This window comes from Pezoporus occidentalis, unplaced genomic scaffold (genome assembly GCF_034315485.1).
Source record: "Pezoporus occidentalis ecotype Australia unplaced genomic scaffold, CSIRO_AGI_Poc_V1 ctg8, whole genome shotgun sequence".
NCBI lineage: Eukaryota > Metazoa > Chordata > Aves > Psittaciformes > Psittacidae > Pezoporus > Pezoporus occidentalis.
Genome location: NW_026916158.1, coordinates 9,466,571 through 10,430,901, shown reverse-complemented (window position 1 = coordinate 10,430,901; position 964,331 = coordinate 9,466,571). Strand labels below are relative to the sequence as shown.

General features: G+C 39.1%; 7 protein-coding genes and 5 long non-coding RNA genes across 27 annotated transcripts; 4 read left to right on the top strand and 8 right to left on the bottom strand.

The window, feature by feature from the left end:
* Positions 1-24,744: 24,744 nt before the first annotated feature.
* NLGN1 (neuroligin 1) lies at positions 24,745-504,741 on the bottom strand. Of its 9 annotated transcripts, none has more exons than XM_062603181.1 (8): positions 504,695-504,741; positions 360,379-361,184; positions 359,875-359,934; positions 250,595-250,654; positions 241,384-241,536; positions 34,753-34,965; positions 29,385-30,174; positions 24,745-28,406 (listed from the first exon to the last, which is right to left on the bottom strand). In XM_062603181.1, exons 2-8 carry the CDS (start codon positions 360,869-360,871, stop codon positions 27,584-27,586), a joined length of 2,592 nt encoding a protein of 863 aa, XP_062459165.1. In that variant the 5' UTR covers positions 360,872-361,184; positions 504,695-504,741; the 3' UTR covers positions 24,745-27,583. The 9 variants fall into 9 exon arrangements, with proteins under 9 accessions (XP_062459165.1, XP_062459164.1, XP_062459166.1 ...); XM_062603180.1 differs by lacking the exon at positions 504,695-504,741 and adding an exon at positions 450,718-451,083; XM_062603182.1 differs by lacking the exon at positions 504,695-504,741 and adding an exon at positions 372,507-373,095 and having other exon boundaries at positions 34,780-34,965.
* A 10,540-nt stretch (positions 504,742-515,281) lies between these two features.
* Positions 515,282-614,138, top strand: SPATA16 (spermatogenesis associated 16). Of its 3 annotated transcripts, none has more exons than XM_062603033.1 (11): positions 515,282-515,402; positions 532,292-532,928; positions 549,181-549,326; positions 561,134-561,223; positions 572,932-573,016; positions 585,877-586,024; positions 589,264-589,410; positions 589,635-589,747; positions 596,730-596,894; positions 601,214-601,294; positions 613,809-614,138. In XM_062603033.1, exons 2-11 carry the CDS (start codon positions 532,356-532,358, stop codon positions 613,998-614,000), a joined length of 1,740 nt encoding a protein of 579 aa, XP_062459017.1. In that variant the 5' UTR covers positions 515,282-515,402; positions 532,292-532,355; the 3' UTR covers positions 614,001-614,138. The 3 variants fall into 3 exon arrangements, with proteins under 3 accessions (XP_062459017.1, XP_062459021.1, XP_062459020.1); XM_062603037.1 differs by having other exon boundaries at positions 601,214-601,387; positions 613,809-613,946; XM_062603036.1 differs by lacking the exon at positions 601,214-601,294.
* LOC134155864 (uncharacterized) lies at positions 516,614-518,349 on the bottom strand. The gene is made up of 2 exons (XR_009961751.1): positions 517,983-518,349; positions 516,614-516,935 (listed from the first exon to the last, which is right to left on the bottom strand). It is a non-coding gene; the product is annotated as an uncharacterized LOC134155864 (long non-coding RNA).
* A 10,880-nt stretch (positions 614,139-625,018) lies between the features above and the next one.
* Positions 625,019-656,879, bottom strand: ECT2 (epithelial cell transforming 2). 4 transcript variants are annotated; one of them, XM_062602900.1, is made up of 25 exons: positions 656,770-656,876; positions 653,740-653,897; positions 652,441-652,520; positions 652,239-652,331; positions 651,113-651,295; positions 650,372-650,461; positions 649,242-649,349; positions 648,020-648,093; positions 647,733-647,863; positions 646,597-646,712; positions 646,342-646,404; positions 645,768-645,990; positions 644,052-644,188; positions 643,440-643,559; positions 641,391-641,459; positions 640,321-640,431; positions 639,203-639,299; positions 638,391-638,472; positions 637,367-637,445; positions 637,058-637,177; positions 634,953-635,091; positions 632,999-633,153; positions 630,841-630,948; positions 629,548-629,694; positions 625,019-626,274 (listed from the first exon to the last, which is right to left on the bottom strand). In XM_062602900.1, exons 2-25 carry the CDS (start codon positions 653,867-653,869, stop codon positions 626,185-626,187), a joined length of 2,745 nt encoding a protein of 914 aa, XP_062458884.1. In that variant the 5' UTR covers positions 653,870-653,897; positions 656,770-656,876; the 3' UTR covers positions 625,019-626,184. The 4 variants fall into 4 exon arrangements, with proteins under 4 accessions (XP_062458884.1, XP_062458885.1, XP_062458882.1 ...); XM_062602898.1 differs by lacking the exon at positions 625,019-626,274 and adding an exon at positions 626,582-627,910 and having other exon boundaries at positions 656,770-656,879; XM_062602901.1 differs by lacking the exon at positions 652,239-652,331.
* A 5,333-nt stretch (positions 656,880-662,212) lies between these two features.
* On the top strand, positions 662,213-679,874 carry NCEH1 (neutral cholesterol ester hydrolase 1). 2 transcript variants are annotated; one of them, XM_062603189.1, is made up of 5 exons: positions 662,213-662,563; positions 671,984-672,212; positions 674,279-674,348; positions 676,775-676,946; positions 678,322-679,874. In XM_062603189.1, exons 1-5 carry the CDS (start codon positions 662,426-662,428, stop codon positions 678,937-678,939), a joined length of 1,227 nt encoding a protein of 408 aa, XP_062459173.1. In that variant the 5' UTR covers positions 662,213-662,425; the 3' UTR covers positions 678,940-679,874. The 2 variants fall into 2 exon arrangements, with proteins under 2 accessions (XP_062459173.1, XP_062459174.1); XM_062603190.1 differs by lacking the exon at positions 671,984-672,212 and having other exon boundaries at positions 662,428-662,563.
* Positions 663,301-671,774, bottom strand: LOC134155723 (uncharacterized). Its single transcript, XR_009961698.1, has 3 exons — positions 669,624-671,774; positions 667,884-668,052; positions 663,301-667,783 (listed from the first exon to the last, which is right to left on the bottom strand). It is a non-coding gene; the product is annotated as an uncharacterized LOC134155723 (long non-coding RNA).
* A 3,473-nt stretch (positions 679,875-683,347) lies between the features above and the next one.
* Positions 683,348-697,045, bottom strand: LOC134155724 (uncharacterized). Its single transcript, XR_009961699.1, has 7 exons — positions 696,747-697,045; positions 696,452-696,578; positions 693,925-694,037; positions 693,601-693,715; positions 691,110-691,265; positions 685,892-685,974; positions 683,348-683,481 (listed from the first exon to the last, which is right to left on the bottom strand). It is a non-coding gene; the product is annotated as an uncharacterized LOC134155724 (long non-coding RNA).
* Positions 697,046-697,150: 105 nt separating this feature from the next.
* LOC134155842 (uncharacterized) lies at positions 697,151-714,039 on the bottom strand. The gene is made up of 3 exons (XR_009961743.1): positions 713,964-714,039; positions 704,232-704,398; positions 697,151-697,324 (listed from the first exon to the last, which is right to left on the bottom strand). It is a non-coding gene; the product is annotated as an uncharacterized LOC134155842 (long non-coding RNA).
* Positions 710,045-720,439, top strand: TNFSF10 (TNF superfamily member 10). Of its 2 annotated transcripts, none has more exons than XM_062603450.1 (5): positions 710,045-710,278; positions 714,026-714,178; positions 715,672-715,714; positions 716,365-716,481; positions 717,196-720,439. In XM_062603450.1, exons 1-5 carry the CDS (start codon positions 710,153-710,155, stop codon positions 717,639-717,641), a joined length of 885 nt encoding a protein of 294 aa, XP_062459434.1. In that variant the 5' UTR covers positions 710,045-710,152; the 3' UTR covers positions 717,642-720,439. The 2 variants fall into 2 exon arrangements, with proteins under 2 accessions (XP_062459434.1, XP_062459433.1); XM_062603449.1 differs by having other exon boundaries at positions 717,193-720,439.
* Positions 720,440-726,752: 6,313 nt separating this feature from the next.
* Positions 726,753-733,009, top strand: GHSR (growth hormone secretagogue receptor). The gene is made up of 2 exons (XM_062603099.1): positions 726,753-727,765; positions 730,733-733,009. Exons 1-2 carry the CDS (start codon positions 727,012-727,014, stop codon positions 731,035-731,037), a joined length of 1,059 nt encoding a protein of 352 aa, XP_062459083.1. The 5' UTR covers positions 726,753-727,011; the 3' UTR covers positions 731,038-733,009.
* A 10,169-nt stretch (positions 733,010-743,178) lies between these two features.
* On the bottom strand, positions 743,179-955,639 carry FNDC3B (fibronectin type III domain containing 3B). Its single transcript, XM_062602994.1, has 26 exons — positions 955,384-955,639; positions 914,148-914,286; positions 905,639-905,714; positions 852,400-852,476; positions 843,868-844,111; positions 841,183-841,473; positions 820,791-820,849; positions 814,299-814,456; positions 812,007-812,066; positions 809,089-809,227; positions 808,706-808,759; positions 800,771-800,895; positions 797,625-797,799; positions 796,946-797,032; positions 793,847-793,985; positions 793,224-793,295; positions 792,643-792,761; positions 791,690-791,795; positions 789,563-789,735; positions 785,359-785,472; positions 783,048-783,197; positions 779,976-780,256; positions 774,025-774,237; positions 758,338-758,504; positions 754,233-754,360; positions 743,179-746,701 (listed from the first exon to the last, which is right to left on the bottom strand). Exons 2-26 carry the CDS (start codon positions 914,256-914,258, stop codon positions 746,390-746,392), a joined length of 3,630 nt encoding a protein of 1,209 aa, XP_062458978.1. The 5' UTR covers positions 914,259-914,286; positions 955,384-955,639; the 3' UTR covers positions 743,179-746,389.
* Positions 955,640-955,857: 218 nt separating this feature from the next.
* Positions 955,858-963,137, bottom strand: LOC134155713 (uncharacterized). The gene is made up of 3 exons (XR_009961692.1): positions 962,378-963,137; positions 960,974-961,126; positions 955,858-956,041 (listed from the first exon to the last, which is right to left on the bottom strand). It is a non-coding gene; the product is annotated as an uncharacterized LOC134155713 (long non-coding RNA).
* Positions 963,138-964,331: the final 1,194 nt, after the last annotated feature.

Below are 964,331 nucleotides of genomic sequence, written 5' to 3'. Positions count from 1 at the left end.
AAACTGAAAGAGAGATTTAGATTAGATGTTAGGAAAAAGTTCTTTACTAGAAGGCTGGGGAGACACTGGCACAGGTTGCCCAGAGAAGTTGTGGCTGCCCCATCCCTGCCAGTGTTCAAGGCCAGGTTGGATGGAGCTTTGAGCAACCTGGTCTAATGGAAGGTATCCTTGCCTGCGGCAGCAGGGTTGGAACTGTAGAGTCTTTAACGTCCTTTCCAACCCAAACCACCCTATGATTCCATGATCTTCACTAGAACGTCAAGAGAAAAAAAAAAAAATCCCCAAGACTTCCGGGGTATAATTTGTTTTACCTGCTACTATGCCCACATACATTAAAATAAGTTTATAGAGGTGCACCAGCTTTTGACAGAAAATACATCAGCTTATGATCCAAAGGTGCTGTCTGCCTGCCTTAGCTGCTCATAGCTTTATCCAATCAGGTTTTGAAAAAATCACCACAGATGGAGACTACATGACCTCTCTGGCCAAAATCAGCTTGACTAGCCTAATGATAAGAAAGTTTTCCCCTTAAATCTAACCTAAATCTCTGTAATTCCAGTTTTCATCCATTACCTTTCAGCTTCCTGCCATGAACTGCTGTAAAGAGCCTGTCCCTCTCTTCTTGGTAACCTCCTCAATGGCAAAGGAAGGCCACTGGCAGGTGCCCCATAGAGTCATGTGTATCACAGTTTTGCTCAATGCAGTGTACCATGGGACCTATGGTTTATGTTATAAGATGCAGCTCTATATATTCAAATTATGATTTCCAAGGGAAACTTCAGCAGCTTTATCTAGAAACCAAATAGCAACAAAATGGGAAGAAAAAAGAGAACAAAACAAGTTAACACACACCCTACTTTCCCAAAAGTATTTTGGGGGTAAAGGGGGGATAAGCAGGGGAGAGGACAGACAACGGGGAACAAATGAGTAGTTCAGTGTTAGAACTAGAACACCCACCTCCTGGTTATCCCAGAATCTCAACCATAAGACTGCTCTATAGGAACAGCCACATTCACAAATAGAACAGTAAATCTCTAGTAGCATTTATCCAAATATGGAAAAGGCATATTCCCCACAAAAGTTTAGCAACAAAAACAGAGGTCTGATTTAGTAAATCCAGTTTGCCTTACTTGTTATTTAGCAAACACCTTCTACTAAAATCTTACAGTTTGTTGACAGCAATCTGAAATGTGTTAAAGTAGGATACACATACAGAATGTCTTATTTACTAAAGCAGAATTATTTTTGGAAAAGCTGAATGTAGAACAAGCTACATCTTGCTCTAATTTCCAGCTGAGCATCCTGTTTACATGCTGATGTCCGTGTTTACTTTTTTGGTTACAGGAAGCAGTGCTGAAAGACTTGAAATAATTTTGCCTCATGCTGCCTATCAAGATATTCCACTCCCATATGAAACAATGGCTTGGGGTCAAGTTAACTCATGCAGAGAAATGCAAGAAAGCAGAGCTGTTTCACTGCTTGAAGACAATGCCTTTTTAACAGCTTTGCTACAAGGATTTTCTTTGCCAGGATTCTTTGCCCAATCTGTCTCTCTGACATACGTACATCTTCCTTCTGGCACTTTTGCTCAGAATACCATTCAAATAATTTTTCCTTACATCCAAACCTTATTCTTTCTCTGCACACACACACTCCCCTCTCCCTTACAAGGCAAGGTATTAACATTTTCACAAGATTTGGCCTCTATCTTCAAAGTACAGTCTTATCACATCTATCTCAGCTCTGGAGCTGTACACAGCAGCAGTTTCTACATTATATTCTTGTGGGGAGAGGGGTATTATTATTAAATTTATATCTTGAAACATGGAATGGCTGGCCTTACAGAGGGTTAAGCCAGGACAGCTTTCTATATGAATCTCTGTGCAAGTGCCAGCTGGATTTTGCAACCTAGTGCTCAGCATAGCACAATGGAACAAGAAAGCTGTTAGTATTCTTAGAGTGCTCTGAAGAGGAACAGGAAAAGGCAAGAAAATAATCTTACTCTGTACCAGAAAAAAAGTGCTGGAAAGTCAAAAAGGAGAATTCAGGCTCCATCCTCCCCACAACACACAATCAACATCATTCACAGTCACTCTCATGCATCACGGTGACACTAAAGGTAATAAGCTGTATGTGAAAGAAAGGAAATACTGAAGAGGTGTTGTTGCAGCACATCTCCCTTTCCTCTTGCTCTCCATGCTTTCCAAAACTGCACATTACTTCCAGGATACTGAAAATACTGCTTGCTGAAGTTCTGCCCAGGAGGGGACCAACATGCACCCATTCCTGACTCTTGGCATATATCTATTAATGATTTACAGCAATACACTCATTCAAATAATTCCAGCTGACTTAGTCTCCCAATTTTTAATTTAATGGCTGATTTACCCTACCTTCAAATCACTGCTAAGGAGCATGAAGCAGTCCTAACCACGGACAGAGCCCTAAAGTACAAGCAACGCTGGAGGGATACAGAAGCAATTGATGACTCCTTAGTGCTTTAAACAGGTTGTGCACAATGCTCAGGGCCTCTGGGGTGGTCCTGTGTACACAGACAAGTTAATTCAGACACAGCCTATTTTTATTAATTTTCTATCGAAAGCAATGAAAATTGGAAGAGGCCCAGAACAAAAAAAGAACAACAACAAAAAAAAGAAACCAAACCACAAACAAAAAACCCAAAACCAAACAGCAAAACAAACAAAATAACCCAACAAAAAAACAATACAAACAGCACAAAACCCCAAACAATAAACCCCCCATTCTCCCATTGTGAAAAGCAGCTACATGGGGGAAGCAGGAGGATATCAGTCCTGTCCCTTTCTTACTACTCTTACCTGCATAGGTCTGCAAATAGGCACATATTTGCCCCCATTATTCTTAGCATATCACACGCTATTTCCAAGTGGCACAGTAATGCAGACAAGGAAAATCTGAATTCCAAGGTTATATATCGAAGGGGGAAAAAAATACCAGTTTCTTCACCTCAGGGGCAAAATTGGACTTCATATGTGTGATGGACTGAATAATGCTTCATCACAAGAGCCAATTTTCTTCCAACTCCCCTGCAGCTCTTAAAACACAGATATTAGGCTTGTACCTGATTTGCTGAATGGCTTTCCTCTGTATTATGCCTTTAAAAAAAAAAAAGAGCAATGATAGATATATAGTTTTATGATTTACAGTGCTCACCAGAAGGTAGGTATTTTAGGAAGGAGGACTGTTCTCACTTAAGAAATAATACTGATATAAAAATAAAATAAAACCACCCAAACACTCCCCCTCTTCCACAAGGAGAGCAAAGGTATTATTTCCTCAGGGAAAACAAAAGCCAGAAGTTAAAGGTAAGTAGTTATTAATATGGAAATAATCTAAAAAAATCCCTGTGACATATAACAAACAATACCCCCTTGGACAGTTCCATCTCACATAGTTTAAATTTTAGTGCTAACTGTAGTAAAAACACAAGAAGTGGAAAAAAGAGAACAAAAATACCCCAACCAACCAATCATACAGTGCAAGCTTTGAGTCAATAAAGAAATTAAGCTCATAAGTATCCTAAGGAAGTCAACACTTACACATTTTCCTGCCGTGTAGGACTTGAGGAGAAAGACATATGGATTTTTCTTTTTTAAACAGACCCTTCTCTTTAATACTGAATTCCTTCATTGGACTCATTACATTGCTTTGCTGCATGAAAAGCAAGGCGAGTGATTACAGCTTCTTCACTGCTCTTCTATTAACTCCCCTGGTTTACCCCCACCTCAAGAAACATTCCTTCAGGAGTATCTGTAAAATAACTATATGAATACTTCACACCTTTCCCCCCTAAGACAGTCAAACACCCAACTCTGCTTTGGGGCAAAATCTTGTTGCCTGGTTAAAGACATTCTGGGCATCTCCCTCCTTTAAGACTTTCCTCCAAAGCTGCTTTGCAGCTATAAGAGATCATGGCCCCAGAGCAGCAGCCCCTCCTCTACCATCCACCCAATCCTTCCCTTCTCACCCCACATCTTTGGTTTTGCTCTCAGTTCTAAAAAGTTTTTTCCAGCAGAGATTCCCAAGGGGCTGGCATGTCAGGGAACGAGGGAGATAGGTCTAGCTGTCAGGCTACAACCATTGACGCTCATGGGCCTAAATCAACCATTCCACCTTTGGCACATATATGTGATTCATGACACTCGAACTGATTCCCCAGTGCAAAACAGCTGGCTGCAATTATCTGAGAGTGGCCTCCATCACCTGAGTTCAACCTGGTTTTAGACTCCCAAATGGAAAACATTTGGCTACAAGGGCAGGGGAGGAATCTCATTGCCAGGACTGACCTGAGGCTTGAGTGCAGCTGAAGCATCAATCAGGTGCCATGCTCCTTGGTATCTTGCTGGGCCCCTTAAATCCTCACAGCCTTAAGCCTGAAGAAATAACCCATGGAACTCTAGCAGAAATCCCAGCAGAAGCACATCAAGGCTGGACCAGGGCTGTCATTTAGACAGCTCTTTATTAATTCTTGTCACCACTGATACATCCTGCTGACCTTCATGAAACATGTCAGATAGCCTCTTTTGCAGGCCCTGCATTCGATGGTACGATAGCAGCTATGCAATTACCACTGCTAACATCCACTCCTCTCTGAAGCCACGTCCAAAGTTCCTGATGCCAGTTTCTCATTGGCTGTGAAACACTGGTTAGAGTTTACGTTAGGAAATCTGAGAAGTTTAGGTTCATTTGGACAAGGCAGTGGAGAAATGAAATTGCCTGGAGTTAAAGCTGTGGACCTGGAAGTTAAAAATCAGCCATGAGGTTTTAATTTCTTAGATATGAATATCATCAGAAAAAAATTATTCATGGAATCCAGTGCCATGGAATTGAAGTTGGTTTTAAAAATGCTTGATAGCTACTGCAAAACTGGCCATTTGCAGGGTAGATTATGGACTAATTTACCTAAAAGTACTTGATTTATTTACTTTTGCTCTGTTTTTGTTTAATAGTGTGGAAACTTGAAAATACCCAATTAGAAAAATGAAGTTGAGGCAAAGGTATAAGGTGGGCCAAGTAAAGGTCCCCAACTGCTTTCAGCATGTTACAAAATATGATACGCTTTACAATAATGAAGAAAAAATCAGTCTTTCACAACTGAGAGGAGATGGTATTACTTGTTCTGGTGCTTTCTGCTGTTTAGAGACAAGTGTGCTCCAAAACATTGTCACTTTTGTTGTTTCTAATATGTCAGCTTGGAAAGAAGACCACAGAAGTGAGATCAGGCCAAGACAAACATTTCACTGCCATGTTTTCTCCCATATTACAATTGCTTTCAGGTGGCTATCAGTGTAAGTTTTACTATCTCATACCAGCCAGATGAAGTTTTTTACTAGGCTCAGTGTCCTTACGAGGTTCAGACTTTGACAACATTGCATTTTGTTTCTAGCTACTGCCCAACTGAACTGTCTTTTAATTGAAAAATAGTCATTATTTAAATAGATCTTCAGACACACTCTGTGGTTCATACTCTGGAAGAAGCCTTCAGGAAATCACTACATCCCAAGCCTCCTTCGTAGGCCCAAATCATAAGGTTTTATTGACTCCTATGCTCAGTGTGGTAGAAAGCAAGACCTAAACCAGGTATGGCTGTGCAGAGCCATAATGTAGCACCAGGGCTGATAGCCCACTGGGACCAGCCCTGTTTTCCTGACTCCAAGCACCAGCGAGACAACCCTGGGTGTACCTGGTGCTCTTGCCTTGTCCAGCTTCTTTTTAAGTGAATCTTGCCCAAAACCAAATAGTGATTTTCTTTTTTCTTAATTCTGCTTACAAAGAGCTTCTCAGTGTTTAGTCCATTAACAAATCATTCTTGGGATCTATTAACATGTCGGTATGGAATACCTTTTTCTTCAAAGTTTAATATGCCTTAACTCTGTTTTAATCATATTGCACTACTACACTTCATAGCCTTCAGCTTTAGTGAACCTTTGCCTTTTATTAATACCCATATACAATCATGATGTCATTCCAAAAATTCAGTGCTGCTTTGGGTTTCATAAATTCTTACCCCTTTGATTTACTTGGTGTATCTACAGCAATCCAAAAAGGAAGATGTGCAGGCAGAGTAAAGAATGAAATGTTACAGTATCAAGTTGTGCCAGCACATAGCTTTGCAAGGAGGTGCTGTACCTGACCGGAGATACATTTGCTTCTTCCCTGCAATGATGCTTGTCAAAGTTAACAGTAATACTGGCTCAGTCAAATTCTCGGTACAATCAAGGTGAGTCCTGTTCTGACAGCCTATGAGAGATGACAGACTTACATGCTTCCAGCTTTGCTCTGGGTGACTGTTTGAGCTTGGTAGTGCCCATAAGGAAGATCTCTTATGCCACAGTCTTGTTAGAATTGCAGTCTTTCTGGTCTGAGCCATCTAGAATCTATACTGACTGCATTGTGGGGAAGGACAGGAGTACCTCTCTGTCACCCATTCGCTGGGTCATTCGTACCTCCAGGTGTGGAGAAAGAAGTCAGGGACTGAAAATCCTTCTTAGAAGTGCAGATTCAGGTACATATTTTGTCTGGTTTTGGGGGTTGATATTTTGTTCTTTATAGTGACATTTGTGAGTGATGTAAGAAAGTTTCAGTGTACTAAATCTATAGTTTCCATCTGATAAATCTCTTTTATCACTGACTTCTTTACTGGAGATGACAAAACTAAGATTATATGTATAAAAGTAGCCGCTGACAATTTTGTTGTCTTTTCCAATCCCGTTTCTACACAGAAGCATATTTTAACACCATTTAAGGTGCTATAGTCCTAGGAGCATGAACAAGATGGATTCACTAATTAAATGAAACAAGATCCAGCCTGCTATCTCTAAAATACAAGAGATCCCATCCTAACCACATGCTTGTCTTTCTGCTGTTAAAGAGATTTATCATTTGGAGGTGTTTGGGGTCTGTCTTCGCATGTTCTGTCAAAAAATCAGAAAAATATCTCACCTGTCTTCTAGTAAGACGCACTGTCTGGGTCTGCTTAGACATTTGTTGCTTTTTTCCAGTTTCTTTACATGAGTTTTTTTATTTTCTTTTCCAGGTCAGAGGTACTGCAATGTGCTCTTCTATGTGATGCAAGTGTTCAAAAGCATTAAGAATGTGCAGCTTGTGCAGAATGCAGCTGCCTGCCTGTGAAATGGTATTAGAAACAGAGAATACAGTATATTGATCCTTTGGCATCTATATCAGCTTCCTCTTCGTTTCTGAGTATAATTTAAGTCCTAGTTTTTTACCTGGTTGGATCCTGAAATGTTACTGCTTTTGTCTATATGAATTGCCATAGCAACTGTGGTGCTGGAGCAAAGAGTCATGAGCTTTAACAGCCTGGGGGGCAGCAGAAGAACACTCTTAATTTAGAGACCTTCATCTCTAAAATCTAGGTTGTTTTACCAGCTTGATTGGGCTATATTTTCTGTACTTCAGCATGACTCACTTTGTAACCTGTGGGCTACAGAATTCCAATTTCTGTGTGTCAAGGAGGAAAGTGATATGAGTTTATGCTTGTTTGTTTAGGAAACATTATTTTCTTTCTCCTTTGAATAAACACTATTTAAAAAGTCTAGAAGGAAACCGCAAATATATATTGGCTCACATGTATATCTCAATGTAAAGGCTGTATTCTTATACTTTACTGCGAGACTATGGCGAAGATGGGACATTGAGCACTATGGCACAGCATTTGTTTATGCTAAAACTGAATTTGGCCTGTTGCACTGTGCCTTAGGTGTTCTCGTGCCTCAGCCACAGCAGTGCTAAGGGGCTGCTCTTTGCAGTTCTGTAATCTTTCACATCAGCTCTGGAGGCAGGGTTTTCTGGTTGTTCTCACATCTTTGTTTATTGTTCCCATGGCCTTGCATCTATAACCCCAATAACGTTATATGGCAGGTTTTCATTGGAAGCCATTACCACTGATGTGAAAATCAGCGCTTTCCATCAACCTTTTCATACCTCTTTTGTAGATGTTAGTTTATATTAGAGACAACTAAAATTAGCCCACAACAAAGCAGTATTTACTTAAAGCAGTATTTGTATACTAAATGCTATTAGTATTTTAAATACTAAAATATTATCCAATAATATATGTGCACAGAGGTTAATGACCAATGTGCAACACTTTATCCAATTACTATACTCAGCTATAATCATACCACAAAGAGGAACATCCAAGAGGGAGTTTGAGTTGATCCCATTGAAAAAAGTGCATAGTAAATAGTGGGAAACATGCCAAAACCCATAATAATCTTTCTCTTTATCCTCATCATTGCTGCACAGGAGAGAGCCCCCACTTATCTGGGCATCCCACCACTGCTATTCCTAGCTATTCACAGAGTAGTTTTTTTCTTTTCCTTCTCAGTGGTAGACCCTGCTGATAACACTCTGTGTGTAGGAGCCTTTCCCAACATCCTGTGTGCAACAGCCTCAACTGTGTGAATCTATGAATTATGTGCTTGAAACTAGGAAGGTAGGAAAAGCCACAAATGGCAGTATAGCAGGTAAACCACATGTCATTTTGCTGTTTGTCAGCAGGTCAGACTCGCCCTTCAACTTGTAGAGCAGAAATCAGTGGTGACTCATATTTGATGCCACAAATACCTGGCCTTAAGTAACACACAATTTAAATATAGACAATGGCGGATATGGAGTTGGTCATTTGACCAGTGCTTGCATATATCTACCAGCCAGGACAGTTTTACCTGCCATACTGCATATATTTTTGTCAAAATTGGTGCAGCTGGGAATCTTCTTAATGGGAAAATCTGAGTGTCAGAGCCCTTGTTCTCGTTAGAAAAAAAGGCATCCAAGACTGGTGCCTTTAAACACTCAAAGATGTTTATGGTCACACCTTATGTTGTTCTGTAACACTCTTAACATGATTGTTCAGTGATACTGTTGACATAGCTAATGAAATCATGGAAAGCATCAAAGTGTATTCTACAGTTTGCAGGGGGCTTGTGGGATTTTTTTTTTTTGTCTTCTGTATAAAGCTTTTCCAATCTGATTGCTCCATGACTGTATTCCATGTGTTTTATCGGGACTTTGGGATTTATCCCAGACTGACTACACACCTGACAAACAGCTGCATCCATCCCCAGAAGTTTGAAGCCAAGCTTCCCAAATAGTCTGAATATCAAAACCAGGCTTTTGTCCACTCACCTGACAGGTATGGCTTTAGGTTACAATTTCTCTAAAACATATTATTGAAAATACTGTTTTTCCTGATTCCTTTTTACCAGTGAAACAATTTTAAACAGGGAAGGACATTCCTATGTTCTTCGAATGAATGAGGACTACCTACCTTCTTCCTAGAACAGAAAACATTAAAAAGTTACAAAGGGCACTGAAATGACCCACCCCCAAAAACAAACTTATGTGAATCTGGAATATCCAGAGATGGCACTGAGCTCTTCACTCACATGTCCTTGACTATCTGCCTGTAGAGGGATGAGTTAAGCCCCAGAAGTCACTCAGCTCTAGCCTTTAGCAATCTCCCATTCATGTCTCCTTATTTAGAAACCCTTTAAGGGTTTTTTTCACAATCCAAATGTTAAAAGAATAGGATGCTGTGATAAAGCGAGCAGGGTTATGGCTCCTGTCAGAAAGAGACCTTGGTTTCCTGTGCAAAAAGCATGGAATGGGGAAGAAAAGTAAGTGCACTGGATTTTGCTGGAGTAAAATTAGTTTTCTGCAAACAAGCTAGTATGGGGCCACGTTTTGGATTTGTGCTGGAAACTGTGCTGGTAAGTCAGCGATGTTTTAATTACTGCTGAGCAATGCTTTTGCAGAGTCAAGCCCTTTTCAGCTCCTCATACCACACCATCAGTGAGCAGAATGAGGGTGCACAAGGAGTTGGGAGAGGGCACAGCCAAGACAGCTGACCCCAAATGACCCAATGGATATTCCATATCATATGGCGTCATGCTCAGCATGTAAAGCTGGGGAAGAAGGAGGATGGGAGGGAGGTTTGGAGTGATCATAGAATGGGTCATAAAGGACCTCAAGATCACCTAGCTCCAGCCCCCCTGCCATGGGCAGGGATGCCTCACACTAGACCATGCTGCCCAAGGCTCTGTCCAGCCTGGCCTTGAACACTGCCAGGGATGGAGCATTTACCACTTCTTTGGGCAACCCATTCCAGTGCCTCACCACCCTCACAGTAAAGAACTTCTTCCTTATATCTAACCAGAACTTCCCCTATTTAAGTTTAATCCCATTACCCCTTGTCCTATCACTACAGTCCCTGATGTAGAGTCCCTCTCTGGTGTCCCTGTAGGCTGCCTTCAGATACTATGAGGTCTCCACGCAGCCTTCTCTTCTCCAGGCTGAACAGCCCCAACTTTCTCAGCCTGTCTTCATACAGGAGGTGCTCCAGCCCCTTTACTGTCATAGTGGCTCTCCTCTGGACTTTCTCCAACAGTTCCATGTCCTTCTTATGTTGAGGACACAAGAACTGCACACAATACTCCAGGTGGGTTCTCACGAGAGCAGAATAGAGGGGCAGGATCACTTCCTTTGACCTGCTGGTCACGCTCCTTTTGATGCAGCCCAGGATGCAGCTGGCTTTCTGGGCTGCAAGTGCACACCGAAGCCTGCTAATGTTCATTTTCTCATTGACCCCAAGTCCTTCTCCGCAGGGCTGCTCTGAATCTCTTCTCTTCCCAACCCGTAGCTGTGCCTGGGACTGCTCCGACCCAGGTGTAGGACCTTGCACTTGGCATGGTTAAACTTCATGAGGTTGGCATCAGCCCACCTCACAAGCGTGTCGAGGTCCCTCTGGATGGTATTCCTTCCCTCCAGCGTATCAGAGTAGAGGGGCAGGATCACCTCCTTCGACCTGCTGGTCACACTGAGTGATGGTGTTTGTCTTCCCAGGTAACCATTAAGCATGATGGATCCCCTGCTTTCCCAGATACAGCTGAACACCTGCCTGACCATGGGAAGTGGTGAATTAATTCTTTGTCTTGCTTTTCTTGTGATCAGCTTTTGCTTTACCTGTTAAACTGTCTTTATCTCAACCCATGAGTTTTACTTATTTTTTTTAAACCAGCTGTGTCCCCCATCCCACTGGGTAGGCAGAGTGAACAAGCAGCTGTATGGTGCTTAGTTGCCAGGTGGTGTTAAACCATGATACAGAAAAAGTCCAAGACAATTGTAGTTTTACAGTCTCCTTTTTCAGCTTGCAAACTGGAGATAAGAGCAGACAGACTTTATGATGGTGTAGAGAAATCAATACATTTTTATTGATTCTTGTAGCTGCAGAACTCTCACCCAGCACAAGTACAGGGGTCAGAGTATGAGAACATGACTGTCCTGCTACACTACAAGTGTGGTCCTCAAAAATTGTGCTATTTGATTCACCAAGGATGAAGTCTGCACTATTATATGACTTCAACAACAGCAGCTGACCCAGGATCCCCTCACAGCAGGGGAAGATAGGTGCTGCAAATTAGCCACTGCACAGGTCAGAAACTACAAAAAAGGCTAGTGGCAGCTGCAGCTGAAGGCACAACTTCACATAAGGAAAATTCTTTTAAGAAGGCTATTTTCAAACATTTGCACAGACCCTATTTGAAACAATGCATATTATTCCAAAAGAAAGAGGTCCACAATGTTGCATTTAAAGAATGACACAGAAGTAGAAATCATCAAAACAGCTTGGAAAACTAGCTCAGGAATGGATTGGTCAAGAAAGAATGAAATAAAGAACCTGGAATAAGCATCTAATTTTGAAACAAAAGGAGCTGGGAAAAAAAAAACGGTCAAAATAAAATTAAAATTAAATTAATATCTTGAGTATAAAAAATAATTGAAGCAGAATTGTAAGGTTTGTGTTTAGTTTACATTTTTATAAATCCTCTAAAAAGATCAGTGAGAGTTTTTTGAAGTTGTTTTGATTTTGCTGAAACATTAATTTCTAAAATTGGCGTTTTCATCTTCTGGTGGGAAATTTCTGACCTGCTAGAGCCTAACAAGAAACTGTTAGTGAAGTGTGAGCTTCTGTCACCATTTTCAGTGGCTACAAAGCTGTCAAAATAGTGTAAAACTTACTGGAAAGTCATTTTAATATTATGGCCCACCTTTGCAGGTGACATTTTATAGTAGATTTGATTGTGCAGCATGGACCTGAACTTTGTGTCATGTCTTTCATTCCCTGTTTCTTCAGCAGAGTCCATTATCACTTGTTTCAAATTCCTTCAACTCTTCTCTTTGACTTTGTGCTACTTTCCACTTCATTCCCAGACTGGACCACCTAACACCGTACACCTGCTTTTGATGTCACCAAATAGGGACAATAACTATAAAGTCATTTTCCTTTACAAGTCAAACCTGGAAGGTCTCTCTTTATTCATTCTATTTCCATCGCCAGTGTAAGTGTCCTTGTTTTTCCCACTAGTGAAGAAAGGGCAAATGTCATTTTCACTGAAGCAAACACTTTGCTTTGAAGCAGTATTGATTTTTCCTTTCCCCTTCTGAAGCTTTGCCAGGCTCCATAAAAGCATGTCTCTTGTTCAGAAACCTCTTTGGGTTGAGAGACAACAGGGGCAGCAGAACCAGCAGGGTGCAGTGGGAAGTTAGGGCATCTGCTGGAGAATGACAATTACGACAGCAGATAGAAAGAGGTCACTTTATTTTTACCTGTACTGTGAGAACAATTGTGGATCAGAACAAAGCCAAATGGGAAACACAGCTTTAATGCCAACTTATGATTGCTCTTTGTCTAAACCTGAATATGAACATTTTTCTAGGGTTCAGGTGTTAGCAGTAGGACACTAAGACCACCAGAAACAACAGCTTGGTTAGAAGCTTAACAACAAAGATGACAACATCATGACTTTCTGGCACAATGCTATAAATATATGAGACTTACACTACACTGTACTGGAGCATCATCATCATATGGACCTGCAGAGAACTTTTTCTGAATGCAGGTCCAGTGCTACAAAATAACTCATGTTTAAGAGAGCTGAATGAACTTGTTTAGAACCAGCTTACGCAATGCAGCAGTAGCCGACCATGTTTATTAAGTTCAAGCATATTGCAAAAGAAGTGTCTTGTTTTCACAAAAATGTCTCTTGTTTTGCATAGATTTCTTGAAATCTATGACCATGTGTACATATTTAGCATCCCTGCACTGGGGAGTCTCTTATTTTTAATGTGAAGATGGGTGCTGGCTTTATGTCTTACTTAAAGGTGGTGTCTCCCACTGCCTCCAACGCTCCTCCATGGCATTTTGTTCATGCTGATTCAGAGGACTGTCGCATCACTTATTGAAACATCAATGTCACTTTTTGCCATGCTTTTGTATTTCTCAGAGCTGTCAATCTGGGAGACCTGGTCTTCCAAAGCTCATTAGCTAAACAGCTGCTGCTGATACTGCATGTAAAAGTACTTTTTGCAGAACAAGCCAAATAATAATCGCAGTAGATTTTCCTACAGTTCTCTTTTTTTTTTTTTTCCTGGTAAATTAGTATCTACTACCAGGAATTAAGTAACAACAATAAGAACTATTCCTAATGCTAGTGAGTGTGGTCTCATACTCTAAAGAAATAAATTAACCTAGTGCCCCCTTCTTATTACCTTTTTCTATTCAATTCCATCTCACAGTCAGAAAGTTCTTTAAAACCTAAAAATCCATAAAATGGCTTCCAAATTCTCCGCTATTTTGAGAACTATGAATATGTGACAGCTGGAAATGAGACTTTTTGAGCACCTGTGAGAAAACCTGTTACCAACAGCAATGAGAGGGTTCTGTTGATTAAAGGATGTTTTCTGCTATTCATTTATAAGGGAAGTGATTCATTAAGTGTGGTCTGAAAACCTTCTTCGTACTGAATAAAAGGAAAATGTTTTGTGGTCATTGGGGCTTACAGGAATAGCTTGAACACGCCACCCCCACCCGCCTTTGATGCTGACCTGCGTTTTGTACATTAGCAACTGCTCCAGCTGGCAATGACATTTGTCAATGGACTTCAGCCTCCCACACACAGCCATCACTAGCTGCTGCTTTTTCTTCCCCCTACAACTAGCTATATCCACCAGTACAATTTTGCACTCTTTCTGCATGGATAGGAAGTTTCTTAAAACTGCGACACCCTGCATAGGGGTAGAAAAGCATAACTGATACCGTTTGTCCCATCAGGACCCAAGCACAGCAAATAATAAATACATGAAAGCTATTTCGGTACCTTGGGTCGGCTTTGACTTTGCAGTTTCCTGCAATACATTTCAGGGCACATCACATTGTTGACTTCTGTACCAGTGTTACCTGTTCAGTGTACATTTGTTTTCATTATTTGTGCCCCCTCCTGCTGTTTTTTCTGACAAGCCTGGGATCTGCAAACTGCTTTCCCAGACCTTTAAGTAACAACCCATCATCAGCTGTACTGTGTATGGAAAGCTGCAGCTTGAATTTGTTTTCACAAAAGGCACATCACAAGACCTGCCTAATCAGCAGTTACCTAGTTTGCTCACACTAGACAGAGTCAATTTACAGACCATGCCTGCTGTTGACCCTGCTGTCTGCTCTGGATTATTCCAGTCTGCCTCTACTTTCTAAAATTAAATGTTAGCATTTTTAATTGCTGGGTTTAACCCTTGCCTAATTGGGCACAAGCTCATGCTGTTACAGATCTGTTCAAGGCAAGCAAGAGAGAGTGCATGTGAAGAAGCTGGAGTAGGGCTGCTGGTAGTAACAAAATGGGTTTGTGCCATTCTGGTTCTGTCCATCTTCCATAGGTGATTGCATGGTGGTGAAAAAGATCAGGTACTGATGTCTTCTCTCTTCCTCTGCCCAGTTCACACACTCCATCGTGTTGCAGAGACTCCAGCTCTTGGAACATGATGCTTCATAGGACTGCCAGTTTAATTCAAAGCAACTCCAAGGTTGCTACTTGTTCATGTTGCAGCTGACTGAGATTGTAAATGTTGGAGGATATATCTTGTGGGTAGGCATCTCAGGTTTACATGTGGTAAGTGCTCAGTGCTGGTATTACAGAACATGATGTTTTATTGCTGTTCTTTCTTTTTGTTGTTGAAGACATATGCAACAAAACCGGTTCATTCAGAATAATAGCTGCAGTGTAATTTTGGAATAATTTTGAAAAATATAGGCTATCTTTCTATATATTACTTAAAGGTATCACTAAATTTGACTAGAGTAAATCAAAATTTTTTTTAATCAAAAACCAAAAGACTGTTGAAATTATTATAGCATTTCTTTGACTTTTAATGAGACCATTTTTGTATGAAACTATCTCTAGTTGATCCAATCTTAAAAAAAATTTCCCACTGTCATGGTTTAAACCCAGCCAGTAACTACATACCACACAGCCGCTCACTCACCCCGCAGGTGGGATGGGGAGGAGAATAAAAAGAATGCAAAACTTGTGGGTTAAGAACAGTTTAATAATTGAAATTAAGTAAAATATAATGATAAAAGAAATAATACCAACAATAACAATATTGATAAAAATAATAGGGGATGATAAAAAAAGGTAAATGAAAAACACAGAACACAAAAGTGATGCACAGTACAATTGCTCACCACTCACTGACTAATACCCAGCCTGATCCAAGCAGTGATCAGCCCCTTCTGGGTAACTTCCTCCTGTTTAGATGCTGAGCAGTCCTTGATCAGTTTAAGCACTACTTTGCAACAACTGAAACATCGGTATGTTATCATTATTCACAGACTAAAGCCAAAACACAGCACTGTGCCATCTACTAGGAAGAAAAATAACTATCTGAGTTGAAACCAGGACACACACAATAGAAGTACAGCCTATCCCACATAGTTTGCTATATAGTCTGCCAAAGATTTGCAGTCTTAAAATTCCAAGTTCAGCTCCTTGTACTATGATCAGATTTTTCTATCCATAACCAAGCTCTGACCACAGCAACACAGAGCCAGGAAGAACATTCAAGAAATAAACTCAGCACCTATCTGTGTGGTTATGGATGGATCACCAACCACAGAAATGATGAAGCTGAAGAAGTAGCTACAGATGTGCTTTAGTTTGGAAACAAGCACCTGAATACTCCAGCCACTGTCATCTACTGTGGGTCTGCTGTAACACCCATGAGTTACAGTCAACAGCAAGCCGACAGTTTGGATTAAAATTTTAAGCTCAGAAAATGTTTGCTTGTTTTTCCTTAAGATTTTACCAAGATTCAATTTGCTGCTTCTATTTCTTTATCACACCAGACCGCATGCCAAGGTCTATTACCGTCATGACAGTGATAAAAACCTGAAATGAACTCTTTGGTTGTTCCCTGCTGCTGCATTTCAGTCTGATGCCTGCAAATGCCATGTGGAAGTGTCCCCAATGGACTCAGCTGTGCTATGACCACTTACCCTTATTAGCCTGCAGCAAGAGTTGCTTCCCAGTGCCAGTGTTGCCTTTCCATAATTGTTCTTGACATTTCAGTGAGACTTTGGCACTGCCAAGACAGCTGATGGAGCTATGGAGGCCACAATATACCATAATCATTATACAGTCCTATTGTACTCCAGCGTGACTTGCAATGATCAAGTAAAAGCATGTATGTGTTAACAGCCTCAGAACATCCTAGGGTTGTATGTGACTAACATCAATGAGGCAAAGACATTTTTAAACTCAGAAGTTGAACAAGAACATTCAAGATTTCTTGTTTCATTAGCATATACCTGTAAGAGTGAAGAGAGAGAGTAGATAATAATGCAAATTAAGTACAGAGACTGTCCGAATGCCAGGAGGGAAATTCCTGTTGTCAGTGATGAAAAACAAGCTGTTTCCTAGAAGTGCTCTTTATTAACTTTGTGAAACCTAATACATAGCCAGGTTATGCAGGTAAGCTTATGCAGGTAAGCATGCTGCACAAACTCCTTAACCCTCCTCCTCAGAAAATGCCATCTATGATGCAAGACTGAAGCTAGTGACACATAGGTAAACAGTCACAGTATCAAAAAAGCTTAATTTTTGCTGATCAGATGTGAACCATATGTAATCATAACAACCCTTAATCCAAAAAAATTCTAATATAAACCAAAGTCTCCTATGTCTGGTATCTAGGTTAACTAGATGACAACTTCTTGTCAAATTATTCAAATAAATCAAAAAGTTCCTGGAAGATATTACAGTCAATGAGTCTCATGAATGCTCATGGCTGTTCTCTGAAATTCAGAGTTTTCTGTCTTTGACCTCTTATCCAAGAAACCAGCTTTACAGAAGCCTTATACATCAACTGGATAGACATGCAGTTGATGGTGATTGCACCACAAGTAGTCCCCGTTAGCTGGTACTTTTCATATTGACCTCTCCTCTAAATGGATAATGTTTAGTAGTTTCAAAGGCAATGAAGCCATCAATCTCTCTGTTTTTACACTTCCTTGACCTCAGCATGTGGCAAATACTGCTATGAGTTTTATCTTTTTTGTTCTGTTTTTAGTTTTTCAGTTAATCTGATGGCAACACATAGCATGAGGTTCAGAGATTTGAAGAAACGCAGCCGAGGCATTCATATAACAGCTTGCTAAGAGACAAGCAATCACATTTTGCATAGTTGTCTTAATACTACTGATGATTTACAGGACAGCAATTGGTTGTCTCTCCAGGAAAGCATGTTTAAAATTATTTAAATTAAATGTTGCACTAAAGCATGTTTCTAGAAATACTGTGGTCTTAAAAGCTTGTCAAGTAGATGCCAGAGACCACACAGAAATCTAAAAATACTAATTAAGCCCTTCAAATGCTTGACATTGATATGTCTATTGTACATCTTCAAGCACCACACGGGTTAAAATAGTGCAGTTCACTGTGATACTGTAACTAGAGGCTGCTAACCGACCAAAATAATTTCTTATGCTTCTTACAACTAACTACCTTTTTGCTTTTGGGCAGTTTTTGAAAAATACAATTCTCATCCTTTAAACATGTGAACTCTTGCTGTTCCTACAGTCTCTTATAGTCCTTAGACAAAGGTTTGAAGCCTACAAACACACCCAAAACCCAAGGATTGTAGTCTGACTACATAAAAAAAATTACTCCACCGCACCAGAATAGGCAGCTAGTCTTTTTTTTTTGTTAAATACAGCTACTGTGTGTTAAATGTATCTAAACCCATGCTAACTTGAGAAGAATCAGCTTACTTGATCAAAGAAGCTCAAACTGGCAAAAGACAGCAGCAGCCTTGCCAAGTGCTACAAAAAGCCTCTGTTTCCACTTGTGAGCCAGACTGCTTAGTAGTGGTTTAATCCCCAGATTTCACTCTTCTGGGCTGATCTTTTTCCTTCAGCAATTCTTCCCTGCTTTGTCTCCCCTACAGAATTTCTCTATTCTGCATTTCCACTTTGCCAACTCACTACTAACAAAGCTTATCCCACACAAAGTAATATCGCATGGAATAAAATAATGTTGTGGAACTAGCAATTATTGTAAACCATATAGCTGTGCCTTATCTATAAAGAACCGTGGAGCTATTTAGAGAGATGGGCGAAATAAGAAGAAAACCTTCAGCCCATATAGCCATCCCAAAGCAGAATCCATTGTGAAATGCATTCTGTACTACGGAAAATATATGGAACCTACTCCAGCTTTATCTATGCTTACCACTGCAAAGTTGCTACAGTATGAAGTTTTTAAAGTGAGGATTTTTTATTACTTCATACTACCTCAGAGTATTTGCTATTTAATTCTTATCACTGCTGGTCTTATTCCCTTAGCCAAAGGCACTATGGTAATAAAATAAACAATAGGTGTGAAAAGCAATCATTCTGCTCTGTGCAACTAAAAAAAATTAATTATCAATAGTATACACATATAAAAATAAATGCTTTACCTCATAAAAACGTTTCAGGCTTTCAAAGTTAGTTAAGTTTGTCTGAAGGACAGAAAGGACAACATTTTTTTGTCACCTACTTCCGATACCCTCTCAGTCAGTGGGGAAAACCATATACTGGGAAACTGTGATTTATCCAGTACTAAGATTCCCCTTCTTACTAACTTCAGAGGAGATGTAATCAGCTTCCTTATGCTAGGCAACTAATATTGGTAGCTAAATTTAGAGAGGAAAAATTTCACCCTGATAAACTTCTACATCCAGCCAGAGATCTACAGCAAAACCACCTCCCACAGTCACATCCAAACTGTCAAGCTCTCTTTTTGCTCTTTAAGAAGGGAGGCAAATGACTGTTTCAAGTAGAAGATTCTAGTACTGTTTCAACGGTAGAAGATTGGGTTTGATGCTTCACATCTGTAATTTGTTCCCTTCTGCTTTGGAAGGCATTCATCCTTCTCAGGTGCTGTTTACTGCAGTAGGATCAGCAGGAGCTCAGGTCTGTGGAACAGCTGTAACATAGATGAAGGCACCATGACAAAGCCTACTTCAGAACAAAAGCCTTAGTGTCTGTACAGCCAGGAGAAATATGTCAACCCTTACCTGAAGTGTGGCCATCAACTAGAAATTATTCATAGCCTTTTGAAGCTTTTTAATCTAGCAAGAAGCAGAGTTTAGAAGTCACTGCTTATTTCTGGAGGCACATGCTTGCTTTACCTCAAGGCCAGCTTTTGTCTGGTTTGTATCTCCAGGGAAAAATTACAGTCTAGCATGTGTGCAAGGATAATTCAGTGATGGCTGTGAACTTCCTGTTACATGCCTGTCATTATTGACTGAGCAGGTTTTTGTACCTGTCTACAAGAAACTGGGCTTGGCCATGCTAGATGCTAGAGATACTAGAGTAGATGAATTTCCATTCTTCTGTGGCTGGGAGTTCGTAAGTTAATAGAAGAGTTCTGTCTTCAGAGCTCTTCTGAACCCAAACACTACTTTCTGATAAAAGATTGATAAAAGTAAGTGAGGAAAACAGAGATTTAAATTATTTCAAATATTTGCATTTGTGTGAGACGGGAGTAATGATGTGAGAGGGCATGAAGAAGAATAAAACTGTGCTTATCACAAAAAGCATTAAAAAAAAATTAAAAGGGAGTAAGAAAAAAAAATCATAAATCATAAGTGAAAGGATTGGGATAATATACTTTTGGAGTAAATGATGAATGATTTATAACAAATTGCACCTAACAGTAGCCCATAATGAAGAAATTCAATAAAAGCAGTTTCTAGTTTTAAAATAAAAACCCTGAATTGAATTGTAGAATGAAATCAGGAGAAGCATGGGACAAAGAGGAACTCACATGCAGTATCACAACACAGTCCAAATTCTAGCTACCAAGTAACCCTCTTTGAAGGTAAACTGTATTGTTGAAAAAGGATTATATGGGGTTTTTTTTAGACAAAGTTAATAGAATCTGAAATATACAAACATTGGCAATATGTTATTAAATTTAACAATATATATTCCTTCTTCTGTCAAACATAGAAGAATTTGCAAGTGTTTTCACACTTCCTTGACATGTATCAGAGCTACAGTTAGGCATGTTTTTCTGGAGAAGTCTCCTTTCGTTAACTTAACCCTGCCCTTTCCTTTTGCATAAGGAAAAAGGAAAACTCCAAACACAGCTCCTGGCTGCAGCAATCAAGGTTGTATCCTTTCCTGGGTTCTGGTTAGCCTTCAGAGAATCAAGATACCCAAATATATCTACAGAAAAAAAAAAAGAAAAAACAAAAAAAAAAGAAAAAACAAAACCCAAACCAACCAACCAAAAACCCCCAACAAACCAACTCCCCCAGCCCAGCTTTCTATTTTAATTCTATTACATTTTCTGATCGTGGACACCAAATTCCTAAGAAGGAATCAATGGTTCTTGTTTTCATCTTCTGTAAAGATTGTAGTACGCTTACTGCAGTTACTGACTGGTGAGAGAAAAACATATTTATGGCATATTGATGAATGCTAAAGAAAAAAAATCATATAGATTAACCTGGGAATTTCTGCTAGCTGGCCAATAGTAATTGAGTTTGGGTGTTACTTACCTTTTTTAGTGAAGATCCATGTTTGCATTTCATGAAGTTGTTCTAGACTTACCTGTGTGCAAATGAGAGCAAAATTTACTCATCTGTGTATACAGATTTCACATAGGAGTAACCTTGTGAGAAGCAGAGAAATAACACTGTACAATCATGTCTTTATAATCAATCAGTAAAACATTTCATGACTTATTCTGAAAATGTATGTCGTGACAAATGAACAATATATTATTTTTAGATCCTTTCATATAGACTTCGTTGCTTCAAATTGCTGCCAAAGTTGTTTCTACAAGTGGATAGATTAAATTGGTACATTGTACATCTCACTCCCCCAAACTGCCTCTTGCCAGAAGGTTCTATGTCCCCTTTTCTTCCCCCCCCTGTTTTATGTTGTACTGGGTGTGGCCCATGACTGCTTTGCAAACACAAGTTTTCTTTTTCTGTTCTTCAAACCCATCCATGAGGTACAATCACACTCCAGCCCAGAGCCACGTGGCCACGCTGATCCAGTGCTGAGCCCAAGCTCACAAGACCTGCTGAAAAATAAGGTATATTAGTTGATTTTTCCAGTTATCACGGTGATGTGTCTTTTTGGGAAGGACCTGTCTATATTCAGCCACCAAGCGTGAATACCTTAACATGCTCCTCTTTGCAGAAGTACAGATGGATAAACAACTCAAGAAAGTCTGGAAATATTCGAAGGCTCTTTGAAGCCATGGTCATAGCTATTCAGCTTTTATATGAACCTCACAAGAGTTCATACAGATATCTGAACTGATGAACTGATCCTTTTTTCAGTAAAGTCAACAGCAAAATTCTCATTAACTTCCACAGCAACTGAATAAAATCACTAGATGCAAAACTTATTTATTTTAAATTATGCAGCTAAAGTGACAACTTCTATTTGAAAAAAGTTACTGGCTCTTACAGCTGTAAAGCAGAACGGTAACACTAATGGCCCAACTCTATAGGCTTAAAAACTCCTCATTAACTTATTTAAATGGCATCATTCTAAAGCTGAGCTCATAAACACCGAGTGCTTGGCACTTCTGAGACTAAAAAGGGAAAATTCATATGACAGGAGAAATCCAGCTATTTCTGTCCTGAACTTACGGCAAACTTGTGTCTCAGTTGTACGTCTCCCCTTCCAGAGTGGAGCATAGCAGAGCAGGCTTACCACTGCTGTACAGCATGATTGTGCCTTTGATGTATTGGTCAACATACATGATTTGAGAATCAGGCAGAACTGAATGTTCCTTGTTGGAAAGATTTTAGCATAAAATTTAGCTTTATGTTAAAGCTGCAAACTGTGGTACAAACTTTTTCTTTGCATCAGTGTAATTTCCAGGGATTTTTTGTTGTTGTTATTGATTTTTTCTTTTTTTTTTTTTTAATATGTAGAAGGCACTTTCCTTCTGAATTTTGGACTTACGTACAAATAACACTATATTTTAAAGCATATTTTTGTGCCTGATAGTGCTCATAAATCAGGTAGTTGTAATAATTTCTGTGAGGGGGTGTTCATGTGTGTGAGAAGATAGGCAAAATTGGACAGTGAGATGAGGCATGATGAACATTAAAGGTCTGTAAGCTGATCGATAGCTGGTGTAAATTGTAAGGGCTTCATTGATTTCAATGGTCCTACGATACTAATTCAGCTGGTGTTAAAAAAAATGTCATGAGCTCAGCATCTGATCAGTAACAGTGGAGAATGCAGAATGAGGTACAGGTGTTACCTCCACACTGAGTACTTGCATTTACCATTGAATTGACTGTGCATGGTGCAGAAAGGTTTATTGGTGCTTTTTGAAATCTCTGCTTGCTGGAGCAGTGCATGTGAGTACACATGTGGAGAGAAAAATGCATATATATATATAAGAAGGCAGTTTCTGTGAGAAATAAATACTTAACATGGCTTTTACTGTTGTGATAGTAATTTTATCTTAAAAAAAAACAACCCCCGACATTTTGAGGTACTCTATGAAAATTACATGCCCAGATTTGTTGCATTTATATGAGGTTTTTCATTTGCCCCAGTAGCAAGGGAAACTGAACTCAGAACAGGCTTTAACCCACAGCTTAACATACAACACTTAAATTCCTCTTAGAAACTGAAGCTTATTACAGAAATGATAGTTTCTCATGTATAGAAATTACTGAGAACTGTAATATCAACAAACAGCAATGAAGCCAGGTTGCACATAAAAATCTGCACATCCTTGGTGATTCTCAATTTTTTTTTTAAACATTTTCCACCAGATAAATTTCATTACCTTGTTCTAACCATTTCCCATTTCACGAAGTTTTCACTGAATCTGTAAATAAAAAATTAATTATATAATAGCATTAACAGAACCTAATAGAAAAGGGACTTTGCAAATGGCCAGTGATTAACTGCTGCACAGTTCTCTTGAATGTCTTATGAAATGCCACTAATTTCTAGTCTGCCTACAAACGTATTGATGTGCCAGAAACAAGACAAATTAGAAAGTTCGGAGTAAAAGCCAGTTTGCTGTTTTCAAATTGTTCATATTTAGTTGGAGACCTCAGAAGGGCATCTAAATCTTATTGTATTATTATTTCAAATAGAAAAAGAGATTTTAATGATATTTGAAAAATTCCCTTAGCTTACAGACTGAAAATAATGCAGAACTGTTCCAACAGATATTTTGACAAGAGCTCTGAATGAAAAATAACAAAACCTCTGCAGGGAGTTTCTCATTAACCTAATTTATTTGGGAGCACATTTTCTCAATAATAATTAAATTATCTAATGTTTGCTTACATTAAAAAGTGATCATCTGTAACAGTTCATTACTAGAAAAAGGGGGGAAAAAGGCCAATATTTTAAACTAACATCACAGGAAAAGAAAAAAAAAACAACAACTTACAAACATCAAAGGAATTCCATGATGTTTGTCAGCTTTCTATAAAGTCAACTGTTTCATCTCTAACGAAGTTGGCAACAGAAATTCCAGCATTTTCTGTGCAGTGGTGTCTTTAAAGCTGTAATATTCATTTGTTAGATCTTTATTCATCTGTTTTTCAGGGTGCTTCAATAACCAAAATATCCAATTATTAAAGTCTTGTGACACAGGAATCCATGTTTAATACAGACAAGGAAAAATATAACTCAATTTTCTTATGGACCACTGTATTCCGGTAGTTCATGCACGCCTTTCAAGTCTTTGGTGGATGGAGAATACCAGCTATAGCCAACTGAAATACCATTGAGCAAAATGTGGTTTTATCTGCTTTATTTCTCCTAGAAATGTCAGCACAGCACATTATATTGCCTGTAATTTTAATAGCTAAATGAGACAATGATTCCATTGTTATTTTTTTTCTCAAAATGGTAGAATACATTTTCTTAAAAAGGTCCGCAAACATATTTACAAAAGTGTGAAAGCAATAAATGCAGGCTTTTTATATTTTTACTGAACTTACAAAGACTGACTGGTTTCCTAATTTTATTGGAAATCTGGTCCAAGGATGATACAAGAAATTAAATATCACACCCAGTTTTGCTTTCCTATAGGCTACTGTGGAAAATAAATCAAACAGTAAGTATTTTTAAAAGAACAAACTGATATTCAATGAAGCATAATGAAGATATTCCAAACCCACTTCCTATATTTTAATTTTGTTTCAGCTTTAAAACACCTCTTGCTCTTTCTTAATGCTATAGTAAAATGGGGGACACCATCTTACTTTTGGAAAGCCAGCTGCTGTAATGTTATTATAAAGTAGCCACTAAAATATCATTCACAGTACCTGTATCACAGGAATGGCCTTTTTTTTTTTTCCCCCCCAAACAGGCATGATTAAATTTGCATTACTGCCTCCATCTTTCACATATTAAATACTGCTGGCTGACAGAAATAAAGTGTAGTGTCATGCTTGGTTTACCTAAATCATTTATTTTGTAACTAATAAAAGTAAACAATTACCAGATACTGTATATAGAGAGATATATAGGTATATGGCCACAATAAACTATAGTAAAGAGTTATTTTGGTTTTGATAAAGTTAAGAAAAGCACATAAAATCATATTTCATGAATATCATGTTTTATGGCCATCAGTATTTTTGTGTGTTTTTTTGTTTTGTTTCATCAACATAGCAAAATACAATCTTCCTATTAAACAATAATTATCAGATGGCAGACAATTTTTTTTATTGGTTTACATTGGCAGGTCACAGTCTAAAAGCACAACCACATCAGGCAGAAATTGCACATAGACCATCCTGGATTTTGAAGACTACTTTTTATGCTTCTACCAAAAGACCTTAATTTAAAACTGGGGACTGTAATAAGCACTAATGAAATACATTGATTCTTTGTTTGTTTTGGTCTTTTTTTAATAGCTAAATAAAATGACTGAAATTGTAGTACTTTATTTTGCTTTCAGCTTCAATTTTAACATCTGTGCTTGGAGTTAGCAAACATGCTTTGAACCTCCTAGCAATTGTTTATGAAGTTTCAGTCAACCAAATAAAACCCAGGTGATTTTTTTGTCCATCATGGAATACTGCAGATTTATTTCAATTAGGCCTGTTCCTTGGATTATTTTTGGTGTTGGTATTTGTGTTTTTAACTTATTCCTGAGGACTACGGGAGACGTGTGTAATACTATTACATCATACAGTCACAATGTCAGTACTTTTGTAAGAAATGATCATAGCTGGGACTGGCCCATAAATATGCAGTTGTATTAGTTGTAGAAAGCATGTTTATGTCTTCAAAAACCAGACTGGTCTTAAGATATTACTCTTTATTTGAGACAGTTACCATTACTTCATTAAAAAATGACAAAACAGCAATAAACATTTTAGCTCTTTAATGAGCAAAGATCAGGTCTCTTAGCATTGGAATAATATTCGTTATCCAGATTATCTTTATTTCACTCAGTGACCAGTAATATGGCCAAGAAGTACAAAGTAATTTTCCATCAAGTAGTATACAATTTTCGTGTGTAATAAGCTTTCATTCTTGAAAAAGAGTAACTGAAAAGAAATGTTTCTGTTACTGCAGTTAGTTTGTCAGAGAAAGTTCTTCGCATTATCTTACAAACTATCAAAATTGCTAGTAATTTGAAAAAATGTAAAAAAAAATCACATAACTTTAGTCTAATAGAAATATAGTACAGATAAGAGAGAAAGTATTTATCAGGGATGTGCTCTTAAGTCCATCTCAATTATTTCTTTTATATAAATGTACATCTGATTACATATACAAACATTTTGAAAGGACCATGATATATAATAACTGGAAAGCAACAGGGGAATGAAAAATTTCTTGTTATTTTAGAACATTCATTTCAAATCACACAAACATATGTAGTATTCAGATTTTAAAATTTCAAGTTGTTGGCTCTCTCCCCATTCTTACATATACTCTTTTTCTACACTGTTGCCATCTGGTCTAGAGAATTCATTTGAATGGCAAAGCTAATGTATAGCAATTAACGTATTGCAAGTAAACTTTTTAACATGCAACATGAGTTTAAACAATAAGCTGAAAGGTGTAATCAAAGTGGTAACACTGGGGCATTTCTGTATTGCAAAATATCATTGCAATTAAATTTTTGGACACACTTCAACAATTTGAACTAAATATATTGTAATTAAATCATAGCAAATCATAAATCCCGCATCAAAAGATATTCCATGAAAATTATAGTTAAGTTAAAGTTAGGAATTATTTAGATGGAAAGGAAAAAGAACATAAATAACAGAGACTTTTTTTGTCTGGGATTCCTATCAGTGAGGGTTCACCACTGTATATCTAAAATGCTATATATACCTTGAAGAACTGTTGCAATTCCTTCTATTTCTGAAGCCATCATGAAATATTTTACTGTAATTACTTTTGCCCCTTTAAAAAACTTCTTTACGTTATTCCAATTGATGAAGAAAGCTTCTATTAAAAACTCCAAATGGGATGAGAAGAATTTTAATTACGGTTTAATCAGCAGCACAGCCACCAAGCATATAAATTATCATGCACATCGTGCTAAAAATATCCAGTTTCCTTTATTCCCACAACTTTTATACTGACAGCACTTATGTGATAATGTTGTACCTGCCAGGCTGTAAAACTTCTTAGACTGGCAGATTTCAGCATGAGCCCCTTTCTAAGGCCTTAACAGCATTGGTGCTTTGTGTACTTATTCAAATATGTAAATATGGTCTACACAAGAAAACACATCCAAATAAAAATTGGTGAAAATTATCTGACATTCCATTAGTGTGTCCCTTGTGCATATTTATAGATTTTTAAAATTTTCAGTCATATTTCTTTCCTGTTTGTGTTGCACATGCCTAATTCCATTATGTAACTTAAATCTTCAAAAAATTAATACTTGAATGTGAATGAAAATATCATTCAGGACAACTGCTTCAAGCAATTGCAAACAGTTGTTTGGTTTGGTTTTTTTTTGTTATTTTGTTTTCTTTCTTTCTTAAGTTCATTTGTTATATGTACAATTCACTTTTGCAAAACCCCAAAAGTTCTTGATATGTATATTCACATATTATTCCTCCATATTTAAATAGTAAGAGTCTTGTAGGTTGAAAGCCAAGTAATCTTCAGTTATATCACCTACTGTAATCCATCAAAAAATAAAGTTTGTTTCGTCTTGTCTGGCTATACCCTGGTTGTTGAGTGTGAATGGGGATGGGGATGAGGATGGGGCAGAGTATTGTTCTGTCCTCCAGTAAATGTATTGAATGTGTGTAGGGGTTGAATCCCTGGTATAGTGTTGGGGATCATTGTGATGGTGTTAGGTGTCATTAGGGGAATATCATCAGGAGACCTTCTCATAGCTAGCGTGTAGTCTGGGGGACAGGCGGTCCTAAGAACCACCTCATGTGGATGGATGGACTCACATTCATGATCCAAGTCAGTGTGCTTCATTTGGAGGGACATTATCTCCTCTTCTTGTGCATGGGTAAGATCATTGGTAGTAGAACGTTGTGGGCTACATCGCCTATGAACATCATGTCTCCGCTTGTCTTTTTTGTAGTACAATGCTGCAAAGGCCAAAATGTTCAGGAACAGCAAAGATGCACCAACTGCAATAGTAACACTCAATTCTGTTGAATAGTCCCTTTGATCCACTGAAAATGGGCTTGGTTGTTGTTTGGGATCATCTTGTTTGGCTGTAGGAAAGGCTGAAGTAACAGAAACAGAATTTTTCCTTGTTGGTCTGAACGTATTATCAGTTGATGGCACTTTAGTTGTGGTAGAGGTATACTGTGAAATGTCATTAAGATTGTGCAGATGAGGTACCAGTTCCAACCAAAGGTTCACTTTGTTGGCCCTATAATGTTCTTTAACTCTTGGCTTTAATCCAATGTGAAGATACAGTTGGTCTTTCTGAGAATATCTGGTCCATGCTACTTCTTCAAAACGATTTGGTTTTGTATGGATGAATTTTGTATCCTGTGGTACTGGTTGATTTGGGTCACTAAAAAAAAAAAAAAAATCTCCAATGTCACAAAATATTTCAAAAGGAATTATAAAATTAACATAATTAAGATTTCATACTTAATATTTAAGTCTGCCTTTGGACAGAGCAGAATGCGATTTCCTAAATTAGAGGCCTTAATAATCTTGATTAGAAACACATTATGCAAATGAACCCTTCTTTTATATAGCCTTCAGAGACTTCCCTAGTTCTCCAAAAGGCTGGTATCTCTTACCCTGAATGTTTCTTGCTGCTGAGGATAGATTGCCAGTAATGTGGTAATGGGGACAAATGTCTGAGAGACCAGCATGCGAGTACATTAAGCTTTGCTTTCCTATTTTAGCAACACGAAGCTCAGCATTTCAGTTCATACGAGGTATCTGTGGCCGTGAGGTGAAAGACCATGGCAGGGCATAGCTCAGCATAATACAAAGTGACTTAGAAGTCCAACAGTTGAAGGTAGGAAAGTGTTTTGAAATACCAGTGAAAGAAGAATTAATGAAAATGACAAAACTTTGCAATTCTAAAGTCACATATTTTATGGTCAGAATTGTCAATTTAAACCACAAAACAATATTAAAATAAGCTGTAATATATTTGATGCTATATTTATGTAATTTTCTGTCTCATGGAATGAAAATATTATCAGTGCAGGGGTAAAAGTTACTAATGTAACCATTTTTAATTATACACATTAAATGCTTAGTTTTGGACTGTTCTGGGGGTACCTTAACTATTTTTTGTGTTCAAAGTATTTTTTTTTTAACACAGAGAATGTTCTCAAAGTTATTTTTCCCTCATTTTGCTAGAATGTGTAAGTGAGCTGAGTGACATTACAATAAACATAATTATCCCACCCAATTCTTAGTCTCTTATTCATTCTGCAAGTACAGAGGCATTCCCAAGGGAGGTAACCAAGTGAAAGCACTGCATCTTTACATCCTGAGTATACAAGACTATTCGTTATTTGGTACTCACCCAGTTTTTGCAAAGTTTGTCCAATATGTCATCACCACTGCACTTAGCATGACATCATTTTTGGAGAAATTACAAGGAAATAATTCAGTAGGACCAATCATGGGGATTCCTAGTACGTAAGGAACCTCATCTCCATGGGCTGCATCTGCCCATGCAGGTACCTGATCTGTCTGGCAATGATGGTAGAAGGCATAGAAATACGTAGGCGATCCAAAATTTGAGTGAAGATCTGCTGTAGCCACTGCTGGTGCAACCCACTGGTGATCAGTAAACAAAGCCAGCAGCGTTTTCCTTCTGGTCTCTGGATTGTGTCGATCTGCCCAGTCTGTGTACATAAATTTAATAGTTTCCCTCAATATATCTTTGCCTTCAGGGTATCCATATAAGTTATCGACAAAATTAGAAACAGCAAAGTCAAAATCACTAGCCGATATGCCATCTTCACTATCCACAATATTTTCAACAAATTTTAACCCTTCTCCTTGGTTAACTCCCAACATGATGTCATAATTGAGGAACTCTCCTTGTTCCATCAATATCTGAGGATCATCTGGTATCACATCGCCATCAATTACTGGTCCAAAGGCTATATGGTATCTTGCTGGTTGAATGTCCTGGTCGACAAGTTCTCTGTAAGGCTTCTTCTGTAGACATTCTACCAATTCTACAGTGTCTGACATGTTGCAACCAACTTTTGTAGCCAACATCCTGGCATATTTTGCAGGCTGAAAACTAACTGCCCAGCTGGAGAGAGCTGTTCCACTTTGAGCTATTGCTCTCTGAAAGAGACCTGTGGGGAGAAATATTTGAAAACTACTGAAGTGACCTTGAAACAGCTACATACTTGAAAGATTCAAAGGAGTTCTTTGAAACAATAGAGAACTTTACCAGAAGATATAGTTAATAGACCTTAAATACACAAGATGGTGAGATCTGACTGTCATTGTACCTACAGGTAATATATACAAAATAAATGCAGTATGTGTAGAAATTGAAGCAAATTATTCTACCTCAATGTAGTCCAGCTGAGGAACAGATATTCAAAAGAAACTCAAGAAGAAAAAGAAGTGGCATTACCTTACGCAGGATAACACTATTAGCTTGAAAGAAATTGCAAAAGTTAAAGCAATTTATAGGTTGGAGGAAAAGCCAACATGTTTCTGAAATGGACTGAATTTCTGGGTATTGTCCAACCAGCAGCAATATGTGTGCATACAACTGGGTGCCAAATAAAGCCAATTACTGTTTGTTTTTTTTATGATTTGGTTGGGATTAAACTTGGTTTGAGAGGTACAGTGCTTTTGAATTGTATATCATAGCAAAAGTTTATATTCTGGAGTAACAGATAAGAAGGTACTAGGCAGCTATTAAATTTATAAGCGTCTAAGTCAAGATGCTTTCTCATAAAGTTTTTTTTCGTAAAGGTTTACAGTCATCACACTTACATAAAAAGGGATATTATATATTTTATGCTACTTAGCCTTGTAATTCAGAGATTTAAACATATGTTCAGATATTCATTTAGGGGAGAGAGAGAAAGATCTGGCACTGCCTATAAACTTGCAGCAAATCCCAGACTTCAGTGCAATTAATTTGAATTTATGCTGATTTAACTAGCACTCTGGACCAAGAATTCTACTCACAGAAATAACAAAATATGTTTAAATTGACATTTCCCTCTCCCTGCTGTAAGCATTTTTGAGCATATCATGGATGAAGGCCTCACTCCCTTTAGTCAGTGAATCAATCTGAGTTTTTTGCTTTAAACATTAATGCAATCAAAACTCCACCCTTGTCCTGGCACTTCTTATGCTCCCTTTGTGTTGGGGCTTTGCCTTTTCCTGCTCCCTTTGGGGAGAGTAATTCCAGTTCTTAAAGAGATATTTAATCTGAACCTTGCACAAAAGAATGCTCTCTAATGTCAGAAAATCAGACCATATTCAGGTAATTGTCATCTTTCTCATTTTTTTTTTGCTTTTGTATAGAACCGCATGCAGTTCATTTCAGTAGCACATCTTTTGCACTAATTACTGTAAAATATTTTATACTGAACCTTATCTCCTGTATCTCACTGTGGGTAATACAAAATGGTCTATCGCATAGGTAAGTTATGCTGATTTAAGATACACGGGTCAAAATTTGGTTTTACTTATGCTGATAGGCACCTGGAGTAATTCCACTGACTTTGGTGTAGTTGCTTAGGGACTGGAAATGACATCTGGCCTCACTAAATCTTGCTAAGAATGTATCTTCAGTCCAATGCTTAATGAATAAATAGCTGGATGCTCTCACTAAAGGAACTGGCATTAAGGCGCTCACCTTACCTCAGACTTTTATTCCAGTAATGCAAAAGATGATAGCATTTACTTTGATACGTAACTTATTAGTATTGATAAAAAACTTCCGTAGCCTCTAAATGAAGTCAGAGACATGCCTTTGCAGCACCACACCTCAGAAGTTAGTTAGAATCAGTTGCTGGCAAAAAACATTGTACAAGCTTCTGAGGATTTTTAAAATCATTATAGACTGTATTAGGTCCAAATCCAAAAGTCTTAAAATCAGATAGGTGTACTGAAATATATTGAAATATGTAATCCCAAGCCTCTCCTTAAATTTATGAGAAGTCATATCCAAGATATTATTTCCTTGCAAGCTATGGGTAAAAAAAAATAAGAAAGAACTTGAGCTATAAAGCAGGTAAAAATATATTTGCATGTTTATAAGGTCAGATACTGAGCTAGTATAAATCAGCTCAAAGTCAGTGGAATTATGCAGAGGATCCAGGCTTTGTAATAAACGTAACTAAATGACAAAACCAAATTTTCACAAAGATGTATTTCACGATACTTCATAAGTTTCTTTTTTGCATATTGTGTAAATCTATTTTTATTGCTTTATTAAATATCTCTGAACAAGGACGGAAAGTGTAAGCTACATATTAAGAAAATGCTGATATAAACACTATGACTTACAAAGTGCTACATAAACGTTAAACGCTGGAATAAGTAAAAATGGTCAAGTCCTCTGGCCCTAAAGTTATCATAGGAAATGAAACTCAACATCCCTCCATCTGCTTAAGACTTCTTATGGAAATATTCCTCCTCTCAAACCATTTGGTGAAAAATGAGCAATAGTATGAAAAATTATTTTATTTCTGTCACATAATTCTTGGCAGAAATTGGTGCCACACAGGATGGAGAACTACATTTTTATCTGAAAATGTGTATGATTATTATAGCTTATGGGCTTCAGACTGACGGGAAGATTTAAATGTTCAATGGCCCATATTGCTTTTGACTTCTATTCAAAGCCTCACCAAAGTAAGTAATAATAATTTGCATATATTCATCCACATTTTCAGAGCACTTTCTGAAGATGGGTGCTTTTCTGCCCACTTGCAGATGGGCACTATGAACAGCACTATCTTGAAATAGGCTGAATGCTTCCTCTCAACTACCAAGAGATTCTTTCAAAAGGAAGTAAGGAAGCAAAGAGAGCATCTGAATTTACAGCTTATAAAGAAATTGGTTAAAACATGAAACAAAAGTTTTTTTTTTTTAAATGCTAAGATATTTGAAAAGGTTTGAAAACTTGAAATAACATTTCTTTTTTGAAGTTGACCAATTTTGATTTCAGTATCTTTTTTTCAATGGCAGGTCTAACCATCCCGAAATGCAACATAACATACATGGGGTGTGGCACATTGTTCTGTTTAATACAAATTTCAGTAAAGCATGGTTTTGCTTTCTTATAGAAGAAAACCTCAGAACTTTACTTTCACAATTGGATTTTAAGTATACATTCTTAAGTCCTCTCCAGTCTTCTCCTGAATCTTTTGATCTGCTATGTTGAAAGATCACTGCATTTTCCCAAACCAATTCTGCTCCTGGCAGAATTTGGCCATGTGTTAGAACATGACAGGGGAAAATTTGCTGATAAGAGGCAACATAAGACTATCCAGATATTGTAAATTCACATTAATGTCCTGTTACATCAAGAAGATCGAGATTAAGATCAAGTGAGAATCAGGGGAGAATAAATCAGGCCTCCTCACTCAACCTTAAGCTAAATACTCTATGACAAAAGTTATTTTTGTGAGTTCTGATGAAAAAAGATGGTGCAGTGTGACCCTCAGATTACAGTATAATCAGGTAACGCTTACATCTTGTTCTTACAGGCCAGTTTATAAATATGTCCTATTTAAGGGCAGGTAGTTATGGGAAACAGATTACATTAAAAATCAAATTGTGGAAATAGTCTAAAATTTAAACCAGAATCTATTTTCCACTAGATTTTTCTTGTAAAAGCTGTATTTTTCTATAATTTAAGATAGTATAAAGGCCTGATCTAAAGAGTCTATCACTTCTATTGACCGCAGTGGGGTCTGCATCATGACTTTGGGTAAATGAAGCTCTTTTAACGTCAGTAGAATTATTTTTTTACAACTGATCAATTAGTCCCCCATGGAGATACAGAAATATCAATTAGTGGAGGATTGCATGCACAGGGCACAGTGTGATGTCCTGGTAAAACTAAACAATACAGATAAAAATGTATGAAAACATTGAGACAATTGTAATATGATCAATAAGCAATAGCCATGCAAATGAGAGAAACTCTGTGGAACTGTGGTGCAAAAATCATAGGGAAAAAATTGGATGCCTCAAACAGCATGTTTTTAATTCCCTGCTGTCTGCCTCAACTAGAGAGAAAAGCTGTTAGTTATGGAATAGGGAAAAAAACATATAGAAAAAAATCCATTTGCAACTTGGATGCTTTGACAATTTTGGATCATGCATGCAAAACATTCAACCATTCTTTTATTAGATGACAGCAAGTGAAGTTCATGCAGTTTCAGACAAAAGATTTCCGAACTAGGTATTTGTTTCCTTCACACAAAATAATAGTTTTAAGCATTTTAGCTGTTAGCCTGAGAAAAGAAGCTGTGTCATTTTAATTTTCTTTAAATTCTGCTCCTCATGACAAACTAAACATGCCTTTCATGACTGTCAGAATATAGATTACCTCATCTACAGTGATAATGACTGACTGCTTTTCCTAAAAGGACACCCTTACATAGGAAAGAAACGAGACCAAAATGATGCACCAAGAAAATGCTGTTCAGGAGTCCGCTATAAAAGAGTTTCCACAAAGCTCCATAGGAAAAAGAAGAATGTGACCCAAAATTTAAACATGCATAGAAGAGCTGAGGGAGAAGACAGTTTGTACAGCCTTTAAAAAGTTTGCTTAATATTGAGCTGAACTCAGTAGTTCATAGGAACATAGAGAATATACAGAACATCACATAATACTAATGGTGATGGCATGCAGACACCAAAATTGTCAAAATTTGCAACCTGCATAATACCTTTGGTTGAATTGCTCCAACGGTTACCTTCAGAATAATGGGATAATGTCAACAGATTGACGCATGAACCGCCTGCACCAGATCCAAAAACAGTTATTCTTAATGGGTCACCACCAAAGAACCCAATATTTTCACTAGTCCATCTCAAAGCTTGTATTAGATCAAGGAGGCCATAATTTCCTTTTGCTGCTTGGTCCCCAGTGCTCAAAAATCCTGTGAACATAAATGAAAAAGGAAAAGGTTAGCAAGTGCACTTCTGAGTAATCCTGTTGCAATCTTCTAAGTAAGATTTCAAATACATATGCCATTAAATATGTATTTTCCATATAATTTCCATATAATATATCATTTTCCACATTCATTGGACAATAATTTGCAATTTTTCACTCTTCCTGAAACAAATTATTTGGTATTCACACTTCTGGCCATCACATATATATGAATGTAAGAAAGATGAAGATACACCCCAGGCAAAATACTCCTCTAAGTCTTAACAGGTCACAATGTATTACTCCCAAAGAATTCATTCTGATTGTACCAAGTTTAAGAGTAAAGGTTTAGCAAATAGATATGGTGCGTCATTTTGCAAGTGATTTGGTCAACTCTGTATTGCACTTTCATACTTAGAAGCAGCCATGAGCTTTGTGCTTGCCTGAGAGGGAAAGCTTCTCTGTAAACTGTGTTAGGGTATGTCCCAGCAACACACTCTTTTCCTTTTTTCTTCCCCCAAAATGCAGCTTATGTCACCAGATAAGCTGGGTTGAATGTGAGCAGCTCTCACCTCCCTGAGCTCTGTCTCATAGTCATTAACCTGAGTTAATTGAATCTACATTAAATGGATAAAGACAATTTAAGCTGTTTATATGACTCTCAACTTCAAAAGATAAGAGCTCAGGGGTAATCCAGAGAGTGGAAGAATCAGTCTGTTTTATTCATATTGAAAAAAAAAAACGGCGGAACTTGTCATGCGCGGGAACGACTATTTTATACTTCCAGCAGTACCCTTGTAGTATTGCTGTTACTTTTGTCATTAGAGCCTACTGACTCTAAAAGGTGGACAATAAAACCTTTGAAGAAAATCTCTGTTGATAAAAGACATTGCTTTGCTTTCTTGCTTTTGGATCGCACTTGTTGACATTTCCAATTTTCTCAGCTTAATAAACAAATGTTTAAACGACACCAGCATTATGAAATAGCCCAGCACCTCCATACGTGTATCAAAACGATTTAATGCTCACTAAATCGACAGTGCAACTGTTTTTCAGAACATTCTTTGTAGAGAAATGCAACCATTACAATAATTATTTCCACATTAATTAGATACTAGTGGGTCTTCTAGTCTCATCAAAGTTCTACTGATTTAACTCTCTTGAGTGCAGCCAGCCTCCTCAAAAGAAGTTTACAGTAGTTTTTCAGACAAATGGCTCTCAGAGGAGTCCTACTGTTTTGTTATGATAATAAAAGCAGCTTCTGAGACATTTCTAAAGACAGACACGTGCATATTCATATATAAAGTGAGGATTTAACAAGAATACAGATTTGGTGCATCTGTGTGCCTATATTCATGCATATAATGAACATGTAATTTGCTATTTTATTAATATGTTGATTTGACTTCTAATGGCAAGCTTACATTTGGTATTCTGTTGTATGTATAGACATTTACACTAGCAGACCTTCACTGTAAACTGCAGTGAAAGCTAACTGGCCTTGCTGCCTTCATAGTTGAGCTGTGCTCTGTTTAGGGCAAGCAGCTTTGTTTGTGTAGGTCAATCCTGAGTTTTGTTACCATGGAGAGGGAACAGAAAAGTGGCATAAGGTGCCAGGCCAGCAATTCTCCCACTTCCAGACCTAATGGATCAAGTCTAATGGGCATAGTTCATTCACTGTAGCCATAAAAAATGTTAGTCTGATACCGGACTTTAAAATAACTGCTATTCTACAACTAAAACAAGCCACATTTACTACTTAACTGCATAAAAAAAGCAAAGTAGCATCACTACCACAGAAGAAAATACCACTTTTATATTCATGGAAAACCCAGAAAGGAAATAAAAAATATAATTAATTGAGTCTCATTTTATTATTAGAGCTCATCACTGAATTGGGCTTAATATAATGTTATTTTACTCTGCTTCACTCTACTTCATTTTCTTCTGTGTAGCCAGTGACTGGTGTGCATGCCTGTGTGAAAGGATGGTCCCAGTTTAATTCTTCCCACACAGAAGCATTGGTTTCTGTGTTCACACTCCAGCAAAATGCTGTTTCCCATAAATAGTTTTAAGGACACAGAGAGATACGTCTTTTAATCACAAATTAATGAAAGATTCCTAACCATTCTCACTGTCTTCATCAGTCTGCTTGAAGTTAAGGTATGGTACCAGTGACTGTAACAAAATTAAAGTGTAGGAATTTATATGAAATACGTAGGAATATGTATGAAATATGTAGGAATTTATATGATCCTGTGGCTGCCCATGCTGGGAAAGTCTTTCCCTTTGTTTGCGTAAGTATATGACTGTGAAAAATCAGTGACAAATCAGTTCATCGTAATAAGCACATAAGTGACTGCACTTATTTAAGGGATTAGAAGAATGATTGACACTGGTGGTCCTGGAAACACAGGCAGAAATGAGATGAAAGCAGTACAGCAGTTACCAAAACTTTGCCCTAGACTTGCTTTGTTTTTTCCCCTTTCCCTGGCTTGCAGACTCCTTGAGCTTGTGCAGGATCTGCTCTCTGCAGAGCTACAGTGTTGGTTCAGAAAGATCCTGTAGGTTTCTCAAAGTGACTCTAAGGGGTTTATTAGGAAAAGAGATGTTAGGGTATAGTTGAGACATAGTGATCGCTATTGGGAGAACTGGCTACCCTGGATTTGGAGAAGGCTGAGGTTCTGAATGACTTCTTTGCCTTGGTCCTCACAGGCAAAGGCTCTGAACGCACCACCCAAGACTTGGAAGGCAGATGCAGGGACTGTGAGAATGAAGACCTTTGGCCCACTGTAGGACAGGATCTGGTCTGAGACCATCTTAAAAACCTGAACGTACACAAGTCCATGGGACCTGATGAAATCCATCTCTGGGTCCTGAAAGAGCCGGCGAATGAAGTTGCTGAGCCACTGTCCATCGTATTTGAGAAATCATGGCAGTCAGGTGAAGTTTTCCCACTACTGGAGAAAGGGAAATATAACCTCCATTTTCAAGAAGGAGAAAATGGATGACCCAGGGAACTACAGACCAGTCAGTCTCACCTCGGTGCCTGCCAAAATCTTGGAGCAGATTCTCCTGGAAGGCATGAGAAGGCACATGAAAAACAACAAGGTGCTTGGTGACAGCCAGCATGGCTTCACTAAGGGGAAATCCTGCCTGACCAATTTGGTCACTTTCTGTGATGGGGCTACAGAACTGATGGACAGGGGTAGAGCAGTTGATGTCATCTACCTGGACTTGTGCAAAGCATTTGACACTGTCCCACATGACATCCTTGTCTCTAAATTGGAGAGACATCAATTTGATGGATGGACCACTCAGTGGATAAAGAACTGGCTGGATGGCTGCACACAGAGAGTTGTGGTCAATGTCTGGCTGGAGACCAGTAATGAGTGGTGTCCCTCAGGGATCGGTGTTGGGGCCGGTGTTGGGACTGGTCTTGTTCAACATCTTTGTCACTGACATGGACAGTGGGATTGAGTGCGCCCTCAGCAAGTTTGCCGATGACACCAAGCTGTGTGGTTCGGTTGATATGCTGGAGGGAAGGAATGCCATCCAGAGGGACCTTGACACTCTTGTGAGGTGGGCTGATGCCAACCTCATGAGGTTTAACCATGCCAAGTGCAAGGTCCTACACCTGGGTCAGAGCAATCCCAGGCACAGCTACAGGTTGGGCAGAGAAGAGATTCAGAGCAGCCCTGTGGAGAAGGACTTGGGGGTGTTGGTCAATGAGAAAATGAACATGAGCCAGCTTCAGTGTGCGCTTGCAGCCCAGAAAGCCAACCGTATCCTGGGCTGCATCAAAAGGAGTGTGACCAGCAGGTCAAAGGAGGTGATCCTGCCCCTCTACTCTGCTCTTGTGAGACCTCACCTGGAGTATTGTGTGCAGTTCTGGTGTCCTCAACATAAAAAGGACATGGAACTGTTGGAACAAGTCCAGAGAAGGGCCACAAGGATGATCAGGGGACTGGAGCACCTCCCGTATGAAGACAGGCTGAGGAAGTTGGAGCTGCTCAGCCTGGAGAAGAGAAGGCTGCGTGGAGACCTCATCGCAGCCTTCCAGTATCTGAAGTGGGCCTATAGGGATGCTGGGGAGGGACTCTTCATTAGGGACTGTAGTGACAGGACAAGGGGTAATGGGTTAAAACTTAAACAGAGGAAGTTTAGATTGGATTTAAGGAAGAAATTCTTTCCTGTTAGGGTGGTGAGGCACTGGACTGGGTTTGCCCATGGAAGTTGTGAATGCTCCATCCCTGGTGGTGTTCAAGGCCAGCTTGGATGAAGCCTTGGGTGACATGGTTTAGTATGAAGTGTCCCTGCCCATGGCAGGGGTGTTGGAACTAGATGATCTTAAGGTCCTTCCCAGCCCTAACTATTCTATGATACTATGATTCTATGAAGGAAAAAAAAATGCTAACACAAACTTTCTGAGAAATTTGTTTTCCTTACTCTGTATAATACAGAGCTAAGTGGGAAGCAAGTAAGCCTTTGCCTGGAAAATTAACATTAGAATTACAGGTAAAGCCTTAGGACAAACCCCTTCTGAGGAATGAGCTCACATCAAGCCCCAGCACTTGACGGGGAAATCTGAAATCCTTGGTAAACTATAAATATATTCCTACAAGAATCTTAAAGAATCGTTGTGAAAAGGATCTTAAAAACAGAGCAAAAGAGGAAATGTCTCCTGTTGCTAAAAGCAGACATCAGGAACCTTGTATTCAATTCAGGGAATGTGCCAGAAGGGGGAGCTTTCAGTTTATTAAAAAAAAAAAAAAAAAAAAAAAAAAAGGATGTATTAGGAATATTCTTCTCATTCATCTATATTAGACAAATTATGACTTGTGTCCAGAGCAACAGCTCTGATGCTAAAGAAATATCTCACGCCTCCTCAGCAAGAACCACATTGGCTGACTTCCATATCTACACAAGATAGATGATGATTGATGTTGACTTTCATGACATGAAACATTTCTATCTCATTTTTCAGAACCATAAGAAGCCTGTTAATATCACCACCTGTTCATGCCTTTTTTCTTCCATGCAGTAATATCAGCATGGCTTAGTAGCACTCATAATGTCATGAAATCAGAGACAGGACTGATAAAATAGGTGAGGTTTTTCTTTTCAGTTTGTGGGTTTGTTGTTTTGGTTTTTTTTTTGAGGAGTGCCTCAATACAGATAAACTCATCTAACCAAACACCTGCAGAGAAATACTTTAACACACAGCAGCATACCTCTCTGTAGGTCTGTGGGTACAAGTACTTATTCCTATTTATCACTTGGTTAAAAGAGAGATTGCAACAATATGTTTTGTCTTTATCACAAGAGGAGTTTTCAGTATGTAATTAATATAGATTCCATACACTACTGTGCATTTCTGTCACTCTATCTAGATATTAAGCTAGCAATTTTGAGCCACAGAGGGGAACCTGCTGTTGCTGAAAAGGGCCAGTGCGTCTGAAAGCCTGTCTGTTTTTAAACTGTATCAGGCAGTTTATTAAAATAAATTATCGTTTTCTGCAGTTGCTGTCTTCTTATTATCCTTGGATTGCCATCTGACCAAGAACGCTGCTGTCATATGTCACCACCTTTTCCTCAGGAGAAAAAGTGAAGCAAATTATTTATTTTAGGTATTCCAAAAAAAATTTTGAAAAAAAAAGGCTTATTTTTGCATTATTCTCAGAATAGGTAAGATTGAGTTAATTTTGTTCCATAATTAAGTCCTTCTACTGTAAATATTCCAATCACCAGCTGAATAATTGCTATTTTATAATTCTGAATGGAGAGGTTATCTCTTACTTTTATCTCCTCCAAAGGAGCAGACTCTAATAGAATTATGGAAGTGAGGATGTGGTCTTTTGTGAGTTTAAGAAAGAGATTTATTAAGCTCATTTGGACCATTTCTCTGTTACATGTCTGTTAGTAAAATAGGCAGCGTTTGCCACAACCAAGCCCTCTATTTTGAGTTAAGGTAAATTTTAATGCTTTATAGGTTTATCTGCCTGAGTAATGATTTCTGCTTGCCATTCAGACAAATATTTTTTTTCTACTACGATTCCAGCATTTTGAAAGAGTAAATAAAAGATAGCGAGTTGTGAAACTTTAAATCTTTTAAAAAAACCCCCACCTTCATAGATTGAATTATTTTAAGCTCTGGCCTAATTTGAGCATTCAAATTCATGCAGAGGGGAAGGCCAAGACAGAACTTTTCCTAACATAATGGACTGGTACAACTTGGTGAGGCAGTAAAAGACCAGGTGCAGGCTAGTGGGTATGAAAGTGCCATTTCACATCACAGAGAACCAAACCTTCCTTCTGATGAGTTCTGTCCATGTAAGTGTTTCATAACGCGGCAGCCATTGTGGCTGGATGAAAGTAAGGGGCAGAATGTCTTGTTCAAAAAAATAAAAATATCTGCCTGCGAGAAAATACAAAGCAACAAATGCTACTCTAAAAATAAACCACAAGAACTGATAAAAACTGGTCTGATGTGCCTAAAAGGTTTTTTTCAAAGAGCTGTGCTACTGAAAGAGTAACACTTCAGGCTTTAATACTACCCACCTGTTCAGGCATGTGTTATAATAATTTAGCTGTTTCCAGTTACAATTCCGTATGTAGTCAAATGTGATTTTTTATTTTGTTAAAGGCAAATGTTAAACTGTACAAGTATAAATGCATCAATGCATAGTGAAAGAATGCAAGACATGTTTTGAGGGAAGAATTTATATTCCTTCTGGATTGCTAGTTCCTTGGTTAGGACTTTAGTTTGACATCCTTCATTAATACTGAATGGTAATTGCCACATACAGAAAATTTCAGTTGCCCTTTAAACTATACCTACTCAGTTAGAAATGTGAGCAAGATAAGCAAATTTTAAGCAATATGGTTAAAATTAAAGAGCACATTTATTTTCATCTCAGACATTTCTCTTGAATTTGCATTGGCTAATAATCTGAATGAATTATGTGGTCAACAGTGCTGTGAACATTAATGTATATGTGATATTCATGAAGCAGAGGATAGTGCTCCTCACTTTGCTGACCAGCACATCCTAATATTAATAGCATATTTTAGTAACGGATAAGGGGTAAGGTGACTAAAAGGACTAGGAACTCCCATAAGGAAGATACAGGAGAATATAAACTATTCAGGGCAAGAAAAGTATTCCTTTCTAGACATCTGTAATATATCTCTGCTCAAGAATCAGACAAATCAAGTCTTCTGAAAGAGCTGCTCAATAAGGATTTTTGTACCAAACTCATTTGATATACAAAAAGAGTAACTGCAACATTAGCAAAGTATTCATCTGCTCCTGTAGCTTTCTGCCACACACATATTAATGATTTCAGAAGCGCAAAATTTTAGCATAGGTCCATGAGATTTGAAAAGTATCATGTTACATAATTATGCACTCTTTCCTGTCTGTTTAAGATTACAAATCCATAGAATCATAGAATTGTTTAGGTTGGAAAATATCCGTAAGATCATAGAGTCCAACCATTAACACAGTACTGCCAAGTCCAGCACTAAACCCTGTTCCTAAGTGCCATATCTGTGTGTCTTTTAAATGCCTCTAGGGATGGTGACTCCACCACCTCCCTGGGCAGCCTGGTCCAATGTTTGGTAACCCTTTCAGGAAAGGAATTTTTCCTAATATTCAATCTAAACCTCCCCTGGCACAACTTGAGGCCATTTCCTCTTGTCTTATTGCTTGTTACCAATCAAACCAACACCCACCTCTCTCAATCCTCCCTTCAGGTAGCTGTAAAGAGTGATAAGGTCTCCCCTAAGCCTCCTTTTCTCCAGCCTAAACAACCGTGGTTCCCTCAGCTGCTCCTCATAAGACTTGTGCTCCATACCCTTCACCAGCTTCGTTGCCCTTCTTTGGACACACTCCAGCACCTCAATTTCTTTCTTGTAGTGACCAAAACTGACCACAGTATTCTATGTACAGCCCCATCAGTGCTGAGTACAGGGGGATGATTATAGATGATCATGTATAGAAGGCAAATTAATGTGTCAGAATCTTTGCAGGTGTACTTTTAAACAATTAGAAAACAAATGTTCTGTTGCAAAATATTTGTTAACAGATGTACATTGTCAGGTTGGACAGTGCTCTGAGCAACCTGATCTAGTTGAACATGCCCCTGCTCTCTGCAGGTAGTTTGGACTAGCTAACCTTTAAATGTTCTTTCCAACTCAAACCATTCTACAAGTCTGTGATTCTGTATGTTATACGAACATATTTGCAAACAATTCAGTTTTCACGTCATAAAGTTAAGTGACTGGTCACATTAATTGTTCAAAAATGTATACTTTCTGATGCTGTTCCATAAACTTTATAAAATAAAATTCTAAAATAAGGACAAGTATCTTCCATGCAGATAGCCTAAACTGAATTTTTCAGCTCACAGCTCTGTCTTGGGATGTGTTAGGCTTGTGTTTCTGCAGTGATCAAGTTGTGACTATCAAAAGACCTGAATGTGACACGTAACAGTGCCCTGGTGAGTGCCAGAAAGAGTTCTGATATAAGGCCAGTTTAATTGCAAATGTTCTCTAGAGCTGTGGTTTGGTTTTTTTTCTAAGACCCTTATAGAATGAAAATCCATCCATTCAGTATAGCTAGACTATATGGCTCACTTAATAAGAACACCTCAGAAACAGAAAAGTTTCTTGTGCATAGTTGTTCCCACTATTCACATAACCTCAGTCACTTGGAAAAACTTAGGAAACAGCTCAACTACTTAACTGTCTTAATTAGGCTGTGTTACTGTAAGAATAGTACCTCAAGGTTAAGTGTATGAACAACAAATCGTGCTGCAAGTAATGCGAAACAGCTACAGTAATTCATTAACTGATAAAACTCTAAAGTGGTGCATCTGTGAAGTAGAATTGCTTAAAAATACCAACAGTACCAACTCTACTGACCAATGCTATTGCCCTAGAAGTTACCTTTGGAGATTCCCATCCATTTAACCAAAGTAAACAATTTACAGAATTGAACCAGTAAATATAAGAACTTGTAACTATATCCTTTGGAATTCTAAAAGTATATATGGAAAAAAGCTCTGATGTGCTTCTTCAGCATTGCTATTTGACTGTTGGAATTTTTAACATTCCTCCCAGAATACCAAATCCCTCTAATTAACATTATTGAAATTGCTGGAACCTACAAAAAGGCTGGTCTTTCTTTGTGGCTGAAACAATGGGAGTTTTCACTTCTTTGCATTTTCTTGGTTTCTTCTCCTGTGAGAGGACAAACTGACACTGCAAGTTACAGAAGTCCCTTGCAGCTGTTTCAGTCTGGCATCTGTCACTTGAGAGTGCTGATGAGTTACAGAAAACTTACACAGGAGGACTGCAAACAAATGTAGTGTCTCACACTAGAGCACTTAATTCCATTGTCAAAGATGTACTAGTACAACTTCACTGGGTGCAATGCAGCCCAGAGCAAGCTAACCCTCAGTCTTTTTCCAAAACACAGTTTCTCTTTCACAGGCTATATCAAAGTTCTTTAAATGACCAAAAAAAAAAAAAAAAGTGCAGATGAAGCCAGTTTTTTTCCTATCCTGGAAAGACTACCCTCAACCATTACAGAAGGAAGATGCTTAGATTTGCTATGACATTCTCGGCAAGTATCCCATAGGCTGAAACAGGCTGAGATTATAATTTCTAGCATTTTCTGAGTCTGCGAGAAGAGGATGACTGACTCTGCCTTTAAAGTTTCAGTAAAGAAATGATAAAAGTTTGAGTGTGTTTTCAAAATCTTTAGCTGCCTGTCCTTTACATGGCTAATGGCTATCTTCCATTCTGCCTTGTCTGTTATCTCAGGAAAGTTATGAGAAGTATCTAAAATTCTGGGTATTTTCTATATGTGAGACACTGAATCACTCCCCATGACTACCCCATGCTTGCACAAGGGGTCAGGGTTTGGGGCAGACCCACACAATGAAGCAAGTCAATGTTTGTAAAGCACCTTGCTGGCCATTTTCTTTGCCTGCAGCACAGCACGGCACGGGGTTGTTTCTCTCCAGCTCTCCTGACCCATATGTTAAGTGTGACTGGTTAGTGGGTCACAGCTCCTGCAGTGTGTGGCAGGTTGTCAGACGTGGGACAATGACAAGAATACAAAAAGTCAGCTGTTTGTTACAGTACTGTCAGCTGCAGAGACAAGATTCACAGAAGCAATTCTCTAAACTCAGGCAGCAGAATTGGTATCAAGGTGGGAAGCGTAAACCGATCCTTTGCCCTGCAGGCAGTTATTGCAGCCAATGTTTTGGCTTCAATACCAGAAAAAAGGGGCTTTAGCTCCCTTCTGCTTGTCAGACCCCTACTCAAAGTACAACACAGCCAGTCCCAAATGTTTACTCTCTACTAGCCCAGGTTGCTCAAAGCTCCATCCAACCTGGCCTTGAACACTTCGAGGGGTGAGGCAGCCACAACTTCTCTGGCCAACCTGTTCTCATCATTCTCACAGTGCCTCATCATTCTCACAGTAAAGAATCTTTTCCTTATATCTAATCTAAACCTATCCTCTTTCAGCATAAAGCCATTCTCCCTTGTCTTATTTCCACACATCCTTATAAAAAGTTTCTCTCCAGATTTCTTGTAGGCCCTTTAGATGCCAGAAGGCTGCTATAAGGTCTCCCCAGACATACTTTGAAAGAATTGCATAAGGAATAAGGCTACTTCACTAGCAGTGACCTTTAATACTGATTTCTGGATATGCTGCAAAAGGAGGAGGCTAGTCTAGTCTCAGAAATACAGCTGCAGAAACTAATTGTACAGGATTTTATGTAATATGTGCTGACACATATCAGAAAGTAGAAGTATGCCTTAAGAATTCATGAATGACATTTGGCACAGGTGGACACAAAAGACAGCTGGAGTATGTTTGATTTGATTGTCTCTTTTCCTTCTTTAAAAACACAGGGAAAAAAAAAAAGAAAAGATGGAGTTTGCTACAGAAAAGAGCAGGTACCTTTGATTATTTTAGTTTTTGAAAAAATCAGCAATTCTGCCATCAACTGAGCATATGTGCCTTCCACAAGGTAAAAACCACAGTTACCAGTACACTGCTCAGTCATGTTCTAGGGCAATAGAACTTCCAGTTTGAAGTATTTTTAATTTGCATACAAACTTTCCACAGGAAATTAACAAGGCTCTATTACTAACACAGTAACAATGCTTTTATGAACCACCATCTCTGAGTAACAAAAAATATAAATAAAATCAATAGTCCCTAAAAGACAGCATAGGTAAAATCAAATCTTATTATAAAACGCAGAATAATAAAAATCAAACCCACACTGATCCTTCCAAATATACTCAGCCAAAACCCAAATGATATGGACTACATGAAAGAACAGAGAAGTCCATAACCAAAGCCATAACTTGACTTTCCTACTTGGCAGAAGAAAGTGATGCCCTGAGGGAGAGATTCTTGTCTTCACCAGGACTGAGTGCACAGCTGTTTCAGAACGACATACTTCAAGTAGTGCAATATGCAAAAATTAAGCAGCCCATAGCGCATTGTGTCAAGTATCTGTCCTTCACTGTGGTCTTTCAGCATCCTCATTTTCAGTAGGAAGATCAGAAACAAAGCATCAAGATACACTAGTGTTTTATGTGATAAGCCATAATTTTTAACTTGGATGATACAATTAAAGACAGCAGCTACAAACCTGGAAAAAATTATAGTGGAGAGTTAACAAATATCAACGTTTTTAATGTGCAAGACTTTAAAAGTCAAAATTGACCCATTAAAAAAGTCTGCTTTCCATTTTCTTTCAAGATTTGGGTAAAATGAGCTCATTATCTCAAGACAGCCCAGAAAATCTCTCTACCCAATATATTTGAGAAATTTTTGCTATATTATGAGCAGTGTAATAATGCAGCTACTTAGAACTACATACAGTCCAGATTCAGCTTTCAAAAGCCTCTTTTAGGTAATACATTTCAATTGATTGTTATGTGTCAGAGAACACTTTTTCTAACTTAGACCTGGAAATCATCTTTGCTGCATAATGGTTGTATGTTAGTATGTATTTTCAGTAATACCATTCAGTTTTTCAGAATTTTGAATATGTACGTGGATGAGGATGGGTTTAGTTTCACTAGAAGGGAAAATATGCATTGGAAAATACACACACCCCCATCCCCCCCCCCCCCGATTATGAGTTCCATTGACAGGGCAGAACCCTAATTTTTGATACTTCTTCACAGTGTTAAGATTTCCAATGAGGGTCCAATCAATGTTAATATATATTCTATGAGCTGATGAAAGGAATGTCTGAAATCTTTATGTAAAACTATATATGCAAATAACTAGTTAGAAGCCTATCAGCTATTTGAAAGTGCAATCTTTCAATCAGAACACAGAAATTATGGTGCTAATTTACTGTGAACTCAAATATTCTTATTTGAAAATAAAAAGAAAAGATTAACCATTGGACCAATTTACCAAGAACAGTATTCAGTATGTCATCACTTGCATTTTTAAATCAGAACTGGATACTTTCTAAAAATATGTCACTGTTAGGATAAAATTTATTTCAGGAAAGTTTTATGAACAGTATAATACACGTAGAGGTGATACCAGATAATCACAAAAATGCGTCTTTGCTTTTGAATGTGTGAGTTAAACAACATACGAGACTTCAATGATCAAGATTCGACTTCTGTAGCCTGATCAGTGCAGAGAGACCCTTTAAACGTACTTGAAATTTAAATAAACTTTGAGAAAGCCTGAGAAATAAAACTTTTCTATCCTGCTCCTTTCTCTTTTCCTCTGCCTTTCCTTGTCCCTTCCCTTATCTAAAACCTTAAATCTTATTTAATCGGTATCAACATTACTCTTTGAGTTCTGTTATTCATGTGAATTTATATATGTTCACTATGCTCTTTGAAATATACCTGGGGGAACACAATCAATTTATTGTTTGACAAGTTCTCCTGAGTACTTGGTAATATTTTTACCCCTGTGATAACAATCTGCCATGCTCTCTACAGACGCTACGTGGTTGACCAGCTCCTTGATCTATCTGTGATATCACATCCCCATCTGTTTTCTTGCTGCGATAAAATATGCAATGGTAGCAAAGAAATCAGAAAGATGACATTCTGCTCTGTCTCTTTAAAAAACTAGAGGCATATTTGTCTTACTGAAGACACTTTATTTGTGGCTATCTTAGCCTACATGGAAAAATGACTTCTGGTAGGTCAAAGTAAGTAGAAAAAACAGCAACACAGTTTCAGTTTGAATTGTAAAGTGAGGCATGTTGGAGGACACCATAACACCACCACAACTGTAGCACATCAGGTTTTATATACATATATATATATATATATATATATCAGCTTGAAATTGCAGCTGCCGTTTTGTGTTTATGAAGACAGAAATGCTGATTCTATTCTTACTCAGAAAAAAGGACTTGTCCAACAGCAAGAAAGCTAAGAAATATAGCAGGTTTTCAACTTATACTTGTGGATCTCTAAAACTCTGTGGATTACTTCTCAGGGGCCAAAGATCACTAAGAAAAGCAAACCAATTAACAGCACACACAAACATACTTTATGACCATCTGAGCCACTAAGGAAAACTCGGAGAGGTCTGTAACAAAAATATGCTGCAAACAACTATCTTCATATATAGGCTTGTGCTAGCAAGATTCTTATACTGTTTTTAATGCTATTAACTGAACGCCAGAAACATTTGTAAGAGCATATATGCCAGACAGAGACATTAAATCTGAGTTCCTGGTAAATATCTAAGAGTTCTGGTAAAATGTGAACTAAGAATTAAACTGCATCACCATATGCCTCTTACTTTCATACATGGCATCCTGCCTCTCCTAGCACAATTCTTGCTTTCTGCTGTATCTGAAATTTCCTGTTCCATAGGAGGAGATGCTTTATCTCTTCACAATGATTTTACTGCATTGCAACACATATTTTTTTTCTCTTAAATGCAGAGAGCTGAAGAAAAGTCACAAACAGGATGAGGGTTGCTGTTACAAAGATGGCAACTGCCATTTACAAAAAAAAAAAAAGATGGCTATTAAACTATTCCTCCCCAGCACAGTCCTGAGGGATTTGGCCACTGCTGACTGTACAGCTGTTAAACAAAACAGTAGGACATAAAAGATACGTATTAGTATCTAGATCACACACACAACTCCTGTGTATTTCTTCAGGGCAGTCTTAAAAAACACCTGGTCATATGCATATCCCCTATCTTTTCTAGCAACAATTTAAATAAATACAAGATGTCAAAGAAATGTCCTTAGTCCAAGGAAAAGGGAGGGAAAAAAGCCTCAAATCCACCCTAACTTCAGGCTAGAATCGCTGTAGCTCCATCTATTGCAGTTTCACATTGGTGCACTTCAATTAAGGCATAATAAGAGTGCAAAGCAATTTGTTTTTATAGATTAGATGTCATCTGTAAAAAATTGCCAATTAACTCAAAGTAGGCTTTTGGACTACCAGAAGAACAAACCTAGTACTCTTGAGTTTCACTTTTCAGTTAGCACCTTGATACCACATAAGCAAAGCTGAAATATCTTTATTAAAAGGTATTAGTAAGAAATAGTTTATACATGTGAGCACATGCAGACACATGCTATCAGCTTCACTAAATGAAGTGAATTAAGTCCCAACACAAAAATGCTTGGACTGTTTCCAGTAATGATCTCAAAAGTTTATTCAGTTGCTGAAAGACAACTTTTTAACTTTATTTTGTTGCAATTAAAAAAAATCTTTCAAGGATTGACTGATGCAGTCTCAACTAAATGCAGAGCTCTAGTTTTCTTTAAGATGTTGGATCCTTTCACTCCACTCTGTAATATCAAATACATTAACACTACACCATATCCATCTATGGATGGACCATGCTCATTGCTCTTCTAAAGCTAACTAATTCTAGTGAAGTCAAGAAAACTTACCAGTTCGAACCAATCAAGGGTGTGATTCCAGGCCCTTAATCTTTTGAGATATATGAAAGCATGACATTCGTCAGTGCACTCATAGACACTGCATCAAATACATGGCATTAACAAAGTGGCTAAACTAAGTGATAGTTAATGGGTAGCAGAAAATAATTAATTATGTGAGATGACTGGAAGATGAAATAAGATTCTGGAAATCTTTGAGAGAAAAATGTGTCTACATATGCCACCCAGCTTCCAATAATTGATACTGCTCTAATTTAAAAATTCCTGCAACAGATACAGTGAAAGAAAACCAGAGTCCAGCTGAGGTAAATATACTGTTAAAGATGCTAACTTTGCATTGACTGTCCCTATATTCAGTCCACAGCAGGAAGCCAGGTATTCGACATTTCCTAGCTGGGCAGTATCACGTAACAGCCTCATCTAGCATGGCTAGTTTCACCTTTTTGCCATAAGAATACAGAAACCTGGGAAGTAGCAAAGTGAGGAGAATAAAACCAACAAAACCTACATTATTTCATGTTTCTGTCCAGTAATTTAAAATCTAACACTTTTTCTGAAAGCTACTTTAAAATTATAAAGTAACACTTTGATACAATACAAGTACACGGTCTTGAGTGTGAGGATTCTTTTACGGGGAGGATAATCTTCAGTTACTCACATTTGGATGAAATTAGGTGTCTTGAAACTTACAAAACCCACTTATAGCGAAACTGAGAGAAGGAACGCGAGTCAGAGGTCACAGGGAACAAATTCTCAGCCCTGAGCAAGGATTGAATTTATACAAAATGGTCACATCTAACAAAACAGTGCTCAGAAGAGGACAGGAATGTCAAGCACTTCTATAAGGCAGCTAAGAAACATTATGAGAGAGAAGCTTGCTCAGAGGCATCAGTTCTCTATTTTGGCTGTTACAATTCTTATAGCTTACTACAAAGTGAACTAATATGCACAGTATTCACACAGTAAGTAAAATGCTCTAATTTGTTTTTAACACTTAACCAAATAGTACAGGTTTTAAAGGCACTTAGCCTCAGATGAGTTGGAAAATCTAATCTGTGCTAATTTTCCCCAAAACAGATGGTGCATGAATTAAACTGTGTAGACCCTTTTAAGCTTCCATTTTCACTAGATCCCTTTTGGGATAACTAATGTTCACTTCTAAGAGCTCTATTCTCCTGCACTTATTCTCTTAAATAACTGAAAACGGCCTCCTTAATTGTATACGAAGATACACTCAATGGAAGGTATATCTCCTTCAAGAGATTATGCTACATATGCAAAGCTTGTCACTTAAACCTAGTATTTTTTGCACGGCCAGTAGAATGGTATCTGTGTTATTTACAAAGGGGAAATGTTTAATCCAGTCCAGGGAATATCATTACCTATGAGAAACAAATAAAGCCAGGACTATGCCACTAAACTTCTTTCATGTACTTCACTTGAAGGCAGGAGATATCAACTCACAGGACTAAAGACCAACTTATCTGAAAATGAAGATCACAGACAGTAGGCATTAACAGGTGATTATTGCTGTTGTTTAGTATTGTATAATGAAGATTTTTTTCAAGCACATGCTTGCCTTTAAAATACCAGTGTGGATACTCTTTTAACATACTGTATAATGTAAGCTGGGTGCTAACTGATTACAAAGATTAAGTTTTAATAGATTTTGCTCAACAGACCCCAAATCTCAAGCAACACAGAATCAGAATAGTTAGGGTTGGAGAGGACCTTAAGATCATCTAGTTCCAACCTCCATGCCATGGGCAGGGGCACCTCACCCTAGACCATGTGTCTCAAGGCCTTGTCCAACCTGGCCTTGCATACTGCCAGGGATGGAGAGTCACCACTTCTTTGGGCAACCCATTCCAGTGCCTCACCACCCTCACAGTAAAGAACAACTTCTTATATCTAACCTGAACTTCCCCTGTTTAAGTTTAAACCCATTACATCTTGTCCTATCACTACAGTCCCTGATGAAGAGTCCCTCTCCAGTATCTGGTAACATCCTGACAAAGTTATTGAATGCAAAGCACATCCGCTGATTGCAGCAGATTGTATGCTTGAGATTTGTAAGAAAATGTATTTATACTGAACATTAAGTCTGCTGACTCAGAGGATTGTTTCAGTTAACAAAGCATCTCTGATACTGCAACACAGAATCACATCCCATTTTGGGCAATGTACTTCTAGCAAAATACCAACTGTTTTCAGCAGAGGATCAGTGTGATGCAATGAGTTGATGTGCTGGCTTGATTAATCTTTATATGATTTCTCAGCTTCTAATGTAACATGCATAACTTTATATCTGTAGTTGATGGTGTAGAACATCACTTGACAGTTAAAGTACTTGTGTTTTTGTTCTTTACTCATGAGACAGTTACTGAAGAAAGTTCATCTCGTTTGTTAACTTTTGAAAACGTATATATATGGCTTACATTGTTTCCCTGTGTTGCTATGGTGTCTGATTCATTCTAAATCATTTTTAAATACTGCTGTGCACTGCCCCAAGTACTGTTTCACTCCATGTATACATCATAGTCAACAACGTGCTGAATCTCACACTAAAAGTAGCTGAACAAAAATAATGCTGTGCAAGGTTTGAAAAATAGTTACTTAATACAGTAAATCACTTCCTGATAGCTGTTGGGAACCAGCCATGGAGGACAGTATAGGTTGGGAAACGACCTGTTAGAGAGCAGTGTAGGGGAGAGGGACCTGGGGGTCCTAGTGGACGACAGGATGACCATGAGCCAACACTGTGCCCTTGTGGCTAAGAAGGCCAATGGCATCCTGGGGTGTATTAGAAGGGGGGTGGTTAGTAGGTCGAGAGAGGTCCTCCTTCCCCTCTACTCTGCCCTGGTGAGACCCCATCTGGAATATTGTGTCCAGTTCTGGGCCCCTCAGTTCAAGAAGGACAGGGAGCTGCTGGAGAGAGTCCAGCGCAGGGCAATGAAGATGATTAAGGGAGTGGAGCATCTCCCTTATGAGGAAAGACTGAGGGAGCTGGGTCTCTATGGTTTAGAGAAGAGGAGACTGAGAGGTGACCTTATTAGTGTCTATAAATATATAAAGGGGGAGTGTCACGAGGATGGAGCCAGGCTCTACTCAGTAGCAAACAATGACAGGACAAGGGGTAATGGGTACAAACTGGAACACAAGAGGTTCCACTTCAACTTGAGAAGAAACTTCTTCTCAGTCAGGGTGACGGAACACTGGAACAGGCTGCCCAGGGAGGTTGTGGAGGTTGTGTCCGCCTGGACACATTCCTGTGTAACCTTATCTAGGTGTTCCTGCTCCGGCAGGGGGATTGGACTAGATGATGTTTTGAGGTCCCTTCCAATCTCTAGCATACTGTGATACTGTGACAGTTCATGCTTCTTTGTAGCTTTGTCCTTCTTCCCACATCTATGTCAAAATACATATAAAGCATGGAGAAAAGGTGCTATGTACTAAAATAACGTTGAATAAAAGGATGTTATAGCTGGACAGTCAAAAATATAGAAAAAAAGGAAAGCAACCTTGCTTGGACTGTTGTGCAGTACCACACTATTTCTAACTATATGGCCATTATTTTCATTGGCACTTTGCATTCACGAGGTGACTAGGCGCATACTCTAGGTGACTTAAAAGCTATTTCTGATAAGCTCACAGGTATTGTTGATTGGACCTCACTTCACAGGGTAAAGTCCATAAAGATCATAGTACTTAATGCCGCCTTTGGCTTGCTATTGCTTGGGGGTTTCAGGCTTCTTACACTTTAAATATGTATAATTTTAATCCCTTACCTTGTTCCAGGCATAGGAGGAGTTGTGGAACTAGCAAGCTGTTCTCTGCTTTCAAAATATGGTGGTGAATTTAATTATTTTTTTTTTAAATATACATATATATCGATCTCAGAATCAATGAATTTCATTGTTGACAAATACAGATTGGACAGCTTTCTGCATATCACAGTATCCACACCAAGACCTGTTTCCCGCATAGATAGATCAACTACAGGCCACTGTATGAAACAGTGAATAAGGAAGCACAGCTGTTATCAAATATATGGTAAGAGATCAGATAATAAAGTAACTGAGTAGGAATGTAATAACTAACTCACCCAAGACCTGTACGGAAAAGCCATCCAAAACTGAAACCTTTATCCATCACTTTCTATGAATCTGCTTATGGGGATTTTGCAATACTTTCAAGAACAGATGCTTATTTTCTGAGGCAGTGAAGCCAGTGAACTTAATGAAGATATTTCTATTAATGTCATAGACTCTGCATTCCTCATTTAAAACAGGAATTGAACATTGGTACATTTCCTGCTGTTTATTGCTGTTGCAGCAAAATCTTGCATATATGTTTTAAAATCAACCCCCTGAAGCAACTCCAAAGTGATTAATTGATTGGAGAAGCTGCTTGTCATAAAATAATGAAAGCATCACAGCTCACCTATTACATCTATTTATTATTTCCAATAATACAAAGGCCAGAAATGCAAGTAGCAGTTATTTCATCACTATATTGGTTTCTTTCTTCTCTTTTCAAATTAGTAATCAGATTACCTTTTGCCTACACTCTCACTATGGAGGGGCAAACAGAATTAACTTTTCACCCTTAGCATCTTTTATATTCAAAGCATTTGGTTTCCCACAAGATAAAAGAAAATAAAAAAAAAAAATCAATCTTTGTTCCCACTGCAGGTACCTAGGAGGTTTTAAATATAATAAATGCATTCTGGCTAAGTTAATGTGCCATAAAATCAAGCAGACTGTATCACTCTGTGATACATATACCTGGTAAGCCATCACTAAAAATAAGAGTAATTTATGCTAATGGGTTATTCATCCATAGCAGATCCACCCTTTCTGTCAGAAAATGTATTTTAAGATACAAAAATCTTAACATAATTTCCTCCTCCTACATGTTTTCTCTGACTCTATTATTTACCCAGGATGCAGTGTCTGCTTTAAGTCCTGCTTTTAGTCAATTTTATAGCACAACTGAAACACTGGAAGTCAAGTGACTCAATGCGAGGTCACACAATGAATCTGTACCTCTTGCAAACCAGAGCTCAAATGCAGTCAACACCTGCTCCTTTGCCCTAGATCATCCTGCCTCCTCTTTTAAAAGCATTAGCCTCAGAAAGAAGTTGGTCCTGCAGATTCTGTTTACAGACATTAAGGGTGGGTGAAGCATTGCTCAGGCAGATCAGCTAGTTCTTGTGTTTGGGATGCAGGGAAAGCTGCACTTGTAAAACCATCTTAAAGGGTTGCCAGCTTCCTCTTTGCTGTCACAATTGTACTTATCTTTCATGTGACAAAACAGTCCAGATGCCAAGGTCATAAAAAGTTTTATATGGTTCTGCCTGCCGTCTCTTCAAGGTGGGTTGGCAAGGCGAAGGGCTACAGACAGAAAAATGGGGTAATAAAGTTTAAGTACTGGGCAATAATACCCATCTGCAGTGCTGCAATGCTGATTAAGAAACTGAAAAAACTGCCTGTGGCTCTAATTGGATTATCTTGTATTGTGTACAGCCCTTGGGGGCCCTACACTGATAAAGCCTGCTTGTGCTGCCTTTTTATCCTGCATGCATGACTCCATATAATGGACTTTGTTGTAAAACACACAAATTCTTATGGTGCTGTGGAATTGTTGCAAACCCCTTTAGAAACCACTGTATATTACTTAGAAAACCACAATCTAATCAATTAGTATGATACAGTATCACACTAATGGCCATCTAAAAATCTCTTATTTACACTATAATAACAACAAAAGAATCAGAATGCAGATGTCTACTTGTGGTTACTTAATGTCTAAAATCCTCTTAGACCTTACACACTGCTAACCATAAATGTAAATAAATTTGAGGGAAAAATATAAAACTCATGCAAAAAAAGAATTTTGAAAAATAACATTTGGGAAAACAAAAAGCTATAGCATTAGGATAACACTTCTGCTGAACTGAATCTAATTTACTAAGCCATGTACTCTAAATAAAATTAGAAAAGCAAAAATGAAGACCCTTCCTGAGCCTGCAGAAAGCCTTCACAAGTGTTTCCTTCTCACAGATTTCATAAACTACAGACCAAAGCAATGGACTATTCCTGTTCACTGCTAGCTTCCAACTCACTAAGCTGGAAGGAAAGCTGAAACCATTTCATTAAATGGAAAGAATACTGCAACTATTTAGTTGGAAGAAAACCTCCAAACAAATGAAATACTAGAGGACTGGGAATGTATTTATACTTTTGTTAGAAACAGAAGGAAGCTGGAAGGATGAAGTAACAAACCTCTCACTATCCCTATAATTAGAATGTTGAGAGTCAGGAAGGGGAAATCAAGAAGCTGGGAATAGGGAGGTACATCTGTGATTCATCCACATAGAGCTGACAGTTGCATTTATTTGAGATTATTGAAAGCTGTTTATCAAATTCTGTTCCTTGCTTATGATTGTCTGCTTCTCTCATTCAGACACTTCCTACATGACCTGAAGGTTTCATGAGTTCATGTGGACTGAGCACTTGATTTTGGAAAGAATGTTGGTGTTACAGGGCATTGAAAAGAGCATCACAAAAAAAAAAAAAACAAACTAAAACCAAACAAACAAAAAAAACCCCTTAACATCTCATTTAAAACCCTGAAAAATAACAGGGAAGAAGGAAGCACATCAGTTAAATTAACCAATGACACTAAAAAGGAAAGTGGCTTGTGAATACAGCAGCAACAAATAGAGGCAGAGAGTGAAGACAGTGAAGAAAGTGAAGAAAGATTAGCTTCAGAAGAAATGCAGACTGCTAGACCCAGGGAGAAATGGGAGAAGATATAACAATGTTAGTGATTTCTCCACTTCTACCCCAGTTAAGTCCATCATAGGTTTGCATTGCCGTAGTACAGCCAAAAGTGATGTGTCTGCAAATGCAGCTCAGCACTTGTTTAGCAGTTGAAAGGTACTAAACAACCTGGGTGTCACAATGTGTCTTCCTTATCTGGAATACAAATGAAAAACAAATGGGAGTAAGCTCCTGAAAGAGAAACAAAAACAATAAGGTGCTGAAGGAAAGTTTGGAAAAGATTAAAAGTGGGTAAACAACACAAGGTAAAAAGGTTTAGTTAAAAAATACCCTAAGGATGACAGATAAATTACAATATGAATTATTCAGGTTAGCACAGAAGGTCATCACTAGACATTACAGCATCAAAATAAGAAAAAGAAACAAATATCTTTCAACCCTAACTATCCCATGATTCTATGATTCATGGTTATGGCAACTGCTAAAAAATGAGAGAAATGGTGGCATACCTCTTTGATCTGAGTTTTTAAAACTAAACAATATAAAGCACCAGAAAGTTTTGCATTGGTGGAAATGGGGAGATGAAGATGAAAAAATAGAGCTTTCCCTGTCCAGTTTCTCCAGTTCTGTGTTTCTGCAGCTTTGCTGATAGCGTGATTGATAAATGATTCTTACAGTATTTTACCATCACTGTGCTCCTGCTTTCCAGTAATGAGAAGACTTTCCTTAAAAGGGAAAGCATATGGGAGGCTTTCTCTGCTTTATAAATTTATCCTTGAAGCAGGCTTGCTGCCAATTATTGCAGAAGGCTAGAGAACCTGGAATGTAAGTGCACAATATGTTTTGGATCCTTTGCACAGCTCCCTAGAAAAAGGCGTTTTTTACAAAAATGTGTTGATGTGTTTTCAATAATGCCTTAAGAAGTAGGGGTCAGGCTTTTCTGAAGAATTTTGCCTTTTCTGTCATGATCTGCCATCTAGGAAGCCTCCGCTTCATGCCTCCCTGAAAATCCAGAGACAACAAAATTAACCCAATCCATCACATAACTGGGCCATGTTACCAGATTTTACTCTGATCAGTAGCTCTTGTCAATTCCTACTGACATTTCTATATCTGATTTTCTTCATTCACTGAAAGTAAAATAACAGAGATCTTGGGCTCTCCAGGGGTCACATAACCATTAGAGAAGGGCTTAATCATCCAAGTTTTTCCAAAACAGGAGAGCTTCCTGGCTCCCAACATTATCAGAAAGCAAGCAAACATCCAAGCACAACAACAAGCTTCAGGCTGAAACAGTATCTGAACTGATTGATTTTTCTCTTTCCAATACAAACTTTGATGAATTATGTACCTTGGCAGTGTCTTTTCAAAGTGGCTACAGAAGCATATGAAGCATTCATGCTGTTTACCAGTTAGAAACTGGCAAGTAACTCCTGTTTCCAGGCATTTAGGATTAGAAGTACATTATCTGAAAATGCCTCTAATAAAACTTTTCTTTTTTTTTTTTTTGTTGGATGGTGAGATCAAATCTATGACAGATTAAAACTGCAATCATGATAGTTATGCTTATAATGCTATGGAAAATAGCTTCATTTGTAATAAAATTGAATAGTTCTGCAGTCAAAGCGCTCTAGAAAACCAAAAACCAAAAAAAAAAGGGTAGTTTTTTCAGCACCTGCCATTCAACCCCCACTTGCCATGTTCATCAATCCTGTGCAGCCATGAATGCCTGCAAGCATACTTCACACACACATCAGCAATGCTATTAGAGCCTGAAAAGAGCATTTATGAAAGCTCAAGGGGATAAACTGTAAAACCCACATGCACTTTACTATTGTGGCTGTTAACCTGCAAAAACATCTGTTCGCATGAGTGGAGGAGCACATTTTAGAAGGAAATATGGTTGAAAATTTTGTTTCCAGCACACAGTGACTGAATACAAAACTGCTGAAGCAGGTGTGAGGGTCAGCATTAGCCACAGGAACAAACTGCCATTATTCTTTAATGCACTAAGTTTTCATCACTGAAGACCAGGTTTCAATATTTGAAATGTATCTGCCAGACTATAGCCAAATCGTAGCCAACTTAGTTTACAGGCCAAAGGGGTGAACACTCCTCAGTGCTTGGCAGTTTTTCTGGCAAGTGCTTGGAACAGGTGTACACTGAAAGTGATTTCAGTACCCACCAAAGTCAAACTAAATTGGATCAGGGTCCTATGAAGAGCATTTGGACTGTAAGCTTTGACACTGTCTAAATACTCTGAAGTTTCTCATTCGCAATAATGAATAAGGCATTTAGAGATCTGAAGTGGAAAGCATTTTCAAACAACTTTGGAGGCTAAATAACCTGTGTAAATGCAGAATAAAATCTAGAGGCAAGAGCATGCCATTTAGGTGGTACGCAGGCAGGGAGATAGCTGAGCTCAAGACAGACCCTGGCTTCCTCTGCTCAAATGGCACCACTCGCCCTGTCAAGGGCTCCAATTTACTGCGTTATCTGCTAAACAGCTTCAAGATGATGCTGGTTCACAGGGCTGCAATTCTACTTTGTTTAAAAACCTAGGCAACCAACAATTCAGCATTAAGTCCTCAGACCTGATTCAGCGAGGAGTTTGAGCACCCAAGTACTTAGATATAAGTGCTCTGCCCAATCAGGGGCGAAATGTTGAAAGTGATTAAAAACCCCTTGTAGTCTGAAGAAGTCATTACAGTGTTCTTGCATAAATTTAGATTAAATACATCTCCAGAAAAACTGAAGAGCGTTGATGCCAATTTCTAAAGAAACGAATGGCAGTCAGTTAGTGAATAATGTAAGTCTAAACACTGGTTGTTTTTTTTTTTTGCCTTTTTTTTTTTTTTCTAAAAGCATAATGAAATAAACCTCAGATCTAACCCCAGGCTAATTGTATTTCAAAATGAGTTAGGTGGCAGAAGCAAAGCAAAATGCTTCATGGCTATGTTTTGAATCTCAAGCCTCTCCTCAGAGGAAAATAGAGTTGCTGCAGCTGATAACTAAGAGGGTCATGCACTGTGGCTATTGTTTCCTTCTCATTGCATTCTCAGCACAGGCTACTTTCTTTGCCACAAATAACTCAAAGGTTATGAAATGCACTCTTAAACAAGGCCATGATACAAGAAGCATGTTTGCATGTCTTATTTGTCATTGCAAATGAGAATCTTAAAAGTTCCTAAGAGGCAAGTCTGTATCACTAGATCAAGCATATTAATATGAATAATTTTCAACATGCTCTTCCTGCTGGCCTTTTCCCAGATAACACATTCAAATCTGTCCTTAATGAACCCCTATACACTAGGAAATGATATCCTATGGCAGGTAATCCAAAAGGATTTTGCAGAAGCCATTTGCAATAAATCTGTTTGAAGTTCAGTTAATCTGCATTTTAATAGTTCACTGGCCAGGAAATTCAAGATTTGGAAAGTTGGAGGTTGGTAAAACCCTAAACTCTATCAGATTAAAGTCTGTAAAACATGAAGAGCACAAAACTCTTACTTACTATAAATAAGCTTTCTATGGACTTCAGCTGAGGAGATGTTGAAGAACTTGAAGAGCTGTGCATCCACAAAGCTTCATTAGGGTGACATTATTCCCATGCTAGAAATATAGTTCACCATTTTGGACCTCTTGCCTTCATCTGCATGACTGTCAGTTCCCATTTACAAGCCCTCTGTATTAACGTATAGCAGCAATTAGTTGAACTTTGCTGGCTTTAGAAGAGAATCATTTGTCCTTCAAAGGTGGAGAGGCCCTTTCTGTGTCTGCCTGGCAGCAAGTCAACCTGACTGCTCCTGTTTGGACTTGTCCTAGGTGAACATGGGCCCTGTTTTGCAACAGACACAAAAACATGGGCCATATTACTGTGCTGACCAAATTCAATCTTTGTGTGATTAAGCAATAATCCCTTGGGTTAAAAGCAGCTACAGCTTTAACAGCAACTCTGAACTGGTCATGTAACCCACCACAACTTCAACAACATAATGCAAAAAAAAACCCCAAACCATCTGGCATATATACTAATCCCCTTACTGGGATGCCAGAAAAAGCACCCCAAAGAGGAGGCCAATACGTATTTCTCAGTTCGAGTCATGTTTTTATGAATAGTTAAACTAGGGTTAAATTCCTACCTAGTGTAACAAGTGCAAGCTATCTGCCTATCTATACACAGACGGAATCTGGACTTTCCTCCTGTATATTGTTTCAGCCATTATATGACTGAGAAATGGGTAGCTGTTCAATAACACTGCTTGAACCTATTAGGATACGAAGCATATCTCCAGCAACGGGTGGCAAGCCTCTCTTGATTTGTCAGCTGCATCCTTTCCTCTTAGCTTGAGACAGATCACAGCTCCAAGTTTCATTTTTCACACATAAAAGATGAAGATTACAATTCTCACTTCTAAGAATTATTTTGATGTCTACTAGTATAAAATGATATACGTATAATTTATTAGTAACATGTGTTTGTAAGAACCTTTGAGATTGTTATAAGACACTGAGGTCCTCTGAAAGGAAAAAAGACAAAATAACAAACCTTAAAACCCCACAGGTTCTAAAATGTCAGTAACAAGGAATAATATAGACATTGCCTTGAAGAGCCATTTCAGGTGATATTAAATAAAACCCCTTGTTATTAGCATAGGTGTCCTAGGGCCTTCCGTAAATCCACACCTGACAGTCAGTCATTAGCAGGCTGCCATTGACTCACTACCTTTGAAACAGTTCTTTATGAGGCTAGATTTTAATTTTTCAGTATTGTATTAAACCAAAGATAAATACTGCTTCAGTCTCATCAATGCATGATCTCTGCCTGCTCATCAGCTACACTTGTAACATTTCTTGTTTGCTCACCAAAGCAGCACAGCAAGCATGACAGCAGACAGATGACATTTTGAAAAAGACTATCACTCTATAGCATCTGTTCTGAACTGTTTTTTAAACTACCTTGTAAATGGCAGGTTATTTTTCACATATCAAATATTTTCATGTCAAATTTTCACAATATCAGAAACCTCCTACTACATCAACTGCTGCATAATTAAAACAATGGGCTAAATCACACTAATTTTTTTCCTGGCTTTAGAGATTGCCAAGGCAGGTCTTTTTCATTATGAGAGTAGAGGCTGAAAAACTGAGCTTAAAGTTGGAACTGTAGGATTCCTTTTCTTCAAGCACAGACAGTAATATTCACTTGTAATGAAAAAGAATGACAGCTCCATTTAAATTCATTCTGTTGGTGTTCCACATAGGAAATGAAGTTACCATTGTTAAAGACAAAATCAAAGGCTACCATCGAAATTTTTTTTAACATCCAAAATTTTGGCTGCCATCTACCAGCCAGTGGAATAGGCTTGATTCAGATTTGGGGTCCACTTCCACAGCTGTGAAAATTTAAATAAATAAATAAATAAATAAAAAATCCCGTCTGACGTTGCACTGTGAAAATATAATAAAGAGATCTGATACAACCTAAATGGATAGCTCCATCACCAGGCACTTCCCAAAATGCAAACCACCCAATGCCCTCCTGTCCTGACAACTTGAGATGTGCAAGTGGCAGAGATGGCATCACTCCATGGGTCCTGCTATGCCAGTGGTCCGTGGAAAGGGGCTGGTTTGTACCACAGCTTCCTTATGGGAACAAACGTTGGATATCAGATTCCAGATGCACATGTATTTGTTACTTTTTAAAACAAGCCCAGTGTTTATAAATGTTTATCACAGCTCCAGTTTGAATTGGTGAACGTAATTTGCAGTGGTCAGAAAAAGTATTTCCAATACCATTATGGAAGTTTTATCTTTTGAGTCTTATATAAAGTAACCACTGTGACATGTCATTCAATTAACTGTCACCTACATTATGCTCTGAAAGAATAATAATTTTTTTCAGGTTTTTGTTTTGTTCTTAAAAAAATATTCTTAATACAAAGCCAATGTAGTGTTCCATTAAAGAAATGTAAATAGGATCTGTAGATAATTTTTTTCATCTGAGTTGGTTCAGACCTTGCTGCAATCTAAATAGCCAGATTTAGCTTTGAAAGATGGAAATGAGGGTCCTGAATATAAAAGAGAAAGCATTGTAAGAAGGTTTTATTCTAATTCTGATTCAACAGCAACTGTGCAGCTCTTGGTACTTTTGGAAAAGCCATAAATGGCTAATCTTAGAGTTGACGAATGGAGGTTACAATGCTTTTAGGAGGAAAATAACAAGAGAACAGAGTATTGAATCAAATGAACAGGCACATCCTCATGAATAAGCCTGACAAGAGAGACATCTGGATCAAGCATATAGGAAAACTTCTCAGTATGTAGGTACCTACCTATCCAGTTCATTTATTTTCATGTCCAAAACCCAATTAAAAGTAAATTGTGCACAAATTGCATGTCAGAAACAATGGATTCTTTTAGACTATAACCACTTTTTTTTCAATACACAATGATGGCAGCCAGAACAATCAAAGCAAGAGAACTCCACCAGTGCTGTTCTCTCACCTGAGATGAACACTATGTAGAAATACATGCATATTTACAAAATCTGCTGGTGACATTTTCTGTGAGTCAGAGAAAAAAAAGTGTCTTTGCCTAGGAAGGTATTTAAAGGCCATACACAATGTCCTTCAAACTCTACACATAAAAGAGATTCAAATTCAAGCAACCCTTAGAGCAGTGATGAGAGACAAGGTACTTTCAGGTATTTTGTATTTTCAAATCTCCATTGTAAGCAACCCTTTTAAGTAAGTTGGTAAAAATTTGATAACTCTACAATTCATTTTATGCATACCAGCGGAAGATGTACCCACGCATGTGGGAAGAAGCTGCTAGTTTGAGAAACAGCAAAACAACATGCAAGAAACTGAAAATTACACATGTCTAATACTGTGCAGAATGGCTAATATGAAATTTTGAAGCTGGTACATTATCAAAATTAAATGGAATGCAAGAAGTATCATACTTTAAGTCATATACACATGCGCCTACTTCTTTTCTTGTCCTAAAAGGTAAGAGTAAATTTCATAGTATTTAAACATGTTAAAAGTTAAGGTTTATGTCATTCAGTAATTTAATTGCAAAACTGAGTTATGATACCACAGTTGGTGGTGTTACACCTTTTCACCCTGAGTCTGTCCCAAGTGTTGTTATGTTCCCATTTATTGAACCCCCTGGATATTGATGTCATGGTTGCAAATTGGCTTCCATCCCAACCTAATAACTTGGAGACTCTCTCTAAAACAAATGTAATATTAAAATTCAGACAAGTGACCTAAAAATGGCCCTTGAGGGCAGGCCTGCAATTTCCTGAATCACACTCTCCTTATTCCCTCATTTGTTAAGTTTTGCAACATCAATTTTTATACTGTTGCTGTTTTATTCTGTCCAAATGATTGCTGAATACTAATGAACTGTATCTCTTTGACAAATGAGTTATTGTTTGATATATTACATTAGGGACCTAGAGACTAAACTACTTACAAATACTAGACATTTAGAAAATACATTTACATAACAGTATACTATTAGTGTAATGAGGTCCCATATCTGGAAATAAATAGGGGTTTCAATAAACACAAATTTTGTCAGTTTTCCTGTAGTAATATTTTGTAAAATAAATGTAGGGAAACCACAGAAAATTACTTTCTTTCCAAATAGTTTTTCATTTTGATGTTTTATCCTACTAGTCAGCCATGCAAATGCAGTGGACGCTACAAGTACTGCAGTATCAGTATGGTTTATCATAATTAACCACTTCAGTTATCACACATCTTTGCTTTGTAATGTAAAGATATACTTTTAGGGCCTGAGATGCAGTGTATTCAAATTATTCACTAGTGGCATATTTCATTTGTACACTTTTAACCACCTTCCATATGAGAACAGAAGGAACACATGCAAAAAATCTTGAGTTGGAACTCCTGGAATATTTAACATTCACACCGATTAAAGAATTGTAACTGCAAAGCATTTTTTTAAATAAGAGTCTTTTTCCTACAGTTTATTCTGACCATATGTATAAAACCCCAGTACTGTAAAATAATGCAGTCCATACTGGCTTCACCACTTCATAGCAGCATTTTCCAGTTCTAGTTGCTGTGCAAGAGCAAACAGATCTGATCTATCAGAAGCCTTTGTTTCAGAGCTTTCTCTTCAATCTTGAGTAGAAGACTGAGATCCTAAAAATGCACTAGGCTGTCTTTTCTTTGATTTTTAGGGCTTTTTGCACCTACATTAAGGCATCAATATTTTCCTTTCGTTAAGCATTTCTTGCTGTAGGTAGTTTGGTTTTCCTTTCAAAAGCTACTTCTGAGCAATATCTATCTTTGTTTATATTTACTTTACTAATACTGGCTGGCATTTCTATTTGACCCTCTCAGCTAAATAAATTTATTTCTATTTTGTGGTCTATGGAGAACAGCACACCTCCTGAAAGCATGAAGGGAGATGTCTATGTGCAGCAGTACGTGCTTTTCCCTAGTTTGATCATAGAGTATAAAGCAACAAAGGGGAAGGTTCTTTGATTTTTTAAATCTTTCAGGTCAGAAGGAGGGGGAAGGAGATGGATGGCATACTGCCCTGTTCAACTCGTGTATTTGTAGTTATCAGGATTTGTTTTCATAATTTTTTCAGAATTTGTTTGTACTCAGTGGCTAGCCATACAATGTGAAAAATTGCTTCTCTAGAAATTAATATCTACATTTTATTACATCTCCTCTTAGTTCTTTTTGTATGTCACATATAGTCATTAAGCTGGGTGAACACTTCAATAATGTAAATATTTTTCTTCTTTTGACACTTAGCTCTAATAAAATGCTGAAGTTGAGGGGGTATTTTATTTTATTTTATTTTATTTTTTTTTATTTTATTGTGGTTTCCAAACTATTCAGTCAAGCGATACTACAGATATTGAATTAACCAATTAGCAGGGTTACAGTGCTCACTGTAAATATTTGGTCTACAAATTTTCTAAAGAAGTAAAGATCAGGATGGCTTCTGAAATACACTAAATATTAGCACAGTCAGCAATGCTTCTAAAAACATTATATTGCTGTCCTTCAAGTTCTGGAAGTGAATGCATGTATTTAAATAGGAATAAATTTATAAAGAAAACTCCCAAAGAACAAACTGAAACCAACATCTAGTAGAGATGATCCTTCACTTAAAAGCAGAACTTGCTTTGGATAATGTATTTACTTTGAAGTGACTGCTGTCTTTTATGTCAGTTTTATTTAATTTGTTAGAATTAAGTACTATTCTTCCCCTCCTCTGACTTCACTAATATCAATTTGCATACAGATTATCTACCATTTATTATATGCAAGAAGATTGATCTGATTGAATAGGCAAATCCACAGATGCTGAAATAAAGAGGGAAAAAAATGCATCCGTAAATATACATTCAAAATACTTCACTTTAGCTAAACAAGAACTCTGTAAAACTATATTTTGATTCCTTCCCAATTCTCTTGTCAAATATTGTGCTCTAATTTATCAAGGCCTTCACTGATCAGCATTTCTTTTCCTTTTGCTAAAGGAAATACTAAATACTGTTCTCCTTATTCAATGTTTTCATTAAAACTCATTAAGAAACACTAACATAGAAAACCCATTTGTGACAGTAATATGTACTTTATGCCCAAACCAGTATGAAACATTAATGTTACCTGGCAAATAAACTATGCTTCTGCACCAGCTTCTCAAAGAAAGAAATCCACAGATTGTGATCTCTCTACAGAAGTTTCCTGTTCATGCAGAATGGCCAAAATATTGGGAAAGCAATTTATGGCTCACAGTTCCATCATAGACTCCACTAGTGAATACAGTACTAACAATAAGACACTATGCATTGTATTTTCAACACAGTCACAATATCAATTTGTACGATATACTTTATATTGATACTTAAGGCAAAGTGCAAACATTGCTACCAAGCATGCAGTATGTCTGGGTAGTTTATAACAAGAGTTATTACAATTACTGTTTCAGTAATTGTAATTCAGCATTCAATACTACCAGCAAGGAAACATTATCTGTCTCATTTGTTTTTATTCTATTCTTATTTTGATCTCACAATATTTCTAATTAAGTGTCCTGCAACAACTGTATTTCATGAACAACTTTTAATAAAGACATTGATGCTTTCTCATTTCTTCTGTAAAGGTTATTATGTTAATGCAACTGTCACTTTTAAATTGTGAGTAAATAAGACCAGGAATATTACAACTAAAATCAAACAGAAATTAGAGGTTGATATACTATATATGAATTAAGGCTGGATGAATAAGTCATTTATTGAGTTCAATTAAGAGGCTTGTGGATTGTTGTTTTTTTGTTTGGTTTTTCTTTCAGTTCCTTCTAAAGCCTTAACTAGAATAAACTACTAAAACTCAAATTCCTTTTTAAGAGCAGAGCACATCATGAAGCCAACACACATAATTCTGGACTTGCAGAGACAATGTAATTTACTGCTGCTCCCCAAACAATATTGAATACAAACAAAAACTTGCTGCATCCCACAGAAACTGGACCACTCAGGTCATTGCATGCCCAGTATAGAGAAGATACCTTCATTTCCATCTGTCTTTAAATCTAAAACATTTTCTTCCGTTTATCTCCACTTTTAATACAGAACAACCATTAAAAAAATTAAGCAGGGAGAAAAATGCATATCTATCCCTTGCTTCAGCTTCTATTTTAGAAGTGTTTGAAAATAATTTTTCCATATTTCTCAGGCAAAATATGTTAAAGATAACAGGATAATAATAGTAATTATGAAAGCCTCCTAGGATTATAAGAGTTGGAAAGCCAAATCCAAATGAAATCTATGTCCATATTTATTGCCAGAAAAGAAAAATACCATTCCACTGGAAGGATCAAAGCCACCCAAACTGATGTTGTACATGACAAAAACCGTTATCTTTAAACTGCTGATCTTCGTCAAAATATTGAAAGGAACCAGCATGTTAAGTGATGGCAACTACATGTGAACTTCTTCATTAAATGCATTTTCAAAGAGTCACTTAGCAATTTATTGTAGTAGTTTAAAAAGAATATTCCATGAACTCAATGTATTAGTGTTTTGGTAATCAATAATGGAATTAGGTTTCAAAGCAAGTGCTTTGAATGAACATTTAGCAGGAAGCTAGAAGTTATAAAATTAATAGCTGGGGACAGTTCACTGAGGAAATGCCAAATGAGGAATTCTTATGCTTATATTTCAAAAGTATTTCCACAAGTTACAGTAATTATGAAACATGCTCTCCTACAGCTTTTACACACGAGTAATAGGGTTAAATTCACATGTTGGTTTTCACTTCAGTGAGGGCATTAAGCCATATCTTCCTTTTCTATCTGGCTTCTTACTTTCATGATGCATGTAGGTGCCTAACACATTTTTATACCTTGTCTTCAGTCATATTTGCTTGAAAGTAGCCAAGAGATTAACAAACACGGGAAACTAGACAGGAGACAGTACAGTAAAACCAGCAGACAACAGAATCACAGCTTGTTTCTTTACCAATCCAAACTAAAAGTTTCCTTTGATAAAATTTTCAACACAAGCTTGAAAAGAAAAACAATACTGCAGTCATAAATATAAATTTTTTTCTATGCTGCTTGTAAGACTTAGCTGAAGAAAAAATACAAAAGTAGCTCTAAATAAATAATAACCAACAAAATTATGTGAGCTAAATAGTCTATCCTTCAACAAATTGGGCTGGAACCTGAATTATTGTTTCTTAGATTACAAGAAATGCCATCACCATCAGCATTAATAATGATTTCAATGATATACAGAGAACTCATCATGAATATTTCCATCATATCACTACCATCTCAAAAATCTCATTTTAATAAAATGTATGATAGAAGGCTGCTTAAAGTACATTGTTTCTTGTCTGATGCTGTTATGATGATGTATTACATCAACTAAGCAATGAGGCTGCAGTGATATATTCTTACAGTATGTTGTAAGAGTGTCCCTTTACAATAGATGATTATTTGATACATCACAAGAGCTCATAGTCTGGGACACAAATCTCTTTCATAAATTTTTAACTTTGTGAAAGTATGCATTTTGCTAAGAAATAATTTGAAGTCTGGAAAACGGGCTACTGTAAGTCAACATTTCATGTTACTGGGGTTCAGTGAGTGCACGAGAAAGCTCTCCATTCAAAAAGATATCCCATTTAAAATAGCCTGTATTTCAGAAAAGCAGACCAGAGAATCATTATGGTATGCGTTTGAGCCCAAATGTCTTTGAATAGTGGAAAGGAAAATGTTTAAGAAGCAGCTACCATGAGGGACTTGAAAATAAAACGAGACAGTGCAAACAGGGAACTGACATTGTGACAGGTGGATTAATGGCAACGAGACATAACAGGGAGACAGAGGAGGATAATATCAAGATCTTTCTGTAGTCTTCATTACTTTGATTACTGAATAATACACCTAGAAATAATATAAACAGGAGCAATCATTCCAAAGGGCAAACAAATGAAGTAACACAAATTCTGTAGAGATATTAAAAACATGGACAAGCATTTACGTATTCAGGAAGACATGAGAAAAATATGGGGGATGGATTCCATGCAATGGGAAAGCAGCACAAGCAGATGAACTCTTAAAAAAGTGAAAGATCCCATCCTTGCACAAAATGTTGTCTGTAATTAGGCACAAGGCACTGATATGGCACAAAACACAATGTGCATGGAGTATTTTCTAACTCATTTTTCCTAAATGTGAAGAAAGCTCACATTTGAGTCTAAACAAGCAAATTCCAGGTTTCCAAAAGTCTGCTATTAGAGCCCCAGTATTCTACCTGAAACAAATGGGAGCACAAAAGTTCAGTAGGGAAACATCAAATACAATTCAAGGCTTACTGAGAAGTTCTGATTTCAGTTTTATCAACAAATCTGGGGGAAGAGACATACAGCCACTTTTTTTTCCTTATAAACATACTGAAAGGATCTCAAAGAGCCTTCACTGTTTCTCACTTCTGCACCATAAGCAGACTGTCGGGCTCATTTTAAAATTCTACATCTGCATTTACAAATGATGCGGGTCTTTATAAACACTGCCCCTCATTTTACATGGATTAATAGGTTGTCTCCTTCTGGTGTCTTTTTTTATTAAAAACAAACACATATACACAGAGCTTTCATATGGTTTGATAGCCTTCAACTTGCCTTCTTTGTTTAGTTACTTGGCTTCTGTCATGAAGCTGAGTTTCATACTGAGGCACAAATCCACTGCCCTCCCATAGTGCTGCTTGGCAGTAGGCAGAGTGAAGCTGAAGCTCTGATTTCATGTTAGTGCTGGCTCTGGCTCAGCATCCCAACAAGCTTCCCAGGGGCTGGTACTGTGGGGAATTCCTGCTGAGGATTCAATTAGTGCTACGCAAAAGTAGACCAGTGCCAGGTGGCAACATGGGCACACAGGCAGGTCTAGACCTTTAATTTGTGACTACTGCTCACCATTCCCATTTTAAAGGGCAAGTGCTCAGGGGAATGCTCAGCTAGAAGCAGGGTTCATGGTAGTATGGTCAGCAGCATACCTGGGAAATTTTTAGGAATTCAGCAACAAAATAATAACAGAAAGCTGAAAACTTATTTCAAAACGATACTGGACAATCTATTTCATTTACTTTTATAAGCTTATTTTTTCGAAAGATGTACTTGCCTTAAATCTGTTGATTTCTCTTTGTCCATCATTGAAATAGTTCTGTTAGATTTTTGAAATTAATGACCATTTAATTAGTAACTTTGAGGGGAGACTGCTAAACACATCTGGAAAACCAGGTTCCTCAAGCTGAGTATTCAAAAACTGAAACATAATGAACGTTTCTGAAATGTCTGGCTGTCTACTTTCGCAACATGCTTCATTCTCGGTCTTGAAATATAAAAATGACATTTCTAAGTGGAAACCAAGATGAGTTAGTATTTCCCACACTTTTCATTAAGAACTTATTCCTAACTAGATGTTGCTTATGCATCTTCTATGTGGAGCCCACAGGCATCGTAAAGAATCAAAACAGTCATTTAAAGGATGCATCCGACAGACTGTTCCTACATGTATCATATGGGGCATGTGGAAATAATATTCTTGGTGGGTTGACCCTGGCTGGACGCCAGGTGCCCACCAAAGCCACTCTGTCATTCTCCCTCCTCAACTGGACAGTGAAGAGAAAATACAATGAAAGGCTCATAGGTCAAGATAAGGACACAGAGAGACCACTCACCAGTTACCATTACAGGCAAAATGGATTTGACTTGGGAAAATTAATTTAATTTATTACCAATCAAATCAGAGTAGGATAATGAGAAATAAAAAACTAAACCTTACAACACCTTCAACTCTCCCCTCCCTTCTTCCTGGGCTTAACTTTACTCCTGAATTCTCTACCTGCTCCCTGCCAGTGGCTCAAGGGGACAGGGAGTGGGTTTGTGGACAGTTCATCACATATTGTCTCTGTCCTTCCTTCCTCCTCACGGAGAAGACTGCCCACACTCTTCCCCTGCTCCAGAGTGGGTCTCTTCCATGGGGTGCAGTCCCTCAGGAAGTCTACTCCAGCATGGGTCCCCCACAGGGTTATAACTCCTGCAGCAAACCTGCTCCAGTGTGGGCTCCTCTCTCCATGGGGCCACAGCTCCTGCCAGAAGCCTGCTGCAGTGCGAGCTTACCACAGGGTCACAGCCTCCTTTGGGAATCCCTCTGCTCCAGCATGGGCATGTGGATATCTGCTCCACCATGGACCTTCATGGGTAGCAGGGGACAGCCTGCCTCACCAGGGTCTGCACCATGGGCTGCAAGGGAATCTCTATTCCAGTGCCTGGAGCACCTTCTCCTCTCCTTCACTGACCTAGGGGTCTGCAGAGCTGTTTCTCTCACACATTTTCACTCCTCTCTATGGCTGCAACTGCTCCTTCTTAAATAAGTTATTCCATAGGTGCTACCACCGTTGCTGATGGGCTCGGACTTGGCCAGCATCAAGTCCATCTCAGAGCTGGCTGTCATTCACTCTATCAGACATGGGGGAAGCTTCTAGCAGCTTCTCACAGAAGCCACCCCTGTAAGCCCCCTGCTATAAAAGCCTTGCCACACAAATCCAATACAATAATGAACATGTTCACTGCAACTGGTATAATTAAGAAAACATTGGAAAATAAACTGCAGTAGAAAATGAGGTTGCAAGAGGATGTATGTGTATTTTTAACATTTAAGGGAACTGAAAATATAGTGGAATTAAAATACCTCAAGACAGTCTAATCTCTGCCAGTGATGTATGTACAGCACTTACAGCACAATATTCTGACACACAGGAAAATAAGTGGGCTTTCTGGACAACTTTAAGATGTAAAGACATGCCCGTGCATTTCCTCCACTTTCAATGTAAGCTGGAGCAATCCTACCACCTGTCTCACAATAGCTTAGTTCTTAAATACTTATCTGTAAGAAAAATAAATTTACTCTACTTCTACAATAATTTCTGTTTTCAGAACTTCACTTCAGCCTTAACAAGAAATTGTTTAGTCTATATCTTTAAACTGAGTACCTAGTAATGAGAGAGTGTACTGGTGAAGGAGCTAGGGCAGATGGATGCTGAAAATTTCACTCCCTAGCACCAGGCGCTGTCATTATGTCATTTGGGTCTGCTCAAAGGCAGAAAGTAGGTAAAGATGTTGTGGATCCTTGTATCTGAAATTTCCCTACTGCTATGACACCAAGGCGGGGAACATTTGGCTTACTGCAGTGATGAATGAGAAAGTCATTATTATGAGATACATTATGTTTTTTCCCCTATTGGCACTATAAGAGAAAACCACTGTTGCTAACTTAATTTTCCACGAGTTTATCTGCATTTTACACTGATACTGCACTGTACCACAGTATAGAATCATAGAATAGCTAGGGTTGAAAAGCATCTTAAGATCATCAAGTTCCAACCCCCCTGACATGGGCAGGGACACCTCACACTAAACCATCTCACCCAAGGCTCTCTCCAACCTGGGATTGAACACCAACAGGGATGGAGCATTCACAGCTTTCCTGGGCAACCCATTCTAGTGCCTCACCACCCTTACAGTAAAGAACTTCTTCCTTATATCCAATCTAAACTTCCTCTGTTTAAATTTTAACCCATTACCCCTTCTCCTATCACTACAGTCCCTAATGAAGTGTCCATCCCCAGCAACCCTATAGGCCCCCTTCAGACACTGGAAGGCTGCTATGAGGTCTCCACGCAGCCTTCTCTTCTCCAGGCTGAACAGCTCCAACTTCCTCAGCCTGTCTTCATACGGGAGGGGCTCCAGTCCCCTGATCATCCTCGTGGCCCTCCTCTGGACTTGTTCCAACAGTTCCATGCCCTTTTTATGTTGAGGACACCAAAACTGCACACAAAACTCCAGGTGAGGTCTCACAAGACCAGAGTAGAGGTGCAAGATCACCTCCTTCGACCTGCTGGTCACGCTCCTTTTGATGCAGCCCAGGATACGGTTGGCTTTCTGGGCTGCAAGCACACACTGAAGCCGGCCCATGTTCATTTTCTCATCGACCAACACCCCCAAGTCCTTCTCCACAGGGCTGCTCTGAATCTCTTCTCTGCCCCACCTGTAGCTGTGCCTGGGATTGCTCCGACCCAGGTGTAGGACCTTGCACTTAGCATGGTTAAACTTCATAAGGCTGGCATCAGCCCACCTCACAAGCATGTCAAGGTCCCTCTGGATGGCATTCCTTCCCTCCAGCATATCAACCAAACCACACAGTTTGGTGTCATCAACAAACTTGCTGGGGGCGCACTCAATCCCACTTGTCCATGTCAGTGACAAAGATGTTGAACAAGACCGGTCCCAACACCGATCCCTGAGGAACACCACTCGTTACTGGTCTCCAGCTGGACATTGAGCTATTGACCACAACTCTCTACGTGCGGCCATCCAGCCAGCTCTTTATCCACCGAGTGGTCCATCCATCAAATTGATGTCTCTCCTATTTAGAGACAAGGATGTCATGCAGGACAGTGTCAAATGCTTTGCACAAGTCCAGGTAGATGTCATCAACTGCTCTACCCCAGTCCATCAGTTCTGTAGCCCCATCATAGAAGGCCACCAAATTGGTCAGGCAGGATTTCCCCTTAGTGAAGCCATGCTGGCTGTCACCAAGCACCTTGTTGATTTTCATGTGCCTTAGCATGCCTTCCAGGAGAATGTGCTCCAAGATTTTGGCAGGCACAGAGGTGAGACTGACTGGTCTGTAATTCCCCGGGTCATCCATTTTCCCCTTCTTGAAAATGGGGGTTATATTTCCCTTTTTCCAGTTGTTGGGAACTTCACCTGACTGCCATGATTTTTCAAATATGATGGACAGTGGCTTAGCAACTTGATTCACCAGCTCCTTCAGGACCTGCAGATGGATTTCATCAGGTCCCATGGAATTCTGCATGTTCAAGTTCTTAAGATGGTCCCACACCAGATCCTCTCCTACAGTGGGCCCAAGGTCTTCATTCTCACAGTCCCTGCATCTGCCTTCCATGACTTGGGTGGTGTGGTCAGAGCCTTTGCCAGTGAAGACTGAGGCAAAGAAGTCATTAAGAACCTCAGCCTTCTCCAAATCCAGGGTAGCCAGTTCTCCTGATAGCTTCCAGAGAGGGCCCACATTGTCCCTAATCTGTCTTTTATTCTCAGTGTACCTATAGACAAATGGTAATGGGTTAAAATTTAAACAGAGGAAGTTTAGATTGGATATAAGGAAGAAGTTCTTTACTGTAAGGGTGGTGAGGCACTAGAATGTCCTGCTCATATAATGTCCTGGGTTCAGCAGTAGCAGTCATTTTTCCCCTTCTTGGTAGCTGGTGCAGTGCAGTGTTTTGACTTTCAGCTCGGGAACAGAGCTGATAACAATGATGTTTTGGTTTGGCCAAGGACTTTGTGAGCCTCATGCTCTGCCAGGGAGGAGGGGAAGCCAGGAGGAAGCAGAGATAGGACACCTGACCCAAACTGACCCAAGAGGTATTTCATACCACAGCATGTCATGACCAGGATGTAACTGGGAGTTAGCCGGAAGGGCTGGGAGACTGCAGGGTTGGAGGAGGTATCGGTTGGAGCTTGGTCGGGCTTGGGGGGGCGAGTTATCGGTCAGCTGGTGCTGAGGTGTTGTATTCTCTTCCCTTGTTATTTCCTTTATCATTGTTATTATTGGTGGTAGCAGCAGTGATTTGTGTTATACCTTAGCTACTAAACTGTTCTTATCTCAACCCATGGGAGTTGCATTCTTTTCGATTCTCCTCTCCGTCCCTCTGGGAGGAGGGGGAGGGAAAGAAAGGGGGGAGTGAGTGAACGAGTTACCTGACTGGGTTTAAGCCACAACATCTATAAATCTCCATTTAGAAAAATATTTTGGTCAGTCCCACAGTGGAAAAATTCAGGCAGGTTTCACAGTAGTGCAGATGGTTTACAGTAACTTCAGCTTCGATTCTTTCTTCCCTTCTGTTCTGCTTGTTCATGTTTATATATACTTTACAAGGAAAATTTACTGAAAAAGTCCTCTTAATCTTAGCAACAGCAACAGAATGTGACCTTATGCAAAACTCTGAAAAGACACTAAATGCCAACATTCATATACCAGGTGGGGTAGAATGAATTCCTCTAGGCAGCCCAAATCTGAGCCTAGCTTTCACCTACACTTACAAGCTTACAAATTCAGATAAAAAAATGGTGAGTAGTTTTCCTGAATTGCTTTGTTTTCTTTGTCCAGCCTGACCCAAAATTGAGATTTATATTTTAAAAATTGTCTTTATACTCCCTTGGAGGCCACCTGAGCTATTTTAAGTACCATGTAAACTACTCAGACATAACAGTGCTTCTTCCAACGTTGCCATATGAAAAAAATTGAAGCTTATTCCCCCCATATATTGCTCACAAATGCCTCATTGTCCCTTTGACAAATGGTCTGTGGCAAATTGCTGAAATCATCTCTTGCAGCACTGCATCTTAAAAGATTCATGCCATTGAATACTCTCCCTCAAAGGCTAAAGTCTAGCCTCAAAATTCCAAATATTGCAGCTTAATAAAATTTTAAAGACTGAGAGACCCTCTCTAGGGATCAGCTGTCAAACATCTATTGAAAAGAAGAGACATAAACAGCCTCCACCCCAGAGTCTGAATGTCTTAGTCTTTGGCAAAAGAAAAAAAAAAAAGAACAAAAAAAGAAGACACAGCAAGGGGTGCTTTTCACTGAAAAAAACCCACCAGAATATGCTTTTTGATGTTAAAATACTAGGGTTTTGATCTTCTGTTGAAGACTATGACAGAGATACTTATTTTAAATGTTAGGATCCTTCTTGTAACAAAAAAGAACAACTACAGTTATTTTTTGTCTGGCATTTTTAAATATCCACTGCTTTTGTAGAACTTCCTTGGGAATTGCATATATGCTTCTACCGCACACAGAGCCTTCCCCTGGTATCTACTCTCAGCCTCATCAGCCCAGCTTCATCTGGGGCTTTCCTCCCTGCCCTTAAGAAGGAGCAAATTTCACTGTAGTTCATGATACTTCTCATTTTGTTTATTTCCTCCTAATCAAGCCCTTTCACAGATACTTTAAGAAATTCCAGTGACACTCTTCATTATTGTATGCTTGGAAAGCTACTCCCCCTGTATCTCTTCTAGGAGGGAAAACCAACTCACGTTTGATGATGAGAGGAAAGTCAATACAAGGCAGTGTGCATGGACTACAGCTGGGTGAGTTTACCATCCAGAATCTCTGCACAAACACGTTGCACTGGTGGTTTAAAATCACATGCGAGGTTGGGAACTGAAGCAACACATGGGGACACACGTCTTATTCCACCATGTCAACGGAGGATAGGAGCGGTGGACTTGCCTTTCAGGAGCAATGTCAATAATTGTCACCGTTAGAGCTCATCAGTCAGAGTGCAAATAGGCATCAATTAGTCCTAAACAATAAATGGCATTCCTCTCCAGCCCCCAAACCCACATCTTTAATTATGGATGACTTTTATACTCACATCTAACATATGCTAAATAAAGGTATCACTTTTATTGTGCCTGTCAAAGTTATTTTTGAATGTGAAACCCATGAAATCTACTGCAACCACTTTAGATCCTGGAAGAGAAGAATGGGAGCTATTTAATAAGAATTAATGGGAGATGTACTGAAACCTGGGCTCTGAGCATTCCCCATGCTCTCAGACATGCATTATGTGGGCATTGAGTGAGAGTTGTAAAACTTTCAAATTCCAACCTATTAATCAATGCTATAACACTTAGTGGTAAAACTCCCAAGTAATTAATGCTTAGCTGATGTTATAAAATGATGGGTTGTTTATGCTGTTTCAAGCATACCAGCAAGTCTCTATGTTCCCAGCTACAAAGTGGTGCTTAGGGAATAATCAATCATTTCTACCAAGTTAGCAAAGATTATTTATTTTGAGTACTAACTGCAGAATACAGTTCAAACTACTTCAATTTCAGGCACTTTTTCTATGCAATACAAGACAAACAGAATACTTCTACGCACACCATCCTAAGATTAGAAGACTCAAAAAACTCTACTGACACACCTATGGTCCTATGTATTTTGTTCCTTTGTACATGTTCCTTGTGGCACTTTTGCAATACATTGCATTCCAGCCTTATGGTTCAGTGCCCACAGAAATTACGGCAAATACTCTTAGAGCTTCCAGAATTGAAGGGGTCAGAATCTCGTTCTTGCCCTTCATTTCACAAAACTGCAAATGTGTAACCTATAGAAAATTTAAGTGCAAACTGAGAAGCCTCCTCTATCTGAACAAAATTAAGCCTGCAGAATTAAATGAACTGTTAACCTCACAATATTTGCACTGCACTTGTAATTTGGGCTTTGAATAATGCCATTGCTCAGTGACATTTCAGTTGCACTGGCAGAAGGAAAAATTCTTTTATTTTTATTTTTAGCATAAGTCTTTAAGTTCAGCATGCTCAAATAAAGTAATCGAGCGATGGTAAAAACAAAGGCACAAAGAAGTGGGGCTTCATGTTCATCAGTAATTCTCTTTAGTTGAAGCAAAAGTGTGCTACAGGACTCTCAGAATAAAAAACTGAGCTAGATATAGTACTGCTATTGATCAGTAAGACAGAAGGGCAACTAATATATGCTAAGTCTAAATCTGATCTCTATTGCCTCTCCAAGAAAGGAATTTCTATTGTATCAGCTGGTGTATGCATATTTTACGCATGGAGAGTTTTAATGTTCCCACAGCATTTCAGATGCTGCCAGTGTTCTTGCCATCTTCTTCAAATCTGCTTTCTTCCCTGTATTTGAAATCCCCAAGTTTAAATAACCTGATTTGACCATATCTGATTTCACTGAGTTTACTCAGGGCTAAAGCAGGTATTTTTTCCTTGGCACAATTATACTAATATTATGTAAATAATATATATATAAAAAAATATACTCTCAAATATACTCTCTATATATTCTCTCTCTGTATACACAGACATTTATACACATAGATATGAAAGACAGCTAAGAGGAACAGCCAATATACAATTCCCACTCTAACAGCACACGAAATTCTGAAGTTAGGCTGGACTACTGTCCAAAGTGGTCCGTGCATGCAAGTAGTTTCTACTTATGGTGTCCTAATGAACAAAAGACAATGGAAGTAAAATCATCAGAAAATCAAATAATATATAAAATGATTTTTTTAATGTAAAATTATGGTATGTGTTTATATTACTGGAGATTATGTAATAATTCAATGCATGTATAAGCAATGAAGAAAAATTATAAATCTGTAAGTTTTAACCATTAAAACTGCTTTCTACACTACAAACTATTTTCCATAATTAGCATACCTGCCTCTTACATGCTTCCAAAAAATAGAACCAAGAAAGAAGAAATGGCCTCTCACTATTCCTGTCTGAGACCATCAGAATAAATAAATTCCCAAATCTGTGATTGCAGCTGGAATGTGGTTTTTAAGAAGTTCATAGCTACGTTATATTAGGCCAATCACCATATATGAGATTATTTTTGAAGAGAGGTCTCTGAAACAGAGAACTTCAGCAATGCTACTACTTGAAATATAACTTCAGATACAGCTAAAACTGTAACTGGAAAACTCAGCCATGTGTTCAAGATGTATGGGAATAACTGAACAATCAGGAAAACTCCTGTGGTAACTTCCAGTGAAACCTGCAATGCAGCTATACCACAGGGATGTAGAGCATACACAGCTGTTATGCAACACCTGCCTGGAGGTGGGCATGCCTGCCTGACCCCAAGAACGAACCTGTGTGGGCAGCGGCTTCCATCCCACATACCCACAGTACGAAAACATCATAGCAAGATGCTGGTGAGGGGCTGCTGGGAAAGCAGTGAAATGCTCTCTTCTCCCATTCATTGCACTGAGGAGTCTGACCTAAGCATGTCACAATGATATCATGACTATGTTAGAGCACTGCAGCAGTTTAGTGTTTCTTCAACTCTTGCCTGAATTACAGGTAACACAAACTTTTCTTGTTTTAAATTATAGTACTCAAAGCAATCTTCAAGTTCTCATACTCTAGCACATACAAAGAACTCCACAATAATGGTTTAAATGTGAAGCACACTGAGAGACAGAGGTAAATAGAGATGAATTTAAAAGACGGAGTAATTTTCTAATAAATTGGTTGAAGAGTTTAGGGGACAGTTGTTAAAGTTCTGAAACTGGCAGGTCTATGAATGGTATTAGCTTTTAAAAGAGCATTTAAAGCCTAAATGATCACTGTCAAAATACTCTCCATAAGTAATGGAGAAATGCCTACCACTTACGGATAATTACTCATTTCCACCCATTTCTAAAAGCAGTGGCAGGAGGTGAGACATGAATTGTGCAGCATTTCATTACATAAGGACACACTGAGTCTTTTTTTGGAATGTAACCTGCCAAAATCTAAAAAATATATCTTATTAATAAATCATGTTTCTCAAAGGCACTTTGCATTTCATAGAATACAAGACAACAGCTAGAAAGGGTAAGAAGACTTTTAAAGCCAGAATGATGAATATGATGATTTCCTTCCTGCCAGATCTGCATTACACTGCAGCCCCATGTGCAGAGACTTGAACTTTAGAGCTGCATACTATGTAATCTAAAACATGAAAGGGATAGAGATGGCACTGCTGACACCTGCTGATGACCAAGGAGAGGCTCCTATTTCCTGGAGTGTCCAGAAACTTGCTGAATCATAGACTCATGTCGCAAACGAACACTACCATTCCTTAGTTGGTAATAATGGCTAGACAGAAGAGAAGGGGAAAACGCTTACTCTCTTACAATTTTTTTCTTTTTTTTGTTAGACTGCCTTCATGCTTTGAAGTTATGGGTGAATAGAACATTATTCTTCATGCTTCATAATGAATGGACAAGATAATTGTGGCTACTGGGACTTGTGACAGCTTATCTTGTTCTCACACTCACTGTAAGCCATATGTAAACCTTTCTAGTTTGTGTAAAACTAGAATTCCAGAGGTGGAGCTCTGCCCTTCCAGACTACCAGACCAAAGCTCCAGAGGAGAAACCTCTACACTTTGCCATGTGGCCATAATAAGCTGGAGGGACCAAGAATCTGAGCAGAAGTATGATCTAATCATTGCAGCAAGAATACAACAAAGCAGGATGCTTATGATATCGTTACTGTGCTGCTGAAAGTTCCAGGGATAAACAGGAGCTCTAAGCAGTATCCTAAGGACTCAAAACAATACAAATCAATTAATTAATAATTGAAGCAACCACCAGGAAAACTGCCTGTTGCTTGAACAGCTAAATGTGCAACAAGCTTTATGGGGTGGACACAAATGTAGAAGTCTGGAAAACAGAAAAGCCATGGATGTGACCACACTGACACAACCTATACTCAGCATGTCCAGGGGACAGGCAATTCCCAGAGTACCAGAGCCAGTGATGTCTGACAGACTGAGTAACAGTGCTCCGGGAAAAGGGAGAGGAAGGAAAAAAGCTCCAGATCACCTTGGTGGGTAAGGTCTAAGCTGGAATATTGACTGCTGTTTCCTCTGTCCTCAGAGCTGAGCATCTATCACGAGCAAGTTGAAGCCATGGAAGCAGCTGTGATGAGAGACCTGGTGACATGGGACTTGTCATGAGACACAGAGCCTGACAGTGCAGGCATCATGGAAAACAGATCTGATAGGACACTCTGATGAGGGTCTGCTTACGTAATGCCAGAATGACTGCATCTCTCTTAAATAAAAATCTATCCTGTTAACCCTGGACTCCCTGGTTGCCAGCAGGCATCCCCTGAGCCCAGCCAGGGGTCAGGGAATGCCAATGGGGGGGCTTGAGCCAGAATTATTTGGAGGTTGTTTATTTAAGAGGGAAGCTTTAGGAACTGAGCCTGGTCCTTTTCAGTTGAAGGATTATTAATTTGAAGGATTATGATTTCTGAAGTACCCCATGGCAGCTGTTGTCTGAATTCTTAAAGAGTCCACTGTGAATCATGAGTCAGCTGGATATTTCAGTTAATTCTGCAGCTCTGATAGGGAGGGAAAGGAAGGATTGGGGATAATTCCAGTAATATAATGTCTACCACTATGGAAAGTGTACAGGACAACACATCTCTTGGTATTGGACTCCTGATAAATAAAATGAGGGTGGTTATTTTTAATTTAGTATTGCAGAATGTAGGTCACAGGCAACACAGAGCCTTTGATGCCTAGAGAATATTCACAATGCAATTTACCTTTAAGTTTTATTTGTGTACTGCAAGGCCCTCTTTTAGAAAACTGCACAAAAATAATCCTTAATTTTAACCCTATATTAAAGTAGAACACTAGTCTAGGCCACAAATACTTAAGGATATTAACTAATTAGTGTTGTAACTGTTTTTGGAAAAGGAATGCTGCAATTTAAAATGGCAACAAAACAGGAATGTTATTTTTATCTGTGAAACCTCTCAACACCAGCTGCCTCAAAGGGACACTACCATGAAAATATGCGTATCAGTCTCCTATCTTCTTGATATTTTATGCCCCTACTCATCTTCATATCATATGTTGCTGCAAGCCAGTCCTGCCTATTCTGAATTGAACTGCCATGTCTTTCCCGGTCAAAGAGCAAAGCTGCTAGCTATGGATTTCATTTAATTAGTGCCCTCCTTTTAATATACATATATTTTAGTGTTTTTATTTTCTTAGGTCTTTGCACTTTATTTTATTTTTTTTTTCTCCCTCACCACCCCAGTAAACTCCATGTAGTCAAGGAGACCAGACACAAATCAGTTCTCAGGATCAACAAATTCTAACTCATCATTCTGGAGGCTTGATGAAAACATTGTTTTCTTCTGTCCTGTATAACTGGTTAGGAATACAACCCTACCTTCACTTGTGAATTTCATGGAGAAAGAAAATAGTAATAGCACTCCCTATTAACTTCCTGTAAAATAATTTCATGTCAAGGGATTTTTTACACTTGCTTTTTTCCTTTCTTATTGCAGGATATTACTGGATCACTACATCGACAGGGAAGAAAACCAAACCAATTCACTCAAACCCTGAAGTATTTTTAAGAGATCTGGAAAAAAATGTCACACACAAAAAAACAATCTTGCAGTAATATTTAATTGCCCACATTCTGTCTTTCTGCTGTCATTAGTTGGGTAGTACCAGCATAATTCAGAGTAGAATTTGGCCCATTATATTTAACTCATCTACACTTTTGTTGCAAAATTCTCACATGTCCTTGCTAATTAATCCTCAGATCTAAACACTGGATAACAGCACATTTCAGAAATTAGGAGGAGAAAAAGAATTAGTTGTCAACATCATATGAGTAATTCAATAGTACTGGAATATCCCGAGGGTGGGTATGAATAAACAATTCATGAAGAGCTGGTAAATTACATTTCAGCTTCTGTTTATTGCAAAACTAGATACTAGTCAAATACTTAGCTCTATCAAATAAAGATAGTCCATTGGGCTTAGAATAAAGAGCATTTCTTCAGAGTTTTTCTCCTATATTTATTTTGTGCAGGATAGGTTTAGGTTTTTAAGTAGTCCTGAACAGAAACAGATGAGATTATATCAGGCAAGGTCAAAGAGGAAATCTGCTGATCTGCAGCAAACTGTGCTAGCCCTTAATTCTTTCATAGTGTACGCAAAAAAATAATGAACTAAAACCCATATCTTTCAGGTTTTAAACCAATTTTTAAGATAACATGAAAAATAAATACAATTTATATCTTCAGTGTACATTGAGGAGCATTTGTAACTCATGGTTACTGAGCCAAGGACAGCAACACTAGCTATCTAATGGATGAACCAGTAGCAGGTGATTGTTTTAAGACCACAGTTTATGTTCGTCCTATAGCCCTAAAAAAAAAAAATAAATTAATTTAACCCTTTGAAGTCAATATTTATAGAAAATCAATGCAGAAGAGATTACTGAATACTATTCAGTGTGAAATTGCTGGCAAATAATCAGAGAATAACTGTGTGTGAAAGGGACTTCTACAGGCCACCTGGGAACTTTTCAAAACAGAACCAACTTTGAAGTGGTATCTAACTCTTAAGTTGGATCAGATTGCTCAGGGGTTTATCTGGCCACGTTTTTCATACCTCTAAGGATGGAGATTATGAAACATCTCTGGGTAACTTGTTCCAATGTCTGACCATCCTCTTTATGAATACTTTTCCTGAGAGCTATTCAGAATTTTCCTCGTTGCAGCTTAAGCCCTATTTTTTTGTGTTGCTTGCCAACATAAAAGCCTCTACCACTCTGTTTCAGGTCACATTGTGGATTTACATAATGCTAGGACAGCACCACTTAGAAAACCTAGAGCTGTGGGAATATTCTCTATCTGTATAGTGGCTGTGAAAATCCCTTAAATCGGAAAAAATACCAGTTCTCCTGCTAGTGTGTTAGACTGCAAGATTCACCTATTTGTTGTTGGGGAATACTCTCCAGTGAAATCATCCTCCTTTCAGTGGGGAGTAGAGAACATTATTAGGGGACAGAAAGTGCAGCAGGAAGGTCACGTGAAAAATAAATCCCCGATAGAATGCAGCCTTTACCAGCGTAAACAGAAGAATTATTTTTATTATTATAGTGCTTATTCGCATACATTAAAAGCAGTGTGATCAAGACCTACTTGCTACTTAACATATGCCAAAGAAGCTCATTGTAAACCTAGGATTTTCATTTATAGCATCATAGACTCATAGGATAGTTTGGGTTGGAATGGACCTTCAAAGTCCATCTAGTCCACCCTCCCTGCAATGAGTAGGGATATCCTCAACTAGATCAGGTTGCTTAGAACCACATCCAGCCTGGCCTTGAATGTCTCCAGAGACAGCGCATCTGCCACCTCTCTGGGCAACATGTTCCAGTATCTTACCACTCTCATTGTAAAATATTTCTTCCTCGTGTCCAGCCTGAATCTCCCCTCTCTTAGTTTACACACATGTATTTATAAGCCTCATTTGTTCTGTAAAATTGCAGTTTGGTAAAGTCATCAGGACAAGCCTGAAATCCATTGTTAATTGTCTTAAACATTATTTATGTTCAAAAGTACCAGATCCAATGAATCTGCTACTGTATTCCTCAGCAGTAATGCTGGTGAATCAGTCTCTATACTCTTAAGTTGGTTGGCCAGTTAATTCCACAGTGTCTAATAAAATTAATGAGTTTTTTACAACTTAGGCTTTTGGATACATTTTGGCACTGAGCGTGAGATTTGTTTGTGGAAGAGGCCCTAGGCCTAATGAAATGTCAGGACCATAAAAGATGCTGTTAGTCTTTAGGGAAGTATTATAAAGGAAAGCTAGCAAACACCTCACTAGCCCTCTCATGCCAGCAGAAATCTGCTTTGGAGCAGTTTAGGAGAAGAAAAGTTTGAAAGTAAATGGGACAAAAAAACTGCCCAGTAAAATGACGAATAAGCTTCTGGGATGCTTAATCTAACCACTGCAGTATTCACTCTTTTAGACCTGGGGAGAAAGGTGAGGTGGGCCTGTGGGACTGTTTGTCAAGAAAATTATCAAGACAAAACTCATATTAACTGTCTCAATATACTCTATGAGGTACCAATAAATAGCACTGAAGTGACAATCTCTGTAATGAGATTCACAATCATTCTCATCACAAAACCACACGATTTATGAGTGTGAATTGATACTCCAGCCAGAAATGTCCTGATAGTCAGATATTAACTGAAGGCTGCAGGTTATTTTAACAATATTTTCCTGTTCAGATGTTACATTTGATTTGTTTCTACCTGCTACTGTAGTTTATACTGACAGCATTAAAAATGGGTTACTGCACTGTGGCATTTTACAAAGGTTCACGTCACCTCTTGTTACTTCATTTCATGTTGCAACATGACAGAGCACAGTCTGATACAATGTAGTGTGGCCTCCTATATTAGAAAGGGTCAAACATTTTCTCAGAAGTAATATTTACATTGCAATTGATATTAACACAGCAGTATTAAATGTTATATCAAACTGTGGCAGCACATTATTTTCTGTTTCTGTTAATTTACGTGGCTCATACACACTAGGTTACATCAGTCAAAACTGTGCATCAGAAAACTATTTCTCTAGTACAGGGCAGGACTAAGAAGAAAACATGGATAAAGGCCAAAATAAAATAAAAAAAGTTTTTCCTCCCAAAATATATTAAAAAAAGTTACATTGTAAATTCCTAAGCTTGTAGAAGTGTTCGCCATTTTATGGTCTTAATAAAGCACTCAGATGAGACTATACTGCATAGTCAAGTCAAAACTCTTGCCTATTTGTGTATAGAGTAAGAATGCATGGTCCACTAGACTCTGCAGCTATTTGTACACCTCATTTTAGCTCTACTCATCACCTTAGGTTATAAGCAGAGGGAAAGGTCAGCTTTTTCTCTTATGGCAACAAACTCATCACAGGTGCAACCTGTATCTTGGAAAAAACCCAAGTTGTTCTTTTCATTTTATTTCCTGTAGCTCATGATGTGAATATAGAATTAGCTCAAATATTTACCTGTAGACTCTAAACTTAAGATCAAATTACCAAAACACTCCTAGTTCCAGAGTTTTACTTGTTTTTCTCCTAAATAATATTTTTAAAGGGCTACAAGGGGAAGGTTCAAATGAAATTGACAGTTTTAACTTGTGTTTGAGAGCTCTGGAATTACAATGAAAATTTTAGCATATGGGTCTTGCCTGTACTGCTGGCCTCTTCTCACCACAGAGAATCCTATTGTTACTCCTTCTTTGAGTTCAGCCTATTTTGCAAGAATCTGGTGTTTCCCATTAAAGCCATAGAAAGAAAGGAAAGCACTTCAGAATACTAAAGGAGAAGAGTGTAAGTTCTAGTAAGAGTCATAATCAAGGTTGGTGTTTAAAAAAACCTGAGAATATACAAAATCACATTTATTTGATTGAATAATATACACTGGGAAATCAAGACTGAAGGGATGGGAGATCAAATACCTGGTATTGATAAATTTCTCAGAAGTGTATCCTAACTAAATGGAACATTACTCTACAAATAATACTATTGAGAGCTTAGTACACATAAGTAATCATTGACTATTTCTCTACTCAGTACTGTGTAACAGCCTAGAAATGTGATCTTTCCGTGTACTGACTACCACTGACAGTTGGCAAAAGTCTAACTGTTGGTACAAAATTTAAATGAATGTAACTTAAAACAGGTGCAAAAGACTGCTATTTGGGCTTAAGCCAAACTCATTTAAGGTAATTTCAATCAATATGAATTGACTTGTGTTAAATTTAATTAAACCAGTCCTAAAAAAAAAACAACAAAACAACTGAAAGTGCCTTGATGAGAAGTTGTACAGAATTAACTTAAATTAGGTTTAAAAATTGCATATGGCAAAATTACCTTGTGCAACCGTCTTTCCTGGATGAGTGTCAGAAGCTAGAGAGGTAAGTCAATGTGACAGAGTTTGTGTTCCCAAATGCTGCCTAAATCAGAATGACAGAGTTTGAGCTATGCCTCTTGCTGCAGACCAGGATGGGAACCTTGAGCCACTCTGGCCAGTCTCTTCTTCCAGGATTAGTCTCATTACAGAGCACAGTAAACAGTGGCAAGAACTTTTTTTGAAGTTACCTATAATTTTTTCTTTTCAATGAAAAATTGTAATTTCTCAAAATCTCGGTATTTTCAACTATATCTTTAAAAAATATTCCATGTATAAACATGGTTTGACAAAACAATGCTTTCTGGAAAACTTCAGAATTTTTTTTTGAAATCTGTATTTGGAAATTGCTTTTTGTTTTCTTTGTATTATTTCTCTATATTCCAGCAGTTGTGCACTATGTTTGTGCACAATTAATGATAGTAATATATAGCATAAGAGTTGAAATATGTTGCTTTTAAATCATCAAAGGCACATCTGCCACCCAGCATCAATTAAAACATGTCATTTGTTTATGGACTGAAATATATCCTGTTTAGTTTACGATGGAACATTCTGATGCTTTGACAATCAATAATAAATAACAGGTGCCCTTAAAATGACTTTAAAAGTAAATCCAAGTATTTCAATTATACTGTTTGATACCAGTTAAAACTTTAACAGGGGAAGTTTAGATTGAATATAAGGAGGAAATTCTTTTCTGTTAGGGTGGTGAGGCACTGGAATAGGTTGCGAGGTTGTGAATGCTCCGTCCCTGGCAGTGTTCAAGACCAGGTTGGACGAGGCCTTGGGTGATACGGTTTAGTGTGAGGTGTCCCTGCCCATGGCAGGGGGGTTGGAACTTGATGATCTTAAGGTCCTTTCCAACCCTAACTATTCTACGATTCTATGATTCTATGTCAAATCAAGAGCAGCATGGCAGACCGCCTTCTTTAACAGCACAGCATGTCTTTTTGTATAAGTTCATAACAAAAGCCCAAAGAATTTCCATGAAACATCTGAGTTTCCTTGAAACACCATTTTCCAGGAAATAGCATTCTCCTGGAAAATTCTGACCAGCTCTTCTCTCTCATTTCTTTCCATTATATGTACTTAACAACTCTAAGTGTCCTTACAACTTGCAAGTGCACTATAAACCAGATATCTGACTTGGTCTCTATCACATCTGTATCTTCCATTAAAATACATGGAAGAAAAAAATAATAATAAAAAAAATCTAATTTTGCCCTCAGGAAATAGATGCAATTTCTTTATTATGTGATACATTACACTTCTGATTACTTACCATACCCTCAGAATACCCAGCATAGCACAAATGTTAATGTGCTGTTATGTAGAAGACTGTTAAAGGTGGAAGGTGTTCAGCGTTTTTGCAATTACTGATTTCAGAGTCCCCTTGGGCTCGCTGTTGGGACCATCCAACTGCATGGCACCCACCTGCGGGAATGTGCATCCCAGCTCCAAAGAGCCAAGGAGGCCACAGAGGGATCCGCCTTGCTATTCTACTGACTTTGAAAACTGCCTTTGAGAGTTAAAATTATAAACAGAAGGAATTTAAGAATATCCTGTGGCAGAGAAAGGTTCAAGTGAGAACCTAGGGAGCTAAAATCACGCATAGAGATGCCCACAGCGAGACACCAGAGAAGTGCAGAGGCAGAGGCACAGGCATGCAGTCAAATGACATTGGGCAGGAAAAACTGATCTCCGCCTTCATTAGAAGAAGAGGTGATAGGGAAAGGTGGGAGAAAAAGGCAGCAGATGGGAGAAGGCGTGGAAGAGCAGAAATACAATTAACAGTTTTCCAAGTGGTTTAAAGGATTGTGAATTAAGAACTGCTAAAATTCACAGATAACAACAAATGAGCATTTTCCACCTGTAGTTGGCAAGTGCTGGAAGAGGAACCATGCGGCATTAACTCCATCTGCAGATAACAAAACTGAGACACACAATGGGAAAATAAAAAGGCGTCCTGCAGGCCAGCTTCAGAGACAGCAACAGTGTCTGAAGGGCAGCTACAGCTTCATCCCAAGCCCAGCTACAGGCCTTGTGTATATTTTTTCTATGCTGGTAACTGCTTCTATAATTAGAAAAATACACTGTGAACAGAAATACAAGCATGGCAGAGAATCAGCCTATATGAGAAGGGAGTCTATGAAGCAGTGTGCATCAGAGGTGTGCAAAGCTAGAGAATGCCATTTTAAGAAACTGTATTTTCAGAAATGGTTATACTTAATTTCTCTTCTAGACAAACTCGGTGACCTTATCCATTTAGATTAGCTGAAATTTATGAACATGAAGGGGGAAGATATTTTCCAAAGATCCCAAACTCACATTTTGCACCATTTACAGAGAACAGAAAGTTGTCAAACCTTGAAGATGGCTGTTAGCATTTCACAATATTTTAGCATTTAGCAAGTAGTCAGGTCATTTTTAATTACCAAAAGAACCAGCCTTCAGACATGTTTCCTAAAAATGTGTTCTAGAAACACTACGGAACCTTGTCATTATAGGTGGTAAAAATGGTAGCTGATGTAATGACATTTAGGAATAAAATGTGGACAATGCTCAAATTCCAGCAGAAAAGTAGACTGACCTTTCCTAATGAAAACGACTAACCACATATAAAAAAAGAAGAGAGATCAGACACATTAAAGGGTGTAAAAGGGAGGAAAGGGGCAGCGCCATGTCCAGCACTCCTCTAACAGTGAGTCAAAGGACTGTTGTGGATTGCAGCTCTCTCCCTTTATTCCTACTTTCCTCAGTTACTCATTTTCTTGCTCTATTAAAGAAGCCTATTGGCAAAAGCTTTAAGGTCAGACCTTGATGTGCAGTAGAGTCAGTGTTCTACTCTGTGTGGAAGAAAAATTCTTTCATTTTCAGTTTTTATTTCTAGTTTTAATTTGACTTGATAGCTTATTGCACTTTGACTTGCAGCGAGTATTTCCTATGTGAAGAAGTCGCATCCAAAAGTTAAAAGAATGTAAAAATCAAAGTTTCTATATACTGAACTTCAGAGCCTGCCTGATCATGCAGGGACCATCTTGCCCTGGATATAAAGAACAGATGCCTACAGAAAATCCTCTCTGGAAGGCCCTGTTCTAGGAATGCTTTCTTCTAAAATTAATCAGCCAAAGGCATCAGTGACTACAGAGGGAAGAAAGAAAGAGGTATGGACTGAACTATCAAACCTGTTGTGTGGAATGGCTAAAGGAAAGAATTTGTATGTTCCACTAAAACCAGAATGCTGCAAAGGTATGACGAAAGGATTTTTCTAAGTACTTCATAGTTTCACACTATTGCTCAAAAAGAACTGTGGTAGATGGTTTCTAAATCCCACAATGAAAATATTCCCTTCTTCCTAGTATGACCTACTCCACACAGACTAATTTTAGCAAAAAAGTAAAAATGTCATTACTCTGTGCCGCAATCTCTAAAATAATGACATCTCAAGAGTAACATGCTGCAACTTAGTGCTTTATATAGCACAATGAAGGCCAAGAATTTACAGGCAACACCGATGCCTGTAAAAGTTATTAAGTATAATAAGCTCTCTTTCATCTCTTCACAGGTTGAAGGTAATACTTAAACTATACAAATTCAATTTTTTAAAACCCATGTCAAATACTACAATGTATAGTGGTGGCATCTTTTACCTCCTGTGTATGTGCAGCATTTTATTTCTGAGGGCTTTTCATAAAACATAAGTAATGTTGGCACTTTCCTGAAGAAGACTTTCAATCTTTTATTCTCTGTTGGGCCAGGCATCTCTGCTTGCATTTACACTGAAAACAAAGGTCTTGCAACTACAGAAGTTTTGAAAAATTACTCGGGAGAGGAATCAGTGACATTTTCAGGAAAGAATACTTTATTATTCTTTGCAACTAGAGAAATTTCCAAATGCAAGTACTGTTTCATTTAATCGCATAGTATCATGAAACAACAGAGTTATTACCACATATGCCCCAATGCATTTAGATTCCTTTTTATGCAAAAATTCTGCAGGTCATTTCTGTTTGAATGGCCAGTTCTTCATGTGGAAAGAAAGCTCAGACAATGTCTTATTGAATAAAACAGGCTTGTTTCATGATTCATTACGCTTCTTTTAGTCCTTATGTGTAAGCCAGCTCCTCTCAGTTCAATACCAAGGCTGCATGCACAATGGAGGGTGTGCAGAGCCAAAAAAATAATGCTGCAAATTCTTTTGCATACAGTAAAATGCTCAATAAAAATAAGAATATTTTGCAAAAGGTACTAATAGTCTCCATTTTAGAACTGATTTTATAATTCTGCATAAGCTTATCTTTCTTTGTACTTAAACAAAATGACAGATGTTCATAAAACTGATATTAAGGATTCTTTCCTGCCCTTCTGTTCAGTGCTATCATTTATTACTCTTCTGGTAATAGAGTATACAATGTTATTATTATGAAACCAGGATCATCAAAATTGCTATGTGTCTGATGTGTGATCATTCCCTCTATACGCAAAGTGAAGTGTTTCCAAATGTGTTAGTCTAGTGAATTCTATGCTTACAGCTCAGTTCTTCAGAGCATTGTGTACTTTGATTACACACACCTTAACTCTATGAGTTTAATGTCAATAACATTCAGCCTCCTGTAAGACTGAGCCCTTGAAGAAATTCTAATTGTGATTCTTATAGTGAGCAGGTGAGTGTTCTTAAGCAAATCTACACTCTCAGGTTCTAAACTATAAAATCCATTCAGACTTTTAAGGTCTAAGAAACAGTCTTTTTTAATAGAAATGCTGGGCTGCTGCTGAAGTTTGCAGTAAAGTCAATGGGAATAATAGCTGTCTAAATATAAAGCTAGGCACTTAAATTAAGATGCCTGGAACTGGTGTTGCTTGTGAAATCTTTTGCCTATGAATGATTTACACCATTTCTCTTCCCCCTACATCTACCCCTCCTCCTTCCAAAAATAACAAAGTGAGGGGGTGGGGGGAGAAAAAAAAATATGCTCAGAACAATTCATTTTACAAAGTGGGCCTCTATATGGATAGATCAGGTTATCGTGTGAAAGCAGCAAGCAGGATAGAAACGTTCAGACATGTGGTAAAGAAGGCTGTTGACAGCTAAAACCCGCTATATATACACACTGCATATGCACTGTCCGTATCCATGTAACACCTCCTTTATGAAACTAGCAAGGAAATTTTCATGGTTGGTAAAAGAATAAGATAATCTGACATGAGCTTTACAGACGTTCAGTGATAGCAAAAGAAAAAGGACTGTCAGGGGACTCCTTCCAGCCTCCAAAACACCATTTGCTCTGCTAGGAAAACTCTTTCTGCTTCCATTCATTTTCTGCCTTCTGTTGCATTCAATCTAGCTAGTGCCTTTCCTGTTTCCCTCCTTGTCACAGGAAGACTATGCCTATATAGCCCACCTTCTTAATTCCCTTCCCAAGTATCCTCATTTTGGTCACACTGCACAAGCAAACCCAATGCTTCAGCACACATAGCCCCTGACCTCCAGTGTCTTGCCACCACTATTTCAATTCCCCTTCTCATTGTAACCTCAGAGCATCTCTGCTCCCAACTCTCTGTCCTCCAGATATTTCATATTCCCCATTTCTACTGGCTCAAACTCAATCAGTAGTAATAAAATACTATGTAAGCTAATGCATGATAATCCTTTAACTGTTTATGTGCAAAAGAGAATGCTATTTTAGTCCAAGTTCTTATCTTTCTATATATTTCAAGTTCTATTGCATATTTACAGTATTTTTAGCTCAGCTACATCCTCCTTTCTTATAGAAGAAAATGCTTCAGTGTCACTATGAGGATCACATTTATTGGCATATTTCTGGTTTTGGAAAAACTGTAATTTCATTGCCTTAGCCACAGGGCAGTTAAATGATAATGGATTTACCAATTACTACTACAAGAGAGATAAATCTGTTTACCTCCCAAATAAGAGAGAGATCCTGCCTCTAGATAGTTCTGCTTCTTGGCTGAAAGATTTTACCCCTTCACTAAAAACTAAAAGAGAATTTGTTGAAACAAAGGAGTCTGGGATATGTATCAGCAATGAGGAGTAGTGAGAAGGCTGGGGGTGGAGAGGAAAACGTCCTAAGGAGGGTCAGAGAGAAACTCCATCAATGGCAAAAGTTGTTAGAAAATTCTAACCTTCCAAAATTTGTTCCTGCCATCTCCATGACAGTTTTAATCCCTTCATTTATGCCACTTTAGAAATCAACTAATTACACAACCACAGCCTAAGTGAGAAAGCATTAAATGAAGTAGATGATAGAAAAAAGCAGTATAATAAAAAAATTACACTGAATTTTTAGAAGATTACTATTGTAATATGAGTCAAAATTAACAAAATTACTTAGGAATAGCATGGCTTCTCACTGCATTCTCCCCAGTGCAACATAATACAAAACTAGAACAAAATGGAAAAAAATTACAAAACTAGATTTCTAAGTATCTACTGGACTTGTATGAAAGGCAAAATAAGGGGACTCGTGCAAGGATTATGAAAGAGACATTGTTAACGAAAAGCTACCTCCCCATAGAGCAGCATTTAAAATCCATGTGCCAAAAAATGTGGGTGATACTGTTTTTTTCAGCTTTTCTTTCTAGATTCATATTTTGGTAAAAATCCCTTCAATTTTCCATTTAATTCAGCCTGAGACCAAGATCTGCTCTGGGTTTCATCACAAATACAGCACAAATACAACACAATAAAGCAACAAATACTGTTGCTTATAAAAGCAACACCAAAAAGCATTCTACCATAACTGGTACCAGAAAATCCGATTTTAGCTACTAAACAAATAAACAAAAAATCATCTAGACAAATGCCGCAAATCTTGAAACTGCAGTTGCTTAAGAAAAGAAATTAAATACCATCACTAGACTACTTTTAAAACCTCAGGTGAAAAGAAAGCAGAAGTAGAAATATTGTTCTGTATCAGGATGCCCTGTATTAATTGTAAAAAATTTACTTGGGAATTACATGAATAAGATTCTGCAATTATCCTCTAACACATTCAAGGTTATGGTTGGACATGCTCTGTATTATTTTTTCAATTCAAAACTTGCCAAGTCAGAGTCCCTGTAAATGAGCAGAACACTGTTACAGAAGACATGAGCAGCATGTGCAAAGAGGTGCACAACTCATCTTTGCACTGATCAAAAAACCTCTTGACACCTACAGACAGGAAATATTTTTTCTTCTGTTGCTATTATTGTTATATCTCAGCTTCAAAATGGAGATCCTAATTTGCTTATAGCTAAGTAAACAATTTAAACTCAGGCAAAATCTCTGTTTTAGACCTAATTTACCTTTTGCCACCGCTGAAGTCATGGAAGAGATGGTTCTTCATTCAAAAGGGATAAAATTAAGCAATTAAAAATGACTCCAACATTTCTTGCACTTTAACTTTCACATCATCCACCACCTGTCTTGTTCCTTTAATGACAAAGTACGTTCTTCCTTCATTGTTTATACATACTCTTGTTACTGCATTTAATGTAGCAAATACAGCTTTTGTTTCATTCCATGTCAGAAAACACTGCGTAATCAAAACCCTATTATGGCAAGAAATTAGAGTTTTCTTATAAGGTTGTAAGCTTATAAAGGGTACCTGTTGCAGTGGTGCTCTTACCTCTGTTTTATGAGCATTAATTATCACTGGTATGAGGGAAGAGAAGTACAGCAGAGTTCCCTTGCTTTGTGAGGTCTATCTCCTTATGACTTAAAAAAAGTCACTTCAAGCCTGAAGGGCAAATTTAGTACATAACAGTCATGAGGAAATATTACAAATTGTCCCCCAATTCACAGCATGTCTCCCTGATGAGGTTACTACAGTGTAAAATTGAAAAAGTAGAAGTTAAAATAAAAACCTTCCCCTCTGGGACAAAAATCAGTTTAAGACCAAAATAACCTATTTGATTTTTGTCATTCCATATGGAAGAGCTTCCTTTCTTTCCACAATTTTATACTCGTCTAGTTCTTTTACTAGTCACAAGGTAGATTTCAGTGTCAATACACGTTTTACAAGCTGACTGATGTCAAAAACTGTGCCAACTGTTACCCAAGGAGTTACAGTTTACTCCTTAGTAGTGAAGTGTGAATTTAAGGGCTGTGGTACTGTGTCAGCAGTGGTGCAGAAGTCTTCCAAGCTTTGCAAAGCACACACAGTAGGAAGAATACAAGGTAACATCCAGGAAAAAGATATTCTTGAGGAACAAGAAAATATGTGGAAATCTCTCAGGTATACCCTGTATAGGATAGAGGTTAGGCTGAAGGGCTCTAAATGTTTTTGTGACTAGATTCATACCTCTCCACATCAAACCTGATTATTTTGCGATACATTTAGGATATGGTCATCTTGCTGCATTTTGATGATTTCTTAGACTTCCATTTCTACATTTTATTTCAATACACAAGCTTCACCTCCCTGCAAGTATCAATCTCCACACGCTTTTGGGAATGGTTTGGCTCTTCCTGTTTCTGAGGGAGGAAGAAGGAGGTAGCAATTAATTTACCTTGCAAACACACAATTGTCTCTGGTCATCTATCATCCCTGTAAATATCTTTACTGTATTATGGTCAATGTAAGTCAGCATACACATGGGTCTGTCAGCCATCCATCTCTGTAACACATCTCTATAGCAAGATGCCTGTGGGTAGAGATGTACGTAAAGTGGACTTTTTGTCTGAGGGCATTCAAATCAGTCATAAAGTCTAGCTTTGCACCCATGAGATATGGCTGATTCCTATGCATTATGCCCTCCCCCCCCCCCGGAGAGTGAGAGCAGAATTCAGCAGTGGTTACACTCCACAGAAAGTTCATAGCCCACAGCATCTGCACATAAATAACAGGCCATCATGGTTGAAGGCAAACTGTGTCCATTTGGGAATTTGAGAGTAAATTGCATCCTGGGACAGGGCTCTGACAAGCACTTGTTGCACTTAGGACTTGAGGACAAAATCTCAGGACCTTGGGCACAAGAGAAGGTCACTTAGCCTGCAGCTTGAACTCTGAATCATCTTCATTCTCCACATTATGAACAGCTCTTGCTATACCAGGGCTACATGCTGGTATGTTGACCTTCATTCTTTTATTTCCCAAGCTATGTAGCACATTAGTAGAGGAAAGCTAATGCAATTGGCATCAAAGAACTTACATGCCATCTGATGGGCTGGCGAGCTGCCAAGCCTCTAATCCACCATGTGACTGGCAGCACTTCAGTCCCCAGGAGAAAGTGATTTTTAGCACAGTTTTCTATTTCTCTGAAGTTATCAGCAGTTTCATTCAGATCATACAGATCAAATGCCTTCAAGGTAAGTGATTATTTAAGGAATTCTTTTCAATGACAGCCTTTGGTCCTAGCGTTAGTTCTGATATTAGTTGGAAGGAAAAATATACACTAAAGTTCTGATGTTGAACTTCTTTTGTACTAACTAGTGCCAGATGAGGCTTATGCTACACACAGGGAGGAAGGAAAAAAAACAAAACATCCCAAGTTTACAGCTAAATGTGGTACTCATGCGAGGGGTCAGCCAAGCAGATGGGCCAAATCAGTATTAAAAATAATCTTACATTTTTACATTGCAGTTTAATACACATTGCAGTGTGTATTACAGCTGCATCCATGATGTTTGCTTACCAGGTGCTCAGATGGGAATGAAAGAGAAAGATGCCCAGATTCAGGAAAGCATTGCAGCATGTACTAACTTTCCTCATAAAAAGCCCATGAAGTAATAAAATTAAATCACCTCAATGGCTTGTAATAGAACTATAACTTGGCTAAAGCTCTGAGGTAAATCTGCCTAGATCTTGTCCTTACAGTGAGTTCAAAGAAAAAACAGGCAGTCTCTTAAAATTAAAAAGGAAAAAAAATAATTAGAATAAGAACCAGAATAAGTAACTCTTTAGGATAAAGAAAATTTGAAGGGATTAGATGAGACAAAAAAATATATGAAAAGTGGGTTTAGGAAAGTATTCCCCCTTCCTCTCTGCCCTTCCAAACTGTTCATCTCCCCCAAGATTGGTGCAGCTTTCTGGATTGTGGCAAGCACTGCTTGGCCCTGAGCTCCTGACAAAATTTTCTTTCTGTTGTTCAGAGGCCTCAGGGGGTGGTGGTGTGTGGGGGGTGTTTCTACCCAGTCCTGCTTAGTATCTCTGTGGCTTTCCTGTGCTGCAGGCTCTCTCCTTGTTTACAGCCTTCACCCACTGTCCTCCTAGGCACCATCTGATGTCCCCTGCCTTCCCCATGCCTCACCCTGTCTGTAGAGGAGCATATTGCACAAACTGAACACATAACCTAGACAAGCTGCCATGAGACTAGATCCAGGAATCCTCATGCGCTTTGGTGGCCAAAATTGCTCAGTGAAGTGCACACAGTGCATCCATAAATCTCAATCCCGTACCTGTAAGAAGCAATGCTCTTGTTTAAATCTATGCCCCTCAGAAGTCTCATTAATTTCAAGAGGATGATTTAGGCACGTGAAGTAAAGCACATGCATTTTGTGGGCTGTAGGTTTAGCTTTCATAGGAAGTGATAAAAGAGATTTACAGCATTGCTTTTTTCACCTGGGTTTTTACCCCATTTGTCCAGCTGGGTAGAAAAATTACCAAAGCTAGTCACCTTACTATGGTGAGTGTTTAAACAGGCTTTCACTGCACAGGAGTGTGAACAAGAAAAACCTATCTGAAATTCTCATATTTACAGAGAGTTTATGCTCCTTTCCTCTCTTTTTAATGCCCAACTTAGGGGTTTGGTTTCCCAACCAAGACAAGGATCCTCTTAGACCAAGCACTGAAGAAATGCCTAATGAATAACAAACCCTGCCAAAGTACCTTGCAACTTAAATATGAGATGCAAATAAATGCAGATATGCACACTTTGCTTCCTGTTACACAAAAACAATCTTGAAAATCCTGGAGTTGGTTTTGCTCAGTTTTAGTAGAGAATAAAAAATTAGTCAAGAATCTGGTTAAAATTCTTTAAGTAATGTTCATTTATCTACACTGCAGTTATCTCATCTTCTAATTTACTAGTTAAGCTCCTCAATATAAACTTTATAAAGTCTGAAATCCAGTGCAAGAGAACCAATTCTAGTGTGAGAGATTCATCCAACACATTTGTTTAGTGTTGGGGTTTTTTTTTGAGTGATTAAATACTTAGTGTAATGTTCCATCAAATTATTTTTAGAGTTTAACACAATTTTTAATTCTGGTCTGCACTTTGAAGCATACAAAAGATGTTATACAAATCAATATATGATCATACTGATTTTAATCATGCTTTAAATATTAGGGGTAAAGGGGGAAAGAGAAAAAAGGTGGATGCTAGCTACTTTTTCATTCCAGAAAATAGCATGGCTTCAAAAATTGATTGGAGATAAATAAAAGCTAGCCTCAGGCGCACATTTTATATTCCCAGAGATGGTTTTGAAACATAATAAATTATTGGAAACAGAGGCTTCGCATCCAGCAAATTAAGTCAAAAAGCCCTCCAAGGCCAATACCACTTATGCTCTGCACATTACTGCCAAAAATAAAGCATTCATTAAGGATACATACTAAAGATAAGACAAGCGAGTGCAATATCAAAAGAAGCCAGGTCTTTGGGAAAGAAGTGAAATGATCTATTGCCATTTCTCTATCATACATGGTAAACTGCTTTTAGAGATTGTTTTCACAACCTATACAAGTCAATATTCTCCATTTAAAATGTATAGACTGCATAAGTACACTCAAAAGACGGGAGAATGTGCTACCTGAGCTCAAATCCAAGGTCAGTTAATCTCAACTGAATGCAGCTGGGAAAAATTCCAGTCCCTATGAATGAAATGCTACTAGATTGCATTGCAGAATGTAAAGAGAATGTTAAATTCTTTCTTCCTGAAACACAAATTGGATTCATTTTACACAAATATATTCTCTGAAGATTCAGCTCCATTACGCTGCATCACGTCTAATATTCCATAAAGTATATTCTGAAAAGAACAATTTGTTATCTAATATGCTTAATGGAATGTGATTTATGGTCCTAAACACAAATTGGTCAACATGCACAAGATGACTCTCTGCAAACAGTGAAAACATGTTTTAAAAAGATTTTTTGTTTTAACTGAAGCAAGAATTAGCTGAGTAAGCCCTCCTTGAGAAGTGCATAAAAATCAGATGTATCCAGATGGCAGTGAACTTGATATTAAATGAATTTAAAATTTAATGGGAAAATAACACTTTTTATATGTCTAATAATTTATAAAGAAAAGGACACGGGTTTAAATTTTCCTTTTTGTGATGAACTGTAATTGTTCCTTTGACACAGTCTAGTTTAAATTTATAGTTGCAATGAATGTATCATCAGAAAAATAGGCCTGAAGAGCTCAGTTAAGTATTTATAGAGCTACTAGAATTATCTATATGCTGCTTTAAAATTTTGGAGTATATACACATTAAATTGCAATTTTATAATATCTCCAGCCTAGCGAGTAAGGTTTTACATTGTCACTCATAGCCTGACCTTTTTTATTTATTACTTCAATTATTTCAAATACTGGAAATGGAAATGTTTGGCATTATTTACAAGCAAAACTGACTTGCACCCACTGTCAGTTCTGGGACCTAAGTCTAAACCCAGGACTTTTAAAATGTGAATTGAACTTAATGAGCAAGGACTGGGGGCAAAACCAACCAACCAACCAACCAAACAAAACAAAACAAAAAACAACAAAAAACCCCAAGCACAAAAAGAAACACATTCCTGGGTATTAGGAAGAACAGATAGGAAAATTTATAACTATGGACATTGTCTGACATGAAGCAAGTGGAAAGAGTTTTGCCTGCTTAAATAGCTTTTAGTTCAGACTGGATCATATTTGCAATTAGTGCTAGCTATCCTTAGTAATGGCTTATGTAGGACTTAAGGGAGATTCACTATAAAGTCTAAAGTAAAAAACAATTCCAAAGTGACTAGTACATGACATGAAAAACCTTTTCTTTCATATCTGTTCTGATTTTTAAAATTACAGAATGATTGCTTACAGCTGCATTGTATTTACACCACAATTTAAAAATTTAACAGAATTTAAACCCCATGTGCTTTCCTTTTAAAATTTGTTCACATTTATCACTGCTGGAATATTAGATTGTGAAATCGTTTTCTAAGAAGTTAGTTCCAAATGAAAACACAATCAAATGTATATTACTGAAGACTGTCAAAGGAATTCTGGTTGATAAAACCCCAAAATATTTTAAAACTATTTTAAAAGCAAAAGTTAGAAGTTCTGCAATATTATCTTAATTCTTCTTATATTGAATGTGTAACTTAAACAAAATCTGAGTATGAGCTACTTTCAGTTACCAGTGCAACGAAGTCTGCTTTCCTGCATTCCTGTTAAGCACTAGTACAGTTACTCTGCCACAGTAGTACTGAATTCTGAACAGCATACATTGAAAACTAGAATGTTAAGAAATATCACTGAAACACCAGTATGCCAAAAGAGTGATTTGTAAAGCCACATTTGTACTAGCCTACAATGATGTATGGATTTCAGTGGGTCAGATTTCAGCCAGATTGTGAAAAATTATTATTCCATTTGAAATAGATGTATTTTGCCAACATCAACAACATCTCAGGGAGTCTTCTTTCCCATCTGAAGTTCTTAAGTGCCAAACTAAGAAAAGCAAAGAAACCAAAGCTGCAGTCAGTCCTCTTTCTAGAAATAAGAGGTAGCTGCTGCCGGGCTATCAGTGCTGCTGCCACTGAGGGTCTTGGGTTTCTGTACTAACTCTCCATTATTTTGAAAAATGTCCTGAGACTTGCTACCTCTAGGGCAAGTTAATCTGTTCAGTCCTTAGAATGTGTGTTCATTTATATCACACAAATACATTGTAATAATTTCAGTATAAAAATTTCAGGGAACGACTGTACTTGGGTAGGGCCATTTATCTCTTTTGTATTCCAGTACATTTAGACTGAATACAGAATTGTGTGTTGTATGTTATCTATGGGGATTCATTATTGTTATTGTACTGCTGAATATTTTTATTAAAAGTTGTTAAGTTCTTTGCACCTCTAGAGACCATAGGCTCCCTCAAGAAGCTGAGTTGATGCTACTATATGCATTTCTTTAGAGAAGGCATCACTCAGACCTATAATGAGCCTTGATTTTGTAACAAAAAAATCTAAACCTTTAATATGCCAAATTCTAATTTTATGATTCAAATGACATGGGAACAATGCATTGACCAGTTCCTGTCAAGAAAGAACATGTGAATATAGATTCCAGACTATATTAGAAACCTCTGCCGGAAGACCTGAACTTTAAATCTGTGCTACTATAGGACCTGACTTCATGAAATGCTGACCACTGCCAACAAGAGTCTTAGAGCATTTGACTCCCAAGGGGTCCAGCCTCCTAAGCAAGACATTTATGACACACCAGAAAATGTCAAACACACTGAGACACTTGCTCTGCATCCTCCTACAAACCTATTAGTTCATCACCGTGACAACTTGCGAACTTCTAAGGCTCTACAAACATTCCCAAATATTAAATCAAGGTCATTGTACTCCTATCTGGTTTACTGTAAACCACAGCAGAACCCAGGACAGCTGTACAAGGCCCTCATTTTAAACCACTCGGTCACTTGTCATTTATTTAATTCACTAACCAAAACAAACCAATGCAATACATTGCAAGTACAAGAAACATCCTCAATATATATTTGAAATACTAGATAGCTTTCTTTATATATGATATGCACCTATGAAATAAATTTTAAAGCATAATCACCACAATCTGTAATAAAATCGTTATAACAAGGAAAGAGATCAAACTACAAGGTATTTTCTTGTGAAGGAAAGGTAAAGGTCTTTCAAGGATACCATACCCCATCTTTGAACCTATATTGAGTCCAGACTGAAGGGAGTTATGGTCTTAAAGTTAGTATTTTTGTTTTAAGCCTGATATAGCCACTGCAGTAATGGAAGTAAATGAAAAAAAAAGTGATCAACACAAAAGAGATTTTGAGATGAAAGGAAGACCAACCAGTGGATTTTTAAGTGGAGGTGAAGTCAAATAAGATATAGCAAACAGCAGAAATTAATTTAATAACTTATGATGAAGCTGAAACCATAATGAAGGGAAGCCAATATTTTTTATATTCAGCTATAAAAAATACATACATACATGTGAAAGAAACATGTCAAAGAAACATACATGTGAAAGAAACATGGCTCATGCATAGCTCTACCACAAGACAACTCCTACACCTCTTGAGATACACAAAATTATGTAAATTTATATTCTAATATATATGGTACTACAGAAATAATAGCAGAAACATAGAATAAGGTAGAATAAATTGCTTTTCATTTTAACAGAGTAACAAATATAATAGCCAAAACAGAGGCACCAGTGACATTATATGTAGAAAGTTTCCCGTGTTCTACACATGCAATAGAAAATTCTACTCAGAAATGCAACAAAGTGCAATAAATAGTGTAGACTTGCCTTTGAGTTTACTTAGGAATTTAGCGTAGATTATCACCTAGAGGAGCCCTGACAAAGCAATCACTCAATATAAACCCACTCTCCTTGATTGAAGTAGCTTTGCAAATTCTCTCATGTGTTACTGCAAAAATCTAAAGCAAATTCATGGTCCTAGATAGGTGTATGTAGAACCTTTCCTTAATTTGTCATTTGGAGCACTCAGCAACTAATAATACAAATGGCAGGCCAAAAGTATTAAGAACCGAAATTATGTATTTTAAATTTCAAATTGCAATTAACTGAATATAATACCTACTGACTTCTGCCTATAAGAAAGAGAGCATGCGATAGATAGGTTTCAATTTCCTACAATGAATAGCAGGTATGGAGCAAAGGCGAGCTGCAGAGAAAAGAAATTTATTCCCCCCCTAAACATGCCTGATGAAAAATGATGCAAAGCAATGCACAGCAGTCTCACTGTGAACACTCGCAGGATCATCCCGTAGAGGTCGGTTTAAATGCTGGGAGAAGAATGGCACAGCTTTGCTGCCACTGCTTATTGCACAAGTAAAATGTTTTCCCAGAAGAAATCTTCAGCCAGAACTCTTCACTTCCTCAACCTTACTGTTTAGGAAAGAGAAATAATAATATACATTTGTACGTGTGTGAGCCATCTGAAGACCTGGAGAATTTCAGGTTTAATCCAAATCAGCAATTTGTGCAGCACTGACCTCCGATGCATGTGGGCTCATCCTTAACATTTCCGATGTCAGAAGCATTACATTTACTGTCAGGTTTGGATGAGATATGTGCATGCTGATTGAATTAGACAGATTAGTTACCTCCTGATGCCAATAAGGAGAGGAGAAGAATGAGAGCTACCTTGTGCCAGCCACTGAACTGGCTGGCATGTATCCAGATACGCTGTGCTATCAGCCCCGCTGTCTGTGTCACAGGGGACATCAGTAGTTAATAGTCAAAGAGCACAGGTCTGATGCAGAGTAATTCTATGCAAGAAATACTCATAGGAGCAGAAACTTTCATTTAGAAAGCTCAGTATGGGCCAATACATCTACAATTTTTGTGAAAACTGCAAAACAACTTGAACAATAATGTGCACAACCACAAGATGCAGTAAGATTTATGATCATACTAGCCTCAGCCTTATTTTATAGCTGCCATATGAGATTTTATTTCTGGAAAGAAGCAGCATTGATAAAGAGGTTTAATTGTCTGTCAGCATGCCTTATGCTACAGTTACTTCATTTACTTTAAGCCCAAATATCATTACTACTTCAGTTCTCTAGGTTCCCCTCCATCTTGAGGTGGGTGCTTAATTAGAGCAACCCTGGTAATGCAAGCAAATACAGCAGACTCACTTTTTTCTCCTCCTGTCATCCTGACAAATCTAATAGACTATTGATTTTTCATCCTCAAAGAGATCAGACTCCACTTTTACCATTCAATCATGGTATTAGCTGTCCATTAACTCCAATTCCCTGGCCTGACAGGTCGTGGACACCTCCAATGCTGTTCAATCAGCCAGTCAACACCCAGACAACAACGCAATTACAAACCTCTTCTAGACCATAGCTCAAGTTTTAACCTCCTGCTTTCTCTTACTTTCTGAGAAGTTTCACTTCCTTTTTTTAATTATTTTTCTTCTTATTTCTCATTTATCTGCTTAATGATACTATTGCTTACTTAATTATTTTGCTTGAGAGGAAATACATTTCTGATTGACAGGATGATTGTGTTATTCCCTGGCAAAATCATCACTTTTAAGTGAAGTTATTCCTCCTTGTATGCAGCACCTGTAATGGCTTAAAACTAAAGCAAGCACTATAAACATTTGGTATTTGTCAGAGGAAATAAATTTGTCAAATCCCAGAGTTCATTAATTTCAGATGTGCAATTTATCCTGCCATTTCAAAAATCACAGGAAGGAATAACTGCTCCACTAAAGAGATCACTCAGTTTTTGGTGATAAGTAAGGAAAGGTGATCATTTTATGGTTTCCACTTGCTTATTAGCCAATCCATTTTATGAAACTACAAAGAATGGTCAAATATTTCTCTCCAATATTCTGGCTTTAAAATGTACATTTAGCTAAATTATCTACATTATTGACATACCTGTTCTTTACATATAAAGCCTTGAGCTTTTCTTTTTTTCTTTTTTCTTTTTTTTTTCCCCTGCTGAAATATCACCAGTGCTTATTAGACCACTGTATTTCTGCAATTGCAAAATGAGCACTCTAAGTATTTCACTCTGAGTTTTAACAGGTTTTAACAACTGTGGCATGAATGACCTCAGTTTAAGTGCAGCCCTGCAATTTGGCAAAAGAAAGAAAACACTTGTAGCTTGTGGGAATATCCTTCTATAGATAAAGTGTATATGGAAAACCAACTGCTCATGATACTCTGATCTATGGGAATACAGTTTAAATGCTGGTGTTTTGTTTTGTTTTTTTTTTCTGTTTTGTTTTTTTTTTTTTGACCAATAGATTGACAAAAAATAATCAGCTTTGCTTGGTTTTATCTCTAATGACACTGGAAGACTCACATGATATTCCTGAAAGCTTTTTGTTTCTGAGATTTTACAAGAAATTGGGAATTTTGGTGTTACCTTAAGTTCTGTCTGCCACACTACATTTGACTCAAATATTTTCCAGCTGAAATTCTAACAGGTACCTAATTCTGTATAACTCCACCTGCATAATGCTATCTTTAATAACCTGATGATTTCATTGCATGGCATTCTCACTGCATGTACTAGAGGACGCAGTTAAACAACAGTGATCACTTAGGATAATTTCTATAATATCTGTGGAAAGGTTCTGGTTCTTTAGTGAGGGGATGCACAGGTGTTGCAATGTGATTTATCATTTAGCTTTAATGAACATATGACTGGTTTTGATTCCGGATACAGATTTCTTTTAAATGAATGTTCAGTTTTAAACAAGAGAGATACTTCCATTTATTGCTGGTAGTATCATTAATGAGAAATCTGAAGTTTTTACAGTGCATATTCAATCAGCTAGTTCTGTAAACAGATTTTCTGTTCCATCACAGAGATCAGGGATGTTAAAGTAGACTGAATTTAAGACACACCTCATACAGTTGGCAAAATTCAAAGACTATATGCAAAATAATGGTAATTAAACCCATTTATTCTCAAATTTTGACATATATTTCACACCTCACAGCTAAGCTGATGGTAAACTGAGGCTATTTAATTTTTACATCTTCCTCTACTCACATTCCCACAGATCTCAAAGGATCAGTTTTAAGTAGGTCTGCAGGAAACATAAACTCAAAACCAGTGTTTGCAAATATTGATCATTTGATGCCCAATCCAGCACTCTATACTCATTCATGGACATTACTGAAGGGCAGAACTTATGTTAAATAAGATTTCCTTCTCCATAATGCAACCCGATAGGAAATGCACGCAATGGTGTCACTTTTGATGACACTGTGCCTCTTTGCTCCTGAGGAGAGCTTAGCCTCTAAAATACTTCTATAATGTTCTTGGTGAATTATACCTAGTTTGACTGCATAATATATTGAAAATATAAAATATACACTAGGTTAATCTCTCCAGAATACTAACCGGACAAGGTTCATATTTTATTATTTCCTATATAGATTCTTCTTCATTCAAGAGACAGTTACAATTTAAGAGGACTTAAACTTCCTAGGGAGTAAGTGATGTTAAGCATTTTTTCACTAAGCTATCTCTAACCTCCTTCCACGGATGTAGGCTCAGCTTCTGACCTGAATGTCTCATTTAATTTTTGGGGTGCATTCTGCAGAGTTCTAATGTTAGCCAACCCAGCAGGCTCCACGATGGCTGATTAATCCTTTTAGAGCAGAAAATTTGCCCAATTCACTGATTTTGACTCTTTGTTGCATGAAGGACATAATCTGTCTGTTTAGAAGCCTCGAAGAAGTGACACCCCGATTCTGGTGAAGAGTTGCAGAATTATGGTTAACAAAGGGGTCACAGAAACAAATTAAAATATTATTCATCAGACACAGAAGAAGGACAGAAGAAATTTTGCATGCAGAAATTAACTTCAAACAGAAAGCAAACCGAAGATTAATCTGTTTGGTCTGTTGTACCATTCCAAAGCAAGCTTTCATTTTAGCAGCCAATAGGCTCTCTGCCAGCACCCAACCCTCTCACAAGCATGTGATAATCTTCCTTGTCCCTCTCTCTCGTCTTCAGCATTTTCCTACCTACTGATTTCCATTTTGATCTTTAGATACTTCTTACCATTCCTTCTTTGGCATCATCTGAATCATTCTTGCAGGACTAACCAGGGAACCTGGAGTGGTTGCTGCAGCTTCATACAATCAAAGTAATCATCGCTGTTTGTTAAACGCTGTGGGGGTCGATTGTAGTTCAGGCACTTCTAATTGAATGCCTCAAACAGGAACCAATTTAGGACTTTAAATTCTCCCTGTTGGCAATGGTGCATCAGTTCAAAGTTTAAAGCAAGAAAGTCCAAGGACTGCATAGCAGCAAAGGAGCTTTGAGCAAGGTGGGGAAAGCCTTGGCTTGCTTTCTGACTGAAGACTAAGATATTTAAATATATAAACAGAAAACAAAGGAAAAGATTACATTAGTTCTGGTATAATTAATGCCCTTTCATTCTCATTAACTTCTGACTGGATCACTGAATATAAAGAGCCTAGAGATTTAAATCTTTTCCCTAGGAGGACCTATATCAGGACCAGAGAAAGGCTGTGTTGGCCAACCAAAGAAAAATCAGCTTATCAGATCTTTGACTAATCTTTCTTAATAACTTTGCAACCTTTAGATCCACTAACACTACCTTTGCTCTGTCTTCAATCAGGACAGAGGATGGAACCACCCCACGCTGTTTTAGCTGAGCCAAATTAAACAGGACTATACGACTATACTATATTAGGACTGGAAAAAAAGTATACTATAAAAATAAATAAATATATACTATAAAATACATATGATATATACTATATTACAACTGGAAAAGGGGTAATAAAACCCCCATTTTCAAGAAGGGGAAAAAGGATGACCCAGGGAACTAGAGACCAGAAGAGGGCCACAAGAATGATCAGGGGACTGGAGCACCTCCTGTATGAAGATAGGCTGAGAAAGTTGGGGCTGTTCAGCCTGAAGAAGAGAAGGCTGCGTGGAGACCTCATAGCAGCCTTCCAGTATCTGAAGGGGGCCTATAGGGTTGCTGGGGATGGACTCTTCATTAGGGACTGTAGTGACAGGACAAGGGGTAACGAGATCAAACAGGAAGTTTAGGTTGGATATAAGGAGGAAGTAACATGGTTTAGTGGTGTCCCTGCCCTAGGCAGTGGGTTGGAACTTGATGATCTTAAGGTCCTTTCCAACACTAACTATTCTGTGATTCTATATAAACACAATTTAATTGAAACTGCTATGACAACCTACATGTATGGGATTAGATTTTGTAACAGAGATGTAATTTCAAGCAGCAATGATATTAGCTTGCAAACAAATCTACTCAATAGGCAACTCATTAAATAATTTTAAAAGTCACTGTTCTTCGATTTATGTAAAAATAGTCTTTATGTCCAATTATACAGGTTTTAATAGACATTTATGATCAGCCTTCAGCCTCATTCAATAACCTTCATGCAGATTCAGTAGGGCTTATTTAAGTAGGCACAAAGTCAACAGGAGTGCAGAGGTGCTTAAAGACTAACAAACTAAACTAAGGTTTAAAAAATAAAATAAAATCAAAACTGAGCCCAGAGGGGTCTTCACTGAAAGAAGCAAATGTGTAATTAAAGTTACATTCTCATTCACAGACTGAAAAAATTGAAAGGAGGGACTGCTCTAAATAATACATTCTATTTCTAAATACTTTGCACATAGTGTTTTTTAATCGTCTGACCTTACCACAGGGAAAATTGCTGTATCTCTTTTAATAAAAGTTACATATCTCATTTGTAGCTTCCCAATCTGTTTAATCTGAAAGCTTTTTCATCTATTCCCTGTGGGTGGAACTCCTTCTTTAGACCTTTAATTAGGTGGTGTTGCCTTGACCACTGTAGCTTAGATTTAGTTAAGTATTCTAACTCTAAAACGGCCACTTGTGTATTTGCACTTCAATATTGACCCCACAAGTTTGTCTCAGAATTTGCTACAGTGTTTAAAGCATTGAGGATTTTTTCCCAACTTGCTTCAGTTCTCTGTTGTTTTTTTTTTATTCCTGAGAAGGCCAGTATCATTCTTTGATGATCCTTAATTTTACTGTCTCAAAATTCACCACTGCCTCTTCTGAATGACACTGACTAATCGGTTAATAGAAAGTACAGGGAGTTCACTTCCATCTTCTGCAAAGGGCTTTTCCACAGATCTCAGTACACATTTCCAAATTAGCATTACTACAGATTACAAACAGAACTTGTTGATGTGATTTTTCTACTGAATATTTCATGTTCTTTTTTAAACTATCAATGATAAGAATTTAATGAATTGCTTACAGGCATTATCTCAAAGACCAGTGAATATCATTCTTCTCTGAATGTGCTTGAGTTAAAATAACAAATATATACAAGATATCTCCCAACCAAAGATATCTAATTTACTTCAGCATGGAAACTTGAGGTCATATTTTCATGTTGATCCCTAACTTAGGGCACTGTCACGTCTTTGTGCACTTCGGTTTGAATTTTCATTTCTATGTAAATAAGTCTCTGATTTATGGCACTATTAAAGATATTACTCAATGACTCCTATTTTTCAAAATTGCTTTCACAGCATGTAAAATTTGGTAAGCAACAAAGCCTGATCCTGCATGCTGGCAAAGTCCAGTAGAGTATTAAGAAATCAACCAGATTTTGGCTAAAAGGAAATATATATACATATATATATATATAAAATATAAAAAAATAATTCAAATCACAAAGAAATAGATCTATACATTTAAATGCTCATTATCTTTGACTAGCTGGTTCTCTCATATAATAGAAGCGGCCCAGGCTTGTCACTCACATTTTTTTCCAGGGGACTAAGGGATTTGTAGTAATAGTTGAAGCTGACATCTAAGTTTCACTGAAGTTCAGACATTGGTAACAAAGCTACACGTACAAAAGAAAGGAATTAAATGAAAAAAAAAGGAATAATGGTGTATCATTCTTCAACAAAAATAAAATTTAAATTTATTTTTCAACATAACCTAAAGTTGGTTTTATAGAGTTTTCTTTAGTTAAAACAACCACGACATGACCTAATAGTGGAGTGCCTCAAGGGTCAGTACTGGGACCAGTATTATTTAATATATTCATCAACGATTTAGATGAGGGAATTGAGTGTACTATCAGCAAGTTTGCTGATGACACTAAGCTGGGAGGAGTGGCTGACACGCCAGAAGGCTGTGCTGCCATCCAGCGAGACCTGGACAGGCTGGAGAGTTGGGCAGGGAATAACTGGATGAAATATAACAAGGGAAAGTGTAGAGTCCTGCATCTGGGCAGGAACAACCCCAGGTTCCAGTATAGGTTGGGGAACGACCTGTTAGAGAGCAGTGTAGGGGAGAGGGACCTGGGGGTCCTAGTGGATGACAGGATGACCATGAGCCAACACTGTGCCCTTGTGGCTAAGAAGGCCAATGGCATCCTGGGGTGTATTAGAAGGGGGCTGGTTAGTAGATTGAGAGAGGTCCTCCTTCCCCTCTACTCTGCCCTGAGGAGACCGCATCTGGAATATTGTGTCCAGTTCTGGGCCCCTCAGTTCAAGAAGGACAGGGAGCTGCTGGAGAGAGTCCAGCGCAGGGCAATGAAGATGATTAAGGGAGTGGAGCATCTCCCTTATGAGGAAAGACTGAGGGAGCTGGGTCTCTATAGTTTAGAGAAGAGGAGACTGAGAGGTGACCTTATTGGTGTCTATAAATATATAAAGGGGGAGTGTCACGAGGATGGAGCCAGGCTCTACTCAGTGGCAAACAATGACAGGACAAGGGGTAATGGGTACAAACTGGAACACAAGAGGTTCCACTTCAACTTGAGAAGAAACTTCTTCTCAGTGAGGGTGACGGAACACTGGAACAGGCTGCCCAGGGAGGTTGTGGAGTCTCCTTCCCTGGAGACATTCAAAACCCGCCTGGACACATTCCTGTGTAACATTATCTAGGTGTTCCTGCTCCGGCAGGGGGATTGGACTAGATGATCTTTCGAGGTCCCTTCCAATCTCTAGCATACTGTGATACTGTGATATGTGTACTGAAGAAATTACAGTTAATTTTTATCCATGTAAATCACCATTTTGCTTAACACCTTCTGTACATTTATAAATTACTTGAATAACATGCTAACAATCAATGTCTCAATGTTCTTTTACAATATTTAAGACTTTATGGCACCCATTAGCTATCCACTGAAATTAAGCTTCTGGCTGCTAATTCATTAAATCTAAAGGAAAGGGAAAGGAGTACGGAACAGTAGGGAGGGCAGCACAAGAGCATTTGCTAAGGAATTTTCTTATATTGTCCTTCCATACTGGGAGGGATCCCAGGTCTCCTGGTCTGACATACTCAATTATAAATTAAAAGAATCTTTCATGCACATACATGGTGAGATTCACAAGACCCCTTTTTATCTGTCACATTATCTCTAAATGAAGAAATGTTGTAATTAGTTAGATGACTGCGCTTCAGATGAAATGAGCGAGCAACCACTAATTGCAGCTCAAGGCTGAATTTTCTCACTGCCACCCTGCCATATGAGAGGCGAAAGATGGAAACTATGTCACCATCAAAAATGTCACCACTGCTTCAGCTCTGGTGATTTCTATGACCATGGAAAAGCCACAGAGTGGAGAGGTGTAAAACAGCATCAGGAAAACAGCATCTCTGTCCAGCAGAAAATGGGAAATGCAGGAGTGAGAAAGTCTGTCAATCAGAAGCTCTGTAGGTGGGCATTGGTTTCTTTCATTGTTCCTACTACCCATAGCTTTTACAACATCACTTAACAGACTGATTCACAGCCCAGATACTGAAACTGTGTGATCTAATTATGCTTAGGGTTATGGTTTGAAATGAGCAATTTATATTAGAAATTGCAGGCTGAAAATACTTTGATTTCAGAATTCTTCTAAATACAAGCCTGTCAATTATTGCGTATATAGTGTTTCTTTTTATGAAAAAGCAATTTTTGTACTTAATTTTTGTTGTTGTTTATATTTCTCCAGGGCAACAACCAATTTAGTATGTTCCTCATGGGAAAATGCATGTTGGAAATAACACTGTAGACAAACTAGGTAGATAAGCTGGAATCACAGTCAAAAGTAACCAGATCAGTGCTGAATTCTAGGACAGAAAATAGTAAGTTTTGCCTTCTGTAATAGTTCTAAATTATGTTTCCCTCTATGACCTAAAGAAAGTATTGGAGATAACTTTATATAGTGCACTCCTACTAGTGAAAAGATATTTTCTTTGCTGAATAGAGAAAGAATAAACTTTCAGTTTTTACATAAAAATCTGCCATTTGAAGTGGGAGGTCTCAGGAGGGCAAGATTTTTTTCCAAACCGGATCTAGCACTAGGATAGAATTAGGTATGCATAAATGGTGTATCTTCACCTCCATGTGTTTTTCTTTAAACTATAGTCAGAAACTTGTCTATCTATTAAATAATGAAGCTTTCACCTTGAGCCACAGATAGCTAATCTACAGAAGAGTAAACCATGCTGTTTCCAGTCAGCCTAAATTTCCTGTGCTAGCCTATTATGCTAGCTACAACCCCGGAGCCACTCCAAATAAATCTTCTTCTATTTTGTACTTAGAGTCTCCAGACATCTAAGACAGTTATGCTTTCCCTCCCTTATATATTTACAGCCTGATTCCTCTTTCTTTACCACAGTATAAATCAAGGGTCACTCCAATGAAATCAGCACATTTTTGCTGATGCAAAAGAGGCATTAGAGATATATATCCGTCCCATTGTTCTGATTATGTTAAAAGAAAAATCTGTTACAGCCAGACATCAGATGAGTATAAAACATCTCCTCTGGTATTAGATATTGACAGAAGTTCATTCAAAGTTTGCTGATTTTCTCTCATTTTTATGTTCTTATAAGCTACCTATATGATATATACCTCCTTCCCTATCCTTCTGAATGGACTGAAATGGGTTTGCTCACATAAATGTATTTGCCAAGACAGATACAGAGCAACCACACAAAGCCTGAATTAGCTCAATGTCTTATTTTATAATGAAGTGCCATTTAACATGATCCATTTACACAGAGATCATTTTGCAGTAGGAGGGGGTGCTCCTACTATATATATATCTACAAATACTATGAAGATGTGAATATGTATATTTATACAGGTAAGAGAATTTCTTCCATTCTTTCAAGTCCAGAAAAATATGATGGGAAAAAAAAGATAAGTCTCAAATTGAAAAAGGGGCAACTGCCAGACATGATGGAAAACTTTCTGGCCTCTACTGGCAGGTCTTCATGGACACCAAGAACACCTGAGAAACAGGGAGGCCTTAAGCTGCATCTTACAACTAAGACTGCTATTACACTATTTCTAAAGCAGAAGAAAAAATACCCCACAAACAATTATATTATGCATAAAGTTAAAAACCTGCGTTTTATAAAACACTTATAACAGGGATGTCTTTGTATATGACACCTCCCGGAGCACACCTCTAAATAAGCATTTGGGAAAAGCAATCTGAGTAAATGGTTTTAAAGACAGGTCATTTATTTATTACACAAGACAACTTCTCACATTATTGCCTCAAGTAAAATGAATGCTGATAATGCTCCTGTCTCTGAAACTGAACACATTTATATTAAAAATGTAGAAAGTACAGTATACACTGAGGTGCAATCTATTGACTATGTCAGTAATAGCAGCTTTTTCATTTTTCCCCTTGTAATAGAAGTCATTGCTTGCATTCAGAATGCATTGTCAAGCTTTATTAATCTCAGCACAGAGGCCATCCTGGGCCTTGAAAGCTATTGCTTTTTTTAAAGAGATGGTATTCTTTTTCTATGGCCTACTCAAGATCTATTTCAGATCTGTCATAAAACCCTCAAATTACAGGACAACTTAAACAATGCTTAGCGATCAGTGATATGTTTAAAGTCTCTTCTCTGAAAAGCTTGAGAATGAGTTATAATATATTGAATGTTAAAAAAGAGTTTCTTTGCAGGTTGGCAATCACATTGTAAGATGCTTTTTTGTCTCATTTTTCTCAGATGAAAACTGATTATTATAAACTGAAGGTGATATTCTGAGCAGAGCTGAATGCATGATCTAGAGAAAGGGTTGAGAAACATCCCTCATTTTGATGTCTTAATACCAGAGCTGAAACTTTGACCCTACTGAGGTCATCGGACTTTTTTATTATCTACAGCATTGCTTAATTAAGTTTTTTTTAACCTGTGACTGTCCACAAAAGGTGTTTATGCTAATAATATGATTTGGACTGCTCCATTCTAAACCGAAATGCTAGATAAGCCTATATGTATTGAACAAGGGGGGATCTGCTATAAAGTATATCTGTATAGTATTTGCACTTGCTTTTTCTCTAAAGGGGCAGAGAATGCAGTGGCATAAGGTATAATCAGTACCTTCTCAACAGTCATTATTTAGATTCAGACTTGTTATAAACATAAACCCTCTCCCTATTAACACTGTAATATTATTAAAGTGAATGTCTGTATTACTCTCCTGTTAACTGCTGAGGGACTGGAGTTTACTAACATACAGCATGTGATGCTTGAATTCAAAACTATTAATAGAAACACAGAGTAGTAAAGATACTGCGGTATGAAAACACCTATTTAATTGTTTTTGTGGCAAATGTTGATATTCTGAATTACTTCTCTTTGGCATGACTATATGCTTCTACTTCATGCAGTATTTAGAGTATTTTGTACCCTTTAGTAAGACAGCAAAAAAAAAAAAATATAGAGCCTTGCAGTTTTGTGGCTTTACATTCAGTTGGCATAGACAGGGTTATCAACTTTTTCTTACTACTTGATGTAAAATAAAATCACTCCACAGAACTAGGTACTTGCTGCTGAAACTGAGTTCCTGTAAAAGTTTAATAGTTTGTATGTAGCAAGTTAATAGTACCTCTGAACAAGATTTCACTTGGCATCCTTCAGTTATTAAGTCATGTTGGGAAAAGAAAAAAGCAACTCCAATAGCAAAATACTGAGACTTAAATCTTGCAAGTGATGTCCACAAAATGAAATATAAACCAGATAGAACTAATGAAATAAAAGCCAGCTCCAATTCTGTGATTTACTTTTGAAATTTGATAAGCCAACAAGTGCTTACACAGTAACTTTAGTGATTTTTTTTTTAGGCTTGATATTAAACTTTTCTTTGAAAAAGATAAGGTAGTTTCAAAAGTTTAATTGAAGAAAACTCATTCAAAGCAATATAATGAAAAGCTACTATTATGTCTAGTGTAAAACTGACTAACTGGAAGAACTGTATGTAGGTAAAATAAAATCAAGTCATTATACTAAACAATGATAACTTCCTACTAAATTGGCATATAATAAATTTATTTGCAATTACTTGAGGGTTAATATTGCTGACAATCAACAGACTTTCAGGGAACGAGCTTTAACTTTCTCGCATCATTGCTTGCATATAGGTGGCACTAAAGGTATGTAATGAGTTATTATAACCTACTTATATTTCAGTTTTTAACCATTTTTATGGGATGCAGTATACATAGCTCAAATACTGCCATAGTTTACTAAATTTCTTAATTTTTGCACATTCTGCAAACACAAGAGATTATCATCCATGATTCAAATTCCAGAAAGAAATTCTCCTTTAAATTGGAATTCCCAAGGAGTACATAGGAGTTTGGTGTTCTTTTTCCCTGAAAATAAAAGGTATCCTTTACTAAACACCTTTGTCCTATGAAAATTCAAGTGGATTTCTTTTAGATGAATTGCAAAATCATACCTCAAACATATGTGTTGAGTATCCTTTGTTTTTTTTCAAAATGGGCACACAGAAAAAGAAACCATCTTGCAGTTACAAAGTATACTTTGTCTGTTTAATAATACAGGGATATACTGATTAAGTCAGAGAGAACTTTTTATGCCAAGGATCTGTAGAATTTGATAAATTCTGGATAATTTTACAATTTAAGTAGTCAAGACACTCTACCATATACCGAGTTCCTTCTGGTCTTAAGCACATGATGACAATATCCAGTTTTACTGCATTACAAAAGTTGCAAAATATTAAGTTTATGAGAAAAACTTATAGCATTTAATGCCATCAACAGCCTTTAACACTCTACACTGATGGGATGACATTGGTATTTGAATTTTGGCCACAATTTTTTTTTTAATTTAAAATTTCTCTTTATGATTTCTTTTACTTTTTAATTTTCAGACATAGCATTAGTAAATATGGCACATATTGATTAAATCTACTTTGAAAGTATCAAAATATGTCTTTTATTGAAACAATAAACTCATTCGCAAATGAAATACAGAAAGTTAAATCTAGGAGAACTGATTTTTGTTAATCTGTAAAGTCAGTCCCTAAAAAATCAGATCCTGAAGCAAAATATCATAGTTGCTCTGTCTATGGATAATATAGTCATGCTTTGCACCACAAAAAATAAGCCTGAAATCTCCAAAGTTATATAGCATAATTAAGTTCTTCCTGTAATAAAGCCATCTTTTCTATGGCTTATTTTATTCTGCAGGGCAGATTTCAGACTAGTAGTTGTGTCTTTTCCTTGAGGTTTTACAGCTCTGCTAACTTCAATCTTAACATGCCTCTCTGAGATTGGTCCATTATCAAGTGCTGTGTAATAGCTAGAATACACATATATACACACATGTACGCAAGCATTTATCTATACATTTACATGTATCCTTCATTTTATTTTGCCAGACAAACTAACAGTTTAGTGAACACCATAATTTTAATGACAGCAATAGAATTAAGGAAAAATAAGAATATTGTAATCCTCACATATTCCCATTTAAAAGAATTCATGTGATACCAGAGTTTAATTATAAATGCTGTCCTTCCCCCCCCCCCCCCCAGTCAGTTAACAGTTAAACAATCTTCCATTGAGCAACTGCATACAGTAATCAAGGCAGACTTACACATGAGATACCTGATGGAAATTTGTTATGAAAAAGTTGTGGACGTCCCATCCCTTGCAGTGTTCAAGACCACGCAGGATGGGAATTTGAGCAAGCTGGTCTAGTGGAAGCTGTCCCTGCCCATGACAGGGGTTGGAACTAGATGGTTTCTAAGGTCCCTTCCAACACAAACCATTCTATTATTGTATGATTAGGGTTGGCAAAAGGGCATAGACCTAGCCATGAACATGAAGGAGGGGTAAAAGATTATACATGTCTTCAAGAGTTAATGAAGGAAAAGGGAAGACAGTTTATCCTTTAGTAAATTCAGAAGAATTTGGATTTTACTATTAATCATGTCAAGACAGTCTAGTGCTGCTTTGTGCAGATACACTATTGTTTTGCCATTAAAGGCATGCAGACAAGCTGCAGACTCCCAGATTTTATATGCCCATACTAAATATCATTGAATGCCACTTAATGAGTACACTATGGAGATTCTGGGTTAAAAAATATTGAAGTTTTTGCGATAGAAACCAGAGATGAAACTGAGAAAACAACCTTCTCTAGGAATAGGTAGATAAGGCAATTGAACAGATAAGAAGTGAACATAATTTGCTACTTGAGCTTTGCACAGGTATAATCAGTTCAAACAGGACTCTTCAAAAGCACTGAACACTAAATGTCTATGTTATTTCATGGGATAAAGGTAGCGCCAATGATAAAATCACTGCCTTCTACTGGATGCTGTACAGCTGAAATTGTACCTATTCGCCAGTAAAAGTAGTAAACCTAGAACCCTCTTTGAACCTTGCTGAGAATAAAAACAATGCAAAGAGAATGGGATGATGTTTCTAGGAGAAACTACCAGCATGAAGTGCTGTGGAGGAAAAGTGTGCTACAAAAAAACTAAAGAAGCTACAAAAAAACTACACATAAGTGTGCTACAAAAAACTACAAAAAGCAAAAGAGAAGGGAACCTTCAACTCCAGTTCACTCTCCAAATTACTGATAAAAACTGTGGGGAGTGGAGGGTGGGCAAAGATGACTACCTGATATCAGGTCTTAACTGATGGATAAGGACATAGAAAAGAGTATCTTCAGTTTATCACAGGGACATCCTTACAAACACGCACACAAATTACTTGATCCAAAAGGAACAAAGCAAGGACTAATGATGTAGTTAGCCAAAATTTTAAAATGTTTTTCTATAGTTTGAGAAGCAAACTAGTCCACTGTGTTTGTCATACAATCAGGTATTCTGATCATAACTGCTTTCCTCCTTAGGTAGAACAACTGCTATAAAAGAAGTTTCTGACAGTCAAGAAGTAGTCCCTGCCAAGGGTTGAGCATCTTGTGTCTTGAGCCCTGTTAATGTGAGATACTGTGTATTTTAGCTTTGGTGGAAGCTGCCTGGTACCTAGCAGCTCTCAAAACCCAGTCTTTTGCTGGCAACATCTGTCACAGCGTTGCACTGCAGTGGTCATGGGATAGTGGGACAAATAAAAGGAAAATAAGAAAGAAGAAATAGTTGCTTTACTACTTGATACTTCTGGGATTTAAACTCCAGCCTTTAAAACTTGTTAAATGCCCTTGCAAACTGCATCTTCTTGCTATATAGCTGGTTTTGGTAAGAGCAATGAGTTTAATATTTGGGGTTTTGTTAAAAACAGGACTTTGGGATTACAGTTCTTCATCCTTTTCTTCCAACAAGGTAGACTACGCTAATGTAAAAAAAGCACAACAAATGAGCTCTTTATTTTTGCAGGACAAAGAGCATTTGAACTCTCTCAGTGACTCTTTGACTGCCTTCAAAGCTTGTCTCTGACTAAATTTAAATTAAAGCATCTGCTAGCTTGATTCATACTACACTGTAGGCTTTCCATTGCACTAGCAGCTAAATGCATTTAACAGATTAATTGCTGCCTTACAATAATACAGCTAAAGAAAAAAAAAATCAGAATTAAGATTTACAAATGGCTAAGTAAGGGCTCACTGCACCATCCTCTAAGACCAATTTTTATTGTGCCACTTTACGATCTCAGAAATCTGCCCCCTAATTCAGAGAGCTAGTTCTGAAAGAAAAGTCTTAACCTAATCCTGTGTAACCAGGGTAGAACATTCTGAGGTCACTGATAACATGGAATAGCTTAAGTGGAATTAAAGTGATTTTGTGAAGTTCAAAAAGCACAACTCAGCAGATGAACCAGCAAAACTGGCCCCAAAGAAGGAGACCACTGATACTGATCTCAATTTAAGAGGCGCTCCTGTGAAATCTCTCATTATTTGGGTAAAAAAAAAAAAAAAAAAAAAAAAAAGGGCAAAACCCAAACAATCACAACGATAAAGATGAGAGTAGAAAAGGGCACAGAATTTACATGGCTATACTTCTGATGTATTGGTATTTTTAACACCTAAGCATTTACATATGGGGCACTGAGGGGTTAACATGCGCCATTAAAAGAAAAATGTATGCTTATTTCCCCTTCTCCACTGCTATGACTGCAAGGCAGCCTCTGCACTCCTTCTGTGTGAGGAAGAATAATAATAGCTGTTGGAAGATATTGCTGCATGAACAGAAAGAAGTGGCCTTTTAGGAAACCTCTGTTAGATTTGAGAAGGGGGTAAACAGAGCTGGTTTTCTCCATATTCTTCCTCCACATGAGCATAAGGTGACAGTGAATAGATTGGCATTGATGAACAAAAGTGAATGAATTTGCATTTTGGTCCTTTACACCTGAATTCCACTTGGTCTAGTTATACTGACATCAACCTAGTTTTCACTGAGGTTGTACTGCAGCTAATAAGACTGGAAAATGCTTTAAAGTCTCTCATTGACTTTCATTAAAGAAATCCAAATATGAAATCACAGGAAGCTACCTGATGACAAATTAAACAATAAGCTTGAAATGCTATAGTGTTTTCTTTCAAGGCAGAGCAGTTTACCTTGTATCCAGTATTTCAAAAATGAGAAAATATTTCAAGGAGATGAGCCTCACTGGAGATAATATTTCCACAGCAAGACCAAGTGCCAATAGTGATGAGAATATCCATGAAAGAATTCACCCCCAAATGCAAGGCTGCTCTCAACAATTTGAACTTTCAAGAGGGTGAAGACAGAAAGCAGAGATTAAAAGTTCTTCTAGTCTCACTGGAAATAAAGCTATATTTCTAGAATTTGAAAAATAAAAATCACAAAAGCTTTAATTCATATAGTAGTCATGCACAAGGTTATTCACCATAGGCACTTGCTAAAATCATAAACACAGGATCAGAGTAGCAAAGATTCACTAGACGGTGGAATCAGGAATGGAAAACCTCTACATACACCTCATATAGAGAAAGTACAGTATGTGGTCAGACCCAGTTAAAGCTATATTTTATAATCTTATTTATTTACTATTTTTATCACCTAAATTATGAGTTTTAAAGTAATTGACTATTTCATTCCTATAATTTAGAACTGTGCAGTTTGAAAGAGACATTAGGCCAGTAGTAAGCTAGGAGACAGAAAAAGTGTATCACTCATAAATACAAGAAAAAAACATACATGCAGAGTGTATGTAAGAAGCCTGAAATAAGTTTGCTTTGGTGCAGCTATAGACAAATTATTCCTGGAGCTAACAGAAGGGATTAGTAATTATGTCAAAATATTAATGTCCCAGTTGACTTCTTCATTCTCCAGAAGGCAGACCTGCTTTTCCAAAACAGTTCTGAGAATTCATGTGCTACCATATAAAATATATGAACTGAAAAATAAGTGGTAGAACAAAATGGCTTGCTACTTCTCTCCTCTTCCTACTGTATTGTATTGCATAGAGTGGAGTAGCTGGATAGACTGCATAGCTCAATCAGTGCATGTTTACATTAGCAGAAAACCTTCAGGGCAAGATCCTTCTACATTGACCATAAAAATGGGTATTGGGCTAGTTATTTAGTAATAAAATAGATACCTTCAGCTGCCGAAATCCATGGTTTGGGTAGCAAATAAGGTTTATTATTTATTTATAATTTTCTTTCATAAATTAGGACATTTATTTATTAAGGCATAAATCATAACTTCTTAAATAGAAATCCTACTAATTCTATGGGACTGGGATTTCATCTGAAGGGCAAGATTTGGATATTTAGCCTTTTTTCAGTCTCTATAATTTACCCTGCCCCACCTCCAACTACTGATCAAAAAAAGCTGGGAGTCTCCCCTAACTCCTGCATTGTATTTGTTTCTCCAAGTGTACAGTGTCTTGGGTACCTGAGGGTATCTTGAACAGTGACAGGCACCCGTGTTTCTGCAACCAGAACTGGGTCTACACATTAGGGTCTGGACACACTGTAGAGAAGGTACAAACTGGATAATGATCTACGGTTGCTGACCACATGTATAATCTTAAGACTTTCTTCTGCCTACTACTTCTGCTTGGTTTAAGTAGTTTTCCTTTGCCTCTGCTGTGTTGGACTAAGAGGAAGCATTTCTACAGGTTGTCTGCCAATAGAGCTTGATAAATCAGGGACAAGTTACTACACTGCTTTTAACCACGTATCCCTACAGCAGACCAAACGAATTCTCCCAAACCCCTCTGCCCTGTTCCGCCATCTGCCTCATTTGCTAATAGTACTTTAAAAATGCCACAAATTTCATGTCTTACTGCTCATAAAGCACAATAAAAGAAATAGGCTCTATCACCCAACAATCACAGCTGAATCCTGTTTATCCCTGCAAACTATGTTTTAATTTGCTTTTTAAAGTGAATGTTGTGCTCCTAATGATGCCAGCCCAATAATTCTGAAGGTTTATTTTTCAGGTAAAGCACTAGAAGTCTAATAAAAATGTCTTTATTAAGGCCTTTGTTTTGTGATCTGGAAAAAAAAGAAAAAAGAAAAAAGTGAGTGCTTCTGTTAGGAAAAGAGCAATACGCTCACAGCCTTCAGCAGTCTGCAGTCCTCTGAACTACTAATAAGAAAATAAATAGGTGTGATTTTTTCCCCAGTTACCTCAATATATGTAAATCCATGAAGAACCATCAAATAGAGATTTCTTTGGTTTCTACAAACTCTGCACTCAAAACATTTCAAATTAGAAGGCTCTATCTCAGCTCAAATCAGCCCACATCACCTATCAAAATGTGTGTTTTGATCAAAACACCAGTATTTGCTCTGATTGGTTATATCTCCTGCTGTCTAAATTGATTAATGGTCTATTTTCTGGGTAATTTACTGCTTCAAAGTTGCAACTAACAGTTTAGGGTTTTCTGAAGGCTGATTTGTGCAAGCCCTAGAAGGACTTCTAACTGTTAGAGGTCATTTCACCAGCATGTTTGTACATTTCTCATGATACTTTGTCACATAGAACTGAATAACCAGCTGTATGTATGTGAATGTGTGTATAATTTGTTTGTAACTTTTCAAAAAAAAGTCTTATCTTCTTGAGCAATGTCAGTCACAGAAGAAGAGACTGCAATTTATATCTGAGTGCCTTAAGCACTGCAAATTACTTTCTCCTTCCCTCTCCTTTTCTAAGCAGATTCTGTGATGTATTGAAGCCTGGCCATAAACATGACTCCTTTGTGTGATTACTGCAGGCTTCAGAGTGCTGTGTATTAAGGGGTGCACCTGAACAATACAAATTCACTTAACAATGCATCATATGTGAGGATGGAAACTTATCCCTGTAGACTGCCTGTTTCCCTTGAAAATCCCACAAGCAATCGGGTGAAATATTTTCTCTGAAGCCGAGGCCACAATTGCTGAGGAGTTTTAGTGAGAATTAGAAAAGAATGTCCTAAATACAAACTCTTCAAGGATGCAATCCCTTTTAGTTCAAGTTCAGCCCATACTGAAGAGCTTTACTAGGTTTGGGAGCAAGGTTCACACCAGCCTACAGAATTCAGCTGAAGGTTTTTCATGCAATGAGGAGGAATATGCGGCGCCTCTTTGTCTTACAGAGCATACACAGATAAGACACCTTTTACAAATTAATGGAACACATTTCACTTGACTTTCAGCTTCAGCTTGTCACTGAAATCCTATGATATATGACTTTCATTTCAATAATTCTCCAAAGACTAATCATTTCCTATAGTTCCATGCAGCCTGTTATGCAGTCATATTCTGACTGACTTTGACTACAACATTATTTAGAAGTCTCAGTTAGATCAGATTAACAGGAGGTGCTGTGCAGCCACATTTTCCACAAAGAAACTGAAATCTTGGTTAAAATCAGGACAAAAAGGGAATAAACCAAAGGAGAACCAAGCAAGACAAACTAAAAAATATTCTAGAAAACTTTCCATATAACTTAGTGCTGCTCTCCCATTGTAGGGTTATTATCTTCAAGTCTTGTAAGTAATTTTAAATAAGCTTTTAGAGGCAGAATATAGTGCTACTCATCTTCACTACATAAAAGAGCAGCAACCAGCGAAGAAAAGAAATGGGCAGGGAAAAGGAGGAAACACTCTCTTTTAGTTATGATGAATTTATCTTAAAACTTGTCATGGTTTAAAACCAGCCAGTAACTAAATACCACACAACTGCTCATTCACACTGTGGCTGGGATGGGAAGAATAATTGAAAGAATGTAAAACCTATAGGTTGAGATAAGAACAGTTTAATACATGAAATTAACTGAAACATAATGATAATAGAAATAATACCAACAATAACAATACTAACAATAATAATAAGGAACAACAAAAAAAGGTAAATGAAAAATCAGAAAACACAAGTGATGCACAATACAACTGTTCACCACCTGTTGACCGATACCCAGGCTGACCTGACCGGTGCTCCATCCCTTCTGAGTAACTCCTCCCAGTTTATATACTGGTCATGATGTGCTGTGCTATGGAATACCCGTTTGGTTAGTTTGGGTCAGGTCTCCTGTCTCTTTTTCCCTCCTAGCTTCTTGTGCCCCTCCTCACTAGCAGATCATAAGAGACTGAAAAGTCCTTGACCAGGGTAAGCACTATGCAGCAACAACTTACGCATCAGTGTGTTATCTGCATTATTCTCAAACTAAAGTCAAAACAGCACTGTGCCAGCTAGGAAGAAAAAAATAATTCTGTCCCAGCTGAAACCAGGACAAAACTAAACAGTCCTATAGGATGTCTGGAGTTGCTGGGGTGTCAGTTTGGACACATGACAGGATGATAAATAGGGTTTTGATTCAGCATCATAAAATTGGTTATTTAAGTCAGTTGTAAATGTAACCAATCAAAAGTGAGGCACAGTGGGAAAAGAAAAGGCAATCAGGACCTAGCTGTAAGGACCCCCAAGAGAAAGCAGGATGGCATTTAAGAAAGACTTCCTGAAAAGCAGTCAAAATGAACAAGAGGATTAAAGAAAGAAGAAAGAGTCAGCTGTTTTGACAACTGTCAACAGGTCCAGGGTAAGAACCAAGAACTAATCCTAAGGTTTGCCTAGGAAATTATCAAAATGCTTTCATTAACATACAGGAAAATACAGAACTGGCATTTAGTCCAGAAGAGAAGTCCTAGATAACATTTGGAAACACACTGTCATGAGCTGAAGATGAAAAGGTGAAGAAGGTTGGGAAGTTGCCAGAAGTAACATAGCACACATCCATACATGCTTGGAGTCCTACCAATTCCACTTGGTCTCTCTCTTTGCTTGGCCTTCACATACCTTCTTTAATCAGCAAGATTGTCAGAAGAAAGTACACAGCTCTGAGAAAAGCGATCTCTTACTTAATTGTCTTTGTTGTAAATTCAGCAAGAAAATAAGTATAAAATGATTCCCCATAATAGCTTTTTAAGAAAAGCTTGCAATTTCTCAGATATTAATGTGGGGTTTTGCAAATATTGCTGTTTACAGCCTTGATGCACTTGAAACTATGTGACAAATCACAGTTTGAGTCTAGGATCCTTGAAATGATATTTAAAAACCTTCCCCCAACTTTCATAATGCTGTTCTTAGAGAGAGCGTCAGCAGTACACATAAGGTGGTATGCAACTACCTGGTCTGTCAGCAACAAAGTAAGCATGTGTATAATATTCCAGCCTGATTTGATAAATTAGAAAACAAAGTAAACTAGACAGGTAATTAAAAGTAATAAACCAGTTTTAATTGGTTAAGCAACCATGTAGAAATTCAGTGCCAGCAGCAAAGGTATAAAATACAGCAACTGGGGGTTTTGGTGTCATAAGTATCTCTGACGCTGTTGAGCCATAGTAATTTCAGATACCACAGGGAAGCTAGTACTTCATTACTACCAAAGTAGAAGTCATTATCACTCCTCATTCTATACACTTAAATAAAATATGTAACATAGATAACTGACACACTGAACACAGCAGGAAGGTGATTAAATAGCAGGTACTCAAGAAATATTGCCAATGGGGCCCAAAAAAGCATTTTTATTTTTCTTCTGGCCAAGTTAATAAGTGGCCTGACTACCCCATCTCACAGCAATACATCATTAAATTTCAACAGGAACGATGACAAGCCTTCATAAATAAAAACATCCATTTGCAATACCTTCCCACAACCAAGTGCTATGTAAGGCACTTTGGTAGCATATTTGCAGCTAAGGGCCTTTTCCTTCCACATCATGACAAAGCTCCAACGGAGTTGCATGGGGAAAGACAGTCAGCACTGTCCAGAAGTAGATGTTCTCAAACCTCACTCATCTCCCAAGGTTCATCACAAGAAATAGTAAAGTTAGAACTGTCAAATTAAATTAAATGTAACACCATTCCTTTCTGAATCTCTCAGCAACAATACAGTAGGAACAGCAGTATGGGCTGGGCATGGAAGGCGGGTATCCTGAGGCATGAGTGTGATGGGAAATACAATGAGTAACTTCAAAAGTTATTGGCTCATTAACAATGCCCTACAGGAAAGAATTTTCTGTCTAATAATAGAAGTAGCACAAGCACAGATTCTTAATATGATCTGAAGCCTGTTTAATTCAACTGCTTTGGGAGTAAGGCTCTTGATTTCTCCCTTTCTCTGTCACTTACATAATTTGGGCACTGAAGTGCTAACTCAATTATATGGTTCAACATGAAAATGGAGACTTTTTTCAAGCTTCATTAACATACTGTTGCAAAAATTGGCCTCAACAGAAGCTCAGACATTTTCCAGGACTCACAATCTCCAGCACAGTTTACTGCTGAAAATAATAAGGTGCATTTCTGACAAGCAAAAACAGAATTACAAAATATTATGTATGATTCAAAATGGAGAGCTTGGCATACATCACAATTCTACAATGTTTGTCAGAACAGTATTCCATTTGGATCACTATGTTACATTTAACACTAGCCATAGCCCTGCAAGTTCATTGCCATCAGCTCTTTGCAAAACATGGGTTGAGAAAACATATTTTATCTAGTCAGGTCAGCAACAGCTCCTAGACTTAAACTAGTATAACAGTGCGTAGCTGCTTCTTTGTTTCTGAATGTCATCTTCATAGGTTTCTTCCAATCCATCCTAAACAGCGTCTATATAGGATATAGTCACATACAAAAATATTTCTTTGCAACGGTGAGATGATTCTACACTAAATATATACCAATAGTATAATAAATTCTTCATGTTTTCTTTCCTGAAGTAACCAATAAATCTATATGACCTAAATTAGAATCTATGACTGCACCAAAAAGATAACCATTATAGTACTAGATCATATTTGATCATGTAGCCTACCCAAATTTGCCTATCCCAAATATTGAACCAAATTTAAAAGTAATGATTACTGTGAGACCAATGTTTCTGCATCCTACAAAATTCCGATGGCATCTGCTTTCATGGTAAACAAAGGGTGCATTAATAAACTATATTTTCTAAACCAAGGTTATTGCAAATCTCAGTCCAATACAAAAAACAGGAAAATAAATGAGCTGCAATTTGATGCCCAGAATCTTCTGATTACTGAACTTCAGCAAATTTTTCTGCTTACAAACAAGCATTTATGCTTCAGGTTTGATGGAGCCCTAATATGCTTGAGTTCAAGTCACACTTTTAATAAGAGAAGTAAGAGGAATCAAAAAGCAGTTCTTATTTTCAGTGACTGTGGTTCATTGTGAGAAACCAATTGAAAAAGATTGTATGTACTCTAAGCAACTCAAGGCACAGGTATTTATTATTTGTTGTTGTTCTGAAGATGCTATTTTTGGCAACGTATCTTATTTTCCATGGGTGTTTGCATTCTCCAGCAGTAAAACAATTGCACTGTCAACACTAGAGATAACTCGGTGAAAGAATGATGCTGTAACAGGAATCATGAAATAAAATCTTATGTATCTTAATAAATGACAATTATCAAAACATAACATACTAGGAAAAAGAGAATCGATAAATATAAGTGAAAGTCTTGTCACCTGATGCAATGTACAGCTTGAGAAGTGAATATGAATAGCAAATATTATAATCACTGTGTGATTTCAACACAAGTAAGTTTTCTAGGTACAACGTAACAACAGACAATTACAATTGTGATTTAACCAATTACAATTCTGATTTAGAAATAATTAGGGCAGAGGGTATTACTTACTCAACAGAATTTTGCCTTATGTGAATGAAGAAATCAACAACTTATTAATAACTCCATTTTTACTTCTCTACAGCTTTCTACTCCTTTCATCCTTATGTATCCTAAACAGCAAAGTCAAAGCAGACAGGGTAAATATAACAGAGGCTGTACCTGAATATACTGGTTATACTGGCATAGTCCACACTTAACCCCTGGAAATCCAGCTGGGAGGTAAAATGCAGTATTAGAGGAGTTTCAGAAAAAGCATTTGTAGCTAATTAAGATTGTTATTACCTCATTTGGATTAAGTAAAGGTAAATAAATGAATACATTTTAGATCTGAGATGGTGAGTTTAAGACTCAGACTTAGCTTTTGAACCAAATGATTTGCTATGGCAATGACAGGGAAACAAAAAACTTGAAGTTATACAATGGCATCAGTACCCTTACTGCCCAGAATGGATCTGCATTTTGGTCTTTATCCAAAATTCACATGTTAAGCAGAAGCCTTTTTAGAAAACAAGATGTACAAACAGACATATCACATTTGGGACAAGTGGAATGATCCCTTCTGCTCTAATAAGGATCATAAAGATTTCATCCAGAGAACTGCCTTCTGCTTTTGGACAACACCTTCCAAGCAAGAATAAATAGGAGAGAGGATTATTCAGGGTACAGAATTGATGACAAAAACCAATAAAAAACAAAATATTTAAGATGAGGAAGAGGATATAAAAGAGACTTGACAACAGTCTGACAGTATGTAAATGACTCCCAGTTAATCCCTCCTTCATGGAAGGCATTATCAGGGACAAGAGTGAAGAAAGGGAGATTCTGGCTAATGATTAGGAGAAAATACCTAATGATAAGGTTAGTTAAATACAGTCATCTCTCTGGAAGTTTTCAAAGATGGATGATAATAATTGTCAGGAATGACAGACGTATGGTTGATCCTGTTTTGGGCAGAGGAATGAATTAGACAACCCCCGGAAGCCAACCGCACTTGAAATACCTACAAACTGGGTCTCTTTGAATTAGCATCCAAAAGGATTTATGTCTCAAAAGCACTGCAACAGACCTCAGGCAGTTGATTCCCTAATGTACTTAAGGAAGAGGGTCCATACTGGGATATAAGATCAATCATTTTTTGAGACAAATACTATGTAAATCTGGGGGTCGACATTTTCAATTGTAGAGATATAAATGAATGATGGAGCTTGGGACCAACTGAAAAAAAAACCCTCCAAAATGAATAGGTTTGGATTAGCAGGATTCTTTCAAGTTCATAGCATTTGTGTGGGTGTGTGTGTGTGTTTAAGAGAAATCTTCAAGTTGGTGTTAAGAAGTTTCTGTAATTTCCACTGTAATTTCTTCAGCAATATTTTGTCTATTAAAATACTGTCTGCTGATTAAACACCTTATCATATCAATGCACAAAATAATATGCCTCTAATATTTGATTAAAACTTTCTTTGAAAACCTCCCTGAGCACTTTTATCAGTCTGTAAAAGGATGGTATTTTCTAGAACAAAACAGTAAGTGTGAAAGCATGACAGAATAAAGGTACAAATTATGTAACTGTTTAGCTGAGGATGTTGAAACAAAGCATGTTCAGAAACAGAATAATGTGACAGGTAATTTACAGTGATCTGATGGAAGCTGACTGGATGCCAAATAATCTATTGTAGTTACAGTATTTTTTTTCTTCCTCCAGATTCTTTGAGTATTTTTCAAGGCTGGCTGTAATTCACACTTTACATTTAGTTACAAGATCAGTTGCCAGGAATGAAAAAAGATGATTACTGACATTTGGGGTTTTAGGACCATTTAGGAGTAATGATCTTGATCCTTCCTATACCACTGAAGGATAGAAAATGTTGAGCTTCCATGTGGATAACAGTGAAGTTGGTAACAGCTTTTACATTTTTCCTGGTATTTCCCAAATAATACAAATTAATTAATAATATAGGGATGAAATGCAAAGACCTTGGAAGACTATCTGGAATACAGCAGGCTTTGATCACTGAATACAATGGAAACAATTTTGCTAACATCTATACACTTTAGACCAGAATTAGAGATATTTGGGTTTTTTAGTTCCTGTATTTTTCCACATATTTAAGTAATTAACAAAAAATGTCTTAAATGAGTCATGCCAGGTTGGTACCTCTTCCAATTAATTCACATTCTAGGAAATCAAGTTGCTAACATGAAGAACAATTTCTGTTTTTTCCATATGTATCAAAAAAGCAATAATTTTGCACAGCAACCAAGGAAAGTCCTGTATGCAAGACTATAAAAGTATTACAAATGCACAGACTTTTATCTAACTTCTTGTCTAAATGCAGACTGTGACAGATTATGCCAGAAGATAATTTAGCTTATCTAGAGAACTGGAAAGTAAAATTGTTCTATATATGTAGTTCTGATTTTTGTAAGGGCATGGCAGTTGGAGTTTAGATTTATTCTTCCATTTTATTTTATAATGCCCAGCAGCTTAAAATTCATTTCAGGTCAATTCTAACACAAGGAAATTATGTGTTCTGTTAATTGTGGCTCTATCATAAACACCTGTACTTCTGCAGTTACAGGGGCTTTTTTTTTTTCCAAAGTAGAGGGAAATGAGGAAGCCTATGGGACTGAAGGATACCTTCCCATGGAGATATGGTAGCAGCAAGCCATTACCACTTCCCATGCAATGAGCCATAAAGGGAGCCCTGATAGCTATTATCCTAGTATTCTCCATATATACAACATAACCTGCCAACCAAAACCTGCAGACCTACAATTATGTGGTGTAGCAACTCCAATTATTTACATAAACATTTTCATTTGGTACAATTGCTCAGTTTCTGTCACCAATGCCCTGCTTTTACAGATGAGCCACATACAGTTCTGTTTTTCTTCTGTCTCTCTGCCTACAATGCATAACTAGTTCCAGTGTTTTTTTTGAAAGTATAATGACTTTCCTGTACTCTAGTAAAAATATAACCCCACAAATCAAGAGGAAGCAAGCTCAGACTAAGTGGCTGAGAAGATTTACATTCTATTGCTAACTCAGTTATTACTCTGTTGAAAACCCCATAGCATCAATATAATGAATCCCTCAACCTCTGCTGCTAGCACAATTTTTCTTCCCAACCTCATTGGCTCCCAACTTTCTGCTTGACCTTTTACAATCTGTGTGTGGCAGAGCTTCATTACAACCTTTTAATGATGCACAAATGACACACAACACCAAGGTCACAGCACATCCCCAGTGAGAACAACTCCAACACCTCCGGAACAGACAGCAAGTTTACATTTAAAGAGACAGACAGTCCAGCTGGGAAACAATACCTTAGGTTTTTAGTACAGGTCTCGACAAATATTAACACACAAAAAAGTAGTCTTGTTCTAAAATGAGTGTCTGCTCCTAAAATATGTTTTGAGAAACAAGCTGATGCCTCAAGCTGTCAATGACCAAATAAATAAAATGGCTCTTTTAGAAACTTTAAAAAATGACAGTACTTTTCTGTATACAATGATTACTGAAATCTTAACATATATAAGTATACATAAAATAAGGGGTTAGCAAGATTCATTTATCTAGCACATTGGAAATCTTTCTACTGTCACAGCAGTCAAATGAATATCAGATAATATATTCTACTCCAAATAATCAATTTTTTGTTAAAAAAGTTCAATCTCTGATCTTAATTTTCCAGCTGGAACATGGAGATACCAATTTTTAAGCCTATTTTAAAAGCTTTTCAGTTTTTTTGCATTGAGTGCTATGTAAACACAAAGCATCTCGCTATCCAAGCATGTGACGGCAGAGCACATTATTCAGTATTGGTTAATACTAAGTCACTGTTTATACTGCACCTCCATTATTGGTGATGCAGAGTATAATGTTCCAAATGATTATTTAGTATTATTGTATATACTTTTTGTATTTGAAGTAATTAAAACTCAAACCCCATAGAATCACACCTAAAGTTACCTACTAGGCAATGGTGTTCTCTAATTTTCAAATTTTGATCTTCAGTTTATAATACCCAGAGTGTTTCCATTCACTGTGTACATGGATACAAAGGTATACTAAACACACTTTATACATTCAATTCTTTTCTCTCTTACAACAGGGAAATTAGGAATGACAAACTGAAGTCAGTGCAGACATACAACTGTGCAGCTAATCTGTGAGGAGGATTAGGACCCAAACTAACCCGTATGTCATGATATGCTATTACAGATACAGTGATCATAGAATCATAGGACATTTCCAATAATGGGGATCCACAGCTTCTCTGGACAAGCTGTTAAAGTGACTCATCACTCTCATCGTAAAAAAAAATATTCCAAATGTCCAAAATTATGGTTCCTCTTTCAGTTTAAAGACATTTCACCTTGTCCTGTGTCGTGGGTTCAGCAGTAGCAGTTATGTTTCTCCTTTGTGGTAGCTGGTGCAGTGCTGTGTTTTGACTTCCAGCCTGGGAACAGTGCTGGTGATACCGATGTTTTTGGTTGCTGTTAAGTGATGTTTACCCTGACCAAGGACTTTGTGAGGCGGGGAAGCCGTGAGGAAGCAGAGACGGGGCGCCTGACCCAGGCTAGCCAAGGAGGTATTCCATACCACAGCACGTCATGCCCGGAGTGGGGGGTAACTGGGAGTTACCCGGAAGGACACGGGCTTCCGGGTGGGACTCGTTTCTTGGCTGGTGGTATCGTATTCTCTTCCCTTGTTATTTTCTCTTATCATTGTTGTAGTTGGTAGTAGCGGTGGTGATTTGTGTTGTACATTGGTTGCTGGACTGTTCTTGTCTCAACCCGTGGGAGTTGCACCCTGTCGATCCTCCTCTCCATTCCTTCAGAAGCGGGGAAGGGGAGAGCCCCGGTGGGGGGGGGGGGGGGGTGGGCTCGATTGTTGTCAGCCTGGCACCACTCACTGGGAGTGAGTGAACAAGTTGCCTGACTGGGTTTAAACCACGACATCCTGTCACTACATGCCTTAGTAAAAAGTTTCTCTCAATTTTCAAATGGCCTTTCAATATGTAACGGGAGCAATAAGCCTGAAGCCTTCTCTTCTCCAGGCTGAGCAAAGCCAGCTTTCTCAATCTTTCCTCATAAGGAGAGGTGCTCCAGCACTCCAGCCATTTTCACAGCTCCTCCTCTGGCTCCATGCTAACAAGCCCACATCTGTCTTCCATTGGGTACCCCAAAGCTGGATGCAGTATTACAGATAGTATCTCACATGAGCGAAGTACTGGGGCAAAATCCCCTCCTCAAACTGCTGATTAATTACTTGGATGAAATACCTCACATTCTACTCCCCGAACTGTCACTGAAATTGTCACTCTTGGCCAAATTGTTTAATCTCATTTTACTTCATTTACCCATTTGTAAAAGTTGCATAAAAATTATTTCTCATACATGGAAGAGTATAGGGATTACTGTAGTCTTAAAGATCTCTGAAATCTTTGGACACATAGCAATCTAAAATGCAATACCATGCATATGATTTTAGGTACTTTGTTATTATTAAAAGTAGGTATCAAGAGTCTAACACAATCCCTGATAGCAGTGAAGTTTTTGTACTACTATATTGCCCTCAATCTTAGACACGTTTGGAAAACAAAACCAAACCAACAAAAACCACTCATCATGGATGCTTGAATCCTGCTTCCTATAAACAAACATTACTAGGGTCAAACTCTGCTTTCATGATTTTCAGAGAAGTAACTAAGAAATTGTTCCGTATTTACAGCATCACAAAGAAAAGCAGATGTTGGCTATGTTCCTTAAAACATGTACAAATTCAGAGATCAGGTGCAAGTTTTATTACCCACATAACACTCTTGTAAAACCACATACCTTAAATGCTTCCTCTCATGCATTTAAGAAATTCCCACAGTGGTTCAAACCAATACTCTGGTCTCCAAGTCAAGTCAGGGACAAAACCTCAAAGCAGTTTTGTCATACTGCCCCAAAATACTCTCCCAGCCTCTAGGAACTTGTAGCTCTCAAACATCTTAATCTAGACTGGTGCGTAAAAGTCATTAATAGATTATTCTTCCTGAATTTGTCTCCTCTCTCTTTTTTCTCTCTTTGGTCCTATATTCAGGAGACTTGGTTCATTTGGTACTTACACTGCGGAATTAATTTGAAGTACAAGGACTGAAATATGGATGTGACAGAGATTTTTAAAAAAGAAGTAAATCTCAATATAACGCCTGACGTAGCTCCTAATAAAATTTCAAGTTCAAGGCTTGATTTTGATCTTGTAGTTCTATAGATCAGATACAACATCACTGTAGTCACTGGAGTTATATCAGCACAATATAGTAAATGACACAGAGACAGCAAGACAGAACCAGTGAAGGACATAATTCCTTCCACAACAGGAAGAAACTCCAACCAACAACAAAAAGAAAACCCAACAAACCCCAACAACAACAAAACCCCAAAAACCTAAACCAAAACAACAAACCAGAAGAAAACCAACAGATTAAGAAAGTTCTCTGTTAATTACCACTCTTTTGCAAAATGTCCTTTAAGTTTGTTGCTAGAATGACTACTATAAGCTGGAGCTTCTAAAGAAAGGAATCTAGGATTTTATTTTAGGGACTACAGCTAGACTTTCCATATGCCACTGAGACAGTAGGAGGTTTATAAGCACTGTATAAAGTAGTCATAGTCAGATGCCTCTATCCATTTTTTAAAACTTTTTCATCTTTTTTTCCATACTTAGAAAAACACATTTATCCTTCCATACTTTTAAAATATATACTTAGTACCCCCCTAGCTGTGCATCCCTATCCAACAAGACTATTAGACACATGTTTTATAGAATACTACCTAGTCTGCATCTGCAGGACTCTAAAACATTAAGTAAGAAATCAAAGCACTCAAAACTTCTGAATTTTGTTCTAATGGGAGTACCAGGACTTACTTATTTTTTAATCAATTAGATTTAAATTGGCCTTAAATTGTAAATTCTTGGAGGTTTTGTTTTCATTATTAACAGGCCCTAAATTACAAAAAGATAAGACTCCACGGAAATCAAACCTCAGTCCCAATACTTTCATTAGCATCATCATGAAATTAGAGAAGAATAACAAAATGACTGTATGTAATTAAGCAGGAGGAGAATAGGAACAACTTGAACTGTCAATCAACAAATAATGAAGCTTAATGTATGAAAACAGAAAACAAAGTGTGATTTAATGCAGTTTTTATATACAAAAATAAAACGAATGCCATCAAAACATTCCCTAAAGGACCTGACATTTCTGAAATATATTGGAAGCTCATTTCTTATTAATTTGATCACATATAACAAGACAAATAAGATTCTTATTTCACTAAAGCTGAGATTTCAGTATGTATAAAGCATACTGCTATTCACAGTGGTAAGATTCTAATGAATTAACTTACTGAGAGAGGCTTGATAGAAAAAATTTATCTGTAAGTGATACATATGAATGCATACACCCACAGAGAACAGAACACTAAATTGTGTTTGTAGCTTGATTACCAAAAAATCAACTGCAAATATTTTTATTTATTTTTTAAGAGTGGAGGAGGAAGATGTGTAGTAGCTCTGAGGGAATAGAGCAATTCGAGGACAGGGTTCTGGGCAGCCTGGAGAATGGAGATTTATGTACGCATGTAGACAAGTAAGGCCCAAACCTTCATAGAAAAGAAAGCTGCAGTTCAATCTATGAAGTATATGAACAAATTGGAAATCTGAATCTGCTGCATATGATACCAAGCAGTAAGATATATTTTATCTTTTCTTCTTTTGCATTAATTAGCAATGAAAATTGTTAACATTAAAACCTGTATAAAATTACATTATGAAAAATTCAGTTAATTGGCCTTCTGGTTCAGTTGTTGACAACATTGCATGCATCATGTAGCATAACTTCTCTAAACCTTTGTGCTATTAAAGGCTCCCCGAGGGATCCTGTAAAAACACAATTCTTGGACATTTTCACAATCATCCAGACAAGAGCCTGAGTACACCCAAACTTTGATGGTAGCAATATTTTTCAGCATAACACTGGAAAAGAGACCTGCAAAGCTACCTTCTGACCTAAATTATTCTATGATTCTGAGACTGGTGGCTTACTCCTATCAATTAATTTACACCAAAGGAGTAAAAATATTTTATAATTTGTTAAACTGAGCCTGACTTAATTACTGTTAAGCTATTTTTAAATTTTAAGGTTTTGGGGTTTGGTTTAGGGTTTTCTTGGGGGGAGAGGGGAATTTGTGGCTTTTGGAGCCATGTCTTTTGGAGAAGTGAAAAATAACATGTTTAGCTTTTGGAAATACATGGTTGGTACTGAATACCAGTTAACACGAAGAAAGAGCCTTTTCTGCAATACTCCTTCTTGCAGATTCACTATAAAATCTCACAGTAGTAAACCTTAACAAAAAAATTACTTCAGAAGATCTTGTATAAGCAACAACTGTTTAATGGAACAGCCGTGTTCTCAAACTCAATGATATTCTGCTTCTTTACTTTCGTCTAGACAGAGTAACTCCATTACCAGGAAGCATCCCTATTTCCATACCTTCTGCACTAAAATTATTATTCACTTGCGCATGTAGCTACTACTAGATTAAAATATTTTGAAAATGTATAACTAATACGCACACAGATGAAGCCAAAGCAACTTACTGAGTTAGGAACCTCTTTAATCTGAATTTCACTATTAGTATATATAGCAATTGGGGGAAAAAAAATAAAAACAAACACACAAAACAATTAGTACATCGATTTTTACATTACCTTAATTGCCAGGATTTGCTAACTGCTTTTCGAATACAGAAATAAGAAGCTCTTTTCTAACTAAAAGACAAAGATTTTTCCAGAGCAGGGAGTCACCCGCATGCAGGAAAATGCACAGTCAGTGGAAGAGAGTTTTGTAACATGTATACATATGCGCTTCACGTATTTGTTGCAACAGTCAATATAAGGTCATCCCGACTATGTATATGTATACATGCATATATATATATATATATATATACACACATAATTGGTATGATTTATATCCATATCTATAACATCCTAATAAATCAGCAGAGACTTTTTAATTAGTACAGAGACTATTGTAAGCACTCGACTGTATCTTGCACCATGTTGAAATGCTATGTTGTCACATGGCCCTTCAATTTTGTTATTCAAACTTGCCCCTTGCTTTTTCATATTAAAAACTCGTTAATGAGGTTCCCTTCTTGCTGAAGACCTGTCAGAAAGAATGCTGTTACTCTCCTAATGAAGTCCACAGACAGAACCAACAATTTTCTAAAAATAAAACAAAAACAACACACCCCCCCAGAAAAAAGAAAAAAAACATGAAACAAAAAATGACAACTCCCCCCCCCCCAAAAAAGGAAAAAAAAAAACCACCACAAAAACCCAAAATGAAAATGTTTCTTTAAGCTTCAGAACTCACCCTATTGACTGAAAGATGTGTCTTTGCTGCAAATTAATGCTCTGGGCAAATTACCCCATGCTAAAAAGTCGAAAGAAAAGGCTTAAACGGCATTCGTAACTCCATGTTACTCAGCTGGTATTGTCAGCAGTTGTTCTGTGGCAAAACCAGTAACATCTTAATAACAGTATACAGCTGGCAGTAGGAGAAGAAATTGCCATCTTATGGCAGATCTGCTTGAGATCACTTAAAACAAAACAAAAAACTACCTAGCACAGGTACTGCTCTCCAAAAATTGAAAGAAACCATTTTGTAAAGGTGGTGGGAAATGAAAACTGTAAATCTGGGCTTCCTTAAAATGTCTGCTACTTTCACATTGTCCCTGTTCCAGCCCCACATGCACAGGGTTAAATTTTCTTAACAACCTTAAAAAACTTGTCAAGAACAGAAAATCCTCTCATCAGTTAATTTTCAGGAGTTATGTAGATACTGTAAGTGACAAGCTCTTCTGTTTTCATATTTTATTCTTCTAATTTAGATTATGTTTTTACTTTTCCTTTCCTTAGCATCAGTAATAGTAGTGCTATTTCAGCTACCTTGTCTACCTACAGTCTCACCTCCCAGTTTTCAAATCTCAAGTCTCCTACTCCATTTAATACTTTTATTTTTGTTAGTTGTTGCTACTCTACCTCTTAAGCCATGTTCTGTTTCCACCCCTTCCTTCTCACTTGAATAACCTGCAAAAAAAAACCTCTCAATGTTATGTTCATCTATATTTACATCATAATTGTTTCAAACTTTTAACATGTAACTTTTAACTTGAACAACAAAAGCACAGAAAAAATGAGTTTGTTAGCCAAAAAGAGCTCTTTAATTAAACTGGTTGGCATGCATTAAACAAAAATGGTCTTGATTACAGAAGACATTCAAGTTAAACTTGACTAGTTGCTTCACTTTCTTGAGTTAAATTTGTTTAACTGTAATTCTCAGCTTTACCTTTTAACCATCCTCTGTGTCATAGTTACTTGGGTGTCTTTTTTCACACACAGACATTGTGCAAGCAGGATCACATACAATTTAGGACCAAAAAATAATTTTGGTTAATAGCTACATAAGCAGCTTGGGTTTACATGCTACAAGGCTAAGCACCAGCACGATAACCTCACCCAGTGCTGGAACCCACCGAGTTCCTGTTGGCCAGACAGTCATCAGTCAAGGGTGGCTGTCTCAGCTACTGCAGATTTTAGAGTAGGCTAACCCTCCGTCTTGCAGAGTTGCAATCTTCTGACCCTGCTTTTTCTGGAGTTTTGTATTATTACATGCCAGTACTTTTCCTTCTCTATAGTCATCTCAAGAGTTCACTTTTCCATATTTATTGTCTTATATTGCAAAGCTTTTGCTTGTAGACAACCTCACAGCTCAACAACACTGTGGGTTGTTTTTTTCAGTAAAACTAAGCCAGTCACACAGCTGTGCTTCACAAACTTGGCTTTGAGTGAGACAGTCAAACACCCGGAACATGCACCACAATCTGAGCTCAGCATTACTTAGAATTACAGCCTACTTGTGCCATAAAAACTACTCAACATTTTTCTTGTATTTATTATCAGAAAGCTAGACAGTTTATATTTTCTTGAAGTATTGAATTCCTATTTTCAAGAGTCCACTCCAAATAGGCTTTCTCCTCATTTCATTTGTTTTGTTAAAATCAATTTGAAATTAGGATTTCATATTGCAAGACCAAGCCAATCTCATAATATTGCCACTATATAACAAAGTGTTGAAAGTTTCTATTGCAATTCCTTCCTTGTAGTAATTAGTTACTAGTGTTTTGCATTATAGCATTATTTAAATTCAATTGGTTGACAGACTTGCTGCATTATTAAAACTTTTGCTCTTGGGGCCTTTATTTCCATTTCTGGTTGTGCTGGTAGAATGTCAAGTGGCAATTTTCTGAAGTTCATTCTTTCTGGTAAGGACCAGTACATGCTCATTGATAGTAAATGCATTTGGTTCCAGAAAAGAAGAAAATGATTAGGGTTAAATTCCCTCTGGTCTTCATTACAGGAACAGATAGGAGGTTTCAAGGTGGTAACTTTCACTATTTAAACATATTTAACTTTAGCAACAGAAGGCAAACAGCTTGAAAAGCATGATGATTATTTGTGTCCCTGTTGATACATTGTCTAGAATCAGGCTTTCAAAGGGGACTGGAAGAGTACTTTAGAGAACTGCTTTTATTCATCTCTAGTGAAGCAGTTGAAAATAAAAGACTGAGTCAATTGGTGGTAAGTTCCCCAGTGCAATGTTATTAGAGGACTTCCAGGCCCACTCCAAGCAACAGGAGGCAAATCCTGCCTTTGTACAAAGTAAAAACACTGTCTACTTAACATAGCAAGATCATAAGGCTTCTGCTAAGCAAAAGAACATCTTATGTGCTGGTTTTTATAATGTGTAATATATTACTTATTTACACATCCATTATACTAATTTTATACAAAGCACATATGCATGCTTGTACCAACCCACATTTAAAAGAAATGCTAATGATACGTAGGGTCTAGTCACAGAAATTGCACGGGCCAACATGTGTCAGAGCTCATGTGGTGGTTTGGAATGACAGCGAGACCTCTGTTGTGATAATGAGACATCTTATTATTTCAGGGATAGAAGGGACAAAGAAAACATGCACTTTACAGTAAATCATTTAAAGATTGTTTCTTCTAGAGTAGTTTCCTTTAAAATATCTGTATGGCTGTGAATCAAACTACAAATCCTATCTCATTTTATAAGATGGTAGACAGCAAGATTGAAGACTGATTTTCAGAAGAAATTTATCATGCAAAGATTCATTATTCTCTACTCCTTTCATTAGGGAAAAAAAAAAAAAAAGGCTCAAATTGTACTTAATCCTCGTATCTTTGTCAGTTACTGCAGTAATCCAGGTACAAGAAGAGTACTGGCTCCAACACAGAACTAGAGACAAATTCCTAAAAAAATATGTATTTTAAGTGTCTCTGGAGTTGACTGTATGTGGATAGGTAAACAGACAAACAAACCATGAGATATTATTGATAGAATAAAAACAGAGATTGCTTTGATCCTTCAATCACAAGCTTCTAAGATGAAGATTTTCATTAAAATGAACAGGTAATTTTCAGCTTTTATGGTAAAAATCTAAGATCACCTTTGAGGTATCTCTAGGTATTGTCACGCAACACCCCCAGCTACATGGTGCTGCAGAAGATAAGATGGTCATGCAGCTTCCTCCAGTTCAGTTCTGCCTGCTACTATTTCTAGATATTTCTGCTCTTCAAAAATTTGTCTGCATGCTTTTCAAACTGTGAAATCTGCTTGCAGATTTTTTCCAAAGTTCATATATCACAGCATATTTTCATAATGTCAAATCTTCCTTTTACTTATCCCTGACTACTCATGCTACTCTCTTCTCTCCCCCAGGTATCCACCTGGATATTTGAACCTTTACTACGTCAGCAGACAAGGAACACTGAAAAACAGGAGATTCTGTAGAGATAATGTGTAGCCCAGTCTCTTCAGAGGCTCTACAGAAAATAAGCATAAGCTCCAAAATGAAGATCTATATTGTTAGGCTATTAGAGGAGAAAAACACATTTGAATATGCAGCATAGAACATCACTGGATTTTACATTCAACAAAGAGTAATTTAGACAATTACTGGTAGCACAAGATCTGTTCCCCATTCAGGTGTAGCAGACATTGCCAAACTGCATTACCAACCATCTTAAGCAGGCCAATAAGATGAAACCAATAGATGCAGGCCAACAAAATGAAACTAATACAGATACAGGGACCACTCACCATCAGGGGGGTGATGCTTCTTGCAGCACCTGTCCAGACAGTGAGAATAGCACTGCTGTCTATTTTGTCCATCTTTTATAGACAGAGAAACAATTCCAGTTTCCAAATCTGCCAATGTAACATTTTTCCTAGGCAGTAAACCAATTTTAAAAAGATAGAAATAGTCATAATATATGAAGAACCACCAATAAATGTGATGGATTCAAACACGAACATAAGACAAAATGCAGAATACACTTATTGAAATTCTAGTTTCAGAAAATATGCTTTTTCTTGAATATGGGGGTGACCAGATCTGAAATTCTAGGGTTTTGCTAGCATCTAATCTGTTTCTTACCATGTGCATTTTACACTGAAAGAAACCCATGATGGTATTTCCTATCACTCTCTTGCTCTCAAACTAATCATGTCCTCCTACATGCCACTTTCAGGGGCATCATTTTGAATTACGTTGAATAGACATAGGCAAGACGAGAAAATACAGAAAGGTAGATCAAGCAATTTTAATGACTAACAAAAATAAACAAGAAAGTACATTTGGAGGTTTGCAACTTGTGAACTTACCATTACTATGGTTTGTACATTGCTGTTACAACAAGAAGAATAATCAAAGGACTTACCTACCCCTAGGGAAAGTAATAACTTAAATGATGTGTAGGCATTTAAAAAAAATGCTACAATGTGACACAATTGCGAATTAAGCTATAGCAATGATAAAGTTACTAGCTATGTCTCTCAAGTTTAGAAGCTCCAAGAGTCTCCTTAGTCTGGGAAAAGGCATAACTTTTATGCAGCACAGGAAGACAAAAGTTTGGGAGGGGGGGAACACAGCAAGTACCTAGAGAACTTCAGAGTTCGCGGACACAAGACTGCTCTCTCTGTAGGAGTTCTCTGCTCTAAAGGCAACATCTAATTCAAGTCATAAAAGAAAACATTTCCTTATCTGAAACCTTCTATAGAATTTAAAAGAGAACTGGTTTTCTTAAACAAATCAAAGAAAACAGAACAAAACAAAAGAGACGCAGGAAGCATTTCTGCAAGAAAACCAAACAAAACAACAAAAAAACCTTCAGCATTGACACTGTTCCCTATCAAGCTATAGATCTGAAGTAGAAGGGTTCTTGCTGGGATATGTGACACAGAGGAATTAGAGCATATCTAGACTTCGCCTGCACAGTGTCATGGTAAAGTTAAAAGAGTTAGAAGCTATGATTTTATAATATTAATTGAGTAAAATAACCAAATTTTCAGTTGCTGAAAATGAGGATCTCTGTTTGAAGATCCTGGGCTGCTATTGTAATTTGCAGTTTATCTATCTGCTCTATAATACATACAAGACATTTTCTTAAATATTGCCAGTGACCTATTTTTTAAATAAAACACACTGTGGGTGGAAAGACAGGAAGAAAGGAATAAATACTAACGGGGGAAAATGAAAAACTAAAGCACAAGAATAAACAGTCATTAATAAACACCAGCTGGCAGTGAAAAGCAGGCATCTGAATGAAGCTCTAACATGGCTTTTCTGTAAGTGATGGAGGCAAGAAACTTAACTAGTTTCAAAACAGCTTGACACCTATATTAACGGTGTTGTGTGATTTGCTTGGCTGCACCACTGCAGACCAAACTTCATAACTTAGGGACTCACTTTCAATTCTATGATGAGGTATTTATCCTAAATCAAGTACTTCACAAGAAAATTAACCTTTCCATTTCATGTAAGCTTAGGCATGTTGGCATGTTTCTTCTTTCTTCTTGGTTTGAGCATTGTTAGAAATTTATACACACGCTGTTACTCTCTGAAAAAGAGGATAATTTGTCCTAGGCTTCAGTTCTGGGGAAAAAAAGAAAAAGAAACTCAACAAAACCTCCTCTACTCTTGCAGTGTTATCTTGCTGAAACCTTGCTGCAGAATTTAAAAGCATAGCAGCTGTCATTTACCAGATTCTCCAGTACTTTTCTAAAGCCACATAAGATGAATACAGAAATCTCAAAGGACAGTATATAAACGGCAGCATAAATAAGAAAATGTGAAACAGAATTCATTAAAATACATCAGTAGCTCTATTACTGGCTTAGAATGGATTGATTCAGGAGAAAATCCTGTGCAGAACTCACAGAACTGATGCTGGCAGGCAGCAAAGGCTCAACATGTGCAAAAATGATAACTGGTGAGACTGCAGAAGGCCTCGGCAATTTAAATGCATAGGCTGCAGACAACAGAGATCAGTTCTCCACAATGATTTTTAGTGTTTCATTACTTAAAAAGAAAAAAAAAAAAGCTATCTGTACCCTTGCTGCCTGTCCCAAAAGTTGAGTGAACCAACTTATCATGTCAGTTGTGTCCTTGCGAGAAAGGAAAAAAAAAACCAACATTCCTGTGATTGTGACATGGTCTGCCAAAGTTGCTGGCAGCAAAAGAGACCCTCAGGTCAGGAATGCATAAAAAGAAATGCTGAAGATCTATTTAGCTTTGCATACAATGAAAATTCCAAGTTTCACATTCTCAGGGACACTGAAGCAAAAATAAATTATGAGTTATTCAACCAAAAATTATTCAGTGAACCAATAACAAAATCAGGTTTAATACCCTGAAACCTCCCATCCCATCCCTTTGCCTGCACTTCAATAATGAACTCTGGTATTTTTCCCTGACAGGTTAATACCAGCAAGAGTGCGAAATTAGATAACAGAGGTTCTTTCAAAAGACTTTTGAAAGTCTGTTTTATCCTAGACATCTAAACATGTTATGATACCATAGAAAAATTACTTGGGCGAGGGAGGGCCAGTTCTGGGTTGTGTAAATTTTATCCCACCTATACAGATTTGCTGATTTTAAAGGCTTGCCAATAAGCAAACAGATAAATCATATCCCACAGCTGATCCAAAAGGCCACATGATCAAAAGTCCTTGGGGAAGAGCAAAAGAACAAGAGATGTTTTACAAATAAAACTATATTAGTGTAGAAGTATCAACAGAATTTTCAGATGAAGATGCAGCTTAAATTATACACCATCCTACAAAAGATGCTTTTTGAATAAAGCAAAAATTGATTCAAATATCATCCAAACTTATCTAAGGTAGTTTATCCAGGTATCCACCGATCAAGCCCAAACACCACTACCAAAAACAGAGTTGCAAAGACAGACATACTGCCATAGCCAGTTCAACACAATGCGCAATAGGAAATCCTAAAGACTCTGCTAAGATAAATTCCTATAATCCTCAAATAGAGTTGGCAAACTTATTGTTTTCTTGCTACAAGGTTTCTTTTAGCACTAGCAATGCAACTGAGCTACCTCCAACAGTTTTTCATTTGGCATGGCACTTCTCAGTGTTTGTGCGCTTCCTTGCATACAGCTAATTCCTCACCAGACAAGAACAAACGCTTCACAATTTGCCACTGGCAGCAATGTTCCTGAAACTTTTTAACTGAAGAACATTAAAGTGTTCTGACAAAATCCAGACCATCTTCTGGATTTCTGTTTCCAACAAACTAAGAATCAATCTATATTTTGAATGATAATTCATTACTGTTGCTTTCCTTAGTAATGCTTGTTTCACTTGCCTGATTCTTTGCTTTTTATTCTTTATATTTTTTGCTCAGATTCTTCCACTAATTATCTTAAAATATTTCACCCACCATGGACTCATTTAGAGATGTGTCACAAGATCAGTTCTCCCATGTAAGAGTAGGTATTACTGTACATTAGACACACAAATGTACATGGTCTACTGAATAGTTTCAAATCCTGCATACACAAAAAGTAATAACCAGCTGCAGCCATTAGTACTGCTTGGATTTTTGGTATATTTTTTCTGTAAAACATGCACAGAATATGATACAGGGATGAAATAAAGGGAACAGAGCTATGATTCAGCTAATTACAGTTAGAAAAAAATACAAATTCATAACTGCAGTTTTTCACATCCTTAACTTTGAATTATGGGAGAGGTAGTAAAACACCAGCATGACTTCGGCATATACCAGCACACCATGTTGTCAGTCCCTTCTCGGAAATTCTTCTGGAGATAATACTTCTGGGAATGACACTAATTAGTCACCAATCAACATTACCAGCTCTGTAACACTGTTCCCAGAAAAAGCATCTTTCTGTAGTCATATTTCCAGGAACAATACATGGTATGTTTAGAGAGGCAGGCAAAAAAGGTAATATTAAATATACATGAGGCCAAAGAAATCCTCTTAAAAGGCAGAGACTTTCATGAGGCCTGTTCTTCCAAAAGAACATTGAGAGTATTTTTCATCCAGACAAAACATTATTATTGATTAAACTGATACAACTTCTATTGAACTGGCTCCTTTTCAGCATGAAGTGCATATGTTTTTTTGTGCTGTGTAGCATACAAAAACCAAAAAACCCTGTGACTGATCTGGCTGCTTTGGCATAATAGAACCTTTTGCAGCTGATCTGAAAAATACAATCTGTGTTGCATCCTTTACTAACATGAACAGACACTTTTCTTGGATTTGTTAACTGCATTACAGGATTTGGACCCAAACAGCACAGTTTCAAAGGTAAACAGGAAAGAAACGGGTATTTAAAGGGCAGCTAAACAGGTTACAGACTTTGATTTTATAGGGACTTTGGTCCATAACTTTGTTAGACTCATTTAGGGATGAGTCACAAGACCAGTTCCCCCGTGTAAGAGTAGATATTATTGTAATTTTGCGTTAGCTTTTCAATAATAAAGCTATTGTATACATTCTCAGTCATTTTATCATTTCCACAGAACTCAAAATCCCTGCACAAATTTAGGTATTACTTCCAAGTCACCACATGTAAATGCATTTTCTTAACTAGACTTCTGCAGCTGGTTTTATTCTGCCTTATGTACTCCGGAGTGATCTGATAGGAGAACACTGTTTAAATAGCAATTAATTTAAATTTGACCACTAAAGATTAAAGCGAAAATCACTGTATTGTGGCACATTCATGGTCACTTAAAATCATGCCAAGCCTTCAAATTAGAACTTACATTGGAATATAGCACAGATGCCAATATAAAATTAATCTTTATAGAGATTTCCTCACACAGGTACTGTAATAAATATCTTTTTTAAAACAGATATAATTGCAACTTTGTGAAGAATCATAATCCATGAAATAGATACCTATATTGAAACAATTAATCAAAACTGCAGTATTAACTACTTAATCAGACAGACTGGGTGGGGGGGAAAGGCATTATTTTACAGGCAGTTTGTAAAGGTAAAAACAAATTCATACAATTGTACAATTTGTCATTTTTTAGAAGATAAAAGTTTGCTCTACTTTTTTTTCAGCAGGTACTGGAAGTACTTTCAACAAAGTTGAACTAAATTTTATTGTAATCTTGCAACTAAAAAAAAAAATTATTATAAATATACATGAATTTTGCTTCAACCAGGATTTGTTACAGAGGGAATCAATAATAAAGGCAATTGTTAACTATAAAATTACTAACTGACTCAAATTATGCACTCTGGCTTTGTGATTTGGTGAAATGCTTCTGTCTTGTTTTTAGATTAAAGAATTGAAACTGTTTCACCCACCCAGCACGTGCCAGAAAATATAAGATGAAGTGCTAGTTTCATTTCACTTGGAAATCTTTTACAATGAGGGTGGTGAGGAACTGGCATAAGTTGCCCAAAGAAGCTGTGGCTGCCCCATCCCTGGCAGTATTCAAGGCCAGGTTGGATGGGGCTTTGAGAAGCCTGGTCTAGTGGAAGGGGTCCCTGCTCATGGCAGGGAGGGTGGAACTAGATGAGCTTTAAGGTCCCTTCCAACAAAAAAAAACATTCTGTGATCCTGTGAAAAAGCGTACCTGTACTTGTGTAAAGGTTTTTAAGGGAACCTACAAGCGCAGGTTGTACCAAGGATAACTTAAGTAACTCTGTGACAGAAGAGTAATGAAGCAATCACTTCGAAGGAAAGCTGCAGAATGGATGTGCTTATTTTCATGAAGGCAGTAAGAATTTACTCACTTGAATCACGGCTTTAGTTTAAGGCTTATTGGAAGGCAAAAACATATTGGGCTATCATAGAATCACAGAATATTTAGGGTTGGAAAGGACCTTTAGATCATGAAGTTCCAACCCCCTGCCATGGGCAGGGACACCTCACACTAAACCATGTCACCCAAGGCTTTGTCCAACCTGGCCTTGAAGACTGCCTTTGAAGGCCCCCTTGAGATACTGGAAGGCTGCTATGAGGTCTCCAAGCAGCCTTCTCTTCTGCAGGCTGAACAGCCCCAACCTTCTCAGCCTGTCTTCATACAGGAGGTGCTCCAGTCTCCTGATCATCCTCGCGGCCCTTCTCTGGACTTCTTCCAACGGTTCCATGTCTTTTTTATGTTGAGGACACCAGAACTGTACACAATACTCCAGGTGAGGTCTCACGAGAGCAGAGTAGAGGGGCAGGGTCACCTCCTTCGACCTGCTGGTCACGCTCCTTTTGAGGCAGCCCAGGATATGGTTGGCTTTCTGGGCTGCGAGCGCACACTCCCTGCTCATTTAAGTTTCTCATTGACCAGCACCCCCAAGTCCTTCTTCGCAGGGCTGCTCTGAATCTCTTCTCTGCACAACCTGTAGCTGTGCCTGGGACTGCTCTGACCCAGGTGTAGAACCCTGCACTTGTCATCGGTAAACTCCATAAGGCTGCCATCAGCCCACCTCGCAAGACTGTCAAGGTCCTCTGGATGGCATTCCTTCCCTCCAGCATATCAACTGAACCACACAGTTTGGTGTCACCAGCAAACTTGCTGAGGGCACACTCAATCCCACTGTCCATGTCAGCGATGAAGATGTTGAACAAGACCGGTGCCAACACCGATCCCTGAGGGACACCACTCGTTACTGGTCTCCAGCTGGACACTGAGTCGTTGACCACAAATTTTGGGTGCAGCCATCCAGCCAGCTCTTTATCCACTGAGTGGTCCATCCATCAAATTGATGTCTCTCCAATTTAGAGACAAGGATGTCGTGTGGGACAGTGTTGAATGCTTTGCGAAGTCCTGGTTGATGTCATCAACTGCTCTACCTCTGTCCATCAGTTCCATAGCCCCATCATAGAAGGCTATCAATGTCTCCAGCTCATGTTCACAAGGTATCCTTTCCCCATCAGCACTTTTCTTACTGACCGCAGTCCAAGAAAAATAACAGCAACAAAAAGAAACTGGAAGTAATCAAAGCTATCAGGATTTTATTCCTCAGCCCAATAAAAGAATGGGAAATATTATTAGACTGAATTTCTGTTGGCTTTATTAGCAGTGACTATGAAGATGACAAAATATTTTGGCATTACTTAGACAGTAAAATATTGCAAAAAAATATTTTATTTAGAAGACCTATCAAATGTTCAAGTTAACAGAATACATGCTCAATGACCCCTCCCCCCCGCCCCTGCCACATTTGGAATTTTTGCTGTCTTTTCTCATTGTGCTTGTTTAAGAGAAAGGGGGCACCAACATGGTTTAAAGATAACTGGCTTTACAGACTTTAAAAAGTAGGTTTCTTTCTTTGATACCAACTGACAAATAGCAATGATAGCTCACGTTCCAAAATATCCTTCCTGCCTCTTCATGGGGACCTTTATAGAGGAACATATACCTATGCAATCTCCCTTTGCTCATTTGCTGAGGGTAAACTTTGACAACACTTAGCAAAAAAGACTCCACAAGCAAACACTGCCCCCCAGACAATAAACCTTGTCAAAGACATCACGGCACTGGCAGAGCAAGAAGCTTCATAATATTTTTACCTTCACAAATGTTCTCAAGTGACTACCAATTAAATTAGCATAAACACTGTTTTAAGTCAAACTGTTAGGTATTTTGCAATAGAGGATGTGAAATACTGCAAATGATGAACAGATTGAAGATAGCGAGTCTCTGTTCTTCAGGTTATTTTATTTTCCTATTTAAGGATGATCTTTCTGTTTTCCTGGTTTTGTTCTTTCCATGCTCTGCAAGGAAATATAAAGTGAGGAAAAACATGTATGCCATTTTTCTGATCCTTTAAAAGGGCTTTTTTATTGAAATTATCCTTTAAAATGTAATATATGTATAAAGCATTATTAGAATTTCCTAATAGTACTGATATGTAAAAGGAAATCTATTCATATCAAATTCTATTATCTATGTAAGATGGCTCAAGAACATATATATTCAGATGTGGTATAAACAGCATTTGAAAGTAGTAAAATACCAGATAAATACGGAGAAACAGGCTGCAGATCTGGTTATAGATATGAAGCCTCTCTCAAGATTTTTAAACTTATTTTAAGCAATGTTAGATTATGTGTCTGCATTCCTATTTCCAGAGCTGAAAGAGAATGATCACAGTATTTTCTTCAGTCCTGCTCTCTAGGAGAATGCTATTTCACATTTACAGCTTGAGTTCCACTAAAATGTTAATGACAAACTGTTATTAGATGACAGATGTATCCCCCTACTTGACAAGTGGAAGGATGATAAACTTAAGGACTGTTAGATCTGGATCTGCATAAGAATCTGGTGTAAAGCAAGGAACAGCAATTCAGGAAAAGCCCAGGAGAGGTTTTTGCCTCGAATGTCCCAGTATGCAATCAGCAAAATCAGAACAGGTAGTACATGCAGTAATTGGATGATCCTACCCACCATTTGAGCAAAGCTATACAGCATTCACCTGTACTTGTTTTTTGTGTTTCTGCTGGTTAATGAAAATTCTTAGGTACAGTACAATTGCAATCTCCAGAACATAGCATTGCCTCCATAACTTATAACTAAGATTTTGCTTGATTTCTACTAGAAATTTGAGCATATTTTTATGTTAGCAAGACCATTTCAAAAATTGCATTTCTTCCAATATACTTCCATGTTTTTGTTCAAGGGAATTATAATACAGTAATTCATGTTAGGATTCTCAAATGACAATGACAACAAAGTAAGATTAATAACTGCTGTAAATAACTTGCCAAAGAAAGTAATTCAGCTAATGTTACAGAGAATACTTCTGCCAACCCACTGAAGAAAGAAGCACAGTTCAGAGATTGTGTCATTTTACTCTGTGTAAATATATTTAGCAAATATCCTGGGCCAGATACAGAGATGACAAATGGAGATGTAACTTATAGACTAGTAAATGGGAGAAAGGCAGAGTAAACTGGCATAAGTTGAAAAAAATTTAGAACCTTAGTTTCTGAAAATGGCTGTGACATGAATTTAAGACCAGCAATGACCCTCTGACATGGTGTAGAGAAAATTTTAAACTGGTACTAGAACTCTTATTTGTGTATCTCTCTAGTTGGAAAATGACATATTTCCATGATTTCTGCATCAATGTTTATAGATTCATGAAAGTATTTACCAAATACTTGCATGCCTCAACAACCACACGATATACAAGATCAAAATATAAGCATGCAAACTAGTCAGCAGAATACAAACATAAAGGGTATGTGCAAAGGAGGGAACTAAATGGCTAAAATTCAACTAATAGCATTATAAACTTTACACAATTTTTCCACTATAGTCTCAGCTTTTAAGGAAACAGGAATGTCACTTTGACAATATAACTATGCACATTTAAACCAAAATTTAGTAATAAAAAATTAAAAATCTATTCAGTGAATAATAATGGGAAAATACTACATTTATTTAATGCCTCACACAATGAAGCCAATTGGGCTATTCACAAATAAACTGTACTTAACAGCTTCCTGTTAATATGTTCTAGTTACATAATGAAAACCCAGCAATCTGAAAGCTCAAGTATCCTTATTCTTCTACTGCTATCAAACTGTGCAGTAATTGAATCTCCCAGGAAAGTACATTTGACCCTGAAGCTTTAAATTTTGATTTTCCCACCAGATCATAAAAATAGATGCAAAGTTCTCTGTAATTCTCTTTTTTCTTAAAACATGGAATGCTGTAGTATTTTTGCATTTTAATAGTTTAGCACCAATATAATTTTCAAGAGAATCAAATAGAAAACTGGTTCATTTCAAAAAAAAACTGGATCTGGTGATTTTGGCACAAACAGAATTTTCTGAAAACAAGAGACAGTAAATTCATAGATTTTCATTCAGAAAACTAGGAAACTCGATGCAGCAAAGCTCACACAGGTTCTTTTTTCTGTCTGTTTCACCAATCATAACCCACTTAACTAATAGGTGTTTCAGAAATCTGCCAGAGTAGAATTTATAATTATATTGTATTACTGTTAAAATACCAGTTAAGAAGAACATATAGGTGGGTTTACTGATACCCACCTACAGTATTTCAGGAAATGGCAAGCCAAAGAAACAACGATACTTCTGACAATTGTCAAAGCTTTCTTCTTTATATTGACCATAGTAGAATATGCACCATGTTGCACAATAAACTCTGGGTTTGACGGTATTAACTGGTATTTTAGATGCTACACAGAAACAATTAATTTTGTTGTCCAAAAGACTGTCATGCAAACCTAACAAAAAAAGCGTCCTCTAAGCCACAATGATTAGAAAAAAGAAAGCCCCCTGCCAACTCCTGTTCCATCTCCTGTCTCCGTCCTTGCAGAAAGAAAACAAATGCTCCCATGTCCTACAGCCAAAAGCTGCCTAATGTCACACCTCAGCCTGTGATAGCTCAAATGAAGAAAACTCCAACTCCACTGAACACATCACGCATCTTATAATTAGTATTGCTCTCCTTCTACTCAAGGAGAAAAGAAAGCTAGCTCAATATAGATGTGGCTGACTGCGAGGAAAGCATTAATTATCAAGGCAGAGACACTGAACTTCAGTAGATCCTAAATGATGTGTTTGATTCTTAAGTACCAAACTGACTTTCTAGTTCTTGAGTTCATGCTTGAGTATATCATAATTACATTTTCATACAATGTAAGATTCAATCAAGCAACAGCCTCTTACTACAGTGTTCTTCAACAGATTAGCTAATTTCCTTCATTTCAAAGCCATACTAGTATATGTGGCTAACAATGATATGCACACAAAAAAGAAATGAATTTATTTTGGTATAACTCCATGCAGAATTTGATACAATTGTCAGTAGCAATGGTTTCTAATCTGAATTTCTGTTAGAAGAATGACTCTCCATAAATCTCAATAAATCCCTTGGGTTTATTTCAGTAAAGTTATATTTATCTACTTAAATACATGAAACATTCACATTCACTCTAAGTTTGCTTATGATGCTGTCTACATACTAACTTATGTCAAACGCCACTATTATGCATTATATATGAAATATAAGAATAACTAATCATACTTAGAACCCAATAGATTTGAGCTGGATTTACTAATATAAATGAAACATGCTTGAACTAGATTTTTACATTATTGATTCAAGTAATGGTCAAAACTATGTCACATGGCAAAACCAACAAGTTTGTAACTTTCTGCACTACTTACTGACCCAAAGATACACAGATCTCAGAAAAATACTACAGAAGTCAAAGAAAATATTTAAAAGCAAAATAAGTATATACATGATGGGCTGGTTTCTCTAAGCCATAGTGCTGACAACCCCAGTATTTTGGACTTCATTCCAGTGATCTTATAAACAGTACATGTATGTAAAGGCATATATGGCAACTGCATCTTCAAGGTATAGCTGTCACACAACTCAAGTTTTCCAGCAGAAATAAATTAAATGTCACCCTTCCACTGTACACAGGTCATACATTCTAACAATGCTGAGATTTTCCTGGTGACACCAAAAGCTACCAAAAATGGCTGCAGGATGTCACCTAATTATTTACATATTTTAACAAGAGCCAAGGAAATAAGAAAAGGACTATTTATCCATTGGGTCTGGCAATCCTCTTGTTCTATTAAAATTTATAATTATTCATTATAATTGCCTTAATTTTTTTTTTTTTTTTTTGAACAGATGTGTAAAAAGAAGACATCTCTCACTGGGAACGAAGATAAATACTTCAAGCCCAAGCTGCCTATAACAATATGCTGTAACTACATATGAATATTTTCTCTTTCCAAATGATTGCTGTAAAGATACAGTAGCACAGGACAAATTAGAAAGGTATTATTTCCTATTTATAGAACACCAGCATAATGACTATACTAAGAATGCATTTATTTCCATCTATGTGTATACGAGGAAGAGACTAGCAACTTGTAAGGCAAAATAAAATAAAATCATACTAACAAAAAAAGAGAGCAAGAACAGCAAAGGCAGAAGTTATGAAGATGGAGAGTATGAAGAGGACTTATGAAGAGGAAAAATATCAGAAATAACATACATAGCTTGGCTAATTAATTGCTAACTAGACTCATTTTTACCTCATACAAGTATTTCAAGGATGTAAACATGAGTGAATTGCAAGAGGACTTTACTAACATTAATGGGTTGAAGTAAAGCAAAAAAAAAAGTTTAACACCTTATATGTTTCATTTGTATGCAACCTCAGAACCTTTAAATTCTATATATCTTGCTGGTGACTTTCCATAAAGAATATCAAATACCCTAATTAAGCATGCTTTGTTTTCTTTCAAAACACTATCTTACAGTACTACAAGCAGAATGTTAAGATCTAGGTTTGTTATGTATTTTAATTAAAAAGTTTGAAAGTTAGGGTGGGAATTAACAATTTAATGTTTTCAATAGGAAAATGAAGATAGAAGAGGAGACAGTATAAATTATTGGGAGAAAAAAAAGAAAAAGTAGCATGAAGGATCTAGACTTTTAGCTTTCTGATCTAGTCTTAAATTCATAACATCCTTCAGTAAAATGAAACGGAAAAGCTTTTTAAGCAACTGACAGCCTTTCTAGAAATTACTGAAAATCTTGTCTATATGGCTACACGCAGCCATATACAAAATATATGTATATATATATATATATATATGCAGAAATGGTTAACCTAGCAAATAAAAACAAATAATGTATCAACAAAATCATAAGCTAATGCTTAAATAGTTTGGTTAACAGTTAAATGAGTACAGTTCATTAATTTTACAACACACTACTAAGAACTGAACAGACGTCAGTCACCAAGCATTTTTCCTCTAAGAATGGTATGGCTAAAATCCTGTTCTTTAAGTTGGAACAAATGATAACAGACCAACACTTAAGTCATACAACACAAACAAACTGGGGATCTTACAGGTAGGCTGCTCTGCATAGCAAAACTATTACATTATAAAAGTAACTGAAAAAATTCACAAAAGTGCCATCAGGAGCTGTTAAGCGTAAACTCAATAATAATAGAACTTTCTGGTTCAGATACAAATTTGTATCAGCTTGTAAAACTTAATCAATAAGCATAGGGAGTTAGGTAAGGATTTGCCTTTTGTTATTCACAAATATAGAAAAACCAATCCAACCTAACTTGAGAGCTCACAGTGCCCAAAGACTTCTGAAAAAGCGTAAATGATACTCCAAGTTATACATTATTACTTTTTCCCTTAACTCCCCCTCTTTTAGAGGCTCTCATGTAGCATAACTGTACTAGCTAAAGTTTTTTCTTCCGAGTCCATTGAAAAGCTTTATAGGATTTCTTAAATGTCAGTGAAGCCTAGCCTATATCCTCAGCATGAAAAGTGGAACTGTTCTACCAAATTATTGTGATAAAACCAAACAAAAACATAAAAAAAATTCCCCCCCCACCCAACAGATCTGATTTCTTTCAGGACAGAGTTCATAGTTTTGCCAGTTAAGTGAGCATTAAACAGAAAAAGCTTAAGGAACAGCTTTCTTCCTTTTAAAAGTTAATTAGAGTAGCACTAAATATAATTAGTACTAAGACAGAGAAGCCCTCACTGATCTGAGTAACTGCTTCTGTTTATTGACCACCCCACAAAATCTAGTTATATCTAAATTAAATGCATTAGTATAATGGTCCTGTTCCCCCTCAAGGGTGATACAGGACTGAAGAAATCTTAAAGGTGCTGGTGATCATGTCTAGCTTGCTTGGGAAATTCAAATGCATTCTCTCAGCTGTACAGTTTTACGCAAGAACAACAATTCATTTATGGCAAAGGCTGTAAACATTTTTCGGTTGCTATTTGAAAGAAAAGGTAATGTCTAGCAGGTCACTGGATTCACATCCTCTGGGAACTTACAAAAAGACAGATAAAAGTTTCTAAACACTAAGTATTCAGTAAGCCTAATCTTTGCTCTTAAGACAGAGGAGAACAGAAGAATCACTGAACTCTAGACTGCTTTACTTTACATATTTTCAAGTAATCAGGATTAGAAAACTACATATAAGCACTTGAAAGATGTTACAGATGAAGGTTATTTCAAATCATAAGTCAATCGTATCTTGTAGGTGAGAAGTAGTAATTGCATATTTTGACTTCAGAAATGCTTTTCACACAAACTTTACATTTTCATAATTGAGACAAAGAAATACAGTATAAGTATCATAGAAGGAAGCCACAGAACATAAATCTACAATATGTCATACATTTTTACACTTTCAGCAAGAACAAGCACCTCCACAAATGCAAGGTACTGAACAACTGGTTGTGCACCCATTCTGTCAAAGAAGCAAAATCTCAGAATTACGATGGATTAAAACCTGACCATCTCTCAACTGTACCAGTTAAGACAGATATCATAATGGGTTATATAAATAATACTTTGTATGGAAAACAACATAAGTTTTCCATTCTATTAATTAGTTGTAAGGCCTACACATCCCAACTTTGAGTATGCCATAAAAGGTGCAAAATCGTTAAGGCACAAGTCCAGAAAGCACCATCTAAACCAATAAATTCCAGGAAGTTATTTATAATCATAATGGTATCAGACCAAGAGAATCCAGAACAGCAACATTTCAATATTTAAAAGGTGGATAAAAAGATGAAGGAAATAAAATATTCCCCGTACCTCACACACATAATGTATATAAAAGTGGGCTTAAACTGCAGAGGTAGAAATTTTGGTATGCAAAATTGTGGAATCATAGAATCATTTAGATTTGTGTGCTCTAGTGGAAATCATCTGGTTCAACTTCCTCAGAACAGGGCTGAGTTATACCTGTAAAGTTACACATTAAGAAAGAAAATCTGTTTCATGGTACAGCTGTAAGAACAGACTGCTTCCAACTATTGGTATCTCTGCTGTTTGAAACCAAAAACAGATCGCATGGGAAGAATCTAAGAATTTTTGATCTGTTTCAGAAAAGGAACAAACCCCTTGAGGTCCTATTGTACAGTTTGTGATGTTTGTTCCTTAGCCCCTCGTGTCCAGCACACACATGAAAAAACTTCTGCCTTGATATTTAGATTCTGCAATGTAGCTTTTTGCAACATTTAGTGAGAATGTAGGGAGATTCATACATCACTGACACCAGCCATGAAAACCAAACTGTATTATTTATCAAACATCAATTTATAAAATATCATTTAGTTGTTTCTCTGCAAAACCCAAACTAATAAGTGTTACTGTATGAAATGTATGTATTGCATTCCTGGTTTAAATCATAATGACATTATTTAGAGAAGGTGACTATTGCTGCAACTATGATTACAAGTGAGGATTAATCAAGTAGCCAGTGGAGTAAACAACTGCATTATCACTACTGTTATCACAGGATATTGAAGCCATAAAAAAAAAAAAAAAAAAAATTAAATTTCTATGGAAGCAGAACTTTTCTTTATGTTTTCTGGGAAAGTAGAATGAGTGAAAACTAAAAAATGTCAAACACCTCAAGGAATATGTTTTCCAGATACATTTCAATGCAAGCTCTGAGAACATAAGAATGAAATTTAAAACAGGAAAATAAGGTGAAAGCATGAAAACTGAAGGACTTGAGTTTTGAAAAGTAAAGAAACTATATGCTTTGTGCAAGGCAATGCCCAGCTCTAGAGTGCATAAGTGTCAAGTAAGATCTATTATTACTTTAATTTTGCCAATCCCATACTAGACTCCCATACTGAAGGTAAGGTTAGGATAACATGCATCTTCTTCTGAAAGATTCAGGAGTACAGATCCAGTCCCAGCTGCATTACAGTAATGGCACTAAAGCCTTTATTATTCACTTCAGTAACAGTAAGAGATCACTTCACACAGGGTAGAGCTACAGTACCTTCCTCAACATTCAAGACTATATAGGTGTGCAAATTATTGCTAAACATAAACAAGACCTCAATTCTACAACTTCTTATGGTGATGCTTGCAAAACCACAGAATATTATGTATTGGCACAAGGACGCATGAAACAAGTCTTTCAATTTTGCTTTACAATCACAGGACCTTCAAAAGAAAACAAAAAAAAAAACAGTTTTTCTAAATAAATTTGGAGAATAACAGAAATTTTTCTGCTATTAAAATGGCAGCCATGTAGTCATCTTTATTTCCTCTTTTCTTCCTAGTTTTTCTCTAACACCAGTCAATAAGAAAGGTGGCTGATATACTCCTGTGCATTTTCCACTATACTTGTGAATGGGTTTTGGACCTCTGCTCTATGCTGGAGGAATTGGAATATTGGAGAGAAAAAGATAAACAGTTCCCAAAACATTAAATCTTCAGAACTACCTGTGCAAGACTTAATTCTTAAAATTTATATGGTAGGTATTTCCTGCTTCTATTTTGCCCCACATATTTTTTTTTCCTGCTCTTGCAAAATGCAGAGGTTTTTACAGCCATAAGGTTAATTTTTACTTCCATTATTAATACACCAGTAGTTTGACAGTCATTGTAGGAATATTCATTAATACCACATATATTAGAGAAACAGATTAATATAATGCAATAAAGGGCATGAAATTAATCTTTCATAGAATATAAATGAAAAGCATACACAAACTTTGATCTTCTGCCATGAAGCATTCTGCAGAAATTGATTTGATTTCATTTGTTATCATAAACCATGTGTTTACATGTCACGCTTATTTCAGACAGGAAACTTCCAATAAATCATTTAAAACATATCTGTAACTATTCATGGTAATCCTATAGATACAAGATTACTTTTATCAACTCTAATTGTTCATTGATAACACATCTGATTCATTTGCCCCAAGGCAACATTACAAATTCTAAGTTGGTTTTTGTTTTTTTTTTTTTTCAGTTGTAATTACCATATGTTTTCATTAATCTGATTCTGTTAGCTCAATCTTTGCTTAGTGATCTTAGTGTCAATCAATTATTCTTCCAGCTCATGCATCAAACCAATTAGAATAGATTTGGGAAACTAGAAATGTAAATTTTTAGTTATGAGGAATTGTTCCAGCAATCTGAGTCACAAAGGCTGCTTTTTAGAAATAAGTGACAACACAATACCTGTGTTCTCAAGGGACTTTAATATATTAATCTATACAAGACCCAGTATTTCTCTGTCCATTGTCTAAAAAAAAACCCCACCCTGTAAGTGCATAATTGACTGTTAAAAATATTGGTAAAAAATAGTATTTTCTTTTACATTTTGAACATGTCCAAAACGGTAAAGGAGAAGCTGCTCTAGAGGAGCAACACACTTGATGGTGTTTCTTAGCAACAACTTTTGGGGAGAAGTTTGTAAGGAACTGCAAATAGGATTCAGGCAGTTCTTTGTAGTTCAGTAATTCAGTTCCTTGCCCCTGATTAAAATGACCCTGAAACCCTTGTTCATGCATAGCATATTTAATCCAAAGAGTCTATGCACCAAAGATAAATTTATAGTTAATAAACACATACTAAATTACTACTGTAATTTCAGTTGTGTGAAACAATCTCAGCAAAAATATGAACAAGTTTTGCACTCTGTATTTGAAGCAATTTTCAACATGGACTGTCATAAAAAAAAAAGGCGGGGGGGAGTAAGCCTGTAATGGACACAAGAGTGGAAACTAATTGTAGTTGTCATAGGATAGTAAACGGACCATTTATTTTTAACTTCATACCTATACAAAATTTTTCTCAAAATATGTTCTAGCAGCGTTATAAAAAAAAAAAAGATTATTAATCTCAATGCTGACAACATGAAGCCATAAGTTTTTACATGACCTTTGCTTACACTATTTAGAGAAAAAATAAAGCAATTTTAGTTATTGGCTTTTATTACAATAAATCACCTTCTGCGCCAACAGTATACAAAACACGAAGTACACCATCCAGCGATAAAGTAGATCATCTATGTTACCAACTTAACCAATTTTATTACAGTTAACCTACATCATGAGCATGGCTGTAATCAAAGCAGGTCCATTAAAAAAAAAACAACCCAAACAAACACTCTGCTGAGTGTATCTATTATAACTGCACAGATGACAAACTCACAGTACTTCCAAAGCACTGTTGATATAAAGCAGAATAATATGGACCACAAAAAAGGTTGGAAGGGACCTTAGAGATCATCTAGTTCCAACCCCTCTATCATAGGCAGGGACACCTTCTACTAGACCAGGCTTCTCAAAGCTCCATCTAGCCTGGCCTTGAACACTTCCAGGAATGGCATATCCATAGCTTCTTGGGGCAATCTGTTCCAGTATATTACCACTCGAGCAATACTAATGAATACTAAAAATAAAAATGAATATTCAAATACCTTCACTATTTTGTTCATTTCACTAAATTTAACTCAAGAAATATATACATTAATTGAAATTCCTCATCTTGATAGTATTAATTAGAAATTATATGGCATGATCTCTTTGTTCTTCAGTGGAAGGATATTAATGAGGTGTTTAAGGGAAGACATATGACTTGGATTGCAAACATTCCTAGGAAATAATCTTAGTTCATAGTATCTTTCTGGATGATGACCCAAGCCATTAGGCACTCCTACTTCTCCAGTAACTGAGAAAGATGCACTTCTCAAATCTATACGGCCTCAGGGTATTTCAGAAGCCTCTGGGCTAGCTAAAGGGCTTCTCTAGTCTAGTAAATCCCTTGAATAACATCAGCAAAACAAGTGACTGATCTAATATACCTCCAAATCTTGTTTGGGAGAGGCTTGTGTTACAGCTGTTCATTTGGTCAGGTTGCAAATAAACCTCAGAGCATCTCACCATGTCCTACAGTCATCCAACTGTCTATGTATTTTGGTGGCTGCTAAAGATTTAACTATTTCCTATCCAAGTGAATATAAACAGAATGGAAATTGAGTTCCTTCTCACCAACTTAAGATACTGCTTGTTGCTTTTATTAATGCACATTAGTATACTTTCATACTTGGATCATCTCTAAGTGGAACATACCATAATTTACTTGAAAGCACACAAGTTCCATTTCCAAAGGCCAAGTATTCAGTGGGTTACAAGTCTCCAAACACATCAGAAACAGCTTTCCATTTGTGTGACAGGGTGAGAGCCTTCCACCTGGCTCCTCATCCCTGTCAGGACTTCTGCCTTAGCCATGGCTTTCACTTTGTCCAGTCCCATAGGTAGGGGAACCAAATGCTAAGAAGATCATAAAGCAATGGTCGCTGGCCTTTTATAATCAATTTAATTTCAAAAATCATAGCATCATAGAATTCTTAGGGTTGGAAAGGACCTTAAAATCATCTAGCTCTAAGCCTCGTGCCATGGGCAGAGACACCTCACCATAGATAATGTCAGTCAAGGCCCTGTCCAATGTGGCCTTGAACACTGCCAGGGATGGAACGCTCACCACTTCTTTGGGCAACCTGTCCAGTGCCTCACCACCCTCACAGTAAAGAACTTCTTCCTTATTTCTAACTTGAACTTCCCCCGTATAAGTTTGAATCTGTTATCCCTTGTCCCGTCGCTACAGTCCCTAATGAAGAGTCCCTCTCCAGCATCCTTGTAGGCCCCCTTCAAATACTGGAAGGCTGCTATGGGGCCTCCACGCAGCCTTCTCTTCTCCAGGCTGAACAGTCCCAACTTTCTCAGCCTGTATTCGTATAGGAGTTGCTCCAGCCCCCTTATCCTCATGGCCCTCCTCTGGACTTGGTCCCGTGGCTCCATGTCCTTCTTATGTTGAGGACACCAGAACTGCATTATCTAAATTATCTAAATTGGGTGGGTAAAATTTAGAAAATTTCATTTCACAATGAAATGTGGAAATTTTTGAGTTTTTCTAATTTTCTGTGGAAAGCAAACTGCAACTTTTGATTAGGTCATAAGTTACTTCATGTTTTGGGGAAAACAGCATCTTTCCTAAGCTGTATGAGTTTATCCAAATATAATACTGAAAAAAGTGATTGATGATGCAGCCCTAAGGGGATTCAGGCTCCTCTCCAATGTTGCTGGTCTTCATTATTCTTTAATAATCTTGAATTTGCCAAGTCAATTCTCACACTTGTTTCTCATGTTTGATACAGGGATACACCACTCTCGCCAAACTTATTTATATGATCAAGAATTAAATTGCAACATAGTAAATATTAAAAATTCAGCCTTTTAATACTATTATTTAAAAATCAAAATGCATCTCAAATGGTCTGAAATATAATTTCCATGCTAAAGAGTGAGCATTTATTACTTATTTATATTTCTACATTAGCAAACATCCTTCTCTACATTTCTGACTTCAACAGACGCCGTAAGTACATTTATAATTACAGCTTCCATTCAAGCAAATGACAGTTATGCCTCAGTATTTATCAATGGAAATGCTAGAGAATTCTAAGTGGAGCATGACATGTTCAAGATCATTGAAAAACCTCTCTATCAACAGATGACATACAGTAATGCATTGAACAGAGTTAAATCTTTGTCTTTGGAGATTTTGTGCATTAGCTTAAAAAGTTATCGATAATGCCAGAATTAGCGATGGATTTGTCTGTGGTTTGCTGTTGCCTGTTTATCTGAGATGTATTACTGGAAATAATCTCCATGTGAGATAGACATCCCAATACAGAAACAAGCTTAATTGGAAACTCAAGCAAGCAAGTCATTTACCAAATCAAAGAGGATCATACTTATCTTTTTTTCTGAGGAAAAAAAAAAACAAACAAAAAAGAAAAAGAAAAAAAAACCCAATCCCACCAAGTTGCCTTTTCCAGAGATATAAATGTTTCTGTGTCAGACTACACAGGTTATGTCTGTTAACCTAACAGGCATTCATCCTCAAACATTAGCACAGAAAAGACATATATTGACAGTCACCACCCTAAAATCATTGGTTTAAGACAGGGTGAAGCATGTAAAAACTCTGAAATAAAAAAAAAACAAAAAACATCACATAGGGCTGTTGCATAGGTTTAGATAGCTTAAGCCTTCTTGCATTTGGCTGCTTCTGAAAGGAGCAATCCAATAAATTCTTTAAACTATACCTATAAAAAAATTCATACCAAGTGTTCAAGTTTAAAGCTAGAGTACAACCCTTGGTGGGACAGCTCGCCAAATGCTGAAATTCTATTTAAGTGTCCTCTCTGAACTCACCAGTTCTTACGTAACTTTATCTACAAAACATGGATGAAAGTGTAAATGGCTCAGCAAGCAGCAACATACTACCAAAGTCCTCAGAGATTTACTTGCTAAACCCCCAGTGAGTAGTCTTATGGCTTACATATGTTTTTTTACAATAGCTGTGCTACAGTTACTAAACAACAATGAACTTTTAAAATATAACAGTGACTTCATAAAGTCCTTAGCTTTTAATCTCTTCTGCCATAGTTCTCCTGACAGCCTGATTGCTCCTTCAGTCACCCTTTGGAGGTTTCTCTGTGCACCTCCTCAGGGTTGTAGCTCCAATGCTTGCATGTTTACCTTTGGATAATCTTATGCACAAACAAAATTTTGTTTGAACAAGATTTCAAATACCACCTGAAAGCTCTTCTTCCGGTAAATTTACAAGAGTGTGTGGGTTAAGGCTAACATAACTGTACCAACTTTAGAAGAACTCTTTCAAGTAGCAATTCAGTGATGATGATGTAGCAGAAGTTGGCGAAATATTTAATCTTAAATTTTAAAGTGTTTCATAATTTTGCATGAAACTTTAGTTGTTCCATCATTACTGCCATCATGAATAATTCAGAGGTACATCTAAATATGCTACAGTCACATCTACAAAGATATCATAGAATCATAGAATAGTTAGGGTTGGGAAGGACCTTTAGATCACCTAGTTCCAACCCCCCTGACATGGGCAGGGACACCTCACACTAAACCATCTCACCCAAGGCTCTGTCCAACCTGGCCTTGAACACCGCCAGGAATGGAGCATTCACAATGCACATGGGCAACTAATTCCAGTGCCTCACCACCCTGACAGGAAATAACTTCTTCCTTATATCCAATCTAAACTCTCCCTGTTTAAGTTTTAACCCATTACCCCTTGTCCTATCACTACAGTTCCTAATGAAGAGTCCCTCTCCAGCATCTTTGTAGGCCCCCTTAGGATACTGGAAGGCTGCTATGAGGTCTCCATGCAGCCTTCTCTTCTCCAGCCCGAACAGACCCAACTTTCTCAGCCTGTCTTCATACAGGAGGTGCTCCAGCCCCTTTACTGTCCTAATGGCTCTCCTCTGGACTCCAACAGCTCCACGTCCTTCTTATGTTGAGGACACCAGAACTGCACACAATACTCCAAGTGGGTTCTCACAAGAGCAGAGTAAAGGGGCAGGATCACCTCCTTCGACCTGCTGGTCACGCTCCTTTTGATGCAGCCCAGGATACGGTTGGCTTTCTGGGCTGTGAGCACACACTGAAGCCGGCTCATGTTCATTTTCTCACCGACCAACACCCCCAAGTCCTTCTCCTCAGGGCTGCTCTGAATCTCTTCTCTGCCCAACCTGTAGCTGTGCCTGGGATTGCTCTGACCCAGGTGTAGGACCTTGCACTTGGCATGGTTAAACTTCATGAGGTTGGCATCAGCCCACCTCACAAGTGCGTCCAGGTCCCTCTGGATGGCATTCCTTCCCTCCAGCATATCAACCGAACCGCACAGCTTGGTGTCATCGACAAACTTGCTGAGGGCACACTCAATCCCACTGTCCATGTCAATGACAAAGATGTTGACCAAGACCAGCCCCAACACCGATCTCTGAGGGACACCACTCGTTACTGGTCTCCAGCTGGACATTGAGCTATTGACCACAACTCTTTGCGTGCAGCCATCCAGCCAGTTCTTTATCCACCGAGTGGTCCATCCATCAAATTGATGTCTCTCCAATTTAGAGACAAGGATGTCGTGTGGGACAGTGTCAAACACTTTGCACAAGTCCAGGTAGATGACATCAACTGCTCTACCCCTGTGCCTCAGTTCTGTAGCCCCATCATAGAAGGCCACCAAATTGGTCAGGCAGGATTTCCCCTTAGTGAAGCCATGCTGGCTGTCACCAAGCACCTTGTTGTTTTCCATGTGCCTTAGCATGCCTTCCAGGAGAATCTGCTCTAAGATTTTGCCAGGCACAGAGGTGAGACTGACTGGTCTGTAATTCCCTGGGTCATCTGTTTTCCCCTTCTTGAAAATGGGGGTTAATATGATGGACAAATATGATATTCAAGTATGTCATGGCACAGTTGCTGTCTTAAGACCTTTTGCTCTTTATAATAGTGGATTCTTGATACATGTTTAGGTCTCCTGGTGTTATGCATAGCGAAAACTTTGAGCATAAACCAAAATAACTAGAATCAGTTCTGTATTTGTCCCATTTCTACATTGAAATTATTTTTGAGCATCATAACTCATTACTGTAATTTCATAGTTTATAAATGCTGCACACTGTCACAGTGTGGCTCCAAAATTTTAAGATATACATAGAATGATAAATATTTCCCTTTCTTTAACAACAGTCTCAGCCATTTCAGTGATTATATGGTTTCCTAGGTGGGGTGGAAGAGAAAGCTTCTGTGGTTTTGTTGTTCCATCCCCCCCCCCCCGATACTGTATAAGAGATGGCTGGGAAATGAAAAAAAATAAAAAAATCCTTTAACAAACATACACACACATAGCATTAAATGAAGGAAGAACAGCTTCTCTGTGGAGAAAACAAAGCTAACCTGGGGCTTTCACATGATACTGGGGAAAAAGCAGAATATATCAGTATCTCAAAACCAAAGATATGCATGGTATTTTTAATCATACAGAGAATAGCTCAACTGAGCAGATCACCTGTGATGAAACAGCAAAAAAACACCAACACTTTAAATAATTGGTTTGGCATCTCTTATTCTGAAAGCCCCAATTTCAAAGTTAAAAAAGATTTATAAAAATTCTATGTTCAGAACTGTGAAATTCTTGTACTATATGAATTACTATCTTTTACTTGTAAAGTAGTACAGCAAATATGTATGATAAACTAAGCCTTGAAAGTTATATAGTAGACTTACTCTGCGTATCTTTCAATAAAGAGATATTTAGAATAACATGTCATTCAATGTTTATCATCATTATATAAAACCACATTCACAGGCTAGCAATAGCTTTTTTATGATGCTCTGCTTTTAGAGTTGTTTTCAATTGTTCCTCCCATTAAAATTTGAGTTAAAAATACTAATTTACGCAATCTGAGCCATGGAATGACTTCAGCTAAACTAATTTGCATAACTTCCTCAGATGTCACCCATATTAATTTTGCAGATAGTGGCAGTGCTTAATGGCAGAACTAGAACTGATGAAGCCCTAAGCTGTTTCAGAGCTACACTTCATAAACCTGTGAATTCAGCAAATCTTGCCATTGCCACCTACAGCAAGCTCTGTGTATAATGTTAAGTAACTGCTGTAGAATTCATTAAAGCCATCAAGGGATTTGTGCACTCAGTCACAGGAAGGATTAGAAATAACATAACTGATGTCCCGGCAGCACCCTTCCTCAGCTGCAGGCTTCTACAGGTTGGCAGAAGTAGAGGGGTTATCTCCTTGAGGTGGTGATGTACACAGGTTGAGAACATGCATGGCAGCATGCCCAGCCAGTGCGACTGTCCAGAGAACACAGCTTTGTGTCATTGGTCACAGCACATACCATGGAAATCCCCAAGTATAGGCACAGTCAAAGGTCCAGAGCCCCATGACCCATGGAAAATCTTGTGTAACATCAACTGAAAATGCTGCCTAGGTTTACACTCCTTATGACATGACTTGGTCATACCCAGCCAACACAGGATATGGGGAGGTAGGCTGTCAAAACATCAGTGGTTCCTTTCAGAAAATTAGTTACTACCAATCCCATCCAGTCTTGGCACCAGCAAATACAGGGCCGTTCAGGCCTACTACAGACAAGTGGGTTTGCGTAAAAACTAGTCATGAAGAACTGTTACATTTCTGTTTTTAAGATAGAGACATCTTCCTCAGTGGTGCTAGAAAACAATTTGAGTTGCCATATGAAGAGTTGTATGCCCATGAAATATAAAATATGAGTTAAAAATTTAATACCCCTTATTAATATAAATATTCTGATGTAAATCCTAAAAGACTGCTATCATATTGCTAATCCATGTGGCTTTGAGGACACTAGATTAGAAACAAATGCCTGATACTACTTCTTAAGACCAGAATTCTTCCTCTGACAAGCCGCTCATATACTTATTTTCAGCTGTCCACGGACACATATTTATTAATGGGATCTACTGGCTACAAACCTTATGCAATATTTACACCTCTTAAAAATTAGAGTCACATAGCTTCTCTGTCACGACACTTCACATGCAACTTCTTCAAATATTAACTTTGTAATGCTACCAAGAAAATACAGCCTGGCTTCTTTAATGTTCATAAGGTCATTCAAAGTGAGAATATCCTTTACAAGCAAGTCAAATACACATAAGCGATCACCGAGAAACATGGTGTATTGTTATTTCAATCCTTCCACATATGAAAGGACACAAATTCCTGCTAAATACATTAACCCGCTCTTGTATATACACAGTCCAAAAAGCATTACAGAAATCAACAATTTATCCAGGAGCCCCCAAGCCCTAATCCTGCTTCTATACCTCTCTAGACATTAGTGCTGCAAAGCATGAATATAATTAACATGCAAAAAATCCCCTTTCCAATGGATGCAGGTGCCTGTGGCTTTCAGGACAAGCAGCATAAACAGCAGCCTTCCTCTTAATGATTTTTAGTTGCAAGTTTAATAAAGATTGCAACACACTGGAGCAAACTGCTGTTAGCAGAGCTATGATTCTTTTAATCAAATTCCTTGTTGATAGTTTTGGGAATTGATTGGGATACACGAAGTTATTTTAACAACATTTATATTTTTAATTATAAAAGTTTTACTCAAGTAAAAAAAAATTGTAACATCCTTGCATTACGTTGGGTGGCTCCAGCTATGGTACGAGATCAGGTTTTTGTAATATTTCCATTCCAGCAGCAGCCAGAAACACTAATAACTGGATTTCCAAGACGATACGTGTTAAACAGGCTTACCATTGATCTATTCATCAACACATATTTTGCTCTTAACATGGAGCTGCAAAGCCCTACAGAATTTCAGGGCATTAAAACATATTAAAAAAAAAGTAAAAAATTTATCCCTTATTTCACAAGCTATTTTTCATAACAATAGATTACAATAAGTTTAAATAACTAAACTTTACTCTTTTTTCAAAGCCGCCTCATCTGTTTACAAAATTCAGTTAATTTCTAAAAGGACATGTAGCAGCCACTACATCAATGTTTTAAAGTGCACACTTTGCATTTCCTGTCTCAACCCAAGTCCAAGAGGCACAAAGAAAAAAGAAAAACTTTACTGGTCTGTAAATTTTAGAATATGTGTGTAGATTTCTAGCATCATGGAAATCAAACTTTAGACATGAAATTATTTCACTGAAGTTAACTTTTTTCTGTCATGATTCTTAAAAATTGCAGCTAGTTATAAATGTGTATTTGTCACTGGTTTGCATTCAAAACATGAGTATTCAAACATGTCTCAGTATCATCATTTAGATGTTATTGCAGAAAGGAAGGTTAAAAATAGTGCACAGTAAACTAAATTAAGCACAGGAAGACTTGATTTATAAAATCTGTGTTCAGATGTGATGAGAAAGAACTTCAGGACATTGTGACTTGGATGCTTACTTGAACTGTGTCAAACTAAAGAATAGTAAGTTCTCTAAAACTGTCTTCAGTTCGCCTCTATTTAATTTGTGCAAGACAAATGGCCATCTAAACCAGCATCTCTGGAAGGTTGTGTTGGGATCTCAGTATTACACTTCCAAGATATAGCCAGTTCAGGCTCGATAATTTGAGCATCTGTTGGTCCTACTCTTTTATCTGATTTCCAGTCACCTCTCAGAAGTCAACCTCTATCCTCTGTATGAAGTGGAAATATTACAAATAAGATGACAGTGAGTGACTTGTTCAGCATTTCTTTTGTAGATTCTGAAACACAAATGATTCAGTTCTTCACTACTACTCTGACAATAAATAAGCTTACCCAAGAACTAACTGGCATATTGAGAACAATATAAGAATGAGGACTAGAAACAAAATTTCCCCAAACCAACTCGTGATTAATTGCTTCTATTGCTGTTAATTGCCCACTTTGTTTGCAGGTTTGGTTTTTCTTTTTAAGCTGTATCTGCAGTCCTATACATGAAAATCCTCTAAGTGCAAATGTGCTCAAAATGGGGAACAAAGAAATGAAACAGTTTTCATGACCATTAAAGATGCACACATTAATATGGGAAACATTTCCGTTAAATGCTGCTAAATAACTGCATTTTTTTCCTTAGTTTTCTACAATGTATCACATCTTTCATATCTTATTTAACTGGCCCTCATAGACAGGGCTTTCTATTGACTTGTCTTCTAATGTGGTTGCTGTGACATGAACTCTGACACTACCATTCTCAGCATCATCACTACAACCTTTCATGCTTTCCACCATATCCCTGCCTTTCACTTAACCAGCCTTGGTGGCAAAAGGTAACCATGATCGCAAATTTCAGAGAGGCTACAAGCTAAACCGTGAGAATGTTTAGAGTCTTTATGGCCTTTTCCAGTTTTCAGTTATGTAAGCAGAAGAGATCTCCTGCAGCCAGAAGCAGATCCTGCAGTACTTGCACCAACATCACACTTAACCTTGGGCTGTGCATTTAAATGTCCTTCCAGTTCAGCTGCATAACTACTATTAGAAAATAACAGTGAGAAACAGCTAGTTACATAGAGAGCCCACTTAACCTAAGGGACAGAAGGTAAAACATTCAAGTATGTTCAAAATACTCCATTGTAAATAACTAGAAAAGAACATTTACTTTCATATCTTTAATTACATTAAAAAATAAAATAAAGATACCTGCTATGTGCAACAAGAAAGTCCAAAATTAATGCTGTGGGACTAATGCCTCTAATCAACTCTCTGAACTAACAATCAAGGCACATTTCTAATCACTGGCAACAATGGACCAATAGACTTAAAGATGCATTAACACAAATCATTAATGCCTCTGTTACACAGATGACTCACATCTTCAACACACTATCAAGCATAGTTTCAAATGGAACCACAATTCCCACTGCATTGGAACTCTAAGTGGTGATGGGAAAACAAAATAAAGTAAGCCCCAAGCTATTGTACCCCATTCTGTTTAAGCTGTATCTATAAAGCTGTAACAAAACATTTGGACAGTGTTCAGTATGATCTGGAATGAAATGAAGCTGTGCTTTTTGTTAAAGTCAGTATAGTCCATTATTTTCCACAGGTCAGCACATTCAACACTCTGGAAAAAGCTTGAGCAGAATATAATTTCTTTCCAGGTTTTTTGGACAAAATTGATAAGTATCCATCTCACAATACTCCCACCTCCATTTACTTTCCCACGCAGGATTCTGGATCAGCCTTTGAAGTCAGAAAGGGAGAAAATGCTTTTTGTGGAGAAAAGAACAGAAGGCAGGCAGGATGGAGATTGCAGAGCAAGTTCCTCTGCTGGCAAAAATGCTCTTTCTTCCATATGGGGAGAGAAGGGAGATGATTACATTCCTGTGGGAAGAACTACATAGCCAAATATTTGCCAGGTGCTTCAAGTCTCCGGCTCTGTGCAATTGTCCTGCCCTCTTCTACTCCCTGTTGTTTAGTACAGAAGATCCATTTTCAAGACAAATTGACTATTTAGCGATTGGAAGAAAATGTTCCCACTCTGGCCAATACTGGCAGACATTTCTATGAGTGCAACTTAAGAACACTTAGGTTAGCAGATGTAAGACTCAGAAATCAAAGTAAATAATCTGAGGGAAACTAATTTATCACATCTTCTGGTTAACGTTCAGGAGTTCTAAAAGGCATAAAGGGAACTCAAAGCAGCACTGGAGATCATGGTTTTCATAACTGGTTATTAATCTTGTATCAAGTTCTCTACTTTCCCTTGAAAGGCTGAACTGCATATAGCACTAGGCCAAAGAAAAAGATACTCATTAAAGGTTTACTGTATTAGGAGTATAAAGAATCGCTCCATGACTCCTACACTAGCATCACTTGAAAATCACCAAGTACATTAACAAAGCTGCAGTGTGAAACTTCAAAATCATCCCTGCGATCACATGCCACTCAAGATCATACAAAATCATAATAAACATCAGATTGACCATTTCAGAGTGCCCATCACTATTCTGAAGCATGTCCTTTATGGCAGAGACACAGCAAAAACAAACCATTTTCACCAGAGCATTTCTAGACACTCAAGGAAACCTGCAAACATAATCAAATCCAATCTTTTCCTGCCAAAAAAAGAAACCTTCCCCACTGAGTTCAGATGAGTGAGCTTGTGTAACGAGGTATAAAGCTTCCATACTGCCCTTGAGAATGCAACAAATGTTTCATAATGGTATGTGTGAAAACTTCAACCTCTTTATTCTGTATGCCTGAGAGAAATAAAATGTTTGTACTATCATATCATCCTAGCAGTTTTTAAACATATAAAGGCAAATAAAACCCCTAAAAATGCAGGGTAGCACAGTTTCAAAGTACAAGAACAAATGCAGAACCCATTCCTACACCGACACTGGAAATCAAAGGCCTGAGATGAGGAAGGAGTGACTCGGCTTTCAACACTGAGCACATGGACTCAACTTGCACTTCCTACCAATTTGCCTAGTTTCACCTTATTAGCTGTATTTCTTGTAATTTAATTAAAAAAAAATTAAAAAGCAGTATGGTTATTACCAATGGAACATATTTGAAAGACTACATAATGAGTAAATACTTTTAGCAGCTATAAAATTTGAAATATAAGGTAAGTAAAAATACTTTAGCCCTGACACTAACATGTTTCTTAGACTTACCAAAGGTCTCTCAGCTATAGAATACAAAAAGTTTTGTATTGGTCTGCAATATTTCAGAAATTCTTTTTACAGCACAGAAATTCTTGAAATAGAGAAATGAAAACTAGCAGTGAAAACTGAGTTTGTAGTTAAGCTGAGGTTCTGGGGAGAACACAGCTACCAGCATAAGAAAATACTCTTCTGTTGCAGAACTGGTTGTGCTCCAGTTTACAACATTACACAGTATGCTAGAGATTGGAAGGGACCTCAAAAGATCATCTAGTCCAATCCCCCTGCCAGAGCAGGAACACCTAGATAAGGTTACACAGGAATGTGTCCAGGTGGGTTTTGAATGTCTCCAGGGAAGGAGACTCCACAACCTCCCTGGGCAGCCTGTTCCAGTGTTCCGTCACCCTCACTGAGAAGAAGTTTCTTCTCAAGTTTAAGTGGAACCTCTTGTGTTCCAGTTTGTACCCATTACTCCTTGTCCTATCATTGTTTGCCACTGAGTAGAGCCTGGCTCCATCCTCGTGACACTCCCCCTTTATATATTTATAGACACTAATAAGGTCACCCCTCAGTCTCCTCCTCTCTAAACTATAGAGACCCAGCTCCCTCAGTCTTCCTCATAAGGGAGATGCTCCACTCCCTTAATCATCTTCGTTGCCCTGCGCTGGACTCTCTCCAGCAGCTCCCTGTCCTTCTTGAACTGAGGGGCCCAGAACTGGACACAATATTCCAGATGGGGTCTCACCAGGGAGGGTAGAGGGGAAGGAGGACCTCTCTCGACCTACTAACCACCCCCTTCTAATACACCCCAGGATGCCATTGGCCTTCTTAGACACAAGGGCACAGTGTTGGCTCATGGTCATCCTGTCGTCCACTAGGACCCCCAGGTCCCTCTCCCCTACACTGCTCTCTAACAGGTCGTTTCCCAACCTATACTGGAACCTGGGGTTGTTCCTGCCCAGATGCAGGACTCTACACTTTCCCTTGTTATATTTCATCAAGTTATTCCCTGCCCAACTCTCCAGCCTGTCCAGGTCTCGCTGGATGGCAGCACAGCCTTCTGGCGTGTCAGCCACTCCTCCAAGCTTACGGTCATCAGCAAACTTGCTGATAGTACACTCAATTCCCTCATCTAAATTGTTGATGAATATATTAAATAATACTGGTCCCAGTACTGACCCTTGAGGCACTCCACTGGTTACAGGCCTCCAACTAGACTCCACCCCATAGACTACAACTCTCTGGCTTCTCTCCTTCAGCCAGTTCTCAGTCCACCTCACTACCTGATCATCCAGACCACACTTCCTCAATTTAGCTGTGAGGATGCTGTGGGAGACTGTGTCAAATGCTTTGCTGAAGTCAAGGTAGACCACATCCCCCGCTCTGCCATCATCCATCCACCGTGTTATTTCCTCATAAAAGGCTAAGAGATTGGTCAAGCACGATTTCCCCTTGGTGAAGCCATGCTGACTGCCCCTCATAACCCTCTTATCCTTGATATGCTTTAAGATGGCACCAAGGATAAGGTGTTCCATCACTTTCCCAGGGATGGAGGTGAGGCTGACCGGTCTATAGTTACCCGGGTCCTCCTTCTTGCCCTTTTTGAAGACTGGAGTGACATTCGCCTTCCTCCAGTCCTCAGGCACCTCTCCCGTTTCCCAAGACTTGGTAAAGATGATGGAGAGTGATCTAGCAATGACTTCTGCCAGTTCCCTCAGCACCCGCGGGTGCATCCCATCTGGACCCATGGATTTATGGATGTCCAGATTACTCAACTGGTCTCTAACCCATTCCTCATCGACTAAGGCAAACCGCTCTGTTGACCTGACTTCATCTGAGGTCTCAGGGGTACAGGGCTCTTCAGGACTGCCTGCAGCAGAGTAGACAGAGACAAAGAAGGCATTCAGTAACTCTGCCATCTCTGTATCTTCTGTCACCAGGGCACCCATCCCGTTCATCAGTGGGCCTACATTACCTCTGGTGTTAGTTTTATCTGCCACGTATTTGAAAAAGCTCTTTTTGCTGTCCTTGACCCTTCTCGCCAGGTTTAATTCTAAGGACAGAAAGAAACCTAGAATGGACAAAATCCTAGAATCCTGGAATGGACAAATCAGATAAAAAATGCCTACAAGGAAGATAAAAGATCAAACCTCAAATGCAGAGAAGTTGCTTACCTGAGGCAGTTATTACCACAGCAAGAAGGTAAAGACCTGGAATAACCAAAGTCCACACAGTAGCTGAGTACAGTATTAAAGTCACAGAACTGTTTAGAAAAAGCTCAGGACTATAGAGCAACTTATGAGATATATCCTCAACGTAATCATCAGCATGAAAAAGTTACCTATTTCTCCTTTCAAGTACTTGAGGGGAATTTTGTTCTTTCTCCCTCTCCTTGTGCATAAAAAAAAAAAAAAAAAAAAAAAGGCCTAAACTTGTTCTCCTTCCTTGGCAAATTATCCCAGTAACTCTGGTGGGAAACCTGCCAGCCGGATAAACAATATGAGGCATAGATGACTCCTACTAAAATCCTGAAAATATTGAAAAAGAATTGAACTGTCTTTATTGAAATATTCATAACGTATCAAAGACCAGAAGTTCAGTATCATTGTGATCATCTCAGCAATACCAGGCAAGAATCTCTATACTCATATGTAGTGTGACTGCCATATGGTTGGATTTGAACTAGACTTAGATCTACTAAAGATTTTACAGGTTTTGATTTCTTGTACCAGATGGGTTAATTTTTCAAGTGCTAAAGAATATATATTACTTTCACATTCAAATCAGATGTATATTCCCAGACCAGACCACTGCAATATCATATCAGTAGAGGCTCCACTCAGCAGCAAACCTTTGATTTCATAGGTTGTGCCAGTCTTTACTTCATCTGCAATAGTAATCCCATTTTCATGTGTTTAATTTGTTGTAAAGGTGTGAAATTTATGTCAGTTATCTTCCCTAACTAGAACTGTTAGATTTCAAACCGCAATTTATGGGGAGGCTGGGGGAGGACACCCAATGATCTAACCTGTAAGTCACAGACATTTTGAGATGCTTGATACTAATTAAACGTATCAGCTCCAATACCAGACTTCTGTAAGACAAAGGGCTCCATCAAGTTGATAAGACTTTGCTAAGCAGGGTTTAAAATTAATTCATAATTTCTTTTATGTTTGTCATGTTTTGTGAAAATGAACTGCCATTCAATTTTTCATAAGCTCTGCACAAGCAGAAGAGGCTTAATTTCATGCAGCATGCTGACAGGCCTGGGTAGTTTTATGAACAAATTACGATTACACAGACTGATCAAGCTTCAGATAATTGAAGCAGCACACCAAACTATCCAGCATGCAAATATTAATGAATGGCTCCAAAGACTCTTTGAATCTGCATAATCTAAGTAGTTTTACCTTCTTCCTGCATTTGGAATATTTTCAGCATAAATAATTAAAAGGAATTATCTAAAGGATCTTCCAATGAAGATCATTCTGTCCTAGATTTCCTACTGTTTGGAGATGAAACAGAGTGCGCCTGCAAGTGTAGTGTGACATTCAGAGCACATGCCTGGGAAAGGCTATTTCTGCATCCCATTTCTGACTGCAAAAAATGAACATGAACAGGAGTCAAAACTTTACTCATCTATTTTTAAGAGTGCTGAAGTCACTGTTCTCTAATAAATCAACAGAGCTTTGAGAACACAGCATCGCTGAAAATACCAGAGCCAGTGTATCAGAAGCTTTAATGTCAGAAACAGCATGATAAGCTAGAAAAAATGTAGGCCAATGGCATTAACTCTGCCTAAACACCTAACATCTTACATATGTTTATTTTAAGGTATCCTGGAGTTCTAGAGTTAACAGGTATGTGTCAGTGCACAATATTAGTATTATTAAGAATAATCCAAAAGCTAATCTGAAGATTCACTTAACTTTTGGGCTTAGTCACTGGTGAATATCAAGCCTGTGAATTAGCTAATCACAATGAAGACCAGTTAAAAAACATGTCTTTACTATTAAACGTCTAAAGCCACAATTTGTTTCAAGCTGGCAAAGAAAATGGTGAGGCTCAATGCTTTAGGCTTTGGGTGGAGAGGAAAAAAAACTAAATAAAAAAGGCATTAATATTGTCAAGGCAACAATAGATGTATTATACTATTATTAGGTGGAAAATTGAAGGTGCAGAAATCCTTCACTTGCTTTGTAATAGCTTGTTTAATAAAGGGGGACCAGAATAATCGTTTTTCAACTTTAATATTGTTATAGAGAAAGAGAAAAATGGTGTCTGTGATCTAATGCTGAAAACCATTTTCCTGTTGGCTGTGAACAGCCATGTCTATTTTGACAAATCTGTTGCTGCAGTAAACAAAAGAAAAATCTTTCACTATCATCTCATTAAGAGAGTCATGAATGGTTTTCATTGATTAGCTCCTATTGCAGCATTAATTCTCAATATGCTGCATGCTACTTGTGGACACTGTTGTGTGCAAACAGCTACCAGTGATTAGTGATCAATGAATAATTTCAGTCAGAGATATAAATGTAATTGGAAGAGACATATTAGGGCTACTTTATTCATTCTCCTGATCCTCAAGAGAAGAAGTGTAGAGAGTTATCCCACCTTGCTAATTAGTATTTTCTTATGAACATAAACATTACATTTGAATTAGGTTTTACACCCAAGATGTATCCCCTCAAATAAAATTCTGTATCATCAAAACTAAGTCCTGCAATGCTGGGGTTTTGGTTTGGTTTTTTGTTGTTTTTTTTTTGTTTTTTTTTTCCCAGACTTTCAAAATATCTCTAGCTATTAGCGTTATTTTCCTACCCTACAGATGCTCAGAGATATTTTACAGAGAATGGCTGTAAGAAGTACACATTTAATAGCTGCAATAGCTACAGGTTTTCACACTGATGAACTGCAACACCAGAAATGAAAGGGAGCTGCAAATGAAGGCTATTCTGCTCAAGTTATTTCTTCAGAGCACTGGAGCCCTCCAACATGACAGCAGCAGACTACTAGTCCTGGGTATGAACTGACTTCAGGGAAACCTCATTTTTGATTCAGGGTTTGATAGCTTTAGCAGGTGCTTTGCAGAAGACTGACATGAAGTATCCTTTCTAAAATTAGTGGGATGTGGCATGTAGCTTTGCCCCTCCTCCCCTGCAATTCCTGTTTCCAAACAGAAGTGCAGCAATATTAAGGAAAACAAAATGTTCTGCACTTTTTTTTGAGAAGCCACAGAGCTCTAAGTTCAGCCTTCTTTAGGAAAAGGAGTGTCCAGCCCCTTGTAATGGCTATCCCAATTTCAGAATTCTGTCCTTATTCTCTCATAGAGATAAAAGCATATTACTGTCAATAGGATATCACTCTCTAACTTATGTCTATTATTGCTGATATTTATCTAATTCTTTCTGTCATTCTCTCCTGGTTTTAAGGTGACTCACTCTTTCTTTGTCCAATTTTTCTTTCACTTGATTGCAAATTGCAATGCTATTGATGCCTACACAGCCACACATAAAACGTTCTCAAACTAAGTAACATTTACATTCCGTGTTGGTAAACATACCCATAATGTCACTGGCAGTCTAACTGCCCTTAAATTAGCTGTAGCTGTAAATAAGTCTGTCCTTTGATATTTCTGACTGCTTTTGACTGCTCAGTCTGTGTGATGAATCCATAGGTGTACTGTATTCTTAGTCCTCCTACTTCAGGCTCAAAGATGACATAAATCATTGGAAAAAAACCTCTCTGTGAGGTGAAAGACCTGACAAGTATTCTTTTAGAAAATCAGGTCCTCAAATTGTGTGACATACAGCTCTTGGGCTATGAAAGTTGATGTAAACTCACTAAAGCCTTTCACAAGTTCCAATTTAAATCAATTTAGACTCCAACAAGTTTGGAATGTGGATTTAATAGATGTGACTAGTCCAACACGGATCTCTAAGAGGCAGTGGGTGAGGTTCAAAAACCTACTTAGCTAGAGGTATAACACCTCCTACAGCACACAGGAGAGTGCAGAAGCAGTGAGGGGGCACTGCTATTGCAAAGAAAATAATTGTACGCAACAATTCTGATAAACAGGGCTGTACAAGTGATGCAGGAAAACAAGAAGAGGCTAAGGGAATGGTTAGCCTATCCACACGTGGCTTTCAACTTGAAGATTAGGAGATGGGCACCCTGCAAGCACGGGGAGAGTAACTCTCCTTATTTTATGCGTTACAGAAGACATTTTTACCACACCTCTTCACACAGACCAGCAAGAGTCTGCGTCTTCAAAAGTGTTATCCCGTCCTTTTGCGATGTCCTTAACACACAGAGGATGGGCTCTTATTACCTAAACCAATTGCCAGAATAGTCTAGAATAGCACATTTAAATTTGTTTCAGCTGGTCATTTATGAAGAACACTAATGCAATTTTTCTAGTATGTGTTCCAATCAGTCAAAGCCTGTAGTATTCTGGTACTTCCTTCCACCATTTTTACTGGGGAATTACTCCCAGTTTTAACAGTGCTTTTCCAGGTGAGGAAAGTAAAAACTTTTGGTAACATTCATTTCAGTATTTCTTGCCAACATCACACCTCTATTAAGGAACAACCTTCATTAACTTAAAAGATCAGTCTACACAAACTTTTTCATTTGTGAATGCTAAACCCCCTCACCTTGAAAAGAGAAGCCTAATCCAGACACTTTGAAGTTATCATTGTGAATCATTATTTTCTATTAATGTATACTGCAGGTAAAAGTCATCTCTTTCACTTAAAACTGCTTACAGAAGTAAATTTTTATTAACTACAGCATGTGAAGTCTTACAAGTTCGTTATTAAAAGCACCTAATTGTCATTTGAACTAGTAAGTACATATTTCTCTTTCCAACTAGGAGTCAATTTTTTAGAGTACTGAAATGTCCTATGTACAGCAGTTCTGTATAATGTTTTAAATATTTATGCAAAGCCCCAGACTAAGTTCTCAAGCACTCAACTTCCTTGCCTGATCCAAACCAAAGATTATTTACCCTAATTATTACCTTGTGAACAAGAACTTCAGTTAAAGAAAAAAAAATTAAAGTAAAAATGAGTTCAATAAAAGTTTAGCTGGTTCAAATACACATTTCATTATTGTATCACCTACGGAACACGACGGTAATAACAATGCTGAAACAAGAGTACCAATTTGAGTGATAGCTGCACTGAAGAGAGGTGTCCTTCTCAAAGCTGTAACTTTATTACAGGAATGGCACTACAGGACTCGGCACATACCTTAAGGCCTGCAGGAATAATAAATGCAACACACTAATTCCTGATGGCTAAAGGATGTTATTACACTTTTAAAGGTCATTTGATCGACCTTGTGATACCTCTTCAGCTGAGAGTGGCAATTTAGAAACTTCAGCTAGAATGTAACGAACAGCTAGTAAGCTACAGTGACAGCTCTGCAGGTGAACAAATCAGTGATCAAAAGTGAGCTTCAACAATCAGTAATGCTCGTTTAGAGAGACAGGAATGATATGATGCATGCTACCGCTAATTACTATATTCTAATAATTTCAATACCTGTAATTCTAGGTCTTTCTCAGTACATGTATTCTCATGTGTCTCTCCTTCCCCCCCCCCTTTTTTTTTTGTTTTGGTGGTTTTGTTCTTCGAGGGAGTCATATACAGATACAGATTTTGGCATATCATGCATAACATTTAAAGGTACAAGAGCTTGTTTTGCAAAGGTCTGCAGGGTGCATATTTCTCAATGTTAGTTTTTACAGAATACCAAGAGATTGAAACAGAAGAATAAAGTTGGTGAAAGTTTACAGAAATTAATTTCTAATACGTAGATACTGTTCTGGAAGTGGAACTCATCAACACATAAAGTGGCTGCACAAGAGTTCAGAGCCAGCTGCCATCAGATCAAGAAAGCTATTCTGATAATCCCTACCAAGAGCTATTCCTTCACTACCTTGTGTCTTCCTCCTATTCCTTCCACGCTTTTTGTGAGAGCTACTATAAACATGAGGCCTCTGTCAGGGCAGCGGCAACAACAAAAATAGGAGAAGCTGCCATCAGGGATTTGTTGTCTCTGTCCCCAGTTTGCAGACTTCACACTATCCCCTTGCTAAGGCTCAGGCAGCAAAACTGAACTTGATTCATTTCTGTGTGTCTTTTGAGTTCGTCGGAGACACTCCCCCAAATTACATGGCATTTGAAAGAAGACTCACCCCCCATAATAGGAACTTCGTGATTGCACTTTCATTACCAATACCATGGTATTATTACCTGATATTGCCAAAATCAAGTTGGTAGGCTTTGGATTGTTTTTTGGTTGTTTTTATTTTTTTTTTGTGGTTTTTTTTTTGTTTTTGTTACCTCCCTTTTTAAAAAGCAAACAAACAAAAAAAACCCCTTTTGTATTCACAGAGTAAATTCAGTTAAAGATCTTTTACTGAAATATTGTCCACAATGAAACCTTTCTAAAAAGCCTTTATTTTAAATAAAAAATAAAATCACTTTGCCTTACAGCCTTTATTTAGCTGTACTTAGAGTTTTTACCCAAGCCAGCTTCTTAAATAATTTAGGAGCTACATCATATGCAAATATGTATTATTTACTTATGGTTTGTGTCAAAAAAAAGGCAGCAACAGTTTAATATATACTAAATCCTGCATGCTATTAATTTAACTATATGGAAGACAAGTATTCTCTTTACTATTTCCAGATATAGCTTGATCCAACATACACATTGTTTAGTCTGTGTTCAGATAAACAAGCCATGAGGGCATCAGAAAGGATTTAATGCAACACACTACAGCCATTCTAACTCTCAGGATGTTAAGGTAAACATTGATTCCACCTCTTCTTTCAACAGCCAGCTTGTCATTTCAGTCAAACAGGGTCAAATTACTCAGTTTAACCAAAGAGACACCACACATTTTTCAAAAAATACTTTTATCGATATTCAGCTCCCTCATGCTATCCTTTCACAAGTGGGGTAAGAACATCCATAAGGTTGATTTGGCAGCAGAAGACCATCTCTATTCAAACTTAAGCGGGCTTTTCCAACCCTCCATGCCTTGGTTTACTTGAGGAGCTGCTCTGACACCTATTCTGACTGCTTCTCAAGAAAAATTGGCTCCAATTTAGGAGAGGCAGCTGTGGAAAAGTTTATTGTCATAGTCTTTAAATGCTGGCCTTTTCATCTTTCTTTCAGGTTACTGCACTCACAGTGGAAGAGAGGATTTCTCAGCTTGGAGGCCTTCTGGAGTTCAAAATGCAGCAGGAAAAGCACAAGAGGCACCAACAGCCCAAGGCACTGTGATTCCCAAGATAAGCAGGAAGCAGAACTGCTCTGTCAGCTGACAGAGAGTATGTTCACCTGGAAATAGGTTCTCCAATCCATTGGAGCCACTGAAAACTGCTGGATTTGGGAAAGCAAAAAGGGAAGGAAATATCTCCTTCAAATAAAAGATTAATAAAGCAAACTTCTTTCCTGTGCCCTATGCCCTTGAATGACCTGTCTCATCCTGCAGATCAGTGTTCTTTCTATTTCAAAAGCTACAATGTTCTAATAAAACTAAGCTCTAGAGATTAGAAGCCCAGTAGTATCTGCCAGCATTATGTTACGGAAACAGCATTGGCAGTTACCTTTCAAAAGGTATGGCTAACTCAAGATCCTGACAAAACTGTCAGAAATGCCATCTGGTTAAATATACGGCATACCCCAAGATAAATTTTGGCCACCAAGTTCCTAATCTGGATACCTCAGTAAAGAGCCTCAAACTAGGTGGGATGACCACAGACTGTCACTGACTTTGAGGGAACCATGCAGGAGAAATTCAACTTATATGAGCATTTCACTCCCTGACTGGTCAGTCACAGGATTACTCATGGAATGAAGCATCCTCAGTATGCACCACCCTTGTGCTGGAAAGCAATGATGTGAAGAGACCCAATTACTGTCATATAAAGAAAAGAGTCATAATCACTTCCATCTGCAGTGAAGCCTATTCTGAACTGCTTTTTCTGGGGGCTTTAACAAAAACCAAAAAAGTAAAAGTAATAGCAACTTTGCTATTTTCTGAAGTTTCTGAATGATCAGCTGGACAATACTCAACATATTTTTCTTGACGCAAAAATCCTGATATAATAATGCCATGGAAGGATGTAACTGAACATGTGTCCAGGGAGGCAGAAATTCTGTTGGTTTTCCTCATCAAAAGCTAATTCAGCTTCCCTAGCTGTGAGACAAGGCATTTCAGTGCCATTAACCTTACAGTGCTTTTATTCTACCTTTTAAGATCAAAAAGCAAGTCAAAAACTTTATCTTACTTACTGTACCTTTTTCCTACCCCGTTTTTGAACATGTCTGAAAGAGCTTCTCAACTACTTTTATTCCATTACCTTAAGTACTTACATTTCATTTTCAGTAATGCACTGTTTAATGAATATTTATGAGTAGATCCTGCAGTGTTCATTGAAACTGCAGACTTCCCTTCACAGCAGGCTACAGATTTACATTTTGTTTTTTAGTCATAAAATGTTAGCCACACAAATTGATGTCACTTGGAAAATAAGATGGCAGTTCTGCCTGCAACTCTTAGCACCTTAATCTAAGTAACTTTATGTATCATATTATTCCTTGGCTCTGGAGAAATAATTTATATTTTTCATATGTAGTATTTAATTAAAAAATACATAATTATAAAACTTCCAGCAGCCACAATTTACACATGGCAGCCTCAAGTCGGCAAACCACTGTGAGTAGTCTCCCTGAAGTCACAGGGATCACTGGCATGAATAAAATTACTCACTTGCATAAGTGATCACAAGATCTTCATACACAACCTCACAAACAACAGCGTTAACTATGCAGTTTCTCCTTCTGTAGGCACTGATTAGAGGCTGTTGATCCCAACAACAGTTACGCAGAGGAGCGGCACTTCAAGGCTGTCTTGTCAATTTTTTGACAGGTCCAGAAATGTCAAACCTTTCTCCCACGTGGCAATGACCACTTAAAGAAGCTACTCCATTTCAACAAACACCGAAAACTAAAAACATTTGCATTCCCCTCTACTAACTTCAACTTGGTACCTGTAAAAGCAGGGATAAGCAGATCTAGTTTTATTTAGAAGTATACACATAACTGCCCATGCTTACAGAATATAGAGTTCATTTACTCTAAAATACATAAGTGATCCAAACACTTCACACAAAGCTCTGTAACTAACCAGTGAGTAAGTAACAAGCTCTTTTCTTTGACTAAGAATGTCCAAGATGAACTTAAACAAGATCAATCCATGTAAAGCAGCTGAGGAAATGGGTGCTTTTAAAAAAAAAAAAAAAAACAAAACACAGACTTCATTGTATTCCCCAATGTCGTGGTTTAAACCCAGTCAGGTAATTCGTTCGCTCACTTCCCCCCCTTTTCTTGCCCTCCCCCTGCTCTCGGAGGGACGGAGAGGAGAATCGAAAAGAATGCAACTCCCACGGGTTGAGATAAGAACAGTTTAGTAACTAAGGTATAACACAAATCACTACTGCTACCACCAATGATAATAATGATACAAGAAATAACAAGGGAAGAGAATACATCATCTCACCACCAGCCGACCGATAACTCGCCCCCCAGGCCCAACCCAGCTCCGACCGATACCTCCTCCAACCCTGCAGACTCCCAGCCCTTCCGGCTTACTCCCAGTTACATCCTGGGCATGACGTGCTGTGGTATGGAATACCTCTTTGGTCCGTTTGGGTCAGGTGTCCTGTCTCTACTTCCTCCTGGCTTCCCCTCCTCCCTGGCAGAGCATGAGGCTCACAAAGTCCTTGGCCAAACCTAAACATCACTATCAGCTCTGTTCCCAAGCTGAAAGTCAAAACACTGCACTGCACCAGCTACCAAGAAGGGGGAAAAAATGACTGCTACTGCTGAACCCAGGACATTATCCACCCCTTATTCCATACCATTCACGTCATGCTCAGATCCCACATTTTCAATACACCCATCACTCCACTCTTATCTAAGTGCATGGACTATAAAGCTATATCCCTATAAAGCTGCTGAGTCCATCTGGTCCATGATGTCAGGCTCCATCTCTTGTAACAGTCTTCCAGAGCAGGAGAGACAGTGTGCAGTGTTCACACTCGTGAATAACCTGGGCAATAGTGTCCATTGCTAAATCCACCCCTCGATCATGAGTCCATCTCTATGTGGCATCTCTGCTCTGATGGCCTGAAGTGCCATGGGCCCACCAGGCTCAAAATAATTCACTGTCCCCTTAAGCAGTTTGTGCAGCTTGTTGCTGGGGACTCCATACAGCTGCCTTCCATCTCCAATGCTTCCAAAGCACTGGAGGGGCCCAGTGGACTAGATACTTGCCCATACTGTCCCACACACCCTGCCACTCATGACTGTCCAGCCTTGGGGAAAATCTCTTGGTCCCCCTGCATCGTCGTCTAATCCCAGACAAGACCCAAACCTGACTCTGCTTAACTTTTGAGATCAGACAGAATGGTGGTGGGTAGAACACAGCCTGTGTGTGTGCCAACATGCTGATCCCCATCACAATCAGCAGGCAGGTCCCAAGGATACCCAAAGGCCATTCAAAACCTTCAGAACTCTCAAACGATGCTGCTGTACTTGTCACTGGGGCTGGTGTAGCTGCTGTACTTGTCACTGGGGCTGGTGCAGCTGCTGTGCTTGCCGGCTCTCCCACCGCCAGCTTCTCTTTTCCTGAGTCCAGCTCTTCCTCCTCTGCCTTGCTGGGAAATGCTGCGTGGTCTCCTGCATCCTCCTGGGGTTCGGCGGGCGGCTTCCGGGAAATGCCATCGGCCGTCGCGGGGCTGGGCTCGGCCGCAAGCCTCGGCTCCGCCGCGGGGCTCGGCTCTTCCGCGGGGCTCGGCTCCTCCGCCGCCTTTTCCCGCTGCTCGGCAGCCGCCTCCTTCTGCTCCTCGACCGCCCCGACCTCCTCCACCGGCAGCCGTCCCCTCGCGGCCTCCGGCCCCGCTCCCGCCGCCGCTTGGTCCCCGGGGCCGCTCTCCCGGGCCGGTTCGGCTGCCGCCGGCTCCCGGGGCCGCTCCCCCTCGGCTCCCCGCAGCCTCACGAAGATGGAGAGTAGGGTGAGGGCCAGGACGGTGAAGAGCAGCCGGACGGCCACGTACAAGTCCACGGCCACGTCCGTCCCGCCCTGCTGCTGGAGCCCGCCCGTATTACAAGCCATTGCCATAAAGCACAGTGAGACAAGAACCTTAGCCCAGGCCCCATACTTGATAAACACTATCACAGCAAATACCGGCTCTACGTAAGTTAAAACATTCTGAAGCTGTGAGATCAAGCGAAACAACTCTGAGAGCCAATAAATCAGCATTGTGACGAGTGACTATTAATCCAGTCAAATCTGTCGTTATCTCAACCCTTCGTGCCCCACGTTGGGCGCCAAAAAGAACTGTCGTGGTTTAAACCCAGTCAGGTAATTCGTTCGCTCACTTCCCCCCCTTTCTTGCCCTCCCCCTGCTCCCGGAGGGACGGAGAGGAGAATCGAAAAGAATGCAACTCCCACGGGTTGAGATAAGAACAGTTTAGTAACTAAGGTATAACACAAATCACTACTGCTACCACCAATGATAATAATGATACAAGAAATAACAAGGGAAGAGAATACATCATCTCACCACCAGCCGACCGATAACTCGCCCCCCAGGCCCAACCCAGCTCCGACCGATACCTCCTCCAACCCTGCAGACTCCCAGCCCTTCCGGCTTACTCCCAGTTACATCCTGGGCATGACGTGCTGTGGTATGGAATACCTCTTTGGTCCGTTTGGGTCAGGTGTCCTGTCTCTACTTCCTCCTGGCTTCCCCTCCTCCCTGGCAGAGCATGAGGCTCACAAAGTCCTTGGCCAAACCTAAACATCACTATCAGCTCTGTTCCCAAGCTGAAAGTCAAAACACTGCACTGCACCAGCTACCAAGAAGGGGGAAAAAATGACTGCTACTGCTGAACCCAGGACACCCAATTTCCTTAATTTTACTGTTAAACTGAGTTTACTGGTCTTTGCAGTAGTGAGAGATATGAACACCAAAGAAAAACTTCTATGGTGCCAAACAGAACTTCAGGCATACATACCCTAGTCTTAGGAATGTTTGCTTCCTCTGAGCAAAATCATTCCTATAGACTATGAACAGGTTGCAGCTACCTGCAATAAAGGATTTTTAGAGAAGATGCTAAAAACATGCTTTTACTTATTTATTTAAACAAGCTTAGCCATCTCAAGCCATATATACATAACAACTTTTCTGAAAAGTGAGACACACTCTTGGGATTTCAGTATGAAGAAGCAGCACTTCCATTGTACAACCTGCTGAGCAGAAAGTTCACAGAAACGAGTAAAGAAATTTTGCATGGGTTAAAAAGCAACTGGGTATTATAATTAGTCAGTTCTAGAAATATTTCTAATGCAAATGACACAATATAATCTGACTTTCAAATGGCAATCAACATTCAATTTGCAAGCTTACAATTCAGAATAGCTTAACTCTTGCTACTTCAGTATTTTCTTTCACATGGGAAGGCTTTTTATTTGCTTAAAGCTAAGATGAAAGATAAATCTGTTATTCAAGTTCATCAATTGGAGCCTGCAGATCACATCATTCACCTGTGTATTAGAATAGGGCTTCACAATACCTGTGCACCATAGTTATTTATGGGAGAATTATACATTTTAAGACTGTAATTGTACAGTTAAATGTACAATTTAATTACCTCAACCATTCTTGAAATTTCTATCAAGATGTATTCTTTCTTCCCAATGCAAGATTCATTTTGTACATACACGAGCCCTGCTTTGTCCCTTCCATGATGACTTAAACACCAGACTCTGAGAGAAGCTAGTTGCAGCATGCCGCTTGAGCTAGTGAGTAATTGGCTGTTTGCCTATTCTTAGCATATAGCTAAATCCAAACTAAAACAAACATGCAAGAGAATCAGTAGATGAAAGTCAAGAGCTATCAAAGCACTACCCAATATGTGACCTCTGATAAGCTCAACACTTCAGCAATGGACAAAGGAATTGCAGGTCAGTGACATGGCTAAAACTAGGACTGCATCTTGACATTAAGCTCTACATTAAAAAAAAATAACAAAAAACCAAACCAAACCAAACAAGAATCCCAAACCAAAACAAAGAAAAAAAAACAAAACAAACCCCCCACCCACCGTATTGTTCCTTAACTCATCGTTATGGCTTCATGCCTGAACAAATACTGGTTTTGCATTACAAGTAATTTCCTGTTATTGGATTACCTCTCATGAAATTAGGTCTTGGTACTGTGAACAAATTGCAATACCAATGCCCTTACTATATATCACTATACCCGTAAAGCCAAGTGTTGGTACTTAAAGTTTGAGCTCTCCAAGATACATTCTAGTTTCCAACTTACCAAGGCTGGATTTTCTTCAGAATAAAACATGTTTTCTGTAGATAAAAATAATAGCTAGGCAGCTAATGTCCCTTCCTCACATATGCTCTGATTTATAAAGGTGCTACGAGACATCTAGCTCCTGAACTCAAAGGTACTTCTTTAATACTTAAAATCAGGTACAGGTATAGTATCTTACTGATCAAGACTACACGACGCTGCAGAAAGAATAAGAATGTAAAATTACTTACAGGCATAACTGTAAGTATCCAGGTATAACTGAATCTTATGACAGACTTCCTCTATATAATCAGAAAAATGGAAATAGTAAAAGTGTCGATCAAAACACACCAGAGGTTTACATCAATATACAATTTTACAGCATTGATCTTCTGCCATCAACAGATGGAGAGATTAAAATGGATTTGTTACACCTCAGGTTTGAAAGAAGCACAGTATGAGATACTAAAGGATTTTCCGGGGAACAATGTAACAAAAGAGTCTCAATGGGAATTCTGCAGATAAACACACAGGGAAAAACTGAACATAAAGCATGGTACATGTACTGTTTATCCTTGTTGAAATTCAAACTGCCTACATAGAACAAACCCAGATTTTCAAACAAAATCAACCTCACCTGGAGATACACAGCTGTCATCCACACTTGCATTTTAACAGCCTGCCTGGGAGAGCCTGGCAAAACACTTGAACAATTACTACATTCACATTACAGTTTGTCCTTCTGCCAAATTTGCACTTTTTTTATGAGCCTTCTGCAAGAATAACTGATTTCTTGCCAAAGTGCTGACTTCCATTCAAAAGTTCATGAAAATCAGGCACCCTAACTGAGATTAAAAGCTCTCAAAAACCTAGGGAATTTATTTGCCTCAGATAAGAGCAAACAGTACAATCCTGAGATTATCACTCTATCTCACTAATAAAACTTCAGTGGAACCTCAGTTTCTTTGCATAATATTAGAATGAGATAGAAAGTCAATGAAAAAGACATCCAGCAATAACTTTTATATATACTGCATAAAAACAGTATTTTGCTTGATATGAAGTTTCACTTAAATCCATCTTTACAAATGTCTGTTTTGAGGTAACAGAAATATAAACCAGAACTGCCTACAGAGCACAACAGCCTGGAAATGACCATGCTGTTGTACTTCCTAAGAAGCTTAAAGCTCCAGGTGAATTGCTCCAGGTTACCTTTTATGTATCCTTCTCTTAGAAAAGTCAATATAACTTTTAGTGGGTTTTGTATATTCCATATAGAGAAGCAAAAACAGGGTGTATGAAAGAGTGTGATCATACAGAACTGTCCTACAACACAAACCAAAGTTCAGGTCAGGGACTTGGATGAGAGCAAACAGGATTTTGCTCTAATCCAAACATGCAGCTGTTGATTGCTATTGTAACTGGTAAATACAAGGGTTTTACATAGTACTATAGGTACTATTTAAAAATAGTACATGTTCAAAATCATGATAGATATATGTAAATAGGTACATGTCAAAATCATGATAGACTGGGAACATAATTTTCAAATGGCAATATATCTTTGTTTGCCAGGAATAACAATTACCTTTTTTAACTCTCTTGCAGATCAGTGATGTAAGGACCAGGTTTAGCCTCCTTATTCACATTCGGCTATGTGTTAACTCAAAGCAACCCCCATGGCAGTAAACAGATGCAAGTAATAAGGGTATCAGAATCCATCTGACCAAGATAAATTCAAGTTATTATGTTGGTTAACAGGATTGTTTTAGTCCTATAAATAAATAACTCCCCAAAACATGAAGAAAAAAAAGCAGTCAAAGATAACAATGGCATTCTTCTTCCTTAATCAGGACCACTTTAACATGTTAAAAATAACCACAGACAGGACAAAAAGGGGAAAAGCCGATTTTAAGCACTTAATGTCAGCCAGCCTGTATTAAGCATCTTGTTGCAATAATTTAAAAAAAGATAATAATTTTTTGGAGCAGCACTCTCTAGACATTTGATTTTATGGATTACAGTACTAAGTCCTGTTACTAAAGAGCTATCTTCCAGCTTGCTAGTTTCCCCTCACACTACAAATGTGCAATGTGTATTGCATAGAGGTGTATCTCCTCTTGTGACAACTCCCCATGAAATATCTTGAAGTCTTCTTGTGCATTTCACTGTACCTTTTACACCAAAACATGCCCAAAAAGCTTGAATACAGCTCTAACAACTCTGTTGGGGTTGCTGGTTCCTTGTTAAAACTGGAACAGAATCATGTTTCTCCCTCAGGCACTGCCTTAAAAAACTTCAGGCCATACGTTCTTGAATTATTTATCAGAAGTTACTATGCAAACAAGAATTAAATAATTCTCTTTGAGCTGCTTGTGGTAAGCACAGCAGCTAGAGGCATATTGCCTCCGTGATAGCTACATTTTATCCAGCCTTCTTGGCAAACAAATTGCATTTTACTAAGAGATGCAAGACCTGATTTTCCTCTTTACTCACACTGGTGTAAATGAGAGAAACCTCCACAGAATTTGATGGAATTACATCAGCATGATACTGGGTAAGTGAATCAAGGCCACAGTTTGTTTCCAAATGTGTTTGATTATCGAGTATTGGACAAAAATAGTACAGGCTTACACTTTATTCTGCCCTTTTGCTCAATTCATACAGCCTTCCTTTAAAAATTAGCTAAACTGTTAATGAATAAACAAGTAGTACAGAATAATTTCAACTTTTAAAAAACAGTGTTATCAACCATATGCAGTAGATTAAGTTTTCAGTATTTTCCAAAATAGGCATCACTTTCTAAATACATTTTTAAAAAAATTAATTATAATCCATATGTACTTCAGCAACTGCTGCTTCTGTATGATCTCAGTTCAAGGAAGTTACCAGCCCACTCAAAATGTGGATTTGCACAGACGCACAGCAAACATAATTTAAAAAGAACAAAAATTATGAGCTCTATCTGAGCGTTATGTGGCAGAAAATATCTGGACAAAGAGATAAAACAACTATTGCTGCTGTTTAGGACACATACTACTTTATTTTTGCTATTTTTTTTCTACATGCAAGCTAAAGATTATGTTAAATGCCCATTCCCTTTAGTAAATTCCAAAAGGGGAAAGACTGCTTTGTTCATTTGTCAAAATTAATTTATTTACACATGCACACAAGTATACACAAACGTGCACAAAAAGTTTCCAGTTTCTTAGCACAGCAAGGCAAAAATTTTATCTGCTATTATTAAAAGGAAAGAATACTGAAAAAATAACCACATATTTCCACGAAAAAGTTATGTGCCCACACCACTAGTCACTGCAGGCTGTACCTTTCTAAATATTTAGGCAGATTGCATTGCCCAATACACAACATACTTTGATTTGGAATCAGATCCAAGACAGACTTTGCTGAACTTTTATCACAGAACACAAGAAACTAGACAAGAAAAAACACTGACTACTTTACTCTGGAGGCAGTTAAACCAGTTCTTCTGTGCAACACTGTTCAATCTCAACAACTAAGCCACAAGACCGAGTAATTGTTGCCAGTTTCAAACCACAATGACAACAGTAAACTCAGACTGAAACTCAGTCTGGTCTTTCCCAGGTAAAGACCTTAAGTATTAAACCAGGTTCCCCCTCCTTACCTTCTGCTGGACTCACACAAAATATTTCCTATCTGTGCACAGCCCTTAAGCCTCTCACATGCCAGTCACAATAGGTCAGAAGAATGAGCTATGTTAGGTAGCAACTGAGAGACGAGAACAAGCAGGGGTACATTCAGAAACATATATGGCATAGCCCCCAAATCAAAACCCTCAAACTGTGGAGACTGATAAAACATAATTCTGAACCTCCAAGGCACCCTCTCTGGCCACCGATAGCCCCTTAAAAGACACTTCTCAACAGATCTACTTTCAGGTGTTGCACAGGTGGAGTCCTCCTGGCAGTTCTGAATCAAGCAGCTGTGTCTCCAAGGCAATTGGAAGTTCAGACTCACCTTGGCTTAAGATATTTCAGTGGCTAATTCTGTAACTCTCTCCTTGGTGAATATAGCCCCAAGCAAATGCAGTGACTGATAGCTAAACTAATGGAACTTCTTAATTAATGTCAATGGGTACAGAATGAAGTCCTTAAAGAATTTCATTAAAATTGAGGGGTTTGGTGCAATATAAAGATGAATAATATGCTTTGTGCATTAATGCAGAATTACAAAGAAACCCAAAACAGTAACTCCAACATGATTTGGAAGTATTACAAAACCCCAGAGTGGAAACAATGAAAAACCATAAACACTTTTCACTGCATCTTAGTTTATATATATGAAGAAAAATAATTTCTTAAAAAAAAAAAAAGAGAAAAGAATGATTTTAGGCCTACAGGGTTTCACCTCTTGGGTAGAAACAGAGGAGAAATAGTCAAAGGCGTTTTATGGTTCAGACAAAAAAAAAAAAAGCTGCATGCTGATTTGGGTTTAATGTCTGTCGATAGTAGCAAAGCAAATTGAATTCAGCCAAGACACAAACCAGAGCACACGAACAGCTGCACTGCCAGGTATAAGATGTGCCACCACCGCTTGCATCTCCAGCTGCTGAACTTGTTTGTGGATGCCTGCCTACCCTGCTGCCTCTGCTTTCTGCTGGAACTTAAAAAGAAACATTACAGCAACACTTCTTTTTGATTTTGTCCTTGAAAATTAATACTCTTTGAGAGACTGGTCTGGTCTTGCCAGATATTAAGCGCTCTCTTTTTCTGTGCAATAAGTGCCTCTCAGAACCAAGACAGGAATCAAAATAAATCACAAAATCGGATGCTATTCAAGTAGATCATTTTCTTTTCCCATATTTAAGTTGTTGACAGACAGATGCAAAAGCCTGTGTCTCCTCACACCTCATTAATTTTTATATTTGGCAGTTTAAATTTAAAAAGTCCCCAGAAGATTAACACTGTTGTTACACTTCCTGACTTTGAAAGGAAGAGAAGTGCCGTGTGTTTGGGAGTTTTTCAGTCCTGTGTGATAATGATTTTAAAAAAAAAAAAAAAAAAAAAGGTGTGGTGTAAGAACTAAATATTTACAGTTTGTGGCTCTGATCAGTGTAGCTGACACACTCACTTGCCAAGGCGAGGAACACATGACAGCAGCATGAATGAATAAAAGATCTGGAGACAGAAGAAGAACTGATTCCAAGCCAGAGAAGCCTTTCCTGGGTTTTACTGCCTCCCACAATCTGTTGTTCCTTAGTACTGGGGGAAATAAATGCTTACAGCTGTGCAATTAAGGGTGGCCAAAGCATTACGAGGGCTCTTTTCCACGTACACAGGTGTTTGTGTGGTCTGAGGTGATGCAAGCCCTTGTTAAGGGGACACACTGCAGGGGAGGTTAATGGGGATTTGGTTAGGTCTAGTCACTTCTATGTTGGCTGATAATTGAGATAGACTGCTAGATTTAAAGCTAGGTGGAGGGTAGGAAAGAGTACTGGCAGCTGTAATGGCCCAAATAATTAGTCCTTGTAGACTAATACCTTTCATGCCATGTTAAGATAACATTCATAAGTCACAGAATTTGCTCTTAATTTGGTTTTCTGTTGCTGTGAGTGAAGCCTTTTTAATTTTCCTTTGTATCTGAAGCTTTTTTTAGGTAAATAACTGCATTAATGTGGAGATGGCATAAAATAACCTTGCTATTGCAGTTGCAAGCTTTCTAAAAGGCTATCGTTTCCAGTATAAAAGAAATTAACCCAATTATTCCACTCATATTGTTAATTGAATGGTACCTAATACTCATTTTATCTGATCCTGCAGTGCACCAAGCGATTTATACACCCACTAACTTGTTAGACCTTTGGAGCATTCCGTATAGTCTACGTTTAAGACCTGAAGTGCATCTGGGAATTGTGCACCTCCTTTCATGGAGGCAGCGATAAAATTTGTCACACCAGCTATCCTCTTGCAGGCACACAATTCTCTGATAAAAACCAAGTTCTTCTTATCGGCTAAGTTATGCAAACTCCGAGGAAGATAGAAGGTTCTCTAAACCCACTGGTTTAATCCTCTCTAAAGTATATGATTTATCACTTCTACGTCCAAATCCAGCATACACTGGTGGGAGCAATTTGCAAAGACAGGGAAGCTTCCCTATGCATGCCTTGCCCCTTACATAGAAACAGTTACGTGGTCAGTCAGACTGGTGAGCTGAAGGCACGCAAATGCAGTAAGCAAAACAATTCTATGTTGACTGAAAAGAATTGTATTTTTCCCTCATGTGGAGTTAAACTTACCACTACTGCTGTTGCATCTGGGAGCAAACACATTCTTTCTTCACACCAGACCATTTTAAAAAGATATCTTAATTAATACTTATGAGATTTGTTTAGGAATCCTAAGGCTTATAGTATTTCCTCATGTGAGTCTCAGCCCCTTTTAGGAAGTACACATTTTAGACAAAAATTGTCATATCAGGTGACCTGTACACCGCTAAGATTCTTAGTACCTACCATGAGATAGCAAAGAGGAAATTCTAAAAGTTAGAATTTAAATAGCTACACAGCTTTTAGGACACATATTCCAAATATCTACTGTGGTTATCACAAATAGAAAAGGTACAGGTTGTTGTTTTTTTTTTTAAAGTAGACTTGAAACTGTAAGTGATTCCACATTTTGTTCAATACGCAGTATATGGTAACCAGAATTAAAAACTGCTGGTTTACATGAGTCTACAGGGACTCATGACTTCTGTAGTCAGCCCATGTTTCTGTTATAAAACCTTACAAAATACTCAGGTCTGGATGGTGTTTGATGTTGTTGAATAATTCTACCTTTATTCAACCCTTGTCTTTAAAATTGCATTTACATAAAATCCACGTTCACTTTTCCATGAATTGGTTGCAACACTGTTTTAATACAAATCAAATTATTTGCCAGAACAGTTGTATTCACATTCTTTAGAAAACTTCCACAGATGTTAAAGAAGTTGTTTGAGTCCTGGTTCCTCAAGATTTAGGAAAGCATATGACTGCATCTGATTTGAGCCACCCTGTTAATGACCTTTTCATATCAGCTTTCCACTCCATCCCAGCTGATCTCAGTCTCTCTTTCCTGTCCCTGCAAAATCATCTCTCCTTGAAATCTCCCCTTTCCATCCTGTTTACCATTCCTCATTTATCTTCTCTCTTGGTAGCAAAAATTTTTAAAGTATCAAACCCCATCAGTTTGATTGGAACAAACATGATATTAAATATTTTTCATCTTTCATGTTTCTTCTTCAGACAAAACAGCCTTTTTGACAAGACACTGCTTAGTACTGTGTCCATACAACAGAGGCCCCATAAGCTAATAAGCATACAAAGTCTTTATAGCAATTAATGTTTTTAATGAAGATTTTTCTAAGGTGATGTCACTTTTAATAACCTGAAGTAATCACAACTTTATGATAAAGTTGTCCAATACCACCTGGTTTTAATTTAATGGACTGCCTAGCACATAACTTTGCAGAAAAGTAAACCCAAAATATTATCCATGCTATATATTGGCCATGCATGCACTTGAAAAGACAGCACTGATGAACATTTCAAATGAAATTTAGTGGACAGGAGTTACTCATCTCTGAGCAAGTGTCATAAAATATGTCTTAGCTAATATGAGTGAAGCAGGCTAGTCAGAGGAAGAAAAGAGAAAGCTCAGACTAAAAAACATTGCTGGAATCTTGAGCATACTGGACACTGCTGTCCATTGTTATGTACATACACTGTGGGGACAAGAAATGTGCATCCTACTAAGCTATTGAATGGGTATCCATAGAGGAAACATCTGTGGGAGATACAACTATACATTACTTGTAAGTTGTATAGAAGCTGAAAGCTGGTATTCTGGCTGAGCTGCACCTCTCAATACTGACTTAATGTTTTCAGAAGTGACCTAGCCTTTCAGAGCAGATGCAGAACATCTTCTTGGCTGCGAAGGCCAGCGACACAACTCAGAGCTTCTGCAGACAACAGATATAAAAAAACATTTGGAATCCTGGAGAGAAAGACTTTTTTTTTTTCACACCAATTACTTTTTGTGCTAGAACTCAGTTGCTTTCAACTCCATTCAGTGGATTATGCTGTTTAACTTCATATAATTGACAAACTGTCCTATAAATCTTTTAGCCAACATCTTAGTGCTTCATAGTCATCAATCTCACCCTCCTCGGATGTGCCTATTCCACAAATGCAAGCCAGTACAGTACAACTTCTTTGAAGCACCTCTACCAGATGTCATGCTGATCTCTACATAAATTGGTAGCTTCCTATCAAGGATGAAAACTGAGTAACAAAACAATGTGCAGCCCTGGAAAAATCTTCTTTGCTTGTGCCAAATAAGGGTTGAGATGAACAGGACAAAGATTTTTGTGGGGCTGCAGGCATCCCTTTGCAAAAGCAGCTCCCCTTGGACTCCCCACAGCAGCAAGCTCACTTCCCAAGCACTCCCCACACAGAACAAAGAAGACAATGGTAATGTGAGACTTCTCACCTTCAGACAGGCAAAAATAATTCTACTTCTCTGCTGAAACGGTGAGTTAATTCACCGAGATTACAGCTCGACTAATACTCTGCTTTACAGCAAGCATATAAACCCCTTAGCTCACATTTGTGTGCAACGGGATATTCCAAGGAGACTACAGTTATGGACTACTACGGACATATAATGGCATTATTGAGAATTATGCAACCAGTTCTCAAAGATTACTGGCTCTTTGAGCAATCTATTTAGTGAGAATAGGACCCCACACCTTCCTCTATGTGACAGATTCTAGCCCTTGGCACCCTGGTAATGGAGATGGATATGCAAATCCACTAGTAGTTCTTATACTGCAACTGCCTTGAGGCTCTCAAGCTTCCAATTCATATACTTGGGATAAGAGCTCTTGATGAAAACATAGCATGTAGCTGGCTGAAACGTGAGGGATCACTCTATTTCAGAGGACTGTGCAGTCCTTTGTAATTTACATCAGCTTCAGACATTGTACCACAGAACTTTTATGATCTGATTGCCTGGAATGACTCAATCCAATACATGCAAGAATGACACACCACTCTGCTTATATTGATTACAAGTTTGAGTGGTGTGTGCATCACAAAACAAATCTATTACCACACTTGTAGAATGAAATCCCTGAAGCTTACATAGATCAGTAAACACAACTTCCCTGCCATAAAATATTTACTGCATATCCTGCCTTTTCCTTCCATACTAGTGCTGAGATATACCTTTTACATTTACTAGTGTATTACAGTGTGATAACCGTTTACTCTATTAAGCAATGTCTGATTCCTTTCCTAAGCAAAGTAAACATAAATCAGGTAAACACCAGTGAGAGCAATGGAGATATATGGAGTAAAATCCTCAAGGCAACAGAGGAATATTTCTAGATAGCCTAAAGATATGCAAGTAGAAAACAAGTGCTAAAGTTAAAAACTTACTGTAAAAACCAATTTTCTAATTGACAGCTAGCATGATTGTCCCAGAAAAAGTCTGTCTATATGTTATTTTGCTTCCCTCATTTTTTCTTACTCCAAAGTCAGTGCAAGAGTTTCATATCTATACGCTGCCATTGCAAACTGATACAGGTGTCAGATAGCTGTGGTGTCCAGTCACCCCTTTTCCAGGATGCAGGATGCTCTTTGATCTAACACTGCAACTTGATTCTATGACGAACTATACAGAATACATTTCTTTCCAATGTCCTCATAACTATAGTTTGTATACATACATTTTTAAACATTTAGCTTTGACCTGTGGTGCTTCACTGGAAGCATATGCAGATTATATTAACAATTTTCAAAGGGATGTTACAGTGCTTTGTTAATATTGAATTCAGTGATGTCTTTAGTTCTTTAGATGAACTGTGGCGAAAAAAAGTGGTGTTCTACCATGTCACCAGCATTTGAGCTACTGAAATGAGTGTTATACTGTGAAAATAAAAATGCTGTCCCACACCAAGATGTTCTTTCAGTACCACCATGCCATTAGCATAAATTTATTTCTGCCTTTCCTATTTGTGTTGCTGGTTTGCCCTGGAACTCCTCGTCTCTCTCTAATGAAGGAAGTAGCTAACAAATCTCTCCCCAGATTGCCTACTGAAGTAGAAATGTATGTCATCGCATATATTATACTACATATACTGAGCAGGAGGTCAGAGGGTGAAAAATGGCTTCTGAGACAGACTGAGACATCTTGCCATATTGCACTCAGCCACAGATCTCTTTGCTGATGTACTAGCCTGTAAATTATCCACTCTTATGATTGCCATGTTTTCTATCTCTCCAGTACCACCCATTAGCAAGCCACTATTTTATAGAGATCTTCAATGCTTTTCCTTGATCTATTGTTGCTATGCATCTGTTATTCAGCTGCACAAAGTAATTAAGGGACTCTCTCATGGAAAGAAGAGCAGAGCTATCTCTTAGGAATGTGTGTGTGCATATTAAAAATCACTGCCTAAAAGTACTTTAGTAAAAAAAAGTTATTCCTGCTACCACATTATGTCAATTCTGCAGTTAATTGTAAACACAGATTGTAAGAGGGGGACTACTGTGCGCAGTAGATTTCTCTATGTAGAAGAATAAGTGGGCCTTATTAGTTTTGACGATATAGCAAGAATTTTAATTTCACTATAAAATTGTGCTTGATTTGTCAAAAAGAGGTTTTACTTTCACGGCTTGTTTGGCACTGCCCTGTGCCATGCAATAAACCCCACTATATCTGAAAAGCTCTGTGATGCAGTCCAGGGCGATGAGGTATAAATAAAAATAGTAACTGTTTGTTTGTTTCAAGTATGATTTTTAAAAAAAAAATAAGGCATGGCTATTAGATATATTTGCTCACAACCAGTGCTGGTGCATGCATGCGTTATGTTGTTTGTGCATATGGTGTGTGTGCAACTCCATGGGGCCTCTCTGTAGAGTCTCTCCAATTACTAAAATCATCATCTATAAACTAACAATTCTCCAATTTAATTATCTATAATAAAGTAACTATACTACTGGTTACCTTTTTCTACACTCCTGCTTTGCTTTACAATTCTTAAAAGATTCTCTGAAGCACAGACATGCTTCTGCAAAGTTGTTATAAAACAAGCCAAATTTGCTGCTTTCATTGTGGCACTTAATTGGGATGTTGGATGTCAGGACCCATTAGAGCTCTTCTGCTGGCGCACTTGGTGATGCCATGTTATGCTATATGGAAGACTTGCGTTTGGAAGCAATTTTGGGGATGTTTGATCTTTGTGCCAGTGAAAGCTGAAATAGAAATAAAGGCAAGTCCCAGCTCTAGGGACTTGAAAGCACAGGCTGAATTACTCGTCCATGTCCCCTAGTGGCTGACAATATGCATGCTTTCTGTATCAGAAAGTAAGAGAAAACTGGAGAAGCTTGCAGAAGTTAGTTTAGATTTAAACGTAACACTTTCTAATGGCACAATGCAAGAACAAATGCAAAACTACAATGGAAGTAGTTTTACAATTGCTATAGATATTATGAGGATGTTAAAAAGAAAAAATACATATGATTTATGTCTTTTTTATCATTAATGCTACTAAAAATATTCAGTATACTCTTATAAACAAGTAACATAACCCTTCTTGTTGTCTGAAAAGGGTTTTAAACTTATGGGGTTTTGCAACTGGAAAATCGCAATACTTTTTACCACTAATTAAAATGAATTCTGTTTCCAGACAACATATTGGGGTATAAGGATCATGACTGGAAGCTCATTCTATCTTTCAAGTTAAGTTTCATTAATTGGAAAGTATTAGGGTATTCATAACTTATGTTGTTATTTTAATTTCCCATAGAAAGCATCTTCAGTTTTTCCCCAAGTTGCTTCTTAATTAATGAACTGCTTCAAAAATAAACTAGTTTTGTTAGGTGTAATAGTCTGAACATCAGTATTGGGTTATGTCTGCCTCCCTAAGAATAATATCTGTAGTCTGGATTGCACTTTTACTACACCTCTTTGATAAATCCCTCCATCTCTGTTTCTGGTTCCAGCAACAGATTTTTACACCTGAAGCTACATTAGATTCATAAAGCATTATTGTGACCTTCTAGTTGATAGATTTCAGGCAAGAGCTTGCTAGGACTCAAGGCAGACCATGTAGTAATAATTTTACCTTCAACCTGTTGCAGTATTTGTTAATCCCCTTCTGCAGTGAGCAACAACAGTTACTGGTATGTTGACTTTTTTTTTTTCTCTTTCTGCATGAAGGCTTACCAATTTTAAAAGTGATAGGTATTAAAACAGTGAACAGTAAGACAGCTTTTGATATATCTGGCATGTAACGAGGTGCAGAACCTTATTGCAAAATACACTTTCATATCAGTAAGGAGGCCAGGGGCTCATGAAACATTCATTTGGGGCTGCAGTAAAGGGCTCTACTATATTGAACCTACACAGAAAGTTGTTTTCAAAATTGAAACCAGCTCTGATTTTTGCAGACTATTCATATTTCTGTAAAACAGCTAGAAACAGCACCTAGGGCAAACACTAACTCTGTTCAAGGAAAATCTTTGAGATTCATCTCTGGTAAAAGCAATTCAAACTATATCCATAGTGTCACAAGTGTGTAGATTAGTAGGCACACAGTAAGAATGTATAGCAGAACAGGTATGCAGGAACAACAATGTTGAGGCTTTTTAGGCATCCCAGCAAAGCATAAAGCCAGGCTGGAACTGAAACTTCAGTGCTGGGAAGATCATTGTGTTTACAATATAGAAACATAGAATGGTTGGGCTGGAGGGACCTTAAGGATCATTGAGTTTCAACCCCCCCTGCCCCAGCCATGGACACCTTCCACTAGACCAGGTTACTCCAAGCCCTGCCCAACCTGGCCTTGAACACTCCCAGGGAAGGGGCAGCCACAGCTCCTCTGAGCAACCTGTGCCAGTGCCTCACAACCCTCATGATGAAGAACGTCTTCCTATTATCTAATCTAAATCTATCCCTTTTCAGTTTAAAGCTACATGAGTAATTCATCTAGATATATAAAATAATATACGTGTAATATATATATATATGAGTAATTCATAGCATGAACCATTTAAGGTGACATATTACAAGGTGCATAGTTTGCAGTGGAGAATGTCCCTATATTTTTTTTCTCCTCCACCTTTTTAATTATGCTATTTTTTTGAATGCTAAAATCAAACAGTTCCGATTGATGTTATTTTTAATTGGCAATTATGTAAACCACCCCATAGGAAACAGGCAACACCACTTTAGAGTCTCTCAAACTTCTCAGATGCAGCATCAATGCACACATCATCAAAGGTCCATCAGGAAACAACAGTAGAAACCGATGTTGTGGGAGGTATTAAAAAACATAAAAACCTGAAAAACTAAAGGATGGCTCAAGGCTTTAGCCCCGAGCACCAGTAAATGAATGGAAAACAAAATAACATTTATTCTGCAAGGAAGGTACCTTGGCTGGGGGCATCTTGGATAAACTAAAGAGAAGGCTTTCCTCTCTAGGCTCCACTACATGAAGCTAAAATACAGTGCAGCAAGCAGAAAAGGCAGTCTTCTTAATCAAAGGAATTTGTTTATTTATTTAATGGACAATCTTTTGAAGTAATTAAGGGCTTCTGCAGTTGTCAAGTTGAACGGTACATCCTAGAATTTTTCTGATGACATTAGCTCCTTCAGTCAGGGGAAAAAGAAAGTGTATTTGTGCAAATTAACTGTCAGCTTCCTAGGTGAATCACTGGAGGGGGAGCAGGGGAAACAACTCTGTCTTCTTTTCTGGGACAGCCATTAAGTAAGCTGCTGCCATTTCTTTTAATAGTTTTGCCCTCTGAATCTTGTATTTGTAGCCAAGAGCTCAAAAAGCAAAGTACATGGGGAGAGAGAATGGAGGAAAAAAAAAAAGAAAAACAGAGTTTACTAAAATAGTGGGAAGAAAGAATGAAAGAAGTAAAAGAGGAAAAGGGAAATAAAGAAATAAAGACCATGCTTCACAAAGTTATCATTCATCACTTTCGTCTAACACTCTCAAACTATTATCTTGTGTATTCATTATTAGATCTCCACGCCTGCAGAATTGTTTCAGTATAATTTTTCAGCATAATTTTCAAAGTTACAAAAGTGCTGCTTAAGTTGGTGGAAACAAAAGCAGAGAAGTTTTCCATAGTTTGTGAAAGCTTGGTAATAGCATGCTGTATGGTATTTGGCTGTTAGAAGACTTGTTTTCCTGGTATCCTCTCTATTGTAACACCCCCCCTCCCAAACTAAGAAACCCACACCATAACAACAATAACAACAAAAAAAACCCAAACAAATAAACACACACACAGACACAAAACCAACCAACCAACCAACCAAAACCCAAACAGAAAAGCCCCACAAACCCCTAAAAAACATCAAACCCACAAGCTCTGGCATTGCAGGAAGAAGAGTGGCAGGACTGCAGCTCATACACATGCTGCCACTGTCATCTGCTCCAATTAAACCAATATCAGTTATTTTAGTTAATTTGTTCTTAAAGGCCCTCCAAACTGAATTATGTTAAAGAAAATGAGTTTACTCTGATGCTCTCCACGTCAAATCAGAAGTTTTCTAAAAGCATACTAAGTTATTAAGAATTTGGAATATTCAGCTTTCCATAGCGAACATCCTACTTAATTAAGCAATCAAGAAAAATAAATCCCTTTGCTTATGAGGGCTTCAGAAAGCAAAATTTTAAAGCATCTGATTTTCAGCTCTTGAAACATTAAACATGCATATGCAGAGAACCAACACTACTCCTTGCCATGATCATATACCTGCACTTGGGATTTGAACGGAAGTTATAATAAGAACCATGTCGCCCTTGAAATGAACACTTTTGTTCATTGGAAAATCTCTAACATTGAGGGTAAACCACATGGGCTTCAATGCTTTCCCAAATACACAAAAAAAAAGGATTGTACAGGAGGCAATAAAGAAAAAAAAATAAGAAACAACTTGAACAGCTCTCAACCATACATTATCTAGATCTATGTAGATATCTGTGCCCTACAGCTGCATGAGTGTTTTTTTCTGGAATATGGAAGAGAAAATAGACCACGTAAAAATAAAAGCCAACATTCTGCTCCAAGATATATGCATAAAACTATCAAAAAAATTTAACAAACTGCAAATGAGCAAAAGTGAAAGTATACTTAAAAGCACAGGATAAAGATATGTGCTTTTTGGATTTAAAAAAATGAAGTCAGGCTCCTATTCATATATTTCTGGGTTAAGAAAAATGTAGATTAGAAGTCTCTAAAAGCCTGTCATTGCATTATACTTACCTTCACACATATACATACATAATAATAGGGATCAGCTAAAAGTAGAGCCATTGGGTCTGGGTTCACCACTTTGCATTTTATTCTCTACAGTGCTATCTGGATGTTTTACTGGGAAAAAACAAGCGGCTTCATCTGTGAATGGGTCACTGACCTTAGAATTAAAAGACTTATCAGGGCATGTTTGCATGACAAAATACAGCACTACACAGAAACATACTACTGCTAAATGTGACATTTTCAAAATGGAAAAGGATTTAACTAAATTAGCACAGTTCTCTGATCAGCCTCCTATGCCCTGCTGTTCAGTAAAGCTACTTAACCCAGAGAGAGCTGTACTAACAGAGATATACTTGTCCTGGTTTCTGCGCTAGCCCAGCATGACTCTTTACTGAATTTAACTCAAAGGGAATTTACATGATGCACTCCAAAAAGGACCCTTAAATCTCCCAACACCTCCTAATTTCAACTTAAGTAAGACGCTTTCTAGTGAAAGTAAAAAAAAAAAAAAAAAAACCACAAAAAAAACCACAAAGAAACAAACTACCCCCCCCCCCCCCAAAAAAAAATCAAACAAACATAACCAAGAACAAAGAACCAGGAAAGTAAATGTATTTTACTTATTACTATGAGTTCTGAGAAAGACCTGGGTCCAATAAAACTTTTATGTCCTTACCACGGAAGAGGTGGAAATATGTAGAACACAGCACATCCTAAAAACATCTGGACTCCCAGACAGCAGTGACACAGTGACCTGCAAGGATGGGTACCCAGTGGAAAGCTAATGGACTCACTAGAAACTTCTCTTAAAAAAAAAAAAAAATCCAAGAGGGAAAGGAAAATTAATTTAAGCCTAAGTGAGACGTTGATGACAAAATATACTTAGGACACTAAAAACATGGAAAGAAGTCATCCCTGACAGGTGCCTGAGAAACACAGACGCACCATTAGGATCGCTTGTTTATGAACACAAATAGAACCTGGCTGATACCACTGAAACATAGTTAGAAGAATATCATTGGAAAAGTAATGTTAAAATACCTGTTTAGAGAGGACGGAGGGGCAATGGGGAGGGATAGTATTCTATGTCAAGTAATTCTGTAAGTATAAAACTAACAAAGCCTGGTCTCTTAGTGGTCTTCCTCTTGCAAATGATTGATGTCATCTAAGACAACATCAGCTTTAGCTGAAACTTTTTCACACCTCACCATTTATAAAAGCCTTCCCATGAGGATTCTTTGTCATCTAATAAAGCTTTCCCATAGACTAGGCACTCCTAGCCTCATGTTTCTACCTCGGAAGCTGTTTTTCTAGCTAATATGATCCCAAATTATAGAAAATCAATTGTGTTTGAGACTGCAACTTATATGACAAATCTATTTGGAAGGAGTCCAGACATTCAGAAGCCCACATAACACTGTGTGATCATGTCGTCTTTCTCCATGGGAGAGTTGTTCTATTTGAGAAATGGACCCTAAATGGGGGAAGCAAATGATCTGGGATGCTCATGGATCTTCTGTAGTTGAACAGAAGATGAGGTCCCTGTTGACATCTGATAAGCAGCATCAAAAACCCCAGGGAACATGACGAAGGAATACATCTACATCTAACTGTGATATGTATAGAAGCAATCTTATAATCATGGGAGATTTAAATCTGAGAGGCCAAATTCTGAAAATGACCCACTACTGGAAACACAATGCAATTTAGGAAATTATAGGAGAAGGTCTTCTATCTCAAAAATACTTATTAGGCTGTCGTTGAATGTTACTGTTCTGAGAAAATCACATCTGATAAAAAAGGTTACCACCTTCTGCCTTCATCTCTTTCTCAACCTGAGGTACATTCAGACATTTGTAAAACAGATTACTGCTCCTGAGTTAGGGCAAGTCCTCTGTTCCTGTGACTTAGACACCTGAACTGGGTATGTGAAACAATCTAGGTTGCAAACAGAGGGGAAAAATTAAAAAAAAATTAAGCCAGATCATTTTCACAGATGCCTAGAACTATGGTCTTCAAAAATAAGAAAGCAAAAGAATTCATGGTAACTTCACTGCCAGTAAATATAACCTAATAAACTTTTTTATAAGCGAACAAAATTCAGAGTTTATTCTGGTTTTCAGTTTTAGTTTGGTTTGGTTTGTTTTTTTTCTTTAAATAGCTAATTCCATAAAGATGAAAATAATTATGAACCAAATCACTTGTGTAAAAGAGCTAAGCAGGGGAAAAAAAATTAAAATTGAGAATAGCTTAGTAGATGCTCAATGTAAATGGGAAATCATGAATTATAATTGGGAACTGCTTAAAAGCATTTTCCTAGATGCTCAAAACCAGAAACCAATAATGGCAAAATACAACTCTCTACAAACAGACAACAAAGCAAAACAACATGTTTCAAAGCAAACCTGAATGCAGCTATTTAGGCAATGCAAAAAAATATTATTACAGCAAATAAGGGGGGAAAAGGATAAATAGTAATAAATATAAACCTATAGGTAGGGTCTCAAGGAACGAGCAATAGGAACCAAGTAATATTAAATCAAGGGCTTACAGATTTGATTAGGATGGCAGAAAATTTGGAGTAAGAGATGAAAGGAATCCTAAAATTGGTGTAAAGATTTAGAACAGTTACCATAATAATGATGAAAATGCAGAATACCCCAGCGATTATTTGTTTCTGAATTCTGAACCAACTAGGCATTGCCATATAGTGGTATGATATAAAAAACCCTTTCTAGCATAAACTAGTAGAAAGTTAGTTGGACAGCTTTCATGCAGGAGGTCTAAAACCATTTCCCAAAAACCTAACTAGGCCATGTATGTTAAATATATTATCAAAATATCAAATCCAAAAACTATTTTGGATACTGAGGAGATGCAAGACAACTAATAAAAAGATGAAATTGTGTTAATGCTAATTTAGAAAGGGCAAGAAAATTACTTTAATTTCTCTTGACAACTTTTAGACAAATCGGGCTTGGTTTCTAAAGTACTTACATATTATACAGATAGAATATCACATGAGATTTTTATTAATGAAGTGGAATGATTCAAAACACAGCCTTAAATACATTAATTTAGTTGCAAGCTGGTTGCCTTCTCAAAACTGTAATTAGAAAGGGAACCATCAAGCATTATTAACACTCGAATTGCGCTCCATTATGAAAAGCCATTGACATCAGGTATAAAGACTCTGACATGCCAATAGCCAGGTTGAGCACCTAGTACTGCTGTGACAGCACCATTTGCATACAGTCCTTATTCATGAAGTGGAAGGTCTTAAAAACCCAGTCAGACCTTCAGGTTCGCTTTGTTTTTCTATGCAAGCTATAACATGCTGACAGAAGAGTAGATTATTTTTATGAAACCACTATGTACTTTATTAGCAGTTTGAAAAGCTCTTTGTTATATTTCAATTTAATCAAGAAAGTACAAAAAAATCTCTGTGAAAAAGAAGGGTGAACTGCAACCAGATACCAGAGTTTGCTTTAATGGTATGCTGTATAGTACCATAATGTAATAAGGGCTACAAAGGAAGCCCATGTGTCATAAAACAGTTCCACTGACTTGGGCAGAGTATTACAGCTGCTGATTTTTCTATTTTTGCCATGCTTAGACTGTTATATTGGGGGGGGGGGGGGGGGGGGGAATGATTAAAAGAGTAAGCAGCTTGAAGGTCTTTGTTTGCTAAAATGTAACAAACGTTTCAGTAAAAGACCAAAGTCCCTGTGGCAAGCTGCAGGGCTTTCGGGGGGACAAGGGCATGTTTTGGTACATGCTCTGCAGCCACAACAGCTCACCCCAAGCATTTGGGAGTGCTGCACTGAGGGCCATTGCTGCCAGGCCTCAGGAAATTTAAAGGCTCTAAACACATTTTAGAGAAGGGCAAAACCAGGATATAATATTCTTTCTGTCTTTAGGAACAGAACTGAGCTGGAATAAAAAAGGAAGCTCTCAGAGCAACACTCCTGACTTACGCTGTAACATGATGTAAAGATAAATAGTGGTGGCTCCTCCCAAAAGAAGGGCGCTTAATTTAATGAGAACAGAACTAGGAATGGTCCGCAGATATTTTATTTTCTTTTTTTTAGGTTCAATCATATTGCCAAATCATCCATACTGACAACTGCCTTACTTTTAAACTGGCATCCAGAACTATCTTTAGAAAAAAAATAAGAGGTTAGAACTTCTAAAAAGTTTCAAAACTCTGGCTTTAGAAGGCCATCATAGAAGAAAATTTTTGTGACAAGAGCAATTTACATTAAACAGAAATGGACCATACTGCTCCAGTCTTCCATACTTATCCTGTGGCCTCAGACAGTCTCTGTGAACCTATGGGTATGCAGACCGCAGAAGTGAACCTGCTTTGCAAAACATGAATGTCTCAGATATGAGAACCAGGGATTTGAAAATTGTGATACTGTTACCCTTTCAAGTGTTGCTAGATGTTGTCCACTAAATATTCCAGGCTGCAAACTGAGAGAAATAATCAAAAACAAACATTCAATTAATCTGGATATGATATTACTCTAAATTAAATTCATTTACTACAAGTTATCTAATTGTTTCTAGGTGGGAACTTCGGGAAGGAACCTGTTCTTATTCAACAGAAAAAGCACATAAAGCATTTGAGGCTATATTCTCAATTTGCTCCTGGAATCCATTACTGCAAGACACTGCTTTGACGGGGAAGATACTAATTGACACTAAGAGGCACAAATTTGCGTATAAACACTGGAAGTTTCAAGTAGTGATTTACAGAGTTTCATAAAAATAAAAACCATCACAAGTTAAAGGGATAACAGCGATGGGAAACATTACTGTGGGGATCTGCTACAGATCGCCTGATCGAGAGGAATCTGCGGGTGAAGCACTCGACAGAGAGATAGGAACAGCCTCACGCTCACAGGCCCTTGTTCTCATGGGTGACTTCAACCACCCTGACATCTGTTGGAAGGACGGTACAGCCCAGCACAAGCAATCCAGGAGGTTCCTCTATTGTGTGGAAGACAACTTCCTTCTGCAAGTGATAGAGGAGCCGACAAAGAGAGGTGCCATGCTTGACCTTGTGCTCACCAACAGGGAAGGGTTCGCTGGAAATGTGATGTTCCAGGGCAGCCTTGGATGCAGCAATCATGAGATGGTTGAATTCGAGATCCTCAGGAGAGTGAGAAGAGCGTGCAGCAAGCTCACTGCCCTGGACTTCAAAAGAGCAGACTTTGGCCTCTTCAGGAACCTGCTTAGTAAGGTTCCATGGGATATAGCCCTAGAGGGCAGGGGGGCCCAAGACTGTTGGTTGATATTCAAGAATCACCTACTACAAGCTCAGGAGTGTTGCATCACAACTAGAAGGAAGTGCAGCAGGAGGGCCAGGAGACCTCCTTGGATGGATAAGGAGCTGCTGAGCAAAATTCAGATGAAAAAAGAGGCTTATAAAAGGTGGAAGCAAGGACAGGCAGCCTGGGAAGAGTACAGCGATGTTGTCCAGGAAGCTAGGGACCAGGTTAGGAAAGCTAAGGCCCAGTTAGAATTAAACTTGGCTAGGGATGTTAAGGATAACAGGAAGGCATTCTCTAGGTACACTGAGAATAAAAGATAGACTAGGGACAATGTGGGCCCTCTCCAGAAGTTATCAGGAGAACTGGCTACACAGGATTTGGAGAAGGCTGAGGTTCTGAATGACTTCTTTGCCTCGGTCTTCAATGGCAAAGGCTCTGACCACACCACCCAAGTCTTGGAAGGCAGACACAGGGACTGTGAGAATGAAGATCTTGGGCCCACTGTAGGAGAGGATCAGGTTCGAGACCACCTTAAGAACCTGAATGTACACAAGTCCATGGAACCTGATGAGATCCATCTGCGGGTCCTGAAGGAGCTGGTGAATGAAGTTGCTGAGCCACTGTCCATCATATTTGAGAAATCATGGCAGTCAGGTGAAGTTCCCAACAACTGGAAAAAGGGAAATATAACCCCCATTTTCAAGAAGGGAAAAATGGGTGACCCGGGGAATTACAGACCAGTCAGTCTCCCCTCTGTGCCTGGTAAAATCTTGGAGCAGATTATCCTGGAAGGCATGCTAAGGCACATGAAAAACAACAAGGTGCTTGGTGACAGCCAGCATGGCTTCACTAAGGGGAAATCCTGCCTGACCAGTTTGGTGGCCTTCTATGATAGGGCTACAGAACTGATGGACAGGGGTAGAGCAGTTGATGTCATCTACCTGGACTTGTGTAAAGCGTTCAACACTGTCCTACACGACGTCCTTGTCTCTAAATTGGAGAGACATCAATTTGATGGATGGACCACTCGGTGGATAAAGAACTGGCTGGATGGCCACAATAAAGAGTTGTTGTCAATGATCAATGTCCGGCTGAGACCAGTAACGAGTGGTGTTCCTCGGAGATCGGTGTTGGGACAAATCCTGTTCAACATCTTTGTCGGTGACATGGACAGTGGGATTGAGTGCACCCTCAGCAAGTTTGCCGATGACACCAAGCTGTGTGGTTTGGTTGATACGCTGGAGGGAAGGAATGCCATCCAGAGGGACCTTGACATGCTTGTGAGGTGGGCTGATGCCAACCTCATGAAGTTTAACCACGCCAAGTGCAAGGTCCTACACCTGGGTCAGAGCAATCCCAGACACAGCTACAGGTTGGGCAGAGAAGAGATTCAGAGCAGCCCTGAGGAGAAGGACTTGGGGGTGCTGGTTGATGAGAAGATGAACATGAGCCGGCTTCAGTGTGTGCTCACAGCCCAGAAAGCCAACCGTATCCTGGGCTGCATCAAAAGGAGCGTGACCAGCAGGTCGAAGGAGGTGATCTTGCACTTCTGCTCTGCTCTCGTGAGAACCGACCTGGAGCGCTGTGTGCAGTTCTGGTATCCTCAACATAAAAAGGACATGGAGCTGATGGAACAAGTTCAGAGAAGGGCCACGAGGATGATCAGGGGACTGGAGCACCTCCTGTATGAAGATAGGCTGAGGAAGTTGGGGCTGTTCAGCCTGGAGAAGAGAAGGCTGCGTGGAGACCTCATAGCAGCCTTCCAGTATCCGAAGGGGGCCTACAAGGGTGCTGGGGATGGACCCTTCATTAGGGACTGCAGTGACAGGACAAGGGATAACAGGTTAAAATTTAAGCAGGGGAAGTTTAGACTGGATATAAGGAAGACATTCTTTCCTGTTAGGGTGGTAAGGCACTGGAATGGGCTGGCCAGGAAAGCTGTGAATGCTCCATCCCTGGTGGTGTTCAAGGCCAGGTTGGACCAAGCCTTGGGTGACACAATTTAGTGTGAGGTGTCCCTGCCCATGTCAGGGGGGTTGGAACTACATGATCTTAAGGTCCTTTCCAACCCTAACTATTCTATGGTTCTATGATTCCGTGATTCTATGAAAAGAGATTATAAAACTTAATTTAAAAGCTTAATCTGGACCTCTGTCTATTAAGTGACCCCAAGGAGAGTGGGCCTTCCACTGTAAATAAATTTGGGATTTACACAGTGTTAATAACAGGAGTAAGATAGTGTTAGGATACTGGCAAAGTGAGACAAATCTCCTTGTTTGAGTAAGGTGAGCAAACTGGACATTATCCTTGTCCAGTGCTGCAAGATATGGGTAATTCATTAATTTAGTAAAAAGGTTAACTATTTAAAGAAAATAGCACATATCCAAGCAAAGGGGGTACAAACCTATCAGTAAATATTAGAACAATAAATTACCTAATAAAAGATCTTTATAAAGAAGAACAAATCCCACTATTCATTTCTTTATTTACTCCTTTTGGCTCTTCTTTCACAAATCTTTGTTTATACTTTTAAAGACATACTTATAGAGATAAGATAATGAATGGAAGAAATAATTAATTTGAAATAGAACTTTATGTTGGGAATATTAATAGAAAGAAATAATAGCATAGAAGGTTAAAAAACTGAAAATTAAAAGCAAAAATACTAAGCACAAATTCTCAATCTTAATTAAAATGCATATATTAGTTCAGAAAAACATGAAAAATCCCTCTGTTTTATTAAAAAATAAATCTGATAAAAAATGTGAAGTATGATTTTTTATTGTGATGTATCATTAGAGAAGATGGAGACAATTATGTAGGACAGAATGGAGCAGTGACATTTGTAAAAAGATAGCATTTGTTATTTCAAATAGATGCATGATCCACAGTTGTATTTGGGGGACCCAACAGGTTCCTAGTGATTTTTAACTTTGAAATGGATGGTGCCAAAAACACTAACAAGAATAAACATCTACAGTTCAAGTCTCATCAATGTAGAGCCTTTCTCTAGTGAATGTTCTTTACCCTGACAATGTCAGCTTGCTTAAATCACATCCCACCCCACCTGTGCCCTATGTTCAAACCTTGCTAGAGCAATCAGTGGTTTGATGCAGAAACAAAGTTGAATATTCCCTCGTACACAGTGACAACACCAAGCAGAAAAGGGGGAGTAAAATAATTAAAACATTAACTAGATTGAAAATTAAATGGCATGGATCATTAGGTAGCTCTTCATTGGCTTATTGACTGTTGATAGGTTACTCCAGTTATTTGCTGTTTCTATTGCAGTAACATTAAGGGCCTCGTTGTGTTAGGTACTGCTTTTAATGACTACATCTAAAAGGACAACAAATGGGAAGTGACAGAGTCATGAAGAGGTTAATGCAGTTCACCAAGGTTACAAGACAAGATAATAGGAGGGATGAAAAAAAAATAAAACATGTAAAGACTACAAACCATACCTCTTATCCTTTTATCATACTTGAAGTAACCCCTTGGTTTAAATAAAGTAGCTGCACAAGAAACCAGAGGTAGCAGTCTTAATACCATGCGCCTCAAAGCACCTGATGACTTTCTGGTGCTAGTGGAAAGATAAGCCTGTTGAAAGACTGCAGATCTAGCACAGAGGTCACGAGATGCAAATTTGATTGCATCCTCTGCCAAATTTTTGTGTAACCAGGGATAAGCTCCGAAAACTTTTATAGACATGGCAGACTGTCCTTCCTCTCAGGGTGTTATGATGATACTTGTTATTGTGACAGCAATAAGGCCCATGAAAGTTATTTAGACCCAAAGTGCTCTTTGATTCTGAGAATGTTCTATGTAAAAGCAGACATCAATTGCAGTGGACTAAAATTCAGAATTTAAACTGTCTTCCCCATTTTGGATTTTTTAGTTTCTTCTGTCTTAAATCCTAACTGTAGTAAGAGCTGATTTCTGACAGTGATTTGGTTACAATGGTTACATGCCTTCATAAGGCTAGCACAATTAAGTTAGACAAAATTCTGAAAATGTAATGCTACTTATCAAAATGAGGCTTGGGTATGTTTACACATGCTCAGCACGTTTTCTTAGATGAGGCCAATACATCAGTCTACATCCACATCTTCTTATTATTTCCCCTTGCCTATTAATGAGTCTAGTTGCTCTAGATTTTGACAAGGTATGTTGCTATTAAAAAAAGTAACTTTTATGGTAAGCTTCATCAGGTGCATCAATATGTGGCATTAAATGATATCTAGTTGAAATTCATCATTTTGTGCATTAAAAGCTGAAAAGCCTGTTGTTAAAAATATATAATGTGAAAAAATGAGATCAGAGCACACATCAAATCATGTCTTTCTTTACATCCCCTTATTCTGCAATATGCCCATAATTACTAGAGACAAATTCTCTGAGACAGCAGATGTAGCCATAGGGAAAAGGGTGGGTTTTTTTGTTTTGCAGAGGAGAGCTTTTGTATTTCCATACTTCCCACTTTCAGAATGATTTTTCTGAGCTGCATAATGTTGAATTAGGTATTATTTTACCAAACTATTTACCATTTCCAGGACTTTGTGTCTAAAGAATAGGCAAATATTTAATATTAAAAAAAAAACCTTCCTGAGATGCTACTTTTACTAGCTGGTGCTCAAAGATGGTTCATCTAAAAGCAGAGGCAAATCAGGCCAGAGAAGGAGAATTTAAGAAAATGACTGCCCTTTTGAATAGGAAAACATTTTCGTTTGCTTTCCATGACCTTTAAGGATAACTCAACTCACAGTTTCACATCATAAAAAATAGTATCTGGGCAGCATTGTTTTCTGCACTGAAGCACGAGATGACATTCCTTCAAAGGATTTTCACTTCTCTAATTTATTGTTTTCACTACAGCACGTCCCCTGGAGACTACGTAAGCTAGAGTCCAAGTCAAACATAAAGAGAGAATCTTCCTTCTTTTCCATTTATTTTCTAAATGCTTTCTTTTTGAGGAAATGGAATATTTCTTTCTGTAACTTAAAGCATCTTCTAAACTGCTGAAAGTAAGACACACGTGGGCATATATCATTTTAAAGCTCGTGATAGTCATCTGAAGTAATCTGAGGAAAAGCTGACCATTCATCTTGCGAGAGGGAGTGGTTTATAGTAAAACACTGTGATGAAATGAGTTTTGTTTACCTCCCAATGGGCATCTGCTCTTCCAGCAGGTACAGATAAGGCGTTTTGCCTTTGTACCATGTTATGTATGTAAGCAGAAGATGCTGCGTTTTTTTTCATATAAACCACTTACCTACTGCTTTTACTGCTGCATTTCAAGTGCTTCTTAGAAACCACATAGCTGTTTCTCAGTTTTGTGTTTTAGCCAGGACAACTATGGTTTTAATTTTAACTTATCTTTTTAGGTCAGCAAAGTTACCAGCCTACAGAATCCATGGGCTACTCATGTTGTTTAGATCAGCAAAGTTATCAGCCAGCAGAATCCATGTGCTACTCATGTTGTTAATGCCCTCTAGGTTTTTCTGTATATTTGAGGATACTTCGCTCAGTCCTTGTCTGCGTGCTGCACTGGGCTTTCTATTTCCTTAAGTATGTTCTAATACATGCCTCAGAAAACAAAAATAGAGAAAGTAAGACGGAACCAATGTATTGCACTAAAGGAATATTCACTGAACAGAAGAGTATGGTTACCTTATACATTCAAGATTTATGATTCACTAGTACAACAGGACAAAGTTAACTGTGGCAACAAGAGTAACTTTTTGCATAACAGCACTTCCTACTTGTGCTGGCTTCAGCTGAAATTACGGCAAGGCAACATCTCCAAGAATCTCCCCTTCTTTTTTTCAAGTTGATATACTCTTGTGTAATGTGAACATCATAAACTTTGGTACTGCCAGAATCATTTCCTGAAGCTTAGAAGAAACAAGCTGCCCTGTATTTCCCTGTAGTATTATTCTATTCTTATCTATTCCTATGATATATACCTATCATGATAGCAGATACGGAGAGTCAAAACAGTTACAGAGTCCATTTTGTAACTGCTGCAAAATGCAATGAGACTTGAAAAAAGTATTGCTCTAAGAACAACGTTAAATAAAGAGCAAAATCCTGGGATGTTAAATGCTTAGGTTTTGGGTATTTTATTCATGTTACAATTTGGGTAACAATATTTTATGATAATAAGGGATTACCCTTAAGGAAAGAAATTTGTCATCCATTATGTAAATAGATTAAAGACAATGGAAGATCACATTCTAATTTACAAAGTGACAGTAAATGATAATCTGCTAAGCAAGTTACCAATATGTACAACTACTAGCTGTCACAGCAATGAACTGAAACAAATTTAGTAACCAATGTCTGTGTCTCATTTCCACAACTGAGAGACAAAAGTGATTTTTTTTCCAGCCAGATTCACAGCTAAAAGCAGGGGTATACTGGAATTCTTGACCAACACTTAAAAATTGAATTTGGCAGTCTATCTACCTTCTAACAGAACAAAAATCAAGATTACCTTCATCTTATGTTCTCATTTCTTTTGTTTCCAGTAAGATATATATCAGTAATTTAGTATAAACATAGTAGTGTTGAAGTTGATACTAGTTATTATGATACTTACGGTCCATCATTTTCTCCATCTGTTCTTCCTTTTGGCTCTGGTCCATCAGAGCTGCTGTTTTACTCAGGCTGAGAGATACAGTATCAACAGAAAATGGCAGCGCTAAGGTGATTGTTTTAGAACACCAAAACTGCCCCACTTATGTTGGTTTCAACACATAAAAATTCCAGAGGAAAAAAGCCCCACAGCTGACAACAGCAACAAAGAAAATTGGGATGGGGCAAGGCTTCCATAGTTCCCTGTCAACACCAGGTGCAGGGCCTCATGGGAAAGAATAGAGAAGAATTTGAAACATTTTTTGGCTAGACAATTTAGTGCATTAAAATAGTAGAAAAATAAAAATAAAAATAAAAATAAAAAATCAAGTAAAACTCCTCTAACCCAGACACAGCAGCCAACTGGCTCTACAGTACTGCTCCTTTTATTTCCAAATTCAAATCCATTGCACAGCTAGTCACTGTGTTTGTGCTAGCATCTTCTAATGTTTGATATGTAGAGTACCTTATTACTAAATGTAACTAACTGGGGATTTATTTTGATATCATGCACTTCTTTGGGTAATGTATTACCGACAGGTCTCCAGTGTGGAGAGAGCATGTGGAATTTACAGGAATAACTTGATTAAAATAAAATCTGCAGTAAACTTTGGCTTGTAGAAAGCACAGAAAAAAGTTCAAAGGACACTGAGGAAACTTTTTTTCTCTAGAAATCAAGTTTTAAAGCCAATAAAGTATTCATGCAATATTTGTACCTTCCTAGCTGCAAACTTTCTTAATTTAATTGTGGAGTATTGCTGTTAATAGTAATATGAATAAAATCTGCCAAACCTCTTCATTATCCCTGTCCAGTTTCTGACTAGGTATATGAATGCATAATCCACTGTCTGTGATACTCACCTAGTTGTGTAAACTTCTTTGCTATTTCATATTGCCTAAGTGTCCATACTGCAAATACACCATCACAACCAGAACTGATTTGGGTTTTGATGTTCTGTCACCTTAATTACATTTTACCTTTAAAAACAAAATTAGTTTGCTTCCCTCTGAGAGGATGCTTTAGGGAAGCTTTTACTGTGATTTCTTGATCAGTCTTGACCAGTCTTTCAATAAAAAGCCATTCTTCAGACTTAGTAACTCAAGACCTTTCATAAGCAGTGGATTTAAATCCACAAAGAGTGAAGTTAACATACTCTAACAATTAATATCTCCTACAGAGCATGCTTACCTGTTTGAGAGCACTAGCCAAAGTTTTGTCAGAGGGCTTTTCTTAATCTTACCTAAACTATTTATAAAATACTGTTAGAGTAGGAATACACCAAGGGGGGGGGGGGGGGGGCGGGGCAGAATTTTCTTCAGAGTTATTGTTCTAGTGAAACAGCCAGCAGTACGTGAATGACCTATCCCAGACAATTTATTCCATATGCTGAAAAAGAGTCCATATAAAAATTAATTTGGGCTCACTACTTAAAGGTTTAAAATTGACATTCAAAACTAAATGAAAACCAATAATGTGTTGGTTGAGGATTACCAAAGGACTCAGGAAGGAAGATGCCTTTGGAAATTAAAGTTGTGTGTTTGCAGTAGGTTAACCCGTGATAAAAATCATGGTCTAATTAAATAAACAGCAAGAATGGAAAAATAAAAGTAGAATACACTGAATACCTGTCTAAATGGCAATATTTGAACAAAACAAATCAAATCTCTTTATGACAGCACCTCAGTTTTTGTAACAACTGTAATAGTTAAATCCAAAGTTATTGCTATTTGGTGTAATAGAGATCCAAGAGAAGAAATAAATCTTTTGTGACTATTCAGATTTGTAGATATATTTGGAAAAAAGAAATTGCAGTATGTGCTGCTTTATACATCTTTCAGATACAAAGGTAAAAACTGTTTTGTTTTGTTTAAATTAAAAGAAAAATGGTGTATACTTTTCCAATTCAGCTGACAACATAAATTTTAAAATACTATTAATAATTATTAATACCTTTGGGATTTTTGAGTGAATGATTATTCACTTACCGGATATAGCTCTCTGAAGATCTCAAAATACTTTATAAATATTAATGAATGATGACAGCTTTATAAGGAATATAGTAAGTAGCAATTTTCTGTTCTACAGAAGAAACAACTATGTCACAATCTTTTTTAAACAAGAAATGGAGAGGAAATGAAAAGAAACCAACCCTGATTCCCTTCTCCTGCATTACAGAAATTCTTCTTGCTTTCATGTTTGATATTAAGTAGTGCATTGCCTCCATACTGAGCAGCTTGTACTTCTATCATTCTTAGAAATCATTCTGAGGGAAGTTAAGAAAAGAACTTCAGATAAATACCAAAATGTTTTAACATGAAATACTGTATCTTGTGTAGAAGAACACTGCATTCAAGACTTTTCATTGGAGATGATGTTTTATTACCTTTGGTGGTCATTACTTCAATAATGAGAAGATGGTATAAAATGGAAGATGGCCTTGGCTACTCATAGGATCATTAAACTTCAATACATTCCTGTAATACATATTTTTATATTAAAGGCATAGAACATAATGAAATTACATTGTTTACAACTCACCTTCACACAAATATATACTTAATCTTTAATGCGTTCAAAAAAGCTAGTTACCTCACATTCTTTAAGAGTGCAAACCAGGTATTTTCAATAAAATATGTGCAGAAATGCTACTATACAATATTCGGAGAAATGGCAACTCATTAGTAAATGCAAATCTCAACACACCAGGAAAATTCCTTTCCTAATTGCTGATGACAAACCATGATTGTCTTGAGAAACTGGGGTTTTATTTTAGAAGTTTGGGAGGGAGTAGCACTAATTTATAGGGGGAAAAGAGGCATGCATTATGTTAATATGCATTAAGGAAGTGAATCATACATTTCCAATTTTTAGCACAATTTCTGTGATCTATTCTATCTGCACATATGAAAGTATGGAAGTCCATTTTTCCTTTAGACCTTTCATATTACACATAATAATATACAGAATTCTACATTTCATGTAAAATTTGAGACACTAAGTAAAACTTTGATCAGAAAAAGGATAAAGAGCTGTGCAACATCCTGAAAAAGCGCAGTCTGCAATAAGAAAATTTTTCTATTTCCTTCAGGTAAAACAGAGATATATCTTTCAAAATAATGAAAATTGGAAGTGGGAGCATGTATCAGGAGACAGGGATGAATGTACAATCAGATGGTCTTACAGGTCAAGAGAGTGAGGCATATATGATCAGCTCATAAAGCTTTACAGGTCTGTATACGACAGATCTGAATTTGTCAGAGGAAAAAGGGGAGATAAAGTATAAGTAGTTGGGGTATGAAGGATTTGTACCAGCTTACTTTTGGTAGAGCAAAGTTCCAAGTTAGGTGGTTGCAAATACTTATACTCACTTTTTCAAGGCCAGAAGGGACTATTAAAATAAGTGCCTCTTCCTCTTGGAATACTGCAAACCCGAAAATTAAACACAGCTATAATGATTTTTTTTTAATTATTTTTTTTTTAATGTAAGAAACAACAATGGACTAAAGCAATAAATTTCCACTTAATTGCAACAGAAAGTAGGACTCCCATTTGTTCATTCAATACCTATCTATGGATTGCCTAGTCTCCATAGGCAAGAACACTCTGACTAAAAGCCAGAAGAATACCATGAAGAACCAGACTAGGAAGCTACAATAAGTGGAATTAGCTGGAACACCTAATGCACTGCTCTGATTTTTTTAGGTCTTTGGTAGATACCTATATAATACAAACCTGCAAAAAGCAGGCTGTAAAGGAGTTGTAATGAGAGGGTTGCCATGCTTCCTAAGCAACTGGCCTGGGGACTACAGGAGCGTGGAGATGTCCAAGGACAGTGCTGAGATGGTGCTGCAGGGAAGCACTGGACAGAGGGGCAGGCTGGCTTGGTCTCAGCCACACTGCCTCTGGGCAGTAGACTCTGAAATAAACCATCCAGACAACTGCATCAAGATTTCATCTAAGAAAAATGAACTTTCTCACTCAGAAAGCAAGTCTGTGAGTAAACTAAAATGCACATAATGTGGCTACTTCCATGTGAAATTGGAGATACACTTCTTAACCATTTAGATTCATGCAAAGGCTACTGGAATACAACAGGTTTCCCAAATACAACACTCTTTGTAGCTCAGCATTTTTCTTGAAGAAAGACTGCACTGTAGGAAAGAGGAACCCTTGTCTCATCAAACTTGTGATTCAAGGAGATTCCCATCTTTTTGAACTCTCAGTAATGCCAAGACATCCAAGCTCTGCCCTCATATAAGCTGTGAGACTTCTTCAGGTGACTCTGGTGACCAGCATTCCCAATACTACTATCATACAACTGGGCAGATGCCATTGCCAGAAAACTTTATTCTTCTCAGCTCAGTCATCAGTGGGAGGTAACTTACTGTCATGCACAATTACATTTCAGCGGTAATAACACTTCAGTCAAAGATTCGCTGTTGGAGCCCCTTAACAATATACTTCAAGAGAGAGGGTAAGCAGCAAGGACAGAGTCAAAAACTGAAAAAGAAAGCTGGAGTCTGACTAGGGCATGTGCAGACTTCGTATTCCCAAAGGCGATCAGTTAGCAGTACACTGGCAAATTGCCCAAAGTGTTATAAATGACATACAAGAGGAAATATATTCCTAGTTTTTTTCCTAATTACAGTTAAGGACCCACATTAAAATTCTCTGAAACAAATCACTAAAAACTAGTATCAAAAAGGAACAAATGAAGAAGGAAAGTGAAAAAAAAAAAAGGAAAACAAAGTACATTAGCAATTTTCCCTGAAGGAAAACAAACAAAAATAACAGCCAAAATCCAAAAACAAAGATCAAGAGGAAAAAATAGCCATTCAGCGTATTCTGTGCCATTGTGAAAGCAAGAAAGTAATTTTTTCAAGCATTTTTATGAGTCAGAAGAAAAGTTATCCCTTTCCTGCATAGATGAGCACTGTTATGGGCCACAAGAAAAGCCAGAAGCAAAACTGACACAAAACCCAAACCAATGCTGCTTCCCTCCAAATCTTCCCAGTGTCTACAACTTGCAAGCACAAATTATGGGTTTTGCCTCACAGCAGTGTCAGCATAAAACTGGTTGTGTAAAACCTGTCTTTAATGGAATTCCTAATTTATTTTTTTTTGCCTCAAAAGGGAAATGATCATGATAGTAATAGAAGAGAGAGACAAAAAAGTATCTGCAGAAGTTGTTAGGACCAAGGATAATGCATCAATATGATCTTTCCAGCTGGTGTACAGTCCCTATGTACCCAATACCAAGACAGACCTATGTAATAATTACAGAAATGGCCAAATGTGTTCCACCTTTGCTTTCATAAAAATCAGCTGCACAGATCTATTTTTAAGTCTTCACTCATCCTTGTTTGCATTTGATATATCACCTGGACCACAGAGCATTCTTCTTTGCATCTGACTTCAGTCAGGATTTAATTCTGTATTTTCATTTTTCTTTCTTTAACCCCTCCCCCCCCCCAAAAAAAAACACAAAAAAAAAACCAAACACAAACCTCAAACAAGCAAAAAAACAAAAAGACACCCCCCCAAAAAAAAAAAAAACAACACCAAAACAACACAAACCAAACAAAAAAAAAAAACAAAACAAAACAAAAACAACACACACACACAACTAAATTTTGTCCAGAACTGGAAGTTTTACATTGAGGTAAGCCAGTAGCACCAGTAGAAAGCATTTTATAGCTGATACAGCAAGATTCTTTCGCAGTTGCCCATAGGCCCTTTGCTCATAGAATCATGAACGTTTTGAGCTGGAAAACACCTTAAAGATCATTTAGTTTGAAGCCCCCTACTGCTGGCAGGGATGTCTCACACTAGACCAGGTTGCTCAAAGCCCCATCCAGCCTGGTGTCATTAGATGCAGTATCACTAGGACACTTTTATGGGACATTCTAGCAATAACTGGAAGGCTGGTTTCCTTCTCAAGCTCCTAGGGTAAAGAGCCAGACCTGATGTTGCAAAATGGGAAAGTACCAGAAAATTAGCTGCCTAAACTAAAATCCCAGAGTAAGTGTTTAACCCATAAGATAGTACATAAAGACAAAAGCTGGAAAGAAAATTGTTAAGTATTTGAACTTTATTTAACTTGGATTCTCACAAGTTCACTAACTCTGGTGGCTCCTTCCCATAAAATATATCTACAGTATTCCATTTCCTTTCTCCTGGTCCCTTTGGTAACTTTAATAGTTCTCATTAGCAGTTGCCCTTGAGTTATCCAGATTTCCTGGTTCATACATTTTAAAGACAGAAGGAATCACTATGAGCATGTAGACATACTCCGAGTAAGGATACTCTTTATGAGCAAAGAAAACTCTCTATGTTAATCTCTGCAGAGACTAATGATTTGTATTTACAAGACTTACATGTGATTCAACAACAACGGTTAAAAAGCGTAAAACTTTACCTCACATTTCAGATTGATATATTCTAATTTTGACTTACAGGTGAAGAGAAGTCTGAGCTGGGTATAACTAACTTATCAGTTCCAGGCAAAAATCCAAGTATTCAGATTGTTGGGAGTTTTTTTCTATTTACACTTGGTCGTTGGCAATGATACATAAATACCTGGTATTTCTGAGACTCTGGTCACTACCTACTGTAGGACAGATTTTATTTGCTCAAGTTTATTTTCTGTATGTTTCGAGTAATCATTTATAAGCACAAAGTAAAACTTTATTTCCTGTATTAATCCACCTCATCCATTTTTACTAATAGCTTAAGACCTTTTCCACTTTTATGCATTCCTACTCCACATACATTTCTGAAATAGGACACTATTAAAAGAAATCCTATCTTGGTCAGAATTGATACTCTATGAAAAACTGTTCTAAAGCAGATGGTTATTTGTGAAGTGAGGAAGAAAAATAGGGAGGAAAAAAAACCAACATAGATGTCATACCAAACATTTGGATCCTCTAATTATAGATTATTTCACTTCAAGTACCATACTTATATTATGGATGGACATTTAATTCTTTAAAAAATCGTAAGTTTAAACATTAAATACAATTTTAAAAGGCATCCCTCTCTGTCTGAAAAACTTAAAATATTTTTCTTAAAGGTTCCCCATTTCCTGAAAATTACATTTTATCTTGTCATAGGCTGAGAGATTTGCAAAAACAGCATGTGAGATTTCTGAACTAATAGAGCATTGATCAGCCTGTCACATGGCAATTTAGTGCCAGTGTTTCCAGGTGTGTTTTCAGATGGTTAGATCATTAGGTGGGATTGCCATCTTTGCTTCTCATTGACCCAGGGATAAACATTTGGGAAGTCCATTTTCTTCTATCTCACCTGGGAAAGAACTGTCATATATATTTTATGAGGAAATTGTGAAAATTAAATGTGTTTCATTAAGTGATGTGATACCTCGAGTATATGTCAAGTGTTGCTGCGTAACAACTGTAGCATCTATATGTGCTTGAATATGAGCAAACGTAATACATAAACACATCTACGCAAGTAGACACATCTCTTCTGCACTCAGCGCAGCTCAGTCTCACTGTCTTTCTTACAAGACTTCCTGTCACTTATCTAATTAAGGATAATAACAATGCATATACAGTGATTATAGAAAGTAATTCTTAGTATCTAGAGGTTTCTAATATCTTCTTTTACATGCCATCTAAGCAAAAAAAAAAAGTTATTAAATCAGTCACAATTTTTTCCATTACAGAAACAGTACAGAAACAATACAATAGTATTCCTTGAAAGAGTCCACCTACATAGGTTTAATGGAAGATATTTGCCAAAATCAGTGCAGCATGTTGCTATGCACTGCATATTTAGTTGAACACTGCTATTTAGAAGACTGTGACATTTGGGCTCACTTTTCTTGATGATTAGTAAAGCAACGTAAAGCAACATTTTAATTTTTTTTTCTATTCCCTTACATTTTCCTTGTCTGCTGTTGATACCTTTAAACACTCAGGCCCTGATGTGGCAAACATATCCACATGAATGCAATTAACTGAGGTGGAACAAACTGGACCACTTACTGAGAAAAATACTAATTTACTCAAATACTTGATGAATACTTCAGCTGTTGGATTGAGCTAAAGAAAACTGCATCAATTTTAGGCAACAGCACTACTTCAGTAATATCTTCAGTGCCCAAAATCTGCTTGAGGATAGGCTTAATGACATATCTCATTTTTATCTACAGTTTTGCTGAGTCTGTTTATCATAGCATTGAAACACAGGCATTGCATTTTAGTTTCACAGTCTCATACATAAAGGAAATTACACAGCAGATCGGTTTGTAAACCAATACAAGCAATTGCGTTTTTCTCTTCAGAAGCCATGGCTTTCATTATTTTCCTACATGACCTGAGAGAAAGCACAGCTTCTCTGAAAATACTAAAAAATCCTAACTATACTTTTATAAAATAATTGCCTTAGACAGTGGCATACGGGATAGATATGGATTAATTTCAAACTCTGCTGCAAGACTGGTGGAATTAAAATACTTCAGTAGGAAGAAGACTGATAATGAGTAAGTCAGAAACCAATGCAAGGAGTAAAACAAAAGGAAAGATGAGAATAGAATGGATCAAAATACAGCTGAATTTTTATACAGGTGTAAAAGATGATTTTATAAGAAAATTGTATTATTATTACTATTTTTGCATAGAGTATCATTCACTACCAGGAGAAATATGATATCTGTAACAGTTTAATTTCCGAGATAAAGCTAGGTCTTTTTTTGTGATGCACCAGCAAGATCAAGGCAAAAAAAAAAAAAAAAAAAAAAACATTACAAGAAGTCAGAATATCCCCAAAGGCCTGAAATACAAGAATCACAAGCTTAACAAACTTTTGTGTAAGATGAATTGAGTAAGTTAATTTGGGACATCTGTAACTGCAAACATTTTATATGGGAATGGCATGCAGCCAGTCTGTATGCAGTTACTCCCAAGATCTGCTTGTGCTGCAGACATAGGGTAAACCAGTAATGTATTAGGTCACATTCTACCTTAAATACCCCAAATGTTCTCATAAAATTCCATTCCATCTCCATCAGAAGCCAAATCAGTGTGCTGCCCTTTGGCCAGGGATGGATTTCTATTGTGGTTTTGCCCTTACAAAAACAACTTGCCCTTCAGGTTTGACTGGAAACTTAAATACCTGTTTTCTCTCAAAACACTCTGAGAAATCTCACTTTATAATGAGCGTAATGTCAAAAATTGTCATTTGCAAGTTGGCTGCTTCTATAAAAGACTTTTTGGAACAAGCAGTGGTTGCACTACAGTTCAGTAGTTCACTGCTATCTACAGTAGCACTTTGTGGCTCCGCTTTGAGGAGGCTGGAGTCCCATAGGGAAAGATTCTTCTTTCCAGTATATTTGACATGCTCAGCTGATAGTGCTCATTATGGTCACTATGAGTTATTACTGTTCATGACACTGTTAGGCAGATGACACCTAGATTTACTGAACTAATGGTGATGGGGTGGAAGAACCTTTCTTTTTAGATACATGAATGATCAAAAAGAACTAAAAATCTTTGAGATAAGAGGAAGAAAAAGAGGTATTAAAAGAAACACACTTTCAAATTCAGAACAGTGATATCAAATGCTGTATGTCATTCAGCATTATGTGTACATTCACTCTGTTACATTCATCTTCCTGTTTTTATTTCTCTAAGTTCTAGAAACAACAATGAATCAAAGCCAATTAGAAGACTAATTCCAATATTACTGTTCAGTTTTCTTGGTGCCATCCCTCATGCAATGGCACATTTCACTTTACTGACTTACTTTACTGATACAAATTCAGACAGCCTTAGGCATTACAAATTAATTATTCTCTAAACCAAAAATAGAAATATTGACATAGGCAATTTCTGAAAATGATATAAAGAGCTATAAAGCAACAGAACTGACTGGAAAATCTAGTCAATTACTTACTTGCTTTTTCTGTTACTTGTTAACATACGTCATACACAAATTTAGTCTGAAAACATTTACCAGAAAGAAGCAGAAAACAGTGCTCGTCCCATAAAAATTTACAAAGTGGTCAACAGGTTGAATTGGTCAAATAACAGTTATCAGCAGTCATTTTTCTCAATTATCATTATGTACTTTTTAAAGACTTAGATGAGTTAGAGGGAGGGAATTTACACAATTAGCTATGATATTTTATTTAGTTTCACTGAAAATCAAGCTTTATTTCACTTGAAACTGATTTTTTTATTTTTATGTAAAGAGCAAGAAAGAGCAAGCGATTAAACATAACTTCTTGAAAAATAAGTGGATTATAAAGCCAAATTTTCACTTTTTCTTCCATTCTTACTCTAAATGTAAGGATACAGCACACTCTGACTTTCAGATCTACACAAGCCCTTTATTAACTTCCCTGTGTGTCACACAATTCAACACAGTGCTCAAGCTCCTCGACAAGAAAGCCTAGAATAGTCTCTGAGGGTTGGTTGTACTGCAACAGCTTTAAGTATCATACGCTCACTGGTGTAAAGTGCCTAGTATTAGCTGGTGGATCAAGGGAAAGGAAGTGCCATTTCTACCTGATATTCAGTGTAGAACAAGAAAGAAGCAAGTAATAATCTTTTCCCTCACGGTTTCCATTCAGCTATTTACAGGCAGGCAGCGAGGCCAATGTTCACTGGCTGAGAAACAAAACAAATGCGATCAAGATGTAAGTGTGTCATACTAAATCGCCTGTTGCATCCCAGAAACCAAATATTTGGACGGTATAGCTATAGTATTGCAAGTCGCAGAGTCTTAATCCCTATCTCACTGTAATGAATCAAAGAGAAAGTTATTAATTAATCAGGCAAGTATAATTAAAAAATTGATAAATAATGCAGCATTTATGTAATCTAGGGTAGTTTTAACAATCTGGCTACTTCCAGTAGTGTCTGTTTTGCTAAAGTTTTTATTTTTCCAGATAAAACAAGGCAAAATGGCATATCACAACACTGATACAAAATGCCAGCTCAAACTTATGAAGTATTTTCCTGCTTGCCAAATTTTCAGTGGTGGCAATCTCTGAAGAAAAAAAAAAAAAAGTGGAATAAATATGCATATCCTTCAACCTCTAACAGATTGAAACGGAGGTTTTTTTCAGTAACAACAGCTTGTATCAACTTTAGGTTAGTATCTTCATGACAGGAGCCATGTAACAAATAAATATAAATAAATATACATTCTGACTTAATTTCCTAATTACTGTTGAAGGAATACTCTAAACAGCTTTTTGTTACTCACTGAGAATTGTCAGATGGCTAATCCTGCACCAGTAAATATAATCTAGTGCTTTTCTTATGATTAAGAATTATACTGCCAGATGTCATGAATGCAGTGGACAATTACATCACATTCTAAATATGGGGCTTGATCCAATACAATTAAAATTAATGAGGTTTTTATTGTCTGCAATTTGTTAGAACCAAGGTCATAATTAAAAGAGATGGTCACACTTCTAAAAGCCATGTACGCATTTGTGATATATCTTATACTATGTGATAATCTTGCAACTATCTTGTACATAAAAACATCAGCATGGCTACGGGTTTAACTGGAAAAATAAAATGTTTTCAATAATCACTTTCTGTTTCTTTAAAACCAAATCATTTTTTACTATTGTGATCCAGTAAAATACTACAAAGATTTTATTAAGATAATCAAGAACAGGAAATTAGTTTTCCAATAAATGTCTTTAGAACTAATAATATTTATTTTTCAATTGATATGTAAAAAAAAGTATGTCACGTGGAAAACACACTTTTTCTGTACTGAGATTTAAAGGGGCAAAATATGTATTTTTTCACTTTCTAGAAAAGCAAGCTTTTACTATTTTCTTTACTTTATTCTCCAAGACTCAGACATTATGAATATCTATTATATGTTGATTTTATACACATAAGCAGTCTAACTGCTATCAGTAGAACTACTTAGATTTATAGTTAATTAGGAATAACAGAAATAACAAGTGGTTATAAAATCACAAAAACTATTTTAGCAACAAAGACCAGGATTACCAAAAGAAAGGAAATATGAAACTCATGTTTTTTGAAAGGGTCTAGATTTTCTACTGTAGTCTTCCTGTTTACTATACTTTTTAGATGGTCTTCCTGCTATCTCAAACTCTCTTCTTACTTCAGACTGCTGTGAAAACAATGGTACTGTCACTAACATTGCTTTGGAGTTGTACCACTGTAAATGAGAGAAATATTGGCATAAAGAAATCTTTAAGAGCTTTTACTTGGGTGTTCTTAGAGAATGATGTCGACATTACCCACATCATCTGGAATGTGATGATGCATTGTACCTTGAAGAGCGTTGGACAAGTGTTGTCCTCAGCAAGGAGCAACGTGCAAATGGCACAGCATCAGATCTTACAGCACACTAACCTAATTGTGTTTGGAAGTACAAGTGAAACTAAGAAACTTAAACAGAAGTAGACATATTTTCAAAGGGATGAATGAATAGGAGAAAATGGAAATTATAATGCAGGAGAACAGTGGGGTAAAGCAGGAAATGTAATTTTCTCTACCTGAATTTAAAGCAGCATTGAATTTTTTGAAGTTATCACCTAACCTACAACTTCATTCATGGTTTTAAGTAATTTCATATTTTATTAATATGCTCAAGATCATCAACATTTTTCAGTGTTTGACATAAATCTGTTTCTATAGTACTGCGCTTTTATGATCGTAGTACTTTAAAGAAAATATTTCAGAAACACGTTTCTGAATTGCTTTAAATTACATTAATTGCTAGAACACCTACATTGTTCCTTCCCATCCTTTGCTGTGCCACAAGAATGTTTGCTAAACATGTGGCAAAAAATACAGAATTCTGAATTCTATATGGTGGTGAACAACTGATTGTCCTGCTGAGCGTTAGTGGTGACCCAGCTAGAGCTGTTCTATAGTATGAAGATCAAAGTGCAGCTTACCCATCAAAATCACATTCCAGCCTTTGTTTATTACTCTCTTAACCTTGCTTGTGTGCTTTACACAGCACTGAAAAATAAAAATATACAAAAATGTTTGAAAAGCCCTGTTTTGGTGAGGGATCTTTAGTTCTTGATTTATCGTAGTATTAACAAGTTCTTTGCTTTTCTTGAAATTCTTCCATCATTAAAACTACTATGGTATTCCTTTCGAAAAATGAGTGAATTAATACAGAAAATAAATATTCTGCTTTCAGAAAACAAAGTAATTTGTTTGATTCACCTTCTAGATACTAATGTTAAAGAGTTGGTATTAATAAAAACACTTGACAAAATAATGAGGTTTATCACTAACATTGTTTTCTCTTTTTCATATTCTTTAAAACTAACATTGTTTTAGAAGGATTTTTTTTTTAGGGAAATGCAGCAAATACATCAGATATATATAAACACTCTCAAGGGAAAACAAAATCATTTCTCAGTTGTATTCTTATGGTGAAGCCCCCAACAATTTCTTTAAAGCAGTCTTCTAGATTCTGCAAGTTGTTAAGCACAGGACATTTAACCTGCTTTTTGCAATTGCTTCATTGCAAAACATTCAACTACATGCATTTACTGAGAAGCTGATTTTAAAAGTACCTTTAATCTGCTTTATACATATCAATTGCAGGAAGTTATGAGTTGTAATTGGCAATTACTTTTTTTTTTCTTTTTGCTGCTTTTAGTGTATGATCAGCTTCCAAAAAGTAAAATTTTAGAATTTCACTAATGTATCCTAAGTGATGCGTTCACCCATGGCATAGGCAGTTTATAGTTAAGAAACTGGTCTTTATCAACGTGATTTTTCAGTATGACTCAAGAGATGTGAAAAAAACGTGATCAGCAATTGCCAAATTGTGTGGAAAAGGAACGGTGAGATGAGTGAAAGCACAGAGGAAACATCCTGACATGATGAATACAAAGGAAAAAAAATGGATGCCATATAGGTCAGTGGTTGGTAGGCTGAACCTAAATAATTGGCATCAAACTAAAACAAGCAAGTATTTCATGGGTATAGGAACAGCTTACACTAGATCCCTTTCTAAGAAGAAAACCAGGCAAAGAAGGGAGAGGAAAAAGTAGTCTTCCATTCCATTGTAACTTGCAGGCAGCCCTTCAGGACTTCAAAATTAGGAGCTACTTTCCAACTGAAAAAGCTGTAACATAAGACTTCATTTGGTCTAGCCTGTGACCATGTGATTCTTCACCCACCAATATTTAACTTCTGTGTAATGCTGTAAGTGCAGGTTTTATTAAAGAGCTTGAAAGCCCTAGCTTGAATGTGAAAAAGGTTCTGCATCTCTGCTTTGGATGTAAGCCACTGAAAAATTTTCAGGAGAGAGATCATTATCTCTCACTGCTAGACTGTCAAAGCAGAGCTAGTTAACTCCATTGGGATGGGAGCATAAGTAATCCTTTCCGTGCCTGTGAGCCACAGTCTGAAACCTTAGCAAGTGAGAGCAGATGATAAATCTACTCATCAAAAAAGGCTGGTAGTGTGGATATTGCTTTGCAGGAAAAAATATTTTTTGCCTAAGACAACTATAACGGGCTAATTAATTTTCATTAGAGTCCAGTCTATGCAGAAACAAAATTTACAGTGATAATCAGAAGTTAAAAGATCAGGTAGACAATTCATCTGTCCCCTCATATTAGTTGGCATTCCACTGCTATGCCTTAAGATCATACAATCATAGCCTTGAGGTAGCAGGAACCTATCAAGATTGTTTAGTCTATCACCTCCCCTGCACACACTAGGGTCTACTAGAGTGGGTTATTCAGGACCATGTCCAGGTGGGGTTTGAAGATCTCCATGCATTGGAGACTCCTCAACCACTCTGGGCAACCCGTTTCTGTGCCTGACCACCCTCAGAGTAAACAAGGATTTTTGTCACTGGAATTTCCTGTATAATTGGTGCCCATTGACACTTGTCCTTTTGCCAAATACCGTGGTTGTGGTTTAACCCCAGTTGGTAACTAAGTACCACACAGACCCTCACTCACCCTCCCCCACACTTCCTTTCTCTCCAGGCGGGACAGGGGGGAGAATCTAAAGATTGTAAACCCCACAGGTTGAGATAAGAACAGTTTAATAACTAAAATCAAGTACAATATACTACTACTAATAATAATAATAAGGAAAATAACAAAGGGAGAGATAAAAAATCAAGAGGGGAACAGAAAAAAAAAAAACAAACACAAGTGATGCACAACACAATTGCTCACCACTCGCTGACTGATAGAGAGCTTGACCTGAGCAGCGACTTGCCCTTCCAGATAACTCCCCCTTGTTTATACATCGAGCATGATGTGCTGTGGTATGAAATATCCCTTTGGCTACTTTGGGTGAGGTGTCTTGTCTCTGTTCCCTCCCTGCTTTTGTGCCCCACCTCACTGGCAGAGCATGGGAGACTGGAAAGTTCTTGATGAGGGTAAGTGCTACTGAGCAACAACTAAAACAACATTACTGTGTTGAAGTGTTGTGAGCAAATCATATAAAAGCAGAAAAAGATTCATATACTACTAGTGCAATATTGAAAATGTGTCTGGAGTCATTCTGGAACACTGTGAAGACTTCAACAGTGGTAAACCAGAAACACGCTTACACAAATGAGAATAACAGATTAAAACAGATGCATAGACCCAGGGTTTTCTGATGTCCTAGGCAGTAGAAAGAGAATCTCCACCTCTTTCAGGGGCACTGCACCAAGTGGTTCTTCTACAGATGCGTAATGTTGTCATTGCTAATTCTTTGGTAAAAACACATATTCCCTATTTGTTTGGCCCTAGTAAAAATAGATAAAAATAAAGTTCTAGCAAGGCTGATTATTCCCAACGACAGCTGTGTGCAATGGTTTTGCAAGAGGGACTTCTTCTATGGTAGCCTGAACTGGAAGTGGTTACAAGAGAGTGCTGTCCTTAAGATTATCCAGACTGTTTCTGACCCTCCACTGCATCTTCAATACACTATAGCCAAGCCATGCTAGTTTTTCATATTTCATATGTTTTAAAAACAAAAGGTTAAAACAGAATATTTATTTTTCAAAATAAGCAGTTCAAATACGCATACTAAATATACTGCTGTTTGTAAACTTGTTTGCATGCAGTACTTTCAAAAGGAACTTACAAAGTAAAACATCTGCTGCCATGAATGAATTTGAACTAGAGATCAAAACACTACCTGTGAAATATTTATAAAAAGAAAAAAGCAAAAACCTGTATAGAAATTCCAAAGGATGAAAAATAACATTATGCTTATGGAGGAAAAAGAAAAGGCAATGTATGCCTCATTTTAAAGATATTTAAGAATGCAACCTTAAATTTCAAATTGTGATCATCACTTCCATAATGGTTAGCTTAGAGACAAATGTGAGGATGGAATTCAGGCACTACCACAGGTGTTTAAATTTGTGGTTCTTGGAAAATGTGGGTAGTATCTTGTTATATATCGGTAACATTTTTAAAGCACATCTTCAGCTGGAGGGAGTCCACATTAGATAAAATCTAACTTAGCAAGGTAGATGCCAAGTGAATTCTTTTCTATTAGAAGAAACATATAGGAAAGATGTGAGTACATTTCCATTTTAAGTCACCTTTTTGATGTACATTCAAGAACTTAAACAAAAGTGAAGCAATGTGTGTCCAAACTATTAATTACAGCAGCAGAAGAAACTCGACAATGAAATGGTTTGTAAGCTCTGAACACTCAGGATGTGCAAGCCCATGAAATGTTAAAAGAGAAAAATTCAAATTATCAGAAAGAAATGGTGAAAATAAAGTTAATACACCTTTTATCGCGAACATTTCCCTTTCAGTCCACCATAAATTAGCCTTCCTAGTTAATGACTATATAAAAGCAAAAGGAAAATATTTAGATAATTTTTGTCAAGAGCCATGTAATAATAAAGCAAGTAATTATAATAGCATTAGGATGCTCAGGAGTGTATTTTATAGGGTCATTAATATGGTTCATGGGTAGCGGAAAGCACATGGCCTTTGGCCTCATGCCTCACAGCACACATGGGGCATGCATTAATGGCTCTGTAAAGCACACCATATTGTGTCTCACTGCTTTAATAAAGCCTTACAGATGAAATGCTAAGCCATTTTCAGTTGAGCTAGAGTATTTAGCTGAAGTTGAAAGGAAAATTCCAGTCATAGAAACAAATAATGTAATGTGTAATAAAGTATACTGATAATTAGAGATGAAAGCAAACTTTTTTTAAAAAGAAATTAATTTACCTGTATGTTTTCTGTTGAAATCAGTGAGATGATACAAATAAGTGGTTACCAAATTCATGTGATATTAGAACCTCAGTAAAGAAAATGTTAGGGATATGTTTACCTTTTCTTTTTTTTATATTATTTGGAACTATATGGCACTATGCTTTTTCTCTCTTTGTATTTTTTTACTTCTAGACTGAATGCTTAATTCTCAATTAATAAAAGAGAAAGCGAAGAATTTTTTCAGCATACCTATGGCAATGTAAGATACCTTAACTGAAATCCAGGTGGAAAGTGTTGAGAAGATGAACGAATTATAATAAATGTGAGAGAATTCATAAAATCAAACATTCAAGAGCTGGCAGAAAAATGGAGCAAAAATTTTTTTATTGCTGGGATTCTTAAATGTTTAGTGATTCTCCCAGAGAAAGACTGCTCACCTCTGTTTGATTCTACTTCATTAAAATCTTGATACAGAGAGTGAAAAATTGCTGCAGAACAATGAAAAACCCCAGTAAGATTTTTTTCTAGTTTGCTTCTTATTTTGAGCAACAATAGTGCTTACAACATATACAACACAAGAAATACTCAAACTACTTCTGCAAATACATTGGTACCTATTATTTACATTTGTTTTAAGGCAATTTTTATACTTTGCTTAAGTGATGTTAGCCAATATACATACTTTTGTCTGGCCTTTCACAGGCCTTCATTTAGCATTTTGTCAAGTAATAATAAATTCAAATTCAGTGTTCGCCAAATTAATATTTATTTAATGGTACATCAAGGGATGTAAGAAATCAGTGTATCAATGTAGCCTTCTATATATATTCTCTTCTATATATATATTCTCTTCTATATATATTCTCTTCTATATATATATTCTCTTCTATATATATTCTATATATATTCTCCATTAGAAAATAAAGCAAATTTTCTGTATTTTACTGTACTATTTTATATGTTGGCTAAGGCAGGAATTTACACATGGATCACATATTCAATAGAAGAAAAAAAATTTAGGACCCTCTTTTGCCAGTACTGCAAGTCTCCTAGATCTATTGTTCACATTACTCTTTTGAACTATTAAAATTCCTGTTACAACCCTAAAATACAGATCTTGTTCAACTGATTCAAAAATATCTTGAGGTATTATATCAAAGTATCAGAACAGTATTTGATCTAGTACCTATATATGTAAACTTATTTGCACATGAAAAAAAAAACAAACCATAAAATGAGCAATTTTATGCATTGGAAATGTGTGAAAAATGAGAGCAACATTTGCAATGGAAATCCCTGACAAGTTATCTATTTTTTTGAAAACCCCACAGCATAGAGAATTTAAGCTTGAGAAAACTTGGGGCTATTTTCATATATGTAATTAAATGCAGTGCATTGGGAATCCAGATGTATGTTAGCTACTTGTCCAGCTACTTGTACCAGAAGTATCAAAAGAATCTTGATTTGCCTTTTTTTCTAGGCATGAACCACAGCAGCTAACTCTGGAGGGAAGGGTACCTGGCCCACCAAAACTGCACACAGATCTAACCTATATGCTGAGCTGTAGTATGTTTCTTAGTGTCTTCCTGCCTTGCTTGAAAATCAGAATATTGGAAACTCAGAAGATTATTTCAGCATTGGAAAGCTCTGCAGGGAGATATAGATTGCATAAAAATCCTCATCTCTTGGCTTGTAGTTAGACAGATCCTTTCCTGGAAGTCTGGCATTCTGGCAAAGGCAGAGCAGCCTAAATTCTGTTTGCTTCTAAGTATAAAGCTGAATTTGGCTTTTCTGACAAGTCATCCACCACAAGACAACCAAAGCCTTAGGACAATGCATAATGTATAACACAGGCTATTTTGTATACCTGAAACATTTCTAACAATATGGATTACAGATTTTACACAGGGATCAGTGAAGGTGTAAAAGTAATTTGGTCAGATGTTACTTAAAGGAATGCAAAGTTAGCTACATCTAGCTAGATCGTAAAAATTACAAATAATTTAGGATAATAGAGCCAAAGACTCTGACAGTTTTTCCTGAGGCAGCAAGATGTCTGTATTTTGTCTTCAATGAGCACCTTCTCTCCTGTTTTTGCAAGTATTATCAAATTGAAGCTTATTCCGCTCTCAAAGACACATCCGCTATTTGGAAAAAATGGAATAATTTTATTGTATGATAAAATATTGATCAAGGGAGTTTATCTTAACAAAAAGTAATTTCTCTTGACAGAAATGACACAAACTGCTCTTATGGCAAAATAAATAGTTTTGAAGTTTCTTATTTGTTATTTTTCTGTTTGCCAAAAAAGAAATGACAAACATCAGAATAAACCTGTTATTTAAAATGTACCTGTACCAAGACAGAAACCTATTCAATGGCAAACAAAATGATGTTTTGTGCCCTAAAAAACAAGAGAAGCGGGTGTGTATCCACCTATTCAAGCAGGTGTATAATGTCAATTTGCTGTGCAAGAAAAAGCACAAACAGAAAATAAATGGTTCATTTTAAAATGCTCTATATATTCAGGGTTCCCATTTCATAAAGATCTTGCCTGCTGTGCACTGCAGTTGACCCTTTAAACATATCTAGTCAATAACCTATTGTTTACTGCAAGTCCATTTTGTCATTTTGATGGTACAGATTCAAGTGTGGCAATCTTCCTTTCTCTGCTTCACTGCATACATGACTGCCTTTGGCTGGTACTAGCTCACAAAAACCCCACTAAAATGTCATTAATTACAGCAGGTTTGAGATCTGAATGCTAATTCTATTAATGGAGCTTTGAAATTAGGACACTGTAAATCTAGATGATCTGTGCTTAGGCATCCTGCACATTGGGCTGACCTGTGGTTACCTACTATATTAAATAAGAATTGTTGAATACATTTTTGGAATTCTAAGTATGTGTAAATCAGACCTTGTGAAGTATACCACCAGAGGGAATAGATAACCACAGCATGCTTTCTGTCTTAACTTCTATTTATCTATCATCAAATTCATTTGGAGTGCTTCATTGCAAGAAACTGATGACCAAGGCTATGGTAGGATCAGACAAGACCTTCCAGACACTTTCTCTACTATGTAATCTCAAATTGATAAAATTTCATTTATAATCAGTTTTATATTCAATATATGTGAGACTTGTTATGAAGATGCTGAGGGTCCCTAAAAGTATTTATGAATTAATAATCTCTAGAAGTTCTTCCAATTCAAAAAACTTCAATGAATGATTTTTGACTTCGCATTTTGATGTTCTTTGCTATTAATTTCCCATCCTTAGTTTCAATGTAATGTGCTTTTACTTAGGGAATAATATATAATCTTCTGTTCATCTATCATTTTTACTCACATGCATTAAGTAATTAAGAAAAGCTCATCAGAGACCCTTTGGTGGTACAGCAAAGCTGGAATAAAATGCCATCTCCTGACCGTACCTTTAAGATTTCATAAAAAGATAATGAATGTGCTTGTCACTGGCGCTAATGATCAAATATTTTCCTAATTTTACTGGACATTAAATTCTGAACTATGAAAGAAAACGCCACAGTCTAAGCAATGTAGGAAAAAGAATCTTGCTACATTTTTCACCTCCTTCAATACCTAACTTAAACCTTCTTGTTCCAGTATTACTTTTACTGAGTAGTCACTATGCCATGAGTGGGTGATGATTACTTTTACTCAAGTGAAGAGGTGTATTTTCAGCAGGAAATATAAAGTTGCAGAATAGGAACATGACGGGTTATATATGCAAAAATACCTAAGTGACACAAGTCTCCAATTCACCACAATATCTTTATGAAATGGACTAAAAGTTTTTTTTCAATCTGAAGTGAAGAAATTTTTGAAAGAGCTATGTCTAAATTTTATATATGATTTTGAAACATATCTGAAAGATATCCTCTGTTTAATATTTTCAGTAGTATTACCGTGATGTCAAAATAAAAAGACAAGCAAGGCAGAAAATAAAAAATATTAAAAAAAAAACCAAAACCAAAAACCACCAAACCAACAAAACAAACAACACACACATAAAGCCAACAACAAAAATAAAACCCAGAATAAAACACCCCAAACTGTGTAATGGGAACAACACAATGTAAATAATTACCAAAATAAGGGTTGATCAGTTTAACAAATTAGATTAACACTGAAAAAAACCCAGACCTAATTTGAAAGCCCTGAAAAAAGCAAACCAAAAACAAAAACAAAAATAAAACAACAAAGGTATGCTCTTTTATTAAGAAAATATCAAAACAATACCTTCTAGTCAATCACAATGGAATTAGACTCCTAAAATAGGCAAGTACTTATAAATTCTTCTGAATTAGTTTTCATTCTAATATATTCTCATCTCTGTGTTCAATCCTGCAAATAGTCAACTAGATAACTTTCCATTCCACAAAACAGTTAACTAGGCTACAGTCTGGAATTACTACAGTAAAAGGAATAAGCCCACATGCATAAATTCACTCATAAAGAAAAGTTGTGCATTACTTTTTGCTTGCTGGGAATGTGCAATGTCTTCTTCAGAGAAAGATGGTCAATGGCAGAAATGCTGGGTTTAGCACAGATTACCCAGCACATACTGCAGGGCTGTACCCTTATATTCCATGTACCTCTTTAGCCAATAAGATATTGCTGGTTAGCACGTGTCTGCAGTGAAGCAGCACGTATGTTCAAACCTAATGTATTTTCCTAACAGATTCTGGCACACTGCAACAAAACATGTTAAGGCATAGTAAAATTAACCCCGCATCCCTGAGCCTCAGTTCTGGGCAGTGAGAGCCACAGAGGGAGCCTCGAGCCCTCGCCAGGCCTTGCTCAGGAGCTGCAGCTCCGCTGAGGGGAGCAGGGACTCACAGGGGCGGTGCCAGGAGGGACGGCCCCGCCCTGAGCCGGTAAAGCCCGACCCAGGGAGCGGGGAATAGGGTGGGCAAACAGGGTGTGGTATCTCAGGCAGGGCGTGGCATGTAATAGAGGAGCCGACCAGGAGAGGTGCCATGCTTGACCTCGTGCTCACCAGCAGGGAAGGGCTCGTTGGAAATGTGATGCTCCAGGGCAGCCTTGGGCGAATTTGAGATCCTCAGGAGAGTGAGAAGAGCGTGCAGCAAGCTCACTGCCCTGGACTTCAAGAGAGCAGACTTTGGCCCCTTCAGGAACCTGCTTAGTAAGGTTCCATGGGATATAGCCCTAGAGGGCAGGGGGGCCCAAGACTGTTGGTTGATATTCAAGGATCATCTACTGCAGTAGTGCAGCAGGAGGGCCAGGAGACCTCCTTGGATGGATAAGGAGCTGCTGAGCAAAATTCAGATGAAAAAAGAGGCTTATAAAAGGTGGAAGCAAGGACAGGCAGCCTGGGAAGAGTACAGGGATGTTGTCCAGGAAGCTAGGGACCAGGTTAGGAAAGCTAAGGCCCAGTTAGAATTAAACTTGGCTAGGGGTATTAAGGATAACAGGAAGGGATTCTATAGGTACACTGAGAATAAAAGACAGACTAGGGACAATGTGGGCCCTCTCCATAAGCTATCAGGAGAACTGGCTGCCCTGGATTTAGAGATGGCTGAGGTTCTGAATGACTTTTTTGCCTCAGTCTTCACTGGCAAAGGCTCTGACCAAACCACCCAGGTCTTGGAAGGCAGATGCAGGGACTGTGAGAATGAAGATCTTGGGCCCACTGTAGGAGAGGATCAGGTTCGAGACCACCTTAAGAACCTGAATGTACACAAGTCCATGGGACCTGATGAAATCCATCTGCAGGTCCTGAAGGAGCTGGTGAATGAAGTTGCGAAACCGCTGGCCATCATATTTGAGAAATCATGGCAGTCAGGTGAAGTTCCCAATGACTGGAAAAAGGGAAATATAACCCCCATTTTCAAGAAGGGGAAAATGGATGACCCGGGGAATTACAGACCAGTCAGTCTCACCTCTGTGCCTGCCAAAATCTTGGAGCAGATTCTCCTGGAAGTCATGCTAAGGCACATGAAAATCAACAAGGTGCTTGGTGACAGCCAGCATGGCTTCACTAAGGGGAAATCCTGCCTGACCAATTTGGTGACCTTCTGTGATGGGGCTACAGAACTGACGGACAGGAGCAGAGCAGTTGATGTCATCTACCTAGACTTGTGTAAAGCGTTTGACACTGTCCCACATGACATCCTTGTCTCTAAATAGGAGAGACATCAATTTGATAGGTAGACCACTTGGTGGATAAAGAACTGGCTGGATGGGTGCACGCAAAGAGTTGTTGTCAATAGCTCAACGTCCGGCTGGAGACCAGTAATGAGTGGTGTTCCTCAGGGATCAGTGTTGGGACCAATCCTGTTCAACATCTTTGTTGGTGACATAGACAGTGGGATTGAGTGTGCCCTCAGCAAGTTTGCCGATGACACCAAGCTGTGTGGTTCGGTTGATATGCTGGAGGGAAGGAATGCCATCCAGAGGGACCTCAGTATGCTTGAGAGGTGGGCTGATGCCAAGTGCAAGGTCCTTCACCTGGGTTGGAGTAATCCCAGGCACAGCTACAGGTTGGGCAGAGAAGAGATTCAGAGCAGCCCTGTCGAAAAGGACCTGGGGGTGTTGGTTGATGAGAAAATGAACATAAGCCGGCTTCAGTGTGCACTCGCAGCCCAGAAAGCCAATCGTATCCTGGGCTGCATCAAAAGGAGCGTGAGCAGCAGGTGAAAGGAGGTGATCCTGCCCCTCTGCTCTGCTCTTGTGAGACTTCACCTGGAGTACTGTGTGCAGTTCTTGTCCCTCAACATAAAAAGGACATGAAGCTGACGGAGGAAGTCCAGAGAAGGGCCACGAGGATGATCAGGGGACTGGAGCACCTCCTGTATGAAGACAGGCTGAGGAAGTTGGGGCTGTTCAGCCTGGAGAAGAGAAGGCTGTGTGGAGACCTCATAGCAGCCTTCCAGTATCTGAAGGTGGCCAAGGATGAGAAGAGGGACTCTTCACTAGGGACTGTAGTGATAGGACAAATGGTAATGGATAAAACTTAAACAGAGAAAGTTTAGATTGGATATAAGGAAGAAATTCTTTAAGTGTGGAGGCACTGGATGCGTTGCCCAGGGAAGTTGTGAATGTTCCATCCCTGGTGGTGTTCAAGGCCAGGTTGGATGGAGTCTTAGGTGACATGGTTTAGCATGCAGTGGGAGGGGGTGGGTGGTGGGTGTTGGAGCTAGATGATCTTCAGGTCTTTTCCAACCCTAAGAATTCTGTGATTTTTGTTGTGTTTTGTTTCCTTTCGCTATTTTGAGTTCAGACAATTTGCTGCAGTGACTTTACTTCAAGCATTAAAATTACAAACTGGCAAAAAATCAGGGTGGCAGAATACCTGTGCAGATGTTTTCTACTCAGTAATTCCTGTCAATATCCTCCAACTAAAGGGTGACAATATAAATAAAAGACTAAATGACAGCAATGGTTCCCATACCCTCCTCAAAAAGGAAAGTGCATATATTTAAAGAAAGCATAACCAAGACAATCTCACTTCTGGGTTTGCTTCTATTTTGGCATAAATTACGGTTTTACAATTACAGAATGTCTGCCTTCCCAATGCAGACATTATTCAGAATGTTAAATGGAAAATCCAAAATAGACATAATTTTTCCTTTTTTCTTTATAACTTCGTTTTAACCCAGACACTTGGAATGACAATTTACTGTTTCTGTAGGAAAAAAAAAAAAAAAAAAAAAAAAGAGAAATGTAAAGGAGTGCTTCATATAGAGATTCCTATGAATCATTCTTCCATCCCCCTGTTCAGTTTGCGAGCTGCATTAAAAATGTTTCTTTCAGTTCTATTAAAGTCCTGTGGTTAAATGATAATCAAGAGGAAGAAGTATAAATTTATAAAATGAAGAAATGGGTAGCCAGTTAGTATAAACCAGCTCTCTCCTTTCTCGCCACTCCTGAGTGCTGACCCAAAGCATTCTCCTTTTCTAAATAAACCTTTCATATGAGAGAACACAGAAAACAGTACTGACAGTATTAAATCTATCATTATCTTTTCTGGATGTTAAATAGACTCCTTTTATAATCCTTTAACATTTCTTGTATGAAATAAAAAGCTCCTGCTTTTTACCAGATGGATATATGTTAAAAAAAATCTGAAGTCTGAAATCACTTGAGTTCAAAATCTAAACTTGTCTTCATATCTGTCCTTTCCTAAAAACAAGCCATAAAAGTGTATTTGCACTTACTCCTATGCAGTTCTTCAAGGGTATTAGTTTACTTGCATAATATTCCTCACCAGATGAGATTGCTTGCATAAGACTTGCATTTAAAAGGAATATAAATAAGATATACAGTCTGTTTCCAGTGGCTTCTCATTCAGTAGTCCCCAATTTTCAAGGGCAAACAGTTCTCTCTTCCATCTATCTATATGTAAGAAAAGTTTCTAACATATTTTCATTATCAGACTTTTTCCAAAGACGGAATTGGGCCATGGGTCTAACTGGGTTTTTGTTTGTTTTTTGAACACGCTTGCTTGTATTTCTTTAATTTTTGTCATTGTTTTGTCTTTTCCAAAGGGATTTCACTTTTAAGTGACGTCCACGATTTTATTTTGAAGCAAATCTTGCAACTCTGTAAAATGCAGATCCTTGAGCAGGATCTGCCTGTAAGACACAGGATGTTTCAACTCAGAATAAACAAAAAATAATCTGAATTGCACCAAAAGCTGTCTACTGTGGACTTAATAGTACTGTAACGAATCTAGTATCACAGCATATCCTCCCTTTCCATCCCTAGTGGTCTGGAAGAAAATGCTGCTCTAAACATTCATTTGGCTGGCTTCCTTCTTAAGAAACGTCACAGTGCAAATCTTGGTGAAACAACAGCAGAACACGTAGGACTCACAGAGATCATCTTTGTTAAGATGTATATCCACAAAGACTGGTACAAGACTGGTACAAGAAACTCAGATCAATAAAGGTCATATGAAAGTGAGAAGATAGATCTTATTTGCTCCCTGTGTCTTCTCATGTGAAAAGAAATCCCTGTATTCTCCCTGTAGAGCCAGGCATTTTAGATAGCAGTTAAGTGAGATCTAGATCTGTTCCACAGGCAATGGACAGTGAAGCTTGAACCTCTCACCTTATGGGATATGATCAGATAAGGGAAGCTGAGAATTTGTCAACTATGTATTTGTAAACCATACCTTATTTCATGTGATTGCAAAGGACAACATTCTGCTGTACAATAACAAACGAGTTTCAGAATAGCAAAAGTTGGTGTCTACTCTGATTATGCAAAAGTTCTACTCTGAGACCATGAAACAAAGAAAGGCAGAAAAAATGAAAACTATGCAGTGAATGCTCCATCCCTGGTGGTGTTCAAGGCCAGGTTGGATGGAGTCTTGTGTGACATGGTTTAGTGTGAGGTGTCCCTGCCCATGGCAGGGGGGTTGGAACTAGATGATCTTAAGGTCCTTTCCAACCCTAACTATTCTGTGATTCAATGATTCTGTGATTACTAGTGTGTTTCTGTGCTACCTATTCCGCACATCATTTCTTATTTAATACATGGCAGATAAGCATTGTACCAGATATAAAATACATAAACAACTTCTACATATAGTTAACAGGTGCAGTTATTTTACTAAGAAAACCCTGCAAGCCTGCTACGGGGTTATTTTAGTTAGCTTGAAAGTAATTTCAAGTATTCATACCAATCACTGAATTCTACAATGAATTTTAGAGGTTTTACTGTAATAGGTCTCACTTGAAAGAAAATTATCTCTCTGCCTCTTGAGGCTCTGTAAAGTCCACAGAGTCCAAAGAACCACAAAAACACAAACACAAATGAAATCCTCCTAATCTCAGTAAGATGTTAGCAGTAGGTTGTCTCAAGAACCAGTACTAAATTACAAGTGCAAAAGCCATTATCATCAACAAAGGTGAATTATTTTTCATCTTTCAAGCAACTAGCCCTTTCAAACACTGAAAATACAAATGATTTAGGAATGAGAATAAATAATTTACAAAAATAAACAGTGCTTTCAGATAACAGATACTTTATTACTGGATGGAATACCCTACTGGCATATAATAGAGACAAATGTTTGAAATATCAGACATGAGAGCACAGTGTAAAACTAAAATGTTGATTAGAGGCACAGATTACAGATTATTAACTGCTGTAATAATACGTGCCTAGGACTTGAAGTCACTATACAAATTGGAACAGAGGAGGAGAGAGAAACACATACAAAATATCAGAATTTCCTTGCTTAAGGTAGTACATCACAGATGAAACCTCCAACTTGATACGAAGGAGATAAATCCAGCAAGAAACAGTTATGATGTGTCTGGAAATGATTCAGTCCCTTGTAAAACACAAGCACAGCAGATTAAGTTTCAAAATCTAAAATAAAAATCCACTTCCTTCCCCCCAAACTAAAGTGCATTCAGTCAAATTTTTAACAAAAATCTAGCAGTTGGAAGAATATTACTCAGATAAGCAAACCAGAACTGATGATTTGGCAATTGTGCTAACTGAATTCAAACCACAAAGGAACAGAACAATGATGAAAAAAATTGATCACATGAAAGAAAACTAGAGTAAACAAGAGCAGCAGACACATCTAATGCCTATGAATAGAAAACAAAGTTAACTGGTCTTCAGAACCATCGCTGCTGTGAATAACACCTGGCCTATCACACCACTTCAGAAGTTACAGGGAATACCCCTATACCGATGTAAATTTTCTGAAGTTACTCTACTGACCTCCATAATTTTCCAAAATTGAACTCCTGCTTTCAGAAGTCTTGCAACATTTCAAGAATATACAGAAGAAACAACAATCGTATTGTCTCAAGAGCTGGTGAACATGTAACACAAACGTGACTCCATTGAACAAACAGCAAAATATAAATTTTTGCTAATACAAGCTACAAGAGGGATACCACACAAGTTTACCAAGAGCATAAGCATGCCCTATTCACTGTATTTGAAACAACCAAAAATAACTCTATTCGCTCCCTAATTTGGCCTAGAAAAGAAATACTGGAGGTATTTGAATTATACTCAAAACACTTTTCAAAAACACAATGAAGCACCAACAAAATAGGTGCAAAGTACACCTCTTATTAAATAATTTATTAAGACCCTTAGCTTTTCAAAATATGAAAAAATCATGGTAATCAAAACTTCCAACAGAAAACAATTTTATCTATCACTTTACATTTCTTAGAAAAACAACCTCAATTACCTGTCTACAAAAACAAACAAACAAACAAACAAACAAAAACAACCCAAAGAACCCCACCAGGGTTTTACAGGAAAAAAAAAAACCCAGGGAACTCTTCTGTCTGAACAGCTCAGCCATGGGAACATCTGTTTCATTCCCTTAAAAGCATGTCAGCGGATTCTTCCAGATGATACTTGCAGTGTCTTCATATCATCCCCAGAACACAAGCCTTTTGTTTTACAAAGAATTTTTTTTTTAATACATTCTCACATATAACATGAATCAGACAGCAGGGATTAATTGAAAGCTGAAAGTTTCTTACCAAGTACCCCAAGGCGATAGTTGACTGTGATGACTATCACATTCCCATAACTTGCTAGAACACTGCCATCATATAAGTTTCCAGTGCCTTCCATGTAGGACCCTCCATGAATATACACCATCACAGGCTTAGGTCCCCCACTGTCCCGAATGTCTGGAAAAAATATTAGGACACATTTTATCTCAGGAAAGTACTAAAGAAGATACATGCAATATTTAAATTTTTTAGTGAGGTTATTTTTCTTGAAGTGTTTCTCAAGCAACATCTTTTACATAAGGAAATGGGCAGGTGGGCGTGTTTGGTTTTTTTTTGTGGCTTGCTTGTAACTGAAGTTCATATTTTTAAAACACTTGTTGGCCTCAGAAAAGCAGAAAGGAATTGAAAATGGTAATGTTTTCTCATACGCAATAGGACTGTGGTCTGATTCTGTTCCTGCTGAATTTGACGTAAAACATCTACTAACATTAGTGTGTGCTCATTTAGTCAAAGTCTTAACACTTCTGAAAGCTTAGTCCATCTTTCTGTTTACTTAGCTAAAGGCAATTCACCATATTAAGGTAAACAATATTTCTGCTCATAACATTCTTCCAGTATAGAAGCAATCAAGTAATTCATAAAAGCGCTGTATAAACAGCTGTCTTTTGATAGATGTGAAGTCTAAGTTCTCAAAAGGTACCTGGAAGCTGTTTAATATTAGATCTCAAATGGATATTATTTTTAACCTGGGTAGCCTGAAGTTTATAGGGTGCGTTGGTCCTTCTTATTTTACTAAATTGTGGAAAGGACTGCATATTTGGAAAAATAGCTGCCTACATTCAAACAAATTGCAAAGTTCTCAAAAGTGGCTCTGAATAGAGGTAACAATTTTAAATCTCAGAAGCTCTGCCATTCTCTTAGACAAAATTAGATATTGACATACTGGTTTGAGTTTATTTTTAATTAGGACATTGACTTGGATATCCCGTCTCCCACATAGTTCTATTTGCAAATTGATGCATCTACTCAGAAAAATATGTGGAATACCTGAACACCTCTGCTCCTTGTGAGGAAACCTGTTTTTAAGTACCAATTCAAAGCAACAGTTAGTGGTGGGATAATATATATATTTTTTAAAGATTTTTTTTAAAGTCTTTTAAAGAAAGTCTTTTAAAGAAATCAGCTAAGGTGTAAATTTAAACTTTTACATCTGGATTAAATTGTATTTTGATCTCATGTACAGATGTCTGAGTCTTTGCCACTGGCCAAGTCATAATATTCCTTAATAGTCCCTAAAAATCAAGAAAGACAATAACAAGAGAGCATATGAAAACTTCCCAATGAGGAAATGTACAAGAATATTCTGATTTCAAAATGTTTTTTTGTCATTATAACAGTATTCAAGTGACTTCCCTGACTACTCACTTCACCACCTGAAGAAACCTCAGGTGTACTGTTTACTCCTTTGATTTTGAGGAATCTTAGTTAAGAAGCTTTCAAGTAAGCTCTCTCTGAAGTAGTCTGAATTATTTCTGAAGCACTGTAAAGACTGGTAGGTGAGGAGAGTTGCATGAAAAACCCTGCTTTTTTAATTTGCTGAAAAAGATCAGTACAGATGTGTCTGTTTATAGAAAGCCAGTTGTTATTGTTAAATGCAACAATGTAACATATGGTTATGTTATATAACATATAACACATATATGTTATATATACTACGTTATATTCTTGATTTTAATTTGAAGAAATGCCAGAACAGTCAAGATTAGAAATTGGATCTTCCATACTGGAAGTACTAGAACAATCATTTATTCAAGACCAGAAGGACAATGAAAGCTTGTGCATGAAATTGCTTGTATTGCTTTCCTCACTCAAGCATATAGTAAGGGCTTTCCAACATGCAATTTTCAGAGTGTAAAGCTATGGAGATAATTTACCTTCACTGTACACAGAACAGAATTATGAGCTCCTGAGGTTTAAAATCTACACCAAGGAAGAAGTCTTTTCAAATTCGTATACTGTTTTCAGTACACGGTTTGTTCATAGTCTATGATGCTCTTTTTTTTGGATACAAACATGGATGCGATAATAAATTATTAATCTGAAATCACTGTGTGACTGTTCCCAGCAGAAATTGTACACAGTTAATTGTATGCTTGGTGGTAGCACAGGGGGAGACTGTCTCAGAATTCCTCTTTAATTAAAATTACATAGAATTACAGAGCACCAACTGCGAACAGTAATGAAACATTGGTAGTACTGGCCTGTTTCTCTGGAAAATAATATTGGAATATTTAGAAAAGAATGGGCATCCTTCCTCTGAGAAAGGAAGCACATATTCATGAGTGAGACCTATGGCATCATTCTCTGAGTAAATTCTGTCTGTATTATTGTTTTGGTATTTCCTACTACTAATATTCTTGTACAGGGTGCAGAAAGATAAGACTGATTTTCATCTCTGCCTATGTGCCACATCAGAGATCATTGCTGCAACCTATAGCTAGGAATATTTGAAAGGTGTGAACATTTAGCTGGGAGAAAACTGCTTAACTGCAGATGTAGTTAACTAGTGGATATTATTAAACAATAAGATCAAAGGAAGAAAGAAAAAAAAATCAGACCACAATCAAGAATTTATTTCTACCTGAGAGTAAATGTTCTCCCATCAAAACTATCATCCTTTAAAATGGAGAAAGTATTAAGATAGTATTCTTGGAGAATATTAGGAGGAAAAATTTTGTGAGGAGAAATTCTGTATTTGTACAAAAGTGCAAGAAAGATGCACTTTTCAAAAGTGTTTATTGGAGTTAAGTGTCCAACTCATCAAAGAAAATAATTGAGTTTTGGGACTTGGATACTTTTCAAATGCTGACTGTAAATGATTTGATACATCTTTCTTTTTTTTTTTTCCCTGCAGGCTGGTATGAGTCCTTTGCATGCATGTGCTGGAATGGTCTCAGTAAACTGTAGCTACACATTCTCGTGCAGATTAATAGTTATTCCTGGATGCAGATTAATAGTTACTTGTGGAAGTAGTTCATTCTGAACCTGAAGAATTGAGGTGCAAATGTGGTATTTCTGCCAATGTAGATTTATATACTGATTTTAGTTGTGTACTGTACTTTTTGTTGGATTTTATGAAGTGTTGCTTTAATTAAAAAGCAAATATTTTCAAAGACACATGCAGTAATAGTCCTGTTCAAAATCCTTCTCAAATACAACTCTTCTGTTTTCATTCACACACAACATCGGTTATGAGTGCTGTGATTTGTTCAGTTTTAAATTGTTAGCTTATAAAACATCTAAACAGGTCTTACTGTATAGCACAGAATGGTCTTGTTTATGACATGTACACGAACTTTCTCATTACAGTTTCAATCCTCTCCTCTGTTCTGCACCTTTCTAATGTTTGTTGCATCTACTTTTTATGTCTAGCTTTAATTATGTTACAGGCAATTTAGGAATAGGGCTGTCTTATTCTGTGTTTGTAACATCACACAACAGGGAACTGGGTCTGACTGTGAATACCAGTCACAATTATCATCAATAACAAAACATAATTACAGCTTCAGTCATTTGAAGTTGATGTGAATTGGTCACATGACCTAGCAAGTATAATTTGCAGGGAACAACCAAAACAGGAAAGGAAGAAAGCCTACCTGGAAACAACTAGTTAGTTAAGCACCTGGAAACAACTACTTAGTTAAGCACCTGTGTCACAAGCATCGTTTTGCTAATTGTTATAAAGAATCATAACACCTTGACATAGCGCATTAAGTAAACCTTGGGGTTTGAATATGAAACAGCACAAGAACGTGGAAAACTTTTAGACTGGTTAATGTAAAACCTATGTACTCGTTATGCAGAATATGGCTATGTGTGTAGCTTTTCCATAAGCTTGTGTCCTAAAATATTTAAGTACACCATGGTACCAATCAGTGCAACTCTTAATGATTTAAAAGCCTTTTAACAGTATTTGACCTTTCAGGTCAAATCTGTCAGATGCCTCATAGACACCCTGCTATTTTAATAAGCTAGTGCACCTAACAGTGCTAATATGCAGACATCCATTAATGCCATGTTTTTAACATGTGATATAAAACTAAATGTCCTGACACTATTAAAGTAACTATTGAACTTCTGATAGGAGTGTCAGCAAGGTTCTAGACACATTTAATTTTAAAATATAGTCTGCAGCCACCTCATTTCAGAAAACAGAATTATCTCGCTTGATTTTGTATCTGTCAAACCAATGGATCATTTTGTGCATTCTCAAACACTTAACTATCTCTACCTAAAAAAATTATTTGGGATCCTGATGGAGGACGCTATGAATGTATATTATAACATTAAAAAAGGCCTATGCTTTTACAGAAAAGAATCTGGATCATACTCTCATTAGAGTAGGACCTCAAAAGCCAGGTAGGTGTCATTTTAAATTATTAAAGATGATGGCTAGAAATGCAAAAGCTGACAGACTTTTCACTGTACAAGCAATGCTTGGCAGTGCTAAGATGTAATGGAGCCCCAAAGCAGTGCTTAAATTAAAGGTCTTTCAGAATTTTTATTATGCACATTTCCAAGTATTAATAACATCACCACAAAAACTCAACATAATCTGACCTGAGGTTCTCAGTGTAAAGTGAAAATATAATTAGCAAAATTTAATATTCAAGTTACATTGGAATCTGTGTTTGGGAGTTGGCATCACAGAACTAAGATGAATGGGTGACAGAAATCACATATATGTCTATGTGTATCAGTCAGCAAGTTCACCTAAAGTGGTAAGATCTGTGGTATTCCAGCCTGGCTGGAACTCATTAAAGGCTGTAATTAAGGCTCGAGCATGTGGTTGCTTTGTGAAGTAGACAAATGTGTTCTGCTGTTTACTGATCTCTCAAGTCCGAAAACGAACTAATGCCAGACGCAGATTTTTTTTTTTCTCTCTTTCCTTAATACCATGACAGTTGAAAGCAGACGAAATGCCAAACTTAGCAACCTAGTCTGTTTTAATACTAATGGAGCAATAGGGGTTTTTGGAGAAAATCCTCAATTCTGAAATGTGCTCTTTTGCGCCAATGATGCTACAGTCTATTAAGCATAAGAAGGGATTTGCAGATGCATTCTGCATCATTAGCAATTTAAAATTTGAGTGGATTTTTGTTTGTTTTGATTTAAAACATGCTCTAGACCAAAACCTTCCTTCCATCAAAGTCCAATAGCCCATACAAGACAGAGCATCAGACTAAATGATTAGAATCATCACAGTTACAGCCTGTGAACAAACAGCAACATCTGTTCCTAATCCGTCTCCTTTTTCACAGAGATTGGAATGGGGAAGGAAAGGGTAGAAACATTTAGCAATTACAGTATAGACCCCACTTCTGAGGCATGTATTCTCAGTTCCCTGCTTTACTATGGACACAGTGTCTGCATTCCTCAAACTCAGCATCTGTATTCCTCATTTCTAAAAATTGAATACAGCATTCCTCTATCGCAGACAGATACTGTGAAACTGAATACATTAAAAACAGAGATGCCTAAAGAACATTTGGGACTAAATAAGGATTTAATATTGACAGATTTATGTGCTAGGTAAGTTCTATATGACAGAAGGGTGGCTGAGAAGAATTCATCTGTGAGCAATCCTTCACAATATTTCATACATCACTAACTACCTAGAAGTCCAGTTCTGATCCCTGAGAACACAGGCTGATTAATGATTTCTGTTGCTGTATTTTAAGTCACACTAAGTACTTTAGCATATGGGAACTAAGAGTGCGTAAAGAGTCACTGTTTTTTTGTGTTTGTTTTTTTTTTTTTGCTATAATTTGCTATAGCAAATTAAATCAAATTAAATTATTACCTTACAAAAATTAAGACTGAGATATTAGGATTAAAATAGTCTACTTTTTTAAACTAAGCCTTGTTTCTAGACTGGGGAAGGTATCGTTTATTTAACTGCTCAGCAACTTAAAGTTAAAACTTGCATCTACACTACATACTGCTTACCTGCGTATCAGCAAATAGGCATATCCAGCACTGTTATGAAGAGGGAAAGCCCCAGTGCTCACTGGTTGCAGATGCTTTTGGTACTCTTTTTTTTTGTGCTTGCTTAATATTTAGTTCTATACTTATTGAAAAACAGGTAAGCAATTTCAAGTGTAGATGTGAAAGGGTTAAATTGAAATCAGCATTCATCTAGACTGGGGGAAAATACATTTATATAATTTCTGATTTATCACAAATTTCCCACTCACAAAATTTTAAAACACCTTCATTTTTTAAGCAGCAAATTTGCAGATCATTAGCTGGTAATGTGCACCACTGCCTTTGGGTCTTTTGAAAACAAAAATGAAAAATGATCTAATTAAGCCTGGTCTACTGGTTGCAGTACATACCAGAGATCCAAGTTTGATTACTGATACCAGTGCTTGTGCTGGCAAGGTTTGGACTACAATAGTGTGGTAGTGACATGTAGCAGCAGATGGGAGTAGGATTATTGAATGCTGTTTTAAAATTAAATCTTCTCATCAAACTCTGATGTTTGAGTGATGCAATACAGAATACTTTCCAGACATTTGATCCAAGAAGCTGGTATTAAAGATCTTTCTTTAGGAAAGGTACAATACAAGAAATGGACATGGGAGCTTCAAATTTCTTAATACATAGAACGTCCTGAGCATTTTAAGAATCAATGGACACTGTTTATGTAGCATGGATTCTATGGTTGTCTGACAGATTTGTTTTTCACCGTGTATCACCCAGTCTCCCTAATATTCCAACTTTATAATTCATTCGGTTTGGCATTTGTGTTGTTTTTTTTTTGTCCCAGTTATTCATTTGTAGATTTTTACATTGAATAAACACTACCATAGTGCAAAATGTATTTGAAGGATTTGATTGACATTTTAGCATAAATCTAGACAGCTAAGATGGCTTTTTGCTTTGCCTTTCTCTTTCCTGCTACTTATACCCAACTCCATGACTTAAATTTGTGAACTCTTCAGTTCTGCATATGCAACAAGTGCTAGAGCTTCAATGCAGAATAGCAGGTTCACAAAATGGAGGTCACCTCATACTGCTCCTCCACCGAGGGACAGAGAAATGCAGGGCCTCAGTTGTTTTTCTACCAACCGAGCAGACATCCTAGCAGCATTCAGTGTCTACTGATCATAAAAATTTAAATTTGCCCCACCTCTCTATGACTCTCAAAGTGATAGAAGTCTAATAATTACTGCCTGCATTCTTCTGCTGGCATGGAAAGAACAAACCTGTCACTTGTATTCCAGAGAAAATTAATCCCAGTACTATCAATTACAGAGATTTATTAGTGTTGTAAATGTTTCTTCCCCTCTAGTTTGACTGCTGTGCTCTTAGAGCTCTTTCTCTCTCTCCAACTGTCAATGTGGGAGACAGGTTTTCCCTGACATGGACACTTGTTCTCCAAAGACTGAGATCCCTACTCTCATCTGATTCTACTTACTAAACTGATTGCTGATAGCAAGCACTCACTGCTGAATTTTAGCAAAATTAGTAGTCTCTCTCAAGTGAGGGTCTAAACAGAGGACTCAACAAATATAAAGCCATTAGCATCTGTCTTGGCAATTATACAGCAGTTTAGAAGAGCCATTAAGGTCCACTGGATGAATAACCCAGGTTTCAAATGGTTTCTTAAAACATATTGTTAAAACAAGGCAGAGTAACTTCCCCAGTGCCTAATTCACTGTCACAAGTCTTGGAGAATATGCAAGAATGTTCCTTGCAATATTTTGCCTTGAACTAATGTATATCTAGTTCCTTCATATATTCTAATATTTGTATATTCTAATTCCTTTATTGCTATTGTTATTTTCCCTTCAGTGTCTGTCCTATTAAACTGTCTTTATCTCAACTCGAGTTTCACTTCCCCTCTGCCCCTGCCCAATTCTCTCCCCATCTCACTGGGAGTGGGGAGAAATAGTGAGCAAGGGGCTCTGTGATGTTTAGCTTCCTGTTGAGTTAAACCACAACACATGAGAGCTTTCAAAGGAGATTTTCAGTCTCTGTTCAGTTATTGGGTAAGAAGTTAAATGCTCATATTTGCCTTCCTTCATCTTTTGTGATAAGATTGCATGTTTCTGTTTGAGTAAAACATTTAATGTTCTGTGATGAAAAATTTCTGAATTGAAAGCCTTGTAGTACAAGTTAGGCTTAATCTTAATATCTGGCAAAAAAAAAACAAACAAACCAGATATTAACAGAGAACCAACCAACAACTCTACCAGTCTCATATGAGAATTTGTTTTACTTGTTGACCATAAAATATACAAAGTGTGTGTTTAAGATTCAGAACTTTGAAGCACATCTACATGAAGGGATGATACTGCTCAGAAGAAAGAGCCTCTTGTTACCATCTTCATAGCCCTGAAAAAATATCAAATCTGCATAAATTATTTGATTAATAGACATAATTCATAACCGGAATAATATGCTTGACATTTCAAACTTCCAATTTTACTTGTTTTCTAAGGGTCAGCACAAGCAGACAGGCATCTTTATACGCTTGTAAAAACAGAAGGCATCAAATTCCTTTAGATGACCTTCAGTTTAGCTCTGCTGAATTTTCTGGCACTGCACAGAACCTCATCAATTGCAAATATTGTCTGCCATTCTAGGGCTACTGCTCTTTTACAGGGAGGTGGGGTAATTTTGCATTTGTTTGTTCATGGCAATGTAAGTGAAAAGGTTTTGTATTTGGGGAAATTCAGTTGCTTAAGAGACACTTTCTAAGAATTTTCTGTATTTTCCTTTAATAAACACAACATTTTCTATGTTTATCAAACTCATGTCAGTGAAAAAAGAAACATCTTCGTACTTGGTGAAATACATAGGGTTAGAAAACATGCAAAAAGGTGTACAGAGAAACTTTAAAAGAGTGTTAGTTTAAATACTATGGACAAAATTCAGTCAAAAGGTGGGATGCAACATATTAAGAGTCCATTTCAAGAAAACAAAAAAACCTCCTCTTTAAATATTGTTACTGTTTTGTATCAAAATGTAGAACTTAACAACATTCTTTCTTTAAAAAATAAAAAATATATATATGTATAACAACAAGCAAGAAGACAAAACACATCAAAAATGGGAATAAAAAAAAAAAACTCTTCAAAAGAAGACAAGAAGTCAAAAAAAGAGGGGAGAAAAAAGATTTTCAGGGATCCTTGTCATGCAAATCATTTTGGCGGCAAAAAAATACCTTCATCTTCAGCACCGTCATTATCACCTAAATCATCTGTCTGTTTCTTTGTAAGGGGACCTAGGATTGAGAACGGAGAAAATGGAGGAAAAAAGACAATTCAAGAATATACAAGACTGAGGAAAAAAACAGTGAATATTAAATTCCCATGGATGTTTCAAGAAAAACATTTGCAGGGATGGAAATATTAGTTTCCAACAACCAAATTTTCATTATGTTTTTCAAACATTACAGCAAAACCTTCCCTAGGGGGTATGGCTATTAGAAACATCTAGCACAAGAACCAAAGAGTGCCCAGTGCTTTATTGTTTTTAAATGAAGAATCAAAGCTTGTTTACTAAAAGCATACCCACCATAAACTATATTTATCCACTTAATTTAATTGTTTTTTGTTCTTGTTATTAGGAATAGTGGAGACAAGAACTGCCAAATTACCTCTTGCGTTTGATGCAATAAGGTGGCTAATAAATGTCTTCACAGTTGGTTAAAACAGTATTTTCTGTGAAATGCTAATTCACATTTGTAAGTTGAACCATTTAAGCTTATAATTTACAAAGATAAGCAGGGTTTATCTTTTTTTTTGTTTGTTTTTTCCACACTCATTTAATTCTCTTTTAAATAGAATTTTAGATTCCCTTGTAACCTTTGACTACCTGCTGAGATATTTGTAAAAAATATGAAAATCCATAGGTGAAGTAGAAACAAGAATGAAATCCTAGACCAATTGAAGACCATGATTTTTGCCATCGATTTCAATAGGGCCAGGTTTAATGCACAGTATACAAAAGTTGCATTGAATATAGAACTGAAGTTTTAGCTTGGGCAAAATACATAATATCATAATTCTTTATTTCCATAAATGGATGCCAAGACAGAAGTCTTTCATGCCCAGCACCTGAATTATTAGCAAGTGGTAACGGATTCATCATATATTTCCAATGGGAAAAATACCCATTCCTTTCCTGAGTAATAAAAAAATACACCAGAAGGAAAGTCAAAGGCCATTCTAAAGATATTTCCATGTCATATATTTTACACACTTATGCACAAACAAAAGACAACTGGAACTCAGCATTATCTTTTTTTTTTTTTTTTCCCAGAGCTTTCTCATTTACATGACATTCTGTAATTTGCATGCAAAAAAGCAATCAGTGCGAACACAGGACTAAGTAACAAAAAAAAGAAAAAGCCGGCCAAGTACAGAGTAGAAAACAAGAACTTTCTCATGCATAAAACATCAATAGACAAAAACAACAACAAAAGAGAGATGGACAGTATGTGTCGATATTTGCAATAGATATAGGCAAGAGACATGCATTAACTCTAAGCACCATGGACTATTAAAACATTTGTATTTCAAAAGCTCTCTAGCTCCGTTATTTTACAGGGTATTAGTCATTCAGCACTAAACATGTCACATAGGAAAATACCATGTATTTAAATGATATGTCTAATAAAAAAATAAATTCATAAAATGGTTGTACCAGGTGCATGGATTTGAGAAACAGAAACAACCCATGAAGTACCATGAGATTTTAACTGTTAAAGTAGGAACTGGGCCATATTATTGAAAACCAAAGCTGAATACCTCAGGTACTGCATCAGCCAGGAGTACGGTTCTAAACTCACTCTAAATACAGAGCACTAGCATTATACATCATAAATTAAACACGAGCATTTGTATAGTCACATCTGTAACAATCACTCTGTTTAGTACAGAGCCTTGATGATACAATAGCTTTTCCTAATACAAGCCCTGAATATAATCTTTACAATATATGGTATCTAAGTAACTTGACCCTATCCAAATGCACACATTTGAATGTCTTGCTGCCCATCATTCTCATTCCACAGCAACTTTACTTCTAAAAGAATAAAACTAGAAAAATAATGGGTGTATGCAAAGCATAACAACAATTTCATAGTATTTTTTTCTGCACAGTAAACAGGAAGAATGAACTTAAGAATTTTAAAAGCTTTGCACTTAATAATGGGGAGCCAAACCCAACCAAAGATATGTACACATTTTTAATGTCATCTTTTTATTTTTTAAGTTTTTAAAAGTTACCAGAAAGGAACAATGTAGCATCTGGAAAGGCAAGCAGCACACATTTCTCCAAATAACTTGCACAGAGGGGCGATTTCTTTTCTGGATGAAACCAAGACAATGAATGTTACATCTTTTTAATAGCTGGCCTTCATCAGGTATTTTGTGTAGATCATGGTTCCAGATCTCAACAGCACTTACATAGTGCATCAAACATCTCAGTACAAATGACTGATACCATACCACCTCTGATGTTACAATATGGTGAAGTATACCTGAAGCTAGCTATTAAAACCAACCTGGGTAATTTAATTAATTTTAAAAAATTAAAATAAAAAAATGTATTTACGCAATTAGGACTTTCTTTGAAAACCATAAAATAAAAAAACAAAAAATCAGACCATATTCCTTACAGAATCATAGAATTATTTAGGTTGGAAAAGACCTTTAAGTTCATCACGTCCAAACATTCACTTAGCACTGCCAAGCCCACCACTAAACCACGTCCCTAAGTGCCACATCTACAGGTCTTTTAAACTGCTCCAGGGATGGTGACTCAACCACATTCCCAGGCGGCCTGTTCTAATGCTTCACAATTCCTTTTGCAAAGAGGTTGACCTATTTTTAAACTGTCACAGACTAAAAATATGCTTTCCAACACAGCCATATATCTGTATTCACAATTGAGGGGCTCTGCTTGCCACATCCCCTAAGCAGGGGAACTCATCCCTGGTGGAGACATGACAGACCCCATCATGCAATACTAACATTCTGTTAAGAAAGAGATAAGACAAGATTTCTGCCACAGGTTTGCTCCACTCTGCAAACACATCTCAACAACAGCTAGCTTAGGGAAACATAGACCAAAATGCTTCAGATTTTCTGCTTTCTGGAGTTACAATGCTATCTGAAGTCTAGAAATGAAAGCAGAGTTTGGTCTTCATGCACCAGGCAAAAAACTACTTACCTGTTATCTGTACTTCACCTACACATACAGGGATGCTGTAGAATTTGTATTCGTAAATTGCTCTGCAATCTTCGAGAGAAACATCAGCTCAAGACACATTGTGCACACAGCTGTCTAAAGTGGCATAAAGCAAGATCAAGTGAATCACAGAATAATAGAATACCAGGTTGGAAGGGACCTCAAGGATGATCTGGTCCAACCTTTCTACACAAAGCATGACCTAGACTAGATGTCCCACCACCCTATCCATTCAAATCTTAAGAGGCGTCCAGTGTTGGAATAATCTGCCTAGGGAGGTGGTGGATTCCCTAATGGCTGATTGTTCTCATTGTGAAAAATTTTCATTTTGTTTCCAGTTGTAATCTCCCCAAGAGAAGCAAAGTGGTTTTAAATCCTAAATCTTCAAAGGGGAAGCAGAGCTCTGAGCTTGACTGTTCACGTTCTGTGTTGCCTGTGTTACATATATGGCTTCTGAAGAAAATTTTAAATCATGAAAGTAGTATTAAAAGCAGCTTTGGCTTAAGAATTCCACCTATTTCAGCAGTAATTCTCATTCTAAAAATCAGTAAGAAATGGCTTTTGCTTCTGATTCTCTAGGTAACAGCATCACTATGTCTGTATGATCATGAAGACTGACATCTTGATTCCTTACACAGGAAGACATTACTATCAGGTTAACAAAATCAAATCTTCTAGAAAGAGCCTACAAAATATAACAGCAATAGCCTTTTAAAGTAAAAATTAATCAGGACTGAAATCATAGAATCATAGACTATTTTAGGTTGGAAAAGACCTTTAAGATCATTGAGTCCAACCATTAACCCAGCATTGCCAAGTCCACCACTAAACCATGTTCCCAAGTGCCACACACAATCGTAGCATCATAGAATGATAGAATAGGTTGGGTTGGAAGGGACTGTAAAGCTGGTCCTGGACTCAGTTTCCTCTTCAGAAAATACAAATCACAGGTCAGTTCCAGCAGCAGCCTTCTTTCCATGATCTCCTCTCACTGGGTTTAGGTATCTAGACAGTGACCATTTCTGATACGGCAGGACAAACTTTCCCAAGAAGCTGCAAAGTTCAGCAGGGAAGAGGCTCTGGGTTTCTGAGGCCTTAAAGACCACTTGTCCCACTTCCTTCTCTTCCACACAGCTTTTACAAACCAGCATCTTCCAAGCTCCCAGATGTACATCCTATCTTGGCATTATCCAAAACACAACACGACAGTGTCTGGAGCTGTTCCAAGGAAAAGCCTTTGTCATGAAACATCCTGCCCTCATCATCAATCTGCTTGGGTGCCACTAAGTCAGGGATTGTTGAGTTCATGTCCCTGAAGAGTCTGTAAGCAGCCACAGCACCAACAGGGAAGATGAGTTAGTGAACTGCAGCAGGATGCTCTGCCTGGGGTGGAAGCATTCCTGAAGACCACAGACATTATCCCTGCAAAGGCAGTGAAGGAGAATCCTAGCAGCTGCTTGCAGTGCACTGGCTGGAGTGATGCACACACAAGAATGCAATTGCCAAAGCCACAGCACAGTTATACTTTAAGTGTTGTGGGCTGGTTTATTTAAAGTTTCCTGGGGTAAAAGCAAAAGCAGCACTGCTCCATCACCCCACCTCCTGTGTGACAAAGAGCACAAGAAGCAGCTGTGACCTCTCCTCCCCTCCCCTCCCCTCGTAGCCTGCAGTCATGCTGCTGTATTCCAGACACTTTGCTCCAGGAAGAAAGCACTTCTGATACAAGATAACCAGAAACCTCTTCTCTGGAGTCAGACTCAATACATGCAACATCTATTGAGTCAGTCCTGAGCAGCCAGAAGCACAAGGCTTCTAGAGCTCCTGAAAGTTGAGAGTCAACTACAGTCTCGCAGCAATCAGTTTAAACTGTCCCAAGTGACATTGCCATCAGACTCTTACCTGAACCGGTGCCTCAGTCTACAGGGAGAGAGATGGAAGTCCTTTCCACCTCTCTTCACTATAGGAAACAATACAGTGGCTGATTCCCCCTGAACTGACACACTATCTTCATCTCGAAATCTTGTTCCACACACTTTCAGATGCACTTCTGTGACTCTCCAGACATGCAGCACTGCCAAGGACATACTGCCAACAGCCTGATGGCACAGCCTGGCCCTTGTGCAAGCTGCATTCTGCCTGCAAGGTCAGCTGCTCGAACTAATGCTGCAGCATCAGCTGTGACCATTGTAGCTTCTGTCAGCACTCACAGACAAGGTGCAATGCTTGGTGTTTACTGCCCAGGTGCTAGTCAGGTCTGAGAAGTCTGGAAATAAATTGTTTAGTAGGTATATAATTTTCAGCTATTTTTGCAGGTTTGAATTAATATTCTAGAGAAACTTTACGATTTTGTAAATTAAATGTATCTCTCAACTAGATTTATTTCTTTATCCCTGACTCCTATGATTCCTTATGGTTCTTCCATCATTTTAACATTCTTTGCAGGTAACTAATTTTAAAAATACTGATACTAAGACATGCTGGACTACGAGCCAATGAAACAAAAAAGTGTATACTTTTCACAGAATGTTTATTGCCAGAAGTCTTTTGTCCACAATTACTTTTTACTGTTGTTCTACTGCAGCTTGTGAAGGCCCACTTATTCCTCTTCTTTGAGCATTTCACTTACCAAAATAGGCATCCATCACAAAAAGACTATTCTACTATGTTTAAGACATAAACCTTATTTTGCTGGCCTAATTTTTCACTAAAATTTATACAATAAATACTAAATATCAACAAAGTAATCAGGTACCATAAATAATGGAGAGAAAAGAGCATACTACAGACTCTAAAATGCTGATGCAAATATCATTTACTTACCAGAAGCTTTCTAAGGTTTAGTCTCATTTAACCTCATGTTGCTGCATGCCCATAACTCTCATTAATGTTAATGGGAAAGTAGACCCCTAAGTCAGTTTAAAAAGGGGAAGAAGTGATTACTGCATTTTATGTTTCCTAAAGGCAACAAATACTCTTGCTACCAAAGCTAACTGAACACTATGTGCAGGAGGAACTCTTAATAAACTCTCTACTCCTTTAATTTAGAAACAGTTCTTACATTATTTAAAGTATTATTCAAATATTTATTCTATTTGTGTTGCAATCAGTGCTAAGGACATAACATGATGCATTTTAAAATCTTGCTATTTGACTACTATGTGCTTGTAGATGGCTTTCCTTTGCTCAAAATAAGAGAAATACATCCTGTCCAGCTAGCTAGAAAGTAATTATGCACTCAAATAATTAAATCCAGTCATATTAATTCTGGTTTTTATCATTCCCTTTGATGAAAGACTAAGGTACTTTAGCTTCCAAATACATTAAAGCTGATTATAAAATCTCCCTTTATGGTCTCGGTTCAGCAGAAATTATCTGTGGCCTTTTGGACCACATGCATGTGGGAGGCAAGGAATCTGTGGATGTCATTAGCTTTTTGGCCTGGGAAAGCTATTAATCATAAAAAATAGAAAAAAGGCATGCTGCAAGTTGACACCATTTTGCAAAACAACAGCACAAATCCTCTAAACTTAATAAATCTGTGCTCATGTATACAGCTATTGTTCAGGCCAAAATGTTCTCCTTCAGTAATGAGAAAAAAGGGAAAGAAAAAAAAGCACCTTTTATATCAGGTTAAGTAGACTCCATGTATATAGCAATTTAGAAATCACCATAGTAATAAGCATTATTTTACTTAAGATGTCTGTTCAATAAAAAAAAGAGAGAGATGAGATTAAGGCCAACAGCTGAAATAACACAGACCTTGGAAAAATTCACTAATGATCTGCAACACCATAGAATCTGGTAGTGCAAATATCAAATACAATTATATGTTCATCTTTAAACTTCAGTAAGTGCCCCTGTCCACCCTTTTCTGTTTCTTCTTTTTAGGCTTGCTTTTTTAATTGAGCAGGGAAGGTCTGTGAAGTGAAATCACCTCACTTTTTTTGACCCTACCCTCACATCCAAATATAAAATAACCAACCCTCTGTTATTCCAACTATCACTTTTATGCAACAGACTAACTAAAAAAATCTGTGCTGAATTACAGTCTAGCAGATGTTAGCTGAAGCACAAGAACATGTTATAACTATCTCCTGCTTATAATTTAAAATAATGAGTTATAAGTAACAACCTTCAGACCTCAATATTTTCAGTGAAGAAAATAAAAAATCAAATTCTTGTATGTTGAAATTAAAACATTGATATTTTTTCTTACAAATGTAATGAAAAATTAGAAAGATACAGCATAATAGTATTCTGACGAATAATTTTCTAAAAACCACCTTATTTCATTGGAAAATTAGACAGTTCTCAGCAAAAATAAAAGAATTAAAATTATTTACAGAAAAGAGGTTTGGATGGTACAAATAGCAGCTGGGTCTTAAGAATCAACTAACTGAAAAAATATCTATTATAATACTTCGTTGTAACAGGAAAAAATTTACTTTTTATTTTCCGTTATTATCATCTTGCTTTCATGCTTTCACCACAATCTCACTCCTTTCCTTGTTATTTCTCCCCCTTATATTCCTTTTCCTTCCATGTTGTACTTATTTGTAGTATTAGTACTTACCATCAGGGCAGAGCCCTGGTAGACTTTGCCTTTCAATGATAACATTTGCACTTGTGTTTTAACAACAAATGATGGCACAAACCTCAGTTGTTTCACATCTTACTACCTGATTTGTGATGACAATCAAGTACTGTAATTAGAGCTGCCAGTAACACAAATCTGCATCAGCAACTGAATGACTGGTGCAAATTGAACCCATAAAAGGGTTGCCAACCTTCTTTGAAAATTTACATGTACAAATGCTTTGTCACTAAAGAAGCTATTCTGACACTTCAAGACTAACTCCTGCTGTGTCTTTTATAACAGTGTATTGCTAAAGTGACACACAGAAAGAATGTCTTATCCCAAACCTTTTTATTCACAGAATTAATCACACTGGCTGGATCTTGATTTCCCTTATATCTGAAGGAATTTCATTACTGAACATTAGATTCGTGTGAATTTAAATGAGATGAGAATCTAGGAATGCAGATAATTTCACTCCTCTGCTTCACATTTTAGGTGAAGCCTGAAATTCTATGTATTCTCAGAGGTGAAAGCACTTTAGGTTCACATGTCCTCTAGACAGCATCCCAACTGAAGCTTCATTTCAGCCTCTCTTTAAATCCCTCTCTGTTTGAAACAGATCACTCTATATACCCAACTCCTGCTTTTGGTTATGCGATATGCCTGTCAGCCCTGGTGATACATACAGCATGCACACCTCATCCTTCTGGATGTCTGCCAGCACTGGCACCCTGACAATGGCCTGCCAGACAGAATTTTGGATGGGTAAAGCTCTGCTCCACTCAACCCCTGCACACTAGTGCGCACAGTAGTACTGCTCAGGAGAATGAGATTTCCCAGGGCAGGTTCAAAGACACCACTGGTACTTCGTTTTTTTCCTAACTTTCCATAAAATACACAGCTAATATCCTAGGTGAGCTGCCTGCTAATCCTTATATAGGGTTACAAATGAAACATGAGTTATGTTTGGAGTATGCTTACTCCAAGGAGAAAGCAATTCAGTAGAAGAACCAACAACCTAACATTGTAGCTTTTGAACCACCCTGACTCCTATTCTAGCCAATGGGGAAAAAAAAGAAATACATTGGAGAGGGGAGAAAAAAGTGAAAGTAATTATTTTTTTTTCCTTCCAGTGAAACTAAGGGAAAGCACAGACACTTATGTTAAAGCAGTGGCTAAGCCACCCACTGGAAATATACATGAGGAAAAGGATGCTTCATATGGACCAGGGCTCTGCTGGCCACAGTTGATACAGCAGAAAAAAACTCATGCATTCAACCAGAACACTACAGTTGGAGAAAAAAGCTCCAGGAGTGAGGGATAGGCAGGTAACAGACATGAAAAACAAAATTCAAAAGCTGTTATACCACCATCATAAACATTTACCACTCCAGTGCCACCTCACTTGCTTATATCACAAGTTCACACAGCTTTTAAAATTTTACTTGCATTTATAATTCATGCTGGTTTAGATACTCATATTCCAAGGTGACAAACTCCTGTAATGAACTGAATGCAATATTACACAGTTGTGCCTCAACCTGAGCTTCAAGATCACGAATCAGCTCTCCCTCTGTACAGGTAATGACTACAGTCCAGATTCTAATGAAGACTTATGCCCATGCTTAACTTTAAGCCCCTGAGTAAGTTCTCTTAAGTCAACAGGCTAAATCTCCTTGTAATGTAAAGATCCAAATAATACATAGATCTACTAACATTAACAGAACTGCTCCTATTTGCATATGGGCCAGGAGGTCAACTCAGGAGTAAAAGTTAAGCAGGAACAAGACTCCCAAATATCTAACTTTACGCAGATATTCTCTGGATAAATCTAATTAAAAAAAAAAAAAAAAAAACAAAACCTTTTGAACATACTGCCAAAGCTTTGCTTTTTAGTCTTTGTGCATTCAAATAAAATCCTGCATTTATTTTCTACAGCTGTCATAAACTGCTTCCTAATTTTAAGGAATATTGGAATTAATTTTAGACTGTGAGCTTAAAAAAAGTTGTATTTAGCTTATTCAATAGAACTGAAGACTCACAATTTTAAGATCCAGATTTTCAGTTCCAAAAAGTTTACAGTTGCCATTAATGTATCAACATTAGTCTTTCCCTTTCTTTTAAAGATCTCTACAGCATTGCTCTAATAACAGTGCAAGTTAAATACAGGAAGTGCATCCTTCATATAACAGACACAGCTAAGAAAACCACCATTGATTTAGGTAAAACTGATAATGTTGTTCTTTTTGCTGCCTTTGTGGCTTGTTTTTTTGGTCTTATTTTGTTTCACACAGCTAGGGTGGGTCATCGACAGCAATAAGATACGTTACCAGAAAGCACTCTCTGCTACTTCTTGACTTAAATACCAAAATATGATTAAAAAACATACTAAGAAAAGCCACAAGAAAACAAACAGACAAACCCAAACCCAAACATCTTATTTTACTTACTTAAGTATTCCGTTCTGTTCTCAGCCCAAAACAACTGGAAAAACAACCTTTGTAATCTTGCTACCAAGTATCCCTCTCTGGAAAGAAACTGTCCCAGAACAGCAGTCTCAGCAGGTGAAAGAGCTTTGAGATTCTTGCACAAGTAATTACTTTTACTAGGGACAAACACTGTCAATCTGCCTTCAGCTGGAAAAGCCTTCTCCCCAGCTGATTCCATTAACTGCAGGGGCTGGTGTTACAGCAGCTATATAGTTGTGTTTATGGCACAGCTGAGCATAGAGTCCAGCTCTCTTGAGACCCAGTTTCATAGCCTAAATAGCAGAGCAAAATGGTCTTCATGTAACCATGTAATTGAACATTGCAGAGAAAATCAAGTTAATTGTGCATAATATTTTCATACAGAGTTCGGAATGAAGTAAGTTCTCCCACCCCTCTCACCAATGTACTTCACGTCATCCTGCTAAGCCACGTACTTTGAGCTCTGTATAATTCACTGTACTGCTACAACCTGTGTAATATTTTACCATCTAGAAATCCACAACCTTGCATACCATAGAGATCATAAATAATGTGCAAGTCTAATTTTCGCAATTTTCTGAATGAGCTACTATCAGTAAAACTGATGTCTCCAGCTACTTCACAGAGCTAAATTTCTTTACAAAAGCGATCAAGGGAAAGGGAATGTTTTGTTTTCTACAGCTGACTGCAATCCAACCTTCTCCTCACACTCAGTGGACAGAGGGCAGGGAGTCTATAGGAAAAGCACCTCGTTGATCCACTATTCAATTCCCTGAAATTAACTCCAAATCCCTGCATTTCTTGCCATGTTTTCAGTAGCGCAAAGAAAATCTGATGCTATAGTGAGCAACCAAGCTAGACATCATCCATGCTGAGTCACTCTCAGCAGGCTAAATTAGACAGAACTGCACACTCTATCATTGATTGTATAGGCTTCTCTTCAGCACTGGCCAGAATTTCCCAGTCATCTGATGCTGGTACCTAAAGTCACAGAGTTTTCTTGTTCTTGCTATCATACACGTTTGTCCCTAGTGACCTCACATGCAGAGATAGTACTGATATTTTACATCTGTATGCATGTACAGATATATTTAAATGTTTTAAAACGCTTGCACAACAAAGTTTCTTCTTGAAAAATAAAGGTGGACAATTTTCTTTTATTTATATATAGCTATATAAATATATGTGTACACACATATACAGACAGGTTCTCCTATATGCTTTTTTAACACAAAGAGGTATCTCCCACAGATTTGAAGCTCCAAGCATTACTGAACTATAAATAGAAATACATCAAAAAATAATACCAATACCAATAGCTTGGTGTTCAGAACTAGTCTTTCCATTAACTTGGATCTTAGAAAGAATAAAGATAGTTCAAGTCAAATGTTTCTCAGCTATTCAAAGCTTTCAAAGCATCCTTAAAGACCATTTAATTGGGACCTGGGTCACCAGCTTTAAGAAACATAATGATATCTGCTGTCATTACCACACCCTTTGGCAGACTCAAAGTGCATATCTCTGACAAACAGTGATGGGAGAACTGAGGGGGCAGCATTTATATAGAAGGCTGTCAGAAAAAAGTGCCTGGCCTCACTTATTTGCTGGTATTTACATACTGTATTTTTAGAAAAGCATAATTTTAGGCAGGAAAACTCAAAACATCTCAACAGTCACAAAGCAAGAACGACACTGCCAGCACTTGAAGATTAGTGGGATCAAATACTCGTCATAGAAAAAATCATTTTCATTTTGACATGTTTTCAATATTAGCGTGGTACTTGTTTTGAAACTACAGTTGACTTGCTCTGCAAGTTATAATAAGGATCCCAAATGGATAGCTAAAATCCTTATACTGAATGGAGCATGAAAGTAAATCAGCACATCACTTCTAATCTAGCAGAATTTACAGACAGGCAGTACTACTTGGGACTACATATTTATACAGCTAGTGTTGACTCCCAAATGGACAGAAGGCTCAAAACCCTTCTAGTAGAAACTTTACCTTCATGCTCACTATTAAATAATTGAATACCTTAACACAGGAGCTAGTGAACAGGAAATGATCATCAAAATAAAATAGATTTACAGAATGTCAAGTCTAGGACTACAATATATTATTTACAAAAAGCATAGCAAATTTAAGAGCAAAATGTCAGAGTAGCCCTTGATTCCATTTTCACAACAGCCATTTAGGTGAGAGTTGACAGGTTTGGGACAATATGGCATTTCTAATTCTTTACCTGCTGACAATAACACCGTTTTCTGAAGGAAAGCAACAAAATGCACAGAAGATAAAGGCATAATGTTTCTTAGCACTGCACAGAAGGTATTCTATTTATTTTCCTTCTCAAAAATCTCCTTGCTTAGGATCACAGTTTGGGCACAGTTACCAGGGGTTTTATACTGAGCTATGTTTCTCTTTTTTAAAGCTTCTCCTAGTGGGGTAAAAGGTACTTTATTTTCCCTAACAAATATAGAGAATTTACATAAACAGTATAAACTGTTAAATTATAATGATGGTCTAGGTTTCATGCACAGATCCCTTTAGATAAGAAAATCAGTAGCCAAATTAAATATGGCATTTTGCAACAACCACACAAACACACATTTATTTATAATTTAACTATTTGGTGATAATTATTATGGTTTAAGATTAGTCCCTGATATGACTAGAATATCTTCTGTTTAGAAAGTAAACCAATTGATGTGGAATTTTTATGAGAATATCTGAGCAAATAGTCCTTATGACCCTTACCTAAGTTAATCAAATTTAGTGAAAAAAATATCCCAGCAACCCAAGATCCATCCTGCTGAGCAGAATGAGTGCCTACAGCAAGTATGGCAAACTACTGGCACCAGAACAATATTTTAGACTATCAAACTACCAAACAAACTGGGGAAAGTGAAAGGTATTCCTGTAACAGACAGCTAAAAGCATGTTCCTATGGGGCAGCAAAGATTATTTTTGCTTTTGGACCCAACAGTAAAGATAATCTCAGTTCTTGTTTTCACTTCAGCATTTGTAATGAGTAGGTTCCATAATAAGAAGCAAAATTTTAAATTTATAATTTTCCTTTAAGATTTTAGTTTGTCAGCATTAAAGATTCAATAAAATTATGGTAGTGTTAGATTTATTCCATCTCTTCAGCAACAGGATTATTAACTAAACTGTAAATGCAGGGTATTTAATGTAGACAAGTAGGAACAATCCAATTAACTTCAATAGACCAAAAACGTTTAACTCGTGCCTTCAGATATATATATGCTAAGCATATATTAACTTTGTGATCTAGATGTCAGAGAATGTTTTGGAAATGCATTTGGGCATACATGATTTCTACATTCTTTGTTAATGTGAGAGTTAAAAATAATTCTCTTCATCCTGGAATTTTCTATGTACAATTTGGGTATAACTGATGGAGAAAGATGAGATGCAGACATAAGTTTAAAAGCCAAAGAAAACAAGCCTATTAATAATAGCAGCTCCCCCAGATAAACAAACTATGTTTACTTTTCTTGGTGAAATCTGGTTTCCTGGACATCATACTGATCAGGATCAAAAATCAATGATATTCAGCCAGTTGTTTTATCTTAGAAGTTTTTGATACAGTAGTTCTATTCTGTTATCTCTGTAGAGCAATTTTATACTTTTTAAAGAAATTATTATAGACATAATCAGAGTTCTATATAGACAAAAGACAAATTAACTGCTTAATTTAACAGAAGAAACTTAGTATTTTATTTTGTCAAAACCTTAAAAAGCAGAGGTGATTCATGTAGAAACAACTTTGCAGTTACTATCATTTGTAAATTTAAACTATTTTTACATAAGGTTATGATTCACTGTGTGTTTGGACAAGGCTCCGTATGTTTACAGGCTGAGGTAGGCTGTGTCCACAGTTTTGGAACTGCTCTCATAGAAGTTACAGGACCCTTTCTTGGCCATTTTCCTTCCCACAAGCATAACCACTGATTTCACCTCAACCCATTACATGTCATTAGTACAGGAATAACTTCTGAGTTTTGCAGATTTACAACCAGCTGTGCATGTTAGCAGACTGTAGCTGCTTCCCAGTAACAGCTGTATGATTGACATCAATGCCAATCACACCTGAGCTGGCTTTCCTCTAGCCTAACATACACAGAAGTTTAAGTTTCAGCAATGGTTGTAATTCTGTTGAAGAGCTGGGACTAACACTGTAATAAGTAATTTACTTACAACTTACTTGTAACTTACTAAGAGCCTAACCTGTTGCAATTAAATTTATCATTCTTTGCAGCATCAGTATATCCTTTGCTTTTTTTAAGGCGATGTTTTCTGAACCCATGTCTTTCACCAGTACCACTGATGAACAAAGTAATTTATGCTATAGTGTGAGTAAATCAGAAAGAGCTGGAATTTCATTAGTGATTTCAGTTCTACAGCAGGATAGACAAATTCCAGGGAAAGAGGAATAACTTTAGGAGTTAAAAGCTTTGAACTATAAAGACTAAATGTAGTTTTAAGCTAGGTGCCTAAATAAGCAAGGACCATGTTGGTAATGGACTTTTTAATCAACAAAGACCATGAAGATTAGACAGCCCATGTTGGAACTTGATGATCTTAAGGTCCTTTCCAACCCTAACAATGATTCTATGATCATATCCTAATGTAGACCCCTACACCTCTAGGCACCATGAACACTGATGCACTCCTACACCATCTCTCCTCAAATTAAAATGGGTCTTCAGATGGCTGGCTAATACAGATGGATACAGGGTGACTCCTGGACAATGGTGTCCAAATCTGGAGCTGAATACCATGCCCAGTTTCCAGAAATTAGAATCAGACAGACATAGTTGTTAAGGATTACAGATCTCTCACATGGAAGATTTTTTTATTTCATTTCTTGACACAATCAGTTTTATAGTTTCATAAAACTTGTCAGTTTGTTGTTAATTTTTGTGTGGAGTTAATTTCATGCAGATAGGAAGAAATGAATTTATAAACTCTTATTAAACTGAACATACCATGTAACATTACACCTATATAATAGTCTGAACATCTATTGTCTTGAACAATTAGTGCACATCATTGAAAGCACAGATGGATGATTCAAATAAGTATGTGTCATATGCAAAATTCACTGAACCTTTAAAGTCTTCCAAATAGTTGCATCTGTCGTATCAATTATGTCAAAGGATAAACTGCAGAGCCTATTTTGGGTTTCAAGCTTGAATTAAAGGCCCCCAAGATGCTCTCCTCCCATCATCCTTCAGAGCAAAAATTACATTACTTGGACCTTGTGGTGGTGCACGACTGCCCCCTTTCCCCTCACCCCCATTTCCTGGACCCTTCTGCTTCCCCAAGAATTCCTGTTAGGCCTCAGCCTTTGCACAGATGGAAGGAGTTGGAGGGTTGTGCATTCGTGGACCATACCATTAACTCTAATTGCCTAACAAAGGCAGGGAAGGGCATACATTATCAGGAAGGCTGGATATTCTCTGATCATATCAGGAGTTCTTTTGAGATGACAAATCATTCCCTGACACTCTGAAACAACAGAACTGAGGCCAGGATGAAATTTCACCACTGACCGAAGCCAATCATTTTACCACCTTATACACAGTGATCCCAAGATGGAGTCTCTTTGAGGTCTTCCGGATGCAGTGGACTGCGATCCAGTTATCTCCCTTCGGTTTCTATACACATTATTTCACTTCAATTCTGTAGAAATCTCTTTAACCCAAGACTGAGTAAATCATTGCTAATTCTGACAAAATCTCTTTTTGTATATAATAGAGTGGACATTGCCATCAAATTCTGTTGAATCACACATTTTGTGCATTTCTATTAAAATTACTTTTGTTAATATCTCTGACAATGATTCCTTTAGTGACCCATACCTCTTTTTTGCGACAGACCTATGAAGGGAGAAGAAAATATTTAGAAACCTGTACTATTTCGGTAGCAAGAGGTTCTATTTACATTCATCTTGTCAGAATGACTTGCTCAGCCAAAAACAACCTGTAATTTTATACCTACCTGTTAAAATTTCACACTTGAAAAATGTTCCAATCTCCTTTTGGTAAAAATTTGCCCCCACGCTTCATTTTAACTTTGAATTTTAATTTTCTTAAAAAGAAAATTATATATTTAATGGACCACAGCTGTCTGGAAAGTACATATTTGATAGGCAGATGGAACTAATTTAGAAAATTAGTATGATTTACTTGATGAGTCACAATGAATGTCTGTAAATACATATACAAATTCTGTACCAGAGACTAGTCTTGCAAGCTATATTACATAGAACTCACACTTAAACATGTTAACATCTCCCCTGAAGAAGAATGGAGGCCAAAGCTAACAGCTCCCATCTTCCTTAACTGCTTTCATGCCTTTGGTTGAAGTCCAGAAATAAGATACTCTCAAAGAGCGCACATATTGGATGCAACAATATTTTTGGATCAGAGACATTCCATGGTATGACAACTGACAGCCCTTGCTGTAGATGAATTAGCAGTTCCATTAAAGCCAGGCACCTAGGCACTGGCCTGGCTATGAACGATGGGAATGGTTCTGGCATCCTGCAGCATACTCCTGGCTGCTCTCTCTCCTTCAGGCCCTATAAACATGCATTTGCTTGGTTATGTGTCAGGAGAAAACATGGATATTGAGTACTGGGGAGGAGGCACGGTGGGCAGAATAAGCACAAACAAATTGCATGGACATGACTGTATCCAGGCCTTAGTGAACATTGCAGATTACTTAAGTCAGTACTTGGTAGGACATTCCTGACTTTATGTTGAAGAAAATTGTATGGCACATTTCTGGCAGTATCAAGAACTTTTGAATTTCCTAGATTTCAGCCTGAGGAAGGAAAAGAAGGGCATTTTAAACCAAGTCATCCTCCACCTAACAAAGATTCCTGAGTAATTACTGCAGTGCATTGCCAGAAACATACTCCAAACTCAAATCTGCAAACATATCCACTGATAACATTAATTTAAGATAATCAGGTGAACTAATTTGGTGACTAATAGTGAATAGCAAAAAGAAATCAAGATTGTAATCAGAGTAAATCTCAGCTCTTAGTAATACATTAGGCAGAACACTGAACACTAAGCCATAATGATCATCTGCTTGCTTCCAATTTCCTAATAGAAAATACTGGTGTTGAAAATTAAGAGAAAATACATTTATTACCATCATAAACCAACATGCTGTTTTAAATATGTTTGGGGTTTTTTTAATAAATAAAAACTTTTCAAAACAGTACAAGTCAAGCTCAAAGAAGGCATTTCTTTGAGCATTTTCTCATAGAAAATAAGCTAATGAAATTAAAATCACCTCACATACCTAAGGATGGGTACATGTTGTTTGTATGCAAAATCAAGGCTACAGTAATAATGGGGCAAAACATTTAAAATTTAAGCATTCAAACAACTTTAAATACATATGTAACTCCTCTGAGTGCCTTTGGATTCATCCTACTTATATGAATAGGATTTTCAGAATACATTTCAGAGAATAAATTCAGAGACATCTCAAAACATACTTTAGAAAGAGGATATAAGAGAAAAGAGTTCTTCTTTACACAGTTGACAGCTGACTGTTTTCAATTATTTCAACAATGATGGTACTTTTCAATTAGGTTAATAATTACTATACATTGTGGTGCTTAAAGCTCTGGGTAGAACAGTTGGTTTTGTTTGTTTTTTTGGGGTGAGTTTTTTTGCTTTTCTGTTGTTGTTGTTGTTTTCTTTGGACCGGGGTTGCTTGTGTAGTTTTTAGAGTTGTAAAACTGTACCTTAACTGTGCTTTTTTTTTTTTCTTTAACATTTTGCAGGACCAGGGATTAAGTAACTGGATAGCAGAAGAATGCAAAGCAACCATACAAAAAAAAACAAACCAGCTAATTTAGCTTTAGGACATATTAATAAATTTAGATTAATATTTCAAATTTTATAAAATCATTTCTCCTTCCTTCTTTCAGTGGTATGATAGTAGAATAAGCTCTTTCAGTATGTAAACTCATGTGAATAATATTACCATATTTAACACATTAAAAATTTCTACACCCACTAATACTTAAATTAGTCAAAGGTTAATTATCATCTGTGAAAGGGAAACTGAAGTTACTTCAGCAACATTCGAAACCTGTTCTCTTTTAAAAGAAGAAGTATTAACATGACTATTAGAAATGTGCAGCAGATTAATTTCTTACTTGATAGTAATGACTGACATAGTTAAGAAGAATTGTGTATTTTTTGGCTAGTGTTCAATCTGAGATGGCTAATTGTTGTATTAAACCCCCTACATTATAACACAGTAGCTACATTATAGGGAAGGGTTTATTTACAACTCTAAATACATTTTAGCAAACCGTGACTCCCTGATTATGTGAAATGCCCCCAAATTAATATAAACACCTATTTTCTAAAAGTAAAAAGCCAGAAAGCCAGGACAAGGCCCATATTAAAAAAACAAGTTACAGTTATGCCCTACTTTACAAGCCTAGGTGAAATTCATGTGGTTTGCAAGCCGTTGGTAGCCTTTTCTAAAAGAATGAATTTCTGTTTTGCTGTGTTTTCCTATCCAATCTTAGGTCAACATTTTGCTATTAAAAGTAAGTAGTTCACACAGTACTCAGATGTCTGAGATCTTTATAGAGATATCGCAAGCACATGCACATATATAAAAACATTTTTCAGAAACAGTTGCAGCATTTTATTTTGGGGGGAGTTAAAGGACATGATCAACTTTCAGTGTAGCTTTCCCTTGGTTTTGGAGGATGAAAGGGACTAATGGAGGGTCACAAGAGGAGGATGGAATCAAAAATGGAAATAAAAGGAGAGTACTATTGAATGTGGCTTATCTTTTCCATAGACAGTGATTAGAGGTGTCTGTAAGAGAAAAAAAGGATTGAATAATTCTTGCTGCATATTTCCAAGAGTTTTCCATCATAAGGATGAGTACAGTCAAAATGGGATTTTTTTATTCTCTTTGTTAATATTAACACTAAGGCTGTCATGTCCTTTATACAGAATTTGATTTAGTATAAAACTCTTAGCTCCTTTAGGTCACGAGTTACTGGAGTGGCTAGGTAAGACTCTACGTGTTCCTTGTTTTATCAGAAGACCTGGAATAAAGCCGAGAAATATATTCCATACAATTATATGATGGGGTTTTTTTGACAGAATATATGTTAAAAAGAAGATTGCCAGTACTCCTTGAGATTTCTGCACTGACACACTGAACTGGATTTACAATAATACAAACTATTATAGACAAAGCTATGGCAACTGCTTATCAGGTACTTAGCATAGTGGCATAGTTTAACACCCAGCAACAAAGCCCCATGCAGCCACGCACTCCTCCCAGAATCAGAAGTGTAAAAGTGAGAAAACTTGTGGGTTGAGAGAAAGACAGTTTAATAGGTACAGCAAAAGCTGCACACAAGCAAAGCAAATCAAGGAATTCCTTCACGGTCAGGCAGGTGTTCAGAGAGTCCCAGGAAAGCAGGGCTCCATCACACCTAATGGTTACTTGGGAAGACAAACACCATCACTCCAAATCTCACCCCCTTTCTCCACCTTTTCCAGCTTTATGTCCTGCGGATGACACCATACGGTACGGAATATCCCTTGGGTCAGTTGGGGTCAGATGTCCCAGCTGTGTCCCCTCCCAAATCTTTGTGTACCCCCAGCCTGCTTGCTGGTAAGGGGGTGTGAGGAGCAGGAAAGACTTTGACTCTGTGTAAGCACTGCTCAGGAGTAATTAAAATATCCCCGAATAATCAACCCTGTTTCCAGCACAAATCCAAAACATAGCCACATGCTTCTACTGTGAAGAAAATTAACTCTACCACAGCCAAAATCCAGTACATATAGCAAAACAATTCATCATCAAGAATATGCTGCTGCATTATCATTTTCTAAAATGTCATGAGGATGAGCAACATAGCCATGAGTGTAGAATTAACTTTGGAATCTTTTCTATTATTTAAAAATAAGTATGATTCATGGTCCTATGGACATCATTCGCATAAAATGTCCTACTGGACTAGAAAACCTCCCACAGCTAGTACAGAACTTTGTACAAATAAGTGCAGTGGGTGATAGACTTCTGTTCTGCCGCACAGGCAAAAGAAAACTCCACATTTGCAAGGGCATAACCCATTACTCCATGAATATTTGTTAAGACTTCCTAAACATACTGCACATGGTATTGAAATAAACAAGATTTTTAAAAAGCCTATATTTAATTCCATTTATAATATAAAGCCTTTTCCTAAAAATATTAAGCTATGCATTTTGTGAATAGTTCTAAATTTTGAAATATATATACAGTGAAAATCACGCTGTAACTGGTCTCTTGTCATTAAGCCTATACATCATGTCAAAGGTGAAGAAAAAAAAATTCTATATACATTTCAAAAAATAGTATACTATCACATTTTCTAAAAGGGCAGGAAATGTAACCTTACCTGTCAGGCCTCTGGGCCTGCTAAGCCTATCATGAAACAGTACTGTGCGTAATGTGTACATTTCTGACTAACAGAATATAGGAAGCACAGAAGAGTCAAAATACACAACAGATGGCAACTGAAATGAGTCAGGTTCTGTGAATGTAAGACACACATCTATGCTAAAATTAATTTCTAGAGTTCAGAAAACAGGAAACTAAGGTATGTAACAGAAACAAGAAAATAAAAAGATATGAACTGTTTGAGATTAAACCTAATATACAGGCATCATGTGATATTAGTGGAAAAATGGGAGGACCTACTGCAGAAGCAATATACCTAAGGATTGAACATAGGCTTAACTTAAGGTGACTTAAGCACAATTCTTCCCCAGCACGGTCAGAAACAGAAGATTTACAGCTTTTAAAGGCTGAGCAGAGGGAAAATAAAGGTTCAACTACTTTGTAAATTACACTTTAATTGCAATTTACAGGGTTACCTAGACTCAGGGTCTTCTGAGACAGAACCAACTGGACAAATTTTCAGATGCACAGTAGGGATCTAAGCATCACTCTATTTCCACTGCCTTTTTACCATCACTTCTTTCTGCCTTCAACATTCCCCACATTTATTACTGTTCTTACAGCACTTCTGTGTATCTGAGTACTTGCTACAAATGAATGGATTTATGATCACAACTCACCTATTAAGTACAAATGTTTTTGTATTTCCATTTGGGAGAATGGAAAACAGGTAACTGATGAAATGGCTTGCTTCAGGTCACATAAGTCTGGTAGAAGTGGTTAAAAAACTTCTCATATCATTGCACATTCCTTTTCACCAAGTCTGTATACACTTCGAGCACTGAAAAGCGAGATGCATTTTATCCACCATTTGTGTGTTTGCCAAAACCAAAACCCTTTATGAAGCTTAACAGTATGCTGTTTCTAAACAACTTTGCAAGAAAGTGGGGATATGCTAGTCATTAGTGATGAGTTTCTAATAGTTTCGGTTTTGGGAGAAGTGTTCGACACCCTTTTCTCTACCTTACTGTATCAGTATTTTAAGGCAACTATTACACACTGTATATTTTTCTTATTCCTGTTTCTGCTAAGCCTTTGACTAAGGAACAGAATTAATTTTTTTTTCTTCAGTCATTTACACTGAGATTTGACATTTTCTGCCTTTTTGGGATCTGTTTGGTTTTGTTTTGTTGTTGGTTGTTTTTTTTTTGGTGACCCTGGGAAGAGTAGAATCATAGAATAGTTAAAGTTGGAAAGGACCTTAAGATCATCAAGTTCCAACCCCCCTGCCATGTGCAGGGACACCTCACACTAAACCATCTCACCCAAGGCTTCATCCAACTTGGCCTTGAACGAGCTGCCAGGGATGGAGCATTCACAACCTCCCTGGGCAACCCATTCCAGTGCCTCACCACCCTAACAGGAAAGAATTTCCTCCTTATATCCAATCTAAACTTCCCCTGTTTAAGTTTTAACCCGTTACCCCTCGTCCTACCACTACAGTCCTTAATGAAGAGTCCCTCCCCAGCATCCCTATAGGCCCCCTAATAGCTTCATGAGTAGCTTCATGATTAACAAAGGAATACAAGTCAGACTTCAGCAAGTTTTCTTATGAGGTTTTTACGACACCTCATAATTTAACCTATTATACAAATTCACAAAGCAAAATTAAGTTTTTTACATGCACTGGAGGTGGACACGCCTTACCTTTTTTTCTGCTGTTAATTGCTTTCTTAACCTCTGTGGATTCATTTCTATGATTCTTTTTATGATAGTGGAAATACTGAAAAGACTGTTTCTTTTTTTACTTCCCAAATTACCTTAAAACATTAAGGTAAACATCCAAATCCTACTTATACTGCTTCACCTCCCTTCAAAGTTCATAATAATACTTCCCTACTTGATTTTAGTCACAACTAGTCAGCTGAGAGTAATCTCATTCTGTATGAATAAAATCAGTTATTGCACAATATGCCACAGACAACATCTGTTGCTGTACATTGGGCAAGCATCAGAGCTGTACCATCAACATCACTGTTCAGCCCTGTGCTATAGGCTTAAAACGGGTGTAACAAGCGCACAGCCAATGCTGACTTATGCACAAGAATAAATTTATTGTGGTTTTTGTTCTATTTTACTTTTGTCCCTTATATATTTAACTGTGTCTATCTGGACTTTGGTAAGGCCTTTGTCATGGTCTCCCACAACATCCTTCTCTCTAAATTGAAGAGACAGGAGTTTGTTGAGTGGGTTATTCAGTGGATGAAGAATTAGCTGGGTGGTCACATCCAGAGGGAAGTGGTCAATAGCTCAACGTTCAGATGGAGACCAGCATCAAGAGGTATCCCTCAGGGACTCATATAGGGACCAGTACAATTTAGCAATTTCATCAGTGACACAGACAGTGGGGTCAAGTGCATGCTCAGAAAGTTTGAAGATGACACCAAGCTGAGTGGTGTGGTTACACACTGGAAGAAAGGGATGCCATTCAGAGGGACCTTGATGGGCTTGAGAGGTGGGCCTGTATGAACCTCATGAAGTTCAACAAGGCCAAGTGCATGCTCCTGCACAGGATCAAAGAAACCTCTGGAATTAACTGGGGAACAAAGGGATTGAGAGTAGTCCTGCTGAAAAGGGATTGGAAGTACTGGTGGATGAACAGCTTGACACAAGCCAGCAATGTATGTTCACAGCCCAGAAAGCCAACTGTATCCTGGGCCACACAAAAAGCAGCATCGCCAGCAGGTTGAGGGAGAGAGGTTGCTCAGCTTGGAGAAGAGGGTTCTGGGGAGACCTTATAACAGCCTTCCAGTACCTAAAGGGGCCTTATAAGAAAGATGGGAATAGACATTTTAGCTCGGCCTGTAGCAATAGGACAAGGAGTAATGGTTTTAAACTAAAAGAGAGTAGAGTAAGACTAGATAGAGGGAAGACATTTTTTACAATGAGTGTGATGAGACACTAGAAGAGGCTGTCCAAAGAGGTGGCAGATGGCTCATCTGTGTAAACATTTAAGGTCAAGTTGGAGGGGCGCTCAAAGCAACCTGGTCTAGTGGAAAGTGTCCTTGCCAATGGTAGAGGGTCTGGAAGTAGATGATTTTTAAAGGTCTATTCCAACTTCTATGATTCTATGACATAGTACAGCAATACGCTGCACAGAACTGCAGACTCTCTGGCTGAATGTCTTTGTCATCTGATGTGCCTTCTGCTGTAGACAATGTCATGCATGTGTGTTAGTCTTGTACATGTGGTCTCACAGGTCATTTCTAACTTTCATTTTGAGGAGCCTGTGGAGGACCTGTTCTGCTAAAAATCATAATTTAATCTTAACGTATCAGCTATACTGACAACAATTAAACTCTGTAGAAAGCAGAACCAGCTGAGCAAAGCTTGGCGTGTACCTGTATCTAGATACGCACACGGTGCATTCGACACTGTACAGGAAACACTTCCCTCCCTTTCAGGCTTGCCCTTAGTCTCCCACACTTTGGTCCTGACTTGCTTTCTTTTGGTAAGGCCTGAAATAAGAGAGCTTTTATTTTTCTCCTGCTATCTGACTGAAGTGTTTTACAAGGCTTGCTGAGAAAAAAGTAATGTTTTTGAGTCCCTACATGCCACCACGGGCAGAGGGAGGAAGGCAGGGAGAGGGGAGCAAAATTAATGCATTCCCTTTATTTCCCATACCCTGCAAAGGCAAGGGAAGCCAAGCCCTTATTACACAGTCTTACCATAAGCCCAGGTACTCATTGCAAATACTGCAGCTGACTGCCTGCTAAGGGTTAAAACCCATTTGAAATGTGCAGAAATGTCTTCTTCAAGATCCTGTTATGCAAATCACTTTGCACTCTTCCTACTCCTCCTTCTTCCTTCTCTTTGAACTTTAATATTTAAAAATTTCTGCTGGTGTCTTTAAAAACATCTTACAATACTTTTAATGCTCCAAGTGACCCCCCCCCCAAAAAAAAAAAAAGGATTATCTTCTTTCCAGGTTACCTGCAGCTGTCTACCCCACCCTTCCATTGTGGTTCTCCTTGCATATTTATCTCAGTATTGCTCTAACTCCTGCTGTCAGAACGCTCTTCTATTTGTGGTCAATTACATTTTAATTTTATGCCAACAGTGTGTTCTTTTACCTTTATTTTGAGGTCTTTGTACCACACTAATCGAAATCTTACCAAATTTAGATTCTGGTTCTATATTTTGTTGTTTCCTATCCTCCTGTCCCCTTTGGGAAACCTCTGAGGCTAACCTTTGTGTGCTACTCCATCTTTTGAAGTCCCATCCAAAACAGCATTACTATTTCAAGACAAACAGCTACTATTTCAAGAATATATGTGAGAATTTTTTGCACTGTTCCCTGAAAGGGTAAGTACAGACAGATAAGAAAAGGAATCAAGATATTGGGAATTAAATGCAGGTCTTTATCATTGCAGTTCAGATCACTTTATCTTCACAACTGATGATTAACTTCCAATTCATCATTACAGTTGGTAAATCATCTTCAAACAAAAGATCTCTGTGGGAAACCCAATGTTCTATGGTCTTTTTATTTTTTTTCTCTAATCTTATCCTTTAAGTTAATTTTTTAAGTTCTTTCCAAGGTTTTCAGAAAATTACATCTACGCCTTTCATATTTTGACTGATTTTATGTATTATTGGAAAGCATAAATATTTTAAGGAATAAATGTTTACTCTTTGAACTCCATCAAATTTGCTCTTTTTCCTGTAACTCCTGGTGATTTCACTGCATATTTAGAATGTATTTTTATATCTTTGTCAGAAAGGGAATGCTGAAGCCTTCATAGAATCCAAAATGTTAATGGGTTACTAATACTGGTCACCTAATAAAGAAAATAGTGTAACTGTCCCCTCATTTGTTCCACTTTAAGTCAATTGAGTTTGTGAGTAAATTCCAATGAAGCTATTTATAAACCAGTAAAAAACAAATCTGGCTCTATACTTCTCCAACCCATCATGATTAAGAGATTTTTCTTCACTGCTGCATTAAAGGAGGATCTTGCCTGGATGTTCTCTGTAACCAATTTCCCACCCACATAGCAAAACTCATAACTGGGGCATGGGGTAAAACTACACCATTCCTGTTGATCCTTTGACGTAGAGTCTAACACTACAGTGCTGTTTACTGTAAAATAGTAATCCACATGCTTTGCACCAAGTCATGGTAAACCTTTCAGGTTAAAAATAATCCTCTCACAGCTATTCAACATTTCTCCATGGCCCCCAAAAGACAAATTCTCCTGTGCTTCTGATAAAGAGTAGACCACCTCAGCTTAGTGGGTTACTGAGATTGTAACATCTGACATCCTAGGAACTCACATAAAGGCCAATCACCAAAACTTCTTGTTCAGAAGACTCTTCTTACAAGGTAGACCAGAATTACATGGAAAACAAATGCTTGCAATTTTTTTGCTGTAACAGTTTCTAAATACCAGCTGGCTTGCTAGATTAGAGACACAATAAGCTTCCTTTTCAATCACTAAACCGTTAGTATTAGCAATTTGATGCCATACGACACTTTGCAACTGCAAAAGAGATTTCCAAAGCAGATATTTGAGAATGCAAGAGAATCAATGCAAATTCATACAGTGAAAAAGTACCTATTCCATAAACTGGCTGTCCAGAATGGAAATATTTTTATTTGTAATTATGGTGGTTAGAGATTCATCTGCATAACACAAATTTTACTAGAGAAGTTTGGTTTCTTGCTAGTATTAAATTTTTATTCAATTGGTTCTTTTTTCCCTGAACCTTACCATGAATTCTTTATCATGTGTTGTTTATAAAATATTCAAGAAATATACAGCTTTAGCTGCAAAGACATATTTCCCTCTATCATACTTTATTAACATAAAGACCAGAACCACTGAGTATGAACCTCACAATAAATTAACCACAATTAACAGAGTGGGTTGGGTGTGTAATCTAAAATAACAGTTAACAAAAAGCTCTAATAGCACCAAAAAAATAAAATGAGATGATGAGAAGCATAGACCTAACAGTTTACATAGCAAAATACTTCTACACCCTAGGGCTCCCTAAGGCAACATGCACCCACCAACCAAAGCCCAAGGTAAGTTTCATTACAAAATTATTATCTTTGCATATTTGTATTGTATATTTGCAATTAAATATACAAAGGGTGTGCCTGGTGCTCAGCTAAAAAAAAAACCAACAAAACAAAAAACAACAACAACAACAACAACAACAACAAAAAAAAAAAAACAAAAGAAAAAACACAAACAAAACACAAACAAAAATACCCAAACCAGTGGTAGCTTGATGTCTGTGAACACTTGATATGTGAATGAAAAATTTAAATTAAATCAATTAAAAATACAGCTATTTAACTCCTTAGTCATATCAACACCTACAATGTGCCATCCCTTTTTCTTTTTCTACACCAGTTCTCTATAGAATATTCAGTCAAACCGAAGGCCTTGCTGTTACACTTCAAAACCCTCTAAGGAATTGATTTTAAATACTTGTGGGAGCTCCACTCTTCACAACATTAACATCCCAAGAGAACCATGTTCCCCAGAAACTTTGAAGATCTCATCCTCAAAGATGACACTTAGGATTACAGGAGACAGGACTATTTCCACAGAGGACTTCATCTTGGGTTCACAACAGAGGAGTTTACAGTGATCATAAATATAATATTGTTATATTGACTATAACAAGGTAAAATTCACTTCTGTAGTTTAGTATTCTTAATAGTGGAAGAGAAAAAGTAAAGATAAAAAAGGGACAATATTAGAAGAAAGGGAGCACAGAGGAATGAAATTAAAAAGCTATATAATCCCAAATATTATGTAGAATGTAAAACAGATCAGCATTGCATATTATGTTATTTCTTGGAAAACACAGTTTTGGCAGTGAAGACACATGAAAAGATAGACAGAATCAGACTGAAAAACGTGGTTTTATGAGTGTGATTTATGCCTGTGTCAAACAGAAATATTTAAACCTGACAGGAAAACACTTGCTGACTTTTATTAACACAATCTGAGAAAGGCGCATCCCATTTACACTATATGGGTCACAGTTTGGCCCATATTTTTCCTTTGGTACTTGGACTAGAAAGGATCTAAAAAGTGCTTGTCAGCTTAAAGGTTTCTTTCTTTACAAATTAGATGGCCACACAAGCAAAGGATTATCAAGTGGTGATATAACGCACACAAAAAATACACAATGTGAGGGGTTTGAAATAAACCCATGAAACCAGGCCAGAGTTAAGCCTATCAGTCTATCTTTACCTTATCTCCCTGTGTCTGGCTATTGCAGTAATCTTGTACAAAATCATTCAAGGATATTTTGTCCCATGTGTGCTGTAACACTGACCTCAAGAAGGCATAGTGCTGGATTTATACATAAACGAGAGCTTTAGTTTCCATTTTTATTGATTTTTATGGACTTAAGTTAAAACCATTTAGTTATTTGAAGGCTTCTTTCTTCTTAATGTTATTTATTTAAATATGTCTCAAGGATATAGCCTTCTACATGCTGCAGGAACATGGATCATTGACATGCAATATTACAATAATTGGTAGTATCGATTCTTGTTGCTTGTTATAATGATAATGTGCGCTAACACTATTACAATGGATGTAACAGCAAAAAGGGACAAGTATTCCCCTCCTCGCTGAAACAGTAGTCAACTTCAGAATTTTATTCAAAGTGACAAAGACCTTTCTTGTGAGCCTTATATTCATAGAATCACAGAATCATAGAATGGTTAGGGTTGGAAACAACTAGTGCCAACCCCCATGCCACAGACAGGGATGTTTCACACTAGACCAGGTTGCCCAAGGCTCTGTCCAACCTAGCCTTGAACACTGCCAGGGATAGAGCAGTCACAACTTCTTGGGGCAACCCATTCCACTGCCTCACCACCCTCACAGTAAAGAACTGCTTCATATCTAACCTGAACATCCCAGTTTAATTTAAACCCATTACCTCTTGTCCTATCGCTACAGTCCCTGATGAAAAGTCCCTCTCTGGTGTCCTTGTAGGCCCCCTTCAGATATCAGAATGCTGCTGAGGTCTCCATGCAACCTTCTTTTATCCAGGCTGAACAGCCCCAACTTTCTCAGCCTATCTTCATACAGGAAGTGCTCTGAGCCCCTTGACCATCCTTGCAGCCCTCCTCTGGACTTCCTCCAACAGCTCCATGTCCTTCTTATGTTGAGGACACCAGAACTGCACACAATACTCCAAATGGGGTCTCACGAGAGCAGAGTAGAGGGGCAGGATCACCTCCTTGGTCCTGCTGGTCATGCTCCTTTTGATGCAGCCCAGGATGCGGTTGGCTTTCTGGGCTGTGAGCACACACTGAAGCCGGCTCATGCTCATTTTCCCATCGACCAACACCCCCAAGTCCTTTTCCTCAGGGCTGCTCTGAATTTTTTCTCTGCCCAACCTGTAGCTGTGTCTTGGATTGCACCGACCCACATGTAGGGTTAGGGTTAGGCTTGGTTGCATTCAGCTTGGTTGAACTTCATAAGGTTGGCATTGGCCCACCTCTCAAGCATGTCAAGGTCCCTCTGGATGGCATCCCTTCCATCCAGCGTATCAAGCAAACCACACACCTTGGTGTCATCATCAAACTTGCTGAGGGCGCACTCAATCCCACTGCCCATGTCACCGACAAAGATGTTGAACAAGACCAGTTCCGACACCGACCCCTGAGGGACACCACTCGTTACACCACTCCATCTTCAGTTGGGCATTGAGCCATTGACGACAACTCTGAATGCAGCCATCCAGCAAATTCTTTATCCACTGGGTGGTCCATCCATCAAATCATTCATATGAGTAGCACTACTAAAACCCACAAGAGGAGCAGACACATGAGTGAGCTATTTAGACGACTGCAACCATGACTGTTTACAGTAAGTCAAAAACTATCTTCACTCTTTTACATTTAACACAAAAAGATACTGATCCATGATAATTCGTTTTTCAAAGCCTTGCTCCCTATTTCAAATTAGGACACACCAAGGCTTCTACCCAAAAGAAGTTGTCTATTTTGTCCTGGAGTGTTTGCAAAACCACACAAAAATGTGCTCACGGTAAACCTGCAAAGTCTAGTATTCCATGCACTAGAACTGTAATGAACAATTCCATGGTTATATCATTTTCGGAACATGTCTATCCCAAAAGCAGGTGGAAACTTGACAAAGCTATTTACCTTCTTCCACTTCCTCCCTACAGTACCACTGCCATTCTGCAAGTTAGATTCACCAGAGTACGCCAAAAGCTTTATAGCATTTCCATCAGCCTTGTTCCGTTGGATCCACAATATTACATGACATGACCACAGCTGTGTAGTACCTCTCCTTGGCAAAATACCCACCAGGATATTTTACACCCTTGACCATAAGTACAGCCTGGATAATGGTACCTGATGGTACAAGCTCCTTTACTCTGAACAGGCAAAATGATAAATCACATCAATCATCCTTTTATTCATATAGGATAAATATATACATGCTTATTACTGCTCCTGCTTACTATCCTATGCTATTTCTATAAACCCATGTGGAAATTAATATCATGAACATACTCAGATTAGTTTTAGCTGTCTTAATTGTAAGAAAAATGAGCCAAACTTGTTCAAAAGTAGTAAGTGTACATCCAGGCCTGTGTCATACGTACATGCACAAGATACTTTTCCATTATGTCTGTGAATCTGCATGACAGCTACTTGTTTTACTTTCATCACCTGACTGACAGAACACCTGACCTGAGGCTGTGCCTCAACCAAAGTTTTCAGTGACATGTATGATGTGGTCCTGCCAGAAATTAATCTCTTCCTGTAAAATTATCAGGTAATATGATCATGACATACCATCTGGATTCACCAGGCTATTTTGTCTTTTTTAAGAGGTATTCATTTAACTTCTGAAAGGTCAGATTTGAACCATCTGTGATTTAAACTGGCTGGGGTATTTGTGATGCAGGTAAAACTTCAGCTCAGACAGTTCAGTAGACTGAAGACCTGAAGATAATTAGGAAAGAAAATAATTGGAACCACACTGAAATACCTGACATTGATTTATTTGGTTCTGTATAATGATAATAAATTTTGAGCTAATTTACCATTATTTTATATTAAAATATTATGATTTTTTTTCCAGCTTTACCCTCCAGCTTTGATCAAGGAACATTAATTTCACATTATATTTGGCTGCACTTTGGAACTTTTTTCCTCTGGACTATTCAATGCAGCATTAGAAACACAGCAGAGATGAGCCAGGATCCAGAAACTGTTGCAATATGGTTAGTCACTATTACCAAGGTCCATGTGAGCCCTGAAACCATAACTGATGTCTACATATGAAAGAAAATATTTGGAATTTCAACAGTATTTCAGATACCTATTGGTATTTCGGATACTCACCTTAACCAAACAGTGTTATCACTCTACTGATCAGATATTAGAAAGGTAAGGTTTACAGATAGATAATATCTTTCAGTAGGCCTGGTAAACTAATTAGAAAAAGAAGGTTGGTGCTAAATATATATATATATATATAAAGGTAGAATTGATTAATATCACTGAATTAAACCAGAAAGTTCTTTCCAACTTCAACTTACATGGAGTTAGCTGTTACTTTACCCTGAGGAAAGGACATGTGCATAAAATTGTATCTTCTTCTCACTACATTAGCAAAGGGAAAAAATCATGGACTAGCACTGCCAAAGTAACCTGATATTTTAGTAACTATATATCACTTCATGAGCTTACAAGGAAAAGAAGGAAGAAGTAAAGAAATAAAGTAAAAAGCTAAAACTAGAAGCTTTCATTTCCTCAAATATTCTACCAGTCATCAGTTTCTTTTTTTTTTACTTAAGACTGTAACAGAAGTTACAGTAAATTGACAGCAGTCACAAATCCTAAATACAGAGTCAAGCTTTGAGAAGCTATGCAGTAAATGAGCCCTCATTTCATTTTACCACATCACTAAGACTTCTCAATGGCCTTTTCTCTGCATATATTATATGCTCTCTGCTTCTTTTCTTTTTCTTAAATACGGCTATACTGTCACTGCCATAGGAAAAACAAACCTTGAAAGCTATTTATTAACTGCAAAGAGCAAAAAGCTGATTCCACATAATAAGGTTATAATTGTAATAATTGAATACTAGTGAAACAATTGCCTTATATCTTATGTTTGTGCTGAAAAGAGTTCAATGAACTAAAGTGCTGTATATACTTAATCTAAAACCATTCAAAAATAATCAGCAAGTGAACTTATGCTTCCAGTATTTTCCATAGAAATCTAATCCCGATGGCAAATGAACTGCATATAAAGTTGCACTTGAATCTAAGGCAAAGTGTACCCCTCACCATTTGAATTAATGCGAGAACAAAACATGAATGTGGTTTTGACCATAAATGTCTCATGTCATAACAAAACTATATGGTCTGTTCCTGCTTTTAATTCTTTAGTTTTTTTTCCCCACCAGAGAATGCCAGAAGCAGCTAGACCAAATTGCCTTGATTTTCCATAAACATATACACAATACAGGATACACATTACGAAAGGCAGTTACTATTTTAGGAAGTAATCCTATATTCTCTAGCCAAATTCTGAGTAGCATCTTACATGCTGTGATTAATAATAATTATTATGGCTTTTGCACTGTCAATACGAAGTTTATCCACATTCTTATTAACTGTCCTAACAGTGCCCTAGGCTCACTTTTAAAAACCAAAGCAGCATGAAAGCACATTGGATTTAGCTATTTATCTCTACTTAAATTTACTCTATACAAACGTTTGTTTGAAAAACTGGCATAGAATACAGTGACTTGAGGGTGTTTGCTTCCCCTTTACAGACACTACAAATGTCTTTTTTCCTCAAAAGGTCAAATTTTCAGTAGTTAGAATTGGTGAAAACAAGTGTTTTTCAAACCATTATTTGAAAAACCCTTCCACCAATGCATATCTGTGCATGCACAACAAGGCTGTGGTGTAATTGTAATTTTGTACTCAAAACCACAATATATAACAATTACAAAATACATAGAAATAGGGTGTTCTGCTGTTACCTATGCTTTCATACATGTCAGTCCAATAGATCAGTCTAAAATATTCTTTTTGCATATACTTCATGCATTTGTATTATGCATGAAGTATATTTGCATTTTACTTCAGTAATACTAATCTAGCTCCCTGAACTCCAACCAGCATTCACATCTTCCACTGCACAGCAGCAGGAGTCCACAACTAGATTTTACTGCTAAGGTAGAAAATTAAATGGCAATTGTGTCTTAATAATTTAATGTGTCATTTACAAATGCTATAAGATGTCCTCAATGAAAAGTCCTTGTGTTACTTAAGAGTACCTCTGCCCTGTACAGCCTGCAAAGCAAAATTAAAGTATCTGACTAAATATATTAATAGTACATTTCATTTTTGAAAGCAGTGAAAATCATCTCAGACTAATAGGGAAACTTACAAATGACCTAAACATTGTAAGATTCACAAACCCCTACTCAAAGTGTACAAGAGCCCTGAAACATTATGTTTCCATATACAGATGGGAGATCAAAAGTATGCATTAAAAACAAAGTAAACATCCCCTCTAAAGCAAAGCATATACTGCATAACCAAATTCTGCTTTTTCAGATGAGAAATGGGGAATACTAGCCAGATGTGACAGACATCATTCATATTGCTAAATGCTCTTTAAGAAGGAAATACTTCTAGGAAGAGGATGGTAAAGGAATCATAGAATAGGTAGGGTTGGAAAGGATCTTAAGATCATCTAGTTCCAACCCCCCTGACATGGGCAGGGACGTTTCACACTAGACCATGTTGCCCAAGGCTCTGTCCAACCTGGCCTTGAACAATGCCAGGGATGGAGCATTCGCAACTTCTTTGGATAACCTGTTTTAGTGCCTCACACCCTCACAGTATAGATATTCTTCCTTACATCTAAGCTGAACTTCCCCTGTTTTAGTTTAAACCCATTAAACTCTTGTCCTATCACTACAGTCCCTGATGAAGAGTCCTTCTCCAGCATCCTTATACAACAGTGCATAAAATATGGGTTTTCAGTTAAGTGTTAGCAGATAAAAGTGAGAAGTGATAGAAAAGGTATACCCTTTTTAACCATTATCATTACTGAGGCTACAACAAAGCTTCAGATCGGTCAAGCCCAGCAACCTCAGAGAGCATCTGAATTGCACAGCAGTATCATGCCAAGTCTTCCAAACAGCCTGAATCACCACAGAGGCTAAGGGACTTTTTAAACATATAGTTAGGTATTGAACAGACACAACTCAGTTAAGGTTGATGAGTCCTCCAGATTACAACAAACAGCAAGAGGGAACAAACTCATCCATTACACAGTGGTGAGGAGCTGACAGTTGGGGAGTTCATTAAACTGATGAATAAAGCTGTGACATCTTCCCAACCATTCCATGAATTCTAACCTGTTGGTGGTTTCACAATCAGACAAAAAAAAGCAAGATTCAAAATTGAGCTTTCACTACCTGGTGTTAGCTCACTCAATTACTTAAGCAATACAGTATGTCCAATCTAAATTAACAAACAGAATTATCTCCAAATACTGTTTTCTCGGATGCCACATATGCACAACTGCAAACTAACACTCTACAATCATCTTGTTGCAAGCTTATTTTAATGAGCTCTTCAGTCCATCAAGCAACTAGATGTAAAAAAGAAGTAGAAAAGCCTCTGAAATATCTGGTAAATATTTAAACATGCTTAACTTTCTCTAGAGCAAGTATAGCGTAATTAACCCTGACAGTTCTGGAAAGCACAGCATTAGAAAAATTTCTTCACCACAAGTGTCAAGCACTGGAACAGGCTGCCCAGGGCAGTGGTAGAGTCACCATCCCTGAAGGTATTTAAAAGACACGTAGATGTGGTGCTTAGGGATGTGGTTTAGTGGTGAACTTGGCAGTGCTAACAGTTGGACTTAATGATCTTAAAAATCTCTTCCAACCTAAACTATGATTCTATGATTCCCATACCCACAAGTGTTCTATTTTCCTCTAAAAAAAAAGACCATAAGACTTAGCCTTATTTTGTTGCAAAAGTATCATTTACAAAGGCTTCTAATAATATTAGTTCTACAAATAACTTGTCTCATCCTAATAAACTATCCAAAACTAGTGCAAGGGGAAGAAAGATTTCCAAAAATCAGAAGAGGCGGTTGTTACTAATGTGAGGCTCTATGTCAAGCAAAACAGACTAGTGAAGGTTCTTAGAAAATCTAAAATTTACATTGGGTAACTTTTATTAGATATTAACTTCACAGTAACAAACACCTTCTATCCACATATATCTAATCTTAGAGTTGTGCATAATATATAGGAGAACATGTTAATATCACCATCCTGAACATACAATGACTTGTCCCTGTGCCCTGAATACTCCTACCTTTCCCAATAACTCCAAACACTTGGCCTGGCAAAAGACTTCCTTTATTCCAGTACCAGTTCCAACAGTAACTCTTGTATCAGTAGGGTGCTGATGGAAAGGCACTTTGTAGGGAGCTTTAGCCACAGCCAAGGTGGAGGCAAGGGAAACACAGTAGTTTTACAGAGCCTTTGAGCTGGAACAAGTCATCTAGAGAAACTGTTTTTTTTTCAGTGAGGACAAGAAACTCAAAGCAACCTCTTGGCACATCCCAAGAGATGACTACCAAAAACTAGAATGGCATTCATACATCTTACAAAGGGATGGCATCACCCATCTTCATTGCCATTTTGCAACAAGTTTTTGAGCAAGTAGGGTGTTCTGCAGTTGACTACAACTTAAAGCTTAGTGTGATATAGTGGTGTTGATTTCAACATGCCTTAGTAAGTAAAACTGTTGGGGTGAATGTTTATTCTGTGAGAAAGCAGTAGTAGAGGCAATTTTTCCCAAAAGTTCAGTGCTCACAAGAAGTACCATTGAAGCTACAGAAAAAAAAGAAAACCTAAGTCTGTGAGATGCTAGAAAGGAGATAGTAAAAGCTCTTAAAAAGGGAGAGGTACTTGGATATGTGCCAGTAACCTCCCCTTTTTGAAAAATATCTGCAATTTAGAATCTTGCGATCCCAACGACTAGTTCTCTCAAAAAACAAAACAAAAATAAATCTGAGCTGGACATAAAATCAGAACTGGGAAATACACTTTTATAGTGTTTGTGTGTATGTGTACATATATATAAAATTATATATATTTATTTATTAAAAAAAAAAAAAGGAAAACATGAACAAGTGTAAGGGAAAACTCCACAACTGTTTCCTTACACTGGAACTCTGGCTCACAGTTGTTAGCTAGGTTTTCTACATTACAGTATGCAATAATCGAAGGTCATGAGTGTATATCCCCCATTGCTTTTAGTTCACAGCTAAACCAAAATGAAGGTAGGTGATGAACACTTCTTGATTGTTTCTGTCAATCATTTTTCCAACTGAAATGAGAAAAACTACACAGGGTTAACTGAGAAAGCAGAGCTGGAGCTCCTTTGACATAAATGGGAATTGAACTCATGAGACTTTGCTGCTAAGAAAGGTTTGGAACATATTTTCATCTTTCTCAGGATTTTTTAAAATTCTCTAGGCATCTTGCAAAGCCCACATTTATTCACTGGCATTTAGGGAGTGGACCAAATCCATTGAAGTCAATAGGAGTCTTTTCATTGACTTCAGGGACCTTTAGATCAGTTTTTTAGAAAGACTGACAGAACAGAGTTGGAAGGAAAACCTGATAAAGCTTCCCAATTTGGTCCAGACTACGGCCATTGCATTTTTACTCATTAAAGGATCTGTAACACAGACCTTTTCTTCAGCCGTATGTGAATAAAAACAACATTGACAGACTTCTTTTACTGTAGTAGACGTTATGAGCACTAGATAGTGACCTGAGGAAATAAACCATATTAATTTCAGACAATTCGTGGAAGAAGGGAAACATGACCCCACATACATTTTTTCCTGTTGTTGAACATACATTCATTAGTTATTGAAGAAAGTGAAAGAATATAGTGAAATGTTAAATATATGTATTTTTAACTGAAGTTCACATATAAAAAACTATCCCAAATTTAATATTATAATGACTAATTTAAGTGTGACAGCATGACAAAATAATATGGTTTAAATGAAAAGGTTTTAAATGAGAAAAATTAAAACATTTATCTTCAACTGCTACACAAGAGATTTTCTATTCTGTTCATTCAACCTATTCTTGTTAGCTGATATGGTTTAAATATTAATATCAACATAAAACATAAATGAGAAAAATAAGTTTTGGACCCCCAAAAGCAATTGTCCACATTCTAGTAGAAAAATGGAGCTTATTATTCACTTTTGAAAGCTGCACATAAGATAAACACAAAATACACAAAGAACAAAATTATTAAATTTAGCCTCACCAATTATCATTGGTCACTGGCTGTATCAAGGATACAATTAGGTTTACAGCTCTGGAACCAGTCCTTCACTGTGTCTGTGCACAGCTTCATGACAAGGCCAAGTGTGAAGTTTGGTAAGGACTTCTCTAATTCTAGCCTAAGTATTTTAACATGTGTCTCAGCCTGAATATCTTTCTCGCATTTTAAGGAAATTTTCGAAGCTAGATATTCTATATCAAAGAGCATTTATCCTACACATGGGTCTTATTACACATTTATTACACATTTTAAAGTAAACTCCAAGTCTCAGGCCATTCAGCTGGTCTCAGCAGCAGAAGCTGAAAAACTGAAGCTACACAGGAAAAGCAGCTATTTACTTTCCCCTAAATCAGAAGCTGTTCAGAGCCTACTGTAGTGGTTTTTGGTTTTAAATTTTTGGAAACTACCCTGTCCTGGCACAGAAATGGGCGATCCTGTAATTTTACAGACTTTTTCAATGCCTATCTTCTTAGAACCTCCAGCCATTGGTTACAGACTCACATGTTAACTATATATTGACATCTTTAAGGACTAAAACATATGGCCATTCAGCGACTGCCATTAAACCAGTCACAAGTAACTTCAGTGATACAAAGCCTCCACACAGGCTAAGAGAGAGAACATCCCCTTGAACCAGAAAAGATGACTAGAGAATTCATCAACTTTTAGAAAGGCACATTAACTCTTAAAAGACTATTATAAGCAAATGACATTAAAAGCTTTGCCAATAGCATGTGGCTTTATGTTGGACTCTTGAGAGATTCTATACAGACCACTTCCTAATTCCTCTTCAATTTTTATTTTCAAGTTACTTTTTAAAAATTAAATTCCTTTTAATGTGTTACAGACTTCCTTTGCTATTGCCCTTATCTTCATACCATCTCCTCAGTACTTTTCTGCCTCCTCTCATACTTTCTAGTCCCACTCCATTTTTCCTTTCACATAATGTTTTACTGCTTTACCCTTGCATTGCTTTCAGTTCCTTTCCTATGTGCCTTTCCATGTACTTCCTCCTTTAGCTCCTTTCTTTTCTCCTTTAGTCTTCCCATTTTCCAGAATAATTAATTCGCTCTACCCTTTTCCCCCAGTCAATTTATTTGATGTGTTTTAAGGTATGCAGCAGTGTGCTCTTGGGTGACAGAGTACTACAATGTAAAAGTAAAAAACAAACTCCAAATTGTGTCAACAAGGATTGCTATTACTAGGCTGATCAAGTCTGACTCCAGACTTGTTCGGATTATCTGAAGGTTTTGTCATGTTCTTTGCTTTTGTTTTTACTTTTTGTTTGTTTTGGTTTTTTGTTTGGTTTTCTGGTTTTGTTTTTGCTTTTGCCTATAGTAGACACACATGTGGTTTAGCAGCCACTGCTTTTGTTCAAGTGTAGCCTGAAATAAAAGAGATATCCCCCAAAGTCTCCTATATCACATAATTTTCCGCATACTTTACCTAGAACCTGTGAACCTAAAATCCAAATCAGTCTCACTCTGAATTGCACAAAGCTCTTCCCAGCTCCTCAAAGATCAAGCAGGTCTGTAATTTGTCTTATTTTGCCCCACACATCCATTAGGTGTTTCAGAGACAACTACTTTATTTTGCAGTCTCAAAGGGCTTCTGTACTGCAGAACAGAACACCTCCTCATGGCAAACCTCTTTTTGCAGTTTTCAAAGTCTGCAATATTAGAATGGGATAAACCAAGTGATTCTCAGCAACGATGCTGAAAGATTTTTAACACCTTAGGTCTTGAGGAGTACCAGGAAATAGATTTCTAAACATTAGAAATCCAAACTAATTAAAAAAACAATCATCATTGAGATTGTTGGACACAAAGCATTACAGTGACATTTAACAATGCGACAGTGAGTAAGTAGTTGCAAAATTCTAGGGTTGTGCACATATTTTAACAGTGGTAAGCAGTTGCTTCAGTGACCTATAAAAATCCTTTCTTAGTTCTTTTTGTGCAAAGCATTTTCATTTATATTTTTACAGCTCTGCCCACTCCCCAGCCTGACATTTAATTATGAATTCTCAAGAAACCTTCTACGTAAAAAGTTCCTTTTGTACAAGAGCCTTGACAATAGGACAGAAGGTCCCCATGATTTTGCCTGTCTTTTAGCAAATCATGAGCTCATATAAGCAAACCTCATTATCTGTCAGCATAAACTGCTCTATTACATTGCTACTGCCAAAAACCCTGCTGCGCAGGCAGCACACAGGCATTTCAAGCTTACCGGCAGTGTATCATTGAGTCCACCTGAATAGACTACTTCTGTATCTTTGGAATCCTAGAAAGCAACTTTGCTACTGATGTTCCTGTTTGTAGATATTTTAAAATCTTAAAAATGAGATAGACAAAGATTACTAAGAGTCTCTAATTGTGCCAATCTCATATATACATATATATGACCGTCATTTATAAAAGTAATAGCACATTAATGAAGGGAAATAACGGTTGAAAAATTAACTCTTGCAATTGTAAAATTCGTATTTTTCTTCAATAGCAATATTCATGATCCAGAAACTTTATGAAAATACAGGCATCTGCCAAGAAAAAGCTCACAGTTATTTGAAAGATTCTGCTCATTAAATGATCTTAGCATTCTCGTTGTTGTTTCGTTTTTGGGATATTTGCTGTTTTCTTGGATATTCTGTCTTCTCTGCAAAGCCAGAGACTGCTGCACAACAAGTTAAATGAAAGAATTTCAGAATCCTAACTAGCTGTCAACTTTAGTATATCTTGCACATAGATTGTTTTGTTTATAACCACCTGTGTATATACATGGAATTTGGAAGACTGGTGGCTTCCTTATGGAAATTCTGCTATACACAAATTACAAAAAGCATATGGAAATAGTGTAGCAAATTAAATGCAGATTACTTTAAAAATTATCAATAAAGCAGGTTGTGGCACTTCAGTTTCATGTGCTCAAATTTTACTGAGCACTCCAATTTACGTGTTGTCATCATTAGAGTTAATATTTACATGCTCCAATCACACTAAACTAGCAGGTCCTTAATTTCAGTGATTTTTCAGCAGTTGCTCTAATTTCTGCCTCTTGACTTGTAGCTGGCAGTTGTTTTCCTTTTGCTACTGAGATACCACACCCAGCTGGGTAGGTATACCTACACTTCTTCCATATCAGTGATACATAGTAAATGTTCTTACTTGCATTAACTTGTTCAGTTTTACTGAGAGAAGATAAAAGAAGTTAGTAATATGAGCAAGCATCAGTAGCAACACTACGCAGCCCAAGATGTGCAAGTGAAAGCAATACATGAAGTGGATGTTTCATAAAAAATGAGACTGATTAGTATCTATTGAGATTGCTATCATATAAGATAGATGACACGATGTTACCCATCTCTAGATATTAAATGCATATCTATTTACTGCTATTTGTGCCTCGTCTATGCTAAACCCTCCAGCTATTGAAAACAGCATACTTTTATCTGAGCAACATCCTAGATGATAGCAGTAGTAATAGCATTAATATCTTATATGCATTCCTATACACAGCTCTCATCTAAAAGTAGCACACTTTACCCTCGTTAAAACAGCTTGTTGCATTCCATTTCTGTGACTGGGCTCACAAGGTCAGACCCTTGCACACACTGCAAACTCCCATCAGAAATGCTCAGTGTTAAAAAGCTCTTGACACACTTCATGTTAGGCAGCACATTCCAAAAGCAGTAAGAACTGATGGTGATTACAACAAATTTTATAAGATAGTAAAATAGACAACAGAAAATGTAAAGACAGCAATATATGGGGCAGATGAGAGTGCAAGGCTCTCATTCTGCCACCACATCCATAAGGCAATTGATCTCCAAGACAGAAACTCTAGTGTCACCCAACTTGTCTCAGAATTCTGTTGACAGCCAGTCCACGAACAAAAGCTTTGGTGCCTGCTTTAGGACAAATCCACCCAGTCATTTTCCCAGCACAGGAGCTGTGCCTTTTGACAGGCAACGCTGAAGCGGGAACAGAGAAACCTGAACATAAGCACAGTCGTGCGATACCAACTTGTGACTATTGGGGACCATCACCACAACCTATGATTGAAAGGTCCTGGATAATTTTCTAAGAGAAGAGACTTTCTTCAAAGCCTCACGTACCAGCTCAGTTCTGCCTCTACAGCCAGCCTGCACCAGAACTTGAATAACCCTACTGCCATCGTCTGCAGAGATTGCGAGACAGGATCTGTTTTTACATAAGCAAGTAAGCATGATACCCTTCAGAGCCAGTTTTTTGACTTACTAAACAATACATTTGAGAACAGCCTGAGAATACTATTATCGGGAGCTCTCTTTCCTCTCATTCACAGAAGTAGCATCATCCCCTTTTAAATGGAAAATAATAATTATTTCCATGTCTTTATTAAACAGCTAAATCCAACACTTGTGGCACTTCAGAGACAAGTTGACAAAGGCTGACCAAGTGCAACAGATTTTGACACAACAGTATTTTCCATTACTGTGAAATGGCACTACAGGCACCATACATTATTCTGGCTGACCCCCAGCACAGCAAAGATGGTGATCCCCCACCACTGCGTGCTGCAAGGGCAGAAACAGAAATCATTTCCAGCATAGCAGTCAAACAGTGACAAGGAACTTATACACAGCAAAGATCCCAATAGGTGGAAGATGAGGGAAAGAGAAGGTCAAACACAGGCAAGGGCCTGTTGGGAGCTCAGCACATTCCTGTAGCCATAATGCTCAGGTAAACCATTTCCTTCCAAGGGCTCCCAGGCGTACAGGTAGTTTGACTTTTACCTAAAGTAATAAGGTTTTAACATTCAGCATTCAAAAAGTTTTACCACTGCTAGTGGTGAAAATGTTCTTTCCTGTCACCAAACAGATTGCAGTTTAGCAACTGAAGGGAAAACACATTTGTTTGAACAGTTAATTCGTTCTCCTGTGGGCTGGAAGCCATCTCGTAAGTAGCTCTTCGTTCTGGAAACAAAACCACCACCAGCAGCAGCAGAGGGTGTGGGAGGGGGGAGAGCACCTACAGGATCGCCTGATCCTGGAACAATATTAACTGGGATACTTTGCTACTGCATGCTAACACTTCAGTAAAATAATGCTGACATCTCTCCATTATTAATAATCCCCCAAAATAAGTTCTCAGATGTTATCCCAGAGTTCACAGATATGCTGAAGATGACACAGACCAATGCACCAGCACGATCCACCTAACTTGAAGCAGTCATTTCCCATTTCCATATTACATGAGGCCAGAAATCAAACAAGCCTCCTTTTCACACTCAGCTCAGACTACAGTTGGGCACAACTATGACTGGGACACCTGGGGTAGGACTCGCAGCAGGGCATAAAGCAGCACAGGCTTTATTATGTTGGTTTTTGTTTTTTTGTTTTTTTTTTTTTTTTACAGGTGCCTCTTCTCATTATTCTGTTAAATTTTTCCACCTATAAATCTGTATTAAAACCCCACTCTGCAGCACCTAGGTGCAGCCGCCAAGTACAAGTGCCAGCAGTGCCTGCGGCTGACAGGGCCGGCGTCGCCCTGGCAACCGAGCAGGCCTCGCAGCATCACCGCCTTCGCCCCGGACTTGAGGAGGGGAGCGGTGAGGCTCCGCGCCGGGCCGGCCCCCCGACAACCGGCTTCTCTTTCCAGAGGTTTGTAACATGGCTAGAAAAATTCGTCCCTGGCAAAAGCAAGGCGCAGAAGGGTCAGGCTCTGTGGATTTCTCCCTCCCTTGCCGTTGTTTACAAGCCAGGATTAAAATAAAACTTCTTGCTAAGGAATGTGAAAAACTGAGCATAAATTGGCTCACCGTGAAAATTATTAAGCCATGAAAACTTAAATTTGGCAAACTGCTAATTTGCACTATTTAACTGCTTTTTATAATCCAAGTAGCAGTGTAAATAAGATAGATAATAAAATCTGATGAGAGATTAATGTCTGACTGAAGCAGTAATTCCTTTTCAAAGAAATATAATCAACAGATTTATGATGCAGAGTGGAGGAGCTATCACAATTTAATGGATAATGGAGTACAGGCCAAATCCTGCTCCCAGTTTTACTAAACACATTCTAGTTCTAGATACAGAGTAGAAGTTTTGAATAGTTTTAGTGCATTCATTTTTTCTGGTAGTATTTCTTGCCTGTGGAAAAGGTATGCAAAGCTATGTGGTTACTAAAACACTTCACTGAAAGATCAAGAAAAATCAAGAACATAAATTTAAGTAGGAAAAAACTGAAAGAAATATTTGCATCACTTCACAGTAGTCATCCATAAAGCAGTGAAAAATTGCTGTGGTAAAGAGAAGCAGGAGCACTTCAATGAGGAGAGGGGATGGAGACACCTGAGCCTCAGAGGCAGCCCACATACACCACAGGCAAAGCACAGCCACCATTTCAGGGCCCACTGAGGGAAAAGGGCTCCAGCCTCCCCAGGTCACAGTGCAGCACCAGGACTACCTGTGAGGAGTCAGTTCAGGTTCAGGGAAATTTTACATCACCTTAGAGTAACTGGAAATCTTTAATCTGCATACAATCCACCTCCCAGCAGGAGGACATGTAATCCCCCAGATCACTGACAAGATGTACAAATTGGGAGAGTATTAGTACTTACAGAAAATGCAAGGCCATTGAGAGGTTAAATGAGGAACTGATAATCAAAAGCAGAACTCATACTGTGGGTGTCACTGTGCAATGAAACAAATTATCAAGGGATGTGAAAAACAAAGTGATCAGTTGTCTTTAGACTAATGCCAGAAGTCCACACAAAAATAAGATAAATATTTAAAAGCTTCCATTTGAGGAGAAATTAGACAAAAATCAGAATTATCAAATGTGGTGGGAGGATTCATGACTGGAGTGTTTGAAGCCTCCAAATACATCCAGTCAGGAAGAACAGCACGCCTTGCTAGGGCTGAGGAGACAAAGTGTTACTGCTTCCAATTATTCACACATCAGACATCCAGACCCTGGAATGGATTAAAGTCCTATCTGACAGCAGTAATCATTAGCATTTATTACAGTGTACCATATTACATCAAAGAGCAAGATTTAACATGTATGACAGAGAGAAGAAAAATGCATTATCCAACATGACATCAATCTGGAGGACATATGCTAGTTATGCTGCCATTACTAAAGTATTTCTAAAGAAGGTGTAAATGATCACAGCCTGGTTACACTGAGTGTGTACAGACACAGCTCATGCCCAACAAGACACATCCATAAATGCAAATGATAAGAGGACTTGTTAATTGTGCCAGAAAAAAAAAAAACAAAACCCACACAACCCCCCCAGTAAACTGTAATTCCATTATTACAAAAGACTGTTTTACTTAAAAAGTCATTCTAAAAGGAAAAGTGAAAGTTGCACTACAAAAAGTCCACCTCCAGAAGTATTTAACAAGTTTTATTCCTACATTAATTAAAGAAAACCAGTCATCTACTAATGGAGGATTTTAAAAATGAGCAAAACCTTTCAATGCATTTTTCTACAGGAATTAGCTGATATCTAGTACATCTTGTAGATGCAAGAAATAAATTTCTGGAATTTCTACTGTAGAAATTTTAGAACACTATTAAAAGACACTCTTTGGGTAAAAATTGTGAAGTGCAAATCCAATGAATTCTGTGCCTGCAACTCATTAGTATGATATTGATGCTAAGCAAAACAGCAAGCAGCTGCCAAGTGAGCAAAGAAATAAGGAACTGGAAGAAAAAAAAAATCTTGTCATTCACCTTGGTTTTATAAAGATGTTTTTAAGCCTTCTCTAAAAAAATTTGCCATCAGCTTTAGTTGACAAAAAATTCTCTCTGCGAGACATTTAACTTTGAGGCACAAAATGTTCTAATAAAAAAAATAGCACTACATAGAAGTGGCACATTTAAATGTCCTAAATGCGCACATTACTATGCTAGGCTGACAACTCTTAAAGTTATTGTTAGATATTCATTGCTCACTAGAGGTACTGCTACTAGGGGTCTTTGAACATCTGTTCTTGGCCCTATGCAATCTCATAGTACTTCTACCAGTAATTTAGGAAAAGCATATGGTCATATAGCTTAATATACAACGTTTTGCAGAGTTGTGAATACAAAAAGCCTTTACACAGGGGAATCCTGATTGGAGTCTTCTATGCTGGAAAGCTCTGAAAAGGCCATATAAAGGGGTAATCAACTCAACATTTTCTGTGAAAGCCAACATAGATCCTGGTTCCATAAACAAATACCAAGAAGGCACAGTTAAAAGGTATGTTTGTATGAAATTGTAATGACTATATTCCTCAAGTAGTCTCCAGTTCTTGAATAGGTCCTTAAAAAGAGTTTTTTAAAAATATGGAGAGGGCTCAAAAAAAAAAAAAAAAATTGACTATATAATGCCCATATTCTGGTTAGGTTCTTTCCCCTTCTCCAAATGAAAAAGTTCTTTCTAGAAACTCCCAAATTGTCTTTTCCAAAGGAAAAAAAAAAAATTCTTAACTCTGAGACAATTCTAAAGAGCAAATATTTTGCCTTTGAAATACACCTCATTGCACCAGATGGTGTGTATATATATATATTCTTAAATGTTCCTGTGGATGAATACTCCCACATATTCCTTACAATAGCACCTTCATCACTGTTCAAATCATCCAGACGTACTCAAAGGCACACAATTGCAAACTTAGTCATGCAAAAGAGTAGCAAAGTGGAGTAATCAGGAACAAAGCATGCAATTCAACTGGGTAAAACTCTTGTGCTTAACATCCCTAGTAGCACAGGTACTATTTAGTAATTTTACTAAGACCTAGCAACCATACAAAAATCTATCTTACCAAATATACATCTGTTCAGTATCTCTGTCAGCAACATGGACAGTGGGATTGAGTGCACCCTCAGCAAGTTTGCTGATGACACTAAGCTGTCTGGTGCGGTCCTCACACTGGAGGAGAAGAATGCCATCCAGAAGGACCTGGACAGGCTTGAGAGGTGGGTCACTGCAAACCTCGTGAAGTTCAACAAGGCCAAGTGCAGGGACCTGAACCAGGGTCAGGGCAATCCCAAGTACAAAATACAGGGAGCAGCCCTGAGGAGAGTGACTTGAGGGTGTTGATGAGAAGCTCAACATGAGCCAACTGTAGCCTGGGCTGCAACACCAGCAGCATTATCAGCAGGTCAATGGAGGGGATTCTCCCCCTCTAATCTGCTGTCACGAGACCCCACCTGCAGTAGTGCATTCAGCTCTGGGGCTCAAACACAAACATGTGGAACTGTTGGTGTGAGTCCGGAGGAGGGCCACAGAGACACTCAAAGGGCTGGAGCACCTCTCCTATGAAGACGGGCTGAATGAGTAGGGTTTGTTCAGCCTGGTGAAGAGAAGGCTCCTGACAGATCTTACAGTCTGCTTCCATTGCCTAAAGGAAGCCTACAAGAAACCTGGGGAGGGACTTTCCACATGGGCATGTAATGACAGGACAAGGGGGAATGACTTGAAGCTGAAAGAGGGGATATTTAGATTCGATTAGGAATAAATTCTTCACTGTGAGGGTGGTGAGGCACTAGAACAGGTTGCCCAGGGAAGCTGTGGCTGCCTCATCCCTGGCATTGTTCACGGCTAGGTTGGTCGGGGCTTTGAGCAACCTGATTTAGTGGAAGGTGGCCTTGCCTGTGGCAGGGGGTTGGAACTATATGATCTTTAAGGTCTCTTCTAACCCAAACCATTCTATGATTCAATGAAATATAGGGAAGTTTTAAAGTTGTACATACTTATCCAACAGACTGGAAAGACTCCTAGCTACTTCATGCTTTATTAATAAGTTCAATGCACCAATTTTCTTAAGGAAAGCTCTGGGCCACCCACAGCTTCACTGTCACATCTCTACTGTAGATTGTGCTTCAGTTACCACTTGTGCAGGTGTAATACTGATGGCCTTACTGTATGGTTTTCAACACAATAGAAGAATAAGCCTTATGGTCAGATTTTCAGCTGATGTTAATGAAGCTCTATTATTCTGCATAGAACTATACTGATTTCTCAGCAGAAAAATTTTGACCCATCTCCTCCACTCAGCAACGATGCCAAGTTTACTCTTTTTCTTCTAGTCTGTCTCTACGTCGTCCCCTGAAGTTTCTGCAATAGAATGTTTTGCTGGTATGGTAAATCCTCCATCGTATCAACCCTACTTGATTTTTTTTCTTACCCATTTGTAAGCCTTAGTGTAAAAGCTATCTTAGAATGAACATGTCTTTGCTGTAAATTATGCTTAAAAATTAAAACTAAACCTCAGACAGCAACTCCACAGAGACCTAAAATACTGACCTGAACTACAGTCAATACTACCTTCTTTCATAATTAGCCATGTTCTCAGCACAAAGGAATCATTCAATTGCACACAAAGGTGTTGTCACATCATACCTGACGAACTTTGCAGTACGAATACAGAAGAAATTTCTTCTAGGCCTAAAATGCCAGACTGCTACTCCTTAGTGATACAATTCAGGCCGCACAGGAACTAGCCAAACAGGTTCACTGCTCTCAGTACCGATGACCGGTGCTTTACTATTTAAGCAGATTATTCATCTCACAGCATAATACCTCCAAGACACTGCCTCTTAAATGCAGATAAATGCATCAAATCCACACAGAGAACCGAGTGTATGAGCTCTAGCACACAGAACTCTCTACAATTCTGATACATCCACTAGAATTGGATAAAAAATGACAATAAAGGAGAAAAAGTCCAATATTTTTTGTTCCTCAAATACTCTGTTGCAATGGTAGAGAAAAAAGTCAGGTAGCTGGTTATAGCTTTTCAGATTATCAGGAAGAATTTTCTGCTGCCTGGAGTACTGCCATGAGATTAATTTAGTAGGAATCAGCTGAAAAATAGTAATTAACAAGAGAAACTGTCGTATTTAAATTTTTACCAGACATACCTTATTTCTATAAATTCATTGCTACAAACATATACTAAATAATAAAGGACCATCATCAGGAAAAAAAAAAGTCATGACTATGCATTTTCCTTTTCAGTAACTTCTCAAAGATCCAGATACAATCTCTACTTTCATCTCTTCTTGTCTAGTTTCTGCTGCAACAGTAATGCTTTTTCAAAACTCTCAAGGTTTTTTACTTAACTAGGAAAGGATGTAGAAAAGCACTGCATCACAGAATGCAAAACAACAAAAAGAGCATTAAATTTGTTATTCCTTTAAGAAGGCTGCTGAGTAATAATGCTGGTTAAATTATGCAAGGAACACTATTCTCCCACAGACACACATTTAATATCTGCTAAGATTTGGTGTATTACATACTCATAAGGAAAATGTGAACATTCTTTTATAAGATTTCTTTGTAAAAATGCTCCTGGAGATAGTAACAGTTCCATAGAGAAGAATTTAGTGGCAGATAATTTTTTCATATCTATAGATAGCATCAGTATTAAAATGGAAATCAAGTACATAAAAACAAACAAAAAAAACACCAAAACAAACAAACAAAAACAAAAACAAAACCAAACAAAAACACCAAAAAAAAACCACCAAAAAAAAAACCAGTGACTTGGAATGTTGTCGTGGTTTAAACCCAGTCAGGTAATTCGTTCGCTCACTTCCCCCCCTTTCTTGCCCTCCCCCTGCTCCCGGAGGGACGGAGAGGAGAATCAAAAAGAATGCAACTCCCACGGGTTGAGATAAGAACAGTTTAGTAACTAAGGTATAACACAGATCACTACTGCTACCACCAATGATAATAATGATAAAGGAAATAACAAGGGAAGAGAATACATCATCTCACCACCAGCCGACCCATAACTCACCCCCCCAGCCCGACCAAGCACTGACCGATACCTCCTCCAACCCCGCAGTCTCCCAGCCCCTCTGGCTAACTCCCAGTTACATCCTGGGCATGACGTGCTGTGGTATGGAATACCTCTTTGGATAGCTTGGGTCAGGTGTCCTGTCTCTGCTTCCTCCTGGCTTCCCCTCCTCCCTGGCAGAGCATGAGGCTCACAAAGTCCTTGGCCAAACCAAAACATCCTTGTTATCAGCTCTGTTCCTGAGCTGAAAGTCAAAACACTGCACTACACCAGCTACCAAGGAGGAGAAAAATGACTGCTACTGCTGAACCCAGGACAAATGTATAGTTCCTTTTAAAGTCCAAACTCCCAGCCTAAAAGGAGTAGTCCTGCCTTGTGCAGCACTTTTCAGACAAGGTGCTGCCTGCCTTCATTCTGCACCAAAGCAATTTTTTGCTTTTTCATCCATGACACTTCTACCATGATGCAAAGCATTTTTGCTGAAGCCTTTCATATAGAATCATAGAATAGTTAGGGCTGGAAAGGACCTCAAGATCATCTAGTTCCAACCCCCCTGACATGGGCAGGGACACCTCACACTAAACCATCTCACCCAAGGCTTCGTCCAACCTGGCTCTGAACACCACCAGGGATGGAGCATTCACAACTTCCTTGGGCAACCTATTCCAGTGCCTCACCACCATTAAAGAATTTCTTCCTTATATCCAGTCTAAACTTGCCCTGTTTAAATTTGAACTCATTACCCCTTGTCCTATCACTACAGCCGCTAATGAAGAGTCCATCCCCAGCAACCCTATAGCCCCCCTTCAGGTACTGGAAGGCTGCTATGAGGTCTCCACAAAGCCTTCTCTTCTCCAGGCTGAACAGCCCCAACTTTCTCAGCCTGTCTTCATACAGGAGGTGCTCCAGTCCCCTGATCATCCTCATGGCCCTCCTCTGGAGTTGTCCCAACAGTTCCATGTCCTTTTTATGTTGAGGACACCAGAACTGCACACAAAACTCCAGGTGAGGTCTCACAAGAGCAGACTAGAGGTGCAGGATCACCTCCTTCGACCTGCTGGTCACGCTCTTTTTGATGCAGCCCAGGATACAGTTGGCTTTCTGCGCTGTGAGCACACACTGAAGCCGGCTCATGCTCATTTTCCCATCGACCAACACCCCCAAGTCCTTCTCCTCAGGGCTGCTCTGAATCTCTTCTCTGCCCAACCTGTAGCTGTGCCTGGGATTGCCCCAACCCATGTGTTGGACCCTGCACTCAGCTTGGTTGAACTTCATAAGGCTGGCATTGGCCCACCACTCAAGCATGTCAAGGTCCCTCTCGATGGCATCCCTTCCATCCAGCATATCAAGCAAACCACACAGCTTGGTGTCATCGGCAAACTTGCTGAGGGCGCACTCAATCCCACTGTCCCTGTCACCGACAAAGATGTTGAACAAGACCGGTCCCAACACCGACCCCTGAGGGACACCACTCATTACTGGTCTCCAGCTGGACATTGAGCCATTGACCACAACTCTTTGCATGCAGCCATCCAGCCAGTTCTTTATCCACCAAGTGGTCCACCTATCAAATTGATGTCTCTCCAATTTAGAGACAAGGATGTCGTGTGGGACAGTGTCAAATGCTTTGCACAAGTCCAGGTAGATGACATCAACTGCTCAAGCCCAGTCCATCAGTTCTGTAGCCCCATCATAGAGGGCCACCAAATTGGTCAGGCAGGATTTCCCCTTAGTGAAGCCATGCTGGCTGTCACCAAGCACCTTGTTGATTTCCATGTGCCTTAGCATGCCTTCCAGGAGAATCTGCTCCAAGATTTTGCCAGGCACAGAGGTGAGACTGACTGCTCTGTAATCCCCTGGGTCACCCATTTTCCCCTTCTTGAAAATGGGGGTTATATTTCCCTTTTTCCAGTCATTGGGAACTTCACCTGACTGCCATGATTTTTCAAATATGATGGACAGTGGCTTAGCAACTTCATTCGCCGGCTCCTTCAGTACCCATAGATGGATTTCATCAGGTCCCATGGACTTGTGCACATTCAAGTTCTTAAGATGGTCTCGAACCTGATCCTCTCCTACAGTGGGCGCCAGGTCTTCATTCTCACAGTCCCTGTGTCTGCCTTCCAAGACTTGGGTGGTTTGGTCAGAGCCTTTGCCAGTGAAGACCGAGGCAAAGAAGTCATTCAGAACCTCAGCCTTCTCCAAATCCGTGGTAACCAGTTCTCCTGATAGCTTCCAGAGAGGGCCCACATTGTCCCTAGTCTATCTTTTATTCTCAATGTAACTACAGAATCCCTTCCTGTTATCTTTATAATTTTATATATAATATTATATATTATATATAATTTTATATATATGTCCTGGGTTCAGCAGTAGCAGTAATTTTTTCCCCTTCTTGGTAGCTGGTGCAGTGCAGTGTTTTGACTTTCAGCTCGGGAACAGAGCTGATAACAAGCGATGTTTTGGTTTGGCCAAGGACTTTGTGAGCCTCATGCTCTGCCAGGGAGGAGGGGAAGCCGGGAGGAAGCAGAGACAGGACACCTGACCCAAACTGACCAAAGAGGTATTCCATACCACAGCACGTCATGCCCAGGATGTAACTGAGAGGTAGCCGGAAGGGCTGGGGGACTGCAGGGTTGGAGGAGGTATCGGTCGGAGCTTGGTTGGGCCTGGGGGGGGCGAGTTATCGGTTGGCTGGTGGTGAGATGATGTATTCTCTTCCCTTGTTATTTCCTTTATCATTATTATCATTGGTGGTAGCAGTAGTGATTTGTGTTATACCTTAGTTACTAAACTGTTCTTATCTCAACCTGTGGGAGTTGCATTCTTTTCGATTCTCCTCTCCATCCCTCTGAGAGCAGGGGGAGGGCAAGAAAGGGGGGAAAGTGAGCGAACGAATTACCTGACCGGGTTTAAACCACGACAATATATTAGATAGATGTTCAGTGCACAGCACTCTCTTCCCATCCAAACAGAAATGCTGAGCTATGGCAGCTTGAAGCAGAATTTCTATTTAGTTGTTTATTTTTCCTCAGTGACAGAATGTATTTTGGTTTGGAGTGTCGTCTTCTGTCTCCCCAAGATGTGCAACACATACATCTTGCATCTTAATAGAAGAATATTCACTGAACAGTCTAAAGAACAAAGCTGTGTAAATGTGAACTAAAAGACTGCGAAGCTTTACTGATGGTCCAGATAAGTATCTTTTCTCTGCATGTGAGTTGAGGCCTTTTTGCCTCTTCAAAGGACCCCACACAAACTTTACCAATATTTCATAGAGACCCAAGTGACTTTTAATGATACTTAGTTTGGATACTCTCATCAGTCTTAAGAGACAGAATTCTTAAATACTCTACCCATTCCCAGAGGCATACAATGTAAAACAGTGTATTGGTCAATGAAAACTCTGATCTTAGAAAATTTAATGGCAAGATAAAAACAAGCCATGGGTATTCTGCTATGAACGGCAACACAGAACAGGAAAGCTTACACAGCTTTTGGAGAAGAAGAGCACAGTAAAATTAAAGAAGAAGAAAGAGGAAGCGAGGGTTTCTAGAGACCATGCTGGGGTTGAATCACACCGATAATTTATTTGAAAAGAATGGGGTGGGAAGGGGAACAGCAAAGGAAATCACAGAAAAAAAATGCAGAAAAAAATGGCAAACTTCCACTGACTTTAATAGGCGACCATTCAACCCAAGCAAGCTGAACAAACCCTTTAGACTGAATTTACATCCCTGCTGGAGCAGTTACTCAAAAAAAAAAACCCCAAAAAAACCAAAAGAATAAAAAATAAATAATAATAAAAAATACACTTTTCATGAGAAGAAAACTCAATTTTGCTCCTATTTATTAAACACTAACAACATGATTTACAACACACTTGAATAAATAATAACAGCTAGAAAACCACACAGAGCAGGACTAAGTTAATCACTATTAGTAGTAAATACTGAGAAAAATATTAAGTATAACACTATTAGTAGAGTAGGGCTGATGCAAACAGAAAATATAGCAAGCTGTGAAGTGTTAGTTGGGTAATACTGATGCAAGTAAAGACACCGTACAAATTGAAAAGATGGGCAAGGAGAATTACTTTGTAAGAAAAGATGCTAGCACACAGAAATGAGTATCTGATACAGTATTCCTTGAAATCAGTAGATGTTTTCAGCATGGTATGAATCCAGAACTAGATAGTAAGAGCAGCAATGAATAAAAAAAAAAAAAAGCGATATTAATAGAAGAATCTGTTTTCATTTCACAAGTAATTGTTCCTTATTGAAACAAAAATATTCACTACTAAATGCTAAAAATTAAATCACCATGTATGACAGGGTTTCATTATCCTGAAATTATGCTCACACATGTGCACATTAAAAATGGAAGTTGTACGTAGAAAGAATCGGAAAAGGGTTAGGACAAGACTATTTTGATTGCATTTTAACATAAAATATTAAAGGGCTTGAAAAATTCCTTTCATATAAAATAGTTAGCCCTTTTGCTTTCTTTCCAATATCTCAGAATGAGGAAGGCACACATCTGATACAGGTAGAAAATATGTTGTTGCATTTAAAAGAAAGTAAAACATTCACCCAATTCTAATTAGCCCAATTATTTCTGTAAAAAATCTGGCTCATCCATGTGTGCAATGAGGGTTTTATATTAATGTACATCTGTCAAATAGTACAAGTCTAAACTGTGGAATATATCTGCATTTTTTTTAGGACTGCTGTAAAAAGAAAATAAAAAGGGAATTACTGAGGCATTCAAACATTGTGCATCGTGCTTTGTAATGTAATCTGTTTTTTCTTAACACCTACACAGCTTATGTTCCTAGCTAGTACAGTTTAAAGAATAAATATGAACCCAGGATATCAACTTCCAAAGAAATACTTGGAAGAAGCTATTAGCAGATTTGGATTTTGCTATTTCAGAACATGATAGTCAAGCTCTAGTTTTTACTTTTTGAGATACTTAAACCAGCTGAAAGACTTTTGTTGCTGTTTCTACAGTTCATATCTAAATGTCCAATACAGCTACTGTACCTGCAGACTTTCATAAAGGAGTCAAGAGCTATTAAAACATCCAGAATAGACGACATTTTGTTCTGGAAACAAAAATGCCTGTTGCACTGACTATATCCATGATAATCCTAAAAATATGCAAACCAAAAAGAATCAGAGAGAGTGGTGGCATGCAAGCTGATGAACCTTTATATTCCAGGGAACTGGCATGTGGGAACGTGCTTAATTTGGAAAGAACAGCAAGCTTTTCAAACCATTTTGTGTTTCACTGTCTTAAAACTGCACACAAAACATTTCTGAGATGCAAAGGGAGATCATGGTCAGCAAAGCAACAAAATCACATCTGTGATTTCACATTCTCAAATGGAACAACATAGATGAGGACGTGCAGCATGACTAATTCATTGCCTCAGTATCACCCACAAGAAACATGAAGCAATAATTTGAATGCTGTTGAACAGAACTTAACCTTGGGGAACTACATATCAGGGGAAGAATGGGCTGGGAGTGGAAGGAGAGAGGGGGGAGGGAAAGGGAAAAGGGGAAAGAAAGAAGGGGGAAAGGGGGAACAAATAGCCAGGTGGTGAACTTCAGTCAAGAATTTCCTGAATAAGGAGAGTATTGTCTGCTTTGCCATTCTGAGAGAACTGGAAGGCTGAGTTCCTGAATTCAATTCTCACAACTTTAGGCTCTCATATAAGTGGGATGCATTTCTCCCAAGTAAGTGGAGTGTAGTGAGTATTTATGGTCCTCTTCATTTAACTTTGGTTTGCAACAACTCTGAGCAGTATGCTTATGAATTAAGCACCAGTCTTTCCCCAAATGGGAAAAGTGAATTTTAAATGAACTGACTTATTAGAGATAGTTTATGCAGACAAGTCACACATTCAGATAATAGCACTGCCAGAAAAAGAATTTTATGGGTCTTCTGGGATGTGGGTAGTAGGGATGAGTTTGTAGAGGAACAGCAGCTGACTAAAACTGAACCCAAGGGGGACAGACACCATCCTGACTAGTGAAACACTAGCCTTCAGTCATCATTACTTTCAGTTCCAATACAATATGGACCTGAAAGACAAGTCAATTTATTCTGCATTTCCAAGTGCTCCAGTATTCCTCCCTGATGCTCAGTTAGGCACAGTTTCTGAGTTTACAGGAACATTTTCTACTATCTTCCACTGAGGACAGTTCTCCTCATTCTGAAGGGCAGCAACTTGCTCATAGCTAGGTGTGCTTTTGTCACCTTCCAATTGTTTAACAGCACAGAGTATCTAAATCATCACTGGGAAGTCTGAGACCAAGAAGTCCATTCCAGAATATACCTACCTGTATAGGGGACAGACTTTCTCAAGGCTGACATGAACATTCACATTACCTGAGCAATACTTCATATCTCACTACAGGATTGATTCTGACATTCCTCTGACTGTACATTCAAAAACTCACACAAACCATACCAAAAGAAAAAAAAAGTAACAATGAAATTATCTTAATACTTTAAAATCTCACCAAGTTTCTCTACAAAGAGAATCATGCCTCACGCAAGCTGGTCACACTCCTTTTCAGGAAAACACTTAAACTGTGTAGTGAGGAAGACAGTATACAAGTGCCCAAAATGAAGAGTATGGAATTGAGTAATACAATCTTCAACACCGCTGGTTATCTCGTCTAGATCACATTATGTCTGCTAACATTGCAGAGTTTATGATCTTTGTAAAAGAATATTCCTAATAATTACATAGAAAATACCTGTTTTAAAAGGGGCTATATGTTTTCATATGGAACCACTGCATTACCTACATATCAATATTTAAATAAATAAATAAAACACAAGGAAAAAAGGATTTTACTAAAAAAAAAACCTGTACAATTTTCACTTGCACATTTAGAAAATTATTGTTTCCTTTTGGAAAGAATCAAAGAGAAGGAAGTCTGATCTGTGCAATAAATCTTGTTTCCTATCTTCTGCTATTTTATAGTAGATGCTATTCCTTTAAACTGTTTGCACCTTGCAGGCAATCCAAGGCTAATAAAACTGCTTTTATGCAACATGTCCAGTCTTTGTCTAATCAATTAAAAAAGTATTCTTTCTGCAAGCTCTCTCTCAATTCTTCAGTAAATACAAGTTATATACATTTTTTAGAATCATAATAGTGCTTTGACTGTAGGAAGATTTTTTATCTAAATTGAAATCAAGGAATAAAGTGTAATAGAGATGGACAAAGACACTGCAAGCTCTAAAATCATGCTCAAGAAATATTTATGTAAAAAGTACTTGAATAAAGAGTCCTCTTGATCAATATAAATATCTACCAACATATTACAGCTAAGATGTGCATTTGACTAAAGCTATGTTTTAGAATATATAAACTATTAGCAGCTGTGTTATTGGATTGGCTTGTAAGGCTAGAGTGTTAAATTGTTAAAGTTTGCAGCTTTTCTTTTCTGGGGCTGTCCTATAGGTGAAGAAGGTGTTCAGGAAGAAAACCAACAACAAAGCAACCAACTCTACACCAATAGCACAAGGTTATTCAGAGAAAGAACATGACTACCAGGTAGAATCAGACTATATGCCCAAGAAAGCAAAAACAAACAAGCAACATTTAATTACTCTTAAAATTTGTACATCAAAACCAGAGCTGTATGCTGGGGACCTTGTCATGTCTGTGGCAGCACACAGAGCTTAAAGTACACTGTTGTAGTTAAACACTTTTATCTCTTCCTCACTGTATGATGCTTCTCAGTAACTCCAGTTCAGTGCATTTCACACACTGCAGAAGAAAGGAATGGAGGAGAAAAGATACATCACACAAAAGAAAAGTCAGATGGCAGCTGTGCCAACTTAGGGCAAGAAAAGAAAGTGATACAAAAATTTGAAGCAGGGAAATTCACGGATAAAGAAGAAATGGGGAGAGTAAAAGTAGAATATGAACTAAATACAAAGAAGCAATGGAGAGAATAAATCCATCTCTGTGGATAGGTGCAAGAAATGAAGAAGAATTTTTGAACAGAAGCAAAAGGTGGAAAATAGACAAAGAGCAGCTATAGGAATAAAGGAGCAGGCAGGACTGGGTAGGAGCAACAACTGAAATACAGGGGGATTTTGCAACCTTTCTTTGATACCAGTTCATGAGCGTGCAAAGCAGGAAATGATGAAACAAAACACTTCTCACACATCTACATTTCTCTAGACCAGTGCTGCTTCCCTTGTATAGGCCAGTGCAAAAAGACAGCTTTTCTAGCATTGGAAAGCTATCTCAGGGAACTACAACTGGCCTTCCACTGCTGAAGGACAACATCATTCAGAGAGGACAACCACTCACAGCAGAGATCTAACTAGTTGCTCCAAACTTGCTGCTATTTGCCTTTTCTAACATAGGACAGAGGTGACGAATCTTCTATGCCTGCTATCTCACTGCTCAGGTGTCATTCTGGACCCTGTATACTACCTACTGCTGGCTCACAAGTTTGTTCTCCTCAACTGATTGCATTCCCCAGTAGGACTACTTCACACAAGTGATAATCCTGTTTCTTGCAAAGACTGTATATTTTGTCTGCGAGATTATTCATTTCTTATCAGTTCCATGTAGAGAGCACTTTTATCAGTCACCTTGCACTGGGATAAAAAATATCATCTTGGCAGCTGAGCTAGTGAAAGAGTTAGAAGCACCACCTTAAAGGGTCAGCTTACTCTGAAGTTTCATCAGCTACCACAAATTATATAGACCCAGCTAACTAATTCTGCAAGCTTGTGGCTCCATAAACACATAAAGCAAAAGAGACAATTCCTTTGAAAAGGAAAGCAGGAAAGAAAATATTAGTGAATATAAAATTGTGCACCTCAGTCCTGGAAAAAGACTTTTATTAATTTTTTTATTGCTAGTGATACTTTTCACTGTTCTAGAAACTTTTTATAGGTCCATATAAGGATATAAGTAACACTTCAGAGTAAATTACACCAAGTTCAGCTAGTCAATGAAAGTACTTGGTAGCTTTGGCATCACAAAATAAAACTACATTGCTTAAGTATACTTTTGCTAGGGTAGGTTTTGTTTAATCTACAGTCCACAATAATGCAGTGAAGGGATGAGACTCATCAGAAGTAATTTAATAAGAAGTAAATTGTAATGTTACCCAGTGGAAAAAAATAAAATACAAGAAAGAAATTCAGGCTTTGCAATTGAAGCTGCAGTTCCATTGATTAACATCTGCTAAAATAAACCGCTGGACTGTAGACTTCCTCATTTATTGTCTTCCCCGTGTTTTGGTTGCTAGGATATCCTTCTAAAGATATGTGGCAATTACTCATCTGAGAGTTGCAGGCAGGCAAAAGACAGAACAAGCAAAAAATCTTAATTAAAAATGATGATTAACAACCCAGAATGAATTATTTTTGTGCCTTTACTGAAAAGCTCTCAGAAAACCTTTGTAACCATTGACAGCAAAAGTATTATTCTGCCCCATTACCATAACAATTTCCCTGTCCCCTGATTAGACAAGGATGAGTATTTTCAGCAGATACAGTGTCTGGGAAGGCTTACAGGAACAGAGATGGAGTCACATTTTGCACAGATGGGCTCAGAAGCAATGAAAAGCTCAGGGCTGTTATTTTAGAGTACTACAGCACAGGCATCCCTATAAATTTATGAAAACGTGTATGAATTCCCCTTTCTGCTCTCCATTCAGTGCCATCCCTACTGTCACTAAACATTACTCCAGCTACCTCTGAGCAGTACTCATTGAACTACCAACACAAGCACCAACCTGCCCAGAAGAAGCGTTCTCTCATCCAGCCGGCAACCAGGCTACAAACAGAAGCTTGCAACAGACAGACAAACCAGCCCCCCTAATGCAAATCCACCTGTTTGTCCAATAACCCCTGGTCAGCTACACTTGCATCAACAGGCATCAGCTGGGCAAAACAGCTGTCAGCTGAGGGCACAGGCTGAAGATTATGATGCTCAGGTGGAAGTCAGGACCATTTAGGTTCTAGGAAGTTTATTCCTAGTGATGACAGGACAGGACAGGATAGGATAGAACAGCTTCAAATTCCTTGTCAGCTTTGCAGTGTGTTTAGGTGGGAAAAAAAGTAATTTTTACTTGTGAACAGAGCACTGGAAATCACTGAAAAATGAAACCTTACAGAGCTATTACTTCAACACCACTTTTCCAATCGAACACTTTTTACACTACAGCCAGTGAGTGACTTTAGAGAGAGCCTTAAGTAACCGAGGAAGCTTCCCACCCATATGCAACATGTTCTCCCAAACATGAGATGGCTTTCTTAAACAATCTTCTAAAATACCCTTACAAGTATTTGTGTCCTTGGGTTCAAAGGAAGTTCTATAGTCTCCTGTGAGCCATATTGACATTAAAAATTTTGCTGTGTTCAGCCATCTGAATATTCCAGGAGATTTTTATCCTATTACTTCAGGGAAAATTGCCCATGAAAGCTCATTATTTAACACTATAAATTATCAAACAATATTTCCCTTACATTTTAACAGTTTGCATTTAGCTGTTGTGATGGAAAAGCCACCAGACTGCTGTGGAAACAATCCTTATCTGAAAGAGTTATCAACATCATTTTGGAAATTAAAAACTCTAAAATACAGATGCTGAGTCACAGCACAGATGCCCCGAGGTTTTCAGTTAGCAGCTGTAACATTTGGAGAAGAGCAATGCCTTCACTACCCAAAACCATGCAACATCAGCCATTTGCTGGGTTCTCTTTTCCTGTATCTGAACAAAAAAGTGTTTTCACGAACGCAGTTGAAAATGACTTTTATTCGACCGCAAGCCATATCAATGTACTCACCAAACAAACACTATAACTTTTCAGACATGAGATCTAGACATACAGAAACACCTGCATTTCCATTCAGCCACTGAACATATATATATGTATGTGCATGTATATGCACACATGTGCATATGTGCTTGCACACCAAGGTGCCACAAGAAGTGAAAAAGGCTCACTGTTCTCTTCCACAGGATGCAATATTATTGCTTTGGTTGAGAGTATCTGAGAATAGAAGTGAGGTAAGGTCTGCAAGGATATTTTTATTAAAACAGGTAATGTGGTTGTGAGAAAAAAAAATGAGACATATATAAGCTTCTCTTTACTTCTGGAATAGGAGCAGTAACCTTCAAGCAAACATGATTAAGACAAATTGTTCACATTCAACCATGTTGTTTAAAGAATTCAGAAAAAGACATGTTCAGTATTCACAGAAAGGACTAAAACAAAATGATCAGGAATTTATTCCAGCAGGACAGGGGGAAGAGGCAGGAAATCGTTGTCTCTGGAATACAAGGCATTAATGGAAATCGAAATTATAATGTGCAATAAAACCACTGTTGAGTCCCTGGTTCTAGTGTCCGATAGATGTGAATTATTCTCCTAACGTAGTCTCTTGAAGGTATTTTGTAGACCTTCCCTAAGGAATTGTAAGAGGCTGGAAATGGAGTCTCTCTCTGTGTTTGGAAAAATATGATTTTCATATTTTTTCACCAATTGTCTGTGTTTTCATTTTAATGTGCAGGGACTCTTCTCACCCACAGTTTCCCTGAGGACATTTGGTGCACTGGATGAAATATGTTGCAGTCTGAAATAGAGAGAGAAGCTATGAATTTTGATAGTTGTGTTGTGAGAACTATTTCTTACAGTCCTGGTGGAAATGCAATTGCAAATTTTACGCTTGTTACTCTGTACAAGCTGGCTTCTCTTGGTCCTCTGCAAATTCGCTTGTAACAATGAGTGTAGCAAGCCTGTAATGCATTTGAAAGCTAAGAAGAGAAATTCTGGGAAAATATCATTCCAGGTATGGTGCTTCTTGCATAGACTGTCCTGTAAGAGTTTTCTTGGGTAAATATCCTTTTTGTCATGAAGCTGAGAACATGAATTTCGTCACACTAAATGTGGCAGAGTCTGGCAGCAAGGCTACATAACAATGCACCTACATTCTCAAAACAGCACCCACCCCAACCACAGTCAGAGGCTATGTTTTTGGTTCAATAGTACATTGTAATTTTCTCCCCACCTACTCCATGTTAATTTTTCCACAGGAAACTTGTATTTTGAATCACATTTTTTGATGTCCTGATCACTTTTAGTCCCTCCTGTGAATACTGACCATCTGTTTTCCTGAATTCTCTAAATGTGAGTCAATAACCTGTGGGACCCTTGAGAAGACCAAATACATTAATCTACGGACTTTTTGTAACTATTCGAACTGCAACATTTCCATGTTCGCAGAGTCATAGGTGGTTAATTTGGGACCCTTGATAACTGAAGATTCACATGAAAATAATCCAAAATAGCACTGACTGCTGGATTCTTGGTGCGTTCAGACAGATCTTAACCACAGTAATGATACTTTTCAAACCAAGACCTCAGTCCTACTGTCATCCATAGGTCACATGGATGTCAATATTTATGCATCGAACAACTCTGTGTGAGACTTCAAAAGAGAGTATGATGCACATCTCGGCAGGATTAGCCTCCCCTTTACAGAGAACAATGAATTTGAGTGATTTCAACACAAAGGATGGAGACAGACAGTGGCAGAAAATATTGTCCACCATCACCCCCATCGATAGAGGAAGCAGGAGGAAAGGAAGCTCAAAGGCCTGTAGGGACTTCAAAGACTCATACAGGAAGCTTCTTCACTGTGAATTATTTCATAGGCAGGAGAAGGGCTTGAATAAACACAAGACTTGAACTTCTACTGAAAACTTAAACAAGCAATTTATGCGTTATTGAGTGTAGCTTGGGAATAGCAACGAAAAAGTAACTTAAAGGCACATTTAACCACAATATTCTTGTTCAGTCTATAAACCCCTTTTTAGAGTGAAATAAAAAAAAACATACCAATTTACAAGACTGAAATTTGAATTTACTTTTGAACATGGTGATGATAGTGGAAATTTCACCACTGATTTTAATGGAGCTGGCTTTCCATACTGTTCATTACAAAAAAAAAGACCCAACCCTACTTTATTCAGTGTTACACTGATGTGAGAAATGATGTAAGAAAACAGTGACACTGAATAACAGTGAAATGATATATATTGCTTCAGTTATATCTACACATTATAATGTGTTTTATAACAATTTGTTAGTGCAGCATCTGTTACAAATTTACAAAAACAATTTGAATATGCTTTTCAATGAGCTAAACAACCGAGCTCTACCTATTAATCATGGAATATATATCAATGAATAATTTATAAATGGTACCTTTATTCAAAGTGCTGCCAGTTAACTGAACAGTCACTGTATTCATAATTGTATCAGTCACCTCTAAACTTTCAAGCTTTATCAAGATTTTAAATACTGAGGCAGGGAAATTGAATGAAAAGTAAGTTTTTAGCATAACAGCTTCACACTGACTTTCATATTCTCTGGCATCACTGACAGTTTCCTCAGAAGAAGCAATTCTGAACCCTTTAATGTAAAAAATACATATATTTCCATTTCACACCCAACAGCTTTTTAGAGTCAATCATAACGGCATACTGTAAATGCGGTAAAATAAAAATAGGGATTGTGCACCTCTACAAAAGAAGTGAGGCTAACTTAATAATTCTGTTCCAAATAAAAGACTGTATCTTGTAGTTTTGTATTTCTACAGATAATTTTTTTCTGCAACACAAGTAGAAAGCTGTACTTTTTTTCCAGGGCCATGCCCCCTCCTACTCTTCTGACTGCATAACAAACAGGCACTCTTCTGTCTTCCATTCCCACTCACCACAGTGAGATGTTTACTTCAAAACCAGTGTAGATACATTTGTACAGAAAGTAAAAAATCCAGAAAACCTCTTTTGTACTTTTATTTCAATTACAAAGGTGAATAATTGCAATCAGCCACATTAATTCAAGACTAAAACTGCAACTGTAAATCACAAAGGGTCACATTTAATGGTGACATAAACAGAAGTCAAAATTATCTGCATCCATTTTTAATGTAAATTGGTGCTATTTCCATGTCCAGAAAGAAGGAAGAACAGTAGCAAACAAAAAAAGGCAATCAACTGTGTGGCCTTAAAGGTTTATGTCAGCTTCCTTTCCCTTACACAGAAAAGCCCTCTGGCCTCTCAGCATGGAAACTGAGCTACCACTGACTTCTGGATGTGTAAGATGCAACAGTGATATTTACCTAATTGCAAAACATGCTTGATAGTGCATCAGTAAATTTTGAAAAGATTGGACTATAACAAGGTGTTATTCACGCAGTCCTTGAATTTAGCCCTCAATATTTTAATTTTTTTTATTGGCAACATCAGTTTGGCAACATTGCAAATTTAATATTTATCATCCAAATTTCATAACCAGTTAATTTCACTTAATGTGGAACTCCTGTTTCTACAAAATATTCACCAAACGTGCAGTTCAGTAACATTAACTTTGAAAGTGTTACAATTTCTTCAGCTTCTTCGGCTTACATTAATGGACCGTCATACATTTTTACTCCTGTACAATATGCAAGGTTATAATTTTGTGTAGACATGAAGCCATGATGTATATGTTTATTTGTGAGTATGTGTTTAGGAATACACACACAACTAAAAATACATATTCATATCCAAAATAAAAAGAAACATTTATATCATGCACAAACTTGGTGAACATCAGTGGTTTGGCCTGGGATAAGGGGAATGCAATTCTATCATGTATTATTGTTCCCACAGTACGGAACACTTGTTTTGAGAGACAAACAAAAAGAGACAAAACCAAAAGTACCCAAAGCAACAACAAATTCTTGAGAATGTGAAGAGAGCCAAAACAGAAGATGCATCTACTTCATCTAGTAATACTGCAATAAAACATTTTAAAAAAAAGACATACATGAAAAAATCAACAAACATGTAGATTGGTAATTGAAAATCTCTGTAGTTACCCTAGTTACCAAGGGATTCTCCATCTATTTGTACTCAAAGACAGAATCACAGAATTGTAAGGGTTGTAAGGGACTTCTGAAGATCATCGACACCAAACCTCCTGCCAAGGCATGGCCACTTACAGTAGGTTACATGGGAACACGTCTAGGCAGGTTTAGAATGTCTACAGAGAGGGAGACACCAAACCCCTCTGGGCAGCCTGTTCCACACGCTCTGCCACATAAAAAAGTTCTTCTTCATATTGACTTGAAACTTCTTGTGTTTTAGTTTATAGCCATTGCTCCTCGTCCTGTCACTGGGCACCACTGGCACCCACCTCTGAGATATTTATATTCATTAGTGAAATCCCCTCTCTAAACTCAGCAATCTCTCCTCATAAGAGAGATGCTCCAGACCCCTGATCATTCTTATGGCCCTCTGCTGGACCCCCTCTAGTAGTTCCTCCTCTTTCTTGTACTGAGGAGCCCAGAACTGGACATTTCTTTGGAAAACAAGGCAAAATTGTAAAAAACTATTAGGAACCACTTTAAGATAATATTTTTAAGTATGTGATAAAAGGAGCATCTCTAATTTTATGTCCTATAATCTTATAACAACACCCCAACTTCTTCAGTTAAATTCCCTGTAGTGCCTACAAACCACAGTAGTAGCATTTTCATGGAGATTTTAACTGCATGTGTAGCATACATGACATACAACAATTTTAAGTAGCTGTTGGGGTTTTGTCTAAAAAAGAATGATAACTTATAGGTAAGCTTACCACTGAATGCTCCCACCAGTGGAGCACACTACTGTATTATAGGGGATATGCTCTTTGTTGACTAAAAATCCTTTCCCAATGGCTGCTTTGTAACTTGGGATTTTAAATTAATTTCAATAATTTTCAATATAGACACAGTCAGTGGAGGAAACCATCTGAGAAAATGTTTTTAAAATCTTTCTTCTGATTCATTTGTACTTTAAATAGCTTAAATTAACAGATGCTGGGACTCTAAGCATTTTTCCCTTAGATCTTTAGTCATGCAACAGAGGCAAGCCAAATAAGTGAACTAAACTGAACTGCTACCAAACTAAAGTTAGTAACAGGCCGGAGGCTAAAATCATGTCTACTGTCCCTATCAGCACACATCTGACGTATGTGCTAAACTGATGGCATATCAAAACAAAAAAAATCACATTTTCATTCTTAAAATCCATTTACCAAACAAACTAGGTATTCAGTTCACATTAGTAAAATCCTTACTAGCAGCAGTAAGGCTACATGTAGTTCACACAGAAGACAGTAGGAGATCTTGATGGAGATACCCTCAGGCAATAGGCTGAGCTTCCAGGGTTGATGCAGGATGCAATGGGTAGATAATAGCGCTATTTTAAAGAAAGACCTGATGCATACCAGCAGAAGATACAATAAAAAATACCCTTGGTGGGAGGAATCTGTAAAGACACAAACAGCAATGGAAATTCAAGATATCTTTGTAATTTTTTTTTTCATTTCTAAAGGGTCTGAGTACATTACCAAAGGCTTAAGTACCTGCTACACTTCTAATATGACTAAACTGCTAATATCACCAGCACAATCCTTTTTGCAGGTACCCTGCTTCTTATGCTGTCTATTCCTCTCTTCATTTTAATTCCTCTTTTTCTCCCTATCTTGTCCATTCAGCTCTATCACACAGAGAGCAACAATATGGAAAGCTGTAAGTCACTCCCATCAATTTCTGTCCTCTCAATCTATTTGTATTACTTTGGACATCTTTACTACCTCAAACTGCAGAAGTGGATAAAATTAATAAAAAGTAGGGAATTGACAAAAAAGATGAATACTGTGCCCCCCCCCCCCCTTTTTTTTATTTATGAAAATACTTCAGTAACTATTTTCACTGGGATACATAAAAAGTGCCTCTTTGCAATTTCCAGTCACTGAAGGCTTAGGACAGTGTGATCCAGATGATGCTTAATATGATGCTGAGTAAAACAAAAACAAAACACCCCCCCAAAAAAAAAAAACAAAACAACACAACAAACAAACAAACAAAAAAAAACAAAAAAAAAAACAGAAACCCAAATAAACAAAAAAACAAGCAAACAACCAAAATGTGCAGAGAAAAAAAAAAAGAAAAAAAAAAGCCATTTCTAGTTCTGACAGGTGGCACATTTTTTTCCCATTCTAGGGTTATTTTTTCTAAGAAATACACAGGTTTTATTTGATTTTATTTAAAGGCGAAAAAAAGTAAATTAGCTTTTGCTTTTGTGATTGATGTATTTTGTACAGCTTCCCAGACCTCTCCTGGGCTGTTTCTTTGCTCTTAGTTAGTAAGGACAATGACATCCTGAAGTTATCATTTCTCATTCATTTCACTGAATGTCATTCTTAGGTATAAGGGAAATTAAGTGATTAAACAGGAAGACAGTACTGAGCTGTCACTGGAAAATTAATAGTTTCAAATTAACTTCAGACAAAGGATGCATATAATCTAAATTATATTGATGAAAACAAGCAGTTTCTCCATAATAAATATGTAAATCAGGCCATTGATCTATCAGTTATTATTACAGTCTAATGTCTCAGAAAAACTTGCCGTGATTCCAAGCAACACCCATGCAATGATGAATACATATGGCATGAGATCAAGATGGTAATGCATAACTGAGTACTTAGAATGCTTAAAAAAAAAACCCTTTTTATCAGGTAATTTTTAATATAAACAGCTTCTAAATGCCGGAGCTTTATCTGTCACTGTTAATTAAACCTGTACTTTGTCAACATACAATAATCCATTTATTATAGTAAAAGCCACTACATTTCAAACCACTCACAAATTGCAAACCATAATTCTTAGGATTATTTTATTTACAAGTGCAGGCAGCAAAGCCACCTTAAAATTCAACAATGGTGAGATAATTTTGGAGTGTAACCGTAGCTCTATCTCACAGTCCACTGGCTTTAGTATTGGCAGCAGACAAGCTGTAATTTTTCATTTCCTAATTAGATTTAGCCATTAATTTAACTGTTCTATCATATTGGTGGGATAAAGCAAACCTATCTGCTTGGTCCTTTTTTTTTCCTTCATTGTTTTTACTAAATACTGTATGATAAATGCAATAAATGAGAGAAAAAAACCGTGAGGATCTGAATATAGAAAAAGACCTAGGCACTTCCATGCTGGTCATGTAACTACTTAACTTTTAAGCACATAACAACCTCCAAACTGCAACCCATGGTGTTTTAAAGAGCTATTTTCTGGTAGCACATGTGGGGAAATTAGGCGTTCTGGTATGGTTTCACAATACCTAGCACTCAAATAGCTAATGGGGAATGCTGAAGCAGTGAGTGCCATAAATCCCACTTCCTTGTAAGGCTCAGGTGCCTTGCTCTGGGCTGCCAGCATCACAGGAATTCAGGGTAACAGCATCCTCTGTGATTTTGGGAGCCAGCAGATGGGCTCTGGGCACCAAGCTGAAACCATGCAAGAAGTTGATACTCCATGCTGTCTGTACTCCTGTGTTAGTTGCTGCCATTCACAAAGCAAAGCCCCATTGTTGGGCTGGGTGAACGTTTGAAGATGAGTTCAGTAATAAGTCAAACAGGTAAGTTTTAAACACCTTTGATGCTGGTTTGATGCAGCTAATGTGGCTGATTCTGCAAGTAAGAGTGTCTGTTGTGGAGACAGTAATCACTTAGAAGGAAAAGGTAACAACACAAAAAGGCAGCATAGTGGTTACCTCTTAAATTGCTACAGCCAGTCCCAAAATAATCCTCTATTACTGCATTTATGCACCTAGACCATTCTTTTTCAAAAAGTGAGGGTCATTTCTATTAAAAAAAAAGCATAATGGAAAGAAGCAATACAAGTCCTTTTCTTTCATACACTATTGAGAAAAAGAGGTAAATGTTCCACATCATTCTCAGCATTAAAGGGTTCAAACTACAATCATTTACCCATTCTGTAACGCTCTGACCACCTGCTCTCAGCCAGAAGCACTCTCTACACTCCACAACTACGTGGAAAACATCTCTATGTTAAAATTAACTGGAGCCAAAGATATGCAGAATAATCTGTAATCTGGGGGTTAAAGCACCTATTTAGAGCAAGCTAGAAAGAGGCGGTTGCTTGCTGATCCCTCTTCTGGGGACTGCTTGTAATTTTTACAGGGAGGATTCTGCCCAATGGCAGTTTAAACCATACTTGGATTAATAACTGGGCTGAGAGTTCTGCTGACCCAGGCTACTGCCTCAGTGACTGAACTACAGATATACTGTGTCTGTTCAGTCCAGGAAGCAGGAGGGTTTTTTTGCAGAATGACACAGATCGACCTAGAATAGACAACGCCCTCCATGCTGAATACCTAGGGCATTTTCCTAAGGAAAATGAAAGGTAGGAATTTCATCTCTCTAAGGCCACAAAGAGCCAAGAGTTTCAGTCTTGCAAGCCTGGATGAATGCTCTATCTACTGAAATACTGTACAAATTTCAGAAGTCCTGATTCCCCAGTTACTTTCTGTGCACGTATCACATCAACCATGCTCTACCTGAATAGGACTGCTAAGGAGATGTAGACAAAACATCACCTTTCTTGAGGATTCCAAAAGGCCTTGGGTTGGAGATGAATCTGTGTTATGGAGAAAGCAGGACTTCAGGAACATAGGGAAACACTGGAAAAATAAATATGAATCTGTGCTGGGCAAGGGATTTTAAAGACCATTCCTATGCAGCTGAAGTCCTGCATTTCACAGTCTCCACTTCAGATTATTGAACCCAGTATTTTTTAACAAACAGCTCTAGCTGTGATGTTTTAATATTCCCCATCTTTACAGGAAAGCGGTAACAATTAAAGTCTTTGTAAATAGATGTCAATATCTGAGTTACAGTGCAGTCATTAAAACATGGAGAACTTTTCCTCAAGTCTAGCGACTGAACAACCCCTTTTGGAGCTGTTTCTTAAATAATTCCCACAGCTATTTGTAGCATTCATTAGGATGAAAATAAATCTAAATTAAAATTTACCCAAGAATTGGTATGCAGATTTTTGGGTCTATGACAGGACCTACTAATACTGGGCCACCAAGTAAAAATTTTTTATGAATTTGCCATGGTAGAAGAAAGAAAGAAAATACTAAGTATTTTCCCATGGTTTTTAGAACTATCCTAACAAGAGGGCACTGAGAGGGGAGGGTGTGCACACCTGTGGCACTAATAGAAACCCTTGGAAATGCACAGGGAACATGTTTGGAAACATAAAATGCATACCTGAACAAAAGATACATAATCTTGCATCCTGTACAGAGAAATGCATCTCACCGTGACTTCTTGGTCATATAGTTATTTTTTCCTACTGCGCATACAGGACAAGAATCTCATTCTAAAATCATTCTGAAGCTCTAAGAAACAGGTTTGTCAAATGTCCCTTACAGAGTCCCTTGGTTGCATATAGAACCACAGTTTATATTAATTCTGAGATTTTCTAAACTGAAAAACGCGAGAGGGGTTTGGTTTGTCCACAGATGTCATCACAGAGTGAATGACCCTTGCTGCAGATAAGCAGTTCTTTCTTCTATGTGAGCAAGTGCCAGAAGGCTAATTAATCCTTAAGCATAACCATAACTCAACCAAAAAAACCAAGGTCAAACACTGAGCGTGTAAATCACTGGAAATCATATATGATTATGTAGTACACTGTCATTGCCTTGAGGCTTTACATTTTCTGATTGCAAAAGCACAGGTGAGGTGTCCTACAAATCATTAAATCATGTGCCAACAGAATAAGTTATATTATTAAATCTGCATATTGCAAACCCAAATGTTTTCAGTTTGTCAATTATAGACATTTTTCCATCAAAAGTTGGAGCTATTACATCTACTATTGTCACAAGAATGGAAAAAAGAATATAAAGGAAAAGGGAGGAAATATAACAATACATTGTTAATACTTTTTTAAAATGAAACATCATCACTACCACTAACTGCTCTCTGAATCTGAATTCGTAAAACTGTAAGATTATCAACAAGACTTGATACAGGTAGAACAATAAAACCTAATTATTTCTCACAAAGCCGGCCATTCAATTTAAAATAGAGGAAAGCTAAGAGCTATAAAGCCTATGCCATTAACAATTAGTCTTCTGCACACATGATTAGGCTTACAGAGATATAGAAGCCTCTGAATTTAATGAGGAATACTGTATTTCTGGCTGGGCTTAATATTCTCTACTAATTATGTTGAAAGGCCTTGTGGTACTTAAAGTATTTAGATTACAAAATATGACACTGCCTCCATAGATTCAATATTAGCACTTCCCATTTAATATCAGGTGCTAAACTACACTGTGAATAAATACTGGCATTTAGAGTTATTACTTTTGTTTAATTTTTTAAAAAAGTAATTCTGGAGAGCTTGAGGACAGTATTTTATGAGCTGTTTGCTATTTAGAAACCTTTAAATATGAGCTGTATATATCCACTATCCTGAATTAAACTTCAGCAGAACAAGTCACCAAACTCAGGGCAAGAGAACAAGTAGGATTACTCTTGGTATACAAGAAGATCAGAAAACAGGAAAAAAAAAAAATCTTTTAGAAAATTACATTCTAATGGCAACAAAAATGTTAAATAGTGCCTTTATACAGAGTACTTGAAACTGGCCACAGAAAAGTTATTTACTGAACCTGCTATGAATACGTATCTTCTGTTCTACCATTTTTCTTCCATTTAGTCTTTGAAAGTCATGCAACACAAGTCCTTTCTCTTAAAACAAAACAAAAAACCCTCCATAACTGAATTACTAAGCTAATGAGAACTACAGGAGAGGAAAAAGCTTAGTCTGTGAAAAAAAAGGTATTTTTAATATCTAATTTACAACAATGAAAATGCTTAAGGCATGTGCACTGTGCCTGAAGGGTTTTCAATAAAATCAGTCATATATATTCTACAGTTTATTATGCAGTTGCTAATACAGATTTGTTTCCTGGCATAAAAATTATAACCCTATAGAGTGTTCTGTGTCTGGTATTTCAAGTCTCTTGAGAAGTGTGCTAACACCTACTTAGAACAATGATGCTTGATGTATGCATATACTACACACACACATATACACCGATGTCTACATAGCCCCATAAACTCTGTCTTTCCTGTTAAAGCTGTTCAGAAATCTGTCATTTGTGGATGGCTGGATCTGGTTTCTAATTTGCAAAAGCCGATAATTTTGCTCACAACTAACAGATCGTTTCACAGAATGTCGCGTGGGAGAGAAAACATGCACAGCACTGTTAAAATGGCACATACAGGGGCAGAATTATTTTTACCAACTTCACAAAATTTGATGCTCTCCAACTGCAAGTAAAACCAGAAACATGATCAATTTAATCAAAATGAATCACTGTGTTTTGGGAATATATGCTTCTCTGTACTCCCCATACAAAATTGTTGTAGAGACAAAGAAACAGATTTTGCTAATTCCAATTAGAAAAAAACAAAGAAACTTCAATGACTAGATAAATTACAGTGGCTCCTTGATATCGCACATTAAGATTCAAAGTTAGCCATGTGTGAACAATGAATTTGATTGACCCATCAGTGATAGTACAACCCAAGTATAAAAAGCTGTGCTGCTCCATGAAGCATCTGGTACTGACCACAACAAGAGATGGTAGGTTCTCTTCTATGGGTCTTTTGGGCCCACTCCTGAAGCACCATGGATGCATCCATGGATGCATCACTGAAAATCTGTCTATAAATATAATTGGAATTAATACTTGGAATTAGGTACTACCAGCATAATGTGCATATGCTGATATGCCCAATATGCATAAACAATAGTATCTCTGTATTTTCCGAGAACATCATCTATTCAGCTGCTTTGGAGCTCATTCAAGGTTGCAATCTACTTTTTATTTCCACTGAGACAAGTACTGAAGTTTGTACTTTTTCCCAGAAATGCAATTAAAACCTAAATATTACTGCAGCATATTCAGCCAATAGAGTATTTCAGTCTGTAGGTTTTACTGAATTTCAAATGACAGGAACACAGTGAGTAGTACTGTAACCTATATCAAAGAACTGAATTAGTAGGCAATAGGAGGTAGCCTGAACTGATGCAGACAGAGCCTCAAAAACAGGACTCTTGTCACCAAACTCAACAGTGCAGCAAGACTGGCAGGTCAAATGCTGGTGCAAACCCAGGATTACTAGGGACAATTTCCCGCCAATACACTCAAGAACAATAACAATATTCCAATCTGACTTTTAAGGAAGGACTTCTACAACCTTGCTGATTTCCATCAATGCAAGGCAGAAATCTCCGATATATTAATTAAACTCGAGTTTTTAATGACTAAACTAGATCTGCTGTTGCCTAAATGCTTTACTGCAATTTTCTTCTGAACAGGTGTCAGCATAAAGCTCAAATGACATTCTCTGGGCATTACTTCAAACATTTATATTATGATAGGGATTAATTTCAGCATACTATGGATCAAAATGCATCAAATAAAGTGTAAAATAGCTTCATCCCCTGCTTTTCACTGCCTTTCCCAATAGTATTGATCTATTGATAGTAGGTGTAAGTTTGCCTGGCTTAAGAAAAACGGCAATACTTCCATGTCTGTCATCCAAACGGTATCAGGGAAAACACACTCTTCACAGAAATGCCCTCTTCTGATGCAGAACCCTTTGACTTGCAGACCTTAGTGCAGACTGCTGCCAGACTGCCATATTATCTGCTCTATGTTTTCTTAAATATTTACATGACGAGACAGACAAACAGATCCTAATTCTGATGATATGAATCATTATTCTTTGCCAGCAGCACATCTACTCAGCTCACATTCTTAAAGGCACATTAAACAAAATTTATGCTTTGTTACTGTACAGGCAAATGGCAATCCTAGTTTATTGGCAATAATTCACTACCTTCGTCTACTTACAATCAGAAGTACCTCACAAAAGAACCCAGCATACAATGATTTAAAATTGGCAGAAGTAAAAGAAGAATCAAGTAAAAAATTTTTATTGTTGAAGTTGGAGGACACGAATGACAAATAATCCTCAATTCATTTCCTAGATTTCTTCCCCTTTCCTGTTGGTGTATTTAAATACTTTCCCATAGCAACTGTGTCTTTCGTTGTTCCTTTTATTATACAAGAAATTCTTTATCACTATATAAAGTAAAATTAGCTTTAACAAAATTTTTCCATTGATCATCTAGCATGCATTTGGGAATTTGGTTTGCAACACAAGCATGTGATTGCTTGATTAGAACTGTGAATTAAAACCCGGGCACATATATCACCCATTTCTATTCTGTGTAAACATTATCCAGTAAAACACAAACTGAAAATATGAATACATACATTTTCCAAGATGAGTCAAAATCATAATGAGTCATTATCAGCTACAAGAAACTCACTGACTCAGCTCACTCACATACACCCTTCAGAGCACGGAACCTGAAGGGAGACAGCCCCAGAAAACTCATGATCGCTGATTTACACCAAGTGCATCAAAACACTTTAAATAAAATCAATCAGAAAATGTCTTTACTCTCAACCTTCTCAGCACCTTCCAAAGCTTCTGTTGTCCAAATTGTTTTCAGTCAGTTCAGCACATCTCTAGTGTATAATTTGTTTTATTCAGTGGAATTTCCTGTCATGTCTTGTCACATCAGTCCTAGAATGGCTCACTGCCTTTAAGAGATACAGAACAGTCTATAGTAAGGGGAAAATGTCAAAGAACACCACAGTCACAGCTCACCCAATGTGAAAGAAAGCATTTGTATGGAAAAGCTACCTCTGAACTCCACAAAAATGCAAACGTCAAGAGATGGAGAAATTAGTGTTTACCTAGATGAAAAATGAAATGTACAGCAAGAGTTCTTTACATCAAAATAGAAAGCAAAAGGCATTTATGCATATCTCATTTGGGAGAAATGGAGAAATGTGCAGTGTAATTTCTCAGACTCATATTTAATGCAGGTATCATGCAGAGATTTTATTTTGCTTTTGGCTCACTGTGAGCGCAAAAGGTAAATTCCTAGTCAATTTGCACTACTGTCATCTGCATTCCACCCTAACCTGCTTCTTCTGGGGTATCGTACATTTCAAGCTTATACCACGTTCAATTTGTTGAACAATTTAACAACCAACTAGTGAAATATTTTCTATTTCCTCAAAAATTATACAATCATTTTCCAGAAGAGAAAAAAAATCAGTCCTCAGTCTGCAACAGCAACACAGCCTAATAACTTGAGTTTATCTAGGTTAGAAACAGCAGCTTTATACCACAGGATTGATTGGGTGAAGGTCTGTGGACAGAAAATCAAATTGGATTATGATGTTTCCTTCTGATCTTTTACAGTACGAATCTGTGATTCAGTCCTCAGCTTTGGTTCACACACAATGTTCAGCTGAAAACCATTTCTATTTTTATTATCTCTGCTGGTCTATGTCTTCCCTTCTTGTTGGCAAAGCTCCTTTAGCAGCACTGTAATTTCACCAAGGAAATATGAAGCAGTTTTTCAGAAGTTACCTTAGTACTGAAGAAATACCTGTGAAGAGCCTATAAAATGCTTCTAATTCATGCTCAGTTCAGTAAGACAGCATTAAGTCTGTAATTTAGTGATACAAAATCTGATTAAATGTATGACTTCAGACACAGGCAGCTAGTTTCTGATAAACCTTACAATAAACTTTAGCTATTATTTAGGGGTCAGAAAAAAAGCATTAGCCCTATGGTACTCTGCATTCACACAGCATGGTGGAAGAGGATACAATACAGAAAAAGAAATAAAATTACAAGCCTGGGAGTTCACACAGCAGCTAGACAGGGAGAAATCAAACATACAGATAAAGGACGAGTGGGCACAGTCTGCATGTGTGCTCTGCAGGGTCCCCCTCCACTCTGGGAAGACCTGGGTGCAATCATACACAAAGAAAGTAGAAGTAAGTTTCCAGCAACCCAGGTGAGGCTAAGGTCAAGAGAACGAATAAAGTAGTGAATAAAGAGGAGTTTATGTCACTGTGAGAGCCATTAAGCGTGTAGAAGAAGAAAGTGAGGCACAGTCAGAGGCCAGAGAGGTTGTAAAGCAAAAAACAGATGTGATCTGGCAAGTCTAACTGCAGAAAAGAAGCGAGAGATTTGAGCACAATCCGTGACTGAAAACTGTGTGATAAACACTCTAGAAAGTGCTGACCTCAGTGGTACGTCAGATTCTTCCATTAGCTGAAATACAGCACTGGCATTAAAGAAGTCCCAATTTTCCCAATTAGAAGTCCAAGGCTGTAAAAATTGCTTGCTAAGAAAATGTAGGGAAATTTCATGGTAAAGGATAACAAGTTCAGTCTCATAAAATCTTAAGAGTTATTTTTGAAAGCATTCACAAATATTCTGCCAAACCAGAAGACACAACACCCTGGGATGCTCATGCAGGATTCAGTTTCAAAACAGTCATGCAGCTGGGTTAGGTTTTTTCAGGATCTATCTTACAAGGCATCAGTTAACCTCCTGTGGGCATACACATTGCCGAATGAAACATACACTATATCACTCACAACATGACAAGATCATTTGGCACTTTTCATAAGAGATCAAGAGGACGGAAAAATACACAACAAAATAAAGCTCCCTGCCTCCACTCCAGGCATCTGAACACGGCTGTTCTTGGACACTGTCCCAAAGAAGGGCATATGCCAAGGGAGCTCGGAGCTCTGTGAGTGAGATACAGCATGGCAGACTTATCCCAGATTTACATTTTTTTAATTCCTGCTCTAAAGAAAGGTCATGTAGAAATCCCACTGGGCGCCATAAGAAGTGAGGGAGCGGGACAGAAGTCAGCACCTGTTCGCATTAAAGAACAGGAGTATTTTCTTGGTGGCATCCCCAAGTTAAAACACATCTAGCCAGAGGTTGCTTTTGAACTCAGACAGCAGCACAGACAAGTGCAAGCTTCCCCTGCTGGGACAGCTTGTTCATTCCATTTTGCTAGGATAATTAGTTATCGACTACTCTAATTGTAAAAAAAAAAAAATCATATTCTCAGTTTCATTTTCATAACGTGTCAGTAACGCATGCCTGTCAGGTTCACTAGACCTGGAAATATGCTATGCTTACACATTAGAAAATACTGAGTGTGTCAACACAGTTTACCAATTTAGCCATTTCTGTCCTCTGTATCTCTACAGAGGTCTTTTAGCTGCCTGCTCTAATTAGTAACTGTCAAGTGTGTCTCATTTTGTCTATATCTAGTGTCACATTCACAGCAACTTATTTTAACTGATTTTCAAACAAAAAGATTACCAGAGATCCCACACATTGTCTTTTATTGTGTGCATACCGTAAGCTACCGAACTACCCTGCTCAAATAGAAAGATGACCCTTCAGACGCTCTAATAATGCTGGCTGGCACGCTTGTTAAACCTGCTGCTACTGAACTGCGTGATATACTAGTCAAGTGGCAACAAAATTTTATATGAGACATGAATTCTTCATCGTTATGTATCATTTTATAGATTCTTCACATTTCATCCAAAACTTACCTTCAGAAAATTAAAAAAAAAAAAAAATCTTTCTATACAATAGTGGAGTGTTCAACCTAGTGATAAAAGGCTTTCTTGGTAACACTGTTTATATATTGCTTTATTATTCATTTTTTCATAGGTACCTTATTAAAATTGGAAAACAGGCAAAAAGACTATAAAGCTTTGTAACGATAGCATCTCATTTTTCTGTGCTTATTTCTTTAAAACACTGAAATGATTAGAGAATACTGTCTGTCAAAACTGACTACAAGAAGTCATTTTTATATTTAAAATTTCACTTCCTCTCTTTACGTGAGGAATGGAATGCTCAAAATATTTAGTGCAAAATAAGATGACCTATCATTCAGTGTTACGACTTTCTGTGATCTACTCTTCATTGCACATCATATGACAGGACAGCTTCAGGAAATTGCATTAAGAAATGAAGAATTGCAATATAATACAGGTGTCTGAAGAGTATGTTCCTTACACATAGGTCTTTAAAGTCTAGCATCTACAGAGAACTAATGGTCTGTGAGTACATTAGTGCCATGAGCATCTTTCACATCATGTTACCCCAGGGACACCTTAGACCTACTAACTTCAGCACATGAAAGATGTATTATATGTGTTCTGACCACTGACTGTCAGGTTTATACCTGTCAAAACTGCGTTAGACACCAAGAAATTACAGACAGTGTTTTGATCCCGATGATGCTCATGCAGAAATTTCCTTTACTTAATTTTCTTGTCTTTGAAAAACATGACTCATGCCAAGAGCATCCACTGCCATCACTGTGAGAAGGAAAAGTACTTTTTGTCTTTTATACATTACTGATTATTCAATACTTTTTTCTGAATTGGGATAAAAACACGTTGCTATCAGTGTATTGACTACCACATATGAAGCACTTTATCACTTTTTTTTTTTGTGGACTGTGCTCTATTTTCCAATGTGTAGTAGCTGGTGAAGAATTACTGAGATTTTCCATTAAATTTTCTGGTAAAAATAATTTCATAGTACATATATTGTATCTTCTGCTTCAGAACTATCCACTTCTCAGCTAGTGGGAAAGTAAATGGCAATGCATGACTGGGAGAACAAAATAAGAGGCTATGAGGAGTGAAGAAAGGGAGAGAAAGGAAACAGCACATTGTCAGCAGAGGAAGCATAATGTCAGGTTTCATTTATTTGGAGCAAGCAACAGGAAGCAATGCACATGCATGCAGTGAAAAAGTTAAACACATTTAAATGTAATTTTATGAGGTCGAGTACTAAACTGCGGCTTGAAGTGTTCTGTAATGAAATGTATGCCTTTTATCTTCTTTGCATCATGTTGAGAAAAGGCAAAAAACAAACAAACCAAAGCCCCATCTACAGCTATACGAATATTATAAAATGTCTTAGAGAGACAGCAGCTGTAAGCACAGCACATGCAACCTGCCTGAGAAACCTGGGCTTGAAAGTAACCCCAGGTTTCAGTCTCACCCTTCATGTCACAAGCAGGAGGATCACAGCGGTGATGCTCCAGCTGGTGGGTGATGGCAGATGCTGTGTGGCACATCGCTTACACGCAGCCCTTTGGGAATGAGCACTGAGACCTTGGTGCTCAGCCTTACTCTCCATCTCTGCAGTACAGTGACAGTTTATGAGGAGTGATGGAGGTGAGACTCAAGAGAGAAAAAAAACAGCCACTTACAACATAAAAAGAAGAAGGATGTGATTTCTGAAAGGAACAGGGAAAGCAAAATGGAAAAATCTCTGACTTGAAGTAATTGAAAATCCCTCCTTTTTTAGGGTCAGGTGGAATAAGCTTAAACCATACCTGAAAATCCCCTTGCAGAAATGCACCTGCTTCTTCTGGGTAAAGTAAACAAAAGAGTGTTGCCTGATAAAAATATCTGGTTTCTGCTTTGGGTTACCAGAGCTTTAGGTTTATTGAATAAGTTCATACAGAAATACTGCTACCTTGATGTGTCCCAGCTTACCACTGATATTCAGGGACTGTATCTTGGGATTATTTTTTCACTCTAGCTGCCAGTAAAGTCATTAACTACCAACAATTTCATCTGCAGACGTGCATAAATGTAGAGCACATACCAATGAAAACAGGACAGAAGAGACCTTCTGCTTATTTCACAAGCCATCAGAAACTCCCAGGTTTAGTAAACAGAATGAATTTGTGAACTCAGATCCGAAATCTATAGCTTGCTTTCTATCTCAAAAGAAATTTTTCTGATTATGAAACCACACAGCCTGCTATACATATTGGTAAGAAACTGAGACTCAAATGTTCTTGACAATGGTACCAAGCACTGAAGTTCATTACTGGTTTTAGGAAATCACTTGTTTAGTAGGAGAATTGTGGAAAGGTAAGTAAGTGTCAATTAATATTCATCAAGACATCAATCTTCTTCCATTTCTCTTTATAAAGCTGGAACACCAACCACAAAGTCTGTATGTTACCTTGCCAAAAGCAAAAAAACCTTCTCTTTTCTTCTATTTCCCAGCATATAAAATGCTACTCACTATACAAGACACTTTCTCTGAACTCTGTCATCTTTAAAAATGAAAAATTCGTATGACTTTGTAAAACTTTATCTGGTTATAGCTAGGTTCATATTGTTTATCAGATTTGGTAGGAAAAAATACAACCCTAACTAAAATAATGGAGCCAACATAACAATTATGTTTAGACAAAATGCCTAAATGTTTCCTGAATGGAGCATTACAGTCTTGTTTTTCAATAGTTATGGATAATTGTCCTGGGTTCAGCAGTAGCAGTCATTTTTCTCCGTCTCAGTAGCTGGTGCAGTGCTGTGGTTTTGACTTCCAGCCTGGGAACAGTGCTGGTGATGCCAATGTTTTCGGTTGTTGCTAAGTGATGTTTACCCTGACCAGGGACTTTGTGAGTCTCATGCTCTGCCAGGGAGGAGGGGAAGCCGGGAGGAAGCAGAGACAGGACACCTGACCCAAACTGACCAAAGAGGTATTCCATACCACAGCATGTCACGCCCAGTATATAAACTGGGAGCAGTTACCTCGAAGGGCTAGATCACTGCCAGGGTCGGGCTGGGTATCGGTGAGTGGTTGTGTTCTCTTCCCTTGTTATTTCTCTTATCATTATTATCAGTGGTGGTAGCAGTAGTGGTTTGTGTTATACCTTAGTTGCTGGACTGCTCTTATCTCAACCTGTGGGAGTTAACATTCTTTCGATTCTCCTCCCCATCCCTCCAGGAGAAGGGGGAGGAAGGGGGTCGGGGGAGTGAGCGAGCAGCTGCGTGGTTCTGGGTTGCAGGCTGGGCTTAAACCACAACAGTAATTTTGTATCTGTGATGTGTTTAACAAATACCATCCCTCAAATGTCCCAGGGCAGAAGGTTGTCCAAGTGAATATCAAAGCAAATTCACGTAAGACTTGCTTAATTTTACCAAAATAAGCAGAATTAACCTGGCACAGTGGAGAACATATGCTTAAACTCAAATAATTTCAGGCTTCAGCTACTGGAACTACAACTTGCAGCCTTTTATGAAAAGGGAATAAGAAAAACAAAACAATAAAAAAACATAGGTGAGTTTTCTTCTTTGCCTGCTTTTAGACTCTTTCAGCTATTATGACCACTCTCACTAAGTAGTTTAAAAGCACTGGCTGTGGAACTAAAATAATTCTGCAGCTTTGCTTACCTAGTATTCTCTTAGACAGCATTAAGCAGAGGCAGTCAAAATCTTCACCAAGAAACTTGCTGTGAAAAAAAATTTCCCTTATTTTTTTGAGAGCCTCATCCAAAGGTGAAGAAAAGGAAAGCAGGTGAGAATGAAAGTGGTAAGTTAAGGTTCCCTTATTCCAGCCATGCTTCCCTACCAATGCCATTGGGTGCAATGGTCCCAGATACTATTATGAGAGAGTACAGGAGCTACAACAGGAATATAAGAAAAAGGAACTGTACCTAAGAGCAAGGAACAGCTAACCAATCAATTTCTCCACCTCACAGCTCCACACTCTGCTAAGATCATGTGCTTTTGGGATGCCACTTCAGCTATTACAGAGCCACTGAATTAAAAAAAAAATGAAAGAAAGGAACAGGCGCCGATCTTCCTTCTTTTCTGTGAGGAAACATAACACAGCAGAGTCTCATATTAAATCCTTTATCTTCATGCTAAGGTCTTCTGACATTTTAAATATCAGCCATAATTATTAACATCTCTCCTTAAAGCCAGAAGCTACAATCCGCCAGTCTGCCACACATAGTGACACCTTTAAACACTCACACACTTCAGCAGTTACTAATTTTCCAATCCAGTACCTGGATATGACATTTTGACAAGTTTGCAAAGGATTTGCTAAACTACTTATTACTTCAATGTATAAAAAGTGTGCTTTTACGTAATACCTTTCAAAAATAACTTCTGAATATATTTATATGTGATTTTCTGAAGTAGCTTTCCCATTGCTCTGCTTTCATGTGCCAAAAGAGCCAAATGGTACTTGCAGCATTTAGGCACCTTAGAACATCTAATGACTTCAGCATTATTTTGAGTAAAAGTAAACTATTTTCTATCCAAGTTCTATTAAGCAATACAGTCATTAGGCAAATGGGTGGACCAAGAATGACATCAGCACTGATTTAAAGTAGATACCACTGGAGCTGTCCAGTGCTTTGTGCAAAACAGAAATATGTCCTGAAGCTCCTCTGTATTTGATAGATGTCTCTATCACAAACACCATCATAAAAAAAAAAAAAAAAGCAATGCTGTGGGTGTTTTAATAAAGAGGTAAAGACATGATAATGGAAAAAATCCTTGGAGGTAAATACAGTCAGGGACAGGGTGAGGAAGCTGCTCCTAGGTTTTTATGTGCAGGTTTATAGGGAAAGCAAGAAGCTTAGTCCAATACTATTGGCAACAACTAAATTAGGTATAGAAAACAGATTCTAATCTGATTAACTCAGAGCTCATACAAAATGGCTACATTATTCTTTCTCCCTGAAATTCTCCTAGGTCAAGTGATAGTTTTCCCATTATCAGAATAACAATAGGTTATTCTATGGATCTGATACATTCCTCTGGAAAATCCAAGAAGGTTTTTAGCATCATGAAGGTGACCTGGGTCATGTGTTAGCTCTGGTACAAACTACAGGCTGATTTAATAAGACAACAATAAAAACTAGAATCACTCACAGTGGGGTAGCATTCAGCATGTATGGTTAGCTAAAATATTGGCAGTATAATTATTATGCCACTCTAGGATAGACTCAACACGGCACAAACACCACATTTCCCCAGCAGATTTTACCAAGTATTTGAACTTCCAAAGAGCTGAGAGAGAGATTAAAAAGGTCTTCTAAAAGTCATAAAGTGGATCAAAATCACTGGGAAATGGGAATGGTAGATTTAAGCTCAACTCTTAAGGCAGCTGACTATCCTGATTTGAACCACAGGTCTAGCCTGCATGTATTAGTGTTCGCCTGGCAAAAAAATACAGTGTTCCACAGGCAAAATGTTGTCTCAGATTCATTCAAAGGCATTTTAAATCACTCCAAAGTGATCCCAGAAGAATTCAGCCCTAGGAAGGAAGCACCATTCTAGTCCAGCTCCATGTGGCTCTCCCATTCACCTAGGAGTCACAGGTTATGTTTTTTGGAATACAACAGTACTACTCATAAACTGCCAGGAATCAAAGATGACACATATTACAAGCTTTCTTCCCTGGAATAGGAAAAACAACCCCCACACGATGGACTTTATAGTATGGAGGTCTTGGAAAACTGGTTGTATTGAATTGATGCTGATCACATTTTTACCTGATTCCTGGCCTTCTGCTCTGAACATTATGAAAAGATGTTGATTCATATGTACCAGTATATGATTTTTATATATTATCTATTATCAGTGATGTCTTTTGAATTATAGATATTTTTAATTTGAGAAATGGATGAAGCTGGAGCGTGGGGGGAGAAGCTTGGAGCCAGGTCCCATCTTCTGTCAACACTCGGAATACGTGCAAGAACAAGATCTCAACTGGCACTGGATGTTTTATTGTGGGTTTGTTTTCTTCTCAAATGTATACCAAAACACATTCAGCTATTGCAACTAATCTGAAAAAAAATAATTCAGGATCCTAAATGAATGTAACAGTTTATTCCCCTCTCCTCCTGTCTATCAAATAGAAGAGTTGTTATGCCAGTAAAATATACCAATATGTTAAATTACATAAATATGATAATCATAGAATCATACAATAGTTAGGGTTGGAAAGGACCTTAAGATCATCTAGTTCCAACCCTCCTACCATGGGCAGGGACACCTCACACTAAACTATGTCACCCAAGGCTCTGTCCAACCTGGCCTTGAACATTGCCAGGGATGGAGCATTCACAGCTTCCTTGGGTAACCCATTCCAGTGCCTCACCACCCTAACATAAAGAATTTCTTCCTTATATCCAATCTAAGTTTGAACTGTTTAAGTTTGAACCCATTATCCCTTGTCCTGTCACTACAGCCCCAATGAAGAGTTTGTCCCCAGCCCCCCTATAGCCTATATAACCCTTGTAGGCCCCCTTCAGATACTGGAAGGCTGCTATGAGGTCTCCACGCAGCCTTCTCTTCTCCAGGCTGAACAGACCCAACTTCCTCAGCCTGTCTTCATACGGGAGGTGCTCCAGTCCCCTGTTCATCCTCATGGCCCTCCTCTGGACTTGTTCCAACAGTTCCATGTCCTTTTTATGTTGAGGACACCAGAACTGCACACAATACTCCAGGTGAGGTCTCACAAGAGCAGAGTAGAGGAGCAGGATCACCTCCTTCGACCTGCTGGTCAAGCTGTTTTTGATGCAGCCCAGGATACAGCTGGCTTTCTGGGCTGCAAGTGCACATTGCCAGCTCATGTTCATCTTCTCATCAACCAACACCCCCAAGTCCTTCTCCACAGGACTTGGACTATATAATCATGATATAAAGAGCAAGACATACAAAAATTGCATTATGTTGTGTAAATAATGCATTCACAAATTATACAGTAACAATTCTGGTCTATAGTTCACTTTTTACAGGGGCTTTTAATTAATAATCAAAAATTTTTGAACATCACATTTTTAAACCTGCATTTTTCCTTTTTAGAGTTTAGCTTGTTTCAATACACAGCAGAGGGATGGCAGGCTTAGCCCATAAGGCAACTATAAAGCAGCTACACAATCAAGAGGGAAATGTATTAAATCTTGAAAATACAAAAACATCATTATAGAATTATTTTTATTGCATAACTGATCTATTAATCACATCCCCACAGCTGGACAGGATATTCAAAGTAGACAGAGACAATCCAAGTATCACTGAAGTGTCCCATTCCAATCCTGACGCAAGTTGTTTTCAAAAGAAATAATCTGTGTAGTGCCAAGGAAATTACTGGGTCTGTGCTCACACTTTCACCATGTATCTTGGCATTTTTAATAGAAGTTTATCGATTGTTGAACAGCCATAAGACCCGACATGTACAGGATTTTTATAATACTGAGTACAATTATTTTTAAAAGTATCCAAGAGTCTTCCAGAAGACTTCAAGGATTGCAAGAAACAAATAAAACAGAGATATTTTGGGTCTAAATGAGCTCACGATAGCAAGCAGTGGAGGTTGCTGCTTTACTCGTTCTAAACCAGCTGCAACACCCTTTTTTCACTGGAGGCTGACTACATCACTCCCAGCAGTGCTCCAGGGTGCCATCTGGTGTTTTGTTTTTACACTGCAAGTCTTGTTAGGGGAATATTCTCTCCAGATACATTTTATCATCGTATTTCGTTGTATTCGGCTAAATGAGGGGCGAGGGGGGAAGTCAGAATAACAGTTGTAAACTGTTGCTTTAGTCTAGACAAAATGAAACCTGGAGTCTTTCCAATACCGATTCTTGGACATTGCAAATACATGTAACACTACATGCAGTACCTTCTGTAATATATATACATACATATAAAGAAATACAGATGACCTTATTTATTTGGGGACAGGTTTTAACTCTGTCCTACCTGAATCTTTTTAAACATAACTTCATAAAACAAATAAAGAGTCTTATATCCTTAAATGTAATACCAGTCTGCAACATTCTCCTGCTATCCTTCAAAGAAGGCTTTTGTTGTGTCTTTTGTTCATTTAAGGCTTTGCTGTCTAGCGTGAAAACTAAGCTACACATAGGGTTTGGCAGGCATATTATAATGCTCCAGCGCCCAGACAGAAGAACAAAAGTGATTTCCCTTTCCCCCATATAAATAGATAAATGCTCCTCTATTTCTGTACTTTCCTTTAAAAGTGAAATTATTCTAAAAATAAAGGTCAGATGTGTTAGGTAGAATTACATTTAGACAGACAGCTTTAGGCCTGATAACCCTGTTTCCTTTTACACTCAAGTCAATGGGAATTTTGCACATTTAAAGAAGACAAAATTGGGCCTTTTATTGTGGCTGTACTGTGAACTTCTTTCTCACCCTGCTGAATAAGTTACTCAATGGAATCGTTCCATTGACTGTAATGAAGCTATTCCCATAGAGGGCTGGTGCCATACAGAGTCAACCTGAAATGTCTCTGAAGGATCCTGATTGCCGCACAGGAGGGGACTGAGATACGAAGAAAAATTTCTCCCCTTTTCATACTACTTTTCGCGATGTCACTGCTTTGAGGGCAGAATGAATGAAAGGTTCAGTGCTGAGCCCCACAGCTCAAGAAACACAGGGATCCTGCAACAGATCAGCTGCCAACACAGGAATACTTCGCACCTTGTTACACACTGCAGAATATCCACGGCATTTGCAGAGATTGGCCGAGGACACCAGACCTCAGGGAGGTCTCTGTCCCTCTGGAAAGCAGCTTGGGGCAGGCAGAACAGCCCAAATCTCCAGGATGTGACAGCAGGCATCTCAAGCGTCATTCTGTTTCCCTCAGCAACACTCATGCAGTTTTTACCTGGCAATAGGCCATTACATGGACAAGGATTTACACGCTAGAGTAACATATAACCGTTTGTGTATACGTGTACATTTTTCTCAGCTACTAGCATCTTGAACTTTTTTTCATTTGTGAATGCATATGTGATTTATCACAGTCTGGCCGCAGGATCACGGGAAATTTGTATCTTAAGTAAAAGGGGGGAAAAAAGAAATTACACTGTTCTGTGACAGATGATAACGAAAGCATGGACAGGGAAATGATTGCTGGGTACACTATGTTTAAAACCCAAGGGCAGAAAGAAAGTGCAAGACCTCGCTCAGCTACTGACATACACAATTATTTCTAATTATCAGAAACTGCTCACATGTGATTAGCACAGACCTAACAAATGATCATATGCTTATACCATTAATTTTGTTTTTTTCTCCCAAAGTCTCTGCATAGGAATTATATATTCACATTGCTTTACAGGTAAATATTTCTTCATGAAAAAAGCTGTGGACTGTGAATCACTAGGACATAGTCTCTCTTAAGAGAAATTAATTAAAATGAAAGGGAAGTTTAATAATGTATATTATCAATACTGAGAAACTGATTATCCGTAAAATAAAGCAAGCAATGCAGCAATGGACGTGTTACATTAAACTTTCTTTCCAAATCTAGCTGGAATATGGTCTTACCTATGACTGTACCTTACCTTTGAAACACATGAAATTTTCAAGGGAAAAAAATGTATGAAAATTGAAGGCAAGTATAACTCATAAATAATATATTCCCATTGCACCAGTGCGTAAGAGTGACTGTTGCTGCTCACAGACCATTCCTAGAGCTTATAGAGGGCAATGTAAAATACATCCCACATGACTGATCACGGGAGTAGCAAAAGCAGGGATAATAGCTAAATTACAGTATTTCACCACACTAAGTCACTCACAGCAACAGCACTTAGAATTCTTCCATATTGTAAGCCAAATGAGATTATATGTAGGTCCATACCATCCCAAAGTCCCACTTATATACCTAAATACTCACAGAGTCCCCTCTGTAGCAGAAGCTGAGCATGCAAGGAAAAGTCCATTTCATCAAGTATGTTACAATAGTTCCTGGCTGGGGAAAGACAAATCTCCCATTTCCTGGTATTCCTTTGGTTTCTTTTTCCAAGTTTCTGAATTAAATACTCCCCTCTCTCATGAAGTTTGTGCAATCTATCCAAATAATAACCACGCTGTTTCCAGAGTACATCCTACTAGGTCAGGTCCCAACATAATCTCTAACACTCCAGTAGTTCCATTTGCAGAGCTTTTGGGGTTTAAATGCAATGCTACTCCTGCAGAGAGTTACTCCAACTATTTCCTACAGCGCAGGAACTGTAAGGTCATGAAGCAACTGAGCCTACCCTTGTTTCATAAGCAGCTTCCTTCAACAGCTGTAATATCTGGGACGAGTGTTCAGAGAGTGTCGTTTGGCCTCACTGAGTGATTCATTGTATACTGGAAAACTGCTCTGCATTCTTCTGGATGCCTTTGCCGCGTAAACAGGACAAAGCTCTATTTAGCTGGAAGCCCAGTATAGTGGCTCATTATTCACCTGCCATGGCAGTCTCAATATTGTGAGGGCTTCTAGACAATGCTTAAAATATCTACCCACATTTTATAGGAACACCCTCCATTTTCTGCCTTTGTATCCCCAAGGAAAAGATGCTATGTAGGGATAGAGTGTAGGGAAATGGGAGTCCATTTTTTTTTTTTTTTTTTTATAATGAAAGAAAAATAAATTGCCATAGGCTCTATGAACTGCCATTGGAAGATTTTGCTGCTTGATTTGGGGATAAATAAGTTTTAAATGTCATGCCGAAGTAAACATACTCACTCCAAAAGTGCTGCATTTAACAGCTGGGTTTTTCCTAAAGTATATTTTTTTTTCTCAGAGCAGTAATAATTCAATAAAACTAAGGGGTGGCTTTAACCCTTTTCCTCTCAAATATGTGTCCTGTAATACACTCCTGCACAAGGATATCCTCAGTGCTCTTGTGAAGGCTTTTAGCGGAGAAAGATTTCTACCTCAGCAGGGGAGTAAACAGTATCAGCAAGCTCTATAGCAATACCCTAAATGGCACCTGCATTTAATTTCTACGTAGTCCTTACAGCACTTTTTGTCTTTGTTTTGGTTGCCACCTCCTCTTTCGTCAAACTCATCACTGTTGCACTTACAGAAGGCACATATTACACTGTAGCATATATTCTAGTTACATTCACGTACTGCATCTCTGCGTTGGAAAAATCATAAAAAGGTATTTGGGAAACAAATGCTTCAAAGAAACACGCCGCATCCCTGCGGAGATTGCCACCTACTTCCTATTAAGCCAAAGCATGCCATATGTTTTAAGGGCTTTTAACCTCCTTTCTCTCTTGTATAGTTCTGTACTTGAGATCGCACTGCTGGTTCTGCTTCTGTAGGATGTGTGTTTTGCTGGGGGGAAGGGAAGAAAGGGAGTGAGAGGAGGAAGGGATGGAGCTTTTACAGCCAAAGGAGGATGCTTGTCTAACTATTGAGCAACTGTTTCTTCAGCCAATGTGAGGAAGAAGTATTCACCACAATAAATCTCCCCACACAAGGACCCAGGCAGTCACACTGAGAAGGTATCCTACCTATAATAGAGGGGTTCAGAGACTCAAGAAAATGTAATAATCCATTTAGAAATCCACTGGGGGATCCCCTTCTGTGTCATCCCAAAATGGTGGATGAAACCCAAGGGCGATCATGGGTCCAGGAAAAGTGCTGGGTATACCCTTGCAGTAACACACTAATACTCTCACGTATTTGTAAATCACAAATCTCACTGTACATCATGTCATTCTTTAAGCCTTCTGAAGGCAAAGCTGCATGAAAATTTCAGCTAATATAAGCTTCCTATGATATTATTATTTCTATAATTATTTAAAAAAAAAGCAGCTTTTTATAATTCTAAGATTTGAAATTGCTCAGAATGCCTTGAAAAGGTAAAGCAAAACATTTGAGGAAAAGGAGGCAAATTAATGTAGCTGAGGTATTTTTTTCTGTAATCTCAAATAGGAGGCAAGGTGAGGACAGCAAGTAATTTCCAACTTTCTATTCTTATAATAGAGGAAAAAAATCAATTTTTCACTGTTTCTTGCTTTAACTAATAAGAACAGGTACATAACTCTTTTGTCATCCTGACTTAATATCACAATAAAACCCCACAATCATTAAAACAATACATGTATTATATTATTTGGCTTGGTTCACACAAACACCAATATATGCATTAGCTCTGATGCTAATGAGAACTTGCACTGCTGTCCTGTCTGATGCTTTAAAGCTTTAAACGAGACTAACGCTTGTGAAAGATTAAGTAGGTAATACTTATTATTGACTTTCTTAATCTAATGTTAATATAATCTACCTACCTCTCCTCCAGTACACCACCCCAACATTTAAGTGAACACACAGTACAATTCAGGCAACAATTAACATATGAAAACAACACATTTCATTTTGAAAGAAAAAGAATTTTATCTTTGGATCATACATGATGCAAATAAGTGTACTTAAAAAGTGATTTTTCAGCTGTGAGAAACATGATGGAATCCTACAGAATATTACTATAGAAATCTACATAATTTAATAGTTCACTGTCACTTTAAAGGCTTCTTAAAAAAATCCTTCTGCCTCCACTGCAGCAGGTATCTTTTCTGTGCTAATCACATAAACTCTCAAGCAAATCCTTTGATTTTAAAAAGATGAAGGTTTCACCCTTTTTTTTGACGTAGTTTACAGGAGTTTTTCTGAAAGCCACCATAAAGAGACATTTTCTCATTTCCGTATGAACACGCATTTTCCTGTTCTTTCTCAGACACGTGTCCTGCTAGATTCTCCATGTGGTTATCAGATTTATAGAACCTATGAGGACTCTCTGTCTGTTAATCTCAAGAAACTGTATTGAAAGAACATTAAGATTGCCAAGTCAAAGCATGGGAGGTTAGGAAATACCAGAATTAAGTTAAACTAATCTAATTTGGCTTCTTATGCAAATGCTTTATGAAACAGCCTACAGTTTTATAATTACATGCTAACATCTACCCCATGCCAGCTTTGGAGCAAGGGGCAACACAGGTCCTCCACCAAACAGCTGCAAGAACTTCCTTCACAAGACAAAACAGTGCAATTCTACTTTCTCTGGGAAAACAGCTATGAGGTCTTCACTGAGCTTTTCCAACAAAATTCAGCCTGAAGCTGACACCAGCAGAGACTATTTTAATTGCTCAAGCTTAAATTAAGAAAAACTACAAAAAAAGCAAGCAAATGGGTTATGCAACTCTATCTGTAGGAATGCGTAGCATCAGTACCTGTAATAAATCTGGGGAGAAGCTGTATGCCATGAGAGGAAGGCAAACAGAAGCCACGGACACTATAGTGTACAAACTGGTATGCATGGTCCGGCCAGAGCAGGACAGGATTTTAGGGAATCTGCCCCCAGTTAAAACTACTTCACAAAGTACCCTAGGATTAAAAGTGTTGCTTTTTAAAGAAAACTAAACCAACCAACCAACCAGACCAGCTCCACAGTGTCAGCACAGTACGCTCATGGCTGTTGTGTATCATGAATTATTACATTTTTGGGTGAAGTGTGAATATTTATGGCTGTTGTTCAAAGAAGGATGCTGACTTCCGCTCTAGTCTTTAACTTTACATTACAATTTGCTGCTTCCCACACTTCAGCTTCTGTCAGATTTTCCACTTAAATGTCAACTTTGGTTGTTTTTTTTCCCAGTGTTTCTGCCATAATAGTCATTGGGATTTATGACTGAAATCTTCATTCTAAGAAGAAATATGAAGAGGTAGAGTCAGTTTAAAGATTACCTGCACAAGGGAAGAAAAGAAACAAATAGGTATGCCCTTTTCTTCCCCCTGCTATACATGAAAAAAAGTTTGCTTTGGTTTTTGATTCAGTTTCAAAATACACAAGCTCCTGTTGTTGTTTTTCACATTAGAAATGTGAGACAGGAAAAGCCTAGAGCAGCCAGGAAAATGAGAAATTTTATCAACTCAGAGGCAGACAAAGAGTTGAATTTAACTTCTGAAAGAGAGAATACTATGAACAAAAAATACTTTAAACAACTGAAGTCCTATTCTCTTAAAGATAGGACCCCAACATAGATAACAGAGGTATTTTTTTCCTGACCCCCAAAAAGACCCTTAAAAGCTCTGGCATTAACTAAATCAAATACTCCCCTCTGCTCAAGATAAGCAAAAATAAATTTAAGAAGATTAAATTTCCAACCCTTCCAATGGTTTTTACACACATAAAGAAAATCATTATCAATTTTTTCACTTTTCTTCAAATTGTACGTATAATTACTTTTTAATATCTGTATTAGGCACTGCAGCCAACATACCTCAAATTACCATAATAAAAACAGTAAGAGACACATGCATACTAACATACACACCTAAATAAATCAATACAGAATGCATCTGTGTTGATACACAAGACCTGCTTGCCCCATCAGTGGTAAAACACCACTACAGCTGGTGGGGAAATTCTGCCTTCTCCTTCCATGCAATTGCTACGCAGCAGCGGGTGTTTTTTGCTTTCCCTGAAAAATTCAGTGTACCATAAACTGTGGTCCAGAGCAGTACAGAATAAGGACAAGAAGCCTGATACAACATGGCAGAAGCACTCCTGAAGGCTGAACTGTAATCCTCGGTGTTGCACTGCTATGAAATTTTTATAGTAATACAAGATTAAATACGGTTTATCTCTATTTTTTGCAAGAACTTTGCACATCTTTAGTCCTAAAACTATCCATGATGTGTAAAGCAGCAATGACTTCTCAAATCTAATTAGTATGTTTTTCTGACTTTTCTACTTTACGGATTTCTGTCAGTATGAGGAAGGAAAATGAAGAAATTGATTCGCTTTGATTTCAGTTGGGTCCAAGTTAATTTTTGTCTCAGACAGCCCTGTGTTATTGCATGACAGAGTATCTGAGACACAGAAATCTAAAGAACTGCAGTTTAATAAATATTAATATCATTAAAAATCCATAAAATACACTCTTGCTTTTATTTTTATATCGCTTTGATCTACAAACCCTAAAAAATCATCTTAATTTTATCTAGCAATGATTCTTTAATAAGCAGCATGTATTTGCAGTATCACCATTTTAGCAGTGATCTCAGCTACTACAAGAGTAACTCCCAATCCCAAAGTAATCAATAGGTTACTACATGTCTGTCTTATAATTATTAATCTGAATACCATTTTGTTAAAAATGTACAACACACTTTCTTACTGCTTTTTAAATAAAACAGGAGAGAAAATCTACATCTGCCTCCTGAAACTGTTGGGTACCAGAGTTTTTAGCTGCTATGCTTCACTTGGAGCAGAATTTTAAAACTATAGGCACCACCATATGCCCAAAGACACAGATATAACCAAGAACGTAGAGTCATATCAGCCATATGTTCAATGTAAAAATTGCAAGTTATTTTAATTGTGGAAACCAAGAAAACTTACTCCCAAAGCTGAAAATGCCTGAAAAGTATTCTTTTATTTACCTTTTTTTTTGGTTTTGCGTTTGTGTTTGGGGTTTTTTAAGAAAATGAGTTTTTTAATCAGTAAGTGTGAGCATTATTTTCCTAATCACAAGAAAGGAGGGCAAAATCGCATCAGAATCTGGATTACATCAGACTGGCAGCAAGATAAGGTCAATTAGGAATCAGATTTTTGCTAATTCAGGTCTCTGTTTTATTACTGTGAGGAATCACTCTGATTCACTAAAGAGAGCAAAACAATAAAGCAGTTCAACCCTGCCTACCCCAGGCCATAAAATTAATATGGATATTGAAAAGCCAGGCTCATAGAAACACTGGCATTAATGCAGTTGTCACTGTATTACATACAATCTAAACCTCCTTTAAAAAATTTCTGGGCCATTAAGATAACAGAGATCTTAAAATAAGGGCAATAATTTTGTCGCATCTGCTGGTGGAACAGATGACACAGTGACTCCAAGAAAGACATAAAAGTCATTTTAATTATCTCTTCTTTGAAGGAGTCATTGGCTCAAGCCAGACAGCGTGGATCCAAATCTGAAGTTTTGCAAAGCTCAAGGTGAACCCCAGATGTGTTGTTAAGTCCCTGTCTACTTACATAAAGTCAGCTATCAGGGACATCAGCTCTTTCTACAAAACCACTAAGCACTTAACATCTGCTTGAACAGTCAGCATCTTGGGCGTGCTGCTGGATCTGTGAAGTCTCACCCTGAAAGCAGCTAACAAATCATAACTGCTTGTTCTGTGGAACAGCATTTCATCGGCACCAGGTGCAAACTCAGATCAAAAGGAGGTGTGGGTAGTGTTCACAGTTAGCAAAACACTGCATTTTTCCCACTCTTCCGAACTGAAATCATGATAGGTTCAATACAGTTTGTTCTGTGGCTTCAGTGTGTATAATGCTACAATTCAAACATGAATCTATTTCATACAATTGTTTCCTAATTTTTTCAGCACTGCATGAATGCCTTTCTAAATACATGCAAATATAAAGCTGTCCAGGTGACACACTAAAAATACAATCAAAGCTGCTGCTTTCATAAAAGCAATTACCAATCAGTCATGTTGCAATAGATGACAGCCTCAAGAGGCCTGCTGCACAGGCAGGGAAGTAACTGCAACTTACATTCCAGTCAAATATTCCGTTCTTTAATGCTATTTTGTTATAACAGGCAAGTACAAGGTTGCTGAGTATGTATTAATTTCTCTGTATAGCTTTTGGCTGATCTTTTTGTCCGCAGGTTTAAATGCATATACTCCATGACTGCACCTTAGAACACTCCCTCTTAAAGTTAGTGAAAAGAAAGTTACAGTAAATAAGCAAATAAATGCAACTGACAGTAAAGGCAGCCAACAGCAATGTCTTGTTAGCTCAGGATGAAAGTACATGACCATATCAATATTTGTCTTGCTCAGAATTCATAGTGACTACAATGATGGCTACTGATGCCCCAAAGGGGCCTGCAAGAAATGTGGAGGGGAACTTTTTAGAAGAACATGTAGGGACAGTACAATGGGGAACGGCTTTAAAGTGAAAGAGGGAAGATTTAGATTAGATATAAGAAGTTCTTTGCTGTGAGTGTAGTGAGGCACTGGCACAGGTTGCCCAGAGAAGCTGTGGCTGCCCCATCCCTGGCAGTTCAAAGCCAGATTGGATGGGGCTTTGAGCAACCTGATCTAGTGGAAGGTGTCCCTGCCCATAGCAGGGTCATTGGAACTAGATGAGCTTTAAGGTTGTTTCCAACCCAAACCATTCTATGATTCATTCTATGATTCTATAATACCACACAGTGTGTCATACCACAACAAAGTCGCTGGCAAATAAGGTCAGCACCTGTGGATTTCTGTAATGAAGTCTAGTCTATTCATTTCTGGTCATCATGTGTTGTTTAGATACACTTTTATTCTTTGTGCTCATCCTTTCATGCATCTGAAAATAAAATCATATTATGAAAAAAAAGGAGAAAATTGTCATAATTCTACACAAGGATAGGGACTGAGTTCCAAACACAGCCTCAGTGGGCATCTAATGCAGCACTTTGATGTCACACTGCTGCCTCTGGAAGGGACAGAAAGACAGCAGATACTCCCACTGGCCCAAAGAAAGCCCTGTGCTAGGGGCTGAATGTGTCATTAATTCTTCTGACAGGGCCACTTCCCATAGTTTCATATGACTTTTGGAAACAATCACTAACTGGCTCACACATGAACTAGCCATGGTGGAGAGACAGGCCTGCTCAATCTTCCACCTGAAACATGCGCTTGCCTCTGCCACCCATTGAGTTAAATGATTATATTCAGGAGCTGAAAGAGCACCACTAAGATGCCGAGTAGTAAACACACAAATCAGGTCAATCCTTTTGCTTTCCTTGTAATCCCTCTGCGTTATTTGTTACTGGCTTTTATTGCTGCCTCTTTCTCCTCTTTGAGCACTCTGTGCATGCATCCAAACATTCCTGCTCCCCTTCTCCTTCATACCATGTATTACGGCAATCCTTTCTTATCAAAACTCCTGTATTCTGCACTACTTTACTACATCCACTGGCTTTATATCTTCACCTCTGTTGCCTTTTCTTCACTGTAAATTCTCTAGAGCAGGGAACTTGTTTTCTCCAAGTTTGTACTAAAGCCTGTAAATTTATAGCACTCTAGGAATGTTTGATAACAGCATGTAAATAATTAATAAAAGCTGCAGCAACCTTTTCTTTTTCCCTATTTGGAGGCTGTAAGGCAGCAAGACCAGTGGGAGACAGAAAATATTTCATGGGCTAAGATAAAATGTGATTCTCACCCCTATGGGGGGTAACTGACTGACAAACACTTGCACTTAGGAAAGATCAGGACTAAGTTGTGCAGGAATTAAAGACAAGAAGCATTGCTTCAGCTATATGAACCATAAAAGCAGCCCAGAAGCATCATAAACAGCCTGGGCCAAAAAAATAAATATACAATAAAAAGAATTGGATGTTTTAATTTCAGCTCCACAATGATATACAGTCTCTTCACCCACTCTTGTGTGTGACTTTGCAGAAGTCCTCTCTTTTGTCCTAGTTGCTCCATCTTCAATGGAAAGCAAATAATTAAAGCATATAGTGGCAAACGGATAGCTCATGATCCTGCAGCCTTAAAGAGGCAGCAAATGTTTCTAAAATGAAATAAAAATAAAAAAAGAAGGGGGAGGTAGAAACATGAAATAAAGACAAATCAGACACAATAAGACTATGAGAGCAGGAAACAAAAAAGGTACAGAAAATGGTAAAAGAGATTTTTTTATTGTAGGAGAGGCTGTGATACAAGATCTATCAAGACAGCAAGAATGGAGAAAAAAGGAACAAAGAAAGGGAAAAGATACTTATGCGTATCAGGCACAATTTTCAAAATCTACCAAACATTCAAATCCCCTCTATCTGCCTCCAACCTTATGTCTGTTCATGTTGTAGAGATGGAAATTCATGCCTGGTCTTGTAAAACTTGATTTGAATTTTATGATTGACTTTTATGTGGCTACCAATTTACCCACTGAGTGCAAATGGTTACAGGTGCTTTCCATTGGAGCACAACTGAAAGGACTTTATGGATTTTTCTGCAAAATAATCAATACTGTAATCCTGACGCTTATGTCAGTTTTGACACTAAATTTCCTAGTTTATGAAGGCAATCAAGTACTTTGGCACCAAAGAATAGTAACTGCACGCAAAGAAATTTGAACCTGAAAAGTGCAGGGACAAAACCAGAAGCCACTATGTCTAGCACTGAATGCTTAATCAGGCGAAACATCATAAAAACACAGCAAAAAAAGGGGAGTAAATTACTTGATTTTAGTGCAGTCAAGTCTTCAAAATTAGTTCTCTTTTAGAACAGAGACATAATGACTAGCTTTTGAATAGATATTGGCACAGCAGGGCACACAAAAGCCCTGATTAGCTACTGTATGATGGAATATTCCGTTAATATTTGTTCTATTTTGGTGTTGATTTTTTGACCTTTCCTCTTTGACTTTAATTGGTCAAAATCCAAACTTTTCTGTGTTAAATACCAGATAACTCTTTCTAAATTACCAGAATGCCAGGTCACATGCTGCAATAAAGATAGGGGGAAAGGCACTTGGCAGTTTTTTCTGTCACTTTTTCAAACTCAGCTACTTTTGAAATAGTAAGCAATATTCATAACAGTTGCAGCACCACCTGCGATGCCAACAGTTCTCAAACTAGTTTTAGGGAAAGAAAAAAAAAAACCAAACCAAACAGGAACTATGTTATGTCAAGCCTGATCCAGATGTCCTGCACTTTCACTGAAAAAAAGAGCAGGTATACTACAACTGCAAAACTTCTATGTCAGTATTCTGTAAGAAAAGAATGTGATACAGTCTTGCTCTAGATTTTAATATTTGGCAGAACCTGCAGAAGCTTCTTTGTTAACTCCTAAGCTGGTGATAACCTGGTGATTTTTTCACCTCTTTGCATTTACAATCAATGTGGGAAAATACTTCACAGCCTTTCAGAGCTCTAGCTGCTGTTGGAATACTGTATAAGAGCCATCTCACTGACTGATTTACGTCCACAACTCCTCTTCCAAGAGCTTCCTCCCCAAATTACACATGCTAATGATTTTCTATGCAAAATTTAACAACCTAATAGGCTGAACAAGTCAAATGAAAATACACTAATTGTTGCCTTTGACGTATGCTATTCTGCCAATTCTCTCATGAAAAGAGTATATTAGCATTAGCTGGAGTACTTACGAATACATATAGATAAAGGAAGAAAAGCCCATAGACTGATAGATATATATGTTGAGAAAACAACACTGCAGGCTGTAGAAAACACAGCTTCAAGAATTAGGATTTACACAAATGGCTATTATACACCGGAAACCCATTTACACCAGAGCCCCGAAAACTACCACGGAATAAATCAAAAACCTTTATCTGAATTACCTAGTGTTGGTTCATAACACTGGGTTTATGCGGCAAAAGCAGTCAAAATAAGATTCAACAGTCAAAATAATAAATACAGAATGAGGTTAAGAGAGATAATAAAAGGCTGGAAAGAGAGCAGAAGGCTTCCTGCCCAACCCCAGAGATCTGAGATGAGCTCCCCCGAGAAAAAGCCAAATTGCTTTCTGAAGTAAGATTTCCACATGTATGTATTTTCTCACCTAGAGCAGAAGCAATAATGTGGTTTAGCCTATGACCAGCATCACAGAGAGCACTTTACAGCAGAAATTGGTTTATTCTGTTCTCCAGCCCAGTTCTGAGCATGAGGCTTGGTGGCACGGCAGTCTTAACACATGTAAATGAAACAGAGGCAAACAAACAATAACGAAGTAAAATATTTTCTAAAGAAATACAGTGACACAAGATTACTTCCTATTGCTTTGTCTTTAAGAGTTTGCTTATAATGATTTGATAATCTAACCTAATTGATCTCCCCAAGTACTTCTATGGCTCTAATCAGTGTAGTATCTGATTAGTGGAACAGATCCATACTTTATCTCCAGATTTAATAACTAAATCTATACTTGAAATAGAGTCACACAAGTTCACCAGAGGCAGAGGGCCAGATGCTGCTTAGCCAGGGGAGGAGGGAGAGAATGGAAAAAGGCCACAGAGGTCCAGAATGACTAGAAAGACAGAGTTGGCTTTGTGTCAAATCATCCCTCTGCAACCAAGCTACGTTTAGACAGAACCAAAGGGTAACAGAAGTAAAGCAGAAATGTGACATAACTAATGGGGGCAGAACCAAAAATGAGCTACTCTCCATGGCCTGCTCTCCTTCAAACTGTCTTCTTCACAAGCATAAAGTAAATGTAATTATTATCGTTTTTTTGTTCGCTTCCAGACTAACACTTCATCAGCCTGAAAATTATGACATTTCCTGCATATGTTTCAATGGCTTCTTAACCTTTCTAGTTCCTGAGCGCTGGTACAATGTCATGCTGCACTTAAGAGATTTCAGCAGTGAAGCGGTTAACACAAAATCGCTAATATAACAACAGCATTCATGGAGCCAGATAATCACTCACACAGAACTTCAATCCAAAGTCACTTAAAGATCAAAAGAAACCACTCTATTTCTTTAAGGAAGTGACAGCATTTAGAATAACATTCATAATTCAAACAACAGGCAAAAATCTGATTTACTGCTGAATATATCCATTTTTAATGGAGCAGCATTAAGGGCTAGATGTTGCTCTGCCTTAGCTCAAAACTATTTTGTGGCATGTCCTCTAACACACGCTCAGGTGCTGGACAGAGAGGGGTAAGAGCCAGACCACTTGCACAATGCAAATATCAAGCATGGAAGGGATACAGAGCAATTCTTGTAATTTGTTTCTTCCTCTCATTTGACTGCGGCTTCCTTGTTGCACTGATACTCAGCCAAACTAGCTTGCAGTTTGAGTTATGTTGAAACTCTGGGCAGAAAAACAGCAACTGATATATATTAGCAAACTCTAGAGAGAAAAACAGTTTCTGCCACTAAGAACTGCAGTGTGGAACTGTGAACTGCCTTCTTCTTGGTCTTACTTTGTCTAAAGGGAAATAGCCCTTTAATCCTACTTCTGTGCTTGGTTTGCACACAGCCTGGCAGTCTACACCTGCTTCAACGTGTGTGTCAGGAGCCTTCTTTGCTGTCAAATCCCCTTCCTTGCTTCTTTCCGCTCATCTTCTGTCTCCCAGTTCACCTCTGCAAGCAAATGTCCCTCTCGTGCCTAACTGCATTCCAGCAGCCATCTTTCAAAGATGTCAAGAAAAGAAAGAAAATCAGCCTGTCAAAAACACATGACTGTTTCACAGTTCAAGGGGCAATGGTCTCTGTCACATGTGAATGACAGAATATAATGCATACAGAAGGGGAAATGAGGGATTTCTGCTAACAGGCCCAGATTCAGGATTGTGAGGATTTTTACTTGTGACCTCCTCAGCAGTCACCCTTGTCTCTATAACTCCAGCACCCATCCCATGATCTGGTATCATAATGTGCTTTTGGCCAGGTAATACCTCCAATACTTGAACGGCAACACTGCAAGAATCGCCAGTTAATCAAGGGTTTCATTGCACTTTAAAGAAAAGATAATTGATGCATCTTTTGTTTCTTTCTTTAGGTGAGACTTCATTTAGGGAGACTTCATATAAAAGAAACTGCAGGTGCTTCAGCACTTAAGTACAGCAATTACTTTTTGTTTCAAAAGTTATTGTTTCCAGCAAAAGTAATCCATTTATCATTAACAAACAGCTCAGTGACTGAAAAGTGTAGGAAAAAAACCTTACTTCCCTTTGATGTTCCACATAGCACAGCTGTTAATTGATTCCTATGGAGACCTACTTCATCTGAGCTTAGCATTAAAGAGAAACAGGGAACAGACTAAGATTTTGAAATCTGGGTTTACAACCTGATGATTTCTTGTGAAATTTTCCAAAAAAATCCTGCCTCTATGGCAGATATATAGCGCAATATTTCATGGATCCAAAGTGCTATATATATAGATCATGGGACACTGTCATTAACAAAAGCAGTCTTGGAGTAAGCAGATCTGAAAAATCTGCCCTTTGGCTCACGAGTGGCTTAGAGCTGGCCTTCAGCAGCTAAATTCAGACATTAAAAAAAGTACAAATTCCTTCTGTCACTTTAAAATAAATATGAAAACATCTGAATCAATATCAATTTTGCAATCAAGTAAGATAAATTGTAATTGCTTTCCTTTGACCCTTCAATCTGTTTAGGACTGTATAAATATACACCTATACACAGATAAACACGTTTCACATTCCCTTACCCCCAGGTCCACCTTGTTAAAACTATTGCTTTGGGAATGAGGATTCTCAGAGACCATAAACTCTCACTGGTTCAGCTAGATCCAGCTGGTGAATGGTATGTTCTGTTTGCTGTTCACAATGTTAATATTACTATATTAAAGACTGAAAAGCAGAGTAGGGTTGGCAGACATGAAAAAACTCCCTGCCAGGGCACTGGAAGGAAGCTTGACAACAACGGTGGTGCTCAGCTTCTCGTTAAAGTGCAGCAAGTCCTTAGAAAAGCACCATAACCACATGACAAAATCGGTTCTTGTGTTGCCTACCTCAGCAAAGAACCTAGACACAAGATGGTACAAACAGGGAGCTCCTCTCCAGGCCACAGATGGATGGTCTTTCTTCAGCTTGCGGCATGGTAAGACATTACTGCTACCTCCAGGATCTCCTGCCTCTTGAAGCTTTGTATATATTCTTTTGTGGGACATTAAAATTCTGCATTAGAGTAGACCCTGCAAACCTTTCTTAATCACACTTGAGCAAAAATGAGCTGACATGTATTAAGTGAATTGAAAAGGTTTGCCAACCTGCCTGAATGCATCTGAAGTAACTGGGAAAAATGTGCATGAGTCATTCCCCTAACAAAATTGTGAGCAAAGACTGGAGGAGGAGCCCCAGCTGGCAGGTGGGAGGTAAGCAGCCGGGTGCAAGAGAGATGGGAGGCCCCTCCAGTTGGTTTGCAGATAGCTCCAGTCTGCCCAGAGCCGCAGCCCGACAGCCGGTTGCCATCTTTAGAAGCAAGACCGAAGTGGATGCCATGGTAAAGGTGGCTGCATAGTTGCCAGTCATGCCATAGCTGCGCTGTTATGCACCCTTCACTTAAGAACACACTACATGAAATGTAAAAGAACAGACTGATAAAATAAACCTAAAAATTATATATGCCTTACTGCCCCTTTCAATGACTTTTAAAATTAATTGAAGGAAGAGAGATCATCTGTATATTGCAGAAGGCTGACACTAAAGACAAAAAGAAATCTGTGATCCCGAGGTTTTGGTAGATTCTGTCATATGCTACTCCTGCTCATCACTCCCCACCCACCTGGAAGGAGAGAAAGGGAGACACTCCATAGGGCTCCTCTGTATCCCCACATCCTGTGCTTGGAGCATCACATGCATCTGTGCTCCAAGAGGAATTTTTCTCTTTCCCCAACACCTGGAGCTGCATGACTTGGACATTCATATATATAAGCAGATCATCAAAACTCAGCATGTAATGAAAACCTCCCTGTATTTAGTGGAGCCTTTTCATCAGCTTGAACCAACTGTTGGGTAGGTTTTTCCCTGTGTATAGAAGAAGGAGGCCTAAGTACACTCTGCACTTGCACATAGAGTCTATTTGCTCTGGGCTGAGTCTTCTTGAAAGCTTCAGCAAGCTGTGCAATCTTCTTCGTACACAATGCACCTTTCCATTAAAAATCTGCAGACAGTTTTTAGACGTAAGAATATAGAGAACTGAAAATAAAGACAGAAAGGCAAGAGAGGCAAATCCTTTCCCAAGAGCTATGTGAAGTCTTTTCTCAAAATAACTTTGGAGGGGTTTTACTGCCAGTTTATAATGTGGATGAATCACTTCTGATATTTCTGATAAAACAATATTCAAAACTTCAAAATCACTTCCAATTCATTTATGCCACCATTTAATTACGGCTTCTGCAACATGTTACAAGGACGTCATTATCCCCTATAATTGCATAATAATTACAATTTTTAATGAAATAATTGCAAGTACACTAGATGTGTAGATGTAATTATGGTAATTACATAAATACCTGATTTTCAGCTAATAATTAAAGAAGGCCTTTACAAAACCAGTAAATTTAACAAATGGAAGCTTTCCAGAAACAAATACAAATAATAAATTGTTGTCTCCTATAGTTTTCGCCTTACGACATTATATCTCCCTATATATACTATGCGATATTCCACACATTATAATATTTATAAAATGTGGATTAAAAATATATTTAAATAAATATTAAATCATACCAAAACACCTCCATACTTCACGTCTACAGGGCCTGATCCAAAAACACCAACACTAATTGTAGTTCAAACCTAATAATCCTGCAGTAGCTCAGCAACTCATAAGACACTGAACTGTAGATTACCACTGAGTGAAGAAAGATGTGAACAAGTTCCCACAACACATACAAACTGTACTCTGAGTCCTTTTCAACAAAAGGGACAGATCTTGGACTACCATAAAATGTGTCTTTTTGGTCTACCGGCTATACTTCTGCTAACACGAAGACCTCACAGAAGATTTATTCTCCCTCTGGCTCCCTTCGTGGACAACCATTTACAAAGCAATGATATTTCAGAGCTTTATCAGCTGAAGAACCAGAAATTACTCAGCCAGGTGATTTTCCTGCTCTTCAAACACATTCTTAAGACTAAAATTATTATGTGTTTACTGTACTATTAGTATGAACAGTAAAGGCAAAAGCCACCCTCAATAAAAAGCACACAGAAAACTCTGCCGGTGCAGGTTCTGATTGCTGCTGTGATAGCATAAAGGGATATTAAAAGAATTCCCACAGCAGAGGAATTAGCAATGTGATTTACTGTTGCTGCTGAAATACTTCAAAACACTTTTGCAAAACTCTGGAAGGGAAAATCAGCTGCAGCACCTGCACTAAGCCACTTCCACATCTTACAACTTCTGGACTCACAACAGCCCTGATGTGGTTCTGATTCTGGCCAGAGACCACTCTGGTCCCAGCAATGTTTTAGAATTTAGGTGCAAACATGGCTTAAGGTCAGCTTTGTCCCATTTCCCTTAGCTTTGTATTGCTCAGTACTGCTTCTTTTTAGGATAAATCTTCATTATCACAAGTATGAGAAAGTAAAATACTAGATATTAATATTAAACCAGAAGGAAATGGTTTGATATCCCAAAAACAAATCTCATTTATGTTAAGCTCATTAAAGCAATTGGTTTCTGAATGCAGAGTATAATTAATACTACTACACAAATCAAAGTAGAGGAGACATGTAAATTTGACAACATAAAGGAAATAATAATGAAGAGAACTAAAGAATTATAAGTGAAAAGAATCTGAAAAAAAGAAACCAAAATTATACTGGAGCAATACTGAAGTTATAAGGAGATTACCAGCATTATACTTGCGATGATCCTTAAGAACGGTTTGACATATGTAAGCATCATGGTGCAAGCTTAAAAATTATTTAAAGAATACTAAAAATATTTGTATCCCTGCGTACTATAAGGAAACAAAGAAATTAAAAGCATGAACACAGAGAAGAGCAAATGAATAATATTACAATACAGGGGAAAAATGACAAAAAAAGCAAGAAGGAAAGAATAGTTACCCAAAAGTAATATCAGTTGCTCAAGTGTTCCTCCTGAAAATGCACAACTATATTATGTAGCTATTTTTAAAAATATTTGTCCATGATGACTTTAATGATAAATTAGAGACTATCAGATTGAAAAGACCATCTCACTGTTGTTTACAGAATACAACTGGTCCAACCTGAGAAAGACCAGGGGAAGAATCACAAACCAGTTTTATCTGACTTACTATTATCAGGGTAACAGTACTATTTTACAGCCTGCATGTGGGAGGATGTAGAAAATGAAAAGCAAGCAGTAAAATAACGGACAAGGAACGGAATTAGATCAGAATTTAAGACCCGTCAGAGCTATAAGCACTGTCAAGGTATATAAGCAAAGCAATGACAGCACAAAGACTGTGTGGTCAGCAAGAGCCCACAGCCCAACCAACCAGACATTTACAGAGGACTTTGACCAGTGTTGATGGCATTTAAGATGACTGGAGTCTTAAAATGCAGTCTGCAAAGTCTTCTATTGTCAAACATTGCTTCACCCAGAAAGAGGACTGTAGAAAGTGCATCAGTGTTTAAGCATTTTATTTCAAATATGACATAAACCTACTGCACATCTTTGAAAAAAGCTGCTAACTGACACTAACAGCTTTAGATTGTGAAAGGATGAAAAGGGCTGTACAAGACAATGTTTGCTTCATTATCTTCTTCCATGTATTACTAGCATAATAGGAAATGCTGCAGTGGTACCTAAGGAATGAAAAACAGGAATACAGTGCTTCAAAAAGGAACAGAAAAATAGAACAATCCTGGTCTCTCAGTGCATAGCACTGGAGTTCAGTGCTATGACCACACGACATCCTTGCCTGTAAATTGGAGAGACATCAATTTGATGGATGGACCACTCGGTGGATAAAGAACTGGCTGGATGGCCGCACACAAAGAGTTGTGGTCAACGGCTCAATGTCGAGCTGGAGACCAGTAACGAGTGGTGTCCCTCAGGAATCAGTGTTGGGACCAGTATTGTTCAACATCTTTGTCGCTGACATGGACAGTGGGATTGAGTGCACCCTCAGCAAGTTTGCCGATGACACCAAACTGTGTGGTTCGGTTGATACGCTGGAGGGAAGGAATGCCATCCAGAGGGACCTTGACATGCTTGTGAGGTGGGCTGACGCCCGTACCCTGGGCTGCATCAAAAGGAGCGTGACCAGCAGGTCGAAGGAGGTGATCCTGCCCCTTTACTCTGCTCTCGTGAGACCTCACTTGGGGTATTGTGTGCAGTTCTGGTGTCCTCAACATAAAAAGGACATGAACTGTTGGAACAAGTCCAGAGAAGGGCCACGAGGATGATCAGGGGACTGGAGCACCTCCTGTATGAAGATAGGCTGAGGAAGTTGGGGCTGTTCAGCCTGGAAAAGAGAAGGCTGCGTGGAGACCTCATAGCAGCCTTGCAGTATCTGAAGGGGGCCTATAGGGATGCTGGGGAGGGACTCCTCATTAGGGACTGCAGTGACAGGACAAGGGGTAATGGGTTAAAACTTAAACAGGGGAAGTTTAGATTGGATATAAGGAGGAAATTCTTTCCTGTTAGGGTGGTGAGGCACTGGAATGGGTTGCCCAGGGAGGTTGTGAATGCTCCATCCCTGGCAGTGTTCAAGAGCAGGTTGGACGAGGCCTTGGATGATATGGTTTAGTGTGAGGTGTCCCTGCCCATAGCAGCGGGGTTGGAACTAGATGATCTTAAGGGCCTTTCCAACCCTAACGATTCTATGATTCTACGATTCTATGATTTGTTCCTGCTGATACTTATGGGATGAATTTTGACCTCACAAGACCAGGACAAGTATGAGGGCTCTTCAGCCAGGAGCCAGCACGGGTGAATGGAGACAAAATTTCTAAACATGCGCAGCCAACCGCTGATGCAAATATCCTACAGAAAAATAATTCATTATGAATTTTTCAGAGTGGCCTATTGAAGATACACACCCTATGTAATGGCAGATATACACCAAAATATGCACTAAGGTAACTCTTTGGGCTTTTACACTCACTCTGAAGTCACCATGAGCCCTGGTAAATGCTCCATAAGTGCACATTCTTAACCTACTGGCAATGCAATGGATTTTGACATAGCTCACTCTATGGTGATGGAGGCTCACACCTTCGATTTCATACTTTTCATTTATATGGCCACAGGGAAAGAATATTTCAATCATTTTTTACAATATAATATCTAGAAGTCAATTACTTCAATATAATTTTCTACATTACATAGAGAAAAAAGAATCTAATAATCAAATGATATATTTTGCCAGTGGAAATACATATTTTAACAGGTCTCAGCTTGTCCTTTTCTGGTTGATTTCAGAGCTGAAACAGGTAATACAGAAAGAAGTTCATTTCATGAAGTCCATAGGAACTGCTCATGTTGCATTAATTCCTCTTTTCCAAAACCTGGTAAGCGAACGGTCCAGGGAAAGTTAAATGAAGTACTGGAACAAACACCCAACAGAAACACAGGGTAACAGTCTAAATTTCTGCTTAGATTTGTAAAAAATATTTCATATTGCTGAGCTTAAAAGCCTTAAAGTTATCAGTGCCATTTACAAATCACAATTGATGTAACATATTTTCTATTGAAAACAATGAATGATCAAAGCAGGGTAAGATTACAGCGCTGCGATTTGTGTTTCACTTCCAAGAATGTATATGTATGCATGTGTATATGTTCCTATGTGTTCACAGTAACCACAGCCCTAAGCCAGAAAGTACGGTGTTGGGAGCTTTGCTTTGAAAATCAAGTAGCCTATTAGGGGGCATAAATATTAATAGAGCTGTCTAATCCTACATTCTCAGATGAGGTACTTCAGATCATGATTCTTTGCATTTAAAATTTATTCACTGCACCGACCAGAATAGGAAACAGAATCCACATGTGAAGAAGTCACTGATACTGGGAAGTCGCTTAGCCACTGTTAATTCCTAAACGTAAAAGTAAGGATTAAGTCATTTCTTTCTTTATTCTACTTCCAATTCTCCTACAAAAGTATCAAATATTGTATATGCCTAGTTCCATGACACTGAGTATGTATCATATTCTCTACAAAAGCTGCACCTCCATGTTTTCACATTCAGGTATCTTCAGCCAATATGAAGGCTTTAGTACAAGTTCATGAGAAAGAGCATACTGTCATCCCAAGTGCAGAACACACAATACCTGGGGTTTCTTTAAGTGGTCATATTAGTAATCATTTTCAAATTATCTTTATATAGGCATCATTAAAGTAAGAAATTCATGCTGCAAACTACTGCAATGCAAATAAATTAATATATAGTATTAAGAAAGCACAGGCATGCAGCTAGAGCAAGACATACAGTCCTCCTAAGAGGTAAGTTACCCTATCATTCTGGACCACCAGTAAAATATTTTTGCTTTGACTATAAAGTAAAAGGGAGTTCTGAAATACCAAACAGAGTGCAAAACTATTTAAGTATGCCCCAGAAATGATGCAAAAGTTTGACAGGAAATAACACATAATCAACAATGTAACGAGTATCAAACAGTAAAATGGTGTTTTCTGCAATATCACCTAGGTTCTATTAAAATTTAGACTTATGGGTTCTAACTTCTAAAAAAGCAACACAAAATTAATTAGGTGTCTTTGCACAGATTTTCTAAAATCAGCCCTAGCAAATACAGAGGTTTCTGCTTATATACGTATCCATAATGGAATTAGTAACATCTGACCTTGACGTACCTGAAGCAAGACATGAGAACAGATGATCTTTATCAGTAAATTGAAGTATACTGAAATACAGACACATGTATTTATCAAAAAGCATACTGTATTGTCACATTCCTTTCGACCTTGCTCCAGCTGGTCCTTTTGTAGTCTCTGCAGTGTGCATATCCAAATCCTACCAACAGGTGGTAATGGCTATAATGCTCACTACAATCTCTAGTATAACTCATGGATAGAATTCTTTTCATTTCTGCATCTATCTGTCATCATCAGAATACTCCATTCTTCAAAATTTTTACTCTTCTCATGTCCCTCAGCTGACAACTAAGTACAGATACTGATTTATTTATCTAATCCCATTTCTTTCATGCAATGAGAAAGAATCAAACAATATATAAAATAGCACACAGTTGTTGGTTCAATCACTTTGAACTTACATATCTTTGATTAATTAAAAAGATGGTGTAAAGGTCTGCCTCTTATTTTCATATTTTCTCTTTCCAGTAATTTTTATCCCTAAATGCAATGAAATGACCGTAACCTAAAAATCCCACGAGAGAAAACAATATTGGGCCTTCCTTGTTTTTCACACAAACTCAATGCTATTTCTAAGCTGCTGCTGCTAAGATGCTTTGATGCTATTGCAACCTTGTTCTACAACATGATTCCTTTTACTACAGGGCATGGGGGAAATCCAAGCCAAGGCTAATCTTAGGTTATAAACAGGTGAGTAGAGCGTGAGTTACTTGGAGAACAGAGATTATTACAACTATGCCAACTGCCCAGGCTGAAGGTATTCACGAGTTCTCTGCACATGTCAGCAGGGAAAGGTGGGGTTTTTATTGTGCTGTGTGTGCAGTGAATTTAACTGGAAAGGTACCTACTGAATTTCAAATACTCTCTTGATTCTCCTTCAGGCTCACAGGACAATAAACACAACTTCCTCATTTCCTGGGCTCTCCCTCCCTTTATTTTTGCTGGTTTTCCGAATTTGTTTTTTCAATATTCTCTCCTAGTAAAAGATGTTTTCTTAGGACAGTGATGGAGATCTGCATCTTTATTTATGACTTTGTGAATCAGTGTCTGGGTGATAGGAAGTGAAAGTTGCTCAGCTAATTACACACGCCTGATGAACTGCATAATAACTGCTGCAGCACTGCACATTAATTGAATGCACATAAATGACAGCAGTTATTCTAACTTGAATGATGTGTGAAGAAGTGACGTTGCTCACAGTACCCGGATTATCTTTGTTTCCAATTTTGGGAATCCAGCAGAAACAACTGTATTTTTTACAGCACAGAACAAAACTTCCCTAATAGAAAACAGTAAAAGTCACCTCAAAGCCCAGCACTTTAAAAACAAATCGTCTTAAGTCACTGAAAGTGGATTTATACATCTAAAAAAGTATACACTGAGCAACTACAATTGACAATAATTAACAGCTAGCTGCAATTACCAGTCAGTAAGAGATGTAAGAGCAAAAACGTTGGAAAATAAGGCCACCTTCATTTAGAAGACAAGATACTGCCTTAAAAAACTAACACAGAGTTTCCAGAGTAGAACTGGGCCTAACTCTAAAGAATTCCCTGCTATGACACTTTGCTAAAATGTATCTGTTCTGGAATAACAGGGACATATAGCTACTGGTAGAGAAAATACGTATTACAGCTAATAGGCAACCATGTATGTCCACACTACGCTTTGTTTACCCTCAGAAGTATTCTAGATTCAAATGTAGGCCAGCTATTAAATAACACGTTATTTTAAAAAATAATAAAAAGAAATAATCTGCTATAGAACAAACACGTAATATGGTACAAAATCAGTGCTTTAAACTAGTATCAAGTGCCTATTTTAAATCAGTACCAAAATATACTTTCGATATTGTGTCTCAACTGCTTCGGGAATTTGCAAATCTTCACAGAGAATCTGCAAATTCTCCCATGCTACCTAACACAAAAAGGGTAGAAGCCAAGTTTCAAAGCTTCCAAAAGCAGCCTCTTTTCCAAAGTGCCATTTCACAATATTTTAATATTTCCCTACACCCCTATTAAGAGATTTTCGGCTTTACAAAGAGAGTGGTAATCACTTAATGAAGAAAATCAACGCTCACTTTCAGAAACATGTAAATGAAAAAAAAAAATAGTATTTCACATCTACATTTCAGGAAAGTTAACAATGTTCCAAGAAAAAATGGTGTATCATGGAGTAAGTCGATGCAGACTTTCAGTTCTGCTTTGCTATAATATATCACAGCCACCGTGCTATACCACTGGAATATACCGCTGTGAAGCCATGCCAGCAACTTCAATGGCAATAGTATTAGGCCCCAGTCATTACGAGCTACTTCCTATGCACGCATATACGACATACTGTATTTATGTATGAGTGACAAACACTCCTCTAAACCATGAGGCCAAGACAGAGAAGCTGCCAATAAGGTCAGCACGAGATAGTGAGAGAGATGATCAGGTGCAACTGAGTTCAGGCTTTACGAATGTTATCTTCTCATCTGCTTTACATGGTCCTCTCCTTAAATACCTTTCTGGCTTCATTAGGACAAGATAGTCCCTAACAGTTCACTTCACAGCATAAGCAAATCAGCCTCTTTAGCTGTATTATTCATTCTTCCTTTGCAAGGTCTTGATCTTTCCCCCATATTTTTTGTGTTCACTTTATACATACCTCCTTTTCTACAAATTTTCTTGCCGGGTTTTCTGGCACATTCCTTGGATATTCTTTTGACTGAAAAATGAATAGAAGACTAGAAAATAACATGGAGCTCCATCACAGACAGTAGGAGCATGCAACACCACTATCTAACTTAAATATGACCTGTTTTATTAGGTGCGGAAGACTCTCAACTGGTTGTGCCTGCACATGCAATGGATAAGATGTTGATGCATCTTCCCAGAAGTCAGTGGGTGGCAATGAGAATTAGGCATCAACTTTGACCTAAAAATACACGTGCTGTGGGAGAAAAACAATGAGTGTAGACAGAAAGAAAACCAAAACCAAACCAAAAACCAGGGACAGATACACACACAGAAAAGCAACATGCATACATGTAATATGCTGGCATGCAAACAAAGAAAGCCATGCATGCTACTAGTACACATGAATTAATATTGTTAGAACGTAGAACAGGAAAATAAAAAGATCTCCCTGTTTCGCCTGCTGTTAACTCACCATCCTCGGTTGGGACATAGATATTTAAATAGAGGCAGTCTTCATTCTGATCTTGTACATAGGTGGAAACTACATCCAAATTATTAGTAAACCACACGGGAAGCATGACTTCAGGCAACCTGCCTTCTATAATGTTCTGGGGGCACACTGGAGCATACTGAGTGGTATTTCTGATATTTGCCCAGGGAGACGGAGGCTCAGGAGGTTGAAAGCGGCGCTCCCCTGTTGGAGGGGCAGCATACGGAACCCCAAGAAACTGAATAACTGGCCCCAAAATTTCATTATTAAGTTCCTTCTTAATCCCTCTTATCTTGCCAAAGTTGGTGGTCACCACTGGGTTGGTATCATCCAATTTTTGGGAAGACACAGCTGCAGTGTGAAGCAAAAATCCAAGTATACAAGAAGCAAAAGTGGCATTCAATCCCATGTGTAACAGGCGGACTATCATTGCTCTCCATACACAGTTCAGCCACATGGATCTTGGAAAGGCCATGGTCCCTCATTAGTTGTGTAACTACAGTGAAGCAATTTGATTTGTATCCACTGGTGTAAAAACAGGGCAACCGAAGGAAACAGATCAAGTTTCCTAAATAGGAGCCTGTCAGAAAAATCTCAAAAGGCTTTTCATGCAGTAAGTATCTTCCATTGATTTCACACTTACTGAAGCTGCATCTTCACTCAGCACTATTTATCAGACTACATCCTATTGACAATTCTGTTTTCCATAGCAGCGATATGAAGAAAGCAGCCATTTACTGCAGAATCCCCTCTTATAAATCAAATCCAGTTAGCCGCAGGTCTATATCCTGGAGAAAATGAAAATAAATCATTAGTATGAGAGAGCTAATATGAGCAGTGATAACTAGATGCTTCACAAGTTATTTACATACATTACATACATTAATAGTTGCTAGAGTCATGTAAGTAAAATCGCAGTAGTTTATGAGTCCATGAAATGGCGGGTGAAACACTCACTACTGGTTTATCTATAATGTCACTTGTTGAATTTATAGAGATTTTTCAGAAGAAACAGAACTCACAGAAAATACATTTTTAAAATTCACCTTTTTAAAAATTAAGTAATTTGCTCCCAGGCTACATTACATAAGTGTTTATGTTAATGTTTTATTTAACTTAATCAGTTCAGAATCAATTTTCACCTTGTTTGCACAAGTTGATTTTCAAAATGAAAGTAATTATTTTTTAAATCAGAAGATAATGAAATTAAGTTAGACAGGCATATTAAAGACTCAAATGCATTTTATTTCATTAAAAGCAGATTATAATACATATAAACTTTTTGTTGTTCATTTTAAAATACAACTTCTTATTAAAACATTGAGGCAACTGGAATATATTTGTATGGATAACACTAATTACTGTGCTTTTTCATGATAACCTGAATTACCATACTTTATATGGTTTTCTAATTTCACAAGTTTCTGATAGCTGATGAAAAACACCTACAAGAGTGAAATGTTCACATTAACGAAGGACCAAAATCTGCTACCACTAAAGGGAAGGGCAAACTCTGCATTTGCACATAACTGGACCTCAGTGGTCTTTTTTCAAAACTGATTTGGAAAAGGATATAACAGACAGTTTAGGGGTGGAGCTGAACATCAGAACATCAGAATTTTTTCTTCAGACCAATCCTGCATTCCTTATAAACTACTGACTTAAGTGAAAAATGAAAACGCATGATGAATGCACCAAATCCCTACCATTCTCAATTTATAACAGAAACAATAAACGCTCCCACAGGACAGGCGAAATCTTATCTTTCATACGCTCGCATGCTGACTGAACAATATCCTAGAAAAACAATCAGTTAGGATCACAGACTGCATAATCTCAAATTCCAGATCTTATTTTCAACTACTTCAGCTCAGAGGTCGTCACACAAAGATGTGTTCCAGCACTTCTGAAAATTGCTCAGGGCGTATCGTTATAACTTCCATATTCATGTTAAACACATTTCCACCACGACTTACAATATACACAACATACCAGTGTAATCTTACACTCCCTATTAAGCAGTGTGTAATGCACAAGAAATGCGTTTTGCTTTGTATAGGAAACATTCTAAACCACTGACTTTTGAAACAGCATTGGCAGCTTTAATGAGGATTGTTTTTTTATCATGTCTATACACACTGTAGAGAGAATTCAAAAGAACGGCTTGTGTAATAGTCAGACTACCCTGCAGTTTGGGTTATTAAAAAGGAGATTGTAAAAGCTATATAGGACAGCAGGAGATTTGGTTCATGTCTAGTGTTCCTTTAGCTCTGAACAATCTATCTCAGGAGGCAATAAGGAGATAGATGAAGCTTTTCTATAATTTTCTCTTTCCCTTTCTTTCTCTACTAATTCTAACAACTTCACTGTGAAACTGCATTAACAAACAGACTTGTATCCTCTATTCTCCAGTTTCAAATTTCCAGTGTTTGCTGGAAACACACCAATTTAGCTGCAGAAAATAATTCCCCAGACTTGATGTACATGTTAGCCTTCAGTTTAATAAACTTACACAGAATGGCATGAAGACAGTTGCCTCTTGGAAGACTGCTGCTTTGTCGCATTTCAAATTTTGAAGGTAGCTGGATATTACTTGAGAAATACATAGGCAAGTGCCAGAATAGAAAGCAGCAAGTATGACTTTGCTCTTCTGGGTTGATGTACAGTAGGTTATGGAAAGATGGAAGCTTTTTACCTAGTGGCATTCAAAAACCTCCACAGATTTAAACCTTTTCCACTAGGTCTTCAAATCCTAGCTTTTTGGTTTTTTCCAGTCTCAAGTGGAAAAATGTAATCTCTCTTCTTTCTCAAATTTAAACTTGTAAATAGCAGGAACTTAACCTCAGTAACCCTCCAGCTAATTTACATGGTCTACGGAGGCCTGAGGACAAACCAAATTCAACATAGCTGTGCCAAACAGCACCCTTCATTTCAAGCTGATGAGTTAGATCAACATGGAAAATTACCAAATTGCTACTAATAAGTCATTTAGCACTTTCACTCTAAGAGTCTAAGACCTGTTTTCAGATCTAGGACAACTTTTTTATACACTTGATACCTAAATGGCAAATTCAACGGAAACCCTAGGCCTGGGCTATAGTTTTAAGCTTGTCCGTCAGCTGTTTTGCCATTGCAGCTGAACAGTTCTGCTGTGACCTAAAGTTCTGGTTTGCCTCCCATAAACGAGGTTTTACTGTAAGACAGAGACAGGAGCCTAAAAAGGTAAGAATATAATGCAATACTGTGTTTGGCTATTTTTGATTAACTATTGGGTAGTAGGTGGTGTCAGTGAACAAACTTATAAGCTATACAGGGCAGTAAATTCAAAAGCACTTGAAGAACTGGAATCAACAGATTTGCACTGTATTTGTAACTTAAATTTGGGATTTTTTTTTTTGCTTTCCTTCACAAGCCTTTCTTTCTAAATGGCTAAGTAACTGTTTATTTTTGAGACTGAGAGGTCAAACATTCAAGCCTGTCACCGGCTGCCCTGAAGCTACAACATTAAAAACATAAATTCACAGAAAGAAAGAGGCTGAGATTACTCAAATCTTTTAAGACTTTTATACCAAAATTTTCTTTCGAGCATTAGATGGAAAGCCAAGAAGGAAATGAGCCTGGGGGGATGTCTTAATTGTTGAGGGTCAATGTCGGACAAAATTTTTTTAGTCCTCCACCAAGTTATCTACATAGGACTATCCCTTGGTATCTGGACTTGACTGAACAGGAATCAGTAGAAAGAGAAGTAATAAATGAGAACAGGAATGATGAGGGAGATGAGCAGCAGAATAAGGAGTACTGACAATCAATTTGGGGTAAGCTTCTTGTGGATCTCAGGAGGAGGAGAAAAATCTTCAGATTTTACTGTCGTCTAGATGTGAAGATCACAACTGGTCCCTGTGCTAACACAAATGAATTCTAGTGTAAAAAGTATTTGATAAAGTCTTTCATGGTCATTGGAACAGTCTACACAATATAAAGGGTTTTTTTTCTATCATCTATTATTTTATTGTCTTCCTTTCTGAATTTAAATTACTTTATAGCTCAGATTTTGAAATACTTCAGAGAGGCATTTAGTATGCTGAGGAGCAAGCAATCCAAGGTAAATTCAGTGTATCTTTGCATTTCCAATGACACAGGGTATCCCACAACAGTCTACATCTGCTGCAAACTGCAACAGCTAAACTTCTCTTTGTTACTCATGCAAAGAGCATCAAATTTTAAGGGATGGCTTGAACTGCACCACCTGTCAATAGTTCCAATGGACTAATAAAAACCTTTGGTGGCACCCACGGCTTACAGCCATATGCCAGCTTCAGCACATGTAAAGGCATTCTTATGGTATCTCCATACCACCGGCTGTTTTCTTTTTAGCTGAAGATGTACCCAGTAATTTGATATTCATGCTTAAAAATTCCTTTCCACCTCAGTTTTGCTAGTAAATCCCAATTGCACAAATATTCATAGAAAGCAACTGTAAGAGTTTTGAACTGCACACAATGCTGCTTCATTTCAAAACACAAATGCTATTTGCAGAACCAATGACATTTGCACCCATTTTTACTTACAACAGTCTCTACTTAGAACTAAGAGCCCAAAGTTGTTTCATGTCTCTGAAGAGAAATCCATGTTCTGAAATATGCTACAATGACAAACAGGAATGTGGCCAGTGGAATAGAAGCCATTAAAGGAAAGACTCTGACCCAGGGTGAACACTACATTGGTGTGACACACCAATTGTAGACATGGTCAGATAAATCCTTCAGATGCATCACAGAATTTCCCATCTCTTCATTCACATTTCAAGTTAGCATTCCCAAGTTAGCAAAAGGAAGCATTGTGTCAAACACAGCATATTTTTTCCCTATGTAGTAGTAAAGACTTTTAAAGAGTATTTCCATAAATACTTGGTGAAGGGAAGGGATTTACATGTACTTAGTTAAAAAAAAAATTAACTACATACATTAAAAAAATAACAGGTGTATGAAATTATAATAGAGGAGGCTGCAGTCCTGAATACATACACCTAAGAAGGGTATGGTTCTGTGGGGGTTTGGCTAGCTCCTACATGCCAGCATCTCCTCCTGAAAGCAACTCCAAGTCTGGAAGCTCCAGAAAGCAGCCTGAAAACAAATTAAACCCTACTGAGATGCACAACGTTTGCTGAGATCGCCAGCAAAGGTGTGAATATGCCATTATTCTGGTGGGTCACAATCCCACCCCACACTGGTGTAAGATTACAAGTGTTATGCTACACAGGGCTGCACATAACCCAGTGGATAAGGATTTCCAGGTGCTACAAAACGTGTAGATGAATCACTCTGAGATCAGAGAGACTGATTCCTCAGTACCATTCTTTCACCTCTATTGAATACGATGTTTTGTACATAAAACCTTACAACCAAATTAGTAAAAATATTTACTACAGTATTCAACACAGTGTAGCACGCATTAGTGAAAAGCTGAATTAAACTAAGTAGATGTTGTAAGACTCATTTAAAATGTCATGTATTTTTCAGCTTCACTATATTTTTGTTCTTCCCCATTAGTGGAAATATTCACTAATGCTAACTTATTATTAATTAGTATTTTCATAATCAAAAGATCCTTTAAATAATTTCTGCAACTTAGTCTGTCAAAATAGGAAGACTTCTGATCATAATTTTCTATTATTTTTAAATAGACAAACCTATGAGAAAAGGGTCACTTAAGTTTTATTATCTTCCATTTACTCACATCAATAAATCATTTTCTTAAAATAATCCTATTTCTTAGCTGAAGTAATTGTTTATATTACCAGAAGTTGGCTGCAATTTTTTAATGTGGACTACAGCTTTCTGACATTTTGCACAGTAAGTAGGTAACGAAATGGTGATTTTACCCATAACAGAAAGAATGGGTAACTCTGTCGCTTATGTGTAAAGTTTTAGACAGCTAAGTAATACAGATTTAAATTAAAAATGACAGATGCACTGGCTTGGAATATAATGGGCACTGAAGTGAACCTTTATTCCTTTTAGCAGCTTACAGTTAACTCTTAAACGGACCGCGCATTATACTCACTTTTGAGTCCTCCTAACTATACAGCTAAATGATCAAATGGCTATTCTGTTGATGGCAGTAGTGTGCTTGAGGACATGAAGATTTTTTGACCTACTATAGAAATTCAACTGAACTCACGCTAATCAGAAGTCATACCAGATAAAAAATATCCCAGATGTTTCTCATCTGAGATCTTCAGTATAGAAATCTGTATGTTGTATATCATAAGGCCAAGTGGATTTAACTTGCTTTGATTAACACTTTGTAAACCATGCTTCTCATCTGATCACTCTAAAAGAGTGTACTAGAACCTACCCTAGAGGCCCCTAAAACTAAGTGTTTTTTTATTGTGTCTACAGAATTAGTAATAAAGTTTATTACCTGATATGTTTGTGGCTGACCCTTGGTTCACCGGGGTTAAGCACATGAGAAAAGTAAACTGGATTTTGTTTGCTACCTTTAATACAATTATAATATCAACAATAATACTATCTGTAGTGCTAGTCCATCACCTAAGGCAAGCTTTCATATCAGATTCATAAGAAAGATACCACTTTTCTATTTTCCTATTTTTGAGGCATTTAAGATAAAAAAATTGGAAGATTAAAAAAGCTATAAAAACAGTTATTACAATTCCTTGAGAGAGAACTCTGAAAGCGAAATGTTTGAAGGAACTCAGATTTGTCTATGCATCATTTTTCTATCTGCATACCATAGAATAACAGTTCCAAATAATACAAAATCCTTGTTGTAGAGTTAGATCAATAACTAGCTCTTCAATAAGATGAATTAAAAAAACAAACAAAACAAAACAATCCACTCAACAAACTTCCTTGTGGCACAAAAAAGAGCAAATGCTTTACCTGAACAGATTCTGGTCAAAATTCCAGGCTAATTGAGATCAAATTCCAACGCATCATAAAATCCACAGAGGTATAAATATAATCCATCAATCACAAACCCAAATCTCTTAACTCAGCTTCAGAAGTGCTCTTCAGTAGTGTTCCCATGCTTTCCGGAATTGTAGAGTGCACACTACATTTCAAGCACAGTATTGGCATTATAGGAATCTATCAACTTGAGAGTCCCCCTTCCTGTGATGTAGTATTCTGTGTATCTGTGACTTTACTTGCATTTGTTCCAAAATGAATTTCATGCTTAACTTGTTTTTCTTAATTAAACTTCCTTTAGCAGTTTCCAATATGTGCATTATTAAAAGTCATTAGTCCCATTCATGCCTGCCTGTCATTTTTGGCTTCATATTCATGCATCAAAAAGCTCTGTTGCTTTATATAAGAAGCAAATTAAATAATAAATATGAGAACTTGAACATTTTATGAGTGTCAGTATGAGAAAGTGGCTGCAAGGTCCATAAGGTTTCACACAGAAAAAAAGCATTACAGCTAAAGCTAACATGCTGACACATCTCTGATCTATAAAGTCTGCAGTAATGGTAGCAGTAAAGTGTTTTGCCATAGACGCGGAATTTTTCTCTCACATGAAACAGAAATAGGATATAGCACAGACTATATTTACTGTTGTGAAAAAAAAATTCAAATAAAATTTCCCTAAACTTTAGAATATAACACCATTAAATGTCTACAAAGATTTACTCTTTCCATCCGACTTCATGCGTAGCTCCTGTTATTCAGCTCCTTGTCCTGTTTTCATTTTCTATCACTATCTGTGAGTAAGACACTCATTTAAGCTACAGCAACTGGTCTCAGATCTCCCTGTGGTCATGTCCTGGTCATGCTGACCATGCCTCCAGTGAGAGAAATGTGTCCTAACCAGCAGCAGGGCTCCCATTTCGACTATTTCAGGGCACAAGCCTCCACAGAAATAAGACATCTTTGTGAAACCAGCTGAAGAAACAAAAGCTCCATCCCACAATGCCTATATTACACAGGCTTAAAGATGTCAAAATATTCAGTATCTCTATGTAGTAAGGTTTCTCCTAAATAATCTGTCATTTTCTCCTCATGAGTATTTCTAACTCTATGTGTCTACATAACACTTTACGGCTTTCAAGTACTTTTTTTGGAAACTGGGGGATGGGGTTTGGAAGGCAGAAGTTGAAGAATAATTTTAAGTTCAGGCATTGAACTTAAAAGCTTCAGACAAGATAGAATTAAATAAAAACAAAAAGTACAACATAAATGTATTCCCTTCATTAAATTCCCACAAACAGTTCAACGAGTGGACTAATAGCATCTCTATGCAGGATTTGATTGAGGAGATTCAGAAAACGTATTTTTTAAATTGCCATTTAAGTTCTCTGCTTGGTTAAAGGAATACAAGTCACTTGAAACACAATATTTGTAAAGCACCCTTGATCAATTTTATGATTTTACAGCCACATTGCTAATTTCCAAGCACTACATTCCCCCTTAATATGGCACAAAAGACCTAGCCAAGCATCACTGGAAAGTAACAGACTACCCAAAGGCGGCTCTACAACTGATTATGCAGAAAATATGAGAACAGAAAAATTCAGCAAATGGGGAAAAGAGAACTCCAATTGCTTTTCTTTTAATGGCCTCATCTTTTATTTGCCCACAGCAGTGGAAAAATCATTTTACCCTGACGTATGCAGCCCAGACCTTTACATGGCTTGATTACCACCATAAGGGTATCTACAGTAGACACCGTGGCACATTGATTCAGGCAGATGGTGGCCCTTTACACCACCTTTTTAGTGAAAAGTGGCATGGTAGAGTGGGTGCACAGAAAAACTTGAACATAGTACTAAGTATCCAACTAGTCACTTTTTATCCCTGGATAATACACAGAACATCATTAATGAGCAATTAAGAGTTATGAAAACAAAGTCTGCTGGAAAACATGTAGGGTCTTCAGAGGCAGATGGAAACGTGAAGCTGAGTCCCCAGGAAGTCAACATGATTTCCCCTTGTAATTGTGATCATTCAGTAGTCATTCGGGGGAACGTAATGTCATCATTTATCATTAAAACTACAGCAAGTGCTTTCAACATGTGATACATGATGAAGTTTCCTATCAGCTTCTTTTCTTTTTTTTTTTTTTTTTGTATCCTCTAAGTTCCTCCCTCCCTCCTACACAAACTCTTCTGCAACGCCCAGGTAGCAGGCAGGCATCCCCTTCTGAATACACACATTCCCTCATAATGCAGAGCTCAGAAGCAGGGCTACAGTAATGGAAACATGCTTTTTATAACAGCTTTTATTCATTGGTCAGGATCTATTTTTTTATCATTAGTTGTTACACTTAACCATACACAGATATCTGGGACTAATCAGAAATAATTATATTGTTTACTGGATCAGACTGACTACTGCCCATCCTTTATTAAAAGAAACCCACAAGGGTTTCTACTGATTCTCTGGCAAAATGTTGCCTTTTCATTACTTGCTTTCAAAGAATGTCTCTTTTTTTTTGCCCTTCTTTTTCACTATTTAATTTTTAACTAGTTTCTTTTTCATGTGATTAAAAAAACATAATAAATATGACATCAAACAAATAATTCAAAGCTAGCCAAGGATCTGTAATACAGCTTCACATCTCTATTAGAAAGGAATGTATATTTGCTTTTAATAAAGAAAGGCAAGCCAATCCATTATGAACTGAGACCCTATTTAAGCCTCTGCTTTCTTCTTTTTTCCCCAGACACCATTTGAACAATTAGAGTGGTTTATGCTTCTGTGTATGCCAGTGGATATTAAATATGCAAACTGATAAAAAAATAAAACTACCACCATTACCATGTTCATAGCCTCCATTCACTTGCAAATCAATTTATCTGCCTACAGCTCTGTCCCAGTCTTTAAATAACCCTCCGAAGCAGACTGCTCCACCTCCAGCCAAATAATGCAGAGCAAACCCACTTTGTTAAGTATCAACAGCTATGGTGTTATCTTCTTACCCTGCCACAGAAAAGGGGTAAAATAACCAAAGTGGTATCAGGACGACAGCTCTTCTCCTTGCTTCTACAACTTACTGCTTTAAGCAGCCTGAACACTCTCTGATGGCTTTCATTAATCACAAAACAGAGGTGTGCAGCCAAATCCTGCTTCCCAGCACACTTAGTATGATTATCCTCAGCCTCATTTTTCTTCCTGTGGTCTGCATATGATTCACATGAAATATACAGAATAAACAGGGTCTCTTAATATGTATATAAGGACCCCCTAACCATTCACTGCAAAACTGCCTTTGGAACATTGCTGCAGTCTGTAGCTTTAGTCAAAGAAAACCAGTGTCATCTATCAAAAGTAACTAAAAAGCACTCGTCTTTATCCCTGCATCCTGCACCAGAAATAAAATGGGAGGAAAAGAGAAAAAGAAAGAAGATATAAAAACCTGCCCAACCAGTATTTCCAAACATGGCTACTTAGCTTTTGGCTCTGAATCTGCAAATCTAATTTCAAAGATGCGAAAGTGGGCTGCGTGTTACAGCTGTTGAGCTCGCACAAGTCTCAGTGCAGTCAATGGGAATCAGTATCTTTGAAAATCAGGGCGCTGAATAATGGGCTTTATTTTTAAATGTCCATTTGTATCATGCATGGGTCTTTCACTTGTCAGGTGCCTGTAATAAACTATATGCGATTTCGTAAGTACCCCTTGCTTCAATTAAGCCAGCCCAGTAAAAAAAGCAGGAAAAAAGGTCCCAGAGCACAGTGTTGCTCTTTCACCAGTAACAGTAGTCTGTCAATGCATTAAAAATGCTGTTACTGTAAAAACCAAGCAACCTGAAAAAACAACCTGGGTCTTAAGGGAGCACGAGGAAGTTATTTTAAGCATCGTCACAAAAACATGGTTTCAGATACAAATTATCTCTGTGAATTTATCAGCATGGTCTGGTCCCACTAAGGCTCCTAATAAATGCAAATACTGCCACAGTGGATGGCAGTACCAGAGAAATTATTTCCTAAACAATTTCTTACACTTATGCTGGGAAAAAAAAAAAAAAAAAAAAAAATCTACTTCATTTCAAATTCACAGAACATCCAAACATGCTAAAAACATTCACTCTGATATTTATAGCCTCTATGGGATATATTGCAATTTTATACTAGTGGATTTTTAATACCATAGTTGTTAGAGCTAAAACAAACTGGCCTTCCAGAAATCAAAACCAGTGTCAAACTAAAATGATGTTCCTTTAAAAAGGTCAGCAAATTTACAGAAGAAAACAGCTCGTCCAGATTGTGTCACCTACAGCAGCCAAAACACACCACTTTAATCAAGCTCTGTTTTGTTTTATTTAAACAATTATTTTAATGTAATTGCTCGGAAACCATATGCATCCTTAAAATGATTCGAGATTATATCCTTTCTCCTGATTCCAAGGTAACTTTCTGGCTTTAATTATAAGCCAATTAATATTAAGTAATTTGGCTGATTAATTTTAATTAAACCTGTTGAAAATTGATTTTCCTTCAGCGAGTAGAGCTGAGGCTCTAGTGCGATCGTCAGGAAGAGGAACGGGGAAAGGAAGGAAGCGGGGGGGGGAGGGAGAAAGCCCGGTAGTTAGCACCCAGGGAGAACATCTCTGGAGAAAAAACATATATTAATAAATAAATCGATCCCCGTCAGGCCCGGCAGCCGGGGAGGGGACCGGCGCTGCGCGGGGGCTCGGCAGCGGGACCCGGGCCGAGGCGACGCTTCCCGGGGCGGGGGGAGGGCCGCAGGAAAAGTTCGCTCTCTCGGGCGGCGGCGGGGGCAGGAGCTGGCGGGCGGGCCGCGCCTGCGGCAGGTGCGGGCTGGGCCGGTGCGGGCGGGGAGCGGGGTGCGGGGGGGTGCGTGTGTAAATCTCCCTGCAAACACCCCCCCGCCCCGCCGCGGCTCCTGCCTCCGCACAGCTCCCCCGGGGCACCGCTCGCCACCGCAGCCCTGCACCCCAGCCCCGCTGCAGCAGCTAAATGCCATCTCCCTGCACACGCACACACGGCTCGTAAACCGACAAAGCCCCCGGCTCGGCCCCGCAGCCGCCCTGCCTGGAGCCGGGGGTGCCGAGCCTGGCGCAGCCGCCCCTCCAGCCCAGCCCGACCCGGGCTCGCCCCTCAAGCCGAGAGCATCAAAGTATTTACCAGTTCGCGGCCGCTTTTCTGCAGTCGCAGCTGAAACTGTAATTCAGTGGATTCGCCTCCTCCGGCTCTCGCCCAGCTGCTGTGGGCTGGAGGTTTCTCAATCGTGCCTCGGACACTTCCGAATTATATCGATTTTTAGGTAATTTTCTCCCCTTTCCTCGGATCGGGGCGAGGGGAGGGGTGGGCTGGAAATCCCCATCCGGAATTCAGCCTTATCCGTGCCGAGCCACCTCCATTTAAATCCGACCATCAGGCAAGCAATAGAAATGATCAAACGCTACTTCTCTCCGTCTGCAAGCAGATAATCCCACTAATCCAATAGATCTCCCCCGAGCCAAAATTGCCCTCCAGACGAGTCCCTTTCGCTTGATGTCCGGCGGGTGATCGCAACGGTGCCCCGAGGGGTGCGTGTGTGTATGTACGGAGGGTGTGTGTGTGTGTGTGCGTGCGTGTCTGTGTTAATCTTTTTTGGCTCCTGGATGCGCGGCTCGCTAAAACCGCCGAGAACCCTGCTTTTCCCCCTATTACACGTTTCCACTCCAAATTGCTGCTGGATGAAAAATGGTACAAAGATACCCCCAGCGGCGGCGCGGCGAATGGCGCGGGTAGCCCCGACCCCTCTCCGCACCGCCCCAGCCCCTCTCGCGGCCCCGCTCCGCACCGCCTCGGCGCTGCTCTCAGCCCCGCTCTCGAACCGCACTGCCCCTACCTCCGGGAGACCCTCGTGGAGCCATACACGGAGGCGCCACGGCAGGAAAGCGGGGTGCCTCTCCTGTGGCTACATGCAGCCGCATGAAGCACATGCACCCTTGTGTAGATAGGAGGGGATAAAGTGGTGTCAGCGTGGGATAAAAACCGCTGTGTACACCTGCGTGCGTGCAGGCTGTTGCTTCTTGCTAAATTATACCTGTGTGCAAGACTCAGATATTTCTCATGGGTATAATTCTGCAGTAAACCATGATCTTACTTACTTGGACCATCACTATCTGCACGTAAGATCTGTGCACATAAGATCTGACTTTTTTTCCCTGGCTGTTTCTTGAAATCTTTTAATTATTTTTCATTGCCTATTGTCTTTTGAGAAAAAAAAAAAATAAAAAAAAAATATTCTCTCATCCAGGCCTTCATGCTTTCTAGGGTCACAGTGGTGAATTAAAGGTGGCAACTCAGGGTATGTGGGGAGGAAGGAAGGCCAGATCAGAAGGGAAAGAAAAATAGTCCAAAATCTGAAAAGTCTGTTCATTTTTTAAACAGCCACAAACAGACACTGAAAGATTATAAGCATCCCGAGTTAAGCCTCTTGTAGAGAGCTCATTAACATCTCCTGTTACTTTAGAGAGACTTCCCTTCACATTGTGTTAAAAAAAAATCTGTATTTTGTTGCATTAGCATCCAATATTTTAAAATACTGACACTAATCAAGCAGAGCACACCCACTCATGTCTCCAAGCATACAGCCCCAGGCAAGGTCTGAAGGTGCTCAATAATTTGATAAGCTTTTACACCCCTCACCTGAGAGCACATCCCAGTGGAGCCAAGGCCAGCCCCAGCCTTGCTGTGCTATTTCTGTCTCTACATCCCACTGAGGATCTATATCTAAATGTCCATGGCAGGAATGACAGGACACAGTAGCAGTTTATCCTGTGACATTTCTGTGTACTGGAATAATTGCGTCCTGTGCACATTTTTCATTTGGTAAGTATCAATAATTATTGTAGTCCATGATAAATTTCCAAAGGCCAGCATCCTTCAGTACTCTGAAATTTAACTCTTTCACTATCGCTGAAAGCATGTGGTTCTCAGATGTGGGAGGAAAAGGCAGAACATACTCTTTGCTGACAGAGTAATCCTATGCATGTTGTTATATTACTCTCAAGGGAACACTATGGGGGGGAAAAAAGGTTTCAAAACTAGAAAAAAAAATGTGCATATCAATATCAATCACTTGCCACCAGTCACAGATCAACCAACAGCCTAAAAACTATCACCAAAGAGGGCAATACCAGGTGAGCTATTCCACCATTCTTTATCCACATAAAACCTTGGAGTAATTTTATCTCTGGGTTGTTTTCTCACTGAAAAGAAAGAAATACTGGTGACATAAAATAACTGCACCCTTACTGTCACTTGATGACACATTGGAATCAAGTTGTGGAAAGTTTTCTTCTCACTCCAAGAAGGAATTCCTCAAGCCATTAGGTGAACACCTCATGTATCATTTAAGCATATAATTCCCTACTGATTATGTGAAAAAATCTACCCATTTATCTCTTTACCATATTGGGGGGGGAGGGGGGGGGGAGGGGAGCTGAAGCTGATAATTTCCACCCAATTTGCTACAATCTCACCTTTGGCCATGAAGCTTCCACCCGCTTCTAACCCATCTTCGGTTGTCTAGAAATGGCACATAGTTGTTTGAGCACGTTGTTTTGCTTTAAACCCCTCTTACAGCAGTGATATGTGGTAACAGGTCATACCTAGCATCACACTTGCTGTGGCCTGCCCCCAGTGTTGGGGTCCCTTTCCAGAACTTCCCCACTATCTTTCATTCTACTCCCCACCTCGATGCTTCCACATTTCTCCTTACTTCTTCCTTCCAGGGACCTTGGTAGCACAATAGCTCTCCTCTTATCTAAAATATTGATGGGGAAAGAAGAGTCCTGGCTTTTGGGGAGAAACAAGATTTGTCTTCAGCCCTGAAAGTTGTGGAGGTCTAGAAAGTGATATAGGTTTTTGGGAGAACAAAGTACAAGACTAGTCTCTCTATACTGGGAAGTGATGGTAATAGCTGTGCCTGAACAATAAATTTGATAATAACACCACCTAAGGCCTTATACTACTGTATTACTAGTGTAGTTTCTAATGATGATTCAGTCTACATCAAGTATGTCCCTGCTTTAAAGACTTAAGTGGCCTATACACACATTTATGTATACGTACATATACGTATAAAGAGTGTTTGGACTCATTTGAAAGAAGGGGAGAAAAGCTCATTGTTGATTAGAACTTTGCTAAATATGTTTTAATATGCTGCATGTCAAGAAATTACACCTTTATTAAAATCTAAGGAATGCAAAACTGCGTTAAAGGATGGCATTAGTTAATATTTCATTCAGCTGAGTCTTGACAGGGATATGTTATCTGTGTTTATTAAAATAATGGACAGAAATAGAAATTTCCATATACTGTAAATCCACAGAAATCTCAAAAGTCCAGCATTCTGCAACATTCTAAAATTTATCTCCACTCCATTTTCTCCGTTTTAAGAACATGAAGCCCTTCAGACAACCCTCACCTAAGCACCTGACTTCTTTAAAGAGCAAAACATACAATCAAATGCTAAAAGAAAGCTACCAACTAGCAATCAAGCTAAAACACCTATCTGACGTATCTAAAGTATGCGCCTGAAACATTAACAGTAAGAAAGCTTTTTCACGTGACACAGGATTCATGAGTTATTGAAAGATATAACTTAGGATAGCAATATGTTTTACTTTCAAGTATAGATTTTATCAGACTGTAGTTCTCAAGAAAAAACATTAACCTTTCTAATAGGTAGAAAAGGTGGAATTGTTTACACATCTAAGATTCTAAATATCCATTAATTTGTTGTCTCAAGATAGCTCATTAAATTGCTTCTAGCAAGTAACTTCATTAAATATTTTCTTTGATTTCATGAAACTTATTTAAGATTACTCACCTCTGTCCATTTATATTCTTTAGATTGCCCCGACTGCCAAAGCTTTAATGAAATTATAACACCTGTCTGTAAGCTGCTTTAGTTAGCTGTAACTGCTGAGTTATTGCCATTCATTTGGTTTAACCTTGCCAAGAAGAGAGTCCCTTAAAGAGGCCATCCCTCTTCACAGCGTAGCCATTAAAGCTCTACACAAAGACACAGGGGCCTTACAGTTCCTCAGTCACCTAAAACACCCATCGTTACTTGCTTATCACTTTCTTTCTTCAGTATTGTTCTTTTATAGCAACACAACCGCATTTTGAAAAAATACGACACTTTGCTTGTATGGCAAAGAACTCACCCAGGAATGGTCAGACTTTCCTATATCAAGAGTCAAGAAAATCAGATGCACATAGTCTAAAGGTTCCATCTTTAACTGTACTCTCATCCACAGAAGTCCTCAAGCCTTTATCCACACCCCATGTGTCCCTACTGCCACCTCCTCTACGACGCCTGGCATCAGGGGACAGGACCAGTCCTTTTCTTCCTCCTGGCCTGTGATGAGAATCATACCTTTTGTCATATGCTAGGATTTGTATTCTGACATCATACAGGTTGTCCCTCAGTGACACTCACTTTTTATCATTAGCACATTGTACTGGAATATTTAATTGGGTATGTTGCATCTCTGCACTGTAGATTTATTTTGCATTTTCATTTAATTAACAGCCATGACCAATGGTCTGATAGATGGCAAATCATTCTGTGAAGTGGAATCCTACTGGATTAAAAGCTCTGCTGGAAGGTTTCAAACACCCATTCAACCCAAACTTCTCAAAGGTGTTTTCTTTGAAGTACTGTGTTTCCAAAACACAGCACTCAAGGAAATGGGAAGAAGCAGCAAACAGGATCCAAGGATCACTCAAAACCTGATCCTACAGATTAGCCCCTCTTTAAATGTTGCCCCATGTTTGCTACATGCTCAAGTATGCACAGTCTGCCCGTGGTCACTGTGAGATTCAGAATTGCAGGTTCTTTTGGGTGCTGTTAAAGAATTGATACTGATAAAGCCATTGCTAGTGTTCTTACTGGAATTTAATCAGTAGATTATAACTAATTACAACACTGAGCTTGCCAGTGAACTCTGAATTAATAATAATTTAATTAATAATAATAATAAAATCAATTTTTTTTATGTGGCTGTGAATACTTTTAGGTCAGAAAAGTTTTATAGCTTTGTTTGTTCCCAAAATTTCAGTTGTTCTTTGAAGTTACAGTCTAACAGTACCTTGGTTTGCAGTGACTAAATACAGGAAAGTATGGGGCTAGACTTTTATTTATTTATTCTAATTATGAAAAGCGTTTCTGCAAAGAGTTTGCTGTTTACATTATGTGAAAACCAGTCTATTTCAAGGGGTTTTAATTAAATTAGTTTAAACCTATAGTTGAAAGAGTACATACTGTATGTTGCTTCTGACTCACTAAATTTTAAACCACGCTGGAACATTCCCTGTGGAAGCTGGTGCTCTAGAGTAGTTTTACATGCAGTTTACATTCTTTTAGACCAAGTAAACAAATGACAGAGAGCTATGGGCCAACTTTATCTCTGATATAATAAAATGGAAGTTAGAGGAACCTCATTTGAGAATTTTGTTTCCTAATACCTACCTTCATCAGAAAAAATAACATGTAGCCTGGATTATTAGCATTTGCAAATAAAAACAGTAAATTGTTTTCCACATGCATTTACTGAGGAATGTCTTTACTTTTTCACCAGTCAGTTTTCATAAGCAAGGAAAGTTTCAACTCCTGTGAATTAGGACTTGCTGAAACCTTGACACTCTTTCAATGCCGATAAAGTGGTTTAGATACTTATTTTAATCAGTCAGTAATAAGATGATTGTGAAATCCATCATGATTTTACTACCAGCTCCTCTTGGCCTTTGTTTGCCTCCAGTTACAACTGCACTGATAACTTGATGACCAATATAATTAGCCTGGCTGTTGTTATGGCCACTTTCCAAAAGAGCCAAAGATGTTGCTTAAAATGTCTTTCCAGGTGCACCAAATAACATGATCTGTAAATTAAAACTCATACAGTCCCATTTAATTCCTGGCAATGGAAAACACTCTTAAAAAGCAGTAGATCACTTTCCAACCTGGATTTTGTGAGCTGCGTTTGGAAGAGGTGTAGCCTTGGTTTTGGGTACTGAGCTGGGAGTCCAGGGCATATCCTGTTCTGGCTTTGCCAGTGACTGCATGGCATACTATTTTATCCTTCCTGGTTTTAACTCTATCTAATCCATTTTTATTTTTCTATCACAAGGCTAGAGACCATCTTCCCATAAAAAGGAGAAGGATGAGGAAGGAGGTTAGGGATTCCCAAGCAGGGGAAGAGAGGAAAGTCAAGAGGCAGTGCTGGATCAGCCAGCAGAGCCGGGCTTTGCAGAGCAGCCAGCTCTGGCACTGCCCAGGCGCTGCCTTCTCTGCCAGCCCCAGCTGTTTGGCACCAGCAGGCACAGTTGTTTGCAGGTGCAGCTATGGGGCATTGATAAACCTCTGAAAGAGGAGAGAGTCGTGTAGGACAAACTGCTTCTGTAGAGGAGTCAATACAATGTGTTTATGAAATTCTGCTATAATAAGCATTAGAAAATAATGAACCAACAGAAAAACACTTTATAAAAGAAATGACCCTGTATTCTGCAGGCGTAAATCAGCCTAACAGTGATGGGAAATCTAGGAGATAGTATCAATATAAAAATACCATTATACAAACAGTAATATATTTGCCTGCTTATCTTAGTAGGGTTTAAAGCTTGTGATGTCTGCTAATCTGATTCACTGCACAATGACAAATGACACAGAACTGACATGTACAGGCAAGAACATACAGGCAAAGCAGAGAGTACAGAAATGGCCAAGAATTTCCAAAGCACAAGACATGTAAAGAGGTCCTAAACTGAGGGAACCTGAGGCAACTGCAGGGGGAGGAGGGAGGAGGGACATTAATCCTTTCAAAAATACAGTAACTTTTAAAAAGTAAACTGAAAGCAGATCAAACCACTTGTGATTTCTGAAAATCTCACCATAGCATAACTAAGCCATTATTTATAGCCCATTAACATTAGTCCTGTAAACTGTTATTATTCTAGTCATTTAATAGCAGAGTAGCAACAGCTAAATTTTTCATTCTCCCTGTGCAATGGGTGCATGTTAGATCACGTGCCTTTGTGTCTCTGTTTGCACATAGACACATGATAGTACAAGACCTGAAGTAGCTAGCTGTCAAGTCCCACTGGAAAAGTGGAGACACAAACAGCACCTCTCTTTTATGCAAAATATTTGCTGATATCTCTGTTTGCTATGATAGGAAAAATACAACATAAGAAAGCCTTAGCTGACACCCTTGTAGGCAGACAGGGGAGAAAAAGAACAAAAATGAAAGTTAATTTCTTTCTGGCAATAAACTGCAGCATTCTCAAAGCACATTATTTAATTGATGTCGTAACCCAGGAGAATATATTATCCTCTATATACTATGGTCATGTTACAGAACACACTCTACATGGACTTTGAAATCTCAGTTGCTCTTTATACAAGATCTGCTAGAACCATCTGAAAGCTAAATCTATACAAATACTTTGTAATACCTATCTGGGGCTAAACTGAATCCCGCACCCAGAAAGACATGACCATGAATTTTAATTTTCACATTTCTAGAAGGTCTTGGTTGCAGAATACTATTTTTTTCCACACGTGGCATTTGCAGAACTTAATGAACAATCTCTCTAGCATTCAGAATAAGCACAATGAAGCTTAATCTCTTTCTGTGTGGCAAACTTTTTCATTCCCTTGCCATAGAAAGAGAGCACAGTGGTTCTCAACAAATCATTTCTGTAGCAAGAGGAAAGAATTCATTGTTTTCTATTTCTCAGACCTTTCACTTTCTTTCATATTCCAGACAAATAGGACACCCAAATTTCCTATTACTTTTAATAATGATGCTATAAAATGTTTGCTGGCAAATATTATTATTCGAGACTGAGAATATTATTCTTATAGCTGAGAAAAAAATCAAACCCATTTGTGGTCTGTCCGTCAGCCAGTAGAGGGTGCAGCCAGTGTGGCTGCATTTTCCACACGCCTGAGCTGCCAACCGCTGCTTCTCTCGCCTCTTTCCAGGATGGGCAAATATAATAAGGCATCTAATATGATGTTATGAGTGCAGTTCAATACTAAACTGTACTAATTGCATGGCATCTGTTTTTCTCTGCTTCTCATTTTATTTATTTACAACTGATTTCAGTGTTTTTAGTGATGCAGGGCTTGTGTTGCACACATGCAATTCAGACTGCAAGAAAAGCTTGCAAGCTCACGTATCTTATCATTGCAAACGTAACAGACATGTCTGTAACAGTTTTTCATAATCACTGTGTTTAAAAAGGTACATTTCCTAGGAAAAGCTTATTTCTATTATATTTTCAGGCCTTTATTCAGGCTTCAGTCAAACAAACTTCCACTGAAATAAACCGCAAATATTACCCTAATGCTGGAAATATTGGCTTTTCAAGATGATGTAAATTAGAGAGGAGCTAAGAGGCATTTGCTTGCAAAGGGGATGTTGCAGTGGCCCCGTTATATTATCACAATGTGGTATTTGCCTTCTTCCACAACCACCTGTGGGTTAAACAGTCCTGGGTGATGGGCACTGCTGCTGAGCAGTCAGTTCTACAGCACTTAACAGCCTTTTGTTTTGTAAATATTTTGCAGTGAGGCTGGCACAGATGTGAAAAAGGCTATATCCGTAGAAGCATATAAATACATCTGCTACTGTCCAACATTTCACATCTGTAATTCTACTTGCAGCACCTGGTCTATGCAACTGCCCTGGGGTCTCTCAAGGCCAAAAGGAAACACTGGGCTATAGATGGGATTTAGGCTCTGTGAACCTAAGCCCAGTGTTTCTATAAACCTAAGACTCTGTTAGACTGAGTTCAGCACTTACAGAATAAATGAAAGCACAAAGTTGTGCTTGACAACCCTGAATTGTAGGTGTAAGCAATTATCAAATAATAAGCACAATGTAATAATTACAAGATACACAGCATGAATGGTTTTGTGATGGGTGCAAATGAACATGTTTACATAAGATGGAGCTAAAATTTGAATCTAAAATGAAGGATATACTTTTCTTTTTGAGGAAGTATTTATTGCTCTAAAGATCAAAATAATAGTGCTTGTCTCATCAGCACATGCTAAATAAATGACAACCTCTTTCAGCATTATCTTTGGTTTGGTTGTAGGTTTTGAAGACCAGACAAGGTAAAGCACCCAGCATTAGCAAACCTATCTGACAAGATGACATCTCAGAGTGGCTTGGTAAAATATGATGGTAAATCTTACAGGTCGATAATCTGCCTAGTATGAGTAAAATCAGTGTAGCCCATTCCTTTCCTACAGAGCTATCCGCAGTGGAAACAACTAGCAACAACTCAAATGAAATGTCTCAAATCTCACTACAGTCCCTGCAGCCACCTAGTTCATCAAAGTATGAAACAAGCTGAGGAGAGCTCATGTTCAATGATGCTCTGAGGGAAAATGACTGGCTGGCATCAGCAATGGAAGTAGGATGTGCCTGACTGATGATATAGGATTAGTTTTTGAAAATAGTGGGTAAATTGTATAATTTGAACCAATCATGGAATATAACGTGCAACACAACATTCTTCTACCCTGCAGTCACCCTTCTGGGAAATCTGGAGTGTTGGTGAGTACATTTATCAAGAAAATAATGACCCCAAACAGACTCCTTGAAGCCTAAGGTGTTTTTTTAATAAGAGGACTCTAGGGAACTAATTAGGAGGAAATAGCTCCTCAATGTCCTGAATGAACTCCCACTGAGAAAATAAACAATTTAATGACTCATGCAACTACAGACATCCAAAGATAGTCATTTTTATGACATGAGTTTTTGCAAATATGGAACATTGAAAGGCATGAAGAGGCAACATTTGATAACAAAAAAAAAAAAAGAACTTTCAATTCAATTGCAGTTTCAGGGATCCACACTTGTGATTGATTATTCCATTTTTTATCTTTGAATTAGAAAAACTGATTAAGATATACCAGTTTACAGTACTGTATAGTATTCAAAAGTAAGGTAAAAAAGATGAGGTTACTGTCTACCTATTTTTACAGCCTTTAACCAATTTCCTTGATATGTTATGTTTCATTCATTCTTTGGATAACAGGAGGTACAGTAGTTTTGGGTGTGGACGTTTGCTGGCTTTAAGACAACCAATGGCCAAGAACCAGCTTTGAAAACACTCCGTTTTGCAAATGTTGAATCTTTTGGAGCTTTTCCATAGAACTGAAGGCCAAATATTTTGATCAACAAAGGAATAAAGTCCTGACAACAGAAGAGACAGAGCAAGTATTCAAAAGGTACAGACACTCAGGAATAACAGAGTATCAGAGGGAGGTATGACAAGTAAGGGCAGCATGTTAGTATTTAGACTATTGACAGAAATGCCCTGTCAGTGAGATATGTGGAATTATCCTAAGGGAAGTAACTAAAGGTTTTTGCTGACAACCACCACTTTTCAATATTTCAAGTTGGCAGCTCTGTATCTATACCAGACATTCTTATCAGCCCTTTTATGATAAACACAAGAAAAAAAGTATATAATCAATAGCAATTATAGATCTATATGAAATAGCTCTGTGATGTGAGAAGCTGAAATGCTTGATCAGGATGGAAGAAGTGTGCAGGATTCAACCCCCCTAGAAACATCCTGATTATGTATTTATGACTCATCCTAAGGCCTTATATGAACAGCTCAGAAACACCCTGAATTATTTGGAACCAGCTTTAAGAAAGTACTGTTGAAGAAAACTTAGCTACTGTGGCAGGATACAAAGCTAAATCACTTATTGATTTCAGTGTTGAATATCTACAGTTAGAGTCCTATTTTATTAGGATTCTGATGATATTTCTTATGGCCCACGGAGAGGGGAAAAAAAGTTCTGAGATAGTAATAAAGATGGAACATGGTGGTGCCATATTAAGGAATATGTACACTAACTCATGTACATTATACTTTCTTAATGGTTCAGTTCCTTCATGCTTGTAACATGCTCTCTTTGAAAAGGCTAGCCAAGACAAATTGTCTTCCAAGTAAAAAAGCCAATTCCTTAACATAATTTGATAATTAGCATATCCTAGAGAAATATATTAAATTCCAGCTGCTCAATTCCTCTCCATTCCATCCACATAGTCTTCTTTTTTTTCAACTGCTGATGTCCCAACACATTCTCTTTATGTCTAAACTAGTTAGTCTGCCAGAAGTTGTAGGCAGGACCTATTCTATACTTCACATTTTACACTTTCTGTAGCTTGTAAAGGAAGCATCCAAAGAGTTTCATGCTGGACATCTCTATCCTTGACACTTTATCAATTGCTCTCCTCACTTTTATATAACTATGATTAAAATGTGACATGAACATCATCTTCATGGAATCTTCTCAGAGCCCCTACACAGTTAAGACTCACAATTTAAAGTCCATATTCCTACTTCTGCATCTGGTACTTCATGCCTTTATTTTGAAAAACTCTGTGTAACTCAAATGCACACAAATATGGATTTGCTCATTAGCAATGCTCCTTCTGTAACTACTGTTAGAGCACCTTAGGGAATGAAATACTAAATTCTAAGCATTTGGGAGGGACACATTCTTAGTTGTGTTGTCTGAATTTGAAAACAGTCAGTTGATACATGGTGGCCAACCCGTTAAATAAATACTGTAAATGCAAGAATGGTGGGATGGCTCCTATGACTGGAGTGTTGGAATGGAAGGTTACAGGCTTTTTAGAAAAGACAGGCCCGGCAGGCGGTGAGGGGGAGTTGCGCTTTATGTTAGGGATGGGCTGGAGAGTATGGAACTCTGTCTGGGGACAGGTGAGCTGTCAACAGAGAGTTTGTGGGTCAGGGTTAAAGGGAATATAGCTATGGGAGACATTACTGTGGGGATCTGTTACAGACCGCCTGATCAAGGAGAACCTGTGGATGAAGCACCCTACAGAGAGATAGGAAAAGCCTCACGCTCGCAGGCCCTTGTTCTCATGGGTGACTTCAACCACACTGACATCTGTTGGAACGACGGTATGGCCCCGCACGAGCAATCCAGGAGGTTCCTCGATAGTGTGGAAGACAACTTCCTTCTGCAAGTGATAGAGGAGCCGACAAGGAGAGGTGCCATGCTTGACCTTGTGCTCACCAACAGGGAAGGGCTCCTTGGAAATGTGATGCTCCAGGGCAGCCTTGGATGCAGCGATCACGAGATGGTCGAACTTGAGATCCTCAGGAGAGTGAGCACGCTCACTGCCCTGGACTTCAAAAGAGCAGACTTTGGCTTCTTCAGGAACCTGCTTAGTAAGATTCCATGGGATATAGCCCTAGAGGGCAGGGGGGCCCAAGACTGTTGGTTGATATTCAAGGATCACTTGCTCCAAGCTCAGGAGTGCTGCATCCCAACTAGAAGGAAGTGCAGCAGGAGGGCCAGGAGACCTCCTTGGATGGATAAGGAGCCCCTGAGGAAAATTCAATTGAAAAAAGAGGCTTATAATAAGTGGAAGCAAGGACAGGCAGCCTGGGAAGAGTACAGGGATGTTGTCTGGAAAGCTAGGGACCAGGTTAGGAAAGCTAAGGCCCAGTTAGAATTAAACTTGGCTAGGGGTATTAAGGATAACAGGAAGGGATTCTACAAGTACGTAGCAAATAAAAAACAGACTAGGGAGAACATAGGCCCCCTCAGGAAGCTCTCGGGAGAACTGGCTACACAGGATTTGGAGAAGGCTGAGGTTCTGAATGACTTCTTTGCCTCGGTCTTCAGTGGCAGAGGCTCTGATCGCACCACCTAAGTCTTGGAAGGCAGATGCAGGGACTGTGAGAATGAAGACCTTGTGCCCACTGTAGGAGAGGATCAGGTTCGAGACCATCTTAAGAACTTGAATGTGCACAAGTCCATGGGCCCTGATGAAATCCATCTGCGGGTCCTGAAGGAGCTGGTGAATGAAGTTGCGAAACCGCTGGCCATCATATTTGAAAAATCATGGCAGTCAGGTGAAGTTCCCAACAACTGGAAAAAGGGAAATATAACCCCCATTTTCAAGAAGGGGAAAATGGATGACCCAGGGAATTACAGACCAGTCAGTCTCACCTCTGTGCCTGGCAAAATCTTGGAGCACATTCTCCTGGAAGGCATGCTAAGGCACATGAAAATCAACAAGGTGCTTGGTGACAGCCAGCATGGCTTCACCAAGGGGAAATCCTGCCTGACCAGTTTGGTGGCCTTCTATGATGGGGCTACAGAACTGATGGACTGGGGTAGAGCAGTTGATGTCATCTACCTGGACTTGTATAAAGCGTTCAACACTGTCCCACACAACATCCTTGTCTCTAAATTGGAGAGACATCAATTTGATGGATGGACCACTCTGTGGATAAAGAACTGGCTGGATGGCCGCACACAAAGAGTTGTGGTCAATGGCTCAGTGTCTGGCTGGAGACCAGTAACGAGTGGTGTCCCTCAGGGATCGGTGTTGGGACTGGTCTTGTTTAACATCTTTGTCAGTGACATGGACAGTGGGATTGAGTGCATCCTCAGCAAGTTTGCCGATGACACCAAGCTGTGTGGTTCGGTTGATACGCTGGAGGGAAGGAATGCCATCCAGAGGGACCCTGACATGCTTGTGAGGTGGGCTGATGCCAACCTCATGAAGTTTAACCATGCCAAGTGCTAGGTCATACGCCTGCGTCGGAGCAATCCCAGGCACAGCTACAGGTTGGGCAGAGAAGAGATTCAGAGCAGCCCTGCGGAGAAGGACTTGGGGGTGTTGATTGATGAGAAAATGAGCATGAGCCAGCTTCAGTGTGCGCTCACAGCCCAGAAAGCCAACCATATCCTGGGCTGCATTAAAAGGAGCATGACCAGCAGGTTGAAGGAGGTGACCCTGCCCCTTTATTCTGCCGTCGTGAGACCTCACCTGGAGTATTGTGTGCAGTTCTGGTGTCCTCAACATAAAAAGGACATGGAACTGTTGGAACAAGTCCAGAGAAGGGCCACGAGAATGATCGGGGACTGGAGCACCTCCTGTATGAAGATAGGCTGAGAAAGTTGGGGCTGTTCAGCCTGGAGAAGAGAAGGCTGGTCTTGAACACTGCCAGGGATGGAGCATTCACAACCTCCCTGGGCAACCCATCCAGTGCCTCACCACCCTAACAGGAAAGAATTTCCCCCTTATATCCAATCTAAACTTCCCCTGTTTAAGTTTTAACCCATTACCCCTTGTCCTGTCACTACAGTCCCTAATGAAGAGTCCCTCCCCAGCATCCCTATAGGCCCCCTTCAGATACTGGAAGGCTGCTATGAGGTCTCCACGCAGCCTTCTCTTCTCCAGGCTCAACAGCCCCAACTTTCTCAGCCTATCTTCATACAGGAGGTGCTCCAGTCCCCTGATCATCCTCATGGCCCTTCTCTGGACTTGTTCCAACAGTTCCATGTGCTTTTTATGTTGAGGACACCAGAACTGCACACAATACTCCAGGTGAGGTTTGAAAAAATATAAAATCTGTAAGACTTTAATGCATTAAAGGAACAAACTTACTAAGTGGAACACTGGACACAGAAAATGAGCAAAAATCTTATACATATATTCTAGGTTATATTTCCTGCCTTAACAGATGATGTCATGATTTGGAGAGGATTTTATCTGGTAGAGGTCTGCACAAGTTATTGCTGCAGTTAAACTAACTTGGGCACAGTGTTCAGCGTACAATGCCTTGGTAGGTTAAGATAGTGATGTGAAATGGGGAAAACAATGCTAACATTATTTGTCTCCATATCCTGTGTGTTTGTAGTGTCTAAAAAATTGTGGGTGAAAACTGAGTAGAGATTTACAAAATGTTGTTCATCACATCAATGCTGGCATAAGTTGTCTCTGATTTATAAAAGAAACTTGCTAGAAAGACTATTTAGAGAGCTCATTCTGACTAGATATCATCCAAAAGAAGATTAATATGTTATAAGGTTTAGATCATTGTATGTTGGTGAAACGTGATTGCATACAACTTTCAATTTCATCCCCCTTTTTGGGCAGTTCTCAGAAAATGGCATCTAAAATAGCCATCATTTATCTTTGATTTAAGCACAATTTGATGCTTACTTGATATACATGCACAATAATTCAAGGCAGCACAAAATGCGCATCTGACAGGTTTCCAAAAGACACCAGTGCATATTAATATATTTGCATTTACAGGCATAAATTCACGCCTGTCTCTTGTGTTAGATTACTTGAAAAAGTTTTTGCAATAATATCTTCTATAAAGAGTATTCATTTATTCAGTATTTTGGTTACATATTCTTCATGTGTTATTTCCTGCAATGCTTTTGGATCATGTTATTTGGAGATTCTGTTACTATTTACCCATACAACACCACTGCTACTTGAAATACCAAGAAAATTGTGATTTGCAGCGGTTTTGCACAGAACAGATTGTAATAATTAAAACAGTCTGCAGAAACTCTCTATAAAATATGACTGACATAATTATGCGCTAGAGAGCAATGGTTAAATAATAATATACTTACATAATGTCATTATTATATTGATTTATACAGATGTGATATTACCCAGACTATAAGTGAAAGAAAAAAAATGACAGCTGTTAATAAGAGGAAAACCTAGTTATATAACTTATGCAATTAAGAAAAAAAATTAAACCAATGTTAAACGACATGTATACATTATTCTCAGTCTCACATGTGTTTTGAAACATCCCCAAAGCAAGCATTTTTAAAATAAAAGAGCAAAAGACTTCCTACATAGAACCTCTTGCTTATTCACAGCAGGTTTGATTTGACTTGGCCAGAAAGAAAGACTTCTCTAAACAAAGCCTTCTGAATACAACATCTTTTCCCCCAAACCCACCAGCTCATTATTAGTTCTTTAGGAAATTGTGGACCATTAGCAGTGAGTGAATTTACTGAAGTTACTGATTCAAATTTACCAGCCTACACTGGAAATTTTTGAGGCCACATAGCTTAAGCAGCTGCAAAACAGGCAGCAACACACTCCTATGCTATTAGTTGTTATACACAGACACTATATTTGTAATAAAATCCTTTAGGGCATAAACCCCACATGAAAATCAGCTTAAAGATATTCTGACCAATCATTACTGTAATCAACATGTTTCTCAAACTGTTTTTTGACTTAAAGAAAACTGAGACCAGAGGACAGCTGAAGGCTTATTGCTCCTGCTGAAAGAAACACATCTACTGAGACAAGCTCAGCATTTGTGTGTAAATATATATATATGCATTGATTCATAAGCCATACTTCTCTCTCTCAACTCTGTAGGGATAGAATAGCTAGACATATGCCCTAATGTCTTTACTGATTCCTTAACCTATCTACAACACAGCTCTTTAAAGATGATACTTTGCTGAAAAGGACAGAAAGCAAAAATATTAACAGAGCTATAATGGAAGATATAAATCCTTACCCTCATTCAGATTTAATATTTGATTGCTCTAATGATATGATTGTTCAAGGCACGCAAAATGGGATGAAGACAGAGGGAGGTAAACTCAGAGGAAGAACTTAAAGTAGGTTTTTTTCTGCATTCCTTATTTTGTGGAAAATGTAAATAATTTAGAACTTGTGTACCAAATTTGCACCTCATTTCCTACTATATGTTATTATGTGGACAAGATACAGTTTTATACACTCTATAAATTTCTTAAATAGACTAAATCCCTCAGATTATGCAACATACCAAAAATAAGACACAAGCTTCATCTGATTTCATAAAAGCCTGTGGCCTTAAAATAGTAAAATCTAATACAGGTTGAAACAGGCAGATGAAGTGAAAACTATCGGCTAAATAATGTGTTCAAATGTACCAAAAGCAGCAAGGCATTTACAATCTTTGGACACTATATGTTAATACATAGGTATTTGGGATATCCAAAATTTGAACTAATATGGTAGCCCACCATAAAACAGACAAATCCAAGTCAGTGAGAAGGACAATGCATGCCTGCCAGAATGATGCTAGGACTGATCTAACTGCTAAAACACAGAATGAATCAAGAAGGGGAAAACTTATGATGTGAACAGGAAGACAAATGCAAAATGATTATTATACCTTGTGACAGGAATCAGACAAATACTGCGAAGTACCTGAATTTCATACCAACTTCAGAAGCTGAGCTTAGTTACCCTTTGTGCCTTTGTGTAATATTTGCAAGGATTGAGGTCACATGCATTTGCCAAGTGAAGATTCTCCACTGAGTGCAACAAGTGTGTTGGTTGGGCAAAGTCCACCTGTCCCTGACAGACTAGGAAGTCAAATCAAGGTAAAATAAATGTCCCCTTTCTTGTACTCCTAAGTCCACCTAAGAAAGCAGCATGGATGATGATAGAGCCATGAAATGGCACATAAATGCTTCCACTCAGCATCCACAGGACTTTATTTTAGTAGTTAAACAAGTGCGAAAACCGACTTATACTTTCCTTTGAAAGCTGTGATGTGCCATTGACAGCTGAGATGATCTACAGGAGCCATCAGAAACTTCAGGCTGTGCTGCTCAATGGTTCATTTTTGTTCAAGAAAACAAAGTAAAATGGGTCGCACATTAGGCAATCCTGCTGTCTTAAATCATGAAATAACTGTGTTGAAATTCATCAGGACCTTGTCTTGTGCTTCTCTAAATATCTCAGAACTATTCTTCTAAAATATACCAAAACAAAACAATATATGTTCCAAATTAAAAAGTGCCCAATATCAGTAACAACCTTTCCTTTCCACTAACAGCCAAAACATTACCACTCCCAGTCTGATAATGTCTGCAAATTAAAACATCCAGCAACACTTAAGGACTGTATATCAAGCGGAAACTTGACAGGGATTCCCATCAAGTCCTCTTAGCTGGGTAAAGAGAAGGCCTTCAAAAGAAATTTGATTGGTGATGTATTTCTCAGGTCGAGAGGGGCTTCATAGTGTGCCCTAAAGTATTACTTCAGTACATCATTTATATGCTTCTCCTGTAGCATCAGTCATCACTAATAGCCTAAGACCTTTCCCATCTTTCACACAGCATTCATCAGAACTGGCTCCTCTCAAAATTTTTGTTCATTTTTGACCAAGGTACCAATTGCCATCTAAATTCATTATCATCAAAATATGACAGCTATTGAGCTGGCTGTTGAAAAGCAAGATTAGATTTCTGAAAGCAGAATTCTGTTCCTCAACTTCAGTTTCAGTGGGGAGCTGTGCAGAGGTTCCCATCTGCTCAGTGTGTGTTTCTGCTGTAGCAAGCAGCTGCTCTGAAACTCTAACAGTATAAATGACATGCAGCAACCTTTCCCTTCCAATCCATGATACAAGAAACCTTCTTTTTAATGCACTCCACATGCAAACCCATAATTGCTTTACTCAAGAGAAGTATACATGACTGCACTGCTAGTAACAGAGGTCTTTTCAGGAGAAGGAGAGGGGCTTACATAGGTCTCCGCTTCTTCCTTCCAGAGCATGGAGACCAGCAGAGTATGCCTTTCCAGGAGTGCTTTTGGACCTTCCATGGAATGTCTCCCTAAAAGTTGCCACAATAAATTCCTTTCCACCTCTTTTAAACCTTTGCCTTGCATAGACTACAGTTTTATCACAGAAAGTCTGAAAGGAGAACTTCCACAGTTCTCACTTCAGTATTGCTGATACTTCCCAAAGGAGGACATAGCTATTCTTCAGCAGTAGTAGCCAAGCAAAATGTACTTTGTATTGCCAGTATCTGTCCTATGCTTTAATCCAAAGAGTAATGCCACTATTCTGGTATAATTGACATAATACAGAATAGCTGGTTGTTATAAATCACAATGTCCTAATGAAGGATAAAAAGAAAAGGAACATTTACGTCGCACACATAATTCACAGCACATTTATATCGGCATTTTTCAAGATCTGAAAAGGTATATGGAGGGTGGGAAAGAAGAAGTGAAATAAAGAACTGTGTGACTTACTCACAGGACGTCTGTTCTGAGTGCAGACAAATTTCTGAAAACTTTTTAAAGGTCATAGTTACTCTACACTGAAAACTTCAGGCTTTTTCCCTCTTCCTTGCTGATCTTAATGTGTCCTTCTCCTTTGTGATTTCATGTCATGTGTAAGCTAGTTGCTAACTTTCTTAAGCTTATTACTATTCAAGAATTCTGTATACTTACGATGCAATATATTATTGTAGTAATTAATAATTGTTTAGTTCAATTGTTTTCAATTGCTGGGACTGCTGACATTAAATATGCTGCAGAATATAGCAGAATAATAATACTAATAATAGAAATAATAACAAGAGATGTAACTGTCCATGCAGTTCAAAGAAACTGCGTCTATTTTAGGAGAACTTGCTGGGGTTTAGAAAGATTTAATCAGTGTGATAGGAAACCTCCTACCAGCATGTGAACTTTGATGTCTGAAGAACTTTATTTCCGTGTAATTGTTTTATTTCATTTCCCCTGGGCCATTTTTAAGGCTTTTTTTGTCACTAGTCTTCCAGATCAAATTCAATAGTTGAGATCCTTCTATGAAACACCTGAAAGGTCATTTAACTCATCAATTTCACCATGATTTTTCTAGAAGTCCCATGGAAGGGAGACAGGTAACTGACAATCTGGGTGTGAGCATTAAATAATGTAGAAAAATAAGTACACTGTGTTTCCCAGAAAAGGAACAGTATCGCTGAGCCCTTGCAACACATAATGCTTCTCCAAAATTTGCACCATGCTGTCTCTTATTTGAAAGGAAATTTAGCAGCAAGCATGGTGACCTAGCTATTAAGCCAGCCATGGCAGTCTCAGAGAGGTTTCCACTTCTCTAGGAAAGGTGATAGACACATGCCCACAAACTCTTACATGCAATGAATCTAGCTGCTTGGCGTTGGAACTATATGATCTTTAAAGTCCCTTCCAGCCCAAACCATTCTATGATTCTATGCTTTCAAAAGATAAGGAACCTCCACTCCATATTAGTAATGACCACTACAGAAAAATGTCATACAGCAGCTAATGCTCTTTCCTAGGCTTCAAACATTTTTGGGTTGGTCTTTTTTTGTCTGCCAGGATAACGAAATTGCTCATATTTACTGCTGGTGAGAGATGAGCAGGTTAATGACAAGACTGTAAATAAAACTCCACTTAAAGTCAGAGGACCCGTAACAGCAAGTATTGGTATCTTCTGAATACCTAAATGAGTCTGCCAAAACAGTTACGTATGTAGCAAGAGCTGAAAGTAAATCCAAGTCTATGGGCCTAAAGAGTAAGGGTAATTACTATTTTATCTCCATTTAAGTGATACATGAGGACAGAAGGAACGCCACTGTGTTCCTAGCTGCACAAACAGATATTTAACAGTGGTAGCATTTTATGCAAACTACCTATTAAGCTACTAAGAAAGTGCCAAAAAATGTAGCAAAGTAATTAAATAACGGACAAGGCCTGAATTTTATTATAAGCTTTCCAAACCACAAAACCAATGCCAGAAGATAGAATAAATCCAATATAGTTTGAAATTCTTTGGCACTGTGGGTTCTTCAAGTCCTGTACTGTGATTTAGTCTTTATTACTCATCCACAAAACATCTAGCAATTTTTATTAGAAGTCCCATCCACTACAGTATTAAACTTAAATTCAATATACACTGCAAGGTCGTGATCCCACTGGTGATGAAAATCTGCGTCTGGTACAGCTTGCTTCATTCAAGGCTTAGATCTTTTGACCTACTAAAAAAATGAGATTCACAAAAGGCACACTCGAATGTCAGAAAGAACATACTTGGCATCAGAGTGGAAAGCTTACCTAGTATCTCCAAAAAGTTTAATTGCATGCCAGATTCTATTTATGAAGCCCTTCTGATGTTACCATTCTGGAAGAAAACCCCTCTGGTTATCAGATGTCAAAGTTGAAATTAGCCCTTCAGACCAAATAATCACAACAAATAAATATTTAAGCCAAGCTGTATGTGCATTATACCTGCCGCTGGCTACAGGAAGTCTCTGATCTTTGGAATCATTTCAATTTTATTCAGTATTTGTTAAGTTAAGTTGTACCTTAGACTTTGCACTGGCAAATGTAATAACTTGAATAATGCTATTTTGCAAAAGGTAAATAGCACATTCTGGGATGAATATAAACTAAGAATGAGGTCAGAGTGACACAGCCCAACATGTGACATTACTAAATTATAGAGAACCTTATACTCTTAATACTTGGAAACAGTTAGTTACTTACATTGAAAAAAACACATGATTCTTTAAACATTTCCTCATCTTTATCTTTATTATAGATGTGTTTTGCTTCATTATTTTGTTTCCTCCCATCTTATTATTTTCCTTTTTAGCATCTGAAATTGGGTGATTGCTTCATCTTAGAAGCAGTTTGATTCTTTAAATTGTTTACATTTTAATTCTGGAGCAAGCAGCTAGGATTTGTCAAACAAACAATGTAAGTCATGTATTCTTGATGTATTAGGTTAATTGATACTAATTGTACCACTCCTATTATCTCACCAGTCTGGTCTCTTGCCATATATTGTCCAGATAAGGACTTCTGTGAGGTAAAAAATGTAGACCAGTTACATCACCTATCGGAAGGTAGGAAATTGCACAAAAACTGTCCAGTTATTGCCTAGCAACAGCATAGTGTTGCTTTAGTATTCTGATTTGCCAAGGCAGTTCGTTCTTATAGAATCATAGAATTGTTTAGGTTGGAAAAGACCCTTAATATCAAGTCCAGCCAATCACCTAGCACTGCCAAGTTCAGCACTAAACCATGTCCCTAAGTGTCACATTTACATGTCCTTCCATTGCCTCCAGGGATGGTGATTCCACCACTTCCCTGGGCAGCCTGGTCCAATGCTTGACCACCCCTTTGGGGAAGAAATTTTTCCTAATATTCAATCTAAACCTCCCTTGGTGCAACTTGAAGCCATTTCCTCTTGTCCTATTGCTTGATACCTGGGAGAAGAGCCCAACCCCCACCTTTCTACAGCCCCACTTCAGGTAGTTATAGGCAGGGATAAGGTCTCCCCTGAGCCTTCTTTTTGCTAGGCTAAACAACCCCAGTTCCCTCAGCTGCTCCTACTAAGACTTGTGCTCCGGACCCTTAACCAGCTTTGTTGCCCTTCTCTGAACACACTCCAGCACTATAATGTCTTGTTTGCAGTGAGGTGCCCATAACTGAACATGGTATTCGAGGTGCACCCTCACCATTGCCAAGTACAGGGGGACAATCACTTCCCTGGTCCTGCAGGCATAATTCTGATACAAGCCAAAAGTCTGCACGATACAATGCCATTGGCCATGCTGGCTCATGTTCAGCTGTCAGTTGACTAAGACCCCCAGGTCCTTTTCCACCAGGCAGCGTTCCAGCCAATCGTGGGGAAGCAGGGGGATGAAGATTCTCCTTAGCCCTCTTTCTGTTGCTAACTTAGATAGTTAGTTAGAAACATTTTTTATTCTCTTTTATGGCAATAGCCAGATTTTGTTCTAGTTTGGTTTTGGCTCTTCTAATTTTCTCCCTGCCTAGCCACGCAACATCCTTGTTGTCCTCCTGAGTTGCCTGCGCCTTCTTTCAAAGGTCATGAATTCATTCTTAACTGAGTTCCAGCCAAAGTTCTGTTCATCCAGGCCAGTCTTCTTCCCCGCAGGCTCGTCTTTCAGCACACAGGGATGGCCTGCTTTAAGTTTTCCTTATTGAAGAATGCCCAGCTCTCCTGGACTTCTTTGCCCTTCAGGACTACCTGCCAAGGGACTGTCAACCAGGCTCCTGAACAAACTCCTGAAAGTCTGCCCTCCAGAAGTCCAAGGTAGCAGTTCTGCTGACACCCCTCCTTACTTCTCCAGGAATTGAAAACTGTAATTTTGTGATTGCTGTGCCCAAGACCGTCTCTAGCCATCACATTAGCTACAAGTCCTTCCCTGTTCACAAAAAAAAAGGTCCAGTGGGGTGCCTTACCTAGTTGGCTCACTCACTACTTGTGTCAGGAAGTTATCTTCCTCACAGTCTAAGAGCCTGGTAGGCTATTTGTTCTCTGTTGTACTGACATTTGGTAAGTTGAAGTGCCCCACGAGAACAAAAACTAGCAATTGTGACACTTCTCCCAGCTGCTTTTAGAATTTTTTATCTGGCTCTTCATCCTGCTTGGGTGATTTGTAACAGACTCCCACTATGGTATCTCTCTCACTGGCCTTCCCCTGATTTCTACCCATAAATACCGAACCCTATCACCATCATTAAGCTCCAGACAATCAAAACACTCCCTAACATACAGAGCTACACCACCATTTCTCCTTCCTTGTGTATCCCTTCTGAAGAGTTTACAGCCATCTATTTCAGCACTCCAGCATATTCCTGTGATGGCAACTATATCACAGATTCCTGCTGCAAAATGGTTTCCAGCTCCTTCTGTTTGTTGCCCACCATGCTCGGAGCCAGGTATTCATCTGTTGGCTTTTTCTGTGTCTCCTCTCATCATTTCCTGCAACTGGAAGGATAGAGAACCCTACTTGTACTCCTGATCCCACAAACAGTCAATTAGCCAAGAAGATGAAGGAAATGCAATGTACTCTGGATTCCCTACAGCCAGAACAGAAATCCTGAAGGTCACCTCTATTTGTCTATCTGGCTGGATTCTTGCTGAACTTAGGATGGAATGCATGAGGATAAATAATACAAATTCTCTAAGATACTTGTTTTCATTTCCTGTCTGATCAGGAGGATGACTTTTTTACCTTTTTACTCCCAGAACTCTCCCAGTGGAGGTATTGGAGTGGGCTAATAAAAGGGTGACCCTTCCTCCTATAATCTTCAAAACTCATGAGTTAGAAGTCAGTTTTACCTTCATGTTTTAGTGACTTCTTTACTGATTTTCCCCTCCTCAGTATGAAGAATTACTTTCAAGTCAGTCTCCTGTAGCAAAGTACATGCTTATGAATGGTTATTAAGAAAAAGGGTACCTAATCTGGTCCAATGAACTAATCTAAAATAGACAAAATAGACAAAAACAGAATGAGGCTTTGAGCAAGAACACTGAGATTTGTAAACCACACTGGGAATGTAAGGACACTCCATAGCAAAAACACAGCCACCATCAGTTATGTTGCTCTCACTGTCAAAATGATAGTACAGGCCATTCTAGAAACTAAAATAAGGAGTGCATAATAAAGGGTAGAAGACACATTTTATAAATGGAGACTAAAGAAAAGCATTTTCAAACACTTAGGGACTATATGTGACACTCCCATTGTTAGGGATGGGAGCTGAGCCAAAACGGTTATACTCAAAGGGAAGAGACAGTTTGGAACTGTTAAATGGAAATATTTTGTACCAAACGTGTAATTAAATTGTGGAACACTCTTTCATTGTAAAATACAGAGTCTAATAGCTTAGGAGGATGTAAAAAATACCTAGATACTGTAGACATAGGGACACACACAATGTATCATACCCAATTACTCTAAAATAGTGTATTAGTTCATGTTGGTAGCACAGAAAAATACGTCTTCCTATTCCATATATGGTGTTATCACCACTGGTGTATATATTAAAATCGCTACCTAGAAGTACATGTCCAAAACTGGCAAACTAAAAAAGAAATTACGAGAAAGACCGTTTTTTAACACTTCAAGGAATGGCGTAATACTGATCTTGATATGCAAAACTGCGCCTTATGTTCCCTTTCAAATGATGTGCTTTCCAAAGACAGACAAGGACACTGAGTACAGCACATAGCGAGTTAATTCACTGTTCATTGACGGAACCTTTGATCTACTGAAGGTAAAGTGATTAAATCATTGGCTACCTAAGCCATTAATGAGCAAATGGCATAAAGCTGAGATGGTATAACAGGAAGGAGCAGGCAGACAGGTGATGAGTACTGAATATCCTTTGTAGTCCAAAGAAATAGGTGAGTGGTATATAAATAAAAATCCTGGGTTCAGCAGTAGCAGTCATGTTTCTCCTTCTTGGTAGCTGGTGCAGTGCAGTGTTTTGACTTTCAGCTCGGGAACAGAGCTGATAACAAGCGATGTTTTGGTTTGGCCAAGGACTTTGTGAGCCTCATGCTCTGCCAGGGAGGAGGGGAAGCCAGGAGGAAGCAGAGACAGGACACCTGACCCAAACTGACCAAAGAGGTATTTCATACCACAGCACGTCATGCCCAGGATGTAACTGGGAGTTACCCAGAAGGGCTGGGAGACTGCGGGGTTGGAGGATGTATCAGTCAGAGCTTGGTCAGGCTGGGGGGGTGAGTTATGGGTTGGCTGGTGGTGAGGTGTTGTATTCTCTTCCCTTGTTATTTCCTTTATCATTATTATTATTGGTGGTAGCAGTAGTGATTTGTGTTATACCTTAGTTACTAAACTGTTCTTATCTCAACCCGTGGGAGTTGCATTCTTTTTGACTCTCCTTTCCGTCCCTCCGGGAGCAGGGGAAGGGCAAGAAGTGGGGGGAAGTGAGTGAACGAATTGCCTGACTGGGTTTAAACCACGACAGCAGGCAATAACTTACAATAATTATTTGGCAGCACAGAATGTTTTGAATAGAGCAGAAAAATCCAAAGTACAGGAAGACAGGAAAGTTTAATTCTCAATTTCTCTTTAAAGAAAGAACACAAAGCTTGCCCTTCTCTCATATCAACAGTAGCATAGTGACACCTCATTATTTTGAAGTAGCTACTACAAACAGCTCTACCAAACAATGAGCAACTGAAGTACCTGCTTCCCCTTTTGCTTTTGCCTCTGCAAAAAACTTCAAGCTTAGTATATTTTCCTTAGCGTTATCCTTTCTTTTGCTTTGTCTTATACCAAACCACTTGTTTTCATGGGTAAACCCCCACAAAATAACATATCTGAAGAAAGCAACTGAATTAGCAAATATCAGACTGCAGTAACTTTCACTAAGAAAAACAATAGGTCTTTCTCAAGCATTAGAGCTCTTAACATTCCTCTGAAAAGACATCAAAGTTGTTAATTTAATGGTAACTTCAAATTCTGAGAGGTCTTGTTTTCACATGTTCATTATATTTCACAAAGTCGGTAAAAATGAATCTTTCTTGGATTCAGCACATGACATTTTACAAGAGTAAACAATAAAATTACAGTAATCTTTTAAGAAATTTCAGGTGCACATCACTGAACACATCAAGTGACATGTCTTGAAAGTGCAGCAGACCATAAAAAAACCCTGATCATTGGTGACGTCAGCATTAATTTTGTATTTCTCTCTGGAAGGTAAAATAGTGGCTGTAAAAACTTCATTAAGATCTTCCAGAATCTCAACAGCAAAAAAGGAGATTTGAAATATGTGAAAGAAATTCCAGTGGTGTCAGAGTCGTGCCTTTTACTTCCTAAAATTTATTTTAAATTAGCTACTCTACAACTAAAGTTGGTCGAATTCTGAGAGTTAGGAGGAAATTCACCACCATTTCATATGTTTTTCAGTCAATATCTATGGCAAAGCATTACTAAATGAGGATAGGGCTGCTTTCACATAAGATTGAGAAATATTCACACTCACTTTGCACTAACAACTTACATTAGATGGAAAATGGTGTCTAATCAGATCCCAATATCTGCATGAGAATTGTCCTACTATGAGTGAATTCTGATTTCAATAAAAAATAAATCCACTTACTGTTACACCATGCTTTTTATTTATAGTTACCAGGATTTAAAATCATTCAGTATTGCTTTAGGTGACTATCGCAACTTCAGCTGTAGTTTGTGTGCAACAAATATTATTTCATGATTTAAGACAGCAGGAGAGCCTAATTGTGCAAACCACTTTATTTTGTTTTCTTGAATAAAAATGAACTGTTGAGAAGAGATAGTGTTTTCTTAAAGGCACTTGTGAATTTAGAAAGCAAAACATGTATGCATACCAAATATTCATTAGACTATGTTAAGAAAAAAAGTGTAAAAAAAAATGGACTTTACAAACAGCAGATTTTGCAGAAGCGAGTTTAAGAAAAATGATGTAAATTAAATAGAGTCCAGAAAATCAAGTGTAGTAAAGGAAAGATATTACTAGCTATGCTTGTTCCAATAAAACATCTACAGGATGTGTCACAAATGAGAAGAGGAGCGGGTGTGCAGAAGCAAAGGAAAAGGAAAATAGTATCAAGAATAAAATGACATCATTAAAAGGTAGAAAGAATCTAGAATACAGGAGGATTATGTAAATTATAACAAGAGCCTCAGGCAATCAAAAATACTTGAGAAAGCCAAATTGAAAAATGAGCATCAAATAGTGCAAAGCATCTCAACTAATACCAAAAGATATTTTAAGCATAATTATACACCAAGCAACTGACAGGAGAAAAAGGTGATGGAGTGTAAAGGAACAGGAAGGCTATACAGCAATTATTCCTGTACCTATCTTTGAAACTGAAGAGGGCAGACATTTGCCTAAGACTAACACACAGAATTGACGGTGAGGAATTAAAAGAAAAGGTGATAATACCCAAACTGTCAATTAACTGGATTGTTGTTCTTAAACCGGTAAGAGACCAGAGCCGAACAATGCTCATCTAAAAGTACTACACGAAGTAAGCATGGAAATTGAAGAAAGTGTAATGAAAATTTATATTTAGTACCATTATTTCAAGAGACTGGCATGGGGCCAAGCAGACACACAGCAAGAAATTACCAGTCAGTTCATTTCCCATTAGTTGTCGAGCAAGTCTTAGACAACCATTAAAAGGATCACACTGGGGCTGGGGAGGAGGGGAACATGAAAATTCAGAGCATAATCAAGGACAGCTAATATTGTTTCAGGTCATGCCTCAGTAACTCAGATTTCATTGAGCCTATTACTGACTAGCCTGGCAAAGGGGTGCAGTAAATGTCAAAGATGTTAGTTATTTAGATTGTCAGAAAACATTTGACAAAGCTCCACATATAGGAGGAACTTATCAGTGTTATAAACTAACAGACAATAAGCTCTAATGCATCAGCAAATTCTAAAATTTGGTTATTAAACATGCAGTGCCACTACAGAGTTCACGGTGTTACAAACCAACATAACAGCAGGCAAAGAAAAATCAACACTAGACCAGGAGCATCTAAAAGAAAGGTTACAGATCAGATATGCTTCACAAGGGTGAAGAGCTCTTCTGCCAAGTTACTCTCCAGGGCAATTTAGATACAGGGTAATTAGAGCTGCATCATATTGACAAGTGGATCCAATTAGTTACAACCAGGATGCAGTGGTGAGAAAAGGACACTGGGGATAACAGTGGCCCTGGAGGGATGGACTTCAGGTTGAATTTTCCACTGTTTCTGCATTACCAGCAGGAACCCAGACCTGTCTTTCTTGCTGGATGGAGACTCATCCAGAGACCCTTCCAACACTAACATGCTCCCACCTGGTGGGAAGGTGTGGGCAGGTGCCCTTCTTGACAGTGGGATAACAGGTTTTGTCTTTTCTGCAGGGCAAATCACACTTAGACTGTACTAAATAAGGACTGTTTGCGCCTTTGTGCACTGCTAAAACCTGTTGACTACCTATCCTTTTATGCTGTATTGTTGCAGTAATCCAAGAAAAGGACCTCATCCAGTTATCAAGCAGAAAACCAATTTTCCTCTTCACAAAAGGCTTTTATGCATGACTATCTGCATGATCACAATGATTAAGTATATTTAAAACCCTTTCTTGAGGAGGACTCCAAGGTGCCTTGTGCGGAAGCTGCTCCTGGGGCTGTGTGCAGAGAAAAGCAAGCTGTGGTAGCCTTTTAGCTGTGCCCTTGCTTGTCTTATCAGAGGCAGTTTAAAAGGCAGCATGTTTTATTCCTTATTCCCACACACAGTCTCTATGGATGCAAGTGTGAAGTTGTAGGGTGAGGGACCACAAGTGCCAGTGCATGAGTCACACTGCTATGCAGAAAGGGATGTCAATAGAACTTGGGGGGGGGGGGGGGGAGGAAGGGGGAAGAGAGAGGAAAAGGGGGAAAGAAGGGGGAAAAATGTCACGTACTCCCTCCCTGCACCCTCTGCCACCTTCACACAGTGAGCAGCAGGCTGGTGCTCGACAGGCCTCTTGGCACTCTTGTCCTCCTTGCCCTCTAGCTCAAATGCTGTACAATGTGATTGTTCAGCCAAGCTGCCAGACATTTTACAGGGAGCCTGTGTAGCATTATGGGGAGAAGAGGGAGGGAGATGTACTGTGTATGAGCCAGCTGGTGAGAAAAGGAAGAGGGGAAGGAGGGAAACATACTGTGTTGGAGACAGCTGGGAAAGCCCGTGCCTTTGGAGAATGGGGATCAAAGAAGATGGGCACTAAGGAAGGGAACTGGCAAAGAGAACTCCCTCCAGAAAAGGCAGAGAATGGGCGAAAGGAGAAGAGCCTTCAACATCTATACATCTGCTTAAAACTATGAATCTGCTTAAAATGTGTGTTGGATCCATAATTAACACTACAGGAGTTGCAGCATTCCTTCCACTTCGTGCAGGAAGGTGAGAGTATTTCAGGTAATCATTCAGTCTGTGGTCTCCTCCACTCAGCAATTTCTGATGCTCATCTTGGGCAAGTACTCTACTGCTGAGTAAAATGGTATAGGGCTTTCCTGTTGTCGTGGTTTAAGTCCCGTCAGTAACTCAGTCAGCCATGCAGCTCGCTCTCTTACTCCCGCCCACCCCCTTTCTCCCCCTGTTCCGGGAGGGATGGGGAGGAGAATCGAAAGAATTTAACTCCCATGGGTTGAGATAAGAACAGTCCAGTAACTAAGGTATAACACAAACCACTACTGCTACCACCAATAACAATAATGGTAAGGGAAATAACAAGGGAAGAGAATACAACCGCTCACCACCCGCAGACCGATAGCCAGCACAACTCGAGCAGTGATCTAGCCCTTCTGGGTAACTGCCCCCAGTTCTACATCCTGGGCATGATGTGCTGTGGTATGGAATACCTCTTTGGTCAGAGTAAACATGACTTAGCAACAACTAAAAACATCACTGTTATCAGCACTGTTCCCAGGCCAAAAGTCAAAACCACAGCACTGCACCAGCTACTAAGAAGGAGAAAAATGACTGCTACTGCTGAACCCAGGACACATGTGTACAGATTACAACTGGTATATAGGAGTTATATTTCTATATACATGTTGATGTTTCCTGTATGTGCTCCTGCTTATGGATGTCACTAGATGTGACCGCCTATCTGGTGGTCACTGGTCCACTGACACTGGAATACTGGAAAAATTACTTTGCTTAGGACAGAATTAAAGACTAAGGACAGCTATCACTGAGACAGTCTCTAGGATTGTTGTATTTTTATTAAGAAACTGTCTCTGTGGGAAGAATTGCAAAATATAAACCAAAGTATCAAAGAACAACAACTTAAATTTGAAGGAAGCTTCAAATACTTTCCTCTTGATAAAGCTGGGAAGAAAGTAGACACGACAGTGTTTAATGAAACTAGGATGGTCAGATCTTTTGTTAGGCTTAGTATATGTAATTCCATTGTTTTCTACCAAGTAAAGCAGTTTACAGAAGCCAAGTCCCTTGCTTCATATCTTTAAGGTGTAATCCGATTTGATGAAAGGTTTTCCTAGACTCAACTCCTACAAAACAGTGATATGCAATGAATCAGGCCTGCATTCTGTGTTAAGGTCTTCTGATTCTTAATTATTATTTTGTTTTTCCTAAAAGGGCAAGTGAATAACTTGAAACCTATGACAGGTTTGTTGCAGAAAGAAATGGCAGTATTTGCATCATAAAACTTTTTTTTTTCCCTTTGCAATCTGATAAAGTATTGTAGAAGAGTATTTAAGTAATTTCTTTAGCTGAATTAAACGGAAAGAGTATGTTGGTTTATACATGGGCAGATTTTTTCCTCTTCATTTTATTTAGAACAAAACCAAGTGAAAAAGAGAATTAATAAAACAGTGCTAACCCCCTCCCACAACACTTTAAAAACTTCAAGATTTGCTTTTCCAAGATGTACTCTTTTATAACCAAAGTGCTGTGTAATGGATTGCAGTAATAAAATTATTTCACTGGAATGATCTGGTTTACATAAGGATTCTTAAGCTTTTCTTTGCCTTTTCAAAGAATATATGAAAGCAAATTAGGAATTAGCTGCTAGGTTTATAGAAGTTGAGTGTGTTAAGAAAAATGCAGATGTGTAATCCTGCAAATGTATGATAATTCAACATAAATAATTCCTGAATTAATTAAATGATTTACAGGTTTGTGTTATCTTCTTTCTGCTGGCTTTTCTTTTTGAAAGCATGACAGAATGATCATCCTACATATATCTGGCACATGTAGCTATATGGATGGTTATAGTGCACACATAGGCAAATTTTCAAACATTTTGGACCTTCTCAAGTTCCAAGATCCAACACATTTTTTCTTATATAACCCTCACAGCTCTGTAGTCTGGCCACCATCCTTATATCCAAGTGTTGGATAAATCTGAAAAATCTATTAATTTGCACAGGTCTTAAATTGGCATGAGATATCTTAAGAAATGAGGGGCATGTCTCTTCTCACTTCGAGCAGAATGTATGGATTCTGAAGGATGGATTCTGAAGGACTGTTAGTCCCTGCCAAATTGTGTGTGTGTCAGAGGGGAAGGCAGGAGAGAAGATGGATATTTTTAAATGTTCATAAGATCTGGATGTATTCTTTGACTGTAGAACAAAAGCAGTGCCTCATTCAGCAAGATGACAAAAGGTTATTTGGCACCTGGCATAAAATACACTTCTTGCAAGAACCTGGCATGAAAACCAAAGTGATAATGAGTAAGATGCCAACTTCTATGCAATAAAATCAGTGATGGTGAATGTTTAACTATTATAAACAGAATTCTAAACCTTCTAAGAACATTACTCCGCTTCTGTGAACACCCAAAAATTAGGCAAACCTAAACTGAGAGCTTTTCCGATATTAAGAAAACAAACAAACTTAATGTCTCAAGATCTCTACCATTACCAGTAATGTCGTAGGACTTCAAGTAAACTGTAGGAAACATACTGCTACTTGTTAATGAATCACATGGGATAAAATTACATCAGTCCAGTTAATGGATCCTGTTCTTTGCCAAATCTATGGCTTTAAATTTAATTATAGTTGAGCTTCATCAATCATACAGAAAAAGAATATGGTGACGAAGACTTGAACTCCAAGCTCAGCCCTTAATCAACAGGCATTTTCCTCATACTCCCCTAATACACTTGCCTATAGAAACCGTTTGGTAGAGAAAAGAGAACTGTGGTCCTTGAAGCTTTATGATTAATAGCTGCGTTAGTATAATTCAGTTCTTGCCCTATGAGAGCTCCCATCCACAAATGCAGATATAAACCACAATGTTTAGGCTCAGATCCAAGAGTTCTCTGATTTTACAATTGCTTTATTCTATTGCTGCTAAACCATGTCTCCTTGGGACAGTCACTTTTGCTTATGTTTCCCCTATCCACAGAAGTGACTAGTATGGTTCTGCATCTTTCATGGGACTGCAATAACTAACCTTTAGAACATGTTTGGCAGATTAAGGACTCCTGAGATGAATAAGAAAAGTTCCATTCCCATCAGCAGTCTGGATTAGCACTTCATAAAAAATATCTCATAATTGTGAAACATTCTTATTTCTATGTAAAATTCACTGGGAGCAATACTGTTTTTTCCCCTACCCTCTCCCTTTATGTAACCTGCATTGCAGGAAAGGAAATGCATTTCATAAAGTTTAATATTAGCTGATTGTTATAACCTAAATAGACAAAATACAACCCAGCAGTTTATCAAGTCTAGTATCATACCATGGGGAGGAGAGGTTATCCTTCGATGAAGACTGACTCTTTCCTAGAATCTCACCTCTGACTCAGCAGTTGTCCTAACAGCCATGGCCCTCAAACCTTTCTGAGCAGGCAAATACCCAAGATGGAAAATGCTCATGGTGCAACCCTGTGCCCTCCTCCCCATTCAGCGCCCACGGAGGTTCCTTTTGGCGATTCTATCATCAAATGCATACAAAGGAGAGAAACAATATGCAATAAATATATATGTATCCAAAGAAATCTACAGAGTGCCTACATGCAGGTAAACCAGGACCACAATCCAGCTAAATACTCAGCTAGCATTTCTACTGACCACAAGTACTTGCTCAAGTAATTATGGGATTCACTGCAGGGATACCCCAATATGCAGCCACTTTCAGTAAAATGTTTATCTTCTAAGCAGTAGGTCTTTTGATATTACTCCACTTCTTGTGTGAAATTATAAACATATTATCTTGATGTTTCATAATTACATGCTAAACTGAGAAGTGTCCACTTCTCTGCACTTAAACAGTTGGGAAAAAAATTAGTGAGAAGAGTGTTTTTATTTTCAGAAGATATTTGGATTAAACCAGAATAGAACAACATAAAAAATTTGCTTTTTCATAAAGGCAACTGAGATCATTATGCATTTCAGAAAAACCTGTCATCAACAGAGAGCTAAAAAAGTTTAAACAAGCAGCACCTGTGGTTGTCACTTCTGTAAAACTTCATACCAAGGCAACTGTATTGTACCTACAACACTAATTAGTACCTAACATGAATACCATGAATTCAAAACTACTAATTAATCCTATTTCTCTTGAAAAATAAGGGATATTATTTACTTTACAGTAAGAGAAACTAAGATTTAAAAGCTGTGCCAAGACTGTCTTAGACAGATCTAAGAAGGTTAAAGCAGTCTATTCTCAAACCATCTCTTCTAATACCCAACCTGCTAGAAAATGGATGACCATGGATTGGCTGTCTCCAAATGCCATACTGGCCTAGACAACAAGAGATCAACATTGTTCATATGGTCTTTGCTACCTGAGCCCATCTTGCAGGAATATTACCAAAATCTCTATCCATTCCATCTGCCAAATCAAAGGGTTTGACCAGAGCCCAATCCTCAGTGTGTTCTTGTGTCCAACCAATCTGACCAAAGGGCAAAACTTGGGAAGAGTACAGGCATATCCAGGGATAAATTACCAGGTACCCAAAATCACAGGCTAAAAAATCCCAAGGATCACAGTTAGAAACAAGACTGGTAGAACCCAGTGTGACCACAGTGCATAATACTGTGCTTAATGCAACAGTGATGATGCTTAGTAAGCAAGGGTTGACCCAACCCCAGATGATAACTTTCTTTTATGCAGCCTTATTATGTTTAGAGGAGAGACAGCACACTGAAATTTATTCATAAAAATATTGTTTTAGTCACTAACTCATGACTGTCTCTGGAATACCGATACATTGAAGAGAGGGGTAAGAAAACCAATGAGCATAATGTAAGCTCCAGAAGATCAAAAGAAACCAAGAGTGCAATTAATTTCATCCATTTTTAGAAGTAATTGTCTTTGCACCTGATCCAAAATTTAATGAGCATTACTTCTCTAGCATGTAAAAAAGGCTTTGTTCTTTTGACTTAATTGATTTGTAAACGCAGTAGGAGAAGTGTATCTGAAGTTCAGTAACCTTGATAGTTGAAAGAAATGGAGCATTCAATGGGTGTAATACACAAGACTACTGCAAACCCTGAAATGTAGCTATAAAATCCATTTCCTGTTCAACGAAACTCATATGCTGTACATGTGGTCGGCAATTTCAGTCATGTTTATTATATAATCAAACTTTTTTTATAATTATTATTTAAAATCTTTTTTCTTGTGGTACAGCTCTTCATTCTCCAGGACTTGATATCTAGAGGTTTCCAGTGACAGAAAAACAATGAGGATTGAATAGCTGGCAAAAAAATTTCCACAGAAAGGGAGATTAGCATTGTTTGGATGACAGAAAACCAAGACTAAGCAGAATTTTATATATTGCATCACAGAAGACTAGTCTGAATGTTGTCAAAGGATTATGGGTTCAATGTATCAGAAACATGGATCCAAGGCATTAAAGAAAGGAAAGGCTGTGGCTGCTGTCTCAGATGAAGAGGAAAATTATTGTCAGTTAATATCTTAAACCTGGAAGAAGCCAGCTTTACATTTCATTTTTGCCCCTTAAGGAAAGATTTAGCTCGGTATTGTTCAGTATGTAAATTCTAGTTACAGTCTAATGAGATTTCTATAAAATATCCTATTAACACTAAAGTCTCTGTTCTAAGATTGTGCTTACATATGTTGCTTATCTTTTTCTCATCAGGGCTCTTTTATGCTCCTGGATGAGTTTCTCAGCTGGAGCGTTGTAAAATACACAAATTATGGGATTGCTTACCTGTACTTTTAGGCGATTAATTCACACTTTCTACCACCACCCACCTAGACTCTGAAGCCATCTGAGAACACCTTAGTAAGCCAATGCACAAATCCACTTAAGATAAATCAGTGACCCACATATAAAATGCATACATGGTATCGTGTATAATATTGGTATAAATATCACCTCCTTGCCTCTCCACTAAATTCTGCAACATCAAAGCCAGCTGATCTCTCGGAACAGTTTACAGGGAGGCCAGGGAATAGTATAACTATCTCATCTCTGCAGAGGTTTCAGCCAGGAAAGGTGGTATGATATAAGAATTCAAAATAAGCCTCATGTCCCTGGAGAGAAGTTGGAATTACAACATGCAATGCTTCATTACCATGTGTATCACTATAATAAGAAGGTAGTTATATTACTGAACTTGTATTATATAGAATTATATATGCATTGTGTAGATATGGTTTTAGGGCTACTGCATGTGAATTGGAAGATTGGAGTGGATTCATGCAGAGTTTAGGTATGTATTTTCTTTTCCAATTCACTTTTACCAGTCTTTGTACCTTAAACAGAAGTAAAAAATTAATTTTGAATCATGGCTACTTAATTTAGACTGCGAGCATTTCTGGTTTTTAAATTATCACATTTAAATTGTTATGTGATAGCATGATTAGCAATGGTAAAATATAATGGTAAAATATAAATGTCTGATAACCTATTAAAATCCTTTAAATGTTCATTAAAAAATATACTGAACCAATAGTGCCTCACAAATCTTAATGATCTGAATATCTTCTCATTTGGATTAATTCCTTGAATGTTGCAAAAATGGCTATGAGCTGAAAAGCCAGCAGGTTTCCTCTTTCAGTCTATGACAAGAAACTAGTAGGAAAAATATGTGATCTATTAATTCAAAAATGTGGAAGAAATGGATCCAGAATATCAAGTAGTTAGGTGGAGCTCCCGCTGTATTTGTTACATGTTCAGCCTTTATGGAATTCAATTCCTACTGATTTACTCTAATTCAGCTCTTCTGACAACTGCACTATAAATGCATGTCCATTTTTAAATAACAAAATATCTTGGAAAGTCTGTCAAATGATGACAAAAAACCCTAATACTATCAAATTTAATCAAAATTGCATTTTCCAAAGTAATAGTTTTGTCATCCAAAACAAATTTTGAAAAAACTTTTTTTTTTTTTTTCTATATTTAATATATCTCAGCACTCTTAGGATAATTTTATGCAAGTAATTCAAAGTATATTTTGTACTCTATCATCAAGACTGAATTTTTATTAACACCTGGCATGCCAGAATTGAAGAAATTAATCTACTGAATTAAGATACATCATTTAGTATTTTAAGCACCTTAAAATTAATGTAAATTGTGTTGACTGTAAAAAATAATACTTTGAGTAATTGTATGCTATGTTACATACAGATAAGTATGAATATATGTGTTCCTGCTTAAGCAAAACTAAATTCCATACTTAATAAATGGTATGGCTTTTCAAAATAACTCTTTTTGTTGTTGTTTTAATTAAAGGCATATTTCTTTAAGAAAATAAATTAATATTACAACTAATATACTGATTTTTTTTTTCCCTATTATTTTCAACTGAAACCCAGGGTCTTAAATCACTTCTGTTTAAATAGGTCTTTTCAATTTGTCAACCACTGGAAAACTTACCTATAGTTTCATCATTTGGATATTGCAGAGACCATAATTTTTTGTCAGGAAGGTAAATCCGAGAACTTTCAATAGGGCCTTTTTGAGAAAATGGGTATTTGGAATATGATTAAAGTACATAAAATACTGAACAACCCTGCCATTTTCATGAGATGTACTTCTTGCTCCCAAAAGAGGTGTTCCTGGCATTTTCCAAGTTGTGTGACCTGTGTCAAAATGACAGTTCATTACAGAATTCACAGTGTAGGTGTGGCGTGAGATTTCATTTTGCTGCTCCTAAATAGTGATGTCCTTTGGATTTCTCTTCTTCCTGTGACACTGGCCAAACAGACTCCTCTGATATCAGTCTCTTCCAAAATAGAAACAGCAAAACAAATCTGTTGAGGAAGCTGATGCCAAAAGCCGTTGTCTGCTTGTAGCCCTGGCTAAGGCTGGGTGTGAAGCCACCCTGTGTCATAAATCAGTTCACAATTTGGCTATATTTAGGGGAATGATCGTACAAGGCCTGGTACAAGCCAACATCAGCTGCACACTTATACTTGGAAGGGGAAAAAACATCTCTAAAACCAAGCCTGAAATTATTTTATCTGTGCATCTGTAATCTCATTTTATGACCAATGCATTTAATAAACAGATTTTTATTCAGTCCTCTTCATTCATCAGAGAAGAACTGAATATCGGTACGTTAGTTTGGCGTGTATACCTCCTGGCTGGTTAAAGAAAAACATTTCTGGCATTCTAGCCTGAAACCCAGAGCATTTTTACTACTCTGCAGATGTTCTGGACATATAATTATGGGGCTAAGAAAAAAAAAAAAAGAAAATTAGTACATTTCCCACATGAAGGTGGCCCTTAGTTTCTCTAAAACAGTATGGGAGACAAACTGGCAAGAACTGGGTAGAAGCTAGAGAAAAAAATCATGGTTCTAGAACACAACACTTTTGCAAAGTGCTTAGTACTCATTTGCACTAAAAGCAAAGTAAATTAATACATTTTCTATACATTTTCTAGATGCAATAAATATATTCATTTTCTAGTTAGGTTTCATTTTTTGGTGGAGTTCTGTGCCTCACTTTTACTGTGCTCTATGTGGTCAAAATAGATTAAAAATTGCTGCCTTCTGTATTTTAAAGATCTAAGAAAACTGTATATATATATATAAAAATCCATCTAATAGTGAAGTCTAATAGGCTGTAAAATAATCTTCCAAGGAAATGGCAGACTTAAAATTAAACAGGAGAAAGCATAAGTAGCATAAAACAGAGGGATGGTACTGAAAGAGATATACAAGATAAATTACATCATCTTTTTTATCTCTATATTCTAGTGAAATATCAATGAGAATATAAAATTCAGTAATTCTGCACACAAATGTCATGTCATATGCAAGATAATGCTTTGATCCTGTTACGCCTAAAATTTAATTGCAGCTTTTCATAAAAATTCAGGGAGGGAGAGCCCTCAGTATACATACAGATTAGATCCAGTCTTCACTCAAACAAAGCTGCAAATAAATAGGCCACTTGGGTCTCAGCCATATTAAAACATAAGCATGTTTTCACTTGGAAACTCCAAAGAGTAATTCTGTGGTTTTAAATGCAAAAAAAAGATGTTCCTGGTTACCACTATGAAGAAATAAAATAAAAAATTAAATTAATACTTGGGGAACAGTAGGTTTTATTTCAGTTTCTCTGTAAGGCAATTTTCAGTTCATACATATCGAATTAATATGCTCCATTTCCAGTATGTGGATATGTTGTTCTAGTGTAGTTGAAATTTTCTTCCAGTTGTACTTTCACTAAAGAAAATAAAGGTCCAGGACATAGGGGGGCATACTGTCACCAATAAAAATGGACATCATTTCATTAACATCATTGCAGTAATAACCGAATACAGAAGCTGAGCATAAGCCCCATAAACTCACATTAAAAACTCAGCAGAAAGAAAAGGAATAGTCACCACATTTGGATGTGTTATCTACTTTAATGCATTACCTATTTCAGCTCAGGTACTGTCTGCTACTGAGTTTGCAGTGTTTCTGGTATGAAGAAACTCAGCTGATTTGTAAGCACTACTGTAACAAACCCAAGATTTACAACAAGAGTAGCTGGTTTTGCTTTTTAATGCTTGTAATTATGATTTTCTTTCAGTGGAGAGAAATTAGCAGGATGCTACACAGCATCAGCATAAGGCTGGGTACTCACTCATAGATAATCTATGTACATCTCAGGGCCACAGCAGTGTTGTTTAAGCATCCTTAGTTCAGAAATTTAAATATATTCTGTGAAATCTGCTTATTTGGGAATGCCAGGAAGACAGAAGAATGTAAGGAAGACACTTTTCAAGTGTCTCAAGTAAGGCAACTTAAGTTTTCCATTTTTTGTGACATGCATGGTTCACTAACATAACAAATGCTAAGGCACCATACAGGGCATATCTGGCCTTACAAGTAATAAAAAAATAGGTAGGTTGCATATCAACTTTCTATACAGTGGCCTCTTTCAGTTTTGCTATTGCTTTGTGCTCTTCTGAGACTAATCCATCTACCTTTTTGGCAAGTTGTGTCAATCTTTAAATGGCTTTCTTTACTTTTCCACACCCACAGTCCCCATCTACAATAAATGAGAAATTTTCCCAGAGGTACATCAAACTCTAGCGATATAAAGGCTCACAGTATAATGGTATAATTATGTGAATAGCAAATCTGACTTTCACCATCTCTTTCTTATTACCTTCCTATAAACAGGCAGCAGATTTATGCCACAGAATAAACAACACAGTTTTCAGAAGATTAAAAATAACTTTAGTTAACATTTAATAATATTTTGGTATAAAACTAGCCTAATAAAAGCTTACTCTGAAAAATGTATCATGCAAGCATTTCTATGGGATGTATTTTTTTTAAGTAGAGAAAATACCAATCTCCTTTCTTTCAGATGATAACAGAAGATAACAGTGGAAGTGGAATCATAGAATCATTTAGGTTGGAAAAGACCTTCAAGATCATCGAGTCCAACTACAAACCTAATGCTGCCAAGTCCACCACTAAACCATGTGCCTAAAATGAACATTTCAGTATTCAGCTCTTATCTGCAAAAGGAATTTCAATTAAAACAAACAATATTTTTGAATTACATCAGATGGTCATCTAAGCAATTCCATAAAAAGGCTACTGGCCAAAATCTACATATAGTTGATTATTTCAGCCAGGAAACAGAGTCTGTCAGAAATCTCATGGCAGAGTCATTCAGATATTTCAAGAAGAATGCAACAGGTAATAAAATTATCTATTGGACATTTTAAGGCCATTTATCTACCTTAAATATTATAGAAATAGCTCTCTGAAGGACCAATGGCATTATAAAAATCATGTAAAATCAGCTAAAATGTGATAAATTTACAAATTCATAAATCACAAGTTAATACAGCTACCTATTCAAATAAGACATGTACAGCTAAGGCCATTTCTTAACAACTGTCTACAACTTCTGTTTAAAGAGAGAAACCAAGACCTGTTGATGCTCCTTTCTGGAAGGGAACAACAATCTGAAATTCAATTTAAAACTCAACTGAGAACAGACCTGCAATGCGTATGTTCCAATGCATGCAAGTTCAATGACTAGTTTCAAGCTTCACTTCAGTTTCTATTTACAGCACAGAAAACCTGGAATAATCTGCAGGCGTAGCAGGTAACTGTTAGGAGCCCATCAGCAGGATTGAGTCCTGTTTTAAAATAAATTAAAAGCTGCTTCTTTAAAGTTGAATGCCACAAAATGTTATTTTCATGGTATGCATAAGCATCAGATTGTTCCAATTAAACTTGTAAAAAAAAAAAGAAAATAAAAAGCTGTTTAAAAATTGTTTCAGGTATTCTAGCTATTATTCATGAAAATTCAGTGCTTCCCAGTGCTGTGGCTTATCAAGTATAAACCAGGATCCTACATTTTAAATGAAATGATGTGTAAAACTTGCTATCTATGTGAACATGAGATATTAAACAATTTCAGAGAAGAATGTGTGAATCAATTAGATTCAGCAAAATAGGTTCTCAGTATCTGAATATTGCAGATACACTGAGACAACGTGTCAGAGAACAGTGCTGACTCGAACATTTTTCTAAACAAAGCACTCAACATACACCAACCCTGCTATAAGATACACAATTTCATTTATACCTAAATGCCACAAACCCAAAATATTTAAATTAATTAGCTATGTTGCTTACAAACATATCATTTAAGAAAAAAATATTTATTCCAAGCCCATATCTTTGTAAATAAGTTTAAGATAAAACTGTGCTCTCATACATGCTCCCAAAGGAAAGCTTGGCTATCATAAATTATTATATTGTTATAAAGGTCTCAAATAAAACCAAATTATAGTATCTCATGCTGCTCATCCTTTGGCTTCTATCCCAGTACAGGGTCATGGTTCTGTACTGAAAACACAGTGGGATAATAAAACTGCCTGGAGATAGTAAAACGCTTATTGTACAGCAACTATGTATGACTTCTCCCTAAAAAAAAAAAATAAGAAAAAATATCTCTTGAACTTACTGATGGAAGATTTGAGGGATTACATCCTCATCCACAGTGAATATCAGAAAGCTATGGTATTACCACAGTTCGTACTAAGCCAGAATTACAAAACTGTTCTGCTTCTTGTGGGGAAAGCGCATCACAGTCACGTCATGGCTGTGCATGAGTAAGTCATATATATTTGTTCAGATGAAAGAAGATTTTAACTAATGGTTTTAAATGAGTATATAGAATCATAGAATAGTTAGGGTTGGAATGGATCTTAAGATCATCTAGTTCCAACCCCCCTGCCATGGACAGGGACACCTCACACTAAACCATCTTACCCAAGGCTTTGTCCAGCCTGGCTTTGAACACTGCCAGGGATGGAGCATTCACAGCTTCCCTGAGCAACTCATTCCAGTGCCTCACCACCCTTACAGTAAAGAACTACTTCCTTATATCCAATCTAAACTTCCCCCGTTTAAGTTTTAACCTGTTACCCCTTGTCCTATCACTATAGTCCCTAATGAATATATGATGGAGGTACAGAAGTATTGGGAGTTTCTCACAGGTGTTTATATTTTCTAGACTCTTTTAATACTCCTCACAGTACTGGAACACTACATCTAGGAGATGAAAAATATTCAAATACAGAATATGAACATTGTACTGTAGTACTGCTGATAAAGCAGTATTAAGAATTGTTAAAACTTGCTAAAGAAGTATTGCAATTTGTTAAAACTTGACTTATTCCACCATACCATCAAAAAAAAAATATGGGCCAAAAATCACACTCTACAAGAAGCATGTCTATTGCCTTTGCTCTGCTGGCTACAGATGGTGAAGAGCTGTAAACATGGAGAAACAACCTCCTGCTGCCAGAATACTGTATCACTCTTCCTGTGGCTTTCAAGGCTACTAGACCACTAATATTGAGATGGTACTTGATGGAAACACCTGCTGACATGGCTTGGCCATTACCTCAGAGGTTTGAGGATTCAGTGTGAGATAACGATATAGGCATGGCTCTCAAAGAGAAGCAAGGGGCTACTCTGTACTCCATAATTAGGGCAGCCAGCCTAGTGCGTGCTGCTTGTTTTCCCCAGTTTGAGGGTATTATGTTTTCCCAAATGAGCTCCATGCTCTACTGAGCACTTGTAAATGAAGGAGATATATACATGTATTATCTGTGTTGACACAAATCTGTTATGAATGAGCATAAGGTACATTCACTCATAACCTGTTTATGGTGTTAGAGAAGAGAAAAAGTATAGAAGCAACAACCTACCCTTCCTCAGGGAAATCTCCTAGACAATAAACTGACTACTAATACTTTTTTTAATTTGGTGGGGGGCTGTGAGCAGATATGTAACCTTAAGTCTTGCTTGTGTTAAAGTTTCACTGACGTGGTAATAGCATTATATTGGTAAGAACAATAAAATGTTCAAAATGCAATTAACTAAAGAGCATGTTAGTACCATGATGCTAGACACAGATACAAAGCCAGCCTTCCTGAGATTTTGATTTCACGGTCACAGGTTGCTACAGCTCATTCACCTGATTTTCTTCTATCTGCCCTTGAGCTACCTGACATTTGGCTGGGTGCCCCTGTCAGTGAATCAGCTCAGGGTCCCAACACAAAGTCAGGGATTGCTCCAGTCAGGGGTAGCTCCCGAATGTCCTAAGAATGAAACTCATGCTTCTTCTCAGACCATCCACACCACTTTCACCATGTCAGTATTGGCTAGTTAAATAGAAACTCTTTAGATCCAGGACACCCAATCCTGCCAGTAGGCAGAGACTGTACCAGAAGAGGTAAACAGCACTAACAAGGAGAGGAGGAAAAAAAAGAGGAACAGAAACAAAGCTTGCACAGGTTCTGAACAAAGGAGGGAAGATCTCCCCCTCCTTTAGCAAGGGAAAGAAGGCTGCGCTCCCTCACACACTCCCTTTAACTAAACCATGAAGCATGCTTATTATATTAAGCACATACTCTCAAAATTAATCAGCTGTATGCACAAGTCACCCTATTGCCATTGACACCCATCAGTCTGGGACACTGGCCTTAGATTTGATTTGGAAAAAGTTATAGGGGAGGGAAAGGTTTAAAATCCTTTGAATTGATGTAATCTGCAAGATGAATTTTCAAATAGTATATATCAATACTGCTTTCACACGGAGGAAGGGTTTTCTGTGTAAAAAGAACTTGCTTCATATGGCATTTTAGGGGTTGTTATCTTCTGACATTCAACATTTGATTCTTAATGGCAGCTGTAATAATCAAACAAAACTGACAGTTCAAGTAACTTGTCCAAATAATATCAGAGCAGCCCCTCTGCTTTCTATATTCATAAGAGGAACTCTGCTGGAGGCAGTCATTTGTCATGATGGAAAGAATTAACTGTGACCCTTTAACATTTCATCATTGAAATTATCGGGAAAAATAACAGCTTATCTGATGATCCTGAATGCTACAGTTCCAAACTCAAGAAAAATGGTAGTCCTTGTGACTGGAAAAAAATGTTCCCAAGCCCTGAAGGGATTTAGTAAGTGTTAGTGGATATGATGATAGCGGGTTAGAAAGACAACTCAAAGCAGTAGAAGAGGAAAGCCTGGATTTCAGCAACTCACCAAAAATCAGAATAAGCACCTCATGACCTCACTATAGCCATTTCACAGGAGTCGGAAAAATCTTTCTGTCATAATACATATGATATTTTGCAGTAAAAATAGAATCTCTTAAGGCTTCAAAGCACTTCAAAATCCTCAATTAAGGCTCAAGAAAAATGCTGGAATGATGAGAAGAAATTAAAAAAAGTAAAAATTAACTGTCTTTTGCTACCGAAGAACCACAGATGAGAAAATGGATATGCAAGCATGGAAAAGTCAGGAACAATGGGAACAAACATAGAAGCAAACCAGATTTCTGCATTACTATAAACCAAGTGGAAAAATGTCATGACAAATTTGAACAAGGCCACCACTGTATGTTGGTAGGAATCCCCAGATAGCATGGCCATGTGTTTGGTAGTGACTTAAAAGAAGAAAATGCTAGGTAATGCTATTACCATTTCTTTGGGTTATTTCACATAAATATTGACTTGTCTCATTTTGTTTGTAATGTAGAAAAAAAAAGGAGAATGAATGACCTTAACTTGTCAGAGACCCAGATGTCATGTTGCTAAAATGTAATAATTTAATGGTAACCCAGGAAAGTTTTTTTTTTTAATTAAATTATAAGCATTTTCTTATAGTACTTTTTAAACAGCTGTTTAAAAAAATGCAGGAAAAAATAGAGTCAGTAATAAAATATAAACTGAAGAATGAAAAAGAAATTCATTATTTACTCATTTCTGTTACACATTCCCTGTTTGTCTCTAGAAGTGTTGCTTCTGTGGCCAGTCTCCTTAATGTAAGCGCCAATATTTTATCCTACATATAAGTAATGAATTATAATCATGGCTATATGACTGCAAAGACATCATAGGATTTTCTATGTTGGAAAAAGAGATGTATTTTTTTCATTTATTAGCAGTTTTTATGTGAATGAGGGGAAAAAATAGGAGTGAACAACTGTTATCTTGTTAAGCTTGGCACATGAAAAAGGACAAAAGTTTGTCTTCTATAAAATGTAAGATCATAAGTTACTACAACTGAGAACTAGCATACAATTTTGCTTAGTTATTCACTTAAATTGTCAGGTCAATTCCAGCACCATTGTAATAAGGAACAGACAAAAAAAATAATATGCTAAAACATTAAACCATTTTTAACTGATGCTCAGAGGTAACAAATGGAAGTGAGCTGTTGATTTTTTATCTGAAGAGAATTCTTCACTGGCTGATCTTTCTGATTAAGTCCTTTAGGCAAGAAATAGCTTCTTTTATAATGTGACATCCAGAAGACCATCCTTCACCCATAGAATAATAATCACAATTTAACATTTCTTTAGTAACCTTTCTTACAATAGGAATATAAAGAAAATAATTAATATCAATAGAAAGCATTCCACCAAAGAACCTAAATAAATAGCTATCATAAGTCATCAATTTTTTTGCATATGTAGAATACCTTAGAAAGCTGTGAAAATTATCTCATGATCTGGTAATAAAGAGACTGTGCAATTAAATTGCTGCCATTATACCTTCAGTGAAAATTCATACATTGTCTTGGAATAAAGGAAAAACGTTTTTCTTAGCAACCTGATGAACTTTGGCTAACACACCAATGGAGGTTACTCTCTTCTTTCTCTGAAACAGCTTACAGGGCTTGAAATTTCTCCTTGTCTCCTGCCAGAAACATACAGTATACTTAGAAATGATTAATGTTTCAGCAGCATGCTGAAATCCTAATCAAGACTTTTAGCCCCACAGCACTGGACTTCTACAGATGGGGGATATATCACAGGAGCTGAGGGAGCAGCCATTTGGGGCTGACAAACCAGATTTGCAGGAACAAGTACTGCTAGTTTGCTGGGCAGGTCTTTATAATTTTTTTCCTTATATCACACTAGGTAAGTGACAAAGAACCTACCAGAGAACATATGTTCTCTTTTCAATGACAGACAAAAGAGACAGATTGAGGAGAACTGGCAAGGAATGAGGAAAAAAAAAATGAGTTGCATACTTCAGTTTACTGGTGGCAAATTTTCCAGCTGAAACGCAATTGAGCACTCTATGGTCATATGCCCGAACTCCCATGCATGTCTCCCTAATTTTTTTTACATACTCAGCCATGTAAAATTGTTCAGTTTTATAGTCTTCTAAGTAGGTTAAGTGTAAATCATAGAACGACTATTTCTATAAATGCTAATCTTCCTTTATTTGTCAAGTTCAAGACAGTATAGACCTATAGATTGTTTACATTCATTTTTTCAAAAGCTGTTTTAAGCAGTTAACCTAGTGTCATGCTTACACCTAGCTACAATTATGAATTTGATCACATTTAGGTGATCTTTAATATTGTAAAATTCATACTGGCACTGTAAGCATAGACAAGTCACTGTGTAGCTGCAAGTGCTTTATGCTTTATTAGCCACATTTATCTTACTGAAATTCTGCACTGTTGACCAATAGGTTACACAGCTCCATCTGGCATGGATGTGCCACTCAAGCTACCTGGGTCCTACTCATTAGTGTATTGTGCACCATTTACAACTTTGCACACATAAAAAGTCCAGGGCCCACCCCAAGGGTCTACATGCTCCAGCTTTACAACACCCAACAGGCTTTTGGCTTTGCATGGCAAAAACTAACTCACTTTTTAACTGGAGGGCAGGTAAGCCAAGTAAGAAGGGAAGTTTCCACTTAAAAATGTGGCAGCAACTAATTTCAAAAGACAAAAATAAAGCTTATTAAAAGCAAATTTCATTCAGCTAAACTCAACCATGCTTCTGGCACACCTACTTGCCAGGAAAGTAAAGACTCTAATAACAAGATATCCAAACATTTGGCATATTATATTCAGTGACACAGTATTCCCTATATTTACTGAGTCAACATGTGCTCCTTTCTCTTTTAAGTCCACAGATGACAAGACACACAGCCTGCTGGACCTTGATATTCCTGTTAATTTTGTGCTAAAAACATACATTCAAAAGCCAAACTTTTTAAGGTTTCTGATTTTCAGTGCATTTCCCGTTAATTATCTTTATTTTTTTGCATTTCAGTTAGTATCATCTGTATACCTTTTTAAAAGTTTAGGATGAGTATCAATTCCCATTAAACCTCCAAACTGATAATTTTGACTAGAATCTGGTATCGTAGGCTAACAGCTGCCTTCATTTACAGCCAAAAAAAGTCTATCCACTTGAACTGCTCTGAAAAGTTGAATAGGATTGCAGAGATAAAAAGAATAATAATTTGATTCTCTTTTGGGAAATGATTTTTCATGCTTCCTGTTATTCAATGTCCCATTAGATGAAGCCCTGAAGTGGAGTACCCAGTACAATTGGGGCCTGTGTTTACAAAGAGTTGCTGTTTGCTTTTTCTGTGGTAAAGATAGAAAAATCCAGGAAAGGCAGGGTTGTCTTTGTGGGGTTTTCTACTTTAATAATACAATTACATACCTGACAGGCTTTCTTTATCTCTCCCTAACTCCACCCTCTCCTCCCCACCAAAAAGCCCCAAAACAAAGTAGCAGAGATACAGGAGCGAATAATTTTTTTCCTAGAACTAATCAGCAGTAACACAACTGCCTGGACAAGGTCTGCATAGGTGAAGAATAAGGATAACCTTTTTATAAATACTACAATATGTTAAACTCCTTTTATCTTCACTGCTTCACATCTCCTCAGTAATGCCAAAGTCCAGGGGACTAGTATATGTCACCCTGCGTCAAACCACAGATACTTACAGAACTTTATTAATCAATGTGCGAGGAATCTTTGAACAATGACAGGATCAGGATCACAGTAAAAGTTCTCACTAAATCAGTAAGCACTTCTAGTAAGTAACAACTCATCAATACCTGAGAACACATATAGCCACTGCCACTGCAGAATGCATCCTGGCCAAATGCAAGACCATCATCATCACCCTTAAAGCTTCATTTGCATGTATATATACACAACAGCCTTAAATGCAAAGTAAGGAAGAGACTTACTTATGATATCAAAGAGTGAGCTGACATGTCTTTTCAGCTTTGAAACACTCAAAAAGTTATTAGGGATAGTCAGTGTGGTGTGCATCACATCACGAAGGGGTTCAGTGGTGGCTACATTGGTGTTAAGGTATGAGAATCACACACAAATTACAAAATAATGTTGTCTTAGGTACTTCAGGATGAATTAGTTGCAGTACCTTCATTTGACCTGTTTTGCAAATTATTTTCAGCCTCAAAGGCCTCAAATCCCTTTGGCCTTGCATTGTCCATACTTCTTCCCCATGAGGTAACCAAAGACTTGTAAGATTTGAGGGCTAAAATAAGCAATACCAAGACTGAGAGCAGTAATATATCCTAGTGAGAGTGACACATCTCTCTTCAAGGAATTGTGGAACAAATAACAAAGTGATTGTGAAAACCAAAATGCTACAGACATTCATTTCTGACAGCAAAAGACCAGAAATTCTTACTCTTCTGAGAAGCTACTACCTAGAGTGCGTTGACCTCATCATTCCCAACAGTGGCATGATGCAAATCTCCCAATAGATTTGCCGCACACCCTCCCAAATTTCTAGGTATAGTTCCCTGAAGAGTACTGTTCTGTGACTGCAAGATTATATTTCTTCAGTTTAAATTTATGCTGTATGGTCTTACTTTCATAGTGCTATACTGCATAACTTATGAGTTGCAGATTTGGGTAAGATGGGAATTTATTTAAGAGAAAGGAAATTGCATGAGAATATCAGCTGATATATAACTTGGTTTTAGTCATTGTGTGAAGATTAAGTGTGTGTATCTGCGTGTGTGCTTCCTATAAAAATGTTTTCAAGGTTTTGTATACCATAATTTTCATGCTATGAGCACTAATTATCTTTTAATATGGAAAACTGGAATGATTAATTTAGTTTAATACATTGCAAGGGACCTTGTTTTTGCAAGACAGCTTGCTTTCTGTTTATTCTCATCTAGATATTTAATGAAGTGACTGCCATATCACACAAGTAGATGGGTTGAATGAATCAAACAACATTTTGGCTAATGAGAAGAATTTACAGAAAACTTATCTAAAAGGTTAGAATTTTTTAAACAAACAGGGCTATAACAGCAAGAATTTACAAAGGTCTCTATTCCTCAGAAAGTCAGAAATCCTTATGAAATTGTAATGATCAAAAGTGTCACACAAAGAACTCTCAGTAATTATCAAAAACCTCAATATTGCCTGTAAGCTGTTACACTGTAAAGCATAAAACCTGCATCTTTTTATTTTCTCACTTTTCCAAACACATACAACTAAAGAAAGACTGGCACTGCTGCCAGATTTTTTAAAACAGTGCACTGAAATGATTCACATGAAAGAGGGTGAGCTTTTTCAATTTGCCAATTTGGAGTATTTAAATTTTTTTTTTGTCTCATTTCAGCCTCAGTGTGTTGATCAACTGAGTTCCCGTAAAGACATTACCTGTATTATGTAAATGTCAGTGTTTTGTCCCAGTGTCCTTCACAAGAGTGGTGACAGCTCAAGTGCTTACGTATGGGCTCTGGTCACTGGGAGCCACAGACTCACCTGCCTAGCTGGGACCTTTGCAGGATGCAAGAGAAAACTTGCTGTTGAACTAAAACCTGCTATGTTCCTAGCTAAGCAAACAAACAAATCTGTGAACATCAGAAATTCTCTGAGTTTTGTTGTTAGATTTTCTGAGCATCAGAAAGAAGGAAGGAAGCCCTTCTGAACCAAGGGAACACAGTAATACCTCTATACTCCAAGGCTAACTGGAAACCAGTTTTAACTGATTCAGGCTTTTGCCAAGAATGAAAAAAACTTAATCATACAGCTCAGTAATACTCAAAACTCAATGAATTATCTCAGGTTAAATAAAAAAAAAAAAACAAAAAAAAACCCCAAAAAACAAGAACAACAAAACAAAACAAACAAACAAAAAAAAAGAAATAAAAAAACCCAAACATTTTTAAAAGATTCCCTGGCAAAAGTCTGATGCCTGGGCACAGAAAGAGAAGGACTGATCCCATAGCATGCTCTCTCCAACCTGAAATCTGGCATGTGCTGTCCCCCTTGCTTCTCCTCCAAGAAGTGCTGTGATCCCCAGTCCCATTGGGAAGGCAGCAGTTTCCATATGCTTACCAGAGCAAAGCTGGTGGCTGCTCCAGCTGCTCTATGAGTTTTCAGTGTTTCAGTGTTTCTCAAAAATTCTTCCAGAATTCCAATTGCAAACAAGGTAGAATGTGTGCTGATGGGATTTTCAATGGCCATCATGCCTATATCAGCAAGAAACCCTTTTAACCTTCTCAGGTCACAAGCTGATACATACAATCTCTATGAGGCTAATCAGCAAGTGGGAAGCAGAAAAAGAACTGAGAAAGACATTTTCTCACTTTCCTCTTTTAAGTAGGAACACTTCCATGCACCTATAACTTCCAACAGAAGCAACATTACAACATTAAAAATAACTAGCTGATTAATGATACCAGAAGTACAATCAACTCGACACAACTCTGTACATTAGGTAAGCACACACCATAAACAGTAACAGACTAGAAAAACCAGACGAGTGGAAGTGATTGCCTGTAATTGTAGGTTGACACCAAAATTACTGGCTTCAAGACTGGATTTTGTGATAATGTAAATCACTCCCTGTTATTCTTTTCTTAGCAGCTTGTCTTATGAGCTGCCTGAAAGAAGATCACTAGATTCCTCTGTAAAGAAAACGGAAGTAAATTCAAAGTATTTCCTAGTTCCATTAATATTTCTGTTGTAATTGTTAATGAGGTTCAGGGTTTGACACTTGGTTTTCAACATCCCTTTTACAATTTCAGCTCTTAATACAAATTATAGACTCATAGAATCATTTAGGTTGGAAAAGACCAGTGAGATCATCACGTCCACAATTAATGCAGTACTGCCAAGTCCACCACTAAACCATGTCACTAAGAGTCACATCTACATGTCTTTTACGTCATGGTGATTCAACTACTTCCCTGGGCAGCTTGGTCCAATGCCTGACAACCCTTTTGGTGAAGAATTTCTTCCTACTGGCCTAATGTCCAATGTAAATGGTGCAACCTGGGACCACTTCTTCTTGTCCTATCACTTTTTATTTGGAGAAGAGAATGACATCCACCTCGCTACAACCTCCTGTCAGGTAGCTGTAGAGAGTGATAATATTTTCCCTGAGCTTCCTTTTTTCCAGCCACTCCTTATAGGACTTGTTCTCTAGATCCTTCACCACTTCACTGGCCTTCTTTGGACACTTAGTGTATCTCCATGGTAGCTGCAGACATTCACTGTCAATAAAGGCATGCTCTGGTCACCTTTCCAGTGGTCTCCACTGATTACTAGCTTTATTATTGCTCCTTCATTGCAGGACAAATATTTATTAAAATCTCTGTGGTTACAGTTACCTGCTGCAGTTATGTATTATGACTAAGGATTTGGTGTAATTGCAAGGTGCTTTTTTTGTTTTCCAGCTTTCACGACAAGCAGCAGAACGGTATATGCTTTGGAAACAAGACGTAAAACTGCCTCAGAGCCACTTCTATCAAGGGAGTCCCTCATAACCAACTAAAAACCAAATCACATGCTTGTGATTAGAAAGCCACCTCTCTAAGATCTGTCTCTCCTATGAAATGCAAAGAGAGAGGGAAGAAAAGACAGCAGAGATACAAGCACAAAGACTGGTTTTACATTTGCATTTTGGCTGAGAGCAGCAGAGCAATTTTGAAGCAAATTGATCTTCCTCACTTACTGCAGGCTGGTATGGTTCACATAGCTTGATTTGGTGAGAGTGAATTCGGCTCTGTGCAGAGGAAACAAAACCATTTGCTCTTCTGCAGGTGCAGAGTAAGTGCTCTCCACCCCTAATGAGTGCTTGGCCATTTAGACAGCCTCTAACAACATGCCTGGTGAAGATGTTTGGCCTAGGGCACCAAACTGAATATTTTAAACAGAATTATATCATATTCAGCATAAGAAAAAGCAAAATCATTCCCAAGATGGACAATTCATATGCATGGTTCAGTATTGCTGGCAATCTGTACAACTTGGGTCCTATGGACCAAAAAATGTATTTGTTACTGCTCTCCAGTAATTAGTTACAACACACCGCAACACAATTGAGTGCCAGAATACAGCATCTTTGCAATGGAGGGTACTGCAGAGGCAAAGAGCCTTTGGAGATAGCCCAAAATAGTAATTACTTAATACCCAATTGATCAGAACATGAATGAAATAAACAGCGTGGTTTCTGGCAGCATGATAGGCATTATGAAAAGCACCTTAGTTATTAAACAATCAAGTAATACTTATCTAAGGAGCTCACAGCACCAGATAAGAGACTGAATAAATAAACAGGAAAAGACATGGGATACAGGCAAAAGCTATTATCTTGTCAGATCTCTGTGAGATTTTTCTGGAGATAAGTTAGAAAATCCTCTGTATTACCCTGTCGAAAGAGTAAATACTGTGGCTCTACACTGTGCTACTTGACACCGCACATCAGAAAACAAAATGTCAGGAAATGCACATATGAAAGTTGTTCTAATCATAAATCAGATAAAACCCCAACACAGCAATATAATACTGTGGTTTAAAAATATAAAATATAACTTGATTAAAGGCCTCCTTATTTATGAAGCTTAGATTAAAATTTGCACTTAAATATCTTATTATCAGGGAAAATTTGGGACAGAATTAAAAACATTCAGCTGAGACTCAAGATCTTTTACTGTGGCTAATAAGATTTCTACTTGATTTTTATTCTTAGGAGACAATATTCATAAGTAACTGCATCTGTGCTTCAATCAAGTCGAGGTAACCCGATGAAAAGTTGAGGCCGTAAAAAAACATTTGACCAAATCTATCTGGTCAAAGTTGTTACATAGGTTTGATCTTGAGAAAGGCTAAGCACCTCATAAAAAGCTGATATCCCCACCCAGCTTCCGTATATACAAACCAACAACAAAAAACAGTTTTGGAGATCTCTACACTACTGCACTAATTCATGATACTTTAAGAAAGGAAATACTACTGCCATGTAAACTTGCACATGTCTTCACATGCTGTGGTTGCAGATGCATCTTACTCTGATGCACTGAGGTCCCGAGTGGTTGTAAGACTGGATAACACCCATGTATTTAACCATGTATGGGCATGTTGAAGTCCTAAAGAGAGTGCTAGGGTAAAAACTCTCATTATATGCATGGAAGTGGTCACAGATACCCTTCAGAGCAGAGAACAGAAGAAAATCTCCTATTTGCCAAAAAAGGTTTTCTGTAGCTACAGTATTTGCAGCAAACTGTCCCAGAGTAGCACCATTATTACCTCTGGTATTGGGGCACAAGCATAGAAGCTAACAAAAAGACATTAATATGAAATCCCATCAAAAAAGCAGGTAGGACAAAGCACAATAAATAGAAAAAGGATAAGTCATTAAAAAAAAAAAAGGATAAGTCATTAAAAAAAGGCTAGAAACCTTTCCTTTCCATCTTCTCTGAGGAAAAAAATACGAAGAAATACCAAAATATGACAACGTTGATTTAACTCCAACAGACTAGCTTAAGAGTTAAGCAGCATTAAAATTAAAAATATAATGTTATTATGGTAAATTAGGAGACTGTGGCCCTTTAAAATAGATGCAGAGAAAATACATCTGACATCAATATCATAGAATTATGTATCAAAGATATGTTTAATAGCAAAAGCACAAAAATGCTCTAAAGAAGCTAGGTCATGTAGAGCTGTAACCTAACATGGAAACCAAAAGGGACTGTCATAATACCACTTGCTTTTGTCATCTTTCCAACTGATTATTTTCACACCTCTCTGTCCCAAATACTCATCATGTTCACTTTGCCTTATACTGTTCTTTGTCTGATATATACCATCTGAATGATTCAAGCATCAACCAACCTAAAAAACACATTTGCAATTTCAGCATAATTCAACACATGCCAAACTGCAATCAATCACTTCTTCAGATCTTCATGATTCTTAAAAATCATGTATATAAGTTTATATATTCACACGGTGTTTTACCAATATGGAATAATATAACCTGCTGTCATGAAATGCCTAAATGCAAAAGCAGACAAGAACCAAGATGAGAGAAAACCCAGAATGACAGTTGGAACATGCTGAATGAGGAGTGATTGCTGGCACGTTCAACTAAGAAGAAAAGATTTCTGGCATTACTACATTTTGAGAAAAAAACATGCGAATAGTAAGAGAGAGAACACAGACCTATATATAATAAGCAGAGTACAGTAATGATAAAAGTCATGCATATTTGAACTAGAGAAAAAATAATAGTAAGGTGAGATACCTGGAAAAATAACAGTAAGGTGAGATACCTGGAAAGTTCTGCTCCACAGGGATGGAGCCTGGGGTTAGCTTCAGTTTTCATTTGAGCAATAAAACATACATTTGAAAACCATTTCTTATCAGTGAGTAGGGTAGGGCAGCAGGAAAACACCGAGTATAGCTGACACAGTTGAACTGTAAATATGGAGCTAGTGCAGACTGAATCCAAGTTTAAGCTGAAGATGGAGGAGCTACTATTTCAGTCAGAATTTCATCTTCATATTGAATTCAAATGAAACTTCCATTTTAAACTTAACTGAAGCTGCCACAGAATTTCCCATCTGCCTCACAGATAGGCTACAGACTCTAGGAGGCTCGCTATGTCAATTTAGAAAGTTTGCTGTGAAAGGCACAGCTTTTTTTTCTAGAACAGAAGGTAACTGGTAGACAAGAGAGAGTAAAAATCATTTGAGATTCTACAAGTACATCAGCTGGGACCTTGAGTGATAGTGTTTCATGGGGTTGAGTAGGACAAACTTCCATAACAGTGCTTTGGACAAGCTAGAAGGAGGGAATACACATGGCAGAGGGACACAAAGGAAAAATTACAGTGAACAAGCTAACACATAACCAGCGTAGTCAGAAGGGCCTGTGGTGAATTTATTTTCAAATAAATTTTCAAATTTATTTTCTCCTGGCAGATATTTAAATGCATAGCCCCTGTAAAATACATTCTGAATTATTAATATCAGATTGAAGAATGAAAACATTCAGAATATTATATTCAATGTGTTTCCTATCCATTTTACACTAATGGCACAATTGATATAAGTCAATATGAAAATCAATGCTGAATATTTGGCACAGTACAGCGGTACATGGCAGAATCCACTGAGAGCTATTGCATTCAAAAAATTAAGAACCTGCAAGGAAATAAACACAAATTATATTTAAGTAAATTACAGAAAGGTTTACAATTTCGATAATGAAAAATGGTGCCATCTGTTAAAAATAAAGCAGCCCTTAACAGAACAGGAAATTGCTTTAAAGTTAAACATTATCAGTGGCGAAAACTGTAAATGCACATTTTCAATCCTGTAGTAATTTTCTAGGGTCCTCAGAAAAGTTCCACATCCTTAAAACACGTTATCAGCTTTGAGTTCTTTGAACAACCAGGAAAAAAAGAGGTGTAAGCATGGGAAGAGAAAAGAAATGTGTCATGAAAAAGATATCCACAGTTATAGACAGGAAAGTTTCTCTCATCTCCGTTAGTACCCCAGCACCATTTGTAGGTAAGAGAAGGCTAGAAAGGAACTTGTTACAGAAGCATTAATGTCTTCATTGTGCTGAGCTGGTCTACCCCTTGCCCAAAGAGCATCTGTTTTATAGATGAACAAAGAGGACTTCAAGGACAAGGACCAAAAGAAATTTGTGTTAAAATGCAATTATATGGTGAAAAATGAGTCTATAAGTGGTGTCAGTGAGTTCAATGTTCATTGTGATGAGTGACTTCTGATGAGATTTACTTGACTTACAAGGTTTTCTCATTTCTACCACTAAAATTCTGCCTGAGATCTGAACATCAATTTGAGCTGTTTATGGTCCATGCATCATCATCTATAATAAAAAGTCTACATTTGGGACTTAATTAATACAGCCAGGTCAGAAATCAGCTCATTCCTTCTCAACGATGTGTTGGCTCTGCAATGCTAACTAGTGTAAAGAGTAGCACAAACTTATTTTTCTGCAGGAGTCAGCAGAAAGACTCAAAATACACCGGGATAGATCTACTGTCAATTCTTGCAGTCACTTTTCTGACCACATAGTTTTTTAAAACAACAAGTATTTTTTCCACTTGCCACCCCATTTACAGTCCTTAATCAAGGTAAGCTATGACAAGAGAAAGCACTTGAGCTCTATGGAAAATTATTTATAGTTACATTGCATTTTGCAGTATCCTGCTTTTTCTAAGGCTTGTTAGTCTGGATGTGCAAGTAATTCTTGTAAGTAAAGGTTGATTTCATTTTTCACATTCATAAGTTGATCTCTTCCATTTTGCTTACACAATAATGTACACATTATTCAAATACCTATATGCTGCAGAGAGACAGTGATTAAACTTTTCTCTCTTGCTTACTTGATCCTTTCCTTTCTGCCAGCCGTTTGATACTGGGCAGAAATACTTAGTGAAGGCCTTTCTGACTTCTATAGGTAGACTGCTGATTAAAGGATGAACTAGACATATATTACATATAGAACTTCCAAGTTCAATCTGGGCTTATGGATAATAACAGCACTTTGTTCTCACTGCTACTGGAAGAGAGTGATACAGGCAGAACTACCTCATGCCAAATTGCCGCAGACTGACATTCTTAATTTTCAGAGGTAGGAAAACTGCCACCTCATTAAGAAGAACACTGTGTTATTAGTTTATTGGCATGGTACCAGCACTGGAAAATGCAGCATGCGTGTCCTTGTAACTAAAGGCAAGAACCTGGAGAAACTTATAGAAAATTATTTCTTTGGACAGGAAGTGGAGAGCAGTCGCTTTAGAGACCTGAAACAACAGCTAACAGTAAAGTACTTTCTACTTGTGAATATATCTTCCCATTCCATAACATCATTCTAATCGATGCATTTTCATGCAGTTCAGTTATTTTAAAGACTCGTGAATTTAAGACAACTGACATTCTAGCATTGAAAACTTCACAGTCCAACAAAGGAGAGATGGTATCACAAGAAGGTCAAAGTGCACCCCTATAATAATGCAGATTCTTTCCCAAATTCCCCACCTTCTACATTCTAGCGACACATGGGAATTAGATCAATAAAAAGAAAAAGCAGCTTTCATTCTGAGAACGGTCTTTCTGAAAATCAGCATTTCCAGCATTTCAATACTTATTTGCCACAGCAGGGAACTAATCCTTTAAAAAAACCAACCCAATCAGCCACTGAACTGAAAGAATAATGACTTCTTTGAAGCTTTCTTTCACTGCACTGGGAAAGTTCAGATGCTCTTGCTGTGACAGTTCAGATGTCCCAACCTGCACTAATTACAAGACAAGTCCTTCCCATTCATTTTCATTGTTAATTGCAAGAATCCTAGGAAGGTAGGTTCATAATGAGCCACTGTTGATTTTTGTACAGGTATTAGTCTCTAGCCAAGACCTAATTCTTCATCTGAAAACTTTGTTTTCAGGCTTCTGAAAATGCTCTTTCATTCCTAACATGCTTTAATTGACATGTAAACTATCATACATCTTGTTTTTCTTTCACATGAAAGATTACTTGCAAATGGAATTAATCTAAAATGAATGGCTATGCTCCATCATTGTATACTCCCCTTTGCAGAAAAAAACAACTAATCTAAGAGATGCATTGTTTCTGTTGGGATTTACAGCCTTGCATTGTCTAATTATTCATGATGCGTTATCCATCATACTGCAAACTTCTTCACAGGACTAGCAAAAACAATGTGTTCCAGTTAAGGAAAACTGTTAAAGCAGAGCTATCAAAAGCATATGCCACCTGCAGTCCTTTATTAATTTGAGGCAATTTCACCTGCTGGTTTCATTTTTTTTTTTTTTTTTTTTTTTAAGAGCAGTGGAAATTCTCAAAATCAGTGGGGTGAACTGGTGAATTAAGTGTTGAATTTATCTTCATAGTAACAAATTATTTTAATATTTTTCAGTTTGAAAAATCCTGATCTGTCTAATTGGTCATTAACAGTTATAACAGTTACAGAACTACACTGTCAATCAATAAAAAGTATTAACTAAATATTTTAAATTGAGCATAAATAGATTCAGAAATAGCAGCTGGGATTACATGGATCAAAACACTGCTTCCTGATTATAAAACACTTTATCTCTAAGTCACAGATTAAATACAGAAAAGGTGAATAATGAATGATAGTGTTACCATTTATAACTGCTTAGGGATGTGGGGAAATGAACTTGCTTAAGTCTGACCTTTTTCCGCTTTAGTGATATCTGTGTTTCAACCGCAGCTTATAAATGGATGGCTTCTTTGTTTGCAGTCATGATGTTTTTGAAATAATTGTTTGCTGGTGAACTGATATTAAATACCACTGTCTCTCTCAATTATAAAGAACAATGGGATGAAATCTGTCTGGTATCTGCCCCTGAGACGTAATCCTTGCAATGCCTTCTAGCACTAGTGCAAATAATTTTAAAAAATTGTGTTGTAAAATATAAATTTTAAAACTTAATGAAAATAAAAATTACAAAATTATTTAACACCTATTTGGGGTTACAGCTGTCCGTAATGGTTTGCAATCCAGATTAAAAGTTCTTCCCTGGCAACTGGAGAAGTAAACAGGAGAGGACTCTGTTGCCCAGTATGTAGTTAGCTGCTGCAGGCCAGCCCAGCCAGCCTTCAGCTCCTGCTTCAGAGGTGGACTATTATCACAGCAACTAGCACTACAAGAATGTCTCTGACATTCTGGGCACCTCAAATGGTCCTGGACATCACTGTGTGAGTAACTGGATCACCTCCTTGTCATTCACTTTTCTGTTTCTGCTCTTGCCATTGTTTTTCTACAACCTGCTAATGACTTGATGACTAACAGAACCAGTTTTCTTGTGGGTTTTCAGGTCTTGGATGGAAAAATATTATAATCAGAAAGCTCCTATAGTACAAAAGCTTCCAGTGAGAGAATACAACAGATTTATTAACCTTGATCTGCCTTCCTGTGGTGGACATATGCAGTAGGTCTCCAACAAACGCTATATCAGATGCACTATACCACAGCTGTTTTTATTGGGTGGATAGTAAAGAGAAATACTTCAATGCCCTAAGATACACATGGTGCCTGTACCACCAGCCCTTGTTTTAAATTTTCCACCAAGTCCCACCTGAAATTTTAAGCACTTCTACCACCCACACTCGGAGGTATAAACTCTGTAACCATGCATGGAGGTTTACTGAGCCAAGCACACAGGATGGTGGTTTTTTGTTTTGGTAATTTACATCCCTATTCAATGCTACTGACAAGGCAGAGTAGAAAGTGATGACAGCAGCACCAACAGCAGGTCCTTCAGCAATTTCCGTGTTAGAAAAAGAACCTTCTACAGCCATTTTCTTAATTTTCCTGTCTATTCTAGAGGTTGTGATGCACCAACATATTTCTATACCTGTTGCAACAGTATGAGAACACACAAAAAGAATCAAAAAGAGCAGAAAATCACTTCAACTTTCCTTTAATCTGTTAGCTAAAATCTGTCATCTTCTGCCCAAGGTACTGTCATTCATACAGAATATGCTGTGCTAAAGCTTCAATCATACCATCCATATATGAGGAGCCTGGAAGTAGCCATAATGAAACCCATGTCAGATAGTCTCAGCTCACTCTAGATTCCAGCATCTTGACATCTTCAAACACAACGGACAGCTCTTTATTGCAGTTTTGGAAGTGTGTCCATGTTTCAGGCTGAACCCAATTCATGTCTCAGTATCTGTGGTGATTTATTTTCCTCTCTAGCATTTACAAAATATATGTGAATACAGCCCACTGTGCAGTTTATTTGCCATTTCAGGGAGTTCTGAGACAGTCCATTGAAATTCTTTAGAGCTTGCCTCACTTGCTTGGCATCCTAAGCATAAAGGAAGAGACACTATCAATAATCTACTGCACAAAAGCTGGCTACAAATATCTTCTTCACTATAGATTAAAATCATATCTCTGTAGTAACAAATTCCATATCTGTACAGATTACTAGCACAAATTTATCAGTCTAGAAAAGTCACTTTGAAGCAGACGAACAGTTTGTGGGTCAACTACATTCATGGGTCTACCAGCCAATTATGAGTATGGCTGGTATGGCTGGTAGAATTATTCCAAAAAGGTGAGCGAGCTTCACATGATGGGAGAGATAGATTTGTGTATTTTGCTCTTTAGAAGACAGTTTCTTGGGCCGAACAACACTGTGAATGGCTGTTACCACTTACTCTAGGATTAAAAACCCCAATGTAAACAGCATTCAAGTTAATGGACTGTTTTGGGAAGTGTGGTACACCAAATAAACTTTTTACATGTTTGTTTCATTCAGGAATGTGAAGATAGGTAGAGGCCTAATTCCCTTCAGAAATCCACAAAGAATGTATGTAGCGTGTGTATGTATGTGGGATGTGAAGCTTTTATACTTATGTATCACCATTTTTATTCCAATTTCTAGTTGGTTTGGTGGTTGTTTTATTTTTAATTAAATATTGTTACACATAAGTGCCTAACCAGATTCTATCTAGTTCCTCTAATAAAGCCAGTCACAAATAATGAAGGAGCTGTATATTTCTGTCCTTAAAGTGTAAAATATTTCAGTGCATCAAAATAAATGTAAGGTCAAATAAAAGGAGTACATTAAAACTCACTGCAGAGCCCAGCTACTACTAAAATTTTCCAACTGTAATCTAAGGCTTTGATTCTGCATACATGCATACATTCAACTTTGAGCCAGGAGTGAGATTTCTTGTAAAAATTAAATTATACAAGCGCACTCAGAGAATCAGATTCACGTGCACACTGTTTACTCAAAAAATAAAAGAGCCAGAAAAATGCGCAAGACCCAAGAGAAACGAAGAACAGATTCCTCCTGGAAGAACTACTGCAGCTACTTACATCAGATTCAGATTGGCTTTAGCTGTTAAACATCTAGACCCTTACATACCACATATCTAACCTGCACCACAACTTGACTAGTTATGTATTAAAAGCTTTGTGCTTCTATTGAATCACGTGCCTATGCTGAAGCAGTCCCTAAATATTTATAAGTAATGAATCCTACAGACATTAGAAATAGCCTCTTACAAACCTAAAAGGAGCCTTCCATAAAATAGTAAAAACCTTTGTTTACTGAAAATACAAGGATTGAGGATACTTGGTGGCTTGCAGAATCACGCCCTATTGCAATTTCATTTGAAGACTTGCCACTTTTCATAACTGACAAAAAGAGCTTTATTCCATATTTGATCAATAGAAGATTTTTAATAAATGTTTCAGAGACTTAAATTATTAGTAATATGGACATAGAAATCTTACAGAAATCATTATCTCCTTGGAAGCACCCTAAAAAAAAAAAAAAAATCAAGGAGGAAAGAATATTTATGTTCTATCTAGCAGATTTCAGTCTTGCATACTTTATGGAGGAGCGCTGTGTTAATGCAAGGCTTTCCTGCAAAAGTTAACACATTAAATGTGTTTTTTTCCAGACTTCACTATTCTAAAAAGGCAAAGTCTGGACCAAAGCTGACTTGCATTGAACTGAGTGTGGATTGAGGAGTTAATGCCATATTTAATGCATCCCTGTAGGTAGATATGTTTTTTGGGACACTAGATATTATCCTCTCTGGCATCAGAGAGTCGTTGGTCTCACTCCCTGCATCTTGGTTTCCATACCTGAGAAAGGTGATTGTAAGAATATCTGTACTCTGCTGTAGAGTACTTTCAGATTTTAAAGGTGAAAGGTAGATATTAACGTGAGCTTCAATCCTCACATCATGAGATTAAAGATACACAATCATGTCTGATGGTCTGAAAACTACCAGTGTATTGCTAAAATAAGTATGGCAGCTGAGTGTTGCTTTTACTTTTATTTGTACAGTGAAGTCAATAAAGCTACATAGATAGAGAATATAGTAGGGTTTGGATTCAAAATTTACAAGGGTGTGGGTTTTGTTGGTTTGTTCTTTTCCTTAAAAGCAGTTCTAGTGGAAACAAACAAAACTAAGAAAAATTACAAATTGTTTCCCTCATCATGGAAGTATCATATATAGATTTCTCTTTTTATACTCTGGAGATTTCTACAGCTGCATGAACTATGAAAACACTATATCCAAGGTACCAAAATACAGGCAAGTGCACCATAATTTCTACCACCCAATCAAAGCAAATTTAACCTTGGAGGAAATAAAAAATAAAATCAGCAGATCAGCAATCTCAATTTATTCACCTTTCGATCACAATAAATACTTAATTCTTTGATTTCTCCAAAGTATACAAAAAATGCCTCTATTATCTATGGTTTAGCCTGTCAAAACCAGCTTGGCAAACCATCAGGAGCTGGAACCTCAGTGTTATTTCATTCTGTCACTGACTGTGGCAGAATCCCTAGGCAGTTTTGTTGGGTTTATTTCATGTATACAATATACAACAGTATCTCTAAGGCAACAGAGAGCTCCTGAGCAGAGACCAAAAGGCTTTCAGGCAAAACATTCTGAAAACAGCCAGCTCAAGAAAACACTTTATTCTGAGGTTTATTGGAAAGAAACTACCATTTCAACCATTAACTGCTGTAGACTCAAGGAGAAGGAGAGTTTTGTAATTTACACTCTACTTTTAAAGTATTTGACTTCTGAAAAGGTACATAATGAATTCAGTTCAACACAAGACAGGATCCTGGGCACAACTATTTAGGGGTGACCAGTGGGAATCGTAAGTGTTTATCACTTCCACACATTTCTTTTGTGACTGCTGCACCTCAAGAGGGTAAAAATCAAGACCCAGTTTTGAAACTAAAGGCCCTATTGAAATGATCGGTTGAATAAAGACCAAGTTTGGATAAGAACCAGTGCAAGCATGCTTACAGATAAACACATTCCCTTGCTGGGTCAGTTTCCCTTTCAAGAGTTGTTTATATGTGATCTATTAACAACTTCTCATATTGAAATGCTGAGCAAAATCTTGCCTGTGCAGCTGGGTCTGGCTCTGCAAGGCTGATATTTTTTTTCAGCCTTGTATATTCTCTATAATCCCACAGACCAATGATTTGCTACTACATTGATGGGCCATCGAATTGTAAAATCTTAATTAAGGACTGACAACTTTGAAAACACTAAATTCCTTTTAAAGAGAAACATATAAATTGTGAGGAAATGAAAAACCTGTTTCTAGATCAAAATATTAAACCTAAAAATGTCTTATTAATAGCCATAGTAAACTGTGCCAGTGTACTTTGAAGTGGAAATTCAGAGAATTTTATGAAATTCTGCAAATCTTGAGTTACACTTGGAATTCATTTCCACTAGGTTATCAGAACTGAGCAGCTACTCCATGAACAGTAATAGGTATAGATAAAGAAAAGCAATAAAATGATTACCACTGTGTGGAAATTATGAAAATGTTTTATTAAAAGTATTCATCTGGGAAAAAAAACCCTGCTGCATATGTTTCAGCAGTGCTATAGGTTTGCACGCAAGCCTGCATGTGAGAACTTCACAGAGATAATGAACTTGCTTGTGTTTTTGTTGTTCTTTTCTTCAGAGCATTTCCTTTCTTATTCCTGCGTGAGCCAACATCTTGGCTTGTACACAAAAAGGAAAAAAAAAAAAAAAGAAAACACCCCCCACCTCCCTGAGTGTGGCACAAATTCAACAGAAGATTTAACAATATTCCTGTGCTTGCTTGAGCTCAAACCACCAGCCAGTGACATGTATAGCTTTACTGCAGGTTGAGCTGAGCTGAGCTGAGGCACTAAGGAAGTTCCAGATTTACCATTAGCCCGGGCCCCTACACCCTTGCAAGAATAGCTGAAAATACCAACTCAATATTGTATGTGTCTGATGCCCAGCCTAAAAGATTCTTCTGTAAATGAACATCCATAGAGGTGGGGAGAAATCTCATGACCTTATGCTGCTAAGGTGAGCGCTAATATGTTGACTGACATTTTATGATACAGGGCTGCATCCACCACGCCAAGGCTTTCAAAGAAGATACCTTGCATCAGGCTCTCAGAAGGCAAACAACTTGTATCACTTGTAGCCTCTCTCCTGATCTCTAGGGTACACAATAGCAACACATCAAATTTTAGTCACCCTTAATCCCGAAAACCAGGCAAAAACTACACCCCCTTCAGTTGAAATTCATTTGCATTAGAAAAAAACAAGCATAGTGCTCATAAGAAATTCTTTGAAGAGAAAATCCAGCTACAGTGAAGTACTGGTAGCAGCTACGGTTGCCACCTATCAAACTGTTAAAGCATAAAGCAACCCAATACAACTTTGTCATCTAATGTACCGGTGGAGCTGAAGGGCAAACTGCCTTCCAGGAACATAATGCTGGGTCTGGAAAGAAACTGTAATTTAATAGCAAAACCCAAATAGAGTTCAACAGAAATTACTCCAAAATCAATGGAATTGAATCTTAACCAGTTTGGGTTTTTTTCAAGCATCCTACAGAACTCTGGTTAGGATATCTCACTGCCTGTTATTTTATATTTGGTTTTGCTGAATGGTATGGGACTCTTCTTACTCTTTTCTTTAACAAGACGCTACTCTTGAAATGGTCTTTATTCACTAGAGTACACAAGGCTGCACACATGGCCAACTTCCACTGAGGTGACTGGAAGAAGAAAAAGTTCATGCTTCCCTAATCCATACTCATATGCCGGAATCCACGACAAACTGGGCCTAAGAAAACTAAACTGTGCCTAAGAAAACTAAACACATTCGCTAAAATGAGCAGAGGTCCAATTACAGAATTACTCCTTTTGAGCAGGTGGTTTCTGGTGAATCCATTGCCAGAAACAGGCTCCATATCGGGTAAATCCAACTTCTACAGGCAAGGAGTTAATCAAGCTATTATAACTTATTACTTGTCTAATTTGGGGCCTGCAAAGCATTGTGAACATTTCCTAGTTATTTATAAGTAACACATCAATTATCTATTTCCAGATACCAGGACAGATAGATAAATTGATTATTTTGTAATTTAACATGTGAATTAATGTGTCTGCATCTGTGTGTGCGCACAGTATTCAGCAATTTATCACAAAGTCTGTTTCTTACATCATTTGGCATCCTTTTCACTTCTGAAAAACTGGAAAAAAGGGCAAGAAATCCTTAAACACATGTGTAGTCCACCACATAAAATCCAGTAAATCATATTAACAGCTTTAAATCAGAAATCCCAAAATAAGATCCTGACACGAATTTTCAGTGGCCCTACTTACACATCATTGTATGGACAAAAGAGCTGTCAATAGGGATCAGGAAACTCTGGCCTTTTTAAATGCTTTCACTGAGGGTGGCTAAGACTCAAAGTTTCAGAGAAAGTGAACCTCCTTTCCCAGTATAATGCACCAAACCAATTATGCCAAACCCAGCAGGTGATTAGCTTATGCCCTGAAGCATGAGATTTGATTATTCTTATCTTGGTTTGCATACTGGAGCTACAAATATTATTAAAAGCCATAAAATCATCCAGCCTTAAGAAAAGAAAAAAAAAAATCAAGCCTGAATGTTTGATTTGATGACCTCTGTATGTGGCAAATTCCAGAATGTTTCTTTTGTTTAATCTGAACACTTTAGCTATCACCTGTTCATATTCATTCATATCACAGGATGTGATTACAAAGCCTAACCATTTTGTGCGCTCTCTGTCCTGTCAACAGTATGTGTGAACTTCATGACTGTATTGTTGGTAAGAAGGTTCAGTAGAGATAGAGATGAATAACTGCGCATGTAATTTTCCTTTAGATCTTTTCAAAGGAAAGCAATGAAAATGTTTCTTCCCAGAAACACTACAAACAGGAATGGAGAATATTTCATTAGTAGGTCATTATTTAACAGGGAGCATAACATTGCCAGAGCTACTGAAAAGTGATGCAAACCCCACTGACATCAATGGGAAATTTTCCACGGATTTCTATAGACTTTGGGGTAAGCTTCAGTCATGCTAAATCTGCCTAGTTTTGGTTGTAGCTCTAAAGAAGGATTCCCAGTCCTGTTTAAATTAGGGTGAACTGCCAAGGAGCAAATCATAACCTTTTTAGAGATTTTCCCCCAGACAACCCACAAACCACACTTTGTCACCGTGTAGGGTATTTCCACCAATACGTATCAATTTACAATTACACAGACTGGATTTCAAGTACTATTCTGCTGCCCAGTTATCCACCTTGATTTTTAAATAATCCTCCGGGTTTTAATATATTACGCTGCACAAAGAAGTTAGTGCAGACACATTTTGTCTTAGTAATAAATTATTTCCTTCAAGATGCAAACAACAGCTACTGTTTTCTGAACGCTTGGCTGAGAGAAGGTTATTGGATAAATAGCCTCACTTAGAAAACATATTTGCAAAAGCCTTTGAGAAAGTGCAATGTATATGACAGTTTGAAATGGTGCTTTAAGAACACTGTACTTAACCTGACACAAAACTGAAGACTTTCTATAGGAGCTTCCAATCCAGATGTCCTTCAGGCAACCAACTAAATCATCATGTTTTTATTTGCATTTGAGTCTTTGAGGCAAAAAGAAAGTAAAAACTGAATCAAAATCAATCACATTAGAAACACACTAAGGAGTGTCTCTCAACTGTTTCAGGTTGTTTGGTCCACTTCTGACAACCTTTTAGGATCAAAACAGAGCAAAGTGAACAAATATGTTTGAAAGACCTAATGGCAAAATCTGCAGTTTTCAAGTTATGATTCACTTTTTTTTTTTTTTAATAGACTGTCAAAGACTACACCTTTATTTTGTTTCAAAGTGGGAAAAGTTTAGATCTTGAGATTTGACAAAAGACTGAAAAGATAATGAAAGCTGCAGTCACACCATTACTGATTTTAAGGCCACTACATTACGTAGGAGCAAGGAAAGTTGCGCTGACACGCAAAACCAGTATTCTAGGAGATCTCGGAAAGAAAGGAAAGCTGGGTGATTTAACCAGTGCCTAAGTTCAATTTGTTTCTCTAGCCAAGTTGTTCTATGTGCATTCACTTAAGGACTTCATTACTTGTGTTCAAGATTTAGATGCCACTGAGACCCAAATACATTTATTCACCTGCATTCCCTGACCCTCTACTAGAATGTTTCAGCCTGGAAGTACAGAGAGATATCTGGCACTGAGCTGGAGCATTGCAGGGTAAAACCATTATACCACCCTATTCCTGATTCGCAAATCAAGCTAACTGAATTATCAGTTACACATATTTGCAAACCATTTGACAAGGGAGAAATTTCAGGATCTAATAAAGGGAAAATACATTATTGAAAAAACTTTTGCTGTCTATCTTCTGAAAGAAGAAACTAACTTAGTTTGCCATTTAAATCTAGTAGCATAACATGTAAAATCCTGAAACACAGAATAATTCTGTTAGTAGATTTAGTCCAAATGTGAAACTGGGAGGCTTGTCCATTCAGTCAGGTCCTAGAAGCAAATAAGAGAGATCAGAAAAGCTGAGTTTATCAAAGAAAAGAAAGCCAGACCACTGAGTACTGAAATTTCTCAGCTGCTCCACTTGCAACAAAGTCTCAGATAAACTCAGTTTCTAATTTTGACTCTGAAGTAACTAATAGCCTATGTATACGTTTGTGTGCGCTCATATATACATTCTAGAAATGTGTGTATTCATTTGTATGCATACACATACTCTCCACATACACCTCAGTGGGTAGGTACCTGTGTAGGAAATCTCTTAAGCAGACAGATCGAGTACAGTTAGATTGCTACAGCATAACAACTTTGAAGATCCACATGAATTGATTTCAGTACTATTATACTGCCTTATCTGCAAATCCCCTGTCAAAGGCATTGATCTGGGTGTGTGCTCACACACATGTGCATGTCTGCCTGTAAATAAGTTAATTTTATTACAGTGGTAGTAGAACACAAATTTAGTTTTAAAAGTACTACTTTAGTGTACAGAGATCACTTTTTATGATGGTAAGGCTAAGAGAAGAGAGAATATCGTATGAACAAGTTGTTAGACTAGGACTTCTGAGGCTCAGGTTCAATTCCTCACTCTGCCAGACGCTAATTCTGTGACCCTGGACAACTTGCAGAAGCAGTTAAGCAAACGCATAAGTCATCTTTTGTTCGAAGGGTAATATTTTCTTTCTCTCCTCTTTTGTCTGTATGCACATAGATACCAAATGTGTTAACACCAGTCCCTGGAAGGTGGTTTGGGGGTGGAGGTGGTTGTTGCTCTTCGGATTTTTTACAACGCGTACGTACAGCATCCTGCACAGCTCAGCCATGATTTTACTTTGAAACTGTGAACTTCACTGGCATGCAAATACTTAAATAATTATACTTTACATATGAAGTCCAGAAATGCTGCACTGCACATATTTTACTTTTCAGTAATCTAAAAGAATACACATCAATTCTACATATACATCAATACGAGATCACTAAGAGAAAAAAGAAAAGCGGGGGGGAGGCAAGTAGTAATTGAGGAAAGGAATAATTATGATTAGTCTTATCTGTATTCCTACCAAGTATCACAGTACCAACTAAAAATACAAATGTAAGGGTCCAATATGTAAATAGAAAATGTATTTGCATCATTATAGAAATAGAGGATCCAAAGTTACAGTTGTAATTGAAGATGATATTTTATTCTTATAATGCCTTCTTTTTAAGCTGCAAAATATTTTAATGACATCAGTCTAGAAAAACAGCTAGATCAGAATTTGAATGTGATCATAAGAGTCACAGAATCACAGAATAGTCTGGGTTGGAGGAGACTTTTAAAGGTCATCTGGTTCAGCCCCCCCCCCCCCCCGCAATAAGAAGGAACATCTTCAACTAGATGAGGTTTTTCAGAGCCCTGTCCAATTTGACCTTGAACATTTCCAGGTTGGAAAGATGCCCAGATAGATGGGGCATCTACCACCTCTCTAGGCAACCCGTGCCAGTGTTTCCCCACTTCTATTGTAAAAAAATTCTTCCTTCTAGTATAAACCTACCCTCTTCTAATATAAAATCATTACCCCTTGTCCCATTGAAACAGCCCTACTAAAAAGTCTGACCCCATCTTTCTTGTAACTCCCCCTAAAGTACCGAAAGGCCCCTAGATGGTCTCCCCAGAGCCTTCTCTTCACCAGTTAAAAATAACCTTTTAGAATTTTATTTAGCAGGTCAACTTTTCAGCCAGATCATTTACCCAATTCACTAGATTCACTACAGAAAAACGTTAGATTTGACCACCAGATCAACACAACAAATATAGCTTCAACTTTCAAATATTATTTTTCATGCATGGACAGAGTTCGACAGGTTGCCATATTTTTATTTCTGCCACTTTGGTCCCCTTTTGCTGGCTCTCTCCTTCAGCCTTCAAGCTGTTACACGGCCAAGCGGCTCCCTCTGGTGCTGACACCAGTGAGACTCTCCAGGTTTTACAGATCTTGCTCTGTATTTTAGTTTAGGACCCAATTGTGGAAATTCAGGATTATGCGAGACTGGGTTTAGTAGTCTGTAAAATAATTTCTTTTCATACCTATGATTTAGTTAAGCAGTTAAATTGTCTGAAGAGGCAGCTCTGAAAGCACCACACTACTCAATATGGTATCATCACATGGTATCTTATTTACAGATAACCAAAGGTAAGAGGATTTTTTTGCTTGTATTTACACATTCCCCACTGCTTCAATTAAGAATAGGCTTGCGTTTCTGAAATATCAAATATTTTCTGAATTAAAGTGGAATTGCAAAACGGCAGTTGAAGTGTATTATCAGCCAAATGTCAGGTAGAATGTGCTTCACTAACACCAAGCACAACTTTTGGGGAAAGATTCTGAATCTTAGTGTTTACATATTTTTTAGTTCTACTACAGTTTTCACTCCTTGTTTTCTGTCACCAAACCACTGTAGTACCATAATTACTATTTCCCTGAATTTCTGACAGGTTACTCAACTCCATATAAAATACAGAGAAGAGGTGCAACAGTTGGCATGACATACGTTTTCATCACAGTTCTATGGAGTTAAAGGTGTGTCACAATTTTCGTTACAGTTCCCCAATTATTCAAACCTATTTTTTAAATGTGCAAAAATGTTGCATGTAAATTTGTACCTAGGGAGTTGTAATTCTCAGACAAATATGTTTATATGCAAGGAGAAAATGGAATTTTGAATACTTGGTTAAAAAGTATTAGAAATCAAAACTGTACTCTAACTTCTCATTACAAAACTGATTTCTTTCACAAATGCCACCTGAGTTTATAATAAGCATTCCACTTTTTTTTAAGAAACAATTATTTTATGAATGGCCAGCTCCATATACATAGTGATGCATTGTTATTTTGGAAGAAACATACTTGAAAAGAATTTAATGCTGCCGTTTCACAAAAGCAGAACAGCATCCATCAGGGTCCAAAAAGAGTTCCCTGTCTCATACTCTCATCGTTTTCAAAAGCCGTTACAAAGAGAAGGCTCAAAAGAACAAGATCATTCATTATACTGCTGGTCTCCAAACCAAGAATGGATGGCAGATGAAGAAAGACCTATGGCTCCCCCATTAATAGGAGGTTTAATATTTTCTTGCTTCATCTGCCAGAGCCTTTATGTAATTCTCATAACTTTTGAACTATGCAGTGTTATACATAATGATCTGAAGAGGCAGCACTGTATTTTTTCCAACTTCAGTGAGCTTTCCAAGCATTCATTAATCCTCACAGCATCTCAGGGTAGTAGTTCAAATTATGGATGGGAAAACAAAATAGATTGAGTACCAGAATATATTTTAATCTAAGTGCCAAGCAAAGGCATAAGACTGAAAGTGCCCCGAGTGTTTTTTTCCCACGGACATACGGCAGCTCAGACCTTAGATATGGGTGTGCTGGAAAAATCTAGCACAGCATAACTGCTGCCTTGCGGGCCCAGTAGCTGGGTGAGGAGTGAATATGGGAAAAGCAAAGGGAAAACTATCACATTGGTTCTCCTCTCTCTTAGTACCCTTGTCAATGGCAATGAGACACTACACACTTCTTGTGAAGTGAGGGTGGGGAGAACGTAAGGGCAGGGAAAGGGAGAGGGAGAAAAAAAAGTGTTACTCATTATGACAACGGGGACCAGAATGAAGGCAAGGCAAAATGATGCTAAACAGTCAGAAAGGAAAACTGTGGCACCCTTTTAAGGTCTTCTCCATCATTAAAATTTCAAATGCTACAAGATTTATGTTTAGGTAGTGATCTTGCTCCTCATTACTCCAGCAAACTCACTGAAACACAGAAAGTTCAGAGTCAACTTTGACCTGAGCAACAACCTGCAAAAGTATCAGAGATGAAATAGTACAAATGGTAGATGTGAATAAAGAGCAATGCAATTACTGTGTTTTGCATTTTCTAAAACTCTGTTCTTAGGTGTTACTTGCAGAAAATATTCCAAAACAACAGAACATTTCTTCTTTAATGGCAACTTAAAGTAATGTTTGCAGTTCAATTTTGTTCAGCCTTTGCTTAGACCTTCCCTTGCGAAATGGCATATGTCTCTACATAGACTAAAACATGGCAAACACAGGCTAAAAGTCAATCTACATTTTATATTTGGGTTTATTTAAAATAAGCAAATTAAATAGCAGAGAAAACGTAGTGCTAACTATTCACCTTTCATTAACTCATTAAAGGCATGAAAGTTGACTAAGTCACTGTCCAATTAAAATAAATGCTATTTCTTCATATTCACTAACCGCATATACATTTTTGTACATACTAATTCCAGTAACGTTGCTTCAATCTCTATGTATTTACACTGAAGTTTGAATCAGACCACAGATAACCATTTCATGTATTTGCACCATCATATAGCATAGCACGTGTGTATATATCAATATATGCGTGCACATTTTTTAACTGAGTCTACCAAAGACAAGAAAAATTCTCAAATGGATTGATAATCTTCCTTTCAAAAGCACCTCCAAATGCTTATTTCACTGAGCACACTGAATTTGTCTGACCATTCTACTTTCACACTGTATTTCAGTTCTTCCATGATTTACAGTACTTTCATATGTTGTGAACACACAAACTCAGTGCAACTGTGGTAAATCATGAGATAAGAACTCAAAGCAGAGTGAAGGTTAAATTCCTTGGAATATTTATTTGTACAGTGTCTTGCAGAAGCAGGTGATAATTTTGGCTGAACTTTCTGGTTGCCTGAAGAATACAAACAATAATGAGTAAAATCTAAGCACTCAGCTCATATATCATTTAGTCACATCTAATTTTCATTTTAATGCAATATAAATTGATACTTGGCTATGTCTTTCAGTAAAACTTCATCTGATTTTAATTTTAACTGTCCAACAAATATGCTTAATCTGAGCCAGTCTCCAGTTTTTCTGAGTTTAGGAGTTGGGGGGGGGGGTGGTGGTAATAAGGTCAAATATACCTAAGCTGGAGATGACACTGTTGAAAATAACAGACAAGCCAATTCTGAGTAATTGTTGAACAAAGGAAAAGGCAGGAGTCAAAAATAAATACCCGTAAGTATATTCCTACTTCCTTAAAATGAACATTCACCATATTGAGTGTTGGCACATAACAATATAAACATTAAAAACCCTTCTATTTCAAATTTCTATTTCAAAAGTCAGTCACCACATCTCCTCACCGCCACCCCCCATGCTATTTTTTGGCAACTGGGATAGAAAGTCCCATCCGCTTCAGAGGAACAATACACCCTCCCCCTCTTCCTTCCTCTGAATAATAAAGTTCCCCTCAATAGGAAATGGATCAAATCCTAAATAAATAAATAAGAGCATCTGGTATTTATTTATTCCAGTCCTTGGAAATTTTATGCTAATTGCAGTTCTCTTACTAAGGCTCTGGAAAACATCTTATAGTTGGGTTTACATTATTTTACTGAAATGCACAAAACAAAATGCTTTCCTTTTCCTGTGTTTCTTCTGTCTATATAGTACAGGAAGTTAGTCCTCTCAGTATATGAAGTTAGCAAGCTGATTAGCAATATAGCTGATCAAGTCTTTCTACTTTCTTCTTGTGTAATATAAAGTCACACTAGAAGTCCTGTGTACTCAGCTTTCCAACAATAATAAAGACAACTAAAAAGTAAAATCACAGTTTTCCACTGCTTTAGCCATGTTGGAAACTAATGTAACTCCACGGAGCTGGACAAATTCAAGTGAACTTTGGACTGCATTTTCACAGTGGCATTTCAGGATTGAACATGGCTACTTGTGTTTGCAACACAGCTTTACAGATAATGAAGCATTTATTACGCTCAAATAGTAGCAATTTTTCATCACTAAATTCAATATATCATTTTTTGATACATTATCTTTCTAGATTCTTTCTTCCTAATTTTGGGCCCCTCATCTTTTCCATGCTCTTGTTCCTACTGTGCGGGTGGCTTGTCCAGCCTGTCCCTCCACAGGCAAAATTATATAAAAACCTCCCTCAAAACACAGTCCCTCTCCTGAATCACAGTGCTTTTTTTCAATGCTGGGAAATGGTGGGTTTTGTTCCAAAGTATTCACGTTGATAAAACTACTACAAAATTTCATTTTAGAAATATACCTTGAGGTAGATGCGTACTTGAAGAAAACAGCACACAATTCAGACACATGTCCTTGAAAGTTGCAGAAATCAACCTAACATCTGGTATCACAACAATATGATCATTTCCATAACTAGAACTGGTCTCTTGTGAAACCTTAATCCTATTTATGACAAAACCATAATCTTAACCATTTGGATACACAGCAGATTTCTGGCAACTACTCCTCTCCGCTGCATGGACCTCCACAGACAAACATTCAGACCTAAAGCTTGGACCACCAACACGTGGAAACCAAGGAGAAATCTCTCTAGCTATCAGAAGTAGTAAGCTCTTACCCTGTGCACTGAACAGCTGCAAAATGAGACATCTATCTAGTTTATCAACTCGTCACATGAGAAAATACATGACCTATACAAGAGTGCAGTTTTAGTCTGGTCTTCTAAAGCAGCAAGACCTACATAACCATGCTTTGTGTGCACTTCTACCAGTTTTTTAATCGGTTGGTGATTTCAGTCCAAACTGTCTGAGAAACATGCAAATTTGCTGAAAGTGACAAAACAGGTATGAGGAACTCTGCAAGACCCTGATTACATCTCTCAACCTCTCAACAGAGAAAAAAAAAAAAAAAGAAGAAAAAAGAAGAAAAATTCAATACATCACTGGACATGAGAAAGATGAACAGCAACAGCTCCTCTCATCAGTGTTTCAGTTGGAGAACAGTTTCACTCTATAAGACAAATCTTTGGGAAAGCAGCTTTCATTAGTTCTGGCATTTCTAAACAAATATGAATACCAATCTATATGGTCACAACTTCAGCGTACTTTCCTGAGCTCAGTCCTCTGACTGTAATGACACTGCAAGAGTGTAAAATAACAATTTCCCCACATATTGCTCTTTGGTGCTCTGAACCTCCTGCTCTTGCAGATGGAGGCATCCATCACAGCATGGATCTCATGGTGTCCTGGTTTTAGCTGTGATAAAGTTCATTTTCTTCCTAGTAGCACGTGCAGTGGTATGTTTTGGCTGTAGTCTGAGAACAATGCTGGTAACACACTGATGTTTTAGCTGTTGCTAAGTTGCACGTACCTTCACATCAAGAACTTTCCTGTCTCTCATGCTCTGCCAGCAAGGAGAGGCACAAGAAGCCAGGAGGGAGCAGAGACAGGACATGTGACCCAAACTAATCAAAGGGGTATTCCATACCACAGCATGTCACACACAGTATATAAACTGGAGGGAGTTACCTGGAAGGGCAGATTGCTGCTCAGGTTGGGCTGGGTATTGGTCGGTGGGTGGTGAGTAATTGTACAATACAATTGCATCACTTGGTTGCTTTTTTATTTATCTTGTATTTTATTTCTCTCTCTCCTTTTCATTACAATTATTATCACTATAATATTATTATATTTTACTTTATTTCAATTATTAACCTGTTCTTATGTGGCTTATCTCAACCCACAACTCTGGGTTTTTTTATTTTTTCTGATTCTCCTCACCATCCACTGGGGCTGGGGAAGCAAGCGGCTGCACGGCACTTGATTGCCAGCTGGAGTTAAACCACAACACACAGCAGGATACCAGACCTGAAGGGGCCTCACAGTGAGCAAGTGCCCAAGAGTGTACGGCTGCTTCATGTGGTGGAGGAACTCATCACTCCCAGAATCTTCCAAACCAGTAAATGTGCAATACATTTGACATCCTGTATCATTTATGAAACTTGTATGAACTGCTGTCAAAAACAGGTAAAAGATTGTTATCCACACTTCTGTTTCTTCCAGTTAGGCTTATTTCTGCCAGGTATCAAACATTTTGGTTTTTTAAGTATTCACTTTTCTTCCTCAGAAACATTTGCAACTCTTGCAGAAGTTTTGTACCCATCTAGTGGCTACAGCCTGGAACTGAGCATCAAAAGCCACTGGTCTGCTATTGACACTTGCTGCTGAATCGCTGAACAAACTGAGATTACTCACCTGTTTCAAGTACTTTTCCCATCAGTAAAAGTTACGATATTGATAGCTGCCCACTACTGAAAAGCAATGTGAGAGTTCAAGTTGGAATGGGATCAAACAGTAATATAGACTCTCACCCTGTGCATTAAAATCTAAGTCTTATAATACTGCTTATCGTTTGGGGAAAAAAAAAAAAAAAGAAAGAAAAGAAACCACAAAAATTTAACAAGATTAATTTAACAAGTAATTTAACAAGAACTAAATAGTAAACGTATTGTACCTCTACCAGAAATTAGGGTTGGAGATTTAATTTGCCACACACCTTTGATCAGCAATATTTTCTATCCAGGCACGAATCACTATGTTGACCCATGAATTCAAGCATTTGCTTGCAACTCACTGCTGGTTAACGAATTATCATTACTAAAGCATACAGAGGCAACCATCTTCAAATAGGAAAATAAACAAATAAACAAACAGAGGATTTACTCAAGCTATGACCCGTCAGTTCAAGAACTAGATTATGCTCAAATGCACACACAATATAAAAGATAATGAATAGTAAAAAGGGACTTAAACAACCCTTCTAGTGAGTCCCCAAGAAGTATTCTGAAAGTTCTTGATGTTCAGAGGAAAGACATGATAAAAGCTCAAACCCAAGTCTGACTTCATTGAGTAACTGTTCTTTAGCCACAAAGGAATGACAGTGGCTGTACTGATGGCACAACAGGAAACATTCTTTGACCCTTTCCAGTTTACAGAGATAAACAGTGAACTTTCTAACACTGACAAATTAACTTTAAAAACTAATACTGGCATCAAAGTTACCATCTAAATTGTCTGACTGCAGTGTAAAAACTCTAAATGAAAACATCTTTATATATTAATTCATGAGATCTATGGAAATTTTTGCTTGAATAAGGACAGTAGGATTGAAATCAACATCTCTGAGTTGAGTTCAACAAACTCTATTCAGCAGGACTCAAAGAATGCACTAAAATCTACATGCATTTTATGAAATCACTTCTTAGATTTGGGTTCTATTAACCTTACTCAAATGCCTACTCAGCAGCCATGAGGAGTTCAATCTTACCAGATTTCTCATGTAGGCATTTAAAAAAAAAATATGGTAACTATTTTTGAAGGACTCAGCTTATCTATATAATGGTATTATGTTCAGCAACTATTGGCCCAACCGACAGTATGGTGAACTAAACCTGCAGCTGGTTAATGATTTTGCACAGTTAATGATTTACCGGCAGCATTAAATGGAGCTCCAGCTGAACATATAGTGAGCTACACAGATGATACACAAACATACAGGTGTTTTACATCACCAGTTGCAGATCATGCTTAAGACTGTCAAGGGAAGCAGAAAGAGAACTCAAGGAAATGTAAGCCCTGTCGCTTAACCATTCTCCTAAAACAGTCAAACTTGATTCCTTTCCTCACAGCATGTTTCCCTCCATAAGAACAGCATTATTCTATTCCAGCCTTTTCAGTACATCCTGGCTGTAAATAATGGATCAAAAAATACCTTCATGAATACAAAAGAAGGTGGAAATAAAGCAACAGAGAAGGATAACGTGAAAGAGAAGCTTTTCTCTCAGCACTGCAGGAACACTTCTATATTCTGCTGAAGGACTGAGCTCCCCAGCTCCTGCTTATTTTTAAAAGGATTTAAAAAGCTAATGATAGAATCATCTCGATTACAACACACACCCCCCCAAAAAAAAAAACAAAAACAAAAACCAAAACAACCAAAAAAACAACCAACCAACTAAAAAAGCCAAAGCATCAGAAGGCCTAAGTGATGATTACCTCCCGCTTTCAACCCAAGTCACCAGAGTAGCCCATTTCATGAGTTTTTACTCTTTTCAGCACCGGGGGATGTGCCACCACACCAAACAGGTACGTTCACATGCTATGCTCACTCTCTGCTCACTCTCACTTCACAATCACCTGATCCACTCCTGTATTTCAAGAGAACAGCGGTTCTCTACAGCTAAGGCACACCATAGGAGTTCAGTAAACATGGGACCTATATCAAGAAAGCCACTTTTTAGTAATGGTACCTTTATTACCACCACTGTGCAATTAATTATCGGGACGAGGAGATATGCAGCAAAAGACTAAAAATCGCTTTTACTGGAACAGAATTAATTTATATGATTTATGGAGTTCTTCACTGTTAGCGTCACAAGAGCTTTTTCAAAACAAGAGAAATCATTAAATCCCATAAAACATGGACTTTCACACAGCTGGTAATTGATATCCTCACTTCTGTCATTTATATCCTGAAATGGAGCTGATAAAACAAAAAATTAGGAAAGCAGCAGAACGGAGGTGGGGGGGGTAGGTGTGTGGGGGGTGTAAGATGGGGAAAGGAGGGGAAGAAGGGAAGGGGAAGGATTAATTTGCTTTTAGAAAGAGAACCTGATTGTTACCCCACCCCCAACCAATGCTCTGTTTTCCACTGGGGGAATTTTAAATACTTCTCCTTCCTTTTTTCAAAGCAAATAATAATTTTGAAAAGCTTCTGTATTGCAGTTTCAGGGGCTTTTCAGGAATCCTGCTGGGTGGAGCAAGGAGTGCAAGATAAGAAATAATTTTGAACACAGGACTGGTATTTTTTAACAGTTACCAAATAACAGCCAAAACATGTGCACAGCAAAGAAACTCCCAAATACAGAGCAGCAGGGAGAAGGAATGTGTGTTTTAGTGATGAAAAGCAAGGAGGTGTATTAGAAAAGGCATAGAAGGATGGGAGAACTGCACAGAAAATGCAAATAAATCAGCCCAGATTCTATGGGAAAAAAAAAAAGAGAGAAGCTGCTGATAACCCTGAGCAAATACCTCTTGCCTCAAAGATGGAAATAGCTCCCTTACCTTATTACTAATCCTTGCTTGCACCTGCTCTGCAATCATAAATACTTCGAGGTGCTTAATATGAAGCTAAATTGATGGCTGAATTTAAGAATTTCTTCATATACCTCCTTTAGAGATTCAAAAAGAGATTTTTAGGATCGTCCTCCTCAGTATCCATTAGCTTCCCAAAGAATTCCAATTTTCTTGGAGAAAAAAAGAAAAAAAAAAGGAGCCAAACCAAAAAAAAACCCAGTATGTCTATGTATAAACGGGCGCTGCAATAGATCCAAAAAACAGGGAGGAGCGCGAGAATCTGAGAGGTGTCACTACAAACTTGGCAAGCGAAACGTATCCTCAGCAGGAAGGAGAGAGAAGGGGGAGGAGAGAAAGGGAGAAAAAAGAGAGGGGGAAAAAAAAAAAAAAAGCAAAGCTACAAGATAGAGAATTCCCAGGGAGATTTGGCGGGGGGCGGGGGGGAACCGAAGGAGAGCGCAGAGGAAAGACGTACGAGCAACGCACAAACGGGGTGGCGGGATCTCTGCCAGGCAGCCACCGCCGGCCGGCAGACCGACCGCACAGCCGGTACCTGGGCGCGCGCACACACACAGAGCCGGTGCCGCGCACCCCCGCGCTCTCGGCCGTGCCCGCGGGGATCCCCGGCGCGGATGGCTGCGAGGATGCGGGAGTGCCCGTGCCCGTGCCCGCCCGCACGTCAGAGGTGACGCTCAGCCGAGCCGCGGGCGCTGGAGCCGCCGCAACCGCAGCCCGCTGCCCAGGAAAGTTTCCCTAGCCTTCCCCCAGGCGCTGAGGTTTGGGGTCCCTCCTTCCCCTAACCCCAACCCCAGGTCGAATCTGGATGAGGTTCAACTCCACTCTGCGGGTAGGCTCTCTGCGTCCCCTGTCTCCCTCCCATGCCCAAGGCAGCCCAGCCAAAAGCAGGCTGGGTGAGGAGAGGGCGAGAAGCAGCTCTCCCAGTGAGTGAAGGGGCAGAGAAAGGCCATGGCTACAAACACACTCCCCCGACACCTTCTCCCAGTGGGGCTGGTGGCCCCAGCTCACCCAGACCCCCTCACGCCACCCACAGCACATCAGGTCAGGGAATGGGTCGCAAGTGCAGGCCTCACTTTTCACTTCCACTCTCTCTTCCCCTCCCCAGTCTGGTACATGTTTCATCTGAGGCTTGCAAAGACCTTTAATTATTCCATTAATGTACACCCATAAATCTTCCAGAGCAGCATTTCATTAGGCAAACATCAATATGTAGTACACAGAGATGTAAACAGAGGCACCGAGGGGTATTTGGATAGAAAATTATACACTGAAGCTATTGCAAAAACTAAAACAGAGTTGTTGAGTCTTGTTTTCCAGGGCTTTTCTAGGGAATTATCCTTTTTTATTATTATTATTTTAAAAAATAAAATAAAAAAGGCCATGTCAGTAGATTACCAATGTAACCAAGCTTTAGTAACCAGTTGCAAACCCCAGTTAACAGCACTATAAGAAGTTTCTCCTGTGAGCTCTTACCAGCTTTCAGTTGGACTAATGAGGAAAATCAAAAAGGTCAGAAGCATCTGAACTACTAATGTTTCATAGTCATACCATTTACATGTTTAAACAAAAATCAGATTTTTTAACTCCTAGACAAATTTGGAATCATAAAATGGCACTCTGGGTGGAAGAGACAAAATACGGGTCCATCCAACTAGGGCAGAAAAAGACCAAGAAAAACAGACTTCCTGGCTTACACTTGGGTGATGATACGTGTACTGTACAGGCAGCAGGATTTATAACTTGCTAGATCTGTCATAAGGTGCTTGGAAGAGGCAATCAAGGATGCTCAAGCAGATGGATGAGGAAGAACTTCAAAGGGAAGTATGAGATTCAAAGCAGGTCTTAAACATGGGTAGAGAGAAGTCAGAATCAAGGAGAAGAGGAGACAAAGGGTGCAGTGAGGTCTTCCAAGACAAAGTAGAAGGGTGAGAACAGAGAGATTAGGCATAAAATCTTTAGGGCTCCCTCAGTTGGAAAATATGTCCTTGTGAAGGACTATTTTACATGCTATTTTCCAGTGAGGAAACAAAAATCACATCCCAGCAACTGGGTATCTTCCAGTTGAATTTTGAGGACTGAAGGTGAAGAAACTCTTTTAACATCTTTTCCTCTTCCAAAAGAATAATAAATAAATAAATGATTAAATAAATAAATAAAAGGCAGGGATTAGTTAATGGCTGAGCCCAGGAAAGATTCCTCATGAGTCTTCTATCAGACAGACTGGTTTACAGTACAAGCAAAATACCACTCCTGAGAAACTGGTACAAGTGGAAGAACAGTTTTACTCTTTGATGGCAGTGTTGGATGCAGAGCAATCTGGAAATCCTGTAGAGATTCCAAAGACTGCACCTGTCTGTGAAACATGATGCATTTTTAAAGTCAAGTCAGTGTGACTAACAGGGTTCCATCCCAGAACACTTCTCCCAAAGCTGAGATTTGCACAAAAATATTTGATTTGTTTCTATTTTCAAATCAACCAAAACCTTGATTTATCCTCTGGAGCAACGTATGTGACTTTGGAATATGCAATCTCATCTTTAGTAACTGTTCCAATAGCTACAAAAGCAAGGGCAGATGCTCCCGTCTGCTATGTGGCACTGGGTGGAGCAGAACAAGCCAGTGCCCCAAAAGTGGGCTGGCAGATTCTATGTCTCTACAACACCTAGTAGTGTCCCTAGGGAAGGCAGCCCCCTCCACACATACGCAACTTGCATGATGGTGTACCAAACTAGCACATGTGCACACTTACTTAGACATCACTCAGTTCAAGCAATGGGCATCTTGAGGCGAGAGAACCTATGGAGAGAAAGGACAGAGCTGGGAAGCAGCTGTTCTATACAGCATGGTGCCTTCTGCAGTATGTGATTTTCAGCTGGAAATCTGTACAATTGTTTCTGCTTAGGAAAATGGGAGATCAGCCCTTCACTTTCAGTCCCACTGGAGACACCACTACTGGCAGCAAGAGAGGTTCTGTGCTAGAGCAGGCACGAAGGGAATAGGAAGATGAATGCAGGGGAGAGCTCTGCGTGTCTGGAAGGTAAGTCACGTACATTTTTTAAGTGATCATTAATTTGGTACTCCCATCCCAAGAAGCAGATTTAACCTTCTAGCCAGTAAGTTACCTGCATAATCCTCACCACTGCAGCATCTGAATACCATAAGAGCTTTAAACTGGGTATCCAGATGATCAAGTTCACAAAGCCTAGGTGTAAGGCTGATGGCTTCAGGCTCACTCAGGTTTTCCTGTGTGTGGAAACTTGAATGTAACAGGGTTGCACATATCAGTTCAGAATGAAGGTGATTTGTCAGGATTAGCCTCAGGGGTATTTCTAATACCTTCCCTTTACTTGTGGTGATTAAACAGGATTGAAGATATCTTCCGATCCCTTCGAACTCCTACATCATTTCCTGGGGATTTATATAGAAAGGAAAATGCTGTAAGGCAGCTAGTAGCTAATACATCTCACAAGGACAACATAAAGTCACTTTATTAATACAAGTTTAGCCTTCCCCATCTTGTAATTGTAGCTGTGTTGCCGTGTGGGTCTTGCCACATTAACACTCAACCAGAACCACCCCACTGAAATTTATGGAGAATAATGGAAACTAATTCTATGGTTTACTGTCCAAAAGTCAAGGGAGAAGACTTCCACACTTAATGTAATCATCTCTGCTTCAGTGAGACAGAGGAAATGAAGGTGCCCTAAACATGACAAACAGAAAATGATATGTACAAAAATAGAGGAAGGAGCTGCATAATAAAGCTGTCTTTTATAACTGTCCAAGGGAGACTGAAAAGGCTGAAAATGAATTGCAGCAAGGATGACTTTGAAGAGAAATTTTCAACTTGCTTAGCTCCCAAATTCACACCCTCATGCACAATTTTCAGACAAAAAGCAAAAGGATGCCCAGGTGTTCTGAGACAGATGACAAGACCTTTATACTTTTCCTTTGGGGTTTGTTATGCATTCACTCTATGATTGTAGCTTAAAGTTTCATAACTGGAGGAGTTACATTAATAAAATAAATATAATTATACATATGAAATATCAGTGATATTTCATTGGCAAATATATAAAAGGGAGTACCACTTTAGACCTCAAACTTTATAAAAATGGCTTGATTTTCAAAGGTGCTGGGCAGCTGAAGATTTCCTGAAATGGAAAGTGAGGGACATCTTGTCTCTAAAACAGTGCCCAATAGTTTCTTGAAGTGCTTACACCTAACCTTCAATTTCCATTTTCCCTTTCTTTCTTTTGACTATAAACATTTATTTCATCTACTTTGAACAATCTATGCTAATCTCTAAGAGAAATCTTGTAATGATTCTGTTAGAAGAAGGTCTGGTTTCAGAGATAGTCTGTGTTTTTTATATTGAATAGAATCAAAGATCAGTCTGGAGTAATAGAATGGTTGAAATATTAAGGTGTTAAAATTTCAAGAAAAATTATATGCTACTAGTGAGGAAAATTAAAAAGCTTATTTTAATTATTTTAATCCATTCTGAGATTATTTTTAATGTCAAAGCAGATTTTATCAAGACTTAAATGAACATCTTGAGTAAGCTTACGGGGAACCTCAGGTAGTCAGTGAACATTGTTATAAAGATGCTCTACAAATATAATGGAATACATAGGACACACTATGAGCAGATATTCCTGCATTTAGTGGTTACTGTTTTAACAATGTGGGAATATTTTGTTCTTTCTTTAGGTGTGAAGGGGCCCTTACTGAATACTAGGAAAATAAATGAAGGCATTAAAATAAAGAAAACACAAGTGTTCTATCGCTACAATCCTGGGGCACCCTGAGGTGATTTGTCTTTTTCACCTTACTTCAGTGCAGCTGCCCTTATTTCCATGTTAGCACTAAGATTCAAAGATGATACATTCACATATATGTGTCTCCCCTTTAGACTAGTGCAACCTATATTAAACAACAATGTCCTTAGGCAACGTGTGTCACAAAATTAAATTTCTTTATAAAATAGTAGACACAGTTAGGAAAAACAACAACAAACAAACAAAGTCTTCTCGGGAGCCTGATTTGTTTCTTACATAATCAGAAATCACAAATTTCAGGTATTGAAAATTGGTATCCAGAAACAAACCTCTAAGATTAGTATATTGCCAGCAATGCAAATAGACACTTCATGGGATTTTGAAAAAATTCTAGCTTTGACCCAGTTTCCATCACAATCACAGCCAGCACCTCTTATACTAGACACAGCTTTATAAGTAGTCGCAGACAGCACTAATCATCTTTAATCAAAACATCAGAATAAGACCCCAGATTTTTTAGTATTATATTTTAAGATGTTTAGATTTAGTGATATGGTTGAATAGATTCTCAGCACATAGATCTCTACGAGCACTGCTTGACCCCATGAGTTTTCAAGCATCATGGAATGTGATCCTGCAAGGTGTTGGTGATTTACCCATCTAGTTCTCACAAGGGACCTGGTTTGTTAATAAACAAACTTAAAACTCAAATCAAAGCCAGATTTGATCTCACACAAAATAAATCTTCTTTTGCATCCTGTTTTGAAATCACATATCTTAAAACTAAAGCCAGTAGCTAAACTTTTTTCCCTTCTTCACTAATGATTAACAAGTTGAGCTGCTCATCAGTGAGTATCACATGGAATAAAGATGTTCCAAAACTATACGAGAGCTCAAGGATAAAAGACTTTGTCTCCTGTCTGAATTTCTTGTCACACAGCCAAACTATATCTAGCATTAAATACATACTTAAATCATGCAGCTGTAAGTCTCAATCAATGTTACTATCACCCAATATGAGTTTGACGTGACTTCCAGGTGGGTAGTGCAAGGACTCTAAGTTACATCTATCCCTAATACTTGAAATATCTTAATACTCTCCTGAAATAAAGCAGTACTATTACTTAAAGTCTCTAAAAATCCAGTTGCCATCATAAGGGAGGAAGGCACAGTAATTATGCAATCACTTTTAAAGACCATCACTTTTAAAGACCACCACTGTTAAAGGCGTAGGTATTGCACATCTAGTACTCAAAGACAAGGCATGAAATAGCTACCCAGGTTTAAAATATTAGCTACATTCTTTAGCCTTTTCCCACTTTCTCAGAAAACTCTCAGAAAACTTCTTTGTCAGAAGTTTTATTTCTATATCTGTAACTTCTAGGTCTATTGGATGTAAAGCAAGTTGTGATTATCCTTACAGTGTATCTGACATTGCTATTAATGCTTTAAACTCACTACCAGCAAATTTTTGCAATTTCATCTTTTTAGCAGAACATATAAAATCCTTGAAAATTCCACATATTGATCTCCAAACACACGTGTGGTGATTACTTAACCAAAAGGATGTTTTTTCAGTTCCTCTACAAGTTGGCTCAGTAACAGTACAATATTAATAATGCTTCAGCTTATACTTTTTCAACCTGTTCTCCATCTCTCCCATCTGTTGATAGACTAAAATTGTGTTTACGGAATCACTCATTTTCTAACCCTTTTTCTTTTTTAATTCATCCAAGACAAGTCATAGCCTTTTTTTTTTTCATAAAGAGACTACAAAACCCCAAAACTAGAGGCTCAGCTTGGTTTTCAGAGGTGCTGATGTAACTGTGAAGTAGCTCCATTGTTTTGAAAAGTGTTATTTTGGTTTGGTTTTGTAAAAAATGAGAATTTTATTCTCATTACTATTCCAATTTAATAAATGCCTTTAGTTCAGTTCACTCTCTCACCAAACTACAATTTGAGGCAACCCTACAGTCTGTTACAGCATTAGTAGGTAAGCGTACATAAAAACCCTGCAATATTCGATGGGGAAAACACAGTCAATAGTGATCTGCATTGGATGCTCAAATGGGAGAGCAAGAAAGAAATAATTATGGTGCTGCATCTTGTGACTATTTCTGGATAACCTACCAGCTTCAGTGCCGTATCACCTTCCCATCTGCCAAGACTGCAAGGCCCCAGACTCATGGCTGTTTACAGAAGTCACTGTAGGAGTGCTATTTTACACATCAATTTCTTTGTGCAGTCAGAAATGGGGAACTGTAGAAGCTCGTCCTGCTCAAAACCCTGAATTCTCTCTCCAAATGCTGCATGAAGCAGGTGGGAGATCGGCATAAAGAAATTAAGTCTTCACAAACAGCTCTCAGAGCTGTAACTTAAGCCACTGTTTTCACTGCCATTCAATAGACTTGACAGAGTAAATACTAGTTGAAAAATTGTTCAAAGATCTCAAGATTTGGCCCCAGATCAATGTGTATATAAATGAGTTCATTTACAACTATGTTTTTATGCCAGATTTAATGTCAACACCCTAACGGTGCGTTGGATTTCATTTATAGGATTTATTAATTTTTATATAATGAACAATTTCACAAGGCAATTTAGATTATTACAACTGTGAAATGTTTGCAGTGAGGACCAGATCTTGCCAGCCTCACTTGCCTGTAGTGCCACTTATATCTAAAGTAATTGAAAACAATTGTACATTAGCAGAGCCAAAACAAGCTTGAAAACACTTAGCCTACATGAGAAAAGGAAGCATAAAAGATACTTCAGTCAACTCTGAGCCTCATGTTGTCTCCATATAGATAGGTAGAACTGAATTGACTGGAGTAGACTGACTTACAGAGAGAAGCGTGGCATGCTGACGTGAAGACTGCACCTTTGCATAAGAATTGCCAATGTGTCGTTTTGGCTACAGCAGATTGTCCCTTTAACAAACCCCATAATGAGGTCAAAGCTAAATATCCTAAAATCTCACCTTGTCACTTCAACAAATTTGAAAATTAAAGCCAGGAAACATTTTCATTATGTATGAGAGTGAACCAGAGAGTGGATTATTTAGCTAAAAGATTATCAGCTGAGTAATATGTCTTTTTATATTTTTGGTGGTAGAATGTTGCTTTCTCCTTCTGATTTTGGGATCATACTACAAAGGTTCCCATTTATAATTAATGACATTGTTTAGATATTTTGTGCTTAGGGGGCTAGAACGTTCCCAGCACCAGTGCCCCAAAACAATTACCAGCATCATGTTCGGTTTACTTGCAACTCCCCTTCACCCACCAATAATTATGTTTCTTTTGTGTGTTTCAGAAAACAGAGATTGTTTACCATAAAATGTGATACAAAAGGAATAGCAAAGCATTTTATAAGGGGAGGGGAGGGGGGAGGATAAGAAAGCATGCTGCAATTGTGAACAGAAGCTTAAACAAGAATGGGGAAGACTTGTGCTTTCAGCCAGGGGAAGCTTCATTACAAATGAAGTTTTGTTTCCTTTGCTTGCTGCAGCACAATGACAGCTTTGACAGACATATGGGTTGTTTAGAATCATAAGGCTTTTTAGTTTAAAGTGATTCACGAATATATCTAGCTGCAATATATGACGTAGGCATTTTTTATTTATCTGTATTCTGCTAAATGTAGTTTGTAATTGGAATACCTTTCAGTCCACACATAGGAAAATCTGTTTGGGTCTACTTCTGCATTGCTGAGCTGTACATGCGGCAGGTCCTACTAAGGCCATACATTTTATACTGCACATTACCATGTCTTTCAACACCAGCTGTATTATTGTCATTTATTTCTGTGGGAACTGTAAGATACTTGAGGCTGTCCTGTCTCTGAACAAACAACAGCCACAAGGTCTTTATGTCATTTAAACACTCTTCCAAAAAGAAAGAATAAATAAGGTCATGCCAAGCTGTTCATTTTCAGGTTTTGTGTCTTACTGCAAGTGTTCCAGTCTCAGGTCTGTTATAGTGCTGCAAGGTTTTGCTTGAAAATGTCATACTCTGTCATCATGGGCCGGGTGCTCAATGTAGCTGTTACCCATGTTACATCTTTTGGTTTAAAAACGTGTTGGTTTGGATGTTTGGATTTTTTTAATGTCAGAACTGTACACTTTGAGACAGATCCTGATTCCAGACTAAAGCAATTTGCTTGAGTGGAATTCTACTAGATGATACCAGCATGGCTGACATTAGACTGTGGCTGATTATGGGATCTACAAACCAAATGGTGCACTTTCTGGCTCATTAGGCGCTGCCAGTAAAGATGTTGCAGAATGCAGAAACAGTCACATGTTGCACATAAGAGATGGGAAAATACTAGATATGTAAATCACTAAGTACCATTAGCTAAACCAGAATAGAACTTGTGTTTTCTTTGCCCAAGCCTTACTGGTTCTAGGATATGAAAGGCACACAAAAATGAAGCATTCCTCAAACCCAACCAAACATCCAGAGAAAAACTCCAGGAAGACAGGAGGCTGTATTTTCCACAGGCTTGGTCACTGTTTCCTTCTATTCTGAGATGCATAATCTAACAGACTAAGCATAAAGCGTTTCCTTCAGTGTTGACGGACAGTACTGCCCCATCTTATGTCCATCCTCCATATCTACTTCCTATCATCTACTCTGTAACTGCACCCTTGAAGCTACCATGTGTTTACAGCTGTAATGACACTTGCTACAGTAGCAGACCATCCTAATTAATGATTCCTTACTACTATGTTGAGTGGAAAGTCTTGTAAGATATCCTGGCACTGCTAACATCTTCCCCATTAATAGCTTTGATTTAGGAGTCCCTATGCGTCATTTAAACAGTGAGTCAGAAGTTTATTCTCAAGCTACTGTGGTGTTTCAGGTATTTTGCTGTTCCCTGGAAAAAACCTTTGAGTGCTGGTGTTACCTCATATAGGGCGAAGCTGCCTTATGTGGACCTCTGCATCAAAGGCTTGATTATCAGTGAATTAACATTACCTTTGGAAGGTGGCTGGGGGCGGGTGGAGAGGAGAGGGGCTGGGGAAGGTATGAAAGGCTCATCTATAAGAACAGTGGACCCAGTAGAGACAGGAGAGATTAAAAAGGAATTGTGAGAATGAAACAAAAGTTACATTTTCTGACTTTTCTTTGAAAATTTAAAAATAATCTTCTGCATGAACAAGAGTCTCCTGGGTACCAGCTTCAGAAGTAACTTAAAGAAAATTCTCATGTCATTTGTGGTTGATGTAATGTAAGTCCTTTTTTTACAGTATTTCAGTGAGATTCAGGATAGAAAACTGGACTCCCACTCACAGGCAGACTTCTTTTTTTATCACTTTGCACACTTGTCAAAGAATATGTCTTTCCCTTTTAGAATAATGAGAGCCTATCCACAGGATTTCTGAGAGCACAGCCTCTGTTTCTCCATTCGTGAAACAAGGGCAGTGTTTCAAAAGACTTATTAATAAGTAGTTATAAACACTAAGTTTAAATAAACATATGAAAATCCTGAATATTAATAAGAATTATGTGAGGTCAACACCTCACTAGTTGTTTTCCTAGCATATTTTTTTCCCATTACTGAAATTATGTAGGTTGGCCTTGTAATTCTGGGTTTGTAATTAAGCCTGTATTTAAAGGCAGAAGACCAGATGATCTTGACAATCCTCTGCAGTGCCTCTGAAATAATTTGCTGCCAGGACTGGGCTGCAGAATTTTGGTTTTCATTTTGTTTTTAAACAATTTACAATAAAATACCTGATGAGTACTTTTGCCAGGGCATGGTGCACATTTTTCTTCACATCTCTCAGTCTTAAGAAACTTGTATATGCATCTGAGCTTTGATAACTAACTGAGAAAGATAGCCTGCTGTTCTTAGCCAAAAATTGCAGAATGTCAGAAATGGAACAGGAAGATCATGTGGCTGCTTCTGTCACTCCCAACAAAATCTTTAACATTTTGTTTTAGTTAATGGCTTCACTTTTCATAAGATGATTCAAACCCCTATAGGGGACCTACATTAGGCTGCTGACATTTTTCTGCTAGTATAATTATTATGTCCTTCCACAGTCTGCTTTTCATCTGTGCAGAATTTCTCTCCACACAGAAGAGTTTATTTAAAGGCCTCAAGGTGGAAAACTAGAAAAGTCAGAATGGTTCTTCAGCATAAGGTAAGGTGGAGGGCAACTTATTTGGTATAACTATGCATGGGCTGGGATGCCTGGCAGCTGATGGCATCAAATAGCAGATGGACACAATGAAATGGAGAAGAAAGAAAAAACTGAAAAAAAAACACTAAAAAAGATATATTGGGGGTGAGGTAAGAGGCAGGTTTGCCTTTCCTCTACATTCAATCAGGCAAAATATGACACAGGTTTCAGCCATTTAAACCAAAACACAAATGTGGGTATTTGTAACACAGTATGTACTGCAGTATATACCTCTGTATCACTCCAATAATCTCAAAATTGTAACAGTTTGATTTGATTTGATTACTCCATGTGAAAGCCTACCCTACTGCTTTGTATTCAAAATAAATAAGTTTTGGTTTGGGTTTTTTTTTTAAAGAAAGAAACAGATCTCAGTGGGGATGACTGCTAAATGCTTAGAGGTTAAGCTTCAGGGTTTTTAAGGACAATCATATCTAGACTCAAATGCACTTTTAAGCCAAGATTAAAGCTAGTCCCTTGAACATGTGTCTTTTTGTTGCTAAGCAGGTGCAGATCTGAAATCAGAATAGAGCACCTGGGATATAAAGAAAGTAAATCCACCTCCTCAGATTTAAAGACAATATTGCCTTGGTAACAGGTAACAAATGTGAAGTACATGGTTAATTAAGGCTTCCAGTTATAACAGCAACAAAACAGAAATGAAAATGAGAAGCACTGTAGCAAAATATAGACAAGACTTCAATATTCAGGTAGCTTAAAACAGATCAGTATACACCTTTAAACAACTGAGAAGACAGCTGTAGGTCAGATGGAAACAATGAACAGAAGTCTGGAAAACTTAGTGGACTGGAGTGCGCTCAGCTGGGTGAGAAAGGGTTCAGAGAGCTCATGCCCTGTCACTGATGAGTGTGAGGAAGAGTAGTGGGATGAGAAGATGAAGTTACCTGAAACTGTTTTGAAGAAAGAATGTAAATCACATCCACATCTTTTAAACTGTTCATCTGCTGTCATTATGTAGAAGGGTTATACAAAGTTGAAGCAGACACAGATACCAGTGCTGTCCACATTACATTTATTCTTCCTCCCCAAGAGACTTTCCTCTTGGGAAAAAGTAGAAGACGTGAGCACAAGGCTAAGCGTTATGGTGGAGCTGGAAGAACTGAAGCAGGGTCGCTTTAGTACAGTAAGCGACCACTTTGACAGCAAGAAATGGAATATGAAAACAAACACAAAAGTAATAGTAGATGAAATGGACCCAGTTTACATAATGGAGCATACAACTCACTAAAATTAAATGTGAAGAAGAGGCCACTGAGTTTTTCCATATATGTTGGAATCTTCTGAACAAACTTGCAATAAGGGACTCTGAAAATCTAAAAGTATATATATAAAAAAAAAGGGGGGGGGGGGAATCTCTCTCCTGGTCACATTGCTTGGATATTAGAATCCCATCATAGTCATAGCAGATATTTCTAACTCACAATTACCTTAATTAACAAATAAGTAACTGATTAAATGGGAAGCTTTGAAATAGAAAATATGAAAATATTTCCTTTTACGATACACAATGTCTATCCCAAACTATAAGATATGGATTGATTTTTTTTATTACAGAAGCATCAAACTCTATTTATGACATAATTTTCAACAAATATGAATGCATTACTGTGCTAACACTGGGCATGTGTACCAAACCACTCAAATGTCTGTTTGTGTAGCAGGAAGCTAAATCTCATGCCACAACAGTGCCAGCTGACAGACTTACACCAGTATTGACAAGCCAAAGAAAATTATGCGCTTCCATTCTGTGTTTAGGCAAGTTTGCATTCAGATATTGCACTGACACTTGTGAACAATGCCATTTAATTCTAGACTTAAAGGATTTTCATCTGTGTAAAGGGTATAGAGCATGAGCAGCAGCACAGTCACTTTACATATACCCAAAATTAAGTGTTTTGAACTAGTCTGAGGAAAAACAAGTAAAAAAAGTCAAAGCAGAGAATGCTCACAGCATCTGAAGTCAGGCTGCTTCTGTGCTAGAATACTGAATTAGGTGCCTAAATTCTTGCAGATTTTGACTCTGTGTTTTTGTTACTCTCTGAAAGGGAAGATAATAAGTACTTGCCAGATTCATAGAAATCTAAAGAGGATGGATTAGTTTTCGCAAAGGTCTCAGCACTCAGTAGTAGGCATTACTCATAATTCTGGGGCTAAGCTAAATTTGACCCAGTAACCTACAGTTGAAAGACAGGATCAATCTATCTAGTTACAGATCTTTTAAGACAGCCAACTGGTTTTGAATGTTTTCAGAGTCACAGTGATAAAATATCAGCCACATTCTCTTACTCTGAACTATTCATATAACTCTACAGCAGAGCTTTTCAGTAGATACGGAAATCTAGTTATTGATCACTTGTAATGCTTAACTCAATTCTGAGGGGAAATGGCCTACATTTCACGGATACATTTCATTAAAAAACTGTTTATTCATTTTGTATTTTGTAAATGCTTTAGCAAAGAGATATCAATGGAAGCTCTCAGGGTAGTACAATGAATTGGAAGTTGTTACCAATCTCCAACAAAATGTGAGTAAAATGACATTAGTACAGTATGTTTTCCTAATTTAACTGATAGAATCATGGAAAAATTGGGAAAGAATGAACCCAGAAAGGTTATCATGTACATCTCCTTGTCTTAAGGAAGGCTCAAAACCAGTTATTTTGCATCTGGCAGACGTTTGCCTAACTCAATCCTTAAAGATCTCTAATGACCCTTTATAGCCACCTAGGAAAAAGTCTATTCCAATGATGCTTTGTCTGCATCATAAGGAATTTTGCAGCATTTTTGTTTTGGTTTTTTTAATGTCTAGTCTCAATCTTTTTTGTTACAGTTTATGCTCATTGCAATCTGTCCTACCACCTGGAATACAGAAAATAGTTTACACCCTTCCTTTCCTACAAGATCCTCAAAGTTTTCAGAAACAATGTATTCCCCCCATCAGCTTTCCTTTCCTCCATCCTCTAAACTACTTTTGGCTTGTGCCATTCGGTTGTATCTTGTTCATGAGGCTCTGATCATTCCTACTGCTGGTCTGCATCTTGCTTTAAGTGCAATGCCCAAAACTGAACAGCACAAGTTACTTGTATTTGTAAGAGATAACTGTAAGCTGTGCATGTCAAAGCCTTGACTTCTCTGCTTCTTTTGTGCAACTGTGTGATCTTGGTCACTCACTGGTTGGCTTTTAACCCAATATAACTCCTACCTCTGTCTTTGAAGACAAATTGTCCCCCATTTTGAAGTAAACATTTGATAACAACTCAGAATGCATTACTACGACTTGTCTTATACTCCAGCAGCCACAGCTCCAGCATTTGCCTACCCAGCTTGTGAGAATGCCATGAAAACAGGCTGGCCTCCACAAAGCTCTGACAGTATCTGACACCTGCAGCTTCTTGCCTGTCCACAAAACATGCTGCTCTATTGTAAAAGGAAATTAGACTCATTCAGTGTGATGTGTGCTTAGTAACCCCACACTAATAGGTTTTTCTTTCCTTGCTATGTTCCAGTTGCTTATGAGTATTTTATTTTTCCTTTTTTTTTTTGAGCTGCATAATTTTTGAAGACACTCTTTTTGGTTTTTTCATCTGTTTTCTGGTGCTTCATCCACCTTGTGCTAGCTTGCTGGACCTGAGGACTAACAGCTCAAACAGCACCATAGACCATTTGTTTGCTGTCCTTGGTCAAAATTCAGCAGCCCTACCTGATCCAGAAGGTTCTAATCTCTATTAAATTCTTTCTGCCTTTTTCCAGTCTTCCTTTTCCAGAGATTGCATCTGCCAAAAGGAGTTCACAACGTAATGCTCTTTACCCCCTCTCCCTGACCTTCCTCAGCATGATTTATCCCTTTTCTAACAATATTCCAGCATATCCCATCAAGGCTCTATAACAGGAAGTCAAGATCTTGGTAAGTATTAAAAATTCTGCAGATAGATCTTGTGCAGGCAGCTAAATCAGATATTCAGGCACTAACACAGGACTTGCTAGATGAGACATGGAATGGAAAGGGAGAAGCTGAGAAGAAAGGTTTGGAAATTGTGGAGTTTTTACTAAACACTGTGAAAAGGAAATTAACATCTCCTGCATGTAGAATATTGGAATGACACAAGCAGTGTTTCATAGCATAGGCCAGAGAAAGATTATCAAATATATGCTTGGACAGTGTTTGTTGTACAGTATGCCTAGAAAGGTGTGCAGGGCCCTGTGGCCATGTGCCAGCATAGAAATGCATCTTTAGCTAGAGGCAAAAGAAAACCTGCATGAAGTTACGTATACAACTGGGAACCACAGAGCTAGAACCTTAGCGGATGCATTTTGACATCAGTTATGCCATACAAACAGTTACTCAAACTTCTGCTTTTGCTTCAGTTTTCTGGGTGTTGCCCTCTTTCAAACTTGTGTACTGAAGAATTACGAAATAATTTATGATGAATCACTTTCTATTTAATAGTTCCAGTGCAGCAAGTTTGTTAATGATTAGTAAATTTGCTTTAAAGTTCTAGCCCACATCCACAAAAGCAACAATAACTATTTTATATATACATATATTTTTATAAGCTTAGCTAGAGGCCAATAATGAATTAGGGCTCTGACCTGTGCTTCACAGATGCACACAGGATTAAGGTCCTTTTTCACCCCCACGGCTTCTACGTTTTATAGCTTTTCCTCTTTTAACAACATAGCTGTGAAGTGCCTTGGGACTCTGTAGAAAAACACCATCAACATTCATGATATTAAAAGCATTATAGGTTACTGTAAAATTTATTTATGCTGCTATTATTTCTCTTTAAAAGTTTCATGTTTTCTCTCTTTAAAAGAATCATGTTTCCAGGTTCAGAGTGGCTGGGACGTCAAAGGTAACAAGTTGTGATAATCAAACAGAAGGCTGTGGCAGCCATGGCTGAGGATGCCAACCTCATCTTCTTTTTCCCTTTTTCTTCTTTCTCCCAAGAGAATAGCAAGTGGCAGCCCCCTCTCCATTGGAAAGAGGTGCCCATGGATCTGTGCAGGGACATGTTATCTTTGTCCCTTGTGTAAGCTGTATTGCAAAATATTACAGCACAAAGTCATGTAACAATCTACTACCATGCACATGCTCTGGTTTTACTGCAATTGGGCTTCTACAAAACTCAAGGAATTTTATGCTGAATATATTACTGTCATCAAGACAGTTTATAAGGAAAAAGGATCCCCCTTCACAAGAGTCACCAGCACAATAGGAACCAGTGTTAGCTTCACCAACAAATGACTGCACAGGAGATACAAAAATCTATGCTTTTTTGTTTGGCTTTACAGAGAAGGAAATCTAGACTCTATGACTGAATATGGATGGTCTCACAGCAGCTGTAAGGAAGGAAGTTTTTGTGAAGAAAATAAGCTTACAAGATTGGGGGTCATTTCTAAACAAGTGTGTAAGGAGGTGAACTGCCTACCAGTTCATAATACACTAGGACATGCATATCAAAGAGGAAATTAATTCCATAAATACATTTTAAAGTCACTAGATCTGAACACTTAATTTACTTGTATGCTCAGCCACAATTTATTTATAATCTTTATAAGGCCTTGGGAAAAGCAGGTCAACATAAATTATTCTTCAATCTATAGCCACTTCAAAAAGTAGACAAATGTATTCTTAGCTTTACATTGTTTTTACATTACTTACCTCAGCAATCTGATGGCCATGTATTTGTGGGCTACCAAGTGTTTTTCTGAATTTTTTTGTTTTTAAGGAGAAACAAGAATTCACAGGAACATGACAGAGAAAAGTTTCTAATTGAAGTACAAGCAGGGAGGGGATAGCGCTGTTAAAGTCAGCTTCAACTTGTTTCATATCTGGAATCAAAGAAATAAAAAAATAGCCTACAGTCCATAGTTGTTTCTGTTACGTTAGAAAAGCTGTATTTTTCCATTTGGAAAGGTAATTGTTGATACGGTTGTTTGCAAGACAAAGTCTGTTCTCTGTCAAAAGACCCAGTGTTCCTTCCACTGAAGTCAATGGCAAAACTGAAAAAAGCTGTTATTGTATCTATACAGTCTCTTTATCGACAGGACCAGAGATGAAAGAAACAGGAAAGAAACGCCTTCTTTCCAGTATTTGGAACGTCAATATAAAATACTAATCTTTATTCAATCGTTTTCAGTTGCTGAATTTCTAAGTTTCAGTCTTTATTCTCTATGTGAAATAATCTCACCTTAAAACCTGCATCAGCAACAACCTCTAATAAGACACTACTCCACAGTGGTTTTGTTCCAGAAGGAAAGCATACATTACAAAGACTCATCATTAACTGAATTGTATGCATTGTGTTCCGTAATCTGAGCATGCAACTATTTTTACATCTTTCAAAGCAAAGAAGAGAGCTGAAACCATGTTAGAAAGGCTGTTTTCACTCTGCTGAATTGCAGCAACATGTTTTCCTGGCCAGCAGAAGGGAAGGGAGCTAACGTCTTTTGGGGGACACCAGAGGAGCACATGGAATTACCTCTGTACTGATCCACCCTTGGTCTTTCTTTGTTTTGACAGTTTGCCTGCCTTTTTAATAATCTGCAATTGGAGAGAAAGGTCTACAAATTGCTAAGTCCTACATACATTTCTCTGCAGCATATTCAGTTTATAGCTGTGCAAGAAGTTTCATATGCCAAAAATCTCACATAATGTTTTCAAATATTTCATTTAGGCTAATAGAAGTGTTTAGTTTTTCCTACACACCTTGCCTGGAAAGAAATCTTGAAAGATGAGAGTCAGACCTTTGACTTGACAGAGTCCTTCGGAAGACAATTTATATTCAGGGAGTTCATTCATATTTAATAATATCATTCCAATGTTAATATAAAAGCAGAACAGGATTCCCCCGTTTCTTTTAAGTTTGATCACGTATCTCATTTTCAGGGGACAGGAGTTTGTACAGAAATTCAGAATCTCCTTTCACTGACATGTTCTGTGAAGAAATCATTCCCGGAGTTCATTCCACAAACCCCTTAAATCCAGGATCTTTCACAAACTAAGAAAGATGTTTCTTTGTATACAAAGGAATTGCTAATCCTAAAAGAAGGAAGATACAGTCTGGATGGTTGTCCTGAAATCATAAGTTATATTTCAGTGCCTTCACATGAAAATTCCAGGTATCTCTCCAAGCATTAGTCTTCTTGTAGGCATTCAGACTAGAAAGTCCCACTGAAACAAAACTTCTTTCACCTCCTGTTCTTGCATGCAAAAAGTTCAATATATGAAAAGGAGCACTGTGAGCTTCTCACAAAGGCATCAACAATGAGGAAAAAATATAGTTCTGAAGCAGGAATACCATCTCCATAGCCACTGCAATGTGCAGTAGGATTATAATATTTATAACCAATTCCTATTTCTCAGTTTTTTCCTCCCTGCTGTCATATTTTCAGTCTGCTTTGAGAACACATGTTCCTTACTGGCCAGACTTTTTAACAAGAAGGAAGATGGCAGAGAAAAGCAGTACTACTTAAATCATGGGAAGCTGCAGAAAAGGAAGTTACACAGAATCCTCCCTCAGCTAGTGGAGAAGACATGTTCCTTCTACTGAAAAAATTACTTCACAAAATTCATGATATCTAGTACATGGGACATTAATCTAAAAAGTAAAAAAGTCTCTTTTTACCTGAACAAGCATCTGTAGCTCTGCAAATATTTTTGAGTTACAACATGCCCACTAATTCTTCACTGCATGACTTCTGGTCATCTTTGGTTCCATCTTTCCTGCTGGTCCATTCATAGCAAGAGTGAATGCCTCCATGCCAAAGCATGAGATTTTTCACTTTTCACCTTCTGGGGAGCCTTTCATGAGGATTCTTCAGAGTAATAGAATCCATTTTCAGAACAGATTTTTAACAACCTTTAGATCCTTTTTGGTGCTTGATCTTATCTGCAATCATAACCAAAATGCTCCACCATCAATTACAAACCAAACAATTCAGTAAGAAATTAAACTCCCTTTACTGTTAACTAATTACTGCAATATAAATACTGTCCTTTCAGCATGCTAGAGACAGAATATAAGTACAGAACATGCCATAAAGATAAATCACACAGCTGAATCGGTAACTTAGGTAAAAATACAGAGGGCATTAGCGTTCAGTTGGTAAACTCCCTGGAATGAATTTTTAAGGTGTTTAAGCTTATGACATCAAAGGCAAACTATCACAACTGCAAGTAAAGTAAATAGTGGAAACTGACAAAGCTTGTCGACAATTCATATTAATTCTAGATGTTACAAAACCAGATCCATTATGGAATCTCAGAGAACAAACAGATATAGATGTCTGAAAGAAGAATCTTTCAGACATAGCAGATGCCTAAACTGACAGGCCATTGTGTAAAAATACAGAGCAAGAAGTCTGATACATATTGCATACAGAAATCCATTACAGTTGCATATATATTTCAGTGACAGACAAAATGAATGGAGAAAAGCACAAACCTACAAATCATGTCAAGTATTACTGAATTAGTCTAAGAATTCAAATGGAAAAAAATAAGTAAAAAAAGGAAGCCTCTTGTTTTGTCCACTCACTCTCACCACAGCCCATAAGGGACAACAAAAAGATCAACAGATATCTCCATTTTTATTCTAGACTTTAATGCACCAGGTACTACTGATTTTTCTCAACAAATTAAAGACACAGATTTATACACCCTGTGTCCCTACTGGTCAAATATGAACCTTTTTCCTTCATCATACATCTACTCGTATGAACCCTTTCTGTCCAAACTCAAGACAAAAGATAAATTAAAAGGGATCACCTGTCTGGTCTTTGGAATTAATAAAAAAAAGCCAACCAACCAAAAAAACCACAAAAACAACACAAAAACATCCAAATAAAATTAATTACTTTTTTTTTTATTTTTCTTTTTAGAAAGAAACCCAACCCAAAAACAACCAACCAACCAACCAAAAACCCCACACAAAATGTCTGGTCCTGGATGTTTTTTCAGGGAAAGTTTTTGCTGTTTTCAGTGTGACATGTGGCTTTTCTGCAGGTGCGTGTATCACTAGGCTGCAGCAGCTTGATCTCTTTATGGCTTGGTTGCAACTCTATGTTCCAGTCTTGACAAGCGAGGACTGCCTATTTTGCCAGCAGGAACAGTCCCAAGAAATACAATAGAATTCCAATCCCAAGAAACATTGCTCTTCACAGGCACACTTTTCCCTTCACTTTTGACTTCTGTGGTTGGGAACAGTAATATGCTGCCTTGTATTAGAAGAATTAATTTCCTACTTGGCACAGAATCAGGTTTTCTGTCCAAAAGGAGTGGAGACAGCGCTAAGATTCCTCTCATGCCCTTAACTGAGAGTATAGCCAGCAGCTTATCTTGCTTTCTTACTTTGTGTCTGGACCTAAGAAAGTCAAAGGGAGTAAAAACACAAGTTCAAAGGAACCTGCAAGGGCATTTATTGTTATTTTCAAGTTGTCTCTATTGCAATCAAGGCCTCGAAAGAAGAAGAAGGGAAAGGCAGAAATGAAATCTAGTACCAGCCCATTTGCAGGATACACTGTTATCAGGATACCTGTTCTACAGATGTGCTCAAACAGAAAGGAAGGGAAAAAAAAGCAACACACAATTTAAAAATCTGTGCCTTTGGACTTTTTGAGCAGAGCTCCTAATGCTTAAAATTAATCCTACATACATTAATAACAAGTGAGAATCATGACTCAGTGTCCATTCCTTGTCTCAGAAATCATGGACAAATCCACATAGCCTAAATTTCAGCTATGTCTCTACCTTTACTGTGACCCATTTACTGGGTTCCCACAACAGCATACAGCTAGATGACAGTAAATACTAAACTAAGCATCCAAAATGTAATTAGATTTAAAAAAAGTTTCTGCTGAAGTTGGGAACATCACCTGAATCTCCAGTCTTATGTTTCTGAACTGTATTTCAGTTTCACTTCACAGCCTGCCTGAGTCATACCGAATGCAGAATTTCTTCAAATGTAGACTAAGGCTACATCTAAGTTGCTGTGCAGAAGTCTGACTCAATGTGATTTAACCTAAAAATGTTACTGGTTAGTGGTTCAGTAAGCAGTAAGACCAAAAAGAGTCTCCCCCAAATCTCATCTGTTGGCACAATAACAACCTACACTTCTACCACACATCAAGCAACATCACACCACAGCCCCTCCTTCACAAACTCCATGAGGGGCTTTTCCCCCTCACTAGCTCAAAAACAGTCACCCACAGGCGATTGGATTTGTCATATCTACATTTCCAAGCCTTGCCTGGTGACGACTTCTACACTGTTACTGCTAGAAAGATACCACAAGAGTCTGAGCTACTCAGCAGTCTCCCTGATGGACCTTACAGTGAGTATTCTGCATTTTGTATGTACAACTTTACTAAAAGAGGGAGAGATTAAAAGAACTCCAAACATCCTCTTCTCCCCTCCATGCCATTTTCTCATCATAGCACCAATGCTGTTTTCCTCTACAGGATTTAGGGAATTCACTCAAGTGATGCTTCCTGGTTTCAGATGGGATACAGTTAATTTTCTTCCTAGTAGCTGGCACAGTGCTGCATTTTGGCTTTAGTCTGTGAATAACCTTGATAACACATCAGTGTTTTAGTTGTTGGTAAGTAGCAGGACTTTTTGCTCTCTAATGCTCTGCCAGTGAGGAGGTGCACAAGAGGCCAGAAGGAAGCAGAGATAGGACACCTTACCCAAACTAGCCACAAGGGTATCCCATACCACAGTACAGCATGCCCAGTATATGCACGGGGGGGAGTTACCCAGAAGGGCAGACCACTGCTTGGGTTGGGCTGGGGATAGGCTGACAGGTAGTGAGCAATTGTATTGTGCATCATTTGGGTTTATTGGTTTTTTGTCTTTCCCCTTTTTCTTTTATATTCTCTCCCCTTGATTTTTTCCTCATCGTTGTTATTATTACTAGTAGTAGTATTACATTGTACTTTAGTTATTAAACTGTTCTTATCTCAACAGTTTTTCAAAACTCCTCCCCATCCTGACTGGGGAGGGGTGAGGGAAGGGTGAGTAAGCAGCTGCGTGGTACTGAGTTACTGGCTCGGTTTAAGCCAGTTTGATCCTCCATTCAAATGGTTATCAATTGGCCATTATTTACCAACAACAAATGTAAGTAAATCAGTAGCACTACTAAACCAAAACAAAACTTAGACCATAGTGGCTAGGTTCTTTTATCAATTAGGAATTAAAGCTTTTAAAGACTTGTTCACGTGAAATTCACACAGACGTTTTTCTTGTGATGCGTGCTGCTACAGTAAGGATTTTCTACAAAAAGGACATTTACTGGATGTTCAGAAAAGGGTAGTTGGGCTTAAAGTTCCCACTGCAGCACAGGTCAAGCATCAGAATAAAACAATTTGTCTTGTGCTCTGAGTCATATAGTCTTGATCAAATAAAGACAATTCCATTAATATTTCTTGTGACAAAACTTTGAGATATTTGGTGATTTAATATAGTGGTGAGAGCAAGAAATTATAAAGTCACCCTAATGTACTTCATCCTTGCTCAAATCCTTCTTCCTCCTAACTTTTTTGCTTTCTACAGTACAATTCCACTGATAGTGTTCCTGTTTATCTCTGTGTGTACATATTTTTAGAGGCATACAGGGGAAAAAAGATGAGATGCTGTGCTTGTAAGAGACAAGGCTCTGATTTCAGGCTTGCTTTCAATCTTAACAAAGGTTTGGCCTCACTATATGTGTTTTAACCAGAGAACTGTATCCTCCTATTAACATGCACAACAGCTTTTAATTAACACATAATGGCCAATATAGTTCCCAGTTACAAGACTGCTTAGTATTATGTTGCATACGTGACAGTTCATTGCTAATGCAACCCATCTGGCTTCTGGAAAGCAATTGTGACTGAAAATAATTGTCTACTACTTTTATTTGGACTGTTTTCAAATGAGTTTTTGTATGAAAGGATGGCCAGTCATGTCAAAAGTGACTTTGACAGGGCAATAAATACTGCACCTATAAAACAGACTTTGATCCAGGAGCAGAAAAAATGTCTCCAACAATTTCTTAGTGCAGTGACAGTGAAATAATGAGAATGAAATCCAGACTGAGTCTCATTCAGTATGTTGTTTAACTCCAAGTACTTAAACAGTTGCTTGTGAACCAATTTATTTGTTATCTGCTATGGACAGAGTGAGAAACAGCAAGATAGGTCTCTAAATAATAAGCTGAGTCGGCTTGCTTTCTCTCTTTCTCATATAGCAGGATAACATTTGTTTTTTACTACTCTGATGGAAAAGTTCCAAGGCACAGTGATAAATTGAGAATATAGGTGATAGGGCCTTGGTATTACATGAGCAGCCAGTTTAAAATTTTTTTGGAGATACACCAGCAACACATCCCATCAGAACCTGCTGCTGCCATTTCTACATTTGCATAAGCCAGGCTGTCTCACAAACTGCTGCTCCTGTTCCTACATCTTTCCCAAGCCAAACTCTGTCAATCTGTTGCAGTTTTGAAGGCCAAACCTCTTCAATCTGTTGGTGCTGTTTCCAAGTGTGGCTCCAGCAGTTGCCCAAGCCAAGCTCTGGAGCAGTCTTTTGCTGTTTATTCTTAGCTTGCTCAGCTCTAATCCTGGCTAGCTTTAGGCAACTCTCAGGAACCCTAAATTATGAGCCTACTCACCATAGAGCCCTCCCTGTTCAAGAAGGAAGAAAAAGCCAACCCTAAAAGTTTGCTTAAATCCTAGGCAAGCTGAATCAGTGAGGTACCTAAAGGAGATGGCATGAATCTGATCCTAAGCCCTCCATCAGACTCCATGGCAATTGCCTCTTTTCTGTTGAATCACATAATCCAAATGGAGATACAATTCTAATATGAAGCATTTATGCAAATAATGCTTGAACAATATCTTCACTTTTAGTATGAAGATAGGCTGAGAAAGTTGGGGCTGTTCAGCCTGGAGAAGAGAAGGCTGCGTGGAGACCTCATAGCAGCCTTCCAGTATCTGAAGGGGGCCTATAGGGATGCTGGAGAGGGACTCTTCATTAGGGACTGTAGTGATAGGACAAGGGGTAATGGGTTAAAACTTAAACAGGGGAAGTTTAGATTGCATATAAGGAGGACATTCTTTCCTGTTAGGGTGGTGAGGCACTGGAACAGGCTGCCCAGGGAGGTTGTGAGTGCTCCATCCCTGGCAGTGTTCAAGACCAGGCTGGATGAAGCCTTGAGTGATATGGTTTAGTGCGAGGTGTCCCTGCCCATGGCAAGGGGGTTGAAACTTGATGATCTTAAGGTCCTTTCCAACCCTAACGATTCTATAATTCTATGATTATTGCTTAATATTTCATTTGTGTCTCTACTCTGGTAGGATGAGAGCTCTGTGGCCCAGTGTGCCATGCAATCCCTACCACATCATAAGGGGCAAGTCACACCCCTAATGCTTTTCACAGTCACATCTATCCCCTAGCAAGGCTTTTGTAATCTTCATTAAGCTCATCCATTGGTTCTTATTAGCCTTTAGAGAAACAGCAAGCAAAGACAGTGCCTAAAGGAAGACCTCCAGCAGCCCTTTTTTCTTCATAGACAAGAGAGACATGAGAGAAAGAAGAAATGCATATTGTACCTGAGCTGGCATGATTTTGCAGTGACTACAGTGTTTCCCTTGCCACTTCTAAATTTAAATTCCTGCTGGCTTAGTGCCCCTGGCAACAACTCTAGCTGCCTTGAACTACAACAGGTGAAGACCTTCTCTACAGTAAGTTTATGTCTTGTTAATATAAGCCATACTAGAAAGAGGCAGGCAATGTCCCTCAGCCAGGATTATCTTTTACAATTCCAAAAGTGTCAGACAAACAAACAGCAGTGATTAAACTGACTGCACCTGCCCACTTCTGCTGTACCTCCTCATCTCCAAGAGACAGGCACACAGGTCAGCCATGCAGCCAGAGAGCTACAACCTCCAAAGATAAAGACATTTTCCCCAGTATCTTTACTTGCTGGATTCTGTGTATAAAATCATTTTATTCTCTATCTTGATAAGCACATGTCACACTCAAAGAAAGAGTTATAGCAGGTCATATATGTCCCCCACCAGCGTGTTCCCATTTCTGTCTGCATATGCTTGACAAGTGTGTTTATTATAGCTTCCTGCTTCTTACCCTCAGAGATATGCTTTAGTGTTGCTGTTTATTTCACAAGGCTACACAATCAATGTAAACACTTTGAAACTTATAATTAAAAAGGAATATGATCTGTTGAAATATTGGCTACACAGCTTGAAAGTAATACAAGTAAATTGGCTATAGAATCAAACTACAAATACTCCGTTTGAAGTACAGTTGAGGTTAACAGCAGGTATAGCTTTAATGGAGGGTCACTCTGTGCTTGTCTTGAAGTATGTCCCTTATTGCCAAGCTCTGTTTCAAGTGTCAAAAAGATATGTAGAAAGTTGGCAAAGAAAGTTCTGGGCCTTTGACTAATTTTTTTTTTTATTTATTTTTCTCTTTTCCCCCCCCTCCTAAAAAAAAGCAGTGCAGCATTATAAATACTGATACAGATGTGAGAAAACAATAGCTTTTTCTTGTTATAAGTGTTTACATATTTTTGTGATCAAACCACCAGACCTAGCATTTTTGATCTTCACAAAGCTTTAGAAACAATACTCAGTAATGATCAATCATTATTGTACAACCCATGAATAATAAAAATAGCAAAGAGCTTTTACTTTGCTTTCATGGGTTGTTTTTTTTCCTAAAAAGTTGTTCTTTGCAATGTTGTGATCATCTAGCAGGCTGTAGTAATTGCCTGGTACTGTATCTTTATCTGTCTCACGACCAAGATACATTTGGGAACCAAGTGTGCAATTTTTTGCTTATAAATTTGTCATCTATTGAGAAATATGACTAGAAATCTGTTTCCCTTACTCTGGTTTATTCTGTTGTAGCTGTTTTCAAGGTGCAGACCTAAGTCTTAAAACAATAAATAACTATATAAACACAAAAACTTTCTACTGGAATAAAAGGCTTCCCTGATTCTTCAGATTCCCATCCACTGTTCAAATAATATATTGCATTTTCTGTATGAAGAAGTATATCCTGACACAATATTTAATAAATATTCATTTTACTCAGGTTCATGGAGAACATGTTTAATTCCCTGAAGACTGAGTACGCTGTGTAAGAGAGAAACCAGAGCTCATCCTAAGGCATAAAGCATATTAACCTGTACTCACATTCTAAAGTTACCACTCAGAAAAGCAGAAATACTCCTGAAGACTGGGAAGTACTTTGATGCAAATGCAAAATACATACATAAAAACGTAGTGCTTGTATAACTGCAAATTAATTTATGTTGAAAGGATCACAATGCTAAATACCTTTATTGGAGACAAATGATGTTTCTTCTATTCTCTGAGGGTGTTTTATACATCTCTTGTCAAGTTGTTGCTGAGATACCATGTTATCCAAGTGCTTATATTGCGATTTATAAAAGAAAAGAAAGAATTCTGCATGTATTATCATTGATTGTCTACCCACTCCTTTGCTACTTGTACCTGTTGTTTACAGCAGTGTTCCAGCACATACAGGTATGGAAGGCTGCTGAATTTCAGTGGCTGTATTTACCCTTAGAGTTCATAACTCAAATAACAAATGCTTAATTTAATGCTGCATAAGGGATGAGTACATGCAGTTTTACTTATTCAAATAGTGGGGTTTTTAGAAGAAAATCCCAAGTGACACCCATGCAAAAATCTTGAAACACTTGGAAAGTAATACTACAGCAATAGAATAGGGCCCACCCAGCCTCATTAAAGGAAAACCTTTTGACCAAAAAATGTTCCACAAGACAACAGCAGTGAAGTTATAAGCTGCTGTCAGCTGAGATACCAAAATCAGAAACTTGAAGAAAACAATCAAAAAACAACAACAAAACAGCAAAACTTCCCAAGCCCCTCGCTTTTTTTCTTTTTAAATCCACACCAGCATCACAGCTAGAAAATTCCCCTGAAAGCAACCAAATATGATACATTTTTAGTCAATCTCAGAAGCTGCAGTTACAACACTTTGATATGCTAGACAGGAAGTTTTCTGTATTTAGCATATAGACCTGTGTCTACTATATTTCCTTCCAATTGCATAGTAAAGTAGGTGAAATTTAACTTACATACAAAATGAACATTCGATGTGTCTACAAAAGAGGACAAAGACATTTCTTCACAAGTATCAACAATATATTAGCACACAATCAGTGGCTAAAACTAAACAGCAAGGCAGTTCATTTTTTCAAATCAAAGGAGACAGGTGCTACACCTAGCTATAGCAAAAGCTGGAATAAAATCAAATAACTCTGGAAAAATGATTTACCTGTGTATCTCAGAACTGCTTCTACCTCAAGGCTAATATAACAGCATTTCTGAACTTCAAACATACTCTTCAATCATAAATACAGATCATTAACACCAAATAATGAATGCCATTATATTAATGTAATATATATATTATATATATATTATATATAATTATATATAATGTAATATCAGATGTATAAATTACTTCCTCAGTGAAAATTACTTATTCATATCATCAGAAGAGACTGCAAAGTGTATCAGGATGCTGACAATTTTATTTTTTTTAATTAAGTGACCATCCCAATATCAAGATATTATTTTCTCAGTTCCAGAACTCCAGAAATACCTCCAAGCATCAGAGGAACCATTCCTCCTTGCTGCAGTCTGCCATTGAGTGGGTGGCAACTTCTACACAGACAGGGAAGGGAGGGATCCTGAACAGCATTATATGTCTTTGGGAAGGCAGAAGCCCATGCTACAGATGTCAGAAAGAAGAATTTTGCTTTCTAATTTATTAGTTTGTCATGGTTTACACCAATCGTCAACTAAATACCACACAGCCACCCGCTTACTCCCCCCAAGTTGAGGTAGAGGAGAGAATCAGAAGTCTAAAAGTGAGAAAACCTGTGAGCTTAGACAAAGACAATTTAATAGGTAAAGCAAAAGCCACATACAAGCAAAGCAAACCAAGGAATTCATTCACCACTTGCCATGGGCAGGCAGGTGTTCAGCCATCCCCAGGAAAGCAGGGCTCCATCACATGTAGCAGTTACTTAGGAAGATAAATGCCACCACTACAAGCATCCCTCTGCTTCCTCTTTCGAAGCTTTACATGCTGAGCATGACACCATATGATATGGAATATCCCTGGAGTCAGCTGTCCCAGCTGTGTCCCCTCCCAACTCCTTGTGCACCCCCAGCCTGCTCACTGGTGGTGAGAGGAGCAGCAAATACCTTGACTTTATGTAAGCAATGCTCAGCAGTATCTAAAACATTCCTGATTTATCAGCACTGCTTCCAGCACGTATTGCAAATATATCCCCATACCAACTACTATATGAAGAAAACTTACTCTACTCCAGCCAAACTCAGCACAATTGGTCATATAAGCCAAATATATAAGGACAAACCCTACTGTTCAAACACTTTATGAAGACTGTATCATATTGTCCTCTAGAAAAGGATAACAGCATCCCAGTATAATACTTGGAAATAGCATTGTTAACTAATTCAAAGTTCCTCCCTCCCTCACACATACAAATCAGAAAAAATACCTTCAAAAATAAATGGCAGTAAAAGTACCTGAAGAATATAATCTGCTATTAATAAGTGCCCTAGGCAGTCTGGAACAACAAGAGCTGAACTGCTGAGTAACCATAATCAATAATACATCAGCAAAGATGTGGCTGATCTTTAAAATCCATAATGCTTGTTTGAATGGGGTTCTGGGGTCATGAAAAGCAACATGACCCAAATTGTATTTACTTCTTTATGCAGTAATCTAAAGATAACTTCAAATATTTGCTGACTTCCTTTCTATAATTTTTGGCCATTAAACGGAACATTATAAAAATCAAGTGAGATAATTGTATTCATTGTTGCTATTATATGCACATTAGATTCTTACAGCTCTTTGTAGGTTTTCCTCACCTTTTACCACCAGAGAATCATGCAGTAGTTTGGGTTAGAAGTGACCTCTAAAGCTCATCTAGTCCAACCCCTCTGCAATGAGCATCTGCATCTTCAACTAAATCCGACTGCTCAGAGTCACATTCAACCTGATCTTGAATCTTTCCAGGGACAGGGCATCCACCATATCTCTGGGCAGTCTTTTCCAGTGTTTCACCACCCTCACTGTAAAAAATTTCTCTTCCTTTTATCTAGTCTGAATCTTCCCTCTTTTAGTTTAAAACCATTATGTCTTGCCCTATTGCTACAAGGCCTGCTGAAAAGCCTGGCCCCATCTTTCTTACAAGGCCCTTTTCAGTGCAGGAAGGCTGCTAAAAGGTCTCCCCAGAACCTTCCCTTCTCTAGACTGAACTGCCTCAACTCTCTCAGTCTTTCTTCATAAGAGAAGTACTCCAGCCCTCTGATAATTTTTGTGGCCTTACTTGGGACCTGTTCCAACAGGTCCATGTCTCTCCTGTGCTGATGACTCTAGAGTTGGACACGGTTGGTCTCACCAGAGTAGAGGGGGAGAAATGCCTCCCTCAACCTGCTGGTCACACTCCTTTTGATGCAGCCCAGGATACAGTTGGCTTTCTGGACTGCAAGTGCACATTGCTGGCTCATGTCCAGCTTTTCATCCGCCAGTACTCCGAAGTCCTTTTTGGCAGGGCTGCTCTCAATCCCTTCATCCCCCAGCCTGCACTGATACCAGGGGTTGCCCTGACCAAGGTGCAGGACCTTGCACTTTGCCTTGTTGAACCTTATGAGGTTCACATCTCAAGCTTGTCTGGATAACTCTGGGTGGCATCCTGTTCCTCAGGCATGACAACCACATTACTCAGTTTGGTGTCATCTGCAAACTTGCTGAGTGAGCACTCAATCAAGCTGTGTCTCTGATTAAGATATTAAACAGTACTGGTCACAGTATGGACTCCCGAGGGACACCTCTTGTCACTGATCTCCATCCAGAAATCAAGCTGTTCACCACTACCCTCTTGATACAACCATACAGCCAATTCCTCATCTACTGAGCAGTCCGTCCGTCAAGTCCCTGTATCTTCAATTTAGAGAGAAGTATTTTGGGGTGGGGACCATGTCAAAAGCCTTACTGAAGTCTAGATAAATGACATCTGTAGCTCTTCCCCTGCCCCTTGATGTAGTCACTCCATCACAGAAGGCTACTAGGTTGATCAGGCAAGACTGCCCCTGGTGAAGCCATCCTGGCTGTCTGAAATCATACTCCCTGTCCTCCACCTTCCCTAGAAGATATGCTGAGAATATATCCATCAAAAATAGTTCAGTTTTGCTGAAACTTCTAGGCAACATAAAATGACATAGCTTGAATGTTCACAAAGTCACATCACTAAAATAAGGCATGTCATACTAGTCTAAAGGCCTAGTAGCAGCTATTGCTCATCCTCTTGCTCTAGGGGTATTGCAGTGTAGTCCTTCAAAGAGACAGAAAAGTCCATAAGCCTAAAATGACTATGTCTAAATAAAAGAGGAGTTCTGACAGCGTTAAACTCCTGTTAATACACCTGTAAGTCAATCGTCTCTCAAATTCCAAGTATTCTCTGCTATCATTCACTTCCACAGGAGGCATTAGGATTTAGTAGAATCCAGCTCATAGTTCTAACAGCAAGTGGCATATCAAGAGAATATTATAGTCCATCACTGGGATTTTCAAATGCTGAGCATTTTTTTATGTAGCACCCCAGGTGTTTGCTGCTTAAAACATACTCTGCATGAGCACCTGCAGATGGCATGTCAACAGGGAGCCATCTAGGTTAGAATGCACTAGCATTCACTTTGGGAGCCCCGCTGGGACCCTAAATAAAACAACCCTCCCCCCTACCCAAACAACAACAAAAATGCACACACAACCCCCTCCTCCCCCCCAACAAACACAACAACAGGATATAAATATATAAATAAAGTTAAAAAACATGTTGAATTAGCTAGTATGAAATCTTCTCATGTCCAGCAAATACAGGACCTGGTCCTGTAGTCCTTATTCAAGTAAATTGCCCCAATAAAAATAAACAAGGCAGGCAATTCAAGCAGACTACTACAAAGGTAGCATTCTCCATGCGTAACTCAACCATGAATAACTCAGTATAAATTAAGCTCAAGTAAGACCATTACTAACTATTTTCATACATAGTAGATTGATTTTCTTTCCCTATGAAAGGAGACTCTGGTTGCAGTGCTTCTAAAATGAAGACACAGCACACATTGATTTGATTGAAGCATGCTGCAGATGATATACCTACGTTTTGCCTCATACCACACGGGAGGGTGAGGAGCAGAATCTTCCCCATTGGAATTTTACACAGTTATGTACTGCATACCAAAAATCAGTTAAACGTGACAGAACTAAAAAGGAACATAAGAAACAAGGAAAAGTTATACAGGTATTTCCTGGTCCTGTAAGCTAATTGCAACATTTAGAGGCTCTAACTTCAGACAGGGGTTGTTCAGACTACAGACAACACTAGTATGACCAAAAGTATCAAATAGTCAATAACTGCAATTCATATGCAGGCTGCATAGGCAGGAGGCACATTATGAATAAATGGCACATATATTGAGACCTATATGTGAGCAGAACACCAATTATGTTTGACAGACATACGTAAAGCACTGCCTACAGAAAGGCTTATATTCAGAGATTTATAAGAACAAATACAGAACTACAGTGTATAGATTATGTTGTCTTTCTGAGATAAAGAAATGCAACTACATTATGGAGAAGGAAAGCTGGTTTTTGTCAGCTGTAGACAAGACTCTATATAACTTCAAAGTAAGCATCAATGGTAGATTTTGATTCTCATTTGTCACTTAAAAACACTTAGAGAGAAAAGCAGCTTAAACAATATGGAAGATTAAAATAAATTAGTTGTTAATTTTCCATACCTTAACATAGTCATTTAATAGCATGAAAACATCTCAAATCTAAAACTATTACACTCTACTGTGACACTCTAGACAGTAAAAGCTATTCTACCCACTGCCATCATCACTTAACTTAATAACAATCTAAAATTAAGATAAATTGACTCTCTAAATACTTGAAAAAGATTATTAGAATGAACCATGATGGAAGAAACCAATTGCTTAAAAACTGTTTTTAAATAATTTGCATTATTACTGTTCACTTTCAAGAATTACATTATGAAAGACAATCCAGATATTTCCATCATAAAGTAATTGTTTATATCTGCAGCTGTCCCATAATCACATATTCCTTTTTTAAAAAAAAAAAGTATTGCTTGCCAATGCTTATAAAAATTGGAACTGTTCTTGCATGTTAAAATGCAAAGCATTTAAAAAGCAGATAGAGATAAACATGATATAATTTGTCAACGAATAGCAATTGTATATTAAATTTACTCTAACCATTAGCCTGTTCTTTTATATAAGGTGTAGTCCCAGTGGTGTTTTTGTTGTTGTCGCTTTTGTTGGTCCAATATATTACCTAGTATTTCCTGTTAAAGTCAAGCAATTCTTTTTAAAAAATTAGAAACAGTGTCTACCACAGAGAATCACTAGTTTATGAGAACTGCTTTGCCTAGTCTCAACACTGTAATTGGAATATACACTAAAAAAAAACAGCCTTAGCTTATGTTTACATGTAAAACCTTGTTGCATGGTAAGTAAATGAAAAGTCTTTTCAGACAGAGGCTATTTGACTCTCTGTGGGCAACCCATAATACAGAGATTAGAAGCAAAATTTAGCACTTGCATGCTAAGTTTTACTGATTGTCCTGGGTTCAGCAGCAGCAGCCATTTTTCTCCTTAGTAGCTGGTGCAGTGCTGTGGTTTTGACTTTCAGCCTGGGAACAGCGCTGATAACACTGATGTTTTTTGTTGCTGCTCAGTAATGTTAACTCTGACCAAGGACTTTCTGAGTCTCATGCTCTGCCAGGGGTGAGGGGAAGCCAGGAAGAAGCAGAGACAGGACACCTGACCCAAACTAGCCAAAGAGGTATTCCATACCACAGCACGTCATGCCCAGTATATAAACTGGGGACAGTTACCCAGAAGGGCTAGATCACTGCTCAGTTGGGCTGGGTATCGGTCAGCGGGTGGTGAGTGGTTGTATTCTCTTCCCTTGTTATTTCCCTTATCATTATTATTGGTGGTAGCAGTAGTGATTTGTGTTATACCTTAGTTACTGGACTGTTCTTATCTCAACCCCTGGGAGTTACATTCTTTCAATTCTCCTCCTCATCCCTCCGGGAGCTGGGGAAGGAAGAACAGGGGGAGTGAGCAAGTGGCTGCGTGGTTCTGAGTTACTGGCTGGGCTTAAACCATAACACCGATACTGAGCAAAGAATTAAAGTGTTTTGAAATAGGAGTCTCCTCTGAAGAAGGACTGTAGAAATACAGATGTTGAAAACTGTGTTCATTGCCACTTTATATAGTGATTACATCAGACATGCAGTATACCATTTACAGCATGGTTCTTTGGGTGCCAACCCTGCAAATGACTTCTAGTTTGCCCTGATTGTGCATCGTTACACGTTTTCAGAAGTTTTAACCTCTTCCTTATGCATCTGCAGCACCAAGAGTTTCAAAAACAGAGTTATTCCTCAGTTAGGCCACAACCAGAAAGGCATAAAAACACCAGAGTCCTCCAGTCTACTGAGACGCACAAAGTTAAGATTTACGAATACGTACAGTACTGAGCTGAAGCCCAAGACAAAAACAGGGGAAAACCCCCATAATTTTTCATGGCTGCCTTGAAGTGGTTTTTGAGAGGAAAAATTGTACTGCCTCAGCAGCTTGTTTCTTATTTTGCTAACGCTATTGAAAACCCAAGTTTGCCAAGCTAGGAAAAATCACGTTTGACTCAGTCCTAGCAACAAATAGCAAACAGAAGTAAAGGAACAAGCTGAAAGATTTCTATAAGCTTCAATAGACTTCAGATAACAAATTTGCTTTGCTTTTTTAATTAAACTTAGTAATGATAGCCCTCCTTCATTGAGCAAACTCCTGGAGTGTAGATATGACCTACAGAGTAATCACTGGAATGCTGTTATTTAATGATCTGAGATTCCGTTGTTCAGTTAAAAAAGTGGACCATCTACCTTCATGCACATTCAGAAATTCAACATATTTTTGCTGCATATGATTTGAGCTAAATATGCATAAGAATATTTCAGTCAACTTTGCCAGTTCAAATTCTTTGAACCGATTAATAGTTCTAAAGGTAAAAGAACAGGCAGCATGCCATTTCTTAATCTCCTTTTCCTATCCTTCCTCCTATTTCCTTATGGAAAAAAAAGAAGTGGTAAATCCCAGCCCAGAAGAACAAATTTTAACATCTCTTTATATACTTTACACATTGTTGCCAGTTTATTTTGGTTTTGTTTTTTCAAATGAATCATAGAATCATAGAATAGTTAGGGTTGGAAAGGATCTTGAGATCATCAAGTTTCAACCCCCCTGCCATGGGCAGGGACACCACACACTAAACTATGTCACCCAAGACTCCATCCAGCCTAGCCTTGAACACCGCCGGGGATGGCACATTCACAGCTTCCTTGGGCAACCCATTCCAGTGCCTCACCAGCCTCACAGTAAAGAACTTCTTCCTTATATCTAACCCTAAACTTCCCCTGTTTAAGTTTGAACCTGTTATCCCTTGTCCTATTGCTGCAGTCCCTAACAAAGAGTCTATCTCCAGCATCCTTGTAGGCCTCCTTCAGGTACTGGAAGGCTGCTACGAATGAATTAAAATATATTTACTACAAAGCACTAGGAAATATACATTTCATTTTTATTATATTACAGAAATAACCATTATGGTGTGAAATAGACATAAATTAGAAAGTACATACTGAGCAACACATGCTACCTAATAAAAGTCAGTCAGTACTTGTCCTCCATTCGGCTGCTGAAACAGCAAATGTTCTGTCCTGTCTGTACTCTGGGCAAGAATCTTACAGAAAAAGAACTCCTTAACAAAACTAAATATTATGATTTCACTTACTTGATGTGAATTTAATAGACATATTTATATGTTAATTCAGTGACAATTTTTCTATGTTAAATTTCTATACACTTACTCTAATATTTCTCTATTTCTGTATAAACCATTTTTAACAACAAATTATAGATCAGAATTTTGTATTTCTAATTTAGCTGTTTGCTCAAGGCGCCATTTACTCCATTTTCAACAGTGTAATTCATGAATGTATACAAGGACGAGAAAATCAGCATTAAAATCCTCAATCTAGTAGAAAGTGAATTTGGTAATTAAAACCAAAGAAAAACGTATTTGATTTGGGCAATACCGTCTTCATAGTCATTGGCTGAATACATCGATTTATGTCCACAGCAGCCCTGTCAGTTTAAAAGCATGTCTATCTCAGTAGTGTGAACCAGGGAGGCTGAGACAAGGTAATAGTTCTCTGCCTCTCTGTTGCTGTAAGGGGAAGGTTTTGTTCCCCACCTTCCTTCTAGACTCACTCTGCTCAGCCCAGACCTTGACCAGCACTGGCTGTGACATCACATCATCTTCTTGATTCCATTCAGAAGCCCAGCACAAAATTAACCATCTTTCTGTAAGTTGGGGTAGTTTTTTGTTTGGTTGGTTGGTTGGGTTTTGGGTTTTTTTTCTTGGCTTAGTAAGTTGAACTGACTCAAGGATAGGTAAAGATAAAAGCTACAGCTGACACCAGCTGTGCAGATAAGCCCAGAGAGCAAGAGGAGAGGAATGAAGATGAAGGAGAAAATGGAATATTCCTTTTAGCTGCAATAAGATCGGCTTGAGCTCATGAAACAACTTTGAAATGTCACTGGTGGAAAACCAAGATAACATTAAGAAAAATTCCAGCTGAAACAGACTAAAAGCCAATGTCAAACACTGTGAGCTTGGAGAAACAGTCCTCTCTGTGATCTTTTGAGGGCAAGAAGTGCTTCAGCTAGCACTAAGAGAAAAGGCAACTGTATTTACCTACAGTAAGAGGTATAGGCAGCCACTGAGCAAAGATGTGAGCTGTGTTGTTTACTGCAAATAAATGGATATAGAGATGGCAGTAGCTACAGACAAGTGACATATTTAGGATGGGCAGGAGGATTTTGAAGTATCATTTTGAATTTTGAAACTGCATCCAATTGCATATCACACTCATGATTAGGTTTTCTGAGGTTGGGTTTTGTTTTTTATTTTAAACCTTAGATACATTTTCAAGTTTGTAAAACAATAATGTGAACAAATATTTTCATAATGCATACTATCTTTTGCTTTGAAAGCAGGCTACAGATGATGATGAAAAGCACTAAGACACTTTTTTGATAGGGTGTGTCAACAAAATAGGTATTTGTGAGCAACAGGAAGGCTTCTAAATGATGAATACAAGCGCATTTGCAAATCCTTCTGAGAAGGACCAGTGTAAAGAAACATCTTAAATTTTATTTTGCCTTTAATTTAGTAGTTCAAATCCAACTTAAGCTGATAGTAGAGGCAAATAACTACTACTATCTGCTGGCTCCTGAGCAGCCTATGCAAAATGAACTGCTAGTTTTAGACCTGTTTATATTAGATAAATTCTCACTTTGTAAAACTCACCTCTCTAACCAAACAGCTTTATCAGCAACCTGTGTCCTCAGCATACAGAAACAGAGACATACAAAAACTTATTACTCATAAATTAGCTAGTTCTTTCCTGTCAGTGCAGGAACGGGGTTGCTGCTGATGAACTGTATTGCATTATGCCTAACCTATTCCTGAAGTACTCATGTTTTGTCTAGGGGCTTCTACACAGCAAGGAACAGTCTTTTCCAGTATTTCCCAGGTGGCCCAGATCTAAGTGTAGTAGAGGATTTCACAATTAGTCTATAATCTCATGAGATGCAGCCTAAATTTCTCTTCTTCTTAACTCAATCACATTTTTTTAACTTAAACTCTCTACATAATTCTTGCCTTTTCCATTATCTGAATTACAGTAAAGTTTGTAATGCCTTCTCCTCCCCCTGTACATCATAAAACAAAATGTTTCAGGTTTCCAGGTTTTTTGTTTGTGTGGTTTTTGCTGGTTTTGGTTTGTTGGGGTTTTGGTTTCGGTTTTTTTTTTTTGTTGTTTTCTCTTTTGTTTTGGTTTATTTTTTTGTTGGTTTTGTGTTGTTGGTTGCCCGGGGGGGGGGGGGGGGGGGGGGGGGGGGGGGGTTGCAGGGTAGGGGTGATGATTTTCTCATCCCAACTTCACATCTCACTGGTAGCTTTGAGATTCATTTCCTATTTATATTTCTTATCTCCCAGACTCCACCAGATCACATGACAGACTGACTCTCGAGGTGGATGCTGGGGTACAGACTCCCTCTAGGAGCCATAATCCCCACTGCAGGACTGCAGTATGGCTTTCACTAAGGGATACCAGACATGAAGCCCAGAACTGAGGCAAGCTGCAATGCTTGCGGAGTGTGCCACTATGAGAGACATTGGTGCAACACCAGAAGGAAGAGAGGAAAGAAACAAATTTTTCATTACTACAACCACAAAGTTAGACAAGTCCACTGGGTTTTCCCAGCTTAAGATAAAAGCTAGGTCCCTGGCACAGCTTCCTGTTCCCTCTTTTTCCTAAAATACTGCTTCATTAATAACTCTGGTTTAAATTGCTGAATCTGCTGTATGAATAGACCTGTGCTTTCCACCACATGAACCATGCTCAAGCACTAGAGCATGAAGAGGTTGCCTTGAAGCCTCCAAAACCATTTCAGGCACCTTACCCATTCTTCTCTCTCAGGCACTCCACAAAAATTATCTCTGACCCTGATCTTAAAGATAATCTGCAAAGGTTTTGCTGAAAATTAAAAGCTTGTTTGAGGTCCCTTAGGAAGATTAAAGTACACAGCTTCTATAAATGGAATTACTGCAGTATTAAAATAAGATGTGAGGGACAGACCGCCAATTACTTTACACCTTCCCCTGGGACACAAAGCTGTGGAAAAAGCAAGAGGCAACTCAGAGAGCCCTCAGCTGCCTTCATCTTAGGGGCAGCCAGGAACCTGCTCAGTCTCCACATGATGACCCCATGCCGGGGATACTGGCTAAAACCCTGTCGATGGGGATCAAAGGGGAGTCATTCCCATCCTGCCTGTCATGGCCCTACAAAGCCCAGCATGGACTGCAGGCCCTGGCAACATCCCTCCCTTCTTTCCACACCTTCCTGCTTTCCTGTTTCGGAGGCTGGGAGTCAAGTCAGCACCTAGCCACTGCATCAGAGCCATGCAGGCATGAAGGAGTCTTGGTAGGACAGGCCTTCAGCTTTCCCCAACAGACAGTTCTCATGGGCAGGAGGTGCCTCTAAAATACCCTATACCTAATTCACCCCGTCCAGAGATCCCTATAAATATTTCCTGAAGACCTGAATTTTCCCTACTTGCCTTGAAGAGACATTGGAACACAGTCAGATCCCATCCTACCTACATCTGGAGTCTCTTCCTCATTTTCCTCAGTTTTGGTTCTTTTTCCTCCCCTTTTCACTTTTTAAATTCAACCTGACTCAACAATTTACAACATTCTTCACTGCTCTGCACCTTGTGGAGCCCCATCTGTGTGTGCAAAATGCTTCCAAATCCAAATGTTAGTGCTCTGTATTGCAATTTAACTGCTGGAGTTTTGAGGGTTTATGGTTTGGGGAAAGGAAAACTATCTCTGTCTCCCACAGAGGGGAAAACAAACCTGTTCTTTCCGTTTAGGCTTCTTAAGTATGGGATTTGATGGAAGGAAAAAACAGTTATAAAAGGGTAATATATATATATATATAGTATAGTGGTAAAGGAATGGAGAAACACTGCTGGAAAAGAAGGAATTACAACAGCAACATAAGTCCAGCTGTTCAGTTCCCTTGCTGTGTTAATGGCAGTGAAAAAGAACAATTCAGACCCTATCTTCTGCATGTCTTGCAAAAAATGGGAATCCAGCAACCCTGTTACCACAGGCTGCCACGGCTGCGCATTTCAGCATCTGTGATACATGCCCTGTGCCATTTATCCAGTGCTTGAGCCCAAGTGCCTCATAGGTTATCTATCATGGGCCATTCACTGATGTGGCACCAGCATGAAATCTGCTTTATAGTGTCTGCAAATGCGAAGTCAGCTGTAACATGACTGTAGCAGTCACCTTGTAGCACCAGGTTTTCCTTTTTTTATTTTTTTCTCCAGCTGTGAAGCAGCTCTAATTGAAAATGAGTTAAGTTCCCTTTGAATTTAAGAGAACACACATGTTTTAAGTAGGGGCCAAAAAGTTGGGAGAGGAATGTAGAAAATTTAAGCAAACATCATTTAGAAATGCTGATGTGGGCTTGAAGCTGACTGCAGTTTTGCTCGGCAGAAATTACAACAGCCTTAGTCTAAAGCTGTCCTTCAACTACCAGCACCATTAAAGGAGCAACCCAAGCAAGCCCCAGTCACCATCTCCTGCAGCCACTCTTCCTAGTGGTGCTGCTGCAAGAAGTGAGCAATCACTCCCTCAGGCACAGAGGCTCATGTCTAAGGAAATGTCTCAAAGTGCTGCACACCCCATCAGCACAGCCTGAAGCAGTACCTGCATGCGGCAGAAACCATTTTACTCTGGATAAGATATTGGAGAAGGAAATTAAGGGAGACAGTTAAACTGTCAACTTGAGGTTTGAAGGGGGGGGGGGGTGTGTGTCTACTTTGGAATGAAAATCTGACTAGAGTTGCACAGTCAGCTGTTGACTTTTCTTTCAACATTTCCCTACAAACTGTGGAAGGGGGGCAGACACCAGCTTCAGCAATTCATGCTTGATCTAGTTATGGGAACTGTGTGTGTGCTTGTCATTATGAATATTTTCCTTGAGTCAGAAGAAGATGGGTAAATCCAAGAATTGCAGAGAATGAAGGAAAATGGATTTACAGGGCAAGCTGTAATTGTTGTGCTACAGAAATTAAAGGGGTTTATGCTACTGTTTCGTTACAAATCTAAAGGTTCTTTTCTTAAGGCCAGTGGAGACTTTCAAATTGAACTCTACCTGAACTACAGTAATTGTTTGTATGATGGTTAAAATGATGCAATGTAGCATATTCTGAAATGTGCATGTAATTTATATTAACTGTACAGCATACTAACCTTTTAGAGCCTGCAGTGAGGCTGTAGCTCTGTGGCAATACATCATATAGTGAGGCAAGAGAAACAAGTTCAGGGTTAGCCTATCAGTGACTTGAGCTTTCCAGCACATGTGGGTACCAATAAAGACAACAAATTTCCTTGGTCCTCACTGATAAGCTGCAAGATCTGTCACTACTCATGATACTTGAGTGAGTCATTTCAGCAGAAGGCTCTGACAAGAGCCCTTTGGTCCATTTTCACAGATATAATTAGTCATATCTAACTGAATGTTGGGGTTTAAACCCTAGCCAGACAGCTTGCTCACTCACTCCCAGTGAGTGGTGCTGGGCTGAGAGCAACCGAGCCCTCCCCCCCGGGGCTCTCCCCTTCCCCGCTGCCGTGAGGGATGGGGAGGAGGACCGAACTAGTGCAGCTCCCACAGGTTGAGACAAGAACAGTCCAGCAACCAATGTACAACACAAATCACCACCGCTACCACCAACGACAACAATGATAAGAGAAAATAACAAGGGAAGAGAATACAATACCACTTGCCAAGAAACGAGTCCCACCCAGAAGCCCATGCCCTTCCGGGTAACTCCCAGTTACATCCTGGGCATGACATGCTGTGGTATGGAATACCTCTTTGGATAGCTTGGGTCAGGTGTCCTGTCTCTGCTTCCTCCTGGCTTCCCCTCCTCCCTGGCAGAGCATGAGGCTCACAAAGTCCTTGGTCAGGGTAAAAATCACTTGGCAACAACCGAAAACATCGGTCTCACCAGCACTGTTCCCAGGCTGGAAGTCAAAACACAGCACTGCACCAGCTACCACGAAGGAGAAAAATGACTGCTACTGCTGAACCCAGGACGCTGAATAAAAATGAAAATAATTGACAAAATGGGTTTCTCAGAACTCATTTCAAAAACCACTAGGGCTCTTATTGTATAAGCAGGCTCCATTGAAGTCAATAATTTCACTAACTTACATAAGCTGACAACTGCCCATTGAATTTAATGGGAAATTATAACCTTTCTATAGATTTTCTCTACTGCCCATAATTACAGTTCTCACATTCTACAGGATGATTCAATGATCAACCTTCTGCTTCAGACCTTTTCTTATGAAGGGTTTCAGCCCACCATTTTGGAAAGTAAGTAAATGAGAGAGATTCAGATCAGCTTTTAGACTAAGTACAACCCAAAACTTACTACTTATTGCTATATAATGTCCAAAACATTACATTCGCAGAAAAAATTTCTTGCACTTAATACGTGAGCAAACACGGACTCCAGAAGAATGGCACTGGCCATCAGGGAGATCCGACTGGGTGCAGGAGCCTCCTTGTGCAGCTCAAATAGCCACAATCTACAGTTCAATCTACATTATTTTTCAAAACCAGCCAAATTTGCACTTTAAAAATTACAAATTTGTATTTAAAAGTTAAGAAAAAACTATATCAGAAATCTTTTACAGATTTCCAAACACATTCAGAGGTCAAAAAAAGCTTGGAGTTTTATTGAGAGTATAGTTTCAACTGGGGCCGAATATACAGGAAAAGTAATTTCTTCATAGATGGGGAAAAATAAATTTTAGAACAGAACCTTAGATTATATCAGTCAAATTACACTGATCTACTGATCAAAGATAAGACTTTATTAACTTGAGACAAAATAGCGGAATTCATTTTTAAAAGATACTGCAAAACCTATGCAGAGAGCAGCCCCTCCAGCTCTGTGAGAAGTAAAAGCTGTCTCTTCCAGGGTAGTTGCAGAGCCATTCGTCATTAATTTAGAAAACACTTCTCAAGCTACTGGGATATGCTTTGCAAAGAACTTTAGTGTCTTTAGAACACTCTTAAAGACATTAACCTCTATATTTGATGTTACAGTGCTCCATAGGTAAGCCTGGGGCAGAAGCACCTCATTCCATGGTGCGCATCCCCAAGGTGCTGTGACAAAAATGATCACCCCAAGACAGCAGTAGTGTTCAGACATCTTCCCTTTGTGTTACACTCTCATAGCACCAGCAATATTAATCCACCTTTCCTTCAAGTAAAGCAGGATCCTACTTTTTGAAGTAGTTAGGCATGTATTAAAACAACAAACAAACAAGCAAAAAAGCCACACACACACACACACAAAAAGACCAACCCACAAAACAAAACAACGTTAAGAGTACATATAACAAAAAATAAACAAACCCTTCAGCAAGCTAAGGATGAGTGTGTAGGCAGATCGAGATCAATGGTAAAACCCAGGGTACTGAAGTAGTAATTAAAAATAAACAAACAGGAGATAGAAATAGAATTTAGACAAAATATTTTCTCAAAGTTTATACAGTAGACAAGCACCCTATCAAAAACAGCAGGAGAAGAAATTTCTTTCTATTTCAAGTAAAATGAGATTCATTCCCTGTAAAAGGCAAGATGCAAACTCCAATTAAGCCAATTATCAAAGGCAGACTAAATTCCAATTTTTGAGGTTTGTAAATACTTCTGAATATTGGAATTCAGAATTCAGAAACAGCCTGGTATTACCCCTGCACATACACCAGTTACATCCTCCTCTGTCACCTAAAAGACCAGGAAGAGTATGACGCTAAATACTTTATTCTAGCTCATGTACCTTAGCTATTTAACACAAAATCAAAATGTAAGTTCAAGTGCCTTCTACCTAAATGACAGGCCCTTGAAAATGAGAGAGTATATTAGAGCACATCATTAAAAAAGCACAAATAAGCTGTAAATTTTGCTTTAATTCTCTCTTTTTCTGTACTTTGAGGAGCACAATGATCATGCACTCCCCAGGAGTAACTTGTACTTGTTACCCCTCTTTTACATGTGACTTCAACTTTTTTGTAACTACCCTTTATGTACTGGAACACGGTGATGAGGTCTCTCCAGAGCCACCTTTTCTCTAGGCTGAACACACACAGTTGCAGGGAGGGACAGATAAATTCAGCATCTTTGGTAACACTATTAGGTTATTTTGCTCTATCTACATTAATACTCATATCGTTCCAGCTAAGCTATAGCTATTACTGTTCCATATCTTAAGGGGGTTCCTTGGGAAATATTCCTGTTAAACAGCTGTGTTAAAGTACTGCATCCCAGCCAGTTTAGATGCACCATAAGTCAATTTTACATACAGATAGAACTTTTTCTTTCTGGACGCTCTTTAAGTTTTATATAAAATCCACCACAGATCTGAGGTGGAGTGTGAACAGCAGCAGAGGGCTATGGGCCACAAAAGGAAAAGACATTTAGGGCAGCAATAGCAGAGCCAACTGTAATTCACAATTGAGCACCTTAATAGCCAGAGTTTTCATGTTCTGGTCTGAAAAATCTGTTCAATATACACAGCTTCTCTTCAATAAGATCAGGGCTCTGAAATAAGCCAAACCTACCTACTGCTTAGCTGGCACTGAATTTGCTAAAGTATTATTCAGACACATACCTACTAACAATCTTGAAAAGCGCAAGCCTTACTGAGGTCAATAAGAATAGGGATATTCGACAGAATATAGGGAGTTTTTTCATTCACTCAGTCTTGTCTGTATCAATGACAGAAAGAGCTCTTGGGCACTGCTTTAACAATAAAATTTGTGTGTGGTTTTTCATTATTATCACTAATATCCTCCAATTCCTCTAAAATCATTTTGACCAAAAATAGAGTGGTGATTGTAAAATGTGGGCAATGAGAAATGTTTTATCCTAAATATGAAAACGTACCAGTGATAAAGCACAAATTGTTTCAGAATTGATGGAGGGCAGCTTTGAGTAAGTATTGTTGAAAAGCCCAGTCACCCATGTTGCAGAGAGCCAGCTGGCAAGCTCAAGGGGTGATGGCTCTCAGGAGGGTTTAGTGCTCTGCTCCAGCTTACAACTGTCCTGTCAGCAGTGAAGCTCTCTTGGATTTTATCTATGGCCTGGGACCACAAGGTGTCCTGGGTTCAGCAATAGCAGTCATTTTTTCTCCTTGGTAGCTAGTGCAGTGCTGTGTTTTTGACTTTTGGCCTGGGAACAGCGCTGATAACACTGATGGCTTTAGTTACTGCTCAAATGTTTTAGTCTAGCCAAGGACTTTGTGAGCCTCATGCTCTGCCAGGGAGGAGGGGAAGCCGAGAGGAAGCAGAGACAGGACACCTGACCCAAACTAGCCAAAGAGGTATTCCATACCACAGCACGTCATGCCCAGGATGAAACAGGGAGTTACCTGGAAGGGCACTCTCTCCTTGGTCAGGCTCGTTTCAGCGGGTGGTATCGTATTCTCTTCCCTTGTTATTTCCCTTACCATTATTATCATTGGTGGTAGCAGCAGTGATTTGTGTTATACCTTAGTTACTGGACTACTCTTAGCCCATGGGAGTTACATTCTTTCGATTCTCCTCCCCATCCCTCGAGGAGCAGGGGCAGGGAAGGGAAGAAGATGTGGGGAGTGGGAGAGCGACTGCCTGATTTACGGCTGAGCTTAAACCACGATAAAAGGCCAGATTCCAAGGAGAGCCAAAAGGCTGCTTAGAGAAGTTAGAAGTGTTCAAGTCAGCAGGAATTGATTTAATTTAGCTCATTTTTAATCGTCAGGGACTACCTGACACTACATTCCCAGCCTCTAATGAGTGGGTTTTGGGAATTTAGAGAAGAATGGCCATATCCCAGAGGAAGGGCATGCAGTTACTGAAACAGTTCACAGTTAGAGGCTAGACTTGTGAGACTGAATGTACTTTTTTTAAACAGGCACCATGTTTCAGCTGTTGCAGTTCTGTGGTAGTTTGTTTTTGTTTTGTTTTGTTTTTGAAGTGTTAGTAAAGAATAATTATGTTACTAACAATCTGGAATAATGGAATTACCCAAGCATGTGCTGGAACGTGAAACAAAAGTACAAGTAATCTCAGGCTCCAAAAGTTAAACTAATCCATGGAAGCACGAGAAACTAATGCTGGTTACGTGACAGCTTACTACAGGACTGTTGCGTCTCCTTACTGTGTATATTGTCTTCTTCAAGAACCAAGACAGTAAGTCTGATCGGATATAGCCGTTTAAGTGTCCTGTCAATGATAATAGTCCACAAAAATAGTCTAGCAATACAGTAAGTTATAGGTCAATTCACTTGAACAAATGAATTGAGTTTTCACTAGTCTGAGGAGAGCCAAAACCTCAAATCTGTGAGTTGGTGGGATACATTGGCATTTCTTATGCAATTTTGTCATTTTGCTGTTGGGAATTTTAGTTCTTGAGAAGATTCAAATGAAGTATAAAAAAAAAAAATACTGCACCAGTCCACATTGTGCAACTGCTAGTGTCAGATACCTTGCCTGAACTAACATCCTCTGGCCCGAAAGCACCACTTTAAATCTCAGCGTAGTATTTTCTGTCGTCTTCATAACACACTTGTATCCTTGTCAAAGTATGTAGCTATGTATGAACTTGGCAACATAAAAAATTGGAGTAACATAGGCCTATATTAAATTATGCATAATACAAGAGCAAGTGGCAGATGGCATTGTAGAGTATGCTGAGATAGTGGTATTTATACAATAAGCATTAAAATAAATGTGTCTAGATGAACGAGGTTATTTGCAGGTATGACGCACCTAATGCTGAAATAAATGTTTATTTTCGGGTTGTATGCATCATGCACAGGTTATTTTAGACACTGTATCTGTCAGATTGTAAGATTGATGTGACGCAGAAATGCAGACACTAGTAAAGGGAGCTCACAGTAGCATGTAGAGGAGAGATGAGTATTAAGGAGACAAAGGCTTCATAAAACAACAGCATGGAACAAAAAAAAACCCTATCTTGACATCAGGGAAAAGAGGAGGGACAAAGGGAGGTGGCAAAATGCTTGAAAAATGAAATCAGGAGATTAAGAGACATGTCTTCGGGGAAAAAAAAGAATGCAAGAAATAAAAACAGCTGCTATAGAACATGACAAACTCCTGGGAGAGGGAAAAATCCTATGACTTATGTTTCTCTCCAGCCCTTCACTCTACTCTCTTAGTAATGTACATGACAAAGGAAAATGGCAAGACCTGAACATGGAAAATACCGTAGCAAATCAGACCAGTGTCCAGCTTCTCCAGCACTCTACAAGTCCTCCCTATTTGGACTTGCACTAATATCTTGCTATTGAAGTGAGCAGTTGAGGTGCAGGTCCCTTCCACTGCCTGAATAAAAATGATGCGTAACAACCAGTGCAAATAGGGTATAACATTGCCTTAAACTACCTTGTCAACAGGTTTTTGACCTTAAGTATTGTTGCCCTAAATAGATACTTGTGTCCCTCTGGTTATAAAAGAGGGTAAAGATGCACTCACAAAAACCTCCCACATTTTTGTGACAAGCAGCCGAGCTGTAGGAGGAGACAGGTCACATTACATTCTGTAGGGTTTTACTTGGAAGAAATTAGAATAATCACATGGGAATAAAAGGAAGCATTTGAGAAGGGCTGCTGGTTTGGAAAACTTGCTGGGCATAACAGTGAGACTTGGATCATAAAGAATATTAATGATGGAGGAAGAACACAAATACCACAGCTTCTGAATGGAAAGGCAAAGTCCCTCTCTGCAGACACACTAACAACCCTGCATGTTTTAACTGTTGTCCAGCCTTTCTCACTTAGTGATAATGCCGCTGCTTAATTTATCAGGCATGTAGCGCAGACCTTTCAGGTAAAGAGGTGAAATGTCTATGACAAATTAAGGATTTTTGTTTTCTTTTAAACACATCAGAAATAAAATGAAGTCTCAGTCCACTGGTGCTTTTAGAAGCTCCTCAAATAGTCTATTCCAATTCCACAGCAATTCTATAAAACAAAATGAATAGCACAAATCCAGCAAATATATCTCCTGCCAAGATGAGCTCTCCTGTTTTAAAATCTTTTATAGCATCTAATGTATTTATTTGCATCAAGAGGGCATTATGCCAGTTAACATCTGTGTTCTCTAGAGTTGGTAGTTCTGCCTCCCATAACTAGTCATCAATTCTGCATGAAAATACACAACTGTCTTTCCACTATAGATTCTATGTGCTGCTTAATTTCGTCATGCACATTTAGAAAAATGTTTACTGAAATACTTCTCTATAAAAATACATAGAAAGGAAAGGGAGATTTAAATGTCTTTGGATGCCCTGCCCCTACCTCGGGTTGTCATTTATAGACCTTTGGATTCATGTCAGACATTCCATTATAAGAAAAACTAAAGACAAAATCTTCTGCTAATATAAATTGACATAGCTTCTTTGAAACACAGAGAATATTTCCCAGATGTCTATCAGCTAAAGATTTAGTCCTGAAAACCTGAGGCAGTTCACAGAATGCAAATGAAGGATACATATATCTAATGTGGATTAAATTACCTCAAATAACAATAAAATCAAAGCAGGTGTATCCTCCTCAAAAACAGGTATAACAAATTTTATAAGTAGTACATAATTTTCCCAAGATAAAGTAACTTGAAAATCTAGATGCCAGAATTGTAAACACATTTAACCTCTCTTCAAATTTAGGTGCCTGAATACCTGTCAGTATTTAGCATTAAACGGCCAGGAAAGAAGCCCATTATTTCCATATGAGAAATTATAAACGAGAATCAAAGTCATAAGAGACAAAGAGAGGAGTTGAGATTTGGGGCAAGGTCACAAGCAACTTCATGGATCAAAGGCAAAAAATGTGCCAAGCAAAATTATGTAATTCATTACGATGTAATGAAAGAGCCAGTTTTGTTTCCAGCATCATCAAAAACTTTTCTTCCTCCGCTGAGACTCCTGCCAGCCTGACCAACCCCAGAAAGTAATCGCACAGCACTGCTAATTGACAGCATCCTCAAAGTCTGCAAGCTAAAACTCTACCTAAAGCACCTAAATCTCTAACTCTCAGCCCTAATATTTAGTTATTGCAATGACTGACTTGTCAATGTCTATGTCCGCTGGACCTGTTTTTATGAGAAGAGCTTGCACTTCTAACTATACCTTCTATGAAGAATTACATTGTAATTAGAAGTCTACACAAAAACTCTATTTGCATGTAAGCAGCCATTAAATTGAACCTGCTAGCATGGTCTGATGATTAACCTTCTAGTTATTGAGCTAACCATTGCCTAAATGTGAGGTAATTCATAATGGCCACTTACAAAAAATTTGTTGAGTATTAGCAGAAGGATGACTGACCACTTTTTACCACTGCATTCAGCATTTGCAGGGTACATTTTATTATCTGAATTTTTCCCCAAGACCCTTTATGACTTGCATGATTGGGATCTATGCCTTGGTTTCTGCATAGCTTCAATTGTACAAGAAAAAATAATATAACAATTCAGCAATGAGAACAAGGAATTTCAGTAGAAGTGCCATGTGCTCTGAATATCCACAGGAGAAGAAACACCTTTGATGAGGTCAAGAACATGCCCAGCTTTTCATCAAGAAAACACATAATGTTTTTTACTTTCTTGGGAGGTTTGTGAGCCAAATTATAGTTTCTATAGCATTGTCAAACACAGTACTCAGGTTTCCAGTTTATTAGTTAGAGGAAGTCATTCTATTTATTTGTTGTGGTTACTGGTTCTTCTTTTTTCCTTCAGATTTCTCTTTGGCTCAGTGTTTTCACTTGAAATTGCTCATATTTTGGACAAGAAAACAGATTTATTTTCTATGATATGCTTTCAATCAGTGATATCGGAGAACAAGTAGAAGAATGTGATATAGGTTTCAGGTTACATGCAGCAGCCAATATTCTAGGATTAATGTCTCAATTAAATGGAAGTATAACTTCAATATTCTTTTCAAAAATGTGTATCAAATCACACTGTCTTTCTCCTTTCTGGCAAATGTTTTAGTTATTTTACAGACCAGTGAAGTTCTGAGAGTCAGGTTGTTTTCTGTCTCAATCACAACAGAGTAGACTTAATTTTCAAGCTTGTATACATACAGTTTTCTTGCAGGAAGATTTATAGCAGTCCAACTTCAGTCAATACCTTAAAGAAACAACAGAGCTTTCAAACTGGCTATGACTGTAAACTACTCTTTACTTCACTGTTCAGATTATTAACTCAATTCATTCTTTTGTCTTGAAATCACCACCTTATAGACAGTCTTTATAGATAGTTCTATAGAGGGCTAAAGGGGAACCGTTCAGCCAATGCACCTTTTGCCTTCCCAGTCTCAATATAAATACTGAAAAATGTTTCAATTTAGTCTCATATATTTAAAACAGGAAAACAGCTGCGCTCTTACACAAAATGGTTATTGTTGATTTTTTGGGGGTTTCTCACTGTATAACCCAAGAATCAAAAGCTAATGAGCTAACCCCAAGTAACGAGAAATCCTTGGGGGGGTGTTGGTTCCTCACTCTTTCTAAACACTCAACTATGGCATTCAGAGACTTCTACATTTAAAAAAAAAAAAAAAGTATTCCATATTCTGTCTTGATTTTAAGATATTCTCCCACACACCTGAGTCATGGTCAAGCTGTTTAGCCTAAATATAGTGTGATTAATATAAGTAGCAAGTTAAATTGTTCTTCTCAACCAGGATATTTTAACTCCATCTATATGTTTTCCAGTTACCCGAAGACCTGAACGTAAAGAGAAGTGGACTAGTGAGAACCATTGGAATAGTTTGGCAAGGACTGATGCCGAACTTATAACAGACTTACTTCTTCATAATGCAGACAGCAAGAACAGGCACTGCCATCCGCCCTAGAACTGGAATTCAAAGCCCCTCAATACATTTGATGTTCCTTCTCAGAACTTTAAATTCTCCAGGTTGCCCCTAAACACAAAATAACACAAATCTTCTATTGTTCATTTTATAGTTAAATATTTCAGCATTGTAGCTTGTTGTTTGAATAGTAATTAAGTGTTTCTTATCTGCTTTTGAGTGCTACTTTTCTTATTCAAACACTTCTTGTTATTGAGCATATTGAGGTACATTCCTGGCTTCCACACTACAAACAATTAATTTGGCAGATGCTGCACCTGTCACTGTTTTGTGTGTCTCCATAAAAGAACAGAAAATTGCATTGGTGCAAATGTCTCTGTTGATCTGCTTCTATCATCAGTGCCTTCTTTACAGTTTATGCTGGCATCCATCAATTTTCACTGCATTCACACCAGATGATATAGAAACACCATGCATTCTAAACTCTGGCCACAGTCTCAGTGACAAACTTAACCATTTGTTTCTCAAGCTTCACACTCCAACATCTGGAAAAAATAGTAACAACAACAAAATTCTTGAGCTATATTATTCTGTTAGAAAACCAAGTTAAGTTTTTTGTACATCTGTGTACATAACGATCATATATTCAACCAAAAGGAACACAGGGTGATAGAGGTTCTTGTACTTTAGTGGGAAGGTCATTAGACAGGCAGCAAGGGGCTAAGAGAGTTATCCAAAGCAGAGATATTGAAAGATGCTCATGCCATAATCAGTTGTTTCATAAAAAAGATCAGACCATGAACAGCAGCAGCACCAGCCTAGCTGCACTTAGCTGTTGTTTGGTTTTTTTTTGTCCCAGAGAAGACACTTGATATCAAGTTTAATCATCCAATACTGTCAAACCCCAGATTCCTTATAAAAGGTCCTCTCACTGAAGGCATAGGGAAACTATTATTTTTTTTTAATGTAAGACTTCGTACTTCACATTTCAAGGGCTTTTTGCTTTTCATTCTTTTTCATACCTTTGGTATAAGCTAAAAATATTTTTAATAGTGATTGCCATGGCAATAAGTAAGCTAAACTCTCGGTGTTTGAAGTTCCAACTAATGCTTGACAGTTCAATGTTGTAATTGACTCAATTTATATCAAGTTTAACACAACAATTTCCACACAACACTTCGGTTCTTTATGGCTCCACACAGGGCAGCACAGGGGAAATTTGGATCCAGCTAGGAGAGGAGCAAGGACACTTGAAGTCCAAGTAATTTCTTGAAAGCAACAGTGCTGTGGGAACACACCCATAATAGATCCTGCTTTCAGCTAGGGGACTGAGGAGTGGGCACGGAAGGGTAGCTCTGAATTCCTTCCATAGGCACCTCTACCCAGTGTTCCTGCTTTGCCTTTTTCTTAAGCATAAAGCCTGTTTCACCAGCACTTTTGCAGAGGCAATAAATCCAGTCCTAAATAAAGAGACACGTGACCTTGGAAATAAACTTGAACGTACTGAAAGTGCCTCAATGCCTTTGGTGAGATATCAAGAAAATGAATTTCCATTGATATCATAAGAAAATGGTTACTGATAAGACATTAGGGGCAATTTTATCTACTTTGTTTTAGTAAAGAAATACAGTATTTCTATTCAAGTCACTCTGAAATTTGGTATCTGTTTGATTACAGGGGACATAAAAGGTGGGTGATCAGAAAACTTGCAGTGGTTGTTCCTGTTTGACTTGCAATATAAAGGGCAAGGAGCCTGATTTTAGAGACCCTAAAATATAAGAAGGGCTCAAAATCCAATCTAGAGCTTTTGTTTATTTTGGTTTTGTTTGCTTCAATAAATATATATTTTATCTTCTCTGCAGGGCACAAGTTTATCTTCCAAACAATGTCCATTTTGAAAATATACTCATCAGCATTGCAGTATAATTTTTTTTGAGATGTACTGGATTTCTGACTCCTATGGAGTAGGAGTAATGGGATAATATAAAGATTACAGCTTAAAGCATAAATACAGCAGAGTGTATTTGCCCTTGCATTTTGTAACAGACAAGGCTTTGGTATAAAGCCACACTATTAGAAAAATGCATAGCCTTACTCAAATCTGTAAGAAAAAAATCATATCATGCAGGTGCATATTCATGAGGCACACCAGGTGCAGGTAAATATGCTTGATTCTGAAACTGCACATAGCTAGTCACCTGTAATTTATATATTCTCACCAACTTGTATTTTTGCATCTCTATTTAACTTTCCTCAAATCAAAAGCCTAGCTCATCAAACTGCACATTACCACTAGGAACCATTACCACAGCTTGACCCTTCATCAAGTTATCAATATTCATCCTAGCACTCTGCTCCAGAATCCACAATTAAATTATTGCTTTAATTGTCTGCTGTCACTAACAGATAGGGAAGTGCATGTGCCTAGTCCACAGCAGCAACTAAAGGTACTTCCTTAGTGCACAATTACAGTACAGACTGAAATGTTCTTTCTTTAGGCATAAGAAACAGTCATAAGTCACTGCTTCAACGCAGCCATATCCAAATGATGGGGTTTGGAGTTTTCCTTTTTCCAAGTTGTGATTCACACTCATACCTGCCACTGGCCTAATTTTAAAGTTATGGTGCTTTCTGCTTTCCAATCCATATCAATATTCTGAGACTGCTGATACACACAGTAAGTATTTCCCTGAAAGTGGAGGGAGCTTTCAAAGTAGTTGTCCATGTTTTGAGTGTCTGGGAATCCTTTTTATATTTTGATGAGCATCCATGAAGGAGGAAAGGAATTGGCAACGACACACTGGAATTATGTTGGAAGGCCAAATTCTCCAAGTTTCCTAGTAAATAATGCTATTGTTTTACCCAGGCTAAGCCTCATTCTCCACTACACGTAGAACAAGAACAACCCAAAATAATGGGGAGCAGTGGCACACACCTGCACGCAGGTAACGTGACAGTGCCTCCAACAGCACAATATTCCTTTTATACTGTTTTGATTGTTTCATACTATATCAGAGAATTAAACTGTGCTGAAGTGGCTTATAGTTCTAGCTAAGTTAAGAACTGACATTTTAATGGCACATTTGAGGAATTTATATAGACAAGTCATATGACCCTGACGTGATAGCTTAAATGTAGTCCTGAGTAATTCAGCCCAGACCCCAAGGGTTCAGGCAGAATCATAACTCTCTTTAGTCTTTTGAGCCATTAAAATTCAGCTAGACTGTGAAGTTGACAGCTGTTTACTGTAAGGTTACCTCCTGCCTGCCAAATAATAGGGCTGCAATTGGCATCCTTCCACCCTCTTAGTTGAGAAAAGACTGTTATAGCCAGAAAAGAACTAAAACCTTTCCTCAAGCTGGAAAGGTGTGTATCTTTAAATAGGCTTAAGACTGAACTGGCCCATTACCTTACTTTGGTTATTTTCAAGGTAAACGTTACCACAACCTTTGAGTGGAATATAAGTGCCAAACTAGAATTCAGCCTAGTAATACTAGAAGATCCACAAGAAGATTAAGAGTAATAGCACACATACTTCCAAAGCCTCCGAGCTCCCATTTTTCTCAGGATGCCCACGTTGCTGTGGGAAGAAAACTAGGCTTCCTGCCTTGATCCCTTAGCTAATAAATGAAAAGAAATACGTTTCCTTTGTCACATGGAAAAAAGCCATATTTTTTTATGACCAGCCGCCAAGAAGATGCATATTAATGACGGAAAAAGAAAAAAAGTCATGTCACAAAAGGGGGCAGAAATGTCAGCAATATCCTCTTATTGGAGGCCAAAGCCCTTTGTCTCATAATTTTGTACTTCTGTGTTTTACTGTTCCTAAGCCCACTCTCAAGCCTGTTGAAAACATCCTGCATTACACCAGGATTAGCTAAAAATAGGGTAGGGGATACAATTACTCCTCTTCCTTTTTAGCTTCCTAAGTCTCCTGTGTGCTCTTTCTGCAAGTCCATAAGTTTTCGCTCCCTGCCACAAAGCTTGTGAATCTCATCAAAGAGGGCAAACCCTCCTCATTTTCCCTCATAGTCAGAAACACACACTCAAAGGTACAATTTTGAACCACTCAGAACACATGCATACAACTGAAATGTTTCATTTTTAAGCCACTCCATCTCTAGATTACATGAAAGGGTCTAGTCTTATGACTGCTTCTTCTTTGCATATTTTAAAACAAAATAAAGAGCTAATTCTTCACTTCTCTCAAAAACAGAGTAGGTACCTACCTGCAACAGCAGAGCTGATCAAGAAGCACTGCCATTCAACCAGTCCAACTGCCTCAGGTGCCCAATCTTGAGAAAAGGTAAAGGCTTCCCACACCTCAACTTTTAACAGTTTCTGTTAATTAGCTCTAAATAGCTTCTCACGCACCTGGCTTTCCTAGGTCTTAGGCTCTGTGTTAGAGACCCCAAGTCCCAAACTCAGTGTGGGAGTTGGCTGTAGTGAGCAGCAACTGCTCTGTGGGTGTTTCAGGAACTGACTGGGAGGCAGCAGAATGCTTACTGCTACTTGTAGTTTTGAAGTCATTTGATACTTCTGAAAATCTTATTTAAGAGCTCTGAATAACACGAAATGTCAGAAAAAAATGGAACGCAATTAAGATGCTTCTTGTGAACAACAAAAAAAAAGCCCTTTCCTGAGTGGGTCATTAGGAAAGTGTTTCCACCTTACAGTGAGCTGCAGAGCAGATATCTGTACAGTCAAGTCATGGACTTGACCATGTGCCATGCCCAGGCCTAGTGCCAGGGCTAGTGCAGCTCTAACATTGAAGGCTCCAGAGAAGACTGCTCAGGACAGCAGCCCCATGTGCTGCATGCTATTGCATCCCTCTCTATATTACTCAGTGAATTTTGATAGTCTGGGCTGGTACTCCCATTCTCTTCAGCATCCATCAACAGTCAGCTGTTGTGTTCTCAATAAAAGCAATCCACACCATTCATAGACATTAGGATCAGCTGTAACTCCCATTTATTTTACTTGCCTTGCTCATTCATTATTATTTAGCTTGCCTTCCCTTGGCTTTTGTGTTGTTAGTTCCTCTGTTTTCCATGACTAAGATGGATGTTGAATTCTTTGCAAATGGGACTGTTCAACAGATGGCTGTTCAGTTCATGCTCCATTGGATTGATTGTTTGGTCTTTTTATAATTAGATTTTTCTGGTGCTTTGTATTATTTTAATGAATCCTTATTAATGGATGGGGCTAAACAAATAAGCTTTCCTCAAGTGTAACAACATTAAACAGTTAAGAGCATGCCATCTTTACATAACAGTAGCTAAAACCATTTTGGCCTGAAAAACATCTTCACACTCTCCTTGTGCAAGTGCAGGAAACTGTTTTGGATGCCATTATTTTTAAACACTTAATTAATTTTCTTCAAGCCAAGACTATTTTCTTCCTCTAATGAGAATTATAAAACCTGTCAGGTCTGAGTCTTCTATTTTTAGTCATTTTTTGGAATTATGCAAGTCCAGAATTTAAAATAGAACATATGGAGGCTCCTCAACACAGTTCAAAAATGGCAAAACTAATTCCATAGAAAGATTTCTCAGAAAAAGCTGACTTGGAAGCCAAGTGGATCATGGAAAATTTTAGCAAAAAGTGTATTTTGAGAAAGTATGAGTTGCTTAAAATACTGTGCTGCATCTTAAACTGAACTTTAGCATTTGCTATCAGGAATGCTGTAATAACATTATAATTATCTATAATATCAGAAATTTTCTGTTCATCCTACTTAAAGGTAATACACTGTGAGTCACTAAAAATTATGAAACTGAATTGCCATTTCAATTTCAGGATATCATTACCTCAACTTGCACGACCCAGATATACCTAGCTAGGAAGCGATTTTCAATACATATATGTATTTATATATGTGTATATATTGACATAGACCTTAAGAAAAACAGGCTCAACGAAATTTAACATCTCCTATCTTTTGGATAGTATGTTACTGGACACTGAGACAAAGTTACTCTGTGCTGCTTCTCTTCCCATCTGTGATTTCTGTGATTCTTGGCAGTTTTTCCAACTGACAACTCCGCGGTGAAGGTCTGGATCCAGCGATCTGAGTGGGTGATATCTATCAATCTTGTGCCACACATATGCAACATTGCTAGGCAACAGGTAGCAGCATGACACCCACATTCTGTAATTTCCTTTTGGTGACTGAGACTTTTACTATATTAATTATACTGAACTTTATTCCATGTATTTCAGGCATTAACTTCTATGGAAAATATTTTTAAAAACTCTTTGAGCTAAGATTACTTTCTGTTGCATATTAAATGAACAGATATTGGCAACTGATAAAATCATCATTCTAACAATTGCCACATATGAATGGTGCACAAAGCCTTCTAAAATTGCAGATAAGTGGGATATCAGATTATTTTGTGTTGAAGATAACTATGCTACAAGGAAAAATTTTTGCAAGGACTTCAAAACATAAAAGACATAAAAATGTAAAGTGAGGAGATAACTAGGTAGGAAGTTCCTTTTTTCTCTGCTTGCTTTCTCTACTTTTTTTTTTTTTCTGGTTTCTCTTTTTCAGTGGTTAGGATGCTACAGAGGGACTAAGTTACAGATTTACTTTCATGTCCCATCACAGACTTTTTGTGTGACCACAGGCAGATGAGCTATGTCACACTACAGAGAAAGCACAAGTGAGCTGTACTCACTTTACTTCTCTTGAATTAGCCTAGCTTAAGAAAAATAGCCAGCCCTTCAGCATTATTACACCCTTGCAGGTAATGTATTTTTCTATGGATCTGGGATTTCTCAAAGATGTGTTCCATAGTTATTTAAGCTGCAATAAACTGGGTCATTCTACACATTTAATTTTGAAATAATTTTCTGTCCTTTCTGAATACACAAAGGAAATCCCTGAAATGTACTCAAATGGAGCTAGTCTATTTGTTGTAAAGTGCTTGTGTTAGCCGCTTATGAGTAATAATAAGTTCAGCTTTAGTTCACACCCTCTGAGAAACCAGCCAAATCAAATTAACAGCAGCATACTCATATTCAAAATTTTTCTAGCAGTGAGAACATTATTCAGGGCAGCCCTTGAATCACAACCCGAACTCTCTTTGCAGCAAGACAAGGCTCTTTGAAGGTATCTTAAAATTATTACAAGTGATCAAGAGCAATCAAATTACCATTACTTGCAGAATTACCACTGGTTCCCATGTCTTAGCTAAACATGAGTAATTCAGTATGCCAGCATCACTTATGAGAACTTGGACATAGCTCTAATCAGATTGGGCTTTGGGTTCTCACCTGTATCACTTTATCTCCCACAGTGTCTGTGAGCTGCTCGTAACCTGTGTGCAGGTACATAGTTGCTTGATACATGCAAATGCCATATCAAGGCTGATAGCTCCCTAACTAACAACTTAATTTTTGCAATTTTAAGATGACTGGAAAGAAGGAAAAACTCCAAATCTTTATGTAATTTGTGGTCAATGAGACAAGTACACGTATATGCTGTATTTATAAGGCAGCTATTGTTACAAATGAAATTTCTTATAAATGTGCCCATGGGATACTTGGGATACTGAGTCTCAGCATCAGTACATTGTACAGGCATGCTGCTCATGCCTGTACAATACATAGTATGTCTATCTGAGAGATATTTGCTCTGTTACTTACCAAGTTTTATGTTCAGGTTATATCTATGACTGCAATATACATTCTGTAGAGAAATTTTTAACTGTATACAAAGGGAATGACTTCAAGAATTTGAAATGCATGAAGAATTTTTCTCCTGCATCCATTCCTTCCTGACATTGGCTCAACACTGCAAAGGGAAGTAAAATCCAAACCTGAACAGTAGACCTAAGCAAGCTAGGAAAACTGCTGTACTTAGCTGTGAGATACCAGGAAGAAAACAAGAGAACAGTTCCTTCAGAAGACATTTTTCCTGTGCATTTAGACTTAAAAATCAGTGTTGGGATAGTACCAGATGGGTAGCTTTGTCTGAATACTGTAAGTTCTGCTGGATGACGGATGGGATCCAGAAGGAAAGTCCGAGTGGGCACACTGTCTACTAGCTCAGAGCAGCAGGTTAGGAAATAGTCTGTATCTCCTTTGCTAGACAGCATCCTGGATGAAGTGTTATGTGAGGTACCTGTTAAATGTCCAGCTGTGATTAATGAGGTTGGAGAACAAGCTCTTCAGTTACCAAACCCACCTTTTAAATGCTGAGTCCCACTGGCTTAGGGGAAAAAATGCAGGCTGACAAACACACATAAAAATCTGCATAGGTTTTTAATTAGGTTGTTCCCTGTTGCTGCTCATTTTTGTGCCAGACACAAGCCCAGTAAGAGCAGAAAATCCCACCATGCTTGTAAATACTCACTGGTAGTCAAATAGGAGCATGACTTTGAGAATCAGAATTTATCACTGAAAAATACTGTTGTTTAATCAACAAAATAGTTTCAGTTTCCCTGTTAGTATTTGGATTTTTGTAATTTCCGCTAAGAATTTAGCAGGCAACATCAAAAGCCTTAGCTTGGGGAATTCATAAGCAGGATATGTTTAATACAATTTCAGATGTATTTGTAGAAGATGCCAAACTTGCTGTAGGAGCTGATAATTTAATTACATTCTTGTTTATGTGATTCATATACCTAATATTCTGAGTACTCTATTAAAAAATAAATACAACTTAATTTTTCATAGGGCATTGCTTTGTTTTGCTATACAAATAAACAGTTGATTACATGGAAGGCACGGCTTTGATTTGCTGTAAAAATTAGGATATCATTGTACTGTGAAATAGCTCTCAAATACAGGTACAGAAAACAGGCTGCATATGCATAAATGCATAAAATCCCCAGGGAAAAATTAACACCATATTTGGGAATTTTATGTTGAATATCACAAATCATATCAAGTCTTGAATACCAGTAGCTTAAATAAAAAAATATTCTCATAAACTATTTATCATACACATTTCTTAAAATGTTAGCGTTCATTTTTGCACCAGATTTAATGCAACTGCCATGAGACTGTTAGGCAAAGTCTCTCTCATATCTCTACACTATATACTGTGATCAACAAAAGTGCTGGTTTTATCATTTTCATAGACAAAATGCAGCTGTAGTTCTGAGGTAGTCAATGAAATTACACCAGTATAAGCAAGAGAATCAGACCCACAATTATTAAGTGCGCCTGATTCTCTTGCTCATATTTTATCATAATATACCACTTTATTTTTCTGCAAAAATACAAATATTTCTTTATAGGTTCAGGAGACGCTTAATACATATCTGCATGTATCTGATACACAGTGAAAACCAGTTTTATCCTGGACTGACTGCATAATTTAAAATGTATATGCCCTGGGTATCTCTAGAATATAATGTAAAACAAGTTTGCTGTATTTGTGGATAACGTGAAGGTCAAAAGGATTTTTATAGACTTTTTTCCTTATTTAAACAGTGTTTCAGTGATCAAATTCTGACAATTGTTAAAACCCTGTATCTACTTGCAACTAAGCAAAATTCTTACAATTTACAATAAATACAGTGGTGGAGCATCATAAACCTGGGTATATAGAAATTTAAGACTTGGGGATCTAAGAAAAAAGAAATCTCTGGCAGAGACAATATTTGTAGATTTTCTATACAAAGCCAAGACCAATCTCCTTTCAGTAGCCTTTGGAAAGCACAAAGAATGCTATGTGTGCCACTCGTTGCAAACAGGTAGTAATACTTTTTTATAGTCTTTTAGAACCTATTCCATTCAAACTGGTGCCTCTGCAGAACCCCAGCTGCTATTTTTTGTGCCAGGGAAGAAAGTGAAGTGCAGCAGGTAAGCTGTAAAACCACACACATAGTGAATCAATTCTACACTGACTTGTGCCGTGGAGTGCTGGGAGGAAACCGTCATGGGGAGGCCTAAGCTGAGTTCCAACCACTATGGAATAACTTCACTGTGTTGTAAACCTGCTATGCACAAAAAAAGCAGAGAGGCCAGACATATGTCCCAGATGGACCCATGTCATGGAATTCCTCCTTTGCAAAGTGCCCATTGATGCTGCAGCTGGAATCTGCCCAACTCAGGATGTTTTCATGCTTTAGAAGAAGTGGATGCAAGGGTACAGTTGCAGAAAAAAGGAGCACTATGATGAAGCTGTCCCTTATTGTCCATGAGGCCCTATCAACTAAAAATATTTCTTCCAGCAAATGTCAGAATTTTTTATTTTATTAAAAATTTCAAATGGATTTAGTATGTTTCTATGAATGATTGCTCTTTGTTTTCAATTTTCAGATAATCTGAAAGCTATATGTTTATAAAATTTAAAATACCAAAAGTATTTTGGCACTCAGAGAACTTCAGCATCTAAAGCAGCTTGGCTTTTGTTTGCTCTGAATATTTTCCCATCCTTTACTCCTTATCAGAGTTGACAGGCAACGCTACCAGGATGCAGGGGTGACATCTGGCTTATGCACAGGGCAGCTGACAATAAAAAAGGCAATATAGCAATATATTTGGCATATGTGGATTTTTCCCAGTGCTGTATGGTTGGTTCAGCTTTACAGAATGATGATTTTGTATTTACTTTCAAAAAGCTAGAATTATCTCAAAGTTATTTAGCCATTAAATTTCCTCAGTACATATATGCATACACAGATAATGTAACTAGGAGACAATGAAAAGAATAGCACAGCTTGATTTCTTATTTCATTTGTTGCATTGTTTCAAGTTCTCTTCTTGGAGGAAGATGTGTGTCTAATAGTTTCAGTTGGAATATACACAGTTAATGATGTACATTGCTAATGTACAAAACAGATTTCCTATTACAAGGAGTCTTAGACAATAAACATATAATGAATCTGCAAGTAATTTCTCACTGAAAGCTAACAGTTCCAAAGTCCTTGACCTAAGTGTGGGATTACTTTCGTAGAGATGGCCAAAGAATATGAATTGAAAAATGAGAAAATGGCTATATCAGTATGAACAGAAAACTATTCAGACTCATGAAGGCAGTCTACAGTAAAATCAGCCACGGTTATCACCAGATGTTTCTTGTCCCACTTGCCACCACTTGATTGAATTGTAATTAATTCAGCTGAAAAGCCTCTGTGAGAACTGTGTTTTCAGCACAATATCAAGCTTGGTTTCAAATACCAGAAATCATTTCTGATTTCTTAAAACATCCCAGACAAATGTGAAGCTCTGCAGTTAAAGCCAGAAAGTACTTCTAGAAATTGCACTTAAAGAGCATTAAAGGAATATTTTCAAAGTAGTTATCATTAAAGCTAGAGCTCTGGGGTTCAGAAACTTATGCATGTATAGCATGAAGTCTTAGTGCCTTATTCAGTAAATTATTTGCCCCAGACCATACTGCAACTTCAGAGGTACAACAGAAATTTTAACTTGGGCTTCTGCAGCAAACCATAGTAGTATTTATCCAGTTAGCCATACATAACATGAATAAACAAAAATATCAATATTTCCCAAGGTATTTTATAGCTCACCCTCCATTTTTTTTTATGGCATATCAGGCCAAAGACCTACTATATTCTTGTTGTGAAGAAAGATGCTTCTAATTATTTAAAGTCTGAAGTCTATTTAAAAATTAATCTCATTAAAGTTAGATATTCGCAGGTAAGAAGTTAAATCATAAATAAAACTGAACATATTTTATCTTAATATACCACTTTATTTATCTGAAATATTTGCAGAAAGAACATGTTGAAATGCACTTCTGAACTACTCTGAACCTGATTCTTTACAACACAAGACAAAATGAAATACGTTAAATATTATGTTTCTGGTCTTCAGAGGCATTGACCAGCAAAGCCTATATTTAACTTCAGGTAGAATTGTGTTCAGCATGTCTGAAAATTTCCCCAAAATTAAAGATAAGTGCTTTTATGTGGGTAACATCAGTTTAAGTACCAGCCACAAATTATATAGTGATAGTTCTTCCCACTGGAAAATCATCTTTTGAATTGTTTTAAAACAAAAGCACAGACCAATGTCAGCCCTCTTACAAGCTGCATAGTAATGTGAGGAGGGGAAGAAAAGATTTATTTGGAATCTTCTAATTGACCTCAGTGGAATTGGGCCTCGACCCATTAAAACATTAATGAAAAGCAGTTATGGAGCATGAATAGTACTCAACCTAAAACATTAATGTCTAGGTAATATTAAAAGTAATTTGTTTAAAATTTGCGGGGGGGGGGGGGGGGGGGGGGGCAGGACCCGGGGGACATTAAAAAAAAAATTCCTTCAACTTCTGGTTAGTAATTTTTATCATTATATTTTAAACAGTTACAGAGACAGAAGTTCTTGTTTTTCCCCTTGCTTCTCCTACCCCAGCACTGGCTCGAGAGTTAGTAGTACTCCTCATTTTCATCTCAGTCCTGCATTATCCTGATTTTTAGACTAATGTGCCAACATATCACAGCTTCATCCTTTCTCAGGACTGGTGTAGGCAGTAACAGGTATTAAAACAAATAAGCCTCCAAAATTAATGTGTTTTGCAAGGAGTAAGCATAAGGGTATCCAAAGCCAGAGGGTATGTTCACAACAAGGGGATTCAATTCCAGCATGTCACAAAATATTCTCCATTACCACAGCATGGCAGAAACCTTTTCTTAATGCTATGACAGATGTTTTAAACACACCATTTACTCAGAGTTATTGGATATGGGAACATACAAATCTACCAATAATGCAAGAGCCTATGTTTTATGAAGGGCATAGCTACCAGAGAGGCAACTGCTTCCCCAAGGATTTAGCAGTGGCTTTCCAGATAGCTTCTAGTGCAAACAAAAGCTGCCATTACTGTATGATCTCTAGCTTACAAGTACCTGCATGGAAATCCTCTAGCAAAAGTTAACCCAGTTATCAATAGGAAATTGCAAGTTATAAATTAAAAGCAAACAAACAGATTGGTAGGAAACATTTGTGACCCCCCCTGTGCAGTACATTTTCTCTAGTTTTCCAAGCACTGACTTCTCCTGTGGTCCTTTACCATTTATTTCCAGAATCTCTCAAAATGAACAATAGCCATATGCATATTTACCTTTGAACACATGAATGTTGCATTGCATCTCTTCAAAGGTGGAAGGGCCACGTAGTCATCCTAGAACTGTGAGAGACATACTTTCAATAAATGATGTAGCAGCCCAGCTTTTGACCAGAAAAAATGTGGAAAAGTATGTGATGCTAATGTGCATTTTCTCTGCTGCTCTCAGAGGCACATAGCAGAAGTGTGAGTCACAAGACCCTTGACAGCTCCTCTCCAAAGGCTGCCCATGCTGGAAGTCAATGTCTTGCCATTTGTCCCAGCTACACCCCAAAGCCCTCCCCTGCCTGCCTTTGACTACCTGCAATTTTTCATGAAAGCATTTAAAACAAGCCATTTTGGAGACAAAAAGTAAAGCATTTTGGTTTGAGAACTTTGTTTCAATGTCTCATGAAAGGTGTGGTCTCAACATCTCTTGCACTTGTATTTAATTTGCACACCCTCCTTGGGCTGCGTCTTATGGAGACCATGTCAGCCTGTTTCTCAGACTAGTCAAATTTTAATCAAACACAACTACTTTCTTTCCTTGCTTATTTTCCGGAAAAAGAAAACAAAAAATGCTGGGATCTCTATTTTTAGGGAAGAAACAAAATCTCTCTTTTTCAAGTAGTCCTACTTAATTTTTTTAAGGTCTCTTCCTAGTAAGGAATCTTTGATGTAGTCAGCAAGATGATTCTTCTGCCTGGAAGACCAACTGATATATAGTCAAACAGAGAGCAGAGAAAAAAACCCACTCTTGTATGTCACTGGACTCTTAATTTATTTTATTAGCCTTAAAGACTAAAACTCTCTGCACAGTAGAAATTTCAAAAGATCTAAAAATTCTATATTTTCTCCTGATGTGACTTTTCTAAACCTGAAGTTTTACTTCTCCTGAATATTTTTAACCACCACAAACTTTTTTAGGCTTTTTCTTACATTTACCCTTTGTCAAGGAAGGAAGAAAGAAGCAAACCTGTGAATCAGATCCCATATGCATAATCACACAACTATACGAACTAATCGCATCCATAAAAAGCATTCAGTTCAAACATTGCTGTATAGGGAATTCTTAGCCCTAAAAATTATGTTGTCTGGACTGGCAACTTTGAACACATCTTATAAGCAATCCATCTGCTCTAGTATTTATTTTTTTTTTTTTAACTTAAATCAGGGGCATGAGCAACCTGACAGCATCTCCAATAAGCCTGCTGATTACTTCACTTTTTGTAATTCTCACCTCTCTTTTTGTCTCACACTTCTGTTATACTAAAATGCACATTGTTAAAATACTTTAAAAAATTGATCAGAACTTGATTGCCAGCTAGGAAATTTGGAGTAGTAATCTCAACAAAATTTATAATGAACTTCAAATTTGTTACTCCATACAGAGACGTCATGCATCAAAAATTACGCAAGTTGGGTGGGACAGACCTGCCACTTAAACGAGTCCTAGGAAGATTCATTTATAGCACAGATTTGACAGCTTTTTTTTAGACACCAAGTCATGGCCTAGCCAAGCCGTGGCTCACCATGTGGGTGGAGAGGTGGTGGCAGGCAGTGTGGTGGCTGGGGATGAGGAGTGATGAGCATGTGGAGATGCTGGGGACATGGGGTACACCGGCCTACATCCCTGGCACTCCCCCTGTAGCAGGGGACACTAGGTGGTGGGGACACAGAGATGCTGGGGACGTTGGGTTGTAAGTATGTAGGAAAAACCAGGAGCACGGAGGAACACGGGCTGGGGAAGACACAGGGATGCCAGGGACAGCAGGCAGTTAGGACATGGGGAAGGGCGGGGCACCAGCTGGTGGGGTCTCCAAGGACACCTGGAATGTTGTCTTTTGAACATTCTGCTTGGCAGCTACGGAGGGTGAGAGGCAAGGGAGAGAGCTGGAGAGAGCTGGCTGGTGAGAAAGCTGCCTGTTTCTATGCCATGCACAGAGGGGATCTAGGTGGGACCTGGGTTATCACATACGGAATGCTTCCCTTTGAGGAGTAACAGGATATTAATAGTTTGCTTTTCCTGAGCTGGCTGCAACTTTAGTACTCACAGTGGGGACAGTCCTGAGAGGGAAAGGAGGACTCCTGTCCCTCACAGAGGAAATCCACCTCTAAATCTCCTCCTCCATTCATGTTTAAGGGAGTGGGGACTAACAAGGGGTCAGCGTTTCATTTTCTTCACCTCACTCAAATTTAAAGTCTTGGCACTCTTCGGAGACTGCAATGCATTTCTTCCAGTCATCTCTGGTCTCACCTACCCCAAATCCCTTCTTTCATTTTACCACCTAGTAGCAGCCTTTATTTCTTGGCCACCTCCACTTGGGGATCTCGTCTGTCTATATGGATTTTTTTAAGCACTTGTCTCAACTGCTCTCCTGTCTCTCTCTATCCAGAGGTTTTTTCCTCTCCCATTAGAAAATTAAGTTAAAAAGAAAAAATAATAATCTTGAAGATTTAGGTGGAGAAAGGTCTTCCCCTTTTTTATTTCAGTTTTGTTTCCATTTTGCATCTTCCTTCCTTCTTATTTCATTCTGACTACAGCATTTGGTTTTCTGAGGGAAAAGACTTAATTATTGTTTATCTAGCTCTCCCTGGATCCTATCTCCAAATTACTGCATCATCAACAACCCACTGAATAGACACTAGGAAAATTCACATGAGGGAGAGACACTGTGAATGCTCTCTCTGCAGGGAATGCTTCGATCAGAGCTTGTATGCTGTTAGAAAACAGCCTAGCCTAGGTCCAGGTAACTTGGTTTCATTAGTTCTACTCATCATCCAACTACTTGTTTTACATTCGTATTATTTTTCTGTATTTCTCTATTTCCTCCTCAGATCTTCAATGCTTCTCCCTAATACTGAATCCCTAACCATTTCCATTTTATTTCTCTCCCCCATTTTGTTGCTTTAGCCTTGCTGCACTTTTCCCCACAATTCCACACATCCAGCAGGCCAGGAAGTGCGGATGGGAGGCAATGGTTCATTTGTCTGGTTTCATCTCAACTGCATAAATGAAGTACAGAAATTTAGATGCCATATCTAAGTGGCACCTGGGGAGGCAAATGTGTAGAGGAAATAATAAGCTACTGAAGAGGTGAAAAAAACAAACAAAATATCCTGGCCTGAAAGTAAGTTTATTCATTTCTCTGCAAAACAACTATTATTTGCAATATGACACATCTGTTCTGAGATTTTGTATCTTAGTTACTTGATTAATTGTGCAGATTTTGCTTTGTGCTCCTTATTCACTTGTTTCCCAACGGTCATGGGATTCTTTAGCACTCACTGCCTAAGAGAATAGCTTGACACTGAAATGGGACTGTTTTCTGTGAGTCCAATCATTTTCTACTCTACTTCAAAGTGCTTGTTAAACCCTTGTGGTATTTCAAATTGTGATCATAACTCCAGCGCACCTTTTTCCACCAGCTCTGTCCTGTGGCCTGCAATTAGAAGGTTTTTGTCTGAGTTAGAAGCAGCAAAGGCTTCATATTTAACTGCATTTTTCAAATTCATTTGCAGAATTTCTTTAGAAAGTAAGGTTAACAAGTTGCTCTGATGTGTGCTCAGCAATTTAGTCTCTTGACACATTAATAAGGACCTTCCTTAAAACCCTTTTCTAAACCTATTTTAGAACTTTTTTTTCTTTTATCACATACATAAGTGGAGCTCAGGTCCTGATGAGCATAAATATACCTCCTTCAGTGGTACAGGATGGGAATAAGCCTCTGCTTACATTCAATCATCTGAGATGCAAGTGATAGAAGAGTTGCGGGGATATAGATTTCCTTTATGGTATTATATACAAGTAAGACACCTTTGAGCAGGTTCAGTTTCTTGTTTCCAAAACACGGGGCTGAAGGTATTCACAAGAAGGTGAGGAAGAGCTGAGCTGGAATTACTAAGCTGAGGCATGTTGTAAAGCATTTAGGACTGACTGCATCAGGGACAGCCATGCAAAACCTTTGGGTGCTTGTACTCACATGCTCCAACAAGCTCAAGAGCCTTGACTGAGCCAGTGTTTCACTTCCCAAGTACATCCCCAATAGGGGTGTTCTTCAAGCACTCCCTAGGCAACTACAGTTGTGCTGAGCTGGCTCAGTGCCATTTTGTAATGGGACTTAGGAAAGGCAACTGCAGGAACCCTGAAAGAGAGAAGCTAATCTGCCATGGGTTACCTGTATGTCCCTGGGATCCACTTCTCTGTGCCTCATTCCCATACCCCAATTTTGCCACAAAGGATACGTCTTTAAAAATGTATTTTACAATGAATACGTAGAAGTACAATAGAATCCTGATCTCAGATGGCACCATTTAATTTTATTATAATAATAGTAATAAATGTACTAAGCACAAACAATGTGCTCAATGCAGAAATAGATTTAATATACTGAACTGGATTTTGAAATTGGTTATCCATGAATGGACATCCATTCTTGTTCAGATCAGAAGAGACATCTCAGATGGTACTTTGGAAGATGATAGAATACCTGTCATCCTCATAGCAGGATAAAATAGAGAAGGAACATTAGATTTCCACTCCAAGCCTGTGAAAAGAATTTTTTTTTCTGATACTTGGATGTTATTTCATTATATTTCCTTTTCTTCATTTAATTTAATATTATGTTCCAATATATTTATCCAAATGCATCTGTTTTATACTTAGGGAAATACAATCTGAAAAGAGAATATAACTTTTTCCAGTAAAGTTAAAAGAATGGAAGACAACTAATTTTAACATATTGCCACTTAATGCCATCTTGTTTGCTGATAAAATACATGGTAAAGTGTTTTCAGTAATCACTTCTTGAAACAAAACAGAGCTTTTCTAGCTAATGAATAGAGATACATTTATTTATTTATAGGACATTCATCATTCTAATTCCTTTGTGTTTCACAGATATTAGTAAGTTGATCCGTGTGGTACTCAAAAGAAGCAAAGTCTTATAGCTCCATGAGGCACAGACATCTCATGATCTACCCACACTTACAGAAAGGTGCATGTAAAGTATAATTAGAATGAAAAAAAAGCACCAAAAACTTGCTCTTATTACAACCAGTAACCGAACTTTACTAATAAAAAACTCCCTCTGTCATTCAGTCTTGCTAACTTTAAACAATAAACATCCTCAGGCAGGCAACCAGGAGCACTTGATAAAAATGGGGGGTGAAGGGAAAAGGGTTTGGGTTTTCTTGGTTGTTATTTTTACAAATACATTCTTTGACTTCTTTCCTTTTATTTCCTGAGCCTTTACATGATACATGAGTTATTTTTCCAAGCCTTTTCCTGCAGCCATGAAGGCTAGAGAAATTATTTTAAAATAACATTGAAATTGTCATCTAATTGCATACCTTCTAGAAGCTGAGTTGTCAGCAGCCTGCTAAATAAGATGAGGTCTGTTGTATTTCAGGGTGGCCATACTGTCATAGAATCAGTAAATGAAGTATTTCAATAGGTACGTTCCCTTTGCGGTGCCTGCTCCTTAAAAGGTCATTAACTGTATCTGTGAAAATTGGTGGCAGTGCCAGGACATCCATAACTAAACTTGCAAAACTATTTAGGAAATATGGATTAAATATTGTGCTAATAGTATTCAAATATGACCACTGACAAACTTTAATCTCCAGACACATGTAAAAGTGAGACCTTTGAAGTGTTTTGCGTACATTTATCTTTGCTCTAGCAAATTCATTTGAGGTTTTACCAACTGATTGAAATGGTAAGTAAGGCCAACAATGAGCAAACTCCATGTATTGTTGCTGTTTTGAAAGCAAAATCAATGTAAAATGTTTTGCTGCAGTACATATTTCTTCATTATAAATATAAACCCTAGCTCTGCAACTGCTTGTTTGCATGTCTAATGTTATGCGACTCAGTAAGACTACTCACTCCTATAAAATTAAGATGCTGCATGTGTGCGTTTGCAGGACTGTGACCGTGAGGAGCACTTGCTCAATGTAATAACTACCAGTTGAAAAACAAAATAAAAATCAACTCTAATTGTGCCCATTTAAATTCAAACATTGAAAAATAGTTTAAATATGGTATTTCAGGATGGAAATCTTATAAAAAGTCTGAAGATTTTAGGATTCTGTTAGCTCTTTAGACCCTCTGTAACGAGGCTATTACATAGCATTGTTCAGATTGATGCTGAGATAATGCAGCTGCAAGAGCAGCTGCAGCAAGAATTTACAGAAGCCAGGATCCAAATCAGAACCTGCTCAAAGTCACTGCCTTTAGCTTTCTATTGCCAGGATATTTCCCCCGCTTATTTCTTAGCTTAATTCCAACATCATCTGTAATGGTGCCTTGCTGGGAATAAGTGAGGGTTAAAGCTTTAATGGCTTCACTTAGCCCCACAAATGAAAAATTTGGAATTTACTGCCTTCTACAAACCAGAAACACACTGACAGAAGCAAATGCTGGTTTTTCATAATGAAGAGTGCAAAGTTAGTTGACATCAAGACAGTAACAGTCAAGAAGAAAAATAGCATCAAAAAGGAGGAAAAGTACTTCACAGTCAGGTATACAGTGTGTGAGGGTATCTTCATGCTTCTGGTCCTTAAAAGACATTTTTGCTCCTCAGCAGGAGCTGATGAACCTGTGGGCTGCCTCCCCAACACATTTGCCTGTCATGTGGCTTGCAGGCAGGTTTGGAGGAAGGTTCAAGTCCAGCACCCAGCCTTATGCTTTCTTTTTCATGACATGCAGGGGGTAACAGCAATTAATTGCAGCAGCAGAGTGCTGGGCCACGGGTAAACCCAGATTTTGGTAGTCCCAAAGGCATTACAATCCTCACCCCATTTCCTAACCCTAAAATTTGGTGATGGTAACTGACACCTTGGTTCTTGTTGGTTCTTTCACGGACAGGATGATATTAGGTAAAAACGATTTTAAATAATTTTGAAAGAAAGCTTTACATAACTTAAAGCCAACATTAATAAGTCTCATCACTCAGTCTTTCATAACCATCGCATAAAACCTTCAGAATAATAGTTCACAGGGAGATTTACAATAACAGATTATACATAGAAACAAACATCATAATTCACCTCTCAAATCTGAATGTACAATAGCCTGTTAATTCAATGGATTCAGTTACTGGCCAAAAGTGACCTGTACTCAGGACAAAAAAGCAATTGTAAACCTCTGCTCCTCTTTAAATTTAAATTTCAGAGCTAGAAGAACACCTTGGATGATCTCTACTAATGGCAAAGTTCATAACATGATGTTTGCATCCCACATGTAGCCATACCAAATACTTTGTGTTCCTAACGGCAAAATCAACTGGATGAAAAGAACTGATACAGTTTTCTTTCAACTCACTTAATGTGTTCAGTCTCCTAACTGCAAGTTGATATTCAGGTTGCAATATCTTGCATCTATTGGAGTTTTGCAGAATTTTATAGGAAGGACATAAAATAAAACATTAGAGTAATATAACTTAAAGGTTACACAAGCATGGGCTACAGAATCAGCAACAGCTCTAGTCCCATTGCAGTTTATAGGAAATAAAGGCAAGAACCAACCACACATTTAGTAAAATGACCATAACAATGTTAGAATCAACTGCTGGATCAGACTTTTTTGTTGGTTTTCCAGTCACTCACAACTGCCACTGGATTTCCCTTGGCTATCCATGATCTTACAGAGTTGTGTTGTTGCATAGAACCATGTCAAAGACCATGTTCCCTCACGCATCCTGAATAGGAAATTCGTACCTACAGAATTTATGCCATGTACCTTTCTATTCATCAAGGGAAGGAAGGAAAATTTCCTTGCTGTTCTTGTGGCACTTCAAGGTTAAAATCCATAGCAACAAAATAATGCATCAAAGGTAATAAACATTCACAGAGGTTAAAACAATTGTGTAAAGGGCAAATTCTTCACTGGAAAATTAAGACACCCAAACTAAAAGAAGAAATTAAAACCAGAAACCATACTGAAAAACTAAAAGCTGTCAAGGTAAAAGAACTGCCTTGAATGTTAATCTGAGATATTTCAGCCAGGTCTTTTTCACAACCTTTTCTTTCCTGCTGACTTTATGTTACAGCTCTATTGCCTGTACAAAGTTGCTGAATTGAAGCTCTGCCTGTCTGCAGCTCTCATCTGTGCATGCTTCAGCTCTCAGTTGTTAGTGAATTCACTTCAGCTGCCACTTTTAAACGATAGCATGTCAAATTACAAAGCAATTAGGGTAAAATGCATAGCTGTAATACACAGGTTTAAAAAAATCCAGAAACCCTACCTCTAAATTTTCTAGGTTTGTAACGATGACTTTGGAAATAATTAAATATCTATTAATTAATATAGTTCCCAAATTACTGACATGTGCTTAATATGGTGTTGTTTTTTTAACTTTCCATCTTTCTCTTTTTCCTGCCTCTCAGGCTTTTTTTGCCAAGGAATATTTAAAGTTTATTATTCCACACTGTAAGGAACGGAAGAAGCATAACTTGAGTATTTGCTAAAGCTGCTACTGAAATAGAACATAGATAGATAAGCTACCCACATGCTTTATTGTGTATTCTGACCCTGAATTTTTGCTCTTTATGTCTAGCATTACTAAGGAAAAACTGTATCTAACATGAAATCCCTTGGAGGTATTCATTAATATAAGGCAACTGTAGTGATTGTATGAAGGAGTCTAGAGGATGGCTCAATGATAGCTGCCGCCATTGTGCTCTGAATCAGGAGCCAAAGAGGGGCGGATGCACACCTATGCGTAACTCATTTAATATCTCTGCTTAACATCTCTGCATCCCAGTGGGACTCATAATATTTAATTACATATCTAATGGGAAATTCATCCTCACCCTGCGAGTTATTGTGCTTCCTCAATTTCTCTTGCATTGTAGAAGCACAGCACTTCGCAGGACTGGTCCTGCCATGAAAATTAATTAGTTTATGCCTGAACAGGGCTTTCAACACACAGATCATTCTGTATGACAAAGTAGTACTAGATAACTAAGTTATTCAATTGAATTATGGAGCCATAAGAAAATTATTGTCTCTTATTTTCAGTCAAGCAGACTCCAAGCCAGATTAGGCCCTGAGGATGATGCTTTGGCTATTTCAACAGGTTTTATTGCCACCAGAAAAGTTTCACCTTCTTCTTGCTCCTACAGTTTTCACTGCTGTATACATAATCCACTCAATAAAGCCAGTTCTTGCCTTCATTGAACAGTAATTGTTAAGATAGCTTATTGAAGGTAAATAGTGAGCCTTGCTGGTTTGGAAACAAACTTCTCCACCTTGTTTGGTTTGGGTTTGTTGTTTTTTTTTATAAACATTCTTTTTAACCATCACTCACTGCAGGGATACCTGAATTTAGAAACAGCTCTGCAAGTCAGAGAAAATTAAGCACCAGTAGTTCTGCATTTCTTTTCATAGCATCAGAAAAATCTCAGGTTATGATTTCATATGCATGAATGCTTCAGTGCCCTACCACCAGTTATCAGACTCTTTATTAGCCTGCATAACCCAAGCAGAATAATTTCAATATTGTCTTTAAGAGTCACTTGGACAGGAGCTTCAAGACAAATTGTATTGCACGAGTCATAGAAATTCAATAGCTAACTTGGCAAAAGAGAGCTTAGTTTTGTTTGATGAGGTATAGAGGTATATTTTTTGCATGGTCTTCCTTGCAAAGATGAATTTCTGATCACAGTAACCCATTTGTAGTCAAAAGGGTCATCAGCTTCCATCTTTCCAGACTATTATCATTCTAGACAATATATTTGGGACAGATCAGTGTTAATCTATACCAGTGAAAGACCTGGACTAGGTCTTCAAGATTTCTCATTTCTCATTTAGGCTGTGGTCTCCATGGTCCCCTGCTGCAAGAGCTTCTTTATTACCAGAAGAGTGGGAAGGACTTGTCAGCACCCGTTATCTGCTCCCTTGTTCCCTCACACTGCATTGTACTCTATTGCTTGTACACTTTTTCTTCCATTTATTGCTCTTACATTGGAAATCAGATACAACAGTCATAAAGAACAACAGCACCAAAGAAATAAAAGCCACAACAATAAAAGATGAGAAAAAGAAATTCCAGTTAATGACATTTACCTGGGGCAATTCTCCCTACAGAGAAGTGGAGCAATATGGAAGGAAATTCAAAAGGAAGACAGCCCTCAGTCCACTAAAATTAACTTTGCATCTTGATATGATGGCCTTTTAAATAATGTTCAAAGTTTCTCAGAGCCTACTTGCTGACTTCCTTTTCTTCTTCCCTGCATTCTCATGCCTTCCTTTTCTCCCTATTGCTCCTTTTGGTTGACTTTGATTTTGGGGAGGGTTTTTTTGTTATTACTAGAGCAAGAATTAGGCACACAAAGAAAGATATTAGATTTTTTACTAAGCGTTCAGTAAAATTAATGACTTACGAAGCTCTAGCACTGATTTTCCAAGTTTCTGTAGCTCCCAGCTTCATTCTACTTACATCGTCTAACCAAAAGGAAGGATTGCTACCAAAGATGCCTTTGATCAAGTGGGGTGGTCCTGGTTAGGAGCTTGGATATCACAACCAACTTTTTACCATATGAAACATCTTACAAGAGGTAGCAGTGGAGTCTTGCATTTGGTGAACAGAAATACAAACAGCTAAAATGGTAGTTCTAATCTAACACCTATCTTTTCAATTCACATGAGTTAATGAGCAGAACTGAGGGGACTCTAAGAGGATGCTGATCCTGGGGTGGTGACCAGCAATTAGGGTTGGGTTCAATCATGGTAATCTGCTTGTCTGGTATAGCTAGAGCAAGAAAAGGATCTGTGTCCTCAGCCACATCTCTGTCACAATGTGTTTGACCTAAGTGCCCTGCAAGGTGTCAGGGACCTTCTTTACTCTGGATCTGGCAGCTGATATGTTTTGTGTACTGAACAATTGGTAATGGAAGTCATTACAGGTTTGCTAACATTCCCTTTAGGTTTGGGCTTTCCTAGGGCCTGGTCCCATAGGAACATGGTTATTTTGTGAAGTAAAAGAGAGCTTTCTCTGTACCATGAGCTTTCACTGAATTCCTGCCTTATACTGGAGGCAGGGCTGCCCAGAGCAGTTCGGAGATTCAGACCTCTTCATAGTATGTTGGCAGATCTAATCAAGCCCACAGCAGAGTCTGCAAAAAAACCTCCAAAACCAAAACTTGCCCCTCTGCGCTTGTTCTTTACAAGTACTCAGGTCTCACCATTTCAAAGCAATCTTTTCAGAAAATCGATAGTTCTTCATCTCCTTCAGAACGAGAGCAAGTAGGACACTTGGACGTTTGCTTTGTAATCTCTTCAAAAATTGCCTTCTTGTCTTCCCAACAGAATTAGGAAATATTGCAGTACTAAAAAAAAAAAAAAAAACCTCAAGATTTTTCAGCACAAAGTCTCAGTTGTAGTACCAATCTTTGCATTCCTTTTCATTTAGGGATTACCCTAAGCTTACTGGTCTGTTTATACCTTAGGCACACACATACATCCTTGTTCCTCACACAGACAAATTATTTGTTCTCACAAGCCCACGTTTCAGGAGCCTGCTGTAGAAACCTTTATCATTTTAAAATTTCCGTTTTCTCTCCCTCTTTCCTCTCAGTGGCCCTTTAGCTAGGAAAATGAACCACTCTGCTCCCGGAGTGCTGAGCTGCCGAATCCAATCGAGGAAGGCTGGCCAGGCTTCACATCCCTGTCAGACACAGCATTGACCTTTTTTTTCCTAATTGACAATGCGGGGCTTTGTGCTAATAGGATGACATCATTAAGCAGAGCTGAAATGCTTTCCCTGCTGTCTCTTTTGTCTCTCAGTATTTTTCTCCCACACTTAGAGGAAGTATTTGACTAGGAGGGAGTGTAAGGAAGACAGTTACACAGTGCCTAAAAAGCAGCAAGAAAACATCCTCAATTTCTCTTCATTTTTCCTTAGTCACACTTGTTTCCAACCACATATCCTGAGCCTTCACTGTGTACTGAATCTTCCTTTTTCTTCTTCCAGGTTGTTATCACTGATGCTGCTTTTCTGTATTTTACGTTGCCTCACTGTCCTGAGATACGCTGCTGGGGATAGTCTAGTTTCTTCTTGACTTTGAATTATAATTGTAGTTGTTAGTCTAATGTCCTTTTATTTTAATCTTATTCCTCTCATTTTAATAAAACAACTTGTTAAAAAGATCCTTGTGCATCTCTACAGCAATAAATGGTTAATTGAGATGCCTAATTTTGTGTTAAAATGTTGGCAATTAACTTTCGTTGTGATATTAAAATATTTAAGGTTTTAAAATAAAACATGGAGGGGAATAATACATGTAGGAAGTACATATGGAAGGGAAGAAGCCCCAGTGAAATGGAAAATATTAAGAGCTTTGTCTCAGCTGTCTTGTGAAATTGGCTCACCTATTTCAGTGAGTACTATAACCTCTTAAGGATGCTGCCTTAAAGCTTTAAAAAAATTGCCTTAATGCTCCTTAAGCATGCAGCCTTGGCCAAGCCAACAAAGCAAATGGAGACGTGATGGGCTTTCCCTGGAGAAGATAGAAAAAGCAGGAGCTTCCCAGTTCTGCCTATCCTCCTTTTCCCCTCTCCCACGGCTGACATATGGCATACATTTCCAGCCTGCTTCAGTGCCTAATGAAATGGAGTAACTCAGATCCCAGGTACTTCTGTGAATCTGTTTACCCTAGCTGTTTCAGCCTGTACAGTAATGCAACAGCAGCTAAGGAGAGTAAGAGGCTGCTTCTCCCAGCTGATCAATAAAGCACTCAGGCTAGCTCCACAGGACCATGGGTGCCTATAGCCTTACTTCAAGAAACGCAAGCAGGAATGATAAGATAGACAAAACATAGAGTGAAGAAGGGAAAAGGTTCAAGTGGGAGAAGAAGCAGATCCCATTACTATTCAACACATTCACAGTTGGCAGGAATAGGGATTTATCTATTTTTCTTTTTGCCCAATCAACGCACAGCTGTGTCATAGAAGACTCCTGGATTCCTGGACTCATGACAGGGAACTTCATGTTATTCTTTAATATGACACCTTTTCTTTCTGCATTTAAGTACTGTTCAAGAAGGCAATAACCACCATGTTATTAACATACCTTGTGAAGATTTTCTTGATTATTTTAACTGTATTTCCTAATCTTTTTTTTTTTTTTGCATGTTATCCCTAGAGACATGTTAAGCATTTTTAAACAGGATCTGTTTCTGTCATATTTACCTTCAACTTTAGTTAAATTCCATAAGCTATTGTGAATAATAGAAGGAATTGTAGTTGTGCTACTTTGAATAACAGTAAGCTTAAGCTTACTGTCTTTGCATCAGTGCCTCGTGAACTAGCCATCTTATAGCTGTGAACAGTAATTATTGATACAGTTTAATATTTCTCTTATGCCTATAGCCTAACGAGATTAGTGCTAAGCAAGTTTCAGCTTCAAAGAACAATTAGGAAATTAGGATAGCATACTTAAATCCCTGCAAACTATTATTAAAAAAAAAAAGCCAGACCATCACACCATTCACCTTGCCAAATTTCAGCTCAGAGCCCAATTTTTTTTTTTTATTTTTTTTTTTATGAACAGGTTAAATACAGTGAGTGAAAACAGTGTTTAGAGCGGAAATGCTGACAAAAACTTTACTGCAGCCATATGAACAATGCAGCTGTAATAATAGAAAGTATGCCCTTACCACAGCAAGAAAAACGTAAGGAGTTCTGAATTTGCACTGAATGAGCCATTACTTACGTCTATCACAAAGAAATAGCGGTGCTGAAAGAAAAAAAAGGATACATTAAGGGTCATTCCCCCTCCTCTACCCAAAAGAAAACTAAAACTAAAAAGATCAGATGTGACTCAGGCTTTCAAACAATAAAAATAGCAAGATAAAAGAACTAGGTTGCTTCATTGCCTAAAGAAATGGTTAGAATCTTAAAAAGTCTGAAACCTGATTGTGAGAGATTCACTTTATGGGCTGCTAAGAAGGTTCTGACCTTCATCATCAATAGATTGTCTGAGCCTTTGTGGTATTCAGCAGTAAAGGAAGTGCTTAAAAAGTCATCCCTCTGAAAGATGGACTGGAAAAATCTCCAGTTCAGATCTCAGCCTGGCTGTTGTCACTGCACATGCTCATTCAGAAAGTCTGCCTGTAAATCTAATACAGATAAATCTTGCTTCATTTCTAAGTGATAAAACCAGAGCATCCTCACCTTAGAGATGGATCAGGATCTCTAGAATTCAATATAGGTGAAATCATTATAGAGGAGGGCAGCTAATGACCTATCTGTTTTGAGGCTCTGGATGTGCTTTGTGTAGTACTATATTTCTCTGTCTGTACTAGAGGACATTGAAGGAGTGGGATAACACTTTTACAAGTACCAGTGATATAATTTTCTTACATTCACTCTATGGTTTTGGATGCAGTTTTTCCTCTTCCAACATTTGCACTGAAATGAACTGTAGCAGATGACTGCCCTGTGATTTCAAATGGCCTTCTGGGACAGGAGAACTGTTACAGATTAAAAAGTTCAGTTCCTACAACTTTCTGGAAAAGTCTCATCGCTGTCTAAGTAGTACACCAACACAGCAGTTGTCAGGATATGGATCTTCTAGCAGGGTGAATTAGCCACAGTGGTGTATCAGGCTAATACAATGACATAGCTGCTGGTACACAAATGAGCTCACTGAAAGACAAATGGGGTATCTTTGCACAAAATGCATCTGTGTTGCAGATACAGTCATACCCTAGCTGAAAAATGTTGTGATGTTATCCTCTAGAAACCATACAAGCATTGAACATTCACAGCAGAGAGCATAAAATACAGATGGACCACTAATGACAGCAGATGAGGTACAGCCAGACTATCCTGAATGAGGCAGCTTGTACCTTATCCTGCAAAGGAAGCAAAAACAAAACAAAACAGTGACAAGAGAAATCTCTGCCAGTTCTAGTCAGGGTTGAGAGGAAGAGAATTACTGCTGTCTCCAGATCTGATGTCTAATGTCTTGAGTTTTAGCAAGGAATTTATGCAGTGTGTTCAATGTCAGAGCACAAGTCCACTTGGACTGCTGTCAAATGGTCCACGTAAGGAACCTGCTTCAGAGTAAGAAACATAATCATTGAGTCTTCTTTCTGCTTCCTAGCTGCTGTACCATTCCCCTGGACCTCCAAACCATGCAAGGGTATGACCCCACAGGCCAACACTGCGGAATCCCTCGTTGAAATTGTATCTTCCTCCATAGTCTTGCCACAAAAGGCGACTGTGACCCTCAAACAGCAGCTTGTGCTGTTTACCAAAAGATTTTACTGAAACTGGGAAACAGAACTCGTTCTGAAGCACAGTCTTATGGAATTCATGACCCAAAGAGCTAGTAACAACATTATAATGGTCCAGTTTCAAGGCAGCTTAATCCCCTCAGAGAACTACTAGAATTTCATCTCTCCTGTCTCTACACTTCAGTGCTGAATGTAGCTCAGTGGTTCTGCCTTGGTATATGTAGATTTAGGAAGATAGCACTGAAGTCTTAAGTGTTTTGAAAGGTTTTACTTCACAACCATAAGGGCAAAAGCTTTTTTGGTTAAAATCAAAGTTTAAATTCTGAAATAAAAAGGGCTCATCAAAGAATTGGCAAAGAATATAAGAACTAGGTGCCAGATGAAATCCCTGTGTGATTTATCAGCAGGTTCTTCTCTAATCTGGTGTAAGATAATACGAGTAGGTGTTGAAAGCAGAATAAAACTAGATACAGAACAAAAAGCATAAGTAACAGGGTTCATAAGACTATGCACATAAGGAAATTTACATTATGCAGTAGGCAGGTTGCTCTCCCCAAGGTTTACTGAGATATATTGGGAAATAATAGACAAACCCAGATTTTAAAAGATAAATTATCTTATGTTTCTTTTGCATCTATTTTTATTCTCTATGTGAAGAGATGTGGTTTCCTTACCAACAGACCAAACAAAATACTTATCTGTAGTAGCTGGTAGTGCCATGGACAGACATCTCTTAGCAAAAATTAACCCTCAAATATACACAAAGCTGAACTTGCTTAGAACTGATCAGGAAGATCATTCCTGAGAGCTCACAAATTTAGAGTAGTTTAGTTAGTTACTGTAGCACTAAATTGTCTCATCTATATTCCTCTGCATAGTGATTCATTAGAAGCACTTTACAGTAAATGCTTCCAAAATAAAAACCAGACATTTTAACCAAAGTCTCAGGAAAATACTTAACTGACAAAGATAATGATTTTCTAAAAGCTTTTCCCTGGAAGTGTGGTGGTTTTTTTTATTGAGGCAGTGATTAAAGTGAGCCTGCCTGAGTTATAATGTGCTTCCATTGCACAACCCAGAGTCATGTTAATCAGCCTGAATACCTAAAAATACAGTAGAAGCCGTAAAAATCCACTTAATACAGCAAAGTTCATTTCAGGTGCTGGTCCACCAGAGAAATGTCCATATGTGATAAAAAATTACTGGTCGTATTTCACAGTTTGTGCTCTGCTTTTTTTTTATTCCATGGCAAATTATTTTTAGATTCTTAAGACAGTCTCGTGGCAAAAAGTTTGGTCCATTTCCCAATTTCCCATTTATGCTGGTATCAACCCCGCTTCAGATAGAGGACTTTGACTTTGTTAGCTTTCTGGTGAGGAGAAGACAGCCAATTGTATTTCGGGCTGCATTCAAAGAAGCGTGACCAGCAGGAAGAGGGAGGTGATTCTGCCCCTTTGCTCTGCTCTGGAGAAACTCCACCTGGAGTACTGTGTCCAGCTTTGGAGTCCTCAGTACAGGAAAGATATGGACCTGTTGGAGACGGTCCAAAGGAGGGCCACAAAAATGATCAGAGGGATGGATCATCTCTTCTAGGACAAAAAGCTGAGAGAGTTGGGGTTTGAGGTTGTTCAGCCTGGAACAGAGAAGATTCCGGGGAGACCTTATTGCAACCCGTCAGTTCTTAAAAGGGGCCTTATGAGAAAGATGGGGAGATACTTTTTAACAGGATCTGTTGCAAAAGGACAAGGTTTTAAACTAAAAGATGGAAGACTCTGACTGGATGTGAGGAAGAAAATTTTTACAGTAATGGTGGTAAAATATTGGCACAGGTTGCCCAGAGAAGTGATGGATGCACCATCCCTGGAGATATTTCAAGGCCAGGCTGGTTGTGGTTCTGGGCAACCTGATCTAGTTGAAGATGTCCCTGCTCATTGCAGGGGGGGGTGGACTAGATGACCTTTGAAGGCTCCTTCCAATCCAACTGTTCCATGATTCTAATTCTGCTTGAGGGCTCCTTAGTACTATACAGCTGCTTAGAGGAAAATTCCTATAAACTTGTATATGACGTAGATACTTAAATCTCATTTTCTAAAGTTCTATAGGACCTTCACTGAATGGGCCACCCAAAAGGCTGTGAAAGTCCTGTGTTCTCCCTCCAGAACATGGTATAGCCATACACTGCAGGGCCACACGGAGGTCCATAACAGGTCCCAGTTATGTTGGCATGACATGGCACTAAGATCATCAGGCTCATCCCCTCAGCTGGGGCTGGGGCTGGCTGGAGTATCTGCTCTGCTGCACAGTGAAGATAAATCATAATTTCCTAAATTACCTATTGCCAAAGCTAGCACTGAAAAACACAGCTTCCAATCTTTAGGCTGTGCTATGGTTTGTTTTAAAAGGGATTGAATGTCTTACAAACAGGTAAAATTGCTGCCAGATGCAAGTACATTAGCTTTTTCCAGCTGCTTTACTGCTGCCATTCAAAATAATCTGCTATAAATATGATTCCTTTGAGCTCTATCCTGACAAGCGCGGGCACTATCTGGGGGAAGAGCCAGTGGTTTTCTATCTCCACTGAACTCAGTAGGAGTTGTGATTTCTCAGCGCATTGCTGAAAAAGTCTGCTGAAATTACCTTAAATGACACAATTATCCCCTCACCTCTTGCTCATTCTCTTGCAGTCATGGAAGGAGGAATGTTTCTCCACAGGCAGCTGTGCTGCAGTAAAGTTTTCAGCCTGGAGGTGGTGAACAAATGTCAGAATCAACAAGTTCCTTCCTTCTGGGCTGGTGACAGTCCTGGCTGCAATCTGGTTTAGCCGGGGAAGAGGTGCGAAACATGGCAGAGATCTGAAACCCTATTTATGAGTTTACAATGCCAATTAAGTCACCTTACCTATTGTATAGGAACTAGTGTTGAGAATAGGCTTATGAACTTGATTCTGCACCTTATTTGACAAGTTTGAAACCATTACTGGCTCCCTAAACTGAGAATTAGGGTGTTAAATCTTAGGGGAGGGATGCTTTTTAGCAGCAACACTTCAGGGTCCCTTGTAAACAGTGCAATAAGAAATGGCTTTGAAAGCCAAATCCAGATCTGAATTTGGCTCAAATACAGCTGGGACCCCACTTGGAGCTCATGTCCCTCTGGAATATATTCACTCTACCTGATTTTTTTAGTATCCTTCTCTGACCTCAGTAACTGTGCTTACCAGCTCTCAAAGATCAGAACACAGTGATTTTTTTGCACTGTGTAACAACATACAAATCAATCAGTCACAGGGTTTTGGTTGTTTTTCTTTTGCTTAAAAGCCAGGTTTTCCCTTCTTGTTGCAGATATAAAACTGGAACACTGACGTTATTTTGCAGTTTAAGGGGCTTAAACTTTTACACAGGAAAGAGAAAGTAATTACAGCTCGTCTAATATTTTATGTACTAACTGTTGAAGAGTTTCCTTCTTTCATAATAGTGCCCACAATAGTGGAGAAGGCATTAGCATTTTTGGCTTTGGAACATTTGAGTATTCTTAACTTTTCTACATTTTCTCCTAGGACTCTTTCTTTGCTCAAGTTATGGCATCATAAAGCAGCATTGACTTCCAAAAAAATTTTAAGCATGAATGGCAAGAATGAAACCTCTCAGCAGACGCATAGTAGTAAGCAGTTAAATGTAGCAGCAAACAAATTGAATGATATTCCAGCAGCACTACAAGAGGACAAAAATCATCTTGGAGGTGCAGCAGCAGAAAATATAATGGAGAGAATAAAAATGGCAGAAAGAAAGAATAAAAACCAGAACAATGATGTAGAGAGAGCAAGCCATAAACAGAAATCAGAAAATAATGAAAAACTGGCTGTGCAAACAGAAGAAACAATGTTAGAGACTGGGAATCCATTAATGTTAACAGCTCTGTCTCATATTCCTCTGAAAAGCCTAAGTGACATAGAAACGAAGCTGGTCTACGTTGATGAGGATAACATTTTCCTTGAGTTTGATGAGCCTATGGTGTTTAGCAGCAGACAATCAGGGTATCATGATTCTGCACAAGCACATGCTCTGAACCCACCTGACAGCAGCACTTCGCCCCACATCAACAAAGAGCTTCAGATGACCCTCCTGGAAGCCAGCACTTGCTACAAACAGAAGAACTATGCAGCAGCAGTGGAGCAGTTATCAACAGCAATGGAGGTATGGGTTAAAGAAGTATGATCACCATAGCGAAATAAATGAAAGGCTGTCATTGTACTAACTTGGTATAATAATATCAAAGCGAACAAGGAGTACAAACCTGGGATGGACACAGTTTAATAAAACCCTGAGATGCAATTTCGCATGAAATCTGAAAATTGAAAGATAAAAATAAATCACAGAGGGAGGGTGGCACAGACCGAACCAAAAAATCTTAGCTGATCTTGTATTTTTCTCTAAGTCTTCAACAGTATTTATGTATGGAGGAAATTTAAGTCCCACAGAGTGTGGTGGGTCAGAAGGGGAATCTCTTTCTTATCCCAGCTCTGTCAGAGACAAATGATACCTTGATAATCAGGGGAGTCCCCACTCTATCCCAGCTGTCTATGCGCTACTGGGTTAAGCATTTAAACATGCATTCTGATTCCCTTTCTTCTCTAAAGCCAGAAGATGGCCACTGGATCTGTGTGGAAATCCATTTTTTTCCACATGAAAAAGAACAAGCCCAGTACTGAGCAACCTCCTCCAGACACAAATGGCTTTCTCTTCAGCAGATCTGAGTCCAAAACCTGGGAGTTTTGTGAAAAGAAAGTCTTCTTGCCTGCCTGAGATATTAAAGAAATGATATGACCTTGACTATGGTCTTTGAAACTAATCTAAGATTTTAATGACTTTCTGCCTTCAAGTGCTCAAGCTTGAGCTGTCTTAAACACATCTGTTCTTCAATAAGCAGCTATTTTTATGTTTGCAAAAGCTGAGCCCTTTCCAGTTTCAGGGTGAGCCCCCAAAAGGAGGTATCTAAAAGCCTTTGACATTTTTTAAAATCTTAGCCAGCCTTGAGTTTTATCAGTATAATATGAAAGGAAAAGAATAGAAGAGGGAGTACCTAACACTCTGACAAGGTTGAAATTAATTTCATGGGGGGAGGGAAGAGAAAGGAGGTGTAGGAAACACCAGCAGGTGGTCACAGTTACATCCACCAGCCTCTTGTTTCCTGGAAGCCAAAGCTAGCAGCATTTACAGTAAAACTGATTGTTCAAAGTTGTATCATTATTCCCAGATTTCTCGAGTGCTGCTAATCTCAGTTAATTATATTGGAAATCCCTTGTATTATGACCATGTAATTCATGATTTGCCAGTAGAAGTCATGGTTCATAATAATCACATAATGGGCAAGGACTTAGACGTAATCAGATTTTAGTTACCCTGTCATGTTTCCGTAATGCTTTTGTAAAACCGACATAATCACAAAACACCAGTTATTTAAACATTTTTTATCAGATTGATGTACAGTATTTTCTCTTTTTTAAACAATGTAAGATAACAAAAATTGGATTACAATTGCTGGGAACAGACTATGATAAACTGTTTGCTTGTGTGCAGAATGAAATTTAATAATGGCTTCAGCATCTCAATTTTTAGTAATGTTAAACATGTTCAATAGTAGCACTCTGCAGCCAAAGGCTGCTTTCAAAGAGGAAGCATTACAGCATTTTGAAAACCTTATCTCCAAGAGCATAGCTGTCCTATAAACCTTGAAAAATACCCTATACCCTCACAATTAACCCAGATGTTAACATTTACTGTGCAGATGAGGGCTTTACTTTTTCTATGATATGTGATGCAAAAAAAACTACTCTTAGTAGCTCTAAGAATTTTAAAGGTCAGTGTCTGCTTCTCAAAATAAAGAGAGGCACTTTCTACTTTACAGGAATATGGTTGGTGATTAGAATAGAGGACTTGCAAGTTAGACTCTCTGATCTCTAATGCTTTATCTCCACTCTGACCCCAATCACTTCAGCTGTACACTTGACATCCTGAGAAAGGGTCCAACTACACTTGTTTCAGCACTGTACTGCCAAACTTAATTCAAAAGCATTTATGAAACATTAGTTTGCAGTTGAAAAACACATACCCTATTCGTACTTTTTTTTTTTCTACAATACCAAAGGCATTTTATTTTAAAAAAATAATTATTACAGAAGTGAGTGAGCAAGCAGAATTAGTAATGCTATCCTTTTTAGGCTTCCCCTTCCCCCCCTTTCAGAAATGAGCTGTGATGGTGACAAAAGCACTTATCAACTGACAGCAAAGGGGTACCTGCTGCCTCCTAAAAGGAAATGGAAAAGCTAGCTAATAGACATCCTGGTGAAAGATTAAGTAGAGGTTAAAAAATTCCTTCCTGGGATTGTAGACAGAGTGATTGGGAAATCACAGAACTGTAGGGCTGGAACTTCTCAGCAGCCTCTTAAACCGGCTCTTCTCAGAAGTAAAAACCAGAATATTCCTGAAAGACACATCTGTGTTTTTCACAAAAGTGTCTTTCACAGACAGACTTCTCATCTATATCAGCAAGCTGATAAGAAGTTTTTCCATGTCTTCCATGCTGCAAAACAGCTCATAATGGTTTTTGTATCCTTATTTGACATGAAGAGCAATTAACCAACCTATTCTCTTTGTACTTGCAACCTCTTGCCATATCTCTTTTTCAGTCTTCTCTAAATTAAGTAAATTTAATCCTTTTAGTATTTCCTCCCAGGTCATGCATTCTGAACTTCAGTTTGCTGGGGGGGGGTTTATTGCTTTTTGTTGCAACGTCTCCAATTTGCCTACTTATTTGGATTTCTGTGCACAGATTGGAGATGGTGCAGAGAAACCCAGCAAACTTAAGTTGCCGAGACTGGAACTGTAGTGGATTTGCCCATTGTTTTTTTGAGAAATAAACAAAAATTCCTCTCCATTTCACACGAGTGAAGGGATGTGTGATACGATGCAATAAGCTCAAAGGTCAAAGCCACGGCTTCTGTTTACAAAAATTTACTGACTTTTTCAGATTTAAGGAAATTAAGGCTTTAGCCTGACATTGCAACATTTTGAGTAAGAGATCTTGATACAGAAAAGCAAGTGCACAGCATTAAATTTGAATAATACCACAAAAGCTAGTGCTGCCTTACATACTGCAGACATCATACATTTGGCTCTTCTTTAAGCCAAAATTTCTTCTCTAGATCCATCTATATATTTATGTTGCATTATAATTTTTATATCATGTCATTTTCAGATATGCAAATAACAGGCAGTTCTGAAAGTCTAGCACTGAAATTACTGGATTTAAAATTATTAATCAGAACGGAAAATTGAAACGCTTGTTTGATTTAGAGACTTTTATATGTTGGACAGCATGCTGCTGATTACCACAGACATCAGGAAGGCAATATTATCAGGAGAACTGGTGGCTTCTCACTATTTCTGCACTATTTAGTTACCATTAAATTAATCAGGAGGGACTTAGCATTAGTCAACTGCATTATAGTTGGCCTGGGAGAGTTAAAAATAACGCTCCCTTGGAGAACTCTTACCATTAGAGCATAAGAATTAAGTACTTTTTGTTGCTAGTGAGGAAAATAGCTGTGGAAATTGGGGCAATAGTCTTTGCTTTTCTACTTCCTAGCTCAAAAATACAGTACGTTATATATACTACATTGAGAAACACTAAATTTCCCTAGATTTTCGGCATCCATCTGTTGGAGCATAGGGGAATAGGACTTGAACATCTGGAGTGGGATATGAAGGGTATGAGAAATCACTCTTTAGCTTAAACCCTCAGTGGAAACCATATACATGTATCTATAAAATCTCTAGCCAATTATTAACAGCTTAGCTACAAAATAACATTAAACCTTTATGAGGATTGAAAGATCTTGTCTCAAACTAATCTCCTAATATCAGAGAACGTAAAAGACCTCAGAAACACCAGCCTGATTAAAACCTGCACAAATTTAAATTTCAGACCCTATTGTTCTGAAAATAATCCTCCCCTGTGATTAAAGAATAAATGAGAAGAGTTCATGACTGCAGCGCACAGAAAGAAGCCCACAGTATCCTGGCACACAGCTTTTGGTGTAGAATATCTGAGACACGAAATGAATCCCACAAGCAAGGTGAAGGCCTCAAACAGCATGTGATTAATTTACAGGAGTGCTGTTGTAATGCCTTCCATAAGCTGGAATACCTGCATTTTCCACAGATGGCTATTATGGGCACCATTCCTCTGGCAGGGAGATTAGTGGCATTTTTTTATCGCACACCTTGATTGTTTAGATTAACCTTTCCTGTGAAACAATGCCTTCCATGCAAAATTATCTGCAAAAAGCAAATATTTTGAAAGCGGCTGTGGCACTTGTGCCTTTTGGACTTAATTACATACCAGTATGGAGCTAGGCAGCATGGTTCAACCAAGCCTTCCATCAGTTTCATCATGCGAGAAGCAAAAACTGAGTATTTCCTAGATAAATACCTGTGTGAAAAGAAGTACATCTTAAGCAGTGTATCCACTGGCAAAGCACATGAGAAAAGCACAAGTGGCTTTCTTTAATTCATTGCTGCAAGGGCATTCCTGGGAGCACTGTAGGATTAAGGTCTTTGGATGTGCTCCCTGTTGTGATCATTGGATCAGAGCTACTTGCAGAAAGACTAGGGCGCAGCCACATTTCTGCCCACCCTTCCTCCTCCAACATTGCCTCTTTTTGCAGATGGGACTTGAGGTCCAAGAAGCTAGCAATGTATAACAATGTGTAACACCTTACTTCATGGAACATGGAATTCCTGATCATCTGGAATGAACAGGGCATATGAGGGGACTTACTGGAGTTTTCCCTAACCCCTCTCATCAACAGCTGTGCAAGAATTAGATACAACACAAAGGAAGTCCTGAAGGGAAAGCCTCATGTGAAAGGCTAAATATTTATTTTAGCAACTTTCTGGAGCTAAAAGTCAGGCTCAGATTATCTACCCTTACTATCAGCACAGATCCTCTAGAAACTTCTTGGGAGTACACTAGATCTTGGGCAGAGAACAACAGAGATGACAATCACTATTTCCCTAAAGCCTGAATACAAGATACTTAATTTACTCTCTAGAAATATTCTTTTAACATCTAATCATAGAATCATAGAATGGTTAGGGTTGGAAAGGACCTTAAGATCATCTAGTTCCAACCCCCCTGCCATGGGCAGGGACAGCTCACACTAAAGCATATCACCCAAGGCCTTGTCCAACCTGGCCTTGTACACTGCCAGGGATGGAGCATTCACAACCTCCCTGGGCAACCTATTCCAGTGCCTCACCACCCTAACAGGAAAGAATTTGCTCCTTATATCCAAACTAACCTTCCCCTCTTTAAGTTTGAACCCGTTACCCCTTGTCCTATCACTACAGTCTCTAATGAAGAGTCCCTCTCCAGCATCCCTATAGGCCCCCTTCAGATACTGGAAGGCTGCTATGAGATCTCCACACAGCCTTCTCTTCTCCAGGCTGAACAGCCCCAACACTCTCGGCTTGTCTTCATATGCAAGGTGCTCCAGTCCCCTGATCATCCTTGTGGCCCTCCTCTGGACTTGTTCCAACAGTTCCATGTCCTTTTTATGTTGAGAACACCAGAACTGCACACAATACTCCAGGTGAGGTCTCACGAGAGCAGAGTAGAAGGGCAGGATCACCTCCTTCGACCTGCTGGTCACGCTCCTTTTGATGCAGCCCAGGACACGGTTGGCTTTCTGGGCTGTGAGCACACACTGAAGCCGGCCCATGTTCATTTTCTCATCAACCAACACCCCCAAGTCCTTCTCCGCAGGGCTGCTCTGAATCTCTTCTCTGCCCAACCTGTAGCTCTGCCTGGGATTGCTCCGTCCCAGGTGTAGGACCTTGCACTTGGCATGGTTAAACTTCATGAGGTTGGCAGCAGCCCACCTCACAAGTGTGGCAAGGTCCCTCTGGATGGCATTCCTTCCCTCCAGCATATCAACCGAACCACACAGCTTGGTGTCATTGGCAAACTTGCTGAGGGCGCACTCAACCCCTGAGGGACACTGAGCCATTGACCACAACTCTTTGCGTGCAGCCATCCAGCCAGTTCTTTATCCACCGAGTGGTCCATCCATCAAATTGATGTCACTCCAATTTAGAGACAAGGATGTCGTGTGGGACAGTTTTGAACGCTTTACACAAGTCCAGGTAGATGACATCAACTGCTCTACCCCTGTCCATCAGTTCTGTAGCCCCATCATAGAAGGCCACCAAATTGGTCAGGCAGGATTTCCCCTTAGTGAAGCCATGCTGGCTGTCACCGAGCACCTTGTTGATTTCCATGTGCCTTAGCATGCCTTCCAGGAGAATCTGCTCCAAGATTTTGCCAGGCACAGAGGTGAGACTGACTGGTCTGTAATTCCCTGGGTCATCCATTTTCCCCTTCTTGAACATGGGGGTTATATTTCCCTTTTTCCAGTCATCGGGAACTTCACCTAACTGCCATGATTTTTCAAATATGATGGCCAGCGGTTTCACAACTTCATTCGCCAGCTCCTTCAGGACCCACAGATGGATCTCATCAGGACCCATGGACTTGTGCACATTCAGATTTTTAAGATGATCTCGAACCTGATCCTCTCCTACAGTGGGCGCAAGGTCTTCATTCTCACAGTCCCTGTGTCTGCCTTCCAAGACTTGGGTGGTTTGGTCAGAGCCTTTGCCAGTGAAGACCGAGGCAAAGAAGTCATTCAGAACCTCAGCCTTCTCCAAATCCTGTGTAGCCAGTTCTCCTGAGAGCTTCCAGAGGGGGCCTACGTTCTCCCTAGCCAAGTTTAATTCTAACTGGGCCTTAGCTTTCCTAAGCTGGTCCCTAGCTTCCTGGACAACATCCCTGTACTCTTCCCAGGCTGCCTGTCCTTGCTTCCACTTATTATAAGCATCTTTTTTCCTTTGAATTTTCCTCAGGAGTTCCTTATCCATCCAAGGAGGTCTCCTGGCCCTCCTGCTGCACTTCCTTCTGGTTGGGATGCAACACTCCTAAGCTTGTAGCAGGTGATCCTTGAATATTGACCAAGGGTCTTGGGCCCCCCTGCCCTCTAGGGCTGTATCCCATGGAACCTTCCTAAGCAGGTTCCTGAAGAGGCCAAAGTCTGCTGTTTTGAAGTCCAGGGCAGTGAGCATGCGGCACGCTCTTCTCACTCTCATGAGGATCTGAAATTTTACCATCTCTTGATCGCTGCACCCAAGGCTGCCCTGGAGCATCACATTTCCAAGGAGCCCTTCCCTGTTGGTGAGCATAAGGTCAAGCATGGCACCTCTCCTTGTCGGTTATTACTTATACTGTCTATGGAGGGCTTCATCCGCAGGTTCTCCTTGATCAGGCGGTCTGTAACAGATAATAACAATAACAAATAACAAAGTAGTTTCTGAAATATGCATTTAACTTTCTTAAAAAAAAAAAGTCAGTTTTTTCTCTCCCTATAATCCCATTACTAAATTTTTAGGCTGCAAAGCCACGAAACTGACTTACACACACACTACCGATTTTCTTTTATGGCTGCAGAAGATTTTAGACCAGGAAGGTGAAGCTTATACAGATGGCTCCAATCTGGCTAGTGGAATAGAGTAGGAATCTGTTATGATGATCCATTTGGACATGCTCCCATTTTTTGATCACTGAATTTGAATTTATTCATCTTCTAGACATATCCAGCATGCCTATCACCGTTAAATAAAGCTGAGGAACCGCACAGCTATTTCTCCATAAGGATTCTTGCCCCCTCTCTTCTTGCCTGATCACCTGTTACATACTGGCCTATAAAGTACTTTTTTCCCTAAGGAATACTATATGTTGACCATAAAGCAATATCTTACTCATATGCATGTGCAAGAGCAAAATTCCTATTCCAGAAAAGACAGGCCATATTTTCCGATCATTCTGGTGCCAAAGCAGATCAGTCAATTTCTAATTAGCTCTAATTAGCTTCCTCGCATGTTATAAAATTATTTACCTGGAGGTGACAGCTGCTCAAAAGCACCAAATATTTTCTCCATACTTTGCCAGTGTTAAGCAGTATATTTGATTAAAAATAATCATCCACTCCTTCTCACTTACAATCAAAGGCCTCATTGTAATATATAGTCTGTATGTGTTTAGGTCAGTCACTGAGAAATGGAGACAAGGTCCACGTAGTAGATTCCTCAGCATAACACCGGAAAGAAAAAAGGAGTAAAAAAAAATTAATAAATTAATTTTAAAAAAAAAAGAAAAAAGAAAAAAAGACTTGGGACAGCCCCGAGGGAGGCAGTAGCCCACCCTGAAAGACACAGGCTCAGATTTCTACTCAAGAGTTAACATCAGGGCTCTGGGCATGTCACTGCCAGCTGGATCCATAAGGGGCTTCTCTGAAAGCTGAGCAGCTAAAATCATTTAGGTGCTTAAACCCTATAGCTCCCCCCCATGTATTGCAGGCATCGTGGCACCCAATGGCAGATAAACACAAAGGCGCCGTGCTACCTCACCTATCTGCCTTAGAGCCTGCCTCAAAATGGAGTTTCTGTTATGCTCAAGGGCCCTAAGAAATTGGAAACATTTATCCTCCCAGCTGCCACCTGCTCCTGGAGGGAAGTGCAAGACCAGAGAAGGAAGAGCAATTCATGTTTAATTTGTGGCTCCGGGTGCTCCCTGGCTAGAGCAAACACAGCACAAGAATGCAATGGACAATCGGCTTAATTTAGAGTAAGAAAATTAAGCAAGCTCGGAGAAGGTTCAATTACCAAAAGCAGCTAATTCAGGAAAGCAGCAGTCATAAAAGGTGTCCTGTTAAAGTATTTTCTTGCTGAAATGTCTTTAAATCATACCACTGCATACCTACAGAGACTCTGCATAAAGACACTGGCTGAAGTGGGCACCGAACTGGAAAGTGTTCATGGGCTGATTTGAGAGTAACTTTATCCATGAGGACAGTTTAGAGAAAGTGTGTTATTAAAGTACTTTATTTCCATTTAGAGATTCACACAGGCATACACAGACAGTAGGTGGTGACAGCTGCTACCAGAACCATTTGTTATCTTACTCCTGTTCAGCTTTTGACAGTGTAAAATGAATATAAATGCTGAAAAGCTTTAACAGAGGTGAACCAAACAATAAAAAGTAAGCGGGAATGAATTCTGGTTAGGCTGCTTTAGGGAAGAAGCTTTATTTCTGTTTATTCCTGCAGCATGAATATGTGCTGTGTTTCTAACACTGACAATACTGTTGAGAGAATTCTTGTTGGATTTTACCAAATCCAGACCATCCCGAGGTGGGAGAAAGGGGAGAGCTGGCCTTGCAGCTAGCTTTAATGACATATCCAGAAACGGCATGAAAATAAGTCTTCAGCATATTATTGCTTTTCCCTAATAATCCTGTCCATCAAAATGGAGTGAACCTTTCACATAGTCTGCCTTAATAAAAGAGCTGGTGAAATATCTCTGTGTTTGGCCTTAGCAGGAGCAAATCTCTTGGCATCAAGGGGATTAAATTAGTTGGCCTGAAATTATATTGATTTTCCAAGCAATCATGACAGCTCTCAAAATCTTGCTACAATATAGTCACATCACACCAGCTGACAGTCGCCTCCAAAAAAACATCCATTTTGGCCAGCTCCTTCTGTGAGCACTATCAACACTGGTGCTCCTGCTTCAAAGTTGAACAGGCATTTTGAACTGTAACCCTCTCAAGAGGAGGTACCGGTATCAGTTTTGACTTCTGATTGTTTGGTTTTCACAGAATCATAGAATGGTTAGGGCTGCAAAGGACCTTAAGATCATCTAGTTCCAACGCCCCTGCCACAGGCAGGGACTCCTTACCCTACACCATGTCACCCAAGGCTCTGTTTAACCTGTCCTTGAACACTGCCAGGGATGGAGCATTTACCACTTCTTTGGCCAACCTCTTTCAGTGCCTCACCACCCTCCAGTAAAGAACTTCTTTATATCTAGCCTGAACTTCCCCTGTTTAAGTTTAAATCCATTATCCCTTGACCTATCAACAAGAGGAATAGCTCACATGGAGTATTTACTCCATCCTCAGTTGGTTTGATCTTGGATGAACTCACAGGGAAGGAATGCCAAATTTCATATTACAAATGCAATCCATAAAAGAGATTTCAGTATGTTGTACAAAAAAATACAAAGTTCCTCAGAAACTAATGTATATTGATGCCATGATATATGTTTCATTTTAGCACTTTGGGGTTGTTTTTTTGGATGGGTTGGGGGGGGGGTGGTGATGGATTTTTTTGGTTGGTTGGGATGTTTTTGCTTCTGTGACTACTTCTTTCACCCCAGCAGTACTGATAATGGAAAAACTCGATAAAATTAGGATTGATCATAAGAGGGACAGACTTATAGTGCATCACACAGATTAAGCTGAAGTCAAATGGATGACATTTTCCTAAAACCTTTGCTCCTGATGTAATACTTCTGAAGCAAATTATTTACAATATGAGACAGACCCCTAAGTTTGCACTGAGGGGAGATAAAGCCTTTAATCTGAAGTTGCGCCAATAAACAGAAACGATTTAGGTTTAGGAATACTGCAGGGAACATCGTTAGCTTCTGTGGGAGGGAAAGATTCACATCAAGATTATTTTTATAAAGCAGCATTCACCTAGCAATGAGCACAAACTAAAATGCTATATCCTTCAAATTTGCTGGGCACTCAAAAAATCTCATTTTTGCAGAGAGTTCTTGTTTACAAAAAGGGCCAAAACAGTGACAGATGTACAAAACATGTCAGCCTTTGAGGAACATAAAATTTAGGTTTGAATTTCTCTAACATTCTGCCCCACCTGGTAAACAAATCCCTTCCACATACGTCTGGTTCCTGCTAAAAGGCTGTTTGCAGCCAAAGAAGGAATTTAAGTATAGGCATAGACAGAACTTAAGACAAACCCAATGAAAATGTCAGGAGAGCAGGATCAATTCCACCCCACCAGATGCCAGTTCATCTGAGAAAATCACCCCTCACCAGATCCATACTTTTCTAGTGAACTGGTTTTCTCAACAGAAACAGGGAACATTTCTTATAATGCAGGACAACTTAGGTATATTTGGCTTTCAGCCAGTATTGAGCAACTAGCAATGTGCCCAAGATAGCAAATGTGTCCTGCATACACATTATTACAGCATCCAGTGCTAACTCTGTACAGAGTAGCTAATACGCCAAAAACACCATACGTACATATTATTTGAATTACTCATTTGCAGAACACATTGTAGGAAGCCTTGTGAATTTAGTTATTCTCACCTGACATCTGCATTCATATTTAGCAGTGAATTATGTATTTTCAATGTGTTTTCTTGCAAGTTATTTACACAAACCTCATTAACAATAAAGACAGGGGGTTTATATACAATTCCTGCTCTGCTGACTGAAATTGCATACCAAGATGTCAGTATGACTTTGAATAGAGCTGGAAAGTTACGCTGCATGAAACCATGTCATTGAGGGAAAATCCTCTCTTTCTCCCCCATACTTTTTGTCTCTCCACTGAGACAAAACTGCCATTAACTGTTTCTTTGTTATCCTGGTTTCCTGCAGTATTTTTGCTAGTGCCTAATAGTTGTAAAGCCTGTATTACAGTATAATATATAAAAAGCAGTTTGTTTTCAGCACTGGGTGACGCCTGCTACCAGGTTTTGAAAATTATTTTCAGAAGTAGCCTTCCTTAGCAGACATTTTCTGGGATGCAGTTAGTGTTCAACTTGCCAGGTGCCTGATGTGCAATGCAGTAACATTACCAGGCTGATTACTTGGATGGATCTGAAGTGAAGGCATCTGGTTAGGACTGTTGGCCAGTCAGAAGAAAAGGCACTAATTAAATACTTTTTGCCTTTTCAGGTTTGTCTCTCTGATTAGCCACTCTAAAAATCACTGCAGGGAAAACCACCGTTATCTTTAAAAGAGAAGCATGATTAAACATTCCTCTGCTAACAAAGAAAAAAATAGAAAAAAGGCAACGTAATCAACTCAGCAAGGCTAGCAGGTTATTGCTGTATTCAAAGTAACTCAGCCCTTTCGTCTGACAGAGGAAAGCATGAGTGATCTCACGGAATTTGCCAATGAATCCTAGTGCCACACACTATTTGACCAAATGTACATGTTTTCCTAAGCTAAATTGGTCTTAAAATATGTATCTATAACTACACAAATGGGTGGACATCTATTGGGCATCTTTAAAGCAAACTGTATTCCTGAATTTAGCATACACCAAACCTGTAACAGTGATCAGTAAACTGTTACCATTGCCAGTCTCTTACAACTGAACCTTTCACCTGGTTTTCAGAGAAAAGTGCCAAGGTACAGATCACCAGAGCTCTAATATTATTCTTCTAAATTACACACATGCTAACTAGAAAGCTACCTTAATCATCAACATTTCCACTGGTCTTTTACCAAAGCCATGGTTGGTCTTCTGGGGGATCTTTTTCTCTCTTCCTTATTAGCTAATGCCTGGGAGGTCTTTGCTCATAAAATTTCATTGCTTGCTACTGCCAAAATTAAAGCCTTAATACCAGAAAAAAATCTATGCTAAGTTCACAGTATCACAGACTCATTCTGTGACCTTTGATAAAGTACTTTGTCACAAGCATTTATATGACTGTAGTTTCAGCAATATTTATAGGGTCCTATACACTGCAAGAGAAGCTTCCTTCATCAGTGAAAATACAACATAGTGTCAGTTCACCCCTAATACAAAAATTGCCCATGACGCTTTCATTCCTTACATTTTGTTTATATACTTGATAACTCTTTGAATGGGATAACTCAGTAGTCTTCTAAAGGAGGCATGTTCACAAAACCTGCTCGATAGCCTCCAGTTGTAACAAGGGCCTCTATGAAAATATAAATATCCTTTGGCAGGATTTTTAAAATTAAATGTTATTTCTGGAAAAATATTTGTATCTACTGGCAGGGGCACTCTCAGGTAAACTAAGTCTAAAAGTAAAATATACTGTTACACGTGCTAGCAATGGTAAAAATCATAAACTGGCACATTACAAGTTTTCAACCCCAGATTGGCTGTAAAGCTTCAGGTGTTTAAATGATTTGCTTCAAATTTAAAGCCTCTCTAACCTTTAAGATATTGGCTAGATTTCTGCAGACCAAAAGCTCACTGAAGTTTTAGGCAGGATGTACCCTAAATTTCCCAGTTTGGAATTAAAATACAATTCTCACATAGCTCTGGGGAAAAAAAAAGTAAAATAAAATAACCAAATACCCTCAACAGTACAAAAAGCAACTGCCTCTTCAATCCAACATCTATATTTGAATGTCCTTGTGACAAGACCATAAGGTATTCAGAGTGAGAGGGAGCTGCTTTTACTTAAAGCATTCCAAAAACACCACAGCCCTTTTGATCTTCAAAGTTGGTGTTATTGGACTGCAGACTGCAGCAAGATAAATAAAACTCAGTTGTGCTAGGTGAAACATGAAAAATGCAAACAAATCTCCTCCCTGCTCATTATGTCTATGCATGGCACAGCCTTTCTTCTTCCCTTGCTCTCAGTTCAGCTGGGTTTTCTAGTTACAACAATCTGCAGGTACAGAGGCTCCTTCGGATCCCTAGGAAATTTTCCTCTTCCCCTTTGAAACTCAGATGTGAGTCTTTCTACAACTCTTCTTCACATTCCCCCCCCCAGCTGAAAATCTCTGCCCACTGTCTCCTTCCTGCCTAACTCCTCCCCTGGGAGTTTCCCCTAATCAGCTTTCTCAGGTGCTTTCTGGGACTGTCTTTGCCTCACACCCCCAGAAATGCTCACTCGGACTTCATATTCAGTGCCACACAGGCCAACACAAGGAAGTGGTCCTTCTCCTACTGCATAGCCAAATCATTTTATCAGAAAGGCCAGCAAAATACAATAAAGGGTGATAAACCATACACAAAACATATCTCCTACATCAGAACTTGGAAAACAATGATGCACTTTTCAAGCAGTGCTAAGATCATTCACCTGATTAAAACCTTTTCTACTTTATAAAAATTTAATAGGAGTGCAGTTATTTAGGCTTAGACACAAAAATTAAGTTGCATATAACTAATATGGAAAAGTCTCTCAAATGCACTGACCCACTGCAGAAACGCTACATAAAAATTAGGAGAGTTTGGGACACAAAAAGCATATAACTTAGATATAGGATGTCCCAAATGCAAGCACATCCCTTTAAAAATATTACTCTGATTTTGCAAGATTAAAGATTGAGTTATTATTAATTTCTTTGAGCTCTTACTCTGAGATGCCTTAGAGGAGACCTTACAGAACCCAATCTTCACCATATTTAAATATTTTTTCTGAATCCTTACCTGTTCAGGTATGGTTTACAGAGACTCATGTCTTGGTTTTTGTCAAAGATAACCGAGGGGTCACACAGGTCTAAACATAACTCTTCATATCAGCAGTAAGACTCAAGGAAACTCTGAATTGCAGCAGTTTATACTGAAGGGAGTCCTAAATGATTTTTTCTTCTCACAATCATTCAAGAACCTGGAAGTCCAGGGAGTAACCCGATATCTCTTATTCCCATAAATTTAATAGAGGTCACAGCATGGCCAATTCAGCTGAAAAGTGTTATTACAGAAAAATCTGATGATACTTTTATGTTCACTGATGTGAACATAATTCTCTGGGTCTTTTAGGTACATATAGCATGTCTTATCCATAGAGACACTTCAGCAGATATATACGGTACCATGAGCAAAGTTGTAAGTGATGAATTTGCTGATTTATAACTTCTACTGATAACAAGATGATAGAAAATCTTAAATGTTTGGGCGTTATTATATACACTGTGTAACTTTGCTCTGTGGAGAAGGGATGTGAAAGAAAATAAGTATTTATCACACCTGAACTAGGGGGATGCTTCCTCAAACCACCTTTGTTGCCTCTTAAGAACTGAGCTGATCTCCAACCAGTACACAAAAATCTTAAAGACAGGGATAGCTTTGTAGATGCTAAGTGTGGATGAGGGTCTATAATCCTTGCCATTAAGAATCATAAGCAGGAAGAAAGACACATACATAGGAGAGCTTTTTTTCTGGACAGATTTAATCTTCTAAAGGGATCTCAAACTGCTGAGTTGATATTGCACCTCCTACAGATCAACCACTGGATTTTAACTTTGTAGGCACAAGAAACTAATTACTATAACTAAACTCATTAGTGATGTGGAGCTGGCAAAACTGGGCTTAAGCAAGAGTCCCTTGGTTATACTCCATTTAAAGCAGAGACTACATTCATCCACATCAGGCTGCAGCTGTATATCTGTGCCATAAGCACCCACAACACTGCTCGCAGTGTGATTCAATATTTTAAGCACACAGCCTAGATAAGTATTAATTTGTTAATCTTCATAACAGATCTACTTTTAAAGCTGACTCGCAGTGAAGTCACTTAGATGAAATCATTGCACACTACATAATCCTGTTAAGAATGTTTATCCAAGCAAGGGACATACAATTGCGTTTTCATTAGTAGCACTATATGGTTATTCTACTTAAAGACAAGGATCTTACACCTCATCTATTTGCTTACAGTTGACTTTTCTTAAGAGCTAAAAGCTAATTTTTACTACTCTTGGGCATTACAAAATCAGGTAGATTAATAAAACAAAGATTTGAGGACTGAAGGTTGTCCTACCCAGTGCTGCAGCTCTGCCAGCACTGAGGACTCTCCAAAACTTTTAAGGAATTGTGCATTATCTAATTCTAAAGATGTGCATTCTTAAATCAAACATTGTTTACTGAGAAAGTCACTGGCTGTGATGAACAGCAGGCAATTTATCTATCAGGGAAAGATATTTTTTTAAGAGAAAATATGATGCTTCTCTCTGCTAAATTCTATATGGATCAAGATGATTGGAAAGATGGTCGATCTCATCCTTTTAACTTGCTATAGTAGTCTTCTGGAAGGACAAGTCCTCCCATGAAATGAGGGCAGGATTTCTGGTTTCCTTGCCTTGTATCACACTCTGCTTTCCTACCCATGGGACAAAGGCAGCAGAGCCTAAGGCAGAGTTCATCACTGGCTTACTGAAGTAAGTAAATAGCTGTCTGAGCCTCCTCCTTCAACCTCCTTCTGAAGACAGCCATGGATTTTGGTATCCTGAGGTTGAGCCTCTAATTTTTTAGATGGGGCTACATACAGCTTCTTTCCTAACAGTGCTTTTTAGGTTTTAGTTTATTTTCTACTGTCTTGACTATCCCTTCCAGGAATATGACACTGCATTTTATATTATATTCACTTGTATTTGTACTGGTTTTTATAGTGCTAACTTCGGTTGAAGTCAGGGTATATTTTACTTGGAATTCCATCTACTCAATTTATCAGTTACAAAAAGCATTTCTACCTAACAAAAGGTACATTATAACATTAGTAAATAATGTTTTTGTTTCTTGTACAGCTTTTCAGTAAAGGTGCTGCTATAGAGAATCCCTATGAGTTACCTACAGAAGATCTTTCCAGTATTGCCAGTTTTATTGAGACAAAGTTTGTAATCTGCTACCTAAAACTGAGGAAGCCTGATGAAGCTCTCAATCATTCACACAGGTAAAAATAAATATTGATTAGATACACTGCTAAGACAGAAATAAAAAATGAAAGACCATGAATTAAACCTGTGCAGGAAGAAACAGTCTAATAATGAGAAAAGAGGAAACAATAAAACACAAGTTACACGTGACACTGATACTTAGTGTAGACTAACACAACATCTGGGACATTAAGACACAATAGCCCTGTATACATTTAACTGCTTTGATAATGCATAAGGTAAGGTTTTGCAAATAAGTCATACAGTTCAGGGCACCCTTAAGGCTGAAGCTAGGCAAATATAAACATTCTTAGCCTTATATGACAGTAATGATATTATGAGCTCTTGATCTGCCTAACCAGATTAGGTCAGGGATAGCTTCAAATTATTTTCATTACGTAATTTCTCATGGGCTCACTGGTGATCCACATGACCAGCACCACCAGCAATACATAAAGAAGCCAGAAAAAAACTCATACATGGTGGACATGAAATTCCCATTAGATTCAGATGAGTTTGGATTTTGCTGTGCTTGTGCTACCCTTAATTAGCATTCAGGCATAAGGATAGTTTCTGTTAAGCACATGCATGTCCTGCCAGCAACACTTCATTACTGAGGTCTCTGTTCTTTTTTTTTTTCTTTCCCTTGGATGATGAGATGTATTAAGATGGATACTGCAATTAGTGCAGTGAGGGTTTTTTCCATACAATCATTCCAAATGAATGTAACTACAAGAGAGTCATTACAACAAAAGAGAAGGCACATGCTTATGCCTGATGCACAGAAGACAGTGGTGAAGCATGTGTTGGTATAGAAATGCAATGCTACCACGGCAGCAGTTTCATTTAGCTACATGCTAAAGTCATGGATTCTCAGACCTAATGACAAGGTCTTCATCTCCCACCTGCACTGATCCCCACCCTTTTCCCCACAATTTTTTGTCTGTAAAGCTATACCTACCGGGAGCTTATACACACTGGGGGCATTCATCCTTCAGACTACTTCCAAGTACCTTTCTGGGTTGATAGCTTGAATGCCCAGGAGTGGTTAGAGAACATTAGGTGTGCTCCCAGGGCACACATTTAGCAGGGACTCCTTGCAGGTGGAGTATTCTGGTAGATTAATCAAAGCATAGGAAGCAGGGAAGACGAAGACAGATTCCTGCCCATGGTAGGGGGGTTGGAACTAGATGATCTTAACATCCTTTCCAACCCAAACCATTCTATGATTTCTGTTACAAAAAAAAAAAACCACAAACCAACCAAAAAAAAAAAACCCACCACAAAAATCCATAAAATGCACTCCTCACACAAACTAAAAATCAAACACATTTTTTCATGGTTTCTCAAAGACCATATTAGAAAAGAAAAAAAATGTATGTATAAATTTGACTGGACTCCCAGCTTCTAGCAAAATCACTCTCTTATTCCAACTGGGATTAACAAGAACACTAAAATAAGGAAACATTTGGACATATAACTGGAACAGGAAATACTTTACTTCCTTTAAATTATATTGGTTTCAAAATAGTAAAATGTATTGACCCTGGTGCTACAGAAACTAAAGCCTATTCAGACATGCCTTGGTTTCAATTTCTAAAACAGAAATCCACAACCTACAAAGAACATATATGCAGTCAGACTGAGATCACTAGAAAACTGAAAAGGGGAAAATTCTTCACTTTTTCTTATCTGCAATTATAATTACTTGTTCTTAACTCTCTTAACATAACACAAAGAAAAGTGGCAATCAGTTATGCCCATTTTTAATATAATTCATTTAATAACTTCCAGAAAGGGAATAAACCTGCAGACCATGGTTGTCACACTGAAAAATGCAGCAACTTGTACAACAGTATGTCAGTTAAAAAAAAAAAAACATTCTGAGACACAATTAACAGAAAGACAAAACTTCAAATACAATCAATCGCTATATTTTTCAAAAAGATCATATAAATTACTGTATGCTTGCCTACTAAAAATAGCTTACTGCTATCAGTTAACTGCTGTATATAGAATTTTTATTCCTATTGAGTTTTTATGTCATCACCACATTGTAGTGGCTTGTTGGTAATCCTTTGGCATTAATCATGAATCCAAATTAAAATATTCATTTCTGCATTTATTTGCATTTACTGAAATATTCTTTCTTTAATTTAATGTAAATTTCACAGCTCATGCATTCATATCTGAATCCTTATTAGCCAAAAATCAGCTTTAATATTCTCACACAGAGTTGTATCAAATATATAGAATGGGTTTTGCTAGGAAGAAATCTTATAAAATATCACAACTAGAGGAATAGAAACAAATTCCAGCAACTTTGTTTTAAAGCATTCAAGAACAGGCATTTACAGGAGAATAGCTTTCCCATTCTTAAGAAATGAAAGGGAGTAGAATTTATATCATCGGCCTTAGATCCTGTATAAGAAGCCAAGTCTTCCTGAAAAGTGGGAATTGTATTCTCTGGTTTCTCAATATCAAAATTTAAGGCTGTCTTTAGCATCACTGGCACAACTGAGGACCCTGGCTGGGTTCTGATCATTTGTCAGGCTGATAACAAAAGATTTTACCCTTTGCAATCAAACACCCTCATCCATCACAGCTTTGAACAAACCATGGATTGACCTCACCAGGCAACATCTGCAGTAACCTACTTGACCACCAATTTTCATCGTGAGATAGCCATCAAAATAATTCCTAACTTGCAGTCTGAGGCTATAAAATGAATCACACAATATTTACATGCCCTGTGGTCCTTTTGGCCCAGGCATTATGGCATAACATGGTTTAATGATCTTAATAACCCCATATGGCTTGCTGAGAAATTAGATTTTCCCTTTGGTTACAGAAGGTAATTCTCAATTATAGCAGATGGCAAAACAGTGAAGGTCCAAGAAGTCAAGAACTAAATAAGAAACCTCAGATTAGTACTTAGGCCTTACACTGCTCAGCTTCATAATATCAGTGGTTGAATTTCTGCCCCAAATGAAAACAGTCACAAAGCAGAGCATGGCATTTCAGCAGAGCAGTCTCCCAGTTATGTCCGTTCTTCAGAGGGCCAGGCCCAAAAGAGAAATCCATAAAGCTGCAGTCACATGTGAAAAACAACCCATGGAGTATCACGTACACAGTTCAGCAACAGTTAGGATTCAATTTTGTTTGAAAATGGAGAGAGTTATGCTGAACTCTAGGACAACTGAAGATGGACAATCCTTCAAAACATGATATACATTACTTCCTTGATGAGACTGTATATCTTCTTACAGTTTCATTGTTTATTTTCCTTTTTTCCTCCAAGCAAGCTGAAACAAATGATAGAATAGAATCATAGAATAGTTAGGGCTGGAAAGGACCTTTAGATCATCTAGTTCCAAACCCCCTGCCATGGGCAGGGACAACACACACTAAACCATGCCACCCAAGACTCCATCCAACCTGGCCTTGAACACCACCAGGGATGGAGCATTCACAACTTCCATGGGCAACCTATTCCAGTGCCTCACCACCCTTACAGGAAAGAATTTCCTCCTTATATCCAATCTAAACTTCCCTTTTTTAAGTTTTAACCTGTTTCCCCTTGCCCTATCACTACAGTCCCTATCAAAGAGTCCCTCCCCAGCATCCTCATAGGCCCCTTCAGACACTGGAAGGCTGCTATGAGGTCTCCACACAGCCTTCTCTTCTCCAGGCTGAACAGCTCCAACTTCCTCAGCCTGTCTTCATACGGGAGGTGCTCCAGTCCCCTGATCATCCTCATGGCCCTTCTCTGGACTTGTTCCAACAGTTCCATGTCCTTTTTATGTTGAGGACACCAGAACTGCACACAATACTCCAGGTGAGGTCTCACGAGAGCAGAGTAGAGGGGCAGGATCACCTCCTTCGACCTGCTGGTCACGCTCCTTTTGATGCGGCCCAGGATACGGTTGGCTTTCTGGGCTGTGAGCACACACCGAAGCCGGCTCATGTTCATTTTCTCATCAACCAGCACCCCCAAGTCCTTCTCCACAGGGCTGCTCTGAATCTCTTCTCTGCCCAACCTGTAGCTGTGCCTGGGATTGCTCCGACCCAGGTGTAGGACCTTGCACTTGGCATGGTTAAACTTCATGAGGTTGGCATCGGCCCACCTCACAAGCATGTCAAGGTCCCTCTGGATGGCATTCCTTCCCTCCAGCATATCGACCGAACCACACAGCTTGGTGTCATCGGCAAATTTGCTGAGGGCGCACTCAATCCCACTGTCCATGTCAGCAACAAAGATGTTGAACAAGACCGGTCCCAGCACCGATCCCTGAGGGACACCACTCGTTACTGGTCTCCAACTGGACATTGAAGCATTGACCACAACTCTTTGTTGTGGCCATCCAGCCAGTTCTTTACCCACCAAGTGGTCCACCTATCAAATTGATGTCTCTCCAATTTAGAGAAAAGGATGTCATGAGAGACAGTGTCAAACACTTTAATCTGCATTAATACCATATGTATTTAAAGGAAGGCTATAAAGAAATCAGAGACCCTTCTTTTTACAAGGAATCACAAGGAAAAGACAGGGGTAATGGGTATAAGTTACTACTGGGGATATTCCATTTGGACACAAGAGAAAAATTTTCATCAGGAGAATAATCAGTCATTGGAATAATTTCCCCAGGGAAGTGGTGGATTCCCCAGTGGTGGACACTTTTAAGATTCAGCTGGACAGGGAGCTGGGACATCTTATCCAAACCATGCTTTTGCCAAGATAGTTTGGACCAGATGATCCTTAAGGTCCCTTCCAAGATGGCATTCTACAATTCCCCAACTGCTATGGTGCTCATGGCACATACTATTTCAAGAATGACAGACACAGCTTGATCTAGTTGCCTAAACAGACTGCTGTTCACAGAGATCCTGTGCATGGATCAAGCACTAATAAATGGGGAAGAAGTTAATGTCACCTACCCAGCTGCAAGTGGCAATAAGCATTTTGTTTAATTCATGCTTACTTTGGATTACTCCCTGCCCAGCTGTAGAATGGCTGCTGGTGCATAGGGCTCCTCTAGAAATTGTCTACTCGTCAGGGAAATAAGGCTGTCCACTGTAAGTGAAAAGTCATACCTCTTCCCAATGGGATCGCCATCGTACCATAGGAAACCCACATCTGTTGATGGGAACTGCCATCTGGAAGGATGCTTGCAACTTGCCTCCTCCCAGAGCACCCCTGGGCTTGACTCCTTGCCCTCCCTTCCCCAACATGGAGGCTGTGGATGCAAGAGCTGGAAGGCAGAAGATGAATCAGACATTGTGGCATGTTTCTTTAACATTATCTCTAAGTAATGCCTGAAAAATATGTTCATGATAATGAGGAATACTGTACAGAGCTATTCAAAATCTTTTGCAGGTTAGAAAAGATTTTCCTGTGTCCTTGCAGACTCTGCTTTGCAGCACAACTTGCTGCCAATACTCTCCCTCCCTCCCAGAAAGGCAATGTATAGAGAATGTAATAAATCTGTAAAGCTTTTTCTGCTATGCCTTTTTATGTGCTCAGTGGAAGGCAAGGCTCTCTAATGCCTCTTGCACAATTCACAGGGAGACACATGAAGTAGAAAATAGCACCTATGTTAAGTAGTACACGATTGCTTTAGTGATGACTTAATAGAGGGAATCTCTTCTGGAGGCACAGTGAAGGGGAAAAAAAAAAAAAAAAAAATCTAAAAACAGCTGAAGCCTCACAGATTTATTCCTAAATCCTTTGCATTTTTCCCTGTGACTTTTCAAACACTTGAAAGGTTTAAAAAAATTATTAATGATCAAGCTTTATGCAATATCAGTAGGAAGAAAGGCATCTCAAAACTTGGTCAGTGTATTATAGATAGGATAAATCAGTATTCTTTCATCCAGATACATTCAGAATTTTCAGAATAAAAATTCAATATTCAGCTAGTTCTTCATTCCCTAGCTTCCTTATTTTGCACCTTTAAAGTAGGACTATACTAAAATAAGTTGAAGAATAGAATTCTAGTGAAATATTAAATAATCAAAAATAAATAATGCAATGATGCTATGATACAGTGCAGTCAGTGGGCATTAAAATTGAGATAGAATAAAAGGGCAGCTCAAGAGCAGCATAGACTTTTAGGTAGCAGTAGAAAAAGGTGAAGCATAATGGCTGATGCTGCTAATCTGTGGGAAGTCTATAGTGTAATGTATACTTTGCTCTAAACTACTCTCATAATGTCTTACCTTTTCAGAAAAATGAAGAAAGAGAAGAATTAGCAGCACCTAATTACTTCAGCAATTTTGTTAAGCATATTGCAATATACATAATAGATGAGATATTATTAATACAAACCTATTCCACTGAGATGCTCTTAGTAATATAAACCAGAAGTACTCTTAAAAAAATAATTCCTTCACATGCAGCATTTCAAATATTTCTCTGTACTTCACCTTTATTACTTTTTAAATGAGAAACATTTTCTCTGAATTCCAATTCTCAACTCTGAATCACACATTATTTCCAGGTTGGTATACCAGCAACATAGTTCCTATTTTATGGGCTGAGACTTCCTCCACTGAGATCAAAGGTTATATTCCCCTTGACTTTAATGATGCTATATTGCAAAAACATTTATCTACACAATGTATGGTGGGATCCTATTACGGAAAGGTGTATTTGGTGGGGGTAAAGGGGAGTAGGGGAAGAAAAGCTCTGGAAGAAGCAGTCTGGCAACACTTTATCAGAATCAGATGGAATCACTTTATGGAATCAGATGGTTTGGTGGCAAAGACAGTGCTACTTGTACAGCTGGAAAGTGAGCTGGCAGTGCACTGTGTACACAAGATGGGAAATGCAGAGTATCTCCATTTGTATTAAGATGTTTTGGGAGCTTGAGACAAGATCTTTCTAAATATCTTTTTTTCTGGATTGAAGAGCATTCTCCTTTTTACCACCTTCACAGCTGAGGAATCGAGACCTGTATAGCACATTTATCTTATGCTTGCAATTCAAAGCAAATTGCTGCTGCAAACCTTTTAGTATGACAGTTATATTTCACTTCACTGACAGAGAAAAGGCGTTGTGTGAAACCTTTTTTGGGAGCCCACACTTCCTCCCATCTTGTCTGTTTAGATACGAAAACTTCATGAGATGGTTTCTTCAGTGCACTAAAGGTCCTTGCCCACAGATGCTGTAACTGCATTTTACTTCTAATTAGCTGTACAAAAAAATTGAACTGCACACAGACAAGTCAGGTGTCCTTCAGCATAAAGGGATTTGGACAGGTTCCTTGATCCACTTAAGTTCAGTAGAAGCTTTTATGCCTCTGTTCGCAGCTGATGTCTTTGTTCGCAGTGATAACAACATTAGAAGGGATTCCTAATGATTTATGAGGTTACCAAAGAGACCCATTACAAAGTCTGCCAGATTTGCCTTTATGGGTGCTCTTATAGCTACATCTACATGGCCTCTTTGTCTTCCAGCTTTTTCCTGTATAGCGCAGATGTTATCTAGTTTTCTGTGTCACTTCTTTAAAGTGACATAAAAAGGCCTTCAAGTGCAGGGCAGGGTGCGGACCATTGCAGCTAGGCATTTAGTGGCAACAGAAACTCCCCATGGACTCATGTGTCTGAACCTGCACAGCCACCAAGAAACCAAAGCCTAGCTCAGGAGAAAGGCCCTACCTCCCTCACATGTCCTTTCAGGTGGCTCTCCTCACCACAGACATCCTCCTTCTGCCTTTGTTAATGCCCATTAGCACTGAAACCACCACACTCTCATCCTCTGGAACAAAGTGCTTCAGCATGCCTGCTTTCACAAGCCTACTAAATATTTCCACCCGCTTGTTGCGACAGGGAGGATTTTTACCTCTTCAGGATGTCAGCCTTGGTAAACTCTCACATAGAGCATAGAAGCCCGTAAGCTTTTGTGTATCCAAGACACATCCCTCTTAGTTCCCTGTAACAGCACTAGGAGGATAAGTGGTTTGGAATAGAAAGTCGGCTACAAGCAAACATTCCACTGTTAAGTGCTCAAATAAAACTTAAATGAAATCGTAACATAGCTGCACATACAAACTGAAGGAAAATATGATAAGATTGCTTCCTGGCTACCATAGGGTTTAGAGATTTGACTGCCTCTACTAGGGCTGAACTCTTAAACCAGCCCTTGGGATCACAGAACAGAGTATGGCAGACTCAAACAGATGTAAGACTAGAACTACATTGCAGATATTAAGCTCCCTGCCATATAGATGAAACAAGAAAAAAGTTGAGGTTCAATGTAATTGCACAGGATTCATCAGGTTCATCTGAGAGTATACCGGGGCTGGATCATCAACTGTACTAATCAACAGTATTCACTGAAGATAAAAACTCTTGTGTTGGTCTACACCAACTGAATATGTGGCTCTGCTGAATACTAGTTGACATTACTTGTACTGATATTGTATTTAATGTTGCGGTGAAGAACACCTCAGCAACTGCATCTGTACTCAGTAACAGTGACAGATGGATGTGCCAGCCCTTTAGCCCATTCTAGCTTTATGTCTCTCTGCAGAGGCACATATTGCTTTAGCACTGAATTTTTACTTCTGATAGACCTCCCAATTCCTAATAGTAAATTACAATTGACTATTAAAATGCTTCTGTAAAGATCACACTGTGTCACAGAAAAGCTTGGAAAACACAGAAAAAGAAGAAGCTTCTGCTACTCTACTCAAATAACTGCATGCACTCCTAACAAACAAACAATCTTTTACTCACAGTACTAGCAAGAAAAATGAGTTTATCCGCTTTAGAGGTGAAGAGTATTTTTTTTACACTTGTTTCATCTACAGAATCACCTCATTGACTTTTTCTTGGCCTATAAAGCCCAAACAAGAACTATGTGGTGGATAGTAGCAGAGGCACTTTCTCATGTCAGTCAGAGTTAAATCCCTGTTGCATTTAGGAAGGAATTTGATACAGGATGCGCACCTTAGACAAGAAGCAAAGTGATTCTTGCCACACCTCTTTTCTTAACACCAGGCAGCAAGACTGAAAGAAAAACTTGGAAAGAAAACCACAAACTAACGCAGGCACCTTTGATTCGCATACTCCAATTGTGAGAGAGTTGATGACTTCTTCCCCCTCCTCACAGTTTGAAAAAAAAAAAAAAGATAATAGGACAAACACTGTATTATTTTTAAGAGAAGATGTCAAGATGAAAAAATGAAAATGTCAAAAGAGGCTGATATACAGCATTACTTAAGGACTGTTTTGTTGAGAAAAACTGACCAAATGATTTACGAAAGGCTTTTAACAGGGCAGTCTTCGGATTACAGCAAAGATGAAAAATAAATGAAAATCTATTTCAAGTTTACTTTAGTCTAGTCATTTGACAGATGAGGTCAAAACCTGGCAAGAACACAAGTTTTAATCCTCAGATGTAGTGACTTTATTTGCAGTTTTGCAGATTAGAAGTTTTCTCTGGGCAAAATAAGAATTACTCAGTTTCAGACATTTCCTGTTGAAACTTCTTCTACCTGAAGCTCCAATGGCAGCACATGAGTAAAAAGACCAAAGGACCAGTGTTTCTGCTGATGGCACAAATTGCTGCACACACAGATTGTCCTGACTGTACTGCAGCTGGTGTGTCCACCACCTTCTTCCCTTCCTAATTCTTCTGTCAAGCCTCCCTCTTGAAACACATCCCTCCTAATTAATTACAGGATAAACCAGCCTAGTATCAAGACTGCTCATGGCTGGAGGTGGATCTTGGAGCACGGACTTGTTCTCACTATGCACAGCCTGGCACATTTCTGCCTCGCCAGATGGGCCCCCCATCTGCTCCAATTTGAAGGAGAACTTCCTGGAATTAGAGTTTTCCTCTTAACCTTTGTTTGTACAATTCCTTTCCTTCCTATTCTCATTCAGGATTGTGGGGTTGTTTTTTATTTGCCTTTTCACCAAAATTACCTGAAACACGGATTCAGGTTTAAAAGCCAAAGGGATAGCTTTGCACAGTTCTAGTGCACACTTGGCATTGAATTAGAACAGCTCATCATAAAGGCTAGTAAACTGCAGCTGCATCAGTATAGCAAAGGTTTGGGTAGAGTAGTAATACAGCAGCAATTATTTCCAGCGTATAGGCTACAGACAGCCTAGCAACATCAAACCAGACTGCCAGAAGTCAAAGCTAGGGTTTTGATATTTGCTCAAGCTATTAAGGCATGCTACAATACTTTTCAGTATAGAGTTTATAGACCAAGAGAAGCAGTTGAACTTCTTGAGACTAGTAAAAAAAAAAAAAACAAAAAAAAACCTCAAGATGGAAAACAGAGAGCCAGTATCTAATCCTATGAAAATCTGCCACAGTTCTATATTTGTTATAAGCGTATCACAGCACATCCTGCTCAAAGACTTACAGAAAATGTGTTGCTAACTACCAGAGAATTATTGATTTTTTTATTATTTTTTTTCTTTCATAGTGCTATTGCTTGGCTGTGGTAGAGCAGATAACTTGGGGAGCAGGGGGAAGGAAAAAAATCAATATTACTATTATCAGCTGTTGACTACAGTTTACAGCAACCATAATCTCATAAAATAGCTTGCAGAAGCAGTAGTTGTCATTCATGGATATTACCGTTTTGGTCAAATCATTAAATGCTGATAGTATTTGACGTTTTGATGACTTTGCTTTGGTTAAATTAAGTTCTGGTGACCATCAGTACTGTCTAAACTTCAGACATGAACCATGTTCAGCATGCCATGTTTGCAGTTGGCATTATCTTTTCATTATTGCTAAGAATGATTCGTTCCTCTCATTAGAAAACCTGATTTTTAACATCTCATGCTGTTTCATACACTGTATTTTAGTTCAGTATTTAGATGCGCCCTCAGTCACTAAGGTCTGCACTCCTTCCAGTAATGTCTTAAATTACATGATATTCATTTGTCACTGTTTTTTTAATCCCACACCTTCTTCCCAGAGAGGTAGTTCCTGCAGGGTAAAGCTTTCTGTCAATACAGTTTTCTGAGCATTTGTTCAAGTGTTGGACTGTGAAAGCACAGTTCTGAGTTCTACATTTTCTACATGCATGCAACAATAAATATTAAGTTTGGCATCCTACAACACACTGTATGCACCTTTTCTGCAAGCACCAGGAGAAGTGCTGACCAGAGAAGCCAGTCACTCTTTGGTTCCACTCAGAAGTGGAACTAACTAGATGTAGAAACTGTCTCTCTTGCCCTCCCCCTGCTCACATCAGAAGTCTACCCTGCCTGCCAATCTAACTGCTTAGCTTATGCTATTTTTAGCCTTCTTCTTCTTTCTGATATTGACTTAAAGCCTGTAATTTGTTACACTTGGAATTGCATCTGTTAAAGGTAAATGTCTAAGAAACATGCCAAGGTCCACCAACATAGAACCTACCACTTGTACAGAAAGTATTTCACAAGTCTCCCAAGTTAACATTAAAACACATGCTACATACAGTTTTTCCAGGTAGATAATCAGACAACTGCGATTGTGGAGCTAGGAGTTAACATGAAGTTGTACTGTAGCATTTTTGCTCATGCTTCCTACAAGCTAAAGGCAATACAGAATATTACCACAGTAACTTTTTTGCTAGAACAATACACAAAACCCCAATGAAACTGCATTTATGATACAACCTCAATAAAAATTTTAATAATGTTGTTCATATATCACAGCTGTCAAGGGAAAGAGAGAGTTCATACTACATTTGAGACATACAGTGTTGACCCGTATAGAGTGTGCACAGTATGATTCTTACAGTTTGATTATCAGTAGCTTTTAATGGTTTACAGAATAGAAATCTAAACTTGCCTCTCTCATCTTTTGAAGGAGCATTATTTTGAACCCATCTTATTTCCGGAATCACCTGCGCCAAGCTGCTGTGTTTAGGTGCTTAGAGAGATACTCTGAAGCTGCAAGGTAATCCACTGCTTGTGTATTTCTAGTGGTTTATCTACATCTCTTTCATTCCAGCTCTCAGTAGTAAGGATACCACCTTATATCCAGGCTTTTTCAAAGTCAGTAGGAGCTTTGCGCTGGCTTTGTGTATATGATCTCACTTGCAACAGAGCTCCAATCTTCCCAGTTGGCATAGCATGAATAATCCCAATTTTGTCCCTAGTTGCTGTTAGGTTAATGCATGCAAGAGCATTTACTCCTCCTCAGGCACAGGGGTGAACCCTGATCAGGTCCCTGGGCTGCCGTGGGGCAAAAGTTACATGCACAAAAGCATATTCTCCTTCCTGGTTTCCCCATAACCCTGGGCTGAACCTCAGGTGGGCTCCGAGTGGATGGGGGTGGGTAGAGAATCAAGATCTCCGGGTACACTGTGGTATGCTGCAAAATTTAGCCTGCACGCAGCTGATGAGATTGCTGGTGTGAACGGGAGCTGCTGGCAGGAGGAAAGCCTACGAGAGGAAGCTCTGCTTGTATGTTTCCATTAATGCTGCCAAAACCAGAAAGTTTCAACATGCAGCAGAAGTTTTTAACCATTTAACATATTTAAATGAAAGAAATACATGAGGAAATGCAATGGTGGCTTGGTATGTATCACCATTACTAGTACCATTAGACACTTACAGAGGACTGCTAAGCTAAAGACCTCAAGGTACATCACAAAATATTTCACAAATCATTAGCTAACTAATGGCAGAACAGGGAGTGCAAATAGGGAAGCTACTGAAAGGGTCACTCTGCTTATCATTTAAGATGGATGCTAGTGATATTGCTCTGAAGCTATTAAAATAGCAGAAAACTAGTTTGTACAGGGAGTGGAAGATGACTTTATCCAAGCAGATATGCAGAGTTACAGAGAGAATTTGGGAAGATGAACTATTTTCTCTGCTGGACTTCAGCCAAAAGCTCTGGGACAAACACTTTATTTCTGCAGGACTCCCTAGCTTTCACAGGTCAGGATAGGGAGAAGAAATCTATTCCCAAAGGCAAAGAAACAGTTTTTCCAGATTTCCTTAAAAATACAATTTCAGACAAACCTGGAATATTTCAGTTGTCTGTAAACCCACCTTTGGGTTTGGTTGGGTTTTTTTTGAGGAGGAGAGGAGGAGGGAGGTGGGGTAGGGTTGGGTTATATCTCACTGATAACAGTCACTTATTCCCAAATCTTGTTAGAGCATTGGTTCAAAGAGAAATTGTCACCTTCTGAATCATCAACAGCTGGGGTCCACTGATCAGCCACACATTTTAGAGCTATGCTAGAAGAGCATAGTTGCTTTGTGATGGGGAGAGAATTCTGTCTAGGACACTTTTAAACCCAAAAGTTCACTGGAGCCCAACAGGCTCAATACAAGCCAATTGTTTCGGGTGCTGCAGGGGAAAGAGGACTTTCCTCTGAAAGACAGGTTGAAGATTTTTAGAACAACAATCATAAAAGTTAAACAATACCCTCTCAGACACTGATCTTTCCTAAGCAGCAACGCATATAGAGGCCCATATTTGAGATGACAGTATGAGCTAAGAAGGTTTTCATAAATAAGATTTAAAAACAAACAAACAAACCATAACAAAACACATACAAAAAACACCCCACAGGAAAACCAAAATTGTGGTTAGTGTTACCGCAGATAAGGAATCAGTAAGTTTACTACATCAGCAGGCACAGGGGAACCCTGTCAGCCTGTTTTTCCCCCCCACACTGAGTATCTTTCAGGGGGCTAGATTTATAAATGAGATTACATATTTTGTAAAGGAGAGGAACACTCTGACAGACTGAATCCAGAGTGATTCCAAAAGCAGTGACTATAGCAGTATTCAGAGTTTAGCCTAGTTTAACATAGTGTTATAGCAACTGTGCAGAGCTGCTTCTGCAGATTGTGTTAAACTAAGCTTAGCACTACTTCCACCATCACCGTGGAGTTGCTGGTCTTAGCTGAACCTCACTAATGGTGCAGAATGTACTCCAGTCATTACAGAAAGACCATGGCACAGACATTCAGTTGCAGTTTCTGGAAAGACAAACTTGGGTTTTGTTAGCATAAGCCATCATTTATTTCTGCTTGCCTTTTCCATGAGAAAAAGGTCACTCTATTCCTTTTTCTGCTTTTACGTATCCCTTGCCTTCCCACCCCTTGCGATTTTTATGTTATCGCCTAGTCCATTAAATACACCTAGAACACCGTACAAGTGAACATGAGTGGCTGGTTTTGAACAGTTCTGCTTGGCACAAGCAGCATGGATAACCACATTTAATTCAGCCTACCTATCACCCCAGAGATTCTGTCTCTGAGGACATGCCAGACTGAATTCTTTGGTTCAGAGAAAGTAGTAGGTTAGAGTGGGGTCAACTGTAATTTAAACATCTCTCTATTTCCTCTATGTGTAATTTTCACTAGTACAGCAGGAGAATAAGCACATGAAGCAGCCTAAATGCAAGGACATCTGAATTAATGCGAGGAGTCCAATATGCCCATATCAGCATCACTTCTGAATTTTGTCAGCTGCAATAGCAATTCCTGTGGGCTAACACTGTGATAGGATGCCACCATGTAAAGTGCAGCCTAAGCCCATTTGGCATTGTAAAGCAATCCTAGAAACACCAACGTGGGGTCATAGAATCTGCAAATTATGAATTCTGAAGTGCTGCAAACACTTTCGCCAAGATGTCAGCTAGTAAATATATTTCTCTATAGGTATCTCTGATAGAGGACTGTTCTTGACAAACACTCTAAAGATTTAAACATCATATGGGAGAAAGCCTATTTCAGTGGAAAGATCATCTTGGCCCTTGAAGAAGTGACCATAAATGCATTATACATAAATTTCATCTAGAAGTTACTGGGAAGTCTTAGCCATTAGAAGGTATTTAGGTTTAGGATCAGCATCCAATAGCAGCTACTAGAGGTACCCTGCCAAAGGACACATGGTCACAGCTGATCAAAAGATCACCAATAACCAGAATGGAAAGTCAGGGGCTCGCTTCTGTCCCTAAACTAAGAAAATGCTCTTGGAGGAGGCCAAGGAGAACTCAACTTTCCTGGCAACATACCCAACTCAAATTATTCTGTGATTCTATGACTTCTACCTTAGGGAAGGATGAGATAAATGACAAGACAAAGGACATGTATGTGCAAGGGTATGTATAAGTCACAGAAGAACCTCAGAGGTCCATGCTGCCTCTAAAGACAGAGCAGACAAACTACCATCCTTTGCTTTCAAGAACAAGAGTGCTAGAAAGGGAACATGCACCCAAGGGTGTGCCTCAAAGCTCCTGAAGGAAGAGTTATGAGAGCCTACCAAGCCCACGGGCTGTGACCCCACAGCTGCACCCACAGGAGAAGGTCTAACCAAATGAGCAATAAGGCATGAAAGCAATTTCTCTTTTTTACTCAAATAGCGCAGGCTATTGCTGACACTGAGTAGCCTTGAATCAGTAGTAAGGTGAAAATTCTTAACTTACACAAAAATATTGCCACCTATTTGCTTTGAAACTGGAGTTTTAAGTACAGAAGAGATTTTGTCTCTTTTTCTCATTAAGCTGTATAGCTCTCATCTTCTGCTAATCAAAATCCTGTGCTGATTTAACAGTGTCACTGTGTTCTGCGAAAAGCTTAAGATAGCTCTTTTATCACCAGCTAGAACACTAGTGACTTGAAATTAGTTGTATACATGTAAGGGAAAACAGACTGTCTGTCCCTCTGCCAGAACAAACAACTCATATTCATCTGACTGCATAGAGTAGGGGTAAGCAAGCATTAAGGAGGAAGACGTTTGAGGATCTTAATAGCTGGGGTACAGCTGACTCAGCTTTTTGACATTCATATTAAACAGACATAAAATAATCTAGATAAATCCATCATCTGAAAAGCAAACTAGGTCTGCAAGTAGTGAACCTCAGCCCCCTGTAAAAGTTCAGGTGCGTGTCCCTTTCTGGTCTGACTTGAAAACACAGTGTGCGAAAGCTAGGTGAATAATTTGGGTTAGTTTGTAAATCCGGGTTTGTTTTACAAATCACAGAGTTGCACTAAGGAAAGCTGTAGTAATAATTGGGGTTGGGGACACACTGCTGAGTGCCTCTAAACCAGGGCAACCTGCCTTTGTATCCAGCCTGGGTTTCCTCTTGGAAAAACAGATGAAGGTTTATATTGTTTCTCCATCCTAATGGTTTCAGTTTTCCTAAACTGGAAGGGAAGAAAACTAAAAACCAAAAAAACACCAAAACAAACAAACAAACAAACAAAAAAAAACACATCAAAACCACAACACACACACACCAAAAAAAAAAAAAATACTCTTAGAAAAGGAGTGGGAAACCTGCTGTCATGGCAACGGACCACCCCACCCCCCGTCAGCACCGGGCTTCCCTCCGGAGCCCCGCGGCTCCCCAAAACGTAGAGAGCTCTCCCGGCCAGGGAGGCGCATTTGTGCACCCTTATTTCGGGGGCTGTCCGGGGGTCAGAGCCGCGGGACTGCCTTAGGCTGGGAGCTGCGAAGAAGAGACCAGTGACGCCCAGCCCCGGAGCCAGCCCTGCGCGGCACCTCCGCCGCCCCACGCCTGACCACCCCAGGGCTGCTTCGCGGTCAGGCGGCTCCGGCGGGCAGCGGGGCGCCCCCTGCCAGGAAGCGCGTGGCACGGGCAGCACGCGCTGCCCAGGGCCGGGAAGAAAACGGGATCCGGGAGATTTTGCTGTTTTTGTGATCTCCAGACTCCCCAGAGCAACCCTGCGGAAGCAGCGCTGCATAAACTGCATCTAGGAAAGGAGCTTCGACAAGTGCTGGGATCAAAGCCCAAAGGAAAGTCCACACAGCCTATTACTTAATTTGATGCCACCATACGATGTTAGACTGTGTCTACTGGCTGTTATTTCTGGGCCACACATGTTATTCTTTACCATTTGAGATTGTCCACATGTCAAACAACAGCTGGCTCCAATAGGGGCAGATCAGAGGCAGCTTTCAACACTCACATTCTCCGCGTCTGGCAGAAGAAAATCTAACCACTGACAGTACAAGACACGCCCCTAACCCAGGGAGCATAAAACACAAACACCAGCGAACAGGCCAAGCACCAAGGGAGAATTCAGAACAAGCACACACCATGGATTTCTGGAAGTTTCCTGGCATCTCTGCCACAAGCGGTTCCAGCTATCCTATCCTGTCTCCAAATGGCTCAGCCATGAGGCTATCGCAGGCAGTGGGGCCTCCCATACCTCCTGGGATTTGTAGAGCATATCCATTTTGACTAGTGTTTATTTCATACCAGCTCACAGCCCAAGATTTTGCTAGGCAAGCAAGCAACCTGTTTTCTTGAGCATGTCTTGTCATTTTAAAAGGTTTGTCATTTCCCTGTGCATCACTCAGCTCAGGTTTGTAAAGCAATTTCCATGACCTTATGTGGCAGTTGCCGTTAAATGAGAAATGCTTGTTATCACTGCATAGCAATCTCAGTACAATGCAGAAAGTTGTTACCTGCATGCAACCATGGCACAGATAATAAATGTAATAAATGTATTCTAAGTACAGGTGCCATTTTCTTTGCAGGAAACTTACTTCTCCTTTCTCGCAATAGGCTAATGACCCAGAAACTTGAGCAAAGACAGTAGACATACCCCATCACCAATCCGGAAGGGCTAGGCAGGACAGAAGAGCGTCTTCTCAGTGCACTTAAGGTTCACTTGTGAAATGCATAAAGGAAATTTTTAGCCAGTCCACTGCAAGAATTAGCAACATCAAGGTGTTATGCAGAGATAACATGACTGTTTGCCCCATTTGGGGGCTAGTCTACATATAACTAAATCCTGATGTTAGTAATTTCATTTTTGCTTAATATTCTGGAGTTGTGTTCATCTCTCATCATCTAATGGTTTCCAAGTGTCTCCATAACATCAAAGTAATTTGTTTACATTTACTTAAGCTATATAGATATGTTTAAAAATTAACTACTATTATTTTGTTCACAAATAGGATAATTGCATTAAAATTATTACCTCCTACTTATTCCAGTTACAAACATCACTTCCTTTTATAATCTCAGGAGAAAATAAGAAAGGTCATGCAGAATAGAGCAGTAGCTTATTTTGTATCTTGCTTTTTAGTCTCAGTATTATTGTATTGGAGAGCTTAAGTACCCAGGTATCTACATCTGAGCTGATCTAAATAGGAATATAATAGGAAAAGTTCCTTTTAAACTGGGAAAAAAGAAAAAAAAAAAAATATATATATATATATACACACTTACCCTTTCCAAGCAGTAGGTCTGCACAGAACTAACACCACACAGCAGCTGCCAAGGCCTCCTTTTAGTACCATGTACTGAGGATCCAGGTGAGATCACTTGAAGTAGGGAGCAACAGCTGCCAAGGCCTCCTATTAGTATCATGTACTGAGGATCCAGGTGAGATCACTTGAAGTAGGGAGCAAAGGTGATTTTCTGCTACTTGTCAGGCTATAATGTGCCTAGACTGTGATTATTCCTAAGGCTCTGCAATCTGCAGAGAAATCTTCCTCTCCCCTGCAGGGCTTCCTTCCTTTCTTTCTCTGTAGCTCAAGGGGAGCAGTCAAGGCTTAAGGAGCTGACCTTGAGTCTTGCCCTCATATATTTCCCAGTATTTACAGTGATAAATGAACGCACAAGTACGTAGCAACCGTACTAATTTCTTGTCCTCTTCGGAAATCTAACACTTTGGTGTATTCCAGAAAACTCTCCATATTTCTTATACCTGTACCATCCATTTTCTTGTCATGCATTTGTGTGGCTGCTGCAAGGCATTTTGCTGTACACTGGTTGTTAGTGTCAGCAGCTGTCATGCAGCAAAAGCTACCTTTGACTCTTCTATTACAAGTTCTATAACATGTCTGGAGATGGGCCTAGGGAGACAGTTTAGGATCTGTGATATGCTCTTGGCTTGCACATATAGAAATATATCTTATTATTCTACACCACCAAGTGGCCAGATTGAGCAGATATTGCAAAACACTGCTTAACCCAAGTGGGTCAGGATATGTCATGGAAGTTCATACTGACCTGAACTAGCAACTAGGAAATAAAAACATTTGAATGTAAAGCTTCATGTTTTGAAAGAAGGAAGTGTCACATTTTCTGCCACATCCCATAAGGTGTTCCTGAAGGTGCATTGTCAGAACTACTTCAGTTCCCATATCAGAGAGAGCTCCTTGGTGGGCTGCACACCTGAAACTCAGGCATGTTTTAAGTATTTCAAATTAGTGAGTCAAAACTGGTGTATGGTTTTGTAAATATGAAGCAAATATTTCTGAATATCAATGAAGTGATTGTGTCAGAAGTTGGACGGGGCTTTGAGCAGACTGGTCTGGTGGAGTGTGTCCCTGCCTATGGCGGGGGGCTGGAACTAGATGATCTTTGGGGTCCCTTCCAATCCAAACCATTCTGGGATTCCTTTGTTATGTTCTTTGTGCTCAGGAGGGTTCAAAGTTGGACCCTTATGTAGTCACTCCAGGGGTACAAATCAGAGCGAGGTCTGTTGCTGGCCAACATTAGTTGTCCAAAACCTCAGCATGACATAACAGCTGAACTAAACTGATAACATTACATATCTACATATTGCATTTAATATAGTTTTGAAATTGTAACGGGAGGGAGTGGTCCCTCATTCTGTTTCTGGCAATAGTAGTCAATGTATCAGGAAATTCCTTCTTTCAAGGACTTCTGCTTTCTGCTTTTCAGAAAGCCCTGTTTGGGAGGGGAATTAATCCTATCCATCCCTACTGTACTCACCATATAACTTCTTTTTATCTATGGAGTTCCAGTGAACAATGAAGCAACTCAGATTCATTCTCAAGATATATATTATCTCCTTAAACCTTTAATAAAAATGCAGTTCTACAGTATGTTCTAGAGTTTTGTATGCTTCATTCCACCTATAATTTTACATTTAAAATTGATGATAATTCAACACTGGGTGCCTAGTTTAGTCGTTACAGATTCCCCTGATGATCTGTATTTAATATTTTATCAGTCTGCAGACTGGACCAATGTTTTCAATGTGCAAGTAGAAAACAAGGTTACAGCTGGTTCTGTAGCTAATTTTCAAACTTTTTTAAAAATAGACGCAGCATGTATTTACTATATGCAAAAGTGTAAGTAATATTAGGCTAATGCAAGCGAGATAAATGTATACAAACAAACAGAAATGGCAAGAGTAATCTGAATTGTGGAGTTACCTGTAAAAGTGACTATTATTTCAGCTAAACTCTTTACCTCTTCCCCAGGCAATTCCATCAGATATAAGAAGAGAAGCTTCAGAGTCAGGCAGTTTGAACTCCATCCCTCTTTTTTTTTTTCTATTTTTGTCTCAGTTTAGGGAAAGCAAATTTCTCTCTTCTTCATTAGCACACTGCAGGAAATGGAAGCATTGCATTGTACAGTGTACAAAATTATCACAAATGGGTCTATTTTTAAATAAAGAAGGGCCCTCCAAATAAAGAAGAAAACCTCCAGATAGCCGTATCATTGAAGGAAGGTTGGACAGCTTTGCTGAAATGCTGTTACACACGAAGCCATCAAAAAAGAAATAAAACCAGTATGGCATCTTGAGATATGTGCATGCAATAGGCTTTCACTCTGATAAAAGAGGGAGAAAAAGATGCTAATGATCTGGGTCACTAGCTCTGGATCTTAAATAATAATTTCATAAATAGTATTTCGTTAAATAATATATTGCAGAAGTCTCATTTTAGAGTGTCCCACTGGCTTACCATTTGCTTACTGAATGTCTTTGTTACCTGAATTTCTAAGGGCCACATGGATAAATACTCACCTGGAGTTAGAAACACAACTAAGTTATATAGACCTTCATGTATTTCAGTATTTAACCTACCTAAATATCTCAGTCAGTTTTTTGGCTTCAAGGTGCCTAAATATTTTTCAGTGCCCAGCCCTGTAACCATATTCAGACAGCATAATTTCACCTGTGTCCCTGTGTCTGGAAATTCATAGTTCCCTACTGCATGTGTCACTTTGGTTCTGTGAATTGAGCTTCGGAGGCCTTTGAGGAACACTTTCTGACTTGGGCACATTTGGGGTTGGACACAGGTCATGCACATAGAGCCTTAATACTTGTGCTTCTTTTGAAAGTGGAATTTTTTAATTGTAAACCCTGAGGTCACAGTAGCAAGTGTGCTCCCTGATGGCCAAGGAACTGAGAAGCAAAACTGGGATGGAGGCATGTGAAAGGCTCAGAGGGGTTTTATGTCTGTGCCTTGCCATTCCTGATGTAGTGCATGGCAATATAAAAGAAAATGAGTAGGGATAAAAGCAGACATTGAAAAACTAAACTCAAATGCTGGAAATATAAGTGTGCTTCTGATTATTTAAATAAGAACAAATTAAGGAGGAAGAATAAAGAGGAAAGACATTTCTCTGGAGTGCAGAAATGCCTGGAGATGTCTGCCACAACCAGAGTGACATTATGCTAAGCATGCTGCAAAGAATTAGCAAAAGGTTGTGCCAGGAGGACTCGCACACCAAATAAGTAAATCAGTCAAATATGGTCATCCGGATTTTACAGCAGATGCAGAGAAACAGAGAAAGATGAAGAAACTTGTCTGAGAAATTATTCCAGATTTTTCCAGGGCTCTGCACGTATCTCCTCCTTTGAAAACAGTGCCACACTGGGACAAAAGTCTTGGCTACCATGAAGGAGCAGGAGGTCACAAACTGGATGTCCTGTTGTGCTGCCAGTGGGATGCATTCTCACGTCACCAGTCTGCAGCCCAGCAGTAGGGATGTAAAAACACAGTGCAGGTGTCTCTGTATCAACTGATTGCATTCGACCCATGGCAGTGCTCCACAGCAGCAGGCAGAGACAGGGAGAAGCTAAGGTTAAGGATTTGCCCGTTTTAATCTTTGAAATGACAGCAGTTGAGGCACGATATATCTATAGGGTCCCAAATTGTAAATGACCACTTGCAAATGTGCTTTGACTCCAAGACAGACAAGGTTTTAGTGCTTAAGAATTGCTCTAAATTTAGACTGAAAGTTCCTTCTTTCTGACGAGGTGGCTGCAGGAGGCCACCACTGCTCAGGTACACCATTACAAGTAGCTGTGCCATTTCCATGGTAGCTGGAAGCTTTGTAGACCACCTCTGGTAGACCAAAGTTACACAATAACATGACAGAGTCATTCAAAGTCTTCCCTCAATTCTGTGCTGCACAGTTATTTCCCTTTTCCACCTCAGAATATAGTGAAGGTCTTCCCTCAAAACTATCCCAGGTCAAGCAGGCAAAGCTGGATGCTTTGCTCACCTTCCCTGCTTCATCCACAGGATCCATATGTCGTACCTGGGATTAAACACTGACACCAGTTGGAGTCAGTGAGAGTTTTGCCAATGAATTTCAAGGCAATGAAGATTTCATCCTTTGTTCATCCTGTGCCGGCTGTGCTCATGATGTTCAATTAGAAACCACTCTTTGTTCTAGTGCAGTCAAGAGGATTTTTGCCAATGATTTAAACGAGCATTGGGTAAAGATTATGGATAAATCCAGTCCTTATGCAGAAATCCATGGATCCTACTGAAATGCTTTTCTCCTAGTGAAATTAATGGGAGCTGCATGGGAACATGACGGGAAGATTTAATTCCTGTTTGTAACAATATGTTACCCCCTGATACTGGCCTTGCTTTGAAATGTTTATTGTTAAATCCGTGTATTTTTGGTTATGTCTCATTAAGAACGTAATACAGCCTTGGAAAATACGTTCTGAAAGGGTACAACAACAGGATTGGGATTACTGTTTGTGAGAGACTTTTAACTAGGGGAAAATTTCAAATTCAATTTATGGTAATGTCAAAGTACAATTAATATATAGGCAATGATAAGGGGAACATGCAGAAGTACACATTGCTAGCACTACATCAACAAATAAACTTTTGGTGCTAGTAATTAGGTACAGAAGATTATTATATGTTTAATTGACTAAGTGACAATTTGGAATTACATCTAGTCACATTTAATTGGATTTGGAATCTCTAGAGGACAGGAAACGAAGAGCAATGTGGAGAGGCAGCCATAAAAGAAAACTGATTTTCTAAAGTCTGTTAAGACTCTACATTAATATCCATTGCACAGTAGTATTTTAATATCCCTCAGTCTAAAAAGAGCAATGTAATGATTGTCACTGACAGTGGGAGTACTAAAGCATACTCCATTAGGTAGCAAGACGGCTGATTACTTTTAATTTGTTTTGTTGGGATTTTTTTTAAATATAGTTTAATCAAAGTTGAACTATGAGTTAGCCATAGACAAGTAATAAGCTCAAATGGCCAAGCCACAGGGTGTTATACATGTTGATGATGTCCTAGAAGAAATGTACTTGCACATAACATACATCCTCCACAAATACTATAAAGAAAAAAAAAAACAGACTAGAATATTGTATAGCAGTCATTAAATATTTGCTCAGAGTAAAATATGGAAAAGCTATTAAAAGAAAATGTAGGGATGTTTGCTTGCAGATAGTTTAGCTAGTTGAAAAATGTTTACTAATGCTTATCTTACTGAAGTTGCACAAAGACTGAAAGTTATGTATAATCTTTTGATACAAACCTTGTGTTACACTCTTTAAGAATTACCTCCTTTAAATATTGCTGTATACATCCTTCCTTCCCTGTACACTCATTTATTCTCCTTTTGTCATCAGGAGCGCCATGATCGCTGACTATATATACTGGCTGACAGGAGGCACTGAGCAGCATATAAGCAAGCTCATCAAACTGTATTGGCAGGTAAAAACTGATAGCCCAATGAGGAAGGAGGTGCCTATCTTACTATTAAGACCAAAATGAAGGATTACTGCTTAAAAGACTGCCGACAAAGGTAGCTCCTGGCCATATCAATCAACAGGACACTATATAGTACTACAGTATTTATAATGAAGTAGATCTTCTTGGACTAATTTTAAGGGCAAAATTCAAGGTTGTTAACCCTTGGCTCATACTTCAATTTTATGGACTGCTATAAAATTTAATTCTGGATACTGTATAGATCCCTAAGCTATTTTTTGTGAAGTCTTCCTACCATAGTGACACTTTTCTTTTGCAATTTGCATGATACTAATCTTCTGACACCTTTCCAAACTCTTCAACTGGAAGGGGAGTTAAAAATGACTTTAACAAATGGTCTCAGAGAAACCTAAAGTGCTCTGTGAAGGATGGTTAGGTAAGACCCCAGTCCACAAAAATTACTTACGTGGGGAGTAGACTATTGACTTCAATGAAATTTGTCTCTGGAGCTATTTGAGATGGCTGTTCAGCCCCATCAGCACAAATTTAAGTTTAAGGGTACTCCCTTCTGCACTGAGGAGAGCTCTCCTACAAACCTGGAGGTTAATGGATGCTAGATCCTTTGCTGGGAGACACTTATTGCTGCAAGAACTTACCACTGCCACTGGTGCTCCAGCCTTCACCCCCCTAATTTCGGTGTGAACAAGGTGCATTTCAGAGGGAGAGCAGTGTTTGAGCTCCAAGTGGTGGAAATCCCTTCTGTCTCCAAGAGTGGACCTTGCCCTCAGGTCCTTCTTGTCCATACAAGGGATTTAATGATACTAGGAACAATATATGTCCCTAGTGATAAAATTTCAGTCTGATTCTGATCCCATTTGTGGGTTTATTCTGTGAGAGCATCTGTGACATCTGTACTTTATGTGAAGTGGTGCAAAATATGTCTGACATGAGCCAGGGTAATAAAGATCAGAATCTGGTATTTTATCTTCACTTCCACAGTAAATTCTTCCTTTATAAAACTATTCTTAGTTGCATTCTTATTGGTGAAATTGAATAAATCTCAGTTCTGGGAGCCTGCTGAATTTCAGTACTGCTGTGAGTGCAAAGTGCATCTCATTCAGAGAATTACCCACTGGGCTACTGTTTGCAGTGCCTGTGAACTTTCTTATTTGCTTTCCAGCAGAGAATTTCTTCTGTACAGAACAGTTTGATTTTTTTTTCCCACTGGGTCAGACTCATTTAAAATCTTGAGTTCACAAATAAGTTTCATGAAGGGGTCATTTCTTCAAATGGAATGTCTTTTTTTTTCTCTTAACACTCATATCCATTGACTTCCCTTCTTGATGTCATGGACATGAAGCTTCAAAGAATAAACCTTTAAAGGAGGAGCTGTCATAGCTGTCCTCTCCTCCAGGGGTTCAGACTCTTCTGCTAGGTAACAGGGCCCACAAAGTGGCATGAAGGACAAGATTTATCACAGTGTCTCCCCATAGAGTCTAAACCAGAAGCTGTGGCTGGGCTGAGATGGGAACAAACCAGAACTGAAGTGGAGCTACTGAATTGCATCCAGCCATTCCTATCATATTCCTAGATAGCAAGGGCCAAAGGATTTTGGCAGTGGTACAACTCTGGTTCATCTCTGCTCCACTCCATAGTACCTAGAGGCTCCACCATGCTGTTTGTGCCCCATTCCCTCTCCTTCTCTGCCTTTCTCCTGAACCTAAGTTGCTGTCATCTTTCTCTGCAGAAGCTTTGAAATGTCAGCAGAGATCTAACCATTTCTTTGATCCCCCTCCGTGCTTGATTTTCACTGGGAGACTGAGATTGCTCTGCAATTTTGTGCCTTTTGTGCGTATGCCTTAGCGTGGGCTCAACTAAGGAGTCAGCGGTATCTATATGCTGACACACACGCAGTGGAGGCAGCTGGGTGCCCAGTACCGCTCCCACTCAAGTTAATAGCTAGCACTTAAGAAATGCTGCATGAAGATATATCCCCAGCACCAGTAGCAACTTTTTCTTTCCCAAGCTGATGAGTTCTGTGCACTCAACATCAGGGGTGACTTCAATGTCATTAGAGCACACAGCAACAATTATGCAGGATGGTGTAGCATGTGACACTGCACTGGGACTTTCCACCACAGAGAGACCAAGCAGAAGTAACATAATCTTTTTTATAAATATTCTCTCTATTTCATGGTGTAAAGCTGAAAATAGCTTGTCACAACTATACATGCTCATGTGCCTTTGTAACCAAAGCAACAGCTATTGATGCACGCTTTTCTTGCTAACTACTCCTCTGCCCCAGAGCTCGCTAGTATTGGCTCACAACCATGAGCAAAATTTTCTGAGGAAGAAGGGACTAGACAGTGAACAGGATGGTTTCTTTTTTACTTTTCTGAAAAATGATTTTTAGATTAGATATGTCACTTTTTGCTTTGATCAATGGGTCATGTATATAATCTTCTGGTGTGTCATTGACTACTTTTGTTTCTTCTTTTCATGATTCTTTTAACTTCTGGAAAAGGCTTTTCCTCCTCACAGCCTGCCTTCTACTTTTTTCATGGCTTCAAAACATTGTAAGACCACTCGAATCCTGCAGCTGACATCTTTACTGCAAAAAAATCAGGCCTTTAATTCACATCTGCAAAGCTCCTTATTATTTATCCTACTTCTAAATCACTGCTTTTTCTCTCCTGATCTGTTCCTCATGCTCAGAGCCATCTTTATCTTGTATCTCCTTTGGTTTTCCTCTCCTGATTTTAGTTTGATACTTCCTTTTGAACTTCTTCTATCCTTGACATCTACTGCTAGAAGTCCTCTTTCTTCACAGTTCTTTATAAAACATCCTTCCGTTGCTCTCCTACTCATTATTAACTTTTGCATATTTCTTCTTCAGCAGCAGTAATCTGTTCCATGTAACTGTATACCTCCTCTCATGCAAACTGAAAGGTTCGGACTGCCAGATTTTTAAGGCCAGATGGACTCATATTGATGAATTAATTACCTGACTTCCTGCATGAAAACACCACAAAATTGCACCCTTACCTTCCTACATTGTTGCCAAAAGAAGAAAGCAGAGTCTGGTTTTGAGAAAGTTACCTAATCTCCATTTAAACAGTTTAATAATGGACTATTTAACATAGCCCATCTCATAAACGGTTTGTTTCATTATTGTCCTCTGTTTCTTTCTCAGTTTACAAACCGGGATCTTACACGTCCAGTCCAAACTTCCAACAATTTATATTAAGCATTCTTGTCTGAAAGCTTAAAGAACCTTTAGTACTTGTAATCTTCTCCCTGTACATGCACCTATGGATCATGATCAAGGCAACTTTAAATATTCTTTTTGATTAGCTTTTTGATTAGCTTTCTTTGATTATCCCCTTTAAAGTAAATCATCTATTTCTGGATCTTCTGTACAGTGATCTGTAATATCTAATGCCCTGCTTTGGTTTTGAATATTAATACCCACCTTCCATTCCAGTCTGAGATAAAGGTATAATACTGATGAGAAGTGAAAAAGTAATTTGCATTGGATAATATTATTCTGTAAGTTGGGCCTTTTTTTCTGTTTAAATATTTTATTCCATGGATTGAAAATATACATTCTAAGTTAATATATGATCAAATGTATGGGCTTTTTTTTTCAAATCCACTAGAGAATATGGTCTGGATGATGTGTGTATTGGCTGTTAGGTTAAAAATTGGTGATTTAAATAGAATTCATCACAATAAATAATAATGTGAAAGTTATTAAATGTATTATGGTTGATACCTTCAAAGCAGTAGCAGCAAGACAAAGTTTAAACTTACTTACTTTTTACAGTAGTGAAGTCAAGTCCCTAGCATTTATTGTCAGCAATGTAATTTCTTGGTTGGTAATATTAAAGCAAACAATAGGCTTGAGATATTTCATCCCATAGAAAAAGTCCTTCTCCGAACTGTACAGTTTTACTGACACTTTTGTAAGCCCTCTTTCTTTTAGCCATTATTTCCAATGGCTAAAAACTGTAATATAAGCTGAATGGTTTATTCCATGAGTAAAAATACATCACAGAGATACCACAATATCAAAAATTACCAATGTTCTCAAACTTGAACTTTGCAAAAATCTGGAAAGTCACAGCTTGACTTCACCAGTATCTGGCACTAACATCTTAGTGCAAAGTGCCTTTATTATCGAATTTATAAACATCTTAGACTTAACTCACTACTACAGATTTAATTGCTCTTATTATTCGATTGTTAAAACCATGTGGCCTATTTTATATTAAAGGTTCAGCTCTAGCATCTGCTATACACTTCCAACCAAAGTCAATCCCATGTAGCCTAACTCTTCTACTAAGTGCCATTGCACCAGCAATGCACACTTAGTGCAGAAACTAACAGAACCCCAGGTAGGCATTTCAAAGCTTGTAGGTTCATATCTGTAGGCTTCCATAACCACCTGTACTAAAAGACTTAGTTCCATAATGTAGCCAATGTGTATTTGCTACAGCTCAAATGGAGACCTTTTAGCTTTAGTTCCTGTTCAACCCCACCATTTTGGCCAAGGTTGCAGCCATCACAGAGCTGCTCCTTGCACATAGAAAATACTGGCTCTGTGACTGCTGCACATGGAGCTCACAAACTTTTGTGTTTGAGAACATTTCTGTCAGCTAAACTCAGTGTCACAGAGAAAGCTTCCAGCAACACATGCATTGGCTGACATGAAGGTTTGGGTATTCAGACATTTGTTTTGCTGTCTTGATGCTGTTGTGAACATCAGGTGCTTCCATTTCAAAAATCTTTGCTGCTGCAAGCACAGAGAAATACACACATCACACAATAAACCAAATGATAAGCCAACCCTGCAAGGTGACTGAACACCTACAGTGCAGCAATGAATGCTGTCAGCTCCTTTAGAACTCAGCTTTATCTCACACCTTGTGGAGTGACAAGCCAAATCAAGAAACTTAAAAGGAAAAAGCTATTGGTAGCCAAAACCTCCTCTGCAGTCTCAGCAGGTGACAAGACCTGTCAGCAGTCCTGCGTGCTCACACTTGACCCGTGTCCTGCTACAGAGCGTGAGGTTTCCAAGCTGGCAACAGCAGGGATGTTTTGAGATCCTCCTAAGGGAATGACTGATAGGAGCTGACAGGCAGCCTCTCTGGGCAGCCTGGGCATCATAGCACTGAGAAAATATATTTCTCATTAATTCTCAGGGCTATTTTAGCAGATCTTGCTGTGCCACACTTCACTGCAGAAAAGTCCCTTCTTTAATTAAATCTGGGGGAAATCCCATTGAGGTCAATGACTCTTGTGTATACAGGCAGAAGTGTCTAATACCTGTAAGCCTATATTATCTCAGAGGTCTGGGGAGCTTGTTGCTGCTTTAAGAATTAATTTTGAATTTTCTTATGTGAGAAAAAGAGGTGACATTTCTCTTACCTCTCTCCATAAAAAAACAATAGGTATCCTCCCTCTTCTGTATCTATGGCCATTTTGAAGGACAACACTTGCCTTGAAACACTAAGCTTTACATTTTCTGGTGGAAAATTGGGATATAATGATTTTCCTCATCCTGCTCATTAGAATTATAAAAAAGAAATGTTATTTTGGCCCATACGATCAGTGTTCTTAAGACATTGCATTGGTATCCAGATGATCTCAGTGCAGCTTCTGACCAGTTCATGGTTTTCCTATGTTCTCAGTGCATCATGGGTGAAGCAACTTGCTAAGATTAAAATTATTAACACTTTTTCAGGGCAGAATGGGCCTCTTCCTACATATGCCATTTCAGGGATTCAGACCATTCTGGCTTCAGAATATACTATTTTTAAGACATAGCACTCGGCTGCAAAAAATCAGCTTCATTCTGTTCTCAAATAAAAAATATGGAGTAATTGAAAAGGCAAATAAAATAACATAACAGAGAGTTTCTATCATGTTGATACTGATTTGGGAGCTTTTTATTGCTGTTGTTATTGCTTATATTTCCATTCCAAAAACAATTCCACATGTACAAAAGCAAGGAATTTAACATTTTTCTTGTATTCTTTCTTCTTTAATAATATCTACCTCTACATATTTTCTACCTACTTCTGTTTTTCTGGTACTACATCATACATGGTAGAATAACCGTTGCTTGAATCATACTTATATTTACATGGTAAGAAAAATTATTAGTTTAAATGTCACAAGTATTAAAACAGCTGGGTTAATTGTCTCTAATTGCCTCTAATTGCAGGAAAGAGGGATTTAATACTAGCCGAATGTAATAGGCAACACATACCTTACTGTAGTTGGTAGCTGTTGAAATCCCACTATGAAACCCTATTAGGGTTTTAACTGTTAACAGAGGGCCATAAATGATGTCTCAAAGATGCTCAACAGGAACAACCTGGCCAGCAAAGCTCCAGATCATTTAAAAAACCCACAGGGTAGCTCAAAAGTAATGTACATATATCACAAGTAGAATTTTCAATTCATTCTGGCTTTTGCTGGGTTGCAAAGCAGGGCTTTAAGATTTACAAAAGCCTGAGAAATCAGTGCAGAAAACCAACCATTTTGTGCTGTTCTGAGGCCTTATTGTTCCTTCAAGTTTTAAAGGTCCTTAAGAAGTTACACATTTATTATCCTCTTCCATTTTTGTATACTATCTCTTTTCTCTGGGGGGATGAAGCTACAGGCAGAAGTTTGTGTTCTCAGGATCATTGCTGGTTATGTGGCTTTCCATCTGCACATCTGCTCTTGAAGAACTGAAAAGGACATCACACAAAAATAGATAAAGCCACTTTTCAGAAACAACACTAGATACAGTCAATTTGTCTTCTACTAAATTAGCAGCTATTCAGCCACATAAAGTAGCATGCTCTTGCAATGACTTGGGCATGATTTTTCACTGCCCCTTTGAACAGTGCTGTCCACTTTACAGACTAACCCCATCAGTCACCATCTCTGGCTGTCTGATTCATCTTTTCACATTTAAGTCAAGTTTCCAAAATATGTTGAGCTCAGTTCTAGGAAGGAATGACATCTCCTTCAGTTACTTTCTGCATTTTAGTTGCCTTTTCTATTTTTTTGTTTTTTTCCTTTTTTTTCTCTTTTGGGGCTAAAAGCCCTGAAACCCCCTACAACAAGTATCCCACCTTTCTGCCAGGGGTATTTCATTGCCAGGCTCAATCAGTCCCTCTTAAGCACTTGCCTGCATCAACGGATGCAGCATCCAGCTGTTGTCCAGTGGGTTCCAACTACATTCACATAAAGCACTCAAGCGATGTTCAACCTTTAGCTCTGCCTGTCTAAGTTAGGATGTCCCTCTGAGCCCAGGTTACCAAAGCTATTCAGTTTATAAACCCCTTTCACACAAGAAAAAAAACCCTGCCATTTACACTATGAACCACTGCTGACATAGTGGGAGCCATGTGGAGCTGGCACAACACCTACTGAGGATTTGTGATGGCAAAAGGCTTCTCCTAGCACTGGAAGGTCACTCCTGCTGCTCAGAGCAGTCCAGTAAATTTTGTTTTGGGATTAGGGCATTTCTCACCACAAAACCTCTCTTAAGAGAGGGGTAATATTAACAAAACTGGTTAAAAGCCATGGTTTTTGCCAATAGCTTCACTTAGAGGATAATTAGCCTGTTCACAGGTCCAGTTCTTTGATCATAGAAACATAGAACAGTTTTGAGGTTCCAAATTGGTGCCCCATTCCCTCCAAGCCCCGCTCAACCTGGCCTTGAACACTGGCATAGACAGGACAGCCACAGCTTCTCTGTGCAAACTGTGCCAGTGCCTCACCAGTTTCACAGTAAAGAATTTCTTCCTGATATCTAACCTAAATCTACTCTCTTCCAGTTTAAACCTATCGCCTCTTGTTCTATCACTACTTGCTCTTATAAAAAGTCCCTATCACATTGCCCCATTGCAGATTTATGCCTGCCCTCTGTCTTGAAGCTAGAGCTCCTGCCTGGGATGGCAGCAAACTGTAATCTGAGTAGTAACAGGGACTCACCTTGCCAATGCTCTGGATCACCTTTGCAATGTAAATATAGCCTCTGTTTCATTGGTCTCAGAGTTGCTCCTCCGTAGCAAAGAAACACTGAAATCTTTCACATTTACCCCTGCGCTGAGATGAAAGGGTAATATTTTCAGTTTGCAGCAAGTGATGCAAGAGTTGAGGACTCTCATGGCATTCTCCATGCACATGAGTTTGTGAGACTAGGGCTTGTGGGTAGAGAGCTTCCCTGAACTAGAATTGCGTTTCCACATTTGTGCTCAGTCCCTGCTTTCCCACCAGCCAGCATTACAGACAGGGAGTTTCAGAAGCAGCCTCCAGCTTTTTCCACACTGTGTATTTTGGCAGGTTTCTCTAATGAATAGCAATCTCTTTGGAAAGTTGTAAAGAATGGATTTCTTTTCTCCCAAAACATAAAGAGATTCTTAATAGGGTATCAGACAGGTCTTGAAGCCTAAGGTAACCCATTTGCAATACTTCTGCCTTTCAGAAGTCAGCAGAATGCACAGATCTATCACTGTGGTGCTCTGAAAATCCGATTTCAAAATACACTGCATACAAAATAACTCACAGAGACTTAAATAAGTTAATAACTTAAGAACCTAAATAAGCTGGTATTTGATGTGACCTACATTAATGGGGAGGCATTACATGGCAGATAAGCAGGAAGTTCTCATCTATTGTATAATACATTATTTATTCATACCACAAACATACTGAGCAAAAGATATGCTCTCGCATTCTGCCTACTTATTTTTCCTCCAGAAAAAAAAAAAAATAATAATAAAAATGATGTAAGAAGATCACGCTGGTGAGAAGATATTCGTATCGCAACAGAAACAGACTTAGTGGCAGAGCTGCCAGATACTTCTTTATAGTTGGAAAAGATATAGAGAAAAGCACATAGGCTGCACCACTGTGCACCCACAATTCTAGCTACCAGCCTAAGAGTGGAAGCCATTCATAGAAGAGGCTAATGGCTTTACCCTGACTCATATCATTGCATTAATAAAAATCATCTGTAAAAGCATCAATTCCTGCTGTACTGTAAATGAGACAGTGGCTGAGTGTGCACTGCAGCTGCAAGATAAGGCACTAGAAAGACATCTAAATTTTTGGCTAATTCTAGATGTCAAGAAAATTGGATTTTCCAAATTAAACCTTTCTGTAATTAAAAAGGACTAAGGGTAAGGACTGTAGCAGGGAAAGCTACTGTCACTGTTATGAAGAATTTTTTGCTACAGTGCCATATTTCTTCTATGTCTTCTCTAAGCCTGCAAAATGGCAAGAGCTTCATAAAAATATTGAAGTAGTTATATCATTTGCCATCAGAAGTTCACATGGGAAAACTTTGTTTCTTGTGCATCTACCTATTCATTTTATGAGCTCTTAACAGGATTTTAGTGGGTGGTGAAGGGACAGTATAAGGTTGTTCAGGCTAAAGTTTGTGTTTTATTAAAAGGTCTGTGAAATGTAACATTACTACATATGATAGAATGTAAGGATATTGCAGGGGCAAGGTGCTCAGAAGTGTATGTGTTGTTGGGTCAAATATATGTTTAAACACTTGATCAAAACAAATTTTTTGTTTAAGAATGTCTTTTGGCTTTTTAATTGTCATGATAGCAATGTACATCCCTCAAACCTTGTGAATGCTTGTGTTTCATGTGGGAATTAGTTGGTATTTTAATAAAAGTGCTGACAACATAAATACTCCTTGAGATACTTTGTCTCCAGATGGTTTCTCTGAAGACTTTCTCTGATACCCCACACTTCCAAAACAGGGATATAAACCTCCTGACATAGCAAAGTATGAGTCAGTCCCATAACTACAAAAAGAAATCTTCCTTTTCATCAGATTACAGCTTCTTCTTGGGCTACTTTTACATCTTTGCTGGAGCAATAGATTTTGTCCACTGCTAAGATAAACCACCAAATTCAGTATGAACTCATGTCAGTCATAACCCTTACATTACTGTACATTGCTAGAGGACCTCTTTCTTATAGTTAAAGGTCATCTCATGGATTTCAGTTTTTCTAACTCTCCTGGAATTGAAGGCTGGAATGTAGCATCATGTGATGAGATGAGTTAACATTGCAGAGCTCACTTGCAGGATATGACAAAAAACTATCATCTTTCTTTATCACCTTTATCAGTTTAGCAGCTACCCCCATACTCATGAAACAGCCTGATGCTTCTTCCACTCCAAGGCCAGAACAGCAGCATCCTCCCTGGTGCATCTGGGAGGATGCTGCAGAAAGGACCCTTCAAATGAAAATAAACCAAAGCATGTGCAAATGGGGAATTAAAAAAAACCCACGTTTGTCCTGTCCTCTCTGCAGAAACTCTCTTGAAAGTCTGTGAGAGCCCTTGCAATCCTCTCGACACTGTGACTATATCCTGATGCATGGTGTACAGCATGACAGATGATATTCTGTAGGTATTCCTGTTTCCTGGACACTTTGCCAGATATCCATCCACACATATGAACTTCAGTGCATAAAGGCTTAAGCAGAAAAATCCTTAGGGATTTCATCGTATAAAGTTTTCTCCTCCAAAGTTTTTATGGGCTTAAGTTTTATATCCTGAAAGACTTTACCCCGTAAAAATCCAAGAGGATAATAAAACAAATAGCGTCTATGTCCAGGGTCAGTAGCTTGGGGAAAAAAAATGCTCTTGGGTAATAATAATACCTTCAGTAGCAGTATTGACCAGAAACTACAGATCTATTCTTTTCCCCGTTGGCTGACATTTTACCGTTATTGCCCTCTGCTGTGCAGAACAGCCATGGGTACATGGCAATGCAGAGATATTATAGCCATGACTTTGAACTGTTCTTGGGGATGATAAAGCCAAAAGAGAACTTTTCAGGCAGAATATAGAGCTTGTCTGGTCCAGATTAGGAAATGGCTGCCAATCTATAGAAAATAAGCAGAATGCCCAATATCTCACACAGAATAAAGCTGACCTAATTCTGTGCCTATATTTACATATGAAATTCGGTAAAACTTGAACAAGTAGGCCTCTCTTTTTTTAAAAAATGTACCTTGGAAAGCTAGATTGGTACTACTGCTTTGCTACTGATCCTCTAAGGGCCCTGGATGACAAGATACTTAAAGTCCATAGAAATACAAAATCCTAAAACCACTTTCCTATAAATCAGTGCAGACTAGTAAGTATTCCCGCTGGGAGGAATGGGCACAGGATCCATTCATGGACCTCCAAGCTCTTGGCAGGAGGACACACTTGCTATTTTCTGGTCTGATATCTCCAGATCTGTGGCATTAACCGTGGATAACACGGCTGTGCCCATAGGAAATTGCAACTCCTTCTCACTGGGAGGGAAAGCTATTACTGCCCCAGGTGGCCATGATACTTTTGCACACATCTGAAGCTTTTTAATGTTCTAGGGCTATACGCGAGCCACTCCAGACTGCTTGCATTCCAGTAAATGCAGGAGAATGGGCTGACTAAATACTGTAATCTAAAAATATAAACAAATCCCCAGTGACACCCTTGATATCCAGGTAGAGTATTCAGTGTAAGACAGAGTACTCCAGACGCATGTATGACAGCTTATCCCAATATCTGCTTAAAACAATTCTATAGAATTTCTACATATCACATACAAATAAACAGAATGGAAATATCATATGGCTGTATTAGAGGACCTGTTGTCTGAAGCTATTAAAGAGAGGACACAGGTATTTAACTAACTGGCACTCTCTGCCTTCCATTCTGGGTTGGTGGGAACAGTCATCAGCTAAACATATGACTCACGGAGGCACACTGTTTCTTAAATATTTTTATAAGGTGGAGGATAGACTGGAGAATAAAAGGGAGGACTTGTCAATAAAATACCAAACTAGTCCCATAATGATACCTTCAGTGTATAAAGTGATCTTGGAGATTCATACATCCTGTTAAAAAAAATGTATCTTTTACTCTCTTACTTCTCTGACCATGTCTATTAACTTCGTTAGTATTGTCACTATTAACCATGTTTATCCTATCGCTGAGACACCTTAATGAAGCCTTGCAGTTCTCCCAGTTTCCAGAAAGGACTGCCCATGTCAAGGAGACAAAATCTTTTTTAGCAGCAGATGCACCTGAAGCAGCACTGAATGTGGTCTTAGCCAAACCCAACCCAGGAGAAGCTGCAGTTCAATCTCCCTTACGCTGATCAATAAGAATACTGAGCAAGACTGTTTCCAGGCTGGTAGCTGCTGGCAGTTCCAGCACCAGTTCATTGGAGTCCACTAAGTGTGAAATCCACTAAGGGTGAAATCCACCTCTGCATGAGACCAGCACAATGCATCATCTGAGTCATTTTTAAGGGATGACAAGGTTCATAAGCTTCATGTTGCCCTCTGCACAGAAGTGAATTTTACTCAATGCAAATGGTGTTTAAACGCAATATTTTAAGACTAATATTCCGTATAGGCGGAGTGTCGAATTCATGCCAACCCAAGGGGTAATATGAATGCTTAGTATTGTTTAACCAACTCCCAAGGACTGAATAAAACCCTCAGATGAAAGATGTGACCTTCAGAGGGCATGGAATCACTTTTTCTTTTCCTCTAAAAGATAATTTATCTAATACTTTTCTCTTCATTGAAGACATAGACTTGCTGCACTGAAAACTGTTTATAAATGTTCTTTCTCCATTAAATGGATTTTCTGAGTATAGATAGACAAGTGTTTTCTGGAACTAATTTAAATTCTCATCTAATTAATATTCAAGACCAAAATGTGTTATCTTTGCATGACTGTGCAATTATTAAAGGGAAAATATAATCTCTGAAAGTTTTTCTAACTAGCCATGAACAGACATGTAATATATTTTTTTTTCTGCCTGTTTTAGGCTATGATTGAAGAAGCCATCACTAGAGAAGCATCTTTTTCAGTTATGTACACACCACTTGGGACAGAAATCAAGGCTGATGAACGAAACGAGTTAAAGACCAGGTTTGCTAAAAAGCACCCTGATTATGTGGAGCACATATATACAGGTAACAGCAGATTTCACATGTCCTTAAGCTCTGTATACTGTTGCTTGAGTGGCTGACTTACTTAAAAAGATTTTGAGAGAGTCTGGAGATTGAGCTCCAGACATTTCTACACTTCGAGGCAGGGGGGAGATGGGGAGGGGAGGGAGAGGGGAAATAAATATCTAAAATTTGCTTTATGACTGCACATGATTTAGGTAATCAAATGAGTACTTAGGCCAAGTACAGGCTTTACACTGCAAATCCCATAAAGATGATTTTTATCCATGAAGCCCCATGTTTGAATTGTTGAATTTCATTATTGTAACTAATATTTTGTTCAAACGTAGATTTGCAGTGCATTGCAGTGACAGTGAGACCCAAGCTCATTCTCATCTCTGTGGGTTTCCATCTCTCACCAATGGTTGTCCCTGCAGCAAGGGCTTCACTTTCCAAAAGTATCCTCCCTGTAAGCACTAATAGACTGACTGACACTTTTAAGAGCATCTCAGCTGTAGGAATGGGAATAGATAGCCAGGTTTCCTTTAGCCTGTTGAAGACAAGTGGAATCAGAGTGAACAAGGCCTTTGCAGAGCCCTTTGTCATCTCCTGGCAGAGTGAACTCAAATAGCATCTCCTGGAGTAAACAGATGCTTAAATTCTGGTGACCACAGCCTTATTTCAGGAGGAACAGGCATGACATTTTGGCAAAAGAGAGGCAGGGGGATAAAAGGCATTTCTTACTACCATTAATGTGGTGACTTGGAGGATAGATGACCCTGATAATGTTTGACCTTGAGTTTGATTTAGAAACATAAAGGGAAAAGTAAATGTCTCAGGTGAAATTCTGGGAATCCTCTATCTTCGTCACACAAACTGAATGTGTAGCTCACCTCTAACTGCCACTTCCAGCAGGGTCACCCAAAGGGCTGAGGTGCTGCCTGCTCCCTGCAAGAGTTAGACCCAGGTCAGACAGCTTCATCCTTGCAGCACTGCTGAGCCCCAGCACTCAGCAGATAAATAAGGCTTCCAAAAGGACACACATTGCATCTTTGGGGAGGAAAAGAAAACCTATTTGTAAAACATAAATAGGAATTAGGAAACCAAATGTTTACCACGAAACTCTGCAAATATTGAACACAAGTAAACTCATTCATTTTTGTTTTGCTTTAAGGAAACCAATGTAAAGCTAGATTGTGTCTTGCAAGCTGCAAACCACCCATGCACTGGATTTCTGGCAGTAGCTTTGGGGTTGTTCAAAGGGGGAAAATGAGGACTTACCTATCATGGTGGTTGTAGAATCCCTGTCTACTGTTTACTTTCTAATATGATTTTGTGGAGAATTTCCTGGGACAAAAGTATTGGCATTAAAAAGAGCATAAAATAAAACTACCTGAACCTGATTTTAAAAAAGATAAATTCGTATTTCACATAACCCCCTCAATTTACTTGAGCATACTCAAGTAAAGAGTGAGACTTCCAAGAGCACATGAGCAGAAAAGGTGTGCAAGTGCTGCGCTGAAACTCAGTTTGTGTTCATAAATCATTGAATGACTCTAAAAGTGTCATCAGCCATTTTCTCACTCCTCCCAGTAAGGAAAAGGAAGAAGTTAAAAAAAGGGGGAAAGTGTAAAAGATCTCAGTCCTATAGTACTTTATAATTATAACATACAGTCAATTATAAAATAGATTGAATAGAGCCAGATCTGCCTTCAAATACGTTTGTTTACAAAAATCTATCTGTTAAAAGAATTGCTTCAATTCTATGTAAGTTTCTCTGACTGCAGGTTCTGAAGTTTCTAGGAGTTAAGTGGGATAGAATGCCAAGAAAAAACAATATGGGTATCAGGGTTTTGAAAGTGCAGTGGTGTGAGATGTCTCACACAGACGGGACCTCTCCCAAACTCCCTCCTTTCTGTCCCATAAACACAGCAGACACAGCTGCTTTTCTGAGATGATGCTGAGACAACCCACAACAATGTTAGGTGAGGTCCACCAAAGCAGAAGGGTTACTCAACTTGTCTATTCAGATCTGACCTAAAATCACACTGCCCACCAAAAACAAACATCACAAAGCAACAAGTTTAGCTCATTGTCGGTGTGGTACCACTGAGCATTCAACCTGCAGGTCTGTATCTCAAAAAGCTGAAATTAGAAATATGAGCTAAACCCCATTTTAACAGTGGGTGTGAAATACCAGACTTCTCACAAACATGTTATTTTAAATAACCTTCCTATTCTGTAACAATTATCTGTCCAATTTTAGTCCAAGTTCTGCTAGAGTGTAAGGACTGAATTGATTTCAAAGTTTTCCATATTGCCAAGGAAAAGGAGCAGACACACATTTAAATCCAAGTATACAATGCAGTTTGTTGCAAAATTGAGAATCCATTAAAAGCAGAATATGCTGCAAGGGAAATAGCAGGTCCACTCACTTTGATTTATATAGGGGTAAGTTCAGAGAGCTCTGAGTGGGGCTCTCCATTTGTCACTCTGACCACGCAGCCTGGCATCTTAAAAGCAGAGCTCACTGAAAACAGAGCACTGCTTTGTGAAAAGTGACACTGACATTCAATCTAGGTTTATTTTTTGCAGGGCAAGAGGGGGGAGGAAAGGACTGGTCTGGTTCCCTAAGCAGAGGTGGTTTAAACAATTGGTCTGAGCATCTGTCCTTGTTGAGGTCAGGGCATATACACTCAGCTAATACACAGGCGGTTTGGCAGCAGCAGTCACAAACTCTGGACAAGCCACAGCACATGCTGTTACATTCCAGCTGGGTGGATCAGAAAGGACATGCAGGAAGCCTGGGATTACAGTGGTGGTGACGGTTAAAGCACAAATCTGTAGGAAATAAAACCTCAAAAATTTAGGGAATAACAAAACAGCTTCTTTGTGGTAAAAAGATCACTATGTTATGTTACTGAAGCGGTGAGTTATTAATGCTTTGGATTATCAGCATTGAAAAATACATAAATTTAAAAGACAAGTTTTATCTTATGCATCAGCAAAATTTAAGCTGTTGATGCAAAAGTTTGCAAAATCTGGAATTTCAAAACCCAGTTATAGCTGGATGGGCTAGCTTAGTCACCTTTGTTATGGTGTTATAGCAAGCTTTTGGGACTACATTTCACTCTTTCTTAGACGTCCTTTCTTTTCCGGGGGGGGGGGGGGGGGGGGGGGGAATGAAAAAGAAAAAAAAAGTGACTTCTGTTACAACTGAAAAGAAATGTGGCTGTGGAAATTATTTTCATTTCCTATTCCAGATCCGCATGGACTTCACATCTTGCCACAGACATCTGAGTGGTTGTCTGAGCCTCCCCAGAAGTACTCGCTGACTCTGGGTTTCAGAAACAAACATATTGGAAAAATCTTGGAAAGGTGGTCAAACAAAAAACTGCCAATCTTTTCAGGTGCGCCAACCTGCTCAATAGCTGGAAAAGCTCGGGGGAGACCTTGCTAAATGAGGGAGGGTGGGGGTTTCTCAGAACCCATTTCTCTGTGCTGGCAGCCCCAACTTTCCAAATATCTCTCACCATACTCCTCTCTCTTCCTTCAGTTTCCTCATCTTCCTGCTAGATCCTCTGTGGAAAATGTATATAGGTAAACACAGTGGTTTTGTGATTTCATTTCCTAGACCGGAAAGCACCTTTCTGTCCTCTCACCGAAGAAGAAACAAAAAGATACTGGGATTACACTGGGGAAAAGATCATGCCAGTAATAGATTTTATAAGAAGCACCAAATTAACTGTGAGTATAAAATTCCCAGAAGCTTGTGCATGTGTAAATGATGTGTGCTTTTTGGTGGATAATTCATTCTGCACATACTCCTCCTGTGTCCAGAAATGCTCAGTGAATTGCATTAGGAACAGAGTTCAAATGAGGTTTAGATACTTCTAAAAAGTACCCCTAATTTTTTGACAATGTACCCAGTTTATTTAAAATCACTTTGCATGCAATTTTCTCAAATCTTTATGGCCTATTATATTATATCCCTACTTCACATAACCACCAAAACAACTGCTATATTTAATACCTGTAGTTTACTATACATATCACCAGGATCTCCATCAAGAGTTAATAATTGCACTTGAAACATTTCTAGTGCTTTAGATCCTGATCCCTATGTAGTGAAGTATGTGAAATAACCTTCAAATCTGCTACAACCATACTGAAGGTATATTAGTTAATTCTACTCCATACTTTCTGCAATAATGTACACAGCTTTTTAGCACCATGGCTTTTGATTAGCACAAAAGGTCAAAAATCAAATTTGCATGTAGACTAGACTGTTTTAATGCAATACTTAAATTATTCTCCTGAAAATAAGTGGAAAAAGCCTCTCCTCCCCAGACTGTAAATGCTAATGTTAACGCTTCTTCCCTAGCAATAACAGTTTTTTAGTTTTCTGTATGTTGAAGGGATCAGAGCCATTTCCTTGTATGGGGTGTCTTAGCAAATCACAGGATTTATATTCTTAGGTTTTGATACCAGATAGTAGGTTGACAAAAACTGCTACTTAGCAACCCCTAGCAAGGAGGAAGCATTAGCTACGTATTTGGGGAAGCTATATCTCCTTTACTTTTGGAGAGCAGCTGCTGAAACAGCAGTAAGTGCTTGAACTTACATGGTTAGTGGGAGGTAAAGGTGCTTAGTGCTTCGCCAAAATGGGCGCTCATAAAGCATCTGTATCAGTGTGAGGCAGGTGAAGGAGGCTGAGGTCAGACACCCCTGAGGGAACACAGAACTACTTCTTTGCAGTTCTTTCCTGAAGCCATGTGCTATTGGCTTCAGATGACCAAAAGCCCAAGTTATTAATGTGCAGGCTAATAGAAATGGCATCTTATGAAAAGTGAAATACCCATCACTGCTGAGTGCATTGCACTTTAAATGTTTCAGAAGCTTGAAGTATAAACAGACAGCGGGTGGGTATTGGATACAGAATAAACCCCTGACCTTTCTGAAAGCCCCAGTAAAATTCCAATTAATATATATATATATATATATATACACAGTGCTCTCTTCGGGTATAACATAGAGCTTTCAGAGGTGAGATTCCTCTATTGCAGTTAATCAGTCTTTAAAGAGCATCAGGAGATTAAAAAAAAAAAAACTTGAAATCTCACAGTCTTTGGATTCCCCATAACAACCCTGATCTATAAATGAATTTGGAGGAACTGGACCACATGGTACAAGCAGAGATACATGGTATCTGGTATGCAGGGTGTAGGGAAAAGGAACTCATCATGTAAGAGATGAGAGTAGAGTGGTATATTAAGATTGCTCAAGACAGTCTCCACTAGCTGTATGAATTTACACTGCTCCTACACAGTAATACTTTCTACCAGGTCTAGACCTCACCTCATGCATTTAAATAGTCTTGCTGAAACAAAAGAAAGCTCCCAGAGCCATTGAAGTCAGCAGCAAAGATGCCTTTTTTTCAAGGAGGTCAGTACAACATTCCTGTGTTTCAGGCCAGGTCTATCCCAGTGCCACCTCCAGCAGCAGCAAGAATGTGATAACAGGTCTGAACCTCCATCCTAGAGATTTATAACTAGCACCCAAGGGGTCAGTGTGGGAGCTTTAATGGAGAGGAGGAAAGACACAAGATAGAAGAAATTATCGCTGAGTTAGAACAAACAGCTGCCAATTCCACATCCATTATCAGCGGAAACATATTCACTTTCCCTTCAGTTTTCATAGTGTTGAATGATCCAGGCAAGACAGAACCTCTGACCCAAAGAGCAAATGACAAAGCTAATTATGCCTGATAATAGAGATAGGCGTGGAGCCAGGACTGCTCTGCTGCTGGTGATTAAAATCTCTTTATAGGCCTGACAGAAATTTGGCTACTTTTGCTTCTTGAAAGTATTCCAACACTTTCTTCAAGCTAGAAATATGATTCCATCTTATTTCCTGTACAGACAAACTAAATTAAAAACTTCTGAAAAAAAAAACCTTCAGATACAGACTCCAGCTTTACAACTTACTTTAAGTAGATAAAAGAATATATTTGTTTTTTAATAGAAAAAGCATTCCTTTCTCCCCTCTTCCTCATTTGTGGATGCAAACATACAATCCGAATACTTGTCCTTATCAGATTTCTTTTTGATGAAAACATCTCAGTGCTAAAGCAGAGCTTATTAAACCATGGCAACACTTAATATAAGTCAATTCTGCCACCTCAGTTTTGCAGCTACGCAACCTAGAGTTAATTATATGATTTATACACACACCACTGTTTGTAAGATATGAAGTTAAAGGTTAAAAAAACAGGACATTTTCTGCTGGCCCCTCTTTTTCATAAAGAACAGCCAGTCCCGTTTAAATCAAGGGGACATTTATATATTGTAAAGCAGGAGCATTTGAGAGTGAATATCACAGTCTGGTCCCCTTGCAGCATCATCTGCTGCAGCTGAGGAACTGCCATAAACCTCGTCTATACAAAAATATGTACCATGACACAAAGGTTATTTTATTTGCCTTAAATATATGTGTGTGTGTATATATATATATATATATATATATATATATTAGTCAGAACTTCAGCTACTCATATTCCTTTCAAGATTACTAGCACTGACAAGAGGTTATTCTATCCAGTGATTTCACTGGGGTAATTTCTGCTGCTTTATACACACCAAGTTTGCCTTTCTCTTGGTGCAGTCCCATGCCAATGGCACATGATGCTATTTAACAGGAGAAACAATGGCCAGAGGGGCTCATATTATAAAGGTGAACAAAACCTACTGTATGATTCCCAGCATGATGCATTCATTTACAGATCTTACTGTTTTGATGTCTATTTTTTAAGTAGAGGGAAAGTGTTTGCTACATACAGATTTTAGCATACACGTTTTCTGGAGGATACCAAAGGCATTAAAGAAATATTATGATGGATTTTTTCTGCTTGTTACTGCAATACACCACAGAGCTGCTTGCAAGGCATAACTTTATTCAGATTTTGAGCTGCAAAATACTAGTAAAGACTCTACAATAGAAAAGAACTACTGGGGGCTTCTGCAAAATGATGCTCTTAAAGCTGATAGTAATATGTATTGGATGTGACAGACCCTGCTTTAAATCCAGGCTGACCAGTCACTTGCTTTTCTTTTTCCTTAGCACTCAGGCAAGTAAACTTTATTTATAAATAGAAGTGGCATAAAGGATGAATCCTTTCTTGAGTATACAGAAAAGCAAAAAGTGGGGATATCATCCCAAAATTCTCAATACATAAAAGGACACGATTCACTCTTCTCACATGTCCTCCAGCTCCTTTTTGCAATGAAAGCCTGCCCTAGTTATTCCTGGGTATTTAACAACAGCAGGTAAGCTCCATGCAGAACAGGCCAATCTGCTTTTTTTCAGTGCCTTTTCATCCCAAGGTCAGAGGAATGAAGATGTCACAGGGCTGATCTTTGGGTATGAGGACCTTATTTCTGTCCTAGAAGGAAGGTCTTCAAAGACACCCCTGGAGATAAACACCTTTTCATTTTCCCCCTTTTTTTTTTTTAAATCTAAAGGGAATTTGTTCAGCAAAAAGTCTGCTGGGAAAAACTCTCTTGAGAAGACCCCCACCTCAGCCAAGACCACCCATTATGAATAAAGTCATCAAGAGAAAATCCATCAATTACTCATTTTTACTTTCTTCTTTAAATTCTCCTTGGAATATCAGACAATAAGGGTGAGACCCATCCAGAAAGCAACAGCAGTAATATGCTACTGCATTTCTAGCCAGTATGCAATTGTGACTCCATGAACTGCATTTGTTGGTTCCTATGCTACCTGATTCCCCAAATGTGCATTTCTTCTCTTTGTTAAAGGAGCCAACTCTTTTCCACTGGAGTCTCCATTTAGGTTTGGTCTTTACTTAACCTTCACTGTGCCTACCTGAGCTGTTTTCATCTTCATCTAATTGCTTGACCACTTTACTGTGTTTGTTACTACAGCTTAGTAGCCCCTTGAATTCTGCTATAGCTCATTTAATTCTCATCATGTGGTTCAACGTCCCGTGGAATTTTTTCTCTTGCCAGCAGCAGTTATTTACTTTCTCCCTCTGCATTTTTCACTGCCACTGAAACATCATCTCTGACAATGTTCAACCTCCTCTAATCCCTTAAAAAACACCCGCTGTTGGCTACTTACTTATTTTCAACCTGCTATAAACTTCCACAGAGTGCATGTTGGCAAAGATGCCAAATTTGTTTCCCATATCTACATGGGATGCTCTCATATTTCTTCTGGAGAGTCGAGCAAAGAAAAAAATGTTTCATTTTACCTTTCCTTTCTTAATCGTTGAAGAAGCCCCCAACAGACACAGCGTGATGAGAGAGGATTTTTACCTGCTTTCTTAGCTGATGACTCAATATACTCATTTCTTAGTGCTTGCACAAAAACCTTTTGGGTGGATTTCAAGAATAGCAGGGAAAAACCTTTTGCTGCATCTAAAATGTGAGATTATTTCACTTATATAAGAGCTCTCTTTCTCTCTCATTAACTGCTTGCTTCTCTTTATTTTTGTGCACAAAGCTCTACCTGGGGACACAGCTATCTGGCTCTCAAACACCAGTGATCAGGTGGAGATGGGGTTCTATTTTGTTCCTTGCTTTAGTGCCATGCAAACTAGACTGTGTCAGGCTTAACAATTTCACATATCAGAGATCACAGGAATTTTCTTTTCTTGCTGATGTCTACTACTAATACTAGGTCAGGGCTTCAGAAAAGGGGTTTTCAAGTGATAAAAATAGTTTGTAAGAAGATTGTCCTGGTCTCCTTTCTTAGAGGTAGGTTAACAGAAGTTCATGAGAGGGTAGGTCTGGAAGGGCTCTCTGGCTCCTCAAGTCGAATCATGCTATTACACATTGCTGTGTTACCTAATATTCTATTCTTAAATTGAATAAAATCCATCTTAGAACTGGTTAGGCTTTCTGACTTTTCTGCTCTTGGTGAAACACACTGCAGAGCTTCAACCTGAAATATAAGAAGCTTAATTGCCATCACAGTCTTATTGGTACCTATTTATACACAATGGTCCTTCTGTTATCATTGTCTTTTATCTCTCCTTCCCTTTTCAGTTGTTTTCTCTCTTTGGAATTTAGCCCTGAATTATGTTTATTGAGAAGAATAATAAGCTCTTGGCATTTTCATTAATAGACTAATCAAACCACACTTCTCTCAAATGAGGTATCTCCTACTGTACTGGCTTCTCTGCTCCATGATGCTTGGGTTTAAATTAACCTCTCCAAGCACAGCTGACTGGAGCTATCTACAATACTCCAGAGAACTGCTGACCAGAATTCCTTTTCCCTATGCAGTGCCCAGTTCTCTCCTTCAGCTAATGGAAATACCAGCTCATTGGCTCAGCGCTTTCTTTTTCAGTTACTTTCATATCTGGACCTCCCAGATTATAGCTGCATTCCTGCCAGTGGTCACCAGTGCATGGTCTTATATTTCATACTATTTTGCAATTATATTAGATATTATATTAAAAGGGGTAAAATTAACTATACCAGGACTAGTTTTCTAGAATGAAAAAAAAAAAACTAAGCTTTTTTGTTTCCATTATTATTCTTATAATTATTATTCTTGTAAGTTTTATAGAAAGCAAGAGCAGCATTCTTATTAAATTCTTACACTTGATACAAGAACTATGTTGATGATCATTTTGATAACACTTGATGCTTGCCCGCACAAATTCTTGCAAAAGATAAAGATCAAAACAAATAATGAAGATTCTTTGCCAAGAAATGTTAATTTTAAAAACAGAACACCATTTCTTGAAAAATAAATGCCATTCAAGACTTTCCTTTCGCCCCATTCAATATACAATTGGACCTAGAACCACCTACCTGGAAGCATTATGTAAATGGCAGCATCAGTATGCTACCATATGTAACTGTCAGAACAAAGTTCTGCTAAAAATACTGGAAGTGGCTTTGAAAATGGATGCCAATTCTTGGAATTTCAGGCACCTAAACACATTTAAAACCCTGATTAGATGAATGGAAATTTCACTCTGAAGGGCTGAGCATTCAGATATACAATGGCTACATCTCATCGTGAATCTAGGCCAAATTGCTTTTGAAAATCTCGGTAGGGTGCTTATTTGCATTTTTGGCAACAGAATACTTTCAAAGATATGGTGGTAAGGCTGCCATCCATCAGACACTTCAGCAGGTGCTGAGATTTTACACAAGCACTTGACTGAGTTTCTGTATTCACATGTTTAAAATTTGCAGTGTGCTTAGCTGCCTGGAGGATCAGAGACCATCTCTGCAGGTTTTAGTCCCTCAGGGTTATATATTTGAAAACTATGGATCTGCCTAGTCTGCAAACAAGCCATAAGCTGACACACTGCACTGTTTCCTCAACCTCTTCACTGAAACTTTAAAAGCAATCCATAAACGTCAGGTAATACTTAACAGAGGGGATTATGGAAAAGCCATTTCCAAATGAGAAAATTGCATTCAGGTTTGTTATCTGCTGCCTCCCCTTCACATATATTACAACATATTTATTTTTCTAGTACTACTAGACAGATTATGGCAAGGAAGTCTTCCCCCCCCCCCCAAGATTGACAGCAGCACTATCTTAAAGGTGGTGGATGCCATATTGCTTATAGTATTACCGGCACAAATACATATGATGATAAGCCTCAAGGCATAAGACTCAAAGGATGAGTGTGTTTTTCTGTGACTCTCGGCTAACCTACTTGCTTTTGCTGAGAAAACAGGACAATCGCTGCGCATGTTCATGTGGGATAGAGAGGTTGCATTACGCCAGCATCCTCGGCCGTTTGCAGAGAGTTGAGGAACAGTCCCAAGTGATCAATCAAGCAATGGCTGAGCTAGCGACTCTTCCCTACCTACAAGACACCAGTGAGAAAGATGTCAGAATGGTAAGTATTTATTTCTAATACTTGTTTTGGCCTTTAGAGGCAGGAAGCCAGGGAGGAAAGGGCTGGGGCAGAGCACTGCAGTGCAGTTTGCTCTGGAAATCATTTTTTGAATGTGTGGACCTGAAGTAGTTTTAAAATCCTACCGCAGTGCCTTGTCAGAGGAGGTGCTTATCACCTGCAAGGATGACTTTTATAGAACCAACATGACTCATCTGTAGGCATATTTTTAAAACCTCTTCTTTTCCCCCAAACCTCCCCAGATCAGTCTGGGAAAATGATTGCAATTATTCAGATCGTGCTACTTTAAAACACATAACATCAGAAGCCACCTGCAGCAAAACAGGCCCAACCTAGCTAAAGCTGAGGAGAGGAGGGAAAGGAGAAAAAATTTTCTTTCCTGGCTCCATCTATGACTTGCTGCCTGTCTCTGAATAAACCTGTCTACCTGCTATGCTTTTGTTTTCCCTTTGCAAAATGAGGGAAGTGATGCTAGTGGGGCTGTTGCAAGGCTAGAGTCATTAATAGCTTGATAGTATATGAATAAGCTGCAGTCAGAAAGTACTGTATGATTGCTCTTCCACAAGGCTCTCAGGTTTTCTGATGGAGGAAGGAGGGAGGGAGGGAGCTCACATACATGGAATTTTAAGAATTCCATTCTAGAAAAGAAATAAAGTCCCTCCAGAGTCCCTGTATTTAAATGCCGTCCAATTTTGATGATCCAGCTTCAGTTCACTAAAACCTGTTGGTTTTCCCAAAGCCAGTCCCTTGACATTTGTTTGCAGTCCTGCAAAGCTCATAAGCTCTGTAGAATTAAAGCTTCAGAAGAGCTTGCTTTAGGGAAGAGGAGCAGCGGCCTGCAACTGCAGGAGGTGGTTGCCAGACTTTGAAGTCTGGGTTTGAGATAAGGGGAAACGACATTGCAGAGAAACTGTGCTATTAAAAGACATTCGCCTTTTGATGCAAGTTTCCTACTATTAAACTTCAGCAGGCCCACATTTCAAGGCTGACTAAAGGGTCTTGAGTTATTGGTACATATTTCAGTGATAGTTTTTTTCTTCAGGGTACAATATTTTTAGTACATCACACATAAAGTACAGGCTATTACGCTTTTGCCTGTATCTTGTCATGTAGTAATCATAGGTCTGACCTCCCTGGAAAGTTTTTTGAGGGAGGCTCCAGAACACCCACAACATAGGTCCTCAGTCTCTTAGAGTTGGGTTGGGCAGAACAAGGGTCTGAGCTGGGGCATTTAAGTGGCAGCTTGTAAATCTTTCAACTAAACACACATGATTTGTTGACTAAGCCCAAGGTAAAAATGATTTTTAGAAGAGCAAAGGCAGAAAACCTGCACCAGTTACTCTGTTCAGAGCATTAAAATGTATTAATTCAGCATTTGTTTCTTTGTCTTGTCATCCTGCTGGAAAAATGTATCTTTAGTCTGCGTTGCAAATGGAGTCTCAGATGCTTTGTAGCTAGGATATTGCGGTATACTTCAGGCACCACAGTGTTAAGGCACAACACTGCAAGCAAGAACTTGCAGAGTGACTTCACCAGGGAGTGATTAATGGGCTTTGCCTTTCCTGGTGACATTAGCGTGCATGGCACAAGCTCCTCTTATGCTAGTAAGGATCATTTGCCTACCACATCACAACTGCGCCAAGCACAGAGCATTAATGCCCATCTCTGGGATCTAGTGATTGGGTTGCCTTCTAGTGATCATGACTTGCTCAGTCTGCCTGTCATTCTCCACATTTCAGTGGGGTCCAGGCAGGGGGCACTGGGCTATACTGGTATGACTCAGCAGCTTCCAATGAATGCTGCAGAGGCAGTCCCTCCATGTCCCTAGGCTTCTGCCTCTCCAGCAACATTTCTAAGACATCTGAATTTCTTCATGGAGAAAACTGAGCTGGCCAAATTCTAATCTCCTCTACTAATAAAAATTTAAAGTAATTCCTCCATGGTCCTTCTGACTTTACAGTGGTAAAACGGAGATAAGACTTTATGACCAAGCAAGGCAGTTAAATCATGAGTTAGAAAATGCTAAAGATGCCAAGTGTTTACTATCACATACAGTATAAGTTGTATAAAGTTTAAAACACACTGAATTTATAATAGTGCAATTTTCACTGAAACAGCAAGGATCCCAAAAGCATTTCAGGTATAAACTCTTCTGTGTAAATGTCTTCTGGTAACCAAATAAATAGAGTCCTAATCTATGGCACAGAGAACCTCAACTGAGGCCTTTTTAGATCAGTATTTATTCATAGACCCTGGAAAAATAAAGATTTCAGTTCAGTTGAACAGTTAAATATAAGTGGGGAAAAACTTTGGAGAACATCTTTCCAAGGTTGTGATTTCAATGTCACCATATTTGTACATCATAACTCAAGATGAAAGCTTGTAAAAAAAATCATAAATCTATTTCAATATAAAATCAAATGAGGATATTTTAAATGCAGCATTCTTCCTTTGAGAAGATTTAAGAAAAAAAGAGCAGCTCTGGGAGAACTGCTTTGGTTGGCGAACTGCCTGCTCTGGTAGCATTTTGTCTGCCAGTAGGGCAGGGGAGAAATTTTGGATGATAAAAATTAAAACCAGAGTACACACTGGGCACTTTTCACTGTCATGTATTGATATCAGCAAAACTTTAACTGGAAAAGTTTCTTGTTTTAAATTCTTGCCCAAAGCAGTGAAATCTCCAGCCTGGTTCAGCTTGGCCCCTTAGGGGTGACAGACCACTGTCCTGGTCCCTGTCTCAGTGGGTGCTGTTCCACTATTTTTTCAGAGAGAACCACTCTAAGAAAAGCAATGGAGAAATCCTCCCCTTTCCCACCCAGTTCCTCCTCTGCCTGGTTTGATGCAGGATCTGTGCTTTGCCCATTCTGCCCTTAATACCCTTAATCTCTGGACTGTGTCTATTCTGGATTCATAGAAGATTATCTGTCATAAGAGTATTGTTATGGAAAATTTCTGACAGGTTCTTGACTCTTTTCACTTAAAGTCAGGGGCAGAAATTTGTGGGTTTTTTTTTTTTTGCATGAATACTGATGCATGACTTACTTAAAAAAATAAAAGCTTCCATCAAAAGCTGGGATCAATAAGATGCAACTTGGCGGCTGCACAAGCACAGAGCAAGCAGGCTGGAAGCAACCATAGTATGTCTATTTAGAGATTCAAAAGAAGATTCCTGCACCCTTTACCCAGTGTTGGGGCACAGACAAAGAATTTTAACTTCAAAAACCTGAGTATGAAGGGAAACTTGAGGAAATACACATCTGCTCCTTGAATCTCAAGGCAGCATTTTTATACCTTGTGATGAGCCTAAGCTCTGATGTTTTAAGTTTCATGACCTTATTTATGTCAGATCGCTGCCCGCCTAGGTACAGAAAGAAGAGACAATACCTCTATGAATGTGTACAATCATACTTGGCCAATTACTTGTAACGTGTAACAATTTGGGAAGAGGCACTGAAAAATTATTGTCTGGATTCACTTTAACCAGCTAAACATTTCGGAATAGACCTAATAGAGCACAGCAATATCACAGGTATTGGGTCCGCCCGCTGTCTCTCTCTGTTCCTGAATTAAGAGCAGTTGAAACATTCCCAAGTGTTTGGGAAAGATGCAGGGTGAGGCAATGCTGTGACTAACCTGGAAAGGTACTGTGGGAGCACTACAGCTAACCTGAATTTTAGCCTTCCCTCCAACAGTAAGGACTGATTAGCAAGTATTTTCCTACAACTTCTTTTTATAGTTTACGCTAGAAATTGTCAGCCTTGTTTTTATGCTCTGTTATGCTGAATGATGGGAAGAAGGGAAGGTTTGCCAAAGAAAAAGGATAGTAAAAGCATGGAAAATGAGCTAGATACTTCCAGCTACAGTAAAAGCATCTCAGCTTTAGTGTTGTCCTCTTGTGAGGTTTTACATGCTGCTTTAAATTATGATACATTAGCCTTGGGAGAAAATACTAAAAAGCATTCATGTACAACAAAGAATATCCCAGGCAGCTAAAGAATGAAATATGGAGCCTTTATTCTCTACAACCCAATTCCTTTACCGAGTATAAACATTTACTACATTAAAACGTATAGGCTTAAATACAAATTTTCCAGAGGATTTTTTTTGCCATTGTTAAGTATTTTATATCCACAATAATACAGTGTAATGGCTGAAGCAAAGATGAGGTGCTCGTTGTGTGAAAGATGAGTAATAAAATCATCAGCATACAAATGATTTTTTAATTAGGTTTTAATCTGTGTATTTAGAGAAGTTATTTCTGTGTGAATTCCACACTGATAATTTTTATCTTGGTGCCACAGCTGCGGTTGCTAATGGCAGATGCCATGGACACCCTTGAAGGAAGAAGGAGTAAAAAACGTGTGTGGAATAAAATTCAAAAGGTAAAACCCTGCAGCAAAGGACAAGAGAATATATTGTTCCCTGGGGAGTAAATGTCCACCTGAGTCGTATCTGTTCAAAAGGTAGAAAAGAAAGTAGGTGCCATTTGAAACGTGGCTGTATGCTTTGAACTCTGTCAGTGTTTAGGCTTTAGCCCCTACAGTTGAACTTTGTTCATGTTAATAGTCTCATGTGGCTATCTAATGGAGGAAAAACAAAAGAAAGAAAAAGAAAACAAACCTTGAATAGCTTATTTCTGGCTGATAATTATATTTTCATCTTTGTCATATGAGGTACTGTGCTAAGTGGGGTGGGAAGTTGTTATGGAACAAAATTCAGCCCAACAAAATAGGTCCATTAGTGGAGCTCAAATGAGGCTTTGGTGATGTGAGACGTAAAAGACATGTAAATACCTTTCTGGAGTCTCTGCACAGCAACCAGTCAATTTAATTCTTAAAGGATTTGTGAAATGCAGGGAGTCTTGTGTTGGTTCTCTGTGCAGACGAATCTGACAGAACGTAATGACTAATAGGTCAGGCTGGGAGGTAATAGGAGTATCTTATGTTTTTACAAAGTCTTTCGAACCAGAGCAAATCACAGCTCTGGGCATTCAGCAGTCAGCCTCTTCTGGGGAAAAGGAAAGCAATTCATCACCAGGAAGGTAAAGTGTTACTAATGATTCAAAGCAGTGGTCTTACCCCATGTCTTATGGCTCCATCAGTTCCTAGACAGATGCACGCTTGCTCTGGGCTGTGGCTGCAGCAGGAGGCTGGAGAAGAGAGGGTTTGAATTTCGGCACTGGCAGAACATGAAATTGTCCTTCTTTGGGATTTAGGGTTTACAAACAGATCTCAGGGAAGATGCTGAAAACCAAACCCTGGCTGCACTGGGTCAGCATAAATAGGATAAGCAAATAAGACAGAGGCGGTGTAAAGAAATCACTGGAGTGAAGGGTCAACGTATTTTCAGAATTCATGTTTCCAAGTGATTTGAATTAAAATTTCTGAAGTCATCTTCTCTGAAAGAAAGTCTGAGTAGGTGTATTGCTTCAGTTAACTGTCAGATCAGTGGCTGTTAATAAAGTTTTCCAAGTACAGAATGTTTTCAGAAAGTAAGCAAAACCCAAATGCCAAAAATTATAGACAGACTGGGTTTCATCTCTTTCAAGCACTCATGAGGCAAAACAAAGGATAAATATTCATACTGCTTTTACATTGTGCCAGGATAGTCTCCAGATCTCTCACACCTGCCTACAGATCATATGAGAATCTTTTGCAACACAAACACTACGTATAAGATGAATTATTTATATTCAATTACACACATATTTCCTGCCATATATAACTAATACTGATAAGTAGATGAATATATTATCTATTTGTAAATATATCAATGATATATTTACAAATAGACTATTCCCTGTACTTCTCTAGTGCTTATTCTTTGCATTTTCAGACAATAGACTTAAATACCAAAGACAGTTTTCCAAAGTTTTTCCAAAAGTCAGGATTTTAATCCACAGTTAGGTGCTTGAATGACCAGCCCGATTTTCACTGCTCTGAACCACCACCACTCAGAGGCTGTTGAGAAGAGGTTGTGGCTGAAAGTTAGACCAAGTCCACAGATGACTAAATAGTTATTAAAGGCTCATCAAAAGTTTGTCAGCGGTACCAAAATTATTCCCACAAATTACAAGAGACAGTGGCTAGTATTTCATTGTAAATTCGTTAAGGCAAAGTATTTTCTTTCACTGTATTCTGATTGCAGAATCCTACAAAGAACCTGCACACAGACCTAGTTACAATGTAGTTATTTGTATTTTTGGTATTGAATTAATTTACATATATTTGAAAGCAAAAGAGAACATTAAGGAGTTTATACAATCAGCTATAAATGCAAAACTCAGGAAAGCTGACAGTGACATTACCACCAGTGAAGTTTGACTTTTGCAACAGAAACAGCTGTTGCACCTAACGAAAGCACTCAAAATTTTTCTCTAATGCAGCAGAATTATAGCCGTGCCTATTTTCCAAATGGTTAAAGGGTCTGTCAGAATTGCCATTACAAACCACAGTTTTCAGAGTTTTATATTCTACAGTCAGCCATAAAAAGATCATTCAGGCTGAAATTTGACATAGGAGGTGCAAAGCCTGACACCCAAACACTTTTCCTTTTGTCATTATTGCTTATCAAATTAGCTTGAAATTAATCTGGGCAATTTTGGATTTGTAGGACTGACAAAGTAGTAATATATGCATAGCTACAAGTGTTTTGGGTGCTGCGCTGCTCATCCAAGTCACTGACAAATTTACGTTTTTAAGCAAACTAATTTATCAGATGGGCTAATTTATTTTTGGAAGCTTTAAGTACAAAGAAATTTAAAATGACCTTGTAATTAGCTGGAGAAAAGAGAATATTGCTGCAAGGAAGATGCCTTTCTTGGTATTACCAGGTCACAGCCTCTCCAACCACAGGGAGAGCTGACCCAGGAGAGCTTGGATTACCTTGAGAGATTAACATCTTCCTGCGGATGATTTACCCATGTAGCCTAAAGAATACATTAGAGGCAGAAAAAAAAAAAAAAATTGGGTCAGTTTCCCAAAATCCCTATTATCCAGAATTTTACTAACACTTTTCCTTACAGTCCCCTGGATAAAGTGTGAGATATGTATTAGCAGTTTGGGGAGGCAAGTCTAAGACCTCTGAAGTAGTTAATGGAGGGACTAAGTCCCAGCCTACTTCAGGAACATGGGCAGTCCTAAAAAACTTTTACCACCCTCCTGCTTTTTATACTTGTCAGAAATTCCCAAACTGAACTTGCTGGTGGCCAGACTCCTGGACTTAGAGAGGATTCAAGGCAACATACTAAGGCTTAAGAATTTTTTTTCAGTTGCTGCCTCTGTCCAAATTGTGTTATAAATTGAGTCACAAAGGCCCTTAAATATCACACCGTCAGCATTAGATGAGAATGGACTTTTCTGAAGCCACCCTTATGAATGGGTAGCCCACTTAAAGCAGTTAATGGGAAATGTTATGGGAAAGAGCACCAAACCCTAAAGAGGCTTAAGTCTTCATCAGTGAACAGAGGTAGAAATATACTTTCGGTTACTAGATTTTGAAGTGCAAATTCTCTTATTAATTCAAATTACATTTGAGTTTATTTTTTTAACAAGACTGACTTAGCTCAATGGTTTAAGCAATGATCTCTGATTCACAAGCCTCAGCAGCAATGAACAAGAAACTTCCAAGAGACATGGAAGGGAACTAATCTGATTATTCTGCTCTGTCCCTCAAAATCCACTGCAGCCACTGGGTCTTAAGCAGATGGGGACACTAGCAGAATAGCCAGGTTATTGGCTAGCTTCTTTGCTGACATCTGATATGAAGATGGATGCTGGGACCAGTGGTAAAGCTTGGCCCTGAGTAACTCAAGGAACCAGGTCTCTGCATGGCCATTACAGAACTTTATAGCAGCTACAGACAGGCAGAGGAGTTTAGAGTATCTCAGATACATAAAAAGTCAGGAAGGCTGCCGCTTTCCTCTGTAAGGCCTTTGCTTCTCTGCAGACTTGTAAAAGTAAAAATAAAGAAATAAAAAGAGATTACTTTCCTGTCTCGTAAGTTCATTAATAAAGCCTCACAAAATTATAACAGTGAGCAGAATTACATTAAATAAATAGATACTTTAGACACTATCAACCAGCACTTTTGACATCCAAAGAGAAGAGAGCCATGTAAGTGCAAGTGCCAGTATGACTCTACTTCCCTTATGAAGATAATAAAGTAGTTCTACTATTTTTCTCCATTTAGCCCCTAGGCTTTCATAGCAGTTTCACAGGATCCTCTTAACATCATTTCAAGAGCCAAAGGAGAGACAGGAGATGGCAAATAAACACTTTCCTACATTTCCACATGTGAGACACTTCATAAAACCTTCACATCTGACTTTACCTCAAAGGCATCACATACTTTGCAATTTAGATAAGTTATTATGCCCATCATTTGCTGAGCTTGGTGGAATGCCTGTTTCATAAATCTGAAAGCAGAGCAAACATGGATGAGTGAATAAAAGAACAGATGTAACTTACATAAGGATAAGTATATAACAAAAGCTGCACTAATATATATGAATATGAAATTAAGTAAAATTAGCTTAACATTATATAATCTTTTAGCCAGGCATATGGATTTTCAGCAGTTGACCTCTGCTTACTACATCTCTGCTTCCTGCAACAGCAGAGGAACACTCTCTGATGAACTGTGTTCTTCCACTGACATTACCTCTTAATTGAAAATCAAGCCATGGAAAAGAGCCATAGACTTGCTAGGTTTTCGGTCAGCTGGAGGAGCAAGGAGAGAGATTCATAGTATGTTGATGGGAAGTGGACATGTTGCTGAGTAGTATTGTGCTGGCTGCTAGGATAGTTATTTGATGTATATGACTTTGTAACATCTTGTAAAGTCATCCAAGTCCATGCCACAGCCATGGGGAACTGCGCTTGTGCTCAGAGCATGCGGGCTTCAAAAGGTGTGTTTTGGTGCACTGTTTTGATTCAAACTTGGCTATTCCTGAATTAATAGAAGGAAACTGGTTCCTGTTTGTTGTCTTTTGGGAGCTGGGATGCAGCTGGGTGTTTCGTGAATGGATAGACCTATTGTGAAAAGGGGAAGCAAAGGATAGGAAAGGATAGGAAAAGCACAGTTCTGGAACAAGAGTGGAAGTTTAATGCGTAATGTCTAATGTTCAATGAAGTCATAAATGAGAAAACACAAAAGGAAAATAATGTTATTGGCATTGGTTCAGGTAGACTGAGTGAAGGAAAATAAAAACAGAGGAAGCAGGTAGAAATGCAAACATTTTTGTTAAAGTTTACCAAAGATCGGCTTCATGCTAAGATAAGAGAACACTTATTAAGACATTCTGGAAAGGGTGAATCAACTTTGAATCAGCAGCAGCCTGGAGAGGGACAAGAATTTTCTGTGGCAGACTTTTCTGACCTGGCACTGAATAAAGTTTTCAGACCTGGCAGAGGAAGTTAGGAGAGTGAGCAGGAAATGAGATCTGCCCCGTTGAACCTGAGGGAATTCAGAACAAATGTAGGCAACCAAAGCATCACATTAATAAATTCAGGCCCACTGTAAGGATGAGAAAACCATAATGGCATTCACAGAGAGTGACAACAATGGGATTTCAGCAGTTATCTAAACACCTGTGCCTAGTATAAATTACCACCCTTGTGAATCTCCAGTTCTTTGTCTTGCATGCAAGAGAAGAAAAGATGTCCCAGCAAGATGCCTACATGGCCCTCAGCTACACTGGAAGAAGCAATTGCATCCTGCCTATTTCCCGCCCTCCAGACAGCAGTATCCTATATGAAGCTGAGCTATTTAGTGACTGCACACTAACCAGCTATACCTCCTGATCATCACTAGACCAGTATTGCAATATAAAAACAGGGGCTGTGACTGTAAAAAAAAAGAGAGAGCTTTTAGGCATACAAGGTTTTATTCAAGTCTGAAGCAGATGTGGAACATTTCAAGTTTGTTGTTCTGCACCAGAAGTTTCTGTACATAAAAGCGTGGGGTTTTTTTCCAGCTAAATCAAGTGGTCTGGTAGCAGGTACCATCTATACCCGTAACGCTGAGGCCATCACAGCTACAACAAAACACTGCTAATGCTATTGGGAAGGAGTGTTTTGTGATGAGAAAGTCTGTTCCACCAAGCTATAGGGTGTGATAAATCACTGGAATAATTTTAAATAGCAGCAAATCCAGCAACGGAGCAGTAAATGTCCTAAACAATGGAATAATGTAGCTGGTTGTAGCTTCCTGGGAGTTAAATCACAGTCAATTCTGGGCATTAACAATCCCCACGTAAGGATTTAGATAAACATTTCCCCAGCTGTTGCTAATCATGCTGTCAGTTATAAACGAGCAGTCTGCTTACCTGCTGCCCTCTACCAGAGAAGGTCTCCAGCCCTATAAACACTTGCTACCAGATATTGTTACTGTGATAAAAAATAGCATGAGTCAACGAGACTGCTCATAGTAAAATAAACACTGTGCTGGACAGTGATTTCAGGAGAACTTACAAAGTACAAAGGGACCATCTGAGCTGTAAGGCAGTTATACATGTATTCCATTATCAGCATCAATATTATTTTTATTTAGTTCCTCATCGACAACAGTCTTTCCTCCATCTGCTTTTACCATTGGAGCTTTGCTAGTGTGCTAAGGACATACTGGCAAACGCTGGTTTTCAGAGTTTGACTCCTTCCTTTACAATGGAAATATGCAACCGAGCAGGTTGTCAGACTTCCTCCTTTAAAGAAAGGCAGTTCATACAAACGAGGCATGTGAAAATGCAGAAATGGAGCACGGGTGGTACCATATTTATCTCTGGCATTAACATCTGAAGCTGTGAACATTTCTAGAAGCAGGTCCAAGGCAGGACTTGCACAGTCAGTGGGTTACATTGCCAACCAAATGCAGGGAAGCACCTTTGGCCTGCCTGTGCAGTTCAGATCATGCGCTACTGTGCAAAACCACTTCCTTCTGAAAGCAATCATAGTAGCTCAAATGCCCTTTGCTTAACACAGGAACAATAAAATCATTACTTTTACCCAGATACTGAGGAACCTTTGTTCTAACTGACTTTAATGGAAAGTACAGATTGGGATTTAATTTTTGTTAAAATATCAGTCGCTTTTCTTAAGCTTTTCCTCAATGCTCTGTACAGCCATCTCTACTTACTCGTAGACCCTTCAAGTACTGTTCCTTTGGTTATATTCATTCCAAAGAGTGCTTTAGCAAGTAGCTCTGAGAGACAAAGCAAAATGCTGAGAGGTACTTGATGTTTAAAGGCAGCTCATTTGCCTTCTATTTCTAATATCTCCCAAGTAATAAAAATAGATTCTGTATGCCAGAAGATCCTTTTTGCCATTACATGTTATTTATAGCTCCCGCATATGTTTCCAAAAGCACCTGTTTCTTATCTGAGAGTGACTCCCTTGATTTGTATTGGGATTTAGGAAGTTCAGATGTTTAGGCATTATAGGGAATGCATCCATGCGAGACATACTTTTAACGATTTTACAGTTTCCAGAGTCTGCTTGCTGCTTATCCATCTGATTTTTTTTCTAAACAAAATTATTTTCCTACAGGAGTTTGTCACTGTGGGAACCTGGATCTTTTTCATTTCATTCTAAACTCTTCAACACATACTATAACTGATATTTTGCATTTGTATTCAAATTTATGCCAATCCTTTAAAAGATGTGTGTGCTTTCAAAATAGCTTGTGGTGAGAATAGCTCCCCCATTTTTGGATAAGCTTCCTTTGGACAGTCAGTAAGCCATCAAACATCGACATCTGTTCCTTGGAACAGCCCCCTTGCAGCAAAGGTTGACAAGTTTCATGACATCTGTGGCCCATCAGGACTTGGACAAAACCACACTGAATGATGGATAGTATTGCAGTGTTCCCTCTTCATAGCTGGTGCACATCGCATAATTAGGAGCAATATGTAGGATGTCTTATCCGGATGAGTACATAGGAAGGGAAAAGAATATACTTGCATTGTAGTATATCAGGGCAAAACAAGATGCATGCAGGCAAGTTCAGAAGCAACTGACATTGCATTACCAGAAATGCAGTAAGTTTTTCAGAAAAGGAGATATGAACTTGCCATAAAACCCTGCTTTGAAGAGGAGTTTGGTCTAGATGACCTCCAGCAGTCCCTATGCTGAAATCTTCCAATGATTGTAATTCAGCTGCAGCAGCAAGTGCTGCTTACGTATCCCCCCACACCGTGAGTGAATCAATCTGGATGGCATCCAGAGAGCAGGGCTGAATGCTCACAGCAGCGAGTCTCTCCCCTTTATCCATCACTGGACAACATGTACAAAAGGTCAGGATTAGAAATATTTTTATATGTGCCAAACAAAGACTGTATTGTTCCTTATCTTTGCATGGATCTACATAATGTCATTTATCAAAAACTCCTGTAGGTCCAAATCTAATCCTAAACCAAAGGGAAATTTTATATTGCCTCACCCAATTAGACCCACTGCAATTCATCCCTCCAGCTAATCCTGTTGCATTGCCTGTTACCCAAGGAGCTTTGTGTTTTTATTGCAGACATAAACTGCATTAGATAAGTATACCAAAACCGTAAGTATTTACACATTCTGCCCAACCTTCGAGAATGATGTAAAACCATTTCAATTAAGAACAAGCTGATAACCTCAGTATTCGCATGGACCACAGATCATTTTCTTCTCCCAGCATACTCAGAACTGGAATTCAGAACAGACTGATTGACTTATAGTCCATCCAGGTACTTCTGATTATGCTTTTCACGTTCTCATTTTGTGTCAGAATAAAAATGCCTTGATGTGTGGCACTGAGGAAAGGCAGACACCTCACTCATTTATCTGATTTTCTGTGGGAGCAGAAGAACAGGAATACTTTCGAGACATGGCCTGTTGGTGCTGCAGGTCTGTGCTGGGGTTTCAGCAGCATGTGATGTCAAGGCAGCAGCTTCTTGGTTCAAGGGTCTCACAGAGGTTTTGTCCTTCCCAATTATCCGTCTGACTTTAAAAACAGTGTCATTTCCTTCAGGTGGGCCAAACAAGTTTGCTTTTCTTGTCTTGTTTCTCATTTTCATTTAGCCACCAGTCTAGAGATGTCTTGATCCTAACTTAATTCCCCTTAAGCATCGGGCATGCAGACCCAGCATTAGCCCATTGCTTTATTCCCCAGGTACTTTCATGGACTCGTGGGTATAAAACTGAAGGTGGACTATTGAAAGGCCAACGCTATATATTTGTACTCTTGCAGAAGTCCAGTTGTTTTCTTGGTGTTAATTCCCTTGCTTCATGTTCTGGCCCTTCCCAGATGCAAGAATTTGAAGCACAAAGGAGAATATAGGAGCAATGTAAAATAAAAGCAGTATTGACATAAAGAGCACAAAATAAACTCTGCGTAGTATCTGGTTCATTTTCTAATTTCTGCCCCCAAAGCCTTACACTCCTCTGCTTAGCTTGATCCCAAAACACCTATAGGTACCATACAGATGTGCTGTGGACTAAGCATGTAATTTGCTTTAACAACATCTTTTTTTCTATTTATTCCCATTTGATCTTAATTCTGTTCATTCCCTTTTTTGCTTGCTCCCTCCACCTGATTACAAGGGCCTAAAGACTAAAGACAGAGGGAAAAATCCAGTGAAAGAAATAAGATCAGGTGCTGCCTGACTTAGGCCAGTGCTGTAGGTATTGATACAAAGTAGAAATGGTGCCCCTGCACTGCTGGGGGTAACTGGGAAGGGGCTGAGAGGATAAATACATCTTGAAAGTAAGATGTCATAGCAATGGAGGATTAAAAAAAGGTTGAAGCCAAATTTGTCTTTGTGAGCTCTCAGGTCACCAAACGCTTGAGAAAAAGACCATAAAGACACTGTATAGCAGGTTAGATGGGAGAAATGTGGTTTCATGTGTTCAGGAGAGTATTCAAGGCTTCAAGAACGTCAAGCAGCAAGTTCAGCTATTGACAGCTGAGCACAGCCCCTGCAGATGTGATGCGATGCTTCTGACCAGCTCCCAGGCACTGATTGTGGCACACATAGACATCATGTGAATCAGGGAATTAGAGGTGGGAAAGCATCATCCAAGTAGAAATAGAGCAAAGGACTCATCCAACACTGCTGATCCCTGTGAGGGTTGGGATCAGACCCAAAATGAGCCTCGTGTGAATCACTGGCAACACTAGTAGTGAATCCTCTGCCATGAACCCAGTCCTGCAGAGCTCTTAGCTTGGGCTTTAGTGCTGCTTTAGTGTATCAGCTAGCCACAGGGCTCAGCTATGTAACCCTGGGATTTGGTCTCAGCATGAGTCTGTAGCCATCAGTCTATTGCTTTGCTTGGGAGTAAGTCACAGGTCTTTTACAAAATCCAATTTCTTACGACAGCTGTTGCTGTAACACTAATCAAGTTTGGGCTGGCTACAAACTATGCCCTTCCACCTACTCCCATCCACATGGATTCTTATTTAAACAGTTATTGGATTAAAAAAAAAAAAAAAGAACAAAAAGAAAAGCTATTGATTTAAAAAATTTGCATTTCCCAGTGAAAGCCCTGAAGGTGGCTCACCACAGTCAGACAGCAGAAGAGCAGGCAGAGGGAGGTTTTAAATTAAGGCAAAAAAGCAGAACGTAATGCTTCCAATTTACTTTCTTAAAATGAAATGCGCAAGCTAGAAAGCCACGAATTAGCACTACTGAACACTGCAGCCATCAAAAGAGATTTTTAAACCACTCCCCTCCCTTCCTTTATCTTGTCAAGAGACTGTATTTTCATTGTGTTTGTATGGTAATTTAAATCATGCTAGGGCTCAGAGCATACAGTGTAATTGTAAGTCGGCAAGGGTTTGAATGCCATCACTGCAGTGAAAATAACATCATCAACTCATCAGCTGTGTCAGTAACATTGCAATTATGTAAGCAACTATTATTTCCACCCCTGATATGCTATATTAGAATGTATTTGGGGGGCTGGAGCTGACAGGTATTCTGTAAATATGAAAAGCACACAACAGCAGCAGAGCCATGATTCAAGATAGGAACATCATTCCACCAGGGCTTTCTAGTGGCATCACCAGCAGTACAGGCACCACTGGATGGTCCTAAAGGATCTGCTGTTAAACTTGTAGCTTTTCTGGTGTCCCCTTTGCCCTTACACCACACCCTATCCATCACCCAGGACCCATTTCCTTTCCTCTTACCACCTTTTGTTCTCACCCAAACTCAAGCATTAGCCCCAAAATAGAAAAGATTACTTTAAACTGCAGAAGAAATTTACATAGACATTTTTATTTGGTCCGTTGCAGAACAGTCTTGTGGATTTGGTGGCTGTGTTAAATATGTCTAAGCCCCTGGACTGTAGCTTGTCACTAAGTGATTAGTCTTTCTTCCTGCAACTTCCCGTGTGCTTTTGGCCAGATCAATGATTTCCTAAGCTTTGATTTCAGCTTCTTAAAAATGAGGCTAGCATAATGATGCCTTTCTCTAATCCTCTGCATGTTTATATGGTGAGCACACCACAGCGGAGCCAGCCCATGAGGCTGTCTTCAGAGAGCCCCAACCTCTCCGTGCTCCTGTTGCAATGGATCTCTTGGCAACAGAAGAGTAAAAGCCCACGCATAAGTGCCTGTCAAGGTTCATTAGCACAGTAGAAAACCCTTTTACATGGCATCATGCACTGTGCTACGCAAAGGTGATCTGCTTAAAACATCACCCCTGCAAGCTTCATGGGGGAGGAGGAGGCAGAGCTCCTGTCCCAAACATGTTCCTTGTTCTCTCGGCACCCCAGGGAGGCAGATGTAATTGTCCTTAAGCTTTTCTGCCTGCCTCATTTTCTCTCCCTCACACACACACAACCCTCACCAACCCAAACCATGGCCGGAGTGCATGGCATGGCTTCAGGTTCAGGGCTGAGGAGCACTTCAATAACAGATCAGTATATGAATAAGTACAATAGGAAGCCACACTTGGGCTAATTCTCAGTTTGGTGTTGTGCCTAAAGAAGCAATGCTCCACTGAATGCGTGTCAGGTTATGGAGTCAAACTTTTTTTTTTTTTTTAAGATTTTAGTTTAAAATGCAATTGGAAGATTGATTCTTTAGATCTTCACATTAAAAAAGGCTTAGGTATTGAGTATAACTCAGTGTGAATAGATATGATGCTCGTCTTCACCTTACAGAAATACCGCCTATCGTAAAAGCTGACAAAGGTTATGAATAAAGGTAAGATATAGCGGGGGAGATAGCCATAAAATTGCAAATGCCTGGTATTTACAGAATACCTGTACACAGTACTATTAATCTATAGTTTTGGTTGTTTTGAAATCATCTCTGCAAGGAAGATGTGTCTATCTGAATGTAGTCCTTATTAGAATAATTGCATTCTTATTTGGGGAGCACACTGAGGTCATCTATTCTTTTACTGTATTCTCTAGTGTACTATATTCATGGGAAAACATATTTATTCAGAACTTCATTTTGATATAATAGAAAAATAGTTCTTGCCACAGCAATGTGGAATACTCATTTTTCTCCATGTGTTGATTTTGGCATATAAATGCCAGAAGCCTCTGTTCTCTTTCCTTATCAAGAAAAACTTGCCTGAGATTAATTTCCTCATCATCCTTTCCTTTTAAAGTGACTGTTTTTCAATGCCATTTAAAAACAGAGTTGTGATAAATTCCTGTTTTCAATGTGCACATTTCAATGAAAGAGTCTATTCCACAGCAGTAAAGGAATTGAATCCAAATAGAAAGGGACTAAAAAAATGCATTATGAAATCAGGTGCTGTTACTCCAGCCAATTCTATGAGAGGTGCCTTCATGTATTTTTCTTTCTAATGACAATTAGTTTTGAAATAAACCAGTTAGAAAAGCTTTTAAAAATTTTATAGAGGGGAAAGGACATGCTTTTGACACCACTTCTTTATAATTTCAGATTGGACTAATTGAAGACTACTTATATCAAGCAGAAGACAATTACTTAGAGAACAAAAGTCGGAGAATAGCTAAGATGGAAGAAATGAAGAGAACCCAAAGTACACAGCAACATTATAGGAACTACAGAACCATCCCTTACAAGCCCAAAAGTCATGGCCACACAGCAAACAAGAATATTACCTGTAAATAACTGACAGATGGGTCAGCAAAAGCCACCTTTCCAATTAATGAGTCTTCCCCTGACTATGGAGTGTCTTCAGCAAAATACCCCTGGACTTCATTAGTCTTTACTGGTAGGAATAAATCTCTCTGAAAGGCTTGTTTTAAATTGTCTTGTTTATTTAAATGGCAACACCCCACAAAGAAGTGGCCTGTATTGTATTTTCTGTTCTAAGAATATTCTGCATCCAAACTCCGTAAGTTGCTGCTGCCCAAGCAGCACTGAAAAACCAGGGTTCCCCCATCCTCAGCTAAGAAGATTCAGCCCCACACTGCCTTCTTCCCAGGTTAATGCTTTACACCGATACAGTACTATCTATAGGTGAAAAGCGGCATTCTGCACCTTTCAGCTGTGGCAACTGCAAGGGGAAGAAACACAACACTGAAAAGAGAAAGGAAAAAGAAACGGGGCCGAGCTGTTGTGCCATGGTTAAGAACGTGAAGTCCTCTCTCATCTGAGCCCTTATGATGATTTTTTATCCCCTGCATTAGATGGTAATTGGTTGTTTGTTTTTTTTTTAAAAAAAAACACCAAAACACTCCAGGGAAGAGAAGAACCGCACCTCCCTCCTTCAGGGCAAATCTCTTGCTTAAGGATCAGCCACACGTCTTGCACTCCCACAGCAGCAGTCTGTAGTATAGGCACATCTTACATCACTTTGGTCTTCAAGGGATGACAGGATCCCAAATCCCCTGAGACCTGTCATCAGTGAGCAAAGCAACACACCTGCTTTTCAACAGAGATCACCTTATCAGATGATGTTTGACAGGCATCCCAGCTGATGTGTGCAGCCTCTTCTAAGACTGGCATTTCCTTTATGTTCACTCTGTTTACTTTGTAAGTAAAGAACCTCATTCTATAAAACCAGTATTCAGTTCATTTTCCTCATTCAGGGTGATTTTAAAAACAAAAAGATTGAAAGAAAGGGAAAATCCAGCCCCCAGCCCTAAGATTTAATTAAAAATCCAGGACCTCAAAGGTATTTAGCACTCAATTCCCGCTACTTATTTATTGCAGATAGGAGTCTAAATCCTACAGATTTTTAGCTGCTCAAGACCATCCTTCCTAGGCTCTCATAAAAGATTTCTGAAAAGCTAAGAAAGAACTGGTAAAAGCTTTGATGGTTCTTTGTTCATTGTTAACAGAGTAAGCATGAAGAAATCTTTTTGAGAGAATCTGAGCCAGCCTGAGCTCCTTAAACATGTGGGACAGGAAAACAAAGAATTATTGCCCTTTAGAGATGGAATTATTTTGCTAGGGAGTTGGTTTTGTCAGATGAAGTTTTATGACATGTAGTGGCAATCATCCATCTTCGATGAGCAGACACACACTAAATCAGAAAGACTGCTCTCCATGGATCATCAAGTCACAGTTAACACACAGCTTGGTAAATCATGAAGGTCTTAACTAAATGCTCTTAATATGATGCAAGCTGGCTTACAATTCTGCAATATTTAATGCAAAATCAGGTATTTTTACCTAGAATGATGAAAAATAATAAAATGCAGTGAAAACAGGTGATATTGAGGAACAAAAAAGCAACATTGCCAGTGAAAAACTGTTGTCTGTGCAACAAGTTGAGCTAAGCACACCAAGAAAGATGTACCAGTCTCATCGTGGAGTTTTCAAGAAACCCTGATCCAAGACAAGATGTGACATTTCACTTTTCAGTTTTCAAGTAGGGCAGAAAACCTGTCTTATGATGTAGATCAGTGAGAGAGAGAGAGGCCATAGCCCATATCAATCTGTAAGGTGTCAGAAACATCTAGGACAACACTTTGCTACAGTGCCCTTTTACCTCCAGAAAGCCACAGCCTAAAGTAGTTGTAAGGAGATGAATTCAGCTATGAAACAACACAAAACAAACATTCAAGGAGCCTCTGTCACAGAGAAGGTTATTGCTGTTTTCCAGAAATACCCATCTGTGATGCATAGGGCCAGGTCCAAACCTACACAGTATTTTATTCATGACTCTCTGAGAGTCAACATTACTCTGCTCAAGGCCAGATTGGACAGGCCCTTGAGCAACCTAGTCTAGCTGAGAGGGTCCCTGCTCATGGCAGGGGGATTGGAACTAGATGCCCTTTAAGGTCCTCTCCAACCCAGGCCATTGCGTGATTCTATGAATATACTACATTTTGGCTGCACAGTGGTGAAGAAGGGCAGGGTGAATTTCTGATGCTTGCTGCATACAGTATAGATCCTAAAGCATGAGATTCACTAGGATTACCTACAAAACTAAAATACATAATAATAATTAACTTGCCTTTTGAAGATATGGCAGACTGCATTACAATGATTCTATGGCCTCTCAGCTGGCGATTTCTATAGCAGGATGACATATAACACTGCTCCTCTCATTCAGGAAATACTATTACAAGTTGGATTTCATTCTTCATCCCCTTTTTTTATTAAGAGCACATGAAAAACAGTCTGGCCCATGGTTGTTGTGGCTCTTTTGCTCCTGTACACAAGGACACATGAGACCACTTCCCAAGAGTTCCACTTTCAGGTCACTTCTCTTTCAAAGACTTGTTTCCAAATGAATGACAGGGGGTTGTTTCCCTCCATCTCAGATTTTTTTTTGTCACAAAAATGATTTATCTGTTGACAGCTAGGTTCACTGGCCCCAGGCAACTGATGCCAGTTGAAACCACTCAATGAAAAGCACAGAACACTATGGCAATTTCAAGAAAGGTGGGTGGGGGAAAAGAAGAATACTGCCTTGTAATTCTTCTGCTTGCTGCTGCAATTCTTGATTCCTTGTAAATGCCAGAATTTCCGTACTAAGTCCTGGAAGGGACAATGAGCACACAAAGAGTCAGCTCCTTCAGGTGTTAGGTGTATGTTTGCTGTTGAATTACAACACTAATTACAACTCAGAAAAGGTAGACCAGAGAGCGGCTGGTCTTAAAAAACATTTTTCACTTTCACTATTTGTGAAGTCTCTCCTGTCAAAGGCACATGGTAAAAACACCTGACAAATTCAGTGATGAAGAATGGTTCCACAGCTAAAGTATCAATTAAATTAAACACATCACCAGAGGAAGATGATGAGATACACTTGTGACATCCAGTGGTAAGGATTAAATCAGTAGCCTGCTGTTGCTAATCTCATTCTGTACTCAATGAGAGGGACCGTACTCAGAAAGTAATTGGGAGCACCTGAGTCATGGTCCTACCTCTGCAAGTATCTCTGTCTACCTCTGTTTCACACCAAAGGTGAAGGAGAAAAGAACAGTTACATCAAGTTTTCCTTCAAATTTGACTATACAGATTGCAAACTCCTGAGAACAAGGACTGTCTTACAGTCCATTCCAGATGCCTTCTTAGGAATTAGCATATTAATACTTCTTAAGAAAACACCATTTAAAAAGGAGTCTCATATTAAGAAATCTATAAACTAATCATGAGCTTATTAACACAGAAGACATATGTGGGATATTAGGCACCACAGTATTCCCAAAATGAAGTCCATGGCTAAAATTAGAATAATCTATATACGTGTACACTGCATTCTGCTTCCAACCCAGCTGAGAAGTCTTACAAATGTAAGCTATTGCTTATTCAGTGGCTAGATGTGGTCACAAATCTTTAATCTCAAAAACCAGAACAACAGCAAGTGCCAGTTTTACATTTTTCCATTTGAACCACAATCATTTTCACAAGAGCCAATTTCACATTGGGCTCTTTCTTGTAATTCATCACAAGAAGGCATGAGATCTAAGACACCTTAGCAAGGCATATCTATGAATAATACAGTGCATTACTTCAAGCTTTTCAGTTTGCTTTGTAGTGTGATTGGCCAACCATTCCTGTCTTCTGTTGACCACCCCGTTAACCTGGAGGAGAAGGTGGGATGGACAGACAATTAGTCAGAAGCATACTAAAAAGGTTAACACTGGAAGGCACAGCCCTGGCTTTCTTGAGCTTTGATGTATAATAAGATTCTGCAATCTCTTTCTTCTTTCAAATTATGCAGGGAATAAAAAATAAATCGCACAAAATGAACTTTGTTTTCATTTCAGATTATAATCATGTCATTCCTATCAGATGTCACACTTGAATGATTTTAGTTTATGCATAAATAAACTGAGAAGAATGTTTATTTTTACCCCTCTCAATATGGAGAATATTGAGTTGGAGTGGTGAACTTTTCCTTTGAAGCTGGTCATTCGTGAGTAAAGGAAGATGGGTGAAAGTGGAGGCAAAAAAGCTCCATACGGCAGTCACCTTTAAAAAGGTCACACTTGCTACACTAACTACATGAGCTGAGTCATTCCAGACATTTCCTAGTCAGAGAGAGGAAATGGGGGAAGTTTTCATCCTGTGGGCTGTCAGCTGCAGAAAGCTTTATCTCCATATCCACCAAGAATACCAGGGCAAGAAGCTCTCACATGTCTCAGGCACACACAGAAAATGAGGCACGGTAGGTTTTGGTGGAGGTTCAGAAGTGCCTCTATGTTTCCAGACATCTTCATAAAATATTCTAGATTTCTTTTTTGAAAGATGACACTGTCATGAATGACGCAAAGTTATATTGGCAATTACCAGAAAATGTTTCCTGAAGCCTTGTAGTTAAAAGACCCAACTTCCTTTGCTTGTAAAGATTTTCTAAACATTATTCTGGTGTTTCAGTTACAATGACATGGGATAGGGCTTTTTTTTTAGATGTGCCATATCCTTGTCTTTGTACGAATGTGTTTCTCTGAGTTGCTATTAATAGCAATGATATTGAATACTTCAGATGGAAGAAGTGGGGGAAAAAAGAAAGGGAACTTTCTGCTACCCATTAGAACACCAAATTTTACATTTATTACAAGTATTGACCCCAGTAATGCAGAATCTTTCTTATTATATCACAGTAATAATATAATCTCTATTTTGCTTAAGGTGATATTCAGACAGGAAGAATTACTAACAAAGAAAAGATAAAGCTTTAAATTATAAAAATGACTTCATGGTTTCTCTCTGTAATACATTTTAAGTCCAGAAGGGACCATTAAGATCACCTGTATGCCAAGGATTTTTACCCTGTGCTTTTTGATATATGGGATCCCAAGTAACACACCATTTCTTTTGACCCTTGCTCTTGAGCATTATCTCTGATGGATTTTTACAAACTATGCATTTGAAATATTCACACGCTTAGAGGCATGCTCACAAATTGAAATTGGTTAGAAAAGCATAATTTCAGAGGAGCAGTCAAACTTTTTAGCGCAAAAGTTTTGCTGTGGCTTTGTAACAATTTCAGTGAAATCAGCATGAAGAAAAGTTAATCAGGCTGCAATATCTTTTAATGTTGATTTAAAAAATCTGTAGCAATTTTCATGATCTCTTATTCTTGATTTAAAGTTTGGAATTGAACTGAATGTTTCTGAGCATTTAGTGACCAAAGTTATAGCAGTTACACCATTTACCAGCTGTCCATAACTCTAACCCATTAATGTCCCATTAAGCACTAGACGGACACCATCATCATCATGAGAACTCCAGCCCCAACAGCTTGTTTCTATGGATCACTATCACAAATTAAAATATATAATGAATTAGAAGAGCAGTATTCCTGTCAAGAACCAGATTAAATTCTGGGTATGTTGAATAGAAGAGGCAAATGAAGCGAAAGAAAAAGACAGACAATCCATTCCTGCTTCTGTTCTATTGTCTAGGTGACCTAGGGAGTGCCTATGGCACAGAATGAATTGTCCCCTCCAGAGATAAAGGACTAAACATCTTTTTGTTCTTTGCGTTCACTGAGTGAGGGCTGAGGCAATCTGTAAGAGAATGAGAGTGCCAGGAAACATGCAGAGTTCTGCTGCTGTTGTGGTTTAACCCCAGCTGGCAACTAAGCCCTCCACAGCTGCTCACTCGCTTCTCCCCGGTGGGATAAGGGGTAGAATCAGAGTGGGTGAGAAAACTTGTGAGCTGAGGTAAAGACAGTTTAATAGGTAAAGAAAAAGCCACGCACAAGCAAAGCAAACCAAGGAATTCATTCATCATTTCCCATGGGCAGGCAGGCGTTCAGTCATTCCCAGGAAAGCAGGGCTCCATCACACCTAATGGTTACTTTGGAAGACAACATCACTCCAAACATCCCCATCGCCGCCTTCCTCCTTCTTCCCCAGCTTTACATGCTGAGCATGACATCATATGGTATGGAATATACCTTGGGTCAGTTGTCCCAGCTGTGTCCCCTCCCAGATCCTTGTGCACCCCCAGCCTGCTCTTTGGTAAGGGGGTGTGAGGAGCAGAAAAGACCTTGACTGTGTAAGCACCGCTCAGCAGTAATTAAAACATCCCTGAATAATCAGCACTGCTTCAGCACAAGTCCAAAGCATTGTTACCAGGTACCAGAAAACTAACCAGCACAGCTGCCTTGAATAGTTTCTCCCCAATTCCTCCCTTATAAGCAACACAGCAGTAACTTTATTTTTTAAATGTATTTATCCACTGCTGTTGGTAAACGTGCCCTGAGAATTTTTGTTTTCCAGAGGGATGAGACCATCAGCTGTTACATATCGACAAACAAGCAGTGAGAAAGCTTTTTTTTGTGTGTGTAAGATATGGAGCGTCACTCCTTGTGGAGGTAAAAGCTGGAGGTGCATAAAACCAGATTTGCCATTTAATTAGTAATCAGCAATGACCTGTCAGTCAGAGTTACTGTAAGTCATGAAATGTTAAGTCAAAGCAAAAATGGCAAGTAATTAGACTGTATCCATTAGAGCTTCACTAGCACTCACTCATACATATAGGGTTTCAATCTTAGGAAGAAATGGAAGTGTGAAACTCCTTATTATATTCAGCTTTTTAATTAGCATCAGTGCTGATTTGTCAGCCATACCAACCCTAATGCACAAGCCATTAAAACACAGGAAAAAAAAGTACGTTTTCAAAATAGTTTATGCTTAGTTTTACATTCCCTCTAGGCCAAAACATTGGAGAAAATACTGAAATACCATCTTTGCCATCACAGGGCAGCAGAAAGCATGTAGAGGCTTACAATCCAACAAAGCCAAAGAATTACTGTCTGGCTAAAGACTGAAGTTGAGTTTGTGAGAGAGAGATAGTGTCTCCACACTACCTAACAAATAAATATTACCATTTTAATTGTATATGAAACAAAATCTCTAAGAGCATAGGTAAGACAATTTATATCCCAGTCAATCCCATTTTAGAGAATCCATTGATAAATTGACAGCATTCCTACCAGACTGCTGAATGAAGGAGGTGGTTGAACAGAAGTGCAAAAAGCCATCCTTTACTTGATCTTCCCAGATACCTGAGCTAGTGAAGCAGAATGCAGAATGCAGCCTGCTTCTGGTCTTCAGTAGGTGCAAGATCCCCTCCAGATAGGAGGAACTCTGCAGTACTCCCGGTAAACTGAATAGCAAAGCTGGGCTTTCCAGCCTTAGGCCAATGGCCACACCTTTCTTCCTCAGTCCTCAAAGACACTGACATGCTAGAGGTAGAGGGGAAACAAGGACTACAGATGTTCTCTTTTTACCCATATTAATATAAATATCAGAACTTTGATTGCTTAATTTCACCAGTAACCAACACCAGGCTTCACTATGCGAAGTAAAAAAATCACTCATCTCTTTGTAAGTACTTTTTTTTTCACTATTTCATACATATATATTTATAGATATAACAGCTTACTTCAACAGTTAGGGGGTAGGTCCCACTGTAGCCAGGCTCTATACTTACAGTGCCAGTACATGGATCAGCTGATAAAGGCACCAAAACAGCTTAAACTAATTACAATTTGCAGGTAGAGTGGCAATTGCACTTCTAACTGCCTAAATTAGGCATACAAATGCATGGTTGCATTTGTTAGAGGCTGACAGAATACTTTGTGCCAGCTGAAAATTCAGCCCTGAATAATGGTAATGTTCTTATCTAAAAATGACTTTTGTTTGCCTAACATCTGACAGTGTAACATCTATCTCACTACATGTTTAATTAGTTTGTTTTCGTTGTGTTCTCCCTTCTATTTTAGCTTTCATTACTGACGGGAGAGAGCAGGTTTCTGGCTCTGCACTTAAAACTGGTCCCAAGGCAAAGAACATGGCACCAATTCACCCTTGCAATGTCAGCTGTATAGAGCACTAAGCCAACATTCTAAGCTCCCTACAGCTTTTGTGTTTTTAAAGTACCTTCTAGCTAGCCCCTGTTTTGTCTCTGATGGCTGGCTTTCAGATGTTGTAAACATCCATCTCACTGTGGAGTTTTCAGTTCCTATTTTTGAAACAGCAACTATTTTTTCTGCAAAATACAGGTCAAGCCATCCTGTTGAATCTACAACAGATTCACAGTCAGGTGCTCTCCAGCAGCTATAATCTCTCCACCTTTTCTTTTCAAACAAAAACTTTTAAAAGGTTAATCATTTTAGACCATAAATGCTCTAATAGCTTGCTGTGACTGTGTGTTTATGAATTCTAGGTGTAGGTTTGTGAATGGCAGCACCGCTCAAGCCCAGACTGAGCTACGTAAGGAAGTTCACATGATTCAGATATCAACAAAAGAAGAGTTCAGCTCCAACCTGTGTTTCAGACTTCCTACGGTCTCTTGGCCAGCTGCAGGCTTCTTTAACATCTCAGTGGGGATTCTTCCATTATTTTTAAGCAAGCAAGCAAACCATTCCTTCCTCATGTATCAGCCTGCCTCAGCACAAGCTTCAGTCTACGTATCCCCTGCAAACTACCATCCAATAGCTATACAAGCTCCTTACACACTTTAGAGTATAAACTTCTGAGCACTATTACATATTTCAACTAATAAAAAAAGATAGGTTGGTACCACAATACATAATTTTCTCCAAATGTTGAAGGGCGTATTTAAACTACATCACAATGCACTTACAACACTAATTCCTACTCAGGAATTTTCTTCTTGGAGCATTACTACCTAGAACCACAAGATACATATGGCTAACAAGAGAAGCAGGCAAGCACACTGCTAGAAAACTGCATTCTCCTTGAAAGTATGGATCAGAACAGTGAGACATCCCCACCTAACACCCATCTAAAGGAAGACCCTTCCCTGTTTTTTAACTTTTAGAAGCACCAGTTTAAGACAATGGTTAAGAGTAAGGATTCTTGTGGCAAAGAACCTAAGCTCATTGAGCTATATGATTTTGTACAGCCTACAAGAAGGTTGTCTTTTAAACAATGATTTTTTTTCGACCTGCTCTTTGGAGAGTTCCAGTATTTCTGAATGAAAACAACCCTTTTGTATGCCAAACGTGTGCTGGCTCACTCTTCAGCACAGCGTTAAGCGAATGAGATCTAAGTTAGAAAGAAGAAAAGTACCTTTTACCCCAAAGTTTGTTCCTTAAATCGTTGCAGGATCATAGAATGGTTTGGGTTGAAAGGGACCTTAAAACTCATCTAGTTTCAGCCCATGGAACAGGGACACCTTTCCACTAGACCAGGTTGCTCAAACCCCCATCAAACCTGGCCTTCCAGGAATGGGGCAGCCACAGCTTCTCTGGGCAACCTGCTCAGCCTCATGACCCTCACAGTGAAGAACTTCCTTACATCTTATTATCTCCCCTCTTTCAGTTTAAAGACGTTCCTCCTTGTACTATCACCACATGCCCTTGTAAAAAGCACCTCTCCAGCTTTCTTACAGGCCTCTTTAGGTGCTGGAAGGCTGTTTTAAGGTCTCCCTAGAGTATTCTCCTCTCCAGGCTGAACAAGGCCAGCTTTCTCAGCCTGTCGCCATAGGCTTGTAACACTGTCATGCAAGACACTGCCTTATTGAATGGGTGAGATGATTCCTAGTATTTTCTGCAGTATCCAAAAGACTTGTTACTAGCTTTAGTTAATTAAATTAAGAACTGCCATTAAGTTATCAAATCAGCACATCAGTGTAACTACTACCTATTAGCTTGTTATTTTTAACCCCAAATCTGTTTTCCCTTCTATCTCACCAAAAAAAAAAAAAAAGCAGTCAATATCTACAAAGCAGTAAAGGGCTTTGGTACAATCTAACAACACACAGTGCTGGTGCATCAACTCTCCAGTTTGGGAGAGAGCGTACCTTCAGTGAGCTGCTGCTACAGAACATTGCCTTAGAGCATCATCAAAGAGCAGTAAAGAAAGTAACGACCATTTTCCATTTTACATCATCTCATTTGATTACACGAGGATGGAGCTGCTACTTTTCTCTTAGTCCTAGGATAAGATTTTTTTTAAACTGTGCACTTTTTAATAAAAATAGGGGCCTGATGGTGAAACTTAACATCACAAGTTAAGATAATAATGCACGCAGAATGCAGGAGACTTAAGTCACACTGGAGGCAGACAGTCTTCCCTTCTTTTCCTTCAAGTGTTATCAAGACTGAGCAGAATGAGTTCCTCCATTAGAAAGTTACATGCACCAAACGACAAGCAGTAGGATGCAGCCCTCTGAGCAATCATTTTCTGTTCATTTAGCAAAGCTGCGCAGCACTGGTAATGCCAAGACTAGGCAATACAGTAAGCAGAAGTTCAACTGGTTTTGAGTGCAGGTAAACTGTGTAGAAGCTAAATACAAATAATTTGGAAATCCAAGAAAAGACTGATATTATTATAAGTTTCTACGGAGGTTATCAGGTTGGAGATGCCCATCCAAAAAATAATCATGAGAACCCCAAAAGTTGTTGATTTTTTTTAGCAGTATTTATTGAATAGTTTATTTCCTATAGCCACTTTATTGTGTGTCAGTGTGTACTTAGGTCAGATGTTTCTTTTGAATACGTAAGAGCACAAAAGCCCCCTGGATATAGCTATCCAGGGGAAGATGGGAAAATAGTGAATATATTAAAAAGAAAAAAAAAAAGTTTGATTCTGGCAGATTCAGGCTTACCACGTTGCATACTTCATTCATAATAGTTACATAGATAATCAGAGTACGTTTGTAGGCTGGAGCCCAACACAACTCTTTATGTAAAAAGACAAAGTAGACTCTCATAAAAGCCTCGTTTAGCAAAGCCATAAGCAGTATTATTTTAAACAGTTTATTTACATTGCTTGAATTGGCAAAAAGAGATATAAAAATCAGTTTAGTCTGACACACCCATAAGCATCACTAGTTACATACAGACATAAGACAAGACACAGGTGGTAAAAAAGGAACCATAAGCTGAGAATTCCTAATACAGAGTGACAGTTAAACAATTAAGGAAATGCAGAAATATACATATTTAGATAGTTCCTGAGACAGCATTGCACCATACTAAGTGTTCAGAGATGGAAGAAGTGAACATGTAGTTTTGAAGGAAGACACAAATACATGAGAAAGCCACATAAAAAGCCTTGGAGAACTATGCCCAACATTTGACACACCAAAATAAGGCCCTCAGGTTATGATGTCGCACCACTATTCTCATGCATTAAATAATGATTTCTTGATCAAGTATGTGGAAGATAGAGGATCTGGGGGGTTTAACAGCCCTACTAGAAGGGAGTAAAATTATTTTCCTCAGATTTCCACTCCAAGGAAATTCAGAAGAATTCAACTGATAATTTTTGGTGGTGGAAGCTAGGTCACAGCCTTTAAACTTACTGTTCAAATAAATGCATGTACATACCAGTGTGTTACAGTGAGACTGCAGAAGACCGCAAACACAGGAACTCAATTCTATTTCTTTACAAACAACTTCCATTATAAAATATCTGGAACAAGCAGCTGTACAACAGGTTAACTGTCATACTTGAAAGGTCAGGTACTTCATAATGCACCTCCATTTAAGAAAGTAACAATTCAAACATTAAGAGTGCTCTGCCAACTCTGACAAAGTTAGAAAAGCATAAAAGCCATTCAAACTAGCCATGAGTTATCTGAACATCATCTTCATTTCAAAATCTGAAAAATTAGTTTATTGACTAGAGAGGACAATTTCCATAGAAGAAAATGCTTCCATTACGTTTGCGAGAAAATTTCTGTAAGGGAATACTGTGTCTTAAATGAAGACCAAGTTACTTATTCCACTGATTAGCTGATCTGCTTCAATACAACTAAAAAGCCCTTGTGATTAGTGTTATCTAACATTTTTCTAATCATTGCTAAGTGCTAATGACTAAGGTACCATTAATGTCAGTAACAGGTCATTTGAACAGCCAAGCTGCGAGTCAGTCACTACAATACAGCACTGTATTAGAAAACTGCTTCATATCAAGTGGGTTGTTGATCGACTTAATGTATGGCTCCTTTTTTCAAAGATCGAGGGAAGACTGACCAAAGAAGGAGAAGGAATACCCTGTTGGGAAAAAAAAATAAATAGTTATTTGATCATTTATTAACCAGTATCAACAGTGCAGTAGTCATTTCTCTGATACATAGTATAAGGAATGTAACAGTGCAGAAGATAGTTAAGATTGGCAGCTTTTGAAATGAATGATTCAGCATTTCTAGATTTCAAACAGAGAAGTTAAACAGCACCACATGAGTAGAATAATTTTTTTTTTTTTTTTTTCAAATTGCAGAGGAAAGCTTTTTTTCTTGTTACCGGCCTTGAGAGATTCAGAAAGCAAAAACATGCTTTTGAGGGACCTTGCATCATGCTTTTTGCAATGGTAATCTCCTCCCAAATTGAACACAAGAGATATGATAAGAATCTCTTAGAGAAGTGGAGCTCTCTTCAGATCCTATAACTTTCTGTATTCTTCCCAGTTTTGAGCCCCAGATTAGATGCTGGATAGATGCCTTCTTGGCTACAGAAGGCAATAGGAATCACAACGATTTGTGAAAGCTTGCTTTAGCTGCACCTGGATGGGCAAAAACCTTACTTTTCTGATGCTAGAAGCAAAGGCTACTTCTCGGACTTAAAATTACAGTGAAACCAACACATTAATGCGCAGCAATAAAAGTCAACCTCTTTGGATCAGCTGAGACTTTAAATTCTTTTTACATTAGACCTCAAGATTCTTTCGCAAGTAGTCTTCTGTTGCTCATCAGGCAGAGACAGCCAAGCTCTTCAGCATATAAACAGGTCATGGTAGTTTGACAGCTTGGTGCACCTGCATGCTTTAAGAATCTATTAAACAGGGATATTTCGATCAGGTAAGGATATACCACTTGTGCCTGTTTACAGCACACCTATTCACAGTCACAGGCAATATTTGAAAATTAAACCCTAAACTCCCCTTTATATAGCAGCTCTTACTAGACTCTGATGTATTTTATGCAAGATATTCTATTTACAGATAGGTGGGAAAAAAAGCCCTTAAAACCATAGGTAAAACCAGCTGCTTGAGACTTTCCTGAAACTAAGTTATGAAAGTCCTCAGAACTCTGGCCAGTGGGCTACGCTGCCACTTGGATAACTGAACTGAAACACTAAGTAATTCAGTTGTATAAAAATAAAAAAACAATGCTGAAAAATTAAAAGGATTTGTGAAAGAATTAACTTTGTACCCAGAAACAGAACTAGACCACACATGAGTGTTGACTCTAAGTCCATGCACTAGAAAAGTCAAACAAAAACCCAGCACCATTTACTTTGTGGATTCTAGGGTTTAACCGTGTTGTACCGTGCTGTCTTAGTTTAGAGGAACCAAGATTTTTTGCTCACTTCATGCAAGATGGACATTGTCAGGATCTGATGTACAGAATTTTTCAGCACCACACTGGTTATCATCTCCAGCATCACAAGTGGTAGTAATAATAACAGGGATAGGACATAATCTGTCCAAGACATGACCACTTAAGCTTTCCAAGTTGGAAGAGGTTTTTTCTTCTACAGCATTTGAAAGATGAATATTTGGAGAGCCAGGACACAGCACAGGTCGAGGCCTGGAATTTTGAGAGCTCCATTCAACAGAACTGGAGCGATGAACATTAACAGCACTTTTGACAGATCCATTTAGGCTGCACGTGGAAGTTGAACAACCCATCTACAATTAGGAAGGGGTTCAAGAGTTAGTCCAAACAAGAAAAAACTCCAAGCTTCTAAGCTTCATCAATAATTTTACTCTACAGTTTTTCTACACCAGAAAATCCCCACATAAGCACAGGCCAGGATTTTATTTAAATAAACCACTGTCTGAATTACAGCTTTGACTCAGGTTTCCAAACTTTAGCAGCTAGAACCCAAACATCCCTTTTCTTCATAACCTTACAATTCAACCAAAAAGGCTTAATGCAAGTTTCAGTGGTGTGTGAGACTAGTAAAAAAAAATAAAAAAAAAAAAGATTTCAAAAGTATGCACAAAAAAAAACCCAAACCACACACAACATCACACACAGCATACAATCTGCTGCCAAGCTGCATCTTACTACCTCAGAGGTCCAAGAACTCTGGGAAAAATTTGAAATGGGAAAAAAGTTTTTATTACTCTAAATTCCTATTGCTTTGCTGACAAAAGTATTTTTGTAAGAGACAGACACACACACAGAGAGGGATGCATGACTTGTATTTTCATGAGAAGTAAGATACAGTGCTATATCAAAATGAAGACAGAATATTAGAATTTGAAAGCAGTTTTTGGAGCAATCCTAACTGAAGCAAGAAACTCTTTACCGAGAACTGGGTTATAGCCACACTGGTAGATTCTTCTTTTTTTTTTTTATTTGCTCTAAAGCAAAGGAGTCCACTGTGATTACATCCTCCCTCATTATTTCATATTTTCTCATGCCTATCTCATGTGGGAGAGCAGGGCAATATCTTTCTGTCATACAATTTAATGGCTACTCAGACATACTGAATTATCTCTATATTAAGGTACTGACATATCAGGCAGTTAGTAGTAAGATGCACAGGAGATCCTCTTGGTGGCCTTCTTTCCTACAAACCGCAGACTTTAAAGCAGATGTTTACTCAGCATACAGACCTACTCAAACACTACAATAAAAGCAAAGATAATGAAAAATTTCCTCCAAATCTAGTCTGCTTTACTACACTGTACTAAGAAATTGAGTCTGACTTATTGTAGAAGAAACCTGCAATAGGTAGCCAGCACAGCAGAAGAGCTGCAGTATGTAGAACAAAAGATTATTTTAGCAAGTTTTCTTAAATGTGTCTAAGGAGATAATTCACTTGCCTTTCTAAAAACTCTCAGGCTGCAGCATCTGTATTTCTCTACACTTCCTTCCCTGTTTGTTTCACAGGATGCCTATCATCTCACTACTTTGATTGATACTTTCACTGTACTATTCAGGAGTGTACACCACATTTCGCACATATTGTCCAAAAACTAAAAGCACGAACCAACGTAAGTGTGTAAGAAGTTTCTCACTCAGAAGAGGATACATATCTCTGGCAAAAGAAGCCAGTTTGATTTTATTTTCCAAACTTCATTGTACAAAGTGACTCTCAGTTTCTAGTACATACAGCAGATTTTTCTGCATTTTCAGACAGTAAATTTTCTCATTAAGCAACTCCCTCAGAAAATAACATGTCTATGAATACAGTTAAAAACGAAATTTTCCACTGTGGATCTTGAAATTGTTAAATTAAGATCAGCACCAGGCATTAAAATAACCGTGATCTTTAAAAAGCTACTTATTTGGTCTGCACAGCCAAATCACTTACCGCTAGTGACGATGTACTAGTCAGTCGGCTGCCTATATAACTCTCATTAGCTGAACTAGGACTTCTTCCTTCTGTTGCACTATGTGACATTAAAGCCCTTTGAAGAGCTCTCTTTGGTGTTTTTGAGAAAGAAAATGCTCTTGTAACCTGAGGAGTTTGACAAGCAGTTATACACTGACAGAAATCAAGTTGCAATAACTACTACAATATAGGCTACTGTTCAAATTCTGAACATCTGTAGGACATGTGTCAAATGTTAATACAACCATATCAAAACCAGCTAAACACACACACACACCCCCCCCCCCCATAGGGTGATCTGACTTTTAAGGCTCCCTATCACCACTGCTCTTCTCACTGTCCATATATGAAGACAACATGGGGTGGGGGAGAGGGATGCAGAGGGCAGAGATCCAGGAAGAAGTCAAAATAAGGTCCAGCCAACTATACTTCCCCACATTCCCTGGGTTCTGCAAAGTCAGCCCCCCCTCTTTAACGCTGCTCTCAATTTAGTCTTCAGCAGCTTCCATGCTACAGCAGCCTCTACAGCTTTCTCTAAGAAACAGTCTCATCAGCTTGAACATACTAAGCCTGCTCCAAGGCTGCTGAGAACAGGAAATATATTCCTCCTTGCTGCACCCCTTCTCACATGCCAGACTTCAGCAGACTCAAACCCAGTGTGCAGATAACATGACAAAGCAGACCAGCAGCCTTCTTCCTGAATACCAGCCAGACCCTCTTAGAGGAATAGGGCACAGTTCCTCAGTGCATTAGTTGAGAGCAGCTAAGCCATACCCAAAGATAAAGTGTACACTGGCAGACAGCAGTGTTCAGCACTTAACTTGATTGCTGTTTCAGAGTCTATTTTATTACCAGGACAGACACACACTACACCCATCCTACTTTTGGAGGTTCTTGAATTTAGATAATTTCATGCAGCTTTAAAACTCCATCCAATACACTAAAAACAGTTACAGATGAGAGTTGGGGCATTTTTTGTAATATAGTTAAAAGTTTATATAGTCAAAAATATTAAACAAAGTTCCATAACACACTCAAAAATGACTACATAATACTTATAACACTTAAGACCATATACAAAACTACTCAGTCAAAACCTCAAACACTTCCCACCTTCTTTCTTTAAGGAGCTTACACTTAAGAGCTTTAGTTCAGATTAAGTTTTTCTTGTCACTACTGTGAGTACTACAAAACACCTGAAACAGGAATAGTAGCACAATTCCCTGACTAAAATGGGTTTTACTGTAAAGCACTATCTTTGTAGTATCTTACCTTTTTTGAGGTTTTCTTTATCGCCCTGGATGCTCTGCTTAACGTACTGTCCATATCCTTAGTATTTACTTCAACTGAGTCAGGATCAACAGTATAAATAAGATTTTCCTATAGACAAAAATAGTCTTAAGTAATGGCCAAATACCAGCACTTGTAAAAATATCATTCTCTAGTTCATTAGATCACATTTAGATGTTTTAATCTCACCTCACATCTAGAGGTTTTAATTACCATACTTAACTCCTAACATACAGCTAAGCAGTTATTTACTTTTATGCCATTTAATTAGATTAACTGCTGGTGCAATCAGTTTAAGAAACCACTTCATCAGTAGTTTTACGTTTGGTTTGTTTGATTCAGTTTCAAGTTAAGGGTTGACCAAAGTAAAGGCACTAGTTCTGAAGTATACCTAGGAAGTTTCATGGGATACGTATCTCTGTTTCACTAACACATTTAGCAGTCTTCTAAAGTTAAATCTTGATAGACTTCATGTTTGACAGCTAGAGGTAAGTCTTTCAGCTCAAGCTCAAGAGACATTTCAGAATAGCCACAAGGTCTGTTTGTTTCCTCCCGCCCCACCCCACCCCCCATTCTTAAAGTCTAGCATGTGCAAAGCAATCTTTGGATAATTACTTATAAAACTAGGGGGGGAGGAAGGAGCATATGGGGTGCGGGTTTTGTTGTTGTTTTGGGCTTTTAGTTTGAGAAAAAAAACATAGTTTATACCTAAAACCCCCAAAGTTTGGGGGAAGAAAGAAAAAAAAAAGCCCACAAACAAAATCTGAAGGACCCAGAGAGCAAACTGTACGGATATTCCCAGCGTCCAACAAAGGGTAGTTAAAGCCTTTACTGCCACCATGTGGCAAAGTCAACTGTATCTCATTCTCACATGACTAGTTCTTGAAAACCAAGGAAAAGGGGAAGATTGCTGAAATTGAAGCTCAATCTGACGTTTAAATCAGAAGAAAAAAGTATTACATAGTTGGTACAAAGTAGTAATTACAGAAATTATAACTAATGGGTTTCAGCATAGTAGGTTACAATCTGTCAGCATACAATCTGTCTGAATGTCCTGGGACAAGGGGGCATGATAAATTTATTACACAAAGATTGAATTTCTATTAAAAAAACACAACATTTTTCCATCTTTTTGTGTTATACATAACACAAGAGACTGAAGATAGGCAACAGACAGATTGAAGAAAATTAACATTTCTGAATCAGTACCTTTCCTGCTGAGCACCTAAAAAGGAAAAGCACAAAGCCAAGTTTCTCATGAGTAAGTCCAGACTCAATCTTAAAGATATTTTCCAACCTAAATGACTCTACGATTCTATGACAAACCAAGCAACATAAAACTAAGACGCTATTCTGATTACTTAACTACCCCTTCCAAAACATGCATGTCTTTAAAAATCAGACATCCAAATATTGCACAGTAAGAGCAAAATGCAGAACATAAAATATGCCTAGCTCAAACCCAAATTGTTTCAGCTATAAGTACTCTGCACATATTTTCAGCCAATTTAGATGACTGATATGGATACACTCACACAATTTAAACATTAGCTGCCATCTATTGCCATAACTGGAGAGGAGCTACTCTTCAAATTAGTTTTCCAGCTGTGGAAAGCCCACACTCTGAACTAAAAATGTGAGGCCAGTGCCTTTTTATTTCATTGTTTTATTTATTTTCTTGTTTTAAGGTGGCAGGCTTCTGTCTACAGGAGGAAGATGCTTCATATCTCTCACATTATGGTGTTCAGGAAGATAAGCTATAGAACGAAGAATTGAACCTAACACAGTTAAAGCAAAACGTATAGAATCATAATGCTGGGACCACAGACTGAAACATAGCTGTGAAACAAGTGAGCTGAAGACAATTCTGTTTAGATATACAGTGCAGAATTTATTTATAACTAATTTGTGATGGTGGAAGGGCATGATTCTTGATTTACGTAATTAGCTTCTGTAAAAGCTAACTTCCAGGCATTTTTTTTTTCTACCTTTTAACCACTCCCTTGCAGGCATGCTAGCACAAATGTTTTCTGCTCTATTTCACCTCAAGAATGTCCACTATTAAGAAGTTCCTTTGCTTCATGCGCTTCAAGCCAGAGAGAAACGTTTCCAATCAGCAACATGGTTCCGGAGTACTTACTGCATCTGCTTTACAAATAGTATTAGCCACATGCCGACACAACATCTTCAACCAATCTTCTTTAGGAGGTTCTTCAGTCGTCATTTGGAAACTAAGTAGCTTGTTGTTGAGTTCTGTTGGTGGCCGCACAACTAAGGCAAAAGCTTTATGGCAATCTACCGTTTATAAGAAAGGAGAGGCAAGGAATTAGGACAAAGAATAATCATTTTTTCTTATAATTTGGGGGGGCAGAGAGACAGAGGACAAAAGGGGATGACCTTCAGAAGAGCTAAGTCTCCATCTACCAGAAGCTAGAGTTAGGTAAAATAGGATTTGGTGCAAGGATTTTGTCTTTATTTACATGATAGCTGTTTTATCACTTGCCAGAGTTCTGTATGCACCCTCCATCAAGAGGCTGCAATCAGCCATTTATGCAACAGTTGTTTATTTACCAAATAATCTGTATACTACAGTCTGCAGACTATCTTTACTGTATATAGCAATAAATATCAATTTCATTAACTAATGAAATGTTGGCCAGATAATTTCTTTATGAGCAGAGATCAAAGAAAAGAACAAGTTACCCTGGTTTGTAAAGCAGGAAAAGCAACAAAGACATTAGTACTATACATGACACATTTAAATAGTCAAGTTACAATGGTTTTACTGTTTAAACTTGACAAAGATTGCTCACTTAGTAGCAGAAAAATAATCTACTGCTGAAACCAGGATTTACTCCTTTACAGCAGACACAGCTGAAGCACACTAAGTACAGTTGAGAGAGAAAGGAAAAACAACCCACTGCCAATTCAGAAAAGCAGCACTGGACAAACAATCCCATAAGAGTGCATGTAAGAGAGTAGCTGACCTCTCCCAAGATGTGCATGCCAATATCCCCACAGATATGAAATGGTATGCTTACAAATGGCTCCCATCACCCAAGTCCCAAAGTAAACTTAAGTGTTGCACAGTAAGCTAAAGAGAATTCTTAAAAGAGAAACCCTAACATACCTTTGAAAACATGCAGGCATTCAACACGTTTACTACCTATACTCTGCTATTTCTATTTTTTATTGGGTTTCCATGTTCAGGTGCTTCAGAGAACATAAAGCAGAACAAGTATGACTTGCATACCACCACCTACAGTGAAATATCAAATCTATGTTTTTTAGCATATAGATTTAGGAACTCATCTGACCAGACTTCAAGTCACTATCATGGCTAGAACAGTGTAACAGTATGTGTTCTGCTGATGTAGCAATGCATTACTTCAGCGAAACTTCTACAATCTCACTATGTCAAAGCAGCCAGAGAAATTAAGTCATCTAAACCTTTAAGTTGCTAAGCACAGCTCCTCCCGATTATCATTATCAACACAGTTAAATGAAGATTTAGTTTCACAGCAATAGCATTTGTCTCTGGTCAGTCTAATGCTCTGGACTGAAGTTTGGGGGTAGTTTTTTTTGTTTTGTAAATCAGGGCTGTCAAGTGTACTCCTCTAATTCTCACTGTCATTTGCTAATTCTCAATGCCATTTAGTAGTTCAGCCAAATTCAGCATCCTGCAGTGATTCTTGAAAAGGGAAAATGTGTCAATGCAAGGAATTGTCAAGCTTCCACAGTGCTTTAAGGAGAAGCTTGTACTAGAATCACATACCTAACATACCGTACAACATTGTTTCATACAATGAGAACAAACAGCCATTGAATAACCTCCCTATAGATGTGGTGGGTTCCCCAACTTTGGATACTTTTAAAAATAGAGCTGGACAGAGAGCTGGGCTATGTTATTATCTAGACTGTGCTTTTGCCAAGACAGGTTGGACCAGATGATCCTCAAGACCCTTTCCAACCTGATACTCTGAGATTATATGAAATATACCTTAGGATTCTATTCCATGACAGCCCAACCTTCATCCTTTATACTCTGAACAACAGTTTTCATTAGTTATCACAGCACTTCAAAACATACTGACCTTCTGTCTCCCTGATGTCTAGGACTTTCTTGATCTGGGAGAGAGGCATGAGAACAACATGCTTGAGAGATGCAGGAGGCCTTGTGTGGCCATGGGGACTCTTGAAAGCACCAATAACTTTATGCCGTTTCCTTGCAATCTGTGGTTAAATAGAAGACAAAAAGGTAAAAGAGGGTTTATTGCCATTGATTTGTCTTTCCTATTCTTTCACCTTCTAGTATACAGCAAGGCACAGAAAGCCTTGCTACAGAGAACACTCTATGGAGTATTTTACCCTATTTACCACATAAATCTTTAGGGAACTTGTTTATTTCACTGTTCACTGTCTACAGTTGAAGTGGCCCAGCAATATTTGTTAGTTGGTATCAATACACTCACCTCAAACTTTTTTAGGTTTTTTTCTTTTGAAGAAAAGCATCAAAAGGGGAAGTAATTTTTCACTACAGACTTCAATTCTACCCTGCATAACAAGCAAGGGCCCTTTGAAGCCTACCACAAGGTCATCTAAAGGCTTCATATCCTAGAAGTATCACTTGCTGTTGCTTGTGCATGCAGTCATCAAGTGGATCTTCCAGTGGACATTAGTCAGTCAGTTTTTACTTCACATTAACACATACATATCTTGTATGTGAGTCGAAGAGAAACTTAAAATGAGCAGGCAGTGTGTGCTCACAGCCCAGAAAGCCAACCCTATCCTGGGCTGCATCAAAAGAAGCGTGACCAGCAGGTCGAAGGAGGGGATCCTGCCCCTCTACTCTGCTCTCATGAGACCTCACTTGGAGTATTGCGTGCAGTTCTGGTGTCCTCAACATAAAAAGGACATGGAACTGTTGGAAAAGAAGGGCCACAAGGATAATCAGGGGACTGGAGCATCTCCCATATGAAGACAGGCTGAGAAAGTTGGGGCTGTTCAGCCTGGAGAAGAGAAGACTGCGTGGAGACCTCATAGCAGCCTTCCAGTATCTGAAGGGGGCCTATAAGGATGCTAGGGAGTGACTCTTCCCTAGGGACTGTAGTGACAGGACAAGGGGTAACGTGTTAAAACTTAATCAGGGAAGTTTAGATTGGATATAAGGAAGAAGTTCTTTACTGTGAAGGTGGTGAGGCACTGGAATGGGTTGCCCAGCGAAGTCGTGAACGCTCCATCCCTGGCAGTGTTCAAAGCCAGGTTGGACAGAGCCTTGTGTGACATGGTTTAGTGTGAGGTGTCCCTGCCCATGGCAGGGGGATTGGAACTAGATGATCTTGAGGTCCTTCCCAACCCTAACTATTCTATGATTCTATGTCCTTTTAAGTAAGCAATCTACAGTTGCTTGTATCTTGTACAAGAGACAAGTCAAAAAGTTTTATTGAAAGTGTTTTCATTTTCCTCTTTCCAAGAAGCGATGAAGCTGAGTCAACCTGACTCCCAGAAAGAGCCCATCACTAGTCACAACAACAGGCTTTTGTTTTTAAGTGCTGCTTAAGACAGCACTAATTTTGGATTATTATAGAGTTAGTCTTGTATGAAGACAGTGTTTTTACTGCTGTAGACAGTAACAAGTACTACCATAAAGTATCTTTTACAACCTCTGCTTCTCCACAGAGGTCTCCAAAACCTCTGTTAGATTACTTTTCCCTTCTAGTTCTTGCTAATGTACTTTTTGTCTGAGGCATTTAATATGTGATTATTCTTTTTTTTGGTAGTCTAAGCACAGACAGATCTGCCCCACAGTCCTAATGTCTACTTACATTAAATATGACTAAATCTTAAAAGGACAAACATCCTGCTGAGCCAAGGTCTCCAGCACTTTTTCATCCACTGGTACTAATCAAAGTGCTATTCAAATAAACATTTATTTCTTACCATACTAAGCTTCTTTTAAATTTTTTGATCTGGCTGCAAGACATAAAGGTTACATTAACACCTCCAAAACATCCAGAAGTGACTAGCTACTTGTGTTGGCTTATGCAATAACTAATGGAAAGGCAACATCAGCGTCTGCTGAACTATCAGCTTTCCACGACTTAGACTTCTGTTCCCCAGGTTTTAAATTTTGTTTACATTCATATGTAGTGTCAAGCCTTTCACAAAATTCAGTTCATCAGATATACAGTCATCTTACCTCTAGGCAATCATTAAATAGAAAGAGTGTGACCTGTTCTCCCCTGTCACAGAGGTCATCACCAAGTGCTACAGTTTCCAAACGCTGAACTAAGCTTCGGTGAGAGGACAAGAGATTTGCCTAAGTGATAGAAGCAAAAAGCTCATTAAGCATTTAGTTCAAGAGCTGGATTACTGCTTGCTTACAACTTAACACTGGAAATCTATTTAAACCAGCACCAGTGCATTTTAAACTCACATACTTTTGTAAAGGGAGCAAGCCAGTGCACAGTCATTTTAGAGGTCTAGCAGCTTCAGAGAAATTACTTACTGGACATCCATCAACTTCATAGACAACATCAAAGAACTGCCTCTGTGCCTCTGTTTTTCTTTTGTCTTCATTAATATGTCTGAGGAAAGCATATCATATTTAACTTCAGTATCAGGCAACAGCAAACGAATGCACTGTATTCAAAACATTCAAAAATAATGAAGCTAAACATTCAGAGCTCTAGTTTACACAGCAGAACCAGAAAACATAAAAAAAAACAACCACTCTTGCTCACTGACGTATTCAAATACCATATGCTAAGCACATAGGAAACTTCAGACCTAGAATATTCTTGTTATGTTATCACTAGTTGACACACCATAAAGTTAATGCAGAATTCCCTTCCCTGCCCATAAGATTTTGGACTAGAGACCGACCCACTGCAGTTCTCTCTAGCCTGCATTTTAACCCTCCAAGTCAGGGCTGCAGCTCACAAAGAAGCAGATGCAAGAATAATTATAATTTAAAAGTAAGTGTTGTTAAAAATTGAACAAACATTTACCCAACTAATGCAGGCAGTCTCCATGCTGGAGACATACACTATACTTCAAAAGAATTGAGATTTACAGTCTGAACAACTTCAGATTTAAGCTAATTAATTCATGGCATGGTGCCATGAATAGCTAATAACAAGACCGGAGGAGAAACTAATCTTCCACCAATAGCATGTCCTTTCAGTAGATGTAGGCATAGAAGTAAGATTTAAAGACAAAACATGTCTTTTCTGGGGGGAATAGACAGAAATAAGAGCTGGAACAAAACAGAGAACTTGGGAGGTTCAGCTTCATGCTGAGGCATGGCGTCAGCAGAAGTTCAGGTAGAAGTGCTGGGTTACAATGCCACAGAGCTCTACCACAGAATGCCAGAGCAACAACAGCAGCCAAAGGGAGACTAAAGTACATGTACAACTATGTATATTTACACAGAGACTAAAGTTATGGCAACAACACACTAAGAGCAATTTAGAAGGAACAGAGAGATCTAGATGTATAACAGTATGTTTCACAGAATGAACATCACTTACGTCATCACTTCCTTTAATGATTCAATAGCTCTCTCTAGAGTTATTTTATCTGGGTTGTCTTCTGCTGTATGCTTCTTAATATCTATAATTAAGAAAAAATAAATTAAAACAAAAAATCCAAACAAAAAAACACCAAAAAAAACACCACAAACAAAAAAAAAACCACAACCATATATCCTTGAGTCCAAATAACCTTGATTAAGTGAGGAGGTAGACTGAACAGCAACTGTCCATGCCTCTCGGGGGGGGGGGGGGGGGGGGGAGGAGAACAACACACAGCAGAAAACCCACACAAAACACCTACAACACAAAACCAAACCTTGAGCTATTCAAAAATCAACAAGACTATGTGCTATTTTTGTTGAACTGCAGAGACAAGCACAGAAGTCTTTTTCTAACTGAAGCAAAGGGTGTTGGTGCAGGTTTTATTATTTTTATTAATGTACTCATTATTACAGCAAACAGGTTATACCAGGTGGAACACATGAAGCTGTAAACCTTGTCAATATGAATTGCTTTCTAGTTTATGCAAGCTGCATTTGAATCTCGATTACATTTGTATTTGAAGAGACAAAACTGTTGTCAGAGCAAACTTTTCGTCTACCTGTATCCTGCAAACAAATATATGAACAAGTGAAATTTAGCCAAAAGTATGCTTTCTTCAGTAATTGGTCTCATTAAGCGTGATTAACTCAAGAAAAGCAGTTACCAATTATGACCAAAAGCTGACATTACCTTAGTTTTAACACTTTCACAGACAAACTAATAATAAAAGAAAAAAAGAAAAAAAAGGAAAAAAATCACTAAATTACCATTTAGCAGTAGAGCAACACTAGGCAGCCTTTGAACAGGACGTATAAGGAGTTCAGCTAGACTTTGACGGCCACATTCAGGTTTAGCTTGATTTATCTGGGGGAAAGAGGAGAAAGGTAATAATTTTTTTATTTTTTTTTTTACACATACACACAGAATCCCAAACTAGGAGAAAAATTGTCTTCCTTGAAACTAGCATTGCAGTAAAAGTTCAAGAATCACTTACCATAAATACTCGGTCATTAATATATTGGATTTAAAAAAAAGAAAAATACATATTCAAATCTGCACAGTATTTAACGTATTATTTATGCTCTCAATGTCTAGTTTTACATCATCTATATTATCAACCCCCAAAGTCTTTGTTGCTGATGCTAACGTGGCGTGGGATGGGGGATGGCCTGTTCTCTTATTCATCCCCCATCTTCTAGATATCAATACTTGGATATAATTGATGGTACCTCAGAAAACAGAAGCTCAACTCTTCCAAATCTAACTCAACAATAATTTCTCCACTATTAAGAGAGAGACTTGTTGGATACAGAGGAGTAACTAAAGCGACGCTGCTCTATTAATCAACTATAGACCTTTATCTGAAAAGCTCAAGAGTCTTAAGACTTATCTTCAAATAACTTTCTTTGAATATTCCCATTAGATCTCCAATGTTACATTCCTATTCACTAGTCACGGGAAGTTGAGAGATTCTACCTCCCTGGAACTTCACAGCTGCAAAAAGCTAGTTAAAAACTATTTCAGAAATACAAGTCTTTTAAACACAGAGAGGGGGACCAATAAAAAGCAGCAACTCTAGTTATCTTCACAGAAAAGACATATTTGTGAGAAAGTAAGCAGAACGCACTTTTTCCTGCGACAAGTGCACATAACTAACCTACTTTGAACGCTGTATACCAGAGGAAGAACTCAGACCTCTTAAGAAAAGTCTTACAAGAAGCTTGAGGGATGAAACTTCAATCCCTCCCTATTTCTGTCTCACCAAGAGATGTTCTCATTTCTCAAGACTTCCAAAATTCTATGTTTTTCCACCTACTGCATTAACTAGTTTACTTGGTAAGGGTGTCCATGTTCTACACAAAGACTTATTTTCACAGGCACTTACCTTTAGGAAGGCATGAAACCTTGGCTTCTGTTTTTCACATCTAGTAATAGTCTCCTTACTCATTTCGAAGAAATTCACAAATGGAGGGTATGTTTTCAACAAGTCTTTTGACTGAAAGAAACAACTGTTACAGCTCTGCTTTACATATTACATAGCATTATACACATGTTCATATGCCCCGAGAGCTGTACAAAGCTGCTCAAAGGTACATTTCAATAAAGATAGTGTTGTTAATCTATACGTGTTCACAGAACAAGTCAAGGCAGTTTTGCATGCCGGATGCTCAAGATTCAATGCTGCTGATTAAATGTAGACAGCTTTCAGAAACATTAATTACACGTGACAAGCTTAGAAGATGCTGAGCAGCTCAAGTGTAAGGCAGATTCTCACCTGGCAAGATGCTTTCAGTAAGAACTCTGAAAATTTCAGACAAATATTCTATCCAGTTACTGCAATCGCATTTAAAAGGCACTAAACCACCAGAAGCAATACCTTAGACTGAAAACTTTGGAATGCCAGACACTACTTGCCTCAAAATGGACCAGGTCAGCAAAAGCACAATACCTAGCAGATCACTTACATTAAAATGCATTACAGTCCCAGATCTAGCTTTCCTTTTCTGCACATTCCGTACTTGGGAAAACAAGGAGTCCTTATATATTTCAAGTCTTGAAAGAACAACACAAGAAGTTTCCATGGAAAGTTACTTCCCTAGTTATTTACTATTGATCAGAGGCAGCAGACAGTTAAGGCTACAGGAAGAGCACCTTTTAACGTCCGAGTAAAAGCGCATCCATAGTGTTGCAAATTACAGTTCTCAAACCAGATCTATTTGGAGTTTTACCCCCTCATACAAGTGGACAGACTTTTAAACTTGACACAGATTACCTATACAGAGTACCTCATCAACTGAAAAGTCTAAACAGAAAATACAATGATTCAAATTAGTGTTCTTTCTCACTCAGTAGTGCTTTGCTTTTATCTGCCAACTCCTATAAATGGATTGTTTGTAAGACAAGATAACAGCTCATAATAGCACCAATGCATAAACAAAAGAAACTGAAACTTACATATTTAAGAACGATATCTCCAATACTTTTGCTTTCAGTCCAATTCATCATAAGATCTTCCAGGTCTTCCTAGAATACATGCAGGGATAGGGGGGAGAAAATAAAATGAGAATGAACTGCATAAAGCTATAAAGATGGGTTCAGTGTTCTGCCAAACATATATAATTAGCTGTGTGTTTCCATGCTGACAAAACAGGCAATCCTAAAAGCTGTACAGTTTCAAATTAAGCCCCTACAGTCTACTGAGAGCTGAAAACAAGAGACCTCTGGTTTATTAAATATGTAGTTTTGAATCAATGCAAGCAGAACTTAGCCATGCTTAGCACTAGACAACTCTGCAACAAGAGGACACTACTTTGTCCAACACACTACAAAACATATCCCACAGGATGATTTAAAAAAAAAAGAAAAAATACACAGAAGACTGTTGAACCAATTCTAATTAAGAGTGCACAACTAATACAGGACTCCTCTTAAGTCCATAAAATAGGATTGAAATAGAACTAGCATAGATTTCCCTCACTTGCTGCACCAGGGCGTCAAGGAAAGCAAGACCAAGCTGTTAAGCCTATATCAGCTTAACAAGGATCAAGCTTATTCACTGTCAGCTAGTAACAGGGACAGAAGGGCACACCTGAAGGTTCAGGTTTCACCATGAGTGAAAAGGTTTCACCATTAATATTTGTTGCTGCCACTTCTCATATTTTATTACACCAAAGATGAAGGGAAACATAACCCAAATACTATTTAAGCAACTTTGTCTACACTGCATGCTGCAGGTGAATCCTAGACACATGGACACGCGTACTCTCTACTTTCATCTCAATAGGCACATATCAATACCTATCATGATTAGGCCACATCCCAACAGTTGGGGAAAAAAAAAAAAACAAGGAAAAAAAAAAGAAGAAAAAAAAAAACCAAGGAAAAAAAAACAAGGAAAAAAAAGAAGAAAAAAAAGGCAAAAAACCCACACACCCACCCAACCCCCCCCCAAAATATATATATATATATTATATTATATATATATATATATATATATATATATAACTTTTTATATATATAAAAAACCCTCACTCAGTTACAACCAGTCTGCAAGTCCCTCTATTTTAAAAGCCTACAGTGAAATGCAGACCAGAAAAGACATTTGCCATTATTTAAAGGAAATATTACAGCTTCATATTTGAGGAAGACTTGAATCACAGTCTATTGTGAGATCCAGAGATGGCTTCACAGCGCACTTGCAGTCCAGATTGAAATACAAAATAAAGACAGACTCAAGGAAACAATCTCACAGGAAATTCTAATCAGCTCTTATCAGTCCTTAGTACCAGCCTAGCTGCTTCAAAATTTGAATTGTGAGCCAGTTTCATGAACTGGTAGTTTCTGATAATTGGTTCAAATCCATTTAAGGAAGGATTATTTTTTCTTCCTGAATGATAGTAGTCTCCTTATATGAAGATGTCTAAAGCCCAGGAAAATGCTGATTTTCATTTTGTTGGTTTTTGTGGGGTTTGGTTTTGTTTTGTTTGGTTTTGGTTTTATTTGTGGAGTTTTGTAGTTTGGTTTGGGTTTGTTGTTTGTTTTTTTTTTTTGGGGGGGGGGGGGGTGTAGGGGGTTGTGATTCGCTCATTTTAGTTCCATGATTTTAGCTTTCCTTCCAAGAGTTCTTGCTTACTGCTTTAATAGAAACATGTATGTTATAAGTACTTCTGAGGTAGTAACATCTGATGCCACTGCCCCCTTTTGACTGGTTCTGTATCAGTTACAGAAAACCTCCTACAGGAAGAGGTACTAAAACAGAAAAGGAGAAGACAACTCATGAACAGCAGTATTAGTTACATGCACAATACTCAGACTTCAGATATTTATATGTAAGTGTTATAACTTAAAGTGTACTTTGGATTTGCACCTAATTCCACAGGTTGAACAATAGGTAACAGCACGAGGATGAATCTACACCTATCCTGCCGATACAACTTGAAGCATGCAGAAAAGGTTCAAGGTCTGTATCAGTGCTTCCCCTGCAAGGGAGAAGTTGGAGCTTGCCTTGATTTTAGTATGCACATCAAGAATATCTGGAATGCTGCCAAATATGGTCTTAATCTCTTCCTGTGCAAGGATTGGTCCCCCAAGTTGTCCTTCCTTTTCCAACGGAACTTGAAACAACTGTTGGATTAGACAAAAAAAGTTAATGCCCTCCTAACCACCACACATTGTATTAGACATAGTTATGAAAGCAATAGTGTTTCCCCTCGAGATTATACTTTCCTGCAGTCATAGTCTTGAGATACTCCCATTTAGCAAAAGCAACTTATGGCGGAATTATGCCATCTCTATATTCACCATTATCTTAAAAATCCGAGTGATGGAGATCCTATTTTCCTGAAGTTTGGAATTTCCATACAAACTGCAATCCATTGCTTAGAAACTGTATTTTTCAACCTTTATTATTAATAGATAGTAAACATTTTCTTATGTCAGTAAATTACTTAAGATTGTAATCAATTTATTTAAAAGTAAAATTACACTGTTATCTTGTTTAAAACCTTTGATATAACCAAGCCCTCAAAAGCCTGAAGATCACAGGTTGAAAATAATCATTAAAGCAAACACTAAGTGCCCACAATTGAGCAGTAATTGCTTTAAAAATCAGCTTACCTGAATGATTGTTGTTAGAATATCAACATAGTTACTTTCTGTCTGATACAATTCCTTTGCAACCTGCCATCTTGCAGACTGTTTTAGTGCAAGAGGAGTTGCATTTTTGGAAGGCCTTGCAGAAGATTTTGGTGTTTCTGATGAAGAGATTTGCAAAAGAAAGAAAGAGAGCTTATTATTAATAGAGTCCATAAGGAAAAACTCACCCTTCAAAGATGGTGGGCTGGAGGGGGGAGGGCAGAAATAATAATTTTTAAGAAAGTTGTTTGTTTTCTGGTTGATTTTATTTTTTTAAAAAAGGGATATTCTGTAGGTTATTCTATAATTACCAGAGCTCTTTCTGAAAAAAACTGCTTGCTTTATTAAAGCTTTATTATAGAACAGTAACATTATTCGTCAAAATTAATCTGAAACTAGTAAGCCATTTATGGGCAGGTCAATGATTTAACCCTATTATGTTTAATAGGAAGTGAGGATTAAGTGCTGAATATTATTTATACATATGCTATGTACAAAAGTATTTTTCTACTTTCACTTTCCCATCAAAATGATTACCTTTCAGCTGCCTAGCATACCTGCATTAAGTATGTAGCTCAAAGCCAGTTATTAAAATCAGTCTTTGCATGAAATACATACACTTCATCTCATGGGGAAGAGAGACACAAGAAAGTAATTTTTCTTCAGGCTACAGCCAAGATGGAACTGGAACAGTCCATTAATTTTAAATACTTGCTCATGTATCGGCCCTTAGGAAGCCTGTACTCACTTGTTTTGATGTCAAAGTTCATTACTGCCACAGTTACTATGAAACAAGTATCTTACCTGTAATTTTCGAAACAGCACATTTTCCTGAAACTGTCTGCTGATGTTGGCTTATAAGAAAATTCCACACAAAGGGTTACAAAGGCACTAGCATGAGCTAAGAAAGCTGGTCTTTGAGAGTAAGCTGATCTTTCCAATTCCTTCTAAATTATCACTTACAGATTGTGCCTCACTGAAGTTTCTTATTTGACTTGCATACATGAGCCTTTTTAAAGCAGTAGTGACTCCAGATACCTCCTCTATATGATGGAACTGGAGACTATTTTTTTCTTTTTTTTTTTTAAAGTTCAGATATTAGCTTTTGACTTCTCCAAAATTTTGCACTTTCTCTCTTCCACAAGAGCTAGATGTGCAGAGATATTAAAAGATCTTTGACAGTTATCTCAAAAACAGTTGGTGATTTAAATTCTTCAGAAGACATGACAGTTTTCTGGCACAGAGTGTTACCTCAACAGAATGTTTTAAAGACCTATGATTTGGCTTTGCAGCTCTTTTCCCTTTAAATCCTTTAGCAAAGAATCCTTGCCCTCCTTTCTCCAAGTATCCCAACTAAAGAGGTTTTTAGATGATTTACTCTTTAACTACATCACTTATTTGCTGCAGACTTTCAGGAGAGTATTTGAAGCATCGGGGAGTAACACTGTACTTCACACTTATCAGTTCCATATCTTTTCCTTGTTTTCCTTCAGATATGAATATGCTGTGATGACAAGAGGCAGCCTGGCCTCCGTCTGAACTCCTCACTCCAATTCTGCTTTTGACATGCTTCAAAAAGGCAAAAGCCTGGGATTACTTTGCAAATCTGTAGCAAAATCTGTAAAAGTTCCCTAACACTTGTATGCAGAGAGCTCTTAAACATTGCAAGTGTGTCTGAATGAAAGGTTTTATCTCTACCTCCACCAGTAGTGCTCGACTCTGGAGTGTTAGAAATATCCAGCAAGGACCCAATCGAAAGTGAATGTTCAGCTGACGGGCGTTTCCGAGGAGGGAATGGCGACACATCTGTTTCTCTGGTCAGCTGTGCAAGAGTCTCTTTCAAACGGCGCCTTTTGCGATTGCTGTTTGGAGTATTCAGAGAAAGTAGTGACACAGACTTCTTGAGACCAGGACTCTCTGACTGTAGTAAAAGAAAGTTTAGTGTTTTCACTCACTGTATCCAGCTCAGTTCAGTACAAAAGTAAGTGAATTGTAGAGATCAGCACATAACACAACTATTCTTAGGGAAGCCAAAGGAAAACAAGTGAAGCTATTTTCCTGCTTCCCAAAGGTTGAACTTGCTTTTAGTCAAACAAAATACTAACATGGTTGTCAGTTAAAAATAAATAAATAAATAAATAAAATCCAAATTAGTGTTCTATACATAAAATTCAGAATGGATTCTCTGGTACTTAAATACTGCTTTGAAACATTGTGTATGGCAGTTTTACCACCAGATACACGCTGCACGTTACAGGAGAGTGCAACATACCTTTTCAAATAAATACATGGACTCTCCAGCTCTGGCATCCATTTGAATGCTTCCCCAGAACCACTAAAGGGAAAAAAAAAAAAAAAAAAGACAAAAACACAAACACATTAAGAACACACTGCAGCACTTCACCCAAAGTACCTAGTAAGGCAGAGTTTGCATACTAAATACACTATTTTCTAGAATAAGCACGTTTGCATCTCACACATGGAGTACCATACAGCAATATTCTTTCAAGAATTTGCCAGTACTAACCTCTTGCTTTACAACATAAAGGTTTTTTAAAGGTTCAAATGGAAGATCTTTTACTGTACTTTCTTCAACCACTAAGTGCGTACACCTTTCATCACCAACTGGTAAATAGTGTCCTCCTAGATAAAAAAGGCAAGTTAGCAAGACCAAATATTATTACTGTTAGAAATTATAGATCACTTGATAGTTCTGTGGCACCTGTCATTAACAAGAGAAGAATCAAAAAGAGATGAACTCTTCAGTAACCTGACCAGTTTTGGGGCTTACGTAACATCCCAGCTAGTACCAGCAGTGGGCAGCTTTTAGGAAATAAAATATAATTCATGGTAGTAAAGTACACATTGAAAAGTCAGAGTTCACGGCATTCAGGAAGCATTTAAATCTGTCTGGCAACAAATGCAATATTATTCTGGAAAGCTTTTCTTGTTTCTTGGAAGAGCAAGCCAGGAACACTCACCCTAGAGACATTCACAAGCTAGGACCTGTGCATGCCACAATCTCGTGAGGGAAGAGAATTAAAAAAACAAAAAAAAAAAAAAAAGAAGGAAAAGAAGGCAAGCCCAGACAACTTTTATCTACTTCAAGCCTGTGAGGAAGCCTTGCTGTTACAAGCTTGCTCCATTCCCATGTCTATAGTGCTGTCACATGTAACTTAAAATTATCTCCAGACTTGTATTGCTAATTTGCTACATCATTACTGCCAATGCGATTATTAATATTGTAACACACTACTGGAAATTGGAACACTTCCAATCAAGTGTTCTGACAGTGATGATTCATATCAAAGTTGTAAACATTGTAGATGCTTTCTGTGAATTATGCAAACATGCATAACCACAAAACTGGTTACAAAAATTGCCGCAGAACATACATACTATGTAGCAAGTTTTCCAGTATATCTTCAAGCATCCTATAATTACTTCTTTTTCAATTGTATAGTTTCAATCTGCCTACGAAGTCTGAAATCTTCAACAGCTACCAGAACTTATTCATATACCAACATCTAAAAATCAATTTACAGCTCTTCACGTTCAAGAGACTTCATTAAAATATTCACAGTCTAGTATTTCAACTTCAGTGAAGTATTTATCAGCTATAAACCCCAATCTTTCCACAGGGCAATTTTCATAAACAATAACCTTGCATTTCTGTCATTTCTTCCATGTTAGCTTTCTCATCATCAGAGAATCCAAGGAAACTTAACATGCAATCCTGGAAGGGAGGAACCTTGAACTGATTTCTAAAGTCATCATCAGCTGCACAGAAATCACTGAAAGGAGAAAAAAATAAGTTAATAATAAAAAAATTAAAAAAACACACACAAAAAGGTCACTAAATCAGTGCTACGTCACTACTTAAACAAAAGCTCACCACACCAAAGGTGAGCAGGATGCAAGGTTAAGGCTGAAGGCAAATAAACACATACATTTCATTCCTTCTCTCCCACGCCTTATAAATCCACTCTGCCTTCACAATAGGAGTGCCAAGACTCACAGCAATCTACAAAACAGGAGAAGCACAAGTTGTATCAAGGGTTTCCATTTAAGTCTTTCCCATGCCAAGAAAAATTCATAACCTTGCTTTCATCTTAAGACAGATACTGCAAAAAGTGAAAATATTCCTTCAAGAATCATGTCCAACTAACTCCCAAGAGTTAGAATGTATTAATTCTTCAGTGACTAGGAAATCAGATCAATAATTATTTTGACACTTACTCCAAAGTGCACCATTGTTAGTCTCTCGTCCTTTACCACTGACAAAATCACAAAGGAAAACCTCTGCTCCAGTGGAAAATCGGATCTTTTTTCTGCTTTTGATATTTTGAATCAAGACACACATCCCAGTCTCCTTTTACCAAAGAGAAGGCAACTATTCCAAAAGGAACTTCCATGACTGTTTGAGAAAGATAGTAAAATTTCCCTACCTTTTCCCTTTGAGTTGATAGAAGTGTTTGAACAGAGTTAGAAAGTAGGTCTTCCAATTGGAAGACTAGAAAGACTAGGAAAAAAGCAACAGCCTGCTAATAATTCAAACAAGGGAGAGTCAAGGGACACAGGCATTGCTATATCGTATTCCACAGTACAAAAACCTACACATTTGTATATACTTGTCAACTGGACATACATGTTCTGAAGTATTCCCTTTTTTTTTTGACAACACCAAAACTCACATGCATTTATACATAAAGGAAGATTTGAACACTTACACATAAGAAGTAACAAATAATGTTTAAACAAGATGCAGAGAAATTCGGTACTAAGTTTTTTGCAAGTTACCTTAACCTTTATTGTTTGGGCAGTCAAAAAAAGCAAGTATATTGATAAAAAAACTTGTTCATTGATGAGCAAGTATTTGTCAATCTTTTCGGTACTGATAACATCAGTACTTAAGTACTTAAGCATTTTGGTTATTTACTATACTTGCATATTTCAAAATCTTAGCATTGGCAGGTTTTATTATTATTATTCTCCAACAGAGACAAAAAACATGTCAAAGCTCCACACCATGAGACTAAGAACTCACCATTACAAGTTCTTGTTGTTAGTACAGGAAAAAAACCCAGCAGTTTACCAGCTGAAATATAATTTACAGACTTAGCCTACAAGAACCAAATTGTGGAATTTTCCAAAAAGTACAAGAGTACATACTCTGAATTTGTCTCCATGTGTTGAGTTCGCCACCAGATGTGTGACTTTTGAGCTTAAGTCCCTGCGAATAATTCCACCCATATGGTGAACCAAGGTCACCAGCTTAACCTGAAAAATAATGATGAAATAAGTTTTCAGTATATCTTTTGAAATGCACAGTGCAGAGTGAGAGCAATACAAAAACAGTTTACAAAGCAAGCTAACAGGTTACACTCAATGTCTTTGTACTTAAAACAACTTGGTTTAACTTTATAAACCTTTTTTTTAAAGAGTTAATACAGCCTTGCTGTGTAACTTGAGGAAGACTACTCAAGCCACCAGTACTCTCATAATGATCATACGTAATGCCATTACCCTCTCATACACAATAGACTCGAAGCATGTTTTCTTCATTGATTTAGTCAGCTCTCTGAAGGGGCAATTGCCAGAATTTACACTGCAATTTGTCCAGTTTGAATTAAGCAGATCAAACCTAATTATCCCTAACAGGGTAAAGCTTTTGTTTTGTTTGGTTTGGTGTTTTTCTGTTGGTTTTGGTTGGTTGGTTTTGGTGTTGTTTGGGTTTTTCTTTCCGAATGAAGACATGGAATCATATAGTTGACTCCCAGGTGTCCAAGAGGGAAACTGGGTGTCACCTGCATCACTGAAATGCAAAAGTAAAGTGCTTGAGTATCAAATCACTTCATACTTAGACATGTCAAAACTGAAGTCCCGATAGCACGATAGCATGGCAGCAAGACAGCATGTCTGCAAATGTTCTGAACTGGACTACAAAGCTTTACTTCACCACACTACTAACTGTACAAGTAGGAGGACACTGTTTGGTAAACATAATTATATATCTAAGGCCTCAATCCACAAATCTTTAAGCCCTACTGAATCAAAGCTGCTTAATATCACTCAAAAAGTGACCAAAAATAGCATGGACAAAATTATTCTGAAAAGGAAGCAGTTTCATTCCCATCCTCCAATATCACTGCCTTTGGACATGCAACAAAGCAAAACAGCAAATAATTCATCCCCACACACAAGCTCTAGTAATGGTTAAACCCCTGAGATTGAACAGAAGATTATTCTGAAAATAAACTTAACATAGTTTTACCAATCCAAAGGAAAAAAAATTGTCTTACTAATTCATCTTTCTTTCTGAATCCTGTAAAGCACAGTACCAAGTTCAACATACTTGCACAGTACAGTGGACGACAGGAAAAGGGTAAGGGCTGAAAATAAGAAGTAATCATATTAGTCAAAAGCATATTGCTTCCATTGAAGTTTTAATATTATCTTTAATATAGTACTGTTGTTCCTAGCATTAAGATGCATCAGACACTAGCCCGAGTCTATGTACAGACTTTTCTGGGTCCCTACCATGGCAGGGGCATCAGAACTAAAGGATCTTTAAGGTCCCTTCCAACCCAAACCATTTTATGATTCTATGATTCAGTTATACCTCAGCTCCAGACCTGACATCATTATGACAAAGTAACTACAGCATCCCCAACTTCTACAGGTAATGCTCCATCCTTTTTTCCTCTCCTCAGATCATCCTCTTTACGTGACAACCTTTGGAAATATAAAGCATCTGCTGGAGCATCATTTGTATGCTGCATTTCATAATGGCACAATCCCAATTAGTGGGTCAACGACAACCACAACTACTGCAGCAGCTGTAGTCTTCCTACTGTCTTCCTTTGCTTTCTTGCTACATGCAATATTCTAACACAATATAAGAAGCTTGCTTTTCTTAAACTCTCTTGCTAAAAATATTTATGATTGATTGGCAGAGCAAAATAGACTCCATTTTGAACACTTAAGATTTAGAACTCACTGCACCAGAGAACTACTCAGCTGATGTCAAAAGAAACACATACCTCTCCTTTTTGTGCACAGTGCAGTACTACTGGAGGTCCAATGACACGACAATCTGCTTTGCAGAGGTTGTTGAAGATAGAATCTTGAAATTCTGATACAACAAAGATAGACTCAAATTCTGGGGTATCAGAATCTCCAAGTTCTTCTATTGTGTCTGTCTTTATGTAGGGCACTTTAATTTCCTTGATGTATAGGGATGAAGTGAAAAACATTATTCAGACAAAATACTTACATTAGTATCAAAATTCAATTGGTTTTTACTTTGCATCATTAGAAAAAGGTATGTTTCACATTTCAACAAATTTGCTCTTAGCTTTTGTGAAGGCTGAGATGCCTTGCTCTCTAGCATAAGAATAGGTATGAACTGCATCTAAACAGAAGTCTTAAAGCAATTCCTGCTTCTGAAGAATGAGAATTCTAGTTACTTTAGTAGTTCAGGTATCAGTTCAGTTCACACTGATAATACAGTACTGGAAATATTTACAGAAAGAGAAAAAATAAACTAAACACAAAGAGAAATTAAATTTCAGACTGTCAGAACAGCTTAAAGTTCTTCTGGATGCTACTAAAAAGTAGTATACAGCTTGCAACAGGAAGCACTATGCTGCTTAAGACCTAAAGGACAGAAGTCAATTTTGTTCATTGCTTGATATTTTTAAAGGGATCTAAAAAATTTGCCTGTTCCAATTTCAATCAATAGTTCCAAATTTTATTTTGTAGGCTTTTCACATTAAGAAATGGAAAACCACTTCTTACTCTTAAGTTTAAATGCAGCTTTCAATTGAAAGAGAAGTCAATTAACCAGTTATGAAGTCAGATCATAGCAAAAACTTATGTGCTGACTGAATAAAAGCATGCAGTTGAATGCCTCCATCAAATCTTCTATTCCCTGTTAGATAACATTCCCTGTTAGATAACACCACTAATTAAGAGCTGCAGATATTACTTCCATATTCAAGAAAGTTTGTAAAAGAAGTGCCAATTTTGATGAGCTTTAAGTGACACCATCAGAACCATTAGCATGTAATATGACCATTATGCCCAATTAATATAGTGTGCACATTTCAGCCCCAGTGAAGTACAACATGCTGCATGCAATCATGTGTGCTTAATTGCATGACATACCATATGAATAATACTTTTTATTAGTTTTTCTTCTGCTTTACCAGGACTAGTTTTCTTTATCTTTATAACTGGTACTTCCATTATCTTAATGGTCTGTGGAAGAGGAGAACTTTAGTACAGAACCAGACTGGTAACCAGAAGTCTAAAAGCATACCACCTCATATCAGATGATATGTTATCTTTTTATCTTAGACCCACATACCTCCAAGGCTTTCAGAAGCTCTTCACAGTCCCCTGCTTCCTGAACCAAAACCACTCTTGTTTCTATTTGAGGCATTTCTTCTGTTTATAGAGACACAAAGGTAATATTCATATTTTAATAGAAAAATCCATGTTCAGTCTAAAGCAAGCAGCAATATATAAAAAATAAAGGCAGACTGCATCCCTCCAAGATACCCTGTTTATCAGGAACAAGTCTGAAATTAAATGTTAGCTCAAGAAGTCTTTAATTAAGGCATACCTAACTGACCACAGAGATGAAATTTTCTAGCATATGGTGAAATGAGATTCTGCAACTTATGATGATTATGGCTTGACTTGCCAAACGAGGATTTGGGAAGGGCTTTACCCACGCTTTTTCAAGTGTGAGTAAACCCTTCAGGCCTGCGCAGAGGATTTTTTAGGTGTGGCAGTGTGCACAGAACTGGCCCCACACTTTACACCTAAGGTTTATCTGCCAGGGCCTAGCTAGCTTGGACGGTGACTGAAAGAGTCTGCAACTTATAACCAGTTACTTACAGTCAAAGCAAGAACATGCAAGAAGAGTTAGTGAAAGCAACAAAACAAACAAAAAAAAAGTTAAAAAGAAAAACTGACTTAATGCTTCTAGCAGAATTAGATTCCAAGACTTGATGGAAAATAGACAGCTGGTATCTTTTTTCTGTGTTCCTGTCTGACAAGGTTCATTACTTCCTAGTAATTGCTCAGTTTCACCATGGAATATCAGAACTGAAGTTAGGTATCTTGTTCTTTTTCTCCATGTATTAATAAGTTTAGGAGAAGTGGACAAGTGTTGCCTCCATGTTATTTGCACCATAAAACTGCCACTGGATTTTGGTTACTGCATTGAAGGAAAAAGAAATGGCTTTGTTGGGTCTTAATTTGAAGATTTGCTCTAGAATGAACTTCAAGCTTAAGACTATTCGCCTCTCTAAGGTCTGCCTGCACACAATACAGCAGTAGTTTCCAAACACTCAAAATATCACCTGCAATTACTCATTCCACAGAAGCATCAAATGGAACTAACAGCTTTCTATACATCAGTCAGAAGACCCATTTGATTTCATGGCTGTAACCCCAAAATTCTTATAACAAGATGAGTGACAAATTAAGACAGTCCATATGTTAGTGAAAGGATACCAAACCAACACCATTTTGGCTACCCTACATTTAAGTCTAGAATTCAGCAAAGCACTTTCGGTTTTTCAAAACCACTACATATCTACAAAGTAATCAGTCATTGAAAAAACATAATAGTTTTAAAATAACCTTCTCCCATTACCTTCAACATTCAAAACAGATCCAAGAGATACATTCTCTTTTGAGCTTTCTACAATTTTTGAATCAAGAACAGAAGAATCAGACAAGAGGCTCCTCCCAGTTTCAGACACAAGTATACTGTTGTCAGCCATGATTATGTCTTGCTTCTTTCTTCAACAGCTAGAAGACAGATAGACGTGCTAAGCTAAGTTACAGTTGCAAAAATCACAATAAGAGTTCTAGGACTAAAGCAGTGAGAAGTAATGTCAAACTTCTGAAAATAAAACATGTAGATGGTTATTAAACTCCCACTCACACTGATAGGGTAGTTCTGACAGAGTATTAGGAGTCACGCAGTTTTTAACAGAAAGGACTGACAACAAACCTGTTACAAAAATGATTCTGAACAGGCTGCTTACCACAGAAATAATTTATTTGCACAGAAAGCTGCAGAGGGTACTTCAACTTTGAGCAGCAGGGAAGCACTAACTCTAGTGTTCATTTTTAAAAAGTTTTATCACAAACACCAAGAAACTAAAAGCACTTATTTGCTTCACTGATAAAATATTATGAATTACATCTGAGACCAAGATTAGCATTGAAGTGAAACATTACCAGCATGCTAATTAGCAGGGTACACAAAACATCTTGCCATTTTTACTTTTCCCCTCCCCCTAGGTGTACTGGTTACATAAAAATGACCAGCCAGGGAGTAGAACCAGCAGCATTTAATAACAGAATCATAGAATGCTTTGGGATGGAAGAGACCTTAAAGACCATCTAGTCCTCTGCTACGGGCAGGGACACCTTCCACTAGGCCAGATTGCTCAAAGCCCCATGCAACCTGACCTTGAACACTTCCAGGGATTGGGTAGCCACAGCTTTGCTGGGTAAACAGTGCAAGTGTCTCACCACCCTCACTGTAAAGAGCTTCAAACACCTAATGTAAGCCTACCCTCTTTCAGGTTAAAGCCATTACCCCTTGTCCTATCACTACTTGCTCTTACATATTTTTTCTACTCAAAGGGAAGTTACTTTTCTGAAAAAGCACAAGTCTTCAAAATTCATAAGCATATATATATATATATATACGCATGCCTGTCTGTACGATCTGGTCTATTGTCCTACACTAACTGTAATACAATAGAAGTAGCCATACATCATCATATAAACAGGCCTTCTGTCTTTCCACAGGTAGAATATATCTGTGCTCTCCTTGCTCAAATGAACATAGTGGAAAGGCAGAATTCTTACTACTCTCATACCCAAATCTTGTACCAGAAAGTTTGTTCTAAAGCACCTGCCCAACATAAAGCACATTCTTTTGTGCACAAAACAAGAAACATACACTTGCTGTGACTCATCACTCACACAGATTTAAATATTTGCACAGAATTTATCTAGACTAGCCACTGTTTCTCAACTGCTGTAGTATAATAACCCTCTATCACTTTAACTGAAGTTGTTCTCCTCCTGACCGCAAGACTCTGTAGCCACTTAAATAACATATTGAAGCACTGTCTGAAAGACATGACACAGTAAAACCCGTAGAGAACAGCACATACTATTTTTCAAGTTGTGCAATGCTTGTCCATTTACATAGCAAAGTAAAAATCAGAAGAAAAAAAAAAACATGGATGCTTTGGCACAACAGCAATGTAGAAAAGGGCTTATCTTCTAGAGTTCAGGAGATCATGTTTGAGACTCTTGGTCAGGCTTCCTATCTTCACAGTACATCAGGTAAGTTCCTAACTAGTGATGACCAATAAGTCAACACTACAAATCTATCATGATTCTAGGCATATTCAGTTATCAATATTGCCACCCTAGTTACAATTTTAATGTCATGCACAGCTATGCAGGCTCCATAGAATTAAGTTCCTCAGCAGTAAGTCCCAGTCACCCAGCTAGTTTATAGCAAAATTGCTTGAGACCTAGCAAGAGGACAACATAACTTTAACCGGAAAGTCTTCCTGGATCACCTGTCCAGAAGGTTATAAAGATACTGCTGGGAATTGGTATACCATTACCTCTTCTTTGGTAGTGAGGGTGGAGGGAAGCATAATCTTGGAAGACTCAAACCATATTGTTAATAATGATTACCACACAGGCAGTTACATGTAAAATCGGGGAAAATTAAAAAAAAAAAAAAAAAAAAAAAGCACATCACACAAAATAAATCCCACATACTATTAAGGACACCATTAAATTTAAATCCTAGAGATTACTTTTTAAAAGTCTGAGACATCAATATAATTCCTGTCATGCTGCTGTTGTCATACCTAATAGCACATACATGAACTTACAGAGCACTTCCTAGTGTATCTGGGAGAAGCCCATACTGCAGGCTGGACATTCATTTTCTTTCTAGCTTTTCCAAATTATTTATTCATTTATGAGATCCCACTCTGGCTGGTTTTTTTAAAAACATTCCCTGTTTTAATGGTCACGTGTTGATAGCTTAGTATTAGCCACTAGACTTAGACACTGAACATGCCAACACAGAGAAGATGTGGACATAACAGTTTCCCCTCACACAGAAAAGAGCCAAAGCCAAACCGCCATTATTACAGCATTCAAGCAGATCTGAATGCCCTTACAGCATTACACTTAAAAATGACCTCCCAGCAGCTTGTGGAAATGCAGGGATTTCAACGCGAGGAGAACACATGTAAAAGCTTCCCATGCTGCCCATTCCTTCCGGAGGAACCATCCAAGAGGGTGATCAGGCAGCACTGCGAGGAGGTGGACGTGAGACGAGATACCACCAAGTGCTCTCATCTCAGGAGCTAACAGGTGCCCACGGGCCAGGGCCTCCACTCTGTCCAGAAAAAACCACAGCGACCTCCGCAGGGTCCGGAGCGGCGCTGCCCCGTGACCCCCGTTCTCACGGGTGCCCCAGGCACAGCCCCAGGCCTACCTTGGCCGCCGCACATTCCCCAGCGCAACCGCACCCTCCGCTATCCTCCGCGAGCTCGGCCACCCAGCTCCCCGTCCCTACGCCACACCCGCCCGATACCGCCGCCACCGCCAGGCCCCACTGTCCCCTCACCGCCAATACCGATAACCGCAAAAACAACCACCGCCATGAGCTACCGCCACCAACAATTCAAAAAGCGAACCGCCGCACTAAGTGCGCCACGCATTGGCTGCCAGTCCCACCGCCCCTCTGTACGTCACCACCTCATTCGCCATCTCTCCGAGTTGTCCCGCCTCCTCCCCTCCTTTTTTGGACAGAGCTTCTGTCCTTCCCTCTCGGATTGGGTGCTATTCTTGCCACTCATGCCTGGGAGGTCTCCCATTGGCGGTGGGAAGTTTCCTGGCAGACTACCGGGCCTTGTTGACAGCAGGTTGTTGAATGGGCGAGGGATGTTTTATGCTGATTGGCTGTCGGGGGGTTTCGAACGCTTCCAACGACCGCGGCGGAGAGGCCCGGATGGGGCGGTAGCGGGCAGTGGTGTCCGCTGCCGATCCGAGGCGCTGCCGGGTGATGTCACTCTGTGGCCGCAAGGAGATAGAGGTTAGCAGCCTGCAGCGTGTGCAGGAGCGCTCGTGCCTCGGCGAGCACCCGCGGCCCGGCCCGGCCCGGCCCGGCTCCCTTTAGCCTGCCGCGCCTCCCCGTCGCAGCTCCCCTCACCGTGTCCTGCCCCAGCTGTCATGTCGTGTGCTCTTCCGGAGAGCACAGCGCATCCAGCTGCCCTTCACCCACCTATTGACGTTATGCAAAAGGAGGACAAACAGTTACTGTGCCTGTTATGAAATATATTAATGCTATTAATAAGTGCTGCCTTGCCGAAGGTATTAGCGTGCATATATTACGCTGAGTTTCACAATAATCATAGGAAACGAGGGAAGAGAGCTGGCAGGAGAAAATAACAACAGGTCAAGGTGAAACTTAACCAGCTGACTCAAGATCGCCAACCACAAAACAGGTTAATTATAGCAAATTCTTTACCATCCTTTTTAATTTTCTCTAATACTAAAACCTACCAATCTGGAAAGGAATTCTTTCATAGGGGCTCAAGCATCTCTGAAACCTGATTTAGCATTACATTTCACTGGCTCAATGTAAAAAGAATGAGATATATTTTCTACAATTTTCTATCTTATGCTAAATTATATGCCAAATTGAGTTCTTAGATCTTACTAATTTTGATACCATATCCTAATACTTATATATAACTTAAGATATATAACTATATCCTAAAATACAGGGCTTTATTAGTTCAGGCATTTTCATGACTGATGCAGCAGCTGTGAGAATCAAATGACTTTGTATGATTTGGAAGAAAAAACAGGAACAAAACAGAAGATGACAATAGGTGCTGTTTATGTGAATAAAGATTTGCTGGTGAGGTACTATTAGAATCATAGAATCGTAGAATAGTTCAGGTTGGAAAGGACTTTAAGATCATCTAGTTCCAAGCCGCCTGCCATGGGCAGGAACACCTCATGCTAAATCATATCACCCAAGGCCTCGTCCAACCTGGTCTTGAACACCACCAGGGATGGAGCATTCACAGCTTCCATGGGCAACCTATTCCAGTGCCTCACCACCCTAACAGGAAAGAACTTCTTCCTTATATCCAATCTAAACTTCCCCTGTTTAAGTTTTAACCCATTACCCCTTGTCCTGTCACTACAGTGCCTAATGAAGAGTCCATCCCCAGCATCCCTATAGGCCCCCTTCAGATACTGGAAGGCTGCTATGCAGTCTCCATGCAGCCTTCTCTTCTCCAGGCTGAACAGCCCCAACTTTCTCAGCCTGTCTTCATACAGGAGGTGCTCCAGTCCCCTGATCATCCTCATGGCCCTTCTCTGGACTTGTTCCAACAGTTCCATGTCTTTTTTATGTTGAGGACACCAGAACTGCACACAATACTCCAGGTGAGGTCTCACGAGAGCAGAGTAGAGGGGCAGGATCACCTCCTTCGACCTGCTGGTCACGCTCCTTTTGATGCAGCCCAGGATACGGTTGGCTTTCTGGGCTGTGAGCACACACTGAAGCCGGCTCATGTTAAGTTTCTCATCAACCAACACCCCCAAGTTCTTTTCCACAGGACTGTTATCCTGAGGATAATATTATCCTCAGGATCCTATTAGGACTATTTTCCTGAGGAAAGTATTTCAAAATAACAGCTTGGGAAACAAGGAGGTCAGTTCAGTTTTGACACTTGAGTCAGCCGATTTTTACACAGTCCCACAATTATGTTATTTCATATAGAGAATTGCAACAATGACCTACAGTCAAAATACAGCCTAACCCAAGGTCCTACTGTCACTCTGAAGTACCGGTTTGGGCCAGGATTTTGCGATGCCAGGCCATGCTAACCTGCACTGGCTTTCCCCCTGTTCTTTCTTCACACTGTTACAAAGTCCTTTTCAGCGAGGTCTTAGGTTTCCTTCATGCCCTGAACCAGCGATGAAGTTTCTCCTGGGTTTGGAACAAGTTCTGCAGTCTTGGAGTCAATGTTGTTTCTGCAATATAGCTTCTGGAAAAGCTATTGGTGCTTGCACATTAATTTCCACTTACTCTCTACATCCTCAAAAAAGCAACATAAAATGTTGTGCCTGCAAAGATAGGAGAAGTATGTTTATTGGAGGTGAGGATTAACAGCTGATATATGCATCATTTCTCAGTTAAAGTTTTAAAAGAATATAGGGATACCTAAACGTTCATTATATAAATACAGGCTCACTATGTATATGAAGAGTGACTTGGACATTAACAATTTCTTAAATACACTTGAAAATTAGAATTACAATCTCATAAAGCAGCTAGGGTGTTTTCATGAACCATTGTAAGCTATCCCTCCTGGGACTGACAGAACTTAGACAAACTTTCAGTAGTAATCACTTAAGAAAAGTGAGTAAGATTTTTTTAAATCAGGTGCATTTATCATAGAATCATATAATAGTTTGGGCTGGAAGGGACCTTAAAGCTCATCTGGTTCCACCCCCCCCCCCCCCCGCAACAGGCAGGGACACCTTCCACTAGACCAGATTGCTCAAAGCCCCATCCAGCTTGGCCTTGAACACTGCCAAGGTTGGGGCAGCCACATCTTCTCTGGGCAACCTGTGCCAGTGTCTCAGCACTCTCGCAGGGAAAAACTTTTTTATTGTGTTTAAACTAAATCTCCCCTCTGTCAGTTTAAAGCCATTTATTCTCACTAGAGTTTAGATCAAGAGTGATAACAAAAATAATTACTATTATTTGCATGTCTGATGTTTAAAAATCAAAGTGCTTTTTTAAAAAAAGGCTCTGAAATGGAGAAACCTATTGGCTTTTTTTTTTGTGTAAAATGTAACGTGCAGTTGAAACTCACTGTTCCTTCCAATTACCTAGACATCAGTAACCCAGGAGTATAACATTCATTTAACAGTTAGTTTCCTCTCCCACAGGGAGAAAGTTCCAGGAGATTCAATCATTATATGAATCCCAGCACATACACTTTGTGGGAGCAGGTATTTCACACTTTGTGGAAGATAGACAATGAGGCCACATCAAAAGAGCTGATGGAACCTGGAGAGGCCTGAAGGAGACCTCATTGCCCTGCATTGTCTCTGGAAGGTGGCTGTCCAGCAACTACTCAGTGGCTTCAGACTGTGAGTTTATGTAGATAAATTGCTTGTCCCCTTGATAGCTTGCATTTTGGGGGTTAATTTATTTTTCGCAGATCACCAGTTTTATTTTTTCAACTGACTTCTTTGTAAGTGCCTAGGAAGCAAAACCAAACCAAACCACCCCACACACACACAAAAAGCCCACCTCAAAACAGATTCCTCGAAGACATACTGATTCAGTTTAGCCAGAGCAGCAGCTTTCAAAATTTGAGCAAGGGGGAATATCAAGCATGGGGGTTAGTAGAAGCATGAGAAACCCCAGAAAAATTCCATTCAGCCTTTTTATGTCTATTTCAAGGAGATAAGTAGATGAGAGAGGAGTTGGACAAGCCCCAGTTTTGCTGGAGCTTTAGGAGCAATGATTTTGATGGAAGAGACAGGTACAAATTATTACACTCAGGGATCCTGGGTGTGGACTTGGGAAAGCAAAGTAATGGGAGTTTGCTAAGCAAAGGGTGCAGGGGAGCAGGATGCAAGGTAACACAGAACATGGGAGCACAAAATGACACAGAAATGGGAGATTCGGTATAAAAAGGTGGAGGCCTCAGTAATCTCATAGTGTGGCTTTCTTGACAATTCTTGTTTCCAAGCTGCCCTTTCACAATCGTAGTCTGCCCAAAACTGACTGAAAATTACAGAAACTCCATCTGCTGTCGTTATGAAAACAGGGTAAAGATGCATGAGTCTTATTTCCTCACAAATTCCAGAAACTTGCTACTGTGACCTTTAGAATCAGTGAGGTTTTATTTCAGTTCTGGTAAAGCTGGCTTAAAAGCTGACCTTTTACTTCTTAGAAACATATTTTTCTTTTATTACCTTTTCATATCAGTTTTTAAAGGAAACTTGTCCTTTCTAGGACACTATTTACATTTCTATGTGACTTTTTAGTATAATGAGTTCACTTTTAAAAGCAATGTTATTGTTAAAGTCATATCGTTCATTCTTTTTTCCACATTAGGTTCATAATGCATGTGAACCTGGCTATTTAAATATTTTATTTTGTTGAAGATAGGACCGTGACTAAGCATTAAGTAGTCCTTTGTGTCAAGGCTGAACTCTATAGTGCTTTTATTTCCTGTATGTTGGTGATGAGAAAGACCTATTTAGAAAATTTATGTACAAGAAATATTCCCATGTTAAACCAAAATCTGTTACTGACCAGGGTAGAAAAATAAAAAATAAATTCCCAGTCCAGAATAAAGTTACAAAAATCTCCTTTTTGGAATTGTTTTGTGATGTGTGAAATGGGGAACTATTCCTTCAGCTAAAATAAGTGTGTCCCTAGAAACACTGGATCTGGAATTCCCCAGGGTTGACTTGATCCTTTTTACAGCCTTCATCCCACATTCACAGCCTCTGGGCTCTGCAGAAGGGCAAACTTTGCCCGGATACTGATATTCCCGCACACTGATGTTCCCATTCTCTGTGGGTGAGGAGCTGCCACTGGACATCTTCTGGTGTTACAACCCCTGAATATGGGAACTGGTGGGGATTTTGCTCATGGACCAAGCTCGTTGCAGTCCGATGTGCCACACAGAACCACACTGAGATGCTTAGGTCGAAAGTGGGCAACAGGACCCAGGGCCTGCGTGAGGGAGGGGCAGAGTGGGACACTCCGGGTTTGGGTGGCCATTGATGGCCCAGCGCACGCTGCAGGAGCCCACTCAGCCCACGGCCGCGGCAGGGCAGCCTCGTGTGGACCGGCGGGGAGACGCCAACCCGGCGACGCCAGGCCCAGGCCCAGACCCTTGCCCCGGGCGACCCCGGCCGCACGGGGGCAGCCTCCGGCAGCCGTGTGGACCGCGGGCAGCCAGGCGCCTGCCTCGGGGGTGGTGGCTGCCCAGTACCTCGTCGGGCGGCGCAGCCAGCTGCTCGGAGCGGCCTCTTCGGCGGAGAAGAGGCGGGGTGGCGCTGCGGGAGCGCCCAGGCTAACCGCCGACCAGGCCGCCGCCTGCCAGAGCTGGCACACAGCTGGCGGGGACGGAAGAGCTAGGACTTCCTCCGAGAGAGGCCGGCCCTGGGGCGGTGTGCGCCCTGCGGGCAGCCGCGGCGAAGCCCCGCGCACCGCGGCGGAGGCGGTCGCGATGCGGTCCGCCTGGGTGCTGTTGGCGGCGCTGGCCGCCCTGGCTGCCTACTACGTGTACCTGCCGCTGCCCGGCACCGTGTCGGACCCCTGGAAGCTGATGCTGCTGGATGCCACTTTTCGGGTAGTGCAGCAGACGGTAAGAGCTGCACCGGTCCCGCCAGCGCTACGGCCCCGGAGGGAAGGACAGACATATCCCTCCCTCCCTCCTTCCCACCCTCCATGCAGCGGGCTCGGTTCTCGCTCCAGTGCCGGAGGTGGCTGGAAGCGGCGGCTGCGCCCCCGGGTTTTGATGTCAGCCCGGGCGGAGCACGCCTCGGGCACCGGAGAGCCGGAGCAGGGTCCTCCGCGGCGGGGAGGGCCCCGGCTGAAGAGCCGTGCGGTGGGCAGAGTCTTGGGGTTGAAGCCGAGGAGGGGGGAGCCGCCAGCATCGGTGACATCCGCTGCAGGCGAGAGCCGGGGCTGGTCAACGCTGTAACGGGTGTTACTGCATGGGATGGGCTTCGAGCTGAAGGCAGCGGGCAGCTCAGGGAAGGGTCGCCCTGTGCCGCTCGTGGTTTCGCCGTGGTTAGAACATCAAGCGTGTGCATTGCCTCAACAGAGAAGGCTCCGGGAAGATCTCATAGCAGCCTTCCAGTATCTAAAGAGGGTCTACAAGAAAGCTGGAGAGGGAATACTTACAAGGGCATGTGGGGATAGGACAAGGGAGAATGGCTTTAAGCTTAAAAGAGGATAGATTTAGATTAGATATTAGGAAGAAGTTCTTTACTGTGAGGGTGGTGAGGCACTGGAACAGGGAAGCTCTTTCAGATACTAAACTGCCTTGATCTGGAATCTTATTACTGAACACAACAAACGGTGGGTTTTGGTTTGTTTTCTTTTTTTTTTGCTTGCTTATTTGGGTTGTTGAGATTTTTTTGATTTCTTACCAGCAGTTCAGTTTACTAAATTTGTTACGAAATGTACAAAACCCAGTACTCTGAGTGGATGAGAACATCAGCATATTCAAAAAAGATTGAGTTAGTAAACAGAGGGCCCGTAAATGGATACCAAAAGGATTAGGTGGAAATGTACCTTCTATGTTCCTAATGCAATAATTGTGGATGCTGGGAAGCATGTGGAGAGTGGACCACACATTGTCCAGACTTGTGTATTCTGCCTCAATAACTTCTCTGGTTGTCACTGTTGGAGACAGAGTCCGGGACTAGAAAGACCACTCATCTTCTCATGGTCCAAATGTATCACTGAATCAATGCATTATCTTTAGGATGAAATAATTAAACCTGTTTGCTTGTACAAGATAAAACCTGTTTGCTTGCATACCTTCCCATATATCTGCTATGAAAATTATGCAGATATGGCCTACAACAGCTTCATTCATCAGTAAAATCTATGGCTTGACTTTCACTTCGTCCATGTTTTTAACTCAACTAACTGAATAACAAGCACTAAGCTTGACCAAATTCATTGGTAAGTATGGATAGAAGAGGCATGATGCCCCCAAAGCATGCTGTCTGTAAAACTTCCTGTCACAGCTCATCCAAGAGCACCTAAATCAAGGCTATAACCTCTAGCTGAAGGAGACCTATCTTTAGAAGAATCATATGACTGACTAGGTATATTGCCATTGGCATATGTAGACATTCAGTTTTTTTATGTGATATGTTGGCATCATCAGATGAATTCAGGTGCCTCTAGCTTGGAGGCTGGTATCTGTTTTGGGATATTCTAGAAGTTATAATCCCAAGAGGATCTAGCAGAACAAAGCCTGACAGGTGGCAGCTGGAGGTAGCTGGCAAGCAGGTCTGAGGTGCCCACATCTGTTCCGGCATTCTGGGGTGGGGAAGTTTGTGTTAGGGGAAAGTGGCAATTTTTTAGTTGTTTACATATCTGGCCTAAGAAATACATAGTTCTATAGTACCAAACAAGTAACAGTTTCTGTAATGCGGCTTACAAAGCAACTGAAGGAACAATTGAGTTTTACACAGAGAAGCGTAACAGAAGTGAGGCATTAGCGGTGCCCTAAATCACACAACAGAGATTTGTTTCCAGAGAGAAAGAGAAGGTGCTTTCCAAGTGTTGAAAAGCCTTTCCAACGCTGAAGGACAGCACAAAGTCACCAATAAATGACTGCCATTAAGAAGGAATTGTGTGAACTGCAGCTAAGGTTGTAAAAATTAAGCTTGGCTATTTTGTTATTAGACAACTTCTGTCTGTGTATAGAAATTAAAGTGTATGTGCTTTAGCAGAGCTCAGCTTCCCCTTTCTTCATCTACAGCTATTGCCAGACCAAATGGTTTAACATTTCTCTAAATGTGACCATTGAACTTTCACCCACTTCTGAATGTATTTTCAGCTTGCTATTTATTACTTTCCTTTGTAGGTTTGATAGCAGGCAGAAGTACATTTCTGTTTTTAAAATCTCTGAAATATACTGTAATCCTTTTTTGCCAAGAGTATGAACAAACTTCATGTGCTTCAAATACAATTGATTGTCTTTTGCTTATTTTGAAATAGATTTGTGAAGACTGACTATTAAGCATGACAGTTTCTTGAATAGAGATATGTGTTTGTTTTCTCAGTGCACTAATAATCACTAGCAATAAAACATAATAAGGCTGTCATTGGCTTTCAGCATGCTAATTATAAGGGGTTTGTATTTCTATACAAAGTTTTTTCCCAGTCAGCTACAAATGTTTTTTACAAGCTTGGGACTGACTCAGTGTCCTGGCTCAGCAGGAGACACTTCAACAAATATTCAAGTACAATTACATAGTTTAAAAAATGCATAATGCTTATAGGGCAGTTTCTGTAAGTCGGTTTCAAAATGCACTACAGAAGGGGACCAATATTGTTATCCAAATGTTAAACTGGGGGGACAGAGATAGGAAGAGATGGAGTGCCCACTCTCAAAAATTCCCATGGGGAAGATGTAAACTGAGCTGGGTTTTCAGGGCCTTGTTCCTGTGCCCTCTTTAATGTCCTGTGCTTCCCCAGTCTGAAAACAGAGAAACTTGGACTTTAATAATATTAATGAATTGATGTGAAAGTGCTTAACTGAGAATGAGAGCAATTTGTCCCTCTCACATGCCTCAAAATGGGACATGGTAACATGTTAACAGAAAACTGTGATACAACACCATTTTAGATCAGAAATTAAAAACTGCCTATGTATGTATTTATACAGGTGTGCTAGACTTGGCTTCACTGAAATTTAGACTACCACATAAAATGGGATTGAGCTGTAGCTTAAACCGTAGCTATTTGTTTTATTTGGTGTCTGTCAAAAAGTGTCTAAAGCAACATTTCGTAATTCTGCTGTTAACAGCAGGATTGATACAAGCATTTTTCACTTCTTCCTCTAACCGCTCTCCCTTATTGCAGTAAAGAGAACAGCGTATGTTTATTTAATAAGCCCTTTGAAAAAGGTTATTTCTGAACACCTACTGTCATGACACTTGGTGTTCTGGTGCATGGCAAGGAAGAAGGGATTTTTTTAACTGGGACAGCTGTTAGCAGAGGTTTTGAAGGACAGATTGGTTGGCCTGGAGGCCATCAGATAGACGTATATGGAAGAAGGTAGGCTACCATACAGGGGAGAAAACTATCCTTGTATTTGTCCTCATCAGCCATTCCTTCATGCTTCTCCACCACTAGCTATCAGAATTAAAACTAGGGCATGGGACATCAACATTCAGGATTACAGAGAACAGTAATTAGTTTGTTCTAACATTTTGACATTTCTCTACCCATATATTTCAGAGTATGTGACTTATGGACAGATGTAAATCCAAGTTGCAGCCAGTCAAGTAAATAGTTGATATTTTTACATGCAAGAACAGGCCTTGGACTTGGTTTATAGTAAACCAAGTTGTTAGTTGTGGCAGGTGGGTCTCAAGGCAGTGGTACCTGAGCAGAAAATGAGCCACACTGGAAATCCTATTTGCAGTAACGGATAACTTTTGTCTCTATCTAGTATAAAAGCAGATCATCATGGATGAATAGGTATATGCACAAAACCTTACATTAACATTCAGTCTCGTTTCTGCTTCTAATTAATAAACTGTAAAACAGTTGTTTTCAGTTCTGAAGGAAATTCATCAAACTAAGAGCACTTGTCTTTGAGGACTGTCTTTCTGTCTTTATATAGCAGTGTTAAAACCACATACTCTTTACTGGGTGATAATTCACCTGCCTTAAGAAATGATTCTATAAAATAAAATAGACATCCACCTTTAAACAGGATAAACTGCCTGAAATGCACACAAAACAATGTTCTGCACACAGGTAAGTGGGGAAATGATCCTGTTTATTTTTCAGTAATCTGTTATCGACTACAGATAATTGTAGTTGGCATGTTGGAATGCGTTTTGCAAAGTGATTCCAGAACTGATGATAGTGTCTGCATCTTTTAAGCTAGGAAGTTTAGTCTTTAGACAGTTCAGTTGCCCAGTTCTGGCACCGTTACTCATTTGAGTCATGAGTGAGACTTGGCTTATCCCTGAGTAGTGTTATGTGAAAAAGGAGCCTTAGCTGTGTGCTTAATTCCTGGTCTTGACGAGGTCTGAAAGCTCACTGCAGGACCTTGGGCCTGACCAGCTGTGAAAGCAGCAGAGGAAGCAGCTGATGCTTTCAGTTTGGCTTTAGAGGCTCACTGCCTGTGTGTGCTGTCTGAATGTGACTTGTTGCAATAATTTCATGGCCAAAGGTCAGAGATACGAGCAAGACATTGTCAGCAATGGAAGTCATACAAGGACAAAGAATCCCAATGTGCCGAGTACTGTTAGGGGTTAGACATTAGCAATAGAAAAACTTTACGTAATTTATTTTTTTTTGGAATACAGAACACATGACTAATATGGAGTACAAGTCCATGAGAGAGGTAAGCATCATAGCAATGAGCCTTTATGATTCTTCATGAAATTACCAGCTGAGGAGCAAATAGAAGAATCCTAACAGTTTAGGGACTGATACTGGTGAGTAAAGATGAAGTAATGTTGGCTGTCTAGAGCAGTATTTTGTCTGCTTTTTATCAACAACCCTGACTCTTTTCTCCATTTATTGAAAATGTTCTCCTACATCAGTTAAATATTTAAAGATCTGGCAGCCCTCTCCAAAGAATACACCAGGAAGAAAGTGGCAGTCTTGAACAGTTTAGTCTATAAGGGGTCCCTGGGTTGTCCTTACCTGAAAACCCCTGCTATGGGGATGTCCTGGTAAAACAGGAGGAGGTTGGGGCTGTAGTGTTTTCTTTGCCTGACTTGTTGGAGAGCTGGGAAGCATTACAATGTGAGTATAAATCAGACTGCTGCCAAGGCAGCTATGGATCACAGGGAGCCAGCGGCCCCAAAATGAAAAGCTGCAATGGGAAATGAGCAATAGTTTGTCATTAGGTCTAACTGTACGATGTCCACAGGTGTTATTTGCTGAATTGGCTCAAACACCAGCAAAATACTCACATCCGCCTCACCAGCCTGTCGAGCCTTCCTCTCCTGGGGTCCTCGTGCTCACCCATCCATCCCTGCCTCACTTCCCAGCAGCTGAGCTCTCTCTCCATGTGTGTCAGCCCGTTAGTCAGTCCAGCCCATAATGCTGTGAGGTTCACCGGGCACATTTCCCCAGAGTTACCTATTCAGAAATCAAAAATGTTTATTCAGACAGATGCATAAAACCAGTTGTTACCTGGGAAAACTTGCAGCTGTGACCCATAGCGAGTGATGTGCCTGTGGTTGGGCTAATTGCCCACAGGGCTTTCATCTTTATACTATCTCCTCTTTCCTGTGAGTTTGCCTTTTTTTCTGTAGTCTCTTAATTTCCCCCTTGTCCTTTTGATTTCTCTCCCTTTTCACTAGCTTTTATTATTACAGCACTGTTTTCTCTCCCTTTTCACCAGAGAATGTCACTGTATCTTCTGTTCCACATGCACACACACACACAATTCCCAGATATATTTAAGTGCTGTTTGATAATCTGCAAGAGTCCTGCATGTTCTCACAAGAAGGGTGGTAAAAATTGCAAATACCAGCAAAGATCAAACAAATTATTGTTCACATGACATGACCAGGTACAGTTTAATCATGGATTTAAAGCAATCCAATTGTGGACTGCTTCCAGACGGCCCTGGCCCATCCATTCCCCACACCCTCTTTCCTGCCTTATGTTATCAATAAGATGGTGACCTGGCTCAAGTTTGGTACGGTTTCTCTGTTTTTGCTGGGTTCCCACTGAGCTGGTGCAGCAAGGTCAAGCTCTAGGGTATTGTGTTAGTTAATGTCAGGACAAGAAAGGTGCCAGGGAAGCACAGTGAACAAGGTGGGCAGGTCTGCCCTTCAGGTGGCAATGTAGTCCTGGGAGAGGGTTCTAACGCCCCCATGCTATGGGCAGGCACACCTTCCACCAGGTTGCTCAAAGCCCCATCCAAACTGGCCTTGAACACTGCCGTGGATGGTGCAGCCACAGCTTTTATGAGCAAATGGTGCAAGTGCCTCACCACTCCCATAGTGAAGATGATAGTTCACCCTCATAGTGAAATGCATCTTCCTCTGCCAGTGGCTATATTGCAGAATGATAAGGTACTATATGTCTATTTTAAATATTTATTTATAGAGAAAAAAGAATTTTGTTTGTAAGAACTTTGGACAAGACTAGCTCATTGCCAGCAAAAAAGGCAATCCTGGTGCCTTATAAATGACATCCAAATAGGCTGATTAGATAGATACACTTACAAAGAATCTGCCTGGCACACGCTTGGCAAAAAAAACCCATGCCTATGCCTAGAAAAACAAAACCAAAACAAAAAATCAGGGTAGTTGCTTTTTTGCCTAGCTCTAGAAACTATCTCTTTCAGGTTTTTGGATTCTTGGAAAGAGTGGTCCTTGGAAACCAAGGACTTGGATTCCAAGTGGATCCTTGGATAGAGGGGAAAAAATAGGCATGAAAGCATATGGTAACCTGCAGGTGGCCATGGTGCTCTGCAGTTTAAAGAACAGAGCAAAATACTTCTTGGTAAACAACACTAACTAGCTTTCAAAATAAAACATTTCTGATTCCAGGGAGTATGTGGTAATCTCATCTACAAAGAATGTGAACTAACTAAAGTGGGAGAAAAGCAAAATGGGACATCTCTCGTAGCACACTTGGGCTAAAAAAAGTCTACAAAATGTTTTCCCTGGCAGCACTTCCAAAATTGCTGCGGTTACCTTTCCTGGGAACCTCCATGTGGCACAGGGAGGGTCAGGTCTTCAGCTGATTGCATCAGTGCCAGAACAAATTGATTGCCAAATTATGAACAGAGGTATTGCTCTTCAGATTTCAAACTCGAACGGGGTTTTCCTGTTGGAATTTTTAAGTAACAGTGGGAGAAAAGCATGATCTTAAATTCAGAGACACTAACAGACTTGTGAAATCACAGTTTCTTCCTGCCGGGTAGATACTTTGTGTTTCTTCCCCCAGAGAAAAGCGTTGCAGTATAAAGAAATGATACGCCATCCAAAAAGCAGCAAACATTTTAAAATTTGGATTCCCACCAAACTATCTCAGCAGGGTGACATTACAACAACCTAAAGCAAGAAAAGAAAGTTGTTTTTGTAAATTCTTGTTTTGGAAGTGGATTCCTCTCCCCGCTTGTGCAACAGCCCATTGTATTTGCCATAGACTGGGGAGAAGGGGGAACTATTAAAGCTTGTCTTTTTCCTACAGCAGTCTGCAGTGGAACTGGGGTTGTGCAGGGCCTTTTCTATATAGCACCTGACTAAAAAACAGTATTTTTTCTTTTTACATTAAAACTAATAATAACAGATTAAAAACTTTAATGTAAGGAGTAGGCTCCTTAGTAGGCTGTAGATGTAAGGAGACAGATCTTTGGCATGGATGCTGCTGAATGCTTCAAAACTTGCTTTTCTTCCAGAGGTGCGTGTTTGCCTCTGTTAGCCCTTCCTTTACTGCGAGCAGGCACTCCTGGAAGAGGAGCTGAAACTTAGCACTTCAAGTGGCTGCAAAAACAGTACTGCAGAAGTATGGGCAAGAAACACATCAGGGAAATGAAATAGCTGTCCTTGAGAACAGATAATAGAAACCAGAAAGAGACTGAAACTCTAATTTGCAAAATCATGTCTGTCATGAGGAGCCAGACTTGGCTTCTGCATAGTTTTTGTACAGGTTAAATTATGGCAACTGTTGGTTCTTCACAACATGAATGTAGTTAGACCGGTCCTGGGTGACCCTGCTCTCTCAGGTGTCAGCATCTTTAATTCATACTAGCAGGTCTGCACTGCACTAGTGGTAGTAACAGAATTAAACCAATAAAGGAGTCATGTGAACAAGCATCATGACACCTAACAGTACACCTCTTATTCCTAGTATTGGTACCAGTATGTAAAATGAAAGGTCACACTTGACAGTTTTCCTTGGTAGTGGTGGTCCTTCAGGTGTACATTAGGTATATGTGTTAATTTTACCTCCCAACTCCCTTGCCTTAGAAAGTTGTACAAAAGGCTTAGCTGATTATCTGATTTCTAGCCTTCATCACTAGGACAGAGATTAACTTCGCAAAAGGGAAAAGACCCCACTTTTCCTTTTTAATGGCCACTCTGGACATCATAGTCCCTACAGTCCTTTGGCTCACTCTGCCATCCCGTCTGCACCATGTGGGGAATGGAAACAGGTATGCCCTACAAATAGTGTGCAAGTCATACGTGGGGAGCAAGTCGTGACCATTTAGGTTGGAGAAGTGCCTTGGATTCCAGTACTGTTTGCTGAGAGAAACATGTTTTTAATCTATTCAGGGCAAAGTTAAAAAATAAACATTAAAATTAAAATCCTGGATAGCCAAAGAGGATAAAATCTCTCTCCTTCTACAAACAGGGCACATAAAATCAGATCACTGCTAATTTTCAAAGTGTTTTACCCCTACAAAAATGTAACACACTTTAGTTGCCGGGAGGAGGTGGGGGGAGAAATCATTATATCACTGTCCTGACGTGGTTCTTGGATAGTATTTCAGATCCTTCCTAATTCAGCAGGTAAATACAGAACAAGGCAATAAACAACTGTTATATTCCTTTAAGATCATCCCTGTTTTCAAATTTCTTTGTAATCCTTGAGAACTTTCTTAATTTGGAAGTGGAAAGACTTACGCTTTGGGGTGGAACAAGAAAAATACTTTGCATTTCTTATACCTTACCACCACAAAAGCTTTGCCTGTGTGGTATTGCCCTCTGCTGGCACTGGTCTGAGGAGCTTCACAAGTCGCAAAGAGGAGCATGCTGGTGAGGTTCATCTCCTTTCAGGGTGGCTTTCAAAGGCAAGGATCTGAGTGCCATTCTCAGTTGTCTTGAGCCATATAGTAGTCATGGTTTGATTTATTTATGGACAGGGTTTTCTCTTAATGTCTTAAAAGCATTAGAGGTCTTTGAAAAGTATTTTCCAGTGAATAGTCTAAGAATCCATATTCATTTTCATATAGGATCTGCCCTTTGAAGACAGTTGCATTAAACATCAATGCAGTATTGTATGATGTGCTTTGAACTAACAGAAATTTTCTTCTTTTTCCCCCACCTAGTGCCACCTAATTCACTATCTGAGACTCAGCCATCACTTGATAGTTCTGAATTACTTGATTTGTACTTTTGACAAGCTGAAGTCTGTCTCCTCTGAAGACATTAACATCACGGATGCTGTTTTTGACGGCGTGGAAGTCAGAGTGTTTGAACCCCCTGCAAAGCGAGATGAAAAGCTCAAGCGCAGTGTTGTTTACATCCACGGAGGGGGCTGGGCCTTGGCAAGTGCAAGTATGTGTCTGCCAGTAATTAATAAGGTTCTGATCTGGTTTTCTCCTAGCAGTGGAAGCCAAAAGCTGTTTTTCCTGCCAGGGATGACAATTTTGCTAAGACATACCTGAATTCAGTAGTAACTGTCTCCACTCTGGTAGATCAGCTCTAAGGAGAGAGGGGAGAACATACTGTGAACACACAGCAAAAATGCATATCTTATCTGCACAGGAGCTGTAAAAGGACAGAAAGGTTGATTTTGTTACATCCTGAGAGGACAAAAGAGTTTATTGTTTAAATTCCTGGGATGCCTGAATAGGCTGTTTGAGCCAGTCCCCTGTTTTCTGTGGTCATATGCAAAAGTCAGTCCTTGGTGATCAGGATCTAGTGACTGTAAGGTTTTTGCCCCATTTTTGCAGAATAATTATCAGAAGACTGAGCTGAACAACAGTGCATGTAACAGCATTGCTAGTGTTTGGCTCTTAAGTAACAAAGACTTGGGAATACATTTGCTGATCATCGACAAGAGGCAGTGTGATGGAGAAACAGATAGAGGTCAGATCTGGTCATGGTCTGTCCCCGTCCCTTAGGGGACTGTTACCACCACTAGCAGCAATTACATTAATTGGTAACTAATGCTGTTTATTCCAGTTAACTTGGAAACCATAAACATGATCAGAGAAACTAAGGTATAGCTATAGACAACAATAAGCTAACCACTGATACTTCCACATCGTACAGGAGGAGAAAGAGCATGTGGTTCTCATGGCTGCTCCAAGATCCAGAGCCCAGAGGAGTCTTCCTCTTTTTCCTTCCCCATTGCTACCATGACATCGTGAAGTCCATACAGCCCCGAAGCATTCTATGGCTTCATCTACAGAAAAAGAACATTAATGAGTTTTTCTGAAATGCTCCAAAACAAAGACTCTATTGATTGCACTTGGACTATGCATGTATGAGTCACTTAAACCATGATTTAGGTGAGATTTAGGTCCTTAAATAACTTTAAAATCTTTTCTTCACCTGCCTTGGGAAATCCCAGTCTCTTTTTCCTGTGGTCCTATAGAATCATGGAATAGTTCAGGTTGGAAGGGACCTTCAAAGGTCATCTAGTCCAACCCCCTTGCAATGAGCAGGGACACTGTCCACTAGACCAGGTTGCTCAAAGCCGTGTCCAACCTGGCCTCAAACACTTCCAGGGATGGGGCAGCCACAGCTTCTCTAGGCAAACTGTGCCAGTGTCTCACCACCCTCACCTACAGCAGTTAAAAATTTTGCAACAGCTCCTTCAGAGGAATTGTGCTTTGAGATGGGTTTTCTTAGGCCTGACTAAGAGAGGTTTATTAGTGCCCTGCCTACCTCATTTGTCCTGTAACAGTTTGCATATGACTTGTTGTGCAAAAAGTTTATATTAAATTACCACGCTTTGTTTAGATTACTATAACTCAGCTATGTCAGATGCTATCCTCAAGTCCAAGATGAAGAAGTTAATGGCACAAATATTACAACTAAATATTAAATTCTAAGACTAGCTACTTAGAAAAATATTTAGTGTCTTAATATATTTTATATTACCAGGAACTAACGATTAAGTAACTGGAAAGGAATAAAATTAAAGAAAATCAGTCCACTGATAAGTAGGATAGCTATTATTAATCCTCCCTTAAAGGAGTAGTTCAGTTGACATTAATAGGGCAAGTCATTTGAATCAAAGCAATGCATGCTATAATAAAATGAACAACAAGCGGTGACTCACGCAGTGATAATTGTCTTTGGATGCTAATGTCCCCAAGCCACTGGGTACCTTAAATTTTGCCCAAATGAGAGAATTGTGATAGGTGGATGAAATTACATCCCCCAAGTCACCAAGAAAGAGATGCATTAGACTGCAGGACTTCTCAAGGCGTGAATTATGTTCCTTCTGCTACAGTATGTATTTGGTACTTTATCTATTGCAAGCTGATCTCATTTACTTTGCTTATATTTGTATGATGTGTTTATATTTTCTGAGAAGGCTTACGTACGGCTTTGCAACTGTTGACACAAATGGACTTGTATGTCCCTAACACTGTGTCCTTTCATTCCAGGAACAAGCCTTTATAACAATCTCTGCAGAATCATGGCTGAGTCTCTCAATGCTGTCGTCGTCTCAGTTGAGTGAGTAATCTAAAACTGATCAAGTAATTTTAAGGTACTAGAAATATATAACACCGTTCTTTCAGCTTTTTCCTTATTATTGGTTTGTGTATAGGGCTTTAACTTCGACAATAATTGTGTCTATACCAGTCTGATATTTTTATCCTTTTAAAATTACAACAAATTGGAATGGTATCAGAAATTCATTTGGGTTTCTAATTATTTCAGAGGTCATTTTAGAAGGCAGAAATGTGGGAAAATAAAGTAGCACTGAATTCGTTTGGACAAATACTAAAATGCAAATGTCAGTGCATATTGGAATTGTATCTACATTTAAGGAGATGAAACTTGAGATCACTCAGGTGTCAAGTTATGATTATGTAAATACTTTTGAACTTTAAAAGCAATCAATAAACCCAAACACATTTGGACATGATATATACCTGAAGGAAAGCTGGACCACATTGCTGTGCCTCCTTGTGTGGCAAGAGGTACTTTTCTGATCCTCAGTTGCCACTCCCACAAGATATATTTTTAATATATATTTAAAATAATGTTTATATATATTCTATGAAAATAAATGTATTAAGTCCACCTCAAGTCTTTTCTATAAAGCACAGTTTCTAAAATATACTGTGCAAGGATCTGCAACATTAAAATTATCAAATCATTTTACCCTGCTCAATAACCAGAACACACTGTGGAGTCTGGCAGTTTCCTGCTGCTCTCTCCATCTCCCACTGTTCAGTCCTCTCACTTAAACCGTGTACTCCACTCAAGAGCAAAGGACTGCCAGGATGCCAGACAACAGAGAAGCAGGGCTGCCTTTTAAATACAGTGAACAATTCCAAGGTAAACAAACCTCTTAACTAGCTAAACACATTACCTTGATGACTCTAACATGACTGGTACTTTTCCCATCCTTATTGTCAACTTCAATTTTTAATTTTACAAACCCAATCACTTTACATAACTACTCAAATTTCCCACCTGCAGTTGATTACATACCAAGCTCTGTGATCTAATTGCAATTTAATTATATGGAGTTGATGTTACTCATTTAATACTTATTGTGGTGTACTTTAAAGGGCCACCGCTTTTTTGTGTTTGTTTTTTTTTAATTCTTTTTTTATTAGTGGAAACAAAACTAAAAAGGGCAGCTGTTGGTTATTGCAGACAAACAGCGATCACAGTATTGAAAAAATCCTTTTCATTCCTTTTCTAGTTTATGGTGATATGATTCTACCTGTGGTATAATTCTACCTGTTTCTCTGAGTTATTGTTTACCTCTTTCCCTTAGCGATGATGAGTCCAGGCATTTGTACTCAATCACTGAATTCTAATTAGTTTTCTCACTGGTTTAATTGCATGTCTTCCTTTCATGATCTATGCACAGTCTATGATACGCAGTTTTGCGAAGAGTTCCCAAAGGACAGTCGTACTCCTAGATATGCAGTATATAGATTGCTTTCTGAAAGCAGGTCAGATTTGGATTTTGAAACTTGCAACCCAAGTTTAAAATTTATTCTGATATGAAGCTTTTTTTTTTAGCTTACATTCTAGAGAAAATGTTTTGAATCAGAAAACTGAATTTTGTTTTGCTCATTTCGCTCAGCTCTACTGGGAATATGTAAAATCTGTTGTTTGAGAAGCTACAAACAGAAGGCATGCTTTGTACCATAAGGCCTAGTAACAACTCTTACATGACAAATTATTCAGTAAATATGAACAGACTTCTCCTGCACTAGAATTTAGAAACTGAGAAAATCTAATGAATGGGACTCTGCTACTGGCTGTTTGTGGGCAGACTGCTCTCTTTGTGCTTCAGTCTCTCCACCTGTGCAATGGGTATATTTCTGCTCCTCACTTTGATAAAGTAGAGGAATTACTGAATATGTGGCATTGGAGCAAATTAATATGGCCTCAGTTCTTGGCTATTGTTTATTTCATGGCACAGAGGTGTAGCAAGGTTCATTCTCTCCTGCCTATAGGCAAAAAAGTCAGGAAACAGAACTGTTTAGGTGTTTGGCTCAGCAGAATCTGTTGCACGTAGGTGACTTGCTCTCCTTCTTACTAGTTAAGGTGGGGATGTGGATCAATACCAGGCTAATTGTAATGACTCACTTGCCAAGGGTGTTTTTAAATATTCATTAATTTTTATAATGTAAGATTAAATCCTCTATTGGAAAATCCTAGGAAAGTGCTGCACAGCTTTATAGTATCTTGGGATTATTCATATCTAGTAGGTTCATACTACTCTTTCAGAATTACAGCATTAATTGTAAGATTAAGTCTTACATAAGTATTACACACCTCATATTTTTCCCATAGTATTTACCCTAATTAAATAGTTACTTGCCATTAAGTAATATCTGATACTGCCTATTAATCCTGAAAGAGAGGTACATTAACAGTAATAAATGTCTGTCAATTCTTTTCTTTTCTAGATACCGGCTTGTACCAGAGGTGTGCTTCCCGGAGCAATTTTATGATGCTCTTCGTGCTACTAAGCATTTTTTGCAGCCTGATGTCTTAGCTGAGTATTCAGTTGACCCAAGTCGAATTGCAATTTCTGGCGATAGTGCAGGAGGAAATTTGGCAGCTGCTGTGTGTCAGCAGGTAACTTCCAGTGTCTGTTTTATATTACAGTATGACAATCCCGAATTCAGTGATGCATATAGGTTTGACAGATTCTTTAAGGTGATGTGCCAACCCTTAAGACAAAATGGTAGAAAGCCAGCATCTAGTCACTTTACAGAAGAAAACTGAGTCCATCACAATATGAATCAATCACATAGCTTGCAACAGTGATGACTTCTTATCAGCCAGATTTTAAGAGCAAGTTGCTAAATTACTTTCTTTACCCTTTTTGCTGCTGGATTCTTTATTTTTCTAAGCAGGTAATTAGGTACATGTGTAGTTTATCAATTTAGCTTCCTATTTTTAGGTGCTTGTCTCTGAAAATATGTTTTTATTTCATTCAAATACAAATAAAGGACCAAAAAATACAAGGTGTGAAGCTTACTTCGGCTGTTAAATTGTCTTCCTGTATCATTTTGCAATTTTAAAAAAAATTTTGGGGGGTATCTGCAGTTTAAATGTTATCTGAATTTAATCTAGTAAAGATTTTAAAGGCAGCCTGGGGTGAGCGATAATAACTTTTCATGGTTGAGTGAAGCATTGTTATTAGCTTTTTTCATGTTGCTGTAACCACTGGTGGTAAGAAAGTCGTACCATGTCCAGACAATTAATTGACAAACCTTGCAATAATGAATCAGGGTGAAAAAATTAATAAGCGACAATTACACTAAAAGTTTAGATATTGAGGACGGATAAACATAATAATACCATTCCTAATTTGTTTCCCTGATGCATAATTCTTTTTAAGCAAGGTGAGATATGATAGAGAGCTGTGTAGCTTGTGTAGAAGATGAAGCAAAAGAAGTGTTTGCCGATTCTTGAGGGGCACAAAATGTATAATTGGTAGGCTCAAATCAAATGCAGGTGGCAGGTTCAAGACAAACACAAAGAGGTACTTCTGCACATGGTGAACCTTCTCTAGAGAAAACTGCAGATGTCAACAATTTGCATATGCTGAAAAAAACAATTAGATAAATATGCTGAAAAAAACAATAAGATAAATTCATAGTTCCTTTGATTCAGGAAGTCTTTCAGTTGCCAGTTGTTAAACTGGACACTGTTAGAAAAATGCCACTTTATGCTTTTTTAAAAATTTTATTTATTGTATCCTTCAATAAACTTTTGCCACTGATTTCTGCTGGAGATGGGATACTGGATCTGCCTGAATGACCATCCTTACAAGAAAAGAAAAAAATCAGGCTACTAGTATTTCAGACAGAAGAACATTATCTGCATAAGAGCAGAATTCAGCCTAAAAACTGACAAATGAAATGTTGCTGTATGAAGTGCTAGACTGAAATTGTAATTTTTATTTTCTTTATAATCCCAGTTCTGTTCTGTATTTTTCCCACAGCTTAGCAAAGATGAGGATTTGGCCGTCAGACTGAAACTGCAGGCTTTAATTTATCCAGTCCTGCAGGCATTTGACTTCAATACACCTTCTTATCAGCAGAACATGAATATGCCTGTTCTTCCTCGTTATGTCATGATCAACTATTGGATAGATTATTTCAATGGTAACTATGACTTGGCTCACTCACTGCTGATTAACAACCACACTGCTCTTGATGTTAGCCAAGCTCTCTCCTTCAGAGGACACCTGAACTGGACATCTCTATTGCCTTCATCATTCAAAAAGAACTACAAGCCTGTAATACAAACCAGTGGCAAGGCTGAAATCATCCAGGAGATACCGGCACTGCTTGATGTACGAGCAGCCCCACTCCTTGCAGACAATGAAACTCTGCAGCTGCAGCCAAAGACTTACGTCCTGACCTGTGAGAATGATGTCCTGCGAGATGATGGGGTGATGTATGCCAAGCGCTTGGAGAATGCCGGCGTGGAGGTCACACTCGATCACTTCGATGACTGCTTTCATGGCTGTATGATATTCACCATTTGGCCTACTGATTTCTCTGCAGGCATTCAGACCAGGAACAGCTATATAAAATGGCTGGATGAAAATCTCTGAAGACAGCATCTCTCTAGAAGACACAGGGTGCAAAACTCTGGTGTCCCTGCAAAAGAGCAAATGATTAATAAGTGCACTTTTCCAAATTCTGACACCATCGTTCAGCTGCAGCTGCTGGGGGTACAGACCACTAACTACAGCATTTGCTAGCTCATTTGGCCTTACCCAGAAAAGTAATTTGAGAAATACTTTTTCAAACTTGGATTTTTTTTACCTTCTTTCACACGTCTATTGCCAAACAAAGAAATGATGAGCAGGGAGATCAGCACTCCTGTAGCATTCTTAATTGGCTGCAACTTTCAAGCGTTCACCCCTAATTAGGCACAAAGGCGCCATTTTACAAATGATGTGAGATAAAGCCAAACAGCTACATCTACATCTGAATATGTAAAAATGGGAGCTAATTTCAACAGTGTGGAGCATCTGATGTCAAAGAAAGAGTGAGCCTCACCTTTGACAGCAGAGCCATGCATCTGAATGTCGAGCAGGGATTTAAGTGTTGGCTTTTAGGCACATAGACAAATGGCTAGTTTAAATTTAAAAAAAAAAAACTCTTCTGGGCAGTTAGGATGATGCTAGGCAAGTCTTTTAGCCAGACATGCAATTCAGCTTTGGAATTTGGTCTTTATTGTCTTTTAGTTATTTATGTTTTATAAAAGCACAGGACTAATATATTTTCAATGAAAGTATTATAGTATACATACAAATATGCATACGATACAACATACGATAAAATACTCTATCAGCAAAGTCCAGATTGCTCATGTGAGTGAGCTTCAAAGCTGCCTACGTATTTGGCTAAAGAATGTGACTTGATCTGTGTTTAAAGCCTCAGCTGTATGACCTCCTTACAGAAATACTGTGCTTACTAAAATTAATCTGCTGTGTGGTTTGCACTAATGTTTATAATTAATAGTAGAAGTTTTTGTTCATTGGCTTTTCTTTTGTGCTCATAGTGTTTATTATAGTTCATCCTTCTTTGAAGGAGGGAAGCAAGCAAATAGGAGTGGGCTCTTAATATATAGGGAAGATTTAAATCTGAGCTCTGCAGCTAAACTTTGTCTTGCAGACTGACCCAAAACACTAGGTGAGATGATCTCACTAGTGTGCACAAGCATCTACGGTTTGAGCCAGTCTGTAAAATTCAGACAGGCAGGGCAGGGAAATGAAACTGTGTATTACAGTATATATTGTCAAGGATGCTTGCTGCATCCTTGGGTTGTGTCAAAAGCCCAGTGTTTCTAGGTAAAGAGGAGAGAATAGCTGCCCCATGACTAAACTAACAGATTAAATTCATCCTCAGCTTTACTACAGACTTCCTGTGGGACCCCAGGAGAACAATTTAATCTCCTTATGCCCCGCTTTGTTCTTCTGCAAGAGGAGGAGTAGTATTTTCATACCGCACAAAGGAGCTGTGAAGCTGAATTCACAGGCGTTGGTGAAGCACATGGATGTGATGGTGACTGACAGGCACTGAACTGCTCCTGTAGCTTTTGACTTTCCATCTTTCTCTGATAGCTGTCAGAGCAGCCTACCCCAAGACAGGTGGTGCTGCAAGGCCTGAGTTAAACCATCTCTGTCCTGGCTCCTATCAAAGTACCATAAGCTGAGGTTTTTTGCCTGTTGGCAGATCATGACAAAAGCAATTTCATTAGAGTGTTTCTTATGGCAGGATTCTGGAAAGTTCATTAAACAAACAAACAAACAAACCCAGGGTACTGGTAGATCAAACTGCCTTCTGTCATTTAAAGTATACACAGAACAGTCCACTTTCACTGGTGTTTAAATTATATGAGAGAATGACTTTGCTGAATCGTTGCTTCCTAGAAATATTGGGTTGTTAATGTGGCTGTATGTATTAAGAAAAATGAGACAAGGCCTCAATGTACACTCAGTCATGCAGGCTGAAACTTATTTCTGAGCATAGGTCTACAGGGAGATGTCAAGGCAAAGCTCTTTTCAACAGTGGCCCAGATTCTTCTTCCACATAACTCATTACAAAGACTTAGTGCAATTAGAGCAGCCAAGTGGCAGTCTGAATCAGAATAAATTTTGGTCAAGATATCCAATTAATACTGCAGAAGAATTCAAACTTTTTGTCTGGATTTAAACCCTTTTTTCCTCCTTTCCTCGTAAATGCAATTTCAGTAGATTTAATTTACACTTAAACCAGACAGCAAACAAAGTTAAGTCCATTCAAAAGACAAATTACTGATCTGTCATTTTCTCCTGTATGGAGACAGCTCCCTTTACTTGCCTTTAAACCATGATTTCAATAGTTACACTTTGTTGTGGCTTCTTCCTTGCTTTCCCACTTAAAGAGTAAACCCAGAAAAGATGTAATTTATATCTACCTGCTGTCATTAAAAGATAGTAGTAAATGTAGTACTGGAAAAGAAAGTGGCTCATCTGCTTATAAACTCTATAATAATTAAGTTTGCCTGACAGCTTTCTGCAAAGCTTTAGATCAGTATTTGTTTATAGCTAAGTTATAAATATCTGCTATGAAGCTATAATATAATTGCTGCTGGCTTATTTTTTTTTAACTGCAATGAAATGGAAAGCTGGAATATATATATTCATAGAGTTGGTTGTAAAGTTCCTTCATGCACTGAAGCACATTAAAGTCTTGGCACAAGAAATGGTAGTAAGTATATAACTGGACTGAATGTTTACTAAATCATCACCAGCTTGACATGACATCCAGGATCTCAGGACAACTTGGATGCACTGTCACAGTATTAACTAGTTCCATCAGAATATCTTGACTACTTTTATCTTGACTACTTTTATTTAGTTATATGGTTTAAATATGTGATAGCTGCAAAGATATGTGATGAATCCTATAACATATAAAGAAAGGTCTGAGTTTCAGCTCTAAAAAGACCTTTTAGTACATAACTGCACAAGACACTTGATTAAAATTCAGTGTAAACCTTGAAGGTAGTCCAAATGCAGCTTTCCTCCTACTTTGCTTTGTTCTCCTTCTCACCAAGTCTTGGTGCCCGAAGTTGAAAGTTCAGTTGTTTCCAGCTTAGCTGCTGCAAGCTCCTAGAAACTGAGCAGTAACTCAGACAAGAACTCAGCTGTGGCCAGCAGGCATACTTACAGAGAGCTGATGCCTGATAGCAAGAGATTAGGAGTAATGCATGTTCCAACAGCTCAGTTTGTTCATGTGTTTAGTCCTGTCTCCTGAAGTGCTTCCTCGCCTGCACCTAGAACCTTCATTCCTTGGTTATTTCACAAAGGAGTTTAGGGCACTTTGCACATTGTAGGATCAGACCAAGTACTTGTAACAATATTTCACCTGTGCATAGTAAGAAGTCAGCCTTCTAAAAGAAGATACTCAGTAAGTATGTCTACTTATCTTCATTAAATCAGTATGACTAGCTACTTTTTGTAGATAGCTTTGTTTTCCCCTCCTAAAATTAGACTTCATCTGCCCATTGCAAGACTGCCTTGTTTCTGATGGCCATCAAAGCATTCAAATGTAACCTTTTAAATAAAAAAAAACAGCCAAACTCAAATAACAGAACCTATAGTCATTTGTATCCTGCTTTGATAGATCTGGGAACTATTAGCAGGTCAGTATTTTGGCCAATAGTCTCAGGAATAAATAGAGGTTTTGTCTCCCTAGTTTAACACCTCTTAAAGGATGTGTGTCCAGCATTTCTTAAAGCCCAAACCTGTTTAAGGATGTTTCATGATGCATAAAAGTTACAGATAAGTTGAGTTTCTTAACCTTCATCTAAGTAATTCTAAAACTGCATCCCTAGCCAAAGCATAAAGGCTATTGTGGGTTTAAATCTCCACAAACGAAAAAGAAATGCTTTTTCTTTACAATATTATTTTGTAGTGTTTGTTCCTCAATTTTTTTTTAATCTCATACCAAACTTTATTAAAAACCTTTACAAATAAAAATATTAGAAGTAGATAAACCTCCGTTAAACTTTTTAAGCTGCTATGATCTGCCACAATGATGTTGTTAAAAAAAATAGCTATTTCAATGTTCTCTTATTTATGATGTTCAGAACCTGAAAGTACAACATACTTGGTGTGAATGCATTCATATCTCATGCATGACCATTTTTTTTGCTATTTTTCCCTGTGCAGGTGAAAGATCTTGTAAGATCTAATTAGAAAGTGTGATTGAGATGTGCTATCAAAATGAAGAACAAATAAATAAAGTGAAATATATCTGTGATTTTTTTTTTTTTTTTCCACAGGACCATGAGAAAATGATTTTATTTTCTGATGTGCAGCATTTCCAATTTGAGTTTTCACTTAGCAGAGGTCAGTGAAACAAAACAGGAGACCTTAGAGTTCCTGAAGAAATGTTGGAACCAAAGTCAAGGTGGTTATTTTCAAGGCAGGAAACCTTGCCTGTGTGTCTGTGGGCTGTGAGGGTGACCTCCTCTTACTTCATTTCTGCCAAATGTAATGGTGACCACACCTGCTGGTGTTGAATAGTGGACAATACCTGCACTAGTGCTGCTGTTCTCTTTCAAGATGGAGAGTGGAGCTCATGTTCTCCATTCTGATCTATAAAAATATTTTTATATGTTTATAAATCATGTCCATTTTTGAAATCTGTTTTAGCCAGTGAAAGTCCTAGTTCCGTTTTCATTCCTATGTGCCCTCCTTTCACATTCTTTCTGAACTGTTACCCACTTTCTTCCCTTTCTGTCTCATTTGTTAATGGTCATAGCAGCACAACTTTTGAAATACCTAAATGTGAGGCTTTGCCATTTTGTCCAGCAGGGTCCAGTGACTTTCACAGAATACAAAGCTTTTCTCCTGCTGAAAAAGTACTAGGCAAAAAAATCTTCAAAGGACTTACAAGCCTATTTTTGTCAGCAGGAGTCATACTTCTGCCTGTATTAAATGCATTAAAAACAGGCTGGGCCTCATAGAACAATTTTTCCAGTCATGCTTTCTTAGATTTAATAATAAGTGCCTGTGGAGGGCTTGGGAGGACCAGGACAGTGCCTCCCATGGCCAGGTACAGCTGCACATCTCATCCCATGCCACGTGGCGCTGCAAGAGGATGCACAGTGAGCACCCACTGCTGCCTGTGCTGCCCTTCCACCGGCACTGAGCTGCCACCCGAGGACTGACAAAGGGGCTGGCACAAAATTGTCAACAGCATCTTCAAATGGCATTTGATGAAGATGTGAGGCATCTCAATTCAAGCATTAATGTACTATAGATACAACACACTTCTTTTGCAGATACATGGTGCCGCTGAGTATTTATGCAAATAGGGCTGGCTGATGAAAAAACTCAGAAGAGCCAAGCTTAGAAACCGAGCCTGGTGCCAAGCACATCTCTGATTGCACTGAATGCCTCCATGGTGCTGGAGCTGTATTTCCCTGTTCCCACTGCAGCAGCCTACTACACACCTCCTACCCTCAATTGCACGACCGAAGCAGCAGTTTTATTTTGTTCATCTCCATGGGAAGCACAAATGTTCATGCTTTCATTTTTTTCTGGCACTAATCCAGTGGCATTTATTTCTTCTATAAGTGTTGTTTAAATTGTTAGTAGCACATCACTAATATAAGACTTAAGTTTTACCCCTAATATAAATTTAATAATTTTTCACAATGATTTTCTATAGCATTTTAAAGTGTTTATCAACTCTTCAAGAGGAAGACAGGCAAAAGAAAACAAAAAAAAAAAAAAAGAAACCCTGCAATAGCTCCTTTTAAACTGTTTTTTACAGAAACTCTAATGTAAATAACTCCTTGTGACTTTATATAAGCAAGAAAATACTAAATATTTCTATCACAACCACTTGTTCTTTTCTGAGGCACAACCTCTACAAAACCACAGCACTTCCCATCATAAGACATTCTAAGGATATAGGAGAGGCAGAGTTCATTAGAGAACATAAATATTAAGAGGTTTAAAACAACATTTCAAAATTTAAATTTAAAACAAGAATAATTGGGGTTACAGAAAACTACCTCTCCCACAAACACTGCCAATATTAGGACAGGTGTGGTACACGCAGTGCCATCAAGATGTGGGATTCAGAGTAGGGCAAAGGAATAAAGAAAGGGAATTTTTACTGTTAACCTAGTAATTTCATTACAATTGGAGAGGTTTTTAATTATGATAATTCACACTATAGACAGCAGAGGGAGCATGTTTCTAGAAACACACTGTAAAACCGAAAGCATTATTGTGGGAACTGCACCAAAACAGATGTGGCAACCCAGCCCCTGACTTGTGAATTCATGGATAGACATATGTAAAACTCATGCTAATTGGAAATTACCAAGATTTCTTGCAAAATACACAGATAACCTCATAACCTTTCCTCAGCATGAATCATTTTCAGTGCTTGGCATGCCATGAAGACTTTTTTCCGGTATTACCTGCTATTAGTTGACATTTTGCAAACCAGTTGGGGCATGTGTGGTTATTCAGGTCTCGCTGACAGTGTCTGTGCATGTTTCTAGTTTGCAAATCTAAAAGGGTGAGGAAGTGCACCAAGGGCAGGTCTGCCTTGCTGCACTGAGGGCATTGCTATGTAGTCATGGGCAGTTTTATTTTCAGGACTATCATCTCCACTGCCTTCATACAGCTCTGGCTTTATCAGTGATGGATTGCATGGAGGCATAGCAGCATCTCCAAAAATCTATGGAGAGCTGTGAGTGCCCCTGGAAATGGTTCCATTTTAACCCCTAGGGGTAATACCTGGAGAAGTGGGTCTATTACTTTGTGCCATGGCATTTCTGCTCTTTTAATGGTGCATAAAGCAACTCATTTGTAAGTAAAAGGCAGTTTTTACAGGCTTCTGATGCTACAAGGAGGAAAGGGCCTTTCTTAAAGAGCCCCGCTGGCAAAGCAGCCCTGACAGTGCTCTGCGGTCCATGGGAGCCAGTGTTACTTGCCACAGTCAGAAGTTGATGTTTGCATTATTTTAGTGATCAGATGAATTAACCTTTGATGTTTTCACCATCTGGCAGATGCACACACTCCACGCTGTTAGCTGCCATTGCATTTGCTGCTCCAGCACATTCATTCCTGGTGCAAATGTGCTGTGGGTTATGAAATCCTGCAAAGTAGAAACAGCTCAGCAAAGCAGCAGGATACATTTAGCATGACTGTATCTACTTAGGAGGGTTTTTTTCGTCCACCCAAAAATCCCCTGCAGAAAAGCATGAAAAGGCAGGAGTCTGAAAACTGCCTCACCTCCCCGCTGTAGCCTGAGAGGCTGGGTGCAAGGGGTCATGGCCTGTGCTGAGCAGTGGGACTCCAAAAACTTTTGTGTTTCCTTTTGCATTCCTATTTTTCATCACCATTTCCTCTGCAAAAGTGGAACAGAGCTTACCAGATTTTCAAAATATCATACCATTTGGGGGTGGCTAGTAGGTCGAGAGAGGTCCTCCTTCCCCTCTACTCTGCCCTGGTGAGACCCCATCTGGAATATTGTGTCCAGTTCTGGGCCCCTCAGTTCAAGAAGGACAGGGAGCTGCTGGAGAGAGTCCAGCGCAGGGCAACTAAGATGAGTAAGGGAGTGGAGCATCTCCCTTATGAGGAAAGACTGAGGGAGCTGGGTCTCTATAGTTTGGAGAAGAGGAGGCTGAGGGGTGACCTTATAAGTGTCTATAAATATATAAAGGGGGAGTGTCACGAGGATGGAGCCAGGCTCTACTCAGTGGCAAACAATGATAGGACAAGGGGTAATGGGTACAAACTGGAACACAAGAGGTTCCACTTAAACTTGAGAAGAAACTTCTTCTCAGTGAGGGTGACGGAACACTGGAACAGGCTCCCCAGGGAGGTTGTGGAGTCTCCTTCCCTGGAGACATTCAAAACCCGCCTGGACACATTCCTGTGTAACCTTATCTAGGTGTTCCTGCTCCGGCAGGGGGATTGGACTAGATGATCTTTCGAGGTCCCTTCCAGTCTCTAGCATACTGTGATACTGTGATACCATTACATTTCAAACCCGGCTTTTGATTGTCTGTGTGGATAGCCAAGATGCTATTTGTTATTTTACAGTCACTGCAATGAATCGGAGGCACAGGTTCCAGACTTAAACTGACTTTAAACCTGGTTTTGAGCATAAAGAGCCAGCTGCTTAGTTCAGGTCTTGTATAATCCACTCAAATTTATGTGGCTAATCAGAAATCACATCATGGGTTTGCATTTAATGTCATAATGGCATACAGACAGGGCATCTTGTATACAAGGACTGTCTTTGGACACAGATATAGACTTCATTGGGTGTTGTCCAACTCCACAAGAGAATTATGAAAATCAAACACAAGGCTATAAATGTGAAAATGGCCTATGAAATTGCATGTCCCACCAGGAATGATACGGAGAAGCTGGTGAAACAAAAGCTTTTAGCCTGAGCCAATGTATATATTTAAGCACACTCTAAGGAGCTACTTATTATAAATCACATTTGTCTGTCCTTATACATACACACATATATATGTATATATATGTTGCATAGTAGAAACCTAGAACCACTTCATTGAGAATTATAGACTGACTCAGAGTTTAAAATGGTCCTCTGAATCAGACTAAAATGATGCTATTGGCATAAAGTTGGGCTCAGGCCTTCTATTTTAATGAGCAGCAGCATCTTGATTTCTTGGGCTGGTGATCTTCTCACCTGAATTTCCAACGGAGTGACTAATTTTAAGCAAGATATAAAAACATCTGCTAACCTGTCACCTTGAGGCAGAGGCATATGCTTACTTCCACCAGCCACCCATCCCATCTCTTTGGGCCTTTACTTCAAAATGTAAATCCCAATTTTCACCTAATTTTCAGTGTCACTTTGAAATGCAACTTTATCCTGACTAGAGTTTGTTCTTACCGTGGCACCTCTCCTGTGCCTGCCTGGAACAGTATCTTCTGAGCTGTGAAAACTGGTTTACTGTTTGCATATTAACCCAGCAGAGCTGACACAGCTGGGTGCTCTTCCTTATAAAACTTCCTCAACAGACTTGTTTTACTAACCTGCAGTCTGTTAAGGGTAGCAAGGTTAAATCAGCACCTCTTTGGTGACAGGGGTCACCAAACTTTACTTGCAGGCGGATGGCAACTCAGCTTGACTCTATTTCAGTTTCCAGAGCTGGAGTTGTGAGCAAAACAAAATGATCTTTCAACTTTCAAATCAATGAGGGCAGAGCAGTCATTAAAAGCTAGTATGTGCCAAGATCCATAATGAAATTTTGCAATCACTCATTTTCCAGAAGAAAAACAAGTTAGAGCAAAAGGTGCTTTTCCTGTTAATGCCTCATCCTTTCCCTAAGTAAAGTCTCAGGAGCCAGTGGATCTTGTCTGAGTGATAAAGGGGGCATTTGACGGGGGAGGAGAGGAGTGTTTAAAAAGCAACAACATCAGCAAGGGTTAGAGATCAGCTGGGGTAGCCATTCATGCCCTGCTAGTCATGGCAGCAGGAGCCCTCCCATGGACAGACCCCTGCTTCAGGAGCAGGGGTGGCTGTTGACTCCCAGGCAGAGCTGTGGGGAATTCCATTTCTTGTGTGAGTCCTCCATTCTCCTGAGCAGCACCTGGGTGCCTGCCAGCTCTTTATAAATGGTGAGGCAAAACAATGAGGGCGTTTACTTATTTAGACTTGCAGGAAGAGATTGTGAATTTAATCAAAACAGCTGCCAAAAGCTGGGATTCATGACCAGCCTGGCGCTCAAGCACATTCATTTCACTTGAACTGTGTGATTTCTATGGCATGCCTGTGCAATCACAACCCAACCATTCACCAGAGTGTCTACAGTGTTTGTTCAGGTAAGGGGTTTAGTATGTAAACACATCATCATGAGCTGGCACTTGCAGTACTGAAGCAGGTTTGCTATTTTCTTCCTTGACAGTGTTCATAGAATCATAGAATCATAGAATCATTAGGGTTACCCCTTGTCCTATCACTACAGTCTCTAATACAACACTCAAGTTGCTGCAGGCTTGGGAGCATGGAGTGTCCTCTGAAAATACTATGCTTCTCATAGTAGCTGAAGTGACTTAGCTATTTAATAAAGAAGAAATTAGATGACTCAAATACTGTCATTTTAGGACCTTAACTACAGTCTGCTGCAGCCAACAGAGAAACTGATGCTGTCCTAAGGAGCTCTGGGCCCATGTCTGATGGAGAGGGAACCCTGAGACCGCAGTAGTGGGTTGCTGCAGCCTCAGCCATAAAGGTGTATGAGCACCCAGCGTCTCTTGAGCTTTGTCACAATGAGGTTTGAACAGGGATAAAACTAACGCAGATTATAAAACTTTTGCCCATGTATTTATAGTTGCTTCATCTAATGCATTGATGAAGGAGCCTCTGAGTGCAAGGACAGCAGTAACTGGAACAAACAAACAGGGCATAAATGGGGTATTACTATACTCTTTTGAGCAGGCAAACTGCAACAAAGGTAGGTAAGGTCAAAACTGTCAGACTTGGTGCTTTCTGCTAGTTCAATAAATTAATCAGCCAAGGAAAGAAGAATGTGGGACTGCCATCCTTTACATGCTCCGCCCCTCCACTCAGATGGCTTTCTGTTCCCTGAAATGTTTGAAAACAAGCCAGTAAAGAGTGCTACAAATATTAAATGAGCCTGCTGCTCATAACTACTAAGGACGAAGGTTGGGTGAAATGCCCTGCCTGTTTTCCGACTCAGCCTGAGCTGCCGTGCAGCCCTGGAGTCACCATAAACGAGAGGTCAGCATCACTTTCACAAAGCCATAAAGAAAACATCTTGGGAAACATTAGGAACTAGTGCAAATCAGGATAGGTTTGCTCTTCAGCAAAACCTTGCTAGATATATCCAGATTTGTTTTTACAAATCCCTTACAATTATGGAAAAGAGTACTTTTACGTGCTTTGAACTATCCTATGTATCTGAAGTTTTGGTTTCCCTGAGTGTATTTATGTTTTCTCTCTGATTTATCTTGAGCAATAACTGTTAAGTAAAATGAGTCCAGCTGGGCAAAGTTGCCTAGTTTTATACATTCTTTTACAACCCTTATCAGGACTAACAAGAAGGGGTAAAATGTTGCAATCAAACAACCCACAGAGATACTGCCAGTCCTGACGCTGCCATCCTTTTTTTGCCTGTAATTTCAGTTTTTTATCACTACTGGGATTTATTGTGTCAGGTATTTAACAGGTTTCCCACGCAGCACAGCATGAAGGGCTGGAAATGCAGGCCCCGGCTAATTAAAAAGTCACCTTTTTTCCAGCCTGATCTGTTTTAATTCTGCAGAGGTGCCAGCGTATGTGTCTTTCATCACCTAACTGCAGAGGCAGATATACCACCACAGAGCCTGACCTCTGGATTTACCTTTCATTCTTACCTTTTTATTTCTTCTGCCTGTACCTCTTTGTGCTTTAGACATTGGCTTTCTGTGCGAAGCTTTCTTGGCAGCCACAGGTGGAGAGGTTTAAACTGAGTGCAACAGGGGTTTCTGTGAGGTCTTTGCAATAAAGAGGCAGCAAGTCTCTCTTTCAATGGTCTGTTTCTATTAGAGGTTGAGATGTATTTTTCAATTATTTTTTTGCAAGCAATTAATACAACTCTAAGCATGTATATTCTCACCATAAAAAGGCCCTAAAATGCTGTGGTTTTAGAGGCACTAGCATTATGCATTCTCAGGCTCACTGGTAAGGCAAGTAATCTGAGTTTGCATGGTTAATATCATTTTAGGCTTTTTCATGTTTGTTTAGGATTTGGGTTTGGGGGGGGGGTGTTATATTTTTACAGGGAAATAACCACAGGAATCCAAGTGCTGTGTCCAACAGCAATGCATTTCCTGGCTTTCCAATTTACCAAAACTACATTCCCAGTGAGAATTTTGCTTTTATTTGACCATTTATTTTAATCTGAGAATGAAGAGTGAGGGACATGTGCACTTCCCTTGCCTAAGCATGCTCCTCAGAGGATACCACTGACATGGCTCACAAGCCTGTAGTCCCTGTTGAGGTTTGTAGGTAGGAAGGATCTGCCCAGATCAGCATCACCTGAACTTCCTCTCTGTACATCTCATCACAGTTGGAGACAATTTTGTTTATACGCAATAATTTCCGTAGTGCACCAAGCCAAACTTGTCTGTCTAAAACATTATCTAATAACATTGTCTAGGTATCTGCAACTGTTATTCAAGCTACAAAATGTTTTCTTAATTCAAGTTCAGACCATACTCATCAAGAAAAGTCAGGTGAGGTTTTCCAGTATGGTGACATCTTCCTTTCCTCTTCTTATGTGATCAGGCATGCAACTTGCTTATTCCAGTTAACGTAGTCTTTAGAGAAAAATAAAATCCATATATGAAACCTAATAACACAGGTAGATCTGCAGGGATTAACAATATGAAGGAGAACATTGTCAAGCATATAATGATATTTTTTTGTATGTTTGCTACATCTAATGCTTTTAATTGCATTTTTCAGTTTAATTCTAGTAGCCAAAGGCTCAATGCACAAGGCAAATAAAAAGACAGGATAATTGGCATGCCCAAGTGCTCCTTTTCAACATAAATCAAGCAGACAGCAAATATGAGTCGAGCAAAGAGATCATTGTGTTGCAGTTTAATTCACACAAGATTATGCCAAAATTAATTTTACACTGAAGGACGGAAAAACAGACCTGGGAAATGCATTGAAAATGTCAGGAGGGACTGGAGCTACAGTATCCTCCCTTCCACATTAACATTTCACACAGAAGAGAAAGCTTGTAAGCAGACAGATCAGGGAGGAATAGGATCAGATAGAGCCATCTTGCTGGTGTACTTCTTCATTCCCTGCATTTGCCTGAAGATGCATTACTAAAAGATTATTTTGCAATTACGGGTGCAATTACTAGAAGGCTTTTGAAACAGAAAGATCTTCCTACAAACCCAACAGAAGCAACGGATTTTATTATCCATGCCCAGCTGTTTTGTTTTATAAGACATCAGCCCTGTGAGTACATGCAGAGGTGAACTATCACACTATTTCAGTTGGCACTACACAGCAGTTCGTATGTACACAAGGAGCTGCAAGGTAATGATTTTGACTCTAAGCCCTCTAGGGCTAAGATTATCTTTATGGGCTTAGACAAATACAGAAATACATTACCAGAGCTTTAGTTTTAAGTCCATCAGAGTTGCAAGGTGAAATAAGCAAAATGATAAGTACTTTTCCTTGAGTTTCAAGACAAGGTGAGTTTTCTCCTGTTTGATGTACAAGTTCAGCCAGAGTAAGTTCAGAACTGCTAACTTCCATTAAGCATAGTAATTCATTGTTTGAGTCCTATGCACCTTTTGTTTGAAGACAGAATAAATAGGTATTCCTACTTATCAACACTGCAGAGCTTACACAATTTCTCTTTGAGAAAGCTTGATTCTCTGGAGCTTTGCATGGCAGCAGCTGAAACACAGCTGGGCAAATTCCCTGCTAGTGTTATTTGAAATATTTCTATTAACTTTGTGAGAGTTTCACCCCTTTATCCCAGCACAGTCAACCCTACTGCATGTACGTTACATTCTGAGTTCCAAAAATTTGGCAGATCTTCACCAGGTTTTTTTAGGCATTTTTACTAACCATAAAGAAAGATGTCTGTATTTGGCTTCTCCACAGATTATCTGGCCACCTAACCTAAAAAAAAAACAACACTAAAGTGATCCTGTTGATCACATCTAGATTTGGAAAGCTACACTGCATTGAGTACAGTATTTCCAGGCTGTAAGCCATAAAGCAAGGCTGTTCCTGCTGCAGTTCACATGGCTTTTCCTACGAACTGGAATGAGGGCAGGACCACGTCCAATGCGTGGTCCAAAGACACTCACACATATTTCAAAACCCCAAAATCATCAGCTGTAAAAACAAAACATTTGTGGAAACTCCAGTCAGGGAGCAAGCTGCCAAAAGAAAATTATTCTTTGTGTATGCAGAGTTGTTTTTGCTCCGTGGCCTGGCCCAGGACAAGGACAGGTGAGTCCTAGTTCAAGGGAAACAGTGGGATCAGGCATCTGTTTGACAGTCCCTTTTCAGCACCAACAAGGCATTAATTTGACTTTGCTTTAATGTAACGTTACACCCTAACATTGCAGGGCTTGTTCCAATAGATTCCTTCTGGTATTACTGAAGACCAGCTCCTGAAGGGTATAATATTTCTCCCTGGCTCAATGATAATTCCATTAGCTGGGTAATTCTCCCAGCACAAACTGTGTCCTTGCATTAGTTCTGCAATCTCTGCGGGGATCGCTTATGCAGCTGGGTCTTAGTGCATTTGCCTGCTGATGTCTCAAGTGCAGTGTAAAGCATCTTTACATGCTTTTACATTTACTTTACAAACTTCAGTTCAGGTTGGCATTACCGTGAGCACTTCTCTACAGTCAAAACAGTGGTGTTATAAGGGATGAAACCAGATGTTTCATGTTTATCCAGTATCGGCGATTTCGTAACACTTAGCTTGCAAGTCATGACTAGATTATTTCAGCTGCCAACGGCACAGCCCAAGCATCAAGCTGTGTTCCCTCTACTCAATGCACTCAGCTCTGAACTGAGTAGCAGGAACGTTAAAATACCACAACTAGGAAGAAATTACTCAGAAATATATTTGAAATATGGAATATATATTTGAATTATATATTCAAAATATAGAATATATATTCAAAACCTGGATTTCACAAATAAGCAATACATACCATAAGAATGCTCCTTAGGGCACAGAAGTTCAGTCTCTGAAGCATTAAGCTCTGTACTGATGCACAAGTGAAGCGTGATGCTGACCACCAGCTGACCTTTGTGCCGATGCTGCCTCTGTCAGGATAAAGCACAGATCCCTCGGCAACTATACAGATTTGGCAGCATTAATACTGTTAGGTTAATTAATAGTGTCTTAAGCTGAAAACAGCCTAAGGCCTTTATATTTACTTGAACTGATGCTTCCCAGACCTGACATTTCTATTGAGAAGTATGTATCTTGTCCTCAATCACTCAACATTTACACCCTGCTCACTTTCTCTTACCTTTACAAGACTTTTGCACTCTGCTGTAACTGCTGAGACTCCACCAAAGAGCACAAATCAGGTGAGAAACTTTGGAAGCCAGGTTGGACATTATGCCTTCTACCTGCATGAATCTGAGGAAAAAAAAAAAAAAAGGAGAATACAACAGATTTTGAAAGACCTGCAAAGTCTACAGGTCAATGTAAATAACACTATGTAAAACCACGACAAACATACATCAAGCCAGGCTGTCAGAAACAGCAAAATAACCTGATGAGGATTTTGGAGAGCTACATGTTTACCAAAGAGTGAACAGCATTTGCTTGAAAAATATGTTCTTAGGATAAGAAACTTTAACATCAGGTGTCTTATAGGCAAAACAGATAACTGGTTCAACTACAGTAGTACTCTGAGGCTGAATGTCATCCAGAGTATTTAAACCACAACAAACAAAATTTTGCCAAGTGCACCAAACTATATGACTGTATGCTGGTAGGAATTACACAGACCGTGTGCAGCAATTCAAATGTTTGTATATTTAGACAGTAGTGCATTCATTCATATACCTCTGTATCTACGCAGGCATGGAGATTTTAAGTCTGAGCAGCAGCATGTGCCAGGATTATCTGATTAGTAGGCTTTTTTAAGTAATCTGTTTCTCCTAACATCCCTTCCCTGTGCAATAAAGCAGAGGTTTGTCAAGGCATCAATAATTCAGCCTTAAAAGTCAATTCTCACAAAGTGCTCTTCAGGCATGAATTCTTCATAATCCGCCCGTGGGGTAGTTGGGAGCTGAGATTTCTTTCACCTGATGGTTCCCTTGAAGACAGGGACACACTGTGGTAGAAAAGCTGAATAATTTGGCTAAAGTTAGAGAAAAATGCCAACAAAGAGCCCAGTGCAGCTTTCAGGAGCTCTGGGCTGGCAGGTCTCTCCCCAGACCACACAACTCCATCAGTCTGATGCAGTTTACTGCACATAACATAGAAAGAGGTAAATAATCAAGCATCGATTAATAAATGTATACTTGCTAAAGAAAACAGAAGTACTGTTTCCAGCCCTAAAAACTGCAATAACTTCAGAGCTCAGAAAAACTCAAAAGCAAAGGAAGGGAAGATCAGATGCTTTCTCTTCAGACCTTTGGGGACCTGGCAGCCTATTGCTGCAGGGAAGATGCAGTCATTCAGACTTCAGCCAGATCTAGCCATGAAATCATAAGGTCAGAGGGGTTTCGTTTTTTTTCTTTCCATGTACTCCATCATGAGCAGTGACAAGATCTGCTGGATTCTGGAGGCTCACCCCACAAGACATGTTACATCTGGACTGGTTCTAAGGAGGGGAATGAACAGAACCAATAACTCACAAACTTCTTTCTAGAGGGATGCAGGCAAGCACCAGCAGCTTAAATGTCAGACTGAAGACACAGCTCCCACCTGTTGCATGCTTGCAAGTCATGCCCTCATGGTACAGCATCATTAAAGTGCTTTGCTCACGAACAAGTCTCCAGATTTAAAACCGTTAGGTGGCTGCAAGGATCAGACACAGCCTGAGTCAGACAGACTGAAAACCAGGATAAAGAATGAGGAATGCAATTTACCCTTCAGACCCTTGTTCTGGTTTACAAAGTGCAAATGAAGCAGAAGTTACTGCTTTTTCCTACAAATCTTGCCTTAGGACCATTTATAAAAACCTGGAGATGTCCTGCATCACATTTTAGGAGTCATCATCCAGAGCTTCTGGCAGTCAGCTGGCTGGAGATAGTACCTCTCTTTGAAACAGAGACATTCAAAAGAAGGAAAGAGGTTGTTAAAACTTCTCTGATGTGCAACAGCTTACTTTCTGAGTAAGGCAATGATGCTTCTGTGAATTCAGTGCCTCTAACCTTCATAAGGATTCAGTGTTGAACAAAACTCATTCACTTTTGACACAAAAAAACTTAGAATACAAACCGACTTGTTGGATGGTTGCACCAAATCCTCGCAGCTCTTTTACCATCTGGCAGATTCAGGGTTATAATTCTCAAAGGAAACAGAATTGACCTGATTCCTGCAACACCAGTGTTGCTCTTGTTCTGTCTGCAATGCTGTTTGTGATGATGGGAATCAGGCTGGCATCAGAGGCATGTTTGGCAGAGATGGAGCACTGCTAATCTACAATGGGACCTGAATCTCGGCTCACATCTACATTGGTCCTGTTGAAAGGGGGGCCTGCTCCTACACAGCACACAATGGAAGCAGGAAAGTACGCACTTGCTTGGAGGAGAGAAGGGGATTCCTCTGTGTGCTTAACCAGATGAAGCATAAAAATCCACATAAGGAGCTGTGGCCCTGTGAATACTGGGACTTGACTGAGTTCTTTCAAAACAATAGGGTGCCTCATCTGCAGGCAGGAAGCAGTGCTTGAAAAGGGAGGTTTTACAAACAGTGCCCTCATATCTGGTTTCCTTCTTACCAAAACTTTCCTGCCTGCCAGCTTCTATCTCCTGCTGCTGTACCCCTCCTCCAGGCTCAGACCCCAGCCCTTGCCCTGCTCTGTGCATATTTACTACCTTGGTTAACTCAGGGATGTTGAATTCTTTGCGGGAAACTTCAAAGCACTCTACTGCATTGTCCTGCTAATGATTTGTAAGCATATTATCTGCAATCTCTGCCATCCCCATCCAGCTATTGTGCTCCCTGTGGAATGTGGCCATGTCACAATGCAAAACAAGCACAAGAAAATAAAACAGATTACTACTAAACCCACCAGTTTTCTAGAAACATAAGCAATTATACAACATACATTCTCATACAATAGGCTCATCTGCCATCAGGAACTTTCAGGATCTATCTTCTTTCCCATACCTGCACACATCAGTTTTCAGGAATATGTGTAATTCTTTCTCAAAGAATTTGATTCATTCTCAATGTGGACATAGGTGGCAAATCTGAGACTGCTAGAGGCACGGTTGGGGAGAGCTGCTGCGCATCTGCAGTTACATCCTTGAGTGATCCTGGAAAAAAATTCTGAGCAGAGGAAGAGGATATGACCATAAAAAACCAGGCCATATATGGAATATTTATAAGATATTTCTAACTTCCACCTTTCAATGTCTTGTAAAGACAACAAAATTACTGTTTAATAATAGGTTCCAGCTACAAAAAAGGGCTCTCTAAACAAGCATCCATTGCTTGTGGACAGTTCAGTTTAAACCAACACAAAATTGGAAACAGAAGTTCTTTCTTGTGGTGGTAAATGTGTTGGTAAATAAAGAAGACACATTGAAGAAAGTAAAATCTAGTTACATACAGAGCCAAGTGCTCTTTGGGTGTTGTTTCCAAACACATGTAGTGTGTTCTCTCCTCTTGGGCAATCCTGATGGAGGCAATCCTGATAACCCCTTGTCTGGATTTGTGACAGCAACTCATTGTCTTCTGCTATCCTGTAATTTAAATAAAATCTGTATATCAATCAGCAGTCAGCAGAACAGTAGCCCCGGCAAACATGGCAGGCTCTATACGAGTCTCACTGCTCAAATTAAGATTGCAGCTTCACACCCGATTCTCCTATTTCAGCTGATAACAGTGAGTTCAAAGGTCCCATGTTTCCTGTATTAAGAGCTAAGATGCAGTTTCAAAAGATCTCCCTAGTTAGAATTCACATCTACCTCACAATACTCACAGCTAAGCTATGAAGTGCATTTCCACAGCTCCACTTTCCGCCTCTCTGTCTAAAATACGTTACAAGAAAGAAGGATCTGTGTTTCTCTAAATAAGGTAAATGTCCTTTACACAGCCAGGCACTGACAGAGAGTAATGTCAGTGTAGTTTAAAGCTGGTTGGAGGCTATGGTAGAAGGAGCTAAATGACTGACCCATCCCCCCTTCATTCATTAAACTGGAGCTCAGGCCACAGCTTAGACGAAGGCTTCTCATGCTGCCCTGCACCACGCTGCCCCTTAAATATGTATCAACAAAACTCTCTGTGTTACCACACCATAAACCAGGCTTGGGAAATTAAGATTTATTTCAAACCTGGTTGAAAGGGGGCTGGGAGCTGTAAATCCATACTGCCATTGGGATAGTCGAAAGACCATCTCAGAGAAGCTGTTGGTAATGTTTCCCAAGCTGTCTCTGACCAACCCCTCACTTGGCCCTATGTGAGGCCTCCCAGAAGAAACTATGGCATGGACCCACTGCCCTAGTGTCTCAAAATGCTGCAGAAACAGAAAGTGGGTTCAACTGAGGCTTCATTTACACCTTCTTTTGCAGAGAACTACTGCTAAACATGAAACTGCTAGTAACAAAGAAAATGAAAGCAAAACCAAACATAAACTCTCTCAGGAGGAAATGAGTATTGTGTTTCTTATAAATAGTAGTTCTTTTCCAAAACTGCTGTTTCATAACAGGTAAGCTTTAGGCAATCCTTCCCACTAATCTGTTTGATAGATGAGTTTCGGCAGCCTGAAAATACTCTGTAAATATTTATAACAGCCATTCACTGAGTCTTCTTTTTTCTCAAAAGTATCAACTTATAAGAAACCAGAGCCTGGAGATGAGCCACATTCAACCTCTGTCCTGACAAAAAGACGCTGGAGTAGCTAAGGCTAATATGGATGAGCAGCTGGGCCCTTCTCATGGCCAGGGAAGGATTCTCCTCAACCTGGCACTAGTTTCCACCTCTCCTCACACTGCCCTGGACTTGCGTGGCTCTTCACTGTGCCAGTCCTCGCTGATAGCCCAGAATATAACTATCTGGCATTTTGCTGGATGAATGAGCCATACTGACTGATGAGCACCAGAGCTTATCCAAGGTAAACAACAAGCTCATGGGGCTAGGAGCAAGAAGGCAATGAGAAAAAAGTGGATTCTTTTTTTTTTGAGAACGGGTGAACACATCTAACACTGTACTACACGTCTCATAAGCATCAGTCACCATTTGTGCTTTGCATGTGTATGTGGGTATTATAACCTCTCTGACTATCACATCCTGCCAGTTGCACTCACAGCAACAACAGCTGGTTGAGAAAGAACAGTTATTTCTGTGATGCCATATCATGGCCTTCTGTTGTTTTTCTTTCAGAAAGCTGCATCTGCAACATTAAGGCCTGCTTTTTAAAATTAAGCCCTCAAGTCACTCTTTTGCATGTGACCACTCCATTTCAGTGCTACTGCCTGCCACTGGAATACTCCCTGTGCTAGGAATGGCTCTTTGCTGAGAGGTATGCACTTATCTAGTCGTATTTCTTCTCTAGGTGATGAAGGATCTAATTGTCCCAAATATATTACTGGACTTTATCGTTATAGAAGCCAAGGAAATCAGCTCACATGCCTCTGAAAGTCACAGAATGGAACATATTATTTTAAGCCAAGGCAAGCCCCAAGTAACTGTTTTAATTGAGTCAGTCGTGGAGGTAGTTTTACAATCTAACTGTGCTGAAGAACTATTTCACGGGCTGATTGCAGTCACCAATTATTTTTCAGGTGCCTCTTGGTGATAATTCTTCCTAGTTATAAAGAATTTTCTTTTGTATCTATTTTTTTCCACATAAACATTCCGTTGCAACATTTCCAATTCTTTGTTATCCCAAACACCACAAATCCTTAACCAGCTGAGCCAGCATGTATTCACAATCCAAAATTATCCGTGATACTAAAGAAGCGCAACATTTTACCCAGTCAGGTAGTATTGACACGCAACATATATTTCAAGCTGTGCTTCTCTCTCTCTATGTATGTCCATGTACCTTTAATAAGGACAAAAACATCCTCTACAGCCTTCTCCATGGCAATCCCATGTGTTGATTCTGCCAACACAAGTTTTTAACACTCATCAGTAAAAAGTTTTGAAATAGCTTTACTATTGCAAAACATTTTACAGGCAGGTCTGGATTCCTTTAATATCTGGGTTTATGTTTGAAGCTCCAGGACGTGCCTTTGCTGTATTTGTACTCTTTCTTCCTTCACTGTAAAATCTGATTTTTTTTTCTTTTCCTTATGATATCTAAGAAACTTTACAACCTCTAGGATCTGTGCTTTAAAAAAGGTCAATTATATCAAGATGATGTCATCATATGGACATTTTCTTTGGCAGAAGAACTGTTTTAAGTGTTTCCTCCCATCCTTTGCTGCCCTTATGCATTTTGCTGTTCTTTCAGCTGTGTCCCTCCCATGGTTTGTTGCCTCTGCTGTGAAACATCTCCCAGAACACCCAGAATCAACACAGATTTTTAAAGAAGTGGTTTCTACCTTCTGTGATCTGCTTTGCATTGTGGCCCCACTGACAGTTGTCCTGGTTAGCTCCAGCACAGCATGGGAAAGATCAGCTGGGCACTGCTGCTGCCCTGGCTGCAAAGGTCTGTTGATCAAACAAGCAAGTGCTCAGAGGGTCTAGGAGCTTCACAAGGCTTGCCTGGCTCCTCTGCACACACAGGGGCAGCAGGCATTTGCACAGCTTCCAGACCCTACCCACCACAGGACACCTGCATGCAACCTACATGCTACCTCTCATAGCCTCTCCTTCCCAGTGAATGACCTTCAATTTTGAAAGTAATTTTTTTTTCTGGTTCTATAATTGTGCCTATATAATGGTGAGGGCAGCATTTGAGGAGATTGTATTTCCACCTGTAGGAAGACCAAACAACTCTAAAAATCCACTTGGAAGCACCATCTGAAATTATGGTGATTCAGGGATTCCTGAATCCTGTGCATTCAAGTCTGAGGACACACCTGAGATAGAAGGAAAGAGCTTTCACAGAGGTGCTTTGAGTCTTATCCAAGTCTTGTCCTTCTAAGTGTTTACATCTTGCATTTTGCATTGCCTGAATAAACTTTCTAGTTAATAAATTACCTAACAACCCTGCGTGAACTGATACCATTGCTAATATTGTTGTGGTGTGCAGACAAGTAAGAGTAATGACCAAAGTTGAATACAAAAGTTGGGAATGCTTTGCTTGCTAAGATACAAAAAAGCCTCCAGGGTTTGCTTGGTGGACCACTCCTGTATTAACTCACATCTCAGTGCTAGCTAAAAATTAATGGGAAAAAACAAGTGTTGTGTGTTGCCCAGAACGAGATACTGGATTGCATATGCAATCACTGTCATTGTCACAGCTCTAAATCACTGTTGTTTCTTTTTTAAATGCCATGTTCTCCACAAAATATTTTACGTTAGTTATTTATTGTCAGGAATCTTTTCCAGCTTCCTTCCCAAGTAAATAAGGAAATCCTTCTTTGAAGAGGCTGAGGAAGTGTTTGTTATATGGCTTTTATTCTCAGACACTCAAGATCTTGTTTTGCAAACTGATGTCAGTTTGAGTTTAAACTGAAAAATTTGAGTGAGGAAAAGAGAAAACCTTAGCCCCAAGAGTAAATATGCTGCAGGTCGGTGAAGTACACTGCAGTTGACTTTTAGTTAAATATTGTTATCATTATAAATGTTTTTTCAGTTAAATGTTACACAACTTTGGAGTAGGAATGGTGAAACTAAAATGCATATTGACCCAAGGGACAGCTTTGCTTTCTATTCTTCCTCAAGCCTTTCTGTTTACTGAGTTTCAGAGCCATATAAAGCCCTGAAAACATCTTGTTGGGGGTATGGGGCTGATCCCCAGTATATAATGACCTGTTTTTCAGGACAGAGGACAAATGCCTTTGGTGGTCAGTGTCACTGAATATACAAACTGTGCACTGGAGACCCAGATACATAAAACTCCATTATAATGTTTGCATGACATTTATGAAATAGCTTCTATAACATAAAAACATGTGTATTTATAATCACCACCATGGCATCATTGGCATTTTCACTGAAGCCAATGTTTTCTTTCAGCTTTGCTTCAGCTAACTGATAAACCACCAATCTGCACAAGTAAATCAAGTTATACCAGTCCTACACTGAACTCACTCCTATGTGTTTCCAGCTCACCAGCCTCTGAAGTTTCCCTCTAATGTTCTGGACAGTCTTGCCTAGCTCTGATTAACCTTAACAGTCCCTGGGCTCTTGCAGCTGCCCTGAATTCACAGCTGTTAACCTGGAAAGAGCCACATTAGAGACAGTGCAGCTACTACAACACTGAAGGATTTCAAAGTTTTTCTCAAGTGCAAGTCACTACACCTTGCTCCCAGAAAGTCCTCCATGTCCTCCACTCAGGGCTAAATGGCTACAATATTCATGGCTACATTCTCTTCTTGTTCTTGCCTGGCTTTTATACTAACCATACAGCATGAAAGCCTGAGCAGATGAGTCTTTCTAGCTACTGGCATTAAGTCTTTATACAGGCGTAAAAGAAATGGTAGAAAAACCTGTGTGTCTTAAAAGAATTAATGTCTAGGCTGAAGTATGCAGCACTTCAGCAACCATCCAGGAGCCAGATTCACATGCCACATATCAGAGCAGTCCACAGTATTTGGGGTGTTGGCTGATGAGAAAATGAACATGAGCCAGCAGTGTGCGCTTGCAGCCCAGAAAGCCAACCGTATCCTGGGCTGCATCAAAAGGAGCGTGACCAGCAGGTCAAAGGAGGTGATCATGCCCCTCTACTCTGCTCTTGTGAGACCTCGCCTGGAGTATTGTGTGCAGTTCTGGTGTCCTCAACATAAAAAGGACATGGAACTGTTGGAACAAGTCCAGAGGAGGGCCACGAGGATGATCAGGGGACTGGAGCACCTCCCATATGAAGACAGGCTGAGAAAGTTGGGGCTGTTCAGCCTGGAGAAGAGAAGGCTGCGTGGAGACCTCATAGCAGCCTTCCAGTATCTGAAGGGGGCCTATAGGGATGCTGGGGAGGGACTCTTCATTAGGGACTGTAGTGATAGGACAAGAGGTAATGGGTTAAAACTTAAAACAGGGGAAGTTTAAGTTGGATATAAGGAGGAAATTCTTTCCTGTTAGGGTGGTGAGGCACTGGAATGGGTTGCCCAGGGAGGCTGTGAATGCTGCATCCCTGGCAGTGTTCAAGACCAGGTTGGACGAGGCTTTGGGTGATATGATTTAGCGTGAGGTGTTCCTGCCCATGGCAGGCGGCTTGGAACTAGATGATCTTAAGGTCCTTTCCAACCCTAACTATTCTATGATTCTATGATTTCCCAGTGTCTGTGTCAAGGCTAGTGCAAACAGAGACTGGTATATGCAGTATCATAGAATCATAGAATCAGCCAGGCTGGAAAAGACCTTTATGATCATCAAGTCCAACCATTACTCCAGGACTGCCAAGACCACCACTAAACCATGTCACTAAGGACCTCATCTACACTGTGTCTGAACACTTCCAAGGACAGTGATTCCACCACTTCCCTGGGCAGACTGTTCCAATGCCTGATCACCCTCTTGGTGAATAATTTTTTCCTAATATCCAATCTAAACCTCCTGTGGTGCAGCCTGAGGCCATTATCTCTTGTCCTATCACTTGTTACTTGGAAGAAGACATGGACCCTCACCTCACTACAACCTCTTTTCAGGTAGTTGAAGAGAGCAGTAAGGTCCCCCCCTGAGCCTTTTCTTCTCCAAACTAAACAATTCCAGTTCCCTCGGCCACTCATCATAAGGCTTATTATCACCTGATACCGAAATCACTCCCAAGAGCAAAGCAGCCACCAAGTAGTCCCCAAAACACCACAGGAGTAGGACACAGAGTGAATAAACCCAGAATATGTACACACAGCAATGGATGCTTTTGCTGCAGATGCTTAGACAACTAGATGCAAATACAAACAAACCTATGCCCCACTTTCATTAGTACAGTCTTATGATGGCTGTACTGGTATAAATACAAAAACAAATCCACGCATATAAATACGTTGTAGACCAAGCCAAACCAACACTGCAGGAAAGCAGATTCTGCTGGACAGGGCTGAGAATTTAACTTCACTCACTGTTTTTTTCAGTCACAAGAGAGAAAACAGTCCATCCGCTTAATGTAATACACATATGCAGTCCAATCTATTATACTCTTTTTTACTGGTTACAAGGACAGGGAAGGGGTTTCACATAGGTAAGTATCATCCCCAGCTACTTATCCCCATTTCTTTTGTACCAGAGCATTTTTCTGCCAGCTGGGAGAACTCATCTGAGTGGGAGCCCCAGCTGCAATGCTGAGAGCACAGAGGAGTACGAATGGCAGGTTCCCTCAGTGAGGAAGCAAAAATCTCACTTCAGTTCTCTATATACATCCTTGTTACTGATTTTAATCTGCCCCAGGAGGAAACTGCAGCCTAGACAAAAATAGACAGGTATGTGACAGATGCTTTACCATGAAGAAGCTTCCAAAAAAGTAATTTATTTGCATACATATCTGGCATACTAAAGAGAAATATTTGTCTTCTATTTTCACTGGAGGTTAAAAGCACTCACCTATGGTAAAGGTAACTGAATTTCATGCTCCAAGGCTTAAGCTGATAGCATAGCAGGGGGGTGCTATGTGCCAGGCACAACTCTTCCTCTTTCTGAAATGTTGCCGTGGCAGCTAGGTGAGTTATGGATTTCCTCCCAGATTCCCCCAGAGCTGTGTTTGCAATGAACTGTTTCAACATTATCACTTTGTTAATACAATATAGAGAAAGACTTAAAAGTGGCTGTAAACATCCCTTTCATTCTCTTAGCAAGGGGGCTTTAGCATCACCTAGTGCTTCACACAAGTCTAATCATGTAATACGGTAATAGCCACATGGCCAGGTCCCACCTTGAGATCTGCAACTGAAATGAGTTGCTTCTACCTTAGTGATCTCAAGGGACAGGCAGGAAAGTGTAGCCATATACGCCTAACAGTACACACACACACATATATATATAGATGGAAAGATGTATGTATGTTATTCTATTGATTTCAGCTGTTCCAAAATGAAAAGTTTAGAAACTTTTCTTCAATCAAAATCTTTCACTCTCACACAAATGGAAATTTTGAAAGGTGAGACTTTCCCCTGGAACTTAAATTCTGGGTTGCAGCGCTACAAGCAATAATGAAAACAATAACATGGAAACCATTTACATAAAAAAAAACACCACCACCCCCACCCCGAAATTCCCCCCAGAAAAAAAACATACATGACAAGGAATCTTGGACCAAGGCACCCAAGTGAAACTAACTGCATTGATTTGCTGAATAACATGTAGGTGTTCTGCTGGGATGTGTGTGGTGGCAATGCCTGCCATTTGGGTCAGTCAGTGAATGTCAGAAGAGCAGGCACCACGCACAGTACTGCAGCCCAAAGCTGGAGTTTTACCAAAACTCACAGAGAAGTTCAGTATCAGGAAGGTGATCTTTCCTTTTTTAAGCCACAGTCACTTAATAAACCAGATTGGTTGCTCAGGCCGGTGTAAAGCACAAGAGTTGAGTTTCCAGAGCTGCCAACAAATCTCAAACCAACGGTTTATGATTTTGTGAAGAGTTACAAACTGGGAGAAAACTGCTGCCACTGCTCCTGTTCTGCTCAAGAACTGGCTTTCTAAGTACCAACTTTACGTAGAAAGCTAAAGAAGTACTAATCCTCTTAAAAGTGACAAGTGCCCATAAAGGGCACTACTTTTGGAAGTACCACATATAACTGACAAGTAATGAAAAAGCTTAAAATACATACAATACATTACAGGCAGAAAGCTAAGTATTTTGTCAACTAAAAATGAGAGATCCAAAGTTGGATCTAGTGTGCTAATGCTACTGCATTAAAGGTGCATTTGGGGCCAGCTAGACCATTGCTGTTGTTTATGTAACATCATAGGAAAAAAGGGCGTTGCACTGATAAATAGATCCTCATTCTGATCCCATGACAGTATAAATCACAATTAAGTCATGAATTTGCAATAGTTTGCAACTGATAGTAAAGCATGAGGTCTGAATCTGGCATGTGGACCACAAAGGAATGAACATACTGCGAGAGCCAAGATATGATCTGTCCAGCACATGTGCAAAAATGAGGACCAATGTGCAAGGTTAACTCTGTGCTGGCTGGTGCAAACTATACTTTTTGTGCCTGCCTAGTTTGGAGGTTTCAGAGGATGAGACAGTTCATGACTCTTGCCCATGAAGCACAGCATGGCAGTGACCCATGCCTGCATTGGGAGGCTGGACTGGGCATGGACTTCATTTCAGGGAGGAGACCAGATACAGCCATCTCTTCCTGTGCTCTTACAGCAAAGTTTCATGGTAGGAACTGATGGCTGGAGTAGCAAAGCCCAAACCAACAGCAGCATTCAGGTGTCTTCTGGTGGGAATCGGGTACCTGAAGTTAGGCATTAGCTTGAGAAGAAAGACTGAAATGGTCGTAACGTCTTAGGTGACAAAAAGCTCAATCTGAGTCATGCTCCCTGCAGGTAGAAAACTACAGCCAGAAGGCACAGCCACAGGGCTGCTCTTCTTTCCAGAACAGCTAAATTCCCTCTCCACAACTATAACACTGCAAATACATGCTTTCATACCTGTGATAAAAACCACAACCCCCTTTGCTGCTCAGCAGAGAAATCGATGTCAAGAACTGCTACATACCAGAAAGTCAGCTCTGCTTTCTGTGACTTGGAAAATGAGTGCAGCCCTGCCATGCTGGGGCTGGCAGGGAATGACGGCCATGGTAATAACAGCCATCTGCACCACTGGAAGCAGTACACCTACAAACTCCGTCCTCCTCTGAAAACATCTTCATCACCCCCATCACTGAAGTCAGTGGGGAACGGGAACTAAGCACTTTTTCTAAGACACTCTCCCCTTAATTCTTATACATTTTCACAGCCATTACAGATTCCTACTAGTAGCACTGCTGGGGGAGAAGTGTGGCAGGTCCACTGCCAGGTGTGTCCTTGACATGACAAGTAGCAAAGGTCCTGAGTCCACAGGACAGATTAAGGTTTATCTCTAATTAAATCGTTCACCAAGTAAGCTTTAATAGGATGAAGGAGCCAGGAAGAATCAGAGGTTTTGCTGGGCAGATGCTTCAGTCTAGCGCTACACAAATGCACCGTGCTTGTTTTTGTTTAAATGGGTGCAAATGACACTCCTTCCCACAGGTGTCATGACCCTAGTTATAGCACAGTAAATTTTCATTAGAAACACTAATTTTACACTCTCAGAACTTTTGAAACAATTTCTTTTCAGTAGAAGTTTACACTTAACAGAGACAAGAATTGACTGTGGAGAAGTAAGCGAAGTACTGAAAGCAGCAAAGACTTTCAAGTGTAGTCAATTGTGAAAGCAGTTGGCGTTTCACTCTCATAGTATACTATGTTGGTGTGGAAACCCATAAACATTTTATCATTGTATAATGAGATTTTCAGATCTGAAAATTTCATAAAGAAATGTGACGTGATCATTTTTGGAAGAGACAGATATTAGTGTGTTTTTTTCCACGTTTTCCCAATTGAGCTTTTCAAAACTAACATCATTAATTTTGCCTTACAACACTTGCAATAACTGAGTTTAAATCCCATACATAAGGAATACCCTGGAGGATTTCAAATGATGGGTCAGAGGGATGTGAACCATACCTTGTAGACATCTACAAGCTGAGTACACGGGTCTTGAAAACATCTTTTATGAGTTTGTATGTTTACCCCCAAGAATAGTTCTCTTACAAGTCATAGGTTGGGGAGAAATGAGTGAAGAAGTTGGAAAAACAGAATAAAGTCCAACTCCTAAACGTGAACAACAGCACAGGTACTCTGTAACCTTGAGCTTCCTTTCGCTTTTGCTTCTATTCTCTTTGAAAGGAAACACTAAAAGAAGTTTCATTTCCTTCAAACAAGGTAGGACCTCCCTAAGCATCTGGAATGGAAATTCACACAAACTTTCTTCAGCAGGCAGGATCCTCAGGGATCAGTGTTGGGACCGGTCTTGTTCAACATCTTTAAAGGTGACATGGACAGTGGGATTGAGTGTGCCCTCAGCAAGTTTGCCGATGACACCAAGCTGTGTGGTTCGGTTGATACGCTGGAGGGAAGGAATGCCATCCAGAGGGACCTCCACATGCTTGTGAGGTGGGCTGATGCCAACCTCATGAGGTATAACCATGCCAAATGCAAGGTCCTGCACCTGGGTCAGAGCAATCCCAGGCACAGCTACAGGTTGGGCAGAGAAGAGATTCAGAGCAGCCCTGCGGAGAAGAACTTGGGGGTGTTGGTTGATGAGAAAATGAACATGAGCCGGCTTCAGTGTGCATTTGCAGCCCAGAAAGCCAACCGTATCCTGGGCTGCATCAAAAGGAGCATGACCAGCAGGTCAAAGGAGGTGATCCTGCCCCTCTACTCTGCTCTCGTGAGACCTCACCTGGAGTATTGTGTGCAGTTCTGGTGTCCTCAACATAAAAAGGACATGGAACTGTTGGAACAAGTCCAGAGAAGGGCCACGAGGATGATCAGGGGACTGGAGCACCTCCCATATGAAGACAGGCTGAGAAAGTTGGGGCTGTTCAGCCTGGAGAAGAGAAGGCTGCGTGGAGACCTCATCGCAGCCTTCCAGTATCTGAAGGGGGCCTATGGGGGTGCTGGAGAGGGACTCATCATTAGGCACTGTAGTGATAGGACAAGGGGTAATGGGTTAAAACTTAAACAGGGGAAGTTTAGATTGGATATAAGGAGGAAATTCTTTCCTGTTAGGGTGGTGAGGCACTGGAATGGGTTGCCCAGGGAGGTTGTGAATGCTCCATCCCTGGCAGTGTTCAAGACCAGGCTGGACGAGGCCTTGGGTGATATGGTTTAGTGTGAGGTGTTCCTGCCCATGGCAGGGGGCTTGGAACTTGGTGATCTTAAGGTCCATTCCAACCCTAACTATTCTATGATTCTGTGATTCTTCCTCCAAGTTAGTTACTGCCTTTTGACTCTTCACATGGCTCCCTCAGATGAAATTTATTTCTTAAGAATTTATGAACCATGATAAATAGAGTAGGATTTAGGATTTTTTGGGGGCTTTTTTTTTTGGGGGGGGGGGAAGTTTTTTGTTCTTCAGTGCACGTACTAAAATCTGTAGGAAACTCCTGTTCTGAAGTGGATGCAGAGAGCTCCTTTGCAATAAGTAAAAGTGAATAGCAGTCCCACTAGCCCTGTTTAGGAAGGCACTGGGATGCTACAGAACAGAAAGAGCACAAATTGCCACACTGGCTTTGCTGAGAAGTCCTTGGAGGAGATCATGAGCTCACTTTCAAGAAAACATTAATCTTCTCCATCTGACATGTGCTGGAATTACACAGATCTGAACTGTTTTGGCACACAGATTGAATGCTGAATAGAGCCAGCCAAACTGCCTGCTGCCATGTTAAACAGGGATTCAGGGATTGTTTTGCTACGTTATGATGGAAGAAAAACCAATTTTCCTGTAAATGGTTGAATACAGTGCATTACATCTTCTGAAGATGTCCTTAATAGTCAGGAGAAATGGAAACGTCTTTATTTTAATTTTCCCCTGTAATTATACTGAGAACTCCCACCTGCATCTTGGCACTCAGGTTATGGATGCTGGGCAGGAGCCAAAATTTCACACTGCCCTGCAGCAACAGCATAAAACTGAACTAACTCAAGTCTCTGCACTGGGATTTGAGATCCCAATTTTCCATGTCTACCCTGTCAGCAGACCACACTGATGCTACCTCTAAGTCATTTTAAAGCATCTGCAGATAATTATGAAGTTGCTTACGATCCACAGTCTGTGTGAGGTGAAGGTGTCAAAACCCCAGGGAAACTTAATAGACACATTCCAAATCACTCATGTGCCTTTGGAAAACAACTATCTGGATTCAACAGTTTGGAAAAAACAGTTTGCAAGGAGTCTCAGAGGTCTGAAAACCAACCAACCAAACCTAAGAGTGAGTTCATGATAGCGAAAGCCCAAAAGGTAGCTGGTGCCTGTCTGTCATACACCAGCTCTGCGGGAGAGACTGCAGCGTCAGACAACTCTGGGCCTCTGCGTACCTTAACCAGAGCCTTCATCTCCTAAAACATCCTATTTCCAGCATACCCTGGCGGCGACTGCTCAGAAAGCTTGCCCAGAAACGCCCTGCGACTTAACGGCTGAGAAGCCACAGTACCCCTCCCGGCGCGCAGGCAGCACCTCGCGGCTCCCAGCACCACCAGCGAACCCCCGCAGCCGGAGGAGCAGGCCGGGGCGGGGCGCGGCGCGGGGGGGCGGTTCTGATAGCTCCGTTCCGCCCCACGGGGCGGGGAGCGCGGCGGACGGCTTGCCCGGGCCGCGCTTCGCCGGGGGTTAGAGGCTGGTGGGCCCCTCAGTCTTCCTCCGCCCTGCCCCGTTCTCCGTTCCCCGCCGCCGCTCGGGAGCTTCAGGCGAGCGCTGCCTGGCCATGATGCTGCCCGCAGCCGGCCCCAACCCCGCGCAGACTTGCGCAGCCGTGCTCGTCGCCGCCGTGCTCCTGCAGTCCGTCTGTGTGGCCGTCACCTTCCTCTACTTCACCAACGAGCTCAAACAGGTCGGTGGGGACAGGCGACTGGGGGGGACTCCGCTCTCTCCCTTTACTGTCTGGTCAAGGAAAGGAAAGACACACAAAAGCGTGTCCCCGCTCTGTGCAGGAGCCGGCGCAGGGCCATGCAGCGCTCGGCCGTGGGATTGGAGCCGCCGGCAGCCTCCAAGTGTTTGTTCAGAGCAGAGCCCACAGACAAAGAGCTTCGCGCTGCGTGAGCCAGCTCTTTGTGCAGGCTTTCCTCGGGCCCGGGGGTGCACGCAGGGGAAGAACAGTTTAAAAGTTTTTGATTTTTAAGTAGCGCATTTTTGCAGGGAAGTAGCAAATGTGCCCTTTATCAGAGCGCCAAATCTGCTACGGCATCCCACTGTGCTGCAGAGACGTTGGTAGCGCTGGGAGGACAACAGCGGCCTCCATCAGATGCATATTCATGCGGGCAACAGGGACAAAACGACTAAGAAAAGCTGAGGTACCTTTTAAATGCCTTCTTTAGGAAAAATACATAGTTTTAAGTCAGTGACTAATCCCAAAGGAACTTGGTCCAAGCAGCATACACCACTGAATTCCTCAGAATGAGTTGTAGAGTGCCCGTTGTATAGTTTAGATGCCTCAGTCTCCTTGCAGCCATCCTTCAAGCCTGCTAACTACCACTTAACCCTTTCCTATTCCTGCAAAAGATCATTTGCATTCCCAGAAATCTGTATTTACTTTATAGCCCCATGAGCCTTTAATGTGCGTGCTCCTGCTTTTCGTTAACCCCTAGTCCTCAAGGTTTCCTTGAGTGTCTTGCCAAAAATTCACTGTCTTGCTGTGGTTTGTGTTGGAAGGGACCTTAAAGATCCTTTAGTTCCAACCCCGCCGTGTACTGTAGTTACACAACTTCAGAAAGTATCACACAAATGTAAAATATTATGTTACCTGTGAGTTTATTTATTTAATAGGTGCAGTTTTCTGTGATGTCGGAGTGCTCTGTGGAGCAAATGTTAAAGGGTATGCTGTACTCTACAATATGAGGCAATGCTCATACTTTGGAAATGTCCAAAATGGATTTTCCTGCTGAGTTTATAGCTGTGGCTGTCCCATATTTGGTGAAATGGGGGAGTCACAGAAATGTTTTGATTTTACAAAATCAGATTACATAATGGAGATTACTGCTAATGGAGAAAAATATATAAATGAACGAACTGTTGAGAGTGCATATGGTTCAAAGTCCTTTGCGTAACAAGCTTGCCAATCTTAAGTAATTGGTAACCACGGTTATCTTTACTTTCCTGGTATTCAAACACATACACCTGGGACACAACCACATCTCGTGATACTTGCCCAAAATACAGCTGGTTCTGAATAAGCCTGCATTTAGTGTGAAAGCTAAATCTGCCCCCCCCCCCCAAGTTCTGCCGGGCTACTATGGGCTACTAAGTAAGGTTGCTGGCTCTGGAGGGGGTACCTTAAGCACATACTCTCCTGACTGTGCCATCTGGTGCACGATGAACAAGGAAAAAGCTTATCTAGAAACAGTCTCCTACCCAAAACAACATGGTGCATTTGGAATAAACCTCAAAAGTCAAACTGCGATTTTTGTGTGGCCATTTTTCTTCCCTTTGTTGTTCACAATATTGGCATTCCTACACCTTCACCAAATTGCTGTGGCTGAAGAGACAGCAGATATTTTTATCTTTGCAAATAGAATAATGTAGAACTAGCAGGTATTTTTTCCTCATAGTAAGCTGGGTATAGCTACGAATATAACATTTGTTTAACCATTTTGCTTTGAGAGGAAGTGCTGAGACAACGAGCACAATAAAGTTCATTATGCTTCAGGATACAGGGCTGTAAGAAAAATACCCTTAGACTTCCTTCTGTTTTGAAAACGTAGCTCACACACTACTAGAATAGGATAGAAGGTTTACAAGATAGCATTCCTGCAAGACTTGCATCCTCAGACTTCAGTGGTACAGACAAACCCTCATTTGAATAAGTCTTACAATACCCTGATGCCTGGCTTTCTCTACCTGTACAACAGAAATACCAATCCTGCAGTACCACATGGTGCTGATACAAGGTTGCATTCATTCACGAAGGTTTCAAAATGCATGCAAAATACTGTTCCAGTGCCAGGATAGTAAGTCTGTTTTGTGGGAAAAGTATTCAGGCAAGAAGGCAGAGGTCCAGAACTGTTTGCTTCCAGATGGGAGGGCAAAGCTCAGAGGTGAGCTGTAGCAAATATGATAGGAAAATAAAAAGTAACATCTCAACTGCTCAAGTATGTTTGGGGTTTTTATAACTCTTCAAACTACTTTATTATAGAACTATAGTTAAATGTCAGAGCCCTTAGTTGTAAGTGCGGTTTTACCCTAAGAAGAACGTAATTTTAATCATCCTGAGTTCTTGAAACGAGAAAACTGATTTAAGAATATACTCAGCAAAGACAGAGAAACCTTCACAAACACTCTTCGTGGTGGCCTCATTTCACTCTGATGCCTACAGAATCATTTCAAGTAATAGATGAAGCTTGGAGGAATCTGCTGCAGCAAACCGAAGGTGCTGTTCAGCCACAAAGGACTTGCAGGGTAGTGTGGGTCAATTAACCTCATCCTTCTGGAGTGGGAAATCTCTCACTGAATGCCTTTGTTTTCTAACAGGCAGGAAAAGCATGGAGTGTGAAGGAGGAAGTGACTCCATTTGTTGCTTTCAATACCTCAGTCTCAAGGACAGCTGAAACTGGTACTTGCAGAATAAATGTACCTGTTTCGCAAACCAGACCAAATGCCTTTAACATGAGAAGAGTGAAATGTAAATGTTACAACCAGAAGTCCATCTAAATGCTTTGCATGCTTGTTGCCGATTGCTGTTCATTCCAAGCTCCTGTAGTGCAGTCCTGGCACAAGAAGCCTTACCAGTCTATAGCTGATGCAGCAGCTGTTGCTGGGTTCAAAGCAGACAGGAGCTGATCTCTGCTGGCTGCAGCGCTGGTTTTGTGCTTGTAGGTTAAACAGCGCCAGCTGGAGTTACATGTGAGGCTGCAGAGCTTGGAAAATGCTTCCTGCTATGATGCAAACTCTCCCAGTCAGATTCCCATGGAGTCAACATGTGTTTTGCACTCTTCAAACTGATTTATCAGAAAAGAATCTGTTTTGTCTGTGACTAGAGGATGTAGACATAGGCCCATATCACAAGTACTCAGTATTTTATTTGGACCCAGATGTCATTTCTGTTGTCTGGACTTTGTTCTGAACTATTAGATCAAATACAGTTTCGGAGATACCCCAAACTGGATATGGGGAGGATATGGTATGGATATGTAACAGCAAAAGCCTGGATTGTAAATGGCGTTGGCTAAAACATCAGAATAGAAAACACTTTTAAGGTCTGGTTTTCATCCTCAATAATTTGTGAAGAAAAATCCCTTGTGCAAATACATGTTTTCTAGAGCAACTAAAGAACTCACAACATTAGTGATTTGGATGTTGAAATTTCACAAAGCTTATTTAGATGTGCGCTGGATACCAGATTTATGTCCATGGAGATAATGTAAGTATGTTTTTGTGTATTAGATATGCTATCTAGTTAAATAATTATATAAAATCAAGATGAATTACTTGTGCTGTTTATATAGTCATAAGTTGCACCATACTAACAAATGCTTGAAAGAAAAAAAAGCATGTCCCTAAGGGTAATAAATTTAGTGACATACCACAGCTGAACACCTGCAGGCACATCACAGGTGAAAACTGCTGGCTTTCCCTTCTGCTGCAGCTCCAGGACACATACTCGAAGAGCAACGTTGCTTGTCTTACTGGGGAGGAAATCGGAGATTTCATCCAAAAGTTGGATCTAGTTGAAAGTGAAGACAAAGTGGCTGATCCCTGCTGGCAAGTAAAGTGGCACCTGGGAAAATTAATTAAAAAGGTATTTGGGAACCGAAGCACTGAAACTGTGTGCTTGGTGATACTGCAGTTCAAAGAAGCCTAATAGCAGAGTAAAGGTGGGAGGTCTTGGGTTGTTTTACTGCAGAGCAATTGTCAAGCCACAGCGTTCAGCTGCAGAGTGCTTGCACTGAAGCCAAAATGACCCGTGACGGTGGTTTCACTGCATTCAGGAGAACAAAACAAAGACAACATAAATTCACTACATAAATTTCAATGATAGGTTGGCTTGTCTGAAATACCTCAGAAGTGTTTGACTTGAGCTTGTTTCGTATCTGACCATACAGATCATAGTGCTAGCAGAGGTGTCAGTCCCTCTTTGGAAATACATGGAAACTGGCATGAGAAAATGAGATGAAATGTAACACAGGGAGAGGTAAAAAAGTGCTTGAGGAATGGTCTAGTCATGAGCTCTGTAATGGCGAAGAAAAAGCAAGCAAGCACACAGCATCAAGCACAGCACCTTCCCAGCTCAGCTTTCTGAGAACACCATCTCCTGCACTATTTACACATAATACATATAATTTTGGCTACAGAGAAAAAAATAAGACTGGCTGAAAAATCAAAAAGGCTAAAATCTTCTGTAGTGGTTTTCAAAATCCCATATCCAGCACATTAAAAACCTCATCCATAAAAATTTCAGTTTGTGGCTGAAACTTACCTAGCACATCTTGCAGACCAAAATAGGTCCTCTTATTATATTCAGAGATCTCGGCTCCTTCAGTGGAAATTCTATCAGTGATGTCCCTGAACTTTGCGTAAAGAAAACATTGTTTTGTTTGGTGAACATTTAGACATCTGGTATACCTACTTGCTCCCTGATGGCTTAAAAAAAGCCTGAGTGCCAGAAATCATAAATTATAATAATAGTTAATAATATGACAGCAAGGGAAGGTAAAGGAAAGGAGGGGAAGGGAAGGCAGAACCCATCAGTAAGTGGCAGTACAAGGCCCATGTTAGTCACCCAGATAAATCATGGCAGATAATCAGCATGCTTGCTGCAGCTACACCACTGTCTGTGATCAAACCAGTTTGGTTCAGCGGTCAGCAAACAGTCAGAAAAAAGAGTAACACACAAAGATATGCTGGCTTAAGACCTCACACAGGGGTATAAAAAGAAATGAAATTTTATTTCTCAGAGCTAAGATCACACAGAAGTGCACACTGCCACGTAGTCTACAAATGGAAGCTGGTGCTTGTACACTGCATCTCTTATCTGAGAAAAGCGTGATGGTCAAATTTTCCAATAGACTTAAAGTCCAGATGGCTGAGCTATCTTGAAAATGTTTTCCTATGTATTTCATTACATAAAAGATGTAAACATAGTAATACTTTATTGCAACAAATTAATAGGCCTTTTTTATTTGCTTGTTGATCAAATCCAGAATACCCCTTTGTTTATGAATTGAGATAGGAGTGTCTTTTTCCTGAACCCATCAGTTTCTGAACTAATTTGTTTTCGCTGTTTGTTGGCAGATGATGTCAAGGAGCTATGAGGAAAACATATCTTCAGTCAATGGTATTATTTTTATTATCTGTGGCAAAAAGTTGCAGCTTGTGGCACCTGATATGTAGTGACTCAATTTATAAAAAATGCAGAAAACACTGAAGATCGTGTACTGGCAGTGATGATTAGCGGTTAGAGCAAGGTAACCAAGGGGGATGCCGGAGGCTCAGCTTCTAGACGTCAGTCCCACAGTGTTATGGGACTGTTTAAACAGTCTGCTCTCCTGGAAACAATCAGCACTGGACTGCTGTACACATAGATCAGATAAGGAATAGCTTTGCTGAAGATTGTACAGCCCTAAACGTTGAGCAAAAGCATCACAACCTCCAAGTAGAAATTTGATGTAAAGATTATGAATGCTTAACCATTAAAAATGCTGATTGTGAATGTGAAAATTTGGTACTATGGGTTATTTTGTCTATCAGTAATTTTGGGGCTGGGGAGGAGCAAAAGGAGAACAAAGAGACATATAAAGACATTTCAAGGAGAGCAAGAGCAGAAGAGAAATTTGGGCCATATTAGTCAATGTACAGCATTCAGTGTATGATTTAGTCAATTGAAAAAATGACATACCTATTCCTTAAAATTGGGTCTAACGGGACAGGTGTTTTTTCTAAAATTCTTGCTTCTAACATGAGGTTCCTTTTCTCATCTTTCTGTAGCTGAAAGAGCCATGACACTGCCGCACAATGACAGGCAGCAGCCACTCAGCCCCATCAACAGGATTGCGGCACATCTGACAGGCAACAGCAATAGGAAGAGTTCCCTGTCACCACGCAGTAAGAAAAAACCTTTAAAAACAGTTAAAGATCACAGAAATTGCACTCTCATTGCGAGCCTCGTGCTTATATACCCTTTTTAGTACTTGCATTGAGTTAATAGTAAGAAACAGATCATTAAAGTCCTCTTGTCCCAGACAGTAGTTTTTTCAGCTAATTCTTGCAGAACAGGAGAAAGCCTGTTCTCTCTGGGTACCTCCCTAACCTTTCTTCTTGAACCTTCATTAGAGGGGAAAAAAATTATCCTTCTTCCTAATGTTAAGTTTTCCTTTTTTCTCTCCTTTAATTTCCTTCTGTTAGTTGTGTGAATCCCAGCTGCTATGGTGACAGACCTATTAGAAATGCGAGACAGAGACAGGAGGGACTTGACATTCAGGCCATATTAATGAAAGGCTTGGTAGGGTTTCTGCAGCTTTGGAGGGTATCAGACACAAATGGATCTTTTAACTTTGTTACTTAGTACCAACATAATGATTTTTCTTCTATTTGTGGGTCACAAAAATTATAAATAAAGGTAGTCCATGTGAGTTCCCACATAGAGCTAAACAGCTGGCTTCTGGACTTTCAGATTGTTTTGAGAATTGGCCTAAGGAACCACTGGGAAGAGCAGATTTCCCTAGTTTGTTATTAAAAACTAGCCACCTGAACTAGCAGACACCTGGCTTCACTATCTGGCATGTAATTTAACATTTTCTGTCTTTCTTTCTCAAGTAGATTCCGTGGCCAGAAAAGGGAGCGGACAAAAAATAAGCAACTGGGAATCATCAAGGAAAGGCCACTCTTTCCTTTACAACGTGGAGCTGAGAAATGGCGAGTTAGTAATACCCCAGACGGGCTTTTATTACATCTACTCACAAATTTATTTTCGTTTCCGTGAAAACGAGAATGAGGATTCAGATTTTTTGGCACAAATCAGGAATCCCAAGCAGCTCGTGCAATATGTTTACAAACTGACAAATTACCCAGAGCCCATTATGCTCATGAAAAGTGCGAGAACAAGCTGCTGGTCTAAAAAGGCGGAATATGGACTTTATTCCATCTACCAAGGTGGAGTGTTTCAGCTGAAAAAAGAAGACAGGATTTTTGTCTCTGTCAGTAATGGTGATATAGTTGACATGGACAAAGAAGCAAGTTTTTTTGGAGCCTTTCTGATTGGTTAAACGGTGAAAATCATGCTCTGAAGAAGCCATTTTTCTGTGTCAGGATCAGCTTAAAATTCTCTAAACCAGGGAATAATAAGCAAGCACTGTAGCAATACCAACAATACCAGACTCCCCTTTCTTAGCTCACTCATTGCAAAGTCTGAGCATGCCAAATACTCTCCCACCAGACAGGAAGGAGCAGCCGCAGGAGATGGTGCTGTTTTGGCAGGCTCCACTGCCTAGCCAGGCTGGGAACATGCAAGGATGTCACACCACAGATAATACCTTTGGCCAGAACCCCGGGCAGGTAGGTGCTCACCACCACCTCCGCAGAGGTGCTCCATGCCAGCTCAGTCACAGCAGGTGGGATGGAGGATGCTCCAGGTCTAGTTACTCAAGGGTGAGACTGGGCATCAAATTTTATTTGTGGTCTCTGTTGGGATACCATCTTGAATATCTCAGCTCTGGTAAGAAGCCTTTGTAAGTACTGCTTCCCAGATGCCTCTGTAATTACTCTGGAAGTTTTTGTTTGAATCTGAGTTTTACAAAAGTTGAAAGTCCATCAGAAATGCAAAGTGCACACCTTCATCTCATCTAACCACTTAAGCGCCTAATCAGTTTTAAGTACATGAGCAGTCGCGACTAAATCAGGGTATTTACATGCTTGAAATTAAATATGTGCTTAAGCAGTTTTCAGAATCATGGCTTGAGTAAACACATTAGCCTGTCTTAATCAGGATATTGTACATAAAACAAGCTGCTGAAATGGCACAGAAGAGGTTTTGAAATCAGTATTTTGATCAGCACATTACAATAGTGCCTATTTACTTAATTGCTGCGCTGCAAAGATTTCACCAGGCTTCCAATAGGTTCAGTAATGTACTTGCTGTTGCACTTGTTGACAGCAAGTACTTGATCCAGGAAAAAAAAGGTGTTTTTCTGTAAATATTGAATTTTATTAGACATTTGCCACAAATTAAGCATGACATGGTTCTTCCACATTTATTTGTACTGGCTTGTATTTGGTAATATGTAATGCAGTATAACACACCCTGATTACTAATATTTTGCCGAAAACAAACAGAACTATCTATACTTAAACAAGAGCTGCATATTTAGGTAACGCTCTTTTGATTTTATTTTATTTTTAGGAATGGGTGGAAAATTTTCATTTTTTTTTATAACCATTATTTTTTTAAGAAATGGCACTATTTTTTAACTCTATGAGTCAGAATATTTTATATAAAAAAATAAAGGAAAAAAAGATTTGCAAGTGTAAGCCGTGGACTAGGTGCACAGAAGTTAAGTAGCATAAATCAGCACATGCACGGCATTGCCAGTGAAGTGATACCACTTTGCATTTTGCCCAGACTCAGAGAAAACTGGGGAAAAAAAAAAGGTGAAAGTGTAAAAAAAAAAATAAAAAATTGAGGGAGAGGGAGTCAGTTGTTCTGCAAAAGTTACTTTACATCAACAGAATGATGCCAGGAGAAAGTCTGGTTGTCTATTTTTTTAATACACAAAGGTTGCCGTGGGAACCCTGACATTCACCTCCACATTCTGGTAATTAAATCACTGTACGGCCTTTGCATACGAGCCTCATGAGTAAACATGCATCGTTCATCTTGCTACTTTGTCATCAAGAGGATATGAATAGACAGAAGCCCCTGAGTTAATTTTGTCATTGAGAAAAGCAAGTACATCAGTTCACTTAAATACCTGTGTTTGAGCAGCAAAAGAAGAATTTCAGGAATAACTCTCTTTATGACAGGTTAAATAACACACTGCCATAAGCCTAAAATGATGAGGTTTGACTTTGCCTACTGTTCTAACATTGCATCATGCATACTGTGTTCAGTGTAATCAGCTATGTGAAATTCTTCATCTTTTACTGGAGCACTTCGGTTTGACTCATTCTCAAATCGTGTTTCAACAGAGAACAAAATATTTCTACAGTTTTCCTCCTGATTCCAGCATGCCTGCCCAGAAAAAGCTGGGAAGAACAAAGCCATTCTCTGCATATCTGGATGTCTGCTCTGTTCATGACTTTTGTAAGTTCTCCTTGCAAACAGATCAGGCTTTTTGATCTCAGCACAGGATTGACCCACGTTATCATTTTTGAGGAGGTTTTTAGCAATTTATTGTATTAAAAAGTTGATTTGATTTTTAAATGTTAATTTAGGTGCTTATTTGAAAGAAATTGTATTTGAACTGTGAAAAAGTATTTTGGATTTACTGGTGGCAGCTTTGACCTAGAAACCCTCCCTATGGCTAAGACCAGTTTGTGTAACACAGGAGTTGTGCCTGGTAGAAAGGACTGAAAGGAAACCAGTGGGGACTCTACGAACTTGCAGCTGATGCTAAGACAAACTGTCTATTACACATAGATTTTTTTGCTCCATGTTCTTTCCTCAACTCTTGGTATATAACACCATGCCTGCTGTTGCTTGGAGAATGCTCTGTGGTATTGCCTTCCGTTTTTATCTAAATATACGTATTATTGGTCTCTGCCTGCAGAGCGTATCGCAGTAGGAATCACACCAAATAATCCCATTTTATTTCTGAACAATCAAAAGGCATGCTTGCCTTATCCTGGGGGGAGGTGATCAAGCAATATCATACAGGACACATTTGAAGATGAATGGAAAGATACAGCAACTTCTGTGTACATTTGCACCCTGAATCATACTTTTCATCTCACTTTATGTTGAATGGCGAATGTAGCAAATTTTTATTTGTGGATGTAGGTTGTGGTAACGTGTACAGATTGTAATTTTTCTACATGCATTTTATATAAAACATTTTAATTAAAAAGTTACTTAGTCTTGCAGTGATTATTGGTATCATCCTATGGCTCCTATAACAATGCTGTCTGAAATAATTTCTCTGAGATTGGTTGGTATCAGTTATAACCCACTAAATGCCACAAACGGTTGCAATGCAAACTAGTGAGCAATGCCATACTGTGTAATGCCATATGAGCAGCTTCCAGACCCTAGTTAGTGAGCACCATCTGGAAACAGTATACTGAAGAAATCACTGAAAATGATCTCATGACCAGAGACTACCAAATGCCAAGCATTTCCCTTCTGGGCTTTGGCCATTATTTAAGTGAGAAATCTGTTTATTTGGGAAACATCTGATCCTTGTCCATTACCAAGCTACAGTAAAAGACACATGGAATTCAGAGGGACAAGGACTACTTATACATATGTTGTAAAGCAGCTGTGAACTGGAGATCCCCAATCTTGAAAACAAATGCAATCCCTGCCCCAAATGCAATCCCTGCCCCAAAAGCAAGTGCAGGATGTTGTTTGGTCTCTTCTCTTCTAAAATTTGCGCAACCAAAAAAGCATACAAAACCCAAGTGAACCCTGGAAACTCAGATGAAGACACCATCCAACCTGAGCCCCAGCCCTCAAGTGGGAGAGGGGTTGGTTTCATCCTGCTTGTGCAGAGAAGGGCTATGGCTGAAGCAGCAGCAACATGGCACTGTAGGGAAACCACTTGCTTTTTGGGCACAAGCCTCCAGGAACATTGCCTCCACCTTAGTCACCACAAGGGCTATTTCACCTCTGTGTGTCTTCTTTTGACATTACCTTCTCTTCGCAATCCCCACTGTATTATTATTCTCACTGTACTGGTCTCTGGAAGACCCCCACATCACTGTTACACACACTGAACATCTATGTGATTAACAAAAGGAGTAACTCCCTAATGGACTCATAAGGTAAGAAATACATTTAGCCCAGTGCTTGTGTTAGGCTTTATTTGGAAGAGATGGGCATGCCTCAAGCCTCAGTAATCAGACACGTAGGTCTGTGTATGTATGTGTCTCTCCCCATCCATGCCAAACTCCACTGGAACCAGTATGCCATGTCTAGGGTTGAGCAGCCTCAAATGGCAGGGATGCCCACAGGTTTTCAAAAGAAATTATTCCTTTCATACAGACCGCTTTTATTTTAGCAAAGGGTTTTCACTTTTCTGGTGTTTCCATGGGAAAGAGGACATGCCAAATTAACTGGCTTTTATTGTACCTTCCATTACTTCATGGAAATGGACTTCTATTTTTTGCCTCTCTTTGCCTTAGTAAATGTAATTATTATTGTTTGTATTGCAGCAGTATTCACTGCCTACTCAGGATCAGGGATGCATTTGCTGTAATCCATGCAAACAGTTAAAAAGCCTGATTCATACACTGAGGTTTTGAAATTCATCATTTTAGTTGTCAGATTGCATCTAAATATTAGGTTCTAAGAAAAGACTGAATGCAATGATCAATATGGCATAAATAGGCACAGTGAGACAAGATCTGGTTCATCCCTCCAAGGCACCTTGTATTATTCAGTAGCAGAAATGGAAGACAAATTAGGATATTGTTGGGTCTGATCCAATTTTCACAGGTTGGGTTTGGGTTTGGTTTTTTTTTATGTAGAATTACATGGAAGTTTTCATCAGTTTTCATCAGAATTTTCCAAAACTTGGTTCTCCATACTTTTCTCTAGTAACAAACTGAATTGCATGCTATATCATATGTTAAAAATCCTGTTAAAAATCTGATTGCCAGGATACCACAGTTAACTGCCTGACCACTACATCACTATTGCTTTGTAATACCACACCTCTTCCTGAGACTTTCATAATCCAAACGTGTATAGACATTTCCGTTAATTTCCTCTATAAGTCTTAAAAGTGACATTTTGTTGTGACACCAGGGCATGACAGAAATGCTGTCAAACTGCTTTGGTCTTGTCAGTGAGACAAGACTGCAACTTAGGGCAGAAGCCTGTTGGTTTAAGCAGCTCCCATTTTCATGAGCACATCACATATATAACACTCACAGCATTAGCAAACATTAGGAAATGCAAAGTTGTTCAAACTGCCTTTCAGAAACCAGCAATTTAAACACAATAGAATTCAAGGCACAAATTCCTTCTCAAGATACTTCCAATTGTAAATTCCTCAGTTCATATTATTCTCAATTTGCATCAAGTTATGGTTATTTAGCACATATAACTGCTGGGTGAAGGCAAAGTGGATTAACTGCAGATTTGCTGTTGAATCGAGCCAAGTTATCACTCCCCATTTAACACGAGACAGAAGTATCAACAAGAAAGGATGGCTGAGAATAATTAACCATGCAATCCCATCCTGCATGTTCTGGCACTATCGGAACTCAAATCATAAGGAATATTAATAAACACACGTAAGTCAGGTGAACATTTCCATCCAAAGCCAGGACAGCTTAATCAAAACTGGCAGATCTTTTGAGATCAAAAATATATGTCTGTCCAATGATATGGAAAAAAAAATTAAACAAAGTTACAGGACACATCTACTACTCTCACGCTAGAAATTATTATTTAATAAAAACTTTGTACTTTCAACTCAGAGCAAACATACCTGTGACAAATTGTGCTGGTTTTGGCTGGGGTAGAGTTTACTTTCTTCATAGTAGCTGATATGGGGCTGTATTTTAGATTTGTGCTGGAAGCAGTGCTGATAATTCAGGGATGTTTTAGTCACTGCTGAGCAGTGCTTACACAGAGTCAAGGTCTTTGCTGCTCCTCACACATCCTTACGCGCGAGCAGGCTGGGCGTGCACAAGGATCGGGAGGGGACACAGCTGGGACAGCTGACCCCAACTGACCCAAAGGCTATTCTGTACCATGTGGCAGCATGCTCAGCATGTAAAGCTGGGGAAGAAGGAGGAAGCAGGGGACGTTCAAAGCGATGGCATTTGTCTTCCCAAGTGACCATTAAGTGTGATGGAGCCCTGCTTTCATGGGAATGGTTGAACACCTGCTTGACCATGGGAAGTGGCGAATTAATTCCTTGATTTGCTTTGCTTGTATGCAGCTTTTGCTGTACCCTATTAAACTGTCTTTATCTCAGCCCATGTTTTGTCATTTTACTCTTTTGATTCTCTCCTCCATCCCACCAGAAAGGAGCAAGTGAGTGGGTGCACAGCGCTTACTTGCCAGCTGATGTTAAAACATGACACCAGTGAGCCATGTTCTCTCTCCAATTGGTGAACAAATCTAAAGAAGAGGGACATGAATGTCCAGGGCATGACCCAGTGGCACAGTGAGCTGAAGAATAGTGAAAAACCAAGTCTAAAGCAGATGCCTCTGAATTAGTGCTATTAAAGCACTGCTTTGCTGATAAATAAACTAACTCTGTTTTGAAGTCTGCTTGAAGATGTTTACTGCCACATAAACAACTATAAAGTGATTTGAGCACATTCTAGGTTTTACGGTATGAAGTTAGATTACCATTATTTCGTCAACACTATTCAATGATGATAGTTGCAAAACCATAACCTTTGAAAGCATATACCAAATACCACCTTCTGTTCTTAAAATACACTTATAATAGAAGTCAAAACATCTTCTGCCCCTGAATATAACAAAAACTCCTGCATTTGCTTTTCTGTGAATTGTTGGAGGTGCGTCATTTTTAAATGGGAGCTCTCTCCCTTGAAGTCTGTTTTCCAGTTTCTTCATCTCTTCACAATAAAACCACAATCATTCTATATTCAAAGCCTTCAGATATTCCCATGACAACAAGCAATGATATAAACAAGAATTAAAGCTTCATTGGATGAGAAGAAAATGGAAAGAATGGAACAGAGGAGAGAGATTTCAAAACTCCATAAAAAGAAACTCTCTTCTACCTTCTCTTCAGTGCTCAACACAGCTTTAAAGGTACTGAAAGAAGCACCAGTATTTTAAAAGTTCCACGGTAAATGTCCATTATACTTTTAAAAATTATTTGTTAATGTATGTTTTGTTCACACATCCAGATAAAACTGAGCATAAAAAGTATTTAACTTCAGCCTCTTTCTGTTAATTTCTCTCACCCCAATAACATTAGCAATTTCAATCTTTTCTGCAGTTGGTAAGGCAGCATAAAAGTATTGTTCTTGCATCTGAGGGCTAATAACTAACTCTCTGGAGCCTAAAGATATTTTCTTTCTCAGTTCTTATACCTTCTATCATTGCTATCTTCACCATTGTCCTTCAGCATATGCAAAGCAGAGCCAGGAACTCATTATCATAAAGTTTGTGAGATGTCAGTTCTTTATAATCACATCAAAATTTGGCTTACAATTGAAAAAAAAAAAAAAAAAGAAAAAAATCAGAAAGAGTCATTAAACTGGAGCTGTTTTCCTTCTCCCTCAGATAACATTTTTTCTGGCTCTGACCCCATGAAGGAAGAGCAGCCAGAGAAGACTTTGAGTCATGGTACCCTTCAAATAAGAAGGGGCTCAGTGTTGCTGGATTCAAAGCACAACTGCTTTCTGATCCCATGGGCTCATCACAACACATCAAGCTCACAATGAATTGTTAAATCACTACATTACAAGCTCAATTTTTTCAGCATATATGTATCATGTTACCTCACTTTTTGCTACTTGATTTTGCTACACACATCAGTACGTACAAATAATAAAAAAAAAGGAAGCTTTCTCTTTCCCTGGGGAAAGGGAAATAGTCATTTTTTACAAGATACAGCTCAGCAAAAACTGAAAGAATTTCATTAGAATGAAGGATCCTCAGTACACAGAGAAGTCACATTTATACCTTCAGATCATTTTATCTGCTAAATATCAACATCCTGCAGTGAATACCACTGGCCTGAGAATTTGTCACAAAAAGAATCCCAAAGTGAAATAATTCTTTATAATAATACTAAGTATTTGGCAGTTTAAACAAAGAGACAGTTACTAGCTCCTTCATAACGCGGTGCAATGTAATTTAAATTAGATTTGACACAACATTTTAGTATGAAATAACTGTACATCGGTGGCGTAAAGCCTGTGATTTTTCTTCAGAAACCTATAAAACAATTCCATAGGCAACTGGATAAACTAAGTGATAAGCACATTAGGTTCTTTCTTCCTTTCAACTGCAATTGATGTGTAGCCATCCCCATAAAATTCAGCAACTGTTGAGTAACTTGCTACAAAACTATCTCATGGTTCAAGAGCGGGAGGATGAGTACTGATTCCAACAAAATTGCAGAAATATATAGTCCAAATTAGGATATGGGGAAGGCACTAAGGCTAATGCTTACATTAGGACAGAAAGCAAATTACAGAAACAAGCACAGGCAGCACTTACACTCTATCTCTCCACAGCTGTGAAATCATAATTCTAGTAGGTGAACATGTATGGGAGCGCATGTATGGGAAAAAACTCATACAGCTGTTTCTCAGCTGAATTAAACTAGATGCATGGATTTGAAGCCTTGGTTGCCACCTGGGACATGGGGTACAAGGGAAAGGATGTAGCTCCTCTGGGTAGATTAAAGAAAGGAGTGAAAAGAGGTTGGGCAGTAGCACACTCTCACAGACACTTTCAGAGGACGAGTTGGAAAGGAAGACGGAGAAATGAGTGCTGGGGTGTGTGTGTGTGTGTGTGTGTGTGTGTGTGTGTGTGTGTGTGTGTGTGTGTGTGTGTGATTTTACTGTCTCTGGTCTCACCTTGTGCTGCTTCTGTCTGATTCCTTCTCAAATACAATACTGTCATTTAGTAGTATATATGAGTCTGCAGTGGCGAAACACACAGTACAGAAATGTAAATGTCCGCATGGAGCAGAGCGTAGGACAACAGAAACATGTCAAATCAAAATTTAATTGCAGATAAACCATGTAGAAGAGAGTGATGACTGCAGCTTCACTGAACTGGAGCCTTTACCGGGCTCCTGCCAAGATCCAAGGGCAAAACAAAGGTACGAAACGAGACGGAAGAATCTGCAGCCACCCCTGTATTCCTATACCCTCCGCGACATCTCCACGTGCCGCGCAGGACCGCGCACCCCGGGCACCAGCAACTGTATGTGCGCGGGCAAGGAGCGGCATCCCGGCTGCAGGCAAGGGAGGCACCGCACTCTGGAGACTTCGACCGCCCCTCGCAGCAGCGACTGTTGGTACCCGCACCCCGGGCAGGAGCGGTTCAGGCAGCGGTGCCGGGCGGGGAGCGTTTGTCCTGGGTGGGAAGCGCCGAAACCCCACAGCCCCGCGCCCGGACTTGGGAAGAAAGTTTAAGCGATGCTGCCGGTGCGGACCTTGCCAGCGCGCCGGATCTGCGCTGCGGGGCTGGGCTAGTTCTTGGTCCTGCGGCGCCGGTCCGCGCCCGCGGAGCTAGCGCACCCACGTCTCACGTGACGCGCCGGCGAGGACCAGCCCCTCTGTCCCCACACCTCGGGGCCCGGGGGGGAGCAGCAGCACCCGGAGAGCGGCGGGGCGGGGCCGCCCGTCCCTCCCCGCCCTCCGCACCTGCCCGAGCAGCGCAGCGGAGGGCGCGCAGCGGCGCGGAGGCCGGGCTGGGGCTGCGGGGGCGCGGGGATCTCCGGGCGGTGATGCGCAGCCCGCGGCGGCAGGATGCGGGAGGGGAGCGCGGGCAGCCGCGACGCGGAGAACCGGACGGGCGGCGAGCCCCCGCTGCACCTGTTTCCCGCACCAGTGCTTACAGGCATCACAGTAGCCTGCATCCTCCTCTTCGTCATCGGGATCATTGGCAACCTCATGACCATGCTGGTGGTGTCGCGGTTCCGGGACATGAGGACCACCACCAACTTCTACCTGTCCAGCATGGCCTTCTCCGACCTGCTCATCTTCCTCTGCATGCCCCTGGACCTCTTTCGCCTCTGGCAGTACCGGCCCTGGAATTTCGGGGATCTCCTCTGCAAGCTTTTCCAGTTCATCAGCGAGAGCTGCACCTACTCCACCATCCTCAACATCACTGCCCTTAGCGTGGAACGGTATGTTGCCATCTGCTTTCCCCTCCGAGCTAAAGTGATCATTACCAAGGGGAAGGTCAAGCTGGTCATCCTTTTCCTCTGGGGCATCTCTTTCATTAGCGCTGGACCCATCTTCATCTTGGTGGGGGTCGAGCATGAGAATGGCACAAACCCCCTGAGCACCAACGAGTGCCGAGCCACAGAGTATGCCATCCGCTCAGGGCTCCTCACAATCATGGTCTGGACCTCCAGCATCTTCTTTTTCCTGCCTGTGTTTTGCCTGACTGTGCTGTACAGCCTCATTGGGAGGAAGCTCTGGAGGAGAAAGAGAAAGAACATTGGTCCAAACACTGTCATCAGGGATAAGAACAACAAGCAAACTGTGAAAATGTTAGGTACGACTCTTCTTGCACTGTTTTTCCAAAGGATGCATGTGCTTGTGTCTCTGTGTCTGTGTGTTGTGTGTGTGTGAGAGAAAGACTGAGAACACTTGGTAGTTCTCTATAGCTGTTTCCAAAGGAAAGCATTTATCGAAAACGCTTCATACAAAGTGCTACACTTCAAGCTATTGTAGAATAACTCTTCTGTCTCCCTACATTTGTTTCTAACTGGTTTGAGCTGAAGACTCTCAAGCAGTTAAATGTTAATAACAATCACTGGCAAGGACAAATATTATGGTTATAATTAGCTAGTGCCCTGGAGATTTCTTTAACATTTTTCCTCTTTGGTTGTGAGTACCGATGTTATTTACAGAAAGATAGTTTATTTCATTTTTAAACAAAAGGAAACCTTTCTCAAGCCACAAAGTTGAACTGCAGACTAAGCAAAGCAGGATATGATGTACATTTAGTTTCACATGAAAAGAGTGCTGAGGTTTTAGCAAATTTAGCAAATATCATAAGCTTACATGGCCGTGCTTGTAAAATTAATCTGCCTTCTTATATTAACAAGACACCAGGATGTGATGAACAGGGAGCACTGCATCTCCTTTGAGGTCTGTGATCTTGTAAATTCTCACTGACTTCAAGAAGACAGGATCAAGATGACAGACACTGTCATTCCTAACTTTGTATATTGACATTGCTAAATGGTTTAAACGACAGATATTGCTGGCACATGGAAACACAAATTTTAACGTACTAACTCAGTGCATGTTTCGGAGTTCAATGCACAAAATCAAAAAGTTGTTCTGCAGTTTAGTGCCTAAAAACTGCAGAATCCTACTGCTGCTGAGTGCCTTTATTGAAGCAAAAGTCCTCTGCAGTGCAAGTCAACCCATGGATTTCAGCAGCAATGAGATGCTTTATGTGAAGAAGGTTTCATGGGCAGCAGCTCTGCTGTGCTCATTTAAGCTGTGCTGAAGTGATGGGCTAATAAGATAGATGAAGAGGTGGCGGTGTGTCCTAAGTACCTTTAAATATTAACTGGGAGCCTAACTGATTTTTTGTATTATTACGCAATAGCAGGAAGAATAATAAAACCCACAGCATTCTTTGTGCCCTTTCAGCTACATTTTATGATCAATAGGATTACTTCAGTCTGGTGTGACCTTGGAAGTAATTCATCATTTACACTTCTAGAGTTTCAGGCTTATGAATGTCTACTTATTCTAAGTAAATTGCTAGCATATATTACTACCATGTTTATATTTCTGCATACTTAACTATAAAGAATTTTGAAATAATAACTGTTTATTCCTGCCCTGAAGCATTGCCACAACCATTACAGTATTTCAGACACCTTTTTCCTTTTTTTCCTTTTACAAGGTCTGACAACCAAGTAAGACAGTGGCAAGACCATCCTCTGACAGGGAGCCAATATTCTCTAAATGATAACAGTCTGATGGAAAGAAAAGAAATTAACAAGGGCTCAGAATGAGCAGATACTCAATACAATCTGCTCTCACTGCTGTTGATGTTCTGCATGGAACATCAAGTAAATGGGATTAGCATCAGCACCTCTTCTAAATTGTAGAGAAAGGTTACGCTTCTAGGTCCTTAATTAAACATCTAGACATGCCGTTGCAAAGCAGTTATCATACCCAGTTCCTATTGAAATCAAGGTGATTCTGCATGCGTGAAGATCAAACTGTCTATTTCTGACTAGGAATATACATGTCTACATATGAAAATACTGACTATGCTTAAAAGCCTGTTCGTAATGACCATCATGGTAATATTCATTACATGGATTAAGCTCCACTTGTGAGCAAGGGAAGCGTTATCTGAATTCTGTAGGTGAAGATACTAAGGAAAAAACTGAAGTGGTTCACTCAAGAAGATGCAGACCTGAAAAATGTACTCTGAACCTCAGCCCTGTGCCTTATAGCCCACCATAAGTCCTGCATAAGTATCTATTTAAACGCGGGAATGCTTGTTCAGGAAGTTGTTGGGAAAAGATCCCTATAACAATTCCTCTTAGCTCTTTGAATTTTGTTATCTGCTGGGACTTGACATGAGAAAGCAGGATTGCTAACATGGGAGAACAGGTTTACAGGTGAAAATGGCTTAAGAATGTCAAAAACACCTTGCTCAAATTTTTGGGTTTTCTTTCTCTGGTGTATTAACAGATATACACTCAAGCATTGTGAAAAAGAAGAAAGGTAAGAAAGATCAATAACACACAGGAAATAAATGGAAAATGTTTCCCTTTCTCTAGGGTGGAAATTCAAATGGGCAAGTGTTCAAAGCTCACACATTCCTATTATTCTACATACATTATTTTTACATATAAACACAATCATAGTGATAGTATAATATTACATATATACTATATAACTATGAAGTATATATGTTTAATTTTACTCTTATTGGAGTAATTCATGTTCCAAAAAACGGGCAAACTGCAGGGGTGCACCACTTCTCTGTTCTTACCTTGCGGTGTGTGCTCTAGAAGTCCACATTCTGGTGGTTTGTTTTATTTTTGGGCCTTTGCCTTAAATAATTTTGCTTTCCAGAGATTACATTCTTTGTTATAAACCACAGAGTTGAGTCTATCACATCATACATAGTTTTCTTTTGTTACACACTGCAGATGACAGATCATCATGCTGTTTTTGTCACCGTTTTGATTCTTTCATTCTCTATTTATGAAAACCTAAGTTTTATAGGTTGGAAGTGTGCTATGTCATATTAGTTGTGTAATATACAGACAGTCTGTTTGGATTTGATCAATGTGTTTTAAGTGTTGCTAATTTATACCTCAGAAACTGTATTGAGAGACATGAACCTGAAAACATATGGGGCGCATTTTCAAACTTTGTGATTAATTTCTTAAAGAAATATAATTTTAAAATAGAATTTTAATCACCCATATTTTAATACTAATTCTTAACACAATTTCTTCTGCTGTTTTTATTTTAGTTGTGGTGGTATTTGCTTTCATACTCTGCTGGTTGCCTTTTCACGTAGGACGATATTTATTTTCCAAATCCTTTGAAGCTGGATCCTTGGAGATAGCAGTGATCAGCCAGTACTGCAATTTGGTGTCCTTTGTTCTCTTCTACCTTAGTGCAGCCATCAACCCCATCCTCTACAACATCATGTCAAAGAAGTACCGAGTTGCTGCTTGCCGCCTGTTTGGACTCAAACCGCTTCCAAAGAAAAGACTCTCCAGCACAAAGCAAGAAAGTTTGCGTGTTTGGACAGAACCAAGTGTTATCACATGACACCTGATTTCCAGCACTGGAGCATCACTTACCCATGTTTCCGAGAAAGCCATAACGAAAGAGAAAGAAATACGAATTGAAACGTTAAAGCTGTACTTCTGTCACCATCTGGATTTGCTGAAAGATGTAATGTTGGCAGTTACAGACTAAAAATCCCAAAATATAACAACAAGCCAACAAAAAGCTAAATTTTGAGACCATAAAAGGAGACACATGATTACGGAATTTGGCAACACACAAGTATTATTTTTCTGTTACTTTTTCCCATATGATTTTTAACGCTGACTTTAGCAGGAGAGGTAGGTTTACCATCCTGAACAGGGGAATATAGCCCAGTCCACTTGATAGTCTCTGTGATTTCAGTAGCTGCTAATTTGAGATCAATTATTCCAGAGTTAAGTTTACTTTTGCTAAAAATTTTGCTAGCATGTAACCAGATGGTACAAAGAGAAAATTGAATGGCCTTTTTGGAGTAGTGAACACAGAATTTGATACACTTTTCATAATCTTGATTTTTAAATAAACAAATATTTTTCTCTGAATGAGGAAAATGATTTCTGAAAAAAAGAAGAAATAAAATGGATAAAAATAAACAACCTTCATGTCATATCTGAGTAGAAAGAAAAAAAAATGCCCTCACAGAAGTGACTTAGAACCTGACTGTACTCAAATATCTGTTTTGAGTATGTACTAGAGGGACAAGGACAGTGGACAATGCTGACTTGAGGACTGCAGTGATGCTATGAAAATATGGAATGCAATCTCCCACCAAAGTTCTTTAGCTTTGTTTTTGTTATATTTTACTAGTTAAATCATCTGTACACATTCTATTCAGCTTGTCTGTGAATGACTTGATGTGTTTGAACTTGGAAGCTTTTAGTTGTTTTGATATTTGTAATGATTCTGTAGTTACTTGCTCCTATGCTGTGCACTACCATACCCCCGAGGTTTGTTGAGGACAGGTCTCCTGCCTGTAAACCCCGACTTCTTGCTGTTTAAAATATATGAGTCAGTTACCAGTACCGTGTTTCTCCATAAAGCCCTGTGTGTACTTGTACTAGTTTGCTGTAGTATTAAATTGAGAACATTTTTTTAACCAATGTGACCTGACAAAGTAATAGAAAAATCTGCATTGGGAGACACAGGCAGACATGTTCTCATACTTCCTCCATAAAAATCTTAAATTCAATTGATCTTTATAACTGAAGTATGCCATTAAAAGGCAAACCAGAAAACTTTCCATCCTTTATGTTAATGTCTTATATTGCATCTATTTTCACACCAACATGTAGATTTTGTGGATCAGTTAATAGAGTTTCAGAGCATGCAAGTGCAATAGCAGCTTTCTATTTACTTTGTTCTGGTATTTATTACCCAGCTGCTCCACAACTGATGCTCCATAATGAATTGTCTGTTAGCAAAAGTCTTACTGCCTTCAAACTCCTATTAACAGTGATGGCCATTTTCCACCTGTTACACCTGTAGCTGATGGTGCTGCTCAGGTATAACCCAAAAGAGAATTTGGCCTCTTCTGTAAATACTGTGTCTTTTATGCCATCCAGTGCTTTGCTAGGGCCAGGGGGCTGATTGCTGCTCCTCAGTGTGGTGCCTGAGCCTGTCTTGCTCCCCACTCCAGTACTCACAGGAAGCACAGGTTTGATGTATGCAAACCTATAAATTAAGGGACAAATCAGCAGCAGTGCTATAGGATCATTTAATCTCTAATCACATCTGTCTTGTTACCGATGTTGTTCTCTCACTCACTGACCAACAGGCAGATCTGATGGCAGATGTCATGCAACTCAGGGAAACAAGAAATTTTGGAATCTTGAAAAGATTTGAAGATGTGAACTCACTTGTAACATGTCTCTGTAAATGAACCAGTCACAACACCTAGTGTCACGTGTTTCAAATCTCCGCTGTGCCTGTGTTATTAAATGTGAACAGAATAAAATAAAGTGATGGGACCCTTTACAGACCTACCTGGTTGTTGGTAGTGGAGGATCTGGTGTGTGATTTCACGCAGGCTGAAGAAGCAAGTTGTCGTCAGGTTCACTCAGCACTGCCATACACCTCTCCTCGCGATGTGGGAGCCAGGCACAGTGCTGGGTGCTGCAGGACTGGCAGCAGGCAGGGCAGGCATCCACAGCGTTCGGATGGGGCACAGAATGGGTAACAGCGTCATACACAGCCTGCAAGACTTCACAGGCTTGCTCTGTTCTCTGCAAGTAAAACCTGCGTCTCAGTTATAGGAAGAGATTCTGTGTGGCCACAGTGGTCCCACAGAGGCTTTTACCTAGCAGAGAAGCTGCATTGTTTGGTTACCATTTTTTTTCCCAAAACCTGCACAACTTGATCAGGCTATGGGCCTTTTGGGTGGGAGTGATAGGGTTTTTTGGGTACTTCTTTGTACCCTTTTTTTTTTTTTCTCAGAAAAGCTGTAACATTAATGCCCATGAAAGCCCTGTGTACACACGTTTAATTTCTGCGTATAAACTATAACCATACTAATAATTTCATTCAACCTAACACTTCATCAGGAGATACTAAATTTTAACTATACCAACACTGTGAAATTGACACAACTTTGTTTATAAAATAGAATTTAAAGCATTTAATCTGGGGCCACAGAAGTCAGAAAGAAGGGGCCTGGCTGCTTATTTGGAGGGAGGACAGGACTTTTTCCTTCTCACTTAGGAAATGGACTTATTTGCGCAAGTCATTGAACATTCGGCCAAATCTAACAAAACACACACATTAAAGAAGAGCAGCCACCTTCATGATTCTTGCATAAGCAGGAAAATACTGCAGATCTAGCAGGAAACATTCAAGCATTTAACACATGCTGTAGCTGTCTCTATACCATCCATTAGTTTTGTTTTCCTCAGCACTAAGACTTTTCCATATAGAAATGCTAAAGCCAGTGGAGTGACACCGGTGTGCATTGGCTCCAGATGGTGAATAAGGTCTGCTTCCTCCAACAGGTACCTATGCATGCTTTTGTATGGAAAACAAGAAAAAAGATATCACCTGGATAACCTTCACTTTTGCATCATAAAATCAACTATTGTCAGATGCCTCCAGAAAGATATACACCTCCCCACCAGAACTGATGGATGAATCCACATTGCTTGCCTCAAGGTTTATTGCTTAAGTTGTAAGAAATAACTTAATAGGGAAAGAAAGCACAGTCAAGATTTCAATAGCATTTTTTACCTAAGAGCTGCTACCTGATGTCAGTACAAGATAGGTATCATGGGTTTGTCTCAGGTAGTAACACAAGGCAAGGCTCCTCCTGCCTCGTTTCTACCAGGGCTTGCAAAGGCAGAGGAAATACTGCAGGCAGAGAGCATAGTGGCAAACAACCCATGTTGGCAAAAGCAATGCTGGCACTCATTTAACCATCCATCTCACCTACTGTACCTCCTTGGGGTCCACAGTGTAGTCTATCCTGGAAAATACCTTCTAGCAGAAACAAAGCATTTCTCCTCTGTTTCCCAGGGCTTTTCTGCAGCATTTCATGTTCCTGGCACCTTCTCCCTATCTGAAAGAGCATGGGTGCCTCCACCACCTTGTTTTGGGTCTGGATATGGCTTTTGAGATATTTTACATGCAGAGAAGACAAGAGCCCATGCAGGCACTGGGCTATTCATTAAGTGTGGCAGACTGGGTAGCTCTGCAGCACGATTTCTTTCAGGCTATTGAACCTTAGGCTGCATTTCTGGAAACTTTTCCCTGCAGAAACCAACTTAGCCAGTTCTAGCTGAAAAAAAGAAAATATAATGTATAGGGTTTTGTTAGTCAAAACTTTGTGGTGTTCTTACTGACTCGTATCTGAGCAGCCCATATAGAAAATAACTGGAGGTTCATTAAACAGTTCAAGTTTTAGAAGCTTTTCTAACTACACCTTGTATCACAGCTTCACAAATAAATAGGAACAATTTGGCTGCTTTTTATTTCTTGGCAACCTGTTACATCAGTGATGAAATAGGTCAAACGCTTTACCAGAAAGCTTCATTCATTTTAGAAAAGTACCTTTGATGGAGACACGCACAAGCAGAAAATCATGCCCTATTGTATTTCTTTCCAAAAATAAAATATACTGGAAAAAAAACCCAGCACTTACATGTCAAACTTTGAGTTGACAGATACTCGGTAGTTATATAAGTTTGTGGCAAAGGACATTTGCATAAGTCTTATTTAAAGCAGCAGCCATTAGATACCAAAACACCCAGGAGAACCTCCTCTCTGTCATGGCTCTGCTGTAGAGGTGGTGCAGCAGCTGTACCACCTGTAGGGTGGTGCAGCAGCTCCCTCCTCATCTGCTGATGGGCAAGGGCAAGGTGTGGGGAAGCAGGAGGGAGAGTGGCTGCTGATGCTGATGGTCCCTTTGCAGGTTTGAAGGCAGCTGGTTCTGCTCCGTGGGGAGTGCTTTCTTGTATTGACTGGTGTGTTCACTTACGGGGCTGTTTGCAGTTCCTCTGAGCCCTTCAGTCAATGTTTCCTGACGGGCTTCCACACAGTCTGTATCATTTGCAAAAACGCTGTGGCCTTCAGGAGGCAAATTCCACCTTGAGAAGTAAAATCAAAATTTGGTACCAAAAAAATATAACCTACCTAACTCCTCACATTGTAGTGATGCCTGCGTTGCTCCTTCTGCACACCCTGAACCGCCCTCTTCAATCACCAGCTGAAAGCACAATGAGTAGATTTTACTCTCACAACTTTTAATGAAAAATGTTAGCCCAATTTTACAAAAAGTAAATTAAAGCACTTGGCATTTTAACCCCTTGCTCAAACTATGCTGCCTTAGAGCAATGGGGTGTGGATCCATTCACCTCCCTCTGGGCGTCACTCCTTAGGCTGTGGGCTGGTGAAAGCAGCTACAAGCATTGTTTCTGTTTCTAAGCTGTGCTGCCAGAGTGCTCAGCACGAGTAGCCCGAGATTAGCATTATATGAGAAATAAGTAACCTCTGACTAACACTGCAGCCTGTGGAGAGCACAGCCAAAGGAAGCCTGAACAAATGAAACACAGGCTATGCTTCCAAAGCTCAGCTTGCCCAGAGAACATGTGGTTGCCCCATCCCTGGCAGTGTTCAAGGCCAGGCTGGATGGGGCTTTGAGCAACCTGCTCTAGTGGAAGGTGTTCTTGCCCTTGACAGAGTGGGTTGGAACTGGATGAGCTTTAAAGTCCCTTCCAACCCAAACCATTCTATAATTCTATGATTCAGTCTGCATCCCTCCTGTCAATAATAACCAGACAATATGTACTAATGGTTGAAGCAACACCTGCACCCACAGTGGGATTTGTATCTGCACTTGAACTCTTTTACCAATCCCTGGGCCTGCACACATGCAGGAGCTTCCTGGAGAATCCTCCAGGTGATCCAGATGGACATATATCCAGCAGATGCAGCTGCAGGAGTTGGCATGTCTTGAGAATGTCTGGCATGATTTACACTATTTTACACTATTTGCTGTCATGCACATCTAGCTGGCGTTATACACTGCCAAGCGGTAATGCAGGCAGCACTTGGTGGAGCTGGAAGCTTGTAGGGCATTAACGTGAAGTCCCTCTGTTCTTTAGATAGGTCCATCATCCACACAGGGCAGTGGTACATCTCCCTCACTCCAGCCATCTCTGCCCATCCATGCATCCCTGAGGTGATGCAGTAGACTCCTCCCAGCTCTGCACAAAGACCAGGAACTTCACAGGAGCAAAATAACCTCCTCATGCAGATGTGCTTGCCAGTGGCTTGTCACTCTCAGGTGAAAAACCTCCAGGGGTTTGGCTTCATGTCCCATGTCCTTGGCCAAAATTTGGCCCAGAGCAGTTTGTTAGATGATGGGGTACAGCTTTGCCAGCTCTGTCAGATCATGAAATCACAGTTTCAATTTCCAGAAGCCCCGGCTGTTGCTGTTTAGAATAAAAAAAAAGGAATGTTAGGTCGTTATTTGTCTTTTACACCTAAATTGTGATTATGCAAGTACAGCGAAAGAGGATTAAGAAAAAGAAAAGTTTAATCCATCTTGTATTAATGGAGGTTTAACTGCAGGTTTCTCCACTCCTGCTTGTTGTTGAGCTTTAGTACGGTTGTTATTTCAGCACACAGTATAGTGCAGTAGTATTACTGGATGCAATTAGTATACTTGGTGGGCATTTAACAGTTTTTCTCAGTGCTCTTCCCAGCAGAAAGGCTTCTGCTCTCTTCCAAGCCCAGCACTTTTATGGTTCTGCCCTTTTCAAACTCAGTTACAGACTAGTGCATGTTATTTTCAAATAAGCATAAAATTCACAGCCACTCATTAACCCTGTTCCTTGGATGAAAAAATCAACCAACCAACCAACCAAAGGGGAAAAAAAACCCAACCCAAAATCTCCCTACTTCAGACTGGAGAAGGCTTTGGGGAGACCTGAGAACAGCTTCCAGTACATAAAAGAGGCCTACAAGAAATCTGAAGAGGTTTTTTTTACAAGGGCATGTAGGGATAGGACAAGAAGAAATGGTTTTAAACTGAAAGAGAGGAGATTTAGATTAGCTATAAGGAAGAAGCTCTTTACTGTGAGGGTGGTGGGGCACTGGCACAGGTTGCCCAGAGAAGCTGTGGCTGCCCCATCCCTGGCAGTGTTCAAGGCCAGGCTGGACAGGGCTTTGAGCAACCTGCTCTAGTGGAAGGTGTCCCTGCCCTTGGCAGGGGGGTTGGAGCTGGATGAGCCTTAAGGTCCCTTCCAACCCAAATCATTCTATGTTTTTATGAAACCACCTGATTGATTGGATGCGAACAATCCCTTTGCTTTCATCTTCCCAGTGGTTTTGGGCATTCATGGAGAAGTACCTATGTCCTTCATACATGGGGCTGGGTCCAACCAGAGAGCGGTGAGATTGCTGCCTAGACCCCAGGACTGTGCCTCATTAGGAGGGCACCCAATCCTCAGTTGGCATCTGAAGTGTGTGCTGTCTGGTTTTCAACCTACCACTTTTGATCTGTGCACAAATACATAATTTTGAAAGCCTACAGGGTGCTCCTTTGGCTGTACTTGGAGATAAATTACTTGGCAATGAAGGCACTTTGTCGCTCTGTATCTGTGCTTTGTTTCCCTTCGTGGGAGAGAAACAAAGGTTTCGTGATGTGTGCAAGTCCATAAGGTAAAATTGCTCTCAGAAATAAGGTACTCCAGGGTCAACATCAGAGCCTGCTCCGAGGGTACAGGAGATGCTCTTCCAGCATTTGCCCCCATTTTGAAAGCTGCTGGATCAAAAGGAAAGAGTTTTACTCCCTTTCCCCTTTGCTCATGTTCTGATTGATTTTCACATGATTGCAGTGCTGTCCGTGAGAAAGAAAAGGCATGGTGATTTCCAAGCCTTTTTTTACAACTTTCTTCCCTTCACAGCCTCCTTCCACCAACCACCCAGTGCTTTGAATCATCCTTGATTAGGTCTGGCAGGCAGGGAATCTAACACCACAAGCCTGTCCTGCAATGAGCCTGCAGCAGGATGAGCTCCGAAGTGCAGAGATTTAAATAGCTTCAACATGCCAATATTACAAAAGATAGCAAAACCTCATACTACATATTCTCACCAAATGTTAAACCAATATCCGTGATCACATGGGGGTGTGTGTTCTGCCCAGTCAATAGCACTTTGGTATTTTTACCAAGTGGTGACAATGTGATTGATTTCCGTAAAATTCACTGTACTGTGCTAGGGGCTGCAAAAAGGTGCGATCTTCTGAGCTAGTTTTGATTGAGCATCTAGTTTTGAACCCACTGAACTATTGTTAGTTTGTGCCTTGGCTGGTTCCCTGGCTCCAGCGGAGATGCGGGGGTGTGAGGCTTATCCCTTGGATAAGTGGCTGCCTTGGGTGCTGCCTGAGCATCTCCAGTCTAATACCGATATCCAGGGAAACAAAATCATTTCAGATATACTCAGGTCACTACAGTGGCTTCTTCTTCATAAAAAGCTAACCTGCAAGGCTAACTGGCTCTGCTTGCGGAGCCACTGCCCCAGAGTCATCTCAGACCAGCTACTCTTGCTGTAGTGTCAAAAACAACAAGAGGTTTGGATTTACCTGCATTCTCTTCAGTTTTCGCTATGGGCTTGTGCCTGATTTCCCACATCACAGTGTAATTTGGAGTCTGCCATGTAGCTAAAGGAGTGCCATTGCCATAGGCTGTGATGAGACCTACATCAAACGTCCCTTCCTGCAGAACAGGCTGCAGTCAATCGCATCACGCTTTAAACAAGGACATGACACTGAGCTATACTGTGCAGAAGAGATACCTACTCTCTGTAATAGAGAGAAGGCAAAGACAGGAGCAGTATGGCTTAAGCACTGCTATCCAGAGCAATCACAATATTAGAGCGCTACACCTGACACCATACAAAGTCCACACAGCAGCATCCTAGGGAATATTTGGCCCTGCTGAGTGCAGAGACATGCTTTCTCTCACTGTGCTGAACCCTGGCACACTGCAGCAATGGCTGGGCAGGCAGCAAGCAGCATTCCAGCTGGCGTCCTGCCCAGGGACATGAATGTGGGCCGTGCAGCAGAGCCCCCAGAACCAAGGACACCGTGACCTGCTTGCAAGCATTTTGTGGATAGAAAGGGAATTTGAGCTATTAATAAATAAATACAATATCTACACTGGATTAGGGGGAATTTCTCAACTCTATTCACGTTTTAATCCTTACAAGACTTCTGCATCCCTACTGTTTGCTCCATTTTATTTGTAGGGAACAGCTTTCATAGGATGAAGTGAGATGAGCTAATAAAATTACCAAGAAATGACACCCACTGAGCACATTGACCCAAGCAGTTATTTACTAACCATGATAGTAGACCTAAAAATAGGTTTGATAGCATGAAATAACATCTATACCAGCAATTAACACAGTAAATGTAACTACTCAAACTAATGACAGCACAGTCACCTAAATAACCGCAGATAGGAGCCTAATCCACTGTGTTTGAATGTGCCTTGTGAAACCTCTTATTTTTTTATTTCACCCAGCCAAGAATCCGCACGTTTTGAGAGAGCAATTGTCACAAGCAGAAACAGATGCAATCATGTAGAACTTATTAAAAGTAATACTGGTGAAATAGCTTTTTCAAGGGATCTCAGCTGGCTTTTTCTGTTCAGTCATAAAAATAATGAACCAAAATGTTCGTATCTCCTCCTCTACTAACTTGTGGCTCTCACTGCTGAGTAAGAGATAACATTTGTGTCTTCACAGCAAGGCAGGTGAATGTTAAGGACAGAGAATATAATTCTACACCACTTCAATAAATCACAATATATCATGAATTCTGCAACAATTCTATAATTGTAGAAAAAGATTTACACAGGAAATATAATTGATGCATCGCATTTCCCCACTAATTTCTCTATAACTTTTCCTCCATACCTTTGGGTGCAGACAGGTGTAACAGAACCATCTGGTTCATGCATGTGCCATTGGTGCTGGGGGGTGTGGAAATCACCCCATCTCCCTAGACCATAAATTGCTCAAGCTTTGCCAAGATCTTGAAGGATCCATTTAGGCTTGGCACGAAGAGGTAAAGATTAGGTTACAGCTGGAGTCTTCTTTAAAAACATTAACCAGTCTGGTTTTGTACACCTTGTTTAATTCCAAACAAACACATGTGCAAGCAGGAGAAAGGTGTTGGCTTGGGTCTGGTAGAGACTAAGCAGTTCAGCTCCACCAGCTTCCTAGTGGTCAATGTGGAGATTTGGGTGGGCTGTGAGCACCAGGACTCATCCCACCACTTTCTACCAGTTTAAGACCATGTGTCATCTGCAACCTTAAGCTTCAGCAAAAGGACCAAAACACACTGGGGCCATTAAAGACAGTGATGATTCAAATCACATCACAGATGGATGGAGGCTGGAGCACTTCCTCTCTTTCATTCACGACTTGTAGTACTGACAGACCTTCCCCCTTCCCCATGCAGGAGGAGGAGCCTCTCTTCCCCACAAATGCCAAACACATCACAGCAGCTTTACTCAGTTGACAAACGAGTCAGATGCTGAACGACTGAGCTTCCACCACCACTACAGGCTCTGTACAAGGTGTCACCACCCCTCCATTCAGACAAGAACAGCAGCATTCCCAGCTGCAAACCTGTAAATGACAGGAGAGCTCGGGTAACTCAGCCAACTCCACCTGACTGAGAACAACGATGCCCTGGCCCACAAGGCAGGAGTAACTCAGGCGATGCTGTTTTATACAGCATGCCCTGGAGGTGTCTACACTGAAGCTCCTGAAGGATTTAATTTTCAGGGGTGCTTTCAGAACCTCTGCTATGCTTCAAAACAGGAGGGCCACGCAGGAGTGCCCGGGTCCCCTGACATAAAGGCTAGAGTTAACATCTACCTCCCTTCAAACAAGTGCTATTTATAGTAGGCTCAATTGGAGTATCTCTTAAAAACTCAAAGACTTGAATGAGTCTGGCAGGAAAAGCTCCGCAGGAGGTGAACAGCACAGACTGAAGTTACCTCCAAATATGGTTTGCTTTCTTACCTGTCCTGGGCAGCGGGCAGCTCAGATCACACCACGTCTTACTTTGATACACTTGTTTCTCATACAGAGATACCCCCCTTTAAAAGGGGCTCAATTCCCCTCCACTAACCCAAACATGCTCCCAACTCGCAAAACAAAGTCAAAAGCAAAACAAATCCTACCCATTTAGTTTTATGAACAGGCTCTTTGATTACCAAGAGAGAATTGCTGCTGCTATAGAAACCTGGTGACCACTCTGCTGCAGGCAGACCTGGAGATTGCTCAAATTGCAGTATGTGCCACAGTCCACATCCAACTCCAGAGCCACCTGAAAGGTTGTTTGTAAAGCCTCAACAATATCTAAAAATACAAGCCTCTGCTCTGTTCCAAAACTTTTCTAAACAGATACTTTTGTCCAAACAGGTGTAAGCAGGCAGAGATGCTGGTAAATATAACATTGCCCAAGCCCGGCTAGAATTTGCTGTTTCCTCATAAAACAAAATCCATTGGAAACTTAGTGCTATCTACCCACCTCTGCTTCGTTTCAGTGTGGAAAAGGGACCCAGCACCTCAGCACCAAGCCTGTAACTTTGCAAAATAACATTCAGATCTCAACCAGCAAACACCTAAATCCTCCTTCACTCCCATGGGCTTTAGCTGTCCCCCATCACTGCTGCATACACCCATGGCAATACTGTAAACCAGGGATTACTGGAAAGATTCTCTTCAGATACCAAAGTGATGATTAGTATTCTATAGATATTATTTAAAAGATTTTGTTAAAGACAGATTGTTTCAGCAAACACAGCAACCAAGTGAAAAAGTGTCTGTATTTCCCTAGGAAAACCCACTCATGTTGTAAATTCCAGTTAATTAAACAAACAAACAAGACGTCGTATTTATGCAGTGATTTGAAAAAGAAAAGCTATTTAAAAAATGTGCTTGACAAGAAAAATGTATACATACTAGAACAGTTCTTTATGATGAGTAATTGAATTTATTGCACATAATTAGCAAGTAAGTGAAAAGTTTGGTATTTCAAGTGTTTGATTTCAAAGATAACCGATCTAGGTGTATTTTTACCATCCTTACATTTTCATGCAAGCTATTTAAAATAAGTGATTAAAACACCACAGAAACCTGACTTTAAGATTATTTCTATAAACTTTCACTTACCAAGGGGAGCAAACTGTGGGGCAGCAGTTGCAGCTCACTGCCCCAGGCTAGGCAGCCCCAGGGAGAGGACTGTGATTTCCCATGGATGAAGAGGCAGAGGGCTACAGAAACCAGCTAACACGAGAAGGAATTTGACATTTACCTGGATGATGCTGAGGTCAAAACAGGAGCAGCCTTTGGATACACGGCACAGGTTACAGCCTGGCTAAACTTCAGCTTTCCAGGAGCTGGATGAGCAATCTGCGGTGTGTTTAGCACAGTCTAAGAGAAGATGATGCCACAAACGGCTTAACTGCACCAGCAAACACTTCACAAACACCACAAAAATCGTTCCACTTACAAATCAGAAACATCCCATGTTAAACTGGGGGGCTCTGCTCCTGCTGCAGCAGCACCACTGACCTGCAGCAAGGGGCCACACACAGTGAAAAGGCTGTATTCAATTAAGAAAAGTCCTGGTAATATCAGAAAGAATTAAAACATTTATTGGGCATAAATATATTACATATACACTACAGATACAGTTAAGTCTTACATACATAGTGTAGTATTTGCAAAATCTATACATTAAAATTGATATGGCAGTTTTAATATAATGCATATGAAATAGTCTAAAATTTACAATACAAGAAAACTTATGATTTTTTTTTTTTAAAGTTTGGAATGTATGTTCCCATAGTGAGGTAAAAACATTTTATTTTTTTTTCAATTTAAAGAACTGTGCAAGGATAAGATTCATACACATTCAGTTAGGGCACTTTTTCAATCATGACACTGAATACTGAGCTACTGTAGCCAACAAACAGGATTAGAAAATATTTCAAGTTCATGAAGAAAAAGGCAGAACCATATAAAACCATCTCTCTCCTCCATTAAGGGTTTTAAATATTTAGTGTTTCATTCTACCTTTGTTTTTGTTGTTCATTATTTCTTTGATAGCAGAGAGCACTTGGGTTGGATTCAATGTCTGATACTGCTGGACCAAAGGGTGTAAGGATGTGTGGGAAAAGGCATCAGCAAAGGGCACGTCAGTGGCAACAGCAATCACAACAGGAATGGTTTAACATCTGTGATGCCTTATTTTCTTGTCAATATATGAATGACAACCAGATCACTATGGCAGAATATACAAACTAAAAATAATGCCAAATTAAACTCACTAAGGGCCTGTCCCAACTCCTACAGAATACTTGCTCAGATAATCTCAGGGTTGGACTGGGTGTTCTCGGTAGCATTGATTATAAGGGACAACAAACAATGTAGCAGTGACAGAAATGCTTCAAGAGTAACTGATTGCTTCTGCTCACCACTTTTAGCACAATTTGTATTTCAAACTTTCAAGATCAAAATTGATCAAATCATCTAGAGCAAGGTGGGTATATTTTTTTCCTTTTTTTTTTCTTTTTCTTTTTTTTTTTTAAAGGTGTCAAGCTTGGACTTCATAGCAGCACTGCTGGAACAAAAATAAAAAAGGGAATCTCTTAAAATTTCTGGGTTTCCAAACTAGCAGTTTTTTCATTGTTTGAAAAAATACTCTCTTTCCCCTCCACTGAAAACAGCTGTATATGTTTTGCTCACAAAATACAGATGCAAGGTCACAAAGTTTTGTATCACAAATAATTTTAAATAAGATGTAAATAAATTTGACAAGCCATGACTTTGGCAAAACCAAAAAAATATATATATTTAGCTCAATACCATTAGTTTGCAATGCTAAATTAAACTAATTATAGTCAATAACAAAATACAGAACGTTTCTAATATCTGCTACATCTAGAGAGGCACACAGAATAATTCATTGATCTTAGCACTTTCTTTCCAGAGATGATTATGTTTTTGGATACATGTAAACGTTTGAATCACTGGTAATGGTTTTTTTCTTTTCTTTTTTTTTTTTCTTTTTTTTGGCATTTAATGTACTAGATGCTCCCATCTTCAAAAACACAAGAAAATGTAAGAAGATTAATACTACTAGGAATGCTGCCAGGTAAAAAGTTGACCTAAGTACAACAGTATAAAACAGACAAAATATAACATGCTATGGGGAGGGTGGAGAGGGGGATTAGTACATAAGTACACTTTTTATTTTATTTTTTACAATAAATAAAAGATTGCACTGTAATTGGTATTTAAAGTACTGTATGCAGTATATAGTATAAATAAACCTAAACAAAAAATAATGTTGTTTCTTCCCCATTACTTTGGTTAAGGGAATATTATGCTAGTACAGGACACTGAATCTTAAGACAATGGAGACAAGAGCACAAAATAGCTAGGACAAAAGCAAAACCAAGTAGCAAAAATATACAAAAACAAGAGGCAGGGAAATACACTGTGTCTGTTGCACCCTTTTGGAATCTATTTGCACCTCCAGCTCATTTATGTCCCTGAGGTACTTGCACAATGTTGACTTAATATAAATAATCCAATGACTCCAAAGTTAAAAATCTAGTATCTTGATGAATTAAAATATGTGTCTGGGAAGGGGCAGGCGGGAGGGGCACATGCTCCCATCAGAGCAGGGACTACTCTTCCTGCGAGACTCTCATCTGAATTTTGCCATGTACCAAGTTATTATTTCAATCAGCCCTGTGGTAAGAATAGCGTAGATACCCATTTAAGGTATTTAAAATAGACAGACCTAATTTCTGATACCTCCAAGAAAGTTCCATAAAATGGATACCCCTCCAAAAAATAACAGGAATAAAAAAAGATCAACCAACAGTAAAGTTTGCTTACACTGAGTGAAAATCTCACCTAATTCAGTAGAGGCAGTAAGCCGTCACCAGCAATAATCATATAAATCAGGCTGAACATAATAGAATAATATCTAGTATTAGATAAGGAATAGTTATATACAGTGACGAACAAACAAGCTAAAGCAGCTTTTAAATAGCTGAACATGGGAATAACTAACTATTGCACAATGCCCTCTTACTTAAAATTACTGCTAGGAATCAAAATGGTAAAAAAATCTATAATGCTTCATAATTTATATGCAATTTGGTTATTTGATTTCTTACACAGGCAGTTTATAGTGTTGTAACTGTAAAAGTAACAGATAATTAAAAAAGTTTTTAAGCTGCAGGATATTGTTCCGATTTAAATGCACTACACAGTTAAAATAACTTAGATTTTGCCTTGAGAAAAATGGGGCAAAAGTAGTGAATAACTCATAGGCAACATGGCTAATACTGTTCAAGGAAAACTCGGTACTGTTGACTAACACTGTATTCTAGTCTTGCCACTATACACACTTGTGACTAATGTTTAGAAGGAAAAAGAAGAGACAAAAAAGTGACTCATGATTAAAATTTCCTAAATAGTAAGGTAAAATAAGAGACTGTATGAACTTCAGTGAAAAAAACCCAAAACAACGTTGAAAAGACAAATCGGTGACAATTTTGAATCTGTAGAGGAAAAAATAAAAAACCTTGCATTTGGTGTCTGGTTGGTTTGTTTCTCCAGTTTGACCACTTCCAAGTTTTGAATTTCAAAAAGGTGCACCAAAACACTGATTTATCTTTCTTCAAGCTAGAACTGTAAAAACAAGAAGTATATAAAATGTATGGTAGAACAAAAGGATTTCAAAAAAAAAGGAGTATCTGAATAAATGTGGGATTATAATGCGTAGCATTAGTTAAATTTGTATCTCAAACTTCCATTGAATCCCCTACTTCATAAAGAAGTACTGTAATATACAGGCAAATATGATTGACAAACTTGCAAAGCCAAGAACGATGAGGGCTGCAAACTGTTCATCAGTAGGAATCATGCTTTTTATCTTAGGATCATCTATGCTTCCCATTTCTCCTGAAAGCATGATCTCATTACGCTGAAGCATAAAGGCAACGGATGGGCTGAAAGGTCCACTAAGTTCCTGTGAGGTATCCAAGCACCGGCGGCAGACGCAGACGCGAAACCGATAGTCTGTGTTGAGTTGAAGGCCTGAGATGTGGAATGTGGTCTCTTCTCCCTTGTACACCTTCAAAACAAAACAGCAAGCACAGTCAAATACAAAGAACAAGCCAGCCTCCTCCTCCTTTAACAGCTTCAGGCCATTAAAAAACTAGTAACATCTCCAGAGAGGAGCCTTCAGCACCAGAGTGAGGGGAAACATCGTGGGCAGAAGGCTCTGTTCTGAGCAGCAAGAGCCACTAAGGGAGCCTCAATCCATCAAGAGATGTCCAAACCATGAGAAGTCTCACTGCAAAGCATTCAACAGAGTCAATATATGCAAAGACAGACAAGACTCAAAAATGTATCAACCATAAGAATTACTCATCTTTTGTGGGTATGATAAATACCATAAACATATTTCTGTATCCTTAAAATGTGACTATATGCCTAAAATACATCTAAGGAATAAGCACTGTGTTTGGCCCCTGCAAACTAAGGCCATTGGAAGACATCCACTGCATAATCGTAAAATTGGTTAGAAATACTGTTTTAACATACTTTCCCTCACATTTCCCTCAAGAGTCAGAATCTTTACAGAAATCACACTTTCAGAATTATGGAAACAATAAAATATTATTAAGGTATAAAAATGCTCCTCTGGGGCGCACTGCATTTGGTTCTTTAGCAATCCAAACCCATCACATATTTATGTTAATCAAATGTAGGTACCACATGACTCAGAGCACGAGTCACAATATGAGAGATGAGTATCTAAGAGACAGTTTTGTGACTTAAATGGAAAAAGACCACTGGAAACATTTGCGTACTCTGAAAACAAATAACCAGTCAACAATTTATATAAGTGAGGGTTGTTGAAACTGGTGTTTGAAGGAGTTAAAAATGCCACAAAGAGTCTGCTGGAAAAAAAAAAACAAACAATCCTGAACTTCAGATACTTCTTCCTCTGCTCATTTAGCCAGTTTCCTTCTCCTCGCTGCAGGAGCAGACGGCTGAGAGCATCTCAGCCCTCCCAGAGGTAAGGAATCAACTTTGAAAGGGGTAACAAGAGGGAAATTAAACATGAGATGATAGAGGATTTCCTGTGCATTACTCTGGAGTAAGAAACACAGAAGGAAAAAGAAGAGACATGCTTGGCTAAACACCAGTTAAAAAGTCCAGCTTTCCTGCCCATGCTTGCCCCTGAGACTCATCCCTCAGTTAACAAGCCAGTCACTGATTTCTTGAGAAGGCCTGGGACGGAAGGTTCATGTTTTTCTTCCATTTGTTCTCTCCCCCCCTTTCACAGTTCAGAGAACCTTTTAGAAAAACTTCTTTAAAAGTCTTTCACAAAACTCTCACAATTTTTCCAAATATGGTTTGAATGACAGGGACTGAATTTCTGGACTAAGTGGAAGTCCTCTAACTGGCTCAGGTTTCTTGGCCCCCAGGCATAAGTCAAGAAGCAATGTTTAAACAAAGTTATGTTACCTTCCTCAAATATGCTCAGCATTCACACGAAGTTCACTCTAGCTTAAGTGATGGGAATGCAGCAAATTAATACATAAACCTGTGTGATTAACCACAGCTATGGACATCCTTTATGTCGCCTTCCTTGTCTTTGCCTGTCTTCCCAGTGCCAACAAGAAGTGAGTCATTAAGTTATGGTAATACAGTAATTGCAGGGAAAGCAAAACCACAAGTTGCTGTAGTGGTCCACAGAAATAACATGAAGGTTGAAACATCTGTTTGCAAAGCATACCTCATCCCATGAACATCTCTGTTTCTCAGTTTTCCAATGGCAATTCCATTTATAATACCCACCTGTTGTGGGCAAATGCACTCCACCTACTCCACCATCAATGCTACATCTTGTAGCTGGTTAATACCTCAGTTTACTCCCAAATACAAATAATCATACAAAGAAAAGTTGCATGCATTTGACACATAAATGTAGGTTCAGCAAGTCATTAAAAAAGGATGTGCTCTTCCACAGAATCAGAGTCAGGATTCTTCTATTTGGAGGAATTACCTACCTCCCATTTCTTTAGACTCTGAGACTCAAAACATCTATCCTAGAAAACAACTGTAAACAAGGTAGGTTTTCTGGTGCTGTTGCAATTAACAACTTCATTTCAAGATGTATAATCAGTAATACATGTCTTTGCCATAAATGAGCCTTTGCAACCAATATGACCACTTCTAAATCAAAATAAAGATCCAGTAAAATCCAAATAATGATATTTAATAAAAAATTTACAATCTAAGCTTCGTAAATTACATGTAACAGATGCTACATTTAACTACTCCCCCAGGGATGGGATATATACAAACCTGTCTCTGCAATGAGAAAACCTGTCCAGTTAATTGTTTTGGGTTTTTATTTTTCACTTGTTTTGTGCTGTCAAGGTGGTGAATACCAGTGTAACTGGAGGCTGTCTGGCTATATCAGAGGCCAGTCTAATAAATATAGATGACCAAGTTCACTCAAGCCAGCTACCTGACCAAGTTATCTTAAGCCAGCTACTCAACAGCACTTTTCAGAAAAAGGCCAGACAGTCAAGTGAGAGAAAAGTGTATCTTTAAAGAAAGCTTGAAAAACCAATGAAAGTACATTGAATACATGAACTAATATCCACTAGTCACAGAATGGTTTGGGGTTGGAAGGGACCTTAAAGTTCCTGCAAGGGACCTAGTTCTTTCTTAGTACTGAGTAAAAAATTACTATGCTTAGTTGTCATTCACTTCCGACAGTAGCTCCTGCATCCTCCACAACTGGCTGCAGCAAGTGCCCTGAAGACACTATTGGCTGCAGTAGAATCTATAGGACCAGGGTAAGCCAACGCAGGATGCCCTCAGCACAAAGATACATGCTTGGTTGTGAACAGTTACACTCTGTTAATGGACTTCACGTGTTTTATTAAACAGAGGAAAAAAAAAATTGACAATTTTGTACAAGGTCTTTAAATTTGCTGCACAAATATGAACTCAACTTACAAAGCAGCATACTTTTTTTCCATGTAGCACATTATGCTTTGATGGAAAACAAGTCAAAGTGAAGTGGCTAGCCAATTTATCACTTTCATTTCCTAAAAACAGGTTTTCTGTATAGGCACCTGAGAACAGAATAAAAACATGATGAGCTTTTTGCCTGGCTCCCTCAGTGAGAATATCATCACAAGTAATAAAATGCTGCTGAAGCCTCTTAGGCATCTGATCCTACTGATCAAGCTGGACAGCTCAGAGAATTCCTGTAGGCAAGTATTTCTCAATTTCACCAATGTAATTAAATAATTCCACCCCCCTCTTCATCTTTTCCAAATAATAAAAATGACAGCCACGACTGCCCTATAAGCAACACACCGCAAGCGTAAAATAACTTTACCTGGTTGTTGTACTCCATTGCAATGACCAGTGTACTTCATAATTAATAAAAGCCTATTTTGTATGGTGAAAATTGAGATATAAGAAGATCAAGAATTAGAGGCAGGTTTCAATCTATTTAGAAAGCATGCCCGCTTAAAAGGTTTAATTTCTTCTACGCCATCTGACAGATTTTTCTTTCAGAAACTAAGTTGTTATTCTATCCAAACTCAAAATCAGATTCACTCACTCCACTGTTGAGATGCTCATAAACCCTTAGGAGCTGCATTGACAGCCTTGTCCCTTGAACAAAGGACACAAGAGTCCCTCAGATCAATTTCTGCAAGGTGGGCTGCACTGAAAAACTACCAAAAGAAAATTATTTGCTCCATCTGATGACACAAAACTGGCATCTGGAGGCAGAGAAAATACTGAGTGCAAGTAGCACTAACAACACATGCCAGTGTGTACTGTACAAGTATGTTGCACTTCGGCATGCAACCAGCACAAGTGCCTTTGACTCCCTATTTTAAAGAGAGAGGGAAACCCCATTTTTAGCTGATTAGAGCTTTATACAGATTAACAACACACCAAATGCATTTCAGAGACTGTGCGTCTACTGAGTCTGAAACAAAGAAAAACTAATAAAAATCAGAGCTTGTTAAGCCAACTGCGTTCTCCCAGGCATCCACCTCAGTGCAGACCCCAGCAGGCTTCGCACTGCATTGCTGGATTTTTTCTACACACCCAGTGTATCCCACCCGTATCTTTTCTTCTTTGGAAAGCAGAAAAGAGAACGTTTTCTCCCAGAGGAGATGTGACAGAAGCCGATGAAACACCACTGCCTCCAAATTCTCAGAAATTTCCAATGTAAGAACATTTTGCCTCACTGGCAAACAATTTAAGGATAAGCTTTAAAGCTCAGCTCTCATTTCCTGTGGTCAGCTCTTACTAAGAGCTGGCTCCTCAGTGATTCAATGCCCAGAGCTGCTCAGCTGGGGAACTAAACTAAAACTTAGGCTGCGACTGTTACAACTGCTATCCAAAGCTTCAACTCCTGCTAACGCTGCACAACCCATCCCACTCCCCACATTCCAGATTAAAACTATGCAAAGCTGGAGATGATTTTAACATGCTTTAAAGGTAAGTTCTGACTAAGTTTTGCTAGATGAAAGTGCAAGAAACAGAAAAACAAATTTGGGGCACTGATTCCTGGAGGCATCTGTGATTTACATCCTGATTCATAAAAAAGGAAAAATTGATTTCCTACAAAGAGCTGTCATATGTCAATCCTTTTTTTAAGTATTCAAATAGATAAAACTAACAAAGACACAAAAAGGAACGCATCGCTTGAGAATTTTGTTGAACACACTTTGTAGGGAACACAATGTTATGCGTTTAGCTTCTGCAAATCCAGTTTTTCAGACAATTCTCATCAGAGAAACATTTATATGTTCCCCCAGAGGAGGACAGGGACAGGTATACATGAGTCTGTAAAACACAGAGCTTTCGAGTACTTTGATACTAACTCTGCTCCGACAAATTGTGGGACAGCAGTGACTTTTGCGATGTAGAGGGCTGCATACATTGGGTTACCAGGGGAGGGAGCTCAGCTCAGGTGCGATGATCTAGAGAGAAACTATAGCTTTGCCCAAAAGCATGTAAATGCTTAATGTCACAGCAGGAGAAGGGAATGCTAAAGTGATTTAGTTTATTTTATAAATTAATGAAGAGTATTTTCTGTAACTTGAAATTGCTTCTACAACATAAGCGAGGTGCAAGTACAGAGCAGTGGTCTGCTCCTAGGTGTTCATCTCTCAAGAGTTTCATTGCTAGGATGGCATATGCAGCAACAGATTTACAAGGAGCTCAAGCTTTGTTTCCTCCTATTAATGTTTTATTTCATAATTAGGTTTCTATATTTATTCACTTTAGAGCCAAAACACACTAGAGAGGTGTTACCATGCCCTACTTTATACTGATTTACAGGCAGTTCCAGAAAAATCAGCGCTGTGTACTAAGGAGCCATGCTGTGTGAATAAGGGAAGTGAAACATGGCTACTTTAGCAGGCACCTGACCCTGTGCCAGAATAAGCTGAAGCAGACTACTTCATGCTTAATCAGCACAAAGAACCCAGATGAAGTTTTTCTTCTATTAATGAAATTAATATGGCAGAACATCACATTCTGCACCTTCTAAAAGTCTTCCTAGCAAAGAGCTGGGTCAAGATCTGTAATGTAAAATTTTTCCGCAATAGGAATTGAGTGTCACATTTGTGCTTCTTAAGGATTTCTGTAAGCTTTCTTATCAAGTCCAGGGAGACTCTGTGCTTGACACTGTGCCACACCATGTGCACAACTAGCCACAGAATATAGCTGTGTTTGAAAACCCAAACACAATCATCATTAAAAAGTTCTCAGTTTTCATGATGATAGAATCTTCCTTTTCCAAGCCTTTATTTGGATGAAAAGACTAAAATCTACTATGTAAAGCATACAACATTCTTGTCAATAAAATGCCATCACACCAGTTTAAAAGGCATAAGCTAGTATCACAATAGTCATATTGTCATATTCCTAGTAAGTTTGTCAGAATAACAAATATCTTTGCCAGAACACAAACATCATTGTAAAATTTCCTGGGGGAGAAACACAAACGTATCTCAAACATTCTCCCATTCCCTACACAAAAAATAGATTGACAAGCATCATCATCTTTAATTCTGCTGTGCATAGTCACATCTACAGATGGTGATGTTTGTAAATGCTTTACCGTTTCACTGGTTTGTTCTGCTCCAGGATATAGCTGCATATGAAATTACACTCATAAACTTTTACAAGATCAGTGGTTTAAGACAAAATGAAGAAACTGGTTTTGGTCATCTATCAGCAGTATTCATCTGAAGTGAATCAACTGGGAGTAGACACAAAGAATCCATGGGGTTTTAACATGCCTTCCTATTTAAACTGTTTAATATCTTCCCTTAAATAGTTGCCTTTAAATTGCTGCAAAGTGATCTGACGATAGAATTACAGCATTGTAACAGAGAATTTTACATGTTGATTAGTTGAAAAGTTTCAATTTTAAGAGGGGTTTTAAAAGTGGATTTTTATTCTACGAAACATCTGCATCTGGGGTGGTGTAAAACATGTCATCCTTATTGGTCCCAACTCAAGATATTCTATGATTTTGTGTCACAGAACAGAGACAGCTGTGTCCTGGAAGGTGAGTGAAGAGGAAAACGTCTGAGGACGAGTGACCCAACATGTGATATGAAGTCCTGCACAGCCCATAAATAGCTTGAAATAGCTATTTGTTGCATTTATTTCCATGACAGTGGGACATAAAAAATTACTTCATGCAGGTATTTATCTCCTTATCCAGCTGTACTATCCCTGGATCTTGCAAAATGCTCTGGCAACTGCAACAGAAACTCCAGTCACTTAGGACACTGTTTTTTCTCATGGGTGTATTTAATAGCCTGAAAAGCTGCAATATTTTTCATTTGTGCAACACTTGAAAACAATTTGCAAAACTTTTCTAATATAATATGTCCCTTGAGATACACATGCAAAATATATACTCACTTGCAGGGAACAAAACAGATTTAAAGTAAATTTAAGGCTTGCACTTCAATTAGGTTAACATCATTAACATTAGTTTTCAGTTAAATAGCGGTAAGTGACTGCACCCATGCCACAGCAAAGTTAAATGCATTAGCCAGAAAAATCACTGAAAGACATGTATGTATTTCATCTTCTTTTCACATAATAGGAGCTATGAGCATGCACATAGCTACTGCAGCTTAGCTGACAGACAGTAAGTCAGTGATGTGACCCAGTGCTGAGACAGCACCCACATTCATGATGAAGATAACTCATTTTGATGGGCAAAACTGATTTCTGAGAAGGTGAAATAGTGGAACTCTCCCTCTTTTCCACAGCTGGTTATCAGTTGAGAAGAAAGCATGGGTGGTCAGAACCGTAGCTTTTCAAAGGTTAGTTCCTTTAGAAATAGTTTAGTTATGGACAGAGTGCAAATCACTTCAATAGAAAACCATGTTCTATATACCTCCTCAGGGGAAACCCCAACCTACTACAGCCCTTAATTTTGACTCAGCCTTTACCAAAGTTCCCTTGACACATCACCATAGGGTGCAATTGAATACAGTAGAACAAAGCAGCACAGCAAATGTTCAAAAATATTTCCTCTATCTCATCAATTTAGCAATATTAAAACGAGACTGCTTTCGTACCTGCTTGTATTCAGATTCTCTTCCAACCAGTACCTGCAGAACATAACCAACAGGATCTCCTTTCATGGGTGGGACGATTTCCCAGGTAATTTCACAGGCATTTCCTCCCATCTGTGTCACTCGAGGAGCTACAATAAAATGAAATGCGTCAGCATTTAATACAAAGATGGCATTGAAATCGTATTCATTTACGTGCACTGTAATATATATGAGAACATTTAAAAAAAAGACCTTTGGGACATTACCACCAGTATCAGTACAGGCTGGGGGATGAAGGGATTGAGAGTATCCCTGAAGAGGACGTGGGGGTACTGGTGCATGAAAGACTGGATATGAGCTAGCAATGTGTGCTTGCAGCCCAGAAGGCCAATTGTATCTTGGGCTGCATTCAAAGAAGCATGACCAGCAGGTCAAGGGAGCTGATTCTGCCCCTCTACTCTGCTCTGGTGAGACCTCACCTATAGTACTGTGTCCAGCTCTGGAGCCCTCAGTACAGGAAAGATATGGACCTGTTGGAGAGGATCCAGAAGAGAGCCACATAAATGATCAGGGGATGGAGCACCTCTCCTACGAGGAAAGGCTGAGACAGTTGGGGTTGTTCAGCCTTGAGAAGAGATGACTCTGGGGAGACCTTACTGCAGCCTTTCATTTCTTAAAAGGGGCCTATAAAAAAGATGGGGAGAAACTTTTTAACAGGGCCTGTAGCAAACGGACAAGCGGAGATGGTTTTAAAGTAAGAAAGGGGAGATTCAGGCTGGACACAAGGAAGAAATTTTTTACAACCAGAGTGGTAAAATACTGGCACAGGTTGCCCAGAGAGGTGGCAGATGTGTCATTCCTGGAGACATTCAAGGCCAGGCTGGATGTGGTTCTGGACAACCTTGTCTAATTGAAGATGTCTCTGCTCATTGCAGGGGATTGGACTAGATGACCTTTGAAGGTCCATTCCAACCCTAACTATTCTATGATTCTATGATATTCTACACCATATTTATGTGGCCAAAACATCAAATTGCCATCATTGCTGGATGAAAGAAGCAAAACTTGAAAGTCACTCAAAAATCTCATTTATTTCACCACAGTCTTGCCTGATTAAGCACAAGATTCTTGTGGTACTGAACAATAACAAACACTATCCACGGAAAACTGAGTGAAATTCGGAGCTGATTAACAAGCTCCTAAGATGTTTATTGCAGGATCCAGTTCACTTCTGCAGAAGGAGAGCCAGCTGTTAGACCATGTCTCACCTGTCAGTTATGTGAGCTGCTGGAAAGTGTGAGTGGACATGATAGAAAACTTTGAACTTTTAAAATTCAATTGCAGTGCTGTACACTGATCTTTTCAAAGCAGAAACAAACACACAAATTACACTATTGTTAACAGAAGCAGCAGTTTCATGAACTTCTGACCAAACACCCGTGCCAGTGGAGATGCCTCTGTATTCCTCTCATGCTTCACATCATTGAAAGAGAGAAATAATATCAAACACTTCATTCAGGAAAAATAGAAGGGATGTGAAAAGGGAAGCTAAATAATCCTCTGTATTAGAGATTAAGTTCAGCCTAGGAAATAAAAGTTATAAGCATAATTTTAAAGACTTGGACTCACATCTGCTTCTGAGCCTGACATTCAGATGATCAGATGTGCTATTTCCAGCCAGGCTTAGACCAGGACTTTCACTAGAACTCTAAAGAAATTCAGTCAGCTGTTACAATGCTGCTGTCCTTGGGAGAAAGGCCTTTCATCAGCTGAAAGCCAAAAGATGCTGCACTATGCCCAACAGCAAGCCTGCAGGTGAGCCGAGCAGAGCACTAACAGCAGCAGCATGTTTAGATGTACAATTAAGCATCTGCCACTGGAAGACATCAAAACAACTGCGACAGCATCCGAGGTCCACCAACCTCCTGATCAGACACAGTAAGCAAGAACATGACAAAAAGCCAGAACTGGGAGAAACAATGGCGCTGAATACTCTACCAAGTGGTTAACATGTGCACATGCAAGGACATGAGCTTGTTAACGGCAATCTAGCTTCCCAACCCTACGAAAACAGACAACTAGAGTGTCTATCAAAGAAACAAATGCTGCTGCATACATTACATGAATTTTAGACTAATTTGTTACCACCCAAGAGGAACACATGAATCATATGGGGACCCAAATGTAATCAATATCCATTTGCTTCTCTCTGCACATCTGCCAGTGTCGAGAGACTGATAATAGATGACTGCATCTCAGCTGACAACAACACTCTCAATTATTTTCCCTCCTTCTTACATCCCTCACTCCAATACACATAGATTTTTGACTGCTATTAAAAATAATGCTATTTCAGGGTTGGCATCACTAAGTGAGCGATTAGGATATTTTATAGGAGAATAAACACGTGCATGAAAAACTATATTAAGTTTATCACGTACATTCCTCTGTATTGCTCCAAACAGAGACAGGAATCAACATCATAATTTTGCCTCAACGGATCTCTTTTCCCTGTAGCATTGCCTCCCTTTGGCAGTGTTCACTAATGCAATTTTTGTTTTGCCCTTTTCCCCATTACAGCCAGTGTTTTGTCATGTACCTGCGGTCCCAGCCCACACATGACGTGGTATTTGCACCGTATTAACTGCTTGATATTCAGTTGAGGGTATGAGTCATATTTAAGAGAAACTAAATAGGCAGGGAGCTCAAAACCAAAACCTAGGTGAGATCTGAATTTAATAAAATGGATTTCTACCCAGCAAAATGAAAATGTGACTACAGCACATCCCTGTGCTATAGTTTTATGCATTTAGTGCAGTTAAGAGAAGCAATGACAACATGGACTTGGCATCTACAAGTGACATGTGCTTGTGCCCAGTCACTCCGACAACTCGCATACACTAAAGCTGCGAAGCGCACCCTCCCTGCTACTATCACCTACACCAGCCTGGTTCATCTAGCATGAGCTCTCTTTGCTTTGCTGGGCAGCATAGCTCACAACTGCTAATAAGAGTGAATCATAACAATTCACCACTGGGCGAGTATATTTACTCTCAAACTTTACACCAAACACATACATACAGGTAACTTCTTATAGAAACAGCACTGAAGCAAAAGCCAAACCCCAAAGGATACTCAAGTAGAAACAGAGATGGGATTCTTGCATATGCTGATTTTAGTATAGTGAAGCCAGTCTCCCAATGTCCTCTCTGTACTCAAGTGTTGTTCCTCCTGTGGGAAATTCAGAGCAGCTAACCTAGGGACTGAGGAAATTGCACCCCAGCAGTGTTCTCCCTTCTCTAAATCTCTGATTACAAATGGTGTCAAAAGTCACCAAAGCCAAATTTTAAATACAGCAGAACAAATGAAACCTCTCTGACAAGCTAAGAGTTGCCACTTCTCACAGCAAATGGTACTGCTTGACAAAGGAGTCTCAAACATAGAGGGAAAAAAGGGTGCATTTGATTCCAGCTCACTTTATCTGCCAGCTGATACAGAGAATCCGCTACCTTTGCAGTAGTTCTCCTTGGAAAGGAGGAACAAAATTACTTAGGCCAAAATTTACACACAGTAAAAGATATTCCATTATAAAACTTATTTAATTAGGCCTTTTGTTATTCCAGAGGAACACAAGCTAAGTGAGTTCTAAATCTAACACTTCATGTATGTGAAGTATCATAATTAATTTTATACATTAAAGGAAAAATAAACACTAAAGTTCCATGCTAAACATCATCTACACAACTAAAACCAACATTAAACTTTACTAATGTTTAAGCTGGTAAGTATACATATATACTACAGCTGTTACATTCCTTATAGAAGTGCTGTGGCAATCCAGAGCAATCCCTGGTAAACACTATTGTTAGCAGCAGCATTTTAACAGTTTATGTGTAAAAGCAGTGGTTGGTGCAACATATATAGTGTTTTTATGAATATTTTGGTGGTAATTTAGTTTCCCACCATAATATAACTTGACTATTCACAGAAATACACAAGCAGCACAAACTTATTTTTCACGTGCTATTGCATACTCAGGCTAACCCTTACAAACTCACTGTATACACACCAATTACTTTAATAATTACATGTTACTTATATATAGGTAAAAAAATCTATTACATACCTTTGATTGCAGGTGGGACTGACTTAGTTGTGCAGAAGGTACATATGTCTGAGAAAGGTCCCTCCCCAGCATCATTGACTGCTTGTATTCTGAATGAGTAACATGTGGATTCTGTCAGCCTTTGTATTTTGTATGTATGACTTGGTCCCCTATAAATTGGAATAAACCTGGAAAAAATAAAATGAGAGCATGCAGTTACATGGGCATGCCTCTGACATTTCTGGCGATTACAGATATCGGCACAAGGTATCTGTATTGTGAAAACTGGCATAATGTGCTTTTCTGAGCTGTTAAAGGCAAGCATAAAAACGACATGTTATTAGCACACTAACAATGATTAGTAGGTTGGAGAAAGCAGAAATTCATGGTCCCTTTTCCAGCTACTACTTACCTTGCAAAACGATGACGTAAATAATCAGAAAAACAACTGTCAATGTATTTCCTACTACCTACTAATCAAAATGGATTCAGACTGTGCTCTGCTACAATACACTGCGTGCCCTGATGGTTTAAAAAGAAGTTTAAAACATGATAAATACTTTGAATCCTTTAATTGCTTGATTTGGACTTTATTCATGCATTAAGATCCAAAGACTATATCTTACACTTATCTATGCCATCTTGAACCAGAATAACTGTATTTAAATCAGAGCAGATGGATTATATAATACAGTCATGTTTTTTGAAGAGTTCATGGACTGAAGATGGCCTAGTGGCAAAGATAGTATGAATGAAAAGGCACAGGGGAAGCATGATTACAATGAGAGGGATATGGAGGACGGAAAAGGGTGCCCGCTTAGGAGCTCTGGGAATGCCCTTACTGTTTGAGGCTGAGAAGAAGAAAAAGACATGACACTAAGGAAGTAACTTATATAATATTTCCATTGACAAAACCAAACATCAGCACCCAAACTTCTCCAGCAATGTAAGGCAGAACAAAATCAATGCCACTTAATCTAAAAAAAAATAAATAAAATGAATCAGACTTGATTTTCAGTCGCTCTGCTCAGATAGAAGCTTTCCAGTAATAGCCATGTTAGCCAGCAATTCCTAACTAAGATCCCAACCCCCCAGGTGCTGAGCAGAGTGGGAGTAAAGATAATAAAGAGAAAACACCCAGCATCTTGCATTAAATCTGCTTAGCCTCTATTGGGGAACAAAGTTTTACTTGCAATAGCCCTGAATGCGGAGAACATAAAATTCACTGCTTAGGATCACATGGGTTTTTACTGATGCACACTTACTCAAATTGTCTTATCCGTTTCAGTGGATTTGAAATCACCAGGAAGCCAACAAAGAGATTTGGTTTTGACCTCCATGTCTAGGTGCTAGCTCTATCCTTTGGCTTTGCATAAGATACACAGTATAACCAATTTGAGCATTTCAAAGAAACAGGGTCTGTCATTAGCTCCCAGGGACAGAAATCAATTCATGTTACATTATGATTGAAATCCACAGAAGTACAAAGACAGCAAGAATCATCTGTAATAAAAAGAAATGTTCAGATAATTTAAATTGCTTGAAATGTACTCTGAGGACTAATGTGATTTACTACCCCCACTGAGTTTTAGTGATCTCCTCCTCTTGATTGGAAATCAAAGATCTATACCTACAAGTTTGTAAAAGGATATTTTAGAGCAGATTTCCACAGAAGAATTTAGTTTTTCAACCTTATACAGTTTTAAGGACTGCTTGCTATTCCACATTTTTTAGGCTCACATAAACAGCTATGGCAGATTTCAAAAGACTGCCACAGACCTTTCTCACGGCATGAAATCTCTTGTGATTCACTGTGTGATGAACAAAGCACATGCATTTAGGACAGCATTAAGACTGAAGAGACATGACTACTGTCTCTCTCTCTCTCTCTCCACTTTTTGTAGCTCAATCAGGTGGCTGGCTCAGAAAGCACTGCAGTACTCACAGAAGTGCAGAGGCTTGTCTCTGACACTGCTCTAAGGGCAACAGATAGCAAAAAAAGATCTTTTGATGCAGTATTTTAGACTACTGACCTCTTTGTAATTATCTATGGAGTCAGGTAAGCAAGCACGGATAAATATACCTTAGCAGCTAGCAGACAAGCACACCCATACCCCAGTTTAGGCTAGACATATTTATATGATTAATATCAATAACCTAGTCCTCAAATCACACTTTCTCCTTTTGAATAGGACTAAGGTTTCATAACACTGCAAAAACAATCTGGCAAAACACTTGAGCTCCTCCCGTCATTTGGGAACTGGACTAACACTCCAGGTCCATGGAATCCAGTTCCTCTAGAAAATCCTTACAGAAATCTCCACTGCTTTTAACTTTTCTTTCTCAAACCCCATCTGTAATGAAAGCAAAAACCATTACGGAAAAGCTTGCATCCATATTCAAAACACAAAACTATCATGGAAGCACACTTAAACTTCTGAAGTTCAGCCATTTTGAAAAGAGGACTTTCAATTTTGGAAGAAGAAAGGCTGATTACTAAGTCAACCAAATGCAATTGCTGTTAGGCTTCACTACGACAATAACACTTTATAACTGTGTTTGAAGATGCAGATCATAAGAAACCTAATGAAGATGACTTGGAGAAATATATCCTACAATCAGTCTCCTGGGCTTTCTGCTGAAGGACCTCAATGAACTTAAAGCTGAATCAATCAGTGTGATTGCCCACTGCTACTGTGATGTATGCATACATTAAAAATTGTCTAAAGTAAGGTGGTAGTCTGCTCGTATCACAGGAAGTTCATTTTTAAAATCTAAATTTAAATCTAATTTAAAAAGCACATTTAAATGTGAGAACCTTTCCATTCTTGGCAAGCCTGACATTGTTCACTGTGCTTTATCCAGGCCCTATTCCACATATTTGCTTAAGAATAAACCAGCATTGAGCTTATTTCCAAGGGCTTAATCTCTTATGTATTTAAAAGTTGACTTAATCTGTGTATGGAAAAGATCCCATGTTTTCTATCTCCCTCTCACCTTCTTCCAGCCTCTACTGAGCTCTTCATCAGAACACAGACAATGAATTTTCCTGCTCAGATGCTATGGAGTGCCATTAAGCATGGTCACTAACAAAGCACAGTCATCAAAAATCTTCTGGCTTTTCAAGGTGATAGCTGAACTACGCTGCGGGGCTCACCTTTTTTCTACATCCCACTTCATTTATCTAACAAAGCTTTACATCATTCATAAATTGAACACGAGATCATAGAATCGTAGAATAGTTAGGGTTGGAAAGGACCTTAAGATCATCTAGTTCCAACACCCCTGCCATGGGCAGGGATGACCCAAGTCCCAGTCTCCACACGGCAGCAACACAACTTGCACATCAGTGAAATTGAGAGCTGAAAAACATGTGGAGGGGGCAAGTGCATGGCTCAACAGAGCCTTCTCCATGCCTCCTCCCTGGCATGGCTAGGCTGAAGCTGAGGGATAGGCACATGGTTGGACATGACTGAAATACTGCAGCTTGATAAACAGCCATTTCTTGTCCCTTCAGTCAAAATGGATATGCTTTTAGCTGCAGTGTTGAAAAGGTTAATTTAAACTTTAATGAAATAACAATCAATACTAACATGCCAATGTCTGCAGTGAAGGTCCCTTAGGAAGTGTGGCAGCTAAGCCTGCCCCAACCTCCCTGAACTCGCTGTTCCATTCTCCATGCTTCTCCTTTAGTACAAATATTTACAGGGCTAGAAGGTGAACTGGATTTGAGAACTGATAGAGGGTAAAGATCTCTAAGTAGGATAGTCTTGCACTGATTAGTTGCCTAGTTGGTCCAATGTTGTGTTAAAACAGTTGGATTGGCAAAACCGTGGGGACTGAATGAGGACATGAGTGGTTTCAACAAGCCAGAAGTGCTCCTGTTCATATATGGGAACACACAGAATTATAAGTGTTTACACTTTAATGTCTTATTTTTTCATTACTCTTACTGCCCAAGACAGACAAAACCAAACCAAAACAGGACTTGGGGGTGCTGGTCAATGAGAAAATGAACATGAGCTGGCAGTGTGTGCTCACAGCCCAGAAAGCCAACTGCATCCTGGGCTGCATCAAAAGGAGCGTGACCAGCAGGTGACCTGCCCCTCTACCAGGGGGTAGGTAGATCACCATGGAGGTGATCCTGCCCCTCTACTCTGCTCTCGTGAGACCTCACCTGGAGTATTGTGTGCAGTTCTGGTGTCCTCAACATAAAAAGGACATGGAACTGTTGGAACAAGTCCAGAGGAGGGCCATGAGGATGGCGACTGGAGCACCTCAGATAGGCTGAGAAAGTTGAGGAGAAGGGAGCCTGGAGAAGAGAAGGCTGCATGGAGACCTTATAGCAGCCTTCCAGTATCTGAAGGGGCCTTATAAGGATGCTGGGGATGGACTCTTCATTAGGGACTGTAGTGACAGGACAAGGGGAAATGGGTTAAAACTTAAACAGGGGAAGTTTAGATTGGATATAAGGAAGAAGTTCTTTCCTGTTAGGGTGGTGAGGCACTGGATGGGCTGCCCAGGGAGGTTGTGAATGCTCCATCCCCAGCGGTGTTCAAGGCCAGGTTGGACAAAGCCTTGGGTGAGATGGTTTAGTGTGAGGTGTCCCTGCCCATCACAGGGGGTTTGGAACTAGATGATCTTAAGGTCCTTTCCAACCCAAACGATTCTATGATTCTATGCTCAAGTGTGTCTGAGCCAAGATGTATTCATTCTCTAATCTCCACCTGCTTTCAGGTAAATCTTAAAAGTGTGCTAAACAAGCACCAAGAAATTTTCAATTCTCAGAGGTGTGCCCTGTTGATATTAAAAGACAGTAGGCTGCACATCTTAAACTGGTACACTGTCTTTGAAAAAATTATTGTCTCTGTGGGTTAATGGCATTCTCAATGTAATTGCATTATGATTTTTTTAAAGGTTGCACCATGCCAAGTAACACTGTATTGTTCAAATTTAACCTGCTGCAGTGCTGCTCTCCTCTCCACTAAATTAATAGCAGAAACTGAAAAGAAAGCAACTTTCTCCAGGGATGAAGACATTCTCCAGTGGCTACTTCCCCTCATCTCATTCTTCCCAGACATTCTCATGTCAGTCACGGATTATTCATTTACCTACACACTGTGGAGGAGAGAGAACACAATGTGCTAGAACGAGTGTTTGGGAGCCATCATTGCTGTTAGCTTTTCATCAATACCTTTCTATTCTCCATGAAGATCTTCTTGGAAATGTTTTACATGCTGCAGCTGTTTTGTTTTCTCCACTTTAGTAACTTCCAGTCGAGTAAAGGAATATGAATGTACTCGCTCTACCTCTGCTCATTAGTGCTCAGCACATTTTTATCGGCAGGCTCCCTTTCAAACCCCTGGGTTTAATTTATATTTTAGTAACCCGTTTGTCCTTACAAAAATTAAATTTGAAAGAAAATCTACCGTACAGCATTAAATAAGACAGCAATCTCGAGCCAAGGTACAAAGGCTGGAATGGACACCTTAATGATTCTGTTATTGCCTCCCAGAAAAGCACGGTCATCTGCCACGGTCTTGGCTGGAGTGAAATTATTAATATAGCACTGGTCTGACCTGGCGACCTGAGGCTTCATTTCAGCATACAAAGGCAACCGCGTAATTGGAAACTGAAGTACATGCATTTCACAGACCAACAGCTCTTTTAATATTATTATTGCAACACCTCTCTTATGTGCACAATTACAGCTCCTACCCACTTCCTTAGACTACTCCTCTATTTTGTTTAAAGAACATTATCAAACACTCACTGATTTACTTGATTTTCTTTCCTCAGTAGCAACTCCCTATACTACGAAGTGGCACCAAGGAAAACAAAACTTCAAAACAAAACCATATAATTATGAGTAAAGTCAACAGACATTCTTTTTTTTCCATTTCTTCTGTATTTTAAAATGTTCAGCTCAAAGAGAAAAACTTAGCCCACCCCCACATCCATTGGTGCCCCTACAACCACTACCAAGGTGACCCAATCTTTTCAGCTTTGGGGCACCTTTCCAAGCTACTCTCTGGTATCTCTTGTTGCAGGCAGGTGCTTAGGGAAGGCAAATATCTGGAAAGGGGGTACCAAAGAATTTTGTGCTCCCACAACCTCCCCTAATCCTGACTTCCAGTCCTAACATGAGTTGTGGACAAACCAGACAGGATGCCTTGGTCCTTCTGATCTGAAGATCTCTTTTCTAGAAGACACCTTTTGGAAAACTTACTAAAGTATGCTTGTTCATATTATGTTTAGACACCAACCTCCACAATGCACTGTCAACATAATTTTTGTTTATAGGCATCATAATAACAACAACAGCAGGAGCCACTGAAGGTGGCAACTTTTACTTCTTTACACTTAGAAAAGCAAAACTTAGTGGAGAGCAGAAAAAGGCAGGAAGAGAATAGAGATAACAGTCAGATGGGAAGAGTATGGTTTTCTTTGCCTAATTACCTAACACATCTTCAGGCCAAAACCTGATTTTTAACTTGCTTCTACTAGATCATCTTTCATATGTTGCTGAATTTGAGCACATAATATGTATTTACCACAAAGAGTCACTTGTTAGATGTCTGGAATTATTGAAAATGTGGAGATGCCTTAACCTACAGAAGCTCCCCACAACAAGAAAAAATACCTTCTTGTAAGAAACTCCTGGGCACATTCAGGAGGAATGGAAGACAGGTCAGAAAAGTGCCTGACAGATGATTCCTGTGTGCAACTCCATCAGAGGCCAAGGAACAGACAGGAAGGACAATACTGAGCACAACTTAATGTGAATTAACAGCATTTGAATGAAAGATCTGGGAGAAATTAGAGAGATCATCCAACAGCCTGTTGAAACTATGTAGTCAGTAAGAACCAGATGACTAGGCACTTACCAATACCATGGTTTGCAATGGTAACATAGAATCACAGAATCAACGAGGTTGGAAAAGACCTTTAAGATCATCAAGTCCAGTCTTTACCCCAGCACTGCCAAGGCCACCCTAAACCATGTCACTGAGGGCCTCAACTACACAGTTTGTGAACATATTAATTATTAACAGTAGATATAAATATGAGTGGCCTTAACAAAGCTAAAACCAGAAGAGAACAAACCAGTTCAACTGTGGGAAAGTAATGCTTTTACAGTGCAGATACATTTTTATCTTCTGTCGGCGGCATTACAATCCCCTTTCCCAGCATGGCAGCAACTAACAGTGTCTATGAACCTTAAAATGAAGTCATTCAGCACCTCATCTTCACAACCATTTACCAAGATGACAGTCTAGGTGCTATGTTTCAGCAAAGCTTGTTAAGGAAGTCAAGCATTGTTGCTAGCTCACCAACTTCAGCAAAATGAAGTTGGAACCTAAAGGTGTGCTCTTAGAAAACTGGCTAACGTGATCCTGGCTGCTGTAAACTGAACTCCATTAACACTTTAGATGCTAAACAGTAATTACTTTGATTAAGGCATTACTTTTCTTATGAGGTTGTCACAGGTGTTCATAAAACAGCTTTCACTACAGTGACAATATTTGGTTTAGATGCTGCTGTTATTTCTGATCTGTTGCCTAGAATATTCAGTTACATCCATGAGGTCTGAAGTACCTGTAGTGTACACTGAGCAAGAGAATATTGGTCCACTGTGTTTCTATGTAGTTAATTACTAAATTTCCCACCAAATCAGAGATTCTTTGAAAATACTTATGGAATAGCATCTAATTCTGTGTCTCACGAGATTCCTAATAGCTGAAACATCTCATCTCCACCATTTAACATGGTTTGCTCGCATTTCACTTTGCCTCAAAAGATGATGTGCACACAGTTAACTTGTATCTACTAAAAATGTTGGTTTACTCATGTTTCTAGGAACAAAGCTGAAATGCATTAACAAGTTAAGCTTTTGAACTTGGAACAGTTCTTCCTCTTTTCATTTGCACAGCTCTTACTGCAAAGCCGCAAGTATCTAAACAGAACGCTCTTAGTATCATTACTGTTATTAGCAACACTCATCTACAGAATGCAACAAACAATACTAAACAGACTACCTAAAAGACTTTTCTAGATGTCAACTTTCTATTTAGCCAGGCTTGCAGAGTAAATAGCAGCATGCCACAAGTCTCCGTGCTCAGGTGCTCATTCTTAACTGTTTTTCACCACTGTTTTACCCAATATGAAAATGATGTTTTTCTGCAGTTTTTTGCAAGGATGTGTTAATGTATCTAATTTTATATTTTAATAGAATTTCACAAGCCAGTAAGCCTGATATATATCTGTAATTGCTGTTAAACTGGGTGTAAATTGTCTTGATCAAATCATTAGTGTAAACGATTTTTAATTAGACTGCTTGAAACTTGCAGTAACTAGATAATGATTATGCTAGTCATCAGGCAAAGACAGCACATTTAGCAATTTATCTCTCTGTGTTTCTGTTGTACCTTACTTCATGTCAATGCAAAACATACATATTGAGGCTCATACATACGACTACTTTCTAACACATAGAAACTGTCTAATCATTCTGGAAAGACTGCTGCTTAGACCAAACCATCACATGTGATATTCCACTTCTACAGCCAGGGAAATGGCATTGGACACTGTGACAGACAGCCTCCATTTCATTTGTGTGTTCTCTGCCATTTGTTATGATTATTCAAGGAGTAACTAGGTCACAGAAACTGCTGGAAGGAAGGGAAAACAGTTTCTTCTGCTACATACAACTTCAGCATGCTTTGGGAGAGGAGGTTTCCAGCACCACTGGGTGAAGATAAAAGAGGAGTGGGAGAATCACTGGAAGAGCTAGGAGCTTCAAAAAACCTGAACCTTTCTGCAGAAAAAAATAGCCCATCTGTATTCTCTGCATTAGCGTTACCGTTTACTGTTCAAAACATGTTTTTTATTTTCCTTGGAAACCAGCTCCTGATAAGTGCTATTTGGTTCCTCTCACCTTGGAAAATATTGGCATAGATTTTTAGAATATACTTTTCTCCCTTTCTGATAGGCTTTCTCTAAACAGTGAAATAGCTTTCTGCACAATTGAAAAAGAAAGCACTACCACGAGCATCAGCAACATCTGGGTTTACAAGCACTGAAACAGATGGGATAATACATCTCCCTTGGATACAGGGAAGAACATTCAGGTCCCCCTGTTCATACTCAGGCTCTACAGGCTCCTTTCACAACAGCAAGGAAAGACAACCTCAGCCACCGAAAGGCAACTGGGACTCCATATAGCTTACAGCTCAGATGACCTCTGCTGCCTGCACCACAGTAACGGGCACACCTGAGATGAGGAATATGAGGGGTAATGCCTCTTGAAATAAATATTCAAGTTAAGGCAAAATTCTCCAAATAGAAAAACAAGGATGCTGGATCTGGTACTCACCAACAAGGACGGTCTGGTTGAAGTAGTGACGGTTAATGGCAGCCTGGGCTGCAGTGACCATGAGATGGTGGAGTTTAGGATCTTGTGTGGGAGGAATAGAATACCTAGCAAGGCCACATTTCTGGATTTCCGAAGGGCCAACTTTGGCCTCTTCAATCAATTGCTAAGGGAAGTATCATGGGAAAGGGTACTAGGTGGTAAAAGGGCTCAAGATAGTTGGTCAGCATTCAAGGACCACTTCTTCCAAGCTCAGGATCAGAGTGTCCCAATGAGTAGGAAGTCAGGTAGGGGAGCCAGGAGACCAGCATGGTTAAACAAGGAACTGCTGGGCAAACTCATACAGAAAAAGAGAATCTATGGATTATGGAAGGAGGGGCTGGCCACTTGGGAGGAATATAGGACAGCTGTTAGAGGATGTAGGGAAGCAATTAGGACAGCTAAGGCCTCCTTGGAACTTAATCTGGCAAGTCAGGTCAAGGACAATAGAAAGGGCTTCTTCAAATACATAGCGGATAAAACTAACACAAGAGGCAGTATAGGCCCACTGCTGAACGAGGTGGGTGCCCTGGAGACAGAGGATATAAAGAAGGCAGAGGTGCTGAATGCCTTCTTTGCCTCTGTCTTTACTCCTGCAGACTCTCCCCGGGGGACCCACATTCCTATAGCCCCAGAAGGAGTCAGGATAAAGGAGGAGTTTGCTTTGGTGGATGAGGATTGGGTTAGGGATGAGTTAAGCAATATAAATCAATGGGTCTGGATGGAATACACCCAGAGGTGCTGAGGGAGCTGGCGGAGGTCATTGCTGGGCCACTCTCCATCATCTTTGGTAAGTCGTGGGAAACAGGTGATGTGCCTGAGGATTGGAGGATGGCAAATGTCATGCCGGTCTATAAGAAGGGCAAGAAGGAGGACCCAGGTAATTATAGACCGGTCAGCCTTACCTCCATCCCTGGAAAGGTGATGGAACAACTTATTCTTGACACCATCTCTAGACATATCAAGGATGAGGGGGTCATTAAGAGCAGCCAACATGGCTTTACCAAGGGGAAGTCATGTTTGACCAACCTTATAGCCTTCTACGAGCAAGTAACTAGGTGGCTGGATGATGGTAGAGTGGTAGATGTGGTTTTTCTTGATTTCAGTAAGGCATTTGATACTGTCTTCCACAGCATCCTCATAGATAAGCTAAGGAAGTGTGGGCTTGATGATCAGGTAGCGAGGTGGATCAAGAACTGGCTGGAAGGAAGAAGGCAGAGAGTTGTGGTCAATGGGGCAGAATCTAGCTGGAGGTCTGTGACTAGTGGAGTCCCTCAGGGGTCGGTGCTGGGACCAGTGCTGTTTAATATTTTCATCAACAACCTGGATGAGGGAACTGAATGTACCCTCAGCAAGTTCACTGATGATACTGAACTGGGAGGAGTGGCTGACACACCAGAGGGCTGTGTTGCCATTCAGCAAGACCTGGACAGGTTGGAGAGCTGAGCGGAGAGGAACTTGATGAAATTCAACAAGAGCAAGTGTAGAGTCTTGCATCTGGGGAAGAACAACCCCATGTACCAGTACAGGTTGGCAGTTGACCTGCTGGACAGTAGTGAAGGGGAAAGGGACCCGGGGGTCCTGATGGATAGGATGATGACCATGAGCCAGCAATGTGCCCTTGTGGCCAAGAAGGCCAATGGCATCCTAGGGTGCATTAGAAAGAGTGTGCTTAGTAGGCCAAGAGAGGTTCTCCTCCCCCTCTACTCTGCCTTGGTGAGGCCTCATCTGGAATATTGTGTCCAGTTCTGGGCCCCTCAGTTCAAGAAGGACAGGGAATTGCTTGAAAGAGTCCAGCGCAGGGCAACGAAGATGATTAAGGGAGTGGAGCATCTCCCTTATGAGGAGAGGCTGAGGGAGCTGGGACTCTTTAGCTTGGAGAAGAGGAGACTGAGGGGTGACCTCATCAGTGTTTACAAATATGTAAAGGGTGAGGGTCAGGATGATGGAGCTAGGTTTTTTTCAGTGATGTCCAGTGATAGGACAAGGGGCAGTGGGTGTAAACTGGAGCATAGGAGGTTCCATGTGAACATCAGGAAAAATTTCTTTACTGTGAGAGTGACGGAGCACTGGAACAGCCTGCCCAGGGGGGTTGTGGAGTCTCCTACGTTGAAGATATTCAAGGCCCACCTGGACAAGTTCCTGTGTGATGTACTCTAGGTTACCCTGCTCTTGCAGGAGGGTTGGACTAGATGATCTTTTGAGGTCCCTTCCAACCCTTAGGATTGTGTGATTCTGTGAAACAAATGTTATTCCTTCCTTGGAGTCACTAAAGTTTCCACGACTACACTGAAGTATGGCTATGGCCTTTGGGACATTCTTATGTTAACCAGAAAAACAGTGTGTGCACAATGACTGTACCAATATTAATAGTGAAGTTATATTTTGTGACTGATTTGTCATTTCTATTAAATGGAAAACACATACAGTTTAGCAAAGTATTTTCCAGCAGCTTAATACCCACATAAATAATGTTTCATAAGTTAAGAAAGGGAGCTGCTACTGATCACCTCCTATCACTGGGTAAAAACTCACTTATTTAATAAATATACATAACAAAAGGAGTTATATTTTAGTATGTCAGTAAACACCATCTCATACAATTCACTTAAAAAAGCGAGCTTCAGAATTGTCAATTCATCCATTGGTATCGTTAAAGAACAGGTTTAGGTTGCTTCTTAGCCAACCTTACCAATGATTCTCCCTTAAAACATAATTTTTATTTGGATTCCATATACACGGAAAAATCACAGAATTCATCTTAGCTGCAACACATATTCATCTAAAAGAAACACAGGCAACTGGTAAATGACCCACTAATAATGTACTTGCTAATTCTCTCTTTGAGACTGGATAGCAATAAGCATTTTAAGACACTAAAGAGGTATAATTAGTTGTAGGAACAATTAAAGAGTAATTACTGGCACAGCCAAAAAAAAAAATAAATCAAAAGCACTACTATAATTAGGTTCATTTGTTTCACCTGGAGAGGAAAAAATCCACAGTATTCTGGAAAATAGTGCAACTTGATTAACATGATTTTTTTGACATTACTAGAGTTAGGAAATGAAGTCACAACTGATAGCTTATTTAAAATAGAAAGAAATTTTATAGTCCTCTCTACATAAAGGTCAACTACTCTCAGCTAACATTCCCATGTACTGTGCTTTCTAGAAACAGGCTTTTCTTCATTTCCATTTAATGCTACACATAATTGAAAGGACAAGAGATGCTAATTTGATCTTCCTAAATGTCACCCACTGAACAGCAAATGAGAGCTAAAGCAGGTACATTTCTGATGTTCACACCTTTTCAAGCCCCTACATTAATCAGTGTCAGGAGATTTCCAAGTATTTTGTTTCACAGGTCTTGCAATCGATGAAACATTTAGTCTCCAGCTACTGGCCTGTTACACCTCATTACAGCATGGAAAAGTTAAAAACAATTCTTAATGACCAGGACACATTCAAGAGCACTGGCTGACTATCACTGCATAAACCCAGAGCTCAATCTTTAGAAAAGGGCTGTTAAAGCTATCAGGGTCAGAACTCGACTTACTGATGACTTTCTTTTTTCCTTTTTTTTTTGTTTTTGTCTTTTAAAGAATTTGCTCAGCTTTATATCGCTGTTTGTGCAAATGCTTCAACAGCATTTTAAAGCTAATTCCTATTTTAAGCATCATCAGTAAGAAATGTTACAGCAAGCAAACTGCATACTCAAATTTACCGAAGAAGGGAAAATTGTAATACTCAGTTGAGGGACTTCACCATAAAGCTGTTAAAAGCGATTTCAAATATCTCAGGGAATACAGTAACAATATCTTCTGAAAGAAGAATGTGACAGAGGTCAATTCTGAGTGATACATTTTTATGCCACATCCTCTTCCCCTGAGTTGGGCTCTATCTCATCTCTCAATGGAGGGAAGGGACACCGTGGAACATTCCCATAACCCTTTCAAACCATGAAAGACCCCAAAACAGCCTTCTCAATCATTGAGTCAGTGTAATTTTTTCACCAGAAGCTGGCTTCCTACAGAGATAGTTGATGCCCAAAGCCTGTCAGTGTTTAAGAGGCATTTGGACAACACCTTTAACTTCTGGTCCCGCTGAATTAGGCAGTTGGCCAAGATCATCACTGTAGGTCCCTTCCAACTGAAATAGTCTATTTAATTATTCCATTAGATGTCCACAATTTACCTGCATTAACTTGTTAAAGCTAATTAACTAGCTAGAGGCTAGTTTCAAAGAACCATATTCCAATATTTTTAACAAGCATACACATGAGTGAGTAACCCCTCAGTGATGACGGGGCTTATTTTATGGGAATGATCTAAGAGAAGACTCCTAACTCTGTAACTAACTGCTTTTGCTACCAATTCATGTGTGGGCTGTCACTCTGTTCATTAGGAATGATAGCTCTCCTGAATGTACAAAACTTTGCTGCTGTATTCTTTTAGGAACATCTCTCATTGTGATTGGTGGACACAACAGGGAGCTAAAAGGGACTGTCAGACAGGGAACAAAGTAAACAGAACTTACTGCCAAGAACTGCCAGCTCCAACTGTTCTCAAACATGGCACCTGTCACAGGCAGCAGCACACCCATTCTACTCTGTTGTGCCCGTGAGGGTCCATGTTTCATCAGCTGAGGGGCTCAGGGCTATGGCTCATTTCAGGTATTATTTGAACTAACTGTTACAAACTCAGACACCAAATGAAGCCATTTTGCAAGGATTCCATTCAAGAAGGAGGAGACAGTGCAACGTAGATGAGTAGCTTCTCTGCACCTGTGGCAGCTGATGTGATGTCTAAGCCAAATTTAAAGCTAAGAAGACCTAGCAGAGTAAAAAGCTCAAATTCCTCCTAAAAACCAGCTCTTAAGAGACTATTTGCAGTGGGAAAAGTTTGTGCAAAGGGTTATGTTAAAGCCCTGTGCAAGCGCAAAGGAGAAAGAGGTTTTCTTCTCTGCTGCCAGAAAACATAACACGCTTGATTCTTACAAGGAAACTTACTGTTTTCTCCAACATCAAAACAGGTTTAAAACATTTTATAGCTCTTCACCATCCTACCTGCAGTGCTACACGAAAGCAAACAAAAGATGTTTCTTTAGAGCTGACTTGATCACATGCTGCTGCAGGTGATGGGCTCCTGCCAAGCACCACTGCACTCTGAAGAAACTGTTTTTATCAGTCAGACTTTGAAATGGGCATTTATATTCATTGGACACCTCTCGGTATTAATACAGAGGAGCATGCACCCTCTCTGCATCAGTATAGCTGAGATACAGGGGATGTATTTAGGCATTATTCATGGATTTATTACTTACAATTAGAGCTTTTGGACCAGATCTTCAGTTGGCATAAACTCAGCACAGCTCTATTTAAATTAAAGGCATCATGCTAATTCACACAAAATTATGCTCTGTTCTCAGAGTCTCTAAGGATTACCTACTTGATACATCAGTTATTTTAATTAATTAAACTAGTTGAAACTCTTTCTTAGTAAATTATAAGCCTTCTATGATATTTATTCACTAAAGAGCTCAGACCATTAGGCAATACTCACAATATTGTCTTTCATTCCTTTTTTTTATTGATATATCTCATCACAACTTTAGAGCTACATTATAAATCTTTCCCATACAAAGTCTGCGTGGGAAAATACTTTTTGCTTAGCACTGACTGATTAATGTTCATTTTTGTGTTTCTTGCACACTGAAAGCTTCCATGCCTTTGAAGAAATTTTTAGGGAAATGAAACATGGTGGATGAGCTCTGCTGAATCCTTATTTCATAATTACTGTGTAGCTACCAAGCTGATGCCAAGCTCATATTTCCTAATGCTCAGAAATATTAGAGCTTTAAAATACTGACCATCATGTTGCCCAAAAATTTTGCTCTGCTTAGTTTTGCCTTTCCTAGACCTCTGATTTTGTAACTGTTTGATTTATTAATACACACAGCATGTTGGGTGTAATATCTTTGTCTTACATATTCCAAAGGGTTAAGTACTATGACCATGAAGATTGGTATTAGTTTTTATTGGTGGGGGAGCAGGGTTTTGCTAAAATTTCAACAGTACAGCTTTATGCTGTTCTATAGCAAGAGCTTTGTTACATAATTTGCTCAGTTAGACTACAGGCACAGAATCCCTGTTAAGACAATATTAGTTTATTAGTATATATTAGTAGGTATGGAGTAGTCTGGAAAACAATATTTTTCTTATTGTGAATCACAACTGCATTATGATGAATCAGAACTCATTTTCATTAACACAAGGAAAAGATTCATCTCGCTTACCTTTTATTTCTGTCTTCTATCTGCAAGATATAGACCATATCATCGGTAGTATGAAGCTTGGAGCTGCTGTCTCCCCATTTCAGCTTCAGGCTTTGAGGACCTGCAGCAGCACACTCTAACCGAGGAGGTGAGGGTGGTAATGGCCTAGTTTTTGCTTTAATGAAGTGGCTAAATGGTCCAGCTCCTATTTCATTGACAGCCTGGATCCTGATCCTAAAACGAACAACAACAAAAAAATGTTAAATAAAGTGCTTTTATGAGATTCTTGGTATAAAAAAGTCTCAATAAACAAAGCAGCCTTCTGGAGCAGACTGCTCTATCACTAACACACTGGACACTCCCAGCTACCAGTGCTTTGCTTTGGCAAAATATTAGGCTCTGTAAACATAACAAGTATTATCATCCTGTTTATATTGTAAGAGCTGCATTGAAGATAACAACTTTGTTCCAGTATTTAAAGGATGGTATAAAGAAAATGGAGAGCCCCTTTTTAAGAGGAGCAATGGGCACAAGTTATCCCGGGGTGATTCCAGTTGGACAGAAGAGGAAAATTTTTCACAATGAGAACAATCAGATATTGGAATAATCTCCCCAGCGAAGTGGCGGATTCCCCAGTATTGGACACTTTTAAGATTCAGCTAGACAGGGTGCTGGGACATCTTGTCTAGACTGTACTTTTGTCAAGAAAGATTGGACCAGATGATTCTCAAGATCCCTTCCAACATGGTATTCTATGATTCCATGAAATGCGGTAGAGGCAGAGGGAAGAGAGATTTGGGTAAGCAATCTCAGAACCTAATGACAGTCCCTTTAACCACATGAACAAGTAACAAGAGTGGATACAAGTGCAAGCTGGATAACATGAAGTGTGTAACTATGAATAAATAAAATGCAGAAGTGTGTTGTGGATGTCTAACAAAGGTGATGGACCTTTCAAATTTAGGTGAAATCATTAAGCAAAAGCACTGGTGTCATTGCCATGAAACCCATCTCCATGTTGGTAAATATCTCTGAAGACAAAAGAACAGTATTATTTTGGCGTGTGCAGCATCTCACAAAGCACATTATTTAAGTACATGAAACTCTACCGGAAAGAACTAACCAAGAAGGTTAAATTCACAAACCATCTACACATCTTACACAAACTGTGGAAATACTAACCATCAGTGAACTATATGTTAGATTAAATAAAAGTTGGACTGAAGCCACTCTCTCACAAGATGCACAAAATCTCTCAAGCCATTTGAATCGCATTAAGGACATTCAGAAGAAAAGCACGCCAACTACCTACCTAGTCATAAGAAGTTTTAATTCAGAAATATTCTTAAGATTGAGCCAATCTTCTAAATTCTATTTCTTTCTTAAGATAATGACTTCTGGCTTCTGCTTTGTCACTTTCTCTTACCTGTCTGCACCTCAGTTTAAGAACTTGCACAATGAGAATCTGCTTATAGGAACGAGTGAAGAGTTGTCATCTTTTACTGTGGTAACATCAACAACAATATTTTAACAAAAATGTGAAATATGCATTTTGAAAGAGTTTTGAGGACTGTGTAAACAGAAATATTGGTACAGATGAGCCTGAAAGGCTTCAAAAGTTTGTTGAATCAAACTGAAAATAAGAGAAAACAGGATGGGCAAACGAGTTAGGCTTTTATTTTTGTTTTTTTTTTAGACAGTTCAGCCTAGTTTGGATAGCTGGATAGATGCCATTTACTCTGGAAATCCTGTGCACAGCAGCCCAGTATTTTCTCATGGGAAAGGACTCTGCAAGAAGTGTTGCTTCTTTTCAAAACTATTAGCCATCAAGAAGGCAGAAGTTCCTGGGAAAGGTGGGAGGGGCAGAAGGGAGAAGGGCAGAACATGGTATACCCCTACAACTGCCTGCTTCAGAGAAAGAAGAAGATAAATAGAACTAACTGTCTGTGGTTGGCATAGCTAGCTATTTTGATTGTAACAAATCAGGACAAGCCATCCCCGCAGATCCCCACTCAGACTGCATTGTTCTGGGGCTGGAATAAGACTTAATTTTACACTCTAAAGCATAAATTTTGTTTTATAACCCACTTAAGCATTGCTAACATGAGCATCCATGTGCACTTTTCTCTCTCCATCTTACAATATCTTTTCTTAGATACTGTTTAGAAATCTAAAATGTCTAGAGTTTTTATTCCTGAACCAAATTAAGTGTTTCTATTAAAATTTAATAAGGCTACTATGTATTTCTGTAAACCATGTAACTTCAGAAGAAAACAAGCATTCTGAAATATCAGAAGTTATTCTGCAGTGAAGTATCTCAACAGCACAGCACAATTAACTATGGAGAGCATTAAGTGAAGCTTGGGAACAGAGTGTAACAGAAAATTGGTATTTCTGTTACTGTTTAATACTTATTTATTGTGGAATATTTATTAACTCACTTCTAGTTATATCAGTTCACAGAAAACTGGTCCAAGTACTATTACCCTACAATTGGAGCTTACAGAGCTACATGGCTACGTCAATAAAACCAAAAGACTGTGGAACTCTCCAACATACTTCTGAAGCTGCTCACCAGCAACCATGTTTATACAGTGCTTTTGTGAGGCATCTGATTTTTGCAAAAGAAATGCTGATCTGCGTCTGACATCGGAGAAGTCCTCTTGAAATCAGCCCTACATTGGCAGAAGCATGCCCCAGTTCCTCCTGCCTTGAATGTATTTTGGGATGCAAATCCTTCTTGTGGCATGTTGGCTGGATTTTCTAGTAAGACACAGAAACCATCAAACTTTGAGCCCATCTCAGCAAAGAGCCTGCAGTTTGCTGGGGTATACTCAGAGTTGTTCATGTATGGTTATTCCCACACAGAAGCTGGAAGTAGCAAAGCAGCGCCAGACCTCAACTAGCAAGTTCAATGGGGTGGACACATGTAGACATGTTGTTAGAATCACCACTATGTAAAACAAGGTTCATTTCCAAATTCTTAATAGCCAAGACTTGCTTTCAATTTCAGGTTCCCACAAAAGCATTGACAGTGAAATTCCAATGCAACCAAAACATATTAGCCCTTTGCTGACTTATTTCAAATTCTGCTGAAACTTCAGCAAGAGTTCAGAATCTCAAAAGCCAGTATTTGGCTTGTTTAGTCTAGGAAAAACATGGCCTGGAAGAAAACACATTTGCTGCTTTTAAACACAGCAGGGGATAAACTTGTGACAGAGAAAAGAGCCTGTTGAGGTAAACAAAGCTGACATGAGAAGAAAAAACACTGTGAACAAATTTAGAGAATGAAATCAGTGATGTTCTGCATCAGTCCTTTGATTAAAACAGGAAGGGCAAAAAACCCATCATGTTTTAGCATACGGCTTGATAAACATCTTTCTTACAGATACAGATGTTCCCTGGTGAAAGACAGGTGTTAAGATAGGCTTGAAAAAGAAACATGAGTTAACAATTGACAGCAAAAACACTTTGACATGTCTATTTTCATTAGGAGAAAAATACTTCAAACTATAGGTGAGATGCTTTTGCAACTCCACTGCAGTCACTTGTCTTCCCTGATAGGCATGACATGCAAGATTTGAGGGTTTCTTTCTCTTATTACAGAGCTTCATATATTATTATTTCTGAGTAATCATCTACTGGTTTGTGCTCTTCATAATATTTTTGGTTTTTTTTGGTAGGAACTTGTTTTTTTTGTAGGAACTTCGTTTCACAATAATATATAGAACAGTTGCAGTTAATGCTTGTGCTTTAGCCTTTTCATTCGGATCAGAGATAACCACACTCCCTGACTAAAAATACATTATTTTATTTGCTATGATGCTTTTTACAAAATAATAAGAAAGCAAAAGAAAAAAAAAATTCAGTATAATGTTAGTGTAACAACACTTTTCACAGCAACAGGAGTAAGAGCTTCACAGACAAGACTGCAGCATGATTATAAAGAACAGTAATGTCCTGCCCATCCTTTCATTCTGTATCTCCATTTCCATCCTGACAAGGATGTTTCCCTGAAGGAAGCTGTAGACAACCAAGAACCAGCTAAAAAAGAGACTGAAGTAGGAAGACTTCAGTGAAGAACTTAGACGGTCCAGTCTGGCTGTCTTGACTGGGTTGCTCAAAGCTCTCATTTTGCTTTAGATGTTTTGACTCCTGCTATGAGGAGAAACCAGGGAGTAACGAGACTGCCCAGAGAGGATGAAGTTCCATGGCTCAGTGGCCAGTCAACAGACAAACTCATCAACTTCTTATTAGATTTATTTGCTTTTTGATTAGTCTGCAATCAGTTGGGTTCCCTGGTCTGGCTTAGAGTAAGATCACATAAAGTACCAGTGCCAGTGCCAATGCCAAAGCAGAGAGTGAGAAACGTGTGAGAACATACAGATGGAATAGTCATGACAACAGCAACCTGAATTTGCTCAAACTGTTGTGCAGCTTTACTCATGTGTAGTAGTTTCACAAACACTTTGAACTGGCTTAGAGCACAGCTGCTAGAAGAGGTGGTGCTATCCTTTTCTATCCCTTCCTTTCTTCTCTGTTCATTTACAACGTAAGAAGTATGATTAGTTTTCAAAAAGACCAGTTTTTACAGTGTGGAATGGTGTAATAGCCCTTAGATGGCATAAAGGAGGACACAATGCAAGAGGCTTCCTTCGACAGCAATGCCAGATCAAACTGACCACAAAATTAGGATCTTAAATAACTACAGAAGACTACTAGAGAAAACTTTTACTTCATTACTGCCTTTGCAAAAAAGGATCACAGCATTACAAGTCACTGAAGAACTGGCAATAAAAATGATAACATATTGACATGTCCTGGATTTATGAGTGATCAGGAACAGAGGGGTTCTGAATCACCAAATTCCTATTCTGCCTTTTTTTTTTTTCCAGATTTCTAGAGGTATATATATATATATATATATAAATACATAAATAAATCTACACCTTTAGTTTTTATTACATGGTTTTAAAACCTAAATATTTTAGGCAAAGATCAGGAACTACAGTACTAGGCACTGGAAGCAACATAAGCTCCCCACTTTAAATAACTTCTAATACACATATTTGTGTATTTGCTACAAGAAGTTCTCTGTTTTGGGTACATGATAAAGTCTGAGAAATGAACTTTTGATTAAAACTTCACAAGACCTGTGGGATTTTGACACTGAATACAAACAAAAAAGAAACATGTTACAGAAGATCTGTACTATGTCTAATTTTACAACTGGGCAATCAGATAATCAGATTTCAGTTTTTATTAGAGCAGTACTTTAAATAGAATTTCTTTTGTCACATTTTCTGCTGTATTGCTGTTCATTGTCTGCACTGAACCATATTTTTACTTTAATTGGCAGTTAGGGAAAAAACATACGAGCCTGAACATAACAGTAATACTAAAATGGTGGCAATGTCACTTAGAAATTTAGACTCTGAAGAAATATGAAGAAATTGGTTTAAAATTCACATTATCTTTTTACTCATCTCCATGTGCTAAGCCAAAAAAAAAATAGCTGTTGTTATACAAATAAAAGTTCATTGCGTGCACACTGCTATCCCCTCACTGGGGTCAATATAGTTTGTAATATAAGTCCCTGAAACAGTAACACTATATATCTGAAAAACCAGAAGATGTGACATTGTAATTTTAGTACTTTCCCATCTTTGAAATTTATTTACCTACCAGCGTAACCTCACCTTCAAAGAGCAACTTAAAAAGGTCAGAGATATGCAAGGAGAGGAGAAAGAGGAAGAAGGTGGGGATGAAGCAATATTTAAACATGAACTACCGCAATTCATTCCATAAAGGAATTATTGCAGATTTCCATTCTCCCCAGGTTGGTTGGTTTGGTTGCTGGTTTACTTGTTTATCTAACTGAATCCATATGCCATAAACATTTTCTACATAAAATTAAAGTGCGTGATCTCATCCTCAGAGTTTTGTACCACATCAAAAAAAGTTGTACTCACCGGTATGAGGTTTCTGGCAGCAAATTAGTGATAACATAACTTGTAACATTCCCTACTGGAATGCTGATGTCACCCAGGTCAATGTTGTATGATGTAATCTCAGCTCCATTATTGCATGGTTCTTCCCAGTTCAGTACAAGGCACACAGAGGGTGAATGCTGACAGGCATCCACATGCTCATCCTCCAGCACGGAGAGCGTACAGACTGCATCAGGCACAGATGCGGGGATTCGGCAGGTTACCACATCACTGTAAGGTCCAGCTCCTGCCTGGTTAATAGCCTGTGTGTAAAAAAAAACCCGTATTTTTACAGGATAAATATTCTCTTTCACATGTCTATCAAGTTCATAATAACGAACTGTGCAACCTGGAAGAGTTGCAAGGATTCTTCAGAGGAGAAGTACTGCTAGCTTAGTCTCTAAAGCAGGACTCATGCCTGCTACTTAGAAACACTAGGTTCTCATGAATGGCATGCAAGGGACCATACTACCTTCCCTTGAGCTGAGTTTGTCCTGATATGGTACAGTGTGCTGCTAGCCCACAAGGTACAGCCAGACCTGATGACAGGATATTATGTACAGGCTGAGCTACAATGAGGTCCAAAAGGCACAGACCTCTGAAAGCAGCTTCCACACTGCCCAGCATTGTCCACCATCCTTACTTCCTCTGTGCTTGGAAAAGTGAGCCCAGATTCTCCCACCAGATGAGAATTAATTAGAAAATCCAGGTTTACAACGTTGCCAGTAGAACTATGATGGCAATGAAAGGACACATCAAATAATTGCTTGATTTCTTATCTATGATTAACTGTAGTAAATGACTTAGTTCTGTTATGCATAATACAAACGCAAAGCTGTGTTCTGTTTCTCCAGGAGGCATTTTGTTCAATTGAAGAAAGAGATAATAAAGTTATATCTGTCAGCCTTTAAAAAGCCCTTCAAAACAAATCCTGCTCCAGGGTCATCTTTTATTTTGTGAAGCACTCCTAGAGCTGTTAAAAGTGAGCCTTGTTTTGTGGTCTGCCAATGACATTATTTGTCTTACCTCTAAACCAGCGTTTGGCAATCTGTATCTTGCTCCAAGCAATTTATTTTCAGTGGTGCTTTTAACTGCTTTATTGGTGAATCTCATCATCATAACCAGTGGGAATTTCATTATTCTTTTCTTCCTAGATACTTCTCCCCACCACCCCTAAATGACACAATATTTCCCTTTGCAGAAGTCACAATTTTTTTTCAGGAATATTCATTACAGGAAAAAAGCTGAGCAACAGTAAAGACAATTGTCTGCCCTGCAGTTATATATGCCTGATTGCTCAATTCTCTCCTTTTTATTGAGTTACTGTAGATTGAGGTAGCAATACTGTGTGTTTATTGGAAGGCAAAGTCAATGCGGTTGGGAGTATCTTTATTTCTAAAAAAGCAAAAGATTTTTCTTTTAAAGCTTCTAACAGATAAGAAAACAAGCTATTAACCTCTCAGTTTTGTTTTAAAAGACTAAAATTTCTGTAACTATATAACTTTCCATCTTTGTCTGCTATACATACTTGGTTCTTCTTTTGTGTGTAATTGTTTAAAAGTTCCAGTGTATCTTATAACAATCATATAATACACAGAGGAGATCCAGAGGATGAAGCCCTCTACAAAGTAATGCAGGGGTCACTGATGGACTTCAAGAAAATGTCTTAATGCCATTGTACATTTCATTTAACTTCTGCCTTTGAATTAGATATGGGCTGTGTTAAAAACTGGCTACAGTTGTGCAACATTTTTGTGGCAGGTAATTTAAAATGAATGCCCACTCGAAATCAAAGGTGCTATAGAGCCAGCTGTTTCTATTTTTAACATGAAAATCTCCTTCAGCTCCCTGCTGCTCACCGCAGAAGTGGTCTCACAGTCTCCTTCCTGCCCAGTGGATGTTGAATGCTTTCCCTCTTGCGCAAACAAGAGGCACTTTCTGGCTCAGACTTCCAAGGCACTCACACATGCTCTTTCAATTCGCCTTCCTCAACAGTGCCAGTGCAAGGTAGACACTCAGCTATGACCAGAAAATGCAGTTGAGCGTACTTAAGAGATGTGGGGCCCTAGCTCTTTGGCTGCTGGCCAGCTGCTCAAAGGCTACTTCATAAATAAAAAAAAATAAAGTTAAAAAATCTATGTCCTGTTAAAAAAAAAACCCAACCAAACCCAAGAATGAAACACTCGACAGAAGCATGTTGTCCTTGATCAAAGAAATAATCCTGGGTGGCCCACATGTTGCCAGTTGGGTGGATACATGAACTTTTGGTTGGGTTACTGGTGGTATTCTGTCTTCACATACAAATAAATCTTGTGGAAAAGTGTCTTGGGTAAAAAGTATTTTTACTTCACTCCAACTTACTTTATTTTTCATTTATTTTTCAGTAGACTTAAAGGAGAAATGCTTGCTGTATTTTTATTTTCATATATATATAAAAGAAATATATTCTGCTATTTTTTATTGAAAATAATAGGAGAGAAAGAGATCAAAGAAAAAGAAATCATACAGGGACTCTGTATGAAATCCTCTCTTACAAACCTAAGAGAAAAAATTATAAAGATGAGGACTCACTTTCTGGCAGTTACCACCTCCTATATACATTGGAATCTACTCAGCTGGTTCGCTTTATTTGATAAATGAAACAGATGTTGAGTTTACTATTTAAGCTAAGAGAATCTTCAACATTCAGTTGGGAGGTAGATGTTACATCTCATTATCAAGGAAAAATTTTTTTTTTTTTCTAAAACATAATTCTGGTCTAATACCAGAGGGCAAAGTGGCTGTTAAAAGCATTATTTACTGAAATAAATCACATGATACAGAAGAGCAACTTTTGAGAGGTAAAAGTCACACTGACTCTCTATCACTTTGAATTGTGCAGAATCTAAACTGTTCAGTTATATAGCAACAGTCTGCATTATTTAAAATAAACATACCTTCTGACTCACAAAGCACATAACCTCATAGTGGCTAATGATAAAACTAAAAACACAGTGGAAAGAAAACATTTACATCTTAGATTGCAAAGCATGCAAAACCTCGTAACTTCCATACCTGTAGCCTACAGCAGTAATGCGCTGCTGCTGACAATTCACTGATTTCAAAACAGGTATCTGTGCCATTATATACCAGTTCTAGAGATTCCTCATCTTCTCCCCACTCTAATCTGTATTCAGAGATGTCAGCACCAGAACATTCAAGACTCTGCAACACAAATATTTATGAGGTTCAGTTCAGATCTCTGTGTTTCGCTGAGTATGGAATAAAGTACATGGGAAACAAACCAACCTATTTTTTAAATTAATACACCATTACTGCTGTGACGGGAAAAGCGCTGAATTAGTTTCTCTACTAGGTTACTGAAACAGTCCAATTCTGCGCAGAAATTACCTGACGGGAATTCACAGAAATGAGAAAGTGTACACAGCTACTTTGCTTTTCATCTGGATACTCAGGAATAAATTGTCTCTCCACTGGCTTGGCAGAAACACAACCACGCAGAACACAAAAATCCCATCAATCTAGTGTAGTCTAGCCGAGTGATCAAAACACAGCTGTGGAAGAGCTACCTGTCAATGCTGAAGTAGTTACTCACTGAGAAAACTTACTGAGAAAAGAACAACCTCAACAACTGAAAAGCTTGTCTGCAGTTTTCAGTGAAAGTCTCCCATCAAGCAAATGGTCCCAGTATGGGACATGGGACTGTGGACCTGGGTACATTAATGTCCACAGCGACACTCCTACGGGTTCCATATGTCCTCACGGCAATGCTTTTATCATCCTGAAGTCTAGGGGAGCATGGAATAAATACCTGAATTTGCTGGAGATGAGCTACTGCAGCAATAATGACAAGGTTCCAAAACAAAAATACTTAGTGTTTTTACCAGAACTACCTAGAACTGCACTGTGTGGCTTGAAGCAGCTCAGAGAATCACTGCTCTACGTGCAGAACTGTGGCCTAGGATATGACAAAGACTTTGTGATTACAGCATGCAAGGAGTGATTTTCAGTAAATAGATCCAGGGCATCACTGCACGCCACAGTGACCAGCCTCTGCACGCACAGGGGCTTCTCTAGCTCTGCCTCTGAGCATCCGGCTATTTTAGTAGCAGCATTCAGAACTGCTAAGCCAGTGTTTTAAATCAAGGTGCAAAAAAGGTACAGTGGACACCATGGTGTGCTCTGTAGCCAGACAAAAAACTCCACAGTCCTCTACTGTTTTTCCTTCATATTCATATCAGCCAAAAAATGGTAGACTCTTTAAGAAAACATAACCATTGCAAACCACATTACTCCTTCCACAGCTTCATTTTTAGCTAGAACAAACAAATATATCCTGCATATAAACACAGAGCCTACCAGAAACACTGCTGCATTGGCTCATGGCTGGGAAAAGCAAATGCCTGTACATTCATACTCTGACTAAAAGGTAGCATTTAAAAGTTCAGTGTGACTTCTAGCTTAGTGCCACAAAATGTTGCAAGAAATATTAACAAATATCCTCAACCTACACAAACCGCACCTACTCCACTATAAAATTAAACTCAGTTTATGTTTTTATCTAGAAATGGTTGTTAGCACAATTTATTTATTTGAGCATCTGATGAATGTTACCAACTTCTTTCTCCCAGGGGCATCCCTTTATGGAAGGACCCAACTGATGCAGGGCTGGAACGGCTACTAGGTTTTCAAAGGCAGTCTATGACAGAACTACAGCCCCATTACTCCGTATCATGTTCTTTATGACAACGTCTTTCCTTTCTTCCTTAATTACATGATTTTCTGTTGTTTTGTTGGTTTTTTTTTTTTTTTTTTTAGTGACACTTATTAACTCCTCTCAGCATTTCAGATAAGACTGATTTTAAGAGTCCAATGTCCAAGGTTCTGAAGAATGGAGAAGGAATGAACACAAACTAAAACAAAAGTAAGTATCTGGGGAAGAGACAAACACTTTTGAGGAAAAAATGTACATCATAAGCATTTGTGCAGTTATTTTCATACTGGAGACTCCACTTGCAGCCAAAATCAAATATTTGCCTTCACAATTCCACCCTAGGACATGCTGACATGCTAAAAGGCTGTAGAGAGCATTTCTACCCAACCAGCCCTCTGTCATCTGATGCCAGTATAGGGAGGTCTTGTGTCTGAATCCTGATTATGAGATGCCTCATAATCAACTTTATGTAATTTTTTATGGAGAAAAGTAGAGAAGACGATTTTCTACAACAGAAGAGTTTCCACAAAGGGTTTTTTTAATACAAAAAATAGTTCCAAACCAGTGAATAGCTCTCAATCTAGCTTCCAAGTGGCCATATTAGTTTGGAGAAGCAAAACGAAAATGAAACAATGAGGGCACCCAACTTACCTCCCAGCTTATAAGTACACATGTGTCGGACAGAAAGGACAGGGAAGGTGCTCTGCACTGGCCAGGCGGTCCTGCTGCTGTGGTGACTTCTGTAGCTTCTGAATATGGCCCGTACTAGATGGGAACAAGGTGTCTGTACATTAATATATAAGCATACACCCATCTCACATTCTTCAAAGGCTTTCCAAGAACAGCACACAAACTTGCAATAAACTTTCTCAAAGGTAGACGAGGCTTCCAACATTCGGCACCAGAGCTCAGTATGAGATAGGTGAATTACCGCAATGTTAAAAGGTGAGGTAAGTTCAGGTATGAGCAGATAGCATGTAAATCCTCCTAAGTGGCAATGAGTGCCCATGAGAGCCTAAGCCACCTCCAACTTACCTAAGAGTGAGAATGTGCACTCAGCAACTGAGGAGCAGTTTGTGTCCCTCTACCTTACCTTAATGTGTTCATATGTCTGTGAAATAGTCCAGCATAACTGACTTCTCATGGATGTTAAGAAAGAGCACAGCAACAGTAAAGCACATACTGGAGTCCAAATCCAGCTTCTTTTATATAAAATGCCTGCTACATGTTAATTACGAATGGTCAGCAAGTGATGGAGCCCTGGGTTCAACATGCAGGGCCGTGATGCACACACACTGCCTATGGCCTAGCTCCACAGGCAGCTAAGCCACCTGCTCAGACAACTTTTGAGCCCTTGGTAGAAGAGTAATTTAAATGCATGTTAGCAAAAGAAAAGACAATTTTCAAGAGTCTGGAAAACTGTCTTCAGCCAGCAGTGTGAGGACGGGAGAGATAACAACAGAAATAGCCTTTTTCTGAGGCTTCTTGAGTGGGATAATGAAGTTTGTTCAGCACATCCCCAAGCTAATTAAAAATCATTGTCCAGAACAAAGGAACTTTGCTGGAAGCAATGAGAGGAAAAACACTGGTATTTACTTATTCTGGAATGCAATACTAGCAAGTATGAAAAAAATGAGCCACTACAAGCGCTGAACAACACTGAAATTATGAACCCCAGAAATGTATGAACCTCCACAAAATGTATCAGTATTTATGCTATTAAGAAAGGCTAAAACTGCTCACTTTGTTTGAATTACAAAGAATGCACACTCCAAAAAATCTCATTTATTGACTACTTCCGTTTTCTGAATGGGAGGAAGAAAGGTGTTTGCAACTGGCAAAGGACACCCCCCTATATTCTGCATCTTGGTTGGTAAAAAACCCCAATCAAAATCCAAACCAGACACCTCATTTAACAAAGGCTAGGACCAGAAATGCTTTGCAACTTTAAACACTGTTTTACCATTAAAGCAAAATGAGAAAAAAAAAAAAAAAAAAGGCAAGGCATCATATATCCAAAACTACAGGGCGGGCAATGGCTTCCATTCCAGTAAGTAAATCCAATCTTTCCACATGTATTTACTTTGTGTTTCACAAAAAAAAAAAAAAAAAAAAAAAAAAAAGGACATTTTAAAGACAAAACAGTTTAACAGTCTTGCGTATTTTTCTAATACCTAACTTAAGTTTTAACAGAACTCTTCAGGAACCTGCTTAGTAAGGTTCCATGGGATATAGCTCTAGAGGGCAGGGGGGCCCAAGACTCTTGGTTGATATACAAGGATCACCTGCTACAAGCTCAGGAGTGTTGTGTCCCAACCAGAAGGAAGTGCAGCAGGAGGGCCAGGAGACCTGCTTGGATGGATAAGGAGCTGCTGAGGAAAATTCAAAGGAAAAAAGAGGCTTATAAAAGGTGGAAGCAAGGACCGGGAGCCTGGGAAGAATACAGGGATGCTGTCTGGGAAGCTAGGGACCAGGTTAGGAAAGCTAAGGCCCAGTTAGAATGAAACATGGCTAGGGATGTGAAAGATAACAGGAAGGGATTCTACAGGTACACTGAAAATAGAAGACAGAATATGGACAACATGGGCTCCCTCTGGAAGCTATTGGGAGAACTGGCTACACAGGATTTGGAGAAGCCTGAGGTTCTTGATGACTTCTTTGCCTCAGTCTTCACTGGCAAATGCTCTGATCACACCACCCAAGTCTTGGAAGGCAGATGCAAGGACTGTGAGAATGAAGACCTTGCGCCCACTGTAGGAGAGGATCAGGTTCGAGATCATCTTAAGAACCTGAACGTGCACAAGCCCATGGGACCTGATGAAATCCATCTGCAGGTCCTGAAGGAGCTGGCAAATGAAGCTGCTGAGCCACTGTTCATCATATTTGAGAAATCATAGCAGTCAGGTGAAGCTCTTGAAGACTGGAAAAAGGGAACTATAACCTCCATTTTCAAGAAGGAGAAAATGGATGACCTGGGGAATTACAGACCAGTCAGTCTGACCTCTGTGCCTGGCAAAATCTTGGAGCAGATTCTCCTAGGAAGCATGTTGAGGCACATGAAAAACAACAAGGTGCTTGGTGACAGCCAGCATGGCTTCACTAAGGGGAAATCCTGCCTGACCAATTTGGTGGTCTTCTATGATGGGGCTACAGAACTGATGGACAGGGGTAGAACAGTTGATGTCATCTACCTGGACTTGAGTAAAGCGTTCAACACTGTCCCACACGACATCCTTGTCTCTAAATTGGACAGACATCAATTTGATGGATGGACCACTGGGTGGATAAAGAACTGGCTGGATGGCTGCACACAAACAGTTGTGGTCAATGGCTCAATGTCCAGCTGGAGACCAGTAACGAGTGGTGTCCCTCAGGGATTGGTGTTGGGACCGGTCTTGTTCAACATCTTTGTCACTGACATACACAGTGGGATTGAGTGCGCCCTCAGCAAGTTTGCCGATGACACCAAGCTGTGTGGTTTGGTTGATATGCTGGAGGGAAGGAATGCCATCCAGAGGGACCTTGACATGCTTGTGAGGTGGGCTGATGCCAACCTCATGAAGTTTAACCATGCCAAGTGCAAGGTCCTACACCTGGGCCGGAACAATCCCAGGCAGAGCTGCAGGTTGGGCAGAGAAGAGATTCAGAGCAGCCCTGTGGAGAAGGACTTGGGGGTGTTGGTTGATGAGAAAATGAACATGAGCCAGCTTCAGTGTGCACTCACAGCCCAGAAAGCCAACCGTATCCTGGGCTGCATCAAAAGGAGCGTGACCAGCAGGTCAAAGGAGGTGATCCTGCACCTCTACTCTGCTCTCGTGAGACCCCACCTGGAGTATTGTGTGCAGTTCTGGTGTCCTCAACATAAAAAGGACATGGAACTGTTGGAACAAGTCCAGAGGAGGGCCACGAGGATGATCAGGGGACTGGAGCACCTCCCATATGAAGATAGGCTGAGAAAGCTGGGGCTGTTCAGCCTGGAGAAGAGAAGGCTGCGTGGAGACCTCATAGCAGCCTTCCAGTGACTGAAGGGGGCCTTACAAGGATGCTGGGGATGGACTCTTCATTAGGGACTATAGTGACAGGACAAGGGGAAACGGGTTAAAACTTAAACAGGGGAAGTTTAGATCGGATATAAGGAGGAAATTCTTTCCTGTTAGGGTGGTGAGGCACTGGATGGGTTGCCCAGGGAGGTTGTGAATGCTCCATCCCTGGCAGTGTTCAAGACCAGGCTGGACGAGGCCTTGGGTGATATGGTTTAGTGTGAGGTGTTCCCGCCCATGGCAGGGGGCTTGGAACTTGGTGATCTTAAGGTCCATTCCAACCCTAACTATTCTATGATTCTAACTCCATGTAAGTGAATAACTTTAAACCTTCTTGTTATCTCTGTCATAAAGATTCCCTTGGAATAAACACATCAACATCCATGTACTCTTGCTGGGATTGCCTTTATAAAAGGCCTTTGGAAAGATGCTCTTACAAAGCCAAGTGTAACGGATCCAAACCTGACTGAATCAATAAGATCTTCCAAGAAAAAAGAAAGAATTTGATGGAAGGGGAATATATAGAGGTCTCCTCATAAGCAGATATGACTTTTAGCAGGGATTTTGCACGTTTTGGTGCAGCTGATTTTGGCCAGTCAAATCATATTATTAGATAAAGCTTCTTTTTAAAAGAGTACCAGATTTAAAACTGCAGCTCTTCCTCTGAAGTTCCTTTAAGCATTTCTCACTTCATTTTCTTTTGCCTATCTCCCTATTACCTATCTGGTCACCAGCATTAACACAGTCACTCTCCATCTTGGACACAGTACCACAGTGAGAAAAAGTCAAAGCACATTCTGGCACTCTGCACGTACCCCACCATCATTCAGAGCTCTCACTCTGAACCGGTATGTTGCTCCAGGAAGAAGGTTGCTGATGGTGCACTCCAGATCAGGTCCATGATACACTTCAGAAACTACTTCCTCAGGTTCTGTCATTTCTACACTATACTCTGAGATGGGACAGCCACTTTCTGATGGAGGGACATCTAGAAAGAAATCATATCATTCATTAAGAACAAAGGATGCACGCCAGGAAAGGTAATTTTTTATTTCATATACCACAGAAGTACATGTGCGTAGATATATACCTGCACATATATCTACACACACGCACACTACCAAAAATTATTACCCTCTTCAATAGATGCCTTACCTGCAGTATCTCATCCATGTACATGACTGAGAATTTTAAAGCAAATTAATAAAATTACTCTTAGCCCTACATATTCACCAGGTCAGATTATTCCATGCATGAGAAGCACCTCCCCCAAGGCAATGATCTGCTACCCTGAGAAGTCATATTTGACGCCAGGAGGTGCCCATCTACTTTTTAAGCAGAACACGGTAGTTACTGTCATCTTCTGAGGATGAAAAAAGAAAGTACTCTGCTGCTTTTCTCCAGTCTCAGAAGTGGTGTTGCATGCAAAGAAATTGTCACTGAGGCAGGAGACAAATGTATAGGAAGCTGCATGAAGCATAGGACTAGCGCTGAATACACCCTTTCTGGGACAGAAAAATAAGAAAGCACATGGTGGCTCTCTCACCCAATCTTAGCTGCTGGCTACAGCTGGAAACAGGCGGAGGTGGGTCATGCGCACTCCAAAACTACTGCTTGTATGTAGGATTTCTGGCAAAGCCCCACTAACACCCAATAAAAGTACGAACAACCACCATGCTTGAACTTTATTAGTCACACTGCTAACATTTATGAGATTCTACATCTCTGCGCTTCACCTGGAATAAGCTTTTTGGAAAGCTAACTTTGTTTTCTATGTCTGTTATCTGTTTTGTTGTGGGCACCTTTTTCTCCATGAAAACAATATATTTGACACTATTTGCATGTTATTTTACAAGACAGTACCGCAGAATCAACCCGCCTGGGGTTCTGAAAAGCAATGTTCCACCACAACAGGGATAGCGTAAGCATTCAGGAAACAACATGGTATCTTGGATGCACAGAGGAATTTATGCTGGTGTTGAGATGCATCTGTCAGTTAGAAATCATACTGCTCTAAAATTTATCTTAATGAATGATGCAACAAAGAATCCTGAATGCTGCAAGATTATCATGGTAAAGAAAAAACAATCTTTTGGATACTGGCTTGTACATTGTATTCTAAAAATGTGCAATTTTTCTTGCAGTCTAGTATCATTCCATGGTCCAAGTTCTTTGCAAAATTGCAGTCCAATGGACTCTGCATGTTATACTGTGGCTCAGGGTTTAAAAGCCACCCAAAATCCTCAAAATGTTCTAACTCGAATTTCTGAGAGAAGTCATAGAATCATAGAACAGTTCAGGTTGGAAAGGACCTTAAGATCATTTCATTCCAAGCCCCCCGCCATGGGCAGGGACACTTTCCACTAGACCAGGTTGCTCCAAACCCCATCCAATCAGGCCTTGAACACTGACAGGGATGGAGCATTCACAATTTCCTTAGGTAACCTGTTTCAGTGCCTCACCACTCTCACAGTAAAGAGCTTCTTTATATCTAACCTAAATCTCTCCTGTTTAAGTCCTATATTAGAAGTCGCAACCTGCATCTGCCAAGTCAGTATTACAAAGGAATAAAAAAGATCTTGAATCACATGGTGTTTTTGCAATAAAAGTACAGATATTCTAAAATAGCTGATACTTTATAGATCTGATATAGAGACAGGTCCCAACTAAAATAAAAATAGGAGCCCAGTATCAGGCCTAAAAGACAGCTGGAGGACAGCTAAGTTCAGAAACCCAATACTGAGCCACAGCAGTTGATGAGAAGATGTATTTTTGACTTGCACAAACTTCACTTGACTTTGTACTTCTCAGTGAACAGAATACACTGGAACTTTTCACAAGGTCTAACAACAGAAATAAAACTAAAGCAAGTTCAGCAACTAACCATCAAGATCAAAGCATCAACATCACATCATCAACAGTGAAATGCTCTACCAGCTTACCCCACTGTAGCTGTATTTCTTTGTGCTTCGGCTTCCCCAACACTCTGGGTGGCCGACAGTGACCAGGTGCAACACTTAGTGTACGGACAGGTAAACTTTCAGAACACTGGAAGAGAACAAGAGCTAAAGTTAACTCTCTGGTACAATTACTGCCTACAAAGTGACGCATGATTAGAAAGTGGCACAAGAAATTGTTTCCTAAAACAACCACTTATTAGAAATTCATGTTAAACAATAAAGGCTAGGAGATGCTATCAAGCATGTTACTTATAAATGCAATTTATAATAGAGTTCTTTCATTAGCATACTCACAACTGTAGCATAGGAAACTTTGATGGCTAATGTTATTGGGTTCTTAATTTCAGTTTTCCTTATTTTCATAATAATATCAAGCCTAAGGTACTCAATCATTAAAAAAAAAAAAAAAAAAAAAAAGAAAGCAAGAGGAATAAAAGTGTAGGCACTGAAATTATTTTAATTCAAAGGAGGGAATGACAAGAATCAGCATCTGGAAAATGGAACCCAAAAATTTAAAGAAGAATTCAGACATGTGAAAGGTAATTAATTATTACAACAAACTACCCCTACTGCATGCCCAGCTTGTCAGTACAGGCTCATGTACATGAAAGTCTATGGCCTTTCTCAAGCAAGTAGCCAGATCAGATAAACAGCATGGTCTTCTCTAGTGTAAGTATAAACACCTACAATTTGGTTTTGAAGAAACCTAATCTCATTATACTGCAATCTGCCTGAAAAAATCTCATCAGGTAGACAGAAGTCTTGTAAAATTCACCAACTTGCAACATAAGATTAAATGTAATCAGTAAAGTGTAGGTTTACTGTGCTACAGGAAAAATATTCACCTTATTTTTACAGAAATCTTTTACCAAAAATAGGGGATAAATCTCTGAAAAATATAAACCCAATAGTCCTTACCGTTAAACAATACCTACCTGACTGTGTCCACCAGTGCTAATACAGCATGCCCGGAGTTTATACAAAGTGCCTGGTTTCAAGTGAGTACAGGTATATTCTGTAGCTGATCCACTATATGCCACTTCCCACTGATTTGCTAAAAAAGGAGATACATCCAAGTTTAGAGAAGAATAATGCAACAAGTTCAGAAGTGTCTAGGAAAATCCTTAATGTAGTCATCCACAACTGATGTATTTCAGGGAAGTCATTAAGTGTTCATATTACTATGAATGGTACTCTATCCTAAAAGACATACATATACATAGACACATATACAAGTATTTTTAAAACATATTAAATATATTAAATCCAACAGTAGGTTCATCAATAGAACCTAAAATTCTACCAGTAGAAAAGAAAAAGAGCATACTTAAAAAAAGCCACACCAAAACCTCCCGAAAACCCAACCAAAATTCTCTCACAAAACCTGCACGTACATAACTCAGTTTCAATCATATGTAGAGCATAAGTGCATTAATAAAATATTAGCCCAAAGGGTCAGAACTTCTTTATAGCAGCCATAACAGAATGAAATGGAGGCAACTTGTTTCAACTTTACCTTCTGGACTTCCTTGAGAAATCTCTAGTAGATACTTCAGGATTTCTGAGCCACCGTTATCCTGTGGAGGATCTGAAAAAATAAGGTAATTTGTCAAGATTAGGACTGAAATATAACACTTGATACAGAAGCTTTTTCTGATTCTGCTCCTTCTCCATAAACTCCCCCACAGTAACTACACTAAGGAATTTATATTATAAGTATATAGCAGACATTAGTTTTCAGCATGAGTCAGAATAAGGCAGCTGGATAATAACGCCACAAACATAATTATGGAAAAAGCATTGAAAAAGATGCAGCATAGAGGCTTGTCCATCGATGAAGGAAGCGGCTGGAATGATGCTGCAACGGGACAAGAAATGTAAGGTGAAAAGGTTGAAGATGCACTTGAGTGCCAGTTAGTCAATAACAACAATCTACATTTTTGATTCTGAAATGTAAGAGTTTCCACAAAATTTTTAAAATGTTAAAACAAATTAAGTTGGAAAGCTCTCCAAATAAGTTTATGGATGAGAAGCAGCATGAAAAATCAAAGTTCTAATACATATTTTGTATTTACATAATTTTGTTAGAATTTATTATGACCCAGAAAAGCTCTACTATGACAAACCGAACTGGCTTACCCCACTTCACACTAAAGCCATGAGACGTTACTGGCCCCTTAATAACGGGTCTGGTTGGAGGTCCTGGCCTGTCCGGGCTTGTTGTACAGACCAACACTTCGCTGGGAGAACTCTTTCCTTCCACATTAGAAGCAAACAGCTGAAACAAAACCACCACAAGTTTACCATTGTTTATTGTAACTGTTTTTCTGACAGTTCTGGATAAGACTTGTTTTAGCAATTGCACAAATATCATTAAACTGAAAAGTATATCACATCCCTACACAACAAAGTGTGTAGGATATAATAACAGATGTTAAATTGCCATGTTGTTTCCTTACAAACCACATGGATTTCTTCCTTCCCCCCACTAGCAACAGATCATGACATGTTTAAGACAAGAGCACTGCTATTCTTCCCTTAAAAAAAGAGTCATGTGGCACTTATTTACTCATAAAAGATTAAAATGATAACAACTATGCTATTTTTGTTTTGGTTGTATTTCAAATTGCTATTTAAAACAAATTAATTCACAGTATCAGTAATCATAATTAAAAGCTTAAATAGGATGACATGCAAACAAGAAACACATAATCTACAACCACTGAAATGAGCAGGATGTGCACAAAGAAAACTCTCAGCCAAATCCTTTGTTTCTACTCAAGAGCACCTTCTCCTGACTTCAGGAAAAAGGTTGCTAACCTAAGACATGAGGACCTAGCCAGGAGACTGAGCAGATCAAGATCATACAAGAAACCCCAAATGGTCCTATGTTTTGTGGCTGCTGAGAGCTCTATTAGCTCACACTAGTCTCTGGGACAAAGATCCACTGCCAAGAAGTGAGTAATAAAATACGTATTATAATTGCTAACTGTAAATATAAGCTAGCAGGAACTTTTCCACTTGGGAAGCTCTGTTATTCTCAGGAGCAGTCATTTCTATCCTCTCTCCTAACACAGGCATCTGAGGAAAACTACCTGTAACTTTTAAGGCCAAAAAGTATGCTTGCTTTAAACAAGTCACTAAAGCCGCTATCAACTCCTGTGTATCATCTCTCGGTTCTTCTCTGACTATTCTCCACTTTAAGACATCTTGCCATGAACACCAGATACATGAGCTAGACAAATATCCCAGTAACAGCTCTAGGGAATCAGAGTGAGCTACTAATGTAATGCAATATTTAAACATTTCCCCTATGTATACAGCTGAAGACTGCACTAGCCTGGCAGGAACTGAAAATTCCAATTAAATTGATTGTTCAAGGAGGAACTTGTCAGAGCCACAGCCTCCCCAGCCTAGAGTCCCCCATCCTCTTACATGGAATAAAAATAAAACTTTGTTTCCAGGTCACTGATAAGATTATGAAACAGTATACACAGCACTGCTTTTTGTGGAACCTCACTAGGAACAGCCATTGGTGATTCCCTTCTGTGCTGACACTTCACACATTTCAGAGAATGAAATTACTGCACGTTGTTCTGTTGGTATCATTTGCCCTTCTGTGCCAAAACCTCACCTGGTATTGAACAAATGCCTTTACAACAATGTACTACACTGCCATTGCCACTTCAATTAACCAACCTTTATTTCATCAAAAATTGTAGCAAGGTCTCTTCTCTGTAAGCAAACATTGTCTGGTATGAATTAAATTATCTCCGTAATTCTTTATTATTAAGGGGGTTCTCCAAAGCACTGTATTTTGCCCAGGTTCAAAGACAAGCCAGTAGTCCCCACCACAAGTTTTAAAATACTGCTGTCATCCCAGGGTGTCTGTGTTTGGTTTTGCTGGTGTTGTTTTAGGGATCCTTCCCCAAGTCCTGTAGCTAATTAATGCTGATACGCATGCAACAAGAGAACATCTCCGTGTTGAGTCAGATCAGTGTTGTGCTTGTAGCCACTGACATGAGGTGACAAGTTTGCTCTGGTATCAACTCAGATTTGTAAAATTCACGTTTAATTCAAAAGCAGGGCTGCAGAGAAGCGCTAACTGTCCTTTTCTGTAAGACAGCCACTGAAGCTTTTACAATGCTGAACTTTAAAGGCACCATCTTTGAGCAACACCACAACTTTCCGATTCTTCGGGTAGTTCTTCACACAACTTCACAAGGCCTTCTGTCAAAGAGTATCCAAAGTTGGTTTTAAGGATTTAAATGAGTCTATCAGTAAAGCTGTATTTTTTGCTGCCCCTGAATAGCCTACAGAAGCCAAATGACTGAACTGACACAAACCCATGGCATCCTTCAGTCCCTGCTGTTTACAACAACATGAAGCTGATTCCAGATACGATTTCATGTTGGCATGATGGATATTGGCTTTACAGACAGCTCCTTGTCATCTCTGGAGGGATGCCAGCACTCAGGACAGCACAGCCAAACACCACCTTATGGAGCCATGCACAGCTCCTGGCTTTGCTGAGCTGCTACGGACGGATGGACAGGCTGGCCATGGGGATGAACAGACAGCCACACCACACGCTGTCTGGTAAAAAACACACTGTCTGCTCCTCGATAGCAGCACCCAGCACTTGTGTTGTGCTTGATTGCTTTGGCAGCAGTGAGGCAGATGACTGAATTTTGTGTTTGCAAAAAGACTTCAGAGCATTCTCTCTTGGGAAGGATCACCCATAGAACAGGAGGCACCAACACTTGCTGCTAAAAACCACCTCCAAAACCAGCCACATGTGCTTATGAGATAGAAAAGCTTCAATTTCTGCATGTCAGGGGAGGACAGGCCACTGAGCTGGGGAAGGAAGCTGTGCACAACAATGGAGCTTACAGCGTTTGCTCCATTGCGTAGAAGTGAGATTGGTTTTGTGACCATGGGTCAGGTTTTTGGGGAGCAATGCAGCAAACTACAATCACTTCACATCCCGAGTTGCACTTTTCCAACATCACACCTGACAGTACATGGTATTAAGAACTATGCTTGTTTTAAAGAGACTGAGCAATAAGCATCTCCCCTGTGATAAAACTACAACAGTTTAATCTATTAGGTCACAGTATAAAGTAAATTTGCATTTGATGACTCCAATTTGCAGGTAGTACTAAAGGATCCCTACCATTCCTGGAAAAAACCCAACACAGAAAATACTACACAGTGACAAGAGGAAAAAGATTTTACCCTGAATTTATACTGTGTGCTTCTTCTGAGATTCTTCACAGTACAGGCTTGCTCCTCTCCAGTGTACTTTGGGTGAAACATGCTATTCTAGAAAAAACAAAACCAGACAAATATCCGCAACTAAGGATTCTGAGGAAGTGCTCTCTCTATTATAGTCTGAAGCTATATTATAGCAAAGGGCCTTTACATTTTAGTGCTTATTATTACTATTCTCATCATCATTATTGTTACTTCTAAGACACAAGGCTTAATAATTTTCCTTCTAGAAGGATGTTGCAACGGACCTGAATAATACAATTTTTCTGTAAAATAAGCACAAACCCAACCGTGACAGTTTAACACATGTTACAGAAATAGAAGTGGCAGATGACAGAACACAAGGGCACCACGCAGCAGTGAGAAGGACACAGCAGACTGAGCTGGTTAAGGACAAGGTGCCCAGTACCTTACAGAGTTGGGTAAAGCTTTGTGAAGTGATCATGGATGACAACACGGATTTTTAGCTAAGGATTCATAATTCTGCTGTGGACCAGAATAAATCACACAGCTCTGTCCTGCCAAGTACCCAGTAGTCCTAAAGACCCTCCAAAGCTGCAATCCACAATTTTCTCCATGATCTTGAATTAGTAAGTGAAAACACTAATTCGTGCAGCATACTTCATAGTAACATGGTACTTACACTATCTTCTTCCTGAATCTCCAGGGTGTAGGAAATCACTTCCTCTGGTGTACATCCTTCTACTTTATTCCACTGCAATGCGATCCATGTAACACCAGCTCGGACAAGCCTTGGGGCTGAAGGGGTCTGAGGGATATTACCTGCAGTATAGCACACCACCTCCTGGCTGTACCCACTGCACAGAAACAGAGGAATGTTAAAACACACAAACAAAAGAGAACTAAATAAACAAACCTCAGTGTATTTACAGAAGTATTTCACATTTTCAAAAAATCTAGACAGTGTTAAAAATGTTAAAATATGAGCACCCAGTAAGGAAATGCCAGAACTAATAATAGCAAAAAATGTAGGACTGTGTGTGTCCTCATGGTCATTTTTACAGATTTCATCCCAATAACATTGGAAAAAATAATATTTGTATGCCTAAAAATATTTACTATGAACTGTGAAGTAGAGGAAAATCTCATGTAACAAAGGGGAACTAAACATAGGAAATAAAGTCCCAAGTGTTCAACTTGCAGAAGTGGAACTTGACATACAGCTTCCACCTTTTATAAACTCAGAATACAACTTATGTTTAAGCTACACCTCTGAAAGCAGCCTCCTTCAGCAAATCTGGTCCCACTGTTTCAGACATCCTCCTCCAAGGAAAGCAAGGAAAATTTATCCAGTCATGACCATACACGCTCAGCATCATGTAGGAGCTGTCTGGTGCAGACACAGATGCCTTCCAACCTCCCAGGCTGGCTCTACTCCCTTCCAACTCTCCCTGCCCAAACTTCTTTGCATTTTAAGCTGAGCATAAAGTCCCCCCTTTGCACAGCTCAGGTTGCAATCAGAGAACATCTGCGACAGGGGAGATACACGCTCTTATCTTCTATAGGGGGCCTTCTCTAGGGGGGCTATAGGGATGCTGGGGAGGGACTCTTCATTAGAGACTGTAGTGATAAGACAAGGGGTAACGGGTTAAAACTTAAACAGGGGAAGTTTAGATTGGATATAAGGAGGAAATTCTTTCCTGTTAGGGTGGTGAGGCACTGGAATAGGTTGCCCAGGGAGGTTGTGAATGTTCCATCCCTGGCGGTGTTCAAGACCAGGTTGGACAAGGCCTTGGGTGATATGATTTAGCGTAAGGTGTCCTTGCCCACGGCAGGGGCGTTGGAACTAGATGATCTTAAGGTCCTTTCCAACCCTAATTATTCTATGATTCTATGATTCTAAATCCCAGCACACAATGGCTTAAAACATAATAGGCAGTTGTGTCAAGCAAGTGTAGTAAGAGTTCTCTTAAGACTCCATGCTGAATATATTACATATAATGGAAATTTGAGAACAGAAGTTAAAAATGGACAAATTTTGGCAAATTTTCAGGAGAACAACATCAGAACTCTCAACTGAAGGTAACATTCTTGCAATTTGCAAACCTCTGTTTCCAAAATAAAAACATATTTTGATTGTTAAAGTCGTGGCATGAGTTTAATAAATACAAAACGCCACATCTCCTTTTCCTGAGTCTTCTTTTGCAAAAATAACATATTTGTCGAAATATTCTTACAGCTATAAAATCCACCTATGTTTATATATATATATATATATAAAATTCACCTATTTTATATATATAGTTATAAAACCCACCCACTAACCCCAAAACAAGGCAATAACCATCTTAAATGGTAGGTCCACAAGCATTATTGCCAACCAAACCTGTCTTATGACACAAAGTGCTGGATGACATTATCATGTTATAATTTTGAGCGCTGTCTATAAAAATAAGCCACGTGCTGTTGGTGCTTATCTTTACAGATTAACACAGAGCAGCTCATCATAAATATAGTTCTTAGTTCACTTTCCCCTCCAGTAGCCTCAGGAAAAAAAAAAAAAAAGGAGAGAGAAGAACAAAGAAAGGGAGGGAGGGTTGAATCATGCCCTAAGATATTTAAAAATCTGGAATATGGTAAAGAGATGCTAAAGCGGGGAACTTTGCACAAAAACGGCAGTCCGAGTTACACTGAGCAGATCCAGCTCAAGCCTCTTTCTCTCTATAGATCAAAAATTATTTCAATAAGAAGGGAAGCAATCTTGCAAGAAATTGGCAAAAAGGACTCTCCTGCACACATGAACAGTCCCAGTGCATCTCATAGGGAGAACACAGGAACACAGATGAAGAAACTTTTTAAAGCTACATATTACTAAGAGGCTTGTGTTCTGGAAAAGCAAACAATACAGGAATCTCTCCGAGTAAAATACATTGTTTCTTTTTCTGTCCTTGTGATAATGATTAGATCCTGTTTAGCTACGAAGGACAATAAAGGAGTAAACAAGAGCACTGGATGTTTAGCTTCTTCACAGCTAAACTCTTCCTGGCTTACTTTCCTTCTGTAAGTACAGGAGCGTGCAGCCCCTGCAGCATGACTGATGTCTCTTTGGGCAAACTCTGGTCCTCAGCTGTGTAACTTTTAGCCCAGGGCTCCCCAGAAGCTCCTGGAGGATTGCAGTAAGTCTGAATGCTCATTATCTTCATTCGAGCACATCTCTTCATGTGCAAAGAAAAGCAGAACCTGAAACCCATCTTTCAAGGCCTACGGATGTGCCTGTTCTCTCTCGGTCCTGGCTCTCTCACCCTTCTTTCCCACCCCATCAGCCAGATCTGCCAGTCCTGTGGAAGAAAGAAGGGACTGTACTGCTGAAAAAAGACAGAAGGGTTTTGCTTGAAACCAGAAAAAATAAATACACCAAGATTCCTTTCAAAATCTGTAACTTAACTTCCTCCTGCTTGTTTTTCTTGGTTCACAGAGGTCCCTAGTGGGGATTTTACATAACAGATGTATTCTTTTTGTATTAGGAATAGACCACAAAACACCATTTAACACCTCAAAAGAAGCCTATCTTCTTAGGCTAACCTCATCATGCTGAAGGTACATGGCAATTCCCTGGGAGATAAATGTTACCACCAGGGAAGCTGTGACTTACTCTAAGAGATTAATAATAAAGCAAATGTCAGATATTTAACACAAAACCATAAAGAGAAAAAAACACACCACCCCTCCCCAAATCTCCCCAGAAATTCCTCTTTACTCTGTCATTGATAGTTAAAACTTTTCAATTACCACTTTTTCTGCAGAAAGCATGCACCTTGGGCAACTTACCTAGTACCGACATCATTCTGAGCTGCTAATCGGAAGGTGTAACCCAAAGCAGGACAAAGCTTAGTCAACTTGCAATGCTTCTGGCTTCCAAAGTAGCATTCTCTGAAACCACTGTTCCTCTTTCCCTAGAAAGAGAGAAATCTGTAATCGGATAGCTATGAAACAAAACCACATGGTTCTTACTTTAAAAAGATCTGTTAAATTACATTAGAATTAGATGCTTTCATAAGGCAGTGTACAAAGAAAGCTGTGCAAGCCACTGACAGCACTGATATGCTACCTAAAATAATATGAATCAACACACACAATCTGCTGCCAGATTCCCATCTTCGTGAGACGTACCTACATCTTTTGTCATTCTGCTTGAAACGCTATTTATCCTACTAATTAACAAAAAAGCGTGCAAATTTAAGTTAAAATTAATCTCTGAACCGACCTGGTCACAGGAGCATAGGAAAGCTGCAACCAACATTTCTCGTAAGTGCTACGCTCTGCACCTCAAATCCCACGTAAACTCTCTCTGGTCCTTTGAAAACACTCTATCCCACAAGAGGGCTCTCGCTCCCCACGGTCCAGCCCATGGCCAACCCCAGCTGCTGCCACCGAGAAGGACGTGCCTGGGTTTGAACCCCATGCTCTTCAGGGCAAAATAGATGGAGGGATATTTAAGGTACCAGGTTCTGTAACCATCCCAGTTCTCAGAGCACGTGGCATGGGATGAGTAAAGAGGATTTATTAGAAAGCATGTAACTTTCTTAAGAAACTTGGATGACAGAGCTTTCATTGGAGCTTCACATCAACATGACCCAGAGCGATGAAGATCCCTGACAAACCTAAGATGGGGCAGCAGTGAGAGAAGGTATTGAGACACTTCCCCAGCTCCCAAGTACTTCCTCAGTTACAAACCAGTACAGCTGAGGACATGAACATTCAGAAGTCCTCTACCTCCCCGCCACATTTAAAAGAAACCAAAACCCTTTTCAATCCCACCCAACCCGGTACCCTTGGGGTAAAAACAAAGCTGAGCTTTTTGCAGGACACAGACCACAGGAAAACAAAGAATATTTGGTCTCATCCTGTGCAACACATGGGAAATGGTCAATTTGAAATCCTTTGGGGAAAGGGCATAAACTGCTCAGCTCCACATAAATAATTTCTCCCTGAGCTGAAGCAGTTTAAAGGAGTTTTAATTTCAATACTTGAACACAAAATTAATGCATAATCACATTACAAAGAACCCAAAAGCACACCAGGATAGAAACCTAACAAAGCACACCTGTGAGCTTGAACTGGCGCAGGAGATAGTTATAGCCATCTCTGCAACTTCTGACTTAAGAGCTCTGCTATAGCATTCGCCGGTTTTGGCACCTGTCTACAGGTCTATTTTACTGAGATAAAATAAAAATGAACATCTGCCCATAGACAAAGCTACTTATTTCACCTGGCATACAAAGCTTGAAAGAAGATTTGATGTTTCTATGCCTAAGCAGACTAACAGTAAGATAATTCACACAAATGTCCCTCACTGCAGCCTCACCTGTTGCTGCCTCCTTGGGGTCTGTGTGCCCTCTCACACACCATTCTTCCTCCACACTCAATACATCAACTTTAAATGCCCCAAAATCTCAAAAATGCCTGAGTGGGACATATGTTTTTCACCAGCCCCTGGTCAATTTCCACTTCTTTTCATGCGCATTGCAGCCCATAAGGAAGAAAGACATAAAATACTTGCAGTATGTCTCCAAAATACGTTTATCAAACTAGAAACAATCATGCAGACTTCCATCATGGCACAATTTCAGGACACTGAAGGGTCATTTAGCACACTGGCAGATAGCCATAACTTACTTCTATTTATAAGATGTGATCCTACACTTGTTCTAGAACTTGGTTTTATACAGTCTTCAACTTCATCCACCTGCTCCAGCTGTAACATTACTGTGTGACTCAAGTAAATTATGTGGGGGAATGGTGGAATTGGAAGAGAATGATGAATCTTAAAGTCTTTTGTAAAAGAGAAAACTTTTTCAGATCTAAAATCCTTAAAGTTATATGATAAAATTCCTTTTGGACAAAAATAATAGGTCACCATACTTCCCAGCTCAGCAATAATGTATTTAAAACTTAATTAGTAATCCTATCTTTTAGTAGAATACCCATTCATCAGTGCAGGACTACTAAGCACAGAATTCCCCCCCCCCCCCCCCCCCCCCCCATGCAAACTCTCTTTTATAGGCTTAGGTGCATTAAATAAATTTTTCTCTAAGTCTTTAATGACTTCACTATTTGTAAAGCATTTGAAAACACTTCTTTTTGTTTTCTTAAGAACAGTTGCTTGTTTATTTTGGGGGTTTTTATTCTTTTTGTGTGATTTTTCTCCAAAAGAACAAAGCGACCAAATGCTAAGCATGTAGTTGACAAAGCAATGAACAGAGTCGGCTGGCTAAAAAGGCAAGTCCTGGAAAATCTCTCTCATCTGTAGCACAATGCCTGAAGTGAGAGCAATGGGCCAAGAAAACTCCAATTTGTCAACTGGTGGATTAAAACTTTGCAGAGGTTGCCAAACATTTAACATACGTCCATCTTTATAACAGTACAAGTTCTGATATTGTATATATTTTTCTTCTTGAACTGGCATTGTACCCTCCCCAGACTTGCACAGAGACCAACTGGTATTCAAGTTACTCAGACTGGCTGGTATTTTGGATTCTATTGGCACTAATTGGAGAGGCTGGCCGATATTTCTAATTAACCTGGCATTAATAGCCTGGAAATAGTCTCTCTGCTCCTTCTCTCCCAAGATTTATGAAAGCACTAATGCTGGCATAATTATAGACAGGAGCAACTGGCAGGCTGGTACTGGCTGCCACCCAAGAGTCTTACAGCTTTCCCAGAAGCCTTCCCCTATTCTTTGTACACCCGGCATCCAAGTTTTAATCCCTCAAATAATGTTTTGTAAGTTGCTTAAAATACACTGTATCACTTCCGCAACTATTTCTAATCCACAAATTTCAGAGGAAGCGCACTGTCTGACTTCTTCACTAGCCCCTTCTGCAGCCTGCATTCCCTGTTCTTCGTGAGAGATTCACCCATGAATCACCCACAGTGTGATGATCAGAGCCTGTCCAAGGAAACAAGCACAATTCAGCTCCACAAATCCATTAGAATTTGCACAACAATTCAGTTTTTAAGATTTTGCTTGCTATTTCAGCTATACTTCAAGCTACACAGGGTGCTTATGTTTCTCCTGGAGAAGACAAGGGTTTTGGGATTTTAAATGGGCTTTGTTGATCACATTCCCTGTGGCAGACATAGTAAATAAACATGACGAGGAATGGGTCACTGCAGGTATAGTGGATACAGAAATGGAGCACAGTCCTTCACAGGATCACAGTGCAGAAATCTGAATAGAAGCTGTCAGCATCAGATCTACAACCAGGAGGCAAGATGGCAATATGCTGCAGGCCACGCCAGCCTTAACTTCTGTGTTTGTCTCATATTGGCAATAAAAAGCAGCAGATTGATACTCAATCTGACACAAAGCTGCGGAGCAAACTGTCAACAATTACTATGACACAACCTAGTATCTCTGCAAAGCATTTATTGTGCATGTTCTTACACACATAACTGAATTTTCTCTATATACAAACATTTAGTAGACACGACAGGACCTATGAAACATTCCTAATACACGCACAAAATCCAACTTCATCCAAGACTCTCTTCTTGTATGTCTCACAGGAGCAGCATAGCCACAGAACAGACCTAGAGGGCATGCAGGTGAGCAAACACAAACCAGGCACAAGCGTGGGGCTCCGTGTACTGAATTTTGGTGGACCATCACTGATATGCATGGCCCAATTATAGCTAGTATAACAAAGAACACCTCTGCTAGCCTCAAGCAGTTTAAAACTTGGTGGCATCTCCATTTATCTCTATATAAACTTAATTAACTACCTGTCACCAGATCACTAAATAGTGTGGTAGTCTATCAGTCTCTCTCTTGAGCAAATTAAAATGAGACGCTTAATGGATGAGAATTAAAGCTGCTTTTGAGTTATACACACTGCCTGAGAGGGATGTCCTCTCTGGTTCAGGAACAGTCCTACACTTTCCATAGAGAATGAACAGGATACTCTCACTATCCATAAACAGAAGAGAAACATGTATTTACTACCACTTAATCATGGAATCAGCATTTCACATCTGATTAGTAACAAAGGCCTGATTCTTAAAGCAGTGTTAGTGGCATTTTTCAATGCAGTTACAGTTTACTGATTTTGATGAATGCTGGCAACAGGAGAAAGCATCAACTCATTTACAGCATTGCTTTCTGTTTGGCATATTTTTAACATTATTTTTTCTAATTAGCCTTTTGCTTACCCCGAATAATCAATCCTGGAACAAAGGCATCAAGTGACTAGTTCAGGTTTGTAAAGTTCATAGAAAAGGAGCCAGAAGGTGGAGTTTTCCTTAAATACTAATTCTAACTGATTTTATTGCCAGGCTAATATTGGTAACGCCAGCACCTGAGCTGCAGGCATGTTCAAATCCAACTGAATTTCAAAATACCAGGGGAGAGGGGCTGATCCTATCTCCTTTGAAGTCGATGGAAACTTTCCCAGTGTACATCCAATGTTATCAGGTGACAACTCACTGAACTGATCTTTTACTCTACTATTAAAGAATAAAGATCATCCTCCATAGTTCTTCAGGCATTTGAAACTAAACCAGTTTATTAGCAAGGTATTACAACTGTAAGTCAAAGACTTATGTCAGTACTGAGGAAGAAAGTATTTGTGTTTTCTAACAAACACGTAACACCAGTCATGTTACAAACCATTTAATCTAAATTGGGAGGGGGAAAAAAGGTAGAATAGCAGGAATAGCTTTGTCTATAGACTATCTTCCAGAGCCTGCAGGTCAGGGAAATCCCCAAAACTCAGAACTAAATTGAAGAAGCAGCAGCTGGGTAGGACTGGCACAGTGACATGTTAAGCAAGTATAACCTTCTTTTCATCAAAACAGGTCAGAAGACACCTACTTCCAATGAAGAAACGAAAGCAACTCATTTGTGTTTCATCTAAAGCTAATCTAATGAGGTGAGAGAAGGCATTTAAAGTACATCTAAGAAAAGACAGCTAAACCGCAGAATGGGGATAGTACTGCATCTATTGTCAACAAGATAAAATAATAATTAAAAACCCCCAACAAAACAAAAAAAAACCACACTAAAGGAAATATAATAATAACAACAACAACAACAATAATAATAATACCAATGAAACAAAATCCACCTTTCTCCAGTCTCTAGAGAGACCCTCCAGAGCAGTGGGGAACCCTGCAGTAGATACGTGTGGTAGCACAGGGCTTGCTGAGGAGCTCTGAACCCAGGATCCCAGGCAGACCCCCCTGCGCCCAGCTGGCACTGCAGCACCTCAGCCCTCTGGGACTCCCCAGCTGCAGCCACAAAGAGATGAGATGCTGTCCTCTTGTTACAATTTAGAACCTCACCTAATCCCAGGGCTGTAAAACATGCTGCTTCTGCTGCTGTTTTACAGCAAATTTATTTCTTGCATATATGAGTGATGCCACCTACACTTCTGGCTGCATTTTAGATGCTATGAACTATGCCTTTGCCCTGTAAAAACAGAAGGAATGAGTTGAGATACTGTTGAGCATCATGCTCCAAGATCTCGGAGAGAGACAATCTGTTACACACTGTGCAGGAGCATGAATGGGCTGCTGAAGCCCCTTCCTTGGTGGGAGTGGGTAGCACAGCTTGGGTTCCACGGCTCACTCACACACCATCCTCCCTTAGGAAGGGACTCAACATCTCAAGGCAGACTGTCGTTTTAGGGTGTTTGTCTAACTTCATCATCAGATAGATTTCTTGTTCTCCATTCATGCAAAGTCCTCTCTGATTTTTAGCCACAACTTAATTTCATTTTGATTGCTGATTTCCCCATGTTTATATCTTACTTTGTGCCCTGTAGCTGATGAATGTTGCTCTAGCTGAGACCTGGCAGAGCATTTGCTGTTGCCTGGCAATCGTTCTCCTCCTCCCTATTTACTTCTTGATTTCACCAGGACACAGTGTGGCATTGTAAAACAGTGGTTTTGCTTACGTGGAGTTCACACAACCAAGTGCAAAGGTACAGGGCATTACAAGTGAATTCTCTTTTGTTCTTGGGTGCTCTAACTCTGGGATCTAACCGCACCCTAAGTCAGAGGCACAACTTGCAAGGGCACATGGAAAAGTGGGTACAACAGCTTGCTGAGCTTGCTGTTGCAGGTAGATGAGGCTCCCACAGATGTAGGCACAGCCAGCCTACATCTTCAGACTTTTTCTTTAGTAGGCCTTAATAGCAAGTTTTAATTCAGCAACTCAAAACTGCATTTCTGTCTCATAGCAGAGGAAACAACCTGACAATTACTTTTCAGTCAGGAGTTCTGTCAAATCATTGGAGACATACCAAATTAATTTGTGCAGGGCCATTATTCTTTCATGTTTGCTGGCTAGCTACCCACTGGGATCTCAGATTTCAGGACTGCTACTGATAAAACAAGGTAATTAAACCATACAGACCAAGGGAATCAGGATGCCTTCATTTTTACCACTGGTACATGAGCTAGCCTACTAGCTACTTTTGCCATGTGAAAAACGGTCGTAACAATTATTTCTGAAGATGAAAGTCTACATATATACTCAGTATTAAATGGTTTAAAGGACAAAAGCATTTTAGAGTTGCCTAACGTATATCCAAAATTATGACTAGGGTCCACGTGGACAAAATTAACATCAGAAGTATTAGCACTGTATTAATGGTCTGTTGTGTTGGTGTTTCTTCTGACAAGACCTTCTATTGCTTCCTTTCCCTTTGTAGGCTGGAATCATTTGTTTTTCCACCGCTTCACTGCTTGGTGCTGTTACATTCCCATGGCTCCAAGTTACTGAAAGCCTTGCAAGAGATCACAACAGCACAGTCAAGGTGTCACAGGAGGTGAAATGGGATCACCCTAGCCCCTACTTTTGGAGAAATGTCTTTTTAATCTCCATTCCCTGACCTCACACTCCATTTTTTTTTTCTTCTTCACTGATCTTTCCTCCTTCATTATGCAGAGAGGGACAGCAAGTCACTCTAAAATTACAATTTATTTTAGTTCAGTTCAATAGGTTTCTCATCACGTAGACCTCACTTGCTGCAATACTGAAATATTTGCAGGGTAAGTGGTTCCAAACATCACGTATTTTTTTTCCTTCAAAGATGATACTCCTTGACTCATGCTTTCTGCAGAAATAAGGCTTACACAATGGAAAGGAATTAGGGGATGAAGGGAGGACTTACAACCTGAGCCCACCTCCAGCAAATAGTCCACATCTCTTGTTTATGGCACTCTCCCCAAAAGCAAGCTGCTCACTATGTAAATATTTGGGACAGAGAACTTACTTCCTTTTGTGTCTAGAAGGGGACTAATTGCCACTGTGTAAAGGGCATCATTATTTTGACCCTGAATACATTCCCTGATGAAAGGGCTGCAAGATCACTGCTCTTCTTTGAGGCAAGAACAACAATTTATTCTGATTCAGATATCAGCCAGAAAAAGAAATCATGAATAGAACTCTAAGATACATCAAGTCATTAAATGACAAGTAATGCTAATTAACAAATAAAGCGCACTGCATGCGCAATAAAATTTAGATTTCAAGAGTACAGAAGCAGAACATTGTCTCTGCATAAAATACAGTGAATTAAAATTCCCCCCCCGTCCCCAGTCCCTTTAACCTTTCCAGCTCTTTACTTAATGCCATCAGGATTTCATTTTCCTACTTCTACTTTCTCCTGTATTTAATTATTTTTCTTTGCTCAGCAAATCCTTGTAAAGTCTGAGTGCCATTTATTTATGTATTTATTTCAACCAGTTACTCCTTACCTCATCCCACTCCAGAAGGTAGCTGGTGATTTTTGAACCATTATCAATGGGTGCCTATGAAGAAAAATAAACAATGGTGATTTTGGGAATAAGAGAAAACTACTCCCTCCCCCCCAGCAAATGACTAAAGTTTAAAGTGAAGCCAAAGCTTGGGGGCTGTGCACAGCTTGGCAACCTCTTAACAAATACTGTGAGGAAGCTGGATGTAATGAAACACATACATTTTAAAAGTCAAGTCAGTGCACGGGGAGGGATTTGTAGATTACAAGAAGTTCAAGTTCCTTACTGAAAACTGTCTCAGCTTTCAATTATTTTCAACAGTTATGCTCACTGTCAGTAAACTATTTTTCTTTGCTTTCTTGCCTGATCCAAGCATTACCTACCTTCCATTGTAAGGTTAAGGAGCTTTTGGTCCTGTGCGAGGGTTTGGGTGGGAAGGGACACTCTGGTGCTGAGCTGTGAGTGGTGAAGCTTACTGGCTCTGAGCAGGAACCCTTTACTGAGTTGTACATTGCATATACCCTGGAAACAACATTCAAATGGGTTATAAATTAGCTGACAAATACAAGATGAGACAGCACTGCCTCAGCCACAATATTTGACTACCAAAGCATCCACAATACCATCCACTAATGACAGATTTCTCACAGACCAGTGGCTATCATTATTCTACTTCACTTGATATGCAACAGAATTCACAGCAAAAGAAAAATATTACAGCGGTTTGTTCAAATACTCCCAGAGACCACTGAGTTATCATCATCACTTTTTCTTTCCACCACTACTTTCTTGCCTGTTGCCAGACTTTCACACACAGTGTGCTAAAATCCTCTTTGCAATACAAAATTTTAATGCCTGCGTACATGTAAAGCAAGTGAGCGGTGCTAACTGCTGGTTTCCTTCCATGGCTACAAGCTTCTACATAGCCTAGGTGTCAACACTTAGAACTTACACAGCTCTGGTTAAAATAAAAATCTTCAAAGCAAATATGATTTCATCTTCAAAGCAAATATGATTTCAGGCAGTTTCTCTACATATCAGTACAGAAGGGGATATATAATATTTCACATATTGGAAAGTGAACACAATGTAGTTGAGCACTTCCTCACAAGGTGCTTTGCTCTGAAAAAATTAATGATATTTTTTCTCCTGCACATTTTCTATGCAGCAAAATAAAAGTGCAAATTGGAAGTCTTCTACTCAAAAAAAGTTCAAACCATGACCAGACGATGACCTCTGAGCTCCCTGTAGCTATTGTGCGCTTGAATGCAGAGTTTAAGAAAGGGCAATTTCTAAATTTGTTTTCGGTAGATAAGAGTAATTTATGTACAATGGCCACCTACATAGAATCAAACCTTTTGGGAAGTTCACAAGAACTGCTATAGTGCTGCTTTACCCACCACCTGTTAGTCAGGAGTGAAAACAAATGCAGTTAATTGAGTCTGAAGCTGGTGAGTGGTATGTACCCGTGCCGGAAATCAGTGTAGCCAAGCAGCAAACACATACCATCAGGGAACACAACCATGTGAAAATGAGCTTAACAAGCATCTTCTGCAAGTCACTGAAACACTGAGCACAGTCGTCTCTGCAAGCACCAAAGTCACACTACTGGAAGAACTGCAGGCAAGAGATTCAGAGCAAACCAGGGTGTCCTGGGTGTCAGGGCTCAGCAGGGCGGGACCAGGAACAAGCAGCTTGTCTATGTGGAGATGAAGCCCTGAGAGATGCTGCCAAGGTTAAGGAGACCTAAGGCAATCTGCCGAGTAATGGTTGCCCAATAGATTTCTTTACTTAACAGATTTATTTCTTCACAGTTGTTAATACATAATGCAGTTTCAGTGAAGGAAAAAATTGTCACGGAAAGCAAACAGCACGTCTTTTCAGGGTTGGTTCCCTCCACTCCAAACACATGCTGCTGCTTTTTAAGTCTGACTTTTATATTTAGCAGTTGCTTCTCCTTTTTAAATGAAGTTAACTGCTAACTGTTCACAAACAATTTTTAATTTGACACGCATCTGGGCAGGTGGAGTGAGCTGTAGGTAGGGAGGAAGAAGTCAGCCAGGACACAGGGCAAATACTCACAATGCCCTCAAAAATCGCACCAGACCTCAATGCCACGCTGTGCATAGAGACCACTTTCTTGTTGGAAGCTGGCTTTTAACATCATGCTCAATCGCTTACAGCAGGATGCTCAGCAGTGTTATACAATTTTCTCCTCCTTGCTACCATCCATTTGCTGCTAGGGCTGGGACTACTGGCTGACCTGGGAGTCTGAGTCTTGTACTTATACACAAGAAGTTACTTCTGATCTTGTGCTTATTCTTGAAATGCTCATTTTAAAGCATCACTAGAAAGTATTCTTAGAAAAACATAAGCTGTAGCACCAGAGCAAGACAGATACATTCTGGTGTTGGGTTGGTGTTTTTTTTTTTAATAGCTGAGAAGCACAATGCTCTTTAAAATTTTACAAACAGGAGCAGCCTTGATGTGAAAAAGCACAGCAATCCAGCCCTTGTCTGGAAAAACAGAGGGAAACAATAGAAAGGAGCGAAAGGATTTTTTTTTAAAGGATATTGAGTATAAGTGAGCAGGATGTGACTCTGAAACCTTGCTTCATAAGGAAAGTCTTTAAAAAAAAAGGCAACATAAGCAGATAACACCACAGACGGTGTTAAAAACATCAGGGAGCAACACAGAATGTGTTAACAGTTACTAAACGAGTAAACCACATTTTTCAAATCAAAGAGAAACACACCCTGAAAATACCAAGAAAGGCCAGTGCAAATCCTTCTTTTTTTTTTTTTTTTAATAAATTCTGAAATTAGGGTCAGACGCATTTCTAAGCAGCAGATTTACTTCATGAAGCAAGGAGTATTTATGAGGAAACTGTGCTGGAGTACTTTCGGTGCTAGCACATCTCTGGTACAGTAACTACAGAAATGCCAGTTGCTTGAGTCACATTTTTAAGAAGCTTGAGGTATCCCACTTTCATACACAAGCGCTTCTAGGCCTGTTAAACGCACAGGCAGAAATATAGCTATGCAGATGTCTTTTTTTCCTCTTTACCATAGTAATGATAGCAATATGACAGCAAATGTATTGTTCAAAAAATACTCTTGTAACTTTAAAGTTCAGGATAAAAACTGTGAGAAAGTATCTAGAAGCCACTGAAAACACACTTACAGAGATGACCGTGAAATTCTTGAGCTACACTGTAGAGTTAGATAGAAGACTTTCACATTTATCCTCATATAACCGAAGAGTTTATATTTAAGTGACCTTCATAGTCAGACTAACTCACCTGACGTGATAATCTGTTGCTGGCCTAAGGTCTTTCAGGTTATATTCTAATTCTTCTCCACTGCAGGAAAAAGAAACCAAACCCAACAAATAATGAAAAACAGTATCACACTTAGCACAGCCAGTGATTTTTTCAGTGAGTAGCAACTCCCTCATACTATGATTTGAAGGAAAATGGGTGTTTTCCAGAAAAACAGTAGTAAACAATATACCAATAATTTGTCGATGCAATTCTTGTTCCCTGAAAACTTTACAAAGCTCTGTATACGCAGGAGAAAAGTAATAATCATCCCAATTTATACAATAAACCAGTTATGTTGATTTATTTCAATGCTATCCTTACATTTTGTTGATAAGCAAATAGGATTTTCAACCCTCCCAGAGCTGAAAAGAGCCAAATTGATACATTACTTTTGTACCTTCTGCACATTCATTATTGCAAAATACTTTATAAAAAGTGAGTCACTGAACTTCAGAGGAAAAAGTATAGCTTCTTGCACAATCCTCTCACTTGTTTGCTCTCTCTTTCAGAAGAACAGTCTCTGTGAGGACCATGACAAGGAGAGGTTTAATTAATGCCGTAACAGCTGGAACCAGATCTCTTTCAATACCAAGAAAAGTGAAAACACAGAGTTACAGACATTTTAGGAAAAATCCAGCATATAATCTATTAATTTCAAATGTAGCCAACACAGTTAGGGCTATTCTTTTTCCTTTTGGTTTGTTTGCTGGTAAATGAAGACTAGGCTCAATCACGTGTTGACAATTCTGTGAAAATGGAGGTACAGGTCAGTAATTAGTAAGTAATAGCCATCTCATTGTTTGGCTTTTTCATGATTTTATTAAAATACAGGAAACAAGAAAATTCTCAATTAGGCATAAAGAATTATTTCATAGGAGGTTGGGCAAATATAGGTAGATCTCTCAAAAATCAAGAGAACAAAACCAACCAGAAAGCACACGCCTGCTGGGTTGCCAGAAATCCACCAAAACCCCCTTCTTTATTTTGTATAATCCAATGCTCTGTAAATTCAGTTTTTCCCCTCTGAATGAGTGCACCTCCTTGCAAAGACAATGTATTCAACACATTGCAGACTTTTGTTTGCCTATAGTAATAATGATTACTGCTGCTTGTGACGGAGCGTACCATATCAAGCTAACGGCTACACTGTGGCCAGCAGCAGGAGACAGATTACTAATAGCAGCTTTAAAACAGATGCACAAAATTTCATAACCATGAGAAAACGTGCAGACATCACACCAGCAAGCACAAGTAGTACCAGAAAGTGCCGTTCCCATTTTAAGAGCTCAGCAGCCCATTTTAACCTTTAGAGATGCTCACACTGGCTCACTAGTGTGAAATACCAGTTAGTTTAGCTAGTGTAAATACCAGAAGAAAAAAAAAAAAATCAGGCACCATTTTCTTGGTTAATAACCTCTTTCTATATTACCAAACAATTCAATCTGCTCAGTTCCCTGCCTCTGGCATACCAAGAGGAATACACTAATTCACAGGACATCTTAAGAGGAGATGGTTTGGTCTCAAGAGGTAACTCCATAAATGCTGCATCACCTGGAGTTTATTTACTGAGATTTGGGAAGGATTAGCTATTTCACAATAGCCACAGTCACATCTCTAAATTTTCTTTCCTAGACTAGCGGGAGGAAAAAGAAAGGCATAACACCATATGTACTTGATCAGAGAATGAGCTCAGAGGATCACTGGAAGGAGAGAGAAAGCAATCCCTTAATTTTTACTGAAGACTTCTGAGAGCCAAATATTTGGGTTTTTCTGGGTAGCCTATACAGTCTACTGATGGTGTACTCTGTCCTCTGCTCATTTAAGACACTATGGAGCAGTAAAGCCCTCAAACTTCTGCTCACTAGCTCAAAAAGCAAGTTTTACTGTTCTTAATTCTGCAAGTCCATACAAATTTAGCCCATTAGGAAGGCAGCTATCCTGCCTGCATGGTGTACACGAAAGGTTTTGACATTTAGCATAAGAGAAAAAAGTAACCTTTTCATCAGCACAGGAGACACAGCATCCCATGCAAGATCTGCCAGATGCTGGTGACGTGGGAAGGGAAAGCAATTACGAACCTTGCAACATGCACTCAAACAGCTCGATGTAAGTTATTCCATCAAGGGGGGGCTGATGGGACAGCAAGGGAGCAATTACAGGGTGTTCAAATGTGTCTCTTCTCTGTGACTGATGTGCATGTCAAAATACACACTGAGAAGCACAGGGAGCTTATTCCTAATAAAAACACAAGTGTAAAAATGATGCCGTTACCTGTAAATTATCTTGTATTTTCCATCCTTCCCTTTATCCGATAAGGCAACCTCGTAGGTACAGGTGTAAGGCAAGCCATTGTTGTGTCTATCTGTATTTAGAAGGCCAGTGGGAGGTGACCAGGAAAGTAAAACCGTTCTTGCTTGAATATTTGTAACCTATAAAAGAAACATCGGTTACTCTGAATTCCTAGAAAAACACTATCCTGTGAGTACTTGCTTTCTGCTTGCATCTTTACAACCAATTTCTCATGAAAAGGGAATTCTAGAGCTACAGGTAAAAAGTACAGGGTCAGAAACAGTCATCAACAACACAAAAAATTACATATTCATGGCATAAACTAATCTTTAACAGATGAGGAATACAGAGAGATGCCCCCTTGCCGTGAAATGGCTTGCCATTGAGCATCTGGTCAAGGATGCCTTGCACCATCCTGGAGGTACCTGTTGCGTGGCCATTACCTGAAAGGAAGTGGAACTAAGTGAAACAGAGACTTTACCCTGTGGATTGTTGCAATTATTTTTCTAAAACTTTTGTTAGGGAGCTTATCTAATAAATCTCTGATAGCTTTTTTTAGTCATCCTGCTCCTTCTTGCGCAGTAATTGAACTGCAAATAACTCCCTACCCCTTCCCCCCAAAAAAAAATACCCAACAATTCAATTTGCAAAGTTACACTGACTCAAAAGCACAAAGGAAAATCATAATAGAATTGTCAACTTGTCAACTAAAAATCACATTGCAAATCAATCAGTTTGTGCCCTGAAAGACAACATGTATGATCTGTGGTCTCTCCTGGGCTCAACAACTCAATGTCAGAGGGGGGGGGACTCTCTTCTACTAAAACACAGAAAAAGTACCCCAAAGCTCTGCACCAAAACAACTTTATCACCCCACCAGTGCAGCTGTATTCTTTTGGAAAAACAGTCACATAACTGTAGACTGACCAAGCTTACAGAACTAGCATCGCCTTTGTCACCAGGACAGCCTGCTGGCACAGTGGCAGAGGCATTGCAGACAACATAACTTTTTATGTATACCTTCAGAGAAAAGCCCAGGGAAGCATCAAGTCCTCCATAGCTTCTGGCTCTCTACCACAAACTCTCCACTTTTAGTAATGAAAACAACTACATTTTTCTTCCTTAATTGTAGTGAAAATGTAAAGAAAATGGTTTTAGCTAGCCTCCATGAGGAGGAATCAATGCACAAGGTTTTATATTCTTTATCCATTTTTCCTACAGGTCAAATTTCAGTAGTTCTATCATTTTAACAGATTTCTCTAACACAGAGAGCAAAATGTTATTTCAGAAGGTGTAAGATAAATGATGCAGGTGCTTAGTTACATATTTCCTACACTTTTCTTGAAACAATTGAAACATCTTATCCATAAATGATTTGGTAATAAAATATAAGCCATCAGCTTTCAGGGAATGCTTGTTTACAAATCCAGTTTCTGAATCATAGAATCACAGAACAGCTTCTCACATGAAAACACACTGCTTCCAGCTAAAGAGCACAGCAACTGTTGTGTGCGATACCCATATATCACACAAATTCCTTCTGAGCAAGTAATAAATCTGTTTTTAACAGACAGAGAAGTAGGTGACACCACAAAATCTCTCATCTTAACTCAAACACCATGCTCTTGAAGATTTTAATTTATAGCAGCACAATTAAGTCCTGCCGAAAAGAAAACCTGTTCAACCTAATGTGAAAAACAAGTTGTAAGGCAAGAAGTTTTAAGTGGTATCAAGCATTTTTTTAAAATATGCAAATTCTTGTATGAATTTTCATGTGATTTCTTCCTCTAGCCACATTTTTCTGATGCTACAAAACTAATGTTTGCTTCATAAACTTGGACCACTGAACACCAATACTGGATTAGATAGTTCATAAGAACCCTGAATGATCCAAATAAGACAGATAAGTTAAATTTTTGAGATACATATTTGCACATGTATGCGAATGAAATTGTGACAAAGATACTTAGAGCTAAAAATCTATATTGTAAACAATATTTTGATCAGAAAACTGGACAGTAAGATCCAAAGAGACCTTTTCTTTAAAACATACATTATTACTACACCAGCTCAGCCCGTCAACACACAGTTTCTTTTATTATGGAAATATGCTTGCATAATTGTTTTTCATAAATTCAGACAGACTTGGAGCTGGAAGCATGATATCCTGCCAATGTTCTATTGAAATGTTTTTCTCTATGACTACTCACAAGGACACACGTATATATTCTGCGTATGGCAAAAGCTCTGGCCTTTCATGAACTTTAGAAATCTGTAAAAAGTTAGGTCTTCTACACTGTCTTAAATCAAGAGAAAGCACATTACAGACTAACTGCTAGAAACTGTTAGACTATTATTCTGAAGTCAGTGTGCAGACATTTCCATGCAGATTATAGAAGTCCAAACCCAGCTGATATAAGCCTTCCCAGCTATACCATTAATTTCTTACTGATACAGAGTGGCTTCTGGCCTGCCTTCGTGGTGGTATGAACACAGTAACAGCTGGGGCAGGTTTAAAAATAAACACCAGAAATCATTAAATACAATTTTTAGCTGCACTGAGTACATACAGCAAGTGTAGCAAAGCAAGTGAGGGGTCACTATCTGCATGATAGAGTCGGAAAACGCAAATCTATATACTTCTATAGGAAGCAGAATAATACTGTGCACATCAGCACAAGTACTGGGAATAGATTTGTTCTCAGTTGTAATGACAGGACAAGGGGTAATGTAACAACAGGACAAGGGGCAATAGGTTTAAACTTAAACAAGGGAAATTCAGGTTAGATATAAGGAAGAAGTTATTTACTGTGAGGGTCATGAGACACTGGAACAGGATGCTCAAAGAACTGGTAAATGCTCCATCCTTGGCAGTGTTCAAGGCCACGTTGGACACAGCCTTGGTCAATATGGTCTAGTGTAAGGCATCCCTGCTTATGGCACAGGGGCTGAAACAAGATGATCTTAAGGTCCTTTCCAACCCAAACCATTCTATGATTCTATGATTATGTGTATGCGTGCTTCTCACCAACTAACAGGCTTGATACTGTATCATGTTTATCAGCCAAAGACATATCTTTCCAGTATCTGATTTAATTGCCAAAGATATCACTTAACTTTACAAAGGAACTCCTAACTGGAGCTGGAAGCACTAGTTTTGCTGTAAAAACTTAATTTAAATAAAATAGGGTTATGATAGTCTGAGAATAACAAGCCAACACTGGAAAACCAGCTCAGTACCTTTAACTCTAACTTTTCTTGCTTACACATGGCAAAACAAACATTTACCAAAAAACACTGAACAGATCTGGACCAGCCCTATCCATGCTGTAAGGAATAGCACAGCTAACATCATGATAGTGAGCTCAATGGCACTACTGAACATGCAAACATAAGCGTTCATTAATGGTGCCCTAATTCCATCCAACCAAAATACGAGCGGCCAGAGCACCTCTTCACAGGTTAGGCAGATAAACCTTTGCGCTACTTTCTTGTTATTCCAGCCTGTCTCATCTGTCCCCAGAATTGCTGTGCTCGCTTTGAACAGGACTGGCTTGGCCTTTTAGCTGAGACCTAACAAAAGATTCTCCCACAAGGAGTTTTGTATGTCTGGTGAAAAGTGCAGTTAATTAGTTTCTGAAAACTTCTCAGTTTACACAGAAAATGCTTACTTTCTACGCTATCAAAACTCGGTGATGTAAATAATTATAAAAGCCCCTGGGAAAGAATCCAGCTCCTGCACTACTCTAATAAGGTTACAAGACTGATGAATATTGGCCCTTCCTGTCTTTCAGGTAATGAACAATGTTTCTGTATAACTTTCATTATCTTTCAAATTCTGGGTTAACATTCACAGGCATCGTGTGGTTTGGGGCTTTATTGTATGTGTGAGAACTACACTGCAAGCAACATTCATCTACTCCCTGGAGGGCAACGTTTGAAAGACTTATGGGTCAAATGAATTCACTGTTATTACCAGGTCTAGATTTTGCTTTTAAACTGTGGCTCTAATCCTGCAATTTTAGGCAAAAATCCTAATGATTAAATATGACTTTCACTGCAGAGCAAGTCAGTGGGAGCAAACTGCCTTTTGGAGAGTCAAACTAATGCCCGAGCTCCAACTCTGTGCATCATGTTTCCCCATGGGAGGTGATGCCCCCTGAGCCACTTGGCAGCCACGCTATTGCATACAGCGATGTTGCCTCCAGCCACTTCAGAAAACCATGATAAAGTTTCCTTTTCCTCACTGACGTATTTGTTTTAGGGACTGCTTACTTTGCAATAAAACAAATTAAAAATGTTTTATTTTAAATAAAAACATAGGGGAAAAAAGCAAAAGGCTTCTTTAAAAAATTCTGCTGTCAAAGGGATAAAAATACAATTAAATTTACAGTTTGGTTGCATGTCTCTCAAGCAGGTAACAACATCTATCATAAAAAACAGACTTTCTATAAATTAGTAATTAAAAAAATGTGTCTAGTTTGTACTTTGAAAGGTGAGAGAGACTTTGTCACATAGAAGTACATGGACAAGCTAGATTAAAGACACCTCTAAGTGATACTGCGGCTGCAGATTCTCTCGCAGGAGTTGCTCAGGGGGATAATCCCTTCAGATGGTTTCCAAACCGCTGGCATCAAAGCCATGTGCTGCAGGCACAACATCACTTCACCTGCCACAAACTTACTGCTCTGTGTCCTTCCATTTCAGCTGCCTCATTTCTTTCCACGCGATTGTTTTTCTATACATTGTCGAAATTTTTATTTTTTGTTCATATATGCACAAGGCTCGTCAAGAAACACAGCCCAGCAGACAATTTACGAATAATATATTTCTATCAGATGTAATATTGGCTACACACATACATAATCATTCATAGCAATTAATGGTTTGGGAGACTCCTATGAGTTCAATTACTCACAAATGTCAAAGAGAGATAACCCTCAGCATCTTCTCATTAAATGTTTTTAATATGGAACTAGAATTTAGATTTAAAAAAACACAAAACACTAAAAAACAAAAAATACCCTATTTTTAAAATTATTCAATCTACAAAATTTACAAAAATATTTTTGTTTATTTTTCATTTTGCTCCCCTCTGCTTTAAACACTTTGGTTACCATAATTCTAATTGCGCAGAGCTCAGAATTCTGCAAACTACTCAAATAGCTTCTCTCCCTACCTCTATAAATATAAGTACGAAATAACTAATTTTTCTTGTCAGCTCTCTAGATCTTCGTCAAAGACATCTAGCTGTGGCATTTTACCAGCTGAGAAACATTTAGGTAGCTCTCAGTACAAAAATATTAACTGACTCTGTAAAATAAACTAGCCTAATTCTGTCAAAGTGCACTTTCTTCCCTTCTGATCTACCAGAAACTCTTCTCTCAAGTCTTCAGATTAGTATTATCACTTTTTCTGCAATAAGTAAAGCAACTTTCCTTCTTGCAAACAGAAACTCCAGCTGTAGCCTTCTGGTATTTATCACCTCTGCAGGCCTGGTTTATATTCTGGTTGCCTTTGAACCTGCTCCTATAGATGCTACTACACTGTAGATGCTAACACCTACTGACTGAGCAACTTAAGACCAACCATCTTTTGTATTTCTTCAGAACAAAGGCATCCAAGAGAACAGAACCTAAAAATAAAACTCAGTCCATGCTCATGCCTGCATTTCCCTGGGCTCTGCTGCTTCTGCATCCAATGAATAGATATCTTTTCATGCTCCAACTGCAGAATATCGTTCCATCATTCACTGTTGAATCCGTCTTCAGGTGAGCTTTCCAACTGTTTTTCTTAATTTGCTTGTTTACTAGCCTTCTACCTCAACAGAGAAAGACAAAGCAACAGAGACAGAACTCCCAAAGCACAACCATCTCCCTCTGCCCCGTGACTTCTTCATCCAGTGCTTGTTTAAACAGTTCCTTTAGATACACAATGCTATTCTGCCTTTGACACACCAAACCAGAAAACCATCACATTCAAAGGTCTTGCAACCAGATTTATTAATAACCTTACCTGACTGTGGTCATACCCAGCATTATGGTTATTTAGATGGTGACTCAATTCCATTACAATTCACGTGCTTTTATGGCTCAGATAAACGTAGAATATAGTAATTGCCATTAAATAATAGAATTATCTTAATTTAATCATGATTACAGACAGAAATTGCTCATGACAAATAAAATTAAACCCAGGGAAGAGCTACGTAAATCACCCCAGTGCACTGGGTTCCCCATCACGGTGGGGAACCAAATGAATTCTGGGAGTTGTCCTCTAGAAACAAGCAACTGGTGCCATTCCTGCAGTGAACAGAGCCCACAAATACCCACAAGCACAAGAGATGCTTCAAATTTATATCCTAGGGAAATGAGTTAGGTATCTACAGAGGCAACAATCTACTAATGAAAAAATTCAGAGGTGATCCTCTGTGAAATCACCAGTATGTTGTGACACAAGCAACTTCTCACATACCTGTGGTTTCTCCATTCCAGAAAGAATGTCCTGAACCCTTTTTGTTTCTGAATCAAATTCTGTAAAAGAGAGAATGTAGAAATAGGAAGAAAAATAAATTACCAAAATTAAACAAAAACGCCAGCTATGTCAGTAATTCTTCAGGAATTCATAAACAGGTGACAGACATTACCTGCACATGTGCATTGGCTGTTTTGCTCTCGTGAATTTAAGCTACACAGTTACATCAATTAATATTAAAAAAAAAAATTAAAATAGAAAAAGGAGGAAATTAAACTTCCAGTAATTGCAGATATTCAGAGAGGGGGGATTATTTGTAGAGGTGTCCTCCACAATGTTATTAACTGGGACTTGCTTTTACAGAGCATCCTGTTTCCAAAGCTCAGACACAGAAGCAACCCAGGGTTTTTTACAGCTCAGATACTGCTGAACCTGGTCCTTGTTTGTTAATCAAACACACCCTTACTCCTTTGGCTGCAGTGCTGTACCATCTGCCTGCTTGCCAGAGCAACAGTACTGGAGAGGATGAGCATCCTCAACCCATGCTGGGGAAGCCCAGTCAAGGGGCGCAGGGTGCCTGCACCAAGCCCTGGCACCCACCCTACAAGTGGGTAGCTACCTATTCTTAATGCTGTTACTCTGTAATGCTCAAAACTCTTAACAGCCACCTTTCAACTCTAGAAGTAATAAAGTCATGTGAGGATAATTCAGATGACCAGCAAGCAGTAATTCATCCTCCCTGCCTGAGCCTTGTGCCTGGTACAGCAGCTCTTGCAGGGGCTACACAGCATTGTCACTGGACAGGGTGCGAAATACTTCCCCTAAAATAGGCAGATTAATTGAGCAATGAAGGCGATGCAGAAGTAATTGTCTGAGCAGTAAAATCAGCCTTTTCCTCCTCCTATCCGTCCATCCAGCCAAAGTCTTTGGATATTGGGATGAAACATTAGCTTAGAGTAATGAGGTGACACAAAGCAGCTTTATTCCTTTTGGACTGCAGCACAGAGAGGCCTCACTTTCCACTACAGTATCCTCTAATGGAAAACTAGGAAAATATTTTTTTCTGTATTTCTTTTACCTTTTTTTTTTTTAAATGTTATTGCAAAAAGTTTTCTCACCAAAGCAGAAGAATACATCATATCTAAAGCAAAATGAGCTCTTTATAAAAAGCATACAGATTTGGCATAGAAAGCAAAGAACATAAAGAAAAACTGGTAAGATAGGTCAACAGCTTTCGCAAATGATTCCCCCAAAGCCTGACCTACTTCTCGTAGCCCAAGAATGTGTCTTTATTTTTGTCTGTGACCTGCTTTAAAAAAAGTACATCTTTTTCAAAATTCCATGTGCTTGGCTGCCAAAAACTAGAATTGGCTGAATGCTGATGGCAGAACTCCAGTGTAAATGCCCATCTCTCCCTGCAAGAATGCACCTTGGTGTGGAGTGGGAATGACAAATCTCCTGCTTCATGCATTCCTGGATTCCTTTTAGTCTCAGCCACTTGGAAAAGGATTAGTAATAATTCAGGAGAAGAGGAGGATAGCATGATTGTTTTTTTTCCACATTAGATAACCCTAGAGTGTATTGTCAAGTGCATAAACTGGCAGGATTTAGGCAGTATAACAATACTGACTTGAAAACTACACAGATGGTCTAAAATGGCAAAGGAAAAGCTTGACATGCTGATCCAAGTGAAAATGTTACTAAAGTCGGGGGTGTTTCAGAATTCAGGGTTCCCTTCAGCATCAGTACAGAAGTAGGACTGTGCCACAAGAGCCTGGATCCAGATCTGAAAACTGCGGAGGTCCTGTAGGCTTATCTCGAAGGGATGTTAATCAGAAGCAGCTTCTGCAGCTATAGAGCGTAACTAAAATGCTGCTACTATTTTATTGAAAGTTTATGGTTATTATGTCACCCCTAATTACAATCCCCAGAAGCTAAGCGTGAATCACTCTCAATCTTAAATCCTAAACATGTGGACTGAATTTTCTTTCTTCTCTCTGCTTTCTAGCAAGGATGCTATCTCTGCTACACTAAGCAGGGGAGGAAAATAAACCCTGAAGCCCAAAGAAATCTCACTTCCAGCTCCCATGAAAAATGATTGCTTTGCACAGTAACTAAGTCCTCTGACCCTCACAGGTTAAGGTTGAGGGTTCAAACTGCTCCAAATACAGGAACTGACTTTTAAGACCTAGGGGAGTTGGATATACTCAGCAAATAAATAATAATAAACCAAATAATAAAACCAATAATAATAACAATAATAACAATGTACTTTAATCAGACTCTTCAATGAAAAGTCCTACAAAGGATATCTTTTATATTAGCTCCCCAAATATATGGCTTATTCAAAAGGAGAAGGCTCTGAGTACCAGACAGACTGAAATCTGGGGTTATTAAGGACACTTGGACATTTATGTCACAAAGAGTTTATTTAGGTAATCTTGAAGTGGAAGAAGAGAAATGTCCTCAAAGACTTTGGGGACAGGGAAAGAGGTAGCGGGACATACACAGACCTAAGGTGACATTGTGAGTGCAAATAAATTAAGAATTGAATTTAAGTTGATGAATAATATATATACATATATGAATGGGTGCTTCATCACATTCTCTAAAGAATAATATGGGTCAGATGTTGCAGATATGCTGACCAACTATGCCAGATATCCCCCATGCTAAACCTCCCCTGTGGTCACTTGCACATGCAGCACACTCCAACCTCTTCACACCTACAGAGCCAACGTAACCTGTGTTGCTGATTTGCTAATGCCATGAATCATTTTACAAGAAAAACAGCAAAGAAAGAACAGAACTGTATGGAAAGGACAGTGTATGACTTTGAGCTTCCCACTGAATTTGAAACAAAACCCACCATGAATAGGCAATGCCCTATGAAAATAAGAGTAAATGTAATATTAAATACAGGAAGCAGTAAATATACATGAATGGTGTCTATAATAGCACCAGCTAATAGCTCAGGTTGGAAGGGGACCTCATCAAGCCCAACCTCTGAAAATTAGGAAAAAAACAGCACAAAACTGCCCCATGGAAAAACTTGTTAATAAAACTGAAGCCAACCTTTTTTGAGAGAGAGAAAGTAGCTCACAGAGTTGTCACCTTATTACAGTATTTCAAATACTTAGTTTCCCATTCCAAGAGCTAGAAAAAATTCTCAGGCTTCTATGGATAGTTGATCTGCTTTTGGTAATAAATATAATTATTCACAGCCTCCTGAGCTAAACTAAGCTAAAGTGAAGAGGACATGTTCTGAGTCCCTCCCCAGTAGTCTTACCTGCCAACCCCTCACATAACAAGTTAAATATGAAGCTCAACATCTTTCTCTCAAGCCAAAGCGGAGGGGGGGGGGGGAATAAAAAAATCCTATATGCCCTATGCTGATACTACAGTAGTGGTGAAAGGCCCTTTTTCCTAGCTCACTATTATTGTTACTCATCAGCCATTGAGGACCCTTCTACTAGACTAGCTCACTGGAGCAGTTAGGGACAAGGAACATGAACATCTCCCAGACATCACAGGTGCAGTGGTGAAGAGATGGGAAAGAACAGGAAGAAGGAAAGAGGAAATCCTTATGTAAAACAGGAGACTAAAATTCAGAAAAAACTACCTACAGCTGTCCAGGAAAGGTGGTGGGTGATTCACCCGCTTTGTGCTAACTGTCCTTGAATAACACACAGCTCATTTGCTTTTAAATCTTTGTCCCTTCCTCTCTCATCCTCAGCTAACTGAGCACAGAGTATCTGACATGAACACATAAAAGCTCTATGTCAACTCTCCCAGCATTAACACTGCGCCTTGCAGAAACAAGCAGTGGATACATGCTGCTTTCCTCCTTTGTCATCGGGAACACAAGTTCAGTCACGTCAAGGAAGAGCCCAACTAACACTTCAGGTCATTGTCCCATTATAACTTTTCCTCTCAACATCTGTTCCCCACATCTGTCATGGCAAACCTCTTCCAACTAGGAGGAAGCTGGGGGTGGGGATGAATTCCTTGTGAATGCTCAATGGGGTCCTCTGAGGGACACTACAAAAATCTCAGTTATTCTGTAGATCTCAGTGTCTAAAAGCTATTGTAACTGTCCCTAGCTACAGCATTAGGTTCTAATTCCTTGTGGGTTATTTGGATACAGTATTTCAGATTAACCTTTTGTAGCAGAGAAGCCAGCTATAAAATCCGGACATTTAAGTTTGTAGTTTGGTCATCTCTCTTTTTTTCAGAGTTTTGGGTCATAACCAAAACTCCACAGATAAAACCAAGAGTAAATGCCCCTAAAACTCAAAACATTTTCCTAGCAGCTGTTTGATGCTAATAAGGTTTCAATGTTAAGTCATTTTGAACTAAAGCCTTTTATTATATGTTTCCATTAGTCTGTGTCTATGTTCCTTTCTGCACGTAGAGTACAAACATAATTTTCAGTCCTTTCCAACCATACTTCTGAACACCAAGTACAGCTTTAAAAAACAGGAAAAAAAATTACTTGTCATTTCAAGGTGAGTTTGAAGTTTCCATGAATAGTTTTCACATTTGCATGAACAGCAGCTGTGTATGTAAATGCTTTGAAATAGCTAAAAGCTCTAAACTAATTACGATTTTCCCATTGCAAATACACATTTTAGATTTGCTCTGCATTCCTTCCTTCACAGAGAGGAATAGGTCCGGCTCAAGACTTAGCTTCTGGCCACAGAAATATTTACTGTTTCAAAAGCCTTTCAATTCCAAGGGAGTGACATCAGCACTAGCACTTTGCAAACTTCTAGTCTAATTCTCAAGCAGAGCTCCATGCTCACAGATATGCCAGTCATAACATGACATGCTTTCTCAGAATTTGTTCCAGATTTATTTGGGCTGTGACTGGCCTTAACGCTAGGAATGATCTTTTATCAGTCACGTACTGTACAACCTACAACACTCAAGAAAATGAATTCAGTACACAGTCCAGCTCCTTTGAGAACTGCCTGCCAGTGTTAAAACTTCAGACACAAAGAAAAACACATACAGACTTTAATTTCAGAGAATTACAGAAATATATATTAAAAGCTCTTGCAGGAACAAACCTAAACCTGCAGATTCCACACTGCAGCTGAGTCATAGAAAGCAAGACTGGAGGAGATGGGACGCAGTCATGGAGTCCATCCTCCTACACTGAAACATAATCATCTATATCTAAACCATTCCTTAGGGATGTCTGCCTAGCCCTTTTTAAGAAAAACAAAACAAACCAACCAAACAAACAAAAATCTCCCACCCTGAGACCGTGACAATCTCAAAACTTCCTTGGCTAAGCAATCTACCACAACATCTAACTCCCCTCATCACTGGGCAGATTATCTCAGCTTTCCCTGCTGCACCATAAATTACCACTTCTTTCCTGCACATTCACCACCGGTGAGCTCATCACCACTTTCTTTGCTCACCACCAACCTTTCACCTACTTGAAGGCATTTATTATTTTTGAACGAAGCAAGTTCATTTCTTCCATACCTCTGTTTATCAGATCACAGATTCTGCTTACTGCTGTCCTCCGCAATGTTTTTTAAATTGGTCTCCATCCTCCTGAAGATGTGGTACCAGCCCTGGCCACCATACTCCATCAGAGGCCCTAGCAGCACCAAGGAGCAACTGTTGTTACTCTTTGTCTACAGAGTAACTTGAATCTTGCTTTTTGTAGCTTACTATACCTCCCAGAACTATTGGGAAGAACTACCATATAGTAAAAAACAAAAACGGGTTTGGGAAGGACTGGCTGAAACGTAGTATTTTGCTCAATGTCATGATCACTTTCTTTCAAGGCCATTTGAGCTCTCCTGTCTTCTCCTCCTTCCCTCCCCCTTAACTCACCAAGCACTCTCCTGTATCAGAGCTGATATGGACTATAATTTAATAGGCATCAACCCTAATTCATCCTTTGAGTTCTTAATGAAAATATTGAATAAAATTAGACCCAAATTTCTGCCTTACTCAGTTTGACGCATCTTTACAGTTTGCCAGGGAGGCAGCACAGGGCAGGGCAAGGTCACGGATAAACTGCAGGGCTATGTGCTGGCTACAGATGTAATACTGGGAAGAGCAAATCCAGCATCGCAGTGAACACATGATGTCCTATGCAACTTTTCTTGGCACCACTTCCACAATGGACAAAAAGGGGCAGCCCTTTGAGACAGAAATATTTATATCCAGAACAGTCAACCACAACATGCTAAAATGTAATACACTAAGGAAAAATATTAATTACCCCTAAAAATACCCAGATGAGATTCCTAAATATTAAATATTTCTGCTAATTACATGACAGTTAATAAAAACACCAGCAATAAACAAGACTGCAGCTCCATGCCCAAGGTAAAGAGACAGATGTCATCCAACATCAAGAAAAGATTCAATTGTTGAAACATGTTCTCATTCTTAAAAAATTGCTGGGCATGAGCATCTCATGGAAGGTTTTCATTTCTAAAAAATTTCCCACTGTTGCTATCTGAATTCTTCTGCTAAAATGCATTACTTGTTGTCTATAAACTTATCTTTCAGTATTTGACCTTAAAGAACAAATCATATGCAGCTAGCAAAAAAAAATCAAGCCACTCCCTAAACAACAGAAGGCAAATAAAACAAAACCCTGGACAAACCCCAGAAACTTACATTTCCAGATCTCAAGTAATTAAAAAGAAAATACATCTCTAGGCATCCTGACTCACTGGGACATAAAGCAAGTGAAGTGTTTTCACCAACACCACTGTAATTCAGGCATGAATTTAATCACGTGTTTCAGAGATGTCCTGGCCATAGTCCATATCTATTAACCTGCGAGTTTTACCTTGGCTGCTTCAGTATTCTGCTGTTTGGGCAGGATACTCGAAAATACCTGGAGTGCAAATTCCCATCTGCCCCTGCTTCAAGCCATACTTCTTAAACAGTAGACACCCGCTATCACATGGATAAGCATTAGATGTTTTCACATCAAGCAGCTGTGGAAGCACTCAGATACATGTAATGAAGTTACTTCTGCTACAATGTATTTTACAAATAAATGTAAGTACCTTCAATCTTCCCTGTCCCCCAATATTGTTTTGATGTATATTTTCAGTTGGGATGAAGCAAGTTAAATAAGATCAGTAGTAACCTACAAGGGAAATGAAATGCTGGATGCAAGGGACAAACGGAGTGTAAGTGACATATTGGGTTTGTTATTTTCTGCTTCTTTGCTGCTACTGCAGGAAGATAGCAATAACAACTCCTACTTTATTGGCTAAAGATCTGAGTGAATTCCTACTGTGAACACAGTCGGTCCATCAGAAGGCAGAAAAGGGCTTTCTTAGTTAAATACAGCAACCCCCCCCCATCTCCATCACATACATTTTACATCTTAAAAAAGCACTTTGTACATCTCTCCAAGAAGATAACAGACGCAATGCACCGCATATGGCTGCAGCTGGCTGGTTTTGAAGGAAAACCAAACTAAACAATGACATAACCCAAAGAAACAGAGAAAGCCCAAGCTGAATGTGATGGAACAACAAACTGCTTACACACATGATCTCTTCCTGGAGCGCTCTCTTTTGTACTTTTGACTGGCTTATGCTTATCTTCTGTGTCAAAATATTTTTACTTTATTTTCAGCAGCTACCCTTCTGCTATCCTCTAGGCACAGCCCACAAGCTATGTGGGTTTGAGAAGACAGCAAAAGCTTTGCAAGTAAACAAGGGCTGGCAGGCAGCAGCCACCCCTCTGTCTTCTTGTCAATACACTTTTAAAAATGGCATAGCTGAATCATACAAAAGTAGATAACCAAAACTAATTATTTACAATTCTGCTGATTTTTACTAGAATAATTTAAATACTACAGGTTGCAATTTCAGAGCATGCTTCTAAGTTATGCTGGCACAGACAACACTCCTGTTTGAGCAGGCAGGCGAGCATCCAGAAAGAGGTAGAGATACGCTGTGTGGTAGTGTCTCCTTATTCTGAGAAATCCTCATATGTGTGACATCTACTAACATGGTTGAACCTTTGTGGCTAAAATTCTTGAGCCTCTCCAGGTAGACACAGATGTTACTCTTCTCATACCAGAGTTAGAAAAGGCTCACCTTTTGGCCCCAGGAGGGACATACAGAACTGCTCCACGGGTTGTACGCTGAATTTGCACCAGAAAGGGCAGCAGCTGAATGCCACCAGTTAGATCAAGCAGACTTTGAAAATAAGTTGTTCTTCTCTAGTCTCGTCCCTTCTATATGAGCATTAGATACCACTACCCTGTAAGTACACTGCAGTTCACCAAAACACTTCAATCCTTTCAAATACGGAATTATTTTAATCGATCATCATTCCTTCATGCACCTTGTTTAAGGTGCAGGAAGGTACCTAAGGACAGCTGAGAGAACTGTTACAATATAAGTGAAATAATTTGGTTTTCTTCATTTAAAAAAAAAAATTACCTCTCTTCTTTCCTGTCTTTTCTCTGTCATTTCTGATTTGCTTGGATATGTAACTTTGCCTATTCTTGTGCCATTAGAGCCTTTCATTCTAACAATAAGAATTTTTTATTTGACAAGGAGACTGAAAGGTCCTCCTAAAATTCTTCTGGAGCTCCTGACTCCCTTTCTAGATGAAAGTCTGATGCTTCATTCCCACTACAAACTTTGCCAGCAGACACTAATCTTTTCCTAGACACAATGAAGCTCTTCAAAACTGTCTCAATTTTCTATGATAATTGGGATGCCTTACCCTTAATTTCTTTCATTTATTTTTGTATTGCTGCATCTTCCCCCTTTCTTGGTTCTCCTCATTCCTTGTGATTGCCTGTCCAGCCTTCATTAGTATTCAAGAGCCAGAGTACAACCTGACATGGCAGCCTCTGTCAGCCTCTCAGTCTGATCATCCAAAAGGAGAAGTAACTTTTGCAAAGATCACCACCTTACTATTATTATTACTCCACGCTGTCACAGGTGACATGGTCAGAAAAGCCCTAAAGGTTTCTCCAGCCCAAGGGAGGAGGAGGGATGCCCAACTGGGCAGCCAAGATACCCACACTTCTTAAAACGTAAAAGGCCTCAACAAGCGACTCAAAAGGATGTCTGATGCCAGCTGTGAAATGACATTATCTGGCATTTACAGAGGCAAGATTTCCTCTTGGAAACAAAAGGCTCCCTTCAATCATGGCAACTGACTCTCAGCTGCTAGGCAAAGCGAGAGCCTGAGCCCTACAAATACGAACAGTGAAAGGAGTCTCACAACTTCTTACACTGATGAAAAGCACAAGTTTGACAGCAACAAAAATTACAGTCTTCTCTTCCTAACTGGGTCACTGATGGCTCCACTGCATCACACCACCAGCCTGAGAAGCAGCAGCCAGCGTGGGCATGCTTTTGTCTCCATCAGTCTTTGGTGTCACTCCTGAGACAGACACAGCAGATCCTCCCATGGCAGAGGTGACCCTCACACCCTTTAAGAACTCAGGTGGAAAGCACAATCCCTATCAAACACGGACTTTGACAAGTCTCCAGTGTCACCAGTTTAGGGTGACTGCTGTCCCATGATGACTGGAAATAATTTTCTCTGAAGTACTATCTCCAGTACAGGGGGACAACTGTATCAGTACTGAACCCAAATAAAACTTACTTTGTCCTCACCTTCAAAATTATGACCATATGAAAAATGGCCAATAAAAGCCTTTGCTAATCTGCCCATTATACACAATAACAGCATTTTCCTGATCAAACACAAATCTATCAAAATAACCTGCAAAACTGCATATTTGCACAGAAAAACAATCAGACAGCAGAGCCAAAACAGACTCCATGGGACCTCCACACTCCGTTGGGATTAAACAAAGCTCCTCAGCCAAAATTAACAACCTCTTTGGCAATGAACCTTGTAAAGCCACTGAGTGCGCTACAACAGTATGATGGATTTTCCAGTGTCAACCTACTGGATGGCTGCAGAGTCACAACATTTTTTGAATGAACCCCAACCTAGCTTTTTTGTTAGCAATGCAAATTAGTGACCTCTTTTTTCCAGATGAAAACTATGAGATAATCAGAGTGCAATGATTGGTGGAGGAGATCACAGTAATCCAGGAAATCAAGGAACATTTCTTTCTTTCCACTCAGAGATGGGGAAGACTAAGAGCTTCCAACCCACTCTTTAAACCAACTCAAACACCTATAAACTGATAGCAGAACAGAAATAACTTCTTTCCCTTGTGACAGACAACAATCAATTTACTAATTCCAGCCTAACTGTTTTGCAGTCAAATCTGAATAATGAACTGTATATGAGCTAGAATTATATTAAACAGAACAAATATCAGGTGCTACATTCCTACAATGTGAAAGTAAGAAGATGCTGACCTGATGTTATCAGTGCCCTCCCATGCCTGTGAAATGCCAAGAATGTTAAAAAAAAACCCTGACCTATCACATCTGTACCAATTCACTACTAGTGAGCTGGAAAATCTCCCTGTGCAATTAGCAGCCCTATATGGAACAAGGGCAAAATACAATCTGGATATTTGCACAACCAGTTTTGCCACTGAGAAACTTTCCAAACATTTAAAATAGTTTGCAGAAATATCCACCTGATTACAGCTCGCTGGGAAGGCTTCAGCAAAGCTACAGGAATTTCAACCCAATCTGGATTTCATTGCCAAGATGAAATTCAGGCAAAAGTCACATGAATCACAGTAAATCAAAGCAGCTGCCTCTGAGCACAGCTCCCTACAGAAGAAAACAAAAAGCCCCAAAACACACACACACATACACACACACACACACAAAACCCCTCAAACAACAAAAAAATACGAAAACCAAATGGGGGGGGGGGGGGGAACTCTATTAAAAAAAAAAAAAACTCAACCCAAATCCCAGAAAAAACTCAAAAAAAAGAAAATAGAGTGAAGTTCATAAAAACTTTTGAAATCAAATTCCAGCCTTCCTCAGAAAAGGAAAACTAACTGATGGGTTTTGAAGCACAGCTAAAAAGAGTTAGATAAACAAATGACATTAACTTCAGTGGGACACAAAGTTTCATTTCACCGCCTTTGCAAATCCAGATGAATATACAGATGGACACTGTTCAGAACATCTGGGTATACAAATCAGGGTTGTTCACTAAATTATTACACTTAAAGGTATTTTATTTTTTATACTCCAGAGGGAGGAAATGTTCTTCTACCTCTTCCCTATAAATGCTCTCTCTCCCTTTTGGCTCAATGTCCCAGATATTGCCAAATAAGGGAAGCATAGTTTCCTTCCTTTGTTGGTGGTCCACGTTATCTCCTCTTAACTGATGAGAATACACTGTTTATCTTGCTCTGAAGCTCTGAGACCTTTGTGTAACTCTTCTCCCCAGCACAGATTTAATCACTGAGCATTTGAGCAGGAAGAAAATGTACTTATTATGGGGTGTTTTTTTTTCTGTTGGTTGGATATCTATAAATTATGTAAACTGATAGAAAAAAGACTCAGTCTTCTGGATTTGACTGTCAGTTGCAGCAGAAACAGCAAATTCTTGAGATAATATGAAGATCCTCTGGGGGAACACGTTGTGCCTTACGTCATTCAGCACTGACTTCCTGATAAATCAGGGAGCAGATAGCTTATCCAACTCCCCCTGCCAAGGAGGTGCTGCTGGCAAAATGAGACAAGGGAGGTACGCAAGCAGATGACAAAAAAAACATCAGTCTATAGGAGTTGGTTGGGATTGTGAAAAAAGCCTCGGGGAAAAACTTCAGTCACTATCAAAAGTGTTTTTAAGTTACCAGTAAGGTCAAAGGAGAGCCCTGGATCCAGATCTCTCCACTCTTTACTAGATATGCCCTACGCTTTCCCATGTGGACTTTGAGCTGTGTTTCTAGCAGCCTGGCAAACTTACGAAGTTTAAGGAGCTTCAGCTAAGGTTTATTTTGTCTGAGCTTTTGTGACAAGACAGAAGAATGTCACCAGAATTCTGGTCACCCATTCTGCCTCTTTATGCCTCAGAGCCTTGGGTGCCCAAGAGACCAACTCTCAGAATAGCTTATAACTGCGCTGGATCACATGTATCCACAGCTACCCTGATGTTTTGTTCACATTTCCAGTTACAAAAAGTCTGGATAAAACCAAGTTTGACTCATTTAAAAGTAGCTGACATTGAAGATGGGAGAATATTGTGCACCTAAATTAAGAAGTGATGCTCCCATTTAGCCGATGAAGAAAATATCTTAACAACTTCTGGTGCCTAAGTTATGAAGCTGGTTCTTTCAAGAGAAGTGCATAAATATAGAGTGTGGCTGCCCCTCTCTCCCTGCCCCAGCCTGCAGAACTCTGCTACCGAAGCAAAAAACAGACAGAATGAACCAACATGGTGTGAAAGAAGGTAGGACAGCCATGATATTCAGGCTTCCCATAAACTGGTTTTGCTCCTGTAGAATGGATATAGCAGGAGAACACCACCATGCTAGTGACATTCCAACATTCAGGCAAGATTTCACAGGCTGTAAACTTTTGGAAATTATTTTGCACACAGAGGATGTCTAGGAAAGAGTTGGTCAAGATGCACTAAAAGGCATGACCCACAGGCACCTCAAAGCAAAACACTGCTGGGTTTGCAGCTGGGCAAAGCAATGGCTGAGGGAAAGAATACATTAGCACTGGACTTGGAGATGCTTTTCAGCACCACTTGAGATATTTAGCTTTCACCTTTCTCCATCGAAGCCCCATGATGCAAGTCAAGTTTCAAGACAGCAGAGGAAACTGAGGTTTGTTTTTCTCCCTCAACACAGTGCTTTTCTTGGTGGTGCTGGATAAACATTTTAGTAATTCTTTTTGCTGAAGAGAAGTCATAAATTAAGCTTGATCTGCATAAATTCTTATATGCATACAGATTTACATGACCTTGGGAATGGACTTCGACTGAACCCTACATAATGTCAGTATTTTTCTAATATATTAATCAGTCTACGTAGAGCTCACTTAAGTGGTAACTTTATGTGACAATTAAATATTCTTTGGTAAAGAATCTACGTGCCCTCATAGCCATTTTGTTTTCTGCCTGGATGAGCAATTTCACAGCCTACTATTTTAGAGAAAATACAAAAGATAAAGAATGTTTAAGAAGCAGGCATATTTCCAAGTAGAAAAAAAAAAAATCCACAAGCTCAGTCATGATGTGACAGATAAGGTCAAGACACGAGAATATCACACTGGAAATTCCCTGGTGTCACAAATTAACTGTGGTTTCTCAAGTTCAGACTCGTGCCTTAATTAATGCATCCTATTTCCTTTCACTTATTAAAACTTTTTTTTAAAAAAAAAGAGCATGCACACACACAAGATATATTTCTAATCAGATACAAAGCTAAACAACTAAGCCCAGTAGTATTATTTCCTAAAACTACTAAAAATGCAGTAGCAATAGTAATACTATTAAGATTTCATACATGATGCTGATCTATACTCACAAGATTCAACACATCTCTGTTTCCATTAAATATTATTTACATTACTTGGTATAATGCTAAAATTCACATAGCCTGAGAGATGTATTTTAGCATTCAGAGTGTTTTTTTCCACGTTCCTAATAAAATCAGTGTGACAGTTTTGATGGGTTGTCTTCAGGAGACACTCAAGTTAAATAGAAGCAAATACATTCCTTGAGAAACCAGGGAAGCTGCACCTGCACAGGAGTATTTTGTATGTCAGCAGAACCATTTACGATAAATTTTGTTCACAGAACATTTCTAAATCAGTATAACACAGGTGTTTATTAATATGTACCAAATCATCAGTACCTGGCTAAAAGAACGCGTTAAGTTTTTGTTTCTCAGCTTCTCTGCACACATGGACCAGAAGTGATGAAATTAGTCTTTTAAACTTTTAAATCTATAGGATAAAATGTACATACATACATAATATATGACCCAATAAGCTTTCAAAACAGATTCAGGACCAAAATAGAGAAGAATTGACAGGATCTAGAATGAGTAAGTAGAGGAACTTCACCTGATTCCTGTCTGCATTGAATCACAGCTCCCTCAATTTTCCTTTAATTCACACACTCTGGATTAAAAACAACCAAAACAACCAAACAACAACAATAAAAAAAAACCAAAACCCCCACCAAGACCCAGAACCAACAAAAAAACCTCAAAACCCCAACAAACCAACAAAACAACTTGATTCAATTGAAAAGGGAAATAGCCCCCCCCCCCCCCAAATATATTTAAATGTCATAAAAAAGAGAGAGAGGGAGATAGCAGGATAAGGTTGTACCAAGAAAGTGTCAGCTCTATTTTTTCATACATTGTCACCCACTCTGTGTCATGTACCAGCAGCTTGCAGAGCAAAACCCCACACAGCTCAGGGATACTTGCTGGTACCAGTTCTTGGCAGCATCAGCCCAGGCTAGCCATACCAGTCAGATTTACTTCTTCATTTCAGAACTGCTGGTTTGCAGAGTTCAGTATATTTTAAACATTGTTAAATTAAAAGCACCATAGTTAGAATGTCCTGTGCTATGCCAATTTTCCATGTGTTCTTGAACCATTCACCTCAAAGAAGTGAGCACACAGAGCTAGCCACATCATCTGAGAAACATCTATCAGCAATGCAGACAGGAATACAAAGCAATGATTTTCACTTCTGGGAGTACCTGAAGGCTGCTTCAGTGCACAAGATCAGAAAAGCAACATCTTTTGAGTTTTTAAGCTGGTTATATACATGTGACAACAGTACTACAGAAGCTTATGATCTATGTATAGTCAACAGCAACTCTTCAAACTATTGAATCATTCTAACCCCTTTTTCTCCCTTCTCCATTTGTAAAGAATGCCAATGCCACATGGAAGGAACCAGCTGCTCAGAGAAGCAAAGCAGACACCAAGTCAACTTTCCTTGCTTTGCAGATCAGAAAAGCAAGTCTGCTTTTCAAAACAAGAGTTAGACAAGTGCGCAGACAATAGGTCTACAAAGGACCCAGCATGACTAAACCCTCTATCGTGCCCAGCAGCTCTGGAGCAGGGAGCGGGGCTGGGCTTGCAGGCTGTCCCCTAGCAGCATCTCCATCACCTGCTGAAAAGAGACCACTGAGCTAGATGGGCCTCTGCTCTGACCCAGTAGGGACAAATCTTCTCAAATCACCATGAAAAAAAAACATTCTTTATGGAACGTTTACATAAAGTTATATGCAACCCCCTCCACCCCAGCACTGCCTCCCTGCCCAGACTAGGTCTGTTTATTCAGTTCCCAGCACCCACCCAGCTCCTGGACAGGATGCACATAACAATCCATCTGCCGCTTTCTACTTTTACCCATTTCAAGTGTTTTAGTTTTGGCTATCTTAGGTTCTTCAAACTTCAATGAGAATTAAAAAAAAATAAAAAAAAAAAAAAAAAGATTTTATCTCATTTGAAGGAAAAAAAGATGTTTTATTAGCAAAAGTATTGTAAGAATGCTCAAAACTGCTTATGTTCCCACAGTACTTGCAGCCACACACAAAACATCTCAAACTACCAGATCACTACACGACCAAGAAGTGAACCACTGAGCGCATAAGAAGGAAGTGACTCAGACTGAAATTCATAAAGGACAGCATGAATGGGACAGGATTTCCTCTTACAGCTCTTTTTACATGGCAAGGCTCCTTCATTAAAATAAAACAAAAATCAACCTGGCTCCCTCATCTCCCATTCAGTTTTTAAAACAGCTCTGCAGAAGAGCTACTGTATGGGATTTTAAATCAGAATCCCTACCATCACACTTCCAAGTTTCCAGCCTGTACAAGAAGCCACCCATCCTATCACTTAGAATAGTTGCTAACTTTTCAGACAATTATAAGCCACCACTTTTCCTTTTTTTGCCTTAAAATATATATTTCCAGCATCCAACATAACTAAAAATCTTTATTTACAAGAGCACCTCCCAGTATAAAGACACAATTCTGGCCATGAAAAAGGGTAGAGGAATTGCACTTATATTCCCACAATGAAATTGCAATTTCCCAACAAAAAGAGGTTGTGATGCTATGTTATAGGGCTAGCATAATAGAACCACCAACACATTTTTACCATTACGCTGTACACAGCACAGAGTGGCATAGAGGAGCATGTGCTGGATACACAACTAAAGAGGTGATGGAACCAAGAGTACTCGTTAGAGTCCTTTATTTTAGTACTGTGGATGATGTTACCACCCCATTTATTCCATCAGTGCTGAATCAGCTTTTCAAGAAACCCCTGGTTCTTTTAATATTGGAAGGAGACAGTAAATTATTGACATATGGCAGAATTTTCCTTGACTACTTACTGAAATGTTATGAAGATAATACATGCAATGAGTGTATGTTTTGATGGAAATGTACATTGTTAACTTAAATATCTCATGCCCTTTGATTGACACCAAACCTTTTCAGGGAAAAAAAGTGTAGCTGTTCTTGCATTGTACACAGGACATTTTCTTCAATATTAATGTTACAGTACTCTATAAAAACGGTGCTCAGTAAGGAGCAACACGCCCATCAAGGAAATTACTACCAAGAAACAAGAAGCAGGACAACCATTTGCTTGAATACAGGGGTAGCAGATCCAAGGAAAGAAATGCCTATCTTCCACTTCCCCATCACACTGTGCAGATCATGCTCCTCCACCGATTAAAACAGACATTCAAATTGCCTTTCAAAGCGTTGGCTCAGGAGTGGCTGGGACTGCTGGCGCATACCCAGTACTGGACGAGATGCCATCTGCCAGTAGCAAGCTCCTACCCATGCTCCCAGCACCAAGGCAGCTTCCAATGCTTTGCTTCCAAAAAGCCCAGTCCAAAACTCAGGCTGTGTAAGTGCCTGCCCCGGCTGTGTACAGGGCTCCCAAAGCCCGCTCCCTGGCAGGCAGCGCAGCAGCAAGACCGTTTTGGTGACAGCAGCTTGTCAGGAGCTGGCACACTGGATTGCTCTGACATCCAACCACCTGAAGTAAGCATGCCAGCTACTATTACACACACACACAAACCCCAACCAAATATGAAATGATATACTAGAAAACACATCACAATCCCAACTAAGAAATGCATGCAAATAAACCCTCTAGTTCTGCTTCACTTTATGTTTTACTCTAAATCACACGTTCCTACTTGCATCTTACAAGTTTTCTAAATACTCTTATTCCCTATGTATTATATATATATATAATAGTTTTTCTAGGCTATTCAGCAATTTTGGAAGCAGCCACATAGCACTGTAATTTTTTTCACTATTAGCAAGCTTGAACTGATACACATCCACAGAATGTGTAAGTTTAAATGCATTTGCTGCTTGTTGTTTCTGACACATTCCTTTTCTTGGCTATTCCAAACACACTGTCATCTCAGCAACATGAGTAAAAATCATCAACTGTTCCCAGACTGCTTTTAACTCTCACCCCAATTTACCTGCATGGCCATGATATCAGGCATCAATCAATAAAACCCCAAATAATTCAAGAAGAAACAGAGAAGGTAAAATGTCCTGCGTCTAATTAGGAGCTAATAAATATCAAGTGGGAACTTATTTTAGGGCATTGTTTGGTGGGATCCCTTACAAAACCTCTGTGACAACCTTTCTGCAGAAATATGCGTATAGGTATACATGTATGACTATAAGAACAGGCTTTGATGTGAAAAGCCTCAAATTTGAGCCCACATTATTTTTCATTTCTTTTAATATGAAGAAAATTCTCCTATTCCTGCTTTGGCCATGTATTCGCTGTAGAGCAGTCTGACAGTGGGATGAGCTGCCATCTTCGGGCGCAGATGCAGAACCTATTTTTAAAACACGAGTGAGCTGGATTTATCAGGAGGGTGGGACGACTGATGCTTATTTCCACCTTCTCCTCTTATGAACTTTTTCCACAGTCTGGGGGAAGACTCTTGTCACTTGCTGTTCCAGTTTTAAGGCATTCTCTGGCTGACAGACTGGATGTGCCATTGCCCTAACTTCATTTTAAGAGCGCTCATGCTCGTTAGCTGGAGCACAGAAGACTACACCAAGAGAAAAACATTAGACAAACACAAGGGTTGCAAGAAACCCTCAAACTAATGCTTTCAAATTAAATCTGATCATACATGCTGACTCGGAACCTACTGAAGCTATACTGAGCGGTTCAGCTCTTAAGCCGATACTATACTTTATTCCAGGTCTTCCATGAAGGTGCTCCCAAGCACCTCATGCATCCCACCATGAACTAGAGAAAATAAAAATAGCTAAACATAAATAAGAATATTAAAGGTCATATAAGCTGACTGACAAGACATAATTAGGAAGTCTAATGCAGTGATTCATTTTCTTGAATGAAAGCATTCTTAAATACAGCTCCTTGCCAATTCTAAAGACCCCAAAGCACGGCTGCAAGTTCTCATTCCTTACCATGCCAGCAGCATTTTTTTCCCCCTTCAGCTATCAATTAAGCAACTTTTCATGAGTATTTATGTCAGGTCTCACAAGCAAAAGTACACACCAAATAAATACACACAATATATAGGTAACAGAAAGTCTATGTTTTATGTTGTATACATAAATTTACGCAAATGGTTTCAAAGTGTGCCATATTATGGAGTCCCTCAGGGGTCGGTGCTGGGACCAGTGCTGTTTAATATTTTCATCAATGACCTGGATGAGGGAACTGAATGTACCCTCAGCAAGTTCGCTGATGATACTAAACTGAGAGGAGTGGCTGACACACCAGAGGGCCGTGTTGCAATTCAGCAAGACCTGGACAGGCTGGAGAGCTGGGCAGAGAGGAACTTGATGAAATTCAACAAGGGCAAGTGTAGAGTCTTGCATCTGGGGAAGAACAACCCCATGTGCCAGTACAGGTTGGCGGTTGACCTGCTGGACAGTAGTGAAGGGGAAAGGGACCCGGGGGTCCTGGTGGATAGGAGGATGACCATGAGCCAGCAATGTGCCCTTGTGGCCAAGAAGGCCAATGGCATCCTAGGGTGCATTAGAAAGGGTGTGCTTAGTAGGTCAAGAGAGGTTCTCCTCCCCCTCTACTCTGCCTTGGTGAGGCCTCATCTGGAATATCGTGTCCAGTTCTGGGCCCCTCAGTTCAAGAAGGACAGGGAATTGCTTGAAAGAGTCCAGCGCAGAGCTACAAAGATGATTAAGGGAGTGGAACATCTCTCTTAAGAGGAGAGGCTGAGGGAGCTGGGACTCTTTAGCTTGGAGAAGAGGAGACTGAGGGGTGACCTCATCAATATTTACAAATATGTAAAGGGTGAGGGTCAGGATGATGGAGCTAGGTTTTTTTCAGTGATGTCCAGTGATAGGACAAGGGGCAGTGGGTATAAACTGGAGCACAGGAGGTTCCATGTGAACATCAGGAAAAATTTCTTTACTGTGAGAGTGACGGAGCACTGGAACAGGTTGCCCAGGGGGGTTGTGGAGTCTCCTACGTTGAAGATATTCAAGGCCCACCTGGACAAGTTCCTGTGCGATGTACTCTAGGTTATCCTGCTCTTGCAGGAGGGCTGGACTAGATGATCTTTTGAGGTCCCTTCCAACCCTTAGGATTGTGTGATTCTGTGATTCTAAATAACCTAGATGTGCTGGGCCTAAGCTTGCTTGTTACATAAAAGTTTGTTCAGCAAGCAGCAGCTTTAGCAGTCAGCAAAGAGACAGGCAGAGAAGAGAAAGGCCGAGAAGTATTAACATATTATAACAAGTTACTGAGCTAAATATAGGTAGAACTGGCTATGTACAGAATGGGTCATGATAAATGAAATCTAATTAGATGAATAACTTAATGTTTTACTATAAAGTTTCAAATTTTTAAATGGCATGCCTCTGAAAATGCTGAATGACATTATTTCAAAAGTAGACAGACTTATTTGACTACTAATTCCAGTGGCTAAGATTAACCAATTTTTTGTCAAAATTCTTCTGTTTCAAGTAACCATATTTACACTGAACTTTCACATAAACAATCTTGTTTTTTTCAGCAAGTATCTCTAAGGTTTCTAATAAGTTTACTACATTTACCCAGGAGATGCAAAGTAGCAATATCTAGTAGTCAGGTTTTGGTTACAGCTCAACTGTCTGTAAAGATTTTTGTGAAGAGCCAAGAACACTGGTATGAAATGCAAAATAAAACCGAGAACTTGGCCATAAAAGGCACTTCTGTCCAACAGATAAAAAGAGAATGATGCTGCATCTAGCAGAGAGTAGTCAAGAAAGATGGGGAGGCAACAAGTTCATCTTACAAAACAAATATAGTATAGCAAGCTCAACGTTTATAGTTAAGTTCACACTGTATTAACACTGTCTTTATGTGTGGGTGGCAGTGTTTTTTGGCTTAGTTACTAAATCCAAATACAGGCAGTCATAAGCCGGAAAGGTGCAATAAAAAGGAATTAAAAATAAATAAAACTGTCTTTACCATGTGGGTCTTGTTCATTTGACTTTGGGCTGCTTCTTGCTCTGCGTTCCGGCTTCTTTACTACTGGAGCCCCCCCGCCGCCACCTCCACTGCTTGCTCCATTGTGACTCTTTGCATAACCATTATATACAGTTGGGCAGCTGCCTATATGGCTTTTGTAGATGGATGAAGGAGGACTATTCAGACGGTTTTGGCGATCAATCTGCCTGTCTTTGAGTTTTTTGTGCTGTGGTTTGCTGTACTGATCTTCCCTGGTAATATAGCTGGACATCCCATATAGTGGTATGATTTCTGGAACAGAAGAATTCACCCACATTAACTCAGAATGACAAAATCACTGATTTTTTTTTTTTTTTTTCAGAAACTCGAATTCCTGACCATCTCTAAATTAAATGACTCCAGATTTTCCTGTTGTCAGATTTTACAGCAAACCAATTTTTTTTCTTAAGAAAACTTCTCTGAAGGATTGACAATTTTTTAAGCATGCTCCTTTGCTGGTAGGATATCATAACTCTTTGGATGTGTAAAATACAGCAATTAGGGTGATAGTTTTTCCTATTTTTAGTCTTAGTGTTTCAAAGGACACAGATTTCAAGCAAAGATCCAGGGAGACTGCTATTCAGGAAAAAGCCTTCAGAAGCTCACAGCAATTTAGCCGTTTCTTCCCCAGCACCTGACTGGACAGAATAAGCTGAGATGCCCTGGTTTCAAGCTCCCACCAGTGATTACATGCAATTTAATTTCCCAGTATAAATAGACTTCACAATCATGTCAATTGTGCCTGCCTAAGGAGAGAAGCGCAGGATGATGTAGAAGCTTTGGGCAAGTAAAACTGTATAACAAAAGCTTGAGAAACTTTATAAATACAATACGTACACTTCAGATACACTTAAACACCAGCCCCACTTCCCTCTTAGAAGAATTACTATCTTTAACGTAAAGCAGGTCAGATTTCAGGAAAAAGACCATTTTCTGCTTTTCTCCATAGTTCACTCCACTTTGAGTCTGGAGCTTGAACAAATTAATGACCAAAACAACAGTTTTTCCGTTGTTAGAAAAACAACAATTAATACTTGATATAGACTTCATGTATTTTCTTTTTCCTACATCCACTCAGAAGTTATTGCACAAACTTCTGAAGCAAACATCCTATCCAGCCACCTGAAGTCTTGTTTGTAGGCTGAGATTGCCATGTATACTATAAATTTCCAAGTTGTTTCAACTAGCCATATTTTCTTTGCTATTTCAGTGAGTCTTGGCCATTGTCTTTCCTTACCTAGCTACATGATTCTATCTGTATTCTTACAGCAACCAGTTGCCTGAAACCAGCATGCTGCAAATAAATTCAATCTTTATTTAAAGCATAAGCCATTGTACAGCAACTGGGAAATGGTGGGTTAATACTCATTGGTACAATATTCACCACTTCAGCTGTTTCAGTGTCACACGTATAGGTCATTCCAGGAAAGCAACCCAGGATTTTTGTTCTATTTTTAAGTTGAATTGTTTTCTTGGTATCTCAAGGCTACAGAAATATTCAACATTTACTTAACTAGAAGCTCTGTGTTCACTTTGCAGACTGAAACTTTTGCATGCAAGACTGTAAAGCAATCTAATAGAATGTCCTGTTCCCTTTCAAAGGGAAAAGTCCCTTCCCTATGTATCTAGTTGGCTACACAGTCCTACTGTTTTCCTGAGCTACCCACTTCCCACTCACCCAGTATAATGAAGTTAAATGTCAGCTGTAAGGGTTCATTCCTCATTAGGTCTGTGGCCAACAGAAACTTCAAGAGGTAGCATCAACAGATACTTCCTCCTCTTTCTGCCTTTTCCTTTCTGCTCCAGCAAAAACTTATTTCTGGTGATATGGCATAAATATATTCTTTAGAAAGGTTCTTAAGTCCAGGCAGGTTGCCAGCAATGTAAATCCATGAATCCTGAACTGATTTTCATGTTAAACATCTCACATGACTTTGCAGATTGCTTTTTTTTGTTAACGCACTCTTCCAGATTACACAAAGACTTCTCTCCAGGGTGGCAGAGACACAACAGTGCATAGCTCAGACAGAAATATGCCTTTTTCACTCCTTTTCTTGCAATTATTTACTCATGGCCTGATTAGGAGTGCCATGCTACCCTTTGGTATTGGACAGTGCTTTTCAGTGACTTACTGCACAGCCTCAATGAGAATAACAAACAGAAAATGCCTGTTGTTTCTTGGAAAACCATGGGTGGGGGGGCAGAAAACACATTACAGCCAACAGGAAGTGGTATCAGGGTTTTCCCACTGGAAATTACCGTAGCAAGCCATGCTTGGATTCAGCCCTCTCTATCCATCCTCATTCCCAAGCCAGGACTAACACATTTCATCTCTGGGTTTTCTGTACAGTGTTGCATCGTGACGCAGCAAGAGCAACTGCCATGACTCATGTCCCTAGTTTGGAGATGGGATGAGACATTTTTTTCCACACTTTATTTACAAATTAAGCTAAAATTGGTGGGATTTTGTTTTCTGCAACTTAAATGTCGCAACATAGAACTGCCCTGTGTTGCTGCACTCTGGAGGGCTACACCCCCCTGTTCTGGAGAGAAAGCCAAGTTTTCCAATTTCTGCTCTTGGTTTCATTAGCCCTTAAAACTTGCTAAATGCAGGTCTGAAATGCCAGTACCTTCCTTCCAGCTCACCTTGTTCTCCATATATTGTTGGGGGAAGATGATGCTGTGGGAAAAACTGTGGTGGCATGTCCCCAGGTCCAGTGACAGGAGGATAAAATGCTGTATGAGAGTTGTGAATAAAATGGGGATGGTGTGTCAGATATGGAGGTAAGTGATGGGTTGGAGAGATGGCTGAAGGATAGCTAGGAGGGTAACACTCCGGAGACTGAGGGGTTACCACCACCCTCCGAACACCAGTGTTGTCTTCTATCACCTGGAAGGGAAGGCAGGGAAATGAGCATGTTATACAGCATCTGAACCAAACATATTTTTAACACAGCAGTATTTACTGTTTCTTCTCCCACTAGAAAACGGTTGGTCCTTAGGTTTATTAATAAACACATTTCTAAAATTAATATCAGCAGAAGTAATCATAGTGGTGATGTGGCTTTTCTTGGAGACTCAGACAGCCACACTAATCACCAGGAGACTTACTACTGCTAGTGATAACTATGTGGGTAAGAAACAAAATAGATAACCTGTATTTAGGGAATAAGACAATTGAAAAAGGAACACAAAGCACCAAAATAAGAGTACTCATTGGGACCAACCTTACATTCTGCCCATAAAATTCCTACCACCAATTTTGACAGAACTGTGCGTATGGAATCAGTAACACTTAGAAATCAGCTGGCACTGCTCTTGTGGATAAGATAAGCTGTGTGTGTGCAGAGACAGGCACTCTGCAAGAAGCTGTTGTGTTGACACACATTTTCAAAATAATTGCTCTGTTCACAACAGGTATCTGTTCAAGACAAATCAGAGGGCAGAAAGTTTTTCTGCTACAGAGCTAGTCTATACGTCCCTGCAAATCAGCTCTGGAATACGCATAACTTGGCCCCAAATGCCACAGTCAAAGCATGTAAAAACAGATGTAGGAAGGTGGAAATCTGCTTAAACTGAAAAATGTTTTTCAGCTTATAATTTTTCCAGAGCTATATTTCTGGAGAACAGTCAATCAGCCAAATTTCAGTCCAGGCTTAGGAGCCAAGCCTTTCTTGAAGCTTAGTCAAAAAACTTCTGCCATTTCTGGAACTTAAAAATACAACTGTGTAAGAACTATTACTATCTTCGATTCTGTGCATTAACGTGCATAAAGTAGAAAAGCATGAAGGAAACGTAAGTTAGTTTTGTACAACAAAAAGGCTGTTAAAAATCTGTTTTTTTTTTCCTACACTGACTGATGACACACAGATGGAATAATATATGTGATGAATGTGTTGTATGAGGTAAGTGAATGTGCATCAAGGGCATGTGCAATAAGATGCTGCCACTCTCCACTGTTTACCAGCAACCTGAGCAGTAGTTATCTACTCCACCCCATAGGAGCATCAGCAGAAGAGACCCTTCTACAGAACCCCATCCTCCAGTGATGCTTGTCACACCAGTGTCTTAGCCTAAAGCACAAATTAAAGTTTGCTAATGCTGATATACCTTGAAGTAAAGGATTGGCATGGGCACATAATTGTTTCTGCTGACCTTGGTGAAAGAGATGAGCCCTGTCTAAGTGTCAATGCCCACAGCCACAAGCACTGCTGCCTCAAGCATCAGCTAAGCAAGTTAGCATAGGGTAAAATTTAACTAGTATTAGCTGACCCAATTCTTTCCCTAGTCCGTGTGTGTCCTTGGGTTATATGAATTTACGTCTGTTAGCTATGGGCTGCAACCATGGACACAACTTCTGTGGATTGGCTGGCCTCCTACAGAAGAAAATTTTCTATAGAAAGTCAATTCATTCTTTTGTAACGGATATTTTACATTAAAAAAAAGAAAAAAAAAATGCATTGCTTCCTATGCTGCATAACCAGGATAGGAATTGTTTAGCACACTTGATCCTAACCTGTAAATTTACAACTTCAGCTAGCAATTTGTCATCTGCTAGCTTTACATTTTGAAGACAGAGTCCTCAATGACAGCTGAAACTCAGAGATGTAGACTCTCACATCATTTTAACTGCTGCACTTTCTGGCCTCCCATCTCTGTTACTGGTTTTCAACTGGTTCAGCCTCCACAGCATCTTTATCCTGGTACCAGGTCTCAAACTTGCACTCTGAAACCTGGAGAAGAGAAAAATCCTTTTCCATTCAGCAAATATTTGAAAACCAGAACTACTTATTTAGGATGGTGCACAGAAGTGCTCAACTTAACTCTCTGAGGCTTGGATCATGCTCTCATTTGAGAAAGCAAGTTCCTACACCCTGATGTGAAAAGTTTTCATTACGACTTTAACTAGTCCAAGCCTCAAAGAAAACTTCAGCCTTGCAGGAGGGTACAAGCTCTTATTTGTGTATCTACACCAGACTACATGTGTATTTTGATCTCTAATGAAAGATGAATATGTTAAGGAACAGATTTAGACAGAAAGCTTGCACTGTAGCACCACATAACGTAAACCGTATTTAAAATTAAAGATTCCTCTTCCTGACCTATCTTCTAAAAAGCAGGGAGGAAAGCTTGAAGTCCCGTCAAAGACCCTTCTGATGAAACCATCCTGCTAGATGAGACTAAAATATCAGCAGTAGTGAGAGAAAAGATGCAGATGAGGGGATAGAATAGAGTATTTCAATTAGAAGGGACCTACAATGATAATCTATTCCAACTCAAAGTATTTACGAGCCTTCCACACGACTTTGGGCAAAAAGCTAAGAGACCAGTATCTTTTATTTGTTTCCTCCCAGGCCACAAATGCTGACAGCATTCCTGCTACTTCATGTGCCCATGTTCCAAATGAAGGCCAAAACACAGGAGACTCTAAGACTTCATTTCCTTATTCTACAGGGCATTTTCCTCCTGAACTTACAATCACATACTATCTTTAAATATGGTATTCAGTCCTTAACAGTTCATTAAATGGGCAATGCAATGTATCATTTATTATATGCATTAGATAACTACAAAACCATCATGGGTTAAGTCTGTAGATATCTCTTGATTTATAGAACTTGCAATAGGTAGATTGTAGCAGTGCCATTCTGGGAGGTGACACTCTTTCAATTCATCAAAGATAGAGCAATTAGTTTTGATCCATTAATGCAAATAAAGTAAATTTGCAGAGAGGAAAAACTTTTCTATTTAAAGAAGAAATCTGCAGTTCTTTGTATCTGCTTAAAGCCGTTTGTCATGAAGATCATAAATTAATCAGGAAACACATTGTCTTCTAAACTGCCTCTACTTCAGTGCCAAGCAGCAATGAAACCCCAATCCCTGTTGAGGTCTCCGGATGCAATTAGAATATTAAAAGTGATTGGTATTGCTGTTTTTAGCAGTTTATATTTACAGAAAAGAAAGATCTCCCGTCCTCTGGCACCTAGAGCTAAACTTTCTTTATTTTGTATACAGTTACTAGGTAAATTGTCTGTTGCTGTTATTTTTTGTGCTTGCAGGTGTAACTGGCATGCTGCCTCAATAAGAGTATTCTTATAGCATAGTTCAGTGTATTTTTTTCTGTATTTTAGGGAGCTTAATTGCTGAGTGAGGTAGATAAATGATCTTTCAGGAGAATCTGAGTAAACATTACTCATACACAATAAAATTGCCTCCCCCGTCAGTTGCCATATTTTGAGACTACCATTTTAAATGTTATTTGCTTTACATTAAGGGCATCACTGCAGCAATCAAAACTCAGTGTAACTAGAGATAATTCCCATATTCAAGGTACATTACTACCCCACGTTTTCACATTTTTCTCCACTGAAATTTAGTACTACACAGGCATATTAATTTTGCACAGGTAAACTGTACCTATATTTTGTAAGTTTCCAGTTAAAGGAATACAGTCACTATCATTCCGTAACATGCACATTTACTGAATGGGTGTAATATGGTATTATACAATTAAGTTCCCACTTCAAAATAAAAAAATTAAAAAGTTCTTATTTCATTCAGTTTACCAGATTCTGCAAGGACATCTGGTGCACGGCCACTGGTGGGGCAAAACCAGTACATAAACTAGTTTGAAAGTTCATTCATAAACCAATCTGTACCAGAAACAGTACAGAATGAGCTCACCCTCAAGGAACTTGGATGTCAACATTTTATTTATTCACTTAATTTCTTAAGGACACCAATTCAAACACACCAGCCCTGGGAAGTCTGCATCACTATCTTTGCCATCTATCACATACAAGCACCAATATTAAATCTGTACCTTGAACCTGGAAATTAAACAGCTGAACATCTATAATGCTGGCAAGAATGTTGGGTATTTCAAATTTAGAATGATACAGATCTTCAAGACCAATGCTCACTTTATGGTTTGCTTGAGATGAGCACAATCTTCCTTGTATTCAGAGTATTAGGATGACCACCATGTTAAAAGAATGACTTGATTGATCACAGTCTACAAAACACACAGAGAGCAGTAAGCCATACAAAACCAGTTTGTGGCTAAAAGCATACACTAGACAGTTTGGGAGAAAAACACCTCTCTTGGATACATCCTCTACCCAAAGACCAAAATCCTGAGTCCTGAGGATATGATGCATTTTCTACCACTTTAAATGCAATTTAAAGACCTTCCTCTTTTTAGAAGTTATACTTTGGTTCTGTCAAATCCTATGTGCTTCACACAGGAATACTGAACTGCAGGACCATGGCTTGAGTTGTATAGTTCAGTTGTATGACCCCAACTTTACTTCCTGACAAAAGTTGCCTAATCAGCACTATATGTACTTCATGCTCCAAGCAGTAGATTAGTCTTTTAGCCTTAAAATACCTGTAACAAAGATCACGTATTAACAACTCTGTAAATAAAATCAAAAGTGGAGATCCATGCCAGATGTTCATGTCCAACTACACGAGTTATTCCTCAAACTCCAGTGGAATGGCTCCAGATTTGAGAGAGCAGTCCTCAGCCAATAGCCCTAAGCAAACAAGTTCATCACTGTGCTTTTTGACATTCCCATTTTTCTAGTTCTAGTCATTAGAACACCCCAAATACTCCTTCCCTTTTCCCAAACGTATACTGAGAAAAGCAGAAACAACCCATGAGGATGTCCTCAAATATAATAGCTTAGCAGCCAAATCATGACCTTTAATCTTCAAATTATGCCAACACCAGGGAGCTAGACTGCTCTGGAAGCCAGAAGGAGGCATCGGGCCACAGATCCCGATGGCAAGAAGCCTCTAGCGGACATCTCAGCAAAGGGTGAGCTCACAGCCTGCCCCATAGGACTCACTTAGCAGGGAAGCAGCTCTGTTCACAGCTCGGAACTGGAATGGGCATTAACAGGTTGTGTCTGGCTCCTGACAAGTCATAGGAGCTGCTCCTTCAACATTCAACATTTTGTTTGAATTGCTGACATCATACGCATTAAATACAGCCATTCCACCTTAAACAACTTCTACAGTAGTAGTATTGTTCACCAAGAGCACGGCAAGGAACTTTTTCTCTCTTTTACATTTAACTAACTATTAGCCAACAAAGCATTGCAGAGACGTGATCTCTGATCTGGTAGCTCATATCTGCCAGAGGTACAAAGAGGTTTGTCTGCTGAAAAGGGAATGTATAGTAACTGGTTGTATCGAACTGGCCTTTGAAAGCAAAACTATAGCATGAAAGAGCTGAACTGATAGTGTGTATTTGTCTTTTATTATTTCCCTGGATTTTTTCCCACCCCAGCTAAGCCTCATCATTGGGAACATCTTAACGTCAACAAACCCAGCTTCTAGTCCCAACTACTAATATGGTCCTTGAAATCTTGCAAAAGGGTTTAACTATTTTTCTGCTGCTTCCCATGGGGCTGATCTTGCAGGGCAGGCAACCTCCTGCCATTTTTTTGCTGATCACTTTCACAATACCAAAGAGGTAACGAAGCACTATTTTAATCCAGGGTTGCATTCACCACATAAACTACTGTGATATTTGAGGCTAATACTTGCAGCTCCAACAGGCTTGGTAAAACAAAATGGAAAAAAAGATATCTTGCCTCTATTTCTCTGTAGGGCCACCTGCTGTCTGCCTGACTCTTAGATGTATACTTCAGAGACAAATCAAACACAAAACTCAAACGTATTTTTGAGTGCACTGATTTGCTTTACGGCCTTTCCCTTGCAATTTGGAATTTAAGTTGTTTTCATTGTTTATCATAGAGATTTTAACTTTTGAGGTAGTAGACGAGAGCAAGAGCAAAAAAAGGCAGAAATGATTATTACAATAAGAACTAATTTGATTACTCACACTTTCAAATGCCATTTAATACAAAGTTGTCTGAAAGGCAAGAGGCTCACTTGCCAGATATCATAACACATATCCTGCTGCCTAAAAACACTGCATACAGTGCTTTTCCCCTAAAACTTTACAACATATGAAAGTTATAAATTGAATATATTACAACATATTCCAGCTTGTCAGAAAAATTTTTTCAGAAGAGGGTTTTTGGTTGGGGATTTTTTGGTTAAGAAACTACTTAAGGGCTTTAGTGGAATTATAATGGTACCGCACCAAAAGCATTAAAGAGGAACTGGGTTCAGACAGAGATACAACTGGAAGACTTTCATCACTCTGGTTTGTAAAGCATTTCCATTACACCCCAAGCACTCATCTCAATAGAGGGGCTGAGAAGTATAAACATTTTAATAATAAAAAGGTGTTAAATTTATTTCAAAGGAAGCATAAATCTTTAAAAACATTTCTTTGCATGACATGGGTCAGCTTATTGAATTAGGCAAGCCCATGAGGAGTATTAAGCACTACGTATTCAGCAGAACTACAAATGTGGCCTCAAAGCATACCCCAACCACTCAACTTGGGATGCTCGAGGAGCAGGAGGAAGCTAGACCACCAGCTAACCTGCTGTCTTTCCTAGGGTGGCTCGCAGTGTCCCCTGTATTTGTTTTCACTCTGTTCAGAGGTTAAAATACCACAGAGCAATTGCAGTGTTTTGTGGGATTTAAGTATGACGCCATCCACAATTTTTCAGAATTACACAAGCTCACGTTTCCTGGGAAGGGGAAGGGATTCCAGGACATCATCTATTTTCTATTTAACAAGATGCCAAAATATATGTATCAAAGGTTCTTACACTATTCAGCAAGGATATTTTAAATACTTTGTATACTTTAAATGAAGTTTTCAGTCCAGTCCAGATCTCAAAGAAAGTAATGAAGGTACTGGATTTATTGTATCGTTGACAGCTATACTGCCTTACATCAACCATTATTTTTTTTTTATTCCTTCAGAAAGAGTCTATGATTTGCAGAAGATGGAAGGAAGGGCACATAGAAAAGCAGTAGCTGTTCAAGAGTTCCAAAACAGATTAGTGAAAAGATTTTTCCATAACTTGATAATTAAATCACATTTATTCTTGAAAACAAAGCAAACCCTCCCAGTTCTGGATATGCTGCAGGATTTCTGGTGGGAAGATACTGAGGATCAACAGCACATTTTATAGCTACAGTGGTTCCTCTGATTTCCACCATCCCCTATCCCTTCCAGCTGTCACACTAGAACTTAAAATATGACCTAACAAAGGGAAAGAAGTTGCATATATATATATAGGCTCAATCTACATGCATACCTTTTGCTAGTGTTATAAATAAAACTGGTATACATATCAGAGTGTGAAGGTGCACATGTATGCTCAGTTGTGCAAATGTATGTGTACACCTGGGTCGGAGCAATCCCAGGCACAGCTACAGGTTGGGCAGAGAAGAGATTCAGAGCAGCCCTGAGGAGAAGGACTTGGGGGTGCTGGTTGATGAGAAAATGAACATGAGCCGGCTTCAGTGTGCACTTGCAGCCCAGAAAGCCAACCGTATCCTGGGCTGCATCAAAAGGAGCGTGACCAGCAGGTCAAAGGAGGTGATCCTGCCCCTCTACTCTGCTCTCATGAGACCTCACCTGGAGTATTGTGTGCAGTTCTGGTGTCCTCAACATAAAAAGGACATGGAACTGTTGGAACAAGTCCAGAGGAGGGCCACAAGGATGATCAGGGGACTGGAGCACCTCCTGTATGAAGACAGGCTGAGGAAGTTGGGGCTGTTCAGCCTGGAGAAGAGAAGGCTGCGTGGAGACCTCATAGCAGCCTTCCAGTATCTGAAGGGGGCCTATAGGGATGCTGGGGAGGGACTCTTCATTAGAGACTGTAGTGATAGGACAAGGGCTAATGGGTTAAAACTTAAACAGGGGAAGTTTAGATTGGATATAAGAAGGAAATTCTTTCCTGTTAGGGTGGTGAGGCACTGGAATAGGTTGCCCAGGGAGGTTGTGAATGCTCCATCCCTGGCAGTGTTCAAGACCAGGTTGGACGAGGCCTTGGGTGATATGACTTAGCGTAAGGTGTCCCTACCCATGGCAGGGGGATTGGAACTAGATGATCTTAAGGTCCTTTCCAACCCTAATTATTCTATGATTCTATGATTCTACTGTCAGTAAAGAGGCAGAATATGAAAATGTATTACTGTTCTCATTAGTATTTATAAATTAAACTTCTACCAAGTAGACCTGCCTAAATGGATTCATGTTATTGCTCTTATATAATTTTAAATCTTCAAAAAGCATACCTGCGAGATATAACCAGGAGGCACATGAATAGGGGGAATGGATCCATTGGGTGACATCATGGGAACCTCTGCTGGTCCTAATAGAAGGAAACAAAGAAGATATTTTTTCAGTTAAAAAAATGCACAACTGCTCAAAAACGCCTAAAAATAGCTTTATTTTTGAAGCCTGCAAGAACAAAATGAGCAGCTCTACTAATTTCTGGTATATGGAAAATACCTTGTTCCATCATTCTGAGAATAAGATCATTGTTCAATGACTTTACCATGTATTCTGTTGAAATAATATTTTCATCATAAAACAGCTAAAACATAGACTTTATATTACCCACTGATCAACTTATACAGCATTAAGCAGTAACACAATACGTCCTTTAGCAGCCCACAATTCCTATATTGAAATCTGGTTAAGTTATTCTTGTCGAAGGCATGAGAGCAGAGAACAAAGCAGAAACTGTGCAGCCTGGAACTAGGCAGCTCCCAAGGAAAGCGTCCAATTGTAGCAAAAAAAAGTCACATATGTGAAAAACTATCTATCTATTTAAGAATACACAAAGACCAAATTCATTATCTCAGCTATTCAGACTAACCTTGGAATGTGGTTATACAAGCAAGAAGCTTATGGTTTCCACTCTGAAATCCAGCCCTGAAACATGCAAGTTCCATTTTGAGGCACTGAATAAAAGGATAACAAAGCAAGTGCCATAACCATTCGACTTTTGCAAACAAAGCCTCACAGCTAAAAGAAAGCCTCTAGATAAATGAGAATAGTTTGCTCAATTGCTCATTGATTCAGCCATTAAAATCAGGAACATCACATAGAGCAGTCAATAAAATGAATCTCCAAAACATCAGACAGATGGTTGCAATAAGAGTTGACTACTTTGAAAAAGAAAAATTGATTTAATTACCTCCTTATTATATATTAAAATGTTTACACTAACCTGTTAGCTAGTCCATTTGCCATGGTCTAAGAAAATAATAATGATCAAACTCTCAAGAATAGCTTACAGAACTCTGCTCCTTGCTGCTGCAAATTGAATTTCAGCTTTGACTAACAATACAAAAGATAACTTCATAACCTTCTCTGATGGAGAAGCCATCAGGCATCTCCAAACCATATCACATTCTAGGTAGGGAAGCTAAGCACTAAAACATATGAAGGCACAGGCACAGGTGGGATGCAATAGCCTTTAGGACTGACTGCTCCTAAAGTTTAGGCTAAACCTAATGAAATCCCCAACAACAAAGTTTGCTGATACCAGTCTGTTGTCTGGTATCAGCAAAACCAAGCCACATGAAATTATCAAAAAGTCACTCCTTATTTCATCTATATTTTTATAATACTCCTCAGGCTGATTATTGTACAATAAACAGGAACACCCAACCTCTCAAAATTCAACTTACACATATGAATCCATCTGAGCTATTTGTATCTCCTCTGATCCTGGGTTGTTCTCTCTATCCAGTTATTTATAGTTTAATCAGCATATACTGTTTTTACTAGTCACATCTAGATTTGAAATACGGTAACTTATCAACAAGTGCATTAAGCACATGGAAACTCCAAAGTTTTAATTAAAAGAAGTCATTTTAGGTGTGTGGTTCTGCTGCTCTTCACCCTTCCCTATGCTTAACTATGTGGGGAATTTTACCTATACTACCAACAGGCAGTATACTACCTATTGCTAGTATAGGTAAATCATAGGCTACTTTTTAGGGTACCTTATTCACCTCATACGAGTTCCTCCACCTTATTCTATAGCTCTTTCAACATTCTTTGTCTCCTCAGATAATCAACAATTTTAGTCTGAATGGAAAAAATATCCATCATGAGCAGTAGTTGATTATGGGGAGTGAGCTACCCTCTGAATGGCTCTGTAAATGGCTCCATCTATACCCATCAAAAACATGAAGTGACAATTGGTTCAGAAGGAACTTTACAAAAATATTATTTCAGTAAATACAGGTTCCCTATTAAAAAAATCTGCAAATTTCTTTTGAGGAATATGGGTTTTTATTTCTCTCTGAAGCTACTTTGGTCTAGGTACACTGCCAAATTTTACCCCACAGTGAGCTAGACAGTGCATCTATACGTAACAGCCAATACTGGTAAACACAATGATACCTTTTGGAGGGATTCAATCCACACTGGACTGTCAAGTGTTATTCAGTTTTTCAGGATGGAACACGCCTGAGGTTATGTAAAATGAGTAGTTAACATGGTTACACAACTCATTCCATGTCAGTGATTTCTCAAACCTGAATAACTACATGGAAAGAAAAGGCATTTTAAAATCAAAAATCCTGAGTTCACTATTTAAGTAGATAGCAATGTATATGTTACACAAATGTTGCTTGATAGAATAAAGCATTAATGTTTAACCTGTTTCAGCCCCTCACCAAAATGCTATCTACTTACAGTTGTATTGACCCTAGAGAGTTTTACTCAAAAATAAGTACTCTGACTTGCAAATAAATTTAAAAATGGAACAGTTTTGGAGCTTCTCCATATAGACAGACTAGATACTCTCTATGCAAAAAATGAGAAACACTTTGGTTGGCAAACCTCATATCTGTCTTTCTAAACCTTGTGCCAATTGCTCATATGGAGTAGCAATCTTCTCGCAGGAAGAAATCAAACTCCCACACCGATCCTGTTGACTGTAACACTTCCATTCCAATAAAAAAAAAAAAATCATGTTTTATTATCAAAACATGCACCATGCAAGATGATTCTTAACCTTGCATATGACCCACAAACTGTTAAAGTCATTTGGATAACAAGTTTTAAAAGAATGACAGCCTACTGATTTGCAGCTAGATTTTGTTTCCAGCGCTTTGATTTCAAGGTTAGCCAAATGACTTTAACATACATTATTTCATCTCTCTCATCAATGGTATCAAATCAACTTCAAGCAGTAGTGAGCAAAATACAGACCCACAGCATGATGATTCCCAGGAATTACTAAAGACTATTCTTGCAGTGAAACCATGCCCCAGTTAACACTACAAGAAAATCATATCTTTTGGGGTTTGGGTTTTTGTTGTTTTGGTTTGGTTTGGTTGGGTTTTTTTTTAGTATTTTTGGTTATGTCAATTTTTTTTTTTAACTGTTAAAAAGCAGACATTTAGAGAAGAATGTTCCTCATTTGCTTGTATCCACAGGATGGATATAAGTAATATCTCCTCTAGGGACTTAGAACCTTCCAAATTTTAACTGAAGCTTGTGGCTTAATACAAAACTTAATTTAAATGAGAAAAAGTCAATCCATTCTAACACCGATGATGTACACTGAAATGAACTTGCTTTTGTACTTTTCAAATGTGTTAACAAACTGAGGCTGTCTCCCGAGTTCATAATGAATCTGAGCCAGAAGAGCTTTGGCCACCTCTGCTGACAAAGCAAGAGGCCAAATTCCACCCCAAGCTCCTTCACCGTAACTACAGAGCATCTCCATCACCTTCTGGAGGGATCCCTCAAAATGTGGGGGCTGGCTCCATCCAAAATGCAGGTTCAATGAAATGATTCCTCCTCCTCTGAAATAAGAGGAAAAGCAGAGGAGGCACCAGACTGAAGGCACTGAAGTCCATCTAGCCAGGGAGGTGACAGATCACACTTTTCCCCAGCTGCAAGAGCACAAAGTTTTCATATTTCTAACAATTTAATTATTAAGGGACAGCAAGCAACTCAGCCTCATATTGTGGCAGAGCTAATTAACAGCTTGACACCCCACAAGAGCCTGTCCTCCTCTTCCAAACCACATGCTCCCACTTTCATGCTGCTCTGTCACTCCTCTGATGGCATGGCAACAAATTATTGTAACCATTTTAGATGGCCAAGAAGATTTTGCGAATCTATTGCCTTTTCAGAAACACCTGCACACATCATCTAACAAATTATTCTGTTCCTTCTTGCATTGTGGCTTACTGTGTGAAGCTGCAGATGAAAGTAAGTCTCCTTTCCAATCTCTGCCTCCCACTACCCCTGCCAAAGGGATGCTTCTGTCTCAAAGAGATTGCCAGTCCTTCTGGCCGTTTTTATTCTTTCAGAAATCATTTCACAATCTACTTGAGAAACTTTTGTCCCAAGGTTTTCAAGGCTAATTATAGCCTTGCAATCTGTGGCACTTTCAAAATTTTTGTATAAACCCAGTTTGGGCATAAGCAGGCTTTTTTCTTGTTCCCGAGTGACCTTTTATGCATGAATTAAAGACCACTTTAGTTTAATTGGGTTTTTTCCTTATAGAAACCAAAATCTGACAATTCAGTTCCTCCAGATATAGTGATGCATCTTTCCTGTTTCTTTCTTTCCACACAGCATTACAGAGCAAAGAAGTAATTTCACTACACTGTTTTCCTTTCCTTAGGGCTTACAGAGCATTGCCTTTCTCTCTTTATTACTAAATTATGTCCACTGTAGAATATTTTCCACATCCAGCCTATGAGCATATGTTTAGCTCTGTGTTTCTACTGACTGTTTTGCATAGCTCATTAATGAGAGCAAACCCTACCAGGCATTGTAACGAAGTCCCCATTCTGAGACCTGTTACTCTCTGAAGTTCAGGAATTTCACAACCATGTTTCTAGCAATCACATACCAACTTACCATTTCACACCACAGTATCTGCATTACCAGAGAAATACCACTTACTCTGAAGTTTAAGAATCCTGTACATTTTAATAACAAGAAACTACTGCACTAGCTAAGAAGAAAATACAATCCAGTCAGGTAAATGCATTAAAAAGTTCAACAGTTACCTAGTTAAGTAATCCATGACAAAAATACTGTGCCTCCCTCGGATTCACAACGAAACTAATAGCACATCTTTCACACAGGGTGCTTCTCAGGAAGTAAATCTATGGAGCAAGAGGTATGACCAAATGAAAAGGAGAGATAATTAAAGGGCAAACTGGCCTGCTTTGCTAGAACGAATGACCCAGGGCTTGCTGACCTTGGCCAGGACTCAAGGGTTTGCATTTTCACATGGATGAACAGCTGTTCCGGAACAATTTCCTCAATGAAACAAGCACAAACAGGCTCCCTGATACTGTTGGGACCACGTACCTTTCCCCTCCACTTGGTTACTCTCAAAACAGCTTACGGATGAAACAAGGTTAAGACAAGGAAAAACACAATAAATCCTGGATCATTACATTCATCCTCCTTCCTCTGCAGCAGAGATGTGGTGAGTGTTTTTCCTAGCCTTTCGGCCAGAGCCTAAAACTGCTTCTTAGCACAAGCTAAGAAGACCATTTCATAAAAACCTTTACAGTAGGATGCAAACAGCTTTCATGTATAAATAGCACCACAATTTTGAGGTGCAGTCTTAGACAAAAGCTAACCCAGATGCCAACTTACCTCTGTTCACAATACAGTAAAAGGCAGACTCCCAGGTGTCTACTTAAGTTATTAGGACACAGGGTCTTAAACTGATTGCTGATCAAGATCCAAATACTTTATCTTTAGATGAGTACAAATTTCTAGATTAAAGCAACTCCACATCAGACAGAAAAGAAGGAGCAGTTTTTACAATACTAAGTGCTTGAGGGGGTAAAATGACAGCTTTAAAAAACACCTTTGGAGAGATCTGAAATATCCAAAAATCCCATTACACTGCATTCAACCTGCCACAGGTTGAGTTGTGAAAGGTGCAAGCATAACATCTTATAATGTGGTTAGGGTTAAGGAAAGCATCCAGCTCATGCCTGAAGTAGACAGCACATATAGAGAGAGCGCTTTACATTCCCTATCCATATATATTTGTCCTTTTTTTAAAGACAACCTCACCTACACATAAGGATGTGAAGAAAAAGATGCCTACCACACAACCATTCACACTGTTTGTTTTCTATTCAGAACACAGTTTAGTAGTATGAAGCAATTCCTTCACTTCATCAGAGAAGTGCATTACCAAAACCCTCAAGTTTAATAGAAATGGCTCTGTGAATTTCAAATTATGTCGGATCCCACAACCACTGATAACTTAAATGCAAATGTAACACCTGAAAAAAAGAAGTTATCAGCTTGACATCTCCTGGACTTGCATGGCTTAACCACTGAACAGGCACCTCAACCTGTAACACAATGTTTGAAGATAGAGATTGAAGCACCTTTGATCTTTAGCAACTTCTATGACAGCTTTGTTTTTTAAATATTCTCTCTAAATCCTGTGACTACATTAGGAAAGGTTAAAATTATAGCAGGCCTTTACCTACTCCCCCCAATTTTCAAGTTAATTTGCTGTAAATATAATTACAAATAAAATGCAAAAATAAAGTTATAAAAAATACATCGGCCTATTGGAGTTTCAGTGCATTAACATTACTAATATTAAACTGCAAATCACGTACACTTGATTTACATGGTTAGTACTTGGAGCCACTGGCCTGACAATAATATCCAGTCTAGAGTCTGGGTTTGACTTTTCAACATGTGCAGACAAACTCACTCAACTAAACATCAAATCAAAATACTCTGAAATCTGTGCCAAATGCATCAAACAGACAGTTCCTGGAGCATATTCTGCCTTATTTACATGACAGCACCTTTGCTGTTTACACTACAGACTCTTGAAAACAGTTTATTTTACTCATATTTGCTACTTGACCTGCTACACACAGCAGGAGGCTCAAGTACATTGAATCTGGAGTTAAACAACAGTACTCTCCAGTTTAATGTAAGAACCAAGAGGTTCCTACTCAGCAGGGTGATATTTTGCAATGTGTGTCTCCCAGATGTTGTGTTGTGGTTTGAGGCATATTCTAGAAATTATACAGTAACTCATAAAAACAGGAAATGAACTAAAAAGATATCAGTTTCACCAAATATGCCCTGTCCAAAGCTATCACAATACTACAAGCTGTCGCACAGCAGTAGTATTGCGTCTGAATTTGAAGAGGAAGCTAAGTAAAATGCTCATTTTTATCCCCCACAGAACTATGAATGAATATATTTTCGGACATCAAATGTTTAATGTTTCAAACATTGAGTGCATTGCATATTGAGATACTTATCCTGAGGGCATAAAAAACAATTGTCCCTCTCCTCAGCTGCAAGACCTCAAGATGCCATCCTGCACCTTTCAGGTTCACCACATTTCACTAATTTAACAAGCAGAAGAGAGTCCAGACGAGATTAATGGGCTGCTTTATTAGCCTGGTACATCATCCCCATGTGCATCAACAGCTTCTGCTTCTGCTGTGGGACTGGAAGGGGAGCAGGAAGCACCTGGGGACAAGGACCTGGTCCCGCAGCATAGGGCCACCCTATGCCAGAGACAGAGCACCAGCAATCACCATTTGCAGCAATTAAGCTTACACGTTAGGAGACACTGACAACATAAAGGTCACTGAAGTCTTTAGAAAAGGTTAGACAAGCACACTTGCCACAGAGAATGGAGAAGGATGAGATGGATTCTTCAGGTCTTTTACTGTTCTTCCACATTCCCAGGTGGGGTTTGCTACCTTTTAGCACTGAGCACATATATTATTCCAGAGTTTCAACTTGCAAGCAACATTTTAGAGTGGAACATTTTTTGGTGTTGTTTTGAATAGAAATGGAGTATTTTCCTGCCCTCATATGAACAAACAAGTTGGATTCTTTTGCTAGAATAAACCTTTTCTGATGGTTGGCTCATCAGCTGCTACTGCAAAAACACTTGCAAAGACTATGTTGCAATACTTCAAGCATTGAAAATAAGCATACTCCCATGGAATTCACCAGATGGGCTACAGATTGTAAATCATAGATGTCTAGACTAAAACATAAGAGACAAACATCTGTCTAAAATCAGTTGACTTGAATGGCAAATACTGTTAAATAAATTAGGACTACTTTGGAAACAAACAGAACAACCAACTACGTTGAAAACATCTGAAATTAATCCATTAGCACACAAGCCACAACACAACAACCTGCAACTGGAGAGTCAGTCATTCATTACATGATGAATATTAGCTCAAGATAACATCGTGACATCTGAAGCAGAAGCACAACAGCATTTCTATGACCCAGCATACCCCACAAGGACTCATGAATCCATCTCCAGAACATCTGGCTGGAATGGGGCTGTTATTCTCCACACACAAGTGAAACTATGGGACAAAGAAATTAAATGCCTGATGCAGGGTCACACAGGAAGCTTGTGGGAATGTAACTGGACACAAATCCAGAATAGGCTTTTGGTCATAAAAGAATATTTAAGCCTGAATAGAACCTCAGACTGCTAAAGAAGGGTAGGGCATCACATAAGAAAATACACTATTTGGGGGAGGAATAAAAAAAAAAAAAAAGAAGTCTTCCTCATTTCTAACTTTTTTCATTTCAGAATCACAAAAAACCTCATGTATCAAGTTTTTACACTGCTAAAGCTTTGAACAATAACAGAAGAATTAGCACCCTCCAACCAAGTTTCCCACCACACCTGTAGAGCCACTGCACTTTTAACCAGACCTCAGTTTTACAGGAAACATATGTCATTAAATGAAAATTATTTTCTTTTTGCACTAGTTATTAACAGCATTAGCATTTACACAGAACACTATCTGCCTGATATCAAGAGGTTATTTATTTGTTGAAATACAAACAGTAAGCCACAGTAACATCATAAGGATGGAAGTTCAACTGTAGACATTGTTTTGCCTTTGCAATTTTGAGACAACTCTTCAACACATTCTAGTGATGTAATGCTTTTTGGGAAGTGTGTGTGCATGTGCTAGCTTTCTGGCACATTTTTAAAAAAACATTCACTTGCAAAAACTTTTCTTCTCTGCAACAGGTTTATACAAACAGTAAACAACTGGCTTTGAGCACAACTTCCATTAGAAGAAGAGATAATTATACAACACCACTTTTTTGCAGCAGTAAAAGAGAATGCTCCAATTATTCATAATCTAATTATTGCATTCCCATGGCAACACCAAGAGGACTGTACAATCAGCAACAGACCCAAAATCTAGCCAACAAAAAAGTTACATAGTACGTTCTCTTCCACCTGCCCCAAATGAGGCAGCAATTAGGCGATGGCTATTCTTTACCTGTCCACCCCCAGTGAGAAAAATCAGCCAGCCAGTGAAAAGTAAAGCAAACTTTCAACCCTACCACCCACCTAGTGCCAACACCGTGCCACCAACCATCATCACAGGGGCTGATGAATTTTGTTCTGGACATGTTTGGATCTTAGACTTCATTGACTCATCTGAAGTTCTCTATTTGAACGTGCTCATCAAAACCAGCAATTAATATCTACATGCCACAAACAAGCACTCTTTATCACGTGGGTTGACAAGGAAAGTAGAATCATCAACACAGTTGGTATTCAGGCACATGCTGGGCTGTTTTGTGAGGCTGTGGCAAACAACTGCCATCTCCCCAGTTTATATATACATATATATATATAAAAAATACAGACATCTATTCAGTAAGTATTAAAAGCAAATGTCATGATATTTAATATTTGCTGTTTCTCTGTTGAGGCTTTATTACAGTACTGCATTTACACCAGACTAATTTAGGAAAAATGCACGCTAAAATTTTAAGTTTGACAATCTGTCCTGTGCTCAGAGATACCCTCTGTAAGCCCAGGGGTTTCCCAGCGGATCTTTGCTCACGCCATGGGGAGAGCCATCTCCTCCTTCCTTCACAGTGGTTCTGTAATCCTGAAGCAGCTCATTCAGAATTAAAAATAAGAAGCTGCATCTTACATAGAGAAGCCTCAACCAAAATCTAGCTCTTTATCAGTGACTGCAAGAGACAAAATATCTCCCTGAAACAGGGAGCTGCTGGACACAGCTCTCCCCTCCCCAGAGAAAGCCAGCTCTACCTGAGCCCCTCCTGACTGAAACTGCCTCTTCAGCACCTCCAACAACCAAAGCTCCACAAAGTCCCCAGTTAGCATCTTCCATTGCCTACCTGCCTTTGCATTGGAAAGGTGTTCAACTTGACTTTCTCTGATTTAAAATTTTCACTTGTTCATTCTCCATCCACAATTGTAGACAGAGAAGCCTTCTGTTATTTTCTTTCCAACAATGTTTTATGAAAGCCCCTGCCATCCCCCTTCACTTTGCCCTGTCTCCCTTGAGCCTGCCCTTCCACAGACCAAAGAAAATTCATTTTTCAAGCTTCTCCCACAGTTCCATGTTGACAGCCTGGTTTCTCTTTTCTGCTGTTCTCTGTACCTTTTGCAGTCATGCCAGACTGAAAGGAAGGTGTTCAAATCCCATTGCAAAGCCTACCAGAGCCACAAAAAGCTTCTTGCATTGACTTTGGTCCCTCCTCACCTTTTCTACTCCAGAAAACTCTTACTGTAGCTCTCAGCTACATGGTGGCTGTCCCAGAGAAGGCACTAGCTTGCTTTTTCACAGCCTGCTTTCATTTATAAACACTAAAGGTGAGGAGGAAGGCTGTGACTCACCAGGACTTCACTTATGTTTGAAGGGCCCCATCATCCTTGCCTCGTTTTCACTTAATTTCTCATATTTCTAAATTGAGCCACTGCAAGAAGCACATTAGTTGAGTTCTGTTTTAAAACATGCCTCTCTCAGCTAGTGACAGCTTTACATCCCTTGAAAAATAAAGAGTAAATTCTTATTTGTGTCCCCAGATAAATAATCCTATCACATAGCATGGTATAGCAGGGAGAATTAAGACTCTTCTCTTTGTATATAAATTAACTGCTGATGAGAAACAAATATTGTATAATAACTACATTATTCTAATTATTAAAATAATTTCTAATTTAAAAAGAATCTGGGATACTATCTCCATAGCACATGTGAAATATTCTGAACCTCACATGCAATACAGGGAGTTTCTTGTTGGCTATAGCAACCGTGAAATTAATTTACTATCCAAAACATTCATCATATAGCTTGATGGAGATTAAAGCAACCCTATCCTCCAGGGAATAAGAATTTCAACTGGCCACCACTCTTTGAGTATTAGTTGCTGAGAAGTTTTAAGGGAACAACATACACCTTGGGGTAACACTGAGGTTATTAGCAAGTTTTCAAACATATAAGCAAAAAAGTTATCCTTCCTGTGGTTCACAGGTCTTCAGCATGTCCATCCCACCAGAGGAAAAAGCCCTGCCTTGCAGGAGAGCAGGCTGGCGCAGCTGCCTCCGCTCTGAAGCCTTCATGGGTGCAGTTGCACTGGAATAATCCCATCGCTGGGACCCTTCCGAGACCACTGAGGTTCCCAGAGGGATTACCCCAGCACAACAGAGCCCACCATGACAACTCCACCCGCAGGGTCTGGAATTTGAAGAAAGTGAGTGGGGTGCAGGGATAAGGGATTTAGCCACTTCGCAGCTATTCAAGGAATGCTCTTGATTTCCTCTTAACAACTTTAGGTTGAAAAACTATCTTCTGAATTTTTGAAGTTTTTGGTATTTCAACTCTACTGTTTGGATCTAACATTTCGGTTAGTAAACAAAGCATCCAAATTCAGTGTTACAGCATTTCCTATAAAGCAAAGAGAGGGAGGGAAAGTGGCAGCTAGAAAAACATATATATAGTGCATTATTTTATACACACACACACACACACACACACACACACATAGTTTTCAAAAGGTAAAAATTTGGAGTCATAACTTTGGTCCCTGTGGGTGCAGGAGTGCATGTGCTAACACGGGCAAGGGCTGTGCCCTGACTTAATCTGACTGACAAAAACACAAATCTCACCCACCTTGTTTCCTTTAAATTATTTTTGAGCATTAAAGAAATAAAATCTCTCTTCCTAGCATTTCTGCACCTAAACAACTACCTAATATTCATGTCCTAATGCAGAACCCATCATTTCAATTCAAAATTTCTCATAAGTTTGAATGAAAGTTCTGTGCCCCAAAACCTTCACGCAGACACAACTGTGCAATGTATGTGTTGTACACACAACCAAAGCACTTCTTTATCAAAAGCAGGAAAAAATCCATGGCATCTTTTTTATCTCTAAACCATTTCAGGGATCCTGGCAATCAGGCAGCACTGCCTGGAATACCTGGAGTCAGGACTGCTGCACATCTACCAGTGTTTGTCTGAGAGTGAGCAAAACAACTCACTGGGTCAGATGAGTTTGTGCATTAGTCCTCCAAGTACACAATTAAAAAAAAACATAAAAATAATGAAAACTATTTGTTCTGGTGACTCAGAATCTCCACCGCTTCTGTAACGCTGCATCACTCTGGCTTCAGATCTATTCTCATGGGTTTCGGGCTCGTGACTCAACTGTTTTTCCCTGTATTCATCCATCAAGAAGTTACTGAAATTTGCATGCATCACAGGGTCTGGCTAAAAGGCAGAAAATCTAAAGGAATTAATATCAGAGAATATAAAAATAAAAACCCAAATTCAACCACCATTATTTTCCTTGGAAGTTACAGAAATTACAACTCATCAACCTTACTGGTTAAAGACTGCTTTGTTTACCACAAGCCCTTCCAATGTTACGACTGCAACAACGTTCAGCAACTGTTTTCAACATACTAGAAAATAGCATCCTGAAGAAACACGCCTCACACACTAGCTACTTTTTTTTATTTGGAGGGTTTAACAAGTAAACTTGGTTATGTTAAACTCAGAGGTTTTACTCAACTTCTATATTGCTTCTAAAACTGCTGCTTTTATTTCAGACCTAGAAATGGGTTTCGACCCCAGAAAGAGGATGCATTCAGAAAAAAAATCCTCCCCGCCACATGCATTTCCTTGATAAGCTTCTTGTCTTTATTTGCAGCATCTCTGAAGACCTAATGCAGTGATTTTTTTCAAAAGCAAAAAAAAGCAAGTTTTGACCATGAGCTCCTCATTTCCTGTCTGCTGAGAAACCAGGCAGCCACTGAAGTTTATGTTGCATGCTCTGTGTATCACATTCCTGGACCCAGAATTTTATGTCCAGGTTACCACAGCCTTGGAAGGCAAGCAGCTTTCGATCTGTAGGCAACACCTCTGTCTGAGGTGAACTGAACATAAGATGTTAAAAGTTCTATGTTGAACCACAGGCATGAGCTAGCAGAACAGCCTGACACAACAGAATTGGTCACCTCATTTACTTGCCAGGAGAAATCTTAGCATCAAAAATCACATCTTGCACATAACAGCATTAAAGAACATCTAAACCCCGTCGTATGCTATCTTGTAAGCTATAATACTCCCTTTTACAAGACAGCACAAAAAGAAGAGGTACTATCAGATACTGCTATGTAAACAGCAAAAGAAAGAATCAGGAAAATAAATCGTAGTGATGCTCAGCTCTCTGACTACTACATCACTCTCCCTCAATACCTAAGATTCAGTAAGTCATAGAGCAATCCAGATCCACAGCGAAAGAAAACAACTTGACAAAGAATTCTCTGAAAAATGTGGTTTGTCACTCTGCAGTTTGCCATGCATCTGAGTTAAATTACATCAATATAGTTTCCATAAGGGAAATTATTTTTCTAAAAACTTTGCTGCATCAGCATAATAGAAATATTGTTCCACACCATATGTTTTAAGGATTTACCTTCTCTCTCTCATTTCTGTATGTCTGTGCATAAATATGCGTGTACTTGTATACTTTTATGCTGGCATACCCAAGATAAACAATTCTGAAAAATTAAGAACAGTGAAATTTTAACCCTTTAATTTGTGTTCATATGAGATTTTCATCTACCCCATGTGATAATGCTCTAGCCACACCTAAGAGAAATTCTGGAGGATATAAGATGCTCTGCAATGATCCATTTAGAAAAACGTGCACAGTGATTAGATGCACAGCAAATTTTCACTTTTCACCCAAAACAAAGTATATCACGATGCCAAATCAGTAAGCAGTGACTTTCAAGGAAGTTGAAAGTTTACCAACAAAGGTCTTCCTATAGAAAACACAGGTTTTCCAGAATCCACATATTTCACAGGGAAACTCTGATGACACTGATGAGAACTAGGCAGGCTTTCAAGCAACACTCCCTACCCACCATACCAGCCCTTCCACTGGCTACCAGGAATTTAACAGACCTGAGAAGCCAAAGACTCCTTCTACCTACTGCAGCAAACATGGCCAACTGAGAGGAACCAGCTGCCTTTTGGAGGATAGTCTGGGCTGCTCTGCCCCAGGCTATGAGTCCTCTGAAAAAATATACTGTAATCTGAAATGCCAAATGGAAAAACCCACAAATTTGCACAATATGTGGTATTACTGTCTTTATAGCTGGCACTACTGCTAGGAAAGGCAGAAGCCACAGCTGGAGTCCACAAGTCTGAATCTGTATTAGTTGGTGGTACAAAAATATATGTGGATAATTCATACACTTGCATACTCAGGTTTCACACTTAGCCCATTTTTCCTACAAAGGCCAGGTCCAAATGAGATTTTGGTAGAATGTGGCCATATCTAAACACTTTCTTTTATGTTAATCTGCTTAAAAAATGCGCTTCTGGTTATCAGGACATACATGACAAAAGATAACGTAAATACTGCTACTGCAATTTAACTTTTTTCTGCTTTAAGATAAATAGAAGTTTCTTAACATCATGCACTTATGGATATTTTATGCCACACTATACTACACTGAATCCATTCACCAGGGATATTTACGGGTACTTTCTAGAACTGTGCACTACATCAGGATATTTTATCAGTATCATATAATATAGCAAGTTATGCAAACTTCAGAGACTGAATTAACTTCCACATACAATTTAAGACATATGTGAAGAGCTTATAAACACTCAGATGTGGTTAGTTTGTTCTTTTAAGTTTTCTTGCTACAAATGATTGACTATAGTCTATGTCAAAACTGCCTCAAGAATGAGCTGTCACTATAGAAACAGTGACAGCAATGAAGTCCTTCCTCCCTCTCCTGCACACAAAAGCCTAGGAACAAACACATTCTTGTTATTTCTTAGATAGTGAGTGCACACGGTAAAGTCCTAAGCAGGACTCAGCAAGTTCAACCTTTTTCATTTGGTTCTAAAACACATTTTTTATTTCAGCAACTCGGCTCTTCACATCAGCTTTTCCTTCCATGTAAAAAACTCTCTAGCTCTGGAATTGTAAAACTGCTTGTGAAGCATTCTGAAAACAAAAATAGACGAGCACAGCACTTAAAGGAATTATAATCCATGTTTATTTAAGTTAGATATAGTTAGGGAATGGGGGAGGGAAGGGAACAAGGGTGAAATTTTATTTGTACTGTGAAGAGCCTGAAGTTAGTACATTACTTATTACAATTTTCAGATTGATTCACCAAATTCCTACCAAGTTACCCCTACTGTACAACTGCGTATCAGATGTCTAGAATTAAGCTTGTCTTAACGCCCTTTAACATCAGATGAGCTTGCACAGGTAATAAAGCAGTTAATGTAAATGCTGCTGTAGAATCAGGCATTACTCTGGTAATTTTCCAACACAGAAGCATGCTTACAAACTACAACTGAAGGCTTAGAAGTGAAAAGAAATATTTTGCAGGCATTATTTCAGTCTCTTAGAGAAGAGTAATGATGAACTGGTTCATGACAGCAAACAGTTTTTCAAAATAAGCTGAATGCTACGTTAAAAATTCACATTTACAGATTTTTTCAAGAAGCAGACACAGCAACCTTCTATTAAGAAAGACAATTTAAATCTAAAAATATAGCAACGAATGGTAAAAATCCCATTCCTTCTTTTTGACTTCCTTCCCTTTCTGAACCCCTGCATTAAGGCAATGCTCTCATACGGTCACTAAAGGTTTTTTGACATTGCAGAAGGCTGAAAGGAATATTTCTCTCACTCTCTCTTGCATTCAGAAAGCCTGAGCACAAGAGGAGCTATTCAAGCCGTGATGGAGTGCCTCACAGAGACTGCAATATGTTCCCAGTTGGCAAGCAGAGATCTGTTTGGACAGTGAGCCCAGCCATCCCCTCCACAAACACCAGCATTCCTGTGACTCCGCAGCAAGGAGCACTGCAGGCCCTTGTCAAGGGCTCTCGCAACCCATCAGGTTAGGGCTCCAGAACAAGCACCTCTTTGTGCCGTGCTTACAATTCAATAAGCTTTACAAAAAAAGCCTTCTCCCTCCACTCAGCATTAGGTCTAGATAAAAAAAAAATATTCAAAAAGCTGAAAAACAAGGAGGAAATACCATGGAATTATACTTAGATGTATCTATAGTAGCTTAAACTTTTGGACAATATTACAAATCTGGTTTTGGATACTTAACCTGGTTCCTAATGCTATGTCTTCTTTTGGGGGGAAAAAAAAAAAAAGGCAATAAATAAAAATGACCAAGTGACATATGGACTGGAAAGTACTAGTTTTACTGCAAGTTAGCGGCAGACGTTAAAAACTAAAATATCACCCTTGGCCAAAGCAACAGCAAGGTGCAAATTCTACACAGCATTACAAACCCGAGGTGGAAGCCTTCCCAGACCTGCACATGGATGCAGAGCTTTTGCCTTTCCTGATCACATCTGCTTTGCAAACAAGTACAGAGGTTTTCACACATACAAGCCAGCCTCCCATCAGTCAGGGGTTAGAGAGCACCCATTCTGGCAGGGTTGACAGCATAAGGACTGCGTCTTCATGCCCATACACCCTTCCCTTTGCTCCACCTTGCTGCATGCCTACAGCAATGAACCAGGGCTTCATCCTGATTTGTGGTGATAACATCAGCTCCTTACAAGGAGAGCTGAGAAGTCTCTCTAAGACATATGTCACCAGGCCTCCAAGCAATCAATGGAATTAGCTTTCTCCATCAGATGTGTGCTCCATCTTAGCTATTACTATTTTGCACTTGCAGAATTCATTAACACAACAGTAACAGAGAGGACTGCAACTTCTACATACTTACTTAATCAAACTTCAAACAGACTCGCATAGCGGCAGATTCAGTGAGAGAAAGAAAACCACAACTACAGAATTACATGAGAAACACACTATTTGGACACAGTAGGTTATGCTACGAAGTCAAATGAGCCCAGTTCTTGCCACACCTTATTCCCACCTCCTGTTCCTGATACCCATCCCCAGTGCATGTGGTAACTGGGCTGGAGATGGGTTTTTTGCTTTTGTGGTTTGTCTGTTGTTGGGATCTGAGGACAGGACAAGTGCAGAGATTAAAACCAGAAGTTTTCTACTGTGATATACCCCAGTTCACGTACAACCACTGGGCTTGACATAACTGCATTTGATCCTGTGGCCAACATAACATGGTATCAGACTAAGCAATCAAGATAATCTTTTAAAATCTCTGAGCTTATGAATCTCCAAGTCTCCTTCTCCATTCTACCTGGGCAGCATTAAATCAGACCTATGCTTCTGCTTCCAGGTCACAGCCCACTGTTGTTTTCCATCAACCATGAACAGCAAAATTCACTTGTCTTTCACAGTCTTCAGCTGGAGTATTCAGCATGCAGTCTGAGAATCAAGCTGCCAGAAGTATAAACCCCTTGAGCTTGGACATGGTTAACGCTTCCCCCACTGCCACCTTGCCTGGGTTGAGCAAGATACATCCTCTCTGCGAGCGTGATGGACACACAAGGGGAGAAGTGACTGCAAGGACCTGAAGAAGGGATGGAGGTGGGGCTCTGTAAGTGAGGAAGAGGTGCAGGAGGAGAGGCTGGGGAGGGGAAACAAAGAGTCAGCAGAAGCAGGGAGGGCTCAAAGGCATCACTCACAGTCTCAGGAACCTTCTAATGAACTCCCTGACACATTCAGTGAAGAGGGGCAAATTCCTCCTCTGAAGCTCCAAAAGGCATTGTGATAGTAAGGAGGAGCAAGTGGAAAAGAGTAAGTGGGAACCCAGAAACTCATGGAATTTTTTTTCATTTGCCTCCCAATTTCCAGGGTTTCTCATTGGCAGTGCTGCGTCTCTCAGGTACAGCCCTCTGCCCCTCCACAGAGCTTCATAAACATTAGAAGAGCATGTATGCATGGAAAAATTCTATATTTACACTGCTATAATACACCACTCACTGTAAGCCTAAAAATGAAGCCTAACAAAAGGGCTCTCTACAAATGAGAGGGATGGGAGTCTCTTTAAACATAAAGTGCAACAAAATTATACCACAGAAACTCTGGGACATTATTCAAATCATCCACATGAATAAAACATCCTGCCTTTGCCAAGTTTTGTTCAGGCTGACTTCAGCTTTCTGCTTAAACAAACCTCAGGCGACACTGACATCATTTGTAGCAGAGACAGCACTTTATTTAAGCTTGAAATCTGAGGGTGTTGGGTAGATTACCAAATAAAGAGCTGATTTTCCATCTAAAGACTCTCAAATGACCTGACTTCAAAGGCTGGATTTAGACTTACTAAGCCAATGGAAAACAAACATCTTTAATCTCCATACTGACATTAAACTCAAACAGAAAATAACTCTGGGAAAAGCCCTTTATCATCAAACTTCTACATAGAAATAGGGGAAAGGTGGTGGTAGTGGTAAAATCCAAATTATCCTACATGAATAGCCTGCCTCACAGGCAAAGTTACCTAGTTCCTCTCTTCCTGCTATCTTTTGCCATCCCATTTTACTCAGCTCTTCTTCAAATGTTAAATTATGCTAGGCATTTAGCCTAGATTAACACACCTGAACACTAAGAATTTACTCTAGGGCAAATCAGACATTTAGATATATATGCAAACACCTAAATTATCTGTCTTCTGCATTTAGGTGCTACTGCACTTCAACTAAGAAAGCAGCTTTGCACATGAAAGAAAAGAGGTCTGGCAGCATTTACTGATCATTATTTGGCCCTGGAGATACCAAGTTATTAGACCTGAAGCTTTATTTCTAGTATAGGATTCAACACTGCCTGTTTCTTATTTTTTTTAATATATACCAAGACTAGAAACCATGTGCCTGGCTAAGAAGGACATGCTAAGATCAATTATCTTCTCTCCCATCTCAAAAACAGCTTTCAAAAACTGCTCAGAAATCCAAACTATGTAATATTCCCCAAAAGAAGAGAGAGGGTGGAGAAGGAAACCATGTCCTTTACCATAGGAATACTGCCACCAAACGACGTGTGGTCCAGCCTATGTATCGGTGACAGCCTGCCACCGAGACAAAACAGGCCCTGGGTTTAAAGGCAGGAGCTGTTTAAGAATGAACAATAAGAAAACAACATGCAAAGCAGGACAGATACCACAAATCCTTTGAAATCACATTTTGGGGAATTCCAATACAGAACTCAAGACAGCATATACACCCTTTATTCAGGCACTAGAAGGTAAGTGATCTAAAGAAAGCTGTTACAAGCTTTGCAACTCAGACTTACAAAAACACACCCAGAAGTAATAACATGCCATCACATTTCTTTTTTAAACAAAATCATTGCCCTTCTTTTAAAAAGGAATATCAAGTTTCTAGCTGAATAAATTGAGGGAGCCTCATTATTTTTAGCATGCTAAGAGAACCTGTCAATCGGCTTTCATAAATACATACAATTAGTCTGATCCAGCAAGATACTTAACACATGTAATTCTCAGACTTCAGAAACCTGAGTGACTCACGAGAGTACATACAGTATCTCGCAAGTATGGAGTTACATATACTGAAACCTAAAAATATGAAGTGACAGAAATACAGCATTAAATCAGAAGTCCAAGTGCTCTCTGCACACTGGCACTGAAGCATTCACCCAGGTTTGGCTTTACCCTCCCTGCACTGTTGAGCTGCATACATGAAGTCACACACACTTTACACACAGTGATGTGCATAACTAGATCACCTCCAAAGAGCGAAGCCCATGCCTATCCTTCTTACATGCAGTTTTCTACCAGTAGCCTAGATCTCAAAGCAAAGCTGCGTCAACAAACCAGGTTCTATACATACAGTGAAATTTACTCCTCTGCAGAAGATGTAGATGAGCCCTGCGGAGTCAAGTAAAACATAGGACTGGAGTCTACCCCTAGGTCTACATCTTTGAGATGTAAACAATAAATCCACTCAGTTTGATTAAAAGAATGGTACATCCTCTTGAAAAGCATGTGATGTCTGGTGAAGCGTTGGAAACTTTGTTCCAATTCATCTTCCAATGGTAATTGCAGAGTACGTGTCACCGCAAGGCAAAACAATGCTGAGAAGCCATTACTCATATGCAACTTGCTTCTCAAAGTGATTCTGCAATGCACTAGGCAGGTGCCTCAGGAGCACACAGCAAGAGCTTCTGGTACACCATCACACTCTACCTTAATCTGCTGGCTTGCCAACAATTCTGTGTAAATGTCTGAATTTGACTTGCCAAATTATGAGTTTGAGAACACACAATGCTGCCAGGTGGAAAGTACTTGAAAATGTTATTGAATGGAAGTTTTGACTGTTATGGACAGAAGCAGATCATCTGTAAGTGGAATGGAAAATCACACACACTCCAACCCTGTCCTTCAAAAAAATCAAGCAGGGAATTTGTTAGTATACCTTCAAAAAGGTCTTCAAGGAAATACAGCCCAGGGTTTAACTACAGATGTATAAAATAGCTTTTGCAACTAAAGGAAAATCCATTATTACAGAGAATACTGAGGATACGGAGTAGATGGAGCCAGGCTCTTTCCAGGGAAATAACAGGAATAAATTTAAACATGGGAAATTTTCCCCCCTTTTTCTTTTCTTTTCATTGAAATACACCATGAGGGTGATCGACAGGACTGCCCGGGAAGGTTGTTCAATCTCCATCCTTGGAGGTGTTCAAGACTCAGGTGAAGTCCCTGAGCAACATGCTCTACTTTTCTGGTTTTATGCAGCTGGTTGGACTAGATGGCCCTTGAGTTCCACAGTTTCACCTAACCTAAATTACTCTATGATTTAACTCAGCAGTAAAAATCATTATTTAGTTATAATGCTGAACATCAACTTTGGAAGTCCTATCTACAAAGGCTTCTTGAAAATACAAAAAATTAAAAAAGACATGCAAATAGTATGAAATGTATCACAATAACCAAGAAAGTTTACATAGTATAAGGTTTCTAGTCATGTCTGTTAAATGAGTTATGGTCTGTTAATTACTCCACTATGTGGCTACCCATTTCTTATGAATCTACTAAGCATGAAAAGAATGCAAAGATATCAGGTAGAAAACACCTGGAAATTTCTTCTGCCACCATTTGTTCCAATACTTACTAATTCTGTGTGACTTATTTATACAGAAAAGATGGAAATGCATGAGAGTATCAAGCAAAGCAAGACTCTGAGCCATTTCATTTTTGAAACTTAATCCTGCTACCCATTAGTCTTCCTTCAATGTAGGCAACAGTGAAGGTAAAGCAGCTTTGCTCTTGAAAGCATTGCTTTTAAATACTCGTGTCATTAACAAGAGCTCCTAAACCTGGCAGGTCACTGTTGATATGATCAAACAGCACAAAATTATTTAATGAACTTCACTGGATAAAATTATCTGGCCTGGATTCATCTTTGAACAGTGAAATTCATTTTGCCTTATTAAATTGTAAAAGTGCCGTTAAGAAAGCCTATTAAGAAAGACCTTTTTAAGTTCTCAACAGTATAGCTGGATACTTTGTACTGCTGTTACTCATGATCAGCATTAAAATCATCATAATCAGGTAATTTCAGGGCTTTAGGGAACCACGCTCTACCATCTGGGGACTTACCATGCTGGAGTAAATCAGGCGCAACTCCATTGAAGTTGAAGGAATTAGTATTATAAAATTTTCGAAACTAATCTTACAGGCCATGTTTTGCTATGTACTAATTTGAAAATATACCAGATGTCTTTATTTTCAATAACGAACAGGGGCCAAATTACAAAAAAGCTCTTAACAAACAACAGATGATAACCAGAAACAGTCTGCTGGCAGCAGTAGTACAACAGAAGTGTGATGCGATGCCTGTATTTGCTGGAATCCTCTACCAAGAAGCCCTGCCTGTTCAGGCAGGTACCTTGGTTGGGTCTATCCTTTTCTGCCTGAGCATCTCTGATAACATACCAGGCAGATGATGGAGAACCTAGCCCGCAAGACTGAAGAGGACCAGGCCTTCACTAAGATGCAGTAGCAAACCTTTAAGGGATTTATTAATTCACTTCTGCAACCCTTAAAAGATGGAGATTTTCTCTATCAGCTTCACACAAATATTTCTTTTTCCTCAAAAAACACTTTGCTGATTATGGAGGTCCTCAACAGCTGCATCAAACAAAGCCTGACAATCTGTACTACAGAAAAATGAGATTTCACAAGATGGAGTAGAGACCAGACTGAGAAGATCCAGGCAGTCTACGAGTTCGGCATTACCAAAGTATCTCACAAGTGTCTGTGAAACCAACCACCCTGAGATGGATCCAAATAACATTTGTTTAATCACTCCTGTATATAAAGATATATTTTTCTCTACACAAGTTTTCTAATGCTTGGGACAGTTTCCAACAGAAGCAATTGCTAGTGGCATAATGCACTGAGTACCCTCATTTTTCTTAACATTTATTGCCATGATATCACTGTGAGGAATATAACTGTAGAAGAAGACGTGCTCTAGGCAATTCCAGGCTTCAAAAATCAAACTTAGAAGGTGTGATGACTGGATTGAGGTACTTTATCCTCAACAGAAAACATTACAGCCTCAGCAGTAGAAGGTACCATACGCAGACAGAGGTTAAGCCAGAAGAAGAGGCATGCATATGTTTGAGTATTATGAACATTAAATATTTAGTGGTTACTAAATAAACAAGGCATTCAGACTTGCAGCCACACTGACAAAGCAACACCCTTCTCAAGTGTCAGGATACAAGCACAGCTCAGAAACAAATTTGGAAATCAGTCTTTGATGAGCAGTCGCTCTCCGAGTTCAAGATCATCCTGTTTTATGTCTATGGCTAACACAAGATGGTAATTTATTTGTGTTAAGCAGAAGCTCCATCAGAGCACTGTTTTAAAAGGTAACACTATTTCTTTTAACAATACATTATAAAAATGTATGAAGTTACCAACAATTGTCTCTACTGGGTCAGCGCTATTGGGTGCTATCTACGTGCACCCCTATTCCAGCTAGGAGAGCCGCGTAAATGGTTACTTCACTCAGCTAGAATATTTAATGTATGTGAAAAATATTCAAGTTCTTATAAAACACTTCTGTTAGCTTCCTGGTTTCTACTGAGACATGGAAGAGAACGATTTGCAATCATCTTGCACATGCAGCAGCAGGCACATTTCCAAAGCAAACTGGCAAAGCATGATACAAGAAGACAGGCAAATCACAGGAGCTGTGGAAGCTGTTAGATGTTGGAATCATCTCTATGATAAAGCTGCCAGCAATGAGCAAAACCAAAGGGCTGGAAATCCAGCAGGTGCAGTTTTACAGCAGGGCTGCAGGTTCCCTCCATCCTGCCACCAGCCCCCAGGCAGGGCTTTTAATTAAACATAAAAAGCCCCTAGACAACAAAGACGGCTGAATTTTCAGTCCTCTTCTCCCAAGCAGTACTCTTTATACAAGCGGTACCAAAGAATACATGAACTGCATTTTCATATAGGAGAATTATTTAAAGCTAAATTATTCCCCTAAATTCTTATTAAAATCACTGTTACTTTGTAAAAATGGGCATAAGTATACAAACACTTTTTTTCCAGACGTGACCGCTTACTTTTGCACGTACACAATCGTGGGAGAAAACTGGTATTTAACAATTCGTCTTTTTTATTAATTGTTGCCTTTTGCATGAGCAAAGCTTTTAGTTGTGTCAAAGCTATTAACAGTGAAAATTGTGCATTAAACAAATTAAATATTCAGCAATCCCGTCCCAATGCCTTTCTGTAAAGCTGCAGAACACTTACCAACCACCTTGTCTCTTCTGTAAATAAAAGGGTATTTCTGCATTTATTTTAAAAGCTAGCTAATGTCAGATTTCAGTAGAGAGTTTATGCAAATATTCATGACAGTTATGTAAATCCCAGGGAATTTTTGCTGCTACAGAAAATCATGGAAAGAGTATGCAGTTCTTAAGAACTGTCCCTGGACCATGTTTAGAATTCCTTGGATGCTTGAGCATCACCATTTTGGCATCAGGGCAACAGTAATAAAGTCCCAATTAGGGTTGTTTAAAACATCCTGCAAGAATAATGATATGTAGCCTGAAAGACTTTGAAATGAAGAGATTTGATTTTACAGTAAAGTAATAGAAAACATTAATGGAAAGGCCTCCCCTTAATAAAATCTTGAATGTGCAATAATTCTCAAATTTGCCATTAATTATGTGGAAAGACTGCACGTATTTTGTTTGCCACTGTGACCAGTGACCCATCTGGAAAAAGAAACAAGCAGCAATTTCTCTGCCATTCATTTTCTTGCTATGGCAGAGCATTATGTCTGACCATCCACTGGCTGCACCTATTTCACTCATTTTCTTGAATAAAGTTGCCTCAGTCCTTACAGAAGTGCTCCTTGCAGGGGAAGGTGGTATCTGTACCATCTTCTACAAGTTATTTGATCCTACCCCCAGGAAGTGAAACACTTGAGGTCAGATCCATGCCAGGAGAGACCAAGAGCTCCCACCAGCTCAGACCCATGGTGCACAGACAAGCCCTCTCCCCTTGAGATTAGTGCCCAAAGATCACATGCCAGTGATACTAGGGAACACCAGATGAAACACTTCCACTCTCTAAATTATATTTAAAACATCTGCAAGAAACAGAGAAAATTATAACAGAGAAATCAGGGGAGGGGGGCTACTCTGGGCACAAGTGAAGCTCCCATACAGCTACAATGTTTTGACAGTCTCGCTGACAACCAGAACTGTTTATTTTCATCCATTCTGTCTTTCATTCAGGGTGGAGATTTTAATTTGGGCCTTTTCCAGCACTGCTTAGCTGCCCAAAGATGACTCTGTGGACCTAAGGACAACCAGCACAGCCTACAATGTATTGCATCCCCAGCTGAATCAGTCAACGGGGTGTGATATCTAACTGGAGAGTGATACAAATAGCCACGCTGGTCCCAGTTTGAATTTGCTATGCGCTATTTGTAAGTAAGAGGAAAAACAATAATCCATAAACATACACAAGCTGTTCTAAGGCATAATGCACTGTATTTTACATGTTAGTACTTACAGGAAATGGTATGTAATAGAAGAGAAAAATCTAAAGTCTTAAGAGTTCAATAGGTGTTCAAGCTCCCTTAGTGTAGTGCAATATTTTCATGATGTTCTAAATACATGCTGTGCATATATATATACAGACACACTCAATATGATAATTACATACATATTTCATACTATGTGCAGAGTGAGAAAATTAAAAGCACTGTCCCGAAATCAAAAAAAAGAAATAAAGGAAAGCTCTAGAAATTACGCTACATGCAGAACTACAAAGACAACATGGAAAAGCATTAAGAGTTTGTGATTTCAGAAAGTGTTTCTGGGTTAAACACTACTACAGAAGCAGCTAAAATTATACTTTAACCTGACTTCCTCTGCAGTATCTAATAATCAGCTTGAATTTCAGGTAATGTGAGCCAGCCTACTAAGATATCTTTGCAATATGTCATTCACGATAATACACTTACTGAAACAGATGCAGTTAGACATTTTTTTGTTTGACTTTATGAGCTCACAAAGGATGAACTACAAAACCAATTCCAAGCAGCCTGCAATACATCCTACACTGGCATGGCACAGACATGCAAATTGGTACATGGGCATACAGACAGGATGTGCATAATATCTTTGGAGTGATCCTAAGTGAACACAAATAAACTTTGAAAAATCCTATAAACAATCTCCCCAGTGATCCCCTAGATGAGCAGGAGACATCCTTAAGTCTCACTACTCACCCAAAGAGATTGGAAAGTGAGAACACAATTCTATACAGTGCTGTAACAAAACTCAAAAGAACAGCCTGAGGCTGAAATCAGATTTTAGGATTAAAAATTAACAGGATTAATAAACAAAACTGGAGAAGCAGCCCCTAAAATTGTTAGTACTATTGCTAATTTTTTTTTTAATTATAGAAGGCTGGACATTACTACTGATTACTTCTCAAAGAGTAAAAGCTTGCAAATGAATGGGTAGTTGCTACTTCTCATTCAACTAAATGGATTACTGAAGACAGAAGGGTGTAATAATACACAAATGATGTTTGTAAATCTTGTACTTCCACAAATAAAGGAACAAAAAACTTGTGCTTCCCTCTTTACCAGGAGGCATCAAAACCCCTTGGTACAAGTCTAAGCAACAAATGATCTTTTTTTAGTTACAATGATGATTAGAGTCTATAACATCGAAATCTTCATAACCATAATACGTAATATGCTAATGTAGACATATGTATGCAGACTATATACATAAAATCACACAATAGAAAGGTATATTTCTCTTGCCAAGACATTATGAAGCATTTTAACACAACATCCATTTCCTATCAACTGATACAGAGAAAATGGAACTCTCACCCCAAGCTCTCTTGCAAGGCTTTTATGCTAAGTAGTTTAGTATAGTAAATAAGATTTTATATGTTGTCTCTTGAACATATGTAACTGACCCTGTGGCATGCTCATCCACCCCCTCATGCCACACACAAAACCTTACAAATGTTGCTGTATTCTCTCTTTTCAGCTTTCACTCACGAAACACAAGAAATTTTGAATCAAGAATGGGATAAACTGAGGAGCCAACAAGTTCATTTTCTGCTCTACTGGTCTAATGATTTAGGTGGGTCTCTAACAAAGTATTTGTTGGCACACAGCTATGAAATATCTCAGTTCTTTTTTAAGGTTATAATAAGCTGCTGAAGGAAAAGAAAAATCAAAGGTGTAAATAAACCCACAAATATTAAGTTAATGTCTGGTGTTCTGAAACTGGACTTCACAGAATTCATTTTTTTGTCAATGTAAACCATGATCCTTGCTTTCTAATAATTGCATGAATCTACAGGCATGCATTTGAAGCTTCCATTTTGTATTTTGAGCTGATTATACATCAGAGATACACATCATGATCCACTATAAGGTTACAGTCTCAAGAATACATGAAGGAGTTGCAGAAGTCAACCTCACTGAACTTTTTGAAGGAAGAAAGTAACTTCAGAGATTTATTTAAGGAATCCCATATTCTTAACACAATGAAAGACCAGACAAGTAATAAAATGAAACAAGTGAAATGCTGCAATCTAACTTCCTTATTTTTTAACATTATTTTGTCATTAAACAATCTCCTTACCAGCTTATGCTCCAAGTCAAGCAACTGACATTTAAATTACTATATTATATATAATACATATAATAAATATATTATATATACTATATATATACTTCACAAGGAAATGCACATAAAGTTTGGCATAATAAAGTAAAATCTCAGTTTTCTGGTTCCTATCAGTATGTATTAAAAACACAAACTCTTTTTTTTTGTTTGTTTTAAAAGCATTATTCTAGAACAGTTAGAATGTCAAAGCTAAATAATGCTATTAGTAAGGCTGAAACAAAACACAGGCAGTAGAGAAAACCCTAACAAATTTTGAAGTATCTGCAGGAAACAGCCATGCTTTTAAAGAAAAATAAAGTCTTCAAGCTCCCAATGAGTCTCACAGATAATAAACTGATGGTAAAAACAAGCACAGCTATGCATTTATTTACATCAGCTAGAGGTCAGAAGAATGCTACAGCATCACAGACATGCTGCTTTCCAGCTGCACACACTCTCCCTTTAATACTTCCTATACATCCAAAACGTTGACAACACTATTAAGGAGGAGAGCTCTAACAGAAACACATTAATCCAAGCACCTCAGTGAACACAGGATATTGTCTGCAGTACGTATTGACCATGACAGCTGGTCCGCCTTACTCATATTCCTTCCTGAAAACAGGTCTTTAAACCAAAACATGAACGACTGCCTACAAATATTCCCTATTTTTTTCTGCTAACTTTAAAATGAATGGTTTGATATTGCCCCATTTTGAAACAACATACTTTTGTCTCCCCAGTTGTGTTTATGAAGCCTAGGTCCAGTTAACAAGTCTGAAGGACACATTTTTATGGCATTACTAAAAGAATACAGCAAATTATCCTGGCAACCTGAACACTGTAATAATCTGAATTATAAAACCTGCAAGCAAGAATAGTGAGGAAAATATTTTCACATAATTTTGCTTCCAAGTACCCAGCTGGGTTTTTTTATTAACAAATATTTGCATTATTAAAACTTTATTAACATCTGCTGAAAAAGTTCAAGGTGAGGGAAAAATTGCCATGCTGAAAGACAGTTTCTTTCAGCCTCCCTTCAGACAAGACTTTTGGCATTCCTGTGGCAACTGTATGTCTAAATCATGATAGCTATCTTGTCTGCTGCAATGAAAGCAGGCATTGCGTTTGATCTCTTAAGAGCTTTGCCTGGGTATTGTCCTACTGATGTCGTGTAGCTGCTGAAGCAGCTACTCCAGGCATTCCCCAGCATCTCACCAGCACTGTCACAGGCATCATTTATAGGTTGCAAAGACCTCATTTGCCTAAAACTGCCACTTTTGTAACCAGAATGTATGTGTTTCTGCAAGAGCTGGGCTACCAAAAAGTCTGCTAGAAAGCTCTTTGATTTTCCTCCATTTTGCACATTCAAGATTTCACAAGCTACTGAGATTATATATATATATATATATTTTTTTTAGATCACATACCAAAGATCCCCAAAATTACCAGCCTGTGAAACAATAGAGTTCTTTACAACTTAACTATTGTATTTAATTGGTGGAGTATCCTGGCTATACCCTAACCACTCTAGAAAATTAGGCGCCTCTTTCTAAAGCAGGCAATCAGAGAGCAGCACTTGCATCTCCTTCTCAAAACGCTCGCTTAGGTAGTGTTTCTCACCTCCCACCAAAAAAGCCCCCATTAGAGGAGGAGAGAAAGGACTGAGCACCTCAACCAGCTTCACACAAACCCTGTTTCTTTAAATGCCTTAATCCAGATCCTACCTAATTTTGGTTTGCTGAGGTGCCCATGAACACCCTCATCCTCTGGTGATCTACCACACCCTCTGGAACACCCTCATCCTTCCAGAGAGAACCATGACAGCTGGATGTCCACTTTGGCTACCGCTAGCAGCTGCCTGAAGTTACATGAAACACTGTAAGTCTTTGGTCATTCATCAGACTAGCAAGTGAACCAGCAGCAAAACTGTCTCACAGTTATTTCATTTTAGGTTTCCTGGAGCCCATGGGATTTTTCAGATTCTTTAGATTTCTTACCTTCCGTGCTCTTCATTTCTTTCCCACAAATACACTTCCACTGAAACGTTTAGTAACAACTGCTGGCAGCCTAATACTAAAAACAGGGTTTTCAAGTTATTTGCTTCTATGGCATGGAGACAAAATATCTGAGAAATCTGTCTCAAAAAAAAATAGTCCAAAAATCTGAGATATTGAGCAAGTCTCAGCGTGTCAGATGAGAAAAACATTACTACAGGGACACTGGAAACGAAATTGTCATCTCTGCACTTTGATGTGCAGAGAAAAGTATCCTTCTGCCCTCTAATAAAAGTAACTATGATCCCATTCTGCTATCCAATATGTTGCATTTCAACAAGGAGGACTGTTTGTTATTTTTAGCAAATAACAGAAATGAATCAAAGCTCTATTTCTGAAGCATCTGCAGACATATTGCCTCCCCCAGCCTCCCCACACAGTCCTGGCTGCTCTCCCTCCCCCTTTCCTCTTCAAAGGCCAATGACCTTCCCAAGAAGATATGCTTTCTGATTCTATTTAATTTATTTAGGTGGCCTCTATTATAACTAGCTTAATTGTAAACAAGTTATTGTAATCACAGGTGCCTCTACTGCAAACTTAAAACATGTAATAACAAATTGATTTATACAGGTGAAGAAGGAAGGGAAACAGATTCTCACTGTCCAGAACCTCATACTAATTTAGCTGTAACATGTATTTTCTCATATACAAGCGGAGCAGCAGTTACACTGTTCTCAGGCAGAAGCCTGGAAGGGCACAGTGAATTATAAACCCTTTACTGCTGTTTAACAGCTGAGCATAAGAAAAAAAGATGGGAGTTTAGATGTGCTTGGTATGCGCTGGGAAGCAAGATATATTTGCATCCACAAAACATTATTATTAAGTGATAAGTAATAACATGGCAGGAACATTTTCTTCAAAATTGTAAAATTTTCCACTCGATGGATCCCAGTTAGTCACAACATAACTATTCCATCATACGGTTAAAATAAATGCATCCCTTCTGGCAGGCTGTGTGGCAACACCGCACCTAAGAGCATGACATGACGCACAGATGCTGGCAATCTGGGGAGGGGGGTGGCAGTGTGCTCCACACATCTGTTATTGTGGGAAAAAGCCATGTTGGTGTTTTGTCAAATTGCTCTATTAGTAATGAATACAGCTGTTCCACGTCGGATAATCTGTGTTGCAACACTCCACTAAGTGACTCCGTATAGAACTATGCCCCGCTGTTCATGCTCAACTGTAATTCTGATTATCAAGGGAGATGCCACTGTGCTTCTTAAAAAAATAAAAACGTTGAATGCAGCTGTTTCTGCTTCAAGGAATGTCAAAAGAAATCATTTCTCCCTGACATGTATGTATTTTTCACTTTAAATCAGAATGAGTTCTGGCATTAAGGCGACTGCCCACTCACAAAACACAAAGACATGTCAAGCGTTTATTCAGCCTAAGCTGAGAGCAAGGCTAGTGCTGACCAAAGTTTTAGTGTAAAGACATGCAAGTCAGAAGTTACACCACCATAGGCTTCAATTTAAGCCTTAGGTAAAGGAAAATATGATCATTCTCCTCCCCTTGATAAATCCCTGCATGGAAATAAATGCTTACCAATGCCCAGAGGTTCTAACTGAAAGTCAGCAGAACATCTCAGCTCTCAAGGTTGTATCTTTTGCTTACTACCTTCTTGTCACATTTGAGTGATGTTACACCAAATATGTTCACTCTTAGAAAATCAAACACAAAATACTAAGCCCTAAATTTACTGAGATGGTAACCATATGATAACATCTTAAACCAGGCTGCAGGTGCATCACTGCTCCCCTTTGAAACACCTGACTTGCAATCCAAACGTGGAATTTGTGTTGTTCTCCCCACAGAGCTCAGCTTTCAGACTTTGTGAAGCTACAGAAAACCCTGAGGACAGAGACCCTTTGTATACAAGCCCAGGTGGAGAGGTGGGTCCTGCTGCTGGCAGGCACCTCAGAGGAGCCTCACTTTGTCTACAGGTAATAAAAACCTCGGCTTCCAGCAGACACAGTACAACAGTTAACATGATAGGAAGGCATGTGTGCCAGTGAAATGAGGCTGATGGTGGGTATTATATACTGAAAAAGCCCCATCGGTTCCAAGAAGACTCCAGTACACCAACAAGATTTCCAGTTTTCAGCAGCAGCAGAAACATAAAAAGGGGAAAGGGAGAACAGCCAACTGGAAAGGAAAATCAATCAGCATATACGCAAAGCTTCTATTTGAATGTCTATTTTTGAGGTTCTCTTATTTAAGGGCAAATAGAAACATCTGATGAACAAATTTTCACCTTTACAAATGCAAATGAAGCACTTGGGCAAAAATTCATGCATGCACAAATAGCATGTGCATTTATACTCAATCACCAATTTAGGTGTTTCTCCGCCTCACGTACAGACCAAAAAAAAGGCAGATTTACAGTCTTCAGATTCATATAGTACCCTCATCTGCACCACAGTCAGCCTGTGAGGCTGTCCAGAAACAACCATGTCTTTTGGAAAAGTAGTACATGGTCAGTTGTGTTTGCCTGCAACTCCACCAACCACATGGGTGTAGATGCCCACATTAGAAAAAAGAGACCCAAGAAAATCCCAAAACAAAAATACCCACACCACTCAGTGTTATAGCATCTCAGGAATCCTAAACATTCTAATTATTTGAGTTGATCAGAAGAATTTCTGCTTGTTGAACTTCAGCCACAGCATGGTGAAGAGCTGAGAAATGAAAAACATGCCATGTGAAATGCTGAGGAAGAAGTTCTCCTAAAGTAATCGGGCTACTTTCAGTTACTGCTGAAGTGGCAAGGCTGACTTTTAGTGTAGAAAAATGCTGCAAATACAAAAGTCACAAGTATTTCCTGTAGGATGGGTGCACTGAAGCAACAAAATACAAAATATACAGATCAAGTTGCAAGCAAGTCAGGAAGAGAAGGGCAATCTAGCATTCCTCTTCTGAATTTGAAGTAAGACGTGCCACGCAACCCTAAATCCAAAAGGAGCTGCAGTTCTCCTGGTATTTGGACAGATTAACAAGATGAGCAACAGAAAGCCAGACCACTGCTTGTGAATTGAAGAATTTATATTGCTCTGAAATCAGGGAGACATTTTCTCTTGATGCAGCTGTCGTGGTTTAAACCCAGTCAGGTAACTCGTTCACTCACTCCCCCCCTTCTTTCCCTCCCCCTACTCCCAGAGGGACAGAGAGGAGAATCGAAAAGAATGCAACTCCCACGGGTTGAGATAAGAACTGTTTAGTAACTAAGGTATAACACAAATCACTGCTGCTACTACCAATGATAATAATGATAAAGGAAACAACAAGGGAAGAGAATACAACTGCTCACCACCAGCCAACCGATAACTCACCACCCCCAGCCCGACCAAGCACCAACCCATACCTCCTCCAACCCCGCAGTCTCTCAGCCCTTCCGGCTAACTCCCAGTTACATCCTGGGCATGACGTGCTGTGGTATGGAATACCTCTTTGGATAGCTTGGGTCAGGTGTCCTGTCTCTGCTTCCTCCCAGCTTCCCCTCCTCCCTGGCAGAGCATGAGGCTCACAAAGTCCTTGGCCAAACCAAAACATCATTGTTATCAGCTCTGTTCCCGAACTGAAAGTCAAAACACAGCGCTGTACCAGCTACCAAGAAGGAGAAAAATGACTGCTACTGCTGAACCCAGGACAGCAGCATCCTTTAGTGAAAGGGCTCCTGAGTGAGGGCCAGGAAAGAGCAGTGACTCCACGGACAGCTTCTTTGCGCAGTCCTTACAATTTACTGCTCCGTGAGACAATTCTGTTCAGTTTTCCTTGAAAATAAATTCCGTGGTTCCCGATCAAGAAAAGGCACAGTCAGGCCAGTAGTTCTCCAAAGGACCAAAGCGACAGCTGACTGCCTGGCACCTCCTTTGCTCAAGTGCCCCTCGGGCTTCTGAAGTTTCCACTTCTTTCTGGGCAGTTCAGCAGATGTTTGTTGTGGTTCACAGTAGAAGCCTGAGGTGACCCCAAGTATAATGGATAGTTTCTTCACAGGCAGGGTTTCAAAAGCCTCACAGAAAGAGTGCATGCAGAAATAACAATAAAAAGGATCTGAAAGATGGGAGGGTCCCAGACTGCTCTTTAGGGGTGCCCACGTGCTGATGCCCAAAGCCTGCAGCACACACACCCAACAAGCAATGTAAGCAGGCACTTAAAAGCCTGTGTGAGCAAAACTAAATAATTCAACAAGTGGCTTTCTTGAATTCAAACCTTTGTAACATACAGCTTCTACTCCTAACTCACATTATGTTCCTACCTGGGTGTATAATTGGTGACTGGGTAAATAGGTTTGTGAGCTAATACAACCAATGTGGCCAATTCACTCTTCTTTCCTCCTTTTCTGCTCTTGAACTGTAGGAACAGAGACTAAATGGCAGAGAAACTATTTGCTTTTTTAAAGTAGGATCAGTTTTCCCTTCCTGACCAGGTTAACAGGTCAGGCAAATGCCAGCATCAGGCAAAGAAAACAGTGAGAGATGACACAAGGGGTGGAGAGAACATCATGAGGGCATGTCCTTCAACAGCAGCTACCCATCAGGTTAGGTCACCCGTATCAAATAGAAACTTTTCCGAAGTCCAAAACAACTGCCATTTTCATCAGTAAAGGCTTGCTCTCTTCCACTCACACAAAAAGGACAAGGAAGAGAACTGCTTTATAGTAGAAAACAGAGAAGCCATTAAATTGAGCTGAAAGCTGTATGAGTACCACCACATCCACAATCAAAGCAAGTCAGAAGAATCACCATCCAGCTTTCGAGATACCATTGAAAGAAAGGTTTGAATACAGGTTCTGAGGATCTTGTAATTTGCAGGTAATAAAAACAGAATCAGAGAGGGGAGAGAAAAGATTTAGTTTCTTTTTTTAGTTTCTTTTGTGCAATGAAACAGTGTTGGTGGATGCCAGCAAACCAAATAAAACAAAGATATGGAATAAACCAGCATTTTCAGTGTTATCTTTCACTATCTACAAATTCAAAAGGGGAAAACACAACTGAAATTTTCAAGCATCATCTTCTATGTCCTCTTATCTTTGGAGCAAGTAACTTTGGCTGACAAATAGCTGAAGCTCTGTGACCTGTAGCATCTAGTTTCCCTCATTTACTCAAAAATACACTTCAAAAAAAGCAACGATTCAGAGCAGAAACTTCACTTACATGCTCTGAAACTCCTTCTAAAGGAGGCAAATTTGCTCCCTGGCTGTTCAGAAATTTGAGGGACCTCCAGCCTTCCTGAAGCCAGGCACAGGCTCTCATCCTGCTGAGCCCACAGCTATTCTGGCCGTGTTTCACAAGCACTTCTCTTGAGGGACAGGCATCAGCCATCTCCAGAGGGAGTCAAAATGCCAGCTCCACACACAGCAGCTACAACCGTGTACTAAAGAGTTGCTTTTTACTGAGTGGGGTGGAAAACATGTGGGAAGAGCAACCTCTGTTAAAAACTGCTGAAAACATTAACAGCTCTGATGACAGCAATGTGGAGCATGCATGGCTTAAAAAGAGATTCTAGTTCCTCATCAGCAGCACTGCATGCCGTCAGCTTTTAAGGGCTATCTGGCTTGAAGGGCAGTTTTTCAGTCTGTAACTGCATTTGTATTTAGAACAGAATTACTGCTTTAACGACTCTGATTACATTTTTAATTATAAAAAGCTCCATTTAAAAATGTCCAGACCATTTGCACAAATTACATTTAGCAACTCACTAAACTGGGGCAGGTACGACTAACCACTAGGTCTGCCTGGCACATCCATCTTGAAGTAAAAATAAAGCAATAAAAATAATGCTCCAAGTTGGATATTCAAAATGGTGCTTGCAATATACCTCCAAAAATGATGAAACAAGGGATTTATAAAGCTGCAAGCAGAGAAGATACAGTAATATGGAAGGAATATTGCAACTACACAGCTTGGGGTTAGAAAATAGCTATAGTACTATTTCTAGCACAGCAGCTGGCACAAATAACTGCCTAATTCACATAACCCATTTTCTGCATAAGTTTTTTTGGCTATACAGAGAATGGAAGTAACTATGCAAATGAGCAGCAGTTGGGGAAATGCCAGGTATCAGCCTGTAAACCTCTATTTACTTCCTTTTGTATATACGATGTAACACAAAACAGAACACCCTAATTTAATGCTCAGGTATCCAGGATGGCCTTAAAACTGAAATTCCATCCAATTCATTTAATTTGCTGTGCTTGTCAGCAAAACAATTTTAGTCTCAGATTCCCCCAGAGAGAAAAAGAAGCTTATGCTATTTGAACATATAAAAGGCCGTAATTCAAATATAGACAAGGCATTAATAAGTAAACTACAAAGCCTTTGAACACACCCCACCTTTCAGTGAAACTGTTGAAGTGGAGAGGAGGACAAAAATAAAGCTTATGACAGCAGGATTGAGACTGGAACTACTTTAATCATCTCCCTCGATCTGCTGGTCATGCTACTTTGGATGCAGCCCAAGATATGGTTAGCTTTCTGAGTCACAAGTGCACGGTGCTGGGTCATGTTGAGCTTCTTGTCAACCAACACCCCCAAGTCCTTCTTGTCAGAGCTGCTCTCAATCCAGTTCTTCCAATTTAATACCTTACCATGTTCTGGAATATAACTGAGTTTCCAAAGACAACTTTAAGCTTAAAGAGTTTGACTAAAAGTTCTACTATTGCTTATGTGCTCTTCAAAAGTAGCCCACCACAATTATACCCAGCAGAGCATAACATTTCTCAGTATACCTTTCTGATCATAAACACCAAAACCCTCATTTGCACAGCACCACCACCCACACATAAACATTCATAGCCTCAGTTAGAGAGTACTCTGTTTATCATTACAACTGGCTTCAAAATAACATGAGGTTAGCTGTTTAGCATGATATTTACAAACAGCATCATGAAGAGGAGTCTACATCTGGAAACCACAGTTAGTACTGCACTCTGACGTGAGGAACAAAACAGTTACGACAGGTTTCTTTAAATGCAATCTTAATTACCATATTAATTAATTCAGCAGTTAAAATCATTCAAGGAAAATGTATGAAATACCCTATACGGAGGAATGGGAGAACTCCTTTCTGTAGTAATTGCACCCTCCCCCAAAAGCATTTTGTAAGCTAATACTCCTAGGCTGGGAAACTATGAGGAAAACGTTCAATTCCTGTAGAAAATCATGTCACTGCTGAACAGGGGGCTCAGGCTTGCTGAGGAGCCTGCTACTAGCCAGGCTACATGCTGCTCAGACCTTTTGGAGGAAGCAAATTCCAATGAAACTCAAAGTGAACTCTTGTACCCTGGCAGAGCAGACAGTTTCTAGAAACTCAGGTAATAAAAAAAAGACGACACTGAATATCCCTTACAAGTATTCTGGGGTGGGTGAACAAAGACATAAAGACTTTTAAACAGTAGAAGGAATAGTTATATAGTATTTTCTGCAGGCTTTGGGCAGTTCCAATGGGCATGCTGATACACAAGACACGCACAGAAATAACAGAAAGCATCTTAAAAAAAAACTGTCCAGAAAGAAAGTAAATAAAAAAATGAATCAAAAGTATCAGACTGTAGTTTCCTACTGCTTTCCAAGTACGTTAACATATGTGGAAGCTGTGAGTGTGAGCACAGCCTCCCAGCATGAATAGGGCAGTTGTATCTCTGCAGACAGCAAGACGGACAAATCCATCCCCTGTCCCACAGCCCCTCAGCTGGCACCTGGAAGAGGGGAGATGGGCCCATGGAGGCTCACCACCCCAGGCAGCCAGCGGCGCGCAAGCAACAGATGCATTTCTTTGCGTCTCCAACCGGGAAGGTACCCGCAGTGCTGCATTATCTGGAGATAGTCCTCAGCTGCCTTTCTGGAGAGAGGACAAACCTCACTTCTGGAGCTATCACAGTAACTGGAAACTGTTAAAGCATTTCACAAAGTGCAGAGAAACATATACTGGCACTTCTGTCCCCAAAGACAGACACCCTTGGAATAATAAACTGGAATATTAATATGCACATTCATTTTCCAATTGACAAATTCATTCTCTCTCTTCCTAGTCTATTCTGACACATTAGTTATTCAAGCAGCTTGTAAGAGCACAGAATATCCCAGAAGAGAACTTCAGGAGAAGTGTAATTAAATAACCAATTACTCTTCATGCTTTATAAATAAGTATGTGCACATACACTTTCATGTGACGAGCTCCCAACGGAAAATGTTGTAAAATAAGCATAAAGCATTTATTTAACTCAGAGAAGCAATTAAGCCATTAAGAAGAGCTCAGAGTAGGCATTATGCTGATTATCCTTAATTGCATGCATTCACAGCAATGACATACAAAATGCAACAATAACAACTACGCTACTATTTTTTCTCTGACCTGCACACATTTTACAACATATCCATTAGCGACATATATTTAACAAAAAGGTAATTTAAGAGTGCTGGTCCATAACTGCTCAGGTTGTTCTCTACCAGCATGGAGACATCTGCGATTACTACTCCAAAATCCTATTTTAAACATGCTTAAGTTTACTTAAAGATAAATAGACAAAACTATTATTTTATCTACTTTCCATGACATACTGTGTAATGTTAATGAGGGTCTAACTGCAATACTCATCTACCCCTATTCACCTGCCCTAATTGCAGCCATTTGATGGCTTCCCCAGCACCCTCCTCTCCTACACTGGCGGTGTTACAATCTCCAAAATCCTGCGGGATGAAGCGTGGAGGCTCCTGCGTGCTGTTGAGTCAGGACTGGCATCCATGCGTGGCAAACTGCAATCCAAGGAGCACCTCCAGTGAAACTCCAGTTAGCAATCTGAACATTTAGAAAACACCACAGAGGAGCCCTAAACCTTCCTTTCTCCTTAGCTTGCAGACAGGGCTTCCAGCTGTATTTACCACATATGAACACAGACTGTAAAATTACACTGTGACCACAACCGAGTAGCTGAAATGAGTGGAAATAGTGTTCAAACTCCTGCAACAGCAGTCGCATCTCCCGTGTCCTACGACACGGGTAAACAAAGTAATTTTATAACTCCCTTGGCAGTGGCAGCAGAAGGAACCGCCAACAGGAACGTGCTCTGCTTCAACCACGCTGGAAGAGGAAAGAGGCTGCCAAAGCATCTAGTCGCCAAAAAAATTACAATATGATAGTCTTAATTACACTAATTGCGTTTCCTGGTATTGAGGCAGGATTAATATAGTATTTCTTATGCTACATTTCATAAACACAATCGGTTTCAGCTTAACTCTTTGTAATTGTATTTTACAGTTCTTGCAAACAATTAGCCACCAATTATGTTCATTCCATTTTGCAGATGACTGATAAACACTCCAAATATCAGAACTCTCCCTCAAGGGAGGAAAATTACTTCTAACTTGTTAAGTAATTTTAATGACACCTCAGTGAAAATTCTGCAGGCACATCACCCAACGGCATTCACTTGCCATGTCTATGCTATTACGGAACACTATAAAAACTTCCACCAAGAGGAGAGCCATGCTTGGAGCAGCTTTGGAGAGCTGAATAACAGTCTTAAGGTGATGAAATGACCACATTAAAAAAAAAAAAAAAAAGCATATATGTATATATATGTATACATTTGTATATATTTGCATATACTTTCACATATAAATAGATCAGTCATACATAACATACTCATGCACAAATCCTTGGTTTAGAAATTAAATGTTTGAGCGAATACAAGTCTCAACAGGTGTTGGGAACCAGACTGGAAAGACCTTATTAGTTTCTCCCTCCCACCCTACTTCCCATCAAACTCAAAGGCTCTGGCTCGCACAATTGAGAATGACCAGCATTGTGTTTCAGTCCCCTCTCCAGGCACAGCTCCAACATTCAAGACAATTCAGCTAGAAATGTTAAAAAATGTTATGGTGAGATAATATCGTCTGCTGAGACAAAAATAGTTGGAACTAGATGATCTTAAGGTCCTTTCCAACCCTAACTATTCTATGATTCTATGATTCTATAATGTTACGCCAAGGTCATCTGTAACGACCTAACCAAGATGGCATTTGAAGAGACTGACCCTTAGCAGCAGCAGGCATGACAGTCAAAAGCATATGAGTTTCTAAGAATTTTAGGCTGCATTTTTCTAACACAGCATAGCCTTGCTTAAGATGTACATCACTTAAAAGGTGAAGTCCGGATACATAGGATACAGGCAACAGTTACAGACTACACAGTTACTTAGGAAACTTTTCTTGAAAGCTGTAGGGACAACAAGCCAACTATGTTGAGCTAAAATAAAGAAGACTCTTGCCTGGTCAGCACTGGCAGTAGTGAAGCTTTCCCATAATGTAACAAGAATACATTTTGCGGGCAAAGCCTTACACCAGGATTTCTGCATGGGTTACTCATCTTTCTTCTTTCATACCTGCAGGGTCACGAGCCCTTCACTCGACAGAAGAAAAAAAAATGAATCTTGCTGATGAATAACTTACAATGCTTTACATGCACAGCACGTTAACATGCTTCTGTGCTGGTATATCTTTTTGAAAACCTTTTATGGAGGATATTGTCCGAGAACTAACAGCAACCAAGAGGAGAAAGCACTGCTTCTGACAAACCACCTACACTCAAATGTTCCCCCATTCCACCCCCAACAGGAATAAGAGGGATAAGCTCACAAAAAAAACAACCAAACAAAAAAAACAAACCCAATCAGAAGCCCACAGCACCAGAAATGTTGTTAACAGCAGCAGAAGTTGTAAGCAGTAATCAAACACACTTTATAAACACCGCACTCGCAGAACCCTGCAGCTTTACGCTATAACACACGGGGGGGTACAATAGTAAAAAAATAAATTGCACGCAACATGACAGAATTTGGCCTTGTGCTGAACACTGGAAAAAAAAAACCAAACCAATCCAGAACAAAACAAACAAAAACCCCACTCATCTCCAGGAGTAGCTTGATTTTTAAGTAGTATTTGAAGGTATCTGACCCATCCCATAAAGAAAGGAAAAGTTAAAATTAAGTTTTGTGGTGTTTAAATTAATGAAACATGTAGGTGTGTTTATTTCTATTATATTGACCTTAAATATTTTAGAATACATATTCAGATTCTAGACTTAGTTTCTAGATAGTTAATACTGATAGTACTTGATGGCACTTGAGGCACTTGATGGCCTTTGAGGTTGCCCAAAGTTATGCAGTTCCAGACTGGACAATGTGGTTGAGTGGACATTTTCATTTCCTTTTTTCCTTTTGAAGCCAGTGATGCTTTCACTGACTTGGCCATTTGTTTCTGTTAATAACATCTATTCTTCAAACCTATATTAATGAAACTATTTGTGACACACGACCCACTGTAGGAGAGGATCTGGTTCAAGACCATCTTAAAAATCTGAACGTGCACAAGTCCATGGGACCTGATGAAATCCATCTGCAGGTCCTGAAGGAGCTGGCAAATGAAGTTGCGAAGCCGCTGGCCATCATATTTGAAAAATCGTGGCAGTCAGGTGAAGTTCCCAACAACTGGAAAAAGGGAAATATAACCCCCATTTTCAAGAAGGGGAAAATGGATGACCCGGGGAATTACAGACCAGTCAGTCTCACCTCCGTGCCTGCCAAAATCCTGGAGCAGATTCTCCTGGATGGCATACTAAGGCACATGAAAAACAAGGTGCTTGGTGACAGCCAACATGGCTTCACTAAGGGGAAATCCTGCCTGACCAATCTGGTGGCCTTCTATGATGGGGCTACAGAACTGATGGACAGGGGTAGAGCAGATGATGCCATCTACCTGGACTTGTGCAAAGCATTCGACACTGTCCCACATGACATCCTTGTCTCTAAATTGGACAGACATCAATTTGATGGATGGACCACTCGGTGGATAAAGAACTGGCTGGATGGCTGCACGCAAAGAGTTGTGGTCAATGGCTCAATGTCCAGCTGGAGACCAGTAACGAGTGGTGGCCCTCAGGGATCGCTGTTGGGACCGGTCTCGTTCAACATCTTTGTCGCTGACATAGACAGTGGGATTGAGTGCGCCCTCAGCAAGTTTGCCGATGACACCAAGCTGTGTGGTTCGGTTGATACGCTGGAGGGAAGGAATGCCATCCAGAGGGACCTTGACATGCTTGTGAGGTGGGCTGATGCCAACCTCATGAAGTTTAACCATGCCAAGTGCAAGGTCCTACACCTGGGTCAGAGCAATCCCAGGCACAGCTACAGGCTGGGCAGAGAAGAGATTCAGAGCAGCCCTGAGGAGAAGGACTTGAGGGTGCTGGTCGATGAGAAAATGAACATGAGCCGGCAGTGTGCGCTTGCAGCCCAGAAAGCCAACCGTATCCTGGGCTGCATCAAAAGGAGCGTGACCAGCAGGTCGAAGGAGGTGATCATGCCCCTCTACTCTGCTCTCATGAGACCTCACCTGGAGTATTGTGTGCAGTTCTGGTGTCCTCAACATAAAAAAAAGGACATGGAACTGTTGGAACAAGTCCAGAGAAGGGCCACGAGGATGATCAGGGGACTGGAGCACCTCCCCTATGAAGACAGGCTGAGGAAGTTGGAGCTGTTCAGCCTGGAGAAGAGAAGGCTGTGTGGAGACCTCATAGCAGCCTTCCAGTATCTGAAGGGGGCCTATAGGGATGCTGGGGAGGGACTCTTCATTAGGGACTGTAGTGATAGGACAAGGGGTAACGGGTTAAAACTTAAACAGGGGAAGTTTAAGTTGGATATAAGAAAGAAATTCTTTCCTGTTAGGGTGGTGAGGCACTGGAATGGGTTGCCCAGGGAGGTTGTGAATGCTCCATCCCTGGCAGTGTTCAAGGCCAGGCTGGACAAGGCCTTGGGTGATATGATTTAGCGTAAGATGCCCCTGCCCATGGCAGGGGGGTTGGAACTAGATGATCTTAAGGTCCTTTCCAACCCTAACTATTCTATGATTCTATGATTCTATGATACAGAAAATTATCTACTGATGCCACAGGCACCAAACCCCCCATATTGCACTCCCTAGACAAAAAGGCTAGTGCAGAAGCAACAAATAAGACTCTTAAGGATGTGATCACACATACTAGATCTAAACATAGAAGAGGTTAACCTTTCAGAAAGTGAAAGCTGCTCAACCCAAGAAATCTGACAGTAGCAGAACCAACAACTTATTCAGATACAGCTTCCAACAACCACTTTAGATTTCTTCTTTTTATGGTGGGAATAAATACAGCTTAAAATTAAGTAAAGCCAACAAACAGTCCAATTTACGTTCTTTACTATCAAGACATTTCAAGTCAATTCTTATCCAAATTGAGATTTGCTATAAAATTAGAAATAAGAAGCATAACAACAATAAAAGCCTTTTCATGACTTTAAGTGACAGTGTGCTTCATCTCCATCCCCAGTCGGCATCTCCTAACTTCATTTCACAATTAATTGAGAGACAGTCTGCCTTGCTGCCACATAATTCATCTTCAGTCTCCCTCAGGGAAGGAATTTCATCTGAAGTTCCCTAAGTGAAGTTCCAGGTGTATCTGGAAATTGCTACCAAGCTTATTTTCATCTTCCTCTTCATCCCTCAAATGGGCAACTCAAAAAATGTTTGCACTTAAATGTCTGCTGCTTAATGTCCGTTTTCCTGGGTTAACAGTCTGATTACATAGAAGGAAATGCCCACCTTAGCCTTTTGATAAATATAAAAATATTTGCTGTGAAAATTTCAGGCAGTCACAGTGGAGCATATGAAGTTATTAGAAGTTATAAAACTGGCAAAACCTGCTTAGTGGACAATATAGTATTTCTTGCCTCCAAGAAAATAGTTCTTGATATGCTAAAATACAGAAAATATACCATTAGAGGCAGAAAGAGCACTGTTTTTTATGGCACAACGGTTTTCCGGCCTTAGACACTGGTGTTTGAAGAACTTATCTGCTAAATACACACCTCTAGTACTTTCAAGACAACAGACTCTGGTAAAATTCATGACAGAGCAGCAATAATGGCTTCTCCACCGGAAAATCTGAACTAAAGAATAAATTAAACACAAGATATTTATACTGCTCCAGCTTGAGGTCCTTCCTCAAAGTGATCTGAGGGTGCTAAGTCTATTCACATGCATAACCTTTGTAGAAGGAGCCAGTGGCAGAACTTACCTGGAGGATTAATTGTTTATCTCAATTGGATAATACAATCTCTTAAAATCAAGGTTAATGCCAATTGTCACACCAGTTATTTTTGGTCTTGGCAAGACGAACAGGTAAGACTTCAATTACCAGAATTCACTTTGCATCCTCCTAAGAGGACTGGCCCACTGTATGTCACACCAAATGCCTGAAGGCTTGTCAGAGTTGGTATCTGAGACAATCTCACACTATAATAAAGTAAGGACTCCTGTACTTTTGTCATCCTCCTTAGTGTCCTTCTCCTTATTTCCCTGGGTTTTTCAACTCCCCAGGAGACTGAAAAACTGGGTAAGGTTTTCCAACAAAATTATACAACAATCTATTCCTGGTTGTAAAAGCTCATACCAGCTTTATTTTGTAAATGCTAACCTTTATCTAACATCATATTGCACCATGAAGAGTTTTCACTGCATATACAAAATAAACATGAACCAAAGCCAAAAAGGATAAAGAATAAAAAGTACAGGAAAACAAACACATTTGCCTGTGAGGAGTGGTAATGGAATTTAGTAAGGCTGATGGAACAATTTCTTGACTCTTCTGGTCAACAAATGTAATTGCTTCAGATTACTTAAGTTGAATATAACTGCTTTACTAACTTGGAACTACAGCTGCAGTAATACACTTAAAAAAAAAACTAACAGCACTGACTAATGTATTTGCAATGTCTGTAGTCCGAGCTGACTGGGTAAAGAATGTGGATCTTGGATTTTAAAATCCTGACACCATTGACTGGAATGTCCTCCACACTTGGAGGATTTATTTGCATTTGAGCAGGACCGACAGTGACAACTACAGCATTCCTGCAGATACTGATGGATTCACATAGGTTCTCTGTGTTTTGGGGTAAGATATTGATAGCATGCTGGTATGAGACACTGCCTTTCCAAATGCCATTCAAATTGGTCTGAATGTACCACACTTAATGATCATTTCAGACATAGATACATATATATATATAAATACACACAGACAAGTAAAATAAGGACAGACACAAACCCCAAATACAACTCCCGCATATTTACAAAACTAAAAAAAGTTTGAAATTATAGCCCAGACCATATGTTCTCACATTTGTCTTTTAAGTCTGCTGTCCTAATTCTAGAGATAAATGTGTTTCCCAGCAGCAGACTCTTAGGCATTCAAAAAAAAAAAATACATATATACAAAATAATTTCATTTTACCATAGGACAAACGTCATGAACTATTAGTCCTCTGCTCGTTTACGTGTTGTTCTGCTATGAAGCAGGACACTCTTCTATATACTTGCAAAACGGAATAGTTGGTGTCTTAATTCATTTCTCATCCTGCCGATGATTGAGCTCCTGCCTCTCTGCTGGGAGGCCACGTCAGCAGGACGCAGTGCAGGCTGCCAGGTCACATCCCAGGCTGGCTGGAGCAGAGGCATGCAGCTCCACAGGCAGCAGAGCCCTGCTTTCCCAGGGAAGAGGCTGCAGGGTCAGGAAAGACTGCGGCCATCCCTCCAAGCATATGTGGACACAGACCATTAGAAAGGTTCTTCCAAAATGCTTAGAGTTTCCACATTTCAAAGCATTTAAAAAAATATTTCCAGTTTCCATGGTATTTCTCTCCCCTTCTCTCCTCACAGTGTGTACCGTAAAACATTCAAACTTGAGGATTTAGGAAGATTAAGCTAAATTACAATTTAGTTACGTATCAAGTTTCTTCTTTTTACTTTCCTCTTCTGTTAGGGGAGTTACATTAAATAATAGCTACCAATTCACTATATTTTGTTCAAAATGGATTTTTAAAGGACTAGATATTCCATACAGCAAATGCAGTAATGCAGGTGCGTCTTATTCAAGATTTAATCTGCACACATGCAAAAACAAATTTCCATGATTATTCTTAGCAGTAGCAGATTTAAAATGGAGAAGCTAAGATGATTCACACAATAAACAAAGCATCCTATTGTTTACTTCTGGCTTCTTACATGGTTTCCTATACTTTATTGCAGTGTGCTAAAAACAAAACCTATGAGATAAAAGGAGAATGCTGCTACGATCTTACTGACAATAAGGAGGGAACATCTATTCTGAGTTCACATCCCTTTGCTCTCTCTGTTCTCTTAAAAGATTTCAAAACAAGTTTCACAGAAGTATGAAAATGTGAAAGTTATTTATTGCACGTGGAAGGAATAAGTGACGCACAATCAGGACCTCAGTTTTACTAAGGTGACCAAACACTAAAAGGTCAAAATGACCCATAACTGAAATGCAGGTAGAGTCACCAAAAATAACACAGGATAAAAAGCTCTGCTGCAAACTGTTATTTTCTAGTTAATAACAGGGCAACAATGAGAAACTAAAATAACAGCATCTGTTATGATTAGACAGTTAGGCTTTAATAACTAGTGGTTTATAGCTATGTCTTTGAAAAACTATGGAGGACACCATGAATAATATCCCAAGAGGAAGGGCACAACTGAACCCAGATCTGGGGACATGCCAGGGCTACCTAGCTGAACCTGCCAACACACTGAAGCAACCAAAGCTGTAAGATGGTGACAGTGCCTCTAAAGGATAATACTGACTCTGTTGATAGAAGAAACAAGTATTTTGGCCAACACAACAAAGGTTTATTGAACAGAAAGTCAAGTAAGATGATGTAAATAAGCAATAAAAATTATGTCTTTATGTAAATAATTTACACAGTATTACATACTAGGGTTTAAAGGGCCCTTACTGTAAAAAATATCAGCCAAAATTTAATAAAGAGAGGGCAAAGGCTATTTAATACCAAAAGAGAAGATGTATTTTAAAACACCACCACACAGACTGTTTTGCTCCAAACCCAGATGACCAAAACAACCTGAACTGAAACTACATGTCCTATAGAAAGTTTTCTATAACATGTAGCCAGTCTGCACACCACCATGCAGGCAGAAAGAGCCAAAACACTTCAGAGAAACAAGAAGAAAAAAAAAAAAACATCTGAGCTGAGACTGTATTTCACTCTCCGTTCCCTGACACAGCCAAAGCGTGTTCATCCTGTCCTGCTCCAGTGCACCCTGGCAGATGCTTCCCAGGAGCGTGCTTGACCTCATGCAGACACCCAACCAGCATCAGAGAGAAGACACGCATGCTAAAGAGGATATCATTTCTTCCCACTTTGCAGAATTCTGTGTTCTGATCAAGGAAATGCTTTGCAGCACATTTTGAAAACAGTCATGAATTAATTTCTGTAAACTTGACCAAGGACCAAATTCCAAGAATTCAAGAGATACTATGGAGGGAAAACAAGATACCAGCCCCTGGCTCTCACCAGTGCACAGGCAGCAGCTGCCTGAGTGTCCAGTGTACTTTCCTCCTCAGATGTCACCAGCTGCCCTTTGATTAAAGGATATTTCCGGCCTTCTGGAAACTCCTCCAAAACAACATGATTTTGGGTGCTGCTGTTACTTCATCTCAAGCTAAAACCAAGCCATGTACACTGATAAGCAACCTATCATCAGCCTCTGCACTTGCAGAGCCATGGAGGGAGGTGCTCTCTGCAGCTGATGGAACAGGTAAGCTTGCAGCATTATAAAACCAGCCAGCTACCTGAACCTACACTTTTTTGTCCCATGTCCTTAGGCTTCTTCCATCCCAATCTCAGATCCAACATTCCCCAGTTCCTTTATGCAAGCCCTTCGCTACTCTCATCTTGATGCCTCCATCCCCCCACCCCCTCCCCAGTAACACCCCACAGTTATCACTCAGCTCTTACATGATGTCCCACCTATTTTCAACTCTTCCCTTCCCTCCAAGAAACTGACTCACTTCCTCATTTCCAATCTCATACTAAAGGGAAAAATAATGAAGACTTTTTTTGGTTTGCTTAGACTAGACTGAACAGCCTTATTTCCCTGACATACACACTCTTCCTACATAAATCTACATCTATTTAGCCTTTAATATTATCCATTCCTTTGCATTACCACACCAAACCACACCCACACACCAATTTAAGGGACTAATAATTCCAGGAAATCTTTCATTTGAGAAACCACTGCTAAATTTTTAGCATACTTCTGGCCTTTCTCTTGAGTTACTTGCTTTCAGAGCTTCAGGAACAGCAGCACCAAAATTTAATTCTTGAATTCTTTGTTTTACAAAAGAGGAACAAGCAAGGGCCCTGCAGTGCTGTAGTCCAGCACCAATGGCAAAGCACTTGAAAGCATCACTTGAAACAAATACCAGTATTAGTGAACCATGTACGCATAGTATCCTGTTTTCATTTCAAAATGTAACCACCCAAAGGCAATTCAGATCCATGTCTATACTATATGGATATTCATGCTTAAATGTAACTACAAACTCTCCATGCAATTACACCTCTGTATCTTGTCCCTGAAAACATCACAAAGCAAAAGCCCATTTAATGCAGAACCTTGGTCACCTGTGCTATGCTAGAATTAAAGCATAATTTCTCCTCATTAGCATATCTATTTTCTTCACACACAAATTTTGTGCTTCACTATTCCAAACCTAGTGCTGTGACACTGAACAAAGACTACAGGAAGTTTTAAGAGAGTGTTTTCAACAGCATGGGCTAGACAGAATATACTGGGAATTGAAATTTTTATCACACCAGATGCTTTTCTGCTACCTGTTCTTTTCTCCATCTTTGTCACAGGCTTTTTGCATGCTACATGCACATACATAAAATTACAGAACAGAAAATTAGGTCTGGTTTGCTTGTGGCAGAAAATGCAACGCAGCTCAGATACCGTTTAGATGGATAGCAACAAAAAGTACATTTAACAACGACTAAGCAGTTCTGTGCGACCAATGGATAGACATTTTATTCAGCCTACATACTCCGTACATACGTATTTTCAATATGTGGGTGACAAGCAAGTACAAGTGGAACCAGAAAAATCATTTTGTTAGTATTATTCATACTACAGTGTGCATGACAGCTTGGCATTACTGCCTTCCAGGATGAAAAAGTACTCATCAGATTCTTGGGCACAGCTCCATTGCCCCAAACTGCAAACAAAATGCTGTATTTTTAAGCAATTTAGTATATGACATGACTCTCACGCAGCAACTGAAGTTCCTACAAAAGATCTTAAGATACTGGCTAAAAACACCAGTTTTCAATCCATCACGAGGGAAAAGGGAATTTCCTGAGCACATCAGATTCACCTGGAATCTATTTATTCTGAAAATCAGAAAACAGAATAATCTTTTTTCCAAACATAGGGGGGCTGTTTTGGTTCCATTCTGCAGTTGATCAGATCCAGGTCCTCCCTCTCTTCCATATTTCATTTAGTGTGGTTACCCCAAAGCACTACCTGGAAGCAATCTTTCATATAAAGGAAATGCAAAGTCTATGGTTATAGCTGAGCATAGAAATGGGTGAGGATATGCCTTGCCCTTTCCTTGCAGAGCTAGCAACAGTCAAGTCCGGAGTTTGTGAAAAAGTAAGTGGAAAAACACAAAAAGGAAATGAAGTATTTGAAGTATTGACGTATTTATGAAGTATTTATTATCTGTCAAAACTGTGTAAAAAGAGCTTTTTATATAGTTTAAATTATTTTAAAATACTGATGATACAGCACATATACACATTTCATCTCTCAAAAATACTGAATTAAGATTCCAAATCCCTTTAACCACTCATGGAGGTACAGTTTTGCAGTTAGAGCCCAAACCTCAGCAAGAGCGGCTGGTAGCACAGGACGAGAGGGGTCTTCCTCCCCTGCTCCATAGGGATATCATCATTTTTGGATGAAGTATACTACTACTGTGTCATTAATACGCACATGGCTTAAAAGGAACACAGACTGGTCATCCCATTGCACACAAATAAAGGATGTGCTTTACAGTTCTACTTCATAACAGATGTCAGGTGGCCAGCCCCAGTATTCAGCATGGGCTCCACTGTTTGACAGCCTAGGCAGCCAGGAGAGCACACCTTCTGCCCACATCGGCAGCATCAGGTTCCAGCCTTCTACTTGATTCAGCTTCTAGCAACTACCAAAAAAAAAAAAAAATAAAATATTCCTCTCAGCCCCATTTTCCCTTCCTCCCCAATCTCCTTTCTTTATTCCTTTATTTGATGGTTGTTATAAAGGTTACAAAAGTCACATAGAATGACAGAATCGTGTGGTTTGGAAATGACCATAAAGATCACGTAGTTCCAACCCCGTGTCATGGGAAGGGACACCTTTCACCACATCAGGTTGCTCAAAGCACTTTCCAACTTCACTATATACTACAGCATCTCTTCTATTAATTGGGATGGAGAAAACAAACCCTTAAAAAGTCAGCCAATAATGCAAGTCCTGCTGAGAGCACTGGGAATCACACAGATGCTTCCCTAAGTAACTCAATGTGTGGACTGTGCCATGGAGACCTGTACTCAATGGCTAATTTCTGCAAAGACCAGATTTATCAGTCTCTCTAAATCTGACCTCTCAAGGAAACCACAGACCCTCTTCATGCTCACTGACCAGCTAAACTTCTCCAAGACACCACCATTTCCATAAGCCGAGTAATCCAGCTCCCCACCATGGGGACTTATAAATAGGACTTATAAATCAACATCTTAAACAAGTCACCTCCAGCTACATGCAAATAGGAAACAGGAATGAAGAGAGAACTTGCGGTAACACATTGCACATTCAATTAAAAGTACACATTTATTCCACCTTTGCAGTATTTTAGGGGTGTAGTTTAGTTCAGCTGGGAATTTTCACCGACTATCTTACTCGTAAAACCATGAGGAACTAGAAAAAGTTCTTGTATTTAGGATTTCCCCACTATGCAAAAACATCAAATATTGGTTAAATATGAATCTATTCTTTCTGCTTTGAAACAGTAATTACTCAATTAGTGGCTAATTACAGTTCATGGTGATTAAAACAGGGTATTCCACAGAGATTCTCCTCCAACAAGTGTCTTTCTTCCAACCTTGAGAAGACAAATGAAGATTCACCAAGTCTTCTTTCTCTCTGCTATCTTTACATCAGTCTTCCAACACATACAATCATCACCCAGGCCCAGATACACCATGGAGCCAAGTGGGGTCCTGGATACAAAGGGGTGGTTTCACAGGACATCCAAAACAGGCTCCAGGAGCACAAACTTCTCAAAAAGACACATATAAAAAAAGCTTTCACAAAGATTAAAAATAAAAACTAAATTAAAAAAAAAGGTAAAAATTAAAATAAAAAAAAAATAAAAAATCACTCTACATAAGCAAAGTTACCTGCCTCTGCAGAACAGACGCAGGCCAAAGAAAAGAGCAGGTTTTGTATATCCTGAAGAATAGGATATAGGATTTTTTAGCATTTAGTGTAACCAAGTCATGACATCTCAAGTTTTTAATAACAGTGTTCACTCTTCCTGCACTCAGGGGAATCAGAGAATTTATTATGAAATAGTCCTTCATATTGTGAACACAAATTAATTCTATTTATCAAGCACAACTTCTGTCATAACACCGAACACATGGCAGTAAGGAAAAAGTGAGTATCATCCATTCAACAAGCTAACAGGCATACATGCTGCCTTAGCATAGTGCTAAAATTATTCCACAGCTTGCTAATCATAGTGGAATGTGGGAGCAAAGGAAAAGCATCATTATTGTCTGAATGCTACCCCACATCTACGGAACACATTAACCTTTAAACCGACTGAATACTCTAACACACGAAATTATAAAATAAAGACACTATAAGTTTTGTTGAGCAAGGGGGGGGTTGCAATTTCCAAAAACAGTGGCCACAAAATAACCTTGTCTTCAATAGCCTCTGAGCCCAGGAAAAACTGAACTGTCACAAATCTTAATCTCAGTATATTTGCTGGGTGATTCCAGTTTCTTCTGCAATAGATCACTATTAACATTACAGTCAGGTGCTCTTCTGTGTTTGAAGCATGTACTTGTTTCAGCAACACAAATATTTTGTAACAAAGTAGGAGCTGAAGCTTTAGCATCAAAATAATATCAGAATTTTCAGGCCAAACTTGCAGAGTGTACAGACAGACTTGTGCTTGGGCAGGCAACACTGCAGAGCTCTACCGAAAAAAAAGGAGACAATTCTTAGGCTACAAATTCTAAATTACTTTTATGAAAGACTTGCTGAGGAGTACCAAACAGCCTCACTGGCACAAACATATTAAATTACTCGGAATACAGAACCAGGAGGTTTCAACTTGCATTTACTTAAATACACTGGCTGAACAGCACTTTTAAGCATGAAAAAAAAAAAATCATAAATAAATGGTGTCATAATTATATTTGCAATGGAAATTTTTAATGTACTAGCCAATATAAAGAATTCATTTAAAATAAAGGGAGTAGCCAGCTTTATTCCTATGTTAATTGCCACGTGGACCGATTTCTTACCACACAGCATGTTGGCTATAAATATTAACAAGCAGTTTTAAATTGCTGCTATTATTGTTCATCAGGACTGAAGAATCCTGGATGGTGCTCAGGGAAGCTTCTATAACATCTATCTCAAACAACTATTAATTCATCATTCCCTGGGAATGAAATTTCAAGCAACAACCACCAACTCCTCCTCTGTTTAAATGGGGGGGCCACCAAAAAGATGCAAAGAGACGCCAAGATTTGAAATTTTAGAGACATAAAGGACAAACTATTCCCTATGAGAGTGGTGCAGCCTTGGAACAGTTCCTCCGAGGAGCATACTCCATCTTCACAGAGCTTCACAACTCAGGATGTTGGGGACAATCCCATCCACCTCTGACACTATTCCTGCTTTCAGCAGAAGGTTGGGTAAGATGACTTCCAGGGTCCCTTCTAAACCAAGTTTTAATAAAAAGCAGAGTTACCTCTGAGCACTACAATTTTAGTATTTGATGTGGTCAAAGGAACAGTCTGCCTTGATAGAGCTGAAATTCACAGTCAAAATACAGGGGCAGTTCACTAGCTATATAATTGTTACTAAATGGACTTCTCCCCTCTCTACCCTCCTCCCCCTCCCCCCATTACATTTAGCAAAGGCTTTTGAACGAATAGCCCATTGAGATTGCTGCTTAATGGTACAAGATGTGGAAAAGATAGGGGAAGCAACACCTACCTCCCTTCTCAAAAAATTAAGACAACGGCATAAGCTCAAAAAATATCACTGAAAACAATATTCGCAGTACAGCTACACAAAGTCTATTCCTTTTAAACTTTGATTTAACCTGCCTGTATTTACTGTAGGTAGTGTTATACCTAGGGAAATACCTGCTTCACTTCAAAGCTGCATTTGCCACTAGTTAGAAACCTTTCCACAGTACATAATATACAGTCTGAAAGGTCTTTGTTGCTTCTCCCTTCAGACCTGTTAAAAGATTGTGTGGGCTCTCTCTCCTAAAAACCACAAGGACCATTTATCATATTTGCACAATTTTAGAGAGAGGTAAAACAGCCGTCAAATGACTGCTCACGTGTTTTTATTCAAAACTACATAATTAACTGGCTCTGCTGCTAAAGAACCAATTTAATATTCTCCTCAAAACCAGTCTGACTTCTCCAAGCATTCTGCAGCGTCTGTACTTTTCTGTCCCTCCGGAAGCCTGTATTAAAACAAAATAGTTTCTCCACAAATATTCACTTAATTTGTTACTACTTTTCAGTCTAACTTGGGATCTCTCATTTGTATTTACTCTTTGCTTTTAAGGAAGTAGGCATATATGAAAAAATAAAAAATACTGATAAATGACTGAACGGAGAGAAAACTCCTGGACTTTCAAGAAATTTATGACTCATTCTGAGATACTAAAGTCCTATAATATGTCCAGCAGCCATGTCTTCAACTTCTCACTCTTATAAGTGCTGTATTTTCAGAACTCTGTATTGTGTTTTTGTAGAGATGAGAGAACAAGTATTCTGCAACATAAGCAGTGCTCATCCACACATTCATGTGCCCTCTTACCTTGGATGCACTGCAGGGTTCCATCCTCAGCCCTGATTGTAAAGGTTTCACCTGGATTAACTTGAACCAAAAAGACCTGGGAAAAGAAAAAAGCATACATTTGTCTCACTGTGGTCTTCAAAAATCAGATTTCCCCAACCCAACTACTGTGTTACCCACACTTTGGAAGAAATGGGGGGGGGGGGAGGGAAGAAACAGAATGGCATACCATATCTTTGGGTACCAACAGGGTCCAAAAGCCAGTAGAGATTTAAAAGTCTATCTACTCATCTAAATTTTAAGAGCTGAAATAAAGACTTAACTCAGTTGCGCGCAAGTGAGAATTATGGTTCTGGGTTCCACCACCAAACTCTTGACAGCGTGTTTAACTTAGCCTAATGCTGATAGCTAAGAATATAAATCTTCAGAGCACTGGCACACAAGAGAAGAGAGCACATAAACTCCCACACATAGCACTAAGCCATACTGGATTTCAAGTTCACAGGAACAACAGGGTTTTTGCAGTCTAAGGGGAGTTTATAACATTACATTTTTAAGAATTTATCCTTCAGTCTTACACGTAACAGACCTCAGTTAAACAAAACCCACAGACACACAGTTCAATTGCTGCACACAGAACCAGTGATAAGCTATTCCTTCAGTAACAATTATTTTTGTTTTGTAAATCATCAAAATATCACCTCAGTCTCTCATTGCTGAATTCTGCACATGACGGGAATGTTACAAAGACCAAGGAGCACCAAAACATATCCCAGTTCAGTGCACACTGCACACATCTTTATTATTTTTCAGGTGTCTAAAATGATGTTTTTAAAACTTATGGCTTAGATTTCTTTCTTTAATGAAGAGTTTCATTGGGAACTCATGATCATTTACTTGCAAAACTTCTACTCAAATACTTTAAACACACTTCTGTTAACTCTGCATTGTCAGAAGTTGGATAGAAATCTGGCTTAATTTTGGTATGAATTTAAAATTAGATTTCTATCTTTTTGTGAACACTCTCTAGATTTAGGTCTGGTCTTTATATTCTGGGACACCTGCACGCAGAATTTAATCACTCAATCTGGAAAGACAGAATTTGAATTAATGTTGTGTTTCTGAATTCCTTAAACTAAATATGTAAAATAATTATTACCAAGATGACCTTTGAATTACAGTAATCTTACAAAACCCCATTATTCCAGCAATGTTTTTAAAGCACAAGCTGGAAATCAGAAAAATGACATATGAAAGCCATTATTTTGTCCGCTTCTTGGGGAGCACTGAACAAGATGGATCTGATCCAGCATACAGAGCACAATAAATGGTTCTGAAAAGATAAGAGGCAAAAGCCATCCCATCCCTAACCTCTGAACAATCACCATTTAAGTCACACCATTTAAGTGTGCTTTTGCTATGAATAGGCATGAATTATCCGCAACAGGATATGGGCATCAGGTCAAAAGAAGAGCAGAGCAAAGCAATGTTATTCAGCTTACAAAAATCCCAACCAGAATTCAGAAACCTGAACACAAAGATGCAAAGAATAACAAAAATATCCCATTATCTCATTTGTATTATACGTTTAAATCAACATCTCTAAAGCTGGTTATTTATTAACATGCTTGATGCCCTAGCACAATGTTACACCTTTGGAAGAACTTGGTCCAACTCCTTAGAATACACAGAATCATAGAACAGAATGGTTTGGGTTGGAAGGGACCTTAAAGATCATCTAATTCCAACCCCACCTGCCATAGGCAGGGATACCTTTCACTAGACCATGTTGCTCAAAGCCCCAACCAACCTGGCCTTGCACACTGCCAGGGATGGGGCAGCCACAGCTTCCCTGGGCAACCTGTTCCACTGCCTCATCACCCTCACAGGAAAGAGCTTCTTCGTAATGTCTAATCTGAATCTACTCCCTTTCATTTTAAAGCCGTTTCCCCTTATCCTATCCCTACATGCCCTTGTGAGAAATTCTCCAGATTTCTTGCAGGCCACCTCAGGCACTGAAAGTCTGCTTATAGCTCCCTGGAGATCTCCCTGAAGCCTTCTCTTCTCCAAGCCGAACAAGCCCAACTCTCTCAGCATGTCTCTGTAGCAGAGGTGATGCAACACTCTGATCATCTTTGTGGCCTCCTCTGGACACCTTGCAACAACTCCATGTTCCTTACCCAAACTAGATCCATGTCTCATACATGAACAGCTCCATCTTCGCCCAAAAGCAGGGAGTTAAGTTTAATGGCAGACTGTTTAAAGGCTGTGTGAGACGGATTCCTACATAAGGCATATGCCTACCTCAGAGTTATCAAAAGGATGTGATTTACAAATGTCTTTTCAATGAGTCACTAGTGCATACATCTGCATTAGCATCCCCGTAGCTGTGCTATGAAAACAAATCATTGGGTTTCTGCCTTAAAAAAGATAATATCTCTAATAACAGCTGCTGCTTATGGTGGCTAAAATGAAGGGCAGCCACTGTCAGTTCACAGAGTACAACAGCTTAAAGATTTCATTAAAAAAAAAAAAAAAAGAGGAAATAGCCCAACTCGGCACCAGCTACTGCCACAAAACATGGATTACGCTGGTTAGGGAGCAAAAAAACAAATTTGCCTATTGAATGGTGCAGGATAACAACAGCCATCTCTACCCGGCCCATCTGGAGTAGGGACCATACTGCTTTTCCTAAATTTTATGTACAGCCCAATGAAGACAAGAGACCACAAAATATTTTCACCCAGGATCTTGTCCTGAGCTCTTCAGCTACAGAAGAAGAAATACCAAACATTTCTGAAATTCATTCAGTTAAGCAAAATTTTAGAAGAATTAAGAGGCCAAAGAGCAAGAAGACAACCTGAGGCCCTGAGTCGCCAAGCCTCTCTGTATAGCTGAAAAGGCCACTTCCAGCTATGCAGGGTTTCTTAAACTGAAGAAATCAGCCTCTGGCTACAGTGGGATAGGAAAGCAGTTTTGAGAAGTTCTGAAGATACTAAAAGACATTCTTCTACAGTGATGCTCCAAATTAGCCACCTCTGGAGCAGAAGAAAACAGGCTGTTGCTGGGGAAGATCAGCTATCTCAAGAGCAAACAGGAATAGCTGACACATGAATGATGTGGGTTAACACTGAAGGAAGGACTGGATGTGGAGGAAGTGCTGGATGCAAAGGGAACACAGCCAACACATGAGCACGCATATCCAAGGGTAGCCTCAGACCCAGGAGCAACAATCATGGTGCTCCCAAGGCAAGACTCCACACTTATTCCATACTGCAAGCATCCCCCTTCCAAGCAGGCTGCAAGCTTAGCCCCAGCCTCCCTTCCCTGCCCAAAGCTGGGGTGCTGGGGTCTGCCCCGTTATCCACCCCACCACCTAAATCCCTCTGCACTCATCCTGTGCCACATATAACCCCCTGAGAGCTCGCAATTGCAAAGCAACAACTAACAAGCTGCTGAGTTGAGGTCAAACCATTAAAGCCAGGACACGGCAAGCATAAGATACTGGGCATCTTCCAGCCATCACCCCCATTTTATCCCAATTGCCTGGGACAAATAATACTGAAGCACACCGTGACTTCTTTTGTTAATACACACTATGTCAAACTAATTCAAAGATTTATTTTTCCCTACATCCTCTTAAATAACAAAAACCTAGTGTGCAGCCTGGAATGCATCTTTTCTCTTTCCTTTCCACACAAAGAATCTTCATGAGAATGCCTTGTTTCTGAAGCTTGTAATTAAAAATCTGAGGAAAGCAATAAAAAGGCTAAGGATAATATCTATTTTAATGAAAACAATTTCCCTGCATCTCTTCCAGTATTCATCATCCCAAGGACACACATTCATGAGATGGAAGTAAGAAGAGAGGTAACTTCAAAAGTCACTTTGAGCCTAGACTGTTGGCCAGCAGCATCATGAGGGTGGGGACCAGTGTCTGATGATCTTCAGCCCTGTTTCAGCCCCCTGGCCTTCTCCCATCCAAAAAGCTAGAGCTTGTGACAGCTGCAAGTATGGAGTCAGCAACACAATCCCAAAAAGGCTTTTTCTTTCCCCCTAAGAAGTACTCAGATCTTTGCTTTAGCAGTTTAATCCACTCAGTGTGGAAGCCCAGCCTTACCTGCAGCATCCTGAGAGACAGCTTGCTATCTCCATAACACACTTACTTGTAGATTTACTTTACATTTAAGAATGTTATTGTATTTTATTTAAAGTCATGTTTGTTAGGACTGAATAATGTTACTAAGTTGCATAGTTACTATAAATATTTATAATCACACACCCAATTTGGCAACAATTGCTCTATGTCCAGACTAAGTTTTCATGATGAGGTAAACCCACAACACTCCTGTCCCTCCATTTTCCTACTATCTGACTCTTGTGCCTGCTGGGAGCAGGGGAGGAGACTAACAAACCTCCCAGCAAAGGCCAGCACAGGCTTAAAGCTCAGGTTCAGCTAAATATGAACTACATACTATGTGGGTAAACAGTCTCATACTAAGATAGAAAATGTCACCTGATAAGGACCAAGAGCACATGCTATTGTCTATTTTGTACAGTATTGGTTTATTTTTTAAGCATACAGAAGAAAATCCATATTCAAAAGAGATCATCACCTGCTAGCTGTTCTGCTGCAGATCACTAGTGAGAGCAAGTGTAGCAGCAAGTGGGAATACATTCACTTGCACCCATGTGATGCAATACAATACAGTGCTTGCTGTAAAATACTTTCACTTTATGAGAACCTTTTCCTTACTAAGGTCAGCTGCTTGCACTGCTTTGGCTCATTAAAACCTTGCCTTAAGCACTTTTCAATGTGACAAATGCTTCCTAGAGCCGGGGGCGAGGGGGGGACACACACAGCATCACAGGTATGACCTGCAGTCCAGCCATAGGTTCCTCACAAATGCTATGAATTACTAGTATCTATTGTATTTACAATTTCTACAGTGGAATATATTACAATTTTTTTTTTTTTTTTTTTTTTTTGGGACACACACACACACACACACACAAAAAAAATAAATAAATTAATCTCCTGGGGCCAATCTCTAATCTACTTTAAAAGACTGTGCCCCAGATCTCCATGAATTTACAGCTCTGTCCTGCAGGAAGGACCAAAGAGTTCGCACCATTCTATGAGCAATATTCTTCCCAGAAATGTACATCTCAGCTGCACAGGAACAGAGAGGATGAATGCTTTCAACTTCCCTTCAGTAAGAAAAACTAGGAAACATGCTACATCTTAAATAATACAACAGTAACTTTCAAAAATAAATACTTTGATGATAGTATTCTGGGCTTAACTATCCTTTTTTTCCATAGTACTGAAAATAGAGGCATGAAGTAATTCAGTGTATGATGAGTGCTACTGATAGCAAAGCCCACAAGTGGCAGATCCTGAACCCCTTAATTTATCACAAGCTAAACACACTCCAAACAAGTGGTTACATCATCCCTCGATGGACATTTTTTATGGACTTATGCCTCTCAACTCAGGTATCTTAGATGTATATAAGTTATAAACAATTTCCTTCCCAAACAAGCTTCCTGTGAGCAAATATTTCCACACAGCGCCCCCCCCCCCCAAGGACATTTCTGCAAGTATCGATAAAAATTTTCAAGAAAGTATGAAGAAGTAACTCTAAATTTTGCCACAAAGTTTATTGACTCAGCTCAGGTGCTGTTCAAGTACAGCTAAACACTATCAACCTCTTTGCGAAGCGCACATAACTGTGCTACCAGAAGATATCAAATCTTGTTCCTCATTCAGACATACTCTTGTCTCCCTTACTGAAAGTTGTGTGGCCCTAAAAGACAAGAACATGCACACACAGCACTACATACAGTGCCTGGGCTTGAGCCAAACAGTATAAAAACAAGGTTTGGTGAAAACACCTTTACAAAGACCAGGCAAGCAGACAACTTCCTACGCCATTGCGGCTACAGTGAGTGAACCAAGCTGAAATAAAAACTTTCTGAACTAAATTGCCTGCCATCCTGTACAGATGTGCTATGGCACTGTGACCTGCCCCTCCACTTTATACTCCAAGCTTTTCAGTGCTTGCAGTGGAGTACCTACAGGAAACCATTGAAATTCTTGGACCAAAAGGTTAATTATCACTCCCTGAATCCCCACAGGAGCTACAAGTGGATTAGAAGCAGAAAGAGAGTAAGCAGCAGCTCTGGAAGTGACATGAAAGCATTAAATACAGTCAGCAGCAATGGAAATTAAGTGTGGGAAACTTAATTAGAAAAAAAAAAAGTAATAAAGAAATAGCCAGTGCACAATTTTGGGTAGTCTGGAGAAGAGGGATTACTGTCAAGCAGACACTCCTAGCTCTGCTCTGTACACTTACCCCCAGAAAGATAAAACAATTGACTGTTTCTATGCAATTGTCTTACAGTGCAGGACTGTTAATGGCAGAACAGCCTTTTGCATCACTCTCCCTCTGGCTGCTGGTAAAGCTAAGGTGTTACACCATCTTCAGTCTGCTCTTTTCTACATATGCAAGAATGGTCTTTTGAGAAAATCTGAAGCTCTGCATTTCCAGCTGCAGCTTATAGGACAACTCTACCATGCCAGCATGGCTGAGGCTTCACATATCCAGTAACACATAAAGGTAAGCAACAGCAAGCACACTCAGAGCATCTCATCAGAAGCAAGTACTGTCAGCACGAGGCATTGGTCTGCATACTAGCCACTCGCAGTCTGGAAAACACCATGCGACATGTCTCCCACCAGCTCTGCTACAATGCTTTCTGACTTCTAATAGAGACAAGGACTGTAATTACACCCTGGAAAAACACATGTCCTTATAAAATTAGCACCTATCCATGGAGTAATATGAACCACCTTTCCTAAGGAAGTCATTCTTATGCGAATCTAATCTGAAGGATGTTCCTGCCTTACAAGTAACTAAAATTTCATTCCATTTAGAACTGTACTTTTAAACAAAGACATCAACTAAACCTTCAGGGACAGGATGAAAGTGATAATGCATAAAGGCAGCTACACTTTGCAACATATGAGGGCACACACAGACTAGAGGCCAAAAAGAGTCTCACAGAAAATTGGTATTCCACCTACAAGTAGTTAAAGAGATACGGTGATGAGGTCTACAAGCAGCATCCAACATTTATGCAGAAACGGACTCTGGCCCAGAACTGTTCTGCTGAGTCATATTGGCATAGCACAGCAAAAGCTAGAAGTATTTCAATTCCAGTACGCCAGTCATTCTTTTTACTCCAAAACATGAGATGAAAAGCTAGCTTAAAGGCAATGGAGGCATTTGCCAAGCAAGGCTTCTGAATCATCACTGATGGGGAAACTCAAAGATCGGACTTAAGAGCCCCATCTCAAAGAAGGGCTCGGAAGACTTCATTCATTCTTTCTGATATACAGGAGGACCCACAGGACAGTCTAACCTGATAAATGGTTTCCAGCAAGAAGGAAAAGGGCGTATTTAAACAACAATTCTCCAATCCAGTATCAGCAAGCTTGTTCCTTCAGTTAAGCATATTAATATTGGACTAACTAAATAGAGCCATTAAAAGCTTTCTTTTTTATTTTTCCAAGTTGAAGCACACTGTGCAGAAATCACTACAAAAAAAAAAAATCAGAGCAATGAAAATCTGTATTATAATGAGAACCAAGATAGGTAAACAAAAGCTGACAAGAAAAGCAGAATTTACTCTTCCTCTTGAGGTTGGTCTAACTCAAAACACAGCTTGGAAGGATGAACAAATGATCAAGGGTATGAGAAGTAAGAGAATGACATTTTATATTGATTCATGAAGGACAGGTTAGATATACCTTGGTTGAAATGGCTAGAATCAGGAGGGAATCAAACTGAGTGACACCAAAAACCTGCTAGGGCAGATGTTCTAGAAAGAGAAATATTAACTCAAAATGACAGGTTTGGGAACCTACCAACTATCTGCTTGAACCTCCAGGCCGTATCCTGACATGAAGGCTTCATGATGGTCTTATTACCATTTTATCTACTTCTGATCAAGTTTATCAGAAAATATCTCCCAGAAAAAAAAATATGAAAGCAACTATAAACTTGCCATTCCCTTCTTCTTCTAACAAAGCACAGGATAAAACATAGGGTTGCTGGGATCAGTACATTTAGGTAAGCAATGAATAGCAGACATCACAGGACTCATCTTCAATTCTCCATTGCTTAAAATCCCATCACAGATAATAGCAAGATGTCTGGGCATCAGCTGGTACAAGTAAATAATGAGACTAACTTTCCACAAAGCTCTCAAATATGTAGCATTTAAAGCCATTATTTCAATCCCATTATTTTATATTCAATGAAAGTACATGCAAATAATCACATTAAATTTAATAGTATGCTTAAAGCATTGCTTTTAATGCCATTGTAAGGGCAGATTTCTGCTTTCCAGGAAATACTCTGCCCTCCCTAGTCCTAGGGAAAACCCTCTTCCCCATCCAGAATCCTTTGGTGGCCCAGAAATAGTTTACTTAAACCAGCCAGTTCCTGCAGAGCTCACTGACCTGCTGTGATCCATCGCCATTCACGATGTGAGGCATCATGGCTACCTCCCCATTCAGCAATGGTGGCAGCTCCAGCGGAATTTGGTCGGTCATCATCATTGTGACGTACATTCATGGAGGATTTTCCTCAACGGGTTTCCTGCAAGAGAAGCATCAGTTAAAGACCTTGGAAAACCCACTCAGACTTCAGAAGGTCACTGGCATCTGCATGGATTTTGCCACTAAGAGAGTAACCTACAGAGGACACTTGCTTTTGGAACAGGATGCATATAGGAACTTGAGGCACTGAAAAAAAGTTTTCACTGTTAGATCGAGAGCATGTCAAGTTTCCAATCAAGACTTCCAAAACCCAACTAGCCAGATTTCCACTCTTTCCCACAATTACAATCCCAATCCTCATCACACCACTGAAATAGGTAAACTCCAAGATGTTTTCAGGGAGATCTGGTCTGTTCCTAAAAATTGGCATCCTGCTTGCTACCACAGCCCTTGGAACTACACCATCCATGTGGTTTAGATGTTGCTACAGCCCTGTAAACAGTGTGAACTGCCACCTCTAGCACAAAGAACAGGCACCTGAATTCTACTTAATTGAGATCCAAAGGATCAAGGTTTCTGGTGAAGCAGAAAACAGGGAGGGACAGCACATCCCCACAGGCAGAACACCTTGTGTTACACAGAAGACAGTCTCTCTTAAAGATTTGTGAAGAATCACACATCAGTTTGAGCACACCGTCCCCCTTCACAGCTAATTGATGTGGTATGTAAGCACCACTAAAAATCACAGGGAGATTGCTTTGTAAAAACAAGTCTTAATTCAGCAGTAAGAGTAACATCATACTGTTTTATAGGGCAATAATCCAGTTCTTTAGCGAATCACAGAATCATAGAATAACATAAGCTTATCTAGAGTACTGCACAAGAACTCCCAAGCAAAGCCACCTCACAGGGCCAGTGCTGATCAGGCAGCCTCCTCAGTACCTCTTATACCAGAGAACCTCAAAGTCCTCCTGAATAATTTCATATATATCACAAATCTGAGTTAGAAAAAAACATACGCTGTGACTTAGATGGCTGTCAACAGCCAGGTAATCAGCTGGCACAAGACCACCAGAGTACGAGAGGAGAATTTTTGGCAAAGAACAACAGGAAAATCCCCATTCATGAGGAAGAGTATTGTGGGATCTAATATTTATATGGAGCACTTCACTACAGAGCTGTAAATCAGGAGTTTAATTCATTTGTTCCAGAGGAGACAAAGGTTTGAGCCTCACCAGTGTTGGAGCACGTGGTCCACAGATGCTGCAACCTTAACATCACCATACCTGCTCTGCCCCCCGGTACTGCTAGACTTTATAAAGATACAGATAATTTTAGTTTAACAACAAAAATAGTTTAGTTGAAATACATTCTCCATTATCACCAGTCTCTGTTAGAGCTCGTCACAATCCTATCACCTGCAAAGCAACCTGATGATCAGAAACATCAGCCTCACCAGGAGCTGGTATTCCAGTCCCTGAAGAAGACCACTTGCGATCTGAAAGTGATGGTGGTGCCAACAGAGACTGAGTCACATCTATCTTTTACTTGTTATCACACAAGCCCCCTTCATATCTGAGTAGTACCAAAGGACTAAAAGTGTATTTGTTTATCAGAAGACATGCAAACTTAGCCCTGTTGCCTCCAGCCATACCTCTCAAGACCAGCATTTTAATTTAACTCAGTACCAAATTTAGCAGGACTTTCACAGCAATTTCCAATGTTCTTATCCATGCAAAACCACCACTTTTCTGATCATCACTTCACTGGGATATAAACAGAAGCAATCTATTTTCATCCACCTTTAAATGAAATCACTCCTTTCATTTGAGACTCAATTACAAGGCAGCACTTCTCAGAAAGTTCTTGAGACACAGCTGTTAAGAGGATGGCACAGCCACAACCAGGATTCAAGTCCCATCTCCTGCCTGCATCAACTGCTTCATCCCAGAGTCTGGCTGTGTTTTAGTCCTACTGTCACCACTATGCTGAATAATCTGCCCTGCAGTCTATATACCCATGGAGTAAAGAATAAGGACACTTGCTAAACACTACTGTAGACAATAGAATCAAGCTCTCTGATCTGGCATGGGTCTATTGATGACCCAAGCCTCCCTGCTTTAGTCATTCAAGGCTCTGACCCAACCATTATGTGGGCTAAGGAATCTGTCCAACAGCTCAGAAGCTTTGCTCAACACATTTCCCCCTGAAGTTTTGCAATATTTGGAGATTCTTCTAAATCTTTTGCTTCTCATTACTTTAGAGCCTCAGGCTTTAATTTTGAGAAAGATCCAAGTCCACAACCAATATTCACTGGCGTTGGGTTTTGGTGGTGGAGGGGAAGGAGCAGGGCAATATAACTGAGATTTTTATTTGCTTGTTTAAAATTAGTGAGGAGAAGAAGAAACATGTAAAGTTTTGAACCATTTCTTAAACACTTGGGATTAAGAAAAGGACCAAAAAAGCATAATAAAAGTAATTATGAGTTAGCAACTTTCAATGGGAATTGACTCAATACTCAGTTGTACCTCAAACTACACTGGTTATACATGTAGTTATGTATCTATAGAGTGTGCGTTTATGCATATATAGGGGAAAAAAAAAGACTATTTTTAAAAAATGTGATATTCATAGGAACTATTTTAAACCCATGTAAATAATATCCCCCCTTCAAATGACATGTTCATCTAGTCCAAATCCGAAAGCCCCAGTTTTAATGGAGCTTAAGCGTCACACCAATGCTATTTTCTTAAGGAAAAAAAGCCAGACTAGCTTCAAGCTACATATTTTCCTAGTAATATTTCCACTCCAAGCACAACCACCAATATGTTGACATTTATTTGCTACATGTCATTATTTAAAGTTTTACAGCTGCATTCCTTTTGCTTTATTAATGGTTTGTCACTACAGCCATGTCTATACTTGCCTCATATTAAAGGGGGTGGGGGAAAAAAAAGGAAAAAGAAATAAAAAGGGCTTCCTTTATTTGTCAGGTCTGGTATGACCCCACCAGAGATAACGCCAGCAACAGTACTGTCTACAAAGCACAGCTGGCCACAGGCATTCATATTATACTTTTTTTTAGCAGTATTTGACATAGAAGTACTTTATGCGGAGCTAGATGAATCTACTTAGAAGAGATTTATTCACCTTGCATTCACACCCTTCCTAAAATCTAGTATTCCCACTACCTCAAGGGATGCTCACATAAGCAAACTTGACTGATACAAAGGTGAGGTCTGAACACAAGCACCTTCTTTTTCTTGTAGATTCCGAAACATCAGTGGGAGAAAACACCAGACAAGAACTCAAAAAGCCAGTCACATTTCAGGATATGAAAACTCTTCCTTAGCTAAAATATGAACTGCCAAATACTAACCCACAGCTTATTTTTCAGGTACTAATTCAAATTTGGGGTTTTGTCTAGAAAGCTGACTATATTTAAATTTAAAAAAGATATTTCCTGTGTGTCTACATTCCCTAGGTTTGGCTGGAACAGACCACAGCAATGCCAACATGGAGCAAGAGGCTGCATCTCCCTGTCTAGCTACCTCCAGGAATATGGGAAATCACAGCTTCCCATCTTGCTGTAGAGAACCATCCAAGTTTGATGTTTCTCTCTCCAAACCAAACTTACAAGCCTTTTGAAGTTTGCAAGTTACTGTTACAAACCTGATTTCCAGTTCAGTACTGCAGCCTTCTATTGATCACTGAGATGACTTGGTTTCCTTAAATTAATTCAATATGTGAATTTGTAATACATAAATTAGTTGCACATGGCACTAGAGAGAAAATTTAAACACACAGAAGAACAAACTGTAACTATCTAAAAACCAATGACTATGTATGGTCAATTAATATGACCTAACAGGTTATGTCAGAGTTCTCCTGAAATTCCAAAAGCAGTGTGAACCACATCAAGATAACCAAGTCCTGCTTTTCCTAGCAGGTCTTACCCATGCTATTAATGGGGCTATAAGCCAAGAACATTCTTCTTTTCGGGATTTTTTTCCACTGTCTGTCTATTACAAAGCTGAAGAACCTTTTCGAGCTACGGCAGTCAAATTCAGACAACCTGGCAAAAGCAAGAAGAGTTCTGACTATTCAGTCCTGTGACCCCTCTCTGCAAAGGCTCAATTTTTATTTTCCTGAAGAAGATCATTAAAATCTACTGAACAGCGCGTTCTGCTTTTTTATCAGTCATCTGGAGTTACAAAAGTTCTACTACAAAGATGAATTCTGATGACAGCTTTCTAATACCTAGTAGAGCCACATATCCTGGTTTACTTAAAATACAACAGAAATCCAGGACTAAACACACATTTGCACTCGTGCAGTGGTTAGTTAAGGTTATTCTGTCTGATAATAAAAGAACATCCTGCACAGAGTCTGAAGCTACGGTCTCGGCATTACTATAGAAAAGATTCAAACCACACATGGTATAAAATTTTAAAAGGAAAAATTTTCTCTTTCCAGCCTAAAAAAACCCTTACAAGTTCAAGATTAGGAAGTTCATATGCAGATGGTGCATGTACATACACAGACACACACACACACACAAGCCCAAATGCATGCAGCAAGTAATAAACAAGCAAACAAAAACACCTCAGATTTTCTACAAGATTTGTCCTCAGACATGACAAGCCATTTGCCCATGGCCCAGCCACCTCCTGAGCCAGCTGTGACCTCAGCCCCTCCTGGCCACCAGATGCATCACTGAAGACCACCAATTTGTCAAATTGCTTTCCACGAGATGAAGCTCAAATGCAATGGCAACCGTCAAAGCCAGAGGTGCACTGGTGCTCAACCTTCCCTTACCTAACTTTAGGACAAATGTCTAACTGTCATGATCAGTAACCATGAGCTACCCTGCCTTTATAACAAACACCAGAAATCACAGGTTCTGCAATGAGGATATTCAGAAATCAGCAGTTCTCTGACCACAGAAGGGAAGTATTCGTGATACTTGATCTGCACCCTCCAAACCACATCCTAACAGCACAACCAATGCAAACCCTCCAATGTTATCTGCACAGCTAGTTTGAAGACAGTTTCCCCATCCACCACGCTACACAGACCCTCAAATACCTGTGTTGTTATAACCAGGACAAGAGGAAGTAGGAGTCACTTAAAATATTTTTGCCATAGTTAAAAAAATATGTATGGAATCACAGGCTCATGTTAGAGGAGTCCCACCTACCACCAATGTGAAGTCAAACACGGCTTTAGAAAGACAGGCCCCGAAAACAGGGAAGACTCAAAATATTTCCAGAAGGTATCTCACTTCTGCAAAGAAATGCAGCGAAATGCAATGAGAATAAAAATCCTTTTGCATCTGCAGCAGCCATTACCTGCAGCACATGTTATTCTTCCTCAATAAAAAGAAATATTCTTGGAACAATTTGCTGTTTTCCAGGAGTCTGTATGTGGAATTGAAGAACCATATTGAGGTCTGGTATGTCAAATCACGTCACTGCTGATCATTATGTAGTTGAAGAAATAGGTGCTTTTTCCAGAGATATTTTGAACAAACTCAAAAATAACGAAAGAAAAGATTAACCAGGAAAAAATTGCTAGTATGTACAAACAGAATATGTATACACACCCCCATGATTTATTTGTACACACACATACGCAGACATTAAGAATTCAAAATGAGTACATGACCCACTAGGAAAACTCCCAATAAGAAGCACTTCTGCATGTTACTGTTGATGCTCGTGTTTGCATGCAAGAGGTGAAAGAGCTTACACACAGCCACATTTTCGTATTGCATTTTGTACAGCACATGTTGAAATTTAAGATTAATTAAGAAATACATAATGCAATTATATTTTCACTGAAAAGCAGAGTGGTAAATATAGCTGCTTTCAAGAGACTCTTGCCATGGCTTGCCACTTGAATTCAAAAAGGAGTGGTAATAATTGCTCATGTAGAAAAGCCTCTTGAGACATGAGCAGTACCTGGAGGTATGCGCACAGATGGTTGGTCAAGGCACAAACAGTCTGGAATTTGTCTTGTCTGATGTGTGTTCATTAGTTTAGTTAAATCACATCCGTCTGAAGGGCGACTGAAACCTGAAAGCATTCTTTCTCTGTTTAATTGCAAACACGGTAGATTAATTTGAAAGCACCCAAACAGACAGGCTTCTTCGTAACAAATTTGAAGAAGTACATGCAATTTTAAAAATCTGTTATGACAAAAGAAATCAGATTAGAGGGAATGCCTACCTACAAAGCTCACAGTCAGTTTATGAAGAGGCAGTAAAATGCCTGCTGCTTGTTCCGTGTGCCATTTCACAGACAAGACCACCACCAGTAGCTGGATCCTATCTCCAGCAAGCTGAAAAGCATAAACAACCTCTCAAAACTTAACCACTGCAATTAATCAGTGGGTTTATTCCCCTCTACTTTATTTTAAATAACAACACATTTCAACGTCCATGATGCATTCTATCTCTAAAGATGGAATTAGCAGAATTCAATTCTATAAGAGATTAAGGAAAGTTAATGGTGTTTTCCCCCACACTGATGTAAGATTATTAAAGATTATTAACGCTATCCAAAGCGTAATGATACGATGATTTTTGGTAGTCTGCATTTATTTAAATCTAAAATTTGACCTCAAGTTTTCAAGACTTGAAACTCCACTCTTTTCAAAGAACAACAATTTGGCAATGCAACCAGCCCTCACAGGAAATGTTTGTCATTTCGGAACAAACAAACTATATATAAAAACAAAGAAGGTCCCTAGCTCAACCTTGGGATGAAATGGAGTAACTAAATAACTTCAAGCATCAGGAATGGGGAGATGAGGTCAAACGGCATCATACAGAAGTGTCTTATTTCACAAGGCAAGTACAACTCATCAGCATACAATAGCTCTGATGAAACACCAGAATAAAGCAAGCTGGTGCACAAAGCAGTCTTTTATCAAAGGAAAACTTCACGCCACTAGTTTTTTTGCCCTAGTTTTCCAGAGCGGAATCTTCTGAAAAGTTGCATAGGAAAAGCCAACCCACCCTCCTCCCACCACCACATCTACCTGGGGAAAGTAAGTGCCCCAAAGGGCAGTCATATTCAGGTGAAGACGTAATGGCACTGGATTTAACGAAATAAAATACACCAGAAGAGAAACAGATCAACACAAGTTTTATGAGGCTCATGTTAGCTACAGCTGAGCAGAAAGCCACAGGCAGATGAGCTAATCCAGTGCCTCCATAACATTCTCACTCAAATTCATCTGCTGCTCAAAATCAATTCTAAAACATGCAAAAATACCAGTTTAAGTTAGTCATTTTTGCTATTTATATCCCTTTCCTTCCAAGTCCTCACACATTTCTTTCCTCACCTTCCTGCATATTAGTGACAAGAGCAATAGGCTGAGGTTAACCCTTCTTGCACAATGGGAGGCCAATTATTTTGTTTCCACAATTTTTTGTACTGCTACTTCTTTACATTTTTAATGTTAGGTTTTTACATTTAAAAACCCCATCTAATGATAGAATTTCTTCTGGCACTATTTGCATTAAATAGCAACTACATTAAACATTTTTTTTTAAAGGAAAATTGATTTATGCAATTCCAAAAATACAATAAGTAATCAACATTTCAAGTTAATTCATCCCTGCTTGTCCACCCTCACAGAAATATTGAGTAAGAGTTCTGGGTGCTGATCAACTGACAGCTGTACAATACACTACCAACTGGACTCAGCCTCTCTGTGCTGTTCTAAGAGACCACAAGCCACATCACAAGAACAGGCACAAAGTGGGACCTTTCAATTTTACTGACATCCCCCTCTTCAATGGCCAACAGGAGAGGACAGAACCCTTCCAGCTGGAGTCCCCCACATGCCAGGGTGAGGAGTACAGAACGACAGTTCCTTGACATCTCCCCATCCTACGATCTGGTCCGAACTGGTCCCCTAATGCAAGGGCACGAACTGGTTCCCTAATAGCAAAAGGCCATTCTGTCCAACAGAGACAAGGTTGCATGTTTCCTAATTAAATGATAATCCCTTCAGGTTCTCTACACTCTATAATGCCTCTGACAAAAGCAATTTGTAAATGAAATTCACAACGTCACAAAAGCTTAAACACTGTTTCAAACAAATACCAAGTTACTCCAACTATTCACTTGAGGAGGAACAAACCCCTTCAATCCAGACCTACACCTGTCTACAATTTGGGCCTCAACCCTGCAGACATTTGCACCAGAGTACATCTTTATGCACCCTTAATAGTTTTATTAGCAGTCTGCTGATATGTTGAACTCCCCTGGATGAAGACTGCACATGCCTGGGGACACCAGCAAAACCTCTACACGAAGAGAAGTTCCTGCACAAAGGTGCAAGTCAGATAAGGCATATACTTCATCTGTTTGCTTTCCGCCTCCATCTAATAGCCAAAGTATTAATCACAGTTAGAGGCTGATAAGCATAGCATTTGGTGATAAATACCCTCCTCCTCATCTCTGCTCTCTCAAATAATAACCTCCCTGCAATAATATCACAAAGACCTGGTTATCTTTTCTATATTTCCTGTGCAGTGGATAATCTACTGAAATCAATGGAGTGGGTTTGTTGGTTGTTTTTTACTGCTCATTAAACTACGATGAAAAAGAAGGATATCTATCTTATCAACCTACAGTGCTTGAAAAGCACGGATACCAAATTCCATTTGCAGCAAGACTTCAGCACACCTTTGTGTAAGACAAACTTTTTTGTTGTCCTGACTCTGTGCTGATGCTGTGCTGACAAAGTGGCTCATTGTGTTATTGTGGGAAACCGCTTCAGACAGATCTCCCATTCAGCCCTGAGATTCAAGAACAGGCATTCAACAGAGCGGCCACTGCAAGGGAGTACCTCTGGATAGCTGCTGGAGAACTTTCTCATGTAGAAGGAAAGCTGAACCCATTATTATAGAATGTAAGTGTCTAAACTGCATGATTGACAAAAAAAAACAACCCCAAACCAACTCAAAATCCACCACCCAAACCCTGTCACTCTAGAACTTCTCAGCACCAACAGAAAAGTTATTGTTTCACCATTCCTCACTTTCTCAGAACAAAGTAAAACATACAAGAGATTTTTACTTTTCTGAACTGCTTCATGAAAATGAAAATAATATGCTACTTATGAAGGCTTCTCTTAATTTGAGGTAGGCAGGAACTTGTATTAAAAAAACTTAAACACCAGCAACTCAAAAACCACAAAAAAGAAAGAAACCACACATACACAGCATCATCAAACCATTGTTCCATTTTCAATTGAGTAATTTGGGTATGCAGCCCCTTACAGGAAAGAAGCCTCTCCTACTCCAGGTATCTGATTTTTATCTCCAATGATAATAAAGCATTAAAGAATCAAAACCACTGAATCTTTAAATGCAGAGTACTTGGGGGTTTTGTTTTCTTTAAGGTGGGAAGACACAGGTTCTCTATTTATCTGGACAGAAAATGCTGAATCTCCATCACACTGAATATGCCAACTAATGCAGCTATAAAGCTCACATCATCTATTAAATGGGTTAAAAAAGGAAAACCTTTGGGTTTTGTTACCTGTCTGAAATGTGGCACAGCTTGTAACACAGACTGGAGGAGAAATGAAGTTCTGTTGTGTCCTGGGTTCAGCAGTAGCAGTCATTTTTCTCCTTCTTGGTAACGCCTTCCTGTCCTTCCTGTTGCTGCTGTGGTGCATTTTGACCTGATTCTGCATCTCCTGGTTTAAACCACAACATGTTGATACAGCAGGAGACAGTCCAGTGGGGTTACCAACACTCAGCTTGCTCATATCGAATTTTGAGTCCTCACCCTTATAACTAAATTAATTCCCATGCTCTGCCAATTCATTCAGGCAATGGAAAGCTAAAAGTTACTATGAATAAAAATAAATTGGTATTCTTCTTTGATAATAAGCAACACAGTGGAGTATTGGACAACTTGTATTATGAACTGGGAAACCAACATCACTTAAAAATCGCAGCAAACCCAGCAGTGCTGGTGGAAAGGCACGGTGGCACAGTGCCAGGGAGACAGATGCTCTCCCCTCTACGTGCCGTGGGTATGGTTAAAAGGCAACAGCCCCAGTCCTATAAATCCTAGTTATACAGGAGTTACTCATTACTAAGTTAAAAGTGTTTGTTCATTAAAATCATAGAATGGCTTGGGTTGGAAAGGGCCTCAAGACTGCCTAGTTCCAACTCCCCTGCCATGAGCAGGGACTCCTCACCCTAGACCATGTCACCCAAGGCTCTGTCCAACCTGGCCTTGAACACTGCCAGGGACAGAGCATTTACCACTTCCCTGGGCAACCTGTTCCAGTGCCTCACCACCCTCACAGTAAAGAACTTCTTCCGTACATCTACCCTGAATTTCCCCCTAATATTTCACCTATTGACTTTAATATTACAGCTTTCAGTGTTGGCAGAACATGAAAAGGTAGTATCAGTACTGAAAGCTTATTAACATACCTTACACTCTTTTTTTTTTTTCCACATAATAAAAAATTTCTTAAGATTGCTGAGAATCCTCCTAAATCCTAGAAGCAGCAGCACACACCTTCCAGTTCACAGGCATTGCTAGCCTTCAGGAATAACCCCTGAAAGAGTCAATCTAAAGGCAATCTATCTTTTTTGGCTCTTAGGGGGTTTTAACTACAAAGTATCATCCATAATGTTCTTCCTTACTGCTTTTAGCTCCAAAACAGGAGAAAACATCATGACAGCTTGCTGTTACTGTGAGCATAGGCTGAAAGGAAAACAGAGAAAAAAGGGGAGGAAATGTGTTCTTACACCAGCTCTGCAGATGGATACCCACAGTTTATTGTTTCCCAAAAACTTGAAGGACATAGCTGTGACCATCCAAGTCTAAATAGACTCCATTTAGGATAAACACAGTCAGCATTAACCTGCAGGCTCCCATAAAAAAATGAATTTTGAAGAAAGGCAGCTCAGGTGCTTTATGAGACACCCAAAGAGGACACCCATGCCCACAGAGCAACAGGGGCAACACCTCTGGGTGTTGGAGACAAGCCCTCATGCACTAAGTAGCCCACACAACTCTGCAGAAAGTAAAATTTTAAAGACAAATAATAATTAAGGTGCTTCAAAGAAAGCAACAGAACATTCTTTTTGGAACGTCAACAGGCACATACACAAGACAATAATAAGAACCAGAAACTGATCTAGGTAAAGGAAGGTAAATATCTCCACGGACAACCTGCAGTAATTTTTTAATGCAAAATTATTATTTAATAAGAAAAAAGGGGTCAGTTATGCTTCTTTATGCTTCCCTGTTCATACAACCACACACAGCTCCAAGGAAGTCAATTAAAGTCATGAAACTAAAGTTAGCTTTCCGCATCCTTTAAATGACACAATTCTAGTCAAGCAAAAAATCTGAACGGACAAGCAGCAGAAAGCAAACCAACTTTGAAGCTTCATGCCACATGTAACTGCTGTTTCATTTTCCCTTGTTACACTTGAATAAATTCATTTCCATAGCTGCATACCAAACTTCTGAAGTGCAAGAGTCTAGAGTCTATTCAAATACATTTAAGAAATCCACAGAAAGGAAGAAATTGTACTCTCTAGAGGTGAACCATACAAAGGCTGGTCTTACTGAGAATCAGGGGGGTTTTAATCAAGAGAAAAAATATGTTCCTGACTTAAGACAAATGCACTTTCATTTCTGCTCTGAGAGATACCCGAGCACATCCCTCCCTCTCCCTGGCTGCATAACAGTGTCCCCAGCCCCACGAATGCAACACGCTATTCCAGCAGAACAGCAGGGAACCATAAACTTCCTGGCCTGCCTGTTGCTGAAAGCATGCTGCTGTCAAACCCCATGCTGAGAACCCTCCCAGCCCAAAATGCTACCAAAAAGTTATTTAGTATTTGTCTCAGGAATGTTTCACACCACCTCCACCGACATGGGAGGAGGCCATGACAAACAGGGATGCACCTTGCATGGGCTAAGCAAAGGCAGGTGGCAGTCACAAAGCCATGCATCAGGATCACCCCCTTCCCATTCAGCCCCAGAGACAAGCCAGGGGAAAGCAGTACCACAGGCACTGGCCAAAACACCTTTGTTCTTTCCCTGCTCCACTCATTTTCAGAAGGTAAACTTCATTCTTTTCCCAAATTGGCATAAACAACCTGCTTGCTACTTAAAAACATGGGGTAGCTCCATTGTGCAAGCCTCAGAGTAGACTAGCAGCATGTGAAAATAAAATCAGAGTTTATCTTTGGGTCCTTCTAAACAAAATCATTTTGTCAGAGATAAACCTCTAGCAACAAACATTCACAAGACTGTAGCTTCCTAGAAAGAAGTATAAACACCCTCCACATCATCCCCAGAATATTTCATTTATAATTCTAGCTAGAATTAAAAACTTGAAGTGTTCCAGAAAGACAGCAAAAAAATAGCTTTATGTGTCAAAATATACAAAACTGAATTTCAAGAAATGGACTTTGACTTGGCTTGTGTATGGGAATGGGGAAAATGACCTTAAAAAAACCCCTTAAGTAGTTTTGAAGGGTTGGGGAGAAGGTACAAATAACACACAGTTCATTCACAGAATTCCAATAAACAGATGACCATAAAACAAGCAAGTCCTTCAAACAAAAGAAAATCACCCTCAAAACTCAAGTTGAAGGAATTCAAGCACGAAAAAGACTGAATCTACAAGAAAGGCTAATTCTTTAAAAACATTTTCTACTGTACCTTGCATAAACACTTTACCACATCCTGACAGTCTCCAGTATTCAGCTTTTCCTGGACATGCACCACACTGCGTATTGCAAGAGAAATTCACAGAAATCCTGATGGAGCAAAGAATGTTACACAAAGTTTATGTCCTCTTAGAACAATTTCTACATCAAATATAGAAATATAGTATATATGAATATGAATAGATTTTTAAAAATAAAATGGGGGTTGACAGCAGTTTATCTTCAGCACTGGAGGCAGAAAGTTCAAAATGCCAGCAAAACCAGGAGTTAGCCTGAAGAGCTCTGCAGGCAGCCTGCCGGCATCAGCACAGGATGCAAGCAAAGAACAAGCTTTCCCAGTGAAATCTGGTTGCGCTCAATTTTACCTGAATGCTGTAACTGACACGTGGCCCAACGAGATTTTATTCCACTGCTTTAACACCCAGGAGAGCACTATCGAGGCACACACAGTTTGTGTGAATAAACTGGAACACCCAGGTGCTATCACCAAAAGTACAGCATAATCTCAGTTCTTTAATATTTACATTCTGACCCAGTTCAGTCACATTTTGGCAGTGCTCAGCAGAGCAAAGCCCATACGGATACCCACCTTAACAATACAGTACCCAGTTAATCAGTGACAAAAGCCTACTCATTAACCCCACTTGTTCTTCCAGCAAAAACCTTCACAGGTCTCCGAAATTCAAGTGGGTCACATTTGGTCCCTAATTCCTAGAGGAAGGGTACATATTTTTCCGTCATTTGATATGCTAATATCTGGTTAAAAAAAAAATAAGAAAAACTAACTGACATTGTTTCTTACCTACACCACAGCATGTTCTTCTTGGGGCAGAGAAAGAAGATGACATGTCCATGCAACAATTTTAATAAAAAGTCTCAAAGGTAATGGACCCATGTAGAAAAAAGCACTCCCACTCTCTCTTATGTTAATATATTCCTCCTCCTGCTTCTCTTTCTAGTCCCCAGTCAAATTCCAGGTTGATAGAGAAAGACAGCCCGGGTGTTCAGAGCTGTTTTAACCTGCTGATGAGTGTACAGCAATGGAGCACACTGCAGAGAAGCCCCCCCCAAAACCAAACAGCTGTTCAGAATCTCATCTTCCTCCTGATGCTAAGAAAATTCCTTCATCCTTCATGAATTCTAATTTTTTCCATTGCCCCAGATGAAACTTCAATGATAAGATTTCTCTCTAATCCTGTTCTGTGTTCCTAGGCATTGCATCAAGCCCTGTTATGGATAACCTAAATCACAGATTTCTGGGTGTATCTTCTCACCACCCGACAGGTGCCAGAGGTATCTTACAATTCATAAAGCAGCTTCTTAGAGTGCAACATATTAAAGTGAGTGCTACAGCTCTACACCAAGAAGTAATCACTGATTACAGTTTTAAATACTCAGAAATTAGTAATATGAAATTCAGCACCATTACAAGTAACTTCACTCTCAGTGTCTTCTCTGTTCAAGGAAGAGCAGAACAAGATTTATTATCATTTCAATCAAAAACTCAACCTGTTACAACCTTTTGTCTTTGAATTTGTAGCTGAAGAAACTGTGGATGCTCTGCTGCTTTTTAATCCTTCTCATCCATACACATTAGTGGTGCAGAAATCTCAGATGAATACTTAGTTAGAAGTAATGAATGACACATTCGTTCTCACATGTATTGAGCAGACAATATATATTATTAAGAATACACTGAGGTACATAAGTCTTGAAGGCTTTCACTGTTTTTAACACTTCTTGAACTGATTAAATTAAGGAAAGTTCAAAAGGAGCATGACCAGCAGGTCAAAGGAGGTGATCCTGCCCCTCTACTCTGCTCTTGCGAGACCTCACCTGGAGTATTGTGTGCAGTTCTGGTGTCCTCAGCATAAAAAAAAGGACATGGAACTGTTGGAACAAGTCCAGAGAAGGGCCACGAGGATGATCAGGGGACTGGAGCACCTCCCCTATGAAGACAGGCTGAGGAAGTTGGGGCTGTTCAGCCTGGAGAAGAGAAAGCTGCATGGAGACCTCATAGCAGCCTTCCAGGATCTGAAGGGGGCCTATAGGGATGCTGGAGAGGGACTCTTCATTAGAGACTGTAGTGACAGGATAAGGGGTAACAGGTTAAAACTTAAACAGGGGAAGTTTAAGTTGGATATAAGAAGGAAATTCTTTCCTGTTAGGGTGGTGAGGCACTGGAATGGGTTGCCCAGGGAGGTTGTGAATGCTCCATCCCTGGCGGTGTTCAAGGCCAGGTTGGACAAGGCCTTGGGTGATATGATTTAGTGTGAGGTGTCCCTGCCCACGGCAGGGGAGTTGGAACTAGATAATCTTAAGGTCCTTTCCAACCCTAATGATTCTATGATTCTATGAAAGTTGCTTTGTTACTAGTAGTTTCCTTCCTGTAACAAACACAAGTGGGTTGAGTCTCCCTATCCATTAAATATGGAGAAAGTACCTATGCTAATAATAAAGCAGTAGTACAATCACTGACAGCATTCTGCTGATATCACGAATGCTGAAGCATCATTGGGTTGTAAGAGGATTAAGAATTCATGAAGATTAACAGAAGACTGATCAAAAATGCAGAAGTGTGGTGGTATCTAATTGCAGAACTACTTAGCTGGTAAGCCAACGTAATTTTTAAACCAGCTAGCAGACTGGAAACCCACTCTCAGAAGTCACCCCTCCCTCTCCAGGAAGGATTACTATGGGAAAAGCACGATTTAGTGCAGTTTAATATGCAGCATGCATTATATGCCAGCTGCCAGGTCTACGACTGTTCCTGTAACAGGCATCTACATTTGTCATCAAGTTACTTAGCTGCTGGGAAACCAGTAATGAAGAACTAAAGCAAGTGAGATCCCCATCTCAAATAAAAATGGGTATAGCAGACAAAATTATAAGGTATTTATTTTAGACTTTATGTTATATTTAGTACAACATACAGTCAAAAACTAGATAGAGATCACAAAAAGATTTTTTTAAAACCATACCCAAAAAACTTAATCACTGGTGAGAAGATACCAAGATGCAGAACAGGTGCATAAAATTCTATGCTGGATTCAAATTTCAGCATTTAAAGGCATGCCAGTGGCCCAAAAATAAAACAAGGGGGGAGAGGTCTGTTTAGTACAATAGCATCAGGCCACTGTTCATCAGTACAATAAATCTGATAATTACTTTTACAGTTTCCCTTGGTAGCTCTATCTCCTACATTCAGGGTCTTACTGTCCCCATATCTAATCAGAGGTTTAAGATCATCAGGTAAGTTATGAGATATGTACATGTACACACATATATATGTGCTCATCTACATGATAGGTATAGTTATCTTCATTTATCTTGAAATCCTTAGAATGCTTAAACCATGTTTAAAAATAAGCAAGTTCAAAGAATTGCTAAAGACTTTAAAGCAAAATGTTGAAGAGAAAAAACTCACTTTTTCCTGGACTTAACCTGCTACAAAAACCTGTAGGCCAATGGTGCGTTCTTCACTCTCAAAGCACAGTGGGCCTGTATCCCAAAGCCTTACACATACTTGCTTCAAGAACAGAGCAGCGTACCAGGGAGTGCAGCTCCTGCCACTGGCACATACCAAAGATTCCACGACTAAAATGTTCTCATCAAGTGGGATTTCTGTTAGAACATGTTACTCCAGCCTCAAAAAGTGCAATCTCAACATGGTAAGTTTAGCATTGTTTTAGAAAGCCTTCTCTTTGGTGCTGGGAATGCAGAGAAAATAGGTTAAGAAATCGAACACACACCATAATCCTTGTATTTCAAAAAACAAAGTCCAGCTATAAACCTTAAGAACACCACACATCTACCAAATTCTTTTCTCTTTTCATTAGCACAGGGAAGACAGAAAGAGAGGTACTTCATTAACGCCTCACCTCTTCATTACACTGCCTTCTTTCTGTAAGTTTTACTGAATTACTAAATATGTCTTGCTTTCAATTGTGTCTACAGGTAAATGAATCCTTTATTGGATTCATGCTATAAACATGCACAAAAAAAAAAAAAACAACCCAAAACAACCCCAAACACAAAAGAAAAAAAATCTTGGTAAACAATAAATTCTCATTGTATTTAATAGCTGTAGGTCTTTGTTAGCAACAGCTATCCCAGAATACAAAGCCACATTCAGGAGATCAAGTGAATTATATCTGAAGTTTACAGAAGGAAGCATATACAGTCTTACAAAAGTATTTTCATAGCAGGAAGCTATAAGCACTCCTCTGCTGCTCCAGCGGCTGCTGACCCCACCGCATTGTAAGCAAACCCTGCAGTCAATAGGGGAGCAGGCAGCAGCAGTGCTGCTTTAGCAAAGTACACCTTATTTTCACTATGAGATTAACCAGATTGCAAATCATCAATAAACCCTGCTTTATGATTTAGGCTTTAATTCACTATAAACATGAAGGCAAAACATGCAACAGAGCCTGGTGGAGGTCAGTCTGGAGGGCTCTGCTCTGGCTGCCCCCATCTCAAGGCTCAGCCATCCTTGAAAGTAAATGCCTTTTTAACTGAAATGTTCAAAAGTCTCTTTTCCAAAGAATCTAACGGTTAATTGCTGTACACTGTTGACAGTGATAAACACAAATCGATGAATATTCAATGAGCAACTAAGCATGTTAGTAGTTTATCAATACATAAAGGGTGTGTGTTTTTCTGTTCTCCAAAACCTTCCTGTTTCTTCACTTAAGATAGAAAAATTAGAAACTTCTCATCTACCATGTGCAAGTCTCCCTCCCCCACTTCCATTTTGTGGATTTTTCTGTTGAAAAATAAATTCCTGTGGACAGGAAATTTCCTGCACAAAGGATATCCAGCTTTATGACACTTAAAATACTGTGCATTCCTTCTTATCTGTCATTGAGCACGCTGGGTTTTGGCATGTGCAATGTTGGTTTGGGTGTGTAATGCCTCTGGGGGGCTGGGCAGAGCCTCTCCACAGATTTCCCCACAGTGGTTGCAGCCTCGCACATTCAGATAAATCAGCTCCTTCAAATTTCCATTTTAGCCATACTCAACCCCGCTGTCGCACTGCAGTCCAAAGAGAAGTGATGCAACATTGCTTTCCAACACTGGCTATCAAGAGCACATCCTTCCCCAACCTCTCCTGATAAGGTGCTTTAAACTACGCCCATAACCCTCATTTTAAGGGCCTAATCTGGTTAAGGTGGCTTGACCTTTCAAGCAATCCCTTCGTTTAAATTTCCTCAACAACTGCACTCCACAAAAGCAAACATCCTGTCTCATTTGCAGAGCCAGATCCCAGTTGTGGCAGGCAGCTGCCCGCAGCACACGCAGGAGGGGAGCAAGGAGGAGCAGCACAGCTCCAGCCCACACCAGAGAGCTCCACTGGCCACGCACATTACAGAGATGGTTCATTCACCAAAATGGACCAAAAGTTATGGTAACAGGCACGCAGTTTTAAACAAAAGTTTAACAGATCTCCAAGCAGCTGGCAGGGGGTGGTGCTGCAGCCACTGGTGTCTATCCTACCTCCTCATGCAACCAACTCAGAGCCAAACACATTCAGAACTGGGCTTTCTGGGGTACAGAAATCTGAAGTTTTAAATTAAGTCACCTAAGTCACCTAAATTACATGGTGTATATACTGAGGGACAGCCAGTCACATCATACCCTACTATGCAACCCTTCCCTGCTTGGCCAGCTTCAAGCCCCGCAAAACAAATATCCAAGTTGACGATTCACATCTAACACTTTCTCAGCAGTCAGTAGCTGCCTTTCTTAATCAACAGCAGGCAAATCTTAAAAATCACTCATATTAAAATCAGGATTCCATCCTTCTAGTGCACTCTTGACACTTCAGTAGCTTGCTGTCTCTTCCTTTGAGGAGAACAGCCAACATCTGAAGCTAAACACTGACAAACAGTTGAGGTAAAGCCAAGGTTGCCATCTCTGGAATGAGATGTGAGAAAGAAAGAAAGCATTTCAAGAAAAGAAAAAAGAAAAAAAAAAAATTCTGACAGGACAAAATTGCAGCTATGACACTTGGATCTTTTAAAAATACACTTCTCTAAAGGTTTATAAGTGATGTTTGTTATTTTTCTAATAAAGATTCATCCAAATCTAGCCTCAGTAATAAATAGTACTTTCACTTGACATCTTTGCCAGTCTCTATTTAAACACATCTTGTTTTTTAAGAACACCAAATCACTCTGGTTTCACTGGAGAGAAAAGAGGCTAATGCTCCATTTGTATAAGACTTCAGAATACCAGCTACCATTCCTAGTACTCTATAAAGATGATGCTTTTCAGAGCAGTTTAGAATGGTTTAATACATCTTTAGTCAAAGGATATTCTCATTTCTGTCAATTATACTGGCAGCGTATGGCCACAGAAGACCCATTACAAGGTAGCGTCCCCGTGTACTGACCCCTGTGTCCCAATAGCACGTACACATGAACATACCCTCCCAACCCTGGCTGATCTAATGCAATGCTGAATTCAACACCCAATGATCACCACAACATCCAGGGATGTCCTGCTGCTAGGTACTTTGACACCACCCTTAGCACAAACTCATAGAGGGGATTTTATTAATACAGTTCAAATATAAACATTACAGATACAGTTTTAAAACACGACACAGGATAGACTAGAAAAATCACCACTGCCACAAGAGAAACCTCCTTCACCTCTTCTTGTGGCAAAGCACACCTGAAGATATTTAATCAACTATTGCAACAGACTCAGTTTTTATAAGAGCAGTATTCCCTTTGAAAAACGGCTCTAGAGAAAGAATTATGTATCTTGTCTGAACACCAGGTGCTTGGACACACTCAGGCTTCAGTCAGCACTTCAGCAACAAAAGTAAAACTGTAGTGTCTTCTCTCATTTCTGTTGGCCTTATTAGCCGGCACAGGTTAGATCCTACCCAGTCCCTCACATTAGTAAGTAATGTTAAACTAAAATCCAAACAAACTACATCTTGATTTGCTCACAAATCAGAGCAAGAACTTCATAATAAAGTCATGTTTATTCCAGAGCACTCAATGCCTGGGTAAAACTTGGTTCTAGAAACACTACACTCAAGTATTTCATAGCAAGAGCATTACTTTGCTGGTGTTCAATACCCACAATCCAAATTTACTCAAGTCAGCAACAGGGAGCACCACAACCGCCCACTCAGCTAATGACAGCTCCCAGATGAGGCCTGCTGGTTTCCAGGCATAATTCACACTGTTGGATACATAATACCTTTTGGTCTTCACTTCTTTGAGATCACTCCGCTGTCCCACTACTAATCCTCCAGACTCACTGAGCTAGTGGGTCCAAACATTTAAAAGCTGAGATCAAGCAGTTTCCAAGGGTGAGTACCTACATTAGACGTTGCCAACAAGCTTTGGCTAGACTGCAGGAGCGAGGAATAGGATTTGGAGAGCAGTGTCTGGTCTGACACATCTGCCCACAAGGCACAGAGCGAAAAGAACCAGCAATGTAAGCAGAGAAGTCTTTGTCCTTAGGTGACACTGAGGCAATCTACACATGCCAAAATTGTTGTGCAATTAGCATGTTCTTCATTTTGTACCCTTAGAGAAGTAAGCATATTTAATCAACTGAAAATAAAGTAATGCAAAATAAAGCAACCCAAATAACTAATTAGTTAAAAGATGTCAAATGGAAGCAAAATGGTCTAATTATATACCATCAATTCAAGTGTACAACACAAGACCTACAAAACAATGCTATTTCCTAATTTAATCTGAACAATCCAGCTAAAGACCACTGCTGAGTAATACTGAAGAGAAAAAAAAAAAAATGGGAAGAAACTAAACACAACAGTTAATTTTTTTCTGATGAGGTTCAATGACATCTTTTCAGTTCAGTGAAGTTAAATGACAAACATGAAGCAAATTCACAAGATTCAAGGCTTCCTCCAAGACAACTGTATGCAACAAAATTTATTTAAAGACATGACATCCAAAAAAAAAAAAAAGAAGGTTTTTGAGTTTTTCTCCAAAATTCACATAAATTGTATATTCTCCTGTATCCTCAGCTTTTATTTTCAAAGCAGCATCTCAATCTGCAAAACCACAGAATCATAGAATGGTTTGGGTTGGAAGAGACTTTAAAGCTCATCCAGTTCCAATCCCCTGCCATGGGCAGGGACACCTTCCACTACACCAGGTTGCTCAAAGCCCCGTCCACCCTGCCAGGGATCAGGCAGGCACAACGTAAACCATTAAACCTACTGAGAAGCTAGTGTACACAGGTACCAATTCATCAGGGGAAAATTTCCTCAAAAAGCTCCATCCCCATTACTGCATTTCGTTGTCCCTCAAATGGTTCTTTAACACTATTGTCTGACATTAGTCATGAATGTCACAATCTTAATGCAAGCGACTGAAGCTTATCAGATTACTGACATCATTTTAACAGCTTAGAAACTTCACAATTTTAGGGACAAATATCTTGAAAATGATGAAGTTATTGTGCTGTGAATCAGAGAAAAGGCTACCTATACACTTGTCAAAATCCCACTGTTTACTCTAAACTGAATAATCACTACAGAAAGTGAGCATCTGTACGAAAGTGGGGGAAATGGAAAAGATAATGGAGCATTTCAGAGGATATAAAGTCCCTTTCGATGCTTTTCCAAATTCAGTTCCACAGAAACCAAATGCCAAATGGACATTTCTGATGTCCATTTCTGACAAGTTGGTTTGGGTTGGTTGTTTTTTAGTTAATTTAATTATATGTCTCTACTTTGGTAACAAAAAACTAGCGTCCAAAATCCTTCTGTATGTCCTGGAAACACCAACAGTACAACTTACTAAGGAATGCTGTTAAGGCTTTTGCAAATATTGCGGAAATATATTTTTCCTTATAAAATCAAACCTATTGTTAGGAAAAATAAGGCATTTCCAGTGCAGTATGCCAAGCACAGTAAAATTCAGTCCTTGAGTAGGAAAGCATAAATTTAATTGAATCAGGTGGGATCAGGGCTCTTTTTTGTTTGGCGCAAAATAGATTCTGTGTTTGGAGTATTTGCCAAGGTATTAACAGTAGTTTAATTAAAAAATAAAGGTAAAAAGATTGGCTTTTTTTAGTTGTTTTGTCTTAAGTGTGAGCATTGCCAATTCAGAAAGACATTCAGGAAGACTTTAGAAAACCATTTTTAGAAATAATCAAAAAACCCTGAGCTGCACTTGTCATGCAAGTTTCCATCAAGCCACATTAGCAGTCCCCTGAAAAACAGAATTAACCAAAAAGATGCTTGGAATTCCTTCTGCATTACACAGACCTCCTTATTCCATGTCCGGAATCCCAGCTCTCCCTCATGCCCACATTTAAATCATTCCCTCACCCTTCAGCAAGACAAAGCCTACTGCTGAAACCAAGTCTCCCATGATGCAAGTGAAGAAAAACAGCAAGTGCAAATGTAGCCATAGTGTAGGTGAACCTATGTAAGCTCAGCTGCACTCAATTAAGCCCATTGTCTAAGGGCAGACCTCTCTCTCTATATATATATACACACACATAGAGAGAAACATGGCCCTAGGGCTACATTCGTGGGTGGAAAAACCAAACAGACTTCATTAAGCTTTGCACCATATCTCAGCAAGCTTCTTTTTGGATGCATCCTAGTAGCTGAGATTTCCAACCAAGATATTACTAAAAGGAGACTTTAATAATCTAATAGCTCTTTACACCGCCTGGAATCCAGCATACAACCAAGATACCTCTGTTACAGATACCTTTCTATTATTCATTCATACTGTGGTATTTCGGCACTAGAGTTGTGCTTGTGCTTCAGGGCTTGCTATCCCTTCCCCTTTAAGGGATGAAATCAAAGATTTGTGGACAAGCACTTCAAGTCAAACAGACTCTTTGCTATTTCAGGCTTTAACAGATTACAGCTCAGCTGTATTTTGTCTGAACTTTTGTTTATCTCTTACCAATGCTGCACTAATTACTCCTGACAAAAGACAGACTTTAATTAACAAGCAATGACCAACTTTTATCTCTAAACTCTTCCCTCCCATACAAGTTCTGCCTCTAAGTAGCTATTAAATACCAAATTTTAGCAGTAATTAGCAGGTACTCTTACCACACAGATTTAATGCAGAATTCAAACCACACAGGAGAGGCACAGGTCGCAGGGACTGCCAGGGACACCTTGTCCAAGGGAGAAGCCAAGCTGTACCTCTACCTGTGAGACAATATTTCTATAGATGTGGGGTATTTGTGTTCTTGCAGCATACACTGTTCCAGGAAGGCTAAATGGCTGCTGCTCAGCACAAAGCACCTTGCAGTGAGTAAATATAAAAACAGACAAGATCTCCACCTCAAGCTGTTCAGAAGAGAAAAGGAAGCCCTTTCCTGACATCCTTTCATATACAGGATGTGAAAGCCCATTTCTTCAAATATGAGAAACAAAGAGGAGAGAGTTTCAAAGTAGGAAGAAATTGAGGTATCGGGACAGGCAACTAAAATGAACACTGAAGGGCAAAAAGTAATGTAAATCAAACCCAGGTAGTCCAACTGTCCTTTTAACTGACACACGGCTTGCTAAGTTCTACTAAAGGAATTCTTTAAGCTGTAGAGAAAGAACACTGACAAGACCAGGAGATTTTACCTGTAACATTTTTGCACTTACCTTCCCTTAACCCTTTTCCTTTAGTGTGGAAGGTGGTGGTTAAGTGGCAAGACCAGCAGAGAGGGAGAATGATAACCAACACTGTGATTTCAAGCAGCATGAGTACTAAATAGGCTAAAGCCAAAATAAAGGACACCATGGGTGGAAATACGTAGAGGATGACTCCCCCTTGCACTGTACCTCAGCAGGACCATCCCTGCTGGCTGGAGGAAGGTGCTGTCATGGCTGAGGGTGGCAGCTGCAAGAGGTGCCCCAAAGCACATCATGGCCAGGGCAGGAGGAGGGATCATACGCCATCCTTGGCTTGGCTTGAAATCCATAGCCAGGTTGTGTGAGTGCAGGATCAGGAAAGGCTGAAGCAAGCCAAACAGCAGACCAACACCAGCAGAGTACACCAGACCCCTGCTACCGCCCCTCTGCCTGCACTCGGACAGGTCTAGAGTTAACTTCCAGATCAACCCAGGGGTCTAACTTGTTGAGCCAAACCAAGAGAAGCAATAGGAATAAATGGAGCTGGAGGCAGGACTGACCTTTCAGTAGCAGCACTAACTCAGAGTTGTGTAATCAGGCCATGAACTTGCACTTTGATGTACATCTGTAGTATTTTATCTATCAATATTCAAACGGAGTTGGATTGCAGCACCTGCTTTTTTAATATCATGATGTTTAACTACTTAAGGAAGGTGATCCGCCAAGTTCTGTACTGCAAACACTTGTGAAACCATTTCCTTCCCCCACTGCCTACAACATATTTAGAGAATTATTTGATTTACACCACAAAGGGAATTCAAACGTAGCTCAACAGCAAACAAAACTTTGCTACACCATACACATACAACTTATATAAGGGGGGGGGGGAGAACAAAACCAATGTTTTCCTATCCTTCTGCCTTCTACACACTCAAACCCCAACAGCTGGAAGTTTCATCTCCACAGAATCAGTCAGGGTCATCCCCCGAGTTTTTGAATCGCCACAGCATTTAAACATTATTAGAGGGAGATTAATTGGATTTATCATGCAGTTTAGGTTTAAAAGAACAAAAGCTAGTTTCCCAAAACTGATTAGAAGTGAGGGAAAACTGATGTGAAAGTAAATTTACTACATTGAATTTTTATGTTTGTTTTTTGTTTTTTTAAAAAGACAGGCAACTATGAAGAGATCCCCTCATCTGAGAAAAAGGAAAACTTTGGTTAAAAAACTACTCTGATCCCATAGTAAAAAGAAGACAACCTAAATATAATGCAGTATAACAAAGCGTAAAGGAGGGAAAGGACAGTGACAAAAGTGAACTAGAACTACATGAAATTGGCAAGTGAAACCAAGACTGAAGTCAAGATAATTCAGACAAAAAAAAATAATCATGACTTGCAGGAAAACAAAAAATGAGCTGCTTTTTAAAACAAATTAGGAAGGACTGAAATATAACAGTGTATAACACCACTAAAAAACACAAGTGCAAATAGGGCAAATGGTACAGGAAAAAAAAAACCTTAAACTTTTCCACTCAGTATTTGGAAAGAGGTAAAAATTGCACCTGTATCAAAGAGACTGATGAATTATCTCAGTGGCCAAGTCAGGCCCAAAATCTTTCAACTGAGAGGAAAGCAGGATGACCAGTGTAATTACATCCCATTAGTAAAGCACAGCGTTCAGCTAAAACAATCCAAAGTCAATTTAGGATTCCAGTGATAAGGAACTGAAAGATATGAACATAATCACTATTGTTGTTCTATATAAAACAGGTCCTGTCAAACAAATCCAAGTGAGCTCTCTGATGATGTCGTGGTTTAAACCCAGTCAGGTAACTCGTTCGCTCACTTCCCCCCCTTTTCTTGCCCTCCCCCTGCTCTCGGAGGGACGGAGAGGAGAATGGAAAAGAATGCAACTCCCACGGGTTGAGATAAGAACAGTTTAGTAACTAAGGTATAACACAAATCACTACTGCTACCACCAATGATAATAATGATAAAGGAAATAACAAGGGAAGAGAATACATCATCTCACCACCAGCCAACCGATAACTCGCCCCCCCAGCCCGATCTGACCGATACCTCCTCCAACCCTGCAGTCTCCCAGCCCTTCCGGCTAACTCCCAGTTACATCCTGGGCATGACGTGCTGTGGTATGGAATACCTCTTTGGTCCGTTTGGGTCAGGTGTCCTGTCTCTACTTCCTCCTGGCTTCCCCTCCTCCCTGGCAGAGCATGAGGCTCACAAAGTCCTTGGCCAAACCTAAACATCGCTTGTTATCAGCTCTGTCCCCGAGCTGAAAGTCAAAACATTGCACTGCACCAGCTACCAAGAAGGGGAAAAATGACTGCTACTGCTGAACCCAGGACAGATGAGATTACACCTTTGGTTGGAAAGATAGCTGTGTTAGCATGTGTATATTTTCTTTAGCCAGCATCTGACTTAATATGTGCAACACTGGTAAAGAAAAGTTAGCATGGCATAGTCAAAATGAAGTTATCCTCAATGTACAAAGAGCCGGACAGCTAACTGACCACAGTTTAACCTGTGAGCTGCTAACACTGTGAATCAGCCATGCCATGGGTGCAGACTTACCCAACTGCTTGAATGCACAGCACTCCAGCAAGGTTTGCTAGCACTGTGCAAGATTTATTCATATGGTCTCAGAGCCAACAAGGATCTGACATTAAGGAACAATAAGAACCAGCGAGAAGAAGCAGGAGCTAGGCTAATCAGAGTTGGGCACAACATTAAAATAAAAATCCAAAGATTAGCTACTGAAGTAGATGGAATCAGCCAGGGAAAGTGAACAGTATTTCCTCCTCTTATGGAAATATGACTTTATGTGCTTACCCATAATATAAATTACAAGTAAGCCAGGATAACTTTAACCTTTCTAAAAAAGAACAGTAACCTTACTAAATTAAGTGTATGCTGTACAGCCTACTGACAATTTTATTACCTTGCAAAAGCTTAGTTGGCATGCGTAAGAAAACTGTTTTCACCCCCCTTACCCATAACAAGTCAGCCTTTTACAAAGATTTCCTAGAGATACAATATACTAAGCAGAAGCCAAATAGTTACTTCCCTCTTGCCAAGCTGCCAGCAACCCTCCTCTGGGAGAGACTTTCAGAGGTACTCAAACTGCACTCAGGCACTGCCAGGAGGCTTGTCAAGTTCCATGTTGGGGAGGGAAGCTCTCAATACATGCAGACCACTAAGAAGAATTCTAGTTCAGCTTCAACTGCTGCAAGCCCCAAGGAACAAGCACCTTCAGTTATTCCACCTCTGCGTCTTGTTTTCTCAGCTGTAAAATGGGGATAAGGAAATGCATCACCTCTGTTAGGCACTCTGCTATCTACCAAGAGCATATAACAATCACATTGTTTATTTGCCAACACTTATTTAATGATTTTTCTCCCAAAAGTGACAGCCAGTTCTGGCTAGTAATGATAATTAAAATTATCACAGGATCTGTTTGGCTATCCACATTAACAACTACAACTTCACTCTACAAATTGTTTCATATGGACCTTCCTAAATTAGGAAATACTAAGCAGTTTGTGGGTGGGACTGGAACTAAACCACACCACCCAGCCACCCACATACAGGCACCAACAAATAAAACCATACAGATCATTGCTTCTGCCTGTGCTACTGGCTCTACCAACCTGTCCACAAGTCCCCTGCCCAGCACAAGAATGTTTCATCAGCCCCATCTTGCCCATTTCTAGCCAGCCCTTCTAGCCCCAAGTCCTTCTCCACAGGGCTGCTCTGAATCTCTTCTTTGCCCAACCTGTAGCTGTGCTGGGATTGCTCCGACTTGGAAGTGTTGGTTGATGAGAAAATGAACATGAGCAGGCAGTGTGCGCTCACAGCCCAGAAAGCCAACTGTGCCCTGGGCTGCATCAAAAGGAGCGTGACCAGCAGGTCAAAGGAGGCAATCCTGCCCCTTTACTCTGCTCTCGTGAAACCTCATCTGGAGTATTGTGTGCAGTTCTGATGTCCTCAACATAAGAAGGACATGGAGTTGTTGGAACAAGTCCAGAGAAGGGCCACAAGGATGATCAGGGGACTGGAGCACCTCCCCTATGAAGACAGGCTGAGAAAGTTGGGGCTGTTCAGCCTGGAGAAGAGAAGGCTGCGTGAAGACCTCATAGCAGCCTTCCAGTATCTGAAAGGGGCCTATAGGGATGCTGGGGAGGGACTCTTCATTAGGGACTGTAGTGATAGGACAAGGGGTAACAGGTTAAAACTTAAACAGGGGAAGTTTAGATTGGATATAAGGAAGAAGTTCTTTACTGTAAGGGTGGTGAGGCACTGGAATGGGCTGCCCAGGGAGGCTGTGAATGCTTCATCCCTGATGGTGTTCAAGGCCAGGTTGGACAAAGCCTTGGGCGAGATGGTTTAGTGTGAGGTGTCCCTGCCCATGACAGGGGGGTTGGAACTAGATGATCTTACGGTCTTTTCCAGCCCTACCTATTCTATGAAAACAAAACAAAAACACCAACCTTTAAATGCACTAGCTTATTGTGATTTTTTAATTAGTGACAGGATTTCAAATAGCGCACACCCACAGCCCCAAAAGCGGGGTGAGGGGAGTACGTGTGTGCATGCTTGTGAAGCCATTGTTCCTCTGTCAATACTGTTCATCCTCTGACCAATCCAAGTTCCCAGCTGCCCAATCACACAACTTCAAAAGCCAACAGCTGGGCATTCTATAACCCTGGAGAACTCACAAGCCAATCCTTACATCTCTGGCAAGGAGCCTTGGCCAAAGCCTGAGGACCCTATAGGGCCCATTCCTGCCCCACCACACTACTCCACCTTCCTCCTTCAGCTGACTGCTAACAAAGACAAAGTTTCCACTGTAAGCCAGGCAGCCAGCTGTTTTGTAAGCAGTTAAATGATAGAGTCAGGCATACTGAATTGTGCTGGGCAGTGGCTGGGATCCAGGATCTGCAACCATCCAGAAGTTTGCTTGGCTTTTGTTTCAAGTCTTCACAGCACTGATGGATGGAAACAAGCTCCCAGGTCTTCTGTGTTAACATAAAGATAATTAAAACAATTTTCTCCCCCAAATAGCGCAGAAATGAAAGCACATCACACAAGCTTAAATGAGACAGTGTCAAAAATTTATTTAAGTAAAACCTGACTCTTTGGAATGAAAAAACACCCCAAAACAAAACCTCAGTTCAATCACAGAAAACAGTACTGTCAACAAGTTCCTGTGACTCCTCATTGTAAGAGAAAACACTCAGATGCAGGACTCACTGCATCCTCCTCTCTCCAAGAAACATTAACTACTGCCTGACAAAAGCTGGCTTCTGCTGAGAAAGAGAACACCACAGGACAGTATTGAAGCAATTTCAGTTTAGCTACCAAGCAATCACCGACATAGTACCTTTACTACATGCTGATTTTTTCAGTACTTTTCCAGAATACTGCTGCAAGCATAACTAGTAATTTGTTGTTTTTACAGACACTTCTGAAGTTGCAGGTGACCCAGTTTAGATTTTCCTTTCTATATCACTGAAAATATTTCTTCTTTGGCACTGCATATCTATTCACTTACTTATTTCACTTTTTTTAAGCTTTTTCATTACATTTCAGGATAACTTCCATCTTATATGTCTTCCCACACGATATCCTTGTCTCTAAATTGGAGAGACATCAATTTGATGGATGGACCACTCGGTGGATAAAGAACTGGCTGGATGGCTGCACACAAAGAGTTGTGGTCAGTGGCTCAATGTCCAGCTGGAGACCAGTAACGAGTGGTGTCCCTCAGGGATCGGTGTTGGGACCGGTCTCGTTCAACATCTTTGTCGCTGACATGGACAGTGGGATTGAGTGCGCCCTCAGCAAGTCTGCCGATGACACCAAGCTGTGTGGTTCGGTTGATATGCTGGAGGGAAGGAATGCCATCCAGAGGGACCTTGACACGCTTGTGAGGTGGGCTGATGCCAACCTCATGAAATTTAACCATGCCAAGTGCAAGGTCCTACACCTGGGTCGGAGCAATCCCAGGCACAGCTACAGGCTGGGCAGAGAAGAGATTCAGAGCAGCCCTGAGGAGAAGGACTTGGGGGTGCTGGTTGATGAGAAAATGAACATGAGCCGGCTTCAGTATGCACTTGCAGCCCAGAAAGCCAACCGTATCCTGGGCTGCATCAAAAGGAGCGTGACCAGCAGGTCGAAGGAGGTGATCCTGCCCCTCTACTCTGCTCTTGTGAGACCTCACCTGGAGTATTGTGTGCAGTTCTGGTGTCCTCAACATAAAAAAAAGGACATGGAACTGTTGGAACAAGTCCAGAGAAGGGCCACGAGGATGATCAGGGGACTGGAGCACCTCCCCTATGAAGACAGGCTGAGGAAGTTGGGGCTGTTCAGCCTGGAGAAGAGAAGGCTGCGTGGAGACCTCATAGCAGCCTTCCAGTATCTGAAGGGGGCCTATAGGGATGCTGGAGAGGGACTCATCATTAGAGACTGTAGTGACAGGACAAGGGGTAACGGGTTAAAACTTAACCAGGGGAAGTTTAAGTTGGATATAAGGGGGAAATTCTTTCCTGTTAGGGTGCTGAGGCACTGGATGGGTTGCCCAGGGAGGTTGTGAATGCTCCATCCCTGGCAGTGTTCAGGGCCAGGTTGGACGAGGCCTTGGGTGATATGATTTAGCGTAAGGTGCCCCTGCCCATGTCAGGGGGGTTGGAACTAGATGATCTTAAGGTCCTTTCCAACCCTAATGATTCTATGATTCTATGATTATATCAGCAAATATAAATTTAGATGGCTTGATTTTTAACTACTTAAACTCACATTTGTGAAATATTGATCTTGGGGTTTTTTTCCCCCTAAGCCAAAGCATAAACAAAGATTATCTTGTATCCTGATTTTAATTTGAAGATTGTGATTATCCTGAAATTAACATGCTTCTTCCCCAAGATTATCATTAGTAAAGTTTTGGATACAAACCTCCGGCTTTACTCTGAGAAGTGATCCACCACTTTCATAGAGCTGTTTTGGAAAGCACCTTTACCGTCTGACTTGATGGTTCAAGCTCTTTGAAAGCTGCCCATCTCCTTTCATCAAGCTATGCTACATAAGGACTACCAATGAAAGTGAGTATCATTAATAGAACATAGCAGCACAATTCCACCATGATTGCAGCCACATCAAAGTTTCAGCACCAATGCTGTACAGCTCCACACATATATAACTGCAAGTGCAAGCAGACTTGGAAAAAAGTATTTTTATCATGTCAATTTAAAAAGTAAGGATTAGGCTTATAAATTTTGCTGTTGCAACAAATGCCTTGAGTATGTTAATCATGAAATATTCTGGGACAGAAGGTCTTTTTCTGTTCTTCTACCTCCTTGAAATCATACTGCCACCTGTGTGCTCCTTATTCCTGTACGAAAATACTACAGCCACATATTCTTTCACAGCCTTGCATAAAGCTCTGTACATTAAAATTACTTAGGTCTTTCTGCTTGCCATAAGGTGTTGCCTGTTTGGATAGATGGACTAGTTTTGGACTAGTTTGATCAAATTCTGAAAAAGATTTTATTTATCAATATCATGCACTCATCTGCTGACACTGCCTTTTGGTTTAAACAGTCCCATATGCCTTCATAATGTTTACATCTGATGGCTTTAGAGATAGTAAAGTTCATTGAAACTTTTTTCGGGTTAAATATTTCTCCATCTTATGACAAAGGCTTTCTACACTTCCACTCATGTTTGTAACCCTCTCCCGCAACTCTACTACTTCAAATTTATCCATCTTTCACTAACACAGGTAATCAGAATGTATGTTTTCCCAAAGACGCCCCAGAAGGACTTGCAATTAACCTCCCTGCCCATCTCTACTAAAAGCAAAATAAAAATCCACCCTTTGGTGCATGCCATTTGCCATGGTTGTACTACCACTAACAGACCACACTCACACTATGTAGGGTCAAACAGTCTATTCTGCATATGGTGAGAGAAGAGTCAGGCTCCGTTCCACCTAGTAAATCCCTCTGCATTTTTCAAAAATGCATAAGCTGCTGAAAGTTTGGAAACATTTTCTGCAAAAACACAAATACTAAACCAGAGATACTTTATATAGTACACTGCTAATATAAAATACTCATTAAAGAACCTCCAGAAGACAGTTAAACCTCACTTGTTCCACAGAGCCAGGACAACGATAGGTAATTAAGACACTTACCAAAATAAGTTATAGCCATATAATTAATGGAAAATAACTCTCCTGAGGACATGAGAGGAGGAAAGTTGACAGATCCAATCTGCCATCCTCATGTACTTTCTAACTTGAGTACAAAATCTCTTCTCACCATCTGAGGCTAGTCTAGGCACCAGGCCAAAGCTTTGCAGACAGATCTCCCACTGCCACGTCGCTAACCCACAGCCACAAAGCAGCACCTCATCCCTTCCCAATACTCCCCACAGCTTTGCAGCTGCAGGAAAAATCACACCACTGCCTGTAATGAGGATACATCAAATTTGCTCAAAGGTGGTATTATCACTGTTCAAGTAAACTCATTCACTTAAGAAAGCATATTACTATATGTGCTTATAGTTCATTTAGAGAACATCAAACAATATTAAATGATGGCAAGGCCATAAATAATACAATCTACTTATTCCCTTCACTATTTTCACTGTCTTCATGTAGCTGTATTTTCTACCTCCTAACTCTCACTTTTCAGAAGATACTTGAACCATTTATCCACTCACATTTGTCCACTGACACTAACCCAACAATTCAGAATGCACTGAAATGAATAAATTTTTCTAGACTACAGTGTAAGGAAAAAGGGACTAGAGAAATAAGGATTAAGGCAGATGAGCAAGGACCCAGATCTGCTAGCAGGGACAACACTGTAAAAGTCTATAAGGTCTGAGAAACTGAAAAACTTCTTACAGCAACTTTTTAGAGCATAGTATCATCCTGTTTGGCTGTATTATCAAGAAACGCCAAAAGGAAGCGAAACGGTTGATGTCTACCTTCAGTGATTTATATCCACAAATATTTCTTTACAGTAACATAGCAGCTCTCACACATCCACTGAAGCAACCTATTCAGATGCATAAAAATTAAAGTGTAGTTGCCTTGCACATTAAATAGATTGCGGTTACGGAAGTATATGAATGACTTGACTCTTGTCTTTTAGCCAGAAGCGGCTGCTGTGGTAGAGATCAGAGACCCTTTTAGTTGTACTTGGTAGGATTGCCCAATTTCCACCCCATTGCCATTTCCTGCCCACTGAATGAGGCAGCTGGAACATCTGGATAAGCATGTCCAGCTCTGTTAACCAACAGGGGAAAGGGTAAAGACATAATACCACACACATGAGAGCTTGTAAGGAGAAGACACTTAATTAGGCCTCAGAATATGCCTCAGAATTTGACTTTTTTGCTCTTTACCAATTAGTGTGTATCAGTTCAGGGTCAGCTACAAGTAATGTAACCCATCTGTTCTGTACCAAGTCCTGTAACAGTGTGGTTCTAGACCTTCATGAAGCAAGCTGGAACATATGATAGAGTAGCAAAAACTTTAATGAGCCATAAGCTGCTACCTTGTTACAACACTTGATCTGCCCAGCATTGCAGGAATAGCTTAGTGCCACACAGTACTCTGCAGAAGTCATGCAACAAGGTATTACCCGTGTGTCTGACAAAATCCATAGGGTATTTCCGACTTCTGAACATAAGTCACTATTACCTCAACAACAGCTAAAGTTAACCAGGATGTGAAATATGAAGTAATTTTTGTTTGGTCCTTTAAGGTTTTTGTTTGTTGGGTTTCCGTTGTTGTTTTGAGGTCCTGCTGAGCTAAACATAATTTAGTTTAATAACAAAGAACCCCAGAGGACACTGCAAATAGGAAGTTACACAATGAGGCGACACAGTAGGAATTACTCACCTGCTTGAGTGCAAGTGAAGCACAGACATACCATAAAATTATGTTTCACTTTTTCTTATTCTGAGTTACTTCCATCATTATCACCTGAGAGCAGGAGAGCACCTACAGTAACCTAAAGCACTAACTTCTGATTAGGAAACAGTGAGGAGACAACTGTGTCAAACAAGCTACACTTCTGAACGTTATCAATATATTCATGGAATTGCTATAAAAGTAACCCCTTATCCTCAAAACATCTAACATACATTTCCTGACAGTACAAAATAGGCTTGAGTGTTTCAGAGCAGAGCCGAATGCCTGCAGGGTCATGATGCACAAAGCGAGCAGCAGATCACTCTTCCAGCTCTCAGACTGATTGAAAAACTTAAAACTGTCAAGACTCCACAGTTTACACTGGGATTATTTATGATATTGGTGCCATTTACTCTCCACCTCCAAACCACATAAAGTCATTGTGTAACAGGAGGCAACGTATGTGCATGGTCTGCTATCAACGCAAATGTGGTGAAAGCACTGTTCTCTAACAGACTGGCAGCTTAAAGTTATGATTTATTTCTAATTTAAAGATGTATTTTTTGCCATGCCTTTCTCTTGCCCATAAACACTACCAACCTTTCTGCAGCTCAGCCTGCTTCTGGGTTAGTCTCCAAGTCTAGGCTCTCTATATTCACAATGCAGCAAGCTTAACTGCCTCCACTGAGCCTTAATGCTCCCCTCTTGCAGATGTGCCACATCTGTGCCTTAATGTTCCCCTCTTGCAGATGATAGCCAAAAGATGAAGCCACTTCATTACATTCCCATTTTCTCATTTCCTTCCCTTTTCATCCAGGAATGCCCTTACCAAACAAGTCAGGAAAGTTCTGACCCATTCCTCGAAAACAGCTTTTGAAGACACCTGTGGATTTTCTCTCTGCATGGCTGGCTGGCAGGTACCATCAACAGTGATTATGATCCAAAAGCAGTGCCCTCTGGTCCTGCCAGATCAGAGCACCTGGCCTCTTACGAACTCCTCAGGGATCATATACCACAGCCTTCCTGTGTCACCTGTACCCACCTCAAAGCCAAGACACAGCTACCTTGGCTACAATGCTGGGCACACCCCCACTACACATGTGGATGGACGTGTTCCTCCCATACAACAGCCCTGTGTCCACATGACTGCATTTTTAGTCATGCACAGGCCACATGTCACACCCACTGCGTGAACAAGAGCATGAAGCAAATAGGAATAGGACAAAAAGGAATGCAGTATGCCACAAACACAGATCTGCAGCCCCTCCCTCGCCCACATCTAAAGCATTCAAGAAAAGCCAGCAAAGAGCAAAACATTGTGCCAAATTAAGTATTGTGTATCTAGTTGCTCAGATCCCCAGACAGATTGTCAGATGGCACTGGCTGCTCAGGAGGGATGTTTCTTTTGCAACACCAAATGCTGCACTGTGAGCCTCCGGTCCGGAGCATGACAGCAGAAGTAACCTCAATGCACGGCTGAGGATCGCCTTTAACAACTGTGCAACCAACAGAACAACATAAATCATATAGAGATATAATTAAAAGGAAAACCCTATCTCAGTATTGGAAAGCATGGGTGGCTAATGAATAAGCATGCTAAAGAAAGGACGGGCAAACAGGATACTGAGAAAAGCAGAAGTCCTTGGAATAAGAAAAATCATTAAAGCGGAAACCAATCCTGTAAAAAAAGAGCGTAAGAAACAGTTGTTTTCTTTCATTTGCTTTTCAAGATGCCACATCTTTTAACACTTTCCAGCATCAGAAAATGAGGACTTGTAGCTCTTCCCTCCCCAAGACATGCTTTGAAAACAAATTTCCTAGTTAACCTGCCAAAGCAGAACATTTGCCCCTTTGCCCAGCCCAGGGGATGACTCAGTGGAAACCAGCCTTCAAAAATTGTGTTGCCATCTTTCAGTCAGTGCAATTGAATACGAATAATTTTTTCACCTTAAAAGCCATAGAGTCCAAGGTAGTCACAGTTAAATGCAGCATTGTATACTAGAGGAACAACACCAACATGTTCTGATGGAACATGTCAACTTATTTTTTACCCACCTCTTCAATGTTTAATACCATTAATAAGAAGGTATCCACTGAAATTAGACTGTAACTTCCTCAGAGTGTCTCACAGAAGAATAGGATATTAGTATGTGCTAAGTAACATGGATTAAGAACTGGGGAAGAAAAAGACCAACATTTTAACTGTTCAAGCCAAACACTCAAAGCAAAACACCAACCATGCAATCACTCCTTGGCTAGGAGAACAGACTGCCCCACACATGCACATATTCAGCTGAGTCTCAAACTTCCATCTTGAAATAGATCTAGAATACTCAGGCTGTGGTATATCCCAATTTACCTTATCTTGTTACAAAAGCAGGGCTTTTTTCCACTTTCAACTTCAATCTAAGCCTTTAATTCCAGACACTGAAGTATCAAATAAAAGGCGAAATATTAATTCACACAGTACAGCAACATACTTCATGAAGGAAGTCAAGCCCAAGCTGTGCTTTTGCTTTTCCACCTTACCACCTCTATCAGCACTTACAGACAAAAGCCACTATTCAGGCTTTTGAGTTCAGGCATTACACACTCCGAACAAACCACAACCTCTACAGTTCCAACTGTGTCACTTATGCTGTTAATTTATCTTAATAAAGTGATGCTTCTGTCTGCCGTATGTTTGCTAGTAACAAGACACTGAAAGCAATTCTTTCTCCTCTGTGAGATGACATTACACGAGTCTGCAAGAAATACAAGCTGACCAGAAGGAAACCTACTCAAAGCTTTCATTATCCACAAATGCTATCATCTTTTTTTCTGCTGCTGCATTATTCCGCATCAGTAAATAAGTAACAAGTGAAGAGCAATGCATAATACTTAATAACATATCTACATCAGCTCAAATGTCAACAAGCATAAGGTTACTTATGTTACACGAATTGCCATTGAATAGGCAACACAATAAAGGTGATTTAGAAAATGGAATAAACTCTAGCAGCTAACTAATCTTGCACTAAACAAAAATGGTAAGGTGATCTTGAAACAAAATCAGGACAACTCTGCTCCCGCACTGTTTCTGCCTCCAGGGTCCAAAATGATCGCACCATCTTACTTCACTACAGTGAATCATGCAGAAATACTTTGGGCACAAGATAACATGGGGATTTATATTACAAATGTTAGCATTTTATTAGCGGGTGAGCAAGGAACAGGAAGCAACCATGTAAAATTGACACAGCTGCACAGAGGCCCAGAAAACCACCTACAAACTAAGCAGAACACATTCTTTTTTGCCAGTTTAGATTAAAAGCATGGGGAAATCTGTCCACAACATCCCAAGGATCTTTGAGGGTGGCAAGGGTCATCTAAAAATGTTGCTTATTGAAGTTTTTATTAGCAGCCTCTTGAGAGCAGTGTCTCTTTCCTCAACATTGCTTATGAAACATTCCTGAAAGCATGAAGTATATGTTTAAATACATATATATACACTCACGCATACACTTTCTATTATTAGAGTCCTGTGCAAGAACCTAATAATAGAAATGTCCATAGTTACGTATAAGGCAATTATAAGAGACTTATATATAAAGCATGCTTTAAGGTACGTGCATTGCTGCCACAGCATAGCTATGCACTAAGTCAATACAGAGAAATCAGACAAGTCTATTGCATTCATCTCCAGAGACTTTGTGTTTCATTTCAGTTATCATAAATCCAACAAAAAAAAAAAAAAAAAAAACAAAAACCAAACACTACTCAAAAAAAGCCACAAAGGCAGAAAACTGAATCCTTCTCGTCACTCCACTTAGTAGCTTCTAGAGGAACCGGAAGCAGATGCCAGAAGAAACAAATGCCACACATCAGTATTAGCTGCAATCTTTGTCTTCTTCAAGAAATAATATAAAATACACACTTAATTGCTTAGGAATTGTTTGATACTTCATATTACACGAATAACATTATGCATAGTTGCAGTTTAATAAGAAGAGTATCCAAATGGTAACTTTCTGTATATACCACCATTAAAAACTGTCACCACTAGAAATACAAATAAAGTATGTTTCTTATACAGTTGGTGTTGTAGTCAGCATTTTGTCTGTTAAGTGCCAACAAACAACATAATTTGCTTGTAAAGAAAGGATTCCTTAGATCAAATGCAGAAAGCATGTCACTGGTGAAACCGCATGTTTTTATCTCTAAGCTCAAGGAAAGCCACCCTTTCCCAATTAAAAGCGCTGTGAAGATTTGCTCAAAGCTGTCCTACCTAGGACCTTCAGGGGATATTCCCGCTCAGGAACAGACTTTAACACGGACTATGCTTTTCTTGTGTGCTTGCGTAACAGCACAGTCATCTTTCATCCAGAGCAGAGCACAGATTTAACATCCGCAGCGGCATTTCTGAAAGGCAACTAATCTCTCCAATACTGTTACAAATTCCACAATAAATCATGTTTAATTAGTTTGTGCTTTTTTCCTGGCTGTCTGTAACTCAACAAAGAGGAGGCTTCAATTTTGCAAAGAGGTGCTTAGAATAAATTGGTAAAAATGCAAACTACCGCATCCCCACTGGAAACTGGAGTTATCTGCTCGCTGACACACCAACATTCCTGCCTGTAGATGGCCTGTTACCGTTGCGTATCAAGCGTCTCGTATTTCCACCGCCTTGTTTGAAGAACTTCCCTCTTCCCACATACCTTCCATCTCCAGGGAGAGATCACACATGGACACTAAATCTTGGCCGTAAACAACATGACTTTTGATATTCCTGTCTCCAAAGGATCCTCAACCGCTGCCGTTCAGCAGCACAGAGATCACCCAGGAGCAAGTCCTCTGTGCAACACGTTTAAGAAACCCTTTGCCTCACTGGTGTTTGGCACAGCTGAGATTTACACAGGGGCTGCTAGTTTCCTCCGCTATTTATTTTATTTGCTGTACACTAAGGGCTATTGCAAACAAATGGGACTTTGGTTTTGTGCAGTGTGCTGCAAGTTACTGTTCTGTTGCATTGGGACATTTGATTTCCAGTCTTAACACCAACTACCATGGCACTCTTGCTGGAGAGCCAGGAAGCCCTCCCAGAGCATCCCAAACTGCTGCTCCTACAGGCCACTCCATCTTCCCTCATGTCTCTCCTTTTGAGCGGAGTAGCAAACTGCATTGAGAAGAAAAGCACTACGGAGCACAGTTTGTTTTATTCAGCTGTATATGGGACATTTATGTAATTATTTGTATTTTGTAGGAATTAAGATCCTCACACTACAAACATTTATTCACACCATAAACCTTGCTAGCACTCATCAGACCAACAACCTGCATTTTTGAGGGAAAAGCCAATTATATTAATTAGAAAGCTCATGAATACAACTGCACACACACAGAAGTCTGTTGCATGATCTGTATGTGTTTTCTTGCATAATTTATAAATTGTAGAAGTTTAACCACCCTTAACTGCTCCTCTCATCAGAGAAGTTAAAGAAATCTACAAAGTGGAAAAAAAAAAAACGAAACCATAAATTCTCTGTTAAGAAAGAGGTACAATGCAGAAATCTACTTTCTGCTCACTAAATGCCACATGTAGAGGGAAAAAAAAATAGTGCCAGAATAAACACACTTCAGATAGGAAGTTACAGACTTCCGAGAGCTTGCGGTATGGAGTTACACCTCTAAGCTTTTGGCTATAGTAGAATATCAGCTTATTTTGGATGCTGTCTTCATTTCTTGTCCTTTGGCCAGCTATAAGCTAACAGCATGAGAACTCCCCCTCATCGCCATCCCAGCAGTGACCTCAAACCCAAACCAGGTGAGTACCAATGGTTCAAATAAAATTCAAAAATTATAAACTAAATCAACTTCCACAGACTCACCTCTGAGCATAAACCAGCTAAAAGATGCTGACCTGGGAAGAACAACATGCGATACTCCTGGGGCAACAGATATTTCTGTCACGGCAGGGTCCCTGATAACAACCACAACTGCTTTAAAACTAACGAGAGGGAACCACAAAGTGAAGATTAAGAGAAAAGCACTAACAGACCGCTTCTGTGTGAGACCCGAAATGACCCCAGGAACACTGCTAAGAATCATTTTCTTACTGGTAGCACCGGCAGCATGTTTCAACCAGAGAGACACATAGGCAGAAGGTGAACAAGGGTACTGGGGGACCAAGTGAGAGGTACAAGATTCCTCCACTCAGGAAGCAGCCCACTGCCCATTCCTGAGGTTTATGAAAGAGATGCCTTTACCTGTATTTCCAACCAAGCACACACATTGTATCATCCACGTCCAGACCAGCTGCTCCCCCTCAGAAAGGAGCAGAGCTCCAAACCAGTACAGGCACCAAGGAGCTAGCAGGCCTAGCAGTCCCAACCTTTTTTAAGCAAGCTGAGTATTTCTCAAAAAAAGTTGAGAAATACTGTTTAGGCTTAAAACATGTGTGCAAGTTTGAAATCCCATTACCTAGCACATTGCTAAGCTCGAGTTAGACTGGTTTGGCACCTTTCAGGAAAGTACTAGTTGAGCCCTGAGTTCTGCAGGTTAAGTGGTTAGGGGATACAGCAAATGTGGTCAGGGCCCAGGGAACCAGGATACGTGAATTCTGTTCCCACAAATCTAGCACCTAGTTCAAATGAAAAATAATTAAAAAAAAAAAAAAAAGGCAGTACAAAAATCTGAAATAACCAAAAAACCCCACCAAACAAGAATATTCAATTTTTCCATATCTCAGTTTCCCCATCTGTGATGGAGAAACCACCACTTTAGGGAATCAAGCCAATACTTTTATGTACTCGAAGTACACAAAGAAATGCAAATGAAATACTAATATGGAGAGAGGCAGTTGCCCCCCACCGTTTATTTTACAGATATAGATGGGATAAATGGTTCATTACATTTAACTCCAGGCCACACCACCATAGCCAAAACCTTATTTAAATAGAACATTTCTGAGAACCGGGAAGGGGGGGAAGGCAGAGGGGAGGGATGCAGATGTGGTCTTAACCTAAGCGAGATTATGCTTTTAAAAGGCTTATTCTTTTTTCGCTCCGTCTCCTGGTAGCATGCCATTTTAAAAAGGTGTCTGGCAAGCAAAATAAAAAGTTTCCAGGGTTTTCCTTCCCAGAGCCGCCTCAGCCAAGAGCCGGGCGGGGAGGACGGGGCCGGGAGAAGTCGCTCGCGCCTTTCTTCAGCTTTTTCTCCAACATGCACCCTGGATCCAGACGTTCTGAGAGGAAGCTGCGGGCGAGGAGCGGCCCGGCTGGCCTCACCTGCCCGGCACTCCGGGCCGCTCAGCGGGGCCCCGGGCGCGAACCTGCGCCCTCCCGCCCCACGGGCCCGGTTCCTGCGGGTCAGCCGCGGCAGGGCGGAGGCCTCCACGCATGCAACCACGCGTGCCCCCAGCCCCGCACGCAGCACCGGCCGCTCCCCGCGCTTTCCCTCCCGGAGCCACACCGCCCGTGCCCGCCGCGGGACGCAGAGGAGGGGCGGGCGGCCGGACAGAGGCGATGACAGCGCCCTGTCCGGCAGCCCCTAGGGATTACCGGGCGGCGCTGGAGGGCCTGTCCGGCCGCCAGCTCCTCGCAGGGCCACGGCGGGGCTGCTTCCGCGTGCCCGCACCGCGCCGTCCGCCTGAGAGCTACCCGCGGAGGCGCAGAGCCGGCGGGGCCCCCGGGCGAGACGGGCCGGGCGGGGAGCGCAGGGAGAGGAGGGGGCGGCAGCGAGAGAAACTTTCCGCCAAGTGCGGCCGCGTCCCGTCGCCGCCCCGCGATCCCGCCCCGCCGCCGAACAAAAGAGCCGGGACCGGGAGCGGCGCCTCGGGGGGGGAGCGACACGGCTCTTCTGGGTTGCGAACCGAGAGCAGCTCCGAGTCGAGACGACCCGAACCGCTGGGCTCCCCGCTCAGGTCCCCCGTCCGCCACCGCGTCCTTACCTGGCGGAGGGCTGGTGCAGGACGCCGAGCCAGGCCGGGCGCGGTGGTGAGTCCCGGCTAGCTAGAGCGAGTGCCAGGAGGGCTCGGCGGGGATTCCGCCATGTCAGTGATGTCGGCACCACATGGGGCCCGCGGACGGCCCACGCTACCGCGCACTCTGGAGTAGAGGCTCCCGCCGAAAAGCCGGCTCAGACGGGCGGCAGCGAGACGCGCCGACCCTGCTGCACCCACCCCACCGAGCAGCGGCTCCGCCCCGGACCGGCCCCGCGCCGCCGCCTCCGCCCCGCAGGCGGGCAGGGGGAGCCGCGAGGGGCGGCAGGGCTCTGGAGGGGGCTGGGGCGGGTACCGGCTGCGGCTGAGTAAGGCGGCGCCGCGTCGCTGAGCGCTGCGCACCCCGCGCCGGCTCCACCGCCTGGCAGGGTCCGAGCTCCCGTTTCGCCTTGTCCGCCCTCTGCTCCTCCGATTTCTGCATCATTCCTTATTGTCAGGTATCACCCCTGGAGCAGTAATAACCCACCGAGCCTTCCCCCAGCCGTCGTGCCAGAGGCTGGTCCCTGTTGTCACGAAAATCCCCCTTTTTACCGGGGAAGCCCCTCATCCGAAGGGGTAAAGGCCGGGATTTGCCTCACTCTCCTGTATGTCCTCCTCTCAGCACCTGCTGCAAAAGCAAGACACGGCATTAGAAGAACCCTTAGTCCCACCAGGGTGGCTGCTCCAGTGTTTCCATCAGTTGGGAGTGAGGAGGAGAAGTTTTAAGATATGTTTTTCAGAGCTTCATAAATGCTTTGATGAAGTTGTTGCAGCCCAAAAGAAGAGAGGTTTTTCTGCTGGCTCTGGAAGAGAGCCCCAAGGAGCCAGAGTGGTCATTTACCTCTCAGCCCTGCATCCAGGTGATGTAGGAATCATGACTAGAGACTTAATCTGTTTACAGGGAAAGCTTAAAATAGGGCTTGGCCTTACTGACACCACAGGTCACAGTCGTGCTATGAAGGGGCTTTTGATTTGGCCTTTGGGTAGCTAACCCTCCGCAGAAGCTCACCACCCGTGTGTCTTGTGCTCTACATTCTCTCTGTCACTTCAGTGTTGTTTTTTCTTACAGCTTTTATCAGCAGTTGATCTCCCCTACCCGTGAGAGCAAGGCTTCCTTTCAGAAACTAGAAAACCTGGTGAAGTCTTAGGTGCATTTTCATCAGCTTCCATTAAAATATCAACATGATATTTTTCTCATAGGACTCCTTGATGTTCTACTTCTTGATGAAATTCAGAGAATAAAGAACAATTGCTTTGGCATGAAAGTTCTGTAAAATAAAGATGTCATGCCCAACTAGCCTGTTTTTTTTTTTTTTTTTAATTGACCAAAACACAGAAAAATGAAAATAAAGGTATCTGAAATAGGTAATTCCTACAAAAATAACAAATCAGCATTTTCCCATGGGAAAGATTTTTCAATGTAAAATGGCCAGCCAGCACTAAGTATTGTTTATTATTAATTGCAAAACCTTTTGAAATGTCTAAAATATAAAAGTAGAAAAATGTTTTGTTTTATTAGTGACCCAAAACACACAGACTTTTTGATGATCCTGTATTGAGTTAGAGTCAGATGAGATTAATTACTCACTAGGGTGATAAAGCCCTTACTTGGTCTCATAGACTGTTTTGTGAAGATGAGAGAGAAAAGAGACAGTGAAGATGTTGGGTTAGAAAGGAAAAAATAATCACTGACTCAAGTTGGAAAATTACTCCAAAGAAGAAAAAGATGAAATTTCAGCTGAAGTGTAAAAAAAAAATCAAACCTGAAGAAAGCAAAATGAAAAAAAAAAAAGAGTGTTTCTTTTCATAAAGAGAATATAGAAAAGAATAAAGAAGAGAAATAGTAACAAAACCGCACAACTGACTTGTAGCTTTTCTACGCAATGGGCCAGAATGCAGCTAGGTCCTCATTTGGAGAGTCAAAACAGAGGCCCAAGGCACAGAGACATTTCCAGTCTCACCTAGAACTGCAGAATTGGCCAAACACACGAAAAAAAGGAAAACTAGCCTGGGCCTGGAGCAAAGGCATACCTCCTCCCTGGAGCACTTTTCATTCAGCCCTGCTGCCCTGATGAACTGATGAGCAGATATGGTTAGCAATAACACCAAGCTGATTCAAAGGAAACTGGGCATGGCTTATAAACCGAGGAAGGGAGCAGGGGAGAGTGCAGCAAGGACCGCTTTTCCTAAGAAAGTTCCAACATAAATAACAGATAAAACTGTCTCTACTGCCTGAACTAGCTCATCTAGGAAGAGCATTAATCAGACCCGGAGGAAACCGTCTTTTGCCCCTGAAAAAGGGTTAGGCTAAGTGGTGACACAGCAGGGATAGACAAATTACACTGGAGAAAATGACTGACCTCAACTATCATCTAAATAAATACAGACCAGAGCTATGAACTTAACTTTTCTGTTTTGATGAGTCTGAGTTTTTTTCAATAGCATGCATATTTTTCTTTTATCACAGTGAGATCTTTCTGTTAATTCAGGAAGCAAGTGGCATCAAAATGCAATAGCATGTCTCTTCCATCTCCCTTCCCATGTGCCCCTGTTGCAGACAAGCAGGATGAAGGGATGATGCTGTCTCCTTCCTCAGTCTTTCTCTTGGATCTGTGACCTCAGGACAGTCATTCCCAAACTGGAGATGCACCAGGATCAGACAGAAGCCCCCAGCTGCTTTCAAGCAAGAATTGTTTAGCTATCACAAAGTCATTGCTGACTGGGGCTGGATGCAAACTAATTCTAAACCCCGTATTCTGCCACCATCCCCATCAGCCATCCCTTCGGATTTGTTGACAAATCCCAGAGAGGAGCCTATGGAAACTCTCTCTGTACAGTCAGGATGTGGCCTTGGAGATTATACATCGTTGAAATGGCTGCAAAGACAGTCTTTATTCACACAGGATACTTTCCCTCCCATTTCTGATGGGATTACAGGTAAACTTTCACTATTCCCACAAGTTCCACGTTCTGTATTCTAGAGGGCAGACAGGCAGGCTGAGATGGTGGCACCAGTGCTGTTTGACAGTATACAGAGAACGCTTTGATGAATTTATTTGCCAAATACACTGGGGGGGGAGGTATTTTTATTTTGTTTTTAACCTGGGGTGTACTGCCCTCAGTCATTTTTAATGGCACCAGCACGTAGGGTGTATGGTTCCGCTCACACACTGGCAGGGACTGCAGTCACAGAAGTTTTCTCTTCATGTCCATTATTACATCTCTGAACATCTGAGGGTGGGCTGGCTTGGGACTCAGTGTCTAACAGGTTACATTTACCCATAGCAAGAGCTTCAAGTTCAGACTCCTACAAGTTCAGACTCTTACTCTCAGGGCCAGCAGCAACCTGAACAGAGAGAAATAGATACTCAGCAAGAAATACACCCTAGGTGAACCCTAGGAAGGCTGAGAGTAGGCACTGAAGCATCCCTCACTTGCACCTCACTCTCCCAGGGAAAGGGTTCTGCAAGGTGGGAAGGGCAGGATGCTCAAGGCAAACAACTGGATGATGTCCTTAAGGAAAACATCCAGAACAAAATGACATAGCACCTCTCCTCCCTCCACCTTGTGATCGCAATTTATTCCTTCCACTGAATAAAGATAGGACCATATAATCTGTTTTTTCTTGTTAATAAACCCTTTTGGGGGCCCTTGTCTTTATGTATCCCATACCATTAAAGTTAGTGCAATTTGCACAGTTGGGTACTCAAAATCCTACAGTACTGTCTGATCACAGTAGTCTTCTCTCACTCTTACCTAAAAAATAATTAAAAAAAACCCCAAAGCTAAATGCAGAATAGACTATACAGATTAAAACATACTGAATTCCTTCAATCTTGACAATGTTTTATTTTCAAGATGGTGCCCGGGGACTAGCAGAAGCAAGAAGATCTGGGTAAGCACACGTATGTAGTTTGTAGTTCATAATGGTCACTTTTACTGCAAGGAATCAAAAATTCTGCAGGGCACTTTGTAAATAACTAGGGCATGTAAACATTTTCATGAACCAGGATTTCTATCTGTACCTCTCTATTTAGAGGAAATGAATGCTAGTTATTCACTCAGTGTATATTCACGTTGTTGCATTCATGAACTGACCAAGTTTGGTGAGGAGTTTGTATTCACAGTATTAATTAGCAGGTTTTTCCCCTCTTCAGACACAGGTCAGTATCTCTCATGCTCAGTAACACATGCAGAAATTAAGCCCCCAAAATCTTACTCTTGGGATAAGGTCAAAGGACTAATCACTGTCAGATTCTGAAATAAAAGGTATCTGCTTCTTACTACTGGTATTCATGGTAACCTTGCATTGCACAACAATTTGGGATAATGTCAAAGGACTAATCACTATAAGATTCTGAAATAAAAGTTACCTGCTTCTTGCTACTGGGATGTATGGTAACCTTGCATTGCACAACAATTTGTGATAAAAACAATTACCTACTGGACATCCTTGTATTACATTCAGTAGGCCGGTCCTTAATTAGGTCTTTGAATCTCTCAACCTACTCCTAAGCAATAAACATGCCCAGTCAAACTCTACTAGAAGTCACTGAAGACCCAGGGAATTCTCTGGCAGCTAGGAGAGGCCCTCTAAATGCCAGTGCCATTATTCTAAAGGTGCGATTTCTGACACAGCAGAGGTTGCTGTTTATCAGGGATATTATGCTATTAGTTGTTTCTTAAGCTTTACAAAGGCATCATGGAAAAAAGATGTTCCTGTTGCCCTTTCTTGCATGAGGAGCACCATTGTCTTCATAATTTATCCAATTGCAAGCTGAGGACTTACACAGGGCATTTTTTACATTTTTTCATCTACATTGGTTTTATAAGTCTAAATAAGTTCCCATCTGCCAAGAGCTTCCAAAGAGTGTTGGCACTTAACCAATTCAAGAAGCTTGCCATGAAGATTACACACCAGTTGTGCTTATTCAAAACAATAACTTTGACCACTGCACCAGAAGAAAATACTCCCATTTATTGTCTTATAATCACGCATCTCTGCAGTGTTAGTTCCCCTTTTGCCAGCAAGAAGGATGTTCCTTTTGATATTTAACAAATATTTCAGCTAAGTCTCCTTAACACTCTGCAGTTCTTTGGCTCATTAGGTTTGCTTTGGTTTTGTTTTGTTGAAAGCTCTTGTTTCAGTTCAGACTCTAAAGAAAACAAAGCCCTATTGCTTGCATTGTTAAAGCCAAAAGTAGGGCCATGAAAAAAGATGTTGTTCTTGGGAGATTTTGTAGATTGGTATTTGTGAAACAGCTGGAGATGAAACATAGAGCACCAATCCTGTCCAGTTGCTCCTAGTCATGTTGCACATTCAGGAAATTCATAATTAGGTGGTTATATCCCCAGTGTTTCCCCTGCAGCACTATTTACAACTAGCAGTTTATCTTCTTTCTTGACCTTAAAAAAAAACAAAAAAACACACAACTGAAAGCACCACTACAAAGGAAGAAGTGGGAGAGAAAACACAAGCAGGAATGACTTAAAATATGCTTAATAGTTTCTTTTCACTGTAAAAAAAAAAAAAATCAGATGTTTTCATTTCTGCACATACCAGCAAGCTTCTCCTGATCCATTGCCCTTTTCTATCACAGTACTTTTCCTCTGTGCTGTATCTCCTTCCTCTTCACAGTATTTATTTTATCAGTTAATTTTTTATTTTGCCTTGCCAGTCATGCACCCACTTTCCTGTAAAGGGCAGCCACACCTGACAATTTAGAAATAAACACTTTAGTAAGTAAACATTTATTTTTCTTGCCAAATGGAAAGAAATGGGGGTTTTATTCCTAGCTTACTCCAAGGTTTCCAGTGAATTCCTAAGAAGTTTCTGCTCTTTATTTTTACATCTCTAGCAGTATCATGAAAGCCTTTTTCTGCACACTGGGAATCTTCATATGGCATGCTACAAACAGTAATGTCAAAAATTAATATGAATTTTAAAGCAGGGTATAAGTTGAAGGATTTTTCTTCTTTTCATAGCCTTTAAATAGAATAACATTATCTACTGTTGATTACATGTGCAATGTGGAGATTTTTGTATACAGGGAAATGGATGAGAAACTTGATTTAAACTGTTACCAGTGATTCAGCAGGTTTGCTCTGCAACAGTAAAGCATTTAAGATAAGCCTTTCAAACAATCATTATTACTGATTTTTCCCCAAAATAATTTTTAAAAATCACCTGGGAAAAACAAAAAAAAAAAAAGTACTTAGATAACACTGCTCGTTATAGTTCAGGAGTTTCCATACCTGTAATTAGGAAGTGCCACAGAACCACCAGTGCCTCAGAAGCCTGGCTTTTTGTAGATAAAAAAAAAACCACAGCGATTTCATAACACATACAATGAATACACAAATAACTTTAAAACAACAAAAAGAGTCATCAACCCCTCTGGAGCTGGAATGGCAGTTCCAGCCGCTGGATCACAGGATCACCATAAATCCCAGCAAGAGGCTAGGGAAAAGCTAGTCCTCATCCCAGCCTTCCTGCTAGTGCTTCTTATCCAGGGGAGCCTCAGCCATTTTGCTGTGCACTTGTGGTTTCCTCCTCCTCTCAGGATTTTGCTAAATGTATTTTTAGTTACAAATGCAGCAGAAATACAGCCAGGCAATATCTTATTTTCCCCCCTAGCCATCAGTGAGCATCTCTGATTCCCTGGCTGACAGGGTGGAAGCAGAAGGCTCACTGGCTAGTTTTGAATGGAGATGCCCAGTCATGCCAAAGTACAAGTCCTCTTTGAAAACATCATGGCAAAGCATGGTGATTTTCAAAGAAAGACAAATCTCCTCAAAAGCTCTATAGAGCTGCAGTAAAGCAAGATCCTTTATGCCATGTGGGAGGCCCTTATGAAAAAATTATCATCAAGTTACAATATACTGTCAAAAAAAAAGAAAAACAAACCAACAAAACCAAGAAAACCCAAGCAACCCAACATTAAAGAATTTAAGAAAATTTCACCTCAGATTCCTCTCCATCAGTGACTTTTCCCAGAGCTTCCGTAAAAACGGCATGGAAATCCTGAAAGTGTTACCTTGAAAAGCAGTCACATTTTAAAAGTTATTTATAACTTTAACAGACTTCAAAGGTGATGCCTGATATAAATGTATGTTTCATGTTGATCAATAATTGAGTCTGGAATATAAATGTTTTGGTGTGGCCTTGGAAAAATCTCTTCTGCTAACTGTGCCTCAGGCTAGAATGATTTAAAAACTAGTGCTTATTTTACAATTCTGTTACTTCTTTTATCTACAATAAACTGCAAGGCTTAACCTCTCCGTCATGCTCTGTCACACAATCACACCCAAATTCTACCTGCCTTCAACTTTTTTTTTTTTTAAACAAAGTGAAGATCTAGCAGGCTGCCCTAAAGATCAGCAAAACCTGGGATTATTTTTTACTAAGGGAGACAAAACCACTACGAACAAGGCAATACAAGCAGCATTCTGTCTCAGCTCCTGCCTCACTGCGTTGCACCCTGGCAGACCACAGATGTGATACGCAGTGATGTGAAATGGTGTGTGCATAGGTCCCGAATCATTTGGTGGCTGATGGGTCAAAGATGAATTTATCCTCAGGGTCTCATAGTCTATGTCCATTGTGTTCATAACTTCTGTTTTCTCCCAGCTCTGCTTGCTGATGAATGAGAATGGGAAGGAGCAAAGATGCCAGGAGAGCCAGTCTCCCTTACCACAGGGCACATCTCTTCTCAGCAAAGGTTGTGAAGCCATGGTTACATGAGCAGTAATACTGAATCTGTGTACTTCCAAATTTCTTCTCAGCAGATTTATCCCAGAACAGGCAGGCCTGCTGAATTTGTCAGAGTGCACAATACAGTTCATGTCAACGTGACACCTTTAGGCTAACTTTGCATCTGCTCTGGGGTTCAATGTATAGCTGGGATGGAAGTGACTGACATCTGGCATAAAGCCTAGCTGGGCAAAGTTAATCCAGCAGAATTTTTACACTAAACTGGAACTGGCAGAGGGAGCACAGACCATATAAATACTCAGTCTCACATGGCAGCACTTTTAAATCCTGTCCTGTCCCTGTTCCTCTCCAAAAAAAGAAATGCATTGTGTCATCACACCACTCCCTTAGTCCTTTGGTGTTTTGGTTCTTCTGAAACTATAAAATAGTGACCCTGGCATTTCTGTAATGGAATTCACATAAATTCCTCATGAAAGCATGCACCTACTTGGAAGCAATACTGAACTGATATGGATAATTTATTCTGAATGGCACTAAAATCCTCAGAGATTAACCTGAAAATGCATCAATCTTTTAGAGCACTGGGGCATGTTTTTGTATTTAACTTTACTCTGAGATTAACATACTCAAAATAGACTTGGCAGTTCATTATATGAGAGAGTTATAAGAGTACTCTGAAGTATTCAGAATAATCAAGTAAGCACATGCAGGATCAGGGTACAAGATGGAGTTACTTGGAAAAAAACATAGTTCTGTCTGGCACAAAAAAAATGCCAGTGGTGAACAGAATGCTAACTTCAACAAATACTCAAGATATGCCAGTATCTTACATTACATTTTTTGTATATGGTACATGTGGAAAGAGAAAAGCAGCAGCTAGATATTCTTGCTGGGGAAAGATTTGACTTCCAGATAATTTTATTTTTCTTTAGAGACTCAGTCACTCGTCTCTTCTCACAAGCTTGAACTTGATCCTGAAAACTGCTCAGTTCCATTCATCAATTGACTTTATCACTTCACTTTAGTAATAAAAAGAATGGCACCCAAGTATTTTAAACATAATTCACTGAATTTAAAAGAAAACTCTTGCAATCTGTAAACTCTGGATCCAAAACTTAGCTAAACAGAAACTTACCTGTGGAGTGGCCGTGGGATGTGAGGGGAGATCATGAGGGAGAAGCAGGGGCAGCCACGGGACATGAGG

Bases quoted from the DNA above. Each gene is read 5' to 3' on its own strand.
- NLGN1 (XM_062603181.1), bottom strand. From the start codon at position 360,871: ATGGCCTTTCCAAGATCCATGTGGCTGAACTGTGTATGGAGAGCAATG. The intron at 359,935-360,378 runs GTGAGTTAACAG...TTCATTTTTCAG, and splicing joins CTATGTCCCAACCGAGGATG to TCAAAAGAATATCCAAGGAA. The intron at 250,655-359,874 runs GTATGTATAAAG...TCTCAATCCTAG, and splicing joins GAAAATTTGTAGAAAAGGAG to GTCCCCTTACAAAGAAACAG.
- SPATA16 (XM_062603033.1), top strand. From the start codon at position 532,356: ATGAATGGCAAGAATGAAACCTCTCAGCAGACGCATAGTAGTAAGCAG. The intron at 532,929-549,180 runs GTATGGGTTAAA...TTTCTTGTACAG, and splicing joins AGTTATCAACAGCAATGGAG to CTTTTCAGTAAAGGTGCTGC. The intron at 573,017-585,876 runs GTAAAAACTGAT...TGCCTGTTTTAG, and splicing joins TCATCAAACTGTATTGGCAG to GCTATGATTGAAGAAGCCAT.
- ECT2 (XM_062602898.1), bottom strand. From the start codon at position 653,869: ATGGCTGACAACAGTATACTTGTGTCTGAAACTGGGAGGAGCCTCTTG. The intron at 647,864-648,019 runs GTATGTGTTTAT...TTCTCCTTTCAG, and splicing joins TGGGAGAGAAGGAATGAAAT to TGATTTCTGTGCAGCTGATG. The intron at 629,695-630,840 runs GTAAGATACTAC...CAAACTCCTCAG, and splicing joins TAAAGAAAACCTCAAAAAAG to GTTACAAGAGCATTTTCTTT.
- NCEH1 (XM_062603189.1), top strand. From the start codon at position 662,426: ATGCGGTCCGCCTGGGTGCTGTTGGCGGCGCTGGCCGCCCTGGCTGCC. The intron at 662,564-671,983 runs GTAAGAGCTGCA...TCCCCCACCTAG, and splicing joins TTCGGGTAGTGCAGCAGACG to TGCCACCTAATTCACTATCT. The intron at 676,947-678,321 runs GTAACTTCCAGT...TTTTTCCCACAG, and splicing joins CAGCTGCTGTGTGTCAGCAG to CTTAGCAAAGATGAGGATTT.
- TNFSF10 (XM_062603449.1), top strand. From the start codon at position 710,153: ATGATGCTGCCCGCAGCCGGCCCCAACCCCGCGCAGACTTGCGCAGCC. The intron at 714,179-715,671 runs GTATTTGGGAAC...GTTTGTTGGCAG, and splicing joins TGGGAAAATTAATTAAAAAG to ATGATGTCAAGGAGCTATGA. The intron at 715,715-716,364 runs GTATTATTTTTA...ATCTTTCTGTAG, and splicing joins AAACATATCTTCAGTCAATG to CTGAAAGAGCCATGACACTG.
- GHSR (XM_062603099.1), top strand. From the start codon at position 727,012: ATGCGGGAGGGGAGCGCGGGCAGCCGCGACGCGGAGAACCGGACGGGC. The intron at 727,766-730,732 runs GTACGACTCTTC...TTTTTATTTTAG, and splicing joins GCAAACTGTGAAAATGTTAG to TTGTGGTGGTATTTGCTTTC.
- FNDC3B (XM_062602994.1), bottom strand. From the start codon at position 914,258: ATGTACGTCACAATGATGATGACCGACCAAATTCCGCTGGAGCTGCCA. The intron at 820,850-841,182 runs GTAAAGACAGTT...TCTCTTTTACAG, and splicing joins AAATGAACAAGACCCACATG to AATTTGATTCAGAAACAAAA. The intron at 814,457-820,790 runs GTATGTGAGAAG...TTTCTTTTATAG, and splicing joins CTGGAATGGAGAAACCACAG to GTTACAAATATTCAAGCAAG.